We start from the raw sequence: 1131231 nt of genomic DNA, 5'->3' as shown, positions 1-1131231 counted from the left end.
TAGAACTAGAAGAAAGGATCCTAAAATTTGGATGGAACCACAAAAGACCCAAGTAGCCACAGCAATATTGAGAAAAAAGAACAAAAGTTGAAGGCATCACGCTCCCTGATTTCAAACTATATTAAAAATCTATAGTAACCAAAACAGCATGATATTGACACAAACCAGATACATAGATCAACAGAACAGAAGAGAAAACCCAGAAATAAACCCATGCATACAATGACCAATTAACTTAGGTCAAAGGACCAATAACATACAATGGGGAATGTACAGTCTTTTCAATAAATGGTGTTGGGAAAACTCGTCAGCCCCATGCGAAAGAATGAACCCGGACCCCTTTCTTACACCATGCTGAATTAAAGACTTAAGTGTAAGACCTGAAACCACGGAACTTGTAGAATACAGCAAAGGCGGTAAGCACCTGGACATCAATCTTAGCAAGGTTTTTGATCTGACTCCAAAAGCAAAGGCCACAAAAGCAAAAATAAACAGGCAGGACTACATAAACTAAGAAGCTCATGCACAGCAGAAGAAATCATCAACAAAATGAAGAGGCCACCTGCTAAGTGGGAGAAAACGTTTGCAAGTCCTATATCTCCTAAGGTGCTAATATCCTAAATGTATAAAGAACACATACCTCATACAACTCAAAGGCAAAAACATAAATGAAACGATCTGATTAAAAAATAGAGGACCTGTGGGGCGCCTGGGTGGCTCGGTCGGTTAAGCGTCCAACTTCGGCTCAGGTCATGATCTCACGGTCCGTGGGTTCAAGCCCCGCGTCGGGCTCTGTGCTGACAGCTCAGAGCCTGGAGCCTGTTTCAGATTCTGTGTCTCCCTCTCTCTGTGACCCTCCCCCGTTCATGCTCTGTCTCTGTCTCAAAAATAAATCAACGTTAAAAAAAAAAATTTTTTTTAAGATAAAAAAAAAAAAAATAGAGGACCTGAATAGACATTTTTCTAGAGAAGACATCCAGATGGTCAACAGACACATGAAAAGATGCTCAACATCGCCCTCGAGAGGGAAATGCAAGTCAAAACCACAATGAGATACCACCTCACACCTGTTGGAATGGCTAGTCTCAAAAAGACAAGAAATAACAAGTGTTAGAGAGGGGTAGGAAAAACCCCGTGCACTGTTGATGAGAATGTAAATTGGCGCAGCCGCTATGGAAAACAGTAAGGGGGATTCCTCAAAAAATTAAAAATAGAACTCCCTTGTGACCCATCAATTCCACTTCGAGGTATTTATCTGAAGACAATGAAAACACTAACGTGGGAAGATACCTGCACCCCTAGACTTATTGCAGCATCATTTACAATGGGCAAGCCATGGCAACAGCCTAAGTTTCCATCAGTGGATGGATGGATAAAGACGCGGTGTGTAAATACACCTTAATAGTATGCCACCGTAAAGAAGAAAATCTTGCCATTTGTGACAATACGGATGGAACTTGAGAGCACTGTGCCAAGTGAAATAAGCCAGACAAAGACAAACACTGTATGATCTCATTTATAGGTACAATATTTAAAAAAAGAAAAAAGTTCGCAGATACAGGGAACACGTTGGCACATGCTAGAGGCAGGGGGTGGGAGTAGGAGAAAACGGGTCAAAAGTACACACTTGTAGTGATGAGAGCTAATCGCGGGGATGTAGTATACACACAGCATGGTGACTATAGTTAATACCGTTTTGCCTCTTGAAAGTGGCTAAGAGAATACACTTAAAGGTCCTCTTACAAGAAAAATGGTTAATTACGTATGGGTGATGGATATTAACTAGATTTATTGTGGTGACTATTTTGTAAGATATACAGCTATTGAATCATTATATTGTAAACCTGAAACTAATATGTTATATGCCAATTATACCTCAATTAAAAAATACACATGAGCGGGGCACCTGGGTAGCTCAGTCAGTTAAACCTCCGACTCCTAGTTTCAGTTCAGGTCATGATCTCATGGTTTGTGAGTTCAAGCCCTGCACTGGGCTCTAGACTGCCAATGCAGAGCCTGCTTGGGATGGATTCATTGATTCATTCATTCATTCATTCATTCTCTCTCTCTCTCCCCCCGCCCCTCCCCCTCACACCATCTCTCAAAAAAAAATTTTTTTCCCAAATACACATGAGCAGACAGATAAAAAATTCAAATAGCCTAATTACGAAGCACAGCACTTTCAACCCAACATAGAGTCCATATCCCCTTAAAATTTGCTATGTACTAAGCCACCGGAGAAGTCTCAACAAATTCCAAAGCACCAACATCATACCTAAGATCACCTCTGATTTGGGTGATAGGATTAGAAGTGTGTGAAATGGGAGCTCCTTAACATCACATACAACACAAAACACACAACTGAGTAAGAGAAAACCATAAGGGAAATTACTGAGATCTCATCATGGAACGATAATGAAATACCTACCCAGGTCAGAACCTTCAGGACACAGCTGAAGCAGTAAATAGAACAAAACTTAGTCTAAATTTATCCCAAACCAAGAAAGATCGAAAACAAACAACCTCAACTGTCCACTGAAGAAGGTAGGAAAAGAGCAGTCAGTCAAGGCAAAGAAACAGAAAGTAATGACTAGTGAGGGTAGAATCAATGAAATAGAGAAAACATACAGAAATGTGAACAGCGTTTTCTCTGAAAAGAGCAAAAGACAAATTTCTGGAAAGAGAGACGATACAAATGAAAATCAAAACGAGAAATACCCACGGACATAACAGATTCACAAGTTTTTTTATTAGGAACCCTATGTTTCATATCTGAAAGAATGTAAGATGTCAGAGTGACATAAGAATTCTAGAAAAAAAATATGTCAATTATATATCAACTTAAAAAGAGAATGTCTGGGGGCGCCTGGGTGGCAAACATTAGAACATCAATTCCAAACCCTGGTGAGCATGTGGCTGTGCTGCGCAAGAGGGAGAAGTCTCACTGGATGTGACTTCAGGGGACAGGGTTTGGATCCACGAGTGGACGCAGCAGGAAAGCACATCTCCGTGTGCCCGGAGTTGTCCGGCCATGCAGGGGCTCCCTCACAGACAGTGAGCGCCCCATCACTGCAGAAGCAGAAGCCCGCTTGTGGAGGACACTGAGTGCACGGGGGTGTCTTATCGGTTCTCACTCATCAGGGGGTGGATGACTTCACTAAGGTCAACGGTTTTATGGTGCTGTGTTGCCGTCATTCCATTGCTTTCTTTCACGTGTGCTTTTTTCTTTTTTTCTTTTCTTTTTTTTTTTTTTTTTACTGAAGGGTAACATTCATACCAAAAAAAGTGCCCAAGTCATAAGTGTACTACCTGATGAATACTCACAAACTGAACACACCCATGTAACCAGCCCAGACCAAGAAACAGACTCCACCTGCCTTCGAGGACCCCCCCCCCCCCCGCGCCCACCCAGCTACCATCCCTCAGAGGCAGAGGAGCACTATCCTGACTTCTAAGCCCACCCATCAGTTTTGTTTTTGACGCCTACGGAAATGGAATCCTAGGGCACCTGGCTCTTTTGTCCCTGGCCCCTCACCCTCGGCAGGATATCGTGAGGCTCACCCGTGCAACACGTGGCGGGGGTTCATTCACTCTCTTCGGCAGGTAGTAGGTCCGCGGTGTGAATGCACCCGTTTCCCCACCCCAGTGCCAGCGGGCTCCTGAGTTGTTTGAGTTCGGGGCCTGCCGCGAGCAGCACCGTGGACACTGGGCACGTACATCTGGTACGTGCAGACTCATCGCTGTGGGGATCAGAATCGCCAGGAGCGGAATTGCTGGAGCGCAGAGGCGGCGCGCATTCGGTGTTGGTAACACTTCCAGACGATCTTCTGAGACGGAGTCGCGATTTACGCTCACACCAGCCATGCGCAGAAATTCTAGCTGCTCTGCGCCCTTAACAAAACTTAAGACTTTGCAAAGTTGGCCGTCTCGGTAGATATGAAGTACTATCTGACTGCATTTGAACTTTGCTTTTCCCTATTGACGAATGAGGTTGAGCACACGTTCATGTGTTTCTTGGTCCCTTGAGTATCTTTTGTGAAGACCTAGTCTCTTGCCCATTTTCTACTGTATTGTCTTTTTCTTACTTTATTTCTTAAGTTCTTCATATGTTCGCAAAATGAATCCTTTAAAATATACATATATATGTGTGTGTGTATACATACACACACACACACACACACACACACACACACACACACACACATTTGCAAATATCTTCTCCCAACTATGGCTTGCCTTTCCTCCCTTTTAATGGTGTCTATCGATGAACCGAAGTTATTCTCCTACAAATCAATAGCAAAAAACCTAAACATCTGATTTGAAAACGGGCAGAGGATCTGAATAGACGTTTTTCCAAAGACGACATACAGATGGCCAACACATACATGAAAGGATGCCCGACATCACTCATCACCCGGGAAATGCAAGTCAAAACCACAATGAGATATCACCTCACACCTGTTAAGATGGCTATTATCGAAAAGACAGAAAGAGCAGGTGTTAAAGAGGACAGAAAGAAAAGGGAACGCCTGTGCGCTGCTGGTGAGAATGTAAATTGGTGCAGCCATTATGGAAAACAGTACGGAGGTTCCTCAAAAGTTAAAAATAGAATTACCATATGATCCAGGCATCCCCCTTCTGGGCATTTATCTGAAGAAAACGAAAACACTAACTCGAGAAGATATCTGCACCCTCACGTCCAGCACAGCATTACTTGTAATATGCAAGATGTGAAAACAACCCAAGTGTTCACTGATGGATGAATGGATAAAGGAAATGTGTTATGTGTGTTATACACAAATATGTATACGTAATATATGTTACACACACACACACACATAATGGAATACTATCCGGCCATACAAAGGAATGAAATCTTGCTATTTGGGACAACACAGATGGAACTTAAGGACATTATGCTAAGCGAAATAAGCCAGACAAAGACAAGTACCATATGACGTCACTTATTATGTGGAATCTTGAAAAGCAAACAAAAACCCGGTTCATGGATACAGAAATTAGTAGTTACCAGAGGCGGTGGGGGGAAGGGGTCAAAAGGTACCAATTTCTAGTTGTAAAGTAAGCAAGTTATGGGGATACAATGTACAACATGCTAACTACAGTTAGCAACACCGTGTTGCACGTTTGGAAGTTGCTAAGGAGACTAAACCTTAAAAGTTTTCACCATAAGAAAAAAAACTTTTATGACTACGTATAGTGACAGATGTCCCCTAGCCCTATTGTGATCATTTCACAATACATACAAATACAGAATCACTCTGCTGTATACCTGAAACTGATATATATGTCAAATACACCTCAATGTTAAGAACTATAAAAATTTTAAGACATTATCAATATAGTCCAATTATCAATCTTTTCCTTATATGGGTCTTGAGAAGCTGCCTATCCTCACAAGCAGATTCAAAAATGGCTTTTATTTCCTGCCAGTACCTTCCCTTGGAGAAGAGCCCTCAAAGACAGGAGAGGACAAGCCCCTGGGGGAGATGACATGGGTGCTGAGTACACATGGGGTGGGGGGTGGGGCCTGGGTTGGAGGATGTTCCCAGTGACCGGGAAGCAAGTGGGCGGTGGGGGCGATCACATCTGTCCACACAGCATCACAAACACCCACGCGCCGGCACCACACCGGACCTGTGTCATCACCACAATCCTGCGCTCAGGATTCCCCCATCCGGCAAGTGGGGAGACTGAGGCTCCAGAGAGTGCTGGGAAGCACGCAAGCAAACCAGGGCCAGCTCGGGGTGCCCGATCAGAGAATGCCCAACTCCAGCGCTGTGCCGGCACGCAGCCTGGATGGAGTCCTCCCAGAAGGAAGCGGCCCATCAAGTGGTGGTTACAGCAGGGATACCTCCCTCGGAGGTCAGAGGGGCCCCACTCGGCACGCAGCTCTGCCACCTCCCCCGAATGTGACCCTGGGGCTCCGGGATAACAGCAACTAGCCACCCAGGGCTTTCCCGAGGAAAAAGAACTCAGACCCAGAACTTGCTTGGCCCAGGGCAGGGCACAGTGCCAGGGGCAGTGGAAGGAGCCAAAGGCATTTGGCCACGGGGAGGCCCCACAAGGCAAGAAAGGGGGCCGAATGACCGTGGCCCACCCCAGACCTGTCCACCTAGTGTGGGAGCCTCCAGCCTAGTACACACCGGTGCCCCCCTCAGTGTTCCGTGGCTGAATCTTGCCAGAAGGCCCAGGTGCCCTGGAGCTGGCTTCCAGGCTCAGTACTGGCCTCGCTGTACCCATCTCAGCTTCCGGGTGGATAATGAGCCACCGCAGCCTTGTCCAGAGCTGCAGGGCTGGACCCCCACCACCCCGCCGCACAGGCTCGACGCGTTCCCTGGAGGGGCCTCCTGCAGGAGCTAGGACGGCCTCCAGCAGCAGCTCCCGGGGAGGCGGCACTTTGCGGGGAGGCAAACCCCCCTCTGAGTTCCACTTCCCGGCTGAAGAACCCGGGAAGTCTCTTGCACTTTTCTCTAGCCCGCTTTCTCCTCTGTAAAATTAGGGCCGCCCTCGAGGCTCCCTCTCAAGGCCGCTGGGCAGGGTCTCAGCAAAGGGCCTAGCCTGGAAGGCCCCCCTCTGCCCGCAGCCCCGGGGCGGAGTCGGGCCGCCGGTGCGCACACCCGAGTCCGGCCGCGCGGGGGCGCTCCGCCGCATCTGGCCGGCCCCCTCCGCCTTGCTGACGCTTCCCACCCTTCCAGAAAGAAAGCGGAGCTGCGGGAGTTGGCCTGACTGCCAGAAGGAAAACCGATCCATCGTCTTCGCGCCGCAGACGTTTGGTTGGGTGGCGGCCAGCCCGCAGTGCCAGCCTCGTCTGCACCCCTCAGGGGTCCCACCCGGCTCGCGGGGAGCGGCCCGCGTAGGTTCTGAATCACCCGGATGGAGGACTCGCCCGACCCCGCAGCGCTTGCCCTACCCTGGAATCCGGGGTCCGAGCCAGGGCTGTGGGACGGGAAGCCCCCGGCCCCACCCTCCCTTGCGGGTGGGCTCAGACAAGTCACGTCACAGAGCCTCCACTCGGAGCCTCAACTGCCACATCCCTAACATGGGAAAGTCCACAGTCCCTGCTTTGAAAAGTTGCTGAGAAGGTTAAGGAGTTGTATCGCCGTCGCCCACCTTCCTGGCCTTAGGCAAGCCACCTGCACCTCCCTCCCTCATCCTCAGTTTCCCTGGCCATAAAATGGGGATACCAGAAGTCCTTACAAGGCCCCTGTAGAGAGGGGATGGCAGCAGCTGCCTGGCACCTCTCGGTTCTCAGGAAAAGCAGCTCCCGGGGTTGTTCTGGAAGCTCAGCAGCCCCCCAGTCTGGCCGCGTGCCTGTGCTCCAGAAGCCCACAGGTTGTCATTTAGGGCCCCAGGCCACTCAGCTGGGGAGCTGCTGGCTTAAGGCACAGGTGGTGCTCCCTCTCGCGCCCGCCTCAAACGGGGTGCTCCCGTGCAGCCCACAGGCGTCTGAGCTGGTCTCTGGGCCCTCCCTGGTTGAGTCGCCAGGCAGAAACACTCCGCTTTTTGACACCATCCAGAAAATGAAAATGTCCCAGGCGTCTAATCCTTCCCTTCCTTTTGGCAACTGAAACTGCCCCGAAACATAACCGAGGTACTGGGTGCAGCGCGGGGGTCCATCCTGGAGTCATGGCCTCCCGCAAAGCCAGCCTTGGGACTTGGGGAGCAAAGCAACGCCTTGGCTCAGACTCTGCCAGGCCAGGCAGGGGGTGACCCCTGACCCCCACCAGCCCACATCACAACATGCTTCCAAACTGGCCCCAACCTGACGGGCATGCGGAGAACCCAGACTTCCTTCCCAACTAGGGCTGCCGCCTGCCCCCATTTCCACCCCCCGCCCCAAAATATTTGGAATGGTCTTTGACTGAAATGAGATTAATCCTCAGTTCTCTGACAGTGTCTTTGGGCATGTGTTTTTATAACCTCTCTTTCAAATGAGAACCATTTGTCGCCGGGAAGCTGGGGAGGCCCAGCCCCAACTGCTGGGCCAGACATCACCGGCACCTGATTGAATGTCAAGGACAGTGCAAGGGGGCAGGGCTGAGGTGAGGGGCGGGACATAAGCAGTGATTACCTGTCCTTTGCTGGTCTCTGCCCTGTCCCCAGCTCTAGCCAGTGGCAGAAGCCAGAGGATCTGGCGCCAACCCCGCCCGCCCCTCGACCAGCCATATACACTGGAGCTAGTGACTTGACCTCTCTGAACCTTACTTTCCTCCTCTGTAAAATGGGAGTCATGTGCCCAACCCAGCAACTAGAAGGCGGCAGACCCTAGATGCTGAAGGAGGCTTTTGCACAGTCTCAGCCCCCTTGGAACTCCTGGTGGAAAGGCAAAGTACTCCTGGCTGGGGCCTCCCAGGGGGCTGCAAATGTCTGCCGTACGTGTGGCTCGAGCCTCCTCCCCCTTCCAGGCTTAGCCCCGGGCAAGAGGGCATCCCTGCCCAGAACTAAGTTGCTGGAGCTTTAATATGGAGAGGGCTGAGTTTATAGGAACCACAACGCAGCCTCTTTAATTAACTCCCAGCCCTCTGTCGGTGGCCTCCCCCCTCAGCACGGTCTCTCCCCCAAGCCCAGGACCTGTTTGAAGTTCGCAACCCCTCCCACCCCCCTTCCTGCTGGCCCTGCTTGCTGAACCAACTACAGACCCTTCGGGCTCAGCTGGGAGGGATTTACTGGAGAATTTCAATCATGGGTTCTTGGCTCAAACGTGTTGCTTCCCCCAAAATCTCCCCACGGGAGCCTGATGCTTGTGGAACCAAGGCTTGAAGGAGGGACTCTGATGACCTCAGAACTCGGAATTCTACCCGGGCCTGTCAGACATCTCCCAGCCCCTCACTTGGAGGAAGGGAGCACAGAAGAACAAGAAAGACGCAGGTTCCGGAGACGATGCAGAGGTGCGGGAATCCGTTCACTCCTAAGGAGCTGCTTAGAAATAATTCCACCTTCACCGCCACCCCCTACCCCTGCAGGGGCACGTTCGGACAGGTGTCTGCATCTCTGCGGTGTAAGTCCCCGTTGGTCCTGGAGCTGGGGGAAGTCTGGGAAGGAATCGGAGAATCCCGATGGGTAGAATGAGACACCGAAGCCACGGAGACGTGCCATTTTTCTTAAGCTGTGTGGCTTGCCTCCCCCAAGGCGGTCCCTCAGCATTTTTCAGATGAAGGAGCCCACACCCTTCCACGGGAGCCACGCCAAGAAGGTCCTGGGACAGCGGGCCCCATATGCCGCTCATTTTCCTCCCCCGCTGGGCAGGGCTGACTCTTTCCATTTCTCAGACGGAGATCTTTGCGAAAATGATGGATAAGCCACGGCCCCAACTGCTGTGGCCCTGGGGAGAAAAAACATCTTTTGCAGTTTCGAGTAAAGCCTCCCACTTCTCACTTAATAAGTGCTGAAAGCGGCACAAACAGAAAGAGCCCCAGCTTTCCATGACTAACAAGATGACCACATCAGGCGGCCGCGCTGGGGGCTAAGAGCGAGCCGGCCGAGCGTCCCCGGAGTGAGGTGTCCGGTTCCCTCCCAGGATGCTCCGCCAACAGGGCTTTGAAGGCCAGGCCTGCCGGCCGAGCTCCGGCGCTCCGACGGGCGGAGGGGGGCAAGGGCCGGGCCTCCCTCCTGCACGATGGGCACAGATTGCCCGAGATAAAGGAACCACAGCTTCATCCAACTTGTGCTGATTCGCTCTTTTCAAAAGCCCTTTCAGATGGTTTCACTTCTCCGCGCGCTTTTGTTGAAAGATGTAAAAATTTCAAACCACCACAAAGTAAACATTTCAAAACTCGCTCTTTTCAAAAATCAGTCACATTTTCAAAAATCCCTTGAATTCCATCTCTCTGCACCACCACCCCCCCCACTTTTGCTCTCTTTGGATTTGAGTGTTTTTCATTAATTTAGGAGCAGTCCAGGTAAAGCTGGTGTTTGCGAGCCGTGTTTTACGGGCGGGAAGTAGCTTTGTTATTTAAGAGATGTATTAGATAAGTCGGTGTCTTGTCAAAATCAAGCAGGTTTTCTTTATTAGGGTGAAATCGTAATGAACTCATCTGCTTCTAATATTTATAAAGAGAAGAGAGGCCATTAATTCTACTGCTCGTGAATAAAACCATCTGTGATTTCTTTCCATTTGATGGGTTTTGGTTTTAATATACATTTTTCACAAATAAGCGCAGGGATTTTTTGGTGAAAATGTCACATTCAGGATCTCATAAAGAAAGAATGCAAAGAGAGGAAAACGAAATGTTTTGTTAGCTAAGTAATTTCTCACCTTGCAGAGTGGGGAACATTTGAGCCAACTTTAGCACATTAGGTGATAGAATCGCCCGTTCAACGCTAATGCAATCCATGACATGTTACAAGGCAAACCGCGTCCGTTTTGAAGTTTGTTTTCCTTCGGGAATTACACAGTTCATTTAACCTAATCTGTCCTGACACTTGAATTATAATATTATGAGCTTCTTCAGGGAAGTAAAACAGTAGTTGCCTGCTTAAAAGCAAAGCAGAAGTTAATAAAGTGGGCAAAATGTCAAGGAAAAGGGGCTAATCGAATCATGGTGTCATTCTCTAGAGAAAATACAGTCAAGTTGTATTTTTTTTTCCAGTGGAAATCTTGGACGCCTAATGACATATTTCTGTCCAGGAAGAAATCTGAACTCTGAAACCGAACTTGATTAAACCCCAAACTGCAAGACCTTGCCCAATGGGACCACTCGGGGACTTTGACTTCTGGGTGTCGGAGCTTAATTAAAATATTCATCCAGCTGCTCTCCCCTCACCAAGGGGGCCCAGAGGAATTAAACCAATAAGCTTAATTCTATTAGTTCACCTGCCTGTGTACACAGAGATGCAGAAAGACCATTTACTGGTTCAGAAAAAATCATCAGACCCACCCTGTAAATGCAGCATGGGCCGTCACTGCCTCACCAAACGGTCCCCCAAACAGAGGTCCGCACAGCACTCTGGAGTCGCAACTCCCGACTCCAAACATACACAGCTATTTTTAATCTCTCTTCCAAGAAAATGAAAATGCCAAGCAAGTCCTTATAAGGACTTCTGCGTGTGCTAGGATTTATAGGTCATTTATAATAACACAGAGCATTTACTGGATTCTCTGTGCCACTGTGCCGAGCCTTCCCCATTCAGGTCTCCGGGAAATCTTCATTTCCCTTTCATGAAGTAAATGCCACTCATTACCCCCATTTGGCAGATGAGAAAACTGAGGCTCCGAATTCTCAGACCTGAAGGGACCGGAAGCCCAGAATTCTCAGACCAGAGTCTGAGCTCTTAACCCCTAGTAAAGAGGGCTTCACGGACATGTTTATCCTGGAGTTTTAATTTATTTTATATCTGCCACACACACACAGAGGGTACAACGTAAAAGGTATAGGGGACACGAAGGCAAACGTCAGTCTCGTGCTTTCCCTTCCTCAGCGCCCCCTACTCCGCTCCCCAAGGCTGCTGCTGAGGGCAATTCCCAGTGTCCCCTTCCAGAGTTGAGGCTTATCCCAGCAAGTATGTGCATATATCCTTTTTTAAAAAAATGCATATGGAGCACAACAGGTACACTACGCTGCAGCTTGCTTTTTTCCTCTCGTAGTGGGTCTTGGGGAGTTCACCATCTCATTCCTGAGACAGCATTCCATTCCATTCGATAGACGTAATAGACTCAACCATGAAATTGTCCATATTCAGCCAGTTGTGACCAGCAAAAATGGTAACTCAACATGGTTCTGCTTAATATGTTTCCCCCTGGTTTCCTGTGATGCACGCTTAGGTGGTTTCCCACCTTGTGCACCTACAAACCGCTGTGCTTAAGTATTATCTGTAGGACAGATTCCTGGGAACCACCACTTCCCTGTGATGTGGGCTCGGCAAGTCCCTTCCCTGGGCCTGAAGTCTCCGAGACGAAGCTGCCATACCGGATAATTTCTGAAGCCCCCCGCAGGCCCTATTGTTCTGGAAGGCTGTAATCCCCACATCTGTAATGCCACATCACAGCGATTACCCACCACCACCTCGTGGAACACATCCACGGGCTCAGGGTCCCCCAAATCACTGTGGCAACAAATGTTTTCCACCAAACACTAACTCCCTCCCTGCTGACTGTATTTGTCAGCCAGGGAATGAGACATTTCCCTGTGATCAATACAAATGGGATAGAAATCTATCCCAGGCAGCAACAGCAAGACTTGGTTTTTTAATAAGGGGACCTCCAGAGGATATTGCATTCCTATGACAACAGCCGACAGACCTTGATTTTTAGTGTCAGAACCTGTTTAAATGCAGAGGTCTGTGACTGAGGGCCAGCCGAGCGCTGGGTGGGTGTCTCGGGCTGGAAACAGACTGGTTCTTAAAGGCTGCTTCGAAAACCAGCCGGCTGTCCCGGCCCGCTGCCTGGCCTCAGCCCCCTCGGGCCACCTGTTCACGAAGGCAGCCGAATTTGCCAGCTGGGCGGCAGTGGAGCCAGTGAGGCTGGCCGGCCGGCCAGAGATATCTGCAGCCACAGACCTGGTTATTTACGGCTTGCCGGTGGTCTCGGGTGACTGGGCATCCCTGGGATGACGGCAATTGGCCTTAAACAAGCCCAGGTTCCCCAGGCAAAGGTGGCAGCGAGCACGAGCGACCGTACTGACCGGACTCCTGGCTGTAAATTAATCTGGTAACAGAGGGACTCAAAGAGCCACTCTGAGTTGGTTACGGTTTGAAAAAGACTTTGGGAAGGGCCAGGTACACACCGTGCAGGACAAACAAGGATGTTCTGAAGACACGATTGTTGCCCCAACGGTCTAGATGCCTCTGGGTCGCCTCTCCCGATTTTTCGGCCTCTTTTAAAATTATCTGCTGATACAGACCAGGCAGAGAGAGACGGCAGAAAACAGGAAAACAGCTGGCACATAAGGGAGATGGGATCAGCAGTGATTTACTTCCAAGGATCTGATATTTTAAGTTATTGTTATGTGTGTGCAATAAATCATATTTTAAAGCATCTGTTAATAGAGTGTTTTCTGAAAAAAAAATAATTAAAAAAATTCTTTCAAGTGGATGGGTTGTTTTGAGAGGCTGAATCCTTGGGTTTTATTAAGAGATGTGACAATAGGAATGTGTCAATACATTTTTCCTCTGGGAAATTTTACCACCCAATCTTATCATCTAGAAAAGGTCCCGTCCTTTAAAAAATTGGAAGAAAAGAAGCCTTAGATGGTATTGCTTCAAATACTTTGTTTGAATATATGTAAATGCATTTAGTCCTTTGGCTTTTTAACCACTGAATTCATGTTTAGGAATTTTAAATACCATGATGGGCTCTCTCCGAGTTTCAAAAGGCAACTCTCAAAATTGCATCTACCAAAGCCCTTAAAATCAGGCACAGAGGTCCCCCAAGGAAGGTCTTGGGGGAGGATTACAACATTCCTTCGTGTGACACAGTGCACCCCGCTCGTGGGCACACTCAGACCCTCTGCTGAAAGGAACTAGCTGGGCTGCAGCTTAAAACTAATCTTGTCCACGGCTCCCTGGCAAGAGGTCAGGAGGCGACTCTTTCAGAATATGATCTCCGGCGAGATCTGAGGGGCTCCAAGATATAACAAGTTGTAAAAGGGCAGGGGGGTGGGGGGAGAGAAAGAAAGAAAAGAATAAAAGCAAAATTAAATTTTTACAATTAAGTATATATTTTTTTTCATTTAGTTAATTTCCAGCCGCTCACGTTTATTGCACATTAATTATGCATACAGCTTTTGTGCGGCTTAAAAAGTGAAGAATGAGATCCTTATCCTTTTATGGAGGATCAGGCTGCCTTGCTGGAGGCCCCGCCAGCCAGCCGCTGAAGAAGCTTCGGGTCAGAAGGAGCAGAGGCTGCTCCCCCTCTGCCAGCGGCCAGAGCCAGGGCACTTCACTCCTGGTCCAACACTCAGATCCCCCCACCTCGACCTTCTTAAAAGGGTTTTCTTCAGCAGGGGTGGCGATCAAGGGCCCTAGAAGGTGGCTGCAAGGGTTTCTAGGCCAAATCTAGGGAAAAGAGCCCAAACTAGCCCCCTGACTGGCCCCACTCAGTTTGTCTTAACCAATATCTGCGTTCAAACGCACTGGCCCAGGCCCAGGTGTTAAAGTAGAATGCTGACAAGGCCTTTGTGGGGACGGGTATGGGGGACACACTTCCTCCCTCCCAACCCCTGCCCCTGAAACACGCCAAAGGAAGCAGAGGATATGGCGGTCCAAGGTGGGAGTATTCGCGGGCCCCAGCCTCAGTCCCCTCCCCAGTGACCTCAGGAAGGGACGGGCAGGTGGCCCTCTGCCAGAATGCTGCGTGACAGCAGACCAGGGCCACAGTATCTCTGTGCCCTTCTCTCAGGACCTGCGTGGAAGCTCCTCTGGATGGCAGCGCGTCCTGTGCCTCTCTTCCTGGGAGGGCTCCCCAAACCTGCTGCCCCCCACTTCGGCTTCCCAACCCAAAACTCACCAAAGAGGGCCCCACCACCCAAGCAGATGTGGGGATTCATCCAGACAGTCCCTGTACCAGCTGCCCAGACTTGGGCAAAGAGCAGAGACCCAGAAGCCCAAGGCTCCTAGTGGCAGCAAGGGAGAGACCCTCGGGGGCCTAAAGCTGCCCACATTTGGCCACAACCCTTGGGCCCTGCATGGAGCTGGGCTCCCTGCATCAGTGAAAACCTGCCCTTCCTCCTCAGCCTGAGGCCGTGTGCCAGGTCACCCACCTCGTCCACCTGGATACCAAGCACCCAGCCTCAGCTAGCCAGGGCGGGGCAGTCACCCTACTTCCCGCACAGGTTTAAGCGGACAGACTGCAGACCCCGGCCCAGCCCCACGTTCACTACTGGGCAATTTGGGTAACAGGACCCCCTCTCTGATCCCAGATTCCTCATCTGAAAATAGGGAGCAGAACTGGACACAGGGCTGTCCTGGGGTCTGGGTGGAGTACTGCCTCTGAAGCACCCAGCCCAGGGTGACCGCCTGCAAAAGGAGAGCTCACAGCTCTGAGAGGCGGAGACCGATTTCACAGCTGAGGAAACGGAGGCTTTTGGAGGGAAGGTACGCTGCCCAGCCGGCAGGACTAGCCGCGTGACCTCAGTGGCCTCTTAGGTTCCTCTGCCCTCAGCTCACGAGGGGCTGGACTCTGACTCCTTCTCCAGCCACTGACGGTAAAGACCAGGCGAGAGTAAAGGAAACTCGGGTAATTGGACCCTCTCCCCCTCAGGACAGCTTCCGTGACTGCTGCTGGTTTGCCGGGCCCGTCCTTCCCCCCGCAGGAAGAAAGGCTGGCACACAGGCTCTTGGCCCCGGCACCCTCCACTTAGAGCCGCAAACCAGCAGCTCTGATACGGGATATCGCCCGTATCAGAACAAAGACCGTATCAGAACGAAGGAACAAAGACCACAGGAGCGGCTGGGCTGGAGGGCTTGGCAAGCCGGGGCCTGCAGGAGCCAGCGGTGACCATCGGGGTCAGGCGTCAGGAGCGCACGAACCGGGGCCCCCAGCGCAGGCACGGCACGGGCTTTGGGACTGGGCTGCCTCCTTCTTTTTTGGTCTTTTAATAAGAAGTGCTCTCCCAATAGCCCTGCAGGAATAAACTGTAAACTGTCCCTCGGCCCTTCTCTTCTAGATTTCCCCCACCCGTCCCGCGGCTCTATGACGGACTTTGAAAATAAAATTGTCATCATAAAGAAATCAACCGTACATAATAATAAACAACATGTTTAACATTTATTAGTCCGCCTTCTGACAAACCGAAACGTGAAAACATGCCAAAATTCTGGTTTCATAAAACAATTTTTCATCAAGTCCTTTCCTTTGACAAAACGCCTCGGTTTTTCATTCCTGGCTGGTGAGATTCACTTCCAATGAGGCACCGTTTCCAGAAACAGGTCTTGGGCCTGATACTCCCAAGTATCTCTGGCTCCATTAGGCTTTCTCTGACAACATCCTTTTTCTTCCCCCCCCCCCCCACTTTCCTTTCCAACCCCTTTTCCTCTTCCCAACCCCACTTTTCTTTCCTGTGGTAAAACACACGCAATATAAAATTCACCATCTAACCATTGTTAAGCGTGCAGTTCCCTGGCCTTAAGTACGTTCACGTTGTTGTGCGACCATCCATCTCCAGGACTCTCTTCATCTTGCAAAACTAAAATTCCATACCATTAAACAACTCCCCATGTCCCCCCCCCCCGCCCCGTCCCCCCAGCAACCACTAGTCTGCTTTTGTCTACGAATCAATCTGAGTTCTCTAGGTACCTCCTGTATGTGGCATCATACAGCATCTGCCTTTTTGTGACTGGCTTATTTCGCTCGCTGTCCTTCAGGTTCAAACGTGTTAGGGCATGCACCAGAACTCCTGCCTCTTTAAAGCTCCATACCGTCCCGTTGCACCAAAACCCTATTTCTAACATCCCACAGCTACTCAGTCACGTACGCAAGCGGATGAGCACTTTCACAGATGCACATTACAATGCTCCCCTTCGGAGGGGCCACACAGCGCCCAGGAAGACACCCCATCTCACCCCCACCCCAGCCCCGCTTTGACGGCCCGGAGGGGAGCTGGGGATCTGGGGGTACCCCAGTCAGCCCAGGTCTCACAAAGATTCAAACCCAGCACCAGTCTGCCTGCCAAGCCCCTACTGTCCTCACATGCCTCTGTCCTCTGAGCAGGGGCAGGGCCGGAACAGGCTCCTCTGCGATCCAGGGGGAAGGGCCTGGGATGGGAGGCGCGGTGGCCTCCGAGGCAGTCAATCAAATCGCTCCCAAGCGCCTACTGTGTGCCAGCAGTCCGCTCTCTGAGAGCTCACTGCCTCTGTCACCGCACGCCATTCCACCTTCCTCCTAGCTGCCCCAAACGGGATCGAAATCAAAGGAAGCTTTTGAAATAATCCTGTTCTGCCATGCCTTTTGTTCTTCTGAGGTACCATACGGTCCTTATGTCTAATTATGAAAATCCCACCCTCTCAAACTACCACTAATTTTCATCAAATGGGAAGGGTGTTCCGGTTACAGAGGAAACTACGGTCATCTCAGAAGATGTACACTGGAAATATTTAGGGCTAACACAGGAAACTTACTTTCAAAGTCAGAGCAAAAAATACTTGTAGATCTATGGATCCCAGACGAGGCAAGTACGGCAAAATGTTTACATGTGGTGAATCCAGAAGGCCGGTATACGGGCATCTGTATACTCCTCTTTCAACTCTTCTATGTGTTTGGGTGTTTTCGTAATAAAAAGTCTGGGGGAAAATCCTTCGCTTTCTTCATGCCTCTCCCTTTACTATGTCCCGCTGCACTCACTTCCCACAAATGTGACCCAAAGGTCAATGATGGGACACGAAAAGAACATTCTGCCAGGCAGACGAGCAGGTATGCCCAACCTTCCATCTTGTAATGGAGGTGTCACGTGGCCCTGCCCACGAGCCGCCCAAAGAGGTGGTTCAGATGGGAGCCTGAAGCCTCAGCAGGGGGACTCTCCCATCATACACCATGCCTAGGAACTCATAAGGACGATGGCCAGGGCTGTCATCGGACACCAAGTATGAGGTAATGTCCACAGTTTTCTCTCCCCGCGGCGTGGCCACACTCTGGGCTGTCCCCATCGTCTGTGAAGTGTGTGGCACAGAACCTGTTGCTCATCGGACTCAGAAACCCCTCTACGAGCGCAGGCACCACACCCACCTCACTCGCCGCGGTCTCCAGCCCAGAGCCCGGCACAAACCGGGTGCCTGATGGAATGAACTAAAGCTTACGACTGAGGTTCTCTTTTCACAAGTTACAATAAAGTTGAGGGCCTTCCTCACAGCTGACCACAGACGGGGGTGAGGGGCTGGGAGGGTGGGCATTGGGCACACCTGCTGCCCGTCTTTCTGAGCAGCTGCCGTGGAAGGTAAGCAGGCGGCAGGCCCGAGGAGTCTCGACCGGAACGCCTAAAGAGCAGACAGCTGGGATCAGGGGAGGAGAAAAACAGGTGAGGCCAGAAGATAGGGGTGGTGTCAGACCAGCCACTAGATCAGCGACAGATGTGACCTGGTCAGAACTGGGGATCTAGGTGAGCCTCCCCAGAGCAGCCTCTGAAACCAAGCACTCTCCCATGCGAAGGCCCTGGGGTGGGACAGCCTTCCTCTGGTCACTCAACGTCTGCCAGCCAGTAAGGGGGACCGGAAGAGGAGGGAGGCCTCCCTGACAAGGAGGAACCACCTAAGAGGGTGTATTTTGTAACCATTAGAGATCACAGACAAGCACGCTGGGCTGGGGGTGGCCCTCCTGGGGCCCCGGGTGGCCAGCAAGCAGCCAAGAAGAACCTAGGGTGCCAGGTTCAATGCTCCCTTCCCTTCCAGAGATGCTGCCCAGGGCAGTCAGGGCTCGGGGATAACAGATTCAGTCCTGTGCTGACCCCGACCAGCAGCAAGCCACCTAGCTCCCGGAGCCTCCCTTTGCTCTTCTGTGAAAGGGGCACAACAGTGCTACTGTAGTCAGTGGTCCTTGTCAAAAGACCTGGCACAGTGCCTGGCCCAGAGTGAGCGCTCAATGAGGGGTGAGCGTTATTATCACAGCCGCTGTTATTGCCGGCCGTGTGCGCTCCCCACGCCAGCGAGCTCTGTGGCTGCTGGGGTTTGCAGAGATGCACTTTACACAACGCTGATCCCCAGGGCCGGGAGACACAGCGTGACGGCAAGTAGGTCTCAACACTGCATCCAAAGCCCCCTCCTCACCCACTGCCTGTGTCCGAGGTCAGCATTCCCAGTCCAGGGGCTGCCATCTCCCTCCACCCCCCCCACCCCGACCAGGAGCTAGGATGGCCCGTGTCCCCCTCCGAGGACGCAGGCCAGAGACTTCGGCCTCGCTGTTTGCCCCGAAAGAGCAAAACCACTGCGGGGTTCAAAAGGAAAACCTGGTAACTCGTCCCAGACGGTCCGTCCGCTTTATCAAAGCTGATTCCAGGGAGCAGCGTCCCCACCGGGAGAGGCCACAGCCTCATTAGAGAGTTCTGGGAACGTTGAAATGACCTGGCCGCCGCGCGTCCCGGGACAATTAGGACCGTCCCTGGGCCTTCAAAGGCGAGCGCCGTGTGCGTGGGCGCGTATGGGTGTGCGTGTATGGGTGTGCGTGTCTTCTTCCTTTAGTGCCTTTTGGCTGTTTTTCTCTTCTCGGGTTTCGCCCCATCAGCACCGGCTCCGTGCGTGTCCCAGCAGCCCCGTCTCCGACCCCCGGGACACCCCCAGAGGTCCCAGACCTGGCAAAACCTCCCCGCATGTCCTTGGAACAGGCCCCAGGACGCCGCCCTGAGACACCCAGCTCGGCCAAGAGATGGGAACCATGCCAGCTCTCTGGCCAGTTCCTTCTGCTGCAGCTCCCCCATCATGAGTACAGAATGCAAACTATTCCCCCACAGCAAACTCCCGGCTCTGGTTTCCGGATGCCTCCCTCCGATGCTGCAGTCTAAGCCGAGATTCTTCTCCAAATCCCGAAGAGCACCTCCCCCGCCCCTTTCCTGTGGAATGTTTCTTACCCACGTCAGGAGGCATAAGCAGGGACAGTAATACGTTCCTCCGCACCCCTGGACGCTGCCGGGGCCTTAGTTTGAGAGGCGTCGTGCCGTCCGGAGACGCGGGCTCGTTTTGGGAATGCCCCCCCCCAAATAGATCCAGGCCACGCAACACGGGCCTGCCCAGTCCTGCCAACGCTGCCGCCCATAGCCCAGGCCCCTGGCACCATGGAAGTTTCCTGTAACCGATGACTCCACTTGTGAGACGCAGATTCTGACATCGGGCAATTATTGGAGGGGATCCGCATGTTGCTTTAAGTGAGAAGGCAAATTCTAGATACTTTTGTCATAACACCAGAGGAAGCAGGCGCAATATTTGCAAAATTGGAAACAGCCTTGGGTCTCAGCCCCTCGCTGATGGCACTCAGGTATTAATCCATTAAGGCAATCAAAAGAGCTTAAATAAAAGTCTGAAGCCTGCAATATACATGTCCATGAACAAGCGGTAAAACTTCCTGAAAAGGTGATTTCAAAGCCATATTGCCCACGCTTGGCAAATTGCATATTTAATTATTTTGTCAGTCCCTCTTTCTCCTCTAATCTTTGGGGAAAATGCCCTGAGACATACGAAACCAGTTAGGATAATTAAGGTACGATGGAATTAGGTGTCGGCTGATTTCTCAGAAAGATGCCATCCTCTAACCTGGTAGGAGATGTGTGCAGGCCCCAAAAAGCAGTAACGTCTGTAATGTCTGCCTTTCTATGGAAAGATCAAAGGTCTTTTGCCCCTTTCAGGATGTTTGTAGAATTTGTTTCCCAATTATCCCACATTTGCGCACTGGGACATCCTAGTTAACTCTTTGATGGCACCTCTGGAATTGGGCCGTAATTGACATCGAGCTGCACCTCCAGGCTCCAGGCTGGGGGCCAAGGTTCTGATCTGGAGTCTATGCTCCTAGAGGAAAGAAGATGGATGGAAGATAGAAAGGGGGTAAAGGCTGAGGTTTGGGTCCCTTAGAGCCTGGCTGCCACATTCACTCAGTGATGAGGGACTCTCCATTATTCAGACTTGGCTGAACGCTGGTAAACTCCTCTGCTCTCATTCTGGTGTGAATTTGGGCTAGGATTTGGTCTTTGCATAGTTTTGCCATCTTAAGATACAGACACTGAACACACTCAACGTGTTATTTTCCCACATCAGGATATTTCTTCTTGTCCAGAAAGAGGTTAAAAAGGGGAAAAGCCATCAAGTATTTTGGAAAAGTGAGAAAAAGTCATCAGGATTTGAAGTTTTAGTTATGGCAATTTGAACCTAAATGTGATTAGGATAGTATGCCGAGGTATAAAGTCAGATACTAAAAAATTTTAAAGAAAATATGAAGACTTTTCCTAGCACGTATTTCTTTTACTGTTTCACTATTTCTTCTTTTCAGGTCTGTCGGTCTTTCTGGACTCTGCAAATATTTTTTTCCCCGACTGCTTAGTTCAAATAATTTGTCTTTAACATCTTTGTCTTAGGTTAAGAGAAAGGGAGAAAGAAAAAGACCTAAATCTATTTATATGCCAATACAATGGCCCTCCTGGAAATAATTTTTTGAAAAAGCCCTCAATAATTTGAAAAATGAAATACCATGGACTCAAGGAATCACATCCTAAGAGCTGCCCCAAGAGCTTGTGGTGGTACTTTACCCTTTTCTTACCTTCCATATTATCCCTTAAAAATCCACCTGTGTCCCAGCAGATTTTTAATCAAGGAGATGAACTCCCAGAGCATCAGAGGGAAAAGTTTCCCTTAAGGCAGCTGTTTTCCATATTCTCACAGAGGACCCAGAAATCACAGAGGCAGCCTGTCGGCACTGCCGTGCTCTCTACAAACAACGAACTCGAAAATGACTCGTTTCCCAAGTAATTTTCATTGTGAAGAAGCCCCCTACAAAAACACATACTGAAAGAAAAATAACACACGGAAACGCATTTTCTACTCTTTGCAACAGTAAAGGGGTGATTACGGTCTCTGGCGTTTCCAAATGCTAACAGCAAGTGCTTCTGACCCGGGTTCCTGCTGCCTTAAAAGGCCCTGGAAGGTTCTGCCTAGGAGGGAACAGGCACCCCAAGCTGGGGAAAGGGCCCTAGAGTTGTCAGATTTAACAAGATGCAAATACATACCAAACAAAAAAAAAAAAAAAAAAAAAAAAAAAAAAAAAAAAAAAGCACCAATTAGTATTTCAGATAAATTAGAAATTTTTTTAAGTATAAGTGTGTCCCGAATATCACATTGGACACACTTATACTAAAAAAATCATTCCTCGTTTTCCGAGATCCCATTTGCAAAGAGCACTCTATTTCATCTAACCACCCCAGCCCTGGGTTCCAAGTGTGATACAGGAGGCGGAGTAGAGACATCCGGGTTTTCCCACCCAGAAGCAGAATTGCGTCCATCCAGAAAACACTGTTTAGGGTTGCATCGGGAACAATGCTTGGCTGCCATCATCCTGCTGTGTGACTCCCACGGACCCGTCTCAGTACCCCGGTTTTCTCATCCAGGAGTTGGGGGCTGGCGTGAGGTCTGAGGTTTGCGGGAAGGAAGCTACTAGCTCTACGCCAGCCCTCAGGGGGCTTGGTAGCATCTCGCCTAGCCCTCCCTACACAAGCCCCCGTGTCCCTGATCAGAGGGAGGAAGCACCAGGCTGCTGACCACCCAGTGAGAAGACAAAGCCTTTGCTTAGGGCACCAGCTGAACATGGACACCCAGGAATTTTAGCTGAACTGTTTTAAAGCGCCAGTGTACTCATTGTGGGGAGACCTGGCACTTTGTAGGCCTTCCTAACACTTCACGGTTCGGTGCGGTTTTATTTTGATAAACTGTGGGAATGGGGGGGGGGGTGCAATCATGACAATTTAGGGGTTTTGACAGCTGAAGGTCTTGACTTCTGGGTCTGGCGGTCCCTGGCCTACGTGGGTCCAGGCCTTCAAGATGTGGGGTTCCCCCAGACGCCTCACTGCTCAGTGAGCTTCGGGAAGTGACCTCAGAGGCTCCTGTTGGAGGCTTGCGATCGGAGAATGCCAGCCCTGCTGGGGTGATCAATGCAAATCATGTCCGTAGGGGAAGAGGGTACGGTTCTTCAAGGCCAACCTTCCACATTCTCTCTCTCTCTGGCCCCAGGCCCCACTTAGGAGCTGCCGTCCTGTTTCTTCCGACAGCGCCTCAGAGGACTGCCCTCCCTTCGGTCCAACTATTCCCTCAGCCAGTTCTTTCTCCTATCCCCCCTAATTCCCTCCTGCTGTAGAAGCTCTTCTGGTCCTGCTGAGCCTCCAGGGGGACAGAGAACAGCTGGTCAGCATCTGGTGCTCTCCATTAGCCAGGGCCCCTGCCCCCTGGGCCTTCCGCTCCCCGGGCGGAATAATCCCGCTTCCTCTAACCTTTTGGCTGGGTCCCGAGCCCCAGGGCTTTCATCATGTCCAGTGCGGCCTCTGATGCCCCCCCAGGCTCCTTAGCCCTCCTATGGCTTCTGCTGGGCCAGGCCAGGCTGACTGGCTAGGGCCGGGTCAGGGGGTGAATGACCCCCGCTCTCCTCCCAGCCCAGAGAAGTTAGGGGGGGTGGGGGGGTGGAGGGGCAGCTGTGTCTAGGGGAAGGAGGCAGAGGTCAGGGCCATGCCAGGTTCTCCCACTGCCAAGTGAACCAAATTTTTTCGTCTAGAAATTGGGGACCCTATGATCTCCCTCGAAGGTTTGGTGGGAGGACATCAGCAGGGCATATGAGTAGAGCCTTTTGCTTCTGTTCCAGGCCATCCTGAACTCCTCTTCCTCTGTTGGGTGATTTGGGGCCAGTAACCTTGCCTCTCAAACCTGAGCTTCCTCACCTATCAAGGAGCAGTTAGGAAATTCTGGAGATAAACCTGCAACGTTCTTGGCCCTGCCCCCACAGCAAGAGCTCAGAAATGTTAGGATGTGTGTCGTTGGTGGGTGCTGTGAGCAGCGACAGTATCATTATTTGTCATCCCAGACCAGAAGCGTGCACGTCCCAGAGGCCCAGCCCTGCCTCCCTTCACAGTCCTTGGTTCCGGGTCTGTCGGATTCTGCTGCCACCCCTGGCTGGGAAGCAGGGGTCTGCAAACCCAGTGGAGTTAGCTTTCCCGCCTCAGTGCTCCCAGAAAGACTTGAGGAATCTCTCCTTTCCAAAAGTTTCCGTGGCCTCAGTGTGGTGCCTCTACAGGCCCTGAGGGGCAGAGAATGGCTGAATCTGGTGGTCCTGTCCCTTCCCTCCCTTGGGGTGAAGTGTATGTGCCCCAAGCCAGCATGGGCACCGAGCCGGCAAGGTCAGTGCTGCTGAACTCCAATGCTCAGCATTTACAGACTTGAACAAAAAAAGCTCACAGAGTCTCTGGCCTCCGTACGGACCTCGGGTTCATGTCCCTCAGGAGACCCAACACTATATAAGGGTCCCAGAAACGCCAGTTGTTCAGGGTCCAGAAGCGGCATAAGCTGTCGGATTTAGGAATGAGCCCTCTGGTCCTCAGGGGTGGTTCGTCCTGGAAGGGGCTGCAGAGCCACGCCCTACCCGCACCGTCTCCCTGGGGCCTCTGTGAGGCTTGGGAGCCAGGAGCTTGGGGCTTGCTCTCCAGCTCTCGTCGAGGTTAGGAAAGAGCCACTGGCAACGTCCCCAGCTCCCCGGCTACATGCCGTCGCATCTGCAGGCACAGCTCTGCACCCAGCACATACCTCACGATTAATTTGGTGATCACAACTTGGAAAGGATCCCGGAGACTAGAACGCTATTTATTAAAGGCGAACTTCTAATTACTTCGCGGAATGCCGATGAAACTGCTCCTTAAGTAAATCTTTTTTTCTAGTGACTGAGCCGCAACGTATTTTTCTAGCAATTATTTTTAACATCCCCCCAAAGTTGCCCCGAAGATATGCAAAACACACTTCGTACGAATCGCACTTAAGAGAGACAAGCTCTCTTTTCCCTCCATCTCAGTTATTAAGAAAATGGGAAGTCAAATTTGTCGATAATCACATGTCCGCAACAGATCCTACTGGGGGTGGCTCCCCCGCAGCAACCGAGGAAGGGAAACCAAGAAATAAACCAGAACACATGCCTTCAATGTCTGTGTGTGTTTGCCATTCCTGCCAAGGTGTGTCAGTTCCAGGGCGGAATTTTCCTGGCGTCAAATGGCAGCGAGTCCCTGGTTCCCCCCAGGCTCTGCAAGTGGGTTGGATGGAGTTTAGAGCCGTAAGAACTTACCTGCGGGCGTCCCGAGGGGCAGGCTCGTCTCCGAAGCTGGCTGTGCCAGGGCTGGGCGACAGAAGGTGGAGGTGCGGCGTGTGGAGGCCCTTTGTGGACAGGTGCACGGGCCCATCCCTCTCCGAGGCGCTACCTGCGGTTTACTGGACGTTTATTAGAAGCCCACGCAATATCATGGAGCACCTGCAGGCAATAAAACCCCTTACATGTGTGAGGCCTTGAGGAAATTAACGGCTCCTCCCTGGGGATGCATATTTTGTGAAGATGTTTATTACAGATGAAGTGCTCCCGGGGTGGAACATTAACAAGTTGTACAGTGATAAAAGGATTTTTATCCTTTTTCGGTGACAGAAGTAGGAAGAAGGCTTTAACGGAATCCATAAAAGGCCGACTTCCTAATGAATTTTCTTAACTCTTTATTAATAGGGTCAGCTGAGCGGAGTCGGGGTCCTTGGACCGCTGGACAAGGGGGATGGAGACAAACGGGGGGCCGAGGGCCTGGAGGCTGGACAGAGAACGCACAAGAAGGGTCTGGGTTCGAATTCCAGGCAACAAAGACCATCTGAGAGCCGGGTGCATGAGGAATGCATTCGGCCCCAGGAAACTCATTTGGAGGCCCCTCCAGGTGATGGGGTGAGTCAGGCCAAAAGGCAGGTTCCAAACCCCTCTTTTTAACCCCCTGTTCCCCACTCCGGCCTGCAGGCCATTACCAAAGATGAAAGCCCAGAGAATGCCTTTGGACCATGACTGCGGAATCTAATTGAATTATATGAACGCAGTTAAACGTCTGCTTCAGAGAGGCAGGGCTCACTTTCAAGACTGGATGCTTCAGGAGTTAATGGGCTATTTGAACAATACAGGCCAAGAGCCGAACACAGGTGGGCTGTGTTAATAACTTTATTTAGACCCGCTTTTTTTTTTCCCTTTGAGGCGCACAAGCCTTCCATTAATGCATTCATTAGAGTTTATGGCCGGGCTCTGGTTTTCTCCTAATGACACTGTCCAGACCCGGCTCCCCGGCTAATTGAGGCCAGCTGCCCGGCTGCCCCGCCCCGGCCTTGGGACCCAGGGTGACCAGGATTAGCTGCTGGAGCTGGACCCGGGCCTGGGCAGGGCTGGGGAAGATAGCGGTTGAGGGAGCGAACCCTGCTGCTCCCCCGCCCCCAGTAGCTACGGGAGAGAAGGGGTCAAGGGAGCCTGTGGGACACCCAGCCCCACCCAGGCACAGAGAAGGAACCCAGATGGGTGAGCTTCTATTCGTTCCAACCCACCCCCCTTGCCATCTCCACTCCGGCCCCCTCCTGGCTCCCCTCCTCCCCATTGCAGTCACACTGATGTTCCAAAAGGCCAATCAGATCCTCTCAGGTCCTGCTGAACAGCCGCTGGGGCTCCCCACTGCCCTCAGAGGAAAGTTCAGACTTTGTCTCGGCATTCGACGTCGCTTCTGTTGTCTCCAGCCTCATCTGTCACATCCTGTGCCCATCCTCTGCTTGTTGTGAACCATAAGCCAGGAATGCCTCCCCTTTATCCCCATGGGCACCCCCCGACCTTCTCTCAAACCTGCCAGACCCAGTTCAAATGCAGCCTCCTCCAGGAAGCCTTCCTTTTCTGCCTGAGTCAGAATCCTATGGATGTGGGTATGTCTTATCATTGGCTCCCGCTATCCACTAGACCATGAATATCCTGAGGGCAGGGTCCGTGTTCATTGTTATTATCAAAAGAACTGTAACACACTAGTTGTTCCCCTTGTCCAGCATTTACCGTATGCCGGGTGCTTTATGAGCATTAGCTCATTGAGCTTCCACAGTACCCTGGGAGATACAGTAATTGTCCCCATTTTACAGGTGAAGAAACTGAAGCTCAAGGACAAGAAATCCCTTGCCCGAGGATACCCAGCTCTCTCATTTACCAGACCTCACTTCCCCTCCCTGATGACAGCATCGACATCATGGGACCGTAGCAGTGGTATGCTGGAATTGATCGATACCAGCTTGGAAGTGCTGCTTGTTTATTTTCAGGAATTCATTTTGTGAGCTGGTTGTTAAAAGCAGCCGCTGTTAGAAATTAAATTATATAGGGGCGCCTGGGTGGCTCAGTCGGTTAAGCATCCGACTTCCGCTCAGGTCATGATCTCTCAGTCTGTGAGTTCGAGCCCCGCGTCGGGCTCTGTGCTGACAGCTCAGAGCCTGAAGCCTGCTTCCGATTCTGTGCCTCTCTCTCTCTCTGCCCCTCCCCTGCTTGCACTCTCTCCCTGTCTCAAAAATAAATAAAAACATTTAAAAAAATTTTTTAAGAAATTAAATTATATAAACTTACAATTAAATAAGTGATATGAAAATCAAAGGTAATAAATACTCCAAACCCATCGATTCCTATAAATTCACTTCATTTTACTCTCACCGATGCTCTTGACATTGTCTCTGTCCATTGTCTCTGTGTTGTAAAACTACCATATGGTGGTAACTGAACATCCCTTCCCAGCTCCACGCTTGGTGACATCATGTTGGTAGCTTGAAATCAGCCACGGGGTCAAACTTTGTACCGTGGAAATTGGCAAACTGTACAAGTCAGGGTTGGTTGACTTGTTCTCCAGAGAGCCGCTGGTAAGACGTGTACAAACATACCACCAGATTCTAGAGAAGAGTCAATAAAGAATCTAACTAGAGCCCTGAGCACAGGGCCTGGTACCTATTGGGCACCCAGTTAAAAGTTGGTTTGAAGATCATGAGTGGTGGTCATGGCAACAATGCCAACCATGTCATGCTCCCCATGTGCCACCCCCCAAACCTCTCTCCACCCCAGTTCTGTCTCCTGAGCTCCAGACCCGCCTCGCCCCAGCTTCCTGGACACCTCCATTAGCATGCTCAGGAGCTCCTTGGAGTTGACACGTCCAGAATGGAATCTCTGACCCACCCCCGGGACTCCCCAGCTCAGTGAATGGCGTCTTCGCCCCCCAATGGCCAGGCCATCCCTCTTGCCTCCACCCTGTCTGCCAATCCCCATCACCAGCCCTTCACCACTACCTCTTGCCTACACTGGGGTAACTCACCATCAGTGTTTGCCAATCTCACTCCCTCCAGTCCACACCCTTCCAGTGGGCATAAGTCTAACCCTATTACCCAATCACCTGCAGAAGAAGGTCCAAGCTCCTCCCTATCACCTAAGGTTTGCTCCAGCCTCCTGCTGCTAACTACAGGTCCTCATCTCCCACCTCCTCGCTCGGTACATTCTGCTTCCTGCGATGCCAAACCACTTACATTTATTGAGCACATTCTTCTGGATGGCGTTGAGTACTGGGGCTACAAGAGTGAACAAGGCAAAGTCTGAAACTCGCACTTTAGCAGACAAAAAAAAAAAAGTTAAAAACCATATATATATCTATCTATATATATAGAGAGAGAGATAGATACATATATATCTATATCGGGACACCTGGGTGGCTCAGTCAGTTAAGCATCCAACTTTGGCTCAGGTCATAATCTCGAAGTCTGTGGGTTTGGGGCCCCCTCGGGCTCTGCGCTAACAGCTCAGAGCCTGGAGCCTACTTTGGATTCTCTGTCTCCCTCCCTCTCCCTGCCCCTCCCCTGTTCATGCTCTGTCTCTCTCTCAAAATAATAAACATTAAAAAAAATGTCAAATCATATATATATTGTATGTGTTAGGATATATACGCACACATATATATATGTGTGCATATATATGTGTATATGTGTACATATGTATGTGTATGTATACTGTCAGGTGGCTTTGCTAGCATAGAGGAAAATAAAGCAGGATGAGAACAGAGAGTAATAGAAGGGGTTATTTCCTATAGGGGTAGAGGACAGTCTCGCCAATTGGTGACATTTGGGCAGAGACCAGGAGAAAGTGCAAAGGCCCTGGGTCGGGACCATTAGGGCTATGCAAGGAACAGCAATGGTTAGAATAGAGTGATCAGGTAAATTCAGAGAAACACAGGGCTCATATCACATCAGGCCTTGTTTGGGCCAAGGACTTGGAATTCATCCAGAGTAAGCTAAGAAGCCATTAGCAGATTTTCAGCAGGGGAGTCACAGGATGCACTAGGAGGCAAGTTCAGGTGTCCTGAGGAGACGACGGGGGCTATGCTGGCTCCTCCTTCTGTACCTTGGCTCACGGTATCCTGTCAGCCTGGAATGGCCGGTCCCCACTTCTCCTTATCAAGTTAAGTCTAAATCCAGGGCCACCTCCTCCAGGAAGCCTCTTTGATTTCTCTCCCTGGGTTGGGTCAGGTAGCCCTTTCCCATCTTCTCCTGATGCCCATTCATATCCCCCTCACTGCAGTTACCTCGCTGTTTATAAGGTCTCTCTCCTCACCTGTTTCCCCAATAGCCAAACAGCAACTTAATTAAGTACAGGGCCTGGGATTCTTTCACCACAGGGCCAGCATACAACCAAGCCCAAAGGAGATACTTAGTGAACATGTGTTGACATAAACTAAAAGATACAACAATATTAACAGAGTGAATGCCATTCAGCAAAAACTCAAAGAATACCTTTTAAAGGGAAGCTTCGGAGCACCTGGGTGGCTCAGTCGGTCAGTTAAGCATCCCACAATTGATTTCAGCTCAGGTTGTGATCTCATGGTTCATGAGTTTGAGCCCCACTGCTCTGAGAGTGAGGAGCCTGCTTGGGATTCTCTCTCCTTTTCTCTCTGTGCCTCCTCCATGTGTTCTCTCTCTCTCTCTCTCTCTCTCTCTCTCTCAAATAAACATCTAAAAAAATAAAAGGAATCTTCTACAGGCTGCCAGAGATCTTCCACTGGATAAACAAACATGTTCCTACCCTCTTAAGTCTCCCACTCTAGGGTCTGGAGAACTTCCAGAAGGTAGGTATGGACAGAGTTGAAGAGAGGGAGGGGGAATGGTGACAGCTGATGCAAAGTTAAATCATACTGCATAGGCTAAAGAATTTGTACTTTATCCTATAAGCAATGAGAAGCTGTTGAAAGCATGTGGACTAGCCAAATTTCAGTTCTGGAAAGATGACCCTAAAATGGCACCAGGCCCAGATGGCTTTATGAGCTTTCACAAAGAATAGATACTTCACATGCAATTAATACCTTCCGGAGAATAGGAAAAGATGGAAAGTTTCACTTATAATCCTGTGAAGCTAATACTAATCGGATACCATAATCCAACAAAGACAGCACATAAGCCCTATGGATCAATGTCATCTGAAATGTTGATGGGGAACGGTGCCTGCGTGGCTCAGTCAGTTAAGTGTCTGACTTTGGCTTAGGTCATAATCTCGTGGTTCATGGGTTCAAGCCCTGCATCGGGCTCCACACTGTAGGTGCAGAGCCTGCTTGAGGGTCTAACTCTCTCCCTCTCTCACTCTGCCCCTCCCTCACTCATGCTTTCTCTCTCTCTCTCTCTCTCTCTCTCTCTCTCTCTCTCTCAAAAATAAATGAACTTAAAACACTTTTGAAATATTGATGGGGAAATATGAAATCCAACACTCTCAAAGAGAATCTAGAACATTAAAAGTATAATACACCATGATCAAATAGCATTTATTCTAGGAATGCACGTCCAAGATTGGATGGTCAACCTGAGGAAAAGCTACTTAAAGTGTCCATTACATTCAATGCCCATTCTCAATTTAAATATTGTGGAGACTTCATGCTTGAAAATGAAACACCAGGTTGCTGGCAAGGATGCATCTGTGACATCATCCTGGCTCAGGAGTCTTCCTCCTTTTGTCTTCATGACACAGACACACTCACCCTTCTTTTCATGGTCACCCCCAGGTGTTGAAAGTGGTACTCAGCTTACTAATCCTCACCTGAAGTTATTCGTGATTCCCAGACCACAGATTTAAACCATCCACTCCAAATAATCATGACCTGCCAGGGAGCTAAAGGGAAATATAAATACTGGGAAAGAAAGTATGACCATTTTCTTTTTTTTTTTAATTAAAAAAAAATTTTTTTTTATTTTAGAGAAAGCCAAGCAGGGGAGAGGGGCAGAGGGAGAGAAGAGAGAATCCGAGGCAGGCTCCATGCTCAGTGCAGAGTCCAACATGGGGCTCAACCCCACAACCCTGAGATCATGACCTGAGCTAAAATCAAGTCAGACACTCAACCAACTGAGCCACCTAGATGCCCCAGTATCACCATTTTCAAATGAAGATGCTGTTTGCTATAAACTCGACACTTAAATAAAAAATTATTAGAACTAAAAACAGAGTTTGGTAAGTGGTTAGATAAGCAGAAATAGCTTTCTATAGTTCAGTGACAAGCAGTTAGAAAATATCATGGAAAAAAATCCCATTTATAGAAGCCATAAAAAGTAACAAATGGCTACAAATAAATATAACCAGAAATGTATAAGACCTATACAAATAAAACTAAAAACCTTTATCAAGGGACATAGTACTCTTGAATAACTGGATGGGAAGATCGTTTGTCATAAAAATCTACAAAATGCTTATCTTCTCCAAAGTAATCTATGAATTTAACCCATATGCAAACAAAAATCAGGAATTTTTTTTAATTAAATAAATCTGGAACTACAAATGTATTCGAATTACCAAACATTTTTTGAAAGAAAGATTTATGAGGAAGGTTTGCTTATACAATAACAAAATATATTGTAAAACTATAGTAAATAAGTCAGGGTGCACCTGGGTGGCTCAGTCAGTTAAGCATCCTCCTCTTGATTTAGGCTCAGGTCATGATCTCATGGTTTGTGAGTTTGAGCCCTGCATTAGGCTCCGTGCCGACAGCGCAGAGCCTGCTAGGCACTCTCTCTCTCCTCTCTCTCTCTGCCACTCCCCCAGCTCATGCTCACTTGTGCTCTCTCTCTCTCTCTCTTTCAAAAATAAACCAAAAAAAAATTTTAAATAAAAGAAAATAAATCAAGAAAACACTGGCAGAGGAAGAGACAAGCATGTCAATGAGACCGATCCAAAGACAATGAGAAGTAAACAGAGCGAAATATATAATTCAAATCCATAAGGAAATAATGGAACTTTTAATAAATAAGTGAAAACATTAGGGAACCATTGGGAAAAAAATAAATTCAATTCCTACCTTCCATGAAAATAAATCCCAGATTTACTAAGGATTTAAGACTTACTTTAGAAAGGAACTTATTTAATTACAAGAAAATATTGCTGAGCATTTTTCTAATCTTTTTTTTAACGTTTATCCATTTTTGAGACAGAGAGAGACAGGCATGAATAGGGGAAGGTCAGAGAGAGGGAGACACAGAATCGGAAACAGGCTCCAGGCTCCGAGCTGTCAGCACAGAGCCCGACGCGGGGCTCGAACTCACGGACCGCGAGACCGTGACCTGAGCCGAAGTCGGACGCCCAACCGACTGAGCCACCCAGGCGCCCCGAGCATTTTCATAATCTTGAGTGTGGGGCGGATCTTTCCAATATGACCCAAAGACCAAAAAACTTTTTTTAAATTGCTATATTTAGCTACATAAAATTATAAAATATTTGCTACATACATAACAGAAAGAAGTAAACAAACTTACATATAAGAATCTCTTACAAATCCAAACATATGATAGAAACAATTCACATAAAAAGAAATTAAAATGGTCTGTGTATGTAAGAAAAAGTGCCAGCCTCAGCCATGCTCAAAAACGGCAAATCAATATAACATCGAGATAGCAGGTTTTGCTCGTCAGATTGGTTAAAATTCAAAAGAATAATAACACCCAGTGCTGATGAGGATGCAGGGAAAGAGACAGTCTCGTGCACAGCTGGTGGGAGAGTCGACTGGTGCAGCCTTCCAGAGGAGGCAACATACACTAATTAACTGGCCTTCTAGGACTTTATCATGAAGAAACAGACAAGCTCCATGCACAAGAGTGTTCAGTGAAGCACTGTTTATAAATAGTGAAAAATCAGATACAAACTCAAAGTTTAGAGAAAAGGCTAAATAAATAGTTACACATGCATCCTAAGCAGCATTAAAAAGAATGAGGGAGACCTTTGTGTGCTGATACGGAACCACCTACAAGACTATCATTAAACATGAAAAGTAAATGCCAAGCAGTGTATATAGGGTGTTTGTAGTTGTGAAAAAATGTGTATGTATATGTATATGTAAATGTATACGTATACGTATATGTATACACACACGCATACATGTATAGGCACAAACGTTCTAAAAAGATGTCCCCCAAATTGTTAACAGTGGATTGCTGTGGGGGGTGGGATATAAGCCATTTGTACTTCCAAATTTTTTATCTTGTGATTTTTTTTAATATACAAAAATAAAATGAGAAAGCTATGCCAAATATGTGTGTGTGCATTTTCACGAGAAAGCCGTCAAAAATTATCAGTTTACTAAAGCACAAATAACATGATACCGTCTTTTTAAAAAAGTGTGTGTGTGTGTGTGTGTGTGTGTGTGTTGTATGTATCTGGCTTATTCATTACTTCATCTCACTGTTGGGCACAAAGTTGGGGCTTAATAAACATTTGCTGAACAAATCAAAATTTATATTCCTGGAAGATATATGTTCCTATTTTAAATGGTGCTGGTTCCTGGGTGATGGGACTATGAATAATTTTTATTCTATTTGTTGTTTTCCCCTAAAGTTTAATAGGTATTGTGTGCATTACTTTCATAACTTTTTTGATTCAAAAATAGAAGCTAATCATTACTCTAGAAAATTGATAACAGGCTGGTCAATGGGCCAAGTGGTCGAGGTCTGGGGCCACCGTGGAATATGGGGACTGGAGAGGCCAGACGTCCTGGCATAGTCTGCCCAGGGCACAGTCCAATAAAGATCCCTTCCCCACTGTCCTGATTTCCATCCCAAACAAGCATCACACTCACCTGGAAGCTATAAAAACAGTCACACTGCCAAGCCCGGGCCCAAACCGGCCAGCTCTCTGGAGGTGGCCAAGGGCACTGTGGTCTGGGGCTTCCAGAACCAAGTGTGATGCCAGGGCACAGGCTAGCCTGACCATCGGGGTTGGATACTACTGCTTTACTGACATCCCACATTCAAGGCCTCTCATGACCTGGCCTCAGTTTACCACTCCAAAGTCAAATGGCACCCTGTCTCCCTTGAACCACATTCCCCTCTACCCCCATTAAACCTGTCACTCTTCCTGAAACAGGCCCTGCCCCTCACACCTTCACATGGACAACTTCCCGATCTGGGATGTGGCCCCCACTTTGCCTCCTGGCACACTGCTAACCATGGAAGCCGATCTTGAATGCAATTCAGAGATTGCATTGCAAAGGGGGCTGACAAAGGGGGTCTGGAAATAGCCAGCAGCCACACTGCATCCAGAGTCCCGGGGTCTCCAGAACAGCTCACCTTCCCTGGACTCCGATCACCCCTCCCAACCCAATTCTGGGCAGATGGCCTGCAGCCCTGAAACTGCGGCCGGCATGGTGCGTCCATCCTGGGGACAGGATGCTCAGGCACAACGCCCTAGAACCCTCCTCTCTTACAGATGTGGCTACTGACGCCCAGGGAGGCTGGCGCTATCCCGACCACCCCCTCACCCACCACAACTGCTGGCTCCTAGACAATTCTCACACATTAATAAACAACAAACATCCTGCCAGAAAATGCCAATCTTGGGGCCTCTGGGTGGCTCAGTCAGTTAAGCGTCCGGCTTCGGTTCAGGTCATGATCTCACGGTTCACGAGTTCGAGCCCCACGTTGGGTTCTGTGCTGGCAGCTCAGAGCCTGGAGCCTGCTTCGGATTCTGTGTCTCCTTCTCTCTCTGCCCCTCCTCCACTCTCAAAAATAAATACACATTTAAAAAAATACTTTTAGAAAGCTGCATTTAAAAGAAAACACCAATCTTTCAATCAGTGCGTCGTGGGTGGAGTGAGGGCTTCCTGATCTGCACAGAATCTCTGCTGGCTCAGGGGTCTCGTCCTGGAATTGGGGGTGGGGCCCTGGCTTGGTCCTGGCCCATGGGGGTTCTGGCCGTCCTCCCTTGCCCCTCACCCAGCCCAACACCTACCCCGAGCCTCTCCAGCTGGGCACAGCACCGAACACCCAAGATTCCTGTGTCCTCTTCCCCACATCTCACCCCCCAGCCGGTGAGGGCCGAGCCCTGGATGTCCTCGTGCAGGACTGGAAGGATGAACACCATTTGTTGGGAGGAGAAACTGAAGGGCCCTGGATGCTGGGGACAGGGTGAGGTAAACGGGGTGATACTGGACCTGTTGCTGGAGGGCCAGCTTCTCTCACAGTCTTTCTGTTTGGATCTCAGTGAATCTGGTGGCCCCAGGCCCAGCCACTTGGTTGGAAGGGTGTCCTGGAGCACTCGGCATGACAGAGAGCAGACCTCGGCAGCGGGCAGGGCCACAGTGGGCAGCGAAGCCACCCCGGTGACGCACGCCCACAGCAGAAGAGCGCAGCGAGCCCCTGGGGTGAACCTGAACCTGATTCCTTGCAAGACCCCAGCACCCGCCCCAGATGAACACAGGCTAGGAGAGAAGGAAAGACAGAGCAAGTGGTGTCGAGCCCAGCGCGGAAGAGCGGGGTCTCACAGGATTCTGTCCTGGGCGACGTGAGCCCTGCCCAAGGCCTGGCCTCTGGACATCAAATCCCACCACTACCCTTGACTGGCTCCTCAGCTGTGTGGCTTCAGGAAAACTCCCATCCTCTCTAACCTCACTTTCCTCCTCTGTTAAATGGGCATAATGCTCCTGCCTCATGACTGGGTGGCTGTGTGGACGAAACGAGAATGTCCACGTAAACGCTCAGCCCAGCACTGGCTCTGAGTGAGCACTCACCTGGTGACAGGGAGACCTCGCCAGGGCCATCTGGTCCTCTCCTTGGGCCCCCGACTCCAGGCCCTCACCCACTGGCTGGTCCCCAACAAGCTCCTCTTCCCAAGGCAGTTGGGGCCTTCAGGTGGGAAGCGCCCTTGACTTCTCAGGGCCCCAAACAAGTCCCCCCACCACGGGCCCTGCCTAGCCTGTGGCCGACGCCTTCTGCTGGGCTCTCCCTCCAGGCCTCTTATCTCTCTCTCCATATTCCTGTGGCTCTAACCGTGCTCTGGTCTCCACACTGAAAGGAAAAGTCCTTGGACTCCCTCCAGCAGCATCTGGGCCCTCTTGCTCACCCCTGCGCAGGCACACTCCCAGGAGGGTCCTCGGCACCCCTGCTCCTCACATCTGCCCAGGTTCTGCCCACGCCCCCTCGCCCACCCCCACCTCCAGGCACATCTCTGTCCTGTCCTGGCTTCTTGAGCCAGCCTTCCTTTGAGATTTTTCCTTCTCCTGGCTTCTCTCTCCCTCCACACCCTGCCCCCCACCAACTCTCTGGTCTTCACAAGCAACATGCGTCTTGCTCCTTGCTGAATCCTGAGCACAACTGAATGAATAAACAGAGAGAAGCCAGAGCCCGGTGGGAGGGAAAGGGATTGAGAAAGCCACAAAGACAGAGCGAGGCAGGAGGGGCCGTCATGATGGGCAGAGCGGGCGTCACTGTGCAGATAGGGACCCGCAGGAGGCTGGAGACACTAGTGATTGAAGGTAAGGACCACGGAGCCAAACACACTGGATTCTAACGCTGACTCTGCCTCCACTTCCTCGTCTACAAAGCGGGGCTAATAACGCCCCTCAGAAGGCATTTAGGAGGATCAAGCAAGTGTATGATGCCAGTTCGCTCCCGGCTGGTGCTTGCTTTAGGTGCCTGAGATCATCTCCTTCTCACCACAAGCCTGGAAGGTCAGATTACTGTCCCCATTTTTCAGATGGGAAAGCCAAGGCCAGCGAGGTTATGTGGTTTGCTCAGGACCACAGGGTTCGATTCAAGAGTGATGGGGATGGGATCTGAACCCAAATGGCCTGACCCCAAAGCCACTGCTCCCAAACACAGCCCAGCAGGCACAGGGGCTCCGGTAGTGAAGGTGTCTACCCAGCTCGGGGGCTTATTCTCTGGGGCTGCCTAGAGGTGAGGTCAGTAAGGAAGCCCAAGGTGAAGTCTTTGGCTGGAAGGTAAGGACCTAACAGGCTAGATGAGAAAGGACAGAGAACTTCACACTCCAGTCTGGGAGTCTGAATGTGAGCCAGTGGCCATAGGGAGCCAGAGCAGGTTCCTGAGTGAGGGAAGCCCTCCAGTATCAGCGGGCGAGGTAGACAGAAGACACTATGTCCACGGAGCAGAAGTTTATCCTGTAAGAGGACAAGGCTCAGGCCTGGCTTATCCAACCATTCAACCCTCTGCACCTGCTTAGTGCCTGGCACATGGTAGGCAAACTAGTGATGCATAAATGAATGAAAGAATGAATGAATGAATGAGGTTGCCACGTTGAAATGGATTACGCCTTCAACCCGACAGGCTCTCTTCTGGGAATGACGTGTGTACAAGGTTCTTCCACACACCTTTGTTAATAACAACAAAAGACAGACCACGGTCAAAATGTCATCGCAGTGGGCTGGTCAGATAAATCAAGGCCATATACTCAATGGAATACTGTAAAAAGAAGAGCACCTTTCCACAGCAACACGGAAAGATGTTCAGGACCCAGTAAGTGAAAAGGGCGAGGGAGAGGTCACGGTGCAGGGTTTTGTACGTTCGCATCTTGCCATCATACGAAACATCCGTGTGCATAGAGAAGCTTGAGAAACCCTGACAGCCGTGGCTCTCTGTGGCAGGTGGAGGTAGGAACTGGGGACCTCACCCTTCTGTCTACAAAAAACTTTGAGCCACATTGATGGTTATGTATCAAAATCATTAAATTTAAAATATTTTGTGATGGGTTCCAGGGTGAGGCAGGGTCCAGGGAGAAGAGGGTAGAGATGAAGACTGACCTCAGCCCTGCTTTCTGGCTTTGAGGAGCCAAAGCCAAGGCCATGCATGCGGCACCGGATGCACCACGGAGCGCCCCTCAGGCCCCTACTGAGGGGTGACTGGGGTGGGGGCAGGAGGTGACGAACCGGCAGGGATCACACCTCTCCCCCGCACAAGGGCAGGCTACCCTCCTGTTGGATGCCCCTGATGTGCAGGGGAGGAAACTGAGGCACACAGGAAGCAAGACATTTGCCTGCCGGGTCCCTGGCCTAGGAATGAAGTCAAACTGGTACAGGAACTCCTGTACCAAGTTCAGGATTATTCATCTACTTCACTCGCCCATTCATCCATTCATTCATTCATTCTCAGATAACCCTTGAGCCCCTGCTCTCTGCCGGACTCTGCACTGGATTCTGGGGACTCATATTTAAATCGCAAGAGGGCGAGGAGAGACACCTAGGGCTGGGATTTGAACGACTCATCAGAATCCAAGGATGGGAGACTGGGCAGAGGGAAGAAGTACCAGCAAAGCCTGGGAGGCGGGAGGGGCGCGGTACCACCGGGGACGCAGGCATGGGTGCCCAGCCTCACCCTTCCACTCTTGATTCAGCCTCCAGACAGAGCCGGAGACCCGCCCAATCCATGAACACCCCAAATTGGAAACCCAGGGCTCCATGCCGGCGCCCTAGGGGAGGGGCAGGAGAAAAGCAGGAGCTGGGCGACTGGACGGGGCCAGCAGGCGTGTGAAGGCAGGGAAGAGGGCTCAGACCCGTGAACAGAGCAGCTCGCCAATGTGCGCTGCAGCGGTGAGGGGCACAGAGCAGGAGGGCGCTGGTGGGGGTGGGGGCGGAGGGCGGTGGCAGCTGCTGTCCCTCTCTAGCCAGGCGATGCGCAGGGCTGATAGCGGCACCGCTGGGCCAGCTGAGGGGGGCTCACTGTGTCCTCCCCCCAAAGTTCTTTATCAGCAGGATGCGACGTTGCCAGGGAACCTGCCTCGGGCCCTGCTCCAACCGTTGCTGGGAGAATTATCAGAAAGATTTGAGTCTTTTTAATTAAATCGGAGCCAAATGCAATCCTGTACCCGCCGCCCAGAGAAGCCCATTCAGTATCCTGTCAATGTCTCTGATAGCTTTGTCTCGCAGACCCTGCTATCAGGCCACCTATCTGGTCGCAAGGCGGGCACCCCTGTCCCCAGCCTGACAGCGGCAGGCACCTGGAGGGTAAATACATGGAAAGGCCCCGTCTGCAAGGTACTGACTGGCCTCCAAGGAAAGCACCTGGAGCCAGGCAGGAAACCAGGCATCTCTAATCCCCCTACTCAGCCTTCAAAGCCACCTCTCTGGGCCACAGTGCCCAAGCCCACACCTCTTGAGCTTTTACTCAGTGCTAGGTGTGGTACCCCACTTGCAGATTCCTCAGGCTGCAACTCAAAAGGAAGGTTCTGTTATCATTCCCATTTGACAAAAGAGAAAAACAGAGCCCCGGGGGGGGGGGGGGGGGGGCGGGGGGAGTCACTCACCCAGGTCCACACAGCTCGAAAGCGGCAGAACCAGGATTCAAACCTGGATCGTTCTGACTCCGAAGTCGCCACTCAATTGCCGCATCTCCCCAGCTTGGGGTTCCCCAACCGTCCCAACCTCCCTCTTGCCAAAGGCCTCCTGGTCTCCTTCCAGAAGCTCCCACCACTAGTGGTCACAATACTGACATTACTAACAGCCAAGACTTTCTGAGAGCCCACTGTGCGCCTCATCCTGCCCCCTCCCCACCCCCCCCCCCCCCCCCGCTCCCAGCCTCAGGGGGCAGATTCAGCCTCTGCCCCATTTCGTGACAGAAGAGTGAGTCACTCGCCTGGTCCCACAAAGCCAGGGAGAGTCCTGCCCAGGGCTTCCTCGTTTAAAGCTGGCCATCTCAGCCTGGCTCCTCCCCAAAGGAGACAAGTGCATGCCTCGCACAGCCCAGGAGCGGGAGGCAAGTCAGGGTTGGGGCTTGGAGGTGGTTCACACTGTGGCCAGAGGACAAAATTAACTCGATAAATAATGTGGGCACGTGGGGGTGGGGGTGTTCTTTTTAGAAAACCCGGCAGCTCTGGGCACCCATGCCTATGCGCTGACTTTATAGAGCTAAGTTTTAATTGCGGGCCCCACACCCTGGCTGCAGCCGCCCGGCAGAGGAGGATGTGTGTTCTTTTTAATTAAATCTGTCTGTTATCTCAGTGTATTGTTGTATGAAGGGAGGCCCATTAGTGGCTCGTGGGTTGCTGGGAAACTGCATGCTGCACTGGACACACAGGCCCTGCAAAATCCTCCCACAGGGCCACGATCGCTGACCCCTCCCTCCCCTGTCCACACTGTACCACCAGGGACAAGCTCCTGGACAGAGCCCTCTCACACTCAGCCCCAGTAAGCTCCAGGCAGGCACCTGCCACTCGGAGCTCTTGCTGAGTAGGGGAGCCCCTCACACCAGGAACTGGGAGGAGCTGGGCTCTGGGGTCAGAGAACCCTGGGCTGAATCCTGGCTTGGCCACTTGTTTGCCGTGGGACTCTAGGGTGGTAACTTTACCGCTTTTGGTAATGGTGATGATGGGCAGCTTATATTTGCTGGATCATCATGGTAGGTAATCTACAAGCTTTTTGTGCACAATGCTGTTGACCTTACACAACACCCAGAAGTAGGGACCGTTGTTATCCCCATATACAGGTAGGGAAACTGAGGCTCAGAAACAAACTATTGTGGGTCACACAGCTTATATCATGGCTGAGCTAGGATTTGAATGGACGACTGCCTCGATTTCCCCACCTGGAAAATAGAGATAACAATCCTCAACTGGGAATGGGGGCATTATATAGGACAGTGAAGGGCATGGAACAAGTTTCAGTAAATGATGATTTTCATTTGGCCTTTGTAATTTAAGTACAGGAGTAGCCATTAGCCCCATTTTCCAAAGGGGAAACTGAAGCTCTGGTCCCCATAGTCCCTTGTACACACTCCCCTGACATCACCTCACATCTGGACATCCCAGCAGCCTCCTTATCAGGTTTCCTGTCCTGATTTCATGCCTTTCAATCCTTTCTCCTCTGGGCACCCAGAGCTATCTCTCATTCTACCATTAAAATAATGCATATTTGATTTTTACTTGATTATAAAATAAAATCAGGACAAATATGTATAAAGACAGAAAAGTATAAAAAGAAAATTTAAATCACATGTAATCCAGGTCGCCTAGGTGGCTCAGTCTATTAAGCTTCTGACTCTGAATTTCAGCTCAGGTCATAATCTAGTGAGATTGAGCCCTGAGTCAGGTTCCGTGCTCAGCATGGAGATTCTCTCTCCTCCTCTCTCTCTCTGTCCCTCTCCTGCCCACTCACTCTCTCTCTCTTAAAAAAAAAAAAAATTAATTAAAATAAGTAAATAAATCACATGTAATCCTATACTGTTATCTATTTGGGTTAACTTCTGTCTGTAATTTTACTGTTGGCTCATTCACTCATTCATTACTTAGTTAGCCCCTACTCTGTGACACGCCTTGCACATGATACTGGGGGGAAATGTTGTGAATAAGACGGACCTGGTCACTGCCCTCAATGAGCTCAACATAATGAGAGCTTATTAAACAGACAAGCACATCTATAACATTGAATCTCAAGAGTAAAATGTGCTGCACCACATATTTAAAGGATTATACACCATGACCAAATGGGATTTATTCCTGGAATGCAAGGGTAGATTGACTGAAAACTGATCAACGTAATGTACCATATTAACATAATGAAGGGGGAAAAAACACATGATCATCTCAGTTGATGCAGAAACAGCATTTGACAAAATTCATCACCATTTAATGATTTTAAAAAACACTCAAAAAACTTGGAATAAAATACAACTATCTCAATATAATAGGAACCATATATGAAAAACCCACAGCAAACATGATACTCAATGGTGAAAGACTGAAAGCTCTTCCCTAAGATCAGGAATAAGGCGAGGAAGCTGGCTTTTGTCATTTCTATTCAAGATAGTACTGGACATGCTAGCCAGAGCAATTAGGCAAGAAAAAGAACTAGAAGGCATCCAAACTAGAACAGAAGAAGTAAAATTATCTCTGCTCACAGATGATATGATCTTATATGTTGAAAACACCGAAATTACACACACACATACACACACACATGCACACGCACACACACACACAGGCAAAAACATAGTTAGAACTAATAAATTCAGCAAAGTAGCAGGATACAAAGTCAACCCACAAAAATCAGTTGCATTTCTGTACATTAACAATGAACAATCTAAAAAGGAAATTAAGAAAGCAATTCCATTTACAAAAGTATTAATAAAAGAATAAAATATTTAGGAATTAACTAAGAAGGTTAAAAATTTGTACAACAAAAACTACAAAACATTTCTGAAAATAAATTAAAAATGACAAATAGATGGAAAGACATCCCATGTTCATGGATAAGAATAACTAATATTTCTAAGATATCAATACCACCCAAGACAATCTACATACTTACTGCCATCCCAACAACTTTTTTTCAGACATAGAAAAACTCATCCCCAAAACTAAAATTCATATGGTATCTCAAGGGACAGCAAATAGCCAAAACAATCCTGAAAAAGAACAAAGTTGGATTCACACTTCCTGATTTCAAAACTTAGTTTCATCAATTAATCAAAACCATGTGGTACTGGCACAAAAGCCAATGAGGTAGAACAGAGGGTCCATAAATAAACCCTCATGTGTATGGTCAAATGACTTTTGACAAGAATGCCAAGACAAGTCAATGGGGGAAAGACACTCTTCAACAAACAGTGGAAAGAAAACTAGATATCTGCTTGCAAAAGAATGAAGTGAAACTACCTGATCGAGCAATTTCATTCCGGGAATAAATATACTCAAAAGAACTGAAAGTAGGAAGGCAAAGCGAAACAAGGGAAGAGAGAAGAAAACTCAAACTTCTGAATTTTGTTCCACATGCCTTTTACATCTACGAATTTTTAAAAAATAGATTACATTCAAGAAATAAATGGGGCGCCTGGGTGGCGCAGTCGGTTAAGCGTCCGACTTCAGCCAGGTCACGATCTCGCGGTCCGTGAGTTCGAGCCCCGCGTCAGGCTCTGGGCTGATGGCTCGGAGCCTGGAGCCTGTTTCCGATTCTGTGTCTCCCTCTCTCTCTGCCCCTCCCCCGTTCATGCTCTGTCTCTCTCTGTCCCAAAAATAAAAAAAAATAAAATAAAATAATAAAAAAAAAAGAAGTAAGTAATGTGTTTTTCAAATCTTATGATTTAGAATTTTCTCTTTTTCAATGCTTATTCATTTATTTTGAGAGAGAAGGAGACGGACAGAGAGACCATGAGTGGGGGAGGATCAGAGAGGGAGGGAGAGAATCCCAAGCAGGCTCTGTGCTCATAGCAGAGAGCCCGATGCAAGGCTTGAACTGTGAGATTATGACCTGAGACAAAATCAAGAGCTGGACACTCAACAGACTGAGCTGCCCAGGTGCCCCTAAAAACTTCTCTTTGGGACAAAGCTTTGCTATCCATTCACCTGGATTCAAATCCTAAACCCATCACTTCCTGGCTGTGTGACCCTAGCAAGTGGCCTCACCTCTCTGAGCCCCAGGTTCTTCGTCTACACTGTTCAGATGGGAGCAATCCTTTGAGAATGAGAACAATATGTATTAAGTGCCCAGCACGTAGTAAGTACTCAGTTCTTCCCACCTGAACTTGACCAGGGCCCTCACACTCAGCTCAGCCTGAGCATCCTCACTCCCTGACCCACACCGGACCACCTCTAGCTCCGGCTTCAACCGAGATCTCTCCTTCTGGGGGTAGCCCTGAACAGATCTGGCACCAGGTGTGGCTAGGAAGTCCCCTCCACATTGGACAGGGGACTGGAAACCGTGGCCCCAAGGAAAGGGCTCTCCCTCTGGGGACCTACAGCCCCATCCATCCCCTGCCAGCCAGCTAACGCATCTGACGCCCATGTGTGTGCTCCCTCGGCCAGGGGTTTGGGTTCCTTGTTTTATGGTTTTCTAATCTTCACTTGGCAGAAAGGAAGCGGTGGGTCTGCCGGGCCGTGCAGAGAGTGGCCGGAGGATCCGCAAAAGAAAGATTCATGAACCGTCAATGGGAGTGCCTCCAAGGCTGCCCCAGCCCTTCACACGGAGATAAATCACCACTAGGGAAGGAAGATAAAAGGTGCTGGGATGCAGGGTCCGTCTTATGAGAAGCAATGTGCTGAGGGGGACTTTTTCCCTGAGCTCCTGCAGAGCTGGACTAGCAATGGTCCCAGGGGCTCCTGACCCACGTCTTCCCCAGACCCAGAGGACACGTGGCCTGTACAGTCACGCAGAGCCTTGTACTGAGAAGGGCCTCATGCTTGGCTTAATGTTCTGCTGTTGCTGCCTTGAAACTCGTAATGACTTTTGAGCCGAGGCCCCACATTTTCATTTTGTGCTGCGTTCTGAAAATGATATACCCAGCCGTACCTGGCCGGGAGTGGCTTTGGACATCTGATGCCCCACACCCTCTCTGGTGGATTTTTATCTGGCACAGCTTGCACACCTCCAGAGACAAGGGCGGCCCTTGTCCTCCTGGGGTGGCCTCAAGTCTGCTAACAGGTAGCCGAAGCCCAGAGAGCTTACCTCACAGTGGTTGAAGGAATGATCCCGGTCTCATAGTCCTGGCTATTAGTCCTGGCTAATAGTCCACTGGCTATGTAACCTGGGGCATGTTATTGCACCCCAGTTTCCTTGGTTGCAGAGTAAGGTTAATAGGGCTATTGTGAAGAGTCCAATGAGACGATGCATATATGGTGCCTGGCATTATACTGCTCCTGTACTTAATCGATGATAGCTGTTATTATACATTATTGTAAAAGGTCTCCTTCTATCAGGGTGGGATCTGCAGACCTGAAGAATGGTTAGAGGGAGGAGGCAGAAGATGGTACATGCAAAACACACACACTCTCTCTCAAGTCAAACCTGTGAACTTCACCTGGGCTCCACCCATCAGGTACCTTGTTCTCTGCTGCCATCTGCTGGCATGAATCGGGCACTGCACCACAAGTGGCATTGCTGGACACCAATTTTCATTTGTTCTAATAAGAAGAAGATAATCAAATCATTTGACAGTTTACAGAGGGCAGGCTCTGTGCAGGCACTGGGGACCTCACAGTGAAAAAAAAAGACAAAGTGTCTGCCCTCTTGGAACTGCACTTTTTGTGGGGGAAATGGATAATAAGCAAGAAAACCAACAGTTTGATTTCCGCTGGTGATAAGCACAATGAAAAGAAGAAAACAAAAAGGCAAAAGGCGGGGAATAGAGCCAGTGGGCCCTCAGTGGAGCCAGAAGGACAAAGTCCATTCTGGGGCAGGGTCAGGAGGGTGACAGGCTGAGAGGCAGTCAGGCAGAGGGACATGGGGTGGGACACGGGGTAGAGCTCTGCGGCTCCTCTGGTCCCATCGGCCTGGCTCCTCAGCCCCGCCCCCACTTCCTGAGCAGCTCTGGTCAACTTCCTCCCCTGACCCAAGACTCAATTTCCTCATCTGGAATATGGGGAGAATCACAGCCACGTCTCAAATCAGTGCTGTTGGGTGCATTCAGTGAGATCCTGGAGGGGAAAACATTTTGTGAATTGCGTAATTCTTATCCATTATAATCCGATTGTCAGTTAACACTTGTTATGCACCTACTAAGGAACCCTGCTAAGCTCTTTGGTAAATTACTTCAGTGAATTCCTTTAAAAAAACCAACAACACCCCCTGCTCTGTAGGTACTGTGATGATTCACCACTTACAGCCCAAGGACACGCAGGACAGTGGCAGCACAGGGGCTTGGGTGAGAGTTTGGGGACAAGGCTGTCAGCGGGAGGCTGAGTTTCTGGCCCTCCTCCAGACTAGGTCACCTTTACTACCCTTGGGGCTTCACCACCCTGAGGTGAGACGGCGGGAGGAGAAGGAAGGACCTCCCCCATGGCTGGCTGGGCTCCCACCTCCACGACTCAGGGAAACACCACCTGTTGAGTAGGACTCTCCCCCACACAGTGCCACCCTCCAGATGCAGGGGCGACTTCCTGTATCCATGCAACCTGGTCATTGACTCTAAGCCACCCCGTCCGACCCTGGATATGCTGCCTCTTCTCTCCGGCCTCAAGTTTTCTCATCTCTAAAGTGGGGGCTGGCGGGGGGGGGGGGGGAGAATGAGCAGGATCACTGGGAAGCTTGTGAAGTGCAGAGTTAAAGGTGACAGAAACTGAAGTACAGTGCACACAGGCCCCAGCTATCCGTGCTTCTTTCCTTTTTTCAATTTTTTTTAACATTTATTCATTTTTGAAAGACAGAGAGTGCAAGCAGGGGAGGGGCAGAGAGAGAGGGAGACACAGAATTGGAAGCAGGCTCCAGGCTGTCAGCACAGAGTCCGATGCGGAGCTCGAACTCACAGACCGTGAGGGAGATCATGACCTGAGCCAAAGTCGGACGCTTAACCGACTGAGCCACCCAGGCCCCAGCTATCCATGCTCCTTTCCGAGCAGCGTGTGAGGCACTTTTCATCCTCCCAACAACCCCCTAAATGACCAGCTCATCCTGGTATGTCTGGACCTTTCCGGATTCTAGCACTCAAAGTCCTGCATCCCAGGAAATCCCTCGTTCTGGGCAAACCTGTAAGGTAAGAATATTTCCCATGTGTTCCAGGTGAGGAAACTGCGGCTCAGAGTAGATACGCACTTGCTCAGGGTCCCACAGCCAGGAAGGGGCTTCAGAGCTGTCCTTTGACTAAGGCACCTGGCCGATCCCCATGGACAGCGAGAGCCATGGAAGGTTCGAGGCAGTGGCAGGCTCATGCCCGGGAGCTCACTGCCCACCCAGGCAGGCCTGTGCTGTGCAGTCATTGAGGTGTCAGCCAGTGATACACTTCAGAGGAGGACAATCTGAACGAACAGCAAAACACCCTGTTACACTCCCTTCCTTGTTTAGGTTTCGACTTTGAAGACACAAATGCCTCAAATAAGTTCAACATGGGCTGGAGGCCCAAGAGACCCGGGCCCCAATTGCTTCCAAATGGGGCAGGAGACCTCACCTCCCCAGAAACTGTGGTTGACGTACACATGGTTTCAGATGCCTGAGCGTCCCTAGCAGGGCAGGATGGGGCCGCATGTGCTCCTGGAAGGCAGGGCCACGGAGTGGGAAGGGAAGGCTCAGGCTCAGGGTTGATAGGCTGGGGACAAACCCCAGCCCTGAGCTTCTCCCATCAGCCGCCACGCACTGAGGGACCACTGAGTAAGCCCATAGACATCACTGGACTCCCAATGTGGCTTGGCGAGGTAAGACCAATTATCCCCGTTTTATAGGTGGATAAACTAAGGCTGAGAGACAACGGGACTCATCCCAGGTCACGTGGGCGGAAGCGCCTGAGCCAGATCAGACCCAGGATCCTACAGCCTCAAAGCCCCACTGTTGGCCTCCAGATCCTACCTCCTGCAGACTTGAGGTGGGACTTGGGTGGCTTCTCTGCCCTCTGTCTTGGCTGCTCATCTGGAAGACGGGAGCAGGAGCCCATACCTCCAAGTGTGTTGAGAGGACTCCAAAGAGATGGAGTCTGTAAAGCATTCAGGAGGGATGGGATCACGGCAACTGAAAAGGCTGATAACAGTTACCACCACTGACATCCAGTGACATTATCCTCATGTTCAAGTACGTGATTTGCTACTATAGTTTTGCTGCCACTGTGGCACCTGGGAGCAAGGAGGGCTATTTATTGAGCACTTACTGTGTGCTGGGTCCTGCTGCTGGTTCTTACAGACATTAACTCATGTAATTCTCACAACAACCCCGAGAGGCACCCTCATCACCCTCCTTGGCAATTTACAGGTACAACACTGACACCCAGAGAGAAGGAACCTGCCGGCAATCACTCAGCTACTAAGTGGTAGGGCTGGGATCTTAATCCAAGCAGGCTGGGTGGGTCTACACTCTGAGTTTGATTCCATAGGACAGAGGCTCCTGGAGGCAGCTGGGGCCCCTGGGACAGGGGCACAGCCACGGACTCCTGGTTTTGGTGAGGGGCAGGGAGCCAGACACAGTCGGGGCACCTGGGGCACTGCAGGTGGAATCCTCCCTGCCCTAGAGGAGGTCACAGACTGAAGAGAGAACAGCAGGCATCCGTGACTTGCATGATACAGGCAAAGGCTGGGCTGGGCAAGTTCAAGGAGGAGAAGGGCGGCCTTTTCTGAGAGGGTCAGAAGACCTGGAGAAGGGGCCCTGGGATCCGGCCCTCAGGGAGCCCAAGCTGTTCACCGGGGAGCCTTGAGGGGTCGAGGGCTGGGGCAGAGCCAGTGGAGGGAAGGAGGACCAAGGAAGGGGGCTGGGGAGGGGGGCTCAGGGCTTGCAGGAGGGAGCAGGCAGGGTCCTCACCCACAGCTCTGAAATCTCCCCCTGGAGAGGCAGGGAAGGGCTGGAGCCGCAGCCAGGCTGACAGGACAAGACAGGACGAGGCAGTGGCCAGCGGGCAGGGAGAGGGGGAGGGGCCACAGATGGGAAGCAGGTGGGGGGTGGGTGGGAGGCAGGAGACAGATGAGGCCTGGACAGGGAGGAAACAGAGAACAAGATGAGAGATAAGATTTCAAAGGCGCGTCGGACGGTGGCAGCGGCAGAGCACAGAGCAGCGCCTGGACGGGGTGAGGCAGGGGTGGGTGGGTGGGGAATTCTGAGAGTCCTGAGGAGGGGAGGGGACGGGAGGCCCAGGGGCAGCTCTAGACAGGGCTCCCCAGAGCCCTGTCAACACCACTGTGTCCCCTAGGGCTGCCCCCACTATGTCTCTCGTCCTGTCTTGCTGTCCCCCACCATGGTCTATTGTGTCCCTGACTCTGTCCAGTTGAGAATTATGCCCTCTATTCAGGGGTATGCCCAGTACTGTCCCTTGCATCCCTAGCCGCCACGTGATCCCAACCTCTCCCCATCTGTGTCCCTGTGGCACTAGTCATGCCCCCCCCTTTTTTTTAATGTTTATTGATTTTTGAAAGAGAGAGACAGCATTCACGCACGAGTGGGGGAGGGGAGGGGCAGAGAAAGAGTGGGACAGAGGATCCGACGCGGGTTCTGTGCTGACAGTAGAGAGCCCAACGCAGGGCTGGAATTCACAAAGCGTGAGATCATGACTTGAGCCAAAGTCAGACACTTAACCGACTGAGCCACCCAGGTGCCCCTGGTCGAGCCCTTTACTGCACCACCCACATCTAGGGCCACTCTGGACTTTTGGTAACCATGACGATGATGCAGGGAGTGAGCCCAGTGCATGGAGCAGGTGAGGACCTAAATCTTAGCCAGTGAATCCAGTGTGGGTCAGGGGTTTCATTTGTGCCGCAAACACAGCTCGCGCCCAAGCTGTGCGTGCAGCGGGATGCAGGCCTTCAGGAAGCATTTCCCCAGCCCTGCAATGCGGCAGGCACTGTTCCAGAGCTCCGGCAGAGAGCAACACAGCCCCATATCCCTGTCCTCGTGGCACTCATGTTCTAGTAAGGCAGGGATGGGCACTAACCGAAATTAATAAGCAAAGAATACCACAGGTTAGATGGTGCTGAGTGCTCCAGGAAAAACAGAACAGGGAAGGAAGTGAGGAGGACTGGGCAGGGGTCAGGGCGGGGGGTGCATTTCAAAGAAGTTACAAGCAGGGAGGTGACTTAGAAGGCCATTGCCGTCATTTGAGCAAAAGGTGATGGTGCCCTCGACCAGATACAAGTGAAGTGCTCAGAGTCAGGATATACTTGCAAGGGAGAGCTGAGAAGGTTTCTGAAGGACTGAGGGAAAGAAGACAGGTCTTTGGCCTGAGCAAGAAGCAAGAGGGAATCCCCTTCGTAGAGATGGGGAGGCTGTGGAACGACCAGGTGGGGGCGGAGGTTCCACGTTGATCTTTAACTTCGTGCACAGAGGAGCAGGTGGGTGCCGTGGGTGACAGTCTGCAGTGGTTGCAGAAATGCCACTGTCTGCGTGTGGGCAGCTTGGGCAACGCGGCACAGCAGAGGGGCTGGACCTCAGAACACAGGCAGATGGAGAGCAGCTCTTGGCACAGCAGGTGTTAGCATCTGATCACCCAGAGGGGCAGGAGACAGCGCGGCGCAGAGCAGAGGCTGGGCGGGGTGGGTAGAGCCAGCAGGGTAGGCGTGAGGGTGGAGAAGGTGGCCTCACTGTGCTCCTTTGAGAGTCCTGGAACCCACCAGGCCAGCGCGGATGGTCCTCCACAGCCTCTGACGTCGAGATAAATGAAGAACCTGGAGTTAGACCATATTTGAATCCTGCCCATCTACATCCCAGCGGGCAAGCCTGGGCAACCTAGTCTGAAACATCTACAGGATAAAAGTTCCGTGCTCAGTGATTGTTCAGGGGGAGCTCTCGATTCTCTTCTTTCTGTGCATTACAGCAAACCCAAATTCACTTTTATAAATAATTTTACCTTGGTTAATGTTTAGCAGGTACATATTAACTCACCAGTCATTCTGGTAAACACTCTGAATTATCTTGTTTAACCCTTATCCTAACCTTAACCTTTAACCCTCTGTCATTTAAATACAAATCACTGTAAAGCAGTCAGAGCCTGTCTGGCTATGAACCATGTGACTTCTATTCAACCATCAGAGGTAGAATGGCTATGAAGGGCACACTGTGGACTCATATACAACCCCAAGCTGCTTGAGGCTATTAGTTAAATGTCACAGGATGTGGAATACTACTCAGCAATAAAAAGTAAGGAGCTCTCAATACTGACAATCACTTAGATGAATCACCAGGGAATTATGCTGGGGAGGGGGGGGGCGGGGAAGTCCCACAATCATGTATCATATGATTCCATTTATATGACATTTTTGAAATCACAACATTTTAGAAATGAAAAATAGATTAGAGATTGCTAGAGGTTAAAATGGGGGGGGGGGGGGGCAGGAAGGAGGGGGTGTGGTTATAAAAGGACACCAGGCGAGTCCTGTGGGGAGAGAACTGTTCTGTACGTTGACCGTGGTGGTGGATACATGAATCTATATACATGATAAAATTGCACAGAACCAGGGGCGCCTGGGTGGCTCGGTCAGTTGAGTGTCTGACTTCGGCTCAGGTCATGATCTCATGGCTGGTGAGTTCGAGCCCCACGTCGGGCTCCGTGCTGACAGCTCAGAGCCTGGAGCCTGCTTCAGATTTGGTCTCTTGTCTCTCTCTGCCCCTCCTCTGCTCGTGCACTGTCTCTGTCTCTCAAACATAAATAAACATTAAAAAATTAAAAGAAAAAATTGCACAGAACCAGACACACACACACACACACACACACAAATGAGCACAAGTAAAACAGGGGAATCTGAATAAGCCCTGTGGATTGTATCAATGTCAATTTCCTGGTGGGGCTGTTGTACCACATTTTAGGAGACGTTACCATTGGACTAAAACTGGGTAAAGGTCATAGAGAGGTATCTCTTCATTATTTCTTACAACTGTGAGTGGATCTACACTTACCTCAAAATAAAATGTTTAATTATTAAAAACAATCGCGAGATGTCCACCAAAGACAACACCCTGGCTATTTACTCCTGGGCTAGTCATTGCCTATGGGCGAGGGGCCACTAAGATACTGAAAGCTTACAACGGAAACACATTATCTGAATACACAAAATAAACTCTACTTCTGTCTAGAGCTAGGGTGTCCAACAGGAGCCACTAGCCACATATAGCTGCTGAGCACTTGAAAGAAATACAGCCAGTACCTACTGACATGTGCTGCCAGACTCACCAGATTTCGAGCACATAATATGAACGAAAGAATGTAGACTGTCTCATTAATTTTTTATATGGACTATATGTTGAAATGATAGCATTTTTATATATTAGATTAAGTAATATATTTTATTAAAATGACTTTCGTCTGTTTCTTTTTTAAATGACTCCTGGAAAACTTTAAAGCACAAACATTTTATGCATTTCTATTGGACGGCACTCCTGGAGAGCAACCAGAGGATCTACAAGTATCATCAAATCACGAAGGTTCCAACTGGAACTCACTCCTGGTTTACGTCACTGATGTCTTTTCTGACTTCCCAAGAGGCACTCCCTGCTGGCTGTATCTCTGCAGGACCCAGATCTGGTTCTGTGTGGTATCAGAAACCAGCTAGGCTCATAAGGCTTGGCCCAAGGTCTCCCCAAAGGTCAAGTCATGACCAGTAAAAGCCACAACCCGTGTACTTTCCTTTTTTTTTAACTTATGTATTTTTGAGAGAGCACGCACAAGCTGGGGAAGGGCAGAGAGAAGAAGAGACAGATGCCCAAGCAGGCTCCACACCACCAGCACAGAGGCCGACATGGGGCTCGAACTCACAAACCACAAGATCGTGACCTGAGCCAAGATGGAGAGTCGGAAGCTTAACTGACTGCTCACCCGGGCGCCCCAACCATGTGTTCTTTCTGATGGTAACCACACCCCTAGTGGTGAGCACTGCCTAACATACAGAATCGTTATGTTGTGCGCCTGAAAATAATATAACATTGTATGTCAACTATACTCCAATAATTGAAAAATAAAAAATAAAATACTCTCATCTTTCTGAAACTTACGGCTAATAAAAAAATAACACTTTCATTTCTTTCTGTACTAAAAGAAAAAAAAAACCTACAACCATATGTTCTTTCTAGAAGGTTTCCTCACAAGTGGCTCAGAGGCTCAGGCACAGGCTAATTCACTCTCACCTTGGGTCCTGGCCCCTAATGTCACCTCTTCAGAGATGCTGTCTGGATACCCTGAAGCACTTCAGATCCCAGTGGGCTCCGTAGCCTCTATTCCAGGGGCACACAGGGGTGACGAGACAATGCTTCACTCAGGGTGGGTCACACGTTGTTCACTTTCTACATAAGGGCTTCTCCCTGCACACTGCACAGTGGAAACCCCCTGGGAACTCACACACTTGTAACCCAAATGTGCAGGAAGGGGTAACACCCAGTGGGGTAAGCCTTTGACCAATGGTGGGGGGCTGATATGGCGGACACATACACGAAGCCTCCACCCGTCCTACGGGATTGAGGACGCATTGTCCCTTGACAGCACTGGCCAAGTGGATGACACATCGTCATGCTGGCTCTCCCTCCTCCCTGATTCACTCTGCGTCCCTCCCTCCCATAACGTACTCTCACTGAAGCCTAGTCTCGGGCCCTGCTTTCTGGGGAGCCCAGGCTAGGACAGAGGCTCCCCGCTGGCTGTCCGTTCCAGAGTGGCCCTCCCAGCCCCAGTCCCCAAGTCCCCCCAACTCTTTTTGCAGCATCTTCTATGCCTCTCTGATCACGCTCACTCTCCATGGGCCCCAAACCTGAAACCGGGCCTAGTGCACACTTGGTGCTCGGTAAATGTTTGTTGATTGAAAGGAAAGGCCCTGACCAAGCCTGCCTGCTCCTCTGGGAGCAGTAGACTGGGAAATCCAGACTCTCCGTTTGCCTGCTGTGAACCAGGCACATTTAGTAGAACATCTAGTAACCTAATGGGCCTTTATGCTGGGGAAAAAAAGATGTCGCCCTTCTTAAAAATAAGATATTACCTTTTGGACCCACCCAGGCAGGCACTTTGCCCTTGAAGGTGATAAAGGTCAACAACAAAGAAGTATTAAAATCCACCAGTCAGAGAGCACTGTGAGGGATTCTGGGTGCAGATAACCCCCCCCCCCCCCCCCCGGAGCCTGGAGCTTCCAAACAGCTGGGATATTAGGAAGTGTCACCAGGCCCCAGGGAGCAGCCTGGGGGAGTTGACAACACTTTCTTCGCAAAGTGGCAAAGGTAAGCTTCTCAGGTACTGCAGGTGCTGAGCTTCTGCGATCTCAGATCTCATCCGCTGGCCTGGCAGCTTGCTCCTCAGGGTGGGGGTGGGGACCAAAAAAGATGCCACATGCAGGGGCGCCTGTCACATGCTTTGTCATCACCACCATCTTCGTTGTTCTCCCTACTTATGACCCTGAACCTTCACTGTCACACCTAAGAGGCAGGTCCCAGTCCCCTCAGACAGACCACATCTGTCCCGAAAGGAATAAATCCAGAACAGTGGTTCCTTACTGAGGGCAATGCCCCCCCGCCCCCCCCCCCCCTCTCCAGGGCACATGTGGCAATGTCCAGAGGCATTTCTGGTGACTACAGCTAGAGGGAGGTTCTACGGGTATCTAATGGGTACGGGCCAGGGATGCTTCATCCTCCAATGCATAGGACAGTTCCTCACAATAAAGAACTACTCCATCCCGAATGTCAATGCAGCCACAGTAGAGAAGCCCTGAGTTAGAGGATGTGGAGTATGTATGGAATGTGTCCTCAGCCTCCTGCTCTATAGGCAGTGTGGCAGCAGGACCCCGGCCATCCTGGGTTTGAAGTCCGGACCCCCTTAGAGAGGCTGTGTATCCCAGGAAAAGTGAAGCTCCCCTTCTGAGCCTCAGCTGTCTCGACTACAAAATAGAGGGCAGCACTGACCTCTTTAGATTTCCAGAGGACCAAAGGAGGTAATGTACAAAAAGGGTTTAACTCTATTCTTCCTGGGGCACCTGGGTGGCTCAGTCAGTTAAGCATCCGACTTCAGCTCACATCGTGATCCCATGGTTCATGAGTTTGAGACCCACGTCAGGCTCTGGGCTGACAGCTCAGAGCCTGGAGCCTGCTTCAGATTCCGTGTCTCCCTCTCTCTCTGCCCCTCCCTGCCTCGCATTTTCTCTCTCTCTCTCTCCTTCTCGCTCTCTTTCAAAAGTAAACATTAAAGAAAAAAATTTTTTAAACAACTCTTTTCTTTGCAAAGAGAGATCAAGGAATGGGGGGGGGGGGTGCGTGCTGGGGTGACTAGAACCCCGAACTCATGTCCAATAGCCTGCGACTTTATTTGGAAACAGGGTTTTTGCAGATGTGATTACTTAAGCTGAGGACACACTGAATCCAATGACTGGTGTCTTTGTAGAAAAGGAGAGGGGCAAAGACCCAGAAAAGACACACGGAGAGAGAGGGCCATGTGCAAAGGGGTAGAGACCAGAATGGTGCAGCTACGAGCCCAGGAGCGCTGAGAATTACTGGCAACCCCAAGGAGAGAGGCATGAAACAGATCCCTGGGGCCTCAGAAGGAACCAATCCTGGGGCGCCTGGCTGGCTCCATCCGAGGAACATGCAACTCTTGATCTTGGGGTTTTGAGCTCGAGCCCCATGTTGGATGCAGAGATTACTTGAAAATAAAACTTAAACAAAAGAAGAAGAAGGAGGAGGAGGAGGAGGAGGAGGAGGAGGAGGAGGAAGAGGAGGAGGAGGAGGAACCGATCTTGATGACACCTTGATTTCAGACCTCTGGTCTCCAAAAACTGTGACGGGATAAATTTCTGCTATTTTAAGCCACCTAGTTCGGGGTATACTATCTCCCAGCGGCCGTGGCAAGCCAATCCAGGGCGGTGGCCCTACCGTGGCTGTGCTCCTCATCACAGCCATCTATTCACGGCACACTGAGGGAATACACCCAGCAACACGAGGTCTCCGGGACCCTGACAGTGTCTGCACACGTTTGCCCTCCAGCATGCTGCACACAGCTCAAACGCCCAGGATGTGTCTGGAGCTCAGGGGTTTTTTCCAGACGTCAGGGAGAATGTCTACGTCTCCAGGCACAGTGAAGGTGCACCATCTGTGAGATCCAAGGAGGCTCTCTTGAGCCTCTGGGATCCACCTACAGTATGCTGCACGCACCGTCAGCAACACCTGTGTGCACCACCCCCGGGGTGAGTCCGGGGTGACATGGCAAATGTAGTGACACGGCGCATCGGAAGAAAGGCGAACAAACGTGGAAGGACACAGACCGCGGGACAGCCACGGCACACAGAAGCCTCGACCACATGTGTGCGTGGAGAGCACAGCAGGTGTGACCCCCAAACGGCATCCCTGGATGGCGTGTGCAGCATGGAGCGAATCCGGGACACTCCCGGGTGTCCACAGCAAGCCGGGGATATCCACAGCCCAGGGAGGATGCCTCCCCGCGGAGACGACTCCAAGGACTCGGAGCAGCTATGGCACATGGAAAGCAGAGAAGGAGGAAAATCCATTTGGGGCCAAGAGCTCTGTCTGAACTTTGTCCTTTTCTCAAGCAAAAGAAAATATTATTTCACCCTCTAAAGAACCACACATAATAACAGGCGAAATGTCAAGACCAATGTTGATATAAACCCCCAAGGAAAACAAACATCTCCGTACCTTCTCCGCGGCCTCCCCACCTCACCCTGCTCGGCTAGTTTAAACAGATCTAGCAGTGGGCAGAGGGGAGGTGGGGAGGGGGAGCGGGCAAAGGCTGCCTGGCTGGGGGGAACTAGGAGGAAAGCTGAACCTCACCAGGACCAGGAGCCGTCTGGGCGATCCTGGCCTGGAAGGACACACGGACCAGACCAGCTGTTAAGAGCCTGGCCAGCTTTCAAATCCCAGCATCCGTCACTGCCTGTGTGACCTTGGGCAAATAGCCTGACCTCTCTGAACCTGAGTTTCCTCATTGGCAAATGGGAGGAGGGCATGGGATAATTCGGGTAGAACACTGAGCATAATGGCTGGTACAAGTGGTAAATGAAAGTGGCTGCCATTACTGATGATTACCCTCTGTCAGGACAGACTCCCCCCCCCCCCGGGGGGGGGCGGGGGGGGGGCCCCAAGACTGCACGACTATGTGAAAGAGCACCCACTAGGTGTCGGTACTAGTCTAGCTACCTTATTGGAATCCGTGTGGGTCTGTGGCAATTACCATCCTCCAGCTGCAAGTGGGGAAACAGGTTTGGAAAGGTGAAGAGACTCGCCCAAGGTCATAAAGCTGTGACCAGGGACCGTCTGGCTCCAAGAGGGATGATTCCTGAACTCATCCAGGAAGCTGGAGCCCCAGTTCTAGTCCAAGACTCTGTGGGACTCTCCACACCCTGGAATGAGAAGGGGGGGGTGTTAGATTACACCTCCCAAGAGACCCCTGAGTTTGGTTCTGGCATGAGGCCCCTGGTTGTTGGCCCTCCCAGCTCTACCCAGGTGGTCCTGCAAACTTCCACTCCAGTTTTCTTTTCTTTTTTTTTTTTCTTTTCTGAATGGAAGGCAACCCAACAAATATTGTTGAGCTCCTTCTCCATGCGAGACCCTGGGCTGAGCACTAGAGACCCAGAGTTAAATCCTCCCTGAATCTAGGCCTCAAGTAACTCCCAATCCTAGTCGAAGCATGAGGCTGGGGGAGATAAACAGATACAACAAGGCTGTTATAATAAGTACTCACTTTCATTGATGCCTGCAGAGGCTCCAGCAGGACTGTGAGAGAGGAGGTAACTGTGTCTTCCGGGGGATCAAAGGGAAAAGGCGCTTGGGTATGAATAGTAATCTGCCTGGAAGCCCAGAGAGGAAGGGTGTTGAAGACAGAAGGAACAGCTCTACAAGGGCATGGAGGCAGAAAAGCCTCGAGTGATGGGGGTCTACACATAGTTCATGTGGATATCGAGTGTGGGAGATTGGCAAGAGAGGGTAGTGAAGAAACTGAGATGGAGAAGCTGCCAGGGGCCACATCATGATGGGCTTAATGGAAGTGAGTTTCACGGGGAGAGCCACAGGGAGCCACGGAAGGGATATAACCAGGTCACATTTGCATTTGGGAAAGATCACTCTGCGTGCAGTGGGGAGAAGAGGCGAAGGCTGGAGATGGGCCAGAGGATACGGTGGCCTGAAGCGGGGCAGTGGTGGGGGGATGCTGAGGACAAGGGGCCACCCAGGATGTGCACAAGGTAGAATCAACAGGACTTGGGGCCCAGTGTGGGGCCAGAGGAGTAGAGAATGAAGAGGACGGAGAAGTCTCGAAGACGCTCTAATTTCGCCTCCTGGTGAGGGGGCAGCCCGAGAGGAGAGCTCATGAGGAACTCCGCCGGGGATGCCCTCGGTCTGTGGGGCAAACGTCCTCACCAGGACACCAGCGGGCAGTCGGCTATGCCTTTCTGGAGAGAAGCCAGAGCTGGGGTGGAGGCTTGGCCATCCCCCCCAAGGTCACAGTGGCTGACATTTCCCAGGGGGGACGGAGCACTGCAGGGAATGTGGTAGGCCTGGTTTGGAACACTCGGGCATGCCAGTATTTAGGACTTGGAGCAAAGGAAGAGATGCCAAGAAATAGAGAAGGAGCAGCCAGAAGGTGGTGACCCAGAGAAGAGATGTGCTAAGGATGTGAGGTAAAGACCTGAGAAATGTGCTGGACAACGTGGAGGCCACAAGTCACTGCAGGGGAGGCATGGGGATAAGTGTCAGAGCGCCAAGAGCTGAGAGGCTGGTGTGAGTGAGGAGGTGGGCAAGGACGAGGGCCATACCCTGGTATTTTTTTAATGTTTACTTATTTTGAGAAAGAGAGAGAGAGAGAAAGCAAGCAGGGGACCGGGGTGGGGGTGGGGGGGCAGGGGAGTGGGGAGACAAAGAATCCCGAGCAGGCCCCGCACCATCGGTGCAGAGCCTGATGCTGGGCTCGAACCCACGAACTGTGAGATCATGACCTGAGCCGAGACCAAGAGTCAGATGCTTAACCGACTGAGCCACCCAGGTGCCCCCCCGTAATCTTTTTTGAATGCATACACTGGTCTTTTAAAAGCTTGGCAGGGAATGGAAAGAGAGACAGAAGATGATAGCTAGCAGGAGGCTCAAGGTCAAGGAGGATTTTTATTTCAAAACGGGACACTTGAAGAACTGCTATCGACTCAGAAGTTCAAATCACAGGAGCTGGTGGGTTCCTGGAGGCAAGGAGCTCCCTGAAGAGAACGCCAGGTGGAGGTCTGGCACCCATGGGGGTGGTAGGGCTTCTGCATGGAGACAGGGACAGAAGTGACGAGAGGGGAGGGTCAACCCAGCAAGAGACGGAGGGATGGATGTCAGCACCAGGCTGTGGGGCTCGTCAAGGGCAGGCGGAGGAATCCTGCGGTGCATGTAGCCGAGAGGTGGGGAGGCAGAGGCTCTGCGTTCAGACTGACCTGGGTTTGCATCCCAGCCCCACCACTCACCAGCTGTGTGACCCTGCAGTCCCCCCACGTGGCTGTTCCCTCATCCCTGAGACCAGGATAGCAACGGTCCCTGCCCCGCGGGAACAAATGCACGAAAGGCATTCGGCACAGGACCCTGGCGGGCAGAGGACCGCGATAAATGTTAGCGAATAAGAATAATAAATAATGAGGAGCTATCGAAGGGTTTTAAAGCCGGGAAGTGACAAGGTCAAATCTGTATTTTAGAAAGACCCCGCTGGAGGAGGAGGTAGCCTTGGGGAGAAACTAAAAGGTCGTGCACTTCTGGAGGTATTTCTCTGAAGTCTGTGGGAAGTTTGTAGTGTCAGGTTAAAGATTTTATTGGTTCCATGTTTGGTTTTTGATTCGGCCGTTTCCTCGGGTCCTCGCACGTCAGATGCCGGCCTTACTGGCGTGCTCGTAACTGGCCTGGCGAATTGGATCTATTTGTGGCTTCAAGATGTATTTCAGAAGTGAAATAAACTAACAGGAAAAGTGAATAGAGAACAGCACACACGGGTCAGCCCTCCCCTTACATCCCTTATGGCCTGGGTAGAAAAAAGCTTCCATTTGCGAGAGGCACTAACAGTCTTATAGAAGACTCCTGGGGCCCACGGTGAGCCTGAGGGCTTAGAACGGGGTGACATGGAAGACTAGCCAAATAATAGCATTAATAGTGGTTATTAGTGAGTTTTTACTCCTCAACGATATGCACAGACCTCTGACGAGACAGACACTGTTATTAACCCCATTACGCAGAGGTGAACACTGAGGCCCACGGAATGCTGCTTGCGCAAGACCTCAGCTTGGACGGGAGCCCCTCAGAAGAGACACCCCCGCTCTTATCCACCCCGTTTCCCAGACCCTGGCCTGTGTGGAGCCCCAGGCAGTACTTACTCCAGGAAGCCCCAGGGAGACGGAGATCCTCTGCCTGTAACACAGGCACGAGGTACAAAGAGCCCAGGGACCAGCAGCTGCCCCTTCCGCTCCTCTGCTAACCGGCTGTGTGACCCTGGCCGAGCAGCTTCCCTCTCTGTACCTTGGCGGCCTCCTCCTCAGTCACGTGTGGGTCAGTGTCTAATGCCCGGGGCTGCTTTGTGGATTTCAACGGCCCCTGCCTATTGGGCCTAGCACATAGTAGGCACTCCACAGGGGCCCGAGCCCTCTACCAGGGTTTCCCTGTCAGGGCCGATTATCTCCATGGAATCCACGCTGTGAAAATAAACATGAACTCAAGTGGCCCCAGTCTCCGTGGCAGCCAAGGGGAAGCCAGGTCCCCAGCCTGTGTCTGTTCTGGGCAAGAACAAAAGTTTCCCTGTGAAGTTGCCCCCACCCCCGCTTCCCTTCTGGAGCCAGCTGGGATTGGGGAGGGGCGGGGAGGAGGGGGCCAGGCTTGCAGCCCAGGGAGCCCAGCTGCCTGTCAAAACCCAGTCTCCCTCCCATCCAACCCCATCCTGACACCACCCCGGGGCTGAGGCAGGTGAAGGGCCTCCAAACTCAGGAGCCCCGAGGCAGAAAGCTGGGTCTGGTAGTGGGATTTAAGGGAGAGAGGATCCCCCCCCCCACCGGCTGGCCCTGGGGACAGAGTGTGCGGGGACCAGAATCCAGGCATGTGGATGGGAGAAGCCGCCACTCCCCATCTTGCAGAGCACTGAGCACTCACCCACCGAACACCCCTTCACCCCCCAGCCTCCCAGTTCAGAGCCTCTCAGACCTGGGGTGTCAGGAACTGAAGGGAAACGGCTGGTCCTGGAAGACACAGCAGAAACCAGCACAAAACTTGGTGTCAGAGAGAAACGGCACAATTCCGGCTCCATCATAACTTGCCATGAGACCCCGGGCAGGTAAGGTCCACCCTGACCCCCAGCTCTGCATCTGCATCAAGAATGGAGCACCCGGCTGGAGCTGAGTGGTAGCCACATCCAAGTTCAGCAACACACTTCCGTTCAGCAGCTATTTGTGCCCACTGAGGACCAGCCAGCACCCGGGGGTGGAAGCGAGGCATACCTGTGGTCGGTTCAAACACGTGACAACCTGGGGGAACAAGGGAGCTGGGCAATGGGAGCACAGGAGCAGGGAGGAGCAGTGACAGGACCCGATGGCCCCCAAGGGAAAAAGAGCCAGACTCAGCCCGGGGCTTGAGAAGCGGAGGCGAGGGGCGCCTGGGTGGCTCGGTCGGTTGGGCACCCGACTTCGGCTCGGGTCATGATCTCACCGCTTGGGAGTTCGAGCCCCGCATCGGGCTCTGTGCCGACAGCTCGGGGCCTGGAGCCTGCTTCGGATTCTGTGTCTCCCTCTCTCTCTGCCCCTCCCCCATTCACACTCTGTCTCTCAAAAATAAATAAACATTAAAAATTAAAAAAAAAAAAAGAAGAAGCAGAGGCGAGCGAGGGCAGGATGGGGCTGGTCTGGAGGGCAGTGTGGCAGTCTTGACACGGGTATGGACCCAGCTCTCCTGCCAGTGTGCAGTGTGACTGCTCCCTGAGGTGGACGGGGGCCGTGGGGAAGAAAGCCCTGCTTTACTAGACCCTGGCCTTTTGTGTGCCCAAGCAGACCTGCTGTGGGTCCCCTAACCAAGCAAAACCCAGAGGAGCAACCTCTCTTTCCGCTCCAGGCTCATCAGAGCACAGGAAGCCCACAGGTAGGAGCGTCTCTGTGTGGACACTGGGCCATGGTAGAGTTCTGACAAGGGCCATGGTGGTGAACTTTGTTCAGCAGGACAGTGGCATAGGCAGTGAGGGAGGATGCAGGCGTTGTCAAATGATCACCAGGATTTACGTGAATTATAGCTCGATAATGCTGTTTCAAAAACTTAATTTGTTTTGGGGTGCCTGGGTGGCTCAGTTGGTTAAGCGTCCAGCTTCGGCTCAGGTCATGATCTCGCGGCTTGTGGGTTCGAGCCCCGTGTCGGGCTCTGTGCTGACAGCTTGGGGCCTGGAGCCTGCTTCGGATTCTGTGTCTCCCTCTCTCTGCCCCTTCCCCAGCTCCTGCTCTGTCTCTCTCAAAAATAAAAAACATTTAAAAATTTTTAACTTAATTTGTTTTTTAATTTTTTTTAAGTTTATTTATTTATTTTTGAGAGAGAGAAACAGAGTGAGTGGGGGAGGGGCAGAGAGAGAGGGAGAGAGAATGTCAAGCAGGCTCCACACCGTCAGCACGGAGCCCGATGTGGGGCTCAAACTCACAGACCATGAGATCATGACCTGAGCTGAAACCAAGAGTCGGACATATAACTGACTGAGCCACCCAGGCGCCCCTCAAAAATTTAATTTGTCATTGTTCGTTGCTGGTTTATAGAAATACAACTGATTTTCATCTTTCGATCTTGTACCTTGAAAACTTACTAAACTCACCTATTAGTTTTAGCAGCCTTTTGTAGATTATGTTGGATTTTCTGCATAGATGATCATGTCATGTGCAAATGTAAGTCTACTTTTTCCTTCTGAAATAAAATGACAACCAGGACTTACCTGTGGGTGCATGTTACACACCTCTTGGGGTTTCCCTGAAATACCTACAGAAATGGGGCTCTGCAAAGTGTTAGGTCTCCTGACTAAAGAGGCTGGTGCTCAGAGCTAGCAGGATTCAGCTTATTGTCATCATAGGCTGATGAAGTCAGTTATGGAGATCACAGTCCCTCCCCTTGGGGGGTGGGGCGGGGATTGTGATAATTCATGACATGAGAACTGTCAAGTGTCTGATGCAGAGCAGAATTTGGAGCCCACAGAACTGTGCTCCCTATTGTCTGGAACAGACATTTAAATGTTTGAGGGGTGCCTGGGTGGCTCAGTCAGTTAAGCGTCTGACTTTGGCTCAGGTATGATCTCACAGTTCATGAGTTCCAGCCTGACGTCAGGCTCTGTGACCCTCCCTCTTTCTATCCCTCCCCAGCTCATGCTCTGTCTCTCTCAAAAATAAACATTAAAAAAAAATTTTAAAGATGTTTGATAATGGATTGCTACGGACTGAATGTGCCCCCCCCAATATTCATATGTTGAAGGCTAACTCCCAATGTGATGGTATTTGGGGGGCCTAGGGGTGGTGATTAGGCCATGAGGGAGGCCCTCATGTATGGATTAGTGTCCTTATAAAAGAGACACTAGAGAGTTTCCTACCCCTCCCACCTTTTGAGGATACAGGTGTTTATGAACCAGGAAGCAAGTCCTTGCCACACACCGAATCTGCTGATGCCTTGATCTTGGACTTTTCAGCCTCCAGAACCATAAGAGATAAATTTCTATTGTTTATAAGCCCCTCAGTCTCTGGTATTGTTACAGCAGCCTAAAAAGACTAAGTAAGATATGTGTTTTATTCAAAACAAGCATTTCAATAAAATTTACAAGTGTAAGTTTTTCAGTCTGGAAAACTGACTCTGCAACCCTAGTCTTAGACACTGATCATTACAAACTTATGAAACGCATAGAGATACAGATCAATCGATTGACAGATAATGGAGAATGCCACCACACCACCATTTACTCAAAAATAACTTGGAGACAATCTGAGCACTCAGCAAAACCATAAAATGCTGCGCGGCCCCTACAAACAACAGCGCTGTGCAGATACATCTTCATGATGCGTTTGCTGTGCATCCGAGTGAAAGAAGGTACAATATAGTACTAAAGAATAATCTCATTTTGGATTTTATAAATACATACATATAGGAAAATGTCTAGGAGAAAAGTATTTCAAATATTTACCTGATTATCCCTAAGGGGTGACATAAAGAATAATGGGCACGTTTCCCCCCTGATTTTCCTTTTTGTCTCATCTGCATTGTCTTGCTTTTCAATAGCGAAAATTATAACAACAGTACAAACAACTACCATTTATGAAGCACATACTTTGTGCCAAGCACTGTACGGAGGGCTTTCTATACATTTCCTTATCTGATCTTCACAACAACCCCGGAAGACAGGTGGTACTGCTTTGTAGGCAGGATTCTTTCCATCAAAAGTGACGGAATACCCACCTCCAGCTGATTCAAGCAAAGAAAGAGGATTCGTTACCTTGTGTCAGTGGAAAATCATGACTGGCATCACCACGAAGGGCTCAAAAGTTGTCCACCACAACTGGTTTCTCTTGGCTCTACTCTTCCAGAGCGCGTTCTCATTGCGGAGCAAAAAACCTTTGCAGCAGGGACCGGGCCACCCTCACAGCCGCAAGTCTATGGAAAGGAAGTGGTTCACGGAAGCCCTAAGGAGGACTCCATTGGACTGGCTTGGGTCACATGACCGCCCACCAGCCAATCTCTGCTCAGGTGATGGATGCACTGATTGGCTTAAGCCCAGGTCACATGCCCGGACGCACCGAGCCCGGGAGTGAAATCGTGGTTCAGAGTGGGCAAGACTTGGTTGCCCTAAAGCAGAAGCGGGTTAATGGATGCTGGCTGGAGGTCAAAACAAAACAAAACAAATAAACAGCGGCCATCCGCCACAATTATCATATCAAACCTCCTGATGAGGAAACTGGAGTTCATAGATGGGAAATAGTTTGTTCAGAGTCACATGGATAGTAAGTAAGGGAGGGAGGGGGAGGACGACTTGAACCCTCACTGTCTAACTTGAACCCTAAACTTATTTACTATGTATTACTGCCTTCCGTGATTGCTCGTCTATTCTTTTGATTAATTCAGAAACGAAACAAAACCATAAGCCCCTGGCAGTGGTTTTAGAGTACCTGTCTGGTTAAAGGTGCAGGCAGGGTCACAGCATGCCTGAAATGCTTGTGCCAACACTTCCTTCCAAGATGGTGACCATCCGGTTGCTTCGTGTCTTTCCATCAAGACAAGTTGCCAAGAGCAGCCCTGACACCAGCAAATGGCAAGTGCCAATTCAGAAAAAAAAGAGAAGATGCTCCAAACACACAAGTTATAATAACGGTATCTGATATTTATTGGTGGCTTATCATGTGACAGGCATTGTGCTCTTGGTTCTTTGTGACCGCCTGTGGAAATGGGAACAGTTGCTGCCCTGTGTTATAGATGAGGGAACTGAAGCACAGAGAGGGGAAGTTCCTTGTCACGGTCACCCAGCCTCTCAGGTGATGCCAGGCTTAGGTTGAGTCCGACTCCAAAGCCAACCCTTAGTCACAGGTTCTGATGCCTACCATGGCACCTCTGCAACCAAGAGAGAATTTTAGTGGTACCTGCAGAGATCAGAACTGTAAAATACAAATGATAACTTAACTCTGAGTACAAAAGGAGCCAGGTGAGGCTAATGCCTGCGGTTGATGTCCTCATGGCATCTCCCTGGGCATTTTCCAGGGAAAGATTGTGCAGTTGGGGCTGAGGCGCAGCATACAGCCTAGAAACCTGCTAAACATTGTTTTTGTTGTGATTTCAGCCTTAATCATGAGTTTATAATTATTTTATATGGTAAAGGAAGTCATTACCAGTGAAAATAAATCCAACCTCTAAGTAGACCCTTAGTTTAAAAGGACGTTCAATTAGGAGAAGGTTCATGACGGGGCGCCTGGGTGGCTCAGTCAGTTAAGCATCTGACTTCAGCTCAGGTCATGATCTCGCAGTTTGTGAGTTGGACCCCTGCATGGGGCTCTGTGCTGACAGCTCAGAGCCTGGAACCTGCTTCAGATTCTGTGTCTCCTTCTCTCTCTGCCCTTCCCCTTCTCACACACTCTCTCTCTCTCAAAAATAAACAATAAAAAAAAGGAGAAGGTTCATGATACATTGTTAGTGACGTTTTTAAATGCAAACTACAGATATATATAGATATAGATATAGATATTATATATGGCATATATATGTATATGTATATATATATATACATATATAGTATATATACATATATATCTCAAGATCTAAATGTTGTTTCTTTAAAAACAGATAGCCATACATAAAAAAGACCAAAGGAATTAAAAGGCTAACCCTGGGCTCTAGTATTATGGACTATTTTTATTTTCCCATTTATGTTTTTTATATGTTCCAATGTTCTATAATGAAGTAGATTGTATCCATAATTTAGAAATTATTGAAATTATTGAATTTTTTACAAAGGTTTCTGAATATAAGAGTCATTAGACTTCCATAACAACCTGATGCTTTGTTTTTCTTTTAACTTTCTTTCTTCATTTATTTACTCGTTCAACAAACATCCACTGACTTCTGCTGTCCTGGGCTCATGCTCAGAGTGAATCAGATCCAGATTCCCTTGAGGAGCTCCCAGTGCAGCGGGTACGTACAGATGGACAGACAGGCAGTCCTATACCATAATTATGGTTCATCTCTGCACCCCAGTCCCTGGGATAGGGTCCAAAATAGAGTTAGGTACTCCAGAAATACTTATGAAAAAAATGGGTGGAATCCACGGAGACATGAGTTCAAGTCCCAGCTCACAGAGTTCCTGTTCCCGCTTCTGCAAAATGGCGGGGGGGGGGGGGGGGGGGGGGGGGCAGGGGAAGATAATACCTACCTCATGGGGTTGTCTGAAGGCTCGATTCGCATGTGAAAAGTGTTCTATGCAATGCCTAGAAGTAGTACTAGGCCCTCAACAGAGAACAGAAACAGTTTATTTCAAATTGGGTAGATTATGACAGTGTGTAAAGTCTGGGGTCAGGCCTTCCTCTGCAAGTATCTGGAGCTTGACTAGAAAGAAATTTGATTTAAAATTTGGAGGAGAAAAGTTACCTAAAGGCAGAGGAAAGAAAGAGAGGCAGAGATAGAAACTAGGCTTCTCATAATAATCCATATTTGTAGATCTGACTTGGAAACCAGGCAAATATTTCACATGATCACAAAACAATGGGAGGGGCACCTAGGTGATTCAGTCAGTTAAATGTCCAACTCTTGATTTGGGCTCTGGTCGTGATCTTGAAGTTCTTGAGTTCGGGCCCCACCTTGGGCTCCATGCTGACGGTGTGGAGCCTGCTTGGGATTCTCTCTCTCACCCTCTCTCTCTCTGCCCCCCCCCCACCCTCGCTCACACTCATGTGCTGTCTTAATGTCAACTATTTCAAAAAGAAACTCCAAGTATCAAAAGCAAAACAAACAAACAAAAAGCTAACTTATGGTAAGTTGTGATAACCACATGCAGAGGAATGACTCCAGGACTAAAGCACGGTAATTTTGACTGCCTATCCCTAATTAGATATTCCCTTAAGGCAAACCAAAAATAAATAAACAAACTGCAAATGAAAAAAATCAACGATTATATTGTTGGTGGTACTAGGAGTTTTTATCTGAGAATGTTATGCAGAAGTGGGGCTCAGTGAGTAAGTATATCTTTCACTGGGAATTGGAGAAAGGGACACCCAGCCTGGAGAAAGGATATACAGATATAAAATGAATGAGGCTAAGTAGAAACACTGTAGTCCCGAATTTAAATTAGAAGTATCAATATGGGGGCGCCTGGGTGGCTCAGTTGGTTAAGCATCTGACTTCGGCTCAAGCCATGATCTCATGATTCATGAGTTTGAGCCCCACATCAGGCTCTCTGCTGTCAGCACAGAGCCGGCTTCAGATCCTCTGTCCCCCTCTCTTTCTGCCCCTCCCCGACTTGCGCACGTGTGCACGCTCTCTCTCAAAAATAAACATTAAAAGATTAAAATCAACATGAACGCATGACATATTTTTAATAAAGCAATATATTTTTGAGCAGTTTTAGGTTTACAGAAAGTACAGAGAGTTCCCATATCCCCCTTCATCTCCCTCTCTCCCCAGGTTCCCCTTTTATTAACATCTTGCATTGTGAGATACATTTGTTACAATTGATGAACCAATATTGATACATTATTGTTAACTAAAGTCCACAGTTTACATCGGGTTTCACTTTGCCTTGTACCTCCTGTGGGTTTGGACAAATGTATAAGGACATGTTGCCCCCACTGTAGCATGACACAGAATAGTTTTATTGCCCTAAAATCCTCTGTGCTCTGCTTATTCATCCCTTTCTCCTTCCCCATCTTTCCAACTCTGGGCAGTCACTGATCTTTTTACCATCTTCATAGTTTTGCCTTTTCCAGGATGTCATGTAGCTGGAATCATATCGTATGTGGCCTTTTCAGATTGGCTTCTTTCACCTAGCAATATGCATTCAATTCTCTCTGTCTTTTCATGGCTTGATAGCTCATTTCTTTTTAGCACTAACATTCCACTGTATGGATGTATCACAGTTTATCTGTACACCTACTGAAGGGAATCTTGGTTGCTTTTGTGGTTTGCCAATTATGACTCAAAATATATTCTATCTTTAAAAAAACGTATTTCCTAGCTCTGTCCACTAAAAATGCCCAGAAACAATGACCAACCCAATAGCAATGAGCATCACTTAAACCACAATTATGATGTCTAAATACCACTCCCCATTCAAAGGAGCTGGGGCTCCTTGGAGAAATAGCTGGTCCAGGTGGAAAATATACAAGATGAGTCTGGGGCATCTTGCTATTCCAAAAAAGCAAGGAAGTTATCAAAGTCTTCTGGGGTCAGGGGTGCCTGGGTGGCTCAGTCGGTTAAGCGCCTGACTCTTGATCTCGGCTCAAGTCTTGATCTCAGGGTCATGGGTACAAGCCCTGAGTTAGGCTCCATGCTGGATGTGGAGATTACTTAAAAAAGAAAAAAAAAAAGTCTTCTGACGTCAAAAGGCCTCGGGGCCAACCCAAGAGGCTCTCTCTGGCCACATGAGATCATTCAGGCATCAATAAGAAGAAGAATTGCAAAGGATGGAAAAGAGCAAATGACATTGAATCCCTATGTCCATAATGATACTTTAAAAAGCTTAATAAGAAAATAACTCCAAGGATATTATAAAAGAAAATCATTACTTGAAAACTATTACAGAATCAAGGCATTGTACACCCTGAGTGATATGCAGGGTGTCACGTACCTCAGGGTAATGAAAGTGTTGGTGACAAGTCCCCTTTTACAAGCATTCCAATGAATAAATGAAGAAGGAAGATAGAATTAGAAGATCATCATTGTGCCATCCCTAATGAAATAGTGACCCTAGGCAGTGACTATCAACAACTGCTAATGTCACAAAAAGGGAGATCACAGACACTATGAGCCTCCTGACCAAAGGACACAACACCTCCTGTGAAGTATTATGGTCAAAAATTGAACCTGAATCTGATAAAGCCTCTGGATCTAGTTACAGGGAACACAGAGGACAGAGGACCACATTAGAGAACTGCACAAGCAGCACAACCCACATTGCGGGGGGGGGGGGGGGGCCTACAGGACAAACAACCAGGTCCCTTCAACAAATAAATGAAAAGGGTACAGATGTGAGGACAGAAAGAGGGAAAGGGAGAGAGAGAGAGAGAGAGAGAGAGAGAGAGACTACAGATTAAAAGAGACTTAAGAGACATATATGGTCTTTTTAATAAGGTGTAAAAACATTTATGAGACAATCAGGGAAATGTAAACATTGACGAGATGTGTGAAATGACAACAATTCCTCCAGGTGTGATAATGACATTATAACCACAATCTTTTTTTAAGATATCCTTATCATTCGGAAAGATATACCAAAATAGTTATGATTGAGGGGCGCCTGGGTGGCTCAGTCGGTTAAGCGTCTGACTTCGGCTCAGGTCATGATCTCGCGGTCCGTGAGTTCGAGCCCCGTGTCGGGCTCTGTGCTGACAGCTCAGAGCCTGGAGCCTGTTTCAGATTCTGTGTCTCCCTCTCTCTCTGGCCCTCCCCTGTTCATGCTCTGTGTCTCTCTGTCTCAAAAATAAAATAAACGTTAAAAAAAAATTTTTTTTAATAGTTATGATTGAAATATTATAGAGTCAAAGATTTGCCAAACAATCCATTGGCACATTATTCTCTCAATTTTTGTATATGTTTGAGATTTTCCAGAACAAAAAAAAAAAAACATACCAAAAATAAAAAAGCATCTCTCAACTGAGGCAGAGGCGGGACCTCTTGTGCCTCTGACGTTTTTATGTGGTCACCTTAACTGTGGCCTGAGTGGCTACTTTCTTTCCAATCCTCCTTCTTCCTTCTAAGTGTCTGTTGATGAGTTGGTTCTAACCTGCTGAAGCAGAGGTGCGCCTGGGTGACGCCCTCTCCCCCCATCAGCCTGCACCCTGGGAATAACCGCCAACCACTGGGTAGAGGGCACCAAGCTGGGTTTGGGCCCCAGCACTGGAGCCAAACTTTGCAAGAGTGAAGTAGGAACATTATAAACCCAACCTTTCAGGACAGGCTCCTTTCTGGGTCATGTGCAGCACTGGGTGCTCACGGCCAGGTACGAGCCAAGTGGATAAAAGCAGGGTCATGTAATGATTAAGAGTCTGGGCTCTGAAAGACATTGGTTCAAATCCCAGCTCTCCCGGCATGTGCCTTCATCTGTCTGAGCCTCAGTTTCCCCATCTGTAGACTGAGAACAATACGAGTACCTTCCTCATAAGGCTGTTGTGTGGATTCAGGGTATGTGTGTGAAGCACTGAGCTCAGTGCCGGGCTGGAGTGGTACTCAACACACAGTGGCTGTCGTTGCTCCCGCTGCTGTTACTACTATTTTGTGTTCATTATTATATAGCCAGAATATAAAGTAGGGCCTTTCCCCCAAAATTATTCCTTATATTTGCTTCTTTACAGACTAGCTTGTATTATGGGGCACTTCCTTTTTTTATTTTATTATTTTATTTATTTATTTATTTATTTTTAAATTTTTTTTTTCAACGTTTTTTATTTATTTTTGGGACAAAGAGAGACAGAGCATGAACGGGGGAGGGGCAGAGAGAGAGGGAGACACAGAATCGGAAACAGGCTCCAGGCTCCGGGCCATCAGGCCAGAGCCCGACGCGGGGCTCAAACTCACGGACCGCGAGATCGTGACCTGGCTGAAGTCGGACGCTTAACCGACTGCGCCACCCAGGCGCCCCTTATTATTTTATTTTTGAGAGAGACAGACAGACAGACAGAGCATGAGTTGGAGAGGCGCAGGGATTGAAGGAGACACAGAATCCAAACCAGGCTCCAGGCTCCAAGCTGTCAGCACAGAGGCCAATGCAGGGCTCAGACTCATGAACCGTGAGATCATGACCTGAGTCAAAGTCAGACACTTAACTGACTGAGCCACCCAGGCGCCCCTATGGGGCACTCGCTCAATTATTTCATTTTGACCAATGCAATGCCATTTGGAAAAGATGCATAATCCTAAAAAAACGGCTGCAATTCGTGCTCTCTGGATGTTAACCACAGTAACCTGACCAATGGGCTAAAAGAGAGAAAGTAATTTTGTGTAGCTTTGGAATTTCTCCTGTGGGTGTGGCCTTGCATAGGCAGGGGTTGGATACTGTTGCAAACAAGCCTTTTACAGTCCACTTAATAAAGCATTATAGAAACTGTATGGATTATGAATTTATACCGACTAGTATAACCTAATGGTATAATGTTTGGCAAATAAGTATTTGTGGTGTAGATAATTTCAGCACCACACATGAATTTGCATGTCAAACAACTTAGAGAGCAATGGGGACAAGTGCTTTGGGAAATGATGCTGGACATCTTTAAAAGTGGTTTAGTAAAGACAATGGACACAGACTCAAAAATGCAGGCAAAGCGCAGGCAACACAAGCAAAAAATAGATAAATCAGATTTCAAGATTTAAAACGTCTGCTCACCAAAGTGCACATTCAACAGAATGAAAAGGCAACCCAACCATATGGGAGAAATTATTTGCAAATCATATACCTGATAAGGGGTTCATATCCAGAATATATAAAGAATTCCTACAACTCAGGGCACTGGGGTGGCTCAGTCAGTTAAGCATCCAACTTTGGCTCAGGTCATGATCTCATGGTTTGTGAGTTCGAGCCCCACTTCGGGCTCTCTGCTGTCAGCACGGAGCGAGCTTGGGGTCCTCTGTCCGCCCCCTCTCAGCCCCTACCCTGCTCACGCTCTCTCTCTCAAAAATAAATAAAAACATTTAAAAAAAACCCAAAGAATTCCTACAACTCAACAATACAAAGAACCAAACACGGGCAAAAGACTGGAATAGACATTTCTCCAAAGAAGATACACAAATGGCCAGTGAACACATGAAAAGATGCTCGGCGTCACTATTCATTAGGGAAATGCAAATCAAAACTGCAGTGAGATACCTCCTCACACCCATTAGGATTTATTTCTTGGAATTTCTGAGACTATTTAATTTCAAATTCTTGCATTACTTTCTTTTTATTATTATTTTTAATTGTGATAAGATACATACACATAACGTATACATATACATAACAGAAATTCCAAGAAATAAATCCAGATTTTTAAAATTGTTCCTCCACCCCAATGTCCTGAAAACAGTTTTCCTTTTGCAGGGTCCCCTTGGGGCTGTCACCTTCCAGTTAGCCCCATGATGAGCTCCTACCATGGGAAGCTGGCCTGTGAGGCCTCTGCTCATAAGTGGCAGACAAGGAGGCCTTGAGGGTGGATTCTGACAGTCACTGCCAGGCACTGGGTGCTTATGACTGGGACCAGTCCCCTGGCCACATCCACTTGTCGCTTTGCATTGTGTGAGGCCATCACAAGGCCCCCAGGAGCTGCCTTTATGGCTGTCATCAAGAATCCCCAGAGACCAGTCTCTCTTTTTCTCACCCTCTCTCATTCTGATCCCCCAGGCCTCTTAGCTCTTCTCCATCCCCAACTCCCTGCTGCCTCAGTTTCCCCAGACTGTTACACCCTCCCCTAGAATCTAGCAGGCCCAAGTCTTCCTTTGCGTCTTCTCTAGCATGGGCTGTGAGTCCAAGCATTTCCAATCCCATCCTTAGTGCTCTTGGGTAGAAGGGAAGGCAGTGAGTGGGACAAAGGAACTGAGAGGATCATTCAGTACCAACAATGAGACTCATCCCATGCCTTGGGAACTCATTTCTTGCCTCAAGTCCTCAGCTGGTCTACACAGGAGAGGCAGACCCCAAAGCACCAAGCAAGCACAATGTGAACCATGTTATATTTCAAGGGCACTTGTCCCCTCTCTGCTTCCACTGCTTTGACACTGAGTGGTGCCCTCTGCATCACTCCTTCCTGACCCTTCCTGGGTTTCTCCCTGCGACTTCAGGGGGCGTGGGGTGGGGGGGAGGGCGGGGAGACAGATATTTCCATCTCACCACGAAGGAGAAATACATGTTGCTGAAAACACTGAAGAGGTAAACAAACCCAAGCTGGTCCAGGAAGCAAAAGAAGGTTTCTGGCGATGTCTACACTGAGGCAGGAAGGGTGAACAGGAGGAAACTAGGAAAAGGGAGCAGAGAGAGCCTTCCAGACAAAAGGAACAGCCTGTTCAGACCCTGCAGGCAGGAGAGGGTGTGTGCTGTTTGAGAAGCTAAAACAAGGACAATGCGCTTGGTGAGTAACAGAGAGTAACAGGGAAGGAGGTAGAGATGAAGCCAGGGAAGTGGACACAGGCCAGGAGGCCTTGGAGGCCCCTGGGAGGATTCGAGACTTGGAAGCTTTTCCTGGGTTTGGAAAACCTCTTCCAGGGAGAATAGCTCTGCCAGGCAGATTGCGTGGGCTGAAGTGTAGGCGGAAGCCGGGACGCAGGGATGGAATTTTCGGGCTTTTCTGTACACTGGGAACAGTTTTAGGGCTGTCTGTCTGGAACAGAACTCAACAGCATGCCAAGCTCACCACACTTCTAAGGCTGCCCAGCGCCTGCTGGGCATAAGGGCAGTAGCTACTGGCCTGGCTCTGCCACTCAATGACCTCGAGCAAGGCATTTCCCCCACTCTGAGCCTCGCTTTCCCCATCCGCACAATGGGCACCAATACCAGCTGCCTCACAGGCTTGTTTTAGGCTTCCATGAGATCACAGGTGTGGCAGGCGTCACCAAGGGCCCGGTACAGTGAGTCACCGATAAGGATGAATTGCTATCGTCACTGCTATGAGTGTTATGACCGATGTTCGCGGCCTGTCCCAATTCCTGAAAAGCTGTTCTGTCTGTTGGTTGCTGGACTGTCTCAGACCAAATACTGCCAAGCCCTGGGACTGATATGCTCTCCTTTTTGCATAAATGTGCAAATTGCACTGAGGAGAGCCCCTCCTTCCACGGAGGGTCCAGCGGGGTTGCTTGGGGGACACATTCCAGAAAGAATAACTGTGTAACATGAAACCCTGAATCTGGAAACACAACCTCTATGGGAAATCAGAGGCTAAGGTCTGCTCTGTGGACCGCCCAACCTCATTCCACACAAAAGGGATATTGAGACCCAAAGGCCTCGTCATTCGGCCTCCTGCCTATGGTCTCACCCCTCATCACAGCCAGAAAGACCTTCCTAAAAGAAATCAAACTTGACCGTAGTACCATGCTGTTTTAACCCTCCCGTGTCTCCCCACTGCCCTCGGTCCAAGTTTATACTCCTCATCATGACCAACAATGCCATGTGGTCAGACTCCTGCCCGCACCCGCAACCACGTCCCTGTTCCCACCCAGTCACACATGCTTCCAATGGACCAAGTTCTTTCCTGCCTCAGGATCTTTGCACACCAATGACCCTCTTGCCCTCTCTACCAGGCCACTGCCAATTCTTCCAGATTCAAAGGCCCACACATCTTGTTGAACCTCCAAATCATAATGGAAAGTAGTAATATCATTCCCCGCTTTCCATTTGAAGAAACTGAGGCCCTGAGAACCACCCTGTGGCTCCTGAAACTAAGCCCCAAACCATGCTAGCCAGACTCCAGAACCTTGCTCACCCAAGAGGAAGCACCAGGTTATACCTCCATCATAACAGCAAAGTAAAGGTGGCTCAGATAAGAGGCCTGAGCCAAGGAGCAGAGTGAGACCAACGGGGGAGAACAAAGACACTGAAGTCCCAATTAATGCATTCAAAACCCAACATGGCCACTCGTACACCTGCGGTTTAAGGCAAGACATCTGACCTCTCTGAAGCTCAGTTTTCTCATCTGTGAAGTGGGGCGCATTGTGAGTATTCGGGAACAACACAAAGGAAGTGCCCGGCATCTAGTAGATTCCCAGCAGATGCCATGACACCGTCTTCCCTTGATGCATCTGGGGAGGCCACACCAGTCCAGACCAGCTCATCCCAGACTAGACTTGCATCACCCGAGGTTAGGCTGCTGGGGCCTGGGAACCATCCCTGCCCTGTTTTCTGTTTTGGGTTTTGTGTTTCCCAGCGTTTCCTTTGGAAAAAGTCCAGCTTCCTCCCTGCTGGAAGGAGGCAGGAGGGGATTGTTCACGCCTGGGCCTGGATGCCCAGGGGAGCTGTGTGGGGAGGTGACAAGAGCCCAGGGTTTGGAGTCCAGCCAGTCCAGGTTTGAATCCAGAATCTGACACTTCAATGCTGTGTGACCCCGGGTAAGTGACTTCACCTCTCTGCAGTGCAGATTTCCTCACCTGTTAAGAGGTCTCAGGATTTCTACCTCAGAGAGTATTGGATGCAGATGGGGGGACTGGGACGGGAGAAGATTCTGGATGCACCTCCCCAGCATACATAAAATGATCCCTTTTGAGGAGGAATTGAAGATGGGAAAGGAGCTATATAGGCTTACATCGGGAGTTACAACATGAATGCCCCCTGGTAAACAGAAGAGGGCAGGTGTCCTGTGGCAGGGGGAGGGGGCAATGACACAATTCAACCCCACATTGTCGTCACCCTGCTGGAATGGAATAATCACCCAAGATGATCAGACCTCTGATTTTTCAGGAGAAAAAAACCTGTATTTTCATCTAAAATCTCAGGATTAGAGTATGGTAAGGGATACATGCTGTAAGATTCCATTTATGCAAAATTCAAAAAGTGGCAAAACTCACATATGGTGATGGAAACCCAGATAGTGGTTTCCTTGGGAAGAAGGGTGTGGCCTTCCTGGGAGGGAGCAGAAGGAGAGACTCTGGAGAGCTGGAAATAATCTCTTGATCTGGGTGCTGGGGACACAAGTGTGTCCGCTTTCTATTCTCATGCTTTGTGCGCTTCTTTATATGTATATTGCACTTCAATAAAAACGCTAAAATAATTTTAGAACAAATAAATCAAGGCTGTGGTTTTGGGCGGAGAGACAGCGGGGGCCAAACTGGATGCACTGCAGGCTGCGTCCCAGGCACCAGCAGAACAAGGGCACCTGAAAACCCTGAACTGGTTCCTCACCCTGACGGAGAACCCCTGCTTTCCCAGCCACCCAGGAGAACACCCATCCTGCCCCAGCGCAGCTGCCCTGTCTAGAGAGAGCAGGAAGCCACATCCCTGTTCATCCTGCCTCTCAGCCAGATTCTGCTGAGCTCAAATTCTAGAGAAATAGGCATACTCTGCCACTTAAATGATCAAGCAATGCCCCCCGCCAAACACCCTGATTTATTATTCATTTTATTTCACCAAGAATACCCAGAGGACAGTAATCAAAAGGCAGGCAGAGTTCTGTTTCCAAAAAAACCTTTCTAGAATCTGGACTTCACCGAGCCTTCCCCCCAGCCCTGAGCGGCTCCTAGTCCCGAGCAGCAGCAAACCCAACGGCTAGAAACCCAATAAGCAGCAGCCCCAGTGCCCACGAGCCCCTGCGTGAGAGGGCCGGTGGCTGGCCGTGGGACTGCCCCCCGCTCCGCCCCCTCTGCCTGGTCCGGATATCTTGGCTTTATTTTTATTTTCACTCTCATTCTTTTCTTTTCTGAGGGCCAACAGAAGACGCACACGCCTCCTATATAAAGCGGCACTAGCCAAAACAAATGCACATCAAATGCATTTATTTGCACAGACACTCATAAAAACTTTACTAGACACCAAATAATTACAGGAAGGGGCAAACCTCCAACTCCGCCAATCCCCAGCGTTTTGAAGTGGATTTGAGATAAAGATCAAATAGGATGGGCGCTGGCCTCAGCATCACACCCAGCCCCCTTCCCCAGCCATGGACCCTCAGGGTGGAGACCAATGAACTTTCTTGCTTTTGTGAATTTGTGTCCAATTCATATAAAATGTTTCTCTGCAAGTTATTCTTAGTGTCCTAATGGGGCTTTTATGGCTCCAAATTCAGTCCTTGGCTTTTCCTTTGTTCTGGCTCAGGTCCTTGGTAGGGGAAGCCCCTGGTTCTAGACGGGCTGCTGAAATAACTCAGCCCATCCATTTGGCAAGAAATGCAAAGATTCTTGAGGAAAGTGCCTTTTAAAAAATAAATATAAATGGCACCTCGAGAGTCGTACAGGTCAGTTTTGATGCACTAGGCTGAACCCCCTCATTCTGTTGCCTTCCAAAGGCACTTCGGGCCCAGGCCCCACAGCCAGGGCAACTGGAGAAGGCTGTCTGTGCTGGGCATCTGGGCACTGCCTGCGGAATCTCCTGTGCCCCGCCCACAGCTGCCTAGATCGGAGTTTCACCTGCCCTAAAGGAAGATAAATGGCTGAGCTCAGCATGTCTGTTTCCCCCTCAGGTCCTGGTTGGGAGAGACGGAGGCAGCTGTGATTTCCCCAAGTCCCGTGGACTCCCTTTTATCCAATTATTCACCAAATACTTCTAGAGGCCTACGATGTGCCGGGCACCACGGTAAGAACTTAACATTTCATCCTCTCAACGCTCCTGTGGGACAGAGGCTATTACTGTGCCCCCTTTACAGATGAGGAAGCTGAGGTGCAAACAAAAGGCAGGACTTTCCAGAGTCCCACAGCCAGATCCTGAACCAGACCTTGGTAACTCTGAGACCTGCTTCTGACCGCTCCGAAGCACTGCCCGGCCGGTAGAAGACCTTAGCTGTGGACCACCTGGCCAGGGCACCGTCCTTCTCCAAGCCCTGAGGACAGACAGACGCCTCTAGATCCGAGCCTGATCTCCTAACCCTCCGGGAGGAATTCCAGGACTAATGACCCAGACTTTGCACTGAAAAGTCGTGGGTCTGTGGCCAGAGGCCCCACCAGCTGGTTGAGGAGGGGCTGGGCTGCAGGAGGACAGAAAGACTTTGCTGGGGCTCGGACAGTCCTCTACGTTGCATGCAGGCATGTACCAGCACACAGTCTCAGAGCCACACACCCTGTGTCTCACCAGCAAACTCTGCCTAAAATCCTGTCCCCTGCCACCTCCCTCTCACTAGCCTAGAAGACCCCAGGTGGGAGAGTGAGAACCCATTCTCAGCCCTGAGTCTGGGGGACCCCAGTTTGACCCTGCCCCCAGTCATTCCTCTTTTTGGCCCTCCACCTGGCTCAGGGGCTCCGTGAGCCCTCCGCAGGCACAGGAAGATCATAGACACTTTCCTCTGGGCTGTGGGAAGGTGACTGGGTTGCCCATTACACGCATTCTTCTCTCTGCTAGCCGGGAAGTGCCTGAGCCTTTGCCACACGTGTCCTAGGGTCAAACATGCCGCGGTGCTCAGAAGAGAGCGTGGTTAGCACTGGCTCCAAAGGCCAGGCCACTCCACCTCTGATGTTGCTGTCCTGCTCCACTTCCAGAGCTCCCGGATCTCCGGATCCCAGCTGCCGCCAGGGAATAGCGGGCCCCCAACCCAGGCTGAGTCTGGGGGTGGCTCTGGTCCAGTGTGCTTCCCGGATATCTGAGGATCGCTGGGGCCAGTGGTGCCGGGGCAGCGTGGGACGGGTCTGAGCACTCTGGCCTCCCGGACAGACCTGACTCTCCTGGCACGCTGGAATCCTGCATCCCGCGCAGCTCCCCCCTCCGCGCCTTCCTGCTCCGCGGCACTCCGCCGGCTTTGCCCTGTACTGAGTCCCAGCCCTTGCTTCTAGCTGGGTTTGCAAACTGGGAAGGGGCCTCTCCCTCCACTCAGTTCTGGTCGGAAGCACAGTCCAAGGAGGACAGACAGAATTCCACCGTGGGGAGGGAGGGGGTGGTCAGAGGGCCGCGTTGGGGAAGGCCAGTAGCACGGGCAGGCGCAGAAAGTGCAAGTCCCCTAAAGAGAGGAGCAAGGGGGTGTAAGGAAGGGCTCCGTGGAGATGAAGCATCCGAAGGGTTGGGGGAGTTGGGACTCCCACCTAGAGCTTCCTTCTTGGTTCTTGCTTCCTTCCAAGGGATCCCAAACAGCCGGCTGGGTCTTTCCTTAGGTGGAGAAAATCCGAAGCTGTTTCTACGGCTGAAGTCCAAGCCACAGAGAATCCCGGATCAGCCGGAGCGCCTCGGGCGTTGTGAGTACTGAACCGCCTAGGGGGTGTCAGTGGGTGCCAGAAGGAGTGGGCTCCATTGCTCTGAGCGAGGTGCTGCTCACTGCCTAAGGGCGGTACCGGCCTCAGGGCCTAGGCCACTCCCTTCCAGCTAGCCACTTCCACAGGGCAAGCGGTGGGAAGGGCAGGCCCCGAGATTGTGCTTGAGAGAGACCTGGGTGCTCTGCGCATCTGTGTGCCAAGGACCTGGGACCGCAGACTCAGCTGGGGGAAAGAAGGACGCTGGGAACAGGGACAAAGGGCAAAGAAAAGGACTTACATGGTGATCCAGACTGTGGGGGTGTGGTGAGGGGATGAATAGTCACTGGGCAGGGAGGACATGGAGAGGGACCCCAGTTTGTGGACTGAGCAGCCCCACTGCCAGAGCGGAAAAAGCAGCCCATGCCTGGGTCTGGCCTGCACCCTGGCAGCCGACAGTGGCTCTAAGCACAATCCCTGGCCTTTCCGATGTCGGCCCTGGTGGTGTGGGCTGTGACTCAGGCGGGCGTGCCAGCGTGATGTGCCAAGATTCTGTGCGCCCCGGGACAGACCAGCCAGGGTGCCAGAGCTGGGCGACTGGCGCGTCCTCCTACACTGAGACGTGGCTTTGGGTGGCCCTGGGAACGCCACCCCCCGCAGTCGAGGGCTCTGACTCTTCCTGAACCAGCCTCAGGATCAGAGAAGCCTCTGAGGTGGGGCCACAAGGGCCCCCATTTGGCCTAAGGGGAGAACTGTGCAGAGGAAGAGGCCGTCACAGGGAAGGTGGGGAGACAGGGAGAGGAGGATGGAACACTGCTCCCAGAGTGTGGTTCTGGGGTGAGTGTGCCAGGCCTGAGACCGGAAAGTATTCCCAAGTGTGCTCTGAAGGAGAAGGCAAGGGTCTGGGCCCAGAACCAGGACCCTTTTCACCTACAGGCATCGGGTGCAGGGACGTAACGCTGCCAGCAGAGGGCAGAATGCGCCCGGTCGGTCTGCTTGTCCTGCACCAGGCTCTGCGCGCCCGAGTTTTGCCTGCCAGGCTTCTCCCGCAGCTGCCGCGCCCCCGCCCCAGATGCCCGAGGAAGGCGGCCCAGGCCCAGGCCCAAACTCGGGAGCGCAGGGCCTTACGGGCTGCTCAAGAACAAGGGACCAAGGGAGCGCGGAAGATGCTACACATCCACTCATCCCCCGTGCTGGATAGAGACACACAAAGACGCGGAGACACGAAACCGCGCTGGCAAACACAGACGAACACAACCACCCCCCGCCACCCCGCAAAAATAACCCCAAAACTCTGAGATACAAGCAAACACACAGAATCATTCAGAAACTCGTAGATACACTCAGACACACAAAGGTGACCGGAAGACACAAAAGAAAAGTACCCCACAGACACAATACAGAGATTGAGAGACACACAAAGACGTCGGCACCCACATACAACGACCCAGGGACACACACAAAGACCTACAAAAACACAGAAGATACAGAAGCATGTTAGGAACTGCAGATGCGCGCGCGCGCGCGCACACACACACACACACACACACACGTGGGAATCACACCCAGATGCACGGATTCACACACTCCAAACCCAGAAAGTCTAGGGCACACAGAAATATTGCATTGCACAGAGACACGGTGCACAGGCATGCAACAGACTCCGAGGCGGGAGCATCGACACGCACAGACACACACAGATACCCACCGACACACACGCAGGTACTGTGGTGGGGCGGGAGCTATCTAATCCTCCACAAAGCCGGGCCCCTCCGCGGGGCCCCGCGGCATAGGGGGCCACTTCTGACCAAGCCTCTGGCAGGCTCCAAATCCGATCCGCCCTCTCGCCTCCAGCGGGGTCAGGGGACCCGCCTCCCATGCCCTCCGCCCCCGCCCCGCTCCGCACCGCTGCTCCGTTCCGGGAGGGGCCGGGGGCCGCCCCGCAGCGGCTCGAGGGGTCAGCCCGCGCCTGCCCCCCTTGCTCCTGGGCGCGCCGCGCCTCTGGTGGAGACCCAGGAGCCGAAGACACGGCCAGCCTAGGCGCGATGCACTGCAGCCAAACGCAGCGGCCTGCGCACCGAGCGCGGTGCCAGGCGGGTTGGGTGCCAGGCCCAGCGTGCGCGGGAGTCGGCTGCTCGGTCTTACCGGCCTTTTACTCCTCAGCGCCAAAGCCCACTTTGCCCAATATGACCAGGGCGCCGTCCCTGTCAGGTGCGGCCTACAGACCCCTAGCCCGGCCCCTCCGTCACCAAAAGTAACCTATCCCAGCGGCCAATCCCGTTTCCATCGAGCAACCGAACACACGTCGTCCTGGGCCTTCAGTTACCGACCTCCGGGCCACCACCCTCTACCCGTGCAACTAGAAATCCCGCGAGGCCAGGTTCTCATTAATGCCCCCGCCTCTGCCCGGGACTCCTCTCTCAGACCTAATCGTCCTCTAAACTCTCCCTGCCTGAACCCGGGCCTGACCCTCCTCGCCTGCCCAGTGTTCCCCATCCTTGATTCCGGGACACTTTCAGGACCTTCGCTTACCCCTCCACCCAATCCCTGCCACGCCTGAATCTTTTCCGGACCCCTCACCCCCAACCCCCAATCCGGGACCCAATCCCCCTCTCCCTGGGCCAGGACCCCCGTTTGGTCAGTCCTGGGCCAGCAGCCCTTCCCTCCTGTCGGTCTCCGTCCCTCAATCCTGCAGCCAGCCCCTCCGCGGACCAAAACGGCCCTGGGAAGGCGCCGCCGCCCAGGGGACGCCAACTCAGCCCGGAGCGACCTACCTCGGCCGACAGACGGGGTCCCCAGGCGGCCACTCCCGGCCGGCGCCTTCCCCTGGTGGAGCCGCTGCGCTCCCCGCCGTCCGCGCAGTCTGGCCTCGCATGGGGCCACTCCGCTTAGCGCTGAAGCTTTACAAAATATTAATAATAAAGAAAGCGAGAAAGAAAAAAAGAAAGCCTTCATCCCCCAACTCCCAAATCAATTTTTCAAAGGGGTGGGGCAGAAGGATTCGTTTCGAAGGTGACCCAAACTTCTGCAAAAGGCCAGCGGGCGCTCGGCCTGGCTGGGGCGCCGGGGGCCCGCGCTCCAGGCCAGGCGCGGAGCGGGGCGCAAGCTGGGGGCGCGGGGAGCCCTCCCGCGGGGGGTGGGGGGGCGGCGACGGCACTATTTGACGTGGAGCCGCCGGCTCATCCCGGCGCAGGGATACGAGGCGCACCAATGAGTTCAAATGTCAGGAAGTTTGAGGAGGGGTGAGGCGGCTCCCGGCCGTAGTATCCCTCCGCCGCCTGCCCCAGCTCTAAACCCAGCGGCTCCTCGGGCGCACCATGGCACTGGAGTAGTGCGGGGAGCGCGCCTGGAGCCCCGCGGCCCGCTGCGCCCCGCCCGGGACCCCGCTGCGCCGCCCGCGCCCCCCCAGCCCGCGGGGCCGCCCCTGCACCCCCGCCCCCTCCCCCGCCCGCCGCCTCCGCCGCCGCCGCCGCCGCCGCCGTCTCCTCCCCGCGGCTCCGTCTGCCGCCGCCGCCGCAGCCCGGCTCCGGGGCTGACAAGCAGGTGACAGAGGAGCCGGCGCGCGTGGCTGCGACTGCCCGGGAGAACGCGGCGCGGACTGCAGCCGCCCGGGCCCGCCCGCACGACGCCGGGGCCCGGGGCCAGCGCGTCGGCGCTCGACGCTCGCCGGGGGCGGCCGGCGGCCCCAGCCGCAGCCCCAACCCCGCGGGGGCCGCGCCTCCCCGGCTCCGGGGCCGCGGCGGCGGCGGCGAGCGGGCAGGCGGGCGGGCCGGCGAGCACCCTGGCCGGCGGGGCCCGCGGCGCGCCCCGCGTCCCATGGATATAGCAACAGGTCCCGAGTCGCTGGAGAGGTGCTTCCCCCGCGGGCAGACGGACTGCGCCAAGATGCTGGACGGCATCAAGATGGAGGAGCACGCCCTGCGCCCCGGGCCCGCCACTCTGGGGGTGCTGCTGGGTGAGTGCGGGGTCAGAACGCCCGAGTGGTCATGGGCAGGGGACAGGGGCATCCTCCCGAGGTGGACACAGGCGTCTAGACCAACGGAATAAGGAAATGTTTTGCAGGACATAGGGGTGCGGGGGACACAGACTAGACTTCTGCAGTGATCGCTAGAAGGGCAACAGGCACCCCTAAACAGGCATGCTGGAGGGACAGAGATTTGCAGGAGCACCACCTAGGAGGAGGGAGGCCAGGACAGCTCCAGCTGCCACCCACCATCCTCACTGGGCCTTGGTGCTGGAGCTGCCACTCCCGAGGGGGCAGGAGGCGGACGGCAAGGGTGATGGAAGACCCAAGTAGTCACCTTAGCAAGCTTGGGAGTGGTGCCAGGCTGCTTGATGGAAGGCGCCTCTAAAAGAAAAATGTCCCTTGGGCCACCTGGGTTTTGGGGAGATTGGGGGCAGAAGACCGTGAATGCCACCGTGGGGCGTGTCAGCCAGCAAGCGCCCCAACCTCACTTCGCCTGCCTCGGTCCCAGCCGGCTACCCCGCGCCTTGCCGGGTTCTCGTATGTAGTAACACCAAGCGCTGGATCTCCGGAGGAAGGGAGAGTTGCAGCGCCGAGCCAAGGCTCGAGACCCGCGGCCTCTCCGCGAGGGAGTCCGCGGGCTGGGACGAACCAGCGGAGGCTGCCCGGCCCCTGGTGCGGCGGCCGGGGGAGCGCAGGCGGCGGGCGGCGCTCCCGGGTTGCCTTCGCGCTTGGGGCCCTAGCTGTGGGCACCGCGCGGCCGGGACGCCAGGCTGGTCGGCGCTGACGGCCCGGCTCTTGCCCTGTGCGCTGCAGGCTCCGACTGCCCGCATCCCGCCGTCTGCGAGGGCTGCCAGCGGCCCATCTCCGACCGCTTCCTGATGCGAGTCAACGAATCGTCCTGGCACGAGGAGTGTTTGCAGTGCGCGGCGTGTCAGCAAGCCCTCACCACCAGCTGCTACTTCCGGGATCGGAAACTGTACTGCAAACAAGACTACCAACAGTAAGCGCCTCTCGTCCTCCTCCTTCCCCGCCGCCGCCCGGCACTCGAGCCCGGCCGCCCCCACTGCCAGGCCAGGCCCGTGTCAGCCCAACTGCTGGCTCTGCGCGCCGCTGGGCCCGTCAGCTCCGAGGGCTGCGCGTCTCCCGGCAGGGACGAACGGTCCCAGCCTGGCCGCCACTGGTGGGGTGGCCGGGAGCTTGCGGCGGTCCCTAGTTGCCATCTTTTGTCCGGAAACCTGTACTGGTTGGGGTACAGGACAAGGCCCTTGGCCAACTAGGGGATACCAATCCCTCCGTCCAGGGACAGGGCCTGACCCCACCAAGGCCTAAATTGGGGACCAAGAATTGATTTCCAAACGAAAACAGTGCTTTAGGGAGCCAGGCCTTGGCGGTATGGTTCCCAAAAGTAGGGTTTTAGGGGGGGTTCGGATTCCTGGAGCAAGCAAGTGGAGTTGGGAAGGGGGTGCTGAACTCCCCGAGCAGCTGGGGATGCCTCCTTCCTACCTTGCTGCCTGGTGTACTTTTAGTTCCTGATAGAAAAGGGTGTCCATTCTCTTCAAACCGTTCCATGCGGGAATTTTTCACTTAAAATTCCTGCTGGCTGAAGAAGCTGTCTGGGAAGAGGACCTCAAGAGGTGGCAAACCACAATCTGGGGCTCCTGGAAGGTCGGGGATGGGGGGGGGCAGATGGTGAAGGACTGCCCAAGTCAGCCTTCCCCAGCAGGCCTTCTTTCTTGCAGAGTGTTTGTGTTGGAGAAGGGGGTGGTCTGCTCTGCCCTGGCATAGCCTAAGCCTCGGGGTTGAGTCCAGAGACTATGGGTTGAGCCCTACCTACTGACTTTTGTTTTTAGCTGAGACTGTGGGTTTGACTCGCAAGGTGCTGGGACAGTTAAGAGTAAAAGCAGGCTTTTTCTTTTGACCCTCTGGTTTTTGTGCCTGGCAGTGTGATTAGGAGGGAGGCAGAGAGGAGCAACAGACGAAAAGGGGGTGTGGGGATCCCCAGGGAGGCATTGTGGAGACCAGTGTGGGTGCCTTCGAGAACTTTCTAGTGAGGCCTGGAAGACCCTTTTAGATGGGCGTGCAGGATGGGTAGGCTCTCAGATGGTTCGGGGCTCAGAGGGGGCTGTGTGTGCCCAAGCCTCCAGGAAAAGGTCAGGCTAACCAATGCCTGTGATGATTGCAGCCTCCCTAGCTGCCCAAGGACTGTTCCTAATTCCAGGCCCCGATGGGAAGTGGAGAGGCTGGGGTGCCCCTTCTCCATCTCTCTAGCTGCTTGGCTGAGACCTAGAAATAGCGGGCTGCAAGCCAGAGCCCTGAAGAAGGTATTAGGTTCTTACTCTGAAAGGTTCTGGCTGAGTCCCACAGCAGTGCCTAGCCTGGCTGTGCTCCCCTGGTCTGGAGGTCCAAGAGGACCTGCTCTTTGCACCTTGCTCTTCTTGTCCACTGGGGGCTCTGCCGACAGGAATTGGGGTACATTTCAGAGAGGCAACTTTTTTTGCTGATCCCAGAGTCCAGCCGAGACCTCTCTCTCTCTCTCTGTCTGGAGCACCCCAAATCAGGCGCATTGCCGTTGGTCGGGTTTGTGCTGTGCCTGGACTGATAGGATTCCAGTTCCGGGAGAAAGTGTGGCCGCCAGTCAGCTCTACCACAGGCAGGCATAGAGCAGCACAAATAAAATGGGGAAAGTAGTTTGAGGTGGATACGGTTGGGGGCTTTGGTCTGGCCGAGGGGCAGGGCTCACCAGCCTCCAGCCTACCCATGTCCTGCTGGCCTGCACCTCTTCCTACCTGACCCTTAGCTCAGCTCTGGCAGTGCTGCTTCCAGCTTCGCCACTGGCCTGGATGACTCAACATGTGGGGGCAGGAGGCCGAGGAAACTGGAAATGGCCCTCCAAGGCATTTGTGCAGATTTGGGGGAATTTTTTTTTTTTTTTCCACATACTGGAAGGACCCTTTCCAGCCTCTTATACGTATCTGCCAGGTCTCTTCCGCTCCCCCTCAATCCTTTATGGAGCTTGTGTTTAAAACAAGGAGATGATGCCCCCTGGTTTTTCGGAGCACAGAACTCTAAAGTCACAAGATTTGAGCAGGATGTTCCCTTAGAGCAGAGCGGTCCACCTCCTAATTTTACAAAACAATTAAACAGTTGCAATGGCTTTGTTGAAAGTATATTTGTTTAAAAAAGAAACAAGGCGCCCTAGAGCTCGATGCTTCAATGCAGTCGGGATGTGTTTGCCAGGGAATTTTGGTGCTGGGCGAATCTCAGGTCCGGAGTTCCGAGCCTGGGTCCAGCTAGGCGGCAGCCTCCAGGCGGGCATTATTCACGCCCCTCACGGTGCCTTCCTCCTCCCTCGCCCCCTCTTTCTTCCAATAAGGCCAATTAGGTATCTGCACTAGGCCGGCCAGTTGGGGGCTGAGGAGGGGTTGTTATCAAGACAATCCCGTGGACAAATACCCCGGGCGGGTCTCGCCTCAGCGTTTCTCAGGGAGAGCCAGTGCAGCGAGGCAGGCAGGGGCTCACTGGGGAAGCGATGTTCTTTGCACAATAAAAGTGTGTTTCACGATTTATTTTTTTCCTTTGAGGATCGCAGATGCGTATTTATTGCATCTGTGCGTAAATGCTTCTAAGACAAGAATCCAGGCAAAGTGGGCGCAGAAACGTGCCTTCTCGATTTTGTGCAGCCTGTGTGTCAGCGGTATAGGGAAATGAACACACCATCCCCCGCCCCCCCAGTAACTTTTGAAAAATATGTCCTCGCCCCGGTGAGGAGCTGCGGGGTTCGGTCCTTAGAAAGAGGTTGCTATTTTTATTAAGCGTCTCTTCTTCCTTTCGATTTGTTTTCAAGATCCGAGACACCCAGAAGCGCAACGTTATTTTACGCACCACGGGGGTGATTAATTGACGTTCGGGCACATTTAATACTATTTGCTAAAATCCACCCGCACGTCCTGGACGGATGCAACAGAGCGCGCGGGCCACGGCATTTGGGCAATTTCACGCGTAACTCGAAAAGTTTACTTTTTCTCCGTACGTGTTTTCTGGAGGGCTCCTTCTTTAAAAAAAGGGCGGGCGGGGGGGTGGGGGAGGCGTCGGATCGTTTTGCGCCCGAGGCTCTGGCCCCTCGGCAGCCGGAGCTCCTTCTCCAACAGAAAACCAGGTTAGAAGCCGGGAGGAAACGGGACCTCCAAACGCAAAATCACGGACACCTCTCTCTCCTTCCTCCTCCTGAGAACACATGAAAAAAAAAATTTTTTTTAATGACAACATAATGCCCCCCCGCGCCCCATTTTTTTTTTCTTGGTGGCTTTGGCCAAGTAGAATTATGTAAGTCCCCTTTCTTGCCGTCTGTCGCTCGTCTGGAAAGCGTTTCTATCCTGAGGAGGTGGCGAATTCCTGGAGGAGGCTCCGGAAGGGGGGAGGGTCGGTGGGAGAGTCCAAAAATCTGTCACAAAATGGAGTCTAATCGCTTGTAAGACAGCTCCCAGGCCAGGCGACCCGAGATTCGTTGGTGTGCGAGCGGGAGCCTGCGCGCGCCGGAGGACGCGGTGCTCCTGCTCGGGCCACGCTCCCACCTCGGCGTCCTGGGCTGGCGGCGCCCTTCCGCCGGCCGGGCCTGCCCGGGCGGCCTCACCTCTCGGCACGCAGAGTTACAGGGCTCCGCTGAGCCTGCGAGGGTCCCCTTGGGCTCCCCTGCCCAGGTAGGATGCGCCCACCCGCGGAAGGGGGAGCAGCGAGACTTGGAGTTTCAGAAAAAACTGAGTCCTGGGTTGTTTTGTTTTGTTTTGTTTTGTTTTGTTTTGTTTTTTGGTAAATCCGCTCCAGTGGCCCAACCTGGCTCTTCCCAGCGCATTCCTCTCCTTGGAAGTGTTTACACCGGGAAAGGCCTTCCAGGGAGGCTCACCTCTCCTCAGAGCCCCAGCACTGGCACAGTAGGGGTGTGGCACAGCCCAGGGAAAGCAAAGTCAGGCTCCAGCCTTTTCTGCCTGCTCTTTCTCCCAGCTTGGAAGGACTCCTATAGGCCTTACTGCGGGGTGCCAGTTACCAGCAGCACCTCCTCTACCAGTAGGCATCCCAGCTGGCATGGCCCCCACGCATCTAACCCGGAGCGGCAGACATCCCAGCCCACACCCTGAGGTAGAGGTCCTGTCCTGGAAATGGGTCTGCTCGGAAGGCAAAGCCAGCGCTTTGCCTTATAAAAAGGCCTCCGTAGTGTCCTTCCTGGGGCTTCAAGGGCCGAAGGGCTCACCGTGTCAGCCCGAGTGTGGGGACCCTCTGGCCCTTGGGAAGGCACCCCCCACTTAACCCCCCCCACCCCACCCCCCACCCCCGCCAGCACCCTGACTGCAGGTAGAAGAGTAAGCAAAGGGCTTCCTGAAGCTGCGGTCATCTGCTGCTGAACGGAGGCATTATTCATAGCTGACTCCTGGCTCACCCTGTATTCCCCAGGCTCTGGGCTAACGCAGCCTAATTTATTTGCAGGATTTTTCTTGAGTAGGAGAAGAAGGCTGTGAGGATTTCCTCTGGGGTATGTGACTGTCGACCCTCAGCTCCCTCCCGTCCTGCCCCTTGGAGCCAGGCTTAGGGCCACACAGTCCTGGCATCTACCTGAGCCACTTCTGTAAAATGGGGACATATCCACCTGGGAGAAAGGATTCTAATAAGGATTCGAGATAACATGCCCCAAAGGACCTGGCATCTTGCCTGGCATGTTGTTAATACTCTGGAAATTATTGTTGTCGCTATTATCACCATCAGCGTGGCCAGAATGTCTTGTCGCCGAAGACATACCAAACTGCCTCTGCGTTCCATGCCAGAGAAAGGTGCAGCTGGCATGGTAGGCTTGCCGTGAACCTCTCTGTGCAGGGAAGATGAGGAGCACCCCTGGGAAAATCGCTCCCTTTGCCTGAGTGGGGCGCTGTGAGGGCCAGCATTCCTTCAGTGATGAAGAGAACTCTAGGTTCTGAGACAGAACTGGATTCACCTCCCAGCCCCACCATTCAGCAGCCGTGTGATCTCAGCCAAGTGACGACCTGTCTCTGAGCCCCAGGTTCTCCATCAGCAAATTAGGAGTGATGATACAACACCCCGGGGTGGTTGCAAGGATAGCATGAGGTGTCTGGTGAGGCTGCAGTAAGTGTTCCAAACTCCATGGGATCCAGTATCGTCGTCACGACCTCCAGAGAGGCAGAAAAACTGATTGTAGAGATCAGAACAAATGCCACCTGTGCATGATCGGGAAGGGCAGGTATCAGGATGGGCCTGGTGTTCTGGCCTGTTTCTCTTTGGGGCAGGGGTGCGTGAGAGGGAGTGGAAGTTGGTCCAGAGCGAAGGTCTTTCCACTGGGGAGCAACTGGAATCTCTAGAGTCTGAGTACAGCTTGGAAAATCCTACACGGAAGTCTAATTTCATACTTGGAAAACCCTTTGTGCTTACTGTTTTTTTGTGATTCAAATGGCGGGGGGGGGGGCTGACATCTCTGAGGATGAGGGGGAGATTCAGAAGGCAGGGTGGGGGGGGGGGACGTGAGGGGAAGAGATCTAGGGATCTGTACCTTTCTCAGAGAGAAGATGAGGTTTAAAAGGTAGAGAAACACCAGCTCAGGTGGTCAGAAGGATCCTCCAGCCCACAGAGGTCTGTTCTGTCCATGATGGGCTGGCAGTTCTTGCCCAGGGAATTTCCTCTGTCCTGTGGCCATGAGGGTTTTAAAACAGAATAGGAGGGAAAAAATCCCAGTCCTACTTTGGCATTAGTTAGGCTGAGGACTGGAGGATACACTCAGCGACATGAGTTATAACTTCCAATTCGTTGGACACCGCAATCAGGCCTCAGCTTCAAGGGAGGGAGGAAGAAAGGGATGGTCCACTCATCCAAGGAGCCCGTGTGAGCTGTCAGTCAGTTGAGGGTGCAGGAGGACCCAAAACTCTTGGCTTTCTGGCTGACCCAGCCCTCTCCATCTCCCAGATTCTGTGCTGATGGCAGCAGAGAGCAAAACCAAAATTATAGATATTTATTGCTACTGCAGTCAGAAGTGGGGAGGCAGCGGTAGTGAGGGGAGGGTAAGGCTGAAAACCATATTTGAAAAAGTTGATTCACGAAGGCAGAGGAAGCAAAGTGGCAGACGTTTGCCATTTCATCGACCGGCTGGTGTTCTCCATTCATGTCATAAATGTCTCCTGTCATTTGAAGCCAAAAGCAACATGATTTGGTTCCCCGGTGGCCTATAGGGTTTTTCTCTTTTTTTTGCAGTAAATGTTTATTTGTTAATAATATACTTTAAACAGCCTAGCCTTGACCTCAAGTCTCCCGAAGCATCCATCTTCTCTCAGAAAAATCTTTCAAGGTTTGTGTAATTTTGGGGGGAAGGTGTAACTGACGGGGCAGTGAAGGGCCTGTGTTTGCTTTAACTACTGCTGCCTTGTGGAGTAGTGGGGTATAAGGGGCCACTGTGCTCAGAATGGCAACTTTCTTGGGTTTCAGGCCTGGCTGACAGCACTTCCTCACTGCCCTTTACCTTTGCTTCGCCTGATCAGAACAAATAAATTTCTGCGAGGGCCCTTCCTTTGTTATTCCCGGGGCAATATTGTATCCATTTCTGTTCAGCTTCTTGACTGGCAGCCACTGGACCTGCCCTGTCAACCCTGGGGCCCTGAAGGGGGGTTGTGGGGAGTACAGGGGTCCGGGGGATATGTGAGTACATGGGGGGGGGGGGCTTTGTCTCCATCGGGAGCCTGGCTCAGACTGGCCCCCGGACCGAGTGTGCTGGCTGATGGCAGAGCACCTGGCTGGCCCTGCACTTGGTGAACTGGGGGAAGTGTTGCTGAAGGAAAAACCTAGTTCCTGGAGTTTGGTTCCAGAAGAAACAAAGATGTTTGCTTCCTGGCGGCCCGTGCTTAAGAGGTTTCCCTGGGAACTGTGAGGTGGCTGCCAGCCGGGGAGGGTTCTGAGGGCTGCTGGGAGCAACAGAGGTGCCCACCGGGGCTGGCAGGCGTGAGGAGACCCCCGAGCTGCCAGCTAGATGCAGAAAGCTGAGATAGCATGCTGGACCGCCGGATGCCCAGGATTCCCCTTATCCCAACCCCCGGGCACCTCTGTTGGGTGCTGGCGAAGCAGTGACGGGAGAGAAGCAGGAGCCGTGGGTCAGGACAAGCTGGGTGTGACTGCTCTTCCCCCTTCTCCCACCTCCTGGTTTCCTCCGGGACTCCGTGACTGTTGTCATGTGATTCCTGAATCGCCATAGTTACGGGGCTGTCGGGGTCTGGGCGCCCGCCCAGGCCTGGAGCTGCCCGAGCCTGTGGAGATGGAGAGGACCAAGGTGCTCTGGGAGCCACCTCCTGAGAATGGAGAGCCTCCTGGGTGGGGCACATTTTCTCACACTTTCTCAAAGGAAAGTACAAAATTGCAAGTCCAGGTCGGGGATCCAGAATGTCTCTGGTTCTTGTGACACAAGCCAAAGACCTTTAGGTAAGGCTCTTCTTGAGCCTCAGTTTCCTCCTCTGTGAAACAGGGGTGATAATTACAATCTCACAGGATAAAGGGAGTCAACCTCTGGGGATAAAGTGAAACAAACCCAAAGGTGCCAGCCTGCATTGGGCACTCAGTCAATGTATATTTCCTTCCTTCCTGCCTGCCTGCCTGCCTGCCTGCCTGGGAAGTGAGCTGGAGACGCCCTGCCTGGCAGGAATGCATTGTCGGCCTTTCAGAGCAGGCCCAGAGAGTGTAGCCTCCTAAACAGGCCTCCCAGAGTGGCCTAGCCCACCCTCCTCCTGCTCCTTACCCAGGTCTGTGGCCTGTGGTTTGAATTTTTCCCTTGAAAAGGTAATGGGACAGGTCTGGCTGTCAGAAACTGGTCCTTGGAGGCAGGCAGGCAGGCAGGCAGGCAGCAGCCTCTGGATGGCTCCCCATTGCTACTGAGGCACATAGGTCCTGCCTTTAGCCAGCCTACTCTTGAACATGGCCAGTGTAGCTGTGAACTCCCAGGAGCAGAGCCTTCTTGACCTCAAGAGGGGCAGGCTGAAGTAGTATATCTAGAAAGAAAAGGAACGGACATTTCTTGAGTGCTGCGATGTGTACTGACCTTTATTGCTCTAGGTCCCTGGGTAGGTGAGAAGACCGAGGTGGAGAGAGTTGTAACTTCTCTCAGGTCCAGAGTTTCTCTGTAGCACAATTTTCCCAGGTGGGTCTAACTGCCAAAGCTGATGGCATCCCTAAGTCCTCAAGTTCTACTCTCCCTGAAGCCCCAGATTCTGCTCTGGGCAACTGTGATTCTCCTTAGAGCACCCAGCCTGAAAGGTGTGGGGGTGGGGGCGGTTACTGCCGCAGGGTTGGAAGGGCTTGGGGTTGGGGGTCACTGCCCTCTTCGCACTAGAATGTCCGTGTAGGGCCAGCCCTTGCCAGAGAAGGAAAAAGGTTAGAATAACTGCCTTTCCCCGGTGGTGAGCTTCCTTCCCCGCCAGAGGCGCGCACGGGCGGGGCGGCTTCCCGAGGTCTCCACCCGTGCCCTCCTCCAGGCCCACCTCTTGGAGGGTTTCTGCTCCTCGTTCTTCTCATTCCCCAAGTCGGGCAGCGCGGTGCACAAGCTCCTAGGCTCTGGGGCTCCTCAGCTGAGCCGCGGGCGCCAGCAGCGGTTGATGAATTTCGGTGTCACCAGGGGTTTAGCCCGGATTTGGGAACCGCGCGCTCTAATACGCGCACACGGTCCTGCCCTTTCTAAAGCGCAGCCCTTTCACCCAGCCGCTGATTTATGAAGGAATCCGATCCTGGGACGGGCTGGGCTGGAGCCGGGAACCCGGGCCCCTGCTGCAACCTTCGGACTCCTTCGTGTTTCGGGGGCCCTTGGTGGCTCCCGGTGCTTTCCTAGGCTGGACTTGGGGCGCCGTGCCGGGTGGGGTCTTCCACAACCCAGGAGGAGCGAGTCCTCTCGGAGCCACTTAAACCCGCTGGAAGGGAGCGAGGCCGGTGGAGAGAGTTTGCATTTTCTTTCGGATTTGAGCAAAGCCCTCGCCCCTCCCCAAGCCCTCCCGCCGACCCCCTCGGGCAGGCCCAAAAGCAGCGGGTTCGGGAGGTTTGTTTATCGAGAGCACAGAAAATTGAAAAAAGAATCTAAGACCTTTCTCCCGCCTGAGAAACGTGCAAAGTCCCTCAGCTCCTGGAGGCAGCGAGGCGACCCCAAACGCAGAGTTCCCGATACAGACGCTCCGGCCGAGCCCAGCCCCCTCCCTCCTGCGCCCTGGCCTTCGTGCGCGGCGGGAGGGCAGAGGTTTTTCAGATTTGGTTTGTAGGGGGGGAAATGTGGTTGTATCAATCCACAAATATTTACTCTTAACAGACTTGTATCTGTGGAGATTTCGAACAAAGACAGTTTAGGGGGATTACAAAAACCCTAAACCCCGTTTTTCTCTCGGACTTGGTGCTCTAAATGCCAATTACAGGCGAGCCATATCCAACAGCAACGGGAAGAGGGGGGAAGGGTCGGGAGGGGTTGGGGGGTGAGTCCAGCCATTAAATGTAACTTTTCATTATGAAAAGGATTTCGCTGGTTTTATCTTCTAATAAGATTATGTCACGAACACAAGTACCTAGGATGCTGCTGAGTGACAGGGCTCTGTCTGTTTAATCAGAGGCTGCGCCGCTCTGACCGCGGGGCCCTTTGTCCGACGGAGTGAACGACGGAAACTTGCCGTCCTAATCCCCTTATTCATGTCAAGCAGAGAAAAGAAGCCGAGCACCTTACAACCGTGTGCCCTCCACCCCTTCCGAGGGCTGCGGGAGGAGGGGAGCTCCGGCCTGTCGCCCCGGGGGCGACTTTCGTTTCCGAGGGCGCTTGGGTCTCCTGAGCCGGCCAGGCATTGCAATAGGGGTGGGGGAAGGGGTTGCTTTTTGGGAGCCTCAATTGTCAGCTTCTGGAAAATGGGGGCAACGGCGCCGCGACCAGAAGATGCCGATTGGGAGGGGGGAGACTTTTTGCCTCCACTGACGGAAAGCACGGGCCACTCTGTCCCCTCTTCCCAGGAAAGGTGGCGCTGGGGGGTGCACACCCACCATCCCCATGAAAGCGGGATTGACAAGGAGGGAGAGGCCGAATGGAGATGCCAGGCTGGGGTCCTGCACGGGGCGGATTTCGTTGGATCCCTGGGACTGATGTCGAGACGCTCTTACTCCTGCAGGAGTATCCGGGGTTGACCATTCCCGGCTGCTCGCTCGGCCCCTTTCTTCTGAGGGCGAATTCCTTTGTTCGACCCCCGCGGAAACCCGCTTCTCCGCCGGGCCCGTGGCGCCTTTATTCTCGCCACCGCTGCTGCCGCCACCCCGTCCCACAGTGTACAGACCTTTCCTGTGCCCCCCACCCCCACCCCCGGGCCGCACAGACCCAGTCGGGTGTGCCGACCGGCCCCCTCGACGTCTCTGCCTTGCCCCGACCGGGCTGCCTGCTCCGACAACTAGAACTCCAGTCCGCACAGCGGGCGCCACGGGACGCGGACTTTAGCCGCCGGCATCCACCTCCGGGCAGTCGGAAGCTGCGGGCGTCGGAGAAACGGCCCCGGGCGTGGTTCCGGGTCGCTGCACCGGCTGAAAAAACCAAAAGCAAAACCACCCAGCAAACGAAACCTGTGTGCTCCCGGGGCTCCGCTCTGCACCCCTCCAGAGGACCAGGCCGGCTACCTCCTGGCCAGTGTTCTAGCATCTCAGATCGAAGGCCCCAGAGTCAATGGAGCTGGAGAGGAGACTTTGGAGGAATTTGTCTCTAACATACCCAGCTCCTTGGCCTCCTTTTAAAGCTCTTAGTCTGTGCTCTGGGGCAGTCACGCAAGGACCCCAGTGTGCCCTGGGAGCTCTCTGGAGACGCCTGACTGCTCACAGTCTCCTCCCTCCCGAGCCCAGGCTCCGGTGCGGGAGGATCGGGCTGAAAGCAGGGTGTCACCTCGTAAAAGCGACAGGCAAGGGCTGTTTTATGGGGAGGGAGAAGGGGCAGGAAGTGATGCTTCCATCTCTGGCCGCGCAGGGATGGAGAGCCACGAAGGAGAGAGTAGTATCTGGGAGGGGGACCAAGGGGACAGGGCAGGGTCAGAGACAGTCGGGTCTGTGACCATTAAGCATGGGGACTGACAGACCCGGGAGCTGGGACCTCACCTCCTGAGGGTTCCCTCCCGAAGCCCTCTCTGCAATCCCGTGCTCAGCCATCAGCTCCGGCCCTTCCTCCCGAGCTGGGGCGGGGGAGACACTTTCTCCCTGGAAACACTTGATACCAACTTTGGTTTTTTGGCAAGAAAAATAAGCCTTGTTTGGAAAGGGGGGGTGGTCGAGTGAGCGAGGGAAGGAGCGAGCCGGCGGCAGAGCAAACTTTGCGGATTAGGTTTCAGCGCCTCCACCCCACCCCCAGCCCCTCGGCGGTGATTTGTGTGCGGGGGTCTGTGACCCTACGAGGCATCAAACGGCCCGCGGGAACCGGCGGAGTTCAGAGGGACAGTGGGCAGAGGGGCGGCCTAAGACAACGCAGATGGTTCATATCAGCCCGGCCTGGCCAAGCCCTGGGCCCACCGGCCTGGGCTGCTAGGCAGGGAAGAAGCCTGGGGTATTCCGGGGAGACCAGTGCCTGAGCTTTAACAGGGGGCCAGAAATGCAGCAGTCAATGCTCAGCCGATCTCAGCTGAAAGGAGGTGAGGGGCTGGTGACAGAGTTCCTCCACTAGGTGGTCCTGACCCCACCCAGCTTAGGAGGAGCCTGACCCTCCGTGTCTACCCTGAGTAGCCTCTGGTCCAGAAAGGAGACCCTCCAGCCTCTGCCCTGCAGGCAGCTGGGGCTCAGCCAGGTCATAGTATCCCTCTTCCAGGGACCCCTAGTGACCTTCTTCTCAGGGATGTGCCCTACCCCTAGCCTGCCTGCTGTATGGGAAGTGGGAGACCCCTACCTCCCTCTCACATTCATTCATTCATTCATTCATTCATTCATTCATACATTCATTCTACCACTGTGGTAGAATGCCCTTCCCTTCTCCGCCCACTTGAGCCCTTCTGCCTGGCCTGGCTAACTCTGAGGGACCCCTTTCTTCCTCCTAGCCCCAGGGGAAAGCTAAGAAGGAGGCTCACTCCTACTTAGCCCAGGGCCCTGCTTGATCAGGCTGAGAGGGGCTCTTGTGTCTGAGACTGCTGCCCCCTCTCCCGAGAGGTGGAGACTGGCTGGCTGTCGACACAAACAGGCCCAGGCTTCCCTGCCGTGTTTCAAGGGCCTGGCTTTCTCTGCCACCTCCAAGAGCCCTCCTCAGTGACCACAGAGTGGGCGCACCAGGAACATACCCACCACCCATACTTTGCACTGCTTCAGCATGTGCCAGATGAAGAGCTCTTCAGGATCCTTGTAGAAAGGGGAAAACTGAGGCCCAGGTGTGGCTAGTATTTGCCTCAAAGCTCACACAGTTGTGGCACAATGGGGGACGGGAACCCCAGTCTGCCCACTGCCAAGTTAGGGGGTCTGTGTGGCAACTCCACAATTCTTTCTAGAACCCTCTGCCAGACTCTGGCTTTGCCACTGGCTTACTCTTTTTTCCCTAGTCTGAGGTCACTGGGAGGGGAAGGCCCTTCAACCCTGGTTCCTGAGGGGGGTAACAGGCATGTCTCCATGATGGAATGAGTTGGGAAGCTTTCTGGATAGCAGAATTTGGGAATTTTATCTTCTAAATTGGGACATGCAGGGACAAGAGCCAGGTGAGCACAGTGCCACATCCCACCATCCATTCCTCTGTCCTTCTAGTGTCTGACTTCCAGACACCCTGGGCTCAGCCCTTCCTCTCTAAAGTGGGTCACGGGGAGGCCAGCAGCCTGGCCAGGGCCAGAGAGGGCCAGTGGGCTGCCAGGACCCCTCGGGGTTCTGTCTCCCAGGGTCCCTGCCTCAGGGGAGCAACCGGCTGGGTCATCTGTACACGGAAGACACATCTGTACTGCACATGTTGGAGGCTGAGCAGAGGACATGTGGTTTGGGATGTGTTATCTTAATCATATTTATTAGCCAATCCTGAAATTTAAAAAAAAAAAAAGAGTTCGATATTGTCAACATTGGGAAAAGATCCCCAAATCTACACGGCGACAGACCAGCAGAGGCTGCCAGCAACAGCCAGGTTTCTTTCAGCTGGGATCAGGACACAGCTTTGGAAGTTCTTTGGGTTGTTCTAGTGTGATGGAATCTCTGTGCTGTGAAACAACACTTACTGCTTTCATTTTCCCAAGCAGAGATCTGAAGCAAAATTAATTACCCCGCCTTGACTGATAGTTGCTTTGTTGGAGTATGGTTCTAATCCTTATTAACATTCTCTAAAGTCAGGCATGAAATATGACTTTTACACCACACTCTTTGGCATATGTTTTTCTTTTCCAGGATATTTTTCAGGCTATCTCCAAGCCTCACTGCTGTTCATTATTTTTGCCATAGGCCTAAAAGTTGCCAGCCCCAAAGCCAGTCTCGCACAGAGCGCAGCCAAGGGGGTAGGGAGAGGGAGCGACATCTCTACTCGACTGGCTTCTGATTATTGAGCTTTGAATGTTTTCCTCCATCATGTTTTTTATTAAAAACTCCAGCATATTTACGCTTGATGGTGTCTTCAATTAGGTTAAAAAAAAAAAAAAAAAGCAGGGGGTTCCCCTTTCTATAGCAGTATGTAAAGAAAATAGTTGTTATGACCGCAAAATTACCGTCCAAAGCTGGTTCTAGTAAAGCTGGCCCTGCTTTGACAAGCCCAGCAGGCTGGAAGCTTTTTTCTGAGTGTTCCAGCTGCTGGGGAAACAGACCAGAGAGGAAGCCCACAGAAGCCTCCGTTCTGCAGGATACTCGGGCGGCCTCGCAGGAGCTAACACTTCCCGAGTTTCTGAGCTGCAGAAGGGGGCCCGGCTGCAGGGGGCTTGCTGATGGGCAGGCCTGGCCCAGAGAGCACACAACAGCAGCAGCGGCAATAATAACCACAGCTGATGCTCGTTGAGTGCTCATGGTTTGTCAGGCACAGCTCTAAGCACTTCACAATTTTTTTAATGTTTTTTTTTTTAATGTTTATTTATTTTTGAGAGGGAGAGGCACTGCGCAAGAGGTAGAGGGGCAGAGAGAGGGAGACACAGAATCCGAAGCAGGTTCCACACCGTCAGCACAGAGCCCGATGCCGGGCTCGAACCCACCAACCCTGAGATCTTGACCTGAGCAGAAGTCGGATGCTTAACCGACTTGAGCCACCCAGGCATCCCCAGCACTTCGCAGGTTTTAAAGGCGCTGTGACATGGATGTTGTGATTATTTACTTAGATGAGAAGCAGAGGCACAGAGAAGTTGAGTGACTTGCCCAAGGGCACACAGCTAGTAAGTGGAACCAGAGTTGGGGACCAGGCATTCTGTCAAGAGAAAACCTCCAGCAATCCTTTAAGAGGGCAGATTTTAGCCCCTTTCTGGGTTCGGGGTCCTGTGGTGGCCAGGCACCAGAGCTGAATGTTATTTGTTGAACGAATGCCTCATAATTCATGGCCAGTGTTTATTGCACACTGCCTATGGGTTTGATGGGAATTATCTCATTGAATTTTCTCACTGCCCTGGGGCAGGCATTATTAGTATCATTTCCCATTTTGCAGCATTGAAACTTGACCTGAGACGTGCCCTGATTTCCCCAAGGTCACATAGCTTAAGATAGCAATGATAAGAGCTACCATCTATTGGGCACAAGTTTGGTTAGGCTCGGGGCTAAGCCCTTGGCATTCCAGATCGCAGTGAGTGCTCCCAAAAGGACCATTGTTTACCTAGGTTTCCAGGTGACAGAACTGGGGCTCAGAGAGGTAAAGCCACACACCCAGAGTCACACAGCTAGTGGGGGGAGCTGCTCCAGCACGGAGCTGTCATCTGTAGGTGGGAAGACTTGTCCTCTTGAGGACTTCTCAGCCTCAGCCTGGGAGCGGGGGTGGTGGTGGGGAGCACCTGAACCATGCCATCACCTTCTCCGTGGCTCTCGCTTGGGCCGAACAACTATCCTGACAGCAGGTGGGCATACTTTGGCATTGAGGGGATGAGTGTGCCTGTGGCTACTTGGCACGAGGCAGCCTCCCCTCCTAACCCTGTTTTATAGGTAGGGAAACCAAAACACAGAGAACTTAAGTGACTTGCCCTGGGTCACACAGCTAGCGAGCAGCTGATGGGAATCAGGCTCAGGTGTTCTGGCTTTGGGGTGTTGTTTCTCAGACTGAATCATCATCTCTATCGTCGGCATTGTCGGCATCATGCGTGACCGTCCCCAAGTGCCTTCTGAGTGCTTTGCAAATACACAGTGACAGCAGGGAAGTTCAGAGAGGGAACGAGATTCCCCCCACCCCCAATTGCATACTGCTGGTATGTGTCCTACTCAGGACAGGGCACAGGGAAGCAGACCCAGCCCGTAGATGGGAGTTCACCAGCCCTCACAGGGCCACCTTTACCCCTGCCCTGCGGGTACAGCAGCTCAGGGCAGGCGCTGTCTGCCCTTTGAAGGGGACAGCGCCTCAGTGTGTCACTTTGAACTGCAAAGGGGCCTGTGGTGAGGGCTTGGCCCCCTCCCACAGGCCCCTGCCCGCCCACCCGTCCAGGTCTGGTTCCAGTCGGCAGGCCTGGAGCCGGAGGGGCGGGCAGGGCGGCGGCCCCCCTGTGGGATGTCAGCCTGATAAGTGAGCAGCGGCAGACCCCTGAAGGAGGATGGAGCTGGCCGCCCACTGGTCCTGCCGTCCCACGTGGCAAGAGTTCAGGCCCGTCACCAAAGTGCCAGCCTCCCACAGACATGCCCTCGTGGCTGCAGAGAAACATCTCCCTGAATGTGGAAGATTTAAATTAAAATAACAGTGATGATAGCAAGGATAGTAATAACAAGAACTTGTAAATGGAAGCAACTAGCCCTGGGGCGTAGGGAGTACCATGGAACCAAGCCTGTGCTCTACTTGGTGAGTGCTCATGGCAGGGGGTCACGAGGGGTGTTGGGTAAGAGACTGGTGCATCTCTGAGCAGCTAATTACCAGAAACCCAGCTGGGGAACTTGGAGTTGCTCAGCCAGGTCCTGGCTAAGCTGGGCTAGGAAGGGGTAGGCCCACCCTGTCCTCAGAGAGCCCCTGGGGGAAGCAGGTGGGGGGAGGGGGCACAGTTAAGTAGAAATCAAGCCTGCTCAGTCCCCATGTCTGGAATATGCTGACCTCTTTTCTGATTTTGTGGCCCAAGAACTGATCGCTTGGGAGGCCAAGATTCTTAGCCAGGTAGACAGAGAAAAGATGCCGGTGCTTTGGAACCTCAGGGTTCAGAGTTTGATCTGGCTGTGTGACCCTGGGTTTGATGCTTTACCTCTCTGTACCACACTTCTCTCAAAGGCTGTTGACGAGCAACAACAGCCTCAGGGCAATGATGGAATTGAAAAGAGAAAGCAGATGCAATGTCTTCAGATTAGGTATTTGGTTCTTGCTGCTGCTGTTGTGGATGCTCCCGTAGTCCTTTGTGTTGGGCCTGAGCCTGTGTCTGGCTTTGGTTGTATGTGCCAGGCAGAACCTTGGCTAGAGTTCTGTGTTTGAGCCATGCCTTGGCCAGGACAGGGCATGATACCTCATAGGTGCTTGCTTAGTATTGAAAGAAAAGTGTAGAGAAATAGCTGAGGGGCTCAACTGGCTGGGCTAGACACCAGGTTCAGCCTCTGTCTAGCTGGGCAACCCTTTGCAAGTTCCTCAGCCTCTCTGAGCCTCTGTTCCCTCATTGGTAAAACAGAGGTACTCAAAGAACCTAGCTTCTAGGGTTGTCCTGAGGATTAAATGAAATAGTGCATGAACAAGGGCCATACCGGTCGGTGTGAGCTGTTGTTGTTAGCAGGAAGGGCAGTGGGTAGGGATCTGGTTAATAACACAGAACAGCAAGAATCTGTGCTGAGTTTCCCTGGGCAGGTGTCTGTGAGATGGGCGGTGGGAGCTGAGAGGATTTGGGAGGGCATTCCAGGTAAGGGCACAGGAAGCAGGAATATTAGGGGTTAAATTGGTGGGCTGAGAAAGTGGGCTGGGACAGTGATTCTGGCTGGAGAGGCTGCCTAGGGGCTGCTGGGATACAGGGTTGCAGAGGGGGGCAGGGGCTGGTAGCTATGCAACAGGGTTTGTCTTTTATCCTGTGGGCAGAAGGGAGCCATCGAAGATTATTGTACAGGTGGGTGACAGGACAGGAGAGGCACTTTATGGAACTGAAAGTGGCAGCATATGTGTGGGATTGGGGACTGGAGACCGGCAGGAGGGTCCTCCTGCTGCCTCCTCAGAGGTGAGGGCAGTGGAGGGGCTGGGAGGGGACAGGCTCAAGACAATGTTAGGAAGCAGTTTTCTGAGGGTTGAGGGGAGGGGATGGGGCAAAGGGAGAGTCCAAGAGACCTGGGGATTGGAGCTGGGGTGACTGGCTAAGGCCTTGGGGTCCTGAGCACTCTGGGCTGGTCCCAGCAAAGGTGATCCCCTTGGCTGGATGGTTGACAGGTCTCGTTTCATGGGCATGAGACCTGTGCATTCCCAGAGGACTGCACACTCAGGAGGGCCCTGTGCTTCGTTTAATACTCGGCTGTTGCCCTCTTGAAATTCTTAATATGGTCTGAACAAGTACCCTGCATTTTCATTTTGTGCTGGGCCCTGCAAATCATGTAGCCATCTCCAGTCCCTGAGTCTCTGGCTCTGGGCCTGGGCTTGGAACGGAGGCCTGGGTGCCTTAAGCTAGAACCAGGAAGCTAGAACCAGGCCTGCTGGGCTAAGGAGACCTCCCCCCTCTACCATTGGCTGGAGGCTTGTTCTCAAATGGCTTCTTTCTCCTGGCTCTCAGCTTGGCCTTCCAGGGCTTCCTCAGTCAGGCCCTGCCTCCTTGTCCTCTGTGCTCAGACGCCAGCTCATCTGCTGTTCCCCACACGCTCAGACATTTGTCCACGTCTGGGTCTTGTTCAGGCCGTGGCAGTTGTGCAGGATGTATTCGCAGGATGCCATCATCCTTTCTTCTGGAAAAGTCTTCTTCCTCTGAAGTTTGGCGTAAGAGTCATCGGTTTCATGAAATCTCTCTGGTTCTGTATTCCCCCACTACACACCCCTCCCAGCCTGAGTCTGTCTTGCAATGCTTATTAAACATGCAGATTCCTAGCTCTGTGGAAGGACTCAAACTCTTAGGGTGAAGCCTATGAATCCTCATTCCTAGCTGCCCCCCTCCAGGGGTATCTGTATACACTGAGGTCTGAGAGCTTCTGTCCAGGGTACACCCAGGACTGGAACAGGCCCTTGTACTTGGTCGGTGCTCGGCATGCACGTACTGAATGAATGAATGAGCTGTGGTTGTCTGTCTGTCGGTCTTGACACACGCAGCCTTCCTGCAGCCTGGCACTTTGTCTGGCATGGAGTGGCATCAGGGGGAGGGGGGGAGGTTACTGGATGGATGGCAGGATTACAGCATGCGTGGACTGTGGCTGGGCCAGGATTCTTCTCTCCCTGAACCCCCAGGATGTAGGGGTTGGGCTGTCTACGATGGGGGCCAGAATGAGGGATGGGGGGCAAAATTAGTACCCTCTGGGAGGCAGGAAGTGGGCAAAGGTCGTGGGGGTCCACCGGCACATTTTCCCTCCAGCGCTTTCTCTCATTCCCTCTGCTCCTAAAGGGCTGCCTGCTCCCAATGTGGTCCTCCCTGCACACAATTACAATAGCATGATGGAAGTAAAGGGTTTTATTTTTTATTTCTTTGTACTGTGTAGGCACTGAGTTAAGGACTGGAATGATCTCATTAAGCCCATACAAGCTGGCCAGGCAGGCTCTGTTATTATCCTTGTTTCAGAGATGTGGGAAGTGAGGCACAGAAAGGGAAATCAGCTGTCCAAGGTCACATAGCTTAGCTCGACCACTCCATTCCCTGGCCTCCGAGATGCTTATCCTCCCGTGGCTCCTGCTCACAATGCCACAGGTAAGTAAGTGTTCAATATGTGCTGAAGGCAGGGAGGGAGGGAAGAAGGAAGCCCAGCCCACCCATGCAACCAGAAGGACCCCTTCTCCAAGCACGTTGGGCTGCCACTGAGAGGCCAAAGTGAACAGGACTGTCACAGCCCTGTGTGTCTGGGGATGAAGAGCAGGCAGGGGACCTCAGAGGAGAAGCTGCTGACCCTGGCAGAATGGACTGTGAAGGGGCATCCACAAAGTTCCATGGTGGAGTCCAGGAATGCCTCCTTGCCCAGTGGTGATGGAGTTCTGTTGAGAAGCCTAGATGAGCCAGTCTCCGAAGGTGGCGTTCCAGAGTTATGTGTGGAGCCCCCTGCATGTTGGGTCCTGTGCGGGCATTAGGGAGGCCTGGGGAACAAGGTGGATTGGGCCTTACCCTTGGAGCTCATGATGAAGGGGGCAGGCGGTGTGGAGGAGACCCAACCACATGGGCCCCGGGGTGCTGAGCTGCATGGGGTCTAGCCAAGGGAAGACAGATGCCAGGAGCAGGCACCTAGTAGGGGCTCAGGGACTATCCCCATCACAATCTCCAGCTGCCCACCTACTGTAGCAGTCCCTTGTTCATCAGCACCCCAGAGTGCGGGCTCATCCCACCCTAATGCCATGTCTGTGAGCTGCTGTCTTGGATGAGTCCCTTGACCTCTTTGATTCTCAGTTTCCTCATCTGTAAAATGGGTACAACTGTTTCTCCTCTCCAGGTCATTGGAAGGATTAACGGTAGGAGGGTAGAAAGCATTTAGCACAAAGCTCGTTGCTCAGAATACAGAGAAAGCAAGGGAAAGAAATGTGTCCCATACAGCTATCGTTACTGTAGCGGTCATTAGTATTTTTGTTATTGAAAAGAATTCTAACAGAATAAACCCTAGGAAGGCCATTCGACCCCCTCTGGGCCTCCACAGCCTGACTTGCCCCCTTCTCTCCCCTCTCACCCACCTCCTTGGGGCCAGCCCCCACCTCTGCCCCCTCCTCCACCCACTTTACAGGGAGCAGGGAACGGAGGTGATGCAGCTGGTCCTATCTTGCTGGAGCTCTAGCCTCACAGTGAACAGAAGCAGGGAAAGGCAGGAGTGGTGAGGATAATCCTGTGGGTGGAGGGCTGTGATGGAGGGAAGAGTCTTAGGGAGGGCTTCCTGGAGGAAGGGGTATTGAAGGCTGCCTGGGAAGGCAGAAAAGCTTCCACCAGGTAGGATGTTTGGACAGGGTTGGGGAAGGTGAGAAGGAGGGTGTAGACTGGGCCCAGAGACATGGAAGACAGTGGCCTGCTCAGAGGAACAGTATTTCCTCCCCTCCCAGCTCTGGCCCCGGCTGTACTCTCCTCAGGTCACTGCAGTTCAGCAGACTTATTCAGAGTCCTGGCACCTGCTACATGCCAGGCTCCGGCTAAGCTTGTCACACGCACCGCACCGTGTGAAGCCCCATGACAAGCCTGAGAGGTAGATGTGATTATCATTCCCATTTCCAGGTACGAGACTGAGGCTCAGAAGTGGGAGGCAACTTGCCCAAGGCCACACAGCACATCACAGCCAGGTCTGACTGTAGCCCCGGCCCCTCTCCAGTGCCCCCACACTCCCCTTTCAGGCAACTGCTTGTCACCCACTAGCCCATTGCCCACATGTCACATGGGGAGCGGGCAGAGCCTCCTGGGGCTCACACACAGGCAAGAGGGGTGGACTGCTGGGGCCTGGGGAGACTGGGCACGTGTACAAAGAGGAGGTGGGCATGAGAAGATTTTGAAAACCATTTGTAATGGGGGGAGATGCTGTGGCCAGGATGCTCCAGGCTTAGAGGCTGACGAGCCCAGCGGTCCTAGTAATTCTCTACACGTGACTGGTGACAAAATGCAGTCATGCCCATGACCTTGGAGGTTCAAAGGAATAAGTGTGTGACTCAGAGGCTGGTGGTCCCAAACTTGCTTCTTTCACTTTCTGCCACTTAACCTCGATTTCTTCACCTATAAATTGGGCGGCCTAAAAACCCAAATCAAGATTGCCAGCAAATGAAGAAATGGAAGCTGCCATTTGTTATTTTTGCTATCACTGTTATTGAAGTCTAATGAGATTGTGTCTGAGGACACTGGAGCACAGAGAGGCTCCTCTGAGGTCACTCGGCTGGGAAGTGGCAGGTTTAGACTCAGGCCCCACTGCTCAGGCGCTGAATCATTTGGTGTCGTGGGCTGCTGCCTCCTAGGGGAAAGGAGGGGAGAGCCCGAGGCCTGATCTGAACCCAGGGAGTCTGAGCCAGAGCCTGCCCTGTGGGCTGCCAGCTCTTCAATGATGGACGGTGGGGGCAGCCTGATGACGGCCACAGGAGTCTCTGGGTGTCCTTCTTGCCAGCACTTTCTCCAGCACTCCTTTCACCCCCCAGCCCTTCTCAGGCCTCGGTCTCACATAGAAGCTAGGATCACACTTGGGGGTTCCTCCCTTCTTTCTGGTGTTTACTGTGAGACCACTGTGTCCTTGTCTCAGGTACTAAGGACACAAGTCAGACAAGCCCTGTCCCCAAAGCGCTCACTGTCCAGAGAGGCATGTGCCTGGCAGTATTTGGTAAAGGCTCTGATGGAGGAAGCATGGAGCATTGTAGACCCCAGGAACGGGGCTCCTCTCCCAGACTGAGTGGCGTGGAGGAGGACTTCCTGGAGGAAGAGCTGTCCACGCTGAGGACAGAGGGATTATCCCGGTGAAAATGGAGTGGAGCAGCTTTTGGGCAGAGGGAACGGCATGTGCAAGGCCTGGAAGTGGGCCGTGGGGGGGGGGTGCGAGGAGAGGTCAGATCATACAGGGCCTTGAAGGCTGTGCTGGGGAGTCTGGCCTTTATTCTAGAGGCCACTGGAAGCCATGGAAAGATTCTAAGGAGGAGACTGTTAAGGTCAGTTTCGAGCATGAAATTCACTTAGCTGGGCAGATTGCAGGGGAAGCAGGACAGGACCAGAGAGGAAGGGGTCCTGCAAGGCCATGTTGAGGTGTGTGCATCCGAGGGCAGATATCTATAAGTACATGTGTATCGCATGCGTATCGGGAGTGGGTGTCAACAGACCTGAGCTCTGCGAGGGCCCAGCCAATGTGGGGACTCGGTGAATATGTATGGTCTCATGTCAGTGCTCACCAGGCGTCCGCGTCTGTGTCTCTGTGTGAGCACGTGAGCACGCATCTTTGTGTGTGTCCATCAGTGATGGTGCTGTGTCCCTATGTGCCTCTGTGTTTTCAAGGGTGTGTGTGTGTGTGTGTGCATGCGTGCACGTGTGCACACGTGTACACATGGCAAGGTATGAGATGACAGCTCTCTGTCCACAGCTGTGCTGCCCAGCAGAAGCCCAGGGAGCCTTGGGCAAGAGGGCAGGAAGCCGCTGGCCTCAGCTGGACCAGCCCAATCTGGTGTAGATACCACCTGGTCCTGACACCCATCCACAGCCAGAGGCTGCCATCCCCGCCTCTGCCTAGCTTTCGTGCCATGCTGTCAGGGGGTTATCACTGCTGTAAATCGTCCCCAACACTTTAATCGCCGCGGTACCTGCCCAGCTCACTGCGGCTGAGCTGGTGGCAGGCGGGTGGTCGGCACAGCGCTGTGGAACAGGCAGCATCTGGAGAGGCAGGTTTGGCGCCTCCTTGGGGGACCATGGCTCATCCTCGTGCATTTGAATGCCAGTGCAGACGTTAGAGGGCTGGTGGTGGGGAGGGACGGTGCCGGTGTCCCTGCATGTGCTGCTGCGTGCCTGGGCGTGTTGCACTGTGGGTGCGTCTTTGTCCACACAGCGTCCTCCGTGCCTAAGACAGAGTGCACCTGCTTGTCAGTGAGTTTGTGTCTCAGCGCACACGCATGTTTGTACCCGTCTGCCTGGATCTGTGCGTGTCAGTGTGGGAAGGCATGCTACGTGTGTGTGGACGTGGGGTTGGGTAGGACGAGTGGAGTTGCACATGGCTCTCCCTGGACTGTGACATCTGTGGCCACAGCTCCAAGAACCCAGCAGGAATTTCCTCTCACCTTTCTTGGAGTGGTAGATGGAGGGTGGGGTGGCATGAAGGATGGCTGCTCTGGGGTGGGGCGGCAGCAGGCAGGCCAGCCCCCTCCCCATTCTCTCTCAGAGGTAGGAGCAGGCGACAGCTGCTCCCCTCCCCTCCCTGTCCCTCCCTTCCCCTCTTCCCTTCTCTACCCCCTCCTCTTCCTCCTCTCTGTCTTCCAAGGTGCTGGGCCCAGGCTTACTTTTAAGGCCAAAGGTGTGTATACTTAGGATGCTGTCCCCCCCAGCTTTATCCAGACCCTGGGAGGAGACAGACACTCCCCCTCCTCTTCCATGACCGCTACGAAGGGGGTCTACTTCGGGCCTGTGGTCCAGGAGCCTCACCAGGGTGCCCAGGCTGGGGTCTCAGGGCCTGAAAGCTCACGGAGAGGGGCCAAGAGGGCACATTGCTGGGTCAGGGGGCAGGTTCCTGGAAGCCCGAGGAGACCACAGCCCAGGTGAGCCCCTGCTGGTGTCCCTGGCAGGTGGGTCAGGACAGGTGTGCTCCAGTGGGTGTGCCCCGGCTGGTGCGACCTCACAGGTGTGCCTCAACCCACAGCCCCCAACAGGTGTGCCAGTTTTTCTGGGAGGAATGAACAGAGCTGGCTCGCTGGGCCCAACAGGGGTGAGTGGCTGGGCCTCCAGGGTTTCTGAGGGCTCCCTGCAGACTGCACTCACCCCCCAGCCCGGAGGCCAGTGCCATCCCGCCACCACTGCTGCCCTGCCAGGGGGCCCTGCCACCCTGGGGAGCTGACCTTGACCCCACCTGGCCCCCTACGTCCCCAGCTTGGGGGCTCACAAAGAGAGAGGAGGGAAGAGAAAAATCGCAGAGATTTGTCTTGTCTCGGGCTGACAGCGGAGCGAGTGATTGCCAGGCCCGCTTGGCAGTTTTTAATCATTTTATCTCTGTTCTCGGCTCTCCGGGGAGACAGCCAGTGCTTAGCAGTCTGCTCAGAAAGACCTCGGGGCGCGTGGCGCAGCGGCGGCTCCGAGCTCCCATTATTAGCTGTGCTCTTCGGAGCGCGCTCCGATCTCTCCCGGGGGAGCCGGTGAAAAATTAACACGGGCCGGCGGCGCGGGCGCCCGATGTAACTGTAATTACTCCATTGATATTCCTCACACAATAGTGCTGTCATCAGTCATTTACATAAACTTTCTCTCGCAAAGACGGGCGGAGGTGCCTAATCCTATTGGGTGCTTCCACTGCATGCATTATACATGGCAGCGGGGCTCCTAGGTGAGGAGGGAGGGGAGGGAAGGGAGGGGAAGAGGTGGGAAGGAGAACTGGAGAGGAAAGGAATGGGGGGGGGGGGGGACAAGGAAAGGAGCTTAGGGATGAGCAGGGGGCCAGCTGGGTGGGGCAAGGGACCAGAGCCAGCAGCTACCCTGCATAGAGTGAGATACCCATGGGCTGGGGTTGCACTGAATGGGGGCCAGCCTGCCCCTCCATCATTGTCATCATCGTCCTGGGGCAGGTGAGCCTGATGCCTGATCCTTGCGGGGGGGGGGGGTGGGTTGTGGGGTGGGCGGGGGCATCCAACAAAGCCTTGCCCCCCTCCCCCTGCTTAGGGACCATTCCTGGCCCCTTTACCGGCCCACCAGGCCAGGCCCTAGCCCCACCGGGCATCTGGTCTCTGGCTGGAGGCTCTTCAGCTGTTAAGGAGTTAAAACCTCCCTGGAAATTACCCCCGTAATGACCTAATTAAAGACTTCAGGGCCACCTACTCCAGGGTGAAAGCTAATAACACCCGCCCAACAATAATAACCCAGTGGAGCCCCCCTGTTATTGCGGCAGCCTTGTCCCCCCCCCCCCCCCCCCATTCCCACCACCGTTGCCTGACCCTCTCCTCTGGTCCTGCCTATGCAAGCTGTCGGTGGCTGGGGAGGGCCAGGGACTGAGCCCCCAGCTGGGCAGAGAAGGGCTCAGGATGGGACCAAGGGGAGAGGCCTGGGATAGTCAAATTTCCGTTGCTGAATATTTAATGAAGCCTGCACGGTTTATTTGGTTGGCCTGTCGATTTTTATTCCTCTGTCAATAGCTTCTCATATGTGGGGCTGTGATGATCTTTAGCAGGGCCTCTCCAGGGACGGCTGCCACTAAATGCAATTATGGATTTTATACCTCAATGTGTTTGATATTTCCACTGATCTAATTTGCAGCCTGGTAGTTTATTGTTTGGCATTTTAATGGCGTTCAAATGCTATGGGAAATTTGATTTCTTTTTATAATTCCTCCTTAACGCAGTTAATGTGGGTGGTGGGATGGCCCAGATTTTAGAACCCAATGTATAGAAAGAAGAAGGGAGGAAAAAGAACACACCCTTGTACAAATTTAAGGAGATGTCCATTGAAGGGAGATCTTCCTCTGAGCTGTGGAGCCCAGGTGCCTGCCTTCCCGCCTCCGGGTTGGGGTAGGAGCTAGGGCCGAGGTGTGGGGAAGCCGATTGTGGGAGCCAGGGCACTAGGCAGAGAAGCCAGCAGACAGTCCTTTCCTCCCACAGTCTTGAGCTCTGTGGCCTGTAGGCCTTGTCACAGGACGTCTTCAAGTGGCTTTTAGGTCACTGCCCTGTCCTGTTTTGAGCAGCTGCAGAATCAGGGAGGCCAGCATTTGCACTGCCACTGGGTTTCGTTGCCTGCATCTGAGGGCAGGGGCCACATCAGTTTTGGGCCTTTGAGACTGGGGATGACATGCCTGTCATCTGTGACGAGTCCTTGTGGGGCCTCCGCCACATTCACCAAATGTGTCCACTCTCATGTCGGGGATGTCCCCACTGCTCCTCTGCCTGTACCTCTCCTGCCCTTTCTGGCCTACTTGGAAAGCCTAAATGTGGGGGCATGACCAGGACAGGCCGTGGCTGCTCTGTATCCCAGACCTGGATTTCTAGAGGCTGTGCTGGTGCATTTCTAGGCTAGACTAGAGCAGAGAGGGAGCCAAAGTCCACAGAGCAAGGTGGAGGTCCCCCACCTCCTTAGGGCAGCTCCGCTGAGCTGGGCCACCTTCTTCCCTGAGCGTGGAAGAACAGGCCAGGCAGCCAATTGGGAGTGGTCTCCACCCTTGGTTAGCAGGGTGGGGACACAGGGGACACTTGGAGAGCCTGCTCTCAGGACCTGCCCGCCCACGGCAAGACAGTTTGGGCCCAACTACCAGGAGTTGTTGTGGATTTTCTAGAACATCTTCTGGGGAGAGGAGTCCGGAAAGACTCAGGAAACTCTTCCAAGTCACCTACCTGGAAGTGAGCAGGGAAAATGGTTTAAGGCAGGCAGACTGGATCCCGCTGTCCTGAACCCCAGGGCTCCCCCAGACAGCCTGGCGTGGGGTACAAGAGGGAGCTTCTCTTTAGGCCTTCCGGGGAGGGTCTGTCCAGGCTCCCCAGGACCTACAGGCACCGAGTTCTGGTTTGGAAGTTCGCCCCTCCTGAACACAATGGAGCCTGGAGTCCAGGACTCTGGGGATGCAGAAGTAATTCAAAGTGCCCTTTGCTGGACGCTCACCCTGAGCTCAGCAGCATGCTAAACGCCTTGTACACATTATCTTGTTGCATCGTCAGGAAGCATAGGTACATCATCATCCCTGTGTCACAGACTGAGGCTCTGAGAGTTTCACAACAGGTGCCTCGGGTCATGGCTAACGGAGGGCCAGGCCTTGAATGATGGTGTTTATAGCTTCAGAGGCCCTGCTCTTAACCGTGGTGCCTGACAGTATGGTCTTCCCAGGGCGGGACTGGGCTTGCCTGCCCAGGGAGAGACAGTCAATCCTGAGCTGGGACACCCTCTCCTTCCCTTGCCCTCCCCTTCCTCAGTGTCATTGGCCCCAGCTTCTGTCCCTGGGCCAGTCCACCACATAACCTACCAGGCTGCTGGCTTACCGACAGTGGCTGGCTTCTGTTTTGAAGGGAATTTTGCATCTTTTGGAAAGGAATGGCCAGCCTTTCCATCTTCTGGGGGATTCTCACCCCACCATGTTTCCCAGGTTTCTGCTGTGTCCAATCCACTTTCCACATGGCTGCTGTTCTCAGGACCTGTCCCAGCAGCTCCTTACCGACTCAAATATGAGTAGTTGTGGTAACGGCTCATGCTCCCAGGCCAGGCCGTGGGCGAGCACTTGACACACATGCTCTCACAACTCCATGAGGTAGGGAGCTTGGCCGTCCCCGTTTTCCAGATGTGGAAGCTGAGACTCAGTGCACACATTCCTGCTAGGGTCATAGTGACACTCAAAGCTTCCCCTTGACATTCCCCCACAACTAGAACAGTTGTATTACCCCTCATGCCACCTAATGCCATGGCAGTTTATGTTCATATGTGTGTCCCCAGCCAGCCCAGAGGGCCCGACAGTGCAGGGACTACGACTGTCCTGCTCATAGTCTGTCTCCTGCTGCAACGGGGCCTGGAACACCCTGGATCCCAGAAAGACTATTGAACAAATGAGTGCATGAGTGAGTGAAGCCCCAAAGGCCATGCTCAGACCTCTCCTCACAGCCATTCTAAGATCTTCTGTCACCTTCAGGAGAGATGCCAGTCTGGATGCCAGGTGCCAAGGTTGTTCACGGCTTTCTTCCCACATACCCCTCAGGCCCCATCCCCAGATGCCCGGTTCTCACTCCCAATTCTCACTTTCCCTGGACACTCAACTCTCGTTCTTGCCTCTATGCCCCTGTCCACACGTTCCCCTCCACCGAGAAAGAATAGCTTTCCCTCCCCTTTGTCAGAAAAACTGTGCTCATCCTGTAAGACCCAGCTCTGTGGTCATCCCCCTGGAAACCTCTGCCATTGCCCTGCCCCGTAAGTGGGGAGCATAACCCCTACTCCTGGACTGTTGACCTCTGCAGGGCCCGCCCTGCCTCCTCCAGGTACTCCCCATATGCCCCAGCCCTCATCACACTGATTTGTTACCATCCCCACCACTGCCCTGGCAATACCTTGAGGCGAGGCTATCCCATTGTAGACAGATGCTGGGGTGGATCTGTTGAATGGGTGAATGAGTGAAAGAAGGAAACGAGGATAATACTTCTCTTGGTCCTCTCAGGTAACTCCCCTGTCCATCCTGAAAGTTGGAGACAAATTGGTCTTTTGCTTACTCAGAAACTCCCTCCCTGGGGTGGAAGGGACAATGGAGTGAAACCATGGTCCCAAGTGTGGACGGGCCACTGTCAACAGGTGATGGATAGGCAGCCCCCTCCGGCGGCCTCACCCTGTCCTGAGAACTGTCTGGGTGTTAAGTGTTCCTCCCACCACCACCCCCCCCCATTCCTCCCACCCACAATCAGCAGTGAAATCAGACCTGAGTAATCTGATGTTCCACTTAGGAAAGAAAACAGGATCCCCCAGCCTGGGAGGAGGAGGAGGAGGCCATGGTGGGCAGGGGACAGCCTGCTAACATCAGCATCAGCCATCAGGGGCCTGATAAGATCTTCACAGCTTGTTATCCTGGGTCAGGCTGACTTGTGTGCATGGCTGGGGGAAGCTCTCCAGGTAGCTGGGTCTGCTCTCTGTAACCTCCCTGTGGAGAGGTGAGGGGCTGTGTGTACATGTATAGACAGCTGCAGGAGGGACTTTTGTCCCAAGGCCTCTGTCTGCCCCCAGGAGCACCAACTTTCAATCCTTGAGCCTTCTCCTACATGTCCCAATAGAGCTCAGGAGAACGGATAATGTGGGCAGTACAGCGGGGCCACGCAGACCTGGGATTAGCCTGCACCTCGCTCAGTCACTTGCCTGCTGTGTGCCCTTGGGCAAGTCACATACCCTCTCTGAACCTCAGTTGCCTACTCTGTAAGTGGGGAGCATAACCCCTACTCCTGGAGTGTTGACAAGGTTTAGTGACATCTCATTTGTCCCTAACACAGCTGGGCAGCTCAGCAAATTAGGTGACTGTGTTATTCACTGTCCAAACCAGGATGGTTTCAGAGTGAAAGGGGATGTTATTAATAATTAGTCTGGGACCACAGGTATAAACCAGGACTGTCCAAGGCATCCTGGGATCTACAGTCACCTGTCTGCAGGTCATGAACAGGTATGACAAGGCATGTCATGGGTGCCCTGTTATCTTTCCACAGTGCTTGTTGGTAGACAACGGCTTCTGGGGCCTTAAAAAGGGATTGACCAGGAACAATACAGTGTGACATTTATAGAGCACTTTCGCTGCACACCAGGCACCTTGTCTCCTCGTGGAATTGTACAATAGCTTTTACACCCACTTCACAGATGAGGACCCAGGCTCACAGGGGACAGGGGACTTGCCAAGATCTCACAACCAGGAAGGGGCAGAACTGAGGCCCAAAAGCAGGAGATGTACCTGCTGGACCGCACTGCCCACTTCCCCACCAGAGCAGGCCAGGCCTTCTGTCCCAGCCGTACAGAGGAGAGGAGGCCAGGTGGGAGCCACCTCCCTGCCAGGTAACCGGGCTGCTGGCTCTTGGGCATTCAGGCCCTGGGCCTTTGGTGTCCTGCATCCCACCAGCAGGCCATCTGCAGAGTTGGTCTCCCAGGATGGAGAGTCTCCCCGATCAGCTCAGCAGCTGTCAGTATTAAAGAATGAGATGGGGAGAGAAATCCATAAACTGCGATTTTGAAAAACCTGTTTGTTGGGTGAGCTATTGATTGACTGGAAGGCTTCTCCCAAATCACCATTTAAGCTTAATGGCCAACAGAGGATTGGGAGGTCAGGCACAGAAAAGGGAGAGGGAAAATGTCACACACACACACACCACCTCCAGCCTATTGCCCTTCCAGAATAACTTGCTTGGGCCTCCCATGGCAGTCCCCTCCCCTTCCCTGGGAGCACTGCCCCTGCAGCCTTAGGACAATTCTTTGGGGATCAGCTGTTCCCTAAATCTGAAGCTCCCAGTCTCCACCTACTGCATGGTGAGATTGTGGTCTGAAATGCAGTGTGGTGCCCTGGAAGAAGCGGTGGGGGGAGGTCAGCAGCCTCGCTCCCCCAGCAGAACGGAGCCGGATGCTTACCCTGCCACTTCCTAGCCATGGCAGCTTGGGCCAGTGACTGACCCTCCCTGAGCTTAGCTCTGCAAAAGGGGCCTTCGAAACACTTTGCAGGGTTCGAGGAGACTCAGATTTCCGCTTGGCTGGTCTTGACACAGAGAAGTTTGGGATGCTCCTTTCTGAGTCAGGTGCGGATGGAGACGGGCATGTTTCACTTGGGATTCTCTGGAGCAAGACAGGCCCTCTCAGCGATTATGCCGAGTTCCTCAGAATCCCTGCCAAGAGCTGACAGGCTCCGGGGGGCCCTGAGGGCTTCTCCTGCCCTCCCAGCCCGCCTGCTGTCAGTCTTACCCCAGAGAGGCCCTCTGCTCCCCTCTCCCACCTGGTCTCAGCAGCAGCAGGCATCCTACATCTCTGCGTTCTTCCAGCTCCTCATTCGTGTTCATCTGGCTGGGGTGCCTGTACCCTGTGGGAGGTCACCAGTGAGGAGCCTTCCTTAGACCAGGAAGCCCACTTCTCAAATAGACCTCCTTCCACCACATCAAGTGGGGCCCTTTCCCCAGAACTCTGCACTTGACTCTCAGCAGATCCTTCTTGACACCTCCTCTTGGTCAGTCAGTCCTGGGGAAGGGCACAGGGAGGATTCACACCTGGACCCCGCCCTTACTGAGCACTCAGTCTGATAGGGGAGACAGATATAGACACCAGCCATACCAAACCCAGGGTGATCCCTACTGTGCTTGAGGGACGTCCTCGGGCCAGGCAGGGAGCAGAACCACCTCTAACTCAGCCCTCTCGACAGGGTGCGTGACTTGGCAAGCTGAGCATGGACTGAATTTCAACCTACTTACCCCTCTGAGAAGCATCTTGTTCAGTGAAAAATCTACACAACCGTATAGGGCAGCCTGGAAGGAGGCAAGATCCATGGAGGAGAAGACAATTAGAAGACTGACTTAGAGTGACCCTCTAAGTCAGAGATGGTGCTCACAAGGCTGCAGGTGGGAGATCTGCCCTGCAGGGGCCCGTGAGCACACGAGGAAGGAGAGAGGGCCGGGGATGATGTCACTGGAGAATGACTCTAAGCAGCACTAGAAAGGAAGTGGGGCTTGTCCTCAGAATTCCCAGATGCCATGTTTAAGAGTTTTGAGGCGACGCTAGTGTCCAAAGGGAGCCACAGAGGGGCTTTTAGCAAGGGAGCAATGGCACCCAGCTGCTGCTTGGAGGGTCGGTTGGTGGGGAGAAGCTGATGAGGGAGGAGGTTTAGGGAAACAGCCCCACTGTACTCTGGGATGGAAGACCAGTGAAGGTAGTGCCTGCCCCGGCTTGTTCAGCATGCTTAGTACAGTACCAGGTGCCCAATAGACGCTCAATACGTAGTTCCTGAGTTGATTATTAACCGGGGGAGGGGGGGGGGCGGGAAGGTTAGAATTTTGGCTCAGTTCTCCTCATTTGAGACCCGGGATCCGTGGCTTCTTAACCAGGGGCAAAACATTGGGCTAAACTCGGTTCTTCCTTTTGAGAAGAGAAAGAGACCCTCAGGTTGTTCCCCTGTGACATGGGGTAATGCCCCAGAGTAGAATGTGAATGACAAAAGGAATGTCTGAGTGCCTAGAAAAGCAGGAAGGTGTGCTGATCCCTCTTACCTTGTTTCTCCATCTACTTCACCCTTTCCATCCATCCATCCATCCACTTATCTAGCCATCCGTTGGTCCACCCACTCATTTATCCACCCATCCATCTGTTCATCTACTCATCCATCCACCCATCCATCCATCTCTCTACCACCTATCCATCTAACCCATCTGTCCTTCATTTGCCCATCCATTTATCCACCCATCCATCTGATCAACCACCCACCCATCTGTCCGTCTGTCTACCCACCCACCCACCCATCATCACCAGGGTCTACTCCATACCAGACCCCGTGTCAGACAAATGAAGACATAACAGTGAAACATACAGATGTAGCCTGCCCTCGTGGGCTCACAGCGCAGGAGACAGACAAGTAGTCGGGTATCCAGGTGCAGCACACTTCACTCCAGTGACACCAGGGCCAGTTTGTACATCTGTGAGACAAGCCCCTGGGTTCCATTTGTGGGAGATGAGCAGAGTCTAGCTCTTAGAGACAGTGTTCCCAGAACCAGACTCTTGGTCCAGTTCACATGTCTTTCTTGAGCTTCTCCCCATGCCAGACCCTGTTCTAGTGTTGGGCCACTGAGGCAAGGTCCTTGCCCTGGACCGGGGAGGGGTTGTGGCGGGGGGGGGGGGGGGCAGGGGTAGGGGCAGGGTGTGGCTCACATTGTGTGCTGGCTTTAGAGTTGCTGAGGTGAACTGAGCAAAGTCATGGCCTAAAAGGAAGGGAGGGAAGAGATACAGTCAGAACTTGATATGTGCCCTAAACGCTCTAGCGTCAAGGTTCAGGAGTTTGCTAAAAGGAAGGACTAATACATTTTGCTTTGGTGGATCAGGGAAGGTCTTCTTTAGGTAAGAGGCAACAAATAAACTCACTATTTTAAATAAATATCCTTTTCTTATTATTACCAATGCAATACATGCTAGGAAAATTCAGATACTATAGAATATAAAATGTATAAACAAAAATGGGAGGGGCACCTGGGTGGCTCAGTTGGGTAGGCAACCAACTTTGGCTCAGGTCATGATCTCGCTGCTTATCGGCTTGAGCCCCGCGTCAGGCTCTGTGCTGACAGCTCAGAGCGTGGAGCCTGCTTCAGATTCTGTGTCTCCCTCTCTTTCTCTGCCTCTTCCCTACTCACACTCTGTCTCAAATATAAACATAAAAATTTTTTTTTTGATGGGAAATAATTTCCTCCCCCTCCCCCAACCAGGACCAGTCTCTGGAGATAGACTCCTGAAGAAGGTGGGATACATCCCTGCAGACATTGTTCTACACATTTACTTTCTGTTCCATGTGCATAACTTTTGTATAGAACAGGATGATGCTGCACAGGCCATTTGGCGACTTGTAGTTCCAGGGCAGTGCCCTTCATGTCAGCGCGTCAGCTGGCCCAGTTCCCGAGCGATGGACGGGGTGGGGGTGGGGGGTTGACCTGATTTTGAGCATCACACCTACTTCCACGGTGAACAGCCTTGCACAACGGCTTTGCACACACGTGCAAGAACTGGGTTAGGATGTGGATTGGGAGCCCGCTGGATGGACCTGAGGGGAAAGGCACTGGCAGAAGACAGCAGATGCGAATGCCCAGCCTCTGCCTGGGAATGGTCAGTGGCTCCGGGCGGCCCTTGTGGGAAGGCACGCTGTGGGGAGGCTCACAGCTCTAGGGGGAGGGGGAAAAGGCAGCTCTCCAGCATGTGACCCTGACTCTATGTGGTACGCCTTTATATTTTTTCAGCACGTTGTGAAATTCATAACACTCAGTAATGACTTCCTCACTGTAGTGGGGAAAGAGAAGGAAAGAAAAAAAAAAAAAGGTCTTTGAAGAAAAATGAACCCTGGCGGGCGTGGACTCCATTTGTAACAATATGGAAATTGATTGTTGAGTCGGAGGAATATTTTGTAGTTTGCTTAGCTGTGCTCGGCACTAATAGCAGGGAACATTAGTGAACCCAGGGAATGAGTTATGGGCACATTAAAGAGGCCTCGAGGCAGGTTCCCAGCCCCTTGGGTCTGCCTGCCAGGGGCACAAGCCCCTTCCTGCCCTGGGAGAACCCGGCTGGGCTGGAGCCCTGCAGCTGGAGGAAAACACAGGTGCCATCCTGGCAGAGTGGTGGGGGGGCAGGACTAGGGTTCGGATCTCAGCCCCTCCCACTTGCTGTGCTGTGTTACCTTGGGCAGGTGACTTGGCCTCTCTCAGTCTTAGCTTTCTCATCTGTACAAGGGTGCTAACCATCCCTTGCCTAGGGAGTGTGGAAATACTGGAAGAAAGAATGAATATAAAGCAAGGAGCACAGGGGTCGGCACAGTGGTGACTCAGCAAGCCAGAGGGATAGGTGAACACACAGACACCTGAGTGGATGGATGGTGGCTGGAATCAGGCAGATGGATGCTGGGCTACCAGTTGGAGGCATTAGGAATGAGTAACAGGCTGCCCAGGACAATAAGGGTCACCAGGACTGAGGAGGCCGCCACTGTAGGAACCCCAAATTGGGGCCAAGTAACTGGGTGGAGGGAGGCGATGATTCCAGCCCTGTGTACACACATGAGCAGCTTCCAGACTCAGAGCTCCCCCTGGATGGGGCATCAACTGCTGTACGTCTTGACTTGGCCGCTGCAAGGGCTCTGCTGACCTGAAGTCCTGGTCCTCACCCATCCAGATCCCTGGTTCTTACTTGGTGAGAAGCACCCATCATCCTCCTGGGTGTTTAGGTCAGATTCCTGATGCCTGTCACTCCCTCACCTCCTACCTACATCCTGGCCGTTTGACCCCTTGACTGACACTCAAATCTTGTGTCCCCTTCTTTCTGTACCTCAACCATCCCCCAGCCCAGGCCTTCCCATCCTTCCCCTGAACAACTGCAAGGGCATCTTCTCAGCCTCCCTGCCTGCCAGCCACCACTACACCCTAAAGTCAGAGTGCACTTCTTAACATTTATTTATTTTTGAGACAGAGAGAGACAGAGCATGAATAGGGGAGGGGCAGAGAGAGAGGGAGACACAGAATCCGAAACAGGCTCCAGGCTCTGAGCGGTCAGCACAGAGCCCGACACGGGGCTCGAACTCACGGACCGTGAGATCATGACCTGAGCCGAAGTCGGCCGCTTAACCGACAGAGCCACCCAGGTGCCCCTAGAGTGCACTTCTTAAAATGTCAATCTGACCTCGTCACTTTCTTGCTTAAAAGCTTTCCATGCTCGGGGCGCCTGAGTGGCTCAGTCAGTTAAGCATCCTACTCTTGATTTCGGCTCAGGTCATGATCTCACAGTTTCATGACTTGGAGCCCCACATCTGGCTCTGTGCTGACCCTGCAGAAGAACCTGCTTGGGACTCTCTCTCTCTGCCCCTCCCCTGCTCACACTCTTCTGTCTCTGAAAATAAATAAATAAACTTAAAAAAAAAAAAAAAAAAAAAAGCCTTCCATGCTCTTCAGCACCCTTCCAGGAATCCAAGACCTTCTAGGAGCTTCCCAGAGGCAGCTCCCTTACTGAATTCCCTGCGTCTTCAAAGCCTCCCCGCCTCGTGTATGCTCTAGCACCAGAGTTCTCAAACCCAAGCAGCCACTGGAATCTCTAGAGGGCTTATTAAACTACAGATTGCTACTTTCACTTGCCCAGAGTAAACCTGGGGTAGGGCCTGAGAATCTGCATTGCTAGGAAGACATCTAGTTGATGCTGAAGCCACTATTCTGGGGAACCTCACCTTGAGAACCATTATTCTAAGCACACAAAATGTCTTACTGTTCTCAAACATCAGTTTTATACCTGTCTCCAAAGCTTTGCACCTGCTGTATCTGCTAAGCATGTGTTCTTCCTTTCTTTTCTCAACCTGGTGAACTCCTGTTCATTGTCTCCCCCTATCCCCAGGCGGTGGCTCACCAGGAGCCCCTCTGTTACAGTGCCCTTTTGTCCCTGTTGGTTCTGCACAGGTGAGAACTCTTGTGTGACCACCTCCGAGTCTCCATGCCCAGCCACTGAAGGCTGCTCAGGCAAGCCTCAGAGGGCTTTCTGCCCTGCCCAAGTGTCTGGGCAGCTTGTCCTGGCCCATCAAGCATGGGGTCTGACTGCCAGGGGCATGGGCCGTTTGTAGGGATGCAGACTCGGTCAGCCTTCCTGGAGGCCAGAGGGAGCAGAGGCCTCTGGGAAGACAAGAGCAGGGCAGCTCTGAGCGGTCAGCTGAAAGACAGGCGGGGCTCCGAGGGGGCAGCTGGGTGTTTTGTTTTAATCACGAGTGAGATGCTGACGTGGGCCTCCCCGGGGATGACGAGGGGGAGACCAGCCCCACAGGCGGTGGAGGCGTTTCTGCAAACAGTGAGGAAAGCCCAAGTCAGCAGCAGCTGGGGGGCCGGGAGGGGGCGGGGGGCAGCGGTCCTGGAAAGAGAACACTCCTTATGCCAGGACAGGCGGTGGAGAGAGCCCCGTGATGGCCCCGCGGCCTCCTTTCTGGCTGTCCGCTCTCAGGCCTGGCCCCGCACGCCCTGCGCTGCCCTTCTTCGGGGCCAGGGCCTCGCAGGAAGCCCCGTTAGGAGTCGCCGTGCAGCTGGAAGTTGTTGGCCACAGCAAAACTTCCAGCGCATCCTTTCCGTGGGTGCCCTGGGCGGCCCTCGGCAGGCCGGGGAAACTGCTCGCCATACCTATTTTAAACACCAGTGTAATGGTTTATGGCCCATAGAGGGATAATTACGGAGTGCAGAACCCGGCTTTTATGGCCCCTCCTCCCCGGGGCGCACTTAGAGAACAGTATGTGTCATGTAGCCAATTTAGATAATGATTCTGATAAAGATAAACGGAATTGTTTATTATAAGTAATTGGGTCTGCTAAGGCCCAGATGAGGCAGTGATGGGGAAAGATGCAGTTGGATGTGGGGATGTGGGGACAGGGGCCTGCATGGGGCTCCAGGGTGGAGATGGGCTTCCCTCTCACTCTGCGTGTTCGTCTCTCTCCCCTCTCCCTCACCTCCCTCTCTTCTCTGGGGCTGAATGGATCCTCCTCCGTCTGCTCCTGGGCATAAATAAATCATGGGGTTTTCTGTCGAGTCAGCTGAGTGGGGGGAGGCACCTGGAAGGAGGGCCAGGAGGAGCTGGAGGGGGTTCCGACCCGCACTAGGCTCCAGGGCGGCCTGGCCTGTCGGCTACAGACCCCATGCAGGTCTCTAGACCCCTGAGGGCTGCTGTCCTCCTGGCAGGCAGCTGGCAGGTGCAAGGCGGGGGCAGGGTGCAGGGAACTGGGGCAGCCTAGAGCTGAGATGCAGAGCTCTCTCAAGGGGGGAGACGGTGGTGGCCTCCTGTTGGGGGTCTTTGTGAAGGATAAACAAAACGAAGGCCCTCTGAGCCCACCCCCACCCCACAACACACACACCTGAGACCTCTAATTATGCCTCAGCCCCAGGCAGGGCCGTGGGAACGCTGCCCCTTTAACCTACCCGCCTGACCCCTCTCCCCCAGGTCCCAGGTCCCTCTCCTGAGGCCTCCTGGGTCTCAGCGCCTGGCTCTTCAGGGAGGAAAGGAATCCTGAAGACCTGGATTCTGCAATATAGAGGGATCAGAGATTAGAACCTCTGAAAATAGGACCCAGGTCATCAGGGTCTGGGGATGAGGATCCCCAGAAGCCAAGCCCTGAGCTGGGGGTTTAACAAGCAGGGATGTGCACTCACGGATCCAATAAACCAATGCCCTTGAGGGGGATGGGGACCTACAAGCCGGAATCTTAGATGGAGTTTCCGACATACTGGTTCAAATGGGAGCCTCACAATCAAGGTTTGTGCTTAGGTCATCCCACAGAATAGGGGAATCCTATAAATTGGGGTTCTTGAGCTAGGTGGCCCTACATGCCAGGGCTATTGAGACGAAAAACCACAAGCCAGGGTGCCTGAGGTTGGAGGGGGAGGTCCCTTAGGTAGATACCCCATGAGGCTCAGGGATCTTTGAGGCAGGGTCCCCACAACAGAGGCCCCCCAGTGGCCCATCAGACCCAGGTGTAGGGGCCCCAGCTTGCTGCCTGCGGCTGCAGCTCCCCCGGGTTGAAACTCAAACCGGAGGAGCGGCCTGTCACTGTGCCTGTGATCCGCGGCATGATTGAAAGGGGGCGCGGTGGGGCGGGGCGGGGTGCAGGCCCCCAGGCAGCCCCTCTGCGTGGAGCAGCAGCACAGCAGGAGTCTGAGGAGGAGAAAAAGCGGGGATTTTCTCTTTCTTCCCTGCCTGCTTATCTGATCGCAGCAGAGGGAAGGGCTCCGGTTCAAAGGCAGTGTCCTTATCAGCTGGGATTTGTTTGGGGCGTGATAGCTGCACCTGGCGGGGAAGCCTTCCTGCAGGTGGGGGGCGGGGGAGGCAGCCAGGGCAGGTCTGGGGCTCCAGATCTGTTGGTGTGCACACATCTTTACTCACATCCATGGCCTGTGTGCCGTGTGTGTCTGTCCACGTGTGCACGACACTGTGCCAGTCCACATGCATCTCTTACACATGCACGACTCTGTGCTTTTGGGTGGGCACAAAACAGACATGCTCTGTGCAGGGGACAAGAGGAAGGGGCCCAGACCTGGCCTGGTGATGCTGGTCCCTGAATCCAGCACTTCCCTGTGGGAAACAAGGGCGTCACAGGTCACTCGTGGGTATAGCAGGGACAGGGGAGGAGAGAGGGACACGATGCTGAGGTGTGGCCCTGGTGATGTTAATAGGGAAGAAAGAACCCTCGGGAGAGGCCAAATCAGGTGAGCAGGGCTGGTCCAGCCCAGGGCCGGGCAAGCTGAAGAGGGATACCAGCTAGAGGGCCAGGGTGCCCAAAGGCAGGGACAGAGCCATGGGGCCTGGCTCTTTTTGTTCTAGGAGTTGACTTAGCTTGAAACCCTCCCCCCCACCCCAAACCCATGCTCCTCTGCACTGTTTTTTCAAGTACGTGTTTCTTAATTAAACTTTTTTTTTTTTTTAAAGAGAGAGTGCACGCGTGTGCAAGCAGGGGAGAGGGGCAGAGAGAGAATCTCAGCAGGCCCTTTGCTCAGTGTGGAGCCCGACTTGAGGCTCAGTCCCATGACCCTGAGATCATGACGTGAGCCAAAATCAAGAATCAGACTCTCAACTAACTGAGCCACCCAGGCACCCCTAATCTTTTTATTTTGAGATAATAATAGATTCATGTGCGATCGTAAGGGAAAATACAAAAAGATCCCCCTGTACCTTTTACCCAGTTTCTCCCAGTGGAAATGTCTTGTACGGACTATAGTATGATATCACAATTAGGACATTGACATCAATCCAATGCACCCATCTCATGCAGATTTCTTCCGCTTTACACATATGCATTCATGTTTCTGTGTGTGCCTGGAGGTCTGTGTGATTTTATCTCAGGTAGGTTCCTGTATCCACCACCACAGATGTGATACAGAACAGTTAGTTCTCTCACAAAGATTCCTCCTGTTGTGCTGTTATAGCCACACCCCTCTCCCCCTCACTCCCCATCCCTAACCCCCTGGGTTTTTTTGTTTTAATTTTAGTGAATGGCACCTCTATCTGCCAGGCTCCCAAGCTGAAAACCCCACCTCTACTTCTCGCCCACATGCATCAAGTCTTCAATGCCTGGCCATTCACCTACCGAATCAGTTCTGGAACTCTCTCCTCTCTACCCGCCCATCACTGCTCTGGCTCATGTGTCCATTTTACCTGGGCTCTCCCCTTCCAGGCTTGGCCCGGCCAACCCACCCAGGGTTGAGAAGGTGCTGGAACCTTCTCAAATGCAGCATTAGCCACATCACTGCAGACCCCAGATGTCTCCCAGCTCCAGTGTTAAGACAGGGACACACTGTAAGCTCTGCCGTGCCCACCTCCTCAGCCTCCACCTGCTTCCACTCTGCGTTCCAGCCATTCTGGGCTACGTGCCGGCCCTGGGATGTGTCCCCGCTGCTGGCGTGCAGCACGCACCCCTGCCTCTTTCTCTTGGGTAACTCCTGCCCCTCTTGCCAGTCTCAGCTGGACTACAATATCCAGGGAGCCTTCCCCAACACTCTGTCTGCATTTGCCGCCCCTTGGCTGGGCTCCCACAGCCCGCCGTGCTTCCCCCATCCCAGCCCCGATCCCATGTATTGTCATGGTCTGTTTACTCGCTAGTCTTCCCCAGAGACAGCAAATAACTCGAAGGCAGGGACTGTGTCTGGTTCAGCACTGTGAGCCTTGTGTCTACATGGCAGGGAGTAGGCGCCCAAATCCAGTTTGCATGAATGATGAACACATGGGTGGGCGGGCGCTAGGTACGCAGGTTGGCCTGGTGTAGCCACTTGGGGTGGGGACAGCCAGTCAGGGGTTAAGGCCAGTGGAGGAAGAGATTTCCTTCGTTCTTGCCAAACTGCAGCCACATGTCCCAGAATAGAGCCTTCCCCCTGTGACCTCTGCCTTCTCCCCTGTGACCTGAGTGCCAAAGGCGGAGCAGCTGACTCTAGAGAAGGAAATAAAGGAATAACTATTGAGTGCCTTCTGAACGCGAGGCCTAGAGCCTGCCACAGGGAACAGGGTGGGCCAATGGGAAGAGTAGGGACACTTGTGACACAATGCTGCTTTTGGCAGGTGTGTGACCTTGGACAAGTCCCTTTACCCTGTGAAATGGGGAGGTGATGACCGTGTCTTCCACGTGCATTTCCTAAGAGGAGACAGGGAAGCAGGAGGTGTGAGAGTCGTAAAACCATGCTTTTGTTGTGGGATAATTCACTTTGGGGGAGGCCCTCAAAGGTGCCCTGGCCGGGGGCTGAAGCCAGGAAGGCCTGCTGGCTCTGCTTTTCAGCTCTCCTGTGGCAGTGCCCTTGGATGAGAACATCTAAGTGCCCTCCCTGTGCAAGAGAGTGGGGACAAGCCCAATGGGTGAGGCTGAGGGAGCCGGCCAGAGCGCGAGAAGTTGGGGGTCCTGCCCAGCACAGAGTTGCTCTCTCCCAAGAGGGAAGACAGGCAGGCAGACGGAAAGGGGAGCCAGATTGACTGGCACCCCCAGGTGGAGTCCTGGCTCTGCCTCCTGCCTGCTGAGAAGCTCCCCACAGCATAAGCATAGGCAGCCAGAGGTCTTTGCTGTTTTGTTTACCCGTGTATCTTGGGCAGAGCAGTGTTTGGCACACAGTTGCTGCCCAAGAAATATTTGTTGAATGACCCAATCAACCTTGGACAGGTCCTTTCACTACTTAAGCCTCAGTTGGAAATGGGAATATAATGTTGTTGTGTTGTTTTAGCTATAATTCACGTAACAAAACGTCATGTAAAATTCACTGTTTCAAAGTGTACGGTCCAGTGGTTTTTAGCATATTCCCAAGGTGGAATGCCGCTGTTTTGGTCATTGAAAGTGACAGCGTGGGGCAAGCAATTCTCAAAGGGACTGGCTCACGCTGCTCGGGGGATGGTGATGTGTTCTCCGTGTATGGTATATACCTGCTACTTCCCGAAAGGGCATTAGCAGCTCCCAAGATTCTTCAAATAAAAACAGTGGGTCAAATTTGTGGCGAGTACAGGGGAAGTAAATCAAGTACCCAAGCTGACCTCTTACCAGAATGGGGATTAAAAGCTCTGAGCATCCCAGCAGCCAAGACAGAAGAGGAAATAGGACAGAGCAGAAAATTCCCATTGTCTGGCCACAGGAGGCTGTTGACTGCAGCAGCAGAGATTTTTTTTTTTTTCCTCCTGTTACCAGATTCATTTTTTGCAGGTGTCTCATGTGAGGAATGGGAAATGGACGGGTGTCCAATCCCAAACCCTTGCGTGGTGCCTGCCCATCAGAGGCTCTCATTAAACCTTTCCATGAAGTCAAACAGTGTATCATCAACAGAGGCTGCATCCCCTAGCTCATGGTTTCAAAAAGACAAGGACGAAGGGCTCAGAAGCGGCTCGGAGAAGGCATTTCTAGGGTAATATGCCAAGGAAGGAAGGATGTGATGCTCCAGGGAACTTGAGGGACACAGGAGCACGTAGAACTTGGGAGCCCAACAGGAGGGAGGTGGCACATTGCTGCTGTCCGTCCCTCAGGTCTCTGTGCCTTCGTCTGGTTAGGACTGAGCTCTGGTGAGAGTCTGCACCACAGTGAGATGGCAGTGTTGTTCAGTCCAGGCGCTCTTGGCCTGGCCCAGGTCATCCTTTCCTGGTGGCAGGGGCGGGGGGGGTGGGGGGGGGGCTGGCCTACGCACTGAGAACATCTCAGCCTCTACCTACAAATGCCACCAGCACCACACCTGCAGCCATGACACTCAAAAATGCCTTCAGATACTGCGGAAATTCCCTGGGCAGGGAGGCGGGTAGTAGGGGGATTGCAGAATCTGCAGAATCATCCCTGGATGAGAACCAGTGCACTGGGGGAACACCAGGTATTCTGATGTTACGCTTAGCGTAGCCATATTTGGAGATGTTGTGCCCCAATACCCCCAGACTGCCCTCCATCCTGGAGCCGGCATTTGCCCATCACCCAGTGAAAGGAGGAATCCCGCTCTTCTGAGTTGGCACTGGCACCTCCCAGCCACTCGCCTGGCCCCTTTGCTACCTTGTAAGCAACATGCATGTATTTTCCTCAGTGTCTTATTACAGTCTGTTCCGAGCTCTTAAAAAAGTAAAGCAAGTGGGAAATCGACAGGATAAAGGCTCTAGAATGAAAGAGGCTTCTCACAGAGGTAGGCATCGCCAGCTTGACAAAGTGGACGTGGGACCGTCTCTGGGAAGGAGAATAAGGGAATTGGAGAGCATGAACACAGTAGTGCACAGAAAGCACCAGAGAGCATTTTTAAAAAGTGGGAAGGTGTTTTCTGTGACCCGCAAAATACACAGAACAGGCAAAGTGCACTTGGGAATCTGAGCATACTTTTAGTTCTCTACAAACGGAACTCCGCTTACAACGTGTAAGTTGCTACCCAAAAGTGACTTATTTCCAGGTTCACCTTATGCATAGAAGCAGGGCTGCCCACCTGCACTGGGAGTAGGGGAGAGGGCAAGACCCATGGGCTTTGGACCCCAGAGGCCTCAGAGGGAGGATGGCAGGGCATCCTCACTGCAGAGACCTTGCCACCTCTACGGGGACATGGATAGTCTCGGCAGCTCCTGGGCCGGAGGTCTTAAAGTGGGACGATCTTGATGCTTTTGTCCATTCAATTCAGGAAGCAAATAGTGACGATGTGCTGTGTGCCAGCCACCATATCGGGCGTGGAACATACAAAGATGAGTAAGGGAACCCCAGGGAGCCCCCAGTTTGGTGAGGGCACCTAAGACTGTTTGTGTATTATTGTTCAGGTTGTTCACTGCACGAGGGCACCCAGCCAAGAAAGTGAGTAGGAGACTGAAATCCGTCTTGTACTTTGTTCACTTGGTACAGAGCTATGTCTAGCCAGAAGAAGGGGTGCTGTCTTCATTTAGCATCAAGGGCCAGCATGGGCTAGCAGTCTGGCGAGGGGATGAACAAGGGGCCGTGGGGCTTCGCTTGGGGGAAGTAGCGGTAATATGGGAGAAATCTTCTCAAAAGAGGGGCTAAGGAACATGATAGCCAAGTTGGAGATTCCTGGATGTGGAGGACAGAGAGGGAACTCTCAAGGAGGCATGAATAAGGACACGGTGTTTGGGGAGAGTGGTGGCTGGGTTGTAGGCACTGGGGGAAGGTTAAGAGATGAGGCCAGCGGGGCAGGAGAGGTTGAGCCTGCAAAGGGTGCTAAATGCCAGGTTTGGAGTTTGGGGGAAGAGAGTCAGGAAGGGCCCACAGCCAGGGAGGGACCTGTCAGCTCGAGATCTTTGGCCAGAGCACAGGGAGTGGGCTGGAAGCAAGCCAGTCTTTCAGTTTGGGCTGCTCCCTCCCCCAGGCAGCCAGGCCTCCAGGGGTCTGGGGGCACCCCACCTTCTGACCCTCTGCCCTCCCTGCCGCCTGCCAGCCCCTCCCTCTGGTCCACATTCCCACCTCCTGATTAGATTTGGGAAGGTCTAATTAGATATAATTCATTATCCTCAAAAATGAGATCAGAAATCAGGAGCTCTCCTCAGAAGAAGGTGGCCTCGCCCCTCATCCATCATGCCTCTAAGTAACCAATTTAAAGTCAGGCGGACACACACGGCAGCATTATTACCTTGTCATAAATAGTTAGGAGAAGGCCCCCGAACGAGGCAGCTTTATAAATGGTTTTTATCACATTAGTTTGCAGTTATTTGTCATCCACTTTGCTTGAGATAAATGCAGAACAAATAATCAAATTATCAAGCCAAAACCTTGGAAAGTCATTTGCATTAATTGCAGCAGGAGAGGCCAGGCATCCCAAACCAGAGAGCCCCTTTCCCATCTCAGGTCTAGTTTGGTGGGTGAGGAGGACTTCTTGGTGGAGGCAGGAAGTCTGTACTGGGGGCTAAAGACATTCAAAAGCCTCACCATGGGATGGGCCAGGCCAGACCTGGGGCTAGGGTGCAGGATGAGGAAGACCTTTCCAGGGGCTAAGAGGCTGTGCTTTTCCAGGGCCAGGGCCAGCATGTTTGGGGCTGGGTTTGCTAGGGCCTCATGTACACACAGATACACATAAAGGCAGACAGACACACAGAGATCATGCAAACACATGCACACACACACACACACACACACACAGGCACACTACTTCCTCTGTTGCTGGGAGCTGGTGCCTTTTGTCTGGCTCCAGAAGGGCCCTGTCACAGGCCTGAATGGACCCCCTGCCCCACAGAGCATGACAGCTTCAGGCAACTCATGCCCCAGGCTTGTCTGGTTCCTGTCCTGGCCACCAGTGCTGGGCAGGTGGTGAGGAGGGTCCTGGGCCTGGGCGGAACGTGTCCAGGGGCGCCCACTGACCCCCCCCCCCCCAGCTGGGCCCGGAAGCCTCCTTCCAGCAGCCCTTCAGTAGAGAATGACAATTTCACGCCACCCCCAGGAGGCCCTCCTGTGTCCCAGCTGGGCCAGGGTTGGGCCAGCCCTGCAGGCGCTTACCACCCCCATCCCCCCTCACCCAGCAGGGCTGGCCCCGGGCTCATCCAGCCTCCTCCGCATTCAGGTCAGGGCAGGGACTCTGCTCCGTCTCCTGGCTGTGGACACTGGCCTGGTTTCAGAGATTGTCCCGTATGTCTACACTCACCTTAGAGGTTGCCTGGTGTGGCCAGGGGCTATTTATATTGGCTGCAGAGGTTATCCTGTGTGGGGTCGTCTATGCTAGCTTCAGAGGCTGTCCTTTGTGTGTCTACACTATTCTTAGAGGTTGTCCTGGTGTGGCCAAGGCAATATAAGCTTTCTGTGGTCAGTGAGAGTGCTCTTGGCATTGCCCGAGAAGTAATTTCTGAGGCCAGCGTAATAGTGTAGCAATTAGTGTGGACATTGGAGACAGGTGGCCTGAGTCAAACCCCAGCTTGACCACCGAGACTTTGGGCAAGTTATGTAACCTCTCTGTACCTCAGTTTTCTCATCTGGAAGCTAGGGGTGGGGACAATAGCTACCTTCACACAACGCTGTGAAGGGTAACTGAGGTGGTAGGGGCAAAGTACAGGTGTCAAAGCCTAGAACACACTAAGAGCCGTAGAAGCGCTCGAATACAGTGGGTCAGCTTACTTGCAGGGCTGCAGTGAGACTTTTTGGGTGACGATCCCTTAATTGTATCTGTCTGTCCCTTCCTTCATCTAACACCGTTGTTCCCGAGCACCTGTACCCGAGCCAGCCCCAGGCCGTGGCTGCTGTGGTCCTTTGCATGGACTGAGGACACAAACGGCGAAACGGACAGTGTCAGGGCCTTTGTCACAATGAGGGACATGCGCAGGCAGCTGCTGGAGAGTCAGAGTCAGAGTGCTTAACCCACAGAAGGTGGCCCCAGAACAGCAAGATCTTAGATCTGGGATGGGAAAGGGGTAGCCTGAGGAAGAAGAGTGGAAGAACTTCTGCACACAGACCCTCTGAGGCCATTATAGATACCCTGACACAGTGGTGGACACCCCACGCAGGGCCACCCCTGAAGCCAGTGTGGACATCCCATGCAAGGTGATCTGAGGCCAGTGTGGACACCCCATGCAGAGTGACCTCTGAAGCCGGTGTGCACACCCTGATGCAGGGCGACCTCTGGGGCCAGTGTGGACACCCGGTTGCAGCAGTGCCTTCAAGGCCCCATTGGTCCCTCACCAGGAACTGCAGTCGGGCCAGGGTAGGCTCCTGGGCAGGGCAGGCAGACCTCCCCAGGGCAGCTGCACGGCATGGTGGGCGGAGGGCTGGCGCGAGAGGGGGGCACTGAAGCTGAGCCGAAGCACATGGTTGCTGTCTGTTTATTGGGCAGCGGAGCAGGTTTAATGGGCCAGCCCGAGGCCATGGAGAGGCTCAGAGGAGCCGTAGATGAGGGAGGCCCCTCCCACACCTCCCAACTGCTGCAGCTCAGCTGGGCAAGCCAGGAGCCTGGGGCTCTGTGGGGCCTGGTGGGGTCCCCGCCTGCTGCTCCCCGCCCACCAGCCTGCGGTGGGGCCATGGCCCGGCATCGGGCAGGCACCTGGAAATGCCAGGCCCTGGTGGAAGGGCTGGGCCTGCCCCTCCCTGTCCTCGGAGCCCCCAGGGGTCCCTGCAAGGTGTGGCCGCCACAGTGGGAAGGGAGGACACCTGGCCAGGCATGACCTTTGCCCCAGCCCGGGCTGGCTGCAGCTCACCACCCCCCCCACCCCACCCAGTGGCCCCCACAGCCCCCGGCCGCCTCAATCAGTCATCTCCCCACCCTCCGAACAGCTGGTGCTTCCAGGGAAATTACCTAATGAATCAACAATGCGGGGATTGTGGAGGCGGATATGGCTCCGGAGTGGGCCTTTCTCCCAGCGCTGGGCCCACCGGGCACAGAGGGCACCTGCGGAGCAGCAGAGCCCCCTGCCCCCTCCTCCTCCCACAGGTTCACAGCCCTAGCACCCTGAGGGTTAAAGAAACCTGGAGTCAGATGGACCTGACCGCCACTGCCAGCCCCCGCTTTGCCACTTACCAGCGGTGTGGCCTTACGAAAGTCCCTTGACCTCCCTCAGCTTGTGTTTTTCTCATCCGAACAAATGGGGGGTCTGGAGGTTGTGCGGACTGAGACATGGCCCACGTGCAGTGCTTAGCGTGGGCCTGGCACAAGTGACTGCTCAGTACACGGAAGCCTGGGAATTCCCTTTCAGCCTCAGTTGCCCTCGCTGTAAAATGGGGCCAGGAGCCTCTTTACTTGAGGGTGGTGGTGGAGACTGAAATGTCACAGCCTGTGAGTGGCGTCCGGCCCAGCTCCTGCCCCTGGAGACCTCTTGGCTCCCAGCCTGGGAGCGCAGCCCAGGGAATTCGGCAGAACCAGTTCCCTGGTCTAGCCGCGTGCGACTCCCACGCCCTGCCCTCAAGGGGAAGGATGCCTGCTCCCAGGGTGGGCACAGGGGCCTGGGGAGGTATGGCGGAAGTGTGTGGGGCTGGGCTGGGAACCGGTGGGCGGCCTGTTGAAGCAGGCCCCGAGCTGGGCACAGAGGGCCCATTGTTGCTGGGCCCAGCCAGGCCGGGCCCTTGAGAGCGGCCACTGCTGCCGAGTTTCGAGAAGTGTCTAGACAGGGCAGCCCCGGGCCCTGGCCTGGCCTTCCTCTGGGTGGGGCTGTGCCACAGGGGACAGGCAGGGAGGCTGGTACCCTCAGCTCAGACAGACAGACGAGGCTGGAGTGGGGGCAGGGCTACCAAGTGGAAGGAACAAAAGGACACAGTCCAGACACTGCTGGCAAGGAGGATGGCCTTGGCTGTGATGACTCACCTAGGACCCGGAAGCCAGGAAACCCTGGGTTCTAGTCCTTGCTCTGTTGCTGTGTGACCTGGGGCAGGTGAATATGCCTCTCTGGGCCTTGCTGATCTCAGCTAAACAGTCTAAGGTTTAAAAACTCTGGAGTCGAAGAGACTTGAGTTCAAACCCCAGCTCTGCCACTTTCCCACAGCTGTGTAACTTCGGCAAGGGACCTCCGTGAGCCTCAGTTTCCTCATCTTTGAAGTGGGGACAAGAATAATTTTTTCCTCATTTCTGAAATGAGGTGAAACACATAGGTGTTCGGAGTGGTACCCGGCAGATAACGAGTTGCAATAACCGTTAACGACTACAGCTATTGTTACTGTCCTCATCCCCATCCTGATCTGTTGTGGAAGAAATGGAACCTGCTGATCACGTGCCAAGCAGCACCTGGCACGGAGCCGGCCCTCCTACCCGAGAGTGCCTTTTCTGAGACAGCACGTCAAGGCCCTCGCCCTGCCTTTGGCCTCGGTTGCCCTGCCGGTGAAATGGGCTCATCCCAGACAAGGCCACCCATGGCGCAGGGGCAGTGGGCCGGGCCGTCCGTGGGGAATCCCCCTCCCTGGCCTCTCTGCCTCCCGGCGTGGGGCTATTTTTAGCCTGGTGGATAGGAGCTACCGCTCTTATCTCTGCCTGGTATTTTTGGCATATCCTGACTGACAGGCTCCTCTGCTGTCCCGTGCGGGCAGCCCACGGAGCCTGGCCTGAGTTCTGCACCAGGGTCTTATCTCCCACCCCAGCCTAGGAAGACAGCAGTTCAGCCACCCCTCATTTGCCTCCAGCGGCCTCCAGGCCACCCACAGCCGGCCCCAGGTCTGAGGCTGAGGGGGTCTTACATCTGTGAAGGGGAACCTAGCGCCAGCCTCCCTCCCCCCGCCCCCCCCCCCACGCTCTGTGTGGTTTCCATGGCAATGAGCACAAATCCCCCAGCCCTTCACAGAGGAGCCTTGTTTGTTTTGCCCGCATAACTCCAGAGACCAAGTCACAGGCCCCGGCCCCCCAAGCCCCCCACGCAGCCCAGCCCACTCCCCAACCCGATCAGATGGACAGGCTCGGGGCAGGGAGCGACATACTCGCCCTTGTCAGGACCAGGTGGAGGGGCCGTCCGTCAAGGAGCCGAGCTGGAACAGTGATGCGGCCTTGTGCTAGGTGCTTAGTAAATGCCCAAGTTGCCCAAAATCTTCCCTGTCCTTGACCAAAGTAACGCCCTCCTGATCCTCAGCTTCTCCGCCTGCAAATGGGGTTTAAGGGCTGTACCTCACGAGAGGGGGCGAAGCCTTCGGTACAACCATGCGCATCCAGTACTTGGCCCAGTGTTAGGCACCAAGCAAGTGCCCATTCAGTGGGGATTGCGTCCTCCTTCCTGCTAGGGTTGCTATTGTTATAGTTGTCATTGTTGTCATTGTCCCCAGGTGGGGGTGGGGTGTTCCCACCATGCCTGCCTGTCTCTCTGGCTTCCTCTAGCTCCAGGGAGCTGCTGGCTGAGCCCAGCTACCCGCCCCCAAACCGGTAACCTGATTTGGGGGGAGGGGTGGTACAGCCTGGCATGGCCCTTTGTTTGGCCTCCCCCTTGGAGCTGGGGCTGGGGCCATGGGGGCGGGGCTGCCAGCTGTGCGGTGACATTCCGCAGCCCTGCTAACCACTGCTCCTGACTCTGGTGGCTAAATTGAGTCTCGGTTTCCTTAAAATGACTATTTATTGCTTTAATGCAGTATTGCGTATTTACTGAGTGTTGGCGAAAAGGCTCGTCCAGCGTGGGGCTTGCGGTGGCCGGCGGCCAGCGGGGCTGCTCCAGAAGGGTTCCTCTGGCAAAGACAGGCAGCCCCTCTTTTCCGGAGAAACAAAGGCCCCTCCAGCGACCCCGGTGCTGGGCTGCGGGGGTGGGGTCACTGAGTCTCTGATCGGACCACCTCCCTCCCCTGGGTTGGGGAGTGTTCAGGAGGAGGGGCCCCCGTTTGACCCCCCACCCGCCCTTCGCCAGCCGTGGAGAATTGCTGGCCTTTGAACAGAGCAGGCACCAGCTGCCCCCCGCCCCCGGGATGCCAGCCTGGGGCATCTCAGCTGTGTCCCCCCGCACAGAGACCCCCTCCCGCTATCACCACCACCAAGGAGGGCAGTACAGGCCCTCCCTGAAGGCTGCACCATTGTCTCCAGGGTTAATGCAAAAGCTGACCAAAGAGAGGAGGAGTCATTTTCAGGGCACCCATGCCTGTCTCTGTGCTGAGGTGCTGTGCTTCAGAGCTCAGCAATCCTGTAACAACCTATGAGGCAGCAACCATATTTGCTCTGTTTTACAGATGGGAAAACTGAGGTTTGACGGACTTGATCTGAACCCAGGTCTGGCTGCTCAGCTCCCCACCTTCCAGGGGCCCAGGGCGTCACAAATGTCAGCCCACAGGAGGATGCCGGGCACAGGCGGCCTCTGTGGAGGAAGCACACGTTGAATCTAGCTCTTGAAGGAGGGAAAGCATTCACAGACAGCCCTGAGGGAGCAGCAGGCAGGCCAGGAGGAGGGGTGGGGTGGGGGGGAGGCCAGAGGTAGGGGCGAGGGTTTCAGCTCGCAGAGTAGCTGAGCCCTCGCGTGAGACCGATCAAGCGAGGGGGGGGGGCAGATCAGGGGGAGCCTGCCTTTGTGTGGCTGGAGCCTCAAATCCACCTCTGGAAGGAAGAAGGGGAGGCAGCAAGAGAGGGTAGGTGGGGGGAATCGAGGGCAAAGAAAGAAAGGGTAAGAGGAAGTAGGGAGGCGGGAGGGAGTTGCCAAGGTACCAGCAGTGATGACGGCCTGATGTGTCTGCGGTCCCTCCCCTGGCTGGCACCAGCTCGGAGCTTTGGGCATGAGATGTGGAAAGGAGGCTCTGGCTGGCTGAGGAGGACTGTGAGGACGCACCTAGACGTAGACGTAGATGTCAGGGATGCTCTGCTCTGTTGCCGAGTGGAGATGCCGTGAAGACTTCTGAGCAGGTTGTGACGTGGTTTGATTTTCATTCCCAGAGAGCCAGGAGGCAGGCAGAAGGGCCAGGAAGCCAGAGTAAGGGCCAGCAGGGTGGGTGTACAGGGATGAGGGGTGCCACTGGGGAAGAGGAGTCGTGTGTGAGCAGGCCTGCACCTTAACCTGGGAGCACAGATGGGGATGTCACCTCCAGAAGAGCTGGTCAGAAGGAGCAGAGCCCAGGGGAAGTGAGAAACCAGGGTGGGGCATTTTCTCTCTTTTTTATATTATAGAAGTCACTGCTGCTCATTGTAAAATTAATTCAGACAAAGCAGAGGCACCGGGGTGGCTCAGTCCGTTGAGCATCTGATTCCTGGTTTCAGCTCAGGTCATGATCTCGCAGTTCATGAGTTCCACCCCGCGTTGGGCTCTGTGCTGGCGATTCAGAGCCTGCTTGTGTTTCTCTCCCTCTCTCTCTCTGCCCCTCCCCTGCTCGCTATCTCCCTCCCTCTCTCTCTCTCTCTCTCTCTCTCTCTCTCTCTCAAAATAAATAAGTAAGCTTAAAAAAAAAATTTTTTTTGGGGCGCCTGGGTGGCGCAGTCGGTTAAGCGGCCGACTTCAGCCAGGTCACGATCTCGCGGTCCGTGAGTTCGAGCCCCGCGTCGGGCTCTGTGCTGACGGCTCAGAGCCTGGAGCCTGTTTCCGATTCTGTGTCTCCCTCTCTCTCTGCCCCTCCCCTGTTCATGCTCTGTCTCTCTCTGTCCCAAAAATAAATAAAAAACGTTGAAAAAAAAAAAATTTAAAAAAAAAAAAAATTTTTTTTCAGAAAAGCAGAAGTAAGGCAAGCAAAATGGGACAGTCCTCACCCCTTCCCCTAACTCCTTCCCAGAGGCAGTCAGTTGACTGATGGGTAACATTCCAGGCCTTTCCTACATGTGTGCGAGCATGTTCTGTGCACATGCACTTGGTTTTCCTTTCTACGGGATCCGTATTTTCTCAGCACTGCCCTGCCCTGCACTCGCTCACTTAGCCACATGCTGAGGACATCTGCCCATGTCAGTGCACGTAGATTTACCTCTGTCTCTGCAACCACGATGTAACAGTCCAGGGAATGGGTGAGCTGTGATTTATTAACCCTTCCACCCCAACCCACCGCCACCCCCCCCCCCCCCACCATTGACAGGCCTTTGGGCTATAGCCAGTGCTTCGCTGTCACACACACACAATATATCAGCAGACGTCCTCGTACATATATCTTTGTGCACATGTGCTGCATGACGGGAACTAGGATGTAAACACATTGGGCTGTGTGTAAGCACATTGGTGCCCTGGGGGCACTCACTCAGAGCAGCCCAGGAAGCAGGTGGGTAAAGGGGGTCTGGAGCCCAGGGGAAGAAGAGGGGGGCTTGAAGGATGGGTCGATGCTACAGAACTGGAGGTGGTGGCTTGAGAGCTTTTGGCATCAAAGTGGTAAAGCCATAAGAAGACAGAGCCCTGGGGGTCCTGGCATTTAAGAGATGGAGAACCAGGGGCGCCTGGGTGGCTCAGCTGGTTAAGTGTCTGACTTTGGCTCGGGTCATGGTCTCACAGTTTGTGAGTTCGAGCTCCGCATCGGGCCCTCTGCTGTCGACACAGTCTGCTTTGGATCCTCTGTCTTCCTCTCTCTCTGACCCTCCCCTGCTGGTGCTTTCTCTCTCTCTCAAAATTAAATAAACATTTTTAAAAAAGAGAGAGACATGGAGAACCAGGAACTTGCAAATGTGTCAGGGAAGAGGCCAAGGCCATATACCTGCATGGTTTCCAGAAGGGATGGCTAAATGTGGCAAATGGCAGAGGAGGGTATAAGCTTCAATGTCCAGCCCCTTAAACAGTCATGGTACATAGTAGCTGCTTGATAAACATTGACTGGTGGAAGGAAGGAGGGAAGGAAGGAAGGAAGGAAGCAAGGAAGGAAGGAAGGAAGGGAGGGAGGGAGGGAGGAAGGGAGGGAGGGAGGGAGGGAGAGAGGGGACCCTTGGGTCTGGAAGGTGGGTACTTTCAGCTGAAAGATGGTTTGGGAAAGCGAAGGAAGCTGCAACCAAGTTACTGGGGAAGGAAACACAGGTGGACACTTGGCATCAGTGGGTAAGGACACAGTCTCCTCAGAGCATGGCTGGCCAAGAGGTAGGGTGGGCTGGTTGGAGAGGTGAAAGGGAGCTTAGTGTCCTGGCAGGATAGGGGACAGAGGGCGAGTAAGGGACACTGAGGGAATACTTTCATGGTTGAGGTTCGGGGACAGGAACTCTTACTGAGGCCAGGGGCCTGCAGGGACCTCAGTATTGGGAGATGGTCAGGCTTTGGAAGGGGTATGGGAGTCACCGCCTGGGTACTGTCCTGGGCTCTCAGCATTCACCATCTCACTGTATCTTCACCAGAACCCTGCAAAGGCAGATTATAACCTCCCATTTTAGAGATGAGGAAACTCGGGCTCTGGAGGTGAAGCCACGGGCCCAGGGTCACAACTCTGAGATGAATTCACTTCTTCCAGACTCCAGAGAAGCCCCACGACTCTGCGCCCCAGCTCTCAGCCCGCCCGGGCCCTCTTGGGGTGGTCCTCTTGGGGCTCCTAAACAGGGAGAAAAAAGCCCCCAGGTTGCTAGTTCCTTTTGCTCACAATGTGGGGAAAGCATTTGCTTGTTTTCTTCCTTTGTTAAACCACCGCAGATGCTTTACTGGGTAAAGACACCCAGATTGCCATCAGACTTATTTGCCATTTAGAAACGGACACGGAGACTGTGACAGGCCTGGGTGCAGCCCAGTCGAGGGGCTCTCTGGGCGCTTGAGCTCTGAGCAGCCCTGGCCCCAGCAACGAGAGAAGAAGAAGGGCAGGCAGGGAGGAGGAGTCTGGTTTGCACTGGCAGAGAAGATCGGAGGGCATTCCAGGCTGCAGAGCCAAGGGGTAAAGGGTGGATACGTGACAGTGTATGTGCCTGTATGTGCCCTGGGTAAGTAGATGGCATTCCGGTCACCTTGGTGTATATACCTGTGTCCGTGGGTATATACATGTGTTATAGGCACGTCTATGTACTTGTGAGGCCACGTGGCTCTGGGGCTGGGGGTCAGTTGTATTTAGGGCAGGGTGGAAAAGGGAGGTCATAGGAACCCAAAGTCCCTTCAAATCTAGGCATCCCACTTCCCTGTCCTTGCTCCCCGCCCCCCCCCCCCCGGGGATGACCCCCAAGCATCCCGGACCACAAAGCAGGACAAGAACCACTGTGACCATGGCCGAGGTTGGGGGAGGGATGGCACCTTCAGAGGAAGCTGAAGGCAGGGCTCCTGGACCAGGGATTGATGACATCTGTGGGCAGGACCTGCCTGAGGAACAGGGGCCAGGCCAGCCCTGCCCTGGACCTCAGCCTGGTGGCTCTTCTAGAAACTGGGCCCTGAGAGCTCTCCCAAATCTGAATTCCCAAGAGTATCTATGGCCTGTGCCTCAACCTTCCATAATGTAGGCCAGCAGGACTGGGCTCCTAGAGCAGTCACCTGACCCCGGATCTAGGTGACACCCCTCTAAGGGGCAGTCCCTGAAAGGCCCCAGCAGCCTCCCGTGGCCAGATCCACGCCTATGTGAGGAGAGGCAATGGATCGCCCCACAAATGGAAGCGTATGTGCATCTGCGTGTGGCCACAGGCGTATAAACAGTTGTACCTGTGCCTGAACGTGGGAGCTTGCTCGAAATTAGCCTGTAGATAGAGTTGTACGTATGTGCACGTGTTAGTGCGCACACGTGAGTATGTGTGTGCACATGGGTGCAGACCCTCGTGTTTGTGTACGTGTCAGTAGCGAAGTAGGGCAAAACGGGTAGGTGTGAGTGGCTATACACGTGTGTGTACGGGGACGTCCACGTATAGTGCCGAACCGCACACAAGTGTTGGCAGGCGCGTGTAGGTGGATATGGGTGGAGCCTATAGACCACTGGCGTGTGCAGTCCAGGTGTGCGCATATGCGTGTGTACAGAGAGGTACGTGTACGTGTGGAGTCCTGTGAACCGTGGTGGAAGTCTGTGTCACAAGCGAACTCACATGGGTGGTGAGTAGGCATGAGGATCAGGAGGCTGGCACACACACACGGACCTCTTCTCACTAACCAAGCTAGCTGCTGCCACCGTGGTTTCCTGGAGGGGCGCGCAGGACAGACTACAGCCAGAGGGCATGGGAGGTGGCAGGTGGGGGGCAAGGGAAGCATGGGGCGAGCGTACCTCCTCCGCTGTCTCAGAGCTTGGCATCCCAGGCACAGCCCCCACACCCGGTTCACCCACGCCTGTCCTCGGGATTCAGTTCCTCCCAGTAAACCCAGCTCTGCTTGGCCACCACGGCCAGCCGTGAGCTGGGGGGAGGGGCCCCGGCTCGGAAATCGGCCATAAATTTCTTGAGATGCTTTAATTTTTTAAAAGCCCCACGTAGATGCTTTGCATTGCAAAAACCCACAAATATTGGTTAAATGAGGTGCGCCAGCAGAAGGCCTGGCCGGGCCCGCCGCCCTCCCCTCCCAGCAGCTGGGCCCAGGCTCAGCTGGGGCCCCTGGCCTGGCCAGTGGGGCCGAGGGGCCCATCTTTGTTCCAAGCAGGGCTCAGACTGCAGAGTGGCTGGGTAAATAGTCGTCGCGGTAATCACAGGCTGATTCCAACTAATTAAATCCTGCGCCAAGAGCCCACTCCAGCCAGTATCCCGAGAGGCCAGGAAAACACAGACACCCCAGACGGGGCTTTGCTCCAGGTCGGGTCTGGCTCTCTAATCCCGTATCTTTTGAAAGATAGGCGCGTCCCGGGATGAGGGGTCAGCGGGCCTGCCCTGCACCGAGCGGTGGAATTTTTCAATAACCAGCAGCTGGGTCACCAGGCACACAAAGGCAGTGTAATATCCTGTGGGCTTACGCGGGGAGAGAGCGCGGGCCGTGCAGAGCCAGCTCCCTCCAGGCCCCGGGCGGTGGCCCCCCACAGCCCAGGCCCCCAGCAGCCAGCAGAGAGGCCGCTGGGCCAGGCCTCTACTCCCCTCCCACCAGAAGGGCAGAGAGAGCCTCAGTCGCCAGCCTCTGCTGCCCTTCCCCCGCCCCAAACCTGGGGCTTCCAGGAAAATTCATCTTCCTTATTAAAAACCAGCCTTGGTGCTCTCAGGCCCCAGCTGTGGCTGTGGGGGGACCTGCCCAGGGCAGGGCTGCTGGGACCTTCCAAGGAGCATCGGAGGCTCCTCACCTGGGGAGGCCACACTGCATAGGGCAAAGGTCTCCTGCTCTGGAGTCAGAAGGGCCGAGGTTCAGATTCCAAGGGGCCTGTCTGCCCAAGGAGATCCTGGCCGAGGACCATGAGCAAGGTGCTCACTTGTCTCCTCTGTGAAATGGGGACCGTCAGTCAGTGTGAGATTATTGGGGGATTAAATGAGACCCTGAGTCTGGCATGAAATGGATGGGGGCCCAGCACATGTAGCTCTGTATTCTCTACCCCCCCAGCCTCAGTTTCTTTCACTGTATAATGGGGGTCCAGGACCTCCTTCCCAGGCTGTGGGGAGAAGCAGGGTTTGTGCCCACAAGGGGCTCCTACACTGTAGAGGGCTGTCCTCAGTGGGAACCACACAGCACATGTGAGAGTGATTAGAAGCTGCAGAGACCCGGTTTATTTTATTTTATTTTATTTTTTCCCAGAGAAACAATAGTTGCCCCCTCTCCCAAGTCTGGAATGCTTTACGCCCAGGGTCTGGGACCCCTCATTTAAATTGGCTGCGAAGGGACAGGCGCTGTGAGCCCCTGGAGGAGGTTGTTAGGGATGGAAAGCCGGGGCCCAGGAATTTACAATCCGTTACTTGAGAGGTGTCCTGCCTCCCCCTCACCCCATCCAGGCCTTCGCAGACCCAGCATGTGCCGTAAAGATGTCACATTGGGTGGGGGTTGCTGAGGAGAGGTCCAGGACCTGGCCTCCCTGGGGGCGGGGCGGGGGGGAGTGATACGCAGCCTGGGACAGAATCCTGGCTGCACTGTGTCCCAGCCGGATGAGTGTGGACAAGAGCTTCCCTCTCTGAGCCTCAGTGCCCCTCGGTAAAGCCGGACACAGAAAGCTCCAGGGATGCGGGAGTCCCCACTACCAGCTGTGAGACAGGTGATGGCCTGGTAGTGGTGAGGTCCGGAGATCCATGGGCGCTTTGCCACACAGACTTGGTCAAAATTGTGCCCCTCTCACTGCCCACCTGTGCCAGGCACCGCACTAGGAACTCGGCTCACATATAAGCAAGAGGCTCTTTTCCTTTACCAAATCACACTGCCCTTCTCTCTTATTTGAGGTTCTGACACTTTGTAGTTGTAAGGCATGGTACAAGGCCTGGTGTCTCTCTGAGCCTCAGTTTTCTCATCTGTGAAGTAGCTGGTCATTTCCCCTGCTTTACAGGGCTGAAGGGAAAAGGGATAAATAGTGTATAAGCTCCCCCCAGAGCCGGGCACACAGCACGTGCTCAATACACAATGCTGGGGCAGGTGGGGAGCCTGGCATCACAGGGGGATCTCCCAAGGGAAGGGGCATTTGAAGGAAGCTGGGGAAGTAAGTGGGGAAGCGGATAAAGGGGGAGGGCGTGGCATGCTGGTCTCTGGGCACTGTGCACACCTAACACACCCCAGACCCACAGACAGCTCAGCACCGGTGGGGAGGGGCAGATCTGAGAGCCACTTAGGAGCCTGACGATGGGTCAAATGTGGGGACAGCTGTTGAGGGAGAGGGAGGACCCACCCAGCTGTCACTCAGGCAGAGGTGAGGGTGGCTATTGGTGGCCTCAGGCAGATGGAGACCAAGGAGAGGACACCGGTCTGGAGGACAATCAGTGAGGTCAGCTTCTCCTGAGTGAGGAGTCCTGGGACAGCGGAATGGAGCTGCCCAGGGGGCCTGACATGGGGCCCTAGAAGCCGGATAGTCCCTATTGAGAGCCATGTCCACCCAGAGCAGACATATTCCCCAGAAGTGATCTGAGATGGCGATGCTCCAGGCGCCCCAATTTCACCAGGTCCCCAGGCTTCAAGACACTCCGTTTTTGCTCTTGGCAGAAAGTGCGCGCTTTGGGAAGCACTACCCGCAGCACAGGGTGACTCTGGCCCAGTTGGGCCAACCAGCCATCTCAGCCACCAACTCTTAGAGACACCGCCCCCCTTCCCAGCCTGGAGCCCTGAGCAAGGACATTTCCTAACCTCAGAGAGGAGCATTTAGGAACCTTCTCGCTCAGGAGTGGCGGGTGCATCCCCAAGGCGAGATTGCATGGAAATGCCCTGCCAGGGCGTGTGAGTGTGTGACTGTGGGGGAGGGGAGCAGAGTAAACAGCCACTGCCCTGTCCTCTCTGCGGCTGTGGCCAGGTACACAGGCCTGTTTGGACAGCTGCCTTGTCTGTCCGTCTGTTTGGGAGATGCTGGCTGATAGATGGGGGTGCGCGGGCTGTTAACCCCTCACTGCCTGCATTGCCCCATGCGCACTGCTTCCTCTGGCCTGCAGCGGAGTCAGAGGGTGGTCCTGGCTGCCCCCACCCCAGCTCCTCTCTTGGGGGACACCTTTAGCTCTGAGCCAGGGATGGTGGCAAAGCGACAAGGTGAGGGGAGCTCCAGGGAACGGACAGTCTGCCCCCCAGCCCCACCAGGGAGCCAAGAGCCATGAAGGGCATCTCTTCCTGTGGTGACCAGGCGCAAAATCTGACCCTCTGTCCAGAGCCCTCCTCCTCACTGCCACACCCACGCCCCAGGGAGCCTCGTCTATGTGTTTTAAAAGGCCAGCTGCCAGTGTTTCTCAGGGCTGCCCCCTCTTCCCAAACGCCAGCTCAGCCTGGAGTGGAGGAAGGGGGGCTCAGGGCCACTAGGAGCAGGCCCCTCTGAAGAGTGAACAGGCAGAGACGGGGCTTGGGGCTGGCTGGGGCAGAACAAGGCTCAGATCCGGAGAGCCTGACTTGGCGGGGGGGGGGCGGGGGGGGGCGGGGTAGGGAGATCCCAGCCCCAGTGATGGATTGGACACTGTGGAGGCTGAAGCACGGTGAGACCGAGTGACTTTGGACCTGGTGTCTTCACCTGGTCCCCCCGTCCACTTACCATGTGTCCCCATCTCAGTCACTGCTCATCCATCCAGCACGCACCCGGCAGGGTGACAGGGTTGAGGGAGCCACCCAGGGCTCCTCCCACCCACCCCAATGCCCAGTCCCTTTTACATGCGGCATCGAGCTCTCCCACTCCTGCAGCCCCTCCCAGGCCCCCCTGCGCCTCTCACCTGCAGGGCACCGACAGCGACAGCGATCCACTTGGCTGCTCTTCCCGATTCCACTCTGCGCTTCCCCCACCCTTGGTCCCTGCTCCGCAGCCAAAGTGATCTTTTAAAAATGTAAATCGCTCAAGCTACTCCCCACTTAAAACGTTTCAATGGCTTCCCGTGGCTCTTGAGATTAAGACAAAAATCCTTTAAATGGCCCACAAGGCCATCAACAGGACACGGGTTAAATAAATTAGGGTTTGCCCATACAATAGAACTGCCGGATGCTGTAAAAGGAGGTGCTCCAGGCCAGACATGGAATCCTCACCAACCGTGAGTGGGAGGGTGGGTGCATGAGGAACAGTTTTAATTGGTGTTTATGCGAAGGAAGAAAGGAAGGAAGGAAGGAAGGAAGGGAGGGAGGGAGGGAGGGAGGGAGGGAGGAAGGAAGGAAGGAAGGAAGGAAGGAAGGAAGGAAGGAAGGAAGGAAGGAAGGAAGGAAGAAAAAGAAAAGTGGGCAAACCCCCAACCAGTCCTCACTAAAAAAAGTTGAGGGAGGGGAACACGGTATACACACGGGTTTATGTATGTGTTACCTATTTTTGCATAATTTTCAGAAGGGGACTTGAATGGTAGACTTTGGTTGCCTCTGGGTAGGAGACCTGATGGGGTGGAGGAGACCTCAGCCGACAGGTTTTTGTACATTTGAATATTAAGCCACGCGACGCGTTACCTATTCAAAAATAAATTCAATTGTGTCTTTAAAGAACGCATTTTGTAAGTGGTGTAAGAAGGCCTGCACCCCAGACTGGCTCCTGCCACTCTTCAGCTTCCTCGGGTTCCACACGCACCCTCTGCACTGTTTATTTCTGGTTAATTCTGGTCGTGTCTCTGGGCCCTTGCATTCACTGTTTCCTCTGCTACCTGGTCTGTCCATCGCTTCCCATCCTGGCCAGGCTGCTTCTCCCTCCTCTGTCTATGCCCAAACCTGTCTTCAGGAAAGTCTTCTCTGATGCGCCCCCGCCTCCCAGGCTGGACTGGATCAGGAACAATTGTCTCTTTTTCTTTAAAATTTTTTTAATGTTTATTTCTTTTTGAGAAGGAGGGACAGAACGGGAGCAGGGAAGGGGCAGAGAGAGAGAGAGGGAGACACAGAATCTGAAGCAGGCTCCAGGCTCTGTCAGCACAGTGCCCGACGCGGGGCTTGAACCCACAGACTGAGAGATCATGGCCCGAGCTGAAGTCGGACGCTCAACCGACTGAGCCACCCAGGCGCCCCTTGGTTGAGCCACCCAGGCACCCCTTGGTAGTGCCTTTCTTTCCTGTTTCCTGTCTCCCTCCTCATGGTCATAGCTGTCCCCAGTGCCCAGCACTGAGCCTGACACACGGTGTCTGGGGAATGGGTGAACCAGCAGGGAGGAGAGGCTGCCCTGAGAACTCCGAGGAGGGGGCTGTTGCCATGGGGTGGGGAGTGCCCACCCAGGCCTTGAAGAGCAAGAAGGCTTTTGCCAGATTCACAAGGTGGACGGTGCTCCAAACGAGCCCAAGCAGCTGTATTCCCTAGCAATCTGTCTGCCAATCCCTCCTGCCCCCTGCTCTAGCTGCGGTCTTGGGCAAATTACCTCTCTTCTCTGCGCCTCGGTTTGCTTCTCAGAAAAATGGAGTCATTGGCAGAGACCTCTCGGAGTTACTAGGGGCGGGGTCCCCGAATCCCACCGGGAAGGCGCGCACACAGTCGGTGCAGGGTAAATGCCGGGGGAACTGCTGCGTGCGCGGGGAAAGGGTTAAAGCCGGGCGCTTTTTAATTGTCAAATGACTGCGGGCGATTAGCGCTGGCAGCTTCCTCAATAATCGCTCTTCTCTGTACCTGCTGGGAGCTTAATTAAAAAACAAAGAGGCTCAATTTAAAGGCCATTACTATGCTAATGCGGCCGGGCGGGCGGTGATTAAGCAGCTCGGGCGGGCGGCGGGCGGCTGGGGCGGGGCGCGGGGCGATCAGTTACCCACTAAACGGACGGACGGGCGGGCACCCCGCAAGCGGCCGTGCTTGGTGGTGCCCAGCCCAGGCGCTCGGCCCTGACCCACCGGGAGCGCCGGAGCTCAGAGACCCAAGGAGGCGTTCTCCCAGAGCCTCCTCTTACTCCCTATCGAAGCGTCGGGCTGTGGGTGCGAAATAACGCCAGCCACACCTCCAAGGGCTTCCTCTTACAGAAGAATTTCTCCTCCTGCCTCCCACCAGCCTTGAGTCCTGCTGCCTTGGGGCACCCACTTCTCAGGTTAATCTCCCAGGGCCCTCAACTGAGGAACATGTTCTGCCCACACACTGTGATTCTGTCCTGGCACACACAGGTCTCAGGCTCCCAACCCGCTGGAGCATTTGCTCCCCTGTCCCCAACCACCTTCCCAGCCTCCAGGAAGATACCAATGTGGTGGTTACCAGCCAGGCTAACCTGGGATGAGGCCCTGGCTCTACCTGATCAGCTGGGTGACCTGTGTAAGCAAGGGACTCTTACCTGCCAGGGTGGCCATGAGGTCCACCTACATGGGAGGCCCCTACATTAGGGGGTGGGCTACAAGTGAAGCTCTGAGCACAGGGCTGGTCTGGCTCCTGTGAGTTTGACATTTAGTAGCTAGGGTAGAGCTAGCTAGGGTAGGGGGTCAAAAACTTGACTGCAAGAGCACGGGTTGGTTGTGGGATGTGGCAGGACTTAGTCCAGAGCTCATGAGAGAGACTGGGCAGTGAGGCCCTCATTGACTGGGCTGACAAAGTTAATGTTACATCTCTGGCTACATTAAGAGGAGCATAGGGTGGGGACCAAGGGAGGCTATGGTTCTTCTTGCCCCTGGAGGACCAAGTAGCTGGCTGCTAGGCTTTAAGGGCTATTTGGACAAACTCAAGCTCATGACCAGAGTGTGGAACGTGGGCAGAGGGGTTAACCTGGAGAAGGAGATGTCAAGGGAGGGGTCACTGTCTTTGAGTCTCTGAAGGGCAAGAAGGAGCAAACTCATTCTATGGGGTCCCAGCTGAAGCTGGACATTTGCACCCAACATTGACACCCACAAGTCTGTCTTGACCCCATGGTTTTGACCCTGAGTGTGTTTTCATTGGCGGCCTGATAAAACGTGTGATCGTGGGGCGCCTGTGTAGCTCAGTCGGTTGAGCAACTGACTTCAGCTCAGGTCATGATCTCGCGGTTTGTGAGTTCAAGCCCCACATCGGGCTCTGTGCTGACAGCTCAGAGCCCGGAGCCTGCTTCTGATTCTGTGTCTCCCTCTCACTCTGCCCCTCCCCCACTCATGCTCTGTCTCAGAAATAAATAAACAAACATTAAAAAAAAACAAAAAACAAAAACGTGTGATCGTAAACTTTGGTCATTTTGTTGGTAACGTAGAAAACCACCCTACCTGAGCCTGGGGGATGTGTTGACTAGGTAAATTAACCAGCACTAAATACAGCTGGCAACGGTGACACCACCCATGGTAATCCGCGTCACCGGCTACAGATTCACCAGAGTCAGATCTTGCTAATCAGGAAGATGCAGTCGTAGCACAGACCTGATGGTAAAGCAAAACTTTATTGAAAATTCTTCATGGGAAATAATTTATCTCAATGAAAATAAGTTCAGGAAAATAAAAATGGCAAAGGAAAAAGTTGTAAATTATTTAACGGCGCTGGAAAGAAAATTGATCAAAAAATTAAATTGTCTTAATGGAGTTCGTTCCAGAAAACACTTTCTCAAAGGAAGTTTATCAATGTCGTTATAATCCTAATTAAAATGCTGTGGGCTGCATCCAAAAGGTCCAAATCCTTGGGGTCAGAATGATGGGGCCAAAACGTCAGCTAGTCAGCGTTAGGCTGTCCAGTGGTTCCTTGGGCTTCTCCTTCTGAGACCTCCTTTCCCTTGGAAAACCCTCTTCCCCGTTACACCAGGAGCTCACTGAGGAAAAGTGCCCCTGTGTCTTGTTCCCCACTGATTCCTCACCACCTAGCACAGCGCGTCTGGTCAGTGCTTACAGAATCAACGAGTCTTACAGCGAAAGCCTTAGAAGGCAGTTTCTGCTCTCAAGAAGAGATTTGGCACAGAGCAAGGGCCTGGATATGTGTTGGCTGGTTGATTGCGTACATGGGTGCAGTGGCTGGATGGACTGAGAGGGTGGTTGGGTGGGAGATGGGTGGATAGTTGGGTGGGTGGGTGGGTGGGTGGGTGGATGGATGGGTGGATGCTTGGATAGATGGATGGATAGCAGGCTGAGTGACTATGTGAGTGAGTGGGTGGATGGATGGATAACTGGGAACAAAAGAAACCTGACCTGTTCTCTTTAGCCCAACGTTTAAGGCTAGCAGCCTGACCCTTCTTTCTCACTTCCAACATGGCTGACCCACTGTCTCCTTAACCCTGGAAATGGCCTCCATTTTCTTCACACCTTTGCTTTTTTTCAACCTCTCCTTTGCAGAATTGTCTACCTGCTTCTCTGCCCCTGTTTAGGGGGCAGAGTTCAGACTCTGGAATCAGGCACACTGCTGTTCCCAACCCAGCCTGACCACTTCTCCCTTTCGATCCTTTGCATTCCTTATTGCCACTTCCTCCAGGAAGCCTTCCATGACTCCAGCCCTGCCCCCTCCCTCTCTCCACCCCCTCCACTCCCTCAGTGTTGCACTTCCATCAGGCCCTGCCCTGGATCTGGCAGCCCTGGGTACATGGGTACATGGCTGGGTACATGGCTGTGGGCCTGGTCTATTCTGACCACTCGGGACCCTGGAGAGAAATCCAAAGGCCTCTGCGTCCCGTGGTGTAGTCTCTCCTCTTCCGCCTGCATGTGAGCCCCTGGCCTCTGTAACCTCCCAGCCCAGGTCATGGGCCCAGCAGCTCTGAGCTAACGGAGCAAGTGCACAGCCATTCCGAGGGGTGGGCAGGGAGGTGGAGGCCGAGGCAGGATAGGGACTCAAGCACAGGGAGGTCCAGGAAGCCATGCAATGATGCAGGGAGAATGAGCAAGAGCCCTGAGCCCCACTGCCCAGCTTCGATCCCAGCTCTGATGCTGAGCGGCTGTGTTACCCTCTCTGAGCACCACTTTCCTCCTTTGTGGAAAGAGAGTGGCAGGGCCTGCCTGTAAGGGGTCTAATGGGGGATGGGTCAGTGCAAATAAGGCACAGGGCCTGGCATGTAGGAAATAGTAAATTTTAGTAAGTAATAACAGTGACTATGACTGCTGGATTTGGCACCCAGGAGCCGTTGACTCAGTGAAGGGAACCCGAGATCAGCCTAGAGGGGTCTGATGAGCCAGTGGGAGGAGAAGGCTCCTACTGTGAGCTCAGCACAGGGCCTGGCTCATAGTAGGTGCTCAACGAATGTTAGGTGGAAGAATGATGAAGAGAATCATCAGTGAATTGAATTCATCAGTGAAGGGCAGCAAAAAGAGGGAGGAGCTTCAACTCCTTCAAGTCAAAGGTTAATAAAAGTAACACAGGTAAAGCCCTTGGCTTGGGGCCTGGCCTGGAGCCCACAGACCCTCTGACTACTGTTGGCCCAGGCTACAGGGCAGGAAGGGGTGGCTACAGGGTGGAAGGATGGCCAGAGGGATGGGATGATGCCCTGCCTTCCACCTGCCCTGCCTGGCAACGTTGTCTCTCCCTGAAGTCACTAGGAGAGGTCTGATCCCCAGAGAAGCTCCAGTACCCCGGATGGAAAATAGCCTCCTGAGGCAGAGGCTGGGCCTTGCTTCTACCCGCTGCAGGGGTCATAGCCCCAAAGGTGAGGCCAGTTATCAGGTGCCAAGCCGTGGGCACACAGCAACTGACTCTTAGGAGTGTGTGTGTGTGTGTGTGCGCGCGCGCGCGCGCCTGTCTGTCTTGGCAACTCTCAAACAGTATCTCCAGCCGGGGCCGCTCTCTGAACTCCAGACTCATATATGCAGCTGCCCCCTAGATGCATCCACGCGGCTGTTAGAAGGCAGCTCACACACAATGTGTCCGGAACTACCCTCCTCATTCTCCCTTCCTCCACCTGGTCTCCGTCTCCATTTCATTCAATGGCAACTCCATCCTTCCCCATTGTACAGGCCCCCAGGTCATGTGTCCATCCTTTCTCTGCCCATCCTCTGGTGTCCCTGCCTACCTGCAAAACGCATTCCACGTCGGACTGCTTCTCAGCACCTCCCTGGGTCTGAGCACACAATATCTCTTGCCCGGATTATTGAGATAACCTCCCAACTCATCCCCCTGCTCCCACCCCCTCCTCCACACAGCTGCCTGAGGAATCTGGTTCAAATGTCAGCCAGATCTCACACCCCCTCTGCTCAGAACCCTCCCACAAAGTCAAAGGCCCATAAGATATGCCCCCTGCTTCTACCCGCACATCTTAGTGCCCCCCCCCCATTCCTGTCACTCACCTGCTTTAGCCATGAGGGCCTTCTTGTCACTTCTCCAACACCTGATACACTCAGCCTCAGGGCCTTTGCATTTGCTGTTTCCTCTGTTGGGAAACTCCCCCCACCCCCATCCCGGCCCAGGTATCTCAGCAAGGCCTCTGACTGTCCTTCCTAAAAGCCCTGGCCATCCTCTTTGCGCTCCCCGCTCATTTTTCTTCATCATATTGTCACCAGTTATTACACTCTGAGTGCTACGGGTTTATCTGTTGCCTGTCCCCTCACCCATTAGAATGGAAGCTGGGAGTGGGGATGGGGGTGGGAAGGACAGTGCATTTGGCTCACTGCTCTAGCTCCAGCCTCTAGACAGTCCCTGGCACACAGTAGGCATTACATAAATGTGTGTGCACTCACCGAATGTGTGTCTGCCTGGCCAGGCTGGCCCCTGGATGGTACCTGGGGGCTCCCGGCTGTGCGCGCGTCCCTCCCTGCCCCTGGCCCGTGACCTCCAGCCCCGGCCAGGGAGGGGGGCGGGGGAGGGGGTGTGCTCCCGACAGTGCCCGAGGCCCCCGGATCAAAGGGCCTCAGAGCCGGCGGCCGGCACAGCTGGGTCTGCGCGCCCGCAGGAAGCTCCGGGGCAGCCCTCGCTGCAGGCCCGGCCCCGGCGCGGCGAGGCTGCGGAGAGGCCCTGCGAGGCCCGCGCTCCGGCGGCGGCCGTCGGTCCGAGCGCCCGGCCACGCCGCGCATTCCAGCCGCGTGATTGACGCGCGCACCGGGGCCCCTGCCTGCGGCTCCCGCCGCCCGCCTGGCCCGCCGCCGCCGCCGCATCAAAGCAGATGTTTGCAGCTGGTTTGAGTTGGATCCCCATCAACAGGCCCCTTTTTGTCTCAAAATAAAAAACAGCTACGCCCGGAATGATAAGGACGCGGCAGGCACGTGGGGGAGATGTCAACGAGTCGGGAGGGAGGAGGCCAGGCGGCTCCCTCTGCCTGCTCTCACCCCATCAGCTCCTCCAAGTGACAGGCAAACTCTGGCGGCCGCAGCTGGGCCCCCAAGGGTGTCTAGGGTCCTGTCCCCTGGGCACTCCCCGCTGAACTCCAGCTCATCTCTTAACGGGCATCATCATAGACATCACAGCCCTAGAGCAATAATGATGTCGGCCCCCTATTGGAACGCTTACGGCAGACGAGCCTGCCCTAAGCGCTCTGCGACCACTCCATCCTGGGATCCTCCCCACGAGCCTCTGAAGGACCTGTGGCACCTAGAGGCTAAACACATCCTAGTGATTGCCTGTAAGGTGGGGACCGTGGTCCTTGCCCCGAGGTCAGACAGTAAGTGACAGAGCTGGGATTCAGACTCTTCAGACTATTCCTTCTGCCTTCAGAACGAGTGTGTCATGCCAGCTTTTCCAGAAAGTCCTCAGACCTCTTCCAGGTTAACCATCATGACTTTCTGTGCCCCCCAGCTTGCCACGTGTACCCTGTCAAGGCACTTGTCATGCTGTGTCAGCCCCCATGGGACCAGATTTGGCCTCTTTCGTCAAGCATCTTGCATGAGCTTGAGAGCTCAGAGCTTCAAAGTCAGCCTCCCTGGGTGTTTGCTGGGTGAACGTGAGAAGGAATAGCCAGTGGGCCAGAGGGCTATGGTTCCCTCCCCATGGAGGGAGAGTTTCCAGGCACTGTGGGATTTGGGCCTGGAGAGACCCTAAAGCAAACCAGGCCCAAATCTGCCTGGTCCCCAGTGTGGCCCTCGGTAAGGATCTGACAGAAGCCTACACACCTCAGAGGCACAGACAGATGGGGAGAGCACGGACCCAATGATGTGATTGAGGGCTTCGTGATGAAATTGGAGGTGAGGAAGAGAAGGTTCCAGAGCCCGTGTCCCAGCACCATCGTGAGACTCAGACTGGGGAAGGAGTGAGAGGCACACTTGCCAAAATGCCCTCTGTGCCAGGCACCGGGCTAGACCCTCTCACACAGGTTAAAACTCACCGATTCTCAGTCACCAGGTGAGGGAAGGATCAATACCCCCTTTTCACAGAAGAGGAAACTGAATCTCAAAAAAGGGATGTGAGTGGCCCAGGGCCGCTTAGCTGGTGCCAGAGATGTGGAAAGTGCACCTCTAAACCCAGGGGGGGCAGCCAGAAAGCTCTTGGTGAGCAGGAGATAGGGACGCGGGACAGAGAACGGATTGGCCCACCTTGAGCTAGGTGTCCAGGCCTTGCCCAGTCACTTATGGTCAGGGGAGTCATTTAATACTGGCATGGTCCTCCCACCCCAGGGCTTTCCCTGTATACTAGGGACGAGGGCACAGTTGGACTCCAGCCCAACAGGAGGTGTGTAAAAAACTTAACCAACATAGAAGTTCGGATTTTGGACTCCGGGCTGTATAGGGGGTCATGGGACGAGAGCAGTGAGTTCACTTGTCTTGCTACCTGGTGGCATTCTCAAACTTCTGGAAGCAGAGTATCCAATGTTCTCATGTCCTACCTGCGCTGCCCATTTCATTTCTCATAAGGTTATTCATTCATTCAACAAACACTCCCTAGTCACGTCCTCAATGCCAGAACCCAGTGTGGGATGGGTGCATGTGAATTAGACCCCGTTTCTGATTTCTGGGTCAGTGAGGGCTTCAGACACACAAATATCTGGGTCTCAGGGAAGGCTTCACAGAGGAAGGATGGGTCTTCCAGCCTGGCATTGGGTCTTGAAGGATGAAGAGAAGTTCAACAAGAAGCAAAAGGCAGAAAGAAGACAGGCTTTGGGGGCAGATGGAATTTTAAGTGTTAAGGAGGCAGGAAGGACTTGTTGTTTTCAGGGAGCAACGAGAACCCTGGCAGCTGGAGTAGAGGATCTGAAGCCAGGTGTGACGGGGCTGGAGTAGGGCCTTGAGTGCCATGATGAGGCCTTTGGACTTACCCTGAAATTGTTGGGCACTCTGAGACTGAGGACCCAGTGAGGGGCTGCATAAACTGTAGAATGCAGCGATGGGGTATGGGAATGGCAGAATAGTGAGGAGGAGACAGAGGGGCCTCCATTCCTCGAGGGTGGTGAGCAGATGCCAGAAGTCTTGAAGAAATGATGAGGTGCCTGCCTCACGGTGCCCAGCCATTATCCCCATTGAACAGATGGGGCCACTGAGGCTCAGAGAGAAGAGGCTTGTGTGTGGTTCCTGTGCTGGGAAGTGACAGAGCCAAGATTCCAAGCCTAATGCACATGCTTCTGGAGTCTGAGACCTGGGGCTGAAAACCTGCAAGGAGAGGCTGGAGGGTCCCCAGGACGTTTGGAAGCCAGTTTTACTGGAGGTAAAAGAATCAGATATACTTCATTGCCTCTCTGCAGTTGTCAGTGGCTTAAGAGAAATTAATTAATCAGATTTGTAATCCATGTTTAAATGCTCCAGAAAAAAATTGGTTTTCGGAGTTTTATTAGCTTCATGAATTTAATAAATTGAGCGTTAAACAAATAAACCAATAAAAACTCAGAGGAGATGGAGATGTGTTCTCATAGCCAGGGACTCTTCAAGGGAAGGACGTCCCTAAAAAGGGAATTTCTTACTCCGAAATCACAGATGATCCTGGCGGAGGGAGGATGTGTTTGTGACGGGGAGATGTTCAGTTTGGTTTAAGAGAAACCCACTCAGAACTTGGGGCATTCAGAGCCCTGAGGGCAGACAGACACGGGAATGGCACCCCCAGCAAAGGACAAGGGTGAATGATGGGCAGAATGCACTTGAATGCACTTGAGTATACTTGAATGCACAAAGCATGGAGGGAGTGTATGGTGGTGCTTGTGACCTTGTGACTCGTGTGACCTTGAACCTGCCCTCTGCACTTTCGTGTGCTCTTCTCTAAAACGGGAATGGAAACAGTGTCTTCCTTTTAGCGTTCTTCAAGGACTTAATGAGGTGATGCAGGTGATGGTAATTGAGTTCATTCACATTGGTGAGACAGGCACACAGAGAACTGAGCTGGGAGTGCTCTGTCCAGCTCAGGCCAGACAGAAGCTAGAAGGCCCCAGAACCCAGGGTGGTCATGACAGGGAGGTTTGGTTGGGACCTGTAAACCTGGTGTCAGGAAAGCTGCTCCCAGGAGTGGCGGAGACCCGGTGAGGGCGACAATAAGGACAATAAGGAACAAGAGAAAGGCAGATGGCCGTTCTGTGGGGTGCCTTCCTCATGCTGGCATAGGGCCAAGGGCTTTACGTGCAATAGGGCCTTCTCACAACCCTGTAGGTAGGTACCACCATTCCCGTTTCTTAAATGAAGAAACTGAGGCTCAGAGAGGTTAAATGTCTTGATCAAATTCACACTGGGAAGAAGTTACGGAGCCAGGGTAGAACCCTGGGCTGCCCGCCCCAGCAGTGCCCTCCCCGCCCGCCCCCCCCCCCCTCCAGCACAAACACTGTCTTCCCAGGGCAGGTGGTGGGTGCCCCCATCGGACTGGGTTGGGGCCGGGGACCAAGTTGCCCTACCTCACAGGCGGGACCAGACTGTATTGGTTGGTTCAGTGTTCATTCCACAAACATTTGTTGCTCACCTTAGTGTACACGGGGCCTTGTGCTCAGCCCGGAAGACAGGTGATCCTGGGGAAAGTGGACCGGGAAACTGATCAAGTGGTGTCCTCAGAATAAATACTACAATGGGGAGGGGCTGTGAGGATGAGCAACTCAGTGAGGTGGATATCTGAGACTGGAGAGAAGAAGGGGGGCTTCCTGGAGGAAGGGATATCTAAGCTAAATCCTTCAGAATACACAGATGTTTGGTTGTCAGAGGTTGGGAGTGGGAGGAATGGTGTTCTAGACACTAGGGACAGCAGGAGGAAAGGATTGGCAGTTTACATGGACAATGGGGTTGTGGGTTGCCAGTGAGCCTGTGTGTCTGTGGTGTGGTCATAAAGGTGCCCTCTGGATTTGGAGCTTCTAGACTGGGGGAGGAGCCTGGGCCAGGGGATTGGCACCAAGAGGGCCAGACAGCTGGAGGAGAAGCCACAGGTGGAACCAGAGCTTCGGAGCCTCTCCATGGCACCCCCACCATCCCCTCACACCCCCAGGCCTGCCCCATCCTAGCCTGTTGGCCCAAGTGTGGTAACAGAAGTACACCCATCTGGAACCCCCTGCACAGTTCTGGGGAGTGAGAACTATTGTCCCCGTCTTGCAGGTGAGGACACAGACCCAGACTTGCCCCAGGTCACAGAGACGGTGAGTGGCTGAGTCGGGATTGAGATCATGACCTGGGCTCCAGATCTAGTGCCTTGGGTGCTGGCAGGGCCTTTCTTTTGCATCAGGCTTCAGGGCCCCTGTGGGGCAGGAAGGCTCAGAGCTTCTCAGCCAGAGCAACTCTATCTCTGTCGGTATTTGCAGCCTCTGTGCGGCATTCCTGGAGAGGCCCACTCCTGGCCTCAAAAGGCCTGCTCAGCTCACTGACCTCTCCCTCTATGTTCACGGCTTTTACACTGAAAACTCGCTGCATCTTCACATGGAGAAGTGGGCAGTGTTGTCGAGCCCATTATACAGATCAGTAAACTGAGGCTCAGAGAGCAGAAATCACTTGTGCAGTCACTAGCCAGGAAGTGGTGGAACGGAGCGTTGAAACCAAGTCCATCCAATGCCACTGCCACCGGCCTGTGGCTGGGACTGCTTCTCAATGGCCCGTTCCACCGGCCCTTCATGACGGGAGGGGTCGAGGGCAGGGGGGAGGCTCACAGAGAGGAGGGGACCCCGCTGGTGCCCCCAACCCCTCCCACACATGCGTTCGTAGCACTCACTCCGGCTCCCGTAGACAAAGGCAGCCCCATAATTGGGAGCGAGTATTTCATGCATCCCCCCCTGATGTTTTATTGGGTGGAGAGATGCTTGGAGACCAAAAGGATGGCACATTCCGTTTATAAAGTGTGCGCAGTTTGTTTTATATCCCGAGTTTTTGCAATCTAGATAACAGATGATGCCCCGAGTGGCTGGCGCTGCCTCCATAATGGCGGCACTGAGCCTTTGGAGAAGTATTAATAATAGATTGTGTTGATGAGTTTGGAGAAAGTAGCAATCGACCCCCTGCTGCCAAGGCATTAGCACGGATGTTCTGAATGCAGCTTGCATGGTGGCAGTGCCTGCAAATGCGGGTCACCTCTCCTGCTGCCCTCCTCCCCTACCTAAGAGGGCCTCCCGTCTGGGAGACGCCCGAGGTGTGCCGGCCCTGGCCTGGGACCCCGGCCCTGCCATGCCGGCACAGAGATGCAGCCGGTGCCTGTCTGCTCATAGGCCACTGGGGCCAGGCTGCAGAACTTAGCATGGCACCTAGATCAGGAGGTCGAAGTGTGGGGAGGGGACAGAGGGACAGTGAGGGGGGCAGGGCAGAAGCATCCTCCACATCAGAGCATCAGGTTGTGGAAACTTGGCTCCTTCCCCAGCACCTTGGCAGAGCTGGACACCCAGCCGGATTACTAGGGGCCTCTGCTTGAGGCTGCCATGGACAGTTGGGTAGGTTGTACCCTGAACAAAGGAATCCAGCCAAAGAGCCAAATCGGAGCTGAAATCCAGCTCATGTTCCCCTTGCAAAGCCACGTACTATGTGGGCTAGTGGGGCCCCAGCTGCCTGCAGCTGACAGCCTGGCCTGAGCCTCAGCCCACCCCAAGCCTTCACTCACCTGCTTTGCAAACACTCGCCGAGCCCTCCTTGAGGATCATGTAGAACCAGGTCCTGCCTTTGGAACCCCTATAAGAGTTGGAAGCTGACACGTGCAGTCACTGTGATGTGATATTCATTTACCAAGTTACATGCTCAGTATCATTGACTCCTGACAACAGCCCTTTGAGGGAGGTCCTGTTGACATTTCTGTTTCACAGTAGAGGGAACTGAGGCCTGAGGGAATCTCAGGTGAGCACATAGGAGGCTACTTTCCCTGACTGGGACATCAAAGAAGGCTTCCCAGAGGAGGTGGCCTTGGAGTTGGGCACTGCAGGATGAGTAGGAGCCCGCTCAGTAGCACAGAGGCGGGTGGCACGGGGTTGCTGGGGATGCCCCCAATTTGAGTGCCCTGGCCAGTGCCAGGGCAGCAGGCAGACCTCGGATTGGCCCCGTCCACCGCGCCCCACTCGCTCATCGTGGGCGGTGCTGATGGCAGCCCCGGGAAGGGAGGCAGGCCGAGTGCCTTGCATTTATGGCCGTTTCTGTTCCAGAACCGATTAGTAGAGAATTGCAGCTGTAATCCGTGCCTGTGATGGCGGGCCATAAAGAGGGATGGGATGTGCACAGCGCTCCCAGGGTGGCGCCCGCAGACGTGGCCCAGGGACGTGGGGAATGAAAAATGGTTTTAATTCCCTCCCAGCAGCAATAATTTGATTCTTCATAAATTTTTCCATCAAAGTGTTGTTGAGGCTGAGTTCCCACAGAGCAGGGCACGTGACGGGGAGGAGGGAGCCGGGAGGAGCGGTCAGTAGGTGAGGGCAGGGGAGGGGCCGTGCTGCTCAGACCTTTCTGCCCACGCTGGCTGGAGGCATGGAGACCGCCGCCTGGCTTTGTCTCCAGAGATGGAAGATGGGTCCGCTTCGTCATGGAGGGGCTGGATCAGGCCCGGGCTCCGAGTCGGCCCCATCACTTACTACCATGGGACCCTGAGCAAGTGACTCCGCCTCTCGGCACCTCAGTTTCCCTGTCTCTAAGATGGGATCCGTGTTCGCTCCTGTCTCACAGCGTTGTTGCAAAGATTAAATGCATTTCTGCCTACAGAGTGCTGAGAACAGCGGCTGGCACACTGTACATGCTCAGTGAATTTCTGCGTGTGATAAAGATACTTAAGCTGAAATGAGGCATAAGCAGGTGTCAGCTCAGCTGAGGGGCAGAGAAAGAACATGTTGAAAGGCCAGTGTGAAGGTGGCCTGGAGAAATTGCAGGCTGTTGCACGGGGCCATGGCCTGGGGGAGCAAAGACAGAGAGAGAAAGAGGCAGGATGTAAAGGGCCTTGAGGCACCAGGGAGTCATGGAAGAGCGTGGAGCAGGGAAACAGCATGAGCAGATGTGTGTTGCAGACAGCTCCCTCTGGCTCTTATCCTGGGGGGTGAGTTTGAAGGGTCAGAGGGGCCAGGAGCCCAGGATGGGGACTAGGGCAGCTGCTCAGGCAGGAGAGGAGGGGCCTCACTTGGATGGTGAGCTGGACGAGGCCAAGGATTGCTTGGATGTGGGAGAGAGGGGCAAGCAAGGAGGAAGCGGAGCAGGTTCTGGGGTGAGGGTAGACCAGCCTGCCCTTTTCAGGGCAGGAACCACCTGGCTCTCGGAGAAGGTTGAGACCGACCTTATGCTCTGCCCTCTAGTGGCCACTGTGTCTCTGAGCAGGAAAGACCCTGAGCTGACACACCTAGGGAGCGCATCTCTGGGCAGGATGCCCAGCGCCCACCCTGGGGCCATCAGGGCCCTGGGAGCCAGTGGAGGAGGGCTGCAGGGCCTCCCGCTGTCTGGCTCTGTGCCCAGGGTGGGCCTCTCCTGCCTGGGGTGGAAGGCCAGGGTGGCAGGAGGGAGAGGCCAGCCCTGGATGGGCAGTGGCCTCCGGGAGGGACCCCCGAGCCTAGCCAATGTGCCCACATTGTACCCCTGCAGGCTCTTCGCAGCCAAGTGCAGCGGCTGCATGGAGAAGATCGCCCCCACGGAGTTTGTGATGCGGGCACTGGAGTGTGTGTACCACCTGGGCTGCTTCTGCTGCTGTGTGTGTGAGCGGCAGCTCCGCAAGGGCGACGAGTTTGTGCTCAAGGAGGGCCAGCTGCTGTGCAAGGGTGACTACGAGAAGGAGAAGGACCTGCTCAGCTCCGTGAGCCCCGACGAGTCCGACTCCGGTGAGCCACGGCTGGAGCTGGGGGGCAGGCGGCAGGGAGGGGCCCCTGCCGGCAAAGGACCTGAGCTACACAGACGGTGCACCCACATCCGGTGCACGTGGCACTGACGTGACCACATGCCGTTACCTGCCACTAATGTGTGTGCACGTCCCCGGGCACACAGATGCACATATGGACACTACCACGTGTGTTGTGCACCGGTGTATGTGCGTATGACCACACACACACACACACACACACACACACACGAGCACATAAAATGCATGTGTGGATACCCAGACCCAGGAGTATATATATATGGACACATGTGCTTAGATGCCCACACACACACAAGCCCACACTCAGGAACACACAGGTGCACGTCCACTTAAACACGCATACATGCGCACGCATGACCCAGCACGCACATCACACGCACATTGAGCAGCTCTGCGTGTGGCCACACACCCGTTTATCCACCTGCTCACTGTATTGCGGTTTACACACCTGCACACACACGCACATACCCTGCTCTCCGGCCCACCGCCCTCACCCTCTCTTGTCCTTGCCGTGGCCCCCGCCATGGCACAGCACCACAGGCGTCTCTGCCAGCACCAGGCCTGCAGGCTGGTGGTGGCCGAGAGGCAGGGATCTGGTGCGTCCTTCATCAGTGGGGAGCAGCAGCCTGAGCTGTCATTTCCCAGCTGGGTGGGGTCCCTCGGTGGTGCAGGGAAAGACCCTGTTTCCCAGGATGAAGGCACCCCTCTACTCTGCTCCAGCCTCCAAAAGGACTGTGCCAGCTTAGAGCCCTCCTGGCAGAAGGGCAGGTACGGGAAAGGAGGAATGAGTCTTGGAAGGGAAAAGCTAGGGAGAAGGCTGGTGCCGTGTCATTCCAGGGTAGTGGGGGAGGACTGGAACAGAGGGCGTGGAGAGGAGATACCCTGGGCTGCTGAGCCGGGGCAACCTAGGGTAACCTAGAGCCCACGGTCACAAGACCTGCCCATCTCGCTTTGTTACTGTGGGGGCCCTTGGAGGAAGTAGTGAGCCCCCTATCTGTCTGTCCCTCTGTCCACCCATGGGCAGGGCACCGTGGAGGCTGCCTGGACTCATGGCTGAGCAGACACTGACCAGGTGCCATGGACCCATTCCATCAGGCCTGGGAGGGGCTCTTGGAGGAAAGAGATCCACCCCCTCCACAGGGGCTCATGCTCTGAGGAAGATGGGCCTGGGAAAAGGCCAGTTCAGACTCAGGGGCAGCAGGAAGCACGTGGTGTCCATCCGGGGCTGGCATCTCCGAGGCCCACAACTCTGGGGCATGGAAGGGGCCGCGTGTGCATGGTGGGTGTGGGTGTGTCTCTGGGTGAATACACGTGCTTCTGCGTGTGTGTGTGTGTGTGTGTGTGTGCCTGTTCAGGTGTGTGCATGCCTGTATGTGTCCACCTATGAGCATGCACCTGTGTGTGTGTGTGTGTGTGTGTGTGTGTGTGTGTGTGTGTGAATATGTCTTCGAGTTGCGTGCACCCAGGTCTCCGTGGGCCCACGTGCCAGTGTGCGTGCACACATGCAGGTGGTTGAGTGTGTAACTCCATGGGGGGGGTATGTATTCTGTGGTCATGAATACTCCTGTGTGAGAATGTCTGGGGTATGTCATCACCTGACATCTCTTAGCCCCTAGAAGCTTCAAGGAAGAAGGTTCCCCAGAGTTTTCTCCCTGGGTCCTGGGGCCCGCTGGCCTTGGGCGAGGGCAGTGGGAGCGAGTTTTCTGTAAGGCTGACATGCTGGGCTGGGGTCTCCGGAGTCCCTGGAGCCCAGCCCTGGCGGGTGTTGGCTGCAAGTAATGGGATCCCGCCAGGCAACAGATTGCCTACGGGCACGAGGCTGAGACCCTTGTACAAGGCTGACGGGCCGGGTATGTCCACCACAGTGAAGAGTGAGGACGAGGATGGAGACATGAAGCCAGCCAAGGGGCAGGGCAGCCAGAGCAAGGGCGGTGGGGACGACGGGAAGGACCCCCGGAGGCCCAAGCGACCCCGGACCATCCTCACCACGCAGCAGCGAAGAGCCTTCAAGGCCTCCTTTGAGGTGTCCTCCAAGCCCTGCCGAAAGGTGAGGGGCCCCCGGGGTGGGGCGGGGCTGACACCCCACACCCGCTGCCCTCCCAGACAATGCCCCTACCGCTCTTGCTGGGGACGGGGACGTCCCTGAACCTCCCCGCCAACCCACAGTTCCCCCAAGCCCCATGCGCCCCACCCCCACCCCCGGCCTGATCTGTGTCCGTCCATCCGGGCAGGTCCGAGAGACTCTGGCGGCGGAGACGGGCCTCAGCGTGCGTGTGGTCCAGGTCTGGTTTCAGAACCAAAGAGCCAAGGTGAGAGGCTGCTTACCCCCGCTGGGCAGGGATGGAGCAGGGGTGCGGGCAGAAGACAGGGTCCTGATGGGAGGTGCGGGGAATGAACGGGGGGGGGGGGGCAGGGGGGCAGGGACTGGCACGACCTGTGTCCCCCGCAGATGAAGAAGTTGGCCCGGCGGCACCAGCAGCAGCAGGAACAGCAGAACTCCCAGCGGCTGGGCCAAGGTGAGCCGGGGCCAGGGCACTGGGGCCCAGGCTCAGCCTCTGGTAATGAGATCCCCCCAGCCCCCCAGCCGACACCTTCCGGGGGCGGGGGGGGGGGTTGGCGATCAGGGCTCAGGGAACTGCTACCTTGGAACCTGGTGAGATCAAGAGAGGCGGTGGGGACCACGGGCAGGATGCAGGAGGAGGGATGGCAGGGTGGGCGGCCCACAGGCGTGGCAGAATTTTCAAAGTCAAAACTGCAGCCATCTGAGACGCCTGGCTGGCTCAGTTGGTAGAGCACGCGACTCTCAATCTCAGGGTCGTGAGTCCAAGCCCCACGTTGGGCATAGTGCTTACTTAAAAAAACAAACAAAAAAACAACCACAAATCTGCAACCATCTCTCACCTTCACGCTGTGCCAGGGACCTTTCTCACCGCTGGCCACGCTCTGCCTCACTTCACTCCCACAGACCCACGAGGGGAAGGGCATTGTCACGGCGATGCTCGCCGATGCTCAGCGAGACCAAGGGACTTGCTGGGTTCTCTCAGTTCGTAAGGGGCAAAGCCGGCCCCTTTAACATGACCATACACCCCACCGCCCATGCTACAATTTAGCAGAAGTCTCCGGAGAAATCTCCAGAGAGCTTCCGCAAGCCATTGAGGAGTTGGGGGTGGGCTCCTGCTGAGTGACGAGGAGCCAGTTTGAGGGCAGTGGCCAGGCCCCTGAACACTGGGCTTTGCCAAAATGCCGTGTCCATTTCTTGGGCCGGGGCTGGCCTCCCAAGCCCCATGGGGACACAGAGCCTTGAAGGGAGGGCACGGAGATCTTCCTGGGACTGCCCTAGTAGAGTCGGGGCCCTAGAGCTGCCTGTTCCCAGGTGAGACCGGGACTCCAGGGCAGATGCTAGGGTACTAGTGGGCAGCCCCTCCTACTCAGGACTCAGGGCCAGGCCAGTGTCCCCTGCTGCATCTGAGCCTTGGAGCCCCATTATTCCTCTGCCGCCTCTGCCGCCTTTCCCAAGACAGCCTGGCCTCCTGGGGCTATAGCCACTGTCTCTGGTCTCCCAGCCACCTCCTGAGCTATGTCACACCTTTCAGTGTTCCCAGCTGCCCCTGAGATGTAGCCTCCCCGAGAATGTTCCACAGTCCGCCTTGAGCTCATCACAGCCCATACTGTACTCCACACAGCACCCTGCCACCCCATCCGCACAACACCCCCTCCTCCTCCCCACCCCATCTCAGCAAATGGCACCACTCCGTACCGGGTGGCCACGCCAGTAACCGGGAGTCACCTCTGACCCTTCCTGTCCTCCATTTGCTGTATCTGCTCGGTTGCCAAGTAGGGCGGTGGTTTTCTTGTCCCGTGTCCCTCATGCTCCTCCCAGGGGTTGTCATTCCTACATTCACCTTACAGGGACCCCAGACCCTCCCTCCACTTCCTCAGTGGTCTCTGCCTCCGGCCTCCAGCCTGCCCCTCCCTGGCTGAGACCCTCCCCTGACTTCCTAGAGCCTCAGGGAAAACCCACACTCAGCTTGGGCCCCCGAAGGAGCCGTCTTCCTCCCCACCCCTGGCCTTCTCTCGTTCTCAACAGTGGAGCCCTGTGCACCAGGCTTCCTGCTCTGACCCAGCAGTTTCTCCCTCCCTGCCTTTGCTGCCCTTCAACCTGGCATGCCTGCCCCCTAGCATGGTTGGACCCCTGCTGCTTCTTTAAGTCATATGGAAGTAGGCCTCCTCCAGGAAGCCTTCCCTGAAGCTCTTTGGCCCGGGCATGGGCCCCACCTTAATGCCCCCACATGCGGGGAGCTCATTGCACCCACATGTTGAATGATTACTGGCTGCTTAATGTCTGTCTCTGCCAGGTGGTGAGCTCCTGGAGGGCAAGGCCACTGGAGGAAGGGAGGAGGTGGGATGGGGAGGTCTGTGGCTTTTGATAAACTGATTTTTGAAGAGGAACTACAGTGTGTGTCTGGGGGAGGGGCCAGGGGTCAGATACCTGGGCTCACGGGCCCTGGAAGGCCATAAGCAGCCTGGGGAAGTCTGGAGGAGGTCAGAGGGACGGTGTGGGCACCCTGGACTGGGGGATCGTGTGGGAGGGAGGTCCGTGGGTAAACAGATGTACTCCCAAGGTACATCTGTGAGGGCTCCCGGGGTGGGGGGACCTCCGGGATCAGGTGGACAGGGCTGGTCGGTGAAGGTGTGCTCTGTCCCCAGAGGTCCTGTCGAGTCGCATGGAGGGCATGATGGCCTCCTACACGCCGCTGGCCCCCCCACAACAGCAGATCGTGGCCATGGAGCAGAGCCCCTACGGCAGCAGCGACCCCTTCCAGCAGGGCCTCACGCCGCCCCAAATGCCAGGTGACCACATGAACCCCTATGGTAAGCCGCCCCCAGCCCCTGCCCGCCCCAGCACTGCCCCCGCCCGCTGCCTGACCTGGCAGGCCTGGGGCCATGACAGCCACCTCCCACCCCCGGGCCCAGGCAGGCCCTGCCAACACAGCCCACCTGCCTCCTCCTGACGCCAGGGGCGCCCTCGCGACCCCACCCATGGCCCTCAGCACCTCTGGTCCCGCGCTGCTGCCACAGGCCATCCTGTCCCTCCTCACCTCTGGCCACACAGCCTGCAGGGCCAGCAGGGCCCCCAGGAGCCCCAGCCTGCACTGGCTCCTGACGCCCCCTCTACCCTCAGGGAACGACTCCATCTTCCATGACATCGACAGCGATACCTCCTTAACCAGCCTCAGCGACTGCTTCTTGGGCTCCTCGGACGTGGGCTCCCTGCAGGCCCGCGTGGGGAACCCCATCGACCGGCTCTACTCCATGCAGAGTTCCTACTTCGCCTCCTGAGAGCCAGCTGGCTGCATGGACGCTTGGGCCAGGGTCCTGGGGTGGGCCTGCGGCCGCCGCAGCCAGCCCCACCGCCCGCACAGACTCTACACACAGCCATACGGTGCCCTTTCCTGGGCCAGCCGGGCAGGCAGATGGGCGCAGCCTGGGCAGGGCTGTATCCTGCCCGCAGAGACCGTGTCACCCCAGGGACCCAGAGTCTCGGAAAGCCACTCGCCTCCCAGCCCCACCTCGGCCTCCATCACCTCCTTCTCCCTACCCATCTCTTTTTTGGGAAGCTTAAATTCTCTCTATTTTTTTAAACGTCCTCTCTGTGTCCAGCCAACCTCCACAGGCCGGGCCTAGGCCAAGGCAAGGCCCCCGCGCGTGCCCCGGGACAGGGATGCTGCGTGCGGCACCCGTCACCTGCGAGGAGCGTAGGACCCTGCGCCCTGGGCTGGTGCCCACCTCCCCCACCTCCAAGGGCAGGCCTGCCAGCCTGGGTTCACCTGTCCCAGCCCGAGCCTGGAACAGAAGTGGGGAAGAGCTTGGCAGGTGTGCCAGGCCCACTGAGGCACAGCCCTGAGGGGGAGTCCCTGGGGAGGGTAGACTGAGCCTCTCCTGCAAACACGCACACTCGAAGGCACACCCGTGTGATACGCACACAGATAGGTGGATAAGCTAAAAGAGACACAGAGGTGCTCTGTGGGCCAGCCTGGCCGTGTCAGGAAGGGGAAAGAGGCCAGACGGGGGCGGGGACCCCCCTTCTGACAGCAATAGGAGAGAAGGAAGGAGGAGAGGGAGGGAGGGGGGAGTTTGGGGCTTGAAACATGCAGACCCAGATGTATCTCAGCCTCAGCCTAAGTAGGTGCTGCCTGAGCTGGCGGGGCGGCCCCCAACGCGACCAGCTCCACGGGCAGAGACAGAGCCCCCAGAACCAGGGAGGACGTATGGCAGAACCTCCAGGCAGGAAAGCAACTTCAAGTCACCCACTCGGCTCATCATCTGAGGTGTGGCTCCCTCTGCCTCTCCTCGCGTCCCTCCGGTGGCAAGGAGCCCGCTACTTCATCGGGGCCCCGAGTCGGCTGCCGTTTTCTGCTGATTTCGCCTCTGCCTTTTTCAGCCCTGAGTCTTCACTTCTCAAAGCCAGACTTTTCCAGTTTCTCCAGCTCTTCCTCTTAAAACTGTACCCTCAGCTGGGCTCCAGCTTTCCCTCTAAAGGTGGAGTAGATATAACCCTGTCTTCCCACTGACATCAGCCAGCCACCTCCCCTGCTTTAGGCACCCTGCCTCTGTTAATGTGGCCCACAATCCAGTGCACAGTTTAGGCCACATAACCTAGAAACTCACCCTTCCCTTCTGTAACTGAATCTCCTGGCCGTCACACATGTGGCAGCTAAGCCACATCTCTCTTCTGTGTGTAAGTGGGGGAGGGGGCATTTCTTATTTAGATCCAGTGAAGGACCTTGACTTTTTGACTTCTTACATTTCTTCTTATTTGATTCAGTCCAGCCTGTGGAGTTTCTCTGCACCCCCAACTCTGTGACCACTTGTTTGCTGTCCCTCCTGAGCACATCTGCCCGTGTCAGGGGTCAGCCCTGTGCTTCTTACCGAAGGCATGTGAACCTTCAGGGCCCCTCCCCGTCTGGCATTGGCCGTGAACCGGTCAGTCGTCCTCGGATGATGCTTTCCAGTGCGCTTCCAGCCCTGTTTTGTCAAACGCCCTGCCGGAAGCCAGATCTGCACCCCCCCCCCACCCCACCCCACCCCGGATCCACTCAGCTCTAACCCTGTCGAAAGAGGACGTGAGGGCCCTGTTCTCAGTGACCCCCTCGCTGGCCCCTGGTGGCCACTGTGTCCTCGGCTAGGTGCTCACAGCCCTGCCTTTAATTCTAACATCAAGCCCTAGGCCGCCACCCTGAGATCTGCCCAGTCCAGGCTTTGAGCTAATAGAACGATGGGTGTCTCTCTCTGCCTTTGGGCCCCCCACCTGACTCCCTCTGGGATCCTCCAAGTTCGCCAACCTGCCCTGTGATTTTGCTCCTCTGTCCAGTGGGGAGGCCTCAGCTTCTCCGGAGTGTCCTGTGCTTTTCACCAGAGCTGTCGTGGGGGCAGGACTCTCAGCAGCCCCCCTCGGGCTGGGCAGCCAGCCTGGCTGTTCCGTGCATTCCTCGTTCCACACAGGCTGCCACAGGGACCTTGGCCGCTGTCCTCTGTTCTCTGTAGCTTAGTCCAGCTGTGCCCTCTCTCGTCCTGGGCCACCAGCGGTCCCTTAAGACAGCCATGCTGGTTTCTTGAGAGATGCTCTCTTCCTTCTCTTGTGCTCACATGGTCCAAATCATGCTGAGGGCACTTGGGGCGGCCCCTGCCCCCAACCCCCAGGAGCCCTGGTCCTTTTCTCCCAGACTCTTTCGGTTGGAAGGAACCTCAGGAACGGTCATCTGGTCCACTCCCTTGACCCTGCAGCTGGAAGAGCTGGGCTGAGAGAGGGGAGGAAGCAGGGGCACCATGTCAGTTCCTCGTCCTCTTCCTCTGGTGAATGGCCTCCAGGTCAGAGGGACATGACTTGTCTTAGGAAACTTTGCCAGCCCCTGGAGGGCATCTCTTCCCATTTGGGGGCCTCCCAACCTCCCAAGTCCAGCCACGGCTCTGTCCCCCCTGTGCACTAGTGGCTCCTTATGAGGACCTGGTACAAAGACACCCCCCCCCCCACTCCTGTCCCGTGGATGGCCACAGCCAAGGGAACCTTAGAGAGCCCCGTGGGCCAGAGACACCTGATCAGTCGTGATTAGGAACTTGCCGTATGCTACAGCTCACTGCCCCCAGTTCCCTCAGGCGCCCCCAGACACTGATGCCCGCTCCGCCCAGCCCTGGACTGGGTGTGGAGACAGATGAACAAGATGTGGGGCCCACCCTTGAGGGGCTTTCTTCTAGAAGGAGAGCCATTCACACTCAGACCTAGCCCTGTCCAAACATTAGTGGGGATCCATTTCTCTGGTGAGGAACCTGAGGCTCAGAGAAAGGAAGCAAATGTTCGGGGCGACCCAGCAGAAGCACACAGAGGCTCGCAGGCTCTCTGGAATCTGGGGTGAGCTGCCGTGAACAGGCTCTTCCTGCTTCATGTGGGGGGAAGTGCAGCCTTGACTTGGGGGGCAGAGTGAGTAGTCAGGGGCACTCCCCCCCCGCCCCCATCATCAGTGGTGGTTGGGATGGGAAGCCTAAGAGAAGAGGGAGGTAAAGGTCTGGCCCCAAGGAAGAGGCAGGAAGTGTGAAGTGGGCAGGGGGAGTGTCAGGATAAAACCAAGTCCGAATTCGTTTCCCTGCTGGCGAAGGTGAGGCTCAGAGGGAGGAAGGAATCGGCCCCAACTGACACCGCAAATGAGGCAGAGGCAGAGGAGAGACAAGACGGTGGGGTCCTGCCCCCAGCCAGAGCCTCATCTGCCTGCCCCGTGGAGCCTCCCGGAGGGGGCCACACAGACGCGGGCCACTATGGTTCCAAAGATCAGACCGCAGAGCCGCAGGAGAAGCGGTCCCTGCAAGCGGGCTGGGCATGTTGTGGGCCTCCCGGGAGGGGGAGGGGAGGAGCCCACTGCCTCTGGGCAAGCAGGGCCCGAGCACGGTCAGGCCCCCATCACAGGGTCCGGGTAGCCTCTTCTCCCTTAGGGGGCTCAGCTGCCGCTTGGCAGTGAGGCTGCCCCACCCACCCACGAGGAGCCAGGGCCCCTCTCGCTCCGCGCACGCGCACGGGGAGCCTGGAGGAAGGAGAACTGGCTGACCCCTGCCTGGCCAGAGCTCTGGGCGCCACCTGGGCTGAGGACTTCACCTCCTGTCCGGGGAACCTGCAGCTCTGGGGCTCCCTCCGCCCTGGGGGAGGAGAGGATCCGCACTCACACACACGCGCGCACAGACACACACTCACACCCGGACGCGCACGGAGGCTCACAGACCCACACTCCGGGTGCACGAGGCCTGAGGGCTGGGGGAGCAGGAAAGACCCTCCAACATTTGGCCCTTGGAAGGTGCAGTTTGCAATGAGCCTGTCTGCTGGTGCCCCCAGCCCAGCTGGGCGTGGGGACCGGCCGCCGGCCATTCCTCTGTTTTCCTTGTACAGACTCACTGCCCACCCGCCATCCCCAGACACATTTTATTTAATAACTTGTCATTGTTAAATTATTTATTAGCGTTTACCACATCGCCACCCCCACCCTGCCCTCCACGCTCACCTTCTGCCTCTTCCCACAAAAGCAGAAAATGGAAACAACAAAAGACGAGACATCAGTATATTTGTAAATAAACCAACCTGTACACGCCTGTGCCGCCTCTCCTTGGGGGGAGGGGAGGGGTGGGGCGGGGCGGGGCCGGGCCCTCCAGAGCGTGAGGGATTTCTCCAGGGGCACCAGGGACAGCAGATCAAGGAGGAGGGAGGCCTCGGGGCCCTGTTCTCGCCCTGACCCATTCCTTGTCCCATCCTATAATCATCGTCTCCCTAATCCTGGGCCTGTCCCAACCCTGAATCACCTCCATGCTTAAACGTTTCCATCCCATCCCACTCTCTCCCATTCTGCAGCACTCTTCATTCATTCATTCATTCATTCATTCACCCAACCGACGTGAAGGGTCCTTTAAGTGCCATCTACCGGTCTGAGAACCAGGGATCAGTAGTCTGTGCCTCAAGGAGGTAGGTTGTGACACACGCTCAGTTGAGGGATGGAGAGGCCTTGTTACAGTGTATTCAACCTCACCTGGAGGTGTGAAGCATCATGGAAGGCTTCCTGGAGGAAGCTACATATTAAGCTGCAAGCAGAAGTTAGCCAGCGTGGAGGAGACTAGGTGGGGAGTCTGCCAGTGCTTTGGGCTTGTGCAAAATCTCAGGGTCAGGCAAAATCTTGTAAATCTCCTAAACTAGAAGAATAGCTAAGTTTGCAGGGGTGGGGGGAGCGGGGGGGAATGAGAAATGATGAGACTGGAGGCAGGGCCAGACCACCCAGGGTCTTGATGACGAGTGAAGAATAGATCCGATTGGGTTGGGAGGACTGGATAGAGGCACGGAGGTTGGTTGGGTCACCTAGGTGACAGGTGACGATGGTTTTGACTAGGGGGGAGAACAGTGGGGAGAATGAAGGGGACAGATCCTAGAGATAACCGAGAAGGGCAGTCAAGGCAACGGCTAGATCCCCGAGATGGGGGTTCCTGGAGCACTCTGGTCTGGGACACGCGGAGCTGAGGGTCTCTGAGGCATCCAAGCGGAGATGTCTGGGAGCAGAGCTGGGGGCCTCGAAAAGATCAGGGGCGGAGCACCCAGGTGTTCAAGAGCCAGACAGACGGTCACAAGGCACAAGGTGGGTGAACTCACCCAGGGGGAGAATGAAGAAGCTGAGGCCAGATCCCGGAGTAATCATGAGGACTTGGGATGGGACATGACTGTGGGATCCAGGAGAGATGGGAGGGTGGGCAGAGAGACTCAGAGGCACAGAGACTCTCAAACTTCCTCAGGGTAGTTTGGGGACTATCAGTGTGCATGTAGGTGGGTGTATGTGCGTGTCCGTGGAAACAGCTCTGGGGGTCGATTGGTCTGGATATATTGCGCATGAAGCTACATGTCTGCCAGGTATCAGTGTATCCTGTGCAGCGATGTCTACCAGCAAGGCTGTCCAGATCCGGGCAGAGTCTCGGCGGTGTTTCTGTGTGTTGGTGAAGATGTTCGCGTGTCCACACGTGGGTGTATCATTGTGCGTCTTCATACATCTGTGCATCCTGGAGGCCTCTGGGCCTCACGTCCACGGATCTGATGTCCTAATGTTCTCCCCTTCCCCCCACCTCTCTGCTTCCTCCTTCTCAGCCTTCCGTCCCCACTGCTGTGGCCACGGTTACCTGGAAGCCCCCTCTAGCTACTCTCCCTCCGCCCGCGGACACCAGCGCCCCCTAGGGGGCACATCCCACCCCCTCGCCCTCTTCAGCCTCTGGGTAATTCTCACAGCCAAAAACCTAGATAAGTGGAAGCACTCCGGTTCATTTCCTCCTTTGCACCCCACAACACCCGGAACAGCAAGTATTAAGGTCCCATTTTTCAGAAGGGAACCCGAGGCTCAGAAGGAGGTAGTGATCGGCTCGATATGACAAAGCTAACAAGGGGCAGCAGAACGAGGGTTCCAAATCAGGTTTGACTGCACATCCATGGCCTCACCGGCACCCCAGCTGTCCCCTCAAGCCTGTGGTCCTCCAAGGTCAGGCTCAGGGACCTGGGGACCAAGGAAACTCTCCTACACTCAGAGTGGCCTCACTGAGGCCCAGAGAAATTAAGTCACAGCCCAGCGGCACAGCACAGAGACAGGACTAATCCGGGTCTTCACGTCCAAGCCCCAGGCCCAGGTTCCTGCAAGAGGGACCTCCAGGGGGCGCCTGGGTGGCTTAGCCAGTTAAACATCCCACTCTTGATTTCGGCTCAGGTCATGATCCCAGGGTCGGGATCTAGCTCCGGGTTGGCCATGCTGAGTGTGGAGCCTGCTTGGGATTCTCTCTCTCTCTTTCTCTCTCTCTCTCTCTCTCTCTGTCCCTCTCCCCCACTTGCTCTCTCTCTCTCTCTCCCTCAAAAAAAAAAATTACAAAATTTAAAAATAAAAAAAGAGGGGCCTCCAAGCTCCGCCTGCCACCCCCAGCAGTGGGCTGCAAACTCTCTTGCCTACAGCAACCGTTTAAAATCCTGTCACTAAAAAATGTGGGGGGGGGGGGGGTGGGAGTGGAGAGGAGGGGCCGTGCTAATCCAGCGCTCCCCTGTCTCCTGCCTGTCTTCTCTCCCCAGCCCAGAAGGTGAAGGCGCAGGAGGGGTGGGAGACACAGGCTGAGTCCCTGGAGACACAGAGGGCGTGGGAGGAGGTCTCCCTCCCGCCCAACCCCCGCTCCGGAGGCAGCCCGGGAACAGAACGACCTCAGCCCACCGACCTTCACAACAACCCAGAACAGCTCTTCCTTATCCCGTTGCACAGATGAAAAACAAAAACAAACACAAACAAACAAACAACAACAACAAACGAAGCTTGGAGAGAAGTAACTTGCTCCAGGGTGATTCCTCTCGGGAACTTGGGGTTGGAGAGGGTCCAGGCCGGGGATCCCGTGGGAGTTGAGAAGGCGGCGGTCCCAGGAGAGGAATGTGATTCTGAGCCTACCCTACAAACCTTGGGTCCTCAAGGGGGGGTCCTGCCCCTTGGTCCTGCCCACAGCGCGGTCCTGCCCCCGGAACGCCGCCTGTGCTGCCGCCCCCCAGCTTGGCCCAAGAAACCTGCCCAGCGGGAGCCCCGGACCAGAGAAGGTGAGGGATGTGCACGGCACGCAGAACGAACATCCGCCTGGACCGATGGCCAGGGAGACAGTGGTTCCACGGGCATTAGGAGGATGGCCAGAAGGAGGGCAACTGCACCCAGCCCTGCAGCCCCCTGCCATGATGGGAACACGCCCCCAGGGCCAGGCAGTGATGCCGGCCTGCTCTCCAGCGGCTGCCTGCGCGACTGTCCGTGCCCCGCGCACTGTGCTGAGCCTTGCACGGTTCATTCCACTTACTCCTCGCAGCCCCGTGAGGCAGGAAGGGCTGTGATGTCCACCCGGCAGGCGAAGACCCCGCTCTCCCATTTCCCTCCCAGGAGTTCCCCTCCTACAGCCAGCGCCGCTGTGCCTCAGATGTCCTCTTTGCCTCTAGGGTCCTGGGACCGGGTACCAGCCAGATTCTGACCCCGGGTGCTGACAGGCAGACAGGGGGGCTCTATTTATGGCTTTGACGTCAGAGCAACCCCTGGGGCTTGACTGGAGAACAGAGATAGCCCCCGATTGCCCATTCCCCCTGATCTTCACCTCTTGCCCGGCAGACCTCTCAGGACGCATGCCCGCCTGACGGAGCTGAAGCAGGAGCTACGAGAGAGGCGTAAAGGACTCGAAGTGGCAAAGCTCGTCAGCTGTGCCCGGAAATTTAGGGAAAGCCTTCTGGAAGAGTAACAGCCAGAGCAAATCCTCAGCGGCAGGGCACCAGTGGCGTGGGGCGCGCCTGGGTGGAATTCAGGACCCAAAGGCCAGAGGTGGCAGGAGGTAAGGTCCCTGGTGCTGCCAGTACCCATGCTGGCCACGCCAGGAGCCATTCAGGCCCTTGGCACTGGAAGGGCACCTGGCACAAACCGTTCTCTGATTTAATTGGAGATAAAGTCAGCACACTATGAGATTTTGAATAATACACAAGAGTATCGTGATGTATCTATTTGTGGCCTGAAGAGGAATAATAAACAAAAACCCCTAGACCCACTCCACAGATAAAGAAAAACATACATCTCAAGGCCTTGGAACCCTTGATGTGCCCCACCATGATTCCGGGAGCTTTCATTTGTTCCTTTGGAAAACTCTGATCCAAATCAGCGGCAAATCAGTAACAAAGTGATGCACAGAAAGTTCTTAGCACAGAATCTAGTGGGAATGGGCTCAATGGTAGGCGGCCCCTTGTGCGTCTATCCTCTGCGCAGAATGCCCAAGAGCCTTCTATGAGCAGTGCTCCCCTTAACAAACCTTGGGGTGCTTTGCTGCTCAATCCTGGAGACAGACCAGAAGCTAGGTGGAATTTCACTTCAGTACCTGCAGTTACCTGTCAGGCCACGAGGTGGCGATCGGGAGTCAGGAAGGTGAGAGCCGTCGCAGCGGCTGGGCTCAGAGGTGATGTGGGGATGGCTTCCGATTATGGTCAGAGAAGAAAGGAGGGAAGAAATCCTCCTCTGCAGAGGCTTCTGAGCCCCAGGCCCTGTGTGGGCGCTTTACAGGGATGATACCGTTTCCTCATCACAACCCTGAGAAGCAGGTGTGAGCATTCCCATCTTACAGAAACAGGAATGTGGGCTCAGAGAGGTTAGGTAACCTGCCTGAGGCCACACAGCTAGGAAATGACAGATCTGGGATCTGAACCAGAGCTGGGGCAGTGACGAAGACACAGGAGGAGGAAAACAAGGGGAGGTGGAAGAGGAGTAAAAATTGCAACCCCAGCCTTATTCTGCCCATCTCACTGACTCCTCACACTGACCTGTGAGGCCGGTACTGCCACGACCCCCGTTTTATGGATAGGGAAACTAAGGCTCGAGGAGGCTAAAAGCCAGAGAGAGGCTACTTATTATCAGTGCTCTGGCTCCTGGGGAATCAGGCCTCCCTGAGCCCAGAGGGAGGAACACCAGGGCGAACTGAGTAGCCCCCCCCCTCCCCTGCCCCAACACACATATACATACCCTGGCCCCTTCTCTTCCCCTGCTCCTCAAAGAGGGATAGCGGGCTCAGGCCCCGCCCATGACCCAGGGCAGCCTCAGCTTCCCCAGGCACATGAGGGATGCTCCCTCACGGGAGCAAGATCCAGGTCTGCCCCCATAGAGCACAGACCCCTGTAGATGCTTCCAGAACAGGGGATTCAAGTCATAGCTGGAAGCCCCCGATCAGAGGTCAGTGTTTCATTCTGATCATTTCCGTCGCTGGGACTCCTCTGGGGATTGGGGGACTCTGCACCGCCCTCCCTCCAGCTTTGGGAAATATACAGAGCAGTGTTACCAAGCTCCAGCCCTGGCTCTGCCCTTCACTGGCCATGTAACCCTGCACAAGTCACTTAATCATCCCAAGCCTTGGTTTCTCTATAAACTGAGGTGTGAGCACAGAGCCATCATGAGGGTCACATGAGTAAGTGAGCCAGACACAGGGTCCTGCCAAAACCACTCAGACAACAGGGCTAAGATCATTTGTGGGTGCCCCTCGCTTCTGCCTACCCGGGAAGCTAACTCTCAGCCCAGAACACCGAGCCAAGAGGAGCCCAAAGGCGCGGGACGGAGCGTTTGGGGTTGTCCTTGACAACCAGCTGTCCAGGCCAGAGCTCCCCCCACCCCTATAGGCCAGGGAAGCTTCCAGGAGCTGTGTTTCATGAGATGCCAGCCTTCCTTTCCCTACGCTCTGAGGCTGACAGACTCCCGGCCCTCACATGACCTCAGGGGCCATGCCAGAGGAGGCATCGAGGCATGGGCAGTGGGAGTTTGGCCCTGCCAGTCAGCCTGAATCTTGCGGCCTTCGCCTCCTGGCCAGAGTACTCCATTACCTGTGATTGGCCCAAGGGCGATGTCAGGGCACCTTCCGAGATCCCGTTGCCGGAATGCCGGCAGTTATGCTTTGTACCACAGGGGGGAGCCCTAGAGACCGTGGTCAAACGGACAGGGAGGCAGACCAAGGCTTCGGTTTGTGGAGCCATTAAGAAGCTAACGAATAAATGGCTGATAAAGCCCTTTATTGCTTAAGCTAGTTAGAGTTAAGTCTCTGTCACTTGCCACCAAAGAGTCGTGACTAAAACCCATACCCATCTCACAGGATTATTGGGTAAATAAATGAGATAATATTTCCAAGTCACTGACATAAAAATCAGTGTTCCAAAAAAAAAAAAAAAAAAAGTAGCTGATTCTCAACAGGACACAATAACAACCCATGGACCTCCCCCGCCCCCGGTTTTGCAACATCACCCCACTTTGTTTCTACAAATACAGTTTGTGAAAGCTCTACCTAACAGGGACACAGATTTCAAGCTGGCATTTAAGAAGAGACATTGTTTGGGGGACATTTTTTCCTGTGGATCCCATTCAACCGGATATCATCAGAGATTCCTGAGAACGAATGGAAACAATAGTTTCATACAATAGTAAAATGCATACATCGTCCCTGCCAGGAGCAGTGCCTGCCGTCAGAGCTCTGGTGGCCATGAGCACCTGCCTGGTGCGGGGTCCCCTCAGGCTCCCCCCCACACAGAGGGGGAACCCCTCTAGTTCACCCACAGCTGGAACTTGGAGGCTGTGCCATAGGCCCAGGCAGTGGGGTACTTCATAAGCAACAGAGTTCGGTTGAAAAAGTGAATTACTGGTGCTGAGTTGCTAATGAGCAAACAATCAGGTTACACCCATCGCAAAAATGTCCACCAACAGAGCGACTGTGACAAGGGCAGAAAACTGGAGTCATTCTCTGTAAAACAGTCAAGCTGCAGCTGCACAAGAGGTCAGCTCACTGCAGATGACCTTCTCGTTTATAAAATGCCCTGCCAACATCTAGAAATGTGGTCATAACCGTGACGGCCATGACGGTAATAACGGCTGCTTCGTCCCAGGGACTTAGCACGGGCCGGTGCCTCCAGGTGTGGTCTTATTTCATTGTTCCTCAAAGTATTACGATTATCCCCATTCTACAGGTGAGAACGCTGAGGCTCCGAGGGGTAAAGGAGCTTGTTGAGTGAGCGGCAGATCCTGAGAGCAGGTTACCTGTGTAAACAAGCAGTTCTACCCAGAGGGAAGGCCGGGATAGACAGGTAAAGCTCCCAATTTTTTGCAACTCTGCCCTTCCAAGGGGTGGAGCGGGCTTCACCAGACCAGGCTCCAGGCCAAGGAGTGAGTTGGAATGGCCTGAGGGACGAACGAGGAGGCCTCTTCCCAGGGAAACAGGGGTGAAGATTCAAAGGCAGGGCTGAGGGGTGTGGCCCATTCTAAGCTGCTTCCCAGGCCAGCAAGTCCGTTTCTCAGGACGTGAGAAGCAGGGAGGAGTAAGGGAGACTGGAGGCCAGAAAGCCACCCTCCCCCTCCTGAGCCAGCCGGGCCCTATTGCAGGAACGACCTGTGCCCCTTACATCATTGCCTTTCTCGGTCTGGAGGGGAAAGGCAGAGCTCGGAGTGGTCAGCAGCTTGCTAAGTTCACACAGCTGATCAGCACAGATGGGAACAGGAACGTGGGAAAGGGGAGGGAGGAGAATGGGTTCATTTTACAGATTAAAGCCCCCTCATCCCTATCACATCCCACCCCAACCCACCCACCCACCCACCACCAGAATTACCCGGAGAAGAAATCCTGTAGATTGGGAACCTAGAAAGTTGGTGGACAAGCATGCAGGGAAGGAGACGAAAAAAGCTCGTCCACGGGGAGGCTGGATATAGGAGCAGTTGCAGGACGTGGGGCTGGGAGTCTGGACCAGTCAGTCTGGGACCCCCAGGAGCCTGGCCACACTCCCTGAGCCATTTCCAGATCACCGAGAGGGTGGGCCCCCCGTCCTAGTGGCGACGCCCCCACCTCCCCAAGCCAGGGCCCTGCTCAAGAGTGGGCCCAGCTCTCAGCACCACTGAAGGAAGGACTCTCCGACCACCGACCACCGCGCTGGGGGAGTATTCAGGCAAGCTGCTGTGATTGTGTTTTTCCTGGAGTTTTTGCTTTATTAGAGGCGGCTGCTTTGTTGTTGGGCACAAAAGGTTTATGATTGTTCTACGTTTCCATCGTTCAATCGCGTTCCTCTCTGTCCCGTGTAATGCTTTTAGCCTTGAATTCTCCTTCGATGGCAACACTGGCACGCCTACATCCTGTTTTGTTTGCCTTGACCTACTATCTTTATCTTTGTCCGGACCCTTTTTTTCGCTCTGTCCTTTTTTGGTTATTTCTTGTTTGTTTGTTTTTTTAAGTGTACCAGTGGGGTTCATTTTTATTTTCATTATATTCGATACATACGCCAGGCAAATATATAACTGAGATGAGCTTTGAAGCATAAGAAGAACGCCTCTGAACATGGGCCACATAGAAGAACTGAAACATTACCCAAACCATTGAATCTTCCTCTGTGTTCCACCCCCTCCCTCCCCCTCCCTCACTCCTGAAGATAACCACTATCTTATATTTGGTGTTTATCACTGTTGTGACTTAAGAAAAAATCCTAATCCCACCCATTAGATATCATTGAATTTTGCTTGTTTTTGAGCTTTTTCTTTTTTTTACAAAGGATATCACAGATTCTACTGGTTCCTTTTAAAAAATCAGTACTGTTGGGGCGCCTGGGTGGCGCAGTCGGTTAAGCGTCCGACTTCAGCCAGGTCACGATCTCGCGGTCCGTGAGTTCGAGCCCCGCGTCAGGCTCTGGGCCGATGGCTCGGAGCCTGGAGCCTGTTTCCGATTCTGTGTCTCCCTCTCTCTCTGCCCCTCCCCCGTTCATGCTCTGTCTCTCTCTGTCCCAAAAATAAATAAAAAAAAGAAAATGTTGAAAAAAAAAAAAAAAAAAAAAAAAAAAATCAGTACTGTTGCCAGCTTTCACCCACATTGTTGCACGCAGCCATTGTTTGTTTCGGTATAACATTCCGTTTATTTATGAATTCTCCTACTGCAGCTATTTGGATTTTTCCAGCTTTTCACGAGAATGAACAATGCTGCCATGAGTCTCCAGCTACAAGGCTCTTAATGCACAGACACCGGACAGTCTTTCCAGACCAGACCCTGGTAGGGCACTGCTGGGTTGCCAGGATAGGCACAGGGTCGGCTCCGTAAGACCAAGTCGGTTTTCCAAAGTGGTTTGGCGATAAATAAGAGTTCCTGTCACTCCACATCCTTCACAGTACTTCCCAACGTTGACCTGCCCCAAACGATCTGAATTTGCGACCTATACTACCTTACTGTTAATGAGTCTTTTCCTACGGACATCCTCCGCTTGTGTTTTCTCTTTTGTGAAAGGCTCATTTGTGTCTTTTGCTCAATTTTCTTTTGGATTGTTTGTCTTTTTCTTATTGACTTCTAGGGTTGTTCGTTTGTTTGTTTTTTTAGTATATTCTGGATACAAATTCTTTGCTAGTTATATGTGTTATAAGTAAGGAGTTTCTCCCAGTTTGTAGAATAGATGTTCTTCTATTTATGGATTTTTTTAATGTTTATTTATTTTTGAGAGAGAGAGAGAGAGAGAGAGAGAGAGAGAGAGAGACACAGAGTGTGAGTGGGGGAGGGACAGAGAGAAAGGGAGACACAGAATCCGAAGCAGGCTCCAGGCTCTGAGCTGTCAGCACAGGGCCTGACGTGGGGCTTGAACTCACAAACTGAGATCATGACCCGAGCCAAAGTCGGCCGCTTAACTGACTGAGCCACCCAGGCGCCCCAATTTTTTTTTTTAATTTTTGAAAAAGTTTTATTCATTTTGAGAGAGAATGGGAGAGGGGCAGAGAGAGAGGGAGAGTGAGAATCCCAGGCAGGCTCTGTACTGTCAGCCCAGAGCCCAACATGGAGCTCAGTCTCACAGACCTTGAGATCAAGACCTGAGTGGACATGAAGAGTCGGCTCCTCAACTGACTGAGCCACCCACGTGGCCCTAGAAGTTCTTCTATCTAAGGTAGACTAATTTATTCTACATTTTATGGTTTGACTTTTTTGTTTTGTTTTGTTTATAAAATCCTTCCTTACCGGAGCCATAAAGATATTCTCTTATATATTTCTTCTTACATTTTGATGTTTTGACTTTCTCATTTAAAATTTTTAAGCCATTAAGAATTTATTTGGGGGAGGCACCTGGCTGGCTCGGTCAGTGGAGCATAATAAGACTCTTGATCTCAGCCGCATGTTGGGTGTAGAGATTACTTAAAAATAAAGTCTCTAAAAAAAGAGATTGGCACAGGCGAGATCAAGATCCAATTTCATATTTTTTCATATGGGTAAGCAGTTATTAAGGCACCTCGCATTGAATAATTAATCCTTTCCCTGGAAAACCGGTTCTATTGTCTGTGTGTATGTATGTATGTATGTATGTCAGGTTTTCATGCATCTGAGCATTTACTACTGTTGCATTGGTCTGTTCGGCTAAACCTGTGCCAGAATCGCACTGTCTTAACTACAAAGACTTTATGTAAGTCTTGATTGCATTGAAGGCATGTTTCCCCCCGTTTCTTCTTCAGGATTGTATGGCTAGTCTTGGCCTTTTGCTCTTCCACATAGATTTTAGAATCAGCTTGTGAATACTTTTCAATGTCCTGTGGGGATTTTGATCAGAATTCTAATCCCTCTATAGATCAATATGGGGAGAATTGATAAAACATGGCTGACGAGTCTTTCCCTCCTCGAACAGGATCGGAAGGATCGAGGCTCCCTGTTTATTTAGTTCCTTCTTAGTATCTTTCGGCAGAGTTGTAGGATTTTCTGCATCAGGTCGTATACATCTTTTATTAGCTTTATTTTTAGAGTGCTTACTTTCAAGTTCCTAAATGTTGTCTTGTTCTGAGCTGTTTTATAAGTATTATGAAATGTAATTTAGTTTTAAATATTATCATATATCCTGCCACCTTGATAAACTCTTATCAATTCTAATAATCTCTCAGTATATTATTTTGGTTTTTGAATGTAGATAATCATATCTGGAAATGATCATTTTGTTTCTTTCTAATGTATAATATATGATATATGATATTCTAATATGTGACATATAGATATACAATTATTATGCATGGTATTATAATTTATACTAATTATACTGTATTATATTCATATATATTTTCATGTTTAACTACCCTTACACCCATGGTATAAAGCCAGCTTGGTAATGATTTTAAATATTTTTTTTTCTCATTTTTTTTTAGAGAGAGAGTGCATGCACACGTGAGTGAGGGAAAGGCACAGAGGATTGAGAGAGAGAGAGAGAGAGAGAGAGAGAGAAGGGTGGGGGGGAATCTTAAGCAGAACCCATGCTCACTTCAGAGCCTGACACAGGGCTTGATCCCACAACCCTGGGATCATGACCTGAGCTGAAATCAAGAGTCGGATGCTCAACTGACTGAGCCACCCTGGTGTCCCTATATTTTTTCTTCTTTATTCCTGTTATTATACAAAGCTATCTGTGATTTTTTTTTTTTAATGTTGGGGTTTAAAAAAAATTTTTTTTAATGTTTATTTATTTTTAAGAGAGAGACAGAGTGCAAGTGGGGGAGGGACAGAGAGAGAGGGAGACACAGAATCCCAAACAGGCTCCAGGCTCCGAGCTGTCAGCCCAGAGCCTGACTCGGGGCTCGAACCCACCAACCGTGAGATCATGACCTGAGCCGAAGTCGGACACTTAACTGACTGAGCCACCCAGGCTCCCCAAGCTATCTGTGATTTTAAATATTTCGTTGGCTTCGGTTTTCTCCTATTCTTTCTTGATTTTTGTATGCAGGTACATGCGTGAGGTTGTCCAGGTTTTGGTATTAAAGTTATGCTGGCTTCTCAAAATAAGATGAGGGCTTCCTCTTTTCTATCCTCTGGATGAGTTTGTATAAAATTGTAATATCTGTTCTTTGGATGTTTGGAATCATTTGGGCTTGATATTTTCTATGTGGAACTATTTCAGCTATGTATTCAATTATGTTTAGTAGTTTTGAGACTCTTTGGGATTTTTATTTCTTCTTGAGTCAGTTTTGAGAAGTCATGTGTTTCAAGGAATTTGTGCATTTTGCTTGTGTTACAATTTATTAATGCAAAGCTGTATAGGACATTCTCTTTTTTATCTTTTTATAAAAGTTAAATTTATTTAATCTCCACACCCAACACGGGGCTCCAACTCACAACTGGGAGAGCAAGAGTTGCAGGCTCTTCCCACTGAGATGGCCAGGTGCCCCTCTTTTTTATCATTTAAGTCTCTTCTCTGCCTGTAGCAGTATTTTCTTTCTCATTCTTAATATTATTGGTTTATGCCTGTGTCGTTTTACTCTTTAAACTTTGGCGATACTTATCCATTTTATCAGACCTTTCGAAAAAACCAGTTTTGTCCTTGTTGATTCTGTGTATTTTTATTTTTCTACTTTATTAACTTATGGTATCCTTTCTTCTACTTTCACTGAGTTCTATTGTTCTTTCCCTAATATTATGAGACGGATGCTTAGCTCATTAGTTGTCGGCCCTTTTTTTCCCTTAATATAAGTATTTAAGGCTCTACGTTTCCTTCCAGCTACCATTTTTACTGCATTCCACAAGTTTGGATATGTAATATTTGCATTCAGTTTAAGTGCTTTAACATTTTCCAGTGGGGGTGCCTAAGTGGCTCAGTCCATTGAGCGTCTGACTCTTGATTTCGGCTCAGGTCATGATCCCAGGGTTCTGGGATCAAGCCCCGTGTCAGGCTCCACGCTCAGCGTGGAGCTGTTCTCTCAAAATAAATAAATAAACTTAATAAAAATACTCTTTAAAAAATGTATAAAATAGTATCAATAGCAATAATGTCTACTTTGCGGGCGAGAAAAAGGGCAGACCTCAAATACTGGACATCAATTGTACACAAGTTGGAGGGGTGATTGGAGTTAATGTGGTTGAAGCTCCTTGGATTATTTTGGAGGTGGTGAAATAAAATAATTATTAACTTTAGACTTTTTTAAGTTTGAAAGATATAACTTTAAGGGTAATTACTAAAAGAATAGAAAAGGAGGATGCGATTACCAACTGCAGTGCAAAAGAAATGGAAGACCCTCAAGTTTTTTTTTTATTCTTTTTTAATGTTTCTTTATTTTTGAGAGGGAGAGATAGAGGGAGAGACAGAGACAGAGTCAGAGCACGAGTGGGGGAGGGGCAGAGAGAGAGGGAGACACAGAATTCGAAGCAGGCTCCAGGCTCTGAGCTGTCAGCACAGAGCCCGACGTGGAGCTCAAACTCATGAGCTGTGAGATCATGACCTGAGCTGAAGTTGGGTACTTAGCTGACGGAGCCACCCAGGTACCCCCCAAACCCTCAAGTTTTTAAAAAGTGAAAAAGGAGAAATGAGAACCATGGGAAAGATGGTGGGTCAAAAAGAAGCACAAAATTAGATGGCAGATGCAAGTCCAAATTTATCACTAATCTTTAAAAAAAAATGCAAGTGTGCTAAACTCTCTCCGCAAAAGACAGAGATGATCAGATACATTTTTTTTTTCTAAACCAGCCATATGTGGTCTGTAAGAACCACTCCTAAAACGTAAGGACCCTGAAAGGCTGAAAATAATGGTATATGTTAAATATATCAGAAAAATATTAACCAAAGGAAAGTTGCAGGGGTTTTATTAGTATCAAAAAAATAGAGAGTAAGGGGCACCTGGGTGGCTCAGTCAGTTGAGTGTCTGACTCTTGATCTCAGCTCACTCATGATCCCAAGGTCATGGGATTGAGCCCCATGTCTGGCTCCACACTGAGCATGGAGCCTGCTTGAGATTGTCTCTTCCCTATGCCCCTCCCCTGCTCACGGGCATTCTCTCTCTCTCTCTCTCTCTCTCTCAAATAAAAAACATAAAAATAAATTTAAAATATTTTAAAAATAGAGATTAAGTTAAATATTATTGTAAGAGATAAAGCTTCTAATAATAATAAAGGTTTTAGTGCACCTAGAGTATAAAACAATTGAATGAATAAAACAGCCTCAACATATACAAAGCAAGAATGGAAGAACTACAGAGAAAAATCGATAAATCCATGATTATTATGAAAGATTTCAACGTATCTCTTGTAATTATTGATATGTCTAGCAAAGAAAAAAATTAAGACATAGAGAATTTAAACAACACAATTAACAAAACCTGAACCAGTGGCTATAGATAAAATCCCAGCTCCAACATTAGAGAACACACACGTTTTCATGCACACATGAGAAATTTATAAAAAGTGACCACATACTAGAATATACTGCAATTCTCAACAAATTATAATAACTGGCATCATACGAATCATGTTTCTGTAACCTACAATGCAAGCAGGTTAAAGGTCAATGATAAAATGAGTAAAAAAATTGCCATATGTTTGTAAATTAGAAAAAAATCACACTGGAAAAAATATTGTTTTAATTTAGAGAGAGCAAGCATGTGAGCAGGGGAGGGGCAGAGAGAAAGGGAGAGAGAATCCCAAGCAGGCTCTGTGCTGACGGCACAGATCTTGATGCAGAGCTCCCCATCCCATGGATGGTGAAATCCTGACCTGAGCCAAAATCAAATCGGATGCTTAACCAACTGAGACACTCAGGCACTCCCATTTCATACATTTTTTGTTTATATTTACCTACGTGTTTACCACTTCTTTACTAATGATTTCTTCTTCCTTTTGAGATTATTTTCCTTTACTGAGAGTCTAACAGTGGTGAATTCCCTCAGGTTTTGTGCATGTAAAAATGGCTTTATTTTGGTATCATTTTCAAAAGATAGTTTTCAAAAGAGAGGAGTACATAAGTCTTAGGTCAATCATTGTTTTGTGTTCCATCTTGCATTTCTTTGAACCTTTTACACATGATTCTTCTACATTCGGTCTTTAGTCATTCCAATAGCCAAAGTATTTAGGAAAAGGTATCCAAGTATAGTGTTTATTGTGTTGCTGACTCTCACTCATTGTGGCTTGTTTCCTTGTAGTTTGGTGATCACTGGTTGTGAGCTCATGTTCTGTTGATTTTAATCTGTGAGAATCCTGGGGGCCTAAGCTGACGGTGCCTTCCTCCTGAGGTGCATTCGTTTCTGCCAAGAGTCAGGGGCTGCTATTAACCTGGAGTTACTTCAACCACCGTTAAGAGACCCTGGCTCAGTGCCAGAGTCTCCTGCTAAGTTCTCTCACCTTGCCTCTGCTCTTGACTTAATTTGCCTATCACAGCACATATTTCACCATTTAGCCTAACTTTCCTGTTAACCTGTTATTCACCACTCCAATGCTTCAGTTTCAGTTCCCCATTGTCTTGTTGTATTTTTGTTGGCAGGGAGTAAACACGCTCTGGAGATTCCCCGTACTTTCTAACAACCCCAGCAAAGCATAAAAATGCTGGGTGTTTTGTTTTGTTTTTGTAATTCATGCAGAATCGACTTGAATTTTAGTGGGAAGGCCTTTCAGAGCAGTAGTTCACCATCTTGCCAAAAGTAGAAATCCCAGGGGCGACTAGGTGGCTTAGTTTGTTAAGCATCCAGCTGCAGCTCAGGTCACAATCTCACAGTTTGTGGGTTCGAGCCCTGTGCCAGGCTCTCTGCTGTCAACAGAGCTTGCTTCAGATCCTCTGTCTCCCTCTCCCTCTGCCCAATTTCTATCATCCCTATTTTATAGATGAGGAAACTGAGGCTCAGAAAATCAAATGTCTTGCTCAAGACTACATAGCCGTCCAGTGGCAGAGTCAAGACATTCGGTCTGACCCCAGAGCCCAAGCATGAGTATTTAACCCGTGGGTTGCTGGTTCCCAAAGGAAAAGAAACGTATTTACAGGGTTGCAGCCCCAGAGTATGTGGGGCAGGCCAGGCCAACACTCGGATGAACCCACAAGCTTTTCTTGGGAGAAGAAGGAGGAGACCCAGTCTGGCTCAGAGTGGGCAGGCCCCCAGCCATCTAGCACCATCTCAAACTGGCTCAACCAGAGCCTGTACAGGGCACTCAGCCTGCTGCTCCCACCCTGGGAAGGGAGCCAACAGGCACTTCCTGCACTTACGTTTCCATGGCAACCAGGCATCCTATGAGATGCAAAAGCCACAGGCAGTGAGTCTGAATCTTGAGTCCTCATTACAGGTAGGTCTTCTGCAGCCTTGGGGGGCGGTGTGAGGGAGGCTCAGAGGAAAGAGAATTTGTGTGATGCGGTAATGTTCACACAAGCCACTCACCGGCTCCTTTTTCCTCACCCATACCCCAATTATGGGGGCCTCAGCGTCCCAGGTCCAAGAAGTCTAGAAACAGGCTGGAGGCAGCCTGGTATTAGGTCCCAAACAAAACCAGGTTCCCCTTTCTCATTCAGTAGCAATTCCCTCATGCCTCCTTCTGCCAGGTCCTTGGGCTCCTGTGATGAACGAGGACCCCTGCCCTCGGTGGGCAGTCTCATACAAGAGCCAGACATCTCCTAACCAGGGGACAAGGAAGCAGAGAGTTCATGAGAGTACGGAGAAGCGTTTCTCTCCAGAAAGGCTTCCCTAAGCAGACAGATACATTTGAGCTGGGCCTCAAAGTGTGACGAGAAGTGAGCCCTGTAGAGAAGGGAGAGAAGGACATTACAGGGAGAGGAAATTATCTGCAGTGGGTTCAGAAGCATGCAAGAGTGAAGCGACTTAAGGACACAGGAAAGGCGGCCGCAGAGGGGAGTCAGACCAGAGCTTAAAGGCCTTGAACGTGATGCTGTGAACTCGGGCTTTATCCTGGGAGCAGCAGGCAGCCCTTAAAGAGTTTTACGAGGGGATGACACGGCCCTACTGTCATCACAGTCTGGAGGATGGATAAGACCCGGGGACGATGACTAGTGGCAGGGATAAAGAGAGAAGGGGACAGATTTGAGAGATGTGGAGAAGAGCAAATCAACAGGACGTGGTGAGAGATTGTACGTGAGGAGCGTGAAAAAGATGGGGGCATTAACCAGGAGGCAGACCGCAGGGGCAGGAGTGGGAATAGAGGAGGGGCGGCCGTATCAGGCCCTTGCTGGGTCATGTGGAGGTGACCAGTTCTCCTCATACAGATGCCGGTGGTTGAGCTCCCTAGAGTGTGATATCCAGGACATTTCGAAATCTCTCCAGGTCAATGGAGAAAAAAAATGTTTTAGAGCCTTCTTCAGCCTAGAGGCTTCCAGCAGCCTTCAACCACCAGGTGGGCCGTTCCAGCTACAGTTTTGCCCCCCAGAACTGCCCCCACACCCCTGCTCTGAACTGCACCAGCCCTGGTGTTCCCCCGAGCCCCTGCAAGGGGCATCCTGGGCGGCTGGTGTCTCCCACTGCCGGGCCGATGGTCCCATCTCGGAGGCCAGAGGAGCCAAATTTCTGTTTCGTGCCTTGTTCTCTTCTGGTTACGTACTTGTCACAGCGACGTGGGTGGCTGCTCGATTGTGCAGCCTGGGGCTGTATTAATAAGTGAATTGTAGAGGGGCGCCTGGGTGGCTCAGTGGGTTAAGCGTCTGACTTCGGCTCAGGTCATGATCTCCCGTTCGTGGGTTCAAGCCACGCGTCGGGCTCTGTGCTGAAAGCTCAGAGCCTGGAGCCTGCTTCAGATTCTGTGTCTCCCTCTCTCTCTGCCCCTCCCCTGCTTGTTCATTCTCTCTCTCTCTCTCTCAAAAATAAATAAACAACAACCAAAAAAGGTGAATTGTAGAGAAGTCAAGGTGATGATTGCAAATCTAAGAAGGTAGCTCTGGAGTCAGAACCGTGTGCGAATCCTGACTCTACCCTAATGGCTGTGTCTATGGGTAGCGTCTCCCCCACTTAATGAGATCCACAGATACTCCATATCCTCACATATCCTGCTCACACTTCTCTCCTCCCTCACTCCCTCTGTCATGTTCACAGGTGTCTGTTATTCATGCTCCCCTCTTCTCCCTCACCCCTCTCCAGGAAGGGCCACACCCCTTACCCTTACCCCTACCCCAGACTGACCCCGGTAGGCTCCTGAGGGAATCTCAGGTTCCTGAGGGAATCATGTGGGGGCCGGGGGCCTCTTCACCCCTCTCTCATCATCTCCAGCCCCCCAACCTGATCTCCAGGCAGGTGCTGGGCCTGGCCATCAGCGACCAGAGTTTGCCTGGCCTGAGTACTTGACCCCGCCTCTGGACTTTGGGGGTACCATCCCGCCCCAGAGGAAGCTTGGGGTGGGGTGGATTTGGCACCGCAAAGCGGACCCAAGGCTGGCATCGATTTCTGCTCCTCTTATGCCCTCTTCCAGCGGTCCCCACCACCACACACACCCCAATACTCTCTGGGAGAGGAGGGAGGCGCGTCCAGCCTTGGAGTCGGGAAAGGGGGCGGGGCCTGACCTGAGTCTCTCCGAGGCAAACCCCGCCCCCTGGCCCAGGACAGCCCACACCACCTTCCTGGAAGGTCCCAGGGACGAACCATAGAGGGGTTCGCAGGCCGGGCGCCCCGCAGAGTCCGGGCGCCCCGGGCGCCCCGGGCCTGACCCGCGCCCTGCCTGGTGGGGCCACCCCTCGGCCGGTGTAGGATCCCAGACCCAGCACCCGCTTCCTCCCCAGGGCGGGGCCGGCGGCCACAAGCCAAGCGCCGTAAAATTTAAAGAGGTGAGAGAGACACTGCGCAGAAACCTCAGCAGCGCGGGGAAATGAAATAAGGCCTCCCTTCGGGGCGCTCGCCCCCGCCCGCGCCGCGGGCCCGGGCCCCGGGTCGCCCCGCAGGGTCCAGGTGCGGGCCCGGCGCTCGGCACCCCCTCCCAGGCCTGGGGCACAGATACGCTCCCCAAGCTGCCCCCCAGCGTGGGAGAGAGAGAGAGAGAGAGAGAGAGAGGCCAGGCGCCCAGGGATCCGGGCCTCAGCAACCTGCCGAGTGTCCCAGGCTAGGGCCGCGCCTGGCCTCTGTCCCTCGTCCGCTCCAGGGCAGAGAGCGTCCCCTCCCCCACGTGGAACAGCGCACTCAGAAGCCCCCCAGCCCCCACTTGTCCTTCCTCGGGTGTCGGACGGTGCTTCTGGTTCCTGCCGCCCCTCCCTCTTCGCGCCGTCTGAGAGTACCCCCCCCCCACCCCTTGCAGCCCCCCGCGTTCCCCCGTGATGGATGGAGCCTTCAGGGAGCCAGCGCGGGCGGGCTGGGCTCGGGCGGAAATGAAAAGGATAAGATCTGCGAGCCGAGTCGCCCGTGACACCGTGATATCCGCCTCGCTCGCTGCGCTCCGGGTGATGGATGGGGAGGAGCACCCCCCACCCCCCGCCGCTCAAGCTGTGCGGCCAAGGGTCCCCGCCCCGCAGCCCTGGGACCCCGCCCCCCATGACAGCGATCGGGCGCGCGCGCACACGCTCTCACAAGCGCGCACGGGCACACACGTGGACACGCGCGCGCGCACACACACACACACACCCCGCCCCTCCCAGAAACACAGCTCTGAGGCCACTCTCGTGGCAGACTGATACCTCCCCCGCAACACCGCCCCCACGCATCTGGTGGTACCCACCCTCATATAGGGGGCTGTCCCTTTCCCCCCAATACACTGGCCACAGACCCTTCCCTGGCACTCACAACAACAAGACTAGCCTCGGCGCAAACTCCACCTTACACGTCTGCGCGTCCAACTGCCTCTTGCCTGCACAGATACACACACGTCCAGGCAGACTCTACCCACTCGTCCCCAACACGGTGTTCCTAGAGTCTCAGAGACCATTCAGGGGATCCGACCACTGTGAAACTCAGCCCTGGGCGGGGGTCTTGGAGACCAGGACAACAGCTGCTGCTTGCGCTCGTCTCCTTTGGCCACTGATTAGGTCAGGCTTAGCATGGACAGGGACAGTGGACAGCGCTAGGACTGTCCAAACAGGCCTCACCGTCAGTGTCGCCATGGTTACCATCCCCTAGCACTATCACACAGCAACATCACCGTTACTATGGCTACAGGCATCCCTCCTCCGCAATCGCTACCATTTGCTTGCCATCGCCATTGCCACACGTTCGTTCACTTGGTGGTGTGTTCGTTCGTCCCCTCTGTCATCAGCTGGCGATACAGAGATGAGTAAATCGGTGCCCGCTTTGGGGGAGTGCACAGCGGAACAGGGGAGGCAGGCGGACAACCATCGCTCTTGCACATGCTGCGGAGCCTTGAGGAACAAGTAGGACTTGCCACATAGGTGTGTTGGTAGAAAGGATACACAGGGGACACCAGGCAGGGAGGGCAGCGATAAGAAGGGCATGGAGGCATGAACAGCATCACCACCACCACGTGGTGCTCCGTGTACTTGGAGAAGAGTAGACTCTGAGGTGTTATCGTGGGCAGGCCTAGGGAGAGGTGGCCGATTGCTGCCACGCTATGGAGGATTTTTAAAGACCCAAGATTCCCCATGGTATGGCTCTGGTAGTCTGACAGACCTGGGTTTGAATCCCCTATGTGCCACGCCCTAGCTTAAGGACTTTGGGCACATCATTTCTGCACACTGTCTGGCATTTACTAAGGGTGGGGGAAGCCATTGTTTTACTTAACGATTATTTTTAACCACGCAAAAGCGCTTTGGAGAATCTCCAACAATAACACTTTTGGCCTCTAGGGGGAGCTCAAGTTCCTCTCTCCCTAATCTACCTCCTAACGCCAAACCCCAGAGGAACTAGAGTGGGTGGTTAAGGCCAAGGGTATCACTGGAGGATGAAATCTGGAAATGGGGCATTCCTAGAAACCAGTCCACCTGTGTGTGTCCTCTCTCCTTTGTCCACAGGCTGTCTCTCAAAGGGGAGGGGTCCCTACCTGGACACACGGCAGGTGGGTAAAGGCTTGGGCCCTGCTCACCTGAGCCAGGGATTCAACACTGCTTTGAACCCAAGACCTTATGTGACTATTCTTTCACTAGGGCTTCCCATCAGAACCAGATGGAAGGCTTTTTTGAAATGTGAATGCCTGGAAAATTCTGACTCAGCAGGCTGGGGTTTGATTCCTGAAAGAAGCTCCTTGGGGATTCCAATGTGCTCCCTAGTTCCTTTCCAAGATATCTTCGCTGTTTATGTCCTGGGACCAGCACAGAGTAGGCAACTTGGGTACCTTCTGTGCTACCTCTCTTCCTTCTCAGTAACACTATCCACATCCACAGAACCTACGTATATGTCGCTATAGCAAGAGCCGCCATTTTCTTCCAGTTGATTGGTTCAGAAATGGGCGTGACTCAGGATAGGCCAACTGGAATCCTTCCCTAAGATTTTTAGAAATTATTTTATTAAAATTCTAAACACAAGGGGGCGCCTGAGTGGCTCAGTTGGTTAAGCATCTGGCACTTGATTTCAGTTCAGGTCATGATCTTGCAGTTTGTATATTTAAGCCCCACATCGGGCTCTGAGCTGATGGGGCGGAACCTGCTTGGGAGTCTCTCTCTCCCCTCTCTGCCTACCTCCCCCCTCAAAATAAATAAACATTAAAAAAAGTTTTTTTTAATAAAATTTTAAACACAAAATATTTCACACGTGGAAGAATAGGGAGTAATATAACAAAACCCTTCTGTTCATCACGCATATTTAGCAACCATTAACATTTTGCCATATTACTTCTTTTTTTTTAATTTTTTTTTAACGTTTATTTATTTTTGAGACAGAGAGAGACAGAGCATGAACGGGGGAGGGTCAGAGAGAGAGAGGGAGACACAGAATCGGAAGCAGGCTCCAGGCTCCGAGCTGTCAGCACAGAGCCCGACGCGGGGCTCGAACTCGTGGACCGCGAGATCATGACCTGAGCCGAAGTTGGACACTTAACCGACTGAGCCACCCAAGCGCCCCTGCCATATTACTTCTATATGATTTTACCCTCATCCTGATTCCTTTCCACCACCCTCTCCACCGGCACTGACTCATAGGTGACTCTAAATTGGCGTGTATCCTGCCCATCCACATTTTTATACTTTCACTATGTAGCTGTCCATAAAAAACATAGTATTATTTGGTGTATTTTTAATTTTTATATCAGCTGTTACATGCCACTGTGTACATATTTTTTTTTTTAATTTTTTTTTTCAACGTTTTTTATTTATTTTTGGGACAGAGAGAGACAGAGCATGAACGGGGGAGGGGCAGAGAGAGAGGGAGACACAGAATCGGAAACAGGCTCCAGGCTCCGAGCCATCGGCCCAGAGCCTGACGCGGGGCTCGAACTCACGGACCGCGAGATCGTGACCTGGCTGAAGTCGGACGCTTAACCGACTGCGCCACCCAGGCGCCCCCACTGTGTACATATTTATATGAAAGGAATCGTTCTCCACTTGCCTGCATCCAGCGTTATTTTCCCAAGGTTTGTTCACGTTGTTATACGTAGCCTTTGTTCGTTCATTTTACCTGAGGAAGAGAAGCCCATCGTAGGAAAACACCGTGATTTCTCTATTCCGCTATTCGTAGACAGATTGTTTCTTGATTTTGTTGCAACTGTAGACAATCCTCCCATGAATATCCTCATGCGTGTCTCTTTGTGTCTAAGAGCAAAATGTCTCTGGTGCACATGCCAAAGAGAAGAATCGCCAGGCCCCAGGGTGTGTCTATTGTCAGGCTGTATTTCCAAATTGTTCTCCAAAGTGTTTGCACTAATTTGCCTTCCCACCAGCAGGGCACAAGAGCCTCCATTTCCCCACATCTTTCCTACTAATGCTTCATACTGCCAGACTTTAAAATGTTTGCCCACTTGATTGATGTGTTTGGGTATCTTATTGTTGATCTTTCTTGTGTGTTTCCATAATTATCAGTGAAGTTGGGCATCTGTTCCTTTTTTTTTTTTTAATTTTTTTTAATGTTTATTTATTTTTGAAAGAGAGACAGAGTGAGAGGCGGAGGGGCAGAGAGAGAAGGAGTCACAGAATCCGAAGCAGGCTCCAGGCTCCGAGCTGTCAGCACAGAGCCTGACACGGGGCCCGAGCTCACGGAGTGTAAGATCATGACCTGAGCTGAAGTCGGACGCTTAACCGACTGAGACACCCAGGCGCCCCCATCTGTGCCTTTTTTTTTTTATAGGAAATTCCATCTTCTCCTTTGCATATTAGTTGTCCTTTTTCTACTCTTCTGCTGGCCATTTGCCTTCATCTTGTTGAAGTTCTGTATGTAACCTGAATATAACCCTTTACAGTTTTTTACTTTGAGAATGTTTTCTCTTACTTGTGGTTCAAAAAATGTTATACTGAGGATGTTAGTGGTCTGGGCTCAGTAATAAACAAGTGAAACAATGAAGCAGAAAGGAGAGTCAAATTTACCAGTCTTTTCCTTCGTGGTCGATGTTTCCTCCCCTCCCTCTCTGTCTTTCCCACGTTCAAGAAATCTTTACCTAAATGAAACCATAAGATATTCTCTGATACTTTCTTCTAATTATTTTAAAGTCTTTGCTCTTTTATGTTTAGGATCTCAAGTCACCTAGGTTTTTATGTCTGGCCTTCCATATATATTATTTTATATTGGCTCTTGTCCAGATGGCCAGTTGTCCCAGCACCATTTATGACATGGCTCCTCACTTTCCCACTGATTTGTGAAACTCTCACTGTCGTGAAGAGATTTTCCATACATGTGTAATTCAGTTTCTGGGCTCTGCTTCCTGTTCTATTGATCTATTTGTTTATTCCTATGCCACTCCACATAGTTTCGATGATTTTGTCTGTATATGAAGTCTTGGATATGGCAGGTATGACAGAGACTGGCTAGCTTTTCACCCTACCTGTTCCCTGTTGTTCTTGGGACTGCAGATGGGCTCCATCTCCCAGCCTCCCTGGCAGTAGGTGTGGCCACATGAGTGAGTTCTGGCCAGTGATGTGAATGGAAACAATGTACACCATTTCTAGGCATTGCTTACAAAAACTTCGCTGCATCATCCCTCATTCTCTTTCCTTTTCCACCAGCTTGATGCAAATATGCATGGTGACCTTGAAAGATGGGAACCAAAAATGGAATAAGCCAGGGTCCACAACTTGCTGCTTGTAGGAAGGATGTCCACTGATCAGAAACATCCATTTGGGATTTATTTAAACAAACAAAGATGTTGAAGTTTGTTTGTTTTAGCTACTGTCACCCTAATGCAGTATGGCTAAGTACCTCACTATGCCCTTGTCACTCTTCAGGTTACCAAGTTTCTTTAAAAACTGCTGTGTCCTTGGTCGGAATTCCATTTAATTTCAACATTAATATATGGAAGCTTGCTATCTTTACAATACCGAGTCTTTCCATTTATAAACATAATCCATTTATTTAGATATTCTTTATTAGATGATATTAGATGTTATTTGATTCAATTTTATTAGATCAAAAAAGGTATATAATTCATTTTTTACATAGGTCTTATGCATCTTCTGTTACATTTAGTCATAGTTATGCTGATTTTGTTGCTGTTGTAAATGAAGTCTTTTGCTTTTTCACATTCTGTGTCTTAAATGGTAGCTGCTATTGCATAGAAACCCAAGTGGTTTTTGAATATATTTATCTTGTATCTGGCAACCTTGCTAAATTCTCTTATTAGTTCTAATGGTGTATATTTTTTTGAATTTTCTACATAAAAAATCATATAAAAGATGATTTTACTTGCTATTCCCACTGACTAGAGCTACTTTATCCAACCTGGTTCACTCCTTCATGAAGTTCAGGTCTCTTTAAACTAGCATGGAATCAGTGAGGCCTTCCCCATCCCTATTAAAATAACACACACATGCATATACACACAGTTTTCTTTATCCCCTTTACCCTACATTATTTCTCTTTTTAGGATTAACATATTACACATTATTGGTTTGTTTTTGTCTGCCTCCTTCCACTAGAATGTAAGCTCTCTAAGAACAGGAACTTTGTTTTCCTTGCTTCTGTATCGTCCAGTGCTTAGCTTAATAGATATATGTATTTTTTTCATGAATAATGTTGAATGTATTCTTACCTTTCTTATTACCTTTACCATTACCTATATTACCTTTACCATTCTAGGCTGTATCAAGTTCAGTGTCTTTCTTTATTTTCTTTTTCCCACGTATTTCTTTTTTTTAAAAAAAACAATTTTTTTAAACAATTTTTTTTAGAGCAGTTTTGCCTTTACAACAAAATTAGGAGTAAGGTACAGGGATTTCCCTTATACTCCTTGTCCCCACACATGGATAGCCTCCCCATTGTCAACATTTATTCACCAGAATGGAACTTTTTTTTTAACCAAAGATGAAGCTACATCGACACACCATAATCATCCAAAGTCAATAGCTTACCTTAGGCTAGTTCACTCTTCGTGTTATACAGATATTCTGTGGGTTCAGACCTATTATCATCACGACAATAGCATACAGACTATTTTCACTGCCCTAAAAATCTCTCCTTCTCTGCACCCCTGGAAACCACTCTTCTTTTTATTGTCTCCATAGTTTCCCTTTTCTAGAACATCATATGGTTGAAAACATACAGCATGTAGCCTTTTCAGATTGGCTTCTTTCACCTAGCAATGTGCACTTAGGGTTCTTCCATGACTTTTCATGGTTTGATGGTTCATTTCTTTTTAGCACTGGATACTATTCCATTGCCTGGATGTACCTTAGTTGATTTCTCCATTCACCTACCGAAATACATTTTGGTTGCTTCCGTGTTTTAGCAATTATGAATAAAGCTGCTACAAACATCCCTGTGCAGGTTTTTGTGTGGACGTAAGTTTTCAACTCCTTTGAGTAAATACCAAGGAGTGTGATTGCTCGGTCATGTGGTAAGAGTATGTTTAGTTCTCTTAAGAAACTGCCAAACTGTCTTCCAAAGTTGCTGTATTATCTTGCATCCCCACCAGCAACGAATTAGTTCCTTTCCTGTTGCTCAATATCCTCGTCAGCACTTTATGTTGTCGGTGTTCAGGATGTTTGCCATTTTTATGGGCGTGTAGTGATAGCACATTGCTGTTTGAATTTGCATTTCCCTGATGATATATAATGTGGGACATCTTTTCATATGTTGATTGGACATCTAGGTATCTTCTTTAGCGAAGTATCTCTTCGGGTCTTTTGCCCATTCTTTAGATTGGGATGCTTGTCTTCTTATTGTTGAGTTTTAAGAGTTATTTGTATATTTTGGATAACAGTCTTTATCAAATACTTCTCTTGTAAATGTTTTCTCCCAACCTGTGGTATGTTTTTACAATTCTCTTGATTTTTGTCTTTCATAGAGCAGTTTTCAATTTTAATGAAGTACAGCTTATCAATGATTTTTTTTATGGATGATATAATTGGTGTTGCACATGTTTCTCTTCAGTACAAAAGTAAAGGGATTGCCTCTAATATTTCAAAGGTAGGTTAAAAATTTTTTCCTTGGCGCGCCTGGGTGGCTCAGTCAGTTGAGCGTCCGACTTCAGCTCAGGTCATGATCTCATGAGTTCGAGCCCCGTGTTGGGCTCTGTGCTGACAGCTTGGAGCCTGGAGCCTGCTTCGGATTCTGTGTCTCCTCCTCTCTCTGCTCCTCCCCTGCTCATGTTCTGTCTCTCTCTGTCTCTCAATAGTAAATAAACATTAAAAAATTAAAAAAAAAATCTTATATTAATAGCTTTCTAAGGTTTAATTATTTTACTATTATTTCAAATGGTTTGTTTCCATCTATTGAAATTTAAAATGATTTTATTTTTATTTTTTAATTTTTTTTTTCAACGTTTTTTATTTATTTTTGGGACAGAGAGAGACAGAGCATGAACGGGGAAGGGGCAGAGAGAGAGGGAGACACAGAATCGGAAACAGGCTCCAGGCTCCGAGCCATCAGCCCAGAGCCTGACGCGGGGCTCGAACTCACGGACCGCGACATCGTGACCTGGCTGAAGTCGGACGCTTAACCGACTGCGCCACCCAGGCGCCCCTAAAATGATTTTATTTTTAATCTGTTAGTGTGGTGAACTGCACCAATAGATTTACTAATACTAAACCATCATTGTCTTCCTATAATAAATTTAATTTCATCTTGGTGTGTTTTTAGTGTAAAACTTAGGATTCATTTTGAGAACTTTTTAAAAAGTTTATTTATTTTGAGAGAGAAAAGTGGGGAGGGGTAGGGAGAGAGAGAGAGAGAGAGAGAGAGAGAGAGAGAGAGAGAGAGAGAACCAAACAAGATCCACACTGTCAGCACAGAGCCCAATGTGGGGCTTGAACTCAGGAACCGTGAGATCATGACCTGAACCAAAATCAAGAGTCATAGGCTTAACTGACTGAGCCACCCAGGCACCCTTCATTTTACTAACTTTTTTAAAGGATTTTTACATCTAGGTTCTTAAGTGAGACTGGCCTATTGTTTTTCTTTCTGTATACTATTTTTTCCAATTCTGACTTCAAGGTCATCGCAGCCACAGAAAAGGAGATGGAAATGAAGCTTTATTCCCTTTCTGTTCATGAAACAGTTCAAGACAGGCATTACCTGTTTCTTGAAATTTTGGTAAAATTCATCTGAAAAAATGTCTAAGTTCTGATGTTTTCATTGTAGTCAAATTCTTAAGTGGTTATAGATCTATTTGTGCTTTCTATTTTTTTCTGAAGCTAATATTGATCAATTTTAGATATATAAAACATATCTATTCCATATACGTTTTTAAATGTATTAGCATAGAGTTATTCAAAGCATTGCCTTATGATCCTTTTCATCTCTATTGTGTCTGTACTTATGTCCCTTTTTTAACAATTTCTTGGGGCACCTGGGTGGCTCAGTCGGTTAAGCATCCGGCTTCGGCTCAGGTCACGCTCTCGCGGTCCACGAGTTCAAGCCCCGCGTCGGGCTCTGGGCTTATGGCTCAGAGCCTGGAGCCTGCTTCCGATTCTGTGTTTCCCTCTCTCTCTGCCCCTCCCCTGTTCATGCTGTGTCTCTCTCTGTCTCAAAAATAAATAAATGTTAAAAAAAAATTTTTTTTAATTTCTTTTTTCTCTTCATTAACCTTACCAGAGGTTACCTGTTTTATTAGTCCTTTCAAAGAATCAACTTTTGATTTTGTTGCTAACTTTTGTTGCTTCTTTGTTCTAGTTTCTTTTAATCTTCTTGCGTTGAAAATTTGGTTCAAGTTATCTTAAGGCTATAATTTTCTAATTTCCACTTTAACACAACCTACAAGTTTTGATGTGTAGAGTTTTAATTGCTTAGTTAGGGGCGCCTAGGTGGCTCAGTCAGTTAAGCTTCCAACTTCAGCTCATGTCATGATCTCATGGTTCATGGGTTCAAGCCCCATGTCAGGCTCTGTGCTGACAGCTCAGAGCCTGGAACTTGCTTCAGATTCCCTCTCTCTCTCTCTCTCTCTCTCTCTCTCTCTCTCTCTCTCTGCTCCTCCCCTCCCCACTCACACTCTGTCTGTCTCTCTTTCTCAGAAAGAAACATTAAAAATGTTTTTAAAAAATTGTTCAGTTATAAATATTTGTAGTTGGTGTTACAATCTCTTCTTTAATCCATAACTATTTAGAGATGTTTCTCCACTTTAGCTAGCCTTTATTATTAAATTCTAATTTTATGAGGTCTGTGTGATAGTGTTTCTCTGTTATTTTTTGTGAAATAACAACTTTATGTACTAGAATGGGTTTATATTTATAAACATTCCTCATATACATGAAGAGACTATATATCTCCATTTGCTACATTCAGTATTCTACAGGGGTTCTTTATATCAAGCTTATCAATGCTATTTTCTAGTCTTCTATATCTTCTTTTTTTAATATTTATTTATTTATTTTGGGGAGAACACAAATGGGGGAGGTGCAGAGAAAGGGGGACAGGGGATCTGAAGTGGGCTCTTCACTGACAGGCCAACAGCAGTGAGCGATGTGGGGATTGAACTTATGAACAGTGAGAACATGACCTGAGCTGAAGTCAGATGCTCAACCGACTGAGCCACCCAGGTGCCCCTTCTATATCTTCTTTATTCTTACTCGGTTTTTTTTTTCTCCTTCTTCCATCTCAAATGTGTTTAAATCTCCTACTATAACTGGGGACTTGTCAATTTTTGCTTAATGAATTCTAGGCTGTATCAAGCTCAGTGTTATCTTTTCCTAGAAAGTTGTTCTTTTCATTATAAACATCACCCACTTTTCTTAATATTGCTCTTTAAAGCTTACTTGGTTTAGTATCAACATTGTTATACCAGCTCCTTTCTGGTTAGTATTTACTCATAACCTACGGTGTATTTCTATCTATACATTTACTACAACCTACTTCACTTTTTTAGGTGTGTCTCTTATAAATAGGGTAGACAGCTGAATTTTTAAACCGATCTGAAAAATTAAAATATCTTTTAATGGATGAATTTAATTTATTTACATTTATTGTGATTATTATTTTATTTGTAATTATTTATAACATCTATTTTGTGTCCGTATGTGTCTCTTCACTTGGCTTTTCTTTGTTCTTTCTTCCTGCCTTTTTTCTGTTTTCCTTTTTATCGGTTGATAATCGGTATCTCTATCATTTTCCACAACAATGTAAGGACTAAGACATTTAATTTATATATCAACCCCACCCCCTATTTTTTTTATTGTGTAGCATTTAGTGTCACCTTATCCTTAACTCTCCCATTAGTTCATTAGCTGTGTTTTACAGCTAAGGCTTACCATATTTTATCAAATCTAAGATGTCAACAATTGTAAGAAACACTATTATTTTAGGTACCTCTAAGAAAAAGGAGGAATGACGTCAGCAAAAATGGCAGTGTAAGGACCTCTGAAAATTCCCTCTGCCATAAAAGTAATGAAAACACTGGCAAGAATTGTCAGAAACAACTTTTTCAGAACTCGGGAAATTAACCAAAGGTTTGCAGCAATCTGGGAAGCATTTATTATTATTTTTTTCAAGCCAATAGCTGCACCTCAGTAGGAACAGCAAGCTTTATGGCATTTTAACGTTCACTCTTCTCATCTCCCCTCTTCCTGGCTCTGCATTAGCCCTTTTACTGTGACTACTGTAAAAAGCTGGCAGCCGTTAGAAGGGGCAGAATGGGTTGGTGTCCTTCAAAGTCTCATTCCCAGAGAAGACTCACATTACAAAAATCAGAAGTTAAAGAGGAGATAGCCCTATTGACCTTGTAGAAATAAAAAAGATTATAAAGGAATACTATGAACAAATTAAATAATTCCTAAATGAAATGGACACACATCTAGGAAGACGAACTATTGACACTGGCTTTTTTGTTTTTCAAGTTGAATAACTTGATAGACTTGTAACCAGTAACCATTAGTAATCAAAAACTTTCCACAAAGAAAAGCCTAGAAGCAGATGGCTTCACCGGTGTATTCTACTGAACTTTTAAAGAATTAACACAGATCCTTCACAAACTCTTTCAAAAAATAGAAAAGGAGAAAGTGTTTCTCACTCTTTCTGTGAAGCTGGTAATTATCATGATACCAAAAGCAAACAAACATCACATGAAAAGAAAAACTATCGACCAATATCCATTAGGCACATATGTGTAAAAATCCTTAACAAAATACTAGGAAACCAAATTCATCAACTTAAAAATTCATCAACTGAAACATTATATGCCGTGACCAAGTGGGATTTATTGTAGGAATACAGATTGGTTCAACATATGAAAATCAATCAGTGTTATACTCCATGTTAATAGACTATAGGACAAAAGTAACATGATCGCCCGGACACCTCAGCATCTGTCATCACTATATTTGACCACAAAGACCATCATAGAACAACAGCAGCTACTGCATTTCCACTTCCAAATTCCTCTTTCAGACAACTCTACTCTGGAAAGAGATTCTGGGAGAGGTAGTTCGTAGCTTACCCAAGTTAACAATAGAACATTCCAGCACAAGCAATATTATGGTTCTACAGTTTCTAAGTTTACGGTTTACAGTGTCTAAGTTATAATTCCAGGGGCGTCTGAGTGGCTCAGTCAGTTGAGCGTCCGACTTCGGCTCAGGTCATGATCTTGCAGTTTAAGAGTTCGAGCCCCGCGTCGGGCTCTGTGCTGACAGCTCAGAGCCTGGAGCCTGCTTTGATTCTGTGTCTCCCTCTCTCTCTGCCCCTCCCCTGCTCGCTCGCTCTCTTTCTCTCTCTCAAAAATAAATAAACGTTAAAAAAATTTAAGCAAGGTATAATTTCAGCCATCTATTGAGACTCCTTTGCTCTGTGAAAATCTCACCTTGGGTCATGTGTCCACACCTGGTCCAGTTAGCTATGCCCAAGGGACATGAGTCTCCTGGTAAAACACAGCTGGATGCCCTCCCCTGGAAATCCAGGGGCAGTTCTCAGAGAAGAGAGTTAACGCAAAGCCGAGGCACGAACCCCCACAGCTGGGGTTGTGTAAAATCAAGAACTTTGATGAATTGCCTGTTGCTCACATGAGGCACCTTGTTCGCAGAGAGAGTAAAGCGGTATCCAAGGAGGGAAGCTCACACTCCACTTGTGGGTGCCAGGATGGCAGGAACTAAAGGGGGAAAGGGAAATCCTTGTCGTTGGCTCAGGAAATTTGCACCACGTGCCCCATCTGCTTTGGGCTTTGCCCTCTAGTGCCATGTCAGCTTTCCCGGAGCTCACGCGTGACTAGGTTTTCCTGGCCCCCAAGGGAGGAACGGATCAGAGAAGAAACGCGGGCTGGTGTCACCCACCAGACAAGCAGCTTTTCAACTCTCCAGACCTCACAGTGGCCAGCGGGGTGCTCATCGCTGATCCAGCTGCCTGGTCTCCGTACATCAGCCCCCGACAGACTCGCGCGGTTCACTCAGAAAAGGCTTCCCGTCTGTTGCCACATTAAGAGATTGTTCTGTGTTCTTTTAGGGGATGGTCAGTTGGGCGTGGCCGTAAGAGGGGACACAGGAGAGGCTCAGGAAAACAAAGTGTAAGACACTAGGACCCCATGGGTCCTAGAGAGACAAAGCCCAGGGCGGCGGGCCCAACCAAGCAGGTGGGGAGTCAGGACAGCAAGGATCGGTGGCCCGTGCCTTTACTGGGGGTCAGGGTGGCCTGCCCAGGAAAAGGCGCAAAGGAATGTCACTGGTGCGTGCCATCCATGCACTTTCATTGGTGCGTTTCCTTGGGAGTTTGTAGGTCACGGGATGGGGGAGGGCAGGAAGGGGAACTTGTGACAGAGGCCAACCCTATCACCCTATCGCACTTGGTCCCCTGTGGTCACCTGGGCCAGGTGCTCACAACCTGTGGGGAAGGTAGAAACGGCAGAGAAAAAATGAATATGAAGGGGTGGTGGAATATGAAGTTTTCGAGTCAAGGGCACTGAGCTGGAGAAAGGGTCGGGGAGGATGTGAGGGGAGGGGCAGAACTGAATCCGTATAGTGGTTCGAGCTCCGGCAAAGCCACCGAGGGACTTTTTTCGCTCTTTCCCCCTCCTTTCCTCCCACTTCCCTTCTTTCTTTCCTTCCTCCCTGCGTCCCTCTCCAGGAGAGACCAGGAAGCTGGGGCAGGCTGGGGCGCAGTGGTTAGCCGTTATATATTACTGGTCACATATTTTACACTCGGCAGCATGAAAAAAGGGCATAAAACTGCAATTAAATGTCTGAACTGTTGCTATTTTGGAAATTAAAACAGCCTACATTATCCTCGGTGCAACTCCGATTACTGACTCAGGGCTGAGGAGCAGTTATTCCCACCACTTTAACCGACTTCTTTCCCATAAAAACCTGTTGTTAATGGGTCCCCGGGGACCTCTGAAAATAACAAGATCTGTAATAAAGAAATTAATAACATGCAGAGCAGGCCACGGCTAAAAAGCTTTTTAGAATACATTAATGGTTCTGTTCAGAATGAGGGATACTTGCACCCAAATACCTCCTGTCTTTGATTTCTTGGTACCGCGGGGGTGGGGGTAGGGGGCTTCGGGGATGCAGTGGCAGGGGCGGGTCGTCCCCAGTGGAGGGGGAGTCGCCGCCCCTTGGTGTCAGCCTCCCTGCAGACAGCAGAGGGAGGGCAATTCCCAACATCCGCCTCCTCCTTGGGCAGCCTTTTTTCCCTCCTGTCTGTCTCCTTGCCCCCTCCTGTCATTCCTGTCTCTGTCTCTCTCTCTCTCTCTCTCTCTCTCTCTCTCTCTCTCTCTCTTCCTCCCTCCCTCCCTCTCTCTGCCTATGTCTTCATTACTTTTCTTCATTACTTTTGGTCTCCACCTGTTCTGTTCTTTCTTATTGTGATGTTTTCTTTCTTTCTCCCCCATCTCTCTCTCTCTCCTCCTTTCTTGATGTCTCTCTCTTGCATTCGGCTCTGTGCCTTTATGTTAAATTCCTTCTCTCCGTCCATCGATTGCTGTTTTCTATATTTCTGTGCCTCTGTTTCTTAATGATTTTCTCTTCTCACTTTGCTTTTCTGTTTTCTCTCTCAATTCACACTCTATCCTTTGCACAATTTCCATCTTCACTTAAATGCTTCTCTGTGACTCTACATCTGTATCTATCTATCTATCTATCTATCTGTCTGTCTGTCTATCACCAAGCTACCTTTCTTTCTCTCTCAAAATCACCCTTCTTCCGACACCTTGGTCTCCCCTCCTACTTCCTTTTCTCTGTCCCACACACCCTGGTCCTCCTGCCCTCTTGCATTCGTCTGTCCTGGACCTCTCAAAGCTCCACATGTTCTCTGAAGCAAAAGCTCCTTGCCTTTGAGTTCATCTAACACAAAGTTAGGATTTTCCTAAAGAGATTTCCTTTGGAAATTAAGTGCCCACTAAGAAAACGCAGGGGCCTAGAAAGGGTCAAGTTCCCCTGGAATTCTGCGTTCCCGCTCCCTGTGAGGGCCACAGCCTTTGCCAGTGAGTGACCCACCTCAAAGGGGCGGAGTGATTCTCCACCTCTCGCCTTTTGCTAACATTGAGGACACAAGAGTTTTGAAATGAGACCAAGTTCCAGTCCCACATCCTTACTCACTTCTTCGCTGGCAGTGGGACCCTGAGGAAATCACTGAAACTCTCTGACTCTCAGTTTCCTCATCTATAGCATGGGGATAAGAAGAGGCAGGCATCTAAGGTGGGCAATCTACTGTGTTTGCAATCTGCCACGGCACGGTAAGTGGAAAAGAAAAAATACGAGGGCAGAAATCTCTTGCATGTGACCCTGCAGCTCCTTCCATCAAGAAGCAGAGCCTCATTCCCCATCCTTGTGACTGCTGGCCTTGGGCTGGCCTGGTGACGGGCTCTGGCCAATGGAATCCAGCTGGGTGACAGTCCTTGGGTTCCATGGCTCAGAACATTCTCTTCGTTGCTTTCGAGTACTCTTCTTTTTCAATTTTATAAATCCTATTCTGTCATCTCCAGGGGTTGATGAGGGATGGTGAGTTTCAGTGCCCAGTTAGTTTCTGCCAGAGAAACAGGCCTCCTGGCCCACTGACCAGTGAGAATGCAGCAACAATGTGACCCTAATGGCTCAAGTCGGGGAGCCCTGGAAAGGCTCTGGGACAGTCCGATCTGTGTCTTCACTTGTCAGCACCCAGAATCCGGGAAGGATCATCCACAGTCTGAGAAAGGTCGCAATGAATCCCCAGAGATGCCTGCGGAGGGGCAGGACAGCCATCAGCCACAACTCTTCCGTATTCTCCTCCTCTTGACTCTCTTCCTCCTCCCCTTCCTCCAGCCCTGGCAAATCCTCCCTGGATTGGCTAAAGGTCTGGGTTATAGTGATTTTTCTTAAATGCCTGGTTTAGGAGCGCCTCGTTGGCTCAGTCAGTTAAGCGTCCGACTTCGCCTCAGGTCATGATCTCATGGTTCGTGAGTTCGAGCCCCGCGTCAGGCTCTGTGCTGATGGCTTGGAGCCTGGAGCCTGCTTCAGATTCCCTCTCTCTCTGCCTCTCTCCTGCTCACGCTCTTTCTCTCTCTCTCAGAAATAATAAACATTAGGGGCGCCTGGGTGGCTCAGTCAGTTGAGCGTCCGACTTTGGCTCAGGTCATGATCTTGCGGTTCGTGAGTTCGAGCCCCACATTGGGCTCTGTGCGGATGGCTTAGAGCCTGGAGCATGCTTGGGCTTCTGTGTCTCCCTCTCTCTCTCTGCCCCTCCCCTGCTTACACTCTGTCTCTCTGTCTCTCTCTCTCTCAAAAACAAAATAAAACCTTAAAAAATTTTTAATGACTGGTTTAAACAAAAGGAGGGACAGCAGAATCTTGGGAAAGAACATGGTGAACTACCAGGCTGGGGGGGGGCAAGGCAGCTAAGCCTTAAAATCGGCACCAGGAAATGAGTGCTGTGGGCTTCTCTCTCCGTCTCGTTGTTTCTTCTCTCTGCACCCCTGCTTCACCGCCTCTCCCTCCACAAACCTGCCTCCCCTGCCCTCAACCCTTACGTCCACATGACAGAACGTGGCCACCAAGGGCTCCAGAGTTGGCCGTGTCACAGCTCTGGCTGTCCAGAGAGCCTGACTTAGGATCCGAGATCCTAAGTCCTAGGATAGGACTCACCGGTTCAGAGTGGGTAGACAGCTGTGAAGACGTGGAGATGCCCTGCTCAGAAATCCCCTTCAAGGAAGAACTCACTGCCCAGCTGGGGGGAAGGAAGTCAGCTGCCAGCCTCCAGCTGTTAATTCTTTCAAGTCTGCCTCAGCTTTTGAGCCGAGGTCATGTTCTTCTTGAGGTGGCAGCAGCCAACGACTGTGGCCCGCAAGATTGTGGTAGAAGGATCCAACATGGGACTCCTCCAACTGACAGCCTTTGTCCCAGAGCTTTTGGCTGGGGACACAGCCTATGTCAGGCCCAAACCACAATCAGTGGTCCCCTTCCCATGCCTGCTTCCTCCTCCCGGCTCCCTTCCCGGGGCTTACTCCCCAAAGGACCATTTGCATTCCTAACCCTCTCAGCTCCTGCTTCCCTGAGGACCCAAGTGACACAGCACCCACCTGTTGGCCATTCTCTGAGCTCCAGGGGTTAGGATGACCTTGCACAAAATAGCAGCTCTCACAAAGACCGCATGCCCAGAAGAGGGATGGCCCAGAGCACTCCTTGTCCTATAACCTCTAGTTCTGGAATCTTTTTTTTCATTTTTAAAGTTTATTTATTTTGAAAGAGAGTGTGTGCATAAGCAGGGGAGGGGCAGAGAGAGAGAGAGAGAGAGAGAGAGAGAGAGAATCATAAGCAGAGTCCAAAGCAGGGCTTGAACCCATGAACTGTGAAGTCATGACCGGAGTCGAAATGAAAAGTCAGATGCTTAATTGACTGAGCCACCAAGATGCCTGTGGATTTTTAAAAATTTATTAATTTTATTTTTTTAATGTTTATTTGTTTTTGAAAGAGAGAGAGAGAGTGCACACGTGAGCAGGGAGGGGGCAGAGAGAGAGCGGGGGAGACAGAGGATCTGAAGGGGGCTCTGGGCTGATGGCAGAGAGCCCGACACGGGGCTCAAACTCACAAACCACGAGATCATGACCTGAGCTGAAGTCGGACACTTAACCGACTGAGCCACCCGGGCGCCCCTTCCTTGCCTTTCTAAGGTTGAATGATATCCTGTTATATATATGTATCCACTCATCCATCAGTAGACACGTGGATAGCTCCCACCTTCTGGTTACTGTGAGTAATGCTACCATGAACATGACGTACAATTATCTCTCGGAGTCTCTGCTTTCGATTCACTTGGACGTATACCCGGAAGCGGGATGGCTGGATCACGTGGTAATTCTATTCTAATTCTTTGAGGAGCCGCAGCGCTTTGCATTCCCACCAACTACAACCCGTTTGCACTATGAATGTACTTAACGTCACTGAACTGTGTGCTTTAGAAATTGTTGAGATGATAAAGCTTATGCTGTGTGTATTTTACCACGGCTTCTCCACACCCTCAGCCATGCATGCTATTTTTCTGGTTTTATGGATAGCAGACATCCCAGTGAATATGATGTGGCAGGTCTGTCTGTATTTCTGTTGGGACGGGCACCCAGCCCTTTCCCCTGACAGGGTGAGGCTGGTGTCCTGGAGGCTGTGGTGAGCTCCTGAGATCCCCCCCAGGACCAGGGCATCCACTCTCTCAGCTGCTAGGAGTGTTGCCTGCTGACGGCTCACACTAAACTCATGCCCCGACATCACCGTTGGCTGATGGACCTAACTCCTTGCCTTGGGATGGCGGTCCAGTGACTGCTTAGCACAGAAGTACAAGGTCTGGCCTCCTTGCCTCCGCCTGGAGTGGCTCTGGGGGCCATCCCGGCTCCAGAACTCCTGCTGATGTCAGCTGAGGTCTCTGTTGTAACCAGAAGTTTCAAGGAACAAGGTTCCTCACCCAGACACTGACCTCCCATCTTGGTACCTATCAATCACGCATTTCACACTCCGAGCCTGGGCTCGCGTTGCCCTCCCTGGGAGGAGTGCCCTTCTCGCTTTGGCAAACTCCTCCTCGTCCTTCTTGGTCCAGCTCAGGAGACCTCCTTTGAGAAGCCTCTCCTGAGTCATCTCACATCCTCACCCAAAGAAGCCCCTTCGCTCCCGTGTGCCCACCGCAGCCCCTGATCCCTGCCCACGCCTGCCTGTGTCCGTCCCTACAACTTGTCCGGGTGCTCCTTGAGGGTGGAGTTCAGGCTTGACTTGCCCAGCAAGTACCTGGCACAGAGCAGGCATCGGTGAGTATGAGCTGAAAGCTCCAGCCTGGCTTGGCCTGGGGAACACCAAAAGTCGTTCATCTCGTTCCAGCAACTGACGGTGAACACTGCTCCCCCGCCAACGTCATCCCAGGTTCTGCTTTCGTTCAGCCATGTCTGCATACCTGCCTCCACGGAAGAGGCCTCGGTAGCAGGGCCAGGGCTAAGGCAGGCAAGGGAGGCACGTAGGGCAGAAGATGTAAGGAGGCCTCGCTCTCGGGTGCTAACCCTGCACCTGCACACCTCTGAGAGTGAGGCCTCCTTGCAATTTGTGACCTGGGCACGTCGCCTGCCTTGCCCCACTGCCTGCCCTGCCTGTAAAAATACCAAAAGCCACACTTGACTCTCGCCAAGTGGTTACTGTGTGCAGGGCACCAAGGTAGTCATTTTGCAGGAATGAAGTCATGAATCCACACAGCGCTGCCGTGAGGCAGGGACCTCAATGGTATAAATGAGGACACCGAGGCACAGAGAGGTGAGTGAATGCTGAGCTGGCCACAGGTATTTGCTCCCAGCCTGGCCTGGCACCTTGCAATCCTGCCCTGGAGACGGAGCCCCTTCCCTCTACTCTTCACAGCTCTGGGCCTTTGCACACGCTGTGGCCGGCACCCAGCAAACACTCCTGGTGCCACGTGTCCCCAAATCCTTGCAACAGCCCTATCTGGTGAGTGCCATGGTTCTCCCTACTGTACAGGTGAAGAAATCGAGCCTCCGAAAAGTATGGTGCCCAGCCCCCTCGCCGGCCTCCGGCCACCCAGGGTGTCTGTGGCAGATCAGGGGAAGGCTGTCTTCTCCTGTCTCCCCCTAGGACTCCTCTATGAGACCTTCCACCAACCCTCACCTCATCAGGTATTTATGGCTTTGCCCGTAAAAGGACAAGCCATCCCGATAAGATAGAAACGTTTTATGGGGCAACAAAAATATAGATAAAATTTTATAGTGCAAATCAGGAGGAGGAAAGTATTAAGTTCCACAAACACCTTTAAATTTTAAACAGCCCCCATTGCAGGGTCCCTGGAGCCAAACTTAAATAATGGATCAGAAAGGGGATAAATCTCCCCGGTCCCCCATGTGGCAGTGGGAGAGACCTGATCGACAAACAGACAGGAAGGGGGGTGCGGGAGGCCGCCCAGTGCAGCTCTGGGTCCTGGCGGGCCGCAGTGCGGGCAGAGAGCCTTGTCTTTATTGTACTTATAAAATATACATGGCCCTTTATTGAATTGCCTGCTGTCGAAATCTGCAAGGATGTTATTGCCTTTTACTGTCCTGGAGAGAAGCAACATCTGTGTAATTTCATAAGATGCAGGAGCCATAAATCTGATTGTGCCGGATATAAGATCGATCGTAAAAAATCACGCATTGAACAGAGATCGGGGATGCCGGGAAGCAGCAGGGGCCGGTGCAGCTTCGGGGGTGGGGGGGACGCTGCTCCACACCCTCCACGTGAGGTCCCAAGCGGGGCTGTGGCTGGCAGGTGCTATGCAGGAGTCAAGACCCTCCCTGTGGGGTCAGAGCCTCACTGAGTCCTTGTCCTCTCTGCAGGGAAGGGAGGTGGGGTCAAAGCCCAGCCCCCCAGGCCCATGGGAGATCTGCCCAGAGAAGGGAAGGATGAGCTGGAAGGGGGGACCCAGGATTCACTGTCCTTGATACATCAGAGGGACGAATGGGTGTAGACACACTCGTTCAGTTGCCCTCAATATCGGGGACACAGGTTGAACCAAGACATGTTGCAACCTCTGTCCCAACTGGCCTCACACCACACACCCACAATGACCCAGTTGCCTGATCCTTCCCTTATATAAAACTTGTTTTATATCTTCATAAAAAGTGCAGTGCAGTGCCTTTGAATATATACATATACATATATATATATATATGTTCATACACACACACACACACATATATATATATTCGGATATATATATTCGAGGTGGAAACAACAAACAGAACCTCTCCTTCCCTCGTGACTTGGAACCAATGAGAACTTAGACACCGAGATAGATCAAACCAGCTTACTTACTCATCGAGTCCAATTGGAGGGCATGGCTGAGATGAGCCACCCAGAGGACTGTCTCATATGCTCCCTCTGATCAGAATTTCCCTTTCTGTTTGTGGGCAAAGGCTTCTGGGAAGCTATACCACCCCCTGCATTCTCCCTGCAGGCAGGCCTACGGAGTCCAGAAAGCCCAGAGGAGGCTGGGTGAGGCATGGTGCACCAATCGAGTCTCACCTCCCTTGGGGCAGAATCAGTGAGGGGTGCAGAGGGAGGCCAGGAGGGTTCGTCACAGAAACCTGAGTCCATGTGGAGATCAAAGTATCTCCTTCCCTGGCCTCTCTTCTGAGATGAAATCCCAAGAAACTTATCAGAAAGCGTGAAAAGATGGGGAAAGTTTGCCCAGGGCTTCTCTGCTCTCTGAATGGCTGTAAATTACCTTTCCCTTTCAACCACAGCTGCCCTTGCCCTGTGAAAAGGAGTGAGTTTTTTAAGGGCAAGAAAATGATACAGAGATGGGAGTCGGTAGCTCGGAAAGAGATGGTCTTCCAAGAGCACTCTGTTAGCTATCCATTGCTGCATAACAAGTTGCCCCAAAACTTAGGGGCTTGAAACAAGAACATTTTTACCTCACAGATTCTTGAAGGTCTGGAATCCTACCAAGTGTGGCTGGGTAAGAAGTAGCTAGTGCCATCTACCTCCCCTTCCTTCCTTCCTGGGACACAGACATTCGTCTGGAGTGGTGGCAGCCACTTTGTGACCATAAGATGACAACCACGAAGAGAGAAAAGCCCACCAGCTAAGAATATTAAATTAGAAAGACAGAAAAAAAACTTTGAAGGTTTCAGTGATCATTGGGTCAACCACCACGAGCGGCCACCTTGTTCCATACTTCTTTTTACGTGAGAAAAAAAAGATGATTTATTTGAGCCAATGTATACTGGGTTTTCTTTCACCTACACAGCCAGACACATCTTCTATCTGGCTGATAGTGGCAGCCAATAGAAAAAAAAAAATCCAGCTTTGAAATGGTCTCCCCTTCATGATGCAATGCAGTGTGCTAGCATACAGATGCAAAAGGGCAGAGAGAAATGAGAATTTTTAAAAAAGGAATGCCATCCAATTTGGCAGGAATGTGGGAAAATGATCATTCTTATGTACTGTTGCTGGAAGTATAAATTAGTTTAGCCTTATTAGAGAGTAATTTAGCTATATCTATTATACTATAAAATGCACAAACTCTCTGACCTAGAAACCTCGCTTCTATAAATCTATCCTACCAGAAATAATCACATGCATGTGTAACGTGATAAGCATAAGAATGTTCATGGTAGCATTGCTTACAATAGCAAACATTGGAAGCAATCTCTGTCTTCATCAGCAGACACACAGTTAAATAAATTATGGTTGAAGTCTATGCCATCCAGTACGATAGCCACTGGCCACGTGTGGCTACCCGGCACGTGAAATGTGACTTTTTCACACATGCTGTTAGTGTAAAATACACGCTGTATTTCAAAGAGTATTTTTAAATAATGTAAAAAAAATCTCAGTGATGATATATTGTTTACATGTTGAAGTGAAAATATTTCGGACCTACTGGGTTAAGTACAACAGAGTATTAAAATCAATACCACTTGTTCCATTTCCTTTATTTCAATGTAGCCACTAGAAAATTTTAAATTGCATGTATGGCTCACATTATATTTCTTTTGGACCTTGCTGTTTTAAACACAGATGGGATACTTTGAAGCCTGTAAAAGAGTGAGGAAGTGACTACTCATTTGGAAAAATGCCCACAATATATTATTAAGTTAATAGAGAATTTGGGGGTGGCTTGGTGGCTCAGTTAAGCATCCAACTCTTGATTTCGACTCAGGTCATGATGTACCAGTTCGTGAGTTCGAGCCCCACGTCGGGTTCTGTGCTGATAGCACAGAGCCTACTTGGGATTCTCTCTCTCTCTCTGCCCCTTCCCCTCTCGCTCTCCCTCTCTCAAAATAAATAAACTTTAAAAAATAAAGAATTTGTACATTATGAAATTAGTATGATCCCAATTTTGTAAAACAAGTGAGTGTTGTAAGTGTAGACAAGATTATTAAAGATGTAGGTCTTCCGTTGGGGTCTTACCTTTTATTTTTTTACACTTCTGTTATTGTCTGACTTAGTTGCAACCAAGCATATATTTCCTCTGTAATTGAAATGAATTTTAATGAGAAAGGAGAGAGGAGTTACAGCTGCCAAGTAGCAGGTGCCACATTTTGGCCACAGACACTTGCTCATCAGAAACCAGGTTCCTGAACACTGCAGAGGGGCCAATCAGGGCAGAGAACTAGAGAAAAGCCAAATGGGAAGAGGGGGGCAGTTCTAGGGCACAAGATCTCAAAGGACACCGCCAGCCAGGAGTGAGACACCACCAACGCGTCCTGACCTCGCCTGCCCTTCGACCTACCACTTGTGAAGTATTTCAGATATTCCCCCTGACTTCGGGTACCCAGGCTGAAAGCCCCCACCAAGCCCTCTCGAAGGGGCACAAGATGTGAATGTTTTGAGGGTTGCTGTGTATCATTCACCCACTTCAATGGTCTCAGTTAAGACTCATTTGTAAAGAAGAGCAGCCACTTCCCACCAGCTTAGGGGAACAGGTTGTTAGTCGATGGTGTTGCACGGTCTTTACGATCTGGCAGCCTCCAGAGCTTCATGGTTAAGCATGAGGCTCAGCCAGACCCGACTGCCTGGTTTGTATCTGTTTCTGCCACTTGTATGTCCACAGGCCCTTGGCTGGATTTCTCAACCTCTGTGTGCCTCAGTTTTATCATCCGTAGTATGGGGATAATAATAGCTCCTACCTCATACCTTTTGTGATGAGGCATAAATGAATTCATACATTTAAGATGCTTAGAACAGTGCCTGACGTAGAACATAAATGCCGTTTTGTTCTTTATACATTTCATGATCAAATGCATTAAACTTGTAAATTTCTTAACCAAAAGTTCCACAAACATTTGAACATCTTTATGCAACTATTCAGTCAAAACTTGTAAATGTATCAAATTCTCTTGAACCTTGATTATATTCATTTATTATATATATATTCATTAATTATATACATCTTTTTAGTAAAGACTATCCTTTATTGCAATATTGGCTTATGGTAATTGCATGGAAATATTAATTTAGGGAAGAAACAGGTTTCAAGTTTCCAACTTAAAAAACTCAGACCGGGGCGCCTGGGTGGCTCAGTCGGTTAAGCATCCGACTTTGGCTCAGGTCATGATCTCGCGGTTTGTGGGTTCGAGCCCCGCGTCAGGCTCTGTGCTAACAGCTCAGAGCCTGGAGCCTGTTTCCGATTCTGTGTCTCCTCTCTCTGCCCCTCCCCTGCTCATGCTCTGTCTCTCTCTGTCTCTCAATAATAAATAAACGTTAAAAAAAAATTTTAATAAAAAAAATTAAAATTAAAAAAAAAAGTACTCAGATGTTGGGGTGCCTGGGTGGCTCAGTCGGTTAAGCATCTGACTTTGGTTCAGGTCATGATCTCATGGCGTGTGAGTTCAAGCCCCGCGTTGGGCTCTGTGCTGACAGCTCAGAGCCTGGAGCCCACTTAGGATCCTCTGTCTCCCTCTCTCTTGGCCCTTCTCCCACTCACGCTCTCTCTCTCTCTCTCAAAAATAAATAAACATTTTGAAAAACTGATTATAATATTTCTCAAATCCTCTTAAACATCTAGTTAAAAATCACACCCCTCTTAATATTCCAGTGCTCTTAAATGCTTCAAACATCGGGGCACCTGGCTGGCTCAATCAATGGGGCATGTGACTCTTGATCTCGGGGTTGTAAGTTCGAGCCCCACATTGGGTGTAGAGATTACTTAAAAATAAAATCTTTATTAAAAAATGCTTCAAACATCTTCAAAACAGACAAATCTGATCCGAATGATCCCTAACCTCCCTACTACACCTGTATTTAGTCTTTAACTGAAGTTTCTTTGACGTTGATAATGTGGGTTTCTCAGTTCCTCATGATTTCCGTGCTTAGGTTCTACCTTCCCGGGTTTACAGTCATCTTGCCCGACCTGGAAGTGGGAAGACACCCCGTCAGGCAGCTGAGGCCGCAGGGTCAGGATTGTGTCTGCCAAGCAACACCTACCCAAGCCGGTGTTGACTGGGCTGGGCCCTTCTTGGAGGGAAAGTCGAGGGCTGCATCAATGAGAGTTGCCCAGACCCATCTGGTGTTGCAACCCAGCGCCTCCCACCCTCCTCGTGTCCACTGAGAAGCTTTTGGCGACAGGCTGGGCCAGGTAACTGTTGCCAGGGGGGTCCATTAGTAAGCCTGGCTTCTGGGGGCCTCCTGTTAGGTAGAGGGCGGGAAGGACTGAGCCATGGGGATTGCTGTGGGCTGGGCAGACACTGCAAAATATTGACGCCTCGGTGGGGCTTTTGTTGTTCTTTTCTTGGGTTCATTCTTTAATCTTCAAAGCGCCAATTCAAGAACCTCCCCCTTGTGGTAAGGAGGAATCCCCAGAGCAGAGGACATCTGCTGGACCTCCTGTCCCCAGGCCCTTGTCAAGGACTCTCTGTGAGGCATCCACCATAGTCCTAGAGAGGCAGGCAAGACCCTTGGTGACATCTGGAAGGCCCTGCCTCTAACTCTGCCATCTGAAAGCAGGGTGATGCCACCTAGGATTGCCCTGCCCATTCTTCACACCCACCACGTCCAAAAGCTACCTGGTACCTTCCCCATGCCTTACTTAATCTTACACTTTCTTGTGTTGGGGGTTTTGTTTGTTTATTTCTGCATTTCACCATATGTAGATTTTTTTACAGCTTTATTGAGATCTACTTCATACACCCTGAAAGTCATCTGTTTGAAGCATACAGCGCAGTGGTTTTTAATAGCCATAGAGTTGTACGACCATTGGCAGTATCTGATTTCATGACATTTGCATCATTCCTAAAGAAATTCCATACCCATTAGCTGTCACTCCCTATTTGCCCCCAAACCCCAGCCACTAATCTTTCTGTCGCTACTGATTTGCCTATTACGGACATTTCACATAAATGGAGTCATAAAACGTCCAGTCTTTTGTGACTGGCTTCTTTCATTTGGCATGTTTTCATAGTTCATCCATGCTGTAGCATGTATCAGGCTTCGTTGCTTTTTATTGCTGAGTAATATTCGTGTGTAAATATATCGTCTTGTTTGCCTGCTCATCAGTTCACAGACATTTCAGCTGTACCCACTTTTTGGGCATTAAGAATAATACTGCTATAAACATTCATGCACGAGGTTTTGCATGGACACATTTTTCATTTCTCTTGGATAAATGCCGAATAGTGGAACTATGCCTTCTAACCTTCATGTGAAATTACCTTTCCCCAAATTCTCTAGCTTCCAGAGCCCCCCTTCCCTGTACCGTCCAAAAAACAGCCGTGTGAGCCCTCATCCCACTCCCTCATCAGGAAGTGACTCACTGGCTTCCCTGGCTCTACTAGGGCAGGAATTAAGACTAGCTATGCCTACGGGCGCCTGGGTGGCTCAGTCGGTTAAGCGTCCGACTTCGGCTCAGGTCATGATCTCACAGCTCATGAGTTCAAGCCCTGCGTTGGGTCTGTGCTGACAGCTTGGAGCCTGGAGCCTGCTTCACATTCTGCGTCTCCCTCTCTCTCTGCCCCTTCCCTGCTCATGCTCTCTCTCTGTCTCAAAAATAAATAAAAATTTTAAAAAAAGACTAGCTATGCCTAGAGAAATGGGGAGAGCATCCCCTGCTGGGAGCAGACATAGAGAGATTCTCTCCTCTAACACTGAACGGGTGTAGACATCACATCTTCCCTCCATCCACAGGGATGGCCCAGAGATGCCTTGGTACATCCACAGATGGATGCCTGACCAATGTGTTCTCCGTTTTCTCCTCTCTATCATCCTTATTACTCTGACTTTGGCTCCTCCGGGCCCAGGAGTGGAGGTGAGAAAAGAGAAGTAAGGGAAGCAGGAAAGCTGTTACCTGACCATACCGTCAGGAGCTGCCGTCACACTCTCCAGGCCTGGCAGGAGTTCAAGCTGACGTCCTTTCTTGGGTCTTTACACGGACTCTCCAAAGACCTTTAATCACACGATTGCTCCCCTGAGCTCTCTTGGCCCAGGCAAAAGCACTTCTCCCCTGGCCGCTAGCTTCCTCGTTCCTCAGCTTTGACGAACTGGCAATACCTTCAGCTTTCCTCCACTCTGCTGTGTCCACCCCCCATGCCGCCCCGCCAGTGAGGGAAAAGACATCTCTACATCCGGTTCACAAGAAGCATCTATGTATCCTTAGCCATGACAAGCCAGAGAATGAAAAACGCTCACACGGACACCTCCCCTTCGGGTCCAGCAGCCAGTCAGCTCCCCTTAGTTAACCCTTTACACTTCTCAGGTGGGCTTCTGACACAAGTCTACTGTGGGCCCCAGCTTCAGGGGCTCCACGTCAAGCTCTCCAGATGGTTCTGATGAAGCCTCTCGTACAGGGCCTCAGATGGGTCCCCCCCTCCCCTGCCTCTCCCTGATGAGGAGAGGGACTCCCATCACACCGACAGCCCTCCCCAAAAGTCCATGGTCAAATTCTCTTTCAGTAGCCACTGCCTTGCCCCTTTCCGACACTCAGTGTGGTGAGAGGTTGGGGAGTTGTCTGGCGAGTTCCTTGCCACGGACCCTCTGCAGATCCCGCAGGGGAGCTGGTCTCCCACTTCCCATCCATACCTGGGTACCTGATGTCTATTGCTTAGGGCGTGGCCAAAACTTCCATTTCAACATCCAGTAACGCTGCTGTTGGACTAGGAATTTGAGAACCAGAATTACAGGGAAAATAGATCAACATTTCCAGAAAGAGAAAACAAGTTACCGACAAGGGAAAGAAGAACAACTTGTCAATGGACATCTCATTTACCACACTGAGTGTCAGAAAACGTTCAAGGCTCTGAGGAGAAAGAACAGTGATGCTAGGATACCCAGCAGAATATTCATGTGAGAAGAAAAAAGAAAATTCCAGACCTGGGCCACCAATATATCCCTTCTGAAAAAGTGATTCAGGGGCACCTGGGTGACTCAGTCAGTTGAGCATCCAACTCTTGATTTTGGCTCGGGTCACGATCTCACGACGGTTCATGAGATCGAGTCCTATGTCAGGCTCCACGCTAGGTGTGGAATCCGTGCTTGGGATTCTCTCTCTCCCTCTCTCTCTGCCCTTCCCCTGCTGGTGCACGTGCTCTCTCAAAATATATAAACATTCTTTTCAACAGGGATTCAAAGAAGTATCTACTCAAGACAAAAGCTTTTTAAAATGTGGTCTATAAGAACTTAAACCTGGTAAGATTTTTTTTTTTAATAGCTTAGGTACATTTTATTGGTTTTCTTTCCAAACTGTTTAGCTTATAGTTAATTCTAACCAGTAGCTGGCAATGTGGGTGTGAAATTGTGCAATCTCTTAAAAAGGATTCTTGAAATATAAGATACATACAGTGACAATTAATAATAATGCAAAATTAATCTTATATGTTTACTTAATAGTGCTTTTTAAGTGTGGGTATAAGGAACACTGTATCATTCTAAAGGGCAAATCTTGCTTGGAGATTATAGATACTTAAAGTTTTTTGACATTTTTATTAGAAATATGGGGTTCCTGGGTGGCTCAGTCGGTTGGGAGGCCGACTACAGCTCAGGTCATGATCTCACAGTCTGAGTTCGAGCCCCGCATCAGGCTCTGTGCTGACAGCTCAGAGCCTGGAGCCTGCTTCGGATTCTGTGTCTCCCTCTCTCTCTGCCCCTTCCCTGCTTGCTCTCTGTCTCTCTGTCTCTCTGTCTCTCTCTCTCTCTCTCTCTCTGTGTCTCTCTCAAAAATAATAAACATTAAAAAAAATTTTTTTAAAGAAATATAATTTTGGGGGCGCCTGGGTGACTTAGTCGGTTGAGCGTGAGACTCTTGATTTCAGCTCCCATGGTCTCAGGGTCATGGGATTGAGCCCCGCATCGGGCTCTATGCTCAGCTTAAGATTCTCTCTCCCTCTGCCTCTCTCCCCCACTCAAGCTCTCAATCTCTCTCTCTCTCAAAAAAAAAAGAGAGAGAGAGAGAAATATAATTTTAAATACATTTAAAAATTTTTTATATTAAAGAATAGTATGGGCAATAGAGAATGGCCCAAAAAAGGAGAGAGAAAAAGAAGAAAGATCAAGCTAATAAATGTCAATAAAACAAAGAGAAGAAACAACGCAAAAGTAAAAGAAACAGGAAACGTAACACAAGATGTCAAATGCAAGACAATTATTAACAACTGTAAAAAATTCAATAGGATTACATTCTCCTATTAAAAGACAAAGATTCTCAGGTTAAGTAAAAAAGAAAAATCCAACTCTCTTCTTGGTTCAGTTATCTCCTGATGAGTAACAAGTCACCCCAAAACTTAGTGGCTTAAAACAACTGATGAATTGTTAGTTCTCACGATTCTGTGGGTCAGGGATGCTAGCAGGGCCTTATTGAGGTCTTTGCTCCTTGGGTCATGGTCTGAGGTCACCCAGCTGCATTCTGCAGGTGGCTGGGCTGGGCTGGACACTCCAAATATACTTCACTCACATGTATGGAACCTCATGCTTCTCTACCACGGCCTCTCTTTTTCTAGACATGCTTCATCATTTAATGTTAGAGCCTGATCCTGAAAGTATGGTGACTGTCTGCCCAAACACAAGTGGAATTTACCTGGCCTGTTAAAGGCTAGATCTGGAACTGACCAATGTCACTCCCTCTGATTTCTATTGATCAAGGCCCGATACAATGCTGATTCAGGGAAACGGACCCTACCTCCAGGTGAGTGGAAGGACTCGGCTTACAGGGAAGGAAAGAATTTATGGTAGCCACCTTTGGCTGTCTCTTTGGAAACTGTCTACAATTGTTCTTTATAAGAGATCCATCGAAACTTGAATAATTATGAGAGATTTAAAATAGGTAAATAGGGGCGCCTGGGTGGCGCAGTCGGTTGAGCGTCCGACTTCAGCCAGGTCACGATCTCGCGGTCCGTGAGTTCGAGCCCCGCGTCGGGCTCTGGGCTGATGGCTCAGAGCCTGGAGCCTGTTTCCGATTCTGTGTCTCCCTCTCTCTCTGCCCCTCCCCCGTTCATGCTCTGTCTCTCTCTGTCCCAAAAATAAATAAGTAAAAAATAAAATAAAATAAAATAAAATAAAATAGGTAAATATAGGGGTGCATGGCTGGCTCAGTCAGTGGAGCATGTGACTCTTGATCTCAGGGTCATGAGTTTGAGCCCCATGTTGGATGTAGAGCTTACTTAATAAATAAATAAATAAATAAATAAATAAAATCAAGAAATGTATTTTGAGAAAATTCAAATAGAATAAAGACAGTGGCAATGTTCACATTTTTAAAGGTGTAATTTAAGGGGGAAAGCATTAAATGAAACTGAAGGTTATTTCTTAACTGACAAAATTTGTCCAATCATCAAGAAAATGTAATAATGGCCATCTATTGAACACTCCCATGGATAATTCTATTTAATCTCACAACAATTCTGGGAGGTCAGTGCTATTCTTTGCCCCATTTAATTTGGGGATAAGGAAACTGAGGCTTAGAAATACTAAGTAAGCAAGCCATCCGCATGTACATATTTTGTAAAAGGACAAACCAAGATTCAGATGCAGAGAACCTAACACCATAGTTCCTACTCTTAATCACTAAGCAATTGATCAATTATTAATCTGGATCAGACACATGGACAAGTATGCTGAAAATAATATATAAAACAAAAACTGAAATATGAAGAGATTTTTACAAAACCACAACCAGATTAGGAGATTTTAAAACATCTGTCTCAGAAGTTAACTGATCAGATATTTTAAAAATCATATAGACAACCTAAATAACAAAATTAACAAGATCGTTTTAATATATCTAGATGGATCTTGAGCAGGGAATGCCTTTTCCCCCAAATGCTCACAGAACATAAAAACACATTGATTAAGTAATGAGTCTCAAAGTAAACCTCAATAAATTCCAGACAGTAGAAACTACAATTTCTACAAATCAATAATAAAAAGACAAATGACTAAACAGCAACAACAACAACAACAAAAAAAATGGGCAAAGAATAAGAAGGAACAATTTACAAATGAGGATATATAAATGACCCAAAATATATGAAAAGATGATCTAACCTCACTAGCCAACAAAGAACTTGAAATCAACTCAACAAGATATCTTTTTTCACCCAGAAGATTAGGAAAAAAATTTAAAAATTGGATATCAGTTGTTGGTATAAAGGAAGGATTTTGTATCATGCTCATGGACTGTCAATTGATATGGCCATTTTAAAGAACAATTTGGGAGTATCAGTTAGTAGTTTAAATATATGTGACTATGTTACACAGCAACTCAATCTGCAAAATCTACACTGGGCTTCTTCTGGTGCTGGCCAAGATAAAGTGAGCCACTTTGGCCGATCTTTCTCTCTGATTACGAGGAAAGGTCTGGACAAAAGGCAAATGGCAATTGCCTGAAGACACTGAAACTGGCAAGGGGGCCAAAAACTTGAAGGTTGACTCTTACGGGGTACGTTTTTAGGGTTTTGTTCCTCTTTTATCATCCAGCTTTCACCAGCCCTGCATCAGGCTCTGCAATGGGATTCATCCCATCTCCCCCTCTCTCTCTCTTTCTGTCCCCGGTTCGTTCTCTCATGCTCTCTCTCTCAAAAATAAATAAATAAACTTAAAAAAAAAAAAGAGTAATCCATCATCACGGGGTTTATTCTTGGAAAGCAAGGTTAGTTTCACTCAAGAGTGGGAGTTTGGGAAGCAAACTGTCAGGTTCTGAATCTGGCTTCACCACTTACCAGGAACTGGCTGGGTGACCCAGGTAAGTGCTGTGGCCTCTCTGTGATTGTTCCCCAGTTTATAAAAATGTAAATAATAGCATCTGGTTCAGAGGGATGGGAGGATTAAATTAATTTGTTTGACAAACTTAGCCAAGAATTGGTAACGTAGCAAGCGCTCAACAATGGCTAAACATTAGTATTAATTTTAAAAATAATTTTAGGGGCACCTGGGTGGCTCAGTTGGTTAAGCGCTCGACTTCGCCTCAGGTCATGATCTCACAGTTCCTAAGTTCGAGCCCCACATCGGGCTCTGTGCTGACAGCTCAGAGCCTGGAGCCTGCTTTGGTTTCTGTGTCTCCCTCTCTCTCTGCCCCTCCCCAGCTCATACTCTGCCTCTTTCTTCCAAAAATAAACATTAAAAATAAAATAATAATAATTTAAAAAACCCTTGATGACGTAGTTGGCAATTGGCTTGAGCTCTCCATTCAGACCAACTTCTCAACCAGGGGTCAACTAAATGCCTTAATTTCTGAGTGGGAGGAATGGGGACGAAGGGGGAACAGGGCAGGAAACGCAAGGGGCAAGAACGGCCCTCTGTTCCCAATATTCTTCCAGCCCAGCCTCCCTAAACTGGTTTTACAAAATTAGTATCAAATAAACTAGGGGATTCTTAGAATTGTTGCTCTTAGCCTAGAAGTCTCAGCCAGCCATAGAACTCAGAATCATCCTCATGGATACTTAAGTCACAGCAGCAAACAACTCCCAGGAGGCAGTCTGCTGTCTCCTGATAGCACAGGGACATATTGGGCGCTACAGTCAGACCCTGGGAGCCCCCAGCCTGCTGGCTGCACAGTCTCATCCTGTTTCTTCCACCATCAGGTGATCCTGTGGTTTATTTACCCAATGGTAAATATCTTGAACCACACTTAATGCGTTGTGGTGGACTTTATGCAAATTTAAAACCAGAAAACTATATGACCATCTTCACAGATACCTAAAATTCATTTGATCAAATTCAACTTCTACTTCCGTATTTAAAAAGAATTTTTTTGAATGTCCACTTATTTTTTAGAGAGACAGAGAGAGACACAGAGCACGAGCAGGGGAGGGGCAGAGAGAGAGAGAGACACGCACAGAATCTGAAGCGGACTCCAGGCTCCGAGCTGTTAGTACAGAGCCCAACACGGGGCTCGAACTCACAAACCGCAAGATCATGACCTGAGCCGAAGTTGGATGTTTAACCCACTGAGCCACGCAGGCGCCCCTACACTTCTTCTTCTTCTTCTTTTCTGTTTTTAAGAAAATTCTGACTAAACCAGAAATTGAAGAAAGTCATCTCACCGTGATAAAACTATTGGTGCCCTTCCCCCACCCCTGCCCAGCAAATTCCTTTCCCAGAAATCACAGCAAACATTGTACTTGCTGGTGAAACCTTAGAGCAGCAGTGCTAGCACTATCCTGTTAGAACACTGTTGCAGGAGATGTTAAACAAAGCGGGACAAGAAAAGTTCGATGGTCAAATCAGTCAAAGACATGTTACTTAGTCTCGGACATTCACAAGGCATATTAGCATCATATTTTCAGATTGCAGAATTAAAGAAACAGATTTGTCTCTGTTTTCCTCCACATATTCCAAAGTTATTTGGGCCCAGCACACTTCTTTTCTCAATAAAGCTGCCAGCATCTTGCAGGCCAGCTGATGTCAGTTTTGGAAACATCACGATAGACTCTTCCTACTCGAGGTAGCAACATTTCTGTCTGCTGTCACTCCTGTTCCTTGACTTCGTTCTGAAGGTTCCAGCCAAGACAATAAGACAACAAAAAGAAAGAAGGGGTAGACAGCTCTTCAAGGCAGAGGCAAAATTATCATTATTTGTAGATGGAGTGTTTGTCCTGAGAAGGCGAGAGGATAAGCTGGAAAACCACAGGAACTAATTAGAGCATTGAATAAAGAGGACAACAGCAGGTGATAAATACACCAGGATCGATGTCTGTCCTCTACACCAGCAATAACAAGTTGGAAAGCACCAGGGGATAAAAAGAATGCACTTAGCAAAATATGTGCAAAGATATATGTCAAAGTTGGATGAAGGACATTAAAAAAAAAACAAACTCGAATCAATGGAGAAACAGATCCCAGGCTTGGGCTGTATTGCAAAATTGTCAATCTTCCCTCAAGTAATCTATAAATTTGATGTGATTTCAATAAAATCTCCACGGGACACTTTTATCTTGAGAAATTGGTTCTGTAGTTCATCTAGTAGAGTAATTGCACAGAATGGTCAAGAAATTTGGGAAGTAAAAGGCTATGATGGGGGACTTGCCTTACCAAGTTAGTTTCAGTACTATAAAAATTAAAATACTGATAGGAAATTTGGCAAATATCAACAGAGCTTTAAAAAAAAAAAAAAGGCACAGCAACAAAACACCCAGGTATCTGTGGTGGTTCTGTCATGGCTTTAGGAGTTGCAAAGTTGGATTATCTGACGGAATCCAGATCAAAGGTGAACACGCAGACCTCAGACAGGGCAGGAAGCAGGGCTGTGCCAGGAGGATCAGCAGCGACCTATGGACCTCCCCAGACCAGGTGCTCATCCCTGGTCCCACTAGACATGGCTGGTATTCAGGAACTTACTTCCGGTTGGAGAAAGGAACAACTTTCTGACAAGAAGCATGTAGGTATCTCGATGCCCCAAAAGATGCCTCCACCCTGACCTCACTCGTGATCTTCATAGATACATCCAACTCTAGCTTGAAAAAAACCGGGCACAGGATCTCCCCCTCCCCCATCTCCTGCCAACCTGGTCCTTCACCAAGGGTTCTCTGGTTCTGAAAGATACCCTCATATTCCCAGTCAGACAAGTCAGAAGCCAGAGGTCCCCTGACCCCTCTGCTCTCTTCCATCCCACACGTCCAACCTGCCATGGAGTCCAATTGATTTTATGTCCTAAATACTTCTAGAATCTATCCACTTTTGTCACTCTCTATCACTGCCACCCTAGTTTAAGGAATTGTCATCTTTCACTTCTTTGTAGTGCCACCTGCCACACTATTCACCACACTGCAGCAGTGACCTTTAGCAAAGGCAAAGCTGATCAAGTCCCTTTCCAGACTCTCCCGCAAGACCAGCAAGTCTCTGTAGGCAGGTCTATCTCATAACCATGAGATCATGACCTGAGCCCAAATCAAGAGTTGGACACTTAACCAACCGAGCCACCCAGGCGCTCCGATTTGTTGTATAATAATTTTAAGGCAGCTTTATTGAGATATAACTTGCATATTTATGTTTATTTTGTATTGTTGAGACAGCACAAGCAGGGTAGGGGCAGAGAGAGGGGGACAGAAGATCCAGAGCAGGCTCTGCGCTGACAGGCTGACGACAGCAGCAAGCCGGATGTGGGGCTCGAACTCACTCACCTGAGATCACGATCTGAGCTGAAGTCAGACGCTCCATTGACTGAGCCACCCGGGTGCCCCATAACTTGTATATTTATAAAATTCACCCCTTCCTGGTGTATAGATCTACGAGTTTTCATAAATATACAGCTGTGGAAGCAGCACCTCAATCAGGACATAGAATTTTTCTACCACCCCAGAAAGTTCTCTCATGCCCCCTAGGGTCAATCCCCCCCTCCAAGTCCCTGGAACCACCGATCTGATTTCTGCGATTAGAGTTCTGCCTTTCACAGAATGCCGTATAAATGGAACCTGTGGCATGCAGCCTATTAAGTCTGGCTTCTTTCACTTAGTCATTGTATAATAATTTAATGTGTGTCTTCCCTGCCAGTGGGTAAAGCTCTGAACAGTGAGGGACCATGTCTGACTCAGTAGCTACCACATCACCAAAGCCTACCATGGTGTTTCTCAACCTTTTTTTTTTCTTTCATTATTGCTCCTCTAAGGAGAAAATTTTAATTTAATTTAAATTCTCCCTGATGGGAGAAATTAAATACTAAGGGATAAGATATTGTTGAGTAGGCTTGAGCTTTGGAGGGCCACAAAACATTGTCATAGCTAAATATTTTTCACCTACCAAGAACGAATTTTCACGCCTGGGGGGGGGGTGATACCACCCCCCCCCACCGTTGAACGTGCATGACCTAACACATAGTAGGTGCTCAACAAAGGTCTGTCAATGAATGAGAGACCACTTGCAGACATTGCCACATGGTGGTTTTTCCCAGTATAGCCAGCTCATTTCATTGGAAGATTCTGCTGGTTTCAAGCAGGGCTAGGAGTGACCGTCCACCCACATACAGAAACACCCACCCCCCCACATTCTGCTCTTGAAAACACCACCAGGAACTGCAAAGTGCCATGTTAGTGGCTTCAGAAGTGAGGCCAGCATCTTTGTACTCAGAACACAATCAGATTTGTGCTTTTCCAACTCCACTCTGGCTCCAGAGAGGGAGAGGGATTAGAGGAAGCAAGATAGAAGTGGAGAGAGCAGATAAGAAACTGATTAGTGATGGCAAGAAATGACAGTGGTTTGAACCCAACCAGTGGCAGTGGGGATAGACAAATGGATGTTCTTGAGAATAACATCAAGTAGAATCAACAGAACCTAGTGATGAGTTAGTTGTGGGAAGGGGAGAATGTGGACATCTATATTTCTAGCCTGCATATCCAGGAAAATGGTGGTACCACCCACTGAGCTCAGACCCCTGATTGCAGGAGGCTGAAGGTGACACATGAAGTTTAGTTATAGACTCTTGAGGTTGAAGTGGCTTTGGGTTATTCAAGTGCAATGTCCAGATGGCTGTTGGATATACAGGTGAGAAGTTCAAGAGAGCTATCTGGGCTGGAAGTAAGGATTTGGGAATGGTCAATGTGGATGGTCTTCCAGGCCATGGGAGAGTGTATAGCATGGGAAGAGGCCTGACTTCCCCTGGAAGTCCCTCCCATGGGAGAGCATGGGAAGATGCACCATCAAGACCAGACCCCTGGAGAACAGCAACACTGATGGATACCCCACCAGGAGAGAGGCACAATAGTGCAATTAAACATGACTCTAGCCCTAACATTTAGGTTGTGTCTAGTTTTTTGTCACTGTTACTGTTTGTTTTGGGGTTTTGCTCGTATAAACAATACTGTCATGAACATCTTTGTGCAGAAAGCTTTTTTTTTTTGCATATAGGATTGCATATAGGATTTTGCATATAGGATTATTTTCTCAGGACAGATTCTTAGAATAAGGATAACTAGATTAAAAGATAAAAACAGTTGTGACTATTGATGCATTCTGCCACACTGCCTTGCAAAAGGTTATCAATGTGACCTCTTGTCATCAAAGTATGAGAGCATGCTGTCATCAGTATGGGTAGTCTTTAGTCTTGTTCTTTTAATCTGTGCTAGTTTGATAGGAAAGGAAGGAAGGAAGGGAGAGAGAAGAAGAAAGTCGGGGGCAGGTGGACGGACCCCACAAGATTTGGTGACTAATGAGGCATGGAGAATGGCAGCCACAGAGAAGCCGAGGGTGAGTCTTAGGCTGTCCACTTGGGTGGATGCTGGGATGGACAATTAGGAGGAGAAACTGGTTTGACACAAAGGTAATGATTCAGTTTCGGCTTCTTTGAGTTTGAGGCACATGCGATGTCAGAGTGTCAATCCTGTTGACACATCTGAAGCTCAGACAGGAGACAGGTTCCAGAAGGAAATGGCGGCCAGAGCAGCTCCTGATCCCATAGTGGAGGGGAATGGTGCAGTGCAGAGGGCACATTTCAGGGAATCCAGGACCCCGCTTTCCATCCTCTCGGCTCCCCTCTGATTTCTGCTGCAGCTGCAGTGGACAGTTCATACAAGCTCGGGCTCCCCCTGGAGCTGCCAGTACAACTTCAAGTGCACTCCACACGCTTCTCCCTTCTCCGGCGCCCTGGCTGCGTGCTCGGCCTGCACTCAAGTGCCACCTGGAAATGTAGGGAATCCGTGCCCCTGCGGACACCCTCCCCCAAAGGACGCAGGAGCCAATGGATCCGTGTTCTGCCCCCATCCTTCAGGGAGATAGTTTGGGGAGGCATTCTGTACACTTCACCGGAGCCCTGGAGGAGTCGGCCCCTGCTACAGGCAGCGGTAACCTCAGTAATGCATCCTTACGCTCCCTGCCCCCTCACTCCTGCCTCCTGGGATCACAGCCCAAATAAACTACTTGCACCCCGGTCCTTTTCTCAGACTGTGCTACAGGAGGCTGCAGGACCCCCTGGCCTCCACTCTCTTTCCTGCAAGGCAGACTCATCACTGGGCTGGGCAGCTTTACCTTCTTCCTCTGGTGGGGCCGGCTTTTGGGAGGGCAGGCAAACAGCTGGGAAAACAGCCTGTTGGTGAGGAGAACTTGTCAGGACCCATTGGCACCTTGGTATCATTAAGAGTGACAGCTTCCTGTCTCTCCATCTGTACCACGTTGGACACAGAGGGGACCAGCCCTGTTTTTTTCATCAAGGATGGTGGCATCCCCAGGCAAGGGTTCAAGAAATTCATTTTACTCGTTTGCTTATCCCTATATCTATTTATTTATCCAACAATTATTTAGCAAGCACCTACTGTTTGCCAGGCTACATTCCCAGCGGAAAGCCCTGGGATCCCTTCCCCAAACTCTGGTGATTCTTCTCTTGGCCACCCACGAAGGGAGCCGTGTTTACGCCACACAGGACTCCTCTCTGGCCAGAGGTGAATTCTGACCAAGCTGGGCAATGAGATTCTGTCTTGGGCATATGGACCTGGGACAGCAGAACATTGGTCAGCAAGGTGATGGGGATGGAACAACAGGAAGTGTCCCTCCAGACAGGGGTGACCATTTCCCGTGTGCAGGACTGGGCAGAGAAAGACAGGGTGCAAAGGGAGAAGCAGAGGGAAGAGGAGAGGAAAGCACATGTTTCTGCCCTGGTTCCAGATCCTCCATGTGCCCAGTACCGGCTGCACACCCTGCCCTCTGATCCCATGAAAGATTCCTATATCCTTCTCAGGATGCCTCCCTCTTCCCATAAGCAAATTTGCGTCCGTTTCTGTTACCTAAGAGCAAGCAGGCTCCTGGGCTTCTGTTCCTTTCTCCCTAACCCCTTACCTCTCCTACCTCCCCGCATCATGGTTGCCAAGCGCCTGGGCCTCACTGATCAGAAAGCATCTGAGGACCAGGTCAGTGGAATGACTTGGGGCTAGGGATAGCCCATGGCCTGCCTTGCAGTGCACCCACTCTCTGAGCCTGAGTTCCAATCCCCCCGCTCCCAGTCAAGTCTTTTGAGGAGACTACATCTGGCCTAAGGCCCCAAAGGTCACCATAAAGAAAAGAAGGTAGGGGCAGAAAGACCCTTTCTTTAGCAGGCTGATCGAGATTTACCTGCACAGTACTGAAATCCTGACCCTAAACTCTCTCTACAGAGCCCAAGTCTTTATAAAACAGTGTCCTGGAAGGTGTATGGTCTCAATGCTCTCCATGGATGAGGTCAAGAAAGGAAGGCGGGTCTCCAGTCCAGGACTCTGCTCTCCTGGCGGGTGATCAATGCCCCTGCCATCTTCCCTGCTCTGTATAGCCTCGCTTGCTGGTGAGCAGGGCCTCACCCAAACCCAGAACAGCCTTTATCGTCCTCTGAATGTCATCCCAGCCCAGCCTCACCAGGGCAAACGGATCACCTGTCCTTGCCCAACTGCAACAGCGCCACCTTCAGGCCATCTTGGACAAATGTATTTTCCGAACCCTACAGGGATTACAATCCTTTGGGCAGGGAGGCAGAATGGCAGGGGCTGGGTTTACGTTGCAAGCTGATGGCGTTGGGCATTTCTCTAAGCCCTGTTATAAAATGGCCATGGCAGTAGCTTGAGGAGTGGCTATGAAGACAATGTAAGATGGTCACCTATCACACCCAGAATGCGCCTAGCACCCAGCCAGTGCCCAGTGACCGGTTCTCAGGTTCAATAACATGCTTGTTGCCTTGGTGTGAAAACCACCAAACAACCAACAATTTCTGGGTCTTATTAAAAATTTATAGAAGTCCTCGGCCCCCTTTTCTGTCATTCTTTGCTTTTTTGCTTTGGATCTCAGAGGCACAGAATTCGATTGCTCACGTGGTCAGTTCAGCTGGCAGTTGTTATTGGGCACACATGGGTCCCCTTGTGTATTTGCTTTGTTTTTGTCTTTTCATCTCCCTTCTCCAACTGCCTCCCTTCCCTTCCCCCTCTCCCCCCAGGCAGACATTCTTAGGTTGTCAGTGTTTGAGTGTGTAGGACCATGAAAATATATGTTGCAACATATATAAGTAGTATTTGCCAGACATCTTTTTTGGCATTACATTTTTACGATCTGCCTGTGTTAATACACGTCATTCTAATTCATTCCATTGAACTGTCTGCATGATGTTCATCATTTGCATACGCCACCTGTGATTTATCTATCCCTTTATGAGTTGGCTTTTTGGTCGTTTCCATCCCTTGACTATTACCCGCAAATGCTTCGAGGAACATCCTTGGGCAAGTCTCTTTGCCTACTTGTGTGAGAGATGTTTTGGAGTATGTGCTCAGAAGCGGAACTGCTGGGAGCGCCCGGGTGGCTCAGTCAGGTGAGTGTCCGACCTTGTCTCAGGTCATGATCTCATGGTTTGTCGGTTCGAGTCCCATGTCGGGTTCTGTGCTGACAGCTCGGAGCCTGGAGCCTGCTTCTGATTCTGTGTCTCCCTCGCTCTCTGCCCCATCCCCACTCATGCTCTGTCTCTCTCTCTCGTGCTCTCAAAAATAAATAAACATTTAAAAAAGAGTGGAATTGCTGGAGTGTGGGGTCTATGCTCTCCACAATGGCCCCACCGGCTCAAACTCCTACTAGGACGAGGGTTCCTATGTCCCCGCGTCTTTACCAGTGCATGCCCATCTGGTGGTGACAAAGTAGGGCTTATGGACAGCTCCTTTTGCTGTTCTGCAATGGCTGTCCATCCTGGATGTGCTGCAGAAGGAATTGATGAGGCCTACTCTGTTACCTTTTTTTTTTTTTTAAGTTTTTAAAATTTATTTTTGAGAGAGAGAGTGAGAGTGCAAGTGGGGGAGGCGCAGAGAGAGAGGGAGACGCAGAGTCTGAAGCAGGCTCCAGGCTCCAAGCTATCAGCACAGAGCCCCATGCAGGGCTCGACCTGTGAACCGTGAGATTATGACCCGAGCTCAAGTCAGACACTCAACTGACTGAGCCACCCAGGTGCCCCTACTCTGTTACCTTTTAAGACAAGTGGCTCCAGCCGCTGGATGTGCCCACACCCCATCACTTGCTATCATCCAGGCACAAAGCACCAAGTTGATCAGAGCCAGCTGAATAAGGGATGGCACCTGAGGCCAAAGACATACCAAGGTGAGTGACCAGCCCCAAGATGGACCCACAAACTCCATCCATACTGAGAGTGCCAAATCGATCCATCAAACGCAGCGTGCATGCCCCCACGTCTCTCTAGGAAATAGAAATGTGGGGCAAACAATAGTGATGTAGGTGCTTTTGTTTGGATTGCTGTCCTGAGTCCCCATTAGCAATTTTCTCTGTGGTCTCTGAGGCATGAGGGGCCAGCGAAGTGTGAGACAAACTAGAGTCTGGGACTGGGTGGCGGTGTCCCCTTCGAGCTCACATTTCTCTAAATATCCGAAGTGACTTTGCATATAAGCTTTCTGAGTCATGGGCTCAGGAGTCAGAATATCATGGGTTCAAGTCCCAAATTAGCCATCTCCCGGGACTGTTACATGCGAAGCCTCAAAAATGGTCATCTATTGTTAGTAACAATTCATAAGTCAACATGGTCTACTTTAACAATAACACAAATGACTCCCAGAGAGGTCGAGCCACTTGCAGGAGAGCAGAATTCAAACTCGGGTGTGTCTGTCTCCGTTTGTTACCATTTTCTCAGCAGCCTGACTTCACTGACTGGTTCTCTGCCAGGACCTTGGGCTGCCTCCAGCACTGGATGCCTTCAGGAGTCCTCTCCAGGGTGGGGAACGGCCCCCAGGGCTGTCTTGGCACACGTCCCTTAGGGGGTGGGAGGCCCAGGGCAGGCCTGGGCCCAGGCCGGGCTGCAGGAGGCTCCCAGGTGTGGGGGAAGAAGGCGTCCTGGCCGTTCTCCAAGCACATTCGGAGCCAACCCAAGGGAAACCCCAATTCTGTCAGTGCCTGTACGCCTGGGGCACAAGCATTGGAGACATTAAATATTAAACATATCGGCTGGCTTCCAAGCTTGGTAATTAAAACTCTTATTTCATATTTTACAGAGGATGGACGGGGAGGTCATGAGGCTGCTCTAAGAGGTTTCATAGCTCCCTTGTTCACAGACGAAGTGGCTCTTCTGAGGAAAACCTCCCTCTCACTCAGGACCCAGGCTGCCCTATTTATAAAGTGATTTCCTGAGAGGGTGGGGAATGGAGGCCTGGGGGTTTCTAAGGAGGCACCATTCAGGGCTCCCAGCAGGGTCTTTCTACTTCGCCAAAATGGGTCTGTGTGCCTAGGAAGCTGCAGAGGGCTCGGCCTCAGGCTCCTCACCCCTGCTGCAATGGCAGCCTGGGAGCTGGAGATGGCTCTAGAAATGGGAAGGGAGAGGAGCTCCAAACGGGGCGGACTGGAGGGAGGGCCAGAGGGAGGGGAGCCTTCCCTTAGCCTCTAGCGCCATCTGCTGACCAAGTGCTGAACTGCAGCTCTCCCAGAGGCCCACTGGAGACCAAATTCTAGCTTTGCGCAAGGACTGGGAAAAGAGGGATCAAGGAAAATCAGACCTGGTGCTTCAGGGAACACTTTTAAAGCAGAATTTAGACTTGTGAATTGTTCGTGCCGTCATTCTCCGGGGTCAAGGACATGGACTTGGATGTGTGTGGACATAACAGATGTGTGTGGTCATTATGGCCTGTCCTTTGAGTGTTCATTGTGCTGAGCACTGGCCTACATGATTTGCACCGGTTATCTCCCTGTGGGTGCTGTTCTCACGTTGCATGCCCATTTTACAGATGCAAACTTAGGCTGAGAGAGGACCCCAAAGCCAGATTACCACCCTGCCCTCACCCCCAGAGTCCATCTTTATTCAAGGCCCCTCCTTTCCACCTCCAAACAAACCAAGAGCCCTCTTCTTTGTCCCATAGTCATTGCTACCTCAAGCACCTCTCAGCTTTCCTTGGACCACTGAAAAAGCTTCCTACTGGGATCTCCCACAAGGATTTTGATGCCTCCCACCTTGCCCTCTCTAATCTATTCTTCACAGAGAGCCATTATGATTTTAAGACGTGAGTCAGATCACACCTGTCCCTTGCTCAAAAACGTTGATAGCTTCCATTGCCTTTTAAATAAAATCTAGGGGCACCTGGGTGGCTCAGTCAGTTAAGCGTCGAACTTTGGCTCAGGTCACGATCTCACAGTTCGTGAGTTCGAGCACCGCATGGGGCTCTCTGGTGTCGGCGCAGAGCCCACTTCAGATCCTCTGTCCCCCCCTGCCCCTCCCCCACTAGTTCTCGCTCTCTTTGTCTCCCAAAAACAAATAAACGTTCAAAAAACTAAAATAAAATCTAAGCTCCTTGCCATACTCAAAAAAGCCCAAAGAGTCTGGAGGGGTGCCTGGTTGGCTTGGTTGGTAGAGCATGTGACTCTTAATCTTGGGGATGTAACTTTGAACCCCATGTTGGGCATAGAGATTACTCTAAAAAAATTAAATCTTAAAAAAAAGTAAAATCTTAAAAAAAAAAAAAAAAGCCCTAGTGGTCTGGAGGTGGGGTTCTCACCAGCCCCGTTCATACCCCTCTCCCCTTCTCCCCCTCAGTGCTCCAGCCATGAGGGCCCTCAGTTCTTCAAACATGCTAAGTTCTTTCTGACCTCAGCCCTGTTGCCAAGGCTGTTCACTCTGCCCAGGGGGCTGTTCCCTTTACTGCTTCTCCCCTAATTGAAAATTCTCTATGTCATGGGCACTCTTCACAGAGGTCTTAGAGGTGGCCTAGTTACATCTTTCCTTGCCCAGGTCACATCAGATGTAGCCTCACAGGATGCTACATCAGGATGGAGTAGAGAACCAGGAGGTTGGCTAGCCATATAAAACAAAACAAACAAACAAAACAAAAACACACAGAAATCCACTTGAATTGGCTAATGCCCCAATTCCATATTTCATACACTGAAAATCAGAAATCCTGTCAGAGCCCAGAGGACCTGGAATCAGGAATGAGAGATCCTCTGGGAAATGAGTGGCCCCTCCTCTTCTTTCTCCCCTCCTCCCCCCCCCCCCCCCCATCTAAAGCCTTTCAGTTACTGGAATACAGATAGACATATAGTTCAATGAAATAGAATTGAGAGTCCAGGCATAAACTTACATGTTTATGGTTAGCTATTCTTCAACAATGGTGCCAGGACAATTCAATGGGGGAAAGTTTAACCTTTTCAACAAATGGTGCCGGGACAACTGGACATTCTACATGCAAAAGCATGAAGTTGTACCCCTACCTCACACCATATACAAAAATTAACTGAAAATTGATCCAAGACCTCAAAAGAAGAGCTAAAACTATAAAAATTTTTGAAGAAAATGTATGTATAAATCTTCATGACCTTGGATTAGGCATTTGTTCCTTGATAACACCCAAAGCACAAGCAACTGGAAAAAAAAGCGGGGGTGGGGAACTGGACTTTGTCAAAATTAAAGGTTTTGTGTTCCAAAGGACACCATCAAGAAAGTGAAAATATTTGCAAATCACATAAATGATAAGGATATAGTATCCAGAATATTAAGAATTGTTATAAATCAACAATAAAATGGCAAATAAGCCAGTTGTAAAATGGCTAAAGGGTCTGAATAGACATTTCTCCAGAGAAGTATACAAATGCACAATAAGCCCATGAGAAGATGCTCAACATCATTAGTCACTAGAGAAATGTAAGTCAAAACCACAAATTACACCCACTAGGCTGGCTACAATAAAAAAGACAAAAAACAAATGTTGGCAAGGATGTGGAGGGATTGGAACTCTTCTATCCTCCTGGTGGGAATGTGAAATGGGACAGCCACTGCAGAAACATTGGCAGTTCCTCAAAAACTAAGCACAGGGGCGCCTGGGTGGCTCAGTCGGTTAAGCATCCAACTTTGGCTCAGGTCACGATCTCAAGGCTTGTGAGTTTGAGCCCTGCGTCGGGCCCTGTGCTGACAGTTCAGAACCTGGAGCCTGCTTGGGATTCTGTGTCTAGCTCTCTCTGCTCCTCCCCCACTCACGCTCTGTCTCTCTCTCTCAAAAATAAATCTTTTTAAAAATTAAAAAAAAAATTGGGGCGCCTGGGTGGCTCAATCGGTTAAGCGTCCGACTTCAGCTCAGGTCATGATCTCGCGGTCTGTGAGTTTGAGCCCCGCGTCGGGCTCTGTGCTGACAGCTCAGGGCCTGGAGCCTGTTTCAGATTCTGTGTCTCCCTCTCTCTCTGCCCCTCCCCTGTTCATGCTCTGTCTCTGTCTCAAAAATAAATAAACGTTAAAAAAATTAAAAAAAAATAAAAATAAAAATAAATTAAGCATAGAATTACCATATGACCCCGCAGTTTCACTTCCAAGTATATACCCAAGAGATCTGGAAAGATGTGATGTCCACGCAAAACTTGTACATGCCCATGCTCTGTGGCAGCGTGATTCTTAATAGGCAAAAGGTAATCAAATGGCTTTTAACAGATGAATGGATAAACAAAATGTAGTGTGTCCATACAATGAAATATTATCCAGTGATTTTCTTTAAAAGTACCAACAGTGCTCGCTTCAGCAGCACCAATACTAAAATTGGAACAATACAGAAAAGATCAGCATGTCCCCTGCACGTGGATACCATGCAAATTTGTGATGCATTAAAAAAAAAAAAAAAGTACCAATGTATGTGACAACATGGATGAACCTTGAAAGCCTTATGCTAAGTGAAAGCAGTCAGACACAAAAGGCCACATTGTATGAGTCCATCTATGTGAAATGTCTAAAACAGGCAAATTCAAAGAGACAAAAAAGTAGATTAACAGTTTCCAGAGGCTCAAGGAAGGAAAGGATGGGGAGTGATTGCTAATGACACGGGGTTTCTTTTTGGGGTGATGAAAATGTTCTGGAATGCAATAGTGGGGATGGTTGCACAACTTCATGAAGGTGCCGGAAACAGTTGAATTGTACACTTTAAAAACATGAAGCTTTCGGTATGCAAATTATATCTCAATTAAAAAACAAAACAAAACAAAAAAAACTCCCATGGTCCCCGTGACTTTTCACCATCTAACCCTTGCTTACCCTTCCAGCTCTACCTCTGGCTGGTCCTTCCACTGATCCCTTTGCTCAGAGAGGCAGAAACTCTAGGAATGATTTTTTTTTTTTTTTTTTTTTAAAGAGAGAGCATGACTTGGGGGGAGAGGGGCAGAGCGAGAGGGAGAAAGATGATCTTAAGCAGACTCCATGCTCAGTGCAGAGCCCAATGCAGGGCTCGATCCCAAGACCTGGGACCATGACCTGAGCTGAAATCAAGAGTTGATGCTTAACCGACTGAGCTGCCCAGGTGCCCCTAGGAGTGATATTTTATTTTATTTTATTTTTTTTTAATTTTTTTTCAACGTTTTTTATTTATTTTTGGGACAGAGAGAGACATAGCATGAACGGGGGAGGGGCAGAGAGAGAGGGAGACACAGAATCGGAAACAGGCTCCAGGCTCCGAGCCATCAGCCCAGAGCCTGACGCCGGGCTCGAACTCACGGACCGCGAGATCGTGACCTGGCTGAAGTCGGACGCTTAACCGACTGCGCCACCCAGGCGCCCCAGGAGTGATATTTTAAAGAAAGGATTTAATTTTGAGATTTGACCTTAGACTGTAGACATGAACGGGCAGATTTTCTTTCTTTATTTTTTTAATTTTTGAAGGTTATTTAAACCCAAGTTAGTTAACATATAGTGTAATAGTGATTTCAGGAGAATTTAGTCACTCATCACTTACATATAACACCCAGTGCTCATCCCAACGAGTGCCCTCCTTAATGTCCCTCATCCACGTAGCCCACTCCCCCACCTCCTAGTTTTCTGGATTTAAGAGTCTCTAATGGTTTTTCTCCCTCTCTCTTTTTATCTTACTTTTCCTTCTCTTCCCCTGTGTTCATCTGTTTTGTTTCTTAAATTTCACAGATGGGTGAAATCATATGATATTTATCTTTCTCTGACTGATTTGAGCAGTTTTTCTGAGTCTGGGCCGGCGTCCACGTGGGAGCCTCAACAGCGCCAGAGTAACCTGGCTGCTGCTTCATCCCCGCCCTCCTAACTTCACAGAAAGTTCTAGCAGAGCCAGCCTGTCAGAAGGGCATTCTGAGCAATGCAGCGTCAGCTTCGCTAAGCTGGCTCAGCACAGAGCCCCCCACTGCTCTTCTCACCCGCTCATCCAGACTCAACCCTTAAATCTCAACTGCCAGCACGTGGTGTCTCTGGCCCTTCCTCCAGACTTGGGTGGGTCCCTCATCTGGCCGCCATTCAGTCCTGTATATGCGTCTTTATGTGACTGTTTTCCCATGGGTGGCAGTAAAATGACTAGAGCAATGGGCATCTTCTTCTATTCTAACAAAGGTGTTGTTCATAGGCTGTCACAGGGCTGGCTGCGCCTCCTTTTTCTCAAGGGATGGTGGTTCTTTCTGGACCCTGGGCCCCAGTTGGCAGGGACCACATTGGAACAACTCATCGTGGGGTCCCCAACATTTAAAATGAGGCCTGGCACACAGCAGGCCTGGCACTCAATGTTTATAAAACAAAGGAATAGGGACACCTGAGTGGCTCAGTCGGTTAAGTGTCCGGCTCTTGACAGCGGCTCAGGTCATGATCTCACAGTTCGTGGGATCAAGCCCCACATGGGGCTATGTGCTGACAGTGTGGAGCCTGTTTAGGGTTCTCTCTCCCTCTCTCTCTCTCTCTGTCCCTTCCCCACTTGCACTCTCTTTCTCTCTCAAAGTAAATAAACATGAAAATTAAAAAAAAAAAAAAAAGGGGGCGCCTGGGTGGCTCAGTCGGTCGAGCATCCAACTTCAGCTCAGGTCATAATCTCACTGTCCGTGGGTTCGAGCCCCGCGTTGGGCTCTGGGCTGATGGCTCGGAGCCTGGAGCCTGTTTCAGATTCTGTGTCTCCCTCTCTCTTTGCCCCTCCCCTGTTCATGCTCTGTCTCTCTCTGTCCCAAAAATAAATAAAAAATGTTGAAAAAAAATTAAAAAAAAAAAAGAGATAAGAGGGGCACCTGGGTGGCTCAGTCAGTTGGGCGTCTGACTCTTGATTTTTGGCTCAGCTGGTGATCTCACAGGTTGGAGAGTTTGCGCCCCACATCAGGCTCCATGCTGACAGTGTAGAACCTGCTTGGGATTCTCTCGCTCTCCCTTGCTCTCTGCCCCTCTCCCACTAGAGCACATGTGCTCTCTCTCACACTCTCTCTCAAAATAAATAAATAAATTTAATAAAAATAAAAATAAAAAGAGATAAAAATAGCACCTCCCTCAAGGGGTTAGTAGAAGAATTCATTGGGCTAATGTTAGCAAAATGCTTAGCAGTATACAAGTGTTTGTTGATAGGTAGATAGATAGATAGATAGACAGGTAGATAAATGAAGGAAAGGCCAATCATTCCGTTTCTCTCTCAAAGCCAGAGTGAAAGGCAATCCCTCTAGGGAAGCTGCCGCTGGGGTTCCCCATTTGAGCAGCTGGAAGGCAATGTGGCACTTCTCTAAAAATACAGAGGTTTAAAGCACCAAGACAAACGCCCACACTGCTAAGAACATCTAGACTAGAGGGTGTTGCATTAGCATACTGTTAGTTAAGGAATTATAGCTCTTAGGGTACCAGCTTCTGCACAATAAAATGATTTTTAAAACAACATTTTAAAAGGCTGATTAAAACATAATGCTCTGTTTAGTTACTGCCACAAAATGTTTCACTTGCAAATGATAGCCTAGCGGATTTAATTTACTTTCTGCTGACACCCGTATTAGATGTGATGGACCAGGCAGGCTCGGCAAAGGCTGCAGGCTGCAGGCTCCAGAGTGGCGGCGTGCGGATGTGAGCTGGTGAGCATTTTGGGAGAAGGTGGCAGGACCAGGCCTCCCCCCACCCCTGGGCCCTGAGGGCCTCCCAGTGGCCTGCACACTAGTCTTCCCCATGGAGGACCTGGGGCTTGGTAGAACACCACGTGCTGAGAACACGGACTGAAAACTTGTTTTCCCAGGACCGAGTTCAGCCAACTGATCAGTGACCTCGCTCACATCATGATTTAAAAAAAAAAAAAAAACAAGCCGACATTTACAAACCCGGAGATATCACTTAAAAGTCTGGCTGTTCTGCTACTTTGGGAAAATGGGGAAAATGAGCGGCACTGCGCTGGTGTCGTCATGGCAACAAGAAGCTGGCATGTGAGAGGTCACGTGCTTTCCAGTTTGTCACAGTCCCTGCCATTCCCACTGTCTCCCCAGCCGCCAAGTCCAAGTTAGGGGCCTCCTCTCTGCGACCACAGCCCTTAGCTCCCACGCTGTACCGAAATTGCCTTTTTACTTCTCTTTTCCTGCTATACTGCAGACTTCGTGAAGGCAGGAATTGTGGCTGCTCCGCTCCCCACTAGATCCCATAGCCTGGTGTGGGGGCTGGAATATTGCAGGCCCTCAAAAAACATTTACTAACTGTATCAATTTCCTATTGCTGCCACAACAGATCACTACAAATTTAGCAGCCTAAACACCACAAATTTATTATTTTAAAGCTCTGTAGAGCCATCCTGTAGAGAGAGGGTAACGGTCAAAAGTCTATCTGACATGGATCTCACCCTTCCTAGAACTTCTAGGGGAGGATCCATTTCCTTGCTGAGGTTGTTGGCAGGATTCAATTCCTTGCAGGTTATGGGACTGACAGTTTGCTCGCTGGCTGCCAGCCAAGGGCCATTTCCAGCTTCTGGAGGCCACCCACATTCCTTGGCTTGTGGCTGCCTTCCTCCATCATCGGAACTAGCAAAAGCGGGTTGAGCCCCCTCTAATGCTTCAAATCTCTCCTTTTTCTTCTTCCACCACATCACAGGCCCAGGCAAGAAAGGTTTTTCACTTTTAAGGACTCATGTGTTTAAATTGGGTCCACCCAGATAATTCAGGTTAATCTCCCCACTGCTGGGTCTTCAACCATCATCACACCCGCAAAGTCCTTGTTTCCACATAAGGTAACATACTCGTGGGTTCTGAGGAATCGGACGTGGACACCTTTAGGGAGCTGTTATTCTGCCTACCACGCTAATGAATGAAAGTTATTGAAACATCAGCCGGATGGAGAAACAGGCATGAGATGTGTACCTGGCACAGTGTGCTACCTGCTGACAGGAAGGTGGAGGAGTGAGTTAGTGGTCCACAGGGAGGGTGGGGACTTATGGGAGGCAGGAAAGGAAGACTTTTCTCCATCAAGGTAAGGATTACAGTACAACCCTCTGGGGCCAATGAGGAAGCTGGGTCAGGAAGAATTAAAATCCCAGGCAGAACAGCAAGGATGTGGGTTTAACTTCCCTTGGACTAGAAATTTATCTTCCCAGTTATAAACCAGATTTCAGTTAGACTCCTGGCCCTTTAATGCAAATATGGTCAGGGGCCCCCCGGGGGGGTTCAGTTGGTTAAGCGGTTAAGCGGCTGACTTCGGCTCAGGTCACGATCTCATGGTTCATGGGTTCGAACCCCACGTCGGGCTCTGTGCTGACAGCTCAGAGCCTGCTTCGGATTCTGTGTCTCCCCTCTCTCTGCCCCTCCCCCACTCACGCTCTGTCTTAAAAATAAACATTAAAAAAAATTTTCTTTTAAAAGAAAGGCACTTATTTGTATAGGAAAACTGAAGAAATCAGAGCATGCATAACAGGAATCAAAGAACAAATAAAGGAAGAACTTATGTATAGGAAGAAGTTGGTAGAAAAGAGGTCAGGCAATGGCAATCCATGTGATTTGCAAGGAAAAAAAACGGGCACTCGACTGTAGAGCACAGTAGATTGTGTTGAAAGGGATGGTGTGAATAATGAAGTACTTTTTATGAACTGCTTCCAGAGCAGGAAGAGTTACATTCTGAGATTAGAGGATGTGGACCAATGACAGAATTAAGGCCAAAGAAGCAAAGAAGTTAATGGCAAAGAAACCCTCAACCTCCGAGAAGCAGAAAGAGTAGATTCTCCACGGGAGGAGGACTGGCTGGGCCTTGTCCTGACTCAGGTACCTCAATGAGGCACCTGCTCCTTGGGATTCTCCTGGTCATCTCACTCTTCTCACTGGTTGCACCCCGCACCCTTCATAAAGTCAAGCCCAGATACTCCAGGCTTAGAAGATGGGCATTATCAGCAAGAGAGAAGAACCTACGAGGGCCTAACTGTGTAAAAGTGTGTGTGTGTGTGTGTGTGTGTGTGTGTGTCTTAAAGGAAGCCAGTCAGTTTTTTTTTTTTTTTTTTTTTTTGCCATTGAAACAGTTCTACAGGGGCGCCTGGGTGGCTCAGTTGGTTAAGTGCCCAACTTCAGCTCAGGTCATGTTCTCATGGTTCATGGGTTTGAGCCCCGCAACGGTCTGTGTGCTAACAGTGTGAAGCCTGGAGCCTGCTTTAGATTCTATGTCTCTCTCCCTCTCTCTCTGCCCCTCCCCTGCCTGTTCTCTCTCTCTCTCTCTCTCTCTCTCTCTCTCTCTCTCAAAAATAAAATAAAACCATTAAAATACAAATATGATCAGCTGAAAAGCATCACCTCTTCTCCCGTGGAGAGCTCAGGGTGCTTCTAAGGCACCTGCAAGTAGCCAGGGTGTACCTCTCACTAGTAACCCCTGGATCTAAGTGCCAGGTTATGCTGAATTTGTGCTATTTCTATCCCTGTACCTCGCTGTCTCCAGAGGAACTTGACGGTTCCTTTGATGTACACATACACAGACACACACACACACACACACACACACCACTCCTGCAGAGCCTTTGTGGGTCTAACAGAATTTATTGAAAGACTAGGATGACAGGGGTGGGGGTGAGGGTTGGGGGGGGTTGGTTAACATCACAAGCATCCAAGCAAAAAAGTCCTTAAATTCACATATTAAATGTCCTTTATCTTAAACGAAATTTCATGCTTCCTGCATCAGAGATTTCTCTGTAGCCACACCACAGAGCCATACCGTCATGCTGTCTCCTCTATCCTTTCCTTCTTGCTCTTTACCCCCCTCCCCTGGATGGGCCCCTCTGAATTCTCCCCATTCTGGGATACAGAGTAATGACGATATGTTGTGCTATTGGCCCTAATTCTAAACCCCTCCCTTATCCCTTTACCAGGTGAGTTTGTAGCTCCCGCCTCACTAGAAGTGGGGTGCACTTTCCTATCCCCTGACTGTGGGCTCAGCTACACAACTTGCTGTGGCCCGTGGGATGCGAAAGGAAACGATAGAGGTAAAAAAAACCAAGAAATGTGTTTGCACGGTGCAAGCAGTTGCACGTCTGTATTTCCTGAGAAGCGTTTCCCCTGGGTAGCTACTGTCCCTTCAGCCAGGCGCAGAATGAAAATACACGGGCCGACCTGAGCCCAACCTATAATGAGGAGCCAGGCCCAAATGGACCTCCAGCTTGAAGCAGAGTTGCCCCGTTGAGCCCAGCTTAAGTGAGCCACCCCAGAGCTGACCTACAGACACCTGAGTGAGGATAAATGATTGTTGTTTTAAACCCCTGAGTTGTGGGGCGAGTTGTTTTGCAATAATAACCGACCAATACAGTCATTAGCTCTGGAAGGGGGGCGGGGGGATGGGTTGCCATCACAAAAGCCTCAACTCTGTGGCATTGGGTTTGGGGCTGGAAATAAGTAGCAAGGAAACACTTACAGAGGCCTGGAAAATGGTGGGGAAACTCTTGTAGGAGACCAGAAAAGGCACCCCGTGTTAAGTAGTGAGAGACAGCTCATAAAACGGTTGTACACGATGAGGCGAATAGCAGCAAATTTGCCTAGAGTACTTTTAGAGTTGGGGGAAGACATCTAGAGGCAAAAGGTGGAACATAGGGCTTTACTGCTACTAGATACATGTAAAAAGGTCCTACCACAAGAAAGAGATACACTCAACAAACTGCGGTACATCCATATAATGGAATACCACTTAGCAATAAAAAGGAATAAACTACCAAAGCCACAGCAACATGGATTAATCTCAAATGCATTATGCTAAGTGAAGGTTAAAAAGGCTATATACTAGGCACTCCTGGGTAGCTCAGTCGGTTGAGTGTCTGACATCGGCTCAAGTCATGATATTGGGGTTCGTGAGTTCGAGCCCTGCATCGGGTTTGATGTTGTCGGCACGGAGCCTGCTTTGGATCTTCTGTCCCCTTCACTCTCTGCCCCTCCCCCGCTGACACTCTCTATCTCAAAAATAAACAATGCCCTTTTTAAAAAAAAAGGCTACATACTATATCATATACGATTCCGTTCTGGAAAAGGCAAAAGTATAGGGACAGAAAACTGTTCAGTGGTTGCCAGGGCTGAGGAGTTGGCTACCAAAGGGCATTAGGGAATTTCTCCAGTAACTGGATCTCTTCTACTTCTTGATCATGGTGGTAGTTACATTATGGTATGCGTTTGTCAAAAATCATAAGACTATACTCCAAAAGGGGTAAATTTAACCGTAAATTGTACCTTCATTAAAAGATGGGAAGATCTAGGGGCTCCTGGGTGGCTCAGTCGGCTGAGCATCTGATCGGCTCAGGTTATGATCTCATGGTTCGTGAGTTTGAGCCCCATGTCAGGCTCTGTGCTGACAGCTCAGAGCCTGGACCATGCTTCTGATTCTGTGTCTCCCTCTCTCTCTCTGCCCCTCCCCTGCTCGCATTCTGCCTCTATCTCTCTCAAAAATAAATAAGCATTTAAAAATTTTTTAATTTAAAAAAAAAAGGAAAGATCTATCTGCCCTAGTCATGATAACATAGATTGTGCTAAAATAGTAAATACCCAACTCCAAAGTTTTAGAAGCTTATAGCTTCCAAAACATATCTCTTCATTGCTCTCTATTTTTATCGCTGGTTACGCTCTGCTTCATGCTATCTTTACTCTAGGACATATTTTGTTGTTGTTGTTGTTGTTGTTTTTAAAGACACACATTTTTTTCTTTGATATTTTATTTATTTTTGAGAGAGAGAGAGAGTGTGTGAGAAGGGGTGGGGCAGAGAGAGAGGGAGACACAGAATCTGAAGCAGGCTCCAGGCTCTGAGCTGTCAGCACAGAGTCCAATGTGGGGCTCGAAGCTACGAATCGTGAGATCATGACCTGAGCCGAAGTCAGACACTTAACCAACTGAGCCATCCAGTCACCCCTTTAGGACATATTTTGATGAGGCAGTCACCTTCCAGAGCATTGCTGGTCCCCACGGCAGGGAGAAAAATAGAAGAGGGAGATCATGCCCTGGTTCTTAAGCTTCCACCTGGAAGTGACACGTGTCATTGCAATTCCTTTCTCGCTGGTGAGAGAAAGTCACATGGCCATACCTATGTTCAAGGTTTACCATGCACGCAGCAGAAAGACTGCAAATATTTGATAGACAGCACTAACGAATTCCACAGTCTCCACTATGATGGTGAATTTGTCAATTTCTTTTCCTACTACTATCAATTTTTACTCTATACTATTCTTTGAAGCTCTAATATTGTATGGATACGATTTAGAATTATTATGTACTTCTGGCAAGCTGAAGCCTTTTAATTATAAAATAGCCTAATTTCACTAGTCATCTTTTGCTAAGTTAGGCTACAATATAGCAAGATAGTGCTCTTAAAGATACTGCTCTTAAACCACCTGCCTGAGAAGGGACACTTTTCATATCGCATTAGTCAAAGAAAGTTACATGACCACACCTAACTTCAACACGTCAGTGCCTTAGAACAATAAGGGTTAATTTCTCACTCATGTTATATGTCCTTTGTGGGTTATTGTAGTACTACCCATTCTTCATTCTGTGTTATCTTCATTCAAGGACCCAGGCCGCAGTATACTCTTGGGACATAATCTTGTGGCAAAGGGAAGGAACGGTGGTTCTTAAAGCTCTGCTCAGGAATGCACACATAACTTCCATTCAGGGGGCGCCTGGGTGGCTCAGTCAGTTGACGGACTCCTGATTTCGGCTCAGGTCATAATCTCAAGGTTGTGAGAACGAGCCTTGCTTCAGGCTCTATATTGACAGCACAGAGCCTGCTTGGGATTCTCTCTCTCCCTCTCTTTCTGCCCCTCCCCACTTGTGCTCTCTCTCTCTCTCAAAATAAACATAAAAAAAAAGAAAAAAACTTTCATTCCTGTTTCAGTCACAAAGCCTGAGTCCATGGGGTGGAAAATACAGGCCTCTTATGGGGACGGGCTATAAATTATTGAAAACAATAATGCAATCCACCACACTATTTTTGGCAATGCTTTTTGCCTTAAGGTCTATTTTGTCCGAAGTTAATATAGCCAACAGATCCAGCATGGAATCTCTTCTACCATTCTTTTACTTCAAATTTTCCATCTTTGTATTTTAAACAGTATATAGCTTGATTTAAAAAAAAAAACTGGTGGGGGCACCTGGGTGGCGCAGTCGGTTAAGCGTCCGACTTCAGCCAGGTCACGATCTCGCGGTCCGTGAGTTCGAGCCCCGCGTCAGGCTCTGGGCTGATGGCTCGGAGCCTGGAGCCTGTTTCCGGTTCTGTGTCTCCCTCTCTCTGCCCCTCCCCCGTTCATGCTCTGTCTCTCTCTGTCCCAAAAATAAATAAAAAACGTTGAAAAAAAAATTAAAAAACAAAAACAAAACAAAAAAAAAACTGGTGTTAGAATCTCTTTTAATTAGAAGGCTTAGGAGTTTTTTTAATGTATTTATTGCGATTACTGATACACTGGAATTTTTTCCACTTTATTTTATTGCGATTACTGATACATTGGAATTTTTTCCACTTTATTTTGTGCTTTGTATGTTTTATGTTCTTTCATTTCTGCCTTTTTTACCTTCCTTCCTTTCTTGTTTGCCTTCTTTTTAAATTTTTTTTTTTCGGGGTGCATGGGTGACTCAGCCGGTGAAGCATCCAACTTCAGGTCAGGATATGATCTCACAGTTTATGAGTTCGAGCTCTGAGTCAGGCTCTCTGCTCTCAGCACAGAGCCCGCTTCAGATCCTCTGTCCCCCTCTCTCACTGCCCCTTCCCCCCCTCCTTTCTCTCTCAAAAATAAACATTTAAAAAAATAATAAAATTTTTTTTCTTCTTCTGGTTTGGTCCATAACTCTATTTTTATTCTTTCAATGGTAAGCCCCCAATTTTAATGTTCATATTTAATTAAAAGTCTAATGTTAATCAGTATTTTTATGGACAGTGCACAGATTTCGATTAATTGAACCATTGACCACGATGCTTTGCTTTCCCTGTATGCAAACCCTTTGCGATGATCCTTCATACCTCCCTCCTACTATAACATTGAACTCAGTGATGTGCCTTGCTGTGGCCAATTAGATGTAAAAAGAGTTTTGAAAATGTGCTTGTGTATTTCCATTGCTCTCTTTTGTGTCCCTGCCATTGCCATGAGAACTTATCCTGTCAGCCTGGCTGGCGAGTGAGACACACAGAACAGAGTAAAGGCCCCCAGCCAAGACCATTCTAGATCAGCTGATCCCAGACATGTAAAAGCAAGTCCAACCAAGCTCAGCAGTGCTTCTTAATCCACCCCCAGCTGACACCAGATGTGTGAGCAGTAAACAAATATAGTTGTATCCCTCCCAGGTTTTGTGGCTGTTAGTTATGCAACAGACAACCAAGGCATGCTTCATAACACTCTTACACTTTATATACAATCATTCCATTATTTGCTTCGCCTTTTTGAACCCCACAAATTATAAGTTGTACTTGTTTCTTGCCCTGATACTTGTTCATATTTACTCATGTTTGCGTCTTCTTTACTCACCAATCTTTTTTTTTTTTAATTTTTTTTAACGTTTATTTATTTTTGAGAGAGGGAGAGACAGAGTGCAAACTGGGGAGGGGCAGAGAGAGAGAGGGAGACACAGAATCTGAAGCAGGCTCCAGGTTCCGAGCCATCAGCACAGAGCCCGACGTGGGGCTCTAACGCACGAGCCGTGAGATCATGACCTGAGCTGAAGTCGGACGCTCAACCGTCTGAGCCAGCCAGGCGCCCCATTTTGCTCACCAATCTTTATTGTTCCTCAGATTGCCTTCCTGGGATCACTTAATTTCTTCCTGAAATGTATCTTCTAGAAGTTCCTTCAGTTAAGTTCTGTTGGTAGAAACGCTTCGTTTTTGTTGATCTGAATAGTGCTGTGCTTTCATCCCTGAGAGACTAAGTATACAATTCTAGGTAGACAATTATTTTCTCTCATCACATTAAGGCGATTATTTCATTAATGATATTATTTCATGCTCTTCTTATCATCACTGCTCCTGTTATTGTCATTGAACAATCAGGAGTTGGCATCACTGTCATTACATGGTAGATTATAGGACTTTCCTACTTCTAAAATCATTTCTTGTGCTGGCGTGTTCTGCAGTTTCAGCAGAATGGATCTCAGTTTTTACGTCTTTATCCTACTTGGGGATTCATTGCATTTCCTGAGGATTCTTATCTTTCATCAATTCTGGAACGTTCTCAATCATTATTTGACAATTGCCTTGCTCATACTCACATTATAATCACCTAACAGAAGTGACAAGCTTATGATGGACGTTCTCACTCTTTTCCATTTCTTTATCTCTCTGGGATGCCTTTTGGGTTGTTTTCTTCAAATCTCTCTTTTAGTTCACAAACTTCTCTTCAGCTGTATCTAATTTAGTGCTTAACCCTTCCAATGAGCTATACATTTATTTTTTTTTTCAACGTTTTTTATTTATTTTTGGGACAGAGAGAGACAGAGCATGAATGGGGGGGGGGGGGCAGAGAGAAAGGGAGACACAGAATCGGAAACAGGCTCCAGGCTCCGAGCCATCAGCCCAGAGCCTGACGCGGGGCTCGAACTCACAGACCGCGAGATCGTGACCTGGCTGAAGTCGGACGCTTAACCGACTGCGCCACCCAGGCGCCCCTAATGAGCTATACATTTAAAACAGATCTGCCTTTGGGACGCATGGCTGGCTCAGTCAGTAGAGTATGGGAGTTTGAGCCCCATGTTGGGTGCAGGGATAACTTAAAAAAATAAAATATTAAAACAAACAACCCCCCCCCCCAAACAAGATCTTCCTCTGTACTGGACTTCTCTGCTTATTTCCTTATGGGTTTTGTGGTCATTGATTATGAGTTCATATTCATTTGGAAGACTACCTGGCCTCTTTGGGTTGATAGTGAGTTCTTCCAGAGAGGTCAGGTGTTTGTTTCAGCCAAATACCATAGGTACTATCAACACAGGCCCATTTTAAACTAAAGCGTCCAGCCTGTGGGCTTTTGGACCATGCAAACATTGTGGCCATGTGATGGCCATTTGAGTAAAATGCATTACCTCTCCATCCAGAGCCAAGGCAGAGAGACAACTTTCCTTGTTGCCTATCGCAGCAGGGCAGATTTTCTTTCCTTCAGTTTATCCTTCCCTTAAAGAGATATTCCTTCTTGGGTCCCAACCTGATGTTCCAATTTGGCTCTCATCTTGCCTGGACCCATAGATGTCCCTACGGCTTGTAGCAGCATCATTGTTTACCTACCTCCAGAGACGATTTTCAAAATATTCATCAGTATAGCACACATGCTAACCCATCAGAACCGATGCAGACTATGTCTGTTCAAAGTTTCTAATAATTTTTTTAAGTTTATTTCTTTGAGAGAGAGAGAGAGCACACGTGAGCAGGGGAGGGTCAGAGAAAGAGGGAAAGAGAATCCCAAGCAGGCTCCACACTGTCAGCACAGAGATCAACGTGGGGCTCAATCCCACCAACCATGAGATCACAACCGGAGCAGAAATCAAGAGCCAGATGCTTAAGAGACTGAGCCACCCAGGGGCCCCATCTGTACAAAACTTCTGAACATCAACTCTAACTTCCTAGGCTTGTGTTTCTGCTTCTCCCTAGCCTCAGATGATTTTCCTGACTTTTTCACAAGCTTATCTATGTTTTGAAAAGGGTGCTTTTCAATATTTCTCTTAGTTTTTTAATATAAATTGTAGCTGCTCTATTTGAAGAGTCTACAACATTGCTAAAAATAAAGTCTAAGTAAGAAATGCATTAGGCTCATAAAACAGAACATCCAGAGTTAGGCTATGACTGTAGCTTAATGTCATATGAGACCTAGGCTCTTTCCATCTTTTCACTTTGCCAGCCTTAGCATTTGCTTTTTACATCATAGGCACATGATTGGGACTGAACTTCCAACCTTAAGATCTGCTAAGAGACAGGAAGAAAATAAAAGTGGCAAAGCACTTAAGGGGCATACTTAACTAAAAGTCCTAGTGGATTTTGTTTAAAAAAAAAAAAAAAAAAGTACTACGTGCCAGAAGCTGGTCACATGACTATGGCTAGTTTAACCGCTGGCTAATAATGAGAATGAGATTACCATTAATAGTTTGGACTGATTATGAGTCATTCCTTCTAGCAGGGGTGAAGATCTACCTCCCAGAGATCAAAAGATTTCCTCTGGTACCTGAACAAAATGAGCCTTTTTCCTGAGGGTTGGGGAGGGTACCCAGCTCAGCGCCTGCCACACAGAGGGAACTGTTCCATTCGTTGTAGATTTACTGAGCATCCACTACGTGCCAAAGGCATTGTGGAGGCAAAAAAGATTTGATACGATCTCTGCTAGGTAACATGAGAGAGAGAAAGTTTGTAAAGGGTTTAGGACTTGGAATCAGCTTCCTAATTCACAGTAGTGGCCTCACTCATCGTCCGTAAAGCAGATTAACCTGCTCCCGGTTACACTGCGCAGTCGCTGGCTACAAGGGCGCCCTCTCCTGACGCCCCGCCCCAAAAGCGAGTCCCGCATGCGCACACCGCCTTCTCTCTGACGCACCCCCGGAAGCACTGGCAGTCCCGGGGGCGAAACCGGGAAGCATTTCCGGGGGCGGGAGGCGCAGGCTGAGTCGGTCGCGGCGGCGACGGCTTGAACGGGCCTGAAGCCGGTGGCGGAAAGTGTCCCGCGGGTGGGTTATGCGAGTGCGGAGCCCTTAGCAGGTACTGCGGAGTTGAGACAGCAGGTAGCGAAGGGGAGGGGGGAGGCCAGAGAGGTTTAAGGGCTTCTCTGCAGGACCCGGCGCGCGCGCCCCCGGCCGGCAGGCCCATTCCGCCGACCGGGATGCTTTAGCCGCGCTCGGGCGGTTGGAGTCCCGGAGCCCCGGGCGGCCTCCAGCCAGTCCGTTGCGCCGACCGCGACACCAAGGCCCCCGAGGCAGCGTCTCGCCCAAGGTCACCCCGCGGTGGCGGACCTTGGCGGGCCAGAGCGCTTGGAGATCCCGCTCGGGTTCGTCCGCTGGCCTTTCGGGGGCGCCGTGTGGGTGCGGCGCGGCGGCCTCGGGTTCGAGCCAAAGCCAGGAGAAAGGTTGTGCCCAGACTTTGCTAGTATCTGTCTCTGTTTACTTCTAAGTAGTGTTTCCCCTCGCTTGCGGTCTCTGTCACCTGTTGTCACCTGCCCTTTTTGCATCTCAACTGGGCCCCTGTCAACTTTGTGTTTCTTTCCAGTTTGTCTCTCTCGAGCCCGTCTCTATCTGGACCCTGTCTTTATTTCTGCCTCCACCTTGCTTGTGTGGTTTTTCACCCTGTGTTTCCCTCTCAGCCCTTCCTCTCATTCATGGCCTGCCTGTCAGCTCTGCTCTTTGGCCGTCCGTGTTGGTGCCAGTTTGGTGTCTTTCTCTCTTGTTTGTTGCCTCTCCTAACTGGGTTTGTCTGGGCGGGGCAGGGCAGGCCTGCCCGGACCTCTGAGCCATGCAGGGTGACTCATGACCCTGTGAAGCTTCTTGCCCTGGTGACATTCTCAGTGACTAGACTGCAGTCTGGCCTCAACTCTGACAGGTGTCGCCCAACCTAAGTGTCCGGTGCAGAAGCAGGCAGACCAGAGACCATCTCAGGGCCAGCGTACCTTGATAAATCCTTGCCTTTTCCTACTCATGGCATTTTAGGCCTGCACAGCTCCTGAATTCCCTTCGATCCCTCCACGTACCCCAGGATGGCCTCCACAGCTCCCAGGAGCCTCCTCTTTGAATTACAGCTGCTTAACTAGGCCTGTCTACAGGCTAAGGAAGGGTCCGTCTGAGATCTTGTGTCCCTGGGGGCTCATGGAACAGTAGCAGGATTTCTAGGAGAGCTGTATGCTTAGTGCAGAAATTGTGTCAGTATGTACAGTTAGATTATAAGAAACCTAATAATTTGGTATTCATTCTTTGCTTTACTAAGGTACTCCCTGGAGAAATAAGCCAGACCCAGAAGAACAAATACTGTATGAGTCCACTTATACTTTGTCCAAAATAGGCAAATTCATAGAGGCAGACAGAAGGTAGAATGCAGTTTACCAGGAGCTGGTAGAGGAGGGAGTGGAGAGTTATTGTTTAAGGGATACAGAGGTTTAGTTTGGGATGATGAAAAGGTTCTGGAAATGGATAGTGGTGATGGTTGCGCACAACATCGTGAATGTGTTTAATTCTACTAATTGGACACTTTAAAATAGCAAATTTTATACTAAGTATATTTCATCACAGTACAGGGAGGAAAAAACCCTTGCTCATTGGAGAAGCTCGGTACTAGCCAGCTCTTTGAAAATGTGCTTTTAAAAATTTATTTTGTAGCTCTTAGGAACATTAAGTTGTTTGTTGATGCCTGCTCTTGTCAGAGCTAATGTCCTTAGAAAAGGACTTCGGTCAAAATAATTCAGTTAAAATCTTCCCTCAAGTTTTTTACTTGAGGCAGATTACCACTCTAGCTCTCCTCCCTCCATAATCCTCGGATTCAGTGCAGGAATCTGCTGCATAAATAGGGAATTTCAGGAAGACTTTACTTTTCACATGAAGAAAACCGTTAGGGTTGGAAAAACAGCCCTGTTATGATAACACAAAATTATGTGTCATTTCCTGTGTCTTTTCTGATGGGGGGGGGGGGGCTTTGTATTATGTTCTTATTTAAGCTATTTTGTCTGCTATGGTAGTTTATCAGGCTTTCTTGTGAGATGTAGCAGCTGAATTACTACTGTATTGAATCCTAGGATACCATGGATTGAGGAGAAAACACCACCAATTAAGCTATGGCATGTGCTTTTGTAATCACTTAGGCTTATGAAAATTCTTTTTGAAAACATTTTTAGACTTATTTAGACATTTTTACATGATACCATTCTAATGCCTAAATTTTAAAAAATAAGTGAAATAAATTGGTGAAAGTGTTAAACTTTTAACATTCATACTCTTGAATACTTGTAAGTTCAGAGATGGGTCCATACTTTCCCACAGTGTCCTTTGTGCCATCAGAAACATTGATGAGGGTCTCAGGCAGTGACAAGTATTAAAATTTCCACTTGACCATCACATCCTGATTGCAGAAATTTTGAAATATGCCTCTTAAAATCCGTTGAATGTGCTGTGTATTATTTTCATGAACTTTTCCTTTTTACTTTATCTACACTTACGGTTGGAAAGATTTTTGTCTTATTTGCAACATGTCGAGAAGACTTTCCTTTTTTATTTTGTTTTGTTTTGTTTTGTTGGTATGTAGCTAATCATTATCCTAAAACCCAGTGCTGTGTCTGCCTTCTGTTTTTCTCGATTTGAGCTTCTTACCCCAGTGCTAATGAATATGAGAGTGCATTTAAAACCATTTCCTTGGCTATATTGTAACGTAATGGCAGGATGACCGATAAGTGGGGTTTGTGGTTAGAACAATACCTTCTCTTTTGAATCTCAGAGAGTTTGCTACAATGGAGTATTTGCTTTTGGCTTTTTTTTTAAGTAAAACATTCAGCTGTGTCTTAAAATTAAAGGGAGACAAGATTCAAAGTCCATAAAGTAGGTAGCTTATTTTTAAAAAATCCTAAAATAGATTTTAACTAAGTTCTTTGGCTAAAGTGTTCCAATTAGGAGAACCTATAGGGGTGCTGATTGGCAATGGTCTGAAGACTGAAAACACTTTTCCAAAGGATATTTTAATTTTGTAAAATTACATAGACACTGATCCATGTTGGTTTTCTATTTTTAACCAAAGTACCATGGTAATGTAAGACAGTTATTAAAACTGGGTGAGAGATTTAGGGGTGTACAGAACTCTCGGCATTTATGTAACTTTTCTGTAAATCTAAAATTATTTCAAAATTAAGTCCATTTTAAGTACAAGGCAGAAGCTAAGATAGTACAGACTAGAAGTTAATATAACCCAAGATACCAGTTTTCTTTCTGCTGCTCAGAAATAAATACTACACATGTAGTATTTATTAGCAAGGCACATGTATATGCTGAATGTCATCTCTTTTACATTTTCAACGTGATTTTTTTCTTTCAGAAGTCAGTGTGATTCTAATTTGAAGCAAAACTGAGAAATGGGTTCCTCTTCCTCATTCATCCATACTGCTTTGTGATGGCCATGGCATAAGGGGCTTTTTTCCAGGATAACACCTTTGCATTAGGTAGGTAAGCTACAAACTTACTAAAAATACAGGTTTTTAAAATTATTTACTAAAATGGTTTATTTTTCAGCAAAAATGAAGACATATTTGTATTTAATTGTTCTAGACCATAGGTTCTCATACTTCTGAGCAGGAACTGTTGCACATTTTAAGGCCAGTCCCTGCTCTACATTGTACCATTACAGCATCTCACTTCAGAGAAACTTCTCAGGGACTTTTTTTTTAAACTTAGAACAATATTAGATTTAAATTAAACTTAAAAAAAATTTTTTTTAATGTTTGTCTATTTTTGAGGAAAAGAGAGACAGAATGCAAGCGGGGGAGGGGCAGAGAAAGAGGGAGGCACAGAATCCAAAGCAGGCTCCACTCTTTGGGCACAGAGCCCGATGCATTGCTCAAACCCACGAAATCCAAGATCATGACGCAGGCCGAAGTCTGATGCTTAACCGACTGAGCCACCCAGGCACCCCTAAATTAAACTTTAAATTTGAATTCTGACCTACCACTTTTGAGATATATAACCTTGGGCAGGTCTTTTAACCTTCCAGAGTTTAGTTTACTCGTCTTTTTTTTTTTTTTTTTAAGATTTAATTTCTTAAATTTTTTTATTTTGAGAGAGTGAACTTGTGCATGAGTCAGTTGGGGAGGGGCAGAGAGAGAGAGAGAGAGAGACAGAATCCCAAACAGGCTCCATGCTGTCAGCACAGAGCCCGACACAAGGCTTGCTCCCACGAACCATGAGATCATGACCTGAGCCAAATTAAGAGCCAGATGCTTAACCTGACTGAGCCACCCAGACACTCCTGAGATTTATTTTATTTTTTCATTTTATTTATTAGAGAGAGAGAGAGAGAGAGAGAGCATGAGAAGGGAAGGGCCCAGAGAGAGAATCCCAAGCAGGCTCCACGCTCAGCTCAGAGCCCAGGGTGGGGCTCGATCCCGTGACCTCAGGATCACAGTCTGAGCCTGAGCCAAAATCAAGAGTTGGATGCTCAACTAACTGAGCCATCTAGGCACCCCAAGATTTGATTTTTTTTTTTTTTTTTTTTTTTTAACTAATCTCTACACCCAGCACGGGGTTCAAACTCATGAACCTGAGATCAAGAATCACATGCTCTTCCAGCTGAGCCAGCCAGGTGCCCCTAGTTCACTCATCTTTAAAATAAGTGTAATGATTCAGGAGTATCGCAGTTGCAAGACCCAGGTTTACATAGCTTGCCCTTTGAACTGCAAAGCATCTGGCTAATATAAAGAAAGAACTTTGGTAGGCATGGGGTTTTGGTATTTTTGTGTATTTGTGCCAATCTTTAGATTTACTGAAGTAGTATTTACTGTGTTTAAATGTGGTCTCTACAGTAAGTATGCAAAATACCTTTATGGTCTAATTAAGAAATCTTTGGAGGGCTTTAAGACCAATGGGTCTGCTTCCCTATTGTTATCTGTGTTTTAAGATATGTAATTGTGTTTAAATAATGCGTAAAATTTGATATGCTGTTCTTTAGTTGTATAAGAAATACATTAAATTCATCAAAATTGAAAGAGATCGTGGAGGTCATCTAGAGTTTGGTGATTTCTTCAATATTTTCCCATTGTCTTCTGCTTTTAAAAAAGCCTGCGTGGCTCAGTTGGTTAAGCATCCGACTTTGGCTCAGGTCAAAGATCTCACAGTTTGCGAGTTCAAGCCCAGCGTCAGGCTCAGTGCTGACAGCTCGGAGCCTGGAGCCTGCTTCTGATTCTGTGTCTCCCTCGCTCTCTGCCCCTCCCCGACTTGCACTCTGTCTCCCTGTCTCTCTCAAAAATAAATGAACATTAAAAAAAAAAAGCCAGAGAGCATCCATGAACTATGGAGGGAATGAACTGAGATAGGTGTGTATGTTTTAGAACTGTTACTATTAGTTTAAAAACAAAACAAAACACTGTGTGTAAGATGACAAAATTGCAGTACCTTATTAAGTCTGAGGATGGTGAATAATTTGTTCTGGGGTTTAGGAATGCATCATATGTTATAGACGATTTCAGTTGTTTATTTGTGAAAGTAGTATTCACCTTTACTTTCCACACTATTATCGCAGGCTATATTAGGCCTGAGCAAGCGTTTTGAATTTAATTCCAACTTCACCACTTACTAGTTAAGCAAGTAGTTTAGCCTCTTTGTATCCTATTCTTCTTTTTTTTTAATGTTTATTTTTGAGAGAGTGCATGCGCGTGCAAGAGAGGGGCAGAGAGAGAGGGGAACAGGATCTGAAGCAGGCTCTGCGCTGACAGCGGAGAGCCCGATGTGGGGCTTGAACTCACAAACCGTGAGGTCATGATCTGAGCCATAGTTGGATCTGAGCTTAACCTACTGAGACACCCGGGCACCCTGTGTCTATTTCCTATTCTGTACAGTAAGATAAAAACTACCTATCCAGTGGATCGTTATGAGGATTGATGAGATAGAATACATACAGTCCTTTTGCACAGACTCTGGTACAAAGCACACATTTAATAAATAGCAGATGCTGTTATTATTCCTACTAATTACAACATTTTCCTAGTTATCCAGTTTGGAAACTTCAGAGTCGGTATAGGTAACTAGTTTACCTTGCATTACTTTATTTCTTAAACAGCTTTACTGAAACATGATTCATGTACATTAAAAGTTTTTTAGTAGGGGCACCTGGGTGGATCAGTCTGTTGAGCGTACGACTTCTGCTCAGGTCATGATCTTGTGGTTTGTGGGTTCGAGCCTTGCATTGGGCTTTGTGCTGTCCATGCAGAGCCTGCTTCAGATCCTCTGTCTCCCTCCCTCTCTGCCCATTCCCCACTCTCTCCCTCTCTCAAAAATAAATGAACGTCAAAAAAAAGTTTTCTAGTGCATTCAGTGGGTTGTATAAACCCATTCTAAAATTAGATTGTGGGACAATCTAATTTTAGAATTTTCATCCTCTCTCCCCCACCTCAAAACAAAAACAAAAACAAAAAACACACAATTAGCAGTGATTCTCCTTTCCTTTCCCTGTAGTTTCTGGCAGCCACTGATTTACTTTTTGTCTATAAATCTTTCTGTTGTGGACATTTAATGGAATCATACAAGATGTGGGCTTTTGTATCTAACTTCTTTCACCTGGTATAGTGTTTTAAGGTTCAGCCATGTTATCACATTTGTCAGTACGTCATTCTTTTTTATTGCCAAAAGAATGGCATAGTACAATAATATATGCATAGTACATAATAAAATGGAGTAATATTTCACTGTATGGATATACCACCTTCTATTTATTCAGTCATCAGAGGAGGACATTTGGGTCATTTCCATTTTTTGGCCATTATGAGTAATGCTGTTATGGACATTCGTGTATAAGTAAGTTTTTGTGGATATCGTATGTTTTCAACGCTCTTGTGTATATACCTAGTAGAATTGTTGGGTTACATGGTAACTTTATGGTTAACTTTTTGAGGACCTACCTCAAAAGTAGCCACACCATTTTATATTCCCACCAGCAATGTATAATGATTTTAATCCTTCCATATCGACATCAACACTTGTTTTTGTGTCTTATATATCATGGCTGTCCAAATAGGTAATATCTCATTGTAGTTTGAATTTGCGTTTCCCTAGTGAATAATGATATTGAGCATTTTTTTGTGTGCTTATTTGTATATCTTCTTTGGAGAAATGTTCATTCAAATCCTTTGCCCATTTTTCAGTTGAGTTGTCTATTATTAAATTTAAGAGTTCTTTATGTATTCTGGATATGGGTCATTTAACAGTGATACATGATTGCATATTTCTTCTCCCATGTTGGAGGTTAACTTTACACTCTCTTGACGGTATAATTTGTGCCTTGCACTAGCTTTGAATCTTCCTGCCTACCAATTCAGTCAGTCCTACTGATTCTACCTCTCTGTTTTCCATACTCACTGTTACTTTCATTGCCTCAAACCTGGTTTCTTTGCTGAAATCTTATAATTAAGCCTGTACTTCAGACTCACTCCCTCTTTTAAGTGCATCAGCAGATTGTCTTTCCAGAACACATTTCACAACATATCACTGAGAAGTTTCCAGTGCTTCCCGGGGCCCACATTTAAATAGCAGATTCCAGGGGTTCCTGGGTGGCTCAGTCGGGTAGCTCTTGATTTCGGCTCAGGTCATGATCTCATGGTTCATGGGATCGAGCCCCTAGTCAGGCTCTGTGCTGACAATGCAGAGCCTGCTTGGGATTCTCTCCCTACCCCTCCTCTACTCATGTTCTCTCTCTTAAACATTTAAAAAATAAACTGTGCTCTTAAGGGACACCTGTCTTAGTAGAGCATGTGACTCTTCATTTCAAGGTCCTAAGTTCAAGCCCCACGTTGGGCATAGGTCTTAACTTTAATAAAAAAAGAAAAAAAAGAAGAAAGAAAGAAAACCTGGGTGGCTCAGTTAAGTGTCCGCCTCTTGATTTTGACTCAGGTCATGATTGTGGGATTGAGCCCCACATGGGTCTCTGATGCAGAGCCTGCTTGGGATTCTCTCTCTCTCTCTCTCTCTCTCTCCCTCTCTCCCTCTCTCCCTCTCTCCCTCTCTCCCTCTCTCCCTCTCTCCCTCTCTCCCTCTCCCTCTCCCTCTCCCTTCCTCTCCCTTCCTCTCCCTTCCTCTCCCTTCCTCTCCCTCTCTCTCTCCCTTCCTCTCCCTCTCCCTCTCCCTCTCCCTCTCCCTCCCCCTCTCCCTCTCCCTCCCTCTCCCTCTCCCTCTCCCTCCCTCTCCCTCTCCCTCTCCCTTCCTCTCCCTCTCCCTCTCCCTTCCCCTTCCTCTCCCTCTCCCTTCCCCTTCCTCTCCCTCTCCCTTCCCCTTCCTCTCCCTTCCTCTCCCTTCCTCTCCCTTCCTCTCCCTCTCCCTCTCCCTTCCTCTTCCTCTCCCTTCCTCTCCCTCTCCCTTCCTCTCCCTCTCCCTCTCCCTCTCCCTCTCCCTCTCCCTCTCCCTCTCCCTCCCTCTCCCTCTCCCTCTCCCTCTCCCTCTCCCTCTCCCTCCCTCTCCCTCTCCCTCTCCCTTCCCCTTCCTCTCCCTCTCCCTTCCCCTTCCTCTCCCTTCCTCTCCCTTCCTCTCCCTCTCCCCCTCCCTCTCCCCCTCCCTCTCCCCCTCCCTCTCCCCCTCCCTCTCCCCCTCACCCCCTCCCCCTCCCTCTCCCTCTCCCTACCTCTCCCTCTCCCTCCCTTCCCCTCCCTCTCCCTCCCTTCCCCTCCCTCTCCCTCTCCCTCCCTTCCCCTCCCTCTCCCTCTCCCTCCCTTCCCCTCCCTCTCCCTCTCCCTCTCCCTCCCACTCTCCCTCCCCCTCTCCCTCCCCCTCTCCCTCCCTCCCCCTCTCCCTCTCCCTCTTCCTCTCCCTCTCCCTCTCCCTCCCCCTCCCCCTCTCTCTCCCTCCCCCTCTCTCTCCCTCCCTCTCTCTCTCCCTCCCTCTCCCTCTCCCTCTCCCTCCCTCTCCCTCTCCCTCTCTCCCTCCCTCCCCCTCTCCCTCCCTCCCCCCCTCAAACATTAAAAAAAAAACAAACTGAAACAATACCCTCAAAACTGTTCTTTGTTTATCCCTTGCTATTTTCTTTTTTGTTACTGTAGAATGTATTTACAGATCCCATGTACTTACAGAATAAAACTTACCAGGTTTTTAATTCTTTAGAGGGAAACATTCTGTTTGGGTCTGAAAAATTTCCCTGTGTGGGTGGATTGTTTGGGGGTCTTTTTCCCCCCCAATTTTTTTTTAATGTTTATTTATTTTTGAAAGAGAGAGGGCACAAGCAGGGGAGGGGTGGAGAGAGAGGGAGCACAGAATTGAAGCAGACTCCAGGCTCCACCTGTCAGTGCAGAGCCCAATGTGGGGCTCGAACGTGCGAACCACGAGATCATGACCTGAGCTGAAGTCAGAAGTCAGATGCTTCACCGACGAAACCACCCAAGTGCCCTTTGGGGGTCTTTTACCGTAAACCTGAATGCTGTTAGAATCAACTCTTAGCTCTTTAGCTGACACCAGGGGTTAACTTGAGTTGAATGGCTGGGGCCAGAGGCTAGGTCTTACTCTTAGGACAGCTTGAGCTCTGTGTACTTTCTTCTGTGTTCGTGAAATTGTGATACCAGGGACCTACTTTAGTTTCTTTGGCCCAGCTGGCAAATGATGGGCCAATGTCTTTGCCAGTTACTAACTGAACTCCACCCTCTTGTGCCAAGTTTTTAAAAACTTTCTGCTGAGGCATTATACAAACATTGGTATTCCAGTACAACCACCTCTTAATGTTGCTAATCTGCAGGACCTGTCCCGTAGTCCACCCTGGGATTTGAGCCACAGCCAGACCGTCCAAGTGAACAGGTGTTAGTGTTCTTCTCTCAAGATTGCTACTATTATACCAGGATTGCCTGGGGAACTAGGTGGAGTTGCAGAGGTAATGTCTCTTTCCAGTCTGGTCCCGTCTCCACTATGTCCTTAATTAAGGTTTACCAGATAGCTCTGGTCCCTAGTTTCCAGGACTCAGGCCAATTTTTTTCATTTTCCTTAGATTAGTTTGGTTAGGATGTGGTAGATGAGAAGAATTATATACTGCTCTCAAGTCTTCCTCTTACCCTGGTGATACTAAAATTTATTGTGAAAGGATATGTAATTGTAGGCTATACCAGGTCCCCTCCTCTGAATTTCTCTTGGGTTTCTAGTTCTCGTGTGGTGCTTCTGTCATGCTTTGCCTTGAATAGCAGGGCTGTATGCATGTTTTTCATTCCCCCCTACCAGATTATAAACTCTGGACGGTGAGATTCCTTGATCATCTTAGAAACCCACCCCCCCAATAATGTGCATATAGTGCTGTATGTCGGTTTACTTATTTATGTGTTCATTTTAGTGAGTTAATTACTTCTGTGAAAGTCGTTAAAAATTGAAACAGCACCTGTACTATCAATACAGATCACAGCTACCACAACTGCCTGTGAGTTTGTAAATATGGCTTATATGGCAGGAAAATCTGAAGGAGAGTTTCAGTCTTTGCACGTTAGTAAAATCAGGGAATATATAGAAATGCCGCACCTGCCCAAAGTTAAGGGCAGAGATCAGATACTTTTTTCTTTTTTTTTTTTTAAATAATCTCTACACCCAACATGTGGCTTGAATTCACAACCTGACATCAAGAGTCGCATGCTCCACCAACCGGGGCAGCCAGGCACCCCAGAGGTCAGATACTTTTAAATTATAAGGACCATTACCACCTTGACATAGTTGAAAGTAAAGTTACATGACATTTTCCCCAAGTTTTGTTTTTAATGTGTGGTAAAAAAATATATCACTAAATTTACCATTTTAACCATTTTCAAGTGTACAATTCAGTGGCATTAATTACACTCACAATGTTATACAAATGGCAACACTTTCTAATCCCCCAGTTTTTTCATCACAAAACAGAAACTCTACCTATTAAGTAATAACTCCCATTCCTAACTCCCCTGAATCCATGGTAACCTCCAATCTGCTTTTGTCTCTGAATTTGCCTGTTCTAGATATTTCACAGAAGTGGAGTTATACAACACGTGTCCTTTTCTGTCTGGCTTATTTGAGTTAATGTTTCTCATGATTTAACACAATGTTGCCAGGTTTATGTTGTAGCGTGTATGAGAAATTCATTACTTTTTGTGTTCTGTATTGTCTTTTAGGTATCATTGATTTGTTATAATGTTCAGGTTCTCTAGATTTTAAGTCTGGTTTTTCTATCCATTACTGAAAATGAGGAATTGGAGTCATAACCTGTTGTTGTAGATTGGTCTGTTTCTTCAGTTTTGTCCATTTTTGCTTCATATATTTTGCTCCATATAGATTTCTTAGTGAATATATGTGTATGGTTCTATCTTCTTGATAGAGTGAACCTTTTATCAATCTATTAATGTCTTTCTTTGTTCTTGTAACCTTTTTGACTTAAAATCTATTTTGTCTGGGGGCACCTGCGGGGCTCAGTTGGTTAAATGTCTGACTTCAGCTCAGGTCATGATATCACGGGTTCATGAGTTCGAGCCCCACATCGTGCTCGCTGCTGTTAGCTCATAGCTGCTTCAGATTCTCTCTCTCTTTCTCTCTCTCTCTCTCTCTGTCTCTCTCTCTGCCCCTCCTCTCATTCAAGCGCACGCACGTGTGCTCGCTCGCTTTCTCTCTCTCTCTCTCAAGATGAGTAAACATTAAAAAAAAAGTGTATTTTGTCTGATAATAATGCAGCCACTCCATCTCTCTTGGTTACTCTTTGCATGGAATATCTTTTCTATCATTTTACTTGTGTGTTATATGTTGTCTCTCATAGAAAAGATATAAATAAACCATGTTTTTTAATCCATTCTGCCAGTCTCCACCTTTTAATTGGAGAGTTTAATCCATTTACATTTAAGTACTGGTGAGAAAGGATTTACTTCTACCATTTAGCTGTTTTCTGTATACCTTGTATGTTTTTTGTTTCTCAGTTTCTCCATTACTACCTTTTAAAAACATTTATTAAAAAAATAAAGCATTTATTCTTTTCTGGCATGCCATTTTGATTCCTTTCATTCCTTTTCATGTATATTATTATTTTCTTAGTAGTTACATTGAGATTTACAATTAATCTCTTAAACTGTTCCTTACACCTCCATCCCTTTCCCTTCATTTTGTTATTGTCATGGATTACATCTTCATACATTGCCTGTTTATGTTGATTTATAAGTATTGTTTTATGGATTTGCATTTTCAAGCATACAGGAAAAAAGTTATAAGTCAAAATAATAACAGCTTTTATGTTTATGTTGTTAACCTTTATCATTGGTCTTTATTCCTTCATATGCCATTGAATTACTACCTAGTATTCTTTTTTTTTTTAATATTCATTTATTATTTTTGAGAGACAAAAAGAGACAGAGTGCAAGCAGGGGAGGAACAGAGAAAGAGGGAAACACAGAGCACTTGAAGCAGGCTCCAGGCTGTGAGGTGTCAGCACAGAGCCCGATGCAGGGCCCGAACCCACGGAGATCATGACCTGAGTGAGCTCAAGTCGGATGCTTAACCGACTGAGCCACCCAGGCGCCCTTATCTAGTATTCTTTTATCTCAGCTTGAAGGATCCCTTTTTATCATTTCTTGTAGAAAAGTTCTGGTAATGAATGGGGCACCTGGGTGGCTCAGTCGGTTGAGCATCCGACTTCGGCTCAGGTCATGATCTTGCAGTTTGTGAGTTCGAGCTCCACATCGGGCTCTGTGCTAACAGCTCGAAGCCTGGAGCCTGCTTCAGAATTCTGTGTCTTCTCCATCTCTCAGCCCCTCCCCCGCTCATGCTCTGTGTCTCTCTGTCTCTCAATAATCAATAAACGTAAAAAAAGAAAAGTTCTGGTAATGAATACCCTTACCTTTTGTTTATCTGGGAGTGTCTTAATTTCTCCTTCATTCAAGAAAAGGTAGTTTTGCCAGATACAGAATTATCGGTTGACAGTTTTTTCTTCTAGCACTTCAAATGTGCCATACTACTACTTTCTGACCTGTATGTTTTTTTTTAAGGTGTGAATCTTAATTGAAGATGTCTCTCATGTGATGAGGCATTTCCTTCTTACTGCGTTCAGCTCCCTTGTCTTTGACTTTCTACTTACTATTTAACTTACAATGTGTCTAATGTGGATCTCTTTCGTTTTATCCTGCTTGGAGTTTGTTGAGCTTCCTGGATGTATAGGTTTCTCTTTTATCCAGTTTGGGAAGTTTTCTACCAATATTTCTTTTAATACCTTTTCTACTCTTTGAGACTCCCATGGTGTGCATTTGGTACATTTAATGATGTCCCACAGTTACCTCACACAGTGTTCATTTCTCTTCATTTTTCTCACCACTCCTCTGACTCAATAATTTCAATTGCCTTGTCTTTGAGTTTGGTGACTTTTTTTTCTTCTGCCTATTTTAAATCTGCCATTGAACTCCTCTTGCGGACTTTTTACTTCAACTTGTATTGGTTTCCTGTGTCTTTCAAACAAAACACCACAGACTAGGTGGCTTAAATAACAGGATTTTTTTTTTCTTCTCACAATTCTAGAGGCTAGAAGAGCAAGATCATGGTGTCTGTAGATTTGGTTTATCCTGAGGCCTTTCTCCTCAGCTTGCAGATGGCCACCTTTTCACTGTGTCTTCACATTGTGTACCCCCTAGATGCTGCTGTGTGTCCAAATTTAATTTCTTACAAGAATACTAGTCAGATTGGATTAGGGCCCACCCTAGTAACTCTATTTTAATGACCTCTTTAAAGGCCTCATATACAAATACTGTCACATTCTAGGGTTTTGAGGGGCGGTTAGGGCTTCAGCTATTCTTCTCAGCTCCAGAATTTCTGTTTGGTTCCTTTTTATAATTTCTATCTTTTTACTGACATTATTCTCCTGATTTCCTTTAGTTTTTGTCCACAGTGGGGTTTTTCGTGTGTGTGCGCACACGTGTGTGTTTTAAGCAATTTGAGCATATGTATGATAATTGATTTACTTTAGTATGACTAGTAATTCTAATGTCGAGAATCCCCCAAGTATAGTTTCTAATATTCTTTTCCTTGTGAATGCATCTCTCTTCCTTGTTCTTTTATACTTTGTAATTTTTGGTTGAGGACTAGAACATTTTAAGTATTCGAATATGGTAACTCTTGAAATTAGATCCTTCCCATCCTATGGGATTTCTTTTGTTACTTGTTGAGGGCTGCAGTTGTCGGTTTGCATGACAGTTTTTCCAAGCTATTTTTGCCAAGTCTGTATCCCTTGTTGCATGTGGTCACTGAAGTTTCTGTTGTTTTATCTGTGTGGTCAGCCTGTGACCTGACAGACTTCCTTAAATACTTTGACCCAGGTTCGGGGGTGGGAGGGAGGGGGAGCATGTTTGTCTTTTGAAATCTTATGATCAAAAAAAAAAAAAAAAAACAATTATGCTCAGTGCTGCTGGGGAAGCCACTGCTGCCTGAGAGGGCCAGAACAAAGCTGCATGGATCCACCATACTGGCCAGAATGTAAATGCCCCAGTTTTTGGCGGACATATTCCTTGTTGTCCTCCCTGCCACGAGCCAGCCACTCTAGGAGTGGGTCGGGGGTGGGGAGTGGGGGTTATAGCTGGTTTGTGCGGGCAGCACTGCTAGTGAGGTTCAGCAGCCTCTCTCTTCAGCAGGCATTGCCTTGGTTGCTACAAGTGTCTCATCAGATTCCAGAGTTCTCAAATAGTTGATTCTGATCCTTCAACAGCTTACTGGTTTGTTTTGATGGTGGGACTGATCCCGAGAGCTTCCTACTCCACCATTTTCTCTGTTATCACTTATGACATTTATTTTTATAGAGTTGTTTTTAAAAGTGTTGTTCTCAGTCATTTAACATTCCACAACATTATTTGAAATCTTGATGAGAAGATTAATATTCAATAATAGTGTTGGAAAATAGGCTAGACGTTTTGGAGGGAAAAGGGCTGGATTCCAACCTTACTCCTTATGCCAAAACAAACTCTTTGTGTATTAAACACAAAGCTTAAAAAAAAAAAAAAATGCTACCAGGGAGGGGTACCTGGCTGGGTAGCTCAGTCAAGTGTCCAATTCTTGATTTTGGTTCGGGTCATGATCTCATATTTCGTGAGTCAAGCCCCGCATCAGGCCTGCTTGGGATTCTCTGTCTCTCTCCTTCTCTCTGTCTGCCCCTCCCCTGCTCTTGCTCCCTCAAAATAAATTAATTACTTTAAAAAAAAAAAAAAGTACCAGGGAAAAAAACTAAATCTTTTTATTTATTTAAAATAATCTTGGAGGGGCGCCTGGGTGGCGCAGTCGGTTAAGCGTCCGACTTCAGCCAGGTCACGATCTCGCGGTCCGTGAGTTCGAGCCCCGCGTCAGGCTCTGGGCCGATGGCTCGGAGCCTGGAGCCTGTTTCCGATTCTGTGTCTCCCTCTCTCTCTGCCCCTCCCCTGTTCATGCTCTGTCTCTCTCTGTCCCAAAAATTTAAAAAAAAAAAAAAAAAAAAAAAAATGTTGAAAAAAATAAAATAAAATAAAATAAAATAATCTTGGAGTTGGGGATGCCTTTCTATGTCTAACACAAAACCCTAGAGCCATAAAAGCAAAGACTGGGTAATTTATATAAATTTCAAAGTTAATTTCTTACATTTATAAAAAACTAAAAATCAATAAGATGAATTGCCGAATTTATTTGAACAAAGACTATAACTGATAATTTATAGGAAAAACACATGACCAGTAAACATGAATAAAGAATATCGTTCTCATTCATAATTAAATAAATGTTGATCTAAATAATAATGAATCATGGATTATTTACTTAGGAGGCTTGCAAACTTTTTTTTTCTTGTTTGATAACATCCAGAATTGTTAAGGGTGTGGAGTGTTATTTACCGTTGATAGGAGTGTGACTTGGTGCAACCTTTCTGGAAAGTAGCTTTGTAATACACATCAAAATGCCAAATGCACAGTCCTTTGACCCAGCAATTCCGCTGATAGAATTTACCCTATAGATGTTTCCAAAGATACGCCAAGATAGTTATGCACAGTATAATTACATTGTGTATTTATCATAGCATTCCTCATAATTTCAAAAGCCTAGACAATTGAAATTCTATAAGAGAGCTGCTTAAATTATGGTAAGTCCATATAATAGGAACTATATAGTCATTAAACAGCATTGAGTTCTTTTTGTGCTAATGAGAAAGTGAGAGAGAGAGCACAAGCTCCAGATGGCAGAGAGACGAGGACAGAGGATCCTAAGCAGGCTCTGCACTGACAGCGAGCTGGATGTAGGGCTCAAACTCATGAACCGCAAGATCATGACCTGAGCCAAAGTCGGACACTCAACTGACTGAGCCACCCAGGTGCCCCTATTTTTGTTTTAAATTACTATGAAATGTTTTAAGAGGTATAAACCATAAATTAATACTTATTTCTAAAAACACCATCTTACCTCTTAAAATTATTATTGACTTATCTGGTATTTTGTTATCTTCCTAGAAGAGGGAGAATGATGTTATAGGAAAAATAGGATAGGCTTTGAAGTGATGAAGACCTAGAATCACAGCCCAATCTCATAAAAATTAGCTCTGGGGTGCCTGGGTGGCTCAGTCGGTTAAGCGTCAGACTTCGGCTCAGGTCATGCATGATCTCATGGTCCATGAGTTTGAGCCCCGCGTCCAGCTCTGTGCTGACAGCTCAGAGCCTGGAGCCTGCTTCAGATTCTGTGTCTCCCTCTCTTTGACCTTCCCCTGTTCATGCTCTGTCTCTCTCTGTCTCAAAAATAAATAAACATTAATAAAAATTAGGTCTTATTTTAACCTTGGTAAAGTTACTTGAACCTGAGTTACTGAACCTGAGAATATTGATCTCTATATTTGCAGTCATTATAAAGTGGAAAAAAGGAGTACAGTCCCTGCTATACAGTACCGACTCAAGAAACATTAGTTTCTTTTGTTGGTCTTTCTCCCTGTCTCTCAGAGATGACTTTCAATCTTTGGGTTTTTTAAATGTTTTTTATTTATTTTTGAGAGAAGACAAGTGGGGGAGGGGCAAAGAGAGGGGGGCAAAGGATCTGAAGCATGGTCTGCGCTGACAGCAGTGAGCCCAATGTGGGGCTTGAACTCATGAACTGTGAGATCATGACCTTAGTCGAAGTCGGACGCCCATCCGACTGAGCCACCCAGTGCCCCTGGGTTTTGGTTTTGGTTTGGTTTTAATCTCATACTTAGAAAACCTGGCATTTAGCATTGTTTGGATATAGTTTTAGAGCCAGATGATGGATAGTGCCAATAAATCTCTTGGGTTTACTGGTTTATTTTAATTTACTGTGGAATTATGGGGCATGAGTAGGTGTCTAACAGAGTTTATCTTGTGGATTGCTGCTGTTAGCTTCTCTAATGCTTGACTACCCCACTAAATATATTTACAGTAACAACACAGGCAATCCTTTATTCTGTGTTATAACTTTATCTTCGGATTGAGGTCATTCAGTAACAGGGACAATATTTAGTATGCTCTTTGGTCTGTAAACAATTTGGAAACCATCAGATAGAAGGAATACCTTGCCTTACTTACCGCTTCATTCTGCTTCACGTCAGAATCTCCTAAAAGGGCTAAAATTCTGCTGGCAACTAAAGAAAGTCACATTGTTTGGGACTTCAGTGAGTTTGCACCTGTGGTGCTGAAGGACCAAAGGCAAGATTGTTCTGACCACTTCAGCTCCCTTTCCCCTCACTCCTGCACTGGATTTTAGGCTAATGTCTCCTTTCAGTTCCTTGCAGTGGCTGAGTTCATTCTAGTCTCAGAAACTTTACATAAGTCTTCCCTTCTTCCAACAATTCCATCCTCACTTCCTCACCCCACCTTGGCAAATGTGGATTAAATCTGAGGTCTCTTAAAAATTCTACTGCTTGCACAGGTATCATGTTTGTCTTGACTAGAAATATGTACTTTGTTTTATTTAGGAGATTTGTACAGCTTACAAAGCACATCTCTGAATTCTATTCTCATTCATAGACATAGGCAAAATCAAGAGTTAATACCAGGAAGAGTAGCGGGTCGTTCCTGGCACCCCCGCACCTGCAAGCTTTGCTCTGGGGGATGAATGCTCCACCCACTAATGCCCACAAGCAAGGGGACTCTATGGAACTGTGGAACTTGTCTTAGTTTTCTTAGTGATCAATAAGCGTCTCTTTGGGCTGGAATTAGCACTCGTTTTTCTTTCTCTTGTAGCACTGAACAAGATTTGTGATGAAATGGAGCCTGGAACAAACTCTTTTCGAGTAGAATTTCCTGATTTTTCCAGCACCATTCTGCAGAAACTGAACCAGCAGCGCCAGCAAGGACAATTATGTGATGTCTCCATTGTTGTCCAAGGCCACATTTTCCGGGCACACAAAGCTGTTCTTGCTGCCAGTTCACCCTACTTTTGTGACCAGGTACTCCTGAAAAATAGCAGGAGGATTGTTTTACCTGATGTGATGAACCCAAGAGTGTTTGAGAACATTCTCCTATCTAGTTATACGGGACGTCTAGTAATGCCTGCTCCAGAAATTGTTAGTTACTTAACAGCAGCAAGCTTCCTCCAGATGTGGCATGTGGTAGACAAATGCACTGAGGTTTTAGAGGGAAACCCTACGGTTCTTTGTCAGAAGCTAAACCATGGCAGTGACCACCAGTCTCCTAGCAGCAGTAATTATAATGGCCTGGTCGAGAGCTTTGAGCTGGGCTCTGGGGGCCATGCTGATTTCCCCAAAGCCCAAGAACTGAGGGACGGAGAGAATGAAGAGGAGAGCACCAAAGACGAGCTGTCATCTCAACTCACTGAGCACGAATACCTTCCCAGCAACTCGTCCACAGAGCATGACCGGCTGAGCACGGAAATGGCGAGCCAGGACGGGGAGGAGGGGGCCAGCGACAGCGCCGAGTTCCACTACACCCGGCCCATGTATAGCAAGCCCAGCATAATGGCGCACAAGCGCTGGATCCACGTGAAGCCCGAGCGCTTTGACCAGGCATGTGAGGGCATGGATGTGCACGCGCCCTACGATGAGCACCAGGTCACTGAGTCTATCAACACCATGCAGACGGAGCACTCAGTCCAGCCTTCGGGAGTGGAGGAAGACTTTCACATCGGGGAGAAAAAAGTAGAAACGGAGTTTGACGAACAGGCCGATGAAAGCAATTATGATGAGCAGGTGGATTTCTACGGCTCTTCCATGGAAGAGTTTTCTGGAGAGAGGTCAGACGGTAATCTCATCGGGCACAGACAGGAGGCTGCCCTGGCATCGGGCTACAGTGAGAATATTGAAATGGTAACAGGGATTAAAGAAGAAGCTTCCCATTTAGGATTCTCAGCCACCGACAAGCTGTATCCTTGTCAGTGTGGGAAGAGTTTCACTCACAAGAGTCAGAGAGATCGACACATGAGCATGCACCTCGGTCTTCGGCCTTATGGCTGTGGTGTCTGTGGTAAGAAATTCAAAATGAAGCATCATCTCGTGGGGCACATGAAAATTCATACGGGCATAAAGCCCTATGAGTGTAATATCTGTGCAAAGAGATTTATGTGGAGGGACAGTTTCCACAGGCATGTGACTTCTTGTACCAAGTCCTACGAAGCTGCAAAGGCTGAGCAGAATACGACTGAGGCTAACTAAAAATAGGATCTGGCCCTTGAGTGGCAGGCACAAAAATAAACTATGGTAATTATGCAAATCTGGGCACAGATGATGCGTGCTGCTTGCTATTATGAGAGAAGCTTAAAAAAAATGGAAGATATTTCTGAAAGACCAGCTCTAAGTAGGCCAATTTAAAAATCTAATTCCTCAAATTTGTATGTTCCTGTCCAGGCCTGGAGTGGGTAATGGGGATAAGTTAACCCACTTCCCAGCTGGCAAGGTAAATCTTCAGGCCTGTTGTGATTGAGGCAGGTGGACTTGGTGATATAGACATCTGCACTTGGAACTGGACTCCAGCCTACCAGTTCTGTTTCAGGTGGCAGCAAATTTTGATCGCTCATTACAAGGTCACGTTGGCATTTTATTTAGCTCTCACTATAGATACTTAGGTAATGTGGGTTTGTTTTAGTAGCTGCTTCACTGAATGAAAGGCTACTTCTGTAAAAGCTAACAGATAATGTGATTCCTAGGATGCGAAATTGATTAACAGAGCTCTCTTGTCTGGTTTTATTCTTTCTAGAGGGTATTTTAATGAAAAACTATGGAGACGCTAAAAGGGTGACATTCTAAGTAGGAAACAAATAACTTATGGTACAAGCTTCAGTTTCTGTAAGACGCCACTGTCACGATGTGTTTCAGACTCTTGATAAGGCAAAAAAGTTTTGTATTTTAGTACTAACATTTAGTTTGGACAATTGTATCTAATTGTAATTCTCTAGGGTGCCAGAGATAGGTATTTCTAATTGGTTTGCTGTCCCAAATCCTGTGTAATTATAGCATCCACACAGTGGGATCTGCTCTGTGGCTAGTAGGCGTCTAGCCTGCTTTGACCCTGACCATGGTACCATACTGGCTGCTCCAGCCATTTCTCTCTTAGGTTATGATGCTTCCTGAAGAGTTCAGTCCATGACCACAGTTGGTGGGAGGGAGCCAAGAGTCACTGCTGAGAGTTACCTGTGAGCGTAGGGAGTTTATGGAGTGCTCCAGTGAAACTCCCCAACTGTCAGCGAGAGTTGCTGAGTATCAGAATGTTGAGTGGCAGGAAAAACAACTGCCCAAGAAAAGAGGAGTCTTGAAGATACACTGGTAGGGGAGGTAGTCCCAGAGGGGTACATAGAGCTAATGCTGCCAGTTCTTTAGGAGTGCTGGAGTGTGTTTTAAAAGGGGGAAAGAGGGAGTCCTAATTTTAGAAAGTAGTCTACAGATTCATGCTCCCGGATTCTAGATAAAGCTGCATAAATTTCCAAGTCCACACAGCTGTATGTACCAAAAAACATCGAGAAAAGCAGCTATTCTTGAGACCTTTTCTGCAGCTCAGTCAGATGTTTTAGGTTAAAAAGGAAGCATATATTCAGGATGCTTTTAAGCTGTGTAATATACCTGAAGTTCTCACCAGGGTAGGACAGGGTGCTACTATTATGTCAACTTTTCCATAAATTACTGGTCTTTTACTTCCAAGTGGAAACTTTTTTTCCCTTAAAATAAAAAATAACTTTTCCTGGATTTGAGGTGAAATTTTTTTTCAGAAGTTTGGCTTTGCTCTAATGTGATAGACATTGCTGGCAATGGCCTCTGGTCCTTAAGCTCCAACCACGAAGGAAGGCATTTACTTGTTGAACAGTATCTGGAAAGGGGAAAGAAAGTACTTATTTACCAGTTAATTCTTGTAATCAACATTACAAAACAGGGATCTATTCATTAACACTGTATCATTCTCGATATATAAAAAGCACTTTGTATTTAAAACTTTATTATAAATATATATATATATTGATTTTTTTAATCTAGAAACTAGATATTACCTCTTGGTTGTTTGCCACATTAATATTCTCTTGGTGTTGAAGCTTCACCGGTTAACAGTCCTTTCTCTGCATACATGACAGATGTGTATAGAGGAGACTGTACAATCAAAGTTCAATTTTTCCTTCTCATTTTTTCATGTTAGAAGCCAATGGATTTTAGGTATGATCCTGGCCATTGTGTGTGAGGAGAAATTGTTTTATTATTCCTACTAATTTCAGTACTAAGGCATTGAAGCCGTTTAGTTCTGCCAAAAGCCCATCACCCTCTCCCATGGTATTAGCCAATCATTTTCTGCCTGTTTGGAAGGTTTGATGTGCTGTTTCCCATTAAAGATTGTATTCAAATGAGCATTGGGACGTTTTGGGAGAAGAGTCTGAGAGATAGAATAAAAACGTTCTAGAAAAGTCATGGTTCTTCAGTTATGCTGAAATTAGCACGGCACCTTTGTTATGAGTAATGATGAAGAATTCTTGTTTAGCCAGGAGTGGTGGGCAGCCCTTGGGTGGTAGTTTTGCAAGTAGTCAGTTGTGCCGGGACTTATTTAATGTGTTGTGAAGAAAGGTGTCCTTTATTGAAATCCTTATATGTACATCAACTAAGTATAGAATTTAAAGTGTAAGTTCCTCACACCTGCTGTTTTAAGTTTTTTATGGTAGTTGGGGTTTCCTTTAAAATTAGGGTTGCTAATCGGGTCAGCCAGACCCTGTGAGATGGTTGGGCATCGGAAATGCTGGCCATGTTCAGAGAGGCGGGGAAAAGAGGTTGCCTTAGTTTGGATAGTGAAAGTGAATTTTTATAAACTTTGCTTTTTAGGATTAGGAGATCATACTGTATTACTACCTTTTTTCTCCTGCCCACTCTGGGTTGGATAGTCTCTCTCCTTAGCCTCAGTACAGCTTTAGAAAATCTTTATCCTTCCAAATGAGTTTGGATAGTTGTGGGTAACATTTTCCAAACAGTCTTTCAGGGATCGTGTTAATGGCCTACAACCAAGGTATTTGTCCCCTACTTTGAGTCTTAACTGTGGTTCTTCTCCAGTCCCAGCGGGAAAGGGCTTCAAGGCACCACCAGTGGTATCTAATATTAGTATTTATACCATGCCTTTAATTTTAGGTGTACACATTACAACAATCCACTTGGTAAAGTAGGGATCACCGTCTAAGGAAGGACTGCGGTAGCCTTCCCTCAAGTGTTGAGGGTTACCCCCAGGCGCTCCTGGGCCCCGGCCTGTTGATTCTCATTTCTAGATCTCACCTTCCTCTAATCCCTTCTTTATGCCACTGCTTTCAAAGAGTCTGCCCAAAAGGGTCTTCTCCATTCTCATGGTCATCTGCTGAACGAAACTGACCCTATGTTGACTTCTAGCTGTTTAGGAAAGCTGCTTGATCTCAGTGGCCCCTTCCTGCAGAGGCACGCACATCCCCAAGCTGCTGGGGAAGTGATGTGGGGGGCAGAGCAAAAGCAGCCCAGTCGTGTTTGCCCTGGAGCGGGGCGGGTGGGGGGGGGTGGGGGGAGGATTGGCCACAGCCCTCTGGGTGGGTGGAGAGGACTCCGTCACACCAAATCCAGGGGTCTGTGTTTGTAAAGGTCTCTGATAATTTAGGAATGCTGGAAAACAAGCAACATACTTACCCCCTTCCCCAGCCCCCATCTGTGCCACACTAATTTTGTGATTTAATTGCTTTCATGGGTGACTAACTTTGTTCAGTAAAACCAGGGTTTGTTTGTTTGGGTTTTTTCTTTGCTACTTACATATTTAAAGGTACATGTTTCTTGTTTCTTATTTCAAATCTCTACTGATAGTGCCCAATGGGAAGATGCTGGAACACATTTTGCAAATGTGACATTTTTTTTTTGTTTGTTTGTTTTTGTTTTAGTGTTGCTTGAAGCCTGTGTCATAATGTCAGTTGCTGCTGCCTTCTTTCCTTTTATGAGGTTCCCAATGTTTCTTCCAGAAAATTACTTTATTTATGCAAGTCAGGTGACTCTTAGACCACAAAACCATTTGATGATAAACAGATTATCATTAGGTGCATATCTTATTGATATTTTGTGAAATGTTATGCCTGTGTTGCAAAAGTTGAATAGTTTTGTCTTTATATATTGCTGTCTTCAGTGTACAGCATGGTTTTACTTAATTGAATGTTACTGTTTAATATTTTCTTCTTATAGAAGAGACCATGCCCTTTTGTATGACATGTTTTAATAAATGTTATCCGTCAACTTTGTAAAAGTTTTGTTTTTCACTCTGGTTATATGACCACATGTCTTTGTTTTCATCCTGGCTTTTGCCACCTGAGAATAAAAGTTATTTTGTGGCCTTTTGATAAGTAAATGCCAAATGCACAATCTGATCAAATGGGTAGTGAGTGAGCATTTGCTGTGCCAGGCATTTATGATGCTGATCTCATTTTAACCACCCCCCGCCCCCCAGCTCTGTCAGGAATTTAGATGTGCTAGATATTCTGTTGGCTTCTCCAGATCCCCTCCCTACTGTGCGCCTCGCTCTGGAGGCTGGCCTCTGCAGACCCGTCCTGTCTTCTGGTCAGGGTACGCCAGAGCTACTCTGGGAGAAGGCTGGCGGATCAGAGAGAGAAGTCTGGGAATTCCCTCCCCTGGCTCCTTCCTGCCAGGTGTGGGTTGACAGTGGCTGGGCTCCTCTGCCTAGGGCCATAGCTCCAGTCTAGCAGCTTCAGGGTTTGGTAACCACATCCTCTCCTTGTCCCTTGCAAGCCGAGGACTGGTCCTGACTCCCTGTTTTGCCAGCCCTCGGGAGCTTCACTGTCCTCATACGAGTTCCTTAACCTGCCCACGCCCTTTGTAAATAGTCCCCTTATGAAACTCAGGCACCCCAGCCGAGTGTGCCCGCTGTTTCACACCAGGCCTCTGGCTGATGCCTTAGACACACTCATTTCACTATGAGCCTGTTGTGATTGAGAGAAGGTAGATTTGTTACCAAATGTGAAACAGTGACTGCAGAGTGGAGCTCGGATTCAAATGGAGGACTTCACGGCTGCAACACTCGGAGATGCTTCTTTCCGCTGCTCTGAGATGTCCCCATGCTCTTCAGTTGGGTCTCTCCCTCACCTCACCGGGCCTTTCCCCCCTCATCCCCCCTCCCTAAGAAAAGCCTCAAGAAACAGCAACAGTGCTCTTTAAAAGTGCTGCAGGCACCGAGGGCCCCACGTATTTCCTAACAACAGCTCATTACCAGAGACACTGCTTGTTTTAGACCAAACTTAACCGTCTTCCCACACAAACCTTCTGTTACCACTGTTTGTTGTGAGGGATTTTTTTTTCCCCTCCCCATTGCTGATTTTAAAGCCAACTACAGATTGCCTCAGCTAGCTTAGCCATTCTCTGTGTGGGAAGAAGTCCAGAAGAACCATCGCTAGCCCTTTTTGAGGTGGGCCCGGTCCGTGCTGACCAAGGGCAAACGGTCGGGCCCTGGGGCCTGGTGACCCCTCTGACCCCCGCAGGCCGGCCCACCTGGGAAGCAGGCTTCCCCACACCAGCTGCCACAGGGGCGGAGGCCTCTGGGGTGTGAAGATGAGAAGCACCGAGCGCCTTGGGAGAAAGGAAAAGATGGAAGTGGCTCGTTTGTATTTGGGAACAGAAGGGGGGTGGGGTGTGAGGGTGTAACCCAGATGGAGCATATCACACCTGTGCAGTTTATTTAGATTTCCTCACAGCCAATTCAGAGACTGCTTCCCACCAAACCACCGGCGCATTCCTGGAGACGGTCTCCATGCCCAGGCATCTTGGAGGGTACGCCGCTCTAGAATTTGCCCGCAGTCAATGGACCAGCCAGCAGGTCGGCCGCAGGAAATGAGGTAAGCTCGAGCTTGACGTAACAGTCATCTATGACTTGGCGAATGATTTTAGAGATGTCCTCGGTGCAGAAAGTGAAAGATGGGAACCCTGTGCCCTTCCAACTCTGTCTTGTGTTCATAAGAAAACTCGGTCAGTGTTCTGTTTAGAGTTCAGTGAAGGAAGATGGGCGCAGACGGCATTTTTTTTTCCCCCCTTAACGAGAAACCAGAAGGGCACTGAGAGTGAGGAAGGAAGTTTGTCTTCTGAGCTGGTCTGACTAGTTTGAGTCAAAACCAAGTAATGGGATTTTATAAGCTACCACTTTCTTGTGGGTTGCTGCAATGACAGGAGAGTCCCCGTGGCCTCTGAGGGAGTATGCGGGCTCTATAAAAACAAGGTAATTCATAAGCAGTATTGTAGGTAAATCTACATTCTAAAAAATAGTGGCATTATCCTTAGACTCTAATGATTTTGAGTTCTATTTTTTTCTTCTTCATACTCCAAAATAAGAAACCAGTACTGAAGCCATTAAATGTATTTATAACTTAATAAGATACTAGTTACTCCCCAGAGTATACTGGTCTGCCTAATGTAACAGCTAACCTTTATTAATGGAGGCCAAAGAGTGCTTCTAGAACTGCCCCTGTCTTGTTAATTTGGGGGGCCAGTAATGCTGTGATAAAATCCCACTTGTTAGGTTTCTCTGAAAAGATCCCCAACCGCGCGACACTTCACTCAATGATGGATGGATGCCAAATCAGCAAACGTTGCTAGAATTCCTGCAGGATCTGGCTGAGTAGAAATTGTAAGGCTTTAAAATGACAGCAGTGACCTTGAACCAAACTCGAAAGGATTAATTTTTACATAATTTATATAGTGTGTCCTAATGTGTGAAGTATCTTTTGTCTACTGAAAATGTGAACATACAGAGAATTTTCTCGGAGAGAATTTTTTTTTATTGCAGTTCTGTAGATTTATTAGGTTCTGAGCACACACTCAACCCACTGAACACCATACCTACTTTAATAGGTATAAGAAGAATTGGGATTACAGCCTAAAAATAACAGCTCTAAGTGAAGGTTCATTGCATGCTTAATATGTGCTAAGTACTTCACTTGCATGAACTCATTTATTCCTCCTAACAGTCCCATTGAGGTCAAATTTTATTCCAGGCCACTCCACGTGGCAGAAAAGGATGACAGCTTCCTATTCCGTTGGACAGATGGGTATTTTTCCCCCTTAGGGAAACCTCTCTTTCTAAACCTTTACTCCTGGGACAGCAGGCTGCCTGTGTCTGAAGGTGAGATTCAGAGAATCTCTGAAAGTTGTCCCTCTCTATCTGCAGGACACTGAGCACGGCTTCTGATGCTGGGGAGCTTGCACCTGGGCTGGATTATCCTTCCAGTGCCTTTAGGTGGTGGGTGACTCACCGAGTACCCCTCGGTTTTTTTGCACTTTGCTGTCTTTGGAGAAATAGAGACCCTACTCAGAGACTGTGCCAGGTCTGGCGGTGGCAGCTAACCCTACTTGAACTCCCTGGGTTCAGGAATTACAGGTAGAAATTAAATCCAGGAATAGAGAGAGTCCACGAATTTTGAAGCTGGTAGAAAAGTTCTATCAGGCCTTCCTCCAAGGAATGGACAGAGAAAGGGAGCACCCTTCTGACCAGAGCAACTTTCATTTCACGTGGTGCGATCGACCAACTGCTCATTCCATAGAGCATTCGTTTGCCCAGAGCCCACTGTGTTCCACACTATTCTAAGCACTTCCCGTGGATTAGCTTTTCACTCTGACACTAACCCTGCAAGGCAGATGTTAATGCCGTCCCCACCTAGCAGGATGCTGACCGCAGAGCCAGGATTCCAACCCAGGCAGCCTGAGTCCTGGGCTCCACTGGGCTTACTTGTGCTCTATTGCTGTCCGGTGACTGCCCAAGAGGAAACCCCACTCTACCGGCTGGTGCCCCACGTGTTTAATTCTGAACGAAAATAACCTAGAGAGGGGTTCCAAAGGCCAAGGGCTTATCTGGGCCCCCTGACCACCGCCCTGGTGTTAATCTCCAGGAGATTTTGGGTTTCAGCACAAGTAGCACCTGCTTATCTCTGGGTCTCTGGGCCCCAGGTTGGCCCACCCTGTTCCCATCAGCCTCTGGGACAGCCACTCCCTCACAATGATCTCCACTCCTGACATATTCTCCTCCCATTTGACTGCCCCAAGGCTTCTTCCTCCCTAAGCAGACCTAATCCTGTCACCCTCCATGATCCATCTGATGGGGATCTTAGCTTGACATCCAAGGCTCCAGTCTGACAGTGGCCTACTTGTCCATTCTTACCTGCCAATCCCCACTTGGGCTCTGGCTGCTCTCCTTAGGCCTGTCTTTGTCCTTGCCTTCTCTTTGTCCTTGAATACTCATCTTCTCCTTGTCATCCACAACTCGCTAACCTTTGTCCTCCTGGAAAACTCCTTTTGCGTGTTCGAGGCTCTGCAAAAATAATCTCTGTGGTATCTTCCCCGAGCACCCCTGGAAATTATTCACACCACTCAGTGATTCCATGTCATTTTGAACTTAGTCCTGCTGAAGCATTGTCCCTGTATTGTAATCTCCTATGTACCATCCATTCTTTACACACACTCACGTCCCCTGCTAGACAATGGGCTCCTCAGAAAAAGGAACTATGTTTTAATTATCTCTGAGTGGATGTTTCTGGCACCATCCTGTTCCTGGCACAGTCAAGAAATACTGCTGAATTTAAAAAATAATAATAGATGCAGATTCGCTGGTCAGTCTTTATCCACGTTACAGCCATGGACTTTTTGCTTTGTCAGAGACCTCTCTTAAGAAGTATAGGCACCCAACAGTCCTGAAGTGACCTCTTCCAACAGAATGTCACCCAAATGTCACAGAAATTGCCTGTTGGCTGAGAATTCTGAGATAAGTATAGGTCCTCTTGCTTAACCCAAAGGAAAGATTTTTTATCGGGGAAGGCACTTAGCTATGGTGCTGGACACTGGTTTATGTAAGCCAGGTCAGGCAGAAGAGGGTGTTGAGATTTATCAGTGATTTCTGGTGGAGAAAAGTCAGTGTCCGGCTCAAACCAAATGGTTAGTAGAGTAACTTACAGTTGACAACTTGCTTTGGAAGCAGAATAAGCTGAATTATCCCACTCCCTGTGAAATATATCAGCCCTACGGTGAAGAAAAGGGACTAATTTTTGTTGTTGTTGTTAATTTCTGCAGAGAAATGTATTTTAGAAGAGGGCATATTTTCAATGAGATTTTGGCATAGTTAAAACACATGTTACATGTTATTTGGTGCTTCATCTAATAGTAAAATTTATGGCAATTGATTAAGGACCAAAATTGCTTTTAGGGGCACCCTAAAAGGGTGGCTTAGACAGTTAAGCGTCCAACTCTTGATCTCAGCTCAGGTCTTGATCTGTGTTGTGAGTTCAAGCCACATATTGGGATCCATGCTGGGTGTGGAGCCTCCTTAAAAAAAAAAAGTTGCTTTTGGACAACAGTCAAATTGTGATTGTGCCGACCTGAGCTTTAAGTAACAGTAGAATGTTGTAATCAGGAAACACAATCTGGGCTAGACAACTGGGGGGAGTATATGCAATAAAGACTATTTGTTTTGTGTGACTGGCTCCGAGAGAGCATGGCAGGAGACTCTCTTGGCCATCTGAAAGTAGAAAGGGCAGCAGTGAGCTTGTGACTCTCACAAGGAGCTCTCCCGAGAAGGTGTCAAACAGTTCTGTTGGAAGTGGTTTCAAAAGCGTCTTAGGCCAAATGCCTCTAATCTTTTCTTTTTCTTTTCTTTCTTTGTTTTTTTTTTTTTTTTAAATTTTTAAATGTTTATTTTTGAGAGAGAGACAGACATACAGAGCATGAGCTGGGCAGGGGCAGAGAGAGGGAGACACAGAATCTGAAGCAAGCTCCAGGCGCTGAGCTGTCAGCACTGAGCCTGACATGGGGTTTGAACTCACAAACCACGAGATTATGACCTGAGCCAAAGTCAAACGCTTAACCGCCCGAGCCACCCAGGCACCCCTAATCTTTTCAAGTAGAAGAGTCATTTCTGAATATCAGAAAATTTTGCAGAAACCTCCCCCCCCACACACACAAATAGTTGATAAAGAAAAATTCAAAATCTCAGAACACTAGTATGACTTCCATAATGCTTCAATGCATCTGTATTTATTCTTTAAAAAGCATAGTTGAAAGGTACCAGTGCAAATGTGGAAGACCACAAAAGGAGCTTTGTATCCTTCCAATCTATTCTTTGGTTCATTCATTCACTCATTTGGTATTTATTTACCAAATATTTATGGACCATCTGTGTTGGCCCGAGGCTGGGCCTTCAGAAGCTGATTCTCTGGTCTCCAGAGGTTGTGAAAAGCACTCCAGGAGACAAAAAAAAATGGACATTTCAGAATAGGTCCTTTGCTGTCTGTGTCACATAATTGACTCAACCTTATGAATCCACCTGGAAATAATATGAATCATCAACTTCAAGACAACATTTCTCAAACAAACCTGATAGTGGGTGGTAACCGGGTCACTCTTGGGTGTGGTGTAAGCCACCGAACTTAATTCATCTACAGGCCCAAACCCAAGTGACAGCCATTTCCTGTGATAGCTGTATAGCTTCCCTTAGTCTCACCTGCTTTTCTGGGTTTTGAGTTAACTCATCACAGTCATCTCAAGGGTGAAATGGAGAAAAACTTCCCCATCACCAACTCATTTCTGCCTCCCAGCATTTTTTAATTCCCCTTTCTTGAGCAGAATCCTTTGATCATAATTTGTCCACCATAGTTCATCCCATTGAATTCACAAGGGCGATATAGAAGCTATAGAATAAATCAGTAACAGGTCCTCAAAGAGTGCACTATCTAGTAGACAAGAATCATGCTTTCAAAAAAAAGTTAAGAGGCTACTATTATGTGCTATTCTAACTGCTGGGGATATAGCAATAAATAAAACAAAATTTCTTCTGGAGTTCCCATTCTGGAGGCAGGTAAGACTGGTACCTCTCTAAGGCTAAGAAGTTGCCTTGGAGAAGTAGCATGTGGGGTGCTTGGGTGGCTCTCAGTTGGTTAAGTATCCAAGTTTGGCTCAGGTCATGATCTCACAGTTCATGAACCTGAGCCCTACCTTGGGCTCTGTGCTGCCAGTGATATTCTCTCTCTCTCTCTCTCTCTCTCTCTCTCTCTCTCTCTCTCTCTCTCCCCCCCCTCCCTCCCTCCCTCCCTCCCTCCCTCCCTCCCCTGCTCACAGGCACTCTCTCTCTCTCTCTCTCTCTCTCTCTCTGTGTCTAAAAAATAAACATTTAAAAAAAAAAAGAAGCCCAGACTCACACAGGGACAGAATGACTAGGGGTACGCAGGAAGCCTTCCTCATGCTGGCATCCTCTGAGCAGAGATGGGTGGAATTCTGACCAACCAAACTGTGGTTTGGAGTGAAGAGGAGGCCAACCCCTCCCAACCCCCCCCCCCCCCCCCCCCGAGAGAAAAGTATGAAGAAGAGCACAGAGATGAGGAAGTATGAAAGGAACCGTGGAAATACAGTAGGAAAGGTAGCTTGGGCAGCCAAGTTCTTACTATGGTAATACTACTCATTTAGTGTATGCCAGGCTCTGTGCTACAGTCTTCACATATGATATCTCTTTAGATCTTTACTGTAACCCAGATTGCAAGGTAAGGGAAAACCGAGGCTCAGAGTGGTTAAGTAAGCAGCCCAGCCAGAATTCTAGACTAGGTCACCTGACTCTGGAGCCCAAGATCGTAGCGATTACACCATGTTGGTGCCCAAGGTCATGGAGGGCCTCTGATCCCAGGCTAAGGAGTGTGGATTTGATTTCGTAGGCAATGATCAGAGCTGTCACAGAGATTAACCCAATGGAATGAGAAATGACCTAGGACGTGTTGTTTGTGCTGCGTTCCCTACATGGGCTGAGTGACAGATGATAGGCCTGGAGGGAGGAACCATCACATGCTAGGTAAGCCAAGTTCAGTGTCAGTAATGGAATGGGGCAAGCTGTACTAGTAGCCTAATGGAGGACTGTTGTTAACCTAGATAGGGCCATCAGAACAAGAACTGTGGAGGCTCCTTCTACACTTGGTTTTCTTCCATGGGGTTTTGGCCACCGGCACTGGTCATGTACTCTCCAGGCCTGCATGCCAGCCAAATTCCTTTAATGTAATTGAGAAATGTCTTCAAGAATGGGTAGCACTCACCCTCTTCTCTACACGAAGGTCATGAGAGGAATCTCAAGAACCCTAACCCCACACACAGTCAATGAAATCCAATTCTTTGATGATTAAAAGGAAGCTGTCACCACCCCTGTCCTCATTATCTCTCACCTACGTTATTGCACCAGTCTAGTCTCCCTGCTCTGCATCCTACCCACACCTGTCAGCCTCACTCTTTTGTTGTGTCCCCAAGCTGTTCCCAAGGCCCTAAATCCCACCAAAGTAGGCCCCCACTTTCCGAACTGTAGGCTTAGACTTCCTTTCTGGTTTGTTTCCACTGTTTCTCCATCCTACCTATTCTTTCCAGCCAAACCCCATTTTCTTTGAGCTTGCCCTCAAATTCCCTGCAACCAAGGGCATCACTAATGCTCCCTCTCCTGCCCAGAATAAGGGCCATTTCCAACACCACCTCCTCTGAGTAGCTTTCACTGTCCTGCCCAGTTCAGTTTCCTCTGTCCTTCCTTAGGGCCCCATAACGCTTAGGTTGTGTCCCTCACGCAGGCATCATTTGCACGCACCTTGCTAAGCTTTGTGAGGACCAGCAGGTGTCAACACCTTGTGCCTGCATCCATTCCATTTGTGTCCCTTCCAGCACGGGACCTGGTGCCCAACATGTTTGTTCGGTTGAAGTCAGAACCGTCCCCTGTGTCTGTAGGAAGGCTTGAGTAGGACAATTGCAAGATGGGGAAACCAAATACTCGCTAAAATAAAAAGACCTCAAAGTCTTGTTTCGTTGAGAGCTGAAAATGTATGACACTGTACCATTATTGGCTGTGTTCCCTCTTGTATACCCAATCAGCCAGCAAATGCAGATGTTTTTATAACCAGCCACCCCAAGGCCAAGAACTGTTTCAGAAATGACTGGGTATTGAAGGTCAGCCATGTCGCATTCAAGTTAGTCCATTCTTCAAGACTGAATTGTACTGACTCACAATGTACAGTCATTGCTACACCTCCACCAGCACCTAAGCAGCTGTCACTGCCTGGTGCCTGGGATCAGGGACCGAATGCTGGTCTCAAACCAGGTCACGTACAACAGTCACACCCACAGCCAAGCTGCTTCTGCACCTCCCGATCTCTCCAACCTCTGCAAATGGAGGCTGATGATAACTCAGCTGCATTTTCTTTTTGAACTTAGAAAAATGCCTAGCTTGGCTAACTTTAAAAACACAGTGTCTTCCTTGTTCTTTGAGTAATCTTATCACAGTCACAAACCACTGCTTTCAGAAAGCCGACCCCAAAGAAACACCCCCCACCACCCGCTGCCTTGAGTAGGATCAAAGTCAACTTGCTATTCGATAGAATGCCTGGGAGGCAGCTTGTCCTGTGATCAGAGGGTATTTGGGGGAGATTCTGCGCTGTGCACGGGCAGCCTCAGGATCTCTGCTTGGGAGCCTCTCCCCAGATACGACCCTGTCAGCTCCAGGCGAAACTGTTAAATGTTTTCTCCAGACAAGAGCTGCACTTTCTAGCAGCTACTGACCCCTGGCCCCCATTAGGGGTCATGATATAGAACTTGTGCAGACAGTGATCAAGGAAGAGACTCTGGACAAGTTCCTCTCCTGTGCTAGCAAAAGAACATCTTCCCTTGGTAGATTTTAATGATCCCTATGGACATAAGCAAACTAGGCTGGGCATGCTAGTCTTTTCATGGTTCTGTGAATGTGTTTAAACATACAGAAACTTACACAAATATTTGCATTATCATTGTGTGATTCAGTCCTGGACCTCAGGATTTCCTGCAGGCCACGTGCACTTTTTTTGTGTAACTGAAGTATGATCAAGCATAAAAGAGCACAAATCATAATGCACAGCTCAATGAATTTTCACAAAATGAATGTATCCGTGTTGCCCGTACCCGGATCAAAACACCCGGGGCTCAAAATTCCCCTCATTCTTCTTTCCAGGAGTAACCTATCCTGACTAGTAGTGGCACCATTAGTTTTGCCTGTCTTTGAACTTTATACAAATGGGATCATACAGGGGTGCCTGGGTAGCTCAAACAGTTAAGCTTCTGACTTCGGCTCCAGTCATGATCTCACTGTTCATGGGTTCGAGCCCCATGTTGGCACTGTGCTGACAGCTCAGAGCCTGGAACCTACTTTGGATTCTGTGTCTCCCTCTCTCTCTCTGCCCCCCACCTCCCCACTTGTGCGCGTGCTCTCTTTCTCTCTCTTTCAAAAATAAGCAAACATTTAAAAAATGAGATAAAAAAACAGGGGCGACCGGGTGGCTCAGTCGGTTCAGCGTCCGACTTCAGCTCGGGTCATGATCTCGCAGCTCCTGAGTTCGAGCCCCACTTCCGGCTCTGTGCTGCCAGCTCGGAGCCTGGAGCCAGCTTCAGATTCTGTGTCTCCCTCGCTCTCTGTCCCTCCGCTGCTCAGATTCTGGATCTCTCTCTCAAAAATAGACATTAAAAAAAATTTTTTTTTATTGAAAAAGAAAAAAGGTCAGCTCAGACTGCATCAGCGTACCATATTCTGCAGCAGGCCATTTCAGTTTTGAGTGAGATTGTCAGACATAACTCTCATCTGCTAGAAACAGCATTCCCAACTACAGGAATGCGATGCAGACAAGGGAAATGAGGGTATTTGGAGAGATTCCTGGGTCAACAGTACGGCTTGAACCCTGCTGAGCTTTCAAAAAAGGGCCCTGCTTACACTTTTACCTCCAACTCTTTCCCCTGAGTTTCTAGGTCTCTCAACATAAAGGGCCACGGTCAGTCTTTTTGGGGTGTGTCTGAGAATTCAAAAGGGCCTTTCTGCCAAGGAAGTTTAACCAGGAGAGGCACCTAGAAGCTGAAGCAGCAGTAAAACTTAAGAGCTCCACACAATTGATTGAAACAAATGGCTGTCCCATGAGTACGTTTCTAGAACAACACATCATCGGTACAAGATCGTTGGTGTGTTGACGGAAGAGAGATTGTTTTAGGAGACCATGGACTCTCCCATTGGGAGAGGGAACAACGTCAGGTACATGCTACTCTTGGCACCTGGGGTATTGCTTGCTTTTGCTCACTTGTTAGAGCTAAAGTGCCTGTTTTTCAGTTCTGTGGAAAGGCAGGGTGAGCAGCAGTTCCAAGAGAAGGTTGGAATGAGGACTCAGGAGGGCTGGCGTGGCAGGGGGCGGTCCGCCTCCAGCAGGGCGGCTAGACTGCTGCCCGCTCAGGAGGGCTCTGTGAATCTGTATTTCCTGGTTCGGAGCCATCTCATCCTAGTGGGAGCCAGCTGGAGCCCGACCTCTTTTTGTCCTTCTTTTGTTCCTGGCTTTAAAACATTTATTGAGCCCTTGCCTTGTGCCCAGCTTGGTGCTGGGCACAGGAACCACAGTGAGAAACGAGACATCGTCCCGGCTCTCAAGTCACAGGAAGCCCCTGACAACAGGAAATGCTGGTAACTTCTAAGAATTGCAAGAGAGCAGGACAGCTGCTTATGCCTGACAGACAAGGTAGCAGATGCCCGGGAGCCCACTGTGATAGCTCCCAGGTCGTTGGACATACTAGAGAAGCCTCAGCAGGAAAAGAAGATTCATCCTAACAAACCCCAATATGGACATATGAGCTACTGGTTTTTGTGTGTTTATCATATACACATGAGGCACTTTGCAAGAGTGTTACAACTGCGGTCTCATTATACCACTACTGACAAGCATCTGGAGTCAGAACACTTGTTAGCTCCATTTTACCGATGAGGAGACAAGCTCAGAGGGGTCGCGGATCTTCACTTTGCTCAGTGAGCTTTAACCATAGTCCTTAATTTATTGCATGACCAGAAGCTGAACCACCCCTCATAAGACTTCAGGCTTAAAAGGCCTGCCTAATAATCCAAAGTGGATGAGCACGTCCAACTTCGTTGAAACTTCAAGGAGCTCAAGGAGAAAGAAATAAGAAGAAGCTTAAATGAAGAGGAGAATGGGTAGAAGGTTACTCACTTATCTGAGTGTCTTGTGAGTTCCCGGGGGCAGGTTAAAAAATAAGAAGTGTTGGGACACCTGGGTGGCTCAGTTGTTGAAGCCTCCGACTCTTGATTTTGGTTCAGGTCGTGATCTCACAGTTCGTGAGTTTGAGCCCCACGTCAGGCTCTGCACTGACAGTGTAGAGCCTGCTTGGGATTATCTCTCTCTCTCCATCTCAAAATAAACAAACTTAAAAGAACAGGAAGTGTTGCGGTGTAAATTGTCAGCTAAGCCTGGCTTCTATGTTGGGAAATAGCAAAGGTGCCTTGGTTCTGACCAGGAGAAGGAACCAATGCAGAGATGTTGAGATTCTCTCTGAGCAAAGGATTATCCTGGACAAATTGAACTCACTGATTAGTTTGGCAATGAATGCCAAGGTTGCTGAAAGACTACTTATTTTCAGAGAGGAGAGAAATCATGTCTTACAAACCAGGTCTTTAGGAATGAAGAAAAGGCCAAGATACCACCATCTTGAGTCTTGACTGACAGGGAAGGCATCAAGGCCTTTGAACAGAGACTGTTCTTTGGGGGGTTGGGGGATGAGAGTAGGAGGGAGGGAGGGAGCAGATGAGTTGAAGAGTTTTTCTCTTTAAGTGGCCAGAGGCAAAGATTCCAGGAGCTAAGCTCCAATGATGAAAGGGGATCGTTTCAATGATGAAAGGAGAATGACAGTGTCCAGTGGAGGGGAGGGGAGGGGACATTTGGAGGAGGGGTGGGGGAGAAGAAGCTAGGGTGCACCTCCATACTGTGTTGCTCCTTGCATTGCTGCCATTGGTTCAGTCCCTCATATGTTAACAGCTCCTACTGATTCAGCGCCCACCAAGCACAAGGCTCTAAAAACCATTTTGCCTCTCCTATCTCATGGGATTCTCATAACAACCATCTGGAGCAATTACTATTACCATCCCCATTTTACAGATGAGAAAACTGAGGTTCAGAAGTCTGATGAACTTGCCCAGGGTCTCATGTTTTTTGTTTTTTTGTTTTAGTTTTGTTTTTTTACCATGGGACCAATCTTGGAAATACAATGAAAGAAGCACTGAATCTGAAAACAAAGTCAACCCAGTTCAGGGCCAGGGACGGACAGAGCTGAGACCAGGGGACAGAAGGGACATAGGAGCTAGTGAGGAGCAGATCCTGGAGGAGCCCAGATGAAGAGGACTGATCAGAGCAGGGTAGGTACACAGGGTTGAGGCAAACCCCAGGTCAACATCAGCAGGGAGGAAGGAGATTAAGGTCAGGAAGGCAGGGAATGGTGCCATGGGACCCTGTTCACACTGTAGGTGGGACCATCCTCTTGTTTGACATAGAGGGTGAGAATTTCAAGCTGGTATCAGACTCTCTCACTGGGTGATGTAGTGTCTTTTCCCCCTTTTCCTTCCCTGTTCACTTTTTCCACAGCCCTTCTCCCTATCTGACAGGCTATATGTTTTGCCTCTCTTTCCCTGACCATTCCTGAAAGGTGGAGATTCCCCCACCCTGCACCCCATGCACTACAATATCCCCAGGATGTAGAGCAATGTTTGGCACTCAGCCCTCAATAATTATTTGTTGGATGAATAAATATAGGACAATAATATCACGCCAGGGTTTCTTAGGCCTCAGTTGCCTCCACTGCCCAGCTGATCTGCTTTGAGCATGGTGATCTCACCTCTCCTGTTGGGACTCCCTCAGCCACTGATTTCTGCAGCTTGCAGGAGCACGGTGAGGATGCGCGCGGGCTCTAGGAGGCACCGCCTTACTCCTGCTCAGCAAGAGCCAAAAAAGCAAAGGTCGGGGTGGCAGTTGACAAATGTCTACATTGGCCAAAACTCATTAGACCTCACTAAAGCTGATTAAGAGAAAAAGAAAGATGGACTCTCCTCCCTCCACAATGCCTGGGACCATCCCACAGACCCACAGAATAGGGACTCTATTCCCAAAGGGCTCCCCTTTATTCTGATTCTGTTGTAAGGAGGAAAGGACTAAAGGACTAGCAAGAAGGAAAAAAGAGAGAGATAAAAAGAAACACCCCCTCGTCAGATCCTCATATTTGAAATCGTTAGTGAGGCCTTCAAACAATCAGATGTCATGACTTTTATTTTTAAATAGCTCTCAACTCAGAAAAGCACTGAAGTCATGTCTAAGGTCAGTGGAACTATTTGCTCTAGGGAAATTTACTTAGGGAGGAAAAGATCCGCCTCCCCAGGTATCTTTTTAAAGAGTCTTGGTCATCAAAGTCCTCCTGCAAAGCCCTCTGACTTCTGAGCGACAGCAAGCAAAGTTTCTAGTCTAGCGTTTGATGGACAGGATGTTGGCTTGACATTAAACACATGTGGTGGCGTGAATGCTCTTCACGTGCGGTTTGCTCAGTTCATTGAAATCCAAGGCGTGCCCAGCGGGTTTATGCCTGGTTTATAACACTTAGAGCACAAAGTCACCTTTTAAACCAGGCTAGATCTTTGCAGATGTCTCCACTGTACTGACTTTAGTCAGACATATGCCTTTGAGAAAAAGCGATGTGAGTTACAACAGTCCCCCTTGACATAGCTCTTAAGAATGCTATTGATTCTGAGATATACTCTGGATTTATTGATCTGCATTTGGGACAAAAACAAAAACACAACCAGATTAAATATACTCATTGATTGTAAGGTGTCTTCTGATTTCAAGAATGTTTCAATGTGTCAAAAGAGGAAATTTGTAAGTCTAGTGACTTACTAACGCAACTCTAAAGACTCCCCCATTCTTGGGGTGCCTGGCTGACTCAGTTGGTAGAGCATGGGACTCTTGATCTCACTCAGATTGTGGGTTCAAGCCCCATGTTGGGTATAGAGCTTACTTAAAATAAAAATAAAAAAAGATATCCCCGGGGCGCCTGGGTGGCGCAGTCGGTTAAGCGTCCGACTTCAGCCAGGTCACGATCTCGCGGTCCGTGAGTTCGAGCCCCGCGTCAGGCTCTGGGCTGATGGCTCGGAGCCTGGAGCCTGTTTCCGATTCTGTGTCTCCCTCTCTCTCTGCCCCTCCCCCGTTCATGCTCTGTCTCTCTCTGTCCCAAAAATAAATAAAAAATGTTGAAAAAAAAAATTATAAAAAAAAAAAAAGATATCCCTATTTTCTTTTTTTTCTTTCTTTTTTTTTTTTTTAATGTTTATTTATTTTTGAGAGACAGACAGACAGAGCTCGAGCCAGGGAGGGCACAGAGAGAGAGACAGAGAGAGAGAGAGAGACCCAGAATCCGAAGCAAGCTCCCAGCACTGAGCTGTCAGCACAGAGCCCAATGCAGGGCTGGAACCCACGAACTGCAAGATTACAACTTGAGCCTAAGTCAGACGCTCAACCAACTGAGCCACCCACGCACCCCCCACTCCCCCATTTCCTTAACCAGAATCCAACACTGCCCTACCACAGTATGTATGAGTGTAAGTATGAAACTTTGCAGTTAATGCTTTGATGAAAACTAGGAGGCAAAGGCACTGGGCCAAATGTGGTCCTGTATGTGTTCATGTACCCTCTTTTGAAGAGCAGCTACCCTTTTTGCCCAGGTAGCTGTGTCCTACGCAGGAAGTAGGGCAGAGAGGAGCCAAGCTACAGAACAGGGGCTGGTCAGGACCAAAGACTATTTACACAGATGGGGAGACTCAGTTGTGAGGTGTGATGCAGGTAAAAGAAGAGAAGAAATAGGGGTTCATTCTCTTCATTCATTCACTCATTCATCCACTCATTCATTCTTTGTCTCACTCAGCAAATATTTATTACTGATCATTTAGCACCAGGTTCTCTGCAGGGTGCAGAGGAAATGGATCAGTTAAACAACCCCTGACCTCAAGGAACAAAGACCTAGATGCAAAAACAGGTAACCAACCATTATCTATTAATGCAATGGATATTTATTGAGTGCCAAGCACTGGAGATACAGCAGGAAAGAAGTCAGGAAAGGTCTCATCCTCATGGAGTTTATAAGCTAGTGGTGGGGGACATATATTAAACTCATAATTGTACAGGTAATTAATTAATTACCACTGTGGTTACTACAAAGGAGAAGTACAGAATGCCAGCAAAATCAATTAAAGGGGCGGTCCTGGAGAATCAGCCGGAAACCAAGAGAGACCAGACCAAGAAAAAAAAAAAAGACAGTGAGGCAAGACTCTAGAGGTAGCACCTGTGCCCGGTGGGTGTCAGCAGGGCTCAGGTCTAAGGGAAGCCAAGCCCACTCAGCAGCTGGATAGGTGAGCTAGGAGAAGAGGAGACAGCAAGCCCATCTCTTCAGGAAGTGAGAAAAGGCTTCATAGAAATGGGTGAGGGCTCTTGAAGCCAGCCTTTCTCCCTTGCTTTCTTGTTGACCAAAATAATTATTGAGTGTGCCATGCTGGAAGCATTATATCATTCTCTTTCTCTTTCTTTCTTTCTTTTTTAAAAACTTTTTATATTTATTTTTGAGAGGGGAGGAGGGGCAGAGCGAGAGGGAGACACAGAATCTGAAGCAGGCTCCAGGCTCCGAGCTGTCAGTACAGACCCCAAGGCGGGGCTCGAACTCACAAACTGTGAGATCATGATCTGAGCTGAAATCAAGAGTTGGACTCTTAACCTACTGAGCCGTGTGGGTACCCCGTGTCATTATCTTATGCACACATAGCATAGCCTGTGTGTGTGTGTGTGTGTGTGTGTGTGTGTGTGTGTGTTTAATTTTAGAGAGAGCGAGAAAGCTCAATCAGGGGAGAGGGGTAGAAGGAGAGAGAATCTTAAGCAGGCTTCATGCTCAGCACGGAGCCCAACGCAGGGCTTGATCCCATAGCCCTGGGATCATGACCTGAGCCGAAATCAAGAGTCAGACACTCAACTGACTGAGCCATCCAGGCGCCCCGCGTTATATCATTATCTTATTTACCCACGGAAGAGGTAGGTCCCAAAATCCTGTACACAGACACAGAGGCCAGTGCTGAGCAGGATGAGTGTCTTCCCCTGGATCGGATAGGTCATGGAGCTCTGTGGCTGAGAGGGACCTGAGACCTGGATCTGTCTCACTGCTTAGTGACAGCATTCTTCTGCCTAGTCTTGGCTGTGGGAAGGGAGTATGAATCGTAGCCCACGGGCCAATCACCACTGAATAGATGAAGAAGAGAGATTCAGAGGGGTGAACCAACTACCTGGCCCCTATCACACAGGCAGGGAAGATGAGAGGAGTCTCTAAGGAAGAGTGCTCTTCCTGGACTGGGTGGAATACTGACACTACTCTGCAGAGGTGGCCAGGTGGAAGGAACCCTGATCCTCTGAGATGTTCTAAGAAGTCAGTGGACATCTTGGGACTGTTTGGAGAGACAGATGCCCCCTGCTGGCCCAAAACGACTTAGGTAGTGAGGCATTTGGAAGGGACGTACCAATGGGTCCTGGTGAGGGGAGCAAGAATGAGGTAACTCCAAATAATTCATACAGTTTTTTTGTTTTATTTATTTTTAATATATTTTTAGAAGTTTATTTATTTTGAGAGCGAGAGAGAGGGAAGGGGGAGAGATAATCCTAAGGAGGCTCTGCACCCTTAGTCTGTGAAGCCTGATGCTGGGCTCCGAATCACACTGTGAGATCAAGACTTGAACTGAAGTATAGGATGCTTAACCGACTAAACCACCCAGGCTCCCCCTTTTTTAAATTAGAGAGAGAGAGAGGGAGAATATCTTAAGCAGTTTCCACACTCAGCATGGAGCCTGATTCAGGGCTCAGTGCCACGATCCTGGGATCATGACCTAAGCCGAAATCAAGAGTTGGACGCTTAACTGACTGAGCCACCCAGGGACCCTGGAGGTTTTATTTTATTTTATTTTAAGATTTTATTTTTAAGTAATCTCTATACCCAGCATGGGGCTTGAACTCACACCCCCAAGATCAAGAGTCACATGTTCCACCAATGGAGCCAGCCAGGTGCCCCCAAACTCTGGGGATTTTGAAGTGGGCCAGAGCCACATAGCATAGCCTGATTTCTGACAGAAAGAGTCTCCTTGTAGGAAACAGAAGAGGGAGAGGCTGGGATCTGATAACTTGGCTATCTTGACTCATCAAGTGCTCAGGAATCTGGAATAGGTGAGAAGTGGAGGTCCAGGAGCATCTGTCCTAGGAAGGGAGAAGAGGAAAGAAGGGGAAGGGACTTCATTTACAAGTACTTCACACACCATTTCCACTGACATGTGACATGGAGGGGGAGGCTGGGAGATGTGTTTCAGCCATGTGCCTCAGAAGAGGGGAAGGCAGAACACAGATATTAGCAAACACCAGCTGTCACTGTCACAAATGCTGACCCCCATGATGGCAGAACCACTCTTTGACCGGATGGAAGGTTAACGCCAGACTTTGATGAGACGTGAATTTGATCGCTTCATAAACACTGCCGGCAAAACTGGGAAACTGTGGAGTGCTTTAATGTACTTCATTTTAATATGAAGCCCATACATAACCCTCTAGACTCTTTTTATTTCAAATGGGCTAAAAAATCATTTTTAAAATGCCACCAAGATTATGTGAAAGTCGAAACGCATACACTCCAATTGTGGAGGAGTGACAATTTTCTAACTAAAATAAATTAGTAAGGGTTATGACACATAATCAGCCAAATGACAAAAATAAAAGCAGGGCACTGGAAAAATATATGAGTTTAGTGGCCCAAGTAGGTGGGGGCATAAAAATAAATCTGTGAGGGGAATACCCAGTGTCCACTGGACAGATGGCCAGTAACTTTGAGACACATGGCAAAAAGGTTAAACACTTAGGAACATTTTAGTCTTTATGGTCCTTAATGGCGTGCAAATACTGTATTATAGCCAAGAAGACGACCCCAACTCTTACCAATAAAGTGAGCAAAAATCAGTTAAAATGATGAGGCCTACAGCTGGTGTGACGGGAAACAGGAACTCACTCATGTGGGCTTTGTGAGTCAGCCCAGTGGTCCTGAGGAAACCTGGCCCTGACAAGATGATGCATTCCTGTGCCCTGGCGTTCACTGATCTCACTCTTGGGGACAGATCTCAAGGAAATAGCTCAAGAGGAATAGTAATTAGAGAGCATGACTGTCTGCCCAGGTGCCTGCAGTTAGGAACTGGTTACCTAAAATTCTGTGTTTGGAATATTCTGTTGCCGTAAGAAGTTCCTGTCTGGTGTCAGAGAGAGAGGGGAGCTCATCCCAAATCTGCCACTTAGCTGTGTGACTTTAGATATGTCACTCAACCTCTCTGAGCCTCCGTTCCCTCCTGGAAAACACGGGGATAAAAACAGATTGCTACCCCTTGGGGTTGTGTATTAAAGGAGATAGTGTCTATAGAGTGTCAACACAGTGCCCTGCACAGACCGCTTAACAAAGGACAGCTGTTGTTATTGGAAGGTGACTGCTTGGTAGATCTCAGAGAAAGAGGTCCTGTTTGCAAGGGATGAAGTGGCATCAGGAAGTCTCAGCTTTGTATCTTTAAGAGCTGGCATCTGGACTTCTGGTTTGTTTGTTTTTTCACGAAGTCAGAAAAGGGAAAATAAACCTCTGCCACTACTACTCAGGAGTCCACCAAAATGCAAAGGGGGTAAACCTCTTCACACGGGGGTAAATTCGCCTGAAGCAGAGAGGAAAATCCCGGCCGGGCTCGCACTTGAAGCAGAATGGGGTCAACCCTGGGGTGTCTCCAAGGATTTGGAAATGCACATTTTTTGAGGCCTGCTCTGCGACACGGGTTTTATAAACCCAAGTTCGAAATTTTTATCTCCCGCTTTGGTGGGGGGGGAGGGGCGTAGGTAATCTGCCCAAGGTCACACGTTAAGTGACCCGGTATGACTGGTCCCCAGGCTGGTGCTGGTAACCACTGCACCTTACTGCCTTCAGCTGTCCTGCCGAGCGCGGCTCGGGGGACGGGAAGGCACCCGAAGGGCTGTGGGATCGAGGGTCTCGATAGGGGAGAGCTGAGCTGAGGGTGGTCGCAGGCTCCCTGCGGTGGCAGGTCGAGGGTCCTGGCCTATCCGTTCCTCTCCGGGAGCCCCGGGGCGCGCCCCACTGCAGAGTCCTCCTCCCACCAGCAGGGGGCGCCGAGGAGCATGCGGGCGGGAGGTCGTGGGGCGCAGAACCGCCGCCGCTCCCTTTCGGAGTTGACATCAAGACCGCCGCTCGCCCGCGCGCCCGCGGCGGGGCTCCGGGACGCGGCCGAGACGGGCCCCGGGCCCCGGAGCTCCCCGGCAGAGGCCAGTCCCACTGCGCCACCACCCCCGTCCAAGGCTGCCCGGAAGCGCTGGCGCTGAGGGGGCGGGGCCGGGAAGCGCTTCCGGGGGCGGGGGGCGCGGGCTGGGGCGGCAGCCGGAGCGGCGGGGACGGGCCTGGCGCCGGCGGCGGCGGACGGGGCGCCGCGGGCGGGCGATGTGAGCGCGGCGCTCTCGGCAGGTGAGGCGCGGCGGCCGGGGGCGGCGGGTGGCGGGCGGCGGCCGAGGCGCGGGCGGAGCCGGCGGGGTGGGGGGCAGCCCTCGGCCGCTGTCCGGCTCCCTCTGGGCGCGGCGGGGCGGGAGCGTCCGCGCCTGGTCAGTCCGGCGGGTGGGCGGGTGGCGCGGGCTGGAGCCGAGGCCGGGCGGGGTCGGGAGGCCCGGGCACCTGCTCCGGCCAGGCGCGCGCCCCGGAGGGGCCAGTCGTGCTCGGCCCTGGAGTCCGGGCGCCGCCGGCGGGGCCGAGGGTCGCGCTCGGCCAGCTGACCCGGGCTCCCCAGCCTCCGCCCAGGGCGTCTCGGGATCCCCTGCTTCCGGGCCCCTCGCTCTCAGGGGCGCTCCCCTTTTGTACCGGGAGGCCGGATGGTTGAGTGCCCTGAAGGGCCTGGCCGGGCCGCGGGGTCGGCCCTGCTGGCGGCTGTAGCGGAGCCCCTGCCCCACGCCACCGCCTTTCTTCAGGTAAACAGGCGGCGGCGCGTCCTGCTTGGCCCTAGACGTCTCCATGGTCACTCTCGCCCTCAGTCGGTCTTCACATTAAGGAGGGCCGGGCTGGGGTTGGCCTCGGGCTGTAAACACTGCCCTTCTCGGTTGGGCGGCTGTGCTTTAGGCGGCACTAGTCTGGGAGTTGTCTTGAAGCTTTCAGCAAGCCATTTCCGCGCTGGGCCTCAGTTTCCCCATCTGATCAGTGAGGGTTTTAGATTAGCTCTCTAAAGACCCCTGTAGCTTTACCGTTCTGTCTGTGTCTGAAATTGGAAGGGTTGTCCCTGGTTCAAGATACTGGGCAGTTTCACTGAAGACTTTTTGCAAATGTGGACTTTTTAGCCACTTAATGCACTTGGTTTCGGACAGGCTTTAAAATGATTCCAAGACGCGTTTGGAAACCTTACCTTAATATTTCATCCCTTGCTTTTGTCCCTAGTAGTAGTCAGTCACATCCCGCTGAGTTTTTGCATGCAAAATTTTTTTTGTTGTTTATATTTGCCCATTTTCTCTTTGTTCCTTAGTCCAGGCCCTCTTTGCTTCACATCTGGATTATTGCAACAGCTTCTTAGTTGGTCTGTGACTTCAGAAGTCCCCCGCCTCCCCCCTCCTTCCTTTATGCTAATGCCAAACTTAATATAGGAAGTCAGAAAGAGAGTTGAGTGCTTGCTTGATTATTAAATGTCAAGATGCTGTTCCATATGGTGGGGGAAAGTAGTGGAAGACCCACAGCCTCCAAGCAGCTTTACCCTAGGTGCTGACACTTTACCTGTGAAAAGGTAATTGATGAGACAGGGCTGTATGCCATAGAATTAAGAGGAAGGAGAGATGGAGGTCACTAGAGGCTGAGTGGTCAGGGAAGGCTTAGCGAGGAGGCAGGATTTGAGCTGGCTGTTAAAGGATGAGTAGGATTCAGCTAGGAAAAGAGGAATTGGGCCCAGTGATCTGATGGAGTTAGTGAATAGACCAGTCTCCTTGTAGATAAGTGTTCATCTAGGAAGGCAATAGGAGGAAAGATTGGTTGAGGCTTGTTCCTGAAAGAACTTGAACACTAGGCCCACATTGAAGCTATTTGAAAGGCAGTGGTGAGCAGCAGGAGACTCGGGTGGTTTGTGATGATTTGCAGGAGGGGAAAGGAGACGCTAGGGGCCAGAACAGCTAAGGGGCCACGGCATTGAGTAGTGTCCTCTTGTCTGCCACATTGTGTCCAGCCATTGCCCACCCTGTCTTTTTAGGACTCTACTTGGTTTGGCTCCCCCTCACCTCCCGGCACCTTATGGCACCATATTCCTTGCTTCTCCTTCTCCTTCTCCTTCTCCTTCTCCGTCTGCGCTCTGCAGAACCAAGTTTATGACTGCCTCTAGGGCTTTGCTCCTGTTGTTTCCCCCTTCTGAAGTCCTGGCCTCCTTTTTCTTCTCTGTGTAAATTCTCCATTTCACTTCCTTCAAGCCCTGCTGAAGATCTGCTTCCTCCAGAGGGTGTTCCTGACTGCCCTACCCCCATGCCTTTGTGGCACTCAGAATCTAAATCGCAGGATTCTGCATTTGTTCCTTGGTTTTTGAACTTGTGCTTGTACCAGCTGGAGTGGGAGTTCTTGTGAGGGCATTGTGTCTTCATACTTGTCGCGGAGCCCTGGTGGTATCTAATGCTGTGGCCAGACTTTTATAATAGGTGCTCAAACATTTCCTGATTCTTGTTGGTAAACGACTCTTTAAAAACATTGTGATTCCCCTCCTTTTTAAAGGGGAATCTGTTATTAGTTATTAGCTTTCTCTGTTGTATATTAACTTATGTGTAATGCTGCCATTCGGATATTTTTGGCTTTCGTTCTTTTTTTTTTTTTTTTTTTTTTTTTTTTTTTTTTTTTAAGTGTATTTATATACTTAGAGAGAGAGCTCGAGGGAGCGGGGAGGGGCAGAGAGAGAGGGAGAGAGAGAATCCCAAGCAAACTCCAAGCCTCCAGCGCAGAGCCCCACGCAGCGAAACCATGAAATCATGACCTGAGCGGAAACCAGGAGTCTGACGCTTAACCGACTGAGCCACCCAGGTGACCCGGGTTTTCATTCTGAGAGTGCAGATAGCGTGAAACGAATCTTTGAAAGATTAAAAAGTTTACTCTTGATTATAGGAAAGAAAAAAGCCATGTAATTCTTCTGTTGGAGACTGTTGGGAAAGAACATAAGCTTTGAAACAAGATAGGCCTGGATTTGAATCCCAACAAGGCTACTTACCATCTCTGTGAACTTGGGTAATTTGTATGATGTCTCTGAGCCTCTCTGTCTTCTCATCTCTAGTGTGGGGATAATAAAATCCATCTGATAGAGTTGCTATGAGTTTTAAAATGGATAAAATAAAAATGAAGGAGGTAGAGTTTGTGGCTCCTATTAACTGTTTAATACATTTTCATTACCACCACCATCACTGTCATCATCATTACGCGTAAATCTATTAAGGTGGAGAAATGATAGGCTGCTGAACCTCAGCTGCTCTGAGCTGTGAATTTTTGCATGTTTCTGGACCCTCTCCGTCGAAGCACTCGTTGATGCCAGTATCCTGAATCTAGAATGCTATCATTATGTTTTATTCCCATTAGTTTTCATGTTACTTTGGTTTAAATCCTGCTTCATGTTTTTCAGACTTCTTCATTGTACCCATTTAATGTTTTATAGCTGACTGCTGAATTTAGCTTAGTGAAGGCCATCAACTGAATGCAGTTTAATTTCTAATGGTTATTTTCTGGTTGATATTGATGGCATGGAAAACCTCACGGAAGAAAGCGATTCAAGGTGAGCTTTTCTAACACTTCTGTCCTCAGAGGCGGGTCTTCCTGTGTTTCCTAGGTCCAGTGTCCTGGGAGATGCCAGCAGTAACCAGATAAGATGCCACTTTTGAGCTCTTGGCCTTAAGAAAGCTTACTCATTGCTGTACATGAAACACGTCTTTCTCATTTGTGATGAATTAATTAAACATCTATTTGCCTACTTCATAGAAGTAGAAAGATGTTGTTGGATATAGTGGACATGACGCAGAGAAATGGCTGCAGACTACTCAAAGTGCAACGCTGTAAACCCTTAATTATCGTTATGCCAGTGTAAAGATACATCTTTAAGTGAGAATTCCCGTTCCACTCAAAGTTGATCCGTAAGGGTCCAGTACCGCTACAAACCCTGTATCTCACCAGCGTGCCTGGATTAAAGCTATACTCTTACAGGAGATAAGAATTCCCCCTCGGGAGACTGACGAATTCAGGTTCAAATCCTGGCTCAGCAGTCCTTAGTGACCTTGGGAAAGGTTCTTGGTCCCTCTGAGTTTGTTCCCTTCCCTGGAGGATGGGGTGGGCCGCACTGTCTCTCAGAAAGGTGTCAGGAATGTTCAGTGAGGAGGTACGGGGCTTACGAAGCCTTCCGCGCAGTAGGAGTATGACTGTTCATCCTTGACCTTCATTGCAGGTGAGGTTAAAGAGGCCATCCCTCCCCTGCTCGGACAGCTCAGAAGAAGCTTCTGATGTTTTGCCTTGACTGCAAGACAAACCCCACTGTCAAACCAAGCCGTACTCTCAGAATTAGTGTAACTGAGCAGACTTGGAGAATGTTAACGCCTTGGTAGGAAATCTAACAGTTTGGATAAAAATGTTCTTTCAGGCTCACATGAATTAATGCAGTAAGAACTCTAGACTTGTTTTCTTTTAAATTAGGATGAGTGCTTCATGAATATCCATCACGGAATGCCATTTTATTTATTTTTTTCGTGCATTGGGTTTCAGCAGCACCAGAATGTTTTATGCAGCCCTGGTGTTATTCGGCTGGTGCTTTCTAAAGGATTAGATTGTAATTCATGACAGCTCAAGTTTAGTTTTGATCTAGACCCAGGCAGAAATACCTAGAAAAGTTATTTTTACATAGTTGTTACTGCTGTTAACCATGCCTGCTGTCCCTAGTGCTTCCATCTGTGGTCTTTTTCGTGACTTTTTGTATGGAATGGAAATTAGGGATCTTAGGTCTTCAGTGCCTGGTAGAGGAAGCCTAGATTGGTTTGTGGCTCCGATTCCAGCAAGTGACTGAATCCCGCAGGTGCAGATCTGGGTTTGGAATTGTGAGCATCTTGATTGAGAATAATGGTATCTCCTGGTGCCTTAAATAACTTCCAGATTTGTAACCTTGCCTTCTTTCCTTAGCAGCGTCACTGGGTATTTTTAAATGAGAGAGTTTGTGGGTTAGATGGGAATGAGCCACCTTGGTAGATTTCACCTGTACCTCTTGGGTCTTCAGCAGGAAGAGTTGAGGGCTGGGGGTGAGGTGATGGCGGCAGCCGGGGATTTTGCGCCACCAGTTTGGTTCAGGTTGAGTCAGCTGACATGTGCCGAGAGCCTCTCTCTGCCACACACTGTGCTGGGCTCACATAGTCCCTGCCCTCTGGTCACCGCCGCGAATGTGAGCTCAGTGGCACATTCCCAGTTGCTCAGATTTTACACTTGCGCTTTTGTTCCAGTTGCCATTATGGGGAAACACTTCGAGAGCTTTACCCACGAATGTTGTAGAGGAGATTGGGAGGCCCATGTGGGTGTTTGCCCAGATGGCATCTAAGCATCCTGTCTCCTCTCTAGGCTCTCTTCTGAACGGGTTAGCCGTGCCGGAAGATGACACTAGTGTAGGTCCCGGTTTTCATTGTGCAGTTTCCTCACAGCTTGACAAAAGGCGTGATGCAGAATTTCATTAATGAAGTGATGTGCTGAGGAGAGGGCTGAGTGTGTGGGGTACCTCGTTCTCCAGACCATGTTACGGCACCCCTTTCATAGGAGCAAACAGCAAAATGTTTCTGCTCTCAGCTAAACTTTTTTCTGTTTTCTCTCCCTCAGTAACCTCCTCTTACCACGTCAGGCCTCGGTACAATTTTTGGTTCCTTCCAGATCGGTATCTGATGTTTCTGTGCAGCTGCACACCCCTACTTCCCACTACCTGTCAGACAGCTCTATGCAGATGCCCAGAGGGCAGCCCAAACTCCTTGTTTGGGGCTGGACCCACTTGCCTCCTAGGACAGTTGGCGTCCGTCAGCCTCCAAGTCCTGTTGAGTCCTTCTTTGGACTCATGTTCGAGTTGGCTGCTGCCAGAATTCAGTTTGGGTTCTCTAGTGTTCAGGCCCTTCACCTTCCAACAGTGGTTCTCGTCTGTGCTGTGTCACCCCTCAAACCCGGGTCCTGGCCACTACCCCAGACACCCCACATTTCACTCCTATGTTCCCCGCTCCTGCCATCCCTTCTGTTTGAAGTGTTCTTTCTGTTTCTATTTGAAATACAAAGCCCTGTTCACATATTACAAATACCAGGAAGCTTTCCTTTGTTCCGTTTTGATTTTTTGTAAAGTCTTTTTGGTCAGAAGTAATCAGCTTGTCATTATTCCTCATAGCTCTCGGGTTCTGCCTCTATAATTGTCTTCTTGATACACTAATTATCCACTTGCAGCCTATCTTTCCCTTTCTCTAGATTCTTTGGTTTACAAAATTATATATTTTTAGGTAGAATCTTACACATGTCTTAAAAAAAACTTTTAGTGAGAATAATACAGCTATGTGATAAAACATTCGAGAAGTATAAACTGAAGCCTGTTTCCCTTCCCTTTCCCCACTCATTCCCAAAGTCCTCATTCCCAAAGTCACCGACGCTAAGTTTCACGTGATTTCCTTCCAGAGCAGATACAGCAGTGTATATTTATTCTTTTAAGAAAAGTACACGAAGGGGCGCCTGGGTTTACTCAGTTGGTTAAGCGGCTGACTCTTGATTTTGGTTCAGGTCATGACCTCATGGTTCCTGAGTTCGAGCCCCACATTGGGTTCTGTGCTGACAGTGCAGAACTTGCTTGGGATTCTCTCTCTCTCCTTCTCTCTGCCCCTCCCCCCTTCGTGCTCTCTTTCTCTCTCTTGAAAAGTATAAAAAAAAAAGTACACGAAAAGAATTGCATGTATGCATACATACTGTTCCATAGCATGCTGGTTCGGGGTAAATAATAAAGTTCTTTTTATATCAAAGCATATAGGTTACCCTTTTTAATAGTTGTGTAGTGTTTCATTGTTGATTTTTTTTTTTTAACCAGTCTCCTCTTGATGGATTTTGAAGTTGTTTCCTTTCTCTTTCTTTTTTCTTTCTTGCCTTTTTTTTTTTTTTTTTTTTTTTGCTACAGCAAATAAAAATGCTTAGTGCCCATCCTTGTTAACATATATCCTAACATACTTTTGTATGACTTTTGTAGGCTCAATTCATAGCAGTTAATGGTGGACCAAATGGTGAATTCCTTTTACATTCTTCTGGATCTTACCAGGTTCTCTCTCAGGATTACACTTGCCAGTTCTTAAATGTGTGCAGGTCTGATGGGTTACAACGGGTTTCTCATTTTTCCTTGTTTAGTCATGAATAAAGCTAAACATTTTTTCATGTGTTCTTTGGTCATTTGTCTTTTCTTTTTCTGTGCAATGTTAATTCCTTTGCCCCTTCTCCCGTAGGATCTTCTGTGTCGTCCCAATCTGACTGACTGACAATATAAATTAGGGAATTTGGAAAGTAGCCCTTTGTCAAATGTGCATGTATTTTTCCTCAGTATGTCATTTACTTTTGGTTTTTGCAGAGGGTATTTTTTTGTCACATGTTGGCAGATGTATTCATCTTTGCCTTTGTGGCTTCTGGGATTTCTGTCGTGCTTGGAAAGGCCTTTAAGTCGTTATTATAAATAAATTCATCCATGCTTTTCTCAGTTAATTTTTTGGTGATAATCAAGCCTTATAAAAATATTGCCATAGAACGTAAGAATTAATTCCATTAAATGGAAAATAATGGGACCCTTTTTCCATTCCCTGGTGCTTTATAGGATCGGTAAACGTGCAACACCTTTGAAAACTCGCGCTGCCTCCCTTAGCCATGTTTCCTTCCACGTGAGCCTCTAGTGTTGCCGTATCTGAGGACTGTCACTGCCTTTTCCCCCTTTTGCTCAAAGTCGGTGGGAGGAGCGGGGTGAGAGAAGAACAGAGTATCGATTATCGCCAGTATCGTTCACCCCTGTCAGGATCAGTCCTGTCTGCTAGACTGTGGCTTTGCTGTCTTTGCGAAGTGGCTTTTTTATTCTAAAGCTCTTTTGGGTAAAATGTGTTAGTTCTTAGTGAGTTTTGGAACCGGGATTAGGGATAAGATTCCCTCGTTTGTTGGATTTCAGAACAGTGCCTTGTCCTGACGCATGGGTGTGGCAAGACTAGACGGTTCTGTAGCTTTTTTGGGTGGGATCTTTAGAGATTTCCAGCAGCGTCACTAACTAAGCCTCGTTGTCTGTGGTCTTGCATCGGATCTTAGTTTTCTTTTCAGACCATGCGTGCATGTCTATCTGTAGGACCCCTCTCCTTTGCTTTTTCCCTCCAGTCTGTGGGAGGGGCTTCCCAGGCTGGCTTTGTACGGTGCACAGTGTGGGTGTCCCCCGTGGCTTGTGCCCACAGTGCCTTGCTGTGTAAATGTCCTCCCTTCTCTGGTTGCGCAGTCTGCCTTCACTCCCTGGCGTGGGTCCCTTTTCCCGAACCTGCTCCTTCTCTGCTCCTCATGGTTCTGGCCTGCCCCTGGCCTCGCTGGCCTCACTGCTGTCCTCGGTGCTTGGTCATCCCTGGATAGCCCCTCACGCCGGCTGCTCTGGCTTTTTGAACACCAGTCCCAGTGCTGCTTAGAATGCTATTGAACTTGGGCTGAACCTGTGTCTCGGCAGTGTCTGCTCTGTGACTTTCACCTGTAAACACCAAAAGGACCAGTTACTTGAGCCTCAGACCAGTGGTTTCTAATTAATTCAGGCGTTAGCATGAAGACAAGTGTTTATTTAAAGGGTAAGGGGCTCTGACCAGGAAAAGCTGTGAAGATGGAAAGCATAATATACTTTAGCCGCCGGGGACCTCCCCCCCCCTCCTTTCCCCCAAAGCCCTTAATCTCTAATCTCTATTGGAGATTCTGCTCTAGGAGGAGGGTGCTGTAGTAAATTGCTAGAGCTGAAATTGGTCACAGGGGACATGCATTTGTAACTTGGGTGGATATTAATAAAATTCCCCTACTTGGCCGCCTCCATTCCCTTCCTCACAGAAGGAGTAGAAGCCCTTGGCAGCAAGAGGGGGATGCTTGCCACTAGTCCCTGTCCCTTTCCCTGGCCGGCCACCATGCCAGGGCAGGAATGTAACTTGACGCAAGCTTTCTTCTTCGCCTGCCTTTTCCTCAGCTCTTCCTGACTTCTGCTGGTCCTGCTGTTCCCCTCCAGCAAATGAAACACGGATTAGGAATTACTGTGTAGGAAGTCTAGATGGGCAGACTTTGGACCGTCCTGGGACAGTTAGCCTCTTGGAGTCTCAGTTTCCTCATCTCTAAAATAGAGGCGGGGCGCCTGGGTGCTCGGTGGACTGAGCATCCGACTCTTGATTTCAGCTCAGGTCACGATCCCAGGGTGGTGAGATCGAGTCTGTGTCGGGCTCCGCTGGAGCCTGCTTGGGGTTCTCTCTCTCTCCCTGTCTCTCTGCCCCTTCTCTGCTGTTTCTCTCAAAATAAATAAACTTAAAATAAAATGAAATAAAATAGGGGTAATAGTACTGCCCTCTGCGGGGAGGGCAAGAGGATTCTAGGAAATCATGCAGAGAAGTCCTTTGTGACATGCCTCGTCTTTGTCAAGCATTCAGTGTTAGTTATCGATGATGATGGGCTCTCCCAAGGAAGGAAGAAGGCTAAGCGTGTGGGAGGTGGCCAGTGACCCCCTTTTACAGTTGCTGAGGTTAGTGTGGGGGTGGGTGTCAGGACCATCCACCTCAGGTAGTCCTTCCCAGACGCTGTTGAGACCAGTGGCGGTGGCGAAATGTCACCGGCTGACCATGGCAGAGGCTGTGTAGGAGGTGAAAGCTGCTTCCAGGGGTGTGAATGTATTGTCTCATTAAAGAAATTGGCCGAGCAGGAGGTGTGTGTGTCTACTGGTTGAATGAGCAGAAGAGGACTCAACAGGTTGAGAAGCTGACAACTTGAACTTCCCAGCGGCCCGCTTCAACTAAGTCCTCATCACATGTGGTTTTTAAAAGAGGTGTTTCACGTTCTTATCCATTACAAACAAGTGAACAAAACTATTGTTAAAATAAATACTAAAGGTGTCGGCAGTGAGCAACTGTGTGGTGGGAGGAGCTGTTACGGGAGCCGGAGCTGCCGATGAAGCTGATCGAGGTGACAACCTCCCAAAAGCACCGGGACCTGTGGCAGAGCCCATGGGGGAAAAGCCAGTGGGGAGCCTGGCCGGGATTGGTGAAGTCTCGGGCAAGAAGCTGGAGGAAAGGGGCTTTGACAAGGCCTATGTGGTCCTTGGCCAGTTCCTGGTGCTAAAGAAAGATGAAGCTCTCTTCCGGAACGGCCGACGGACACATGCGGGGCCAATGCCAGGAGAGGTGCAACGCCTTCTTATGAGGCTCTCCCGGGAGCCCCCAGCCCCTGGCCCCAGCGTGGAGTCTCCAGAGTTTGCAGCCGCGTGGGGACTCCTCCCCTGTCCTCTACAAAGGAAGAGATTGCTGTTGTACTCCACCTGCAATGTACTCCAAGGTCTTTTGGGGGTTCTCCTCCCTCACCATTTCAACTTTTTTGAAATTCTCGCTCTTGCATGCATCTCCCTTCTCCTTCCCTGCCAATTTCATGTCAAGCGTCATGTCAGATGCTTCTCTGAGTGGATTCCCAGCCCTGACCCCACTGCCACCCCCACCTCTGGCCTGTTTTATGCTATTTGGCTCTTTTTTTGGCGAAATAGTCACTGTTGCAAAGGTTTTTAAATCAATAAAATCAGTGGCCTTCAAAAAAAAAAAAAAAGGTATTGATGAAAATGTCCAGCCAGGGGTGCCTGTGTGGCTCAGTCGGTTAAGCATCTGACTTCGGCTCAGGTCGTGATCTCACGGCTCGTGAGTTCAAGCCTCACCTCGGGCTCTGTGCTGACAGCTCAGAACCTGGAGCCTGCTTCGGATTCTGTGTCTCACTCTCTCTCTGCCCCTCCCCCACTCACTCTCTCTCTTTCAAAAATAAAATAAAAACATTCAAAAATTAAAAAAAAAAAAATGTCCAGCTGATATATGCTTGTGTTTTTTTTAATTTAAAATAGCAATGCAAATGTCTAGTTTGGGGATGGCTTTTTGCTTAATATAATACAACAGATCTGTGATTAATCTTCTGAATTAAAGAATACTGATTCTGATGTGTTTAGTGAGAGGAATAATCAAATTCATTATTGTCTTCTGAAGCAGCTGCAAACTTAGTCCATGAAAAACTAATATATAAATCACATCTCTGCATTATCAGAAATGAATTTCATTCCCACATCTCTCTGAGTTGGGAGGAATCCGTGTTAAGCCTGTTTCCAATTGCAAGACTGGGAGTCTTATTCGTCTTTGAATTCCCTTTGGTTTTGTATGTGCGGAAGATCGAGAGTAAATGAATATTTCCTATAAATGTAGAAAAGTAATTTAAATTCCCAGTCAGTATGCGATTTAGTGATTGCAATTAAATGTAATACTTGTAGCACATAAGACAAAAGGCTAATTTCCTTAATTTACAAAGAGCTCTGACAATTCAGTAAAAAATGCAAATACAGGCAACGGATATGAACAGGCAGTTGGAAGACAAACTTAGACAAATTGCCATTAAACGTGAAAATAGATGATCAACCTTATTTATAATCAAATAAAGGCACTTCAGAAGCATGAGATGCCATCTTAAACTCATGAGTCTGGCAAAAGTGAAAAAGTTGAATGCTTATTATTGGTAGGTGGTGGGGGGCGGGGGGAACAGGCAGTTCGTGTGCCATTGGTGAGCGAAGCTGCTGCGGCCTTTGGGACATAATTTGGCATGATCAGTTGAAATGAAACCATGATCCTAGCAAAGTCCTCTGCTTGGAGGAAATATCGTGGCTATGTCAATTTTTTCCTGTTTAGGATATCTTTTGAGGCCTGGCTGAGTGCATTGTGACACAGCCTTCCATGTCAGAAGTCAGAAAAGATAATGAAGTAGATGAGTTTGTGCTTCTATGGAAAGATTTTAAGGTATATTAAATACTTTTTTTTTTTTTTAAAGCAGGGTGCAGGGGCAACTGGGTGGCTCAGTTGGTTAAGTGTCTGACTCTTGATTTTGACTCAGGTCATGATCTCACGGTTTTGTGAGTTTGAGCCCCACGTGGGGCTCTGACAGTGCAGAGCCTGCTTGGGATATATTCTCTCTCTCTCTCTCTCTCTGTCTCTCTCTCTCTCTCTCTCCCTCCCTCTCTCCCTCCCTCTCTCCCTCTCTCCCTCCCCCTCCCTCTCTCTCCCTCTCTCTCCCTCTCCCTCCCTCCCTCTTTCCCTCCCTCCCACTTGCATGCATGCTCTCTCTGTCTCAAATAAATTAAAAAATAAAGCAGGGTACAGAACAGCTTACACTGATATGTGTTTATAATTTTCTCTGAAAGAACAGTAAGAACTCTTAGCAGTGATTATCTTTGTGAAGAGGAACAGGGGAAGAGTTTTGCTATTCATTTTATATTTTTCTGTACTAGGATTTGAAGTTTGACCATGTGCATATATTTTATTTTTTAAAGATGAAATTACTGAAGCGTTGACCTAAGTTAGGTGTAGGCCCACTGGCACTCTCTGCGGGGGAGGAATCAAGACCTACAAGAAACAACGCTGGGAAACTGCTGATACAGAGGAGCCGAGGATCATAGTTGAACTTGATCATCTCATCAAGAGGTTCTGACTTGCTTTACCTCAAGACCACCAGACCTGACAAATTGGGTCATTGGATGTAGAACTGGTGATCAGTTATGTCTTTTACTCCTTTTAGCTTGGTGACGTGCCTAGGACTGAAATTACCTGCAAATTCCCCCGTGTGTCAGAGTTTTAGAAGCCTCTTTCTCTGGAGTGTTACTTGTTAGCAGCTTTAGGCAGAGGGCTTTGGATCTCATTGTCGTGGCCAGAAGGAGGCGTTAATGTAAAGGAGAGGAGAGTGATGCACTTCCTTTCTCATTTGCAGAAAAATGGAATCCCTCTCTTAGGTGTTAATCATGGTCTTTGGTTTTTCTCTCCAGTGATTTTCTTTCAAGCGTAAGATTTTCTTTCAAGTGAAGCCTTACTGTGAAGCTGTTTTCAGTTTTAGACTATTTCGGAAATGCTTGTTTTCCATTTTCTACTGGTTTTAGCCTAGGACTCTACCTTTAAAAAGCCTGAGCCCTTGGGGCGCCTGGGTGGCTCAGTCCGACTTCAGCTCAGGTCTTGATCTCCCGGTTCCTGAGTTCGAGCGAGCCCCGCATCAGACTCTGTGCTGACAGCTCAGAGCCTGGAGCCTGCTTCAGATTCTGTCTGTCTCTGTCTGTCTGTCTGTCTGTCTGTCTCTCTCTCCCCTCCCCCACTCACACTCTGTCTCTCTCTCAAAAATAAATAAACATTAAAAAAAATTAAAAAAAAAAAAAAAGCCTGAGCCCACCTCCCTTTTGCCCTTGAATTCCCAGCGTCACTATTTACATACCCTTGTGTCGCAACCATGCTATAATGCGTAGGTAACATTTGACCACTTGATAGGTGCCAGGCAGTATCTGCATTTCTAGAAGGCAGTCTGTGATAGTCAGGGTCATGACTTCTGGAGTCAGACTAAGTTCATCTTTTAACTGTGGGACAGTATCTTAACTGTCAGTTACCTTATCTTGGCAGTATCTTAACCGCTTTCCCTCAATTTCTTCATCTATGAGATAGAAACAATCATAGTATTTCCTCACAGAGTTGATAAAAGGATCAAATTAATATATATAAGGTGTTGGGGTGCCTGGGTGGCTCAGTCAAGCATCTGACTCTTGATTTCAGCTCAGGTCATGATCTCACAGTTCATGAGTTCAAACCCCATGTCAGGCTCTGTGCTGCCAGTACAGAATCTGTTTGGGATCCTCTCTCTCTCCCTCTCTCTGTTCCTCCTCTGCTCCTCCTCTGCTCTGTCTCTCTCTCTTTCTCTCAAAATATATAAACTTAAAAAAAAAAAAAAAAAAAAAAATATATATATATATATATATATATATATATATATATATATGGTGTTTAGCACAAGGTGAGTACTCGTGTGTAAGCTTTTATACACGTTCAGTTCAGTGCATAAATTTCCCTCATTTAATCATTACAGCACTCCTGTTGGGTAGTAGTTATTCTGAGACCTTTTCTCAATAGGAAATCAAAGTTAACTAACTTGTCCAAGGTCACATAGCTGTTTAAATGTTCATTGTTATTATTTTTATTAGAAAGTGGCCGAGGCGGGATTCATATCCAAGGCTACCTTTAAAGTCAGTTCTCTTTGTTGCTCCTGTCCCCCTAGAAAAAGTCTTTTAGAGCAAACCATGATCACTATGGACCAGGCGGCCACTGTGCTGAGTGCTTCCTGCTTCTACATACTTGTAGTCGTCACCACGAGCCGAACCGTGAGGCAAGGACTGTCATCATCATTCCCATTTTCAAGACAAGAGAACTGACGCTTGAAAAGATTCTAAAGCTCCTTGCCCAGAGTTTTATAGGTGGAAAGCAGGTATCGTTTGAACCCAGATCTCACTTCCGATTCGTGCCCCTGACAGTTCTGTTACGATCTTTTCCTACCTTAAAAACTGGATGAGGCATCTTAAGTTTTTGAAAAAATGTTACCTGTTTTTAACGACATATTCAGATAGTTTAGAAATGTGTCTAAAAAGATTCATTGAGAGCTGGCAGGGCTCCCAGCTGCCCTGTCCCCCGCGCCCCCCCCCCCAGGAGGCGGTAGAGGTTATTGTTGTGGTGCATCCTTCCAGAAGTAGTCTGTGCACATGTACAATGTGTGTATATTGACACAGTGGTGTGTGTCTTTTCACAGCGCTTTGTTCAGACAACACGTATACTCTTCCACACGTCACCCTTTTCCTTGAGCAGTACACCATGGTGATTATTTCATGTCTGAATGAAAAGAGCTTCCTTGTTTGTTATTTTCTGGCTGTATAGTAAGTAGTTTTAAGTGCGGATGTCCCGTAAGTTATTAACCACGCCCCTCTTCATGGGCAGGTAGTCTGTTTCTAATCTTTTGTCATTCTGTCCGGTGCTGTAGTCCGTTCCTAGGGCACATGGGGAACGTGCGTTTGTAATTTCGTTGGACATCACTAAAATGTCTCCAGAGTATTTGCTCATTTTACACTCTACCACCAGCATCTGTCAAATTATCATCTGGCAGGGATTTGGAAATATTTTTAGTTTACTTTTTTTTGTCATTCCAAGTAATAAATGTTCACTGTTACAAGTTTGGAAAACACAGAAAAATGCAAAGAAGAAAGTAAAAACATTTTGAATCTGGGGCGTCTGGGTGGTTCAGTCCGTGAAGTGACTTCTGCTTGGGTCATGAGGTGACTGCTCATGAGATCAAGCCCCGCATAGGGCTTGCTGCTGTCAGTGCAGAGCCTGCTTCAGGTCCTCTGTCCCCCTCTCTCTCTGCCTGTCCCCCAGTCATGTGCTCTGTCTCTCAAAAGCAAATAAGCATTTAAAAAACTAACTAAATAAGCCATTTTGAATCTTACATTAATGTATGCATTTTGTATATATCTCAGTATTATTTCTATGTATATTTAATATCTGCATAGACATACATAATTTTAGAAATCTCCTACTTTTGTTGTTACCTGTATTTCAACAGCTTTATTGAGGTATAGGTTACATATCCTAGAATTTGGTCGTCTTCAGTGTACAATTCAGCGATTTTTAATGAATTTATGACATTGTACAGCTATTACCATAGCCCAGTTGTAGACCATTTCCATCACCCGTGAAGATCCCTCCTGCTCACTTGCAGTCGATTTGTTACCTGATTTTTTGCTGTATTATTAAATATTCATTCAGCAGATATTTATTGAGTGTTGAGTGTCTGCTATGTGCCAGGCAGTAATCTGGGTGACAGTTAATAAAAGAGAGAAAGATCTTTGCCCTGGTGGAGCTCACATTTTGTAGAGCTACCTTTGTATTCTTTCTTCCCATCAGTTTCATCATGACAGAGTATTCAGTACATAGGTGTGCTATACTTTAACAATTCCCAAGAAGTCGGACATTTAGGTGGTTTTCATCATTTTGCTATTGTAATTGAACAGACTTATGGATAAATTCTTGTGCCTGTATCTGTGATTTTTGTTACAACAGAGTGCTGAGTCCAAAGGAATGCCCGTTGTAAAGCTTTTGTTACATGTAGTATACGAGGGCACTGAGCCCTTGTAGCACCGCCAGCTGGGTCATTTTTAAATCTTGCCAATTGAGAAAGTTGTGTCTCATGTTAATCTTTGTTTATCAATGAAGTTGTCAATCGCCGTATCTGTATTTGAAGGCTATTTTAATTTTTTTAAAAGCATCTGTTCATAGTCTTTGCTCATTTTTCAATTGTTATATTTGCTTTTACTGATTTGTAAGAGTGTTATACTTCTTGGCTGTGTATGTTGTATTTTTCATAATTGGTCTTTTGTTCATTTGGTTTTGGTCAAAAGTTTTTTTAATGTTTAAAATTTATTTTGAGAGGGTGGGGTAGAGAGGGAAGGGCAGAGAGAGAAGAGAGAATCTCAAGCAGGCTCTGCACTGTCAACACAGAGCCCAACACGGGGCTTGAACTCACAAACTGTGAGATCATGACCTGGGCCAAAATCAAGAGTCAGACACTCAACTGACTGAGCCACCCAGGCATCCTCAGAAGGTATTTTTTAGATGTACAAAAATTCTTCTGTAGTTAAATCTGTGTTTCTTCCTCTGGTATCTGTCTTTGTATGTAAGACCTTCTCTAGAAGTTATTTTTGGGTATGTGGTGAGGACGATGTAACTTTATTATTCTATATACATATTATCCAAGCAGCATCTATTACAAAAATTCTTCCTTTTTCGTTGATTGGAAATGGCCCACAGGGCCCATCCTAGTCTAACTTCCCCCCCACCTTGACAGCCTCATGTGGCCTCAGTCCTCTCCCTTGCTCATTGTCCCAGTTGTCCCACATTCTCTAAGGCTTCTTTCCTTCCCGCTCAGGAAGGACGAGTCTCTTTGTGTGTGTCATTCCTTATGTCTGGAAGACTGGACCATTTCCCTGCAGCAACGCCCCTGCCCAATGTGAAAGATCTCGTAGCTCTTGTCACAATTTATAACAAGAGAATTACAGCTCCCCGGGACCCCTAGTGCCTGGCACATAGAAGACAGTACATACTTAGAGTGAATGAATTGTAGCCTAATCATACATTTTGACATCTAGATGTTTAGCTGGGTTTTTTGTTGTTTTCTAAAAGTTCTTCAGTGTTTATTCTAGATCTACACAGTCCAGTGTGGTAGCCACTGGCCACATGTGGCTATTGAGCCCTTAAAACGTGATCATTCCAAATTGAGATGTGCTGCAAGTGTAAAATACACATAGATTTCAAAGAGTTAGTATGGAAAAAAAGAATGTAAAATGTCTCATTAATAACTTTCTAATATTTCTTCTATGTTGAGAATGTTTTAAATGTTAGGTTAAGTAAAAATGTATAAAATTTAATAATGTTTATTTTTAGACAGTGTTAACTGCTAGAAAACACTACGCATGTGGCTAACCTTATATTTCTGTTGGACAGCAATGTTCTAGATGAATTGTAAAATCATTTTGTGAAGTTACCGAGAATGTTCTTCATTGCGCTGCATTATATTTATAAATTAATTTGGTGGGAAAGTGCCTATAGTATTGCATTTTTCAGAAGCGTGATATGTATCTTCATTTACACATACATATTTTTGTCTTTACCAAAATGTTAGTTTCTTCTTGCAGATCCTGACTATTTTTTGTTTAGCCCCCAGGTATATTATGGTTTCTGTTACTATTGTTGGTTGCAACTTGTCATTATCTTACTTGTGTTTTATGTACAATAATTTATGAAACGCTCCATTTACTAGATCCTGCCTCTACCAGATTTGTTCCAGTGGTTGACTGTGTTTTCTGTGTAAATAGTCCTGTCTGCCTTGAATAGTAATTTCACCTCCTCTTTTCTAATAGCTTCGGGCCTTAATTTTTTCTTGTCTGTTGCTTTGGCTAGAACTTCCAGAACAATGTTAAAAGTAAGAGAAGTGATGGGCAGACAACCTTGTATCCTCCCAGGCACTAATGGGAATGCCTTATGAAAGTGTTTACCAGAGTGTGCACCAGGGAACACTAATTCTTGGGAATATTTACATGTGTACCTTGGGAGAAGAGTTACACGCTAAAATGAGTGTGCAAACCACTGAGTTAAATAGAATTCTTGTCTGCAGGACTTTTCAGGTGGGTTATTATGCTAATATATTTTTTACTTCCTAGGAGGTAGGGATACTGACACCAACTCATGGGCTTGTGTTCTATTAAATATATTTTGGGAAATGCAGGTATAATGTTTTCTTTCTAAGGATGATGGTGCTGTTGGTTGGCAGCAGGTACTGTTTATTATATTAAGAAAGTATATTAAGAAAATACTCTCTTCGTATTTTTTCCTTACTTTGAAAAGGCATTTAACTTTCTAAAATCCATGTTTGGCATAGTTTTGATTTGGTTGTGTGGTTTTTTCCCCCTTTGACTTACTGATGTGGCAGATTATATTTATATATTTCCTAACATGTAGCTCTCCTTACATTTGGTCACAATATATTATTCTTTTAATAGGTTATATTTGCGAGGATTTCCTCGAGGACTTTAAAATCTGTTTACTTAGGTAGGGTTGACACTTGTCTTCTTTATCCTGTTCACCATCTTCTGGTATCAGATTTATGCCATATAAATGGAGATGCTTTAATTTTCTTTTTTTCTTTCTTTCTTTTTTTTTTTTTGAGATGCCTTAAGTGTTTTAACATGCATCTAAAACAGTGTGAACGGCCTGAAGATCATTTATGCTTTGGCACTTCTGTTTCTTTTTGTTTAATTCTGCCAATTTATGTTACTCTAAAAATATGTCCTTTCCGTACAGATTTCAAATTGATTTCAGTCATAACTCTAGGATAAATAAGGGCACGGTATTCCTCCTTAACTAAAATGTTTTAACTCAAATTCTGACATGATAAAAAAAAAAAATCTAGTGTGATCTAGTCAAGCTAACTGGTTGATCCTTTCCTGCGAGAGTCAGATTAAATTGCACGTTGTCGTGTCTTGTTATGGCTATGTGGTTTTTCTCCTTTGACTTATTGATGGTGGCAGATGGTATTTATATATTTCCTAGCAGGTAGCCATCCTTACATTTGGTCACAATATATTACTCTTTTAATGAGTTATGTTTCCGAGGATGTCCTTATAATTTTGAAAATTTAAAAAACTTTCTACATGATAATACGCTGTTCAGTGTTCTTACTTTTTTGCTTTCTTTGGGTTTAACTTGTTCCTTTTCTGACCTCTTCAGTGATTTCATGTATATTTATTATTTGTTGTTTAATGATAAATACTTTTAAGGGGTGCCTGGGTGGCTCAGTCAGTTGAGTGTCCAACTGCATCTCAGGTCATGATCTCATGGTTCGTGAGTTTGAGCCCCGTGTTGGACTCTGCTGGCAGCTTGGAGCCTGCTTTGATTTCTGTGTTTCCTTCTCTCTCTACCCCTCCTCTGCTTGTGCTCTGCCTCTCTGTCTCTCTTTCTCTCTCAAAAATAAATAAACATTAAAGAAGTAAATAAATAAATTTGGAAACAAAAACGCTAAATACTTTTAAGGCACTGACTTTGCCTGTTAAAATTTGTTGTTTCAAGAGCCTCAACATTTTTTCTGAGAAATTTCAAATATACAGAGAAGTTGGATTTTGCAATAAACACCTGTATACACTCACCATCTATACGCTTGTTAACATATTACTCTGTTTGCTTTATCACCTATCTATCCATCTCTTTTTTTGGATACATTTTCAAGCAAGCTGAAGACATAGGTAAATTTTACTCCTAAACCCTTCTTGCTGCAGATTTTATGTGAGTTTTCTTTTTTTTCTAAATAGTTCTATTCCTTTCTGATTTTCTCTTTGATTCGGTGCTTATTCAGGAGGTACTTACATTTCAGTTGGTGGGGTTTTTTAAGCACTAAAATATAATTGTTAGATCTGATTTTGTCGTATTTTGGTTAGAGTGTGCAGCCTGGGCTATAGGCACTTACATGTTTGTGAGAGATTTAGTGCTGTGGATTCTTGGCAAGGGTAGCCAGCCTGTCCCAAGGTGTGCCCACCTGCAGTTGGGAGCACTGTTGGACAGCAATATGCTCGCGGTGTGTCCATCACTCTTGTTACTCCTCCTGTCTAAAACTCTTCACTGAAAGGGATTGAGCATTGTTCTGTCCATTACCAATCCAAAAGGATATAAAGGTGTGCAGACCTGAAGGGGAAAAAAGGCACATCAAGACAACAACTCAAATTCTAAACTGAAAAAGGTTTAGCTCCATTCGGTGTATCCAGTGTGCCATCTTCTTGAAAAACGCCCAATTGGAAACATACAAATGAGGCAGAACATTCTTTACATGAGTTTGCTTATTTTTTACAAAGTATTCCAAATCCTCAGAAGGCAGTGAAACAGGGAAATATTTTTTCTTGAGCTGAGAGGACTTGACATATATAACATGTGATAATTTTGATGAAGATGAATGGTAGGCAGTTGGGGCACTAGGCGGATTGATCTTTAGGTTATCTGACTTTCGGTGAATTAACCAAGACATGAAAGACTGAAAATAAGTAAGAGGAAGAATGCTAAGGCTGACCCTCAGGCGGCATGGTAGCTGCAGTGGTGGTGGTGGTGGTGTTATGTTTGCAAGCTTGTGTTTATGCCGCTTGTACTTAGTGAGGAGTCACTGGTGAATTATGAAACTCTCTCTTTCTGCAGATTACGCTTCATGTCAGTAGAAATGGACAGCAGCAGTTTTATTCAGTTTGATGTGCCCGAGTACAGCAGCACTGTTCTGAGCCAGCTAAACGAACTCCGCCTGCAAGGGAAACTATGTGACATCATTGTCCACATTCAGGGTCAGCCATTCCGAGCCCACAAAGCAGTCCTCGCTGCCAGCTCCCCCTATTTCCGGGACCATTCAGCATTAAGTACCATGAGTGGCTTGTCAATATCTGTGATTAAAAATCCCAATGTGTTTGAACAGTTGCTTTCATTTTGTTACACTGGAAGAATGTCCTTGCAGCTGAAGGATGTTGTCAGTTTTCTGACTGCAGCCAGCTTTCTTCAGATGCAGTGTGTCATTGACAAGTGCACGCAGATCCTGGAGAGCATCCATTCAAAAATCAGCGTTGGAGATGTTGACTCTGTTACTGTTGGTGCGGAGGAGACATCAGAGAGTCGTAATGGAGTTAAGGACAGCAGCTTCTTTGCCAACCCGGTTGAGATCTCCCCTCCATATTGCTCTCAGGTACGGCAGCCCACCACGAGCAGCGATCTTCGGATGGAGACGACGCCCAGCAAAGCTTTGCGCAGCCGCTTACAGGAGGAAGGGCACTCGGACCGAGGGAGCAGCGGGAGCGTTTCCGAGTACGAGATTCAGATAGAGGGGGACCACGAGCAAGGGGACCTGTTGGTGAGGGAGAGCCAGATCACTGAGGTGAAAGTGAAGATGGAGAAGTCTGACCGGCCCAGCTGTTCCGACAGCTCCTCCCTGGGGGACGACGGGTACCACACAGAGATGGTGGATGGGGAACAAGTTGTGGCAGTGAACGTGGGGTCCTACGGTTCTGTGCTGCAGCACGCATATTCCTACTCCCAAGCGGCCTCACAGCCAACCAGCGTATCCGAAGCTTTTGGAAGTTTGAGTAATTCCAGCCCGTCCAGATCCATGCTGAGCTGTTTCCGAGGAGGGCGTGCTCGCCAAAAGCGGGCTTTGTCTGTCCATCTGCACAGTGATCTACAGGGCTTGGTGCAGGGTTCTGACAGTGAAGCGATGATGAATAACCCCGGGTATGAGAGCAGCCCCCGGGAGAGGAGTGCAAGAGGGCACTGGTACCCGTACAATGAGAGGCTGATCTGCATTTACTGTGGAAAGTCCTTCAACCAGAAGGGAAGCCTCGACAGGCACATGAGGCTCCATATGGGAATCACCCCCTTTGTGTGCAAGTTCTGCGGGAAGAAGTACACACGTAAGGACCAACTGGAGTACCACATCCGGGGTCATACTGATGACAAACCATTCCGCTGTGAGATCTGCGGCAAGTGCTTTCCATTCCAAGGTACCCTCAACCAGCACCTGCGGAAAAACCACCCTGGTGTAGCCGAAGTCAGGAGTCGCATCGAGTCCCCCGAGAGAACAGACGTGTATGTGGAACAGAAACTAGAAAATGATGCGTCGGCCTCAGAGATGGGCCTAGATTCCCGGATGGAAATTCACACAGTGTCTGATGCTCCTGATTAAGATGGTAACGAAGTGCACCCAAACAAAGCACATTAATCAATGCATATTTGTGATTTGCTTTGTTGTAATCTTTGGTTTTCCCAACCATCTGGAAATCTCTCCGTCTCTTGGCAGTTCTTCTAAGGTTTCTGGAAGGAACACTTCATTGTGTTTATCCTTTCCCCCGCCCTCCCTCTCCCAAGGAGCTCAAAGCATGAAGGGCAACGTATCCAGGGAAAACACAGGCTGACAGTATTCCTCTTTGGCTGAACTCTTAATCCCAAATCTGCCAGTGATTTAGCTATGCCAACTGGTTGACCCTACATTCTCTGCCAAGAGGCATACTCTCTCGTTGTGTGCACTGGCACCAGTGCGTTTCCACGGAGAGAGACTAGGATGCCGTCAGCTGATACAAATGGGTAACCTTTTCTAATTTAAAATTACTTTTAAGGGGTAGTTAGACAATTTATATATATATATAATAAAGCGATTATTATATATATAGTATATATACATTCTCAAATTTGATTTTATTCTGGTTGAGGTGAATGTAAGAGGAATATATAATTTAATACAATGTGAACAGGGCTTTTGACTCTGTCTCGTCCCCACCCAATGTTAGGGTTTTGCCCCTTTATTTCCCTTACAGAAGAATGTTAATAGGTTTTCATATATATTAATCATTGTGTCCAAAAGCAAGCAAAGCAAATCACAGTGTTCATAGCTCTGCTTCCTAACAAGTACATAAACCAAATGCCATAAAATGTATTCAACTCTAGTTGGAAACCGTTTGGAATTTTTGTTCGTTGTCCAGTAGGTAAGCTGGATGACCCGTGGTGCTGACCTTTTTACATATTGTAGTGTTATATTAGCCAGCCCCAAAGGAGCAGTGGTTTTCAATGTTTTTACTGGCCTACGAATCTACCTTCATTCCGTACTGTAGAAACACACCAGGTAACTAAATCGAATCACTCTACCATGAGTTAGTACTCACACTAAAGGAAAGGGATTTGTAGTTCTTTCTACAAAATTCTCCAAGCAGTGCTGTGGGTTTTTTTTTTCCTCTTTTCAAACAGCTAGTTCAGGTGCACAGCAACTTTTTCTACATGCAGTTCCCAGGGAAACTGCAGAACTTGGAATTTGTACTTTTTGTAAAGATATACTCTATGGGAATTGCAAGCAATATATCGATCTTAGTATTGTGTGTGCTAACGAGAGCCTCAGTGGCTCCCCCACTCTCAGTGTTTCCTGCTTAAAGAAACCAACAGTCAAAAAGCCCTCTAAGATACTCTGTGTGTCACCAAATCTGTGTGTGTCACCATTTTTTGGGTCACGTGGTGCTATTTTTATGTTCTGTATCTTTTAGGTCAGTATAGTTGTAGAAAATGTGAAATCTAACGGTGATAGTGAATTACAATTTTTCTTTCCCTCTCCTGAGTTTATAGCTTGAAAAGAGACCTCAAAAGCATGTGCTTGCTGGCAAACACATTACTGTATCAAAACATACCTGAGTCCTATTTGAAAAATGTCTTGTCAGTACTTTCGAAGTGTCTTCAGCTCTGTACTTTGTTTACCCGTCTGCTTCTAGTAAACAAAACAGGCTCTACGAGTTCGCTTTGGTACTGTGCACCCTGACAGAGTACTTTCGGAAGCAATTTGACGGTGAGTTTGTGCTGCGGGCCGCCCTGCCCGTAGGATGTCAGCGCTCCAGACTCCCTGCTGGAGAACCTTGGCTCTGAAGCCCGCAGCCAGTACGTCTCCCCAGGAGAACGGCGCAAACCACCCAAAAGAAAAATAGACATAAAAAGACACAACTCGAGAGGCTTAGGAGTTGAAGGAGTACAGAAATGGACGTTTGCTGGTTTTCCATGCTTTTTTGGCTCTTAAGATACCAAGAATGGTGGGAGGTAGGGGGTGTCCGGGGGAGGTTTTGGGGGTTTTCGTTTTTGTTGTTTGGTTTTCGTTGTTTTGTTCTGTTTTGTTTTGTTGAGAAAAGAAAATCATTCGGGCCCTTGTGTGTGCTAAGCCCCCGGGGGTGGTCGCTGTGCGGTAGCTCGTCTCTAGCACACAGGATCTGTCTGTTCCCGCGTGAACGGCTGCGCCACACATCAGTGTTACTACGTACAGATGACACTCTAGTCCTGCTGCTCCCGAGGAGCAGCGTTTGCTAAATCGGGTATATAGTATGCCTTTTCCTGTCAAACTGCCTAAGTAAGGGGTGCGCGCTCTCCCTGAAGCACTCGCTCAACTCCTGTCAAAGCTGCGTGCCTCAAGGGGAGGCCGGACCCCCAGTGTTTACCCACTTAAATATGTTCTGGGGTTTCAGGTAAACGTTTGTGATTTTTTTTTTTTCCTTACACGAATACGTTGGGTTTTGATTTTTCTTTTAAGAATTAAATGCAAAAAACGTGTGTGGTGGTAACAAGTTGAGTTCGTGACAAGAAACGCCCAAATGGAGGACATGAGAGGTCAGGCTCAGGGAAGGAACACCTCCTTTTCACTCAGGCTTGGGGCCTTCTGAGAGGTTTCCAGAGCATTCCGCGATAGATGAGACAAGTCAGGAGGGGAGAGCACTTGGGGCAGGTACCTCGAATATCCTGGTTCTTGTCACCGTCGTCAGTCTTAACCTTATTTACATGGAGTTCTGTGTATTTGTCAATTTGTTTCACTGGTTTGAGTTTACCAAAGAGTGACTTATCCAAAATTGTCTTTGACAAAACTATACATTGCTTTGATTGTACAGTTCAGGTTCAACCATTGTAATGGGACTGTTAAGGGGCAGAAAATTGATTGAGTTTCTCTCTAAGAACCACGATTCCGCATTTTGCAAGTTTCACTTGCTCCCATTCATGTTGCTAACACTTTACCCTTTCCACTGCTAGCAGTGTTAAGAATGAATTCTCAAGCCATAACCCAGTACTGTAAGGTTCCACAGGGCTTCGAGGAGGCAGCGTGTAGGCCAGCACCGAGCTGGGTAGCCTCTCTGAGCGAGCACGCTGTCGTGTTTCTCGGCGTGCGTGGCGGGTGGAAGGCTAACTCCATTCAGATCGGGCAGTGCAGCAATCAATTGTGCCTTGTCACAGGAGGATGTGCCAGGAGGATTAACACGGCCACAGAACAGAAACGTTCTCTCCCCGAAGTTCCCTCCACGTCTCCGCAGACGAAGTACGCTGTGTAACTCCTTAGAGCAACTCTTTTTTTGGAAAGCAAAGTCCCTATCTCTGTACAGGTTTAGGTTAGATGTTTCGTTTCTAACAGATGCAAAAACCAATTCAGATAAAAGCGATCTGTGAAGAAATCTTTTACAGCAAAACATATCCTGAATTCATACAGGTCTGTTCATAATTGAGTCTCTCCTTGAGCTACCTTTTCAAATACGTAGACAATGTGAAGACAGTGACAGCGTCCTTTTCTATAGGTGTTTAACCTGCTATTACAAACTGTGAAAACAAAGAATTTTATACTTTACTAACGTTTGTGGGTTTTAAACAGTTCCTTTCGTTCTGATCAGTTCTTTCCCCTCTAATTTCTACTAAAGCTGTAAATACATTTAGGAATTATATTTGTAAATACAGCACACGAAGACAAGTTCATTTTTTGGTTAGCGGAAAGCCTCCCAATTGGCTCTGCTTTGGCAGTTTTGGTTTCGTGTGTGTGTGTGTGTGTGTGTGTGTGTGTGCGCGCGTGTGCGCGCGCGCGCGCGTGTGTGTGTGTATGGTTGGTTTTGTTGTGTGTGTGTTTGTGTGGTTTTTTTTTTAATACAGCAGAAAGGATACTGTCGGTTCACTGTTAAGCAGAATATACTGTAGAACTAAATTGAAAATTTTTCAATCTTCCAGAGCATGAGTAGATGTCTTTTCTCATGACAGCAGTTATAACCAAGTCTTTGTTTTTCCCTTAGCCCAGACCATAGGCCTGCATATGTTCGTGTGCGGTTTTGTTTTTACTTTTATTTTGACGGCCTAGACTCTAGGAAGAATTTGCAGGAACACAAAACAAGGGCTGGGGGTGGGGGTGGGGGCGGGAATCATCTCTGTGAATGAGCTTTACTTTCAAGAAATCAATGTATTTTATTTTAACAACTTTTTCTATTAGTTACTGTGATTTTTGTTGTTGTCTTTGTTATTGTTAAATTCTGTAATGGTTTCCTGTGAAGCCTCCACTGAAAGGGACTCAAATATGCAACACCTAAACTATTTTCCAAGGGCACATGCCCCTTGAATGGTGCTTCTAGACTGGTCAGGGTTATTTATTAAATTTTATATATGAAAGTATTGGGGAATTATGTAAATTCTTTATATGGAACTATCTAGTTCATAAATCATAGATTTCATATTACTCAGTGCAACTGAACTGAACGTTCAGAAGAGTCATTCACATTGTTCCAAATTTGTAATGGTTGTCACACGCCACACACGTCTTCTTCAGTAAGTGCCAGAGCGTTCCCACTGTTTCTGCCCAGTGCCCGACTTCTCTGCCCGGAAGAGGACCTTGTTTCCCCCGGTTCCCCTCTGGGGCTGGCACAGACAGGGCTGCCCTAGTTCTGGCTCCAGCCCTGGAGTAAGCCTTGCAGCAGATTCAGTAACCAGACCTCTTGCTGCCCCTCGGTGACGAGTATGCTGTGAATTCAACCTTTGGACTTGCCGCCCAAGCCCTTGGTTGCTGCCCTGACTATAGTAAGAGGTAAACTTACCTGGTTTCTTTGAGAATGACCATTTTCCTAATGTGAAAACCATCTCTCTCACCACTTTTATTAGTAGGGCTAACATTTTTTTCCGTTATAAATGGTTGAGCAATTTGAATGACTTAACACAGTGTCATTATCTTGCAATATAAACTGGTAACCTCACAAGTCCACACTTCATCGCCATATGAAGTAAATGAAGCTAGCTAAGCGGATGCTGTATCAACTAGTAACTTGCCATTAAGGATTATTTTATAGCATGAATTTAAGACTATTTATTCAAATGATATTTTACTCTTGTATTCATTTTGTTTTAGATTTGTGACATGAATATTTCAGTGCTGCTTAATTTTGTTCTGAATTCTCGTTTCTTGCTTGTAAATGGCTTTTTTATGGTATAAAGTCAATGGAAATTGCTGTTTGTAAATAAAAATGCTGCTAGAGCAAATGTGCTGTGGCCTCCCTCTGCATTTGCCCCTCCGGCCTCCGAGAGTCCCGCTGGCTCTGCCGACGTCTGCCGTGGCATAATTTCTGTAACCGCTGCTTTCGAGAGGTTGGGATTTCACAAGAAGCTCTTGTGCCACCGCGGTGCTGCGAAGAGGAGAAAGAAGTAGGTGTATTTCTATATACCTCTCTCCCGTGTGGTGAAGACTGATTGTCGGGGGCCGCTGTGTGCGCCCGGTCTCCCCTAGAACGAATCGCTGGTGACTCCTGTGCCCACGTGCCTGCGGAAGCACCCCTTCGGCTCCCCGGGATGTGCCGTGTTCGCTCCCGCCGCAGAGCGTGGAGCCGTACGCGTGGTTTCCGCTGCCTCCAGTCGTCTTCTCCCTGCCAGCCAGTTAACTCGTCCTCAGATTGCAGCTCAGGCCTCCTTCCGTCAGGGAACCCTTCCTACGGTCAGGCCCCTTCCCACTTCCTCCTGCCCTTCAGAGTATGTATTTCTCGTGCGCGCGCGTGTCCATCGTTTATTTACATTCTAGTTAGTTAGCATATAGTATAATACTGGTTCTAGGAGTGATTCATCACTTAACATCATCAGCGCGTATTTTAACTGATAATTGTATACTGATGTGTTCACTTAATGTCTCTCCCTCTGGCCTATGATGTCAGCTTCATGACAGCAGGGATCCAGGACCTGGCACTGCAGCAATAAGGGTTGAACGAATGAGCAAATAAGTGCCTGTGTTCTGGGAGGTTCGAGCAGGGAGGGCAGCACGGCTGGGAAACAGGCAGGGATTAAACTTGGCTCCTAGTCTGCTGGAGCTGACTCGTTCCTTGCTCCTCGCTGTAAAACAGGGCCTCCCCTCTCAACAGGGCTCCTGTTCAGCGAAGTGGGCAATGAGATGGAGGGCAACGAGATGGACCCCGGTGTGAGAGCTCTGCGTAGGGACTAGGGACTAGCTTCACGTGCCAGCTTGGGGGGGGGGGGGGGGGACTCCCGAGGCAATCAAGGGCTCAATGGGGAACGTGCATCGACTTCAGGTCTGACTTCTAGCCATGCCTGTGCCTGACCATGACAGTAAGCAGGTGCCTCACCCTCTTTCGTCCCGGTTTATCCGTAAGATGGAGCTGGACTCTCGTGGCTCAGATAATTTGTGAGGCAATGGCTTCCGATAGATTTGCTTTCTCTTTAAGGCTGGAAAGGCAGCCCAAGTCCAGAGTCTGGGGCCAGCCTCTCTGACAGGGCTAGAGGAATATCCCGAGGGGATGTGGTTCTTGAAATGGGAGCACCATTTGAAGCAGATCCACAGAGTTGGAGCAGGGATGTGTAGACTGTGTTGAGCTGCTTTGCTGACAAAGGCCACCGCCAGCAGCTGGCTCTTTTCATTTGTCCTGAAGGCACGATCCTTTGGTTTCTTCCTATTGTAATTCATACAACTGGCTGAACCCTTCTGGCTTCATTATAAAGTTTATGATGTCCTTTATAATGTCAAAGGACAACCAACAATCCCTAATTGCTTGGCTGATTTTCATCCCTGTTTCCTGGGCCATTTCCTTGAAAGCCCCTCATGCCTGAATGACTTTTATGTTTAACGTCCTGTGATGTTTTCCTTTTGTTTTTCACAACAGACCTAACTTGCATAACTTTTGTCAGCAAATACAGCTCAAAACTTTTCAGAACACAAATAGCAGAAAGAGGCCACCTGGAAGGAAACGTGCAGAACACATCAACTTGGGGTCATGCCCTGGAACCCTCACCGGGAGCCCTCACTGGGGGATTGCTGTCCACTGCTTGGCGGAAGGTGTATCGTGAAGCCTGCTGACCTAGCTGTCGGTGGTGGTCGAGAACGTACTATCACTCTAGAGGGGGTGGGAGGAGAATCGTCTACATTAATGGTGGATTATAATGCACTCACCCACACGGCCGACTTGGGCAGAGCTGCATCCCGTTCCTGTCCCATCTGAGACAACAAATAGGTCCCCTGCCCTTCATCTTCAAAAGAGGTTGCTTACTAGGGCTTTCTTTTGTTCCTGCATCTGACCTAATGGAGCTTGGACCTAATCAGTCTGACGGAGCCTCTAGGGGACAGTGACATTCCCATCTGTCCTGGCTGGCTAGGTGTTGCTGGCGGTTGTGGTGCCTCCGCTCCATCCCCCCACCCCCATGACTGTGTCACAAGCCCACCTCAAGCTTTGCTGCCAGGGCAGTGAGGTCCTGGCACTCGGAACATTTCTTCATCCCTTTTGGCCTTGGTCTTGGCACTCTGATCAGCCCTTGGGCACTTCTTTGTGTCCCAACACAAGATTTGCCCTGTTCTTCCCTGTACTCCTCTGGGCCCCAGTAGTGGCTGTGTATGGCCCAAGCCTCCAAGCTAGAATGGATCCTGCCAATTGGCTCATACCACCTTCAGGTGCCGTGTGTGTGTGTGTGTGTGTGTGTGTGTGTGTGTGTGTTTCTTTGAAATGTGCAAATCAGAGGGGAACTCATTTTTTGAATTCCGCCTCCTTCCCCGAACTCCTCAACTTGGCAGGGAACGACCCTTACACTCTCATAAGTGGGAAGGCTCTGCCCAGACTGCTTGCTCCCCATCTCCCAATACCGGAAGTCCTACAGTAGTAGTCGTCCATCTAAGTAATCTCCAGTTGCTACTTGCTTGTGGAAATTGGCTACCTCTCCGGAGACTCTGCATCTTTGATAGCTTTCCATGATAATGTCCTTATCCTGAGCATAAAGTTTGCTTCCTTGGAGTTGGACCCTTGGCCCTCCTTCCACTCCCCAGGACCACACATGCTTGAAATATTCAGTGAGAACATTACGGTCTCCCAGCCGTCTCTGGGCTTCTCTAGGCTAAATATGTCATGGGCTATGTTCTCTATGATGTGGAGAACGAAGGCAAAAGAAATTTAGAAAGAAATTGAACTACAGCCTCTTGACCTGTACTTGGGACGGGCAGAGTGACCTTGCTCAAGGAGCTTAGCCACTTCAAATGTTAATACTTTGCTTAAGGCAAAAGGCAGCCTTAACTTGACATTAGCCTGATCTTCAGGATCCTGTAAGTCTATTTTAACATATGAAAATCCCTTTGGAAACTTCCTTTATCTCTACACACACACCCCACCCCCGCCAAGATATATGTTAGCAATCATCCTCCAAACATAGGGCCCACTGATACACATCTGAAGGGTCTCATGGGTAAGGTTTTACTAGACAGTAGTAAATGACCTTACCCTAACAACAGCTAGCCCCTCAAGGTCCTGGAAATATTGCTTCCAAATTCCTTAGAGACTTACGCTAGCCTAACCCCTTCCCCAACTTAGAGGTATATAATCAGTCGCTCCTTACAACCCCGGTGCAGCTCTTTCTGCTCATGGGTCCTGTCCCTGTGCTTTAATAAAACCACCCTTCTTGCACCGAAGGTGTCTCAAAAATTCTTTCTTGACCGTTCACTCCCGAACCCTAACGTTTCATATCATCTGAAGTCTAGGCCAAGGGAACATTCTTCCCTTTTCTGCCTGCCCACCTCCCTCCACTTCATAGCTTTCACAAATATTACTATGAGACGTGTTTCTTACAGAATTTTGTTGGAACTGAGGTGGTGGAATCCACAACTTGGAAGAACACTTCTTTGGCAAACACATTACTTTCGTGTGACTTCTTCTAACTAGCCTGTCTCTGCCAGGCATTCTATTCATTGCACATCCGGATCCCTGGAGCTGTTTTCAGCGGATTTTGTTGTTATTTTTTTTACCCCCTCTGAAGCTTCACTCTTTCCACTTCTCCAAATACTAATGTGAGCGTCAAAAGCCACCTTCAGTTTGGGAAATCTGGGCTCTGAGAATGGATTCTTGCATGTGGATTTCCTGAGGCTTCCTGGAACATTCCCTTGGAGAGCTTTTCTCCCAGTGGCCCCCGATTCTCTCTTGTCCTGCTCTCCAGGGTGCTCTGGCTTTCTTGACCTCACGGGCCGCTGGCACTGACTCCGTTGAGCAAAGGGATGCCCGCCTTGCGTGTATTGTAGAGGGAAGGCAGTGGGGGCGTTTGCTGGTTTCATCTCACTTCCTCTTTGCCTTTTTCAACACAACTGCCTCCCCATGCTCCGGCCTTGCTCACCCCTACTTGCCTGCCAGCCCCCGGCCAAGCTGGTGGTGAGATGGGAATGACATCTGGAGTTCGATCACTAAACTACTAGTCCGTCCTTTTCCTCCGCTGCTTGGTCCCCCTTTCCCCAGGGTGGCCTGTAGGAACCTCCTGCCACCAGGCTCTGGTTGAAAGGCCCCACTTTCGGGATGAGCAGCTGCAGACCCTGTGAGTACTGGCGACTTCTTCCACCTGAAGGTCAACCCAGCACCTCTCTGCCTACAATGTTACTTGTGGAAATATTCCCCTTTATAAAGTGTCAGGTGCTATCTGGGTATGATGGTCTAAGCTCAGATGGAAAGAATTGGGCTCTGTGTGGGTAACTGAGGCTTGTAGCCTCATTGACTCCCCCTAAAGAGCCAATGACATGGCCTGGTAACCCTGAGTGCTCTCTGAGGATAGAGGACCCAGAGACAGGGTATTCTACACCTGGGATTTGTCCTGGGCACTAAGACAGCCATTCTGGCAGGTTCTGAATGGCAAACTTCAGATGGTCTGACCGTGATCCCAGGACACCACTCCCTCCTGCTGTCTCCTGAAGGAATTACATTATTATGAGCCTTTGCCAGCCCTGGTGCACCGTGGAAAAGCATTGCAGTGCTACTAGTCTGGAGCACCTGGGTGGCTCAGTCGGTTGAGCAACTGACTTTGGCTCAGGTCATGATCTCATGGTTTGTGCCCGATGTCAGGCTCTGCACTGACAATGCTAGGCCTGCTTCGGATTCTCTGTCTCCCTCTCTCTCTGCCCCTCCCCCTGCTTGAGAGAGAGAGGGAGACACAGAATCCGCACCAGGTGCCAGTCTCCAAGCTGTCAGCACAGAGCCTGATGTGGGGCTCAAACCCATGAACCGTGAGATCATGACCTGAGCTGAAGTCAGATGGCTTAACCAACTGAGCCACCCAGGCGCCCCAACACTAAAAAAAGATGAAACAAAAGAAGGGCTACTAGTCCTCCACTGGGTATAAATTCCATTTCCTTGGCTGGAACCAGTGGACATCCTGCAAGTGGAGACCTCAGGCTTAGGGCTAATATTGCCTGACACTCATTTTGAGATCCCTTAAGAATCTATATCCTGCTGAAGGGAGGAGAGACCAACAGAGACCCAATCTGAGGGAGGAGGCCCAGCTAAGTGAAGAAGAGGCCAGACCAGAAACAAAATTCAGGAGAATGAAATAGTTAATAGTAGAAAAATGAAACCATGAAGGAACTAGTCTTTTTAAAAAGGAGGTGATGACTTACTTGCTTTTGCACCGGGGAAGATCTTTTTAAGGATAAGAAATGGAAGCAATAGATTTGACTATACATGATGTAAAACATGTTTACTGAAAGCAACAAGAACACCACCAAAACTGCTACAAGTTTAGAAGTAAACCTTGGCAATATATTGAGCAACAATTTATTTTTTAAAGTTTATTTACTTTAAGAGAGGGAGAGAGAGCACACAGGCATGGGAGGGGCAGCAAGAGAGAGAGGGAGAGAGAATCCTAAGCAGAGTCTGCATTGTCAGCATAGCCCTACGTGGGATTCAGTCTCATGAACCATGAGATAATGACCCAAGCCTAAATCAAGAGTTGGATGCTCAGCTGACCGAGCCACCCAGGCTCCCCTATAGAGCAAGAACTTTTAAAATTAATTTAGGGGTGCCTGGGTGGTTCAGTCTGTTGAACATCCAACTTCAACTCAGGTCATGATCTCAAAGTTCGTGCGTTTGAGCACCCCATCGGGCTCTGTGGTGATAACTTGGAACCTGGAGCCTGCTTTGGATTCTGTGTCTCCCTCTATCCTTGCCCCTCCATCGTTCACATTCTGTGTGTGTCTCTCTCCCAAAAACAAACATTAAAATTCATTGAAAAAGGACGAAGAGTCCAATTTTATTTTATTTTTTAATTTTAAAGTTTTACTCATTTATTTTGAGAGAGACAGAGACAGCACGAGTGGGGAAGGGACAGAGAAGGGGAGAGAGAGAGAGAGAGAGAGAGAGGGAGAGAGAGAGAGAGAGAGAGAGAGAGAGAGAGAGAGAGAGAATCCCAAGCAGGCTCTGCGCTGTGAGCACAGAGCCCAATGAGGGGCTTGAACTCACAAACCATGAGATCATGACCTGACCTGACATCAAGGCTTGGACACTCAACTGACTGAGCCACCCAGGAGCCCTGAAGAGTCCAATTTTAGAAAGGGAAATGACCTAAAGAAACAGTCCACAGAAGAATATATACTCAAGTCTAGTAAGTTCATAGTAAAGATGTTTTACCTCTGTAGAAAGCAATCAAAACAATAATGAGGGACCATTTTCCTACTTATTCAGGGGTAATACCCAGCATTGATTGGGGGTGGGGGTGGGAAATGAGAAGACATACCCTGATGTTGGAAATATAAGTCCATGTAGCATCTCTGGAAGGTAGATTGGTACCATGTTTCAAAATTTTTAAATATGCATTCCCTTTGATACAGCAATACCACTTTTAAGAATTTAACTTAATAAGACAATATAATAAGTAATGATCTAACAAGATGTATAAATTTACTCATTCTAGTGCTGGTTATAATATTGAAAAATTGGAAGCCACTTTAATGTTCATTGGTAAATCTGGTACATTCCTACAATGCTATGGTAGGGAGTCATTTAAAATGGTGATATAAATGGGTAAATAAACCTTTATGTCATGGAGACATGTCCATGACATATTGTTGAGTGTGGAAAAACAACTTACAGAGGACATAGGTTGTGTGAGACTATTTAGGTTAAATTGTATGCATGTACATACAACATATGATAGATGTCACATTATATAATAATTTATACATAATGGCCTCTATGACACCTATGCACATCTGTATTTATTGAATGCAATCATGTATTTCATGAGATGAAACATAGTAAATGCTTTGTAAATCCTAGTAAATAGGAGATGAGGGTGGATAGGGTGACTGGAGACAGATGTTGAGGTATATTTTATTTCTTATTAAGAAATTCAGATTTTCCCCTGTGTCCATGGGGAGGCAGTAGAACTCAATTCAATGAATATTTATGGAGTGTCTACTATAGAAAATGCCAACGTTGAAATGGCTTTTTCATAAAGAATATCACTGCAGAGAGTGAGGCTTGTATCAGGGGAAGGTCAACCAGTTAGTTGGCTCTCAGGATAGATTGCCCTGGTGACTTCACTGGGTCTGGAGCCAGCCCTCAGCCTTGACCAACTAAAAACCTGACTTTGGAACACAGGGAAAGTGGGGCTGAATCTACTGACTTATGGTTGCTAAAGGTAAAAACTAAAGTATAGAATTAGAATGCTGCCATATTGGGGTGCCTGGGTGGCTCAGCTGATGAAGCATCTAACTCTTGATTTTGCTCAGGTCATGATCTCACAGTTTGTGATTTCAAGCCCTGCATCAGGCTCTGCGCTGATAAAGCAGAGCCTGCTTAGGATTCTCTCTCTCCCTCTCTCTCTGCCCTTCCCCATGTATAAGTCGATGTGTACAGTGCAAATGCATGTTTTACAAGGATCAACTGTATTGTTGATTAGTTGAACATTGAACATTAGTTCAAGGATCAACTGTATTGTTGATTAGTGAACATTGAACTCATGACCAACAGCACTATAACTCATGCCTGAAATGTTTATTTAACACATGCACTTTCTCATTCAGTCCCATCACAGCCTTTTTGTGCTTAGGAACACTATCCAGCACTTCAGCATTATGCCCAGGGATAATTTTAAACAGTTAAATCACCAAAAGAAGCACAAAAATGAAAAACAGGGTGCTAGATAGGCTTCAGGAAGGACACTTGTGTACCGTGGGAGCATTGAACATGAAGGTAGAATGTCTGCTTGCTTTGACCTCTGTTGGGAACGTGCACATCAGGTGACTAAAATTTTGTATGTGTCTGTGAGTGATCTCGAAAGTGCTGTATTTATTTTGGGATTACAAATAAATTTTAGCAAGAGGCTAATTTCCAAATACAGAAACCATTTAATAGGGTAACTCTATGTCCATGTCACCATGCCCCCTTCTACCATCCACTGGGGCAATTCAGATATTTCTATGTCACTGAGAATTGGCCATTGTTTTCCTCAGGCTTCTAAGAGCCACTCCAGTAGCTGGGGTCCTTGCTAGGATGTTAAAGAAAGTGTCCTAAGAACATGTTCCTGAGTTGATGAATTCTTGCCTGTCTAGACTTGCATTCCAGCTTCCTTGATCAAGCACCCACAAAATCCAACCTTAGGGGAACTCCCCTGTCTTCTTCCAGCACATGATGGCTAATTCTTGCATTCTTTAAGTATATAGTCTATTTTTCCCCTTATCAGGTCTGGTGCATTCCTGAGCCAGATTATGCTGGGATTTAACCCTAACTGCCCAGCCTGGCAGCCTGGAGAGGAGGTGGGGGCACCTGTCGTCTGTGGGGAAGGGCTTCTGTAGCACCTGATAGCACAGTGGTGGCTCTTGCTCTCACTAAGGAAAGGTGTTCTAGCTTGGCAAGCTCAGAAGGCCCTGGGATGCACGTTGCAGAGTCAATATCCTCAGGGACGTACATCCAGATATCCCTGTCCCACCTTTTAGGATCCTAGGTTTTCCCTACCGGGGGGCCCTGACCTTCGTCCAACACTCACCTTGGCTGTGGGAACCAAGAACTACAAACATCTCTGGAGCTCTAGACTCTAACAATTAGATCTTCAGCCTGCCATTAAAGTGTCTGTTTTCCACTACCATATGTGATGAGGGTCTCTTTGTAAGCTGCTTCCAGAGTTCCTCAGCTCTTCTTAGCCATTAACTGCTCCTTAATAGCACTCAGTCTCTCATTATCCTTCTGTAATACAGCTTAGGTGTAACCAACTAACTTCCTGTCTTTGTAGACATTGTTCTCCCCATATATTTTATTTTAAAAACCACTTTATTTGTTTATTTATTTATTTTAAGTAGGCTCCATGCGTAGCGTGGAGCCCAATGCAGGGCTTGAACTCATGACCCTGAGATCATGACCTGAGCCAAGATCAAGAGTTGGACACAACCGATGGAGTCACCCAGGCACCCCTAAAAAAACTTTTTTATTTTTTTTAAAATCTTTATTTGAAAAAATTTTTAATGTTTATTTTTGAGAAAGAGAGCACAAGTGGGGGTAAGGGCAGAGAAGGAGGCACAGAACCTGAAGTAGGCTCCAGGCTCCGAGCTGTCAGTACAGTGCCCGATGCAGGGCTTGAACTCACAAACCGTGAGATCATGATCTGAGCCAAAATCGGACTCTTAATGAATATGGGGCTTGAACTTATGACCCCTAGATCAAGAGTTGCATGCTTTACCGACTAAGTCAGGTAGGCACCCCTCTCCCCATATATTTTACACGCTGGGATCACAGCACCTACCACAGTAATCTCCTCCACAGAGATATCTTCCCAGGTCACCAACAATGAAACCTTCAGCATTTGAGCCATTATCTCGTTCCAAGGACTATCTGTGTTTCCTCAGGAGGGCATCCTCTGCCTGCTAGGCAGTGGGTAAGCCCATCCTAAATCTGCATCTTACCACCTGTCTTCCCTGACCACTCCTGGTACTTCTTGTGCCAGTCCGGATTCATTGGGAAGCAGATGCCATACAGGATCCAGCATGCAGTGATTTTAGTAAGGAGCTCAGGAAGGCTGCGAGAGCCATGAGACTGTGATGCAAACCTGACCCCAAGGGAAGGAGAAAGGGAAGGAAGTGTGTGGAAGCATCCTGTACTACCATGCAATCTAAAGGAGGTTCAGCAAGGCTGCTGAGGAGTCCTTGAGCCAAAGATGACCATCAGAGGACTATCATTGTCACCCAGGGGCAGGCATGCATTAGAATCCCTGCACTGGTCCGTCATTGGGTGCAGCCCATACATAGTGTTGTCTTAGTGCAAATGCTTTGTTGGGTTTCATAACGCAGCAGCTGGGCCCTTGATTACATAAGCTCCTGATAGTCAGAGGTCTGCATTCTCGTGGCCACTAGAGGATTAAACCACTTTTCCTCAGGAGAACCCTACAAGGTAGGTACTCTAAATATTATTACCTTCTCATACATGAGAAAACTTGTCTAAGGCCACATAGCTGTGAAGTGGCAAAGCAGTCATTATTTTCTAGAACTGACCAAAATGAAAACTTTATTCTCAACTCCCGTTCTTCCAGTCTCCCTCTATTGCCCATATTGATGGCTGCTTCCCCTTGGGGGCATCTCACCATTGCCACTGCTATCTGTACCCCAAGGATGGTGCTCTTTTCCAGATCCTATCCTCTGCCTCCTGATACCCCCAAAGACATAAGCCCCCAGCATCTGGAGGAGTTCTGCATTCCAGAATCCTCCTTGTACTGGGGCACACTGATGGCTTCTGCACAGAAGCTGCCTCTTGGGCACCGGGACAGGGTGGGCTGAGCCGCTGTATTAGTTATACATTCCTGCATAGCAATTTTATCACAAATGGAACAGCTTAAAACAACACTCATTTATTATCTCAGAATTTCTGTGGGTCAGGAATCAGGCTCAGCTTAGCTGGGCCCCTTGCATCAGGGTCTCACAAGGCTGTAATCAAGGTGTTGGCCAGGCTGCACTCTCATCTGAGGCTTGATAAGGGAAGGGTGTGCTTTCGAGCTCATGTGATTATCAGTATCATTCGGTTCCTTGCAGGTTGCTGGACTGAGGGTCCCAGTTTCTTGCTGGCTGCTGGGTGGCGGTTGCCCTCAGTTCCTTGCTAAGTGGTTTTCTCCATAGAGCAACTTACAACAGTTTGTGTCTTCAAGGGCAGCAGGAGAGAGTCTCTTAGCAAGATGGGTTATAATCTTATGCAACATAACATCCATCCTAAAACCTTTGCCTTCTTCTGGTCAGAAGCAAGTCAGATCCTGCCTACACTCAGGGAAGGGGATCACATAGGCCAAGGGCATCAGGAGGTGCAGGTTGTGGGGGCCACCCTAGAGTCTGTTTATCACAGCTTCTCTGTTGATCAGCATTTTTAATGAAAGCAGCTCCTTGGACTGTTTCAAAGCTTGGCTCTCCATGAAGTACAAGTCTACCCAGAGAGGCAGCTGGCCTGGGAGATTGCCCCTTGGTGACTTCTCCAACCCTCCTTTCCTCCTGTGGTTCAAAAGTTCTGTCCCTTCATTGAGTGACTCAAACACATGAAATGCTGCAAGCACTCCACCAGTGCATCACACATGAGACAGTAGGCAATGCAGACACCAGTGAATGCAGCTGAGATCCTCTCCATATCCTGTTACACGGTGTTTGAGCATGGGCGTGACATGACTGATCTGACGTTACGACAACTTTTTAAAACAGCTTTATTGAGATGCAATCCATACACTATATAATTAAAAATGTACAATGCAACGGCTTGTGGCATATTCACAGAGTTGTGCAACCATCCCCACAGTTTTAGAACATTTTCATCATCTTAAAAGGAAACTCCACATGCCTTAGCCAGTACCCCCCAACTCTTCCATCCCCCCAGCCCTAGACAACCACTAATCTACTCTGTCTCTATAGATTTGCCTGTGCTGGACATTTCATATAAATGGAATCATATGTGATCTGCCTTCTTTCACTTGTCATGTTGTCAAGGTTCATCCATGTTGTGGCATGAATCAGTACTTTGTTTCTCTTTATAGCCCTTTGTATGGATATGCCACATCTTATTTACCCATTCATCAGTTGATACACATTGGGGTATTTCCACTTCTTGGACATTATGAATAATATTGATATGAACATCTATGTACAAGTTTTTGTATGGATGTATGTTTTCATTTGGGTATGTGTCTAAGCATGGAATTGCTGGGTCATACGGTAACTCCAAGGTTAGCCTTTTAAGGTGCTGCCAGACTGTTTTCCAAAGTGGCTGCACCACTTTACATGCCTACCAGCAGTGTATGAGGGTTCCAATTTCTCCATCTCCTCACCAACTTTCATAATTGTCCATTGTATGTGTTATAGCTAGCCTAATGAGTGTGAGGTGGTATCTCATGGTGGTTTTGATTTGCATTTCTCCGATGGCTGATGATATTGAACATCTTTTCATGTACTCATTAGCCATTTGTATACCTTATTTGGAGAACTATCTCTTGAGATCCTTTCTCATTTCAAAATTGGGTTTACGGGGCATGTGCGTGGCTCAGTTGGTTGGGCATCCGGCTTCGGCTCAGGTCATGATCTCACGGCTTGTTGAGTTCCAGCCCCACATCGGGCTCTGTGCTGACAGCTCAGGGCCCAGAGCCTGCTTCTGATTCTGTGTCTCCCTCTCTCCCTACCCCTCCCTGCTTGCATGGTCTCTCTCTCTCAAAAATAATAGACATAAGAAGAAATTAATAGATGCCATTTGGCAAGCATATATTGCAAGCACTGTCCCAAACTCTTTCCATGTTTGCCCTACACCACACAGGTAGCAATAACAATAGCTAATGTTTATTGAGCTCCTGTTAGGTACTAGGCTCTCTTACACATATCATCTCATTTAATCCTCCCAACAGTCTTTCTGAACAGGCTGTTTTCAGCATACTCATTTTTCAACAAAGAAACTGAGCTACAGTGACGATAAGTAACTTGCTTACCTGCACACAGCTTGCTGAGTTTGGACTCAGGCAATCTGTCTCTCCAGCTTTTGTACTCAACCACAACCCTGTGCATTTCTGAATCCAGGGGCTTTGAGCAGAACTATTGCATTACATTGTCTTTTGCTCTCCTTAAGTAAAATAAGGTATCTTCTTTGATGATGATGATTTTCTTAATGCAAAATGGCTGAAACTTCCCTCTGAGGTCCCTGAAAACTTAGAACTGGTTTAACTTCTACTGACTTTCTTTCTGTTTGATCGTTTCTTTTTTTCCTCTGTAAGTTTTGGGAAACACAAGAACCAAATCTTTCCTTACTCGGACGTAACTTCTAAATGAATTTGAAAATTGTCAAAATGACGTTCTACATGTCTTTGTGCCCGAGAATCAATGGGAGTAAGGGAGGATGTCGGGGCTCCTTACTGTGGTTCTGGACTTCTAGGGGGTCACAGACCTGACTTCGACTGTGTTTGCAACTTGTTACCTCTGCGACTGTAATCAAATGACTTGACCTCCCTGCCTACCTCTTCGTGTCTGGCACAGAGTAAAGGATGTGGGAGCAGGGAGAGAAGGGGCAGGCTCATTTCCCCGTTTTGCAATTGTGTGGTTTTGGGCAAGTCCCTTCACCTCTTGGGGCCTAATTTTCCCAGCTGTAAAGTAAATGCGTTGGACCCCCAGCTCTCTGAGGTTTCCTCTGGCTCTGGCGTTCTGTGTTCTCTGCCTACCTCTGAGTTGAATAGAATGAGCATTGAGGTGATGTCTCTCACAAAACCATTTTTTGTTGTTGTTGTTGTTGTTCAAAACGATAAATCCTAGGTAGGGACTTCAAGGGGAGATTGGAGGAGGCCTGGAAGGATGTACGGGGAATAAGATGCACTGCTATTTCTAGGAAGAAAATGGGCGTGGCAGGGCACTGAGAGGGGTGTGCAGACCGCGGAAAGCATCCTTACAGGCTGAGAGGGCGTCCTCAGGCTGGAACTGAGGCCGAGGCCAGCGAGGACCGAAGCTGCAGCGGCTGCGCACTGGCGCTCCTAGCCGGCCGATTTGCGTGTCCCCGCCTCTACCTCGAACTGGTTGGGTGGGCTGGTCGGGCGCCGCGCGCCGATTGGTTGGACGGCCCGCCGCTCAGGCCCAGGAGCGGACGGTTCCTACTGCGGCTGGGCACCGGCTCCGCTCCCGCGTCGGCCCGCGCTCCAGCTGCGCCCGGCCCGGCCCCGGCCTGGCTCGGCCCGGCCCCGGCCTGCGAGCGAAGGCGCCGCTGCCGCCTGGGCCGCTCCCAGGGCCATGAGGAGGCGGCGGCAGCCACTGCGGCCCGCGTCAAGGTGACCGGCCGGGACTGCAGCGGCGGCGGCGAGAGCGGGCGGTGAGAGGAGCGGCCCGCGGGGCGGGGCGGGGCGGGGCGGGGCCCTGAGGGCCGGGCCGCAGGGAGCTGCAGGTGCGGGGGGCGGGACCCAGAGGGGCCGCTGGGCCGGGGAGGGGCCTCGGGGAGGGAGGCGGGGCCGGGGGGCAGGGGTGGTGTTGGGAGGGTTCAGGGGCGCGGGGGGCCTTAGGCGCGCTCGTCCTGCGAGGGGTTGGTGTGAAGGGCAGTGGGTGTGGGGGTGGAGGTGGGGACAGGCCGCAGGTGTTGGGGGCGGGGCTGGTGGAGGCAGTTGGGCGGGGAAGAGGGGGCTGCAGGTGTGGGGGCGGGGCAAGGTGGGACCACAGATTAGGCAGTGGGAGGGGGCTGCGAGGTGAGGTCTGAGCTGCTGGAGAGCCCGGGCCTGAAAAAAACCACAGGTGCAAAGGGCGGGGCCAGGGAGACCTGCAGGGGCGGGGGGCGGGGCACCGAGCGGTTGCAGGTCCGGAAGCGGTGCCTCAGGTGACGAGCTGGCGGAGGGTGAGTGGTCTCCGGAGCAGGGAATGCAGCTCTCTCCGTTGTAGTGGGGTTTGGGTGGGCGCGCGAGCTTTGGGCTTTCTGAATATTCTGGAGGCTTCGAGGGTTGCCGCTGGGCCAGAGGGGTTGGCCGGGCCTGCCTGTGCTTCTCTTGAGGCTGACTTGGATCTTAGCTCGCCCCGTTTATTAGGCTATGACACGCTGTGCGGTAAGTGGGGCGCGTCGTTTTTCACGATCTCAGGGGCTTTCCCTGTACTGTTGCAGGGGGGCCTGCCTCGATTGGGGTCGGCGGTTGGCATTCATTCGAAGATCAGAAATGTGTTTGAGAAATGTTGCTTGCTGGAAGAGTAGTTAGTGTGAAGCTTGAAGGGTCCTGGTACCAGATGCTGCTGCAGATCTTCCCAATGGCAGTCCCCAAAAGACTGACATGGCAGCCTGGTGAGGGGGGGAGAACAGGAATGAGGGCTCAGAAGCGTTTGCCTCTGTGTAACCCCCGGAGAGTCTTTCACCTCTCTGAGCTTTGTGTCTTCCTCTGCAAAACGAGCATCTATAGCAGCGCGCAACCTGCCTTGTGTGCCTCCCAGGGGACTTGTGAGGCTAGGATGGAAAAATGCTTATTGAGCAAATTATGGGCTAAAGTTATGAGTCTCCTTCCTCTTCGCCGATAGGGAGGTTGGATTCACGGACTAGGGGCTTAAAGAGAAAGGTATTTCTAATAGACCATTTTCTTGTTTGAGTTTGGGATGAGGTTTATCGCAGAGAGTGCCCAAAAGACTCAGTCCTGTCTTGGATCAAGGCCACTGAGGGAGCTGTGGCAGGGAGCGATGGCAGGTGGAAACCGAGGAACATTTAATTGTTTGCTGACCTTTAGACCCCAACCCCAGCGAGGACTCTGAGCTGGATCATGAGGCTTAGGCTTGAGCCTTATGGAATTCTTCCTTCCCATCCAAGTAGGAACTCTGATTTTACTACGTTCCAGAAGGAAGGCACTAAAAAGAAAGGAATGTGAGAATTTCATAGCTTCCTACAGGGGCAGAGAGAAGAAATCAAGATGAGAGGGCTCCCTCCTATCCAGAAGATGGCAGGGAACCCATGTGTGTGACTTTTTGGTGCACAGTACCTCTACTCACTAGCAGTTTGAACACACTGTCATTTCTCCTCCCTGCATTGCAGGAGAAAGAGGCTTCTCCTGCACTGGCCTGCATTTTTCTTTACTTTAGGAGGTATGGAACTTTTGGAGGCCAACCACTGTGGCGCTGGCCTATTTCGCTACCTCTCAGCTGGGTGGTGGTGGCCCAGTGGCATCATGGGAATGGCGTCTCAGGGATGGGTCCTTACTGGGGCCTGGGCTTGTGTGGCGGGCACCCAGAGGGTCTAGCAGTTTGCATGTGTGAGTTTTCCCTTTCTGTCCTGGCAGAAACTGTGTAAATGGTTCTCAGAGATTGCTGCCCTCTGGATAACCATCATGCTCTGTGGGTTAAAAGGAAAGCCCAAACTTGGTGGCACACAAAAGTTAGAACATGCATTGCATAATGAGGGGATCGTCTCTTTGCTTGTTATTATTGGAGTGACAATACCCAGGGTTGAGAGAAACTTCATCAATAGAAAATATTGAACCCGAAGCTCTTTGCGATATGGCCCCAGTCTACCTTTTTAAATTGATTTTCCTCTTCAGTATGGAGGGTGAAAGCTCTGGCTTGGAAGTCAGGTGGGTCAGGTTGGAAGTCTTATACAACAGTTTCTCAACTTCTCAGAGCTTTGTTTGCCTTATTTGTGAAACAAGGATAATCATGTCCACATTGAGAGGTTGTTATGAAGAATAAATGAGACAAGGTATGTGAAAGCACCTGATATATTAGGCATTCAGTGTTAGGGTCCATTTCTCCCCTCCCTGCCTACTCATCTTTCAACACAACAGAATAGCATGAGGCATGTAAAGAGAGCAGGACTGGTAATTCTGAGGCCTTCACTTCTTGTATAACCTTGAACAAATCTCTTTGCCAGACCTCCATTTTCTAGGCTGAGTGAGGATGGTGTGAGACTGAGAACATCAAGCGTTGTGCTTGCTCTGGCATTCTCATCAGCATGCTGTCATGTTTTCCTGAAAGGCAGGGGGGAAGAAACTAATGACCTCCTGTTTAAAAGAAAAAAAAAATCTGACACTTTGCCTAGTGCGTAGTAGGTGCTCATTAAATACTTGTTGAAGGAACAGATGAAGGGATTTAAGAAGAAGGTGTGGCACGTTGTCCCTGCTGCTTATATGTATGTTGTATCTCTGTCTTCAAAATGCTATTGATTTATTTGCAAAAACCTATTGCAACGTTAGTGAAATTGGCGAACCTCAGCATGAAAGACCAAAGCTGTTTCACAGTTCTGTTTTACCATAAATGAAGTCCACCCAGCTTTTGTTCATAAGCATACATACTTCTTCACAGTTGCAGTTGTATGTACGCGAGCATTTGGAAGAAGCCTGGCAAAAAGTATTTTTTTTAAATGGTGTTTTTAATCTTATTTTTTTAAGAAGTAAAAAAAATATATCACACATGGCTTCTCTTTTTAAAGGCAGGTAGTTCATGGGGTGCCTGGGTGATTCAGTCTGTTAAGTGTTCAACTCTTGGGGGGCGCCTGGGTGGCTCTGTCGATTATGTGTCCAACTTCAGCTCAGGTCATGATCTCATGGTCTGTAAGTTTGAGCCCCGCGTCGGGCTCTGTGCTGACAGCTCAGAGCCTGGAGCCTGCTGCGGATTCTGTGTCCCCCTCTCTCTCTGACCCTCCCCCGTTCATGCTCTGTCTCTCTCTGTCTCAAAAATAAATAAACATTAAAAAAAAAAGTGTTCAACTCTTGGTTTCAGCTCAGGTCATGATCTCACGGAATTCGTGAGTTCAAGACCCACATCAGGCTTTGCACTGACAGTGTGGAGTCTGCTTGTGACTCTCTCTCTCTCTCTCTCTCTCTCTCTCTCTCTCTCTCTCTCTCTTTCTCTCCCTCTCCCTCTCCCCCTCACTTTCTCACTCACTCTCAACCGCCCCCCCATCTCTCTTGCTCTCAAAATAAATGAATAAACTTTTAAAAAAAGGCAAGTCATTCAAAGGGGAACAAATTATAAAGGGTCTTTCTTGCCTCCAGCTGCCAGTCCTTCTCCCTAGGGGCAACCACCATTACCATTTTCTTGTTTATTGTATATCCTTTCTCTTACAGAAAGAATGGTGTCTGTACATCCTCTTTCTCCTTCATTTATTCACTTGATCTGTTTTGGAAATTGTTCCAACATTGGACTGTGTTCCAGTTGGTACACACAGTTCCTTCTTAATAAATGTTTTCAACTGATGTTGTAAGCACAATTTTATCCATGTCTCCCCGCCCTCCCCATGATGTTTACTCAGTAATGGTTAGCAGTCATTGTTTAGAAGAATAACAAGAGACATCCCTTGTTCTTTTCTAGGAAACAAATGGCTTTGGTCCCATTGAACAATAGACTACAGGCAGTCCGTATATCTGGATGCAAGGTGGACGGCAGAAAGAGAAAGGAAAAGGGATCTGTTTGTTAGTGAATGAAAACTGACTTTCCATTCAGCCCTTGATTCAAAGTTGAGCTGCCACTCACTGGCTGTATGACTTGGGACAATTTACCTAATCTTTCTGCATTTCAGTCTTCCTATCTGTAAATGGATGATGATAATAAAATCTGCCTTTTGAGGTTTTTGTGCGGAGGACATGAGATCATGCATACAAAGTACTTGCAGCGATAGCAGGTCTTAGTAGATGCTCAAGGAGGGGTAGCTGCCATGTTATTAATAACCTGAAGTAGCCTCTTTTGTTTTTTGTCAGCAGATATTTCCCGGGCAGTTGAGACTGAGCCGTGGACAGTGCCCAGAGTCCTTGCCCTTGGGATGCTCACATACTGTGCAGGGAGACAGACACCTAAGTCACTGATTACCCAACAGTTATGGTGGGCCCAACGTTGGGGTGGCGAGCAGTAGAGGGGTCATGGAGTCAGGAAGTAGTGACTTCTCCCTGGGTGATTTGGGAATGGCTTCCCAGGTCAAATATCCCTACCTTTGTGAAACCTACTCTGTTCTAGGCACAAGTGACCGCTCCTGTTTGTACTCCCTTGACTTTCATTGTGTGTCTGCCTTGATCAGAACACGCACTGTGTTATAGCGTGCATCGGTTTATGTCTGTGGCTCCTCCCTGCACAGGAAAACCCTCCTGCTGTCTTTGCTGCTGAGTCTTCAGGGTAGGCTCTTGGTGGGCATTGGGACGTACCTCTGGACCAACTGAATGTTGGCAAGCTCTTATTGATAAGTCATTATTTCTCTGGTGAATCCCGGTTTCTGGGCTCTGTTCCTTCACTTTCCAACTACTTGAGTGCTGACTCTGACAGGCATGTGTTGTGCCATATACTAGCTGTAGGCTTTGGGTGTGGCTGGTGGTACTTGTCCAAAGAGTCTTAGAGATGGGAGCGGAAAGAACTATTTGCTCCGGATGCTCCAGGACAAGATAGGGAAGCAGAAAAAAGGACAGCTCTAAACATGAACTGCTCATATTTGTTAAGCCCACCTTGACTTTCCTCAGAGCATGGCTGCTCATCTTTCTCTTGTGGTGAGGCTGTGGAGGAGCAGGCTCAAGGGAGCAGAGTAGTGGTGCATTTTGACCAGGGGAAGTGGACAGTTGGTCAGGTTGGCGTCTGTGAGGGGCATCCTGGGGGCATTTTTAGGGCCATTTTCTTAAAAAGAGAGGTGACCTTACTTCCTTTATGCGGGGATTCACTCACCAGACTTGCTGGGTTCCTGCTTTGGGCTAAACCCTTTGCTGAATGCTGGAAATGTGTGGAGATGAAGGAGTCCTGTCCCTGCCTTTGAGGAGCTCAAGGTTGGGGGAGGAGCCACATGCAAACAGAAGGTGATCAGAAGGCAACTGACTGTGACAGAAGACCTCAAGTCAAGGGGCCAAGCAGATTCATGCTCTGGAGCCAGGCAGACCTGGGTTCAAATTCTGGCTCTTCCACACATAAGGCCTTGGGCAAATGTCTTCCTGTTTGTGTCTTGTTTACTGATTTGTTAAATGGGGATTGCAGTGTTATCTAACTTAGGACTCTTGTTGAAGATTCAGTGAAATAATGCAGTGGCACGTTTAGCCTGGTGCCTGATAGAAAGCTGTTCCTGCAGACTGCTCACATGTTATTCGTGGTTCTTTTGGAGCACTGAGGAGCACCTCTTCAGTTGTTTTCTCTGGTTTCTAGTATAGTGGTAATGGTGCCAGTGGGGTGGTAAAGGTGACGGCCATGGTGTCTGAGAAACCAGCTCTGAAGTCACAAAGAACTCGAGGAGTTCTAGGGATACTCCTCATGGGCCCCGTTAACCCCGAGTTATGGGTTTGTCCACAAGTGTTTCCTCCCCCCCCCCCTTTTTTTTTTTTTACACAAGCCCTTCTCAAAGGTAGTTTCCAGCCCAGCACCGTTGTGAGCACCTTTTCTTCATTGGATCACCTGCACTGATCAATTCCACATCTTTTCCCCAAGGGGAGGCATAAACCAGGCTTGTTTCACATGCACTTATGGAGGAGAGCAGAGGCAATGAAGACCCAGAATGACAAATTGTCCCACAGTTTTTCTGCAGAGCTTTTGACTCCATTATGTTCTCTGTAGGAGATTTATCTCCTGACATCAGAGCTTAAAGTGCAGACTCTAGAGTCAGGCCAATGTGGTTATGGGTCCTAACTCTACCACTCAAAACCCTGGTGGCTTTGGTCAAGTGACCACTCCTCTGTTTCCTCATTGATACAGGAAGTGTGATGATGTGGGAAATAAGCCCATTTGACCCAATCAAAGGAGGGATGCAGTGAAGCAAGGTTTCAATGAATGTTCTTGTCAGAGCGGGTGTCTGACAGACCGGCACACTTGGGGCAGTTACAGCAGACAATTTATCTCCTAGTATGCAAGTTCCTCCCCTGATTCCTCATTGGCTGAATACTACAGAGGTTACAGCCTTACCCAGACATCGCCTATGCCCATGTGAGCAAAAAGTAGTCTAATTGGAACAAATGTACATTTCCTGAGGGATGCGGAGACTCTCAGTCCCTCCTTTGTTCTTTGGCGCATGCTCATTGCAAAGCCCGTGAAGGTAAGTTCGCGAAACAGAGAGGGGAAGAAGAACCAGGAAAGGAAGTATCTAAGGGTTTGGGACTCCACTGTGGGCCGGGTGGGGCGGGGTTCATACGTACGTCCAGTAGGTTGTAATATAATCCTGCTGTTAAGTAGCACAGCTTTTATTTGATGTTTCTGAAAATGAATCATCTCCCGTACTTTTCACAATGGTACTTACCTCCATATGGTTCCTAAAAGGCTTCAAGGTGATCATGTGGAATGGGGCTCAGCATAGAGTTCACACATCATGAGCACCCAGTAGATGTGAGCTGGAATAATGTTCTCTCCATCCATTGTTAGCGTGCTTGCAGAATGCTTTTTTAGGGGATGTTAATTTACTGCCTATGGAAGTTACTTGAGTTATCGCACAAGGAATATGTTAAAACTCAGATGTCCTCGGTGGCAGGAGCTAGTAGGGTCACCCAGGGTGGCAGGAGGAACTCAGCTTGTGTTGGGACTGCAGATGCAAGTGTGCACACCCACAAAAGCAGTTGGCTGTTGGTAAGGGAGAGGATGGGTCACTGTGAGGGGGGGGCTTGTCTCAGGCTGGTCCAGGAAATGAAGGCTTGTTTCCCAAGTTGTTTCTGTCTCCTTGTTCTGTGACTCCACGTTAAATGGGGGGTCTTTAATATGAACGGATGCAACATTATATTTTTCCTCTTTAAGATTTAAATATTTTTAGGGGCTCCTGGGTGGCCCAGTGGGTTAAGCGTCAGCCTTCGGCTTAGGTCATGATCCCATGGCTTGTGAGTTCAAGCCCGGCGTCGGACTCTGTGCTCACAGCTTAGAGCCTGGAACCTGCTTTGGATTCTGTGTCTCCCCCACTCTCTGCCCCTATCTCACTCACGCTCTGTCTCTCTCTCCTATGACAATAAACAAACATTGAACAAAAAAATTAAAAAAAAAATAAGATTAAGATTTAAATATTTTTATTATAAGGTTTTATTTTAAGGTGAAGACAATTACTTGACTAATCAAGAAATTTAAATATTTGGCCTCAACAGTCAAAGATGTCTTTGAAAATCATCTTCTCTTCGTAGAGATGAAAGAAAGACTGATGAGTATAATTAAATTCATGTTTATTGGCTATAATAATTCTCACCCACTCTTGTATAAGCTTGATAATTAGGTCAAGAGAAATCTGTGCTTTTGATACATTTCTCAGTAATTAAATATTTATGGAAAACAAGTTAATAAATTCAGGAGAATATGCTGTGTCTCTTTTTGTGGCACTGAAGTTTGTTACGTGGAATCGGTGACTTTGACCATTTTGAGGTATTTTTTATTGCGTGTCCTTTCTGTAGCTGTATTTTGATTTGTTTTTCCTCTGGGCACCATATCTCCCAACACTTTCGGCCCACTAGCATTTCTAGACTGTTCCCCCCACAGGCTCCCACAACACCCTCCTGTAGTGTGTCATAGCACTCTGTGACTAATGAGGACTTCCTGGTGAACACCACCCCCGCCCCCCTCCCTGCCAGCCGATTTTGTAGAGTAAGAGCCTGCATTTGTTCTTGCCATATCCTGGGCCTAGCCCAGGGCTCGTACAAGGCAGCCAGAATGAGTTGTGTGTGGTTCTCTGCTTAAAACCCTTCACTGGCTTCTGACCTCCCTTAGAAAAAAGACCAGATCCCAAGCATGGCCTGCTGGGTGTAACAACATGCTTTGTCGTGCAGTTGTTGGTGATGTCTGTCTCCCATAGTGCTTTCAGATCCTGGACTAGGGCTGTTTTGCTCACCATTGGGTCTTTAGGGCCTGTCATAGCATCTGGCACATAGCAGGTACCCCATAAGTGTTTGTTGAATGAATACATGAAGTAAATGGTGAGTGTCAACTGATTTGAATCTATGAAATGAGAACGTTGGATCTGAGGTCCCTTCATTATGAAATATCTCAACACTTTACAAAGTCTCTTGACACCTGTTTTTTCAGGGTCGTCTTGGTTCTTACAAGGCAGTCTTTGAGGTGCATGGGAGAAAATGGAAGCTCAGAGAGGCCAAGCAAGTTGCCCAAGATGTAGCTGTGGGAGAAACCGAGGGCTCCTCCATTGTCTTTTCTTGCACCCTGTGCTGCCTCAAGATGTGGTTTCTGACATTGGAAGAGTCATAGGTGAGATAAGGAAACGTGTTCATTGAAAAAGGTACTTGTGATAGTTTCTCTTAGTTTTCGTTATTTTAATTTCCTGATAATGGAACGTAAGGAGTGCAATTTGCAGTGAGGGTTTTAAGGTCTGTTTTCATTCTAGGGACTAGGAAACCCTGATCTTCCTTGTAAAGTACAGTAATTACTAATGCATGTGCTGATGGGTTGACAACTAAGATTAGAATTTGTTCTTGTTGGGAAGCTTTTTGATAAGATTAGAAGATTAGAATCTTTTAGATAAGATTTTGATGATTGATAGACAGCATTCTCTTGCTGTTTTCAAACCTGCCAGGTTGCTCTAGTTAGCTTATTTCTCTACTTTCTCTCTGGGCATACCTGCTACAGGGCTCTTTTGCAATGAGCACTGTTGTGAACTTTGCACTCATCAGATGTGGTGTCAGTCCGTCCTGAAAGTTAAAGGGCACGGAGTCCACTCTTCCCACTGCTGAGGGTGGGACTTTGCCAGGGTTTCATACTCCGTGTCCTGATTCTCCACCCAGCAAATCCTATGGACTTTAGCACATCCATTTGTACATTGCATTTCGTAACAACTTCCTGCAGGACATAAAACGTTGCACATAGACCATGTTCATGAAGAAGCATTTACCTCTGATGAAAACCTCTGCATTGAGGTCCTTTGTTGAGTCAGAGGAACTAAGTCCTGACTGACTTCGTGTGCATCTCTGGGGTCTGGTGGCAATATGCATATTGATCTTAGGGAGCTTCATCATGATCTTAGGGGGCTTCTTAAAGGCTGAGAGATTCTTGGAACCTAGTTTTATAAATATAGCCAATATCCTTTTGGAACAGAGACAGCAGCCTGGAATTACAGAAAAATCACCGGATATGCAGCCAGAATGCAAGTGTGTCAGTTTGTTCTGACACCTGCTTTCCAAATAAACAGGAATATCCCTGGTGTGTATGTGTCCTTTCTTCACTAGGAAAGCCCCAGTTTTATTTTTATCTTATCTTATTTTATTTATATTAAATGTTTATTTTTGAGAGAGAGAGCGAGCGAGCGAGCAGGGGAGGGGCAGAGAGAGGGAGGGACAGAGGATACGAAGCGGGCTTTGCATTGACAGCAGAGAGCCTGACGCAGGGCTTGAACTCACGAACTGTGAGATCATGACTTGAGCCGCAGTCGGGTGCTCAACCGACTGAGTCGCCCAGGCACCTCAAAAAGCCCCAGTTTTAAAATCTGAGATTGCTTTGTGAGGGTCGAGTCAGAGTAAAGAGAGCTGGATGATGTGGAACTATTGTACCAGCAATGAAAGGCAGCCTTATTCCTTGTTCTTGCCTGTCTTTTAGACCTACCTGCCTGTCAGTCCATCTGTATGTCTGTCCGTCCGTCCGTCCATCCATCCATCCATCCATCCATAATCCATCCAGTTCTGTTCAGGGCCTGCTGAGTGTGGGGCCACAGTACAGAAAAAAAGATGAATCTGGTCCGTGCTGTCTTTTAACTCATAATCTAGCAGCAAAGTTAAAGAAGTATAAAAATAAGTACAAAAACAATAAAGAGCATAGAAAACATTAACTGAAGCACTGAAGATGGCTACAGAGGAGGAGTACAAGGTGCCTGCTGACTGTAAACAGGGCAGCTCTACCTGCTGGGAAGGCCAGAGCAACTTTCCACAGAAAAGATGAGTTGGACTTGACCAGGTGAACAGGTGGCAGCTGCATGGTCATGGTTCCAGTTGGGACAAGGGCATGGCGAATTCCAGACGTTAACAGAGAGCCAGCGTGGCTGGAGTACTGAGTTGCGAGGGAAACTCTGTAGTGTTCACACCCTGGTGGTTGGTGGTCCTGGTGCTGTTTTCTTGACCTGTGCAGGCATCCCCGACAGGCTCTTGCTGACTCTTCTTTTACATAATTCCCATCTATCACCGAAAGCGTCTATTACCGAAACAATACCTGCCATGGTTTCCAAGATAGCAGTTGGGTTTATTTTTATTGCCTTCAAGATTGGTTGCTTTCTTCGCTTTTTGATCTCGTTAGTGGTTTTCGTTCCACATTTCCTGAGCTCGCACCTGGCTTTGGCACCGCAGGCTTTGCCCTCAGGAGCCCACGGACCTGGCACACAGGAGTAAATAGATGAGAGTGGTGATGCTGGGTCAGGGATGGCAAAAGCAGTAGAAATGGGAGCTTGTGGGATGGAACCAGACTCACAGGATCTTAAAGATGGATTTTCAGTTTCCCGGGCAAAAAGGGACACGGGCAGAGGACACAGACTGCAGAGTAACAGAAGCAGGAAAGAACACACTGTGTGTCAGGAGTGGTGAGCTGCCTGGCATTGCTGGAGGGTGAAGCTCGTGAACACAGCTGGAGGAGACGCTGGCAGGAGATGCGCTCAGAGGTGTGGTTCAGGGTCAGTTCTCAGAGGGACTCGAAGGCAGTGCTTGGGAGTTCAGATGGTGTCCTGTGGCCAGTGGAGTTCCGTTCCAGAGTTGCGGGAGGAGGAGAACACTGCTGGTTGTGACCCTGGTGCAGAGGATGGTGTGGGGGAGATGAGTGCAGGGCTCTTGCCCCTGAACTTGGCCATGGGGATGGAGAGGAGGAGGCAGGTTTGGGAGAAGCTGAGGAAGAGGCCTCCTTTCTTGCAGATTTAGTGGATGGGAGGGCAGTATCAGGGTTTCTCACTTTAGTGATATTCAGGGCTGGGCCAGTCGCAGAGATAAGGAACAAGACAGGGGTATTGGGTTGAGGAGGAGGAAGTAGTGAATTCAGTGTTGGCAACAGCCAAGCTGAGTTTGGGAGGCCTGTGGGACAGCGTTTTGGCAGCTGGCCTGCTTGCCTGGAGCTCAGAGAAAGATCTGGGCCAGAGCAGTGGTCCTCAGTCTTTGGAGCATCAGGATCCTCAGTGGTGTTTGGGGGAGAGAGACTGGTCATCTGTATGTTGTGGAGCCTTCACAGGTGGCTCCAATACCCTGCTGGCTAAGAGAGAGAGACTTGGGGTCATCCTTGTATAGCTGGCCCAAAGTGATAGGAGAGGGCTGGGTCACCCAGGAAGTTTCTGCATAGTGGGCACGGGATCCTGGCTGGAGTGCTGGGGAGCACCAGTGCGAGGGATGGAGCACATAGCAGAGTCAGAGAAGGAGCTGGAGGAGGGTCAGTGAGAAAGTAGTAACCTAGGAAGATAATGGTGTGGAGGCTGGTGGCTGGGGCATCCCCTCCAGCTCGCTGTCTGCAGGGCCTCTGCCCCTGCCCCTGAAGCTGGGTGCCCCAGGCTTCCTGCTGACACTTTTATTTTCACTAACGTTGGAGACAGTCCAGCATTAGTTCCTTTTGCTTCCGTGTGCAAAAGACCGAGAGAGGCTCTTGGCCGCGGCCAGTGTCTCAACCCTTCATCTTCCCTGAGACCTCCTCAGGCAGTGCACCATGCCTGCTACCGCTGCTCTTTTGGTTTGACATCTCTGGTTCCTGAAGCAGGAAAGTCGGGGCCCCATCCAGTGTTCTGAGGTTCAGGACAGGTCTGCAGCCTCAGTGGGAAGGGTGTGTGTCTAGATCCCAGGATCGGGAGCTGTCAGAGCTGTGCGAGGAAGTCCAGGAAGATGACAAAACCGTGCAGACTGGACTAAAGTGATGTGGGAGCCCTGTGACTGGGGTTGTGCATTCTCGGTCTCCTGTGTGTCCTGAGCTTGGGCAGCAGGTCAGAGCCTGGTGTACAACTTCCAGAACTTACAGATGGGTCTTAGAGTTAGTGTACATGAGATTGACCCAGACTGCTCATGAAGGGTGTCCTAAATTGACAAAAGTGGAAGTCCACCCCCCGGTAGGCCTAAATGCCTGACAGAGATCAGCTTACCGAACCCAGTGAGGAGCCAACGAGAATCTGATGTGTGATGCCACATACATCTTTAAGTAATACCCTGACCCCAAAACCTGGGAGTGTAGGGCAGAGGCGGAGACCTAGTTGGCACTGGCCCTGGTGCTGAAAACCGCGGCTGAAGAGCGGTGAGAAAGGATCAGGGATAATTGGAGGTGAGTAGCTGTCCTTGATATCAGGGCCCACCACCCTGATATGAAGCCATTTGCCTCTCACAAAAGGAGAAAGAAAAAGGATTAATGTTCATTGGTTGAAAAACCTCAATGTTTAGCAAAGAGAAGGGAGCAGATGAGTGGATGGGAGTACGTGTACCAGTACAGAACATAAAACGCTGTTCAGCTCTTGTGGGATGGAACACAGAGAAGGGGTTCCGAGAATGGGGCTGGCTGAACTGGGTTCAAATCCTGCCTTTGCCTAAGGACTCACTACCACAGCCAGTGAAGATACTTTTATTGACAGTGTCCTTGGGTAGGTCACCTGACCTCCTGGGACCTCACTTGCTAGGGTGAGTTTTCTCACGTTAAATGGGTGTGATAGCGGGGCGCCTGGGTGGCGCAGTCGGTTAAGCGTCCGACTTCAGCCAGGTCACGATCTCGCGGTCCGTGAGTTCGAGCCCCGCGTCAGGCTCTGGGCTGATGGCACGGAGCCTGGAGCCTGTTTCCGATTCTGTGTCTCCCTCTCTCTCTGCCCCTCCCCCGTTCATGCTCTGTCTCTCTCTGTCCCAAAAATAAATAAAAAAAAAACGTTGAAAAAAAAAATTAAAAAAAAAAAAATGGGTGTGATAGCAATACCCATCTTAGAGAATTTTTATAAGAACTCAGTGGTATATTAGTACAGAGAAGGTGCTTGACAAAGTGTCTATCACAGAGTAATGGTTCAGTAAATAACAGTAGTAATGCTGCTGCTGATAATATGATCCTTGCCTGAATATCTCTGCTGATTTCTCCACTGGACTAAACCCCACCAATGTAGCACACGTATGATGTAAAGGACTTCAGCAATAATAGGCTCAGCTGTTGATCCTGGATCAATAATTGGAGGTGATAAGGACCAAATAGCACATTGGCCTTAGTCTTTAGTGATGGTATAGATGTGTATCACCTCTTCTATCTTTCTGAGTATTTTGGTGGATGTTGGGGGAGGTGGCATTACGGATTATTTACCTAGTGTTTGGTTGTTAATGCCAAAGTCTCATGTTTATGATGAGGCTTGTTACTGAGTAGCCTCTTATTAAATGTTTTTTTGAGGGCGTGGGGGGAAAATGTTTCTTGAATGGATAAGATGAAAATCAATCAGTTGATCAAGCAATCAACTTCTGGCTCTTTCCAGGGAAGTCTACACATAGTAATAGTGACAATGCCACATCTCCAAATGTTGGCAATTCCAATGAGATAGTCTACAAAACTTGATAAAATAGTGATATTTATCTGGAAAAAGAAATTGGTAAAAACATTAAAAAAATTTTAGGGCACAGAAATGGCCGTTATTCTTCTAGATTCCTGTTCATTTCAACAAATATTTGAGTTTGTCTGCTATGTGTAAAAATAGTGCTAGACCCTTAGTTGGGGGAATATAAAAATTGACATCTATTGGATATCTTTCGTGATACATATTCTCATATAACATTTATCTCTCTCCTTATGAGGGAGCCATTTTTGTAGTTTGGAGTATAAGTGACAGAAAACTAAAATAACAAAGACGTAAATAAGATAGAAACTTCTCATGTGTGAGAAGTCAAGAGATAATCAGCTCAGGGTAGGTATAGAGCCTACATGGTCAGAGACTCAGGTTCCTTCTATCTTGTTGTCCCATCGTGAGGCTATCTTGGGAGCGACTTCCAAGTCTGAGGTCACTTCAAGGCCTGAAATGGCTGCTGGAGCTCTAGCTTTTGCATCTGCATTCCAGCCTTTGAGGGCCACTTCCCAGAATTTGTGCATGACATTTCTTGCATCTCATTGGCCTGATCTTGGTCATATGGCCACTCCTAGCAGTAATGGAGGTTGGGAAATGTAATCTCTATTCAGGGAAGCCATGTGTCCACCTACAAACCAGAATTTCTGTTACTAAAGAAGGAGAGGAGGATGGTTATTGGGGGCCAGCATCACCATTATTGGCCCCATTTAAAATATGTGGAGTCTCAGAGTAGTTGAGATCAGCCTCATATATATGGCCTATGAATGACTGAACCTTCATAACTTATTATAAAGCAGTAATTTATTAATTCCATATGGCTCTTGGGTAAGAGCAGGAAAACAGATTCCGGGAAAAGAAATGATTTCTTTGCTAACATGCACAGGACCTTAATTCATGAGCCATCAGGAGTTACACAATAGCAAGGGAAGGAATGGTTATTACATTGTTGGGACATTTGGCTTTCAATGCCAGAAGGAATTGCTAAGCTTGACCCCAGACAGCAGTGGAGACTCCAGATGAGTTTGAGTTCAAGAACAAAACCTGGAGTTAAAGATGGGAGGATGTATACTGAGCTCTGTTATGGGATCTAGGAGAGGTGGGTTACAGGATTCAGGTTTCGGCGAGTTGGGAGGGAGAACTTTCCCTGTCTACTTTCTTTCTTTCTTTTTTTTTTCCTACCTTTTTGTATGTGTAATGCCTGAGTCAGAGGCAAAGGACTTTATTGCTAGCATAAACATTAGCATGTGTGTCCATTTCCCTTCTCCCACATTCCATGGGGGTGATGCCATGGGCCCAGATGGAGGCTATGCTTCTGTGTCAGGGCTGAGAAACACTGTGCTGGGGGCACCGGGTGCTTTATAGCAGGCAGTAAGCAAGCTTGCTTTTCAGCCCTGAGGGAGACATTGTCTCATCCCTCAAAGCTGCCCACTGCAAGCACAACCTTGAAAAGTGGCCTGGGTAAAGGCTGGTCAGAGGTTGCATTCTTGGCCTGCCCAACGGGGCATGTTGGAATGCCAGAGACCATGGAGGAGTGAGTGCCCTAACAGGTGCTTGCCAGGATTAATTGGGATAATGTGTGTGCCAATCGAGGAAGCTCTCGATCAGTGTCATTATCCCTTATGTCTCTGAAAAGACAGGTCCAGCGGTGACATGATTGTTTCAGTGTTCCCACCTGGTTTCCAGTGTTTAGACAAGACTGAAGGTTATGGAATTGGTGGGGGGCTGGGCAGCCTGACAGGAAGAGAAAGGCTGATTCTCAATTGCTTGTGTGTAGCTCTTGCCTTCTTTTTAAAGTTTTTTTAATGTTTAATTAATTAATTAATTAATTTGAGAGAGAGAGAGAGAGAGAGAGAGACAGACAGACACAGAGGGAGACAGAGAATCCGAAGCAGGCTCTGCACTGACAACAGGAAGCCCATTGTGGGGCTTGAACTCACAAATTGTGACATCATGACCTGAGCCAAAGTCAGTTGCTTAACTAACTGAGCCACCCAGGCACCAAACTTCTGCCTTCTTGTATACATTTCTTGTTTTATTTTTTCTTGTATGCATCTCATACCCAGTACATCCCTGGGCCATGTACTCTGCTAGCTTTTGGTAAATTATTTATAATTCTCCTTTTTCTTATATATAATCAAATGAAGCCTATTTCTTGAACTTAATATTTGTGGTTTGCTTAACTTGAAATAAAGTACAGTGAGTTTTTCTTAAGAAATAGGTTATTACTGGGGCGCCTGGGTGGCTCAGTCGGTTAAGCGGCCGACTTCAGCTCAGGTCACGATCTCGTGGTCCGTGAGTTCGAGCCCCGCGTCGGGCTCTGGCCTGACGGCTCAGAGCCTGGAGCCTGCTTCCGATTCTGTGTCTCCCTCTCTCTCTGCCCCTCCCCCGTTCATGCTCTGTCTCTCTCTGTCTCAAAAATAAATAAAACGTTAAAAAAAATTAAAAAAAAAAGAAATAGGTTATTACTTGTTCTTACATATGTTGAGCAAAGTCCTTGATAATTGGTTCCAAACTAATGAAACTTTTAAATCTGTATGATGTGTCATGAGTACCATAAAAATGTAGAGCTAAAGGGTGTTGAAAGATGAGCTCAACTACTATCCAGTTTTATAGAAGAGGAAACTGAGGCAAGCGAAGACAGTTACTAAAGAGTGGTCCCAGTTGATGAGTGCCAGATGCAGTGCTGGGCCTTCACCCACAACCCTGCCCAAGGAACCTTGAATCCGTTAGGGTGAGTAGAGAGGAGACCAAAGGGAACATGTGTGCAAATTTTGGGTAAATACCAGACCAGGTCTCACGTGTCCTCATTTAAGGATGAACAAATGGAAGAAGGAACACTGGAGGGGATGCACTGAGAAGATCAGTGGTGTCAAGGGAAGTCGGTAAGGTGTGCAAGAAACAGAGGAGGAGCAAGCTTTGGACAGAAGGTTTCCCAGCTTCGAAGGTTGTCTTTGTCCTCCCTGAGAAGTGAGAGATGCTGTGAAAAGTGAGATGATGAGTCAACAGACAGAGATGAGAACGCAGCTTGTGGACTTAAGGTACAGAAGGAAATGAAGCGCATGATGCCAGCATTTGAGACGGTGGCACCGCGGTATGTCAAGGGGTCAGGAGGAGACACATTGCCGTGCTCAGAAGGGACAAGAAAGCCACAGAGGAGACCCCAAGGTGTGGATAACGAACCAGCCTGGAGACCAGAACAAACAGCATAGAAGGAAGCCTCAATTTTTCTGAAGAGGGACCTGAATATGTAGATTAGAAGGGCTCATCATGAGCCAGGCAAAATTAGCCAAAATTGGGAGAGGATACCATTACCATCCTGGCAGAAGGAACCTTTAAATCAAAGAAAAAAAAATTAGCGAGGCTCAGGCTTACCTACAGCATAGGTGCCAGGGGGCAATGGGACAGTACCTGTCAAGTTTTGAGGGAAAAGGTTGTGACCAAAATAAAAAAAAAAAAAAAAAGAGAGAGAGAGAATTCTCAGCCCAGTTTTAGTTCACATTTGGCGGTAACGGAAATTCTTTCCAGTTGTATAAGGACACGCCTTGTGTGTAGCTTTTGCTACAACCATGCACCACTCCGGGGGCAGGGGGAAATCATTGGAAGGCATGCTCCCATCACTGAGACATGAGTTAGAATAAAAGACCATCCATGGGCAAGTCATAGGAAAGGGTTGGCAGTGGGAGTGGGACCATTCAAGTATCAGATGATTTCAAAGTAGTTGTTCTGATTATGACATAAAATATAATACAAATGAAATGATGGAGAGAAGACAGAACATGAAACCATAATTAACAGAGAAAGCAGGAGTTCCTGGTTAAACTAGGGATCATGCATGTGAATACACTCTCCACTCTAAAGAACTGTACACATATGAGGGGTAAAAGATTTGAAAGCAAGCTCCATGCCATCCAGTCTGCCTGAACATGTGTTTTCTAGCTAATAAAATGCTGTGCAGGTGTGCAGTGTACCTGGGGCCACTTTTGTGGTGATTCCTCTGGACATCATCTTTTCGAACCGCCCTGGAGAGATTTGCTTGGTACCTTCATTCTGCAGGAGGGCATATTGCTGGTGGGAATGTAAAATGGTGCATACTCTTTGGAAAACAATATGTCAGTGTCTCAAAAAATGAAATACCAAATTACCACATGACTTAATTCCTTTCCTAGGTATATACCTGGGAGAATTGAAAGCAAATGCTTACACCAGAAGTTGTACATGCATGTTCATAGCAGTAGAAATGTCACTCATAATAGCCCAAAATGGAAACAACCCAAATATCCATCAGGTGATGAATGGATAAACAAAATGTGGTACATCCATACAATGGAGTATTATTTAGCTATAAAGAAGAATGAAGTACTGGTTCTTAGTACAACATGGATGAACCTTGAAAACATTCTAAGTGAGAGAAACCAGACACCAAAGGCCACATACTGCATGATTCTGTTTTTATGAAATGTCTAGAAGAAGCAAACCCATAGACACAGAAAGTAGATTGGTGGCCGCCAGGGAGATGGGGCACAGGAGTGCGTGCTAATGGGACAGGGTTTCTTTTGGGGCTGATGAAAGTGCTCTGGAATTAGTGGAGATGACTGTGCAACTTAGTGAATATGCTAAAACCTGCTGAGTTCTAGTGTAAAAGGGTCCATTTTATGGTATGTAAATTATATCTCGATTAAAAAGTAGTTCTTTCCCTGATTATTAAATGCTAATTATGGAAAAGTAAGAAAATAAAGATAGATGTCCCCCCCCCCCAAAAAAAAGCCATCATCTCTTTTTATCGTTTTCCTTTTTTTTTTATTGTTGAAGTATAGTTGCCATACAGTGTTATATGAGCTTCAGGTGTACAACATAGTGATTTGTGGCTGGACAATTCTATGCATTATTCAGTGCTCATCACGATAAATGTAATTACCATCTGTCACAATACCCTACCATGACAATATTATTGACTGTATTCCCTATGCTGTACTTTTCGTCTCCGCGACTTAATACTGGTACCATACTTTGTACCTCTTAATACCCTTTTGCTCATCACCCATCCTCTTCCCCTCTGGCAACCACCAGTTTTCTGTATTTAAGAATCTAGCTTTTTGTTTTGTTTTTTAGGTTCTTCATGGAAGCGAAATTATATGGTATTTGTCTTTCTCTAATTTCACTTAGCATAATAGCCTCTAGGACCATCCATATTGTCACGGATAGTAAGATCCCATTCTTTTTTATGGATGAATAATATTCCATTGTGTATATATGCCTACCATATCTTCTTTATCCACTCCTCTGTCAGTGGACACTTGGGCTGCTTCCATATCTTGGCTGTTGTAAATAATGCTGCAATAAACATACAGGTGCATGTATCTTTTCCAATTAGTGTTTTTGTTTTCTTTGGGCAGTTACCCAGTACTGGAATTACTGGATCATAGGGTAGTTCTATTTTTAATTGTTTGAGGAACGCCCATACTATTTTCCACAGGGGTTGCACCAATTTATACTCATATCAACAGTGCACGAAGGTTTCCTTTTCTCCTCATCCTCACTAACACTTGTCGTTTCCTGTCTTCTTCATGCTAGCCATTCTGACTGGTGTGAGGTGATACCTCATTGTGGTTTGATTTGCGTTTCCCTGATGATGAGTGATGTTGAGCATCTTTTACGTGTCTGTAAGCCATTTGCATATTTTCTTTAGAAAAATATTCAGAGCCCTTGCCCATTTAAAAGTCAGATTATTTGGCATCTTTTTGGTGTTGAGTTGTGTAAATTATTTATATATTTTGCATATTAACCTCTTATTGGATATGTCATTTGCAAATATCTTCTCCCATTCACTAGGTTGCCTTTTTGTTTTTTGATGGTTTCCTTTGCTGTACAAATGCTTTTATTTATTTTTTTTAAAGTCTGTTTATTAATTTTGAGGGAGAGAGAGAGAGACAGAAAGAGCATGAGCAAGTGGGGGAGGGGCAGACAGGAGGGAGAGAGAGAATCCCAAGCAGGCTCCACGCTGTCAGCATAGAGCCCAGTGTGGGGCTCGAACTCACAAAACGTGAGATCATGACCTGAGCTGAAACCAAGAGTCAGACACTTAACCAACTGAGCCATCTAGGCGCCCCTGTACAAATGCTTTTAATTTTTGGTGTTGACTTATTTATTTTTATTTATTTTATTTTTTATTAAAAAAATTTGTTTCACATTTATTTTTGAGAGAGAGAGAGAGAGAGAGAGAAAGAGAGAGAGAGGGAGAGAGGGAGACAGAGCACAGGTTGGAGAGGGGCAGAGAGAGAAGGAGACACAGAATCCAAAGCAGGCTCCAGGCTTTGAGCTGTCAGCACAGAGCCCGATGAGGGGCTCGAACTCACAAACTGTGGGATCGTGACCTGAGCTGAAGTCGGATGCTTAACTGACTGAGCCACCCAGGCGCCCCAGACTTATTTATTTCATAACTAGAAGTTTGTTCCTCTTAATCCCTTCACCTGTTTCACCATCTCCCCACCCATCTCTGCTCTGGCAACCACCAGTTTGTTCTTTGTATTTAAGAATCTGTTTTTTGTTTTGGTTTTGTTTTGTTTTAAGGTTCCATATATAAAATCATACTGTATTTTTGTTCTCTGTCTGACTTATTTCACCCTCTAGGTCCATCCATGTTGTTACAAATGGAAAGATTTTATCAGCCATTATCTTATTCTTAACACTTGGGGTACATTTGTCCAGACTTTCTACGTGTCTGTCTCAAAGTTGGATCAATAGACCATTTTATTCTTCTCTTCTGTCATGAGTTGTGTTTTGGGATGGGCAGAGTCCACAAGCATGTTCTTTTATTTTTGGGACAGAGAGAGACAGAGCATGAACGGGGGAGGGGCAGAGAGAGAGAGGGAGACACAGAATCGGAAACAGGCTCCAGGCTCCGAGCCATCAGCCCAGAGCCCGACGCGGGGCTCGAACTCACGGACCGCGAGATCGTGACCTGGCTGAAGTCGGACGCTTAACCGACTGCGCCACCCAGGCGTCCCAAGCATGTTCTTTTATTAAGTGTTTTAGCCTCTTGTGAGGGTGTTTATGTTGGAAACAGTATTTCTCTGCAAATAGAAACAGAACACTGAAACACTGAAGTCCAAAGACCTGGGGTCCTGCTCTGACTCACCTTAGGTTTGCGAGCTTGAGAGAGGTGCTTAATTTCAGTTTCCTCATCCTCATCTTTTGAAGTTTGTTTTTTTTTTTTTTCTGTGAGAGAAAGAGAGAGAGTGTGAGTGGGGGAGAGGGGCAGAGGGAGAGAAAGAGAATCTTAAGCAGGCTCCACACCGAGCATGGAGCCTGACACAGGGCTCGATCTCAAGAACCATGAGATCATGACCTGAGCCAAAGTCAAGTCAGACACTCAATCACCTGAGCCCCCAGGCGCCCCTCACTCTCATCTTTAAAAGGAATTGCGATCCTTACTTTGTGACATCTTGTCCACGAGGATGGCTACCCTTGGGCGGTAGGTAGTGATAGAAGGGGGTGCAGTGGGTTTCTGGGGGTGCTGGTGATGTTTGGTCTCTCCTTCTGGGTGCTGGCTACATGGATATACCCACTTCGTGAGAATTCTTTAACCTGTGCACTTATAATTGTGCTCTTTTCTGTGTGTATGTTGCACATCTGTAAAAAGTGTACTTAAAACACTGAGAAAAGGGAAGCATATCAGTCACGTTGCTCTTATTAAAGCTATTATTAATCATGAGAATGAAAGTTTTTTGTATTGTTGATGAATAAAATAAAGTCATTGGCTTAGCCTATTTATTTCATCTTTATTGCTTTGATCATTGTATTTGTTTTATAATATGTATAACACATCGGTACATTAGAATGTGTAGTTAACGTACAGATAAATATACGTACGTTAGAGGTGTTCGCTTAATATTTCTCAGCTGTCGGTAGTGAAGGATCAGAAGGTTTGGTGAGCCGTGTGGCTCAGGGTGGTAGCAAGGGGGCCGCCTGAGCGCAGCCTGGCTGCTGGAAGCAGGTGGGAAGCAGGTGGGCCAGTGGGTGAGCCTCCAGCAGTTCAGTGGGTGTCTGTGTTTGGGTTGGTTTCCCTGTTGCTGGAGCATGAAGCGTGAGACATAGCAGGGTGGTGGTGGGCTGGAGAGGGAGGCAGACGCCAGATCTCCGGGGGGAGGGGCTGAGGGGAAGCTCTGAAAGGTGAGAGGACAAAAGGAAGGGGTCAGCAGAAGAAAGGAGCCAGCAGAGGAGGCTAGAGAGGCTAACGGGATGGGCGGAGACAGAGCCACAAAGTCGTTATTAGGGGCCGATAGCTGAGTTTCCAGAAAGAGGGACTAGTGAACCAAGAGGTGGGAGAACCTGAGGTCACTAGTCTCTGCAGTTGGGAGGTCTTGGTGGCCTGGGAGGGAGCAGCCCCACTCGTCAGGTAGAGTGTTTCCAGGCGGGTGGTAGTGAGAGGGTGCGGTACTGAGGAAGTTGGGGTGTCTGATGGGAAGCAGCCTGGAGTTCAAGGGTCAGAGCTCTTTTGAAGACTGGGAGGACTGCAGGTGTTCTCAGGTAGAGGGTAAGACCAAGAGAGTGGAAGAGATTGGGGTTGCCAGGGAGAGGTGTCTTAGCCCTGAGCCCAGGCCAGTGGTTGGCCCTGGATCTCTGGCAATTGCCTCTTTCTCAGAGGTGGGAGCAGAGGACCAGGAGAAGATACAGAAACATTTAGGCTAAGGGAGGGACCCAAGGGAGCTGAAGTCAACTCTCCTCAGTGAAGGAGGTGGTGCTGTTGCCCTCCTGGGTGTGGAGTGAGGTGGGAGGGGGGGGTGCTGTGGAGGACAGAAACCAGTGACGGGGGCCTTTGCAGGCACCCTATGCAGGATACTTGTCTGTACCAGCGGGCTGCCAAGAGGCCGTCTCTGTGTCGGGACATGCCGGCCGCTCCCTCCCTTGTATGAACACTCTTTTCAACAGCAGGGTGCTCAGAGGGCAGGGGTGTTTGTGTCTGGGTACTCCTGAGTCCCCTTCCTGCTGGGTAGTGCCCGAGGCCATGGCTGGTGCTTTGGGCCTGCCAGAATGCACATTCCCATAGAGTCATGCTTCTCTTTGGGGGTGATTCCCCAGGGCAAACCCTTGCATGCTTAACACAGCATGTATCCAAAGCATGACAGGAAAGGAGAAGTTTAAGAAGTTTAAGTTGATTTTGATGAACAAGGGACAGGCTTTGCTACCTGGTAGGCTAATGGTGATATAAAATATTGACCTGCGGGAAAAACTGACATTTCAAAGAACAGGCTGAAATCATATCTTACAGCACTATAGTTGGTCTGACCTTGCTGAGCTTTGAAAAACAAGTCTTACCATATGGAACATGGTTGTAAATGTAGTTATTCCTCCTACTTTTACAGCGGCTTCTGTTTGGAAAGAGACGTGCTGGGATGGTATATCCCGTTGGCCTGGGATTATGAAGCCCCACATGTATTCCTGGTAAGTTGGCTTATGGACCGTAGTCAGATGTGCTCTCTTGAGCAGGGCCGTAATATACAGGCACAGAAAGGTGCACGCTGGTGCAGGTGATCTGGGTGGTGGTGCGGTCAGAGGAACCTCCTGCCAAGTGGGGTCTGTGGGGCTGAGGAGCTGCAGGGTGGCTTTTGGGACATCAGACATCGCCCGTGGGCCATGCATGCAGAGGTTCCTTCTCTCCAGATTAAACTCAGAGGTTTTCTCTGTTGGATCTTACATCAAGGGCTTTTCTTTTCTCCACCTCCTTGTGCAGAACCTCTTGTTGCTCCCTTGTTATGCTGTTGCCTTTTTGCTTCCAGTGGTGAGAAGCTGGATGTTCTGTGTCTGACTCCCCAGTACCTGGGATGACTTCCTTTCTCTCAGCCTCAGTCTGTCCCTGTACTTCCGCACAGACCCTTCTCCTCTCTCTTTCCAGTTCAGCTACCCTTGCCCCAGACCCTTCATCAGAAAGGCCAGCTCTTGTGTGAGTTGCTTGGCCGTGGGAGGAAGGGTGAAGGCATATGAAGACAAATAAGACGTGGTCATTGTCTTCAAGAGACCGCACTCTGGTGGTCAGTGCCCTGCCACCCTCTTCCCCTCCCCGCCCCCATTCTTGCTCCCTAAGAGTCTGTGAGCCCTATCTGTGTGCCCCCAGCTGCTGGGGGCTCTCCTTCCTTTTAAACCCTCATGGCACATATTTTAACTTCCTCGTGGCCCTGCCTACATTCTGCATCACGTCATGCTTTTTTTGATGTACCCTGTACCTCCTACCTTACCTCCTTTACCAGACTTTAAACTCTGTTTTTAAGAAGTATTTATTTATTTTTGAGAGAGAGAGAGAGAGGGAGTGTGTGCACACACAAGAGCGGGGGGCGGGGGGCGGGGCAGAGAGAGAGGGAGACAGAGGACCCAAAGCAGGCTCCATGCTGACAGCAGAGAGCCTCACACGGGGCTTGAACCCACAAACCTTGAGATGATGACCTGAGCCAAAGCTGAACACTTAACAGGCTGAGCCACCCAGGCGCCTCTAGACTTTAAGCTCTTTTAAGGCAGGGGTTGTGTCTTGCCCATTATTGTATCCCATGCAGTGCCTTATATACAGTAGGTGCTCAGTGAATATTACCAGACTGAAACCAACTTGGACTCTCTTATGGCTCTCCATACCCATCTGCTTTGTGGCCATGGTTCTCGGGTCTTGAGACAACATAAAAGAATAAAAGGGGGAAAAGCAGAGAGTGTTTGCCTAAAAGAATGTTAAGAGATTCTGTACAGGTAGGAGAAATCACAAAAATCTTAAAAGCTGAAAGATTACAATATTTTTCAGATTCTTCTAGTAGCCTTACCCTTCTGTCAACCCGTTATCACAAAAGAGGCAGAAGGCGAAGTTTCTGATGTTTTCCTACCAGGGCTTCAGTCTTCCTTCATGTTCTGCGATTAGCTACAATACAAGTAATTCATATAGTGCTTAGAAGAAGCTCTTTCCCTGAAACTTACCTACTGGTGGGATTGGTTCCCCGAGGAGGATGCTGGAGACAACTGCTGGAGGATGGGCAGGAGCACAAGACAAAACAGACTCAGAGGGAAGTAATCTCCCTGAGGTCGCAAAGCAAGTTAGTGGCAGGGTTGAGATTGGACTCTAGGTCAGTCTTGTTCTAGAAATGGAACCTGTCTCCACGGTCTGTGCTTTTGGGTCTGATTAGAACTGGATTCCAGGATGAGGCACCTGGCTGGCTCAAGTTGGAAGAGCATGCAACTCTTGATCTCAGGGTTGTGAGTTCGAGCCCCATGGTGGGTGTAGAAATTACTAAAAAAGAAATAAACTTTTTAAAATTAAAAAAAAAAAAAGACTTAGGGGCGCCTGGGTGGCTCAGTCGGTTAAGCTGCCGACTTCGGCTCAGGTCATGATCTCGCGGTCCGTGAGTTCGAGCCCCGCCTCGGGCTCTGTGCTGACAGCTCAGAGCCTGGAGCCTGTTTCAGATTCTGTGTCTCCCTCTCTCTGACCCTCCCCCGTTCATGCTCTGTCTCTCTCTGTCTCAAAAATAAATAAACGTTAAAAAAATTTTTTTGAGGGGCGCCTGGGTGGCGCAGTCGGTTAAGCGTCCGACTTCAGCCAGGTCACGATCTCGCGGTCTATGAGTTCGAGCCCCGCATCAGGCTCTGGGCTGATGATCGGCTCGGAGCCTGGAGCCTGTTTCCGATTCTGTGTCTCCCTCTCTCTCTGCCCCTCCCCCGTTCATGCTCTGTCTCTCTCTGTCCCAAAAATAAATAAAAAACGTTGAAAAAAAAATTTAAAAAAAAAAAATTTTTTTGAAAAAAATAAAATAAAAAAAGACTTAAAAAAGAAAACAGAACTGGATTCCTGGAGAGGGATGGTGGTTGCCCACCTGCTGTCCGCGGAGAATCTGGGCAGAATTGCCCCCAGTCTGTGCAGGTGCGAGGACTCCTCTCTCCTGTCATCACCAGGGTGGGGACCGAAGGGGAGAGCATCTGCCCCCCCACCTCTCAGCAGGAAGGTCACACTTCACCAGCTCATTTCCCTTGAGCCCTCTTGAACAGAGGCTGTCAGGTCGCCCAGGGCTTCGGGCTTCTGCTGCCGCAGAGGCTCAAGCAGTCTGCCATGAACGGGGAATGTGAGAACCCATATCCTTCAACAGGCAATGGCAAGTGACAGCACATTTTTGGAGACTTGGCCATAGAAAGGAGGGAAGGCCAAGCTTCACACTTGGAGCAGTGGCTCCTTTGAGGCAGGATGAATGGAGAGGACGCTTAAGAACTTCAATTCACAAGGAATGAACTCCCAAAGGGGTGAGATTGGCGTGTACCAGAGGCTTTCTGGAACTAAAAAACATGTATTTTGTATTCAAAGATCAATAGAAGAGTTGAAATTAGTGGTTTGGAAAGTCACACAGAAGAAATGCCTCACAACCCGGAACAATAATAAAAAGAAATGGAAATCATGAATTAAAATGTGAGACACTTAGAGGCCTTATCCAGGAGACCTGGCATGGGGGTAATAGAAGTTCCAGAAGGAGAAAAAGGAATAGATGGAGGAGTAATAGAAAAGCAGTAGAGGGAAATAGCGGTGAACTGAAGAAAGATGTGATTCTTCAGATTCAGTGGATTCAGTTCATACTAAGGCTAACACTTAACCTATTTTGTAGTAAAATTCTTAAACTCCAAGAAGAAAGAGAAAAATCTCTTGTAAGAAGAAGGAGCAGGATTTTAAAGGAAAGAGAATTAGACTGTCATTAGGCTTCCCATATACAGTGCTGGAGGCTGGAAGGCAATGGACTTGTCTGCAGACTGTTCAAGGGAGAGGGGCTGCAGTCCTCTGTGTGCCCAGCCACAATGCCACTCACGGTTTATTGCAAAAGAAAGGCGATTCAAACATGTGAGGGCATAAAACATACAGTATCTATGAAGTGCAGCTGAGAAAATGCCTTGTAAAACTGTCCAGTGGAAGGACAGTGAAAGCAGGGCAGAGATGATGGGATAGAGGAAGAATGCAGGGAGCAGAGCAGAGCAGGGCACCTGTCAGTGCCTGTGGTTTATCTCAGTGACTACCGCTGCTGTGCATCGGAGTTTTTATTGTGTTAACTTATTAACAGTTTTTAAGATAGAGGAGAACTGCTGTATGACAAAACATAATAGGCTGAAAACAAAAATTCTAAACCACCTTTGCAAAACCTAAGGTTGGGAGAAGGGATGAGAGAGTGAAGAAATAAGTGTTCCATGTTTAGGACACTTAAATAAACACAGAGGAAATGAAACATAGAGGCTTTGTTATTTATCTGTCTTAAGGAAGGAGAAATACAGGTTCAGTTTTGACTTTTGGGGATGAGAGGGTGTATTAGGGCTAGATTTGGTTGCATACAATATACAACCCCATAAAATGGCTTGAACGATAAGGGTTTATATGTTTTCATCTCATGAAAAAGTGAAGAGGTAGGCAGTGTACGGTTGGTATGGTGGAATCAGTGTCATCCCAGACCCAGGTTCCTTAGGTCTTGCAGCTCTTCCATCTATAGCAGATTGCCTCCTGATTCAAGATGGCTGCTTGAGCTCCAGTCATTACATCTGCATTCCAAAAGCCTGAAGAAGACAAGGGGAAGAAGGGTGTGCCCGTGCACTTTCAGGACATTTCTTTTTTTTTAACATAAGATATATATATTTTTTCTCTCATCACCTAGAAAATTCCAAGCATTTTAGGAGCTCTGTACGAGCAAGGGGGATAAAGACCAAATACATATTTCTTATTATAAGTCACAATTTCATAGTGACCCTTTCAGACCCTTCTTAAAGGTCTCACACAGCACTAACATTTATACCTCAATGAGTAGAGGTTAGCCACATTGAGCTACAAGGGAGCACAGGGTGGGCTTAGCTAAAAACAGGAGTTCTCATTCTAAAGAAGAAAGGGAGGAAAAAAGAAGTTGAGATCTCTGCCTCAAACGATAATCAGTAGCAGAATGAATACAAATTAAAACAATAGTTTTCTTTTTTTGCCTTTTTAATTAGCAAAAAAAGTTACAATGAAACCAGTGTTAGCAAGTGAGTGGGGAAGTGGGTCCTCTATGACATTGCTGGTAGGGAGTGTGAACTGTTCTAACTCTGTGGGGAACATAATCTGAAAGTATCTAATACACTTTAACGTGTGTATTCCACGTTAACTTTACACGTTAAAGTGTATTAGATACTTTCTAATTTTTGGAGTGGCAGAAAGGCAGCGATGGATTAGGCGTTTATTACAAAGAAGCCGGCTTTCTCTGTTCCGACATGGGACAAGGCCACAGTCCGGTGGGTTTAAAAGATAAATTGCATAATAACGTCTCCAGTAGGGGTTGCAAACTGGTGGCCTGTGGTGGCAGATAACCCTGTGCTGGGCACTGTGTTAAGTGCTTTCCACAGTGAACTTACTCTCATCTCACAGTGAACTCACAAGATGGGCAGTATTAGATCACCTATATTTAGAGGAGGGAATTGAAGCAGAGAAAGGCTAAGTATCTTTTTTTTAAGATTATTTTTTCAAATACTCACTTCTGAGAGACAGAGAGAGACAAGAGACAGCATGTGAGCAGGGGAGGGGCAGAGAGAGAGGGAGACCCAGAATCCGAAGCAGGCTCCAGGCTCCGAGCCGTCAGCCCAGAGCCCGACGCGGGGCTCGAACCCGCGGACCGCGAGATCGTGACCTGAGCCGAAGTCGGCCGCTCAACCGACGGAGCCACCCAGGCGCCCTGAGACTAAATATCTTTCTTAAGGTCACCCAACCAATAGACGCTAGGCCCAGGCTGTGACCAGGGCTCCAAAATCTGAACTTCTGTGCACTCTGCTACCCGGCCCAAAGAGCACTGTCTAATCTCCCCCTTGGTTGCTTTGTGTGGCCAGTTCAGAGCTTTACAGATGTTCCAAATGGAAAGCTCTAAGTGGTGTAGTTAGCCACAGGCCGCGTGTGTCCTGCTCCTGTTATACCTGCGTCTTCACCAGTGACCTCATCTGCCTGGGCCCTGCAGGCGCTTGAGGCTATGACCTTGGTTTCTGGTATGAGTCCCGCTCGGTTATGTGTATTTATGCGGCTTAGCGGAAATGCTTGGAGGAATACACCTTGCTGCTTGCTGTGATTACCTCTGGAGTGTGGAAGGGGGAGGGCGGCGGGGGAAGGGTGGGTCGATGAGTTTTATTTGTACATCTTACCGGATTTGCCTTAGAGCAACAGGGACCTGTTGCTTTGGCAGTTTAAACTGGAAGTCCGATGAGGTAGAATCTATAAATAATTAAATATCAAGAAACGTCCCAGTAACTGTAACTGAACCTTCCTTTCTGTCATTTCCTTTGAGATTGTCTTTATAAATGTGACTGTTTAAGCAAGGAGACTTGAGTTTTCCTTTCTGTAAGATGAAGGCCATCCGTTGGAACGTGTGACACTTTGTGACTTTTGAGCATCTAGTTCCAGAACCTAAACTTACGTTGACAGCAGCACAAAGGTTGCTCAGGAAAGGGTTTGTGAGCCGTGGAAGCCTTGGGCCAGCTCCTGACACGGCTCGCGTGACCCTCTTACTGGATGTCTCGGAGAGGCAGCCGAGTGCTGTGTGCCAGAGCTGTGGCGGTCCGGGGAGGAAGACGAACCCAGATGCAGGACAACTGTGGCAGGTGCCATGGAGGAGAAGGCTGGGTGCTCTAAAAGCCAGCGGGAGAAGGACATAACAGAGGGGGTCCCAGAAGGGTTCCTGGAGGAAGTAACATCTAGATTAAGACTGGAGAGGAGAGGAGGGAGGATGGTCTCACGGCCCCTGTGAGAGACAGCAGGGCAGGCGTGGCCGCCGGCGACCTCCGGCAGCATTTTGGCACCTGTTTGCGCAACTCTCCTTCCTTGGCTGGAAGCCGCCTCCACAGGGCTGGCAGAGGGACTGCAGCTCCCAGCACAGAACATGCTTCCCCATAGGCAGGGCCTGTGGTACCTCTAAGCCCCCTCTTTCCTTCCCCTGTGAGGACCACAGCCCTGACCACTTGGGAGTGGGTTTGAATGCAAGGAGTCGGTGGGTGGGGTGGGGGAAGGAGTCCACAGGAAGCAAGGACAGCAAGGCTAGGATGTGATGGTCACATGGGCCTTTGGGCTAGGATGTGATGTTCACATGGGCTGGCTGGGCTTTGAAGATCAGTCTGTAGGGAACCTGGGAGGGATCTGGGCTGGAGGGATTGTTAAGGCAAGTTTCACCTGTTCTTAGTTGAGGCGGCTGCTGGGAGGTAACTTCCACCTGGGTCCTGCCTGAGCCCCGAATGTTGCTGTGCTCCCCCGGCCCCTCCTGCCTCAGGCATTAGCCCCGGTATTTGCACCACTTCTCCCCGCCCCACCCTGCAGGGCTGTTTGTACCTGCGGGAGGGCCTTGTCTCCTTCAAGTCCTTTTGTGCAGTCCTTGAGCCTTTTTGGGGGGCAGCAGAACCAGATGGCTTGGGGGTGCTGTTGGGGTGGCTCAAGCATCACAGCCTTGCTCTGACCTTGCCCCTTCCCTTCCACAGTAGGCTGGGGAGTAATTCATCCATTTTTATTGAGAACACAGCCGACTGCTGGGTTCTGTGCTGGGGACTGAGGCCAAAATAACCGTTGGAGAATCTGCCCTGTGCCGGGCCCTGCCGTCAGCACTTACCCACAGAGGCGGCCTCAGCTCCGGGACCTCATGCACACGGAGCACTCAGGCGAGTGCTGCACAAGGTGGGGCACAGAGGGGGAAGTGGAGCTTAGAGAGGCCCTTGCCCCCTGCCATGCTGGTGGTAGGTGGAGAGCTGCATTCAGACGCAGGATGTCGCGCTTGTAGGTGCCGTCCCTGGTGGCGAACGAGATGGGTACAGAGCTCGTGGCCCAGCAGGCACATGCTCAGGGATGACGGCAGTTCCCTGTCAGGGTGACAGGTGCTGTGGCGGGTTAGTGGAGGGCGCACAGAGGAGGGGCCCTCGACCCAGACCGAGGACCAGAGGACGGAGAAGGGACGAGTGTCCCAGGAAGAGTCCTTGGTGTGATCAGCATCACTGCCCTGTCACCCCGGGGCTTGTACCTCAGTCTCCTCTGGGCTTTGGTGAGGAGGTGCTGGCTTAGTGGCCTGTGCCCATGCTCAGTTAGTTAGTGATTAATCACGGAGAGCAGCTACGTGGCCCCCGAGCCCAGCCAGACTCGTAGGACCTTGGCCCTTAGGCACTCTCACTGGGGAAGACCCGTCCTCTTCCACAGGCTGTGTGACCTGAGTTTGTCACTACAAATTCCCCAACCCTTTTGGGGACACATACGCAGGGGGCCTGGTTTTATGGATCTGTGCCCCCCAACCCACCTCTCTCCACTTCTGCCCTCGAGTACATTCGTAAAGGACTGCGCCCTTGTAGTTATAATGGAACGTTGTAAAAACTCTGAAAATCCAAGCTGAATAAATCCTGCCTTGACCCTGCCACCCAACAAACCAGACTGCATCTGTGCCGCCCATTTTCTCTCCAGTCCCAGTCCACGGGGCAGGTGGGGTTGCTACAATTGTGCGCCTTGCGGACGGACTTCCTTGATGGGCTGCGGAGGACATTGCTCGGCTGGAAGTGGCCACCAGGTGGTGCCAGAGCACCAGGCGCCAGACCCCACCCTCCTGCGTCGGGACTACCTGGCCGTGAGCCGTGCTCCAAGTGCACGTCTGTGGAAGTTCACTTTCGGGTTTCTCCCCAGATGCCGTGTTGCTCACAGCCTTGTTTTATCACCTACTTGGAAAGAAATGGAGCAATACCGAAAGTACAAAAGTACTGAAAGTACAAAAAGTAGAAAGTAAAAGTGCTATGCACGGACACCTTTCGCAGGTGATGGTAGTAACAGTTGTGTCTTTATGTACGTGTGTGTGCCCACATGTGTGCATACGTATTGGAAAGCATGTCCAGATGTCCCTTTCTCAGTGAAAGCACTTCTCAGCCCTCGCCATTGAAGATTGCAACCCCTCCTTCCCCTCTGCCTAGCCGCCCCCGCCCTGCTTTACCTTTTCCCTCTCTTACCACAGCTGACTCTCCATACGCTTTTCCCTGCGTGCTGTATTGTCTGCCTCCTCCACCAGCAGGTACTGGGGGATTTCTGGCTTTTCCTTCACCGCTCTGTCTGTGCCCAGCACCTGGAACAGTACCTGACCCAGACTAGACTTTCAGGAAATACTTGCTGAATGAAATAATAAGGGTGGCTATGTCCTGAATTTGTGGCCATCTTTCTCTGTCCATAACTATTTATCTGTCGCATCCTTTTCAACCATCCTTTTCATCCCCTTCAGTGGATGTGGTCCACCTACCTGTACTGAAACACGCCAATGAGGCTTTCCAGTGTTTTCTTCTCTTTTTTGCAGGTGGTGGTATGGTCAGTGACTTGCTGGAACACACTCTCTGGTCGGTTGCCCGTCTGATGATTTCCTTGCTTTGCTCAGACTCTGGGCTAAGTGCTTCCCAAATAGCATCTTGTGTAGTCCTCACACCTATGAGAAAGGTGCTGCTGGTGGCTTCTGTCTTTGCAGGTGGGAAGTTGGGGCTTAGAGAACGGGTTCCTGGCCTGGGCCACATGTCTGCTGAGAGCTGAGCCAGGCTCTTGGGGAATTCCTTCCATATGAAGGATCTTACTACATCCTCTCTCATGACATTTCAGACACACATTTCCCCAGTTTCTTTTTTTTGTTTGTTTGTTTTACATCTTTTATGTCTTTTTAAAAATGTTTATTTATTTTGGAGAGGGAGAGAACAAGTAGGGAAGGGACAGAGAGAGAGGGAGAGGGAGGATCCCAAGCAGACTCAACACTGTTGGCTCACAGCCTGACATGGGGCTTGATCTCACTAACTATGAGAACATGGCCTGAGCTGAAATCAAGAGTTGGATGCTTAACTGACTGAGCCACCCAGGTGCCCCCATTATGTCTTAAAAAAAAAATTTTTTTTAACACTTTTATTTTTGAGTCAGAGAGCAAGTGGAGAGGGGGCAGAGAGAGGGAGAGGCAGAATCCGAAGCAGGCTCCAGGCTCTGAGCTGTCAGCACAGAGCCCAATGTGGGGCTTGAACCCATGAGCAGTAAGATCATGACCTGAGCCACAGTCGGCTGCTTAACCTACTGAGCCACCCCGGTGCCCCAATGATGTCTTTTCTTATACAGAGTTCTAATTTTTTTTATTGTAGTTAAATCTGCTGATGGTTTCCTTTGTTTTTCTGGCTTTTGTATCACCCTAGAGAGAACTTCTTCACCCCAAGGTTATTAAAAAAAAATAATGGTTAGCGTTTCCTCTGGTATTTTTATGGGGATTTTATGTTTGGTTAAGTCTCTAATCTATCAAAATTTTATTCTTTTTTTTTTTTTTTTAATTTTTTTTCAACGTTTTTTATTTATTTTTGGGACAGAGAGAGACAGAGCATGAACGGGGGAGGGGCAGAGAGAGAGGGAGACACAGAATCGGAAACAGGCTCCAGGCTCCGAGCCATCGGCCCAGAGCCCGACGCGGGGCTCGAACTCACGGACCGTGAGATCGTGACCTGGCTGAAGTCGGACGCTTAACCGACTGCGCCACCCAGGCGCCCCAAAATTTTATTCTTATATATGATATTGGGTAAGATTTTAACCAAATCCCCTCCCCCTTAATAGAATAGTAAATTGTTTTGTCAACATCTATTAAGTGATCCATCCCTGCATGCTGTTTGCAATGCCATTGGGACCAGATGTTAATTCTCACATGTATTTGACCCTGTGCTCTGGGCTGTGTTCTGTCCTGCTCATTCATTCATCTCTCAGTGCTCTTTATCCTCGACCATGGCTTCCTGGCAGGACAGATCACTTCTCATCACATGTCCTTTTTTTGAAAACTTCTTAGCTTTTAAAAATTATTCTTCCAGATGAAATTTCAAATCAATTTGTTGAATTCCAAAATGAATCCCCTTAGAATTTAGAATGACCTTGTATTTTATTTATAGATCAGTTGGGGAGAGTTGATGCTTTTGCAATACTGCCTCTTTATTCAGAGGAGTGAAATCTCTCTCCTTTAATTTGTCTTCTTTTTTGTTAGGAAAACTTCATAATTTGCTTCAAATGATTTCTGTACGTTTCTTTTGAAGTTTATTTGTAGGTATCATTTGCTTGGTAGACTCCCAGGCCATTGCCTTTTCTAGCTGGCTGTTGAGACCAGAGAGACCATTGATTTTGTGGCCAGATGTCTGACTCTCATAGCTTCTCCTCTGTCCACTTCCATTCGCTGCAAATCTTCTAGGAATTCTTAACTTCTGGTTTGGTGATGTCATTCTTCCCTGTATTTCAACACTGCAACAGATTTCTTGTTCTTTTGTTTTGTTTTTGTTTTTCATTTAATAAGATTTGGTGAGGGGAACGCAGATGTGTGGACCCAGTACACTGTCTTGGAACTAAGATCTGTTTCTGTGGTTTGTTGTGAACATGTGACTTTCTCTGTGCGCTCTGGTGCCCCGACCCCTGCCCCTGTCACCCACTGCTGTGTGCTCCGTGGGGGTGTGGGATGGTACTTGAAGACGGTCTAGGACCAGGGTATTCTTCCTTAACTTCTGGCTCCTACCTCGTGGGGCACACCCTTTATTCCTAATGGGCTTTGTTGTGCCGCTGCCCAGATGTTTTTCACTCTCCTTCTCCAGCCAGACCTCGCCCACCCCGCCTCACTCTTAGCTGACTTCCTTCCTGTTTCAGTGGGAAATGCCAGGCTGTGCATGATGAGCCAGGGCTCAGTGGTGTCTGTCAGGAAGGCCCAAGAGTGTGGGTGTCCTGTTCTGTCAACCTGTTCCTCACCTTGATATTTCTAAAGTTCATCCTGATGACAAGGAAAAACAGCAAAGGGGAATTTGAATTAAATGACCCTCATGAACCAGCCAGTCTCTGGCACAGGGCTCTCCAGTCAAAGCTGGCTGAAGCAAGTGATGAGCTCTTTGCCCACTGGGGCTTCCCATGCTCCCTAAACTTGACCTGTACCTGGGGTCCAGGCGGGGCAGGTGTACTTAGGGGCGTGTGTGGGAGTCCCACAGGTCTCACAGCAGCAGTGGGGAAGAGAGGGGCCTTCAACAGGTGTGTGACTTTTTGGCTCTTAGGGATGGTCCGAATGGATGTGGCCCAGTCAATGAGCTGGACTGTTACCTGTCAAACCAGTAATTCCTCTGCCCTTGGCAGGGACTAAGAAGGAGAGAGGGACCCCCTGCTCCTCACAGTAAACTGTCTTCAAGCCTGCCCCATCGTCTGTCTACTGTAGATAATGTATGTTTGGCCCACATGTAACGGGTGTGAAATGCCTTAACCTCAGCATCCCAGAGCCGCAACTCTCAATTGATGGTTTGGCACGGGAAATGACAAGCCCCTGGTGTTAGGCCTGATCGTGGAGCTTGTGTGTGTGTAGGGGGTGGTGAGTGGGGTGGGATATGAGGGTGCAGAGTTGCTTTTTAAATTTAACTTTTTAGGGGTGCCTGAGTGGCTCATTCAGTTGAGCATCTGATCCTTGATTTCGGCTCAGGTCATGATCTCACGGTGCGTGAGCTCAAGCCCGGCATCGGGCTCTGTGCTGACAGTGAGGAGCCTGCTTGGGATGCTCTCTCTGCCCCTCCCCTGCTCATGTGCACGTGCACACACTCGCTCTCTCTCAAATAAATACATATTTAAAAAATAAATTCAGCTTTTTGTTTTGAAATCACTTTAGACTTACAGACAAGTTGCAGAACAGTACACAGCATTTATGTGCATCCCTCCCCCAGCTTATATGTGAACAGCTTACACGGGCTTAACACAGTTATCAGACTGACTTAGGTGACGAGTTAACATAGGTACTATGCTATGAACTAAGACTTGCGACCTTTTTCAGATGCCGCCAGTTTCCTCCCTGATGTTTCCCCCCTAATGTTCTTTTTCCGTTCCTGTCTCAGTCCAGGATCCTCCCTGCATCTAGCTGTGAGGCTTCATTAGTGTCCTCTGGGCTGTGATAGCTCCCTGTCCGGAGGGTCACGTCAGGTCCTCGCGGGAGGAAACGTGTGGTCTGGTTCTTGTACTACTGCTGCAGGTACCTCTAGGGTAAAAGCGTCTCGTCCTGAGAGACGTCACCAAACCCCCGTGTACTGGCGCCCCCCGTGCCAACCAGGCTCTCCTGTCTCCCCAGGGCCACCCTCCTCCAGCTAAGGTCTGGGTGGCAGCCGCCCTTGTCCCTGTCTCCCGGGGGCAGGGGAAGCAGCCACCACAGTCCCACCCTTGCCATCTTCTCTGAGACGTGCTCTGTCAGGTGTGCCCTCTGTCTCTTGGATTTTTCATATTTTGCCCTCCACGGACTCCTTACTTTGAACCTGAGAATATGCTCAGGAGTCACTTTGAGTTCCCAGAAAACCCCAGTCTCCATCTCCTGCTTTCCCTGCTTCCTCCCCAGCAGGCTCCAGGAGACTCAGGCACTTCTTAAGTCCCTTTGCGAGCCGGGCTTTCCCTGACTGGGGCCCAGGGCCCTTCTGCCGTCAGACCCCAGGCTGTCCTCAGCTCTGTCCTGAATGGTTCTGCGTGATCTTAAATTTTTTTTTAAACATTTGTTTATTTTCGAGAGACAGAGACAGAGCATGAGCAGGGGAGGAGCAGAGAGAGAGGGAGACACAGACTCCGAGGCAGGCTCCAGGCTCTGAGCTGTCAGCACAGAGCCCGATGTGGGGCTCAAACTCACAAACTGCAAGATCATGACCTGAGCCGAAGTCGGACGCTCAACCAACTGAGCCACCCGGGTGCCCTGGATTAGTTTCCTTTTGAGAACCTTTCCTGGTTTTATGAGAAGTGCAGATTCTTTACTCACATTTCTTTTGGTGCCTCAACTTCAGCGCGATGTCTTGTGGTCTCATGCCAAGAGAGCCCTGCCCGCGTCTGCCCGTCCCCGGGGAGGGTGAGCGTATGGTGAGGGGTGCCAGCACAGACGTAGCTGACGTTTACCAGCCGCTTCCAGCCTACACCGACCTGGTGACCCCTTCAACCATCTGCCATCTGCCAGGTTGGGGAGGGAAGGAAGGTGGAGCTGGGTCAGGTCAGGCAGCTTGCTCAGGGCTCAGAGTAAGTGATGGGTGAGAATTCAAATCCTGATTTGTCCGTTCCCTAAGCCACAGAAGTACTTGCCTTCACCTGCAGCTGTGAGGCTGTGGGGGGTGAGGGTGTCGAACTCGGGGCTGCTATAAGGCCTCCCCAAATCCATGTGTGCTCCCAGCTCTGTCAGGCTGAAGAATGAGTGCTGTAAATACATCTCACTGCACTCCAAGTGGATGTAGACATTACTGTGATTCGTAGACCGCAGATTAGTTTAAATGTGTTAGTGATTTATAACAGCTTTTTGTCACTAAGGGTTTTTCTTAGTCAACAGATGCCAAAAATAGAACTATTTCTTTTTGGTGTTAAAACGGATAGTTTCTGAAGTACATTTATGTGTATATTTGTACATTTACTTGTATCTCTGTGTGTGTGGATGTGTGCATAAATGCTGCCCTCCCCTAAGGGAACTGTGTGACCTTGGGCACAGGGACTAGGGTTTGTGGGAGACAGGGACTTGCCTTTTTTATTTTATGCCCTTTTATTCAGTTTTTATAATTTCAGCATGCACGTGTATTACTTTTACATAAGAAATTCAGGAAGTCCTCCTGTTGGAAAAGGTTAGGCGCCCCGGGGCCAGACTATGGTTTCTGAGGACAAGGATGGGCCGTGTCCCCTTCTGCCTCCCCGGCTGTGGTGCGTGGGCTGTGGGGACACTCATTCCGCACCTACCACCTGCATTAGCGGATCGCCGCCTGTTTGCGGGGGGCCCTACCTTAGCTCAGTGAACACAGGTGCTTCCCTTCCCCAGGAAGATGCCCTCGTGCTCCTTTTCTCTGGTGTGCTGTTTCACGGGTTTGTCCCTTTTTGTGAGGTCTGCAGACCCTCCACCCCTAAATCCAGCCCGCTTTCCCACACCCTGCCGCTTTCTCTCCTCCACGGGGGCACAGCCGTGGTGGCGCCTCCCCGGCCCACTCTGTCTCCGTCAGCGAGAAGGTGGGATGTCGGAGGCTGAGCATCTGGCGGGTGGTTTGGAAGGGCCGGGGGTGGGGGTTGGGGGGCGGTGAACGCCGCAGTGAGTGACGGCATTCAAGTCTGACATGTGCTTACGTGGCCGGGCCTCCCTTTGAAAGCCGCCAGACGCTCCTGCTTGCCAGGAAAAGAGGTCTGGCCGGTTTGGAGAGGGTCAGGAAGAGGTGGAGATAACCACCCTGCCAGCCCGCACAAGGGGGACTTTCTTAGGGGGACTTTCTTGAGCTGCCGGCCCGTGGTCCGGCACCACAGTGATGGTTACCTTGGGGGAAGCCCTCTGGCAATGGGAAATGTGCATGCTGTGGCGGTGTGTGTTTGTGTGCGTGTGTGTACACATGTACGTACATACACTTACTGCTCCTGAAGTGATGGAGGGGTTGTGGGCAGAACCCTCTTTGCTTCCTTCCTGTTCGTCTTGTCACAGCTTCTGTTCAGGACGGAGGAAGGTGGAGGCAGCACTGTCCTCTGAAGCGGAGCTCCAGGTCCGTTTCCATGCTTGTCTGCAACATTTGGAAGAGATCGCTCTCTTGTAATTGAACATTCCTGGATATGTGTGTTTTCTTTGAAACAGCCTCCATACGCTTAGGAAAAAGTGGTTATTCTGCCTTCTCAACAGTGGTCTGCACCAGACTGTCTCGTGTTATTTTCTTGGTTTCCTGAACCTGAAACATTGAAGGAGAATTCTGAAAGTTTGGAAGGAAACCAACATGGCATATGGGATTTTCCTTCCCTCTCCGGGAGCCCACACACAAGAGCAGATTCTGTCATACAGAAACAAGAGATGAGGGATTGTTCCGTGGTTCTGATACAATTGCCACGTTCTTGCGAAGTTACGTCATGAGAATTGCTTTTTCTTCTGCGGTGTTTTGGTTTCCAAGGAGGCATTAGCAGCGTGTGTGTGTGTGTGTGTGTGTGTGTGTGTGTGTGTGTGTGTGGTGAGAGAGTTGGAGGATGGAAAGATGGGGTTTTGGTGTGATTCGGATTAAAAAGCCAGGCTCAAAAAGCTGGAGCTCTCCCCATCCTGCCAGCCTGCCCCTGATCAGCAGGGGCCACAGTCAGTACAGGCAGGTAAAAGTGCACCCCTGAGTTAGTTTCATTAATTAATCTCTTGGTACCTCCATTTCCTCACCTGTGAAAAAAAGTTTGTTAATGGATGGAAATCCTTAGAGCCTGAAACGAAGTGATAGATAGTGGTGTGGGAGTCCCTTGAGGCCAAGGGCCGGTCTGATTCCTCTGCACAGAGCAGGGTTTGGGCAGTTTCACCAAGTTTGCTGAACTGATGAGGGAGTGACCAGGGCACAAGACACCGTGGCTGTGGCTGTAGCATCAGGGCCATCCGGGAAGACAAACTCTGTGGGGGTCCCTGCCTAGCTTATTGGCTGCTGTGTGTTAGGATGCACACGGGCTGGGGTCAGGTGAGGAGGGGGACCTGCCCCCTTGTGCTCCTGGCACACCAGCACCTCAGGGTGCTTTCACGCCCCAACCTGCCTCACTTGCTGAGGGCATCCTCCTTGCCCTCGGCCGCCCTTTCCTTGAAGCGCTCCCACTGGTCCTTCGAGACCCAGCTCAAGGGTGCTTGTCAGTGATGTCTTCTTTGGCCCCCAGGGTGAACCTGTGATCTGTTATAGCATGTGTCCCCGTGAGCAGCTACTTTGGGGAGTTCTCCCCACTACGCTGCGGGGCCCTGGAGAGCAGAACTGGTCCTCCAGCGGGCTGGGTGGGTGACGAGTGAATGAATGAACAGCTGAGCAGCGTGTGTAGCTGTTACCCACTCGTGACAGCCCCGAGCTTAGAGGTCATCCTTGGTTCCTCTCTTTTCTTCTCCCCTCCCGTGTGGTCCATCAGCAAGTCTTGTATCTTTCCCTCTGGAACCTACCCCCCATGTCCATCCCCAACCCCTGTGGCTAGCAGTCTATGCCGTCATCCTCTCCTACCCCAGCTGGCTCCGAGGCTCCGGCTTTGTCTCTTTTCATTCAGTTCTATGCCGAGTAGCCAAAGTGATCTCACAAACAGTAAGATCAGATCCTGTCACACCCCTGCTCACAGCCCTCTAGTACACCAGAGGGTTCCCACTGCACTCCGGATAAAACCCACACTCCCGCCGTGGCATCAAGGCCCTTCATGCTCTGGCCCCAGCCTGTCTGTCCATTGCCTTCTGCCCACCCTGGTCCGTCTGCCTCCATCACAAGCCTGCGAAGCTCATGTGCATCTCAGGGCCTTTGCACTTGCTGCGCCCTCTGCAAAGAACACATGCTGGTTTTTATGGGCTGACTGCTTCCTGAGGTTTCAGTCAAATTTCACATCCTCAGAGCGTCTTTCCTTGACCACCTGGCAAATACCGACCTCCACCATCTTTTAGTTTTGGGAGACACTTCTCAGTATCTGAAATTATCTCCTTTGTTCCCACGTGTGTATTTTCTTTCTTTTAAAATTTTTTTTTTTGATGTGTATTTATTTTTGAGAGAGAGACAGAGCATGAGTGGGGGAAGGGCAGAGAGAGAGGGACACACAGAATCTGAAGCAGGCTCCGGGCTCTGAGCTGTCAGCACAGAGCCTGACACGGGGCTCAAACTCAAGAACCATGAGATCATGACCCGAGGAGAAGTCGGAAGCTTAACCGACTGAGCCACCCAGGCGCCCCGACCCATGTGTGTATTTTCTGACTTCTACACTGGAATATAAGTTCTCTGGGAGCAGGGCCTGCTGGCTTTGTGTCCCTTAGTGCCTGGAACAGGGGTTCTGAACCAGGCATCTGTGAATTCGGATGGGAAAAATATGACATCTTTATTTTCACCAACTTCTCACTGAAGTTTAGCATTTCTCTCAGTTACTAACACAGACAATGAGTCACAGTAATAGTAGCACTTGGGACTTTGTCACCAATAAAAATCACAGGTATTTTCATATCACATAATAATTATTGACCTCTTAGAATATCTATACTCATAACTACTTTTAAATTATGGTAGTTATTCAACCTCCCAACGTATCTTGTTATATCATGCAATAATAAAGAACTATATATATTCCCTTACATGGAGAAATATATGTTATTGTATTATAAATTATTTTAAAATAGCTATATTTTAATATAATTGTTTTCCTGGGTAATCCTGTGTAGTTGGTTTTCTGTGTAATTTTATGCGTTTAAAAATACTTCTATGAAAAGAGACCCAGAGCCTTCACTAGGCTGCCAGAAGGGTCCAAGGCATAAACACGGTTAGAAGCCGTGGCTGGAACAATACCTATGTGAAGTAGGAGCTCGACGAATGAATGGTGCTTCTCTTTCCCCATTCAGACGAGACCCTTGTGTTTTCATGGTCGGGTTTGTGGTGGCGTGGCATGGATTTGGTGTTTCGGAAGTAGCCCTGATCAGGGTCTTTTGGAAAGCCCCTCTCACTACCTGACACTACGGAGCCGGGGTTGGGAGCCAGGTCTGCTGCTGTCCTTTTCTTTCAGACACAGCCTCTGCCTTCAGCCTTTTCGTGCATCTGCTGCCTTCACACTCCGGCCGACTGTCCCTGCAACCAGGCAGATGCCACCCCCCCTACAAGTGAGGGCAGAGTGTCTCAGTTTGGTTGACCAGCAGAGACTGGCATCTTAGCGTCCCGAGTTCCCAGGAGAATCAGGTGGCCACTCTGGTGCAGTCAGTCTGGCCTGGGAGGCACAGTCGCCGTCCTCAGGGGCCCTCCCAAGGGGTGGAAGAAGCGGTTCTCCGGGAGGGGCCTAGGCCAGGCTGACTCCCTTGATGGGAGTCTGGTCCCCGATGAGGAGTTGGGGCCTGGCCAGGTCTCAGGGACTGAAAGTGGATGGGTGGGGGTGTCCCTGGGCCCTGGAAAGATGTTCTGTTCTGCTTGGTTCTGTTATTTCTTAGTATGTGAAATATCACTTGTCTGAGACATGCTGCCCACGAGTTAGGCTATTTTTGTCCATGGAGAGACTTGCAGGAGTCAGATCTGAAACAAGCGCTCTGTCTTTCTTTCCAGCCCAGGCTGCCCGTGGGGAGCGCAGGGCTAACACGCTGTGGCTGCCGTGCTTTGTGTCCAGGTGGGCCCGAGGGGCGTGCGGTAGGCAGGTCAGGCCTCCGGGAGGAGGAGCTGCACTCAGACACCTGGACTCAGCCTCCGCTGTCCGGTGGCCTGGCATCCACAGCTGGGAACCCCTTTCCCGCAGTGGAGGCCTGTGGTTTCACAGAGCGTGATGCCGTGCTTTCTTTAAGCTAATATTTTATTTGTTTATTTTAGGAAAAAAGAATAGGCATAAATGAACAGAACTGTAGGATTAGATTAACACTCACAGTAACCAGTAACTGGGATTGAGTGCTTGGTCTGTGGCTAGCCCGGGCCGAGTGTTTCACATGCATTTTCTCACAGGGTCCTCATGGGCTCTTGGAGGAGGCCCAGGCACTGGTGTCGATGGACCAGGGTTTGAACACCCCAGGCCCACTGCTCAACTAGCAGTTGCATCACCTCTTGGTGCCTCAGTTTCCCAGAAGAGTCTCCCCTGCCTGGGGTTGTCGTGAAGACAAAATGAACTAAAAATGTAGCACTTAGCCCAGCTTCGCACAGCTGCCGCTCCCTGCGTGTGCTGCTGTCGGTGTTGGACGGGGGCACCTGAGTGCGCCCCCCCCCCAGCGATGATGGAGAAACGGGCAGAGGTGATAGCGTCCTTCGGACGGGATGCAGGGGGTGGGCGAATGAACTGTCATGGAAGAGGGCGTGAGAACCAAACGTGGCCTCTGTGTTGAAGGGCTATGTGACTTGAGGGTTTCTGGTGTCAGGTGAGTGGGGAGAGCCAAGGCCTCTGGTTTGGGCTCCATGTTGGGCCCCCCCGGGGCAGACCCGCAGAGTACCAGGCATACTGTGAAAGGACCGAAGCTCTCATCAGCCCGGAACTGATGCAGGTTGGATCCACAACATCATCACACAGCATCAGGCTGGCTGTCTCCCATGCCCTCTTCCCCTCGTGACTCTGTCAGGCTTGGGTTGAGTCACTTCAGTATGGCCCGAGCTGATCTGAACAGAGGCCATCCAACAGGCTGGTTGTTTCTGGCATAGAGAGCCTGGCTGGGTTGGCTCCGACTCCCAGTCCGCATGAGTTGGTTTGTCCAGTCTGAGACAGCCCTGCACCTTGAGTCAGTCTCATGCTGCCTCTTTGAGCTCTTGAGCCTTACTCTCAGCCTCAGTTTCTGGATTTCCCACTTTGAAGTCTCTAGGTTCTCATGGGGTGTCTGTGGGAAGGTCTCATCTGCCTGACTCCTGGGAGGCCTTCCCTTTGCTCCAGACGCGGGTTCCCCTTCTCTCAGTCCTGTCTCTTCTGCACTGGAAATTCCTCAACGTCTTTTTGCTTATTAATAACCCTTCTCTCGGGGCACCTGTGTGCCTTAGTCGGTTAAGTGTCTGAATCTTGATCTTGTCTCCGGTTTGTGAATTCAAACCCCACGTCGGGCTCTGCCCTGTAAGCTTGAAATTCTTGTTCTCCCTCTCTCTTTTCCCCACCCTTGCTTGTGTACACACGCTGTCTGTCTCACTCTCTCAAAATAAATAAATAAACTTAAGAAAGTAACTCTTCTCTTGTCATGGGCTAACGTGGTTTGTTTTTGCTCTTTTCATATTTCTTTGATTATCTCAAAGGGACGTGGAAGGGAGCAGTTAAACATGTGAGTTCAGGGTGCCATCGTGAAACAGCGCTGGTGGCTGCTGCTTTCATTGTAGTGTAATTTACATACCGTAAAATTCACCCACTCCCAAGTGTGTGATTCTGTGATTTTGAGTGAATTTACGGAGCTGCGTTTAACAGTCGTGATGATCCTGTTTTAGAACATTTCCGTCACCTCAGAAAGATCCCTGTGCCCGTCTGCAGTCAGTCCTGCCTCCACCCCAGCCCACCGCTGATGTGCTCCTGTCTCTGTGAGTTTGCCTTGTTTTGGCATTTCATAAAAATGGCATCCTACAGTACAGTCTTTTGGGTCTGACCTCTTTGACTTAGCATAATGTTTCTGAGGTTTATTCATGTTACAGTTTGCATCAGTATTTCGTTTCTTTATTACTGAGTAGTAGTCCACGGTAGGGAAATCTCTCATTGTTTATCCACTCACCACTGGAGGAGCAAGGAACGTTTAGATTGTTCCCAACTTTTGGCTCTGGTGAATAATCCATGTACATGTCTTTGTGCGGACATATGCTTTCATTTTTTTAAAAGGTAGCTACCTAGGAGTAGAATTGCTGGTCATTTGATAAGCGTCTGTTCAACTTTTTAAGAAACTACCAAGCTGTTTTCCAAAGGAGTTGTACCTTTTACCTCCTACCAGCAACGTTTAAGGGCTCCATTTCTCCGCGTCCTTGCCAGCGCTTGGTTTTGTCTTTTTCATTATAGCCGTCCTGGTGGGTCTGAAGCGCTGTCTCATTGTGGTTTTGCTTCGCCTTTCCCCATGGCATTCCCCTCCTTTGACATCTGTATGCCTTCTTTTGCTAAAGGTCTCTTGGCATCTCTCACGCAGCTGCCTTCCAAACCTGCCCCAGCCACGGCTCGGGGTCCTGGGTGACCGCAAGCACGGCTCCTCCGAGGACAGAGGGATTGACAAATGGCGGTTCTCAGCCCGTCCCCTTTCCCTGCTGGTGAAAGAGGAGTTTGGCCTCTGCTGCTCAGTTTTTCCTCTGAGGAAAAACTTTGCCGACCTGTGCTTTCCCCCCCTTCTCTTTTGGTATAAAAATTATCAAGCATTCAGAAAAGTTGAGAGACTAGTGCAGTGAACGCCTGTCAATAGATGTCAGGCGTTAGCATTTTGCCATAGTTGCTTTATCTCTACTTCAGCGTATTTTGCAGACTGATCGGAAACTAAATTGCAAACTCATTTTAGCCCTGAATTCTGCCACGGCGCATCGCCCGGACAGACTTTCTCCTACTTAATCTCCCCGCTGATACTGTCACGCCCCAGAAAATTAATGGTAATTCGATATCATCTAAAATATCCGTATTCAGCTGTCCCTGGCTGACCCCCAAATGTCATTTATAGCTCAGACTGGTTCTTCTCAGCGTTTGGGGGAGGAAAGGCGGGAAGGCGGACGGCTCACAGGCTGTTGCTCAGGAGGAGATGGCTGGCGAGGAAGATGGCGGAGAGGTTGTGAGGGAGCGGCCATCGTGGCTTTGGAGATGGGGGCGGACGGAGCCTGCAGCACCCTTGGGCGCACGGACCTTGTCGGGCGTGCGACTCTGTTCTGTGCCGAAGCGCTGCTCTGTGATGAGCCCTGGGGCTGAGGCTCCAGGTCACAGGCAGGGTCGAGATCTTTTCCACCCATCTCCAGACGATCTTCCCCAGTGAGCTTCAGGCGAGACCTTGCTCTCCAGGGTGGGTTTTCTCACGGGCACCGCAGACTCGGCATATATCCCAGATTAAATGCATCATCTTCTTCACAGATCTGCTGCACCACCTCTGTTCCTGCCCTCGATGGGGGACACGCCGTCCTTCTGGCACCTCAAGCCAGACACCGTTCACCCTCAGCTCATCTACCCCGATCACCCTTCCCCATCAGTTTCTGTTGATTTTCTGTCTCTGTTGTCTCCCAGTCTGTCTCCTCTCTGACTCCACTGCAACAACCTCGCTTAGCTCAGGGGACCTTTCATCTCTGGCCTGAATAAATGCAGTTGGCTGCCGGCTGGTACCTGACCTTCTCCTTTCCTTCCCTTCTTGCACCCTCCCTACTCCCCTGGTCACTTTCCTGCTAAAGAGCAGGTGGTGGCTGCAGCTCCGTGTCGTTGACTGATGTGATAAATGCCCTCCTAGAGGCATGTACGCGTTGGCACGAGAGCATCTGGTTCTGGTTCCAGTGGTCCAGGCTCGGTAACCGGAGGAAACGACATTTGAGCAGGGTCTTGAATGATGATGGGATGGTGGGGCTGCGTGACTAGAGGCCCCAAAGCATGAGTTACTTAACCTCTCTGTGCCTCAAACTCCTCACACCTAATGTGGGAGCGATAGCACCTACCTGAGGCGGTTGTGAGGGTTAGGTCATGTACGCAAAGTGCGCGGCATGGGGTGAGCGGTATGCGAATATTAGCTGTGATCACATTATTACTGATGAAACGGTCTTGTGCACAGGGAAGCACGGTAGGAGCGGTTTGTACTCTTTCCCTGCTTTCTTTGAAAACAAAGGTCACAAACTCTAGTGCCTGAGAGGGCCAGGCACGCACCCAAATGGTTGCACAGCCCAGGTGCCGTCCGGAAGGCACTTGCTCCAGTGCGGGGGCAGCTGTCGCTCAGCTCAGCTGATGCTCATCAAGTAGCAACGTGGGCCCAGTACTGCCAGGTAGTTTCATTTTCAAGAAAGGCTGGAAATCCATAATTCCATGTGAAGCTTTCTAATTAAATGTTGTTGATGAATTTTAAAAATACTAAAACCTGTACAAGCCCAAGAAACTATGTCTGTGGGTCATACTTAGCCTGTAGGCTGCTGGCTTATAAGCTTTGTTTATGAAGGTCTCCCCCAGGGTCTAGCACAGCTCCCCCTCCAGGGTGGGTTGAAGTTGGGTTTGAAGCTGGTTTTTATGAGCCCCTTTTTCCTTGTAGGACTTCTCCAGACAGGTTATGTCACCGACGGAGGCTGCCCTGAAGCTCCCTGTGGCCCGGAGACTATGTACAAGAGGAATGGTCTGATGGCTAGTGTGTTGGTCACCTCCGCCACTCCACAGGTACAGGGGCTGTGAGAACTGGGGCATTTGGGGGGCAGGGGGAATCCTTTCAGCTGACCTAGTCCCCAGCTAAGTCGTGGACAGCAGGGCAGCAGGGCTCCGTGAATACCACCATTTTTAGCGCTCCCGGGGCCCCTGGCCACACCAGGCGTGAGATGTGGGAGGCGGTCAGCCCTGAGGATCAGTGTGTTTTCTGTGGTGGTTCTCTTCAAAGATAAACTGTCACCTGCCCGGTCTGGTCATAGCAAGTGCCACATTCCATTTTGGTGGCAAGATGGGATCAGATCTTTCCCAAGAAAAGCTGCTGCCGATTATAAATAAGTCACACATTCCAGAATGAAGTCAGACAGAAGTGCTTCCAACTGGCTCAGTGTTCTTATTTGCCTTATTCAGTAGGAAATGGCTGCAAGGACTGGTGGTCTGAGAGTGGCCTGGGCGGGGGCTCCTGCCCTGGGGGTTTGGGAGCTTGTTTTCCAAGTGCGTGACGGGGGAGAGGCGTGCTAGGAGGAGTGGGTGTCAGGCCCAGGGATGCCACCTTGCCGAACGTGTAACGCGTGGCTCCTGTGACAAGCTGGCAAGGGAACACTCAGTGTGGTGAGCTTGTAAGTCCCTCACGGTTGAGCTGGGCTTTTGAAACGATCCTGTGTGATCAGCTAGAACTTCACAGGAACCAATTCATAGCTTAGAAACCTTTAAAAAAGTCTTTATTTTGATCTCTGCCTCTGAAAACACACTTGTGAGTGAGTACCTTTTAAAATTCCCTGATGGTGCCGGTATAGGTTTGAATAAAGTCCCTGCGTTGTCATCAGCACCAGCACTGATGTATTTGGAGCAGCACTGGGTTAAGTAAGGCCCCCTGTGTGAGTGTGTGTGTCTGGGGCAGATGTAACGGGGTGTTACAGGGAAGTTACAACACCTGAGGTCCCAGGAGTGGAGTGTGTTCGGTAACTGGAGGAATCAGACTTCTGTTTGCATTCACAATTTACATTCCATCTCGAGTAGAGTTTCTTTCTTTTCTGATCTCTGTGCGTATGTGCATATATATACACCTACATATACCCATGTACATATATACCATGTGTAGGTACGTCCGTGTGTATATGTGCACGTGTGTGTATATGTGTATCTGGAACATGGCAAGTACTCCATAGTTAGTGAGTGAAAGAACACATGTACTCAATTGGTTTTGGTGACTGAATGACCCCACACACATACACCCCATAATTCAGCGTGTATCACACACCAGGCCCTTGCCTTGCATGTTCCACAGGCATTATCACACTAATCCTCACACTCACCTTCACCCCCAGTTTATAGATGGGGAAACCAAGGCAGGAGGGGAGGACTACACTGGCTCAAATCACACAGCTGGTCAGCAGTGGGTGGGGATTCAGAGCCAGGCTTCCGTGACTCAAGCCAGTGCTCTTAACCACAATGACACTACACTGAGGAAAATCACTTAGCCTGCTTTCTGGAAGGTGGTTGAGGAAGTGCAGAGTGATTTACCGGTAATCACCTGCTCAGGCAGGGTCTGTGCCTAAAACTGAGGGGCGGGACAGGCTGCCAATTCCAGAGGCACTTGGGATTAGTGTTTGTTACTTTTCAGAAGTTAAGCACAGATTCTCCTCAGGGGAGAATGTCCCATCAATTCGTGGAAATTTTTGTTTTAGTTAAATTTTTATTTTAATCTTTGTTCATATTTTTGAGAGAGAGAGAGAGAGAGAGAGAGAGAGACAGAGAGACAGAGAGAGAGAGACAGAGTGCGAACAGGGGAGGAACAGAGAGAGAGGGAGACACAGAATCCGAAGCAGGCTGCAGGCTCTGAGCTGTCAGCACAGAGCCTGACAGGGGGCTTGAACCCACGACTGTGAGATCAGGACCCGAGCTGAAGTCAGACGCTTAACCGACTGAGCCACCCAGGCGCCCCATTCATGGCACTTTTAAAGTAGCCATGTCCACCCCACCCACGCCCCTTGAATTGGCGTCTCCGGGGGAGGGGGATTCTGCCAGCTGCTTTGTAAGCTTCATTTTATATAACCCGTCCCACAGTCCTGGGGAGCAGGTCCAGCAGCTCTGTTTTACAGAGACGGGGAGGTCAGGCAGCGGCTAGTGCGGGGCTGGCATCCCAACCAGGCCTGACGTGAGAGCTCTTAACCCTACGATGTGCTACTTCAGGTCACCTCAGGCTTCTGGGTACTGTAACCTCGTTTGTAGAACGTTCAGATGACACAGGCCTGTTGGAACCTACAGGTTGGAGTTTCTGCGCTTCCTTTTAACCTCACATTTTCAGTTGTTGACTGGTGGTTTCCCTCACTGGCCTAAAAACACTCCAGTTTCCAGTAAGATTGCAAGGTTTTTCCAGATATAGCCATTTTGGAAAGAGTGAAATAAAGAAGAATTAATAAAAGCATGTTCTCTAAATCCCGGTCCAAGATATTGAGGTTAATGGAAACCACAAAGTCCCTCTTCATGGGTTGAGACGAATAAAACCATTTACGAATGGGCACAGTTTTTGGGTGGTAAGCTTGATTGGTTCCCCAAAGTAGAATTTGATGAAATTAAATAAAATCTAAGAGAAGGTATGTTCAACATTCTGGGATCCCCGCAGTGTTGGGTTTCATGAAACTGGCCACATTTGGGGAGTTTTAACTTGCTCTTTTATGGGAGACACTTTCTCTACATGCAGGGCCCAGGGTGTTCTTAACGAGGGGCTCTACCAAATAGAACTTTCGGGCCTGTCTCCAAAGCCAGTTGGTTACGTCTCACCTCATCAGCTAGGAGGCTTTGAATTTCAAGTGTCCCCTACATGAAATAAGCCTTGAGGGCCAGTTTAATACTTTGTGTAAGAATTTCCTGCAGTGACTTCAAGAAAAAAACAAAGGTGAAACCAGGTGATGTTTGAAAGACGTCATAGAACAGACGATTGCCTCAGGCCTCCTGAGGTGTGAAGGCCCGCTTCTCTCTGAGGGAAGAGTGGGCTGAATCTTTTTACCCCACCAGCTACACAACGGGCTGGAGGCAGTCTGGGGTAGTGATTGAGGGGGGATGCGTCTGGCCTCACATAGATGCAAAACTAAGTTCATCTCCTGGCTCTTCAGTTTCCTAGCTGCGATACCTTGGGGAGGTGGCATGGCCTCTGCTTCCTAATCTGCAAAATGGGAATAAAAATAGTGTGTGCTCAAAGAGTTCTCAAGAGAATTAAACAAGAGTATTTGTATGGAACAGGGCAAAGCAGCGAGCCGTAGCAGCTTTTGTCCCTGCATGGTTCTGTCACTCTCGTGTCCTCGGTTCTGGGTGTGGGGGCCAGTGATTCTGGGGTCAGCCCGACTGCTCAGGTGGTACCCTCTCTCCCTGTCCTCCACAGGGCAGCAGCAGCTCAGACTCTCTGGAGGGCCAGGGCTGCGACTATGCCAGCAAGAGCTACGATGCCGTTGTCTTCGATGTCTTGAAAGTGAGTCCCGAGGAGTTTGCTGTAAGTAATACGACAGCTGTGGGTGTGTGGACACCAAAACAGTGTGATGGGGGTCGGGGGCAGCGAAAAGTTCCTCCGGTTGGAAACAAGCCAAATGCCCCATAATAGGGACCATGGGATAGAATATTCTTTTTGAAATGCCAAGCAGCATTAAAAAGGATGCCATCAATCTAGAAATTAACCACCTTGGAAGTCATGCGCAGTATATATGGAAAGTAAGTGAAAGGAGCAAGTTATGGCACAATTAATAGAGACCGGTGCCGTTTTTAAAAAGCATGTACAGCACACACACGATTTATATTTGTGTAGGAAGAGGTCTAGATCTGATGTTTACATAGTCCTAAATATCTGGATATAAATAGCCAAACGTTATTTACTGTAGTTTCTGGTTGTAGGGTTCTGGTTAATTGGAATTTAGTTTTTCTTCTTTTTCTTTATTTGTAAATTGTACATTTTTACAGTGACTTTTCTACAATGGTAGAAAATAATATTTTGTAATAATAAAGTTTTTAAAAATTGTTTCTTCTCCAACAAGTGTGTTTGTGCTGCTCTGAGGGGCAGAGTTGGCTCCTTGTTTCGCCAGGACTTGGTTTCTTCCTTTTGTACTTCGAGGGTGAACAGTATATTGTCCCTGGGGTGACCTTGGGCCTCATTGCAGGTACTGTCCCAGGGCAACCCTGGAAGTGTCTCCCGCCACGCCCACTCCTCCCTGTCCCCCTTGCCGGACCAGGCTTTGTGCCCTCCAGGGTGCTGTGGGAGTGCACTGGGCCGCATCTCATCATTCTGCCATTGTCGGCCTCCGCGTTTATTTTGTGCCTTGCTGAGCCTGGCACGTGCGTCACCTCCTTCAGTGTAGCCAAGGGATCATATAAAAACCTGTGTAAAACTCTAGCAGCTGCCTTGTAGGAGAATGAGACCCTGTGTTCCTCAGGAGGCCTCCAGTGCCCCCTGGGGTCTGGCTAAGCCTCCTCTCCTGCCCCCATCTCTGCTCCCCAGCTAGACCTCTGCTCCTTCTTTCTAACCCAGACTCACGTGGCATCTCCCTGCTGCAGGGCCCTGCACGTCCTTTCCTTCCCTCCTACTGGCTCTTCTCTACCTGTCTCTGTCTCTGTCCTTGGATTGAAGTGGCCTCTCTCCATCACTCTCTTTTCCCTTACCCTGCTCCAGCTTCTTCAATTTCTCATTACTACCCAACATTTCACACCATAGAATAACAGTTGTGCTCTGTCTCCTCCACCAGAATAGAAACTCTTTAAGGACAGGAACTTATTGTGACTTGTTCATTGCTCTTTCCAAGGTGCCCAGAAGAGTGCCTAGCTCATAGTAGGTAGTCAGTGAATACATGTTGACTGAAAGAATTCAGTCTTCAGAGTAACCCAATGAAACAGAATTATTAGCTCCTGATTTTCTTTCTTTTTTTTTTTAATGTTTTAAAAAATTTTATTTTATTTTATTTTTTTATTTTTGAGACAGAGAGAGACAGAGCCTGAGCAGGGGAGGGCCAGAGAGAGAGAGGGAGACACAGAATTTGAAGCAGGCTCCAGGCTCTGAGCTGTCAGCACAGAGCCCAACGCGGGGCTCAAACTCACAGACTGTGAGATCATGACCCGAGCTGAAGTCGAATGCTTAACTGACTGAGCCACCCAGGTGCCCCATTTTTCTTTTTTTTTTTTTAATGTTTATTTATTTATTTAGAGAGAGAGAGGGAGGGAGAGAGAAAGCATGAGCAGGGGGAGGGGCAGAGAGAATGGAGACAGAATCCCAGGCAGGCTTCGTGATGTCAGCATGGAGCCTGATGTGGGGCTCGATTCCATGGACCGTGAAATCATGACCTGTTAGCTCCTGATTTCCTAATGAAGAAATGAAGGATCTAAGAGATGATTTTTTTTTTTTTTTTTTTTTTTTTTTTTGCCTGGATCACATAGCCAGGCAGAGCCAGGGCAGCCTGGGCAGAGCCAGGTCTAAAACCTTCATCTGCTGACTATTCAGCTAATGCTGGACCGTGATAATAAGGGCAACTCCTATTTTTGAACACCTCCCATGTCTAGGTTGTAACACTAAGTGTTTTACGTGTATTATCTAATCGACTTCTCACATCAGCCTTATACATTAGGTGTATTTATTATTCCCAGTATACTGATGAGGAAGTCAGTTCTTAAAGAGAAAAGTCACCTCTTCACACAGATGGTAAGTGTCACTGTCTATCTGGGATTTAAAACTAGGACTGGCATTCTTGACCAGCACTATCCAACAGAAATATAATCTGAACCACATGTGCAATTTTATTTAATTTATTTATATATATGTTTAAAACACTTTAATTCCAGTATAGTTAGCATACAGTGTTATATTAGTTTCAGATGTACAATATAGTGATCCAACAGTTCAATGTATTACTCAGTACTCCTCATGATAAGTGTCCTTCCCCTACTTCACCCATCCCCCCCCGCCCCCCAGCAAACCGTCTGTTTGTTCTCTATAGTTGAGTCTGTTTTTGCTTTGTCTTTTTTTCCCCTTTATTCATTTGTTTTGTTTCTTTAATTCCACATATGAATGAAATCTCTGACTGACTTACTTTGTTTAGCATTATACTCTTCAGATCCATCCATATTGTTTCAAATGGCAAGATTTTATTCTTTTTTTATGGCTGAATAGTATTCTTTTGTGTATTTATACCATGTGTTCTCTATCCATTCATCTGTTGATGGACAGTTGGGCTGTTTCTTTAATTTTGGCTATTGTAAATAATGCTTCAATAAACACAGGGGTGCACATATCCTTTGAAATTAGTTTTCTCATATTCTTTTTTTTTAATGTTTATTTTTTGAGAGCGAGAGAGTGGGGGGAGGAGCAGAGAGGGAGAGAGAAGATCCGAAGCAGGCTGTTCACTGACAGCTCGATGCAGGGCTCAAACTCATAAACTGAGAGCATGACCTGAGCTGAAGTCAGACGCTTAACCAACTGAGCCGCCCAGGTGCCCCAGTGTTTTCATATTCTTTGGGTAAATACTCAGTTGTGTGGTTACTGGATCATAGGGTAGTTCTATTTTTAATTTTTTGAGGAACCTCTGTACTGTTTTCTACAGTGGCTGCAACAGTTTGCATTCCCACCAACAGAGCACAAAGGGTCCTTTTTCTCCATATCCTTGCCAACATTTGTCGTTTTCTCATGTTTTTGATTTTAGCCATTCTGACTGGTATGAGGTGATACCTCATTGTGGTTTTGATTTGCATTTTCCTGATGATGAGTGATGTTGAACATCTTTTCATATGTCTGTTGGCCATCTGGATGTCTTCTTTGGAGAAGTGCCTGTTCATGTCTCCTGCCCATTTCTTAATTGGATTATTTGGGTTTTTGGTGTTGAGTTCTATAAGTTCTTTATATGTTTTGGATACTAAACCTTTATTGGATATATCATTTGCAAATATCTTTCCCCCATTCGATATGTTGTCTTTTAGTTTTATTGATTGTTTTCTTTGCTGTGCAGAAGGATTTTATTTTGTTGGAGTCCCAAAAGTTTATTCTTGCTTTTGTTTTCCTTGCCTCACAAGACATGCCTAGAAAAATGTTGTTATGGCTGATGTCAGATAAATTATTGCCTGTGCTCTCTTCTAGGGTTTTTATGGTTTCAGTTCTCACATTCAGGACTTTAATCCATTTTGAGTTTATTTTTATGTATGTATGGTGTAAGAAAGTTGTCCAGTTTCATTCTTTTGCATATGGCTGTCCAGTTTTCCCAACATTATTTGTTGAAGGGACCCTGATTTTTTTTTAATGTTTATTTATTTTTGAGGGAGAGTGAGGCAGGGCTCAAAATCACAAACCATGAGATCATGACCGAAGCTGAAGTGGTATGCTTAACGGACTGAGCCACCTAGGCTCCATGACTGCTTTTTTCCTACTGCATGTTCTTGCCTCTTTTGTCAAAGATGAATCGAGCATATAATTATGGGTTTATTTCTGTGCTTTCTATTGTGTTCTATTGATCTGTGTATCTGTTTTTGTACCAGTACCACACGGTTTTGATCATTACAGCTTTGTAGTATAACTTGAAATCTGGAATTGTGATACCTCCACCTTTGTTTTCCTGTTTTAAGATTGCCTTGGCTATTTGGGAGTTTTTTTGTGGTTTCACAGAAATTTTAGGATTGCTTGTTCTAGTTCTATAAAAAATGCTGTTTGTATTTTGATAGGGATTGCATTAAATCTGTAGATTGCTCTGGGTAGTATGGACGTTTTAACAATACTTGTTCTTCCAATTCATGGGCTAGTGTTGTCTTTAATTTCTTTCATTGGTGTTCTATAGTTTTCAGTGTACAGGTCTTTTACCTCCTTGGTTAAGTTTGTTCATGGGTATTTTACCATTTTTTGGTGCAATTGTAAATGGGATTGTTTCTTAATTTCTTTTTGCTGATTTATTATTTGTGTATAGAAATGCAATGGATTTTTGTACATTGATTTTGTATCCTGCAACCTTACTGAATTCATTTCTCAATTTTAGTAGCTTCTTGGTGGAGATTTTAGGGTTTTCTATATCACATATGCAATTTTAAATTTGCTTGTAGCCACATTAAAGAAAGGAGTTGAAATTATTTTTTTTATTTTTAATGTTTATTATTATTTTTAAAGTTTATTTATTTATTTTGAGAGAGAACATGAACAGGGGAGGGGCAGAGAGAGAGGGGGGGAGAGAGAGAGAGAGAGAGAGAGAGAGAGAGAGAGAGAGAGAGAGATATCCCAAGCAGGCTCTGCACTGCCAGTGCAGAGCCTACACGGGGCTTGAACCTACAAACCGTGAGATCATGACCTGGGCTGAAATCAAGAGTCAAACACTTAACTGACTGAGCCACCTCGGTGCCCCTGAGATTACTTTAAAAATATATTTTACTTTACTTGGTATATCTAAAATAGTATCATTTCAACATGTAAGCAACATGAAATTATTGAGAGAAGTGAAATTAGATTACCATGAATATTTTTGAGCCAAACACTTTTTGCCAAAAGAAAGCAAAATAATGTAATCAAGTAAGTCAAGGAAAAAAAATGTGAGCCAAAGATTTTATATCCAGTAACACTGACTTTCAGGTATTAAGGGCACGGACTATTATGAACATGCAAGAAGATTATTCTTCAGAGAATGTTATTCCTGTGAACCCTTTCTGAGGAATTTACCAGAGAACAAGCTTCAGGCCGTGAAAATGATTAGAGAAACATCACTATAAAGACTGATGGAGAGCAGTGAACACTCAGTTACTGTAGAGTTAAGACCGAATGACTAAGGGAAGGAGAAGGTATGGTGTGTAATGGCCGTGTTGCCCATGTAATAGATGCAGTGTGACTCTTACAGTGTAAACTGTAAAAAATGTGGGAGGATGGAGAGAACATATACAAAACTTTCATAACTTTTCTCAGTAATTACACTGATGGTGGTAGCATTAATATTGTTATTCTAAGACTGTTGTGTGAATAAAGTAGGATAAAGGAAATGAATAATTATGGGATAATGCAATCCTGTATACCCTGTGTCCTTGAGACCAGGATTTTCAATATGGAAGAAAGGAGATAAGAGATGTAATACAGAAGAAGGTAAGTAAGTTAGGGGGAGAAAAGTATCCTGAATTTGAATTGGAAATATCAGTATGAATTCCAGACTGTGGTCGTGAAATACCATTTACCGCTGAAAGAGACCGGGGCTTCCCAGAGAATTGCTTGATTCTAGGTCTAGGACAGGAAATGTTCGAGATGAGCCTGTACATCTTTCCAATACCAGTGAGGAAGCTATCCAGGACCAAGAGGGTCATGTCAAAAGGACTCAGGAGCCACCTAGAGGAAGAAGCTGCCATTGTCCAGTGATGGGATCCTTTGAGCTTCAAAAGAATAATATTTGGAATTGATTGAAACCCATCAAACAATGGGTCATCACTGGATGACAAGAGGGAACAAATTTATTACCTTAAAACCTAAGAAATAGAAAGAAAGAATCCAGTATTTGTCTTACCTTTCACTTTTGAACTTTTGAACTGTACTGGGTAACCAAATAGTGGGTAAGGATAATTTCAGTTAATAAGTGGAAAAGGAATGATAGAATTGGAATACAGTATCATCATTTTATAACCCGAGTGAGTTAATAGATCTAAGCACGCAAAAGGAGAGACATTATGTGCTTCCTGATGGAACAGCACAGCACCGCCTCCATTCCTGCCAAAGGGATCAAACCTGTGTCTGCTCAAGTCTCCGGGTGCAGCTGACAATTTGCAGGAAATGCCAAGGACAGAGGAACATGTTGACCTGAACTCTGAATGTGGGGAACTGTGTAGATCAAATGGCCTGGATTCTCCAGCAGATACATTGTGAGGACAACAAGAGATGGAGAGAATACTTGTAGATTAAAAGAAACTTGCAAACACACATCAACCTTTTATTTTATTTATATTATTTTTATTTATTTTTTTATGTAATCTCTACCCTCAGCGTGGGGCTTGAACTCACAACCCCGAGATCAAGAGTCACGTGCTCTACCAACTGAGCCAGCCAGGTGCCGCACGTTAAACTTTCAAGAGTGGGCAAGGAGTGCCTGGGTGGCTCAGTCAGTTAAGCATCCAACTTCGCCTCAGGTCATGATCTCACGGTTTGTGAGTTCGAGCCCCACATTGGGCTCTGTGCTGTCAGCATAGAGCCCACTTTGGACTATCTATCTATCCATCCCCCTCTCTCTGTGCCCCTCCCCTGCTTGCGCTTTCTCTCTCTCAAAAACAAATAAACATTAAAAAAAGAAACGGGCAAGATGCCACCATGATGCCCTGGTGCACACACTTGGGTGATCAAATCGTAAAGAAACTTGAGGAAAGTCAGGACCTCTGTTTCTCATGGCCGGAGGGAGGGCTTGTGATTGGGATGAGGCACAGGGAAGAACTCTGGGGTGACTTTTCTGAATTGTAGTAAACTATATGCAACATAAAATTTATCACTGTAACCGTGTCTAAGTGTACAGGTGAGTAGTGTTAAGCACAGTCACATTGTCGTGCACCTGATCTCCAGAGCTGTTTCATCCTGCACACCCGAAACGCCATACCCATTAAACAACCCTCCACCCCCCCTACCCTCAACCACCGAGACAGTATTTTTTGTGTGTCTGGCTTTTGCCACTTAGCATCATGTCCTCAAGGTTTGTCCGTATTGTGACATATGTCAGCATTTCCTTGCTTTTTCAGGCTGAATAATACTCCCTAGTGTGTGTATATACCCCATTTTCGGGGTCCGCTCGTGTGTTGACTGAGGTAGCTATTTCTTGACTGAGGTGGTAATTATAAGGTATTCATCTTATAATAAGTCATCAAACCGTGTAATTGCTTGATGTGGTTTATGTGAATGTGTGTTATTTTGTAGTAAAAAGGTTTCAAATCATTTAAAAGGTCCTCAGTTTCTCAGCAGGGGTGCTCGACAGCTAGATTTCCATCCTCCTCCTCAGCAGGCTGAAAGAGTAAAGAGCAAAGCTGGAACTTTGTCGTCAATAGTTCATGGACATCCTTCTAGGTCAATATGTATAGATTTAATTCTCTATTTTTTTTTTAAAAAATTAATGTTTATTTATTTTTGAGAGAGAGAGAAGCAGAGTGCAAGTGAGAGAGGGGCAGAGAGAGAGGGAGACACAGAATCAGAAGCAGGCTCCAGGTTCTGAGCTGTCAGCACAGAGCCTGATGCAGGGCTCGAACTTGTGAACTGCAAGACCATGACCTGAGCTGAATTCGGAGGCTTAAGTGACTGAGCCACCCACGTACCCCTAATTCTCTATTTTTAATAGCTGCATGAAACTCCAGAGTCTGAATGTACCATAATTTTTTTTCTCCCAACAAGTCCCTTTTTGTGGCCTTTTTTGTTTCTAGCGCTTGTCTTTCTGTAGGTATACGGATTGTTGTGTCAGCCATATGCTCATTTCACTTTTTAGGAGATAGTATCTAACTGCAATGCCTGATCTTGGATTGTGAAAAAATTGCTGTAAAAACCATTGGGATATTTTAGCAAATTTTGAATGTGGACTGTATGTAATATTAGATAATACTGTTGTAGCAATGATAAGTTTCCTGAGTGTAATAATTTTATCATTATGTAAGAGCATGGTCTTGTTCTTGGGAAAGAACATGTTGAAGGATTTAGGGGTGAAGAGTCATGATATCTGCATTTTATTCTCGAGTGGCTCAGGAGAAAATGGTGTATATATAATTATATACATAGAGAAAAAGCAAATGAGGCAAGATGTTAATAATTAGTGAAGCCAGGTGAAAGGTTATAGAGTTCATCATACTATTCTTGCAACTTTTTTTTTAGAAGTTTGACTTTTCAGAAAAAGCAAGAGTTAAAGAACTTTTGTAATGGGTTGCTGCCAGATTGCTTTTCCAAAGGAACAGAGCAGTCTGTAAAGTCCTGTCGCTCCTGGTGGCACCGATGGACAACAAATGGCATCTTCCTGTTTAATTTGCATTTCCTTGACTGTCATTCTAAGTTTGCCCCACACATGTTTCTGTGGCTCTAGGAGTACAAGTAGGAATGTATCTGTGGAGCTGATTGCCCTTTTGTTCTGTGAGCCTTCCCGGTCATGAGCTGGTGGAGTGATCTAAATGCAAATTTAAAGGTATCTTCTGTTACACAATGTGCCACTCATTTGCCAACAACTTCTTTTGTTTGTTTATTTGGGGGTTGAGAGAGCCTTTATACTAAGGTTGTGGCTGGGAAGAGGGGATTTAGTCACCAGTGTTAGAGGGGGAAACACTACATTCAGCATATGTAGAAAACAGTTGGGTTTTTTTTGTTTTTTGTTTTTTGGTTTTTTTTTTTGGTTTTTTGTTTTTTGTTTTTTGTTTTTTTTTGTGTGTGTTTTTTGCTTTCCTTTTTAGCTAAGTAGCTTTCATTTATCCACACAGTAACCCTCTTTCTTTAGGGCCATATTGTGAAGTACTCCAGTAGGTCTCTCCATTCTGAAGGAGTCACCTCAACAGAAATGTTTTGTAATATGTGGAGATTGGCCATTTCCCTAAAAAGCCTGGGTTTTTAGGAAGTCCTTGACTAGGGTGAAGGAGGGGGTTGGAGAAGGAGTTAGGATTAAGGAAGGCATGGGCTCCTGGGTGGCTCAGTAGGTTGAGTGTCTGACTTCGGCTCAGGTCATGATCTCGCAGTTTGTGGGTTTGAACCCTGATAGCTCAGAGCCTGGAGCCTGCTTTGGTTCCTGTGTCGTTCCCCCTCCCCCCGCCCCACCCCTGCTGGTGTTCTGTTACCCTCTCTCAAAAAAAAAAAAAAAAAAAAAAAAAAAGGATTAAGAAAGGCATTGCCAGGTGGCTAGCTTCATTGGACATCTGTTGAAGGCTTTATTTCCAAAGATAAGGAGAAGCCGTGGAGAGACTTGTTCATGAGTGTGCACCTCCGTCCAGGCATGTGTGCCCCACTGTGGAGGCTGTGCTGCATTCATTCATTTGTCCATTCATTCATTCACTGTGCTTATGTTTCCCAGTCCGTTCCCATGCAATCTAATATTAGCTTCAGGTGCACAGTGTAGTGATTCAACACTTCCATACCATGCCTGCTCCTCACGACAAGTGCTGCTTGTGGACCCGAGGGCCCTATTGCCGGGCGTTTTTACAGAGGCCGCACCACATCCCCGGAAATGCTGTTTCTCTCCACGAAGCCCGGGCCTCTCCCCTGAGGGAGGGGCAAGGTCTTCTGAGGCTGAGGGCCACTGTGAAGGGGGACAGGACTGGCTGCCCTCAAGCCTCCATCCCTACCCACACCCTCCCTTTCTGGTAAAACTGCCTGTGTTGGAGCCCCCACACTTCCTGGGAAGGACGGCTGGTCAGCACCCTTTCCGTGCGTGTATGGCTTTGTACTAAAATGACACATTTGTAATCTGAAGATTTTACCTGTGTATTGACATATTCTTGTTCTGGACTCGGCTTCTTTTTTGGTCAGAATTGTGAGGATAAAAATGCATGAGAGACTTCGGAAAACCCTCAGATTGTGTGTTTGGGGCCAGCCAGTCTGTTTTAAGTTTGGTGACCTCTGTTGTTGTTTGTTTTGAATAAAAAACCTGAATACACTTTCTGACGTAGGGTCTGAGCGGGGATCACAATATTTGGAACTTCCAAAACCGTGTGAGCCGTAAAGCCACTATTTTCATAAATCATTTAGAAATTCGGTAGCAAGCCCTAGAAGTGATGGCAGGATGGAGAGGAAGTTTTCTTATTTTCTCATTAGTGGACTTTTGGTTCTCTTCCTAAATGACATAGCAAACATCCTGCTGGTTCTCCCGGGTAGGGAGTTAACTTGAGCCACAGGACGGATTTCCAAGGCCCTCTGAGCTTTCAGCATGAATCTCCTGTTTCCATAAGGCCGTCCTGTTCCCCAGGATGACAGAATTAATGCAAATGTGAGGGGACTTGGCTAGCAGTCTCCACAGGTCTGGCAGGAGGATCGCCAGTCTGTTTGCACTGCCCGGGACATAGCTCTGGGCCAGACATGCAGACCTTTAGGCCTTCAGGCCTCAGTCGTCCCTTGACACCCGGGTTACAAGGGCCAGACCCACCTTATGTGGACGTCCAGTGCCCCCTTACTGCTGGTGGGTAGACCCAGAGGTGGAAGGACTCGATTCCCAAGTGCTTCTTCATTCCCAGCGCCTTTGCTGTCCCTCTCCTGAGCTTCCATTAGTGGCAGCACCAGCCCCTTGGAGGGGACAGAGAGGCTCTCCACGGAGGCCACCTGCTGACTTCCCTCTCCCGCTCAGCCCTGAGGATGGTACGCTTTGGCCTGCATCCTGTGCTTCTCAGGAACCCAGTGCTTTTGGACCACCTTTAAATTATGCCGAGAGGCAACCACAGTTCTGCACCTTAGCCCCGGATTGTGGTTACACCTGACATACTGCGTTGTTGTCATTTTTCTCATGTATTTTGGACATGAGGCTTTTTTTCATGACAGTATTTGTTGACTCAATGTAACAGCCTCCTTTAAGTGTTCTCTAGAGCAACTTTGATACATGAATATTCAAATGCATCACTAGTCCCTTATTTCTTAGCTCACGTATTGGTCAGGAGCCATAAGTTCACATCCAGTACATGAGCCCATCTGTGTGACCTCGCATACATACGATATGGAAGTATAAATGTACGAACACACGTGTGGGTACAGTTTACCCTTGAACACACAGGTTTGAACTGTGTGCACCCACTTATATAAAGATGTTTTTAAATAAATACAGTACTGTAAATGTATTTTCTCTTCCTTATGATTTTCTTAATAACATTTGCTTTTCTCTAGCTTACCTTACTGTAAGAATACAGCATATAATTCATACAATGTGTTAATCAGCCATTGATGTTATCAGTAAGGCTTCTGGTCAACAGTAGGCTGTCAGTAGTTAACTTTTGGAGAGTCAAAAGTTATATGCAGATTTTCAACTGTGGAAGGTTGGCATCCGTAACCCCTGTGTTGTTCATGGGTCTGTGGTATATATAATCTTTGTGAAAATTCAAAATAGGAGGTGCAGGATGCCTGGCACCTGACAGACGTTCTCAGTCTCTGTGTATGTGTTTCTCTCTCTACACCATACACAGATGCGCTCTCTCTATTTGCATGTATATATGTATGTGTATACACATGTGCATATCCGTATCTAGAGAGAGCACCTGTCATATGCCAGACATTCTGCACTTCTTGTCTTACATATTCCCAAGGATCCTATAAGATAGGGATTATTGTCATCATTTCCTAGATGTGGCGCCTGAGATTGGGAGAGAGGTTAAATCATGCGTCAAAGAGAATATTGCCGTCAAGCAGTGTTACCCAGACATACACCCAAGTCCTGCTGGTTCCAGAGCCCAAGTTCCTTCCCCTGCATCATGTCCTCCTCTTTGACCTGTGTGCCAGGGGCAGGGTATCTTCTTCATTAGGAGGCAGCCAAATGCCCTTGGCTCTCCTTCCCTGGCCTGTCACAGAGGTGTCTGTTAACTGACATCTGGCATCCCAGGTGACATGTGGAGATGGGCAGGTCATGTGAAGTCAGCTCAGTCTCTGCCTTGGCCTGGAAAGATCAGCAAGGATGCTTTCTCTTATTGCTGCCCGATGAGCAGCTAACGATGGGACCAGCCTTTTATTATTTTATTTTATTTTATTTTTAATTTAATTTAATTTTATTTTATTTTATTTTTAAGTTTATTTATCTATTTTGAGAGAGAGAGAGAGACAGAGAGAGAAAATCCCAAGCAGGCTCCACACTATCAGCATAGAGCCTGACGTGGGGCTCTAACCCCTGAACCAAGAGATCATGACCAGAGCTGAAATCCAGAGTCAGACGCTCTACTCACTGAACCACCCATGCGCCCCTAGAACAGCCTTTTAATTATATGTGTTTTCTGTATCTACAGCATTAATGCTTCTCAAGCTAGCTGTGGTAAAGGGCCATTTTTTTTCATCGCCTATCTGTTGAGGACTGATACTTTAAAAAAATACAATAAAAATGTGGCAATTTGCTATACAAGTTCCCAAATGCTTGCTCTCAAATTCTGAAGTTCTCTCGTTGTGGGCTGGTGGAATGAATAGTTTGCGGTCCAGCATGGTCCTCGCGTCTTGAGTAGCACTCTACTGTATAATTTAGAGGAGGCTGAGACTTCAGAAGAAATGTACAATTTCTATAAGCCACAGTTTTTTTTAAAAAATTTAAATTTAGAGTAATAGATAGTGTCTCTTTAGCATTCTAATTTTTAATATTGTGTCTACAACTTTTTTAAATGCCAAAAGTAATTCATGCTTGAAGCAACAACTCACAAAGTACAAAAATATCCAAACTGAAAATGTTCCCCTTCATCTCAGTTCCACCCTCCAAATGACTGTTATCAATTCTTAAATTGGGAGTTTGTCTCACATTAAAGAAAGAAGGATTAGGGGACAAGATTTACGAAGGGGGAAGGATAGGAGAGGCATTTTAGAAATTTTTTATTCTGTTCTTTCTTAATTTGTGTCTCATGGGAGAATGTGTTCTTACCCTGTATAGATTTAAAGTAACATGACAGCTGTCTTTGGTTTATGGTTTATTCTAATACTGATTCTCTTTTGTTACAGAGCCAGATCACGTTAATGGACATACCTGTGTTTAAAGCCATCCAGCCGGAGGTCTGTACTCTGTCCTTTAAATTGCTCTAAACACGGTGGCTGGGAAGAGGGGAGTTAGTCAGGTTTCTTTCTTGAAGTCTCTATAAATGCATTACTGACTTAAGCCCCTGTTAGAGAGAGCATCCAGGAGCTTCTCATTCTTGATGGTGCTCGTTCTGTGAGCCAGCTGTTTGAATTCTGTGGAGAATTTCACTGAGTTGGGCCCACTCGGGTGAGGCTGGGGGCACTCGGTGCCCACGGCCTCCATGACCGAGCCAGGCCTTCCCACACTGATTCCTTTTCCCCTCCCTCCTCCTGTGAGGGAACGTTTTTTCTAGAGAGCTTTCTTTTTGTTGATCCCAAATTCTGGTGGTTGCCTTGTTGCTGATTTCAAAACCAGTTGCCACAGCAAAACACGTACATATGTACATTAAAAGCATATGTACATTTTTAGAAACAGCATATTCAATAAAGAGAAAAAAGTTGGTCTTGGTCTTTAAAAATATCCTGGAAGTGTTTAGTAGTTGATAACAAGGCTTTATAGTTGTTTTAGTCAGCGATCTTTTTTTGTTGGCAAGTGATAGGCATCCATTTCAAAGTAGCTGAATGGGCAGAAGAGGAGTTTAATACGAGGACAAAAGGGCACTTGGTGGAATCCACAGGCATGGAGTTCAGGCAGCTAGAGTGCCAACCAAGACTCAAGCCATCTCTGCCTCTTGCCTCTGCTGTTTCCTCTTTTTTGCTCTCCTGCCTTCTTTCCTGTCTGCTCACGTGGTCCAAGCTGGCCTCCCCGAAGGGCTCACATTTACGTGATCCTCCTTTAATCCACCTTCCAGACTGAGATGAGTAGCTCTCAACCCAGCCCGGCTGAGCCACATATCTAGTGCTGGTTCATAATCTACGCCAGGGGTATGTGACCGAACAGGCAGGCACAGCTGAGGGGACCCAGCCTGGTGAATGGGGTGCACATTTTAGAGAAGAGGGGTGTAGATGGGGAGATAGGTCAGAAAGTGTCTGCTGTAACCATGGTGTGAATTCCAGAACTATCTTGACATACAACCCTTCTTCTTATAGTATGGTAGCTGTTAAGTCTTCGAGAAAAGCAGCATATTTTAATACAAAGCCAGACAAAGGATTTAGGCCTTCTGAGAGCTGGCATCTGACCTACTGCAAATTAGGAGGAAACTAGTACCACTAGCTGCTCTCATTATCTATGTGAGGGCGTGGCAATGATTTGAATTAGTGTGTGTGTGTGTGTGTGTGTGTGTGTGCGCACGCATGCACGTGCACCTGTGTGTGTGCGTGCGCACTATGTTTATCAGGTTTGGGGAGCAGAACTATGTTTGCTTGTTTGAATTGGCTGACTTCCAATCTTTTACTGTTTTCTTCAAACGTGGAATTATCCCCATTCTTTTTAAATAAAAAAAAAAACACACAACAAAAAACGAGTCTACCTTTTGGAGACTTCTGGAGGAGTATTTGTATGATGGTTGCCTTAGTTCTCAGCTTGAAGCTGTTTGTGATCATGTTGTCTGCTTGGCTTTGATCTGGAGCAGTTTAAACATTACAGTCTTTATTCTTTGTCCTGAGCATCTGGGAGAGGAGCCCAGCTTGCCGTGAGCCCTGAATCCTGAACCTACCTGTGGCCAGGGCTGGGGCGGCTGCTCAGGCTTGATTGTTGGAGGGAAAATGGTGGGAAGTTCTTTAGAGGCACAATTAGGGGCAGACCAAGACTTTCCCCCGGGGCACTGAGGTTTGGAAGGTGCCTCGTCCAAGACCTATCTTGATTCACATTGTGATAAGACATAAAGGTGGTGATGTTTAGCTTTCAAGATTTTAGTTTGGAGCGGTGGTTGTCTACCATGGCTGCACGTCAGAATCACGTGGGCAGCCTCTGAAACATGGGGTGCCCAGATTCCACTCTCGGCCATTGGATCTGGATCTCTGGGTCAGAGCCTGGAGCCCAGTCAGCCCTGTTTTGTGGAGGGTTGCCAGGTGCTTCTGATAAAGAGTGAGGATTAAGAACGAATTACTTTGAGATATATGGAGAAACCCCAAACTTGAATGTCTTTGATCTATGTTAGCTAAAAATGGGAGAGTTTGTTGCTCATACTCATTGTCAAAACTGTGGTTAAAAGGAGGACCCTGGGAGCCGTCCCAGCTGTTTTGCTGTTGTTATTGTTGTTAGTAGACTGAAAACTGGGATTTTTCTTCTTGATGATGTCTGCCACATTGTGGCTGGACCACCCCAGAGTTGGAAGGACAAGAATGAAGGACAGTTAGCAGTTTGACAAGGCTCCGAGGAAGCAGAGGCCAGCATCTGAGAGCAAGATGGGCACTCTGAGTGATCTGCCCTCCCAGAAGATGAGGAAGCCTTTGGCCTGGTGCCTCTCAGACCTGCTTATGCCTCAGAATCAGTTGGGGAGCTCTGTTAAAAAAAAATACAGATACCTAGGTCCATCCTTAGAGATTCTGATTCCATAGGGTTAGAGTGGGGTTGAGGATCTGTGTTTCAGTGAATTGTAGTCACTATTCTATTTGATAGGTGAATTGTCCTTTCTTTAACCAATGGGAGCCCTTGGTGCAGCTCCTATATCCTTTTAACATGATCCTCTTGGTTTTGATAGCTTCCTTGCACTTTGGTGCAATGAGCTATGTCAGTGTTATGTTGTACATTTCCTGCTGAAGACCTGGAATCAGGTGTCCCTCAGGGTGCTGGTTTCTTTTACTGGTGAATAATATTCAGAAACCACAGTCTGGGTGAAAGGATGCTTATGAGAGGAGGTTGCAGTTGCTTTTAGGCCCTTTTGGTGGACAGGGTTAGGAAATATTTATTTTTGAAAGGAAAAGTCACGAGTTCATAATTAGGGTAGGTGGTGTTCTTTCTCCACAGCTCTTTCTTCCCTCCTCACCCTTGGCATGACTTCCCTGTGGGTGGTGTGTGTTTCTCATCCCATTGACTTTGGGCTTGGCCCTGTGCCTTGGGCACAAGTGACAGCATGCACGTGGCGAGTGAGAGGCATGGCCAGCCCTCTTGGAACTTCCACTCTCTGTGATGTACGGGTAGCTGTTGCTCATTCAGCCCCAGTCCAAAAATGAGGATGTCATGGATGACCCGACCTAACCCAAAGCCTGCTGCACTCCAGCCTAACCTGGCCCCGCCCCAGTGAGCCCAGGGGAGGTTGGCTGACCCGCAGCCATTCTGCCGACCTCGGAGTGTGAAATTAATATTGCTGGTGTAAGCCTCTGAGATTTGAGGGTCATTTGTAGGCATGTGACCAATATAATGTTGGTCTTTCCAGTTCACATCTAACATTACAGTGTTTCGAGCTTAATTCCCTTGATTTTCATGGGATTTTTTTTTTTAATATAATTTATTGTCAGTTGGCTAACATACAGTGTATACAGTGGGCTCTTGGTTTTGGGGGTAGATTCCCGTGATTCATCGCTTATATATAACACCCAGTGCTCATCCCAACAAGTGCCCTCCTCAGTGCCCATTACCCATCTCCCCCCTCCCCCTGTCAACCCTCAGTTTGTTCTCTGTATTTAAGAGTCTCTTATGGATTGCCTCCCTCCCTCCCTGTTTGTAACTATTTTTTTTCCCTTTCCCTTCCCCCATGATTTCTTTTACACTGACAGTTTGGGTTCCTAACAACATTAAATGATTACATTTTTGTATTATCCCATCATATATATACACACAATAATTTTAAAAGGATAATATTGGTGTTACTCTTACCCAGCAGACTCCTGATTGCAGTTTAACATTTCTTTGCAGTTCTCTTTGTCTTTGGTACCTTTTCTTCTTGTCTTCCCTTCCTTGTACCACTTCTACACCCAAGTGGGGCCCATTCCTTGATTCCTCCAAAAGGCTTTGGGAAGCACCAGGGCAGAAGGAGGAGGGTTATGCTCCTGGAGTCTGCCTCCAGGTTCTGGAGTCTGCCTCCTGAGAGACCCTGTTGGATCCCAGTGCCTGGAACACAGTAGATACTCAATAACTGTTTGCTGAATGAGTGGAGAATGAATGAATGAGAAAAGTAGGGAGCAGAATGTTATCTGGCTGTGTCTGGCACATTGCCAAGGCGGGCACGTACCAATTAAGGGAACATTATGACCAGGGTGCCTGTTTTGTGGTGGAACCACTTCCCCCAAAGCAAGGGTTTTGCCTGGTGAGCTCAGCTTTTGAAGATTCAAATTTCCAAATGCTGTTGATAACTGAGGGTAGAACTGTGGCTTCTGCCTGTTTCTGCAAAGGAGACCACAAGAGCATCGGCCCGGGGCTTGGAGGAAGCTTGGCAGACAGTGAGTTAAGGATTGGCAGAGGGCAAGGAAAATGGAAGTTAGCGAGTATGGAGCCATAACTGCCCTGTTCCCTGATGACTCTATCAAGTGACCAATTTTATTAAACACTGGTGAGTGAATGCAGATAGAACTTTGCAGCATAATGGCTCACAGCTGGGTTTAACCTCTATGCTGTGGCCCAGAGCCCCATCACCCCCGTGGTGGATTGGGTCGCAGGGGATAGGTCGATTCCCAGCTGGCAGGGCTCAGACTGCAGGCTGCATTGTGAAGAAGGTCTTTCTGAGGCGTCCTGGTGGCGGTAGTCTCGTGTGGTACATTTTCGGGGTGGCATTTTGTCCCCACCAGTATTCCCTCCAAATATTGCGGTCATTGTGCCCAGCTCCCAGCCTAGGAAAGTGAAGGCCCAGCAGTTTCTCAGAGGCCAGTGGAGCTGTCAGAACTGGTTTTGTCATTGGTTCCGATGTGAAGCGCATCAAGGGGAAGCGACTGTTCTTAGAATGTGCTGGAAATGGGCACGACCTGTGCGTCACTCAGCCTAGGGGTCTTTCCACACTGGGCCACTGGGTCCACTCACCTGCACGGTGCTTGAGAGCAGGGACTCATCCGACAAAGCCGGGCTTGAGTCCCGGCTTCACCCTGAGGAGCTCACACTTTGGACAAGTTACTCATTCTCTTTATGCTTGTTTTCTCACATGTAAAATGGGGGAAATCACACTTTTTACCTTACAGTGGGTGAGTAAGAACTTAGTACAGTGCCCGCACGCAATAAGTTCCCAATGACTTGTGGCCGTTTCCTGTCACTGGTGAGCAGTTGGAACAGGCTGCGTGTGTCACTGATGCGAGGTTGTGCCAGCAGAACATTCGGCGACGCCTGTGTGGGAGCGACTGGCTCCAAGGAGGTGATGCTTTGAATAGTGGAGTGGGTCAAAACACTGTTCTGGAGTCCTTGAGGTCTGCGTTCACATCCTGGTCCCCAGATGGCAGGGAGGCTGAGGTCTAGATGACTTACACCCTGGTGCCTGAAGGCCCTGGAGACATTAGTGGGGAGAGTCACTCTGCCTTGGAGTTGGCACATTGGCCCTGAGCCTTGATGGCTGAAGGGGTGGTTTGGGCAATGGGATGGGAGTTGGGAAGGGCATTTCAGGCAGAGTGGATAACGCATTGAAAAGGCAAATCATATATTTAGTGAAATTTAACACTACATTTGGTGCCGGATGGCTGGGGAGGAGAAAAGGCAGGCCTGCTATTCTCTCGGTTCTGTGCTCCTCAAGGGCACCATTGCCAGGGATGTCGGCACGACAGGCGCTTACCAGAAGGCAGCGTGTCATTCTCTTGCAGCTGGGGGCATGCAGGGTCATGGGTGTCCGGCAGACCTGAGTATGAAGGAAACGAGCCTTAGTGGGTGCCTGAGTTTTTCCCAGTCTTTTTGCTGCCCCTGTGGACATTGCTCTGTCCCCACTGCCAGAGTCCCCAGTAGTCTGACTGACCTTCGCCCATTTACTGACTTTCATTCATTCGTTCATTTATCAGTGTGCTGTGCTGCATGCTGGAGAGACAAAGATGGAGGGGACGCGGGCATAATCCAGTGAGAAGGAGGGACAGATACTTGAGCATACAAGAGACAAGTATTGTCAGGATGTAGAGGCATCGAGAAGAATGTGGGGTAGGGATGGGCGGGAGGCAGAGCTCTATGTTGTTAGGCTTGGAGATTCATGGAGGGATTTCACAAAGGGAGTAACATGGACTGGTGTGTATTTTAGGAAGTTCATTCTCACTGCCTGAGACAGAACCGACTGGAGTCAGGAGACTGGTCAGGAGCTTTGCCAGAGTGTGTCTGAGGCCGGGGTGGTAGCACCAGAGAGGAGAGGGCCTGGTATTAGGCCAGTTATGAAGCTACTGTGAGGCCAAAGATGAGAAGAAACAGGCAAGAGAGGAGTGGACTGTGCGCGTTCGGGGAGTGGAAGGAAGAGCAGAGGGCAGAGGGGGAGGAAGAGAGCCTGGAAGCCAAGTGTTTAGCCTGGGAGAGGGAGGCTGGAAGGGCTGGAGAGGGATGTGCCTGGAAGACTCAAGGAGGGCTGGGGAACCAGAGGTCAGGCAGGGGGCAAAGCACAGATTTGGTTTGGAGTTGGGGAATGAGCTGGAGGCCAGGAGGTCACAGAGGGAGAGTGATGGCAGAGTGCGGGGTCTGCGAGGTGGGGTTGCTCTGGAGACTGCTTGATGGGATGTGGCTGTGCCTTCGGGGGGCTGCCGTGGGGGGGCGGTGAAGGTCTCTCCCGGAGAAGGGGGGTATGGTGTGACCCGGGGGTGAGAAGGTATACCACCCAGTGTAGTGACGTCTCTGGAGATGAAGGCAGGAGAGGGTAGGAGGAGACTGTGGGCCAGAGCCAAAGGCCAGGGCACGGACAGCAATGTGGAAGGGAGTTGGAGGTGCCAGGGTAGCCTGGACTTCCCCCAGAGGATGGCTGTGGGCCTAGAGTGGGAGCCGCATGAGGTAAGGGACCAGTGTGTCACCAGCACCTGCCACTAGGCTTCAGGGCACAGGCCAGGAGCTCAGGGGTAGCGGAAGGCAAGCAAGGGCTGGTCTGGATGGGCTTGGGATCCTGGCTGTGCTCACTGGGGCCCTGGGGGGAAGCTGGGGCTTAGAGAGAAAGGCAAATGGGTTAGAATGAGGAAGAGAGCAACATTAATGGATATTCGGGGACAAGAGGCTTTATCCAGAGAGAGCTTGCATCCCTGTGGGGCACTTACTCTAGAGAAGTTTGGCTTCACCCTTCCTGCCTCAGGGCTCGTGGCGTCTGAGTGCCTTGACCTGCATCTGCTGGTCTGTGGAAGGGCTGGTCAGCAGGAATGGGAGACTCCCTGCTGAAGTACACCATTTCCTCTGGGCCACATGACACGTTGCAGTGCAGGAAAACACTGCCTGTGGGTTCAGGAACCTGACCCTCTGGCCTTTTGTCTGGATGCCGGGTTGCCTGCTCTGAAGAAGCGGGCATTCCAGAAAGCCGAGGTCAGTGTTGGATGTCAGACAAACCCTGTGTGTCTTGCTGCTCCTTGGAGTCACAGCGTTTGGCCCTAGGAGAAGGGAAGCACGTCGCCAGCAGGCAGTTATTTGTAAAGAGGAGATCAGTTTTGATGACATCATTAAAACCCCTCTCTCAGGTCACATGCTGGGCAGTTTTCTCAGACCATTTATTTCCCTCCACTGTCCCAGCCTAGCCTGAGTCTCTGCCACCTTTCCTTCGGTCACATCTCTCCATATTTAATCCTGCCTCCCAACCTCCTTTCTGTATCCAGAGACATCTTTCTAAAGCCACAGTCTGACCCTTTCATGCCTAGAACCCTCTGAGAGGCTCCCCACTGCTCCTTGGATGCACACCTCCTTCACCCTTGCTGGTCAGGCCTCGTGAGGGGCCAGCAGCAGACCTCCCGGCCTCAGCAAGCCCGAGCCCGCTGCGCTGTGCTGCCCACAGCCTCCCTGGTCCCTCCCCGCCCCCACCCCCGCCACTCCCGGTCCCAGAGATGGAATGAGCAGGTGGGAGCCCCAGACTGGGAATCATGCAGGTTCCCCTCATGCTCCCTTTCGACACACCGTCTCCTGCTTCCCGTGCATAGCACTTTTCAGCATGCCAATACTATTCCCTCCATATCCTGTGACCCAGCCCAGTGCCTGATCCTGATGTCACTTGTTGAATGCATTGAGGGTGCGGTAGTGATAATGATGGTATATCTCATTGAATCCTCTTCTGTGCTGTAGTGCCTCCCTTGGTTCAAAAAACTGAATTCGGTAGTAGGGGGGTGGTCCAGGGGCCCTCCACTTGGGGCCAAGACACGGGGTGGATGGCTCCAGCGCGAGGCCCGTCAGCGCTGATGGCGGCACCGGAAGTCTGAGCCACAGCCTCTCATCTGTTATTTGCTCTGAGTTTGCATTTGTTATTTGCTTCTCATTTCTTGGTAGTTGCTCTACCCACCGTAACGACTTCTTGTCACAACAGAAGCAAAGTGGAAAAGGCTTCCCCCAAACTCCATTCAAGATGTGGGCAGAGGTTGGAGTCCCTCCCTGGGCGCCAGAGAAACACTTGGCCTCGTGGGAAGGGAGAGCCGCGGGGGCAGGAATCAGGTCTGCCTGCAGACATGGGCCAGCAGCGCATTTGATCCAATGAAGCCACCACTTTGCACCTTCCAGACTCATTTTTTTCCCTCTTCTTGGGTGTGGATATGACAATAGTGCTGGTTAGAGACCAGATTTCCTTTTAGATGAATTAATAACATAAAACAGAACCTTTGGTGAACAGCTGTTTTTATCCATGGGGACTTGGCTCCTGGTTGTGATTTTGTCTGCAAGGAAAACAAGGTTTGTGAGGACTCTGTGTTAAGAGCAGCTGCATGATTCCAGTTTGATGTGATGGGAGGACCCTAAGCTTCAGAGGCAGGAAGGTCTGCATTTGCAACCCAGCTCTGCTACTCTCTAGCTGTGTGATTGTGGCAGGCCCCTGCACCTCCCTGTGTCTCCATTTCCTTATCCTTAAGTAGAAATGATGTCTGTCCCAGGCAGATGGCCTGGCACATGGCAGAAACTCACAAGGTATTTCTTCTCTTTTGAGAGAAGTCAGGGATGTGACAAAGAGAAAACGAACAAAAGTGCTATTACGTCAAGCTTAGAGGGACCCTGGGCCAGCAATGTGTCAAGCTGTCCGAGGAAAGGACTTTCTCTGTCACCGCTGGGGTCCCTTACTCCAGCCATGGTGGCACATTACAGGATCAGTACTTGTCAATACTTGTTGAATGAATGAGAGGCAGGTAGAAAAGCATTTGTTTCTGTATTCCCCAAAGCTTAATTAAGAACTTGGGCTTTGGAGTGAGAGGATTCGTTATGTATCTGTGTGGCCGTGCTGAAGTCGCTTACTGTCTCTGAGTCTCAGTTTCCATTTCTGTAAAATGGAGTTGATAATAGTACTACTTCAAAAAATTGGACATGAGAACTGAATGAGATTTTTTTCGGCTTGAGGTGTGATAGGTATGTAGCAAACCATGCGTAAATAAAGCCAACAATTTGATGAAGACTTCACAGCATTTGTGAAGCCATCATCGAATCAAAACAATAAACATACCCATCACCCAAAAAGTTTCCTCTCACTCCTTGAAATCCCTCCCTCCTTTCCCACTCCCGCTATGGTCTTCTTGATATTTAGGGAGAATCAGTTCTTAAAATGTGTTTTTGTATTTCAAATTGTCTTGGCTATTCTAGTCCTTTGCATTTCCATATGAATTTCAAAATCAGCTTGTTAGTTTTACAAAAATGCCTGCTAGGATGTTGATTATGATCACACAGAATCTGTAGATCAATCTGGGGATAGTTAACATCTTAACAATATGGGGTCACCCGAACTATGAACACACTATGTGTATCCACGTATTTAGGTCTTCTTTAATTAAAAAAATTTTTTTTAATGTCTATTTATTTTTGAGACTGAGAGAGATAGAGCATGAGCGGGGGAGGGGCAGAGAGAGAGGGAGACACAGAGTCCGAAGCAGGCTCCAGGCTCCGAGCTGTCAGCACAGAGCCCGACGTGGGGCTCGAACTCACAAACTGCAAGATCATGACCTGAGCCAAAGTCAGATGCTTAACCGACTGAGCTATCCAGGCACCCCAGGTCTTCTTTAATTTAAATATTTAAGTAATGTTATAGTTTTCAGTGTGCAGATCCTACATGTTTTTTGTCAGATTTGTTCCTAAATGTTGTATTTCCTGTGATGCTATAAGTGGTATTTTATTTAAATTAAATTCCAATTGCACGTTACTAGTTTATAGAAATATAGACATTTAAAAAAAATTTTTTTAAGTTTATTTATTTTGAGAGAGAGAGAGAGAGAGAGAGAGAGAAAGCACATGAGCGTGCGTGGGTGAGGAGCAGAGAGAGGGAGAGAGAGAATCCCAAGCAGGCTCTGCACTGTTAGCACAGAGCCCGATGTGGGGCTTGATCCCATGAACTATGAGATCATGACCAGAACTGTGAGATCATGACCTGAGCCAAAATCAAGAGTTGGACGCTCAACTGACTGAGCCACCCAGGCACCCCTACAGACATTTTAAAAATTGACCTTATGTCTTACAACTTTGCTAAACTCACTTATTTTACTAGCTCTTTTGTAGGTTCTCAGGAGCTTTCTATACAGATGATGAATTCTGTGAATAACAGCAGTCTTCTTTGTTTCTAAACTGGATGCTTTTATTTCTTTGACTTGCCTTATTCACTGGCCATAACCTCTACTACTGTGTTGAGTAGAAGTGGTGGGAGCAGATATCTTTGGCTTGTTTCTGGTCTGGACGGAAAAGTAGTCTTTCATGGTTAAGGATGATGTTAGATGTTGGCTGTAGGTTTTTCATTTGCCCTTTATCAGGTTGAGGCTATTCCCTTCTGATCCTAATTTGCTGAGAATTGGGAATTATCTGGAATGGATATAGATAGGGTTTTATCACGTTTCTTCTGTATCTATTCATATAATCATATGATTTTTCTTTTTTAGTCTGTTACTATAGAGAGTTGCATGATTGATTTTTGAATGTTAAAGCCAACCTTGCATTCCTGTGATAAACCCCACTTGGTCATGACGTAGAATCCTTTTTGTATATTGTTGGATTTGATTTGCTAAAATTCTGTTAAGAATTTTGGCATGCGTTCATGAGGAATATTGGTCTATATTTTTCTTTTCTTGTAAAATGTCTTTTTCTGGTTTTGGTATCAATGTAATGCTGACCTCAAAATAAGTTGGGAAGCATTCCTTCCTTTTCAGTTTACCAAAGGAGTTTATGTAGAATTGGTATGCTTGTTTTTTGTAAATATTTGGTAGATTTCACTAGCAGAGCCACACGGACCTGCAGTTTTCTTTTCAGAAAGGTTTTTGTTTTTTTCCTTTTAAATAGACTGTTTTATAGAGCAGTTTTAGGTTCATAGTAAGACTGGGAAGAAAATACAAAGAAAGAGTTCCCATATATTCCCTGCCCCTGCCCCTCCCCCACCACATGCACAGCCTCCCCTACTGTCAACATCCCCATCAGAGTGGTACGCTTCTTGCAAATGATGGTTGTAAAAATGTAAAAAAATGTAAAAAATGTAAAAAATGTAAAAAAGAAAAGATATATCATTTTTACCCAAAGCCCATAGTTTACATCAGGGTTCATTCTTGGAGTTGTACATTGTGGGGGTTTTGACACATATGACACAATGACACATATCCACCATGATAGTATCATACACACTTGTTTCACTGCCCTGAAAATGCTCTGTGCTCTTCTTGTTCATACCTCCCTCTCCCCAACCTCTGCAATTGCTGACTTTTTTTAAGTGTCTCTATAGCTTTGCCTTTTCCAGCATGTCACAGAGTTGGAATCAGACAGTGAGATAGCTTTCTTTCAGTTGGTACTATACCTGCAAGGTTCTTCCACGTCTCTTCATGTCTTGATGGCTCATTTTGTTTCATCGCTGAGTAATATTCCATTATTGGGAATTGCCACAGTTTATGCATTTACCTGTCCTAGTGAGGAATATCTCGGCTTGTGTGAATATACATTTTCAACTCCTTTGGGCAAGGAGTGCAATTGCTAGATTGTTGTGGAAAGGTTTTTAACTATGAATTCAATTTCTCTCATAGATACGGAGCTATTTAGGTAATCTGTTTTTGTTTATAGTAAGCTGTGGCTGTGTTTTTTTAAATGAGTTTGTTTTATATAAGTTGTTAAATGTTTTTCACATGAAGTTTTTCATAGTATTCCTCTACCTTTTTTGTTTGTTTGTTTTTTTAGTAGGCTCCACGCCCAATGTGGGTTTTGAACTCATGACCCCTAGATCGAGTCACATGTTCTGCCAACTAAGCCAGCCGGGCAACCCTCCCTTATTCTTTTAATTATCTGTAGGATCTGTAATGATTTCCTCTTTCTCATTCCTGGTGTGGATGGTTTATGTCTACTTTCCTTTTTCCTATCAGTCTGGCTAAGTTTATTGATTTTATTGATCTCAAAAAAGAGCTTTTGGTTCCATTAATATTTTTCTCTTGCTTTTCGGTTTTCTTGTCCATTGATTTCTGTTCATATTTTTCGTTATTTACTTCTGCTTACTTTGGGTTTAATTTGCTCCTCTCGTTTTTTAAAGTGGAAGCTAGGTCAATGATTGAGACTTTTCTTCATTTCCTTTTTTTTTTTTTTTTATAGAAGGAAGTCTATTTTTATCTTATTGATTTCATTTTTTAAAGTTTATTTATTTATTTTGAGAGAGAGAGAGAGAGAGAGAGAGAGAGCAAGCGAGCAGGGGGAGGGGCAGAGAGAGGCAGAGAGAATCCCAAGCAGCCTCTGCCTGTCACCATGGAGCCTGATGTAGGACTTGAACTCACAGACCGTGAGATCATGATCTGAGGCAAAATCAAGACTCGGATGCTTAACTGCCTGAGCCACCCAGGCGCCCCTTGTTCATTTCTAGTGTAGGTGTATAGTGTCGTAAGTTTCCTTCCAAGCATTTCTTTAGCTTCATCCCACACATTTTTATTATCTTTTAAAGAGATTTTTAAAGTACATACATAAAGTACATAAATCTTAAGGTTGCAACTCAGTGCATTTTTACAAAGTAAACAAACCATACAGCTGCCGCCACTGGATGAAGATATAGAATGTACCAGCGCCCTGGAAGCCTGCCTCATTCCCTCCCAACTCATTAATGACCTCCAAGTATAACCTCTACCCTAACTGCTGTCAGTAGTCCAGTCTGTTTTTGAACTTTATATAAATGGAATCCTGTTGCACATACTTTTTACCTATTTTTACTTAACATTACGTGCATGAGATTTGTCATGTTTTTGCGTTAGCAGGAGTTGTATCCTTTTGCATTTCTGTATAGTATTCCATTCATTATGTGAGTAGACCGTATTTTATTTACCCTTTCCAATGTTGAGGCATATCTGACTGTTTCCAGTTTGGGGCTCTTATGAGTCATATTGCTGCAAACAAATGTGAACACAGCTTGTTAAACTCTCATGAGTGTATTTCTCATGAGTGTAATATCCAGGAGTGCAACTTCTTGGTCGTAAGGAATGTGTGTGTTTGGCTTAATAGATACTACTACACTGTTTTCAGAAGTGGTCACCCCCACTTGCATTCTCACCAGCGGATTGTGAGGGTTTCGGTTGTTCTGTCTGCACCTTTGTCAACACAGGTCTCATCAGAGGATGGATTAAAAGTGAGTGTAGAGTTCACCTCCGTGTGTTTCCCTTCCTTCTTGGGTCTTGAGCCCTCAAATCCTGGTGGCTTTGGTGGCTGTCCATCTTTAAATAGCCAGGCTTTTGTTGTTATTTTATCCTCATTTTTAAAAAAGTCTTTATTTATTTATTTGTGAGAGACAGAGAGCGCACAAGCGGGAGAGGGACAGAGAGAGAGAGAGAGGAGAGAGAGAATCCCAAGCAGGCTCCACCTGTCGGCACAGAGCCTGGCCAACCCGGGGCTTGAACTCACAAACTGCAAGATCATGACCTGTGCCGAGATCAAGAGTTGGACGCTTAACTGACTGAGTCACCCAGGCACCCGACTTTATCCAGTTGTTATAGATAATCTGATATTAGTTACTTTATCATAAACAGAAGCAAAAGCCTCCTTTATTTTGAAAACTATCTTCTGTGGGAAAATACGTTATTTTTCTCAAATTATATGCAGGTATCATTCTACTCTGAAAGTGTGTAGGGTGGCATAACGTCATCTGGATGATGACAGTTTTCACTGTCACTGTGTTCTGTTGTCTACTATTTTCCCCGAGAAAAGAATTTATAACATCGTACCTTACCTTTATGACTCTGTGCATCTGTTTGCATTTACGTCAAACCCGGCTTAAGTTGGGAAGCATCAAATGAAGAGAGTGCAGTGAAGCTCACATAATCTTTGGGCTAACTTTCATAACCCAAATTCAGGCGGCAGCAATAGGACCCTTGGCAGTGATCACGTGACGCCTGGAAAGGGGAAAGAGCACCCACCTCCCAAAGATGCGTGGCGGGGAGGAAACCTTTGCGGGGAAGAAGCCTTGACCCGGAAAGCCCTGCCATTTCTCCACACTTGGTCTTGCCCCAACACAAAAGCCTTCAAACTTGCCAGAGAAGTCGCTCCTGACAGGAGAGAACTTGGTGAAACCACAGAACTTGGACCTGACTGGGGCTGAGCTGTGGCTCAGAACAGAGGAAGGAGATTAAAGCAGTTCCTGTGTCAAACGATATCATTTCTAGAAGAACTGACCTGTCTTCTGGCATTTGGAAGTAGGTCATGGAAAGAGTCAGCAGCTGCGCCGTTCCTTTTGAAATGCGTTGCACAAACTATTAATGATAGCGTCGGCGCATCCAGCTCCCGTTGGTATCTGTTACCTGCAAGTTGTCAACATCCAAGAAGAATTCTTACGTTGTGAACCTCTTTGGGGAACTTCCAAGTCTTCAACATGGCAAACGGTTTCTTTGCCAAGCTAAATTTTGACCGAAAGGCACGTCAAGGCTATCTGTGCGTGGATGAAGCTTCTGCTTTGTCTGGCGACACATCTGGTTTTGCAGCTTTGATGAGGCCGGGAGGCCCACCTGCCACTGTGGCTGGGACTTTCTGTGCCAGCGTTGATGTCAAAGACTGCGGTGGTCCTGAAAGCCTGCTTTGAAAGCCTGCGATGCTGTCAGTGCTGGGGCCTTGAGTTCCAGCCTTCTCGGGAGGCTTTGCTGTGAAATGGAGCAGAACAGAAAGCTGCTTCGAGTACCCAGGAGTTCGCTGGCTCTCCAAAGGACAAGTCTTGAAGTACTTGACTGAACTTCAAACTGAAAGTCTACTTTTTTTTTCTTTGAAAGTAAAGGAAAATACACAAAACAGAGAAAGAGGAATTCATTCATGACTTGGCTTGCTTTCTAGATATTTTTGGCCATGTGAATGAGGTAAATCAATTCACCACTGTAGTTGTTTCTGAAAAATGGGTGGTTTTGGCCATGCTACCCTCTAGAAGAGGAGACTGGGCTGGACAAGTCTGTAAACTTTCTGCTGCTGGAAGAAATATTTGTGCAGCCTGGGCGTGGCAGAGTCCTGCTAAGCCGTTAGCAGCAGAAATCTGGAGACCCCTGGGAGCGGCACCCTTCTCTTTGGAAGGCTGGTGCTACCCAGTCAAACGCAAAGAGGGATTTTGGATTCACAGTCCTTCATTGGGGACAACCCATCAGTGAAGGAGACCTTTGTAGTCCTTTCCCCAGTGGCTTCAGAGAAGGGAAAATGATGTGGCATCGATTCAGCTGGAAAACTCGTGGAGGATGGTGCTGGTCCTTGACATCTGACACTCGCTGACTCTCATCAGTGGGCTTTGGAGCGATGGTCTGACGGGCCGCTGCCTTCCTTTGGGAGCCAGGTTTTCCGCAGCTGTTGGTAAACAAAAAAGTCAGGTTGACTGAATGTCAAGGTGTCATGTGTCAAGCGGCGCTGTGTATGTTGAACGTCAAGGCTTCACAGTAGTCACTTTGCATTTAGTAGTATTAATTATACCTGTATTTACTGAGTGCTTATTACTATGTGTCAGTCAGCATTCTAAAAATTTTACACAGATTGAACCACTGAATATTCACAATGATTTTATAAGGTAGACGCTGTTATTATCTACATTTTCAAATGGGAAGACTGAGGCCACAGAGGTGAATCGATGTCAGGGGTCAGGGGTAGAGCCCGACGGCCTGTGCGAGGTTCCATGTGTCAACTCCCAGTAACTGCCTCTCTGGTGCCTGGCTGCAACAGGAGCCACATTATGGCTCCTGTTCGCCCTTTTGGCACAGTTGGATTTCTTTTGATTCTTTTCAGGACATTGGTACTAATTTTTTATTTTTTCTTGAAAAAAATCGGAGAGAAATAATCTCCGAAAAGATTTTCATTTAGATTTAATGTTAAGATAAATTGTGTGCAACTTTTCACATGATTGTTTGCTCACATTTTACTGGGTAGGGAACCCTTAGCTTTCATTAGATCCTAAAACTCCAGGGCAGGACCATATTTAGTGTCTCTGTCTCTCAAATGCTGGGCACAGTGCTGGGCACATAGTGTTTGCTCGGTGAATTTTCACAGATGCACTGAATAAAAAGTTGCTGTGCTTGAAGAGTTGGTCCTCCACCATCTGGAGAACTCGGTTTTTCAAATCACTTCGCTTCCTGACAGTTGATAGAGGATACCTCTCATTCAGTCAACAGTTAGTGACTCAGTGCCTGCTGGAGTGATGCCTGCTGCCTGAATGAGTGACTGCTCCTGCAAATTAATGGCCCCGAATTGTCCATGTTTAGACGGACTTTGCTTGTACACAAACTTAGGACAGATGTGGGGACACCTGGCCATTAGGAAGTGAACTTCACACTGCTATTTGGGGTCAAGAAAGATCCCCTAACACGGGAGCTCATTCTGCATTTTAGAACTCTTCCTGTGGTCCCTGATGTGTGCCTCCTTAAGAAATGAGGGTTGGCCTCTGGAGGGCCCCAGATAGCCTGTGGTCAGTCTGGGCCGTTTGGGTTCTGTAGAGGTGCCCCCAGACCTCCACTGGGTGGGAGGAGTCCCAGAGCTACCATGGTCCCTTCCTCCCGGGTGGTCATGGCAGGGTGGCTGGATCCAGGTCTCCGCCTTGGCTGGGCTCTGCCTGGGGGGCTGAGCGTGTGTGTGGTGTTCCCAGACCAAAAGCCTACGTTTTATGGAAGTACCTTTCCTCTAGACACTTAGAATTTAGTAGGGTGTATTAAGGAAATTATATGTTTAACTGGAAGAATCTAACTGCATTTTAAATCCTTTCTTTATATCTGGCTGATATTTAAAAAACCATTTTGGTGACTTCTGACTAGGTTCATACCTGTAGGCAATCGAGACAGTTAGGTTGACTCTTTCCCACCCCAAGATGTTTAAAAAAATAAATAACTGTTTAATGGGATTTTGCATGCCAAGGTTTAGGCTGAATGTAAGAGCATAAGAATGGGTTTGCATGTAATGGGAAGGCTAACAAGCCATCCCCCCTTACCCCCCAGCCTCCCTCTCACAGAGTGGTCCTGGCAGCCCCTTCCTGCCTATAAATACTTGGGGTTGCCTCATTGGCATGTCAGCACGGGGGGAGAAGAAGCCAGATGATTTTATGATCCATAAATGCAAGCACCAGACGTGCTCCGAAATTCATTGGTGTTTGCCCGTCATTACAAATAGCCGGTGTTGTTTGCCTTCTGACTAGACGGGCAGACAGGCAGGGCCCAAATGCTAGGGCACGGAGGGCTCCGAAGCCCTGACTCTCTTGGGACATGAGAGTTTAAAGCAAACTTTTAATTTATGGCTGGAGATTGTTTCTTTCTCTTGAGCGTAGGTCTTGAAAGTTTAGATGCAGATCGGCTTTTCCTTCAGTGGAAAATGTGAGGTTCGTGGATAAAACCTACTCATAAAATGAGTTGTGATCTCTTGTTTTTTTTCCCTTTCCCCCCTCCCCTCTGCATTGTGGATAAACTTTCTGGAGAAGGCAGGCCTCTCAAACTGTTATGCCCAGGCCCTTCCCTGTGCCACAGAATTTGCACGGTCCCTCCCCAACCCTGCCCCGCTTTGCAGGGCACAGCCCTACCCGGCTGCCCTTCCCTCCTCTTGGCCAGCGTCTGCCTGCAGCTCCCCTACGGTCCATTTCAGACCCCAGGTGACCCCTGGAGGTGATGATGAGGCTGTGGGAGGTGCCAAGTCCTCTGACGTGGAGGTGGCCAGAGCAGCACTGGGCGGTCCCAGCTGCGCATGTGCTGAAGTCAGGGTTTAGGCAGCCTGAGTGTGTGTGGCGTCTGGAGGAAAGGCTGCCGTACAAGGGAGCCAGATGTCTGAGGTCTCTGAGTGGAGTTGTAGGTTTGAATGTAATCAGAAGAGACGTTCTTCCACACAGCCTTCCTATGGCTGCCTTAGGCATCCATAGGATGCCTGCTTGGAATGGTGCTTATTCATTTGTCCCGCACTTAGCACATGCCTGGTGTTCCCGGGGACTGCAGAACAGATGAGGAGTCCTTGGTCCAGTGGGAAAGGTGGGAAATATGTATAAGTAATTATAAGGGCCACATTAAAGGGGACAGACTAAGTGCTGTCTGGGAGGGGAGCCAATACTTCTAGCTGGGGCAGGGAGCAGAGCATTCTGGAGGGAGTCCTGTTTGTTTGTGGCCTGCAGGGCTTGGTATAATTTGGATGTAAGATCAGGAGAAAGGGCATTCCAAGGAGAAGGAACAGCTTGAACAGGTAAGGCCACTGGGGAGAAAGTGGCCACGTGCAGAGACTGGTGAACAGGTTGGTTCGGCTAGAGCAAAGGAGAGGAGAAAGGCATGTGGAAAGTTAGACTAGCGATAGGGGGCCCCAGTGTGGAGGCTTCGAATGCCACACCCAGGACTCTTAGGACTCGGTCTGTAGGCCTGCAGAGCAGTGCTTCCTTCAAGAAGCTGAATAAACAGCAGCCACAGTCCTGTAGGCCCTAGAGCCACAGCACACCCCAAGCCAGACCTTTGATTCTTTCCCCGGAATCCTGCCGTGGTCTTGACCTGGTCAGGCCAGAAACGTGGCGCCTCTTACTGGTGGCTCCTCTCTCCCACATTCTCTGCTCCTAGTCAGTCCCTGAACCCCGTGTGCCCACCTTCCACCTCTCTCTGTCCCCAGTGCCACCTCGCAGTTCAGGCTGCCTTCTCACCTCCTCGCCTCCTCTCCAGTTGACATGCTTATTTCCCAGCGGACATCTCTGTACCCACATCTGCTCCCTCCTACTCTGTGGCACACCCTGCAGTTTTCAAATCTCTGTCCCCATCACTGAGCTCCTTCAAAACTTCCACTGGTTTCCCCTTAGGATCAGTCCCAAAACTTCAAGATGGGAGTGCAGGTCATGTGAGATCTGGCTTATCCCTCCCCAGCCCTCCTCCTGGCCCTCCCCATTCCTCTGCTTTACCTGCTTTGGCTTCCTCCCTCAGATTCAAATTCCTCAGATTTACCTCCAGGCCTGTGCACCTGCTTTTCTCTACCGGGTGTGCTTGCCTTCCATGATATCCTGTCTATTACCTGGCTCAGGGTGAGTCCCTGCTCCTCACCAGGCCGGCTCCTGTTACACTGTCATCACACCCTGTCCTTGTCCTTAGGTGCCAAGTAGCACGTTCATAATTAATGCCTGTCTTCTCTACTAGAAGGCAAATGCCTTGTCCAATGCTCTGTCCCCAAGCCTCGCACAGTGCATGGCACAGAGGAGGCACTGCGTGAGACTGGCTGTGTATTACCGATTAGATGGGGGCTGGGGACAGAGTTGAGAAGCTGGCCAGGCCCCAGGGTGGGGGACCCAAGCCACAGTCTCCCTCCGTCTTATAAAAGGTGGTTTCACACCATCAGAGGCTTGCTTGTGGCTTCAGTGTCTGAAAGGTTTCCTCACACTTAATTTAAATAAGTATCCCTGTATAGATCAAATATTTGAAAGGTTGGTTTTTCCTTTTAGCCTTTCAGGAGAGGAAATAGCTTTTCTGAAAGCTGTTCCTCCCGGTCTCCTTGTGCACCAGCCATCTGTGGTCATCGTCAGGCAGCAGGAATGTCAGAACAGCCCGGCACCCCTGTAATATATCCCACTGTGCAGCCTTGCTGGAATCTATCAAAGTCGTGGTTTGTTTCTCCAAATCCTGCTCTGGCCAGGGGCTTCAGGCTGTTTGTCGTCAAAAAGCAAGTTCTGGGGGTGAGGGGAAGACTCTTTCAGTGTCATGGGTTGAGTGAGACTGTTCAGATGAGTGGACACTTAGCCCGTGGCCCCTTCTGCAGCTCTGCCTTGCTCTGTACTGCAGTCAGCCTGACGCTCCAGGGAGCTGGGCAGAGGGTGTCCTTAGGGCCGGGACGGCCTTGAGCTCCCGTGCAACCTCCAGGCTCGTGATTTTCTATAGTACCCTCTCCACCTCCATCCGTCTTTTTGGGGGGAAGTCTGTCCAACCCCTGGCCCCGTCTGGTTGTCTTAGCTCATACCTCAGTGTCCCTCTGGGACTTTTTTGTATTAAAAGCTCAGGCTCTGGTGTCTGCCATTTGCTCTCTAGATGAACTCCCATAAATTATTTCATCTCCGTGAGCCTCCGATGTCTTATCTGTAAAGTGGGATAGTAAAATCTACAAGTATAGCACAGGGAGTAGAGTCAGTAATACTGTAAGAACATTGTATGGTGACAGAAGGCAAGTACACTCATCATGGTGAGTATTGTACACTTGAGTAACGTGTAGCTTGTATAGATTGTACCACTGTATACATCACTAATGGGACGTTGTGTGTCAGCTATACTTCAGTAACAAAGAAAAAATATACATGGAATTATTTTAGTAATGACAGAAAGATCGCGTGTTTCTGCAGGGCTCAATATACTATCTTCTCTGTAGGAGGCTAATAGTTTCTTCTATTGCCTCCTGAAAAAGGGGGCCTAGAAAAGTCTAAGTGTATAAAGACGTTTTGTTTTGCAAAGAAATTGCCCTTGTGTTCAAGTATACCTAATTAAACACTGTCTGGGGAACATACAGCATTTTACTTCATGGTTCCACTTTGAGACCCCGACCAAATACAGTAGATAAAAGTACATTGCATGGCGCCTAGAATGTCGGAAACACGCAGTTCATTGCAGTTCTCTTCTTTTTCGTTCCGTAACCCCTGTGGTGCTCTCCCCTTTGTAGGTGGTCAGTATTATTCAAAGTGTGGGTGGCAAATCGTGGTAACAGTGCTCGGCCAGGCTGACAGCACAGTGGTTGGGAGTCCGAGCTTTGGAGCCATGCAGACCTGGTATGGATCCCAGTTTTGTCATTTATTTACTGTGTGACCTTGGACGAGTTAGTCATCCTCTCTGAATCTCAGTTTTCCTTATGTGTAAACTGGGGGCAATAATAGCCCTTCCCAGGGCTCCTGGCTGGCTCAGTCGGAAGAGCATGCGACTCTTGATCTCCGGGGTGTGAGTTTGAGGCCCATGTTGGGTGTAGAGATTACTTGAAAAATGACAGCTCTTTCTGATGGACGCCATTGTTAAAGATTTCGGGACATACTATAAGAAAAGTACTTAGCCTCATGCCTGGCGCATAGTAAGCAGGCTGTTAGCTGCTGCTGCTGTTGTTTTATTCTTCTTCTTCTGAGGCTGGGAACAGGACTGAGCTTTTTCTGAAAGGACCCTGCTTGCCTCGCAAGATGAGGAAGAGCCATGGGGCCAGTGGTTGGTCATCTCTGTGTTTCCCGCTGTGTTCTCTTCCCATCCGAGGAGGGTTGGGGCCAGCGATTTGGGTCTCAGCCTCCCCAGATGGGTCCCAGGTGTTCGGTGGCCAGAGCTGCCTCCTTGGTGTCTGAGCAGCCGGTTGTGAGGGCTCCTGGCGTGTGGGCCTTCCGAGACCGCCTTCCAGAGCGTGGAAAACATGCGGGTCGCTCCATTTGTCCCTCTCTCTCCTGAGTCCCTCTCCTGCCCTGCACGGCTCGCCATCTCTCTCTTCCTCCCTGCTCCAGCTGGAGGTACCCGTCATGGCCACGGTCCCCCCCACCCGCAGTTGAACCCTTCTGCTTCTGAACGCCTTTTTCTGTCTTCTCTCTCTCTCTTTCCTTCTTCCCTCCCCTCCCTTTGTCCTCTCCCCTTTCTCTTGCTCCCTCCCTTTCTCTCTTTCTGGAACCTGAGTCTGCACTGGTCATTTGTGTGTTTTTCTGGTCATGGGTCCCCATCTGCCCCCAGCCCGCCTCCCCCACAGCTGTTTCCTGTCTCCTGCCTCACCACATTGTCATGTCCACTCCATCCCTGTGGGACAGCGTGGTGCCTAGAGCCTCTTACCCCTTCGTGACTGCCTCTCAGACTCATCCTCTTCACACCCCCTCAGAACACTTGGAGAAAGAAAACCAGTGCAGTCACGTAGTCTCCAGAGGCCGGTCTTACTTAATAGTGTTTTTATATAAAGCCAGACATGTGGTCTCTACTTCTCTTTGCTCACAGGATGGGAAAACTGGGAGGAACTTACCATCCGGTGCCACTGGATTTTACAGGCAGGAAACTGAGCCCCCACGGAGGATAGGACTGGTCCAAAGTCTCAAAGGGGGTTTAGGCACAGCTGAGATTAGAACCCAGCGCTCCTGACTTAAGAAGTCCCCATAAAAGCCTGACATCACCCGTGTGAACTGCACGTGTCTTTCTCCATCTTCTCTGAGTTTATGTCATTCCATCTGTAACCCAAGTCCTTCTAACAGCTGCAGCTGGTCTACCTAACCTCTTAGTGACAAGCGCCAGCTCCCTTTGGGGGGACAGGGGAGTGGAGGTGGGGGCAGACCTTATGTAATGGGGACATAAAGAACCTAGGCCAGTCATGTGTGGGTTTACCACCATTCGGTCTTCCTGCTTGTCCTGGGCTGACCCTGCTCTCTGGTTCTGAGCTGTCTGACTTGGCTTCCCACCTCACACCGGCCCTGCGGATGGGGCTTCTTGGCTTGTCTTCTGTTCTTCTGCCCTGGCCCCTCCTTTGATTTTGATGTCACGCCTTTGTACATTGGTAAGAACTGTGTTGTCCAAAATGGTGGCTGCATGCGGCTACTGGGCACTTGAAATGTGGCTCGTCCAAACTAAAGTGTGCCGTAAGTGTAAACAACAGACCAGATTTCAAAGACTTAGTCCAAAAAAAGAATGCATGCTGATCTCATCAGTAATTTGTTATATTTTATATTGATTGCAGGTCAAAAAGATAAATATTTTGGATATATTGAATTAAGGAAAATAAATTACTAAATTAATTTCACCTGTTTTTTCCCCCTTTTTATTTTTTTAAAATTTATTTATTGTTGAGAGACAGAGTGCAAGCAGGGGAGGGGCAGAGAGAGAGGGAGACACAGAATCCAAAGTAGCTCCAGGCTCTGAGCTGTCAGCACAGAGCCCAACATGGGGCTCGAACCCATGAACTGTGAGATCATGACCTAAGCCGAAGTCGGACGCTCAGCTGACCGAGCCACCCAGGGGCCCTTCCCCCCGCTTTTTAAATATGGCTATTAGAACATTTAAAATACATGGATTGCATTATATTTCTCTTTCTTCCTTCCTTCTTTTCTTTTCTTTCCTTTCCTTTCCTTCTTTCTTTTTATTTTTTTTTATTTTTTATTTTTTTAAATTTTTTTTTTTTTTTTTAAGATTTATTTATTTTTGAGACCGAGAGAGACAGAGCATGAACGGGGGAGGGTCAGAGAGAGGGAGACACAGAATCGGAAGCAGGCTCCAGGCTCTGAGCCATCAGCCCAGAGCCCGATGCGGGGCTCGAACTCACGGACCGTGAGATCGTGACCTGAGCCGAAGTCGGCCGCTCAACCGACTGAGCCACCCAGGCGCCCCTCCTTCTTTCTTTTAATTTACATCCAGGTTAGCACATAGTGCAATAATGATTTCAGGAATAGAATCCAGGGATTCACCCCCTACACATAAAACCCAATGCTTATCCCAACAAATGTCCTCCTCATTGCCCCTTGCCCACTCAGCCCACCCCTCCAGCAACCCTCAGTTTGTTCTCTGTATTTAAGAGTCTGTTATGTTTTGTCCCACTCCCTGTTTGTGTATTATTTTTTCTTCCCTTCCTGCATTATATTTCTCTTGGCCAGTGCTGGGTGATAGCTGGTAGGCCTTCCTCAGCCAGGGATCCATGAGAAAGTCAAGCTTGCTGCCTGAAGGTCCATCGGATGTAATGAACGCACCATTCTGAGGAGAATTAAGAAAGTCACTCAAGGCATTTTCCATGTTCTGTGGTTCAGACGAGGAACTTCGACGCACCACCCGTTTTTTCTCATCCTAATTCAAATTCTGGCAGTCTTTGTCCTCTGCCTTGTATGATGATGGCAGTTGGTTTGAGATACGTGTTACTAAGCTTCCAAGAGGTTTATTTTTTTCTTTTTAAAATCGCAAATCAGTGTTGCATTTTGCTAATTACTTTTCAGCGTCTGAGAGGATCATATCACATTTTTCTTCTCTGATTTATTGATGTGCCGTTATGTTAACAGTCTTCGAAACATTAGCTTATTCTTGTGTTTCTAAGACAAATCTGCTAGGTCGTACAGGGTCATGCTTCTCCTCCTTGTTCTGTATTTGTTAGGTGTCAGGGTTTGGGGCTTTTTTCCGTTACTTTTTGTGCTCTGGAATAAATTATTTAGCATAAGAATTAGGTGTTCTTTAAAAGTCTGTGAGGGCTCACTGGTAAAATTATGTGGCCCTGGAACCTCTGAGTTAACTTTTCCAGTTTCCGACGTGGTGTTTAGCACGCTCACCAGACGCAGAGAAGTTTTCGTTGGCCAAAAAATGGAAGGCAGTGTGAAGACCGGGTCCGAGCCTGCGTCTTCGCATGAAGCAGGTACTTCCAGAAATTTCACTTGGTGTTTCCAGCGGTGTTCACGGTGCCTCTGCAGCATGTGAAGGTCAAGATTAGGAAGGATTCGATTGTGGAGTGCCTGAATAGCTCAGTTGGTTAAGTGTCCACCTTCGGCCCAGGTCATGATCTCGTGGTTCGTGGGTTCAAGCCCCCTGTTGGGTTCTTTGCTGCCAGCGCGGAGCCTGCTTGAGATTCTCTGTCCCCGTCTCTCTCTGCCCCTCCCTCCTGTCTCAAAAATAAATAAAACATTTAAAATAAAAAAGGATTTGATTGTGTCAAAAACTGTGATTACTGAATTTAAACCACTGTGGAAATAGCAGCAGATGAGATATTGTGGAAAACCAAAGCAGAGAGAAAGGGTAAGCTAAAATTTCCTCCTAGAACTCGGAGGGAAACCTGGAGGGGACCAGGAGGATAGATCATCTCTAGGGGGTGTGGTGCGGTCACAGGAGCTCTGTGAAAGGAGGGCTGGGGTGATGTGAGGTGGTGTGTGTAGCGTGGACAAGAACAGGTGTGGAACCGTGGGTACGGCATAAGCTCGGTTTTCGAGGGAGCGAGCGAGCGTGTGTGCACGTGTGTGTGCCCCTGTGCCCGTGGGTGGGGAGCGGCTACCGCCCTGGAGATGGAGGTGCCCTGTGCCTAAGGGTCCAGGCCTCTGAGACTGGCAGACCCGGGTGTGAGTCTCGGCTCTCACCCTGACCCCGTGTGAGGATTTGAGCCAACTGCTTGACGTTTCCAACGAAGCTTCCCTTTCCTCATCTGCAGAACGGGGCAGTGACAGTACTTATCTCCTAGGGTTGTTGTGAGAATTCACTGAGCAACGGGATAAACAGTTGTGAAATGATGAGCACTTAGTAAGTGCTCAGCAAAATGTTAGCTATTGTTACTCTTGCCATTATTATTAACCAAACGTGGGTTTCTCTGGGTTTTAGGCTAATGCATGGCTTACATTTTATTTTACAGGCTTTCTGTGTTGTTCAGGTTTTCTGTCATGAACATTTACTAGGTCCCTAGTCAAAAAAACCCAAAGTGTAGTGTTTTCTAAAAGCGAACATCTGAATGCTATTACTTGGAAAAAGCATTTCCCAAGAATATGGAGAAAGGGAATTGAACACAGTCCCCAGCGTTAGAGTGGAAAAGGAACGGGTGGCCCCGTGGGCCTCATATTCGGCTTGGGAATCCGGCGAGCTGAGCTGCCGGGGGCTGCTGGCCGTTCTGTCCACTGGGGCCCTTTCTCTGTCACATGGACGGGAGACCGTTCACAGGGCTGCACTTGGCCACTGTGCTGCGTTGACAGCTGCTTCTAATTGTGCAGAGCTGCACGGGACTAGGGCTGGAAAGGGAGTGTTTGGGAAATTTGCATCGTCTTCATGACCCTAAATCTACATGTGCCCTAAGCACGGTAGTTTGAGGATTTGATGAAGAGGTGGTCGCTGTGAGTTGTTATTCTGTAGAAATTAGTATGACTGAAAGCTGAGAAAGATGAATTACTGTACTCATTCCTTGACCTCTGTCCCCCAGACACATACCCTGACGCCGAGGAAGGCACCCATTTGTCCCCAGTGATTCTGTCCCCTCTTGTGGTTTGTCTGGCCAGGGTTCCGAGGCCTTCTGGAGGCCCTCATGTTCATTTCTCCCTGGGCCCTGCCTCCTCCCTTTCTCCGCACACAGCCCCTGGCGGGTGTTTATTTCACATTACTAAAGTGAACTGCCCTCCTGTGAGAACATTACACCCCATGTATGCGATTATAGTACAAACTAGACTGCAGTCCAGCTGAAGATCACTTGATGGGTTTACATCCACTCTGCCACTCTCTTGCTCGTGTTATCAGGGCAATAAAACCTGCCTAACACATGTGGGAGGCTTTTGGAAGCCTACGTCTTCAGTCGCTCCCTTGCCTTCCCATCCCACTCAATAAAATAAAATCCAGTCCTTATTTGCCCTCCAGGCCGGGCTATGACCTGGCCTCCCATCTGCTTCCTTTCTTACCACCTCTCCTCCCACTGCTCTGCTCCAACCACACTGGCTATGCTGCTGTCCTCAGCCCAGCCCCTGCTTTGATCTGTTCCTTCATATCATTCACCCCTTCTCTCAGCTGGGAGCCTGCTGGAGTCCCACTTGAGGCCCGCAGCTCTGTCCTGGCTTTGGTGAGGACAGCCTCACCCTCTTCATCGCCTGCATGTGTGGCCGGGGCACATTCAGTCACCTGCTCATTGTGTCATTTTTCACTTAGAAATGGAAGGTGATGGCAACCGTGCCCACTCTGAGGGTCCTGTGAGGGTGAGATGAGACCCTCAGCACGTGCCAGGTGTTAGCACGGTTCCTGGCACAAAGTCGGTAGTCGGTAAAGCTTACTGGCTGGGCCTTGGTCCTTGTCCCAGGCATAGTTGGAGTCCTGCTGCCCAGGGACTGCTCTTCTGGGCACCTTATCCCCATCAGACTCCAGGGTCTCTCCTGATCTGGATCATCTGCCCCTGCTCCCACCTGCCCTGTGCTGCCTTTTCCCTCATTTAAGACACCCATTGAAAGTCCTTATAATGTATCAGACATTATTCTAAGCAATTGACAAATATCACCTTATTTACTTCTTTTTTAACGATTTATTTATTTAGTAATTTCTACACCCAATGTGGGGCTCGAACTCACAACCCCAAGATCAAGAGTCACATGCTCTTCTGACTGAGCCAGTGAGTTATATGTTACTTCTGATAACTACTGCGTGAGGGAGGTGCTGTCCCTGCCAGTTTTCAGATGAGCAGGGTCGGGCCCTGGGGGTGGCAATGGCTTGGCCAGGATCACACAGCCAGCTGGTTGTGAGTCAGCCCCAGTCCATCTGAGTCCTTAACTGCTGTACTCCAGGGTCTCTCTTTTCTCAGCCCTCATGCCCTCCCCGTTCACTCCTAAGACCAGAGCCAGCCCCGCTCCTGGGTTCCAAGTGGAAGGCCCCCATGGAGCATCTCTCATTCCTACCTCCAGCCCCAGGACCCCTACTTCCACACCAGGACAAGAGGATGCCATGCACCTTTGCTACTGTGATTTCCACGAGGGTGACAAGGTCTGAAGGTCCTCGAAGGACACAGCAGCCACTCCGTCATTTGCCTGTTCTTAACCATGTCACCAGAGTCTAGGCCCTAAAATGCCTTACCCCTTAGTCAGACCCCACTCCCAGCCCCCAAACTGGCACTGTCTCCCCCGACTGCCTCAGTGGGTCGTCTACTCCCTGGGGTGTTTTTAGAACTAGTTTGACTAAGTGTGATTGTCCCACAGGTTCTTCTGAAGATCGTTCTAGACTGTAGAATGGGAGGAGGGGGGAGGACGGAGAAGGGTCGCCACTGAGCAAAACTGGTAATGCGGTGCCTGTGGCCAGTGGCAGCCTGGTGGTAGCCCATGGAGTCAGACTTCGTGACCTTTCCTTCACGCGATGCGTGTTCCACGTGGACAAGTTTTAGGAGCGTGATTTGGAAAAGATTGTAGTCCGGATCAAGCACGTGTGTGGAAGGCCCATGTGTTGGCACCGACTTCTGTGGCCTAGATCCTGCAAGGGTCTCCGGGGAGGACTTGTCCCACTCCCCAGGTTCTAGAGCCTTACCTCACTGGCCCCAGACACGGTCAGGGTCGGGCCTTTCTCAGGCCACCTCAGGCATCTGACTCCCGGACCCCTACGCGCAAGGCTGGCAGCTGGTGGCTTTCCTGGCAGTGTGGCCCCAAGTGGCTTCACAGGGAGAGCTGCAAGCAGTGGTGACTCTTGGTGTCACGTAGGAATGATTGCGTGAGGTAAAAGTTGTTTCTATATTGGTTAGTGATGTTTCCCGGTTTCTTTGTAATAAACACTCTCCTTTGACTGTCAGAATGGGTGTCTAAATGAATCTCATGCTGCTAGGTTTTTCATTTAAGGCAGCTGGTCAGACTCCTTTTTGGTTCCAGGCCCACTGACGCTGACGTTGAGGTCCCTGTGGGACACTGGGGAAGGTGTGGCCAGAGGTGGCTGCATATCCTGGTCTGGAGCTCAGGAGAGAAACCGGGCTGGGCACGGATGTGCGGGGCAAGCCACGGAGGTGGATGTGGTCTTCCAGGGAGGACTGTGGACGGAGAAGAATACAGAAGAAGACCATGGACAGGTTTAGGTGGATATGGGGTGGGGGGGTGGGAAGTACCAGAAAAGAAAAAAGCAGCCAGAAAAGAAGACTGAGGCTAGGGGTTGTGAGAAGACAGCCGGAGAACAGAGCGGAGAGCATGGTGCTGAAGGGCTGGTACAGGCAGCGGGAACAGGTGGGGCTGCTGCCCTGCTTGGGAAGCTGTCACCAGTAAGGGACGGAGCAGGGTCAGTGGAGCAGGGGGCTGGGAAGGAGGTGGGGAGGGAGGCGGCACTGACAGCCCGGAAAAGATGTCTTTCAGCAGGACTCTCCTTGTTATTATTATTGTTCGCGGAGAGGAAGGAGGTGAGGGTGCAGGGAAGAGAGAGGGCTGGAGGGCAAGGCTGAGCAGGGGAGGGGACGGGGTCCAGTGCCCAGGAGGAGAGCGGGTCCCCGAGAGGATAGGTTTGCTCTTCCATCGAAGCCAAGGAAGGGAGAGGACGCAAGTGAATTTGCACATTTGGTGGCAGAAAGGTTTCTTCTCACAGCTCCTGTTTTCTCCCTGATGAAGCCAGGGAGCATCCACATGACAGAAGAGAGGCCCCGGAGGAAGCTGGCAAAGGACTGTACAGGCTCATACTCTCCTTTCACATCCAGTTGACCTCAGCAGAGAACTCAGAGCCAAGGACAGACAGGGTGCGATCAGGGCCCCAGTGCCCTTGGGAGGGGGCTGTGTGGTGGCCCAGGGACAGCCGGGTGGCTCACCCAGGATGCAAGGCCACCAGCCTCAGCCCAACCCCTTGTCTCCTTCTAGAACCAGCCCTGTCTCCTCTGGTCAATTTTAACTTAATTACACTCAGATCAGTTCCATAGCATAGACCTTTTTTAGGCATTAGTGACTGGAAGAGTTTTGTTCTATTACTTCACATTTTCCAAACCCACTTCACACAGATGGAATCTCTTGTAATCCTATAAGGCCAAACACAGAAGAAACAGTGCCAAGGAGGTTGGGCCCAGGACTTGTTTTAGTGCAGATAGAACGGTCTTATTTCTTTTGACGTCCTGATAAATCTTTCTGCCCTGAATTTGGGAGATTTCAACCCCGAGGAACACTCATACTCCATTCATTCAACAGATGGGGCTTGGCATCCGCTGTGAGCCAGACCTGTGCCCTGCATGTAACCTCCTTTGCCAGGCGTTACTTCTTTCAGTCTCTGCCACAATTCTGTGGAGTTAATTTCGGTGTCCCTGTTTCATCAGCGATGAAAACAGTGCCGACAGAGGTTAACTTGCCTGAGGTCGCCTCGGAAGTAAGTGGCCGGGCGGGATTCAGGGCAAGGTCTTTTGGTTCTTAAGTCCTTTGCTCCTTCCATGTCATCAAGGAACCCCTCAAACACAATGTTTCAGCCTGTTGAGGTTTTCATTTTAAATGTTACGCATCTCTCAGCGTGAAAGGTTCTTTAGGGAATTGTCAAAACCCTGAGAAGTATAGTTTTTGAACCAGGGTCTTAGAAATGTTCCAATCAAATAAATTTAGGGCAGATGTATTAAGTACTTGCTTTGGTTCCTGCCTGCATGACATCGGCAAAGCAAGAGAGAAATCGTCATAGATTTTGTTAATAATTTGAGATTGCAACAGGAGCACGGTGTGGGAGGAAGTGGAGGGTGTTTGGAGCTTGCGCTGAGTCTGACAGCAATGCGACCCTGGGAAGGGGGAGGTAGATAACGTTCACCAGCTACTTGTTATGTGCTCCGTGCCCTGCATGTCTGGATCTCACTTAGTCGTTATTTAATGAGCTTCACAGATAAATACAATATGATACCCATTTTAATATGTGAAAACTGAGCTTCTGAGAAGGTTGTCTTCTGAGATCATGCAGCTGGTGTGTGGAGGCCAGGATATGACTGGGTCTGTCTAATTCTAAGTAAGATTACAGACTCTTAATTTAATGTGTGCACATAAACACATACTTGTGCGTGCATACATACACATGTATATGTGTAAAGCTTTTGCTGTTTATTAAAGAATTCAGGAAAAAACAAAGGGGTGACTATTAACGAGAAATTGGGCAACAACCATGCCTCAGTCCTTGAAACACCTCTTTTATATCTGATTATAATCCATTGCTTTCCAGGACTGGTTCTGGGATCCACAGAGGAGGGAGGTTCTTGTTCTCACAATTAAACTTTGAAAGGGCAATGATAAACATTTGCAAAATAATTAAAGTTTCTGTTCTGAAGGGGAGGAGAAGTCAATGTAACTGAGGCAGGTTGAATACATATTTTTAGAACAAGGAGAATCATGGTAAACAGAGGTGAATGCTACATCTCAAAGAGGTTCATGTCTGCTCGTGAGAAGAAATGAGTCAAGGTATTCATTCAAGAGGATGGATCCTGAGCCCCTTCCTCTTTGCTAAACGGATGTGGTGTGAATTACATGAGGTAACAGGTGAAGTGCCTTGGCCAGCCCCTGACGTGCGGGGGACTCTTGATAAATGGGTGGCGTTCGTTAACGTCCTTGTCATTACTATTCTTTGGGGTCTGCATTGTGAGGGTGTAAAGGACTGGCAAGGTCAAAGGTGGTCGTGTTTTCCCGCGTGGGTGACCAGGAGGAGAATGGCGCATTTGCGGAAGTGAGACAGCCGGGAGAGGAGCAGAGTGCATAGCCCCCGCTTGGTGCCTGAGTGCTTTCAAGTCCAGGCCATTGATCTTATATCCCGAGCTGTCCGCTGCCTCCAGCCAGGCTTCACACAGCACCTGTGGCATAGAGTTGGGTCCCGAGATGCATTTGAAGGGCACAGCACTTCAGACAGAGCTGCTCGGCCAACAGGTTTTGTCTCTGGCCATTCCCACTGCCCTCCCTGACTTCCTAGTAGACCCCTATTCCCGCTGCCAGGCAGCTGGCTCTCCCTAAAGATCTTTAAAGTTCCAGATGTGTGGCAAAAAAAAATGTTGTTAATAATAGCAAGGCCTGATACGAATTTAAAGAAGGTCTTGTAACTTAGGGATAGAGAACTTTCGCCTGCCTCCTTTATTCTGTTCTTCGCCAGCGCTCCCAAGCCACAAGCTGAGAACGCTGGCCCTTGGATAATGGGTTTTCTCTGGTCCTCTTATGCACCCAAGTCATCCTATTACAGTGTTCCTGTTAACTCCCTTGGGTAGGAACCAGCTTCACAGATGGGTAAAACTTAGATAATTTGATTATTCAAATTATAACATTAAACCTGTTGGAAAAGAGACGAGGCCCTTGAAGAAGATGTTAAAGGCAACCTCTCCTTCTATCCCCCTGTTGGTTGTACGAGATAGGGGAGGGGCTGATTTCAGGAAGAGTGTGTGAGGTGGTCCCAGAATCTTCTCTGATTACAGTGGGCGGGGGCAAGGAGGTTCCCTCATGCCCGGAGCGGAGGGTATCACGTGGCCAGTGAACTCTGAAATCGTTTATCCATATTTCACTTTAAAATTTTTAAGTTCACCTGGGAGGATGGGTCTTTCTAGCTAACACATTATGCCCTCTCGCAGACAGTTTACCTTCAGAAGGGACTTCTGGTCCCAGGGGAACTGGCAGAGGAGGCAGTTTGTGGTTAAGAATATTTTGGCACAGAAGTCCTGGGAAATGTGGCCAGGGTTATGGGGCAAAGTGTCCTACTTTCCATCCTCACTCCTGGGGGTCCCGGGGTACACCTCCATCTACAGACCCAGCCCTCCTCTCCAGAGGACGGGGAGAAGACTGACCCACCCTGGTGAAGATATGGATGGCCAGGGCTTTGGCCCTTCCCCACCTTTGTGTCCACATTCCAGTTAGATGTCCCTTGTGTGTTAGAATCGCTGTTGAAATTGACTCTGTGCTTCCTAGGAACTAGCCAGCTGTGGATGGAGTAAGAAGGAGAAACATAGTCTCGCCCCCAACGTTGTGGCCTTTACCCGGAGGTTTAACCAGGTAAGCAGTACCCCTTGCCTGTGCGTGGCCGGATAGCGATCTGTTGTCCCCTTGGGCTGGGAGCCCTGCCAGGGTTCAATCCCAGGCACCTGGCCCCAGGTCCAAACCCCTCTTCCCGAACCATCCCGCCCATCAATCCTTTTGCCTGCACGGTCCTTCTTCACAGCAGGTGGAACCAAATACATCTTTTCCTGGGTTTAAATTGCTTCACTGGCTTCCAGTTCCACCTAAGCTAAGGCTCAAGCACCTTAATTTCCCTGCAGGGTCCTGCACGGTGGGTCTGGTTTCTGTCCACCCCTCCAGTCTCCTCTCTTGTCCCTTTCCCTGCTCCGCAGGCTTCAGCCATCCTGGCCTCCTTCTCTTCCCTGATGCACCCTCTCTGCCCCATCAGGCCCCAGATGTGCTGTCCTCTCAGTTCAGAATTCTTCCTCTCTGTTTAGCCCCCAGTCTGATCTTAGCCTGAGCGTCACTTCTGTGGGGAGCTTTCTGTGAACCCCTAGCCCGTGCGAGGTCTTGCTGTCAGACATTCTCTCACTGGCCCCTGTGCTGCTTTTTCCATCTGGCCCTTTGCTCATCTGTCCTCACTTTGTGCAGCTCCTTCGCCTCCGTCTTCCTTGCCAGTCTGTGGGCTCCGCGAAGGCAGGAGCCATATCCATCTTGTTCACCAGCGCACCTCCCGCCACCTGGCCTAACGTCAGGCATATGATAGACCCTCAGCACATACATGTGGAGTGGATGAATGAGGTGCTCGGAACTTTTGAGCGCCTGATGCCCTGGTCACCGGCCCCATACATACTACTGCAAACTGACTTGGCCCAACCAGCACCTTTGCGCCAGTATGAAGATCTGCACCCCCACTGAAGGGAACGATGATGAAGACTTGGACCGGCTGAGGGCAGTGGGCTTCTGGCTTCTCAGCCAGATCTACCAGAATGAGATCTCTGGTAGAAAGCACCCTCTAAGACCTCCCTTGGATGGACCAAACCCCCAAATGGTGCTGTTGACAGTTTTTCTTCCTTCTTCTTGTTTTTCTGGTTTCAAATGAGGACAGTGGTTTAGAAATTGCATAGTGTGCGTGACTGGACCTCGGGGTGATGGGCCTGGGTTTCCTTTGGGCCTTCCCACTCAGAAATGCTGGGCCCTGCGCATCACCGCTGCCCAGCCCTCCCCAGGCTTCCCCAGCCTCGGCTACCACCGGTGGACGGGGAGAGCCTCCGAGAGGCACCAGCTTTTCGTCTGGAGATCAAGACTGAAGTTTGCATTATTGTTGTTATACTAGGAACTAAGAAGGACCTAGGCTTCTGCAGTGGGGCTGTATGCACTGTTTGTTTTGAACAGAGAAGTTCTGAAGGCTTTTGTTTTTTTGCTCTTTCTTTTCAAAATCTTTTCCTTTTCAACTGAGCTTAGGCTTTAAAAAATAAAACAGATGTGCACACACTGTCAGAGGATTCATAGTTTCCTTCACAAAACTATTTGACTGGAAGCCAGCTCAGTCCCACCTCTGGCCAGCCACAGTGCTCCCGGAGGAGGGCCGCTGGGGGCTCTGATGTAATCTGCTTTGCACGCGGAGGCCAGGTCAGCCTGGCAGAGGGTGGTGCGGCTCGTTCCGCGAACAGTTGCATCGTGTCCAGATCAGACCAAGCGGGTGAAGCGAGCCAGAAGCGAAGTCGCATTTTCCCAAACAGGACGCTCTGAGAAATGGTCTTGCTGCCAGCCTGTCAGCTACTCAGAGCGAGCAGCTCCTGGACACGGCCATTTGGCTTCAAAACTGGCCAACAGCCAGGCCCGGTCAGCCACTGGGGCTGCTTTCTCTGATATGAACCGATTGGCATCCCTTCCTGGCAGACTTTTATATGTGAGAACAAGGCTCCCCATCAGACTCCAGATAAAGGAAAGCAGGTCAGTTGCCTTTGTGAGCCTCAGTTTCCTTATCTGTAAATGAGAATAACAGTATGACTCACCTTGCACAGTTGCTGTGGAGATTAAATGAAATGGCACACGAAGAGCTCTCAGCACGGTGTCTGGCATGTAGTAAGCGTCCAAATGTTTTTGGGGAAAGTAAGAGAGAACAGGAAGATCAGCTGATTGGAAGGAGGTTGCCCGCAGATATGAGGCTTCTTGTGGCCAAACCAGAAACCCAGTGGCCAGACCCTGTGGGCTTGCCTGCTTTCTCTGTGGGACCTGAGTCCCTTGGAATTTGTTCCTAGAGCTCATGGAGGGATGGCAGCACCCAGCTGAGTTCACTGAGCTGTCTGCTCTGGGCCAGGCTCCTATCTCGGCCCCAAGGAGTTCACCACAGATCACAGAAGTGCTCCACCTTTTTTCAATCATGTGCTCTTTTGAGAATTTGAAAAATATATATGCATATGTGAACCCGTTTCCAGATAAATGCAGAGTTGTATAAATTTGCATTTAATTTTAGTGAGTTCAGTGCTTGCCCCCTCAAAATGTGTGCACGAACACTTTAGGGGTCTGTGAGCAACAGCCTAAGAAGCTGTGGTCACAGAGAATCAAACCCCTACGGGTTTGCATCCTAGCCCTACAACCTCCTAGCTTTCTCATCTTGGGTTGTCTTTTGACCTTCCACCTTCCTTATTTATAAAGTGGGAAGAATCATTTCAAGTGGTTTTGAAGATTAAATGAGAATTGTGGATGTAAAGGGTTTGGCCCCGTACTTGACACATAGTAAACAATTAGCATTAGCTGTAAAAAGGGTGTAGAGTAGTGGGAGCTCTGAACTGAAGGACAGTGAGGCCTGGGACTGGTTGCTGGCAGCAGAGTTGGAATTGTGTCCTGAAGATGCTGAAGAATTAGGGAAAGATGAGGAGGGAATTGGGAGAACTTGGTTCTGGTCTAGATTCTACTGCTAACCTGTTTCAGGCCTCGGGCAAGTCACTTCCTCTCTCTGGGTCTCAGGATCCTTATTGGGCAGGGCCAAAGGTTCCTGGTTCCAGGAAGCTGGGTCCCTTCTCTGGCAGCTTCCTCCTCTGTGGCTGCAAGATGGCTGCCAACAGATCCTGGCTCACATCCTGTTGTGAGGGCAACCCTCAGCAGAAAAATCTTGCCTCCTTTTCAGTAGCTCTGTCATCTGATGTTTAGCTGCTTTGGCTTGTGTCCCATCCTGTTCATCCTGATCAGTCACTCTGACCAGGAAGACATGAGGCTCTGGTTGGCCAGGTCTTAGAAATAAGCCTGCCCGTGGAGCTAGGGGCAGGGGGCCTAGGCCACATGAGCCAAGAATGGAGAAGTGATAGTTCCTCAAGAAACTAAGATGTCAGCCAATTAGGAATAGAGGGGAACTTCCTCAACTTGATAAAGGACGCTTACAAAAACCCTGCAGCCAACATCATACTTAATTGTAAAACATTGGATGATTTCCCCCTAAGATTGGCTAAGATGTGCTCTTTCAATACTTCCATTCAGTCGTATTGGAAGTCCTGATTAGTGCAATAAGAAAAAAAAAGATATGACGATATACAGATTGAAAAGGAAGAAATGAAACTGACTTTACTCACATATGACATGATTGTGTATATAGAAATTCTCAAAGAAATCTGTAAAAAAATTTACTGTAACTAGTAAGTGAGTATAGCAAGGCTGCAGAACACAAGATCAATATACAAAAGCTGTCCTATATATAAGCAGTAAAGAATTAGAATTTGAAATAGAAAACCCCCACGCCACTTACAATACACACACACACACACACACACACACACACACACAATGCTTAGGTATAAATCTAACAAAGTACATAAACGTTCTGTATGTGGAAAGCTGCAAAACGCTGATGAAAGAAATCACAGTATATTGAAACAGATAAATATTCCATCTTCATGGTCTGGAAGACTCCCAACTTGATCTATAGAGTGAAGTAAATCCCAATCAAAATCCTATCAAGCTATTTTGTAGGTAGAAAAAACTGATTCTAAAATATATATGGGAAGACTAAAGACAGAATAACCAGCGCAATGCTGAAAAAGAGCAAAGTTGGAGGCCTCGCTCTACCTGATTTCAGGACTAACTGTAAAGCTACAGTAATCAAGACAGCATGGTCCTGACAAAAGAAAAGACACCTAGTAATGGAACAGAACAGACATATAGTCATCTGATCTTTGACAGATGCATGAGCCTTCAATGGAGGAAGGGTAATCTCTTCAACAAAATTGTATTGGAACAATTGGAACATTTTTTTCATGTATGTAAAATAACGGACCTAGACACAGACTGTATAGATCTTTCATAAAAATTAACTCAAAATAGGGTGCCTGGGTGGCTCAGTCAGTTGAGGGTCTGATTCTTGATTTCAGTTCAGGTCATGATCTCACAGTTGTGAAATTGAGTCCCATGTCAGGCTTCACGCTGAGCATGGAGCCTGCTGAAAATTCATATTCTCTCTCTCTCTCTCTCTCTCTCTCTCTCTCTCTCTCTCTCTCGCCCCCCTCTCTCCCTCCCTCTCCCCGCCTCTGCCCCTCTTCCCTGCTCACACACTCTCTCTAAAAAAAAAAACCAAACAAACCAAAAAACTCAAAATGGAGCATAAACCTAAATGTGAAAGACAAAACTATAAAACTTTTAGGAGAAAACATAGAAGAAAATCTATATGACCTTTGGTGATGAGTTATTAAATGTAACACCAAAAGTACAATCCATGAAAGAAAAAACTGATTAAGTTGGGCTTCATTAAAATTAGAAATTTCTGCTCTGCAAAAGACACTGGTAAGATAATTAAAAAACAAAGCACAGCCTGGGGAAATACTCACAAAACACATATCTGGTAAAAGAATTGTATCCAAAATATACTCTTAAAACTCAACATTAAGAAAACAACCCAATTAAGAAATGGGCAGAAGATATGGACACCTCACCAAAGAAGTACAGATAGCAAACAAACATATAAAAAGATGCTCAACGTCATTTGTCACTGGGGCAATGCAAGAACACCATGCACCTTTTAGAAGAGCTAGAATAAAACAGTGACAATACCAGTTGCTGGCAAGTATCTGGAGCAGTACAAACTCTCATTCATTGCTGGTGGAAATGCAAAACGGTACAGTCCAGCAATTACACTCCTAGATAATTTTCCAGCTTCTTTGAAATCTGCTGTATACACATACACACAAATATCTTTATAGCAGCTTTATTCATCATTGTCAATAACTGAAAAGAACTAAGATATCCTTCAATAGGTGAATGGATAGACAAACTGGTAAATCCATACAATGGAAGAGTATTCACTAAAAAAATAAATAAAGGAATCAGCCCTCAAGCCATATAAAGACATGGATGAATCTTGAATGCATATTACTAAGTGAAAGAAACCAGTCTGACATATGTATGATTACTTCCACCTCCCCGCTCCCAGCTTTTTAAAAACATTCTGGGAAATGTAAAATGTTTTTCAAAAAGGTAAAACTAAGGATGATAAACAGATTGATCAGTGGGTTGCCAGAGGTTTGAGACGGGGAGAGCACTGAGTAGGTGAAGCACAGAGGAATTTTTAGGGTGGTGAAACTATTCTGTGTGATGCTGTATGATACATAGTGTCATTTGGACACACGACACTGTGCATTTGTGGAAACTCCTAGAACTTTCCATCACCAAGAGTAAACTTTAGTGTATGCAAATTTGAAAAATTTATTGTGGAAATTAACGAAATCTAGAATGGAATACGTAACATAAAATCTAACCATATTATAAACGTATGAAACAACATCACTGAGGAGGGAGGGGGAGGTGAAAGGTGCTGAATTAAGTAACTTTGGAAATGAGGGGAGCCTGTAACACTGAAGACGAAAGGAACTGTATATAAGCTCTATACTCTAGTTAATATAGCTGCTCCCCGAGTGCATTGGGTAACAATTCGGAAGCTCTTTTACATGAATACTGGAATTGAACGATTAAGGAAATGCATGGCAGATGGTAGGACCCAGGTTTTTCACTGTTGGGAGTGGAAAGTTACAGATGAGCAAGGGGGAGACATCAATATAAACTCATTTATTTTAATATAGATACCGATGGTTGCATATAGAAATATTTATAGATGTGTATATGTACATGTTAGTATTCACGCACACACGCACACACACACGTATACATATATTCGCTTGCTCTCCCAGCTGAGAGAACCTAGAAACATTGATGCCCAGTAGCAACAAGTACACCCAGCACCCAGATCTTGTTTCCTCATACCATTCTCTAACAAAAGGAACCAAGGCTCCTTGGAGAAATGGCTGGTTTAATCCTGGGGCAATAGCATCTTGATGAGCCTAGAGCATCATGTAGTTCCAGAAAATAAGGAAGTGCTCAAACCAACCAACCAGCCAACCCACTAAAACAATGCTGGGTAGGTCAAAGGAACATAGGAGCCAACTGAAAGAGCTTTCAATGACCAAAGCTGGAATAATTTGAGCAAGAAAATAAATAACATAGTATTGGGTTATCATCCCAAGTGTAAAGTAGGTATCCATGCATGAGTCTTTTCTGATACAAATAAGTGATTGCATAAATAAACGGGGAAGAATAGACAAATTTCCTATGCAGAATAATTCCAATAGCTCACTTCCTTCTATAGTGACTTCTTTCCAGAGTCTGAGGTGATACTATTATTTACATAAAAGTTTCCTATTAATGGCCATTTCTTTTCTGTTCTTTTTCTTTATGAACAGTACTTGGGTGAATCCTTTTACATTAGTTCCTCTAAATTTCTGTGTTTTTATAAATCAAAAATTCTAGGGAGAATAGAAGTTTAACATCTTTCAAGTTATATTTAAGTTGCTCTTCAAAATGGTCCTATAAATTTATACTCCCCAAAACAGTGTAAAATAGTACCAGTTTCTCTACGTTCTTGGCACAATACATGACCCACAAGGGGTTAATGTATTTTCCTTAATACACAAAGAACTTTACTAAATCAGTAGTAAGAGGACAGCTGTCCCAATAGAAAGATGGGTAAGTTTCCGAGCAGGTAATTCACAGGGCAGATAGTACAAATGGCCTATAAATATTTGTAACAAAAAACTGAAAAAAAAAGTACAAAAGATATGTTAATTGAATAGTAATGGAAGAAATGCAAAATAGAAACAATGAGATATTATTTTGCCTGTTCGGTTAGTAAAAAAAAAAAAAAATTGCAATAACCTCTTTGTGCAGGGGGCTGTGGACCAGCTCAAACTTGTTGATGGATAAACAAATAGACCTTTTGGAGGCCAAGTTTTTATATGTGCTTTTGAAAAAAGGTACACATACTTTTATTCACTCCACCTTACTAGAATTTACCCTAAGACCATAATTAAAAATGTATAAAGATTTATGTGTAAATATGCTTACCACAGCATTGTTCAGTACAACAAAATAATTAGAATTAGCCTACCCAACAATAGGAGGTGACTTAATGATGATATTTCCCTAAGGTGGAATATTATTCAGGTGGAATAATATATACCAATTTAACTGAAAAAGACAGACGTATGGAAAAGAGAGAAGAAGGACACAAACCACGATGTCCGTCATCATGGTCTGTGTATGAGAATGAGGTCGCGAATGATTTCTGCCTTTTGTGCCCGTCTCTGTGTCCTTTGTTTTCTGCCTTAAACTTCTCTTCAATTTTGTAGGTAGAGAAGAGAATAAAAAATGTTTGAAACTTTCTTGATTCTACTTTTGTAATGTCTTTCCTACCTGCCCCTTCTCTCCCATCTCCTTCAACATGGGCCTAGCGGAAGCCTCCTGCCTCTCACTTAGACCATTGCATCAGGTTCCTGATGGGTGTCCCTGCCCCTACAGAAGACTCTCTTCCTTCTTGGCTTGGAAACCTATGGAAGTCTCCCCATGTAGAATAGCACCTAAGGTCCTTCTTGTCATCTTGTTGCTCCAGACCCCCACATTCTGGCCTTCGATGCCCTTTCCAGCGTTAATTTCCCCCATCTACCTTGACCCCACAGAGCACCCACAACACCAGACCAGTCGGTCCGCCCAGCTCTCCCTGGTCATGGTGTATACAGCCGTACCTTAATCCCGTCTCTTCCTGTTTGAAGTCTACCCATCTTTCAAGCCCTGCCTCTTCCAGCAAGCCTTCCCCTATCATTACCTCCCCCATGTCCTAGTCCACTTAGGTTGAACTTCTTCCGTGTCCATGATTGCCAGGTGATTTGGGGAGGGTCCTGCCTCTTCCTTTGGTCCCTTCCATACCAGGCAAGGACTGATAGGGTCTGGACTCACAGTGTCAAGTCTGCACACAGTACAGGCTTCATGAAAATCTGTCAAATTGAATTGACTCAGAGTTGCTTCTGCTTACCGCGTGCTGCAGATCAGAGTCAACTCTGCCATGTTCCATAATTATGCCTTAAATCCGTGTGATTTTGGGGCATGCAGGAATCTATTAAATTGTACATATAAACTATCACACTTGAGGCTATGTGACATAAAAATGTGCATGTATTAAAATATAAGGTTTATGGGCATGTCACTTGGTGTTCAGAAAGTCTTTCTTCCATAACTGGCTAGTAAAACTTTGGAGTCTGAACTTAATTTTAGGCAATTCCTTGGAAAAAATGATTCTATGGAAAACCAGGCATGTCCTGGAGGCGACCACAGATAATTACGCAGAAAAAAAACTTTTCTATAATATTCCTGCTTAACATAAAAAGCAAATTTTTTATTCTCGGTTACTCTTTTCTTGTTTTCGCATTGAAAAGTGACTATTTCAGGGAAGAGAGTAAATTTGGTTGCAGCAGTAAATGTGCCTTGTTAAGTCTGGAATATCCCCGTTTTTCTTTGTAAAATTTAGAGGTTTTACATGCCTTACGTTCCTTTCAACTCCACACAACCAACCCCGTACCCTGCTCAGCCCTCTCTCTCTCTTTCTCTTGGTCATGCTGTCAATCCACCCTTGGGTGTCTATGTGTCACACAGCACTGTTGTTACAGTAGTGGGACACTTCCTAGAGGTTCTTGGCACGAAGCCCCTTTTGTGTTGCCCTGAGGTGTCACGTGAGTCAACGATACCCTGGTAGAGAATGTGCTTGTTCCCAGAAAGATTCAAAGGGCTTGGGGATGTTGATTTCTGAGAGAGGTCAGGCATAAACAGTGTTCTGAGCCCAAAGTGCCATTGTGTCCTTCTGTCATGTGTAGTCTTCAGAAAAACCTGTCTCTTCACCTGCGTTGCTTTATGGAACTTTGAAAGATGCTTTTGTATCATTTAACTTACTGGGCGAACCCTCTCCTAGAAAATTAAATTTCTTACAGTTGTGCAAATACTGGTGAATCCTTCTCGTCTTGGGTCTGCCTGGGGATATAGATCTCATGGGTGGTACTGCCCATGTACATATCCCTTAGTCTGGCCACTGGTCCTTCCATCCATCCAACCATCCATCCGTGGTCTTCCCACAACTGGGGTCCTTCTGAGCAGAAATCTGTCTGGTGCATCTCAGAATTCCCTGCAGCAACTTCAGAGAGATTACTGTGTCACGGAGGCCCAGTAACTCCCCTGGACGATGAGGAAAGTACTTGTCTCTCTCAGCACCGCTGTGCATGTTGGAGAGGAGGTGCTGAAGGAGGGAGCCATTTGTAGGCTAGATGTTGTACGTAAAGGGACCCTCAACCACATGCACCCCCAGGCTGGAAGGCTGGGCTCTTCCAGTTTCCCGGCCTCTGGGAAATCCCCGTTTGTGGTGGGCGAGGGCAGCGTGGGTGGTCCGGCATTTAACTGCTGTATTTGACTTTACAGGTCAGTTTTTGGGTTGTACGAGAAATTCTAACAGCACAGACTTTAAAAATAAGGGCAGAAATCCTGAGCCATTTTGTGAAAATAGCCAAGGTAAGATGTTTTATTTTTTTTCCTTCCTTCCTTCCTTCCTTCCTTCCTTCCTTCCTTCCTTCCTTCCTTCCTTCCTTCCTTCCTGTTTGTTTCAGAGTGTGTTTCCTCAGTACTTTGGGAGCTGCTTTGCTCTGGGCCTGCTGGCCAGGGTTCAAACAGAAGGCTGTGACCTGACCTCTCCAGGCTGTAAGATGGGCCTAGGTGCCCACTCAGCCTCCCTGCCCCCGTGCACGCATCGCACTGTGGCCTGCTACCCGTTACCATGGCAGCCAGCTATTCTCTTTAGCTGGCCATTCTGCGGGGCCCTGGGGGCTCCCTCTGGGGTCCCTCCATCCTCTGTTTCAGATTTAGCCCTTCCTGGGGGGGTGACGGGTTATGTGATACCATCACACCCTGCACAGTTTTGTCCCTAGTCAGCAGAGCTCATCCCACCACATCCTGAGTTTAAGGCTTGGGCCCCGTGACCCTGCTGGCTCTCACCCCCACCTCTGCCCCTGCCCAAATAGGTTCTGTCCTTGCAGGTTGTTGAGCACCGGGCTTACGTCTGTACCCCGCCTTTCCCCTCCTCTTCCCTGACGCCTGCCAGCCCAGGCAGTGACAGCATGGGCTTCCCCAGACCACTGTCATCATTTCCACGGCCCTGCCAGCTCCTCGCCGTACGCAGCTCCTGACCGCTGGGCTTGCCCACGTCTGGGCGGCGCACTGCTGTGCTGTCTGGTTCGCTGTGGGGTGTGTGTGCGTGTTGCATCCCCACCCAGTCCCCGGGCCAGCTGGCCTTTACTGATTGCCCTTCACGAGCCAGGCACCTCAGCAGCCACCTTCCTGAAATGGTCACGTTTGAGGTTCACTTTGTTAGAAGGCCACTTCCAGAGCGGGGAGGAGGGGTGTAGGGAGGTGGGCGTCCATGCCCGGGGCCCTGCAGCCAGTGAGCTGGGGCTTATCTCTGCTTTCAGGGGAGCGGCTCTCCCACCCCTCGTGGGAAGGGCAAGGGCATCGATCTATGAGTATGCCCGGGGCAGCAGACACTAGCACGCCCTGTGTGTTCTGAAGAATTTGGAACTGTGCTGGGCTTTGCGATGCTTGCTGCTGGCAGTGAGCTTACGCTGGGCCACGGGAGAAAGCGGATGAAGTTCCAGCCCACCTGGTGCTTTCAAGAAACGAGCTGACGGCGCCCAGACTATCCCTCCTTAACCTCTGCCGTCTTCCAGCGGTGGCTCGTCATCCTGGCCTTGTGCCCTGGCTGTGTTCTTGTCTAGGCTCCCCTTCCTCTGGACCTTGCCATCCCATCTACAAAATGAAAGGGGTGGATTAGGTGATCTCCCAGAGGGCCTTCAGCTCTAAAAGAAACTGTGTGACAGGCATGGCAATTCAGATATGTACGATGAAATTCACTTCTCTCAGAGAACCTATTAATACACACAGGGAACAATTAGAGATTGTTACAAGATGTATGAAATGAAGTATTAACTTGTGTGGTAAGGGAGAAATCTCAGTAGGGACAGGGCCGTGAGGACTAGGCATAAGGGCTTCTCGTTTATTTGTTCATTCTATAGGCCCTACTGTGTGCTGTACGACGTACTAGGGATACGATGGCAGAGACAGGTAGAAGCAAGGGTCCACATGGTCCAGTGTGCTAAGGAGGTGTGCACACTGCTCTGGGAACACACAGGCGGGTTCCCCAGCCTTCCTAGAGCTCTCACCCCAGTGCCGGGCACTGGTCTGGCATGTTGCATGCACCATCCTGGGTAGGGTGGGTGCCGTGGTTACCTTCCTTGTTAAGTATGAGGCTCAGGTGACTCGCTGCAGGACACACAAGTGGTGGGAGCTGGGATTGGAGCCAGATCTCTTGGTTTCCTCAAACCCGCTCACTAGCCCAGGCTGCACCGGCTCCCGAGGATGAGACGCGGAGCCCCAGTCCTGTTAGGTTTCCCTCCGCGCCGAGGGAAACCGAGAACGGAGCAGTTACATCTCTGTGTACTTAACTCCCGGCTGTGTCCCCTTCTCTTGTCTTCCATGGTAAGGAACTTGTGTGAGACTGAATTGAATCCAAATGTTCTCCCTAACTTGGGGTCTGCTTCAAAGGAGCACAGTCAAGTGACCGAGAAGCCAGAGCTCCGTCTCCCTAGCTGAGCGGGACCGTGCAGATCGGTAACAGCTTCCCTCAGCCCCTCTCCTGCCTGGTGGAAAGGTAGTTGCAGAGGACCCACGTGGGTGTTGTTGGCACAGCCGAGGCCCCAGTATACAAAAGCCTGCTGGGACAGTTCCAGTTCGTCTAAAAAAAGGACATAAATGACATTATCAAGCCTTCTCCCGAGCCATGTTTCTGTCCAGCAACCAGACTAGTCAGCTTGTAAAATTTTGTGTTTTAGATGCAGACTCACCTTTTGACAGTTTGAAGAAAAAAAAAAGCATATGGTTTCTATGAACTCCCTAGAACTATATTTTCGACATGAGATATTTTTAAGTATAATTGAATTTCATAAATATGACAACATTTGGTAACACTTGAGCGTGTTTTTGTTCTGTTGTTTATAGCAGCAAAATAATCTATTCCATATCTTTTTTCAGAAACTTCTAGAACTCAACAACCTTCATTCTCTCATGTCTGTGGTATCAGCATTACAGAGTGCACCCATCTTCAGGCTGACAAAAACCTGGGCTGTAAGTTAATTCCTTTGAATTTTGGCTCTCATTTCACTGGGTTGAAGCTCTTCATTCCTTGAGCCTCCAAAGGCTTTCTCTGACTGCCTGCCCTTTGCCCACGAGAGAGGCATCTTCTGTCCTTCAGGGACTTCAGCCCCATTTCGGGACAAGGAAGTTGTGAGGACACCAACATGGCTGGGGCCGGAAGCGCCCTCGAGGGGACCTTCCTGGACCCTATGACTTCATGTGTGCTGGCTGGGTCGGCGACATGGCTTCTGCCCTCCACTTGGCTGGCATTCTTGTGACAGGCTCCGAACTACTCTCGGGAAGGTCTCTGGGCTGATGGTTCACGGCTGCCCTGGGCTGCTGGCTGTACAGCTAAGAGATTCTCTGGAGAAACCTGAGGCCCTCATGTAGGGAGAAGTGATTTTTTTTTTTTTTCCTGAAGGCCATGGATAATTTCAGCTCAGAGGTGGAGTCTGATAGTTATATAATTGAGTCTGTAGGAAAGTTTTTCTGCTGTAAAAATACTTTAAAAATATCTCAGACCTCTTTATCCTCCTTAGCTTGGCACAGTGCCTGACATGGGGGAAGTAATTGCTATTTCCATAGCTCATTAGTATTCACCTCCTGGCCCGCCTGGTCCAGGGTCTCCCACAGCCACACAGCCCAAGCCTTTCAAGACCTGTTTATGTCCCGCGGAACTGAAGGAAACTATATGGACTTGTCAGCTGTGTTTCTGCAACTCATTTCCGAACTTCTTTCTGCCAGTCTGTGGGGCTGGGCTCTGTTTCATACTTGGCTAATTCTGGGGCCTTTAAAACACTTAAGGATTATGTTGTAGGTGATCAGAAATGAGCCCTGTTTTTTTAAATTGCAATTTTCCATAGACCTAGCCCTAGCAAAGCGGAGCGAGCAGTCTCAGCCTGGAGTCAGACACCGGGTTTGTGTTGAGACACCGTTCAGAGCATGACTTCTGTGGGACTCAATTCCCTGTATCTACTCAGAGGTTGGCCTAGATTAGTGGTTTGACGTCAGTGCTTCGTGGAGTCCCAGGGGTTCCGTGGAGCTGCCTTGGGGGCCACCAGGGGCTGGGGGAGAGGAGGAGGGTGCTAAGCAGACACCTTGGCACTGTTTCTGCCAGAGCCGCTCTGTTCGCATCAGTTTTACGTACTGGGCTTCTGGGTGAATTTCAGTTGAGCAATGGCTTGGGAGATTGAGAGCAAGCTTGGAAGCCGTTGGTCTCTCCCGTTGTTGCCAGCCCTGTGAGTCCCCGAGTCCATCTGAGCCATGAGGCTTTTTTCAAAAGTTGCCTAGAGATTCTTTTTCAAATGAATTTTCCATTATTTAGATGCTGTTGTTGGTTGTCGGGCTGCTGGGAGCTATGTGCGGACTCAGAGAGATGAATTACGGAGCTCGGGGTGCACAGACCTTACTGGCTGTGCAGTTGTGATCCCAGTGACCCCCATGAGCTGTGTAGTTGGTGAGGCCAGTAGGGGAGCCTTGCAGGCCACCTCTCGCCCACCTGCCCTGTTGGTCCCAGCCCAGTGGTTGGCACGGAGTGTTTGGGAAATGCAGGGGGCCACATTCATCCTCTTTCCCCTTCGTCCACATCACCGCAGTGCAGTGGAATCGGTGGCTGCATTTCTTCCTGATTCTGTTTCCACACCTGCCGTCACAAGCACGTAGCATGTCTGCTCTGTGGTTTTATCTACAGTCTGCCTCTGCCTTTCAGCTGCCTTCTTTCACACGACAAGGTCGGATTTTCCTTGGGTCTCCGGGGCCCAGCTGAGTGTCCCCGTGTTGTGTATCCTGCATTTGTTCAATGTGCTGAGTCTTAGCCTCCACTTGCTGTTAATTCTGGTAATGAGATTAGCCGCAGAAATATTGCCAAAAAGGAGTTGTTTCCCCTCTCCCCACTTTTCCCTTGACGTGGTACTGGGGAGACCCCATGGGCCCACCGAGCAGGGCAAGAGCACAGGAGCCACCGCCACAGCAGCACAAGAAGGTCAGTGCTTTTATGGCCTCCATTTATTCAGAGAAAGAAACTGAGGTGCCAAGAGGTGTGGTGGCCTGACCAAGATCGCAGAACTGGCGAGGACCACAGCTGGTATGACGCCTTGCTGGGCCGCATAGTCCGCGTTCTTGGCCAGTGTGCTGGGTGGCTTGTCAGTGACGGAACGTGATGTCGGAATCAGGCTGGGCACAGGGCACGGAGAAATTGGCACACGTGTTTCTTGGGAGGTGAGGCTGGCACACGGGCCCTCAGGGACAGGGTGTGACCAGCTCCCTGAGTGCCGTCCCTGGGGTGGCACGAAACCCTGGATAAATGAGAACGCTGGCCGGAAGGGACTTACGGGTGTGCCCCTTGGTTGCACCATGGATGACCTCCAGTGAGGGCCAGGTGGTTGTTAGCTGTAGGGCCGGGCAGCCTGTTGACCCGTCCGTGGCTGGCTGCGGGGTGCCGGTAGCTGAGGGAATTGGGATGGATCAGAGACTGACACTGAGCACAGGCTCCCACACAGCAGGCGCTAATAAATGCTGCTGCTGCGCAAATGGGGAGGGAGTCACCTTCTGTTGGCCTGGAAAACGCAGACAGGGTCTGATTCATCCCAGCACTGGGGCCTCTTTGGAACACTGGCCGCCTCAAGGCCATGCGACCTAAGCAATGGTCAATTCTGATTTCCCGAGTACGCACTACCCTGCGGCTCTTACTCATTCTGCAAATCAAACATTTATCAAATGCTTTCTCCATGCCGGACCCTGAGGCTCTGGGCAAGGGCTCTGCCTTCGTGGGCTCTTGTGTTCAGAGGAGACAGACACATTGTTGAGGAGGGTGAACACAAGCCCTGTCTCGCTGGTATTAGAAGAGACGGATGAATGTTTGCTGGGTGTGTGGAGTACTGTCAGCTGGTGTGAGAGTGACACAGGAGAGCAAAGCAGGAGGGTGGGAGAGAGGGTGACGGGGGCGGCCGGAACGCGGGGCTTCAGGACAGGCCTCTCTGAGAAGGAAGAGTGCGCTACGTCACCACCCGAGTGACACTAGGGGGTGGCCGGGCCGGCATGAGGGCACAGCCGGTGCAAAGACCCTCAGTGGGAAGAAACTTGGTGCCATCAGGACGCTCAGAGTCAGCATGGTAGGGGCACTGTGGGCCGGGAGGCGATAGAGGCAAGATGCTGTGGAGGGGCCCATCGGGAAGGGCTTAGAGCCCGGGACAGGAGTTAGGTTCTAGTCCAAGTGCGGGGAAGGGTTTTAAACAGGAGCCGGACACGGTCTGGTTTACAGCTGCTCTTCGTTTTTTTATTTTTTAAATTACCGTTGCTACTTTGTGGAAACAAGCTGGGTGGACGTGCAGGGGCCACGATGGGAAACGGGGCCTGCTCAGGAGGTGCAGGCAGCATCCAGGAGGTGATGTTGGTTGGGGTGGGGAGGCAGCAGCAGACAGGGGAGGAGGAGACCGATGGGGGAGGTGCTCTGAAGGCAGACCTGGCAGGTTCGTGGGATGGGATGTCGGAGAGGAGGAAAGGAAAGGAATGAAAATGATTTCTAGGTTTGGGGCCTGAGCAGTAGGGACGATGGTGAAACCTTTTCTCTGGTCAGAGTGGTCCCGGGAGGAGACCGACTTATTGACGAGTGACCTGGGGGTATGGAGTTCCTGGAGTTTGGGTGAGTCACTCTCTACGGTAATTATAGTCATGTGCTACACATCACACACACACACACACACACACACACACACACACACACACACACTCTCGCACACACACGCTCTGCTGACTCTCTGCACGTTCCTGTCGTGATTTGCTCTTTCCTACTGAATCGATCCAGGCGGTTTGACTCAGCTCCAGCAACAGGGGGAAACGATCGCCAGTGGGCCAGGCGGCCTGGTCTGCAGGATGGGGACCCGGGAAGGGAACCTCCGGGGAGTGGGGCTCTCACTCCAGACACCTGTGGGGGGAGGCACAGGGTCATCAAGCTCTGCAGTTTGGAGAACAGCCACTTTGCAGATGTCCTGAGGAGGCACATGTGTGGCATTCACATATTTCGGGCTTTGGAGGCTTCTCTTCTGCCTCTGTCTGATGTTATGCCCCAGGGACACCCCCCACCCTGATGTTGTTAAGAAGACGGCCATAAGCATAGGCTGCCTGTTTTATGCTTCCCTGAGCCTTGGCAAGATGGGTGAGGGGGTGAGGAGATGGAGGGCAGAGGAAACCAAGGTTTGCGCCTCCGATCACTCGTTCCTCTGTCCTTCCTCAGAGCCGTGCCTGCATTGCTTCCCAGAAGGTCCCAGCCATGAACCGTGCTGACATTTTCACCCTCACCTTCCTTACGTTGCCACAACTTCGGCTATTTCGTCACCCCCTTCTTGAAAAATCTCCTTCCACCGGCTGAGGCCTCTTCTTCCATTTCTGACGGCTGGCTCCTCCCTGACCGCTTTTGTTCCTCTCACCCTCTGGGTGGAAGTGTTCTGTGAGGCTCCAGCTCTGATTCCCGCCCTCCCATCAACTCTCTGTCCCTTGGGATCTCAGGGCACGGAGGACACCACCGTCACTTCTGTGCTCAGTGCAGGCGGTCTCCTCTACTCAGGCTCAGCCTCCTTCTGCGGCCCTAGCCCCGTGTTCCCACGCCTGCTCCATGCAGCCCTCTGCTCTCATGTTCCTTTCACAGCTCACACTTGGCGTGTCTGAAATCAAACTTTGGTTTCCGGGAGTGATAGGGAGTGCCAGAAGACTCTCTTAGCAGATTGTGTTTTGGACTTTGAGGCAGTATGGTAGACTGAGCTGACGGGGATCAGCCCCGCCCTCCCGATCGCCCGCTCCAAACACACAAACACAAATAAATGCTGGATAAAATACAACCAAATTAAAACCCAAGATGCAAAGCTGAACTAGAAGCCAAGAAAGGGAAGTCACCATGTGCTGGAGATAAAGCATGCTCTCCGAGTCAGCACAGCGAGCGCGGCGGAGGGAAACTGCCGTGTGTAGGCCTCGCAGCTGGCGCCAGGGTAGCTCACGTGTGCCTGGGAGCAGAGGCCAGCTTGCAGGCCCCGTGCACACGGGGGGCTGGAACTCAGCTACCTGTAGGAGTCCGAGAACCCTCGAGTGTCACCCATCAGAAAAATCTCTGTTCGGCCTGGGGGAGCCCCGAGAAAGCACGAGTGAAAAAGGTCACCTCTGGGAAACTGTCACCCCAGCCCGTACCTCAGGCAGCTCTGGGGTCCGAGGACACATGACCTGCACTGGTGTGGGGACCCCGGGCCAAGACGTGAGGGGCAGTGTCCCGTGCAGATTGAGTATAGACTCCTGAACCGGATCCCCAGGCTGAGGCTTGGACCTGCCTCTGTGGTAAGGATTCAATGAGACATAGATGAAAAACTGTTTGGTTGTGGTTGTTGTTATTTACTCATTTTGACTGTTCTCGAATGAGCCAGTCCTCGTTATCTCTGGCCTGAGATCACCACCATCTTTGGGCTGCCCTCCTTGCTTCCGGGTCTCTGGCCGCTCACACCGCTGCTGGAGTGATTGCCCCAAAACATCACCAGTGTCTTCGCTTTCCTGATGACAGCCCGTTTTTAGCACTCCCCCACCCCTTGCTTGGTTGGGGGCTCTGCACCCAGCACTCCTCCAAAGCGGGAAGTTCTGATATAACCGTTTTGATGCCGTTCTTTTTAATCGGTCTTTTGGACATTCACTCACCACCCCCAGTTTTATAAGAACGCATACTTTGTCAGCCAGTTTTCTTAATGTTTTATTTTTGAGAGAGAGCACGCGAGAGCACAAGTAGGGGAGGGGCAGAGAGAGGGGAGGACAGAGGATCCAAAGCAGGCTCTGTGCTGACAGCAGAGAGCCCGATGTGGGGCTCGAACTCATGAACTGTGAGACCATGACCTGAGCCAAAGTCAATGCTTAACCGACTGAGCCACCCAGGTGCGCCCCATGTTAGGCAATTTTTAACCATCATTTGGATTCCTGACCCTGGACTCCAGCGAGCCCTGAGAGTGAGGGGAGATGCATGGCAGGGATGAGAGGATTGGGATATCTTGACAGGTATTTTAGGGGGAAACTCACGTTTGGGAGTGTGATACTTGAAGAACACTCACAGGTGGTGAGCATATTCCAGAGCGCAGGGGACATGGTAGAGACATTTTGGCAACGACAGCAGATACCAAAAGGTTTCATACCTACTTCACACCTACTTCCTGACCTCAGAAAACAAACCATAAACCTTTCAGCGGTGGCCAGTGGAGCATCTCCCGCCAGCAACATCGCGACTCCGTGCCCCCAGTCACGTGAGGAAGAGACGCAAGAGTTGGCCAGAGGAATTTCCTGTTCGTACGCAGCCACAGTCAACTCATTCTTTCCCCTTTGATTAGTATTTGCTGTTCATGCTTAGCTGCTTGTGACTGGTCCCCTGTTTGCAAGTTGAGGTGAAGTATCAGAAGAGTAGTGTCGTGTGTCCATGGGGTCCAAATGGATACCACATCCAAACGTCAAAAACATACTTTGCCAAATGGCAAGCTGCCATCTCTCTACTACCTTTCCAATCTTTTTAAAATTATTACTGATTTTTTTTTTTATTTGAGTATAGTTGACACAAAATGTTACATTAGTTTCAGGTGGTACACCATAGTGTTGCAACAAGTTTGTATTATGCGACCATCTGTCACTGTACAATGCTGTTACAGTATCATTGACTATATTCCTCATGCTGTGCCTTTTATTCCTGTGACTTATTCATTCCATAACTGGAAGCCTGTATCTCCTACTCCTCTTCACCTCTTTTGCCCATCCCCCCACCCCTGCCCCTCTGGCAACCATTCATTTGTTCTCTGTATTTACAGGTTGGATTCAGCTTTTTGTTTCTTTGTTTATTCACTTGGTTTCTGAGTAAAATCATACGGTATTTGTCTTTTTCAGTCTGATTTATTTCATTTGGTATAACACCCTGTAGGTCCATCCATGTTCCCGCGTAATATTCCTTTGTATGTAAATACCTCATCCTCCTTATCCATTTATCTGTTGATGGACTTCTAGGTTGCTCCCATATTTTGGCTTTTGTGAATAATGCTGCGGTAGACATAGGAGACCTTTCCAGTCTTGTCCAAAGCAACACTTGACCACTTGACACGTTTCTGCCAAACTACTGCTCCCTTGAGCATCCCTGTGTGTTTCTACCCCCAGGCCACTGTTCATGCTTTTTTTTTTTTTTTTTGCCTCTGGAACCTCTCCAGCCCTGTCTCTACTGGTTGAAATTCTTAGAGATCCACTTCTAAGACTGCCTCTTCCTGAAGTTCCTCCTTTGCATGTTGGAGTTTGTTTCTCTGTAGAGCCCTCTCATAGAGTCTCTGGCCCTTCCCGTTTTAGCTAGGCTTTTTCATTACTCCACCAGGTTGGACAAAGGGGGTGCACGTTCAATGCCTGACTCCTCACCCACCCACAGCAGCTCTGCAGCCTGGATGGGCCCTTGGCAAACTTCCATTCGGGGACCAATCTCGACCTTCTGGCTCTACTCTTGGGGCTTTGTGGGAAGGTCTGCCTGGTGTTGCCATGAGCAGAATTAAAAAATATTAGCAAAATTATTGGAGACACATGATAAAAATTGTCCTCTATGATTATACATTATGTATGTATGCATGTGGTGTATGTATATATATATTTGTGCATGTAAACTGTGCATGTAACTGTGCATGTAAACCGTGAAAGGCTAATTTTTTAAGAGATAAACTCTTGACTCACATAGATAGAAAATGAATACTTGCCAAAGATTTTATTTAACTCATTAATTGGTGACAGAACCAGCAAGATAGTGCAACCAGTAAGATATTATCAAAAGAGAATCCGGAGTACTACACTTTCATAGTTAGGTTAAGGAATACCAAAGTAATTTTTTAAAGTTTATTTTATTTATTTTTGAGAGAGAAGGAGAGTGACCACGCGTGAGCAGGGGAGGGGGGAGAGAGAGAGAGAGACAGGGAGAGAGAATCCCAAGCAGGCTCTGTGCTGTCAGCATAGAGCCTGACATGGGGCTTGACCCCACAAACATGAGATGATGACCTGAGCCAAAATCAGGAGTTGGATGCTTAACTGACTGAGCCGCCCAGGCGCCCCCAAATAATTTTTAAATGGATACAAAATTAGTATTCCCGGGGTGATAATCAGTGACATTTCTCAAGACCTAATTTGTCTTTCTATGGACAGGAATTGTTGGCATGACTATGTTTTCCACAAGTTAATTTCTATCTTTACAGAGTTTTCAGTGGCCTTAGTCAAAGACAAATCGGGGACAGACAGCTAGCCCAGGCACGTCCTAAATTCCAGAGTCACAAGTTTTCCCTTATGTTACTTATGCATCTCCATTGCTAATAGCCTACATTAGACACGTGACTTTGGAGCTTATTTTTCAGAAACTGATAGTTTGTATCGAAAGAGGTAAAAATTACTTCTTCTGAGTGTCCTCGTTTCACTCCTTACTCATTCCATACTCATTCTGTTCAATCCATCGGTCCATAGATTGTCCACGGCACTAAAAATTCTTTCCATACCAGCAGTAGACACTGGAATCGAAATAGAACTCTGAGCCAGTTTGAACATATTTGGAGCAACAGACTCTTTGTTGAAAAGCATTTCCACGTATCAAGAAATGTTATTCTGTTGGAAAACATTTCCACGTATCAAGAAATGGTATTTTCTCAAGGCAAGGGAACAAGATACCAGTGTCCTCATAAAGAGGATTTGGAGGGACTTTTTCTTTTTCCCTTCACGGAGACAGCTTCCAGATTTGAACAATTTACCAGAAGAGGGAGGTTTTCTTCATTAGTCAAATACAAGTGCCACATATAGGTTCCCAGGGTGTGATAAGGGAGATTTCCCAAAGCAATCTATTTCTTCAGGTATTTGACCAAGATTTGTGGTCTTCCTGGCTTTTGACCCTGTAGCTTATGAGTCCCATTTATCCCATGCAGCTGACACTTTATTTAATATTAAATTCAGGGACTTGATTTTTACCTTGTAATTTTAGTATAGTTTGCATCTATGGTCACAGACCCTTTCTCAATCCTAATGTTGTATATTCTCTCATTTTTCCCTATTTGTAGAGGGTTTACCTGGGTTTAGTTATCATTTCTATAGGTCCGGTATTTAGTTTTGTTTTGTAACCTATCAATTCCTAATTTTATCTGTGAATCAATTTCCCTTACTCCCCCCGCCCCATTTACATAGCTTCTTGAGTTGAGTGTTTAATTCATTTATATTGTCACTTGCATAATTTGAAGAATTTAAAACCATGCATTTTCCTCTCAGTACAGTTTTGGCCTCATCACATAGCTTAACATATGGTGTTTCTCACTGTTTGTGGTTTGTTAATAGTCCATAATCCTGGCTTTTATTTTTTTTTTTTTCTTTGACCCAAGAGTTATGGGAGTTTTCAAATTTTTCCAAGGATTTGGATTTTTAAGTTATCATCGTTAGTTTTTCCATTCTCTTATTCAACAGATACGTGGGCAACATGCTTTCTGTGTTCGCAGCCATACCAGATGGTATGGGAATGGTGGTGTGAACACAACCAGCGTGGCTGCTGCCTTCATGGGACTCACTGTTTGCTGAGTGAGACACGTGTAATTGCGCAGTGAATCCCAAGCATTATAAATATTGTGGGAGAAATCTGAGGGTGGCTCACGACTTCTCAGTTTTTCTAGAAGTGAAGTTGCCTGTTGTATTTAGTGAACTCTTATTTCCTTATCCCTTTTCCTGAGCACGCATGCTTTCAGGATATGTTTGATTCAGGCAGGCAAGTACCTTATTTTCTTGTATGTCTTTTTTGATGGTTTCTTCCTGAGGCTTGCCATAAAGTCTGAAATCTCAAGGACCCTCAGTCCGTATGAGGTTTTTAGTTTATACTCTAGTTGTAATAAAAGTTTAAAACATACATGAGTAAATGCTGTTATTTTTTTAATAAACCCTATATTTAAAAAATTCAAGCCTTAAAAGAATTTTTTCAGCATATTAAACACAAATTAATTTAAAAAAATCACTAAGTTGCAAAAGGCTTAGTGAAACAACTAGGACTCATTGCTCCTTCCATACTTGATTCATCCCCCAGAGGCAATCACTTCTGGTTATTGAGTGGTTTCTTCTGGTAGTTTCTGTCACACTTCCACCAATGTACTTTTGCTACAGTTTCTTGATCCATTCACTTTACATAACGGTGACTTCTTTGTATGATGGATATTGGTTTAGTTTTATTGAACCACCTTCTCTCTTTCTTCAAAAACACTCATGTTACTATAGTTAAATTTCTTTTGTTAAAGGAGTATTGAGTGTTTTAGTTATTAAGAATGTGTAAATACAGTTCCTTGTATATTCAAGTAGTAAATTATGAATAACATGGCCTTCCTGGAATACCTTTTTGTTTCCCTGGCATTTCTCATTCCCTTAAAAAAAAATTCTTACTCTAACTACCATCTATCTTCCAGATAATATGTACAATGCTATAATAATACAGTATTTAGTGTTATATAATTATGGTATAGTATTATAGTATAGAATATGTATTGTAATATATATAATAGTGAATATTTAAAATTATATAACATGTATAATATCTGGTAGATAGCTGGTATATTTAGTAGACACATACGCCTATACATATATATAAACTATTATTATGCATATTTTACCATAATTTTATATAATACAGTGGACTCTTAAACAACATGGGTTTGAACTGCGCGTGTCCGCTTACACACAGATTTTAGTTTCAATAAATCCAGTACGATGTTTTTTATGTATTTTCTTCATGATTTTCTTAACAACATTTTCCTTTCTCTAGCTTACTTTATAGTAGGAATACAGTATATAATACATATACACAATATGTGTTAATTAACTATGTTGTCGGTCAACAATAGGATATGAGTAGTTAAGTTTTGGGGGAGTCAAAGTTATATGTGGGTTTTTTTAAAATTTCTTTTAATGTTTTATTTATTTTTGAGAGAGAGAGAGAGAGAGGCAGAGAGAGGGAGACACAGAATCCGAAGCAGGCTCCAGGCTCTGAGCTGTCAGCACAGAGACCGACGCAGGGCTTGAACTCATGGATTGTGAGATCATGACCTGAGCCGAAGTCGGACAACTTTACCGATGGAGCCATCCAGGTGCCCCTATACGTGGATTTTTGACCATGTGGGTGGTCAGCTCCCTAACTCCTGCACTGTTTGAGATTCAACTACATACATGTGTATATATGCGCATATATATATACATATATATGTAAAATATAATTTTTAGATTATTTTATTATAATACAAACATATATAATATCTTGTATCACCAGACTTATATATAATATACAAAATCTTAAAATTATTTTATTTATTTTAATTTTTTATTATGTGTAATAAATAGATCTTTCTCCTCCCCAAACAAACATGCTATCCTGTCCAGTTTTCTGTTGAGCCTTCTTCTTCTCTGGAGACCTCTCTTCCAGGGCTGAGATAATGCGGACCAGTCATTCTTAAGGCTTAGCTGATCATCTGTCATCCCAGAACCTCCGTTTACTGTTCCTGGATGGGATCTGCTGTTTCTTGTATCCCATTATCTTCTTGTACTTGGTTTATTCCTTTATTTTGCCAGAGGAAGTTCTCGAGTAGTTTTCAAATACATGCATGGGAAATAGATGTTTGGAGTCTTCTGGAATCCTGTACAATACTATTCAGAAGTCTGATGCCATCTTGAATTTACTATGTAGGCACAGAGTGGAGCAGATGAGTGAAGTTAACCAGATCCAGCCCTTCTGAATGTGTATGTGAGTATGTGTATGTGGGGGGGGGGGCAGTGAGGGTGTAAATGGGAAGTATGTGTATAGAGGCAAGGTTAACAGAGGGAAGTGTGACCTGGAGGAGCCTGGTTTTAAATTGCGGGAGCATGCAAACGTGGCTGCCTTTGTTTGTCTCACTCTGCTAAAGAACCCCAGTTGTTGGTTTGAAGTGAATGTGCAGGGTGATTTTTAGGCACATCTCCCAGGCCTCTAACCTCATATTGGCATGGTCATATCCATTGCTCAAGGCACAGATGACAGTCTGTATCTTGCATAGAGGCACTTGACAGGCTAGGCGGGTAGACTGGACGTGGCAGGGGATGTGGGCAGTTCCCCAGCTGGGACCAGAGAACCAGTGGTGTAAGCATTGAATGACAGCACGGCTCAGCTGCAGTGTGTGAGGATAACAGGGATTTGTTTGACTGCTCGATGGACATGGGTGATTGCAAAGCACTCAGTGAGGTTCTAGGTTGCATTAGTAAAGAAATGACCTTCTGGCCAGCGGAGTAAGGAATCGGCTCAACTTTACAGTGGGGCAGTTCACAACTAAAGGATCTGTTCTGATCTGGGTATGTATTGTTCTGTAGTGATTTCTCCTCCTTAAATGTTCATTTCAAATGCTCCTCTCTACGCAGAGCTTTCCTTAACACTTCCCTTGCCCATTATTTATTATTTGTCTGGGTTCTTGGTCTCTATTTACTTAACACGTTGCACCCTCTCCTCTACTGAATCGCGTTCCCCATAGATTCTCAGATAAGTCACTTCATCTTTGTGATGTTGAACCTGCTGGTTCTGGCTCCATCTTTGTCATTGGGCTTTGTAAAGATCAGATGAGTTGTATATCATGGTGTTGTACAAAAAAGCAAATGGGAGAGAGTGTTGTTTCCTGTCCATTTGTTAATCTGATATTGAGTAGCAGCCTCGAATTCGCAAGCTGGTTAAGCAGCTGTTGTTCCTAGTATCTGTGTAGCATCTCTACCTTGATGTGTCCTGAATTTCTCAGTGGGGAAAAAAAAAAGCTTGCTATTTATTCTCCAGCTTCTTCAACACTGGGACCTTTTTTCCAGCTTATTCTTTTGCCTCTCTTCCCTAATGTCCTTAAGCTGTCGCTGCTTAGCTGGGCTATCGTACGGCTGCATCCTCTGGGACTCCGGAGGCCAAGGATCAAGGAGGTGGGCGAAGCCTGCCCAGGGCAACTCGGGCTCTCTGACGCGTCAGTCGTGGCCTGAGTCGGGGATTTGCAGACCCAGGTGCTGGGAACTGCGCTGTATTTGTGCAGTAACCCAAAGGGGTTACTTTGGTACAAGAGGCCTGCTTCCCCTGGTGCTAGACAGCTACTGTTCCACTTCTCCATGCTGCGTGACGGGGCAGCTCGACATTGCCCTTCTTAGTGTGATGGATATGGCTGGGCTGCCGGTCCACGTTCTTGCACAGACCATCGGGGTCTCAGAACCAAGCTGGACCAGAGATGCCCCATTTATACTCCTGAGCTCAGCCACTGATCTCCAATCCCGGAGGCCCTGGCTTCTGGAAGCCAAACTTGGGAGAGCTCCCAACATGCTCCCACAGCCACATGCTGTGCCAAAGCCAGTACTCTCTGAGTGACTGTCCCCCTGAATCCTCCTGCGAAGCCAGGTCTCCCAGCCTAGACTCCTTTCCTCAAAGCCGTTTTAAGGAGCCTTATTGCCATTTTCTGGCTCTGAGTCTTAACCTGGGATTTGCAGGACAACTGCAATATGACTCCTTAGTATCAAGTCTGGAAAACCAGGGGTTCAGATTTCTATTCCTTCCTTCTAAGAAGGCTCCTTACACCCAATGACCATCCTTGGTCACCTGGTGACCAAACTTTACATACCAGAGATCTCAGTCATAAAGGATCTTTATGTCCCTGTGGCTACCTTCTCATCCTGTCTTTGCTAAGATGACTGCATATGGAAGAGGAGTTTGGCTTCTTTTGATTAAAATACTGTACCCAGTATAAATATAACACAACCATAAACTCCAGGGAATCAGGGATAGCCCGATTAGAGGGGCAGCCTGGCTGTGGGCACAGCATACGAGTGGACCATGTCAAATTTCCTGGGACCTTCAGCAGTGGTGACGATGTTGAGGAAGGAGCAGAAGGCTGTGGACCCAGGGGGAGACCTGATATAGCAGTGCAGTAACTCTAAGTGACTTTTTGTCTCTAATCTGCTTTACTTTGTGAGCTCCTTCTGTCATAGGGTCTGTGCACCCTTGGAGGCAGGTACTGTGCAGGGCACTCTGGCATCATTTAGAACAGTGGACTGGGTAGCTTTGGAGGATATCTTCCAAGTGTGAGATTTGGTGAAAAATGACAAAATTGAAGCCATGAAACTTCCCATCTCTGCACGCGGCAGCTTCTTGAAATCTTCAGTGGTGTCCAGGATTTGGCATACTGCAGAAGGACGTTTCCTTCAGTCTTTGTGCACAGTTATCCTTTTTCCTTAGCTTCTTCTGGTTTATTTCTCTTCTGTCTCAGACCCTATTTTCTTTCCACTCCAGCTTTTGAATCGAAAAGACAAGACAACCTTTGAGAAACTGGACTACCTGATGTCTAAAGAAGATAATTACAAGCGGACCCGGGAATATATTCGAAGCCTGAAGATGGTTCCAAGTATTCCCTATCTAGGTAGGAGTCTGAATTGGCTTTATTATTTATTAAGAAATCTGTTCAGTGCCAAGTAAGATGTTTTTACAGTTTCTAGTTGATAAATTTCCGGAAGAAGTGTGGGCCATGGATGAAGAGGTAATTGGTTAGCTCCTCAGATTGGAACAGGGTGTTGATACTTCCCAAGGATGGGAAACTCGCTGAGAGCCTTGAAACAAGGGATATTCTGCTTCTTACATAAAGGAACCTGTGAATCACAAGCCTCCCCAGCCTCCAGCCCAGAAGGGTCATGAGACTTTCAGGTTCATCCACATTCTCTTGAACTAGGGGAGCTCAGGCCAAAACTCCTCTGTTCCGGTTTCTCTGGGCATTATAAACGTATTTTATAAGATTTGTATCAACAAAATTATAATGATTATGGATTTCTCTGATTAGAAAATAGCAAATGCTCATTGTAAAGAATCAGGAGGAGAAGAAAATTAATATCATTTGTTATCCCATGTAGATGCGATCACTGTTTTCCATCATACCCTTTCATTTGTTTGGGTGCGTATAAAAATCCATGTTTACAGTGAACATTTAATGTTATTACTTGCATTTCTATATTGTGTCTCAGTCCTGTCGGATGGGTTTGTCGGGCTCGAATTTGCTTTCTGACATGGACATTTAGACTGCTCCTCCATTTTGTTATTAAAATGTTGCAGTGAACACCCTTGTTGCAAAAACCTCATATATAGTTATGATTATTACCTTACAATGAATTCTTATAAGTGCGATTATTGGGTCAAAATGTATGCAAAAATTTGCCTTTTTATGTATGTTTTCGAAACGCTCTCCACAGAGGCTGTGGCAACTTATACTTTCATGGCAAGGGGATAAAATTTTCTGCTTTCCCATATGCACAAATAATGTGTATTTTCACGTGCACGGGTTTTTTCTTTTCCTTTCTCTCTCAGTTTTTTATCTTTGCCAATTTGATAGGTAAAAAGTACTTTTTACAGTTTGGGTTTCATGATTATGCTAATTTTCTGGAAAAAAAAACCCACTTCTATCTTTTTATAACCTAAAAATAGTATTATCAACAAGGAAATTTAAGATTTCATAGAATTGTCTCCCAAATATTTTCAGAGCTCTAGTGTAATTTTCTGGAGATACATTTCTGACACCTCGTAAGTGTCTTCCATGATCATTGTTTTCTAATTCTTTTCAAACCAAGTTGGGAAATTTAATTTTAGTAGAAAATCGTCCACTTGACCCAAGTTTTCAAAATTATTTGCGTAGAGTTTTTTTTCCTCATTTAATTTTCTTTGACCACATAGTTTTATGCAATATTCTCCTGTAACTTTGAGCCTTCAGTATATGAATGCTTGTATTTGCTTTGCATTCCTGACAGTTTGCATTTTTGTTTTCGCTTTCTTTTTTTAATTTGCTGTGCCAGAGGTATGTCTGTTGGTCTGTCCACAGAATTCGACTTTGTATGTATGGGCCACATTATCTTTCTGCTTCCTAGTTTACTATCTGCTGTCAGTCTAGGATGTGATCTTTCTCTCCACATCTTAACAACTCCGAAGTGGGGATGCATCTTTCAAGTGACGGCAAACAAAGCATTGCAATATCGTTTATTGGTAAACAGTTATAATGACGTCCTAAATTTGGTGCAATGTGGAATTTCTGCTTTAGTCTCTGATAGTTCGTTTCTCCTGTTTTCCTTACGTTGTTTTGTTATTTCTTTTAACTACTTTGGTTGAATTAGTAGCTCCTTTGTATAAATACTGTTCTCAGCACTTTAATTTGGAAGACAATTTTAAGGAAACAGTTAAGGAAAACAATTAAAATAGAGAACAGTTTGCTCTGATTGCTGTTACCTGCTTTGTTATAGGGTTCTCAGTGATATATTTTTTTTTAAATCTGTGATTATAGTTTCAGTTTTTCTTTTATCCAAGTATTAAAGTAGTAGTGGTTTTTTTAATTTTTAAGGGCTTGAGGTTTCTGTTTTTGTTTTCAAATGGCTTTATTGAGATGTAATTTATGTCCCACCCATTTAAAATATGCAGGTCAGTGGTTTGTAGTCTATTTACAGAGTTGTGCGGCCATCAACACAATTTTGAAACATTTTCATCACCCTAAAGAGAAACCCTGCACTGTTAGTGGTCACCTCCTTTTCCTTCTGGCCAACTCTCTTCTGGCCTCACCCCCGCCCCCAGCCCTTGGCAGCCATCAATCTACTTTCCGTCTCCACAGATTTGCTTATTCTGCACATTTCATAGAAATTTAATTGTACAGTATGTGGTCTTTTATGACTGGAGTTTTTCTCTCTAGTATCAGGTTTTCAAGGTTCATTCATGTTGGAGCACAATTGATGGTGTCTCATTCCTTCGTGTTGTCGAATGATATTCCACTGTATGGATATGCCACCTTTTATTTTTTTATTTGATGGGCATTTGAGTTGTTTCACTTTTGGGCCATCATGTATTGTACTGCTGTGAACAGCTTTGGATTTTAAAATCACAAGTCGGGGCGCCTGGGTGGCGCAGTCGGTTAACCGTCCGACTTCAGCCAGGTCACGATCTCGCGGTCCGTGAGTTCGAGCCCCGCGTCAGGCTCTGGGCTGATGGCTCAGAGCCTGGAGCCTGTTTCCGCTTCTGTGTCTCCCTCTCTCTCTGCCCCTCCCCCGTTCATGCTCTGTCTCTCTCTGTCCCAAAAATAAATAAAAAACGTTGAAAAAAAAATTTAAAATCACAAGTCTTCCCTTTAATATTACCATTTTGTAAAATATTTTTGAGAGAGAGAATGTGCACATGCACACAAGTCGAGGAGGGGCAGAGAGAGAGGGAGACAGGGTCCAAAGTGGGCTGTGTGCTAGCTAACAGCAGAGAGCACAATGCAGGGCTTGAACTTACGGAACCTTGACCTGAGCCAAAGTTGGATGCTTAACCGACTGAGCCACCCAGGCGCCCCACAAGTCTTCTCCCTAATTATTTTACGTTGGTTTAGACTATGTGGCAGATATGCTTCCTAGGTTTTAAAAAATGTTTGATATTTGTCTTGTGGCTTAATATAAGATCGGTTTTTGTAAATCTTTCACGACTGCTAGAAAAGAAGGTGTAATCTCTCAAATTACTCCCATTATTACATTATATTATTTAAATTACTAATTTGTGAGAACTTGGTCTATCAAGGACAGAAATATATGTGGGACTCCCCTTGCATTTCTAATAGCTTCTGCCTTACGTTATTTAGTATATAGAAGTTTGTAACAGTTACAAATTCATGGTGAAGCGTCCCATACAAAGTGATCTTGATTCTGTTTGTTATTTGCTTTTACTTCTTTGTCTGACATTAATTCTGTGAAATCTGTTTTATTTTTTATTTGCGTTCATTTTATAAACCTGTGACCGTATTTTGGGTGTGAATATTTTAGATTGCTTTGTTCTAGGTGTGTTCCTTGAGAACTGCACTTAGTTGGACCCAGGATGAGAGACCTTGCCTTTCACTCACTGACATTTGTTTAGTCTTCATGCCATATTATTGAATTGGACATCATTCCGTGCTTTCTCATTCTTTCCTTGCTCTCCTCTTACGGCTTACTGTAAACCGCAGTGTCTTTCCCCTTGACTTGCCAGTCACTATCTCAGAGGGAGGAGGGTGTGTGGATATGCGCAGCTCACAAACCTGTTCCCACTTTGCCCGAGGCTGATCAACGGAGGGATGAAATTGATAGTCTGAGGGTGAGGGTTGTCTAGCGCAGGCCCACTGGTTCAACTAGCAGAGATGCTCCTGGATTGTTAAGGACGGCTTCTTGTCTACTCCGGAGAGTGGTCATGAGAGCTGCTGCTTGTTGTCTGCTGTCTGTGTGTCTGGCACTCTGCTAGGCGTTTTGCTGATGGCCTGATCTCAGTGAGCACTCGCAATGGCCCGGTGAATAAGCAGGCACTGAGAGGTCGCCCAGGGTCACATAACTAGAGAGTGGCAGAGCCAGGACTTGGCCCCCGTGGTCTGGCCGCAAGCCCTAGGCTCTGACACTGCCCTCTCCTGACTCCCCACGTCCACTGTCCAGGTCATTGTTTTCCTACTCTACCCTTACAGTTGCCACATGCGTGTCCTCTGCTATTCATGACTTGTGGGTGGCCTCCATCAGACACCGTATGAAGTCGGATGAATTATCTTGAATCTTTCTTGCGGCACTCTCTGTTCTTGGACCTCACAGTGGTGCTGTCTTGGGCTTCTGAGGGCAAACCGCACCGATACCGCCTCCCCTTTCTGATCCCCTGTCCTTTACAATCAGACTGAGCGTATGAGTCACCTCCTCGGGCCACTGGCCAGAGGTCCCTCGTGTGCCACCCGATGACTCTTGTCAGGCTGCAGGACAGGTCTGCCCTTGCGGTGGACACACTGCCTGTGTCGGCCCTCAGTTTCTGGAGCCGCGGCCCTCCTTGTCCTGGATGGCCTCATCTCGGCTGCCTCTTGTGGAGTGAGGTGAGTGCCTCTCTGGAGGTGAGTGCCTCTCTGGAGAGAGGCCTTGGTGCTGCACCACCCTCCTGCCTCTGCCCCCGAGACCCCAGCCTCTGCCGCGCTCCTGCCCTTCCTGCCCTTCCTGCCTGATGGCCGCTTCCCTCTCCCCGCAGCCAGTCGGGCTGCACTTCTCCTGCTCTATCAGAATGACTCCTGACATATATACGAGCGAAGAGGGAGAGACCAGGAGGCGACACCAATGTGCTTTCTGTTCTCAGGATGGCACGCGCGGGTTTACCACGGGGGGACACCACGGTTCCGTTAAAGAGAATGAAGCAAGATTCCCCTTCTGAGGCTCAGTGGGCTCGTCGCCCTAAGGGCAGTCGGGCCCTACCTGCCCATCTGGTCACCGTGGACAGACCCTGCCCACAGCCAGGTTGTGGTTTCAGTGCTCGTCCCTCTTGGAAACCCAACCTGTCCCGGGGCTGGATTTGTTTATCGAAGGAGGAATAGTTACATAATTCCTGGAAAGTACAATATAGGAAAAAATGTCTGAAACCATTTCTTTTTCCCTTGGCAAAGTCCTCACTGTAGGTCTTTCCCTTGGGGGGAGGGAGTTATTCTCTGGGACGGACTTCAGGTCAGCCCCGGATATTCCCTGCTGCTTTGTTGCCTGCATTGCTGGAGACCTCGAATGCTGCTTCAGCAGATATTTGCCTCTAATGGCAGGTATGGGGTTTATTTTTATAACAATTCTTTTGAACCTGTGTGGAAGGTTCTATGGCAACTGGTTTCCTGGGATTATTCGGGACCGTCTGCTTGTACCCGCACGTAGCAGTTGCTACTGTGTGGGTGTGTATTCCAGCTCCTTCTCATGCAAGTTTTAGGGCCAGTTGGCCGCGCTTTGGCTCACTGTATCTCGTGAAGCATAATTTAAAAAACACTGAGGGAAAAACTTGCTACATTTTAAAAGTAAGACTGTCTCAAAAAGTTTCCTCCCAGTTACTTCAAAGCGTAAAAAGAATGGTGAGGGGCGCCTGGGTGGCTCAGTCGGTTAAGCGTCCGACTTCGGCTCAGGTCATGATCTCGCGGTTGGTGGGTTCAAGCCCTGAGTCAGGCTCTGGGCTGACAGCTCAGAGCCTGGAGCCTGCTTCGGATTCTGTGTCTCCCTCTCTCTCTGACCCTCCCCCACTCACACTCTGTCTCCCTCTGTCTCAAAAATAAACATTAAAAAAAAAAAAAAAAAGAGTGGTGAGAATTAGGTCAATTATTTGCAGCTTAAATTTGTCTGATAGCAACTCCTTGTTAACACCCAGGTCAGACTAAAGAATGGCCTGCACCGTTTATTTCTAAACAGCTCTACTGACTCAGAGGGTGTTTGGTTTTCACTACCTATAATTCCCTCCAGGAAATAGCTACATGAAATTAAGAGTGCAGTGGATTTTCAAAGGTTTAGAACTGATTCCAAAGGTAACCATAGGCAGTCTGGAAGACTGTGATCTCTCAAGGAACAAAAATTAGGCACTCTGACAGTTCTGAATTGTGAGAGAACATTTAGACATTCTTGGTAAATTTACCCAGTTTTTATCTGAAAATAGGAGATGGATTTTGGCCTCTGATATGTGAAGGGAATTTCTAGAACCTAAGGAATTCCTTCAGACAAGCAAACCCTTCCATAAATAAAGCAAGGCTTTGTTTTCAAATATGGACTCTGAAGTTTAAAATAAAGGCAAGTTGTTTCCAAGCGTAAAAGAGACCTAACCTGTGGGGTATCTAAAAGGACTCTCAGAAAGAAGCACTTATGCTGTGTCCCAAAGCCCCCAGAACAGCACAGGGAGTGAGGGGCTTGCACTTGGAGCCTGAGGGCAGCATGTGCCAGCCCTCCGCTAGATGGTGTGTTCTCGGTGCCCACCAGCGAATGATGGGTGGTGGTGGACGAGACAGATACCCTTTCTGCTCTGGTGGCACCCACAGCCCAGACCTGACCGGCAGGAGTGAACCGGAAACTGAAAGTGAGCTGAGCACCATGAAGGGAAAGGCAAAGGAGCATCTATAGAGGGGGCCCCCCACCCCAGTGTGGGGGGGCCAGGGAGGGCTTCCTGGAGGGAAGCCCTAAAGAATGAATAAGCTAAGTGAAGAGGTGGGAGGTGAGCATGCCAGACAAAGACAACAGCTTGTGCAAGAGCCCTGGAGTGAGGAAAAACATGTTTGTTGGAAAAAACTGGCTGGAGAGTAGAGAATGAGGTGGAGGGTGTTGTGAGAAGCAGCTGGAGTGAAAGGGAGGGGTGAGATGGCCTGGGGCCCAGACACCGTGAGTGGGGAGCTCAGGCCCCGATCCCCCTAAGAGCAGTAGGGAGCCACGGAGGGCTTGAGGCAAGGGCCTGGCCAGATTGGATTGGCACTGGACACACTCCGCCTTGCCTACAGCGTGTGAGTAGCTTCGAGGAGGCCAGGCTAGAGGAAGGAAGATCAGAGAGGGGAGCATGAAGAAGCCCATGGTGCATCACTGTATGTGAGAAATTGCTAGAGGGGGAGGGAAGGCCTTTTAAAACCAGTTCCTTTTAGAGCAGAGCCTTGGAAAGACATGAGACAGTTGTCAGTGAGCCTGTCCCTTACACCCGTTGGAGACACATGGCATTTCCCTGTGCTTTGGCGTTGCGAATCAGCGTGAACATTTGAGTTGTGTCCCCCTTACAGCAGGGACGGAAGGGCCAGCGCCATGCTCTCTCAGTCTACCCACACAGGGCAGGTGGATTTGGGCCGGCTGATGTCACTGGCCCTTCTGCTTCCTCGAACATGGGTCACAGTGGCCACCGCCACCCCAGGACCGAGTCTGCCAGCTCCCAGTTCAGGGTGGCCACATTTTTATCCGTCTGTCCCCAGGTTTGCCAGCCCTAAGGGTAGTCCTTTCCTTTAATGCCCAACTGAAAAATTTCCATTCCGCAGGCAGGAAATCCAGACTTTTTTGTTTTCAGTTCCCCACCCCACGTGTTTCCAAGGATCCCCAAGGAATACTCACTTGTTCCACAGATCCATCCTGGTTGTTGCATGGTGCCTCAGCTGGCTGCTTGGCTCCAAACCCCTGATCCCTCCCTCCGGCATCTCTGCCTTTCCTACCCAGTCCCTGCAGCTGGACCTGTGTGGAGCCAGGCTCCTCCTTCCTCCCCCAGGGAGCACAGTTCGGGACGGATCCGGGGATGCCAGTGCCACAGAGGAAAGCTTGAGCCTGCATTCTGAAATGCCTGCTCCCGGAGCCCCCGGACCATACCCTTTCTCCTCTTAGACAGCCACACGCGGCAGGGCCGACCCGTTGCCCTCCCATTCCTTGCCGAGGAGAGCCTTTGATCAAGTTTCCCCTTCCTCAGATGGAGGCATCCACCCCCTGGGGGGCCCAGCGAGTGGGGATAAGCTGCTGCCCTCTGACCCGTCTCCAACAGGCTTCTCAGTCAACAGAATAATCACAAAGGTAACTCCATCCCAAACGAAGGAAACCTTTTCCGTTATTTTGTAGAGTGGTCAGCTGCACATTGTCTTAAATCTCTCCCTTCCAGAAGAGAAATTTGCCTTTACTTTTGCAGTCTACGAATTTGTTACCTTAAAATTCACATTTCTCTGGGACTTCACAGTCGGGTTCCATTTTTACAAAAAGCCAGTGGATGTTATTAAAACCCCCATTTTGTGAGTGAGGAAAGCCACAGTTTGACCTATGACTTAGCCAATGTCATATGCCAGGCGGAGACCAAGTGCGACTCAACATCGCACGCTCTGGCTGGGGTTCCACTCAGCCCGAACTCACGCACCCTCTGTCTAACACCTCTGTCTCCCTGGAGGGAAGCGGTGCGGGAGGAAAACACGTGTGGGGGTGGGGGGTGGGGTGGCGTTTGCTCTGCTGCCCACAGCTAAGCACCTTGTCACCTTTGTCCCTTATGGGGCACAGGGAGTACTTGGAGTCAGCATGTCTCTGCGTCAGGAAGTTTTGTCTGATCCCCAAAAGGAGGAGGTAAGGGCAGAGCCCATTTTGTGCCAGAGAAAGTGTGTTTTCGTAGCAGGAATCCGCGTACTCCTCAGGGTGGCTGTTCTGCTTTGCCTTTTGGTCTCTGGGTTTCTAATTTGAAGCCCATGGTTGTGATCACGACAACTCTTGGTTATTCTCTCACATGTGACTGGCACTGCACTGAGCACTTTACTTTATGAGCATGATCTCACTTCATCCTCCTGACGTGACACTCTTTCCTCTGAGAGAGGCACTATTTTTAACTTATTTCACAGCTGCAGAAGCCGAGCAGGACTCATGTGAAAGGTCTCACCACTTAGGGGTGCCACCTCGGACTGGTGATAGCAGTGCCCAAGCTATGTCTGACCCAGTGCCCAGCCACGAACCTCAGAATATGCCGTATTTCCCTGTAAAAGGTCTTTACCTTCTGGGGAAACCTGGACAGTGGACTGGGAAAGAATGTCTCTGGGGACTCTCCTTTGTGTAGCGAGGGCTTGAGATGGGGGACTGAGGGCCCCCCCCCCCGGGCCAGCTAGCCCCGAGGAGGACAAAGGTTGGGGGCTTGGGTTGGAGGAAGGGCTAGTGAGTTTCCCCATCCTCAGGACTAACCTGGCACCGTGGATGTCCTCCTTGCACTGGTTTGGAAAGGGAGAGTTAAGATAATTGGAATGGAGAATCTGAAGGATTCTGAGTGGGGCTTGTAAGATGGCCCCAGTGCTCCCTGCTCCCCAGTATTCCTGTTCTTGGGCCATCCCTTCCCCTTGAGCACGGGCAGAACGCACTGACTTGTTCCTGACAAACAGAATATGACAGAACTAATGGGACATCCATTCTGAGATCAGATTATTCGAGGACTAAGCCTTCTTTGTGGGAGGCTTGTTCTCTCTTCCTGGCTCTTGGATTCTGAGGGAATCCAGCTGTATTCGGCAGTCCTGTGGAGAGTCCCCCGAGCCAAGGGATTGAGGCCTGCTGGCCACCGCATGAATGAGTTTGGAAACAGAGGCCACCTCAGTAGAGCCTTCAGATGAGACCACCGCCTCCGCCTGTGGCTTGACTGCATCACTTGAGACTCCTTGAGCCAGAGGCACCCAGCTGAGATACACTCAAATTCCTGACCCACAGAAACTGCAAAGTAATAAGTAAGTAAGCTGCTGTGTTTTGGGGCAAAATCTATCACACAGCAGTGGATAGCTAGCACATCACACAAACTTGATCACTACCCCACGTTTATTACTTTATTGCCTCAGCTGTAAAGCTGAGCACACAATAGACAGTAAGATCGATCTCCAGGGCAGCAGGAAGTGCTGGGTCCCTCTCAGAAGCTAATATTCACGGGAGGAAATCCTATAGGACAAGGGGGGGTGGGGGCGGTGGTTGGCACTTTAAGAGGTAATGAATTCTTACAGCCCTGTAAGGAAGAGGGTGCCTGAGAAGGGCCTCAGAAGTTACCCTCAGAAAGGCTGTGGTTCCCTAATCAAGTGTATGTTGGGCGTTAGAAGGTAACATGTCCAGGCCTTCGGAGGCCCACGAATGCCTGCTTAGGAAACTGGAAGATTTCCATTCTGTGTGCCCCCCAGAAAGCTGTGCTCCAGGGTGAATTCAGTGTCCACCCATTCTCTTAAAAACTGTTTTGATTACAAAAGCAACACCCTGTTTGTTGTAAAACTCATGAGATGAACACTAAAAAGAAGTCTGTGAAGTAAGAAGCGAAAATCCCCTTCTTCCTCACCTACTTTCCAGAAGCAGCCACAATTAACAGTCGGTGCGTATCCTTCCGGAGGTTTTGTTCTCCACACACTGATGTATGTGCATGTGTGTGGGGCGCAGAGGATGCAAGGAATAGTATGCCTTTTAACCAAAATGGGGACATTTTAGACATTTTGTTTGGCGCCCGTGGTGGGCACTTGGGTGGTTTGCTGAGTAGTGCCTGGCCGCCTGCTGGTTTGTGCAGCCGTGTGCCTGCTGAGGAGCAGGTGGATGGCTTCTGTTCGCTCCCTTCGATGGAAAGTGCGTTGTGGCTTTCCTCACTTGTGGGGGATTTCTGGAACAGTGAGTGCCAGGAGAGGGATTGCTGGACAAACTCTTTGTGACTTTATCTCCAGTAGCTACTTTGGGAACGCCCTTGAAAGGCGGCGGTTACGGTGGACCCCACGCTCACCACCAACCACTGGGTCCTACCGACCCCTTTTTGTTTATGAGAGACTGTCGGGTAAGAGATGGCATTTTGGTTTTTGTTGTTTTAATTTAATTAATTACTTAATTACTTAATTTTTGAGAGAGAGTGTGAGCCGGGGAGGGACAGAGAGAAAGGGAGACACAGAATCCGAAGCAGGTTCCAGGCTCTGAGCCGTCAGCACAGAGCCCAATGCGGGGCTCAAATTCACGGACCATGAGATCATGACCTGAGCTGAAGTTGGACACTCAACCAACTGAGCCACCCACGCGCCCCTGGCATCTTGGTTTAATACACGTTTCTCTACCTGCCAATCCTTTGTGCTCTTGGCAGAGAAGCTGCCTTCCTGCTTCAAACACATGCTCCTTGGGCTCTCCTGGGCCCGCGGTTAGGCAGCCAGGCCTTGCCTCCCACCCAGCAGCTCAGCTGCCCTCTGCTCCTGCCTCTGCATCCTCGAACATCTATGTCTGTCCTTAGTCCTTCTCCTGTGTCCCCAGCATGGCCCTGCATTGCCCTGATCAGTGAAGAAAGACTGCCTGGCTGTTGGGTCCCCGCGGAGAGGAGGCTGACAGAAATCCTTGCCCATACACCTGCTTGGGGCTTGGTCGGCATTCTGGGCTCCAAGGCTTTGCGCTGCTTCTTATTCTTTTCCCTTTTTGAGGTGACCAGGGTGTTGGCCTCTGTCAACACACGGCTCCAGAGAGACCTGATTCCATGCCTTTTACATTAGCTACCTTCCAGGCTCTGGACCACTGCTCGCTCTCTAACGGTCAGGGCAAACGTGACCTGTCCACCCTGCCCAAGGACCTCTCTCTTTCTCTTAGGAGATGTCCCTCAGCTTGAGGAGGGTGCACATGCTGAAACAGGGGAAGGGAGCACCCCTTGGCCAGCCCATAGAGCCAGGTTTATCATGACCAGGGGTGAGCAGGGGATGGGACAGCCGGATGGCCCGCCCACCTGGGAGCTACCACATGTGGAAGTGCTTTGGGAAAGCTGCACAGATGGGAGTGATTATCTGTGTCTGGGTTCTCATGTGTGGGCTGAGCTGACCCAGCCGGCCCTACGTCAGGAGAGATGGGGGTACTTGAATGTCGGGTGATGGTTGGTACCAAGGCCTTGTGTCCACAATGGCAGAATCTCAGATAGGCCTGGGTCGAGCTTGACTCTGGATCTGAGAGAGACTAGGTAAGGAAGCCCCGGGCCTGAAGGCATGCACATGGGAGATGAGCCACCATAACGGGGACCCAGCTACCAGATGGTGTGGCCCAGGGCTTGGACCAGGTAGAATTTGTGCACAAGTGACAGCCAGAGCAGCCACAAGTTAACAGCGTGACTGCCAGAGGTTGGGGCTGAGTCTGTCGGTTGGAGGACAAGTGGAAGCGAGAAGGGCGGGCGCAGCCTTCAGCCCTGGCACAGGGTCGCAAGCCCCAAGACGCTGGGCCCGCTGCTCTGAGATCAATCAGGCAAAGAGCGCTGGACTGGCTTCCTGACATCTGGGGACCTGTTGTCCGTCCAGTTACTTCTGCACCGACAGGCTGGCTGGCTGGCTCACATAACTGCTGCTGTGGGCAGGAGGCCGCCAGGATTCTCAGGTGTTTGGGGGGCGATGACGGGATGAGACAAGGGCATTGGTTGTTTCATTTTGCCCTTGTGGGTTGTGATGTAATGCTGCAGAAGCAGGAGTGCAAATCCTGAGAGGCTCAGGCTGCATGTTGTTGGGTGGGTCACTCGCATCTCTGAGCCTTGATGTCTGTTAGATAAAGGGAGTGCAATTAGAGGAGCCACCTCATAGGTGTGTTATGAGATTTATTTATCTATTTTTTAAAGTTCATTTATTTGAGAGAGAGAGAGAGAGAGGATCCCAAGCAGGCTCAGCACAGAGCCCAACGCAGGGCTTGAACCCACGAAAACGTGAGATCGTGCCCTGAACCAAGGTCAAGAGTTGGATGCTTAACCGACTGAGCCACCCAGGTGTCCCCTGTTAGGAGATGTAAAGAGACACACGTGGTGCCTGGTACATAGAAAGCACCCTATAGATGGCAGATGGCACGAGTGTAATCCAGAGCAAAACCCTGCAGGAAGACTCCAGCAGTGGGGACCTCCTTGCCTCCTGTATCCACAGAGACTGTTGAGAAACTCAGCAAACCCAGGAAGGGCAGGAAGAGCCACATCTGGGCACAGCCAGGTGTCACATTTAGTGACCCAGCAGTGCCTGGAAGCATTTGCATATGCTTTGTGGGGTCGAGCAGGAGTGGGCAGGGGGAGGGACTGAGGAGCAGACACCATCTAATGGCTAGTGGGACAGAATCCACCTAGCTGGCAAAATACAGTCTCTGGAGGGGAGGGGAATTAACAGCAGCTGAAGTACAGTGTAGACACCTTTTTGGATATAGATCCAGGCTGAGACCCCTCCTTCTCTGGGAACCTGAGAACCACCCCCCCCCCCAACTGCCCCCACAGCATTGAACTCCAGCGGCAGTGTTCGTTCCAGCCAGAGCTGATCGGATTGAGGTGGACACCCGGCCCCAGCGGGCTGGGAGTCTGCACTGGAAGGGAGGGTGCTCGTCAGTCTTTGCTGGCACCGAGACCAGCAGGACATGTGAGCTCAGGAATTCCGTGCTGGGAAAAGCAGATGGACGCACAATGAGAAACAGAGAGACCTGCGCGCAAGGGAAAGGGAAAAGAAGGGGGGGTGGGGGAGGCTGGGAGAGCTGCTGCCTTGCCTCTTGAAGGCTTTCCAGGCCATTTCTGGTTCCTGGCCCTCGTGAGGCCCAGCTGCGTCCCTGCTCATGGACTCTGGGAGATACCTCGTGTCCTTATGTAACCAGCTTATTAAATGAGCTGGACTCAGTCAGGTGTAAGAAGAAACCAACTTAATTTTTTCCCCCGTGTCCTTTCCAACTTACCCTGTGGACTAGCTCTTTTCCCGGTCGACGCTGGAGACTTAGCAAGCCCCTTCGTCCCCTTCGTCTTTCTGGCGTTCGGCATGAAGAGGCCGAGTCTGCTTTAACCATCTGGTCACTGCACACAGTGTGGTGCAGTAACCAGAGGTCTGGACTCCCTAACGCCTGGACCAGAGGCCTGGAAGCCTGGGGTGGGGGAGGGCCCACGGTCAGCACTGTCACTGGCCCCCGCAACCCTCCTACCTCCCGCTTGCCCACTGAGATTTGTGAGCCTCAGGGTTGGAACAGGGGAGAGGGGAAAATTGAGGGGTCAGGGCCCATCTTACGTGGCCAGTTCAGTCGTGATTCAGAGCTTACACCAGAAGCCCAAGCACCCACACTCTTTACCCCCCATTGCTGCTGCTGCTGCTGCAGAATTTCCCTTCTGGGCACTCCTGGCTCAGTTGCCATGACCTGTGATACATCTTTTCCACCTCAACGCTTATGGCTCCTTCCTTGGCTCCTGGGCCTCCTGCACTGTCTCCCCCCACCCCACCCCCCTGGCTGCCCTCTGGTTCCTAGGAAACCATATCCTTGCCTCCCCCGCAGCCCCTGATGGGCTTGCCATTTGCTCCAGTGTGGTCTCATTTCTCTCTGCCACAGGTCTGGAGACTTGAGGCACGAGTCTGGTAGTAGTGCTTATGCCAAACCTTTGGAATGGTCCCTCGAAGGCCCTCTCGCTTGATTTAGGGTCGGGGGAACACCCACCCTCCGTGTGGTGGTGGTGGCCAGGGAGCATATCACAAGGACAACTCATTCCCCCCACCCCAGGATATTTTTCCTGCACCTCTCACACAGGCTGCAGAAGGGCAATCTGCTAACGTTGTAGAATCCTTTTGGAGTCACCCCCTATAGTGATGGTCCTACACCTTGCTCTAGGATGTGGGACACTTGGAAGCTATTATTTTGCCCTTAGCCTCTGGAGTCTCAGATAAAACTAAGGCCGAAAGAGTGCCTTTTTAACATTTTGTTACCTTGAAACGTCCCCTTTCTGTTTAATCCAGTTGCCTGGCTTTGTCTTACTATAGCCTAGAGTCTTTGCAAGCCTGCATATAACAGATGAGGTGGTCTCAGATCAGAGAGGAGGACCCCCTTGAGCTCCCAAGGACCATCCGTAAACTGTGAGCATCCTAGACTCTCAATACTGTTGTTTTCGGTAGTCCAAAGGCTTCTCTTTCAGTCTTGCTCCAATTGGCAAGATTTTGCAAGATTTGGGGGAGGGGATCCTGCTCAGTGTCACTTGCTTGAAGAACATCACTGTCTTCCTGCCGTGTTCCCACATAAGCCCAGCAGGTCGGTGCCCCCCAGCGACCAAGGTATCGGTGCAAACCGGAGTGTGGGGGCTTGGCTGGGATCGGAGAAAGTCTGGGTCTGCAGGTACACTCACCATGGAGACCTTAGTGACAGTAGGGCTCCTACGCCTGCAGGCCTTAAAAGGCCACTGGCTGGAATGGGAGAGGAAGGACAGGTGCTGATCTGAGTTGGGCAGACCTCAGGGACCTGGCTGTGTTTGCTGGCCGGCGGAGCCACGCACCAGGCGCTACGGCACCATGCACTTGAGCACAGCTCTTCCGCCCCCCCCCCCCCACCCCCATTCTCTTCTTCCATGCTGTTGGCCACACCCCCATTGTACACCAAGGAGAGCCAGTTCCACATGTCTGATGGGTTTATTCCTACCTCTCCTTCCATATAGCCAGGGTGTGGTTTGACTCAGGTTTGGGTTTGGGGGTGGGGGTTGGGAGAAATAGCTGGTGTCTTGGCCTGCTTTTGTCTGGGTCACAGCTAGTCTAGGAAAAGGGTTATTCCACGTTGTCCAGCATGGCTTTCCAGAACTCTTCGCTTTGGGGTTTGGACCCACGACCAGTGACCAGTAAGGCTGGATGGACCCTGTTTTCCTTAACCATCAATCCTTCCATCCTGGACACACCAGTCCAGGTGTGTGGGGAGGCCTGGGCCAAGGTTGAGGTATTCTCACCAAACACACCAAATAGGGTACAACAACTGTTGACCTCGACAGCTGACTAGAGGTTTGGGAGAAGGGAGCTGAGAACTCTTAGCTAGTGCCTGACATCCAGCACCTTCCGGATTAACTGCTGCTAGGGCATTTTTCCCAGCTGTCTGACTGTGAGCCTCATTTCCTCCTCTCCTGTGAGGTGAGAACAATCCCTTCTTCACCTGGGTGCTGTGAGCGTTACATAAGAAAACGGAAGTCCAATTCCAAGCACATAGTAGGGTGTAGTAAATATCTGTCTCTACCCAACTACATCTTTGCTAGAAGCAGCTCTCGTGTGGCAGTATTGCTAAGTCATTGGGAAGAGGGATTGCTGGGTCCGAAGGTATAAGCATTTTAAAAATTTTGATGCATATGTATATCCATGTTTGACATATACGTTGCTAAGTTGCCCTTGAAACGTGTTGAATCAATTTATACTTCCATCCATAGTACAGAAAGTACGTATTTCTCCATTCCCTTGTCAACATGGAGATTTTTTTCATCTTTACAAATCCGATAGGCACCTTGTGATGGTTTGTGCTTGATTTGGTATCCCTCCCTCTCTGGTTATTACTGAGGCTGGCACCTTTTCTTCCTTATTGGCCATTTGTGTTCTAAGGTGTTCGTGTGCCTAACGAAGTTTTCTGTCATGGTGTCTGTATTTTTCTTCTTGATTTAAGAGAGTTCTTGAGATAGCATGAATATTGATCCTTTATTTTTCTTATTTGACATTTGCCTTCAGCCTTGGTCATCTGTTATTTTTCAGAGGGCAGAAAATTTGGGGTTTTCTTTAGTCATATCCCTTCATCTTTTCCTTTTTGGCTTTGGGGTTTCCTGCCATGCCTAGAGATGACTTCCCAGCCCACAGTTTTGTTTTTCTGGCAGCTAATGTGAAAGTCAGATTGGAATGAGGGAGGGAGGCAGAGGGCTCCCGATCCGGTGGGAAGCCTGTTGTAGTAGTTGAGGGGAGAGGAGACACGAAGGCAGAGAAAAGGGCTTTCGTGGATGGATGGATTGGCGTTGGTGTGGTAAGGGGAGAAATTCTTGTTTTTGACCTGAGTAATTGATAAATGGTGCCTTTTGGTGAAATGGGCCCAGACCTGAGGGAAGGTGTTTCAGGGGTTGGTTGCACTGTCTAGGAGGTGCTTCTGGGACGTTCAGTGAAGATGTCCAGGACATGGCCGTAAGGAAGTGAAGCCCCAGAGAGCCTTCATGGCCTGGGGTGCTGTCTTGGGCCTCCTGATGGTGTACGTGGAAACCAAAGATAGGGAGAGTGTGATTTAAAAGATTTTGGTGTATGTCCTTGGTGCTGAATCTGTATCTAGTCTTACTCAAAGAGACTCTGATAGCAGAGGCCCCAGGAAGGCATTCCAAAACAGTAACACACAGTGTAGATACGTCCAAATAGCACTGATGGCTTTTATTGCAGGTTTGTGTCATTACAAGGATAATCTGGGAATATATTAAAAAAAAAACCCTCCCTTTTATATACACAAAACATGCTACATGGTACACTTTGTGGGAATGCTGAGGTAATAGGCACACACCCAGACATGGACAGTACCAAACGTTCCAACATCTCACACACCCCCATTCACACGCCCACCGGGGACGGTCTCACCTTCCTGACTCCTCTCTTGCTCCCTGCTTGGCAAGAGTCCCGGTAGTACTGAGTCTGACACTTCGCGGCCAACAGGACTCAGAAAGCCACCACGCTGCAACGCACCAGCCAAGGGGTCCGGTGGCTCCTGGTTATTCAGGAGCTCACAAGAAGCGGCCAGTTGTCATTTTTGTGGCACCTGTACTCCAGAGAAGTCTAGTTTGGGGACGAGATGCAGACTCTAGTCAGCCTGAGAGCACGGGACCTTTGGTCTGTAGCCATTCGGGGGCCCCAGTGATCGGGGGATGACTTCTCTTCACTTGAGTATCTCCTGGGCAAGGTAGGTTATTACTTCTGTGATGGTTAAAATGACATGTAGGCTAAAGTGTGAACGGAACATACAAAACTGCGAGTACATCATCTACGTGGCCGGGAGTTAGCTTTGGGGCCTGGCCTTCCCTTTCCTGACCAGAAACCTGGAGCCCAAACTGTCTCCTACTCAGAGGCTTGCCTGGAAAGAAAGGATGATATGACAGAAAAGGTAAGGAGTGGGTATGAAGGGTAGAGAAGAGCAGAGAAGGTGCCTGGAACCTCAGTGAGTGGCCAACGACTGGTACAGAAGGTACTTCCTGAATGGTGTTGGATGAATAAGTGGATGGATGGATGGTTGGATGGATGGATGGATGGAAGGAGAAAAAGTCCTGAGAATGGGGGAAAGTATAGAAATGGAGAGGGAAGGGGATGTTGAAATTTGATCAGGTGCCCAAACGGTTCTTTAGCAAGGAAGTAGGGAACCCCTATGTGAGTGAATAGCATGTAGACACTCCTGGAAAAATTCAGGCATGTGGACACCAAGGGTTATTCTTTGAATTAGAGCTACATAGTCTGTGATCTGCTCTCAGATTCGAGTAACACCATGTGAATGCAGTGCTTTTCGCAGAAGAGCAAAGCTGTTGGTAACAACTTCAACATCTGAGAATTGAATGTCTGTGCATTTAGGTATATAACCAAACCTATATACGTGTCTAGATATAGTACACGTGGTATATATCTAAATGCATGTATGTGTGGTGTACACACATGTGCATAAGCTCAGCTCATGCGTATGTATATTACGAAGGTATTTTGCAGTTGGGTTTTTATTGTAGGGATTTAATGTATTTAAAGAAGGACTTGTCTGTAGTTCTGTCCTGTGTGGAAACATGAGGGTCTGTCTGATGTGAAGAAAAGCAGTAGGGACAGAGAATACTGTATTGATTCCATTCCATCATCTGCCGCAGCGATCGGGTAAACAGAATCCGGCGGCCCCATCCTCCCGGCCCCAAGGTGAACTGGCGGGGAGTTGTTCCTGGTGCCGGGGCCAGCATGGCCGGGTCAGGCTCCTGGCAATGGCCGTGAGAGGTCAGGAGGGAGCTGGCTTAGTGGAAGGTGTTGGGGTTGGGCCGGATCATCATCACCACTTTCTTGAGCGAGTAGGACCCTCCTCGGAACTCAGCCCAGTAGACTCCATCCTGGTAGCGGCTCCGGTAATGGCCCCCACGGTACCAGACCCCGTTGAGGTTGGAGTGGGCACAGGCATTATACCACCAGCCTCCCTTCTGGTAGTGGGCACAGTTTCCTGCAGGAGACAAGGGAGGAGGTCACAGGGAGGAGGCAGTTGTATCCAAGGCTGCCATTTGTTTAGGGCCTTTAGCAGGGCCCTCTGGGAAGGTGGGGGAGAGGGCATTTGGAGCAGGAATGCTTGAGGGGTGGGCCAGGTCTCAGATTTGCTCCAACCTTTGAGGCTCGGCCTTGTGACCAACGAACTCACCGAGCCACCGAATTGTCCTTGTGAAATGAGGGTAAGCGTGGTGCCTCCCGCACAGGACTGTGTGGTGATCGAAGGAGGGCGCATAGTTAAGCAGTTAGCCCGGGGCTTGTGCGGAGGAAGTGCCCCAGGGAGGTTTGAATAGGAAGCAGAAATGACCTGGGGTGGGCGGGGGAGCGGCCAAAGTGTTCTGAGGAATTTTTTAAGAGTTGCAACTGTTGGATCAAGATTTTTATAGAATGACAAAGGAAGTGTTTAAGATGAAATGCTCCTCTGTTCCTCCCAGGCTGTATTCCAGCCAAGTATTTTTTTACGATTTCACAAAAGAAAGATATTTTCATAAAACTTCTGGCACTATCATATCACGCTGGATTTTGCTGCCAAGGACAAGCAGTTCGGAACAACAGTGAAAGTGTGGGCAAGGTGCAAGCAGGCGTGCAGGGGCATCGGCCTTCTCAGGGAGGAAGCGGAAGAGGAGGAGCTGCCAGCTGCTTGGACTGCTCTTAGTTAAAAGAGAGGGTCCCCGGTTTCCTGAGCAGGCCTGAGAAGTGGACCCCCACTCAGAGGAAGGGCTGCCTCGGTCAGGTTTGTGGGCTGGCGCCCAATGGGGCCGGTGGCCCTGCTCCCGCTGAGGCCTTGGGATGTGCTAAGGAGGCTGCAGGCTGGCCGAGGCAGAAAGCTCAGGGGAGAATGGGCTCAGGCACCCGCAGCCCCTGCAGCCCAGCCCAGAGTTTTCCTTGGGCTCTTTTAGGCCGTCACTTGAGGCTAGGGACCAAATGGCAGTGCTTGGGTTTGGAGAGCAGAGAGAGCCCTTGGCATGCCACGGCCAGCCTCCCGTGTGAGTGGAGGCCCCTCCTGAGCTTGACCTGCATGCCTCCAGGGACAAGGAGCTCACTTCCTTGCCAGCCACTGACGGTGCTGTTGCACAGGCCTGACGGTTTGGGTCATAGAACAGTCTTCTCCCTCCTATCCACGATGGCCCTCGAGATGTTGTAGCAGTCCCAATGTCCCCAGAATCTGACTAGCTCCAAGGGTCCTCTTCCTGCTCTGCTCTTCTAGAAGCCTCTGTAACCCTGCCTAAGAAGGCATACTGTCTCGTCAGGGGCCCCTTCAGTGCCAGCCAGCACGTGGAGGTAACTGCATGTCCCCCGCTGTTGTGAGAACAGCCTGCTGGAGTGTGGCTGCCATGGGGACCTAGAGTGAGGACCTCCCTCCTCAATATGTAGGTACAGAGCTTGCCTGAAAAATGCAAGCGGTTCCTGGGACCTTAAAGAGGAGGGAAGTGGCCTGCAGACCAGGGGGCAGGGAAGGGGCCAGATTTGCCCAATGAGAACAGACATCCTTGGCCTGGAGGTAGGGTTGGTCCCTCAGACAGGAGAGTGCCTTGCTGGCTTTGTCAAGCAGCTGGGGTGCAGAGGACCTCATCTCAGGAAACTGGGTGTGGGGCCTGGAGAGGCTTACCTGTGGGAGGTTGACATCTGGACTCAGGGCTGGATTGTATGTATGTGTGTCTCTTAGAATATTCTGTTTGGTTTTTTTTTTTCCCCCTTGTTTTTTATTTAATAAAGGCTTCCTAGTAAAGACCTGGCTTTGAGGCATATGACCCTGGACAAATCACTTCATGTCTCCTACCTGGTTTCCTCTTAATAGCTCCCTTACTACACTGTGTTAATAATACATGCTAATAATAGTAACCACAAAGACCGCCCACTTGGATTGAGCCCTCTTTGCCACGTCTGAGACAAAGCACTTGAGGTACATCCTCTAACCTTCTCACCACCCTGCAAGGCAGGCATTGTCCTTATTTCCCAATGTGGAAGCGAGGCCCGGAGAGATTAGTAAGCAGCATGCCCAAAGACACATGACTGGTAGGAGGCAGGGCCAGCATTATTACCCAGGTGTGTGGCCCAGAGTCCGTGGAGAGTGTGGCCTGAACACCTGGTGCCTCGGGCAGAGAGGTGATGTGAAGGCTTGGCCCTGAGTGGCCCACAAATGTGTAATTTGTATACCTCTTTGCCGTTCCCTTTTTGTTAATGCCCCTCTGACCCACCTTTGTGAAGGGGGTCTGTGGGCAGTGGGCAGAGGAGTGGGTTTTCAGGGAGTAGCAACAGGGTCAGCCTTCTGGGCTCTGGGACCTTCCTCTTCTCAGGCTGTGACTCAGAAGCTCTGCCTTTGACCGGCCTCTTTGCCCTGGCCTGCACCTGGGTTTGACTGTATGGGTCCTACCTGTGTAGACGTCATGGTCTCTGTCCAGGGTGGTGAACTGCTTGCCGTTATGCCAAGTGAAGGAGTCACCAGCATTGCCATGGTAGCGTCCCAGCCTCAGCTTGTAATACTCGCTCTCGGGCTCCAGGCGGAAGCTGGCATATTCTGCAAAGACTTTGCGGCCAGACCAGTCCTCCATGGTCACCAGCAGTTTGTAGTTGCCTTGGTTCGTCAGCCAGTAGATGTTCTCCAGACCTAGCCAGTACTCGCCATCGATGTTCCCAAACCCTTGCTGGGGAAAACGGAGGAGAGCATCAGTGAGGGATACGTAGTGTCCTCAGCCAGCAGGGCCCCACTCTTGGATGCTCAGCCCTGGGCAGAGGAGATCAGAAATGGGCAGAGCATAAGGCAGGCCTGGGTTCAAATCCCCACCTCTGCACTTGGCTGCGACTTGATGAACCGCTTTTCCTGTCTGAGCCTCAATCACGCATCATTCAAGACTACTGAAAGAGTGCCTACTGTGTGCCAGGCATTGTGTGAACATGGGGGACACTGTGTTACCTTTACTACAGGGTTGTTGTAGGAACACACCTAATGTGGTAAACCGAGAGCCTAACACACAGTAGGCAGGCGACAGGAGTTCCTTGGACGGATCCTGACCACCTCTGAGCTTCACCGTCCCTCTCTGGGAATGGGATGTGTGTGAGGGTCTCGTGTAAACTCTAATGCACCAGACCGGTATGAGCTGTGACAGACACATGCTACATCTGCCCGGGCTCCTTTCTGGGTTTAAAATCAGCGGTTTTATTATTGTGTTCACGCTGAGTTTAAGGAGTCATCAGCCAGGTAGTGGCCACTCAAAGTCTTAACAATAGATGGGCTCGCTAATGACACTAATACTACTCAGTGCGCCTTCCAGTGTATCGACACCATTCTCAGGACTTTACGTAGGTTATGTTATGAATCCTTGTGCCAACTCTAGGAGCTAGGTCCACAGAGGCCCAGGGTCAGAGAGCCTGAGGGTGACTCGGCATCTGAAGCAGGCACCCAGTCTTAACGACTGTGTTCTCCCGCCCCTGAGAAAAAGCATATGGGCAGGAGGAGGAAGGGGTGAAGGAGTGGATCTTCAGAAAGCAGAGGAGAAAGAGAAGAAAACAGCGACACGGGCCGGGCAGGAGGTGGGCTGGGAGCAACCAGGACAGGAAGGGGCCACGCGAAGCCACGCACAGGCGTCATGGCCAGGGTCGTTCGTAAGCTTTGGTGTCAGAGGCCTGGACTCGCTGCTGTGTGCAGCCCCGAGCAGGTTGTTTCACCTTTTCATCTGTAAACCGGGGCCACACCAGGATCTTCCTCCCGGGGCTCGTGTGAGACTAAAGCAGGTAACAGATGGAAGCACTTGGCATGGTGCCTGGCACGTGGCGGTGGCATTTGGTGAACTGAGCTCCTTTTGCCACCTTCGGCACCACCCCTGTCATCTGCCAGACGTATGGCTGAGCCCAGTGGCCTTTCCTACCACTGGGTGGGCATTCAGCTTCCTGGGAATTCGGACCTAGTGTTCCCGTGTTTCCCAGTAGCAGGCCCCGGGGACCTGCCCCTTCTGGGCTGCGAGACCAGGTCTTCCCGCAAGGAAGCCCCAGCTGGGAAAAGGATGCTCCCTATACCCAGACGGGGATGAGGGGCCACCCCCTAGCAGCATTTCTAAAGTCCCACCATGTCCACGGGCCTTTTGTGGTCTGTCCCTAACTCGTATCTCGTAGCAGTTGCCAGCGGCAGGTGGGTTTGCAAAAATGACCTCGTCAGTGCCTTCCTCACCACACGTGTGTATTGCACAGGGCCACCAAGGCCTCGACAGGTCAGCATGCACCTTCCCTCCAAGTGGCCCTCTCACCGGCTGGTCAGGCCTCTTGGGGTGGCCCGGTTGCTCTCACCGACAGCACAGACAGGGCCCGGGGCTCTCACCTTGTATGTCTCCCAGTTCCTGAAGAAGTTGACAGAGCCGTCCAGGCGCCTCTGGATGACGGTCCAGCCCCCAGGGTCGTGCCTCTGGTCACACCACACCTGCATGAGGCGGTTGGTGTTCTCTGGCTTCACCAGGTAGATGGAGCTGGTGTCGTGGCCATCCTCCAAGGCCTGCAGACAGTCTCTCCACGGGCCTGGGGATACAGATGTGTGCACGTCAGAGACCTCCCTGTTGCCTGGCCACGGAGTCACATTTTCACGTGCCTCTCACCCCAGGCCGCACTCCAAAGCAAGCACAACCTCAGGCAGGCCTCCAGCTGGGAGCCACAGGCCAGCAGTGAGAGGGGACTGATTTTAGTTTTTTGTAAGTTCAGGAAATAACGTGATGTAAAGGCAAGAGCCTGGGGCTAGGGGTCAGGGTGCCTGGATTCCCAGACCACTTTTAGCTCTGACTCCCTCACGTGGTGATTTGGGCAAGCATCCTTACTTCTGCAAACCCTCAGTTTCCCTGGTTTGTAGAAAGGAGATCATATTTACCTCTCTCAAGGTTGTGAGGATTGCTGAGATCCTTTGTGTGGAGTTCCTGGAGTGCTTTATCTTTTAGCTGGTGGTATTGTGAAAAGAGAGATGTGCCTACCAAAATGCAGCAGTGTGGAGCACTGCTCGGGCTCGGTCGGCCTCACCCCAGGCAGAGAGACGGGTGACTGCCCTCCTGAGTCCCGTGGGCTGAGGTTGGCCCACGTCACCTCAGTCCCGACTCCACGCTTGCCTTTTCTGTGAGAGTGCTCAGGGACAGTTTCAGTCTTTAGTGAGGAACTTCCGTGGGGTCACAGTGCCCAAGCAGTGTCCAGAATTTGGCCACGTGGCCAGAGGTGTCAGGATATTTCTGAGATTCAGACACTAGCCTCCAAACAGCTTTTTTTTTGGGGGGGGGGACCGGTCCCATTCAGCCCAATATGCGTATTTTCCAAAGGAAGCTCATTTAGGGCCAGATGCTCAGAGCATTCTGAGGTCACTGTGCTGGTCATTTAAGCAGGTCCACAGACTTAAAGGATGGTGTCCAGGATACCTTCCGGTCCATGGCTTTCTTCTGGAACTGAGACCAGATGAGTTTTGTGTTTTTCTGGGACTTGACTGAGCTTGGGCAGCCCAGTCAGAAGGAACAGGTGCCATGAGGGGTCTGAGGAGCCACCATAGGCTTTTCACCACCCCACCCCCACCTCCCCTAGTGGTCTCCTGGATGTCGGTCACATCAGCAAGAAGGTTGAAACTGGGGTCACCAAGGTCCAAAGAAGCTGGGTTCTTCCTTGTTGATCTCAGGAACCTTCAGAAGTTTGTTTCAAGACCTAACCATTGAACTACAGATTTTAAAGTAAATAAAATTGCCACAGTTTGCTTCAGCTTCTCTTCAAAATAGTCCTCAAACCAAGAACTGTTAAGACCAAAAGTGCTAAGGAAATTTCCTCTCATTCTCTGAATGTGTGTGTTTATTCTAACAACTATTTGCTGAGCCCCCGCCCTTGCAGGTGCTGTGCCGGGTAGTGGAAGCCTAGGGCAGGGTTCAGGGCGGCTCTGATACCCAGCAAGGGGAGAGCTGACCTCACCAGCCTCTCTCAACTTGAACTCCTGTGCATTCCTGTCCTTTCCCTTCTGCGTGTCAGGGAGGGGCATCGGCGGAAGGTGTACTCGGCTTTTCCTGCATAGATCTAACTTCTCAAGATTCCTTCCTGATTAGACTTGGGCTTGGTTAGTCCACACGTGATAGTTAAATGAGAAAAATTTGGCGGGTTTGTTGTTGTTGTTGTTGTTGTTTTTCTGGATGGTTCAGGTGGGCTTTTCCTGAGTCCTTGTACTGTGTTCGAGCCTCCCCACAGTACGGAGGCTGTGCGGGGAAGCCTGACGGGGAAGGGCAGGGGCGGTCTTGCTCACCCCTCCCCACCCCCAGTGCCTGATCTCGTGCCTCAAAGAGGGGGGTCGCTCTTGGTGCTTCCCGCTGACAGGTAATCCTCCAGGGAGAGCTTCTCACCATTTACCTGTTCACCAACCTTCTCTGCCCCAACGGACGGGGTGGGACCCTAAGCACTGGCCAGGCAGATGCTTCCCTCTTTGCCTTGTGCGTCTTCTGTCTTGGAGAAGGGGAGGCCAGACCTCCAGAAAGAGCATTCAGGAAAAATAAAAAGGTTTGGCTTGTGTTCAGCTCCCAGCCCCGGGGACCAGGGCAGAGAATAAGGAGGCTGCCCCCGACCGCAGAGCGCGCAGTGGCCGTGGGAGGGCCCCCAGCGCTTTCCCAGGTCAGAAGCACAGGAGAGGCTCTGGGAATGTCTAATGGGAATGCTGGTGGCAGAGGTCCAGCAGAGGCCTGGAAAACACCCCCCAAAACAAGCAGCCAGCCCTGTTACTGCAGGGCCTCCCCGGGGCTCCAGTGGGGCTCTCGGAGGGACAGTCTTGGTTTACGGGAGGCACTCTGTCAGGAGAGGCTTCGAAGGCCACTGGGAGAGTGGCAGGTGGGTCTCCCAGCTCCCAGCCTGAGCTGCTTTTGTGGGTGCCGCCCATGCTTTCAGCTTCACCTTTGACATTGCTACAGAGGGCTCTTTTTAAAAGGCAAGTGTTTTATTTTTTTTTTTTTTAATTTTTTTTTTCAACGTTTATTTTATTTTTTGGGACAGAGAGAGACAGAGCATGAACGGGGGAGGGACAGAGAGAGAGGGAGACACAGAATCGGAAACAGGCTCCAGGCTCTGAGCCATCAGCCCAGAGCCTGACGCGGGGCTCGAACTCACAGACCGTGAGATCGTGACCTGGCTGAAGTCGGACGCTTAACCGACTGCGCCACCCAGGCGCCCCAAAAGGCAAGTGTTTTAAAGTGTGAGGTAACTTGTCGTCACCCACTGGACAGATGAGGAGATTGGAGCATGGAGTCATTAGTTGCCACCCCTGAGGTTGGTGGCTTATGTGGCACATCCAGTGTCTGAGCCCAAGTGGCCTGGGTGGTCCAGAGCCCAAGTCTAAAGCTCTTTTCTTTTTCCCCAACCAGAGTGAACTCCAGGGTGGGGGGCCCAGGCTGACATATCTGTGTCCCTAGGACTATTATGAATCTTTGCCAGTCAGCCAGGTTTAAAAAATAAACATTTACACTTCTTCTTTGTCAAGGTATTAATACCTTTTCAAAGTTTTTATTGACGATTTGTTTTTCTTCTTTGCTTACCTTTTGGTGTCCTTCGCCTATTTTCATCTATTTTAGTATCTTTTATGATGTAGAATTTCCTTTTTTTTTTTTTTTTTAAGGCAAATCTGGCAGTTTTTTCCTTTAAGCCTTTCCAGAATCATGGAGTAGGAATAAACTAGTAAAGAGGTGTTTCGTATTTTCTGCTGTTAAAAAAAAAAAAAATCTGCGTGTCTCCTGCACGCTGCACTTGGCCTGAGTCTCAGGACCCGTCAGCTTCCATCAGTAACCACATTTCCAGACCAGTTTCCCTCCGAAACCCTCGCAGAGCCCTAGCAAACCGCCTGCACTGAAACACGCTCCCTTTTCTCCCATGAAAGGCACCAGTGGCAGAGGTCAGAAACCTAAATGATGGATGAAAAGGAGTCAGAAAAAATACTCAGCATTGGAAAACTGGCAGCAGTAATATGATCAGGGAGCAGAAAATGGCAGCAGGACTATCATGTGGCTCTGTTAAAATGGCCGATTCAAATGGGAAACAGGAGTCAGGAGCCCTCAGCTCAAATCTTGGTGACTCCATTGCCTCGCATCGTGTCCTCGGAAAGTTCCTCGAGCCTCAGTTTCTACTTCTGTAAACAGGGGTAACAAAGCCACCTGTTCTGGGGGCCTCGCAAACACAAGAGCACCCAGCGCGAGGCCAGCCAGGGCAGGTGCCGCTCGGGGTTCTCTCTCCTTCTTTCCTCTGCTGGATGAAAGCTGATGGTTTTGAAATTGTCCGCTCCCCACCTCCCCACAGCCACATACACACAAACAGGTAACTGTATTCGCTTTTGAATTTCCAAGACTAAAATGTACAGCGATTTACTGGTAGATGTTTTCTACAGAGCACATTTTAGAAGTCACAGCTTCAGTGGAGAAGCCCCCAAAGATACACCGAAATGAAGAATGCAAATCCTTTTGCATTCTTTTGTCAATGAAACTGCGTTTTCAGTGTGCAGTGGGCAGGGCTCTCCCCCTGGAACAGTGCAAAGTGCCCAGGTGGTATTTCGCTTGGCTCCTCTTCTGAAAGGGCAGCGTTGCCCAGAGCGTCAGGCCAACACTAACTCAGCAGCACCACCGCTCCGAGCGGAGTAGCGCCCGACCTCATCTCTATAAAGACCATATTTACACTCTCGGCAGAGCTGTAGCCAGAACGTTCCACGTGAAGGGAAGTGCAGTCACCATGGCCGAGCCGAGCCTGCGTGGTTCCTTAGAGAAGCAACACAGGGTGTGGAAAGCACACAGGGCCTGGAATCGGGAGGCCTCAGGAAGAAGGGATATTGGCGATGGGAACACAAAGTATACAGGTCTTGGGCCCCCAAACCTCAGTGTCAAACCCGGTGAGGGTTGGAGGTGATCAGGTTTGAGTCCCCTCACTGCTTCCTTCTTCCTGTCCGGGGTTCTTACACAGCAGAAGCATAGCCTCCTAGGAAACCAGGAACCACCTCTTGATAGCTGATCCCATGCTCAGTATGCCCAGTGAAGCGCCTTTCTGGTAAAGCTGGGCTAGAGCCTGCAGCCTGGCCAGACCTAAGTGTAACTGCCTAACCCCAGTTTCCTCTCTGGGTTGGGGGCAGACCAGCTCAGCCTGACCTGCCCACTCATGTCCCTTTGGAGAAATGGGTTACCAACTGCATCAGCCGTCAGTGCAGTCACCCCTCCTGCTAGGGAAACGTGGCCCCGTGAATATCTGACCAAGCCCACTGGCAGCACGTTGGAGGCCTGGAGCTAAGAAGTGGGTAGACAGTGATGATGCCTCTTCTCCCTGGCTGCTCCGGAGGCCTGCAGAGAGGAGCAGAGTCCCTCCTGGCCATCAGCTGGACCAGACCACGTGGCTGGCCAGCGGCCTGACTGGCCTCTTTGACCCATAAGCCCAAGTCTCAGGACTTGACCACCTGAGGCTGTGCAGAGGCCCTGTGGCCTGTGGGAAACGTTCTAGGAATGTTTTAGTTCGTAGGAAGGCACCGGGGAGAGGCTTCTGTGATAGTACCGAGACGCGCTGCTTTTTCGTGAGAACAGTATGCTGTTTTCAATTATTCTCACCGATGATCTGTCTCCAAAAAGTCTTTGTGCCACTCCCTGAAACATTTTTCTAACAGGAGAACTGACTAGTTGTTGAAATTGGATCTGGAATTTCCTATCCAAATTAATCCATCCGAGAGCCAAGGCACGTGGACTGGTTAGGTGTGAGTCTTGCCCTGGCCAGCGTCAGGACTCGCCAGGCATCCTGGGTGAAGGGCAGGAGAGCAGACACCCGGAGAGGGGGTCGGTGAGGAAGAATTACATGGGCTGCTCGAGCCTTATTTATCCAGAAGGCTTGGATAGATAATATTTTGGTCGTGAACATACGTATTCCATGTCAGTCACCACTTTTTCACTGAACCAGAGTACGAAACAATAACCTAAACACAGGAACAGCTGGTGTGTTCCCAAAGGCACCTGAAGTTCCTGTAGGGCCTCAGAGCTGACGTCACGGGTGTCATTGCTGGTGCTGCCGGGGAAAGGGTCCAAACGCGCGTGCCCGCCGTGGAGGCCGCTGTAGTCCGCAGACGACGGGCACGGTGCCTGGGGCTGACGAGCTTTTCAGGAGTTTATGAAAGTATTTGAGGCCTAAAAAAAATTTATTGGCTCTAAAATACGAAAACTGCAAAATCAAAGTTTATAAGTATGTAATTAAATTTCTACGAAGTGGGACATCTTGTCAAGTTCATTAATTGTTAAATTTAGTCTTCATAAAAATGTTATTACTTTTGAAAACAATTTGTAGGTTAGATTTTCCTCACTTCCCAAGAATTCCTGAACATGCCTGATGTTTGCCGAGAAATCAGAGCCAGCCATAAATTAATTGTGTGACTCTTGGCCAAATAATTTCAAAGAGCAAAATTTAAAAAATCCGTTCAAAATTTTTACAGTGAAAGTTCTATTAGATGTGGGAGGTGGGCGTGTTTCAGCGGATGTGATACACGGGGAGACTTCCCATGTAAGAGCTCCCGGAGCCCTCGAAGAGTATAAAGGGGTCCTGTTTCTGCCTGTCTGACCTCAGGGTAAACAGACTTGGCAGCATTCCTTCCCAAAGGACCCTTTCAAAAGCATTGTGCCCACTCCTGGGTTTCCATCAGTACCCTTGGGCAGGAGGAGAAAGATGGGCTTTAAAGCAATTTAAAAGGGAAAAGAGGTTCGCCCTGGAGGGGCTGTGGTGGGCTCACTGTGTGCAGAGCTGAGCCACACACTGTGGCTCCCAAGACTGGTTGGGGTGAAGCCCGGAGTTCCTTGGGTTCAGTGGTCAGTGGCACCCAAGGCTGCCCCGGGGCAGGGATGTCACTGGACGCAGAGGCGGGCAGCACTCTGAGCCTCCCTGGATATAGCGATGAAAGTGAGCAAGCGTCTCTCAGTCCAGAGGTCCACGGTGCTGTTCTGCAGGCACATCGTGGAAGAGCTGATCAGACCCGTGACGGCAACCCACAGGTACCGGGCAGGTGGTGTTCAAGCGGTCTGCCAACCTATTAACCCTTTCCAAGACAGGGAATCAGCTTATGGGCTTGTGCTTACAGAACCTGTGTTGGCCTTCACTGATCACCTTTTAATTTTCCAAATGCTCACGAACCCCTCTCTCTGATCTTTTTTATAATTTTACTGGGGTTTAAGCTAATTGTTCCAGATTTTCTAGTATTTCATCCTTTCTCTTTCTGAAAAGAGGGCATTTGCCCAGCACCAAGCCTGTTCTTCGTGATTTCTGGATGATTGGGGGCAGTGATTCTGAGTGCTTATCTGCTGTGCCCTCAGCCTCCTCATCTCCTCCTCCAGGAAGTCCTCCCCAGCCCCAGAAGAGCTACTTAATCCTCCTCGGGGTTCCCATGATGCCTTATGATATATCTATTTGTCTGTCTATCTATCTATCTATCTATCTATCTATCTATCTATCTATCTATCTACTGAAAGAGAATAAGAATGATGACTACCATGTACCTGGAGCCTTTTGCCGGCCAGGTGCTTTACCCGGGCTTTCATTTCCTCCTCACAAGCCTCTCCAACAGGGAGGGAACTAAGTCCCAGGGAGACTGCACGTCTGGAAAGAGGAGGCTCTAGGGTTAGAACTCACGTCTGCCTTCTGGGCCTGTTTCTCCCTGCTGCAGCGTGCTGAGTCTGTGTCACCATGCTAGGATTGCTTGGGGTCCCATCATCTCATCGGTCTCTGGGATCCTTCCGGGTGGGAGCCTCATCAGGGGCGTGATTGAGTGTCCATCTTGCCAGCACTTAAGGGTCCCTTAGTGCCCCGCGTGCCTTCCCCCATCTCTTCTCCTTTCCTCGCCACCGTGAGCCACGTTCTCTTTGTCATCTTCCTTCTGTTCTTCCCACTTTGAGAATCAGTGATCAGTCTGGGAACATCTGGGAACAGGAGCCCCACAGCAGAGGGTCATCAGGATCCAAACCAAAACCTGGGAACGTGTGGACGGTCTGTCGTAGGAAGTCTGCCCGTTGTATCTGGATACTGCCAGACGATTGGATTTCTGCTCTTTTGGAGGTTACTGTGGACAGACCCCCTAAGACATCTTAATTTCAACAGTTAGAGGGGGTTTTTCTGGTTTGTTTTTTTAAAAAAACATTAGTCATTTAAACTAAAATTTTCTTTTTCTTAGCAAAATTTCTCTGTATACACTGTAATTCTAACTTAAATTACTGTATTAAAAATCTGCTAAAGGAAAATCACTTATATTTGAAAAAAGAAAAAAAAAAAAAAAGCATTACATAAAAGCATTCCAGGTCCTGTGGTTCCACTGGCTCATCTTGAGGTACAAAGCCAGGATCGTCAGGCTTCTTTTTTTAAGGCGCTCCTCCTCAAGAGTCATCCCAGGGGTAGCTGAAGTTGAGGACATTACTTTTACAGCACACGCTCAACACGCCTAACCACCTTCGTTTTAGACACCATTGAGTACGATGCTAACGTAATTCTGCTTTATCGATCTCTTTTTTCCTGGGGGAGCATCTCAGGGTAATGATACAGTCCACTGCACAAATTCACCCCAGCGATCCATCTCTGTGGCTCAGAGCTGGCTGCAGATACCCAAGCGCCAGGATTTTCCAGATGGCTTTTAGTCTGCCAAGTGCCAAACTGTTGGGATTTCTAGGCCACAGATGCCAGATCACCGCTTTTAATAGTAACAAGTTGATAGTTCATCCCGTGGGGCTGTAAAGAGACCGAGCCTGTATGTAGCTGAATGTCTTCCTTGGAAAACGCCCGAGTAAGGCAGGGAGAGCTTGCCATCACACTCGAGGCTCTCTGTGATCCGTTCCCCGAGGTATCCGAGGAGAGAAGAGAAAGCAGAGCCAGAAGGAAGATGACCCACCTTGAACTCCAGTGGCTTTTGTTTATGAAGAAGCTAGCAAAGAATGCTCTTTGAAATATCACTGGATTACGTAGTTTGTAATGAATTTGAGAATCTTACTTTGTTCAGCAATAACATTTCAGGAACAAGACAGCATAGTGCAGTGAAAACAGCACAAGCCCTGGCGGCAAGAGACCTGGGTTGGGTTTTCCGTCAGCTTCGGAAAACTGAAAGGCAGAGCTGGTGGTGGCTACGGTCACCCTCCCGTCCTCACAATTCCCAGGTGCCTCTCCGAGTCCCTACAGAGCTTCAGGCTTGGAAGCCCAGTCGCTGGAGCTGGTCTGCACATGGGGCCAACGGCTTTTCACCTGGAATGACAATTGCTTGACCTCCAGAAAGAATGGAAGCTACAGTGTAATCTATCTTGTTCTCTATTTTAAATCCACAATCGATAACATACGTATTTCCTACCTCACAGGGGGAAGTAAAATACAGGAGGGAAAATCCACCTGGGAAAACACTTGTTCGAGTTGTCTGTGCCTACCCGTCCATAGAGCATCTGGTGGGGGGAACGGGTGGTCTCTGTGTTAGCAGTGAAACAATGTGGTTGCCACCTAATTTGGCCCCAAGAACAGATCACCTCTGCTGATTTTTATGTATTTAACGTATTTAAAGAAATCAGGACTTCTGATTTTGCTGTACGTTGAAATGCTGAGTAGAAATAAACCCAGAAAATGTGTCCAGATTCAGTACAAATTAAATCAGATTTATCTGCAGCTTCAGTTGGGTCCGTTTACTGGAAGTCAGGCACATCTTATGTTTTCTGTGGGAGAGCTCAGTTGTTTTAGACATTCTGCAGTGTGATGCTAACTCAGTTCTGCTTTATCTTTTTTTTTTTTTTTTTTTTTTTTTTTTGCCTCTCAGGGTTATGATACAGTCTACTACCTAAATTCACCCACAACAGTCCATTTGTATGACTGGGGAGCTAGCCACACATGATTGGTTGGGTTGGTCTCTCCTATATCTGAATAAGGGGACAGCATGATAGTGATGGGTTTGCAGTGACGCTGTCTTGTGTTGTTAGAACCATAAGAGTCCTTATAGCAAATCCACCAACTCTGTTCCCAGGGCTCTTTTAGAAGGAGGTGCTTGGAACCTAGTACATAGAATAGTGATGGAGGGTCACATCCCAGGCAGCAGGCACTTGGGGCCAATTTAAGCGTTTATACAGTGATTTTCACACCAGTTCCCCTCCAGCCTTTCCGCGGAAATGTGCGGTATCCCAGAATGCTTAAGACAGACTCAGGTTTGAGTCTTGGCTGAGCCATTCCCTAGCGGTGTAGTCTTGGCTGAGCTACTTACTCTCTCTGAACCTCAACATCCTGGAAGCTATGCGTCCAGAGACCGATCTTGATTCTGCCAGTGAAAGGCTCTGGGTTGATGAGGCCCCTAATGAGCTCTAATCTTTTCTGATTTTGTGGTCTCCTCTTGATCCCTTGAGAAGCAACCTGAGCTGATGATGTTCTCAGGAGAGAAAGCAGCTAGAAATGCCTACACCTTTTGGTTTTTAAGGATTTGTTTCAGGCAGGGCCTTGCTGTGGCAGCTGGTGCTAACACTGCCTGTCTTCCTGTGACCAGTCTCGAGGACGGGTGCCGTGGCAGGAGGACTGGCATGTGCCCGGCTGTGCCCGCACAGAGCCGAGGGACAGCGTCCCAGGCCTCCTGGACCATTTGGGGAGAAGGCCAGCACTGAGGCTCCATCCTGTCTGTTCCCGTGCCTTTTCATGACCCCGGCAGTATTCCTCTATGGCGGACCTGAGTGATGAGCGTGTGCGTGTACGTGTGTTTATGTGTCCAGGGCACATACGTGGAGAAGGAGGTCAGGGGATGTGTGAGTGTTAGAAAGTGGAGAGGACAAGAGGAAGGGTGGACAGCAACAGCCGGCCCACCAGGAGACAGGGCCACAGGGAGGGCCGTTTGGCATAGGCCTCGTCAAAGCCTCATCCTTACTGAGACGCCCCAGGTCTGGCCAGACCTGAGGGAGGCAGGACAGAACCCCAGTGAGACACCAGGGAAGCCAGGAGCTGCCTGGGCCTCCCTGGCTCAGGCTCTCCGTGGCCTGGGCCTGGCCCAGGGCCAGGCTGTTACTGTCTGGCTGGGAACAAGCTGGTGAGTGCGGTTCCAGATAAGCGGCCGTGGCTCCCTCAGTCCCCCGGGGGAAGGGTGAGCTGTGGGCTGAGTGACCCAGACAATGAGGAGAAGAGCAGATGGCTCTGAGGTTATGGGATGAAAGGTTCAGAAGCTGCCAAGTCTTGCACGCAAAGGTGTTTCTGGCCCAGTGCTATCCTTGGGAACAAAGGACCTTATGGGTGAGAGCACGGAAGAAGGTTTTGTCTTCCAGGCGCAGAACCTGCCCTGGAGCTCTCCGAACAGTACTGATAAGAGCTCCCTGCTGATTGGCTGAGAGGCCATTGCCTTTTCCTCCAGTTGTCATCCAGCCCCAGGAAACTACTGGGCCCTCCCTGCCCATTCAGCTTCCACAGGTCTGGTTGATGACATCTGGAGTGGGGAGGTGGGTCACAGGGAATCTGTTACCAACAATCACTACCAACATTTGGGAGGGCTTTTTTTTTTTAAAAGATAAATTGTGTCCACATGAAGTCACTGCCATTCCCTCCCATGAAGGTGTGCTTCCTTAAGTGGGAGAGAAAGTGGGTTTTGGGGTGTGTGCAGGGGCCTTGGAATGCACACAGACCGTGATGGACTGTGAATGTGAAGAAGCAGGGGGTCCAGACCATTTGAGGTGCCCAGAGTAGGGCCATGCATGGTCCCAGGACTTTGCACAGACTCATCTCCATCAGGGACTGACTAGTAACTCCATTGTCCAACTCCTCGGTCCACCTGGTAGACTCTTCCAGATCATTCACGGAAGTCCCACCTCTGTCCACCTTTTCCCTTCTACTCCAGGCAGACTCAGTCTCGCGTGCCACCTTAGTGTCCCCATAGCCCCTCCTTCACCACTCTGCAGGGCACTTAGCACACCATGGTATCACCACAGTGACTGCATAGCCCATGATTTTCGCTGCATTCCTGATTTCAGGTACCTCATTGTGTCGGTCCCATCAGTTCTTACAACGTTCTGGTAATTTTGGCCTCGATAGATGCTCCCTCCAGAGAAATCCTTTGTCGGATCTGATGTGCCCATCTCGGGGGGATGGAACTGAGAGGACGGAGGAACTGAGAGGGACTGGATACATCCCAGTGCATTCACACATCTTCCACCTCCTCCAGACTGAGTTCTTGGAGGTTGGCACTGTAGCTTTTACCAACTCCCCGAAGCCCGGTGCTGTGACCGGCACAGAGTAGGGGCACCTCCACTTTTGGCTGCCCCAGGTGACATAATATCACATGCCTGATTGCACTGAGTTTCCCCAACAACCCTGCAGTGTCATAACTCCTGCCCCCATTTTCCAGAGGAGAAAATTATAGCTCAGGAGAGTGAAGTAATTTTCTCACAAGCAGACCACTAATAAGAGGTGGATGCAAAGCTAGGTCTTTCTTTCTACACTCTATCCCTCTCAGCTCAGTTCAAGCTCAGGAATGTCCTGAAATCATGGATTCAGAAACCAGAGATGCTTAGGCAAGAAGAGGTCTGTTGGGTAACCATTGAGGTCAGCCAGGCTCACTTCACGAGTGTAACATTCAACTGAGCCTTCATTTGGCGCCCAAAGGCACGTTTTACCCTCTGGGCGTTCTATCAAGACATATTAGCACACTCTGCCCGCTCTTTCAGAGCTTCTGATTTAAAACAGACACGTGTACAGAGGAACCAGTCATCTGCTGTAGAAAGCCAGTGCTAAAAAGGGACTGTTTGTTTATTTCAATCTCCTTGCTTTAAGATAAAGAGACCAAAACGGAAGGAAACCCAGAGCTACCAAGTACTGAGACTTTCCATGGGCCCAAGCACCATGCCAGACACATTTTTTTCCCCAGTATTTCATCTAATCTTTGGGTAGGCATTATTTTAATCTATCCCTAATTGACAGATTGAAACAGAGGAAACGGAGGCTCTGAGGGGCAAGGTGACTGGTCTGATGTCCCAGAGCTAACCAGTGGGGGAGTCAGAATTTAAATCTAGGTCAGTCTCTTCAGAACTTACGTTCTCAACCTGCAAACCCAGCAGAGGGCTTTCTTGCGCAGTGCTGCAGGCAGGTGCTCCCGGCCACGGGCCTGCACAGTGTTGCCCTTGTCTTTTGCATGGGCCACCCCCTTCTGGAATTAGCAAGAAGCTGCTCTTCCCAGTACTGGTGGTTATTTTCAGAAGTGTGAAATAAGTGTAAAACAGGATACTTTCAGTAAAAATATCTCCCTGCTTGTATAATGAAGTGGTACCAAAATCACTGACTTGGAGCAGATAAGTGGTTTAGTTTCGGCAAAGATGAATCCAGTTCTCATCTGACAGCCGATCTGGAAGGCTCATACAGTCCTGGATGGATGTGAGGCTGAGCTTTAGGGGGCTGGGCTTGTGCTCCCCCCAGACTCTCCGAGCACAGAGGAGTCAGCCCTAGATTTAAAGTGACAAGGCCTGAATTCCAACCCAGCCTGAGCAGGCTAAGCCTGTGAGCAAGTTACTTATCTTTTCAGTTAACCTTCCACAAGGAGCTTCAGGGGTTAGTGATACAATCAAGATCCATGGAAGTACCCAACTCCGGTACCTCGGTCAAGCTTTCAAGCTTGCAAACGTACCAAGTCACCACGTTCGTCCCCATCACCATATTCTGAAAATTACCGTATTTAAGATGAAACATGTATTTAAGAGTATACGGAATCGTCACTGAAAATCCTAGACAGCAGCAGACTCTAGGAAGTGTATGGAAAGTACTCCTTCCCATCCACTAGCCCCTACGACGTGTTTATCATACCTTTGCCGTGATAACACGTTCTTTTCCTTTGACTGCTGGTTTCTTTGGTGAGCATTTATCAGCTGCCAGTTCTGTGCCAGGCACAGCGCAAGAGCTTACAGGAGAGACATCCTGTTGCCAACACAGAGCATCTAACACAGAGCCCCGAAAACGACGGGCCTGGGGCTCTTGCCCGTCAGAAGCCAGAGAACGTTTGTTCTCTTCTGAGACTCTCCCGGTTTCCTGGTTCTACCTTGGAGCATCCGTCTAAGGCACGCTGCCCCCCCCCCCACCCCCCCCCCCCCCGGCTGCCACGGCTTGGCCCGAGGGATCGCTGGGGGATTGCGCAAGTCTGTTGGCCCGGCTTCAACTTGCCGTGGCTTTTCCCCCACTTGTGGTCTCGGCCAAGGGAAGCCTGGCGCCTGGCTCTGAGGCCCAGATGGTGCGGGCTCCCTCACGGAAGGACTTACCCGACGGCTTGTCTGTGGAGGACGGGAGGCTGGTGAGGGTAGGCATGGTGGGCAGGGGGGGAGGCAGCACCTTCAGGTTCTGGTCGCTCTGGATCTCGTTGGTAGAGATCTGGTTGATGATGCGATTGTAGGGGGACGGCTGGTAGACCCGGGGTGGGGTGACGGGGGGCGGCTGGGGCATGGGCCTGGCCGCGGGCACCCGCTGGCAGTGCTCCTCGAGCTGCGCGATGATCTCGGACTGGTTGTGGGCCAGCGTGGCCAGGTGCTGGTACTTGTGCTCCAGGTCCTTGTACTTGCTGGCCAGCTGCAGCATGTCGGCCGTCTGGTTGAGGATCCTGTTCTCCAGCTGGGAGAGCTCCAGTGCGTTGTCCCGCTTGCGGATGATCTCGTGCAGGAGCTGCATGTAGAGCTGCGTGACCCGCGAGTTCATGTTGCGGCTCTCCTTGCGCAGCAGCTTCACCTCGCTCACGATGCCGCCGTCCACCTCCACCAGCTGCTGCAGCGTCTCAATCTGCCGCTTCTGCTTGAGCAGCTCGCTGTTGAGCAGCTCCAGCTCCTGCTTGTGCACCCGGTTCTCCAGGAGCACCTCGGGCTCCTTGGAGTTGACGCAGATGGCGCCCGTGACCCGCTGCTGGGGCACGATGAACGTGTAGGTGCACTTGTCCGAAGACTCGCCGGCCCGCTTGTACCTGTTCAGGTAAATGAACTCGCCGGGCGAGCCCTCCTCGGCGCCCTCCAAGCCTTCCTTCTGGCCTGCCGCTGCTCCCACGGCAGCCAGCAGTCCCAGCCACCAGTATGTCATGCACAGCGGCCTCATGGTCCTTGCAAAATGGTGGTTCCTCTTGGCGAACGGAGCCTGTGAAAGCCTGAAAGTAAACAGAAGGGAGATTCAGTAACGGTGCTGTCACTGCCAGCGGCCTGTGCCATAAATGAGCTCAGCCTTCTCGCCAGGCAGATCTTTGCAAAAATGTAGCTTCAGGAGGCAGCCCTTCTGGAGGCAGCAGAAGGAGACAGGCAGGTCTCAGCAGAGGTCGAGGGGAAATGGGAGGGGACCAGGGCATCTGGAGGCAGGAGGCCACAGCCCTGCCACTCCCAGAGCCAGCCCCCAAGCCCAGCCCCGTCGCTGAGCTCCTGACCCAAGCCTGAACACCACCTGAAGGCAGCTCCCAGCTGGGGCAGGGAGGCAGAGGAAAGCTTGTCCGATCTCCCTTCTCTGCCCCACGCTACCCAGGCCATCACATCTCCCCGTTCTATGTATTCCTAACCCCTGGGCTTTTCCTGGGTAGCACGCGTCACAGTCGTGGTGAATAGGAGTTGTGTGTGATCTCCTCTGCCGGACTCCACACTCCATGAGGGCAGGTGCTGGGTCTGATTCCATCCTGTGTCCCCAGGATGCTGCACTAAGCAGGCTTTCAGCAAATACTTGTTAAATGAGCGAATCACTGGACGCGGTATGGAATGTGTTCAGTTGGTAGTGGACAGTGTCAATGGAAGGATGTGTCCAGCCGCATGGCTTGGGTCTGTGTGTTAGCCAAGCTACCGAGTCCAAACAGGAACAAACAACTGAGCTCCTCTAAATCCAAATATTTGTGATAGCCAGTAACGGCAAGGTCCCGGCCACTGCGACGTGATTAAAGCAGGCGGAAGCGGAGAACGGACGTGTGTGTCCAGATTTGTTTCAGTTCTGCTCTTGGACCATTCTTCCCTTCACTAGATAGCCATCAGACATCTCTGGGGTGCCAGGAAGCATGCTAGCTGCTGGACGGACGGCCACAAACAGGCCAGAGGCAGCCCTGCCCTCACAGGGCTTATGCCCCGTGGCACAGTCCCTGGAGAGCCGCGCAGCAGCATAGCATCCGCTGTGAAAGGGTAGAGCAGGGAACTGACCTAATCGGAGGATTCAAGAAAGCTTCCCTGAGAAAGTGACCTTTACGCTGACCCTCCGGGGATGAGCAGGATTTGGCCAGGCCGAGAGGGAGGGGACGGACGTGCAAAGATCCCTCCCCTCGCCTGCTCAAGGACAGCGCTCCAGCAGCAATCCCCCACCTCTCCTGCATGATCGCATTTTTCCTATAATCATGCTCTTGTTTCTCTCAACTTAAAGAAAACCCGTCCTCTCTTGACCTCACATCCCCTCTCCGGCTCCAGTTCCATTTCTCTGCTCCCCTTGTAAAAAGCAAAACCCTCGGGGCGCCTGGGTGGCGCAGTCGGTTAAGCGTCCGACTTCAGCCAGGTCACGGTCTCGCGGTCCGTGAGTTTGAGCCCCGCGTCAGGCTCTGGGCCGATGGCTCGGAGCCTGGAGCCTGTTTCCGATTCCGTGTCTCCCTCTCTCTCTGCCCCTCCCCCGTTCATGCTCTGTCTCTCTCTGTCCCAAAAAGATAAATAAAAAACGTTGAAAAAAAAAATTTAAAAAAAAAAAAAAAAAGCAAAACCCTCTAAGGAGTTGTCTGTACCCAGTTTCCAGAAAGTCCCTGTCTTCTCTTTCTCTCTTGAGCCCACTCCCATCGGGCCCGGCCCTTCCCCTCCACTCTACGTGCTCTGGACAGGATCACCAGCGTCCTCAATTGCCAAGCCCGGTGACCAGGTCTTGGTGCTCATTATGGCTTGCCTCTCCGCACTGGGTGACATGGTCGGTCGCTCCCTTTTTAGACTCCTTTCCCAATGGTCACCCTTTCCTCCTCTTTCCCTGGCTGCCCCTTCTGTCTCTTTTGCTTCTTCATCCTCTTGTTCCTGTCCTGGGGGACTCAGAGCTCAGGCCTCAGACCTCTTGTTTACCTCGGTGATCTCATCCGGTCTTGTGGCTTCCAGGCACTGCTAACTCCCACATTTATTTCTTCAGCCCAGACCTCCCCCTTTGACTCCAGACGCATCCATCCAACTGCTCCTTTGACATTTCCACTTGACTGTTTACTAGGCCTCTCAAACTTAACTTGTCCTGAAGTGAACTGGCATCCCCATACCTCCATCTGGCGTGTTCACCTGCCATGTTCTCCGATGTTGGTAAATGGCAACTCCATTCTCCTGGTTGCTCGTCCCAACAACCTTGAAGTCATCCTTGACTCCCTTTCCTTCTTTCATACTCCACCTACATCTGATCACCACCAGCTTGTAATAGCAATATCCAGGGCATATTCTCAGTATCCTGCTGCTGCCCCCCGCCTCCCCTGTACCCGGGCACAACCCACCTTCACCTCTCACCTGGGCCGACCTGGTCTGCCGCTGGACCTGCCCCTGCCCTTGCTTCTTGCAGTTTATCTTCAACCCAGCAGCCAGAGTGATCCTTTTAAAAAAAAAAAAAAAAGGAAAGGAAGGAAGAAAGAAAAGTCTGATCTTGGGGCACCTAGCTGGCTCAGTTGGGTAAGTGTCCAGCTCTTGATTTCAGTTCAGGTCACGATCTCACGGTTCATGGGATTGAGCGCTGTGTCGGATTCCATGCTGACAGCACAGAGCCTGCTTGGGATTCTCTCTCTCCTTCTCTCTCTGCCCCTACCCCGCTCACGCTTGTGCTCTCTCTCTCTCTCTCAAAATAAATAAATAAACTTAAAAAAAAAAAGTCCGATCTTCTACTCAGAATCCTCTGGGAGACCCTCATCTTGGAAAAAAGCTTAGTCTCTCAGGCTCTCCCAACCTGGCCCCCCTCCCTCCCTGACCTCATCTCTGACTCCCCTCATCCTTGGTCATGCCACTGTAGCTACCTCAGCCTCCTCGGCGGTCCTTATGCTCTCCAAGCACACTTGTGACTCCGGATCTTTGTACACTGTTCCCTGTGTGGAACACTCTTACCCCTCTTTCCTCATTGCTCATTCCCTCACCTCTTTCAGGTCTTTGCTGAGATGTCACCTTCCCAGGGAGGCCTTCCCTGCTTATTTAACATTGTGACTTCACCACCTTCCCCTCCAGAGTCCTCATCACCAGTAGACATAGAACATTTCCCTACCGCACCCCGTGAACGGAGCCGTCACGAGGTCAGGGTGTTGTGTGCTTCACTCGCAGTGCCAAACACCTGACCTGGAATATGTAGGCACTCAATAAATATTTGTGGACTGAATGAAAAGGTACACCTGCCAGCAGTTGCCACATAGTGAGGAGGGCGATGGGGAGGCGGAGCCAGGGGAGCCCATGCAGGTGGCTGCCAGAGGGGACACCACCCGCACAGGAGGAGGCCGTTCATATTTATCGATAACACCCATAGGATCTGTTTACTGAGTGCTCGCTGTGTACCCGCTCCTGCTCAAAGCATTTACAAGCATTTTCTACTTTAATGAATTCTTGCAAGGTAGATGCTGTTAAGATTCTGTTGTTATTTCCATTTTACAGATGAGGAAACTGAGACTCAGAGAGGCTAAGTGACTTCCCTAGGAGCACACAGCTGGAAGGGGGCAGAACCGGGGATAATTGGAGGGGTCAGGAAAGCTTCCCTGATCTGATCTCATGTATTCAAGCCTTCAAACTCTCCCTGAGTGCACAGAAACGTACTTAATCCAGTCTTTAGTAGTGAAAGACAAAACAAACAAACAAAGTGTTAGCATCACCACTTTCTGACTTCACATTAGTTTATGCTAAAACCAGCATGACACAGAACCTGAAGGTTTTGTCTTCCCCTGGCCCTTCTGGGGCTTCTCTGGTGAGCAGCCCAAGTTCAGGGTCCACCTTGTGCCAGCTGGTGCGCAGTTACAAAACAGACCCTGAGCTCCCCAGAGCCACTTGGAACTATTTTCTGCTTGAATGAGAAAGTCTAAGCATGGTTCCGGGGCCAGTTCGGGCCTTCGGACCAGGCAGAGAAAGGTGTTCGGCAGCCTCTGCTGGGGGTTGGGCTACATAAGGTAGGGCTGCAGTGACGTTAGTGGAAACCAGGGTAAGTTTGTGAGTGTTTGCCTGGTTTCCAAAGCGCTCCGGCTGCTCCTGCACCAGCCCACGGCCACTCCCGGCCCGGAACAATGGCGAGGAGCCGCACCACAGGCTGGGGCGGGCAGGCCGGGACTGCCTTCCCACGGGCCGCTCACCTGAGGCAGCTGCTAGTGCCGGTGCTGATGCTGGTGAGGGCCTCTGCCTTGGCCAGGAAACCTCCAGGGACACGGGGAGGCAACCTGGCTCCAGGAAAGGGTTGGCTTCCCAACCTTCCCAGGCCTCAGGACCTGGCAGGGTGTCACTGTTTATCACTGAGGCCTGTCCCCTCCCACATGTGGGCTCTCAGAGCTTCTCCAGCAAAACCTGTGCCCTTGGGCTTGAGATCCTAAAGGCTGAGCCTCTTCTACGAAATGGGGGTGATCCAGCCCACCTTGCACACTACATAAGGGACGTACAAACGCTACCTCAACTAGAGATGGGAATAACACGATAGTGGGGCGGACAGCAGGGCCGGACTCAGTGAGGAGCGCCGACCATCCCCCGCCCAGGAGATAGCACCCTTGATTACTCCGCTTCTCAGAGGAGGAACTTGTACCTGTCACAGGAGCTGGGCCCTGAGCAGGAGGCGTGTCTGGCCTCCCCTCTCAGCCCCGAAGCCGCCCTCCGGTCAGACTGGGTCCTGACTGTCTTGCTATCTGTCCCAGGATCTCACGAGGTGCTGGGCAGGAGTGGAGAAGCAAGAGACGGGCAAGCACCACGCAGGACCGCGCTGCCTTTACACAGCATTTCTTGCGCTTGTTCGGTTGAAAAGAGCACCACATTTGATCATTAACACTCACACAGGTTTTCAGGTTCACAAGGCCCTTTCCATACACATTGTTCCCATTCAGTCATCCCAACATTCAGAGCTAGTGACTTGGGTCAGACCATTTTGAGGGTAAGGAAATTACAGCTCGACAGGCTGTCTGGTATCTTTCTCAAGATGGCACTGCCAGGGGTGCCACCACGGATGAAGTTCACGATTCTGGGGGTTCCTGTCACTTTTCCATGGGGTCTGGGTTTGGCGTGAGTGGCCTGGCCCCAGTGGGTTAGAGAAGGAACAGGGTGCCGGGCTGTGTCCCTGACATACGCTGCCACGGACGATCTACTGAGGTGGTTGTCCCCCCCCACTTCCCTTTTGTAAATGGGGACCCTGAATCCCAGACAGGCTAAGTGACTTTCCCAGGAGCATAGGGCAGATAAGAGCCGGAACTGACCCAGCTGAGAGCTCGGGTCAGCCTGACACCGAGGGCTGTACTCTTTGCACTGCCCTTGGCTTTGGAGTCATTTGTTTTCCCTTAAGATTCTAACGCCCCTCTCCAGTGTTTCTGTTGCTTTGGCAGTTCTTAATGGGCAGTAATGAGTGTGTTTACTTTTGCTTTCCTGATATTTATTCAACTAATTGCACCCCAAGAGAAATAAGCCTCCCCAGCATTCCAGCCATCTTCGGCCGGGAGAAGGACTCTGTTCCAATCAAAGTGGTGCTCCTCACTTTCTTCCTATGACCAACAAAGAAAAGCAACTCCCAACTATTTTCCTTGGCTTCGAAATGAAAATAAAAACGATTCTTAAAATTGCTTTTCCACATTGTATTGTGAGGAGTTTCCATTATGTACGGGTTTCCCTCCCCACAAGTGGAGCTGGTGTGACTGAGCCACGTGACGGCCCCTGTGCACTGGGAGGTGGCCTCCCCAAGGCTTGGGTCCCACCCAGCCTCCAGTGGGCAGCCCCGAGCGTCCCTGCTTAGCCTGGTGCGGTGGGGCCACACACTGTGTGTCCACATCCCACTCGGCACCGCGGCACTGCAGCCCAGGCATGGGGCCACTTTGTGGGAAGAATCATTTTTGAAAGATGGAGCTCTGTGTCCTTCCCTGCAGCAGAAGCTGGTGGCCCGGGGGTCAGGAATGAGAAAAGTTCAAACGCTAAGGATAATAACTACAGTCAGTTGTCACTATGACTCAAGCGTTTTATATACATGATCTTACTTCATCCTCCCAACAACCTCAGGAGGGAAGGCCTGTTATTTAAGGGCTGCCATGCCTGGTGGCCCAGGTTGTGCGCTATGCAACTCTAGGGAGCACAGCTTACATTCACGGTCTTTGTCGTTTTGGATATTTATATTACAGCCATTTTCTAATTCCCACAAAGATGCTTTTAAGACTAACGGCAGAGCTGACAGTTATCCCCATTTGCAGGTGAGGAAAACTATTGAGAGTCTAAGCCCATGAGTCATTTTGCCTATAGTCACAGAATTACTAAGTAGCAGAGCCAGTAACAGAACCCTAAAATATGCCATGCTGAATATGTGGAAAGAAAAGTGCTGGAGTGACAGGACACTGAAAAGAATTGCTCTCTGACCCCTGCAGGCAAGGGGAGAACAGGAGAGCTCTTGGGATCCCCAGCACTGCCAGCCCCAGGGAAACCTCCAGATTCAAGCCAGCTCTCAGGGTGGTGCCTCATGACCAGTCCAGGCTGTAGTGCTGTGTGAAGGGGTCACAGAACCTACCTCTCCCTCTGTCGCCAACCCTGACCCCTCGTTCTGTGATCACGGAGGGCCAAATAGTCCAGGCCAGAGGCCCTGCAGGAGGCCTGAGAAGTGGGCCTCTGCCAAGGCAGTATAGGAGTCTGGAGTTGCCGCCTGGCCCCTAGTGTGCCCGGCTGGCCCCTGACGCCTGGCTTTGGGGAAGCTGGGAACCTGAGCTTTGCTCGAGTGAGTCTGATGGACCTGAGCACGAATTGTGATTGTTAACGCAACATCAGGACAGAGAGGAAAAAATCAAAACTTCAGAGTTGACAGCTTTTCCTACGAAAGCTCGTTGAGATGTGTGGTGTGCCGGTGGGGTGGTACCCAAACCAACTGGTAACCCAGGATGTGGGAGGGATCCAGATAAAGGAAAATTCCAGAAGAAAGGACCCCAGAGGGTCCTGCTGACCACCTGACCAAAGGCGTAGATAATAACACCCCTTGTTTGTTTGTGGTAAACTCACCAGGTGCCCAGTGTGCCCTTTCTCATTGGCGCTTACAGCCCTATGCATAAGGTTGGCCCCACTTGAGGCCTGTTATCTTACGGAATTATTGATAACACCCCCTTTTACTTTCAAGAGTGTCCTAATTGGGTACCAAACTATATGGTCCCCTTACACCCAGAAGAAAAGAATCAACATCTGCATTTTGCAGTAGAGTAAATCCAGATCTAGAAAGGTCAGGTCACCTGTCTAAGGTCCCTTGAAATCAATACCACGACTGGGATTCAGCTGTCAGCTGCAATATCCACGCCCCCACTTCCATCAAGATTGTTTCCCCAGCCAGTATGAACAAAAGGTGCCTGTCTGCTTCATGGCCAGGATGCAGATTGCTTCTTAGTCACTGGACTGAATCAGTAGAAAATGGCTTTCAGGTCAGTACAAGGGGGAGTTTTGTTGGATGTTAGAAACCGCTTCCTGACTATTCAAGTGGCGAGGCCCCCAAACGGGCATCTAGGGATGAGCAGTGGTGTCCTCACCTTAGGAAACCTGAAGGGACTGTGCGTCACTTGTCCTAGGTGATTCACTGCCAGCCCTGGGGGCCAGGGAGGGAACAGCCACATCTCCAACTGCCGTCTCCTCCCAGCCCAGGATCCTGTGATTCATTTCCCACCAGAAGCCCATGTGGGCACCCAAGGAGTCTGGAGCCAGTTCCCAGACCCTGCCAGCTCAGCTCTCATAAGACCTTCAAATGAGCCATTTGTTCACCCATCCATCCTTCTGTCCTTGAGCCTTCCCCGCCAGCCAGTCATCATGTGCTGCTGCAGCCTGGGTCCAGCCCTGTCTTGGGTGGTGGGAACACAGGCGTGAGCCAGAGAAGCAGAGAGTGTCAGATCGGAGAGATTTTCCCGGAAGAGAGCAGTGGGGGGCTCTCATGCTCCTGTCACTGGTGAGCTGCTGGCTCCAGGGAAGGGCTGAGTTCATGGAGAGGCGGGTTGTGGTCATGCCATGAGATCATAGGGCAGGAGGGGAAGTGGTTTAGGCTGCGGGGAGCTGGTTGCCTTTGCCGGGGGGACAAGGATGCTGCTGTTACTTTTTCATGGTGCGTTATTTGGGAGCCATTTTGAGATTCCCCCAAAACCCGCGCACCAAGCCCTTTGTGCCAGGAGCCCCAGCCAACGGAGCAGAGGCGGGGAAGGTCTGCAGAAGCCATCTCAGAGCCCAGCTTCTGAGTTGGCTGCTGCATTTCCGGCGTGTGCTCTGGAGCCTTGGAACTGGGGGAACGTCAGACGAAAGGAAGAAGCCAGGGACTGGGGCAGACGGTGCTGCCCCCGGGGTGGCTTCCTGGGAACTTTGGGCCTTGCCTGGAGCTACTCTTCTAGGCCAGGCTGAGTGGTTGGCACCTAAGGCCGCCTTGGCCTGTTGGCATGGGCTCACCCCTTGAGACCTGGGACAAGCACATTTTGTGCCTGTCTCACAGATCCCAGTGACTCTGTAAGTTAGGGCCTACGTTTATTCTCATGTCACAGACAGAGAGACAAAGGTAAAGGACAAAGTCACTTGCCCGGGGCCACAGAGCTGCCAAGTGGTAAGGCTGGGCTCAGAACCAGGCTTGTCTACCCCAGAGCCCGGTTGCTTCCCCACACAATCCTAACTGGCCTCCCTGCCTTTGGTTCCCCTCTCCCCTGCACTCTCCATCGCAGGCGGCCCCAGGCCTGTCTTTCTAAAGCTCACATCTGGTCATGTCAGTGTCCTGCTGAAAAACAGCCTCTGTGGTCATGCTCCCTGCCTCTGCACATACTGTTCCTTTTTGCCTCAGCACCTTCCCCTGTGTCTTGCCCGAAGCATTCCTGTCTCCCTCTCTCAGGTGACCTCACAAGTCTACCTCCCTGTGAAGCCACTGTCCACAGCAAGGGCCCCTCCTCGCCCAGCCTCCAGGGGCCGCTGTGGCTGCTTCCTGCATCCATCACAGCACCTAAGACACAGCTCATCTGGTTGTCCACTGAATACCCAATAGCCAGCATGGCATTTGGGTTCCTAAACAGGACTTCGAGGATTTCATTCATTCGTTGAGCATTTCCCCTGTTCCAGTCACTGTAATGGGGCTGGAGATAGAGTGGGAGCGAGGTCGGTCCCTGTTCTAAAGCGCCCACAGTAGTAGGTGGAACAGAGAGCAGGTGCAGTGGTGATCAGTACCCTGATGGGGTGGCTCAGGAGGCTGGAGGGGGGATCAATCCAGCTGGGGGGGTGAGGATTGGGGGCACACAAGGTGGGAGTAGAGGGGCCTCCAAAGGGGCCTTGGCTGCACGACACAGACGGGAATTGGGTGGCACCATGGGGCTGAGAGGCTTGTTGGTCTGAGGCTGGCTGGCTTGCTTCATTTGTTCGTTTATTCATTCATTCATTCATTCATTCATTCATTCCACACATCCCTTCTCTGCCTGGCCCTGAGTATTGGAGGTCCAGCAGTGACTAAGAGACACAACCTTTCCCTCGTGGAGGTTGGACTGGGGCCGCCTCAGGCAGGACTTGGCCCGTTCCTGGAGCTGAGCGGGTCTCGGGCACCTCTCGGCCATAACGATAGACTTCCCTTCTGGGCTTTACTTGGATGGTCTGGGCCCTGCCTTTCTGGAGGACTGGGCAGCAGGGAGAGGCTGAGGCTCTGGGGCTCCTGGGCCCAGGAGAGGCTGGTCGGTTTCACCCGAGAGTAGACCTAACACAATAGCTCGATTGTGAGCCGCCTGGCTTCCCCCACCCGACATGTGAACATTTCTGTGATCAGAATGTGTCTTGCCTTTGATGTACACATGTAGCAGGACATTGTAACGTTTTAACTGTCGCTGCCCCCCCCCCCCGCCCCGGCTGTTATTAAATCAGTCATATGGTTTACAGTCAATAGGAGAGAATATGGTTTTGTCATTGAAACTACCCTTGGCATGAGGTTCTGATGTGACCTGTCTATCACCACAAACTCCAAGTCACCAGTGGCTGAATAACCCTTCTATTTGGGGTGTTTTATATAAATTCACAGAAAAGAATGCTATTCATTGACTTGCTTCATTCTTGAGATTTCCCCAGTGTGCGTCTATCCAGGATGGCAGCGGGCTGGGGTAGAGGGAGTCTAGATCTAGGTTTGAATCCTTGCTTTTTGGCCCACTAGTGGGGGGACATTGCCAGAGGTGCTGTGGCCTCTGAGCCTCAGTTTCCTCCTCTGTAAAATGGGGACATGCCCCCCTCTTTGCAGGTCTGTCCCTGTTGTACGTTTGTGTGATTGTTAGATTCACTTTGTGGCTCCTTCCACTGGGCTGCGGGCCCTGTGAACAGAGCCCCTCCTCATCTGCTGTCAGTTGAGACCATTTCCGACAAAATGGACTGTGATTCAGAGAGGCCGGAAGCTGGGTGGACCTGCCTAGGGCCGGCTGCTGCTGTTTGTTCTCATGTGGCTGCCGGCTGTTGTCTCCCTGATGTCTTGTCAAGATTGCTCAAGTGTGGCCCAGTGCAGACCATGAGGACCTGCGCTCTGATTCTGCTGCCCGTGGGGTCTCCACGTAGGGACGTAGGCAACCCACGAATGGTCTCTCAGGCACACAGACGAATGTTTGCCTGAGGCTCCGCCCCACTGAGCTGGCGCCAGAGTCCCACGGAGCCGCGTAGCTGTGCTGAGGCTCATGTGTAAGAGGGGTGGTGATAATGCCTGTTCTGTCTCAGAGGCAGGCTCCTTTGACAAGCAAGTGATGCATCGAAATCGGGGAGGCACATGGTTTTCCGAGGGAGTGGTGTAAACATTCTGTAGGACGGCAACCAGAACAGACTTGGCTGCTGGGGGACTCGGTGACGGGGTCAGGAAAAGAGCAGTCGGGACACCTTGAACAGAGCAGTGGAATGAGTTGGGGAAAGACGTAGACTTTGGAGCTACACCCACACAATCAGCAACTGCGTGACCTTGGACAAGTTACTTAACATCTCTGAGCCTTAGCTTTCTCAGCTGAAAAATGGGATCCTAAACCCAGGGTTTATTGAGCGTTGTCTTGAGGATGAAATGATATAACGCATTGCCTTACTTAGCTCAGCAGGTGCTTAGTAAATCATTGTGGGATGGAGGGGTGGATGGAGAAATGGCTTTATTGCTCTGCCCTTGAGCTGACAGTGGTACCATGCAGTCCCCTCCTGGGCCTTATGCTTCACACATTTTGTCTGTTCCACCACGATTGCCGGTATTGAGTGATAATTAATCTAATTTCTGTTAGCCAGGCCTGTGAAGTCAGTCAGCGCCTCTGCCCGGCCTGGGCTACCCGGAGAGCGCAGTGGGCCGCCACCGTTCCAGGCCAGAGCAGGGAAACGTGCAGCTTCTGCAGCCCCAGAGGCCTGTGTTAGAGAAGCACACGTTTAATGTCGGCTTTTCAAAACGCTTCCAAGAGTTTGGGGAACCCGCCGAGACCTCTGGGGCCACAGGAGGGAAGACGCACCAGCGTCAGCTGGTGTAGGACCCACCAGCCTTGGCCCCCATTCGGTCAGACTTGGTGATGGAGATGGAGTTGGGGGGAGGGGTCCTTACCCCTCCCCCTGCAACCACAGGACAGGCCTGGCACTGGTCTCCCTGCTCTGTAGACCCCCTCCAGCACGGAGGTAGCTCGTTTCCTCACCTACCATGGTTCTGGCAGGAGACCAGCAGGCAGATGAGTGGTGCCCGTGTGGGTGGGAGGATGCTCTTACTGTAAGGTTGGCGTCAGATGGCCCCAAGGTCCCCCCGCCCTGCTTAGTGTGGACGCAGCGACCCAAACGGACATGCTGCCGTTCAGTCCAGACGTAAAGCCCCCTCGGCCTCCCGGGGGGAGCCCCGCGTGGGTGGCAGTAGTGACCGCCACACTGGTTCGGCCTCGTGGGGTTTTCCCACAGCCCTAGCAGGACGTCCAGGGTCAAGAGAGTCTGGGTCTCTGCTCTTCCATATCTGCCATTCTGATCATCGTGGTTCACGACACTCAGTGACTAACACTTTCTGAGGGTTTGCCATGCAGCAGGCACTGTGCAAAGGCCTTCCCGGACATGCTCCCACGTGCTCCTCCTAGAAAGCAGTGGAGTGTGGTTCCGAGTGCTGGATTCAAATCCTGGTGATGGCACTTAGTAACCACGGGGCCTTGGGCACATCATTTAACCTCAGTGCCTCAGTTTCCTCACCTATAAAATGGTGATGAACAGCGGTACCTGTGTCGTAGGGTGGATGTCATAAGCATCTGGCTCAGGATAAGTGCAACATAAGTGTAAGCAGTTACTAAGAGAAGGGTAGCATTATTATCCCATTTTGCAGAAGAGGAAACAGGCTTAGAGAGGCTAAGTGTTCTTAGCCAGAGTCCCGTGACTCCTAAGTAGAAGAGGTAGGATTTGAACCTGGGGCATGACTAGGGTGTTACTCTGCCTCAAATTGTAAAAATGCATGTGGGCATGTGCGGAGCATTTGGCCGGCTTCGGAAGTGGTATTCTCAGCTTTCCTCAGAGCCCTGGTGAAAGGAGATCCTTTTCTAAGTAACCGAACTGGCCCCTGGGAGCTCTCATAATCCCACAGCCGAGGCAATAGCTGACCCGTGACACACATATCACAGAAGGAGAAGGGAGGGATCAGTGAAGAATTTGTTTGGAAATGTTATCTAATGCTGAGTGCTTTCAAGGGACTCGGAATGTGGAGCCCGCGCTGTACCCCCTGCCAGGGTACCGGGGAAGCCTGATCCTCCCCTATTTCCCTGCCACATACAGCCTGCTGGAGACCTGGGCTACCGTCCGGTGCTAGGCGGGATCAGTCATCCGTGGACACGCGGGGAAAGCCGGGGCAGCTCTCTGCCCCGAGCCCCAGCAACGGAAATCTCTAGCTAATGTGTCCCTTCTAGCTCTGGACCCCTTTGGTCCTGTCCTGCCCAGCTGAGGGGCGAGCAGAGGCTGCTGGGCTCCAGGGAACTTTCGGAACAAGGGTTCCCGGCTCTGGCCGGACAGCATTTACTTTTGCTTTTGCCTCAGCATGGTCTCTAACCAGGGTGCATAGGAACCCAAAACTTAGAAATGACTTCCCACGTCCTTGGGCTACCCCTGCTCCCCTAAGCACACACCTACACACAGGCACACGCTCACGCACACATCCCCGCTGCCGGGCCGTGCCCGGGAGCCGCCTGCCTTCACCCCAAAGGCTCTTTGTCTGAGGCAGAGCAGGGCTTGCAGATGAACAGCCCGTGGTCTCACGCCCCCAGAGCCCACCCTCTGCCCAGGTGTCCACGAGTCCCACCCCGGGAGATGCCGTGTTTGACTCCAAGCGAAAGCAGGAGTGACCCCCCCCCCCTCCGGGGTCCAGCTGCACACACCCCCAGCTGAAGGGGTCAGGGTTCTTGAACCCCCAGACATGGGGTCAGCTGCTGCCTCTTGCCCCCTGTCCCTTGGTGCCACAGTGCTGGCCCCTTACCTCTTCACTCCTGCTTGGCTCCCCAGGGCAGCTCCTCACATGCTTTACCCCAGCCGTCAGAAGGGCAGCCTGTCCATGGCCTCCAGGAGGGGTCCCCGAGTCGCAGGCCGGACTGGCCGCCGAGCAGCCCTGCCTCACTGGCCTCTGCTTGCTCTGCTCTGCTCCGCGGCCGGGCTTGGGCCAGGGATGATGGGGCGGGGGCTGGCCGGGTGGGGGGGTCCTGCGGGGGGCCACTTACAACCTGCCTCCTTTCACGGCGGGGGCCAGCGGCTGCCTCAGTGCCATGCTCTGCAGATCCGGCGCTCGGGCAGGGCGGCTCAGGGCTCGGGGTCCATCCTCAGGCCGTCTGCAGCAGCCTCATTTGAACTCCCCACTCCTTTGTGGAGCCTTTACATGCTGCCGGAGGAAACTGTGAGCACAGCCTGACCCTGGTTGGCTGCAGGCACTTCTCTCCACCCACCAGTGCAAGAGGATCCCCCAGGCCCCAGAAAGGCTCCAGGCCTCCCCTCAGCCCCAGACAGAGGCGGGCCGCCCGGTGATGTCACACTAGCTCCGGCCCCAGCTGGCCCGGCCCCTCCCGCCCCAGCCCGCTTTGGCGGCCTCCTTCCCTCCTTCCCTGGCAGAGAAGCCTGGCCCGCCCGCCCGCCCCTAGCGCTCCCTGCCGAGGCAGAGAGCTTCCCCTCTGACTCAGGTAATGGGCTCAGATCTGTGCCAGCCGCGCAGGCAGCAGGGAACAGGTCCTCCCCCCTGGATAGCTCCCTCACCCCTGCACTGCCCCCGCGGAACCCCCGGGTGGGCAGGCAGGGCAGCCCCGCACAGATGGCCTCTGTGCGGCCGTGTGCAGAGGCCTTGCTCTCACCTCTAAACCCTGGGGAGGGAGCCCAAGGCTGTCTGCACAGAAGCCAGCAGGATCTGTGCTGACAGCTAGCGGGAGGCAGGGGCCGAGGACCCTGGAAACACCACCAGCTGGGGGCATGCACAGGAGAAATGCCCCATCACTTCCCACCTAGAGGACCTGATTAAGTCACGTCACCCATCTGGCATCCCTCTCATGTAATCTACCTCCACGGATTCCGTGGGATCATGCGGGGAAAGGGGCTGGCGCGGGGCAAGGGCACCTCAGTGGGCTGGACTCAGCGCTCTGGACTTGGGCGGGCCAGGGGTCGCGCTCCCAGAACCCCTGTGGTGACCTTACATCGGGCTCTTCTAGAAGCACATAATGGGAGTCCCCAGCACAGAGTCTGTGAATGTTCGTAGAGTTAGAGCAGAAAGGAGACAGCCCTGGACCCCCATGACGTGAGCGATTCTACAGTCTTGTCAGCACCACAGGCAGAGGAGTGCTGGGAAGGGAGCAGCCGGGAGCAGGTTTGTGTCTTTGCCTGGGCGACAGCTGTGGGAGATACTGGTGGTGACTCTTCTCTCCTCTTTAAAAAAGTTGAGTGATGGGGCATCTGGGTGGTTAAGCGTCCTACTTCGACTCAGATTGACATCTCACGGTTCATGGTTTGAGCCCCTCGTCGGGCTCTGTGCTGACAGCTCAGAGCCTGGAGCCTCCTTCGGATTCTGTGTCTCCCTCTCTCTCTCTGTGCCCCCTTCCCCGCCCCCCCCCTACCCCTGCTCATGCTCGCTCTCACTCTCTCTCAAAAAAGAATAAACAATAAAAAATTTTTTTTTAATGTTGAGTGATGATGGTGGTGGTGGTGATGACGTTTGGGTACAAATGGGGAGGGAGACTTCACCAGGGTTCTCCTTGCCCTCAGACATAGCTGGGCCCTGGGCAAGCAGTTCCGCTGTGGTCTTCCACGCCCGTCTTTGCAGGGAGCAAACTCTGTTTCTTGCCTCAGCTTCTTCCAGCCCGCTCAGACTCCCTCCCTTTTCCATCTGTCAGTCCCATTTCTTTTTAGAAGGTGAGTCCTCGCCAGAAGACCACAGTATCGTAAGATATCGTAAGCCTGTAGAGGCTGCAGCATTAGCCACATGGTTGCAATGGACAGAAACACCCCCCACAACTACCATGGGGGGGGGGGGGCCCGTGCATGGTCGGCACAGAAGCCGTGGGAGGCGGGGGGCAGGGGGTTCAAGATCAGCAGAAGTACAGAAGATGGAGCTGAATCCTTCTCCTTGGGCAGCACCCTTGTCAGCCTGGAGCCTGGCCTATTCCCTTCTCTTCCCCTTCCTCCTCTCCAGGTTGTGTTTGTTGGGAAGTAGCTCTGAGCCGTCCTCACAGAGCCTGCGGTCAGGAGGGGAGACAGACAGACAGACAGACACATGAGAAGTGCTGGGTACTAAGCGGGTATCTAGGCAGGAGGCCAGATTAAGCTTGGCAGGGCAGTCAGGGCAGCCTCCCCGAGGAGGTGGTGTTTGAGCTGGAACCTGAGGGGTAGGTAGGAATTAGCGGGTGTGAGTTGGAGAGACGATGGTTCTGAGCACAGACGATACTGTGTAAGGACTGGGTGGCAGATGGGCTTTTTTGCAGATGGCCCCAACAGTCAACAATATCTCCTGGTCCAAGACCTGACACTCTGAGACCTTGACACTCCTCCCATTGAGAGGTAGGGCCTCTGTCCCCTCCCTTTGCATCTGGGTGGGTTTGTGACTTACTTATGACCAATAGAATGCAGCGGAAGTGACACTACCTGGTATCCAAGGCTGGGCGAGAACAGGCAGTGCATCTTCTGCCTCGTTCACTGGGACACTGTCTCTTGGAGCCCTGAGCCAAGCTAGACCCCGAGAAATCCCGCGACTCGCAAGCCACCATGCGGGGGCCATGTGCAGCATGGGTCCCAGCCGACAGCCAGCATCAACCCCCAGATATGTGAGGAAAGCTGCCTCTCGGTGATTCCAGCCACGAGTCACCCCCAACTAGAACCTTCCTGCTGAGGCCCCGGACACCGGGACCTGAGTTGAGCCACCGTCCCATCCCGTAGCTGAATCACTGACCCACAGAATCCACGAGGGGAAGAGAATGGCTGTTCTAGGCCGCTACGTTTTGAAGGTAATTTGTTACACAGCGGTAATGACTAGAGCAATTACAGGGAGTTCTTCCCAGGGGCCAAGACGAGTGCATTTGGCTGAGGAGAGAGGGGGAGTGTGGCAGAAGATGAGGCCTTGTTAGAGGTGGGACTTTATCCAAGGACGGCGGGAAGCCACTGAAAGGCTTTGAGCAACTTGCTTTTATTTCTGAAAGGGCCCGTTAGTCACTGAGTAGAGACTGGGTTGGTGGGAACCGTAGATACGGCCTCTGGAGCTCGTGGGCAGTGGGTGCAGCCCCCTGGTGAGAGAGGCAGTTGGAGGCGATGGGACTCACGGGGTCAGGGGGGAATTCCCAGGACCCACCCTCCCGTGGGGACCGGTGCAGCCCAAGTCCCCGATGACCAGAGAAAATTTGCTTTCACAATTCACAGTCCCTAGGACCCCACCGCGTGGGAGAGGAACACCAGGATGGCCTTGCCCTGTCCATGTTTGCACATCCCTTGCCCCTGTGGTGGCCGTGGGCAGTCGAGGATGCTGCTGGAGAGCTTGAGTTGTGGAGTCAAATTCTGGTTCTTCCACTCAGGTCCCACCCCATGCCTCACTGTCCTCATCTGTAAAATGGAGATGTTATAAGGATTGGCCTCCTGGGGCTGTTGAGAGAATTCAACATGACGTGACACATTAAGTGTGGTGCACAGTACATACTCAGGGGTGGCTGTGGTAACTGCCAGCGACTCCTTCCCCCGGGCCGTGAGTTCCCTGAGCACCAGGGCAGGTGTGGGCCGGGCCATACCAAGCTCTCCTTCCGTACAGCCCAGTATAGAGGAGTGAATAAATGAGTGACTGGCTGTGGAGGATGAGGGGCTGTGGCTCAGAATCTAACAGGCCTGGGCTCAGACCCCACCTCTGCCAGCAGCCTGGGCAACGTTCTTATTCTCTTGCAAACTTTGTTGCCTCATTAAAACAACAACAACAACAATAACAACAACAACAACAACAGGGGCCCCCGGGTGGCTCAGTCAGTTGAACATCTGACTCTCGATTTCAGCTCAGGTCGTGATCGCAGGGTCACTGGGATTGACCCTGAGTGGGGCTCCGTGCTGAGCCTGGAATCTGCTTGAGATTCTCTCTCCCTCTTTCTCTCTTTTTCTCTCTCTCTCTCTCCCTCTGCCCCTCCGCCGGACATGCACTCACTCTCTCGTGCTCTCTCTCTGTCTCTCTCTCTCTCTCTCTCTCTCTAAAAATATAAATAAATCAAAAAACCTTAAATGTTCTCTAAGTCCTTTCAGCTTGGCAGGACTTGAACTCCAAATGCGATCTTTGAGGCAGCTGCCGAAACCCCCCGCTTCCCGGCTACTGCTTTCTTCTGGGCTCCTTGGAGTCTCTCTCTATGTGTATACAATTTAGGGATTAACTAAGGATTTGAGGAGAATTTGTACAGTAATTTTGGAGCTCCCCCTTCCTTAGCTATCTCCCTTCTGGCATTTTGCCCTTCAGTTTCCATCCTCGATGTCCAACTTCTTTGTCTTCTTCCCAGGCAGTAATTCTGCTGCATTCTGTATCAGCCCCGTCCCCCCGTGTAGCACCACGAACAGAGGTGCCCTAGGGTGCTTCCTGTCTTTCAGAGACCCCGTGTCCTCTAGTTTCTGTTCTGCGTTGTTCTCAAGTCCTTTCAAGCAGTCTCGTGTACTGTTCAGATTTTATCATTGTTATTGACCGGAGAGTTAGTTCAATGCCGTCTACTCCTTCCATTTTGGTAACTGGAACTCCCCACATCCCAACTGGATCTGTCTTCTACCCCAAACCTCTTGTACTCCTGCTGCCGTCGGTGCCCTCGGTAACCCTATCCAGCTGGTTGGTGCTCCTTAATTCAGTTCTTTGCCCTCTCTCCTCTTGGTCGTAGTCTGTTGGGAAATACCAGCCCCAATAATTCTAGATTCATTCAGCTCAGCGTACCCACCCGGGCAGTAGAAGAAAGTGTTGTTCTCACAAGCCTTGTTAGAGCACCTTAGGTGGCTGCTTGTGATATGCTGGACGCCAAGCTGCACGTTTGCTGGACATCGTTGTTTCTCCTCTCGTGACCTGTGAGGGAAGTGTCACCATCCTGTTCTACTAATAGGAAGACCGCGGCTCGGCGAAGCAACATTCCTCGCGCCAGGCCACACAGCTAGACGGTAATGCGACTGGGATCAAGACCCACGTCAAAGCTAGCACGCACACAGTTGTCCTGAAAACAAATAGCATTTCTTTCATTCAAACTTACTTTTTCTTGTTTTAAGGTCTCTGAAATCAGGAGGCCTCCTAAAGTTAACAGCATGTCAGGGCTAATTGGTAGCACTTTTTCTTTTTTTACGAGAACGGGACGCTGTCAACAGTGGATGACTTCTCAGAATGACGGTCAAGGAAGTATGGCAGTGTTAGTGATGGGGCTCCAGTGAGGTTGACCGGTGATTGAGGGACAAAGAAGCAAGTCCCCTCCTCTCCTGGTTATCCAGTCTTGGAAAGGCCCAGGGGAGTGTCATCAGGAAGCCTGCGGAACTGCCAGAAGCCTCCCTCCGTCCAGATTTAATTCAACAGCTGCCTCTAAGCTGAGACAGAGCCAGCCGGTCCCCTCCCCTCCCGGAGATGCCGTGGCCAGGTCCTGTGACTTGCCCGCCCCATGTCTGGCAGGGGAGCCACGTGTTCCCTGGCCCGGGTGAGAAGTTAGGAGACTTGGGTTTATGGGGAGATTCTAAGGCAGCCCTACTGTTTATGCTGTACTGCCTGGTGTCACAGAGGGTGTCCCCACACGTGGAAAGCCCTCTGAGGACACCATGTCTGTTAAATGCTTGCCAAACAAGTGTATCCAAAATGTCAGCACAGGATGCACGCTCGGTTACAAAGTAGCTTTGAGAGCCTATCGTTGGCTCGTGCACGACCCATTTCATTCCCGCTTCGCACCCCACCTGCCAGGAACAGACTCAGGACCGCTCTTCTCCTCAAGCGCAGACATCACCTAACGGTCGAACACTTTTGCTGTTCAGTCAACAAATATTTATTAAGCTCCATCTGAGCACCAGAGTTTGGGCTCCAGGTCAATTTGCCCAAAGCCAATTTGCTGAGATGTTTAGTTGACTGGTTTTCATTTTGTCTTTTTAACAGTATTTTAAGGAATGTTCGATTGGCCTCATCTGCCCTCTTCTTACTGCAGCTGATGCGGGGGCCTGTCCCCAAGAGGGGAGACTGAGAGGCAGAGGGAAGAGAGATTTCGTTTTAGTTTGCTGGTTTTCTTTGTATCGTCATAACAAAAACTTCACAGAAATTTTCCAAAGCTGTTTAAAATCGTCTTACCCTATATAAAAATTTAAAAAACTGTCGCTTTTTGGAATGCTGTGTCGGACAGGATCTTCGTCCCCAAAAGGAGATGACGGAGGGACTGCGGGTGGTTTTCTGGTCAGTGGGGGAAGACCACACCCCCCTTGCAGACCCCCTGCTGGAATTCTCCTCCCAAGGAGCAGCTGAGCTATTGCTGACCTTGCTTATCTTCCCTGGGCCCCAAAGAGGTGACTGAGCAGATAACTGAGGGCTTCTGGCAAGAGACTGATGAGGTGAGCTTCCCAGGCCTGAGGCCAGGGTGGGGGCACCAGGCTGGTGACATGTGTCAGCAGAAAGCCCAAGGGCAAAGCCTGGGATTGTCTTGCCCTGGACTCTGTCGAGAGGGCCTCTCGTTAGAGGACTAGCACATAGAGCACGTGATAAATGTCTGTTGAACGCCTACGTGGGAATGCTAGCCTTCGAAACCCGCTCGCTCTCTTTGTGTCACATCCAGGGTTTCTGACTCAGAGTCTTGGGGCTGAGGGCAGCAAGAGTGCTATTTGGGAGTCTGGCTCGAAGGAGAAGGGAGAGGAGACCCAGGGTAAGAAAGACAGCCTCCCTGCCATCGTGAGGCCGTGCCCAGGCCTCTCAGGAGCTACTCCAGGCCTACTCCAAGCTGGCTCGGTGGGGGGGTTTATAACTCCTACTCCACTGATCTGGCTCCCAGCTGTCCCCGCCTCAGCCCTGCCCCCCTGCCCTCTCCCCTTCCCACCACTCCATCTGCCAGGGAAGTGCAGGAAGGAGGAAGGCAGTACCTGTGCCGGGCATCTGGGGCCGTCCTGCCATGTGTAGCTGGGGCCGCAGAGGGACGTGTGCTCAGATTCCTGGCCCCTGCAGGTGGATGATGGTCGTGTTCCCAGCATTTGCCCCTCTCCTCCTCACGGCAGGGCCAGGTCCCAAAATGCTTTGGTATTTGGTATTATCTCCCTTGAGCCTCGCAGCAGGCCTGGGAGCTGGGAAGTCAGCGATTATTTCCTCTTACAGATAAGGAAGATGGGAGTGTGACAGTGTTATGGTCTCTAGGACTGTCCTCATTTATTGTTTCCTGGGTACCAGACATTGTGCTGGTCACTTGCCTGATCTTGCCGAATGTCCCCGGCACCCGTGGAGGGCAGGGCTGCAAGCCTGGCTGGAGGATGACTTCAATCCACCTCGGGTGCTTGGCCCTCCGGAGCTCCTTCCTATACTAAAAAAATACGAAAACTCATCTTCTGTGACCACACTGGTGTAAAGACAAATACGCTGATAGGGAATATTAAAGCGTTTGCTGACCTAAAATTTCACTTTTTATTCTCATTCTAAAAGAAGTTGGAACATTTCTGTGAGCCCCCGAAAGTATCATGAGCCCCTCGCACTGTGCCTGCTGAGCCTAATGGATAACTTGGCCCTGACCGTGAGTCCCAACTCCTTCACCCACCAACCCAGAATCCAAAAGCTCTAGAAAAATAGCAAGGCTTTTATCAACAGTTCAGCTCAAATTCATTTGGAGGCAAAATCTGACTTGAATTGATGTGAGGTTCTGTGTAGTCCATGAACCGCTTAATATCCCCACCCACATGTTTAGGGAGCACCCGCCCCACCATGACTCTGTGGTGGGGTCAGAAGACCCCCACAGGTGGCCTCTGTACCACATCACATGCTGATATTGTCTGTCCCCTCCCCCGCCCCCCAGAGAATCCCTTTGCCCGCCCCCTGCTCTCCTCTCCTGGGTCCTAAGTCCCTCAAGGACAAGGCCATGTTAAGTTCGGCTCATGAATGTAGGTATTGATCATTTCTCCATAAATCCATCAATAACCTTTTCTTAAAGAGCCCACAGGGAGCAGCCGCTCACAAGTTTATAGCTGGGGTCCAAACCTGTTGTGAGCGTGTGATTAGGATGATCCAGTCCCTGGCGGGTCTCTGGAGCTGCTCCCTGGAAGAAGATGTGAGGGGGATGTGCACGTGGGTCCCTGGAGGAAGGGGTGGGAGACAAGTTCAGGGGAAGGAATAGAGACAGCGCTGGTCACCCGCTCATGGGTCGCAGGCTCTGTGCTAACCGTTCACACCAATTTATTGATCCCCACAACCATTCCTCGTGGTAAGAACCTTCACTGCCCTCTTTTTAGGGCTGAGGAAAATTAGGTTAGAGAGCCCAAGTAGCCTGCCAGAGGGCACGCAGCGAGGGAAAGAGCAAAGGCGCGGCCCTGGGCACATGGACCTCAGGCTGTGGTCACATCTGGTGTCACCAGGGTGGTGCCTGAATGCAGCCCAGCTCCCGGAGAGCAGCTCTGAGCCCCAGTCAGCGAGGGCTCTCCCCAAAGGCTGGGGGAGCTTTTTTCATGACATTCGGGGGACACTGAGGTTTATGCAGTGCTGGGGCAGGAGACGTGGGGCCGGATCAGGTGCCACAGAGCACACCCAAAGGCCTGCCCACCATTCCTGTGTGGGACACCCATCCAAGTATCCCACAGAGGTTTGTGGAGTATCTACAGGGTGCCAGGGATTGGAAGAGCATTTGGAAGACTGATGAGACCAGTTAATGGAATAGGGAGAGATGGAGTGGGTGGGAGCAGATCAATGTCTGCGCCACAGGGTGCTGAGGGAAGTTTCTGAGAGGGAGGGTCATGTGAGCCAAGGCCCCGGTGACTGGAAGGAAGGAGCCACGCAAAGGGAACAGCACATGCAAAGTCCATGGGATGAGAACGAGCTTGGCCTATTTGAGGGATGGAGAAGCCGGTGTGACCAAGCAGCAGAGACAAGCGAGCGTGTGCGCGTTGAGGGGCAGGCGGAGTGAGAGGGGCTGGCTGGGGCAGGTCCTGTAAGGCCCCCTAGGCCAGGTGAGGCCTTGGGCTTTTATCCAGAGTGCAGCGCAGGCTCCCGGTGGGTTGCAAGCAAGAAGACATTATGCTTCGTTTTGTGTTCTCTCGGTGTCCCTCTTGGTGTTGGGTGGAGAATGGTCCAAGGGGGGAAGGAATGCAACTGAGAAGACCATTAGGAAACTGGAGGGGGCTGTCCAGGTGAGAGACCAGGCAATGGGCACCAGGGCAGTGTCGAGGAGACAGTGACCAGTGGTCAGAGTCAGAATAGATTTTGGAGGAAGAGTTGCCAGGAACCCAGCATGACTCTAATATGGTGAGAATCAAGCTGCACTGTTTAGCACCTTGAAGATTTGCCACTTGGGCACCTGAGAAACAGAATTCTGAGAGCAGAGTAGGGACCCACAGCTGGGACTTTTGTGTCGTGTTGGGCAGGGCACACCCTACACAGCTGTACATGGCAGCTCTGACCACAGCCAGCACTGACAGTTGGGCACTGGAGTCCTCCAGGAGTGTGGAGGAAACAGGTGGCAGCAGGGAGTTGGAGCAAAGAGGTGCCACCCCAGATACTCCCAGAAATACTTTGGGAGTTGGGAATGAGGGTGAGGGATTGCAGTTGTGCTGGGAGAATCTATAGAACATGCTTGAATTGCTGTTAATGTTCTCACATGCTGGAGTGGACTGGAAGAGTCCTGTGACTTAGACCCACTTCTTCAACGAGTTTGTTCTCATCCTTGAGGTAGCTCCTGACGTGGATGTCAATACTCGGGGACACGCAGAGAGCTCAGGGTCTCCTTGGGCTTGCCAGAAATTGCTTTCAGCAGAGATCCATGGCTCTGCTGCCCTAAGCCTGGAAGGGGGAGCATCGCAACAAGAACTTTGTAACCGTGGCCCCGGAAAATCAGAAGGGATTGTTCCTGCATCTTCCCTGATTAAAGACTCCCAGACCTGTCCTGCGTTCTCCAACTAGTAGGGGTTGGGGCATCTCCAAGTAGTTGGGGGTGGGGCATCTCAGGGACACCCACCCAAGGCCCTGCAGGGAGTAAAGGCAGTGGGTGCGCAAGGCTTCCTTCAGTCCCGCCGGCCTCCGCACCATCCACTGGCCTCCTTCTCATCCTCCCTGGGCCGGGCCAGATGGATTCCAGCTCTGAGGCTGAAACCCTGGAGGGCAGGGCGGGTTTGCCTGACCACTGGCCACTATCTCCTTGACACTGCCCTGGTATGTTCCAGTTGCTGCCCCACATCTGCTCTTTGGCACCCTGCCTCGTGCCCAGCAGCTGACCTGCATGGATTCCCCCCAGTGGGCTCCCTTGCCTGCTGGCTCTGGATTGGGTTTGCCAGTGGCAGGTACCTGCAGGAGAGGAAGGGGTGGGAAGAATGCAAGGACAGGTGTATTGCCACCTCCCTCCCTGCAGGACCACGGCTGTCTTGGTGCAAAGGGAGTCAGCTAGGCCCGGGTTTGGGTTCTGCCTTTCCCTCTTATTAAGCACGTGACTTCTGAAATTTACCTATCCTCTGCCTCTGTTTCCTCATCTAACAAGTGGGATAGCGGGTGCCTGGGTGGCTCAGTCGGTTAGACGTCTGACTTCGGCTCGGGTCATGATCTGGCAGTTTGCAAGTTCAGGCTCCGCGTCAGGCTCTCTTCTGTCAACACAGAGAGAGCCTCCTCCCAGTCCTCTGTCACCCTTTCTCTCTGCCCCTCCCCAGCTTGCATGGGTGCTCTCTCTCTCAATCTGTCTCAAAAATAAATAAACATTTTTAAAAAATAAAGACTGGGATAGCCATACCACCTGCCCAGGATAGCCGGGAGGAGTAAGTGAATTAATGTGAGTGCAGATACCCTAGTGCAGTACCTGGTACACAGTAGTCCACAGATGCTGGCCGTCTTCTTTTAGTAAGCTGGGCCCCCGTTATCTTGGACTTCCAACACATTGGGGTCTTCTGAAGATCACTGATTTATTTTATATCTCTCCAGACGGTGTCCTTTAGCTCTTCTTTTTGGTTTGCCTGTCACTGTCCCCACAGCAGCCCCTGCAGAGCTTCACCACAGTCCTGTAGCCAAAGAAGTGCTTCCCTGCCCCAGCCTTTGTGTGCAGCCTGAATATGAAGCTGGCTTAACCGCAGAAGATCATCATTTCAGCATGGTGGAAAGCAGGCTTATAGAAGATGCACGTGTACACAACCAACGATAACTCAGAATGTTTGTTGAGCACTAACTGATCTTCCCCACAACCCTGGGAGGCAGGTTCTTTTATTATTTTGCCATTTTCAGATCCAGAAACTGAGGCTTAGGAAGTTGCTTGACTTGCCCACAGTCCCACCCTGAGTAAGTCCGGCACTAGGCACCTGCCCTCTCAGCCCCTGGATTATCTGTCTCTGTCGCAGGGAAACTGGAGCTCCCCGGACCCCAGGGACCAAGTCATTTCAGATAATCAAGTCGACTGGAAAGCCATGAGGCTGTTTTCCTTAATCATCTGACGTTTAAAATTTTTTTTATCCGTTCTCATTAAGTTTTTCACACCAACTCGTACAGATACACACGGGCGCGCTAGCCTCCATAAATCCTGATGAATCACGATACTGACCTCTCCTCGGTGACTCAGTCATCTCCAGTGGACTAACTTTACTACAGGCGCAGTCAGCCCTGGGAGCACCAGGCAGCTGTGTTTGTTGTTACTTTCCTAGCTCTTCCGTCCGTGGCAGCAGTCACCCTCCCTTCCTGGCCTCCCCATTCCTCTCCTGGTTTGTCGCTTCTTGCCAGCCGAAATCCCAGGAATCCAGCAGAAGTATTTCTAAACAAGAGGAGTTGGGCACCACACTTGTCTCAAGGCCTCTGCTGTGGGTCACGTCCATGATACTCGATGCCCGAACTTGATCGCATCAGTTTTGGGTGCACGAGAGCTGTGGCCTTACAAAATACCTACCATCTGTTACACACCCAGTGTGTGCCTGACGTGGGGACGGGTTTTTTCACGGATTATTTCATCAAATCCTCAAACAGATCCTTCCAGGAGGTTTGATTCTGTCTTCCATTTTAAGTGATGAGGTAGCTCAAGCTCAGAGAGGTTAGGGAGTCTACTCACAGCTACACAGCCAGTAAGTGGCAAAGCCAGGATTTGTATCTGGGCTGGTCTGAATCCAGAGTCCACAATCATCATACGCTTTGAGTTCTCTGACTTCCCTGCAGCGTGAGGTTGAGCAACTCAGGGAGACACCTGACCCTCATTCTTTCACGTCAGTGCTGTTTATTCCCAGAATTCGGCTGAAGGTTAATTGAGGCAACTATGGTGTGCTTGTCGCCTAGTGTGCATTCTGTGTTGTGTTCCCCGTCCTCGTGACTGTAGCACATCTCAGATCAGTGGTCCTCAAGCTTTAGGGGCCTCAGAATCACCTGAGGGCTTCTTGAAACACAGTTCGCCAGGCCTCACCTCATACTTCCTGATTCTGTAGGTCTAGGGTGAGGCCCGAGAATTTGTATTTCTAACGAGTAACCGCGAGGACCGTGTTGTAGGAACCGTTGCTCAAGATAGAGGAGTTTTCCAAGAAGGTGAGTCTGGGGTGGCCCAGCAGTGACCATCACATACTTTGGGTGCCTGTTTCATGTGAGCAGATGCTGGATATGTGTGGAGCAGAGAAAATGTGGTTTGGCTTTTCGCAGCCGTTTCCTGGGAGCTGGCTCTATATTGTTGGTCTTACCCTTTCCCTCCCCTACACCACACGCCTGTGTGTCAAGACCTGGGAGTATGGAGTGTTTAAGCAGCATGGTGATGTCTGGACTGTGAAACGAGCTTCATTCGACCGATTTCATTAACATGATTTCCAGTTGCTTTCCTGGTACAGGATAGGAGGTAAAAGGCACACGGAAAAGATAATAAATCATCTTGCAGAAATTACTTCTATAAACTCTCCTTCTCTCACCCCCGCCCCCCGAAAGCATCGATGAGGCCTGGCATATTTTCCTTCACAATTGGGATTTTAGGTTTATTTGTATGATGTTGTGACTGGTGTGCCCCCTCCCCAGCAGACTGTAAGGGCGGGGCGGGCCACTTCGTCACTTCTGGCTCCCTAGTGCCCAGCACGGTGCCTGGCACACAGCAAGGGGTGCTCCATTGAGGTTGTTGGAGAGACTCGTGGCACAGTGGCAGGTGCTGGAGTCAGGGGGAACTGGTTTGAGCCCGAGGCCTGCCCTTCCTAATTGAATGGCCTTGGGCAAGTAACTTACGCGGGCCTTTGTTTCCCCCTTTCTAAATAGGAGATGGTAAAAATAATACCTGTGTTTCGTGGGACTGTTACGAGAATTAAATGGCATAAAGTATCCACAGTGCCTGCCACATACTGCTTTATTTTCCCTTGGTCATCATCCCTGCCAGGCAGGCTGGTGCACTGGTGTGAGTGTGGGCTCTGGAACCACAGGTTCAAATCCCGGCTCCACTGCTCACTGGCTGTGTGGCCTTGAGCAGTGATTCACGTCCTCTCTCTGCTTCAGTGTCCTCATCCGTAAAGCAGGGGATGAAAAGGCACCAATGGCACAGTGTTGTGACTAGTAAGGACTTGTGCATGTATGTAGGGCTGAGCTGTGGGGCTGGTCCACGGTCCGCGCTGACTTTTCCCCTTCCACATCTGCAGAGGGGCGGGAGCCTGTGGGGAAGGCAGCTTGGCCACAGGAGGAGGACACAGGAGGAGGGGCACAGTAGCCCCAGGGGGCTGCCCTTCTTGCGATGCCCACCCCCAGCACCCCGGGAAAGAGGAGAGCAGCATGGCAGGGGAGTGCTCCCTGAAAAGAGCCGTCCCCAGCTTCTGCGCTGGAAAGCCCCTCTCTCTGGCAGCCCTCTAGAAGGCGGTTCAGTCTTCAGCTGCTTTTGATTACTCTCACGAGCTCGAGAGCGTGCTGCAGTGGTGTCCCCCTCCGCAGAGCCGCCTTGGCCTGCAGACGTCACCCCCTCCCTGCTACCTGCCAGGCTGGGGCTGCGTGGGGTGGGGTGCCCCCCGGCAGGGACGAGCCCCCGCCCGCCCGTCCGCAGGCCTGCCGTCGTCTTTCTTCCTCTGCCAGGCTCACTCTGGGCAGCCCCGGGCCTTGGCCCTCCTCCCGGGCATTGTCAGAGAAGCTTCCAACACCTCGAAATCCACCCCGGGGGAGGGAGGACCCTCCCCGTCCCCTTTAACGTGGAACCCAGACGGTCCTGGTTTCTATGTGTGCAGAGCGTTTGGTAAACAGAATGCTTGAGCCCTGACTTGCTGGAAGGGGCGAATCCCAGCTGACGCCCCAGACGCTCAGCCTATTTTGGGCCCAGTCTCTCCCCTGCTGAGGTCTGTGGTCAGAGTGTTCATCTGCGCCCCCCACCCCCCACCCCCAAGTACCCACCATGGGGGTTGAAGGGCCAGGGGAACTGGTTTCACGTTCCTTTCCTGCTGGAGCATTGAGCCTGCCTGCGCTCCTGGCCCTTCCCCTGGGCTGCGCCCACTGATGCCTGGTATCCGCTTAGTAAATGCTCTTGTCCCCACTCCCCCGTGAATGCTGTGATTCAGCACACACAGAGAGGAGCTTCGCTTAAGAAAGAAAGTATTCAAGGCCGCCATCCAGCTCGGGCAGGCAAGGGAGACAGCTGCCCGTTCCTGCCCGACCGGACTAGCAGGGCCACAAACCCTCCACACAGAGGGGTCTCTCCTGCATCTTTCTTTCTTTCTTTCTTTCTTTCTTTCTTTTTTTTTTTTGAGACCCACAGTCTCCTTTGGTTGCTGGACCAGATGCAGTTTAAATCTGTGTTCGGAATCCCTCATTAACAAGTCACAGGTTAATAGTCTCCCGGAATTGGGAGAACACCCCCCATTCAACCAAATGTGTTGGAGCTCTGCCTGAGCTGGAGCAGCCTTAGGGACACCGGCTTAGTGGGCTGCGGTCCTTTGCCCACCTAAGACCCCTTTTGTGTTTCTTGCCGACTCTGGGTCCTGAAAACGCCTGTCAATAACAGCAGCCACCACGTCCACCGTGAAGTTTGCAGGGTGCGGTATGAAGCTCTTTATGATCTGAGGGAGCCCACCGCTCCTCGTGGGGCCAAGATTAGGTGATTCTAAGCTCCGTCGTGTCGATGAGGAAATGAGTCCTAGAAGAGTTGGAAGTCTTGCCCAGTGTCAGAGCTAAGTTTGAGACCTGACTCAGATCTTTATTTCTCTGCTGTCGTAATAGAAACTGTCTCTGTGAAACATGCTGCTTGTATTAAGTGAAAATAAATGCCTTACGCCTTTATGATTAACAGCCGTATAGCCGCCCCGAGCTTCCGAACAGCTGAGAGTACCTCCCTAGTGACCGCTGGAACAAAACGCGGGTGATGGTTTCCTGCCCCCTTCCCCAGGTTCCTGGGCCCAGGCCCCTTCCCCACACGCACTCCTGTGAATCCCAGACGGGTGCTCTGACCAAGAGAGACGTCCTGCGCTCACAACAGGTGTCCTTCTGAGCTGAGACAGGTGTCTTTCCTCCCCAAAGCCAAGTAAGGAGGCTCTCTCTCTCTCTGGGAGAGAGTTCTTTGAGAAGATAGGGCTGCCTCTGCCTCTGGGGGAGGGGCTGGGCGTGTGAGGAGCTACAGAGCCCTCAGGCCCACCAGGAGTGTGGGAGAGCCCCGCCTGAGCTGCGAGCAGAAGGGCCACCCCTCTCCAGTCCTCTCTCCCTCTCTGGGGAAGGGGAAGAGGAAGAGGAAGCGGGCGGGGGATGGCGGTTGACATACAGCCTCCGAAGTTTGGGTCACATTGAACATGGAAACTCATGCCTGTTTCCTTGCAGAGATTTGTAAAGGGGGGATTCTGTGGAGTCGCCAGGCCTTGAAAGGACTTGGGTACGGAGAAGAGTTGGGTCTTGCCCTGCGTTCCAGTTCTCTGTGGCCCTTGTGGGATGCCAGAAACTATACCAGATGTTACTAGGTCCCATGCGAAGGAGACAGAGGCCGGCAGCAGGGCAGGAGCCATACTACCAAGGTGGCCACTGACCATGTGGTGGGATACCCTTCCTAGAGAAGGGGTAGGAGGACATGTACTCCTGGTGGCAGGGACAGGAGGCCTGGCTGCTCTTCAGTGGTGGACGGGCCAGGACAAAGCTAAGTGCATCCCTAGGGGACCCAGAGCTCCACCTGCATGGAGACCGCCATGGTCTGGCCATGGCCAGGGCCATCTGCGTCAGAGGGAACCAGGCCAGTCCAGGTTCACCACTCTTGACAGGTGATCCCGGCATGAGCAGATCACACTTCCCTGCAGAGCGTGGGCCGTGAGGACTGCTAGAGTCTGGAAGGCTTAGGGGGGGAAGTTCAAACAGGTAAAGAAAGGGGCTTGGAAAATAGCAGCCCCCAGGGAGAGGTAGGGGAGAAAAGAGAACAGAGATGAGCTTTGAATTCCATGTGGATGGAGTCTTCATATAAACAGAACCAAGTCTGAAATCTTCTAATGCAACCATGCCAAAAATGAAGCGACTGCAAAGTCACAGAATCTGGCCTAGATATCATTTGGGAACCCACTGCCCACAATGGAAAGAGAAGTCAGTGCAGTACATTAGAGAGTGTGTGTTGGCGAGAATAAGGCATTTCACATTTGTGCCCCCAGTGGACTCAGATTCCTCAGTCAGCTGGTAGTGGCCTTAATCATCCAGAGGCCCCAGCGTGGGGGTCACTGGTCTGGCCACCTGCACTTCTCATAGATGCTCAGAAGGCCCCACCCACCAGCTGGGGGAGGGGGGACAGAAGCACAGCCTTAGCTGTGGTGGCCCTGCAGCCATTGGAGCCCTGGTGGTGGGTGGACGTGATTGGGGAAGTGGGAGAAGGAGAAGAAAGAAAATAGGACGAGGGAAGACTCTGGAACATCACTGAGCAACGCCCCCTTCGCAGGCCTCTTCACCACCGTGCAGCTAACAGCAGCAGGGTTAAAGCCTGACCCAGGTGTCCAGAAGAATTTGGAGTCTGCGTCCCAGCTCACTGCATATAAAGTGTGTTCCTCTCTGAGCCTCACTGTCCTCCCCCTGGAACAGTGACCCAGCAGTGCTCCCACAGTAGGGCGGTCATCAGGACGTGGTGGGGAGGAAGCAGATGGAATGTGGAGCTCAGTCATGTGTGGTCCCCAGAAGCTGGTCCCCAGAAGCGTGCACCCCTGTGAGCTGTCACCATTATCACCTTCACCTCTGTGGGGGGGCGTGCGCATCCCCAGTGTTAGAGGCGAGGCCTTCATCCTTGTGGTCAAGGGTCAGGGTCAGGTTGCCTGGCTCCACAGCCATGCTCTTCTCCATCGCTTCCAGATAGAGTCAGCACACGTCAACACTGCCACTGGCCTTTGACCACCACAGAGCTTCTGTCCCCGTTGCCAGCCTCCTGTCAGGGTTCGAGAAGCAAGATCTTTCAGAAGTTGAAACCCATAGACTCCACGGTGTAGAGGAGACACATGGTCACAGGAATGGCCCGCGGCCTGGGGGTTTCTGTCTCAGCCTTGGGAGGTGGTTTGTCTTAGATCTGGCTGCTGTAATAAAATACCATAAAGTGAGTGGCTTATAAACAACAAACACCAAGTCTTGGAGGCTGGGAAGTCCAAGATCAAGGCACTGGCAGATTCACCGTCTGGTGAGAGCCCACTTCCTGGTTCAAAGATGACCGTCTTCTCGCTGTGTCCAAACATGGGGAAGGGGGTGAGGGATCTCTCTGGGCACACATCCCATCCATGAAGGTTCCACCCTCATGACCTAATCACTCCCGAAGGCCCCGCCTCCTAATACCATTGCCCTGGGGGTTGGATTTCAACAGCAGAGTTGTATTTTTAACTGTCCTATAATTAGTTGAGTTTGACAAAAAGCTTAAATCACAACCTGGGTAACAGATAACTTCCAGTTTGATAGGGCTGTTCTCTCTGTCCGCCCAGCACTCACTCCCACCCAGCACCTGACCTCAGAGGGTTACCTGACCCATCTGGTCCAGTCACGGTACCTCATCTCCAGTCAGAGTGGTGGCTCACACTAGGCCGGTTGGAGTGTTTTGTTTTGTTTTGTTTTGTTTTGTTTTGTTTTGTTTTGTTTTGTTTTCTGAAGCCAGGGAGAGAGAGAGATCTCTTCCTTGGTCACAGAGCTGTCGAATCCTGACACCACAGCAGCCGGTGGCCCTGGCCTCTGCACATGGAGAGCCTGAGTGAATGTGGCATGGAGCCCAGCCCAGAGAGGGGCAACAGTAAAGGGTGGAGAGAGCGGGCCTGTAGGCAGCAAGCCACCAGCTCTAGTCCCCACCCCAACCCCCTCAGTCCCTGGGGCTGTCCTTGGGCTGCCTGGATCTTGTGGTGCAGCCGTTCTAGGATTCTTGCAGTCTTTCCCGCATTTGATGCTGGTCTCTGTCACTTGGGGCCAGAAGGATTCAGACCTAAACACTTTTTTTCCCTTTTGTTTTAATTTACAAAATATTTAGGGAGAATGTGTGCTGTTGCAGATAACTGTTAGCCCCGGAGAGACAGCTGTCAGCAGTGCAGACTTGGTCCTTGACCCTGGGGGCTCATGACCTCCTGGGGGACAGGTGTTGAATGATCCACAAGTAGAGGTTAAGGGGTCAGGCAGACCTGGCCTTGAGCCCCACCCCACAGCGTGCTGGCCAGATGACCTGCATAAGCTCGCTTGATTCCTCTGGCCCCAGACCCCTCACCTGTAAGTGGGGCCCTAAGTGTTCAGCGACAGATGATACGGAGTTGGCGTGCGGCCCTCGGAGAATGGGAGCCATTGCTGTCCTTAGGACTAGACTCCTTTCAGTGCCGAGTAACTGAGTGCTGCAGAGGAGGAGCCGGGGGCAGGCAGGAGGGCTCCGTGAGAGTGGGCGCCCCGACCTGCAGGGCGAGCAGGCCTCGCCCAGCCAGTGGAACTCGCTGGAGCCGACAGACTTCTGCAGTATTACGTGGTGTAACATACTAATCTCTAGAGTCCGCCCGTTCTTGAATGTCAAAGCCGTTAAGTTCCGCCCCCCCACCCCCCACCCCACCCCCACTTCACCAGTGGGGAAACAGAGCCTCAGAGAAGAGCAGCGACTTGTCCATGGTTGTATTGCTAGTCAGGGGCAGAGCTGAAACGAGAGCCCGGAGCCCCAAATCGTCCTCCCCTCAGAGGTGCTCACCGAGTGCCACTGGCCAGCGAGAACGGGGAGTGCACCGCCGAGGGAGGCAGGGGTCCCGAAGAGAGAGGGTGAACAGGTGTCAGTGGTCATGGAGCCAGTGCAAGGGGGCCGGAACCAGAACTGTCCTGGCTGCAGGGAGTGGGTGTGTGACAGACTCACAAATTGCTGCAGGTATCCTGTTGTCAAAGAAACTCCCAGAAAGAAAGAGCCTTCGTGCCAGCTGTCAGTCTGCAGAGCTGTGTGTCCCATGGAGGTCCACCACTGAAGGACAGAGTCTGGGTCCACATCATCACACGCCCCTCCCTAACCATATGACTCAGGTACCTCAAGGCCTCAGTGTCCCCGTCTGTGAAGCGGGCTTTAATAACGTTAGCTGCCTCAGAGTTTACATGAGGACAGCACGGAGCTCACCGATGTAGGGAAAGCTCAATGCCTGACACCCACTAGGTGCTCAGCCAGTGGCACTTACTAGGATTTATTATTAATACGCACAGGTCATGGGCACTGGCGGGAAGGCAGCACTTTGGCTGTAAGTTTCAGCCCAATTCTGCTCTGGATTCTTCACATTCTTGTTCTGGCCCTGAGAGATGAAGATCCCTGGTTTGGGCTCCCTAGAACCCCACAGGATCTCTGTCTCTCCCTTGAATCTGCTCCTATGGCTCGACCTCTGAACCCAGCTTCCTGTCCTCACAAGGGATGGAACATGATCCTCGGAGAGATGCGTCTAGACCTTGGGCCAACAGTGTGTAGTCTGGGCTCCCCCTGCCTCAGACGAAGGTTTGGCCAGAAGCTGGGTCACGCTGTCCTGTGCTGACATGTGGCAGGTCTGGCGAGGCAAGAGTCAGCAGGCCATCTCATGCCCCTGTTGCCAGGAGGCTATGGCGGGGAGAAATTTCCAGACCCGCTATTGCTGGGTCATTCTGACTATGGAGGCCCCAAGGAAATGCAACCGCCAGAGCCACAACAGACTCACCCCCCCCCCCCCCAGCCCCCAACACACGCCATTCACTCTTATCCTTCTCCAGAAGGGGCAGCCTGGCCAGCAGCTGCGCAGATGCTCCAGAACCCACCTGCTGTGTGCACCCGGCTGTGCTGGCCACAGGTGCTCACGGGGACAGGACCAGTTAGAGACCTGTAGGGAGATGGGTACCATATAGCCAGTGGCATGACCCATCTGGGAGCCAGAGCACAGAGACTCTGTCCTGGGCCCTGCGGGTCAGCAGAGTGAAGGCAAAGAGGAGGAAAAGTAGAGCCTGCCTCAGCAGGGCCCAGGACGGGGAAGGCCAAGGCCGTGGGTTCAGACAGGCGCAGGTCCTGACCCCGGTCCCCGCTCCCCAGAGTGCCTCGTAACCTCCCCACGCCTTGTCAGATGTACCACAGCTGCTGTCAGGATCTGAGGATCTAGTAAGACGGTGTTTGCCCAGACTTGTGGCATCTGTAACCGTCTTCACCAATTCCTGAATATTCACCGTCTTACTCAGTTTTCCTCTTTCATTCTGTTCTCTTCGTGCTATCAAGGGTTTGATGTGCAATTGCTTATTTCTAATACTTGGTCAAATAGATAACAAATATCTCTCCCCAGACCACCACGATCTTCTCCCGTGGAGTGTGTCTACTCTTTGGGGAACAGAGATGACACTTGTTAATCGTATGTCTTGATGCTTGGCACGTGGCGAGCTCTTATGCCGTTAAGATCGTGATCGCTGCCATTGTCACAGCAGTGAGCCTGTGGGGGGAGAGGCATGGGGAGCTTGGGCTCTCTCATTGTGGCCAGGCCCTCTTCTCCGCATCACGTCCTTTTCCTTTTCCTCCCACCTTGAGAGTTAGCTTTGGGGGACCCCGGACGGTGGAGAGGCAGGGGGTGTCTGACTGACGGCGTCAGGCATGCACGCGGCTGCTGTCCGGTCCCAGGCCCCGGAACTCTCCGGAGCCTCTGTAAAGTGATAGCTGACAGTGTGCTGTCGGGAAGGCCTCAGACAGGACGTACCCCGGGCGGGCAGCGGGATCTGCCTCTGCCCACCTCTGGGCTTTCCCAAAAAGCATCTGGGGCATCCGGGACTCACAATGATACTTCATTGCTTACTCAGGTTGGGACCTTTCCACTTTCACTGACAGAGGAGCCCTCTGGGGTCTTCTACCAGCAACAGTCCCCCAGGGCCAAACAGCAACATGTGGTCAACTTTACACACACGGACGCGCGTGTTTATGTGAACGACACACCCAAATTCAGAATCCCCACAATGGTGGGCTTACAGGCAGTTACCTTTTTCATGCTTTTCTGTATTTCCTCAGATTAACGTAAATACCGCTTTTAATCAGAAGAGCAATATTCTCTTAAACCTTAAAGAAAAAGTAAGTGCAGACAGGGAGACGTTAAAGATGGCCAGCTGAGCATGAGGTCGGCCAGGGGGTCCAGGCTGGAGGAGATGGGGGCGAGGATAGTGCCCTGGAGGGAAAGGAGGGTGGAGAGCGGGTCCAGATAGATGAGGGGGCAGAGCAGGAAGCTGAGGTCATTCATTCAGGAGGCAGGGTGCCCGCAGGGAGGGACAGCTGGGGTGGGAGTGGTAGGCAGCTGTTGGGGAAAACCAGCCACCGAGGGGAATGGGAGAGGGGCCAGGGAGGGCAAGACTGTGGAGTGGGCTGAGGTTCCTGCTGAGGTTGGAGACTGGGCGCTCGGAGGGGTGGACGTTCTGCAGCGTCGGATGATCTTCCTTCAGCAGTACCTGGCAGATGCCTCCTGGGTTGGGGCTTTGTCGGCCTGCACCTGGCCGAGCAGAGGTGCCTGGGGGTTCGGGTGGGAGTGAGATTGGGCTTCAGGTGAGCAACCCTACCTTAAAAACTCTGACAGAAAAAAAGAGGAAAGAGATGAACTCAAGCTAGATTTTTGTGCCAAACTGAAATTCCTACTTACTCAACCTTCAGCTATTTTTTGAGTTTTAGAGATCCTCTAGCCCGAAGCAATGCAAAGCCGCCTCCCTGCTAAGCCATCTCACTCGGCTTGCTCAGAAGCCACCCTGGGGGTTTCCAGCTGTGGAAGCTCGGGGCCAGCCTGCAGCCCGATCACCGCCAGAGAACCGCATGTGATCTCAGGCTTGCGGGTCCCAGACTTTGGGTGTCACCAGCAAGGGAAACTTCAGATAGAAGGAAAGTTTGGAGACTCAGGAGGCTGCCAACTTTTTTTTTTTTTTTTAATGGCAACTAAAGAAAATATAAACTATCATCATTATTTCCTAGGGGAGAGGACGTTTTTAACACCAACAACGTAAGCTGGGTATAATCTGAGAATTGAAGGATGTTTTTTTTTCCTAAGTGAGGACCAGTTGCCAGCCTTTTGCTAACAGTTTTTGAAAATTTTGAAAATGTTTTCATTATTCTAAATGTTTTGAACATAGAAAATTACAACTAAATTTTATGGCGTGTTTTTACCTTATATGTAAATGCGTCTTTGGTATGAATGTGTCACTTTGGAGTATGTATTCAACAGCTCATCCCAGCACTTCGTGTTTTCACACTTGCTTGTGAAAATCCAGCCTCACATAGGTCTGTTGATAAAAATAGGAGCAGCACTGTAAATGCTGGCTGCTCTGTTTGGAACATTCTGGAAGAAGACAGGCCTCATGCCTTTCCTCCTGCCTTCTCCCCAGGGGCCGGGAAGTAAGTCAGCGTAGCAGTCTAGGTTTCAGGCTAGCGAAGGCTGTGGGCTCTCCTGTACAGCAACAACGAATGCCCAGGGCTGAGCGCTGAAGGCCTGCCTGGTCACCTCACAGAGAGCAGGGGATGGCATCTAAGGAGTTCCTGGGGGCCGATGCATCCACTGTCCTCACAGCCCAGCCCATGTGCAGGTTAAGGGAAGCCCTGGTCTCAGCTTCCAAGAGTAGAGGTAGAGCGTCCAATCAGTGGCACATTCACCGGGAAAAGCCACCCTGTACTGGAGCGGTATGTGAGACACGCCGCACCACGGAAGGCCTGGAATGCCGGGCTGAATGGCCCAACCTAATTGTGTGGGTGAAAGCCGGTGGGTCGGGCATGTCCAGAGGGAAGCAGGGGCCAGGCAGCTCCGAGAGCACCAGGGAGCCATCCTGGTGGGTCAGGTGAGGTCAGCAGGCCCACGGGACCCTCTCCAAGGGGAGGGCCACTGGCATTCCGTGTTCTGCACACGATGGTTAGCTGGTTAAATAACTGGGAAGAGGAAGGTCATGAGGTTTCCTGGTATTTGGGGAGGAATCACTCTTCTTTGGGAACTTGTTGAAAGCTTTATTTATATTCACATACGTGATTGAAATATATTTGCTGCTACTTTGGGGAGAATCAAACTTAAGTCTGCCAGTAAGTATCAATAATTAGAAGAACGTTTTTATCTTAACTAAGGACTAATACATTCTTTTTTACAAGGCACAGACTGTGTAAGTGCTGTAAAGTCGTGTGTTTTTTTCATGTTTATTTCTTTTTGAGAGCGAGAGGGGGAGAGACAGAATGAGCGAGGGAGGAGTAGAGAGAGAGGGAGAGAGAGGATCTGATAGCAGAGAGCCCGATACAGGGCTCGAACTCACGAGCTGAGAGATCACGACGTGAGCCAAAGTCGGAGGCTTAACGGACTGAGCCACCCGGGCGCCCCGCGTAAAGTTTTTTTGGTTTTGGTTTTGTTTTTTAAGCATTTAAAATCCCACCACTCTGGCATGTAACGCCTCCATATTTTTGTCAGGCCGTTCATTTTAATATTGTTAGCTGTTCCTCTATTTAGTTTGACAATACAGTGTTTCCAGTTTTTGCTGTTTTGTTTTGTGTCTAACCACTGGATCTCCCTGCCATGACACCTTTGTACGTACAGAATTTTTCTCTCCTTTTACAATTATTTTCTCAGAATAGGTTCCTAAGAGTGGGATTACTGAGTCAAAGGATACCAGTATTTTTCTGGCTTTGAAATCTCTAATGCTTCCCAAAAAAGTTGTACCAACTCACCCTGCTGCCAGCGGCCCATGGGTCTTCCCGTCTCAGTGCAGCCTTGCTGGCTTTCAGCGCTGGCCACATTTTAAAGTTCTTGATGTAATGGGTTCTAAATGGTGGCTTTTATTTATGAATTTATGTGTCTCTGTCCACTCCACTTCTGTGCTCAGAGCTCACTTTCTCTCCCTGTCCCTGTGCCATGACTTGACCGCTGTCCACCCTCCAGACATGAACGCGAATGAATGAATGATTGTTGGGGTCGGGTTCTTCCTTGTTTGTGTGGGAGCTGCCTCAATAGATTTTCAGGGAAGGACAGTGGAAAGATGTTTAAACTATAAATAGATGTGGTGACACCTCTTATTTGGTCAAGGTGGTCCCAGTAATGAATGCAGACTCTGTGCTTCTGGGAGTATGTTTATGTCTCATTTGAATTCTAGAAGACATCAGAGTTAAAACGTTAGTGCGTGATGTATAATTTAAGTCAGAGATGAAAGAGTCTCCATCAAAAACAACCCCTTCTCTCTAGGCGTCCCATAATTACCAAGGCAGTGGTCTCCACGCAGGGGCAGGACTCCCAGTTGGAGAATGTCTGAGGGAAGCCTGAAGGCCAGCCCCTTGGTTCTTGCCTTGCCCTCCCTCCCGGTACCTGGAGAGTTGGCCTCAGAAGAAGGGTGGGACAGCCTGGGACTAGCCCCAGACGCCCTCCCCCCGCACCTGGTGCCTGTGCTCTGAAGTCATCCTTGTTAGTGGCCAAAGCCCTGGGTCCTCCACCTCATTGTCTCTGTGCCGCCTCCTTCCCTCTTCTGTGCTCCATGTTCCCGTGACGATGTGGGCTGAAAGCTGACCCTGATAACTGATGCTGCCTCTCTGCCTCTGACCTTGGCCGGCCTCCTCCCAGCACTGCTTTCCACCCATCAGGTAACCCTAGATCTAACCCGGCCTCAGCTCCTAGGACCCCACCCCACAGCGGCCCGGTACTGGCAGCCTCCCGAACAGTGAACGCAGGAATACATGAGCTCTGAGTTTCCTAGAGTGTGGACACGCGCTATCTGTGGGCCTTGTGACTTGAGATGGCGCATAGAGAACCGGCTCTCACCTTAAGAAAAGTTAAGTATTTCTCTTAATATCATTAGCACATTAAATCCATGATTACATTTAAAATTCAAGTTAAAAATAACATAGTGACCCAGCAATTCTACTCCTGGGTATATATGCCCCAAAGAATTGACAATAGGTGTTGCGTACAAACAAAAACTTACATGTGCATGTTCATAGCAGCACAATCGCACCAGCCAGCGGGTGGAAACAACGCACGTGTCCACCAGCTGATGAACAGATAAAGCAAAAAATGGTACATGTGTACGTTAGACTATTATTCATCCATAAAAAAGAATGAAATACACATGCTACAACACAGATGGCCCTTGGGAAACACTATGCTACTGCTTGAAGCCAGTCACCAAAGGCCACATGTTGTACGATCCCATTTACCTGAAATATCCAGAGCCAGGAAATCCATAAAGACAAAGACTAGATCGGTGGTTGCCTAGGCTGGCAGGAGGGGGAAGCAGGGGGTAAATGCACACAGGATTGGCTTTCGGGTTGGTGAAAGAGAGCAGTGATGGTTGCACATGATCATGAACGTACTAAATGTCAGTAATGGTAAATTTTATGTTACGTAAAAAAAAAAAAAAAATACATGGGTGCTGTGTTGGCAGAAATCATGAAGGTGATATGTAAATGGGTGAAGTTAAAATAACATTACAATAGGGGCTCCTGGGTGGCTCAGTTGGTTAAGCGTCTGACTTCGGTTCAGGTCATGATCTCACAGTTTGTGGGTTCAAGCCCCGTGTCGGGCTCTGTGCCGACAGCTCAGAGCCTGGACCCTGCTTCGGATTCTGGGTCTTCCTCTCTCTCTGCCCCTACCCCACTTGTGCTCTGTCTCTGTCTCTCAAAAATTAATAAATGTAATAATAAATCAATAAAATAACATTGCAATAAATAAAGCAAGCTAAGAAATAGAGCTATGGATATGTCCATTATATCTCAATTTAGAAAAGAAGGAAGAGAGAGAGACAGACAGAAAGAGAGCTTTGAGCCTTGACACTCCAGGGATACTGTATCATCCCGAAATATCCTTTGCTGGAAGGCAGACCAGTGTGACCTTCAGTGTCCACATTCAGACAGCCACTTTGCCTGCCGGATCTCAAGGCAGCCTGGCAGGAGTTACTCTTATTCTCTCCATTTAAAAAAAAATTTTTTTAATGTTGATTTTTGAGAGAGACAGAGTGTGAGCGGGGAAGGGGCAGAGAGAGAGGGAGACACAGAATCCGAAGCAGGCTCCAGGCTCTGAGCTGTCAGCCGATGCGGGGCTCGAACTCACGAACCTCAAGATCATGACCTGAGCCGAAGTCGGATGCTTATCCGATTGAGCCACCCAGGTGCCCCTTATTCTCTCCATTTTACAGCCGGGGTACCCAAGGCCACAGAAGCAGTCAACGGCAGAGCCAGGCTAGCTGGGCTGCTGGTGAGCAGTGGTGCATGGAGGGTCAATAAGCTGTTTTGCTCTCTGCTGCTCCCACCTTCGCTCTGAGAGCAGCTCTTAGACCAGAGGAGGAGCCCTGAGGCCATGGGGCCCTCAGCACACGATTTGGAACTGCCAGTGCTATTAGGGCAAAATAAGCCCCATGCGATGAGGTTTGGGGCCCAGCTCTGCCTCTTACCACATGTGCAAACTTAGGCAAGTTGCCTCACCTCTCTGTCCCTTAATTTCCTCATCTAGAATATATACATACAGGCATTTACTCAAATGGAGGACTGTATTTCCCAGTGTGGTTCTTATCATGATAATTTTAATTACATAATTGTTTGTGCAGCTACTTGTTCGCTGTCCGAGACCTCCTCTGGGCAGCAAGCTCCTCGAAAGCAGAGGCTGTATTGGTCGTGTTCCTCGTGGTCTCTAGCATCTACCGTCTCCATATGTATTTGTTGAATGGGGAATAAGTCAATGCCTGAAGCCCAATGCTTGGTACCCGGTAAATGCTAGTAGATGTTAGCTCTTGTCATGAGTGTTTTCATTATCATTATTATTGCTCTAGGTAATGTATTAAAGGCTTTCACACAATAGCTCTGATTCTCAGAACAGCCTTGCAAGGTTGGAATAGCGCTCATCTTACAAAAATGGAAATTGAGGCTCGGGTAAATTAAATAATTTGCCCAAGTCCCATGGAATTGCTGACAGCAAAGCTCACAACCTGCCACTGCCCTAAATTACTTGCCAGTAGCTGCAAAGCCCTGAGTCCCTTCAGACAACTGAGGACAGTGTATATAATATAAAATTCGATGTTTTGGAACACACATGTCATAGAAAGAAAGCACATTTGGGAGGGGCGGTCCAGTGCTCACAGGTTTGGAGCATGAGAAATTCTGGTCACCCCCAAAGATAAGCAGCTTTCTGAGGCTGCTGCCTTCTGAGTGCGGCAGGCCTCCCAGCTGTGCACCTGGGGCTCTCTGTGTCCACCCAAGTAGTAAAGGAATAGAGAGGGAGAACCTGGAAGGACTGGCATCTGTTCAGTGCTTGATCGTTAGGCCCATGAGGGCAGGCAGGGAGCACGTCTGGTTTTTCTCATGGCTGCACCCTCAGAGCTCAGCACAGAGTTGGCAGAGGCAGTGCTCAGCAGCCATTCGGCAGATGAACAGCTATGTGCATGACTGATCGAATGAATGAATGAATGAATGAACGAACGAATGAACCTACTGTCTTCCAGGCATTGTGTCGGCTTGCTTGTAGTACCTCATTTACTGCTCTGATGGACATATGAGGTGGGAACAAATGAGGAGATGAGGCCTGGAGGGGAGAGGTTGGTTCCCCGGGGTCACCCGCTGGAGTGGGTGTTCACACTTGGGTCTCTGAACCCAGTGTGCTACTCGGAAAGTCGAGAGGCTTCGCCTGGCCGCTGGGATTCCCCATCTCCAAACAGGAGTGCCCCTTGGCTCTGGCTGTGGGAGAGGCCAGAGAGCAGACAGGAGCAGGGAATGAGTTGCTCTCAAGGTATTCCTTTCCACGTTCAGCCCTTGCTATGGGTGTAATGGGATGTGGGGAGCTGGAAGAGGGAGGGGACGGTGGGGTGGAGTGGGAGGTGCCACCTGGATCCTTGTTTCTCAGAGGATTGGGCCTTCCAGAGACCGTTTTCTCTACTAGTGTCATTGCCATCACCCTAACCTTTACTGAGCAGTGACGTTATGCAGAGAGCTGTGCTCACCTCTGCTCCTGCCAGCTCACCTCTGCGTGGTGGGGGGCACACCATTGCCTGCCCCCTGCCACAGAGGCTGAAACAGGATCAGATTGCCGAGGGACATTCTGAGGCCGCTGGGAGCAAGTCGGTGGCAGAGTTGGCCCTCCCCTGAGACTGCCTGGCTCCAGAGCTCCCACCTAAATGGCACCAATGGGACTGGCTTCCCAGGCTGGCCTCCAGAGGATCGCTTAATCCCCAGAGCAGCTGCTGTCCGACGCCCAAGCCCAGCCCGTCCGCCAGCGTCAAAGCTGAGAAATCTCAGGCACTGTGTGTCCTGAGCCCCATGGCAGGGGAGGTGCCGACCCCGGAGTGGGCACCTCCAACCGAAGAAGTGTTGGCTTTGGAGGCCTCAGCCCAGCACCATGGCTGAGCCGGGGCCCATGGGCCAGTTGGAGTGAGGTGTGGTGGGCCGTAAATCAGATTTCCTCCCTGAGCTCTTGGTAATCCACTTGGAACTATGTCCTGTTCTGGCCCAGAGATGTTTCCACTCCCCAGAAGGACATCTGTCCCGTCTGAGGTCAGGGTCTATGACTCAGACTTCCAGGCAAGGACCACAGGACTCAGTTCCTGGCGTGAAACAAAACCGAGAGACTGAAAGGCAGTCCCTACAGTCCTTGTGTTGAATGGAGCACGGATTGGGGCCAGCCAGACCTGGGTTCAAATCTTGGCTTCTCCAACCGCTGGCCAAGAGACCTTTGGAAAGTCACCCTTTCTTTCCGAGTCTCCATCTCCCCATCTGGATGATGGGGGTGGTACTTCCCTTGGAGCCCTGTTGGCAAGCGAGCTGACGGCGGGGGGGGGGGGGGGGGGGTCTGACGTCCAGAGCATAAGGCTTGGTTCAGGCTCCGCCCACAAGTGGCTACGTTCCCCACCCGAGCTCTGCAGGCTCCATGCATTCCCATGCTGTCCTGCGGGGCCAGGACGAGGAAGGGCAAGGCAAGGCCACACTGCTGGTCAGAGCCCAGATTCCCAAGGTGACCTGGGGTGCAATCTCGGCTCTGCCGCACACTCACTGTTTGGCCTTGGACAAACAGCTTAGCCTCTCTGAGCCTCGTTGCCCCTTCTGTAAATTGAGGATTCCAAGAGATTGTGCAGACGTAGCTGTCAGCCCAGAGCCTGGCACACAGTAGGAACTCAATGACCGTGGTCGTCATGCCGGGCATCCGCTAGCCCTGGGCTCCCACTCTCCCACCCCTGGCTCCGAGATGACTGTCTTGTCCGGGGATGTGTCTGAGCCCCTCCTCCGGGGTCCCTGTGTATGGACTCTGGGTCACTCTTGCTGAGAGCAAGACCCAGGCCAGATCACCATCAGGAAACTCTAACCAAAGGAGAAGAGGAGGCCTTCGCCCAGAGCAGTGCCCACTGCAACGCAGGAAATGGGACATTTGCAAAGTATTTTCCTTCACCAGTGCCCTGAGGTGATGCCCTTCCTCTTTAGCTGAGATGAGGTTTTTCAGTTTCCAGAGAGACCTTCTATCTGTGTCCCTGGGGGTTACCTCCCCCTCCCAACCCACCCATACCATTGTCAGTTCTACTCGGGGCAGCCCACTGTCCACGGCCAAGTGCAGACTCCTGCTTTCTGGGTGCTCGGTATTCAGTGCTCAGGGAGTCGACAAGAGATGCCCTTCCCCGCACCCCACACTGAACTTGACAGAAATGCCCCTGTCTGTACAGTCGATTATTGAGGCTTCTCCACTGGGCCACAGGAAGGTGTTCATCCTCAGGGGTGCCCCTGCTTCATCCACATCTGATACACCCATTGGAGGGGGCGGGCATCTGCAGGAGAGGTTTCTGGGCTTCTCATGCTGCTGATGAGGAAGTGTGGCAAGAGCACGTGTGATCTGTTCGCAGGGCGTCCAAAAGCTGAATCCGCTGCTGCCCTCAGTCTGTGATGGTGAAACGTGCCCATAAACTTGTGGAAAAAATGTGCATGGACCAATTTTTACACCATCCAAAATCATACGTCATTTCTTTGGGTCTTTATACTTAAGCACCATAATTACCAGGGGGAAATATTTTTCATCTTAAAAAATCAAAACAATCGGCAAATCACCAGATGTCCACTAACATTTCATGAAGAAACAGCCCTTCTCCTCGGAGAAGCTCCCCTCCCACAGGGAAGCAGGTAGCTTACGTCACTGGAGGCATTTGGGGGGAGCGTTGGGTTCCTCCCCGCGCAGGGCAAAAGGGGCTCCGACAACTCACTCGGAGGGTTGGGGCCACTTTTCTGGGTTTGCTGTTGTTGCTGCTTTTCCTGTGCTTTTTGCCTGGATAGTTACAAGATTTTTTTTTCCAAGTTTATTTATTTTGAGAGAGAGTGTGTGTGCAAGTGAGGGAAGGGCAGAGAGGAAGAGAGAGAGAATCCCAAGTAGGCTCTGCACTGCCAGTGTGGAGCCCAATGCAGGGCTCGAACTCACAAGCCGTGAGATCATGACCTGAGCCAAAATCAAGAGCCACCTCTTGATTGAGCCACCCAGGTGCCCCAAGATTTTTTTTTTTTTTTTTTAATCCAAACATTCATCCTGGATGTGTGTGGGGTTGGCTCTCTTTCCTGGGCCCTGGCACACTCTCCTTGGGAAGACCCCTGTCCTGGGTCAGCTTTCTGTTCTCAGGCCCCCACATCCCCTTATAGTCTTTCTTCCTCTGTCCTTTCCTTTGGCATCTGATCTTGCCAAAGCGGCCTCCACATCAGTGATGCAAGTTTCCCGAGGGTCCATTTTGCTCCTCGCTGCTTCTGATGTTAATTTTTTTTTTTTATTCTTCTATTGTGTCTTTTAGTTTCCTTTTCTTCTTTTCTTATCTCAGGCGTCTCTAACTCATTCTTGTGCAGGTTCACCTCTGACAGTTCTCTCCTGTCTCCAAAGCTTTGTCTTCTTGTACCATATTGAGAAGAAAAAATGTCTTGAAATTTCTTTTGGCTACTGGAAAGGACCATTTGAGGACACGTGTTCTCATGGCTCAGCCCCTTCATGCAGCTCAGGCTCCAGAGTTTGGCAGTGTTTTTCCATGTGCTCCCTTGGTGGATTTTCTTTCCTCTGTATCCTTGAATAAGGTGAAATCTGTCCATCTTCAGGGCATTTGGGGTTCCTTCTGAACACACTCCAGCGATCTGTAAATGGAGGTGAGTACATGGAGGGGAAGGAGGCCGCCGGCGCATTCCAGAGCCCCCAGATCGGCTCCTCCTGGGCAGCGTCTTAGTCACTGACCTGAGTTCTCTAGTTTTTAGATCCCTGGGTCTGTGAGTCTGGGGGAAGGTCCTGAGAAGTGCAAGTTGACATGGTCTACAGTGCTCAATTTCTATCCTCTTCATCTTCCTAGAGTATATTTAGCATCTTCCTGGGTCCTAGCAATAAGGCTGTCTATCAGTCATGGTGAGGTGGTTTTCATTTTTTTTTTTTTTCCGAAGGCTTTATTTTTTTTTTTTATTTTTTTTTTTTTTTTTCAACGTTTTTTATTTATTTTTGGGACAGAGAGAGACAGAGCATGAACGGGGGAGGGGCAGAGAGAGAGGGAGACACAGAAGCGGAAACAGGCTCCAGGCTCTGAGCCATCAGCCCAGAGCCTGACGCGGGGCTCGAACTCACGGACCGCGAGATCGTGACCTGGCTAAGTCGGACGCTTAACCGACTGCGCCACCCAGGCGCCCCAGGCTTTATTTTTAAGTAATCTCTACACCCCACGTGAGGTTCAAACTCACAACCCCGAGATCAAGAGTCTCACGTTCCACCAACTGAGCCAGCCCAGGCACCCCCATCTTTTTCTCTATTCACAAAAATATTGGTGTTAAGTCAGGGGAGTCTCTGGGAGGGGCTGTCTAGTTTCTTCTGGAAGTTTCCAGAAACAGGTTTGTTTTCCCCCATCCCTTCTTCCAATTGTTGGGATTTTTTGCAAGTAACTTCAGCTGCTCTGCTGGCCCCGTTTCATGTGCATTAATTCCTTTAGAGTTCACCACAGCTCTGTGAGAAGGTTACAGGTACTGTCTCCATTTCCCAGGGGAAGAAAGCAGTTGAGGAACTCACCCAGGATCACAATGGACAAATCAGTTGCAACATCAGGATTTGAACACCAGTGTCTCAAGTTTTAATATCACTTGTCTGGTGTATGCCTTGAGCTCTAAGTATGCCATACATATAACATATCAGGAAGGGTGTGGGCACTAGAGCCCAGTGACCTGGGCTCAGATCCCACCTCTGCCATCTATGTGCTCAGTGACCTAGGACAGGTTACTTAACATCTCTGGAGTTGAGGAGAGTGGCTGAGGCTGGGGAAGTTAGAACGAATTCCGTGAGTATTAAAGACATGATCAACCCATTTCTGTCTTACTTATACCACGATTTCCTCTGGGGCTTCTCATTGGCATCTGAGGATAATTCCCCAAAGTAAATCTATACTAAGTATTATTTTTTAAGCAGTTCCACATCCTTAATTATCTGTGTAATTAATGCCTCTGTTGAATGCCTCTGCTGGCCTGTATACTTCATGGGGTCAGGGACCACGCCTGTCTGGTTCTCTTCTATACCCCTGTGTCTAGAATGGGGGAGCCACTCAGCAAATATTTGGAGCACTAATGCCCTTTCACGAGGAGGTGGACATCACTGAGTGGGCTGGCCCCTAAGCATACCACCCTGTGCTGTTGGAGCTTCCTCTCCCCATAGTGACCTACCACCTTCCTGCCCCCCACTGCTTCTGATTGGTCAGCAGACATGCCTCCCTTTCCCTGGGCCTCTCTCTTCCCTGCAAAGCATCCTCTGATGGCATAGCCAGGAGTGGCCTAATAGAGTAGCATTGGCCAAAAGCCTGCGGGAACAGCAGTGAGCTGTGAAGAAGAGGGGAGGCCAGGACTGAGTGAGGTGGGGAGAACCAACCAGAGCAGAAGTCAGGGTCTCAAGAAGGTGACCAGGAGCCCAGAGTTAAGGGGACCAGGTTTCTTGAGCCATTTCCTAAGGGAATGGGGTCTGGTGGGCAGGGGAGAGACAGCACAAGGAGAGTGAGTGTGGGTGGGCCAGTCTGGAGCAGGACCCCAGCCTCTCCCCTCCCTTCCCACCCGAAACACACAATCTCAGGCCAGGGCCAGCACTGGCCTGAGTACTTCTAGTGCCCCCTGCTGGTGGGGCCAATTTTCTCTTGCCCCGGTGGCGTTGACTTCGGCTTGGTGCGACCCAACCTGCAGACCCAGACCCCTGAGTAGGGCTGGAAAAGGCCGGGCTGGTGCCAGGATGGTGAGATCTGGCTGGGCCGGGCACCTCAGTTATGCAGCGTGACCAGGGAGAAGGCCCCCACTGTGGAGCAGGAGAAGCCCTTGCTCCCTGAAAGTGGGTTTTCTAGCACAGTCGTATGGGGACTCACATGGTCTTATCTCTAGCGAAAAAGAGAGTGATGAAAACACCTGAGCTTGAAAACCACACATAAATGAGTAGTCAGATACCTTTTTTCTTCCAGAGGGGCCCAGGGAGTCTTTCAGTATTTCATTTAAGCAAAATCAGAAAAGAATTTGCTTTATGAAAGTGAAAATTGGTTTGGATCTAGCTAACCCTCTGAAAAATCTGTTGCTTGTTTTCCAGAGAATGCAGAGATTGGTGATTGAGGTTTAGAATGTTGTGTTTTGTTACACAGTTTCCATTGAGTAGTGAATAAATCTGACAGTTTTACCTTTGCCTAGTTATTTTCTGTTACACTTAAAGACTAGGTGAAGTGTGGTCACAGATACGTGAGCACATTAGAGGAAGTGGAAAATACTTTGGTGGATGAAGCAGCCGTCTGTGTGAGCTCACTCTCTGGCTGAGATCCTGGTGGCCTCGGACGTCCAGGAAGCCTTTCTGTGCACAGTAGCAAATCTCTGAGCCAGCGTTGGAAAGACAAGCTCGAGAGTGTTTTCCTTGGCACGTGGGTAGCCTCGATTCTACCCAATATGAGGCAGGTTTCTGAGGCTTTCACTGGGGGAATCATCTTACGTTTCCTTTTGGTGACGTCAGCTACTCTGGAAGCCCATTGTAGCACTCAGAGAAATGTGGGTGTTGAGCTTGGAGGTGCCAGAACACAGGGTTGACCCTAACGGGGTGGCCGTGGAGTGGGGTGCCCTGCAGCCAAGGCCACGCCCTTCCACTGAGCAGTGGACTTTCAGTGCCAGACCAGAGAGTCAGGTATGTACAGGTAAAGACCAACATCCCGTCCAGTCGTCCCCAAACATCTTCTGAGCCACCCACTCTGTGCTAGGCTAGCCACCCACTCTGGCCCCTTGAGATTGCAGAGCTGGATAAGACAAGGTCCTTGTCACAGAATGTGTGATATATACTGTAATCGAGGGGAGGACAGTGCGCTTCAAGGAGTCAGCTAACAGCCGGAGGAGAAGGCTGAGTGGGCCAGGGGACGACATGCCTCTGCCGATCCAGGGAACCACAGGAAGCCCACTCGGCTGGAGCATCACATGAGGAGAGAGCAGGAGAAGAGACCGGAGGTGCAGGCAGGGTGCAGAACCCACAAAACCACAAACACTTGCCCAGTGGGGATGGAAAATCATTGGGTGAATTTTAAGTTGGGGAAAGGCATGGTCTGATTAGGTTTTAGAAAGATCACTGGATGCAGAATGGATCAGAGGTGGAGACCAAAAGCAGAGAGAGGAGTCAGGAGGTGAGGAAGTGTTAATGGTGGCCTGGAGACAAGATCAGAGGCAGTCTGTAAAGGTTGGTGGCCTTTAAATCAAAACCTAAAGACCAAGTCTTTGCCAGGAGCTAAGAATGCTGGGGAAATCATTGTGTAAAATATTATCTCCATCCTCCCTGCCCCGAAAGTGTTTGTTTCTCTAATAGTTGAAAAGAAAGAAGGAAGATAGACCTTGCTCTCTTTTATATTTCTTTTTATTTTAAGTTTATTTATTTATTTAGAGAGAAAGAACATGAGCAGGGGAGGGGAGAAAGAGGGAGAGAAAGAGAATCCCAAGCAGGCCCCACACTGTCAGTAGAGCCAGATGCAGGGCTCAAACTCACGAACAAAAGACCATGATCTGAGCTGAAATCAAGAGTCAGATGCTCAACCAACTGATCCACCCAGGCGTCCCCTGACCTTGCTCTTTTATATTTCTAAAAGTAGTGCATATTCATAGCTAAAGTCTTCAAAAATATAAAATTCTATACAGTAGGAAATAACCCTAAAATTCCATCCCTAAAGATTGCCACCTTTAACAGATTGGGCAATAATCCTCTCTCCCTCCATCCTTTCCCCTCTTTGTGTGTATGCACCTGTGTATGTGAATCAATACAAGTATACAAAATCATACCTGATTGTTTTCACTTAAAAACACATTGTGGGTATCTTTCCATCTCAGTTCTTGGAAACACATATGTTTTATCCTTCTAATTAGCGGTGTCATATTCCACTGCTTGTATAAAAAATCATTTCTCTGAACCATGCGGTTTTTCACAATGATAAACGACAACAATGGCGTAATGAATAATCTCTGTTTATTTTACTCATTTGTAAGAATATTGCTGTAGAATAGGTTTCTAGAAGCAGAATTGCTGGATCCTGGAAAACACATCTTTGAGGTTTTTGATGGATACTGCCAAACCCTCCTTCTAAAAGTTTCTGTCACGTTATACTATTGTCAGCCTTTTATAAGTGACTGTTTCCATACACTCTTGTCAACACCAAGTATTATCAACCTTTTCAACCTTTGCCAGTATAAATAGCCAGAAAAAGGAAATCTTGTTTTAATTTGTGCTTCCTTGATTAGTAATGAGGCTTAGACATCTTTGGTGCCTTTACTGACCATCTTCTATAATGTTATTTCCCTTGGGGTGCCTGGGTGGCTCAGTTGGTTGAGAGCACCCTACTTCGGCTCAGGTTATGATCTCACGGTTTGTGAGTTCGAGCCCCGCGTCGGGCTCTGTGCTGACAGCTCGGAGCCTGGAGCCTGCTTCAGATTCTGTGTGTGTGTGTGTGTGTGTGTGTGTGTGTGTGTGTGTGTGTGTGTCTCTGCCCCTCCCCTGCTCATGCTCTCTCCCTGTCTCTTAATAATAAGTGAACGTTTAAAAAAATATATAGTAAATTATTATAATGTTATTTCCCTTTATAATAGGAGGTCTTTATATGTCAGAACTAGTGATTGTCTAATACACTGCAGACATTTTTCCCACTTGAACGTTTGTCTTTCCCCTTTGAGCACTTCTGGGTACTTTCTCTGATGATGCATAAGTATTTCTGTTCAGATGGAGTCCAGTGGGTCATCCTTTCCTGTCATGGCTTGAGTTTTGTGTCACACTTAAGTCTTTGTATACCCCAAGATTATAAAAAGATTCTCTTCCAGTTTATTCTAGTTTATTCTTCTTCCCATTTAGATTTCAATCCCTAAATCAACTGGAATTTATTCTGTTGTAAGGAATGAAGTAGACATCTAGCAGCGTATTCTCCTAAACGGATAATCATTTGTCCCCAGGCCATTTATTGACAGACGCCATTGACTAAAAATGTACCTGTATCCTTCACTCGATTTCTGTGTCTGTGTCCATCTGTTGCTTCCTACTCTCCACCTTTGGTTTGTCTGATTCTGGAGGAGAGCTCTACTGCATGATGAGTGTGGATTCATAGCACGTTTGATAACAAGCCTCTCTTCTCATTCTTCTTTTCTCCCATCCAAGTACTAACCAGGCCCGACCCTGCTTAGCTTCCGAGATCAGACGAGATCGGGCGCGTTCAGGGTGGTATGGCCGTAGACTCGTTCTTCTTTTCAAAAATGTTCTAGTTTCATGTACTCACCTCTTCCAGGTGAACTTTGGAATCAATTTTGGGATCATGTGAAGTTAATGTATTAATTAGGCAATAAATGACATTCTCACAATGTTGAGTCCTCCCATTTAAGCATATTAGAGCTGTCTTCATTATTTGCGTCTTCTTCCATATCCTTAAGATGTAGTTCGTTAGTTTTAATCTTCATTACCGAAGCGTTACATTCTCATTGTGACAAATAAAATAGAGTTGGAGAGACAAGTTCATATTTGTGTGAATTGTGCTTTTATTGCAGTGAAGTAGATTTTCAAAGAAAGATTAATAAGCCTAGGATATGTGAACATTTAATTTTAATAAGTGCTATGTAATTTTTCTATCAAATGTTTTATTCATATAGATCTTACACCTTTCTTTTTAAGTTTACACCCAGGGTTTTATAGTTCTGTTTTTACTGCACATGGCCATTCTTTTTTTTTCTTTTTTTCCATATTCTGACTGATGATTTCCAGTATATAAGAATGCTATTGACTTATGTATATTTTCTTTGAACTTAATTCTGTTATTTACCACCAAGAGTTTTTAGTTTAGTGTCCTAGATTATCAAATTATATAACTAATATGATAACTAATTATATATCACCTTCAAATAATGGCAATATTATAGGTGTCTTTAATATTTATAACACATTTCTTTTAAAAAAATTTTTTTTCTAACATTTATTTATTTTTGAGAGACAGAGACAGAGCATGAACCGGGGAGGGGCAGAGAGAGAGAGGGAGACACAGAATCTGAAGCAGGCTGCAGGCTCTGAGCCATCAGCACAGAGCCTGATGCGGGGCTCGAACCCAGAAACCGTAAGATCATGACCTGAGCCGAAGTCGGACGCTGAACCGACTGAGCCACCCAGGTGCCCCTAACACATTTCTTTGTCTTGTGTTATGTCGTTGGATTGTGTCTCCGGGATAGTATTTAAATGACAGCAGGATGGTAGGTATTCTTAACTCATTTGCATCAAGAACATTGTTTTAATTTTACTAACATGCATTCTTTATCACATTAAGGAAGTCTGCTCCTAGCTCAGCACTTCACCAGGGATGGATATGAAAGCTATCAGTGACTTTTTAGTATCTGCCAAGATACGAAATACCATTGCACTCTTATAATAAGCCTATTTCCTGTATTATTCCTTAATATACTGCTAATTTGATTTGCTAATATTATTTTAAAATACTGGTGAATTTTATTTGCTAATGTTTTATTTACAATTTGTGGATCTTTATTTATTAATGAGATTTGTCTCTTTTTTATGCCATTTCTCTCAGGTCTTGGCATAATCGTTATGCTAGAGTCATGAAAAGAACTACAAATAGTTCTGACTTCTTCTGTTTTCTGCAACAGTTTAAATAAGATCAGTCTTTCTTTTCATTTTTTTTCAATTTTGTTAAATGTTTATTTATTAGAGAGAGAGAGAGAGAGAGGGTCAGCATGAGCAGGGGAGGGGCGGAAAGAAAGGGAGACACAGAATCCGAAACAGGCTCCAGGGTCTGAGCTGTTAGCACAAAGCCTGACACGGGCTCGAACTCATGAACCATGAGATCATAACCTGAGCCGAACTCAGGTGCCCCTCTTTTAATGTTTTATAGATGGGTTCCATAAAGCCATTTGGATATTGTGCTTTGTAATTATAGTATTTTCTCAATATTACTAATAGTTTTTCTGCACTGACAGTTGAAGGTGTTTGCCTCTTCTCAAAACAATTTTGGGAAGGCAGATTTTCCTAGTAAGCACCCATTTCATCCAGATTTTCAAATACGTTGGCATAAAAATGACACATACTGCTATTTTAACATCCCCTCCATATTTGGAATCATACTTTTTCTCTCTCATCCCTAACATTATACATCTGCGTTTTCTTTCTTTTTTTTCCCTTTCATCATACATACCAAGAATTGTCTACTTTGACTTTTTCAAAGAACCAACTTTGAGTTTTATTTATTACCCTAGAGGCCTTACTTTTTTCTAACTTGTTATTTCTGCTTTTGTATTTTTATTACTTTCTCTCACTTTCTTTTGCTTTGTTTTGTTCTTTTTCTAGTCCTCTGTAATAAACACTAAGTTCATTTCTTTTTTACCTCTCTTAATTATCAGTGTACACATTTGTGGCTATAGATTTTTCTCTGAGTAGAATTTGGTAGCTTTGGCTACACCCTTTATGTAGGTAGTTTGTGATTTTAATTTTAATTTCTTCCTTCATCTCTGAATTACTTGGAGTATTTTTTCTTACCCAAATGGTTCATTTTTACAATTTTACCCGTGGGGCAGGGAGGGAATGGGATCGTTCCAGGGTTACCAAAACCACATGGATTATGAGTATGGGAGGTATAGTTTCCCCCAGAGGAAAATTCAGGGCCTTTTCCAAAAGCACTGGGAGTGGATATTAGGCAGACACAGGTGCCAGTTTCTTTGCCGCCGCCAATAGAATTGTTGAAGGATTTGATGAGATAATACACGTAATTTACTTTGTACCGTGTCCAGCACAAAACAAGCCAAATAATACTAACCAGATTAATACCTTCTCCTCACGCCCTTTCTTACTGCTGATCAGAATACTGGCACATGTGATACAGTCCCATGGCTCCCTAGAGAACACGAGCAAACAGTAGGTTATCCCACTACATCTGTAGATTACTAGGTAATCCCTGTGGCATGAGAGGATCTGTGATTTTCTCCTCATTTCACCTCAGGGAGCTGGGAGGAGATTTGGCTGCCCTAGGACCCCAGGATTCTGTGCGGGCTGCAAGACTGCCCACGTGCCTTTGTGATGCATTAGCCTCAACACCAAGAAATAAACAAGGCCATGTGCTCATCCAAGAAACATGGTCTCTGACCACCTGACGTGTGACTTCCCCAGGCCCGCCCCCTTCCTGCAGACCTAGGAAATATTTGTCTCGACGTTGGTGAGCTTCCACCACGTTTCATATAAGGAAACTTCTTTAAGTGAGGATTTGTTCTGAAGTCCGTGTTTTGCATGATTGATACTAATGAGTGGGCACTAATTAATACCCGTAGTTTTCTGCATCTGATGGGGAGCGTGATCTGCCTGCTGACATCTTCTCTGCAGCAGACGGAATTGCTTTGTGCTCTCTTAAAAAAAAAAAAAGAAAAAAAGAAAGAAACCCTAATGAGGGGCTGCTTTGTAACTTCATTCGGAATTTATCAAGACAGCGTATGTGATCAAACCACACAAGTATAGTTCTGGGTGCCAGTGTTCCTCATGTCTGAAGTTGGAAAGTGATCTTTTCAAGGCAGAGCAGGAGAACATGGAAAAAAGTCTTTCATCTCAAACCTTAAAGGAGAAGGAGAGAGAAAATGCAAAGTGTAAGATGGAAATGTGGCATATTTTTATGCTGTGGAGGTTTTTTCTTTTTTCCCCTCAACATAGCAGAATTTTCCTTATTAAATAGATAGCTCTGTGAGAAAAACCAAAACCCGCCTCGGGATGGCAGTGAGGCGGGTGGCGATGGGAGAAACAAGAGAGCAGTGAGTTTCTGGGCTGCGGCAGAGCCCTGGTGCCAGCCGCGGGTTCTGGCCCTGGGAGGCTGAGGGCGCCCGGCTTCTAGCGGGCTCTGCGCCACGGACCATGGGTGTCTCTCAGCTTAAGAGAAAGTGTCTGTTCAGGAGAGCACTTCCTTTGTCAGCCTGGCACTCCCTCCTCAGGGCCAGGGCGTCCTGTGGACACCCCTGGTGGGGGGCCTGCATTCACGGGCAGGAAGGTTTGGCCACACGCCCCCAGGCTTGGGACCAGCCCAGCTGTGGAGGGCGTCCACAGCAGAGCCAGCAGAGGGCTGCTCACCACTGGCCCTGGGGCTCTCTGCCCCACTGTGACAGTCTGGTTGGCACTCATATCCACAGCCGCAGAGCGTCACCAGGCCCTGTGTGGGGCGTGGAAGGAGGGAGAACAGAAGGATGTTCTGGGTGGCTGTCCATCTCCGAGGAGGTCCAGTCTGCAAGTGGGCAAGCCATGGGGCAGATGGCAGCTGCCAGAAGCATCCTCTGGGAGTGGGACAGGCCACAGCACGGGTGGCTGGGACCCTCTCACCCCTGTGCCAGCCAGGGACTCCCAGCCCCCAGCCCTCGGCATGGCTCTCTGTTCCAAATTTTTTGAGTTAGGCAAGACTGAATTCAAATCCTGATCCCCTCACTTGCGAGCTGTGTGATCTTAAACAAGCCACTTCACCTCTCTGAGCTTCCATTTCCTAATGTGTAAAATGGGAGAGTGAGAGTACGTTCTGTGCTGGTTGCTGTGAGAGCAAGGTGGTACAGGTAAGGCCACCCTCTCCTGTCACAGACCATGGCTGTTACTATTACAGATGTTTCCCGCAACGCGTCTGCACCTCCCAGTCTAGCCCTGGGCCCCGGCGTTGCTCAACCCTGTGGCAGCCAGGGCCGGTGGCTGGCCCAATTACTGTCCATCTTAACAAGGCCATTAACACAGCATCATCTGCTGCAGGAACTCTGTAATAAATAGGACGGGAGCTGAGACATCCCAGCTGTGCCGTCCCAATCCAGACGGAATCTCCCAGCACTGGCCCGTCTGAGGTGGGTGGCCACCACGTGGTCGGCATCTGGGCGCCATCCACGGTTATGGCAAACCCAGCTGGGTGCATCCCTCCCATGGGCGTCCCGACGTTCTTCCAAGTGGGGCCCGGCCATGGAGGCAGGCTCAGGGTCAACTCAGCTTCTTGGGCACCTCAGTGGTCCAGGCCCCGGGCCAGGAGGCCTCTCAAGATCACTTTCATTACCCCAATCACAGTCAAGAAACTGAGGTCCCGGGAGGTGAAAGGCTTGCCTAAGGCCACCCAGCTGGTAAGTGGCAAAGCCAGGGTTCCAAGTCTCCTGGCTCCAAGCCCCACACTGTCCCACTTAACGCCACTGCTGCCTGTCATGTGGCACAGCTGGCAGGGCCGCCAGGCCTGGGTGGGCCCAGTGACGATGAGACCTGGGACACATATGCCACGATGAGTGCCAGGGTGCCAGTGGGGAGGAGATGGAAGGTGTGGCCAGGAGAGGTGGCCACAATACAGTCGTGAGCCCTCTTGGAGAGTGTTAACCCCACAGGGGAAAGTGGGCAGGGAGAGACATAGCCTGGGGACCTCCGCTATGCCCCTTTCTTGCCTCGGCGTCTGTCAGGCACCAGGAGATCTGTCTGGGGTAAAGGAAGGCCTGACAGTATGGCAGCCTGGGTGGACAGACGTGTGTGTGAATGCTGCCTCGGCCATTTCCCAGCTGGGTGGCCTCAGACAGGCCACGCAACTCTCTTAGCCTCGGTTTCTTCTGTAAAAATCAAGCTAAAACCTCCCTGACAGCTGTGTTATTGTCACGAACGCATAATATGGGCAATATAAGCTCTTAGTTTAGGACCCGGCACATAGTAAGTGCTCAGTTTTATTATTATTGTTTATTTAAACATTAAATTAATTTTAGTATATTTTAGGGTGAAGGTGGGTGGGAGATACAGGCGTCCAGTTGTGGAATGAGTAAGTCACGGGGACGGAAGACACAGCATGATTGTAGTTGATGGTATTGTAGTAGCATCGTGTGGTAACAGATGGCAACTCATGCTTGTGAACACAGCACAGTGTATAAACTTGTCAAGTCACTGTGTTTTACACCTGAAACTTTTCAAATGAAAAAAAGTAATTAAAAAAAATAAATGCCAACTTTTAAATACATTCATGACATTTATTTTATTATTGTTATCACTTGACTCTCAGTGTCTCTTCCCTCAGCTGTAAAATGAGGGCATAATGTATTTCATGATGTGATTGTGCGGCTTACATAAAATATGCCTTTATTCATGCATTCCTTCATTCAGCTAATGTTTACCACACAGCCCCTGTGTGCTCTGTTCCAGCTGCTGGGGATTGAGCTCTGGAGCGAGACCCACTTCCTGGCTCTGATGAGTTTTAAGTCTGATGGGGAGAATCAGACATTAAATACATGAACGATACAAATAAGTATCATATTGCAGTTGTGGTGAGTGCTAACTGTATGTGGGGCTTAGCACAGCACTGGCATAGTACAAGTGGGAGGCGGCTGCACCTATGATTTCATTATGATTTAGGCTTTTAAATATTTCCAGCTAGGGGCTAATAACAATGCTGAAAAGATTTCTCTGGATTTGCACAGTATTAACTGTAAAAGATTTGCTGCCTTTGGAGTAGCTTTTGTCTTGGGAACCAAAAGGCTTGTTGAGATGGAGTTTCTGTCCAGGCATTGCCGGGGCTCAGGGTCTGCCCTGGTCGCTGGGGACAGGCCTTTGGGAGGAGACACCCCGCTCCGCGCATCCCCCAGTCCTCAGCGTGTCACGGCATCGGCCTGTACTCCCACGTCCTGGGGGGTAGACAGGGGGTAGCATTGGAGTCTGCACAGTGGAATGATCTCTGATGGAGTAGTGAGCTCCCCGTGTCCCCAGGGTGCAAGCGGGAGCTGGGGGGTAGAAATGGGGTGCCACTCCTTCGAAGGAGAACTTCTCCTGGCCTCTGTTCACACACCCAGGGACCTGAGAAGAAGCAGTCCTCGCAGGATGACACAAAGCAAGCCTTCCATGCTGAGGGTGTTATTTCAGAAGAGCCGATTCCCCATGTGTGTCTGAGGGCCAGTGAGTGGGTCGGAACACAGGGGCGGGAGCCAGACAGACCTGGGCTGCAATCCCACGCACCCGCTGTGAGGCCCAGACAGGTTTCTTAATCTCTCCGAGCTTTAGTTTTCTCCTCAACCCTCAGGGGTTGATGGCAGGGTCACGTGAGTAAGGAAATAAGTTCCCAGCTTGTAGCAGAGCCTCCAGAAGCCTCAGTTTTCTCCCTTTTCCTGCTCCCCAGTGTCTCTGCTCCTGGCCAAGTGTTCATTCTGCCACTCAGTCGGCTGGGTTCAGATATGCCCAGAATCTGCAACTGGAACAAAGGTGCCACGGGTCCCCTATCCCACCGCGTCATGCTCAGCACCAGAGGGTACTTTGTGTTGTGGTTGAAGCAGTAATGGGATTCTCAGGATTGCCACTGCTGAATCCCTGGGGAGGTAGCTGAATTACATTTTTAAGAAGGGAGAGGAAAGACAAGATCCAAAGAAAGAATACATGTGTGGATTTCAACGTACCAAGCTTGGAGCTTCCATACAAGGGAAATTATTTCTAATTATTAAAATTTTGGAAACATGGTGCCACTAGAAAGAAAGGAAGTGGAAATGGCTCCTATTAGAAGTGCTAGCATATGTTTCTGTGATTTAATGGTTTCCCATAACAATGCGTAGCTATTTTTAAAGCAGACGAATGACTCATGGTATCCAGCACCAGCAGTCCACTGTGGTGGCAGGAAGCCTGTGCTGTGGGGAGGCGGGCTTGGGTGCGACCCCCACCTCCATCACTTACCAGCTGTGTGGCCCGGAGCAAGTTATGCTTCCCCTCTGCATTTCCTTTTCCTCCTCTATAAAATGGGTTGTTGTAAGGATTAATAAGGTAATGAATGTATAAGTCATTATACATTGTCCATCCATGCAAAATACTCACAACTTTTACAATAAATACCTGGTTAACTACATCTATAGTAAGTCTCAGTAGTTAATAGTAAACTTTTAAGGCTATAAATTTTCCTCTGAGTACCACTTTGGTCAGATCTCAGATTTGGTCAGATTTTGATACGCAGTGCTCTTATTGACATTATCTTCAAGTGATTTTTTTGTTTTCTATTTTCTGCTTTTCCTTTGACCCAAGAGTTGCTTATGAGAGAGAGAGAGAGAGAGAAAGAGAGAGAGAGAGTATGTGTGTGTGTGTGTGTGTGTGTGTGTGTGTGTGTGTGTATTTTCTAATCAGTTAGAATTTTTTCTATATTTATTGTTTAATTCCTAAATTTACTTTTTGGAACTTAATGAGCATTTCTTTATATTCTAATATATAACCAATTTCTGTAAGTATCCCATGGGTATTTGAAAAGACTGATATTTTCATTTATATAACCTTGTTAACTTTGTGAGTCAGTATTCATATATGCACAGGTATGTACATATATCTGTGTATCTGTGTATATCTTGTAGGTGCATACACGCACATGCACACACACACACACACACACACACACACACACACACACACACATTCTGGGAGAGACATGCCGAAGCTCTCTCTATAATTGTGGCTTTGTTGAATTCACCTCCTTTCTGGCAGTTTTTTGCTTTACATATTTTGATGCCATGTTGCTTTGTGTGTAGAAACTTGTAGTCATTAGATCTTCTCAATCAACTGCACTTTTCATTAACATCGGTCAGTCACTCCTCTTTGCCTTCTCCAGTGTTTCCTGCCTTGAATTCTGTTTTACATCGCTGCTCCTGCTCAGCCCACCGGTAGTGTAGACGTAGTGGTAGTGCTCATGGAGGGCTGCGGGGAGGATATGCCAACATTGTCCATGCACAACCCCAGAGAGCCTGGAGTGTGGATCATGCTGTACAGCCAGTTCTCCTCTCCCATCCCTGGCTAGGTGGCTTGTCCCAAATTCCAGCTGGGATGATGCCAGGAGGCTGTGCTAAGGCTCACCACTGACCTATCATAGCAATGTTTTCGTATCACATAATATTTTCTTATTAAGCTCCCTCAGTAGAATTCTCTGTCTAGCCTTTGTTCTTTGTACCAAGGACTGTTGTTGCTTTTTTGATTTCTTCTTTTGTCGTAGTTAATTTATGATTTTAGCGTGTGTGTGTGTGTGTGTGTGTGTGTGTGTGTGTGTGTTTGTGTGTGTGTACATAGAAAAATAGACACATAGCTAAGTGAATAAATAAAAAACCGAATTCAGGGCCCCCCGGGTGGCTCAGTTGGTTGAGCGTCCGACTTCGGCTCAGTTCATGGTCTCGCGGTCTGTGGGTTCAAGCCCTGCGTCGGGCCCTGTGCTGAGAGCTCAGAGCCTGGAGCCTGCTTCAGATCTGTGTCTCCCTCTCTCTTTGCCCCTTCCCTGCTCATGCTCTTTCTCTGTCTCAAAAATAAATAAAAACATTAAAAAAAATTTTTTTTAAATTCATTTAGTCCAAATGGGCGTTGTCCTGGTTATGACACCTTGGAACCTATTAAATGTATTGGTTGGTGAAATATACAAGTATTCATCTTATTTTCCAGTTGGGTTACAGGTGAAAACCCTTGTGGCTGGAGGCTGTATGAACTAGAAATGCTGAAATCTTGCCAGTATTCATTTTGGTTGTCACTCAGATATTTGATTACATTTGAGCCATCTATGTGAGAGATTAGCAGTCAGGATTGGAATTGAAGTCAGAATTATATCTCGATTTTCCATAAGCCACCCCTTATACCTTCTAGCACAGTGGTGCTGTTTTGTGCTGTTTTGTTCTGATTCATGGCGAGTGCCCACCATTACTATATATCTTCTTTAATTTTAGGGATCTATCTTCTGGATTTAATCTACATTGATTCTGCATATCCTGCCTCAGGCAGCATCATGGAAAACGAACAAAGATCCAATCAGATGAACAACATTCTCCGAATAATCGCTGATTTACAAGTTTCCTGCAGCTACGGTTAGTACCCCTGGTTGCTGGAATTGTGAAATCTTACATCACTGAAATTTGGATTCGGCACCTCATCAGTGAGAAAGCTCTGGGAGCCAGGTGGTCCCCACAAAGCTCTTCACTTTAATATCTTGAGCACCCACCATGTGCAGGACCCTTTACCCATAGGCTTGATCTTCAAAGATGATGAAAACTAGATGTTCCCATCTCTGTGTTACAGAGAAGGAGACTGAGGCTGAAGATTGTTCAGTCGCTTGTCTAAGATCATGCGTCTGGGGGTTGGCAGCGCCCAGGTCTTTCTGGCTCCCAGGTCATTCATCCACGAAGAGCTTTGTGGGCAGCCCCTGGGCAGGTCTCCTCCAGGAGGATTCAGGGACCCAGATTTCTCCACGTTGTGGCTCCACCATGTCCCCTGGCCTTAGAGACCTCCGGTGGACTCCACATCCACCTGGCAGATGCAGGAAGAGAGAGAATCATCCAAGAGTAGATTTTATGGACCAGATTTGTACATAATGCTCATCATTTCTGCTGGGGAGGCTGGGAAATGTAATCTAGCTGTGGGCCTGGAAGGAAAAGGGAAATGACTTGGTGAAAACTAGCCAGGCTCTGCTCCACATGACCAGATCCAAAGTGTGATTGATGGTTGTCGAAGATGAGGTTGAGGAACTGAGAAGTCAGAACGCTGGGTGGGGCATCCATGCAGGTGTCGACTTCCCCCAAGATGATGGCGGACTCTACCGTGTGCCACTACGTTGTGAGCCAGGTGCCCAAGTCCTCCAGGAAAGGGCGGGAACGACCAGGGTGCCAGCCGGGAGAGGTCAGCAAGGAAGAGAGGGATGGGTGGTAGAGCTGCAGGAATGGGCCTCCGTGGGGTTTTCAGAAAAGGGTGGAGGAGTAAAAAGTCTGGAAGCAGCAAAGGGGGACAGGAAGGAAACCAACCCCACCTACAGTTCACAGGGAATGAGAAAACTGACATCCTCCACTGGGGAAGGCCATGGGGAAGCCAGGGTGGGGCTCTGCAGGGTGGGCTTGTTGAAGCCAAAGGCCCCCTCCACAGGCACTTCCAGATCAGCTGCCCTGGGGGCTCCCCGTGCGGTCCTCCCCCGCCCAGGCCCTTTTCCATTCACAAGTACATCAGCCCTCACTGTCCTGCCGGGCTGCAGGGCAGTGACACACGCGGCTTTGCGGTCAGACTCAAGCTCAAATCTCAGCTCTGCCTCCTGAAAAGTCACTTTCTCCTAAGTCTGAGGTTTTCCCATCAGTAGCAGTGGGGACGTCGTGCATGCAGAGCCCTTATCGCATTCCAACATTTGAGTAGAGTTCAATAAATCCTCATACCACCGTCACCTTCATACCTGCCTCTTCTCTATCATCAGCTTTGGGAAGCAGGTGTCATCATCCCCACTTTCGGACAAGAACACAGGCTCTACAGGGGCGCCTGAGTGGCTCGGTCGGCTGGGTGTCCGACTTCGGCTCAGGTCGTGATGTCACGGTCCGTGAGTTCGAGCCCCGCGTCGGGCTCTGTGCTGGCGGCTCAGAGCCTGGAGCCTGCTTCGGATTCTGTGCCTCCCTCTCTCTCTGCCCCTCCCCCACTCACACTCTGTCTCTCTCTCTCTCTCTCTCTCTCTCTCTCTATCAAAAAATGAATAAACGTTAAAAAAGAATTTTTTTTTAAAAAAGAACACAGGCTCTAGAGATACAAGAGGATCTGTTCCAAATCTCACAGTTGAGGGGCGAAGCCATGAGGGGCTCCTCACAGCACCTGGACGCACGTCCCTGAGAGCCAGGGCCCTTCCCCACCCCCTTTCTTCTCCTCTTCACAGCCCCCTTTAGTGCCTCCCCTTCTTCCCTTAATTTGTCCCGTCCCTCCCTGTGAGGAATGGCGGAGAGGACCACAGAGTTTTCGGCCCCCTTGGAATAGTGACCGTGGAGTTCTGTGGGGAGCGTCTGACATCAGTCACTCTGGCAACAGGGCTGTGCGACGTGGCCAAGGCTTCCAGGGAGGGGGTCGAAACCTGGCTCTGCCACTTCTCAGTAATGTGATCTTTGCCAGTTGCCATAGTTTCTTTCTCTGTGCAACAGGCATGTTATTTCCCCCCAGTGAGGCAGACGTGACAGTTAAAGCAGATGACTTCTGGAAATCACCTGGTACCTAGCCCAGCACAGCAGGTGCCCAGGCGTCTAGACCCCTCCCTTCCTTACCTGGATGGAGCAGCTCCTGCCCGTGGGCCAGGCTCTCAAGCTGTGCTAGGACCTGGGTTGGACCTCCACACCAGGCTGGATGGGCCTTGTTCATTCATCTTGCATTCTTGTCATGCAGGGGGTGGGAGGCCTGCCCAGTTACCCCACGGAGACCTGTTTTAGGGCACAAACACCTGGCTCTGGTCTGTTCTGGAGGCCTTTCTCTCCCCAGCCAAGGACCTGTGGTGATTTCAGGGTATGTGGCCCACTTCTCATATGTGGCCTGGAAGTGGGGAGAGACTGAAGCCTCTGGGTTTCATCCGTGTTTTGCAGATCACCTCACAACCCTGCCCCACGTGCAGAAGTACCTGAAGTCTGTACGCTACATCGAAGAGCTCCAGAAGTTTGTGGAGGACGACAACTACAAGTAAGTGCCCGCCCCCTGGCCTGGCCCTTGGGGACCAGCGATTGGCTGGTGATGTCGCTACCTCACTCCGGCAGCACCACGCCCGCACACTCAGGCACAGGCACGTCGTGTGACCTCTGGCCCCACAGAGGCCGAAGCGGTACGGTCTGAGCATCTCCTCCCACTTAGCTCTGCCCCAGCCACCCAGGCTCCATGTTCTGAGGAAGGTGTTCTGTGAACTTCTCAGCCTGGCTTACCCACATCGCATGGGTGATGGGAACTTAGACTCCATGGCGCAGGCTCTGTGCTCCGGATTCTCGCGAGTGACTCCCCCCTTCACAGTGCTGGCTGGAAGGACAGCATCCTAGCCATACATCCAGCCATACATACTCTGTTTGCTGGCTGGCAAACAGAGTCCTCCAAGAGCCTGTCTCATGGATGAGGCAGCTCCCCGTGGCCCCGGCTTTCTGCAGGACTCTCGCCATCCGGGACTGGCCGAGGCCCCGTCTCCCTCCCGTGCAGCCCTTTGGAGTAGACTCGGGTCCCTGAACACCCCTGTGGGTCCTTTGCTCTCATCTTCCACTCACCCCACTCTGGCTTTCAGTTCCCTCTTCATTTGTGCCACCTGGGAACTTATCCAGCATGTTTATGTATTTAGAGGGAGAAGGAGGATTTTTCGTATCAACTCTGTCTGCCACATTGATTGGACATCCTCTTGGCTCATTTTCAGCTTGAGGCCAACTATGAGCCTCAGTGCTTTTCGTACGACCTGATCTATCAAGACAAGACTCAACCATCTTGTAACTGATCATTTCCCCTGAATTGTCAACTTTCCAGTGGATTCTTTCAAATCTCATCTTATTGGCTGCTTCTAGCATGCCGTGTTCCTTCGGATCCCGTTATTCAATGTGTTTTTGTTTTTTGTTTTTTGTTTTAATCTCTTCCAGTTTCATGTCTGAAAATTTGGCCAGTTTGGTTACTTGGTCTTCACCAAAATCACTGAAAACTGTAGAGAACCGTGGTCACTAGGGACACTCCCAGGTTACTCCTGATTTGCTCACTAGAGCCTTGGGGACAGCTGTTCAAACAGCTCCACATCTGGCCACATCTACAGTAGTCGTTCTCAGCCCTGGCTGTGAATCAGAGTCACCTGGGAAGCTTTATAACCAACCATATGTTTGTGGTAGAGCCTGGAAATTTGTATTTTCTCAAAGCTCCCTAGGTGATTCTAATAATTAGCCATCTTTGGGAGCATAGACATAATAATGTCTTTAGTTGTTATGGTATAATATTTTACTAAAGCAGAGTGTAATACGAAATTTTGATCTATCACATAATCATTAACAACAACAGATGAAGGCGAGAGATGACCATTAAAATTATGTTTGCCACCAGTTAAGCTCATTTTACTTACAAAGCATTTGCTGTTCCTAAAAAGAGTACCCTGGAGTGTGAAATTATTCCCATTTAGGTTCTGGGATAATATTTTCCATTCATGTGCCGGTAGTACAATTAAAGAGACAGCAGTTTTTCATTAACACTAATATCCTTTAAGGAGAAAAATGGTCTATAAATACTTCTGACCATGAGATAATCCTTGGACAAGCTGTAGGTTGTGAGTAATTACTCCTTCCATTCTGAAGGACATTGAACACCCCCAGCACTTACTGCTAAACAATAGTCAGCCTGGATGTTACAAAGGCCCTTTGTTGTGGCCCAAGTGGGCAAGCCAAGGGAAGAAGCCTGCACTCTCACCCCCAGGGCCCAGACCACTGAGAGGGTCCCTCCCCAGGGAGGCCCTGGCTCTGGGTGACACAGGACATGCAGGGCTTGTGATTCTACGGGAGGAACCCACACTCCATGGCCCAACTCATGCCCCAAACTTGCTCCCCATCCGAAAAGACGCAGTGGCTTCATTATTACCTGATGACAAAGTATTTCTTTATTTTGTTGTATTTTATTTATTTTATTTTATTTTATTTTATTTTATTTTATTTTATTTTATTTTATTTTATTTTTTATTTTATTTACTTATTTTGAGAGAGAGTGTGAGAACACGGGGAGAGGCCGAGAGAGAATCCCAGGCAGGCTCCGCGCTGTCTACACGGAGCCCGATGCAGGGCTCAAACTCACAAACCGTGAGATTATGACCTGAGCCAGAATCAAGAGTCAGATGCTCAACCGACTGAGCCACCCAGGTACCCCGACCAAGCATTTCTAACACCTTGTCCCCATCTGCTTTGGAGACACTGTGCCAAGGGGCCCAAACAGTGCTTTGTTTTTCTTGACTCTTCATCTATTTCATTTTATTTAAGAACATTTACCCAAATTCCTACTACCTAGAAAACATGACCTTTAGCATTAAGCGAACAAAATTTTGGACATTTTTTTTATGCACAGGAAGTGCAGACAGACATAGAGAAGGATGGACAGATGGATGGAATGATAGAATTTATTAAAATTGGACCATGCTACACTTGCTATTTTTAATTGAAAGTATTTTAACTTAACCAGAAACTGAAATAAAATGTAAGGAATTGCTTGCTCTTCAAATAAATATTGCTTCAGCACAAGAGATATAATTTCCTAAAAGGGTCTTCTAAAATTAACAAGAGAGGTCAGGAAAAACATGAAGACGTTTGAGTCAGTGAGTTCTGTTTTCACGGGTCTCTGCCGTGCACAAGGTCAGTTGACTGGTTAGGAAAGATGAGAACATCAGTCCTCTCTCCCCTTCACCTCCCCTTCACCATCATCCAATTTTTTGTTAGTTGTATTATTATTACTACACAGTCCAAGTTTATAACATACACATCATGTTCAGGAACCATAATTCCTACTGGTTAGTGTTTCTAAACAGATTCAATTCTTACCACCTGTGTTCTTCCACAGTTTTCCCATTCCTGGAGTCTTTGTTTTAATGACTCCCTTATTAGCTGCATTTCATCACGAAGCAGGTTTTCGCAAGTCCCACATGCTCTGATTTCCCCCCGTGAAAACATCCGCAGGCGACCAGGCCTCCCCTTGCTGGGCCGCACGCCTTTGCGTCTCTCCCCCAGGACTCGCGGACCCTTCTCCTGTAGAGAAGTCTGAGCCAGTATGATCCTTTTCCTCTTGCAAGTGACTTGTTTTATCTGCCTGGTGGGTAAAGGATTCCTTGAAGTTCAAAAGCACAACAACAGGAATGGCTCCGAGGGTTCTGTACCAAATTTCCCTGGAACCTGGCATGCTCTTTTTTCAATTCAGAGTGATTCTTTGGGTTATCTTTGACTTCTTCTGTGCCATTTCTTGGCTTTCCTCTTTCAAGGACTCCGGGCATCCATACGTTGGGTGCTCTCTGCTTTCCATGTCCCCCAGCTTCTTTCTAGTGGCTATCATAATCTCTGTCTCTTCATTGACAGACACCCAGATGATCTATTCATTTGGTCCTTGATTGGTCCCCTGGGACCCCAGGCTCCCTTTTCATCTAACTTCTTTGTGCCATCTAATTTTTCAGGTCTTGCTTTATTCAACCCATGTTCTGAATAAGCTGTTCTGCTCAAAGCACTTGGGGGGATTTCCTTGTGTTCCTCGGGGCTGCCTCCTGGGCCGAGCAATCTGGGCAGTGCTCTACTCTGTTCTCTCTCCTTTTTTGTGTGAGAGGACATTTGCTAGCTTGCCACACCAATTCTTTTTGCTTGCTCGCATTTTGAGAAGCTCCATCTGGGTATTCCATGGCTCTGATGGAGGGAGGTGACATCTGACCCTGCTCCCACGTGTGTGAGATGGGCTGGCTTTTCCTCCTGTTGTGCTGTTAGGTCAAGGTTCTTAAAGTCTTTCTCTTCTTCAGTAGCCTGGGGGAACACAGGGCTCAGGCTCCAAGGAGGCACAGGGAACACGCAGTGTGTTTTAGATACCGGGCTCTATTAAAAGGCCTGCATTAAGGTTTCCTCCACCTTGTAGGGGACTGTATCCCATGCCCTCAGGTTTCAAATGTTCATTTATTTTTGAGAGAGACAGAACATGAGTGGGGGAGGGGCAGAGAGAGAGGGAGACACAGAATCGGAAGCAGAGTCCAGGCTCTGAGCTGCCAGCACAGAGCCCGACGCGGGGCTCGAGCTTGTGAGCCACGTGATCATGACCTGAGCTGACGTCGGACGCCTAACCGACTGAGCCATCCAGGTGGGCAGTCCTGGATGCCCTCAGGTGTCAAATCGCCCCCTCAACGGAGCCCTCATTTCCGTCAGCGTATCCACACGCCGTCCACCCATTTCATCCGCTTCTCGCCAACACCTACCGAGAAGCCTCGGAGGGCAGGATAGGAGCCGTGCTGCGTTACGCCTCTTGGTCAAACTCTATAATCCTTCTTCTTTCCTTGGCTGCAAGTTTCTGAAGTTCATGGCTTCAGTTCATGCCCGTTTTCTTGCTGAGGTGCATCTGGTGAGTTCTTCTGCCCCTAAGCCTGTATAACTACTTGCTGGTTTTGTTGGTGGGGGCGTGGCGTCTGGCATCTGGCTTCACTCTGCCATTTTCACCCAGAAGCTTTAAAAATAACAATGTTGAGGTGCCAGTCCTCATGGTGCATCCATTGCCTCGTGCCTGCCTGGGGGTGTCCAAGAGGGGGTGCAGTGTGATGACTAGAAACTCTGATTTCAGGTCAGACAGTCCTGGCTTTGGTTGCCTGCCCGCCCCTTGCCACCCCACAGATTTGGGAAAGCCGCCGAACCTTGCTGTTCCTCAGTTTCCTCATCTAGTGGCTGGGGACAATAAACGTACCGAGTCCAGGGGCTTGTCCTGAGAACGAACACATTTGTGCCCAATAGATACTGAGCCACGATGACTCTTTTGACTGTATCTTCCTTAACCGTTGTTTCTGGGTCATGGAAATGCCCTGGGGAACCACACAGGGAAGTGGCCGAGATCTGGAGCAGACCCCAGAGTACTCCTGGGCTCCGAGACTGTAGCCCTTGGCAACAGTCCCGTCTCCCGACTCCGAACACACATGTGATCAGTCCCCCTCTGACACCCCAGAGCCTCTCTGATCTTGTAAAAATCTTCCCTTCCAGACTGTCACTCAGAATCGAACCAGGAAGCAGCTCTCCGAGACTGGTCTCTTCCAAGGAAGATCTTGCAGGTATCGTAGCCACCTCAAGTGGGGACACACCGCTGGTAGCCCAGGCATGGCTGCCGGGGCTGGCCCTGACTGTGGGTCAAGAGCACAGGTGTAGGTTGGCAGACTCCGCAGTCCCGTAGCCCTCGCGCATCAGCCTTCTGGGCTCCTAAACCATGGGGCCCCCGTGGGACGCCTCTGGGCTGGGGCTCCCTGGAAGAGCCTGGGACCCAACAGCCCCAAGAGAGGCCAGATCGGGATCCCAGGCTGGGAACATGCACAGGGTAGGGAAACCTCTAGGATCTTCTCTGAGTCACCTGGACACTTATCATCGGGCCTGCTGCCCCGGTGCAGGTTGACTGCCCTGGAGGGATACACAGGTGCTGGGTATTCGGTGCCACCAGACACAGAGGGCTCACCTTCCTGTAGCATCAGCTTTATCACATACTGGGACATACACAGTGTCCCTAGTGATCAGGGGCATGGGGACAGGGTTCCCATCAGAGGGATGTGGGAAATAAGAACAGGACTCGAAACAGCTGTTTAGGGCCATAGAAGGAGCAGGAAGAAACACTAACCATTTGAGACTGTGTCTTCAGGAGGTGATGCCAAAGTCGGAGCAGAGAGTGGGCTTGAATCGAAAAGCGTTCTGCCCCTGAGTCTTGTTCAGATTAGTTTGAGGACGAGGCCTCTGCCGCCTTTTCTGGTTAACGTGCCCTAACAGGATCAGCCACGTCTCTGGCCTTCCCCAGGTGTCAAGAAGTCCCCACAGCCACACTTTATCTTTCCACCCTCTGGACGGGGCCCGAGGATTCGTCTCCTAGTGCTCCTTCCTGCTGTGTGATTCCATTACTTCCTCCCCTGCGGCGCCTGGCCCATGCCTCCTTTTCTCTCCCTATGTGCACGAGCCATTGAGCAGAGAGAGGTGGGAGGGTCTGCTGTGAGCCAGGCACCCAGTGGAACGAGGTGACGACCTGCCCACACGGAGCTTAGGCTTTAGCAGGGGAGATGGGGTACAAAAGCCGCTAGGGGGTAAGGCGTGGCCCAGGAAGAGAGATGGCAGAGAGGGGGCCTTAGCCTTGGCTTGAGGGGTCAGCTCTGCCTCTCTCCGGGGACTCTCTCCGGCCACAGGTCAAACTCAAGTCTCATCTCTGCTTGAGAGAAGCAAGGCCTCTGGGAAGTCCCCAGCCAGGCTCCTCGCACGTGCCTGGAATGCCTTTTCCCTCATATTTCCATGGTCCACTCTTGCTCGTCGTTCTAAGCTCAGAGAGACTTTATTTCAGCTCTTTGTTTCTTTAGGACACCCTAGTTTGTAATTGTTCTCTTTGGTCACTGGGCCTCACTTAGTTCCTGTTGAGTCTCCAGCTCCCCTCATAAGGCTTGTGCTCCACAGATGCTCAGCCCTCACAGGGTTCACAGATGAATGAATGGGAGGGAGGAAGCAGCAGGCCGAGGCTCCGGGTGGGCCTTTGGTGAGCACTGGCCTAGAGCACAAGCGGGTCTCGTTGCCGTAGCCTCACGCCTGGTCTTCAGAGAGCCTCCCCCTCCCCAGCGCCCTGCACACACCCACCTGCAGCGCGGGCAGCCTTACCTGCCAGCCTCGCCTCCCGAGCATCAGCCACTCGGCCTGCAGGCTGCTTGTTATCAGGGCACCTGCCTCACACCTCCTCCCAAAAGAAGAGCCCAGCTACCCCACCGCCCCTGCCCCGGCCCCCCCGCCCAGGTCTGCACTGAGCATCAGTGGCTCCCCCTGCTAGGCCGGAGGCTGTAGACCAGGAGCCAGGCTCAGAGAACTAACAATGCTAATTGCGGGCCTCAGGAGCTGGGCCTCTCACCGAGCCCCAGGCAGGAAAGGAGGAGCTGCATTGACTTTTGACCCCTGTCTATGATGAAAACCGGTGCCGGTGGGGAGGGCCGGGGGCACCTGGGTAGCTCAGTGGGTTAAGCATCCAACTCTTGGTTTCAGCTCAGGTCATGACCCCACTGTTCGTGAGTTCAAGCCCTGCGTTGGGCTCTGTGCACACAGGACAGAGCCTTCTTGGGATTCTCTCTCTCTCTCTCTGCCCCTCCCCCTTTCTCTTTCTTTCCTTCCCTTTCACTCTCTCTCCCTCTCCCTCTCTCTTTTTCAAAATAAATAAATGAACTTTAGAAACAAGTGCCCCGGAGCCAAGATCCAGCCCCTGGCCCAGCTTCATCGAGGTTCGCCAGACTCTCCTGTTACAGCCACCATCACCTCCCTCTGGCTCTGTTGTTTATTAGCCGTAGAGGCCAGAATCCAGCAAATCAACCAACCACCAGTGCGAATCCCCGCAGGGAACAGATTGCCCCCCGCCCCCCGGCCCGGCTCACATGAAGAGACTCTAGCGAAGGTGAAATGGGAATTGCAAAAAGAACGGGGAGACCCCAGCACCCTCGGCTGAGGGACCTGGGACAGCAAAAGTGTCACCCACTCCAGCAATTGCTGAGCTGAGGAGGACTCGGCATCTGAGGGGCACACAGAATAGCCGGCACACCCGCCAAGCCTCGGTTTCTCCATCTGTAAAGTGGGCGTTGTCGTGTCTCTCTCACAGGGTTGTTGTGGGAATGTGTTGAGAACCCGTGTGTGAAACACAGTGCCTGACACACCGAGCACTCGCATCAAGGGTAGTGTTATTAGGATGGTGTGATGGTCGTGGGTATTATGATTGTGCCTCTGTCACTGAATCAGCCTCCAGGTTTTAGTGAAACACTGCTGCCTCAGGGATACTTTCTCCCAGCGGACTCCGCCCTCCCGCCCTCCCAAGCTGGGGGTCAGGGCTGTTAACAGTTAACACCGGGGCTGGCAGGCCGTGGCCGAGGCCAGCCGGCCCCTGTTTTTGTATGTGAGCACACCACACCCATCCGTTGACATTGTCTGTGTCTGCTTCCCTGACAGTGGCCGAGCTGAGTAGTTGGGACAGAGACCCTATGGCCTCCAAAGCCTAAAATATTCATCATCTGGCTTTTTACAGAAAGTTTGCCAACCCAGTGTTGCACACTCTTGCAGGGATGGTCTGTGCTTCTCCACAGCTCTTCCCTCTGCAGGAAGGACACCGTTACCTATGCACATTTGTCCCCTATCTGCCTTCCCCACCGCACTGAAGGCCCCCTGAGGTAGGAACCACGGCCAGGGTCCCCGGAGCCTGGCCCCCGGGCGCCTCGCCTGCCCTCGGATCACCTTCAGGCAGGATCTCTGAGCTGCTCGCCTGCCCTCGGGTCTCCTTCAGGCAGGATCTCTGAGCTGCTCGCCTGCCCTCGGGTCTCCTTCAGGCAGGATCTCTGAGCTGCTGGCCGGGCCCCTGCGGGCACAGGGCTCTGGGAAGCAGCTCCGGCCGCCGACTGCTGACTCCGCACTCCCTTCCAGGGAAGTGCTGACGTGGCAGTTTTCACACGGTGGTGCGAGAGCGGCTCACAGGCGTGTTTTCCACCAGTTTTCCAAAGCCCTGGCTCCCACCCTAGAAGCAGGATGTTAAGGTTTTCATTGATCACCAGAGAGCCCGGGAGCGTCTGGAAGGCTTCCGATGCACTCAGTGGTCCTGGCTTCCCACCCACAGCCTCGAAGCCTCTCCCAGGACAGAGAGGCTGCTGTGGCCGGGGACAGCCGAGGGGTCCTGTGGAGGGCGGGACCAGAGGGGCAGCTCCCAGGACGCCATCCCCACTCTGGCAGTCAGACCGGGCTGCGTGGCAGGAGCCCGACCAGGCCCAAGGACAGGAATGTGCCTCTTGCAGTCCCAGGAATGGGAGGAACGCAGCCTCCCTCAGCTCCTCAGGATGGGGGTTCAAGCTACAGCTCTGGGCTCCCTTTCCAGCAGTCAGGCACCCGCCCCCACACCTGCCAAGGAGAGGCCCCAAGATGCATTCATTGGCTTTTGCACTCCGGACGTACGTGCCAAGGGCCTGCTGTGAGCCAGACGCTTGCAGTGAGCCAGGTACCCAGTGGAACGAGGCAGAGACCTGCCCGCATGGAGCTTAGGCTTTAGCAGAGGAGACAAGCAGCAGAAGCCGTGAGGGCACAGGGCGTGGTTCAGGAAGGAGCCCGAGGAGGCCAGCGTGAGCACGACCGAGATGGCCGGTGGGCTCCCTGACCCTTCTGTGCGGCTGTGCCCACTTCTCTAGCCAGCCCACCCCCCTCAGGCAATGAGACCTGCTATCTCTAGCATTGGGAACAGCTGGTCGTGGGTCTCTCGGAGGCCGTGGTTAGTGCCAGCGTGGCCCGGAGCTAATGCTGTGCCCTCTGTGTCTGTGAGAACCCCTGCGCCCCACAGACGGCTGCCCCGTCTCCACCCCTGGCAGTGACTGTGCCGGCAGCTCCACACCAGCAAATAGACTGTGAGAACGGAAATGGAGAAACCGTCTCAGTTTCTGGGCTGGGAGGAAAAAGGGCCAGGAATGCCACGTTTTCAATCCCCATCCCCCTATATGTAATGTTTCGTTTATATAAATGAACTAATATTTTCCTGGAGAGCAAAAATCATAAAGAACGTTGACCCCCAGAGAGGGCAAGTAATGTTTGTGTGTGCCTTGGAACCGATGAAGACATTTCCAGATTCTGTTAGCCCCGCCCCCACGTGGCTGAACCAACTGACAGGTTTTCTAAGAGTCCTTGGCAGCAAAGCAGGGCCATGGAAAACCTGAGCGCGGGCCTCGGCCTTTTCTACGCGCACCTTCAGAACTGCTCTCGACATACCTTCGTGTCTTCCTTGTTTTATTGCCTCTTGGGTAAAAGCCCTGCTTCGGAGTCGGGCAGACCTGAGTTCAAAGCCCAGCTCCAGCACTTCTTAGCTGTGGGACCTCGGGCGATCGGCTTAATCCCTCTGAGCCTCAGTTTTCTTGTTGGCGAAACAGCGGTAGGAATAAATACTTCACGCAGGCTTACTTCGCGGGGCTGAGGCTGTGCCAGAAGAGCCCTTAGCACAGCGCCTGGCACATGCTCACCACTCAGGATTTCTGGCTCCTGGCCCTCATAGGGCGGGCCCCGATGCTGTCCCGATTGGGGGACAGCATGACGCAGAGCAGGGGACGGGGAGCCGGAGGGCCCTCACCTCAAGTCCAACTCACCAGTCACCAGCTGTGCCGGGTACCGCTGCTGTATAACCAGCCACCCTGGAACCTAGTGTCACAAAACCATCATTTTGTTACATGCACAGGTATTGTGGATCAGGAAATAGGACGGGACACAGCCAGGAGGGCTTGTCTCTGCTTCACAATATCTGGGGCCTCTGCCAGAAAGTCGAAGGTTGAGAGGGACTCAACGGCTAGGCGCTGGGATCATCTGGATGTGCGTGATGCTGGCTGTTGATGGGCCACGGCTGGGACAGAACGCGTGTGTACACGTGGCCTCCCACGTGGCCTGGGCTTCCTTAGCGTATGGCAGGCTCAGAATGGTCAGACTCCTACACGGCAGTGTTCCCCCAAGGCAAATGTCCCAAGAGCTGGGTGGAAGCTGCATGATGGCGTCCGTGTGACCCGCCTCGGAAGTCACGTAGCCTCGCTTCTGCTACACTCTGTCGGTCAAGGTCCACCCTGGTCCAAGGAGAGGGGCCAGAGACCCTACCACTCAACAGGGACCACGTCAAGAATTTGTGGACGTGTGTTAAAACCACCACGCCAGCTAGTTCGCGTTGGGGGAACAGAGGCTCGATGATGACGACGACGACGACGACGATGATGGTGGTGGTGGCGGCAGCTAGCGCGCACTGAGCTTGTACTCGCTGCCAGACACTGTTGTAAGCACTTCCTGTGCTCATTCAGGACCCCCACGCCTACCCTGTGAGGTGAAGGCTGATATCCGTATTCCGTAGGGGGAGGTGCTGGGGCAGGAAGGAGCAGAGCCAGCCGCTAAGCCCAGGAGTCTGGACTGGTGATTGCCCATGCATGGGACATGCCCATGCCCTTCCTGCATGGGACATGGACATGTCCCATGCATGGGACAACCAGGATGCGCTTGCAGGTCCCGGATTGCTCTGGGCTCTGTCCCCATTGCTGCCGGTGTCTGTGCGGTACAGCAATCAAAAGTGTGCGGCTGTGCCCCCTTCTCCAGCCGGCCCACCCCCCTCAGGCACAGGTCTCTCCCTATGTCTCCCGGTGTCTGTGCAGTCATCACGGCCCTGGGTGACAACCTTGGCACATCTGTGCCTTTCTTAGAGACATTTTTGAGTCACACACTCTCCCTGCTTGGTTCTTAGAAGGCTGGTTCTGTGTGAGAGTCACAACTGCAAATCTGATTTGCCATTAAATCTTCTTTGCTCCCCCTAGCTGGGGGCATGAGGCCTGACCTCTCATGGTCAGGGTTGGGGGTGCTTGGCCCTTCTCCCCACCAGGCCTTTCTCTATCTCTGTTGGCTTGCTAACCTCAGGGCCTGCCACAAAGGACATGGTCTTTTAGCGGGCACTGCTGTCTTGGGGCCTCCAGGTGACAGTCAGTTCGTTGATGCTTCCTCAGGTGAGCACTTCTGTGGGATCCCACAGGTCCCTTGACCTAGACAGATGCAAATCCATTCTGGGGCCGCTGCAGCCCCTTCCATGGCCCCTCAGAGTCTGTGTCCACTGCCAGCTCCTTGCTGCTTGGGTGCCTGTGAGCCCTTGGTTGGTGGGAGGCCACAGCCATCCTTGTCCTGACAGACTTGCAGATGCAGCTGACCCTGGTGTGGCTGGGGCCGTGTTGGCTCCCATGACTGAGCAAGGCACTAGGAGTCCCCTGGGTCTCCCAACTGCTGAGGACATATTTCAAGTTCCCCAAGCGGTCTGTGGGGATGTCGGCCTGCGCTGTAGAGTGGTGAGCAGAAGAGAGCACCCCGTGGGCAGGGCTGGGGACTCTCCCTTCCACAGCCTCCTCTGTTAGCTTTCATAGATTTTCAGAATGGGCGAGGGGCTCAAGAGCTGAGAAGCCAGTGCCCGCCTCTTCGCTCTGGAAGTTCACATCTCCGTTCCTCGTCTCTCACCTCGTGGCCTGCTATGTCAAGGTCAAGCAGAGGAGCAGAGACACAAGCCCGCTTCTGTCCAACTCTGCTGCCCCACTGTGGCCCAGCCCCCCTCCTCCCCCCACCGCGCCGCACACGGCACCGGTGGCTTCCCCTGCATTCCCTGCCCTGACCCCAGGGAGAAAGCATTTGGGCCTCACCACCGCTGAAGGGGGATCCAATGCGATTTTTCAGAAAGAAATGGACCGGGGCATTCTGAATGACGTGTGAGCCAGATCTTGGCTCACAGCAAGGACCCGGGAGAGCTGCATGTATGAGAAACAAAGAACGTGTGTGAATGTGAATGTGAAAGTGACCAGCGCCGAGGCCCGACCGTGAAACCTGGCCAGAGAAGGCTTTCTGTGCAGAGGACCCCCATGTCCCCGGGTGCCACAGGGCTCTGGCAGCCCCGGAGAGGGCCCAAGTCCCTGCTATGGGAACAGGGCTCACGGCACACACAGTAAAGAGGCCGGGAGGTGCAGAACCCTCTTCAAGCTGGGAGCAAGTCCGCCCCGTGAACCGCATGGCCCGGTGGCACTGTCGGGAGCTCCACGTCCGGCTGTGGTCACTCCCCTTCTCCAACCCGGAGAGGCTCGAGGGCCGAGGAGGCCGGACCCCAAGCTCCCGGCAGCCCAGGCGGAGGCTGGACTGGAACTCGAGTCTCGTGACTCCAAGTCCCCTCTGCCACAGCTGCCTCCCGTTAACTTACAGTGTGCAAGACTCGGAAAGCACCCCGCGAGCGGCAGCCTGGCTGCCAGACTGCTTAACCTGGGCAATGCCGACCGGGCCAGGGCCCCAGTTGCTGCCGGAAAGCCATGGGAACAAAGGCTCCCCGTCCCCCTCGGCAGAGCCAGCCCGTCTGTAGCCAGAGCACCGGCCCGTCTGTCGTGCACACTCGAGTCCCGCAGCCCCTGCCTCCCCGAGCTGGTGCTGGTGGGAGACTCTGGTCAACAGGAAGTCACATCTCATTCCTTAGTGACAAGTGGATGGGCGCTGAAGGCAAGTGCAGGCCACGGGAGAGTGAGTGACCGGAGGGCCTGGCCCTCTCTGAGGACGCAGGGTCGCTGCCCTCTCTGAGAACGCAGGACATGCGTGTCGTCAGCACTGGGCCTGCGTCTTCCTGGAACCCCTTGCTGCTGCTCCTTTAGCCCCTGAGGAAGGGAGAAGGTCAGCGGCTCTTTCCTCCATCTCTCCCTTCTCCCGAGGGAAACATCTGGCGGAGCAGAAGGCCGTTTCTGAGGTGTGTCACGACTGTCTGCTGGGTCCACATGGGTGGGCAGAGGGGGACGCTGGCTCTTGGCGCTGGCCGGCCGACTGAGGTGGCAGGCCAGGCCCCTCCAGCTTGCTCCCCCTAGAGACCCACACCCGAGGGAAGGCAGCCGCTGCTGTGTGTTCCAGCCCCAGAGATGGGTGCTGCCTGCACCAGGCACCTCGGAGCGGGAGGAAGTGGCAGCCGAAGTCAGGGCCGCTGGCCTGAAAACCGTGCATCGCCTCTGACGCCTTCCGTTAGAATTACAAGTGGAGCCCGAGATCACTCTCCTCCTGCATCTAAAATGACGCTTTTCTCAAAGAGTTGTTCTGTCGACCCTGGTTCTACACAAGTTCCTTTTTAGGTTGTCTCTTCTCATCCCACAAACACTGGTTCTGTCCCAGGCCTTCCCTCTTCTCACCGAGCTTGCAACTCTGGATAATTCGCCCACTCCCGGGGCTCCACACTCCCCTGGATGGACACGTCTGTCCCCGGCGCGGTCTGTCTCCTGAACACTCCCCCAGTGGCCCCTTCGCATCAGTCCCGACCTGAACTTCTCGTCGGTCCCCTGAGCCTGCTCCCTAAGTGAACGGCACTAGCATCCACCAACGCTGCCCCAAGCCCCCCTCCCACTACACCCCTGCTGATCCCCCTAGACCCCCTAGACCCCCCTCCTCCTCTTTCTCCTTCCCGGCCTGTCGTTGGGGCTGCCACCACGTGCTTCTCCAGCCAGAGTGAGCTTTCTAGGGTGCGATTCTGAGCACATCACCGCCCCTCCTAAAAATCTCGACACCTTCCCCTCCTTAAACTCCAAGCTCCTCAGGTGCCCCCCCCACTCCTCCCCCCTCCACCGCAGCCACCATCCGCCCCCCCATACACGGTCCCGCCCTCAGCTCTTCCGCCAGGGTGGCTCCCTGCAGTTTCTCTAGTAGGTTCCACGGTCTTTGCTCTTGCTGCTCCTGCTGCATAGGCCTCAGCTGGATCTCTCGAGCTCAGCCTGGATGTCAGACCCTCGGCTCCTCTCCGACCTTCCCGCGTTCTCAGACGCACTCAGATGGCTCCACTGGTCACCAGCTGCTTGCCCAGGCAAGCTCCCTAACCCTTCTGACCTCAGGTCCCACCTCACAGCGCTGAGCTGACAACAGCTCCTGGGAGGCAGTGTTGCCGCAAGGCCTTTAAATGGGATCCTGTGTACAAAGCATTTAGCACAGTGTGTGGTGCCTGTAGATGCACAAGGAAGGTCGGGTGTTGCATTACCACCTCCATTATCGCCGTGGTAGTTACTCTGTCGGTGTAGTTTTTGCTATTACCACGATTATTATTTCTTTTTCTCCTATCGAAGCACGTGTCCCACCTGGGTGTAATTTTCCGCTTGCTTGTCTTTCTCCCCCACCTGACTGTAAACCCCATGAAAGCAGAGCGTCAGCCCTCTAATCCGACGTGGCTGACCAGCCCCTGGCTCAGGGCTGGCCCAGGGTCAGGAAACGTTTGCTGCAGGAAGGAGGGACGGATGCTGGATCATTTCCCCCTTACAGGGAGGCTGCCAGGTCAGACCACTGTTCCTGTGTTGCAGATGTAGAATCAGGTGGAGAGGTGCGAGGTGGCTCTCCCAAGGTCGCTCAGCCTGCAAGTGGCAGATAGCACGGGAGCCCAGGTCTGCCTGCCTCTAGACTCTGAGTTCTTAGCTAGGACCATTCATCACCCTCACTCCTGTCTTCTGCAGAGCCATTATTAGAAGGCCCTGTGCTCTTTTCTCTTCCAATCAATGAGTGGTCTGTTGGGCAGCCTGTTGGTTTCTTGAGAGAAATGTAATGAAAACCAGATTTTTTTTTTCAACATGATATCTCGTTCCCCACAGAGACTGTCAGTTCTCATATGTTCCAATAAAACTGCTAAAGAAACAGCCACTTAAAGAGCTTTAAAGATTATTCATGGAAAAATTATGCGGAGGAAAAATAGAGCAATCCTCTGAGATAGTCAAGCCACATGGTCAGTTTTTCCAGCTGTCTGTGCCATATCGGGCTGGGCAGCGGGGACCACGCTCCGCACAGCGAGGCCAGAACCCCAGTTCATTATCACTGCCCCCACCCCTGCCCTTGCCCCAGGGGACATGGAGAAACAAACTTGCCAGCTGCTCAGCTCAGAAATGGTCCCGGAAGACACGTGTTCCCTGGTGCTGTCACATGGTGGCCACCCCAGGCTTAGTGGGACAGGAACGTGAGGCCTTTCAGTAGCAGAGAATGTCACTTACTGGCAGAGAAGCCCCCCCCCCCACCCCCTAACCCTAGGTCCCAACTGAATGGAAATTCTTCGGCTTTAGCGTCAGACCAGGCTATTGGTCAACAACCAGGGGGTGGGAGTGGCTGAGACCCAGGGCATTAGGAGCAGTATCAGCTTGGACTCTGGGCCCAGGGAGATCATACTCTCTTCTGCTTGGGCCTCCCACCCTTTCCTCAACCCGGCTGAGGGCCATCTGAGGCCAGGCATGCCTCCCAAGGCCGTCCAAAGCAGCAAGAAGAAGGAGGCGGATCTGGGCCTCGTCCTGGTGGGAGAATCCGGAGCCGAGCGGAAGAAACCAAGGGCGAGTCCGGAAGCGTAGGAGAGCTGGAACATGCAGATCAGAGCCAGGATGCAGGAACCATCTGGAGGCAGGTGAAAAAGGGAGTGAGCGGGGAAAGCCAAGGAAGTTCCCAGAAGAGGCTCGGAGAGTCGGCTCTCTAGGCACGGCACAGCACGCATGGGCAGCTGAGGGAACAAAGCCAGCACCCCCCAGTGCGTGACCTTACATGCCTTGGAACGTCCCTTTAAAATGGCAATTGTAGGGGCGCCTGGGTGGCTCAGTCGGTTAGGCATCTGACTTCAGCTCAGGTCATGATCTCACAGTTCATGGGTTCGAGCCCCACGTCGGGCTCTGTGCTGACAGGTCAGAGCCTGGAGCCTGCTTCAGAGTCTGTGTCTCCCTCTCTCTCTGCCCCTCCCTGCCTCATGTTCTGTCTCTGTCTGTCTCTGAAAAATGAATAAACCTTTAAAAAAAATTTTTTTTAACGGCAATTGTAAAATTACCAACTGCATAGGAGTCCGTGTTGGAGTTTTCGTACAAGCCTGGCACACAGCTGGTGCATAATAGATGTTGGTCCTCTCCACCTTCACCTACAACAGTAGCAATTGGACCTTACCCAACAGAGTTCCTGGAGGAAGTGCCTCCCGCTTATCAGATCACCTCAGATGTGTCACTGTTTCTTCTGCCTCAGGTTTTCACCAATACCTGACCTTTGAACTGCGGGCCTCCCACCCCCCAGCAGCCCATGGCAACTGTGTAAGCCCTGGCTTTCTCACCTATGAACCCGCCACCCGTGCGTGGAGGGCAGCACGCCCACGCGGCACGGTGTCAGGGGTGGAACGCTCCACCTTAATTATCACCGTTATCATTTACTACAACAACACTGGGAGTCAAATTCCAGTTCAAACTCCAGGGGAGGAGCAGTGCGCGAACTGACCTTTACAAAATATTTTCTGAACCCAGGGTGGGAGCCAGAGTGACTCAGGCGGTGTGATTCCACGTCCATGCCACTGATAAGGCGAATTCCACCCTCCGCACGGACTCGTTCATTGAGCAATAGTGCCAAACGAAAACAGAGCAGGAGGGCTTCCGTTCTTCCCCTTCATCTCCGGAGCAGCCACAAGAGACGCTTCCTCCAGGACAGAGATTGAGCAGAAGGTCTTCCAGGGCGCACGTGCCAGTCACCTGGAGAGCCAGTGGGATGAGAACCTCCAGGACGGGCCCAAGAAACCCCATTTCTCACACACTCTGCAGATGCTTCAGATACACTCCCCGGTTGACAGAGCTGCTGGCAGAGTGGAACTCCTCGCCAGGAAAACGCACGCGCACACGAAGCTTAGTTACCCGTCCGGTACCTCCGCACACTCCTCCAGGGCCTTCCGAGGACGGGATCCGGTGAGGTGCGGGCCCCGCCTCTCCGGCTTCGTTATCATGGTCTGCCAGAGTCTGTTTTTGAGATGTCCTGTGCGGGCTGCAGTTGGGACCTCCAGCAGCCTCCCCTGCGTCCTACCAGGCTAGGCCACCCAGGCAGCCCTCTAGGAGGCGGTGTGGTGTGGCGGGGCCTCGGGGTCAGGTTCCTTGGGCTGCAGACAATGAGACAGACGCTGGCTGCCTCAACCAAAAGGGGAACCTTTGGCTTATGGGGTCCAGGAAGGGCTGAGCAGCCAGGGAAGGAAGGACGCGGCCCAGGGCTGCGGGAACGACTAAAACGGGACTCTTTTCCACAAGCAGGAAACATGGCCATTGGCAACGTCTAGGTTCTCTTGCACAGCCGCAAAAAGTGATTGTCCTCAGACATGTTCTAGGCTCACATCTGAAAAATCCTCGGGAAAGGTGTCTATCCCTATCCGGATCCAGGAGCAAGGCCACAGCGGTCTGGAGTTGGCTCCCCTGTGACCCTATCAGTGGTGGGAAGGGGGATTCCTGGAGGGGGTGGCGGGCAGGTGGTCCCAGGTGTCGGCTCCATGGATTCACAAGGCCTAGACTTGAACCTGATTGCCTAGCCAACCAGCTCCCTGCCCTTGAAGCTTAACCTCCTGAGCTGCTGCTTCCCCATTTGTGAATTAAGGCTAATGTACAGACCTCAGAGGGCTGTTGTGTGGGTTAAATGTGAAAGCACCACAGGGCCTCAGCAGGACACAGATGGCACAATCCAGTGGGGTGATCAGAGGAATTTTTCAGAAAGGGGCCGGCGGGTTTAAGGAATCCTAAGGACATCACAGCACCCCAGCGCCAGAACAGGAGTGCAGGGAGACAGCGGTTATGAAAACCAGAGTAGAGAGGACTTGGGGAAACTGCCGCCTCTCAGGGGTGACCCTGAAGGGGAGTCTGGAGGAAATGGTGCCTTAGCCTCTCTCCTCCCTCCCTCCAGTCTCTGGCCACGGCTCCCCATAGGCCTGATCCAACGAGGAGCCAGAGGGAAGGGAGCCCACTGACCGAGGCCCCAAGCCCAGCTCCCAGTTAATGGCACAGGGTGGAAAAGGGTGCAGGACGAATCTGGAGGGCAAATGGAAGATTCCAGCACAGCCCCTGGCACATAGTAGGCATCCATGTGTTTTTATTTATTTTTAAAATTTTTTTAATGTTTATTTTTGAGACAGAGACAGAGCATGAATGGGGAGGGTCAGAGAGAGAGGGAGACACAGAATCTGAAGCAGGCTCCAGGCTCCGAGCCGTCAGCCCAGAGCCCGACGCGGGGCTCGAACTCACGAACCGTGAGATCATGACCTAAGCTGAAGTCAGAGGCTCAACCGACTGAGCCACCCAGGCACCCCATCCATGTGTTTTTAAAATATTCTCATTTTAGGGGCACCTGGGTGGCTCAGTCGGTTGAGCGTTGACTTCGGCTCAGGTCATGATCTCACAACTCGTGAGTTCGAGCCCCACGTCGGGCTCTGGGCTGATGGCTCGGAGCCTGGAGCCTGCTTCTGATTCTGTGTCTCCCTCTCTCTCTGTCCCTAACCCACTCGCATTCTATCTCTGTATCTCTCAAAAATAAATAAACATTAAAAAAAATTTAAAAATAAAATAAAATATTCTCATTTTAAATGATGAAATATTGAACATGTAGAGAGTACCCATTGTGCCCCCTATCCATATTTAACAGAAATTAGCATTTAGCCATATTTTATATTTTTTTTAAGTAAAATAACACTACAGATAGAGCAGACATCCCTCTTACCCTATGCTTCCTCTTTCTTCCCCATAGAGGTATCTACTCTCCCGAGACCAATTTATGTTATTCCTGTGTAGGCTTTTTATATTATACTGTTGTTTTGTATGTGTTACAGTGTTTACAAAACTGGCATCATGCCTCAGTGTAAACATTGTTTTGCACCTTGCACTTTTCCACTGAGCTTATGCTTCTAGGACGTAATCTGTATGGATACGTATAAATTCAGTTTAAATTCAGTTTCTTCGCTGTTTTCTGCTCTGTAGAATTTGTTGGGTGAATAAACCACAGCTCATTTATCCATTTCCCTCCTGAGGGGCATGTAGACTGTTTCCACCTTTTTGCTGTTATACACAATGCTACATAGAGCATCCTCATAAATGTGTCTCCTTGTGCGTGTACTACGTGCAGGGGTTTCCTGGGGGAAATCTGGGGGATACCTAGAACCAGAATCGCCTGGTCACAAAGGCATAGCATCTTCACCTTCACTCGCCAGGCTAATAGCTTTCCAAATATTTGGCACCCTAAGAGCCCATTTTCCCACATCCTAGCCACCACTTGATGTTGTTGGGCTAATTAATTTTTGACAACCTACTAAGGTAAAAACACTTTTTCTCACCGTTACTATACAATTTGCATTCCCATGATCACCGGTGAGGTTAAGCATCTCTCCTTGTACTTACTGGTGGGGTTTTCCTCTTTTGTGAATTTCCCGTTTGTGTCCTTTACCCATTTTCTCTGTGTGGTTTGCGTCTTTCTAACTGATATTTGAAGTCCTTTATATATCTCAACACGAATCCTTTGCTGGGGGTGTGGGTGACATGATCCCTCCTCCCAGAGTACAACTTGCCTTTTAACATTGATTTTGCTGACTTTCATTTGTTTGTTTTGGTGCAGAAATGTTTAATTTTAATGCAATCAATTCAGTTTTGTTTTGTTTTGTTTTTGTACTTTAGGTCTTATGCTTTATGTTTCTTTCCCCAAGGTCATCGACATCGTCTCTTATGTTTTTTTCCCCAGTAGTTTCACATTTTTGCTTTTTTACATTCATGGTGTGAATCCGCTTGTGTAACATAAGGTGGGAGGACCCCAATTTTGTCTTTCTCCCCACGGAGCCCGATGGTTCTAGCGCCGTGTACTGAAAAGACCCTCCCTGCCCCACTGACCCACCATCATGCAGCGAGTCCGGGCTCTCCCTTCTAATTTACCGAACTGTTTCTCCGTCCCTGCCCCAACACCAAACTGGGTGCAGTCCTACCATTTTGTGTGTTGTTCTGATATCTGGTAGGGCAAGGCCTGTACTGCCCTTCTTGACAACTGTCCTGCCGACTTCTTCCCTTTATTCTTCCATCAGGACATTAAGACCAGCTGAAGTGACCAGGCAGTGGTCAGGCAGCGTTGAACACCACACCGCTGGCAGTTTCGAGCTCAGAATTGATGTGCCCAGCTTTTCATTTTTTCAAACACTCACGAAGCTGTACAGGGGTTGGATTTCAGAGGATCCGTCAGGAGGTAGAAGAAGGTCGTGTGGGGACCCAGCCCACGTGGTGACCGGAGAGATGAGTATGGAGGGGATGTGCAGAATCTAGGGGCCTCGGTGATCGTGTCTGGCAAGTAAAGAGGGGGTAGGAAGAGGAGAGGCCGGTCACCGTCTGGGAGAGGCCAAGACGACCCCACACTCCAGGCCAGATGACTGAGTGTCCATGGTTGGAAATACAGGAGGAGGTTCCGGGTGTGACCTTCACGGAGCAGAACTCAGGGTACCTTAGGAATGTTCAGACAGAAGCATCCTGGGTGTATTGGTCTCGGGTTCAGAAAAGAGGGCTGTGGGACAAATTTAAGAGCCAAAACCAGACCCGAAGAGGGAGGTCTGCGTAGAAAACACCAACACGAGAGCCAGGTGGAGGATAAGGAGCCCACAGAGGAGACAGAGTGGCAGCGACCAAGAGGCACAGGGAGAGGCAGGAGTGAGACAGCACAGACAGCCGGGACGCAAGGCGTTGCGAGGAGGGGCCACTAGCACCGGATGCCGCAGGCTGTAGGGAGAAGGTGTGAGGGCAGAGGCAGAGCTACGAGGAGCACGGTCCTCTGAGGAAATGCGACTGGCCAGGAGGAACACGGGGCCAAGGGCCTGTATTCCACAGAAAACGGGAGACGACGATGTATTTAAAGGCTGTGGAAGGGGCCGGAAAGAAAGGAGGTGATGGTGTGAATTCTCAGAGGGGACAGGCAGGACTGGGGAGGAGAGGAGTGCCCGAGCCCCAGGCCCTACAGGAAGGCACGTGTGGATGGAGCACATGTGACAGTTGCAAGGCTGGAGCTGACAGCCACAGTTTTCTCGTGGAGGTGGAGAGTGGTGTCTCTCGAAAGGGAGGGGGCTTGAGGAGAGAGGGATTGGTGGTGGGGCGCAGGGATCTGAGGGAGGAGGTGTGTGTGCACGGTGGGGGTGTGCAGGGGAGGCAGGGGTGAGAACCCAACAGCTGGGAGCCGGAAGCCCGGGCTCCGGGTGATGTGAGTTCCTGCCTCATGAACCTTCCGGAGGGCCAGAAGGGACCTAGACTTCCTGTGGCGACAGGCTGGGAACAGGGCTCCTTAGTTTGGACTTTATGAGGATGATCCAAGCATGCTGGAGAACCAGGGAACCCCTCGGTCCCTTGTGCATCTATGGCGTCTTGGGGTGGAAGATCTGAAGCCCCAGATGGACCTCGGGCCTCACAGGCTCTCCAGAAAAGTGTCTCCACGTGTGCGTTTGATATGGTCGAGCTCCTTTGTGGAAGCCCTGGTTCCTATGTCCAGTGTTTGTCCCCGGCAGCTGTGGCTAGGCTAGCACCTGCGGTCACCTCCCTTAAAGTTGTCTCTTCCCAAGCCACAGAAATGGAAGTACAATAGTGGTCGGGGCCACGGCCCTCAAAATCTAGCCACGGACATGAAGGATTCTGCCTCAGTCTCTGCATCCGGCACTCAGTGTGGTCGGTGGCCCTGGCTCCCGGCTCTCATGACCTTCCAGTGACCCCGTGCATAGGGCTGAGAAGGACATGGTAACAGTTGTCAGAATGTAACAAGTAGAAGTGCCACCTGTGAAATTCTAGGTACATGACCTTGTGACCTCCCAGCCACCTGCAAGGTGAGTTAAGTTACTGCCACTTTTCAGATGAGGAACCCGAGGCTCAGGGAACAAGTTAAGTAACCTGTCCAAGGTCCCCAGGCAGTAACTGATAGGCCTGGGGTCTCAACCCCTGCCTCCCTAGCCCTGCCCTACCTCGGTAAATCCCCCGCCTCCTCTGAGAAGCCCTCCTTCCATTTTTGGTTGAGTGAGCAGGCAGAGAAAGACACAGGGCCAGGTCACTGGACTTGGACTCAGAAGATGGGCCGTGAAGTCCCAATTCCGTCACCCAACTGGGTGGCCCTGGATACGTGTTGCCACGGGGAAACCAGGCCAGGCTGCCTGTCCCCACATCCACCCCATCTCCATCCGCACATTCTCCCTCCCCTGTGTTAGTCGGTGGCACTGCCTGGTCAGGGGGCACCATGCAGAGCAGGACGCTGGGCACCTTAACAGTCGGTTCAGAGGCTAGTTATACTGCCAATGAGGGCTCAGTGTCTCCCGAGTAGAAAGCCACCAGGCCTGTGTAAACCTGGCCCCACTACAGCAGCCAGGCCAGGTACCTGACCCCGCCCGGAGCCACCTCCTCTGGGCTTCCCCAGCCCAGCTTCACCCCCACCCCCATCACTCTCTCTCTCTCCTGTTCACAGGCCCCTCCACTGGCTCCAGTTCCGCGAGGTTCAGCCGGCGGCCCACCTGTCCCGACGCGTCTGTTGCTGGCAGCCTCCCCACACCCCCTGTCCCGAGACACCGGAAGAGCCACAGCCTGGGAAACAAGTGGGTGACTGAGCAAGCCCCCCCCCCCCCCACCGTGGGCTCCAGGGCTGCTGGGACTGCTTGGCTACTGGGGGCCGCCTTGTCCATCTGATGTGTGCTCTTGGTATCCCTGGCTGGCAGCCTCTCCTCAGGCTGGCACAGGCTCGGGGAGAGCCGGGGAGGGGCGGGGGAGCGGTCCCAGCTGCGGCAGCACGGCCTGTGTCCTGGTGACAGGGATCACTGGCTCAGGAGCCAATGGAGGAGGCATACAGGGAAGTGCAGGGCAGCAATGGTTGGATTCCAGAAAGTTTGCCAAGCTCGGTTGGTGCCTCCCTTGCGGAAAGCTCCAGAGCCCAGTGGAGACCGTGACTGTCATCCAGAGCATCACTCAGTGTCTCGAGGCATCTGCCTGTGTTGGGGCTCAGAGTCTCTGCTTGCCCATTGCTTCAGAAAGCCTGCAGAGCAGTGAACCTGCCACTGGTTCACCCAGCCCTGTGGACTGACAGCTCGGGGACATGTATGGACCTCAGCGTGGCTGGGGGCAGCCATGCCCATGTCCCCAGGGTATTGGGCACAGGCCCTCGAACCAGTTGGATCCCTCCTCCCTCAGTTCTTTCCTCCCTCCATCCCTCCCTTCCTTCCTTTCTTCCACCACCAAGACGCAAGCCTCGGCCAGCTCAGGCTGGCCCTGGAGTCACTCATAGGCTGGAGGGGAAAAGGGTTGCTGTCTGAGGGTTTAGCGCTTGCCCCGTGTTAGATACTCTGCTACATGCCTGCCAAGCATTATGTCACTGAGCCCCTGCAGGCCTCCGAGGTAGGGGCTGTATCATATACATCGTAAGATGAGTCCTATGAGGTTCAATGGGGCGAAGCACTTTGCAATGGTGAGTAAGGTTGGAACAAGGATTTGGACCAGACGTGTGACTCCAGAACCAGGCATGCTGCCCACAGGGCCACTCTGCCCCTTCACTCGTGTGGCGCCATGGTTCACAAGCACGATCCACTCACATGAGCCTTATAATCGTCCTGAGAAACAGGCAGGGCAAGTATCCATAATCCCCATTTGACAGATGGAGAAACTGAGGCTCAGAGAAAGGATGTGACTTGCCCAAGGTCACGCCATGAGATAGGGCCGAGCCTGGACTTGCACCGTGGTTCTGGGTGGCCGCCTTTTTCCTCCGGCTGCACCATCTGCTCAGGACCCCAGGGCAGGTATACTCACTGTGACTCCACAGATAAGGAGCTCTGCCTTCTTTCTTCCTTTCCGTTTTCCAGTATGATGTGTCAGTTGAGTGTAGTTGAGAGTAAAAGTGCGACATTCCCATCGGAGAAAGCGAGACACCTGCTGGACGACAGTGTCCTAGAGTCTCGCAGCCCCCGCAGGGGCCTCGCCCTCACCTCCTCCTCTGCCGTCACCAATGGACTCTCCCTAGGTAAGCGTCTCCGGCCTGCACACGACAGTGCGGTGTGTGCTCCGTGTCTGTCTCTGTCACTGTGCAGCGCCCGGTGGCCCCTCACCCTCTGCAGAAAGGGCTCCCCTACAGGAGTCGCCAGAGCCAGGAGGGCTTTGCTTCCCCATCTCCAGGGCTTCACAAAGTGACCTGGGTTTGTCCTCGTCCTGCCGGTAGCCCTGAGCGCGGCAGGCAGGTGGAAGGAAGCCGGACGCACAGCCGAGACCCGCTGTCATTGGTTGGCAACTGCGAGAGCCTGGCCGCGGCCCCAGCGGGGCTTCTGTCCTGGGGGAGCCACAAGGCCCAGCGTGCAGAGCCAAGCGGGGGGAGCTGCCGGGGACAGCAGCTGGGTGGGCCACCGGGTTCTCTCACTCGTGTACTTGTCTTCACACTGAGAAGCCAGAGTTAGGGAGGATGAAAAATTGATCTTCGGGGATAAAATTGCATGTCTGAGCTTCAGCCAGAAATGGTACTTATGTCAGCGGAAGGAACAGAGACAGAACTGCCGAGGCTGGGGTGGAGAGAGGTTGGAGGCAGAGCTGAGGACACTGTTGAGCTCTGGTCACAGGCCTGTCACCCTGCGGTGCCCAGGTCACCTGTCATTACTACCATCAGACAAGTACTCTCACTGGCTGTGTCCTTTCAGTGTGCCTGTGCTTCCGTAGTCTGTGTGTCTGCGTGTCTGTCTGGGAGCCCTCCCAGGGCTGGGGGTGGCTTAGTTGCCAGGCTGGGGGTTTGATCCGGTGTGGTCTACAGGGTGGGGGGCCCATGAGCACTGGGAGGAAGGGGGAGGAAGGGGAAGGGCGGGAATCACCTGTCACACGTCCCAGTCTCTGAGGCAGTGTCCCTACAGGGGCAGTCATCTCCCACCCCCCGGAAGGGCTGTGACGACCAAAGTCGGCACCTGCCTTCTCACCTGCGGGGAAGTTATCCTAATTGGACCCAGTCAGGGCTTTACAACAGCTTAGGACAGTGCAGGCTGTGGTTCGTAGGTGTCAGTGTGTTGGGGAGAATTCTGGAGTCAGTGTGTTCAGGAAAGGCTGGGCTGCACCAGGTAAGCAGATCTGTTCTGAGAGACTAGAGTATGCTGATGAGCATTATGGATCTCTCCAGAAAGGCAGTAGAGTCTGCAGGTCCCCACAGCCCGGTCGTGGAACCCTTTCCTCGGAACGTCCTGGAATGGGATGGGGGTGAAGTTCTGAGGAACCATTTTGGGAAGTGCCAGACCCAGAGCATTCAGCTGGGCAGCTGAGTTTTCCATCCAGGAAAACTTTCTGAGCTGTGCCTGTAACCCCCAGGCCTTGCTATTCCTGAGACAGAAAAGGGACTCAGGCACAGTGGTGTCCGGTATCCAGGCAGATCACCAGGCGGTTGGTCCTCAGCCCCTCTTCTTGGGAAACTCAGATATCTTTCTGTCTGGAGCCGAAAGCCCCGGGAGTGAACTGCGATGTGCGCATGTGCCCTGTCTGGAGACCTTTCCACCCGGTGACTCCCAAGGGGCCCGAGACCTCCTCCCTCCTCCTTTCCCGCTGGCCCACCTTAGTGCCAGCAGGCAGCCCAGGCAGAGAGCTGAGCCGAGGCACCTCCGGGTCCTGAGAGAGCGCACAGAGGCACTCAGCAGTGCGCAGTGACAGGTGTCCTTGTGGCTGGAGCCGGGCCTTGGAGAGCCAGTGTCCCGGTCCACCCCAGAGGAGCAGCCTGGGGGAGGTGGAGCCCGTCTCTTGTGTATGCTGGCCAGGAGGCGAAGGGGCGCTCCCTGGAGGCTTCTGTCTAATGCCAGGCAGCTTCTCTGACCATTTGGGAGGAAGGAGGTGCTCATTTGGCCCCTGTCCTCACTAGGTGAGGCTTGTTCTAGCACTGGTGTCACTTGGGCCAGGAGGGAGGCGGTGATGGGGCCAGGCCAGGCCAATACAGAGGCCGAGGGACACAGAGCCTGGGGGGCCAGCGGGCAGGTAGCTGCCGCCTTCAGCGGGGCAGAGGGAAGGGAGTGGAGGGCCTACCGGGAACGGCGGGAGGGGCTGGTTCTTTGACGCTCCCAGGAGAGGGCGTCAGAAATAGCAGCAAAGCCCCAAGTCATACGGAGGCCCACAGGGTCAGAAAGCTGTTCGTCTGGCACTTCTGTGGAGCTCAGGGGGCCTGGGCCCGCTGACCCAGGAGAACAGACTCCTCCGGGGTTGGCCGCTCTTCCACGAGGCCACCACGCTCATCGATCTGTGTTCCTTTTCCAGGCAGTAGTGAGAGCTCAGAGTTTAGTGAAGAGATGTCTTCAGGGCTGGAAAGGTGAGTGTGGCCTCAGCTCGGCCTCCCTCCCAGGGCGGCGCTCAGGGCTCCGGGCAGGGACCGGCCCCCACCCCCACCGCCCCTCACTGGCCGCTCTTCGGGTCAGCTCGGGGCCCAGGGACAGGCCCCCTCGGCGTGGGGGGTAGAAGAGCAGGATGGGCAGGGGGCGGGGGTCCAGGCCCCATGCTCTGAGCAGCCCCACTCATCTTCCGGTCCAGAGCTAGCCCAGGCGCCTGAGGCCAGTAGCTCTTCCTCAGGCCGAACTGCAGAGGAGAACCTGCGAGCACATTTGGTCTGAAATGTGGGTTCTTAAAACCAGACTCCTGAGATGGGCCTGGTGTGGAGATGGGCCCGTGGCTCCGCCTGGTGGGGTCTGAGAGTGTTACACCCGCAAGGCCTCGGCTTTGGGCTGACACCCGCCCCGCTGGGCACTGGTGACAGCGAGTGGATCCCAGCCCCGGGTTTGGCTCCCTGTGGTGAGCCCTTCTGCCCCGGGAGTGGGGCCTCCTGCTCGGGAAGCCACTCACCCCACACGCTGATGCTTTCTCTGCCGGGCACCAGGGGGGCCCCGGGAAGACAGAGGTCCTGAGTCGGGAGCTCCCACGGCGTCGTGGTGACTGGAGGTCTGAGGGGATGGCAGGGAGAAATCCACTGACACCGAATGCTACAGAGAGGCAGGTCCACACCGTCCTTCACAGTAGCCCCTCCAGCAGCGTGCGGGGGCCCGTGCGCACAGAGGGACACACACACGCCCACACTTATACACACAGTCTCCCACACACGTGCATCCATACATGTGCTCTCGCATGTGTGGGTGTACGTACACATGTACGGTCACACACAGCTCACACACACACACACACACACACACACACACACACCTCACACGCTCCTCACTCCTCATTCCTCCGGGGGGTGCTGACGCCTCCTGTCTCACCGGCCCCCACAATCATAAAACGGCCAGAGAGGAGGAGGTGAACCCACCCAGCGAGTCCTCACAGGGCAGAGAGACGTAAGTGATAAGCCAGGAGTGACTTCCGTTGAGCATTCCCTGTGGGTCAGACGCTGTCTCGGCCCCACCGAATCCTCAAGCACTTCTGCACGGTGGTTATCCCTAGTGTCCCCGTTTTACACCTGTGGCCAGTAAGGCTCAGGGAGGTGAAGTGACTTGTCCTGCTTCCCGCTCCTCTGGTAGGGCAGAGCCGGCCCAGGTCCGCATCCTCCTGACCACCGAGCCCACCTCTTCACTGCTATGCTCCCAGCCTGGTCCAGAGGGCCACTGTGACAGCTACAGGGACTGGCCCCACGTCAGTCAGTCGGTTGGTCGGTCCGTCTGTCCTTGGGAAACCCTGGACGGAAGGCCACGAGCCCTCGGAACCTGCCCCCTCTGCCCTTGCTGCGGGACCTCTGGAGGGATGATTGCTCTGTTCTTGCTTGGGTCGCTCGGGCAAATGGTCCCCACTGCCCTCACCCTGAGGCCAGCCCAGCAGTGGAGATGAGAACCAGACAGGGTCTAGGGCAGACTCCACATCTGATGAGCAAAATTTTGGCTTTTGTCAACATCAGTCAGGGGACTCCTAGGGAGACCCTGAGGAAGGGGGCTTACAGACAAGCCAGTGTCCCCTGGCCACAGGCCAGCGAGGGGACACCGAGTGGGGAATGCAGTCATGGTGCCAGGATCCTGAATATCATCCAGACTTGAACTTATTCACTGGTTCGTTCATTCCCTCATTCACTCATTCATTCATTGAGTAGCTGTTTATTAAGCCACTGCATCCTGCCAGGCACCCTGCTAGTCACTGAGGGCAGCAGGTGTGGATCCTAAGGAGCACCCATGACCCAGACTGGAGCCACCAGGAGGGAAGACAGTGAGAGAATTCCTGCCGCCAGGAGAGGATGCTGTACTTAATCAGTAGCGAACCCTGTAAGGCGCAGCATTTCTCTTTTTTCTCTTTCACTTAGAATTTGGCATTCAATTTCCCATCCATCATAATGTTCGTAGTAGGTGCTTGGGACGCAGGACCTCCAGCAAGCGCCGGTCTCCCAGCTGGCTCAGCCAGGCAGATGCCCAGGCCTGGGAGCCCGCAGGGAGAACGTCCTGTTTCTCATTCTCTGGGGACCCAGCTCTGGGATCCTAGCCCAATGAGGAGACAGGAGACCACTTGCTTTGGAAGGTGCCTGTGGGGCTGGGATGAGCCCTCCAGCGTGAGACCCACGCTGCGCCCTGGCCTCCACCTCCTGTGGCCTGGCCTCCAGTCTGCTTTTCCATCCTGCATTAGCCTCTTTCCACATCCACCGGAAAGAATCCGCTCCCCCAAATGCACGCGAGCATTTTAGACTTTGGTCAAGACCCGGATGGGAGAGCTGGAGGGGAGAGTCTGTCTCACGCTCTTTGAAAATCTTCATCAAACGCCACTCTTTTCCACACAGTTCAGTGGCCACAGTTCACTTTGCCACCGGGCCTCCCTTCTTCCTAACCTTCACCCACAACCGTGCTCAGCCCCACTGGGTCCTCCCTTCACAGTTGACGATTTTAGATGAAGTTTTTTAAAAGAGGAACAAATTGGGTGATAGAGGTACGTGTACGTACAAAAACACGTAATGTCCCTCATCTTGGTTCTCTCTGAGTCCTAGGGTCATCGAATGAATTTCTTTCCTTCATTTTTTCCCTCTCCAGATCTGCCACAGTGGGCACATGCCTTTTTTACACCCTGAAAAAAACTAACATTTAACTTTTTAAAAAAAAAAAAAAAAGATATAATCAGAAACATTTACTGATTGGTTTTGAAGAGGTAACATGTGAAAAGTATGGCACAAAGTCATCGCGAACCCCTCGGCCATCTGTCTTCTCGAGTCCCACATTGGCAGTGTGTGGAAAGGGTGCTCTCGCGTGAGAGGCGGGCCAGATGTTTTTTGAGTTTGAGTTGCCGTACTTTGATGCTTTTATGAGTTTCACTCAGTGTGTCCCTCTTGCCACAGGGGGTGGAAAGACGAGGAGGCAGAGGGGTCCTTGGGGGTCATAAGAGGAGAGTGTGACAGCCTCTCGGGGGCAGAGCTGTTTCTCCTTCCCAGGGAGGTGATGGATAGAGGGGAGCTAGTCAGAGCTCAGAGTCCAGCGGGGTGACCCAAGGCAGACTGCGGGGTCAGGGGTGGTTTCCGGTAGAGGCGATGGTTAAGCAGAAGCCCGAGAACTTTGGTGAAGAGGACCACAGTGGGCCCTCGAGAGGGGTGGTGGGATCTGAGGAGGCTGCGAGGCCTGACTCATGTGCCAGGATGAGAAAGGAGGTGGCCCAGGGACGCTTGGTATGGCTCTTAAGAGTCACTGCGGGAGAGGTGGGCTCCATGATGCATCCTGGTCTCTGAAGTTCTTAGCGTACCTCTGCATTGAAAGATCATGATCTGGCTTCCAGACACTGCCAGCAGCGCCGGGAGGGGCCTGAGATCAGGACTGCTTGCTCTCAGTGACCTTGGGCATGGCTCTCAACCTCTGGGCCTGAGGAGCCTCAGCTCTACAGCGAGGATACTCACAGGAAATACTTAGCACACAGGTGGAGTTGCTATGTTTGGGAACTTACTTGGATGCTTTTATGAGTTTCCTTCAGTCTGTCCCTCTTGCCAGCGAGCCAGTGATCCGGGGGTCTAAGACTGGATGTCACGGGTGAAGAGGAGAGTCCCCAAATGGCGGTTCAGTCATCATGGGATGGATGAACTGCAATGAAGACGAGTGTCCACCAGCCCTGGTTGGCCTCCAGGGTGACACTGAACTGTGGGGAGGACCCCTTTAAGAGGGTGCTGCAGACAGTTGGCCCCGCAAGTGCTCCAGGGTGTCGAAGAGGTTAGGTGACACAGTTTTTCCCTGCGTGAGGTTTACTTGTTCTTTTTAGCTGGTGGAATCTTCCAGCATCCTTAGGGAGACCCCAGGAAAGTAGGGTCATGGCAGCAGATTCCTAAGTCTGCCACCCCCAAACCAGTTTTTAAAGACACCCCATTCCCCTCCTGAGAAGATCAAAGGGCTCTGGCAGATTTTGCCAAGGTACAGAGGTGCCTCTTGAGCCCCAAACTGCAGCGTTTTGAGACAGGGAGGCAGTCCTGGAGGTGAGGGGTGCCTTTAACTGAAGTGCAACATGAGAGTGGCTGTTCACAGGGTGACTTTCACAGAGGGCCTCACTGCTTCCTCTCACCCCCGTGGCTGAGGCCCAGGAATCCTCCAGGCCCGTGTCCCTCACCCACCCACCCCGTGGTCTGCTTCCCCCAGCCCCCATCTGTCTTGTTCTGTACCCCCATTCCACTGCTCTGCCTCCTGGGGCAACCCAGTGGGACGATGTCCCAAGCTTCTGATTTCGGTTTCCCCCCAAAGATGACATCTCTTGCCTCACTTTCAGCAGCAGACACTGAAGTCTGGAAAATGAGGCTCCACCCAGGAGCTCAGACCCCTTGGAGAGAGAACAGCTGGCAGTGGTCCCTGGGCCTTTTGCTTGACCTCGTCCTGGGGCCCTGGCAGATGAGGGCCAGGCCGTGCCCACTAGCTGCTGTGGCTTCCTAGGTAGCTGAGAACTTTGAGCCCACGACCTCTCTGCCCGGTACCTACAACCCCTCAGACTCAGGTCCTAGAAAATGGGAGGACTCTCCGTCTTGTATCAATCCGTCTCCATGCACATCTGCCACAGTCCCCTCTCTCCCCGCAGACCAATTTCTAGACTTTTCAGCTCACAGAGGGGAAGACGGACACCTCACAGCTCCCAGGTTTACACGTTATACCTTCATCCAGCCACAGAGCCTGACTTTCCGTGTCTCAAATCTGGTTCTGAGTTGTCATGAGAGAAAATCTGATTGGCCTGGCTTGGGTCAGGTGTTGTTTTATCCACTCAGTACGAGTAGATAAACATGCAGTATGGATATGGCTCCTAGGGACCCACTCAGATCAGGGACATTGCCCAGAGAAGAGTGAGTGAGTGAGTGAGTGACTCATAGGCAGTAAAAGGCCTTTAGCAAGTACGGCTAGAAGGGATGTCCTAGGGCCCAGCAGAACGCAGACTGGCGGCTTCCTCTCTGCAGATGAGGGTGGATCCAGCTCTGGCCTAAGGGGATGGCTTCCCGTTAAGGGTTCGCTGGTGCGGGTGGACACTGTTGATGAACAGCATCTCCTGGGCCCTTCCATAGGCAGATGCCTGCCTCAAGGGGCTCTGCGCGCTTGGGGCAGAACAATGGGCAGAGAAGCCTACTTCTGCTAAGATAAGATTACTGAGGCCCCAGTGTAATTATGATCCAGGACTTCTCCTGTTCCCCAACCTCCTAAACCAGCTTTAGGACATTTAATCCCCACGATACCACCTAATGTGTACCTAGAAAACTATTGCGGAGGAGAGGCCTTTCAGACCTGCCTTGGCTAATCTGAATTCTCATGATGCTGTTGCCCCAAGTGGGACCCTGGTTGCTTCTACCTCAATAGCACTACCCGCTCTCCCTCTTCCTAGTGCTGTGACCTTGGGCAAGTTACTCCATCTCTCCAAGCCTCAGATTCCTCATCTATAAGGTGGGGAGAAGAAGAGTGCTGCCTAACAGTGTTCCTAATTGTTAGGACAGAAAAATCACAGTGTGATTAGACAAGATAAGGAACAAATACTGCTTAGCACTTAGCACATTGCCTAGCACCCATCACTCCCATCATCTCCATCCCCATCACCCCCATCACTCCCATCATCACCCCCACCATCCCCATCACCCTGATCATCTCCATCACCCCCACCATCCCCATCACCCCGATCATCTCCATCACCCCCACCATCCCCATCACCTCCATCACTCCCATCATCTCCATCACCCCCACCATCCCCATCACCCTGATCATCTCCATCACCCCCACCATCCCCATCACCTCCATCACTCCCATCATCTCCATCACCCCCACCATCCCCATCACCCCGATCATCTCCATCACCCCCACCATCCCCATCACCTCCATCACTCCCATCATCTCCATCACCCCCACCATCCCCATCACCTCCATCACTCCCATCATCTCCATCACCCCCACCATCCCCATCACCCCGATCATCTCCATCACCCCCACCATCCCCATCACCTCCATCACTCCCACCATCTCCATCACCCCCACCATCCCCATCACCTCCATCACTCCCATCATCTCCATCACCCCCACCATCCCCATCACCCCGATCATCTCCATCACCCCCACCATCCCCATCACCTCCATCACTCCCACCATCTCCATCACCCCCACCATCCCCATCACCTCCATCACTCCCATCATCTCCATCACCCCCACCATCCCCATCACCTCCATCACTCCCATCATCTCCATCACCCCCACCATCCCCATCACCTCCATCACCCCCACCATCTCCATCACCCCCACCATCCCCATCACCTCCATCACTCCCATCATCTCCATCACCCCCACCATCCCCATCACCCCCACCATCCCCATCACCTCGATCATCTCCATCATCCCCAATCACCCCCACCATCCCCATCACCGCCATCATCCCATCATTCCACCATCTCCATCATCCCCATCATCCTCATCAGCCCATCCTTATTATCACCATCATCCTTATCACTATCATCATCATCATCATCATCATCATCATCATCATCATCTTGCATACCACTTGGGACTGAAGTGTTTTATTTGGCTGTCATCCTACATCTTCCCCAGACCAGACTTCCCGTGAGTAGGGTTGCTTCCTGCATCCCTCCTCCCCACCACTACCCAAGATCCACCCCTCAGAGGAGACTGTAAAATGGCTTTCCTGGAATACATTCCATTTAGCCACATTCTGCTCCAGCATCATGCCAGGAAAGTTGTCTGTGGTTCTGGAGTGGGAGCCATGTCAGTCCAAGAAACTCCCTGATTTCTGAGCTCACCAGATACAATGCTCACTCATTCTGCATTTCTGTCCCTGAACATCCAAAATAACAAATCTTCGCAAAGCAGGGCAGTGATCAGATTGGCTCCAATGGCTAAAGACCCTAGCTCCTCCGTGCTGATTTTAGCCCTCCTGGGCCTGACCAGAATCACCCAACCATCACAACACCCTCTCCAGCGTACGGGGCTCATCTTGGGAGGAAGGGTGGCCACCACAACCCTAACTATTCTAAAAGCTGGCCTTGAAGAAAATTCACCATTACACTGCCCTTCAAGGCCAGGGTCACTCCCCCAAGCTCCAGGGAAGCAGACTCTGACTTCCCCCACTTGGAGGAGCTTGACTGACATAAGCTGTCTACTCATACCAGAAAGCCAGACTCCCTTTGTTAATATTTGCGTCTCCATCCCTAAATCCCTAATGACAGGCCAGTGGGGTGGGATGAGTGGCTTCACTTCCTTGAGCCTCAGGTTCCTCACTTGAGTCACGGTGGGAATAGCACCCTTCACAGAGTTGGGAGGAGCGGCGTGTCTCGTGGTAAGCAGTTGCCCTTCCGTGCCCATCAGCCAAAACCACCAGAAGCTTACTCCAGTGCGGAGACCAAGGGACGAGGGGCCTGGGAAGGGTCCTACCCAAGGAGATCTAGGGCCTAAGACTGTTGTGGCCGTCCAGTCTCATGGACACCGACAAAGCCCGATCAGTGTGAGCTGTGGCAGAGACCTACATGGAGGGGTACCTCTGGGAGAGCACCCAGAAGCCACCCACATGGTGCCAGTTCCACACGCAGAGCCAGTGCCTGTGGCAGAGCCCCGACACGTGACATCTGGGCCTCCCTGTGACCCTGAAGGGTGTGGGAAGAGCTTGGGCTATACAACCAGACAGAACAGGGTCCGGTCCTGGTTTATTAGGCTCAGGCCTCGGTCAAGTGTCTTCACATCATTGAGCCTCAGTTTCCCTATTCTGGGGAAGATAATGTGCTTAACTTAAACAAAGCTCCAGTGAGATGGTGAGTGTAACAGCCTTGCACATATGAGCCCCCCACTCACTAGTGATCTCCGTGCCCCCACACTCCCCCACCAGTCCAGTGCACCAGGGGGCACCCCGCGCCCTTAGAAAGAATGTGAAGAGAGGTTGCTTACAAGGCTAGGCTGGTTGGAAGATGTTGGTTTAAGGGTCTCCATCAACAAGCGTCAGTCCTGCAGACATCTATTGAGTGTGCAGCCATGGACAGTCTCAGAAAGGAGAGCACGACAGAGGGAAGGTAGCAGTGGCAGCCACACCCCCCTGTTGGTGGAACTGCCAGTCACTGGGGACAGCCTGCTGTCATCACACATTTTCTTCGGGTACCAGGGCAAAAAGACCCACAAGATGAAAGGTGGAGAAGAAGAGGCCAGAGGACCCAGCTCTGGAAAGGGAGGCTCCATCTCCAACTCCAGACAGGTGGTGGTTCAGAGCAGGGTTCCAGATCAAGCGAGGAGACGTCTTCCTGGCACAAGGAATGTCATCGCAGAAAGGTTCACTGTCACACTCTGCCCCAATTCATAAGAAATCTCTGGTGGTGGCTGTGGAGGAAAGCAACCCTGGAGGTAGCCCATAGCGAGCCCTCCCAGCAGTCCACTTAAGCGCGGGGTGGTAACATGTCACGGTGCCACACCCAGCTGTGAGGTACGCAGTAGTGTTCCCAGTAACGGTGAAAGTACTGAAGCTTTTCATAAGTGAGAGCAGATTCATCATGACCTGTAATGTCGCTCACTCACTGCATTGCAAGCCTCTTTCTGAATGGAAGAGAGGGAGGAAACCGTCGGTCTGTGGGCTGGGAGTTGGGCATGCCAGGGCCTCTTCTGTGCCACAGTTCATGGCGGGGGCAGGGGCGGGGTCAGCCTCTGACCATCATCTGTCACCAAGGGGTGGTGGGGAAAGGCTGAGATCCATTGCATTTGAGGACTTGAGGGGCCAAGCACATGCTGTGGCTCTTTACCTCCTGAAGAGGAGTAGCTTTTGGGCAGAAGGAGCAGGGTCCCAGAGCAGTTGGCCTAGAAGGCCTCAGACTCCCACGAGCCCTGAACTTGGGCCTCTGCACAGCAGACCCAAGATGCTCCTCAAGAACAGGTCCTTCTCAAGCAGAGGATGGAGGGGCAGCGAACAACGCCACCCTCTCTTGGAGGAACCAGAGCTCACTTATGGTATGACTCACCTGCTGGAATGAATGATGATGTCCCACGCCACCCCCAGGTGTCCAGAGCTGCGGGGCAGCACGCGGCAACCGAGGATGGGCAGTAGAGAAGAGAATATTTGAAAAGGAAGTCTCCACCCTGTCTGACTATAAATTGGGTTACATCATTGTTTAGCCAATGGGCAAGGAATGCTACAGCCCCGGGAGAGACCATGCTGCAGGGGTGAGAAGGTTGAGGACCAAGTGGACACAAGAAGTCATTCTGCTGAAGGAGGAAAAGACGAAGAGAAGAAAAATGGAAGCCTCCCCCCAAATAGGTTAAGCTCCCTGCTTACTCTGGAAACTGCGCCTTCCTCTGCAAGGGCTCCCTGCTGGGGACTCCAGGAGAGAGAGGAGCTGAGAAGCCAGAGGGGTAGCCCATGGAGAGATTCCAGGCCCTCCCCCCCAGGCCCAACGTGCAAGACTGCCCACAATTCTGTTGCTGTGTGCGCCCTTTTTGCTGGATTAGCCATGGAACATTTGGGCTTTCCTGCTTTTTTCTGTTAAATATGTCAGCTTCACATTGGGTAAGTGGGTGTGCCCTGATTTTAGTCACCCCCTGCCACTGGAAGAGGGGTGAACATTTAATTAGTTAAGGAAAGAATCACCTGGAGCCTTGGGAACTGGCCCTGACGGAGGCTCTAGGGGCTCCAAATGTGCCCCAGATGTGCCTGTAGCATGACGGAGGAGGTGTGGGAAGAGTTGGGGTTGAAGCTTCCCGAGCTAATGACCGCAGGGTCCGAGATACCCTCGCTTCCTCAGAGTATCTGGTTGTTCCGGGCTGTTGCTAAAAGTCCACCCTTTTCCTCTGAAGCAGGGGACGTCTCTATGCCACCCTGGGGCCCAACTGGCGCGTTCCAGTTCGGAATTCTCCCCGGACCCGGAGCTGCGTCTACAGGTATTCGTTGATTCGTGTGTTCAGTTATTTGACGAACAGCTCTAGGCTGCTCGTTGGAGGCCACACACTGTGCTAGAGGTTGCTCATGGGACAGACGTGGCCTCTGCCTTGGCCCGGGAGGCCGCTGCCACAGGAGAAACAGGCCTAACGGATAATCCCGGATGACTGATGGTCCCAGAGTGGAGGTGGGATGGAGCAAGGAAGGGCTCTCTGGAGAAACGACTGGAAGAGTGATAGGAATTAAGCAAATACAGGGAGGGGAGGTGTAGGGATAATAAGAGTGCCCCAAGCGGAAGCAAATGAAGGAGAGTCAGTGTTGTCAGAAATGAGAGGGGGAGGGGCGGAGATGAGGTTGGAGAGGTGGAGCCGAGCAGGGTTGGGGGGAGGTGACAGACTGTGGCAAGACCAGGTCATCCTGGCCAGAGGCATGGAGAGCTGGAGAGGGTGCAGTAGGAAGGCAGGAGGGGCCGCAGGGAGGCCGGAGCAGAGCATTGGGCAGTTGTCCAAAGGAAGAGCCAAGTTGGCCTAAGGTGGGGGGGGGGGCGGGGGCGGGCAGGGTGACTGAGAGGGGTAGTCAGGCATATGTAGGACTTGGGATCAGGGCATCCTTGGGATTCAGTAGGTTGCAGGGGTGGAGGGGTAAGTGGAGAAACACCCCAGGTCCCTGGTTCAAGCCGCCAGGTGGACGGCTTTTCCATTCACACGCACGTGGAGAAAAAGCAGCTTGAGGAAAGGCGCCAAGTTGAGGGAGATGCCCATGGGAGGCGCCTGCCCAGTGAGTGAAGCCACTACCTGCTACCCAATGTGTGAAGCCCAGGGCACAGGTCCTGGCCAGAGCTGCACTTGGCAGCCTTCACCTGTAGGTGGCGCCTGAAACCCTGCGGCCCTGGGGGAGAAGGGAGCCCTGAGGCAAAGGTGCAGGGCTGGTCAGCTGTCCTCCTCCCCGCTCCTCACTCCACCCCCACCTCCCCCACTGCTCCTCCAGGCTCCTGCCCACACAAGGAGGGGCTGCATAGGCCCCAGACAAAGGTGGGAGCACAGGGGCAAGGCAGGAGGAAGCCACCGCAGAGCTCAGGGCAGGGTGGCGGGTGCTGCTGGGGCCTGGGTTAGAGGGAGCTCGGTCACCAAGCCTCGGGCCTTGCAGGCTCAGAAAGACGAGGGAGGTGAAAGTTTGCGGCTGTGGCTGCCCTGGCCCCTCTTCCTTCAAGCTGCCCTCGGCCTCAGGGGCCCCTCCCTGGCCTTTTCTTGACAGCGTTGAGTTTCTGGCCTGGCGCAGGATCAGGGACTCTGCAGTGGGGACCTGGGAGGGAGAGGGTGCCTGACCCCAGCTCCTGCAGGGCGGCGTCTGACTGGTGGTCTCCCCTCAGCCCCACGGGCCCGTGCATCTGTACGCTGGGGAGCTCAGCCGCCGTGCCCACCATGGAGGGTCCTCTGAGGAGGAAAACTCTGCTCAAGGAAGGACGGAAGCCCGCGGTAAGTGCAGACAGCCCTCCATCCGGAGGCAGCCGGGGCATCAGTGAGGGCCCCGGGCTTCGGCCCTGGCTGTGCCACTGAGTGGGCAAGGGCCTCAGTTCCCATATCTGTAAATTGGGATAAAATAGTGTCTGTGTCCTAGAGGATTCGGCAAGAAGGTCACATGCATGGCCGCGCACAGAGTGAGCGTGCGGTGAGCCAGGGCTATGATGAGGGCCAGTGGAAGCTGGCAGAGCCCTGGAGTTAGGTTGGTACTGCCCTCGAGAGGGTCAGCACAGCATTGGCATTCCATCTCAGCCAGAGCACCCCAGTGCGGGTATCATGGTTCTGCTGGGCGATGGCTGAGCATGTCTGGGTTTTAAAAATGTTTTTCCCTGGAGCGCTTGGGTGGCTCTATCAGTTAAGCGTCCGACTTCGGCTCAGGTCATGATCTCACAGTTCTGAGTTTGAGCCCCCACATCGTGTTCTCTGCTGTCAGCGTGGAGTCCGCTTCAGACCCTCTGTCTCCCTCTCTCTGCCCCTCCCCCCTTCAAAAGTAAATAAACATTTAAAAATAAAAATAAAAATTTTTTAAAAGTAAAAAATAAAAATATTTTTCCCCAGAATATTCTTGGGCCCAAGTTACCTCAATACGTAGGAATTAAACCTTGGCTCTTAACAAGCCTTAAGCTAGGAAACGAAAGGCTCTCTGAGTAAAGGAGCCAGAGAGGGGAGGTAGGGCTTAGGGCTGAGGAGTTCGGAGGCACGGATGAGGAGGGTCTCCCTCCTCTAGGCCCTGGGTGGAAGTGACATTAGTGGGTGAGTGGCCAGGGAAGAGGTGAGGAGGTGAGGCCAGCACTGGCATTGGCTTGAGGTGGGGGGGGGGGGGGAGGGGAGCACCCTTCCACCCACGGGGCTGGGTCTGTAATCAGACAGGGAGGGGGGACTTCCCCACTACTTGCTGGGGTGTCACTCTGCCTCCCCTTCCTCTGTAGCTTTCCTCGTGGACCAGGTACTGGGTCATCCTCTCGGGATCCACCCTCCTGTACTATGGAGCCAAGTCCTTGCGGGGCACGGACAGAAAACACGTAAGTCCCATGAAAGGACTTTCCATGCTGGGACTTCATGTAGTATGACCTGCAGAGGAGGGGCGGAGGGAGGCAGGGGAGGTGGCAGGGGTGGGAAGGAACCTCGCCGGGCCCCCCAGCCTTCCTGGGGGAGACGATGTGGGGGAATGGAGGGCATGGGCCTCCTGGTTACGCTGTTGTTCTTCCCCAGTATAAATCCACACCCGGCAAAAAGGTCTCCGTTGTGGGCTGGATGGTGCAGCTTCCTGACGACCCCGAGCACCCCGATATCTTCCAGCTGAATAACCCTGACAAAGGTAGGCAGCGGGCCCAGCGCCAGGTGCCCACCATTTCTCTCTACCCTGTTTTCCTCTCCTACTAAATGTACATTTTGAAACAGTAGGAACTTTGGGGGCTGCTGCTTTCCCTTTGCTTTAGGTTGTGATCAGAGGGTCCCCTCACTAGTCCATGAAAAAACTGCTTAGATCGCGGTCAGTGTGTTCAGTAAGCAGTGGGCATGGCATGTGGCTCCAGGAACCCTTTTGTGGCCTCACCTGTGGCTACTGGGGCCCATCACCTTTGGAGCTGTGGCCTCGGGGTCTTGGAATAAATAATATAACCCTGCATGAGGCAGGGACCACGTGGCTGGGAGGGTCTCAGGTCTTGGGAGATTTCAGGGATGCCCCTGACATCACCTGTGCTGTGAGACTCTCACAATATCCTAGTACAAGGCCAAATCTGAGAAGAGCCTTTTTACAAAAGCCCCAGCTTTACCTTGTCTGGCCATCTTCCATTTCCCTCCTGGTTCCACCCCTCCTCCATGACCATGTCGGGTAGAAGGAGAGGTTCTGGGCACCATCTTGTCCAGGAGCGCTGTCTGCACTGGACATTCAGAATAGGCCACGCTCTGAAGGAAACGGAAATCAGAACCACAATGAGATATCACCTCACACCAGTCAAATGGCTAAAATAAAAAAGACAAGAAATAACCAGTATTGGCAAGGATGTGGAGAAAAGGGAACATTTGTGCACTGCTGATGGGAATGTGAAAGGGTACAGCCACTGTGGAAAACAGTATGGAGGTTCCTCAAAAAATTAAAAATAGAAATACATATGATCCAATAATTCCATTGCTGGGTATTTACCCAAAGAAAATGAAGACACTAATTCAAAAAGAAATTCACCCCTATGTTTAAAGTTTATTGCATTATTTACAATAGCCAAGATATGGAAGCAACCTAAGTGTCCTTTGATAGATGAATGGATAAAGAAGGTGTCTTACACACACACACACACACCACACACACACACACACACACACACACACACACACACACACACACACCAGAAAAATATTATGCAGCCATAAAAAAGGATGAGATCATGCCATTTGTGACAACATGGATGGACCGAAAGAGTATTATGCTAAGTGAAATAAATCAGACTGAGAAAGACAAATACCATATGATTTCACTCATATGTGGAATCTAGAAGGAAAAAAAGCAGAATCAGACCTATAAATACAGAGGATGAACTGATGGGTGCCAGAGGGGAGAGAGGGGTAAGGGGTTGTCAAAATGGGTGAAGGGGAGTGGGAGACACAGGCTTCCAGTTACGGAATGAATGAGTCACAGGAATAAAAGGCACAACATAAGGAATATAGTCGATGATATTTTAATAGTGTTGTGTGGTGATAGCTAATAACTACACTGTGCTGAGCACAGCATAATGTATAAACTCGTTGAAGCGCTTTGTTGTACAGCTTAAACTAATGTACCATTTTGTGTCGACTATACTCAAAAAAAAACAAAAACAAAACAAAAAAACCAGAATGGGCCATGCTAATCTTCCTGGTGGTGCACGTCACATGACAAAACCCTGAAATGCCTGGGTGTTGGGTTCTAGCCAGGCAAAGTCGCTGGGATTATAAAGTCTCCGAGCATCTTTACATCCTCACAGGAATGTTCTAGTGCAAAGTTCGTGTACTTAAAAAGCACCTGAGGATCTTGTTAAAATTCAGATTTGGACTCAGCGGATCTGGGGTGGAGGCCAAGCTTCTGTATATCTAACAAGCTCCCAGGTAACAGCTGCTGCAGGAGACAGACCACCCCGTGACTGGCAGGGTTCTAATGTCATTAGCTGGGCAGTAAAGGAGCACCAACCTCAAGGGGCCCAGGGGGCGGAGGAGAGAGGAGCCAAGTTCTCTGCTCCAGGTCTGAGCAACTGAATCCACACACAGTTAGACACACATCAGAGGGCATCCCAGGCTGGTTACCACGGGAATTTCTTCCTCAAGGCTCTGGGCCTGGATTAGAAGAGGTTTCTTGAGGAAGTAAAGGCTGTGTGCCTACATGAGCCTGACTTAAGGACCATATGGCCACAGGGACCACAGGCCACTCTTGGGCCTTAGCCCCCAGGAAAGCACTGTCCCCAAGCAGAGGGCAGTATGACACAGAGGGTGGCCAGGGTCTGTGGATAAATCCAAAGGATCTGTGAACTTGAGTGGGGAAAAAATTACATCTTGGTTTTCTGTGGCCTCTCACGCCTTTATTTACGAGCATTAAACTACAAGAACGTTCACAACACCTGTGATTTTGTCTGCAAGAAAAACCACAGATGTTTTCCTATCACATATTATTGCAGATTTCTCAGAGTGGCATTTCTACTCATCTCTCTGGAATTACAGTACCGTGTCAGACCTGCCCCTGGGTCTTGTTATCGGTGGGTTAATAGAGAAACCCAGGTATATCTGTGTCACTCACGTTGTTTGGTAGTTTGATAACTGTGTTCCAGTGGTATTGATATCCTTTGTATTTTCTTTTATGCATTTGAAAGCATTATCCTGAGAAGGGGCCACAGACTTCACCAGAGCCAAATGCACCGTGACCCCCAAAATGGTTAAGAGCCCTGGTCCAGAGAGAGAGCCCAGGGGCACCAGAAGTTCTGCCTCTGCCAGCCTCAAGCTTGCCCTGGGCTGCTCCTGACCTTCCTTGGTTTAGTTAACCTATGTTCACGTTTATCTTCATGCCCTAGCCACGGGCAGACCCTCCCAGGTGCCCTCCCTCTTCCTAACCAATAGTTTCTCTGCCCGTCAGGCAATGTTTACAAGTTCCAGACTGGTTCCCGGTTTCATGCAATACTGTGGCACAAGCATTTGGATGATGCATGTAAAAGCAACAGGCCTCAGGTAAAGTCACCAAAACCCTGCTTGTCACATGAAATATCCTTTCCCACCCTTGGGACTAAGGGTCCATAGAAAATAAGAGCTCCCTCCTTCCCTCAGGGCCTGTTAGCGCTGCTCCCAGACACCCTCTTTTGAAAAGCCTTTTTCTGTGAGACAGGGCACCATCTGCTCAGCTTAGGACTAAGCCTGGCTCCAGACCAGAACTTTGAATCTGGTCCCTGTGTCTTTCCCACTAAAGGAAGTGGGAAACATCCATTGGGCACAGTTAGGTGGCAGGGGTGATGTCGCCCCAAGGATCACGATATAGCATCTATTTAGACCATCCCCCTCACAAAAGTTGATTCATGGGAATACTCCAGACTGATGAAAGGGCCTCCCTGCCCCACAGCCCTTAGGAATAATAACATTAGCTAATACTGAGAGCTAACCATGGCCGCTGCTCAATGTATTGGAGCCAGGGGGCCTCTGGTCTGCTCCCCGCCCAGGACCAGGCATTATGGGAAATGCTTTACCTGCAGGATTTGACCCAAATCCTTCCAGCACTCGTTGAGGTAGGTTCTCTTACTGTCTCCATTTTATGCTGAGGACACTGAGGCTCAGCAAGTGGCAGATACTCGTTTAAGGTCCCACAGTTAGCAAGATCTAACCCGGGTCTGCCTGACACCAAAGTCTATACTCTCTGCCTGAGCTATCCTGCCTCGCACTTCCCAGAGGGCCCCCGGCTTGCTCAGCTTCCTGCAGTTGAACTAAAGGTCTGGAAGCACAGCCTCAGCTGTCAGGCTTCTGGGAGGCCTGGCTCCCCAACCCTCAGCACCCGAAGGGGCAGGCTGGGGCTTCCTGCCCCCAGGAGTCAGTGGGCAGCATTTGGCCGCTGGTGGCAGGATTGGTACTCCTGCCCGGAGGCCTCCCTCTCCGTGCTCCCCAGGGATCGGCCAGAAGAGGGCACTGGGGAGTGGATGCCTCTCAGTGTGGGGACAGAGCAAGCACCAGAGTGTGGAGTGGGCTGTGGCAGCTTCCGGTGGGTAGCAGCTGGGAGGCACCAGCTCTGAGGTCTGGGGTGGGTTGGGGGCCAGGAAAGGCTATTTCACGCCAGGCATTTGGGTCCAGGAGGATGCTGGTGACAGCACAGTTTTCTCGAAAACCAGAAGGAGGTCTCAGTTGGGTCCCCTTCGGGATTTTCATCTGTAACGTGAGATAGAACATATGCGACAAGCTGGTCAGATTATAGATGATGGGAAGCGAGAAAGCAGAATTAGCAGAAAGTTCTCGACAAACTAAAACAGTAGGAAAGACCGACAAGGGGAAAACTTTCCACTTCGAGGAAAGCTCAAAATAAATTGCATTTGAGTCCCCCAACTCACCTATCTGCCTGCTGGGAATTTGCCCCACTGATACACTCACACATGTGTGTGGGTAAGAATGTTCACTGCAGCATTGTCCTTGATAGAACTGGAAACCTCTGTGACCGGCAATAAATCCCTATTGTCCACCACCTGATAGCAATTAGAAGGAGGGAAGCAGATCTGTGCGTGTGATACCCTGAAAGGGGCTCCAAGACGGAAGTAAAAGGCAAAGTACGGGGGCACCTGGCTGGCTCAATCCATAGAACAGACTCTTGATCTCGGGGTCATGAGTTCGAGCCCCAGGTGAGGCGTAGAGATTACGTAAAAAAAAAAAAAAAAAAAAAAAAAAATTTAAGCGAAGTGTAAAACATGCAAGGACGATCTTATTTGTATTAAAATACATAAACATATGTATAATATGTATGTTTGTGTCTGCATATAAAATTTCTAAAATGATATACAAGAAACCAGAATTCCGTGGTATCTGGAGTGCTTATGTATATTTTTTTACATTAAACAAATGTAATGGCTTGTCTCCACGATGGGAAGGCCAGGGTTTTTTTTGGGTTTTTTTGTGTTTTTTTTTTGGTAGTCACCTGAAGGTGACCCCCAGTGAACAAGGCCTCAGGTCACATGAAGAGAGGACGAGCACCCTGACCTTTTCCAAACTAGTCACACCGTGTGTGTCTGGGGCCCCTTGTGAGCTCCCGAGTGCCATCCTAAGAGAACAGAGCACGGGAGCTCACCTGCCACGCACACGTGGCCCTGTGACCTGTGAGCAAGAGGCCGTGGTGGCCAGGGACTGCCTGCCCGGAGGTGGGCCACCAGGAGGGCGGGGCAGGGGAGAGAAACCCGGCCTTGGCATCTGCCCGGTGGCAACGGCTTAGGCACCTCAGTGGGAGCCAAGATGCTCGCCCCGAGCAAGAGCCCATTGTCCCTTCTGTGGGCCGGGGAGGGGACACCTCTGAGGATGGCAGCGACTCCAGGGCAGATAGCAGGGAACTGGGTCCAACCCATTTGGCAGAGCAGGTGTTTGGTTAAAAGGACAAACAGGATTTCGTGTATGGCAAATGCAGTGTGACGTGGCAAAAGGTTTTGCAACTTTTAAGTATTTTTGTCCAATTTTTAGACCTAGGGGATGGGGATCTTTTATTTTCTTCTACTTTTTTATTTTGAGTTTACTTTCAACCTCATATCCCCGCTCTATGCTGTGATCATAAAAAATTGGCAACAGCTAAATACTCCACAGCAGAGGATTCAGTGACGCCCAGCACATCCGTGTGATGGCGTCCAGGAGGCTCCAGTGAAAGCCATCACAGAAAGGCATCTACTCCCATGGGAGAGCTCAGTGACTAAAATTGGTTTTCTCTTTTGTGGCCTTGCGTTTCTTAAAATTGTTTGTACTGACACTGAATACACTTACACCTGACTTGTAACATATGTGTAAGGTGTAAACCACAGCTATACAACAAGCACCCAAGTACCTGCCTACCCAGCCAACCTAAAGGCAGGACCTCCTGGGGCCTCGGAACACTTCCCTCGCCCAGGGGCCTTCTCCTACTTCAGTCTCCTTTCTGTCTGCCTGCACCCCATAACCACTTGCCGATTTATTTACTGTGTCTTTAAAATGCTGGCACGTGTATTTGATTCCTCAACGTATTGTCTGGGTTACATTTTTTAAAACATTTTTATAAATAGAACCGTAACTAGGTATTTTCTTCTGTGACTTGCTCTTCTCCTACAGTGTATTCCTGAGATTCCTCTGTGTCAATGTGTGTTGCTGTCATTCATTTATTTGTACTGATATTTTTTTTTATTAATTCTGCTGGCAGTGATCCCAGGGATGATTTCCTGCTTTTTGCTATTTTGAACAGTGCTGCTGTGACCGTTCTTATAACTCTCTTCTGGTGCAGGGAGATGCATTTTTTTCCAATTCATCACTTTGACCAAATTGATACCAAGATGGATTTGTTTTTGATGAAATTGCTTCTCCTCAAATTTCCTGGAACCCCGTGGCAGTTGCTAGGTTGGGGGGCCTGGGGCTGGGGGCGGATTTGAAGGGACAGGGAAACACCCTGACCTTGAGCTGGTGGTCTCCCCAGCAAAGGGAGCTGGGATGGTGTTCTGGGGACACAGCCATGGGAAGGTCTTGGGGTCCCGGCATCCCGACTACTCCTCCTGGTGCTTCCACTTGTCAATTCCTGCCGTGCCCTCACGACCCACACCGGCCCGCTGCTGTCCCTTCCAGAGGCATACGCCCATTCCTGCAGGATTTGTCTCCTCTCGGCTCCAAGCAAAGTTTTATTTTGATGCCAGGATAGTGATTGAGAGCAGGGGCTCTGGTGCCTTAGCCTGTCGTTTACTCGCTGTGGGCTTTCCCTCTCTAAGCCTCAGGGCCCTCATTTGTGTAATGGGGACACTTCCAGAACCTGCCTCAAGGGGTGCTGTGAAGACTGGAGGGGCGTGTTGATGTTAAGCGCCTGGTACACAGTGGCCACTTAACAAACAGTGGCCATTATTCCTGCCAGGCCCTCTTCCCCACCTGACCTGCTCATTCACAGACTAACTGGGAAGGACCTGATCCCTTCCCTTAGGGGCACCCCCTGTCCCCTTCCAAAAGGTTGGAACTTTGACAAGAGGTGAGCTTTCTCTTCTAGGTACCTGCAAACCTTATGTCATTTGAATAAGTCTCTGCAGGACTTGGCGTGACTTCAGAGGCTTCTGGAAGCCCAGCCTGGGACTGGTGGCTAAGTGCATGTCCTGGGCACAGGCTTTTGGCCAGGGTGCTGGGTGACTCACAGCCGGACTCACGGGGACTCGGCCTGCGGCCTCACGGTCCAGCGGGCTCTGCCAGTGCAGCGTCCACCTACACCAATCCCCAGCGACTCTCATGACACTCATTCTTCAGCGCCACCCCGCAGGGCCGTGGCTGGGCCCCAGACTGTGCACCCCACCCTCCCTCTCTGGGCCCTCGTCCGTCCACCAACTGCTGCTTCGATCAGAGAGCATCCGGCCCACGTTGGGTCCCCCGTGCTTCCTCCCGGACAAGAGTGGACAGAGTTCACCTGCATGAGGGGCCAGAGAGAAGGAACAGACTATGGAGTTGGCTTTTTATACCCCAAGTGCACGGGGTCGCTCGCCCACAGGGCTGCCTCAGATTTTGTACAACCCCCCAAGCGTCCTCTGCGTGTGTGTGCCGTGTACGTGTGCGAGTGAGTGTGAACTCTTCAAGAAACATGCATTTTGGCACAAGACGTGTGACATCACACCCTTCATTCGCTTTGAGGCCCTGCTTTCACCTTACGTGATAGCCTTGTCCACCGAGGAAGGTCAGAGTGAGAGCCCAGATTCCTATGTTAAGGGTCCCTTGCATTCTTTTACTGTAAACAAACAATGCCTTAAATTGTGTCTTGTTTTCTGTTCCTATGGGTGCTATTCATCTGGAAGGCCTGCTGTCTGGGCCCCCGGGTCCCCTCCCGGCCTTGTTGCTGTTGGCTCTTCTGAGACAGGACCCGGCTTTAGGACTGTGGACTGGGCTGGCCTGCTCGCTTCCTCCCACCCCTCTCCTGCAGGGTCTGAAAGCCCTTGTCTTCTCACCCCTGGACCATGCCAGAGGGGGAAATTGTGACACTTTCTCCCAGCTTCCTCAGAAGCACTCGGAGGCCGCCATGCTCACAGAGAACGGCTGCGCAGAAGCCCCTGTGCACCAGCCTCTCCCCGCAGGCCAAGGCTTTGCTCCCATCATACTGCCAGGGCGGGGCCCGCTGGGATTCCTGGTTGCACTGGGGAGCTGAGTGACACTGAGGCCTTAAGCTCCCCCCCAATCTTGCCCCCCCAAACGCAGTCACCAGCAAGTTCTCCACATCCAAGTCCAAGGGCACAATTGTCGATGATTATGGTGACCAGAGAGCAAAGCCCTGGGGAGTGAATGGTCCCAGCTCTGCATTCAGTTAAGAGCTCTTCACATGAACAATGTCCTTTTATGTCACTGTTTGTCTTTTTAGTGACTTTTATTTTGCACAAATACATTTTTATTCAAAATAATGAATAAAAGTTAGCTTTATTTACAGTAGCTTTATCACCAGAGCTTCTCTCTCCCCTTCCCTAATCTGGGTGTCCAAATTCTGAGAAGGAAACCCTGAAATGGTTTTCTGAATTCCCTGGGTCCTCGTTGCTATCATGGTTTCAGAGCTCACACTGACCAGACATCAAACCACCCTTAAGAGTTTCTGGGCGAGATGCTTCAAAACACCATCTTACCCAGTAAACAGTGTTGGTAAATTTAAAAACTACCAAAGGACCCACCACTGTCTTTTGACCAAATGGTGACAACTTTTCTGAAAATTCTAATGAATCGGTGAGGAAAGTAGTTGCCATCAGTGTCTTATTTTTGGTTGAGCCTTAGTGTGCTCAGTAACTAGCCCTTCTTTGGAGCAGAGTCTTGAATACTTCTGTGCCGGGAGAGACTCCAGATGGTAACGTTGGTGCCGTCCAACCTTAGCTGTGAGCGCTCCGCCCACCGGCACGCAGACGGGGTCCGGATGCGCACACCTAATTCATACCAATGACTACTCAGATTAGCATCTAGAGGCTGAAAGAAAACACCAAACACTCCAACACCTCTCACTAGGACCATTCAGGTCAACGCTTTAGCCTACATTGAACCTGCTTCTACCGGTTAATATTTTTTAAGTCTTAAGTTTGGATGGAAGCGTTAAGACTGGAAAATCAGCCACGGACTTTCCTTGGGTTTCTCCACTGTTCAACTGTCCTGGCTCTTCTCACATGAAATGCTACAGATGTCAATCCAAAACACTCAGAATTTCAGGCTCCACTGAATCAGATCATTTTCTGCGCTTTATAAAATGTCTTCCTCTCTCACAAATGTTTCCTTCTGAGCTGAATTTGAAGTAGCACAATTGTAATTGTTTTCCAAATGTCTTCTCACCCATTGAGACGGATCCCACATCCCCTCCTAGAAACATTCTTAGCTTGGATTCTTGAAGAATCTGCTTCGACCTTGTTGGCAAAGGCCTTCAGAACTGGTAAGAACCTTGAACATACCAGAAAAGTCCTGGAGACGGGCTGAAAGGTGCCCGGGCTCTCCCAGCAGGGACACAGGGGCCAAACACGTAAGTGCAGATTGTCTTCTCAGCATTGGTTTGTCTCTCAAGCAGCAGGTGAGGAGGTCCTCAGGCTGGGACAGAAGAGACCAGGCACAAACCTCAAAAGGAAGAAATCCACGGGTGGATTCTCACCCTGGAGGGAAACGTTTCTAGTTTTTGCTTCTTGACTGTCCATAATGCACAAATGTTTGTGAAACCATTGAAGGTGATATGTCTTACATGCATGTGCTGAGTTTTTTGGGTTTTTTTTTTTTTTAGCAAATAGATCATGGCACCCCAGAATGAAAATTGCAGAATGCTTTCTACAAATTGTGGAATAGGTAGTTGGTAGCATTACAATGCCCCAAGAACAGCTCATCTACCTCTCCCTGGGAATACTTTTCGCCCCTCTCGGTTGGAATGTGTCTTATAACTCAAGGTCGGCCAAGTGCATTCTAACAACTGAAATGCTTCACGGAGGATTGATTCAGTGGAGAGCAGTAGACATAATATTCTGTGTGCCCAGTGAGAGAGTGTGGCCTCCCTTTCTTTCCCTGAAGAAGCCCATACATCACCCATTTGTGGAACCGAAAGCGGAAGATACTTGAAGGCATTCTGTTTAGGAAAGAACCCACTCTCTTGCCAACTGAATTTATAAAGCATTATTTTCCTTACCAAGATGGCCAGTATTTCTTTCATTATCTTCCTCTCCCACCTCCCAAGCCCAAGATGTGTATCTTTCAGGATGCCATTTTACGGGTGGAAAACAATCCATGAAAATGGGAAGCCTTTCGCAAGGGAGGTCTGATTTCATTCCACAGGTGGGGTCTACAGCTCTACACCCACATTGCTGATGCTTATAACAAGGTGAACATTGCTAAAAACATAATCTAACTTATTTTGTGTGACTTCATAAATGACTTCAATCAGCCCTACATCGTACTGACATGTTGGGTGATTTCATATATTAAAAAGAAAAAAAAAAACTACAAGAATCTCTTTGAAATAACATTCTCTGCACAAAACCACTCATTCATTCATTCATTCATTCACTCACATCTCTAGTGAGTGCTTCCTGTGTGCCAGGATCTACCAGGGATATACTGTAAATGGCTGAGAACAAGCAGACCCAATCCTTGCCCTCGCGGAGCTGACCACTCAACGAACAAATAATCCTTGACATGGCATCTCCTCTGGCAAGACCCTGCCTGTCTCCTAACACTGGGTTAAAAACCCTGCGCAGATTCCTCCAGAAAGGTTTCAAAATGCTCAACGGACTGGACAGCCTCTTGCTCTGCGAGTTCATTTGCAACGAGAACTAGATGGAGTCGTCGTCCTAGAGGCTGGTCGGTGCAGAACACCCAGGCACAGGGCTATGGTTGGGCATGCCGAGGACTCTTGAGGTGGAATGAGAGAGAAGGGTCGGAATATTCACGGTATTTACTTCAGAGGCTTTTGGGTTTATAAATTTCATGGTTAGATGCAAGTACAGCATGAGCGAGAGCTGCATTTTTCGGGCGTTGAGAACTTGTACCACGGACCACGCTGGAGTCCCGTGTCGCACAAGTGTGTGTATACTGTGTGCAGCCCCCAAACCCCTTTTTGCAGCAGCAACGTGATGGGTCATCTGTCTGTTCTCTAATCATTAATCTCTCTTTTTCATTTCTGAACGACTGTGACCATTCAGTAATGAAATATTAGCAATTAATTTATTAGTATGGTATGATCTTTAATAAATTTCGTGCCAAAATGCATGGTTTTTCAATTAGCATTCAAAATGTTGCGTAGAGAGTAGTTTTCAATTTCTTATGTATCCTGCAAAGTAAGTTGAAAATCAGTTTCTACATTTTAATTCGTTTCTTGTTAAATCTGTTGCACTCTCCTGGGCTGTCTTTTTTCTTTTCTTTCCCCCCAGCGGAACCCCTGCATGCAGTTGTGTAAGGACATTCTCTAATTCTTGTGAATTGTCTCACCCGCAATAACCACTGAACATCAGCCCCCTGTGGGATTCTTTAGATTTTTGGTGAAGTATTTTGTTACCTCAGTCTTGTATCAAGTTGCTGTATTTTTCAGCTTGTTACACTGATAATAATTGTTTCACTAATTAAATACTTTAATGTACAAACATCTTTGTTTACTTTGAAATTAAATGTGTTTTCCAATGAACACTGCTCAATTTATTAATCACGCGCATTCACTTAGCAAACCATTGCTGTTGCCAGATACAGACACGAAGGAGGTCTGGGGCACTCAGAGCCCTGCTCGGAGGTTACTAGAACGTGAATGACATGGGAGCAGTGCCCTCAGGAAAGGGCAGAGTCAGTGCTTTGGGCACACAGAGAGAGGAAGGTGGAGGATCTGGGGAGGGGACAGGGGCATTTGGGGATTCATTTCAGAGATTGCTGAACACATGGAGGACGGGGGAGGCAGGAAGACAGAAAGGAAAAGGAGAAGGAGAAGGAGCAGGATGAAGTTGGGAAAAGCAGCCAACCCAGTCTCACTGAGCGAAGGATTTTGGGGAGGTAATGGGATCCAGGTCTGAAAAGATACATAAGGGGGAGTTTAGGATATTAGGCAAAAACCAGAAGCCCCCTGTAGCTTGCTTAAGAAAAGGGGGGCTGTCTTGCAAGCCTGTCTCATGGAAACACGTGGGAGGACCAAAGTGGGGTCTCGGGGGGGAGGGGGGGGTTGGAAGGAAAAGTGGAAAGCCGCCTACATCTTTCTCCCCTTCATTCTCCACGCAGATTGGCTTCTCTGCTGGAATGTGCAGCAGCAAAGGAGTCCAGACATTACAGTGAGAGCAGCAGGAAAGTCATGAGGGAGTGTGTGCCAGTGACACGATCCAAACTGATTATGGGAGCCCCAGCCCTGCCTGCCTCAGTTTCCCAGTTAGTGGCTTCCAAAGCGGCAGTGGCTGATTCTCCAAGCACAGGCTCCCACACACACTCCTCAGTCTCTGCTCCACCACCCCAGCATAGCCACACCTCCCTCGCCACGACAAGCCCTGACTGCTGAGGGGCCCCGAGCTTACCTCCTCGTGATTTAGACGGCACAGTGACCTCCAACTTTACCAGGTAGGGTCGCTGCTCTCAGCCCCAGTGCAGTGCGCAAGGGCTCTGAGACAGATGCATCTGACTTGGAGAGGAGGTGAGGACGGTGGTGTATGGGGGTTGTCACACAGCTGCAAAGTGTTCATCACATCCAGTCAAAACTTGAACCCACAACTCGTCCCCTGCAAAATTCCAACCCCTCATCCTCATTGCCGTCAAGCGCCACAAACGGCCACCAGGAGACAGCAGTACCACCACTTAAAGGATGGAGATCCGCGAGTTAACGCAGACTACGGTAGAAAGGTTATTCAGCCTTGAGGACAGGTATCTTACCCCTGCGCCTGGCGGGCGTTGGCCGGAGCTCCAGCGCAGGTGAGGCGGAGTGGGCGGGGCCGCCGGCGTGGGCGGGGCCGTGTCGCAGGCTGAGCCCCGCCCAGGACAGGGTTGAAGGCAGAAGGAGTGAACGGGCCCTCAGACTCGAGACTTTAGAGAGAAAAGGGGGGGCCGTGCCGGTGAGCGGGGGTGTAGGGAAGGGCGGCCCCCAGAGGGACGCGGCTACTAGAAACGGCCTGGAGATACTGAGGTGTGGAGGGACGACGCTCGAGGGAGCCGACCCTCGGGGTGAGGGCAAAGGCCACGCGAGAACTTAGCGCAGGAGTAGGTGGGCGGGGCCTGGGGCTGGGCTGAGGGGAACGGAGCGGGAGGGGCGGGGCCTTGGGCCCGACCGAGCTGAGGACGGGGTGAGCGTTTTGGGCGTGTTGGCCCGACGGAGGTGAGGAGAGCCCGCACCCGGGGCGCTGTGGGGCCGCCGTGGAAAGGGCGTGGCTGGAGCTTGAGGCCGGGGCGGGACGTTGACCCGGCTGAGGAGCGCGGGGAGAGCAGGGCTGAAGTTCGGGGCGGGGGCGGGGCGGGACCTAAGCCTGGTTTGGGAGCTCGGGTGGGTGGGGCTGAAGTTCGGGGCGGGGCCGGGGCGGGATCTGGACCCGGCTGCCGGTCACGGAGTGGGCTGGACTGAAGTTCGGGGTGGGGCGGGGGCGGGGCCTGGGCCCGGCGGAGGCGCGCGGGGCGGGGCATGGGCTGCGGCGTGCGAGCCGAGCGTCCCGCCGAGCCCCGCCGAGGCCCGAGCCCACCCGAGTGCGCCCGAGCCCGCGGCCCCCGCCCGGGGCGATGGAGCCGGAGCCCGGCGGGGCGGCCGCTGCGCTTCTGCGGCAGAAGAGGGCGGCGCTGCGGCGCAGGGGGTGCAGCTTTGAGAGCCCCAGGTACAGCGGCTGGGGAGGGGTGCGGCCGGGAGGGCGGAAGCGGGGACCGGGCCACGTGGTGGGTGGGGGGCACCCTGGGGGGGGACCGAGGGCTGCGAGACCCTGGTGTGGGGAGGGGTCGCTGGGGAGGGGGGGTGGTCTGAAGGGATCCGGCCAGGAGCCAGGGCCAAGCGGCCGGGGGTCGGGGGGTTCTGGGCCGCCCGAGCGGCAGGTGCGGGAGGGGGGTCGCCCCAGAGAAGAACCAGCGAGCGTCTGAAATCCAGACCCGACGAGACGCCCCCCAAGCGTCGGTGCTGAGGCAGGCCCCGAGCAGAGCCGGGCTCCGGGCGGAATTCGGGCTGTGGAGAATGTGCCGTGCCGCCTCTTATAAAATGCTCAAGGACAAGGTTGGGAGATAGTCCCCTGAAGTCCCGGGGAGGTCTCCCTCCTGCGGGAGCCTCTCTGCGCTGCCCCAGGACCCAGGCCAGCCCCAGCCTCCCCAGCCTGGCTCTGTAGGTAACGCACACCTGCTGCCTCACAGCCCCGCCCATCCTCGTGCGGTGTGGCCCCCAACACGCCCGGCCCCCTGGTGCCCCTCTGACCCGCCGCCGACGCCTTTCCTCTACAGGGGGAGCCGTCCCGACCCCTCCCTTGTTTGGCCTGGGGAACTCTCCTGTAACTGTCCTGTTCCGTTCCTTCTCCTGCCTGGACCCTTGCTCCACTGACACGCCTTCCACCCGCTCTGCTCTGCCAGACTCATTCCCTCGGCGGGCATTTTCTTAACTCGGAGCGCCTTCTCCCGCTCCAGCCTCGCTGAAGCCGGCCCTGCCCTTTTCCGGCGCCCCCCCCCCCCCCGCCTCTTCTAGATGACTCCAGTAGCCTCCCAACTAGACTTTATCCTTCCACCTCTCAGATCCACATCCTCACTGGCTGCTGGAGGGGTCTAACCAAGACCCCCTCTCCAGAACTGTCTCCCACAGCAGTGATGGGGCTGGGGTGGGGGGACATGAAGAAAGATACGTGGTGGGACTCCGGTCCCCACGGAGGCGGAAAAGAAGAATCAGCAGCTAGGCTGACAAGCCAGGATCCTTCATGTGAGGTGGGAGGCCCTGGCACAGCCTGCCCCCTCCCCCTCCCCCCAGGCGAGTGTGAGCGTCATGAGGATAGGGACCATGGCAGTCGTGTTCACTGCTCTGTCCCCAGAGCCTGCCTCAGGCCTGGCCCATCACAGACACTTACTATCTATTGAATGAATAAATGCCTGACCAGCGGGTCATTCGTTCCCTATGCAGTGCGTTTCTCTCATCAGTGCCTTTACTCATGCTCTTTGGTCTACTTAGAAGAGTCTTTTTTTACTCTTTGGGTAACGCCTGTCCCCTCCTGCTCTGGGAAGTCTTCCCTGAATCCCAGGCTGAGCTCTGTGCTGTATCAGTAATCTGTGTAATCTCTCTGCTATCCCGCAAACGCTGTGTGTAATTACCTGGATAACAAGTCTCCCCCACTAGTCTGGGAGAACCAGGCAAATCGCTTTCTGTCCTTCTGGTGCTTACACTTGCTGTTGGAACACGAAGGGAAAAAAATGTGCCAAAAGATGAGGCTGAAGAGATGAGCCGAAAGCTGGATCCAGGCCTGAGGTAGAACATTTAGGTCAGCGCTGTCCAACAGAACTTTCTGCAACGATGGGAACATTCTGTGATCTGTGTGGTCGGATACTGCAGCCACTGGCTACCTGTGACTACTGAGCACTTGAAATATGGCTAGTGCAACTAAGGAACTGAGTTTTAAGTTTTACTTGACTTTCATTGATTTGAATTAAGTAGCCACATGTGACTAACGTCTATGCCATTGGACAGTGCCCGTTTAGAATATTTTTCTCTCCCTCTGACTTCTCACTTTTACCACCCAGCCCCTCGTCTTCATGACCTCACACCTGAAAGTCTACATGATTTCTTCAGAGGTTTTCTTCTCTATTTAACACTCTATGACAATATCGGGTCAACCTTAGAAATAGTGATTACCAGTTTTCTGATTGTAAAAATAACTTATGTTTGTTGCAGTACAATTCATTTAGCCCATTTTTTTTTTATTATCACGCGTGCAGTGTTTTACCAGTTTTTCACTCTTACTAAGGACACAGTGAATCCATGTGCATTAGTCTGTGCATAAAAAGGTAATCATTTCCTTAAGGTAAGTTTATAGAAGTGATGGAAATGACTGGATCCAAGGAAAGGGATGTTTTCAAGGCTTCTGAAGCATAATGTCAAATTGCCCACCAGAAAGTCGTGCCATTTAACAGTTCTCCCAAAACCATGTATGTGTGCCTGTTTTTCCCACCCACAATGCGAGGCATTATCATCTATAAAGTGGCCCCTGCTTTTAATTTGAATTTATTTGTGTGGTAGCGAGGTGAAACTTTTTTTCTCATATTTATGTATAATTTGTATTTCTTTTTAAAATGAAATACATTTGCATGCACTTTGTCTATTTTCCTTTGGAATGTTTATCTTTTCCTTATTGAAGCACGTTATTAAGGAAATTTTTTGGTCAAATATGTAGCACATTTTTTGCGGTTCATTATTTGCCTTTTAACTTCATGATGTTTTTTGATAAAGTTTTTGTTATTTTAAAAAATTTAGTCAAATATATTTATTCCTCCTGTGTATGCTTAATTAGAAAATAATTTGCTAACTTGAAACAGATGCTCATCTACAATTTCTCTTATTTTTGTTGCTTAAAAAAATATTGCTCGGCGGGGCGCCTGGGTGGCTCGGTCGGTTGAGCTTCTGACTCTTGATTTCAGCTCAGGTCATGATCCCAGAGTCATGGGATTGAGCCCCAACTCCGGCTCCGCACTGAGCATGGAGCCCGCTTGAGATATTCTCCCTTTCTCTCTCTCTCTCTCTCTCTCTCTCTCTCTCTCTCTCTCTCTCTCTCTCTCTCCTCTCAAAATTCCTCTTTGATTCATTAATCCAATTATGTCACTTTTAAGGGAAACTGTTAACAGCTGGCTTGTATTGGGTTGACAGAATGGACAATTAGGGCCGTGGGAAGAAACATCACCTGTGATATATCTTAACCACATGAGTGTGTGGGTCCCTATAGCAGGCCTATTGTTCCAGAAAGTTCAGGGTGGTGATGGGGTGTGGAGGTGCTTAGAAGGCTCTGCAGGTGATTCTGACAGACCACCAGGGATGAGAGCCTCAGCCTCACTTGTGAGCATGCTGCCAGATTCCCCTCCCTGACTCCAGAGGCCTCAATTACTACTCATTTCCTGTTGTGCAAAAAGTTTAAATGCCACCGTCTCGTGTATAGGGCCTTTCAGAATCTGGTTTAACCATATTTACTCAATCATCTTGTTGACATCGGGAAAAAAAGCATTACTTTCAAAATGGCAACTGTCTTTGCTAAATATCCTGTGTCAGCTCTGTTCACTGGCAGGCAGACACAGTCCGTGATGAATGTAAAGGAGGAAGGTATGGCCCAGGCGTTAGGCATCCAGCCAGGCGGCGATGAGAAAGACCAGCTGGGAAATGTGGAGGCCAGAGGGCAAGACATTTAGGCTGTTAAACCCCTTGCCCTGGATGTGTTTGTTCTCATTTTCTAGGAAGGCGTATCAGATTGTGTTCAAGAACGAGGGCTTTAGAGTGAGACACGCCTGGGTTCAAGTTTCTGTCTTTTCGGTTGTCATGTGTGTGGCCTTGGCCAAGTTGCTTAACCCTCTGACCTTTGGTTAACCCATTTGTAAAATGACGGTAACACCTATCTTACAGTTCTGATGTCGGCTTTAAGTGAACTGATTTATGCAAAGCACTAAAAACAGCATCTGGCACAGAGCATTACTAAATGGCAACTGTTATGGACAAAAATGATTAACATTTATGTGCAAGTTCTCAACCTTTCCCTTCCTCTTGCCTCATTAAAATTCTAGCTTTACTTAATTTCTCCTCTTCCCCTACCCTCAGAGCAAGGTCCTGCCTTGCTTTTTTGCATCTTTGAGCTGCAGATTTAGGAAGAGAGGGATTGAGGAGGACACTAGGCACACAGGGCAGTGGTGAAAACTGGCTGATAAAAAAACTTTCAGGGGGTGTTTAGAGGGGAGAGGTACAGAAACTCACCCACCTTGTATGAGGGAGACTAACAGGTCTCCCTCTTGTTTTCGTGGCTCAAAGATGTATTTTTTTTTAATGTTTTTTTTTAATGTTTATTTATTTTTGAGACAGAGAGAGACAGAGCATGAATGGGGGAGGGGCAGAGAGAGAGGGAGACACAGAATCGGAAGCAGGGTCCAGGCTCTGAGCCATCAGCCCAGAGCCCGACGCGGGGCTGGAACTCACGAACCGTGAGATCGTGACCTGAGCCGAAGTCGGACGCTCAACCGACTGAGCCACCCAGGCGCCCCTCAAAGATGTATTTTAAGAAATATATCTATTATCTTTTGTGACTTTGTGGTGATCAAGAAATACATTTGATGAACCAAAGTTATTTTAAGTCACTCTATTGATTTACTATCATTTTGGCTGCAACACTTCATGGAGCTGAACCACACGTGAGCCACAGTATTAGGGTTACTAACGTGTAGGATTGAATTTGAAAGGCAGATTCTAAAGGTCAAAGACTTTCAACAACGCGTCACTTAAGTTAGCCTCTCAGCGGTTCTTCAAGTGTGGTCTCTGGACCTACGGCATCAACTTGTTAGAGATGCAGATTCTCAAGCCCAACCTCAAATGTGCTGAATCAGAATCTCTGGGGATGGGGCTCAGGAAACTGTATTTGGGAACCAGGCTCTCTTGTCCAACTACGGTGGTTCTCAAACCGAACATATATGAGAATCACTAGGAGGACTTCTCAGAGCAGTTCTTGGGACCCACCCCCACAGATTCTGATTCACTAAGTCTGGGTGGGTCTATCAATTGTATTATTTCTTTTTTGTTGTTGTTGTTAATGTTTATTTATTTAATTTTGAGGGAGGGGGTAAGCCGGGGAGCGGGGGGGGGGGGGGGCGCAGAGAGAGAGGGAGACACAGAATCCGAAGCAGGCTCCAGGCTCCGAGCTGTCAGCACAGAGCCCGACGTGGGGCCCAAACTCACAAACCCTGAGATCATGACTGAGGCGAACAGAGGCCCAACCGACTGAGCCACCCAGGCACCTCCTATGAATTGTATTTCTAACAAGCTTACAGTACTATGGGTCCAGGGGTAGATTTTGGAAACCACCCTGCTAGGTCCCTGCCGGAATTTTTTTTTTTTTTTTTTTTTTTTTTACAACAGACTTCACAGCTGATCACCTTCTGCTTATTACGTCTAAGGTCAAGGAGCCCACTACTGAGAGCTTTTTTGTTATTGGGCAACTCGATTACCTTTCCTTAATAATGAAGTCAAAGCTTGCCTCATTATGTTTACCACGAATCATTCACGATTCTGTTTTCATAGCTGCTTGCAGCAGCAATGCCTGTGGCTCTGATGCCAGGTAAAAAGTGATGGCTTGGATGGTGGGGTGCAGACTCAGTGGTCAACTGGTTCTTACTCCTCTCTGGCTACCCCGGTGTGATCATCAAGCAGTTCTTCTGTAGCCACAAGCAGGATTAGTAACGCATTGCATCTTTTCTGATGGGCACCTTACCGGTGGTTAATTTTTCTTCTTGGTTCGTGCAATTGCAACATCCTGGAGTAAACCAAGCAAGCCCTGGGGTAGGACAGACCCAGGTGCTCAAATATTGTTATCCATAGGCTTTCTTCATTTTCTGGGTTGACTTTGTTTTCCAGGTCTTTCCGCATTTAGGCAAAGAAAGTTAGCCATTTTGGGCTTAACTTTCTTTTTTTTAATTAATTTTTTAAATGTTTATTTATATTAGAGAGAGAGTGAGACAGAGGGCGAGTGGGAAAGGAGCAGAGAGAGAGAGGAGACACGGAATCCAAAGCAGGCTCCAGGCTCTGAGCTGTCAGCACAGAGCCCAACGCAGGGCTCAAGCCCACTGCAAGATCATGACCTGACCCAAAGTCTGACAGTTAACCAACTGAGCCACCTAGGCGCTGTGGGCTTACTTTCTACCAGTATACAATCCCAGCAGAAAGGTAGTGCCTCTCTTTCAATCGTTTTAGGGCATGTTTTCCAAGCTTGGCATTCATTGTATCTCTCGGGTTGTATGCTCATCCCTGAACCAATGTTTTTGGCCAGAAGTGGGTAAAGCGTGCTAATTGGCTGAGTCTAGATCAAGTGCCCAACCCAGAACAGAGGGATTAGATTGCTTCCATCCATAGAGACCAAGAGGCAGTGATTGCCCAAAGGAAAATCCATAGTGCTATTGCCAGAAGGGAACTGGATACTGGTTTGACCCCTCAAAAAAAGGTATCACCGCATTTGGGAAGCTTTTCAAATTACAGATACCCTGATGCCACCCGAGAGTCACAGCATTGGGATTTCTGCATCTTTTAGTTCTCGTCGTAAAAGACTACCTTAGTTGAGTGTTGAAAGTATGCTTACTAAGTTTAGCCGCAGTGGGTGCGGAGCCCTACATAGAGATTTTGAATCACAAATAGAAAACATATTTTCTCCTTTCTCAAATATTGCTTCCTACATAGTGGCTTCCTTGTTAGTAATGCATATAACCCACACCTTGTGAGAATACAAGACAAAAGCTTTTTGTTCCTGAACATGGCTTTCAAGGCCAAGATAGGGTCACAAAAGAACAATTATCTCTTATGCATTGTATTGCCTTCTTCTTCCTTGTGTTTCTCCCGACTTCGAGATTCTTTGATTTTTTTTTTTTCTTTTTTTTCCAGGAGACTCTCTTCCCCCAGGTAGTTTCATAAACAATTATTTTAATGTGGGCTGTTTTCATAATCTTCATTCCTCTATATTATGTAGTTATTCTTTTTGTTTGTGTTGGGCTGTTAAGTATTTAATCACAAATAAATCTGCCGCTGTCAGTTTTCTTTTGGAAAAACAGCAGTCTTCCTGGGAGGGATTATTAAGAGCTGTCTTGTATTGGGCTGACATAATGGGCTCTTAGGGCCAACAGAAGAAAATTAATTTTCATATTATGTCTGTTCTCCTAAGAGAAGGGAAAAAAACAAGTTTTATTATTCACCAAGAGTTTAAGTTAATGCAAACCAGCTTCCTTTCTCAGAGGAAGACAATAGTCAAATTCATTTTGCTTTAGAAGGTTAATATGAGAAATTATGTTTGGTTGTCTGGTTTCCAGAGTTAAAGATCTGAGCAGAGATGGAGCCTGACAGACAGTGCTATAAGAAAATTATTAGACATTTGGCCTGTACAGTGAGACTCACTGCTGGTTTTCCTGAGGGAAAAAAATTTCTAAAGCAGCATTTGCAAGTGCAGGGGTGTGGGAAAATATGAGCCACACATCTGCTTGTCTCTGGAGCTAGGATCTTGGAGGACAGGAGGCAGATGCGGGTTAGCAACGAGGTGTCGCTGCCGAAGGAGGTTTGTGTTAAAGGCTGTTCCTGTTCCTGCAGGATTGCTTGTGAAAGTAAAAAAGAAAAAAAAAAAGCCATTGGGAGCATAGCAATATAACGCTAATAATTTGATGCCAGAAAGATTAAAAAGATTGACGTCAATCTCTGTTTTCTGAGTTGGAAAGTTACCGAGGATATTCGTAGACGTTAAGTGAAAAGAAGCGAGTGGCTTCTTCTGGTCATAGCATAGCAAGTGTGTAGAATTACAAATGGGATTTAAAGTTTTCTAGGAGCCATATCTTTTTTTTTTTTTTTTTTTTTTAAGTAGGCTCCGTGTCCAACACGGGGCTCAAACTCACAACCCTGAGATTGAGTCACGTACCCTACCGACTGAGTAAGCCAGGCTGACTCACCCCCTGTGGTCGCCATATCTTAAAAAGTAAAAAGGAACAGGTGAAATTAATTTTCACAGTTTTTATTTTTGCTAACTTACTATATCCAAAACGTGACCCTTTTAACATGTAATCAATATTAAAAATAACGAAGATCATTTACTTTTTCTTTTGGTACTTTCTTCGAATTCCGGTGTGTATCTTACACTCACGGCATCTCAGTGGAGACCAGCCACATTTCAAGTGCTCAGCAGCCACATGTGCTCTGCCGCTCCCTCGCTGGATAGCACAGATAGGGATTTTGGGTAGGAAGTTTGTGAAAGCGTCCATTAAGGTTTTTGTTTGTTCCCTCACTGCAACTGTGAATCACCGTGAAATAGGAGAAGGAAACAAATGGGGGGGGGGGGGGGAAGGATACCAGAAGACTTTAGGAAAAAGGAATCACTAACTACACATTAGTCAGAAAGGACGACTGTAATTTGATGGACTTTCATGAACTGTTCGCATAAATCCCAACTAAAATTTAGACTTGGAGAGTTAAATGTGAAACCATTGTGTCACGGATACAGGATGTAATTTAAAAAAAAAATTGGTTGGGGGGGGGTGGGTAATGATTCTCTGTGTCAGATGTTGCTGATAGGTCAAACAAGAGAAAGGACTTAGAACTGACTGTTGGGTTTAGCATCGTGGGGTCATTGGTGGCCTTTGACAAGAACAGTTTCTTTGGAACAGCGGAGAGAAAGTCACCCTGGCTTGACTTCAAGAGATCAAGGAAAGGGACTAGAAACCATAAATACAGTGAGCTCTCCTCTGGCGTGGAAGGGCTACGAGTTGAAAAATTGTTGGTTGGTTTTATTTGGTTTTGATTTGGGGTTTTCTGCTTTTGCTTTTGTTTTAAAAAGAAGTTTATGTCCGATGGGACCGATCCAGTAAAGAGAAAAGATTTCAGTAGCGGGGGAGGGTGTTTCACGTGATAAAGAGAAAATTCACAGAGGCTGTAATAGCTGCCTGCCCAGATTCGAAAGCGTGTCAAATGAAAAAGGAATTGGGCCCACTCCACTCTGTGTATGGCCCTGGGCTAGACCTAAAATCACAGTGGGTATGAGGGATAATAAAACAGATTGGGCTCGATACATGAAAGTACATTCCAGCAGTCAGGACGCCCCATGCTAGCACGGCTTGCTTCAAGATGCAGCAAAATTTGTATTACTGGAGATGTTAAAGCATCTATAGGTTAGACTAGTATTTCTCAACTCTTTTGTGTTTTCAGTACACTTGTGGATACACCAGTTTTTGGTGGCACACTTGAAAAGACGCAAAGCAGTGTTAAGCTGGTCAGGGACAGGGATAGCATAATCGTTACCCACCTCCAGCAGTGACCTGAGAAGCACCTCCAATTAGCACGCTGTCCTTTTGCTTGTCCTTCGGCACTTCTTCGCTGTGTGAGCAGAAACGGCTTAGTGCTCTGAGCACGCTCTCTCTTATATTCAAAAGGCAGAATCACCACATATTCCAGAAAAGTCCGGTCTTACGTTGTTGCCACTGAAGGTTATACCCACCATTACAACCCCCACAGAAGAAACTCTCGCCCTGCTCCACACTCTGCACAGGGTCACATGAACCATTCAGCTCAAAATCCAATCTGATAAACATCCCTCTCGGAGGCCTGTCATTCGGGAATCGGTTGCAGACCACAGAGTCCTCTCTACCTGGTATAAGCAGAACGAGATTTAATTGTGGCACAGGGAAGTGAGTGCTTACAAAGTTGTGGGCAGGGTGGGTAGCAGACTCCAGTCTGGGAGTCTGGGAGCCCCCAGGAATAGCTCCTAGGTCCCAGAACCACTGTGCTCTGCCCTGACCAGGAAGGCTGCCATTGATAACAAGAAGCTGACGGGTCAGGCAGCTGTCACCACCTTAGCTAGCTGCAGAGCCATGCTGCCAACTCTGCTTTGATCCCCAAGCTGCCACTGAGGCTTCGGAAAGCTACAGATTCAAGAAGCCGCTGACTCCAGAACCACAACAGCTCTGTCATGATCTCTGAAAGCAAGATGGCGCCCCGTATCCTCTTTATGAATCCTCCAGACTTTGTTCTGAGGGAGAGGCTCTCGTGAGTGCATCTGATTTGTGGAATCGAATTCGTCTGCAGAACTCTGAACTGCAACGAAGGGTAGGACATTGACGTTCCAGCTTTCTAACTGTCACGCGCCGGAATGGGGCTGCGATGGGTATTGAGTAAGTCATTGCGCGGGGACTGCCACAAACAGCATCTTTCTTTAATCGCGGCAAAAATCAATTAGACACGTGGATCAAAAGTTAGTAGCAAGCCAGTGAGGGTTCCTGTACGGAGATAAAAACGAGAAATCAGCCCTCAGCTAGCTGGCTGAAGTAGACTTGCCAACTCTCCGTGTCAATGATTCTATAGCTTCAGCACAAATGGAAGTGAGGGCGTAAGTACCGATCTTGCATCTTATAACAGGAGAGGAAAGTGTCTTTAGAGGGGCTGCCAGCCATTAAGTATTTTCCAGTGTCAGTGCCATATATCAGGCCTGGATTGATGTCTTGCAGATGGATCGTCTTTGCTCCATGCACTTGTCACAATGCTCACAAAGTAGCCGCCTGCCAGAGATGGGCAAAGAAATAGAGCAGGTCCCACAGCGGTCTGATTCAAGCCACCAGTGTGCCCTCATTCAAGAAAGGCCGAAATAGTCTGACATCGTCTCCCTATTCCAAGCGAGTATTTCCCTCGTGGTTTTGTATTCACATGGTTACCTCCTCATTCAGCAAATAGCAAGTGCTTCTGTTTGCTAGGCACCGGAGATACCCAGTAAATAAGACAGGTGGGGCTCCTGCTCTCATGGAGAGAACATTCTAGTGGAGGGAGGAGACAAGGTACCAGTGAACAAATGTATAACGTTTGCAGACAGAGGGATTCTGCCTTCCCATGCCCTGAGCTCCGCTCCCTCCCTTGACTGCTGAGCCAGCTCAGACCCCAAAAGCTGACGTTGATTTGAAGAGAGGCAAGAATGATGATGTGTGCTTGATTGAGGTTGTTTTCAGCCAACAATCAGAGCAAGGATTAATGTGTAAGATCAAGGGCTCATGGGAGTGGGTGTGGCTCTCAGAAGGCTTCCAGGTTCCTCCTGGGATGTCAGCGGAAGCTCTGTGATCAGCGCAGCCTGCACCGAGGGGGAGGTCAGCCACTTCGAAGGAGCCAGAACTGAGACCTTGTTGCCTTTTATGTCATTTTGCTGCTGCCTTTGGGGGTCTGCCTCCCAGCGTTGGAGACAGCGCTGGTGCTCCAGTGGTGTCCTTCCGTGGTCTGTTTCTTGCCGCATCACGGATGGGGCCTGGCCTCAGCCACCGCAGCTGCTGGTCCCCACCTGGGGCTCCCGGCTGAGTTCCGCTCAATGGCTGCTGATGCTTCCTCGCAGCCATCAGCAGAGAGCTCACTGTGAAGCAGTCCACATGTCTCTACTCACATCCCTTAAGACTCACGACACTAACACTCAAGGCACACTGAGGGCTTGGGAGTTACAACCTGAGAGGGGAAAACTGTAAACTGTTTCTGAGGGCTGCTCTGCGTAAAAACCCAGGCACCTGCCAAAGGCCCCCTCCCAGAGGTTCGCTCACCAGCACCTGTTTTCTTCTCCTTCGGGCCCGTCTCCCTCCCAGGAAGCTCAAGGACACTGAATCAGCCTTTTCCCAGCCACAGTTCTAGGGCATTTTACCTTAGAGCCATATGAAGTCTGTCTGTTGTGTTATTTGATCGTTTGTTTTGAGAGAGTTCTTGTTGTTTTGTTGTTTTTTTGTTTTGTTTGAGAAAACAAAGCTGTTGACATGTTTTCATCCGATACCTGTTAAAAATCTTCTGGTCTGTCCTCTTCATCTGCCTTTGGCAAACGTTTTTTTCATAGGTCCTGGGCTGGTTTGTTCCTGCCTGTCCCTTTCAGAATTGAAGCAGTTCTGTCCGGGTCTGTGTTTAACCATTAATAACGTGGGCAGATTTACCTCGACTCCCTTCCCTAGTCTTCTGAGCAACGGTGCGTCTTCTCTGTCAGAGCTGGAGCTGGAGGTCTGGCCTCGATGCTCCTCAGGAAGCAGGAAGAGTCCAGAGACCGTGGGAATGTGCCATCTGTTTTTCCTCTCTCCTCGGGCTCTTGTTCCCATCTGCCAGCCCCCGTGCCTGTGGTGTTTGTGAGCCTGTGGCAGGACTCGCCTGGAATTTCCAGGGCAAACAGGCCCCTCCAAAGGGGGCCTGGGTCAGCGTCACTTCCCATGACTCGCGGGCCTTCTTGTGGTGGACTCCAGTGTACTTTTGGCTAATGTCTTTCAAGAGGGTCAAATGGCTCCTAAGATAGATAGACTTTTTCCTCCCGCCTTCAGCCTTTCCTCTGATTAGGCCAGCCCTTCTTACTAGCATGCTGAGGCAGTGGACGTGAGAGAGAGACAGAGAAAGAGTGAGAAGAAACAGCTCCTTCCCAGTCTTGCCCAGGCTTCCAGTCCTCATTCCCCCGAATCAGGTATTGTCAGGCCTTTAGAACATTCTTGCTCACCTCCCTCACCTTACGTAAGGTGGTGGAACGCGGTGTTCGCTTTCAAATTCGTCCACACATACTGTGTATGGCGGATCTTCAGAGCACGGAGTTTGGCCATTCTCTTATTTCAGTAAGTTTCTTCTATATATTGGACTATTTTTGCTTACTTCCGCGGGTTCCAAGGAATTATGCCAAAGCACACTTACCCTGCCATCCTTCCAAGAAGTTCCTCAATTGCTAACTATATTAAGGAGCGAGACCATAAAGATAAAATGTCAGGAGATTAAGAGGAAAATACATTTTTTTTTTAATTGGGAAGTTAAGCCTAAAAAAGATAACAAATGAATGAAAGGATTAACACGGACCGGTGACGAGACAGAATTTGAACAGTTAGAAAATGAAGCTCAAGAAGTAGCCGAAAGGTTAAAAAGCGAAACTCGAAGGGTAAAGTTCTGGCAAACGGATACAATTGGTTGGCAAAATCTAAAAGAGCTAGCATTTAAGTATTTTTAAGCAAAGCTAAAGAGTCAAGGGCTAGAGAATCACATGCTAAGACAATGAAAGAATCTAAGTCTTTAAAGGTTAAAGTAAACTAAAAGGTTGAATGGAAGCTGTATATAAGGTTTATTTCATTCTATAATATTCCGTATTAAAGATGTACCTGTAGGGGCCCCTGACTGGCTCAGTCAGAAAAGCATGCAACTCTTGATCTTGGGGTCATGAGTTCTAGCCCCACTTGGGGTGTAGACATTGCTTAAATAAAATTTAAAAAAAAAAAAAAAAAAAAAAAGATGTACCTGTAGTGATTGACTTACAGAGGTGTCTAAGAGTGTGTTTAGGTAGAAAAGTGCCAGAATAGGGGCGCCTGGGTGGCGCAGTCGGTTAAGCGTCCGACTTCAGCCAGGTCACGATCTCGCGGTCCGTGAGTTCGAGCCCCGTGTCAGGCTCTGGGCTGATGGCTCGGAGCCTGGAGCCTGTTTCCGATTCTGTGTCTCCCTCTCTCTCTGCCCCTCCCCCGTTCATGCTCTGTCTCTCTCTGTCCCAAAATAAATAAAAAACGTTGAAAAAAAAATTTAAAAAAAGAAAAGTGCCAGAATATTGCACAGTCTGCATATGTAAACATCCCACCAAGCTTTGTAGACAGGTAGAGAAAGGAGCCCTACGGATCCACCGCTCTGGTAACTGGAAGCAGGAAGGGAGTGGACATGGATGTTGTGGGCACAGTCAGGTACCCCCCCAGGTCCCCTCACTATTTCTGGGCCCTTCTCCCCTCCCCTCTTCAGTGCACTGTGGCTCCAACACCCACACCAGCCTTGCCTCCTCTTAGATGCGCTGCCCTCGCTCCTCTGTAGCTGCTCTGTGCGTTCGTGCAGGGCTCTGCGTACCTGGGGGTTTGCTCCAACCCCACCTTTGGCCCTCAGCTCCTTCTCTCAGGCGGGACAGCTGAGGTGCTGTCCAAAATCTAAAGCAAGCCACATAGGTGATTTTACATTTTCTAGTGGCCACTTTAAAATTAATTCTGCTAGTAACAGAATTTTATCTCCATGTAATCAATCTAGAAGTTATTAATGAAATGTCCAAAATCCTTTTGTATGTGTATTAACTCTTTGAAATCAATGTGTATTTCATGCTTCCACATCTCACTTTGCCCACATTTCAGTTACTCAGTTGTCCCATGTGGCAAGTGGTGGCCACTTTGGACAGCCCAGCTCACCCAACCTGAAGCTGTCCCCTCAGAGGACTTTGCCTGCAAATGAAACCTCATGGCCCTGCCTTGCTTCCTCCACTCCTTTGTGGGCTTCTTTTAGGAGCGCGCTTTTTTTGTCTTTTTTTTAAGTTTATTTTTAGTGGGGCGCCTGGGTGGCTTAGTCGGTTAAGCATCCGACTTTGGTTCAGGTCATGATCTCATGGTTCGTGAGTTCAAGCCCTGTGTCAGGCTCTGTGCTGACAGCTCAGAACCTGGAGCCTGCTTTGGATTCTGTGTGCCCCTCTCTGCCCCTCCCCTGCTCATGTTCGCTTGCATGCCTGCTTGCTCTCTCTCTCTCTCTCTCTCTCTCTCTCTCTCTCTCTCTGTCTGTCTCTCTCTGTCTCTCAAAAATAAACATTAAAATAAAAAATTTAAGATTATTTTTATTTATTTTGAGAAAGAGAGCACGAGCAAGGGAGGGGCAGACAGAAAAAGAGACAGAATCCCACACAGGCTCCACGCTGTCAGCGCAGAGCCCAACGTGGGGCTCAAACTCCCGAACTATGAGATCACGACCTGAGCCCAAAATCAAGAGTCAGATGTTTAACCGACTGAGCCACTCAGGTGCCCCTAGGAGCACAATCTTAATAAATCTTTTGCATATAAGTAATTTTTTTTTTCTGTAATTTAAAAAGTCTGGAGGGTTCAAAAGGAAACAAAAATTGTATCTTTCACCCGGAAGCCCTGCTTCATGGTTGGTTGGTTGGTTGGTTGGTTGGTTGGTTGGTTTATTGCTAAGGCAGCCATAAATTCTAGGGAGTCTGGGTTTCAGAAGACTGGGGGGGGGGGGGCGCGTCTCACTGAGTAAAGAACAACTGATAAAACATCCAAGATCCTTGTTTCTTGCCGTTTGTCAGATGTGGAAGGCTTGGGCCTTTGGTGTCTGTCCGGTTGGTGCCGAGATAAATAGCCTAAAGCCATCCTAGGCTAAGATTATCTGGAAGTCTGGCTCAGGTATGCAGCCTGTGGGCTCCCCGGGGCCAGGAAGCCACAGCGGGGAAGCTGGGTCATGGCTCACAAAGGAGGATGCCAGGGCGACCTGGCAACGGCGGACTTCTTTTCTTTTTTAACGTCCCTGCAGCCTCACTGGTACCACTGTAGCAGCTTGCGAGTGGGCAGCGCCTGTCTGGCTCCACACCGCCAGCCTGTATAGACTCCCTTCTCTTGGCATCCAGTCCGCGGCAGGATGGTGGTTCCCCGTGCAGATGCCTCTTCCTCATTGATGATGCTGCTTGAGCCAGCAGGCCTTCTGCGCTCGGCCTTGTCACAGTCTTTACTGAGAAGGCATTATGAAGAGGCCCTTTTGGCCACAGCGTCATCTCAGATAGCTTTTTATTTCTACTCTTGCATTTCCGAGCAATTGCATTTTGTTTGCTTATTTGTCACTAGAAGTAGAGGTGAGTGAAGAAGGCTGCTAATTGGCTCAGAAGATAAGGCCAGTCGGGAGCAGAGATACCCCCCCTTTCTCTCACAGAGCCGCCCCTTCCTCCCACAACTACCTTTCCCACCTTCCTCGCTGTGTCATCAGAGAAAGGAGCCAGACAGGTTGCAGGAACCCATTTCTCGATTTATTCCTGTGCGCCACTTGATTCGACAGGCTTTTGCAGCTTAGGTACTGTGTATGCTTTTAGTCTTGAAGTGTGGATTTGGTTCTTTTCATCTACAGTGTTGTTGCGAGTATAGGCCCTTTTAGTGGCTTTTTTTTTTTTTTTTTTTTTTTGCATATTTTAATTGGAAATGAGGAGAGAAGACCCAAGCACTCCTGGACTCACACAGTGATGGCCGGGAGGTCCCTCCTTTGGTAATTCTCCAGAAGCACTTTAGGCAGAGCTTTCTCTTACTGAATGAAGGTGGCCTTTTTTTTTTTCTTTCTTTTTCAAAGCTTATTTTGAGAGAGAGAGCACATGCACAAGCGGGGCAGGAGCAGAGAGAGAGAGAATCCCAACATGGGGCTCGATCCCACAAACTGCAAGATCATGACCTGAGGCGAAATCAAGACTTAGCTTAATCGACTGAGCCACCCGGGGTGGGGGGGGGGGCGCGCAAATGTTTCCTTTTCTGAATGAGTTTGTGACAGCTTGCATGCTCACTGGTCCTCCTTTTACCTTAGACCCCACTGGCTCTTGACACAGTGGATGACTTCGCTTAGTACTGAGGGATGTGAGAGGATTGCGTGGATCCTGGGGCGCACTCCTCCCCCAGTGCGCTCAGGCATCACCTCCACACAGCGAGGGGGTGCTACTGTCTCAGTGGGGCATCTGGGTCTGGCAAGTGCCTTGGCTTTGCCCCCCTCCCCCAACTTCCTAATGGGGCTGGCCTCTAGGGGACAGTGTCAGAGTAGGCCAGTGATCGGCCTGCCATTCCTCTGCTCTCAGTGCCTTTCCCAACTCCTTCTGCTTCAGCTCGGCACCCCAGCCTCCAGGCCCACCGATGGATCCGCTGACGAAGGGGTCCTGCGGGAGTCAGATGGCACAAACGCTTCTATGGAAAGCCAAGTCATCGCTCTCCTTTGGCATCCCGCCTCTTCAGATGTGGCCAACAAAAGACCCTGAAGTAGAGTCCCAGGTCAACCTGTAAGTAAGTAAAAGAAACATCATCTGTTTGGGCTCGGGCTCATGTTCACTCTAACCTGAAATCCTTTAATGCACAGGAAGAAAGTACTCTTTATCTTTTTGGGGAGAAAAGGGAGGGAGGGGGGAGCGGATGTTTGGTTGGGGAATTTCTGTTCTTAGTGATGCCTTACTCGTGTATTATTTATTTACTTAGCACTAGAAACTGAGCATCCACTCCGGCCAGGCCCTGTGTCAGGCATGGTGAGCAAAATAGATTCAGTCCCTGTCTTCCGGGGGTTTGCAGCTCATGGGACAGATAGCCATGAATCAAATAGTCGCACAAATAAATACTTACAAATGGTGACAAGTGCTATGTGTTGCCTTGATTCAGCAAACAGTTACAGAATGCCTTCTGTGTGCCAGCAGCATCCTGGGGATATAAGAGAATAAGACCGTTTCCTTACCCTTGAATACAAAGGGAAAAGAATCCAATATTACTGAAAAATGATAATAATTATACCATAGCTAATGTGTTAGTAGGCTCGCATCCCAGAGGGTGATAACTGGGTTTTCCTGTTTACTTCTGAATCCCCAGGGCTTTGTTATGATCTACCAAAAATACCTGTTGGATGAATGAATGAGTGAATAGAGAAGAGAATACGAGACATGGTGCTTGGTTCTCTAGGGGAATCAGAGGCGACCAGGTGCAACAACATGATTGACTTAAAAAACGAACAATATGCCTCATCAATTCAATATGACAAATATTTACCACTATGCGCTATACCCAGGGCTTTTGGGAAGCTAATTCCTAGCTGGAGGCAGGAGTCAGAATCCCTGCGGCTGGTAAACAACTTTTGCCTGAGCCCCACCCGAGAGATTCTGATTCACTGGCTCTGGAATAAGCAAAAGAGGACTCTTTTTTTTCTGTTGGCACTCGCAGAACTTAGAGCCTATCCAGGGAGACCGACAAGTAACCAAATAACTCCAGTCTTGCTTGAAAAGAACCATGTATTAAAGTGCTTTAGGAGTAAGTACTCGGCTGGGGCACAGGGAAGAAAAGGGAAAACAGTTGAGATCAGCCTGGTAGGATGAGGGCAGGAACAGGGGAAGAAGTCCTCTTTAAACAGGGGGAGCTACAGAGCAAAGGCTCACATCCATGAAAAGTATGTTCCTGCAGTTTTGACAGGCGTCAGAGCAGTGGCTCTTAAGGCTGACTGCCCATGAGAATCAATCCCCCAGGAACTTTAAGAACAAAGAAGCCTGCGCCCACTCCTCCAAGATTCTGAGGTCTAGGTAGGACACAAATCCCAATACTTTATGCAGCTCTCCAGGTGATTCTCATATGCGGCAAAGGCCGAGAAACGCTGATTTTACAAAAGTGACCACACGTAATGAAATGAATACAAAATAGTTGTCAGGCAGCTTATATGCCTAGCTAAGGGCTCTGAACTTTATATCTTAGGCAATTGGGGAGGGAGCCTTTGATAGCTTTTATAATCTTAAGAGATAATGCAGTGTAAAAAGGACAAGGTTCACACTGTTTAGAAAAATTCCTGATTGCTAGTTCTGTAGTGGATTCTCTAGGGAAACCAGGGCAGGTCGGGAGTCACCGCGGGCTTTTCAGAGTGACCGCCATACCTTCCATAAATGGCCCGTTCATGAGAATATGAGAACTGAATCTGAAACTGAAATCTAAAATTTCAGTAAACACTGAATTATCAGAGCAAAATGATCCCGTTGCTGGCAAGGTAGACCCTCCATCTATCGAGGGTGAGGCGGAGAGAAGGGCAGCTCGCGTGTCTCAAGAGAGCTCTGGGCAGAGCCCTGGCACCCAGGGGCACGACCGGCTCCGCCTCTTATAGACTTCAAGCCCCACAGTGCTCTGCGCGCCTGACGCAGGCAAAGAGGCGGGCAAGACTGCAAGAGAGCCTATGAGACGTAAAAAAAAAAAAAAAAAAAAAAAAGCGCCCACTGTTGGCACCTGGAAGGCCCTATTGGTGAGTTATCTGGTTAAGGGTGGGACCAAGTCCTGGTGATTGGTGGCAACCTTGCTGGCCAGGCTGCAGCCAGAAGGAGAGGGTGAGCACTCAGCGGCAGGACTTGAAACTGATCTACCGGGAACCACATGTTGGGTTCTCTGGAAAACGGGCTAGAAAGATGTGTAAAGATAGGTCTTTAAGAACCGCTGCCTTTCTGTGGGCTGCTCATTCCTTCATTAACTCATTCATTCATTAACTCATTCATTCAACAGTATTTATTGATGACCTGTGTACCAGGCACCTGTGCAAAGATCCTCCTGTCCAAGTACCTACCAGGCCCGACCTTGCTTAGCTCCTGAGATCAGACGAGCTCGGACGTGTTCAGGGTGGTATGGGCGTAGACATGTGTGCAAACATCCTAAATGCGTTTTCTCCTATGGTCTTCATGAAAAACCGACGAGGTGGCCATTGTTAACTCCATTTTACAGATAAGAGAGCTGAAGCCCAGAAGGGTTAAGAGACATGTCCAGGGCACACAGCTTGTGGCTAGGCAGAGATTTGAACCTAGGTTTGCCCAGCTCCAATGCCAATTTCCTAAACTCAGGGTGCTCAGCCATGCAGTCAGCAGCAAAGTATTTATGGAATGTCCGCATGCACAGGCATCTTGATATATATGAATATATATGTATACATATTCAAGTGAAGAATATAACGGTCACCAATCTGGACACCAATCTGGACATATTCTGATGTCAAACAATTCACTGAGTACCCATGTGCTGTGCAGGGCCCTGTGCCAGGTACTGGGGATGCAAAGAAAGCCTCTCCTTCCAGATGAAGGGGGCTGAGGAAAGCGCTATTCCCTAGGGCAGTCCAAGGAGATCTCCCAGTGGAGGAAATACTTGAAGGGTGAGAACTTTGCCAGGCAGAGGTGGGAGAGGCCTCCCCAGACAGAGGTGACCACATGTGCAAAGTCCAGCGGCATTAAAGCACGCTGGGTGTCTGGGGAACTATGAACAGCCTTGTTTGGCTGGCGAGCCTGGCTGGCGGTGAGCCTGAGAAAATAGGTAGAAGCCTACTTTCCCCCTGGGGAGTGGCAAGGCTTAACCACCCACTAAGAAGTTTGGTCTTGAGTCCCTAAGATGGGGCATAGCATAATCAGATTTGCCTATTGGAAAAGCGACTGGTGTTGAGGGGCAGCTTGGTTGCAGTAGGATAAGGCTGGTGGTGTGGGGCCCTATTAGAGTGGCCAGGGAAGTTGATAGAAGGGTTCTGATGAGTGGCAGGAACCATGGGATTGATTCAAGCAGTATTGGAGAGGAAGATTAGAGTGGCATATATGTGGGTGGGGGTGTGTGTGAGTGAGTGACCCTTTGAGTTTTGACTCAGGCCACTGAGTGATTGGTCTTGCCATTAACAAGAGGACCCTGAGAGGATACAGTACAAAATCCAAGACAGAATAAGACAAAAGACAAAGATCATTAGGTAAATGTCATCAGTACTGAAGAGGGGTACAGTTACATCTCTGAGGGCACGAGGTACTTCGGAAAGTCTTCTCAGAATAATATGAAGTAGACCTTGAAAAGGAGAACTTCCCTTCCTTCTCTTTTTCTTAAGTGGATTTTAACAGGTAGAGAAGGGAGAGGAGGATATTTTAGATGGCCAGAACTTGGTTTGCCTCTTGTGTGGTACAGTAGTAGGAAGTCTGGAAAGTCAGACTGGGGGGCGGGGGGGGGGTGGTATATTGTGAAAGATAGTGTATGTAATCCCTGGGCCACTGGGGGACTCTGAATGGTGTTGGAGACACGCAAATGATGGTTGGAGCCCCACTTTGGCAAAGTTAATTTCACAGCTACGTACGGCAGTGAGGCCAGGAGCCAGTTAAGAGATGGACTAGGATGTGTCTTCTTGGTTGTAAGTTATGTAAACCCAACCCAAATTAGTTTAGGCCAAAAAAGGAGAACGTTTGGGTTCATGTAACCAAACTAAGGAAAGGGACAGATCTGGCTTCAGGGATGGCTGGATCCAAGGACTCAAATGCTGCCAAGTCAGTCCAGCTCTCTGTTAGTCCTTACATTCTCGTTATTCTTAGCCCTGCTTCTCTGTGCCTCTTGGCCCCATTGTCTCCTACTGTCTGTGAGTTGTCACCATGTAGCAGGCAGTGTGATCTCAGGCAGCACACAACTTAAGAGGAAAGATCTTTGCCATTCGTTAAAAGAACCCTGGGGAAGGACTGTAGTTGGCCAGTCTGAGCCACATGTCCATGCCTGGTTTTGTGGGTGAGTGTACGGCCAGGGGAAGCAAAGATAGTTCTTGTTTACCCTGGTGAGCAGAGCAGCCTTGGAGAAGAAAAGGATGGTCTGCATGTAGGAGAACAGGATTCAAATGGGTCACAGAAACCAGCGGAGGGGTTTCAAGACATAGAGTGGTCCGTGACTGATCACAAAAATAACTTAGGACATGTTTTCAAAAATGTGGCTCACGGAACCTGTTTAACTGGAATCCCTAGAACTAGGTGGCACTCAGGTGGCTGGATTAAGGTGTCAAATGCGACCAAAAGTTTGCAGATCGAACTGCAATCTGACAGTTGAATGTGATGATTGGGAAGCTGTGGGGCACTTTGGAGAATAACACATTTTTGGTTGGGATGGGAGGGCAGGAGGCACAATGCAAGATTCTGCAATCCCCACTTCTCTGAACTCATAACCTTGTTTTAGGACTATTACTGACCCCAAATGAGGTAAAATTTCTTCCTAGACCTGTTTCAGCTCAGTGCCTTAGGGGAAAACTCAGGAAAGCTATAGAAAGATGGCTATTGAGGGCCATTCTGCCTTAAACAGACGTCAGCCAGAAGGGGAGGGAAGAAGGTTTGAAGAGTTTTTAATCCTCTTTGAATTACCTGCGAATTCTCTTTTATAGTCTTTCCTAGGATTCATTACAATATACTACCAAAAAGTTGGATTGCTTACAACGTGTAATTCCAACTCTATGTCCCCCTCACTAGGCTGAACTGGCAGTGGTTTACTTTTTGATCTTTTGAGGCAAGTGACCATGTATTTGGAAGAGTTTGTCTTCAAGGCATCATACGACTATTTTAGGCAGTTTTGTACTTAGACATTTTTAAAAAGCCTTATTTATTTATATATTTTGAGAGAGCATGTGAGCGGGGGGGGGGGGGCGGAGAGAGAGAGAGAGAGAGAGAGAGAGAGAGAGAAACCCAAGCAGGTTCTGTGCTGTTAGTCCAGAGGCCGACATGGGGCTCGATCCCATGAACTGTGAGATCATGACCTGAGCTGAAACCAAAAGTGGGATCCATAACCAAATGTGCCACCCAGGCACCCCTGTACTTAGACATTTTAAAACAGTTTCCACAAGCCTTGAGAGACCTAGTCTGTTCCTGAATGAAGGGCCACGTAAATTTAAAACACAGTGCTAGAAGGTAAGCTTTTCGGTTTGCTGTCCGGGGAAATTCTATTCCCCTGTCTTCGTGTTTCTTTGGTGAAACTTCGGCTCCACCCCTGTGGAGGGAAAAGGTTGGACCACTAGCTTCTCTCGTCTTCCCTTCCCCCTCTCGCCTTTGGGGTTTGGTTGCCCGCAGATCTTGTGTGTTCTCTCCTCTCCTGTTTCCATTTGGAAAAACACACCTTAGTCCTCGTCTGCCTCGGTCTCCCCTGTTCGAGTGCGCCAATCCAGGGACAGCAATTCTGCTGGCAGCCATTCAGGCAAGTATCCCACAAGTGGCTCGTGCCAAGGTCTAAACTGGAGGGACGAGAAAGTAGTAGGAAGCCCACACATTTGCCAGTGAGACTGACAGGAAGGATATTTTGGTTTCCATTTGCCTGACGCCTGTCACTAATTCTTAACCGACTCCAAACACAGAGCCCTGGTTTACTGATGAGCTCCTATGGCTCCCACGATGCTGAGACAGGCAAGGATTTGTGTGGGTCTCGTTAGATCGGAGGGTCTGGTTTGGCTTGCTTGCTTGCTTGCTTTGCCGCTCTTGTTCCTCCCTTTCTTAGCGGAACGTGTAGCACATAGAAAGTGCTCACTAAATATTTGTTGGGTGTTACATGAAGGGTGACAGAGCCGAGGTGCCAGCTAGGAGGCTTCTGTCTGCAGTGATGAGGGTCCGAGCTAACGCAGGGAATGTGGAAACGGAGAGGAGAGGAGGGGTGAGGGATTGAAAGACATTCTGGAATTCTGTACATGCCCACAGGTGCAAAAATGGCGTATAGAAGCCTGTGCGCTGCCACGGTGTTAGCAGTAGCGAACAATGGAAAACCAGTACCTAGGGAACTGGTTAAATAATACACGATGCATCTGCTCAGCGGCATACTTTGTGGCCATAAGAAAGAATCCGGGAGCTTTTTTTGGTGCTGATGTGGAAAGATCTCCAAGGTACATTAAATGAAAAACTAACAAAAGAGCAGAATTGTATATAGCATGCTACCGTTTGTGTGGGAAAAAAAAGGGAAGAGGGAATATGTATTTTTCTTTGTCAATGGCTAAGCGTCTCCGGGAGGTATGTGAGAGGAAATGGGGGGTTGAAGGGGCAGGAGAGAGAGAGGCTTTCCCTGTTACAGCCTTACAGCCTTTTAGGCTCTTTGGGTTTTGAACCAAGTGAGTGTGTTCCCTCTTCAGAGAGTGAAATACAAATACACAGATACAGTCAACTTTCAAAAGCGGCACTGTGCAGGCAGCAGGAACCGGGCCCGGCGACCGATCTGATGCTGGATGTGAGAGAAGGCATAGGTGATTGCCCTGAACCTTGCACCTCGAGTGGCTTACTGGAGAAAAGACGGCAGTTCCGCTGAGCTGTGCACGCAGGAGCAGGTGTGAGTGTGGTCCGGGCCTGCTGGGGTATCCGTGGAACTAGGGCCCGCAGTTGGAAGTCGAGTTTGCAGTTATATCCAAATCAGAGCTTTGGTTTGGGGAGTCATTAGCTTAGAGGTAATATTTGAAGGCACAGGAGCAGTGAGGTCCCCCGGGAGGGAGGTGGCCTGAATTGAAAGGAGAGGAATGCGGATCTTCACCATCCAGGCTAGGCATGGGGTTAAAAGACTGTGTTGCTGCTTCATGATCAAAGAATGCCGGTTTTGCTCTGCCAGGACATCCTGGCCCTTCCCCAGGGGAACCCAGGCTGCCTGTGCCCTACTCACCACGGAGCCCAACGTCCCCTGGAGGAATAACCGCTAAAAAGCAATCCTGTTTCCCCAAGGAGGTTATGCCGTTGCCAAGAACTGTATTCCTTTGACTATTCGAGTTTTCTATTCTTTCAAATTTTATAGTCCTCAAGGGCCAGCAACCCATTTTTGGTGCTCACCTCATCTCAAAGTCCGGCACAGAACGCTGTAAGGACACACTATCAATAGTGACTAGATAGTATTACTCTTTCTGATTGTGGCTTTTATGGAGCAAAAGGAAATAGTTTAGGCTGCCCTGCCCTAAATTCCCCTCGCTAGCACTCATTTTTAGAAGTCCCGTTTTGGCCTGGGAAGACCTCGTTCTCACTTGTTCTCCTGACATCTTCTATAGTAATAGACGTTCTTATTAAAATACTTTGCCTCCTACATTTCTGTAAGTTTGGTTTATCCATTACTTTGCTTCCTTTAAAAGCTCTTTCTCACCCTCCGCTTCATAGTCTCATTTTCTTACACTATCTCAGAATCAGAGTAGCTTAGCGAAGTCAACATTTTAGAAAACCTTTCAAAAATATAGTCTGACCTTAAAAGCACAAAGTAAGCTGCTTTTCTTCCGCCACGCGGTCTGAACGTGCCTGCAGGAGAACCGAGCACAGATAAGCATGGGGTGGATCTAAATTGGCCCAGAAAATTAGAAGGACGGTACAGAGATCATTTAAAATGTCGCCTGGGCCTCCCCACTCCCCTCTCCTAGGTCATCTCAACGTAAAATTCAGCCAGTTCCATGGCATTTATTTCTACGCTTGAGACTAAGAATTCTTCACATATGGGTTATTGGGTATGAAGGGAATCAGAATAGGCCACCCCAGAATATGCTACTTTGGCATAAAGATTATTTTGAGCTAAAGGCAATGGAGGAAAACCACACATGGGAAGAACTTTTTGCCCTCCCCCTCTCTGCTTAAAGGCAGGACGTCAGTTTCCCTTTGTAAAGGTGCCCTCTCCCATCTCCCGTACCCAGAGGAAGAGAATAACCCTTCTCACCAGAGACAGAGAAGGCCCTAAGATGTGTCTGCCTAAATGAGCCTTACTCAGCCTTACTTGGATCTACTGTTAGTTTTGCCCGTGTATTTATCTTACCATGATTTACCACTCCTAGACGCCTCAGACCCTCCTTTTGTCCAGTCACTTCTCCACACTTTATTGCCCTTTGTTAAAAGGGTATATACAAGCCCCTGAGTCTAACTGCTTCTTTGGGCTTTCTTGTCTGTGGGGACCTTGTGCACATAAAATTAAAAAGCAAGTGTGGGGCGCCTGGGTGGCGCAGTCGGTTAAGCGTCCGACTTCAGCCAGGTCACGATCTCGCGGTCCGTGAGTTCGAGCCCCGTGTCAGGCTCTGGGCTGATGGCTCGGAGCCTGGAGCCTGTTTCCGATTCTGTGTCTCCCTCTCTCTCTGCCCCTCCCCCATTCATGCTCTGTCTCTCTCTGTCCCAAAAATAAATAAAAAACGTTGAAAAAAAAAAATTTTTTAAAAAAATAAAAAAAAAATAAAAAAAAAAAGCAAGTGTGTATGCCTTGTCTCTTGTTAATCTATCCTTTTGTTTGTTTAATTCATAGGCTTCCATCACAGAACTTAAGGGGGTAGAGGGAAAATTTTTCCCTCCCAACAGCTATGTTCCTAAAGTGCGAACATTTTGGATTATAACAAACCGTAGCTATCATGAAGAGATTTTTTTTTTCTTTGTGTTGTTCTCCAGGCACACACACGTCTTCCTAGTGAGAGGCGTGGAGTACAACCTCTGGTTATTCAAATAGTTACTGCGCTCAAAGCAGACTTCATGTTAAGCGCTTCTTTGTGTGTATTTTGTCATAAATCCAACAGCCCTGTGAGGAAGGTACTATGGTTATCAGTATTTGTTGAATTAATTCATTCATCAAGCCCCATTTCACAGTTTGTAGAACTGAGGGCTCATGAAGGAGCAATCAAGCAGTGAATTAATGGTGGGCTAGACAGAGCTAAGTATCAGGCAATGCTTATGCACATGGAATTTCTCTGTACGTATATGGTTTTTTTTTTTTGAGTTTATTCATTTTTGAATAAGTGAGTGGGGGAGGGGCAGAGAAAGAGGAGACAGAGAATCTCAAGCAGGCTCTGTGCCGTGAGCACAGAGCCCAAGGCAGGACTTGAACCCACGAAACCATGAGATCGTGACCTGAGCCAAAACCAAAAGTTGGACGCTTAACTGACTGAGCCACCCAAGTGCCCCCATGTAGATACGTATTTAAGCTTAAGGACAAGGTTCTGTATTTCCTCTGTCTGACATTTTTAAAGAACTTTTTGTGCTATAATTTAACGTGCAGTAAACGGCAAGGATCCTAAGTGTACAGTGGGATGAGTCGGGCACTTGCATCTTGTCCACTTTTTAATGTCACAGTGCCCGTCACTTGCACCTGCTTATTGAAAGACACCAAGCACCGGGTGTAGGAAACGTGAACTTCACGAACCGACGACTAGCGGATGAGGTCACAGTTCTTGCATCGTGATGGCTCCCATCGTGTTTGCTTTGTTCGCTCATAATACTGGCATCGTATTCATCTCTGAAATGAATTTGCTGATATTAACCTGAGGCAACATGTACAATATTTTCATCTCTGACTCAAAACAAATTTCCTGAGTCTGCTGTCTAATGGAGCTCACTTCCAGCAGCAGCCGATAGCGAGACTGAGAACACACGGGGGTGCTCTCCTGGCCCCACCCTGGAGAAAGTCATGAAGCAGCCTGTGTGCTCTCCCTACCCAGTCTCGCTCACCCGACCCTCCTGCGTTACTCCTGGACCCTTGTAAAGAAGAAAAGCCCTAGGGGACATGAGGGCCCTCCTCAGATATTTGACAGGCCTGCCTATAGAAGTGATCTTGGTTGTTTTTGTTTTGTTTTTTTTCCAAATCTTTCTTAATGTTTTTATTTATTTCTGAGAGACCGAGAGGCAGAGTGCAAGCAGGGGAGGGGCAGAGAGAGAGAAGGAGACGCAGAATCCAAAACAGGCTTCAGGCTCTGAGCTGTCAGCACAGAGCCTGAGAGCAGGGCTCAAACTCAGCAGCCATGAGATCGTGACTTCAGCTAAAGTCAGACACTTAACCAACTGAACCACCCAGGTGCCCCATCTTTTTTATATGGCCTCAAAGGGTGAACTGGCTTGTTTCATTCCTTCCCCCCTCCCTCCCTCTCTTTCTCTTTTTCTCTCTTTCTCCCTCCCCTTCCCGTTCCCCTTCCCGTCCCCCTTCCCATCCCCCTTCCCATCCCCCTTCCCATCCCCCTTCCCATCATGCAGTACAACCCCAGTAAGAGCTGACTCTGTGCCAAGTATTATGTTAGGTGCTAAGGATTTTACATTGAGCAAAACCAAGGAAGATCCTGCCAGTGTAAGATTTATAGTCTAGTGGGAGAGGCAGACGTTAATCCAATCCCTTCTTTGGAATTTCTAGACTGGGAGCAGGGAGTGAGTCGGGAAGAAAAAGGAGTTTAGAGAGGGCATTCCAGGTCTGAAGATAAGAAGCTAAGAAACTGCTCATGAGCTGAAGGAAAAGGAAGAAAGGTAGAGCGTTTGAAGTGCTGAGTTGGGGCGCGGGCAGGTCCCACAGGGGCCGGGGGTGCGGGGCGGGTAAGTAATGGTAAAGAAATTAAGGAAAAAATGAAAGGGTGAAGATGTAGGACCAGCTAGTGGAAATTCAGATGTGATGGACTTCAGTTCACTCCAGGAGAAAACGGTTTAAGTAGCCAGAATGGAGGGCCTTGGGGCATACTGTGTTTGTGATCACTAACGGTGTGTAAGTAGTATCTGGTAGAGAATACACAATCACAAATGACAGGTTGGACCCCAGATGGTCCTTACGTGTCTGGAGCTGGAAGTCTGTGGAAGTCTCTTCTATCCTAAGATTGGATGATGAAGACACAGGGAGACTGGCTAGGCCACTGTAGGCATCTCAGTTGCAGACAACGGGGACCCGTCAGACAGAGGGACTGGGAGGGAGGTGGTCACTGGTGACGTTTGAGGACTGACTGTAGATCTTGGGAGAGAGAAGTCAATGGTGCTTCGCTCCATAGGTTAGAGACTGTGAAAATAATCAAGCACTGGCGGAAGTGAGAAATCACATTCTTGGATCAGTTTTGCCAAACCCACACTAAACTGCTGGCGCTTCTGGGAGAAGTAGGAAAGGTAAACGAGTGCACATGAAGCCTGGAGGTGTAAATTTGGGGCTTGTCGGTAGTACTGATATCATTGGAATGCAAAGCACAGTCTCTGCAGAAAAAAAGAGAGAAAGACTGAGCTGGTGAAAGAGACAGAGATTAGATGGTTCCATGGGGTTCTGTAGAGGAGACGCCTTCCGTTGGCATCCAGGATAGAAAATAGGTCTGCCGGCATTTCTCAGAGTCACCTTTGGAATTTATTTTGGTTAAAAAGACAGGTGCTTAGATCCCACTCCTGAAGATTCTGATCCAGGAGGTTTGGGGTGGGGACTGGGCATGTATATATGAGAGAGACAGAGAGAGAGGGACAGAGAGAGAATCCCAAGCAGACTCCTCTACATTGTCAGCACAGAGCTCGATTGTGGGGCTCAAACCTACAAACTGTGACATCATGACCTGAGCCAAAATCAAGAGTCCGGAGCTTAACCAATTGAGCCACCCAGGCACCCGGACCATAAAGACTATAAAGACCATATAGACCATAAAGATTATCTTTATGATGTGTGGTGGTGAAGGATTTCATAAGTCAGAAAAACAAAGACCAGAAAGGAAAAGATTGAACATGTTTACACTAGAATTTTTGTATTTATTTTTTTAATGTTTGTTTCTTTTTGAGAGAGACACACACACACACAGAGTATGAGTGGGGGAGGGGCAGAGAGAGAGGGTGACCCAGAATCCGAAGCAGCCTCCAGGCCCCGAGCTGTCAGCACAGAGCTCGATGTGGGGCGTAGCCTTACGAACCGCAAGATCATGACCTGAGCCAACGTCAGACACTTAACAGACTGAGCCACCAAGGTGCCCCTGTTTTTTTATTTTTGAGAGAGGGAGTGTGTGCAAGCAGGGAAGGGGAGGGACAGAAGTTCCAAAGCAGGCTCTGTGCTGACAGCAGAGAGCCCGATGTGGGGCTTGAACTCACAAATCAGATCACAGCCTAAGCCAAAGGGGGATGCTGCTTAACTGACTGAGCCACCCAGGCGCCCCAAAGCATTTTTAAATTTCTGCATGGTAAAAGATACCAGGAGCAAATTTTTGAAAGAAAAACCACTGTTTTAAAGAAGACATCTGTGCTTTTTTTTTTTTTAACCAAAAAGGGTTGGTATTCAGGGTATACAAATAATTCTTAGAAATCAACTAGGAAAAGACCAACAACCTACAGAAGGGGAGTGGGCAGAGGATCAGGAATATTGTACATCCTAGAAAAGGTAGCCCATAGAGCTAATAAGCAAAGGAAAGGATGTCCAGGCTCGTGTTATCAGGGGAGTGAAAACTGAAACCGCATCTCAGTGAGACCCTATTTCATGTCCTTCAGACTGGCCCAAACCCATTTCCGCCAACACCAAGTGTTAGCGAGGATGCAGAGCACCCAACAACGCACATGCTACAGTTGGGGGAGGAAATCGCTACTCTCGCTTTGGAAAGCAAGTTTGCAAAATGTAGAAAAAATAAACAGGCTCTTATGACCCAGCAGTTCCCCCTCCTGGGTATGTGATCTAGGGACATGATGATCGTCTTGAAGGAGAGCTGTGAAAGGATGTTCATCACAGTGTTGCTTAGAAACTGGAAACAACTGAAATGTCCAAGAGTGGGAGAATGGAAGAAAGACGGTACATTAATGCAGAAGGATGCTGTACAGCCATGTGTGTGAATGAATTAGAGCTACGGGTATCCACATGTCTAAATCTTGACATCAGATTGTTCAACCAGAGACATTAGTTGTGGAAAGACATACCATAGTGCGGTATTTATTTGTGTAAAATTTTAAAACATGCGAAATAATATTGCATATTGTTTATGAGTAAGTACATAGGTAGTACTAATATAAAAATATGAGCCAGAAGTATATATCAAATTATTTAGTGATTGTTTCAGGGGAAGGAGAGAGGGCGGTAGGATCAAAGAGAGGTACCCCGGCGTTTCAAGTCTATCTGTAATGTTCATTATGTTATCTATTTTTCTGTGTCTTGAAGTATGTCATCATAAAACAAATTAGGGAAAAAGTTTGAGAATCAAGATGTGGAATTGGTGCTTCCCAAATTTCAGTGTGTATCTGAAACCTCAGGAGATTTTGTTAAGAGGCGATTCTGTTTCATTAGGCCTGGGGTAGGGCCCGAGAGTCTGCATATCTAACCGGCTCAGGCCCAGGGGCCAGTGGCGCTCTTCTGAGTCTCAAGCGTCAGAATGACCTGGGTCTTCCCTAGGATTCTTGCCACATAGGGGACTGTTCAGAAGCGCCCACCCTGGATAGCATGCGTCCCTTCGGGGCCTGGGCGCAGCCAGAGGCAGATCTTGTGCACGTCAGTGGAAAAACTCTGAGGACCTGCCGAGACAGACCTTGGAAGGATTTCCCCAAAGAAGTAAAACCTGCAAGTGATCAAGGGAGGTATGCAGCAACATATGTTGTCTGTCGATTTTTTTTTTCCTTGAAGAAGTTCCTGTTTAACACTTTGTGGTCATACCTGTAGAGGTCTCCTGTGGACAAATTATACTGTCAGCTGGAAAGCCCTCCAGTCATGACCTTATAGGAGAGGAGAACCCAGGTCACTGAAGAGTGGGGAAGGGAGCGAGCAGATGCCCAGACATTACACTTACTGGGATCATTTGGTAGGTGGTGGTTCCCAGCTTTCCGGATGGCCGGTCTGGTGCCGAGGAAAGCACAACAGACCTCCCAGGCTTCTGCTGTGGGGCACCCGCACCTGAAGTTTGCATATGCTACTCACGAAGGCATAACAAGAGGCTGTTTTACAATTTACTATATTTGCTAGACCCAGATGTGCTTTTCTTGCACGATATTTTTGTTCCTGTGAAACGCCGTGTACTTGAACATTTCCTGCTGAACTGTAAGTGCTGTGAGGGCAGGGTCCACACGTCTCAGGTTTAGCACCTGGCTTGCCACCTGGGATCTCATAGGTGCGCCGTAACTATTTATTGAATAAGTGAAAGAATTTGGGCTCAGATACAGGTTTTTTTTTTTAATATCTTAAAATTATTTATTTTTGAGAGAGAGAGAGAGAGAGAGCAAGCGAGCAGGGGAGGGGCCGAGAGAGAGAGAGAGACATAGACTCCGAAGCAGGCTCCAGACTCCGAGCTGTCAGCACAGAGCCCGATGAGGGGCTCGAAGCCACAAACCGTGAGATCATGACCTGAGCCGAAGTCGGACGCTTAACCGACTGAGCCACCCAGGCGCCCCTCAGATAGTTTTTTTATTTTTAAAAAAAATTTTTTTTTCAACGTTTTTTATTTATTTTTGGGACAGAGAGAGACAGAGCATGAACGGGGGAGGGGCAGAGAGAGAGGGAGACACAGAATCGGAAACAGGCTCCCGGCTCCGAGCCATCAGCCCAGAGCCCGACGCGGGGCTCGAACTCACAAACCGCGAGATCATGACCTGGCTGAAGTCGGACGCCTAACCGACTGCGCCACCCAGGAGCCCCCAGATAGTTTTTTTAAATGAAACTTTTTATTTTTGAGAGAATCATAGATTCATATAAAGTTGTAAGAAATAACACAGAGAGGGACAGCTGGCTGGCTTAGTCGGTAGAGCTCATGACTTGATCTCGGGATCATGAGTTCAAGCCCCATGCAGCGGCTTAAGGAGGAAAAAAAAAAAGAACAGAGAGAGATCCCATGTGCCCTTTACCCAGTTCCCCCCAAGGTAGCATCTTACGTCACTATCATACAGTGTATCACAACCACAAAGTTGTCATGGATACAGTCTGCTGGTCCTAGATTTCCTGTTTTACATGCAGTTCTGTGGTATGGCTGGGTCTGGTTACCCACCACCACAGGCAAGGTACAAAAAGGCTCCATCACCGCAGGGTGCCTCATGTAGCCCTTTATAACCATGCCCACCTCCCTAACCTTGTCATTTCAGAAACGGAACCACACACAATGTAACCTCTTAGGATTGGCTTTTTTCTACGCACCATAATCCCCTGGAGATTGGTGCAAGTTGTTGCATTTTCCAGTAGTTTGTTCCTTTAATTACTGAGCAATACTCTGTGGGATGCATATACCGTAGTTTGTTTAACCATTTGCCCTTTCAAGGACTTCTAGGATTTTCCCCAGCTTGGGGCTTTTCCGCAGAAAGCTGCTAGGAAACATTTGTGTACAGATTTTTGTGCCTATCCACTTTCATTTCTCCAGGATAAATGCCCAAGGGTGCAATTACTGGGTCATATGGGTGAACTGCATGTTTAATTTTATAAGTCACTGCCAAACTGTTTCCCAAAGAGGCTCAGCTTACCATGTGACATTCCCACCGCAGTGTGTGAGAGGTCCGGCTGCTCCTGTCCTCACCAGTATTTGGTGTGGTTGCTGGTTTTTTTTTATTTAGAAAATTTTAGAGGCGGTGGTAGAGATCGTTACTAAGAGAAACCTTGCAGGGAATTGTAAGACTTCATTAATAGTAGAGAACCAGATGAATTCTGGGGACATATGTCTTTGTTGGAAACTTAGTGAGTACGTAAATATTCTAGGAGGAATGCATTCCAGAATGTTGGAGAAAAGAGGATTTGAATGAGAAAGGTGATGAGTAACAGTGAAAGTAACATCAGATGCACCGAAAGAGATGTTTTAGAATAGCTAATTTGGGGGTGGGGGAAAGGGGAATGAGAAGGAAGCAGGGACCCACCTGAGCTTAAGCAGAGCAAAGGTGAACAGACATTATCGTTCGTTTATTCATGATTCATTTATTCAACAAATATGTACTGAGCAGCCTGCTATGAGCCAGGTACTCTGTAAGACGCACAGGGCCTGGTGGTGACCAAGATAGATAAGGTCTGTGGGGTTTAGAATAACGAACATTTATTTAGTGGCTACTATGTCAGGTGTTGTGCTTTTAATCCCCCCGTGGAGGCAGATGTTATTTTAAGCCCATGTCATAGATGAGGAAAGAGGTTCAGAGAGGGTAAGTAACTTGCCTGAGGTCACAGAACCAGTGTGCCAAAGAGATCCAAATCCGGGCAGGCGTGTCTGACCACCTTATGGCTGGTGGAATTTGCTAAGGGTGTGGTAAACTTAAGATCCTGGTCCACAGAGCACATGGTACCTGCAACCCCAGCAACACGGTAGGGGAACAGGGTGCTGTCTGAAGCAAGAATCAAGGGGCTCTGATTTCCAGGGCTCCTTTCACCCGACAGATCTTCCTGCTTAATTCCTTCTTCCTGGTATCTTAAGTGTCTTCAAACGAGGACAGAATTCTTCCATTTCACCCCTGGAAATTAATGTATAATTGCATCCGTGCTTTTTCGGTGTCGCTTATCTTCAAGAGAGACAACTGGTCCCTTATGTGCAATAAGCTGTTCTAGTTCCTGGTGTTTAGAAGCTCAGGCTCCCTCCACGCCTCAGTCTGTAGTCTGGCACATTTTTTAGCCTCTCTGTTCCTCAAATAGGGGAATCTCTTCCGTCTGTCTATTACTCTCTGCTTATCAAGGGGGCTGAGGCATTGTCCTGGAGCTCCTGACATTGAACTCTGCCATCAGTAGGCTTCTGAAAAACTGCCTGTTGCCTTTCACAAATTCTCTCTGCTGATCCAGGAAGAGTCCCCGTGCTGGCTTTAACTATTCCAGCAGGGCTAGAAATGACTGAGGCCTGGACTGGTGGGGTTCTGGCCTGTCGTTAAGGTGAGTCACTAAGCTCCAGGTCAGTCGAGTAAGAACCTGTATCATTGACTGTCCGCTTCTTTTCTTTCCTTATTTAGTTTGACTCTTTGGAGGGGGTTGTCCTGCCTTCTGAGAACCTGACTTATATAATGGTAATTTTTCTAGCCTCTTTTGTGGGGCTGGAAATCTGTGCTCCCGTCCCTGGCCTTATTTAGAGACGTGACATGAAGGTCCTCAGCTCTGTACACACTTGCAAAGCATGATCCGGCATCCTCACACATTAGTTTTGCTAAAACAGTTTATTTAGAGCCCAGACCACACTGCATGTGAAGAACTTGAACTCTCTGGTTCTTTTTTGCACCTGCCTTGTGCTGGTGACATGTTCTTGGGTCCTAAGTATTTTCTAGGTGAGGTCGCACTGCTAGGGCAACCCTTTTAGGGAGGAGATGTCATGCTGAGCTGTGATGCTATACTTAGCCTTGCCCTGGGAGGCCTACTGCTTGGCCCCAAGCCTCCTCTTCTGCTGCAAGGTTGGCGGGGGAGGGGTCTTATTTAAAACTCTGGAAAAAGCGCGTAATCATTTATGGCAAATGTCCCTTCCCAGGGCTCTAACAACCTAAGAATTGATACTACTAATAAGAGCAGTAATAATAGCTAACACTGGGGCGCCTGGGTGGCTCAGTCGGTTGAGCATCCGACCTCGGCACAGGTCATGATCTCATGGTCTGTGAGTTCAAGCCCCACATTGGGCTCTGTACTGACACCTCAGAGCCCGGAGCCTGCTTCAGATTCTGTGTCTCCCTCTCTCTGACCCACCCCCATTAATGCTCTCTCTCTGTCTCAAAAATAAATAAACATTAAAAAAAAAAAAAAAAAGCTAACACTAATTGAGTAGTTTTTATGTGACAGACCTTGTGCTTAAAATAAACTTTTATTCTAATTTATTCTTTCTAACCCTGTTAAGTAGGCGATACCAACAACCACATTTTATCCAGGAGGGAACTATTGCCCAGAGAGGTTAAGGACTTATATCTGTGACTGAAGCACCTGCCCCTAAGGACCGTATCACCCGTATGTCCTCCCATTAGTAGAAAACAAACAAGGCCTTGTCCTTCCTTATAAAAGTGCTGCAGAATGGTTAACGGGTTTCCCAGGGATTCCAGAGTCGTCTGGAAGAGCAGTATTTTTCAAAACACTGTCTGTGGACCACCTGTATCAGAATTCTCCCGGCTGCTTGTTAGAGTCGCAGACGAGCTGAATCACAGCCTCTGGGAATAGGGCCAGGGAACCTGCATTTTTAGAAAGCTTCCCCCAGGGATTCTGGTGGACTTGAGCATTTCCATTGGCTTATTAATCACAGTTTATGGGTAGGCCTGAAACCAAGAAAAAGGATCTGTGAGGCTGCATGGCAGTGGCCGGGCAAACTTTCTCTGTAAAAGGGCCAGGTAGTAAATAGCTTGAGCTTTGTGGCCCATGCAGTCTCTGTTGCAGCTACTCAACTCAGTCTTTGTGATGCCAAAGCCGTTGCAGACTATCTGTATCCAGAGGACGCGGCTGTGTGCGAATAAAACTTTGTTCGCAGTAACAGGCAGTTGGGGGGCCACTGTTTGCTCACCCCGGAGAGTCGTCCTGGCCCACCAGCCCTCTGACAACCCCTTTTTGTGGGAGTTACCCTTCCCCTGTCTGTTACCTGTGGAGAGCTTTATCTGTTAAGGTAAAATCACCTGTTGTAATAAACTCTGAGCCTTAGTGCCATAAAATAAGAAAAGTTATTTTTCACTCACATCATGTGGGATCTTCTCTGTGGTCACCAAGCCTCCTTCCATGTTGTGGCTCCACCCCCCGCTTGGTCTTCATTGCCCTCTCTATTCAACCAGTGGATGAGGAAAGAGAGCAAGGACTATTTGTGGAAGAGGTACCCATCATTTCTACCCACACTGCACTGGCCAGAACTCTTACTGTCTGGAGTCCAAAACCCATGAATTCTCAAAGCCTGTGAAGCCCTTGGTCTCTAGACACTCTCTGTTTGCTTCTTGTGTGTGAAATCCATCTGGCTCTTGCCCGGGTTCGTCTCTTCTTTGTAAAAAACCTTGCTAAGGTCGGCCAGTGGCAGCCATGCACAGCATCACTGCTCTGTCCAGCCACTTTCCCTAGGGCTGCAGGTCCGCCTTCTACATTACCGCGGGTGTAAGTTTCATCCCATATTTTGCCACCTTGTTACGTAGATCTCCATTTTCCCAGCCTCTGAGATCAATTTCCTTACTGGCAGCTGCCTGCCTACCAGGCCGGTGCCACAGATAGTAGGTTGTTGCTATGGGAGCACCCCACTTGCAAGATACCTACTTCCATATGACTTTGGGTGACACCGCAGCTTTAACGGGTAAACCTAAATTCTAAGGGACGGACACACTCAGTGTTTAGTTCTTGCTCACATCATATTCTAATACGGAGGCTCTTGGAGGTGTGGCCTTCTGCTTCGTCTTTCAGAGACCCAGGTGTTTTTGGGTCTCTGCCCTCCTGGGGGTCCTTGCAGCCCTCCCCACCCTGCTGGCCAAGGGGAAGGAAAGTAAGACGTCCCATGGGATGTGCCTGGAAGTGGTGCCCATATCCTCTTTGCCAGAGCCCAGTCATGCAGTCACACTGCAAGAGGGGCTTGGGACACGTAGTCTAGTGACAAGCCCAAGAGGAAAACAGATTAAGGTTTGGCGTGCACATAGCAGTGTCTGCTTCCTGGGCCAGAGCTGTCTGGACGGATGGAACAATGACCATTGGCTTATGAGAGAGAATGTCAGCCTTCGTGCCCACGAGGGGTGCTCTCGGGCATTAGCTAGTTAGATCCAAACGGTGTGCGAAGATCTCCACTAATACAACAAACGTGTCCCGCATGTCCACTCTGTGCCGAGCAGTAGGCCAGGCGCGGGGACCTGCAGGAGAACAAAGTTCCTCTTGGAGCTCCGGGTGACCTCTTCAATCACATCTCCTGTGCTGGGTCCGAAGGGGCCAGAGAGCCTGGGGACGGCATAGGGGAGCCAGGAGGGTTTCATAACAAGGCGGTTTGAGTGCCTCCTGAGGCCGCAGAAGTGCACCCCATATAGTTCAGCCTGGCTCCCACCATCAGCAGGCACTGTCTCTGCAGTGTATTGGGGGAGATGTAATTAGAGGGGGAAAAGGACAACCGATAGCAGATGTTCTGTTTATCTCTCTCCTGGTTGTTTTCATAGGACACTGCTTTCCCACTATGAAGCTTCTGAGGATGTGATTGCCCCAGGACACAGACCTGTCATCTTTGTCGAGTTACTTTCTGGCTGTTGGCAAAGTTAGGGAGCTGGCACTGTGTCTTAGAACACCCTCGGTGGTGCTGAGAGCAGCCTGGGGAGGGGCCCAGAGCCCAGCATGTTTGTTCTTTTCATGATATTGGCCATTCGTGTTAGAAACTGCTGCTATTGATGTTGGGCTGGTGGCCCCACTAAAACTGAAGAGGTGGGCCGAGCCAGGCAGACAGAGCTTTCGGTCATCAGCCACTGGGCGTCCACTCTCTGCCTGATCTCCAGCTGGTGCTTAGACACTCCTGTCACTGGAGCCTCCTCTCTCGGTTATGCAGGGCCACCAGGGAAGGATCCTGAAACTGTTATGTAGGGCAATGGCAGATTCTCCAGGAGGGTTTTGAAAATGGACATAGAGGACATATTTCATACAGACCAGAAGTTTTAAATCTCTTTCAGGGATTTGGGGGTGGGGGTTGGGGGGGGGGGGACAGAAAATCCTGTCACTGAAAGCAGGACGGTTGCCTGGGTAATATCTAGGACACTCTTCCAAGCTGCAGTCATTAATTTGTTGCACATTTTCTGCTAAGGAAGTGGAAACTACAAAAGGTTAAATTTCTCATATAAGATTAATTCCGCCATCTCTGTGAAATGGTGGAAGCAGAATACCATTAGACCCTCTAATCTCATTTCTCTCATGCTGTCTTGCTTGGAGCCTATCAAATAGTGTCCTGGCAAAGAGTCAGGTCCGTGGATGCTTAACAGCAGAGTCAGTCTCTTCCTGAGCGTGCCAAGGAGGCTGTAATGTAGAAAATGTAGCTACCTTTTAAGGAAGGATGAAAAGGTACAAGATTCACCTTTCTCTGCATGTTAGAGCCCAAACATTTTTGGACATATCAAACATGGAGCTCCCGTGCAGTTCTGTTTTCTACGTTTCAGTAGGAGTTATTTGCATGACCTCTGAGGACAAGACTTGTTAAAGCTGCTTGCATTTGTGAATCTCCGGTGGTTTCAGGAGCACTGCCTGGGGTCCTAAATATACTACCTCGTGGATAAGATATGTATCTTTTGAGTGTGTAACTATACATTCAAGATGTAAATGCAGTAAGAGTTTCACCCGTGTCTTAATTGCTCTTCTCCAGAATGCATGTGATTTTTCTTATCTGATTTAAGCCTCCTGGGGGTGGGGGGTGGGAGAGGCATTAGCTACCGTTATATAAAAACGAAATATCCTTGAAGTTAGGTTTTTAGATTTTTCTGTCAGGGCTGCTCTGTTTTTTTCACATTGTCATATTGTCATAAATTAAAGCGGGGCGGGGGGGGGGGGTGGTGGGGAGGGGCCTACCAGGATTTTGAAGTTTTTCCCTCCTATTTCAAGTTTCATTTCTGCCATATAGCATCAAATAATGCTGGTTATTTTTATGTTGAACATGTGGGACAAAGAGGCTCTCTTAAACGAAAGATAATTGCAAGCTTTGTCCCTGGCCTCAAGTTTACTGCAGGGTTTCTCATCCCCTTTGGTTATACAGAAATGAAATTATAAACCGCCAGTCGCCTTGGAAATTTCAATCGATTCCAAATGACTAAATATTTAATTCAATCATTGCCTATACTTGCAGGGATGACTCGGGTGTTTTTCTTTTTACTGAGGGCTCCAGGAAGCTGGGCACTGCAATGGCTGCTGAGGACTGTGTCTGTGGCGAGGAGGCTCCCCTGCAGTGAGGAGCTGGGGCGAGCCTGTTCCATAGCAGCCCTTTTTGCAAATGGTAGTGGATTTTTGCAGAAGGTTTGTGGCCAGATCGCTATGTATAATACTGATGAAGCATTTTTGTTCCAGCTCTGTCTCGGAAGACCTAGGCTGTAGACGTGGGGATTTCAGTAGGAAACATTATGGATCTGTGGAGCTGGTAAGTTTACACTGTCTGTTCAGTGGTAGTACATTGATTTAGATTTAGAGCATCGCCAAGCTCATCAGATCTTTTGTTGTCTATTTACTGTCAGACCATGTGGGTACAGTATAAGGCTTGGACGGGAAGAAATGACTGTTGAAAGGCCATAAAAATCCGATCATCTTTATCTACTTGTTTTTATTGTCACGTACTCTTAATCTGTGTCTCCCAGTCTGTTAAAAATATGTTGTGGCTTGGTATTTTTCTCTGGTGTATAAAATTGGGGTATGTAATTCAATTAAATGATTAATGAATTACGAGAGGCAGCATTGGGTTTTTGTATTATCTTATTCTTAAAAGTTTACACACCTAGTTTCCGAGGTTTAAATGTTATTGAAGGACTTATTCTGATTTTCTGTACCTTTGCTTTCTGGATATGTGATAGGAGTTAGAATATTGATGAGATTTTTTTTTCTTCCTATTAAAAGTATATTTGTTGGGCTAGATAAATGACTTTAATAGATGATAGATATGCGGAATGAAAACATACACATTTTCCTTATGAGAGACATTGGGTTTATGTTATGATTTTTGGAAAGAGTATGCTTTCATTTTAAAAGAGGAATAATGAAGGCATATTTTAGCCTCGATTTTTTAAAGACAGAATTGTGATTTTGGTCCCCCATGGAAATTTGAACAAATTTTCAGGAAAATGTGCTCATGGAATTCTCTTGATTATTATCTAACACTATTAAAAACATTAAATTTATTATTTCTATTTACAAAAAAAATGAGTTGCTTGGATCCATTTGTGTCGAACCCAGTTATCCTCCACTAATACATGCTGCATTCTTGCAGGGCTTAAGTAGTAGGAAAAATTATACCAGAGTTGTGTACCGGTAGCATTTTATTTGAACTCCAGCTTATCTTACAGACTTGACTGTATTATCTGGCCCAGGGCTGAGTAGTCTTGAAAATATAAAATAAGTAAAAGGTTTGGTCCTTGTTCTTAAGGAGCTTACTGTCTTGAGCTGGGCAGATAAGATACGTGAAATATCTAAAAAATGAATTTAGTCACATAAAAGACACGTTGATTGACTCAATCAGTGCATGTTCTGGGTCAGTCATCGGTGGCACCGGGCCAGCTCAGACCACCGCCTCTCCCGAAGGAGCACGTGTGTCACTGTAATTCGGGGCGGGAACTGGTAAATACCGGGAGAGGGATACAGATAGGGCACGGTGGGGGTTAAGAGAAGGGAGGGTGTGACCATTCCTGGCCAGGGATCTTACGGAAGCAGCCTGGAAGGCCTCACACAGGCTGTCTAACGCGGGTTGGTGGTGAAAGAAGATCGACAGTAGATGTTGGCCAGCAATGTGATTCTTGGCGGTGCTGTATTCCAGGGGCAGTGAGCAAGTGGCCCTGCCTAGCAGACAGTGTGAGGCAGCAGAGCCGAGTGGTACAGAGCCGGCAGACTTTGAAATCGGGCCGGCTCCGCATACTGGCTCCACCACCCACCGTTGTCTGGGAGCTTCTCTGAACCCCAGTGGTGCCAAAGAACACATGCTCTGAAGTCGTGCCTGTTTCATCATTTCCTAGCTGTATGATCTTGGACTTCTTTTGGCCCCCGCTTTCTCATCTGTGGGGATATCATATTATTATATAAATGGAGATATTAATATTATCTGCCTCATAGAGTTGTCGGGAGGATTGAATGAGATGGCACGCAGAAGCACAGTTGCTGTTAGGTAGCCGTCTGTGGTGGTATAGAAAAAATTTGGCAATAAACGTAGAACCGTGACTCTCAACTCAGGTAAAGACTTTGAACCTGATCCAGTAAGTCATACGGAGCTCTTATAAACAGTGAGAGTGGTGTTTGGGGGGAAAACAAAGTCATGAAAGTCGGATTATTTATTCACTTACTTATTTAAATGTTTATTTTTGAGAGAGAGCATGCGTGCTGGTGGGGGAGGGGCAGAGAGAGAGGGAGACAGAGGATCTGAAGCGGGCTCTGTGCTGACAGCAGAGAGCCTGTTACGGGGCTGGAACTCATGAGCCGTGAGATCATGACCTGAGCTGAAGTCAGACAGTTAACTGATCTCCCAGACCCCCCAAAGATGACCCTTTGTAGACTTGTGGGAACCACACACTGTCAGGTTGGGGAGGTACTTGAGTGTAGGGGTTCTCAAACTTGAGCAGCCACCTGCATCACATGGAGAGTTTATCACAACAGGCTGCTGGGCCCCATCCCCAGAATTTCCAATCCAGTAGGTCTGGGGTTAACCCAGAACGTGCATTTCTAGCAAGTTCCCAGAGGATGGTGATGTTTCCAGTCCCAGGATCACGCTTGAAGAAACCCTGCCTTGGCGAGCCCTAGACTAGCCATCGTCATCCCCAGCCTGATGAGGCAGCTCACTGGCTAAAATTCTTCCTTCCATTTGTTCAGGTTTTTACTCTGGAGCCATGAGTGTGCGTGTGTGTGTGTGTGTGTGTGTGTGTGTGTGTGTGTGTGTGTGTAGTTGACTTTTTGAATATTATAAAGTAAATTTTAAATACATTTAAAAATTCCAATAATGGGAATTAGGTGGTTCACTTGGTTAAGCATCAGAGTTGATTTGGGCTCAGGTCATATAATCTTGAGGTTTGTGAGTTCAAGCCCCATGTCGGGTTCTGCACTCACAGCACGGACCCTGCTTAAGGTTTTCTCTGCCCCTCTCTCTGCTCCTCTTTCACTTGCATGCATTCTCTCTCTCTGTCTCTCTCTCATAATAAATAAATAAGCATTAAAAAAAATCCATGTGTCATTCCTCTGCCCTGCAGCCCCTTTTTTCATCTCCTTTGGGTACCTTGGAGTCTTTAGAGCTACTCACCTCATTCCCACATAGTTGTAATCAATTATATGTACAATTATATGTATAATTTTACATTTCTCTCTTTTTTTCATTTAGCTATATTTTGTAAATGTCTTTTTTTTTTTTTAACGTTTATTCATTTTTGAAAGACAGAGACAGAGCGTGAGTGGAGGAGGGGCAGAGAAAGAGAGACACAGAATCCAAAGCAGGCTCCAGGCTCTGAGCTGTCAGCACAGAGCCTTGATGTGGGGCTCGAACCCACAAACTCTGAGATCATGACCCGAGCCGAAGTCGCACGCTCAGCCGGCTGAGCCACCCAGGTGCCCCTGTAGATGTCTTCTTGTTATATGGTCTCCCAGTTACCATTTTAATCATGTGGTAGCCCAACATTGCCATAGACTCTCTGGGTGCCAGTTCCCCTCCTTTTGTGCAATTAAGGTTGTGTCGACTCTTCCCTTGTTAGAAATGACAGGCACTGGTGGTTGGCATGGTTGAGACGAGTGAAATGAGCCAAGTTCCATTTTTGCCCTCTCAGGATCTCTTGAAATTCTCACTCCAGTGTTTTAAGGAAGGAGACATTTGCTGTCCTCTGACCAACAGGCGTGATTAAATTAGTAACTGTTTTGTGGATTCTCTGGTCATGAGAAAATAAGGTTAATTTTTTTTTTTTTTTTAACACACTCGGGTTGATGAATGTTGTTGGAAACTCAATAAATCTTGGGCATCCTGAAACTCAAAGTTGGTAAAAGGGTGGCCAGCAGCCTGTAAAATTGAAATTTTTGCATAGACTTCTTTTGACCTTGACCGAATGAGGTAGAAAGAAGTCCTCGTGAAGAACCAAACTTGGCTGTTCACATCAACAGTGAGGATAGGTTTCGGGGCTCAGTTGGCTTGATTTAAATTGGGCGTACACTTGGTGAGCGAGAACGTGGAAGCTCAGACCTTTACGAGAAGGCTCACGGAGGGCTTCTCGGTGCTCACCCGATAACCATTTAGTGGAGGCCTGTCACCCCGCAGTAGGCCCGGTGCTAAGCGCTGAGAGGAGGGAAAAGCAGTTTCTCTGCCCTCCTGGAGCTGTGTCTGGCTTTAGGAACCTCCAGCGTTTAGTGCCCAGGCTGCTGCCTCACTGGATCCCAGCTGTTCCCTGCCTTCATCAGGGATTGTTTCCTTGCAAGGAACAAAGGCCCACTCAGTCCAGCTCAAGTCTGAGGCGATTCACGGAAAGCATGTGGGTGGGTCTCACCAAAATGAAGCTCAGCCAGCACAGCTGGGCCTCATGTGACCGGGAAGCCATCAAGCAGCTATTTTCTCGGGTTCTCTCTGGTCTGTGATTTCTCCCCTGCAAATCGGTGCCGTTCTGTCTGCGGCCCAGCTCCCCTGATGGCACGGTCACCTCTCTCCCGTCTGTTTTCCCAGTGGTGATGGTTTGTTTATTTGTTTGTTGGGTTTTTTTTTTTTTTATTGTGGTCAAATATGCACTACATAAAATTTAGCATTTTTAAGAGTACACTTCAGGGGGGCAGTGAGCATATTCACAATGTTGTGCAGCTATCATCATCACCCACTATCAGAGCATTTTTCATCATCCCTGAGAGTAACTGTACCCATTAGACAACAACGCCACATTCCCTCTCTTCCCAGCCCCTGAAACCTCTAGTCTACTTTCTGTCTCTATGAATTTGCCTATTCTAGGGACCTCATGTAAGTGGAGTGCTACTGTCTTTGTCCTTTGTGTCTGGTTTATTTCACTTGGCATGCTTTTTTCAAGGTCCATCCGTGTTCTAGCATGTATCAGAATTTCTTCCCTTTCATGGATGAATTGTGTCCTTTATAGACACCACATTTGGTTTATCCATTTATCTAAATGAATACTTGGGTTGCTTGCACTTTTTTAGCTATGGTGAATAATGTTGCCATGAACGCTGGCGTACGAGTATTTGTTTGAGTCGCTGTTTTCAAATCTTTTGGGTCTGTTAGCTAGGAGTGGAATTACTGGATCGTGTAATAATTCTATTTTTAACTCTTAGAGAATTCCCAAGCTTGTTTCCACGGTGGCCGCGCCATTTTACGTTTCCATCAGTGATGCACGAGGGTTCCACTCTCTCCACATTCTCACCCATATTGGCTCCATTTTGTTTAATAGCCATTCCAATGGATGTAGAGGGGCACCTCCTCATTGTTGTGATTGGCCTTTCGCTCGTGATTAATGATGTTGAGCATCTTTTCATGTGCTTAATGGTCATTCGTATTTCTCCTTTGGAGAAATGGTATTGAAGTTCTTTGCCCTCTTTGCCTGTTTTTTAATGGGGTTGTTTGTTTTGCTGTTGAATTGTTTGTCTTGTACTGAGTTACAGGAGTTCCTAATATATTCTAGATACTAATTCCCTTATCAGATATATGATCTTCAAATCTTTTTCTTGTTATCTTGGCTGTTTTCTTACTCTGTTGACAATATTCTTTGATGCATAGAAGTTTTTAATTTTCATGAAGTCCAATCCATCCATTTTTCCTTTTTAAAATGTTTGTTTGTTTATGTAATCTCTACATCCCACATGGGGCTCAAACTCATGCCCCCCGAGATCAAGAGCCATGTGTTCCTCCGACTGAGCCAGCCAGGTGCCCCTCATCTATTTTTTTCTTTTCTTGCAGGTGCTTTGAATAGTATATTCAGGAAGTCACTGCCAAATCCAAATGTCATAAAGATTGCACCCTGTGTTTTCTTCTAAGAGCTTGATAACTTTAGGTTTTACGTTTTTTGTGTTTGATCCATTTTGAATTGTTGTATGTGGTATATGGTGTAAGGTAGGGGCCCAGCTTCATTTGATAGGTTTATGATCTATTTGGAGTTATTTCATGTGTGTTTGGAGTGACATAGGGGTCTCGCTTCATTATTTTGCATGTGGAGATCCATTTTTCCAGCCCCATTTATTGAAAAGACTGTCCTTTTGGGGTGCCTGGGTGGCTCAGTCAGTTGAGTATCCAACTCTTGATTTTGGCTCAGGGCTCATGGTTTGTGAGTTCGAGCCCCACATCAGGCTCCTCACTTGAGTGTGGAGCCTACTTGGAATTCTGTCTGTCTGTCTGTCTCTCTCTCTGTGTGCCCTCCCCCTGCTTGCACACACTTATTCACATGCTCACTCACTCTCAAAATAAAAAAAAAAAAAAAAAAGACTGTCCTTTCCCCATTGAATGATCTTGGCACCCTTGTCTAAAATCCATTAACCATATATGCAAGGGTTGATTTCTAGGCTTTCTCTTCCATCCTGTTAGTCTCTATGTCTGTCCTCACACCAGAGTGATATTTTATTTATTTATTTATTTATTTTTAAATTTTTTTTTTTAACGTTTTATTTATTTTTGAGACAGAGAGAGACAGAGCACGAACGGGGGAGGGGCAGAGAGAGAGGGAGACACAGAATCGGAAGCAGGCTCCAGGCTCCGAGCCGTCAGCCCAGAGCCCGACGCGGGGCTCGAACTCACGGACCGCGAGATCGTGACCTGAGCTGAAGTCGGCCACTCAACCGACTGAGCCACCCAGGCGCCCCCAGAGTGATATTTTAAAATGTTGACAATACAGTGTCTTTTCTTTCCTAAAACCCTTGGCTGCCCATTCAAGACCCTTTACAAAGCCCTACAAGAGCCTGTGTGATCCGGTTCTGCCTTCCTCTTCCACCTTCTCTCATGCCACTCCCTCACTGTGCTTCACACATTTGGCCTTATTTTGGTCTCTAGAACGCTGTGAGTTCTTCCCTGTCCCAGGACCTTTGCACTTAAACTTCCTTCTGCCTGGAATGGGCTTCTCCGGCACTTCTCATGGCTGGTTTCAGCTTAAATGTCACCTTCTCGGGGGCGCCTGGGTGGCTCAGTCAGTTAAGCATCCAACTTTGGCTCAGGTCATGATCTTGGGGTCCGTGTGTTTGAGCCCCATGTAGGGCTATGTGCTGATAGCTCACAGACTGGAGCCTGCTTTGGAATCTGTGTCTCTCTGCCCCTCCTCCACTCACGCTCACACATGCTCACTCACTCTCTCTCTCTCTCTCTGTCTTAAAAATAAATAAACATTAAAAAAATTTAAATGTCACTTTCTCAGAGAGGCACTCTCCCTAAAGTGGTTCTCTTCTCCATGCTGTTCTCTAACTCAGCATCCTATTTCTTTTCTTAATAGTATTTAACACCCTCCATTTATTTCATTTATTTATTTACTTTCTGCTCTGTCATCCACCAGGAATGAGGGTGGGAACCATGTCTGTCTTGCTCACTGTTGTATTTCTAAGACCTGGTACACACTAAACTCTTATTAAATGTTGTTTGTTACTAAATTGACTTCCAGCCCCCTAGTTTCCCCTGGTCTTACAGCCCCAATGCCCACCACCGTCTGTTCATCCTTGAGCCCTAATTTCAAATTCCAAGTAGAACAGATTGGTTCCTCTGGTTCAGGTGTCTGTCCCTGATTGACACTGTTGTGTTCGGGGAAGTGGCATCATGTGGTATAAAAACGGCCTCTTAAAAAAAAAAAAAAAAAAAAAAAAGACCTCTTAGACCCATCACCTCAGCACAGTTTGTGGGTGGGGGGCAACTTCTCTCTGAAAACGTTATAGACAAAATTCAGTTTCAAAAGGCATGACCTTCTCCCCCCCCCCCCCCCCCCCCGGCCAAATGGTTCTCTAACATTCCCTCATCTGGTAGATGATTTACAATCTCAAACTAAAAAACACCTGGTGAGAATTTCTTCTTCTTCTGCCAGTGGACTGTTCTCCCTGGCACTTTTCTCAGTCCCACACACAAGGGTGTAGATTATAAACTTCCTAAAAATAGAAAGCATGGCTCTTTAGTTACCACTGTCTGCCTAGCACCAAGCAGAGTACTTAACATTCATTACTTAGTAAGTATTGATTGAATGAATGAATGGTTCAATTTGGTTGAAATTAGAAAGTAGCCCAACCCATCAAATATAAATAAAGGAAAGGAATAATGAGCCTCTTTGGCACCCCCCCCCAATATAATTGGACTCATTAGCTTGCAGTGCGTTCCATCTAAAATATATGCCATTTTTCTTCTTGATGAATTGAAAGTCTGGTCTCTCATGGCAGCATTCTCGGCAAAGCATAGCTATTACACCATCGACCATTCTTCACCACTTTATATCAAAATCTGTCAAGAAAAGCAAAGATTGTTTGTAGCTTTTATTGATCTTTTCTTGGCCTTTGACTCAGTGGATAAGAACCTGATGTGTTATGAATGATGAATGGTATGGGCACAATATAGATCTCTCTCCTGCCCAGCCCAGCTGCTGATATTCATATAACCCTACATCTGGATACTTCTGGGGGTGTCACAGTCTGCAAGGTAATTTCAAAGGGTAGTATTTTGTCCATTGCTTTTTAAACTTGGACCTCAATGATGCAAGCCTGTGTTTGGATGAGTTGCACTCTCCCCTGATGCACGGGAAAGACACATAAATGCTTCTCTATGAGCATGGCAGGGTTTTGTCGTTAGGAACTCACAGTGGCCTCCAAGGCTACCTGGTGGGACTCTCTAATCACTATCAAAAGGACAGTTGACTGTGGACTTGCTTGGCATCTGAGGTTTTATCTGTGTGGGGACTCTTGAAGTCCCGATACGTAGCGATTTGTATTTTTGCTCAGACACGAATTTGGATTATATCTGTGGGACTGTTGTACAGAAAGATGATTCTTGGCTAATGAGTGACGTAGCTGCTGGTCCCACGTCCCTGACACAGTGTGGTTTTGTTCTCTGTTCAGGGTTGAGTAGGCTTTTTGTTTTCATAGGCATTTGATAGGAGAAATTACATTCTGTGTAGTATTACCAAATTGAGAGATTATCGAGGGCACCAGCATATTTCCCTCAGGAACACTCAAACATCAAGACTTCAACATTCTGCAGCTAAAATCACAAGTTGGGCAGATGTTCTCCAAATCGAACTGGCTTATATCTAAGTCTGCAATAGCAGGTTGACTCCGTTAGGTACCTCCAGGCATGTTTATCTCAGAGCGTTTACCAGTAAGTTAGCACAGCTTAAAAGTGTGGGTGCTTTTTCGGATATTTTTGGTGTCTTGGTGGGTGATTGGTGATGCTGACTTTGAAACTTTTCCAGGCTAAAATCACTGCAACCGTTCCCTGTGATGTAGAACCTTGAGACCTTCAACGTGTAATTATGTATTATAATGGAGCCAGAAACCTTCTATTGTGATTATTATTTTGTTATTACTATTATTAGTTTCAATATTTATTGAATGTTTACTGTGTGCCAGTCACTGAGCTCAATGCTTGGTGCATTTCCCTATTTAACCCTCACAAACAATTGTAGGAAGTAGGCATTATTTCATTACGCAGCACCTGGTGCATGGTGGGGGGAGACATTTGTGGATATTGAATGGATCCCCATTTAACTGATGATCTCAGAGAGGTCCCACAGGCAGTGAAGCGGTAAAGGTGACATTTCAACCCACATCTGTGTGCCTCCAGGAGCCCCTGGGCCTCATCGCCCAGCCTCCAAGCCACTGTTTACAGGCTGTTTTCTAAAGAAACGAAGTTGATTGTTGGGAGCAGACAATTCTGCCCTTAATCAGCAGCACAGAGTAGCTCTGCTTTAGGTTTTTAGCTCAAACATATAATTTCAAACTCTCTTCTGGCCAAATCTTAACAGGCTTGATTTTAAGAAGAATGTTGATAAGGAATTATCCAAAGAGACATCCATGCCATAATAGTTTAAATTTAATTCCTGGATTAATGTCCACCATAAGATAGCTACCAAAACTTGGCCTTGCTCTTCTTGGCCACTCTTAGACTTGCTTCTCTTGATCTGTGCCTTGGCATTATGTCTTTAACTTGGCCTGATGGACAGAATGGGAAAAAAGCCATATGAATCTAGATGGTATGTCTCTTGAAGGATGCTCTTGATTTTTCTGTCTGCCGTAAAGTGTCTCTTTTAAAAGGGCCTATGAGAAAAGTTTTGCTCAGGACCAAAAAGTATGATGCTTCTCCTGAGGAGCTGCTCTGTTGTTAATCTTATGGGCACTGGGAGTCCTGTCAATGACTGGGGCTTTTTCCTCTTTGAATTGGCCTCCAGGGAGGCTCAGAGCCCTAATTATGGCTTGCCTCTCACCACCTTAAAGGGCTTTATAATGTACATCCTGATCAGATTCTCTTGCTTTCACTTTATTTACCCACACCCAATTCGCCCTTGTTCTGGGCTTGCTCTTATCTAACTCCATCCTTTGAGTAAGGTATATCTCAGTAAGCTGCTTTAAAGGTTTTAAAAAATAAGGTAGAGCATAAACAAACAAGGCATTTCCCTATCCAGCCCTGAACCGCCTATCTTCTGTCCCCCATTGACGGTAGTCAGGTTTATGGAATGACTCTGACCCTTGTCTCCTCCCCACCCTATTTGTTGATATAGTATGACTTATGACCCACTTTCCAAGATCAGTGGCACCTGAAGAGAATTAGCACCACCTGACCAGCCTTTCGGTGACCATCTTGGGGAGTTGAGACCCCAGATGATACCAACTCCACTAGCTGAACACACACTGTAATAAGAATACCAAACAAGTCCTCCAGACTTTCCCAGGCAGAAATCTTGGAAACAGCCATGACATTCAGCATGAGCATCCTCTCTAGTTTCAAAACTATAACTAGAGAGGGGCACCTGACTGGCTCAGTCATTCTTGATCTCAGGGTCATGAGTTTGAGCCCTATGTTGGGTGTGGAGTTCACACACACACACACACACACACACACACACACACACACACACCTACCTACCTACCTACCTACCTACCTAGAATTGGAGATACTCCACCCCCAACCTTCTGCAGGTCCAGGGATGCTCATGCTTTTCCTTCCTGCTGGCTTCCCATCCCCGTGCTGCCATGTCCTTCCCCACGAGGGGATCTCCCTGCTGCTGTGGCGGGTGTCCTGGGGTCTTTGTTTACTGATGCCTGTGGTCTTCAACTAGTGAGATATAGTACCCTGGCATCCTATAAAAATACTTTCAAATTCTGACCAATATATATTTCAAATATACTGACCAATGTATAAAAGTTTATCTTTTAGATAATCAGAGATACAAACTGTTCATAGATTGTTTCCTTGGTAAATTCTTCGCAGGAAATCTAGTTTTCTGCCTTGATTGTGGTTTTTCACATACCCAGGAGGCAAATTTCTAACGTGTGTCTCAAGCACGCAGTCTTGCTTGGTGCCTGCTGGATAACATCCTTTGCCTCTCACATCTTGCCTGGGCCAGAGTGATCTCTGCCCTGCACCTGTCACGTGCGCCCCCTCAGCATTCAGGAAGACCGGGCTCAGGAGCAGGTACCATCAGTTGTAGCAAAAGTAAATTTTTAACTTGCTCAAAAGTATATCATGTTATGTACCTTCGTATACTGTTGTCATGAAGAGAATATATTTTCATTGTTTTGTAAGTGCTTTCTTTTTTAAGTTTTATTGATTTGTTTATTTACTTTGAGAGAAAGAGAGAGAGAGCATGAGTGGGAGAGGATCAGAGAGAGAGGAGAAAGCGAGAATCCCAAACAGGCTCCACACCAACAGAGCCCAATACGGGGCTTGAACCGATGAACTGTGAGATTATGACCTGAGCCAAAAGTTGGATGCTCAACGGACCGAGCCACCCACGTGCCCCTAAAAGTGCCTTTTAAGAACCTGTAGTTAACTTCTGAATTCAGACAGGTCCACCATCAAAACTGGGGGATCAGACAACCGCGAACACACACGCACACGTTTGAAAACCACTGTTTTACTTCTGTCAGGGCTGCTAAAGTTGAAAAGGAATTTGGTCTTATTTCCAGAATTTCACATGTGGGCTCTGAATATTAAGAGCTCTTTTTTTAGGTCCTTGGAAGGAAGTGTAGCCCGTTTAACTTATTCACTGCCCCCCCCCCCCCCCCCGGCAGGCAGTTAGGAGACAGTCTCCCGGGCCTCTAGGACCAAGAGCATCTGAGGTCCCACTGAGGCCTCCTCTCCCTGCCCCTCAGCTGAGGCCCTGGCGTTTCAGCCCCTGCCTGTCTCGGGTCAGGTCGCCGTTTTCTTCAAGTACACATCCATCCCAGAGGTTGGAGCAGCTTTTCACCCTCTTTGCAAGAGAAGGGACAACCCGTGGGCTCTACAATTTGCTTCCCTTGCTTTCCTGACCAGGTGAGTTTAGGGAAAGTCCTGCCCCCAGTCCTGTCATGGCCGACTGACCACAAAGGGCTCCCAGTTTCACGCCCACTGTTACTATTGAGCCACAGCTAATATTCTCGTTTTTATATTGAACTATCTCCCCCACTTAATTAATGCAGTAACTTTGGCTTCCTTTATGTGTAAGAAAAGGATTGTGTGCTTTCTGGGCTTTTTAATCGGTCTACTGCAGTCATCACTGTGGTGCACACGGTCTTTTAAACTCATAGTCTCAAACTGCATTTGCTGAACAGATGAGAAGATTTTTTAATTACTCTGGGAGCACATTTCAGCTGCACTCTGAATTCTCTTTTTTGATCCCTGTGATAGTTCCACTAGTTCCCTTCTGAATCCCTCCTTTGGATGCTTCCCCTTCTTGTCCTTCGCTGAGCCTGCTCTTGCCAAGGTCACAAAGACCTCGTCGCTACTAAATCCGCTCCTCATCTTTATCTTACAGGACCACTCTGCAGCGTGGCCCGTGGTCACCTTCTCCTCCCTCGGGGCCTCCTGTGCCTCTACTCTCTGTCCTCATCTTCCTGCCTTCCCTGCTTCACTTCCTCAGCTCCTCTTCTGCGGGGCCCCCACATTTTGATGCTCCTCAGGGTTCCGTCTCAGACACACTGCTCCCCCACTACATGCTCCTCCCTGGTGATCTCTCCTACCCCGTGGCTTCACTTACTACCTTCAGCCTGGTGACTCGCACATCCCTGTGTTCTTCCCAGTTCTCTATCCACCGCGTGTAGAACCATCTGCCCGGATGGCCACTGGATGCCTCTCTTGGGATGGCCTGCAGGCAAGTGAACCTCAACATGCCCCCAGCTGAATTCAGGCTGTCCTTCTTCCCTGCCCCCAAGCCCCTGAGTGGACGGTACTGCCTTCTTTTCAGGGGCTAATTCCAGAAACCAAACCCCACATCCAATGTCTTACCAAATCCTATTGGTTTTATGCCCTAGATGGACTTCATGCCTAAATTGTCCTTTATCCACACGGATGTGCACATACCACGCTAGACAGCCTTTTGAGTGGTAGGTAGGTAGATCCACACATACACACACACACCCATGGAAATATATATGTATGTATTTATACTAATTTAAATTCCACACTCACCTGATGCGGTATTACTACCCCCATTTTATAGATGAGATAACTGAAGTTCAGAGATTCATGAATTTGTTCAAGGTCACACAACTATTAAGTTGTAGAGCTTGCCCCCCCCCCGCCCCGCCCCACCTCATCCACAGTAGTACAGTAAAACCTTGGATCGAGAGTAACTTGTTCTGTGAGTGTTCCACAAGACGAGCCAACATTTCTAATAAAGTTTAACTTGATAAACAAGCGATGTCTTGCAATAGGAGTAGTACGTGATGCTGAACATCACATGATCACAACTGAGCCAATGATTCTTTCTCGTGCACGCAGCGGGATTGTGGGTGATGGTCTCCCATGCTCGGATACTCGGTCTCAGGCCTCCGTGTTTGACAGAGATCGGTGATTTTTCAGAATGTTGGAAGGTGCCCACAACTGGCATCGGTGTATTTTTTGTCATTTCAAAGCACCTATGGACAATCCTTTGCTTTTCCATAGAAGAGTAAGCCTAGGAATGAATGCTTTGCTTCATTCAGGTCAGGCTGCCTGCAGATATAGACCCTTTCCTCTGCTGCCTTATTGCCAGTTACATTAAATACAGTAGATGACAAGAGTTTAATAATACTGTACTGTAGTCAGCATCCGTGCAAGCATATACAATGGTTCCCCCATGCAGAGAAAAATTCCATTGAGCCAATAGATAGCAGCGTTTCCATTAGTGATAGTGAGAAGTCGTCCTACACAATAAACCTCCTCACTCTTGCCTCCTTCACACCAGCCACCGAAGGTTTTCAAAGGTAAGTGCAGGTTAATTTGTTTATTTTTCTTTATATTTTGTATTTTCTTTACTATTTTGTATTATATTACAGTATTATAATCATTTTTTATATGAATATTTTTGGGTTATGGAACGAATCGTCTGAGTTTCCGTTATTTCTTATGGGGAAATTCACTTTGACATACAAGCGCTTTGGATTACAAGCATTGTTTCCGGAACAAATTATAATTGCAAACCAAGGTTCTACTGTAAGTATCCAAAAGTTGTATTTACCGAAAAGTTATCTTGCCATGTTATGGCCTGCTCCATTGCCTCTCAAACTTTATTGTGCATAAAACTCACTTCAGGAGTCTGTTTAAACTTCAGGTTCTGATTCATTATGTCTGGGGTGGGCTGAGTAGGGCACAGTTTTTATAAGCTTCCATGGTCAAAGTGACTTCAAGGTCCTTATAGGTTTCCCATTTGATCTCTTAAGGAGATAGGAAGAGGAGAAGAACAGGAATGTTTGCTTCTGTGTACTCCCTTCTTTGTGTGACATTTATGTCATTTCCTCTTTCCCTGAGCTTCTGGCACTTTGTCTTGTCTCCCTGACATCTCAAAAGATGGCATTCAACCAGTTTTGATAAGATTACATCGAGTTTGCCAGATTTGGGGCAGTTTGGGGGGTTTTGATTTCCTTAATGCTGTAAAGAGTTCTTTCCCAAATATTCAGCTCTGTCAACATCATCTGGATGCTTACAAACAAACAAGTAGCACCACCAGCAGAAAACCTTCTGTCTGTCTCCTTTGTTTATTGAATAAAGTAGGAACTCTTTAGCCTGACGTTTAAGGCTTTCCCATAGTCTCTCTCCAGCTTGTCTTTGAAACCTTTGCTCATATGGCCCAGGATCCAGCCAAACAGGCGTTTACCTGCCATTACCCAGGTGCCTGGGGCCTCTTTATGGCTCTCTTTCCTTCTAAAATGCCTTCTCGAAATAAGCATCTGTCAGGTCTGTTTTCCAAGCAGCTTTACCTGATTCCCCCATGGGAAAGTCATCTTTCCCTCCTGAGAACCCTCCATTTCTTTGCCTTTCTCTATGACACCTGTCATATTTTACATTGTAATTATTCGTGAGCAATTTTGACTTTTCTAGTGGGCAAGGCTCATGCTTCTCTTGTTATTGTGTCCCCATTAGCTCACTGCCAGAGGTCTGCATATTAGCTTAAGAAAACGGTTTTGCTAAAAATCTGGTGTCTGATAGATTCTTTTTCTCTTCTCAGATTTTTTATATTACTTCCCAGTCTGTGTGTGTGTGTGTGTGTGTGTGTGTGTGTGTGTGTGTGTGTACATGCCAACATACTTCTAAATATACTTTTCTGATTGTAAAATGAATACGCATTTGTTATAGAAAATTTGAAATATACTGAAAAGCATAGGAAAATTAAATTCATCTATAATCCTACCACCTACAGATAATCACTATGAAGATTTACTATTATGTCCCTTTAGAAATTAAACTTATATACAAGATGAGTTTGTATATTTTATTGATATGTTTACTTAAAAACAACATATAATCGGGGCACCTAGGTGGCTCAGTTGTTTAACCATTTGACTTCGGCTCAGGCCATGATCTCGTGGGTCATAGGTTTGAGCGCTGCATCGTGCTCTGTGCTGGAAGCTCATTGCCTGGAGACTGCTTTGGATTCCGTGTCTCCCTCTCTCTCTCTCTGCCCCTCCCCTGCTCATGTTCGTTCGTTCGTTCGTTCTGTCTCTCTCTCAAAAATAAACATTAAAAAAAAAAAAAAAACAACGTATAATCTTTTTGAAAGCATAGATGCTCTTCCACAAGCAACTTTTCTCCTCCCATACAAATGTCTTCTTTCTCCTTCATGTTTGATCGCGTGGCTAAGGCCTCCAGACATAATACTGTGGTGTCCTTGTCTTAGAGTTCAGGTAAGTTTGAGGCAGTGTGTGAGGGGATCTTTTCTCGATCATTACGTATCTGAGACCATCTCAAGTAATTCCTTCCACAAGAATGACTTGGCTGGTTTTAAAATTTCTGAATTACCACCTTTGTCTCTCAAAACTTGACACATTCTGGTCTGATATTATATTCACTTCATAGGCCTTCTGTAACAAATGACCACAAAGTGGATGATTTGGAAAGTCCGAAATGTATCCTCTCACAGTGCTGGAGGCCGGGAACCTGAAATCAACATGACAGCAGAGCCTTTCTTCTCTGAATGTTCTAGGGAAAAATCCTGCCTTGTGTCTTCCAGCCTCCAGGGTTGTCTGCAGTCCCTGTCATCCTTGGGGCTTATGGCTGCCCCTCAGTCTCTGCTGCCGTCATCGCAAGGGCTTCTCCCCTCCACCCACATCAGCACCTCCCTCGCTTTTCTCCTGTGAAGACGCCAGCCCTTGGATTTCTGTCCCACCCTGATCCAGTATGACTTCGTCTTAATCACATCTGCAAAGACCCTCTTTGCAAATAAGGGCACATTCTGAGGTTCCAGATGGACGTAAATTGGGGGGACGCTATGAACCCACCATGGTCATCTTCTGCCTTACAGCCTTCCAAAGATTAGCCCGGGGCAGTTCATTTTCTTCCTTGGTGACCTTTCCTGCCTGGAGTTTTTCTCAGATTTTCTTCTTTCTTTTTTGTTTTAAAGTTTCCAGTAACTTCTGGGGTTCCTGGGTGGCTCAGCTGGTTAAGCGTCCGACTTCGGCTCAGGTTATGATCTCATGGTTTGTGAGTTCAAGCCCCGCGTCGGGCTCTGTGCTGACAGCTTAGAGCCTGGAGCCTGCTTCGAATTCTGTGTCTCCCTCTCTCTCTGCTCCTCCCTGCTCATGCTGTGTCTCTCTCTCTCCTTCAAAAATAAAGAAAAACATTAAAAAAATTTGTTGAAGTTTCCAGTAACTTCTCTGTGTGTTTCTCTTTTCATTAATTTTTGCCTAAAACATTGCATCCCTTTGATTCTTGGTCCCTGGTCTTATGTCAGGGATGAATATTTTCTTCTCTTTGATTATTGCTCATTGTCCCCCTCAAAACAGTAAGAAAGATCTTTTTTCTCTTCCCTTTATAACTGTCTTTTCTTTCTCGTTGTTTTCATTTCACTTTGTTCCTTTCCATTCTGGGGAGGCATCTTAAATAATGAATATAACACTGTTGCTGTTTTCTACAATGAACATCTTGCTTCCCGTCAGTGAGGATGTTAATCCTGCATTTGTATTTTTTGGTCTTATTTTTTGAATCCCTTCCAAAAACTTTATGCGCTTGTTGCGAAGATCATGTCTTCTGTCCTACTGAGGACAGCAACTGCCTTTCTGAAATTTTGGTTTCATGGTTAAAAAAAAAAAAAAATGGTGTGCTTTCCTTTCTGGTTTTCAAGACCATATGTAGCATTTTTTTTTTCATAGCTCCCATGTTCGGTTTTTTGTTTTGTTTTTCAATAGAAATATTCAAACAAAAACAACTCTTTGGATTTGGACCTTGTATTTTTCAACAGACAGAATATATGACTGGCCATCAGCTCTCATTGTTCTTTTGGGCACCGCGTCTTCTCTGAGCTGGAGAGCTGAATGGCCAGTGGTTGTACAAAGCTCTCTGATCAATGTCCAGTGTCTAGCTGGTGTTTGTCTTGTAAAGCTCTGTAGGAGGGAGATAGGATGTTCTCCATGCTTGGCTGTGGCTGCTCTGAACCAGCGGCTCCAGAATTTATCTGTAGAGCAGGGGCTTAGGGGGGTACAGATAGCAGCAATCTGATGGGAAAAGGGGTATGGAAGTAATGTGTGCTCAGCTCTTCACATAAGCTTGAGAAAATGGCGTCTGTGTGGATTAAAGGATAGAATGGAGATTATGACAAGGTTGAACGTCTCCATCCCAACCACCCTTGGGCGTAGTGGCAAAACTGTACTCCCAGGATGCTTTGCTCCAGGACTCCTGTCTGTCTCCCTGCCTGTGGCACTCTGCTTATGAAGACTGCGTTTTCTAACATGGACTTTCTCTCCCTCCCTCCTCACTTCCTTCCCAGTGTTTTCTTAGGATAAAAAAGAGGCGCTGGTATGGCTGCAGCTACCTTAAAATGCAGTACCCAGAGGCGCCTGGGTGGCTCAGTCGGTTAAGCATCCGACTTCGGCTCAGGTCATGATCTCGCGGTTTGTGAGTTCAAGCCCCGCATCGGGCTCTGTGCTGACAGCTCAGAGCCTGGAGCCTGTTTCAGATTCTGTGTCTCCCTCTGTCTCTCTCTGACCCTCCCCCCCGTTCATGCTCTGTCTCTCTCTCTCTCTGTCTCAAAAAAAAAAAACCAAAAAACGTTTAAAATGCAGTACCCATGCAGTAGAAGGACGACTCCCGGTGTTTTATTGTTATTCTTCATATAGACCCAACATCTCTCAGCTAAGACGAGACCGTGGAGGGAGGAATAAAGTGCCCTCCAGCTTTCTGTGCTGACCACAGATTTGCTCTATGTCAGGCAACAAAGTTCATGAGCAAATGTGTTTCTCCGTTCTTCTCCATTGGCCATATAGTAAGTAGGAAAAGCCCTGCGATTTTGGCCAGGGGATGGGCAGCCTTTCTTCAGACCCATGAGTTGTCATCCTTCATGCTGAATCTTCACAGGTATTTTGCTGGGAAGCTGTGTATCAAGGACTGATGGCCAGATACTGTTTTAATGAGGAAGCCAAGACAGATGTATTTTGAGATGGAAGGTCAAATGTCAGCACTGCCATTTTACTGAGAAGTGTGGCCTCAGATTTGTCAGTAAAATAGGTGGAGAGGTCATCTCTTTGAAGAAAGGGTGTGTCTGCAATGATGACTTGGTGACTGACGAGCCGGGACAACGTGGGAGGTGTCCTGGAAAGTGAGACGAGAACGGAGAAAGGAATTAGGGAGTGGTAATTAAGGTCTAGCCAGGGTCAAGTAGCCTGAGCTTGTAGGCCTCTTCTCATGGAAACTTGTGTGTCTCTGAACACAGAAGAGCAAGAGCGAGGGCGTCCTTGTAGGAGGTGGTTGAGAGCTGGGGCTTGGCGTGGGAGCATGAGGTTGTGTTGGTAAGCGTAGCGTTGCCATAACTGACCACGGGTGCCAGCCAGGACATTTACCAAAAGGGCCAAAGTGGGTTACAAGCTACGTATGTGATGACAGAGCTATGGCAGTGTGAGTGAGAACGTGTTTGGGGTTTTAGTCATGGTAAAGCCATGAAATAAGTGAGATCATTGGATTTGAGAAAGCAGAGGACATGTGCTCAAGACAGCAGGTGAATCCTTGTGATGGATGCTGCATTTGCTGAGGGTGGTGGCCAGGGATGATGATGACGATGAAGAGTCTGAGCCCAGATCTGAGGCCTCGGTGGTTCTCTCTCGACCAACATCTATTCTCCTGGCTGGAGGATCATCTAACCAACCTGGGTGGTCTGACCTGCGTGCTGGTGGCCAGCACTCCAGCTGCCCGGGCCCCCAAGTCTTCTCCCTGTCCCTTGGCACAAGCAGGATAGGATCAAGGTGAGGAGAGGGAGAAAGAGAGCATCTTTGGTCCCTCTACCCTGCCCCTTGCCTCTCCCTGCAGGAGAAGTGAATCAAGAGTGACTAGGAGACGGGCTCCAGGTGCAGCACTCACCAGTCGGGGGATGGTTCATTGTACCCATCTTTAGGCCCTATTTACCTCTGCTCCCCACCTTTTTTTTTTTTTTTTTTTTTGCTGAAGTATAGTTAACATACAGTGTTATATTAGTTTCAGGTGTAGAAAATGATTCAACAATTTTTTTAAACATTTATTTATTTTTGAGACAGAGAGAGACAGAGCATGAACGGGGGAGGGTCAGAGAGAGAGAGGGAGACACAGAATCTGAAACAGGCTCCAGGCTCTGAGCTGTCAGCACAGAGCCCGACGTGGGGCTTGAACTCACAGACCGCGAGATCATGACCTGAGCTGAAGTCAGCCGCTTAACCGACTGAGCCACCCAGGTGCCCCGATTCAACAATTTTTTTAGAGTTTATTTATATTGAGAGAGGGAGGGAGGGAGGGAGAGAGAGAGAGAGAGAGAGAGAGAATGAGAATGAATGAATCCCAAGGAGGCTCTACACTGTCAGCACAGAGCCTGATGCCAGTCTGATGTGCTAGGTCTGATTCAGTTACTGCGAAGCTTCACTTTCCCTTGCACGTGGTGATTTAGGTCCTTTGGCCTGTCCTTCACTTTGGTCTTTCCTTTATGATAGACCTGGTAGGATTTCCTGGAAGTTCCTTGCTTGAGTCATGAACCTCTGGTTTCCAGAACTGGCATCCATCTTGCCTGCATTTTTATATTCCTTTGGTCGTTTCAGTAGGAATTTGGCCTCGGCCCATTCACATATTTTTTATTTGCAAAGTATTTAGTGAACATTTATACCGTCAGACAGTGTGCTTAGCTTTGGGGATGCAGTGGGGAGAAAAACCAACATAATCGCTGTCTCCATGGAGCTTATCGTTGGGGAGTAGAGGGAGCACATGAGAAGAAACAGCATGAATCAAGTAATCACACAAAGAAATGTAACTCACAACTCAACAGGACTGCTCTAGAACTTTTCCCAGGCGGCAAGGGCACGGAAGTCCCCTGACTGCAGTGAATTTGAAAGGTGAGCAGGAGTTCTTTAGGGGAAAATGGGAGAGGCCTTCCTTGCAGGTCCTCTGGTGAGAAGGAGCAGTGTGGACAGAGGTGAGATCGTGGGACAGTCACAGATGCAGTTTGCCAAAATCGCCCGGCTACGGTGTGCAGCCTGGGTCGGAGAGAAGCAAGGGTGCCTGGGTGCCTGTGAGATCATGACCTGGGCCAAAACCAAGAGACAGACGCTTAACCAAATGAGTCACCAGGTGCCCCAACAACTGTTTTTGATGGAAACATTTAAACTTTCTTTCATTCCTTCCGAGTAGTACTTTTTTTTTTTTTTTTTTAATTTTTTTTTTTCAACGTTTTTATTTATTTTTGGGACAGAGAGAGACAGAGCATGAACGGGGGAGGGGCAGAGAGAGAGGGAGACACAGAATCGGAAACAGGCCCCAGGCTCCGAGCCATCAGCCCAGAGCCTGACGCGGGGCTCGAACTCACGGACCGCGAGATCGTGACCTGGCTGAAGTCGGACGCTTAACCGACTGCGCCACCCAGGCGCCCCCCGAGTAGTACTTTTTAAGTCAGGTGTGTGCGTGTGCGTGCACGTGTGCCTGTGATTTGCATAGACAGAGTCAAAGGGGTTTTCTTGACTCGTATTTGTAGTTAAATTAAAAAAAAAATAATCTGCTTCTGTTGGAAATCATTTCTCAAAGGTTCTGTACACCTTCCAGAATAAATTTCATTATAGCGATGAAACCTTCTCCAGTTCCCCCGGGCACAGTTGGTCTCTCCAGCCCCTGACCTCCCCCAGCACCCCATTCTTGCTACCGTTATGACATTTAACCAGGTTGTGTGGTGATTTATCTGTTTATATGTGTGCTTCTCTCCCACTAGGCTTTGGGCTCCTCCAGGGCAACGATCATGTTGCATTTGTCTTTATAAGTTCAGCAGTTAGTACAGGCCCTGAAAAATAGGTTCTCGCTACTGTTTGCTAGATAGACAAATGTTTTTTGTTTTTTGTTTTTTGTTTTTTGTTTTTCAACGTTTATTTTATTTTTGGGACAGAGAGAGACAGAGCATGAACGGGGGAGGGACAGAGAGAGAGGGAGACACAGAATTGGAAACAGGCTCCAGGCTCCGAGCCATCAGCCCAGAGCCCGACGCGGGGCTCGAACTCACGGACCGTGAGATCGTGACCTGGCTGAAGTTTTTTTAATTTTTTTTTTTTTTTTTGATAGACAAATGTTTAAACAGAGCTTACAAGCATTTAAATTAAGCTTTAAAACAGTTTAATCATACTAACCATAATAATCAGGGAATTATATTTATTTTATTTTTTATGAATATACTTTATTGTCAAATTGGCTTACATGCAACACCCAGTGCTCATCCCAACAAGTGCTCTCCTCAATGCCCATCACCGTTTTTCCGCTCTTCCCCACCCCCCATCCACCCTCAGTTTGTTGTCTGTATTTAAGAGTCTCTTGTGGTTTGCCTCCCTCCCTCTCTGTAACTATTTTTTCCCCTTTCCTTCCCCCACGGTCTTCTGTTAGTTTCTCAAATTCCACATATGAGTGAAAACATATGATATCTGTCCTTGTCTGACTTATTTCATTTAGCATAATACCCTCCAGTTCCATCCATGTTGCTGCAAATGGCATGATTTCATTCTTTCTCATGGCCAAGTAGTATTCCATGGTATATATAAACCACATCTTTATCCATTCATCAGTTGATGGACAATTAGGCTCTTTCCATAATTTGACTACTGTTGAAAGCGCTGCTATAAACACTGGGGTACATGTGCCAATCAGATAATTTTATATTAATCATCTGATTAGTATATATGTTGTTATAACATTTATTGAGCACTCCCTATGCCCAGGCACTGTTTTATATTATTGGATGTTCTCCATAAGACTGGAAGTGGCTACAATCATTGTCCCTATTTTAGAGGTAAACTAAAATTTAGAGAGGAAAAATTGAGTGATTTGCCCAAGGTCACACAACTAATAAGTGCAGAACTGGGATTTGAACCTAAACAGTTGGATGTTGAAACTCACACTCGGAACCACTCATTGTAAAGAAAGGAAATGAGGAGGGAAGTGTGTAGAAATCTGGTGTCTGGTTGGCTCCGTTGGTTAAGCATCCAACTTTGGCTCAGGTCATGATCTCACAGTTCTTGAGTTCGAGCCCCGCATCAGGCTCTGGGCTGACAGTTTGGAGGTCAGAGCCTGGAGCCTGCTTCAGATTCTGTGTCTTCCTCTCTCTCTGCCCCTGCCCTCCACCCACCCTTTCTCTTAAATAAATAAACTTTTAAATATTTATTTATTTTGAGAGAGAATGAGCCGGGAGAGGGGCAGAGAGAGAAGGAGAGAGAGAATCCCATGAACTGTGAAATCATGATCTGAGCTGAAGCCAAGAGTTGGATGCTTCACCGACTGGAGCCACCCCAGTGCCCCTTTAAAAAAAAAAAATTGCTTTAAGAAATCTGAAATACCAATTTTTAAGATGTATATTAACTTTTTGAGATATTTTTTCTAGGTTAAAATACTGTTTCTGTGATTTATATACCTGAATGTGAAGTACACAGTGCATGATAAACAGAGATCCTGGGCTGAGGGGGGGCACCTGGGTGGCTCAGTCATTTAAGCTTTCAACTCTTGATCTCAGCTCAGGTCACGATCTTGTGGTTTGTGGGATCGGGACTGCCAGAGATTCTCTCTCTCCCTCTCTCTCTTCCCCTCCCCTGTGCACGTGCTCTCTCTCTCTAAAAATAAGCAAATAAACTTTTAAAAAAAAGAGAGAGAGAGATCCCAGGGAATCCTAGAATGGAAACAGACACCAGCCCCAAGAACCAAAGCAATTAAGAGAAAAAGAGCCTTTTGTTTTTGAAAAATTACATATTCATATTAACATAGGAAATATTCTCATTTAATTGCCTATAATATTAAACGAATAATACTGTTACTTACAGCAATGAATAACATTTTATGCTTCCTGTTTTTAATTTTTTTTCTTTTAAATTAATTTGTTAAATCATACAAATGGATGTAATTGTTTGGATATTACCTTTTTTTCCAGAAACAAAACATCTATTACATTGAACACAGTTTAGTGTTAAATGAATCTGTTATGGTTTGGCTGAGTTTGGACCAAAGCCTCTACTCAAGATGTTAAATTTCCATGAATTTCCAGCGTTTTTAGTGTATTTAACTAACTGAAGGAATTTCAGCCTGAGAAACCGGTTTGGTCCCAGTCACCCAGAGTGACCTCCATGTCCAGCACGTCACAGTCCTGTCGGACAGAACTTTCTGGGACTGTGGCAATTTGTGATTTGTACCGTCTAGTCTAGTAGCCACGTGGAAACACCAAGCATCCGAGTGTCACTAGTGCAACTGAGGAAGCGAACTTTATTATCTTTTCTTGGAAGTGATGGAAAAATAAATTTAAATGGGGCTGGTGGCTGCAGTATTGGGCAGGGCAAGAACTCTGAAGGAATCCCTCGCTAGCCAAATGGTCGTCTGATTCACCGCCTTTTTTCTCTCTCTTGGGCAGCTTTCCTCAGCACGGCCCTTCCTTTGGCGTATGACCAAATCACAGATGGGAGACAAGATAAAGGAAAATAAAATGAAAATCCCGTCCCCTTTTCTATCACTGATGTCACATACATGTGAACCCCCTTTCCCTGAACTTCTGCATCAAAACGAATGCAAAGGGATTCTGCTCCTTTCTTCTTTGAGGGGACCCTTGGCCGCCTCCCTGTGAGTGAGCATGTGCTGTCATGTGGGGGACGGGGCCCTGGCCTCTCAGAAGCCCCTCTGAGCCAGGGCCCCCTCTGTGGGGCCATGTTCTTTTTTTTAAAATTTTTTTTTTTCAACATTTTTTATTTATTTTTGGGACAGAGAGAGACAGAGCATGAACGGGGGAGGGGCAGAGAGAGAGGGAGACACAGAATCGGAAACAGGCTCCAGGCTCCGAGCCATCAGCCCAGAGCCTGACGCGGGGCTCGAACTCACGGACCGCGAGATCGTGACCTGGCTGAAGTCGGACGCCTAACCGACTGCGCCACCCAGGCGCCCCTGTGGGGCCATGTTCTGACTACCGCCCCAGCTCTACATGTAGCCACTGGTATTTCATTTCTGAAACCAGTTTTCATTTTGTATATCTTCCTGGAGAATGTCCGTTTCCTTGAAGGTTTTGGTAATGCTCGCGTCATCTCATGGAGCATTCTATCCAGCTTTAAAAAAAAAAATCTCTTTCTTCTTAGTTATATTTTCTACATTATGGCTCTGCATTTGTGTTTGTTCCTTGCTTTTTAAAATCAGACTTGCTCGTGATTTCTTGGATGTGTTTATTGATTCTACTGTCTTTTTGAATCTCTAATTTCTACTCTGATATTTTTATTGATTCCTTCCCCTTGCTTTCCTTGGGATTTGTTCATTGTTCTTTTTGGTATCTCCTAGAGGAAAAGTTGAGGCACACGGGCCTAGCTCCCTACATGCCACCTGGGACTTGGAGCCACCTTCAAGCGAAAGGAATTAAGTCAGACAGCCACCTTGAGGGACACTGGTCTAGCCATGAGCCCAGCTATGCTCCATTACTGTAGAAGTTGGCTGGAGTGTATCTTGGTGGTAGCCAGAACCCTGCACCCCATAGGAAGAGCTGGGGCAGGGGACTTCTGCATTGTATGGTATCGGACATTTAGATGGGTTCTGACAGACACTTTCATTCCTGAGTCAGATCTTCCAATGATGGGGAGAGTTTCAATTTCCTGTAGTTTCAATTGGCCAGATCACAGGTATGAGGAATAACAGAAAAGAAACTGTGGACAGAAATAGCTTCTCTGCTGCATCAGAAGGATTTTTTTTCTGCATCGCTATCGTCCTCCTCGCCAAGTTCATTGGAGCACTGTTTCCTTTCGCGTCGGCTGGTGTTCCAGTCTTCATCAGGACCAGCCAGCCTGGTACCTTCTGCTTTATTTAGCCAGCTGCCCAGACCAGCTGTGAGGGGGAGCCCTGGGACTGCCATTCTGCGTGCCAGCACCAAATCACTTCGCCAGCGTGACCTATAAGTCACCTGCCCACCTACTGCCCTCACACCCACACTCACCTGAGGCAGGCCCTGCCAGCAGGAGCTCAGGGTGCCAGTCTGATGTGCTAGGTCTGATTCAGTTACTGCGAAGCTTCACTTTCCCTTGCACGTGGTGATTTAGGTCCTTTGGCCTGTCCTTCACTTTGGTCTTTCCTTTATGATAGACCTGGTAGGATTTCCTGGAAATTCCTTGCTTGAGTCATGAACCTCTGGTTTCCAGAACTGGCATCCATCTTGCCTGCATTTTTATATTCCTTTGGTCGTTTCAGTAGGAATTTGGCCTCGGCCCATTCACATATTTTTTATTTGCGAAGTATTTAGTGAACATTTATACCGTCAGACAGTGTGCTTAGCTTTGGGGATGCAGTGGGGAGAAAAACCAACATAATCGCTGTCTCCATGGAGCTTATCGTTGGGGAGTAGAGGGAGCACATGAGAAGAAACAGCATGAATCAAGTAATCACACAAAGAAATGTAACTCACAACTCAACAGGACTGCTCTAGAACTTTTCCCAGGCGGCAAGGGCGCGGAAGTCCCCTGACTGCAGTGAATTTGAAAGGTGAGCAGGAGTTCTTTAGGGGAAAATGGGAGAGGCCTTCCTTGCAGGTCCTCTGGTGAGAAGGAGCAGTGTGGACAGAGGTGAGATCGTGGGACAGTCACAGATGCAGTTTGCCAAAATCGCCCGGCTACGGTGTGCAGCCTGGGTCGGAGAGAAGCAAGGGTGCCTGGGTGCATCAACCTGCTAGGAGGCGGTTGCAGTCATCTGGGGGAAAGATGACAGTGACTTGGGTGCGGATGCCGGTGGTAGAGACGGGAAAGGCGAGAGAGTTAACCAGGTCAGCCTGAGGCCCAAGTTCAGTGCCTGTGGGTTTCGGGCTCGTAAGTTCAGAGGGAGCCAGATTCCTTCCAGCCATCAGATCGTTGAACATGTTCTTCCTTTCTGCTTCTTGAACCTTTGAAGCAAGACAAGCAATAACCTTCTTGTTCTGATCTCAGCACAGGAAAGGGCATTATTGCCTGTGCCCGTCAGTGTCTGGAATATAGTGGTAGACATTCTGCATTTGTTATATGAGTGAATGAGTGAATCAGTGAATGACTGTCAGCTCTTCTCCCGAGCCTTTGAATTCTGGTTGTTACCAGCTCCAGCAAGGACTGTATCTACCAACCTCTAATTCAGGGGAGTGCTCATCCTCCTGTCTCTTTATACACCTGTGTCAGACGTAATTAATTGACTGCAGCTCTCTTTCCTCTCCAGATGCGACCTCAGAACACTTCTCCCAAAGCCCCTGAGGCAGCCTACACCAAGAACACTTGACTTGAAACCTGTTTGCTGTGGCCTAAATTTTAATATTTTAACAGACCATGAGTAGAAGCTCATAGGCAAAGAAGAAATTGACACTGAATCCTCTATACTTCCCCCTGTGAAAATGGCAGTGATGCCAGGAGAACTACGTTCATCTTGCCCTTATACTTTAGAATCGGCCTCTCTAAACTAGGCAACAGCCTGCCAGACCTCACTTTTGACATTCACTGCAGAGTACAGGGGTCCCCAGGGCTACTCTCAGGTTCAATCATTTGCCAAAAGGAGACTCACAGAGTCTAGGTAAGGCTGTTAAACTCGTTTATGGTTTATTACAGCAAAAGGTTACAGATTAGGATCAGCCAAGGGAACAGGCACGAGGGACAGAATCCAGGAGGGTTCCACATGCAGCTTCCTGGTGTCCTCTCCCAGTGGGGTCACGGACAGCATTAACTCCTCCTGGCAAGGACATGTGGCAGTACATGCACCAGGGAGGCTCACCTGAGCCTTGGTGTCCAGAGGTAGATCTCATACCGTGTAACCCAAAGCCCCCACCACAACTCATGTTCTTCTCCTGTACGGCTCAAAGTCCCAGGTAAATAGACACTCCTGCAGAACATTTCCAGGGCTCAGAGATCACCTCTCCGAAGTCGAGGCCAAAGGCCACACTTCCGTTGGGCAGGGTTAAGTTCTTTTTTTTTAATATTTATTTTTGAGAGAGAGAGTGTGTGCGCAACTGAGTAGGGGAGGGGCAGAGAGAGGGAGACAGATCCAAAGCAGGCTCCACGCTGTCAGCATAGAGCCCGATGCGGGGCTTGAACCCACGGACTGTGAGATCATGACCTGAGCCAAAGTCAGACACTTAACCGACTGAGCCACCCAGGTGCCCCAGGCAGGGATAAATTCTATACCACAAAGTCTCTGTGGCTCATCTTCAGTTTACCGACCATGGAATAATCTGATGCCATAAATAGCTAAACATACATATAAAAATCCTTTCATTTATTTTTAGAAATGGTTTTGCAGGATAAAGAATAGGTTTAAAACCTGCGCCTTTTCGTGGACTTTCCATGGTGGACCGTTAGGTAAGGATAATGGGTTTCTGAAGTCTGTCTGCCTGTGTTCACATCCCCAGGCCTACCACGTACTAACCAGTATGTGACTACAACTGGTTATTTTATTTACCTTTCTCTGCCTCAGTTTCCTCATTGGTAAATGAGAACAGTGATGGTACCCACCTGTTTTGCTGTTTTGAGAGTTAAATGAGACAATGCATGTGAAGGTCAGAAGAGTACAGGGCGTGGATAAACGCTCAATAAATAATAGATACCGTTGGGGCGCCTGGGTGGCTCAGTCGGTTGAGTGTCCGACTTCGGCCCAGGTCATGATCTCGCGGTCTGTGAGTTTGAGCCCCGTGTCGGGCTCTGTGCTGACAGCTCAGAGCCGGGAGCCTGCTTCGGAGTCTGTGTCTCCCTCTCTCTCTGCCCCTCCCCCACTCATGCTCTGTCTCTCTCTCTCTCTCTGTCAAAAATAAACATTTAAAAAAAAATTTTTTAAATAGATACTGTTATTTTTATAATTATCGTGGAAAAGATTTATAAGCCTTTTGCAAATCGTTGTCCTTGGGAAGTTTTCCCCTGATTTTCTTCCATTTCCACACCTTCATGTCTCTCAACACAAGCAAAACTACGAGCTAACAATCTTTCTTAAGAAATTGTGTATGTGTTTGACCAGGTGAGTCTTGAGTTAGGTAAGAAGTGTCCCCCACCCCTGCCAGGGCAAGCACTTTCTAATGAGTCTGGGAAATGGAAATTTTTGCCACATCTTTGCTACAAATTGTGGACAGATTTAAAGTTAAAAAAAAAAAAACAACAACAACAAAAAAAAACATGTCATTTTCCCAAGTTGCTACTGAGAAATCTAGGCATTTTGGGAGAAAATAAATGAAATCTTGAATCAGTAATTTTAGGACTGATGCACCAACGCCCGATCTCACTCATGTCACCCTACCGGTGAGCTTCTTGAAGGCGGCCTATTTGCAAGCATCATGTTGCCAGAGCTCACATTGAGCCCGCCTTCCTGGGAAGGGGCTAATTGGCCTTGTGGAGACTGTTTAAAACTGAGGCGCAAGAGCTTTCTGTGATGTTAGTAGAGGCTTGAGTTCATGCCAGCCATTAATTGTTTTTTAGGCTTTCCTGTGAAGACGGCCGAACTTGAGACTTGGCTTTCACTTTTGCCATCTGTGAGCTGCACTTGTCCACATGTGATGTGTATTAAGGTTGTTTTTCCAGGGAGAATTACTTTAATATTTGTTCAGTTTTGGAATATGTCCATGTTTAGATTTTATTTAAATGTTCACGTTTAGATTTGATGCTCTTGTTTCCCTCCTCTTGTGGGTTGTAGGGGGCAGGGAGTCCTCACTCTTCAGCTTCCTAAAGACTGTGGGGGCCGACTGTGTGAGGGCTTGGCTGACAGAGCTTCAGAAAAACCGTTCTCTTCTAGGCTGGGCCCTCCAGCTCTCGTAGGATTTGGCTTACTTATAGGACGGACACAGACGGACAGAAGGGGCTTTCCACATGGTGACCCAGCTACCTAACTGAGAGCTCTCTTGTCTCCTAGCTTATTTCTAGTGACGCCGATGGAGCCATCCAAAGGGCTGGAAGATTCAGAGTGGAAAATGGCTCCTCAGATGAGGTAAGGAAGCCCCGTCCCCCTGTATTGTCACTAAGCACGTGATTATAGCCCCAGGAGCTAAGCCATGGCTGTAGCACCTGCGATACAGCAGTGAGGCATTTGTGATGCTCGTTACCACAGAACACTTGCCTCAGTGCAGCCTAGGAAGAGCTAAATGGAGCTCTTTAGAGCTTCACTTGAAGCAGACATGAAGGGAAAAATGCCATGATTCTTTGTACGAACGGTGCTGGTAATAGGGTGATGCAGACCCTTTAGAAGATCTTTAATAGGGCCACCTGGGTGGCTCAATCGGTTGAGCGTCCGACTCCAGCTCAGGTCATGATCTCTTGGTTCACGAATTGGAGCCCTGCTTCAGATCCTGTGTGTCCCCCCTCGCTGCCCCTCTCTCGCTTGCACTCTCTCAAAAATAAACATTTAAAAAAAAAAAAAAGAAAAAGATCTATAATAAAGCCAGGGAGACATAAAGGTAGTCTGCCAGCAGTGGAACCGAAGAAGAATTCACAGCCATGACACCTTTTGTGTTTGGCCCCAGAATCCCAGCTCTTCCCCTTGGCCAAGCTAGTCAGCTTGGCTGTGCCGCGGGAGCAACACAGGGCTCAGGAGAGAGAGGCAAGAGTCACTGCAGTTACCACATGTTGTCTTTATCCCAAGAAGACACCAGGGCAGGGTGCCTGTCCACCGTCCCTGGGCCCAAGCCCTCTTTCTGGGGTCTCCTGGTCTTCCTTGCTGCCGGCCGCAGGGATGCACCTTCCTGGTCTTTCTTCAGACTTCCACTGCCCACTCTACTCTTTGAGGTCTGCCTCCCAGAACTACACACAGAGTCTGGTGTAATCCCCCATTTTCCTTCTCTGCTCCCTCTCTGAGAGACAGGCCGTCAGAGTGCTTTAGCAGCCCCTAGCCCAGCTTTGGAGTCAGACAAGCCTGGGTTCAAGTTATACCTCCCCTACCTTCTAGCAGTATGTCCCTGAGCAAGTGACCCAGCCTTTCCGAGCCTCGGTTTCTTCATCTATAAAATGTAAGTGTCTCAGGATTATTGAAAAGAATAAGTGAGCCAAGCTGATAAGGCGGTTGGAACTGTGCCCGCCATCTAGTACGCACTCAATAAGCGGTAGCTGTAAGAGTGATCGTGGTTGTGGTTGTTAACACGATCGCCGCTGTCTTGCCAGCCTTGCTTTCCTGACCACCTCCTTAATCAGATTCTTGGTGAAAGGCCGTGGATTTAACTTGAAAGGCCACAGCATTCGGGAGATTCTCTCTCATCTCAGCTGTGGCCTTAACTTCACATACCCAGACATGGTATCCTCGCCATTGCTCCGTGAGGCATGAGGAGGCCATCCCGTCTTAGGCCAGACCTCTGAATAGGCGCCCACGTACTCCTTTTCCAAAATGATGTCAGCTGACCCACGCAGAGGAAGGAACTCCCAGGGGAATTTGCTTCTGAAGCTTGGAAACAGCCCTCCCCAAATGGCCCAGCTCCTGAAATAAGCCAGTCTTATTATCGCAGACTCGGGCAGCCAACTGTGTCCCAGGAGCTAAGCCAGAAGCAGAAACACTTAAGTCTTCATTTTCCAGTGCTCACAAAGCTAGCAGCCACCGTGCTGAGTTTCTAGTTTGAAAACCTAAGTGCCAAGAGACCCCAGAGGTTTTTGTGCCTCAAGACATCCTCGTGCTACCAAAAGTTTTGCAGAACGTTAGCCCAGCCTCGACTGAGGCTGCACTGGACTTTCCCCACCCCACGTAAGCACCACTCTGCCCCCTGCCGGAACCGACGTCTAGAGGAAATCCACTCTTCCAAAGAAAGACATAAATGTGGTCCTAGGCTCACGAAACGCTCCGCACCTGGCTGAGTCCTCTGGCCATGCCTCTGGACCGGAGGGATTAGAAATCGCCTCCGGAGGCTCTGGAGTCAGACCGCCTGGGTTCAAATGGTGAGTCCACAACTCACGAGCAGCGTGACTGTGGGCAGTTCACTTAACATCTTTGGAACCATTTGGTGGAGTTATTGATTTCACAAATCACTGTGGTCTGTTGTGTTCAAAACACAGTCCTGTCTCAGATTGCTTCTCTGGGAAATATGATATCAGGGCTCAAACACTGTTTTGAGTTTTGTTTCTACCTGAACCACTGAGCATGAGCGCTGAGTTGGAGCGCTGCGCCTGTGTTTTGTATTGATGGTCTTTAGTTAAAAGCCTCCGGCCAGTGTAATGTACACTCTGATAAAAGACCTTAGTGCCACATGAGACTCAGGGGAAAAAAAAAAAAAAAAACAGCTGGCTTGCTCTAAGTTAGTTAAAGCTGTCAGTGCACTAGAAGGGACGATATATGGAGCTTGTTTAAAATTTTTCAAACACACAAAGAAACAAATTGCAAAGTAATTTCATTATTGGGCTGTTTCTCCTTTTATTGAATTTTAAGAGCGGTTTATACCATACGGATCCTAGACCTTTATCAGACATGCGATTCGCAAAAATCCTCCCCCATTCCGCAGACTGTGTTTTCACTTTCTTGACTGTGTTTTTTGAAGCGCAGAAGTTTTTAAATTTAATGTCTCGTCCATCTATTTTTTTCTTTTTGTTGCTCGTGCTTTTCATATCATTTCAAAGAAACATTGTCTAGTTTGAGGTGGCTCAGTCACTTCCTTTTTTCTTTAAGTTTTTATTTGTTTATCTTGTGGGAGAAAGAGTGCGAGAGCGTGAGCAGGGGAGGGGCAGACAAAGAGAGGGAGACCGAGAATCCCAAACAAGCTCCATGCTGTCAGCACCCAGAGCCCGACTCAGGGCTGGATCTCATGAACCGTAAGATCATGGCCTGAGCCGAAATCTAGATTCGGACCCTTAACCAACTGAGCCACCCAGGCGCCCCGGCTCAGTCGCTTCTTAGACTTACCGTTCTGTCGAAGATAATGTCGAATTTGCCTTGATTTCTTTACACGTCATCAGTACACTGATTTTACCATCTGTGACGGAGAACTGCAGTGTGTGAAGCCGGCCTGTGCTCGTGGTGTGGTAGTGTCCTGTGTTTCTCTGTGCGCGCAGCCGCCTAGTGATGTGCCGGTGTTGCTCTAGAAAATGAATTTTCAGGACTAATAGGAGACCTAGGCTGAGCTGCCTTTTGGTAGGCAATGTTACCTTGCGATTCAAAATAAGAAATATATATTTGGTCTTTGGCCCACTTCCTGACGCAGAGCTGCCCAAACGCTTGAGTGTCCTAAGTGAGAGGGTGATAAAGGTAGCTTTTGTCACATTAATGAAGTGACTATAAGAAAGCCCCTAGGGATGGAGGCCTGGCTACTAGAGAAACTTGCCACCCCCTTGCAGGGGGTAGAGCTTTTCATCCCACCCCTGACTCCCAACCTCCAAGGAGAAGAGAAGTGCTGAAGACTGAGTTCAGTTGCCAACGGCCAATGATTTAATCAATCCCAGTTCAATCGGTGATTTAATCGATCAGTGAAGTCTCCATAAAAACCCAAAGGACGGGGTTCAGAGAGCTTCTGGGTGGGGAACACGGGAGATGTGGGGAGAGTGGCAGGCCCAGAGGGCATCCCCATACCTCGTCCTATGAGTCTTTTCTGTCTGGCTGTTCCTGAGTTACATCCTCTTATAATAAATCTAGTTAGTAGTTAAGCCAACAATCTAGTGAGTAAAATGTTTCTCTTGAGTCCTGTTAGCCGCTCTAGCAAATTAAGCGAACACAGGAGGGGGTCATTGGAACCTCCAATCTGTAGCCAGTTGGTCAGAAGGACAAATGACAACCTGGTCTTGAGATAGACATCTGTGGCAGAAGGAAGGCGGTCTGGTGGGACGGAGCCCTTCACCTGTGGGATCTGAGGCTGTCTCCAGGGAGATGGTGTCAGAATGGAGTGGGGTTTCAGAACACCCAGCTGGTGTCGGAGAAATGCTTGGTGATGTGGGAAAAAACAAATTTGAGCCGATGTCAGAATCGGAGTGAGGGTTTGCATTTTCTTTTGCCAGACACCGTAAACTAAATTCCCAGCTTGAGACTTCCCAAAGCACCCCAGTGATGCAGAACGGAGCTGAAAGTTTACGTGAAGCCTGGCTTGCGGACACAACACCTCAGAGGCGCTCCCCGCCTGGCTCTGCTCCGCACTGTGGCAACCTGCCCTCTAGTCTTTGGGGTAGAGGGGTCTCTTCTGATTCACGTTTTCCTTCGATGTGTAACCCTTTGAGGCCCTAGCATCATGTGGGCTGGGTCTCCTATTAGACTTCCCTGCTTCAGCAGGTCTGGGGTTTTGATTCTTTGCCCCAAGTTTAGTTTTGCTAGGATTGACACATATCCTCAAGCTAAAAAGATATACATGGTCCTCTTACCTCTCTCGCTTCCCTCTTGCCTGTTTGGCCTGGTAATTCCTGACTATCTTACGAGCACTCCAGGGCTTTTAAGGAGATGTTTTTAATATTTTTCTAGTAGTTTTAGTTTTTTCAGTGGGAGCATGGGCTGAATGACCTAGCCCATCATTACCCAAAACCCAAGCTGTATCAGGAGTGCCTTTCACGCAGCATGTCAAGTCATTCCGCCTTCATTCTTTGGATCATTTCTCGGTGCCGGACAGCCAGTGCACTGGCCACTCGGGAGTAAGACTGCGGACGTCCCTGCCCTGGTGGCCTCTCAGACTGGCAGGGGGAGCAGTCAAAACAGCAAGTAACACAGACACAATAAGAGGATAGCAAATTTTGGTAAGTACTGTGGGGAAAACATTGAGGGGGCTTGGTGCAAAGTAAGAGGAAAAGCCCTACCCAGATAGGATGGGTCCCAGGGATGTCACAGTGAGGCCGAGCAGTGTTTCTGAGACCACTGATGGCAAAGGACCCACTTTTTTATTTCCAATCGGTCGTAGAACTCAGTGTGGCCCTCCTATGTGCGACCAGTATACAGCACCCCGTTGGTATAGCTCCCCACCAAATTTTCTAACACCCAGATAGGTCTGGATTCTATTTAAAGAAATGAATCCACTGAACATGACTTCGGTGTCACAGGAACCTCAAGTTGCTTGTAAGTGTTCCTAGATGCTTGCTCTCCATGGCTGTACACTTGGCCCTGGACTGATAAGAAGTTTGCAGCTCAGCACCCATCCGTCAACTATTCCTTAGAGTTCATCTAGGCCAGGCCCGCACCCTGCGTGAGTCACGAGTCCCTGCAGCAGCTTCACCACAGGGAGCTCATCGGCCCCTGCTTGAATCCACCTGCTAGAAAGGGAAACTTGCTTCCTCCTGCATCAGTTGCTTTCTGCTGGACACCAGCTGAGTGTCCTACAATTCAGTTCAATTCTGACGCTACCCAGAGTTAGCGCCACAAGACTGCCCTCACTTCAGACACCAGGTGCAAGTATCAGGTCCCCGGTCACCCACACGTCTGTCCCACTTGGCTGCAAAGTCGGAGGTTCTCACAACCCCCCGCCCCCCAGGTCCAATAATTTACTAAAACGACTCAGAATTTCAGAAAGCACTTTCCTTACTATCACCAGTTTATTACAAAGGGTGCGACTTAGGAGCCTCCAAATGGGAGAGATGCACCGGGCACGGACCTTCCACGCTCCTGCCGGGAGGACCATCCTCCCAGCACCTTGGAAGATCCCCGGACCCCATCACGAAGGGGTTCCAGCACGTAAGCGTAATGATCAAATCATTGGGCCAACGATTAAGTCGTTCTGCAGCCCCTCCCCTCCCACAGGCTTCACCTTGGGGCTGAAAGCTACAAGCTTCTGATCAAGGCTTGGTCTTTTCCAACAGCCAGGCCCATCCTACAGCTCTGCAGACACCCAGCAAGTGTCACCTCCTTACCACAAAAGAAACTCCTGCTACCCTCGTCGCTCAGGAAATTCCAAGGGTTCTTTTTATGGGATGGTATTGATCGTCTGTATTTTCCACTCAGCACTTCTGTTTACATCTTCTGTAGCCCACGGTGTACGGCTTAGCCCTCTTCAGCATGATAGGCCCTCAGGCATTCCAGGACATCTGCTGCTTTTCTCCTAAGACGTGGACTCCGTTCCACTTATCGCCAGCCTCGCTGCTGCTCCTTGGCCACCGGAGAGGTTGTTTAGTGTCAAGCTGAGGGGCTCAGAACTGATTTCGGGGCTCCAGGGGCACCCCCCACAGCCACAGGGTGGAGCACACCCGTCCCCTTCTGTCCTTTGCACGCTCTCTTTGTCTGAAGCCTCATTAAGAACCTTCCATATGCTACCCCTCACCTCAGTCTTTCTCACGTGCGCTCTTACTGGGCTGTGAGGTGGCGTCACGGTATGTGTAGTGTGTAGACCGTTTTGGGAGTCGAGCGAACTTGGGTTCCCGCCTCAGCTCTGTCACTTGCCAGTTTACGACCCAACTTCTCCAAGACTCGGTTTCCTGGTGGGTAAAATGAGCACCAATCCCTGCTTTGCAGCACCTGGCCTCCCCCGTCCTGTACTCATGCAGTTTGGACTTGTCCCCAAACAAGGTTTTGCATTGTCCATACTGAATTTAATCTCATCAGCGTGTCTCATGACTGCTTATTGTCAAGAGGTTTTTTTGACATCTTGATTCTGTCACCTGTCCTATTAGCTAACGCCCTGAGAAGCTTTAAAATACCTTCCAGTGTGCTGCTTCTGCCATCTGCGTGCTCGTTGAGATTATTAATTAAAATGAGTGTGACCCCTGGGTGGATCCCTGGAGACCTCCCTTACGGCTCACTTGTATATATCAATTAGTATATTGTGGAACAGAGGGACAGTCTTTGAGCTTCTCATAAATCTCCCTTCCCTCACGTGGGAGGGTTCTCTCACACACTGTTGGGGTATATGTAAACAAGTACAGTCTTTTGGGAGGGCAATTAGCAATAATTAAAAATGTGTGTACCATTTGGCCAGCAGTGCTGCTAGGAGGTGTATTATAGCATTATTTAAAATAGAAAAAAAAAAAAACAAACACCTGGAAACAACTTGCATTTCCATCAGTAGAGGAATAATTACATAAATTATGATACATTTATACAGTGTAATGCTTAGTAGCTGTTAGAAAGAATGAAGCTTTGGTGCATACCATAGCAAAATGTTCACGATAGGATTAGTCCTAAAAGCAAGTTCCGGAATGATTAGCTTATCATCCCATTTCCTTAAAAGCAAACCACAAAGAAAGATAAATATGTCTGTCAATATGCAAGAGAGTCTCCAAAAGGACACAGAAGAATTTAACAGCGATTGCCTCTGGAGAAGGGAAACGGCAGGTCAGGAAAGAAGTCGGAAAACCTAAACTTTCCACGTCAAGCCCTTTTATGCCGTTTACATATTTTGCACATCTCTACTCAACAGTAGTGTTTAATTTTTTAAAAAATCCATATAGTCAAAAAGAACAAGGTCGATCTGAATGTACTGGCATAGAAATATTTCCAAGATATTTTCTTTAGTGGGAAAAAATAAGCCTCAGTGTAATAGCTACACGACCATCCCATTTATGAAAAGAAATTGTGTGTATATGCATATACATGTGTGTTATGAATGTATGTGCATATATGCACGTGGATGCGGACGTGTGACGTGTGCACGTACGTACGTAGTAAACACACCTTTATGAATGCATACAAAGGTCTGGGACTATCCATACCAACCTGGTAGAATGGTTAATAGAGGGAAAGGCTGTGTACCAGGGCGTGGAAGATGGGGAAGAGAAAGGGATGTTAATTTATGTGTGGTTTCAGTTTTTTCAACCAGCTTACATTTCCATTTGCAATTCCAAAGATTTTAGTGTATTTTTTTTAAAGACCATATTCTTTACTGCCAGTGTTCCCTCTGCTATTTAAACCTAGAAACTGAAATAAATGCATTCACTCACTAACTGAACTTCACTCTGGAAAAAAACTATGAAAACTCCCAGGCATTATATAAAACGAGGGGTCTCGTCTGTAGTCCATGTTGTGTGGCTTTCCTGCTTCAAGTCAACCATGAGCGAATAGTCAGATAAAACGAGGGTGTTATATGTGGATTCTGATTACATTCTCCTCAAAATATCCTGGCCAGATTCATTCAGTTTCTCTCCTTCTCGTCCCGCAAGTATAAACGAGGTGAAGAAAAGACCATGAAGGTCAACAAAGAGGTTTTGTGGGCCTTGGAATTCAATGCAGGGATGATTCAGGATTTCTTAGTCTCAGGACTCATTTAACACTCTTGGCATGTTCAGGCACATCTGTAGCGTAGAAGAATTTGAGTTTATGTATTACTCTTCATAATGCCTTTTAGCAAACCTTTATCTCAAAGGGCATAACATAATAAGAGCCTGGGTGGCTCAGTAGGTTGAGTGTCCAACTCTCGATATTGGCTAGGGTCATGATCTCCCAGTCATGGGATCGAGCCCCACTTAGGGCTCTGTGGTGAGTGTGGAGCCTGCTTAGGATTCTCTCTCTCCCTCTACCCCTCCCCCATGAACATGCACACTCTGTCTCTCTCAAAATAAACATTTAACCAAGGAATTAATTAAATAAACAAACAATGGCATAAGTGTGGGCATCTGCAGCGTTAAGCTTTAGTTATCTGGCAATTTAGCCCATTAGAATATTTCCTCTGGAGGCGCCTGCGTGGCTCAGTCTGCTGAGCGTCCGACTTCAGCTCAGGTCATGATCTCGTGGTTTGTGAGTTCAAGCCCCGTGTCGGGCTCTGTGCTGACGGCTCAGAGCCTGGAGCCTGCTTCAGATTCTGTGTTTCCCTCTCTGTCTGCCCCTCCCCTGCTCACGCTCTGTCCCTCCCTCTCTCTCAAAAATAAACAAACATAAAACAAAATTTTTTAATAAAAATTAAAAAAAGAATATTTCCTCTGAACTTGCTTGTTGACGTCAAATAAAGTGTTCCTGGTGTCATTGTCACCTTAAATGTTGCAAACAAAGTTTCTGTATCTCTGAAATCCTCTGTGCAGTAGGTCATCCTTAAAAGAGTTAGGGTTTGTTGCAATATTAAACCCACAGTTAGGCACTTCTGCACCCACTCCAGAACTGCTAAAACGAAAATGACATGCTAAGAGCTGGTCAGAAGATGTGGAGAAGCTAGAACTCTCCCCGTCTTACCAGTAGTGTAAATTGGCACATCCCCTTTGGAAGTTTGGCAACATCTACTAAAACTGAACATTTGTCTCCCCTGATCCCCGGATGTATACCTGACAGCCGTGAGCGCTTATGTCCAGCAAAAGACAGACACAAGAATGTTGATGTGACTTTATTCTTAATGACCCCAAATTGGAAACAGTCCGTATGTCCATCAACTGAATGGTGAATACATATGCTGTGGCGTTCATATGGGGGACTGCTACATGGCAACAGGAGAGAATGAACTGTTCCTACATCCCCAACATGGATGAATGTCATAGACTCGATGCTGAAGAACAGAGCCTGACGCAAACAAATACACATGATCTGATTTCATTTCTGTGAGGTTCAAGAGAGAGTAAAATGTGGTGACAAAAGTCAGGATAATGGTTACCTTTCAGAGTATGATTAGGTATTGAGTGGGGAAAGTGAGTGAAGGAGCCTTCTGGGGTACTGACAATATTTTCTGTCTTGATCCAGGGAATGGTCACAAGGGCATATACGTATTTTAAATATCATTTATGATTCACTCAAGATTTGTGCCCTTTATACTGTCCACTTCTGTTACTTATCATCAGAAATCGGAACTCATTTTTAGAGTCGTTCCGGGGTCTTTGGACAGAGGTGCTTCTTTGTTTTGTTTCTTTGCTTAGTATCCTTTCTTTTGTCAGTTCTTGTGTGTATTCTTGTCTTTACACCTCATCATATGTGATTTTTAACAAGGGACTGGAAGTGTCTTGCCCTGCAAGACTCACAACTTTTTTGGTGTTGGGTTCTCCTCCCCCAATTTTAGTTAAGGATTCAGTGAAGTCAAAAGTAGGTAACTTTTTTTTTTAATTCTTTTAATGTTTGTTTATTCTTGAGAGAGAGAGAGGGAGAGAGAGAGACAGAGACAGAGACAGTGCACGAGCAGGGAAGGGGCAGAGAGAGGGAGACACAGAAGCCCAAGCAGGCTCCAGGCTCTGAGCTGTCAGCACAGAGCCCCATGCAGGGCTCGAACCACAAACCATGAGATCATGACCTGAGTGAAGTCGGACTCTCAAGTGACTGAGCCACCCAGGCATCCTAAGTAGGTAACTTTTTGATGATTAAAAAAAAAAAAGCCCCCATAGGGGCACCTGGGTGGCTCAGTCAGTTGAGCGTCCACCTTCAGCTTGGGTCATGGCCTCGCAATTCACGGGTTCACTGCTGTCAGCGAGGAACCGCTACAGATCCGCTGTCTCCCTCTCTCTCTGCCCCTCCCCTGCATGTGCGCCCACATGCGCTCTCTCTCAAAAATAAACATTAAAAAAAAAAAAAAAAAACCCTCATGATTGGCACTTGTTACGCAATAGAGATACAGTCCATGCCACTGGCCAGAGTCCCGTCTGTCACTCTGAGCTTCCCTTCCAAGGGGCTGTGTGTTGTCTATTGTTATTCCGTTCTGCTGCGGCCAGTGTTCAGACCTCTGGGAGGGGAGAAGACAGACTCGGGGCTTTAGAAGATCTGGAGTTTGGGGGTCATTTTCTATGTCCATTAACCCCCTTGGCAGTCTGTGAGGCCTGCAGGCCCCTTCTCAGAATATTTTTGGACGCGTAAAACAAAACACATGAGATCACAAAGGAAAACAGTTGTGCTGAAGTACTTCTAGGAATGATTTTTTTTTTTTTAAATATGAGGCAGTAATATATGTGGTTTTTTATCAATACGTTAAATAACGAGGCCAGCAGCAGGTCTTGCAACTACTGTAATTTTGAACCATGAAAATTGCAAACAGTATTCAAGATGTCTGCAGTTCCTGTAATGAGTTCTAAAAATATCTGTGACCTTTTTTTTTTTTTTTTGCATACATTTGTAATTGAAAGAAACGCTATGCTTTCGTTAGAAGGTAGGGAAAGAAAGATTTTTGTTTGTTTCACCCAAATTCACGGCCTTCCCTGGATTCTTTGAGAACCCCTGGCATAGAGCCTTGCTTCTCAAGATTCAGTGTTCCTCAGAATCACCTGGGATGCTTGTGAAATTGCAAATTCCAGGGCCCCGCCCACAGAGATCCTGAGGAGGAGGTAGAATGGGCCCACGGGTGACATTTAACAAATCTAGAAGCACAGAGCTAAGATCTGGGCGCTGTGCCGTGCAAGTCTGAGAAGCTCGAGAGGCCTAATTGGCCTGCCTCCCTCAGAGTCTCCCCTCCAGGCTCTGCTGATGGTGTCCAAGGCCTTGGGACAGTGGCACCCACCACAGTGGCATCTGACTGGCTAAGGCCAGCTGCCTTAGCTGGACCCCACCTGTGTCTGGTCAGCTGATGCCTGAGGCTGGCTGGTGGACCCCAGAGTCAGACCACAGCCGCATGCTGCCCAGAGGCATCGTGGACTGTGGACTGACACTGCCGGTGGTTGATTATTATAAAGTGAACACTGTTGACAGTGAATCATCCAGACATTCTACTGGGAACAAAATCCAATTATGGCTCTTCTTGAGTCACACCAAAAGGTCAAGACTGAGAGGCAACAACATCTTGAACAGGTGATCAACACTAACATCACCAATGAGGAACAGCCATCTATCTGTTCTGGAAATAGGATAAGCTGAGGACAGGCTCCGCTTATGTAGCATTCTGACCAGCTATGCGTAACCCGAACCTCATTGTGGGGAAGCATCAGACAAACCCAGAAGGATTAATTCTTGCTTTTTTATAAAGAATTGGGGAGGTTGTGCTGTATTGTTGAAAAAAATGTCAGTGTGGTAAAAGACAGAGTCTCTGGAAATGTTCCAGATGAAGGGAGTCTGAAGAGACACAACATCTAAATCACCCTGAACTCAAGAGGGAAAATGCTTTAAATGACATTTTTGAGTCAATTGACAAAATTGGAATACAGATGGTGGACGAAAGTATTGTTATCATTGTTAAATTTACAAAAGTTGGTAAAGTTATAGTGTGGTTATGTAAGAAGATAGCTCTATTCTTGGGAAGTACACACTGAAGCATTAGGGATAAAGCATTAGCATAAAGGGATATTTATGCATCTTAGCCTTAAATGTTCAGAAAAAAATTTGTGTGTGTGGTGGGGGGGGAGAGAGTAGTGAACAAATGAATAAATGGGATAAAATATTAACAGTTAAATCTGATTAAGGGTATAGACATGTCCTTTGCAGTCTTATTCTTGCAACATTTATGTAAGCTCAAAATTATTGCCAAATTAAAAAAATATGTATGTGTGTATGTATGTATATATATATATATAAATATTTACATGTAAATATATATTATATATATTTGTATATAAATGTAAATTAGTAGCTGATTTTTTTTAATTCAAGAAAATTCAGTAAAAGCACAGTAATGCTAAGCATTAACCTCCTTTTTTACTCCTTGAGTAAAAGGGCAAAACATAAAAAAGAACCCAGACGATGACATAATGGTTAAAATTTTTAAAAAGAAAAAAAAAAAAAACTTCCCAAATGGGCACTGACTGCGGTTTCAGCTCCACTGCCTATGAACTCCACAACCTCAGGCAGCATAGCTGAAGTCTCCAGGCCTCAATTTCTGCATCTGAAAGTAGGAGATAAAATAAAATCGATGTCATAAAGTTGGCGGAGATGCTATGGAGATAATGCACAGAAAGTGCTTGGCCTGGTCCTTGGCCCTTAAAGCTCTCTCAATGAGTGTCAGTGTTTCCAGAGCATGAGCAAGACAAAGAGAGTCCTAGTTCACTTTATAGAGTAATATAACCCTGGGACACCTGGGTGGCTCAGTTGGTTGAGCATCTGACCTTGGCTCAGGTCATGATCTCACAGCTTGTGGGTTCGAGCCCCGCGTCGGGCTCTGTGCTGACAGCTCTGAGCCTGGAGCCTGCTTTGGATTCTGTGTCTCCATTTCTCTCTGCGCCTCCCCTGCTCATGCTGTGTCTCTCTGTCTCTGTCTCTCAAAAATAAACATTAAAAAAGTAATATATAATCCCTGAAGCATGACCGAAATACATACAGAAAAGAAACTGTAACCCCATCTCACTAACAAATATGACACATAATTGATTTTTTCTAATCCAGCAATGTATCAAAAGGATACTATATACCATGACCTAGTAGGACGTATTCCAGAAATCTAAGAGCCATTCAGCATCAGAAGAGCCAGTAGCATAATTCATTACATTACTATGGTTTTTCCCCAATTCAAGCTATCCTGTCAGTAGCTGCCAAAAAAAACTTGCAGTAAAATTCGATATTCATTCCTAACAGTGGCCCCTTTGTAAGCTCACAATTGAAGGAAACCCCTTCAACATGCTAAAGCAAGTGACCACAAGTACCTAGTAAATCATAAGAGACGTGTTGGAATCAGAAAATTACGTTCCAACAGTCTGCTGTATACACATGGCACAATGTACATGTCAGTGGAGTTTCAAACTGCATTTTCAGTATGATTGTGTTTTGGTAAGAAAAATACATATGCACGCATGTGTAAGAAACAATGAGTGGGGACCCTGCCAAATCATAGTGAGTATCTTTGGGGAGAGGGTTCAGATGACTCATTATGTTTATCCATATTTCCCCCACTAATTGTGTTATTTCATGGCAAATTTTTAAAATTCTACCAAAAACATTCTTACTTGAATAAGAGGCTGCAGAGATGCATTCCAGGTGAAAGGTGCCTGTTACAGGGGTACCAAACAGAAGGGCATGCCTCTAGGGGGCACCAACTGCCAAATATTTGGAGCTTCGAACCAGAAAGCTGTACTCAAGTTGGAAATAGCTGAACCTATCACTCGGTTCTTTTCCCTATGCCCCAGGGACCTTTCGAATGCTTCTGTGACGTGGATGGGTTGTCTTTTCTAATGAGGACATGTGGTTACAGTCCTGTGTGTCTGCTTTTGACAATGACTTTTCTGGTTCTTTGGCCGCTGATTCATTGCCAGCTTCTTGTTTACTTTCTGAATAAGCCTCTTAATGACACAATTTTGTTCATTTACAGAATGCAACTGCCCTGCCAGGTACGTGGCGAAGAACAGACGTGCACTTAGAAAACCCAGAATACCACACCAGATGGTATTTCAAGTATTTTTTAGGACAAGGTAACTATGCCATTATGGTGGTTGGGAAGAAAGGATATTCAAAATGAAAAATAATGTCAGTGTAATTTATTCTGGTGCCCTAAAAGTATGAAACTAACCAGTTTAGGGACACTGATGTCAGGCTAGTAGTAAGCTTCTTTTTTTTTTTTTTTTTTTTTTTTGGTAGATTTGAAGATTTAATTCCAATCTCAGCCCTCGGGTTATTTATATATAAACATATATTTTCATCCCTTGGGAGTTAAAGGGAGTTAGATATTCTAAATGGCAATTTGAATTTGCAGGGTGGACAACAACTTTAGACCTAACCAAGGCACGTGCCAAGTACTATCCTATACCAAGTGCTGTAAACAGGTCTATAGCGGATTTTGAATACTTAGTTTAAGGCAACGAGGGAAAGAAATGATTCCCTGAGCTCCAGGGTCAATATAGAACTGGAGAGGCATTGTCCTGTAGGCTCTGGTAACAGGTATTTATTTATCACCTACCACATTCCAGGCAATTATACTGGCCAAGGCAGTCATCATCCCTACCCTCATGGAGACTCTAAAATGGGTCTGAGTCCTGGTTCTGCCATTCTTAACCACAGGACCTGACACTGGTCACTCTCCATGTCTCCGAGATTTAATTTCCTTCTGTGCAAAGTAGAGGGATTACTAATACATACCTAGTAGGTTAGAACAGGAGTTTCAGTGAGATACGCTGGAGAAACGCTAAGCCCTGCTCCTGGCACACAGCAAGAGCTCAGTCATTAATAGCGATGTAGATTTAAAGTGAAGGGCTCAAGTGAACATACGTGGGAAGGCAGAAAATGGAAATGGAAGAATAATCACTGTTGCAGGATTAGAGAGGAGCCAGATAAACTGCTTATCAGGCTAATGCATGTGTTTCTAGAAGATGTGATGCTTGGACTATAAAATGAGAGTGATCAGGTGCAAAGGATGTCTTTTTAAAACTCTGATACTGTTTTATTCTAAGAAGTTTGCTTGCTGTAGACAAGGCATATTTCTTTATAAAGAAAGAGGTCAGTGGGAAAGTTGTCATCTTCCCAAATGCTTGAAAGCATAGTGCCCAGAGCAGTGGGGACTTTAGAGAAAACCGGTGCCATCAGTTCAGATGCCAAGAAACTCAGAGGTAAGGCAGGCTCCAGAGTTGGTGGATTCAGAGGCTCAGTGGTGTCATCGAGGCCGACCCTCCTCAGGGTCGCAAGGTGGTTGCAGCAATTCCAGGCATCACCTCTAGACACCACTATGTCCAGAGCAAGGAGAAGGCCATCTTCAGGAGTGAAGAAGCCTTTCCAGAAACCCCTTGACCCATTTCTCCTCTCGTCTCATTGGCTGGTATTGGTCACTTGTTCGTTTCTGAACCGATCACTGCCAAGGTTGAATCGGAGCGCGCAATCAGTATGGCGTGATCAGAATCTTTTCCGAGCTGGGTTTAGGATTCTTGCTCCCTGCTCATGTGGGAAGGAAAAGTTGTCTACTCCCACCGGGGCCTGAAAGAATCAGTTGTATGTTCACTGTTCTAAAACTCTCTCCTGCAGTTCATCAGAATTACATTGGAAATGATGCAGAGAAGAGCCCTTTCTTCTTGTCCGTGACCCTTTCCGACCAAAACCATCAGCGCGTCCCTCAATACCGCGCAATTCTTTGGAGGAAAACAGTAAGTACCTGGCTTGCCCCTGGAGCATCCCCCTTGCTCCAGAGTTTTATTAGTGTCCTTGTCAGAATGGTTCTGGTGAGTCTTTTTCTACGTGGTTCTCTGAGTTTGGATATTCAGGATTATACTCTTGAGCAGTGGGGCCTTCAGACTCTGGGTTCAACGACAAATTCTCCCCGACAAGCCACTAACTGGGCATGTCCCTTCCCCTCCGTCTCTGGCCTGTGGAACACAGAACTGTATTTTACAGAGCATTAACCTTAGCTGTTACTAAGACTGAAACTGACCAACCGGTTCACCTTCAACTAAAAGAAACGAAATTTATTGGAAGAATATAATACTGTTACCCGGTACAGCCCATGGGGTGCTCCTGTTTCCATGGGTCATTCAGTCAAGCACTGAGTCAGCTGCGCTTCTAGAAGTTTTTTGAGGCTTAGCCCCTTTCATCAGTTTCCCGAGGTAGAAAAATAACTCAAGACTTAAGTGCTCCCTGCCCAGGGTGGGTTCTGAGTGGACTGAAGGCAAGTCCCTTCAGCTCAGGAATGCAGGCCTCTCTTTAGCTCAGGAAAATTCTCTTAGGTTCATTATTGCTGCTTTTTCTTCTCTTTTCTGAATTCTTTTTCTGGGAATTCTTATGGTTGGTCTCTGTCTTTCACCTTTAACTTAAAAAAATTCATCATTTTTTTCCCTCGGACTTTTTTTCTTCCTTTGCTTCTCAGAGAATTTTTCATAGGCATTATGGACACTAGAAAGAGCAAAGGATTTGGAGCTAAGCAAACCAGGGTCCAATTACAGCAGTAGCAAATTCATTCATGTCAATTTGAGAAAATTGCTGATGCTCTCCATTTTCTTCTTTGTAAACTGGGGAAAGTTCTGGGCTGTGGCTCAAAGGGTGCTGAGGACTATATTAAGTGAGCTGTTATTTGAAAATCCACATCTACGCGATGTCCCAAATCATCAGATCTTAAATTGCTTAGATACCTGGAGGGTAGAACATTTTACTCTCGAATGGGTGAATACAGTGTATAATTAAGAAGCAACGAGATAACCACACTCAGAAAATGTTAGTCCTATTATGTGGTGATCTCACTTTATGGGTGCATTTGTTGAAAGCTATTACTTAATCATTGCACACTGATGTTCACCTCAGCAATACAGTATCTCAGAAATTGCCACGTAGATCTTTTGGGGAAGGAAATAATACAGGAACTTAAAGAAACAGTAATTTTTTGTATACACACGCTTAAAAAAGTAGTGGTTTCTTTATACACACTCTTTAAAAAACAGTAACTTTTTTATACGCACACATACATCAACACATTTGCACGCGTGCGTACACATACAGCAACTTCAAAAAGCCCAGAAAGAATTTCTAGGAACCATTACAGAGTAAGTTGTAATTAGGAACTTTTTGCGATGATTAAAAATAGTCACAGTTAACAATAAAATCTAACATTTATCGAGCTCTTACTGTATGCCATATATACTAAATCTTCTCAATGCATTATCTTAATTGGTGAAATTGTGGTTTAGGGGGGTTAAATGCCATGGCCGAGGTCACATGCCAGAAGGTGGCAAGGCCAGGCAGAACCCAGGACTGCCTGCTGAGCTGGCAGTGCCGTATGTAATCAATTCTCCGTGTAATTCTTTTGACTCGCGCTGTCCCTTTCACTGGGCTCTGATCTCCATGAGAGCAGAGGACATATAACTGCTTTGTTCTCACCCAGCCCTGTTTCTGGCACATAGAAGTAGCTCGAGAAGTATTTACTGAACAAATCAACGAATGACACCAAAGTCCAACCTAACCTGTGTGCTGTGCCGCCTCTGTTTATATAAATGCCCATGTTATGTTTCAGAAAGTTTTCTCTTTTTAGGCAGGTTGAAGGTAAAAATCTAATGTAAAGCCGAGTCAGCTCTTACTCCTGAATGATTTCCTGCGGAAAATTTTGGCTCTCCCCTCTCTCCCCGTGCTGCTGAAACTGGGCTCGTTCTCACCATCATCATAGCTGTACTGAAGCAGAGTTTATGCACCGGTGTTGGCAGATAATGTTGAGGGGCACCTGGGTGGCTCAGTCAGTTGAGTGTCCAACTCTTGATTTTGGCTCAGGTCATGATTTTACAGCCGTGGGATTAAGCCCCCATCCGCCCTGGGCATGGAGCCTGCTTGGGATTCTCTCTCTCCCTCTCTCTGCCCCTCCCTCACTCGTGTTCTCTCTTGCTCTGAAAAATAAATGAATAGACATTTAACATAAATAAATAAATATTCTCTTTGGATGACTCTGCCTCTTTTGGAGAAATAGTCTCTCTGATTTCCTCTCTCCCTGCTCCTCTTGAAGTTTATATCTGGGTGCCCGGGGAGAGGGTTTAGGAGACCTCACAGTGGTGGGAGAAGAGGACTGTGGGTTCACGTGGGGCTTTCTGTGCTCTCTTGTCGAGTGGCTGATCCGGTCTCTGAACTAGCAACCGCATATGTAACTGGTCCCCTCTGGGCTTTTTGGTGTCACTGGAATGCACCTGTCACCGGAATCCGTGGTCCTAGTCATTTGCCCCTTGCGGTGATGACACCGCACACCGTGAGCTCCGTGACCTGATCCCAGGTCTCTGCTAGCCTCTGAGCCTCTCAGGTCTGTCCCTGTCACCGGCACCTCCCCTGCTAGCCACAGGGCAGGTGGGCTGAGGCAGGAGCACCGCTCCAGGCTTATGTTTCTAATCTTGCTGACCCTCCATGCTTGAAGCCGCTGAGTCACTGCCCCTCATCGTGTTCAAACAGGTTCTACGCAGACTTCGATTCCTAACGAAGGCCGTGCCTGGGAAGTGAACCTCCAGCCACATATTCTGAGGTGTCTCCAGGGCTCACCTTGATCTATTTGCAGCGTCCCTGCACCCGCTTCGAGGCCTGCCCTCGGAATGGCGGAATCAAGGGCCCCGGCATCTAACACCTTGGCTTTTCCTATCTTCCTTCTTCCTTCCTTCCACCAACACAAGGGAGGATAGTTTTGCCCTTTGGCCGCCTTTCTGGAATGGATTCTCTTAGTGTCTTGCCTTCTTCCTTCAGGCAGTAAGAGCCACTCCATCTCCTCACCGGGGAAGGTTGCCAGGTACTGGGAGGGAGGAGCAGGTGCAGGGGGGGAGTTTTGGTTATTCTAGTGACTGAAGATGTCGTCTGTACTGCATTGTAAATTGTGACAAACACTCTGAAGGAAACAAAGGCAGGATGATACGGGAGACCAACTTTAGATGAGACAGCCAAGGAAAACCTTTCCGAGGAGGTGACATTTAAAGAGACCTACGGGAGGGAAGGGAACGAGCCACATAAATGGTAGGGGGAAGGGGCAGGCGGGGAGCATTCCAGAAAGAGAGAACAACAAAGACAAGACAAAGGAGGAGCTCTGGGGACTCGTCTGGGCAGAAGGCAAGGAGGAGGGAGTCAGACCCCAAGACCCCCGTGAAGGCAGTGGGGCTGGCCTAATGAGTTACCCGCCTCTACTGAGAAGTGCCAGCGCCTTGTCCAGAGCCTCTAGTCTGGACCCCGGGTTGTTGCCGGGGCAGGGCAAGTGCTTGCTAGCAGCTCCGAGTGGCGGTGCTGAAAGAAAGTGAGGGACTGAGAAACCAGAGCAGAGCCTGGCAAAACGGGTCAGTTGTGAAGCCCCAAACTGGTGCCAGAGGCTGCAGGAGATGCACAGAAGCACGCGCCTCTGCACCCCCTCTCCCCTTCCACGAGCCCACATTTCGTTCTCAAACAGAGCTGAGACCGTCCTGTTGATCTCCGCTGTATTTCTTCTAAACACAAAGAAAAGGCTTAAAAAAACAACTCCTACTTACCGTACAGATTTCATCTGTACGAGACAATGCAGCTAGCGAAAAGAAGAGACTCCAAGTCCACTTACGCAGGGATGACCACCACAACACCCTTCTAGACACCTGTTCACACACACCTGCCACCTACAGGGGGTGACGTCCGACGCGCACTTCCGTATCCTTGCAGCGATCGCTTGGTGTTGCCTGTCCGCGTACTCGACGCTGACTGTGTGTCTGTTGGTCCCACCGGAACACAGAGAACCGGAAGGTGTTTTTTGTGGGAAACCACTGTGGAAAGCTACAACAGGGAGAAGATGAGGGAGGAAGAGTTTTTACCAGTTTGTGGTGAAGAAAAATACAAACCCACCATCCCATGAGCCCGGGCTTCCGCATCCACGTAGGCAGCTTATGCAGGTGCTACAGTCAGCCAGGCAGGGGCTGGATCCTCTCCTCTTCCATACGTTCCCCCCTCAGGCTGCCCTGGACTTCTCTTTAAAGCTGCATTTTGGCGTGTTCGGTGAGAAGGAAAAGTAGCTAAGGTAGGGGAGGAGCAAGAAGGTCAGACTCAAGACCCTCTTCTAGAAGGGTTGGCATCCTGTACAGGTGACCGCAGTGTGAGGTAGGCCGGGGCTGGCCACAAAAGCAAGGCCACCAGAATAACTCAGATTTCAGTGGGTGGGTTATGTGGAATTTGAAAATGCCTATTCCCATCATGATACTCGTCTGTATCCGAAATCTCCTAAAATCTCTGTAACATAAACTGCATTGCTCGATTGAGAACCCGTAAGAAGGGCTTTGCCTCATGCAACTTCTGATGGTTAGCTGGAAAGACACACTCCTCCCCAGCTCTGGTTCTCTGGGGGCATGGGTGTGAACGTTGAGTTTACTGAAAAAGGTCACGGGCTCGACAAGGTTGAGGAAGTCCATCCCGACGCCAGTGTTCAGGCCTTGGACTGATGAGTTTGGCAGGTACGTCTCGAAACACAAGGAAAATCCTATTTCCTTCCTTGCCTGTTTCCTACAAGAAATGCTCTTACCCTTTGTGCTGCCAATTTTATTAGTCAAAGTTAGAAAGAAAGTTTTATGTGTGTACTACATCGTATTCCCTTTTGCCAAATGTGTAGTGTAAATCCTTTGTGGATTACAAATCTGTATCGTATCTTTTTTGAAAATTATTATTTTTTAAAAATATGGGCACCTGGGTGGTTCAGTCGATTTAAGCATCTGACTCTTGATTTCGACTCAGGTCATTATCTTGTGGTTCCATGGGTTCGGGGCCTGCACTGGGCTCTGTGCTGACAGTGTGGAGCCTGTTTGCAATTCTGTCTCCCTGTCTCTCTGCCTCTCCTCTGTGCGCGCGCTCTCTCTCTCTCTCTCTCTCTCTCAAAAATAAATAAACTTTTTTTTGTTCTTTAAAATAATAAATAAACAAAATGTTTATCTTTGAGAGAGTGCAAGTAGGGAGGGGCAGAGAGACGGGAAGACAGAGGATCCAAAGAGGGTTCAGTGCTGATAGCAGTGAACCTGATGTGGGGCTCAAACTCATGAACCATGAGATCATGACCTGAGCTGAAGTCAGATGCTCAACCACCTGAGACACTCAGGCACCACTCTTTTTTGGGAGATTATAAAGTGAGCGGCCTTCATCTATTCTGGGTGGTTTGGACGTGGGACTGAACCATTCAGGCAACCTTTCATTCATTCGTTTTCACGCAAAAAATATTTATTGACTGCATTCGAGCAGTTAGGCACAGCGGGTATCATTTAGAGAGGAAGAAACAGAGTTTAAATAGTAAACACAGAGGGGTGCCTGGCTGGCCTGGAGGGTAGAGCACACAACTCTTTGATCTCAGAGTCCTGAGTTCAAGCCCCACGTTGAGCATGGTGCCTACTTTATTTTTTTTTTTTTTTAAATTTTTTTTTTCAACATTTTTTATTTATTTTTGGGACAGAGAGAGACAGAGCATGAACGGGGGAGGGGCAGAGAGAGAGGAAGACACAGAATCGGAAACAGGCTCCAGTCTCCGAGCCATCAGCCCAGAGCCTGACGCGGGGCTCGAACTCACGGGCCGCGAGATCGTGACCTGGCTGAAGTCGGACGCTTAACCGACTGCGCCACCCAGGCGCCCCAATGGTGCCTACTTTAAAAAACACATAGTTAGCAACGTGAATGGAACTGGAGAGTGTTATGCTGAGTGAAATAAGTCATACAGAGGAAGACAGATACCATATGTTTTCACTCTTATGTGGATCCTGAGAAACTTAACAGAAACCCATGGGGGAGGGGAAGGAAAAAAAAAGAAAAAGAGGTTAGTGTGGGAGAGAGCCAAAGCATAAGAGACTCTTAAAAACTGAGAACAAACTGAGGACTGATGGGGGGTGGGAGGGAGGGGAGGGTGGGTAATGGGCATTGAGGAGGGCACCTGTTGGGATGAGCACTGGGTGTTGTATGGAAACCAATATGACAATAAATTTCATATGAAAAAATAATAAAATAAAAAATATATAGTAAACACAGAAAAATATAGAAGTGCATATTATGAAACCCTCTCTGAAAGATTCGAGCGATTTCTAGTTCCAAAAGCCTTTGACTTGGAGGTATTACATTCAGGTCCCATTGACACGTGGGCACTGTTTTCTTCTCATTGTCTTGGAGGCTGATCTGACTCTTGGCTCAGAGACTAGACCCCCTTCTCATCTCAGTCACGTGGCTCATCTGAGCCCCACACTAACACACCCATCAGTCCGTATGTTGAAGAGTAATGCTTAACTCCGCACGTGTCGGGCTAGGGGGATGGTGGAAGACGTTGTCAAGCCTGAGCAAGCTTTTCTCCACCTTAGAATGTGTTTATTCATATATTCTTTTAAATGGCCAGGTGAGGCTCTTTCAGAGATGGAAATCGCCAAATCCTCACTGATCTGGTGTTTTGACTTTCCAGGGTACCCAGAAAATATGCCTTCCGTACAGTCCCACAAAAACTCTCTCTGTGAAGTCCATCTTAAGGTGAGTACTCATGAATAGAAACCCAACACCAGGAGCCTTTATAAGTATTCTGCTCCTGCGATCATCTGATGTTACTTTTCTACTTTCTGGAGCCTTGACCACATAGCAGACATTGTGCCAAGCATCTGACTTGCATTACCTCCTGCATGTCAGCGTCTTCACAGCAAGTCCGTAGGATGGGTGCTGCGATCCTCCCCACTGTGCGGCGGAAGAAATGGAAGCTCAGAGAAAGCCAAGATCACACAGCGAGTGTGTGGTGAAAATTGAGCTCCCCTCTTACGCATCTCCAAACTGCCTGCGTGGCTGCCTTCTTTTTTTCTCGCATGCGTGCAGATACTTTGGTTTCATAAACAAAATCAAGAAATATTTTTCCTCTCATTTTCCTGCTTTGAAACAGAAACTCTTATGTCAGCAAATGCTTCTCAGGGAAGAATGTCCTTATTCTTTGCAAAGAGACCGTTAAATGAATGGAACATCCAGCTGCTCTGTGCTCGGCTGGAGCTCTGCCCCCACCTCTCCACCCCGCCTCGTGTCACCCCCCCCCCATACCGGATGGCAGACACCCCTAGGAATGCCACCACTCAGGTGCTACCTGTTGCCCTGTCACCATCCGAGAGGTTACGAGAGGTTACATTGTAGGTTACATTGTAGTAACGGTAGCTTCTTAGGCACAGCGCTAAATGCTCTACAGACATTCTCTTAGAAAGTCTTTAAATTTTTAATGTTTATTTATTTTTGAAAGAGAGAGTGTGAGCTGGGGAGGGGTAGAGAGAGAATGGAGACACAGAATGCGAAGCAGGCTCCAGGCTCTGAGCTCTCAGCACAAAGCCCAACGCAGGGCTCGAACTCATAAACTGTGAGATCATGACCTGAGCCAAAGTCTGACGCTTAACCGACTGAGCCACCCAGGCACGCCTCTTAGAAAGTCTTTAGACCACCTCCACAGAGTAGATCTGTTATCACCTACACTCCACCAAGGAAGGATCACAGCTTCCGAGAAGTGAAGGGATTGGACAGAGATCTCACAGCTGGTGAACCACAGAACTGGGATTTAAACCCAGGTCCCATTATTCCCAGGCTTGGGCCTTTAGCCACTAAAGCCCGTGTTATGTGAATATAAATGCTTATTCCAGGGTCCTGTGGTTTACTCTCTGTTCATCGGCAGCTAGGTGGTGGGAAGAGATTGTGTTCTCAGTGTCCCAGCCACAATGCACACTTGCCAGAAACATCTCTTAATTGGAGGGACAGTCTTGACTCAGTTAGGGACCGCATCTGGCTGATGAAGGGCACTGAGTTCAGAAGTAAAAATGTTCAGGGGCGCCTGGGTGGCGCAGTCGGTTAAGCGTCCGACTTCAGCCAGGTCACGATCTCACGGCCTGTGAGTTCGAGCCCCGCGTCAGGCCCTGGGCTGATGGCTCGGAGCCTGGAGCCTGTTTCCGATTCTGTGTCTCCCTCTCTCTCTGCCCCTCCCCCGTTCATGCTCTGTCTCTCTCTGTCCCAAAAAATAAATAAAAAGCGTTGAAAAAAAAAAAAAAAAAAAAAAGTAAAAATGTTCATATCTCATTTTCAAGCTTGATTTGCTCTTCAAATCGCAGGCCTTCTCCTTTCTGCTCTAGGCCTTCTGTCTTTTCTCCTGAGCAGTCTGAAGCCTGAGCAATGAAAGCATCAGTGGAGAGGTTAACATTTTTATCAAGCACAGAAATACCTTGCTGCGTCTAAGGAGCTATAAATCTTAACTGGCTTTGAGAGGAACACTTAGAATTACACTGGCTTCCGATTTCTGTGACTTTTTTTTTTTTCCTTCAAAGAAGTTACTCCAGCTTCTTTATATTTAAGGACAAGTTTCATTTAGTCATGACCTCATTTAGTCCTGTGAGTAGGGCCTCTGCTTCTCAGCCCACCTCTCTGTAGCCAGAGCACAGAGGAAACATTTCAGCCAGGAAACACTTTTTTTTTTTAAAGACGTGGAAGAGCAAAACGTCTCCAGTTGCTGCCGATAGAAGAAAAGACTTTATCTTTATTTGTTACCACCATGAACTTGAAAACTTTTTAAAAGGAAATGAAACCGTGAATACTGTGGAGTCAGGTAAGTCTGGGTTCAGATCTTGGCTCTGCTCCTTACTAGCTTTGTCATCCTAGTTCAGTTTCCTCACCTTTAAAATGGGGATAGAGTACTCGCCTCGTAGAGACAAAATGAGATCATCTACGTAAAGCATTTAGCGGGGTGCCCGGCATATAGTAAGTACTCCATAAAGATCAGCTATTATTATGTTTGCCTTCCACTTACAAATACGGGACTCCTAGATGAAAGGGGCCTCGGGGGTTGGGGAGTTCAACTCCCTGTTTTATTTAATTAATTAATTAATTAATTAATTAATTAAATGTTTATTTTTGAGAGTGACAGAGACAGAATGCGAGTGGGTTAGGGGCAGAGAGAGAGGGAGACACTCCGAAGCAGGCTCCAGGCTCTGAGCTGTCAGCACAGAGCCCGACGCAGGGCTCGAACTCACAGACCGTGAGATCATGACCTGAGCCGAAGTCAGACGCTCGACCGACTGAGCCACCCAGGCGCCCCTCAACTCCCTGTTTTAACGTCTGGAGGAACTTAGGCCCAAGGAGGTTGGCATTGCTTTTCAAAGTAAAACATGAAAGAACGAGCTTGTTAAAGGGGGGCCTTTTTGCCCTGAGTGGCAGAAGAATGGCCAGAGGAAGAAAGAAATGCCCAGTGGGCTTCATTACATTTCATTTTATCATTAATTGCTACGGAAATGTCAATGAATCGCTTTTTTAGTAAATAAAAGTAAGAATCTTGAAGGTTAGGTTGCCCAAAATATGCTCCTGATTGCTCCCCTCCTCTCTTACTAGATGAGTGTCATTAAGGGGCAGTTCTATAAGGAAAGTTCAGTGCCGTGTTTGGTTACCCTCATGCATTCATTCATTGAGCACCCTGTGTGATCATTGATTTCCTGTGTGCCAGGCCCTCAAGGGAGTCCAGCTGTGATTTTCTAGGAGCTAGTACGTAGTTTCTCTGAAGCCCTGTGACTTGCGCCACCACTCTATGGCTCATTCTCTCCGTTCTATTTCAGTGCCATGAATCTGGACAAATTTGAGAAAGGCCCCAGAGAAATTTTTCATCCCGAGATCCAAAAGGTAACACAAGTTTTTTGCTTCATAATGGTGTATGTTTGATCACAATGTTAGATTAGAACAGACAGATCATCAGTGATTCTTGGCCTAGGATACGAGCATAAGCAGAATCACCTATGAGGCTTGGAAAATAATCATAAAGAACCTCGCAGCTGAGATTCTGATTTGTCAAGTGGGGGTGGGAATTTGCATTTTTCACAAGTCCCACGAATGATTCTGAGGCATAGCCACAACTGAGAACCGCTGAACTAATATGGTCCTTGATCCATGAACCAAAAGGGTGTATGTTCAGAAGGACCTTACTGGGTTAAAAGCCAGTCTTTTTACTGAGTGATGTAGAATGTATGGAACGTGAGATTTTTTTTAAGTAGCAAAACACAAAATGTGTTTATTGAGCTCTAACTCCAATAGAACACCATAGACGATAGAAGGTATCCAGAATCCATCCTGTTTTCTCAAGACTTACTGTTAAGGGAAAGCAGTCTGCCTTGGGAGAAAAAATTTCAGACTCATAATCTAGTAAAGGACCATCAGAAAAATGTCAGCCAAACTTCTGTCTTGTCTCAATTAATTTAGCTTTGAAATTCTCCCCTTGAAACTTAGGAATGCAGCCATCACATAGTGCCGGCTGTGTGTCAAAGCTGAGCTTAAAGGGACTGTGTAGGGGCGCCTGGGTGGCGCAGTCGGTTGAGCGTCCGACTTCAGCCAGGTCACGATCTCGCGGTCCGTGAGTTCGAGCCCCGCGTCGGGCTCCGGGCTGACGGCTCGGAGCCTGGAGCCTGTTTCCGATTCTGCGTCTCCCTCTCTCTCTGCCCCTCCCCCGTTCATGCTCTGTCTCTCTCTGTCCCAAAAATAAATAAAAAACGTTGAAAAAAAAAAAAAAAAAAAGGGACTGTGTACACCAAGGCCGGTGACAGGGAAGAGGCTGGAGAGTCAGGCTGGAATCCTAGCTAGGAGGCAGTGGAGAGCCTGTGGAATCTTTAAGTAGAGAAACATCGTGCTTAGTCCTCTTTTCAGGGAAATAATTCAGATGTTGTGGGGAGGAGAGAGGGGAGCGTGAGTAGTCTTTGCTTGCATACCTTCAAAATAGTTAGCTTTTAAAATAAACTTACTGGGGGCACCTGGGTGGCTCAGTTGGTCAAGTGTCCGACTTTGGCTCAGGTCACGATCTCACAGTTCGTGGGTCTAAGTCCTATGTCGGACTCTGTGCTGACACCTCAGAGCCTGGACCTTGCTTCAGATTCTGTGTCGTCTTCTCTCTCTACCCCTTCCCTACTCATGCTCTCTCTCTCTCTGTCTCTCAAAAACACATAAAAGTTTTAAAAAATTTTTTTAATTAAAAAATAAATAAAATAAACATTGGCTCTCAGCTTACCCCAAATACATAAAGTTGTGAATTCCCCATATCTTCTGTTTTAATTTTTAAGGCAGTATTTGTACACTAACTCAACTCCAGAAGAAACTGAGGCCAAAATGGGTGTATTCGGTTAAACTTGAAGCAACTTTAAGCTATGCAGTGCTTAAAACTAATTCTTTATATCAGATTTCCAAACAACTGGGAATTATTAATATGCTACCATCAATCTGCCTTTATTCTTTCATCTGTACAGGCTATCATACTCTTTTTTTTTTTTAAGGTAAGGGATTTTTTTTTATGTTTTATTTATAATTAAAAAAAATTTTTTTAACATTTATTTATTTTTGAGAGAGAGAGAGTACAAGCAGGGAAGGGGGAGAAAGAGAGGGAGACGTGGAATCTATAGCAGGCTCCAGGCTCTGAGCTGTCAGCACAGAGCCCGACGCGGGGCTTGAACTCACAGACCGCGAGATCATGACCTGCGCCAAAGTCATATGCTTATTAACTGACTAAGCCACCCAGGTGCCCCTTTTTTAGAATTTTTTAAAATATTTATTTGTGAGAGACAGCATGAGCAGGGGAGGGGCAGAGAGAGAGGGGGAGAGAGAGAGAATCCCAAGCAAGCTCTGCACTTGTCCAACACAGGGCTCGATCTCATGAACCACGAGATCATGACCTAAACCAAAATCAAGAGTCAGATGTTCAACCAACTGAACCACCCAGGTACATTTGAGTCAGATGTTCAACTGACTGAGCTACCCAGGTACCCCTAATGTTTATTTATTTTGAGAGAGAGAGAGAGAGAGAGAGAGAGAGAGAGAGAGAGAGAGGGAGGGAGGGAGGGAGGGAGGGAGAGAGAAAGAGAGGCAGCGCATGCATGGGAGGGGGGCAGAGAGAGAGAGGGAGAGGATCCCAAGCAGGCTCCACCCTGTCAGCACAGCACTCAGTCTGACCTGGGGCTCGATCCCATGGTTCATGAGATTATGACCTGGGCCAAAATCAAGAGTCAGACACTCAACCAACTGAGCCACCCGGGCGCCCCCAGGTTATCAATATTCTTAATCCTTTCCTTCTTGGAGCCTGGATAGGACCCCCAGACACAGGGCCCCAAATCCACGGAGCCCATGGGATGCTTCTTTCAGCATCTTGCCGCTGAGCAGATATCCTCAACAGACTTCACCTCTGCTAAGTCATCCCTGTCTGACTTCCCTCTTCCAACAAAATCAAAGAGGACAAGATAACAAAATACGGAAGCCTTCTGCCTATTTATATCATAACTCTGTGCCTGTTTTTCACCAAACAAAAGACACCTTCAGCTTCCCCGACATCTGCGTTTTGACTTTCTTTCCCTTAACAGGGGGGCCACCCACGCTCCCTCCTCCATTCCGGGTGTGTGAGTGTGCACCTGTGTGTGCCCCTCGGTAGTGGTGGTTTCACAGCTGCCACCGTCTCCTGTAGATGTACCTGAAGAAGCCTTGACCAACAGGCGTTAGGGAGAAGAGAAGGAAAGCGGTCTTGGATCCAAAAAGTAAACCAAAAACAAACCGATCGCATTATGAAAAAGGCATCTTTCCACCAAGCAGGAAGGTGGCTGATGCTATTTAAAAATGTTACTCGCCTTTTTCTGGCTGCTATACTATATAGTTACATTTATCTTGGCTAAAATCTTCTAGAAGCCATGTGTGATAAGCTAGCTTTAAATAGATGGAGAAACCCGGGTGTCTGTGTGTTTCTTCCCACTGCGACACAGTCTTTTGTTCCCAGATAGCTGTGCTATCGTGTGACTTTCCTAGATGGCCAGGTATTTTACAAAAATCTGCACAACTAAATTTGAATTTTTTAAGCACTTCTAGGTGAGGAAATGCTGTAAACTGAAGCTTGGCTTTCACAGGAAGTCAAAATAAAATCGTTACTGTGAAGCGTGGACCTAACTTTCAAATTTTGGTTTGACAGGACTTGCTGGTTCTTGAAGAACAAGAGGTAAGTAATTTTATGAGAAATTTGTTCCTGCTGTGTTCTGCCTCACCCTTCACCATGACCATGACCTTTTCTTTCAGTCAAACCTCTCTACGTGGATTTACTCGGTGAGCAAATTATTAGCATGGAAAGACTTTCCTGACATTTTTTTCCAAGGTACATTTCAGAATTTCCTGTGCAGCCAGCCATAAAGACATGAAAGGAAGCTACTTAAATCCGCTCGGAAATATTCAAATTTTACCCTTGTAATCAGGGCGAGTAATGAGGTTTTAATTTTCATGAAGTCAAAGGGTGTTAGTGCTTGACTAGCACACTTAATTTACCGACATCATATTTATTCGCACATTTCCATTCCCTGTTGCCCCACTTTTAAAATTTTTTTTAATGTTTATTTATTTTTGAGACGGAGACAGAGCATGAACGAGGGAGGGTCAGAGAGACAGGGAGACACAGAGTCCGAAGCAGGCTCCAGGCTCTGAGCTGTCGGCACAGAGCCCGACGCAGGGCTCGAACTCACAGACTGTGAGATCATGACCTGAGCTGAAGTCGGACGCTTAACTGACTGAGCCACCCAGGTGCCTGTTGCCCCACTTTTAAAAAATGTCCTGGGTTTTCTAAGTACATCACTAACATAGGGATATAATCAAAACGTTGTCAATAGGCAACCGAGTAGTTCAATTATAATTTTTGCGTACCGTGCCTGTCAGTAAATGACCATAGCATTCGGCCAGTTGCTCAGGCCATACTTGGAAAAGCCCTTAACACCTCTCTTTCCCTCTCACCCCAAATCTAATCCTTCACCACATCCTATGACGATTTCTTCAACATATATCCCAAATTTGAACATTTCTCAAACTTTCCACCACGATGCTCTCATCCCTTGAACCACCCCCACCGTCTCTCACCTGCACTGTGCAGAACTTCCGGCTTTCAGCTTCCACTCTCTTCTCTTTCTCGTCTGGCATCATCCAAATGGTCCTTTTAAACGTCAAGCCAGATCATCCCTACGTTGCAGGTTCTCATGGCTCTCCCTCTCCAAGTAAAGCCCCGAGTCCTCCCCGGCCTCCTGGGGCCTGCCTGACCCAGCTCTGCTACTTCTCTGGGCCTCTCCACACTAACCACGTGTACTTGCTTACTCCTCATCTGCCCTGGGAGAGCCCACCCCCTAGGATGCCCCTCCCCAGATGTCCTCAGGGCCACACCCTTTCCTTGATTAGAGTCTCTGCTTGGAGAGGCTGTCCTTGCTCACCCTCTAAAATAGCACACCCTGCCTCTTACCCTCTGCCCTACAAGCTGCTTTGTGTTTCTTCTGGACACTCATATTTTCATTTGCACACTTTGTACCACTAGAATGTAAGCAGCATGAGAGCTGGGTGGAACTTAATCAATTTGTTCACTGTCTTATCCCCAGATCCTAGGCAGTGGAGAGAGGGCACAGAGTAAATATCTGTTGCTTGAATAAGTAGATTATGTATTGATTAAATGAATTGTGAGAAACAATGATGCCATTGAGAAGAATGAGGTAGGGGCGTCTGGGTGGCTCAACCATCTGGGCTGGTTGAGCGTCCAACTCTTGATTTCAGCTCAGGTCATGATCCCGGGGTTGTGGGATCTCATGAGCCCCATGTCGGGCTTGGCACTGAGCACAGAGCCTATTTGAAGTTCCCTCTCTCCCTCTCCCTCCCTCCCTCTCTCCCTCTCCCTCTATTCCTCTCTCCCTCCCTCTATCCCTTTCCCCCACACTTGATCTCTCTCTCTCAAATTAAAAAAGAAAAGAATGAGGTAGATCTTTATTTCCTGGCCTGGAAAGTTTTCCATGATATAATGTTTACTGAGGGGAAAAGAAAGCAATTCACAGGGCAATTCCTGTTTATTTTTTAAGTTTATTTATTTTGAGAGAGCACACCAATGGGTGAGGGTCAGAGAGAGAGAAGGAGAGAGAGAGAATTCCAAGCAGGGCTCCACGCTGTCAGCACAGAGCCCAATGTGGGGTTCAAACTCCCGAACTGTGAGATATGACCTAAACTGAAATCAAGACCGACTGAGCCACCCAGGCACCCCAATTCCAGTTGTTTTTATAAGCAAAGATTTATATGTGTATTCATTCATTTGCTCATTCATTGATTCAACAAATATTTACTGAGCTCCTCCTGTGTGTGTACCCTGTAATATTTGAGGCACTGGGGATACATCGGCAAGCAAGACAAGGCCCCTTCATGGAGCTTACGATCTGGTGGGATAAGACAAAGTGCCCAAGTAAGCAGACATAAACGTGGCCATGTGGCTAGCCCTGAGGGCTGTGGGGAAAAGAAAACAAAGTGGGCGGTGCAGGAAGGAGCAGGTTTTTTATGTTGAACAGCGTAGGTTTCTCTGAGCCAGTGACATCTCAGGGGATTCCTGTGAACACGTCGATGTACGTGCAAAGTCGCTGAGATAATGCGGCCCAGGTTGTTGTAACTCCCAGGAGGACTTTGTGCAGGACGCTGGGGGTGTAGGAGGGGCTGCTGCAGAGCACCAGCACACGGACACCCACATTTTTATCTGTATGTTATCCACGTACAAGTCATGCCTGTGGCTGCAGTTGGTAGAAGGCAAGAAATGAAAGTAATAGACGTTTCTGGCAAACATTCAAAAATTACAGAAATGCACAAAACTCGAAAGTACCGCCTAAAATCAGAGAGAAAACTGGTATTGGCATAGTATCCCATTTTGGTATATGTGTTTGTTGTATTTTACGTAAAATTAGGATTACGCCGCGTAGAGTTTTCACGTCTCAGAACTATTCTGTTCGTGAATCCAGAGGTATTTATTCGGCACCTACAGAGTACATGCACATGCCTGTTCTGACAAAGTGCAGAAATGTATAAATGGAAAATGAGAAAGCTCCCCACCTTCACTTCCACGCCCTCCCCTCCCCACCCCATCCCCACCCCAGCCCCAGCCCCGTACAACCCCTGTGAACTGGTTTGGAGTTTATCTTCTTACACTTCTTTTTTTGGACCTCCTGAGTTTTGGAAAAGTAAATAGCTGATCTCTTTCTTTCTCAATTTCATTTCTTTACTACGAGAATATTGCTCAAAGCAATAAGAGCAAGCACTCATTACAGTGTATTCCAAGAGGCCTGAGCCATGGTCACCCTTCAGAGAGGATGTGGCCAAGGCCCTTCTGTTTAATCCTGCCGCCTTCTCGGCCCGGGAGCATTTATCCTAATTCCACCCAGTTGCAGTGGTAAACTATCTGAAACCCGAGTTTTGTTCGTCCTCTGAGAGGCACCCCAGGAGAGGCATGGCTCCCCAGCCTGCAACACGTATGGAGACAGTATGAGAAGTGTAGGAACACGTGAATCATAAAAATGCCAAGGTAGCGCCTAACCCAGAGTAACAAGGAACCAGGGGTATCTGGTTTCAAATCAGGCCATCATTTCTCGGCACGTCTCGAATTATTGGAACTTCAGTTTCCCCACATACTTCACTTCCTTCAAAAGACATATGATTCCTAGCTCATTATTAATTCCCAAGGATATGACTGCACCTTGGCTGATAGTCACGTTGACTTTTGTCTCAGAACATTTAGAACTTAAAAATCCAAAGTCCCTAAGGGTGCGTGGGTGGCTCAGTCGGTTAAGCGTCTGACTCTGGATTTCAGCTCAGGTTCGTGGGTTCAAGCCCCACATCTGGCTCTGTGCTGACAGCATGGAGCCTGCTTGGGATCCTCTCTCTCTCTCTCTCTCTCTCTCTCTCTCTCTCTCTCTCTCTCTCCCCCCCTTCCCTCCCCCTCTCCCCATGTCTCTGCTCCTCCTCCACTCTTGCTCACTCTCTCTGTCAAAATAAATAAACTTTAAAAAAAGCGCCCCATACAAGTAGGAATTGAAAAATGATTCTATCTCTATGATGAGTGTCTGAGCAGGACTTAAATCCTGAGAAAACCAGTTTGCACGGATTTCCCCACACCAGTCACCTCCCTCCTGGGGCCCAGATCTGGTGTTAGAACCTTGAGACCTCTGTGCCATCCCCCAAGATCTAGTGCTGAGAGATCAGCTTCATGATGTCAGCTTAAATAGTTTGCTCACATGTGATCTGTGGTCGTCGGGTAGTGCCACATCAAACCATCCCCTCCCCAAAACCATCTCTTCCAAAAATATAATCCACTCTATTCAGTGAAGCCTTGACTTCTGGAGATAGGTGGTAACTCTGAGTTAATCGTTACCATCATTTGGGAAGCCCTAGAAACAAAATTAGCTGGAGACCCTGTAGGTAAATTCCAGGTATTTTAACAAGGCCTTGCCACACTGGTCTTTCTGGAGTCCCCACCTGAAGCGGGAGGATTCCTCAGCCAGGGCTCTGGCAGCAGGATGCCAGTCACAGAGCCATAAAAACTCCTTCAAGCTTTGGCCGGTGATCGGGTGGCAGGAGGCCCCCTTTCTACTTGTGGCTCAGCACTTCTGTCAACCCAGCACTGCCCAGAGAAGACCACACCACGGGGCTGGGGAGAGTGCTGGGTCAAAAGTCTGGAGACCCGACTTCTGGCTCCTATCTCACCGTCCGCTTAGTGCCTGCCTTGGGTGAGGCTGGCCTTCCCTGGTCTCCACTTATCCTGTCTGTAAGAGGAAAGCGTGGACTCCATGGGCCGTAGGGTCCCTTCTGGTTCTAAGAGGCGGCCGGTTCCCGGCTCACGACTCTAGCCATCGACCCAGCCTTTCTGCTCTTGGCTCGCCAGCAGTCAGCTTGGCTGGACCTGATCCTGTGCCACCTGCCAGTCTGCTAGCTTGTTCTCTAGTCCAGTGGTTCTCACAGTGGGGTTCCTGGACCAGCAGAACCAGCATCACCTAGGAACTTGCCAGAAATACAGACTCTTGGGCCCTACCCCAGAAGTGATGAATTGGAAATGTCAGGAGTGGAGCCAAGCAGTCTATTTTAGCAAGTCTGCAAGTGATTCTGACACCTGGTCAAGTCTGAGAGCCACTGCCTTAGTCTCAACACTGTTATCCTAAGAGATACTATTATAGGCAGACTGCTGTAGACACTGTTTGTTTGTTTATTTATTTATTATTTATTTATTTATTTATTTAATTTATTTGTATTTTGAGAAAGAGCGCACATGTACATGAACAGAGGAACAGAGGAAGAGGGAGAGAGAGAATCCCAAGCAGGCTCCTTGCCCAGCCCAGAGCCCAATGCTGGGCTCCATCTCACAATAGTGAAATCATGACTTGAGCCAAAATCAAGAGTCAGAAGCTTAATCAGCTGAGCCACCCAAGCACCCCGTGTAGGTGCTTTTTTTTTTTTTTTTTTTTAACATTTATTCATTTTTGAAAGGCAGAGAGAGACAGAGCGTGAATGGGGGTGGGGCAGAGAGAGAGGGAGACACAGAAACAGAAGCAGGCTCCAGGCTCCGAGCTATCAGCACAGAGCCCGACGCGGGGCTCGAACTCACGGACTGCAAATGACCTGAGCCGAAGTCGGCCACTTAACCGACTGAGCCTAGGTGCTTTTTAAGGGATCTCTGAGAATGGAGGGTGTGCCCTCCAAGCAGTCTTAGAGACACGTGACTGCTGTCATCATTTCCAAAACAGAGAAAGAAAAGTTAGCAAGTTTAGAATCCTCAAGTAGGAAGAGACCCCAGACAAAAATTGTAAGAAATTACCAAAAACAAGATTGTGAAGAAGAGGTAATCATTTGGAGGCAGCTTGTGAAAAACAAGTTGTATCTGACCAGTTTTGTGTCTTTGCTCTTTTATTATGCACACATTATGCCATGAATATTTATTAATCGTCTCCAGTATACCCAGCACCGTGATGGGCACTGGAGATTCGGTAGAAAGGAAGACGTGTATGATCTATCCTTCAAAGACTTGTGTTCTAGTGGTAGAAACAGACACAAATGCACATTTAATAAAAGAATTACTGAGTATGAATAGTGCTAAGAAAATAAACAAGATGCTATGGCCGGCAGTGACTTTATACCGAAAAGTCAAGGAAGGCCTCTCTGGACACGGACATATCAGCCAAGACCTGCATGATGGGAAAGAGCAGGCCGTAGAAGGGGCTGTGGAAGAGTTCCAGGTGAGGGCTCAGCCTGGGCGCATTCTCTTTCACGCCCTGTATAGAAAACCACACTCACTGATGGATGTGCATCTGTCTGTTAGGTGTGTTGAGGACAGAAAGATGCTTAGAAGCACAGCATTGGGCCATTGGATTTTTAGTCTTAATTCTCCCAGACCCAGCTGTCCTGAATCCTGGCATTCTGCCTTACCCGCCCACCCCAGCCCCTGCCACCAACCTGTGATCCACTGGCCAATGCTTTAAACACCTTTGTTCCTAGCCCACCCTTTAATTGACCACCTAGAATTCCCCCATCTAGTGGTGCATCACAGAGCCTCGCAAAAGTTGATTCTCTTCCAACCTCAGATTTCATTTTTGTTATGAAATACTTCAGATATACAAAAAAAGGGTAGAGAATAATATTATGAAGACCTGTAAACCCATTATCCAGCTTAAGGAAGAAAATATGAAAAGTACCATTGATCTACCTGATCTCATTCCCCACTCTTCCTGTAGAACCTATCATCTTGTATTTGGTATTTATTATTCCCACAGAATCTGATTTTAATCCATTGTTTAGAGTTCAGGGTAGCAGATTGAACATTTGTACTAGCGACTTCTTGATATCCCCACCCCAACACACACATCTGTTTTGTGACTTCTTTTTTTTTTTTTTTTTTTTAATTTTTTTTTTCAACGTTTTTTATTTATTTTTGGGACAGAGAGAGACAGAGCATGAACGGGGGAGGGGCAGAGAGAGAGGGAGACACAGAATCGGAAGCAGGCTCCAGGCTCCGAGCCATCAGCCCAGAGCCTGACGCGGGGCTCGAACTCACGGACCGCGAGATCGTGACCTGGCTGAAGTCGGACGCTTAACCGACTGCGCCACCCAGGCGCCCCTGTTTTGTGACTTCTTGAAGTTAATTATCGTGAGGAATTTGGGGAAACCAGCTTTTAGAATAAGTTGCCTACAGTTTCCATTTCTGTTCCTAACAGTCCACAATATATCAGCCTAAGATTGTTGTATTCAGTTTTGAATTACGCTGAGCTCTCCTGTGTTAACTGATCAGAACATAGCACCGGTCCTGTGAGCTCCTGCTGGCAATTTGAGTGCTGTTTTGCTGCAGAATAGACCTGGCATCCAGCAGAAGCCATTAGTAATGAAATTACAAATGAATTAACTCATATAAAAAAAAAAGTCTCAACTGTAAGCTATAAAAACCTATAGAAATAAATGATTTTGTTAATACTAGTCAAAATTGAGATGGAGGAGAGAAAGTAATCCTCAAATATCCATCTTGGTCATTGAAGTTTTCCTAAGTGATGAACAACACATATCCTAACTGTATATGTTTTCATGATAAAGTTACATTCAACGCCTTTTGTTGTCTTATTGTAAGGGCTCTGTGAATTTCAAGTTTGGGGTTCTATTTGCCAAAGACGGGCAGCTCACTGATGACGAGATGTTCAGCAATGGTAAGTGTCCCCTCCTTTGTGCTCACTGAAACCCTCGTTGACAGTTTTGACAATCCAAACTGAGCGTACCTGTTGAGTTGGAGTCTTTCAGTTGTTTCAAGAAATTTTAGGGTAAAATTTCAGGGTAAACTTTGTAGGGCAGCTGCTGTCCAGTTTCATCCAATTTGGCAAATACTTGTCGGTCACCAAATTTGGACCGGCCACCGGCACCAGAGACGGAGTCTGTCTGGAAAAGTACACGGGATTGGAAGAATTTGGCTCTACATCATAATCTCAGTAGCAGAGGAAGATTTTTCTCTGATATTTATGGTTGGGAGAATTATCAAATGTGCCATTTTCCTGTTATTGTAACCTGCACTCTTCTTGTTACATACCTATTCATTATTAATAGAAGTAGCAATGGTGTTTACGTTTTGCAACACTAAAGCCTTGTGATCCCAGTCTGGCAGCGGGAAGGTTGGTCACTCTGATTCTGTGGTTTTCCTTTCCTTGGAATCCCGTGAATTGTGGAAGTTCCTTTGTGGTCTCCGGGAAGGAAGTGTGACCTCTCCACTCGGTCTGCTGCCCAAGTCTCCACGGCCTCGTTAACGTTCCAGTGATTTCAGGGCATCGTTAGAAAATGACGACCTTGCACATTCTGTACTTTATTCACACTTTACCTCTTCCTGCAGAAATCGGAAGTGACGCTTTTCAAAAATTTTTACATCTTCTGGGTGACAAAATCACCCTAAAGGGCTGGACAGGCTACCGCGGCGGTCTGGACACCAAAAGTAAGCTCACCTCCTGATCTCTTCTGCTGCCATTTGTATAACTTCTCTAGTAGTCGGCCTGACCTGTATTTGGATTTAGTCCCAAGGTGGGGAAGGGATGGACAGGAAAGGATGAGAAGGAATTTGAGCTTCATACCCAGTTGGACACAGGGTGGCTGGACACATCTGGGGCCTCCATTGAGTCTGGCAAGTCCAAGTCCACCCTCAAACAGCCCCTACGTGTGGCAGGCCACGGTCCGTGAATACTTACTGTCGAGAGCCTCTGTGTACCAGGGCTACGTGAGGCTCCAGGGACGTAGCAATGGATACGCCAACATGGTCCCTACCTTTCTAGGAGCCGATAGTCCAGTGGATAGCACAGACCCTAAACAGATAATTACCAAATACCTTAGCACTAAGTGCTTGGAGGAACAAAGAAGAAAAAGTGCAGAGTGCCGTGGGGCATTTTCCCTAATCTGGGGGATGAGAGAAGGCTTCCCTGAGGGAAGGATGAGAGGGAATAATTTGAGTCTTGAAGGGAGAAGAGAATTCTAGGCAAGAGAACATTTGTGAAGTCGCTGAGTGAGGAAAGAGCCTGATGTGTTCTAGAAACTAAGAGAACATCTTCACGGCAAAGGGACTGGAGAAGAGGAGGGGGCGATCCCGCGGGGAGTTTGAGATCACATGAAAAATTTCGGATTTTATTATAAATGGAGTTGGATGTCATGAAAGGGTTTTAAGTAGAGGCGTGGTGGGGTCTGATTGCATGCACCCTCCAGCCAAACTTGCTGGCCGCGGTGTGGGGAATGACCCGGCAGGGCGCATGGGCACACGGTGAACCTGACCGCCCGTAGGTTCGCTACCCCCATTGCCAATACTCAGCCTCTCCGTTACGGTCACAGCCACCATCCACTGAACGCTTGCTGTGGCCTGGTACCCTGCAAGTATAATCTTGAAAACACCCCTAGAAGGTAGTTACTCTTTTTATCCCGATTTTCAAATTAGGAAACTGAGGCTTCGAGAAAATTAAGGTGACTTGTTAAAAGGAACATAACTGAGAACTCGAACCCAGGTCTGCTTAACTCCAAAGCCAGTGGTTTCAGCCATTCTGCCATCTGCCCGTGAGAGTACTTGCTTTGTTTTATGGACGTCATAATTATGTGTACGTCATCGCGTGTTAATTTTGTCCTGTACACAAGCAGTAACTGGAAGGCAAGAGATTGCAGCACCTTCTCCTTTTAAAGCCCAGACGTCTATGTGAATCAGACAGCAAGCGAGCTTAGAGCGGGGAGGGGGAGGACTCTCCAAGTGGGCAGGAGCCTTGTATTAGCTGGACAGTGAGCCATACTGTGGCTTCCGCTCAGGTGGATAACCCAGAATGATCTTTGGTTGTGTACTAACTGTGTGCTGTAGTCCCCCAGCCTGCAAATAAAGACTATTTCCTTAGGGTGTCAGAATGCTCTGTGTCTACTAAATGCTCACGTTTATATCTTACAGATGATACCACAGGGATACATTCAGTTTATACTGTCTACCAAGGGCATGAGATCATGTTTCATGTTTCCACCATGTTGCCATATTCCAAAGAGAACAAACAGCAGGTATGTGCGAACACAGGCTCTTTGAGAACACACAGACCATCACACAGTGACCTAAATGTAGAGAAAGCGTCACTATGATTTCATAGAACAAGAAACTGTATGTGCTAATTAATGAACTGAACTTCAGGCACCAGTGTAGGGACGTTTCTAGTCTGTGTATTTGAACTTTCCACAAGCCTTGGGAAGCACTGTTCTCACCGATGCTATCCCCTCAGATAAGGGATCAGAGATAATCGTGCACACACGTGTCTCTGTGTGAATGTGTATGTGTATTTGCATGCGTGAGCGTGGTTTTACAGACTCGTGAGAAACTGTTTTACGTAGATGTCGCCTTTGCTCTGAGACTTCTCTCCGTGTGTCCGGTATCTCATCAGAGACTACCCAGGACATAAAGCAAGTGAATCCTGAGTGCCGGCTGGCAAGCACTTCCCAGGGCCTTGCAGGAAGTTAACGCCGAGTATCTGCATGAGCTGTGCCGTATTGCGGGGGGAAATCTACCTGACGCACCCCAGAGACTGGCCGTTTCCAGAAGATTTTCCAGTTTGTGGGAATTTCGATGGAACAAAGATACATGCTGCTGGTTTTTGAAGGATTTGGAGGGCATTCTGTTTAACTTTTTATTAGATCTTTATCCCTTTTTGATGCATTGAAGGCATCCGTATGAATAAATATCACAAACGTGGATGGACAGTTGGTCAGCAAAGATTTGCAAGAAATAGGAACCTGAAGAGGGGAGGTGATGGGCTCAGAGGCTTTTGTTTCTAAGCACATGTAATTCTTAGTTCAGTAAGACCTCATCAGGGGGGAAAGACACAAAACAAACCAGTGGGCTAAAATGTGGCGTTCCATGGGGCGCCTGGGTGGCTCGGACGGTGAAGCATCCGACTTCGGCTCAGGTCATGATCTCAGAATTTGTGAGTTTGAGCCCTGGGTCAGGCTCTGTGCCAACAGCTCAGAGCCTGGAGCCTGCTTCAGAGTGTGTGTCTCCCTCTCTGCCCCTCCCCCACTCATACTCTGTCTCTCTCTCTCAAAAATAAACAAAACATTAAAGAAATTATTTTTCAAATAAATAAAACGTGATGTTCCAGTCGTGAGATATAAAGGTGCTTCAGGGACGTGGCAGGGAGGGATAGGAAGAGCCAGTTCTGTCAGATGGTTTGGGGCCTGGAGTAAAGAGCTGGTGGGTTTATCCTGCAGGCACCGGAGACCCACTGGAGGTCTTAAGCTCATTCTGGTTTTAGAAGGCTCACTCTGGGAGAGGGCAGGTGGGAACAGGAAGTGCCTTGGCCCAGCACGACTGCTTAGTGGCTGAGGTCACTTTCTGCAAGGCATCTTCCTTTGCAGGGTCGAGGGCACCTTTATTATCACAGGAGCTGAAGCTCTTAGGATCTTAGGATCATGCACTGAGGAGGGACTGAGCTGGCCTTCCCAGTCATTATGAATTACAATGACCTCCTACAGCTCAACGATAATATCACAGAACTTCCCCTGAAATGTTTTACAATCTTCCTCCTCCCTGCACTCTGACCTTTTCAGCCCTGCACAATCACCAAATTGCCCATGTCTTGTGACAGGTAGGGGCATTAGCCAGAGAGACAGGAGCAAAGAATGTGACATTTCTTTTTTTTTTTTTTTTAATTTTTTTTTCAACGTTTTTTATTTATTTTTGGGACAGAGAGAGACAGAGCATGAACGGGGGAGGGGCAGAGAGAGAGGGAGACACAGAATCGGAAACAGGCTCCAGGCTCCGAGCCATCAGCCCAGAGCCTGACGCGGGGCTCGAACTCACGGATCACGAGATCGTGACCTGGCTGAAGTCGGACGCTTAACCGACTGCGCCACCCAGGCGCCCCAAGAATGTGACATTTCAACCTTTGCCCAAATCTGAAGACGTGAACCTTATCTCTTCGAGGGGCTGTCAGTATATTAAGGCGTGACCACCCTCGCCAGCAGCTCTGTAATGTCCCCAGGTGGACCCGGTACTCTCAACATCGTGGTTGTCTCCGTGGTAGCACTTGGGGCCTCCACTTGCCAAGCATCAGTAGGTAGGAGGCAAAACAAAACTCAAATTCGTGTCTATTACCAGGAAGATCAGACAGGTGGGAAGAGAGACAAAGAAACACAGGACACGAGTGAACCTTAACAGTGCCCAATCATGGCAGAGCAGAGAAAAACCACTAGCTGTGAGCCTCTCTCTGTACCTTGGGGGCCTAAGGTAACAGACAATAAGACAGAGGCCAGCCTGGCTCATAAAATCTTGCTGCTTCTGGACCTCCCAACATCTAGAACATGAGGGGAACGGTCTGAGCCATATCCCAAATCTGACATAAAGAAGCCACCCCTCGCACAGTTTGTAGGTTCTGGTATTCCTGTGACTTCTACGTCTCCTCCTCTGTCACTGAACCAAACCTGAACTGCGGGGTGACGGAGAGGGAGGTATTGATATTTGCCTCTGTGGGGCCTCACCTTTCTCCTCACTCCCTGTGATGTCCCGCACCACTGACATCTCCTGGTCTCCCAACTCCAGGCCCTGAGGGCAACTTCTAGAACTGGATGAAAGCACAGCCCCGCAAGCAGCCCATCTGGGCCCAGTCCTAGCTCTGCTAAGAACTAGCTGCGTGATCTTGGGCACGTGATGAGCCCTGCCTGGCCCGGGGTGCGGTTCTTGGCCCTCTTGCCACCACCTCCTACTCTCATTCACTCCGTGGATGATCTCCCCTGGTCTCAGGGCTCTAGATAGCTTTTATACGCTGACCCCCAAATTTACGTCTCCATCCGGAAGTCCAGACTCAGGTGCAGCCTTCTTGACACCCTCTGGGGCTAGATGCCTCAAGCCCAACGTGTCCAAAATTGCACCCCGACTCTCCTGCAGCCTCTCCTTTCTCAGTGGAATTGCTGGGTCGTGTGGTAATCCTGTGGTTAAGTGTTTGGGGGACCAGCATACCGTTCTCCACAGCAGTTGCCCCATTCTGGATTCCCAGCAGCAGTGTGCGAGAGCTCGACTTTCTCCGCGTCCTCGACAGCACTTTTATTTCCAGGTGTTTTATGTTTTCTTCGGCTTTGTTTTGTTTTGCTATAGCTAGCCTAATGGGTGTGAAGTGGCAGCCCATCGTGGTTTTGATCGGTGATGTGGAGCATCTTCTCATGTGTTGATCACATCTCCTTGGGAGAAATGTTTATTCAACTCCGGTTGCCCACTTTTTAATCAAGTTATTTGATTTGTCGTTGTTGAGTTGTAGGAGTTCTGTATATTCTGGATATAACCCCTTATCAGGTACATGATTTGTAAATTTTTTTTAAGTTTATTGATTTTGAAAGAGAGCGTGTGAGCAGGACAGGGGCAGAGAGAGAGGGGGAAAGAGAGAGAATCTCAAGCAGGCTCCTCACTGTCAGCACGGAGCCCGACACGGGGCTCAAACCCACAAAGCGTGAGACTGAAATCAAGAGTCAAACACTCAACCGACTGAGCCACCCAGGTGCCCCTGTAAATATTTTCTCCCATTCTGTGTGCTGCTGCCTTTCACGTGTGTCACTGGTGTCCTTTCTTGGGCCAAAACTTTAAATCTTGATGCGGTCCATTTTATCTCAGTTCCCCTTTTGTTGGGTGTGCTTTTGGTGCCACAGCCAAGAGATGATTGCCAAAAACAATGACTTTTGTAGTTGAATTGAAATTATTAGGACATCCCTAAACCTTCATTTCCTCATTTGCAAAACTGGGATAATATCTAGTAAGAATCAGAAAGGAATCCTGTTCTCCAGGAGCTTATACTTCAGAATAGGGGACACACCAGGGATCCACGGAGAACAGTGAATCCTTCTGTTTGGCCGATTAAGCAAAGGTCTAGGACAGGGGGTTGGCAAACGATGGCACATGGGCCAAACTTCACATACTGCCTGTTTTGTTAAATTGTTATTGGAACACAGCCATGCCTACCCGTTTATGGACCGTCTATAGCTGCCTTTGTACTATGACAGCAGAGCTCATGGGTGCAAACAGACAATATGATCTACAAAGCTGGAACGATTTATTGTCTGGCCCTTTACAGAAAAAAATTGCTGACCACAGGTCTAGGAGATCAGTTTTGAAAGGTCAGCTGAGGTCAGATTACATAAGGCCGTTGTCCTCCCCGAGTACATCTTTCAGAAGTAGCTAAGGCATTGATAAACATGCACATGTTTGAGCCCCTTCCCCAGGAAATTCTCATGCAATGCCTCTTGTCTGGGGGCCTTGAATGCCAGGCTAAGAGGATGAAGTAGGAACAAAGGTGGACACAATCACGACAGCAAAATGGGAGAGAATGGAGGCAAGGAGGCTAGTTCGGAAGCTTCTGCCGAAGGGGAGGCAAGAAGAAAGGCAGGTCTGCATTGGGGGAGGAGCTGAGGAGATGGTTAGGAGAGCCTGGAGCCTGGGCTGGTAGAAGAACACAGGAGGCAGGAAGTCAAACACGATGGAAGTTTGGGGCTCCGTGACCGTTGTGGTTTCCATACTGTGTTAGTTTTTTAACCCTGTGAATCTGCCACATTTGAGTCACCTCCTCAGCGGTGTTACTTATGCTTTCATCCAGGTGGAGAGGAAGCGCCATATTGGAAATGACATCGTCACCATCGTGTTCCAGGAGGGAGAGGAACCTTCTCCTGCCTTTAAGCCTTCCATGATCCGCTCCCACTTTACACGTATCCTGGGCCTTTGTAAACAAGTTTAGTGAGCTGTTGGTCAACCTCACGGGTCTAAAGTGACCCTCAAAACAAATGTTACCATTGACTTGCTTGTCGTAGTTGTTTTGCGTCGCTAGATTTTTAGAGCCACTGTTCTGGATTTCTCCCTCAGGGTTATTTGGCTCTCATCTTTTCTCCATCCATTGGAGTAGTGGATAGACTCATCCTCAGAGAATTCTTGGCTTCTGGAATATCGTTTCTTTCCTCAAGTAGTCTATGAAATAAGGGAAACTTCTTAACCATCCATCAGTAATAAATGGACTAGAAGAATTATGGGTAGTGAACCCTCTGAGAAATTTGTGGTAGTCAAATAAAAATTTGAATTGAATTGAAGTTATTAGAATTCAGTTAAATTTAGTTAAATAAAAATTCACAAATTAAAATAGCCAAAATAGTGTTTCTTTCTTGATTCTAAAGCCTGGTGATAACTACTGTATTACCCCTCTTAAAATTAGAGAAATGATGGAATGAATCATATTTCTATTCACTTTTCCCTCTGCTTCCTCAAATCCCTGCTTAGCTCCTATTGCTGGCAAAGGCCTGCTGAAGTTCTCTGTAATGTCCAAGCTCAGCTCATTCAGACAGGCATAGGACATGAGTTTGGCCAGCCCAATAGATATCATCGTGGCCCTGTTGCTTTGGGTCACAGGCCATGACAGCCCAAGACCCAAAGGTGGTGCCTCCACAGGTTGTACGTGGTAAATAAAGGTAAATAAAGGGCAGCTAATAGACATTTTCCGAATAAATTCTGCTCTAATTATTCCTGTTCCCTGAAGACTCCGGTAAAAATGTTGGGAGACAGGACCACTGTGACTCATCGTATCTGGAAGTAGATTTCTCTGTGTGTTTTGACTTGTTCATTGTCACCTAATACAGCCTATACGGTTTTAGAAGTGGGAAATGGCCAGTATTTCTTCCAGGAGGGCAGGGAAGAAAACATTTATGCACCTGCACTTCAACAATAATTGTTTTTGCTCCCACCCCTGCTCATTAAGTGACCTCTCACTCCATTCACTGGGATTTAGGGCCACCACTTCCCCTTTCCCGAAGCAGTTCTTCTTCTAGAACGGAAGTTTTCTCCAGGTGGGGAGAGGGGGGTGGCTCTTTAAGTGACAGAGAGGCAGTCATGATGTTTAGAATCCCCTTTGTTGTTAAGTTTTAGATTTGGGGCTTGACACATTTGTTTCCAGAAAGCGGCCAGCAGATAGTTAACGTAGCCTCTTTCCTCTGAGCCCAGCAATGGAAACAGCTGGAGGGGCTGATGGCCTTTTAGCCCCAGCTGAGGAAAGTGTGGGGGAGGAGCTGCCAGGGGAGGAGGAGGAATAGGAGAAAGAAAGCAAAGCTGGACGAGGTATGGTACCGGTTTAGACTCGGCGCACCTGTCACAACAGAGTAGCTTCTACGTTGGTTTGTTTTGGTTTGTTTTGTCTACCAAAGCCAGAAGGAGAGAGAGGGAAGGTGTGCAGTGGAAGCACTTGATTTGCTTTTAATTTACAAAATGGGTGACGGGAAATGTGTGTCTAATTTCATACGGGGACGTGGTTCGTATTTCCAAGCCAACAAATTGCTCTTTTGGCTTTTTTGGCTGCTTAGTGGCGTAATAGCTACATTTGTGTTGCTTTTCTGACAGATGGAGAGACAAAGCTCTTTCCCCCAAAGGACGAGCACACAGAGGTTGAACTTCTGCCTTCCTGGGCTGTCTCCTTTAAAATAGTCAAGGCTCCATCTCAGCCTAAGAGTGACAGATGCCCTGAGCACAGAAGTGCGGATCTGGGATGATTCTGCATGAGGGATTTCAAGGCACAAGCCGTTGACTATGAGCGTTGGGGTCGTTGATTACATTTCCTTAACCATCACCACAGATATTTTTGCCTTAGTGAGGTATGATCAACAAAATGACAATTACAGGTAGGTGATGACTTTCTCTCAGTCGCTTGTTCTGATTCTCACGTTTACTTGTTAATTTGGCATTCATTCGATGACTTCTACACATATTTGCTGATTGATTTGGTGCAAATGTCCTCACCTACGAGAACTCCCTTCGGGACCATCATTTCTTTGGGGAAGGGTCGTTCCATATAGTGTTTGTTGCTCTGTGTCGTCGGCCCAAGGGTGAGGGTTAGTTTGGAATTTTATTGTACTCTAAAATGGGCACAAATTTGGTATGTCTGATCTTGACCAGAGGACCCCCTTTCCTGGGCTACATCCAGGCCTATTGATCCCTCTGTTCTCAAAAATTAATCTGTTAAAAAGGTATCATGATGTTGTGAAATGAGCATAAACCTTGAGCCAAATAGATGTGGGTTGGAATCCCAGCTCTGTCACTATTCACTTTGTGGTTTTGAAAAAAGTGTTTATCTTCTCAGAGTCTCAGTCCCCATCTGTAGGGCAGATTGAAGGTAATGCTACTCCCTGGGCAGCTTGATGAGAATCAGTCAAGACGATGTCTTAAAATACCAAGTATGCTTGCTGCCTGGTATGCGGTGGGTGCTCAATGGTGGCCTTTGCTATATTATTCCTGGCGTCCTTGACCTTGCCCACAGCTTGGTAGGTTGGACCATGAAGGAGTCAGGAAGGCCTGGCCTCTGCCCTAAAGCCCATGGGAGAACCACACGGTGGCCGAGGCTCTGGCAGCCCAGAGAAGGCATGCCTCCCGGGGAATGAATACTCTTAACATATCACGTAGGCAACTGTACAAAAATGTAAGGTCCAGATATTTGGTGATCTTTGAAGAAAAACCTAGTAATTCTGAAATGTTCTCTATGTAGGCTGAAAATATTTTCAGAAGAAAGTGTACCACTCTTTGGCCCCCCCTTGCCATCCCCACCGGTGTTTACAGACCACCAGGAATTCAGGGACTTTTTGCTAGTGAAATGTAAGTCTCTATTTTGAAATTTTTTTGCAACTTGTTCTACATTAGGATACATTCCTTCAGATTCTCCAAGGATGCTGTATAAGAAAATACTGTTATTTAAGCATGGATCCCATCCCACGTTCTGTTAATTCTTCCTGTGAAACATTCAATTTTCTGGTAGTGATACGTAGATCTTCTCCTGTGTCCTACTCTATATCTACCGTCTTGCTCACCTGCCTTGAAGTTTATCTGTACTCACCCACGCACAATACCAGGGAGCCTCAAGTTTGCATTTCTGCCCAGGATTCTGATATGGCCATTTCTCTGGCCGAATCTCCGGCTACATGTGTATCTGTGTCTTTGTTGGAGAGTGGGAAGCAGGTGAGGCAGAGTGGTTATGTGGGTATATACTTAGGGAAAGGGGAGTTGTTAGCGAGTGTGTGTGTGTGTGTGTGTGTGTGTGTGTGCGCGCGCGCATGCGCACGCGCCCATGAGAAAGACAGACCCACAGAGAGAATGTGGATATGATACGTGTAGAACCTGGCCATCCAGTCTTCACTAGCTGGTGAGCATACATTTTAGCTCCACCGATAATTCTCAAACACCTGACCCTGAGCCCCCCATCTTCTGAACCCCAAGAGCTCGCTTCCTCCCTCCCCGGAATAGCCTGGTTATTATAGCTGTAAGTCCGGCTCGCAGGCTGCATCCAGAAGAACACGCCCAGTGCTGCCAGATATTCCGAGTTTTAGAAACAAGCCAAAAATCTGAAGTGGTGTGTGAAATTGCCTGAATCTTACAATGGGGGTCCACGTGTTTCAAGTCCAGAGGATCAGGTAGAGAGCAAGAAACAGACCTGAAGCAGAGTCAGCAACGGAGAATAGGTTTAGCAGCTAGAAATGGGGAGCATCTTGGAAGCCAGGGCTCAGGAGGTAGGCAGTGTTTACAGAGCGTCTGCAGCAGGGACAGGGCCGCTGCAGGCATGGAGCCCTTGAACCATGATTAGAGATGATTCAGGAGCCTAAGAACCCAGCTTATTGGTATATCTGCTGATTTCAATGGAGTCAGTCAACAGAGTGACTTTGAGCAGCACCCTTGGATGCTTGGGTAGAATGAGGCAAAGGCCTCAGTTGATCTATAGTTGAAAACATGCACAGTCGATCTAGTGGAAAACGTGGCAGTCGATCTGTGGGCTGTGAAGAGAGTCGTTGAAGGAATGGAGCATGGAGCCAGGAAGGACCAGGAGGGATTGATGGACTGAGAGAAAAGGTACAAGCCAGGGGAGCCAAAGTCTTTTTGAATTCCAGACTGGATGTTAACAGGAGAGAGGAAGAAGGCCAGGCAGGAAACTCCAAGATCACAAGAAATGGCGTTTCAACAGGATTTTTAATCTTTTCCCTTTATTTGGCTGAAACAGGTCATTTAAAATGGATTTTTTTTTTTCTGGGGCACTAAGGAAATAATATCCTCAAACAAAAAATTTCCAGTCACAGAATTAAGAGAAAATAATGGGTGTGCCTTAAATGCATTCAGTTTAATTTCCTTAAGAGGTATCTTACCACAAACAAGCCCAGCTTGTCCCCAGCACTCAGATCCTATCCAGGAAATGCCTGGGACCAAGAAGTTCATCTTTCAGTCTTCCTTTGGCACATTATATGAGAAAATTAAGAGTTAACATTTATTCAGTTCGATATGCCTAGTATGGTGCTAACCCTTTATATGTATTATATCATTTAAATTCTTACAAGGATCCTATAAGGAAATACAATTATACCCATTTTACAGGGTAGAAAATTGAGGCCCCCCCCAAGAAGCTAAATAATTTTCTTAAGAATGTAGCAGCACAGGGGCGCCTGGGTGGCGCAGTCGGTTAAGCGTGCGACTTCAGCCAGGTCACGATCTCGCGGTCTGTGAGTTCGAGCCCCGCGTCAGGCTCTGGGCTGATGGCTCGGAGCCTGGAGCCTGCTTCCGATTCTGTGTCTCCCTCTCTCTCTGCCCCTCCCCCGTTCATGCTCTGTCTCTCTCTGTCCCAAAAATAAATAAAAAACGTTGAAAAAAAAATTTTTTTTTTAAAAATAAAAAAAGAATGTAGCAGCACAGCTGGGATTCAAACCCATAACTGTCTGGATTTCAAGCTCCTAACCCCTATTGCACACTTTCTGTTCTGTGGTCTGATGTGGAACTGGACACTCCACTTTCCTGACCCTTAGTGTCTGTAGCCCACTAACCATCAGCTTTTTTTGCCCAGAAGAAACTTCCATTAGGGCAAGAACCCCGGTACTCTGCTTAGGCTGTTGTTATTTTTCCTAACAAAATGTAGCAAATACATATTTAATCCTGTTAAATGGCATCCTGGTGGTTTGGCCCATGTGTTGGATGGGTGTGTAGATGGTTGGGTAGGTAGATGTTTGGGTGGATGGATGGATGAATGGATAGAGTGGGGGGAGGGAGGGAGGGAGGGAGGGAGGGAGGGAGGGAGGGAGGGAGGGAGGGAGGGAGGGAGGAATGCTAGATGGGGGCAGGTTGGGTGTGTACTAGGTCAAGTAATTAGATACACCCTCTGCTCTGGAAGCTTGAAGTCCAACGGGAAAGGTAAGACAGAGATACCTATGAACTATGGGTTTGGATAGAAAAATTTAGAGAGTTAAACATTCTTCCATGAAGGAAGGGTAGTGCCAGTGGTAATACCAGTATTTGGAAAGTGGGTGGCATTCACTGTAAAGAGTTTCCTTGAGAAGGACATTCTTCAATAGCATGTTAGTATTCGTAACTCCCTTTATAATTTGATTTATTTTAGTAATTAATGGTGAAAAAGCCACTTTGGAAACCCCAACATTTGCCCAGAAACGTCGACGTACTCTGGATATGTTGATTCGATCTTTATACCAGGATTTGATGCCAGATTTACATAAGGTAACCCTGGGTCCGTGGTCCTCTTTCCTTCTCATGGGTTTGGGTTAAGAACACCAGTCCTAGCAATGAGTCCTGGTTAGAAAAACACAGGAGTTGCCTTGATCCTTGCTGTTAACACCGGACTGTGGCCACCATGGCCAACATTGGTTCTCTCGTTGTTACCACAAGAAAGAGTGTGGAATGTCCATATACAGGAACGTGGTTTTCAGAAACCACAGACCTGTGGGAATGGAGGTGCAGACTGGGGGCATGAGTGTCAATCCATAATCCCTGGAGCATTCGAGAGTGCTTCTTGGGGGTGCCTGTCCTTGGTGGTACTATTCAACATTACCAGTGACATAGAGCTGATGGATAGGCAAAAGTAGGGATTTGGGAGAGACACTGGGAGCTTTTGAAGGTTTTCCGGAGATTTACCGGCCAGCCCCGTATTCAGGCACTGAAACAAGTATTTACATTTACTGCAGATTCACTTTGTGCCAGGCACTTCCTGGGCTGAAGGTATCTCCACATTGATGGGACCCAGTGCCTCGCCCGGGGCCTCCAGGGCCCCTCGGGCTCTTTAGAATCCTCCAGACTCAGTGTGAGATCACCAGACGCACAGGCCCATTGATGCAGAGTACAAGTAGTGCTACTTAGAAGTATTCCCCGCCTTTAACAAGAGATCCCAGAACAAGTGGGAAGACTCCCCTAGATTCCTTGCGTTCATAAACTCCAGCAAAAGGAACCACCAGTGATGTGCGTAAATACGTGCGGCATCAGTTTCAGGTGCTTACATGGGGAGATGAAGAATATCCAAATGAGCCGGTGCTCAGGTGATCCTTTCCCTTCAGCACAGGGACCACCACCATTTTATGGGTACTTCTTGACTTCCGGCTGGCCAGTACATCCTAACTACTTGCAGGAATCGGTCTAGACCAGCCCCAAGTGCTAAAGAGCAAGCCAGGCTCACTAATCCGTCCATTCCCTTTTTTCCCTAAGGTCAGGGAGGGGTGCAGAGAGGGTATCGAGATGAAGACATGAGGCCCCTCAGGTCCCAGCTGAAGCATGGCCTTCCCCAACGCCCGGTGAAGCCAAGTCCCCATATTAGGCACTCTCACATTCTGTGTATTTCCCCTCCGTAGGCATTCTCCCGTGTGCCAGTCATGACATCCATTCCTTAATCTGTCTCCCCCATTAGACTGTGCTCTGCAAGGACAGACTGTGTATCACCATCCTCCACCCACCCCGCCACCGCACATCTGGCAGAGTGGTGGGTGATCAGTCAGCGCTTGCTGATTGAATGAGTGTGCCCATTCTCTGACTGTGCACTGGAAGAGAACTGACATTTACTGTGTGTGCGCCCAAGCCCTGTGCTAAGCACCTTACACGCACTTCCTCACGTGGTCTTCATAACACGCCTCGGAGACAGGTATTAGCCACACAAAGACACCAAGAGCCATAAATTAACTCACTTGCCCAAAGTCACCGAGAGAGTTACAGTCACACGACTCCAAGGGGCGCCATTCACGCAGAATTCAGTACGCCTTGTGCGGGGGGCGGTGGGGGAAGGGGTGCCGCTCTCTGAGAAGGCATCCCCGGAGCCGTGCAACGTGGTGACTCCGTCACCTGGTAGGAAGTTAGTAAGCCCTGGAGCGACTGGCTCTCCACCTGTTGGCCTTTGACCCCTAGCATCTAGCACAGACCCTGGCACACGAGCCGTGCCCCACGAATGCTTATTGCGTCAACGGATACAGAGGTTGAAATAGCATTTGGACAAATAGGTTTGTGCGTTAGGAGAAGCCGAAGGATGGGACTTGACAACCATCTTTGGAATCCGTGACTTCTTTTTCTTTTTTAGAACATGCTTAACAGACGATCTTTTAGTGACGTCTTACCAGAATCGCCCAAGTCCGCACGGAAGAAAGAGGAGGCCCGCCAGGCAGAGTTTGTTAGAATAGGGCAGGTGGGTTTTATTCTGAAACCTCTTTGGCAAGATTTGCAGTTGTGAGTCCCATCCACATCAGCTGGCCCGCCTGCAAAGAATTTCATGTCTTTGTACTCCTGTGGGAGCTCTGCAGTTTCTTTTAGGATTACTGTGGAAACCACGAGTGAGCTTTTTGATAACCACGTAGGCGTAGCTCTGTGGGGGTGGGGGGAGCAAAGCTTTCTGCGGAAGAGTGAGTACCACTGTCTCGAAGCAGGGAGTCACAAGGCCCAGGCTGAGCTCCCTCTTGTCAAAGGAGCATGTACGATTTGCCTACCTCCTGGGCATTTCTGAAGAGTGAGGAGCCACTGTGGGAAAAGCACCTTGAACTTCTCCCTGGCAGGAGTAAGCACAGAGCAGTGGTGTCCTCATGGACCCGAATTCCCACCCCGCTGCTTGGAAGCAATCCTCAGAATTTGGTGGCTCACTGTTAGCATCTGATTCCAGATTGTGGAGGAAATCGTTCCCCCTTTGCCTCACTCCCACATGACATTAGTATGTCTCAGTTCTGGGAGGTGACACAGCTTTCTGCCTTGATCTCTTGTCAACACAGAGAAGGAGAGTGGCCAGCTGCAGCTAAGGTTCAGACCCAGAGGAGAGAACCAAGCAGAATCAAGTGACCCTGGAAAGCTAAGAGGCCAAAGTAACTGCACCAAACAGGTGCTCTGTGACAGGGGCGCCCCGACTCTGCTCTCAGAGATTCTGATTCATCAAGCTTGAGGAGGGGTCAGTCTCCCAGTGTGGCAATCCCTGCACTGAGACACTGATTAATTGAAATGACAGGATGGCCTCTGGGTCATTGGGGGCTGGGACGTTGTCGTTAGGGCTTCACCATATTCAGCTGGCTGCATGCCGTGTCTTCAGTGATAGGGCAGTGTGGGAACCTGACACTTTAGTCTGAAATTACTCCTGTCTTATTAAACATTTTTCAAATCACAAGTGTTGAACCTACTGTTCCATTACTGCTTGCTAACAAACTTTAAAAGAGGTCTCTGTCCTGTAAGGCACTAAAACTGAAATCCATTGTGAGAGGGGACGCTCCGTCAAGCTTGGTGGCTTCGGGGATCTGTAAAAAAGAGGTGAGTTGATGATACTCTCCAGTTAGCCTGTGAATGTCCTTTGTCATCAGGGAAGCTGTTGCAATTCTTAGAGATGTGTGGGACAGGAGGGAGAGGAGCTTGTCTGTTGCAGGGCCCTCAGGGGAAACCCCACATAAAATTGAGGAACAGTAAGTGAGAGTCCCCAATTTCCAGAGCGTGTGTGTGCCTTTGCGTGCTTAAATGGAGGAGAGCTGGTGGACCAGGCCTGGTCAGGCAGACAGGGCTGAGCAGTGCTCCTCAAGCCTTGTGTGTGTGCAGACCGCCTGGACATAGTGACCGAATGCATGTCCCATTCAAGAGCTCTGGGGAGGAGTCAGGATTCTGCATTTATAACAAGCTCTCGTGGGGTGCCTGGACACACTCAAAGCAAAGCTCTAGGGCCATGTTTCCCAAGCTTCTGTGTATACTAGAATCACCTCCAGAGTGTCTGGGGTGAGCCCTGAGAATTTGCATTTCTAACAAGTTCCCAGGAGATACTAATGCTTGTTGGTCGAGGACCACAGTTGAGAAACGGCTGCTTAATCTATAGTTCATTCAGCCACCCCAGAAATTCTGTGGCCTCTGTATCTACTTCTTACTTCCACTTTCCTTTGGCGGGGTGGAGGGAGGGTGGGTAAGGAAACTAGGGTGGTAATCAAAAAGAGAAGAGAAAACAATAAAATTGCATATAAACTTGCATGATTTTGTATTGTAAAACCATTCCCGATGTACTTAATTATGTCCGTGTTCCAAGTATGTAACAGATAGTTAAATGGGACAAATCCACGGACAGAGCATCACTAGAGAAGTGTCCATTATAAAAGCAGAAGAATTACGAATGCATTTACTTTAGTGATGAAGCTATAAATGATTTGCATCTGAATTGCAGACCCAACACACTATCAAGTCTGGTTTCAGGGAAATGATGGGCTCAAAATACAAGTGATGCTGGAAAACCACAACCAACTTAAGGCCAGATTGATGGCAAAGCATCTTTTCCAAAGGTTGCCCAAACTCCCACGATCGGCTTGCTTGTGTGAATGGTAGAATTCTCAATGTTGCCAAGAGCTGTATAAATACCAAATTCCAGCAGGATTTAGTAACCTCCTCGATAAGAAGTTCTGAGGCATACATAAAACTGAAAGGCTGTGGAAAGGTAACTTGTTCACCAGTGAACAGCAAAGAAAGAGCTTCCAGTTTTTCCATCAGTGCATAACCTACCAGTTGGCCGCAGGCCTTCGTTGGAGAAACAGGGCCCCAGAGGCCCTCATGGACTTCTGTGCAGTCGGCTCTGTGGAGGCCAGAGTCCCTCATGCTGCTCCCAAGAGTGTTTTATTTCCAAAGAGGAGGCTTTGTCAACTCTCCTAAGGCATCTGTCATTTCATGAGCTGTGTTAATATTCCTAGAGGGACCGGCAAGGAGTCCTGCCCTTGGGCAGGAAGACCTGAAGGCCTCATTCTCTCCCCACAGAGTCTGCACCACGCCCCTCACGTGGCAGAAGGGAGTCCGGTGCGATGGCAAATGCCATCAGTCCTCAGAGCAGAGCCTCTATGGGACCGGGTCTGAGTTCTTATCGCTGACACTTCATACATGACATCCTCAAGCAACTTTGAGTCCCCAGCCCCTTTGAGAACCCATGAAATCAGTGGACACCCTCCCCCACACTCTAGTTCATTAAAATGTGCGAATGGCACGTGTACACAACATCTCGAATATAATTCCAGGGTTTCACAGACCTCCTTAAGCTCTTGATGGATTCCCTAGGAGCCTTAGATCTCCTGGGTTTAGAACCCCTGTTCTGCATAAATGTTCCAAATTTGTGTCCTCCACTCGGAGAAAGTTTTGTTATTAAGAGTTGTTTTTCGGTCTTAGTGTTGCCTAACGTTCAGATGTCAGTGGCTGCCGCTAGCTGACATTTATGACGTCTTTGCTTTTTCGTGGCCTCCTGTTCTAAGCCACAAAGTCAGAATTTCCAATCATCTTCTTAAGGGAAATGCCATTCCAATTAATGGCCCGAACTGGTGTGGCCCTTTCCAGGTTGTAAAATGTCGTCACATTCTTTGTGTGATCTTCCCAGAACAGCCTAAGCCTCATTTTGGCAATTAGAAGATTCACTTTGAGGCTTGTGAGTTTCTTAAAGGGAGAGCACATTTTTCGCAGCGTGGTAATATACACAGTATATTATGTGTATACCAAATAATGCCTTTGAAGGCGACCTCACAGCCCCCACTTCTACATTCAGTACGCCAACGTGTGTTCACCCAGTGCGTACAGACACGCCCCCGTGTGCATACACCGGGTCTTACACCGTCCCCAGGTGGCACGTCTAATTGAGAGTAAAAGTGAACATGTCACACTTTAACTTGTCCCTGAGAATCTCCAAAAACATCTTTGTCCTTTGAGGCTAAGCCACGTGCTTTGGAGGGAAGCTAATGGTTCTGTTGAAAATGTCCCTAATTCTGGTGTAACTAAGGACCCACTGAATGGTGCCTGCCGGCCCCAGGCGTCCCCACTCAGCTCTGGGGCAGCAGTGAGGGAGGCTAACTCTGGTGCCTGAACCGAGCGTGAGACTAAGGGGAAGAGTTTACAAGGTATGAATACGTCACGTGGGGGAGCATGAATACGTTTGTCGGCAGCACTTTCCAGATTCTTACAAACAGGTGTTATTATTATTTTTTTTTAAGATTCTCTAGCCTTAAGTGGGTCAGTAAGCATTTTCATGTTCAGACAATGTCAACTTCTTGCATCGTGTATGACTTCATAATTTTATCAAAGCAGCAACACAGGAATCAGGCTTTTTTTGTGTGGAGGCTATATGGATCTTCCTTTTATGAAGACCTAATGTGAATTCTCCAAACAAATAGGCAGCAGTTGGTCCAAGTTCAAGTACTAAAGAAAAATGTGTGCTTACAAGACGTTACCAATGCTCCGATTGGCCCCGAGGAGCATTATTACATATAGAGGCAGATCATGGTGCCAGAAATTTGTGACTTCCCTCTTTTCCTACTGCATATGTATTTGAAAGGAGACCTTTCTTCCCAAGAAAGGTAACTGAGGGGCGCCTGGCTGGCTCAGTCAGTACAGCGTGTGACTCTTGATGTCAGGGTTGTGAGTTCAAGCCCCACGTTGGGTGTAGAGACTCCTTAAAAATAAAATCTTTAAGAGAGAGAGAGAGAGAGAGAGAGAGAGAGAGAGAAAGGTAACTGAGTCCAGGGCCCACTCAGCTCCCAGAGTTTGGGGATACGTGGGTCGCTGTTGCAGACGGTGTACTGTACCTTTCCATCTGAGGGGCCGTGGTGTATTCTTTCCGGTGCGCTTATTCTCCGATGCTTTTGTCACCTCGCAGCCTTGGGAGCCCCAGTGTTTCTGCAGTAATTTCCCTCACGAAGCCGTGTGTGCGGATCCCTGGGGCCAGGCCTTGCTGGTTTCCACTGATGCTGGCGTCTTGCTAGTGGATGGTTAGTGAGTAGCTGTCCTTCAAATGTCTTTCTTTGTGTAATTTGTAGTACTTCTAAGATGGGTGACCGCCAGCCAACTCCCTGCAGATAAACACATCATCCTCAGTGAGGTTAGCCAGGTTTCCTTTCCTTACAAAATTAACCCCTTCTTTTCAGGACAAGCAGAGGGAATATATTCTGAACAAGCGAGCCAGAGGGTGAGTCGTGCATGACAGGTTTATCCCTTCCCCAAATCTCCTTAGTCTGTGGACATCAAATGACCCACAAAAGGAATCTCCTTTTTGGTCATTACTTATCATGATTCCACCATTTTACCTTAAATCAACAAGGACACCGTTGGTATTTCAAGCTCCTACCTCAGGGACATGCCCTCTATCAGAGCTCTTTTTTTTTTTTTTTTTCAAGGTTTCTGATTCAAAAAGTACTTGGTGTCCAAAACAAATAATAAGAATCTTAGATAACCCATTTAGGATGGATATAGACACAGATTATGACAGGAAGACACATATCAACTTAATACAAAACCAAACTTTCTGACCACCAGGTGGATCACTGTGCCTGGGGAGGTGGTCATTTCCCTGTCAGCACAGATCGGCTGCCCGTGGGACATGTCCTTGGGGAGGATGCTGTGGAGAGAGTTCACCTTCTGATGGGGATTTCATTTAGACTCCAATACTGTGCGAGCCCTTCCAACAGGAAGCCCCTTTGGATTTTTCCAGACTCCCAGTGAATGTTAAAGGGGCTAAACGCTGGTAGCAAGCCGTCTCCTGGGGCTTCAGAGGGAGCCATGGGCACAGAGTCTGTCTTCCAAGGACACGTCCTCCACAGCACAGAAACAGACCACCCAGTCTCCGTTTCCATACTGATGTTTTATGAGATTCGGAAAGCCAACACTGAGAGATGCCTAAAACAACAGTGTCTCCACAGCCCTAGCCACGACCTTCTTCATTCCCTCCTCAGACGCTGTCAGCAGGTTTCCCAAGTGCCTGCTCTGTGCCAGGCCCTGTGCTAGGTGCCTTCTGTGGGAAGACAGGAGAGGCGGACCAGTCTTCATAATAGATTTATTTCTGACTTCATCTGTCACTTTTGATGCATATTTCAGTTGTGTGTCCATAACGTCATTATTTAAGTATGTGTGTGTATAACTATATAAACGTATATATAACTAATTTACTAAAAGGCAGATGATCTAAAATTTGTAAGCTGAGAATTGAAATTAAATATTTAATTTAGAAACTGCAAAACTGTTAGAGAATCTTTGTGATCTGGAAGAAAACTTAACCTCTGTGGGCTTCAGTTTTCTCTGAAGTGGGGGGAGTTTTTTAAGCAGCTGAAAACTAGTTTACAATAATGAAAACTGATGAAATAAAATGGGAAAGATGATCATAACAGGAAGGGATTGTGGACATTAGATTACCTACGTTAAATGTTTAGAGCAGTGTCGGGCACAGAGTTGTAATTTAGGAAACAGCAGCTATTATCTTTACGGTATCCCTCTGAACGTGCTAAAAGGTAACAAAATCCATAGGTTTTGCCAAAAGTGCAACCAAATAAAATAATTTAAAAAAAAAAAACAAACCAGTAACACACTATAGACGTTTAGTCTCATCTCTTAATTTTATAGATGAAAAAACTAAAGAAATGGTGTGACTTGCCCAAGATCACACAGCTGGTTAGCGGCACGTCCGGAACTGGAAGCCAGAGGTGGTTCCTAGTCCAGCGCTGTTCCCACTAAACCAACTACATTTTATTAGAATCAAATTAAACTCTACCAATGTTATTGTCTTTACCTTAACACAGATTTCCAAAAAAAAAAAAAAAAAAAAAAACATAGTCCCACGCAAATAATTATGTTCTGATCGAAAGAGTATTACATTCTACTTTTTGGTTGTTTTTAGGAACGAGAAAACACGCTTTACAGTGACTATTTGCAAGGCTTGCCTAAAAACTGTTCGAGTTCTCTGCTTCTGGTTTTTTTATTAAATGTCAAATCCAAATGAAGATCACCACGTCCCCTTCTGCAATTTTCGGCCTTATGGATCCAAAATTTCTTGGAGGTGTCAGATACAAGGATCCTGGTGATGTGCCAGGCAATTCTTTTCTTCCACCTTGAGGGAAGTTGTCTGCCGCACATGCAGCCACATACACCCACGAGCTTGGATTTATTCCTCAGATTATTGTTTTCATTTCCTGGGTGTGCAGCACCGCTAGCCCTGTTTGCTTTTGTTAAGGAGAGAATAACCCTCCAGGCTTCCTTTGTATTCCTCATTGTGCTCTGAAGTCCTCATCCTCTTGGTATTTCTTTGTTTACCTTTTTCTTGTCGATACTTAATCATGTTATGAGTTGTTTCCGTGAAGCCGAATCTCTCCATCTCCTTTCAGGCCAGGTTCCACTCTGTCCCATTAGTGGCTGCTTAATTTCATTAGACCCACCCCCTTGAGAGTCTGCTTCTTTCAAGGTCGTTATTAAAACTCAAAAGATCCTTTGTATTCTAAATGCAGCAAAAGCTACTTTAAAGGCAGACTACACCCTGATTAACTATGCTGCTCCCATTTGTTTTGGGGTTGCAGTAATAGAAAAAGCCAGCTCTAAAAGATCATTTCTTCATAAAGAGATTCCAAGAAGGAGAACATGGCAGTGAAACAGCCATTAAAGCCACGCGTCACTTTCTCATATCCCTGCTTCCTCCTTCCTGTGCTGTGTATAAACCTATTCAGCCACCTGTAGAAGAGTTGATGGAGAATAAATGCCAACTCACGCTGTAGAGAGGTGGGCTGCTACATGGTGTCCCTCTGTCTTAAATGTCAAATGAAGTGCTTCTGTCATGTATGAATTCCTGACAGTCCCCTAACCCTAACCTTGTGTGATGGCACCATCAATCCATAGGGCTGCGGTGCTGCCTCTAGGCTAAGAGTATGGGCTTTGTCCCTATACAGACTGGGGCTCCACATGTTCAAGACGTGACCCTGGACAAGTCACTAGCACCCCTGAGCCTCAGGTCCTCGTCTGTTAAGTGGGAGTATTAGAAGTGGCTACCTAAGCGGGTCCTTGGGGCATTTCAGTTAAAGAACGTGCGAAACACCGCATCGAGGCCTGGCATTAAGGAAGCCCTGTGTGTATGTCAGCTGCCACTCACAGAAGGAAACGACCGTGGTCGCTTAGTCGGGTGTGAAGATGGGTACTGGCACGATCATCCCATGTTTTGGAAATTCACGTCTGCCGCCAGCAGAAACACAAAGAGCCTGAGATTCAGTTACTTCTGTAGAGGAAGAGGGTACAGGAGGGTAGGAAAGCCACCGGATGGGCTGTCACAGAATTTACATTCGATGCGGTAATTTAGGGGAGCTAGAGCAAGCCCTCTGTCTAATAAAAGCTTAGCAGGTTCTGAGCTCTGACAAATCCAGAGCCCCCACCGGCCTGCGGCCTGCGGGAGCGGGAGAGCCCTCCCTTGTGAGGCAGTTATTAACCCTGTCCTGACAACAAAAATCTGTTCTCTCCTGGGCACCATCCAGGGATGAACCCCCACCCAACCAGACAGATTTCTAGAAGAGCCAAGACCCTCAGGGCCCCACGCACCTCAGTTGTAACCAAAGAAACAAACCCAGACCCACAGCCACAAGGAACACTTGAAGACCCAAATGTCAGACAAAGCACAGATTAAGAAGAAGCCCCTTATCCTGCCTAAAATGTTCCACCATCCCAGAACCTCTTTGCCTTGTGCCGATTCTACATCAAACTCAAAACAGACCCTTTGCTTATGAAAGAGTCTTAGTATTTTTTGTAGCCCTCTGTGTCCTAGGGACCCTCAGGAACAAAGTAATTGCTAGCAGTTTAAGTCCCCCCTAAGTAAGTTTAAAAACAAATCCTAAGTATCATTGCAGTCTCTGATCAGCCATTCACCTGACGTCTTCCTGAACATTTCCATTGCAATTAGTTTTTTCCTGTCATTTCAGCAACTTCATTGACATTTCTCTCTTATTTTTGTCTAAGAAGGAGATTTCATATTCCTCTACGGAGAAATACTGAAAATTTATAGGTAAACTCCTGTGGGTAGAGACACAGGCATGGAATAGGGTGTGTCTGTATTTGCTTTAAATACAAAAGGAAATTTTAGTTTTGGTTGAATTTTGGTTTTAGACAAAATCATCTAAGAAGTGACGCAATTTCAAACATTACATAAAAATAAGATAATACTTAATGGCTGAGCTTTTTATTGTACTTTTTTTAACTTGCTGTTCAGTCCTTTGGTACAATGCCAGTAAGAACCGGGATGGAGGGATGCCGATTTTTCTCTGCTGAGTATGGAAGAGAAGAATATAGTTTCTAGGCCCCGCTGTTCTGCTCCCTACATAGAGGAAGGAATGTCAGTCCTTCTCCCTGAGAGCATAGGACTTGAACTTACTGTGTAGACCTTACGAACGCTCCAGAAGCTGACCTTCCTTGCCTAGAGAGAACTGGGGTCCAGAGCCACTCACAGGCATGTATTATAGGTTCTGAACCTGTAGGCTGGGTACAGTGTCAGGGTGACCACGTCTCCTCTTCCAGATGACCTTCCGTCAGTGCCCGTGTTTGACAAGACCCTGCCAGTAAAACAGATACACGTGCTGGAGACCCTGGACCTTTTGATCCTCAGAGCTGACAAAGGTGATGTTCCCCTTCCCGGTAGCGTCCTCTGAGAGGGGGGGAAGCGTGTGGCCCTCGGGGGCCGACCGTGAGGGTCACGAGGGTCCGACTGCATGGGTCACGCCAGCTACTGCTTCACAGGTGCCCGGTGCTCTGGGTCCCCGGGCGGCCCTCTGTTCTCTGAGGAGGGGACGGTGAGGGAGGAGGGTGGTGGGACACATCCTTCAGTGCACGGTTGGGGAAAGCCGGTGTGGGGTTTCTCCCCACTTCTGGAACACCTCGGCTCCTAGTTCTGTGGCGGTAGCTTGCCTGCACCGTCTGCTCTTCCCGTCTTCCCAACAATCTCTTCCTCCACCTTCTCTCTCTCACAGGGAAAGACGCCCGCCTCTTTGTCTTCAGGCTCAGCGCCGTGCACAAGGCCGTCGAGGGCAAACAGGCCGTGAAGGGCAAGTGTGACTGCAGGGACAACAAGCTGGAGAAAACAAAAGGTGACCGGAGTCTTCGTATTTGGGTGCTTTCTGTTCAACGAATTCTTTTTTTTTCCTCAGACTGCCCAGATTTCCCTGGAGATGAAAATGCATGGGAATTTGATTTTATCGGTTTGGTTTTTACTCAGAGACATCACCAAGATCGTATCACTGTTCCTCTGAGAGAAGCCTGAGGGTCAGGCACCTGGGTGGCTCAGTTGGTTAAGCGTCCGACTTTGGCTCAGGTCATGCTCTCATGGCGCAGCCTGTGAGCTTGAGCCCTGCATCGGGCTCTCTCTCTCTCTCAAAAATAAACAAACATTAGAGAGAGAGAGAGAGAGAGGGGCGGGGAGGGGGGGGGGCGGAGAGGGAGAGAGAGAAGCCTGAAAGGTAGAACAACATGTGGACGGTTAGAGGAAAGTCCAGGCCTTGTGTTAGAGGAAAGTTTTGAAGCTAAGGTGAGTTCTGTTCACAGATCTGCAAAGAGAGACTTTGAGCCTCTGGCTCCTGGCACTCTGCTCACATGCCACTTTCATTCATACGGTGCCGTGGGCTCGAAGCTAAGACCACAAACTCTAGGCTACAGGGAATACGACTTGCTTAATTTTCCTGAAACTCAGCCTAACTTGTATCTCACGTCTCCGTCCTGTCTGGTGGTGGGAACATTCTCAGGCATTCTCCCCGAGTTCTGCTTCATTTCCAGGGTTCTTCGGGACCGACACATTGTTGAAGCCCGGGAGCTTCCAGACTCCTGTCTGGTGTCAGCATCGTTTATTTCTCTTCCAGGCTGCCACTTGTATGCCATTAACACTCACCACAGCAGAGAGCTGCGGATCGTTGTCGCCATCCGGAACAAACTGCTCTTGATCACGAGGAAACACAACAAGCCGGGCGGGGTCGCCAGCACCTCACTGCTGTGTCCCCTGCCCGAGTCACCTGTGGAGGAGTTCCAGTACATCAGGGTGGGTCTGCTCTTCACATCTCCTCTCTGGGCACCTGTTGGGATGAGCACTGGGTGTTGTATGGAAACCAATTTGACAAGAAATTTCATATTTAAAAAAAAACAAAAAAACAATAAAGTGGATTGAGGGAGGAGAGGACAATGAGTGGTGGTGGGAGCATTGTTCTAGAAAGGATGTCCCAGAAGCCCTCTCCCAAAGGGATCTCTGCTTTGCCTTTGAGCAGAGATCCAGTGAAATATGGGAGTAGGTGCTGAGCATATCTGGAGAAAGGGGGTTCCAGGCAGAAGGAGCAGCCAGTTAAGGACCGGAGGCCCTGGTCAAGGCACAGTCAAGAGGCCGCAGTGGCTGGAGCCAAGGGAACAAGGCGGGGAAGTCAGAGAGCCTTGAAGGCCGTTGCTAGGATTTTGGTTTCGACTCTGAGGGAGAAGGGGCAGCCATTGGAAGGGCTGAAGCAGCGAAGTGACATGTTTTGAAAAGATTTTGCTGGCTGCTGGACAGAGAAGGGTATGGAGGGAGCCCTGAGCATAAAGGAGGAGACCCTCTAAGAGGCTAACGCAGGATCCTAGCAAGAGACCATAGTGGCTTTGATGGCTGGGAAGGTGGAAGAAGCTGCCCGGCCTGCCTTAGAGGATTTAGGGCTCCGCTGAGGGTGGGACCTTGCGAGAGAAGCCTCCTTGGGGGCCCCGTCCCTTTCCTGCTCTCACTGTCTCTTCCCTTTTTTAAATTGTTGGTACGTTATGTGACCTGTGTCACACATTGGCTACTAAGGCAAACTTCGCCTGTGGATGAGCTGAGCAATTATTTTTGCCAGAATTAAAGCCGCCTGAATTATGCATATCAGTTTCTGCTCACATTCAATTTAAGGATTGAACAGCATAACAGTTAAGTTAAAACAAGTTAAAATCTTGCTCTAATTAGGTGTTAATCTTCTTAATACAGTAATTAGCCATCTTAATGACTGTTCGAGTAGAGCAGGTACATTTATGTGGAGTATCAGCTCTCCTGTGCTCAAATCTTCGTTCTACCACATTTAACTGTGCAAGTGCGGGCAAGTCATGTGACCTTCGAGCGTCACTTTCGTTATCTGTAAAATAGAATAAAGCCTCATCTACTTCATAAGGTTGTTAGGAGGATTCAGGGAGAACAGTGCCTGGCACTGTGTTAAGTGCTCGACAAGGTTAGCCATTATTATTTTCTTATTATTAAATCATAGGACAGGCCTGGACTATCTGAGAGCTAATGTGGACCATACTATTGAATCACTTTTGCCAGTTGTGGGTTTTGAGGACAGGTTTGGTGGGGGGGAGTCTGGTACAGTCCCTGCCCCTCTTTCCCGGTCTCCACCTTCCCTGCCTGGGGAGGGGACCCTCTGCTGCATGGAGGGGGGCAGGCGGGGCCGGGGGGTGGGGGGGAGGGTTGATGAAAATGGCTGCTTTATGTCCTGACCCCTTCTCCATGTCACCATCAACCACAGGAGATCTGTCTGTCCGACTCTCCCGCGGTGATGACCTTAGTAGATGGGCCGACTGAAGAGAGTGACAACCTCATCTGTGTGGCTTACCGACACCAGTTCGATGTGGTGAATGAGAGCACAGGGGAGGCCTTTCGGCTGCACCATGTGGAGGCCAACAGGGTGAGTTGGCAGGTGTAGGGGCAAGTGAAAATCGAAGAAGACCAGGAGTGCTTCCTCTAACCTTGTGGTGCCATCATTAGGATGTCTTTTTTTCTTAATATTATTTTAATGTATATTCATTTTTTTGAGAGAGAGAGACAGAGTGTGAGTGGGGGAGGGGAGAGAGAGAGAGAGAGGGAGACACAGAATCCAAAGCAGGCTCCAGGCTCTGAGCTGTCGGTACAGAACCCGATGCGGGGCTTGAACCCATGAACCGTGAGATCATGACCTGAGCTGGAGTCGGACACCCAACCGACTGAGCCACCCAGGCGCCACCATGATTAAGATGTCTTTAAGATTACATTTATGAGGCCCCTGGGTGGCTCGGTCGGTTAAGCATCCGACTTCAGCTCAGGTCATGATCTCATGGTTCGTGGGTTCGAGCCCCACATCGGGCTCTGTACCGACAGCTCAAGAGCCTGGAGCCTGCTTCGGATTCTCTGTGTGTGTGTGTGTGTGTGTGTGTGTGTGTGTGTGTGTGTGTGTGTGTCTCCGCCCCTCCCCTGCTCACATTCTGTCTCTCACAGTCTCTCATAGATAAATAAACATTAAAAAAAATTTTTCAATTAGGTCTGATTGATCATAGCACTGTCTTGTGATACATTCTGTGGGCACTGCTGTTGCTCAAACTGGTTCAATCTAATCTAACTGCCCCATTCCCTGCTCAGCTTTCCCAAATCTCCCCCTGCCATTCTGTTCTTCCTCATAAAGGAGAAGTGAAGGGTCCAAAAGCTCAACTTGAGTAACTGCACCAACGAGAACCTCTGGCCATTCACACCCCAAGGGCCTTATTCTCTCCGTAGCCCTGCAGACTCACACACAGCTTGGAGACCAGGTGACTAGAGCGGGTCTCCATCCCTGAAAAAGGCCCCCTAGGAAAGGAGGAAGGGACGAGAGTCTGCCCCCAGCCTGAGCTGCACAGTGCGCAGGCATGTCCCAGGTTTGGACAGGATCCAGGCCCCTGTCACGCAGAACAAGACCAGATAACACTGGAGCCACGTGAGGCTTGCGTGGTGCACAGCCAACACTCCGGCTTAGGTACCGAGGACAGGGATGCCGTGGAGTGGGGCGTAGTTCCTGATGAGAACTTCCAGACCCACAGGCTTCCTCCAGCCCTGTTCCGCTAGGTCCAAGAGACTGCAGAATTCTTCCTGATTATGCTTTACAAGAGATAAAAAAAAAAAAAAAAAAAAATACAACTTGCATTAGGGCACTACCCAAATATTCATAAAAATTGCTAATTACGGTATTAAGAAAACTTAACACCAAATGAGAGCAAGATTTTAAGAAATAGAATAATCATGGGGCGCCTGGGTGGCTCAGTTGGTTAATGACTCTTGATTTCAGCTCAGGTCATGATCTCACGGTCTGTGAGTTCGAGCCCCATGTCAGGCTCTGGGCTGACAGCTCGGAGCCTGGAGCCTGCTTCGGATTCTGTGTCTCCCTCGCTCTCTGCCCCTCCCCTGCTCATGCTCTGTCTCTCTCTGTCTCAAAAATAAATAAAAACAATTTAAAAAATAAATAAATAAAATAAAAAGATCAGTGCTCTGACCCCACCCCAAATCAATTAAATCAGAATTTCTGGGTGTGTGGTGTGTGGGAATCAATCCGTTTTAAGTCTTGCCAGATGATGCCAGTATGGACCTAGTAGAACGAGTCTGTCCTGAAACTCTTCCTAATTTAGAGCCAGGAGAGCAGCCCCTCTATCCCAGTACCTGGGAACCAGTAGCCTTTTCCAGCTTCTGAGGAGGGAGGGCCCAACTTGGCTTGAAAAGTTCTTGTCCTTCTTGCTTTTCAAAACCTGTGTGACCAGCTAAAGGACGTAGAAAAATCATGGTCCAGTAGGTCTCTGCACAGTCAGTCCCTTTCCTAGCGACTAGTTTCCTAAGACTTTATGTGCTTTTTCTGCTGGCAATTACTGTTTACTTATATTTAATACCCTGATAATTCATTAGAGTGTTTGTGGATTTTTTTTCCTCTTAAGATTCCTCTTAAGGCTGAGGAAAAATCACATTAAAGGCAGTTTTCTTGGGTGACTCCTGTGTTTTGTTTTTTCTGAAAGGAGGAATAATTCTAAAATGTTCTCTTTTTTTCAATATGCTTTTAAAAACTAAGTCACTGAGTTTTTCCCCTAAAATTAAAAATTTAAAAAAAAAAATTTTTTTAAGCCCTTCCCTCGATCTAAGTGGGTCAATGTCTATGTTCCATCTTCGGGTACATCCCCAGCTGCTGAGTGGTAGCTAAGCAGGTGTGGGTGCTTAGACACAGCGACTCACCTTTGCAAGGGATTTCCTGTCTAATTGGAAAAATAAGCCCTAGGGAAATGACCAAGGTAATGAACAAAGTGTTTACCCATAGCCAGTCAGGAACGGCCTGCAGGAGCAGGGCTAGCTTTTCCCCAGAATGTTCCTGCAGCCCAGACCCCGGTGCTATGGAGGCAGGACAGAGAGAGGCCGACCTCCCCATAGTCACTGGGCATTTCTGGGTCATTCAAGTTACTCACACTGCTGCTCTGTGCACAGTGTAGATTTTCTGGCCTAGTTTCCTGCCTCCACTCCTCTTCTCAGCCAAGCCCATTCGATTCCCATTTCAGCTTTCAGCCCCATCTCAGGAACTAAGAGAACCCTAGGTCAAGAGAGGAAATGTTTAAGAAGCACCAGAGCAGCCATCTGAAAGTCAACATCAAGTTCCTTTTACCAGCAGGCCTATCGTGACCTACTGCCCCGGCTCCAGCAGCCAGCATTGGCCTCTTTCCCAAAGCAAAGGTGTCCTCTAGAAGGGACAGCACACCTGGTAATGAGATCTGGGTCTCTGGCTTAGTTGCTGGGCCTGCGTCCCCATCTTGACCAAATGCCTGGAACCCAGTGGGTCTCAGTTGGGAGCTCACCCCAGAATCACATGGGAAGGCCAGACACTGACCCGACAGTGGTTCCCACTTTCAGCTGGGGCTGGGGATGGTGGGTTGCAGACTTGGCTCGTTTCAAGTCTGTGTTTTGAATTTTCACAACCACCATATGTTACTTTTATCATTTTAAGATGCCAATAAAGTGAAATACTTATTTTTAATCAAATAGAAAATTAAAAGCTAACACCTGTGTCCTACCCTAGACCTACTATATCAGGATCTCTAGAGCAAATATATATATATTTTTTTTTAACTCTCTCTTTTTTTAATGTTTATTTTTGAGGGAGAGAGCTTGTGTGTGTGCACACACGAGCAGGACAGGGGCAGAGAGAGGGAGACAGAGGATCCCAAGCGGGCTCTGTGCTGACGGCCTCGAACTCATGAACCGTGAGATCATGACCTGAGCCAAAGTTGGATGCTTAACTGACTGAGCTGCCCAGGCGCCCCCTAGAATATATTTTTTAAAGCTCTCTAGTTGATTCTGATGTCCTCACCTGGTCAGGAAACAATGCTACGGAGATCGGCTCCCACCAGGCCCTTCCCCCAGGGATACCAACATACATATTGAAGCATAAAATGGGTCTCGCTGTGCTGAGTGTTAACAGAGGTCTGAACAAAATGCTAAGGAGTGCCCAAGGAAGCAATGATCAAGTCCAAGCAGTGGACTGAGTGTCAGCCCCATGCCGGAGCACTTCGTGAACGTCATCTCACAAAATGTGCCCAACAGCCTGTAGGGAATGTGCTGTTCACGTCCCCATTTTTGCAGAAAAGGAAGCTGAGGCTCAGAAAGGAGGAGTCACTGGACCCAAAACTACACAGCTAGTAAGTAGCAGAGACAGGACTTGAACCCAGGCTGTCTGATTCTGACTCTGTGCCCTTAACCCCCAGCCTGCTGTAGCCTCCATAGCCATGTCCCGAGGCACGATGGGAGTAGGCCACAAAGATTTCCTGTATTCAGTCATGCATTCGCTGAGTATCAGTTCTGCTCCTGCCCTGTGCCAGGCCCAGTCTAGGTGCTGAACATCTATAGGCAAGGCCTCTGCTTCACGAAGCTCATGTTCCCCCCGGGGGGAGGGCTCCAATAAACGGACAAATAAGTGAGCATCAGACAGTGACACACGCGATGCACATGATAAAAATAGAGGGGTCTGATAGCAGAAGGGGGATCATCTGGGATTTGACCCCCAAGTCTTTCTGCTCCCAGAGTTGAGCCTCGCGGTCTCCCACCGCCTCTAAAGCACCCACAACTCTTGCTTGTGGCATTTGCCTCGTTGTACCTTGTTTTATGTATTTACACGCTTTTCTGGTTTTTCCTTGAGAGGGGGAACCCTGCCTTATTTTTTTCTGTGTGCTTCATGGCACCTAGTACAGCGCCAGGTGATGACAGACGGAGGGGGCCAGGGTTCCACCGGAGGGAAGCCAGAGCCAAGGCAGAAGCCCTGGCTGAGGGTGGCCAGTGAGGGCTCAGCACAGCGATGTTGGCGACAGCAAAGAGGAGGGCTGCCGGACGGAGAGTCTTCCGGAGGAGCCCCGGGGGCCCTGGGCAGCACAGACTCTGGAAGGGGCGGGAGAGACGAACTGAAGGAGACAGGCCCATATTCCGTCCTGGGGAGCCGGGTCCCAGCCCGGGGCGACAGCAGGCACACAAAAGACGCCTGAGAGACCCTGAAGAGGATGCTGCGGGGCTCTAGGGGATGGGGGTGCCCTGAGACTTTGGGGCTAGCTCTGCTCACACTAAGGTTTAGAAGGTTTAGAAGGAGGTTTAGAAGGAAGGTAGTCACGTATGAGAGAAAGATAATAGTGCTGATTGTGCACTCTCCTCCGCGTCTTGTGGAATTCTCACTACACTCCAGCAAAGGGAGCGTTATCCTTATATACCACTTTCACAGGTGAACACCTAGGGCCAGAGGTTAAGCCATTTGCCACAAGCCACAGAGGCAGTAAGTGGTGTAGGCGGGATTTTATCTCGGGTCCACCTGACCAGTGTCCGTGCTCCCACCCGCTCCCCTGCACCGCCTCCTGCCTCTCGGTGACTTGGACGTGGAATCTGTTGGGTTGAGAACAAGAACGAAAGGCTTAGAAACGTGAGCCAGGGGCTGAGGAGAACAGGTGCCTGAGGTGGGAGGGTTAGGGATTTTGAGCTCAGAGTAAAAGGTGAAGCCATAAAAGAGGAGCGTTTTTCTAAGTGAGGGAAGGGCCTAGATGTGAAGAGGACTCTGAGGTAGGAGAGCGGGCGAGAGGAAGGGAGATGCCAGGGGTCAGAGGCAGTGGAGAGCTGGGCAGAGATGAGCATTGGCCAGACATCTTCGGCTCTGGGAAGAAGGAAATCTTTGTCGAGCCCGGAGAAGGCAGACCCCGATCGCGTGGGGGCCAGACTGCAGGGTGAAGGCAAGTGAGGGAGTAAGAGGACCGGGACACGTACAGAGGGCCAGGGTTTGGAACTCCGGAGGGACCCAGGACATCACCAGGTTGAGCGGTGTTCTCAAACCAGACACGAGGGCCTGGGGAGGCGAGTTTGCCCAGATCTCAGAAGTGGGTCTTCCGGCGCCCGTTCTGTTGCGTCGTGCTGCCTCCCTCCAAGCGCGGGAGAGCCAGAGAATAGAAGCGAAGACCTGCCGCGGTGGTTTCGAGATTGTGACACTCTCCACACTTGGGGCGGTGGGGGCGGGGAGCCTGGCTCAAGTACAGAGCGGTGAGGTAGCGAAGGACCAGAGACCCATTCAAACTTCGGCTGTGGCACTTACTCGCTGACTTCACCTCTCTGAGCCTCATCTTTTTTTTTTTTTAATAAGTTTATTTCTTTATTTTGAGAGAGAGTGTGCATGCAAGCAGGGGAGGGGCAGAGAGAGAGAGAGAGAGAGAGAGAATCCCAAGCAGGCTCCACACTGTCAGCACAGAGCCTGATGCGGGGCTCGATCTCACACGTTGTGAGATCGTGACCTGAGCTGACATCAAGAGTCGGGCGCTCAACCGACTGAGCCTCCCTTTCTTCATCGGTGAAGTGGGAATAACACCGCGCGCTCCCCGGGGCCGATGTGCGAGTGAACTGATTACCCCCGCGAGGAAGCTTGGGGAACCAAGAGCACTACCTAGATAGGAGTTCTGTTAACAGAGAGCCCACCCCCACCCCCCACCGAGCTCCTCAAAGGGCAGAAAAGACAGTGACAAAGTCCCAGTGGAGAAAGGAAGGGGAGGCCGTTCTGAGTGTTGCAATCGTGGCCACCCCAGGTGGAAGTGATCCCACGGAGCCCGAGTCTACAGAAAGCTAAGGGCCCCCGCTAAACCTTTGAACCTGAGAAAGCCTTTTAACATGTCGCGTCCAGCCTGCTCACCGCCGCTGCCCTCCCCATTGCAGGTTAATTTTGTGGCAGCTATTGATGTGTATGAAGACGGAGAAGCCGGGCTCCTCTTGTGTTACAACTGTAAGTTGCTACAATTAACTGTTGTTTTTCTGGGCAATTCAAAGGGACTCAGCCATAGATCTACCTGACATATTGTTCCTGTGACCTTAAGTGCACCCCAGGGAGCGGCTATGAGTTGCATTTCCGACCTGGCTCTCCCAGACCTCCTGGTGAGATGGTTCAAGGGCACTGTCTCCAGAATGCGACGTGGTGACAGTGGCTTCCACTTAGGGAGCCCTTACTGTGTGCCGTGCGCTGGGCTGAGTACGCTCCGGTGACTGTGTCATCTAATTCTCAGGGACCTTTATTACCTGTACTTGGAGATGAGGCGCCTGAGGCCTGGAGAAGTGACCTGTCTTTCTCAAGATCATGCAGCTACAGAACAGCAGACCCAGGGTTCACATTTGGGGCCCTCTTGATTCCAGGGCCCCTAATTTTAGCCACGGTTACTATTCTCCTCTTTGCTGTTTCTCAGGTGTTAACGAAATCAGCCTCAACCTGGTGTATCCAGCCTCACCTGGGCTGGTTTGGGTCGGGTGGCAGGGTGGGTTTGGGACAGACCAGGTCAAATGCATCAAAGAGGGTCTTGTAAGAATTTTCAGCCTTTCAAAAGCTAATATTATACTACAGTACAAAGGATCTTCTTAAGGCTAAAAGTAGTAAGGCATTTTCCTAGATCAGCCTGCCCAGTCTAACTAAAACAATAAAACGTATTTTTTCACCTATAATTGTATAAATTTAGAGTAGTGATTTTAATCGGCCCGCACGGGGCCAATACTTCGATTAATCTTTGATTAATAAGTATGGGAGAGCTAACTACCAGCAGAGAACTCTGTTTGGTAAACCTCGTCTTGCAAGATGTGAGATTTGACAGCCCCTGTGATGAGAGGGCCGATGTGCACACTGCGTCCAGAGTGGTCCCTTGACCCCTGGGGCTGGACCCAGGCTGCCCCTGCCGCCCTGTGTCCCGGTTACAGGGCCCAGCGGAGCAGGGGGACGCGTGTTTGAAGTCACTTGTAGAAAATCTCTTTATCTTTTTCTTTAATCGCTTTAAAGGGTAGCCTTTTCAATTTATTGAAAAATCTGTGAGAAAAACTTGTGGCCAAATGCTTTACAAACTGATGTCGATTTTTTTTTTCTTTTAACCGCTTGAAAGGATAGGAAGGATTTTAGGTGGGAGAGAAAATCAGAACAGAAAGACAGAGCAGGTTATCAGAATGGGATGATTAGTCCCAAGATGAAAACGGAACACGGAAACAAATGTGGATGGACATCCTCTCTGTACCACATTGGAAGCTTATGGACGGGAGCAGACCGGGTTCCCCTGGGCGGGAGTGGCCCAGGGCTGTGCCAGGTGTGGTTCAAGTGGCCTCTCCAGGTCATTACCCCTGGCTTTGGTGGTCTCCTGGCTTCAGGCTCTGCTTTCATCTCAGCATGGGATCGGTGTATGTCTGTTTTCCTAGACCCACTGAGCCGTCGGAAGATAAGCTCTGTGTCTTTAGATGCCACGTGGGTCAAGGCCTTAGCAATCCCGGAGATTCCCAGACCTGCCTCTGTCTTCCCCAAACAGTGCCACTTCTGTCCGTTTCTCTGGGTCCGGAATCTGGCTTTCATTTCCCATCTCCCTCCTTCTCCCAGAAGGCTGCCAGGTCCCCGGTGAACGACCCCAGAGAACCAGTTGGTTTTCCCCACGGTCACCCAGGCCACTTCTGTAACTCCTTCCCCCACACGCACGGGCTGCTGCGTTTGCTTGTTTTCATCAGACGTCTGTGCAGTAAAGGCCCTTGTCAACAGGCTGCTGTAGAATGATCTTGCTCCCTGCAGTGTTTGCAGCTGATTTTTATCAGCTTCCTTTCTATTAAAAAACAAAACGAAGTAACCAATAGCTTTTAGAAATTCAGGGTGTTGTAGAAAGAGATTTTTATCTCAGATATGTTAAAGATGAAAGTATTTTGTAATAGAAATTACAACTTCCAGCTATATGTTCTTTGAGAAAAGTGTATTTGCAAGGTAAATTTCAGGGGGACAAAGTAGTAGTTCAACGGATGATCTTATTTTCTTGTGATTCATTTCTATCTTGAATATCACAGTCAGTCTACTTAAAAAGAAAGAAAACTTGGCTGTGACCTTAGCATGCAGTAATGATTCACATTTAATGCAAATGATAAATCTCGCTACGAAAGGTGAACTCTGTTTGCTGATGGTGTTTTAAAGAGAATCGTGCAAGGAAACCAGAAAAGCTCACGTAAGTGCTGTTCTCAGTGTGAGCCTATCTAACCTACATCTTAACTTCCGGATGAGTCACGTGAAGAATACAGAACCCACCACTCGTGACTGCTGTGCAGGTTAACAGGATCTTACCTGTGAAGTCCATAACACGTTGCCAGGCACCGCAAGATTTTCTCTTTCCTCCTTTTAACTCCAGGTTCATCAGAGCAGCAGTCAGAATCCAGTTTGGTAACCTCCGTAGGCTTTTCTACACGCAGAAAGGGACTTCAGGGAAATTCGTTTTAACGCTAGAGATAGTGTCTGTCACCTGCTCGCTCCCCACCAGCCGGATGGGCAAAGTCAAAGGAGTGAAGGTCAAGGACTCCTAGCTGCTTCCTGTGATATTTTCAGAATCCTGCCCTTCACCCCAGCCCCCCATCCAGGCTTTCCTTTTTAAACCACAACAGATGACCTTCTCTGCGCCGGCACGAGTTAGATTCTGCAGACACGGCAGTGAACGGAGCTGCCGGGGACCGCAGTGAGCTCACAGTTTAGGGGAGAGCCAGGCATGGGCGCCAGCACCCTGGGTGTGAACGTGCTTCACAGCTCTGGGCCTCGAGAGACATGCCTTGCTTACTTTTCTAAATCAATTCGGTCTGATTTGGAGCCCCCACCCCCACCCCCGGCCTCAGGTGCAGAAACCACCAGTAATTGGTTATCAGGAAGGAGAGCCATCTACATCTCTGGGGTCCTCTTGGAGTCGCTGGGGCTTATTCAGGTGGAAGGGGGAGGGGAGAGGCCCCTGAACTGCAGTCTGGGGCACCTCATCCATACCTGTGTGTCCGTTTCTCAGGCCGACAGCTCCGCCGTGGGACAGGCTGAGCCCCCGAGGCACATTCACACTGCTCTCCGCCATCCGGCATGCTCTGTGCTCCCCAAGTTCAGGTCTCCTCCACCCCAGACCCTCTCAAACCCACCAGCAGTTTGCTGGCCTCTGATGGGAGTTGGGGCAGGCCTTGGGGGTGGAGAGGAGGTGTGTGCAAGGGACCGGAGCCTTGAGGGACACATCTCTGACCTGTCCTTCCTGAGTGGGGACAGGGAGGGAAGGGCCATTTACTCATTCAGCAGATATTTACCAAGCACCTAAGGTGCCTAGGTGTTTCAGCAGTGAGTAAAATATACACAGATTCCTGCCTCTCAGAGTGTACCTTTTAAGGGCAGGTAGACAATTAACAGGACAAGAAAAACATCCAGTATGTTGAACGGTAGTAGGTGCTAAAGGGAATAAAACAGGGAGAGGGACCAGGGTTCAGCAGGATTGGGGAGTGCAGGTGTCCATTTAGGGAAAGTGGTGAAGGAAGGCCTGCCTGGGAGGGGCGCTCGGAGAGAAGACCCTGAGGGAGTCAAGAAGGGGTTTGTGTTCCAGGAACATTCTAGTATTTCATTGACTGGTGTGGCCCCAGCAGAGTGAGTGTAGGTGTGAGTGGATGAAAATGGTATCTGAAGAGGACCGGATTTGGGGGGGGGGGGGGGCTGGGAGATGAAGAGCCTCTTACTCTGGGGAGCAGCCAGAGGATTTTGAGCAGAGGGGCGACAGGATGGGACTTACGGGTGAAAGGACCGGGGGCCACTGTGCGGAGAACTTCACGGAAGCTCGTGCCTGCACTCGTGGGATGACAGATGGCAGGGGCTTGTACCAGCACACAGCAGCGGAGGTGCTGAGATGTGGTCCAACCCCAGGGGTGTTTGAAATACGGGAACCAAGATCATTTGCTTGACGAATCCAGCAGGGCATGTGGGGGAGGAGAGAAGGGAGGCTGTCCCTGGGAACAGGAGCAACTGGAAAAATGGAGAATACCATTTCCTGAGACGAGGGGAACTCTGAGAGGAGCGAGTTTGGGAGGGAACATCAGGAGTTGAGTTTGGACACATCAGTGCCTCCCCGATACGCTAGCGGAGGCCCCAGGGACTCGGGAGAGTGCCCACGGGACACCTTCATTTGGGAGCCATCGTTAGCATGTACGTGACACTTGGAATCACCAGAAGCGGGGATGTGGGGAGAGAGAGTGAGAGGAGCCAGTGGGCTGAGGAGTGGCTCCAGGGAAGGAAGTCTCCAGAAAGGCATCATGAGAGGAGGAACCAGTTCCTGAAGCCTTCAGGCCCTGCCCAGCAGCTCCAGCTTTCACACACGTGCCTCGCCACACGCCACACAGCGGGGACACAGCTCTCCGTTCCAGCCAGGGGTGGGAGTGGCTGCTTCGCGGGCGTGCAGTTTCTTTTTAGGGTCAGAGAGAGGTCATAAAATTGGACCGTGGCATTGCACACCTCTGTAAATTTACAGAAAATACAGTGAATTGTACACTTACCGTGGATGGATTTTATAGCATATAAATTATAGCTCCATGAACCTGTTTTTTAAAATAATTAAAAATAATTAAATTAAAAATAAGATTGTACAGGTAAAACATGATGGGCTTCTGGAATAAAAGGAGCTTTTGCTTCTGTACGGACCTCACTCTGAGAGGATCTGAGCCACCTGGACCTTTGCTTCGAGCTCAGAGCAGGCCAGGAACGGGCGGCTGTTCAGCCTGGCCTTAATCTAATGCTGGCCGTGTTCCCCAAGGTGACACAGGCACATGGCTTCAAGTTTTCCTAGCAAAATGTTGGGGGGGGGGGGGGGTGGGAGCCAGTGGCGGGAGTATCCAGCTCCCACCGTGCTTGTCCTGCTGAGTGAGGCGGGAGGGCCTCCTCCGTCCAGGCGGCCCCGGCACCAAGTGTCCCTTCTTCTCTGCAGTCCAGCACACCTCTGTTCAAACCCTGCCCCCGCCCCCCCGGGTGGTACTTGTGAGACTCTGGACCAGTCGCTTCACCTCTCCTGGCCTCAGTCTCGCCATCTGCACGAGTATAATCATGGCACCTGCTTCAAAGCATTCAGACTAAATAAGCTAACTTTTGTAAAGCTCGGTGCCCGGCACATAGTAAATCCTTCCCAAATGCAGCCGCCAGTGCTTGTAGTGTCATGGCCGCGGCTCCGACTGCCTCCCGGCCTGAGAACCTGGCGTCGTGGCGGGGTTAGTGCCGGCTGTCTGTGAAGACCTAGCAGATAGGATGCTATTCCGGTTGCCTGTTTTTCAAATATCTGATTACCCGGCCCTAAGCGTTGTCTCTAACAAAAAAATGAGTCGCTGTTGTTTTGTTGCAGACAGTTGCATCTATAAAAAGGTTTGCCCATTTAATGGGGGCTCTTTTTTGGTTCAACCCTGTGCGTCAGATTTCCAGTTCTGTTGGAACCAGGCTCCTTATGCAATTGGTAAGAAAACCCTCGATCGTTTTGCCCCCCCACCCCCACCCCCGCTGCGTAGACCCATCTGATCTGTTTGGTCCCATGTCAGCCAATTTACTGGCTTGCTGCTGGACTGCCATGAGTTATGTGAGTATGAGGAGTGCTCAGAGTGTTCTTTTCCTTTTTCAATTATTTTCCTTTCTGTTCCCCCTTTGGGACTGTTGCCATCCACTGTGCCTCCCAGTTGGGAGCATGGGAGCATTTGAGATCAACGAAATCCCGATTTTCAGGACTTGGGTATCTTTCAGTATCATTTCATTTCTGGGCTTCGCTTTCCTTTTCCTACAATTTGAGCGCGAGATCTCCAGCCTTAAAACACTGACTGACTTGGAGAAGCCCAAGGCATTCCGCGCCGTGCTTACGTATTTTAGAGCTCGAAAACCAAGAGTCCCAGAAACTCAGGTACTTTGCCTGCCCCTGAAACATCGGGGCGTGAGAGGTGGTGCTTCCCTTCTGGGGTGCAGGATCCGCAGCTGGGCATCTGCCTGGTGAGAGTCGGATCAGAGCCAAGAATGTTCGAGTCAGTGCTGTTTTCCTCCAAGGCCAAGGATGTGACGGTAGGCAAACATTCTAGAGTCTTGAGAACAGAGGACCCCATCCAGATACTGGAGGATCTAGTGAGGCTTCGGTGATGGATGAGATCTGGCTAAAGAGAGAGAGAAGGAAGGATTGAAAATCGCTTTCAGGTTTTTTGAGCCCCAACATTGGAGGTCACTTGAGAGAGCAAGGCGAGAGGCAGGGTGTGAGAGAACGTCCCCTTGGTAAAGCCACGAGAGGAGGGAGTTGACCACAGAGAGAGCAAAGAGAGAGCAGGCCAGCGTGAGGGAGCGTGGGAGAGTGAAGTAGCCAGCGGGGAAGTCAAAGGTGAGGGCCCAGGGCAACCAGGGCAGTTTGGGGGCCTGGAAGTCAGTGTGGCATAAAAAACCACTTCAAAAAGAGGGGCTGACCTTTAACAAATAACTCAACAACCCCATTGACTCCGAAGTACCCTGTGAGGGACAGTGAGGACATGGCCCCTGCTCGGGCATACGTGACTGGAGGAGCATGGAGGAGGAAACAAGTGACAGAGCAGGAAGAGCCACTGAAGGCCAGGGCTCCGGGCAGAACAGGACGGACCGGAGGAGAGGGCCGCGCTGTAGTCTGGACAAGGAGGGGGAATGTCTGTCGGGACTTGGGCCAGTGAGCCTCCAGGAGACCGGCCTGTGAGACCGCAGTAGACCTTTGAGTCTCAATGGAGACTCAAATGGAGTCTCAATGGAGACCACGCACGGCTGCTTCAAGCAGAAGCCTGCCAGCTAAGGGGAGGCTGCCTCAGGAATGAGGCGCTCGTAGAAGCGGGGGGTGGGGGGGGGGTGGGACATGCCCGGGAAGGAGGGAGAGAAGCAGCCAGAGGAATGGGGGAGACGGGAGCGTCTGGGGCGGCAAGGGCCCCAAGCCGGCGGGCTGGGGGCTGACGTGCCCCATTGCCTTGCAGTCTGCGCCTTCCCGTACCTCCTGGCCTTCACCACCGACTCCATGGAGATCCGCCTGGTGGTGAACGGGAACCTCGTCCACACGGCCGTCGTGCCGCAGCTGCAGCTCGTGGCCTCCAGGGTGAGTCACTTGTCTGAGGGTCTTTGGGAGCCCAAGCAGCCGAGCTCTAGGAGGGCACGGACGCCGTCTCATCGGGTCAGGCCCCCGTGTGCCCGAGCGCCGGCGGCAGCGAAAACGCAGGAGACAGACCGCCGTCGGGTTTTCCCGTGTGGCCCCCTCGGGCCTCGGAGCGCCCCTTCTTGGTTTTGTTAGAGTGTCACCCGGTGCTGGTAGCAGTTGGGAAGCTGTCGGCTGAAGAGAGGAGTATGTAGTCAGACGGGGTTGGATCAGGGGTCCCCGCTGCACTGAGGAACAGCCCAAATCTAGAAAAGAACGAGCTCAGAGGGTCACTTTCTTCCTCTGCTGCTTTCCATCCTTAGCTTGATTTTGTGTCCCATGAAATGTGGCTAATCGACTAACCCACATCTAGCAAGAGACTTTGAGCAAAACCAAGGGACACGAGAACAAAGATGACTTTGTAAGGTGCCTTCTGTCGCTGGCACACAACCCGGGCAGTCTCATCCCAGCCCCTCCCTTGTCAGCCCCACACAGTCTGCCCTGGCCTTGCCAGGCCCGGATGGTCCCCCTGCCAGGCCCGCATGGTCCTCCTGCCCAGGCCCGTGGCGCGTTCTCCATCCTGACGTGCATCACGCATCCCCTTATGTGGGTGGGCTACTCCTTGTCTGTCTGTCTCCCCTACAAGGCTGACAGTTCCACAAGTCAGGGACTGGCTATCTTACTAACACAGCACGAGTGTTGTGCTGCTAAAGGTTTCATTGCCAGCCCTCCAGGATGTGTGTGTGTGTGTGTGTGTGTGTGTGTGTGTGTGTACACATACATATATATGTACCTCAGTTGGCTATAAATTTTACCAATGGAAAAATTAAAATAGCTTATGATTTACAAATAATATGGACAGTGCTTTTTATCTTAAAATCTGTTTAGCCAGTTGGCACTCACAAGTCCGTTCGCTAATTTTTGCTAATTCTTGTAACCCACAGCCAACCTATGGCTGCGGGCCAATCCTGGGAGTTCTATGTCAGTACGTCAATTCTTCTTCCAATAAGCTTGTTGCCATTAAATCTGATTTGTGATCTGCCGTTACTCTGTTTCTCACTCTGGTACAAATCAGTCACTAAGCCAAAACTTCTTCCAATATCAGCAGTGGACTCGACACGCATCTACTTTATCCTCACCATCAGAAATTCTGTCCATCACACCGAGCCTAGACGGTCAACAAAACAACACATCGATCTCTGATTTGTAATGTTTGCCAATTTCCATGGTGTAAATAGTCCCACCGTTAGGATGTGCAGCTTCCAGCGTGAACCCGCTGAACTCAGGGTCAGGAAGCCACGTGCTATTTGCAGTATTTTCACCACGCAGATGCTATTGATGTCAGAAGCCTCAAGAGCATAGATAATGGTAAATGTAGCCATCAAGTTAGGAAAGGTCGAATCTTGACATTTAGTACCTTCGTTTTTATTTTTATTATTATTTTTTTAGAGTTTATTTATTTTGAGAGAGTGCATGTGTGTGCTCGGGGAGGGGAGAGAGAAAGAATCCCAAGCAGGCTCTGCGATGTCAGCACAGAGCCCAATACCGGACCCGATCGCGTGAACCGTGAGATCATGACCTGAGCCAAAACCGAGAGTCAGATGCTTAACCGACTGAGCCACCCAGGCGCCCCGGTACCTTTGTTTTTCATGTAATGTATTTATGCTGAATAATGGCCGTGTTTAACTTGCAAACTCCCCGTACAGGCACTCACGGGTCAGTTGGAGGCTGGCCTCAGCACACCACTGCTGTTACCACCAAAGCCCGCACGTCGTGGGTGTGCACGAGTGTTGGCCGGATCCGTGAATGAACGGCCCGTTTCCCCATCTGTACGTTGACCCGACTGAATCCAAAATCCTTTCCAGGCCTAACTCTGGGGGAACTCTCGAGGTTCCTGTTAGGCCAGTGTGCACTAGGTGTGTGTCTGCAGAAGAAACGTGGGAAACAGCCTCATCTCTGTTGTCATTCAACAAACGGATAAGGGGAAATGCCGGGAAGCTGAATGCTCAGGAAAGGTCTGGGGTGACGGTGCAGGACTTTGGCTCTGGAAGTCCCCTGCCCAGGCATGTCACTGCACCGCAGGCCCCGAGGACGTAGCAGCGGAGCCGAGGAACCGTTGCGGGCTCTGCCGTGACGACAGGAGGGTCGTGGGTACAGGGAGCCAGGCAGGTCCATAATGCTTTCTCTTTTTTTTTTTAACTTTTATTTATTTTTGAGACAGAGAGAGACAGAGCATGAACGGGGGAGGGGCAGAGAGAGAGGGAGACACAGAATCGGAAACAGGCTCCAGGCTCTGAGCGGTCAGCACAGAGCCCGACGCGGGGCTCGAACTCACATACCGCGAGATCGTGACCTGAGCCGAAGTCGGCCGCTTAACCGACTGAGCCACCCAGGCGCCCCTAATGCTTTCTCTTTTATTCTAGTCGGATATATACTTCACAGCAGCCGCTGCCGTGAATGAGGTCTCGTCCGGAGGCAGCTCCAAGGGGGCCAGTGCCCACAATTCTCCTCAGACACCCCCGGGCCGAGAGACTCCAGTGTTTCCTTCTTCCCTGGGGGAAGGTGAAGTCCAATGTTTACTGTCTTATTAATAGATATTTTTAATCCAATCTGATTTCTCCAGCTCATTCTCGAATAGCGACATCCGATTACTGCCTAACAGAGTCGCTGTTGAACACTATAAAAAATACAACACCTCGCATTCTGAATGCTTTGGTTGCATTCTTAAGGAAGCTGGTAATAACCACCCAAAAAGTCCCATGAAAATAACTGTTTCAGTGGGGAGGAGGGTGTTGAGGGCTGGAGGTCCCAACTTGCCACAGCAAAGGTGTTTTTCCTTGGGGGATGTTAACGATACGGTAGGTTCTTATGGCCTAAAGGATAGAGCCCTGAAACCTGCTGAGCACACCCAGCTTTCGCTCCATCTGGCTTTCCTCACGAATCCCAGAGGCCCTTGCCGTGGTTACCGCTTCGCTCTGAGCGCCGCGCTTTTTCCGACTGCTCACCGCATCAGTCGTTACCTCTCCTGTCCCCGAGAAGCTCGGGGCTCCCCAAACAGGCAGTCAGTGCTGCTGAGTGTGCTGCAGCCGTCTGCCCTCCCGTCTGCTCTTCTCTCCTGGGCAAGCGGAGCCCGTAGCGGGTGCATTTTAGCCCATGTACCTGGGAAAACCATGCCCTTAAAAGCCGAGGCCGTCAGGCTCCATCACTCCGTTGCCCCTAACGAGGCCTGGGAGATCAGCATGTGGCATAATTTCTTCCTTCATGCCAACTGGGTTGAGGCACCAGAAGTCACCCCTTTTGTAAACAGTGCAGACTTTTCTTAAAGTTCTCATGTTCTTTTCCAAATCATATTTCAGGTGAAACTCAGTCCAAAAATCTGTACAAGATCCCACTCAGAAACCTTGTGGGCAGAAGCATCGAACGACCTCTGAAGTCGCCTTTGGTCTCCAAGGCCGTCACCCCGCCCACGTCCATCGGCCTCGGCATCGCTGCCATCCCTGTCACTCACTCCCTGTCCCTGTCCCGCATGGAGATTAAAGAAATAGCGAGCAGGACCCGCAGGGAGCTGCTGGGTAATGATGTGCCGGTTTTGTGTTTTCACTGTTCGTAAATAGACCAGCTGGTTTCATCTTTGGATACTAATCATCCTCAAAGAGCATGAGTTAAAAAAGAAACTTTCCCTTTAGTAAAGGAGTCATAAATAACATTACAGTACAGCCACACCAAGGAATACTGTACAGTTATCTCATGGACACGATGTGTCCGTCTGCATTTATTGGTGTGGGAGGCCACCCAAACCATGCCAAGGGCAGAAAAGGGAGTTTGCAAAACAGTATATCTAGTCTGACACCATTTTTTAAGATAGAAGTATCTGTATATGTCTGATTTTCTAGAAAGCATCTAGAAGGATTTATAATGTGCATTTCTCAGATAACATATTTGTGTATTTGGAAGTTTAAATTTACCATGTTTTTTTCAAATTTTTTTCAATGCTTATTTTTGAGAGAGAGAGAGAGAGAGAGACAGAGCATGAGTGGGGGAGGGGGAGAGAGAGAGGGAGACCCAGAATCCAAAGCAGGCTCCAGGCTCCGAGCTGTCAGCATAGAGCCTGCCGTGGGGCTTAAACTCGAGAACCGTGAGATCATGACCTGAGCCAAAGTCAGATGCTTAACCTACTGAGCCACCCAGGCGCCCCTAAATTTACTATGTTTTTTTTTTTTTTTTTACTATTTGTGGTGCAGTTCAGTTATTGCTTTTTGAAGCCCATAGACCATGGGGGCAGGTCTGTGGGGATGGCACAGACATGAGGTATTGGGTACGCCCTTCTCTTTCACTGTTACCAAGATGGGAGGCCGGACCAGAGAAGCACAAATCACCGTGAGAGTTGTGCAGAGGCTAGACTGCCATAAACACGTTTGTTCCCAATTATGAAAACAAAGTGAGGAAAAATGGAAACGATGTGCTAAACCAGTAAGAACCGGTTTGAAACTTAACTGGGACCTGCACGCCCTAAAACTGCAAGGACGGTTCACCTTGGCACATCGCCGCCTTGCCGTCCTGTTTCCTGAGAGCAGGGGCGGGGGTGCAGGCCACCTGACAGGGCAGGCTTTGTGGGCCAATTTGAGAAGTGGGTGCCTTCCACTGTGCTTTTAAAGTGTGCGTATTGCTATTTTAACCCACTATTCCCTACAAAAGCTTGATCTGCCAGCTGCTGTTTTATAAACCACCGTGCTTTTCTGAAATTGAGCCTCAGAATTGTAGAATTCTAGTTTGCAGTGGTAGGATCGTACATTTTCTCTCCTTTTTAAGACCCTCCTGAGTCCCTCACTTTCCTTTCTTTCTTTGTTTTTTTCTTTCTGTCTGTCCATATATTCTTTATGATCAGGAGAAAAAAAAAACCTTCCACCAACAAGAAAACCAATTACTTTAAAATATATACTTTATCATAAAGCCCTTCCTGCCTCTATCCCAATAATGGACCAATATCCAACCACCAACAGCAACAACAACAAAAAGGCACTTTCTGTCTCCATGACAGCCCTGTGGGAATAACCCTCTGAACTGTGCTTCTCCCCCATAATCCAGGCCTGTCTGATGAAGGTGGACCCAAGTCAGAAGGAGCGCCAAAGCCCAAATCAAAAGCCCGGAAGCAATTAGAAGAAAGCCAAGGAGGCCCCAAGCCAGAGACAGCGAGATCAACTAGCAGCGACAGGTATAGGAGGAGGCCGTCCCCAGCTGTCCCTGCTCAGGGTAGTGGCCCTTTCTGCTGACTGATGATGCCATTAGGCAGATGGTCAGCATCCAGCTCCTCTCTGAGGACCCCCGGCTGGCCCAGGGAGGGACCCATGCAAATGAACATCCTCACAATTCAACAAATAAAAATACATTATGAGAATTTTTATTTATTTTTATTTATTTATTTATTTATTTTGCTCACCAGCTCACCAGACAGAGATTTTTTTAAACCAAAATGCTCAGTGGGAGTGACAGAAAATAGGCCCTCTCCAGTGCTTCTGGTGGGAATAGAAACAGGTACAGCCTTTCTGGATGGCAGTTCTGCATCCCATTTGGATGTTTGGTGGGAACATTTGTTGAGTCCCACTAATTTGTCCCCTGAGAGCCTCTGTGTCCCTCAAGCAATCCTGTGTGCTCCTGTATGGAAAGTAAGGGGGCACATGTCCAGACTCCATTAATCCATTCAACGCACATTCTTAGAGCACCTGACACTGAGCTGGGTGTTAGGGATATGAAGATCACTCTTGGGGGTCCACAGGCCCAGGGAGGGAGGAAGTCCAACAAGAACATTCTAGAAATTACAGCATTCTGGGCTCGCAAGGTGATGGAGAGGAATCAGGAGTGCCAGCTGCCCCACACCTGGGGCAGGGAGGGTCTCAAACACCAGGAAAGGCTGAGCCAGGTCTCATAGACACAGGAAGCATTAGCCTGGCCAAGAGGGGGCAGCATTCACAGATGCTTTAGTCTAACAAACTGAGCCCCTACCTGCGTGACAAGTCCAACTTTCATGGACCACACCTTCTGGTGTGAAATTGGGGTGGGTGGGTAGGGTTTAAGAGGGCTTCTCTGAGGAAGTAGCATCGAGCCAAGCGTTGACTGAATTAGAAGGAATGAGGGGAACGGCAGGGGCAAAGGCCCTGAGGCAGACACAACATGGCCCGCTCAGTGGCCAAAGTCTTGGCGGGGGCTTTTATAGGCTAAATGAGTACTTGTTGAATGAACAAACTCACTGAATTTGGTCAAATTGGTTTTGCAGCTATCAAGAGGGGATGGGGTTGGGTTGGGAGGAGGCAGAAGGGTCAGCAGGGCCAGATCCTGTGGTCTGTGGTCCTGTGGGTAGAAGTTTGAGCCTTATCTTCAGGCCACGGGGAGCCCCAGGAGGGTTTTAGGCAGAGTGACACTATCCAGATTCGCCCTTTAGAAAGGTAAAAAGCACCTCACAAACACTGCCTATGTGTCATCACTGGCCTTTAAAACTCCAACAGCCCATGAAGTATGGCTGGCTGACTGCAGACCCCAACCTCTGCGGGGGTGACTCCTGCATGTCCCAGCTTTCCCTGTAAGTGGGGGGGGGGGGGGGGGGAGGGGAGGGAAGGGGAGAGGCAGGCTTATGAGCTCAAAGGAGCAGGAAACTGCCTGACAGAAGAGGCCCCGGTCACTAGTGCTCTCCAGGGATCCTTTATGTGACTTTTCTCTTCCAGGATCACATCGGGCTCCTTGGAAAGTCCGTCTGCTCCAGAAGCCAAGCCTGAGGGGCGCTACTACTCAACGGGCTCCGAACAGGACCCTGTGGTGGACAGAGAAGGCAGCCCCGTGTGGGGCAGGAGCCCCTTCCAGCTCACAGCTTCCTCGGACGAAGACATTATCGACCTGAAGTGATGGGTCGGGATTGAGTTCCCCATCTTTAGTTTTCTTATGGAGGTTTATACTCTTTAACCAGTTCTGACAGCGTTTCTCGACAAAATGTGGCTTTTAGCCCACCCATGATCTACTGGACCAAACCTTCTGCACACCTGGCCGGTTTGGGTCTCTCCAATGTCCGGTGCCATCTTTCTTGACCTTTGTTTCTTTCTGTTTGGGAACCATCAGTCCCCTTGTAATAAAGGTGGTAGATTTCATCGAGGTTTTAGATTGAAACTTTGAATAAATCAAAAATGTTCATTCTTATGTACTGCAACCTTCTCATATTTTATATACTTAGATGGAAAAATTATTTTTTCATTATGGTTTTAATTTATGTCACATAATGTGTTTCTTTTATAAAGAAGAGCCATTGCTTTTAAAACCTATTATAAATAAGTTTTCTTTCTGCACCTTTGGCCCCTGTTGCTGTTTCGGGTCACAGTGATTGGCACCAGCTGCATCCCCACCTAGAGACTTTTGAGAAAGGCTGAATGGTTAGTTCTTAGAAGTTCCTGCTTCCTCCTTGTGTCTCACAAAGAATAACAGGGGTAGGAGCTTGTTAAGAGTCTTAAGATGATTTTGTTTGGTTTCACTGTTGCTCTCAAATCATACAGCCAGGCAACAGTCACTCCTTGTCATCAAAATTACTCTCAGATCCCCTCCTCACGTTTCACGTGAATCAAGTGATCGTCCTCCCTCTTGTCCTTACCTGCCTTCTGTGGCCCCCCTCCTCAAAGTGAGAAGAAAATGCAGGCTTGACCAAGAGCAAATGAAACCGTGAAAGCTCAGCCTCTAACCGGGGGGGGGGGGGGGGGGAGATCAAAGGGGGAAACCTAGTTTCACTGACACTGTAAACATTTTCATCTGTATGAAGAAGGTAATTCACCTCCTCGCTTGAGTCTGACAGATCCCGTCGTATTAGCTCTCTTCTTGCCTATATCACCCACCAAAAGACACGTGAAGTCATTCTCCCATTAGAGCATCTCTGAGGGTTTTTCCACAGGCCTTCCCTGGAAGAGCAGAGAGCTGTGTTTGACCTGACCTTGATCTGACAGATTTTACAGAAGTTTGGGTCCTATCTTCTTGTGGGCCTTGCACCCTGTCTGTCTGTTGCACCACAGTGGTCTTTGTGCAAGAAACGGCTCAACATGGTGGACTCGGCGAAGGCTGTGTGGTTCCCTTCAGCAGATGGCAAGAGGTGAGAATAACGCAGACAGTGCTTTCTGGATATAGCCAGGTTATCTCTCGGGGTACGCAGCTGGCCCGTTCTTCATCTTTGTTTTGTTTTGCCCTTTTGTACCTCGTGGTCCACTCGTGCTGTCTCTCAACCTCATGAAAAGTTTTGTGAGTTAGGTTTCACTATTATTGCTTGTCAAATGAGTAAACAGGCTCAGGAGGGGGCAGTGATATGAAACTGGTGAGTTCTCTGACCCCAGGGCTATGCTCCCTCTCCCATCCACCATACAGAGTCAGTCTGAGTGCCTTGTGTCCATTGGATCTGGCTGGTGTTTTTCATGTTAAACTAATGTGTAAGCTTTCCGAGCTTGTCTATGTGTTCTTTCTGTCATCTTTTTGCCTGAAGTTTCTTGCTTCTCGGCCGGGAACAGAAAAGCCGAGGGTGATTTAGAACATTCTTCCAAAGAGATTGGCAGCGTCAGAACCACCCCAAGATTTGCCAGGAGTCACGGATCCAAGGAGCGAATATAGAAAGGGCAAGAAAGAGGTTGAGCCTACAAATCAGATCGATGGGGCTTCGCTTATAAAAGGGGGGGAGGGCGGCTTCTCTGGCAGCAATATCTGCTTCCAGAGGCCACGAAGTGAATGCTGCACACGGGAAGGGAGACCACCGACCAGAGGGCAGGAGGAGGTTTGGAGGGGCCTGTGGCTCAGAGGGCTGTGCTAGCTGGGCTCACTGCTGTGTCCTGTCCACGTAAGCCTCTCTGCACACCCCACTGGCTGAGTTACAGAGTACACCGTTTGCCATGGGGTTTCAGGTATTCATCCACTCTGCAAGCACCCAGGGCCCACTCACTGGAGGAGGAGGTCATACCACTGAGGGAGGGAGGGAAGTAAACAGGTGATCGCAAAGCAGTGATAAGAGCTGAGAGAATTTATAACTTGAGCACAAGATGCTGTGGAAGCATAGAGGGGCGGGTGCCTGTCTTCAAAGATAGTACAATCAGGTGGCTGCACTGGGTCAAACAACTTTCATAGTCATACTGGCTAGCATTTGAGTGCTTCACGTGTGCTTGGTCTTTTATGTGCATTGCCTCTGCTCAAAATCTTCCCAGAAGGTGGATATTGTCATCCCCACTTACAGATGAGTTAACAGAGGCCCAGAGAGGGATTAGAAGCCAAACCTCTTACTCTCATAGCCCTGGTTCTTGCAAGAATTACACAGCACTGCACCTCAGCTGCCCCATACAGAGTGTGCATTTGCCAGGTACAAATGGCAAGATTCTTCAGAGCCCTGACATCGTACCTCCAGCAGTGACTTGGGTGCGTATGCGAAGAGGTTAGTTGTTAACATCGGCAAGAGACTGGAAGATGGCAGGTGGTAAGATAAAGATTCAGGAGTTAAGATGACCTATGGAGTGAATGTAACTTAACCGGGAGCCTGAGGCTCACCATTTAAGCCCAGATCAGTCGCATAACCGAGGACCGTGCCCAACACAGGTCCTTAGCACCTGGAAGTCCTAGTGGTTGTTGGCTGGTAGCCGTCAGCAATCTGGGGGCCCCGAGTAGTGACCCTCCACAGGGGTGGATTGCAGCGCGCAGGGCCATGCCTCTGCCCCCAGCAGCCCAGCTTCCAAAAGGAAAGAGGCCCAAGACAGTCGTTTGAAGACATTCCTCCCTGCGGTTTCAGTGGGCTGATCTGGGCCGGGTGCCTCCAACCCAGGCCCCAGGGCAGCGGTTAACGCAGAGCAAGAACTGCAGCCTGCTCCCCAGAGTCGGGGCGGGAAGTCGGGGGCGCGACCTACCTGCTCCACCTTCGTCCTGCTGCTAGCCTCATTGGTTGAAGCTAGACTAAGAGGCGGCTCCAGGAGAAAATGTAATCCCCGCCTTCCACCTTCATTGGCCAGCTCAGCTTGAGTCAGCTTTCTGATCCCGCCTCTGGGTTCGCACCACACTCCTATTGGATGGTTATAGTCCGGGCCCAGATACAAACTCCGCCCCACCTAAACATTGGTGAGCTAGGTCCTGGGGGCGGTTCCAGTGAGCGACACCAACCGGCTCTTTTCTCCCATTGGTCGGCTTTGATTTGGGGGGTGGCTCCTAGCGCAGTCGCTAACCCCGCCTTGCGTTCCCATTGGCCGTTCCCATCCGGCCCCTGAGCAGACCCTCCCCGCCCATTGGCCGGCTCTGCAGTGAGAGGCGGGTGCGTGCTGCACTCGCGGGACCCGTGACAGTTCAGGCAACAGAGCTGACCAAGCAGGCGTTGGGTGCAGACATGACGCCGGAGGACCAGGAGGAGACCCAGCCGCTCCTGGGGCCGCCCGGCGGCAGGTGAGCGCGTAGGGGGGCGACTCAGGCCCAGGGAGTGGCCTCGCCCCTTCTGCTGCGCCCAGGCCGGCGCCGCTCACCAACCGCCCTGTCCCCGCAGCGCCCCTCTCAGTCGCCGGGTCTTCCTCGCCGCCTTCGCCGCCGCCCTGGGCCCGCTCACCTTCGGCTTCGCGCTCGGCTACAGCTCCCCCGCCATCCCGAGCCTGCGGCGCGCCGCGGCCCAGGCCCTGCGCCTCGACGACGCCGCCGCCTCCTGGTTCGGGGTGAGGCCTCGGGCTCACCCTCCAGCCCGCCTGGGACTCTCTTCCTCCCGTCTCACGCGCAAGGGGACCCCGCCCTTACCTTGCTTTGGGCGGGCACTGAGACCCTCCTCCGGGTGCGTCCCGGCTCTCCTGCCAGGGGTCACCCTCCCCCGCGGACCGCCAGCCTGGGACCCCCATCCCCTTTTCGCTGAGGCTGCTGCTGGGGCTGGGATTGAGGGCGAGGTTGGGCTGAGGCTCCCTGGCGTCCCCTCTTCATCCTGCGGTCGCCTCGCCCTCAGGCCATCGTGACCCTGGGAGCCGCGGCGGGGGGCGTGCTGGGCGGCTGGCTCGTGGACCGCGCCGGGCGCAAGCTAAGCCTTCTGCTCTGCACCCTGCCCTTCGTGGTCGGCTTTGCAGTCATCACCGCGGCCCAGAACGTGTGGATGCTGCTCGGGGGCCGCCTCCTAACCGGCGTGGCCTGCGGTATTGCCTCGCTCGTAGCTCCGGTGAGTGTCCCCCAGCCTCGCGCCCTGGGACAGAAAAGGAGCAGACCTGGCAGCGTGCTTCTCCCTGGCTGCGGCCTCCTGGGTGCCTGGCACCGTTCCCCTTACCAGCTTTATCTTCCTTACCCCCGCAACGGGCCTTGGAAGGAGCCGCCGTTATCCTTGTTTACAGATGAAGTGAGCTTCAGAAACTGAAGTCCTTTGTCCAGCCACAACTAGTCAGTGGCAAAGCTACTTATTACTCGAACCCAGGACTGTGCCACTTCACCAGGCCTCTCTCTTGCTCTACAAATAAGATGCCATCTGTGGATGGTCACAGAAGCCTGCAGATCTTAGATCTCCCACTGTCATTCAGACCATTGAATACAGCTTAGGAAAATTCTCTTCTAGTTTGTCCTGGCAGCAAAGGCTGCTGGGCTCTGCTGCTCCCCTTCACTACTCAGGAGCTAGTCCTCTGGCTGCTGTATCTCTCCTCTCCCCATCTCCTGAGCCACCACTGTCCAGGCTGACAGTGCCGGCTCTGCCACTCACTGGGGCCGAGCACCTCTCTGTGCCTCAGTTTCCTCCCCTGTAAAGTGGGGCATTGCCTCATGCACTGGTTGTGGGGACTGACCGAGACTCTGCATGTATAGCCCTGGAAGGCCTTGGACCCTGGCAGCTGAGATTGTAGGGTGACCGGGGAACTGCTGCTGGCCATGGGCTTGATCAACTACCCACACGTCAACCTGGTGACATTAAAAGTAGTGGCTGTGAGTCCTCCCTCGTCATCCCTTTGCACCTGCCACTCCCTTTACCCGCATTTTCTGGGCAGCAGGCAGTAGTGGAGTTGGATTTCATGTTTTGGGTTTTGTTACTGGACAAAAACACACCCATCTTAGCCGTCGGCATAAGGTAATAGAATAACCTAGAAGTGTGGGCAAGACCTTTCTGGCCCCCGAGCCCAGAGAAAGCAGTAGCAGTCACTGGTAGCAACTGAGGCAGAGTTCTGGTTCCAAGGGCACTGCTCAGAGTGTGGTCCTTGGACCGGCAGCCTGGGTGTCATCTGAAGCAAGTTTGAAAGGCAGAATCTTGGGGCCCACCCTAGACCTACTGCATCAGAAGCTGTATTTATTGAGGCTAGTCATGCAATTAAATGAAAGTTTGAAAAACTCTGTGCCACCTCCCCACAAACACACACAGCAGCCACGTATATACCCTTAATCCCCTGTAAAACACCTGCTGCTGATCACTTGGAGACGTGGGGAGGTACGGGGAGGGCTTCGGCGACCTGGGACCTGCAACCAGAGGCCCACCTGGCTTGGAGCAGCCCCAACTGAGGTTCTCCTCAACTCTGAATAGCTGAGGCTCTTCAGTTTTAAGAACTCTTGGGCACCGAGTAAAGTTTTCTCTCCATTGCCACCAGGTGTATATCTCTGAAATCGCCTACCCTGCAGTGCGGGGGCTGCTCGGCTCCTGTGTGCAGCTGATGGTCGTCACAGGCATCCTCCTAGCCTACCTGGCAGGTATGGTTTTCATGGTATCTCTTTTGATCCCTGCTAATGGCTGGGTGGCCATTTTGAAGCTGTAGAAACTGAAGTTCATAGAGGTCAAGGGGCTTGCCCAAGGTCACACAGCCAGTGCCCAAGGTGCCAGGGTCCCAGATCACCTGCCTGAGCGCCTGGGATGTGTGGGTCTTGTGCCTAACTCCCAGGGAGGGTGGGAGAAGGCGATGTCCTCATCTTCCCAGGGCAGAAGCCCATTCCGAGGGTGTGGGGAGGGCTGACTGGTTGGGTCACTGTGCAGTAACAAATTAAGAATTTAAGGGGGTGGGGGGACACCCCAAAAACTCCAGCCCAGGAGTTTGGAGGGCCCAAGCCTGTCTCTCAGAAATACTAGTATTAGATTTGCAGCGTGAAGGAGGAGGGTCCCAGGGAACCTGAGGGTCAGAGCTGGGGTCAACATGAGTTAGCTTCTGGAGGCAGACATGTTTTCGCTAGAACTGGGGTAGAAAGAGGCTTCATACCTGATGGTTCCACATTAGGGGACACTTTCTGGCTCTGTCACACTGCCCCAGGGAGCCTCGCTTCCCCTGTCTTTAAGTGGAGATAACCCTACCTAGCCCAAGGCTGTTGAGGGACTAAATTAAGTGACACATGAAAAGCAGCAGGCCCCATGAGAACTGTCAAGGGATGGCCTTATACCCAGCGAGGAATGGGGGCTTCAGGAACCTGACTGGCAGTGGCAGGGCCCAGAGCCTGTGCCCTCTGGTTCTTCAGAGTGGACGACATGCTGGTGTGTGGTCATTCATTTTTACCCACTTAGCATCCAGACTCTAATTCAGAGTCCTACCAGCAGTCTGGCTGCTTTTGGGGACCCGCAATGTGCCAAAGCCCCTGCCAAATACAGACATTGACATTTGGGACAGACACATGGGTGTCAATATGCCTACAGAATTACCTCATCATCACCTGCACTTTGATTGATCAATTTCTGTGAATATTGATCCACTGGTGTTCAGGAAAAAAGTCTCTCCCACTGTCCCCCTTCCTCTCTAGAGGAGCCCACTTGCCTGCTTCTTGTGGCCTTCCAGAGTCTGTGCATGCATGACGACTATGCATATTTATTCTCCCACCCCTCCCTTTTAGACAAAACAAGTGCCTCATTCATTTTTGATTGCCACGTAAATATCCACTGAGCAGATGTAGCATAATGCGCCCACCAGGGTTGTTTACGCAATGTTTCTCAACAGATGGTAACAACAGTATTAGTAACAAACGTGAGCAAGGGCAGTAGCCACACAGAGGTCGTGAGGCCCCCACCCTTTAAGCTGAGTCCCGGGGGTTGGTGAGAGGGCAGGTGCTCCTTGATAAGGTGCAGGCTGGCCCACTCCGCACTGACATCTGAAACCGCCACCCCCCTGCCCCCCACCAGGCTGGGTCCTGGAGTGGCGCTGGCTGGCTGTGCTGGGTTGTGTGCCCGCCTCCTTCATGCTGCTGCTCATGTGCTACATGCCCGAGACCCCACGCTTCTTGCTGACCCAGCACAAGCGCCAGGAAGCCATGGCCGCTATGCAGTTCCTGTGGGGCTCTGAGCAGACCTGGGAGGAGCCCCCTGTCGGGGCCGAACACCAGGTGAGGGGCTGGGATCCAGAGCCAGGGTGGGGAGGAAACAGTGAGGTATGGCCCCTTTGCAGCCAGGGGAGGCTAGCACAGCCTGTCCCCAAGGCTGTGCAGACACACACGGGGAGGAGAGGCACAAGTGGTGGCATTGTCCTGTGTGCAAGCAAGCAAAGGCCTGCTGGAGCCCCACTACTTGGCTGGGGCTTAGCCTTGATCTTACTGTCCCAGGAAGAGAAAGGCCCAGTGGGTCAGAAGGAAACGCAGGCGCAACCCTGAGGAACTGGATTTTTAAATGGGATACTGGAGGGCAGCGGAGAAGACTGAGTCTCTGCCACTTACCTGCTGTCTGGCCTTCCCATCCTTAAGCCTTCCTTTCTTCATCTGTAAGATGGGAGTCCTAGCATGTGCCTGGTGGTGCCAGGAGAGGCACTCGGCACAGGCCCAGGCCTGAGGCCGGTAGGATTCTGGAACCCCTGGCTATGTGCCCATGTAATCTCTTTGTAGTTCCCCCAGCAAATCAGGAAAGGGCATGGGGAGGTGAGGTCCTTACAAATGGAGAGACTAAAGTGATGCGGAGACCTGTCTTGGACCCGAGGCCCAAGTGGTAAGAAGCTGAGCCTCACTCCCTCCACCAGGCTTTAGGACAGAGGCTCAAAGCCAGCAGGCCCCTCGGGAGGGGGTAGGGAGACGCACTGACACCGGCCTCTGTCTGAGCAGGGCTTCCGCCTGGCCCAGCTGAGGCTTCCTAGCATCTACAAGCCCTTCATCATCGGCGTTTCACTCATGGCCTTCCAGCAGCTGTCAGGGATCAATGCTGTCATGTTCTATGCAGAGACCATCTTTGAGGAGGCCAAGTTCAAGGTAAAGAGGCCTCCGCCCTGGCCTGCCTCATCCAGATGCTGTGTGGATGGGGCCTAGTCCTGGGGTCTTTGCCTGACCCGCCTCGGCCCATCTCCCCAGGAGAGCAGCCTAGCCTCGGTCATCGTGGGCATCATCCAGGTGCTGTTCACCGCCATGGCGGCCCTCATCATGGACAAAGCTGGGCGGAGGCTGCTCCTGACCTTGTCAGGTGAGGCCCGAGGGCAAGGGCTCGGCCCTTTGAAAATGGGGTGGCGCAGGCCAGGGTCCCCACCACAGACTGGAGGGTCTTTGCCAAGGCCACCACACTGAGACAGGAAAAGGCCAGCCAAGCATCCCTGAGAACAAGGCCGAGATCCATGGGAGCCCTTACTGAGTGCTTGCTCCAGACCAGGCCTGCACTAACAGACCCTTGCAGTGAGCCTCCAAGCAGGTGCCATCGGGGCCCCAGTTTACAATGAGGAAACTGAGGACCCAGCAGGAGAAGTGACTCAGAAGCTGGAGGGCTTTTGGGGCAAGTGACTTCACCCCTCTGAACCTCAGTTTTCCCTGTATGAAATGGGGGCGATGGGCCATTGTGAGGATCCAGAGATGATCTGCACAGGAGTGAAACCCATGCTGCTGTCACAGTTACCACTCCTGCTCCTCGGTCCAGGAAGGCACTGCCACCAGGAGCTTCTTGGAGTTGGCTCCGGTTCGAGGTCCAAGCTGGGGCCGGCCCGGGCTGGGTGCTGCCGATCTGGGCTCCTGGGTCCCACTCACCACCCTCTCAGAGAAACCCAGGCCGCATCACTGTGGCCACACTGCACTGAGACTCTAACCTGAGTGCCCCGTGCCCGGACCGCCGTCCGCTTCTCCCAGAGCCCTGCGCACTGCCCCCTTCTGCCTGCAGGTGTGATCATGGTGTTCAGCACCAGTGCCTTCGGCGCCTACTTCAAGCTGACCCAGGGCGGCCCCAGCAACTCCTCACATGTGGACCTCTCGACACCCATCTCCATGGAGCCCACCAGTGCCAGCGTGGGGTTGGCCTGGTTGGCAGTGGGCAGCATGTGCCTCTTCATCGCCGGTGAGAGGGGGCCCGTGGGGAGGTTGGGCGGGGGGCCTGGGGGGCCATTCCATCACTGCCGGGTTCCTGCGGCTCCCAGCCAGTCCAGGCCTCCCCATCCCACGGGTCCCCCGCCCCTGCGTTTATGGCTCTGACCAAGGCCCCGGGCACTGAGCTAAACCCTTCTCTGCCCCTTTCACTTACTCCCCAAGCAGCCCTCCAAGCGGGCCCCGGCATGACCCCATTCTACAGAGAAAAGCCTGGTACTAAGAAGTAGAGGGACTGACCTGAGACATCGCTGCAGGAAGGCACAGAGCTGGGGGGCCCTGACTGGAAACTGCGAGGCTTTGGCCCAGGGGGTCTGTGGCCAGCCAAGGGGTCGGCCCTATGGGCTTCTGATGCCTGTCTTGCTCCCACAGGCTTCGCCGTGGGCTGGGGGCCCATCCCCTGGCTCCTCATGTCTGAGATCTTTCCTCTGCACGTCAAGGGCCTGGCCACAGGTGTGTGCGTCCTCACTAACTGGTTCATGGCCTTCCTGGTGACGAAAGAGTTCAGCAGCGTCATGGTAAGTGCAGGCCCTGAGGGTCTCCTCCTCACGTAGTCAGTGGGGGGCGCTTTTTAGAATTACTCTTACTGCAGAAGACTCAGGGCCAGTGGCTGAGGCCCCACCATCCTGGGACACCGGCCATCTTGGTCAGGGACGAAGGGAAGACAGATGGGCCAGGAAAAGTGCAGAACACAGGCTGTGACCACTCAGGAGCCTTCAGGCCATTCCGGCAGAAGGAAAGCAGGATACAGTTCCACCATTGGACAGTGGGGACATGGGCCAGGATCTAGGGCTGTGCGGGAAGAACTCTGGCTTTGGAGTTGACAAGCCTGGGCTCTAACCCCACCTCGGCCACTTCCCACTGTGTGACCTGGGGTGTGCTGCTCACCTTCTCTAAACCAGCTTCCTTGGCTGAAGATGGAGGAGGGTGACAGCACCTTCCCCTCAGGGTTGTGGGAGCGTCAATTCATTTTAAAACTTTGCTACTTTTGCACAAATGGACTGACACAGCCCTGGACCCTGCCACGGGGCTCCCCAGCTGATAGGGGAGGATGGTTCTGGAGCAGATAGGCCACCTGTCCAGGCATTCATTCCCGTCCGCCCCCCCTCCCCCAGGTCTCCTGGTATATACCATGTCCAGGCCTGTTGGAGGAGCCAGAGACAGCAATGAATGCAGTGGACAGGGTGCCCTGTGGATGGATTGGGGTGGACGGGGTGGATGAGGTTGGGCTGGCAGCAGACAGCAGAAGGAGAACAAACCACTGGGAGGCTGGAGGGGGTGGGGGGGTGGGGGTGGGCAGGCCAGGAGAGGCATGGATGCCTGGGGTAGGCCTGGAGTCTCTGCAGGGCCTGGGTCTCAGGCGGGCTGCGCTGGGGAACACATCGGGAAGACCGGAGCAAAGTCTTAGCGGTGGAAATTACTCACTGGGAGCTGTGTGGAGGGACCAGCAACAAAGGAGGGGGGGCGGCGGTAAAGGACCTAACAGTGACCCAGGAGTGTACAGTGTCCCAGAGTTTGGCGGGGAGTGCTGGGTCACCGGGTCCCAGAGGGAAAGGAGCTGACAAGGGAGGGGCCTCTGGTCCTGGCACCTGGGAGGTCATCAGGTCTGTCCTGGGAGGGTGACCAGGCTCTGAGTGACGGGAAGTGCTCTCTCTTCCTTCCATGCCAGTGGGTCCTGAGTGTCCTCCGTGCTCACACTGCCCCAGTGCAGCCTGCTCCCTGTGGCACCAAGAAGAGACTCCTCTGGAGGGCAGGGAACTCAGGGGGCAGGGCCAAAGCACAGTGTAGAGAGTAGGTCTGGGGGCCCTGGAGGCAGACACCAGGGGTGGGAGCCCAGCTGTCACTTGACAGTGGGGGTCTGACCTTGGGGGAGGTACTTCATGACAGTTTTGCCAGCTTCCCCAGCCACCCAACGTCCACACCTTGTATGGTGCTCGTTGCAGGTTTCTGGATGGCAGGGCCAGACCCTCCTCCACACCCCTGAGCCTGGGTGAGGGGGTGGGCGGAGGGGGCCAGGGCCTCAGCTCAGGGTCCATGAGGGCTCCTGACCTGTTGTGTCTACATGAGGCCCCTCCTCTCTTTCCAGGAGGTTCTCAGGCCTTACGGCGCCTTCTGGCTCGCCTCCGCCTTCTGTATCTTCAGTGTCCTTTTCACTCTGTCCTGTGTCCCTGAAACCAAAGGAAAGACTTTGGAGCAAATCACAGCCCATTTTGAGGGGCGATGACAACCCCTTCTCATGAGTGGCTGCCACTCCTAGCCGGGCCGGCTTTGGGCTTCAGAGGGGACGGAATCACCTGTGACTCCAAGCTGGGCCTCAGCCAGAGCCTGGAGCCCCTGCCTGTCCCCAGGGAGGTGGAATGCAGGACCACAGCCCCTTGGAGCCTTGTCCTCCGGGGTCCCTCCTTCCTACCCAGCTCTCTATGGCCCAGCAAACCATGGGTAAGAGGTTCCCGGCCCCGGGGTCCAATTCCCACCACCACTCTGCGACTCAGGAGGAGGGAACTCCTTGGAGGGGCTTTGCTGCCTTGTGGTCCATCGTCCACAGGCCATCTCCACCTTGCCACAAAAGCAACAGCAGAGGAGGGGGACTCTCGGCTCCTCGTTTTCTGGAGGAGATGCTTTTGGGTGGTGACCCCCTCTCACGTGGCTGCATTATCAGGAAGGAACTTTGTTTGCCAAATAAAGATTTGACTCAGAAAATCAGGCCGTGGCCTCTTTGTGTGAAATGCAGTTTGAGAAGGACGTTTTCCCATCCCTTCCATACACCAGGCCTCCCACGAACTGGGCCTCGCCACAAATATCTACTGATTTACTTCTTCTTGTGGTCAGCTGGGCTTACTCTTGGCACTTGGACATCATTTCTGGCTCCTTCATCCTTGGGCTCAGTCCCCTGGATCATTAGTTATCAAATCTTATTAACAACAACAACAACACATCTCTCCTTCTGGTGACTTTAATGGACCCACAAGTCTTTTACAAATTACTTTTATTATCTATTATAAAAGTAATACATGTTTATTGTAGGAAAATTGGAAAACACAGATTTAGTATAATGATTTTCATAGCAGTTAACCATCTGCTAGGCATTGCCCTCAGCACTTTACAAATATTAACTCATTTCTTTGGATAAGTGATATAATAATTATGCATAACTGCACCTTTCCAGAGGTAACTTCTTTTAAGAATTTGGTTCTATCCTGGGGCACCTGGGTGGCAAAGACGGTTAAGCCTCCAATTCTCCATTTTGGCTCGGGTCATGATCTTGGAGTTTGTGAGTTCGACCCCCTCATCGGATTCTCTGCTGTCAGCACAGTAGAGCTGGTGACTCAGTCAGTTGAGTGTCTGACTCTTGGTTTCAGCTCAAGTCATGATCCCAGAGTCATGAAATCCCTGCTTGGGATTCTCTCTCTCTCCTCTCCCCTGCTTGTGCGTTCTCTCTCTCTCTCTCTCTCTCTCCTGTCTCAAATGGAAAAAAAATTAAAAAAAAAAAAAGAATTTGATACTATCCTGAAACTCTTCCTCCCTACATCTATCCTTTCTAGCATCACTACACACAGGTAGGACACCACACTTCCCATTCCATGATCTGCTTTACTCACCTCCCGGGTTGTACAGCCCCCACATGTGCCCACCTTGACATCTTCTATTAAGCCTTGTAACGAGACTGGGGAGTAGGAGAATGGAAATGCAGTGGGGTCCAGGGCTGAGCAGTGAGGAGTTTTCTGGAAGATTCTGCGATGGCTGCTCTGATTTCAGTAAAATGTGCTAAGTAATACACAGGAACTTTCAGCCTTAGCAAAATCCAAGTTCCTTGGGGACTTCCAGAAACAAGGTCACATCCACGCACAGTAACTGCATATATACATTCTCATTCTTCGTGCCTGCACAGCAGCCCACCGGGTTGAGAGCCACATTCTGTGGTTCGGCAGGGTATTCCACAAATGTCCATTTAGGCCAGTTGTTGAATAGAGCGGTTCAGGTCTAATACATCTTTCTGTCCATTTGTTCTATCATTTATTGAGCGAGAAGTGTGGAAATCTCCACCTGTAAATGTGGATTTCTTTCTCCTTGCAGTTCTCTTGGGTTTTGCTTCATGTGCCTTAGAGATCATCACTGGGTGCACGCACATCTGGGATTGCTACCTTCTGATTGTTTTGCCCTTTAGCATGAAATGACCTTCTTTATCCCCGGTAATATTCCTCGTTCTGAGGTCTACTCTGTCTGATATCAGTATGACCACTCCAGCCTTCTTTTGATTGGTGCTTTGACAATCATTTTCAATTATATCTTATTATATATTCCTTTTTTGTAGTATCCTACACTTTTCTTTGTGATGGAAATACCTTTGGGGGTTTCCCTGAGGATACGTTATTTTTACTTTTTGTTTTTCATGATTATTAACATTATTTTGAGAGAAAGAGAGTGCATGCATGCACAAGTTGGGGAGCGGCAGAGAAAGAGAGGGAGAGACAATCCCAGGCAGGCTCCCTGCCCAGCACAGAGCCCGACACAGGGCTTGATCCTCATGACCTGAGCTGAAATCAAGAGTCAGACAGTCAACTGAGCCATCCAGGTACCCCCATATTTTCACTCTTAAAAACAGACTTTATTAAGGCATTATTTAGATACCATAAAATTCAACAATTGTAGGTATAAAAATATGATGACTTAGGAGGAATGTATACAGCTGTGTACTCACCACCACAAATCAAGATATAAGACATTTTCGTCAGCTCAGAATGTTCCCTTGTGTCCCTCATGTCAGTCTCCTCCCTCTAGTTTTTCTTTTTCTAGAATTTTTAAAAAATGTTTATTTTGAGGGAGAGAGAGAGAGCATGTACGCATACATTTGGGGGAAGGGCAGTGAGAGAGGGAGAGAGAGAATCCCAAGCAGGCTTGCAGGGCACCAGCCCATGGACCATGAGACCATGACCTGAGCCGCAATCAAGAGTTGGACACTTAGGGGCGCCTGGGTGGCGCAGTGGGTTAAGCGTCCGACTTCAGCCAGGTCACGATCTCGTGGTCCGGTCCGTGAGTTCGAGCCCCGCGTCAGGCTCTAGGCTGATGGCTCGGAGCCTGGAGCCTGTTTCCGATTCTGTGTCTCCCTCTCTCTCTGCCCCTCCCCCGTTCATGCTCTGTCTCTCTCTGTCCCAAAAATAAAAATAAAAAACGTTGAAAAAAAAATTTTTTTTTAAAAAAAAAGAGTTGGACACTTAACCAACGGAGCCACCCAGGCGCCCCTCCTTTTCTAGACTTACAAAAATCCTGTTGTTTGTAGTATTTTGCACCTGGCTTCTCTAACTGAGCAGAACGCTTTTAAGATTCATCCATGCTGCATGCAACAGCAGTTCTCTTTTTATTGCTGAGTAGTGTCCCATCGTACATTTGGACTAGTTCCGATTCGGAGCTATCATGAAGAAAGCTTCTGTGAGCACCTGCACACAAGTCCCCGCATGGAGAAGAACTATCGGGTCATATGTAAGTTGGTTTCACGACTGTAAGAAGCTGCCGAACTGTTTTCCAAAGTGGTGGTACCATTTCTGCGTTCCCATCAGCAGCGTCCAAGAGTTCCGGCTGCTCCACATCCTCAACACTCGGTATTCACTATTACGAGTAAAACTATTTGTACGTTTTTAACTTTTTGAAAATTGTCTTCTATTCTCTGATTTCCTCCGGAAAGCCTTCTCTTTTATGCCGCTGTTTTATCTCAAGTATCTGGTGAGCTTTGGTTGTCCATATTGAGGAATGAAGTGCTAGGGGGTTTTAATTGCAGTGGCTGGTATGCGTCCTCCACCCTGCACCTGTTCTCAGTTCTCTTATGGCTTTTGATATTTTAAACATCTTCACTGTCATTTCAGTGGGAACTCGAGGAAGAAAAAGGGGAAATGCGTTAAGTTCGGTCCACCAGCTTGAAATGAAAGCCTTTTTTCTTTTAACGATGATGCAGTGTTTGCCATTGGAGTCACGGTGTGTGGCAAAGAGTGGGTGCTTAAGTATTTGTGAAATTCAACAAATTAGGAGGATTTGTTGTATAAATATGTCAGAACTTAAATCAACCTCATATTGCTCCACATTCAGATTGTTTCCAGTTTTCTGCTTATTGATAACTCTGCTATTACATATAGAGTTAGAGGGAGATGAGAAACAGAGTTGGCAGAGGAGAGAATGAGATAAAAAAAAGACGACAATGATAGAGATGAGGACGGAAAATGGAAATGGAGGTGACGTGGAAGAGATGCAAATGATGGTGATAATGGAAGTTAAACTGTGGGCAAGGAAAAGGGCATTGTGGCTTCAACTCCATCTTGGTCTCTTTCCTCCATAACCCAGGGTCCAGGAGCCAGTGCAGCATGGTGGGTAAGGGGCAGTGGGCTTAGTTCAAATTCTGGCTCAATTACTCACCGCCTGTGTGACCTGGACAAGCCATTTAACCTAAGCCTCAGCTTATTCATGTGTAAAATGGGCCTAAGGATGCCGTCTTCCTCATGGAGTGGGCGTGAAGATGAAAGGAGAGAAGTTTGTAAAGCACCTTGGACCAAGGATGGCACAGAATAAGTACTCAATGGATGTTAGCTGCTGCTGATGGTGAGGCTGTGCAGGCGTGGACGGGAGGCTGTGGTGAAGCAACGCTAGGAGCTGCATGCAAGGGGTGATGCTCAAGGGGTGCCTCAAAGGGACATGTGAAATCTTTACACTTTTTTTTTTTTTTATATTCTATTTCCTACCCTGATTCCTCAGCAACTCCTACCCATACCATCTCTGACTGCTTCCAGCATCCACTTACAGGTACCAACGACCGTGGACACACACGCTCTTCAGAGCTTCCCTTAAGACTTCCTTGGGGCCTTCTCATCAGAGCACAAGACGCTTCCGGGACCAGAGCCAGCGCCAGTCTTAAATCTGCCCCAGAAGCCCAGCCCAGCACCATCAGGCACAGGACCATGGAGGGCAGGAAGGGACATCCCTAAAGGACAGGTGTAGCAGCAGAAACTGTGCTTTACCCCTCCCGAGGTAGAAATCTGCACAACCCCCCACACCCACCCCATGACAAATCCCCCTGCCCCCGGAACAACTTCTAGGAGACTCCTCGCTTCTGCATTCTTGAGGCAAGGGATGCCCTGACGCCACCCAGTGGCCATAGACGGGATTGCATCAGTTGAAGAGTGAAGCACTCTGCTTCCCCCCAGTGGCCCTGGATGGGATCCCAAAACTAAGGCAGGAAGACCACTACCGCCCATTGGCCATTATGGGGTTAGCACCTGCTGGGCCTGGGGGCAATAGGCGGAACAGCACCACGTGGAAGGGGTCAGGGGCCAAGTGGAAGCTGGAAAAGACAAGGAAAGACATTCTCCCCTAGAACCTCCAGAAGAAACATAGCCCTGCCCACATCTTGATTTTAGCCCAGGGAGATCCATCTTAGATTTCCGGCCTCCACTGGTTGGGAGCCCAAACTTGCAGCACCCCAAGATGGACAAAAGCTTATCTCACAGATCTGTGGGTGTGGCTTGCCTAATTGAGTGAACCCCAGTAAGAGTCATAGAAGACCCACAAACTTAATTATTTTGCCAAAAAACGCTACCAGCTGTGGCTGAAAGGGGCAGACAGTACAAAATGAAAACAGGCCCGAGAACCCCCAAACTCATTTCTGCTTCCCAGGTAACACATTCCCATCTTGTTAACGTCAAAGTGCCTCAAAACTGAATGAACAGAAAATTGCCTGAGGAACCCCTCAGGCAAGAGGAGAAAATGTCATCAGTGCTCTGAGAAAGCTCACGGAAATATCCTCTGGCATAGCGCGAAAGCCTCCAAAGGATAGAATATTTAGGAATCTCCTCCCGCAATAGTGCTAATGGAACTCTAGTAACATTATTCAGGGATTCTGCCCCTGAAATTACTGAAGAAGTAATTTTTTTATACTCTTGATATGATGATAGATTTTTATACTCTTGAGAGTTCCAGGGCACCAACCTGTGGCTGCCCTGTTCACACCGAGGGGCCCTCCTTTCCTTTACTCTTCCCAGACTTTCGGTACTGCTCAAGAGGACCATAAAGGTGGCTGGGATTAGGCCCTGAGCTGAACGAAGGCCGCGCTACCAGAAGCCCCCAGGACTCAGTATTCCGAGAACGCCGAACCACGGAGAAAAAAAACGACCACAAACCAAGCGTCCAGCGCCTGCGCTAGAACCACCGCTCCCAGGATCCTTCGCGGCCAAGTCGCTTCCCATTTCAGGTCCCAGCCGTGGAATTCCGGTGAACCTGAAAGGAACGTGGACCAAGCATGATGGAAGAGAGATTCCGGGAGCAGGAACAGGCGGAGCCTCTCTGGGAAATATGGTTCACAAGGGTGTGCGGGTCACAAACCGGGCACCGAGAGCAAAAGATGTTTCGGTGAGGAGCTGGGCCCGGAGACTTCTGGGAAGTGGAGTCCGTTGGGGCGGGGAGGTCCGTACGCATGGCCGGAAGTGACGCTATTCGAACGCGTCCTCTTAGGCGCGCGAGCTGGGCCTGGCGCTTGGCAATCCCTGCGGCTAGGGTTTCTGAGTTCACACTGGTACCCGGTAGCGTTCTCGGGTAGCCGGCGGCGGCTTTTTCCACGCAGCATTCTGCTTGAGACCGAGTCGGTGGTTGCGCCACGGGCTCCCCATTCGCGAGGCCTGGCTGCCGCTGGGGAGACAGATCCGACTGGACAGGCCTGACCAGAGTTCCCAGGGCCAGACCCGGCGTCTGACAGCAGAAGCCGGAGGCAGAGCAGGCCTGCAGAGCGCGGCTGGGGCTCAGAGAACTGCTGGGAGGCGGTGGCGCGAGGTGGCATCCAGATGCTGGAGGAAGGAGGTAAGAAGGAGGGTGTGGAGGGAGCGGTTTGCAGGAGATCCGGCTTCTTGTTCCAACTTGCCCGCTAATACCGCTGTGTGACCGGAACCAGAACTCCGGTTATTCTTCCCACAAGTGGTTGGGGACGATCCTTTTTTGAGTAAAGAATCCTAGGGTCAAGAAAGTTGGAGGCCCTCAGGCCTGAATAAGCCCTGAGTATCCTACTTACCCCGATCTGCTTGATGCACCCTTGGCTTATGAAAGTCGAGATAAATGGGCCATGGGAAGGAAAATGGGACAATCCAGGATTTCCTATTGTTTCTGGTCTTCCAGCCGTTCTTCAAACAGCCAGAAATTCTCAGAACAGAAGCCTTTTGGCTCCACATGAGATTGAGGGCCGGTTCAACTCAGTGGGTCCGTGAAGTCGAGGAGCATACTGGAGATTTGGAATCAGAAGGCTAGCGTTCCTTTTTAAGCTCTGGGGCACTGGTTTGATCTTTTACCCTGCGTTTCTTCGTGGAGGGAAGCGTAAAATAACGTTAACTACCTCGTTTACTTCTAAAAAGCATCAAATAAAATAACGTTTTTAAAAGCATGTTGAACAATTTATACAACAGAACAAACGTGTGTGCAAACTTAACCACCGAGGCCTATGCCATCCTCTCTTAGATCAGGGGGTCCCTGTACTGGTCTGTAATTTCTCAAGTGCATATCTAGCATTTTGTGTTGTCTTCCCCCAGAGGCCTGGGAACAGCAAGTAGGATGGTTATCATCCTCCTGGTACTACGAAAGAGGACATTAAGGTACAATGGAGTTAGGTACAATTCAATAACATAAGGTCTGTACTAAGACCAATATTCAGACTTACGTACTTCTTTTTTAAAGTCTACAGTAAAGTGACTTTGAGTTCACCAGGTTGTGCGGCCATCACCACTGTTTAATTCCAGAACATTTTTATCACCCCTAAAAGAAGCCCATACCCATTAGCCATTGCTCCTTATTCCCTCTTCCCCCAGTCTCTATGGATTTTTACTTTCTGTTCCTCTGGATTTGCCTCTTCTGGACATTTCATAAAAATAGAGTCATACAGGGGCGCCTGGGTGGCTCAGTCTTAAGTGTCTGGCTCTTGGTTCCGGCTCAGGTTGGTGAGATGTGGCCCCACGTCAGGCTCTGCACTGACAGCGTGGACCCTCTATCTCTCTACCCCTCCCCTGCTCGCTGTCTCTCAAAATAAACTTCAAAAAGACAAAAAAATAAAATCATACAATATATATGTCTGGCTTCTTTCACTTAGAATAATGTTTCAAGGGTCATCTGTGTTGTGACATGAATGAATGTACTTCATTCCTTTTTATGGCTGAGTGATATCATTATATTGATATACCACATTTTGTTCCTCAGTATCGGCTATTATGAATAATGTTGCCGTGACAACATGTGCACAAGTTTTTGTGTGAATGTGTGCATCTAGGAGAGGAACTGCTGGGTCATACAGGAACTCCGTTTAACTTTCCGAGGAACTGTCAGACTGTTTTCCACAGTGGCTGCACCATTGCACAGTCCCAGTAGCAATGTATGGAAGTTCTAGTTTCTCCACATCCTCATCAACACTTGTTTTCCATCTTTTTTATTGTAGCCATCTTAGTGGGTGTGAAATATCTCATGATTATTTGATACGCATTTCTTAAATGACTAGCGATGTTGAGTATCTTTTCATGTACTTATTGGCCATTTGTATATCTCACTTAAAGCAATATCTAGTCATATCCTTTGCCCACTTTTTAATTGGGCTATTTGTCTTTTCATTGTTGAGGTGGAAGAATTCTTTAAATATTCTGGATACTAGACCCTTAGAAGATAGACGTTTTGCAGATATTTTCTGCCGTTCTGTGGTTATCTTTTTTATCTTTCTTGATAGTGCCTTTTGAAGCACAGATTTTTAATTTCAGTGAAATTCGGTTTATTTTTTCTTCTGTTGCTTGTGCTTTTGGTGTCTTATCTATGAAACCATTGCCTAACCAGAGGTACTAAAGATTTATCTAAAAAAAAAATTTTTTAACATTTATTATTGAGAGACAGAGCATGAGCAGGGGAGGGGCAGAGAGGAGGGAGACGCAGAATCTGAAGCAGGCTCAAGGCTCTGAGCTGTCAGCACAGTACTAAAGATTTATAGTTAAGTTTTCTTCTAGGAGTTTTCACTTTTTACACTTATGTCTTTGATCATTTTGAGTTAATTTTTGTATGTGGTGTGAGTTACAAGTTTGTATGTCGATATCCAATTGTTTCAGCACCATTTTTTTTTTTTTTTTTTTTTTTTTTTTTTTTTTCCAACGTTTTTTATTTATTTTTGGGACAGAGAGAGAGAGAGCATGAACGGGGAAGGGGCAGAGAGAGAGGGAGACACACAGAATTGGAAACAGGCTCCAGGCTCCGAGCCATCAGCCCAGAGCCCGACGCGGGGCTCGAACTCACGGACCGCGAGATCGTGACCTGGCTGAAGTCGGACGCTTAACCGACTGCGCCACCCAGGCGCCCCACCATTTTTTTTTTTAAGTTTGTTTATTTTTCAGAGAGACTGAGACCGTGTGAGGAGGAGAGTAGCAGAGAGTGAGGGAGAGAAAGAAAGAATCCCAAGCAGGCTCCACACTGTCAGCACAGAGCCCGATGCAGGGCTTGAACTTACAAAACCATGAGATCATGACCTGAGCCGAAACCAAGAGTCGGACCTTAACTGACTGAGCCACCGAAGCACCTCCCCAGCACCATCTTTTTGAAGATTAATCTTTCCCCATTTCATTTCTTGGCACTCTTTTTGAAAATCAGTTGTCCACAAATACATGGATCTATTTCTGGATTCTCAGTCTTCTCCACTGATCTATATTTCTTTTCTTTTTTTTTTTAACATTTACTTATTTTTGGGAGATAGAAACAGAGCATGAGCGCGGAAGGGGCAGAGAAAGAGGGAGACACAGAATCCGAAGCAGGCTCCAGGCTCTGAGCTGTCCGCACAGAGCCCGACGCAGGACCCGAACTCGCGGACCACGAGACCATGACCCGAGCTGAAGTCCGATGCCCAACCGACTGAGCCACCCAAGGCACCGCCTCCATTAATCTATATTTCTATCCTCATACTAGAACCACACTATTTAGTTACTTTTGCTTTATAGAAGGTTTTGATAGTGTGAATGTGAGTTCTCCAATTTTGTTTTTTCTAGATTGTTTGGCTCTTCTGGGTCATTTGCATTTCTAGACGAATTTTAGGGTCAGCTTAATCAATTTCCATTAAAAAGTCCCCTGGGATTTTGCATAATTCTGTAGATGAATTGGGTGAGTATTGCCATCCCAACACTGTTGTCTTCCACTCCATGAATCCATGGGATATCTTTCCATTTATTTCGATCTTCTGTAATTTCAACAGTGTTTGGTAGCTTTTAGTGTGCATGTTTTGCATTTCCATTGTTAAATTTATTCCTAAGTGCTTTATTCTTTTAATGCTCTTGCAAAGGGAATTGTTTTTTTTTAATTTCACTTTTGGATTATACATTACTAGTGTACAGAAATACAGTTGGAGAAATGTCTGTTTAAATTCTTTGCCCATTTTTAATATGGTTGTCTTTTTATTGTATATCCATCTTGGATCTTGCAATCTTGCCGACCTGGTTTAGCTGTCATAGGTGTTTTGTTTTGTTTTGGTTTTGGGGGTTCCTTAGGATTTTCTTTTTTTTTTTTTTTTTTTTTCTAAATAGCAGGGCTACTTTATTTTTTATTTATTTATTTTTTAGTTAGGCTGCACACCCAATGTGGAGCTTGAACTCACAACCTTGAGATCTAGAGTCACATGCTCTATTGACTGAAAACAGCTAGGCACCCTTCCTTAGCATTTTCTGTATACAAAATCGTGTCAACAAATACTGATAATTACTTCTTCCTTTCCAACCTGGATGCCTTTCTCCCCCCGCCACAACCCTTCCTAATTTCCCTGGCTAGAACCTCCAGTATAATACTGAATAGAAGTGGTGAGAGCAGATATCTTCGTCTTGATCTGAGAGGAATGTTTCAGTCTTTTACCATTAAGTATGATGCAAATCTGGGTTTTCTGTGGTTGCCTTTTATCAAATTGAAGTCCTTCTCTGCTCTTCCCGGTTTATTCAATGTGTGTTATCAGGAAAGGGTGTCAGATTTTGTGTAATGGCCTTTTTTGGTGTTTATTGTGATGATCCATGTGGGTCTTTCACTTTTTATTAACGTGGCATATTATGTTGATGGATTTTCGCATGTTGCACCAATCTTGCATTTCTGGGATGACTCCCACTTGGTCATTACCTCTTTTGATTTGGTAGATGTCTGAAATCTGCAGAGCACTTTCTCCCAGCAAACTGAGCAGTAGGTGATATTTGTAAACTGTGTGCTTACGTGCTAAGCATTGTGCCATCTGCTTTGTCTGCGCTTTTCTTTCATCTTCACAGCATCTTCACAAAGGATCATCATCCAAGGGGCACCTGGGTGGCTCAGTCGGTTAAGCGTCCGACTTCGGCTCAGGTCATGAGCTCGCTGTTCCCGAGTTCGAGCCCTGCGTCAGGCTGTGTGCAGACAGCTCAGAGCCTGGAGCCTGTTTCAGATTCTCTGTCTCCCTCTCTCTCTCTGCCCCTCTCCCACTCACACTCTATCTCTCTCTCAAAAATAAACATTAAAAACATAAAATAAAAACAACGAACAAAGGATCGTCACCCCCATTTACAGATGAGAAAAATGAGACGTAGAAAGGTTATGTGAGTGGCAAGCTGCTGGTAAGTGGTGCACCTGCGCTACTTGAGTCTCTTACTCCCTGCATCTGAGTGAATTGATGGGGTTTCTGAAGTAGGAAGGGCAATGGAAAATTTACATTCCCCTGCAGGTCTGCACATTCAGTCCGAGTGCCCCCGGCCCTGCAGTGTCCTTTGAGCCCCCTTCTTCAGAGTGAGAATGTGAGACTCTCTAGCTTGGTGAGCTGTAACTTTTAAACCTTACTGGTTTCTTTCCCTTCCTGCAGAGCCGCCTTCTCCAGACCCTGTCCTTCCCCATGAGGAAACCACAGGAGAGGAAGGAATGGCAGCTGGTCTCACAGTTGGGACCCACGTGAGTTTGAAATTTGCTCTTAGAGGCAGCCTCTTTTTCCTTTTTAAAATATTAAGAGGTTTGGCGTACCTGGGTGGCTCAGTCGGTTAAGCGTCCGACTTCGGCTCAGGTCATGATCTCGTGGTTTGTGGGTTCGAGCCCCACGTCGGGCTCTGTGCTGACAGCTTGGAGCCTGGAGCCTGCTTCGGATTCTGTGTCTCATTCTCTCTGCCCCTCCCCTACTTGTGCCCTCTCTCTCTGTCTCTCAAAAATAAGTACATGTAAATAAAAAAATAATAATAAAAAATATTAAGAGGTTTTTGTTTATTAATTACAAAAGGAATTCATGTTTATTGTAGAAAACCTGAAAAACACAGAAAACACACTCAAAAACTCACCCTTATTCCCACAGAGAATTAAAACACTTAACATTTTCATTTGTGTCCTTTCAGGCATATTCTTCCTTTCCTTTTCTTTTTTTAAGATTTTAGTTTTAAAGTTTTGTGTTTGTGTGTATGTGTTTTGTTTTTTTGTTTTGTTTTGTTTGTTTCTTTTTTTGAAACAGTAAGATTGGGCAGGGGAGAGGCAGAGAGAGAAGGAGAGAGAGAATCCAAATCTCACGAACTGTGAGATCCTGACCTAGGTCAAGATCAAAGTTGGTTGCTTAACCAACTGAGCACCCAGATGCCCCAAGATTTTATTTTTAAGTAAGCTCTATACCCACCATGGGGCTCGAACTCACAACACCGAGATCAAAAGTCGCTTGTTCTACCAGCTAAGCCAGCTAGACGCCCCCATAAGTCTCCCTTTTCTACTTTCCCAAAATGGGTTTGTAACTTTCTTTTTATTTCCAGTTCACAGAATTAGATCAATATTTCTCTCATTTCATTAAGAGCATTCTACAGAATCATTCCTAGTGTATTCCATTGCATAGTTCTTCCAGGGTAGGAACTGCCTTCTCTTTTTACTTGACTAGACTAGGTAATGGTCTGTTTCTTTTCCTTAGAAAGTCTGCTCTTGGATTTTCTTATCAGTTCTCTTAATAACAGATTTTTCTTTCTTGGTTTTTTGCTTTCGCTTTTGTCAGATTTATTTTAAAAATCGATCTTTTAACCTCTTACGTCAAATTTCTAATTTGTTTTCTTCCTTTCTTGTTTATAGTGAAAACGCTTGGCTGTGGGTCCTATTTTCTTAGATATTCTCGAATTGTCACTTTGGTTTCTCTGTCTGCCTATTCAGCTGGTCTCTGCTCTATGGAGACAGAGTGTGTGTCTTTTGTCAACCCAGAACACCCAGGTATAGAGTAATTGCAGAATGGAGGGTTTAATGGCTCTATTAGCTCAACCTTATTAAATTGCTCCGTTCTTCCATCGCTCTGTTTTGTTGTTTATTTTGTATTAACCCTGCTAATGACTGAGTTCTTTTAACATCTCATAGCTGTAGTATTTTGAATTTGTTTTTGTACTTCCTACAGTTTTTTTCTTTATGAATTTCTTATTGTTATTTCTAGTTCATGAGAGTTACATCTTTATGGTGGATTTTATTCTCTTGACCATTATAAAATGACCCAAATGTTTTAAATATTTCATAGTTTTAAAAAAATGACCCTCTTTGTCCTGTGTGTGTACTGCATTTCTCAGTATGAAGGATGGGGTTGGGAGAACAGATAAAATTAGAGGTCAAAAGATGTATTATACTTTGGAAAATGATGCTGGCCTCAAATAAGGCAGTGACAGGGCCACAGAGAGAAATGTGCAAGCTCTAGTGATCGTGGGGGGGAAATGAAGATGCAGTGATTTGTTGCAGGAAAGGGGATGATGACACAGGTTTCTGGCGTGGCCAACGAGGTAGATAGAAGTGCATTACTTGTGCTGAAAACAGACACGAGGACTTCCTCACCTCCGTGCCTTTGCTCATTGTGCCTCACCACCTTCTCTTTCTCCATCTGATGAACTCCCTCCTTCAAGGCCCTCTCAGCAATCACCTCCTCTCTGTGGTTTTCCTGTGCTCTCCACCCAGGATTCCTTCTCTGTTATCCTGGCACCTGGTCTGTCCGTGTGTCTAACATGCTACTACAGGTAGTCACACACACATCTGGCTTTCCTTTTGTACTGTGTGATGTCCAAGTTCATAGGGATGTTTATCACGCATTCTGAAGAATTGACCTTTCACAGTTCTTTCTGATTTCTCATAGCATAAATGTATACATTCTATTTTTGTTTTATCTACATTTGCTCTTTCAGTTCCCAAGCACCTGTTAGTTTCTGCCCAGTTAATTCTTTTATATAGATACAGATGGAGGTTCAAAAATGGCTTGAGAGCAAAGGAAGGAGCCTGGGTTGGTGTGTTTATGGTGGTTTTGAAGGTCTAAATACCCAATTCCGGCAACATCCTCCAAATGAATGAACTGCTCATTGGCTGTCCTACCCGGCCTGTGAAATATTGTTTCTCCAGTATTCCCAATACATTTCCAACAGATTAAGGTCATTCTGTGACCGTGATGAATCAAGACAGAAACAAGGCCACTCCGTAGTCACCTCCGAACTGAGACAAGAAAAAAGAAGAATATCGTCCAAACAACAAAACTGACCAAACACCCCCTATCCTAGCTAATATGAGTAACCACTGCTACTTTCCCAGTTGTAGTTTTGGCCTCGCTGCATTCTTCCTTTCTTCTAGGTGTGTTCCTGGTGGTCTTTGGCTGGATGGTGTTGACAAGTTTTTAAGAGGGTCCACCGAGATGGACCCATATGGTAACTGCAATATGGAATGCATTTTGTTCTAACAAGCAAAGTCTTTTCTTTTGTTCATTGGAAGACCTGTAAACGAGACTACAAGTCATGAAATATCACTATTTACAAATAGAACTGCACAAAAGAGAAACTAGACAAAAAGAAAGAGAAAAGGTTGTTGATCTCATAACTCCTAAGGCAAGACAGCTTGGTAAAAGGGTAGAGGGATGGATATATATGTATCTGCATCTGGGTAGGTGTATGTATATACAGTACACAACAGATCGATGATGTCAGGTGGTGGATGCTCACGGTAGAAATCTTTCAACGTTGCTGTATGTTCGAAAAGAAATTTAAGAAGAAAAGAAAAATGCTGCAAAGGAAAACCTCACAAAGCTATGTGTCTTTCTCGTTCTTGGCTTTTTCCAAGGAAATGAGGCTTGAGCCAGCTTTCCCGCGACAGGCGCGTTTAGGCGCGTTTCCGTTTCAAGTCAAAAGAGAGAGGGCTGGCGCTGAAACCAGGAAATGGCGCATGTGTGTGGGCGGGACATGCAAATTAAAGTGTCTGTTTCTCTCACGAGCTATAGGAGCAAACAATAAAAAGCTTGAAAGCCTTCCCTCCCTCCCCCAAAAATAGATACAGATGTATATGCACTCTATGTATAAAGTCTGTCAGAGTTGTAGACATGCAAAGAGACTGTATTTGATTTATTTTTGTGTGTCAGTATCCTGTATAGTGTGAGGCACGTAGGAAGTGATCAATCAGTGTTTTTCTTAAACTACTCAGAGCTGCCTCGTATCCTAAGGCCACTGGGCAAGCCTGAATGTGCTTGTTTGGGGCGCCTGGGTGGCTCAGTCAGTTGAGCGTCCTACTTTGGCTCAGGTCATGATCTTGCGGTTTATGAGTTTGAGGCCCGCGTCCGGCTCTGTGCTGACAGCTCAGAGCCTGGAGCCTGTTTCAGATTCTGTGTCTCTCTGCCCCTCCCCTGCTCACAGATTCTGTGTCTCCCTCTCTCTTCCCTGTCTCCTGCTCAAGCTCTCTCTGTCTCTTAAAAAATAAATAAACGTTAAAGGAATGTGCTTGTTGTTTCAGGGATCCATGCCCTTCAGCAGTGTGACTGTAGCTTTTACCCAGGATGGGTGGAGGCACTTGATCCCTGCTCCTAAGGACAGGTTCAAGGAGGGGATACCAGAAAACACCAGGAACTTGGTCCTGCTGGGTAAGGAAACCATTTGAAATTTAGAATCTACCCAGTTCTGAAAATCTGGGGCACTTTCAGTATTGAGTGGCACTTTCCAATTTGCTGACACATAGGACGGCTAGTGTTCATTCCTCCTGGTTCCCTCGTGTAAGATCTCTGCATTCCAGGTTGGGAAATAGGCTGTTTCATTTTGTTTCCCCTGAGACCACACCTCCCTGTTTTCTTATTTCCCAGGAGGGGCGGGGTGACCTCAGGCCAGTTCCTCCACATTCAGTAAGTTCTTGTCTTTTTTTAATAACTTGCTTTGGGGACTTCACTTCACTCCTTGACTTGACCCCTCCTTGGCACTGTGTCTGTCTTAATTACTGCTGCATCCCCCAGTGCCTGGCACCAAGTAAGTGCTCAATAAATACCTACTGAGTGAGTGAAATAAGCGACCTGACTAGTGTGTTTCCACTCCCTTTTGTTCTGGTGGCTATTTATACTTAATCTACATCTCTAAAGCCCATTTTCCCCCTTGAAAAGGACTTCCAGTGTCCCAGCCTGGCATGAACTCTCAGTTGGAACAAAGGGAAGAAGGCCCGTGGATGCTGGAGGGAGGAGGCCTGAGGAGCACCTGCGCCGGTGAGTGAGCACACACCAAAGTCCATGTGTCTGGGGCGCAAAAGCCCTTTTGAAGTCCACATTAGTGCCTTTGATTTGATTATTTTAATCACCCCATGAGGTAGATATTATCCCCATTATACAGATGAAGAAATTAAAGCTGCTAGAGACAAATTATCAGAGCCTCACAGCTAGAAAGTGGTGTGGCTGGGGTTTGAAGCGAGGCCCGTCTGATCGCAAAGCCCACTATTCCACACCTCCTCCTCACGAAGTTCCTCTGGGCTGGGAGATGTTTGTGACCACAGGTGGTGCTGCTGCTGGCCTCTAGGGGAATGAAGTCATTGCTGGCCTAGCATGTTCTCTGCCCACCTCACTAAGGCTCTTTACCCAAACCTTCCACCTGTGATACTTACTGCTTATCTTCTCTCTGGCCCTTAATTGGATGCCTCCCTCTCCCTGCTTCCCTCCCCACCTTCTCCCTGTCTACATGACCGTGCTATAATTTCCTAGATACTGAGAACCTCAGGAAAAACAAAAGGGAAGCCATATCTTCCTTGTTTATCTTTTACTTCTCATCCAAAGCTACTCACTCCACCCCTACCTTCATGCTTCAGCCCTCACTGTTACCCCAGGCACCACTCAAACTTGCTGAGATCTTTCATTTACAGGGAGCCTCAGCGGTCCTGTCCCTTCCCTCACTCAAGTCCCTCTGCTGCCCAGCATCATACCTGTTAGGCGGAGCCTTTTATCCTGGGCTGTACGCCCTGTGTAGAACTTCAGAAATTGAACGTGTTCGTAGTTAGGGCAGGCAATAGCTGCATTTTTCTGGAAGAAGGTTTCATCACAGCCTCAGGGAGTTTCAAGATTCTAGAAAGGTCAAATCACCATGTTATTAGAAATAGAACTTAAGGGGCGCCTAGATGGCTCAGTTGGCTAAGTGTCTGACCTCAGCTCAGGTCATGATCTCACGGTCCATGGGTTCAAGCCCCACGTTGGGCTCTGTGCGGACAGCTCAGAGCCTGGAGCCTGCTTCTGATTCTGTGTCTCCTCTCTGCCCCTCCCCCACTCGCTCTCGCGTTCCCTCTCTCTCAAAAATAAATAAACATTAAAAAAAAAAGAAAGGAATAGAACTTAGGAAACGGTGTTAGCACCAAGGGTCCATGCTCTGAGGTATCACAGTACTAGTGTAGAAGCAGGAAAGACAAGCAGGTCCTGGCTTGCTACTTAATAATTACATGGATTCAGAGTAAACTACTAATTATGTGGTCGCTTGTTTGTCTATCTAAAAGATGTGGATAACAAAATCTTATTTCACAAACTGATATATGTGAAGAAAGAAGTTCACAACTATGGAGTGCTGTATTAGCTGTATGATCGTGAAACAGTTTGAGAAAAGCTGAAATCTGGCTATTAGAGTGACTAATACCCTGCTTCCGTAGTGTGGCACCTCTGCTCTGAGAGTCGCAGAGCATCCTGGGCATTGCTCTCCTCCATGGGCTGGTTTTAGAGCCCTCGTGATCCCATCCTACCCCTCCCACGGGGGCAGACCCGGGTCTTTAAAGTATCTTTTGCCTCACTGCTTGCTCTTGGGACTTCTGTTGTGGATGTTGACATTTCCCCAGGCACAACCGGTCAGTTTGCCTCATTCTCATTGAATTTGTTATTTATTCAGTCAACAAATATGCATTAAACATTTGGTAAATGCCTGGAATGGTTTTAGCTACTGAAAGTACAACAGAGAACGAAGATACAGTCTCTGCACACATCCTAGTGAGACATGAGTAAACCAAGTGACTGATCTAATATCGGGTGGTGATGAGCCCTGTGAAGGAGACAAAAGCAGGATAAGGGAATAGCGACTGGGGTACGGTGAGAATGGGAATACAGATGGAAGGGGGGATAGGGTGCTATTGTAGGTTAGATGACTAGGAAAGACCACTTTGAGGGGGTGACATTAGAGCAGAGGTCTGAAGGAAGAGAATGAGCCAGCCATTTGAGTGTCTGGGGGAGGAACATCCTGGGATATAGCATGTATTGAAGCTCTGAGTTGGGGCCGAGCTTGACTTATATTAGGGTCAGAAGACCCTGGGACTCAATAAACAGGGGGAGAGTGGTAGGCGGGGGACAGCTAGGGCTTTGGAGGCTATGGTATGGCATTCAGATTTTATTGACATAAGCCATTAAGGGTTTTGAGCAGGGAGGGGACAGTACTTGATTTGTGTTTGTGTTGTACATGGAGAAGACTTCCAGGGTTCAGGAGCAGGAGCAGGGAGATCAGTTAGGAGTCTATTGTAGACATTCCAGAGTGAGAGGATGGCGGCTGGTAGGAAGGATTCAGGACATATGTGGGTGTTAAAGCCAATAGGACTTGCTAGTAAATTGGATGTGAGGGGTAGGAGCATTAAGGATGACCCTGGCCTGAGCAGAGCGGGTGAACAGGAAGACCAACAAAGACACTGACTTGAAAGGGAAAATCAGTTGTTCTGTTTTGGGGCACATTGTTCGGACAGCCTTAGTCTCATACAGGAGCCAGCACCCTGCAGAGAGGTGGACTGAGGTAGGACAAGCCATGAACATCACGTGGTCTTCTGCACTGTTCCTGTCTCCCACCACTGCTTTTCTTGGCACTTTTCCTCCTCTCCACCTTTTCTCAGATAGATGGTCGGGTTTTAAGAGCTGTCAGAGCCACATATGATCAAATACTGGTTTACATGGAGACGCCCTCAACCCGAAATGGGGGCTGCTGTGCTCTTGGTAGATTGGGCTTGTTAATACGCTCGTGCACCCTGGAGGGAAACCATTTAAGGAGTTTACAAAGAAGACATCTTTGTAAACTCACTCATACAACATTTAACTGTCCCTCATGTGTTTTAACTCAATCCTCATGGTAATTCTGCAAGAGCTACATTTACAACTAGTGAACCCTAGAAATTAAAAGATTAAATAGTCTGCCCATAGTCACACAGCTAGTGAGAGGCAGAGCTGGGAATTAAACCCCAGCAGTCTGGGTCAGAAGTCTCTATAGAAATTCAAATAGGGGTTCCTGGGGCTCATTCAGCTGAGTGTCTGGCTCTTGATTTTGGCTCTGGTCATGATCTTGTGGTTTCATGGGTTTGAGCCCCACTTCAGGCTCTGTGCTGACGACAGCACAGAGCCTGATTGGGATTCCCTCTCTCAAATTAAAAAATAAAACAAAAAAATTCAAATAAATGTCACCCAGAACTCACCTTGCTATTCTCTCTTCTGAGAAATAAGGTAGAAACCCAAAGAATCTTCAGGAGAATTGACCCTTGTGAAAAGAAGTTCTGTAGCCCCCCCTAAAAGTCCACCCTCTTAGGTACAAGCCCTGTGTAGGAGACAGGTGTGTGGGACCCTGTGCTTCAGTTCCCAAATAAACATTACTCACATTTTAAAGTTTTCTCCTAAAATGAAGGAGATCCCAAAAAAGGTTAAGAATCCTTAACTCTTTTAAAAAATATCTACTTTCTCAGGGTGCCTGGGTGGTTCGGTTGGTTAAGCGTCCAACTCTTGGTTTTGGCTTGGATCATGATCTCATGGCTTCATGGGTTTGGGCCCCACGTTGGGCTCTGTGCTGGCAGGGCAGAGCCTGATTGGGATTCTCTCTCTCCCTCCCTAGCTACCCTTCCCCCGCACTCATGCTCTCTCTCTCTCTCTCAAAATAAATTTAAAAAAATTTTTTAGTATCTACTTTCTGATTATAAAAGCAATACTATTTATTCTACTTAAAAGAACTCTTTTCAGGGCATCTGAGGGGCTCAGTCAGTTGAGCATTCCACTCTTGATTTTGGGTCAGGTCATGATCCCAGGGTCATGGGATTGAGCCCTGTATCAAGCTCTGCCCTGAGCATGGAGCCTGCTTAAGATTCTCTTTCCCTCTGCTCCCCTCTCCCACTAGCACACTTACTCTCTTTCTAAAAACACAAATAAAAGAACTATTTTCTCGTAAAAATGTTAATTTGAGATTTGGAAAAGGATAAAAAAAAAAGTTCCTCCCATCTTCTTCCTATAACAAAAGGCAGTGATATGTTTTCCTGAAGTTGAATAACCATGTATAATTTACATGGTCTTTTTTTTTTTCCATTTAACAGTATTTTTATCACTGCATATTCTCTGAAAGGTTTTTGTGACTTTTATTAGCATGTTTTTGAAATCTTGCTGATTTGATAGGTGAAAAAAATTCATCATGCTGGCATTGATCAGCTTTTTTTTTAATTCTTTTCAAGTTTATTTTGGGAGAGAGCCAGCGAGCACAAGTGGGGGAGGAACACAGAGAGAGGGGGAGAGAGAATCCTAAGCAGGCTCTGCACCATCAACACAGAGCCTGATGCAGGGCTCAGACCCATAAACCGTGAGATCATGACCTGAGCCAAAATCAAGTCGGATGCTTAACTGACTGAGCCACCCAGGCACCCCCAATCATCAGCTTTTTAAGGTGAGTTTTTTTAAGTTTGGTAAGCAGATTGCCCAAAACCACATCAAGGATTGAGACTTTCAAGAAGACACACGAAGACTGCCCAGTATTTGGCCAAAGCAGAGGAAAGGGTCAGAGATACGGGAGCCTTGCATCTGAGGGAGGTTACACTTCTATATATCCCTTTGCACTTTAGGAAAAGGAATAAAGCATGCTCACATAGCTGAAGAGCCATCTTGGTCAATGTTTACAGTTTAGAACAGAAATGTGAGACGTGTTTTGGTTTAAAGCCGGGGGAGCATCAGACCGGTCTGCCGAAGAGCTCGGGCAAACTCCATCAGCCTTTTGTATTTCAGTAGTACCTTTTCTTCCACCAAAGGGGGAAAAATTGCTTTTCTAAATATTTTTCAGACTGGAAGATTATGTCTGAATCGCCACCCGAGCAAGACATTTCTGAAAATTCATTCCAAGACGCAAGTATAGAGATGCCCCCTGGGGAGTCAGACCCCAGGAACAGTGAACCGGGGAAGGGCTTCAACCTGAGACCAGTCCTTTCTCCACAACAGAGAGTTCCTACAGAAGTGAGACCCCGCAAATGGGAAGCACATACAAAGAGCCTCAGGAAAAATTCAGATACCACGAAGCCTCACAGAGCGAAACCATATACGTGCAGTGAATGCGGCAAAGCCTTCAGTTACTGCTCCTCCCTGTCTCAGCATCAGAAGAGTCACACTGGGGAGAAACCATATGAGTGCAACGAATGTGGGAAGGCTTTCGGCCAGAGTTCATCTCTCATTCAGCACCAGAGGATTCACACCGGAGAGAAGCCTTACAAATGCAACGAATGTGGAAGAGCCTTCAGCCAGAACGCCAACCTCACCAAACACCAGCGAACTCACACGGGAGAGAAGCCCTACAGATGCAGCGCGTGCGACAAGGCCTTCAGCGACTGCTCCGCCCTCGTCCAGCATCAGCGAATCCACACAGGAGAAAAGCCCTACGAGTGCAGCGACTGCGGGAAGGCCTTCCGCCACAGCGCGAATCTCACAAACCACCAGAGGACGCACACAGGGGAGAAGCCGTACGAGTGCAGGGAGTGTGGGAAGGCCTTCAGTTACTGCGCCGCCTTCATTCAGCACCAGCGAATCCACACGGGGGAGAAACCCTACAAGTGTGGCGCGTGCGGGAAGGCCTTCAGCCAGAGCGCAAACCTCACAAACCACCAGAGGACTCACACGGGAGAGAAGCCCTACAAGTGCAGCGAGTGTGGGAAGGCCTTCAGCCAAAGTACAAACCTCATAATCCACCAAAAGACCCACACTGGGGAGAAGCCCTATAAATGTAACGAGTGTGGGAAGTTTTTCAGTGAGAGTTCAGCCCTCATTCGACATCACATCATTCACACAGGAGAAAAACCCTATGAGTGCAATGAATGTGGGAAGGCGTTTAACCAGAGCTCCTCCCTAAGTCAGCATCAGAGAATCCACACTGGTGTGAAACCCTATGAATGCGCCGAGTGTGGGAAGGCCTTCAGGTGTAGTTCAGCTTTCATTAGACATCAGAGACTCCATGCTGGGGAATAACCAGAAACAACCAAAAAGTGGGTAAGGACCTGACAGGCATTGCAGGTAGTTTGAAAACCTCTGGAGACATCGGGCTTTTTATAGTCTGTAGCTCAGAGCCACATGCAAAAAAAAGCACCTTTAATAAATAGTCCCTACTTTACATGTTGTATGTGGAAGGTGTTGAGAGCTCTTCTTTTCAGGAAGCATAAACTACCCAATTCAAATTAGAGATTGACCTTTATTCAGTGAACCAGAGTGCTTGTATAGAGAGCACTGCAGAAACCTTGGTTCATAAGAAGTGACCAGTGAGTGAAGGACTTGTCTTCTTAAAGGCCAGGTATTTGGGGAGGATGTTATCTCTGTGTGAATAAGGGCTGTTAAAAAGAACCAACACTGAACGGGAATGAACAGTTTCTCCATAATGGGGCCAAAGTGAGGAAAAAGACTGTAAGCCACTACTATATGCTACAGTCTTACCAGGAGTAAGTTAGATATATCCATGCTCAAGATAGGAAAATCTATGCAGACAGGCCCAATGCACCTAGTTCTAGTGTTGGCTACTGCTAGGAAGAAAACTGCCCAGAGGGAAAAATGGAGGCTGAAGGTATCAGGATGAAGCTAGTCAAATCCCCCAGCAAGGTACATCCCTTTCTATGGAGACACAAGAGAACCTGAAGCTCACCATCTTCCCCTGGCTCTTAGGCTAGTGGGTCCTACACTTCCTCCCTTTCTAGAGAACAGTATCCTTTAGGTCAAGATTTTCCTTGTGGGCCTACTTTCTTCCTTGAAATGTCCTGTGGGGCTTGTCTTTGACATATCCTCACACCCGATCAGCATGACCTCATCTCTGCATTTATAAACCCCTGAGGTTTGACACTACGCATTTGACTTCAGAATCAGCCTCAACAGTCATCACCCAGGGCCTCTAGCTTGTTTCTTGGCAACTTGGCACAGGTCCTCAGTGCTCAGGTAATCCTTTCACTAAAGACAGCTCTCCAACCTGCTTGTACCTGGGGCGATTAAAAAATCCACTGACTTGAAAGGCCCATTGACAAAATTACAGAAAGGCAAAGATGCAATGCCAAGGAAATTAAGTTCTTGGGTTAATTATTCATAACCCCCTTTAGGTTAGTCTCAAAAGCCCTTTCAAGCAGCTTGATTGTAGTTTGCCCCAGGACCCAGCTATATCATCCACACCTTAATAAAAAAAGGAGCCAAACTAAGGGAAGACAGAGACTCAGGAAAGGCAAAAACATGCCATTAGAAAATGACCTGTAAGGGGGCACCTGGGTGGCTCAGTTGGTGAAGTGTCCCAACTTCGGCTCAGGTCATGATCTCAGTTTGTACGTGAGCCCCACGTAGGACTCTGTGCTGACAGCTCAGAGCCTGGAGCCTGCTTTGGATTCTGTGCCTCCCTCCCTCTCTGCCCCTCTCCAGCTTCCACGCTCTCTCAAAATACACTAAAAAAACTTTTTTTAAAGAAAGAAAATGACCCTTAAGGACATAGAGGTCAGGTTTCTTTGTTTCCCATCAGTGCTTCTGAGCCCTGGCTGTGCACTGGAATGGATAGTGAAGCCTCACATTAAGGGTTATGGGCCCCTAACACACTCAAGAATTAAACTGGTCTGGGATAGATTCCTGACCATTTCACACTGGGGTAGTTTTCTTTTTGGCCGAGAATTTTGTTCTTCTGAAGAGTTCTATGAATACATGCAGCCTACAAATAGCACAGAGACTTCCTTTCTAGGGGTCTTCTCTGAGCTAGTGCCATACAGGGCAGCAATCTGACCCACAAGGAGCCTGTTACCCAAGCAAAGACTTTTTCCAGAGGTTCTGCCACCGTGACCCCATTAGCCACCATTTGACCACAAAGGGGGTAGGTCCCTCAAGGAAGAGGCTGTATCAAAAGGTCCACTGGTTGTCAACTGATCCTTTATTAAAATAGTTTCCTTTGTAGTTCTTAATCTTAACTCTGTGGGAAAGAAAAAAGAAAAACCTATCATTAGTGGAACAAGAAATTCTTAATAGTCCAAACCCATTACTGACCATTTCTAGAAACTTTGCAGCCTGCACAAATACTACTTTAGCTTTCCTCCAGCTCTCACCCTGATCTAGGCAAGAGAAACAGAAGTCACTTACAGCTGGACATTCCACTGCACCACTATTGATGTCATCTATGATGTCATGAGGGTGGCGGCCATCAACATTGCAGCCCACAGATTGGGCGGTCCCCAGAATCTCTTTAATGGTTCCTGTAATTAAGAAAAGTGGCATTAAGAGGGGCTTCAGCAATACTCATATACCCAAGGGGAAATACTTTTTCACATCAGATAAAGAGAAATTAAGCCTATTTTATGGAGTAACATCCCTGCTCCCCTAAGCCAAAACTCCGAACTCCATTTAGTTATACAGGCTCTGAATGCAAAGGGTCCGTGGGTTCTGATATCCAGATTAAACACACCTGACCCAAATATTCACTGATACCAAGTCATTCTTTAAACCCAGAAGACCCTGCACCCCAATTGTGGGTCTTACAAAGTAACATCCCTTCAAGCTGAGAAATGCTACCACTCAGTGAGTACACTCTATATAACAAGGGGGTTCCCTGCCGTCCACTTACCAGAGAGTTCCCTGGCTAACGATCGGTGCCTCATCTGTCGGGCAATGTTGACAATCTCATCAAAAGTGATGTTTCCACTGTGCTTAACTGCAGAAAAAATAAACAGCAAAAGCTGTGTCACAACCCAAGGCCAGAGAAGACCACATATTCTCCCTTCACCTTTATTTTCAGGCTGTTCCCATGCTTTCGGCACAGAGTCATCCACATGAAGAACAACCCTGTTTCCTAAGCTGGGGTTTACTATCAGCTCACCACTGGATTGCACCAGCCACGAGAACTGATCAGGTGCAGTGGCGGGTGGCTGGGGTAAAATCAGGTCTTTGCGAACCTTGCGTGGGCGAGACTATCTTTTTTTACGTGAAAAAAGACAAACTGAAGTTACTGGGGTTAGTTAAGCTGTCAGAATCTTCCAACTCAGAAATGGTCTCATTATTGGACATCACTGTCAAGTACTTCCCCCTATTTCCCTCCTGCATGTATTTTTAGGGAGGGTCAGTCCCGGGCTAGGGGACTGGGGGAGAGCCGTGAGGCACTTCTTGGCAGTGCCTGGCTGTCTAACAGCTTCTGAGCAAATCCCTGTGCCATCCCTAGGTTCTGCTAAAGCAAAAACATGCGGCTAAGTATCACACCGGGTAGACACCACCACTCACAGATTACCAGGGAAAAGACCACTCACTGTTTTTCTGCTTCTTTCTGTCCCTTGGCGGTTCCTTTAGGGCTTTGATAATCAGGGCGGAGGCAGAAGGTACCACTTCAATCTGCAGAAGAGATTCTCCATGTGAATTAAGCCCTCCTCCACCCTCCAATGAAAAAGGTCAATACTGCCATGCAACTTGGCTCTCAAAAAACAAGGGCCAGGTGGGGTTTGCTGTACATTGTCAACTACTTTTCACAATCTAAAACGTGTCCTACCCTAGGAGACATGAAGTGATTGATTTACCCAATGTCACACAAGTGACAAGTTAGTATTTGAGCCCGCATCTACAATTTCTTGATCCTTGCTCTCAAAAAAGGCTTCCCCACATTTAAAATTGCCCTCAGCTCACCACTGTGGCAGATGGCATTGTGAGCAAAAACCTTCCACCCAGGGATTCCAGAGGGTTGCTACCTCTGCCCTCCCCCTCAAAGCAAGTACCTGAGCCTGTCTGTTCTGAATGGTCAGCTTCACTGTAATCCTCAGACCCTTCCAATCACCGGTTGCCTTGGCGATGTCATCACCAACCTTTTTTGGAGACTATAGAAAAAAGGTATACAATTACACTGTGCTCGAAGTTGCAGTACAGCCTGAGGCCCTGCCCTATCCTTCTCCCTTGGCAACACCCCAAACCTTTTCCAATCCAGCACACAGGGGCAGTCTGAAAGCATGTAACTGCACCCAGTGAATCAAGGGAATGGCTACTACAGCTGTATACATTGGAGAACTGCAGCTAGGGGTGAAGTCTGCTTGGGACTGTAAGCTGCAGACCCAGGGTTGTTAGGAAGGCAAAGTCCCTTACCTACCTACCTACCTACCCACCCATAAGGACCCACATGGTCTAATGTAGGGATTTTCGACACTGGTTACATTCAAATCACCTGGACGATTTTAAAGATTCCTGGTGTCAGACCAATCCAAGTCCATCTGCAGGGATGGGGTCTGGGCATTTGCTACTTAAGATTTCCTAATGACCACCAGCCTCAACAGGAAAGCTATCCAGTGGGTGCCAGCTAAACCGAAAACCAAGAAAAAGTAGTAAGACACTGGGTAAGCAAGACCACGTGAGAAACACGTTTGGGTCAGGAGACCGATGTCCAAGAAATAAAGGCCTAACGATACTCAGGGAAATGCAAGCTCAGAAAAAGCATAAAAATAAACAAGTAGCTTGTAAAAAGGGCAGTCGTCGGTAAAGCTGCTCACATTAATGAACAGGTCATGCAGGCTACTACATACAATTCACCAGGATCTTAACCCACAGCCCACTTAATCCTCCCAACCGATATTTAATCCCATCAGTGATCTGCCCATTTCCCTGACTAGCAAACACAGGCTAAGGAGGCAGCCCAGTGTCACCAACCTACTCTAAGCCCTCACAGATCCCTGGCCCATCCCTCAGGTACAGTAAAGGCAGCAGTTAGTAGCCATTGGAGAGTAAAAATTACAGCTTCAAAATAGCCTGTTCCCGCTTCCTAGATCACCCTGCTATGGGAGTAGTTCCAAGCCAGTGGCTCAGAGGGGTTGCCAACTCGTCAATGTCAAAGGCACCTCAGATCCGGTCTCCTTTGCACAAGCCCGACCCGAACGGCTTTCCTTCGACAAGAAACAAGCCTCCACGAGGATGACTTACCAGACCCAGCGGGCCGATCTTGGGGGCCAGGGCAGACGTGGCACCGACCTCACCACCGGTGCACCTCAGGTATACTGTAGAAAGAAAAAGATCAGCGGCGCTGCACAGGGAGCCCCCGGGTCCCAGCCTTCTCCCCCATTCCTTCCGGGGCTGGCCACACCGCTTGTCTCTTTTCGGAACAGCACCAAGGGCCTCAGCAGCGAGCGAGGAAGGCCTCCCAACCCCCCAGCGGGCGAGCCGCCTCCTCCCTGGCGTGGACCGCTCCAAGCGCCACGTGGGACTGGGGCCTTCGGTTCAGCTCCGGCTACCGAGGCCCGCACTGGGGCGGCCAACCCAGTGGAGGGGAGAAGCTCCCGGACACAAACCTTACCCTAAGGCGTAGCGGGCTGCAAAGCCACCACAGGTCGTCCGGTCCTCCCTCCCCATTTACACGTGGGGAAGCTGAGGCCCAGAAAGCGTTAAGAGACTCGACCAGGACCTCACAGCACCCTGAACGCAGCACTGGAAAGGCCTCTAGCAGGCAGCAATTTTAAAGCCCGACGTGAAAACGGCAACGGCTGCTGGGGCAGCGGGGCCGACGGGCTGCCGGGAGGAGGGATGCTCCATTTCGCAGCCCGAGCCACATCTAAAGCACGCACCGACTTTGATCTCGTTGGGGTCGAACTTAGGCGGCATGGTGGAGGCGGTTGGTGTCGGATGAACCCGGATTCGGGACGACCGAAGAGCGTTGCACCGTCGCCTCCTCCGAGCCGCAAGCCAAAAGACCGGAAGGTTTCTGACTGCGCCGGATATAGGTCGGAAAGCACGACTCTCGCGAGAACCTCTAAGCTCCGCCCAGCCTCCCAGCGACGTCCTTGCCGCCATGTTGCTTATGGGCAGTTTCCTGAGGCTGAGCTGACGGGCTGGAGAACCCTACTCCGCGGTGAGTTGTGGCTAAGGGTTCGGAAGGAGGGGTTCGGGAGGTTCCCCTGGGGGAGGCAACAAGAGAGGGCTGCTCTCGGGCCCCGCTGTTCTCTATTCTCCCTAATGCTGAGGGTCACCCTGTGGTTCCTGTCGCCCAGTTGCAAAGCCCCGCTCCTCCCCTAAGGTGTCCGCATCCCCATTTCTAGACCCTAGGGTCATGGGGACCCCGAGCCCACTTTTAGCTCCCTCGTGATGTCCGCATTTTGGTTATCAAAACAACTTGATTCGAGTCTAAATCTCGCCCAACTCTTAATTCCAAGATTACACGGTTTTCAGAGTCTGACTTCGTCATCCTGGTCTGAATGACTTTCTGAGATTCAGAGTTTTGTTTTGGTCCCAATCTCCTGCGTTTGGAGGATACCAGACTCCCGCTCCGCCCGGGCCCGGTGCCCAGTGCTCTTGAGACCCGGCGTCCATGACCAAGCCTTACGAGTGACCTGCCCACCTTCAGGTCCACCCGAGGGAACGAGCACTGGGGACTTGTGCACCCACAAAGCCAGGTGGGGCTCTCCCCATTCCAGCCTGGGGAGGATGGGTGTGGTTCTTCCCACTGGGCTGGACGTCCGGGTAAGGAATGGATGAGAGGTGGACATCGAGGAGCAGGTTGGGAAGAGCTGATCTGATGGGAGGGATGGAGAGGGGATGGCCACTGTGGGGCAGGTCGGGGGAGGGCTGAATTTTGGGGAGAGGTGAGAGAGGATTAGTCCTTGGGGAGCAGGGTAAGGGTAAGAGCTTGTCATCAAGGAGGGCTGGGGGAGGGCTGTGTTTAGATTATCCCCATCACTGCTGGCAAGTGGGTGACAAGAGGGGCCTGAGCCAGCTCTGCAGGTTGGCCGGCTCCCCGGACTGCCCACGCCCCTGTGGGCGGAGACCTGTGATCTCCGCCCTTCCCCTTGAGGACTGGGTGTGTTTCTTCTTCAACTGCATCTTCTCCCTAGTTCCTTAAGCTGTGGTAGGCGCTGAATCAACGTTTGTGAGATGTCTAGTGCTATGTGGCTGACATTTATTGAACACTGGTAATGTGCTACGGGTTTCACATACATGAAAGCACTGGATCCTCACAGAACCTGGTATTGGTAACGTTATTAGTAGTAACAACATTGTTCCTGGCTCGTTGATGTCCCTTATCAAGCACTGATATTTGCAGATTCAGGGCAGGCAGTAAGCACCTAGCTTCTGAGTTCAGGACAACGTACTTAGTGTGTGCCAAGGTAATGTGAGCATGAAGGAGTTGGGCAAACCCCACAGTATCGGGACTCCAAAGAGCAGAATTCCAGACTGGTTTCTCTACAATCCAGCCGGTATAACCAGATCACTGAGCTCACGTGCCAGTTTCATTACCTTAACCTGGGCTGTGGTGAGACGCTCATGGAGTAATAGCCATGAGGGTGGTAAGGTGTCTGAGGACTGCTTTTGGGTGGTTATTTGACTAAGAGATCTCTTTGCCTATCATGTGGTTGAAATCCCCAAGGTCATGGCTGGCCGATGCCTTGCGTGTTTGGTTTGCCACTCTTATAGTGTTTCAGGAACTAGAAGTGATTCATCAGTCCCATCTGCTAGGAGTTCTCAAAGAGTATCCTTAGAAAGACCTATTGTGCCGGGCTCACGGCGCAGATTGATGGTCAAGGTGGACATACCCCCTGCCCTCAACGATCATACGGTCCAGCAGATCAGCTACGTGTTCTGTGTTCCTGTGGCTGCCTGTCCTGGATGTGTCACAAATTCCCCAGGCCCTAATTTCTCTCCTGTGCCCTAGAGTCGTGAAGATTACTCCGGGGGGAAAGGAAGAATGCCTCTCTTCTTCCGGAAGCGGAAACCCAGTGAAGAGGCTCGGAAACGCCTGGAGTATCAGATGTGTCTGGTGAGGGAAACTGGGTTTCCTCTGCGTCCATTTCTACCTCTGCCCTCATGAAACAGGGTTCTACACTATCCTCAAACAAGCCGTGCGCTCCCTCCCTCCTGCCTGCCTCCCCAACCCCCAGAGGAAATCTCTGACTCAAAGCAGACCCACAAGGCTGCCTGTCAGGTGCTCAGGAGTGCCTTGTGCTTCCCTCCCAAGACTGATCCCTGGTGTCATTCCATGTTCGTTCACTCCTCCCTGCTGGACCTCAAGCCCCATTAAAGCAGGGATCATTGGCGCACCTGCAAAATGGACTAGGTGAACCAGATGGTGTCCGTGGTCTCTTATAGGTCCTTAACCCTGTGTTTCTTTGCCTGGTCTGTCCACCCTGCAAGGGTGTTTTGTTTGAACACTTTTTATCATTCTTTTCACCCTCAGGCAAAAGAAGCTGGGGCAGATGACATTCTTGACATCTCTAAATGTGAGCTCTCAGAGGTAAACTGGGGTAGTGTTCCGTCTATGAATTTGATCTGTCCTTTTTTTCTTGGATCACATGTCCCTGAGAGAGACAGATGTGGACTGGGGCTTTTAAAAGGCCAGAAGCATTAATCAAGAGAAGTTTCCTTAGATTCTGCTTTTGTTCAGAAAAATTAAGATGATTGTTGGCCTCAACATAGTCTTCCTAGAATCAAGGAGTCTAAAAGATGTACCCACAGGGGTGCCTGGGTGGCTCAGTCAATTGAGTGTCTGACTCTTGATTTTGGCTCAGGTCATGATCCCAGGTTCGTGGGATCGAGCCCTATGTTGGGCTCAGTGCTAAGCACAGGGCCTGCTTAAGATTCTCTCTCTCCCTCTCCCTCTGCTCTTCGCTACTTGCATGTGCTCTCTCTGAAAAAAAAAATTTTTTTTAATCAAAAAAAGAAAATGTACACACAGATTTCCAGGGAACTGGAAGATTCTGGGGTTCCCCAGCCTCTCCAGCTGGTGCCCGGCACCAGAGATCTTTCTTTTGCCCCAATAGAGCTCATGATGGACATGGTGTGTGGGCTAGGGCCGGGCAGGGCAGTCTCCTGCCAGCTGATTATAAGGGAGGGCTGACCATGTCCCCAGCGGCATTCCTCACCAGCGTGCCCCACCACCCTCCCGGCTTGGTGCTGCCCTCCATGGGAGGACTTTGCACTTGATCACCTCCTGCCCCATCCCCCCCCTCACATGTGTGCTCCTCAGAAAACAAAAACTGGCTGGAGGGGAGGCACTGACTCTTCTTTCTCCCATCTTAGATTCCGTTTGGGGCTTTTGCAACATGCAAAGTTCTACAGAAAAAGGTGAGCTGAATCCTCATGTTCAGAGACTCGTTCATGCGTGTTTGCTGGTTTCAAATCGGGTGGGATTCTTAGGAGCTGCCTTCTTGGCACAGGCACCTCCATTCTCCCTGATTCTCACTCTTTCAGCCCGATGCAGGTGTTTGTACAGTTAGAAGAGCAGACTTTGGGGTCAGATGGTCCTGGGTCACATCCTGGCTTTGCCCCTCTCATGAGTTGGGCAACTTCCACCAACTCTTACATCTGTTTCTTCATCTGTGAAATGAAGACACTCCCAGCTCTACTCTCGAAACCGTATTGTGAGAATTGAGTGGCAGGTAGAGAGGTGGGCAGGTAGAAAGGCAAGTGCACTGGGCATGATGCCTAACACAGTAAACACTGGGTGACCTCGTTGTTAATCGTAATGAAAACTATACTCATTTCATGCTGGTCACCCAGAAGAAATTAAGAACGGAATGAATGATTTTCAGAAAGGCATCACAACTTTGCATGTAGACAGGTAAGAGTATTCTAAACGAAGAGAGGTAAAAAAAAAAGTGTTCCATACCAACACAGGAGTGAGCTCCTTGACACTGGACGTTTCTGTGCAAGGGTCGGTGCCAAATAGAAAAAGCAACAGATGCCACGAATTGAGCCCCGGACCCCAGGCCAGTCCTGGGCTTAGTGCTTTTGGTCTGTTAGTTTCTTAATCATACGCCAGCCCTTGGAGGCAGCTACTTTATTATTCTGTTTCCTACATGAAGATGCTGAATCCAAGGAAGGTTCAGATCAGGACAGCTGCACAGGGACCTTCCTCAGGGTGGAAGGTAGAATGAGGCCTCTGAGATCCCCTTCACCCTCGAAGTTACAGGTTTTCAGGTCATGTGATTCTGCATTTGCAGGTTCCATGATTCTGAAGCACATCCCCCGTCGCAGTATCCGGGAGAGCAGAGGCAGGCGGGTTCTGCCATACCTCCCGCGCTGAGCTGGCTGCCCCTGCTCGCTGCTCATCCTCAGGCTAACGCGCCACAAATCTTTTCCAAACAGGTGTTGATTGTCCACACGAATCACCTCACTTATCTGCTCCCTAAATCTTGCAGCCTCCTGAGTCTCGCAACCATCAAGGTACAGGGGCCCTTGTCCCCCGTGTCACGGGCTCTGCCTGGTGCTCCAGGTGGCAGCCAAGCTCCCTTTGTTATAGGTAATGCAGGCCTAACTTAACAGTCAGGCTCGGGTGGGATCAGCACAACTTATTGGGCACCTTCTACGCACTGTGCGTGGGGTAGGGTTACAAAGATAACCAGCCCTGCCTTTGGGGAGCCTGCTGGATGGGTAGAAAGGCAAACTGTAAACTCAGAGCGGGTAAACTCACAGAGGGCTTGGAAACTGATGAGCCCAAAAGAGAAGGCCCCGGAGGGGCTCCAGGCATCATGGGGTCAGTGTGTGAAAGCCCTGTGTCTAGGCTGACCCCCTCCTAACTGTCAGCCTCTCCAGAACAGGGACTGGGATGTATTCACATGCGATGTGACCTATGGCCTCAGGATTATTGCACACGAACATGAGCTATGACAGTGGGGACACACAATAAGAGAAGATGGCAACATCAGGCATCAAAGTGTTTTTCGTGGTTCTTTCTGGTTTATAGGAGTTGGGGTAGTTTTTACTTCTCTTTGTTGTTCTGGCCCAACATTCATGATTTTTGTCGTAAAACAAGTAACATTTTATATGTATTTCAAATGTATGTTTAATACGTGTGTTTCTATTTCATACATATGTGTATGAAACATATGTACCTACTCCAGTGTGTTGCCTGTGCTTTGTCTGCTCATTTTCGTTGTTAAAAAAATTAACAAGTACAGCTAAACAAAGAAAAGGAGGAAAAATGTATATAATTCCACACTCCAGAGAACCGCTATCAATATTTTATTGCATATTTGGTAGTCTTTTTCTACATAAATAATATAATCATACTGTGGGGAGTTTTCCTTTGTAACGTGAATACTTACCCATACTGTTCTATAGCATACTGTTTTCGCTCAACAGTTAAAAATGAACATCTGATGGGGCGCCTAGGTGGCTCAGTCGGTTGAACGACTGACTTCAGCTCAGGTCATGATCTCACGGTTTGGGAGTTCGAGCCCCGTGTCAGGCTCTGTACTGACAGCTCAGAGCCTGAAGCCCGCTTCAGATTCTGTGTCTCCCTCTCTCTCTGCCCCTCCCCCACTCATGCTCTGTCTCTCTCTGTCTCAGAAATAAACATTAAAAAAAAATTTTTTTAATGAATTTCTGATGAAAGAGATGGTATAATATTTTGGAAACGGAGCAGAGATGGAATACACTATCCTTTAGTTGGAGAGGAAGAGTTGGAGCCTTTTGTTCCAACACCAGAGGCAAGAAGAGACCCCCGGCATCTTCTCGCTCCAGAACCTGAAATCTGCGGGCTTTCTCGGTTGGTGACAGAGGGCTTAAGCTTGTCTTCCCTCTGCAGGTTCTGGATCTTCACGATAATCAGCTGTCCGCTCTTCCCGACGATATAGGGCAGCTGACCGCCCTCCAGGTATGGCTGCAGGACGCACAGAACCCGCCTCTGATGGCCTAAGGGAGAAGTTGCAGTCGCACAAGCCTGGAGAGTTCTTCTTGTGCTCAGGCCCGGGGCTGCCCTTGGTGCTAGCTGCCTCTGCCCCTTTCCCGTGAGGGACCTCGGACGCCCTGGCCTTGGCAGTCCGAACTGTGGGAGTCTCTATACCATACTTTTGGCATGTGCTTTTGGGATTTCCTCTAAGCCCCCACGACTTACAGGAAATAATGGATCCGGCGCTCTGCCTCAGCCTCTCACTGTGGTCCTGGTCAGTCGTAGCCCACTGCAAGCTAAGCATTTCCCTCGTGTTATCTCTGATATGTTTCCTCACAGCCTTGCTGCGAGGCAGGTGCTGGTATTAGCCCCACTTTACAGGGAAAGAAGCGGCTTTCCTCCACACTGAGATTAAAATTCTCTTCACTGAGCCCCTTCAGACCCTGTATGACGGGCCCACCTGCTTTCCAGCCTCCTCTCCTGTCCCCGTAGCTCCCGGCAGTCAGCTCTTGAACCTCTCCTGGCCTCTCACCCCACTGTGGCAGGGCCTGTCCACACAGACCTCTCCTCTTCCCTCGGCCTGAGCGACTCATCATCTCTCAGCCCACGTGTCCCTGAGAAGCCTTCCTGACCTCCCTGTCAAAGTAGATCTATCTTATCGGCCTTGGTCCTACACCCGCTTACTTCCCTGGGAGCATAAGGACAGTCCATAGTTACTAATCAAGTGTTTGCTGACTTGACTGAGTCACAGTCCTCTGAGGGCAGCACCCCAGCTAGCGCACTGCCTCCAACATGGAGGAGACCAGGAAATCAAGTGAGTGAGCAACCCCTGGGTGATGCCGTTGCATTTTCCGGAGGAGAAAGCTGAGGTCACTTGCCCAACGGCACACAGAGAACACGTGGTGGGGAAGTAGTGATTGGCACCCCTTGGAAAGCCACGGTGAATACCTGGGTGGAGGATCTTTGGGGACTTTTTTTAAACGTGTACATTCTTATAGAATCGGTGCATCCTTGCCTTGTAACTTGCAGATACCTGACAATAACCCAGAGCCATCCTTTGGTTCATCAAATATTTATCTGCCACATTATCTGTAACGGCTGCTTAGCTTTCCATTGCGTCAATGTTTAATGAGTCCATAGCCTGTCACCCTGTTGGCCTGGCTCGCCCCGCAGTGCCGCATCCGGGAGGGAGCGTGGCCTGCTGGATCCAACAAGCCTGCGTTCTGGGCGGGCCACCGCCAGCTGCTAGCCTTGAGGCCCCGAGCAGATCCTGCTGCCTTTACACATCTCAGCTTCGTTCCCCCAACACTCGGAGAACTAGAGCCTTGTCACTGCTGCCTCCCCCAGATTCCCAAACCCGCTAGTCCCCTTCTTCCTCCTTGCTTGATCGCGGGTCCATTGCCGGGCATTCTGTGGCCTGCATAAGGGACGGAACCTCAGCAAGCAGCAGCTCAAGGTCTGGCTTTGCTCTCTCCGGCACGTGATCATTGTGAGCCTCAGTTTTCTCATCTCTCAGAGGGGATCCTGACAGTTTATGCTTTCCTCATGAGGCTGTCAGGAGGAGATGAAGGTGTGTGTAGTGCCCAGGTGATGCCTGGCCTAAAGCAGGGGTAGACACTACTATTCGTGTGTGGGTTCTCATGTCATTTGTCCCTCTTTCTTAGGTATTGAACGTAGAAAGGAATCAACTGACATATCTGCCACGTTCCATTGGGAACCTGATCCAGCTCCAGACCCTCAACGTGAAAGGTAGGGGCCAGGAAGCCCTGTCTGTGTGATTCCCAGTCAGCTCTAGGCTGTCTCAGCCCGGCATCCACAGAGCACTCCTCCTGGGAACCACTGAGCATGAGGCAGCCAGTCCTGGGGCGTCCCTTTAAGCTGGACTGACCCTTGTTGTCCCTAGAGGTAACTAGAGGCGGGGCATCTGCAGAGCTCCTGTGACCCTTCAGAGCCAGGGCCTTACAGCAAGGAGGGCAGACCGTCTTGCCAGCCAGGCTCCCGGGACCTGGGCACTCGTATTTGTAATAACGAGGAGCGGTAGGAGTGGCGGCCTGGTGGGGGAGAGCATCCAGGAGCCGCAGTAACGCTTCTGACAGGGCCCGACACACAGGGAAGACTGCTTCCACAGTCAGCGGTGCAGCGAGCCTCGCGAGTCCCTGACAGGGAGGTGTGCTCCCCAACCGAGGCTGAGAGCAGCGACTTGCTCAAGACCACCCCGTGTGTTAGCAACAGAGCCCAGAGTCACACGCACCATGCTTCCTCCCATGCCCTTGGCTCCTCACGTCCTCTTGTGGTCCTTAAGCACTTTCTGCACAAAACACCTCTGTTTACTCATTTTGTAACATACGAATGATATAATGACGCCGTGTTTATTGATCACTTACTATGGGGTGGGCACTGTGCTGAGGGCTGCATATGCATAGTTGCATTGAACCCTTTGATGTCCCTTGAGGCCAGATAGCATTATTATCCCCATTTTACAGATGAGAAAACTGGCCCAAGGAAGTACAGTCCGTTTTCCAAAGACGCTCAGCTAGTGAGTGGCAGAGTAAGAACTTGAACCCAGGTCACCGAAACTCGACCATGCTGCTCTTCCTCACAGAGCCTCAGGTCTCGGGACCCGGCACGTGCCCCAGGCTCAGAGTGAGGCACCCACTTCCCCTCAAGTCCTAGCAGGACTTGTGTCAGGCAGGAAGCTGGTGAAGGGGCTTTGGGGGGGGGGGGGTCGAGCTGTGCCGTTGGGGTCTCTGCAGATAACAAGCTGAGGGAGCTTCCCGACACCGTGGGGGAACTTCGAAGCCTACGTACCCTTGACATCAGTGAGAACGAGATTCAGAGGCTGCCACAGCTGCTGGCGCACGTTCGAACCCTGGAAGTAAGTGGGGAGCCGCTCTCGCCTGGGGTCCTCTCTGGCCCGCCCACCTTCCCCTTCCCACGTTCCCGAATGCCTGCCCTGGTCAGGGTGTGCTGGGCTCACAGGGATCTCCGGGCACGTCTCTAGGAGCTCACAGAGAGACCGATGTCGAACAGTTGTCATTAGGTGACTTCTGCTGCCGTGACGGAGGCAGGGGAGCACGCTCCTAGAGTGAAGACCCGAGGCTGAATCCTGTGGGAGGTGTGCTGTGAGCACTTTGTGGTGTTCGAGCCAGACCTTTGTGAGAGGATTGGCTCTGGAGAAATAGACACGGAAAAGGGAGCACTCAGGTGCAGGGAACAGTACCAAGAATGCAGGAAGTGGAGAGCACAGGGCGTGTTGAGGGCAGAGGAGGGATCTGTTGTGGTCGGAAGCTGCTGTGTCTGGAGGGTCCAGGTCTCGAAGAGCCCAGAGTGCTGTGACGGGAGAGCGGCCTTGCCTGGAGGTGTAGAAAGTAGATTTCATCAGAGCAGGGGTCAGGGGGCAGAGGGCAAGCTCTTCCTAGGTCACCGTATTAGTTTGCTGGGGCGGTCGTAACAAAGTACCACAGGCTGGGTGTCTTGAACAAGACGTTTATTTTCTCACAGCTCTGGAGGCTGGAAGTCCAAGATCACCGTGTGGACAGGGGTGGTTGCTTCTGAGGCCTCTCTCCTTGGCTTGTAGACAGTCATCTTCTCCGTGTGTCCTCACATCACCTTCCCTCTCTATGTGGCTGTGTCCAAATTTCCTCTTTTTATGAGTACACCAGTCATGTCAGATTAGGACCCAGCCTGGTGACTTCATGTTGAACTTGATTACTTCTTTAAAGACCTTCTATCCAAATGTACTGACATCCAAGGTACAGGGGGAGTAGGACTTCAACATACGTGTTTTCAGGGGGCACACAATCCAGGCCCTAATAGACACTGACACAAGGCAGCTCCCGCAGGGAAGCTGGGCTCTTACAGTCGCAATGACCAGACAGCCTATGTTTATCTGGTGCTTACTAAAGCTGGGTGCTTAACCTGCATCAGTTCCCTGAATCCTCATGAAAATCCTGTGAGGCAAATACTACTGTGCCCTTTTGCCGATGAAAAAACTGAGGCATGGACAGTTTAAGGAGCTTGCCCAAGTCCACAGAGCAAGTGATAGCAGAGACAGGATTGAGAGCCAGTCAGTCTGAATTGAGGGCCCGTGCTCTTCACCTCTGTGCAACTCAACCTTCTGGAACAGGGACTTATCCATCCATATGACACACAGTCTGGCCAACATCTCAGAATCCTCTGATGAGCCATCAGTGAATTACCTCTCAGATCAGACTGCTGAGCATCGGCCTCTGTATCAGAAGTGGGCAGGTGAACATGTAGACAACAAAGGGAGGTGGCTAACGCCAGAGGCTGGTCCCTCCTGCTGTGACAGCTTGCCTGAGAAGGGACAGGGTGGTCAGCTCCTCTCCCCGGGCCAGCTGGAGAGACAGGCCGAGACATGGTTATTCTCTGTGCTGTCCAATAGAACTTTCTGCAGTTCTGATGGAAATGTTCAATGACTGTGCGGCCTAAATTGGTAGCCACATGTGGCTTTCGAGCACTGGAAGTGTGGCTAGTATGACCAAGGAGGTATGTATTTACTTGTGCTGAGTTTTAATTAGTTTACATTTTAATAAACTAAGTCACACGTGGTTGGTGGCCACCGCATTGGAGCACACAGCTCACAGCGGCACAGATTCTGAAGCCGTTGTAGAGGGAGTGCAGGGAGTGAAGCGTTTCACATCCGGCCTTTACAGAAAGCTTTTGACCTTCTTGGTGGCACCTTGGGCAAACCCTTTTTCAGGATGAGACAGTAAGCAGCCCTTCTAGGTTAAGGCCAAGGTCTTTCTCACACGTTGTCTCATACTGCCCATCAGACGGCCTGTGGGCTAGGTGACATGCCTGTTTACCTCTGAGGGGGCCGTGCCTCAGAGCCATCAATTGCCCTGTTCAAGGGTGCACATCCAGAACAGGACGAGCTGGAGTCTAACACCAGGGCCGAGTGGCTGAGCGCAGCTAATGGAAACACTGTAAACTGTGTGTCCTGTGTGGCTGGTGCAACCGAGGGACCGAGCTTTAAATTCTCTTTCATTTTACTCAGTTAAAAAGTAAGCTTATGTGGCCAGGCATGGCTCATGGCCACCAAACTGGGTGGCACGGCCCCAGCGTCCACCACACTTTACTGTCGGTGACCAGTATTACCCATGTGGGTTAGTTTTCTTTAGGCTTTGCCCCCCCAAACCGGCAGTCAGGTGCTCTGCTCCAGAGCAGGCTCCCCACTGCAGTGCGTGTTTCTGGGCGCAAGGGCTGTGCTGGCCAGGGCTGGGGCGACCGAGCTGCTTTTCCCACTCAGCAATGTCCTGTCTGGCCTGTCCTGTCTGGCCTGGCAGGCCTGTCTGTCCCAGGCACGGAGGGTACAGGCTCCTGACCCGGGCCTTAGGTAACTCATGCATGCACTGGGCACTCCGCGCTTGGCCCACAGTTGGGATCCAGGAGGCCTCTGCGAGATCCAGGAGGCCTCCACGAAGAACTGAGAGGGTAGCAGGAGGAGGGCTTGGGTAAGCAAACAAACAAAATGGAAAACCTCACGGTTTTGAGTGTGATATATATTCCTCCAAATTGTTTTTGTAAATACACTAACGCGAGAGAATGTTTTTTTTTAACAAATACGGAATCTTATTTTCTGTGTATTCTATACATATACAGTTTCTTTTTTGTCCACTTATATTTTTATACAAAAACATTAATCACGTGCTGACTGCACACCAGGCTCTGTTTTAGATGCTGGGGGCACAGCAGGAACAAGACAGGTGAGCCGCCCCTGCCGTGGGCAGAGGAGACCGTAAACACACACATTCATAACTAAATCAGGTGCTTTGCGGTCATGTTGACCAGCAAAGTGGACAACACGTATAAAGAGGTTCCCCTTGTGTCTGCAGACTCTGAGCCTCGACTCCTCGTCCATGGTTTACCCCCCACAGGAGGTGTGCAGTGCTGGGACCCAGGCCATTCAGCAGTTCCTCTGCAAAGGTAAAACCAGGCAGGCAGCCTGCCTCCTTCACTCAGTGAGTAAGCATGGTCCCAGAAACTGCCCTGTGCCAGCCCGGGCTTGGGGGAATAGCAGAGACCCAGGAGGCCACCGTCTCTGCCTGCTTGGAGCTCTTCAGATCTGGCAGGAGAAACAGGCAGAACAGATGGTCACACTAGGAAATGTAATTACCGGTTAGGCTACGTCCTCAGGGAAGGTCCTAGAAAGTGGCTCAGCTGAAACCTGAGGGTGATTAACACTTAGGAAGGAGAGAAGGCTGCTGCTGGCAGGAGGAGAGGCCCCTCGAAGGGCCTAGAGGCATGCCGCAGGGGAAGCTGAGTGGCTGGGTGCCGACACAAAGAAAAATGGGGTAAAGCCGGAGAGGCCATCTGGGCCTCGTATCAAGTAGGAGAGGGCTTTGATCAGTTTGCTTTTTACAAAGTTCACTCCAGCTGCAGGGAGGAGAAGGGAGTGGAGAAAGCAAGCGTGGAAGCCAGAGACAAGTTGGAGGGCATGGGGTCAACCAGGACAAAGGCCACAGTGGACTGGACTTGGAGGAGTGGCAGTGCAGTGAAAACCCAGGGCCACCGCTGATCCAGGTGCCCCGAGGGTGGGAGCGGTATATCCAGCCACCTCCTGCCCGGCTGATATTCTTAATTAGGGGCTCCTGTCACCTGGGGAACTTCTAGAACTTGGCTAAGACACATGCATGCGGTCAGCTGTGGGTGACGAAGGTGCCGTTGCAAAGCCACCAGAAAAGAAAGCAAAGGTTTTTTTCAGTTAATGACTCTGGATCAATTGGATATCCATGTGGGAAAAAAGAACCTTAATTTCTTCCTTCAATAGGAGACAGGCAGCACTGACCACGGAAGGCTGATAAATTAGATTTCAGTAACATCAAAAAGGCACCACTTACGGAAAGAAAGGGCAAGCCATAAAGTTGGAAAGCCACTTATAAACATTCATTAGGTTGTGCGTGAAGACTTTGCGCTCTTTTCTGTGTGTATGTGATATTTCAGTTAAAAAAAAAAAAAAGTTTCACACCACACAACAGCTACTCAGGCCCCACATCTACCAGATTAGTGTTTGAGGAACAGGTGATTCTCATGTGCACCCTGGCCAGTGGCTGAGCTACACCATGTTCTTTTCTTTCTTTCTTCCTTCAAGTATAATTAACACAGCACTAAGTTAGCTTCAGGTGTACGATCTGCTGGCCTAATTCTATATGGGACTCAGTGCTCATCCCGATAAGGGTGCTCTTAATCCCTTCCACCTGTTTCACCCATCTCCCAACCCAAACCCTTTATTTTCCTTAAAAAGATTTTTAAATTATGCCATTTGTAGGTGTACAGAAGGCAAAGAATAAAGCAGTGAGCATATGTATACCCACCACACAGCTTAAGAAATGATCTGTTTATTTAAACAGTGTAGTACATATACATTATTACGTAAAGTTTTTGGGTTTGCTCTTTTAAAAATATTTTTTAAAACCCCACAAAAGGTATCATGCTGTTGTGATTCTGCTCTTTTCACTCAAGAATCGGTCTTGGACCTTTTCCTGCCTCATAATGGATGGATCTGCCTTTTTTTTTTTTTTTTAATGTTTATTTTTGAGAGAGAGAGTGTGCACGCACGGGAGGGGCAGAGACAGAAGACCCGAAGCGGGCTCTGCACTGACAGCAGAAAGCCCAACACAGGGCTCAAACTCACAAACCATGAGATCATGACCTGAGCTGAAGTCAGATACCTAAACGACTGAGCCACCCAGGTGCCCCCCACCTTTTTTTTAAACGTTTATTTGATTTTTAAGAGCGAAAGAGCACAAGCGGGGGGGGGGGGGGGGCAGAGAGAGAATCCCAAGCAGGTTCCGTACCAATAGCAGTGAGCCTGACATCGGGACTCGAACTCACGAACCGCGAGATCATGACCTGAGGCGAAATCTGACGCTTAACCGACTGAGTCACCCAGGTGCCCCGGATCTGGCTTGTTTTAAAGAATGTATAGTATTTCACGTGGTGGAGCCCCACAGCTTATGTAGCCTTTCCCTGCTGGTGAGCATGAAGTGGTTTCCAGTCTCCCAGTACCACGAACATTTTAACCCACCCCTCTGTGGCACCGTGGGAGTACTCCTCCAGGGCAGGCAGAGTGGGACTGGCAGGCAAAAGGGCAAGGGCTGTGTGCTCCACCAGCTTACATTCCCGTGAGAAGACCCTTTTTCCTTCCCCCAAGTGACCCTCGGTGTCATTTCCCCCAGCTTTGTCAGTTTGTTTATTCTGACAGATAAACAAGAAAGTCACGTTCTTGGTTATTTGAATATTGTTTCATGTATTTACTAGCCATTTTTAGTGTTTCTTTTCCCGTTTATATTTGAAAAAGACAACCTTGACCATATTAAAATCTAAAAGTTCTTTACCCCCAAAGGATCCTGTCATTAAAAAGACAGGTTACCATCCGGAAGAAGATTGCTGCAATATATATTATAGGCCCAAGGTTATTAAGCTACAATATGTAAAGAGCATAAATCGGTAAGAATGAGGCAAACAAAACAATAAGGCAAACAATCCACCCAAAAATGGGTGACGGGTATGAGCCCTGTCAAATTACACAGGAGAAAAATACGCAGGGCCACAGAAGGCAAGTGTCTTCCCGGGGTCTCACACACAGCCTTCTCCACTAATCTCACGCTTTCTCATCGCCCCATTCTCACGTGGATGGTAAAGAGGCAGCTGGCGAGCCTATTTATTCACTCAGCTGCCGCTTACCGAGTGCATGACGTTGGGAAGGGCGAGCAAGATGGAGGGCCCAGTCCGGTCCGGGGCAGGGGAGCCATGGACCAGGCAGGCGGGACAGGATGCTGGGGAGGAAGGTGGGGGCTGACGGAGGGGACGACCCTGTCCCCTCCCTCCCGGTCAGCTTGTGCCGTCTCTTGCAGAGTCAGGGCTGGACTACTACCCTCCTTCTCAGTACTTGCTGCCAGTCCTGGAGCAAGATGGGGCTGACGCTTCCTGGGACAGCCCCGACGGCCCCACAGACAGATTCTCCAGGGAGGAGGCAGAATGGCAGGTAAGGTGTGCTTGCCTGCTGACGTGTGCTGTGGAGGGGAGGCCCTGGGCACTGGGGGGCTGTTCAGGGCTGCAGGCCCTGGATTCCTCCATCGAACTAGAATTCACCTCCATTCAGACCAGCGTGCTTAGATGCTTTCAGGAGGCCTTCTATGCCGCCTCACCCACCACCGCCCCAAACAGTTTCCTCTCTGTTTCCCGAACTCCCCGGGACCTCTGAACTTGCAGTTCACCCCGTCTGGAATTCTCTCCACTCACCTCTCGCTAACTCCATCTCATCCTTCAGTTCTGTCTAGACCCCACATCCTCTGAGAAGTTTCCCCCTCCCCCCACACCAGCCCAGGTCAGGTCTCCTGCCATGTGGTCTCGGTGCCCACACGTCTCCTTGGGAGCACCTCTACAGCTCTAAGTGAAGACTCATATGGGAGATGGTTTAACGGCTGTCTCCCCTGCTGGATGAAGCTTTGTGAGAGCGGGGGGTCGTGTCTGGATTGTTCATTGTTGTCTCTCAGTGAGCGCTTCCTGCCTCGGTGTCCCTTACTGTACGGGAAGCCTGTCCTGCTCTCCTGTCCTCCGTCTGAGGAGAAGCACGTGTGTCAGCACGGCAACAGGCTGGCCCTCCCTGGTCCCTGGGGGTGACCTACGTTGGGACAGGCGTGGAGGAGGAAGCTTGGCCAGGGTTTACCACTTCAGCCAGGCATCACCTGACACTAGAACCAGACAGAGACCGCCTCTGGCCCCATCTGTGTTCCCACAGAGGGCTCAGAGCCCGGGGCGTCTGATGGCAGGCAGAGGGGGAACCAACTGCCTCAGGTTTGGCTTCTTATCTTCCAGTGACTTGTTATTAATCTCCGGTTCCCTGGTGACACCCTTCCCTGTCGTACAGAGGCCACCGTGAATGCCTCGTGCTTTTGTCTATCTGCTGGCAGCTCAATGAGAATTAGAGAGGGGGAGATTTCTACCTAGGGAAGTGGTCAGTTTTTCCTCTCAAAATGTTTGCAGCAAACATTTTTGATGCAGGATTAGCATTAAAGTGAAGCAGAAGACCATCCCAAGAGAAGAAAAGTGGGCCAGAGATATAGCAACAGGTACTGTACAGAATAAAACAGTACAGATGAGGGGCATCCAGCTGGCTCAGTCAGCAGAGCATGTGACCCTTGATCTCAAGGTCATGAGTTCAAGCCCCCCCAGAGTTGGGCACAGAGCTTACTTAAAAAGAAGAAAGACTGTGTAGATAGATGATCAGTAAATACGAAAAAATGCCCGACTTCCCTAGTAATCAGAGACCAGTAAATTAAAACAAAATACCATTTCACCCTCAGATTGGCACAGATGTCACTTTGATAATTTCCTGGCCACAGTGTGGGGAAACCATGGCCTCATAAATTGCTCTTGGGAATGGAAACTGGTATTCCCACTGTGGAAGATAACCTGATAATATAGGTCAAATAGCTCGTGATCTGGCAGTCCCACTCCTCAGTATGTATCCCCAGAGAGACCCTTGTGTAAAGAGACATTTACAAGAATGTTCATTGCAGCCATATTTGCAGTAGTAAAATATTGGAAGCCCCCTAAATGTCTATTGGTGGGTAAAGGCTGAGCCACCTGTGTCCCATCCATACCATGAGCTAAATCTGTGCAGGCTCAGATCATAGGACACATGGGTAAGTGAAAAGGACAAGTTTTAGAACATGATGGATATAGACTTCCCTTTTCATGCTTAGGAGGTTCAAATACAGATCAGTAATAGCCATTAAAGGCGGGGTGCAATTTTATGACAGGGACATGAGGGAATTCTGGGGAGTGATGGGATTGTTCTAGATCTTGACTACAGTGATGGTTACATGACTGCATTGGTCAAGATGCCTAAAACTGCATACTAAAAAGAATGACCTTTATAGTATGTGAATTATGCCTTCATCAAAACATGTATTTATATATGAGCACACAGACAAATCTTCCATATTTTCCAAAGGCACAAATTCTGTGTAAGTATATTCGTGGACTTGGGTCTGATAATGGTAGTTACATGGCAGGGGGCAGGAGGGAACCAGGATCAGGCTGGGGAATGGTCAGGGAATGCTTAAATGCTGTGTTTTAATTTTTTTATAAGGAAAATGTATTCCTATAATAGCTGTATAACTTTTTATAAAGTTTTTAATGTTTATTTTTGAGAGCAAGCGCTTTTATGCCCACCCACCAGTGAGCAGGGGAGGGGCAGAGAGAGAGAGGGAAACTGAGGATCCAAAGCAGGCTCTATGCTGACAGCAGAGAACCCGATGCGGGGCTCAAACTCCCAAACCGTGATATTTATACCTGAGCTGAAGTTGGAACACTTAACTGACTGAGCCACCCAGGTGCCTGCCCTGTGTGTATTTATTTTTGAGAGAGAGATTTGGATGCAGGGCTCGAACTCCTGAGCCACAAGATCATGACCTTGTGGCTTAACCAAAACCAAAGTCAGATGCTTAACCAACTGAGCCACCCAGATGCCCCAGATACTATCTGTATAATTAAAAATTAATTTAAAAATTTTTATTCCTACCTCAGCATGGGACAAATCTGATTTCCTTATAGTGTGTTGCTTTTATGGCTCTGATAGAGACTGATCCTGGCCTGCAAGCTGGATAACTAAGTACAAGGCCACTTAAAAAAATCTGTGTGTGTGTGTGTGTCTTGTTTCAGTACAAGAATAGTTCACGCTCCGTGTTACAAGTCTGAACAATACAGATATACATAAACCATGTGAATGTCACCCCTTCTCCTGAGGTCATCATCACAAACTGACTTCCATCTCAAAACTCAGAGTTGAATTTTGTTGCCTCTCTGACCAGAACAGAATCCTGCTGCACACAGTGAAACATGGCAGACTTCTTTCTGGGTAGCTCCCCACGTTCGCCCCCTTATTTGACAGTTGTGTGGTCCATTGCACGGATGTACCATGACTTACTGAAGTAACCACCTGTTGGGCATCTGAGTTATTGCCAATGTTTCACTCTTTAGAACAGTTCCACAAGGGGGTGCCTGGGTGGCTCAGTTGGTTAAGTGTCCGGCTTCGGCCTAGGTCATGACGGTTCGTGTGTTTGAAACCCACATCAGGCTTGCTGCTATGAACGTGGAGCCTGCTTTGGATCCTCTGTACTCCTCTCTCTCTCTCTCTCTCTCTCTCTGCCCCTCCCGTGCCTGCTCAAGTACTCTTCTTTCTCTCTCTCTGTCTCTCTCTCTCAAAAATAAACATTACAATTGTTTTTCTAACATCTTAACAAAAAGTTCTACAGGAACTAGCACACGTACCTTTGTGCGTTTCCAAGTATTTTGGTGGGCTAGAGCTTTGGGGCACTGCGGGCGTGCTATATGGACAGGGAGCCACGTATCTCACTTTTTGGTCTCCCTTCTCAGTCCTGTACCCCCAGAACTGTCCTGAAGAGCTTCCCACGGTGTGCCGAACCAGGTGGTTCTCAGCCTTGGTGTCCACTAGAACCATCTGGGACCCTTTATCAGACTACCCTACCCCCTCATCCCCACCCGCCCCACCATTCTGATGCAGCGTCTCGGGGGGCTCCCAAGAGTCTGAATGGGGTCTCGTTGCCTGGCAATTCTGGCCACATGCTGGGGAACCCCACTGCTGTCTACCTCCTTTTCACCACTGTCTTTTTTTTCTCCCCAGAATAGGTTCTCAGACTATGAGAAGAGGAAGGTAAGAAAATTTTCCTTTTCTCCTCGGTCGCTTTTGTTTTTATCAAAGATCTCAATTATTAGAAAAGATTGGAGGGAGCAAGTTCTTCCTGCCTCTAAATTAGAGGGTAAACTAAAGTTCTCCTCTTATACACATGGCCTCGCCACATGCTTACGCAGCCTCAGTGGGTGACCAGGTATCTCGCCTTCACAGATGAGAAGCTTGAGGCTCAGAGACCCCCGACTCTAAACCACTAGTCTCTGCCAGGGACCAGCCTGTTTTATTACAGTTGGGCCCTGGGCAGGCAGGTGGGGGGGGGCCAGGAAAGGGGAGTTATTACTCAGCTTTAAGACTTAACAGCCTGCACGATTCAGAGGTGAAGGGTAGATTCCCCCTCCTCCCATGTGCAAATGTCCACGGAGCCTAGCCAACCATCACCGGGATCTACATTCTTGCAGGAACAGAAGATGCTGGAGAAACTCGAGTTTGAACGGCGCCTGGAACTCGGGCAGCGAGAACATGCCCAGCTCCTTCAGCAGAGCAGCAATCAGAAGGACGAGATCCTTCAGACGGTCAAGGAGGTCTGTGAGCGGCCACGTGGGGTCAGGCTTGCCTGTGCACTCTCTACCAGGGGGGGCCCTCTGCTGTGGGGAGGCGGTGGCGGGTAAGCTCCCTCGCTGGATCTTCCCAGACCCGGGGGCCCTTACGGTTCACCTAGCCCAGCTTCCTTGTGTGTACGGACACCCCGAGGCCTAGCAAGGGGAAGACCTGGTCCAAGATCAAACAGGAAGGCCGGGCAGGGCAGGGCAGGGCAGGGATGAGAAACCTGTGCAGGGATCCTTGGTGTTAGCTCAGGACGGCCACCTGTCCCGCTGCAGGAGCAGTCCCGGCTGGAGCAGGGCCTAAGTGAGCATCAGCGCTACCTGGATGCAGAGCGTCAGCGGCTGCAGGAGCAGCTGAAGCAAACGGAGCAGAACATCGCCAACCGGATCCAGAAACTCCTGCAGGAGAATCAGAGGTCAGGCCCCCAGTCCGCAAACCCAGAGACCTTCCCCCCCATGTGGTACCCTTTGAAGAGCCCAGGGTAGGGGTCCATTTCTCCCCTGTAGCCTTCACTCCTGCCCCAAGGTTTTCATTGTTCGGGTCCAATCTTGGTGCTACAATTTGCATCAACCCAAAAAGAAAAGCATCTAATCTGGGCATGACCTGGTCTGTGTTTTGTCGTGGGACCCATGCCCCCCAGGTTTTCCATCTATAAAATGAGTGGGTTTAATAGGAGAGTTGAGGTCACATCCTGCTCCAATATTTCGAGTTCCAAGTAACATGTTGCCTTGAGGTCAGCCATTCTACCCACAGTGAGATTTGCCTTAACAAATGCTCTCCAAGGTAGGGGCTGCTGGGAGCAGGTCTTGGTGGGGCTTGGGGGAGAGGGAGCCAGATAGAGCTGTCAAGAAGCCTGAGAGAGTCCAGTTGGGGTCCCTTGTGGAAAGCCTCCTGAAACAGGTGTGCCACATTCCCTGTTGCTCCCAGGCTTCCGTTTGCTTTTTCCTTACGGGGCCATCACACAGCAGTCACGTGGGGCCCGAGCGAGCCTGCCGCGTGCCGCACAGCATGCTCCCCTTTCCGGGGTGTCCCGGGAAGCTACCATTTGTTGGATGCTGCTCACGTGCCAAGCACTTTGTGTATGTTCTCTTAGTCACTCTTTACGAATACTCCATGAAGCCTTCTTATTATGATCCCCTTTTACAGATGAGGAACTGGGGCTTGGCGGGGCTGAGGAACTGGCCCAAGGGCACAGGAGCCCCAAGTTCCGGGGCTGAGGGGCCTGGGCCAGTTACTAAGCCCGCTCTGCACAGCCAGTGCAGCGAAGGGGAGAACGGTTCTGTTGCAAACAGGCCTGCAGGTGGCTACTGCAGGGACCCTTTATGGTTGTCTCCCCAGGCAGAAGAAAAGTTCTGAGATCTTGAAATCGCTGGAAAATGAAAGGTTAGTGTTTCACTCTAGCCCTTTCTTGGCGTTGCCTTGTGGTGGAGGCAGTGGTCTGGGGAGATAACGTCTTGTGATTCTCAAAGATTATGCCAGAAAGTTTTCCTAAAGCTGTAAGGAGATTCACCTCCTTAGGGAATATTGGGTTAAAAATAAATCACTGCCTGCAAGTTGAACACACATGTACGTTCCTGAGAAAAATTGAGACACAAATAAAAATATGTGTAATGTCCAACTATATTGCTAGTGTAAAAAAAATTAGAGGGGCACCTGGGTGGCTCAGTTGGTTGAGCATCCGACTTCAGCTCTGGTCATGATCTCATGGTTTGTGAGACTGAGCCCGAGTCGGGCTCTGTGCTGACAGCTAAGAGCCTGGAGCCGGCTTCGGATTCTGTGTCTCCTCTCTCTGCCCCTCCCTGCTCACGCTCTCTCTCAAAAATAAACAAACATTAAAAATTTTTAAATTAGAGAGAAATCCATTTCTTATTAAGGGAAACACAATCCATTATGGAGTAGAAAACCGGGAGCTGTAGTTAACTGAGGTGGAACAGTGTACAATTTCTTCATGACGGGGCACGTATCTGTGCTCAGAAAGCAAAAGGATCCACCCTGAGTGGCTTACCAGAAATTAGAGGTGGTGATCTTTGGGTTTTCCCCGTTCGTTGAGATGCACAGCTTCAGTAATTAGGAAAGATGGTAGCTGAGAGGAATGAGCCCCCATTCTTCTTTCCCCATACCCTCTGTCTTGCCTTCTTGCCCCCCTCCCCGCCAGGATTAACTGGAATCCCCCCTGGTTCCCTGGAATCCCAAAATAGCAATGTGGACTTAGCTGCAGTCCTTGTGTTTGCCTTTTAGGCCCCTGGCTGCTTGGGAAGAATTCCCACAGGGAGTTCCCGTGGGGTTGCAGGGTAGCCCCTTCACCTGCCCACTGCAGCTTGACCCGGGTGGTCAAGGCCAAGCTGGGTTGTGGCCGATTGGTTTATTTGGCTCGTGCTTACCAAGTGCCCTCTCTGCGTTGGGCCCTCTGGGCTCTGCTGCAGGTCCAGCAGCACCAGATGTGGCCTTCCCTTGAGCAGCCTGTGGTCCTGGGCAAGAGGCCAAGGTGATTACATGCTTCTTCCAACAAAATGCGACCCAACAGAGACTTTAGAAGATGTTCCCTCCAGGCCACCATTCCTAGTTTACTCTGGGGGAACGATGTACACACATGCAACGTGCATGTACGTCCATACATTTTCATTTCTGTTTACTAGATCGTGGATGGATTTCAATGCCAAAAACCTTATTTGTAATAGCTGTAGAATATTCTGCAATATGACTAAATCCTAATGTAATTAGTCCTCTGTGGACATTTAAGTTTCCAGTTTTTCATAATTATAAGCAGTCTTAGAGTGAACATCTCCTAAATATCCCCCTATGCATTTATGTGAATATTTTTGTAGGAAATATTCAAAGGACTTCTTGGTAGGTCTTGCCAGATTACCTTCCAGAAGATATTTTGCCAGTTTATACTCCTCTCAGCAGGACATGAATGTGCCCTTTTTACCACCTTCGCTGCTGCTGCTGGTGGTGGGTGGTCCTCAGTTTTCCTAATCTCCCAATCTGGTAGGTGAAAAGATCTTTATCAGGTATCTCTTTCCATATGTTTATTGGTCCCCTGCATTTAAGCATCTGTGAAGTGGCCGCCTGTGTCCTTTGCCCACTTTTCCAAGGGAATGTTGAGCTTTTTATGCAAGGTACTCTGTGTACAAGGCTGGAGGTAACTGGGTTCCCCTGGAAGTGCGAGATGTCAACAGGAGCATGCCTAGGCTGGCACATCGAAGAGGACTTCCCGGAGAAGGTGGCGTTCATCTGCCGGGATTCCCTGTTGAAAATGTTACATCTGCTGAACAAAAATGGATGGAGTTTTTTTGTTTCTAGGATAAGGATGGAACAGTTGATGTCCATCACTCAAGAGGAGACCGAGAACCTGCGGAGGCGTGAGATTGCCTGTGAGTCTCGGGTGGGAGGTACGGGGTCCTGGGAGCAGGGCTTGTCTGACTGGGGGCAGAGGGTGGACTGCCTTCTCTCTGTACGTACGGCAGGCACTGAGTGTGTGTCCTTGAGGGAGGCTGCAAAGTCCAGACCTGGAGCGTGGGCCCTGGTGTCAGGCCGACGCAGGAACAAGCCTGTGACCTCAGGGGCACTACTGGTCCCTAACTGTTCTGAGCCTCTGTGTTCTTCCCTTTAACTGGGGAGGATGACTGTTACCGCCCCCTAGTGTCCTTCTGAAGGTCAGATGAGCTAATACCTGGCACTAAGTGAACATCCCACTGAGGCTGTAGGGTTTCTGTTGTCAAGAGCTGTGGTCGGCCCCACTTGGGCTCCTGGGAGCTGCCCGTCCTGCCATTCCCAGGAGGTGGTCTGGGGCACCACACTGTCCATACTTAATGAGGGGGGGCTTCCGGTCTGATCCTGAGAGCTCAAAGGACCAAGCCACGTGCCAGGAGTCAGTTCCTCCTTTTTTAAAATGACTCTCTTTGGACGGCGCCATCCGAGCCTGGATGCTAGAGCGGAATGCTGCACACAGGCCCTGCGCCGGCCACTGTCCACACACCACCTCCCCTCACTACCTCCTGCTGGGGTGTCCTTAACGTCCCTGTTGTAAATTATCCACCACTTAGAAAAAAGAAAACTTGTGTTTGCATCTCCAGAAGATATTTGTCAGTAAATAGATTGGGAATAGTATCGGTGTTGGGAACTTTTGTTTTCACCTTTCAAACTTCCCTCCCTGTTGCTTAGCTTCTTATAAATGAGCATTTTTGTTGTTAAGTGTTTATTTTTAAGAAAGAGAACATGAGGGGGGGGGGCGGGGCAGAGAGACAACACCCAGAATCGGAAGCAGGCTCCCATCTGTCAGCACAGAGCCCAATGGGGCTCAAACTCAACGAACCCTGAGATCATGACTTGAACTAAAGTCAGATGCTCAACGGACTGAGCCACCCAGGCACCCTAAGCATGTAGTTTTTTTAAGTTTATTTATTTATTTAGAGAGCATACACACAGGGGAGGGACAGAGAAAGAGAGAGAGAGAGAATCCCAAGCAGGCTCCGTCCACACTGTCAGTGCAGAGCCCAACACAGGGCTCTGTCCCACAAACTGACATCATGACTTGAGCTGAAATCAAGAGTTGGACGCTTAACCACTGAGCTACCCAGGCGCCCTGAAAATGAGCATGTGTTTTTCTAATGAAAGAATTTCGGTAAAAATAACAAAAAGGCAAGAAAAGGTAATAACCAGAGTAGTTGAGGACATATGTAGTATCAGGCTGCCCTGTGCACTGCCAAAGGGGATGTGAATCAGCAGCATGTTTCTGGAAGGCAGAAAGGGACATGCCTATTTATTCACGGCCTTAAAACTGTACTCTTAAAAATTATTTTTGGGAAATAATCAAATCAGACTGCACAAGGATGTTTGAGCAAGGACGTTTATCATTTAATAATGGCAAAAAGAGTCCAAATGCCCCCAGATAGAAGATCACCTAACTAAACTTTTGTGATCCAGGCACCGCCGTCCCCTGCAGCCGAAACCTCACGCTGCCTCGTGGACATGGGGAAGTGGTGACAGGCCATGAGAAGTGGTTGTGTTTAGGGTTGTGACATTTGAAAATTTTTTATTGTAGTAAAATATGTAACATAATGTCTGCCGTTTTAACCACTTTTAATTGTCCAAGTCTGTGGCACGAAGTACATTCATGTTGTTACGCAGCCATCTCCAGAACCTTCCCAAACTGGAATTCTGTCCCTGTTAAACACTCCTCTCCATCCCCCTCCCCCAGCTCCTGTACAACGCCCCATTCCACTTTGTCTGAATTTGATGACTCTAGATACCCCCACATAAGTGGAGTCCTCCAGCATTTGTCGTTTTGCGACTCCCTTCTTTCACTCAGCATAACGTCCTCGAGGTTCATCCATGTTGTAGCAGGTATCAATTTCCCTCCTTTTTAAGGCTGCGAACAATATTCCATTGTGTGGGGGCACCTGGGTGGCTCAGTCGGTTGAACATCTGACTTTATTTAAGTGTTTGTTTTTGAGAGACAGCACAAGTCAGGGAGAGGTGGGGGAGGGACAGAGAAAGAGGGAAACAGAGGATCTGAAGTAAACTCTGGACTGACAGCAGAGAGCCTGACACAGGGCTCAACCGTGAGATCATGACCTGAACCAAAGTTAGACTCTTAACCATCTGAGCCACCCAGGAGCCCCTGAGCATCTGACTCTTAATTTCGGCTCAGGTCATGATCTCCTGTTTCATGGGTTCGAACCCCACGTTGGGCTCTATGCTGACAGCACATAGCCTGCTTAGGCCGGACCCCCTCGCCCCCTCCCTCGCCCCCTCCCTCGCATGCGTGCTCTCTCAAAGTTAAAAAATATCCCACTGTGTGTATATACCACATTTTATCAGTGGACACTTGGCTTTCTTCCACCTTTTGGCCATTGTGAATAACAGTGCTACGAACATGAGTGTACGAGTGTTCACTTCTCTGCTTTCAATTCTTTCATCTTAATTTTTTAAAAATCCATAAATATGCATTAAAAATTGGAAGGGTTTGGGGCGCCTGGGTGGCTCAGTCGGTTAAGCGGCCGACACGGTCCGCGAGTTCAAGCCCCGCGTCGGGCTCTGTGCTGACAGCTCAGAGCCTGGAGCCCGTTTCAGATTCTGTGTCTCCCTCTCTCTCTGCCCCTCCCCTGTTCATGCTCTGTCTCTCTCTGTCTCAAAAATAAATAAATATTTAAAAAAAAAAATTGGAAGGGTATGTATCAAAATTAATATCTTTGGGTGATAGATGATAGAAGATCTTGTGTGTGTGCTGTTCAGTGTTTTACAATTAGCCTTTCAAGCGTAAGTTACTTGCATCGTTTAAAAAAGTGGGGTTTTTTTAAGGATAAGTATGAGGTGGGTGATGAGCAAACCCTCCAAGGCCCCCCCAGGAGCGGTGCCCTTTTCTCAGCCCACCCCCCACCCCCCCGTGTTTCCTCAGCCGCCATGCAGCAGATGCTGACTGAGAGCTGTACAAACCGGCTCATCCAGGTGGCCTACGAGTCCCAGAGGCAGAACTTGGTCCAGCAGGCCTGTTCCAGGTAAGGTAAGGAGAGGCTTCCTGAGTTGGGGTGCTGACTCAGGACCCAGGATCATGGGGTGAGAGCTGGGCTCTGAAATTCCCGCCTCAGCCTCAGCCATACTGTCGGGGGCAGGCGGTGACTGGTCTTTGTGGTTTTTCCAGCTGGACCCCATGGTTGTGTCAGGCCATGGTAAAGTGACAGCGCTCACCCCCGATTCTCCCGCACTTTCGGTGAGCCAGGCGTTCCCGCCATGTGGTGTGTGTTAGCTTATTGAATCTACGAGGGACCGTGTTGTTACTAGCCCCGTTTTGTCACAACAGCTGAGGCTCAGAGAGACGGTGTGACGCACCCAAGGGAATCTAGCAAGTGGCAGAGCCAGGGTTCAAACCCAGGCAGAGTGGGGGTGTGATCGAGCGTCCGTGTGGGTTGGGAGCAGGGTGTCCTGGAGGGGATGCTAATGGAGTCGCTTTCACACTGGTGGCAGCTTGGGGTCCGGCTGACCAAGTTTACCACATCTCTGTGGGTTTGTCTGTTGAAGGAGCCACATGTGCCGGCACAGCCAGGGGAGCAAAGCTGTTGGGGCTCAGGAGACAGGCCAGGAGCACAGACTGCCTTGTGTTCCCCTGCCCCCTCGCCCCACCTTCCCCTGTGTCCTCACAGAGGTGAGGTGTGGAGCATGTCTCCCTCCTTTCTTGGTGGTAGCACATCACACTTAGGAGCGGGGTGGACAGACTCGCATTCAGGCCCCATTTCTTCTGTCCGTAACCGTGAAGTGCTGGGCCAGTTAGTTTCTCTCTGAGCCTCAGTTTTCTTATCAGAAAAACAGGGATAAGTCACAGTACCTACCTCTGGAGTTGTTGGAGGATTGAAATAAACTCAAAACCAACATTATGCCCAAGTATGGACATACGTGAGGATGCAGGGTTTGAATTTTTGTGCCCAAAGCACTCTACTTGTTCTAAGGGGAGATTCACGACCAGGGCGAGAAATGCTGGGGGCCCAAGGTGGGACGTGGTTGTTTTGACCCAGCAGGAGAGCTTTCTCATGGCCCGAGTGGCTCAACTAGGAGATCAGGAGCTCCATGCTGGTGGTGATATGGCAGAGGCCAGGCCACCACTTCAAAGGGCATTGTAGAGGGGATTCTGATGGAGGGGTGGATGAACGGACCCGGAGATGGTCTCTCCCAAGTTCCAAGACACACGGACTCCCATCACCTTCCCTCTAGGGCCACGGGGTTCAGACCAACTCTGTCTGTGCCCCGCCCGGAGTGTAGCCCCCCCGTGGGTCCTTCTTGAGTATTTTTGAATGAGTAAATGGCTTGTCTTGATCTCCGAGGTCCTTGGCAGAAAATGTTCAGAGAGTGAATTAATTTGTTGTCTTTCTGGCAGCATGGCTGAAATGGATGAGCGATTCCAGCAGATACTGTCATGGCAGCAGATGGATCAGAACAAAGCCATCAGCCAGATCCTGCAGGAGGTGAGCCCTTGCCTAGGGTGTGAGGGTGGGGGGCCCAGTGCGCGAGTGGGGGCAGGGGTACAAGGGCGTGAGGGCGGGGGCTCAAGGTGGGCACAGGGAGGGGTGCCTGGAGGGCTCGGTTGGTTAAGCTTCCGACCTTGGTTCAGGTCATGAACTCGCGGTTCGTGAGTTTGAGCCCAGCGTCAGGCTCTGTGCTGATAGCCCAGAACCTGGAGCCTGCTTCCGATTCTGTGTCTCCCTTTCTCTCTGCCCTTCCCTGGCTCATGTGCACACGTGCGCTCACTCACGCTCGTGCTCTCTCTCTGTCAAAAATAAGTAAACTTTAAAAAAAAAAAAAAAGGGGGGGGGTGGGCACAGGGAGTCTGGGGCAGAGCATCAGAAATCTACATGGAGCCCTGTCCTTAGCTTGTTAAGACCCAGGTGTTTAGTCCATTTAGAAATGTACAGACTCAGGAAGAGGGGGGCAGAGAAAGGGAGAGGGTGGTGGCTTTCTGATCATGGAGATCTAGAGAAGCATTCCCCATTTCCCTGGCAGGCACCCACTCCCCGTGCTGTGTGGCTCCATCGTAAGGACCCCTCAGGGGCAGGATGTGGTGAACGTGCCGTGGGGGCGGAGCCCACAAGAGAGCACTGAGGCGCCTTGACTTCTTCCAGACTGCACGCTTGCATCTGCTCCCTCACCTTCCTCATCAGTGAAATGGGGCAGTAAAAAGCCCCCACCTCACTGGTTGTGGGAAGTCCGTGTATGATGCAGGAGCAGCACTGAGTGTAGCATCTGGCATTGATAAGCCTTTCATAAGTATTGTCTCTGAAATGCGAACAAGTGAGCTGAAAAGTCACGTGCTGGCTAGCAGGCAGAGTAGTCCTACGTTAAAGTGTTTTTGAGCAGGTTTTGAGCCTTCCCCTGGCATGAGCCACTGGGAAAGCGAGGCCGCCAAGTACCTGCTGAGCAGCCCCTGCTGTCTTGCAGAGTGCCATGCAGAAGGCTGCGTTTGAGGCTCTGCAGGTGAAGAAGGACCTCATGCACCGGCAGATCAGGAAGCAGGTGGGTGCTGTGGGCGGTGACCCCGCCGTCCCCTTCCTGCGTGCTTTCCTGGACGGCATAGGTGCCTCTTTCCCGTGCTGGCTCAGCGAGTGGACTTCCCCAGATGTGACCGGTTCCTTTCCCACGATGCCCTGGGCAGACGGGAAGGGTAGTGCCCGACTGCGGCCTGGAGCCCCTGGGCAGCCTCTGTACCCACCACACTCCAGGCAGGACCTCCTTGCTGGGGAAATGCAGTTGGCTCCACCCCGGCCACCTCTGTCAGCTCAGGTGGAGAAGCTGGAGGGTGGATGGGGTGTCCCACTGGGGCAGACGGGGGTCCCGATGTCCCCAAGGGCGGATGTGCTGAGGTCCCAGCTCTGCCGGCAACCTGCAGGCTCTGCTGGACCCTCTGGGCTTTCTGGAGGGTGAGGCAGACCATGGGCACGCAGGCTGGAGACGGAGTCGGCTTTCAGGTCTCAGGAGTGGTCATCACATCCTACTTGGCACACTTTGAATTGTACATTTTTGCATGTGTATTTTTTTCTTTTTATCTTTTCGGTTTTGGCCAAAACCAACTTCTCTTTTTATTTCCCTCTTTAATTTCAACCCCACCTTGCCGGACATGAAGCTCATTCCTCTGACCTGGGGTTGGTTGGGGCCATAGGAACTTAGGGGCAAGAACCATAGGGGTCCCAGGCTTAGGGCAGAGGAGTCGCTGGCTATGGGGTCTGACCCCCAGACATCCTCACTGTGGGTGATTCTGACCCACCAGGCCACCTGTTCCCCTTCAGACCCTGAGCAGGGACGTCCCCGAGAAAGGGCTCACTTACTGACCTGCTGTGTGTCCTTGAGCAAGTCACTTAACCTCACTGAGCCTCAATTTCCCCATCTATAAAATGGAGACCAGAATACCTCCTAATACCCAGAGGAGATTTGATGAAATGACACAGATACAGTACACAGCACAGGCCTCGCACACAGAATGCTCCGTAAGCATCAGCCACTACCATTAATGGTATTACAATATTACACAGTCCCCTCCGTTACCCTCTGCTCTCCTCTGTGATGGCAGTTACAGGAAGCGAGAGCGTCAGATGCGTACAGCACTCAGGACTTGTGTCTGGTCTGCATTCTGGCCTGAACCTTAAAGGAAGGCCCATCTCCATTTCATAAGCTCTTGGCACCCTCTGTGGTCCAGGCCCAATGATCAGCTCCTGAACAACAGTTCACCAGGACAGGCCCGTCTGTGTCCCATAAGCGCTCGGGCCCCTGGAATAGCTGATTATTTTAAACTCCCACTGAGAGTTTTCCCAAGGCACCTAAGTCCCTTCATTACTGAGCCCCTCGAAAGGTTTCTTAGACCCCACTTGGCCTTCAGAGAGCAGCACAGACTTGAACCTTGGTTAATGTGAATTAAAAAAAAAAACCCTGTCTCGTCTTCTGTTTAGATTAAGTTAATAGAAACTGAGTTATTGCAGCTGACACAGCTGGAGGTAAAGAGGAAGTCCCTGGACACAGAGGCATTGCAGGTACGTAGGGTTCCCTGGCCTGTCCCTCCCGCCCCAGAGGAAATCCCCACCCGGGCCCCCCATGCCTCCCTCCCAGCAGCTGCTCCCCAACAGGCAGTTGGTCTCCTCCGTGACTGTGATGGGAGCACAGCCTGGGGGCTGAGCTCAGCACAGGCCAAGGTTAGGGTCAGGTCCGCCTATTGCTCAGCAGGAGGGTCAGAGGAAAGAGGGTTTCATTGCCAAGGCTCACCCAGACCCATTTCCATCTCTTTGTTTTGAAGGAGGGTCACTGCTGAGCTCCCTGTCTCTCTAAGCCATGCTTCTAGGGTGCTGGTTCAACTCCTGGGCTTGACATCCTCTGGGGAAGGAGCTTTCTTGGTGTCCCAAGGATGTCTGGAGGAAAGCGCCCAACTGTTAGTGTGTCACTCCCTGCAGGTGGCTTCTCTGGGAGCCTGGGCTCAGTGTCCTGCTTGTATAGTGTGGAGGCAGCAGGGACTGGCAGGTGGCGTCCTGGACTGTGTGTTCGGGACCTGGGCCTTCTCCCAGTGTAGTCCCGCTTTGTGATCTGGGCAGGCAGGGGAAGAAGGCTGGACTCTGCCCTTCTCTGACCCCTTTCTGCCCAAAGGGGATTGATTAATGGGGTGTGAGGATCTGTGCCCACACCAGGCTTCTGAGCAGAGCCACCTGTCTGTCCCTTTGTCTGTCCTCAGCAGACAAGTCTTAAATTGTCCCCTGGCTTCTCGACTCAGTAAAAGCGTGCTAAGGTCTATAGTCCTGGTCTGCGGGCTGCCACAGGTGTGCCGTGTGACCTTAGGTCACTTCCCCTCTTGGGCCTTCGTTTCTCCCCTCCGTAAAATGAAATAATCTTCAGGCCCAGCCTGCGTCACAGGGCCACCCCACGGGGGTGAGCTCGCCAACGCAAGGCCCTTTGGGAGCCTTGCTGTGGCCCTCAGAGAGGAGGGGGTTGGGGTAGCTCTCAGAGAAGACACAGCCACCGTACTTGGCAGGTACCCATGTCTCCTGGCCGTTCGAGCTTGTGGGGCTCCCATCTGGGGGGGGCCTCCATGGGTTTCCAAGAGTAAGAAACAAGTGGAACACAGACGCAGGCGAGGGCTTCACTCCGGTTTGCATGTGTCTCCATCTGTGTGAGAGCCTTCCAGACTCCTACGGGGATACACCGCAACCTGCCCTGCTTGTGCTTCTGCCCACATGCCCTGCCTGTAGTCCGTGAGACTGCAGCCACACACCTGTGGCTTATCATTTCCTTTGTTTGATGTTTCTTACCATTCCACTGTCGTCAGTCACTAGATCCCATGCCTGGCCTGACCCCCCACGGGGAGAAGATGGGGAGGGGATGCCCAGACAGAGGGGCCCTTTGGCTGTGTCCCCCCAGCGCCCAACCTAATTGAGTTGGGCCCACTGTGGGGTCCCTGCTGCTAGGCTTGGAAAAGGCAGGGAGGGGTGGGACTTGCCACTCCCTGGGGACTCTGGGCGCCAGAGCTATGCACTTCCAGCGGCACTGGGCCTGCTCTTGTGTTGCAGGAGATGATCTCAGAGCAGCGCTGGGCCCTGAGCTCCCTGCTCCAGCAGCTGCTCAAGGAGAAGACGCAGCGGGAGGAAGAGCTCCGGGAAATCCTGGTGCGCTCGGCTTCTGCGTCCCGGTCGCACATGGGTTCGCTTTCCCTAAACACACTTGCCATTCTTAGAAGCGCTTTTGTTCAAGTAATAGTGGCTCATCAGAGAAAAAATGGAACGTACAGAGGAAAAGAATCTCCCTCCCGAGAGTTCTCGAATGCTAACATTTGGATGTGTGTTTTCTAAACACTGTGATGCAGCTTTATCCAAGCTGTGTGTGGATGTTCTGTGTAAGCCTCAGATGGAGCACATCCCTTTAGAACTAGCTTCTCTGCGTCCGTTCTCTTCGTGTCTCTGAAATGTCCTCTGCGCTCTCCCAGGCTGCGTTTGGATGGGCCATCGTAGCCTCTTGCCCAGAATTCACGCTACTTTCCAGTTTTTCACTTTTCTGAGCAGTGCTGTCTTTGTAGCTAAGTATTGACAATGGCCGTGAGTATTCATTCAAGGCAGATGCCCAGGAGAGGACTTTCTGTGTCCAGGGCAGGCTGTTTAATAGGCTTTTGACAGGAGATACCCAGCTGTCCCCTGTACCCAAATGGGTTTCAGGCTGGCACATTGTCAGAGTGGCAGAGCCCCATTTAGGGGTGGCAAGTTGGGGTCATTTTCACCAGACCCTGTGGGCATCTCAGTGGTGGAGACGGAGGCCAGGCCCGCCAGCTGGGGCTCAGAGACTCAGTCACTCCTATGGTGTCCTCGCTGCTCCAGACATCCTCTGAGCTCCTGTGGGCAGAGCCCCTGCAGAGTGCAGGGAAGAGGGAGACCAGCTTCCACAGCCCCCCACCAGCCCTTGTGATGTGCTGAGGCCAGTCAGAAGCTGCCTGTTCCTCACCATCCCCTACTGCCATGGCCTGCAAGTTGCATTAACGTGCGAACAGCGCGTCAGCCTCATGCAGCAGCTGCCATGTGCTCTGGTCCTGTGCTCCTGCCCTCGAGGGGCCTCAGAGGACTCCCCATCCAGGGAAGGAAGAACCACCTCAGCAGATGGTGACTGTCAGGGTCATGGGCTCCAGAAGAGTGCTGTGGCTGCAGCCCAGGGAGGGTAGGGACCAGCAGAGGGGAGCAGCTCCACAAGGTCTGGGAGGGACCACCAAAGGACAGCCAGGTGCCCCCAGGGGATGGGGGAAATGCCTGTGTTGAAGTCCTGCAGCCCACATCTTATTTGGCCCCCACCGTGTGGCCACAGTCCTGGCTCCTGGCTGGCTTGCTCAGAGTACAAGTCTTAAGGCAAAACAGACTTGGGTCCAAGTCCTGGCCCTGACCACGGGCAGCTTTTACCTGAGCAGGTTCCTGGTCACTCTGAACCTCCCTTTCCTCACCTGTGCAGTTGCACCCCCCCCCCCCAGAGCTGTGCAAATTAAGGAAAATGGCATCTCGGTGCATAGTGGGGTCTGGCACGCAGCACTCTGAAAACATTCGCTGCTGCTGTTGCTGTTAGTATCCTTTGTTCACAGCCCTGGCCCCAGTGCCTAGAACCATGGGTGGTCTAGAACAATACTCGGTGACTGCTTGTTCATGGAGGAATGAAGGAACCTGTTTCAGTACCTTGTCTAATTCTTTAGCTTTGTCAGAAGGGTGAAGCCCACTCTAGAAGCTCATATTGTCCTTAGACTCCTATTTGTCTCCCTGCCTGTCACAAGCTCCTGAGCCCAAGTAGGGGGCCTGCAGAGCGTGGTGCCAGGTGTCTGCAGCCCAGATTCAGGCCCCGCCCCCAGATGGTCCCTGGCTGAGGTTGCTCACAGCAGAAACTGGGGTAGAGGGACTTCCTGCCTTTCCCGTTCAGTAGTTTAAACAATGAGGCCATGGTGGCTGGGAACATCGCTTGTAAATTACCAAACACCGCCCCACTCCCTGCACCTGCCCAGAGCATCATTTACAGTTGCCATGGTCATTATACTTTTTATTTACTGATTTATAGCTGATGGTACTTGTTTTGTCCCTGGCAGACAGAGTTAGAAGCCAAAAGTGAAACCAGGCAGGAAAATTACTGGCTGATTCAGTATCAACGGCTTTTGAACCAGAAACCCTTGTCCTTGAAGCTGCAGGTAAGGGCCGCTGGCACCCACCCTTCCCGAGAGACCTCCTGTGCCTTGGTGATATCTGGCTTCTTGATCTTTCTAGTTTATTTCTGTTCATATTTCTGGGGACAAGTGTGCTAAGCCCTGGAGGGACAGAAAAGAGAGGACGGGTGCATTCATCTGGTCAGAGGCCAACACAGCTGGGCCACAAGAGCTGCCTACAGACACTTGCCGTGGGTGGGATGGATATGCCCCCCAACACACACACCCTGGTTTTTGTCTTGCCTTTCGATAAAATTTAATGGAGTCGTTCTATACGTACAATTTTGGCAAATTGCTTTTTTCTCTTAACAATAATGGGCAGTTCGCCAGGTGTATACCTAATAGATCATCTCAGTGTTTCTAGACAACTGCATGGCATTTAGTATCTGGATGAACCCTCATAATTTTAAACAGCCCCCTCTTGATAGGTACTTGATTGCTCACCATGTTCCCATTTCCAGATAGAGTGGCAGTGAGCTTCCTAGTGCCTTTATCTCTACTTCCATATGCATTTTGGTAGGAAAGATACCAAGGAAACCCATCCTAAGTACATCTGGAGCCTTTGTTTGCCATTGTAAGTAACGAGGTCTCGTTTGCCTGCGCTCAGCTTCCCCGTGGGTCTGTCCTGCAGGAAGAAGGCATGGAACGCCAGCTGGCGGCCCTCCTGGTGGATCTGTCGGCCGAACACTACCTGCCCATCTTTGCCCACCACCGCATCTCCCTGGAGACTCTGAGCCGGATGAGCCCTGGGGACCTGGCCAAGGTGGGAAGCAGCAGCCCCTCAGGGGAGGTTGAGGGGTGAACCGGGCCGCTGTCCGATCCGCCGAGAGTCGACTTACTCTGGTGGGGTTCTTGGTGAGGTCTGCCGTTACCCAGTGGTCCAGGGTCCGCTTGCTTCCAGGTGGCCCCCTGCGTGTGCCCTGCACGCCATCTGCCTAAGAAAATCCAGGGATGTGAGTTCTGACCCCGGGCTGCCCCACCCGCTCAGATTGGACCTTCACGTTGTGGGCCCAAGACAAGTCCTTGGAGGTCTGCTCCAGCCCTGGCCCACGCCGTGGTGTTGCGACGTGGCATGGCAGCACTTCCCGAACCTGCTTGCTTCTGGGTAGAGCTGAGCACCTTGCGTTGCTTCATTTACTCTTCACATGACGACTCGCCAAATAATGACGGCCCATATCTCTAGCGCTTGCCTGCGCCGGGTGCTATTCTAAGTGCTTCTCGAGTGCTAGCACCTTGAACCCTCCCAACAACCCACGCAGAAGGGTATTCTCGTCCCTGTCATTTTTCAGATGAGGAAGCTGAGACACAGCAAGGTGGTAACTTGCCCAAGGTCACACAGCGGAGCCAGGACTCGAGCATGAGTGGTCTGGTGCCAGAGTCCATGCCGTTTACCACTCTGCTGCTGTGTCGCCTGTCCCTTGGCCCAGAAACCGAGGCTCTGGAGGGCTGCACGGGGACTCTGCCGCCCAAGGGACCGTGTGGTTCCAGCGCTCGGCCTCGGCGGGAACCACCTGGCCCTTCCTGTGAACTCTGATCCTGGGTCCTGTCTTACTGGTTGTCGTGGGGTTGACATGCGGTCATGCAGGTGAAGGAGTCCCTTCCTCGGCGCAGGGGAAGCACGTGCTAAACCGTAGCTGTTACTAGTGTCAGTTTCCTTTGGGGCCTCCGTTTCTCTCCCTGCCACCTGGTCATCATAGCTGTGGTGCTGCACTGCCTCATGTTGACCCTGGGGCCCAGGCCTCCATGTGTCCAGCGGAAGGTGCCAGAAGCCATGAGGCAGTCCTGATGGCTCTGTACTGTGTAGTGAGCTCTCGCGCAGCCCAGGCCATAACTTGCTTTTCCTTGAACTGGCTCAGGTGGGCGTCTCGGAAGCCGGCCTGCAGCAAGAGATCCTGCGGAGAGTCCGGGAGCTGTTGGGTGCGGCCAGGATCCAGCCAGGTACCAACGCCAGGACACCTCCTGAGCAGAGGCCCCCACCTTACTTGTGGACTGTGGCTCGGGGCGTCCCCTCTTTACATTTCAGGACGAGAACTGAGGGCCGGTCCTAGCCCCTGCCAGTCCTTAAGATTCCCTCCCAAAGGAACAGGATTTACAAACGGGAAAAACGGGCCACAAAAATGGGGGAACAAAGAAGCTTCCTTGCAGAAGAGGCCCTCCTGGTTCCCTGTCCTAGAACCTTCCCTAAAGCTACTCTACAAACACAGGGAACCACACACCCAGATCCTTGGAGTAGAGGGAGAAACCAGCCCTAGCCAGTGCCTGACACTGTGCCTCGGGCAGGCCTGTGGTTGGACGTGGAACGAGGTTCGTGGTGACCTGTGAAAGGGGTAAAGGCAGGTCATAAAGCCACTCCAGCTGTGCCTGGAGGCCCGGATAAGATAGGTGCTGTGGCTGCCATAGGAGTAGATGGGCGTCGGGGATCTCCTGTGTCCGAGCATAATCCGGGTACGAGGCGTTTGTCAACCACTTTACAGGTACCGTGTCATGGCACCTCTGGCAGGTGGGTGCTGCTGTTCCTTTCATTTGAGAGATGAGGGAACTGAGGCAGAGAGGGGCTAATGTGTCTGCCGTAACCTCATACAGCTGGCGAGTGTATGTAAACCTCAGTACAGCTGAGCTTTACTGCCTCCCTTGAGAAGAGGCCGAGGGGCCTTGGCAAGGGAAGCGGGCCTGGCACAAGGATGAAGGCAGGGTCTGTTCAGGGGAGAGACTAAAGGTGGGGTGGCCAGACCAGATTGCAGGGGTGAGGCAGGAGCTCTGCTGCTGGCAGGGAGGAGGCCCTGGGTCCCCAGGTGTCTGGGCCAGTGGCAGCGCCATGATGTCCTCGGGCTCCAGCTCTCTAGCCAGTTTTATTCCAGAGACACCCAACCTAACCAAGTCCCTAAACTCACAGTCCTTTAATTAGACACCTTCCTCCCCTTGCAGATGTTTTCCAACCCTGATCCCTCCTGCTGTCAGACTGGAGGTCAGGTTAAGTTTGACATCAGGAGTTGGGGTCTCCTCATCCCACCCACCCTGCCAACAAAGATTCCCTTCACTCTGAGCCCCTCCCCTCCTGACACCTGCCTCCCACAGTCCCCCACCATCCCCAGGGCGGTTTCCTGACTGTGTCCACCTGCAGGGAAGGCTGGGTGGGATGGTTTCCTCTCAGCAGCAGAAGGGGCAGGAGACCTTCAGCCATTTTCCTAACATTCTCTTAGTGCTCCCAGAACTTGGTAGGTGTCCCACTACATATAAAAGAGCCCCTTGACGGTGATGGTTTGGGGGCGCCATGGTACCTTTAGAGAGCCTAGTGTTGTAACAGCCTTAAAAATATATAAAAACTTCTCCTTCAAACCATAGGGTAGATGGAAAAATGTGAGCCGTGATCAGGATGGGCGTCAGGGCTGCCGAAGACTCGGGGATGGGGTGCACTTTGCATGATATGAAAGAGACTGCATTTTGTAAGGGCTGATTCTGGTGTCCTGCCTGTTGGGACCCCGGTGGGAGATGCTGGCTCTAGGGCAGAGGAGGGGCAAGGGTGGAGGGGACAGCCTTGGAGGCTTCTCCTTCCTCTCCCTACTTCCTGGTGACCTGAGGGCAGCGGCCCATCCTGTCTCCTGGAGGAGGAGCTGAGAGCATTGCCCCATCCACTGCAGAGTCCCTAACCGAGAACTCCTACACCACGGCTCTACCACCAGATGGCCCTGTGGTCTTGGACAAGTGGCTGCCCTTCCCTGAAAGGGACAAGCCCTCTTGCAGGGTGGCCATGAAGGATCCGGGGAATGGTCAGGGGTCAGAGGCCCCAGATAACCAGCACTGTGGCCATCCCTGCCAGCCTCCCTGCACTCCTGCCTTACAGAGGAGGGAATGAGGCTCAGAAAAGAGTTAAGGGGGCCCTTACCCCTACCGTGAGATCAAAGTGCCCCTCCTGAGCTCACTGTCCACTCGTGGCAGGCAGAGCCAGGGGACCCCCTGTGGGGTTGGGGTCACTGGGCCATGACCCTGGCTCAGCCTATCCCTCTGGTCCTCACAGAGCCACTGAACCCACCCAAGGGTGAGGTCCCTGGGGCCATGGAGGTGCCCACCGCCCCCGAGGAGCTGCCTGAGTCCGTGAGCCCGTCTGCTCCCCCGGCAGAGCTGGAGGTGCCGACTTCAGAGTGTGTCGTGTGCCTGGAACAGGAGGTGAGTCTGGGGCAGCAGCCCCTCCCCCCACGCACCAGCCGGGCCGGCACCCATCCTGAGCCTTTCCAGACTCGTGTTCTTTCTAGACACTTTTTTTCATTGGTAGAATTAGAAACTTTGGGAAATCCAGGAAAGCAAAAAATACAGGAAATTACCGTGATCCTATGACCCAAATATGAGCATTTTCTGGGGTTTATTTTCTTTTTTTGAAAGAGGGGGCTTTTCCCCCCTACTTAAGAAAAATTTCCCATGTCCTTAAATATTCACAGCACAATTTTCTCTGAAGAGGCTTTTAAAAAGCTGTCTTTAAAAATCTATAACAAATTAATGCTTATTGTAAAAATTAACATAGTGTATAAATCCCCTCCCTCCGCCGTGCGATCCTACTTAAAAGAAGCAAGCATGTTATCTTGCTTCTGAATTACTCCAGAATTCTCCACGGTCTTTACAGACCAGGGAATGGCATGATGTGTAGGGAGGTGTTGGTGATAAATGGAACCAAACCCCTGCTTTTGGGCCCCATGTTTCTTCCTGCAAACCCTGCTGTACCAAATAGCCTTGAACGGAGTTGATTATTTCCTCAGGATAAATCCTAAAAAGAGGAAATGCCGAAGCAAAGCGCAAGCATGCTTACGAGGCTTCCGTTCCATGCTGTTGGGAGTAGTTTGTAGACCGAGGGGCTGATCAGGATACAAAAAGGCAACAATTAAGACAGCCTACGCGTCCAAGGGGCAGGGCTGGTGAGACGCCGTGTGGCCTCCCGTGTAGCTGTCGGAGGGCACGGAGGGTCCAGGATTGGTGGCGGGTGATGACCACCGTCACGTGGCGCTATCGGGTGGTATCAGGTGCTTCCGGTAAAGGACAGCGGGGCGGGGGGAGGTTGCCCAGCCTCCAGGAACAGGCCGGGCAGGACCCAGACGCTCCCGCTCCCTCCTCAGGCCCAGATGATCTTCCTCAATTGCGGCCACGTCTGCTGCTGCCAGCAGTGCTGCCAGCCACTGCGCACCTGCCCACTGTGCCGCCAGGAGATCGTGCAGCGCCTCCGCATCTACCACAGCGGCTGAGCCGCCACCTGCTCCGGACAGACCCGTGCAGCTCCCCTCTGCCCTGGGCCCTCGTCTCACAGCCTGGAGGTGCCCCCCGCCCTGCCCCTCCCCTCCACGCACACCGGGGCCGGAGGGCGGCGGAGCGTTCCAGACCCTGATGCGGCCGGTGTGAACGCTGTGGAGGAAGGGAGGACTCGCGGCCTGAGGACAGGGTCTAGGGTTTGGAGAAGCCTCCGTCTGAGCAAGAGACTGCGTGTCCTGGCCTCTGCGCTTGCCAGTCCTCTGTGCCGGTCCCCGCCCCTCCAGGAGCCCCGGGGTCCTCGGCAGGAGGGTCCTCTGCAGGGTAACTTGGACAGCGCCCTCCCTCGCGGTGGGTGCTGGGAGCGAAGGAGGGCCCCGACCCAGAAGTGGGGGAGGCCGGGGGTAGAGCTGGTGTGTGGTGTCGCCGTGGACCACTCTGGGCCGTCCTCAGGTTGTCCAGTGTAGGCCTTGTGCCACAAGTGACACTGGTCCCTCCTCGCCTCCCCCTCTGGGTCCCCCTGCTGTCCAGATGTGCACCTCCTAGCCACCCCTCCCCCACCCCACCCCATCTCACCTCACAGGCAGGCAACCAGCTTGCAGACCCAAAGCAGGAATGTCAATAAATCCCCCTCCAGCCTGCTCCTTCCGTGTCATCGCTGGGGCCCCCAGGAGCCCGGGGAGGGGAGGTGGCAAGGTCCGGGCTGGGGGCGGGTTTACCTCAGTCAGGCAAGAGGAGGCAGGAGGTACAGGCATTCTCAAATGCAAAGTTAAATAAAATTCCCCTCATTACAGGTGGACAGACAGACTGGGCTCAGAAGGGCACAGGGAGGGTCAGCCGGAGCAGGTTGGCGGGACAGCGGTGGGGGGCTGGGGGGAAGCAGGGGCATAAGAGAGTGGAGGCAGAGGCTGCTGAATGCCCAGTGCCTGGCAGCTGGGACGGGGCAGTGCTGGATCTGGAGCCTGCCAGAGGTTTGATTCCCAAACCCGTGCAGTTGTGCAAGTTGTTCATTGTACAATTTTAGAAGGAGCCATGTACCTGTACTTGCTGTAGAGCTGCACATTTATTGTGCATTTTCTGGTAGATGGTTTTGAACCGAGGACAGCTTTCTTTGAGCTAGAGGTGGGTCTGATTAGGGTACCTGGGCTCTGCCTCCAGCTACCCCTAACCCTGGCCGGCCTTCCAAGACTCCTTTCCCCATGCGTTAAGCGTGGGACACGATGGGGCCCAGATGCAGGCCAGTGGCCACCAGGGGGCACCCAGGTGCAATCCTGGAAGCCCTGAGGTGGCAGAGCCCTGTCTCCCCTAGGCCTCTGTTTCCCTGCCTCATTAGGTCCTGTGGACTGAAACAGGATAGGACGAAGCCCCCTGGGAGTTCTGTTTTCCAGGCAAGAGCTGGGGCCTCCTCCCATACCCTATCCCCTCCCACCCAGGACCTGGGGAGCTTTGGTGGCTCCCTCTGCCCCAGACTTGGCCTCACCTTGGCCAAGAGGGGAGACTGAGACCTGGGTGGGCAGGGCTACTTAGGGCACAGTGTTTTCCGAACCACCTGGACCCCTCACTAGGCCCTGGGAGAAAGGAATTTTAGGACCGCCCCCTCCTTTTATAGATGAGGAGCCTGAGGCTGAGTGTGGTGCCTTGCCAAGGACAACAGCAAGACTGCACTTGAATCTCTGGTCGCTGCCCCCATAGTCCCTGCTGTTTCTCACCCCAGCCCCATTGACCAGCCCTCAGCCACAGACCGCCGTGGACAGGCTGGCACCAGGGAAGCCAGGGGCTGTGTCCCGTGCTCCATAACCTCCACCAAGGGTTCACACCTTCCTGGGCTTCAGTTTACATGGTGGTGAAATGGTAATGAGGACACCCCCCTCCTGGAGTGGCTCTGGGGCTCCTGGTCCTGCACAGAAAGCGCACACACCACAGTAAGTGCTCGGTAAAGGCTGTGCAAAGAGTCTTGAGGACCAACATTGCTGTTTGGATCTGTGGATCCAGCTTGAGCCCAGGGGCCAACCCCCGCTGTGCACGCCCCAGGGCCACATGGCCTGCAAGCTGCTGCCATCCCCCTTGGCCTCACCATCGCCAGGGGCTACCCGAGGAGCACCCTGCACCGATCTGGCTCAGCCGAGCGATCTGGCTCAGCCGAGCTGCCGACAGGCCAGTCACCTACGTGCCCTGCACGCCTTCTCTCGGGGCCGGTTTCCTCTAAGATGGGGTAACACAGGCACTCGGACTGAGCCCAGAAAGCCAGGGTGCACTGCTGCTGTGGGACAGGCCCAGCCCCGGTCTCCTCCTGCTGGCACCACGCACACAGGCCACTGGCTTTAAATCATTTATTGATTAGTAAAGCTTAACCAGTTTGCATAATATTTTCAGTACAATATCTGGGAATGACGACTGAGAAAACCCCAAGGCACTAGAGGAGAGCATCTGAACACATGAACGAGATGGCAGAAGGTTAGTGAGGCACTGGAGAGTCCGGCTGGGGGGACCAAGGGGGCCCTGAACACCAGCCACCACCGTATGTCCCATGGGTCTGAAGCCCCTGCCCTAGGAAGGGGACGGAGGGTGCGGGGCGGAGGAGGGCGCTGGGGCGGACAGTAAGTCCTGGTCCCTGGGGACAGGGCTGCCAGGGTGGAGTTACCTCAGCTAGACCTTCACCCCCAGGAACAAGCCGCTGTGGAAGGAGCGCATCTGAGAAGGGAATTTTCAGGGTGAGGTGACTTGGAGGCAACAACAGCCAAGCCACAGCCTGACCCCAAATCCTCAGAGGGGCCACCGGCGGCGCCTGGGGGAGCTGTACTCGGCTCCCCTGGTGGACAATGTGTACCTTGGGGGTGGCCCACAGATGAATCTCCATCCCCACCCCGCAGACCCCGTCTCCGAGCACACGGCCACGCTCCCCTCCATCCCACCCGCAGCATGTGGCCGAGACAGGCAAGGGGGACAGAGGGACTCCGGGAGGCTGGCTGCCAATAGACAGGAGATAGGCTAAGTGCTGGGGGGGGGGGGGGGGGGGGGGGGGTGCAGAAGCCTACTCCACTTCCAGCAGCTTTCCCTCTGCTGCCTCAGCCTGCCTTGAAGACATTCCCAGCAATACTTCCCCACAGACCCTCTCTTCCCTCCCTTGAGACACTTCCTCTCCACAGACCAGCACATTCTGGGCCTTTCTCATTCCAATCCAAGCGGCCTCACCCCTCCTCCTCCATGAGGCATACCCCTCAACCCAGCAGCCCCAGCCTGGCTACAGCCGGAAGACCCCTCCTTGCACCTCCCCTCACCCAGAGCATGGAAAACAAGGCCCGTGTCCCCTCCCAAACTGGCCTCTCGGGGCCCAGCCTGGATTGAGGAGGACACTGGGGCCCCCAGTGCTCCCTGGTCCTGGTTCTGATAAAGCCCTTGGTGAGAAGGGAGAGAAGCCAGTGGCCAAGTAACACAACAAGCAACCACTCTACCTCCATCTTTCTGAGAAGGCTGGCAAGACCCGGGAGGGAAACCGAGGCCATAAAAGGCAGGAGAGGAGGACCCAGGGAATCAGTGATCACTGGGTACACCTCAGCTGTGCCCAGCTTCCAGCACAAGCAGGAAGCCCAAGATCATGCCACAGAAGAGAAAACAGGAGCAAAGTGTGACCAAACCCAATAAAGTGACTCAGGTGGGCCACCCCTGCCCAGCCCCAGAGGTGCCACAATGGCCCCACCGACCTCCACCCCAAGGCACAGACCCGGGGCTCCCCGCCTAGAGCCAAGCCTGCCTGTGCCTTTGGAGGGGGTGACCCATGTCCAGCAGAAGCTCAGGGGCGACCGGCCTAGAACTCAGTCTGTACCCCTGCGCTGTCCTCGGTGGTGGTGTGGATGGGGGGGCGGCCACCAGGGCTGGATACCTGCTCCCCAGTCTCCTGGTCACTAGGTTTGGGGGGCTCAAGGTCCGCAGCTTTTCCAGGAGAGGGTTGCCGAAGGGGCGAGGCTGGCGGCGAGGAGGCCTCAGGGGCTGCCACGGGCTGGGGGCTCTCTTGGGAGGGGGCCCCGTTGAGCAGAGGGCCAGCCGGCGGGGGGCTCTCAGCCCGCAGATCCCGGGCCAGCAGACCGCGCAGCTCGGTGACACTGTCCGGGGACGCAGGTGATAGTGGCTCCGAGCCAGCCTCAAAAGGCAGCCCTGCCTCCTCGTCCTGGACCACGGACACCACCTGCTTGGCACGCCGTCGCTTTTCCGAGAGCGGGGCTGCTTCCGGGATGCTGGGGCTGCCACTGTCCCCACCACTGCCACCATACTCCTCACCCCAGTCGATGGGTGCACCCTCCGCCAGCAGGTGCAAGTTGGGGTCACTATTGTGCATGACCATGCTGTCCCGGTACAGGTTGTGTTTCCTCTGCACAGCGGCCTCCTTCACAGCTGCGGAGCCCAAGAGGGGGGGTCGGGACATTTACCACGGGTTCCACGGCCGCCGCCACCACCACCACCCCCTACACTGCGCCCAAATATGACCCACGTCATCCCCTCCAGGCCTCCCGACAGCCAGACCTGGGGTCATGATTGGGAACTGCCCCCCCCACCCGGCCAGGCCTCACTGCTGGCGAGGAGTAGTGGTTACCGGGCTGGTAACCACCGTGGCAGCCTGTCCCTCGTCCCAAAGACCCGCGAGGACACTAAGGCCCAGAGAAGCAAGTCTACCCTCCTACGTCCCCACCGCGTGCCTGACCCAACCCCCGGGCCTGTCTCGCCATCCTTGCAGGAAGACCTCTCAGCAGCCCTGTCTACCGGCCCCTGGGCAGTGACGGTCCCCACCCGGCCCGGCGCCGGCCCTCCCGTACCCTGCAGGATGTCCTTCATCACCGTCTGCAACACCACCTCCTCGTACGTGTTCTCCACTAGGATGAACCTGGCAAAGTCCTCGAAGATCAGCTCCTGGAACCGGGGCAGCTCCTGCGGCGGCAGGGTGGGCAGGGACAGGGCGGGGGGTGGTCAGGCCCGCCCTGGGCTTGGGGACCGCGGAGGGGGCTGTGCGCGGGGGGCCGCGGCAGGTTTGGCTGGGGCGGGGGGGGGGGGGGGGGGGGGCGGCTCACCGACTTGCACGTGGGCGCCAGCTTCTTGAGCAGGAAGGGGATGGTGATCTGCAACAGCGCCTCCCGGAAGAATCGCTTCCGCACCGAGCTACTATCGTAGTCGTATTTCTGCCAGGACAGAGGGGCCAGGGGCGGGGTCGCTAGGTCTGACCTGAGCCTTGCCCTCCTCCTCCTCCTCCGTGGGGGCAGGGGTCCGTGGTGCCTCCCCCGGGGGCAGCCATCCTGGTACCGGCCCAGGGGCCCGGCCTCACCTTGAGCACGCGCTCCAGGATCCGCTGGATGGACTTGCACAGCTCCTCCTTGGTGGGACCCTTCCCCAGCTCCTGGTGCAGGAGGGTCTCGAAGGTGTACACGGCATTGTCCATTTGCTGCGGGGCACACCATGGGGTGCATCAAGGCCCCGGAAGGAGCACAGCCCCCTTCCTGCAAGCCTCGGGGAGGAGGGGCTCCTCAGCCAGCCCCCACCAGGCCTGCCAGGGAGGCGTAGGGGCGGCCTGCGTGCTCATTCCCTCGTTCACCCACATCTTTCCTGAATGTCTACTCTGCACTGGCATAAAATGCCAGGCACCGGGCCAGTCCCTGCCTCGAGAAAGCAGAGATCCTGGGCCCTGCAGGAAGGGACTTGGAGAGTAAGGAGGGCCTCCCGGAGGAAGGGGTCTCCAGGTAGAGACCTAAAAGAGGAGGCCAGATCAGCCAGAGGAACGAACATCCCAGCAGACGGGAGCACCCAAGAGGCAGGAGCAGGAGTGAGCATTCCAGGGGCTGCACGGGGGCCAGGGCCTAAGGCCCGGGGTAGGGGCCTACACTGGGCCGGTGGAAGGTGGGTGACGGGCATGGAGCGGGGGGGGAGGGGGGGGGTGCTCCGGGCCCACCTCTCGCATGTGGATCTGGGCTCGCTGCTTGAACACGGCCGTGCTGGACACATCGAAACGCTGCTGCAGCCCGTCAAGCCGCAGTGGCTCCATCTTCTCGTAGCAGCTCTGCATCTTGAGGGGGTGGGACGCCAGCTGGGACAGCTTCTCCATGTACTGCAGGGAAGCAGGGATGCGTGGGACCTGAGCAGGGGCCGCCGGGGCGGGGGCAGTGCCTGCAGACCCACACCCTGCCTGGGCGCTGGGGCTCCAGGCACTGGCCGCCTGCAGGGGGTGGCGGCAGGGTGAGCTGGGGGAGCCCAGGGGACAAAGGCCGGAGCAAGGCCCCGCAGCCTGGTGCCAGCAGGGAGGCTCTCATCGCTTCTGGGGCACCAGGTGGCCTCAAGCAAGTCGCTCAGCGGCTCTGAGCCTCAGCCTCAAAATTAGGAGATAGCGTCTCATGATCTCTAAGGTCCTTTCTGGTTCTCAATTTCTAGGATTCTTGCTGTCTGTGGACCCCTCAGTCCAGGGTGTGAAAGAGGAGAGCAAAGGTTATGGGATCAGATATAGAAGGATGTGCACCCTGAGAACCAGGTGACTGAGAAGTGAGAGAGATGGGCCAGCCCCCATGTTGGGGTACGTGAAAAGGCATGTAAGTTGTTCTGCCTCCTGGCAGAAGCTCACTTCTCCTTCCCTCTCTCCCTCCCCTTCTCCTTCTCCTTCTCCTTCCCTCCCCGTTAAGTCCTTTGATACTTCAGGAACCCACTTGGTTTATAAAGCCTGGTGGAGGGGGTCAGTGATCCCCTTTTTCTCTGAGTGCTGCCCCCTGTTTCTCACACCCTCAGCCCTCCGGGTGTCCAGCAGCCCCTCTGGTGACAAGTTACGCCCTGGATCGCAGGAGGGCCTGGCAGGGGCAGAGCAAACCCATGCCCAGTAGGCACTCTGCCTCCCCCCCCCCCCCAAACCGGGCAGGGGCCTGGCCTCACCTCACCCAGCTTGTCAGCACCACCCTCGTTGATGACGTTCAGGTTCATGTCCGTCACCTCTTTGAAGAAGACATCCCGCACCTCGGTGAAGCCCTGGCTGGTGGGCACCATCAGGGCCTCCAGGATGGACGGGATGTAGGGCTGGACGTGGTTCCGGACGCACACCTCTGCCTTGGGGAGGATGAAGGCTGCCCCCAGAGGGAGCAGGTGAGCTGAGGGCACCGCCGGGGGGGACACCCCCAGCCACCTGGAGCCCAAGCTTTTAAAGAAAACCACTAGTGACATCAGCAAACTGAATGATTTGTAGGTACATGCACCAAAAACGGGAAGGGCGTCTGGGTGGCTCAGTCGGTTGAGCGTCCGACTTTGGCTCTTTGTGAGCTGGGGCCCCGCATCGGGCTCTGCTGTCAGCTCAGAGCCTGGAGCCTGCTGAGGGGCCTCTGTCCTCCCTCTCTCTGCCCCGACTCGCGCGCTCTCAAAAATAAAAAATTTTAAACAACAGGGGATTCTGAGATCGGACCCTGATCTTTCTAAAACTCTGATGGCAAGAAACTAAAACTGCTAGTCCAGAGGGGTCAGCGTTCTGCTTCGCTCAAGGTGGAAAAAAACCCCTCTCTAGCCATCTTACTGCTTTAACAAAACAAAAAACACTTGGGCAGATTCAGCGAGCCTCTGGGTTTTTCACACACGGGGCCGGTGTGCCTGGGTCTGCGCCGCCATGTAAAAGTCTGCTTGCTCGGGGGCATGACCAGCTCCATTTGCACCCAGGGCGTGTTTCGATGTCCCTCTCTCTGGCTGGCTGATGGTTTGTTGCCCAAGATAAATGTCAGCTCTCAGTGTTCCATCCGACTCACAACGAACACAGGTAGGAGAGAGTAGTCCTCAGGCAACGGACCAGCCCTGAAACCGCACACAGCCAATGTGTGTGGGGGGGGGGGGGGACGACAGGGGCCTGGAACAGACCCCGAAAAGTGAGACGTGATCAAAGTGAATCATTACAGTTAAACTGATGCCTATACTAACCCCAGGGTCAAGTCTGTGACTGACCATAGATGAGCAAAAGGCTTGAACTTCCTTGACAAAATTTACATCTTCCAGGTCTGGGTTTGCAGAAATAGCCACAGGACAACTCCCAGGGGTCGGAAGAACAACGGCCCAGATTTGATTTCATTTTTACAAATGACCACCGATGGGATGCCTGGGTGGCTCAGTCGGTTAAGCGTCTCACTTCAGCTCCGGCCACGATCTCACCGTTTTGTGAGTTCGAGCCCTGCGTCAGGCTCTCTGCTGTCAGCGCAGAGCCTGCTTTGGATCCTCAGTCCTCCTCTCTCTCTCTGCCCTCCCCCACTTGCATGAGCATGTACATTCTCTCTCTCAAAAATAAAAAAAAAATTTTTTTTTAAATGACCATTGAATCAAGTCACTAGCGTGAAAAGTACGCGGGTCGGTGGCACAGACAGGCGGCCCGCCCCGGCCCCTGAGGCACGGCAGCTGGCTGCCTACCTCGGATCTTGCTGGCCAGGTGCTCCTTGGAGGTGATAATCTGGTCCATGTCCGTGCGGATGGCCGCCTCCATGGCTGGCCGGGCCAGCTGCAGCTTGGACAGCACCGCCTCAAAGCGCGCCTTGGCCTGCTCGTACACCATGCGGTACACAGCGTCTGAGATCTGGGGGCAGTGCCGCGAGTCAGTGTGAGGGTGCCAGGCGGGTCCGGGACCCCCGCCTCCACACCCACACCCACCTACCTGGATCCACTGCCGCTGTCGCTCCTGCGGTTTCCCCTTCAGCCGCGGGGCGAGCTCTGCCTTCAGCTCAGGGCCCAGCTCCTCCATCACCAGGTTGCTCAGGATCTAGGACCGAGAGCCACAAGCCGGGGCAGGGGTTGGAGCATGTCCAGATGGCGGGTGCCCCTCCACGTTCCACAGGCTGGCCACTCCAGCCCCACCTCTGGGCTTGACCTTGGCTTCAGTTCTCCACTGGCCTCTCTCCTGAGCATCATTCCACCAGGTCCCAACTTACCTGCTTGAGGGACCTACGGGACCCTCGGCATCGGGGTCCCACCTCGGGGCCTTTGCACACGCTGCCTCCCTGTCTGGAATACCACACCCCTTCCCCCTCACTTGCACACAGAAGTATGTATGTTTCTTTGTCAAATGTCTGCTTCTCCTGCTAGATAGAGAGCCAGACTGAGGAGCAGCAGCACCCGCACCTGGGTCAGGATAGGTGATCTATAAGCGATCAGATCAAATAAGTATCTCCACCCGTCCAAAATGGTCTTATTGTCTCCTTGCAAGCCACGAGCGGCCCCCAGAGCCCAGAGTCTCTGGGCTTGGCTCTACCCTCTGGACCTTAGGGTGACTTCCGCAGTCTCCTCACCTGCACCTCGTTCCCACACAGCATCTCCCAGGTCCCGTACAGCTCCTTGGACTGGCGGTACATGCGGATGGCGTCCGTGAACGCAGGGCCCTCTACCTTGGAGTTCTCAGGGATGCCTGCTCGGGGGGGTGGGGAGGGAGGAGTCCGTGGGATGGCCCAGTGGCCTTCACCAAGACCAATGGACTGACTGCCCGAACGCCCCCGCCCTAAGTGCACACACGTGCACACCCCCACCTGCAACTCCACTGCCCTCATAGTAACCGTGATGGTAGCATTTGCGATGACAGCGACAGCGATGATAACCCTCCACCAGCAGCACCAAGGCAATCTCCGTTGAACGCTCATCTTCTTAAACCTTCCCAACCACGCCCGAGACTGTCCTTAACCCCACTTGACAGATCAACGGGCAGGCTCCGAGGTCAGGCCACTGAGCGGCAGAGCCAGGCCCAGAGGTCACCACCCCGTGCCAGGAGAGGTGGCCGGCACAGCAGAGAGGGAGTCAGAGGGACCCAGGAGTCCTCATTCCAGTCCTGCTCCCTCCCCTGTCTACATCAGGGCCCGCAAACTTTCCCTGCAAGAGGCCAGCCAGTAAATATTTTCAGCTTCGCGGGCCAGATGAGCTCTGTCGGTAACTCCCCAGCGCGGCCACGGCAGCGGGGAAGGAGCCACAGACGATCCGGAAACCAACGAGCCCGGAAAACTGGATTTACAAAAACAGGCAACGGGCGGATTTCTGGTCCCTGTGCCGTAGTTCTTGTTCCAGATCATTGAACCCTAAGGGCCTCAGTTTCCTCTTCTGAACAGTGGGAACAAGGACCAGGCCTGGCCTCACACATCCACCGTGAGGCTCCGGCAGCCGCAGTGAGCCGCTGCCCTTGCTGCCCTGGGTCGGCCTCGCTCCCCACCGCGCCCGGGTCTGACTAGAAAACACCAGTCCTGGATTTGTGCTATTGGTGGCGTTACTGGTACTGTGCTATTGGTGGCCCCACATGATCGCGCCCACCTTCCCGGTGCTGATGAGGTGGGTCAGCGAACAAGGCACGGCCCCCCTAGACCCGGTGCTGGGGAGGCAAGCTGCAGGAAGTTGCAAAATCCGACTTGGGGAAGAATACGGTAAAGCACCGGGAGCCAGGCAGCGGGCGGCCACCCTGGCAGCACGCCCCCAACCGCTGTGTCCGCGGAGCCGGAGCCGAGGAAGGGGAAACAGCAGCCGCGCCTCCGAAACCCCAGCTCCCACGGCGATGACTGCAGGCTGAGTCACTCCCGCAGAGAAAAAGCCCCTCTCGAGGGGAGGACCCCCTCTCATCTGGCTGACTACAGGAGTCACTGTCAGAGTCCAGGGGGGGTCTCAGCGGTGGGAACCGGGCGCAGCCCCACCTCTGCGGACGGCATCCTGGTCCGGGATGGGGGAGGGAGGAGGGTCTCCCCAGTACGTTTCAGGGACTGGAGATCAGGCAGGTGCGACCAGAACAGAGCAGGGGTGTTGAGCTGGGGTGCGCGCAGAGCCCGAGGTGGGTGCTGCCCACGAGGCCGGGGGAGAACACCCCCTCCCCTCAGGCTCTCAGGAGGACACGGTTTCCCAGAGACCAGGGTTTGCCTAGAAAATGTGGGCCATGCGTCACATGCAACCTCTCTCACATGAGGGCATTTCCATTTACAGATGACAAGCCAGGGGCGTTGGCAAGGCCAGGCCGCTTTCCAGGTGGCGGGACGGGGCGATGGAAGGCTGGGGAGGCAGGAAGGAGGCTGCGAGGTCCCCAGGCCTGGCTCTCCCGGCCACACATGCAGCCACAGACCCTTAGGACATCTCTGCTCGCTGAGCTGCTGAGTTTTCTACAAGAGAGGGGCCCCGTCCTGAGCCCTTCCCCCCACCCCCACCCCCAGCGTGGCTGTCACGGGGTAGGGGGGGCTGCGCTGTGTCCCCCCTCAGACTGCTATGTTAAAGACCTAACTAACCCCTTAGTACTTCAGAAGGTGACTGTATCTGGTGATACAGCCCTTAAAGAGGTCATTAAGATAAAATGAGGCCATTAGAGTGGGTGCCGATCCAACATGACTGGTGTCCTTAGAAGAGGGAATTGGATGCAAAGCGTGCACAGGCAGAGGGAGGACTGTGCGAAGACACAGGAGAAGACAGTCACTGCAAGTCAAAGGCAGAGGCCGCAGAAGAAGACTAAGCTACCTTGACCTTGGGACCTCCAGCCTCCCGAACCGTGGTTTAAGCCACCCAGTCTGCGGCACTTTGTTAGGGCAGCCCAAGTGGACTGAGACACTAGCCCCGGGCCGAGACCTCGCACGCATTCCCTCATCCAATCCTCAAACAGCCCCACTTTTCCCGATGAGGAAACAGGCTCAGAGACACCAAGTTACTGGTTCGAGGACACACAGCTAGGGAAGGAATGGCAGCCCTAGGGCTCTAACACAGGACCAGCCGACTCCAGCCAGACCTGGCGACTTCCTGCCTGTGGGGTCCTCAGGGTCAGACTGAGAAAGGAAGCTGCATTCCTCAGCCCCAGGCAGCAGGCGAAGGGGGGTGGCAGTCAGACAGGAAGAGGCCTTGACCTCTGCAGCCCAGGCCCACCCTGAGGGCTCAGCTCTGTGCCCCAGCTGCCTCTTGCCACCCCCAGCTGCTCCAGGAATGCAGGATGTGAGGGGGGCCTTGGGACGGGCTGGCGTCCCCCCAGCTTGGCCTCCTTCCCCACCCCCCCCACCCCCCACTTCCTGGCAGCCCCCGAGTGAGCAATTCCAGGCCCTGCCTCCACGCTGGAGGAAGCAGAGAACTTTCCCACAGTCCTCAGGGTGGAGGGAAGGCTTCTCTAAAACCAGCCACAGGATGCCCCTTCTTTCCCACCCCCTTCCACCCACAGCACCCGCACCCACGGGGCTTCCCTCAGCCTCCCTGGCGAGCTCTCTGCACAGTGCCCGGCCCGGGGTCAAGAGCTCTGCCCAAACCAGCGCATTTAGGCCTCCCAGCGATCCCACAAAGCTCGAACCTGTCATCCTCACATTGTACACGTGGGGAGCCCACCCCGGACCTGGCCTGGAGTAGCCCTGCCAGGTCAGCCATTAGCCCTAGAAACCTGGAGAGGGCAGAGCCGGGCCGGGGCTGAGGGGAGGGAGGAAGAAGGGAGGAGCGGGGCCGGTACCCAGGCCAGGCGGCCAGAGCCCAGATGGCCTCCGCCCAGCCCTGGCCCAGCAGCCCCCAGGGATCTGGGAACAGGAGGCCTTTTGTGGGCGGCCGAGCCTGGCCCAGGTGACAGCCGTTGGCCTGACTGAAGACCTGGTTCCTCCCACCTCACAGATTCCAGACCAGAGGTGGCTCTGAAAGGATGGGTGGGGCGACCCGAGTCACCACAGCAGCCTGGCCTCCAGGCGTGAGTGCCCACACTGTCCGAGGTGGGCAGGAGCAGGGAGGGTGGGGGCGGTGGCTCCCTCCCCCCACTGCCCCAGGCCAGGTCATCAGGAGGAAGTCGGGAACAACCAGCACAGGCCATTCCTGCGCCACAGGCAGAAAGACCCTCAGTGCCCCACTGTCCCTATTTTGATCAAGCTCCAGAGCCCTGAAGGGCCCTCCTGACCTGGCCCAGTGCCCCTGCCAGCACTTGGGGTCACCCTCCCCCACTTGCAGGGCCTCAAGCAGTTCCTCCTCTAGACTGTTTTCCTGCCTCCGGGCTCAAGGCTAGAACACTCCTCCCTCCCTCCACTCCTCCCCCCACCCAAGGACCATTCGCCCTTCGGGTCTCGGCTGAACTGTGACCTCAAGGGTGCACACAGCCTCTGCCAGCCCACCCTCTGTGCACACACAGGGGCAGCCCCCTCCAGGACACACACGCGCTCCAGCACCCCAGGCAGCTGCTCCTGTTTAACATCTGTCTCCCCGGCCAGACCACCAGAAGCACAGGGGCAGGAACTGAGTCTTGCCCCCTTGCTCGGTCCTCAGTGCCCAGACACAAAAATGCTGAGTCAATGAGTGAGCAGAAAGAGAGCTCATAACTTGACAGAAGAGAACCCTGAGGCCCCAAGGAAGGACATGAACTTATAGGCTACCCTACCGGTGAGGGGTGAGGTAAGAAATGATACGATTAAAAAAAAAGTCATGGGGTGCCTGGCTGGCTCAGTCGGTGAAGTGTGCAACTCTTGGGGTTGTGGGTTCAGGCCCCATGTTGGGTGTAGATATTGCTTAAAAATAAAATCTTTTGGGGCGCCTGGGTGGCGCAGTCAGTTAAGCGTCCAACTTCAGCCAGGTCACGATCTCGCAGTCCGTGAGTTCGAGCCCCGCGTCGGGCTCTGGGCTGATGGCTCGGAGCCTGGAGCCTGTTTCCCATTCTGTGTCTCCCTCTCTCTCTGCCCCTCCCCCGTTCATGCTCTGTCTCTCTCTGTCCCAAAAATAAATTAAAAAAACGTTGAAAAAAAAAATTTAAAATAAATAAATAAATAAAATCTTTTTAGGGGCCCCTGGGTGGCTCAGCTGGTTAAGTGTCCGACTCTTGATCTCGGCTCAGGTCATGATCTCAAAGTTCAAGAGATCAAGCCCCACGTCGGGCTCTGTGATGAGAGTGCAGAGCCTGCTTGGAATTCTCTCTCTCTCTCTCTCTCTCTCTCTCTCTCTCTCTCTCTGCACCTCCCACACACAGTGTACTCTCTCAAAATAAGCTTTAAAAAAAAAAAAGTAAAATAAAGTTGTTTTTTTTTTATTAAATAAGTCCTCACCAAGCATCAGGTGGACTCTCACTGTGATTCCTTACAAACACCCTAAGACTCAGGAGGGATTATCATCTCATTTTATACAGGCTCCGAGTCCCGTTGCTAGAAAGAGGCAGAATCGAGATTGCTACTCTGTGACCCAGGGTCCAAGGGCTCAATAATCATACCCCTCTGAGAACAGTTTCCCCAAATATTCCCCCCCCCCCACCGAGTAGCAGAGAACTGTTTTCTTCAAGGAAGAAGGTTAAAGGGCAACATCGCAGTGGCCTCCTACAGCCCCGAGCCGGATACTTGCAACAGCTAGTAGAGCAGGGTTGCCGCACCGCACTCGGCCACTAGGTGTCTCCACTCAGCGCCGAGGCCTCCCCCCCGCCACCCCAGGGCCGGCTGGCGTCTCACCATTGTTGCAGTGCCGGATACAGTCCTGCAGGACCGCATGCCACTTGTCCTGCTCCGCTTCCGTCATCATGCAGAAGTAGTAGTGCCGTGCAGAAGGGTGCCAGAGGATGAGCGGGAACTGCGTGGGGCACTTGAGGATGGGGGCACTGCCCGATTTTGATGTGGTCCCTGAGGAGACAGGGTCCCCTGAGCCGCTGCTCTCGGCAGTTTCCGTCTGCCGGGGGAGGCGGGCAGCAGATGCCTGGGCCTGGCTCCGAGGGGCTGCCGGCTCCAGCCCAGAGAGGGCTGGCCTGTTCTGGGCTGACCAGTGAGTCAGCAAGAAGGCAGCATCCTTTTTTTTCTCACTGCATCCCCCACAGCCTGGCTAAAGGGACCTCAGAACCCCCTGATGTCTGTGCAGACTCATTTCTCAGAGCTGGTGCCGCATCTTGGGGAAGGCTCTACGCTCCGTGCACAAAACACAACACAGAGTCAGAGCCCTCGGGCTCAAAGGCCGAGCATTACCTTCTTGGGTTTCCCTTCAAATTTCAGCCGTGCAGGCCAAAGTGTGGCTTAAATGTCCAAGGGGGTGGGGGGGGGGGGAAGGGAAGTCTGGGGGTGGGGGACAGAAAATAAATAAAAGGAGATTTTTCTCCGTTTTGTCCGCAAGGATATTCGAGATCCAGTGAGATAAGTGGTCCTGGGCTGGGGCCTTGCCACTGTTAATCATACAATGACAGTTCTTCTTTGCGCCTTGGCTCTGAGTCCCCGGGTGGGGCTTGGGTGTACACAGCACCTCGAGGGGTCTACACGACACCCCAAGGTCAGTCCTCTCGGTGCCAAGTTGCCGGAGAAGACACAACAAAAACAAAGCCAGAGTCGGGGCTGGAATCCAGGAATGCTGGGCTGTAGCTGAGCCCTCAACCACACGGGGCACTGTACTCCCAAGCCCTATGCGGGGGCACAGACTGCCCCCTAGATCAGCCTCTCCCCCACCCCTTGGTTTCCCTGGGATCATCTGGGAGGCAGATGTGTTCCTGTAAGGCTTCCGGGAGTCCCCGGCAGGGTGGGGTGGAAACAGGACGCCTAGAATAACTCCTCGCAAATGCAGTACTGACTCCACAGTTTACAAAGAGGTTCACCTCGGTCATCCTCTCCAGGGGCATTAAAAGGCCTCAGGGAGGTGGGAAGGGCAGAGAGTGGGACCCCCGCTGCATAGTTGTGACTGTAAGGCTCAGGAAGTGGGCATGCAGGCGGGAGCCGACAATGGTTCAGTCCCACTGAATCCCGCTCGGCCTCAGGCAAACCCCCTCTCAGCCTCCCTGCTGAGGCCTGGCCATTCTGCAAATACGGACAGGAGCTCTGGGATCAGGGCTGCCCTCCCCTCTGGCAATGTCCTGGGCCTAAGCAAGGCATTTCGGCCTGGGATGGGGGGTCCTTTACCTGGTAAGGAGTTGCTGACGAGCTCCAGGTACTGATCCACAGAGGTGAGGATTTTGTAGCCTGCACTGTTGATGACAGCCCGTGGTGGGACCTGTCGCTCGTAGGCCTGAGGAAGGGACAAGAGGAATGGTCCCTCAGGGTTATAGCGTGGCCAAGCCTAACTCTCATTTCCAGGTCTGGCTCCAGGGCCCTCTCAGTGTTATCCGCCTGAGGCAGGGAGGAGGAGGGGAAGGAAAAGGGGAGGAGGGAGAGAGAAGAGGAGGAGGAGCCCACCCACTGATTAGAAACCACATGGTGTAGGGGGCACTTGGGTGGCTCAGTCCGTTAAGCATCCAACTCTTGATTTCAGCTCAGGTCCGCTCAGCTCCTCACTGACAGCGAGAGAGCCTGCTTGGGATTCTCTCTCTCCCTCTCTCTCTTTGCTCCTCCCTCACTTGCATTCTTGTTCTGTCCCTTTCTAAATACATACATAAATACATAAATAAATACATAAATATTGAAAAGAAAAAAAGAAAAGAAAAACCACGTGTTGTAGTGACCTGGATCCAGGCTCTGGGCTCAAATCCTGGCTCCACTGAACACTGTGTGATGCTGACACTAATAGGCTCCTTCACCTCCTATGCTTTAGTTCCCTGGTCTATAAAACCGGGACAGGGGCAGCTCCTACCCCACAGGGCTGTGTGAGCACTGAGATGATCCATGTGATAGGATCAGCACAGGGCCTCACCACCAGGCACTGTAAGCGTGACCGGCACTGCCATCCCTGTCACCAGCGGCGACCACTGCCTGAGTGTTTATTACACACGAGGCACCCTGCTAAGGACAATGCAAGCCTCCTTTCACAAAATTCTCACAATCCAAGAGGCGAGTACCATCGGTAGCCACAAGTTCACACAGCCGGTACACAGCCGACCTAGGACATGAACCTGGTCTGTCCCCGTCCAGAGTCTTTGATCATTACCCTGAACTGTCCACCAAATTCCTAGGTTCTGAGCTCCACACAAGCCCCCTTTGGAGGAGAATTAGGTCTGGACGCTGCTTTCATACACCAGGGTGGGTAAAAAGTGGTTCTGAGGTCATAGCTCATACAGCAGGGCTGCCATGCTGCACCTGGCCACTAGGTGTCACTACCCAACACATTTCTTCAGAATGGCTCAAGGCCTCCGGGAACCGATTTGCAAAGTGTGGTCCTAGGTCATCAGCACCATCAGCATCACCTGAGAACTTGTTAGAAATGCAAATTCTCAGCTCCACTCAGACCTAGACCAAACTGGGCAGGCCCAGCAACCTGTTCAACAAGCCTTCCAGGTGATTCTGATTCAAGCTATCAGTTTGAGAACCACTGCCCTGGGCAATCAGGCCGCTCCCCCCACACTGTTTACGTTTCTTTAACATTGATTTTCCTTGAACAGAGGGCACTCTGGGCCTGTCCTTTTGGCTACTTTGGAGAAATGTTTGGTAGTAGAAATTGGGTCTGTGGCTCAAACAGGTAGGGCTTCCCCAAGGGCTCAAGGCAAAGATAAGGAACAATCAGCAGGATGCTTACGCACCCAGTACAGAGCAGGGGGCTGCAAGGCGGGCAAGGGAATCAGGAAGGAAAGATGGGACCACAACCCTGGGTAAGGTGGCTGGGGGGGCGGGGGGGGGGGTGCGGGGTGGGGAAAGGGAATGGCCAGACTCTTGTGGCTGTTGAAGAGCAAGGATGGGAGAGGTCTGAAGAGCTTCAGGGAGCCCAGCCAGGAAGAGGGGGCGGGGAGGGGGACTAGGGCCTGGAAATGGAGGGATTGGACGGACTTGAGGCAACCTGGAGGGTGGCGAGGGGCTAGTGGCGAGTTGGTTACAGGGGGAGGCAAAGTGAAAGGTGACCCCAGAGCTGGGCACCTGGACACCTGTTTAGAGGGAACCCAGCAGAACAAGCAGGCTGGAGGTGGAGGCTGCAGAGAAGGGGCAGGGCACGAGACTCGGGGGGGCCACTGAGGCCGGGGGGGGGGGCTCACCACTTTGTTCTCGTAGAGTACCAGCCCATAGTTGTGAGGCACGAGACTGAAGCGGTTCCTCCACTTCTTGTTGTCCTCCTGGTACTGGAACAGGTTCCCAGAGAAGATGATGCGCTCATCCAACGGCACCTAGGGGTGGGGCGGGGCAGTGAGTGAGGCGTGGCTTCCCCCGACCGTCCAGCAGGGCAACGGGGTCCCCTGAGAAGGGGACAGTGTGCTCACCCCTTGCTGAGCACATCCCCCAAGTCCTCCTCTTGGAGGAAAAGCTGCATCTTACCCATGAGGCAGATAAGGAGAGTGAAGTTCAGGGCAATGAAGGGGCTTCCCCAAGGTCCACCCAGAGCCATAGTGATGCCAGGACTTGAACCCAGGCCAGCTTTCAGGGCCCAGCCAGGACCAAGGTCTCCCACTCTGTCCTGGCCCTAGACAGGCACGCTCACCTTGGGATAGGTCTCTGGAGTCCATGGCAGGCTGCTAACCCACGCACCCCCCACTGCAGCGTGGAGGGCATATGTCCGCAGGCCAGTACGGTGAAGGCCCTAGTGCCAGGGAAAGTCTCTTTCCTGCTCTAGGCCTCAGGTTCCGCTCAGGGTAACAAAAACCTGGCCAAGGTGGCTCCAGAGAGCCTCCCCAGCTCTGTCAGCTAACAAAATGGCACTCCACGGATTTGGATGGGGTTGGAGGGGACCTCAATTTGGAGGGTTCAATGTTTGACCTGCATCCTGGCAGACCGATGACCAATGTGGGCATTAGAAACGCCCAGATCTTCCTGAAAAGTCCCAACTTTGACTTCACCTCTGACTCAGTGCGACTTCAGGCCTATCCCGTCACCTCTTTTTTTTTTTTTTTTTTTTTTTTTCAACATTTTTTATTTATTTTTGGGACAGAGAGAGACAGAGCATGAACGGGGGAGGGGCAGAGAGAGAGGGAGACACAGAATCGGAAACAGGCTCCAGGCTCCGAGCCGTCAGCCCAGAGCCTGACGCGGGGCTCGAACTCACGGACCGCGAGATCGTGACCTGGCTGAAGTCGGACGCTTAACCGACTGCGCCACCCAGGCGCCCCCCGTCACCTCTTTTGAGCCTCAGTTTCCTCATCTGTAAATGAGAGCAGTGACAGCACTGACTTCACCTAGGTATCCCAAGTATTGCAAAGAATGTGACATGTGCAAGGATCACACAGGCAGTTGGCACCTGACGGGCAGTTCGCTCAGCTTGAGATACGCAGCAGCCAGTGTCAGGATGGCTCGGTCTGTGTCAGTCTCCTCGCTCCACAGACCAACTGATTTGGGGAGGAGGGAGAGTGGCCATCTCTGAGAGCTTGCTTCCTGAGCAAGCCCACACCAGGAAGCTCCAGGGAAGGAGATACAGAGGCCACAGGGAGCAGGCTGACTCCTGGACGGGCGGAGTTGCAACAGCTTCTATCTGTTCTGCAATAAATACGGTGACTTTTGCAAAAACTAAACACGTATCCTATGTAATAACAGGAGAAAGTGTTATTGACGTGCCTAACCCTTCCCAGCTTCCTGGCTCGGTTTCGGGCCGCCCCCTGCAGCCGGAGCCAGGTGTAAGCCCTGGTCCCAAGCTGTGGCCCCCGAGGCCCTGCCTCTTCACAGGGGCCCCCTCTTCCCAGCAACCTATCCACTACTCTTCAAGGGGAAATGCCAAAACACTCTTGGAAAATGAGGGCCATTGTACTCAAACAATAGGACCCCTCAACTGCTTCCTATCGAGGGATAAAAATATTTACAGGAAAAGAAAATGGTTCCCCCTACCACGGCCCCCACCCCCACCCCATGCGCACACACAGTGGGCTTTGCCCAAGTCACAAAGCTGTGCTCAGTGGGCTATATATAGACAGGGACCTCCTCTCGACCCAGCTCTCGAATCTCCATCTTTTCTAGAAAGAAAGAGCACACCGCTCTCCTGACACCCTAGTAAGACCCTTGCTAGTGAGACCCCAGGCCTCCAGTTTGGAGGCAGGAGCCCTGACTCAGGGGCAGCGGGAGGCCTGGGGAGGCCTTCCCAGCCCCCTCGCCCCCCAAGTCCACCCCCAGATCCTGAGGCAGCCCGTAAAGGGCGGCTACTTGCGGGTTTGGGTTTTATTTTGAAGACTTTCAAATGGCAGAGTCTCGTTTCCATTGGAAGGCCTGCTGGAAATGAAACGGAACCTGACAGCCCAGGCGAAATATTTTGGACTCTGCAAAGCTCTCCAGCGCTGCGAGGGGAATCTTCAATGGGTGGGGAGTGGTCAGAGCACAGACTCGAGTGCCGGCTCCACCGCCCGTCCCACGGGAGCCCTGGACGAGCGGCTCTGCCTCTCTGAGCCTGAGCCCACGTCACGGGTGTGGACAGAAGTATAACCCCTCAGAACGAGGCCGTGCCAGCTAGATGAGCTGCACCCACACAAAACAACTGCCGTTTTTATCATTTCTGGGTTGTTTTTTTTACTACTATTACCATTGTTACTCTATTATTTCTAATAAAAACCATTGATGTTATTATGACAATTAGTATTATTTCTATTAAGATATTATCATGAGGGGCGCCTGGGTGGCTCAGTCGGTTGGGCGGCCGACTTCGGCTCAGGTCACGATCTCGCGGTCCGCGAGTTCGAGCCCCGCGTCGGGCTCTGTGCTGACGGCTCAGAGCCCGGAGCCTGTTTCAGATTCTGTGTCTCCCTCTCTCTGACCCTCCCCCGTTCATGCTCTGTCTCTCTCTGTCTCAAAAATAAATAAACGTTAAAAAAAAAAATTAAAAAAAAAAAGATATTATCATGATTTACCACAATGGCCGATTTCCGGAGTGGCAAAATGGGACCAAAAATCCCTGCTTTTCAGGGACTGTAGGTGATTGATTTCATTTTACTCCTCTTACGTGTTACTTCAGTTCTCCTACAATGAACATGAAAGGCATTACTAGGGGCACCTGGGTGGCTCAGTCAGTTAAGGAGCCGACTCTTGATTTCGGCGCAGGTCATGATCTCACAGTTCCTGAGTGTGAGCCCTGCATCGGGCTCTGTGCTGACAGCGCGGAGCCTGCTTGGGATTCTGTCTCCCTCTCTCTCTGCCCCTCCCCTGCTTGCTCTCTAGATCTCTCCAAATAAATAAAAATAAACTCAAAATAAACAAATGAAGGCATTACTAAGGGTGTTTTTCATGCACAGTGATTCTCGTGCCTCGTTCTATCTGAGGTCACCCACTTCAGGGACCCAGGCAGCCTGTGATATTTCTTTTCCAAACAGGGGAGCATTCCCAGCTGTGCCCACCCAGAGCAGCTCACCTGGGCTTTCCTACCACACAAGTGTGCACCTGCCAGACACCCGGTGCAGGCACCTCTGCCCTCTGTTGTCACCAGGTGGGGAGGTGGCCACGACACCAAGGGTCCAGACAACCTTTCTGGTCATGTGACGCTCTCGGGCTCCGATGCGCGGCCCTGGCCCACCCTCCAGGAAATCTGGAACCTGGCTGGGGTCCTGCCTCCACCATCCTGGATGAGCCACTGAAAGGCCCAGTGGAGGCCCCTGCACGTGCTGCTCCCACAGTCTGATGGTCTCTTCTCCTAGCAGGTCCTCAGCGGCGGAGATGGCCCTTCTTCTAAGGGGCCATTGTGGACTACCCGGACAAGGTCAGAGTCCCCCCCAGTCTGAGTTCACTCTGTCCTCTCCTTCGTGGTACCCAGTTTGTCATGTAAATGACGTTTTCCTGTCTCCCCGAGTGTCTGCAGGACCAGCGAGGACAGCATGGCCCCTCACCTGCCCGGGCTCAGTCAACTGTGGCACCGGGCCTGCCTGTCTTCTCGGGGTACTCCCTCTATGTCATCAGTAGCCATCCCCCCTCCACTCCCTCCCCCCCCCCCCCAGCTGACACCTCCAGCCATCCCCAATCCCCCTCCCGCTGAGAAACCACCAACACATCCTGAAAGCCAGGTCAAGTGAGCCAGCTCCAGCCCCCTCGGGTCTCGTGGTAAACTGGCATATTTTCCACCACTTGGGTTTGGGGGAGGGTGAGGAGAGGAAGGAAACAAGCCTGACCCTCCTGGTCTGGGGCCTTCTCAGACTCTTTCTGTTCTGCCACCTCAGAGAGGCCCATACCGGTCCCCTTCCGCACAATCCGAATCCCATCTGGCCTCAAGAAGCCCCACGAAATCCCCACCCCCTCCTGGAGGCTGCACGCACTCCTCTGGCCCAAGGTGGCTGTTCTGAGTGTCATTTCACACACAGAGAAACTGAGGCTCGGGAAGGTGAGGCCACGGGCCGGAGTTTACCCGGCAAGTCTGGACTCACACCCCTCGGGAACCCCACCTGCTCCCCTCATTCTCTCATGGAGTCCTCACCGCGGCCCTCTGCAGGAGGCACCCACCTGTCAGGTGAGGAGACGGAGCCCTGAAAGCTGACTTGACCGGCCAAGCCAACTACCAAGAGGCTCTGGCCCCGGTGTCCCGAGTTCTCTCCCACCAGACCCCACCCTCTTCTACCATTCTGTCTTGGGACCCGAAGCCCGCATACGGGCTGACCCGGGCAGCCCAGAGGAAGCCAACAGGACTGGGCGGGGAGGTGTGGCGAGGTGATCAAGGGCAACTCTGGAGCCCACCACGCATGGAATTCAGCTACTAAGGACCTGAGCACCGGCGCTGGGGCTGCCTGGCTGACCTGGCTCGGACCCCACTCCCAGGCGGGATCGGCTCTGCCAAGCCGATTCCCCAGAGGGGAATCCCCCAGAGGTGTCCAGGGGCCACCAGCCAGGGTAAGGGGCCTCTGGACTACTGCTTGGCCACTCCAGGGCCAGGCCACCTGCAGAGGTGGGGCTGGCACCCTTCCTTCCGGTCACCCTTCCCTCTGCCACCCCTTGGCCATCCAGGGGACAGAGAGTGAAGGTCACCAAAAGGAAATGCCCTGGATTTCCCTGGGCTGAGTCAGGGCCCCCTGGACCGCCCCCTGTCTAGCAAGGGCTAGCTTCTCACCCCACGGGCTCAAGCCTGAGACCGCTGGCTTCCAGCTAGGCACTCACAGCACCCCCCCCCCCCCATGTTCTGGCATTCCCTCACCTCCTCTATGCCCGTCCCACCCCCAGCCCCACACCGAGGCCAGTCACAGGGTCCCCTTCCCAGGAGGCTCTGTTTGCCTCCTTCAGCCCATGCTGACCCATGGGCTGGAGCCACACACTTTCCAGGCTCTCACTCGACAAATATTTACTGGGCAAACACAATCCTGCTAATAACAGGATAATGACAAGGCTGCTGATGCTGACTTATCAGCTGGCGCTCACCGAGCACCTTCCCTGCTCCAGGCGCCCGGCTGATTCTCATCTTTAATCCCGACAACCGCCCAGTGCAGGTGTTCTGATCCCATTTCACAGATGAGTAAACAGAGGCTCCACGAGGTGAGGTGACTTGCTCACGGGCACTTGGCCTTTAAGAGGAGCAGCTGGGCTTGAACCTGGGCCTGCCAAGATGACTCCAGAGCCCCAGCTCCACCAATGGAGGGGTTGAGCTGGCGGGGAGTCCCCCACAGTGAATGAAGGGGTCTTCGTAAGACCACCGGGTTACATGCCTATTCAGAAGATAGGTGGGGACCCTAGGGACCATCAAGGCAACAATGGTAAACTGAGGCCCAGGGACGGGAAGCCACTCGCTCAAGCCATGTCAGAGCCCACCCTGACCCCGGCTTGGCACCTCTTACCTTGCGCCAGAGCAGCTGGGCCTGCGGCGCCCCCGTGCCCTCGATCTCGTGGCGCATGCTGTTGAAGAGGGCCACGCCATACTGGTCCTCATAAAAACGGAGGAACTCCGTCAGGATCTTCCCGGTTTTCTCTGAAACGGAAGAACAAACAGGCCTGTGAGGTCGTCATGGTTACCCGCTGCCGCCCAGCCCTGCCCCAGGGAGGGGCACCAGCCAAGCTCCAAATTCCTGCTCGTAAAACTATTTGCACAAACTCCACGCTTTCACCTGCACTGCGCTTCTGGCCGGAGTTGTGTGTTTCCTGCACACAGCGGGTGAACTTTCGGACAGGAAAACGGGCAACGACTGAGACCGAGAAATCACCAAAGAGAAAACACGAGAAACCAGCAGACAAGGGAAAGAAAACAGCGGAGTCTCCCAGTCATCAAGCAAATGCAGATGGAGATTCCATTCCCCCCACCCTCCCCCCGGGTCAGACCAGTCGGGGTGTAGAGAAACAGGCACCTCAACTCAGAGCCGTGGGTTCTAGAAATTGGGACGGCCTTTCTGGGGGGGGGGGGGGGGGGGACACCGCTGCGCGTACAATTTTAAGGGTGCATGCGGTTCCCGGATGCTGGGCTCACTCCTCTAGGAATTACCCACGGAGCAAGTCACAGAAGGGCAGGTACAGTATATATTCACCAAGGCAATCAGCGGAAATGGGCCAGATGCGCGTGCGTGGAGAGGGATTCAGAACATGCCAGTGTACGTGGGACAGGAAGTGGGTGGGGGGACCCACAGGTACCACCCGAGGGAAGGCGTCCACCTTTGGCCACGTAAGGAAAAGCGAGTTACAGAATCACATGTTAAATATTACCTCACTTAAAATTACCCCTGTCTGTGCCTGTAAGTTATTTACACTCGGAGACGGAGGAAAAGGTCCAGAGGGCAGCACTCCTGACTGTTCCGGGTGGGACCCAGGGTGTGGGAATAGGAGGGCCGAGTGAACTGCATTTTCTGCTTTATTCACTTTTACAGCATTTGAATTATTTACCAACCATGATTCCTTCCACAATAAAAAAAATAAACATTCCAAAAATAACTCCTCTAAGTTAACCACCTTTTGGCTTTCACCCGCCATTTGCTTCTCTCTGCTGCTAAAGCACTTTCTGAACAGAGAAGGCGACTATTGTGACCTCCAGAGTTCACCCAATGCACATCAGACGCTCAGTAATGGCCCTGCCTGGGCATCCCTATTTGCAGATGATGAAACCGAGGCCCAGGGAGGGTGGTGACTGTTAACACTCCAGGAGGCCTTCTCCTTAGGAGAGACTTCCCGGCCCTGAGAAGTTGTGGCTCCATTATCTGGACCTCAGTTCCCTGCACTGAGTGGACTCAATGGTGGGACTCAATGGTGGATGAGTCCAGTCTTAGCGGTGAAACCACCACTGACCGTCTTGGGTTCCAGATTTGAACAACTGGTCCTGGGGCACCTGGGTGGTTTAGGCAGTTAAGCACCCGACTTCAACTCAGGTCATGATCTCACAGTTCGTGACTTTGAGCCCCCGTATTGAGCTCTGTGCTGTCAGTGAAGAGCCTGCTTGGGATCCTCTGTCGTCCCCTCCCCCCCCACCCCCACCCAGCCCCGCTCTCATGCATGCACATGCGCAGCACTCTTTCTTTCAAAAATAAATAGGAGCACCTGGATGGTTCTGTAGGTTATGTGTCTGACTTTGGCTCAGGTCATGATCTCACTGTCTGGGAGTGCGAGCCCCACATCAGGCTCTGTGCTGACAGCTCAGAGGCCAGAGCCTGCTTCGCATTCTGTGTCTCCCTCTCTCTCTGCCCCTCCCTGGCTCATGCTCTGTCTCTCTCTCTCTCTCTCTCTCTCTCTCTCTCTCTCAAAAATAAACAAACACTAAACATTTTCTTTCAGGGGCCCCTGGGTGGCTCGGTCGCTTAAGCGTCCGACTTCGGCTCAGGTCATGATCTCACAGTCCGTGAGTTTGAGCCCCACGTCGGGCTCTGGGCTGACAGCTCAGAGCCTGGAGCCTATTTCAGATTCTGTATCTCCCTCTCTCTCTGCCCTTCCTCTGTTCATGCTCTGTCTCTCTCTGTCTCAAAAATAAATAAACGTTAAAAAAAATTTTTTTTTTTAATTTTTTTCAATGTTGTTAAAATAAATAAATAAATAGATAGATAGATAAATAAATAAATAAATATTAAATAAGAAAATGAAGAACTGGTCCTGTCTCAAATAAGGGATTGACATGGCACCCCCCCCCGCCCCACCGCCATGGCTGGTCTCCGAGTGCCAAGAACACACCTTGTGCTCTTCTCAATAACCTTGTGAGGTAGGGCTGGTGTTACTCCCATTTCACAGAAGAGCTGAGACCCAGAGAGGTTAAGTCACTGGCACAAGGTCACGTAGCAAGTGGGTGATGGAGCTGGGATGCAGTCTTGGGGCCCAGCTAGGAGGTTGGTGGGGGGGAGGGGGGCTGGCTGGCTACTGAAAGCTCGTGCCACTCGTGCCCAGGGTCTCAGGCAGGCCCACTCCCTCTATGCCCCCTGGAGGCAGCTCAGCCCAAGGACCCCTCTCCGTAGACCCTGCCTGTGGTCCCCTTTCCTGGAATGAGGTCATGCCTGTCCAGATTCCGATCTGGGGAGAGGAAGGGGGGAACAAATGAGGAATTTGCTTTGAATGCCTATTTTTTAAAAGCCATAAACAACCAGAACTTTCTCAAAGACCACGGGAATTGTTTTGGAAAAATGATGAGGCAGGATAGGGAGGGGTGAGGGGAGCAGACAAGACGGGGTAATGCATTGGAGCCAAAGAGAGAAAAATGGGACCTCAGATGACAATAATATTGATATATCACCATCATCATCATCATCATCATCATCATCACCATCATGGCTACCACTTATTGAGTGGTAATCCGAGCCAGCGGGTGGGCATGTTTTACGTGCCAGATACCAAAGAATCCTCATCAAACCCTAGGGAGTCAGGGCTATTGTTTCCCCATTTTAGGGAGGAGACAGAGGCTTGCGGACGTAGGACTGGACAGCCAGGCTCTCAGCCACCAGGGCACGCAGCCTCAGCCCAGGGTTTTGCCCCAACTCTGCCCCAAGCAGTCACATGCCCAACAGGCACTCTACCTGCATGCGGGATCTTGAGGGTCCTTCAGCCATGGCTCTGGGGGGGGAGAGGGGCCTGACCAGCCCCTGGGACACCCAGCCTCAGAGCATTATTTCCAGAAGGGCCAGAATCCACCCTGACCCTTGGGAAGCCAGGCCCAGCAGGAAGCCGCTGTCCTGTGTCAGAACTCGTACCCAGGACTGCCTAACCCATAGCATGCCCTCAGCAAAACCCAGATACTGCATCCAAGCAGGGGGTGGCTAGGTTTAGAAGGCCCCGGGGCTGGACTGGGACAAGAAGGGCAAAGTATCATCCCTTGAGGTGTGTCAAGGCCTGATTGTGGGGAAGGGGGTTGCTGTAGGTTGAAGAGGAAGCTGGGGAGGCTGAGGAAGTGAAGACCAGAACAAGGTGACCCTGAAGGAGACAGAAGGCAAAGGTGAAGCTGACGGGCTTGAAGTATCTGGGCTGAGAAGGGCCGGGTGGGGTAGGGGGCAAAAAGAAAACCCACTGTCGCCCTCCCATTGGGATGAGGACAAGTTATCCAAGCCGGACTGTAGGACTAGGGTCCAGGAGTAGAGGGCTTGAGGACTAGGGTCGGAGTCACCAGGCAGAGGGTGGAGAGAAGAGAAGGTATGGGCAGAAATGGACAGAAAATGGGAGTAGGAAAAGAGGAGATGGCCCCAGGCACCCTGCACCCCCAGACAGCAGCAGCCCTGGCCCCAAGTTCGCCCAACTGTCAGGACAGGCATGCCTTGCTGTCCAAACTCAAGAAGTACATAGGCACCTGGGTGGCTCAGTCAGTTAAGCGTCCGACCTTCAGCTCAGGTCATGATCTCACGGTTCGTGAGTTCGAGCCCTACATGGGGCTTTCTGCTGTCAGTGCACAGCCCACTTTGGATCCTCTGTCTCCCTTTCTCTCTGCCCCTCCCCCTCTGTCAAAAATAAATAAACATCAAAAAAAAAAGAAGAAGAAGAACTATATAGATCTGGATCTGTTTTCAGATAAACACTTTGCTACCTGAAATTCCAGAACCAAACATCACAGAGTGGGGTCTCTCACTACCCAAACTTGCTCTCCCAGCTCGGGAGCCAAATGGATTGGGATGCTAGTATCTGTCTGAGGATTGACCGTAAATCAGGGAGGGTGGCCCTGACACCGTTCTGCACACCACTGGCTCCCCTTTGCTCCCCACTCTGGCCTGGCACAGGCAGATGCCGAGCAAGGGGCAGTCCACTCACCAGTTACTGAGCACCTACCCTGTACCAGGCCCTAGGACTGGGCAAGCCGCTGGGCCAGGGGTAGGGGTGACATCATTTCTCAAGGGGTTCCTTAGAAGGGTCCCAGGCAGCACCAGGAAACTGGGTGCGTTTGGCCTAACTCTGGTCAAGGAAGGGTTAGAAAGGGAAGACTTGGGGGGGAGGGGTGTGGCAGGGAGCAGGGCGGCAGGATGGCTTCCTGTCAAGGGCAGCCCCAAGCACATTCTTGAGAGAGTCCTAAGACAGCCTGGAAGGAACTGCCTCGTGCTTGGTACAAAGGAAGTGTCACGGGAAGGCAGCGCTGTAGGGGGCCTAGGAAGGATTTGGGGCTGGAAAGACCTGAGAGAGGCAGGCCAATGAAGGGGGCCAGTCCCCTCCTGGGAGAACGGGCTCACAGGGGAGAAGCCCTCAACAGGGTCCCCAGCGGCCTTCCTGGCCAACGCTGCTGGAGGGAAACCTGGATGGGCAGCTCCGGCCGCCTTGGATGCTCCTCCTGCCCACTGAGCTCCGGGGTCATGGCCCAGGCAGTCCCCTTCCTCTGGGCAGTGCTCAGCACCCCCTTTCTTCCCTTCTGGCCACCCTACGGCGGCTGTCTCCCTGGAGCTGCTGTCGGGATTTTACAGTTCAAACCCCCAGCCTGAGTGTCTGTGGATGGTCCCCAGGCCTCCGGTGCTCCTCTCCCCTCCACACCTGCCCATGCCAGCTCTTCCCGCCTCCTCCCATGGCTTCTGGAGACACCACAAACCACGGATTTAGGGCCGCCGAGGCCAAGGCTCACCATCCCTCCCACCCAAGGTCCCTGGGGGTCCCAGACTCAGGAACTGCTGGGAGGTACAGATGCTGGCATGGAGCAGTCCGAGGGCGTGGGCCGCCCTCACCACCTTCCACGTTTTCTGACCCATCCTCCCAGGTGCCCTCTGCCAGCACATCCTGCAGAATTAGGCGGTAAACTCACCCCACTCAGACTCAGGGTCCAATGCACACACTCAGATTCTTCAAATGGCCCCAGACGTGAATAAAACCCTCCACTTTACAGGTGTACAAGCCAATGCTCACAAAGACTAATGGCTCAAGAAGTCACTTCACTTGTCAGTCAACAGAAAGCTACTGAGCTCCATGGGGCTGTCTTGAGAAGCACTCATTTATGGGGTCCCGATTCCCTCATGAGCCCACGAATCCTGGGAGTGGACCTGAGTGTCCCCATCTGCACCCAGACACCACTGTGCTCTGGGGCCTCAGGGGGACCAATGCCCCCTCCCCGGGGCCTCCATTTCCACATCACATCTGCACCACGAGGGTAGTGGGCTCCATCTGGCTCCGGATGTGGGGGCATCTCTCTGCCTCCCAGATGACTAGAACCCTGTCTCCAAGGGCTGTGCCCTTTGGGACCATCAAGAGCGACCCAGAGGGGCACGTGGGTGGCTCAGTCAGTCAAGCATCTTGGTTTCGGCTCAGGTTGGGATCTCAAAGTTCATGAGTTCAAGCCCCACAGTGAGCTCTGCACTGTTAGTGCTTGGGATTCTCTCTCCCTCTCTCTCTGCCCTTCCCCTGCTTGTGCTCACTCTATCTCTCTCTCTCTCAAAATAAATAAATAAACTGTACAAAAAAAAAAAAAGAATGACCTAGAGCCACCCCCTTCCCATCCAGGCCTCCTAACTCTGCCTCTAGAACCCCCAGAGTTTACCAGATGTGACTATCACTAAAAAGTTATGCATGTTCAACAGCTCACTGAACCCGAACAGATACTGTTATCCCCACTTTACAGATAAGGCAACTGAGGCTCAGGGAGACCAGGTGACCTACTCAGAGATGCCACAGCCCAGAAAGGGAAAGAGGTGAGTTTCAAAGCCTGTACAAAGCCCCCACCCCACAAAGCCTCCTCATCCAACAGCCTCCCACATGGCACCGAAGTATAATTTCTAGTCCTGCCTTAAACTTGATTTCGGGGTCTTTGCCTGGTCCCAAGAGGCAGGCAAAGTGCACCTTACTATCTCCATTTTACACATGAAGAAACCGAGGTTCAGAGAGGCAAAGTGACTTTCCCAAGGTCACACAGTAAGTAGATGACTGTCAGAGCCAAGACTGAAGCCTGGGGTCTCCAGCCCCAAACTGGTCAGAGCTGGCAGGGAAACTTCACACCTACTGGATCCTTACCTGTCCATCTTCTCTGGGCCTTAATTGTCCCACCTGTAAAATGGGTGGGTAGGTCCCTGTTGGCTCAGCTGATCTAAAATCTCAGTGATGATATAATCAGTGTTGCCCTGGCCCCAGGAGCTGACCGGGATGCTGGCCTCAGCACCTCCTCTGAGCTGCTGGTGAGTCAGTTCTGAGTCTGACCACAGGCCCCTCAGGCTGGACAGAAGGACTGGGAGGGAAGTGGGGGGCAGGATTCAGCATCCACCCTACCTGTGTACGAGGCACCATCTCTGTTGGGCACACGGGCTCTGGGTTCAAGTCCTGGCTCTGCCACCTACTAACTGTGTGGCCTTCCTCAAGGCACTTCCTCTCTCTGAGCCTCTGTTTCCCCCTCTGCAAAATGGCACACAGTATCTGCCTGATGGGGTTATGAGAAAATCAAGATCAGGGGCACCTGAGTGGCTCAGTCGGTTAAGCGTCCAACTTTGGCTTAGGTCATGATCTTGGAGTTTGTGAGTTTGACCCCGCATCAGGCTCTCTGCTGTCAGAGCAGAGCCCCTTCAGATCCTCTGTCCCCCTCTCTATCTGCCCCTCCCTTGCTCATGCTCATACTCTCTCTCTCTCAAAAATAAATTTAAAAACATTTAAAAAAAGAAGAGGTCAAGATCAATGAGCTAATGGGCATAAAGCATTTCACCCTGGCAAAGAGGAGGCATGTTAACGGGGGCTCCTATACAGTTCCTCTTGTCCAAGCTTCCCCTAATCTGGAGAGAGGCCCTTGAAACACCCCTGGCCCAGCTGAGCAACCCCCGGTGCAGCCTAGCCCCAGGCCCAGCACCAACAGTAGCCAAGGCAACCGGAAGAACGTTAATCTCTGATTTCCCAAACTGACAACGTTATGGGTCACACTGCTTCCTGCACTCAGAAAGCGGGGGCTGGGCAAGAATGTGGGAGGCCCCAGGGTGGCCCGCAGTCCCCTGCCAACTCTGGGGGACAGGGGGACTTAGCCCACTGTGCAGATGGCAAAACTGAGGCTCAGAGAGGAGAAGGGGCTCGCGGAGCAGAGGATGAGAAAAAGGAGTGCGGAGGTGCCCCAGAGAGCCTCGAAGGCCTTCTCGTGGCCCTCCCAAAGCCCAGCACATGTCACGTTGAGTCACCCCCCCAATCCTGGACTCAACCTGAGGCAGGCGGTGTCTCATTTCAGATGAGGAGAACCGGGATCCCTGCCAAGTCCTTCAGCTGGGGAGCAGCAGAGGCAGGATCTGAGCCCAGGCCCGGGGCCCCCTCCACACTGACTGCCGGGTCCCAGGACGAAGAGGGCAATCTCCGGCCGGGACCACGTCAGCCTCGTGCCAGCCACAGGGGCTTCACGTTGGTCCCAGCCCCAGCTTGGCCCGAGTTGAGGGCAATGCGCCAAATCTGTTCCTGGCTCATCCGGTCCCTCCAGCGGGCCCCAGGGACACACCTCACCCACGAGGCCCGTCCCGGTTTCAGGGCTGAAAGAGATTTGCCGACTGAAACCAGGCAGGCGGCACCCTGTAGGGCAGGGCAGGCCCGGAACTTGCCTACCTGGTTCTCAGAGCCCTGGAGAGAAGGCCCAGGGTGGAGAGGTAGAGGAGGCAGCCAGGGACTCAGTTTCCCCGTGTCATACAGCTGCCCAAAGTACCACTATCTCCATCATCCGCCTAGGAGAGCAGGGAAAGCTTATAGTCCAGAGAGGTGGCGACACTCTCCTGGGGTTGCACAGCATATGTCAACAGAGCTGGGTCAGCACGTCAGGCCCCCAGTGCCCAACCCAGGGCCCTTCTACCTGGCCACCCTACTATCACTATTAAGAAATACTAGCAACAGCCAAGGGTTCAGCACCCCTCCACACCCAGCACGGTGCTACACGTTCACACGTGTTATTTCCTGTGTTGTCCCCACTTTACAGAGGAAGACACTGAGATTCAGAGAAGTTAAGTGACTTCTCTGGAAACACATAGCTTGTAAATGACAGGAACCCAGATCAGCCTGAGTCTAACACAGAACCAGAGTTTGGGTAAATCCATCTCACCCCCACCTGCCAGCCTCCGGGAGCTGGGGTTCCACACCGCACTGGCCCGGTGGGTGGCCGCTGTCAGAAAGGCTGACATGGCTCCCACTCAGGACCTGTAATTAGGGGCAAAGTCAGGAAGAAGGGGTAATGACAGGCTCCACTGGCCAGCAGAGGAGGGGGACCGGCAGACCGCCCGTGAGAAGAGCCTGAACTAGCAGCCGGAACCCCGCAGAGCCGAAGCCAAGAGGGGGTTAAGTCAGCTGAGTGGCACCCTCACCCCAACAGCCAGTTCTTGTTCAGAAGAGAGACAGCTGCCAGAGAGGGCATGGGACTGATCCAAGGTCACCCCACAAATACCCCCTGAAGAATGGGTTTGCTCAGAGCACCTGTATAGCAGCAACAGGTCCCTGGAACCCCACTTCTGGACCCAAGAGGATTCCCCCACCAGCCATGCCCCACGGCCCAGCACAAGGCCATCAGGGTGAGGTGGACTTCCTAGCTGACCAGGGGACAGTCAAGAGGCCAGTGCAGCTGAGCCCTGACTGTGCCACAAGTCACTGCCCCCCAGCCATGGGAATGCCCATCCTATGTCTGCCCGGCCTCCAAATTTCTACCCATTTCCACTCCTGACTCCTTCAGATCCTTTGCTTACAACAGCCGCAGGGATCTTTGTGTTACAGCTCTCACCCTGAACCTTCTCTGCTCAACAACCTTCCATGGCTCCCACTGCCTTTGGGACAAAGACTAAACTCTTTAGAAGGCCCCCAGGCTCCTGCCTTCTCTTCCTTGCCATGGGGTCTCCAGGTCAGGAACACTCCTCCCCCCTCCGCTGGGGGGGTGCCCATTTCTCAGCCCCCCACTGCACCACTCCCTCCCCCAGGATGCCCCCAGGCCAGTGGGTATCCCCCACTTATTTCCATAGCCCCCCATTGATCTTGCAGTGGGTGAAGGCCTGTTTCCTGTCGGACTCCCCCAGGCAGTACCCACCACATCTGGGACAGGGCCTGGCGCATAGTAGGAAGCTCAGAGCAAGAAGCCAGAGGCGCGATCTAGAGCCAGGGCCGCCCTGGGGCACAGAGCCACCCTCGCTGAGCAATAAAGCTCCCCACACACACCCCAGAGATTCCTCACCACAGAACGGGAGGCTTATGCCCAACCCAAGGGCTGTGGCCAGGCCCCAGAAATGAGAGGATGCGCACAACACCTTCCTTCTTACTCGGGAAGGTGACTGCCACCCACGAGGTTCCCTCCCTGCCGGCCTCAGCTGCCCTGAAGGGACCCTCTGCTGGTCACCCCTTCCCTGGAGCCGGGAACAAGGGAAAATTCTCTCCCCATAAATACAGCAGCCCACAGCATGCCAAGGCCCGATCGTAGCAACTACCTGATGGCATGCCAGCTCTGTGCAAGGGGCTTTATGGAGGAGATCAAAATGGCCCAGGGAGGGAGGGTCTGTCATTACCCCAGTGGACAGAGGAGGGAAGAAAGTGTCAGGCAGTTAAGGAGCCTACTCAGCGTCACACAGCTGGTAAGGCACAACGCTGGCGGCTGATCCCCAGGCTTACTCTGCAGGGCCTTTACTGCATTTGCCACCGGGCCCTGGCAGCAACCCCAGGAGGTGGGTACAGGTACCACCCCCACTGAGGAAACAGGAGGCTGTGAGGCCCAGTGACTTGTGCAAAGTCAGCCAGCTGTCAGGTAGAGAAGCCTGAATCCACGCTGGGGGCTTGAACCCAGGCTCCCAGGGACGTGGAGACACAAAGGACAGTCATGCAAAGTGCTTCAGAGAGGCTCTTCCAGGGCTCTGACACCCCAGGAGACGGGAGGTTCGCCCGTCACTGCATTCTTGACACCCGCCACGGGGCCTGGCGCACCGTGGCCCGCAGACAGAACACTGAATCAGATCCAGGACCCGCCAGGTTCTGAGCCCCATTTCCCTCCCCGAGGCCCCACCCTGGTAATTTCCTATCCACCCCAGGCCCCCATCTCCATGCTTTCACCTGTGCTGTGCCCCCTTGCAGAAGCCCCTTCCCCCCTTGTTTCCACAGTTCAAGGTCTTAGCCAAAAAAAGAAAAACACAAAGTCTTAGCCAGACTTCAAGGTCCCACTCAAATATCTCCTGGGATTGCCCATTTGTGCATAATTATAATAATAATTGGGGCCTGAGCGAAGGCCTGTAGCACTCACCCACTGCCAGGCACGGAGGCAGCTCCCATATATGCTAACAAGTATCCTCAACGTTATTTAACCCTCACCCAGATTTACTCTTGAACCCATTTTGTAGATGAGGCTCAGAGAGGTGAAGCGACTTGTCCAACGTCACACAGGTAAGAGGGAAATTGTGACCTGAAGCCAAGCCATCCACTGTCCACTGCTCTATCCCAACACCTAGAATGGTGCTGAAACAGAGAAAGAGCTCGAAAACATTTGTGGTCTCTCTGCCAGGACATTCCCCACTCGCCTGGCAGCTGCCTGGGTCAAAAGGGGCACGTTGTTACCTTCTGTATCCCAAGCGCCCAGTGTGGCACGGGTTTGGGGACAGAAAAGTGGGTGTCTCATAGAGGCAGGGGTGTTAGGGGGGCCAAGCTTGAAGCAAGAAGCAAACCCTGAGCTCAGGACGGCCTCTCTGGGCTTCAGTTTCCTTGTCTGTAAAATGGGCATAACGTGATAGTTTCCCACACACAATCTCACTCGGTGATGAGGGGTCCTCAGGAGATGCTGACTTTTGTTGTCAACAAAGCACTGGGTGAACAATATAAAGATACATGGCTGCCATCTTGACCTTTGGCACCAGTGGAATCCCTGCCCTGGAGTGTCACCTTATTAATGGACCAGTGACATATGCTTATAACAGGCCACTGGACCTGGGAAGGGCCCTCTAAGATGAAGTTTGAGCTCTGGATTGGACAGATGGGGAAACCGAGGCTGGGGAATAGGAAAGAAGCAACCTTGTGAGAACAGGGTGAAGAGAAAGAAGGGGGGGGGGGGGGTGTGCGGTCAGAATTCAGCACCCAGGAGAGGGAACTGGCTCTGGTCTGAGGGTCTCCGGCCTGGAACATTCTCTCAAAGCCCCCCTCAGCCTGGCCATCTCCTCTTCCTCCCCCTCAGGCTCGAACATCACCTCCTCGGAACCCGAGACAGGTCCACTGCCCGCAGCCCCCACTTCTCCTTGGCCCTCTTCTCACCTACAGCTGCTGTATCCCCACAAAAGGCTCCTTCGACCCCACTCCCCAGACAGAGACCTTGTTCCCGCCGTCTCCCCAGAACCCAGCTCGTGCCTGGCCCAGGTGCGTGCCCGATAAGCAAGTGCTGAGTGGGGAAGGCCACCCCCGGAGGGAAGGCCATCCAGTTTCAGGTGCCCAAATGGCCGCCACGGGCCCCAAAAGGAGGCTGAGGAGGGCAGAGGCTGCCTGGGGCTCCCCGTCGCAAAGGCAGCTTTGGGACAGGGCAGTGGGATTTCTCACAAAGCTGCCTTTAAAGCTCTTCTCAGTTGGCAAATATTTAACCACGGCTCAGAGACCCAGGTCTGCTGGGGAAGAGTGTACGGGAGGGCCTGAGGAGGGAGGCAGGTGGCTGAAGTGGGGCCCAGAGAAATGCCAGAAAGAAAAAAAGGCAGACTGAAGACCCGCCCACCGGGGACTGCCCTTTCCTTTATACCCCGGGCAGCCTGGTGGGAGGAAGTCGATTCCCATCTTGACACAAACAGGGAAACAAAAGCCCTCTCATCTCCTCCGGGGCCCTCCCTCCCTGCCTGGCAGCACCGTACCCACAGCTCACAGTTGGCGGCTTGTTCCGGGAGCCCAGAACCCAAGAACACAGAGCCAAGCTGCGGAGGGTGGAGAAAGGGTGCCAAGGCCCCACCCCCGGCCCCAGCCAGGGCAGGACTGGCCTCTACCCACACCTACCCCGGGCCCACCGCAGGGTCCCCGGCACTGCGCCTACCGTGGGGGGCACCGCTCCCACTCCTGGGGTTCCTCCGGGGGCTGGTGTTCTGCACCAAGCCCTGCCGTGGCCAAGGCCACACCCCAGGCCGAGGAAGCCATGACAAAAGGATCAAAGGGGGAGTCGAAGGCAGCCTGGAGGACCCCCAGAGCTCCAAGATGCTCCAGCAGGACCAGCGGCCTCACACTGTGCACACCCCTGCTTAACTTCCCTGTCCCTCTCAGAGAGAGCCCTGGTTTGGGAACCAGACAGGTGCCAACAAAGCCCAGCTCCGTGGTCCTGTGGCCTCGCCTCTGAGCCCGGGTATTCTCCTCTGTGCACTGGGGATAACTGGCTTCTCTCTCAGGCGGCTGTTGTCAACAGGACGGGCAAAGAGGCAGCTGATCGGTGACGGTGATTTTGTAAACACTAACCTCCATCCTCCTCACCCCCCCCCCCCCCCCCCCCCGCCCACCCATCCCTGCTGACTTCTGGGCAACACCCTTCTCCATTCCCTTCTTTTCATCCTCGCCACACCCACTGGAGCCCTCTAACCTGGGGCCTGGACACCTGTCACAACTGCCCCAGGCCAAAGGGCAGCAGCCCTGATTTCCTCGACACATGTCCAAGTCTGGACTGGAGACACGGGGCGCTCTGCCACAGCACCCTCACACTGGCCTGGACCCCGCCCATTTGAGAACCCACCACCGACTTTCCCCTCGGTGCCCAGCCCTTGAGATGCCCAGGCAGACCTTCCTGACTGAGCCCTTCCTCTCTGACCACCTGGCAGGCAGCATCACTGCCCAGCCCCTCCCCATCGGCCACAAGACGCAGGAGCTGAGGACAGGAGCCGGCGTGAAATTCAGGCCCTCGGAGCCAACCAAAATGGCCACTGGGGGCAGAGCCAGAGTCCAGCGAGGGTCTTGGGGGCTCCATTGTGCTAGCCCAGAAAGGTTTCATGTTGCCCTCGTTCACCAACCATGCGGCAGTGGGCATTCAGGAAGGAACTAGACCAGCCCTTCTGTCTAATGAGGGAGAAAGACTATCAACAAAACCTACAATGAGCATGGTAAGCCCCCAGTTGGGAGCAGCACGGGAAGTTACAGGAGCCCAGATGAGAGGCCGCTAACCTATCCGGTGGAGTCAGGGAAGACTTCCGGAAGAAAATGGCACCTGAGACACGAAGAGGTGCTAAGTAGGTAAAGGAGGAGGAGGACTGGGCAGGGAGAGGGTGCCAAGCAGAAGACACAGGAAATGCACAAATTCAGACATTTGAGAAAGCATGAATCCATTCCACAAATAAATGTAGGAATACCTTCTATGTCAAGAACGGTATCAAGGTTCTGGAATCAGATCTCATTTCAAGTACTAACTCCACCGCTCCTGGGCTGTAGGACCGTGGGCATGGGACTGATACTCTCAGAACCTCAGTTTCCTCAGCTGTAAAATGGGAGGACCAGCAGTACCCATCTGGCGAGGTTGTCATACGGATTTGATGAAATGAGGAGATCTACAGAGCCTGACCAGACGGGGTCCTGTGTTATCAATAATGAGGCCTACTGATGGAAAGAAGTTCCATCTGCCCGAGCGTTGATAGCCAGGAAATGAGTGTTCAGGTGGGCACTGGGGTCTTTCACAAGCTCAGGAGTCCCGTGGTGCGCCCATCTGTGCAAACAGCAGTGCTCTGCAATGAGTTTCATGCCATGAAGTGGGGGGCAGGAACGGGGAAACAGAACAACGGCCACTCAGTCTCTCAGGGGGCCACTCGGAGGGACGGGAAGGTGACATGCTTGGGGTCCCATCTTTCTGGGCCCTCATCCCTCAGGAGTTAACTAATCAGAAAGGGGAAGCGGAGACAGAAACAGCAACAGATTCTGAAAGCAACTACGCAACAGACCGCACACCGCCAAACCTCAGCCAACCACAGCTCCTCCGCTCCGTGGCACTGCAGGTGGGCAAACTCCTTGTCTGAGCCTCCAGTTCCCACAGGGAGCCCCACAGGATGGACAAAGCTGGGGGAGAAGCTGGTGCCTGGCTGGCTCGGTCAGAAGAGCGTGCGACTCTTGATCTCGGGGTCATGAGTTTGCACCCCACGTTGGGTGTATGATACTTAAAATTAAAGAAAAAAAAATGGAGTCGGGGGGGCACCTGTATGGCTCAGTCTGTTGTGTGCCCGACTCTTGATTTTGGCTCAGATCATGATCCCAGGGTCCTGGGATTGGGCCCGTGTCAGGTTCCACGTTGGGCGTGGAACCTGCTTGAGATTCTCTCTCCCTCTGCCCCTCCAACCCCCTCCCCCCCGACCCCCAATGCACGTGCTCTCTCTTGCGCGCGCGCGCAAAATAAATAAAAGGAAAGTTAGAAAAAATTTTTGTTCAAAGCTAAAGGAAAAGCTAGATGAAAAAGTGCTTTGAAGTCCACAAGGCAAGACCATGTATCTCTCTCCTGGTATCTTGTATCTATACCTCTCTCTCTCTCTCTCTCTCTCTCTGTCTCTCTCTCTCTTTTTTCCTATCTTACTGCATTGACTAAGACATCCAGATCAATGATAATGAAAATCACCTCTAGGGTTTCAACATCAAGTTTGCTCAGGCTTGCTCAGTATGTGACGAATGGCATATGAAGGGCCAGGTAGGGGCTGCTAAGGGAAAGGAGGGCAGACTTAGTTCTCCCCCAACGAAAGAGCTGGATAATTCCCTGGGAAAACAACTGCTGGGGAAACCCAGCCACAGACACACCCCAGCCCAACTGGAACCTGTTCTCAAGTGACCCACCAAAGACAGAACTCCAGGGAAGACTATCTCAGATGCCCAGTGTGGGACAGGTGACCCTAAGAGGTAAACAGCTCCCTGTCACTGGAGGTGTGCAAGGAGAGGCCGGATGGCCACAAGGAGGCTGGAGAGAAGATTCTGTCCCAGGAGGAAGAAGAGGAGTAAAAACACAAACTTTGGGACCAGACAGGCTCTGCTACTGACTGTGACTTCTCAAGCCTCAGTTTCTTTATCAACAAAACAGGGAGAGGGGCACCTGGGTGGCTCAGTCAGTTAAGCATCTGACTCTCGGTTTCGGTTCAGGTCACGATCTCACAGTTCATGACTCTGAGTCCCCTGTTGGGCTCTGGGCGGACGGTGTAGAGCCTGCTTGGAATTCTTTCTCCCTCTCTCTCTGCCCCTCCCTTGCACGCACACATGTGCATTTTTTCTCTCTCTCTCTCAAAATAAATAAATAAACTTTAAAAAAAAAAGAAAAAGAAGAAAACAAAACAGGGAGAAAAATAATACACACCTCGATGAGTAGTTGTGGGAACAAAAGCAGACACTGCATGAGACGTGCCTGGCACTCTGCCTGACTGTTGGTAAGAGCCTGATAAGTGCCAGCTGCTGTTCCAATAAGAACTAATCACTAATAAGTACCAGTTACTGTGGCCCAACCTTACCGGAAAAGGGCTAAATAAACTCAGAGATACAAATCCCACCCACTTCATTAGCCCGGCACCCTCCGATGCCAACCTCCTTTTCACCAAGCCCAAATCAGGCTGCCTCAGGCCCCAGAAGGCCCCCTGCCCGCCCATCTCTCTCACACACATGTATACACGCACAAACACCGTGGGCTGCCTCCCGGGGTCCTGACCGCAAGTGAGGTGGGGGCAGGGGGAGGGCTCCTGCCAGGGAGGGAGAGACAAAAGGAGACAAGGGTGGGGGCGGGGCTGGCTGCGGGGTGGTGGGGAGGAGGAAGATGAGCCAATATGAAAATTTACTCGTGTGCTTGCTGCTGGGCTAGAAGGAAACCCAATCCTTGGCTGGAACGCCGGGGACCCTCAGCATGAAGAGGCTTTATGCAGAGAGAAGATGGAAAGCTTATTCAAATAACAAGACTCCTGTGGCCTGTCCCTGAGCCAGCAGAGGACGAAGCACCTGCCCCACCCTTGGGTCACCAGCTGCAAGTCTCCTCGGGCTCCAAAGGGGGCCAGAGGGGGAGGTATGAGGACAAATCCCCTCGGAGGCCCTGCCAGCCTCACATTCCTCGTTCCAGGTGCCTGTGTCCCCCCCTCCGCCCCCGCCCAACACATCTGTGCTTCATGGGAAACTCCGCTCTACAGAGCTAAGTTCTATGCCTGCTTTCCCTGGGGGTCCTTTAAGGGATAGTGGGGACAGGCTCACTGCCTTCCCTGGAGGTGATGAACAGGCTCCAGGCACAGGCTCCAGGCAGTAATTCAGGGTTAAGAGTGGTGGGCCTGGAGGTCAGGCACCTGACTTCCACCTGACCTCGGGCAAGTCCCTCACCCCTCCCAGCTCTCCATCTTGACTGTCCAGTGAAGAGGCTGGACTCCTTTGCACTGGACCCTCAAGACCCTTAGCACCCTCCAACTGTGACTCCAGAAAGTGTTCCCTCCCAACCCAGGACCACACTGGCAGGCCCAGGGGAACGGGCTGTTCAGGCTTGATCAAACTGGTCCCAGTTCCACCCGCCAGGTACACTGACAGTCACTGCCCCATTTGGGTCAGAGCCCCCCGTTAATCATCAGCACACCTTTCATTTAATAATTAACTGTTTAGTGTCCCATTTTCCCCCATGAGGACAGGGACCCTGTCTGTCTCATTCATGACATATCCCCGGCACCAAACACAGCACCAGGGACAAATATTTGTCCCTGCAAGATTACACCAGAGCACCTCGACTTGGGTCTCCCAGGCATCTTAAGACACAGGAGGAAGACAGGGCCAGAAAGGCCAGCTCAGGCCTGAGAACAGGTCCTTCCCAGCCCGGGGGGCAGTGTTAGCCAGGGGCCCTCCAATCCCAGTAAGGCGCTTTAAGTACAGGTGGGGCTGGGTCAGGAGCAGGCCAGGCCAGCCGAAGGTCACACACACATCAGCAGCAGAAAAGGTCACCACCCCCATTACACAAACCGAGCCTGGTCACCTAAGCTCAGATCCTCAGTTTTCTCTTCCAGCAGATTCTGTTAAATGATACAGCCCCTGAAATGGGTCTGGGAAACTTGAACCTCCTCTGCCCGCTCCGGGCTGGCAGAACACCACGCAGAGAGGCAGGAGGCTTGGGTCTGCTGACTCCGACTTGGGGCGGACACATCACCCTGTTTCCATGTCCCCCGTTATAAGAAGATCCCAGCCCCACAGGACTTTAAAGTTTTTATCTTTTTTTTTTTTTTTTAGTTTCGAGAGAGAGCGAGAGACAGAGTGAGCACAAGTGGGGGAGGGGGGCAGAGAGAGAGACTCCCAAACAGGCTCTGCACCATCAGCGCAGAGCCCTACATGGGGCTTGAAGTCACAAACTGTGAAATCATGACCTGAGCCGAAGTCAGATGCTTAACCAACTGATTAAGCCACCCAAGCACCCTCCACAGAGGGACTCTGAATAACAACTGAAGTGTGGTGCATGAAGGGGGCCGCTCCTAAGGGCAGCAAGAACCACAGAAAACCACCAATTTCTGGGAAACTCTGCTTCCCCCAAATACCTGTGCTCTCTCTGCTTTGGGCCTTTGCAGACCTGCCCCCTTGCCTATGACCCTCTCCTCCTTCTGCACCCTTTCGGCCTCACCTAGACATTCCCTTCTCCAACAAGCCTTCCCTGACTCTCCAAGTCTGGGCTACTGCTGCTTCTCTGGCTCCCAAAGACACCCTGACCCTAGCTAGACAACCCTAGCCCTGGCTAGGGTTCCATGTTGGGTGTGTCCTCCCAAAAAGGGATCTCTGGCGGGGGGGCGGGGCGGTAGGCTGCCTCCCCATCCCACACCCGCAGCCCCACACATGACCAAGCCCGAGCAGGCTCTCAAACAATGGTGGGGTCGGTAGATGAATCCCGTATGCAGATGCCCACAACCCACTGTTGGTTATGCATCAGGGAAATGCCTGAAAGTCATTATTTCTGGATGGTAGAAACACTGGTGATTTTCATTTTCTTTTTTTTTTTTAATTTTTTTTTTTTAATGTTTATTTACTCTTGAGGCAGAGACAGAGCGTGAACAGGGGAGGGGCAGAGAGAGAGACACACACAGAATCTGAAACAGGCTCCAGGTTCTGAGCTGTCAGCACAGAGCCCGACACGGGGCTCGAACCCACGACCTGTGAGATCATGACCTGAGCCGAAGTTGGACGCTTAACCGACTGAGCCACCCAGGTGCCCCTCATTTTCTTCATTACTCTATTTTCTAATTTTTCTCTGATCATCAAATATTGCTTATATCACACCAACAATAAAAGGGGGAGCTCTGAGAAAGCTCCAAGTTGAAAGGCCAAGCCCCCCTTGGTGGGGCACCGGACCCTCAGGGCAGAAACCTCTCCTGAGGGTTTACTCTGTGCCAGGCACCAGGCATGGTCTCATAAAGCTCACCGTACGGTAAGCACGGCCATACAGTTGGGAAACTGAGGCACAGAATGCTGAGGTCACAAGAAAGACCTCCAGAGGGAAGCCCTGAGCACTGCAGAAAGGAGTCCTCAAGCGTGCTGTGCCTCACACACCTCCAGCAGCCCAAGTCCAGTGCTAAGCCGCCAGCAGTCACGCACATCGCCCAGGGGGTCTGCGGTGGCATTCCGGCAGGAACAGTGAGTAGAAGGCACCTAAAAGCTGGAAGACTGGTGACTGGCAGACTCTCCCAGTTGGACAAGAACCCACTGACCCCGCACCACCTCACTGGCCCCATCCACACCCACCTTCATTGCCTGGCACGCAGAGAGACTCCATTCATGGAATCAATCTCAACCAAGTCTCTGGCTTGAACCACCACATGCTCCTCCATCCACGGCCACAGGTGCCTCCCAGGCTGGGCACAGAGCAGTGCCCAGTAGATGTCTGTTGCTACTGCCCCTAGTAGTAGAGGTAAAATCCTCTTTCTGAAGTCCAATTATAGGCTTCTTGTTGTGCCATTGGATATCACCTACCCATAGACATTGTTTCCCTAACTCCTTTTTTTTTTTTTTTTTCCCTATTGTAACCAATGTTTTAAAGTAATATAACCATTTGGGAGTGTCTGGGTAGCTCAGTCAGCTAAGTGTCCGACTTCGGCTCAGGTCATGATATCGTGGTTCATGAGTTCGAGCCCCAAGTCAGGCTCTGAGCTGTCAGCAGAGCCTGCTTCGGATTCTGTGTCTCCCTCTCTCTCTCTGCCCCTCCCCACCCTCTCAAAAATAAATAAGCATTGTTTTAAAAATTGTTTTAGGGGCGCCTGGGGGGCTCAGCCAATTAAGTATCCGACTCTTGGTTTCGGCTCAGGTCACGGTCTTGCAGTACGTAAGTTCGAGCCCTGCGACGGGCTCTGCTCTGATGGTGCAGAGCCTGCTTGGGATTCATTCTCTCTCTCTCTCTCTCTCTCTCTCTCTCTCTCTCTCTCCCTCTCTCTGTGCCCCTCCCCTGCTCACTCTCCCACTCAAAATAAATACATAAGCTTAAAATTTTTTTGTTTTTAAAATAATATAACTATTTGGCTGCATTCAGTAAATTCCTGGTGTGGAAGGGCTGGGCGGGCTTCACCAGGGGCTCTGGGCCACCTTTCTAGGGCTGCTCCTGCTGGTGGTGGGACTAAGGACCATGTTCCTCGGGCAGCCATTTCCCATATAGCCTTTAGAGGGCCCAATGCTCTAATCACAGCAACCTCCGTATCCCATATGTCCACCTAGGGACGCACAGAGAAAGGATTTCAGGGGCTACAAAGCCAGGTCAGCACTGCAGTGACGCAGACCCTCAGGCCCCGTGTGCGGCCAGCAGCAGCACCCTTCCCAAATGGGCCCATTTTCCTGACAAGGAACTGAGGCGCCAGGAGGAGAAGGGACCTGGGCGTGTCCCATGGCCACTAGGAGCCTGCTTCCTCATCTGTGACCAGAGGGCAAATAGGAGGCCTGGCAGAGCCAATCCCAGGACGGCACTCCTCACAGGACCAGCACGTGCAAGCTCACGAGGAGGATGGGCATCTGGTCATGATTCACCCTCTGATAATTATTTAATTAATGAGTGACTGGTAACCGCTTGTTGCATACGTCTCTCCTGCCTAGCCTTGAGCTCTATACGGGCAGGGCCTGGATAAACTTGGTTTGGGTGCCAAGCACACAGTGAGCCCACAGTCAACGCATGTGCTTCTGTGCCTGACGCGCAGTGAGTCACCAAGGGCGCCGGGACGGAGTTGGGGGGGGGGGGGGGGGGGTCCTGCACCAGGGGGAGGGGCCGCCTGCCCAAGAGCGAATCCCTGGGCCCCTGCTTCTCCTGGCCTCACCCCCGAGGCTCAAGGACAAGAACAAAAGACACAAAGCCGTGAGTCAGACAGAGAGGAATACACGCCTGGAGGAAGGAAGCTGTGTGTGGCTGCACGCACCCCACGCCTGAGGTCTCTCCACGCCTGCGGTCTCAGACCTCAGACGGTGGGACCCAAACCACTCCTTCCAGATGCGCAGAGGGGAAGTCACAACCAGCCAGGGCTCTGAACCCGCCTGCATCTGCCTCCCCTCTATACCCCCCAAGGCACCCTCTCCACCTACCAGGCCCTTCATCCAAACAGCTTCGGGGTCCCTACGCTGCAAGACCGTAAACCTTGTGATGACATTTATGATTCAGTCACGGTTAAGAAATTAAAGCAATTTAAATTAATAAACGTTAATTATACCTATTGATTACGGAGCCTTTGCTGCGCCCAGCGCTGTGTTAAAGAATGCATAAATGTCATTCATAAATACACATAATGTAATTTAGCTGGGGAAGTATTATTATCACTCCCCAATTTACAACTAATGATTCTGAGGCATAAAGAACCAAAGTAACCATCCTAAGGGCATTTGGCTAGTAGCTACTAGAGCAAGCTCTGACCTGCCCGGCCATACTGTTGACGTAAGGGGAGCCCTCGTGGAACTCATACCATAGATGAGAGTCAACCACAACCAATGGAGGCGGAGCCTGGAGGAGGGACCCCCCCCACCCCCACCCAGCCCTGCCATGGGCGGGACCCAGGGAAGGGTGTTCCCAGCTTCAGGGGGTTAGTCTGTGGGGGTCCTGCAAGGCCTTTCAGAGTCCTGGAAGCCGACCTAGAGAGTGTCTCATCCAACCCCTTCCTTGCACCATGGGGGAAACTGAGGCTCAGAGTGGCAGCTAGCCGGAGCTCCCATCCACGGGGCTGGAGTCTCAGAGACCACACAGGGGGCTCAGGAAAAGGGAAGGAGAGCAAAGAGGCTCTGCCCCTAATCTCACAGGAAGTCTGCTGGGCCCCACCCTGGGGGGCTCCAGGCCAGACAGGCAGCCCAGCCCCCACACTGCAGGGCAAGCCCCAGAAGCGGCATTCTGTCTCCCGGCTTCTGCCCCCGGCTCAACAGGAAAACAGGAAAGCTGAGCCTCGAGGCCCCCGCTCCAGCCTGACGTGGGTTGGAGGCTTGTCTCCCAGGAGCAGGCGGACTCTCGGGTCACTGAGAAAGTAACCCTTCTGCTTAAGAGAGGGGGCCCCGCCTCCAGCCACAAAGAAATGAAGTTTCTGTCCAGCTCCCTGTGTTCAACCACCCAGCTCAAGGCATCTCCCACCCTCGTCACCCTCCTGGAGAGATGGGATCACCATGTTTTAGAGAAAGGGGCGGGGACCGAGGCCCAGAGAGAAGCCCCTTGCCCAAAGTCCCACAGGGGCCAGGGCTACGCTGAGCTGAGCCAGGAGGGCCGTCCTGCGGCCAGGCTGGGCAGTGACCCCCCTCCCCGATTCCCAGCAGCCTTAAATAGGGGAGAGGGGGCGTGAGGGGAGTGTACTGCTGCCTTTTTTAATCCACCACAACACCTCGCTGTCTGCGTGTGGACAGGCCGGGGCTGTCTCCTCAGACACAGGCCTATCTGTAAGGCCGGCACAGGGCTGCTTCTCTCCCACGGACGGCTTTGTTTGTTTACTCGGGTTTTCAAAATTATAACCTTTCCAGCCCCACCCGGGCCAGCCACGCCCTCCCTGTCCAGTCGGTGCCGCCTGGGGCTGGCCATGGGGACAGGGATGGAGGGGGCCTTGCGCAAGGGTCAGGGCCCTACATTCCCGTCCCAGTTCTGCGGCCTCTGACACCCTAGGTATGTCCTCTGCTCTTTCTGGGCTGCAATTTACTCCACAACGAAATGGCAGGGGGTTGGTTAAGATGACTGCAAAGGGTCCTTCCTGGCTAGGAGGAAGAAGGGTCTAGGCCAGAAAAAGAACACTAGACACTGCCCATCAGCAAGCTTGAAATCCAGGCCGAGGTGAGGCTGTGGCCCAAGTAGCCAGGAGTAAAGCTGAGGTAAACCTTCCCTTCTAGCCCAGCGGGGCCCCCCCCCCACTCCCAAAATCTTGTTGTCTTTTCTCCCTGCCCCCCACCCCCCACACACACCAGGGAACATTTCCAAAAAAATAAACAAAAACACAAAAACAAAAAGTGAAACAGAAGTACAATTGTCAGCTCACTCCCCCTCTGGATGTCGGAATCACCCCCGAAATCCCTGGCAGGCCAGGGCAGATGACAGCTCGCCCCAACGCACCCCCGACTCCGCTAAAATGGAGCTGCCATTTTACCTAGCACCTTCCATGTGCCAGAACAACAGCTTCCCAGAATCTTCACATCCCAGAAGCAGGGCTCACCTTCCCGTTTTATAGACAGCTGAGGCACCAAGGGAGAGAGCAACTTGCCCAAGGCCACAGGGCTCATGGTGGCAGAAGCCAGCTGCCTCCCAGTCAAGACCAGACATGCTGCCTCTTGAGCTGGGCTGACCAAGTGGTTTAAACCAACATGCACTTTGGAAAACATAAAGATCCTCTATCTTTGTAACGGAAACCACATCACATCCAGCTTGATGGAAACTTCGGGGCTGGCACAAGTCCCATGAGATCGGGGCTCATGTCACTGCTTCGTCCCCACCACCGGGCTCGGGTCCCGCATAAGACAGCTTCCAGAGAGGGCTCTTCCGTCCAGAGCAAGAAGGCATCAGGCAATAAATATCACACCTTCCCCTTCAATGCAGCCATGGCCTACAGGCTCCAAGAGGCCAGAGCTAGAAGGGCACTATTGTCCTAGTGACCCATTACACAGATAGGCAAAGCGAGGCCAGAGGGGAAGAAGGACCTGCCAGAGGTCCAGCACTGAGGCCCTCACCTCCCAGTCTGCACCCGTAAATGGCTGCTAGCAGGTAGGGGGATGAAAGGCAGGTGGAGCACAACAGCGTGAGAAGTTTTCTGCCCAAGGGACTCTTCTAGAAGATTCTGGCTTAACAAACTTGGCTGGACACAAACAGCTCTGTTCAGCATGAGGCGGCTGGACAGCTGTTACAGTTGGCTTGGCCACAGATCAGTGGGTGGGAAAGCGGGCTTCACACTTTGCAAACCACAATGGATTCTTCCTCTGCTCCTTCTGGGAGCCCAGTTACCCACTGGAGCCCACACCCTGCACTTTGGATCACACCGCGAGGAGGGACAGTCCTGGCCAATGTCCTACCGTGGACCATACACACAGTAATGACTAATGCCAACAGGAGCCAATGCTTTCTTAAACACAAAGACTTCTACCCACGTTACCCCATCGATCCCTCACAACCTCGCAGGTCTGGGCTCTGGTTGCACCCACTTCACAGATAAGGAACCTGCAGCCCAGCGAAGGGAAGACACCTGACAAATAACAGGGTAGTTGAGACAGGATCTCAAAACCAGGCCCCTTAGAATCCAGGCCCAGCCCTTTCCCCACTGCCCTTGGAAGGCAAGAAGGTTCTCCTACTCAGAGCTGCCTAGGAAGGGCGTGAGTTTCACGTCATTGGAAGAACAGGAACAGAGACTGTAGGCCTTGAGGAAACAACCCACAGGATCCATCAACCCCACAGGGCTGACGAGAAGAGAGGCCAGCTGTCCCCAGCCTTGCACATCGCCATCGCAGAGGACTGGTTACTCCAACTCCACCAGACGCACTGTCCCCTGATGTGCCCCACTCCCATCTCACTGGTCCAGACCATCCCTCACCCTGGGCTCTCCTCCTCTCACCAACCTTCCTAACCCTCCCCAGGACTTTCGGGACAAAGTCCCCTCCCCTCCAAGGCCGGCCCCTTGGTTCCCCCAACTTCACCTCAACCCCCCCCCCCCACCCACTAGGCCAGCCCCTCTCACACCTTCCCACAGAGGACCTGCCCCTCTAAGAACACGCCTCGCTCACCCTGCAGAGGGGCGGCCAGCCGGGAAACGCATGTGGGCCAGAGCCAGGGAAAAGCATGCGTCACCGTGTCCTTGTGCCTGGTACAGTGCCTGGCACACAGTAGGTGCTCAGTAACTGCCGACTGAAAGAATAAAAGAAAGAATGACCAAGGGCACCTGGGTGGCTCAATCAGTTAAGCGTCCAACTTCAGCTCAGGTCATAATCTCATGGTTCATGGGTTCGAGCCCCACGTCAGACTCTGTGCTGACAGCTCAGAGCCTGGAGCCTGCTTTGGATTCTGTGTCTCCCTCTCTCTCTGCCCCTCCCCTGCTCGCATTCTCTCTCTTTCTGTCTCTCAAAAATAAAACAACATTTAAAAAAAAATTTTTTTTAAAGAAAAGTACAACCAAGTGCATCTGGGGCCAGAGCTTACCACACCTCTGTGGGGTCTCATAGGCACACAGGTTAGCAGGACCAGGCTTGAGAGCCGCAAGGCTAGTCCTGGACACATGTGCCCGGGCAAGGGGGCGTGTTCCCATCTTTCTGTCTGTTTACCCTCCATGCCCGGCCCAACGTCAGGCAGCGAGGACAGTGCTGTTGAATGATGTTGAATGATTCTGCTATGTTGCCACAGCCTCTGCCTCACCATCCTCCAAGGTGCCCAGGGTCACAGGATGGTGCTCCTCATGCCAACTTCCTGGGGACACACACAGAGGGTAAGGGTGCCTAGGGCCACAGGACCAACCTGGCACATCTCCCTCCACGAAGTGCCCCTTATCACAGTTACCATTCATTATGTCCTCACCCCCCCCCCCCACTGGCCCTGTGCTGCCCCATCCAGGGCCATCACTCTTGACCTCACACCCTAAGAAGACAGCACTCTCATCCTCTTTCACACAGGACACTGAGGCTCAGAGAGGGTGACTGACTTGCCCCGAAAACACCAGTCCCTCCAGTGGCAAAGCTGGGCCTCAAACCCGAGCAGTCTGACCGCAAAGCCTTGCCTGGAACCTCTCAACTCCCTGCTTCCTGCAACTTACCATCCACTCTGCCGCTGGGCAGGTCCCTTCACTTCCGTAGCCCACAGGTAATGCACCTCTAATGGACAGTTCCCAGGGGGTGGAACCAGGTGCCCAGCAGAGGTGGGCACCGCCTGTTCTTCCAGTTTTAAATCTGTGAGATCAGAAGATTGCATGCATGAGCCTTTCTGTGACTCAGGCCCTAAAATTCTACCAGGAGAGGGGCGTGGCTCCATTCCACCCTCGAGGGTTTTAAAGTTAGGTATCTGCCTTCCCCTTTCCTTCAAACTCTGCCCAGCGCTGTATAGAGAAAACCCTTCTTCCTCAGGCCGGGAAGTGAACGGGGGCGGGCAGAGGGTAAGGAAAAATTGGCTCAGGAATTTCTGCAACCGCAGGGTGATGCCTGATGCCTGCCTTGCAAGGAGACCCAGGGTGAGTGAGTCATGAGCTATGCCTGCAGAGGAGGAGGAGGCCACGCGGAGGAGAACAGGACTGGTCAGAGAGTGACTTGAGTCCCAGACTGAGTAATGTCGGGAGGGATCTATTTGTGCAACCCACGGGAGCCTCTGACACATGCTACTCTGTTCCTCTCCCAGGCCCCCTACCCCCACCGCCTGCCTCTCTTTGTGGCCTTTTCCACGTTGCCTTCCGGCCCAGTCTGGGCACCAGGAACTGTCTAGTCACTGTGCAACACGGTTTTAACAGCTAAGGCCTTAGACTCCCGAGTCGGGACCTTGCCGCTGCCTTGCTCTGCCCCACCTGTAAAATGTTGGGATAAAGCACAGAGGGTAAGGATTCAATTGAAATAATACAGGTAAAGGAAGGCCTGGCACGTAGCAAATGCTCACTTAAATGATGTCTAATCTTACAGGTACCCAGGTATCATTCAAAGCCTGATATGGCCGCTCCCTGCTCTATCAGCCACCATTTTCAGGCAGAAGACATATCAGTGGAGTCTGCATGGGCCACAGGCTGGCTGGCGAAGCACTGAAAAGCCAATGTCTTTAGTCCACGTCCCCAGCTCACAGCTCCCCTCGGAGCCTACTCCCCCTGGAAAGATGCTCAGAGGTACTGGGGGCTCCGAGAAAGGAGCCTCCCTCAAAATGCCCAGATGGGTGGAAGCAGGCTGGGGGAGAGTAGGTCAAGAGGTGAATCTGCCTTCAGCAGGGAAGCTGACCAGAGCAGGAAAGGAAACAAACACAGTGACTCAGTTTGCCCCCGAAAACCAACGTCTAGTCCCAGTGGAGCATGGCAATATCCGGCATTAGGGGTAAGGCTAAGAAAACATCTGTTTGGATGGCCTCGGGAGGACCACTACAGCCTTTGGGAATGCTTCCAGGGAGGTTCTAAAGACCAGGGAGCGATGGTTATTATAAACCCTTTAGTGAAAGGAGCAAGATACAAATTGAGTCACGGTCTCAGCAAGGTAGAACAATAAACACAGAAGAGAAATACTGCTAACGAGTGGAAGTGCTGATGGCAGGATGGCAGCCAGTGATTCCCAGCCTCGTCTCTAAACTTCATTCCTCAGGCGGTGGGGAGGGAAGGCCACGGCCCAGTTTGGGTTTAGAAAGGTCTCTTTGGCCATGTGTATGGGAAGGATGGAGGGGTGAGGCCAGAGCTCAGGCCTGGACAATGGGAAAGGAACAGAGTCGAAGCTGGATGGAGGGGCAGGGCAGGGTCAAGGCCAACAAAAGGCTCGTTATGTAAGACTGCTACGAGAGCAGAGCAGAATCCCCAGACGCTTCACCCCCAGGGGCTGGGGGTGAAGACCTTGGCTCCGGGCAGTGGCCCAGGCGGGGCTGGGCACTGCTTCCGGCCGGCCCGGTCTCTCTGCAAAGCCCAGGGCAGCAACCAGGAAGCCACGCGCCTGGGTGAGGGGATGGCCGAAAGGGGACACCTTCCTCCCTTCGCTCCGGGGACCTACCGCCATTTCCCAAATGTGAAGAGGTAGGTTTGTAAAATCAATGTGGAAAAAGGCATTATCTGTTTTGGCTCAATAAATACACGAGATACCGTTTTTCTCATATCTGACTGTCAAAAAGGGTAATAACACTCCAAACAGAGGTACTTGGTACTGATGGGAGGAATTCCGAGTGTGTACAGCCTTTTCAGAGGTTACATGTTCATACATGAAAATGTGACCCCGGAGTTCCCTCTCTGACACGGGAACCTGGCTCAGCACGTGTGCAAGGTTTGGGCAGCACCATGAATTCTCACAAAACACTGGAAACAACCCAAATGTCCACTGATGAGGGGATGGGTAAAAAAATGACACCCCGCACAGAAGGAAATCCACGCATGGAAGAACGAGGCCGACTCGTGTTCTGATGTGGAAAGATGTTCACGATACAGTGAGTGAAAAAAGTCAAACCATAGAGAGAGATACTTGGACCTCTTCTTTTTTTTTTTTTTTTTTTTTAAGAGGGGGGGGGGGGGCAGAGAGACAGAGGGAGAGGGAGAGGATCCCAAGCAGGCTCCGTGTTCTCGGCACAGAGCCCCACGGAGGACTCGATCTCACGAACCCTGAGATCACGACCTGAGCCAAAATCAAGAGTCAGACGCTTAACAGACTGAGCCATCCAGACGCCCCAATTGGACCTCTTCTTATAAACAGAGCTAAATGCATGTGTACACACAGATGTATGTTTAGACACAGGAACACCCCAAACTCCAGCGGTTTCTCCCGAGGAGGGAGAGTGAAGGGAGGGCAGAGGGAGGGAGTGCCCATTTTCTCACTTTACACCCCTAAATCGTTGTGCGTGCATTACTTGTGCAACCAGACAGCACGGGCAGTGGTTGCCTGCGGTGCGGTCCCTCCCATTAAGGGGTATGGAGTTTCTCTCCGGGTTGATTCTCAACTTGACTGTGGCAATGGTTGCACAATTCTGTGAATATACACACACACACACTACACCACTGAACTATACACTTAAGGGGGGGAATTGTCTGGCAGGTGAATTATGTTTCAATAAAGCGGCTATTTAAAAAAGATTTAGCAAAGGGAAAGGTGAGCTTGGCAGAAGGGAGATGCACAGGGACTGGCAAACTCCCTCAGCAGCCCTTTCGGGTAATAAATCTTAGGGCAGTTTATGTGTGTGTCGGGAGGCGGTTTTGGGCGGGAGGGAGGTTCCCTTGGCTCCCACAATTTCATCCCGGCCAAAAGAATTTCCCGAGGGGCTGAGTCCTTCAAGGCTGTTCTAGAAGCAGAACGACCCCCTAGGCACTGGCAGGATTTCTGCCAAGGGCACAGCACCCGCCCCTCCTTGTACATCCTGAGTAACAGTAAGCTCCCTCCCACACTTATTTGATCTAAGTTTGCGTGGCAAAGGACCACCTACACGGACCACCGAGACACTTCCATGCTCTCATCCCAGTCGGGTCCTCTGGGCCAGATAGAAGGTGTGGGTTGGCCTAATCCCTCACCTCTCCATGTCCTAGCTCCTTCCCAGTCGTAAGGGGGCCTCATCACTGCCCTCAGGGCTCACTCCAGATAGCCTACATCCATCTCACACATTTGCCAATGCACAAGGAACACGGAATTCAAGGTTTCTAAAAACCTGGTGGATTCTTGCATCCAAAGAACAGTATCCACCCTGATGCCCGGGACTGAACAAATCTCAGAGAAACAGGATCTAAACCACAGCTACAATTGCCCCCTTCAAACTCCAAACACCTGGCCACTCTCCTCACCCACTGGAAAGAAAGAATCTACAACAGAGAGTAAGTGACAATTCTCAATAATAATAGTAATTGTTCGCTGAGCACTTGCTATCTCCCAAAGCACTGGGCTGCGTTCTTTTTTTTTTTTTTTTTTTTATGTTTACTTACTTTTGAGAGAGAGAGTGGGCTCCAGCAAGCAGGGAGGAGCAGAGAGAGGAGAGAGAATCCCAAGCAGGCTCCTAACTGTCATCTCAGAGCCTGACACAGGGCTCGATCTCACAAACCGTGAGATCATGATCCGAGCCGAAATCAAGAGTCAAATGCTTAACCGACTGAGCCACCCAGGCGCCCCTGGGCTGAGTTTCTTACCAGCATTATCTCATTAAATCCTTGCAACAGTGCCCAGCAGGAAACTACTATTATAATATCCCAGTCTACAGATTAAAAAATTGAGATTAACATGCTGGCCCAAGTTCACATCAGCTAATATAATGTGCAGTCAGTGTTGGGACCCTGAGCTGGCCCAGATCTGGAGGAGATTTATGGAGAAAATTTGGGACCGTTAGGCTCTCAGAGCCAGAAGGGACTTCAGCCATCGGGTAGCCCACAGCCATCAGTTCACAGCCAGGGAAACTGAGACCCAGAGGAAGTGAGTGACTGTCTGGCTCCCAGGCCAGGGCTCTTTCCTGTACACAAGCTCCCTCATGAAAGTAGGAGGGAATCATCCTGCCACCAAGCCCACAGAGTTGCTAGTTGAGAACAAGCCCCTGCTTGCCAGCGGCTTTGAAATCCCAGGATGAAAGGTGCCGCAGCAGCAAAATGGCACCATGGACAGGAGGGTGCCTGACCTCTGCCAGGACCTGCAGGCTGGCATTCACCTGCTCACCTGCTCAGGGTGGGCACAAAACTGCAGGAGCCACTGGCCAAGCCACAGGACCCTAACAGGCCTCGGAGTTCAAAGGCCGGTGGGAAGGGATGTTCCAAATGCAAATGCAAAGGGGTGGCCCCAGGTAGGGAGGGCTCTGGAATTTTAATTGTCAGGCATGAACGTGCTCACTGCTCCTTGGGTGTGGTGAGGAGGGTGCATGGATCCCTGGAGGTGGCAAAGGCCAGCCTTCATCCTCTCCAAAAGGAATTTCTAGGGTGGCCTGCTTCCTTGGGAGGGGGCTAGAGGCTTTTGCCTGCTTCCAACCTCCCAACCCCCCACTTTAGGTGCACCCTCAGGTGAGCCTGGACCAGGAATTTGAGGCATTTGAAGAGGGTTATTAATAGCACTGAAGTGTTGAGAAGACAGGGGCCAGCAGGCTGAGTGGGCACAACCCTCTTCCAGTCAGCCTAGTATCCACATAACAAACCCAACCCTGTCCAGGAGAGGACACTTCACCTTTTGTGGTTGCGGTCTCCACCCGTGTAAAATGGAGGGGTGGGGGGCGCTGGCAGTTTTCAGCCCAGGAGGTAGGAAGGTGGGGGAGAGCAAGAGCTGGGTGTGGGGGAAGGAAAAACCCCACCGAAGAAGGGGCATGCACACCCCACCCAGGCCGGTGAGGGGCCCCAACGGGAGGTCGTGAATGGATGGACTGTTACAGAGCCCCAAGAGGCAGCCACCGACAGGGAGGGGACAGGAAGACTCCGCCCCAGGCTTTCCTCCTCCCAGAGTCCAGGCCTGTCCTATAAGGAGGCTTTTCCAGGACTTAACCCCCTGCTGGTCTGAGGCTGGAGAGGGTCTGACTCATTTCTACCTCACCCTCACCCCTGCATCCGGGCCCAGGCCTGGCACAAAGGGGGAACTCAGGCAGCAGGCCCAGCACCACAGTCACTGGACAACCCTTCCCCAGCACCTTCTTTGCTCTCAACTGTGGGGCTCTGGAGACACAGAGTTAAGGGACACCTGGTCCCTCTACTCAAGGGGTACAAGCAGGCCGACAGCTGCTGAAACTCTACAGGACTGTGGGACACATCAAGATAAATGGAGGTGGACACAGTGTTCTGGGCTCACTGGACAGGGAATGGCAAAGCCAACAAGAGGAGCAGACTCCTCCTTCCATAGGCTGCACCCATGCCCGCACCCCATATGGTCCAGCACCCCATGCACTGGTGCTTCCTCTGTGCCAGGCCCTGTGCTAAGCAAGCTACATAAATTAGGCCACTTGAGTCTCTCAACAACTCACTAATAAGAAATTATTCACCCCGTTTCAGAGAGGAGAAAACTGAGGTGCCAGTCCATTAGGAGACTTCCCTAAGAACTAACGGCTGGGAAACAGATGCTGGGATTCCACCCAGGCAGCCTCACCCAGGGCGGGAGAGGTGAGCCACAAAACTGAGTTTCCCAGGCACTCTGAGATTCTCACTCTCTCTCTCCATTCTCCCGGGGATGGAGGAGGAGGAACCCAGGACCCTGCTGCAGTCCTGGGGCTTCCCCCAGGAAGCCTGGGGTCAGCTGCCCTTCTAAGAAGTGGCCACGGTGCAGTGACAGGCTGGGAGCAGGGCTGACTGCAGAAGGGGGCTGAGGAGGCTGGGCTGCGGCCTTGACCAGCCTCCCCCTCCCCCCCACCGGACACGCCTGCCAGCAAGAGCACCCTGCTTGATTGAGCCTGAGTCAAAGGGCAAGGGTCTGACCTAGCCCTTCTGGGCACCCAATCTTTCCCTAGCCCTACTCCCCAGGCGCAGTCCAGGCATTGATGGGCCTGTCCCTAGAAGCCTCAGCCACGTGTACTAGGGCTGGGGCCAGGACCAGCGGGGAACCGGGACAGTGAGGAAGATTCGGGACACGCTGGCCGAGTGGGCCACAGCTCCATCAGGGTAGTATGTTGGGGGATTTGAAGCGACCGGCTCGCAGGGGGTTCCAGCAGAGGGTGGGGGGCGCCTTCCCTCGGGAGGGGGAAGGGCGAGCTCATAAGGGGGCAGGAAGAGGCGCCCGAATGTGGAGGGAACAAGCTCAGGCGCAGGACTTGGTCCCCAGCCACTCCCGCCATGTCTGGGGCCTGACTCTCAGGAGACCCCAGCCCCGGCGCGGCCGGCCGACTGGGGTCAGAGCTGGAGCTCCCCTCCGGACCCCCAGTGCGCTGCGCCGCGCGGGACTCACCTGTGATGTGCTGGCGCCGGGCGTCGTCCAGGTGCGTGGACAGCACGTCCCCCATGGCGAGGAAGAGCCGCGGCCCGATCCGCCCGCCACCCGTCGCTGCTCGCGCTGCTCAGGCGGACGCCGCTGGCGCCATGGAGCCCGGCCCGTCCCGCTCCCGCCGCCCCTGGCTGCGGCCTCCGCTCTGCCCGCGCTCCAGCCCCGGCCGCGTCCGTCCCGCCGGCCGCCTCCGCCCCGCGCCCCAGCCCGCGGCGCAGCAGCCCCGCCGCGCCCCGCCCCGCCCGGCCCCGCCCCCGGAGCCGGGCCCCGCCCCCGCCGTGGCCGCCGGCTGGAGGGCGGGGGTGGGGGGACCCGGGACGCCGGGACTTGGGAGAGACCCGGGACAAAGACTAGCAGGAGAGAGGGAGAGCGAGGAGAGACGCTCTGAGGGGCGCACCGGGCCCAGACCGAACCGAAGAAAGAGATGGGGCTGGTGGGGGCATCTGAAAGAACGAGGAGTGCCCTGGGGGGCTCCAGCCTGGGGTCACCTCCTCCCCTGTCCGCGCGGGAAGAGAATCACGCCGAGGAGGTCGTGGGGGAACTGGTAGGGGACGCCTAAGCCGAAGTGCGGGAACTCGGCGTTCGCACCCCCCCTCGGCCCGCCCCCAGCCCTGCCCGCCACCTCCCGCTCTCAGGAAGTTCCTGGCCTTGATCCGACCTGCCCCAGAAGGTGTGCCCGCCTGCCTTGCACAATAGTGCGGGGAAAGGGGAGGTGGCAGGGAGGGCTGGAGCCCCAAAGGCACCTCCGGTGCCGGTGCCAGGCGGACATTCCTCAGGCTCAGCATATGGGTGTTTCACTCTCGGAGGTAGCTTGTGGGACAGGGCAGGTCAGGAATGGAAAAAACAATAGAACTTTCCAGTTTGTAAAAGATTCAGCCCCACAGACCTGCATGGTCTGTGGGTATGGGTCGGGCCTGCGGGGCTGGGCATGGGTGGGTCCGGGGTTTCAACCCTACCCCGGCCACCTCCCAAGCCAGTGAGGGAACCGGGTTAACAACTGGGATCCCCAAAATCATGGATTGGGGGTGGCAGAGGCCTTCTTTGTCTGCTGATGCTCAGACTTCCAGTACTGCACCCCAAAGGTCATCCAGTTTCTGCCTGCTTACCCTGGTGACTGAGTACTCACCACCGGTGCTTTCCCTGTAACTGGGTAGTTCTTACAGTAGCTGTGACACAGGCAAAGAATGCTGATAAAGAAGTTAACATTACTGGGGCGCCTGGGTGGCGCAGTCGGTTAAGCGTCCGACTTCAGCCAGGTCACGATCTCGCGGTCCTTGAGTTCGAGCCCCGCGTCAGGCTCTGGGCTGATGGCTCGGAGCCTGGAGCCTGTTTCCGATTCTGTGTCTCCCTCTCTCTCTGCCCCTCCCCCGTTCATGCTATGTCTCTCTCTGTCCCAAAAATAAATTAAAAACGTTGAAAAAAAAAATTAAAAAAAAAAAAAGAAGTTAACATTACTGAGCACTGGTCCTTCAGTCCTGTCGGCACCACCCAAGGGAGGTTCGAAGTCGATCAATGTGATACTGGCAATCCGGCAACTCATCCATGCGGACAGGGGCTGACCGGTCACTCAGCATACAGGTGATAAATTGCTTGCTAGGCCCTCTGCAAGATGCTGGGGGCAGGGGAAAGGGGGGAACGAGTTGCCCAAGCTGTCCTACCTACCCACGCTGTGACCCGAGACAAGTGGCATTACTCTGAACCTCGGTTTCCTCATCTGTCGAATGAGAATAATGACGCTTTGTTGTGAGGATTAAAGCATGTAACAAAGTGACCAGCACAGTGCCTGGCACCAGACTGGTCATGTCAGTAAATAGAACATACCATTCTGTTGTTGTTGATCACAGTCCCTGCCCTCAAGAGCCTATTGAAACTTGAGGAAGGAGCAGAACATTCCATTTGGAGGAAAACCACACAGAGAGACTAGTACCGAACCACAAGTAGAAAAAAAACAGAATTTGGGGGCACCTGGGTGGCTCAGTTGGTTGAGCGTCCGATTTCAGCTCAGGTCACGATCTCACAGCTTGTGAGTTCGAGCCCCGCGTCAGGCTCTGTACTAACGGCTCCGAGTCTGGAGCCTGCTTCCGATTCTGTGTCTCCCTCTCTCTCCGCCCCTCCCCCTCTCACACTCTGTGTGTTTCTGTCTGTATCTCTCTCTCTCTCAAAAACAAATAAACATTTTAAAAAGTCTTTAAAAATTAAAAAAAAAGTGATAAACATTACGATAACAAAAGAGGATGAGGGATTAAGTTGACAAGAGTAGGGGTGCCACCTCAGAAGGCAGTCTAGGAGGTGACACTTTGAGACCTACTGGCAAAGAGAAGCCTACTCCATGAAGATCCAGAAAGAGCTACCATGTATGAACCGTGTGCCACATGCCAGGCATCATGCCAAAGGCATTCCCTGCCCTATCGGGCAGCCCTCACAACTACTTTATGGGAAGAATTACCAATTGTAAGGACTTTCAAAAGATGATATTCCATCGGAAGCACATAGCCGCCCTTACTTACACGCCGGACAGGTAGGCCTGGAGAGGGCATGCCAGGCAAAAGGAGTCAGTGAGAGCAAGGGCAAGGGAGATGAGTCTTTATGGGCCCAGGAGCTATTCCAAGGGGAGAAGAGAGAGGGGCCCTTGCCATAGACGGCTGGGACCAGATGGGAGGCTCCTGGAGTGTCCAGAACATAGAGGTTTTGTTTTGTTTTGTTTTGTTTTGTTTTGTTTACTTTATTCTGAAAAGATTGTAAACTTCTTTAAAAATTCTCAGCTCTCCACGGCTTTCTTTACACGAGTAAATCAGGCCAGGGGCACCTGGGTGGCTCAGGTTAAGCAGCGGACTCGTGATTTCGGCTCGGGTCACCATCTCACAGTTGTGAGATCGAGCCCTGTGTCCAGCCCCAAGTCAGGCTCTGTACTGGCGTGGAGCCTGCTTGAGATTCTCTCTGTCCCTCTGCCTTGGCCCCTCCCTTGCATGAGAGCACGCACTTTCTCACTCAAAAAATTAAATACATAAATAAATAAATAAAGCCAGAGTGGGTGGCATGGTGGAAGAATGACATTTTTTAAAGGAAAGAAAAATGAATACAGTCATCAGTCATATATGAGGAAGAGGAAAGGATTTCAGGAAATTAGACATCAGGAGAATTTCTCAACTCTGAGAAACTGGGAACCTCTGCCCCTACACTTGAGGCTGTTTTACTGTTCAGTTTTCAGTTTTGAATAAATGAAAGCATGTTTTCATACATTTCTTGGCCATTTGTGGGGTTTGAATATTCATATCTTCTGCCTGGGTTTCTATTGGAATGTCTTTTTTTTCTTATTGGTTTTAAGAGCTCTTTCTATAAGGAGGAATTTCTTCTCACCTCTGCAAGGTGGAGGTGAGGGGTGTCTCTGCCTTTTTTTTTTTTTTTTAGGGCTCTGGATGTCATATCTATCCACCAGCTCTCCCACGCCTGTCCCTCGGCCCAGGCCCTAGAGCCTGGTGGAAGATACCAGGCATGTGGACAAAGGAGAGGAATGGTCCAGGTCTGGAGCAGGGAGGGAAGGCTCCCCATGCCCACTTGCTGGGACTGCAGCGTCCTGGGCAGAGAATGCCACCTACAGCCCCTGATTCATCAGTCCTTTGTCAGGAAGTGGCTTCTGCCAAGCTGCCTCTCTGCAGGGCTGCCCTGCCCCACCCCACCCTAGAGCACTTTTAGAAAGGAGGACTCAAATGTGAAGAATAATAATACTTTACTTTGAAAGGGAGGCTCCAGAAGGTCGAGGACCCAGAGCTTGGACAGCAGCCCAGAGAAGGGAAGGGATTTGCCCCAGAACATACAGCAGGGGCCCAGGCAGGCACCCTTCCCGGCCTTGTGAGAAGGAAGAGAGGCCCTTCCTTGCCCCATCAGTCTCTCTCCCTCCCAGCTGGCTCTGAGCCCCGGCTCTGCTCTCCCCACAAACCTGTCAGACCTGAAATAGCCCAGGAGAAAAAAAAACAAACACCTTGGGTAAACAACAAGAGACTGTGAATGAATCAGGATTTTGTTTTTAAGGAGTATCATGTGTCCACTGCTGCTTACCTAGTTGGCATGGCCCCTTGCACGGAAGGCACCCTGGCACCCTGCCTGGACCTCCCCCCTTTATTAACTGTTGGGTGGTGGAAGGAGACACAGCTCACAGCCATTCCAACTGTCACCTGGACTCTGGCTGCTCCCCTCCCTTCTTGCTCCTTTGGTGACCAGCTCCTCCACCATACCCAGATCCAGGCCCCATGACTGCACCCCCCCCCCCCCGGGTTGACTGCAAACCCTTTAGTGGCCTCCCTACCTCCAGCCTCCCATTTTGTTCCTCAGTGGACAGCCAGCTGGATTGTTCTAAAACACAGATATGACCGTGGCATTCCCCTGCTTCAAGTCTCCTGTGGCTCCCACTGTCCTCAAGGACGAAGTCAGACCCAAACCCTAGACATGGCATTTAAGGCTCCTACCAGCCTCCTCTTTGCGCCTTTGCCCCGGCCCTTCTCCAGTCCTGCTGACCTTTCACACCCTCACGCCAGCCCTGCTCCATCTACGTCAGGCCTTACACACATGCTGATTCCCTTTCCCAATTTTTTTTTTTAACATTTTTTATTTATTTTTGGGACAGAGAGAGACAGAGCATGAACGGGGGAGGGGCAGAGAGAGAGAGGGAGACACAGAAGCGGAAACAGGCTCCAGGCTCCGAGCCATCAGCCCAGAGCCTGACGCGGGGCTCGAACTCACGGACCGCGAGATCGTGACCTGGCTGAAGTCGGACGCTTAACCGACTGCGCCACCCAGGCGCCCCTCCCTTTCCCAATTTTGCCCCACGAAGCACCATCCATCCTCCAGACCTCAGCTAAAACGGCCTTTTGTCAGAACGGCCTTTCCTGTCCGCCACTTCTCCTAGCGCCTCATCACAATCAGCACATTCGTAATGACTTTATTTGGTGTGCAGTTATTTGTTGAAATGGATCTTCCTCTCTGATGACAGGAACTGTCCTCATTCAACATGACATCCCCAGTGTCAACACAACGGGAGCTTGGGTGAGCACCCGCAAAGTGCAGAATCGCTGTCCTGGGTACTGGAGGTGAGAACGACAGTAGACCTCCACCTGATCCCTGTGCCAAGACCTTGTTCCACGACCTTCACGGGCTCAGGCTGGCAGTGGCCACACCCACTGCGTTTCCTGCTTGATAGCAAAGTCTGTTCTACAGTGTCTGCCATTGGGAGCCTCTGCTTGCATACGTCCAGGAACCGGGTGCTCACCACCTCCCCAGGTCACGATTCCACCTTGGACCCAATAGCACCCAAGTCAGCCAAGGGAGTATGGCCGTGCCAGCAAATAGGCAGAGAGTGAGAAATAATTACAACATTGCTGTTCCCAGCTGTGGGCTTTGCAACCCTCTGCCCTATTTAATCTTTACCACAGTTCTGGTGTTTTTTGTTTGTTTCGTTTCGTTTCGTTTTTTTTTTTTTTGTTTTTTTTTTTTTTGTTTTTTTTTTCAACGTTTTTTGTTTATTTTTGGGACAGAGAGAGACAGAGCATGAACGGGGGAGGGGCAGAGAGAGAGGGAGACACAGAATCGGAAGCAGGCTCCAGGCTCCGAGCCGTCGGCCCGGAGCCCGACGCGGGGCTCGAACTCACGGACCGCGAGATCGTGACCTGGCCGAAGTCGGACGCTTAACCGACTGCGCCACCCAGGCGCCCCACGTTTCGTTTTGTTTTTAAGTTTATTTTGAGAGAGAGAGAGAGAGTGTGTGTGTGTGTGTGTGTGTGTGTGTGAGCATGAGCCGAAGAGGAGCACAGAGAGAGGAAGAGGGAGGGAATCCCAAGCAGGCTCCACACTCAGTGCTGAGCCCCACACCAAGCTCAATCCCAGGACCATGAGATCATGACCTGAGTGGAAATCAAGAGTCAGATGCTCAACCGACTGAGCCACCTAGAAGCCCCTAATATTACGGCTGCATAATTTTCCATTGTGTGGCTCCATTAAACTATTTGCTACGATCAGACACTTATTTCCTCAATTATTGTCTGAGGATCAATTTCTAAGAGCAGAATGGCTGATATAAACTTCCTTCTGAGTTTTTTAAAATTTAAGATTATTTATTCATTTAAAGAGAGAGAGAATGAGAGAGAGAGAATCCCGAGCAGGCTCCACGCTGTCAGCACAGAGCCTGAAGCAGGGCTTGAACCTACAAACCATGAGATCATGACCGGAGCAGAAGCCGAGAGTCTGATGCCTAACCAACTGAGCCACCCACGCACCCCTCTTTTGAGGTTTTTGCTACATGGTGACAAATCCCCCTGATGAAAGGATTGTAGCAGGCAGTAGTTCCCTGACCCTGCCATGTGCCTGTCATATGTCCCTTGTCAAGAACCCTGTGTGTCTGGTGTCATACCTCTCATCTCACCCCACCCCCCAGGGCGAGAGTCTGCCCCCCTCAAGAGCAGGGATCCCGAGCTTGGCCCGATTCCTGACTTCCCGGCAAGTCCCAGAGAGATGTTTGTTGCCGGCTGGGGTCAATAGTCACTGCCAGTCCTTCCAAGACCGGGAGGGGGTTCGGGCCCCAACAACCCTGTCAACCACTTCCATGCAGGCGTGATTTCCCGCTGGGTTGCAGCTGCCCCTCACCAGCTGGTGACTCAGAGCCTGGCCAGGATGGCAGGGCTAGCTGGGTCTACCCAGCGCTCTGAGTGACTCAGCTTGTGGTAAGGCTGGGCTGGGCCTCTCGAGGTGGGGCCACCTCCGCCCCAGCCGGGCCCTCCTTCCTCTCTCCCTTAAGACTTGCCACTTTCTGTCCTCCAGCCTTTCTGAATAGAAAGAGAATAATCCTGGGTTCTGAGTGCCCGAGTGTGCCAGGGTGACCAAGACAGGGTTCCCACAGTCCCGAGGGTCACAGCCTGGAGGACAGAAGTCCTCGCATGGGGAGGAACAGAGAGGAGGCCCAAGAGGAAGAGGGGGTGGAGAGGGAGAGAGCAGTGGTGGGGAAAGCCCAGAGCCAGGCATCGGGGTGGGCACTGGCTGCCATGTGAGCACCGTGAGGACCAGGCAGGGACCAGAAGCAGGGAGCTTCGAAGGACTGTGCTGCGCTACCCCAGAGGACACCTCCGGGAGAAGCAGCCAAGTCAGGGACAACAGGCAGGGCCCCAGCTGCCTTGGAAAGTGAAGCATGGGGCTGGAGTCAACCCCTGTCCCCCAGGCCACCGGACACCCTTGTAGAGGGTTTGACCTGCACACTTGCGTGGGGAGCCCTGAGCGGGGAGGCAGCCACAGAGATGGCACCCCCTCCCAGGGGGACTTTTGGGAATGTGGGGGGGGGGTGTTCTTAATTATCACCATGTCTGATGTCTGTAGGGGTGGGGGACGAGGTGATACTGGCATTTAGTGCCCGAGGGTCAGCGATACTAAGCATTCTGCTGAGATGGCCAGTCCTGCCCAGGCACAAAATCCTCCCCCAACCCCCAGATCCAGGGATCTGTTGCCCAGTTCCCTTGTGGAGAGGATCCTGGCTAGTGTAGAAGTTCCTCCCAAGTTGGAAGTGGTTTTGAGATGCACTGTATCCCTGGCCAGGGACTACAGCTGATGTTTTTATTCGTCATCTAGTAATAATGATGCTAAGGACATGGGTATGACACTGATTGGCCCCCACGTGCTGGGCACAGAGCCAAGCCTTTGGATATGTTATCTTCCTGATGGTTCCATGAGGGCCACACTGTTATTATCCCCATTTTGCAGGTGAGGAAACGCAAACTCAGATAGGCAAGGTCAGTCCCAAGGCTGAGAAGTCGGGAAGCCAGTTTTCCAACCTGGGTTTATCTCACGACAAAGCCCTACCCCTGTCCATAGGACACAACTCGGCCCAGATGACAGGTGGGGAAACTAACCACAGACATTTTCACTGCTGCCCAGCTAGCCAGTGGCAAACCCAGAACCAAGATTTCTGAACTCATTAATCGGGAGTCTTCCCTCTCCAGCCTTGTGCCAAGGACCCCCATCTGCAAATGTGGAGCCGTTTAATAAGAAGAATAAAAAGTTGGGGTGCCTAGGTAGCTCAGTGGGTTAAGCGTCCTACTCTTGATGCCAGCCCAAGTCATGATCTCATGGTTCATAAGATCAAGTCCCAAGTCTGTCGGACTCTGTGCTGACAGCCGGAGCCTGCTTGGGATCCTCTCCTCTCTCCCTCCTCCCCACCATAAATAAATTAAATAAATAAATAAATAAATAAATAAATACTAGGGTTGCCAAAGCAGGTTGTCTTAAAAAAAAAAAAAAAAAAAGCCCCAAGGAAAGGCCTTCCTGGAGCCTGTCCTCCACCCACATGCCTACTTTCTCCAAATTATTTCCTGCTCTGGAAACTTGAAGGCAATTCCTTTTACCTAAAGTGACTCACCTTTCTACCTGTAAGGTATCTTCCTGTAACTTTGGAAAACTCCAAACATGCTAAATCCTTCCTCTCTGCACACTGGGAAAGCCCCTGGCTGTCCTCAAGATGAGCAGGAGTGGATTCCGAATAGTCTTTAAGCCTCTTACGGTCGTGGGGACTAGGTCCAGCTGGTAGTCCCCGTCTCGGGCCTTGGTTTTTGCAAAACGGAGCTAATAATCCCTATCATCCTAGTTGATGTAGAGAGGCAATGGAATCAACCGTGAGAAGCACCTGGCCCAGGGCCATTAAATAGTAGCTGCTCTTCTGATGACTGTAAGCATCGAGTGTGGAAGACCGGTGGGTCTACACTGGCGATACAAAGGTGGACAGTGGAAGGTGCCAGGATAGGGGTTTGAGCCGAGAATCCTGGGATCGCTGAGCCGGGAGGGTGTGGCAGGAAGCAAGGTGGCTTCTCAGGAGGAGGTGGTGTGTGAACCGGACTGTGAGAGATGGAACGTGTTTGTCGTAAAGAAGCCACGTGTTCCAGGTGCGCCAGCTGAGCGGCAGAGCGCTGATTTATAGAAATTAATTCTCTGGGGGTGTTTCAGGTGAGAAGAAAGGACCCCGTGAGACATGGATGAGGCCGGAAGTACTGATCTGGGCAACAGGGTCAGGCATACAGTTTCTTCCTTGCCTTTTTCTTTTATTTGTTGAGGCCAATGTCAAATGCACAATGAGGTTTTGTTTTTTTTTTATGTTTTTGCTACTTTATTGAAGTGTAACTGACATATGATATACTGAACATATTTAAGGTATAGAATTGATGGGTTTTGGCATATGTCTACCTGTAGAACCATCATCACAGTAACTGTAAGAACCACACCTGTAACCCCCCAATATTTCCTCCTGGCCTTTTGTAATTCTCCCTCTTTTCTCCCACAACCCACAACACATGGAGGCAGCCTCCGATTTGATTCCCATCGTATAGACTGGTTTGCATTTTCTAGAATTTTATATAAAGGGAATCATACATTATTATTCTTGTCTGACTTGTGTTAAAACTCAGTATCATAATTTTTTTTTTTAAGATTTTATTTTTAAGGGGATGCCTGGGTGGCTCATTCGGTTAAGCGTCTGACTTCGGCTCAGGTGGTGATCTCACGGTTCGTGGGTTCGAGCCCACCTTCGGGCTCTGCACTGGCAGTGAGGAACCTGCTTGGGATTCTCACTCTCTCCTCTCTCTTTGCCCCTCCCCTGCTTGCACTCTCTCTCTCTCTCTCTCTCAAAATAAATAAAGAAAAACCTAAAAGAAAAAGGTTTTATTTTTAAGGAATCCCTACACCCAGCGTTGGGCTCAAACTTACAACCCCAAGATCAAGAGGCTCATGCTGTACCAACAGAGCCAGCCAGGCGCCCCTTAAAACTCAGTATCATAAGTTTGAGATTCATCCATGGTATTAATATTTATTTATTTTTGAGAGAGAGAGACAGAGTCAGGGTGGGGGAGAGGTAGAGAGAGAGGGAGACACAGACTCTAAAGCGGGCTCCAGGCTCTGAGCCATCAGCACAGAGCCCGACGCGGGGCTTGAACCCACGAGCTGTGAGATCGTGACCTGAGCCGAAGTCAGAGGCTTAACCGACTGAGCCACCCAGGCGCCCCCATCCATGGTATTGTATTAGTAATCCATTCCCTTTTATTGCCGGATTATATTACACTGTATGGCTGTACCACACGGTCTTCATCCATTTGCCTATTGATGACCATTTGAATTGTTTCCAGTTTTGAGGTATTGTAAAATGAAGCTGTTGTGAGGGACACCTGGGTGGCTCAGTTGGTTGAGGGTCTGACTTCAGCTCCGCTCATGATCTCATGGTTCATTAGGTCAAGCCCCACATCAGGCTTTGCGCTGACAGCACTGAGCCTGCTTTGGGTTCTCTGCCTCTCTCTCTCTGGGGAGCCAAGATGGCGGAAGAGCATGGAAGTTTTTTTTCCATCTTGCGTCCATGAAATACAGCCAGATCAATGCTAAACCATCCTGCACGCTTAGAAAACTGATCCGAGGATTAATACAACGATCTGCACGACCTGAACCACAGAACTCAGCAGGGGTGCGGTGTGGAGAGGTGAACTGGGGGAGAGGGAGGTCACGGAGGGCAGGGAGCTGTTTTTGCTCTGCCTCTCCCTCTCTCTACCCGTCTCCTGCGTGCTCTCTTTTTTTCTCAAAAGTAAATAAACATTAAAATTTTTTAAAAAGAAGAAAAAGGGGCTCAGTCTGTTGAGCATCAGACTTTGGCTCAGGTCATGATCTCGCGGTTCATGAGTTCGAGCCCCACATCGGGCTCTGTGCTGACAGTTCAGAGCCTGGAGCCTGCTTCAGATTCTGTGTCTCCCTCTCTCTCTCTGCCCCTCCCCTGCTCACGCTGTCTCTCAAAAATGAATAAAAACATTAAAAAACTGTTTTTAAATGCTAAACAAAATAAAACATAAAAAATCATAAATAAGTAAATATGCTGTGAACATATTTGTACAGTCTTTGCAGACACATATTTTCTTGCTTCCTGGTGCCTGAGTCCTAGTGAGGACTGGAACTCTGGTTCATAGGGGAGATATGCTTATTACTAGAAACTATCAAACATTTTTTCAAAATAGTTGTACCATGTTATGCCCTCACCAACAGTGTACGAGAATTCCAGTCGCCCCGCCTTTTTGCCAACATTTGGCATTGTTAGGCCTTATGATTTTAGCCTTTCAGATGGTGAGCAGTGATATCTCATAGTGGTTTTGTTTTGCATTTCCCTTAGGATGAATGATGTTGAGCATTTTTCCATGTGATATTGGATTTTATTTTTCACTTATTTATTTTTTAAGTTTGTTTATTTATTTTTGAGAGAGAGAGACAGAAAGTACAAGCAGGAGAGGGGCAGAGAGAGGCAGAGAGAATCCCAAGCAGGCTCTGCACTGTCAGCACGGAGCCTGACGTGGGGCTTGAACTCATGAACCGTAATCAGGAGTCAAATGTTCAACCGACTGAGCCTCCCAGGAGTCCCTATTTTTCATTTGAAGGTTGTGTTATTACAGGGTTGATCTTGATCTCAGGGTTGTGAGTTCGAGCCCCACAATGGGTATAGAGATTACTTAAAAATAACAGTAAAATCTTTTAAAAAATAAATTAATGAGCACCTGGCTGGCTCAGTTGGTAGAACAAGTGACTCTTGTTCTCAGGGTCGTGAGTTCAAGCCCCACATTGGGCACGGAGCCTACTTAAAAAATAATAATAATAAATTTTCTTAAAAAGATGTGTTATGGAGCACCTGAGTGGCTCACTGGGTTAAGTGTCCGACTGGCTCAGATCATGACCTTACGGCTTGTGGGTTCCAGCCCCGCCTTGGGCTCGGTGCTGACAGCTCAGACCCTGGAGCCTGCTTCAGATTCTGTGTTTCCCTCTCGCTCTCTGCCCCTCCCCCACTCATGTGCATGCGTGCACATGAGCACACTCTCTCTCAAAAATAAATAAACATTAAAAAATTTTTAAAAAGATGTGTTATTATAAACATGCTTAATGTAAGACATTCAACTACAGAAGTATATAAAGTACAAAATGAACATTTTACCTTATTCTCCCAATTTCACTCCTTTTCATTAGCTAACAGTTTATTATATAGCCCACATAAACCAGATATAATTGTACACACACACACACACACACATCCCCATTTTATTCTGCAATATCATGCGTAGATTTTAGGCTAAGGGACTGACATGCCTCCTATCACTGAAACTATAGTAACGTCGATAACTGGGAGAGGAGACTGGGGCCCACAGAGAGGTTACGACAGTTGCCAAGGTCACACAGCTCATAGGTGGCATTGCTTAGACTTGAACCCAAGTCTCTTTGGCTTCATAACTGAGATGCAGGAGCGCCTGGGTGGAACAGTTGGTTGAGCGTCCAACTTTTTTTAAAAAATAATTTGTTTAATGTTTATTTTTGAGAGAGAGAGAGAGAGAGAGAGAGAGAGAGAGACAGAGCACAAGTGGAGGAGGGGCAGAGAGGGAGACACAGAATCTGAAGCAGGCTCCAAGCTCTGAGCTGTCAGCACAGAGCCCGACGAGGGGCTTGAACCTGTGAACCACGATGAGATGGTGACCTGAGCCGAAGTCGGGAACGTCCAACTCTTGATCTTGGTTCGAGGTGTGGTCTCGCAGTTAGTGAGTTGGAGCCCCACATAAGGCTCTGTGTTTTTTGGTTTTTTGTTTTTAATGTTTATTTATTTTTGAGAGAGAGAGAGAGATAGAGCGTGAGCTGCAGAGGGACAGAGAGAGAGGGAGACACGGAATCCCAACCAGGCTCCAGGCTCTGAGCTGTCAGCACAGCATTGGGCTCTATGTTGATGGCACAAACCCTGCTTGGGATTCTCTCACCTTCTCTCTGCCCCTCCCCTTGTTCTCTCTCTCTCTCTCTCTCTCTCTCTCTCTCTCACACACACACACACACACACACACAATAAAAAAATAAACTTAAAAAAACCCCTGAGATTCTATCCTCTTACAACCTTAGATTCACTCACTCGTTTATTTGCCCTTTCATTCATTCGACAAGTGCTCTCGGGGCCCAGGCCGGGCACTCCCCTGCCTTTCAGAGCCACAGATGAGCTGAGGAATCAGGTACAGTGACTAATACAATTTAGGGAGAAAGGGGCATGATGGGAGATGTAGAGGGGGCCAGTCTGACCCACTTTTCGGGGTCAAGAAAGGGTCCTAGACTAGGTAACCCTGCAGGGATGTGTGAGGCGCCCACAGGAGAGAGGGTCAGGTTGCAGAAACAGCGCATGTGCAAGAGGGTGCACCCGCAGGGAGCACATCTATCTCGGGAGGTGGGGTGGGGGTTGAGTGGAGGCAGGTGAGGTGGTGAATGCCAGCCCCAGGCCCTCCCGAGGGAGCCTGGCTCCGTCCCGAGCGTAAAGGGAAACTGGGAAAGGGTTGGAGTCATGATTTTCAGATTCCAGGGCTTTAGATTTTAGTTTCCTTCCGTCCCCATCCTACAAGATTCTTCTGCAAGGAGCACAGTGTCCTGGAGACTTGGAGGCCACCCAGGCACCATGCGCCCCAGCTGTCCCCCCACAGCAGATGCTCCTGACGCGGGCTGCAGGCTGCCTCCTTGGTCGGGAAGGACCCTATTGCCCCCTGGTGGTGGCTGGGACTCGGCCGTGGAGGGACATTGACTCCCGCAGTGCCTGGACAAAGGGGGACAGGGAGAGGTGGAGGTCCACTGGTCCCACTCCTCCCCTAGACCTCCTGTCTCAGCCAGCAATACCTCCACCCCCCACCTGTTGTTCACCCGAGTTTCACTCTCGAGCCCCCTTTCTGTCATTTCACTTCCTCTTTGTCCTTCCCACCCCCGGCAGCTCCCCCTTCCTTCTCCTCCCTCCACCTTTGTCACACCCTCCCAACTGGCTTTTCTCTGCTGTCCACCCACACCACTACTCTAGTCTCTACACAGAAGCCAGAGTGGTCTTTTTTAGTTTATTTTTAAATGTTTATTTATTTTGAGAGGGAGAGAGATCAGGAGAGGGGCAGAGAGAGAGAGAATCTCAAGCAGGCTCTATGCTGAGTGCGGAGTCCTGATGTGGGGCTCGATCCCATGACCATGAGATCATGACCTGAGCTGAAATCAAGAGTTGGACGCTTAACCGATTGAGCCACCTGGGTGCCCCTTTATTATTATTCTTGAAGTAAAAGTTATACAGCAAATTGCACAAATTCTAAGTACATAGCTTGATAAATTTTTGTTTGTAATCATGCATGTAACTCCCACCCAGATCAAGATAGAACATTTCCGGCCCCCCAAACCCACGTGGTCCCCCTCCTTTCCCCCGCAACAGGTAACCTGTATTCCAATCTCAGATCCTTTGGCATGTGTCAAACTGAAAAGAAAAGAAGTCACCATAGAAGTCACACACACTCTTTTGCGTCTCGCTTGTTACAGTCAGTGTTACATTTCTGAGGTTTGACAGTGGTGTTGGGCGTATTTATTCCATCGTGTTACTGAGCTACTGTTCATTTATCCATTCGATCGTTGAGGAGCATTTGGGTTGCTTCCCATTTGAGGCTAGTAAGAATAAACTGCTATGTACCTTTCGGTACAAGTCTTTGGCAGACGTAAAAACTCGTTTCTGTTAGGTACGTGCCCAGATGCAATCCTTCTTCTCTTGGCCGTTCAAATCTCTTGTAACACTTTCAAATCTCTTGTAACTGCATTTTCTGGACGCCTCCTTACTTGATAACTGCCTAAGGACAGAGACTAACACAGCACCTGGCATAGAGAAGCTAGGACAGAAGGAAGGAAGGAAATAAGGAAGGAGGGGAGGAGGAAGAGAGGGAGGAAATAAAGAAAGGAGGAAGGAAAGGAAGGAGGGAGGGAGAGAGGGGGAGAGGGTTCTTGCCTGCGTTCTTACAAAGAAGGTTAGGTCGCCTGATGAGATGCCAGTGCTGGGTTGGGGGAGAATAAGAGTGAAGATTCTAGGGGCACCTGGGTGGCTCAGTGGTTTAAGCATCTGGACTCTCGACTTTGGCTCAGGTCATGATCTCACGGTTCATGAGTTCTAGCCCCACATCAGGCTCTGCGCTGAGAGTGCGGGGCCTGCTTAGGATTCTCTGTCTCCCCCTCTCTCTCTGCCCCTGCCCCGGTCGCTATCGCTCTCTCAAAAATAAAGAAACATAAATAAAAAAGAATGAAGATTCGAGGTTTTAGGAATGTAAGGTAAAGGGAATGATAAACAAGTAAGGTACTAGTCTAGGGTGTAAAATTTAAGGGCAGCAGGCTGGGAAGGGGGTGCCAAAACCTCAGTCATCAAGACAAATAACGGTTTAATGAAGTATTTTTTAAGTTTTTTATTTATTTCGAGAGGGAGAGAGCAAGTGAAGGAGCAGCAGAGAGAGAGAGGGAGAGAGAGAGAATCCCAGGCAGGCTCCACATGGTCCGTACAGAGCCAGGCACAGGGCTCGATTCCCCAAACCGTGAGATCATGACCTGAGCAGAAATCAACAGTCAGAGGCTTAACCGACAGAGCCATCCGGGCGCCCCCGAAGTGTTCTTCAATAAAAATGAATGCCAAAAACTCCATGATGAATAAAGTGTCAAAAATGTAAACAAAACCAGGACCTGAGGCAAGAGGAGAAATACCAGTCCCATCACCCTGGTCCTGACCCTCGGGATCCTGCTGTTCCTCCTGTCCACCTGCAGGTGGTAGGATCAGCAGCATCCTTTTAGCAAATAGTCTTTGCTTGGCGTGAGCTTTCCGGATCTGCCTAACTGCATGGTTAAATCCATGCTGACCCGGCTGGATGGGCATTCGCTGAAACTGGGCAAGTCCCTGCCCCTCTCTGGGCCTCGATTTCCTATCTGTAAAGGGCCGGGAAGAACTCAAAGCTCATTTCTAGCTCACACTTCTCAGCCCTGAGTTCTCATTCACCCTCACTCTTCCTGCCTTGCCATTGGGAACGTCAAGTTCGTTTCTTGTTTTTTTAATGTTTATTTACTTTTGAGAAAGAGACAGAGCGCAAGCAGGGGAAGAGCAGAGAGAGAGGGAGACACAGAATTCGAAGCAGACTCCAGGCTCTGAGTTGTCAGCACAGAGTCTGACGCGGGGCTCAAACCCACGAACTGCGAGATCATGGCCTGAGCTAAAGCAGGAGGCTTAACTGACTGAGCCACCCAGGCGCCCCCGGAATGTCATTGTTTTCAATTTAGAACCGAGTTGTGGTCTCTTTTTTTATCTTCCTCTGGTTGATTGAATGCTCAGCTACAAGAAACCTGTGATTTTTCTGAAGGGCAGAAGCTCCATTTTCCAAACCATTACAGCCTTCCTAGTGTGGATAGCACGGTACGGGAGCTCACTCAATGCTTAAATAACATTTTTTTCTGGTTAGAAAGTTATTCGTATTTTTCCTTCTTTAATCTGTTTATGTGATAAATTAAGCTACGTTCCTAATGACAAAATCTCCTAATCCCAAGGGTGGGAGTAGGGACTCAAAAGTGAAAATGATCTACAGTTTTCTTTTCTTTTTCTTCTTCTTTTTTAATTGTGTTTTACTACTAAGATAACGTGAGCAAAATGGATTGTGAATTCTATATTTTCCCAATGGTTTAGAATAGTTTAGGGGCACCTGGGTGGCTCAGTCTGACTTCGGCTCAGGTCATGATCTCATGGTTTGTGGTTGTGAGCCCTGCATCGGGCTCTGTGCTGATGGCTCAGAGCCTGGAGCCTGTTTCAGATTCTGTGTCTCCGTCTCTCTCTCTGTCCCTCCCCCTGCTCGTGCTCTGTCTCTGTCTCTTTCAAAACTAAATAAACATTTAAAAAAAATTAGAATATTTTATATAACCTCAGAATAATCTGATCTTTAAAGGCTAGATGGGGGCCCCTGGGTGGCTCAATCAGTTGAGCATCCAACTTCGGCTCAGGCCATGATCACATGAGTGAGTTCAAGCCCCATATTGGATTCTATACTGACAGTGCAGAGCCTGCTTGGGATTCTCCCTCTCCCTCTCTCTTTGCCCCTCTCCCACTCACACACTCTTTCTCCAAATAAATAAATCAACTTAAAAAAAAAAAAGCTAGGGGCGCCTGGGTGGCTCAGTCAGTTAAGTAACTGACTTGGGCTCAGGTCATGATCTCACAGCTCGTAGGTTCGAGCCCTGCATCAGGCTCTGTGCTGACAGCTCAGAGCCTGGAGCCTGCTTCAGATTCTGTGTCTCCTTCTCTGCTCTGCCTCTCCCCTGCTTGTGTTCTCTCTCTCTCTTTCTCTCACTGTCTCTCAAAAATAAATAAATATTAAAAAAAATTTTAAAGTATAATTCCTTGGGGTACCTGGGTGGCTCAGTCGGTTAAGTGTCCAACTCTTGATTTTGGCTCAGGTCATGATCTCATGGTTCCTGGGATTGAGCCTTGTGTTGAGGTCTGAGCTGACAGTGCAGAGCCTGCTTGGGATTCTCTCTCTCTGCTCCTTCCCTGCTCGCACTGGCTCGCATTTCCTCTCAAAAATAAATAAATAAACATTAAAAAAAATATTTTAGAGAAACAAATTGTATCTCATAAGATTTAGGACATTCTTCTACATAAACAAAATCCCATTATCCCAAAGAAGAAAGTTCTATTATCCATCCAGGAAGAACTAGATGTAATAATATCTAGCACACTGTGTATATTCAGATTTCTCTAACTGTGCCAATAATGTCTTCTTAGCTGTTTTCTTTTTCCCTTTTAACTCCAGAATCTAATCAAGAAGTTTCCAGTGCATTTGGTTGTCACATTTCTTTAATTTTTGAATCTGGAACAGTTATGCCTCCCCCCTCCCCCCTTTCTTAACTTTGATTTTTTTTAAAGATTTTATTTAATTTATTTTTTTAAATAGGCTCTCCACATCCGGTATGGAGCCCAATTTGGGGCTTGAACTCCCAACTTTGATATCAAGACCTGAGCTGAGATCAAGAGTCTGACGCTTAACTGGCTGAGCCAGATTTTATTTTTGAAGTTTATTTATTAGGCCAGGCACCCCAGATTTTATTTTTGAAGTTTATTTATTTATTTATTTATTTATTTATTGAGAGAGTGTGTGTGTGCATGCACGCATATGAGTCGGGGAGGGGAAGAGAGAGAGGGAGAGAATCCCAAGCAGGCTTTGGACTCCGTGCTGAGCCTGACTCAGGGCTTGATCTCACAACTGTGAGATGTGAGATCATGACTGACCTGAGCTGAAGTCAAGAGTCAGATGCTAAACCAACTGAGCCACCCAGGCACCCCCTCCCAGAATTTATTTTTAAGTAATTTTTTTAATGTTTATTTTTGAGAGAGAGAGAGAGAGAGAGAGAGCGGGGAAGGGGCAGAGGGGGGGGGAGGGAGACACAGAATCTGAAGCAGGATCCAGGCTCCGAGCTGTCAGCACCAAGCCCAATGCAGGGCTCGAACTCACAAACCGCGAGATCATGACCTGAGCTGAAGTCGGACGCTTAACCGGTGGAGCCACCCAGGCACCTCAAATTTTTTTAAGTAATTTCTACACCCAATGTGGGTCTGGACCTCACAATCTTGAGATCAATAGTCTCATGCTCCAGTGACGGTGCCAGCCAGGTGCCCCATGACTTTCACCTTTTTTTTGAGTCCAGGTCCATTGTCATGTAGGATGTCCTGCCATCTTAATTTGTCTGTTTCTTTAGGATTAGATTCAGGTTGAACATTTTGGGCCACAATACTACGCAGCTGATGTTGAATATTTTCCATCACATCATCTTAGGAGGCATTTAATTTTTCATTGTTTTTTTAAAGTTTGTTCGTTGGGGCACCTGGGTGGCTCAGTCAGTTAAGCATCCGACTTCGGCTCACGTCATGATCTTGCGGCCCCTGAGTTCGAGCCTCACATTGAGCTCTGCGCTGACAGCTCAGAGCCTGGAGCCTGTTTCAGATTCTGTGTCTCCCTCTCTCTCTGATCCTCCCCCACTCATGCTCTGTCTCTCTGTCTCAAAAATAAATAAACGTTAAAAAAAATTTTTTTAACGTTTGTTTATTTACTTATTTATTTATTTAGAGAGAGAGAGAGAGAGAGAGAGAGAATCCCAAGCAGGCTCTGCACTGTCATCAGGGAGCCCGACTTGGGGCTCGAACCCACGAACCGTTAGATCATGACCTAAGCTGAAACCAAGAGTCAGATACTTAACCAACTGAGCTAGGTGCCCGGGGATGCATTTAATATTAGTTTGTCTTATTATTATTATTATTATTATTATTATTATTATATATTTTAAAGTTTATTTCTTTTGAGAGAGAGAGAGAGAGCCCAGGGCGTGTGCAGAGAGAGCAGAAGAGGGGCAGAAAAAGAGAGAATCCCAAGCAAAGCAGGCTTTGCACTGTCAGTGCAGAGCCCAAACACAGCTCGATCTCACAAACCATGAGATCATGAGCTGAACCGAAACCAAGAGTCAAACCAACTGAGCCACTCAAGCCCCCCTATCATTATTATTTTTTTAAGATTTTATTTTTAAGTAATCTCTACACCCAATGTGGGACTCAAACTCACAACCCAGAGATCAAGAGTCATACGCTTTACTGACTGAGCCAGATAGAGGCCCCAGTTTGTCTTACCATTGACCCAGAGTGTTTTAGAATGCAATCTCTTTAGTTATCTTTCTAATCTCTTCCATGATTCTTAGTCTGTTAAAATTTTCAACTTCTTAGGTCAATTTTGATAGTTTATATTTTGCAAAAAAATTCATCTATTTCGTTTTGTTATTCCAGCATGTTACCATATTTAAAAACAATAACATCCACATCTGTGTTTGTATTGCCTTCCTCATTCCTAATGTTGTATATTTTTGCTGTATCTCTTTGCTTTCTTTCTTTGGACTTACCTTTAGTTAAGATTGTTCTCATTTTGGTGCTCCTGGGTAGCTCAGTCAGTTGAGTGTCAGAGTCTCGATTTCGGCTCTGGTCATGCATGATCCTAGGGCTGTGGGATCAAGCCCAGCATTGGGCTCCATGCTGAATGTGGAGCCTACTTGAGATTTTCTTTATCTCTCTCCCTCTGCCCCTCTCTCAGACTTGTGCACATGCTCTCTCTCTCTCTCTCTCTCTCTCTCTCAAAAAAATAATATAGAGATATATCATTTTATTTGTCTTTTCAAACCATTTTTTTCTTTTCAAACAACTTTTATTTATTCTTTTAGTATCCCCCCCCCCATTTCATTAATGTCAGCTTTCGTCTTATTTTTCCCTCTCCTTTTTACTGGTTTTTCTAATTTCTTAGGTTGAATCTTTAATTTGCTGATTTCCAGTGTTTTATAAATAAAAGCATTTAAGACTATTTTTCACCTGAGTACAACCTTAACAGTGTCCCATGGGGTTTTAGTAGGGAGAATTCTTTTCCTTCTTGAGATATTTTAACAACAAAGGTGTGCTGTATTACTTGTGTACTAAAAAATGAAGACAAAAAGACACAAAACTCAACCCCACCATTGTCCAATTATAGCATTGCAGGATTTCTCTGCTGCAGTCGGAGGGTGAACTGCAGGAATTAGGAACGGTGATGGGCACAGAAGTAGGAGAGGGTTTGGAGACAGGCACTCTGTCAGCATGATGAGGTTCAGAAGTTGGGTCACAGCAATAGCACTACTAGGAATTTAGCCAAGGGATACAGGAGTGTTGATGCACGGGGGTACATGTACCCCAATGCTTATAACAGTGCTTTCAACAACAGGCAAATTATGGAAAGAGCCTACATGTCCATCAACTGATGAATGGATAAAAAAGATGTGGTTTATATATACAATGGAATACTACATGGCAATGAGAAAGAATGAAATCATGCCATTTGCAGCAATATGGAAGGAACTGGAAGGTATTATGTTGAATGAAATAAATTAGTCAGAGAAGGACAGATATCATGTTTTCACTCATATGTGGATCTTGAGAAACTTAACAGAAGACCATGGGGGAGGGGAAGGGGGAAAAATAGTTACAAACAGAGAGGGAAGGAGGCAAACCACAAGAGACTCTTAAATACAGAGAACAAACTGAGGGTGGATGGCCGTGGGGGAGAGGGGAAAATGGGTGATGGGCACTGAGGAGGGCACTTGTTGGGATGAGCACTGGATGTTGTATGTAAGCCAATTTGACAATAAATTACATTAAAAAAAAAAAGAAGTTGGGTCAGCAGTAGGAGGGGGGGCAGTGAAATATGGGTCTCATAGAAAAAGTGCAAATGGCAAGAGACTCATCTTCAGAGTAAAAGAGGTTTGTTTGTTTGTTTGTTTGTTTGTTTAAGCAATCAAAGAAAACACCAAGGGGGGGAAAAAAAAGAAGCCATAACCCATAATCCAGAAGGCAAAGCTGTCTCCTCCATGAGATGCCATCAGCAGAAAGGTTGGGGGTATGTGGGGCTATTTTTATACTTCCAGTGAATCCTGGCAGAAAACTACTTATAAATATGCTCAAACAGCTCTTGGGTGGTCGTGCTTTTGTCATGGAAGGCGGCAGACATTTTTTGGACCCAGGGTGGGATGTTGGAAACAGATGGCTTTGATTATTGGGAATCCATTCAACAAAATAACTGCTATTTTTATTTTGTATATTAAACATCTGCTCAAACAGCTCCTCTTGGATACAAGGCATGGATGTGATGTGTTTAAGGTCGGGGTTGGGGGGGGGTGTGTATCAACAGCTAGGGAAAGGGTCACAGCCTGGAAGGAAGAGAAAGAAGGGGTTGGGGGCCAAGAAGACCCCACACAGGGATGCCCCGAGGGTCTCAGCAATGAGCCCTGAGCTTGTGGACAATCAGACCCAGGAATCAAAGGCTGCCTCCCCTGCTTGCCCAATGACAGGCACCTGAGATACCGCCAGGGTGGGCAGCTGGTGAAGAAGGGAGGCAGCTCCCCAAGATGGACTCCCTTGTCTACCTGCTTCCTGACTCCGGGGAGAGAGCTGGAGACACCCAGTATGACTCAAGACAAGGAGCCAGGGCCCAGGCTATGCATAAATGGAAAGTGGGGAAACTGATATCCAGAGGGAAAAAGTGACTGGCTAGAGTCACCCAATGGAGCAGGACCAGACTGTGAGTGCTGGACTCCTGAGTCCCCCAGAGGTGAGAGTCATGCTGGGTCTGAACCTGGGTGGGGAGGACTCCGGGTCCTGACTCTCCCTGGAGTAAGGCAGAAGTCGGCTGAGGTCAGGGAGAGGGGTGAGTGGGGGAAAGCGGAGGTGGGAAGACAGCAGACAAAGAGAGGAGGGAGAGGGAGGAGGGGCGTGGAGAGGAGACAGGAAGCTGGAGGGGCCAGAAAGACAGCCTGTGTTTAATTGGGAGTTGGGAGGGGCGGGCAATCCTGCTTTTTTTAGGCTACTGAGAGATTTTCAGGGTCTGCTTGACAGGAGGACACTGGTGAGGGGGGTAGCATGTGATGAGGATCCCAGGGCACCCCGTCATGAGCTGGAGTGGGAGTTAAGGTATTGCTAAATAACACTCTAGATTCTAATGATGGAGCAGCCATCCTCCCAGCCACACTCAGAGCTGGGCAGACCCAAGTTTTGCAGGTAGAACCTTGAGGCTTCGACAAGTATGGGGGGCTCCCTTTAAAAAATAAAACATTTGGGGTGCCTGGGTGGCTCAGTAGGTTGAGTGGCCAACTTCGGCTCAGGTTATGATCTCACGGTTCATGGATTCAAGCCCCACGTCGGGCTTTGTGCTGACAGCACGGAGCCTGCTTTGGGTTCTCTGACTCCCTCTCTCTCTCTCTCTGCTCCTCCACTGCTCACATTCTCTCTCTCTCAAAAATGAATGAACATTAAAAAAAAGAAGAAAGGGGGAGACCGGAGATCTTGCAACTGGAGCAGCATGGCCAAGCCTTGTGGGGTGCGCCTGAGCGGGGAAGCCCGCAAACAGGTGGATATCTTCAGGCAAAATCTTTTTCAGGAGGCAGAGGAATTCCTCTACAGATTCTTGCCACAGAAAATCATATACCTGAATCAACTCTTGCAAGAGGACTCCCTCAATGTGGCTGACCTGACCTCTCTCTGGGCCCCACTAGACATCCCCATCCCAGACCCCCCACCCAAGGATGATGAGATGGAAACAGATAAGCAGGAGAAGAAAGAAGTCCCTAAGTGTGGCTTTCTCCCTGGAAATGAGAAGGTTCTCGCCCTACTTGCCCTGGTTAAGCCAGAACTGTGGACTCTCCAAGAAAAATGCATTCTGGTGATCACATGGATCCAGCACCTGATCCCCAAGATTGAGAGGATGGAAATGACTTTGGGGTGGCAATCCAGGAGAAGGTGCTGGAGAGGGTGAATGCAGTCAAGACTAAAGCGGAAGCCTTCCAAACAACCATTTCCAAGTACTTCTCAGAACGCGGGGATGCTGTGGCCAAGACCTCTGAGGAGACTCATGTAATGGATTACCGGGCCCTGGTACATGAGCGAGATGAGGCAGCCTATGGGGAGCTCAGGGCCATGGTGCTGGACCTGAGGGCCTTCTACGCTGAGCTTTGTCATATCATCTGCAGCAACCTAGAGAAAATTATCAACCCAAAGGGTGAAGAGAAGCTATCTATGTACTGAGCCCAGGGCCAGAAGGGAAATAAATGATCTATGCTTTGTGTGGAAAAAAAAAAAAAAAAGGAAGAAAGGAAGAAAGAGAAAACATTGGGGCACCTGGATGGCTCAGGTTATGATCTCAAGATTTGTGGGTTCGAGCCCCATGTCAGGCTCCACACTAACAGTGCAGAGCCTGCTTGGGATTCTCTGTGTCCCTCTCTGTCTGTCCCTCCCCTGCTCGCTGTCCTCTCTGTCTCTCTCTCTCTCTCTCAAAATAAATAAATAAACTAAAAAAAAAAAAAGGTAAAGAAAACACAATTACAAAAACAAAATTAGGCATGGAGCTTGGGAAGGGGCCTCTACCTCTGCTCAGCGCCTTCTCTGGTTTCTTCTCTCTCATCCTTTGTAAACCAAGGCCCACCACTCCCAGAGGGGGAGGTGGGAGCAGGTGATGTCAAGAGCATGGACTTGGAGGTCAGACAAACCTGGGCCGGAATTCTGGCTAAGCCACTTCCTGCGTGAGCCAGGCAAGTCACTTCATTCTTGAGACCTCAGTTTTCTCATCTGTAAAATGGGCAGGATAATATTTGCCTCCTCAGAACCACTGTCAAAATAAAATAAAAGAGTAACACGTGGAGCACTTGGCACAGTGCCTAACATGTCACAAGCACTTAATAAATGCTTGATGCATTTACGCCTGATACGGCGTAAGCATTTGGTTTATGATTATAATAATCACGCAAAATGATTCAGTTTCACTTCAACTGGCACTTCTTCCAGGAAGTCCCTTGTCAAAAATTGAAGTATAGCATACATCCAGCAAGTACATGATTCAGTGTACAACCTGGTGAACTTTTCCATAAAAATGCACCCAAGTTATCACCACCCAGATCAAGACACAGAGCATTAGGGCACCTGGCTGGCTCAGTCAGGGGAACGTGTGACTCTTGATCTTGGGGTTGTGAGGTCAAGCCGCACATGTGGAACGGGGTTTACTTAAAATTAAAAATTAAAAAAAAGAGGCGCCTGGGTGGTTCATTTGGTTGGGCATCCGACTTCAGCTCAGGTCATGATCTCACAGTCCGTGAGTTCGAGCCCCGCATCGGGCTCTGTGCGACAGCTCAGAGCCTGATGCCTGCTTCGGATTCTGTGTCTCCCTCTCTCTCTGCCCCTCCCCTGCTCATGCTCTGTCTCTCTCTGTCTGAAAAATAAATAAAAACATTAAAAAAATTAAAAAAGAAAAAAGACAGAGCCTCCGGAGCCCCCTCATCTCTCTTCCCAGGGAGTAGCCTTGCCTTCCATCCCCATGAGAAAGTCATTAACCTGAGCTCTACCATCATAGATTAGACTGTTCTTGAAGCTTTATATGCATGGACTCATAGTGTATCCTTCTGTGTCTGGCTCAAAGAAGTTCTGAACTATGTGGTTAAGAGTTCAGGCTTCAGGCTCAGTCACGCCTGGTTCAAATCCTGGTTCAGCCAAGCCTTTGCTATGTGCCTCAGGCTGTGCTATGTCTCAGTGTCTGCATCCGTGAAATGCACGTAAATCATCATACCTACCTGATAGAATTTTGAGGGAGATTAAATGAGATATGGTGCTTGAAGCATTTGGCAACCAAGGGTGCCCGAGAAGTGGCAGGGGCTGTTTTTATTCATCTCAGTTATGCTCAGCCCCTCCCGTGTTCGTCCCCAGGAGAGTCCCAGAGACTCCATGGCTCTGACCTGAACTATTGCCCTAGTCCGACCCAGCCTGCTCTCAGCTGCTAAGTGGGCCGGGCCAACGTGGCCACAGGTGGGTCACTGGGCACCCCCACTTTCCCGCATGAACTCCAGCTCAGCCTTGAAGTCTCAACTTTGCCTTTCCCAGGAGTCCTTTCCAAATCCCTGGCTGGACCGGGTGCCCCTCTGCAGGCCTCCCTGGCTCCCCGTTCCTGCCCTGGCAGAGTACTCGGCCTTGCATTTTGTCACCCCGGAGTGCTCAGCGCCTGACAGGGTGCCCAGCACACCACAGGCACCTGATGCATATTTGTTAAATGTTAAATGGATAAATAAATAAATGTCTCTCCCATATTTGAAAACCTTCCATGGGTCTCGTGGAGAGAGAAATGAAGTCCAAACCACAGAGTACTGTACTCTACGGTCCCTCCTCACCACATGGCATGGTTTGGATCCTTTCTCTTGTTGGCTGTGAGAGCTCGGACGAACGGCTTGGTTTCCTCATCTGTAAAATGGGGATAATAATAGTAAATAACTCACAGGTGACCATTAGGGTTCAATGAATTGATAAATGTGAAGAGCTTGGAATAGTGATTGACCTAGAGTATGTCCCACATATGCTAGTTGTTGTCGTCATCCTCTTATTCCCCCTCCTGTTCCCCCTCCTCCCCCTCCTCCCTCCCCCCCCCCTCCTCAACACTATTCTGCTGGGGGAGGGGTAGCCACCTGGCTATGCAGGGTGAGGGAGGGGACCTGGTGGCAGGACTGCTCCTTTTCTTCACCAGTCCTCATTTTCAGCCCTGTCCCTCACTCCTACCTTTGGAAGGACGTGGTACCAATGAATCCTGAGCCGTTCCAAGGTCCTGTGGTTGAGTCCGCTGGTCTCTTTTTGACGATTCATGTTTCCACTTCCTCTTTTCTCCGCAGTCATGAATTACGTGCTGTTCATCTTCCAGACTTTTGTCGCTCATCTCCCATTCCCTCCTTTTTCCGTTCTTTGTGTCCTTGTGGATTTTAACTTCTTATAATTCCCCTGCTATTTCTTTAGCGGGGTTTCAGGAGGAAAAGGATTCCACATTATATAATCGGATTTATTTTTCTATAAACAAACAAAATTCTGAAACAAAAAATTAACTGTTCTTTATTCTTGGGGAAGGGGCACATGGGAATTTGCTTTATTACTTTTCTGTGTTTTTAAAATGTTTTGTTTAAAAAAAGAGAGGTTCTGGGCGCCTGGATGGCTTAGCCGGTTAAGCATCCGACGCGATTTCGGCTCAGGTCATGATCTCATGGTTTGTGAGTTTGAGCCCCGGGTCAGGCTGAAGCCTGCTTGGCATTATCTCTCTCCCCTCTCTCTGTCCCTACCCTGCTAGCTCTCTCTATCTCTCAAAATAAATAAATAAACTTAAAAAAATTTTTTTTTAAAGAGAGGCTCTCCTCTATTCAAAAAAGTGCCTTTGATCCTGATCTGTGGTTCTAGCTGTTTTTTTTTTTTTTTTTTCATCTTTCTTCCAGAAGAATAAGTCCATACCTTTTTGCAGGCTTGGAATTAGTCCTCACCTTTCTGCACAGTGACAAACATCCCAGGTCACCAGTGAGTTTTCAACTGCCACAACCACTACAGTTTTCCTTTTTTAAATATTATTATTATTTTTTTTTTATTTTTGAGAGAGAGAGAGACAGACAGACAGCACAAGCAGGGGAGAGGCAGAGAGAGGGAGACACAGAATTGGAAGCAGGCTCCAGGCTCTGAGCTGTCAGCGCAGAGCCCAATGCGTGGCTTGAACCCAGGAACTGTGAGATCATGACCTGAGCCCAAGTCGGATACTTAACAGAATGAGCCACCCAGGCACCCTTCCTTTTTTTTTTTTTTTAAGTTTATTTATTTTGAGAGGGTGAGAGACAGAGAGTGAGCGCTTGAGTGTATGTGCACATGTGACTGTTCATGAACAGGAGAGAGGCAGAGAGAAAGGGAGAGAGAGAATCTCAAGCAGGCTCTGTGCTGTCATCTCAGAGCCTGACACGGGGCTTGATCCCACGGACCGTGAGATCATAACCTGAACCCAAACCAAGAGTTGTATATTTAACCAATTGAGCCACCCAGGTGCCCTGGAAGTTTTTCATTTTTACTGGAGCTTTGCAGCATGATGTGGTGTTGGGTCTCCTGGCTTTGTGCACTCCTGGCTCACCCATACTTCTCTGGCCTTTTCCCTTCTGCCTCCTTCGGTGTCTGCTCCTTTTGCTCAGTCCCTACCCCCCTTTTTTAGAGGCAGGGGAGGTGCAGAACAGAGGGAGAGAAAGAAAAGATAATCCTTGGGGCGCCTGGGTGGCGCAGTCGGTTGAGCGTCTGACTTCAGCCAGGTCACGATCTCGCGGTCTGTGAGTTCGAGCCCCGCGTCAGGCTCTGGGCTGATGGCTCGGAGCCTGGAGCCTGTTTCCGATTCTGTGTCTCCCTCTCTCTCTGCCCCTCCCCCGTTCATGCTCTGTCTCTCTCTGTCCCAAAAATAAAATAAAAAAAAAAAAAGAAAAGATAATCCTTATTTTTTATTATTTTTTAATGTTTATTTATTTTTGAGAGACAGAGCGTGAGTGGGGGAGGGCAGAGAGATCGGGAAACAGAATCCGAAGCGGGCTCCAGACTCTGAGCTGTCAGCACAGAGCTGGACGCGGGGCTTGAACTCACAGACGCCGAGATCATGACCTGAGCTGAAGTCGGACGCTTAATCGACTGAGCCACCCAGGCGCCCTTATTTTAAAATAATTCTTAGGGGGCGCCTGGGTAGCTCAGATGGTTAAGTGTCTGATTCCTGATTTCCACTCAGGTTATGATCACACAATTCGTGAGCCCCGTGTGTGGCTCTGCCCCTGCCTGGGATTCTCTCTCTCAGAATAAACAAACGTAAAAAAGTAATAAAAATAAATAATTCTTAAGTAACCACCATTACTCACTAATGGTATCTGTGCATCTTCTCAGACCTTGCAATCACATGGGACATCGGACATCAACTCTCATTTCCTGTTCCACCTTGATTTACAGGAGTTATTTGCTTCTTGTCGCATCAATTGATGAAAACCCACATTTACAAAGATACAATGTCATAGAAAAGAATGTAGTAAAGTTTAATGCTGAAATTGTTAACTATTTCCAGCTACTAGTTTTCACAGTGTCCAACAGATGATATTGTTTCTCTCCAGAATCTAAAATATTTTACAATGCTCCTGTTAATTTGCTGTGGCACCCCAGGGTGCCTGAGCACACAGTTTGGGAACCATGGGTCTATGCTCTTTTCCTTGATTGGATTTGATCTTTCTCTCCTCAGCTTCTGGACTCAGCTCAAATGCTACTTCTTCCACGAATCTTTCTGGCCAAACTGGCCAGAAGCAAAACACATGTAAACAAAACTATTTCCCTAGTTGGAATGAAAATTCCTTCCTCTGGGATCTTATGACAATTTAACGTAAAGCGTAAAGTGTAGAAGATACAAATTGTTCTCTGATATCCACAATGTAAAAAATGCCACATTTCTTTATTTTTCTAAATCAGAATAAAACCAGCTTTAAGCCCACACTGGCTGAGGTCACTGGGACTTCTAGTATCTGGCATTTGGGAGTAGCTCTTTCCTTGTTCCTACGGTTTTCACAGTCCAGGCAAGTCTGAACTGCCCCTATCAGCTGTCCATGGAGGCTTCCTCTGAAGGGTTCACCAGTTCATTCAAAAGTGGCTGGCCCTAATCTCTGCTGCAGAGCCAGGCTGAGCAGAGGGACTTTCTTGACCATCAAGACTGTGTGGGAAAGGTTTTGGTGGTTGATGGCAGGCATTCACACCACCGCTGCCCCTATCCAGAGCCCTGCCCCCAATGGGACTCTATGTGAGCAGGGTAAAATCCAGTGCCTCTCTGGGAACCTGTTGCATGCCAGAATCCAACCTTTCCCCTTTGGGAAGAGGTATTAGTCCCTCAGAGTTTGGATGCAGGTGGCTTGGGGGCCGGATGTGTCCCTCTGATGTTTGGCCAATGTGGTGTTATTAAAAAAATAATCTTTCTTTCTTATTTATTTATTAAAAATTTTTTAATGTTTATTATTTTTGAAAAAGGGCGAGACAGAGGGCAAGCGGGGGAGGAGGGGCAGAGAGAGAGGCAGACACAGAATCCGAAGCAAGGCTCCAGGCTCTGAGCTGTCAGCACAGAGCCCAAGGCAGGGCTGGAACTCACAGACCATGAGATCATGACCTGAGCTGAGGTCAGCTGCTTAACTGACTGAGCCACCCAGGTGCCCCTAATCCTTTTTTTTTTTTTAATTTATTTTATTCTGAGAGAGAGAGAGAGAGAGAGAGAGAGAGAGAGAGAGAGAGAGAAAACATGAGCGGGGGGCGGGGAGCAGAGAAAATCCCAAGCAGGCTCCATGCTATCAGCACAGAGCCTGATGTAGGGCTTGAACTCACCAACCATGAGATCGTGACCTGATCCGAAATCAAGAGTTGCATGACCAAACCAACGCGCCCCCTAGGCACCCCTAAAGATTATTTTTTAGTCCACTGTGATACTTAACCATTGGGAGATGTCACAATTCCTACAGTCAAGATTCTAGGTCGCCGCATGGAAACTATTGATTGGAGCTGAGTAAGGACTCCCCTCTGGGCAAGGTATGTGGTCTGCAGTTGTCTTATCTGTGGTGTCCTTACCTCTGCATGGCCTCTACAGTCCTTTGAATTTGAGACCCTGGCCTAGACTTTGAAAACAGCCCTTTTGATATTATTTTCTGACCTCAAATACAAAAATCTGTTAACTCACTCTTGGGGGGCAAGGATCTACCAAACTCAAGAACTCCAAGCCCAGCGGCTCTTTGTAGGTGCTGGGACGGTGGGTGGCCGCAATGGAGACAATTACTTTTTCATTGTCTGCCAATGACTCTACAGCAGCAAAAGAGGCAAGACACAGCCTCATGTTATGTCACTTTAAAGGATATTAATAGCTAACATGCACTGGGTCCTGACTAGGTTCCCAGTCCTAGGTAAAAAATCTTGTAAATATTATTTTGTTTAATTCTTTAGAAACTGCTTTTTTTTTTTTTTTACATTTTTAAAAATGTTTTTATTGATTTTTGAGACAGAGAGAGACAGAGCATGAGCAGGGGAGGGGCAGAGAGAGAGGGAGACACAGAATCTGAAACAGGCTCCAGGCTCCGAGCTGTCTGCACAGAGCCCGACGCGGGGCTCCACCGCAGAGTGTGAGATCATGACCTGAGCTGAAGTCGGATGCTTAACCAACTGAGCCAGCCAGGTGCCCCTAGAAACTGCTTCTAAAAGAATGTAGCGGAAACCACAGGGTGCCTGGGTGGCTCAATGGGTTAAGCATGGGGCTTCAGCTCAGGTCATGATCTCAGAATCCTTGAATTCGAGCCCCTTGTCAGGCTCTGTGTCAACAGCTCAGAACCTGGAGTCTGCTTCAGATTCTGTTGTCTCCCTCTTTCTCTGCCCCTCCCCTGCTCACACCCTTGTCTCTCTCAAAAACAAAATAAAAACATTAAAAAAAATTTTTTTTTAATAAATAAAAGAATGTAGGGGAATCTAAATGCCCAGTGGTCATGAGAACGGGTGGGGGTTAACATGGAAAAATGCAGCTGATGATGCAGCTTAAAAAAAGGGAGGTAGGTGCAAGCTCGGAGACCGTCGGAGAAGAGGCCTGGACCTGGACCCAGGGCTCTCCAACAGGCCCTGGGTATGCGGGGGACCCAAGCCACTGGATCCACAGTATAACCAGGTTTCGTGGCAGCAAATGTACCCCATTTCTTCCGTCTCAACTTGGTCTGCCCCATTGCCTATTCTGGCTCGTCTGTCCCTCTCTCCCCTCCTTTGGTCACTCCACGCTGTTCCCCGTCCTTATCCCAAACCTCCAGCGCTCCACTCTGCATCCATCCCCCCACCTGCTTATCTCCTGTTGGTGCAGTGGCCAAGCCACAAACAGGCTCTCTGCCGTCACATGACCCGTGCGTAAATCACAGGACTCTTCCTACCCCCAGCGGCTGGTCCGCACCAGGGCTCTGCAGAGCCTGCAGGCCGCGCATGCGCAGCTGCAAGCGCACCTGCCGGGCAGCGGACCATCCCAGCGCTTCCTGCGGCCGCAGCCCCGCCCCGCGCTCAGGCTGGGCTGGCTGCTTACGTATTCCCTAGAGATCCAAGTTGCGTTTGTTGCTACTCTTCCAGCAAACAGTCTACACAGCCAACCCTTCTCCTTAGGTCATGACACTGGGACCGCGACTGGGTGTTGGACGTTCTTCCCTGGGCATCAGGAAGTCAGAGCACGAGTCCCGGGTCTGCGCTTAGAGCCATGCGACCTTGGGCAAGTGACTTGACCTCCCTATGCACGAGGAAAATTAAATAATGAGAACACTGACCTCATGGGGCTATAGTGAAAATTCATGAGAGCCCTTTGCGTGGTGCCTGGGATGTATCAAATGTATATGCAAATAAGGAATACAGAGCAAAGGGGGATTTTACCTTAGCGTGTAGGTCATCTTGCTGGCCTCTCTGAGGCCAAGAAGTTTTCCTGTCTTTGTTTCACAGACTTGGAAAGCAAGGCTCAGAGATGTCAAAGAGGTCTCATGCCAGGTCTTGGATTCCACATCCAGGAAGATTCCAATCTACCACTCTGGGGTTGGGTTCCTGAGTGAGTTCACAGACTGTCACCCCACCTGCTTTTTCAACCATCCTATTTAGAATAACATCCGTTCTGATTTTTGCCATCCCTAGTGAACATCTCAGGTACACATCCACAGGAAAAGATTTCTTTTTTTGTCCTTCCTTCTGCAGAAAATAACAAGCTGCTATATATATATATATTTTTTTTTTGCCTGTGACCTCTGAGGAAGTCCCCACACAGATTCCAGGCTACCAAAATGTCCTGGAGCCCTGCAGTGAGGCCTACTCCTGGGGGTTTTCCTCTCTATCCTGCCCCTCAGACTCTCTTCCAGTCACACAGGTCCCCTCTCCGATCCTGGAAAAGCCACACTCTTTTCTGGCCCTTGGTTTTTGCATTTTCTGGGACACTCTCCCAGCACTCTCTTGCTCCCTGTTACTCATGTAAGGAGGCCTGCCCTGACTGTACCACACCAGGCCCACTGAGTCAGGTGCTCTGTCACTCATTCTCACAGCCCCTGTCCTGCTTCAGCACTTATTAGGACAGTGACTCAATGCTGTGTCTGACTTCTTGATTCCTGTCTTGTTTCCTCAGCTAGAATACTGGCTCCTTGAGGGCAGTCTCTGCTGGCTAAGGGGTGGGGGTGGGGGTGGGGGTGGGGGTGGGGGTGCATGCAGCATTAAAGTGCATCCTCGGCTCCCTCACAGTTACAAATTATCTCCTCCTCTGAATGCACCCTGAGACTATTAATACCTTGGGTAAAAGGCAGAGCCTAGACTGTAAAATGATAGGCATGTGAAAGTTCTGTTGGGGTAGATTGGGGTGGGAATGAGAAGGTGGTCACATCTTCCTGGAAGTGTGGCCCGTTGTCCTGGCTCTGCCATTGTTCATTGTGGGGGACCTCTGGAAAGTCCTCCTTTGGCCTCAGCTTCTTTAGCTGTTGCTCAGTATAAAATAATGATTCAGAATTGAGATTCTGGAGTTGGATCTTTGTCACTTACTAGCAAAGCACTTATCTGAATCTCAATATCTTTACCTGTAAATATTATTACCTTTTTTTTTTTAAGTTTATTTATTTGGGGGGGGGGGAGGGGGAGAGAGACAATCTTGAGCAGGCTCCACACTGGCAGCGAGGAGCCGGATGCAGGGCTTGAACTCAACCACTGTGAGATCATGACCTGAGCCGAAATCAAGAGTCAGTCACTTAACCAACTGAGCCACCCGGGCCCCCTATTTTTAATAATATTAAGAGGACTTAGCTCACAGAGTTGTTCCAAAATTTTAATGAGTATTCACTGACTTTATGAACATTAGCTCTTCTGTCCTTTTTGGTTTTTAATTGGCTCAACTCATTTGCTTTTCTTTGAGATCAGAGGTGAGTCCTGTGCCACATTTGAAAAGTAACCTCCCTCATCAACAAAGAAAGTCCACCAAAAACTGACCTGGGATCACTTTGGTAACATGGACTCCTGTAAGGAGATGCTGAGACCTGAGACGTCCTGCAGCATGTTCCTATCAGATTTGGCACTTAGAAATTTCTAGTCTTTGCAGGGTGCCTGGCTGGCTTAGTCCATAGAGCATGCGACTCTTGATCTCAGGGTTGTGAGTTGGAGCCCCACATTGGGTGTGGACATTACTTAAAAATGAAGTCTTATGGGGCGCCTGGGTGGCTCCGTTGGTTAAGCATCGACTTCGGCTCAGGTCATGATCTCAGGGTCTGTGCCGACAGCTCAGAGCCTGGAGCCTGCTTGGGATTCTGTGTCTCCCTCTCTCTCTGCCCCTCACCCACTCGCTGTCTCTCTCTCCCTCTCACTCTCACAAAATAAGTAAACATTAAAAAGTGAAGTCTTATTAAAAAAAAAAAAAAAAAAGAATTTTCTAGCCTTTGAGTGCCCAGAAACTTGGATAGGTGTCTGTATTGTACATGGCTGCAGCTCCAATGCCCAGAATAGTAGCTTGTATGTAGTAGTGGTGGGAGACCAGTAAATATTTGTCAGTGACTATTACACAGCCTGAGAGCAACTCTAGTGCTCAATTCTCGTAGCCTCAGGTTTTGTTCTTTTTTCCATCTGAGAATGGAGATTAAAAACAATGCTTAATTATTGGGGATTTGATGAGATGATGCAGTCAGACGCTCAGCATGGAGCCTGACACACAAGAGCTCAGTGAATGGTGGCTATGTGGATATAGGTACCGGGAGAAAGATAACGTCGATAAACCTCCAGTTATGTTGTGGTTAGGAGGCTCTGAGTTCCTAATGTGGGCAAGGGGGGAAATGGAGGGTTCCCAGAAAGAGGAAAGACAGGACATAACGCGGTTTCAGGACGACGGAGCTCGTCAGTAGCCCGTGGCCAGGTGCGGAGGCGGCGGCGGAGACTTTAGGACCCTGCGCCCTGGGAGCGCGCGACTGGCCGGGTGCGCGCGGCGCGTGAGGTGAGGGGGAGGGCGCGGCTTTCGCGCCAGCCGGGAACCGCCTCGCGCCCAGCCGCATCTCGGCGGGCGGGGCCGAGCCCCCGGGCCGCAGTGCGATTGGCGAAGGCGCGCGGGTGACGGGGACGGCTGGCACGAGGCCCCGCCCCCGGCCGGCCCCGCCCGCGCGCGCGCGCCGGCAGGTCGGCAGCCTCACTCTGGTTCGCGTCGCGCCTCCGCGCCGAGTCCGCGCTTCAGTCGAGCCCGAGCGAGGCTGCGGAGCGGAGGGCTGCGGCCAGCAGAGCGCGCTGACCTGGGGAGGCGCCGTGTCCGCGGGCGTCGCTTGAGGAGACTCGGTGCCCGAAGAGTCGCGCAGCACGATGGCCCCCATTGGCCTCAAAGCCGTGGTCGGAGAGAGTAAGTGGAGTCGGGGTCCTCCCGCGGGCGAGGGCTGCGGCTGCCCGGCAGGAGCGGGGCGCCGTACCTGCCGCGGCGCCTGGCCTCCACGCCGGCGGCTCGCCCCGCCCGACCGGGGGCTCCGGGCTGGGAGGGTCCCGTTATTTCGGCGCCGCCCTCCTCGCAGGGAAGTCCCTCCTGGCCTCCAGCGGCCCGCGCCCGCTTCCCTGCTTCCCCCGCTCCCCGCATTCCTCCTCCTGCATCCCACCCCTCCCCTGTTCACCCCGTCCTCTTTCACCCGTCCCTCCTCTTCATCCCCACTCCTCTCTTCCCTCTTTACTCGCATCCCCCTTCACCCCATCGCTCCCTCCTCGCCCCCATTTCTCTTTCACCCCATCCCCCTTCACGCCATTCCTTCTTCCTCCCCCTTCACCCCGAGCACCCCATCCCTCCCCTTCGCCTCGCCTGTATCCCCTGCAGCCCATCACCCTCCCCTTCCTCACCCATCACCCTCCCCTGCACCCCCGTTCTTCACTCCCATCACCTCCCCCCCCTTCCCTTCTCCCCTTCCTTCTTTATTCCCCGAGCTCCCTGATTCCATTCCGTTTTCTGCCTCCAGTCCCTCCCTCTTTCCCACTCTGCTGGGTGAATCGTGACGGGCGAGATCTCGGCCCGCGCCGCCACCCCCACCCCCTCCGGGAGCCCGGGCCGCGGTCCCCGGCTGCGGAGACCCACCTGGGAGCCGCTGGGCGCGCACCGGCTCCGACGCGCCGCTCGCCCAGCCTGGGCCGCCGCTGGCCGCTGGGGAGGAGCTGCCTGTTTTTCCAAAGGCTTGGCTCTGCAGGGCTGAGGCCGCCTCTCTCCTCCTCCCGTTCCGGGGTCGTGGCTGCAAGGGCGGGGTCTTATCTGGGTCCCGAACCCTCTTAAATCACTCGGGAGAGGCGGAAAGCTTTGGCGTGCGGCGGGAGGAGCGGCCCTGCCCTGCCCAGCACCGCAGTCTGCAGTCTCCCTGTTGGCAGGACTCAGCCCTTGCTTGGCTGGACGTTTCGGGCAGTCCAAACCACGGTTGCAGGGAAATGGTTGTTGACGGGTTTGGATGAAAGGCTCAGCGTAAGTGGATTTTTAAAAATGGATGTTGGTGAGTGTCGGCTGCAGCGGAGTGAGGGCTGGTGGTGATAATATTTGGAAACGGCGTCCTCGGCGCTAAGGAAGATTGATGATTGGTGTAGGCAGATAGTGTGCCTCTTCAATATTTTGGCCATGTCTTTAATAAAAAACGTGTAGGGATTTCCGTGACTTTCGGTACCTCTTTCGGATTTAGAAAATTAAAGCTGGACTTTTCTCTGCAGGAGAGGATAAAAAAGGAAATAGAATAAAAGTGGAAATTACAGTTTCCTTTCCAATGATTGCATTATTATAGGGCTCTCCTGTCCAACATTTAAGGCCGTGTAGCATTCCTTCTGAACATCATAACTGTTTTTCTTCCCCATATTTTCTGTTGGTCTATAGGAAATATTCTCACTTGTTTTACACCCTTACCTCACCTATAGCATCAGAAGAAAATTGTCATAAAAACTGAACCCCAAATGAGCACTTTTTAAAAAGTGCCCACAATAACACCTGCCTTCCTCATGCATAAAGTTTCTGAATCATATACCTTCTATTTCCTTAGGAGAATCAAGGCATTTAGGGCTGGAAGGACCCATGAGGGATCCTCTAATGTCATTTTACCTGTGGGAAAGAAATGGAGGCTCATAGCAGTTAAATGACTTGCCAAAATCAGTGTTAATTAATTTTTTAAAACCTCATGTCCATTTACTTGCAACGTTTGTAAAAAATAACTACCTTTGTTACTCTATACATACAATTTCCTTCCAGAAGCCATTTTAAAGGGTTTTGAAATACAGAATGTTATATTACATGTTACATTCTTTCAAATGTTGGATTTGAATATTGTGCCTTTGAGACAAAAACCCTAAGTGTTATAGAAGCAAGTTTTTGCATCCTTTTGCCAGGACCTTTGTTCATGCAGGTAGCTCCTTAGTAGCCGTTCCCTTTTTTAGAAGCCAGCATAAAGGCTAAAAAAAAAAAAGAAAAGAAAAAAAAAAAAAAAGAAAGAAAATCATGAATGCAATATGGCCAAAATTTCTTAAAATTGTTTTTAATGTTTATTAAATTTTGATAGAAAGACAGAGAGCGAGCAGGGGAAGGACAGAGAGAGAGGGAGACACAGAATCAGAAGTAGGTGTCAGGCTCCAAGCTGTCAGCACAGAACCCGACTCGGGGCTCGAACTCACGGACCGTGAGATCATGACCTGAGCCAAAGTCAGACGCTCAACCAACTGAGCCACCCAGGCGCCCCAATATGGCCAAAATTTCTTTACTGAAGTAAAGCAAAGCCACTGCTTATGAAAATCAAATCAGTTTTATATAAAATTGGTGAATGTGTGAACAGCATCTGTTCTTTTTCTTTTTTTCTTTTTAAAAAAATTTTTTAAAATGTTTATTTTTGAGAGAGTGTGAACCAGGGAGGGGAAGAGAGAGAGGGAGACACCAAATCTGAAGCAAGCTGTCAGCACAGAGCCTGATGTGGGAATCAAACCCACGAACTGTGAAATCATGACCTGAGCCGAAGTCGGACACTTCACTGACTGAGTCACCCAGGTGCCCCATCACAATTGAGCTGTGTATAAATTTTGGGAAAAAATATAATTGCAATTCTTTGTAAATGACACAGGTTAATTCTGGCTCCCAATTTTGAATGAGGTTTTTAGTGTTTCTTTCTCTAAAAATAAAATAAAATAAAGATTTTTTTAAACCAACATGTCCCCTACACAGCCTGGTCTTCCCAATTTAAATTAACACCTGATATTGTTGATGATCATATTTCCTCATTTTATTTTCTTGTAGCATTTAAAATGAATTGAAAGATCTTGTTCAGTTTTTTGTTTTGTTTGTGTGGGGGTTTTTGCATTTCTTTGATTGTTTCATCCACTCGAATGTGACTTCCAGGAGAGCAGGGTCTTTATCTTACATGTTCACCACTGTACTCCATGCCAAGAGCAGTGGCTGACTCACAATCAGCCATCAGCAAATGTTTATTAAATGAATGAGTGAATGGGGCACCTGGGTGGCTCGGTCGGTTGAGTGGCCGACTTCGGCTCAGGTCATGATCTCGCGGTCCGTGAGTTCGAGCCCCCCGTCGGGCTCTGTGCTGACGGCTCAGAGCCTGGAGCCTGTTTCAGATTCTGTGTCTCCCTCTCTCTGTGACCCTCCCCCCGTTCATGCTCTGTCTCTCTCTGTCTCAAAAATAAATAAACGTTAAAAAATTTTTTTTTAAAAAAATAAATAAATGAATGAGTGAAGGATATACAGTGGACAGCAAGATAAATGTAGTTTTTGGCTTCTTGTCACATTTTTTTTTCAATGTTTTTTTTATTTATTTTTGGGACAGAGAGAGACAGAGCACGAACGGGGGAGGGGCAGAGAGAGAGGGAGACACAGAATCTGAAACAGGCTCCAGGCTCCGAGCCATCAGCCCAGAGCCTGACGCGGGGCTCGAACTCACGGACCGCGAGATCGTGACCTGGCTGAAGTCGGACGCTTAACCGACTGCGCCACCCAGGCGCCCCCACATTTTTTTTTTAATGTGTATTTTTGAGAGAGAGAGAGAGAGAGAGAGAGACCGAGTGCTAGTGGGGAAGGGGCAGAGAGAGAGGGAAACACAGAATCAGAAGCAGGCTCCAGGCTCCGAGCTGTCAGCACAGAGCCCGACGCGGGGTTCGAACTCAACATCCATGAGATCATGACCTGAGCCGAAGTGGGAAGCTTAACCGACTGAGCCATCCAGGCGACCCATTCTTGTCGCATCTTTTTGAGTTAAGTTTTAGAGCGGCGGTAGGTACAGGCACAACAGAAGTAGAGGAGGTAGGTCAACTTTAAGCTGTTCATTCAGCAGTGTTTGTTCACAGCCTGCTAGAACTACGGGAGACTAAAATATGGGACACTCGTATTGTTGTGATGGACATAGACAATGCTGAGGAGCTTTCTCTGCTAACCCCAAGTTTTCCCTGTCACCCCCCTGTCACTTCCCCCACACAGGATATACTCAGAGTATTATACTTCTTTGTTGTTAGCCTTGCCCAGCTAGACCAGAAGTTCTTGGAGGGTAGAGTAAAACCTGGTCTTACTCTTTTGTTTTTAAGTTTATTTAGTTTGAGTGAGTGTGTGAGTGAGGGGGGGGGGGGAGGGGGCAGAGAGAGGCGGGGAGAGAGAGAAGCCCAAGCAGCCTCGGTGCTACCAGCACAGAGCCCCACACCTGGGGCTCGATCCCATGAACTGTGAGCTCATGACCTGAGCCTAGATCAAGAGTCTGACACTCAATCAACTGAGCCACCCCAGGCACTCCGAACCCGGTTGTTCTTATGTCTATCCTTAGTGTAGGAATGAATCAGTGCTTGGTACTCAATAGATGTTGAATGAATAACTTAATCTTTATATGTAGCAATTTAGAGACTGGGCTCTTGGAATTAGACTACCTGGGATAAAATTCTGGTTCACCACTTATTAGCCATGTGACTTTGGCAAATAATTGAACCTTTTCGTGCCTCAATTTTTTAAAATATAAAGTGAGTAACAATAGCACTTACCTTTGTGGGGTTCTATGAGTGTTCAATGAACTAGTGCAGGTATAGCACTTAGCACAGTTCTTGGCATCCAGTAACTTCAATAAATATTCTCCTCATGAAAAGATCCACAAAGTGGGTCAGTAAGTATTAGAGGATTATGGGAAAAGATTGACTAGCTCTGTCCTGTGGGGCCACAGTTTTGGGGGAGAAAGCAGAGTCTCAGATAAATTTCTTTTTTTTTTTTTTATGTTTATTTTTGAGAAAGAGAGAGAGAGAGCGCGCGCGCGCGCGCGCGAATGGGGGAGGGGCAGAGAGAGAGAGAGGGAGACGCAGAATCCAAAGCAGGCTCCAGGCTCTGAGCTGTCAGCACAGAGTCCCACACGGGGCTCAAACTCACCAACTGCGAGATCCTGACCTGAGCTGAAATCAAGAGTCAGATACTTAACTGACTGAGCCACCCAGGCGCCCCTCGGATAAATTTCTTGAGAGGTGCAAATAAACTGGAAAATGGGAGAATCGACCTTAAGAGCCTATGGACAGGTTTGTAATCTGACTCTTCTTCTGTTTCCAGTTCTACTCATGTCTTTTTACCCTTTTTTCTTTATTTTCTTTCTATAAAATATACTTGTTTTCTACTCTTTACAAAGAGAATGTAAGAGAAAGGATACTTTTTTGTGTGTGGCATTTTATATCTATTTTATGTTAATAAATAATGTTTCAATCATATAAATCCGAGTTGTAATCCAGGGTTATTTCTGTTCCCTGAAGTTTCGTCAGTGTTACAAGGATGTAAGGAGTGCAAAATGTACTATTTGTCTTTCTTGTTGTTTCCTAGCTGTTAGTGATTTCTCCTCATGTTTGTTTATAAGAATCACATTCCTCTGGAGAAGAATGCAGTTTTGATTTGTACATTAAGTACATACGTTTTTCAGATGGGGCCATGATTCATAGGATGTGTCGGAAGTTAAGAGGACGCCTAGAAAGAAGCAGTCTTTGTTCTTACACTTCTCTTTTTTCTGTAGAAACTTTGGTTAGCGTACAAATAACAACTATATTTTGAGATATATTATACATGTATTTTTCCCAGTCTTAAAATCAAGGTATAATTTGCATGCAGTAATATTTACCCTTTTTAGTGAGCAGTTTTTCACATTTCAGTCGTTACCTACGGTCATGTAACCACCGCCAGACCCAGAATACAGAATGGTGTCATTATCCCCTCAAATTCCCTCGTGCTGTCAGCCTCTCCTTCCTTTCTGTCGGCCTCTCCTTCCACACCCAGCCTTGGGCAAACACTGAACTGTTCTCCGTCTCTGCAGTTTTGCCTTTTCCAGAATGGCACTTCAGTGGAATCATACAGTATGGAGCTTTCTGAATATGACCTCTTTAATGTTAGTATATAATGCCTGAGAGTCATCATGTCGCATGTATCTATGGTTTGTCCCTCCTCATTGCTGACTGCTGTTCTTTTGTGCCGATGTACCACTTGGTTTATCCCTTTGCCAGCCGAAGGACGTCTTAGTAATTTGTACTTTGGACAATTGCGAATGCTTCTGTAAACATTCACACACGGGTTTCTATGTGAACAGATCACTTGGATATGTAAATCCCCAGGAGTGGAATTAATGGGTCATATGATAGGTGTATGTTAACTTTATAAGAAACTGTCAAATTGTTTTCCAAAGTAGCTATACCATTTTACATTCCTACCAGCATCCTTGTTAGTGCATGGTCTTATAAGTTTGTAAAATGTTAGCCCTTCTGATAGGTATTGTTATCTCATGGCTTTGTTTTAAGTTTATTTTGAGAAGGAAAGAATGTGAGCAGGGGAAGGGCAGAGAGAGAGTGGGAGAGAGAGAATCTCAAGCAGTCTCTGCTCTGTCAGCAGAGAGCCCAGTGCTGAGCTTGATCTCACAAACCATGAGATCATGACCTGAGCCGAGATCAAGAGTTGGATGCCTAACCAGTTGAGCCGCCCAGGTGCCCCATGGTATCTCATGATTTTAATTTGCATTTTGCTAACGATTGATGATGGTGAGAGGCATTTTTTCATGCCTTTATTGTCATCTCTATATCTTTGTTGAAATACTCAAATCTTTTGCATATTTTTTATTGCGTTATTTTCTTATGATTGAGTTTTGAGAAGTCTTTATATATTCTGGGTGCAAGTCCTTTATCAATTATATGATTTTCACACAGTTTATGTCTTGTCTTTTCATTTTATGAACAGTAGTTTTCTTTTTTAAGTTTTTTTTTTCCAACGTTTTTTATTTATTTTTGGGACAGAGAGAGACAGAGCATGAACGGGGGAGGGGCAGAGAGAGAGGGAGACACAGAATCGGAAACAGGCTCCAGGCTCCGAGCCGTCAGCCCAGAGCCTGACGCGGGGCTCGAACTCACGGACCGCGAGATCGTGACCTGGCTGAAGTCGGACGCTTAACCGACTGCGCCACCCAGGCGCCCCTATGGACAGTAGTTTTCAAAGAAGTTCTAAATTTTGATGAAGTCCATCTTTAATGGATTGTGTTTTCAGTATCCTATTGAGGATATCTTTGCCTACCCCAAGTTCAAAAAGATTTTCTGTGTTTTATATATTTTCTGTGTTTTCTTTTAGAAGTTTTATAGTTTTAGGCATTATATTTAGTCTTTCATCCATTTTGAGTTAATTTTTGTATATCATGTGAGTTAGGTTCGTTTGTGTGTGTGTGTGAGTGTGTGTGTGTGTGTGTGTGAATTTTTTTGTATGTAAATGTTCAGTTCTAGCCCCGTTTGTTGAAAAGACTGTTCTTTTTCCCATTTTTTAAAAATCCATTTTTCCATTGAATTGTCTTTGTTCTTTGATGAAAATCAGTTGGCCATACATGGGTGTGTCCATTTCTGGACTTCCTGTTCTGTTTCATTGATCTATATGTATGTTTTCACCAACATCCACTCTGTCTCAATTATTGTAGCTTTAAAGTAAGACTGGAAACCATGTATTGTGAGTTCTCCAACTTTTTTCTTCTTTTTCATAATTGTTTTTGTTCTTTTGGTTCATTTGCTTTTCCATATAAATTATAGAATTAGCTTATCTGTTTCTATTTGAAAAATCTTTCTGGGATTTTCATTGGAATTGTGTTGAATCTATAAATCAGTTTGGGAAGAATTAGCATTTTAACAAATTTACTTTTAAAGTTTTAGTTTCTTAGCTATGGTGCAATGTGAAAATCATAATTCTTAGCTTTACAAATAAGGGAGCAACCCTCTGATGAGAATTACATATAGTTTAGCAGGGTTGCAGAATACAAAGTCAGTTTACAAAAATTTGTATAGAAATTGAAATTTAAAATAGGACCATTTACAGTTGAGTGAAAAAAAAGACACATGAGAGACTTAGGTATAAATCTAATGGAATATATTTTAGATCTGTATGCTGAAAGCTGTAAAATACTGATGAAAGAAATCGAAAAGGCTTAAATAAATGGAGCAATATACCACATTCATGGAATAGACCAATTTATGTTACATTTATTTTACTCTTTTTATTTTTTTAACATGTCATTTCAATTCTCTTAGGTAGATACCTAGGTATAGAATTGCTGGGTCATATGGTAACTCTATATTTAACTCTTTGAGGAATTGCCAAACTGTTTAAATTTATTTATTTATTTTGAGAGAGAGAGGGAGCGTGCGCGTGTGAGTGAGCGCAAGCAGGGGAGGGGCAGAGAGAGAAAGAGAGAGAATCTCAAACAGGCTCTACACTGCCAGCATGGAGTCCAACCATGAACCCTGAGATCATGACCTGAGCCAAAATCAGGAGTTGGACACTTAACCGACTGAGCCACCCATGTGCCCCTCCATTGTGGTTTTGATTTGCATTTCCATGATGGCTGTTGATAAGCATTTTTTTTTTCATGTGCTTATTGGGCCATTTGTACATCTTTGAAAAGATATCTACACAGATCCTTTGTCCATTAAAAAAAATTTTTTTTTTTAACGTTACTTATTTTTGAGACACAGAGAAAGACAGAGCACGAGCAGGGGAGGGGCAGAGAGAGAGGGAGACAGAATCCGAAGCAGGCTCCAGGCTCTGAGCTGTCAGAACCTGCTGCGGGCCTCAAACTCATGGACTGTGAGATCATGACCTGAGCTGAATTTGGACGCTTATCCGACTGAGCCCCCCGGGTGCCCCCTTTGTCCATTTTTAAATTAGATTGTTATGATTACATTTCTAATCTACATATTATTTTCATTTGAAGTTATTACTTTTACTCTTTTAAATGTGAAAGTGGAAATCTTCAGTAAATGATAAGTATGTACGTAAATCTGACCAGTTGATCTATTTCTGTAATCATCTACTTTCTATTTTTCTGTATACTTTTGATTAAAAGCTACATTTTTCTTGTGATAGTTGTGATTCTATGTCCTTTTAGACAATTCATTAAAATTTAAAAGTTATTGGGGCACCTGGGTGGTTCAGTTGGTTAAGCATCTGACTCTTGATCTTGTCTCAGGTCATGATCTCATGGTTTGTTGAGTTTGAGCCCTGCGTCAGGCTCTGTGTTGGCAGCACAGAGCCTGCTTGGGATTCTGTCTCTTCCTCTCTCTGCCTCTCCCCTACTCTGTCTCTGTCTCTCTCTCAAAATAAATAAACTTAAAAAAAAAAATGTAAAAGTTCTTGTTGCTGAGTGGTCCCATTAGGTCTTTATTCCCAGTTTATTAATTGAAAGTGTCACATTTTTAATTTTTAATTTCTTTTAATTTTTAAAATTTATTTTGAGAGAGACAGAGACAGCACAAGAAGGGGAGGGACAGAGAGAGAGGGAGAGAGAGAATTCCAAGCAGGCTCTGCACTGCCAGCGCAGAGCCCAATATGGGGCTTGAACCCACAAGGCTGTGAGATCATGACCTGAGCCGAAACCAAGAGTTGGATGCTTAATTGATTGAGTCACCCAGGTGTCCCGAAAGGTGTCATGTTTTTTAAACTCCTCACTTACTTGGGGCACCTGGGTGGCTCAGTTGGTTAAGTGTCTGACTTCGGCTCAGGTCATGATCTCGTGGTTCGTGAGTTCAAGCCCCACATCGGGCTCTGTGCTGACAGCTCAGAGCCTGGGGCCTGCTTCGGATTCTGTGTCTCCTCCTCTCTCTGCCCCTCCCCTGCTCACACTCTGTTTCTATCTCTCTCAAAAATAAATAAACATTAAAAAAAATTTAAACTCCTCATTTATTTTTTATTAAAAATTTTTTTTTAATGTTTATTTATTATTGAGAGACAGAGAGACACAGAGCATGAGCAGGGGAGGGGCAGAGAGAGGGGAAGACACAGAATCCGAAGCAGGCCCCAGGCTCCGAGCTGTCAGCACAGAGCCCAGTGCGGGGCTCGAAGTCACAAACCACAAGATCATGACCTGAGCCAAAGTCGGACGCTCAACCGACTGAGCCACCCAGGCGCCCCTATTTTTTATTTTTAGTAGGCTTCATGCCCAGTGTGGGGTCAAACTCACTACCCTGAGGCCAAGAGTTGCATGCTCTACCAGTGAGGCAGCCAGGCCCCTCTAAACTCCTCACTTTTTTAAGGATTCTAATGTTGCACTTAGACCGAAAATTAGTTTAGTTATAGTTATGATTAAAAAAATTACAAAGGAATGGTACAGGACGGTATAAGCAGGGAGGCTTACACTGCAACAGGGAGGCCTGGCATAAACCAGGGGAGGTTAGAGAAAGCTTCCCTCAGGAAGTGATATTTGAACTACTTCCTTTTAGTTCCAGGTTACTAAGAATTTGTTTTTTAAATTAGTATTAACTACTTTTTCAGTTTCTTTTGAGATGATCGTATAGGTGTTCTTATTTAATCTATTAATGTAATCTCATTAATTCTAATATTGGATATCACTGCAATTCTGAAATAAACTTTGTTATTATGTATTATCCTTTTTCTGTATTGTAAAATTCTACTTATTGTTTACGCATCTACATTTATTAATATTGGAGCCTCTGGCTCTTCTTTGAACATTTCATGTATATTCCCATCCCAGGGCTTTGTATTTTTCATTCCCTATGTCTGAAATATGCTTGTTCCCTTAATTCCTTTAAGTCTCTAGTCAAATACCACCTTGCCAGTGAGGTCTTCTTTCACAACTTTATATAAAATGGAAACTTTCCTGTTCCCTCCCTTACTATGCTGAACTGTCACTAGCTGACATTTCATACTTACCCGTTTGTTTGTTTATCCTTGCTTCCATTAGCCAAATGTGAGCTCTATGAGAGCATAGACTATTTTGTTCACTGCTATATCCCCAGCACCTAAAACAGTCCTGGTACATAGTAGGCACTCAATACATATTTGGAATGAACAATTGAACACCATATTTTACATATGTGTATGTGAATTTTTTCTCTCTTAACTCTTTGTCAGGTTTTCTCTATCAGAATTTCTCTTATTTTTTTTTAAAGTTTTTTTTTAACGTTTATTTATTTTTGAGACAGAGAGAGACAGAGCATGAACAGGGGAGGGTCAGAGAGAGGGAGACACAGAATCTGAAACAGGCTCCAGACTCTGAGCTGTCAGCACAGAGCCTGACGTGGGGCTTGAACTCACGGACCGCGAGATCATGACCTGAGTCGAAGTCGGCTGCTTAACCGACTGAGCCACCCAGGCGCCCCTCAGAATTTCTCTTATTAAATGAAATGGGAAGTTTCCATTTTTTTGTATGTTCCCAAATAGATGAAATAACATAGGAATTCCCTTCCTTGAATGTCAGAAGTGATTTACCTATAAAACTTTGAATTTGAGGAGAAAGGATAAATACTTGACAGGCTTTTGATATGTTTATTCAAGTTGTCTACTTCTTTAGTCAGTTTTGGCAATTTGCATTTCCTTATAAAACAGGCCTTATGGGGCGCCTGGGTGGCTCAGTCGGTTAAGCATCTGACTTTGGCTCAGGTCATGATCTCACTGTTCATGAGTTCAAGCCCTGAGTCGGGCTCTGTGCTGACAGTACAGAGCCTGCTTGGGATACTCTCTCTCTCCCACTCTCTCTGCCCCCTCTCCCCCTCACATTCTCTTTCTCAAAAATTAAAACAAGCCTTTCAACCTACAAGATTTTAATTTATTGACTATAAATTAAATTTGTATAATTTAGAAAATAGCTCCTGCACTTGTAATTATGATTCCCTTTCTCATTTTACCCTGTGTTATTATTTTCATGGAAATACATGCTAGAGACTTGTCTATTTTAATTTTTTTTTTTCAACGTTTTTTATTTATTTTTTGGGACAGAGAGAGACAGAGCATGAACGGGGGAGGGGCAGAGAGAGAGGGAGACACAGAATCGGAAACAGGCTCCAGGCTCCGAGCCATCGGCCCAGAGCCCGACGCGGGGCTCGAACTCACGGACCGCGAGATCGTGACCTGGCTGAAGTCGGACGCTCAACCGACTGCGCCACCCAGGCGCCCCTCATCTGAACTTTAAGAAGTATGAGTTTTACTTACCTTCTTCCCTCCACATGTTTTTTTAAATTAAAACAAAATTTAAAAAAATCAGTGAGAGGCAGTATTGGGCAAGTGGAAGAAGTTCTGGACCAGAAGTCAGAACGTCCAGCTAATAGTCCCAGTTCTCAAGCTTAGCGGCTAGGTGACCTGGACATCATATTAAACTTATTTTTAAATTAGGAATGCTGTTCCCAGCAGCACAGAGTTCTTTCAAGGCTCACATTAAATAATATACAAAAAAATTGCTTGGAAGAATTAAAGAATTACTCTAAGGGGTTATTATTACTTTACAGATATAACTACAGAGAATAGTTTGCTGTTTAAAGTTAGTGAATAAGTTATTAGGAGAGTCCAGGAAATGAATCACTATGTTTTTGATAGACACAGGATCTAATAGTTACTAGACAACAGCCAGATGTTGTCCATTCTGATGCCCTTTGGGAGAGTTTGCATTGGTTAAAACAAAGCAATTTGCTTCTGATACACACCGATCTGAATTTAATCTATGTCTCTGGGGCTCTGAAGCAAGAGTAACTACTGATGGCTCAGATTGTAAGCTTTCCTAGGGCAGATTTCCAGTATTCCTTTTTTTAAATTTTCCTGTTTCTTACATGCCACTGACATTCCACTTTACTTATTTATTTACATATTTATAAGTAAACTCTGTACCCGGCGTGGGGCCCAAACTCATGACTCCAAGATCAAGAATCACATGCTCTACCAACTGAGCCAGCCGGGTGCCCCATGGTATTTCACTTTAAATGTCTATTAATTATTTGGCCTAAAAGCTGACCTTGTAGGAAGTGAGTGAGATATCAAGTATTTATCACATTAGGAAAACCTATTAATTCTTGGGAACAATAACAACAACAAAATTAGAGATAGAGAAAAGTAGAAAACAACAACAAAAATTTTTTTAAAAAAATCCCTGGAGCCTAGGTGTGAAGATACAGACTTCAGTCAGACTTTCCAGCAGTAATTCCTTGTTTGGAAGATTTCTGAGATGACCGTATATCACGGCTTGTTTCCATGTCAGCATGCCTCAGAGGATTCTAGGACCAAGTTTATGTAGTCTCCTACGTGCCAGAGGCTGTGCTAAGGGCAGTGGATACAATGGTGTACAAGTAGATCTGGTCCTAGTGGGATTCGAACAGGCAACGGTAGCACACCAGGATAAGTGCCCTGAGAGAGGCAGTATGGTGTGATGATACTGGAGCACATGGCGGAGGCTCCAACAAGCCCTGGGGAATGAGGGAGGCTGAGGGCTGAGGGAGACCTGGAGGAGGAGGAGGAGGAGGAGGAGGAGGCGGAGTTAGCCAGGAGAAGGATGGTGGGGCCTGAGGGAGAGTAAGTCAAGTAGGTGAGCGTCTCAGCTTGGCAAGAGAGTAAGAGAGAAGGGCTCAATGTAGCTGGAGCTGGGGAGTGAGGGAGAGATGCTTGGGGCTCTCTTACCCTTGTGAAGGACTGTTACCTTTATTCCAGGAGCCATGGGACACCACTGAAGGTTTTAAGTCGGGGAGACTTGGTTAGGATTTAGTTTAGAAAGATCTCTGGTTGCTGCATGGAGGGTGGTGGGAGGGAGGGAGACTGAGGGCAGAGGATTCCATTAGGAAGCTACTGTGGTGGCTCAGGCTGGGAACAGTGGAGGTGAGCATGGTTTGCTCTGCCAGGGAAGGAGAAGTAGCAGTGGGTGGAGAGAAGAAAATCACATCAAGAAGTCTGCGGGGGAAGAAGTGTCAGGTCATGGTGATTGCTTGAATGTGCAGGATGAGGAAAAGGAGTTGGGAAAGATTCTGTTTTCTGGCTTGGTCAGCCAGTTGGAAGGTTGTACCATACAAAAGGAGGAAAAACAGGTTTGCTGGGGGACGTATGCTTTTATAGGCATTGCTTTTCAGGTGCCTATGGACTATGTAAGGGAGATGGCCAGTAGGCAGTGGGCAGATGTGCCCAGAAGGTCTGGGCTGGAAATTTGGATTGTGGCGTCATCAGGTGACTGAAGCTGGGGGATCGGGTCAGATCACAGAGGAGAGGGTGCAGGAGAGAAGAGGGCCTGGGGGTCCCCCCAAGGGACGCTGACATTACAAATGGACATAGGAAGAGCAGCCAGCAGGTTTGAGAGTCAGAGATGGGAAGGTGGATCTAGCAGAGCAGTGTCTATGATTTTGTCAGTCACAGGGCCCGTCCTCAAATTGTCTGAAAGCAGGCTTGAGCTGGCAACCAGGAATCTGCATTTAGGAGTGAGTCTTTGCTCTCCAGACTGGGAGGCCTGGAACCTGGATACTTTCCCAAAGTTTTTCTCTCTGTGTCTTAAAGTCACTCTGTGTCTGTATGAACTTTATTGCTCAGGATTGTTTTGAGGAGGAAATAAGGATATGGTTATAGTCAGTCAAAATGCAAAGCTCTGAGGATTTGGGATTTAGGCCATGTCAAGATGGCATCAAAGTGTAGAATCTGGGCTCTGGGAACAATCTTAGAAGCATCATCCAGACTCCCACCCAGAGCAGGAAGTCAGATTATACTAGTTTGTTGGATGAAAGCTGGCGGCAGATTTTTTCCCTTCTCTGTGGCTGCTGGGGACAGACGGTATTATTTTCACGTCTGTGCCAGCGTAGATTTTCACGGTGACAGGTATAAGCCAGGAGCAGTGTTACAAAAGTGAGGGAGGGAAGGCCGCTTATACTGTGCTTAGATGTTGCTCAGGACTTTCCAGTACATTCTAATCCAGTCACAGATGATCCTCATGAACTTCCTTTAATGGCAGTAGGAACAAAGCTGCTTCTGTTTGGCAACTGAGGGGGAAAAGGAAGACCTTTTAGGCTTAGATGGTTTTCGGAGTCCCCATCACTGAGAGTGACAGGGCAAAGCAAACCTGGGTGACCCTCTTCTCTCATAGTTCCTTTTCACCCATCTTCTCGAGCACTGATGTAACCAGGAGAGGAAGGAGAGTGGCCTCTTACGGGTCTCCGGACACATCAATATTGTTGGTACTAGTTGCTAGGGATTTGAGAAAATAAAACACTGCAGTTGAGCAAGAGTCTCCCTCTGCTCTATGTTAATTTCACACTCTAGGCTTTCCACAATAGACTCCTGTGAGGCAGACCCCTTAAAAATTACTCAGCCTACAGACCTAATCATGTTTTGGGTAAAAGTGCTTCAGGTTTTTAAGATGAGGCAATCATGTGGCTACTGAAGTTTCCAGTTTGCTTTCCCTCAGATAATCCTAGGGTGAGTTACCTTGAACTTTACTGTTTTGGTTGTGTGCTGGGTGTCTATCCCTATGTGTCCCCCCCCCCCCCATCCCTACTTATCCTTTAAGGAACTTTGAAATTCAAGTTAGAGAAATAACCTTTTCCAGGCTTTAACTGAGACTGAAAGATCTGTTCAGTTTCTCATGGTGGTAATACCCATTCTTTCCCTGCCTCCAATCTCTTATTAAAAATATCCAACGGGGGGGCGCCTGGGTGGCTCAGTTGGTTAAGCGGCCAACTTTGGCTCAGGTCATGATCTCGCGGTCCGTGGGTTCGGGCCCCGCGTTGGGCTCTGTGCTGACAGCTCAGAGCTTGGAGCCTGTTTCAGATTCTGTGTCTCCCTCTCTCTGACCCTCCCCCGTTCATGCTCTGTCTCTCTCTGTCTCAAAAATGAATAAATGTTAAAAAAAAAAATTAAAAAAAAATATCCAACAGGGGCGCCTGGGTGGCTCAGTTGGTTAAGCGTCCCGACTTTCCAAATTGGGCTCAGGTCATGATCTCATGGTTTGTGAGTTCAAACTCCCCATCGGGCTCTCTGCTGTCAGCACAGAGCCTGCTTTGGGTCCTCAGTCCCCCCCCCTCTCTCTCTCTGCCCCTCCCCTGCTTGTTCTCTCTCTCTAAATAAATAAATAAACTTAAAAATAAAAAGTCCAACATGCTGAAAAGTTGAAAGAATAATATAAATCACCTGCTTAGGTGGAAGGGTTAGGGGGTTAGACATTGCAGAAGAGAAAAATAGAGAACTTGGAGACATAGCGGTAGAAACTGTCCAAAGTGAAACAAAAAAGACTGAGGAGAAAAACAGAAAACATCAGTGAGCTGTGGGACAACTTCAAGGAGTGCAATTTATATATTTGAAGTCCCTAAAAGAGAGAAGAATGTGGGGGTGGGGGGTGGGGGAGAAGAACGGGGGAGGGTATTTGGAACTATTTCCAAATTTGATGAAAACTATAAACTCTCAGATCCAAGAAGTTCAGTGAACCCCAAGGATAAGCAACATGAGGAACTCGGCACCAAGACACGTTATAACTAAATTGCTTAAAAAAAGTTATAAAAAGAAAAATTTTTTAATGTCTTACTTATTTTTAAGAGAGAGAGTGTGAGCAGGGGAGTGGCAGAGAGGGAGACAGAGGATTGGAAGTAGGCTCTACGCTGACCACAGTGAGCCCCATGTGGGGCTCGAACTCCAGAACTCACGAACGGATGCTCAACCGACTGAGCCACCCAGGTGCCCCCAAAGTTTTAATTAACCAAAGAGAAAAGACACGCTGTGTACAGAGCAGAGGTAAAGATGGTGCAGATCTCTTGTCAGGAACAATGTGAGCTAAGAGGCAGTCGAGCAGTAACTTTGAAGGACCGAGAGATACAAAGTATTAACCTAGAATGCTATACTCCAGAGGATATGCTGTATCCTTCAGTAACAAGGCAAAATAAACACTTTCAGATGTTAAAAAAAAAAAAAAAAGTGGAGAGAATTCATCACCAGCACATTTGCCCTACACGAAACAATACCGCAGGGGAACCTGCCTCTCCACGATGAAATGAAGGGCACCAGGCACATGGACTGTGTGAGTGAATATAAACCCACATCATTCTGAGACTGGTTATCTTCCCTCTGGTACACCACTTACCCGGCTTCCTTCTGTTCACCATCCTCCCAGGATTTTTTTTTCGCCTCTCTGGTTTTTTTATTATGTATGTATGTAATCTCTGCACCCAGTGTGGGGCTTAAACTCATGACCCCAAGATCCAGAGTTGCATGCTCTACTGACTGAGCCAGCCAGGCACCCCAAATTCATGGTGTCTGCGAGGGATTTTTTTTTTTCTTAAGTTTTACTTTTTTTTAAGTAACCTCAACGTGGGGCTTGAACTCACAACCCCAAGATCAAGAGTTGCACACTCCCGTCTACGGAGCCAGCCAGGCCCCCCTCACCTCTCTTGTTTTGAATCATCCTGTCTTCCGTATTTCATATCTTCGTTTCTTGGTTTACTCTCCTGTTTGGGTGGAGCTCTCCTCCCAGGAGCTTCTGGAAAAAGGGAGGTGGTTTTTGGAGGCCTTGCGCGTCAGAAGATATCCTTATTTTACTCTCGTACTTAATTGATGGTTTGGAGGAACAGAGAATCTTACATTGGAAATATTCTCCTTCAGAATTTTGAAGACTGCTCCATTGTCCTCTCGTTTCTGGTTTTGCCTTTGATTCCTCATCCTTTAGTATATGTCTCATATCTTCCCCTCAAAAACTTCCACTCTCTCCTCAGTGCTGTGGACTTTCGTAGTGATTTGCCTTGGTATCTGTCTGTCCTTATCTATTGTGCTGGACGAGGGTCAGAAAACTTTCTCTATAAAGGGCCACGTAGTAAATACTTTGTCTTTTGTGGTCCACATATGATCCGCGCCATATCTTCTTTCTTTTTTCCCCCACCTCTTTGAAAGTGTAAAAGGCATTCTTAGCTTAAGGTCTATCTACGCGAAAACAGACTGCAGGCTGAATTTGGCCCACAGGCCATAGTTTGGTGATCCCTGTGCTAGACGTTCAGTGGACCTTCAGGTCTGGCAACTTACGCCATTTACTACTGGGAACATTTTAAAAATAATTTCACAATGATTCCCTCTCAGTTTTTTCTTTATGGAGTGAATGCTATTTAGATGTTGAACCTCTTGGATTGGTCCTCCAATTTTCTTATCTTTTCAATTATTTATCTCTTTGACTCTTTGCTGTGTGTTCCAGATTGCCTCAGCTTTATCTTCTAACCCTTCTATTTACTTTTAAATTTCTGCTGTCATGTTTCTTAAACATTTCTAATACTGTGTTTTAATTTTTTTTTTTTAAATAGCCTGCTATTCTTGTTTCATGGATGTGGTGTCTCTCTCTTTAAGCAAAATAAAAATAAAAAATTCCCTGCATCGTCTGTTTCCTCCAGGTTTTGTTGCTCTGGTCTCTATTTTCCATGTAGGAACTTTCCTTAGATGGGTGGCAGATCCTCTCTGGCTGCTTGTGATGAAGAAGAGAGACTTAAATGCTGATTGGAACTCTAGCCTTATGGGTGGGGCTGAACTGGGTGGGCTGTTAGGGAATCCCCAATGACAGTGTCTTTAGATTTTTCTTCTTGGGCTTGATTTTCCAGAGAAGTCTCTCCTGTTTGGAGGATGAAGGTCTGGCTGCCAGAATGCTGGCAGATGAGTGGATGGAGAGGGCCAGAGGTGTGGAGGGTAGTCTTCAGCAGGCTGCACACATGGTCATTGAGTCCCTCTGTTTTCAGTATTAGACTCACACTCTGAGCTGTGGCTTAGGTCTCCCAGTCCAGGGACCCTGTAGACTCTACACTCTCTGGAGAGGAAACTTTCATTGTTCTGCCATGTTGGGAGAAGGATAATCACCCAGTGATGGGAAGTGGTAGAAGGGATCTAGGGTATAACTGTTTCCCAAGTCCCTTTCTACCAACATGCCTTATATTCGCCCCCACCCACCTTCTTTTAAGTGCTAGAGGTACCTGGTTCTTCCAGTTCCTCAAACCGTTGAGGATTCTATTTTGCACATTTGGTTGGTTTTCAGTATTTCCTACTTCTGGTTTAAGATTCCACTTCAGATGGATTCAGCTTTCCTAGGCCTGCTAAGTCACTTACCCCACGTCTACTGTAGAAAATAAGACTACAGGGGCACCTGGCTGGCTCAGTTGGTGGACCATATGACTCTTGATCTTGAGGTTGTAAGATTGAGCGCTACATTGGGTATGGAGATTACTTAAAAAAAAAAATAAAATGTTTTTATTTTATTTAATTAATTAATTTTAATGTTTATTTTTGAGAGAGAGAGAGAGAGTATGTGTGTGCAAGCAGGGAAGGGCAGAGAGAGGGGGAGAGACAGAATCTGAAGCAGGCTCCAGGCTCTGAGCTGTCAGTGCAGAGTCCCATGTGGGGCTCAAACCCATGAACCACGAGATCATGACCTGAGCTGAAGTCGGACACTTAACCGACTGAGCCACCCAGGTGCCCCCCCAAAAGTAAAATCTTAAAAAGAAAGGAAGACCACAGACTCAGAATTTAAAAACAAGACTGTCAGGGGTGCCTGGGTGGCTCAGTTGGTTGAGCATCCAGCTCTTGGTTTTGGTTCAGGTCATGATCTCACAGTTCATGGGTTTGAACCTCATGTCATGTTGGGCTCTGTGCTGGCAGTGCAGGGCCTGCTTGGGATTCTCTCTCCCTCTTTCTCTGCCCCTCACCTGCTTGTGCTCTCTCTCTCTCTCAGTATAAATAAATAAGTGAACTTAAAAAAAATAAAAAATTAATAAAAATAAGACTGTATCATCTATAAGAACTGAATTCCAGGAAGGAAGGAGGGGGAGTGGCCAGCAGCCAGAAGCTGGGGACCACCACACCCTAGTTTCTTAACATAGCAAAATGACTGGCTCTTTGAGCCACTTTTTTTTTTTTCCCCTTTCCTTTCTTGCTGAGAGAATGGAAACAGTCTTCGAAAGTTCTAGGGCTAACTGGGCAGCAAACAAAAGCCTGACTAAACAAACAGGTGGGGAAAAAAAAACAACAACATTTGGGACGCCCCAAATCCAAAAAATTTCATTCTGAATGAGCTCATTAGCTCACTCTGAAGCAGGGAATGAAGTTAAACCTAAGATCATTTCTTCTGATACTGGGTATTCCCTCCTGGACCCCAACATACTTCTTCAGTGGAGTGGTCTTTGGCATGGAGCTACGTTATACAATATGGAGAGACAAATTTCCCCAGTCAGTTCTCCACCACCCACCCTTCCCTAAGTGAAGGCTGGACAAAGACCACTATCCCAATACACAACCAACTGGTGTTCTGAGGGCAGTATTCAGAGAATACCTAGGAACATGGGGAGGGGGCAAAGAGAGTACATTTTTATCTAAACAGACCACCAGAGAGAATTGCCCCTGTCTAGGTGATTTAAGCAGAAAAGGGGGAGGGGGGTGGGTAACAACTACATGGGAGAGAAACTCTGATAAGGAAAAAATGATAGAAATATGGCACATAGACTGAGGTAAAGAATTTATTCTGGAAGAAGACTCATACAGAGAAAACAATTCAAATCACTGTCAGACAGGAAATGATGAGCCAAGAGCTCAGATGTAAGGTGCTGTGAAATAACAGAGCAAAGTGGGAAATGGACTGGTCAGGCCGAGGAAATGGAAAACAATAGTAGCACTCCAGAACTAACAGACCAACTCTTAGATGTAAAGCAAGCAGCATCTTTTCTGCAGGCTATGAAAGACTGACTTGAGGAAAACACCCAGTCTGCATATTCAGTGAAAGTTAGTGTAAACTCAGCTGTTTCTTTTGGATTTTCAGTGTTTCTTCTGGGAGCTCCACCTTCTTCCTGTGCCTGATGCTGGGCCCAAACCCCTGGAGGATGTTTTCTTTTCCTGGTATATAATTGTAACCAGTTACATGGATTTGGGAAAAGGAAGCAGCGTTCCTGGAATTAGACCTTTTTATGTGTTGGGGGCTGGGAGTGGTGGTGCAGGGAGGTTTCCTCCTTCTCGAAGCTTCCCTGAGGCTTTTGTCTTACGTCAGTTTGACACCTGGACATTAGCTGTACTGGTGGTTCCGGAAGGGGCTTGAGTCTATGGTCTTGCCATACTTGTGTGAGACTAAACATTTTTTATTTTTATTTTTTATTATTTTTTTAACAAAGCTTTTTTTTTTTTTTTAAGTTTATTGTTTTGGGAGAGAGTGAGTGGAGGAGGGGCAGAGAGAGAGAATCCCAAACAAGCTCCCCACTGCCAGCACAGAGCCCAACGCAGGGCTCAATCCCCCGAACCGTGAGATCATGACCCAAGCTGAAACCAAGAGTTGGATGCGCAACTGACTGAGCCTGAGACTAAACATATTTTACTATCTCAGACCTGAAGACCCTGAAGCAGGTTAAATCTTAGAACAGAACAGATTGGGCTGGTGAGAGTCATGGACTTGAAGATAAGGTGATTCCTACCATCACTGTCATAGACAAGTCACTTATCTCTGGTGGGTTCAGTTTCTTTATAAAAATGGACTAGATCAGGGTTTCTCAACCACTTACCACTGGTTTTTGTTGTTGTTGTTGTTGTTTTGTTTTGTTTTTTTTACTTAAAAAAAAGTTTATGTTTTTAAAAAATTTTTTTTTTCAACATTTTTTATTTATTTTTGGGACAGAGAGAGACAGAGCATGAACGGGGGAGGGGCAGAGAGAGAGGGAGACACAGAATCGGAAACAGGCTCCAGGCTCCGAGCCATCAGCCCAGAGCCTGACGCGGGGCTCGAACTCACGGACCGCGAGATCGTGACCTGGCTGAAGTCGGACGCTTAACCGACTGCGCCACCCAGGCGCCCCATTTTTTTTTTTTTTTTAATTTTTTTTTTTTCAACATTTTTTATTTAAAAAAATGTTTATGTTTTGAGAGAGTGAGAACGTGTGCACCACTGCGGGAGGGGCAGAGTGAGACAGAGGATCAGAAGCAGGCTCTGCACTGTCAGCGAGGAGACCAATGCAGGGCTCAAACTCACACACCATGAGATCATGACCTGAGCCGAAGTTGGACACTTAACCGACTGAGCCACCCAGCTGCCCCCAACCTCAGCACTATTGACGTTTTTGGGCTGGGTGAGCCTGTGCATTGTAGGATGTTTGACAGCATCCCTGGCCTCTCCCTACTGGATACCCGTAGCACCCTCCAGTCATGACAGTCAAAAATGTCTCCAGACATTGCTGAGTGTCCCCTGGTGACACAATCACTCCCCACTAAGAACCACTAGGCTAGATGATCTTGTGTCTGCTCTGGGTTTCTGGAATTCATTGAAACGTTCTGTTCTTTTCCCTTCTTTCCAAAGTATGTTTTCTCCGATCCTTAATCCTTACTGGGAGGGAAACTCCCATTTAAATAGAGAAATGTCATTTGGAGCCATTAAATTCTGCACCTACGAATTTAAGATACTTGCCCCATCTTGGGTTCCTGCCAAGATTAAGTAGATACCTGTTCTAGGTCCTTGCAGTTCAAGGAAGAATTACTGCAGACATCATAGTGTGTATTAGGAGGAGGACAGGCTTTTTGCAGAAAAACCAATACAGGCTGGCAGAGTAAATGAGACATTAACAGATGAGATCTGCTGCTGTTCATGATATATATGTATATACGTATGTATATATATATGGGCAGTGTGTTTTCTTTCTTTCTTCCCCTTTTCTCTCTTTCTCTCCTTCCTTCCTTCCTTCTCCTTTAGCAAATATAAAACACTTCCCAAATAACTGTATGATAGTATCACTGTCTTTTTTTTTTTTAAGTTTATTTATTTATTTTGAGAGAGAACCGTGAGCAGGAGAGAGTCAGAGAGAAGGAGACAGAGAGAATTCCAAGCAGGATCTGCACTATCAGTGTGGAGCCCAATGTGTGACTTGAGCCCATGAACCATGAGATCATGACCTGAGCCAAGACCAAGAGTCAGAGGCTTAACTGACTGAGCCACCCAGGTGCCCAGATAATATCATTATTTTGTATAAGAATGGCCCTCATTCTTGAGTCCTTTTAAAAATGTCTTATTCAGGGGTGCCTGGGTGGCTCGGTCGGTTAAGTGTCCGACTTCAGCTCAGGTCATGATCTCACAGACCGTGAGTTCGAGCCCTGCGTTGGGCTCTGGGCTGATGGCTCAGAGCCTGGAGCCTGCTTCCGATTCTGTGTGTCCCTTTCTGTCTGCCCCTCCCCCGTTCATGCTCTGTTTCTCTCTGTCTCAAAAATAAAACGTAAAAAAAAAAATTAAAAAAAAAATGTCTTATTCAACAATGGTTATGAGGTAATCATAGTGCTCTGTCCTAGAATATTAATTTCCATTTCACCACTTTGTGTCTTTGGTCTTTTTGTTTCAAAATATTAATATAACTGAATAGTATTTACTACCATAAACTATTGATTTTAAGAAGATATAAATTGTTTTGATTTCCTTTTTTTTTTGTTTTTGAGAGAACGAGTGACAGCAAGTGTGGGGAGAGGGTAAGGTGGGGGGGGGGATCTTAAGCAGGCTTCATGATCAGCACAGAGCCCAATGTGGGGCTTGATCTCATGACCTTGGGATCATGACCTGAGTCTAAATCAAGAGTCAGATGCTCAACTGACTGAGCACCCAGGCACCCCTTGGTTTCCATTTTTATTTTTTAATGCTTTCATTTATTTTTGAGAGAGCAGGGGAGGGAGAAGCAGAGAGAGAGGGAGACACAAGATCTGAAGTGGGCTCTGTGCTGAGAGTGGAGAGCCCCATGTGGGGCTCGAACCCACGAACTGTGAGATCATGACCTAAGCCGAAGTCGGACGCCCAATCGACTGAGCCACCTTTGGTTTCCGTTTTTAATTGATTTTTCTATTTGTGTGTCTTTTGTAACCTCACATTTCCTTTAATCCAAGGGATATTGTGTTGAAAGCAGCCTTAGAAAGAAGAAAATAGCTTCTTTGGAGCTGAGGTGAGGTGACAGCATCCAGAGCGGAGCCAGGAACTCCTATTTCTAACCTTGTTCTGTCCTCCCTTTGAGATTTCCTTTCTATTAATCAGAATTCCAAGATCTGTGAGGCTTTGCTTTAGAGACTTTCTGGCTCCTTGACCTTTTGACTCTAAACCTTAGGAAGCTGAGTGGGGAAAATAAGATAGAAAATGAGAAACCCCTCTGAAAGAGACAGTGAATAGTCCTTTCTGTAACTCCATCTGGCATCTTCATGTACTGAGGTTAGGATTTGGTTTCTCGGACATCAGGCATTTATTTATCGTCCTGCTTTCCTCTCAGACATTGGCAGAGGCCCAAGTGTTGGATGTCGTAACGTTGGACATTTGAGTCTTATGCAATCTGTGGGTGTGCTTATAAGGACAGTGTAGTCAAGTCATTGACTACATTGTTCACCAGTCTCGGAATGTTCTAAAGCATGTGACGACTCCCAACAATTGGGCCTTCCCTTCCCTCCCACTCCTCACCACCCAAAAAGCAAATCTAAATAGGAACATTCCCAGGGTAAGCAGTTATAATTGAACAGCAGTTACAGGGAGCAGTACCTCATTCTTGCCCAGTGGCTAACAGTCTGTGGTCTCTATTTTGGTCTCTCACTTTCACAAAGTACAATTCATATTCAGAATTATAGTAAATTATAATTTTAGGTAACTGATGTTCTATAGGAGTGAGCCAGGTTAGCTGTCTTCAGATGAAGACTATAGAACAATTCCATATTAAACAAAACAGTGTTTGTTTTTTGAGTTTGAAATTTTCATCTAAAATTTTCTGACTTTTTAAAAAACAGCTTTCTTGAGATATTCACACACCATACCATTCATCCACTTAAATTTTTGTTTAATGTTTTTGTTTTATTTATTTATTTATTTATTTATTTATTTATTTATTTGAGAGAGAGAGAGAGAGAAAGAGAGAGAGAGAGACAGAGCACGAGCAGGGGAGGAGCAAAGAGAGAGGGAGACACAAAATCTGAAACAGTCTCCACACTCTGAGCTGTCAGCACAGAGCCCGATGCAGGGCTTGAACCTGTGAACCTGGAGGTCATGACCTGAGCAGAAGTCGGACATTTAACCAACTGAGCTACCCAGATGCCCCGCCATTCACCCATTTAAAGTGCATTTCAATGGCTTTTAGTATATTCACAGAATTGCACCTCCGTTATCACAGTCAAATTTAGGACACTTGCATTACCCCCAAAAGAAGCTCCATTGCTCCTTTGACATCACCCCCAGCTCCCCCATCCCCCTGCCCTAGGAGAATATTGATCTACTTTCTATCTCTACCGATTTGCCGATTCTGGACATTTTGTATAAATGGAATTCATACAATTTGTGGTCCTTTGTGACTGGCTTCTTTGACTTAGTGTGTTTTAAAGATTCAACTGTGTTGTAGCATGTATCAGTATTTCATTCCTCTTCATGGCTGAATATTCCATTGTCTGAATATACCACGTTTATTTATCCATTCGTTGGATGGTGGCTGTTTGAGTTGTTTCCACTCGTTTGGCTCTCATAAATAATGCTGCTATGAACATTCATGTGTAAGTTTTTGTGTAGACCTCGGTTTTCATTTATCTTGGGTATATACCTTGGAGTGGAATCCTGGATCATATGGTAATTCTACGTTTAGTGGTTTGAGGAACTACTGTGACTGTGACTACTTGACTGTGAGGTCAAGGATTGATTGATACTTAAAAATATATATGTTCTGAATAGGCTTCCTGTGGTTCTGTGCATTTTGTTGTGCAGGTGCTAGATACTTAACTTCTCTTGGCCTCAGTTTCTTCTTTGTAAAATGGGAGTGATTATAATAGTTAATATCAGAGGGGCAGAGTGAGCTTTAAACAATGCATGTAAAATGTCTAAGACAGTGTATTCCATATAGTAACTCTTAAATAAGTGTTAGATACTACTATTGTGGGCACGTTTTAGAAATTGAGACTGAATTATTGATTGAGCTTTTTCTTTAATATGAGCTTTTAAAAGTATTTTGGCTAGGTTGTGATGTCTCCAACACTGGTTAAAAATTAACTTACAGAGAAATGCTATAGAGAAGAAACTTTGGACTTGAGCTTTTGTATCTATCTATACATCCACGTAATACCCACACTCCTTACTGCATTTGAGTGAGGAGAGTTAGGGAAGGACATTTCTAGGTCTTTCTGGCTTGCAAACTTGGGACTAGCCAGAATAGCCATAGTTTACTTGTCATGTTCCTCAAGAATAAAGAGTTCTCTCTCCCTAGCAGTCCTGGTGAAAGAGTCCCTGAGACTGTTTTCATCTGACAGTGCTCTTTGAATTGGGAGTTCTGAATCTTGGGGGATGTCAGGAGAGTGGCGGCCCTGGGAGGGGGTGTGTAGGTGGTTGCAGAGAGCTCCTGGGTAAAATCACCTTACTCAGTCACGAGATGCACTATGAACAGAACCGCTTCTTTCACTCCCAGCAGGCACTGCTCAGTCATGCCACTCGGGGGTTCATTCATTCTATAGGCATTTGCCAGATCGTTATTTTATGCCAGATCCCAGAGACGGGGTGGGAGTTGAGGGTGCAGGGATGGGAGGAAATTGTCATGTTTGAAGGTGAATGAATGAGGCTTAGTGATCCAGGAGCAGCATACTACGCGTGACTTGTGGAGTCCTTGGTGAGGAGTTACTGCTTTAAAGACCAAGTGAGACTCTGGGGCGACCTCTTCAAGTGCCTCCTGAGCCATTCTGTCCCTCACTGAGCTTGTTGGGTCTCCCCATAATTGCTTTCTCTTTATTCCTGGACTGTCCCACTCTTAATCCTGACTTGAGGATTTTGCGTCTGCTCTTCCTATGCCTGGAAGACTCTTCCCCCCAGAACTTCATAGTGTTGGTCTCCCTGGTCACCTCTTCAGAGGACGTTCTCCCAAATCCCCATCACACTCTTGTTGATTAGCCTTTTTAATTTCCTTTGAGCACATATCACTGTCTGTAATTGTCTTGTTTACTTCCTTGTGTCATTGCTCTCTCTGCCCCTACACCTCCAGGTGTAAGCACCTTAAGAGCAGGAATCTTGTTTACTTGTTCACCGTGGTCTTTCCAGCGTCTGGAAAGATGTCTGACTCATAGCAGGTGTTCAGTAAGTCATCATTGTTGAGTGGATGAAAGAATATGTATGCAGGGAAACAAACTGGAAAACAGGAGACATCACAAACCCCGTGGAGGAGCAATAAGAAACCAATAGGAAATAACTGGGTTCTTCCTTCTTAGGAAGGTCAAATACCATCTGAAGTAGATGGTGACGGTGATGGTAAAAACCAAAAGTTTTAAGTATTGAACTGAGTGCTTTACACACATCAATTTGTTTAATCCCTGCAATAACTCTCTGGAGCATGTGTGGTCATTCCCATTTTAAAGATGGGGAAACTTGGGATGCCTAGGTGGCTCAGTCGGTTGTCCGACTTCAGCTCAGGTCATGATCTCACAGCTCGTGAGTTTGAGCCCCACGTCGGTCTCTGTGCTGACAGCTCAGAGCCTGAAGCCTGCTTTGGATTCTGTGTCTCCCTCTCTCTCTGCCCCTAACCCACTCACATTCTGTCTCTGTCTCCCTCAAAAAAAAAAAATAAACATTAAAAAAATTAAAAAAAAAAAGATGGGGAAACTGACACAGATTTAATAACTTGCCCAAGGTCCACAGTAAGTGGAGGATCTGGCTCCAAAACCCATCTGAATGATTGCTGTAGTATGTCAAGGTGATCATTGAAATGAAACAGAGAAAAGCACACCTGGCTTCAGTTTCAGAGCCCAGTCCAGGCTAGAGCTCAAGAGACTATATGTGTAGTGGGAAGATCATTTCGTTGGGGTCCAGAGACCCATTTCTGCTCACTCTGGAGTGACCATTTAGTGGCCTTGTCTACTCCAGATGGCTGTGTTTTGCAGGGAGTATCTCGGTCCCAAAAAGAGGGACCTACACCCTGGTCTTAAATGATCTGTAAGGTTCTTTCCAATATATGAGTTCTTAAATCCCAAAGAAGTAGAATCATGGAAAGTTACTCAGGCCTCAGCCGAGGAGGCCATGAATGTATGTGCATACATTCCCATACACACTTGAATGTGCCTAGAAAAAAGGATCTGTGAGGGTGCCTGCTAAACTTGTTAGTGGGTGTCTCCCCTCAAGGGTGGGGGTAAGGAGAAAAATTTCACTTTGTATTTATACTTCTATTTGAAATTTTCAACAAAAATGTGCTACTTCTGTATTATTAAGAACAACACAAAGGCGGGCGTGGCTCAGTCGGTTAAGCGTCTAACTTCAGCTCAGGTCATGATCTCACCATTTGTGAGTTCAAGCCCCACGTCGGGCTCAGTGCTGACAGTTCAGAGCCTGGAGCCTGCTTCAGATTCTGTGTCTCCCTCTCTCTGCCCCTCCCCCACTCACGCTCTGTCTCTGTCGCTGTCTCTCTCTCAAAAGTAAATAATAATAATAAAAAAAGAATAACATAAGGGCAAAAATTTGTAGATACATTGTAATTTGTTGTTAGATTACCAACAGTTTATGTATAAGTGAGTATTTCTAAGGGGAGATTTTGACAGTACTTGGAAGACTTGTTTTCAAGTATTTGAACCATTGTCTTATGTGTCGTTTCACCTTAAACTCATTCCACTCTGGGAGGTGCGGCTGTTTAGCCAGGAGACCCTTCGGCTCAGAGCGAGACAAAGAGAGGTGGTTGCCATCTTCAGGTATCTGAAGTGCTGGCAGCAAAGAGGAATCGACTTGTCGCCTCAGAGCAGGATTGCCAGCAGCACGTGGAATCGGCCCCGGGTGGGGTCCCAGCCCAACAGACAGTGGTGAAGAGTGGGGCCGTCTCCCTGGGGTCGGGCTACTGTGCTGCCACGTAAAAGTCCTGTTGGCTCTTAGGTATTTACTTTGTACCTGCCACCCTACTAAACGTTTGACTGCGATTCCCAGGATTGCTGCAGGCAGATATTCTGTGTCCTTCTTACCAATATGATACCTCGTTCTGTTTTCTTGTCTAAATGAATTTGCAGAACAACGTTAAGTAACGGCAATTTAAAAATATAGTTGTGTGTGTCTGCGTTGTGCCATTAAATACCTGTGGGGCCCCTACTTGTGTTCTCGGTTTTAATGCCTCTATTTGTAGATACACAGAGGTCTCAGGGCACCTGGGTGGCTCAGTCAGTTATGCTTTTGACTTCAGGTCATGATCTCACGGTTCATGAGTTCAAGCCCCGCGTCGGGCTCTGTGCTGACAGCTCTGAGCCTGGAACCTGCTTTGGATTCTGTGTCTCCCTCTCCCTCTGCCTCTCTCTCTCTCTCAAAAATAAATAAACATTAAAAAAAAAAAAAAAGAAAAAAACCCCCAGAGGACTCTCTGTCTCCTCAGAAGGGGTAGAAGGAGTCTTCTGTTCAATTTTGTATATACATTTAAGATCTATATTGTAGGGGCGCCTGGGTGGCTCAGTCAGTTAGGTGTCCGACTTGGGCTCAGGTCATGATCTCACAGTTTGTGAGTTCAAGCCCTGCGTCGGGCTCTGTGCTAACAGCTCGAAGCCTGGAGCCTGCTTCAGATCCTGTGTCTCCTTCTCTCTCTGCCCCTCCCCCACTTGTGTCCTGTCTCTCTGTCTCTCAAAAATAAATAAATGTAAAAAAAAAAAAAAAAAAGATTTCTATTGTATACATTGGCATGTTCTTGCCATTATTCTAAAACATATCACATGTTTGTCAGGGGTCAGAGTAGTTGTAAAGTTTTGGGTGAAGTACCTGTAGAGTTTGCTATCTAGTATTTTCGTGATTATTCTAAAACTGTATTTTGAATATGTACTGCTTTTTTTTTTTAATGTTTATTTATTTAATTTGAGAGAGACAGAGGAGAGAGAGAAGAGGCCAGTGGAGGAGTTGCAGAGAGGGAGAGGGAGAGAGAGAATCCCAAGCAGGCTCCACACTGTCAGTGCAGAGCCTGATGTGGGGCTTGATCTCACAAACTGTGAGATCGTGACCTGAGCCAGATGCTTAACTGACTGAGCAACCCACGCGCCCCTGTACTTCTTCCTAATAGGTTTTTACATTATGTTAACGATCTTTATTAGTGGAAGCGACATGTCATAATTTTCATAAGGAAATAATTCCTTGTCTGTATGAACAACATACTTTATAGTGACACCATAATAGGTGCCTTTTATGGAATGCCAGGCACTTACTGACCATTGTATCTCACTGATCTTTATAACGGGTCATTAGAGTATTATACTTCTAGTTTTGCGGGTGAGAAAACTGAAGCCGGAAACATGTTAAACTTGCCCAAGTTCACACAGTCAGCAAATGCCTGAACCCGAAGTTTCCCTGCTCTAACTTTAGAACTTCGCGTGGCACTTTTTGCTTTTTAATTGTGAGAGGTGGAGGTGACCTTTGCTTGAGTAACTAACCTCTATATTCAAGAGGGTGTCTTTTAGAAGAACTGCTCCTATTCAGCCAGAATGACTCTGGACGCTCCCTGTACTTTGGGTTGGTAAAGAGGAGGGCAGCTGTGGCCTGAGTTTAGACTCCCTTAAATCTCTCTGTAGAATATGGTGGCACTTCTTCTGATCTGGTGGCACGGGACTTACGGTGCACCTGTTCGGGGCAGAGCATTAGAATATTTGAATCCCCCCATAGTTTTAAGGTCTTTGGTAATGCTCACATTTCTCCCCCAAACTTCCAGCCCAGCTAATATTAGTCGTGCTGTTTCAGATATTTTGGTGTTCCATGGCCTTAAGTGTCCTGACACATGTCACTGTGAAAGGCAGTAATGGGTGCCAGGGCTATAAGGGCAGGGCTTCACAAGTGGGGAAAGGGCTTGCAGCTATCCCTAGAGCCAGTGCTTTGGAACCAACTCCAGTTGGTATATTGGGTGCATGTGATGAAGATGTCCCAGATAATCTTAGATACTTGCTATTTTCCTTGAGTTTGGGAGTCATGCAGGATCTAGAGCATGTGGTTGAGAAGGAACCTATTTGCTTAACCCCTTGTCCATGCGGGAAGCAGAGTCCACCAGGGCTGTGGTCTTCACGATTATAGAGAAGTTGAAGCTGCCCTAGTGTCTTCTGTCCCATCTATATAAACTGGGTGGGTGATGGGGTGGACACGTTGGCTGTTGATGCACAGTTTGGTATGTAGAAACAAGACCTGCTGGTTGGACCAGCCTCAGAAGGTTTTGTTGTTTCTTTCCATACAAAGAGAACTTACAAGAGAGATGAAATGTGATTGCCAGGGATTATTTGTGAGGAAGTAGCCCAAGCTACTTGATTCTTAATGCTAAAATGGGCTCTAATCCTTGTTTCCTTTTTGGTATTGGATTAGAAAAATGTAGGGCAGCATTAGAATCGGCCGTTAACAATACCCGGGACAAATATATCTCCTGAGAATTTTGGAATGGCAGTAACCAAGCAAGAAGGATTGAAGTCCAGATTTTTACCTCCAGCTGAAGTCACTCTTCCAAGCTCCAGAGCCACCTCCAGCTACCTGCTCATATCAACCTTCAGATATCTCTTAGCCTTCTCAGTCTTTTTTTTTAAATAACTTTTTTTTAATGTTTATTTAATTTTGAGAGAGCGCAAGCAGGGGAGGGGCTGAGAGAGGGGGCCAGAGGATCCGAAGCAGGTTCTGCACTGACAGCAGTGAGCCCGATATGGGGCTCGAATTCACGAACCAGGAGATCACGACCTGAGCTGAAGTCAGATGCTCAACCGACTGAGCCACCCAGGTGCCCCTCAATCTTTAACCAAAAAAGGACTCTGGGTTCCCCTGGGTGGCTCAGTCGGTTGAGCATCCGACTTCGGCTCAGGTTATGATCTCACCACTTGTGAGTTTGAGCCCCACATTGGGTTCTGTGCTGACAGCTCAGAGCCTGGAGCCTCCTTGGGATTCTGTGTGTGTCTCTCTGTCTGCCCCTTCCTCGCTTGTGCTCCGTCTCTGCCTCTGCCCCTCCCGTGCTCTTGCTCTGTTTCTGTGTCTCTCTCAAAAATAAACATTAAAAAAAAAGAGCACTCTCGGTATTCTCCTACAAATCAGGTCTCCCTTTAAATCTTTTCTCTCAATATCTCCAAATGTCTCACATCAGTTTCTTTGCTTGAGCCCAAAACCCAGGAGTTACGTCTCTCTTCCCCTTCCTCACACCCCCCACAACCGATTCAGCGGCTAGCCCTGTTGATTCTACTTCCAAAATATATATCAAATCCATCCGCTTCTTGCTATGACCCCTGCCACCAATCGTGGTTAGCTGATTGCCGAGGCCTCCTAGCTCTGCGCCCTGCTTTCATTCTCATCCCTTCCAGTCTCCCCTCTACAGCATTTCAGATCATATTTCTGCCTTCAGTGGCTTTCCAGTGCGCTTCGGGTAAAATCATATTCCCTGTCAAGGCCCTATATGATCTGGCCTCCAACCTCAGCTTATACCGTCTCCACTTCCAAGAAGATGCCAAGTTCTTTTTCCTTTTTCCAGCCCAAGCCTTTGTGCCTGCTCCTTCTTCCCAGCTTTTGAATGGCTGGCATCTTCCTTGTGAGGGTCACTTCCTCAGAGAGTCCTTGCCTGGCCCCCTGGTAAAGGTAGCTGTCCACACCTGTTTTTTTCTCTCATAGTCTTTGTTTATTTAACTCAGAACTTATGAGAAGCTGAGATTGCCCTCAATTCAACGTCTGCTTCCTCCACCAGGGTGTAAGTGCCATGGGAGCTGCACTGTATCTTCCGTGTATCCTTCCCGGTGCCTGGTCCACTGCAGGGCAAACAGTGGTTACTCAGCTAATGTTATCGAATGTAAGACTGGATCAATGAATGGATATGTTACTATATCATTATTTCTAATGAGTACATTGTATTCCATTATATTAACGTAACCTAATTGACTTAACCACTGCCTTATTATTGGATGTATTCGTTACGAATTTTTCACCACACTGAAATATGGGAAATAATCTAAATGGCCATTGGGGAAATTGTTGACTAAACTAGGGACTATTATGCAGGCATTTAAAATCAGGAAACATTTCTATTAGTATGGGACAATGAGCTTATTCATGAAAAAAGCATAATACAAAATTATACAGCATGATCTTAACTATGTTGAGGTGCATAGAAAAAGCTAGTAGGAAATAAACTAAAATGCTAATTATGTACTTCAAGTTGGCAAGATTACAGGTGATTTTTCTTTTTCTTGTTTTTTTTATGTGCACAAGTAATACATGATATTTTCTTCTTTATACTTTTTTGTGTTTTCCATGCTTACTGCTGTGTGTGGCTTTTTTTTTCTTTTTTAATCTTTCTTTTTTAAATTTATTTTTTAATTTGCATCCAAGTTAGTTAGCATATAGTGCAACAATGATTTCAGGAGTAGATTCCTTAATGCCCCTTCCCCATTTAGCCCATCCCGCCTCCCATAACCTCTCCAGCAACCTTCTGTTTGTTCTCTATATTTAAGAGTCTCTTATGTTTTGTCCCCCTCCCTGTTTTTATTTTTTGCTTCGCTTCCCTTATGTTTATCTGTTTTGTCTCTTAAAGTCCTCATATGAGTGAAATCATAGGATATTTGTCTTTCTCTGACTAATTTCGCTTAGTGTAATACCCTCTAGTTCCATCCGTGTAGTAGTTGCAAATGGCAAGATTTCATTCTTTTTGATTGCTAATAGTCCTTTGAATATATATATGTATGTGTGTGTGTGTGTATATATATATATACACACACACACACACCACATATTCTTTTTTTTTTTAATGTTTATTTATTTTTGAGAGAGACAGAGCATGAGCAGGGAAGGGGCAGAGAGAGAGGAAGACACAGAATCCAAAGCAGGCTCCAGGCTCCGAGCTGTCAGCACAGAGCCCGACACAGGGCTCCATCTCATGAACCACGAGATCATGACCTGAGCCGAAGTCAGATGCTCAACTGACTGAGCCACCCAGGCGCCCCATATACCACATCTTGTTTATCCATTCATCCGTCAGTGGACATTCGGGCTCTTTCCATACTTTGGCTATTGTTGATAGTGCTGCTATAAACATTGGGGTGCATGTGCCCCTTCGAAACAGCATCCCTGTATCCCTTGAATAAATACTTAGTAGTGCAATTGCTAGGTCGTAGGGTAGTTCTATTTTTAATTTTTTGAGGAGCCTCCATACTGTTTTCCAGAGTGGCTGCACCGGTTTGCCTTCCCACCAGCAGTGCAGAAGAGATCCTCTTTCTCCACATCCTCACCAACATTGTCGTTGCCTGAGTTGTTAATGTTTGCCATTCTGACAGGTGTCAGGTGGTATCTCATTGTGGTTTTGATTTGTATTTCCCTGATGATGAGTGATGTTGAGTATTTTTTTATGTGTCAGTTGACCACCTGGATGTCTTCTTTGGAGAAGTGTCTGTTCATGTCTTTTGCCCATTTCTTCACTGGGTTATTTGTTTTTTGGGTGTTGAGTTTGATAAGTTCTTTATAGATTTTGGATACTAACCCTTTATCTGGTGTGTCGTTTGCAAATGTCTTCTCCCATTCCGTCAGTTGCCTTTTAGTTTTGCTGATTGTTTCTTTTGCTGTGCAGAAGCTTTTTGTTTTAATGAGGTCCCAATAGTTCATTTTTGTGTGTGGCTTTTTATAATCAAGTAAAAAGTTTTTAAAGATTTTAGGAAACTTTTATGATAAATCAGACTATTGAAGATCATAAAAAGCAGAATTCAGAACCATTGTGCTCTAGAGAATGACCTAAATGTTTGAAACATGCTTGTTGGTGACAACTGCTCACCTTTGAGTCCTTCCAGGCCTGTGTATTACCTGGATTTAGGAAGAATGGTGAAAGTGGTATTTGCTGTGAAGACTCCATGGCTGGGTAGACCTGTGTGTGGTGTGGCATTTATAGGACTGTGGCTTATCAAAATGGTGATTTTGGTTGGGGGCATCCCACGGATGTACTCAGGGTTAGAAAGTCATCACAGCTGCCTTTCACATCTGTTTTTGGAGCTTGAGGGGAGGCCCATATGGCCTGAGGGATTGTCATAGCCTCTTAACTACTTCATTTAAGGCAGTGGTTCTCAAACCTGAGATCCGGTGGGGAGTCCTTGAGCAAAGCTGTCTTCATAATAAGACTAAGATGTTATTTGCCTTCCCTCTTACTCTCTCCCAAGTATACAGTAGTTTTCCATATGCTGTATGCTCCATAACAGATTGCAGAAGCAGGTAGGAGAACCCAGTTGTTTTTTTAGGAAGCCAGACATTAAAGAGAATTGTGAAAATGTAAAAAAAAAAAAAAACAAAAAAACACAAAACCCACCAATATTCTCACTAAAAATTGTTTTATTTTAGACGGTCTAGTTACATTTAATTAAAATGCTATCTCCGTTAACATATAATGGTTTTGTTTGTTTGTTTAAAGTAAGCTCTATACCCAACATGGGGCTTGAACTCATGACCTGGAGATCAGGAGTCAGCATGCTCTACTGACTGAGCCAGCCAGGCACCTCTTTTGTTATTTTATTTTATTATTATTATTCTTTTTACATTTATTTATTTTTGAGAGACAGAGACAGAGCACAAGTCGGGGAGGGACAGAGAGAGAAGGAGACACAGAATCCAAAGCAGGCTCCAGGCTCCAGGCCGTTAGCACAGAGCCCGACGCAGGGCTCAAATTCACAAACTGTGAGATCACAACATGAGCTGAAGTCGGACGCTTAACCAACTGAGCCACCCGGGCGCCCCATATTTTATTTTATTTTATTTTTTAATGTTTATTTACTTTTGAAAGAGAGACAGAGCATGAGCAGGGGAGGGGCAGAGAGAGAGGGAGACACAGAATTCGAAGCAGGCTCCAGGCTCTGAGCTGTCAGCACAGAGTCCAATGCGAGGCTCGAACTCATGAGCCATGAGATCATGACTTGAATCCCCAAGTTGGATGATTACGAGCCACCCAGGCACCCCACCCCTCTTGTTATTTTAAATGAATTAGTGGATACTTAAAAATTTTCTCAGCTTAATTTCTTTTTTTTTTTTTTTTTTTTTTTAAGTTTATTTTTTAGAGAGTACAAGCGGGAGAGGGGTGGAGAGAGAGAGAATCCCAAGCAGGCTCCGCATTGTCAGCGCAGAGTCCAGTGTCAGGCTTGAACCCATGAAACTCGAGGTCATGACTTGAGCCATAACTAAGAGTCAGATGCTTAACCAACTAAGCCACCCAGGTGCCCCTCAGTTTAATTTCTAATATGGTAAACATCTATTGATATTTACCTAACAAACACTCTTTGGAGTCCTAAATTTTTAAGAGTGTAAAGTCCTGAAACCAAAAAGTTTGAGAACTGCCAAATTAAAGGAACAGGAAGACAGGTGCCTGACTGGCTCAGTCAGTAGAGCATGTGACTCTTGATCTCAGAGTCGTGAATTCCAGCCCCATGTTGGGCCTTGAGCTTACTTAAGAAAAAAAAAAAAATTAAGAATAAAGGAACAGGAACAGTTTGTGGTAATTTGATTATGGCTCAGTAAGCAGATTGGTTGAATTGCATGACAAAGAAAACAAAGCCTGCTGGGGAGAAATGACCTAGTCTAACATAATAGGCAGTTGTTGAAAGTCCTTGACATTACTTTAAGTTTTCCTCCCTCCTTCCCTGCTTCCTTCCTTACTTTGTTTTTTTCCCTCTCTCCTTTTTTAGAGATCATGCATGATGTGATAAAGAAGGTAAAGAAGAAGGGGGAGTGGAAGGTAAGTAGAGGAAGCACAATTAATGGCCTTGACATTCATGTGAAAATAGAAGAATGGTGAAAGTTTAAGAAAGTGGAGTTGGAGGAAAGGTATATAAGTAGGAAATCAAAGACTTTGCTGTGTCCAGAGAGTACAGAAAAAGGTGATCCACTGTGCCTCGTTATTATGTAGTCCTGGTTAAGAAATCTGGCCATAAGCTTCTCTTAAAGATCACCTGGTGAGACACTTACCAGTGGAGCTCTTTTATTCAAACAAAATCTTAACCCAGCACCCCTTCTATAAAGCAGAAGAAGGTGAAATTATTCTACTTGCTATGGGTGAGAAAGAAGGAAGCCCCTCTGGTGGCCCTGAAGCATCTCCATGGAGCCCAGGCAACTGGTCCAACCATTTATCTGTAACTACAGAAGACCAAAAAAGGAAGCTTGTTTATTCATAGAACAGTGAGAGAAACGCTGGAGGCAAATGCTTAAGCCAGTCAGATTGATTACATCCTCAGTTACCGGAGTGGGTGATTCAAGTGGGGAAGTGTGCTGTGCTCCATTCTGAAAGTCCCTTGGTTGTCTGAGATTGGGCATTACACTGGCCAGGGGAACATGCAGTTTTACTTGAATTTCCCTGTGTGTCTTTGGAGGATTTATGCCAATCATTCTTGCCCCTAAGTTGTCCCACAGTCAGGAGCCCACACATTTTCAAGTTCACTTGGTCCAGGAACGACAGAGCTGCTTGGTACAGAAGGATTTTGGTCTCCTCTTCAGCCCTGTGAGATTCTGTTTTAGCCAGCACATCTCATCCTTATCACCCAGGGTGGAGGCCATCTGGCAGGAACTCTTTATACATGTCCTCTTTCTCTCTTACCCTTCCCATCAGGAATAGATTTACGGACTGGTGAACTTTGATCTTGAGAAAGTTGACTCATAAAGTAAAAACTAATTGGTTCTTAGAGCTTTCCGCTCCACATTGTGTCTGGCTCCTGTTACCTCAGTTTGTATCATTAAAGAGGAAGAGAAGTAGCCTTATTTTAGATCCCAGCTTCTTCTTTCAACTGTGGGCTGAATGGAGATGGGAAGTTAGCTGACGAATTGCAGGGATGAAGCTTTTAGACCAAGCCTGGTATGTTCTCGTTCTCCCAGTGTGGACTGAGGTAGAGTATGCTCCCAGACAGCACCCCTGCCGGTACATCCTAATGATGTTGACGACAAAGGCCTCACCTTCCATGCCATTTACGTAGCACGGGTGTTCCTTCTCCTTGTGAAAAAATAATCTCCAATACAGGTTTCTCTGAGTGTGGGTGCTGTAGATGAGTCAGTCTTGCTTGCTTGCTTTCTTGCTTTTCTATGAGTAGTCATTTTCTTTATCATGGAAAAACCTTAATTTTTTTAAGTTGATACAATTAAGTCAAGTTACCGAGAACAAACTCTAACTCCTAGAAGGTTAGGTCTGGGTGTGGTGTGGGAGATAAAAGCCAGCATGTATCTCAGCAAACTTCTGGCCCATCAGAAATATTTATAACTTAATATTCTGTATTTCTGGGGCGCTTTTTGAAGTGTGACATCGTAAGCTGATGAGAGAATCGTAACAGGTCCCATGTAGGCTGTAAGCTGTTCTTTCTGCTTCCAGGTGCTGGTGGTCGATCAGCTGAGCATGAGGATGTTGTCCTCCTGCTGTAAGATGACAGACATCATGACCGAGGGGATAACAAGTGAGTGCAGCTCTCTCTGTCCTTGAGTGACGGTCAGGCCTTCTCCTTGCGGCAAGCTTTCCTCCTCCCCGTTTGTTATTATCTCACTTGACTTCAGATTCTTCCAACAACATGCGTAGTAAGACTGCAAATTCTTGAGAGAGACCCAAGGCTTTCTTGTTCATCACTAAATTCCTAGCAGCGGATGCAGTACTAGATGATCATTAAATATCCGGTAAAGGATGCCGAGAGGAAGGTTGAATCAAGGAGGCAAAAGGCAGGCCACCAATGGAAACAACGCACGAAAGACCCAAACGGGCACCTAACAGAAGAAATCCAAATGGCCAATAAATACATGAGAAATTGCCCGCCCACATTAGTTGGTTGAAACCAGAATGAGATCTTGCTATACACTCATCAGATTGGAATATTAAAATTCTGATAATGCCAAGTGACAGATAAGATGTAGAAAAATAGGAACTCCTATATGACAGGGTGTCCACTGATGCAGTTACTTTGAAAAACACAGACAGTGTCTAGTAGAATTGAAGTGTGTGTGCTCTGCAAGCCAGATGGTTAGACGTGTGTCCTCGACAACCTCAGGCTTGTGTGCCCAGAATGCACGTGCACGGATGTTCACAGAGCATTGGTTTTTTTTTTTGTTTTTTGTTTTTTTAAAAAATTTTTTAACGTTTTTATTATTTTTGAGACAGAGAGAGACAGAGCATGAACGGGGGAGGGTCACAGAGAGAGGGAGACACAGAATCCGAAACAGGCTCCAGGCTCCGAGCCGTCAGCCCAGAGCCCGACGCGGGGCTCGAACCCACGGACCGTGAGATCGTGACCTGAGCCGAAGTCGGACGCTCAACCGACTGAGCCACCCGGGCGCCCCTCACAGAGCATTGTTAACATAGCCCCAGACTGGAAACAACTAAAACACCCGTGAAGAGTAGGATGGCTAAATAAGTTATGGTATAGTCGCATAGCAGAATACCGTATTGCAACGAGAATGAATGAACTCTGACTACTCACAAGCACATGCATAGATCTAGTAAGTAATGTTGAGCGAAAGAAACACTATTTACAGTGTGCTTCAATTTATATAAAGTTCAAAACTAGGCAGAACTAAGCTATGCTGTTTTGAAATGCAGTGTACGTGGTAAAACCATGAAGAGACATGGTCACATCCAAGTCAGGATGGTGCTTCCCTTTGGGAGGAGGGGAGTGAGCACGTAGCAAGTGCATCTCTATGAGTGCCGGCCAGCTCTCTTTCCTAACCGAGGTGGCGCTTATGCAGGCCTTTACTTTTTTTTGTTTTACGTTGGCTTATTGATGTTGAGAGAGAGAGACAGAGTGCACGGGAGGGGCGGAGAGACAGGGAGAAAGAGAATTGCAAACAGTTTCAGCACTGTCAGCATGGAGCCCGATTCGGGGCTCGAAGCCACTAACCACGAGATCATGACCTTAGCCAAAATCAAGAGTCCGTTACTCAACCCACGGAGGCACCCAGGTACCTCACCCACAGAGTGGGTTACTTAACCCACGGAGGTGCCTGTAATTATTTGTATGTTTATGTTTTATTCACTCTTTGCAGTGTGTGTTACAGTTTCACAACAAATAGGCTTTAAAAAAATTTTTTTTAATGTTTATTTATTTATTTATTTATTTATTTAATGTTTATTTTTGAGACAGAGAAAAAGAGTGGGGGAGGGGCAGAGAGAGGGAGACACAGAATCTGAAGCAGGCTCCAGGCTCCGAGCTGTCAGCACAGAGCCTGACATGGGGCTCAAACTCATGAGCTGCGAGATCATGACCTGACGGAAGTCGGAAGCCCAACCGACTGAGCCACCCGGGCGCCCCTAATGTTTACTTAGTTTTGAAGGAGAGAGAGAGAGAGAGAGAGAGACAGAGCATAAGCAGGGCAGGGGCAGAGAGAGAGGGAGACACAGAATCTGAAGCAGGCTCCAGGCTCCGAGCTGGACAGAGCCCGATGCAGGGCTCGAACCTACGAACTGCGAGATCATGACCTGAGCTAAAGTCGGACGCTTAACTGACTGAGCCACCGAGGCACCCCAAGAGGGATCATGGTTTTAATCTTTGAAACAGCATTGATTGAAAAGCATTCTCTTCTGAGCTATTGTTTCAAACAAGGAAGTTAACTTGTTTTTCCTGTGAAAAAAAAAAAAAAGTGTTGGATGGAACACACCTGTTTTAATAATACATCTGTTTCAATGCATTTCCTAGTTTTTTTCCTAGGAAAAAAACACAGACTGTTGCTGGTCTTTGTCAAAATTATTACCAAATCACAATTACGGGAGGAAAAACTAAAAGGGTTGAGATTTCGTTAAGCTAAATGAATTTCATTCAAAGGTTTGTCCTTTATTCTAAGATTGTGTTGTTCCTATTATTTGGTGTTAAAATATTTTCAAATTGTGAAATTATGGTAATAATATATTGTGGACTTTCTTATTGATTAAATGTAAGTGAAATATATACATATGCATACATAATGTAATAATTTGGGGAGGTATAATCACACCTTGTGAGTCCTTCATTTTTAAAAACTTTTTCCAAATCCAGGTAATCTGTCATCAGAAACATAGTCCTATAAATGAGAATACATAGCTTTTATTTTATTTATTTATTTTTTTCAACATTTTTTATTTATTTTTGGGACAGAGAGAGACAGAGCATGAACGGGGGAGGGGCAGAGAGAGAGGGAGACACAGAATCGGAAACAGGCTCCAGGCTCCGAGCCGTCAGCCCAGAGCCCGACGCGGGGCTCGAACTCACGGACCGCGAGATCGTGACCTGGCTGAAGTCGGACGCTTAACCGACTGCGCCACCCAGGCGCCCCGAGAATACATAGCTTTTAATGTGACTTTTTGTCATTCAGTGATCTAAGACCAGGCATTGCCCCTGTTTTGAGCTTGCAAAGCTATTTTTTTAAAAATTTTTTAATGTTTATTTATTTTTGAGAGACAGAGACATAGCACAAGAGAGGGAGGGGCAGAGGGAGAGGGAGGCAGAATCCGAAGCAGGCTCTAGGCTCTGAGCTGTCAGCACAGAGCCCGATGCAGGGCTTGAACTCACACAAGATCATGACCTGAGCCAAAGTGAGATGCTTAACTAATTGAGCCACCGAGGCACCCCAAAGTTATTTTCTTCATTGAATTTTTAAAGCTATTTTTTTCTCTACCGAAGCAAAAGTTAAGGGGAGAAAGAGCCAAATGGAGCTAAGGAGCTTCTAATGAACAAGCAGCAGCACCCTGCCCCACTCTCTTCTCCCTCAGGGTCTACTCTTTCTTCTGGTTATTCTTTTGATATTTCTAGATAGAAACCTACATACACTGTTATCTTTGGATTCATCGATGGTGGATGTTATCTGTTGGCTTCCTGTGGTAGATGAGGGTTCAGCTCTCTCCCTACTGCACACAGACTTTTCCCTACCCTCAAACGTGGGTTCTAAAAAAGGTCCTTACTTGGCAGAATTGAAAAGTTAGCAATCCTACACTGAACCCCCAAAAGGTCTGGGGGTGAAGTATTATGGGCCTATGAAATTCAGAAGTCTACAGCCACTGGTAAAGTCGATGGTTGAAGGATTTTGGCATTTGGGCATTATTTGGATGTTCAGATATCTTTGGATGATCACAATATTTGAAAAGTCTTTATAAATGTTACAAGGTATCATCCTACAGTGATGCTTTTATTTGCTTAAACCATCTGCATGGGAAGATAGCACCAAGTGATTGTGCTGTTCTCTCTTAGCTGGAAGACAGTACAGTGAGGTGGCACGTCTTAAGCTTTATCAGGTGGCTGGTAAGATGAGGATTATCCCAGAAGCCCTTCTTTCCAGGTGAAGTAGCTGACATAAATAAAAGAAACAAACCAAATGCCCATGGTGTAACAAAATATAATATTTAACCTTTGAGAAGCACAGTAGCATGTAGACGGCATGTTTAGAATATCTTCATGCGATATACAAAAGAAAATGATGGAAGCTACCTAATTGTTGATAAACTCAACCTGGAAATTCTAAAGGAATTGGGATTATTTAGGACAGATGAGAAAAAAAAAATGAAGAGGCAGAATGAGGTAGGATTTTCCATTAAAAATTAAAAAAAAAATTTTTTTTAATGTTTATTTATTTTTGAGAGAGAGCACAAGTCAGGGAAGGGCAGAGAGAGAGGGGGACACAGAATCCAAAGCAGGCTCCAGGTTCTGAGCTACCAGCACAGAGCCTGAAGCGGGCTTGAACCCACAAACTGTGAGATCATGGCCTGAGCTGAAGTCAGAGGCTTAACCGACTGAACCACCCAGGCACCCCCTAAAAATTTTTTTTAATAAAAAAAAAAATTTAACATTTATTCATTTTTTTTAATGAATTTTTTTATGTTTATTTGAGAGAGAGGGAGAGAGAGAATGAGCGGGGGAGGGGCAGAGAGAGAGGGAGACATAGAATCGAGGTGGGCTCCAGGCTCTGAGCTGTTGGCCCAGATCCTGATGCAGGGCTCAAACTCACAAGCGGTGAGATCATGACCTGAACCGAAGTCAGGTCACTTAACCGATTAAGCCATCCAGGCACCCCAAACATTTATTCACTTTTGAGAGACAGAAAGAAAGAGACACAGCACGAGCAGGGGAGGGACAGAGAGGGAAGGAGACACAGACTCTGGAGCAGGCTCCAGGCCCTGAGCTGTCAGCACAGAGCCTAATGCAGTGCTCAAACTCACGGATCACGAGATCATGACCTGAGCTGAAGTTGGACGCTTAACCGACTACTGAGCCACCCAGGCGCCCCAAGGATTTTCCATTTTTAATCAGGAGATCAAAGACGTTACTTAAACTGAAATGGGAGATACTTAGTGTGATAAAATTCCAGGTTTTCTAACATCTCGAGTCTTGTGAGACCGTGGAATGTGGTCCCTGCAGGGAAGGGGCAAATAATTCCCACCCCACACCCCATAGCTTTTTACCTGCAGCAGTCTGAAGGTGGCCTGTCTAGATTGTTTCTAGTTTTATGGTTACCACTTATGTTTTCTTACTGACTGTGGGCTGCTGTTTGTTGTCTAGTTGTGGAAGACATCAACAAGCGCAGAGAGCCGCTGCCCAGCCTGGAGGCTGTGTATCTCATCACTCCGTCTGAGAAGGTAAGTCCCGCCCCCAGGAGAGCTTTGGCTAAGGTTGCACGTGCTGGCTTGGTGCAGAGCATCTGACATTTCTAGGTTAAGCGCGCATTTAACACACTGCTCTGATTAAGCGTGCAGTCCACAGACACGGAAGGAGGGGTACAGTGTGCAGTCGGGGTGCATCAAGCTCTCTCAAACACAGCTGCTGTCCAGAAGGCTGGGTCCGGGTCTCTCCAGTTTCCCCCTCATGTACTCCCTCTCCGGGGAGGAGACCCTCTGTGTCTGAGTAGTGACTCACCTCCGCAACTCTGGCATTCTATAATTTTGGGTCTGTTTTGTCAGTATCCAGGTCATGGCAAAATTGACCTGTCTTGTCATTTTAGGGGGGATTGGTTCAAACCGGTGTCCAGACAAGATTCACCTCCTTGCTTTTGTTTGATAGTTGCCTTAGGTCTCTTAATCTGTATAAATTCCTGCCAGTTTTCCATTCCTTTCTTTTCACTTTTGAAAACTGGCTTACAGCTGAGTTTTTGCAGATGCAACTAAATTGCCAGCACTTCATCAATGTGAGTTTCCTGGAAGGTTTTTGACCACTTTCCTCTTTTGTGAATATCTTCTCAGGAACCCAAGTTATAGTGGCTCCAAAGAACTGATGCGGTCTTCTGGAATGAGCTAAGGAGGATTTTGTTCATCTAAACTCTGAAACAGTCCTACTTTTAAGGCTTCAGAATTCTGTTATGGCCAAACACGAATTCTACATTAAAAAAATCCCCTGCTGTTTTGTCCAGGCAGCTTGGATTTAACCCAGTTCAGATATAGGTCCACATTTGCTGGCAGAATTGGATTCAGTTCCTTCCTTTTCTCCCCCCTCTACAGTCTGTCCACTCTCTCATCAGTGACTTTAAGGACCCACCGACCGCTAAGTACCGGGCTGCTCACGTCTTCTTCACTGACTGTAAGTAGGGCTGGCAGTTCCCACCCCTGTCCTTCCAGGTTAGCGTCTCTGCACAGCAAGGCTGGTCAATAGGGAAGAAATGGTTCTTGCCACGTTTCTCCTGATCTTTTATTTTCTCTTCAGAAGATAAATTGCCTAAGAGATAAAAATAAACACACGCAAATACAAACCTACTCAGTCATGCCGTCCTTCCTGATGAAAAATAGCACCTCTTCTAAGGACTAGAGGGCTGAGTGCTGAGAAGAAATGTCCAATGCTAGCTTTGATGTTTCACTGTGTAGACTTCCAGATATCACCGTAAACTGTAGTGTATTTCTATCAGGTTTTCAGCTACAAAGATAGTCCAATCCAGTGGTGATTGTAGCAGACAGAACCTGCGTCATCATCCTGGGATTCATTTTCTTACCTTGTGGAGGTTTTTTGCACAGGGAGCCTCATGTTGAAGCGTCTTGGTCACTCTTTGTTAATAGCAAAGAGAGGGGTGGCCGAGCTGGCTAGCTCATGAGTTCAGCAACAACAATGCGCCCTCCGTTCCTCTCTTTAGGGAAAGTCCCACAGAACTCACCACTGAGAAAAGGAGGAAGGGTTCTTACGAAGAATAATTGTTTACTATCTGAATTCGGGTGAAAAACAGAGCAGGAACGTGACATTAGTAATAATAAACCAAAAAAGCATTTCTGGGAATCCGAAGCCATATGTTTGGCTCGGAAGAGCCCTTGGCAGTCCTGGTTTCCCCACAGGTGGGTCTCGTGTGCGGCTGAGTTCCTTCAAGGGTCCAGGAGAACTGCCTGTACTGCCTTTCCCGCCGGTTTCAATTTTCTTCCTTATGTTTTTCATTAACATGTCAGATGTGTGGTGTTTGTTCGTATCATAGGCCCTTTTCTTATCCCCTTCTTAATCTCTTATGGGGTTTTTTTTCCTTTCCCTGATATCAGAAAGTAGTTTATTAGCTCTCAAATCTCAATCTTATTGTCATTTGTTTCTCTGTTATATGTGGAGGGCCTTTTAGGTGGCTTTACATTCCCTTTATACCTTATAGTTAGTGGATATCTTAGGATGGGACGAACGTTCCAGTTGCCTTCTTGAAATCCTAATCAAATAAAAACCCCACCAGACGTGTGCAACTGCTGAAATGAAGCAGCAAGCGGACAGGAAAGCCTGCTGTCTTTTGTCATATTCTTGCAGCTTGTCCAGATGCCCTGTTTAATGAGCTGGTGAAATCACGAGCAGCCAAAGTCATCAAGACTCTGACGGAAATCAACATTGCATTTCTCCCCTATGAGTCCCAGGTGAGGCTGAGTGGGGTGTGCATGGAAAATCTGGATCCTCGCTGCTCAATCAGGAACCCTGGCAAATCCTCAGAGGGGTGTGTGTAGTGAGGAGAGGTGGGGAGGAAGATTGTGTATTCAGAATTGCCGAATGACGTGCATAAGTGGATGCTGATGGAATGGAAGCAGAGTTCCTCAGGGGTCTGCCCGATGCCCTCATCTTACTCTCGGGTTATTTCTGACTTTTTTTTTTTTTCAGCCCTCACACCTTTCTCTGTATGCATTTCATCCTTGCTGGCAGCGTTCACTCCTGCTGGCTGACTCCTTGAATAACCAAAAGGTAGCCAGTCCAAAATGAGCAGGGAAGGAGAGCAGGGGGAGGGGTCAGACAACACCCATCTGCTGCCCAGGAGCCTGGTTTTTGCAGAGATAACCTCCGCTCACACTCTGCTGGAGGAGCAGATGGTAGCCTTCGTCATTGGCTGTTAACACTTCAGATGCCAGAGCGCCGCCACGAACCTCTCCCCTTGGGAAGATTGTTAAGCTAGAAAAGGTGAAGCTGATTGTGAGACAGTATACAGAATTTTTATGTTAGTTTTGCAAGATTGCTTAACGTGTCTTCTCCCGGCAAACAAGAAGCAAAAATAACAGGACTCCTAGGCGTTTTGCAAACGGTGAAAGATGACTGGCGTATTGCGTCTTTATAGATCAGCTTCTAGACACCGGAGAGGGACCTACTCTTAAGTAAGGAGGGATGGAAAACGTTCAGTGTGAACTTTTTTTTTTTTTTTTAAGTTTATTTATTTTGATGGGCGGCGGGGACTGGGTCAGAGAGAGGAAGAGGGAATCCCACGCAGGCTCTGTGCTGTCAGTGCAGAGCCGGACACGGGGACTCAGACTCACAAGCTGTGAGAGCCGAGATCAAGAATTGGTCTCTTAACCGACTGAGCCACCCAGGCACCCCAGTATAGCATGAACGTTTAAAGACAGTGTCTTTCCCTTAGCGCTTGACATAAAGCCTGTTCCTAGCTTGAAGGCAGGAATTTTTTTTCTCTGTGTGAGCCCACCTGGATTGGGCTCACACAGAGAGTGTATTCAACCAATATTACGTTTCATGTATTTTTTTTTTTAATTTTTTTTTTCAACGTTTTTAATTTATTTTTGGGACAGAGAGAGACAGAGCATGAACGGGGGAGGGGCAGAGAGAGAGGGAGACACAGAATCGGAAACAGGCTCCAGGCTCTGAGCCATCAGCCCAGAGCCCGACGCGGGGCTCGAACTCACGGACCGCGAGATCGTGACCTGGCTGAAGTCGGACGCTTAACCGACTGCGCCACCCAGGCGCCCCGACATGTATTTTTAAAAAGTGATAAATTTGTTTTTAACCTCAGGTTTTGTAGAAGATCAGGGTAGTTTATATAAGTGAGACTTTGAGAAAATACTGATAGCTGATGAGCTAGGTAATTTAAGAGGAGATGTTAAACTTCTAGAATAAGAAGAAAAATACAACATATTTATTATAAGGATAGGAAATTATTAAATCCATAAAAATCTTTATTTGCCCACAGTCACAGATAATTTCCAGCTTGTCCCTTACTTTATAAAAACTTACAATGGCCTATGAGGGCTTACACTACCCTCCTCTCCTGTTCTTCTGGCCTCATTGTTCATCAGACAGTCTGGGGACATGCCTGCCGCAGAGCCTTGGCATTAGCCGTTCCTTCCATGTGAAAGCCCCCTACTGGTCCTCACCTCCTTTAAGCCCTTGCTCCTACATCACCTTTTCAAGGAGGCCTGGTGTCCTCCCTGTCCAGTCCCCCAGGACTTCTTCCCCTGCTGAGTTGTGTTCTCACACACTTACCAGTTTCTCACATATCATGTAATTTACTTGTCATTATGTTTATTGTTTATTGTGTGCCTTCTCCTGTAAGATTGCAAACTCCTCGAGGACAGTCATGTTTTGGTCACCGATAGTTCCCAAGTGTTTAGCACAGTGCCTGGTCTGCAGCAGACACCCAGCACATATTTGTAGAATAAATGAAAACATGTTCTACAGACTCACTACCACGGTTGGAGAAAACTCCCGAGAGCTCACCATTTTGCATGCTAACATGATATATATATATATATATATATATATGTGTGTGTGTGTATATATATATATATATTTTTTTTTTTTTTCCCTTATTTCTTTTCCTTTTCAGGTATATTCCTTGGACTCTGCTGACTCTTTCCAGAGCTTCTATAGTCCCCACAAGGCTCAGATGAAGAACCCAATACTGGAGCGCCTGGCAGAGCAGATTGCGACGCTGTGTGCCACCCTGAAGGAGTACCCGGCTGTGCGGTATCGGGGGTAAGGCAGCGGGCCAGTCTGCCTTCAGTGGCCTCTCGTGTGTCCACTGGGCGAGGAGCTTCCTTTTGCCTTGAGATTCCTCTGGCAGTTGTCCTAAGAGGGTTAAGATTTGAGTGTTCTTGCATTTATAATTCTTCCAACGTTTTTGATATTCTCTAAATTTTATTGTGAAATATAGTGCATACAGAAAAGGTCATGAAATATATGTATTCAGTTACTTAATAGCTAAATTTGAACCCCTGTGTAACCACAACCCAGGTTTCCTGTGGGGTTTTTTTTGTTTTTGTTTTTGTTTTTTTAGCTCTTTCCAACCTTTAAAAACAAACACTATCTTTGCAGAAGGTGTCCCAGAGTAAGATAAAATACAAGGACAGTTCTCCAAAGGACATATTCCCCAGATTCTATAAAGTCACTCACGTATCACTTACCTGCTGTGTACTTATCCTGAAGACACAGTCCCTGTCCTTAGGAGCCCTGATCTGGAAGGGTAGGTAGCATGCTTACCAACACGTGTGTGTGTAAGCTGTGCACACCCAAACTGCGGCCCTGCAAGACCAGTGCTTGAGGGCAGTATAAGCTGAGGGCTAGGGCATCCCAAGTGGGGAAAGCCCTTCGAGCTGAGAGACCAGAGGTGACATTTAGGCTAGGTCTTGAAGGGCAGGTTCAGATTCCAATAGACCAATGAGGAGTACAGGGCATTTTGTGTAGACAGTTGGCTCTTGCCATTGGGATGCGCAAACGTTTGTGGAGTTGGGAAGACAAAGGATGAGTTTGAGGAGGGTTGGCAGTCTGGCACAGTGTCTGTGTAGGGCAGTGGGGCAAGATGAAGCCGCTCCTAGAGGCCCCGGATGCCAGGTTTGGGATTGTGTCGGTCAATGGTTCTCCCTGGGAACCTTTGGGGGATTTGCACAGGGGAGCGAGTGCAGTGCTGTGGGAGTGAGAGCAGCAGTCAGGCAAGGAGACCCAGAAGGGGTGGCCACTGTAGGAGGAGCGGGGGGCCTGAACAGGCAGTGCTGAGGATCAGCATGGCCCCCTGTCCTGCCTGCCTCCTTGTCTGCTGGAATGTGCAGCCATGGAAGAATACCTCCCTCTGTTCTTGATGTTTCCTGACAAAAGCCTGTGGAAGTTCAGAAATGGGGGGCTAGGCCATAGCTTCTGACAGGGTAAGGGGAGCTTGGAGTTCATTTGGGAGGAATGGGGCTGGGAACAGAGCTGCTTTAGCGCTGCGCCTGGCCAGGTGGCAGCAGCCACACTCTGTACAATCGGGAGGGGCCCCAGGAAGTGCTGTCAGGCCTGGCCAAGGGGAAAGGCCCACAGGGTCTCACTTGTACCTTTCTGGCTTCGCCAGCAGAGGCGCCTGGTGGCTCTGTCAGTTAAGCACCAGACTCTTGATTTCAGCTTAGGTCATGATCTCACAGTTCGTGGGTTCGACCCCCCCTGTCGGGCTCTGTGCTGACAGTGCAGAGCCTGCTTGGGATTCTCTCGCTCCCTCTCTCTCTGCCCCTCCCTTGCTTGTGTTCTCTCTCTCTTAAAATAAATAAACTTAAAAAAATATGTATCCCCTGCAACAAAACAAAACAAGATCAAAGGAAATTTGAATTGTGGGAAGTGAGAGAATCAGGTGGGTCAGGCTCGGACAGGCTGATCACGGGAAAATGGTGGATGGCCGGTACCCTCTGTTGAAAGGTGGTCATTTTTCTGAAGCCAGTTGGAAAGATTACTTCCGTTTTCATCTAGATAGTTGTTGGGTTTTTTTTAGGTTTATTTATTTTGAGAGTGAGCAAGTGAGTAGGGAAGGAGCAGAGAGAGAGGGAGAGAGAATCCCAAGGAGGCTCCACTCTGTCAGCACGAAGCCCAGCGTGAGCTGAAATCAAGAGTCTGACGCTTAGGGGTGCCTGGGTGGCTCAGTTGGTTAAGCGGTGGACTTCAGCTCAGGTCATGATCTCATGGTTTGTGAGTTCGACCCCGCATCAGGTTCTGTGCTGACAGATCAGAGACTGGAGCCTGCTTCAGATTCTGTGTCTCCCTCTCTCTCTCTGTCCCTTCCCTGCTCTCACTCTGTCTCTCTCTGTCTCAAAAATAAATAAAGGTAAAAGAAAAAAAAAAAAGAGTCTGACTCTTAACCAACTGAGCCACCTGGACACCCCTAGTTGTTGTTGTTGTTGTTGTTGTTGTTGTTGTTGTTTTTAAGGAATTAGAAAATCATTTGTGTTCCAGGCACTGAGCAAATCTTTTTATTTTATTTGTCATTTGAAATTATATACGTAATACGTGACTATATTCTCAGTGTAGAAGAACAGTTCAGGTGAAGCTCGTCTCCCTTGACCCTCCTTGCACTGTTTGGCCTTCCTCCCTGAGGCAGTCAGTGCCAGCAGTTGGGTGCACGGGCAGTTCACCCCATGTCACTCCTCCTTTGTCAGGGAATACAAGGACAATGCTTTGCTGGCTCAGCTAATCCAGGACAAGCTCGACGCCTACAAAGCCGATGACCCAACAATGGGCGAGGTAAGTCTGGACTTGGTCCACGTGGTTCTCTCGCCGATTGACTATCATAGTGTTTGTATGGCATTCCTGGGGACAGCTTGGTTCTGTTGCTCACAGAAAGTGCCTGGTGCCACTGTGCCTGCACACTGGCCTCCAGGGAGATGCTCAGGCCCTTGGGCAGGATGATAGAGATTTTGCTCAGTGTAGCCGCGGTGACCAACCTTTCTGTTTGCTGGGACTTTCCAGTGTTAGCACTGAAGGTCCTGTGTCCTGGCAACGCCTCAGTAGTACAGCACCCGAACCGGAAAATCGACACCGGTACCATCTCCAGCCCTTAATCCCACTTCACTAGTTTGTACACGTGCTCGCAGTGTACAGCACTGTACAGCAGGGACAGCCACGCCAGTGGGAGAGGCTGGAGTTGTATGGGTGGCTTGTGAAAGTCTTCCCCTGTGTCCATCCTTCCAGGGCCCAGACAAGGCGCGCTCCCAGCTCCTGATCCTGGACCGCGGCTTTGACCCCAGCTCCCCCGTGCTTCATGAATTGACCTTTCAGGCTATGAGTTACGACCTGCTGCCCATTGAAAATGATGTATACAAGTAAGTGTACACACCCAGTGTGGCTTTGCAGACAAACCAAACGCACCTCTTTCATCCTAGGGAATGCGGGTATGTTGATACAGTCTTGCTAATAAGCCTGCAAGCTTTTCTGTGGGTTCCCCAAGTCCACTTGGCATTAGCAGCCAGGAACTGGTGCCCCTTGTGGGGGAACAAGAGCTTTAGAACTTTAGTTCACGGCTCACATCACCTCAGCTCAGAGCCTGCTTGGAGGTGTTGATATGTTGGTGTGCGCGTGTGTGCGTGCGTGCGCGTGTGTGTCTGTGTCTGTGCATGCAAACGGATGCATATCTTGTTCAGGGTTCCGACTTCTTAATTATAGATCGTGAAATATGATGATGATAAAATATGTCACCAGAAGTTTCTTACTGACCTTTATTTGTAGAAGAGCTGTTTTCTTCATTATAATAAACATTTTTCTTGGTAATAGTCATCCGAAACTTAATTTCTAAAAACGAGTATTTGTTTTTTTGGAAACAGACTGTATTATTTTCGTGTCTTTTATTTTATCCTTTATTTTATAACATATTTTAATCATAAAGGTAGTGGTTTCAAAATGAAGGTTCTAAAAATATGACTGATTCTCAGTTTTCTTCCCCGTTGGTGCCTGTAATTCTTGCTTTCCTTTAGAGGTTCGTGATTTCACACGTAAAAATAGGCTGAGGACCTGTTGCAGGCAGCTGATTTTAAAACTGAAAATTTAAGTACCACACATTTGCGGATGGTATCCCAGGCCTTCCCAGGGAGGAGTAAACGTGATCTTTGCTTTTCCCTTACGAGTCGTTCTGAACCCACCTTTAACCTGACTTGAGCACGTACTAGCTAACCCTGAAGATTTTAAAACAGCTTCAAGTCCATTGCCTTTGATTAGAACTCTGGGTCTCTACCTTCCCGAGAGACTGCACCGTGTCAGTGCTGATGCAGCAGACCTGATACGGACCATGCCCCATCGGATGGTCAGGGGGCCTGTGGTAAAATCCTCCGTGTGACATCTGTCTGCTGAGGACTATAAGCTCTTATCTGTTACAAATAAGAGGGAATTGGATACATTTTGGGGGGACATATCCTCTCTAGGTACGAGACTAGCGGCATTGGAGAGGCCCGGGTGAAGGAAGTGCTCCTGGACGAGGATGATGACCTCTGGATAGCGCTGCGCCACAAGCACATCGCGGAGGTGTCCCAGTAAGATCCCTTTGCTCCATCCCTCCCCAGGGACCTCAGCCAGACCTCAGCCACCCCTGCCGCCCCAGCTCCAGGGCTCACTCCGTAGTACAGGGTGAAACCTTTCCCCAGATGGCAGTTGCTGATGTGCACGTTCTGGGCACTTGCACAGAGCTGGTCAGTGGATGAATTTGCCAACATGCTAACCAGTGATGATGACTCCCTTCTGATCTCAGCTCGAGTGACACCAACTTCACTGAGTGAGAAAATCCATTCTGTGTTCAGGTTGCTCTTAGGATTTTTAGAAAACATCTGTAGCTCTCAGGAAATGCTTTATCAACACTGAACATTTAAAGCCGATTCCTTCCATTGAAACGCCCAGATTCTATCTTAGGATTTTTAGAAAACATCTGTAGCTCTCAGGAAATGCTTTATCAACACTGAACATTTAAAGCCGATTCCTTCCATTGAAACGCCCAGATTCTACTACATCAATTTGATTTTCTTTTATATAGCCAGCGTGTAATCTTCTTCCCCTTTTGTCTTATGTAAAATTTCTAAGCAAGAGCTGGTGTGCACATATTGAATCTGTACCTTGCTCTCAAAATGTTTGTAACACCTGAATGTTGTTGTTGTTGTTGTTGTTGTTTTTAATGAGAGAGAGAGAGAAAGAGAGAGAGAGACTATCTCAAGCAGAGATAGCTCAGAGCCGGACACAATCCCACAACCCTGGGATCGTGACCTGAGCCAAAATCAAGAGTCAGATGTTCAACCTACTGAGCTACCCAGGCGCCCCATAACAACAGACTATTTTATAAGACCTTTATGCTATCGAGAACAATTCTACTTTTGCAAAAAGATATTTTCTGGCTGTTACATTGAGTTGGTGATAGTCTTAGGAAATTCACAAGGAAGCAAGAAAATAAGACAGCCTTGGATAGTTCAGTTCAGAAAAGTAGTCCCCAAACTTTTTGGATCACTCAACCTTAGGAAAATGTTGATTCACATTTCCAATATGTGAGTTTATTTATGAATTTACTAGTTTATTCTAATATATATATATTTTACAGTATATACAAAAACACAAATTTGAAAAGGATGGAGTAAAATAAACATAAATAGAAGTACTAATAATTCCTTCTCTTGAATCATCCTGTACACCTCCTCTGGAGACCCTGGTTGAGAATATTGGTTAGGAGGGGCACCTGGGTTGCTCAGTGGCCTAAGCATCCGACTCTTGCTTTTGGCTCAGGTCATCATCTTATGTTCATGATATTGAGCCCTGCATCAGGTTCCGTGCTCACAGCATGGAGCCTGCTTGGGAGTCTCTGTCTCCCTCTCTCTCTGCCTCTTGCTCTTTCTCTCTCTCTCTCTCTCTCTCTCAAATAAACATTAAAAAAATAGAATATTAGGAAAACAATGTATCCCTCTCTCTCCTCTTCAAAAATCACTGTAAGTACATACCTTAGTGGCAGGAAAAGTCACCATGTATTCCTAAAGAAAGAATCTTGTACCACTAGTATAGGACTTGGTGTTGCTGTGAAACTTAGTTGCCTCCTTCTGTCTTCCAGGGAAGTCACTCGTTCTCTGAAAGATTTTTCTTCCAGCAAGAGAATGAATACCGGAGAGAAGGTAAATGCATCCTAGAGCTCCAGTGCCCTTTAGGCTAATCCCGGTCTTCCCTCTGGGAGCCGGCAGGCAGGGCGCTTCCTTGGCACAAGATTAGTGAGCCGGGGGGTCATTGTCCCTGCTTCATCTAATACTGTTTTGTCTTGTTTTTGTATTCAGGATTGACCTCAGGTGCCCCTGTCTTTTGATGTTTATAGAGCTCTTCATTTTGTTACTCTGAGGATTGATATTTATGGTTTTAGAGCATGCGTCAGCTTAAGCCAGAAGAACCATGAAACCTTTTTTAGCTTGTGGTGGAATTAGAACTCAACTTGCCTGGTCCTTTCCTTATCCTGACTGTTCATCGGAGGTAGCTTAGCCATCTTAGTCAAGGGAAATGCACCTCTGATTGTGTCACTCCCTTGCTTAAAACCATCTGGTGACTTTCTGTTCCCAGCAGAATCCAGCCCCACCCGTAGACACACCTTATAGCATTGGGCTGTCAGGCCCCCCAGACTCTCAGGTCTGCCCCCCACTCTCTGGCACCCACGGCCTTGCTCCATCAATGCCTGAGTTCCTTGCCTGGGGCTTGCCTTGTCAAGTCCTGGTACTTTGGCTCAGGCATCGTTTTCTCAGGGAAATCCTCCCTGCTCCTCCCTGGACTAATGAGGTACCCCTCCACTGTGCACCCACACTCCTGATTCCCTCGAAGAACACTAATCCTCTCAGTCGGAATGACTCCTCTGCTACATGGTAGCTCCACAAAGACAAGAATTTCTTGTTTGTTTGTTTGTTTTTGTTTTTTGTCCTTATATCTCCAGCACCTAACCTGGCATGTAGTAGTAATTCAACAAATTTTTGTTGGATAGAGAGAGCTTAGGTGAGTCACATGGTTACCAAGTAAACAGACCCCTGTGACCTGTCAGGATGCACATCCCGGCCCTTTCCCACCTTGTTCCTTCTTCCTACCTGTCTACACAACTGCAGCCCTTCTGCTGGGATGAAATGTGAACTCAGTTTCAAGACTGCTTGAGCTGGGTATGCAGAAGAACAGTGTGGAGAAGAAAAATTGCTCTTTCCTGGCAAGAATTATGCTCTCAGTAACTTTCTAGTCCAATAAATAAAACATAATTGCTACACTTCGGAGTTCAGTTCCCTACCTAGAAGATAGTCATGGTATTTGAATCAATAATTTTTTGAGCCAGAGGCCTGGAAGTCTAAACCCACAGTGATCTCAGGTTTAACAGATTGATTTTGAGAGTTTCCGAGCGTGCACTTGGGAAGTCTGGTGCTGCCTGCTGTCCTGCCCTGGACCTGCCACCCTTGCACAGCCTCTTAGGTCAGGGCCATTAGAGTGAGACCATATGTTTTCCTTTCCCTTGTAGACCACCATGCGGGACCTGTCCCAGATGCTAAAGAAAATGCCCCAGTACCAGAAAGAGCTCAGCAAGGTATGACAATCCCAAATGACTGATTTGAATCTTGACTATAATCAACTTCAGTAAGACCTCTCAGAGCCCCACTGCACTGACTGATCCACTGAAATCACAGGTTTTTAATCAACTTCTGGTTTTATTAGGAAAAGCTGAAAGACTGGACCGACAACTTATTTCCTATGACTTTCTTTTCTCCTCTTCGTCTGTTTTCTCTCTTTATCCTTCAATTCCTCACCTCACGGGCCTCTCCCCTGGGCTGCTTAAGTATTCTTACGGCATGGCAGCTGGACTCCACGAGTGTGAGTGACCGAGGGAGAGAGCCAGGAGGAAGTCACTGTGCCTTTTCTGTCCTGACCTGGGGTGTCCTACATCATGTCCTCCATACTCTCCTTTAGAAGCGAGTCACTGAATCCAGCCCACGCTCAAGGAGAGGGGAATTAAGCTCCACCTCCTAGAAGGAGGGGTAACAAAGGATCTGTGGACACATTGTGGAACCATTATGCCACCCTACCCCCATATAGGATTCCTTCATCTGCTTGACTCCTTTGGAATGCAGTTTGCCCCTACCTCTCCTGACACAGAACTTTCTGGCGTGTTCTGCCATGTTTGTGTTCTTTTTTTTTTTTTTTTTAACATTTTTAATTTATTTTTGGGACAGAGAGAGACAGAGCATGAACGGGGGAGGGGCAGAGAGAGAGGGAGACACAGAATCGGAAACAGGCTCCAGGCTCCGAGCCATCAGCCCAGAGCCCGACGCAGGGCTCGAACTCACGGACCGCGAGATCGTGACCTGGCTGAAGTCGGACGCTTAACCGACTGCGCCACCCAGGCGCCCCTGCCATGTTTGTGTTCTGCTTCAATGCATGTTTTACCTCCTTTACGAGGCTGGAGACTCCCTGGTGCATTGCACAGTGTTTATACCTAGTAGGTGCTCAATTTATGCTTCATGCATCCGTGAGTGATTTCTGGATCATAAACTCTGCTTTTTCCTAGTATTCAACCCACCTGCACCTGGCCGAGGACTGCATGAAGCATTACCAAGGCACCGTGGATAAACTCTGCCGAGTGGAGCAGGTAGGACCTTTTCCTTCTCTTTCTGCTATCCCCGTTGACCCAGCTGAATTTTAACATGTGACTTTGAACATCCTGCAGAATCATAGGATAGAGAGATGGGGAAGTCTACTAGATCATGTTGTCTCAACTCTGGAGCCAATGCACTTCCGCTCTCAATGGTAGGGATTAGACTGGTCTGGAATGCTGTGCTGTTTGGATTTTGCATGTCTGACTCTCCACAGGCTCCCTGGAGTGTCTGAAGAGAGATGTCTGGAACTCTGAGCCCTACACTGACAGGGCTGGCTGAGGTTTATATTCCGAGTGTATTTTCCTCCTGTGGTGGCCACACCGGTTTTGGAAACCTAGATGAGAGAAACTAGGGTAGTAGCATGTCAGAAACTCACCACAGCCTCCCTGATCATAAGTAGGACTGGAAGTCAGCAGTTTGCGGTTTGAGCTCTGTCTCTGTCACTGGTTTGTTTGATGTGCCTGTTTCTGCTTTGCTTTCCTCATCTGCAAAGGGAAATAACAATGCTGCCATAGTTTCCAGGAGTGTTTTGTGGAGTCACTAATCCTGGCCCTCCGTTCTCCAAGCGAGAACTTCACTCAGCTAGGGTCTGCTTCCATGGGAAGGGAGGGCATTTGAATGTGAAGCCTCAGCGGGAATGAACAACTCAAGTCCTTGGTGTGAAGCTAAGATCTACACTGTCCGGTGTGATGTGACGAGCCAGCTTAGGTTTGTCAGACCTGTCCTGATTTCTTGGCTCTCTTCTAAGGGGCAGTGGCCCCCTAAAAACCCATCAGTCTCACAGCTGATCTTGGCAGGTGCAAGGTCCTCTCCAAAAGAACTTGACTGTCCAGAAAACAGGTTATCCCTACATCAGTAAAAGTGAAGTTGGGATGAATCCTTGGAAGTGTACATTTTTTTCAGAATTGCTCCGTGGTATTTGTTGAACCGGTTATGTTTAATTTGACCTTTAGAGAGTATTAGATTTGGGTCCGGCTAAACAAACGGCTGTTGAGGCTGGCAGTGGCTCTGAGAGGTAAGAAGGCCTGGGGGCACCCACCTTCCTTGACCCTGACAGACCTGGGTAACCTCAAGGTCCTGATGGTTATGGACTCGTGGGATCTTAGAGAAAAAGGGAACCTTCAGGCGAGCCCTGTGTGGGTTCCCGAGGGAGTTGCAGCCTCTGGTATCTGAGAACAGAGTAGAATGGTTGTTGGTTTGCTGAGGCTGATGATGTGCCTTCTCCAGCCTGTCGACAGCCGGTCTGACTCTTGCCTGAGTTGGGAAGCGGGGCTGTCATTGTGCTCTCTCTCCTCTTCCTTCTTTGGCCAGCCCTTCTCTCCTCCTTCATCTGCCTGGGTTGGGTTTGCAGGTTCTAGAGCCCGTTTTTTCCTACTCATCTTAAAAGTGGTTGGAGGGGCGCTTGGGTGGCTCAGTTGGTTGGGTATCGACTTCAGCTCAGGTCCTGATCTTACGGCTCGTGCGTTTGAGCCCTGCATTGAACTCTGCTGACAGCTCAGAGCCTGGAGCCTGCTTTGGAGTCTGTGGCTCCCTCTCTCTCTGCCTGTCTCTCTCTGAGCCATTCACCCTCTGTCTCTCCTTGAAAAATAAACATTAAAAAAAAAAAAGTGGGTTGGAAAATTAAAAACAGGTTAAAAAATGCAGAGTAGTTAAAACTCAAAAGGCATGTCCTTCAGAGCCAAGGGGAAGCACAATGGGGAGAGTCTAGCTAGGCAGGCGCCCCTTAAGATGCCAAAGCTCTTCATGTGCGGGACGTGCAACTGACTCGGCCCCGATCCCTCAGCAGAGCTCTGTACCTCTAGAGGCCCCACCGGAACAGAGGCTTGACCTGAGGACGTGGCCCAGGTGCACGGACACTCACCCGAAGGGAGCAGCCTACTTTCAGACAAGATGGCAAAAAAATCATCGATGGTTTCTGTTTTTTGCAAATTGAACCCCGGGGCTGTCATCAGTTCTCACTGGCGCCACGGAACGTAGTGCTAGTGACGCCAGTGCAGATTATGGTGCATTGTGGGAGCAGAAAGGACCTTCCCCAGTGAAGCGACCGATCCTATTTATGGTCTACAATCGTCTAATTGTTACCATCCGTCCAGACTGTCACCGGGAGTGGGGCCAATATGGTGTGTTTTCTGCAGGACCTGGCCATGGGCACGGATGCCGAAGGGGAGAAGATCAAGGACCCTATGAGAGCCATCGTCCCCATTCTGCTGGATGCAAATGTCAGCACTTATGACAAAATCCGCATCATCCTTCTCTACATCTTTTTGAAGAACGGTAGGAACGGCGGGCTGGAGAAGAAGGGATAGGTGCTCTCTTGGGCAAGTGAAGTGAGGGAGGGAGAGAAGACAAAGTAGGAAAGTTTAGGAGACATAGAAAGGGGTATTATTTAGTAAGGAGTTCCCAGGGGCTCTTGACATTTGGGGAAATGAAGGTAAATCAGTCGGAACTAGGATTGAATTCAAGAGTTAAGAAAGGTGAGGCGTCTATGGAAGAGGACGGGTGGGGGCAGGGAGAGCCCACTGACAGCAAAGCCAGTTTGTGAGGGCTCGTCCGCCAGATGCTTTAACTTGCATCACGTTAGTACTCTCCACCTTTAAATAACTGATTTTTACCCATATCACAGTTGGGTTACCGTCCACTGTGCAGATGGACACGGAGACTCTTGACTTTGATGTGGGCAGGGGTGGGCAGAAATGGCTGGGAAGCAGAAGACGGATGGAAATATAGACTGTGATGGGGCAGTTGCTGAAGGTCACAGCCTGGGGCAGAGTGGCTTGGGTGGAATGGAAATCCTGATTTTGTCTTCATCTTCCAGTAAAGTTGATGCGGTGAAGACTCATTTCTACTAATCCTGAGGAGGAGAAGGGGCACCATCCCCCCTCAAGCGATTGGCTCTGCTTCTGAGTGTGTGATGTGCAGTGGCTGGGTGTGGTGACAGGGGTTTTGTTCTCTTAGGCATCACTGAGGAGAACCTGAATAAATTGATCCAGCATGCCCAGATCCCCCCAGAGGACAGCGAGATCATCACCAACATGGCACACCTGGGGGTGCCCATCGTCACTGACGTAAGGGGCCAGTCTTGCATGTGGGGAGGGAGAGGCAGAAGGGAAGCTGGCATGTCTTATCTGTTCTCCCCTGAATTACTTAAGGTGGCTTAAGATACATACACTAAACATTGAGGAAGAGAAAACATAAAATCAGAGGAATAAAGGTATAGATGTAGTAAAATAGAAGTGAAACTCCCAGAACCAAGACGTGCACATCCAGGAGTTGCACAGACTCATTAAATCTGTGTCTGAGCCAGCCCCAGCCCACGCCAGCTTTGTCCCCCATGTCTTGAGGTCAGTCTGGCCGTGTCTTTGCATACCTGGGTCCAGCATCTTCTGTGAGAGCAGGAGCACAGCGCTTAGCATCAGGCGGGTTTGCCACTTGGTTTGTCACTGAGCCAGGCCAGAGCAGGGAAGCCTGACCATACAGTGCGCTCCAGAAGAGGCTGGGGGCCAGAGGACTCCAGAACTTGAGGAAGAGGCCCGAGCACTCTTTGGAGCTCTCTGCTAGGAACCTTCCCGTGCACCTGCTTCCTGTGAGGAGTCTCTCACTCAGCAGTGCTGTAAAGCTAGAGTTGCAAATGCACTTCTTTTGGAATCTTAGAGTCAGAAACTTTGTCCCAGAGCCCAGACCTGAGACCAGTAACGGGTGGTTTGGTGTTTTTTGACCCTTGTTCAAGAGGGACCCAAATGGGAATGGAGATGGCTTACCGATGCACCCCAGACTGTTGAAGCAGAAGCAAAGACCAAGTCCTACACAAAGCTGCCTTTTCTCCTATAATCGAAAACAAAAAAATTTTTTTAACTACCAGGATTTTTTTTTTAACGGAGCTTCTGTGTTTGACCTGCATTTGCCATTTTCCGTGGCTTTAAAGAACCAAGTTTGCTCCACGGGGCACATGCTGGACTTTTCCAGGAAAACCTCTCCCACTTAGCCTCTGCTAGCGCTGACTCTCTGAAGGGAGTGCTCTGGAGCGATTTCCCAAGGCCAGCAAGGTCGCCAGGGCCCAGGTGACCCGTGACTCTGTCTAATTTTGCGTGTGTTTGTATTCAGTCCACCCTGCGCCGCAGGAGCAAGCCAGAGCGGAAGGAGCGCATCAGTGAGCAGACCTACCAGCTCTCACGGTGGACTCCGATCATTAAAGACATCATGGAGGTCAGCGAGGGAGGGGTGTGAGGATGTGTGTGGGACAGCCCGGGCCCAGAGCTCTTCACTTACAGGCCCAGAGGCCTCCAGCTTCACCTGATGTGGGGTGATGGTGACAGCCTGGGGTTGTCTGTCCCTGAGGATCTGTACCCAGTCTCGGGGCTCATTTAGGCCCCATAGCCTTGTCCTGAGGGTTTAGGAAGAACAGCCCCCAGAGGCCGCTAGATACAGATCCCCATGATCCGTATGACTTAGCCCCATAGGGTTGGTGCCGTATCCAAAGAACCAAACACATCCCAGCATCTGCAGGTCACATGAGTCACAAACACCACACTAAGGGTGCGGGTATGGAGGGGCTTTCAGCATTCACCTGAGCCAGCCCCTCCCTAAGCCTCCCTGTCAGTCAGGGACCCCGCCCTGCCAGGCATGTTTCTGCCTCTGCTCGCATCCATCCCTTGCCTGCAGTGCTGTCCCCTTCCACTTCTGAGCCCTGCCTTCCCTCAAAGTCCCCGTCAGGTCTCACCGTTCGCATACACCGCCCCCGTCTGACCGCCCAGCACCACAGAGCCGCTCTGGACTCCTGTAGCATGTATCGGAGATGCCCTTTACGTATATGTATCCACTCAGTGTTTGGAGTCAGCTCTTTATACCTTGGCCTGTGCCCTCAGCTGATGTGTCCTCTGGGCATGGCAGGTGTCTTGTATTTGTGAATGTGAGGTGTCCCTCTGCTCCTCGCCTATAGCATGAAGAAACCCTGCTTAGAATCCTGCCCCACTGGATCTCCAGGGTGGGTCTTAGAGGCACCCTGTCCAGCTCCTGCTGTCCACAGGCGGACAAGACTGGGGTCCGGACAACGAAGGGGCTTTCCCAGAATTCCTTTGTCAATCCACGCAGTCCAGGTGTTCTGCTGAATTATGAGTTAAAATAAGTATATTTTAAATATATATAGTGAGTCAGCTTCCTATTTTTAAAACCCACAAACCAAAGGATGGGTGAACATGAGACATCTAGAGACCAATTGGATTTCTTTGTAATGTAATTAAAGCCCACCCCTCTGTCTCATTCGCTCCTTTGTTCTCTGCTCCCTTTTCCTACCCCGCTCCGCAGTCCCCTGGAGAGACATGTGCGTAGGCTTCACATGGTAGCTGCTAAGAGGAGTGGAGATTTCTAGGCAGTGGGAGGTGCCTAGCTGGCATCCACCCACTAGATGATTAGACTCTTGGAAAACTGAGGATGTAAAGTCTTGTCTTGCATGAGAGACAATGCCTGTGCCGAGTTTCTACAAAACTGGTGGCAAGCGTCAGGAATTTATTAGAATGCAACATTTGTAACCTCACATAGATGTAAAAGGAAAAGAAAAAAATTGGAAGGGAAGCAAGAAAAATTAATGCACTTTTTTGGTCTTATTTGTTTATTTTGAGAGAAAGAGTGAGCGCTCGCAGGGAAGAGAGAGCAGGAATCCTAAGCAGGCTCCACACTCAGCACAGAGCCCGACGTGGGGCTTGAGCTCACGGCCATGAGATCATGACCTGAGCCGAAATCAAGAGTCGGACACTTAACCGACTGAGCCACCCAGGCGCCTCGTGTTTTGTTATTTATTTTTTATTTGGGGGAGAGCACAGGTGGGCTGGGGCAGAGGGAAGGGGACAAAAGATCTGAAGCGGGCTCTGCACTGACAGGCTGACAGCAGTAAGCCTGATGTGGGGCTGGAATTCATGAACTACAAGATCATGACCTGAGCTGAAGTTGGTCCTCAACCACCCACCCAGGTCCCGCTTGTTATTTTTAAGGTTTATTTACTGGCGCTGCTGGTGTCTCAGTCAGTTAAGCACCCAACTCTTGGTTTCAGCTCAGGTCATGATCTCACTGTTTGTGAGCTTGAGCCCCGTGTCAGGCTCCGTGCTGGCAGTGCGGAGCCTCCTTAGGATTCTCTTTCTCCCTCTCTCTGCCCCTCCCCTGCTCATGCGTGCTCTTTCTCTCTCTCTCTCTCTCTCAAATTAAGATTAAAAAAACATTTTTTTAGTAGAGTTTATTTAGTAATTTCTCTACCCAACATGTGACTCGAACTCACAACCCTAAAATTAAAAGTCACATGCTCTTCGGATTGAGCCAGCCAGGCGCCCCATTGCAGTTTTTGTTTGTTTGTTTTTGAACTGCAAGGTCGTTAAGGTCTTCTTCATGAGCAGACCTACGGACTTTTCTCCACGTCCATGCTGAGCGCCGTGCTAGGCACCTGCAGCAGGCAGCAGCGCAAAGGAGCTCTGGTTGTTGCAGATTTGGCCATGTCGCTTTGCCAAGCGACTTGTTCCTTGAATCATCTTGCCTTGGTTCTGTCAGCCCTTCCCAAACAAAAGGCAAGCCTAGTATCTGTCTCTTTTCTTTCCAGGACACTATTGAAGACAAACTCGACACCAAGCACTACCCGTATATCTCCACCCGCTCCTCTGCCTCCTTTAGCACCACCGCGGTCAGGTGAGTGGGAGTCCAGAGCAAGCAGGTGGGAGAAGGGGGACCGTCGCTGGGTGGTTGTCGGCCGCACGGTGGTCCTGGTATGACACAGCATCCACGAGAACCCTCCCCCGGCTTCTCGCCACAGCCAGAGTGCAGGCCCGGTGCTTGGAGCAGCCCATGAGGCCCTCCACTCTCCGGCTTCCCGCTCCTCCCTGACTCATCCCTTACTCCTCCCGTTTTTCGCTCCACTTCTGCCACGCTGGCCGCCTCCTCTGCCCGTGTCAGGCACACTTCTGCCTCAGGACCTTTGCACTTGGCTTTACCCTGTGCCTCAAACGATCTGTCCCCGTACATTTTCAGGACTTGCCTCTTATCTCCTTCAGGCCTTTAAAATCAACTGTTACTTTGCCCCGTCTTCTCTAACTATCCTGTTTTAACATCGCACTACACCAGTGTTCCTAGCAGCATTATTCATAATAGCTCAAAAGTGGAAGCAACCTAAATGTCCATCAGCTGATGAATGGATAAACAGAACATGGCATACTCATACAGTGGAATATTATCCAACCAAAGGAATGAAATACTGACACGTGTTCCATGGCCGAAGCTTGGAAACGTTGCACTAAGTGCAAGAAGCCAGTCACAAAAGTCCACATGTTGTGTGATTTCATTTGTTTGAAATGTCCAGAATGGGCAAATCTGTAGAGATAGGAAGTAGATTAGTGGTTTCCAGGGACTGGGGATGGGGGTGGGGTGGGGGAATGGGAAGGGACTGCTAACGGGTATCGGGTTTCTTTTTGGGGTGATGAAATAGTCTAAAATTGATTGTGGTGATGGTTTGCAATTCTGCGACTATACTAGTAAGCATTGAATTGTACGCCCTTTTTTCTTTTTTTAAGTTTATTTATTTGGGGCGCCTGGGTGGCTCAGTCGGCTGAGTGTCCGACTTTGGCTCGGGTCATGATCTTACGATTCGTGAGTTCAAGCCCCCCACATCAGGCTCACTGCTGTCAGTGCAGAGCCAACTTCGGATCCTCTGTTCCCCTCTCTCTCTGTCCCTCCCCCACTTGTGCCCTTTCAAAAATAAATAAATATTTTTTTTAAGTTTATTTAATTATTTTGAAAGAGAGAGAGAGAGAGAGAGAGAGAGAGAGAGAGAGAGAATCCCAAGCAGGCTCACGTACCTGGTGACACTCAGACATTTCTCAGCTTTGAGATGTGAGTAGACAGCAATCCATACTTCTGTCCCTGGTTCTCCAACACTGTGGGTTTTCTTAGTTGCCTGTGGTGCCTTCCAGGGTCTGTTTTCAAAAGCTTTTCCTCTTGTTCCCCTCTTTGCCACGCATCTGGAAACCTTCCTGCTGTGCCCTGCGATGGCATCGGAAGGCATTTTGCCCCTAGACTCTCGTTGGCCTCCCTCATCGGTGTGGTCCAGGCTGTTCCCTGGCCCGCAGTGGCATCAGTTACTTTTCCTGAGGTGGCAACCTCAGAGCCGGGTGCTACTCGGTTTTTGTCAGCAGGAGCTTGACGTGGCCCCTGAGAACATTTCAAGGCTGAATGAACATTTGAGCTTGGAACAGGAGCGCCACTAGCTCCAAAGAGGGCATCCCGGGGCACCGGAGTAGCTGGCAGTTCCCAGGATGAACCCTCCACATGTACCTGTCTATCCCCTGCTCCTGCTGTGCCCACCCATCTTTGTCCCCCACGCCCGGCCTGCTGGCCTCACTTTTAGACCTTCCCTTGGGCCCAGGCCGGAGGTCTGTGGCACCTGTGGCGTTATGCATCCCCTCTGATGCCAGTAGAGGCCAAATGTTTATTGCCAACATTGGAGCAAAATACGAAATCCCCAGTGTTGCCCTGGCCAGGCCGGTGACGATGGCATGCTGTCAGATGATTCTCTCTGTTGGCCCACGTGCGCCCCTGGCACCTTCAGGATTTTGGAAAGTGACTTTAATGCTGTCGTAGTCAGGGAGAAGGGCAGAGATTTCGCTAGAGACTTGGCCTCCTTGTTTTGCTTTGATTTTTGTTTTCTTTTCCCCATTTTCTTAACCTGGAAGCAACCCATTTCTCATTGTTCCTGAGGACAAGGTGAAGACCTACTAACAGAAGCCCAGGGGCAGAGGAGACACCTTTGGGAACTGTCCCACCACCGAAATGCCTGTCTTTCAGGGGGCAGCTCAGTGTCACGTCTTCTGGGAAGACTTTTCCAATGATGCCCAGATGATGCTAGAAGGCGTGCATGTCCCTGTGGCACCGAGCCCCTCCATCGCAGCACGATCCTGACCTTCCTTCTCCCCGCCCACCCCAGTTAAACCGCGAGCTCTCGGTGGGCATGGCTGAATCTCGCCAAGGGTTGGCACCTTGGTGCTGGGGGAGGCCCTGGTCAGGTGCGGTGCTCACTGCATGAATCAGGGTGTACCAGCCTGAAGACGGGCCTTGACTCCATCGTCACCGCTCACTGGCAGCAGAGTGTCCCAGACAAGCCTAGAAACCTGTACGCTGGAGGGCGGAAGCTGACGACCATCACGAGGGGCAAAGCTGTGGAAGGTGACACGTCACGCTTGAAAGCTGACTTGAGCCTGCCTGTCACCTACATGCTTCCAAGAGAGTGACAAGGTCACAGCATGGGTAGCCCAAGCACTTGATAATTTGCACAGCAGTTCAGTTCAACCAACACTTACTACTACTCTGTTTTGGTGTACAGAGCGAATGTGTAAACAAGTCATTGAGGTATGAAGTGATAAGTCCTCTGAGTGCAGATAAACATAATTAATCCCTCTCTCTCTCTCTCTCTCTCTCTCTCTCCCCCCCTTCCTCCCCCCCCCCCCCCCCAGCGCCCGCTATGGGCACTGGCATAAGAATAAGGCCCCAGGGGAGTACCGCAGTGGTCCCCGCCTCATTATTTTCATCCTTGGGGGCGTGAGCCTGAACGAGATGCGTTGTGCTTATGAGGTGACCCAAGCCAATGGAAAGTGGGAAGTGCTAATAGGTGAGTGGGGGCATGTGTTCTAGAGGGAAGGGGCTGCTTCATCGCACTTCGATCCATTCCATGCTTTGGTGTTTCATTCTGTCTTCACTTCTCCATTGCCCCTGCAAAACATAGTCTCTAGACACGTTCGGGGACGGCAGCAAAGGGGCGAAGGGTTCTTTCCTCGTGTCTGCACTGTGTCTCATGGTGAGAGGCAGCTGCAAGCGGTGGGAAGTGCCTGATCACAGACACCGACAGACCCAGGCTCCCATTCTTGCTCGGCCACTGCCAAGTGGGTTACCTTGAGCAAGCACCCCACCTCTCCATGCTGCGATTTCCTTACCCAGCCAAATGGGGTTGTGAATACCCGCTTACAGCTTTGTACTAGGCCCGAGGTGGGACTTGTCTCTTTGCTGGCATTGGGCCTCCTGTTCAGAAGACGCTCAGTGAATGGAAGGTAAATTATCGCCCCCTCCTTTACCTGTCAGTTGCAGATAGACAGACACAGTGTGTGGGTAGATACTACCCGAAACACACGGGCTGACTCCTGGACTCTGCTGAGGGTTCCCCATCAATTCTGGTTCCTATGACTCCTAGGTCTGCTATGTACCCTTTCTGGTATTTCCTGCTGGTTTTCCAGAAGAAAGGAAGCAACTCGTTAGACCTGACTTAATGCAGCGGAAGATTTTATACCTTTTTCCTGCCTGTAGGAGCTTCCAGTTTCTAGGGCTGGAAGGGGAAGAGTGAGCTGAGGAAAATCACACTTTCTCCAGATGCCTTCCTTTTGCCCCGTCTTGCCCTTAACAAAATGGATTTGCACCTGCCTGGGGCTGCCTCTTGACATTGACTGACCCAAGGTTATGAGCACGTACTGCCCTGGCCTTTCCCCTGATCTCTAGAAGATGTGTCAGTTTTACACCCCTACTTCGGGGTGACCAAATTCCAGTGTGCCCAGTGCTCTCAGAGTGAGCAGGTCCTGCAGACCAGTCCACGTGGCCATTCCTGGTTGTGTCAAGATGGACCTGTTACTGTCAACCCCCTTTCTAGATACCACACCATTCAGTGGAGAGATTGGATATCCTCTCCCTCCCCTCCCCACTCCCTGGAGCTTCCCCGGCGGGTCACCCTTTCTCCCCGTATCGTTTTTTCCTTTTTGTTACATAGACGCCGGGATAAAGCTCTCTCTGTCCCCTGCTCGTGTGTATGTTGCATGCACGTGTCGGAGAACTCTCAGCTCAAACACAGCTTTGCGGGGCCGAAGCTGTCACAGCCAGGCTTTGGTGTAAATTTCCCTCTTCAGCTTTGGTCCTGACTTGCAGTTCCCTGTTGGGGGGTGGAACCCTGGGGAGATAACGGTGCCCGTGCAGATCCACGGAGGGGCCTTGCGCAGACAGCTGACGTCCGCAGTGTGGCCTCGCCTGCTTGGTGCATGCCGGCTGTCCTTGCGGCCTGTGTGCGTGTGCACGTGCGCGTGCTCGCATCTTGCTTTCTCATACCTCATTGGCTGCATAAAACGTAGGCCTAACTTGGCATGTTCCTGTAACGTACCTTTGTTCAAGCAGTCAGCTGGCCTCTGTTCTCCCGCAGGTTCTACTCACATTCTTACTCCCACCAAATTTCTCATGGACCTGAGACACCCCGACTTCAGGGAGGCCTCTAGGGTATCTTTTGAGGATCAGGCTCCAACAATGGAGTGAGAGCCAAAGAAACAAAGTAAAAGCAGCTTATTACAGAAAAGAAACTCTTCCACTCTGAAGGGTTTTCTTTGATTATTCCGTCACTCTTTTTCTTTATTTTTCCCTTTTCAGTTTATTTATTTGATTTCTTTTCAACAAGAAAATGCTTGCAGTTCTTAACACCGATTGAAAATGTGTCCGGTGCTGCCTTCACAGACCCTGCCGTGAGAGCCTCTGGGCCCCGGCCTGCCAGCTCACTCGTGCCCTGGGTCACCTGCTGCTCAGTCAGGCAGTGCAGCCCCCTGGGTTGTAAACCAAAAATGATCATGACTGCTATGACCAGTCCTTCGGAGGGACTGGAAGCCGAGGGGTGCCGGAGGCACGGCACGCAGGCCTACCGGCCCGGGGCGTATCTGTGGGCACCAGGCAGGGAACGCGTAGCGTCCCGCTTGTGACATGGTGTGGGAAGTTGTGAGTGAGGCCAGTAGGCGTTCGAGGGACTGTCCTGTCCAAGAAGGCAGAACTCCAGTGGAGAGATCCATGGGCACCTGATCGTGGGGAAGGCTCATTGGAGTGCGTCAGGTAGACTCCATGTCAGTGGTAGTTAGACGCGTAAATTCCTTTTTTCCGGGGCAGGCACTCGTCCCGGGGAACTGTTGCTAAGGGGTGACAGGGTCACGAGCCACCACGTACTTGATGAACTCCAGCCACCAGTGGAAATCTCGTGTCTCGTGTTCATCTGGGGAAGATGGCCCTTCGTAGTCATTTACTCTCTCAGTAGTTGCTTTTATTTTCATTCTCCTGTGGGTATTTTTCCAGGGTGGAGTTATCACACCCCTCTCTCTCACTGAAGTCTGTTAGTGAGATCTGAGAACCTTTGGCCAAAAATCTGTTCTTAACACGGTGTGCTGTTCGAAAGAGCGTCTTCTCTCTCCCACCACGCTTGTGCCTTTACCTGTTACCCAGGAACCGGCATCTGTCTGGTGGACTATCCAGACTTTCTCCTCATCCTCATCCCTCCCCCTCTCTTGCCGTCCCTCGTGTGTCCCGGGAACCTCCTGTGAAGTGTTAAGCGGCAGACGCAAACTGAAGAAGTCCATTGTAGCGTTAGTTATTCTGTAGTTTCCTCACTCGGCCTGTGAGGAGGCCACACTCTGCACACCTGCCCTCCTGTACTTCACCGACGACGTCCCTGCCCCTCTCCCGCCCAGACTGACATGTGGCCTGGTGAGTCAGAGAGCATGAGTCACCTGGAGCAGTCGGGAGGCCTAGACTCTTGCCCCGGTCCTGCCAGGAGCACGTGTGGGACTGCAGGAGGTCCTGCCCCCGCCCCCCAACCAGGGCACAGAACGCAGAATACGGGGAGGCTGGGTCCTGGATCGCGGGGCCCCAGGTCCTGAGCTCTGACCATCTAATTCAGCAACTTGGATCGGGTGCCTCAGCGCTTGCGGTCCTGCCCTCGTGCACCCGTGCTCTCTGGTACACCTCAGGGGACTGGGCTGTCAGAGCCATGACCGGGGCGGGGCAGGGTGGGGGGCACTGGAAGCGTGCTTGTTTGTATAAAGAGAACGTGCTCCATCCAACACGGGACTCGCTCTAAAGGTCGGGACAGGCAGCTGTGCGCTTTGTCTCCTCTCCTTCCTGTGGCCGAGAGACGGCTCCCCCGGGGCACCGGTGAGGGGAGAAGCAGCACGTGGGTCACCTGCACGGTGCGGGGCGGGCTGGCCGTGGCCCTGCGCTGCCTCCCTCTAGACAGTGCCGCCAGTGGGCGGTGGATAAAAGCAATTGTGAAGAACACAGCCATTGTTTAGAAGCACCTCGGTTGCTTGGTAATCAGAGACATCTGGTTCTGTGTGCAGATGGCAGGGAGGTGATCGGCATTTGCTGCAGGATGTATTTTCAGACTTACGGAAGGAAAGATGTTCAGTCCAGGCTTTGGTGGTGGCAGACCACTTGCAGGGTCTAAAAGACCTGCAAACCCAGAGCCCGGGGGCTCCAGCTAGGATTCACTCTGCGATCCCCTGCCTCAGAAGCAGCCTGTCCTTTGCAGGCTGGTGTTCTTTGTTTTGTGCTCAGTCAGCATAGGTTCTCGGCTGCCATCTGAGCAAAGAACACAAATACTCGAGTTGTGTACTCGTGGCTTCTGAAATGCTTTTTGGGGCAGTGTCGTGTTTTAGAGAGTTCCTTTAGGAAAAAGCAAGGCACGGAGCCCTAATCCCAGGGAGGTCAGAAGACAGATGAAAATCTGACTTGCCTCCTTCTGTTGTGATTGTCCGGTGACCAGAGACTAGGACAGTGCGGGCCGGGAGCAGGACGGGTTGTCTCCGGCCAGAGTCGATGTCTGCAGTTGTCTGCAGCAACTTAGCTTCTAGGAGATGAGTTTTCCTGCTCGGCAGGGAACGAGAGCATCCCTTGCCGGCTCCCCGCGTGGGTGCCGGTGCCCACTGATCCTCCGGCCCCTCTCTCCCCCAGGTGCCGGGTGAAGGGGGCCGGCTGGGCAGCCGGAGTGCACAGGTGTCCCCAAGCCTCACTTCCATTGCATTAATCAGTCGCCTCCATGTTGTCCAGAAGTGAAGCCTTTGCTTTAGGTTCTCACCCCAAGCTCTGGGGGAGGGCTGTGTTAAAAGTACCAGCCTTGAGGGAATGTCCAAGAGGCTATTGGAAGCCGGTGGAAGAGCCATACACAGCACTTGCACTTCAGAAAAAGGGTTTGGTTTTTTTATATTAAATATTTCACTTTATTCCCAATTGGAGTCAGACAAGTCTCATGTTTCAGTGGGACTCAGATTTGAATCTGTACCCAGAACCAACCCATTGCCCAGCTGCTATTTGAGCACTCACTTGCATGTCCCCTCCTGGGGCCGGGTGCCCAGAAGCGAGACCGACGGCATGACGTCTGGGCCCGGCCGTGCCACCAAAGGGCTGCGAACGTGCCCCCTGCCGCTCTGGGCTTCATTCTCCCACCTTCAGGACGTGGGCTGGCCAGGAGCGTGTTTCCAAAACCTGGCAGATCAGCAGACTCTCCTGGGTTGCTCTTGAATGTACTCCCTCCCTGGTGCCCGCCCCCCCCACCCCCCACCGGGTCTTCGGAGTCCGTAGGTCTGTGTTGGCCAAACCCAGGGATGCCTAGACCAGCTGACCTGATTTTCAGATTCTGTCAGAGAGGAAGGATTTTGTCCAGGCAGAGCTCTGGCCCACAGCTTTGACAGCCCTTTGGGTGACTTTGTTTTTGGAGACACCCACTCACATTTCTCAGTCTTGCAATCATGTAGCATAAGAGGGATGGACCCTCCGTTGCGGTTCTGGAGGACCGACGTGGGCCGCCTCCTGTGGGTTCTAAATGTGGGTTTGCGATATGTGTATCACAAACGCACCCAGCTCCGTTCGCTGTATTTGTGGTGGTGAAAACCTTGACCAGGACATTAAAACAGTACAGATGACTCAGTGGCAAGAATTGGCTCTCAGGGGATTCAGATCAACAACAGCTGGTCTGAATCCTTTAAAGACACCCAGTGAGTTAGGGTCCAGGAGTTCCTGAGCCTGTTGCAAAGATACTTGGCCCTGGAAGTTTTCTTCTTTCAGTCAGACTGGGACCACCAGATGGTCAGCCGTCAGGTGATAGAAATTCTAGAGCATGGATTCCTTGATCTCTTTTTGGCCTCCCTCAGACCGTGGATTTGCCTGCAAGCAGGGGTCAGGAGCAGCTTGGGCTGGGTATCTGCTCAGAGGCTCCCTTTTGATTTTTCCTCTCAGTCGAGTCTACTGTCTCATTTCCTGGAACTCAGCTGGATGGCTGCGGGAGGGCATTACGGACAGTTTCTCCGGCGTGTTGCCTTTACCTGGAAAGCCCCCAGATTGATTCTGCACAGAGTACCCAGCTGTCTTTCCGGGTGTAGATGCGCAGGCTGCATGGAATTGAGGTTGGGAAGGCCCTCATTCTGGCAGTGGTTCACTGTTCAGAATTTGGCAACGTTTATTCCTGTTTTCTCATTTGGGGAGTAGTCTTTGACCTTATTTTAGGACCAGTAGGAAGATCAGTGAGGTCAGAGAAATGAGTGTACCTTGGGGGAAGGTGGTCCTGTAAAAATGCCCGGGGACATACTGCTGAAGGCCGCGTGGCCTTTGCTGAAGGAGCCTCGGGTCTGCAGAGCAATGGGTTGGCTTTAGAGCGCAGGGGCTGGTGGAGGCTATAAGCTCAGCACCTCTGGGAAGTAGCCGCGGACTGGTTCCCCAGGACAGTGACAGGGTGACTAGAGCTTGAACGCTGGAGGCCAGGAGGTTGGAAGAAGCGAAGCCTCTCATGCTAGAGAGGGCTTCACAAGCTTTCTGCCGGTCCAGACTTGACCAGGAAGGTTCAAGGCCTGCAGTCCCAGCAGTCACGCGTCAGCTGAGCACACAGCGGTCAAAGGCATAGGGACCCTGGTATTCGGAATCACCCCCGACAAGCCAGCCAAAGCCTTCTTTTGCCTACCGTCAGGGTGGCAGTCTGGCACCCTGGTGGTTTCTGTCCCCATTCCCTCGCCTGCACCTCCAGGGAGGCACATTTTCAAGTACGGATCTCTTTTGTTCAGTTCTTCTCTCCCACCGGGACCTCTTTCTTTGAAGCCCACTGCTGCATGTGTACAGGCCTCATGTTCACGCACCAGTCACTTCTGTTCTGTTTGAGTAAAGTCCATGTCAAAACCACACGGTCCATGCATCTTTTTTTACTGCACTTATTAGATTCTCTCTCTCTCTCTCTCTCTCTCTCTCTCTCCTCTTATGAAAAAGGACTTCATTTATTTTTTTATTATTTTTTTTTAATTTTTGCAGTAGAAGTATATCTAATTCCATTAGCTTAAATTTTTTGCAAGCATTTCTAATCTCTTACAATGTGCGGTCTCTGCAAGGTAAGGCCTCAGGTACCCTGGCCCTTTCCCTTTCACACCTGAGGTCCCGCCCATCAGGGCAGCACCAGCCGGCTGGCTCCCAGAGGTCAGTGGCTTCCCCAGGGTGCCCTGCCCATCACTTCCTCCCTAGCAGGCGCCATCCTTTCCATACACAGCCCCCTACCGACCCCACCCCCTCCCCAGCCTTCCCCTGCCATATGGTTTGGAATTTCTCTCCCCGGCTGGCTTCGCCTCGAGTGCAAGAGAGAATCAGAAACGCAGCTGCCCCGTCCCCTGGCAGATGGCACTGAGCCCAGATGGAGAGGCGGGCGGGCTCCTTCCTTGGTACAGCCTGGGACCATGCCTAAGTCAGAGGATGTGTTTTGTTTATCCACGGTCCCCAGGTGCCTCCCAGGCCTGTTGTGATGTGGACCCAGCACCCAATCCCCACCCCCCTCCCTGCTTCCACTAGACCCAGACCAGGGTGGGGGCGGGGGAACAGATGCAGATCTGGGAACTGAAGGGCAGGAAAGGAAATGCGGTAGAGCCTGGAGCCAGCAAGCTCACTGTCTTTTCTGCCCCCCAGGATCCACGCACGTTCTCACCCCACAGAAACTGCTGGACACGCTGAAGAAACTGAATAAAACAGATGAAGAAATAAGCAGTTAAACAAATAAGCCACCCCTCCAAAAAATGAACCCTATTCCCACAGTGCTCCGCAGCCCCTGCTGCTGCCCGCCTCGGTTACTTTGCTGACCCTGTCCCTCCACTGCCTCCCCCAGCTCTGCACGCCCTGGACGGCACTGTCGCCGCTGCGTTCTCGTGTTTAACGATGCCCTCTTCCTGTGTGAAACAAAAGAAAATAATGCATTGTGTTTTTTAAAAAGAGTATCCTCTATATGTGTCCTAAGGGGAGAAGTTCCTGTGTAAGGGACATACTGCTGGAGAAGTTGTGGAACTGTCTAGAATGAGTGGACACCTTCTCCCCGTTACTATGATCCCCTGACCTTGTACATAGCCCAGTGTGACATGCGCAGATTGCTTGAGTATGGGAAGGTAGACGTTTGGGTGTTTCACAAAATATCTTTTGGGTTGTTCCTGTTCTTTTGGGGAATCCCAGAGATGTCTGTTCCTGGAGTATTTCAAACTGAGGATTAATCTGTGGTCTCCACGCCAGTCCTTATCTACCCCTCAGCCTGCTCTCGTCCAGATACGCTTGGCGGTGAATATCAGGTGACATCGTGTGAGGTCCGAGCTGGAAGTGACCTCTTCGGCTTCCCCGGTGGCTCGTCCTCCCCAGGGGCTGTGGGAGGGGCTGGAGGTCCGTGAAGTCAGGCTGGGTGCTGGCTGGCGTGCGGCCTGTCACCGCCCCTTCCCTGGCCCGCGTCCACAGCGCTGTGATCCCGAGGGAAGTAGTCTTGGGGCCTGAGTCACAGGGCCCCAGCAAGCGAGGAGCAAGCTCCCGCCAGGACCTTTGTCTCTTGGAGAAGCAGTTAGGCTGGGGTTTTTGGCCAGACCTTTCCTTTCCTGGGCACCACCACCCCTACCGAACCTCTGTTTCTCAGTGGGGTCAGCATGGATGGTGCTCGAGGGCCAGGAACGGACGAGGATGGGATGGGTACTGCAGGCTCCTGGGCAGAGGGCCCTTTCTTGCAGAGGAGGGTCTGCGCGCCTAAGACTTCAAACCGCCAGGAGAACAGCCTGTTGAATTTATGCAGACTCTGTTCAGATTATCCTCAGTTTAAGATACTTCATGATACTTTATTTTGTGTAGCGTGGGGTCATTTGTCGTCGTGGTTGTAAGAGAAAATGATCATTTTATTCTCTGTATAACACTTAGCTCTAGAGCAAAAATGAAAGAAGCAAATGCAGAAAGGGTGTCTCGTCATCCTCTAGACTCAGCAGCAGCTCCGTTCTCCGATGGTGAGCGCACCACGTGTGCTGCTGCTGTGGTCATGAAATACAATGACAGTGGAAGTCACAAAAATGTCCCCTGCCCAGCCCCCCCGCTGCCCTTTAACCCCTGCCAACCGTGTGCATATTACTGTCTCGTGATGTCCTTGCAGACGTGGTGAGTGCTAGTTCCACGCGGCCGCCCGCTTTCCTTTCAGAGCGCGCTCCTCGCCCTCCCCGTTGGATGCTTTGTGGTGTTTTCTCAAGGCTTTGAAATCTCCCCTGCTCACTCGCATTAGTTTTCAGGCCTCTTCTGTCTCCCTTCTCTCCCTTAAGATACCTTGTTTCCTTAGGACAGAACTGTAGGTGCTCGCACTGGTTCGTCTCCTGCTGTCCCTGCTTGTTCTGTCCCCTCCCCTTGACCAGACAGGGCCCACAGTTCGGGGCCTTGTTTGTCAAACATGTTGGGTTCCTTTCTCTGTTATTTATATAAAAATAATTTATCAAAAGAATATTTTAAAAAAGCTAGTCTGTCTTGAAACTTGTTTACCTTGAAATTATCAGAATCTCAGTGTTGGAAAGTATTGAAGCACAAACATGTATCATCTCTGTACCGTTCTGTACTAAAGCACTCGAGTCTAATAAATAAATCGATCCGCACCCATTCACGGTGTCCGGGGTGTCTCCTGGCTTGGTTTCACTTTGGGGAGTCGAAGGAGAAAGGCTTCTGCCGTGGTCCGTTGCAGATGAGACCGCCACCCCGGCTGTGGCCCGGAGTCTTCTGGATCCCCGGTCAGCATCACTCGTAGTAAGATCTGTAACAGCTGGGGCGCCTGGTGGCTCAGTCGGTTAAGCATCTGACCTCGGCTCAGGTCAGGATCTTACAGTTCACGAATTTGAGGCCCGCGTCGAGTTCTCTGCTGTCAGCACAGAGCCCACTTTGGATCCTCTGTCCCCCTCTCTGCCCCTCTCCCACTTGTGCTGGCTCTCTCAAAAATAAACATTAAAAAAAAGAAGATCTGTAACTGTCTCACATTTTAGGACAGTCCACGAAGCTTGTCTTGGGCCCCGGGCAGCAACAGGACTCAGCTTGTGGCCAAGGGAGCTCTTCCTCGTCTTCTCTCTCCTTACCTGGAGTGCCTCTCTAGCTCGGAGTCTGTAGCTCCGAGACTGCAGGCCTCCATCTTGCAGATGCTGCCTGCTCACTGGCAGTGTATTTAGGGCGTGCGAGGAGGTCAATTTATCAACCTTCCCCTTCTCCTCTCTTCCTGCTGCCACACCCCCTGGCCTCATGAGCTCTCCCAATCGGATGGGGGTGTGTGTCCTGCTGCTCTGGAAGCCGGTTCAGAACCCCGGGCAGACGGAGATGGGTTTGGTCCAGCGTGGGGAGTAGACCCTTGAGTTAGGGTTGGGGTCACACCGGAAACTTGCTGGCATAGGAGGCACAGGGGAGTGGGATTCTTTAGGAACTTCTGATTCGAGTCTTTGGTCCCCAGTGACCGCGTCATTCAAATCCTGATCTTCAAGGCATGCAGACTCCTAACAACTGGAGGCCAGTTGGTGGAAGTTCTACCTCCTCGACCCAGCTGGGTGCTGGTGAGACTTGCCTGATAGGTAATGATGCCAGTGACCATTTACTGAGTTCCTGCTCCGCGCCAGACCCCTCACGTACTGTGTCTCTTGGGTGAGCCCCCTCCCAGTTTTACAGGCGAGGAAGCCGTGGCCAAGAGCGATGCAGTTAACCCACAAAGCCCACTCCAGCTGGGGGGCATCAGACACTCACCGTCTTAGGGCGGCAGTTGCTGCCCCAGTAACCAAACCCTGGAATGAGATCCAAGATCAGAATGTTTAAATTCTAAATTGTTCTGGGGGCACCTGGGTGGCTTAGTCGCTTGTGTGTCCGACTTTGGCTCGGGTCATGATCTCATGGTTTGTTGAGTTGGAGCCCCACATCAGGCTCTGTGCTGACAGTGCAGAGCCTGCCTGGGATATTCTTTCTCTCTCTCTCTCTCTCTCTCTCTCTCTCTCTCTCTCTCTCTCTCTCCTCTTTCTCTTAAAATAATAAACTCAAATAAATAATTCTAAATTGTTCTAAACTGAGTTTACGTTAAAACAAAGTGAATGCTGTTGGCTCCTTCCTTCCAGGGCTACGCATACCCTCCAGGCCCATAGTAGTGGCTTGTTAGTCTCTTCCTGATTGTTTCTGACCTGCTCTGACCCAGGGTTTCTGCCACCTGTCTCCATTCCACCGCCCCCCCCTCCCCCGCACAGAGGCAGAGACCTGGCCCATTTTATGCTCCTGGCAAGAGTCCTGGTTCTTTTGTGTTTACACAGCACAGATGGAGCCTGTGGGCCGCTCCTCCCAAAAGTCTCCAGTGGTGTTAAATATTCTTGGAGGGACGGGCGGTTCTGAAACCAAAGCAGACGATGCTGAACCAGTAACTGAGCAATCCTAAACCAAGACAGGTCAAGCGCTGTAGCCGGTCACTCTGCCTTTCCAGGGGGCCAGGTCTAGGCTGGGTGGGGGTGGGAGGGGGGGGGGAGTCTCAACCAGGCCCTGTCAAGGGGCCTGTACACCCATCTCAGTGTGATACCAGGCGTTCGCTCCTAAGAGACAGAGTAGCAGAGGGACTAGGAGCACAGACCTCGGCCTCGGGCAGGCCTGGGTAGAATCCACTGTCAGTCTTGTCCTACGGGACCCTGATGAGGGACTTTGCCCCTCCTGCGAGGGACACCTGTGGACGGGTGATGCTGGGCTGGCCCATGGTAAGTACAAGCAGCACTCGATCGGTGCTGATGGTGCTGCTGCTGGTCCCCAGCCACGTCTGGGGGGGGAGAAGAAGAAACATGCCCATGCACTAGCGGGGGAAGCATAGGTCCGTCAGCTAGAGAAGGGGTAAACTGCGGCTACTCTGGCAGTTACAGATGGGTGCCCTGCACCTGTCCACATGAATAAATCTCCAGAACGGTGTCGAGTGAAAAGATGAAGTTCCAGAAGGACACATACGAATGATGCATCTATGTAAGGTTTTAAAACTGCATAGAGAGCTACATAATGCTATGGATACGTATGTTGTCAATGTGCAAATGCTTGCACGAGAATGATAAATCAACCAAAATTAGGGGGTCTCCTGGGTGGCTCAGTTGGTTAAGCGTCCGACTCTTGATTTCTGCTCAGATCACGATCTCCCGGTTCTCTGAGTTCAAGCCCCGTGTCAGGCTCTGCGCTGATGGTGTGGAGCATGCTTGGGATTCTCCGTGTCCATCTCTCTGCCCCTCTTACCCCTCAATCCCGCTTGAGCCCTCTCTGTGTCTCTCAAAAAATAAATAGGGGCACCTGGGTGGCTCAGTCGGTTGAGCGTCCAACTTCGGCTCAGGTCATGATCTCGCGGTTTGTGGGTTTGACCCCCCGCGTCGGGCTCTGTGCTGACAGCTCGGAGCCTGGACCCTGCTTCAGATTCTGTGTCTCCTTCTCTCTCTGTCCCTCCCCCCGCCCTGTGCTCTCTATCAAAAATAAAATGTAAAATAAATAGTTTTTAAAAATTAGGATGGTGGCTACCCATGAGGCAGAGGATGGTTACTGTGGTGTTAACCTTATATCCGCAATCACAAAAGGAATCAGTGGTTTAAACTAGTGCTTTACTGAATCAAAAAATATATAGGTAATAATTCTAACTGTAGCTAATAAGTATTGAGCAATTATTATGGCAGGCATGAGTGTTTTCTATTTTGCTGAATCTTCTCAATTCTAGGAGCTAGATGTCATTATTAACCCCACTGACAGATGGGGAAGCAAACCTTGAGCAAACCTCAAGATCATGACCTGAGCCAAAGTCAGATGCTTTGCCGACTGAGCCACCCAGGCGCCCCCAAATGGTTGTTTTCTGAAGCCACTCCTCTTAATTGCTCTCTACCGAGATCTCCCATTGGTTTGGACAACGCCCTTACACATGGGAGTTTTTGAAGTTCTGATACAAATAAAGTCAGCTCCCCAGGGCAGAACCGTGGAGCTCCTTGTCCTTCCCTGCCCGTTTTTCCCCAGAGCAGAACCCATGAGCCACTGCACCCAAGCTGGGAGCCGGACCTACTTTTCCTGGAGTGACCGTGCTCTACAAGTGAGAACTAGGAGGTGGCAGCCCCTGGTCTTCTCAGCTTGCTCCCGCGAGTGGAGAACCCCCACCCTATGGGCCAACCGCGGTGGGGGCCATCAAGGTCCAAGTATTCCCAGCTTGCCACCGCCTGGACTGTTTCCACCTTGCAAGTGGGCCCGTGTGGGAAGTCTTGTCTGCTGCACCTGCTTGAAACGAGATTTTGCCACATAGGACCGGAGAGGAGGATGAGAAAGGACAGCAGCCTGCCCTTCCCAGGATGAAGCTGTGGCCCCAGACTAGGAGCTGGAGGGTAAGGATGCCCCCACTTGCTCAGAACGGTGCACCCCAGCTTAAACATCTATAACATAGAACCGAGGATGGGGAGTGGATGCGTTTTTTTGTTTTGGGGGTTTTTTTTTTGTTTTTTTTTTTTTTGACACCAAATACATGTCACTTTTCTACACCATTTCTCCAAATCTCCAACACCAACTGGGGTGTCCAATGGCTCAAGTCATTTCTGACACCAACTACTCAGTGCAGACCCCATAGGTCAAGGGCTCAATCCCATGAAACTGTGCCCCTTCAGATGCCAGCCACCAATGGGGTACCTCGCCTACCCATACTTCTGCCCAACTGACTACAAATTCTGGAGTTCCCAAGACCCCTGTCCTCAGGTTTGATAATTCATAGAACAACTTACAGAACTCAGAAAAGCACTTTACTTACTGTTTTATTATCAAGGATACAACTCGGGTACAACCAAATGGGAGATGCATGGGGCAGGGGGTGGCCCAGAACTTCCCTGCCTCCTCCAGGCATACCACCTGATTGGTTAAATCCTTGGCCCCTGGTGATCTCAATATCCACCCCCTCTCTCCTCCCCAGAGGTTTGGGGCAGGAGTGGGTTCTGTGGAAAGTTCCAACCCTCTAATTATGTGCTTGGTCTTTCTGGTGACTAGCCCCCCATCCTGAGGCTGTCCCCCACCCACAGTCCCTTCATTAGCATAAACTCAGGCACAGCAAGAGGTTTGTTATGAATAACAAAAGATACTGTCTCATTTAGGAAATTTGGAGGGTTTTAGGTCCTCTGCCAGAAACCAGGGGCAAAGAACAAATACGTATTTTTTCCTAAACCTCAGCAGTGGGGCGTCAGGGTGACTGTTGGTTGAGCATCGACTCTTGATTTCGGCTCAGGTGGTGATTTCACAGTGGGATTCAAGCCCCACGTCGGACTCTGCACTGTGCGGAGCCTGCTTGGGATTCTCTCTCCCACTCTCTGCCCCTCCCCCACCCACATGCTCTGTCTCTCTCTCTCCCTCTCTCTCTCTGTCTCTCTCTGTCTCAAAGTAACACAACTCCAGCAGATAAGGGGGTGGGTCACTGCTCAAATACCACCCTCATTCTTGCAGGGATTTAGTAGATTTTCCTGAATGTTTCTCCTTTGGAACAATTAACAGACACTTTGGGGCAGATGGAGCATTTCCACTGAGCCTTGTGGAACACGGAGCCAGTCTCTGAACAGGGTCATCCTGAGATCCCAGCATGGTCTCAGAGGCCTCAGGAGAGAGGTTCCTTGGCCTGGGAGCCGGGTGACTGTCTTCTTCTCGTTCTGGGGGGACTCTGGGGAAGTCCCCCTCTCTGATTGGCACAGTGAGGCAAGGCAGTGGTTTCTAGGGCTCACCCACTGTAACATTTCCACCCGGAGGAAGGAGAGGTCTCCCCAGAGTCCAAAAAAGTGCCCCAAGAGCCTGGCATCCTGATTTTTGAGATGCCATGATCTGGGACAACCCAGCCTACAGCCTCTGTCGGTGCTTGGCCTCAGAGAGGGAGGCTGGTTGCTAGTGCCCAACCTTGCCAGAAGAGGGCAGGGTGCCTTTAAGATCTGCCTCACTCCCTGAGTTTGTTGCTATGTATGGGACCAACTTCCTTAGCAACCACCTGGCTTCTTAAAGGGGCCCTGGGGCAGTGGTTGCCACCAGCCATGGCTTCCAAAAAGAAGGCAACTAAGGGGACCAAAGAGCCCGAGGTCAAGAAGAAGAAAGGTGGCAAGAAGGATGCCAGCATGGCCAGCAAGCCTGCGGAAACGCCTTTAGGCGAGGAGATGCGAGAATTCTACCACATCCAGATCCGAGACCTGGAGGACAGGCTGGCCCGGTGGGTAGGCAGTCAGGGTGGTCCTGTTGGGTCAGAAGCCCTGCTCAGAGCTGACCGCTGTGCAGGCTCGCTGCAGGGGTCCGAGGCCTGTGTTCTGGCCTCTAGACTCCAGCCTCAGTTTCCTCCTAAGTAACACTGAGAGGCTTCACAATTTGACCTCACCCATCTCAGCTCCGAGTCCTGGGGTCCTAATGCTAAACTGGCAACCCTGCCCCAGGCAAGCACCGCTCGTGCCTGCCTCACTCCTGCACCATGGGATCACGTGCTTTATAAAAGGACAGGCTTCAATCGGTGGGATGAATTGAAAATGGCAGCCCCCTGGCAGGTGGGTAGAATACATGTCCTTCCTCCCACCACCTCTCCCACTCCCATGACGCCTGCGCTACGATTCCCTGCACTGTGTACACCACTGACATACCCACCTGCTGAGCCCAGGTGTTTTTTCACGCTGGGCCTCAGTTTCCCCAAATGTAAAGGAGGGTTGTCTCCCCAGGGCTGCATGACATAGATGGAACTGTGTGTGGGAAGGGTCTGTACCTCTTCTGAGACATGCTCACTTGCTTATTTTTCTTATTGTGAAACTACTTTCTTCCTAGTTACGATGCACTAGCCCAGTCTCAGGGTGACCCTTAAAAGACAAACCCCTTTCTAATAAATAAATAAATAAATAAATAACCCCTTTCGTGACCGTCAGGCAGTTCTTCCCCAGATGATGTTGCAGATACTCACGGCCAACGTTGAGTCCTTCACGTGTCCTTCAACGTTGAGTCCCACAGGTGGGTCCTGTGCTGGCGCTTCACTGTGTCCTTGAAACAGTCCCAGGAGAGAGGTCCTGACCATCCCCATTGTACAGGCGGAGGGACTGAGGCTCAGAGAGGGAAGTCACTCCCAGGAAGAGGAGGTGCCAGGATGGGAGCCCTGGCCCTCCTGACCTCCCTGTGCCAAACTGCTCCCTCCTCCACAAAGCAAGTCATTCGGCTCTGCACTCTCCAATGCCCTGTAAGCAGCAGCCCTTCAGAAGATGTTGGTTGAATAGGGGCACCTGGGTGGCTATCAGTTGAGCGTCCGACTTCAGCTCAGGTCACGATCCCACAGTTCGTGACTTTGAACCCCAATCCGGCTTGCTGCTGGCAGCCCGTCAGTGCAGAGCCCACTTCAGATCCTCTGTCCCCCTCTCTCTGCCCCTCCCCCACTTGTGCTTTCCCAAAAATAAATATTAAAACAAAGATGTTGAATAAATAATGAAGTAAAGCAGCTTTCCAAAACAACTTCTACCAATTATTCCACTGGAAACCAGTAAATCATTTATATAATACTCTCTGAAAATTCACGTTCCCCTCAAGCTGAGACACCAGATGGAATGTATTTGGGAAAAATGCATTTGGAAGACAGTTGTCAAGTGCTTACTGCTTGCCGAGCCCCTTTGTCAGACCCCAAGAATACAGAAGTCCGAGGTCTGCCAAGCGGATAAGACACATATGACCTCAGGTCTTGACTAAACAAAGGCCCACTTAACAGGAGGGCACCAAAAAGAGGGTCACAAATGGGGCTGAGGTTCAAGAAGGCTCCACTGAGGAGGCCCACCAGGGTTCACAGGGCAGACGAGGGTAAGGAAGACAGCAGGTGCAAAGGTTTCGGATCGCAAAGCATGGACGCGTTAGGGAGGGTGCAGAGCTGGCAGACTGCAACAGTAAACATTGTGGTTAAGAACCCTGACTTTGGGATCAGACTGATTCGGGTTCAAATTCCGATTTCACCACTTACTGACTAGGAGTTTCTTCAACCCTCTGAGCCTACATTTCCTCATCTGCAAAATGGGCATAATTATCACAGTACCCACTTCCTCACAGATTCAATGAATACACACCAGGTACCTACTATGTAGCATGCACTGTCCTAGGTGTTGGGGACACAGCTGTGAGTGTAACAAAGGCTCTGGCCTGGTGGAGCTTCCATTCTGGTGATGTAATGGATGTAGAGCATTGAGCACAGGCATTGGCTACGGTCCTAAGTGCAGATCAGGGGGCACAGTGGGAGATGAGGCTGGATTCCCACGTGAGGAACCTCGAATGCCCCACTATGGGAAGACCCAGGGGAGCAGGCCCAGCTGCGCGGAGGCCTGGCTTGCTCACTCTCTAGACCTCTGCCCTGCACCCCCCTCAGGTACCAGCGGAAGTGGGATGAACAAGCCGTGCAGGAGAAGCTGTTCCGCCAGGAGTTTGAGCAGCTGGCCAACAACAAGAAGGAGATCGTGGCCTTCCTCAAGCGCACACTCAACCAGAAGGTAGATGAGATCACTGAACTCAACGAGCAGCTGCAAAGCCTGCAGCTGGCCAAGGAGGTAGAAAAGGACGCCTTTGAGGCACAGCTAGCCCAGGTGCGCCATGAGTTCCAGGAGACCAAGGACCAGCTCACCACGGAGAACATCATCCTTGGTGAGGAGGGGACTGGCAGGCGAGTCTGGGGCACACACCACGGGGGCAGGGAACCCAACGCTCTTGCTCTTCGGGCTCTAATCCCAGCTCTACCATTAACTCTGTGGCCTTAGGCAAGCACTTCTCCTAGACCTTCAGGTTTCTCAGCTGGGAAATGGGGATAATACGTCTACCTTGAGTAACAGCAGCTATGTGCTGCTTCCCACACATTACCTTCCATAATTGTCCCAGCCATCGTCCGAGGCAGGAAATACTATCACCACCACCCCCCTCCCCCCCACCCCTCCCCCCTATCCCCCCCCCCCCCCCCCCCCCCGTCTGTAGGTGAGGAAGCACTTCAAGGAGTTGAAGTGTCTTGCCCAAGGTCACCCAGCTGGCGTTTTTTTTTTTTTTTTTTGGTTTTTGGCTTTTGGGTTTTTTTGAGGCTTAAGGACAGCAGTAGTGCCTGGCCCAGAGAAGTTGTTCAAGTTCAATGGCTGTTGTCACTGTCACTTTCCAGAAAATAGAGGTCAAGGGAGGCGTTTCCAAAGAGGCGAAACATGAATGAGGCTTCGTAAGATTAGTGGTGGGGAAGAGGCGGCGTTTCAGATGAAGACAATGAATAAGGGCAGGACGGAGCATAGCATCTCGTAGGGACAGGGGTCTGGCCTTACTGGATTGAGAAGCACAGGGAGGGCAGGAGGACTTGGAGGAAGTGGGGAGGGAGGGGCATCGCGCAAGGCCATCGCTGCCCTCCCAAGGCGGCCCCTCACCGGGCCCGTGCCCTGCGGTGGGGCAGGGGGGAAGCTGGCGGCTTTGGAAGAGTTCCGGCTGCAGAAAGAGGAGCTCACAGAGAAGTTCACGACACTGGAAGACCAGCTACGGAAGCAGGAGAGTGACTACAAGGACTACGTGTACAACCTCGAGAAGAAGTCTGTGCTGGACAAGGACAGGTGGGCAGGTTGGGTGCTGAGGCCACGCCAAGCTCAGGCCTCTGAGCCTCAGCTTCGAACTGGGGGGACTGCACTAGCTCAGGGACTCCCCATCCTACTGCTCCTCAGAATCCTGGCTGGTGATGTTAGGAGGGGTGGAAAAAATAGATAAGCTCCCAGCTCTAGCCCTCACATGGGACTGGAGAATCCTTGGACTTCCTCTTGCCACTTTTCATGACTTAAGTTACATTTGTTTAATAGGTAATAATACATTGATATGGATCAAAATGCCAAAGGGTCTACAGGGGCTCTACCTGGAGCCCTGCCCCTTTTGGGAGATAGAGCATAGAGGCGGCCCTAAGCGCTCTGGGGAACCCCACACGGGAGGGCAATGCCTGTGCCCACTCCACCTGATACCCCCTCGTTCCCACCCATGACTAGACTGAGGAAGGAGATCATCCAGCGCGTGAACCTGGTGGCCACTGAGTACCGAAAGGTGGCCACTAGCCAGATGTGGGACACAACAAAGCGGGCCATCGTGGAGAACAACACGGTCACCCTGCAGCTGTCCAAGATATCCCGGCAAGGCGCACAGCTGCTCCAGGAGAACGAACAGCTAAAGGGCACCCAAGACGAGCTGTGCAAACAGCTGGATCTATTGGAGAACGCCCAGAAGGTCATGGCCAGGCATAGCAGAGGCCACCGTAAGGTGTGCCTGCCAGGACCTTGTCACAGGGCATTTGGTGCATAAAGCAGGCGGGAACCCTAGGGGTGCTGCTTCAGGGCAAACACAGCCTGGCAGGGTTGGGTCCCGGGCTGGAGCCAACTCATGAGGGAGGCAGCAGCAACGGGACAGGGTCCTTTGTGGGGTGTCCTGGGTGCTGGGCGCACCTCTGGTTTTTATTTATTTGGTCGAAAGCCCCCATAACTTGTTGAAGCGGGACCTGCCCCGGGCCACTGGGGGCTCTGCCCAGAGATGGTGCTGGGCCCCCAGTGCCTTGGCTGGCCTCTCTGTACAAGGGGGTGAGCTCTGGGGGAGTCTGGAGCTGGGGGAGGGGGGCAGGCTGAGGGCCCACAGAGGGGCCAGGGTATGGCCACCTGCCCCCGCACCCGCAGATCATCCTCATGCTGACCGAGAAGTGCCGCGAGCAGCAGCGGGGCACAGTGGAGGCCGAGCAGCTGCGCCTCCAGCTGAGCCAACTGGAGCAGGGCCTCGGGCAGCTGCAGCAGGACACACAGACGCTGAGGTGCGCTGCGGAGCGAGGGGGGCGGGGCTTGAGGCCATCCCCTTTGGGCCACCTGACTGGGCCCGCCGGTGACTTCCCCTTTCCCAAGGGGCATGGAGGCCTGGGGCTGGATGAGGGTTCCTGGGGGCTAGAGAGAAACCGCCGAGTGCAGGGAGTGCAGGGAGTGCAGGGAGGGGGCTGACTCGTCCTGGTCCTGGGCCCAGGAGTCAGAGAGACCAGCTGAACCTGCAGCTGGAGAGGCAGCAGGCTGAGGCACAACAGCTACAGCGGGAGCTGACTGAAGAGCAGAAGCTTCGGGCAAATCTGGAGACAGCCCTGGCCCAGGCCACCTTCATCCTACAGGACGTTCTACAGGTGACAGAAAGTGGGTGAAAGGGGCGGGGGGAGTGAGCCAACGTCAGACACTGGCAATAACCAGGACACCCGGAGAAGGCTGGGCCAGGGTCAGAGCCCCCCCAACACCCACCCCGCTGCCTTTCCCCCCGAGAGACTCCTGGCAAGTCCTTTCCTGATTTCTGTACTTCAGAGATCCCTTGAAGGTCTCCAACTTGCTGGAGTCCCTCTCTGAGGCCCTGGAAGGCCTTGTGCCTCAGGCTTCTCATTTGGAGAATGGGTATCCCACCACAGCCAGGGTAAACTTGGAGAAAAGGGGCTCTGGGGTGTTTCCCAGAGGTGGGTGTCGGGGTCGCTATGAGCCTGATCTCCGCGGGCCCATCCCCACCCTCGACCGGCAGATGCAACCTGATGAGGAGGACAGCGACTCTGATGTCGTGTTCCAGCTGCAGCTCAAGGAGATGCTGCACCAAGTGCTGGCCGTGCTCAGCTCAGCCGTGGTCCTCAGCCCCCGGCTGGCTGTGCATCTCAATCAGGAGAGCCAGGCCCACAGCCCACCCAAGGGCAGGTGAGTGAGTGACCCTGTATGCCCTCAGAAGCAGCTGTGGCATTTGTTTGTCCAAGGGCTGTTCTCAGCTGACCCTGGGCCAGAACCCTGGCTTCCCAAAGCCTCTCTGAACCTCAGCGTCCTCAACTAGGAAACGCAGGTGGTGATGCCAGTCCTCTCTCCACAGCCAGCCTGGCACCCAGCCACCCCAGATGGGGTCTCTGCGTCAGCCGCCATCCAGCATCACACCCTACCAGCCAGGGGACCTGGGCCTGGTGCCTCGACGGGCCCACATCCCACCTAACCCCGAGGACCTCAGGCTGCTCTCGCACACCACCCGTGTGGGAACCTTCCGGGTACACAGCAGCCCTGAGGTAAGCGTGCCAGGGCCCCAGGCACGGCAAGATGGCAGCCAGCCCTGGGTACAGATCATACAGCTCTGCCACACTGCAGCCGCATGCAGCCCTCTAAGCCTCCATCTCCCCATCTGTAAAATGGGCCAAAGAAAAGGGTGGCAAGGCCTCACCGTGGGCTAAGGCACGCCCATGCATCACCTGGGAAGGGGGCTTGCTAGACCCTGTCGGCCCCTCCTCCGCTGGCAGGGGAAGCGTGGGAATCCCCTGAGGAGGCCTCGGCTTCCACACCGCATCTTTAATTTTACAGATTCACACCTCTGGTTCTCCGAGAAGGTTCAAAAAGTTTAGTCTTCCTGAAGTTTCTCTACTTTCCAAGTAAAACACAGAGAGAAGACCAGTCCCCATCCCAGAAGTGGACCATTGTGGCCATAGTCCCCTCTCTTTAATCTATAGGTGGCCTGGGGCAGCCCAGAGAAGAGGTCTATAAAAAGTGGATACCACAGGTTGGCACGGCACCTCTGTGAACCTGGCTGATGTGTGGGCATGGTGGTTAGGGAGGCAGGAATTCACTGAGGTCAGGGCCTAACGAGGGCCGCTGGCTTCGTTCCCGGATGTGGTCCAGGAGCATGTCGGTGGCTCGCTCCAGCAACAGAGGCAGCAGTTCCTGCTCAGCGGCGGAGAAAGAGCCCAGCACATGGGCCTGCACTGTATCAGGGTGGGCGGGGCGCCCGATGCCTATCCGCAGCCTCGGCATTGCCTGTGGGGGAGCCAGAGGGGGACCCAGGGAGTTTTGATGCCCGGTGCGGGAGGCCCCCATGTTGGCCCACCAGACCCAGGGCAGGGCAAAGGGGCAGACTCACATGGGAGTTGAGACAGCTAATGCAGGAACGGACTCCGTTGTGGCCCCTTCAAGGGATACGGGAGGGACAATTAGTGCTTCCCTGGGTCAGCACCCTTCACCCCTCCCAGCCCAGGCTGGGGTCAGAGCACCCCTCTTCCCTGCCGAGACTGGGATCGGCACTCCTACCCCCACTCCAACTGGGAGGCTGTCCTCCCTAGCCCACCTTGACCTGCTCAGGGCCTCACCTGGCGCTTCCCCCCAGCTTCAGAGCCACTTTCCCCAGGGGCTTGTCCAGCTCATCATGCACCAGGTAGACCTCCTCAGCAGTCAGCCCAAACAGCTCCGCTTGGCACAGGGAAATGGTGGCCCTGGTTACTGCCCATCTGCCCAGAGGGCGTTGTCCCGACTCACGGCTCTCGTGAGGAGGGGCCGCAATTGATTGACCCCATTTCACATATAAAGAAACTGAGATTCCCTTAAGTACCCGAGGCCAGAGGCAGCAATTGCAGCTCAACAGGCACCTGGAGGTGAAGAGATCTACCGCCGCCCCAGAACCCCTTCTCTGGCCCCTACGCCCTCCCGGCCGGCCCATCTCTGGTGCCCTTGACTCACCGGCCCGGGCCACGCTGCGCCCGCTGGCGTTCATGAGCCGCCGGGGCCGAAGCAGGACCAGCTGGGCATCCTCGAGCGAGGCCACGGCGAGGTCGGCCGCGCAGCGCCGGTCGCGCGCCCAGGTGTCCGCCACACCCAGACGCCGCGCCAGGTGCCCCAGCACCGCCAAGCCCACGCTGTGCCGCGTGCCGGGCAGTCCAGGGTTCCCCAGACCGGCCACCTGCGGGCGGCACCGGGGAAACTGAGGTGCGACATCTCTCGCCGCCCTCTGGCTTACAGCGCCCCCTGGGACCCAAACCGGAGAAAGGGAAACGGAAGGCAGGGTAGAGTGAGGAAGGGGGGCCAGAAACCCCGGAGACGCCAGAAGGCTGAGTGCCCCGGGAGCTGAGTGGGCAGAGCGCCTGGAGCAGGAGCAGAGTTCCTGGAAGCTTACAGCCCGTCAGAATACTGGCTCCATTTTCTAGATAAGATAACCGAGACAAGGAATTTGGGGGGTGGTGTCTGGAGACAATGGCAGAACAGGAGCTAGCTAGGGCCCAGGAGCCCCTACGCCGCCGCGCCCCCGCCCCCGACGCCACTCACCAGCCACCGCTTCCCCGCGGGCCGGGGTTCCAAAGTGAGCACGCTCATGGCGCGACTCAACCACAGCGTAGCTCGCCGGCAGCCGTCTGGCCGCATGTCGCCCCCTTTCACGGTGTAGGCCCCGCGCCCTGACGTCAGTCAGGCCTCGACCAATCGCAGTGGCCATCCGTCCCCGGCGTCCAATCCCCGGGCGGGCCACGGGCCGCCGTGCTCCTAAGGAGCGGAAGTAGCGGGGCGGCGGCTGAGCCCGAGCCTCCACTCATTCCGCGGCGCCGCGTCACAGTGTTCCTGTGGGGTTTCTTGTGGACTTGCGGAACCCTTGCATGACCTCCGGATTGGGAGGAGGGAGGCTTGTTCTGGGCCCCTGCTGTGGCCCTGCCTGGCTGCGGAAACCTGACAAGTCCTCCCCCTGACGTACCTCAGCCTCCTCCGCCCATAAGTTTGCTAACCTCTTCCGGACTCTAACAACCCAGGGACCCCGGAGGCGTGGCCAGAGGGGCGGAGCCTGTGGGCGTCCTGGAGATGGTGCCTAGCAACGTCAGGGGTGGGCCTCGGGAGGTCCTCCCGGAAGGGAATTCAAAACAAACTCCAGAGAGGTGCGTGAGAGGGTCGGGAGGGAAGAGACCAAGGCTGAGTTCTCAGGAAGGGTTTTAAGCACAGGAGAGGAGAGGCAGGATCAGTTGTGCAAGCCGCTGCATAGAGAACTGAGGGCTTGGGACCTGTGTCCGGTGGGGAGTTCGGAGAGGCGGTCGGAGCTGGTGACCGGACAGAGATGGCATCGACCCAGACGAGAGGATGAGAGAAGAGAAGGGATCTAAGAGATCTTAAGGAAGTGAGGCAGACAGGACCGGAGGTGGACTCCCCGAGGTGGGAAAGCCTGGGGCAGGAAGTGCTCAATTTGGCCTGCTGGGCATGAGAGTCCCACAGGATAACCAGAGGGGCTGCAGGACCTCCTGGGCCTGCAGCTTGGGGCGGGGCCTCAGCTGGACACATTAGAGTGTTGGGTGTCAGGAGATGGATCTGGAACTGAGGGGAACCAGGAGGAGAGCAGAGGGCAGTGTGTGTACGAGAACCCTGGCCCTTGACTTTGACCATAGGAGAGGGAGAGAAGCAGGACTGGAGAGAAATTGGAACATCCCTAAGGGGAAGGGGGCTAGGAGCACCACCAGGACCCAAATTGTTCTGGAGGCCTCCTACCAGCCTCATTTCCAGCCCTCGTCCATCCTGTAAAACACCTGAGGAGAGTGTGTCAGTGGAGCAGAGGTCATGTCTGAGGCCTCCCCCCGACTTGCTGTCCCTTGGTTCCAGGATGCTCTGGAACTTGACCCAGCTCCCTCACAGCACATCTCAAAGCCATGGGTGAATCCAGTCCCAAAGGGACCCTACGGCGCATCTTTGGGACCAGCCAGGTGTTCCAGAACATCGATGATGTAAAGCCAAAGGCCACGGGATTAACAGTGCCCCTCAAAGTCAGGGAGTAGTGAGTGACTACCTTGTCCCAGGGTCCCAGGTTCCTACTCTGCACGGCCGGTGACATGCCCTACAGCTTTGGGTTGGTTACTCTCCCTCTCTGGGCTTCAGTGAACTCAACTGTGTAACAGGGCTCTCCCACATCAGCAGATGAAGAAGGTCGCCTGGATGAGCTCCAAGAATGCCAGCCTCCTCTCCCTGGGTGTCTGTCTACCTGCCCAACCCTGTCTCTCCACCCAAGCCTCCCTCCTCCCAACCCACCTGCAGCTGCAGCTGTATGCCCTGGGCTGGCCAAAGTCAGGGCCAGCCCCTCTGCTTCCTGCCACCCCCCCCCCCCCCCACAGCTATCACCAAGGCCAGCAGTGCTTGGAGAGAGAGGACTGGGAGATGGCCGTGCTGTACTTTTCCCACGCCCTCCACCTGAACTCCCAGCTGGTGAGCGGTGGGCACGGGCAGTTGCTGACACGCACTTTGCCCTCACCGTTGAACCTGCCAGGCCCCTTCTCTCGGTCCCTTCTGGTAACTGAGCATCAGGCCTCAGCGGCCGGTGGGGAGGGGACACAGCCTGGGTCCTCTCTCCCTCAGGTAGACTTCTATGCTTTACGCGCCGAGGCCTACATCCAGCTCTGTGACTTCTCCTCGGCCGCCCTGAACCTGCGAAGGGCCTACTCCTTCCAGCCGGAGAACGCCAAATACCTGGAGCGGCTTACCTTCGTCCTTTACCTGCAGGTGCCTGGGGCTGCCGCAGGCCCACCCAGGGCGCCCGCCTCACACCCAAGCCTGTTGGCTCTCCCTTCAGCCGTGGGGGTTTTCGTTGCTCCAGGGACCAGCTCCACCTCTCTAGGGACCTTCTTGTCCCATCTGTACCTGCTTCCCCTCTCATGGCCTCTCCCACCTCCAGAGCTGGATAAAGTGTTTCACAACATCGCCCAATGAGAGCTTTCTGCGACGATTACAGTGGTCTGATTACAATGATGACGTGGGACTGATGAGCCTTTGAGATACAGTGTGACCGGGGAACTAATTTTTTGGTTTTACTTAATTCATTAATTTAAATTTGTACAGCCACACGAGCTGGTGGCTACTGTACTGGGCCACACAAACCTAGCGTCTAGAGAGGCCCAGGCACTAAAAAGGTAAGAGCATTCCCCATTCACAGTTCAAGACAAAAGTATTAAGTCACAAAATACCAACAAAGTCCAAGACTTGCTGTTTCTGTCTGTTCCTGTTTCTGTATTGCTGTCCCTCTCTTTTGTAATGTTTATTTATTTTTGAGAGAGAGAGAGAGAGAGCATGAACAAGGAAGGGGCAGAGAGAGCGGGGGAGACAGAGAATCCCAGGCAGGCTCTGCATGGTCAGGGCAGAGCCTGATGCAGGCCTTGAACTCACAAACCATGAGATCATGACCAGAGCCAAAGTCGGACCCTTAACCAACTGACGCTGAGCCACCCAGGTGCCCCTGTATTGTGTTTTTGTCAACTGTATAATTCTCTTGCTGTGTCTCCCTAGCTCTGTATCTCTTTCCATCTCTGTCACTGTCTGTCCATCTCTGTGTCTCTGTCCCCTGAACTTTCTCCTAGATCTGAAGGGCCGTGTCCCTGTCTCTTGTCTCTCTTCCCTCCTGCCCCAGTGGTGCCCCCTGCAACTGATAGGTGCTGCTGGGTTTCAAGCAGGAGTGACTCCCCTCTGTGTCCCCAGGGCCAGTGCCTGCTCGAACAGTGTGCCTTCCTGGATGCCCTGAAAATCTTCTCGCAAGCCTCTGCACTCCAGCCCGAGAAAGCCAGCTTCCGTTACCGATGGTGAGTGCCCGGCATGCGTCCTTGTTCCCCTGGCAGCCCCTTCCTGCCCCTCTCGCCCGGCGGACAGAGTGCCTCTGCCCCCTACCCTCAGCATGGCCTGTCTCCTGGCCCTCAAACGGCACCAGGACTGCCTCTCGCTCGTCACCAAGGAGGTGCAGCTTGGCACGACCAATGCCGACATCTACATCCTCCGGGCCAGGCTCTACAACTTCTTCCAGAAGGTAGAGCAGGGAGGGCAGGGCGAGGGTGGCCCTCCCCCTGCCCGGGTGCCCCCAGCATACCCTGCGATTACAGGAGGCCGCTAAGCTGTCCATGTGGTGGCGACACTGTCCTCTCCGGGCAGAGTCCCCAGCCGTCACTGACCACTCAGCATAGTTGTCCTGTTGTCACTCAGCTCTGGCTCTGTGCCAGGCCTGTGTCGGCCCTCAGAAACCCCAGGGTGAGAAACCTATGCCATCCCTGCCCTTATGGAACTCACAGCCCAGGGGAGACGTCCTTAAGCAGATAATTACACAAAGAATGATTTCATGAGTGTGGGGGCACCCAAGGATCCATTAGATAAGGCAGCCCTTCCTCCTCCCTTCCTTTGTCTCCTTATTTTTTTTTTAAATGCTTATTTATTTATTTTGAGAGGGAGAGAGAGCATGAGCAGGGGAAGGGCAGAATCCCAAGCAGGCTCCGCATAGGTGCAGAGCCTGACATAGGGCTCGAACTCACATAATGTGAGATCGTGACCTGAGCTAAAACCAAGAGTCGGATGCTTAACCAACTGAGCCACCCAGGCACCCCCTTTCTCTCCTTATTTGCCTCAGTGAACATTTTAGGAGCCCTGCACTGGGCATGGGGCCAGACAGTATAGGGAACAGCTTGGGGGCAAGGGAGACTTGGGGTCACAAGAGAGGAGGGGACTGCAGGTATGAGAGGGCATCAGGCAGGGTCTTGTGAACTGAAGAGGACCCTGACTTTTTCCTGGGGAAGCAGGAGCCTCAAAGGGGAGCTCCCTGGGGCAGTGGGCTTTCAAAAGATCCTTTTGGCTGCCAGGTGGAGTTTGGGCTGGAGGGGCAGGTCGGGAGGCCGGGAGCCTGGGTGCCGTCCAGCTGGAGAGGAAGGTAGAAGGGAGGGTGGCCATGGGGGTGGCAGGAAAGGGGCAAGTCCCGCAGTCCTTTGGAAGTCAGGAACAGAGACGGACGTGAGAGGGCTTGAGGGAAAGGGAAGGATCCAGAACAATGCCTGGTGTTCCTGCTTGGCCTGGTGCGTGGGAGTGAGAGAACTCGGGGGGACGAAGGAAGGTCTGGGTGGGTTCACCTCAGTCACCAGGTGGTGCATCCTGGGGGTAGCCGGAAACCTGAGCCTCTCCGTGCTGGGGCCTGGGCTTCTGGGCCCCACAGTGACTCAGTGAGAGAGTCTCCTCCCGAGGCAGGAGACTCATGATTATTGTAATTATCAGTAATTGCTGACTGTGGGAGTTCAGCCCCTCCTGCCACCTCCACCTCTGTCATATGTACACACCTTCAAAGCACTTGACCCATACTTGTCTTTAAGACTCGAGGTAACCCCCTTTAGATACAACCCATTGTCCTCTTTTCACAGATGAGGAGCCGGGTCCAGAGGGCCTGTCCAAGGTCACACAGCCAGCTCTCATTGGCGCTGCCTTTGAACCCAAGCCCACCTGCTCCAAAGCCCTGTCCCTTGCCTCTGCCATCTTCCTCCTCCTGACTTCCACTCGCACCTGGTGTCCACACTGTTTGCTGTGCTCACCCTCCAACCAATTACCCTACAGGCCACATAATGCTTGCTAAAACTGTTTGTTGACTCACTGACAGATTTGCTTACCCAGTGGAAGGTATTTGCCTGGGGATGTTTTCTGTTTGTGCCCAGGTCTGTATCTGTTCCTTGCCAGAGCGGTCTTGGGCTTAAAGGTCAGGGGAGTTGGGGAAGGCATGTGCGTGGGAGGATCGGGAGGAAATGACAGTCACGGTCAGGAGGACACAGCCTCCACCCACCTCGAGTGAGCTTTGAAGAAGTTCTCCAAGGAGGAGGCATCTGCAGCCCCATTCTACAGCAGAAACCACTCAGGCTGACCTGGCTCACCTGAGGTCACATCTGGAGAGGGACCAGCAGGGATGGGGCCTGGGATGGGATTTTCCCATAATGCTCCCTGCTTCCGTCATGAGGCCAAAAACAAAAGGCGGAATAGCAATGCGGGGGCACTGAGGATGGGGGACACGGTGCCTGCCTGCCCAGAGAAAGGCCCCTATAGGCCTGGAGGTGTGCTTTCACCACGGGACAGGTCGGAGCTCAGCTGAGCCTGTGGCCCTGATGCCATCGTTGGCCCCCTGCAGCCCAGCCTCTGCTATCGAGACCTGCACAGAGCATTGCTGTTGGACCCCAAGCACCCACAGGCCAAGGTGCTGCTCAAGATGATGGTGGACCAAGCCCAGCAGGCTCGCCAAGATGCCGGGATCCTAGCCGTGCAGGGCAAGCTTCATTACGCTCTGCAGCGCATCAACTGTGCCATCGAGAACAACCCTCTGGATCCAGGCCTCTTTCTTTTCCGGTACTGTGTGGGGAGGTGCCCATCTTGGATCGTGCTGTGTGGACTCAGGAGAGGCCTTGATCCTCCCCGGGCCTCAGTTTCCCCATGTAGCCTCTAATAATCTTTCCCTACAACCCATTAGGGTCAAAGCTGGGGAGAAGGTTGTAGCTGCTCTCGCCCTTAGAGGAGGGGCAGGCAGCCGCCTCAGTTAACCTGGGAATTCTGACCCCCCCAGGCCTGCTGAGCATCCATGCTGGCGGCTCAGCCCAGCTCAGTGGACAGGCTTGGGTTTGAATCTTCCCCCCGCCCGGGACTCAGTACACGATTTGGGGCCGTTTAAGTTCCTTGAACCTAGGTTTGTGCGTATAAACAGTGGGGTAAAACATCCGCCCCACGTACAAAAAGGCCTTTTGCATAGAGGTTGGCGTGCACCTGCTTCCCAAAAATAAAGGTGGAAGCTATTTTTGAGTAAAACGAAACTACCAGTGACCAGCAGGTTATCCAAGTGGTAACCCAGAGCCCGCCCCACATCTAAGCTAGTGGCCGAGGAGGGGGGCCCTCACGCCACCTACCCCCGGTCAAGATGGTCCAGAGTGGCCAACAGTCTGGCTGGCCACCCCGGTTGGTGGGGGTGCCTTGGCCCTCATGCCCCTCCCCCGCAGGGGCATCATGTACCGCCGCCTCTGGGAGTTTGACGCGGCTGTGGAGGACATCCTGAAGGCACTGGACATGATGAGCGAGCGCCAGGAGGACATCGCGCAGCAGGCGCAGCGGCAGCTGCTGCTGGCCTACAACGACTTCGCGGTGCACTGCTACATGCAGGGTGCCTACCAGGAGGGGGTGCTGCTGCTCAACAAAGCCCTCAGGGACGAGCAGCAGGAGAAAGGCCTGTACATCAACCGGGGGGGTGAGCGCGGGCTGCCCCTGCCCCTCGAAGTCCGGGCTGGGCACTTGAGGCCCCCGAAGGAGGGAGGAGGGAGAGAGCCTCAGTGCCCTGGGGACACCCTTTGGGAAGTGCTGCCTTAGACAAGGGCTACAGCCTCTTCATACTGCTGAGAATCAGGCTACTGGTAAAAGGTGCCCCGAGGCAAGGCAAACCACGGCAGGCACCCTCCACCACCGGCAGGTGCCCTCCACCGCCCACGGGAGTTCGTAGCCACCAGTCTCAGGATCCCCTGGGGGTGGGGAAGCGGGGCTGGGGCTCCTGGGCACTGGGCTTGAGGACCCACTCAGCCCCCTGTCCCCGGGTTCCTGGGCCCCAGATTGTTTCTTTCAGCTGGGCAACCTGACCTTTGCGGAGGCGGACTACCAGCAGGCGCTGGCACTGAGCCCACAGGACGAGGGTGCCAACATCCGCATGGGCCTGCTGCAGGAGAAGATGGGCTTCTGCGAGCATAGGAGCAGGTGCGTGACTTGTGGGCGGGGCCCCGTGGCGCTGGGGGGCGGGGCATGGCTCGAGGCCGCCTGCTGGGACCCTGGGTCGAGATCCTCTGCTCTCCCAGGCAAGTTTTTGTGAAAAATTAGTCACTTTTTTCAGAATATTGTTATGGTAATTGCACTTTTTATAAAATATCTCCAGTGTTCCGTGTGGGGCTTAAACTCAGGAACTGTGAGATTACCATCTGATCACCATCAGAGCCCTAACGGACTGAGCCACCCAGGCGCCCCTCCTATGTATATATTAACAATTAGTACCATTTTACAAAATGAAATAACGTTAAACTGTCTTTTGATTTCCGATCTTATTATATATGCGACTATATCATTCTTCTTTATTATTTGCATGGTATTCCATTCTATGGAAGTACCACAATTCATTTCTTTAGACACCTTTCTACTGATGAATATTTGGGCTGTTTTCTGGGATTTTTTTGTTTGTTTTTGGTTTTTTTTATACATAACGTAATGAGCACCCAAGATATACATTTTCATGCATTATACGAGGAATGCCACAGTTAGATTGCTGGAAGCCAAATTGTTGTGTTAAAGGGTGTGAACATTTAACATTTTAAAACAGTATCTTGGGACACCTGGGTGGGTCAAGTCAGTTGAGTGTCCAACTCTTGATTTCAGCTCAGGGCTTGATCTCAACGGTTTGTGAGATTGAGCCCCACCTCCTTGGCTTCATGCTGATAGTGCAGAGGCTACTTGGGATTCTCTCTCTCTCCCTCTCTGTGCCCCTCCCCACTAGCGCTGCCTCTCCCTTTCAAAAGAAATAAACTTAAAAAAAAAACAAAGAAAGAAAACCATAATATCCAGTTGTTCTCCACAAATAGTAAGCCGCTGTAAACTTCCCCCAGGAAAGGAGTCTTCGTCTTCCCAAGTCTCCTTAGTGCCAGGTGTTAAGACTGGTTTCTTTTCTTTTCTTTTCTTTTTTTTTTTTTAAGACTATTTTCAACTCTGCTAATGCAGTAGGCAAAGAAACACTCTCGAGTTCGTTTATGTTGCAAGTTTAAATGGCTAGTGCACTGCTTCACCTTTTGTGCGTGTTCATCATTATGGCTGGTCCCAACCAGATTTTTTTTTTTTTCAACGTTTTTAATTTATTTTTGGGACAGAGAGAGACAAAGCATGAACGGGGGAGGGGCAGAGAGAGAGGGAGACACAGAATCAGAAACAGGCTCCAGGCTCCGAGCCATCAGCCCAGAGCCTGACGCGGGGCTCGAACTCACGGACCGCGAGATCGTGACCTGGCTGAAGTCGGACGCTTAACCGACTGCGCCACCCAGGCGCCCCCAGATTTTTTTTTTTAATGATAAATTGCTCTTTAAAACTTTTTGTTGTTGTTACAGAGTTCTTTGTAGGCTGGGAAAATTATCGTCTGCCTCTGTGGGAAAATATATTTCTCCTATTTATTAGCGTTCCTTTGTGGTGGTTTTGCTACTCGGTAACTTGGGATTAAATCGTAGTCAAATTAATTTTCTCCTTTTTAGCTCTTGGGTTTGTGACATTCTCAGAAAGGTCTTCCTTACTCATAGATATTAAAAACATTCACTTAGAGGGGTGCCAGGGTGGCTCAGTCAGTTAAGTGTCTGATTTGATTTTGGCTCAGGTCTTTTTTTTTTTTTTTTAAATGTTATTTATCTTTGAGTGAGAGAGAGAGACAGAGAGAGACAGAGAGAGACAGAGACGGAGCATGAGCAGGGGAGGGGCAAAGAGAGAGGGAGACACAGAATCTGAAGCAGGCTCCAGGCTCTGAGCTGTCAGCACAGAACCCAACGTGGGGCTTGAACTCGTGACCCGCGAGATCATGACCTGAGCTGAAGTCGGATGCCCAACCAGCTGAGCCACCCAGGCACCCCTGGCCTCAGATCTTGATCTTACGGTTCTCGAGATGGAGCCCCACGTTGGGATCTGTGCTGACAGGCTGATAGCACGCAGTCTGCTTGGGATTCTCTCTCTCTCTCTCTCTCTCTCTCTGCCCCTCCCCTCCCCCCACTCTCTCCCCCTCCCTCTCTCTCAAAATACATAAGCTTTATTTAAAAAAAAAACATTCACTTACATTGGGGTCTTATACTAGCATTTAAGTGTTGGGGCCATTAAGAGTGTTAGTGTTAGAAGAGCAGAGGGGCATGGTGGAGTTGGGGGAGCAGAGACCAGCCTGATTTTCCCCAGACTCCCCAATGGGGCCCAGCAATTGCTATTTCCCTCCAGAGGGCCCAGCTCACAGCAGCCTGTGACCCCCTGTGTCCTGCAGGCAGTTCCATAAGGCAGAGAGCCACTTCTCAGTGGCCATCCAGCACAACCCCCGGAAGGCCCAGTACTACCTGCACCGTGCCAGGAGCCGGCAGCTCCTGCAGAACATTCTGGGGGCCCGCCTGGATGTTGCCACCGTCCTGCTCCTCAACCCCAAACAACCTAAGGTGGGTTCCTGCTGGGCCAGGAGGGCGGGCTCCAGAATCAATACCCACTGTTGCTTAAAGAGGCCCCCTGTTCCCAGCAGTCTGGTTTCCTAGAAAATCTAACAGCGGCCAATGCCAAGCACTTACAGTGTGCCAGATACTGTTCTAGCCACTTCAACTCGCATTGCCGTTTCCCCTCTTCAGCACCCCATGAGACAGGTAACATTATTATCACCCCCAATTTGCAGGTGAAGAGGGTAGGGTTGGTTCAGAGAGGTCAGTTCCCTTGCCCCAGGGCACACACTTAGAGGCCAACCCCCCACAGGCTGGCTCCAGCACCTGCGGTTGGCTGGCCAGGTCGGGGTCAGTGTGCTCTCTTCCGGTAGGCCTCCTCACAGGCTCCTCCCAGTTCTGGAGCAAGAAGGTCTGGCCCTCTAAAAACCGCAATTTGTAAACGCTTCCCACGTCAGCTCTGAGAAGGGCTCTGCAAGGGCAGGGCAGCGCCACACCCTTCGCCCCCTGCCCTGGCCCACACCCGGCTCTTTCCTGGCAGCTGCTCCCACTGATGACCAACCTCTTCCCGGGCATGTCGGTGGAGGAGGTGCTCGGCAGCCAGGCGGCCCACCTGGCCAGGTTGCAGCTGGATCGGGTGTCGGAGAGCAGCCCGCAGGCTGGCATCCCTCAAGGCATCGTGGGGCAAGTTCCTCAAGTGGGGACCTAGGGCCAGGAGCGGGAAATGGCCGGGGGTCAAGACTCCTCCTACCCCACTGCCTCCTCAGGCCATTCTCCAGCCCCCGGGGCTGGTGGGCTGAGTCTGGCGGGGGGCTTACCCAGGGCTCTGGGGCCATGGCTTGGCAGGCAGCTCAGGGAGCGGGAGCGAGAGCGCCACAAGGCACGGGCCCTGCAGCTCAGGTGGAAGCAGGAACAGCCTTCGGCCGAGACCTCTGAAGAGCTCAAGGCCACCACCCCCCAGACCCTGGAGGGAAAGCCAGAAGGTCCAAAGGAAGAAGCTGAGGCCCCCAAGAAGGAGGAAAAACAGGTGAGTGTGCCACATGCTGGGGCCTAGGGCCCTGGAGGTCTGGGGGAGCGTACCCCAAGCCAGGGCTGAGGGATGCAGATTGGCTGGAGGCTGGCATCCGGGTCTGGCTCTGCCGCCACTCAGCTGTGTGACTCGGGCTGGGGACATTCTGCTCTGAGACGGGGATGGAACCAGTAAGGGGTACACCCCTGAGGAAGGGCACACGAGGATGTGGGCCCCTCACAAGGAGGCCTTGCCACACTTGGCCACACTCACCTTCATAACTTCTGTGTGTGCTGGCTGTGCCAGGATTTTCTTAATTCTGCAACCCAGTTCAAAAAACTTTTTTATTGAATGTAATGTAAATATAGAAAAGTACACAAATCCTAAGGGAGCGAGCTGATGAATTTTCACAAACTGAATACACCCACGACACCATTATCTTTTGAAAGACCACATTCCCAGGCCCCCTGCCAGGTCCCTCCCCTAGCCCAGTGTACCCCCAAGGCTGTCCTGACTGCTGACATCACAAATGAACGTGTCTGTTCACGCCCGTGGACAGATACAGTGTGCCCGCTTGTCTGACTCCTTTCACTAAGCTTGTTGGTGAGATGCATCTAAGCTGACCGCTCATTCTCATCGCTGTAGAGAATTCCATCCTGTGGAAGCCCCACGATTTGTCCGCTCCACTGCTGATGCGAGTACACTTGTGTTCAGAGGAAACGTTACGAATGAGTAAACGGACCACGAGCATCCCTTTGCCATAAACGGCAACAGCCGGCGCTAGTTTTTTAGCTCACGCTGCAACACGCAAATGCAGAACTTTGATTCGTGTGCCCTCCGAAGTCATCGTGAGCTCCCTCCCTCGGGGCGAGGTAGAGCTAGCGCCCGCCCGTCCTCACTTCCATTCCCCTCAGCCTGCAGGCGTGAGTGGGTCGGAGGGGTCCAGCAGCCACACGCCTGGCTGTGGCGTCCTGCAGGCCCGGATTCAAGCCCCGCCTCTCTGCTTTCTTAGCTGCGTGTCCCGGGCAGGCTGCTGCGGCACCCGTAGCCTGGGTTTCTGGACCATGAGAGGGTAGTTCCCTCCCAGATATGTGGGAGGATGAAATGGGAGAGGCATGTAAAGTGTAAAAACATTCCTCCATTCTTCACTAGCTGTTCCCCAGGGCACAGCACTTCACCGTTTACAGAAGCCTGTCCCACACTTGAACTCATTTGCCTTTTGAAACTGAGGCCCAAGCAGCTGCCCAATCACTCCCTTTCTCAGAGTGCCATGCCACTCTGTTCTGCCCACTCCCCTTCCTGGCCAGTCTTAGCCTGTCCGTGTCCCCCACCCAGCCCCAACTGGGGACCCTTGAGGAGCTCTAAGCTGCTGGTCTTCCTTCCAGAGCTGTGCCACTGGCCCACGGCCTCCCACAGCCGGTGACTGCCTTGCCTGTCTCTGCCCTAGGAGGAGAAGCCGAAGGCCGCAGCCAGCAAGGTGAGGTCCCTGTCCAACAGCTACCTCAGCCAGACCTCTTCAGGCTGCATCTTCGGCTGTAAGTCCCCAGCGCTCCTGCCGGCCCTGAGTACACCAAAGCGGCAGAGTGGGCCAAGGTCAGGGGCCAGAGACTCTCTGGCCCGTAGATGCTTCTAGGCTCTGCTTCTTACAGCTGTGTGACTCTAAAGCAGGAGTAAGGATCCTCGCTTTGCAAGGGGTGTGGTGAACCCTCAGTGAGGGCTGCACGAGGGGGGTCCTCACCATCTCCCGCTTATCCTACAGCCCTGGCCCACCTGCAGGGCTTGGGTTGCCGAGGAGGGCTGGGCTGGTGTCGTCTGGCAGACCTTCCCCTTGGCCACGCAAGGCCTGTGGGGCATAGGCAAGGGTGAGACGGACACCTCCTTTTCCTGGAGCTGTCTGCGAAGGGCAGCCTGACAGGTACCCTTGGCACATCCTTCCCAGTCAGGACCCTGTCCACCTCAGAGACAGAGATGTCCACTACCTGCCAGGAATACAAGAGCACCTCGGGCACTGCTGTGACATCCTCAATCTCCTCACTGCTGAAGACTCAATCCTCAGACCTGTTGGAGAACGGGGAAGACCTAAAATTGAGCCACAGCCCCAGAGAAAACGAGGCCGCCCGGGGCCAGAGCCGGAGGCCCAGCCAGACCGCGGCCGCCCAAGGCCAGAGCCAGAGGCCCAGCAAGATGAAGGCCGCCCAGGGCCAGGGCCAGAGGCCCAGCAAGACGGAGGCTGCCCAGGGCCAGAGCTGTAGTTCCGGCGAGACAGAGGCCACCCGATGCGCACGACGAAAGCCTAACAAAACCAAGGCCGCTAGGGGCCCAAGGCAGAGGTTCAGAAAGACCAAGGTTGCCCATGGCCATAGCTGGGGACCCAGTAAGGCTGCCACCCAGGGCCAGTGCTGGGGACTGATCCAAAGTCCCAGCAAGACCAAGGATTTCTATGATCCAAGTTGGAGCCCCAGCAGCACTGAGGCCACTCAGGGCCAATGCCAGAAGCCCAGCAAGACTGATGCTGCCCAGAGTTTGAGCCAGAGCACGAGCCCAGGTTCCAGCAAGACTGAAGTAACCAGGACCTGAGCCTAAGTCTCAGAAAACCCCAGCCAGAAAAATCAAGGCTGGCCAGGACTCCAGCCCTAGCAGTTACATTGTTCTCTGAAGGGACCATTCAGCCCCTCACTTCTTGCTGGGTATGGAAGAGATTCTAACCCCCTCCCCCCATACACACACGCTCACCGGCACTCAGCAAAATAGCCTCCTTCCAGAGCAATTAGATACCTCAGCCAACATTCCTCTGGTCCCATGACTAAGTTTATTGTATTTGTTCTCTTATAAAATTAAAAACTTTAAAAACTAGGCCCAGGTGGCAGCTTGTGTCCATCTGTTCATGGAGACTGAGAAGTCTCAGCTTGGCTTTATGATACTGGGACATAGGGTATGGAATGGAGGATTGAGAATATGGTGCCAGACCAAGGGGCCAAGAGTAAGACTGAAGAGGGAGGGAGCAGCCATGAGCCACAGTCCCTGAGTTACAATTCACATTTTAAGAAGGCTCAAGCTGGAGGGCAAGGTCAAGTCTCACTGAAGTTCTGGGGTCACCAGTGGTTTCCCTAGGGAAGGAAGCAAAGGCCAAGATGCCCTGAGAGCAGTTAAGAGGCCAGGGCAGGTGGCCCATGGCCTGGCCAACATGCCTCCTCATCTTCACTTTGGACTCTGGGTCTCACTCTCCAGGAGGCTCAGGAAAAGAGTCCCTACTGAAGAGGCCCCAGGGCTCTCCTGCACAGCCTGGCCAGGAGGGCAAGGGTGCCATCTAGAGAGTCAGAGGAAGAAGGCAATCCTGGAAGCCACAGTCTTGCAGCCATTGGAGGAAAACAGCTGCTCGTCCTCAGGGAAGAAGGTGGTGCTGTCCAGCACAGCCTGGACGACCTCATCCCTTGGCTCCAGGCCCAGCTGGGCCAGCTCGTTGAGCACGCAGTGCCGCACGTGGTGCCGCTGCAGTGGGAGGAAAGGCACCAGGACGTCTAGGAGATGCTCTTCCATGATGCCTGAGCGCCAGAAGCCATCTGCAGGAAGGGACAATGGGGGAAGGGTCTACGTTGGGCTCAGGGACAGCCCCGGAGCGCCAAAGCGTGGGCTGAGAAGTACTAGGTCGGTGGGCAAAGCATCAGACCCAGCCCTGGGTGAAGCCCCAACCTGCTGAAGTTACCCCAGGGGGCGCCTCCTGAGCTGAACTCACGGTGCGGGTTGTCCAGCACAGCCTGGGAGATGACCAGCTCCAGTTCCTGTAGGCGGATCTCCTCACGGTCCCGGCGGCCGCGCCACGCCTCCAGTGCCACCTGGTTGATCTGCTCACCACCAGTGTTGCTGAAACCATGGGGGACGCAGGCCACGGCTCAGGAGGGGCAGGATGGCCCCTGCTTCCCACGTGCCACCTAACACAACCTGAGCCTGGGGACCCAGCTCAGTACCAGCAGGAGCCAAAAAACGCACTGAAAACACAGCACAGGCACCACTTCCCCTCTCCGGCACCTGTGTCTACAACCGTGACCCCTGGAAATTCACCTATATGTGCCACGCACTTTAGAGTTTACAAAACACTTTTGGGTCCCTTAACTGACTTTCCCTCCCCCGGCCTCTAGGAGGACAGTGAGGCATTGATATTGGCCCTGCTGTGCAGAAAAGGAGATGGGAGTTCAGAGAGGTGAAGTGATTTGCCCAAGGAAACATAGCTGGGACTCTTAGGGGTGGGACTAGAATTCCAGTCCTGTTTTTCCCAGGTCTGTGTCCTCCTGGCCACAAAAGAGGGAAGCCCCTTAACCTAGCAGGCTTCCACAAACAAACAGTGAAGATCCCAAAGACTGAGCCTGGAATGGGCTTTGAAAATGTCAAAATGTGAATAACAGTGTCACAGTGAGAGTGTAAGGGGCTTTGGAAAAGCCCAACTGGGCCTGCGGGTGGGAGGAGGAAAGGTATTCTGTCATGGGACCGCAGGCCAAGACTGGATAGCTGAGACCTTGGACAGGTGTCCCCATCCTGCTGCAGAGCTGGACCCACCTGATGAAGATGAACATGGCTTTGCGATAGTTGGTCCCGAACACAACCCAAGAGGAGCCCAGGAAAGGTCGCAGGACCTCCATCAGGCCTGGGGCCAGCTTGTCCATCTCGTCAAAGAGGAAGAGGGAGCGGCTGCAGGCAGTGAGGTTCCCCTGGACCCAGCTCTTAAGATCCTTCTGCAGGGGAGAGGCAGGAATCTGAGGGAGATGCTCCGCTAACCCCAGACTTCTTCCCAAGGCCAAAATGAATCCCCTTCCCAGGAGGGTAGGGTCTCCCAGAAAAAACTAATCCTTTCATGGGGCTGCGGGCAAAACTGTGGCCCTGAGAAGCGACTTATTCAAGCTCACAGAGCAAGTCAGCAGGCTCACAGAGACTCAAACCCAGGCCTTACATCAGCCCGATCAGGCCTCATTCTCCGATACTTCCTACTTTCCATAAAAGGGGAAGGTTCCTTTATGCCCCCTGAACCTTCCCAGTAATATTGACAGCTGAAACAGATCAGCCTGCAAAGTACCTTGCAATCAACAACAATAATAGTAGTAAGAGCGACTATTTACTGAATGCTTCCTCTGAGCCTCAAATTGGGACTATGCTTTGCAGAAAGAAGATAACGCAGGCTGTCTGGCAAAGGTAAGTGCTCAATAAATAATACCTGCAACTATATGATCCCATGTCCCTGGCAACAACCTTGGCAGGAAGGTACCATTACTGCCCCTCCCCCCCCTCCCCCGCCAGGATTTAAAGCAAGAACTCCCTGCCAGGTAGAATGGCACCATCTCAAGCTCTGGTCATGATGGGTCCTGAGGGCTGGGGCTCCAACTGGCTGTGTGGCTTGGAGCAAGTGACTCTCCCTCTCTGGACTGAGGATTCATTCACTCCCTAGGGTCTGGCACCCCAACATGCAGGTGAATGGTGGCCCAGGATGCCACCAGCCTACCTTGTAGCGCTCCACGTGGCTGGGGTGGGGGAAGTGGATGACGGGGGAAAAGTGGTGTACATGAGGGCTGCGGAGACCACCCCGGAAAAGGTAGCGCGCCAGCAGGGAGCTGACATAGGACTTGCCAGTGCCTGTCCAGCCATGCAGGGAGAGGACCAGTGGCTTGGTGGGGGCTGGGTCCTGCACGAAGGCCTTCAGTGCCTTCACCACCAGCGTCTTGGCCAAGTGCTGGCCGGCAAGGTGCTGGGCCAGGTCACACTCCAGACCTAGGGCCACAAGAAGGGCAGAATCAGAGCTGAGGACACACACAAGCTTGTCACGGAAGGGGGTGGGGAGGAGTCCTATCTGGAAACCCGGTTGAGGGTTCCCTGCGTTCCGGGACATTTTTACGTTCCCTTTCTGTAGAAAGGGAGTGGGGCCCTTGGGGTCTCCGGCTACAGCAGCCACCCTGAGACCTGACTCAGCTCAGCTCCAAGTGGGTGTGAGCTGTCAGCAGGGTTGGCCCAAGGCTCCTGACCACGCCCGAGGCAGGCTTCTCCCCTGTGGAAGCCCAATCTTCCCCCCCAAGGCCCTGCTGTCAAATGCCTCTCTCCATCCTGGCAGGGCTCTCCCTGGACCCCAAAAAGTCTTCCTCAAACCTACGCCCCAAGTCCGGAGCTCCAGGCTCTCAGTCCCGCAACGCCGGGCCCACTTCCGGCCCCAGCCATCCGGAAGTCCGAGTGTCCCGGCCCTCGGTTCTACCCTCCAGGTCTGGCCCTGGCGCAACCCTTGGGTGCAAAGGCTCCCCGGTCCGCCGGCCCCCCCGCTCCTGCGGCTCCTCACCTTGGAAGTCAGGCTGGAAGTCACATTCGCAGAAGGTGCCGAAGTGGCAATGCAGCGAAGTCAGGTCCCAGGCGGCGGCCGCGGCCGAGACCAACCCCAGCAACCCGAGGAGCGAGCCCCAGGGCCGGCAGCCGCGTGTCGCAGCCGCCATACGGGTGAGGCCGGAGCCGGGTCTGGGCCAACCGCCCCTCCCTAGAACCACAATTCCCGGCGTGCATCATTCCGTGGCAGCCACTGTCCGTAGACTACAACTCCCGGCTCCCCTCTGATTAAGGCCCGCGCCGCCGTCCGGCAGCAGAACCGCAAGGTAGCCTCTAGGGGGAGCCCGCGAACCGTCCAATCCAGGACGGCGGGCCACGTTTCCATGGCCACGGTAACTAGGAGACCATAATCGTCCCGAAAGAATAATAAAGGTTTATGCCACAAAGGGTGATGTAACAATTGTAGCAAAAACTTGTGCGGCACCTTAAAACTTGCAAAGAGCCCTTTCCGTGCTCTTTTTTTCTTTTACACGATAAAAGAGCGCTCAGTAATATAGCTTTTGGTGAGCACCTACTACGTGCCATTAGTGTTAGGTGCCTTATAGATCATAACAGTGCCTGTCAGGAAGAGAAATAGTGATATTTTGGGGCGCCTGGGTGGCTCAGTGGGTTAAGCGTTGGAATCTTGATTTTGGCTCAGGTCATGATCTCACTAACAGTGCGGACCCTACTTAGGATTCTCCTCTCTCTGTCCCTCCATCTCTCTCTCTCTCTCTCTCTCTCTCTCTCTCTCTCTCTCTCTCTCTCTCTCTCTCACTCTATTTCTCTCTCTCTCTTTCTCTCTCAAAATAAATAAACTTAAAATAAGAGATGGTGATATTTCAATGAGATACAGGCAAAGTGTTTTGCCTCAGTAATCTATAAATGATTATTGACAATCTATTATGTATGAAACATGGCAATCCCCTACCTAGCAGCTACTGTGCCCTAAGTGCTTGAACATCAATCCTGAGGAACTGATCTTGTTATTGTCCGCATTTCATTGAGGAGGAAATTGGGATCCAAGGGATCAAGCCTCTTGTCCAAGGCCACCCGAGTCAAGCTGCTGCCAAAGATCTAATGCACTATGTTAGCCTCTCTTGCTCAAACGATTTAGAAGGCAAAGGACCCCAGAAGTTTTGTATTCAGTGAACAGGCTCCACAGGTGTCCAGCCTGGCCAGGAATCGTTTTGATCCATATTGCCTACCTCCCCTATCCATGGAATCAAAACAACTGCTTTCAGGGCCCTTTTTAGAGATTCCCTGCCCCAGCTACCCTACTCGTGTGCACATGCACACACACACACATGTACACACACAAAGCCTTCTGGGGCCACTTCAAAGAAGTCCAGGTCAGGACACCCAGGTTCCAGCCTTCCTCATTCTGCTGCAGTGACCCAGGGGGAGTACCTTCTACCTCCAGTTCTCAATTTTCCAGACGGAATTGGAATCCGAAATTTCAAAAAGCCCGGGTGCCTAGGTGGCTCAGTCATTGAGCATTTGACTTCAGCTCCGGCTAAGGGCATGATCTCAGAGTTTCTGAGTTCGAGTACCATATCAGGCGAGCACGAGCGGGTGAGCCCCGCCTCTCTCTCTCTCTCTCTCTGTCTCTCTTTCTGTCTCTCTCCCTCTCCCTCTCTCTCAGTCCGTTGTGGGATTCTCTCTCTCTGATCCTTGCTCACTTGCACTTTCTCTCTAAAAAAGAAAAAAAAGCACCCTTCCACCCCAAACATCTGAAATGCTTGGTAGTGCTTTTGTGGGAAACTTAGCTGGGCTTCCCCTTAGTAGGGGCTGCCCAGGATTTCTCCCACTGGTTGGAATTAGCCGTGTATCTCCACCACTGGTCTGTGAGCTCCTCCAGGACTGGGACTGGGTTTTATTTCTATTTGGGGCTCGAACCCACGAACCACGAGATCATGACCTGAGGTGAAATCAAGAGTCTGACACTCAACCAAATGAGCCACCCAGGCGCCCCTGGGACTGGACTTTAGTATTGGCTGTAACTCTGGCTCCTGGTAGAATCTGAAATGTCCCAGGGGCTATTTACCGTTGAATCACTTTTTCCCCTTTTCATCTGAGAAAAGATGCTTCCTTCCACCCCAGGGCCCCCTGAGAGACAGAAGAAAGAGTCATAAAAGTTTATTATATGAAAGAACGAACATGGCTTCTGTACATCTATTTACAGAACAGACAGACATATTTACAACCAGGTGGAGGCCTTGGTGTCCGGCAGGTGCCCCGAGAAGAGTGAGGAGGTGTGAAGGCTCTCTCCTGGCTCCAGCACAGGGCACCTCAGCAGGAAGGGGAGAAGCAGAAGCTGGAGGGAGGGAGAGGGTTCCGGTTCTTCCTGAAGGGAGACTTGGCGGGCATGTAGCAGGTGGGACGGAGCCCAGGGTCCATGCAGGACCCTGGAAGTGCAACGGAGATCCTGGTTTGGGCCCAGAACATTCTTGGGCTGATCACAGTGTCTCTGGGGTGCTCTGGGGAAAGGTCTGTGCCCCCTCTGGTCCTGTTGCTGCCCGCAGCTGCAGAGGGGAGGGGTCCGTGGGGGTCACAGCTCGCTGGAGCGGACAGCAGGCTCCAGTTTGTGGGACAGGGCAGTGAGGACCTTGTCGAACTTCTCATAGCGCCGGGCCTGGTTGCTGCTGGCGCCCTGGCTGCCCCAGAGGAGGCGCATCTGGAACTCAGTGCTGAACACCTCCAGGAGCTCTGGCCGGGCCTGGAACCCTGCAAGGCAGGGCACAGAGGTCAGGGGACTACCATCCAGCTGGGGAAGGCCTGGGGCTCCAGGGCCTTGTTCCTAAGGCACCTCCCCCAGCTCCACCAGGAATCGAGCAACGTTTACTGACGAACATGAGCACGTGTGCCATGTATAATTTTTAAATCACTAGAATATAAAAATATTAATGTTAATTTGGGGGCATTTTTCTTTTCGTATTTTTCTGTAAGCTCCAAAGTTCTTTCTAAGAAATGAATATATTTTGCGAGTAAGTTTTTGCTAAGTAAAAAAAAAAAAAAAAAAAAAAAAATTTGTTCTCTCTGAAAAAGAAAAAAGCAGGAAAAACAAACACCAAAATATTCTCCCCACTTGCCTCTGGATAACTGTGGGTGATTTTTGTTCTTATTTCCTTTTTGCTCAGCTGTAATTTCCAGTTTATCTACAGTGAAGTTTCATGACTTAAATCATGCCTGGGGCAGTAAAAGAATGCTTTGCAAACAACCTTGTAAAGCAGCCCTGTTAGGACGTCTACTTCACAGATGGGAAGACTGAGGCTCAGAGAAAGATACACAGCTTTGGTGCTCTTTGAATCATCTCTATCCCTCCACCCACACCGGATGCCTTCTGCTAACAGTTGAACTGATAAGTGAGTGAAAAATGGGTAAGAAAAAAAAAAAAAGAGGGAATGGAGCAGGCAAGAGGGATGGGGAAACGCAAGTGGACGTTTGGAGGAAAGGGGAGAGCAAGTCCGGTGGAGGGAGGCCCGGCTGGCAGGACCAGTGACTTTCTCGCCACCCCGCCCCCGCCGTTCGATCGGTGACTCACCTTGCAGCTTGACCTCAGCGTTGGTGTGATACAGGCCTCCATGGTGGGCCACTGTTCGGGCAGCCTCCAGGTGGGCCAGGATCACCTCCACACCGTGCTCTGTGCTGCCCCAGGGCTCAGGGCCCTCAGCGGGGGCCGAGTCACATTCCAGCAGAGTGATGAGCGGCAGCACATGGGGAAACGTGGTGTTGCTCAGCGGCGGGCCTTCTGCAGGGAGGCAGGCAGGTGCTTAGAGACCTTGGAGGCCCCACCATCCGCTCTGGTCCCAGGTAACAGGTGCAGCAGGGGGAGGGTCTTCCTGGGGTCCCTGACTGAGCCCCCAAGGCTCCCGACTCCCGAGGCAAGCCCCTCCTTGTGGATTCCTCCAGCTGAACCCACTGCAGCCTCGGCACAGCCCAGAGGGCCGAGCCTGGCCCTGGCTGCGGCACACACAGTCGCCAGGTGCAGAAAGTGAGCACAGGGAGAAGAGCCCACACTGAGCTCAGTCAAGCTCTCATCATCCACATTGCGAGGGTCTTTGCCGGCCCAGAGAGGGCTAGAGCCTGTCCAAGGTTATACAGCAAGGCGGGGGAAGTACCTTTGCCCTCGTTGAGGCTCTTGAGAAATGGCTTGAGCTTCTTCTCGTAGAGGATGGCACCCTCTGTGTGTCGCTGCCGAAGGGTCACCCATGTCTGCTCCAGCCGGGCAATCTGGGGAGATCAGACTGTGAGCGACCAGCCAGGAAAGGGGCCTGCACGGGCCACAGGCCACCCTGCTGAGTGGACACCCAGATATGGGATAATAATTATTATCACGGTCACCATTCACATATCAGGGACAGTGCTGACTGCGTTTCACAGTCTCTCTTGAAGCCCTTGCAACAACTCATTTTACGGATGAGGGAACTAAGGCTCAGATAGGGAAATGACTTGCCCAAGGTCATTCCAAAATTAAGTGGAAGAGCTGGGAATTAAACCACGGCCTCTACGACCCTGTTGTTCCTACTGACTCGGCACAGGAGAGCAAGTGTAGAGTGTAGATGAGGTTTGGGCTCTGAAATTAAACAGATCTGCTTCAAATCCCAACTTTTTCAGTCTCTGACTGTGTGACCTCAGGCAAGTACTGCTGTGCCTCCGTTTCTCCAGAAGTAAAATGGGACAATAGAGGCACTTACTTCACAAGATTGTTTTGAGGAATCAGTGCTTGTAAAGTACTCAGTGTAGCACCTAGCATATATTAAGTGCTTGCTAAATGATAGCCATTTTATATTTATTCTTGAAATTCATTTAATATTTGTCACTCATTTTACAGGTGGATAAACTGAAGCCCCAAGAAGGGGAAAGACTCGGACTCAGTTCTCACAGTTACCTTTGCACAAATGCTGCCTAAAAGTCACAAAGTTCTTCCTGATTCAATGTACAGTCATCGCAAAGGATCGTATCCCAGGGCTCCTCCAAACAGCGACTACCTGAAGCCCAGCTTGAGATGCACCCCTCTGTACCTGAGCCATATCTAGGGCGCCCATGACCGCAGCGAAGCTGAACATGTTGCCCATGGTCCCCCGAAGTTCCGCCGCCAGCTGGATGGTCTTGTGCAGAAGCGCTGCCCGCTCCTCGGCGGAGCCCGTGCAGCCCAAGATGTCCACGGCCAGCATGATGGACATGGTGTGGAACCTGTCAGAGCCGCCAGGTCAGAGGGGAGGGGTCCTGTCACTGCTTGTGGTTGGGCGCCGAGGAGCGGAGGGGGCCGAGCCCAAAGTGACAGGTTGGAAAGGGTCAATGAGGTTGGGGGGCGTGGCCAGAGCGAGGGAAAGCAAGCCCAAGGGCTTCTGATTGGTCAGTATAAGTCGGGGGAGGGGCCAGAGGCTTTTGAGCGCTAGGCTGAGGGGCTTGTGATCGATCAGCGGAATTCACCCGGTTGAACAGATTTAGGAAACAAGAGTAGCTGGAGCTGATGGGCGGGGCCAAGGCTCGTGGAGTGTGATTGGTCAAGAGGGTGCAAAAGATGAAGCCCGAGATAAGAGGACTCCGTCTTTAGGGAAACTAGAATTGCTTGGAGATGCACCCCGGGAAGTAGCGATTCGTCGATGGATAGAGGGCGTAGCCAGAATCCATGGGAGCAGGGCTAAGAGACTCTGATTGGCTAACCAGCCAAGCAAAAGGGCCGCGAGGTAGCCCGGGGATCCCCCCACCCTCCTCGAGTCCTCGGGCGCCGGTGCTTGCCTTACCTTTCCAGCAGGTCTAGTCGTAGCTGCCGGCCATGGGGGAGGGTGAGCAGCTCCATGCCCCAGCGGACTCCCATTAGGGTCTGCATCTCCTTGGTAACGCCCAGTATCCTAGCAACCTGCAAGGACGCCCAGAGGGCTGATTAATTTCCTGTCGCGGCTGGCCCAAGCCATCTGGGAGTCAGAGAGCTTTATCTAGGAGGGCAGCGTGGCTGGGAGGCCGGGTTTGAATTCCAGCTCTAACCCTCTGCCACGGAGCAAATGAACCTCATTTTCACGGAAATGAGGGACAAACGGGAAAATGCCCAGAGGTGTTTGATCTGTGCTAGAGGTGACCAGGATACTCTTATTCCAGAAGGCAAATCTCAGACCCAGGGAGGGAAAGGGCTTGTCCAAGGTCACACACTGGGCCGAGAACCCAGAGATGCTCCCTTCACGCCTAGCCCTCCCCACAGGGCAATATCTCTACCCCCCTTTTCTTGCTTCCTGAGCTCAGAGACCAATGTGGCCTCCAAATGAAGTAATCAGTGCCCCCCCCCCAAAACTTCAGAGGGAGAAACTGAGGTGCAGAGTCTGGGTCCTTAGATGGTCAAGATTCATTCAAGCAAAGGCCCAGGCATTGACAATTTAAGAGTCTAGGTTATGAGTTTTGCTTATTTTGTCCACTAGGGGGCATGGGGGCTGGTAGTCTAGGCTTCTACGTTTTACATTCCGGGGAACAGCCAGGCTGAATCTTAGCAAGCTGAAAAAGTGCCCCAGGGAGCCATACACCGTGAACTTTCCCCACTGCCCAGTTCTAGTGCCAAACTGGAGGAAGCAAGACTATCTTGTTGTTTGTTTAAAAGGAGAAAATGAAGGCGCAGAGAGGTAAAGTGATCAGCCCAGAGTCACACAGCAAGTAAAGGACAACTGTGAAGCCAGAATCCAGGCCCACTAGCTATACTTGGGGAATTTAGGGGCTAGCTCCTCACCACCCCGACCTCTGTCCCAAAGCCAGAGGACAGAGGTGTTCTCTCTGCCCTGGTGCTCACCCAGCACCTACCAGGCAGTCAACTTTGGTGACGTGCCGGGCCAGCGTCCGGGCATCCACCTCTGCTAGCAGCTCCTTGACCTTGCGCAGGAGGCCCACCTCCAGTGGCCGGTTATCCTTGGGGATCAGTAGGGACTGGAAGGTGGCTGGGTTGAAGGAAGAGGTGGCTTCCACAATGGGGACCGTGAAGGCCCTGCCCCAGTCCCCCTCGGGGGCCCCATTTTCTGACAGTTCCTTTAGCCTCTCCCCGTAGCTCCTGGCCTGCCGGCTGGAGGCCTCAGCCGCTGCCCACTCTCGGCTGCCACGGACAGGAGGCTGGAGCTGGCAGTAATGGCCAGAGTCCGGGTCACTGTAGCTGCTAAGCGACGGTGATGGGGAGGCCTTGCAGAGCGTGTGGGAGGGACTGGCATAAGGGCCCTTGTCCGATTCCCCAGGGGGCTTTGGGGCACTTCCAGGACACAGCTGGGGTTCACTGGAGCGGCGGGTGACAGGGGAGGCAGGCAGCGCTGTGGCAGAGGGAGCTGCAGGGGCGGCGTGGACACGGGTCACTGCAGGGAGATAAAGGGAGAGAACTAGTTACCAGGGCTCCCCATCCAGTGAGGTTCTACCCTCTTCCCAAAGGACAGGCTCCATCCACCCTACAGGGGTGATGCCCCCACCTCCCTGCACCCAGGCCAGGCCCAACAGGCTCCGGCCAACTCACCGGGCCTCTATGATGCTCTTAAGTCCTCTGGACCCCAGGAATTCACACGCTCCTACCCTAAGGCTGCTGCAGCCTTGGGGAACCACTGAACTACTTGGAGATTTCCATGACTCAGGGATGCTAATAAGCCCTTGCTGGGAGTTCACTGTGTGGAATTATTTCTCAGGGAATTAGCACTAATGATTCATTGAGGACACATGTGCCAGGAGCTGGTGCCATGCTGGCAATACCCTGGTCAGCCACAGCAAAACCACCATCCAAATTTAGAGGTGATGTATATTGAGCTCTTACTCCCTGCAAGATCCTTCTTTGCACATCAGTCCACTTAACCCTAACATCCTGGGAAGCAAGTATTTTCATGAACCTCATTCTACCACAAAAACACTGAGGCTCAGGGAGGTGAATTGATCTGCCTGAGCTCTCCTACCCAGCAAGGGATACGGCTGGGGTTTAAATCCTCAACCCTGGATGCTTTACACTGCCATGTTGCTTAGAAAATGCCCAATAAATAATCTGTGGCAAGGAATTTCAACGTTTGCCCTCAGGGGAGTTGTTTTGCAGGGAAGTTTGTAGTGATGACAAGTCCGCGGGCCTGTGCTTAGGGAGGGATTTGTGACACCCTGTGTAGACCACACTGCACCAGAGCCCCTGCAGGCAAAGGTTCCTTCCAGAACACCAGCCTCCCTGCACACTTTGCCTGCCACATGGACAATATGCACTATGGCCCATGGAAAACACTCGTTTTTTTACTTTCAGAAACGAAGTAGTGGCATGTGTCTGCAACAGGAATTTTCTTTATATCAAAAAAAAAAAAAAAAGGCACAGTGCTCTGTACTTGCCGCTCAATCTTGCTATGACCCTGAAACTGCTCTAAAAAAAAATTCAAGGCTATTTAAAAGGAAAAAAGAAAAAGAAAGAAAGAAAGAAAGAAAGAGAAAAGCACAACAAGACTAGCCTGTCTGAGCCAGCCATTTGGAAGCAAGGATGCGTTAAGTCCCAGCCAACGCAGGGCCCAGTAGGACACCCTACATGTGAAAGGCGCTTGACTCGTGGGGGCTGAGTATTGCTGTATAAGCCCACTTCCCAGCATTTGAGGCCAGGTTCAGTAACACAGCGAGCCTTTAACAGGCTTCACTGCACTCTGGAGAATGCACTGGAAACCTCTTCATGCACAGTGCCTAGTGCCCAGTAAGGGCTCAACAAATCACTGCTGAATGAATGAGCCACGGATATGTTTTGTGTGTCAATATCAGTAGTTCTGCTGGCTGGTTTTTAGTGTAAATTCTTACAGGGCATCATTCTCAGTAAAGAGGTAGAAACACACACACTCACACACTGTAACAGAAGTCATCAAAGACGGAGCACACGTGCACATACAAGGTCACTCCCACTAGATCCCCCCCACCTGGCCCTCCCCCTCCAGTGGCCATACCAGTACTGTAGGCGGGGGAGCTGGGACTCTCAGAGATGGGAGACATGGGCGAGTGCAGGTCTGGGATCTGGTCCATGCTGAGGGCACAGTTGCGGATGGATTCCCGGGGGTGGGGCAGTGATGTGCTGTGGAGCAGACACCTTCATGACCAGAAAGCCCAGAGGGCAGAGTCCTCAGCTGGCCTTAGGACTGTCACCTCTCCCTCCATCCTAGATTGACTGAACTTCAGAGGCAGAAAAGGCTTGGGGATTGTAGAGTCCAACCCCCCGATTGGCAAATACAAACCCGAAGCCCAGAGGAGGAAGTGTTTGTGCAGTCCACCACCCACACAACTGCTCTCTTCCCGGAGAACCTTGCCCCCACTTGGAGAACTGTCTGAGAAGTAGGCCTAGCAGAAAGGATGGGGAGCCTAAGGGAACTACGCCCCCCAGCCTGGCACCTCCTCAGTGGTCCCACACTATGTTCAGAATGCCAGATCCTGGCACAATTACGGTCACTGGTTCTAAACCACAGGCAAAGCGGCTACTGCCCAAAGGGTTTCCAAACAGCAATTTCTTGGCTGATGGCACCCAGCGCAGGCCTAGGGAGATGGGACCCATGCAAGTGCTGGTGGCACAGGACGGCAGGTCTCTTTGCCAAAGGCCGGGGAGGCCATAGGAATTAGGGGTATAGACTTTGGAGTCGCGGACCTGGATTTGAACCTCGGTCTCACCCTTCTCCAGCAAGTGGCTTCGCCTCTCTAAACCTATCTCCTCATCTGTAAGGTGGGTGTGTACACAGGAGCCAGCTCCTGTGGACATGGGAGTTGACGAGCCTGGGCACAGAGAGCACTCAGCACAGGGCAGGGTGCACACTGGGGTCTCAGGAATGAGTCGCTGCTGTGGCTTTTCCCGGCCTCGTCTCACGCCGCCCCAGAAGCAACCAGGTGTCACCAAAATGTTGTCGGGACGTCCCATGCCCTGTGCAGTGGTTTGCACACTGCAAAGCCCTCTGCTCTGATGCCCGCCTTACCCTAGGCAGGTGGGTGGGGAGGGGTAGCAGCGGTGGCAGGGACAGGACGGCAGCCAGGGGCCCCCCTAGGCCAGGGGGCTGAGTAGGGGCCCTTTATGGGCAGGAACGTGGTCGTGAGAAAGGAGGAGGGGCAGGGCCCAGAGAGCTCAGCTAGTCATGGCAGAGCTGAGGCTGCAACCGGCACCTGGCTGCCTGCAAACCCTTCGCTCGCCCTTCCTCTTCCTCGCTGCAGGAAGGACACTGAGGCTCCAGGACAATAATTCCGCCCAGTTCAGTGTGGCTGGGCCTTCTGTCCCTCACTAGCACTCTGATGACTGATACCCCGACTTGCCAAATGGGGAGACGGAGGCCTAGGGTGGGGTCCTCGCTTACCTGGTGGGGCAGCCATCGCTACGGGTGACCTTGTCAGCGGTGAGCCCGTCAGTCATGGTGACGCTGCGCCGCTTCATGTGGCTGCCCTTGGGGCCCGAGGGGCTGGAGGGGCCAGCAGCCTTGCCACTGCCCTGGCCCAAGCCATAGCAGGCCTCCAGGTAGCGCAGCGGGAAGGTGCGATTGACGGGGCAGTAGATGATGGCCCCGCTCTGTTCGGACACAGCCTTGCGACTGCCCACGTGGTACCGCACGAGGGCGGGCACGTGGTCGAAGCTCTCCTGCTCAAACAGGTACTGGATGTGGGTGTAGCTCTCACCCGCCTTCACCACAACCTTGTTGATCTTGAAGTGCAAGGCCTGGTTGCGCCAGCGGCAGGTGAGGACATAGTCACCCAGGCTGGTGAGTGAGTCCCGGATGAGGAAGTCGCCATTGCGCTGCACCAGGGTCTCTGATACCTGTGGGAGGCAGTGGTCAGGCTGGAGTAGGGCAGGGGCAGGAGAGGGCCAGACCCAGGATCTGGGGGACACAGTGAACAGAGATATCTAAAGTTTGGGAGGGAGGAAACAGTGACCCAGATTCAAGGGGGCAATGCAGCCACAGGCCCTGGGTCTGGTGCACAGAGGCTCAGGAATGGGAGGAATAACACCCTGGTATGTGTGTTACGGGGACACCGAGTCTGGGGGCACTGGCGGTCACACAATCTGAAACTCAGGTCTCAGACCTGCTCCTTCTTAGGGCCCGAGCTGGACAGAGTGAATTCCCAATCCTCATTCCTCCAAGGACCCTGTGTTCTCACATGGCTCTGGGCCTTCATACCCTCCGGCTGCTTTTTCTGCCTGGACCAACCTTCCCACCCTGCCCACCTGATGAACTCTTATCCATCTTTCACTGGCCTCTCTCATCAGTGCCCCCTCCTCAGGGCTCGCCCACATTCCCTGCTGGGCACTCCATTCTTGCACTTCCTCCACTGGGCTCTGACTGCCTACCCGTCAGCCCCCACCTTGGACTACCAGCCCTCCGGGGAAGCCACCACCCCTTTTCTCTCTGCATTCTTGGTGCCCAGCACAGGGCCTGACAGAGTTGATGCTTGACAAAGACTGAAAGCATGGTGAGAGAGGGAATAGGTGACTATCAGCTTGTCTGTGCCTCAGCCCAGAAACGCAACTGTGCCAAAACTGAGACTCCTTGGCATTGACACTCACTAGCCAAATGCACGAGAGGCCAATGTATAGCCCCATAGAGCTAGACCTCATTGCCATCCACTCAGATTGAATCTACCAAGCAATGGCTCAGAGCCTATCTGGGCAGGGCTGGCCAAGGTGGTGGATGGAAGCATCTAGGGCTGAAGTCCCACCCGGGGTCCACTCACCTCACGGGGGATGCGGCCATGGTACCAGGCATGGCTGCGGAGATCTGTGCTGCTGAGTTTGAGTTCCTCCTCCAACTCCTTGTGCAGTTTCTCAGGTGAGGAGTCCAGGATGTACTTCTCCTTGGAGAACTGGGCAGGAGACAGCAAAGAGTTGGCTTCCAGTCTGAAGCCCCCTCCCTTCTTCTCTCCCACCCCCTCCCCACCCCAGGTGAGCTGCTTTCATCCTTGGACCCTGGGAAGACTTTGGCACAGGTGCCAGAAAGGTCCTCACCCATGAGTCCCTAGACCAGCAGGAATAAGGAAATCTCAATTAGTCCTACTATGTTCCAGACCCTGTGCTACGTGCCAGGAGTAAATGAGGCAATAAACAAACCAGTCCCTGTCCTCAAGGAAGCTCCTAGTCTAGGAGGGGAAGCAAAAGCGACATGAACATTTGAGCAGAATAAGGTCAGCACCACCGTACTGGACAGCGGCAAAGACCCGAGCGGCTTTTAGGAGGCAGAAGATAAAGTGTAGGCGAGGTAGAGTGGTCCAGGAAGCCTTCCTGGAGGGCGTGGAAACAACAATACACTCATTCTGCACCAAAAACACCAAACAGATCTTGCCTTGGGAGAGGGAGGATTTCTACAGGTGGATCTGGGAGGTAAGGCAGCAGGTACCCAGGAAAAGGCATGGACAAAAACTTAGGGCTGGGCGGATGAGGATACATTCTGGGATGCTGAATTATACAGTGGAAGGCTGGAGGAGGCAGCTATAAACAGGGAAGCAGAGGCCCCCACACAGACATCTCTGCTGTCCTTTACAATTCCCAAAGCCCTTTCTACCTTGCCATCTCAAGCAATCCTGGCCAGATGGGGAAACTGTGGCCAAGCAGAGAAGCCAAAGGGCACTCAGTGGAGTTAATGCCCAGGACTACCCCCCTCCCACCTGCCAAAGAGGGAGACTCCTGGTTTCCTGGTTACTGTGGCCCAGGGTTGAATACCTAAGAGCAGAGGGAGGGGAGTTCCTGCCACCAGGTGCACCCCCACCATGAAGCCCTGCCCAGTCCTGGCTGTGCCATGTGAGTTCTCTGGGCCTCGGTTTCCTCCTCTGCAAAATGGGCTTAATGACAGAACCTGCCTCATTGGATTCCAAGGATGAAAGGAGATAATACTCCCGAGGACCCATAGATGTCCTTGTCACTGTGAGGACATGTGAAATTACTTTCTCTCCCTTCCCCCAACTCCAGGCCCCAAAGATGACTGCTCTAGGATAGGTAGACTGACCCTGAACTGGCCAGGACAGATGAAAGGGACACTAGAGGGCCTGGCTTCGGTCCAGGTGACAGTCTTTCCCCAGGACCCCCTACTCACTGGGTCCAAGGGTCCTCCAGTCCACTCCCTGCCTTTTCAGACTTCTCAAAGATCTCAGAGCCTAACTCTGCAGCTCCATTCCCTACCCCTCTGCTCCCACACTGCCTCAGTTTACCCCAACCCACCCTGCTCCCAAAACACTCTAATTCCCAGCTTCAGAGATATCTAGAGTCTCTGACTTCATTATTTCAACAATGATTAAGCCCCCACTCTGGGACAGGTCCTGTGCTAGGGGCTGAGGCCCCAAGGTCATCAAGACGGGTGGCTTCTGCCTTAGAGGAGCCATGCAATTCCAGGTTTTCTGAATGTTTAGAGATGCACAGAGAGCTCTGGGAGTTAAGAGAGTCCCTCCTCATCTAGTCAGGGAGTAGAGTCCCTGAAGAGGTGATGTTTCCACGGAGGCCTGCAGAAGGACTGGATGAGCCCAGCAAAAGCATCAAGGCAGGGTGGCAGACAGGCAGACAGGCAGACAGGTGGGCAAAGAAGAGCTTCTGGGAAGAAAGTGGCAGAGCCAAGGTCCTGGGGTGGGGGAAAGTTTAAAAGGGTCAAGAATGATGGGGGCAGGTGGGGCAGGGCTGTCAGGCTGCTGTGGGGGGCTACAGGCCACAGAGGGCTTTTCAAGAGTCAGTCTGCTGTGTGGAAAGTGGCTTAGTGCTTTCCAGGCAAAGGCAGGGGAGGGTGGGGCACAAGGGTGGGGACTGGGGAAAGGGTGTTTGTTTATGTAGCCTTTGACCCGGTATGGGGAAAGAGGGTGGAGGGGTCAGAGATGATTTCAGATGGGGATCCTGGGAGGACAATGAGATACTCTGCAAGGTGAGAAAGGCAGGAGCAGGAGCATCTTGGTGATGGGCACATGAAAACCTGGGCATTGAGAAGTGTGTAAGGCTCTGGGACAGATGGTGGGGGTCAGTGATGGTACAGGTGCTCAGGAAAAGACAGGTTCTGGGGATGGGGATTCTGTACATCCTCCTCCACCCCGGGTAGAAACTGATACCCCCAAAGGGCAGTTAGGCCAAGCACTGAACTGGGGTGGGGGGTCCCCTCAGATACCTACGCTTCTGTATGGAGTTCCCTATTCTTCGGGGTCCTTGGTCTCCCTCCTTACATCACCCCACACCCTGGGGAGGGAAGACTGCGAGTCACAGGGGAGAGGACAACAGTACCCCAGCCTTCTGGAGTACTCCTTGATAAAAAGCATGTAACTGAGAACTCACCCCAGTTCCACAACTGGAACAAGACGGACATAGGGCAACGAAGGGGAGCGGGTTGTGTGGTAAAGAACCTGGCCACCAGACTCTGCCCACCACTGTGTGACCTTGCGCTAGTCATTTTCCCTCTCTGAGCATGAGTAGCCTCATCTGTAAAGGGGGTGGGGGTGGGGTACTGGGATCCACTTTTTCAATGGTCACGGAAAGAATCTGGGGTAACCAACTTTGTCCTCCCACATACTGAGGGTGGGGAGCCCTCGGGTCCTTGTGCCCTCCTCCTCACTCTCGACTTGGGGGTCCCCAGCTCCCAAAACTGGGGGGGGGGGGGGGGGGCGTTGCGGGCTGGGGCGCGAATGCAGCATCCTTGAGCTCGGCGCACCCCTATTGGCCAGAGATGATCTCACCGCCTCCCCGCCTGCGCGCGCCTCATTGGCCAGTGCGGGGATGCTGCGCTCCGCCGCCGGCGGGGCCGTCATTCAGGCGGGCTCGGAGCGTGTGTGTGTGAGCCTCGCGGAGCGCAGAGGTGACGCGCCCGCCGTCCCCCAGGGGTCTCCGAAGGCAAAAGCGCAGAGACCCTCGGTCAGGGTCTTGACCCCTAAACCCCAGCCCGAGCCCAGCAAGCGCCCCCTCCAGCTTCCTACGGTCTGGCAACCCCAAGCAAGGCCATCCCCAGATGATGCTCCGCAGAGAGGCGGGGTCCGGGTCCTCCCCTCCACCCCCTTCCGTTTAACCCTTTCACCGCCGCGGCGCGGTCCCGCACTGCCCGGCCGGCTGGGCTGGGAGCCCCGCGCCCCGAGCCTGCCCTAGTCCACCTAGAGGGAGGGAGGGTGGCGGGCTCCCTGGCCCCAGCCCCGGCACCCGCAGCATCCCTTCAGCTTCGCGCCCCTCACTCAGCCTTCGGACCCCAGCCCAGAGCCCCCGGTACAATGGGGAGCCAGCCTGCCCCGGTCAGCCGCAGGGGCCGGAGCGCTCGCTGGAGGACCGGCAGGACGCCGGGGGACCGCAGCTCCCGGTACCCAGTGCCCCAGCTCAGCTCCTCCTGAGAAGGCGGGACCCGAACGACAGTCCCGCAGCCCCGAGTCCCGGGAGCGGCAGCCCGGACCCTCACCCTGCGGAGCGACTGGGCGCCCAGAGGTGAGGCTGGGGCGACCCCGCCCCCTCCCGCAGCCCCTGCCCCTGCCCCGGCCCCGCCAGACCCTGCGAGGCGCCCCCGGGCTGAGGCTCGCGGCCCCCGGGGCCCGGGGCGGAGCGGCCGGGGTCCCAGCCCGGAGCGCCTGGCGGGGACCGAGCCGCCCCCTCACCTGCACCTGCACGAAGGAGCCGCGGTAGAAGCAGCAGGCGGCGGCCGACAGGGCGCTCCACAGGCTGCACCGCTCGGTCATGGTGGGGCCGGGCGTCCGGGGCCGGGCCGGTGCGGGGGGCGGCGGCCGGCGGGGCAGGGGCGCGGGGACCGACCGGGCTGGGCACCGGCTGCGCGTGCCTCTCGGCGGCGCGATTACCTCATCGCCTTGGCGGGGGAGGAGCGGGGAGGCGGGGCGGGGAGACCCCACCCTCCAGCCGGCCAGGGGAGGGGAGGGGGCCATTGTTCCTCCCTCCGCCCGCCCCCCGCTCCCCGCCCCTCGCCCCGCGCGCTCCAGCCCCGCAGGGCTGCCTGGAGTCGGGGGATGCGGAGCAGAGGACCAGCCTAGGGGGGCGGTCACGGAGGGGCAGCGGGATGGGGTGGGGATGCCTGGGCTCGGGAGGGGGTGGGGGGTCCTGCCTCCCCTACTCGCCGCACCCTGTACCCTTCGCTGACCCGGGGCGGGCAAAGACTTTGAATTAAATCGTATCCAAAGCCGGAAACAAACCCCTGTACGCGTTTGACCAAATCCTTTGTGGCCTCGGGAAACCTCCCAGAGCCCAGGATTTCTCCCCTCTGACTCGGAATCAGGGACTGCTGAGAATTATCACCGGATGCTGATCTGACAGACTCTGGGGGTGCAGACAGCCAGTTAAGGCTCAATGCTCAGGGCACCAACCTGGGTTCAACTAGCAGTGTCCCCACCTCCACCCCACCATCCCCTCCTCTTGGAGCCCAGGTTCACTCATCTGCAAAACATACCTGTGCTGACCTCATACAACCCTTCTGAGCCTCGGCTGAGTTGATGCACGTTAAGTTGCCAGGCATGAAGTAAGTGCTCAGTAAATGCATGCTACTATTTTCAGGCTTATTGCCGGGGCTTTTTGTGCTGCGATTAAAGAGAGTCATCGCTGACTCTGCATCAGTCAGGCCTAAGGTACAAATCCTTGTGACAGGCTGTGTGACATTAGGGATGTGAGTCCACCTCGCTGGGCTTCAGTTGTTTGATTCTTTTCTGCAAACACATCTGAAGCTCTGAGCAGGGAGCTTGGAGTTTTATGGTCTTGGAACTTGGGAACCCTTGCTTTAGAATCAAAGTATTCACATCAGGGTCTGAGAACCCTGGAGTTCCTTAAGCTAGTGCCTCGGGGCAGGAACGGACTTTTGGTAACTGGCTATTGATTTTACCACCGTCTGAGGCTTGAAGCTAAACCTAACGTTCTTTTGACTGCACCCGTTAGAGAACTGTTTAATCAGTTCCAGTCAGCAGGTATGATTTCTTTTATAATATTTTAAAATACATTTTTTTTTAGCCCCATACACTAAAGGAAAAATACAAAGTTAATAATCCTCACAGGGATCTTACTACCACCAGTGATGGGGATCTCACTACCTTGCCAGGTGACTGAGAATTGTGGGCTGCTGAAATGTATGCCCTGTGGGTCCTACCCACTGGCTTTGGTGCCAGTTCTCCCTAAGGCCTCTGTCCCTCTGTGGTGCAAGGGCTCTAGATAAGGAGCCAGGGCGAGATTCCCAGAGCAGGTCCAGTTCAACTTGCTGCAGCCCGGGGCTGCACTTTCTGGGCTCACCCAGCTTGCCTTCTGACCCTTGCCCACACTCTTGCCTCTGCTTGGATCACTCAAGTGCCTATCTCTGCTTGTCTTTGCTCCTTCTCAGCTTTTCCTCTGGGGACAGGATTGTGGTGAACATTCCTGGTCAACCCCAATGGCTTGGCTTCAACGCTTCCTCCTCCAGAAAGCCTTCCTCGATCTCCCTCTCCCCACCTCCCAAGCTCCCCTACATCCTGAGCTCCAATAGCTTCCTTCACTAGTCACGAACACAGAGTTTTATAGGCAACATCTCAGATGATGGAATGCTCCTGAGGTCAGGAGCCAGGCCAGCCTGCTCTATTCCAGGCCCAGCAACCCTACTTATGGGGATGGACTCATTGAGCCCACAGCAATCCTAGGTGGGAGGAGCCTCTGCTACCACATAGGTGAACACTGAGGCTCAGAGAGGTGAACACTGAGGCTCAGAACACATAGCCAAAGTCATGTAGCAAGTAAGTGGCAGATCTGGGACTAAAATTTGGGTCTGCTGGATTACAAAACAAAAGCCCAAACCACTCTGTATGATTTCGTCCTGGTCCCCATGTGGACCAGGAGCCCTTTGAACACAAAACCTGGACCTCCTGCCTCTGCTTGTATGCTCCGTACTCAGCAGGCAGCCTGGCCCAGTGCGGGTGCTCCCGGAGGCGGAAGGCCAAGGACTTTGTCCGTGGCCTTGGCATCAGATAAAATTGGATAGCAGGGGCGCCTGGGTGGCTCAGTTGGTTAAGCATCCTGCTTCGGCTCAGGTCATGATCTCACGGTTCGTGAGTTCAAGCCTCGCGTCGGGCTCTGTGCCGACAGCTCAGAGCCTGGAGCCTGCTTCGGATTCTGTGCCTCCCTCTCTGTCTGCTCCTCCCTCGCTCAGTCTCTGTCTCTCAGATTTGAACTGCAATCTCAGTTCTGCCCTGTGGTAGCGGTGTGTGGCTGTGGGCAAATCACTGTGCGTGTCTGGGCCCCAAGTTTCCCAAACGTAGATGAGTACACAGGAAGACCTTCCCTGCCCAGCGATGAGGGAAGAAGTCAAAGACCTCCTTCACGTACAGAGCTCATAACTGTCTCCCTTCCGGTGCTGGCAGCCAGCACAGGGCTCTGCACACAGTAGGCACCCAAGACGTAAAGTTACTCTCATTATCATCATCGTCTCAAAACTGCATTCTCAACATTCCCAGCGCCCGGGACAAATTAAGTGTGTGGCAAACATGAGCTGCATCCATGATCTGTGATGAAAACTGAGGCACCTTTTCTTGCTCCCACCTCTCAACATCAGCACATGCTCAGAGACCGCGTGGGATTGGGGCTCCGCGGTCTGTGTAGGGAGACATCCTCCGGGCCCTGTCCAGCTGGCAGGTGGGTGGGGTCTGGTGGTAACAAACAGTGGGGTGTCCTGTGTTTGGGGCTGGGAGACAATGGCATGGGAAGAAGGTCCTCGGGAGTGAAACCAGAGCCCAGGCTCCGCGCCGACCCCGAAACCCTCTCCTCCTGGGAACAGGCAGTGAGGTCCCGCTCCCAACAAGGCTCAGAAAAGAACTCTGCCCTTCATGGAACAGGCTCTGAGCTGTCCAGTGTCCCCTGCCCAGCCCCTCTTACCTTCACGTAGTCCCCGCCAGCCTCTGGTTCTCCAGCAGCCCTGGAAGGAGAGAAGAGAGCTGAGTGTACCCAGCCCTACCTGGATCCCCAGCTGCCAGCTTCTTCCCACCTGCCTGGTGCCAGCATCTGGCCCTCAAGGCCCCAGAGGGCTAATCCTGAAGCCAGGAGGGGGGCATTGCAGCTGACAGCGCTCACTCTCCAGTTGTGTGACCCCACACAAATCCCCTTACCTCTCTGGGGCAGTGGTGGGCTGGGGAGGGGGGGTCCTACCTGAGAACTGGGGATAATGACAGCCTCTGCCTCCCTGGGTTGTCGCCAGGACTCCAGGAGCTGATAAATGTTCCATACTTCCCAGATCACTGTCTTCACCCAGCTTCAGAGCATCCAAGTGTTCTCATCCCTCTCCACTCCAAATACTGGTGGCCCCAGGCTGGGGCTCAGCCTCCTCTCCCCCCACCACCACCCTGCACGCTCTTCCTGGGCAGAGTGGCCAGCTCAGCAACACAGTGTGGTGCTGTTGCTGGTGACTGTGGGCTGTGGAATGGATCCCCCAGCCTTCAGGGTGGCTGGGATGGGACCTGGAGAGGCCAGAGGCCAGGAGTGGCTAGCTTTCCCAGGTGCCAGACAGCTACTAACCTTCCTTGTGGGGGACGCTGTGAGCCACCTCCCCCGGGTCCTTGACCTTAAATGCCATCTCTTCTCTGATGCAGCCTGGAACTGCCCCTTTAACACCAGCCTCACAAACCCACCTGTCCCCTTAGCGTGGCCCCTTGGATGTCTGAAGTCATCTTGGACTTGTCTTATCCAAAGCAGGTCTGTTGCTACCCGCCCCCTGCGGCCACACCCCTGCTCCCCACATCCGTTTCCCATCTCAGTTGATGTCAGCTGTATCCTTGTTGCTTTGTTTGGCAAGAAAAAATCTGCAGTCATCTGTGCCTCTTCTTCCAGTCACACCCCACACCCAACCCGTCAGGAAATCCTGCGACTCTGCCTTCAAAATAGATCCTGACCACTTCTCTCCAAGAGGCAACGCTCGCTTCGTCCAGGAGCCCCGGGTCCTCTGTGGAGCCCACGGCAGCCTTCTCGCTGGCTCTCTGTCTGTTCTCACAGGCTCTCAGCTTCCACCCCACCCCCAGTGGCCCTCAGGTGAAAACCTAAGCCGGTCACGGGTGCACACAGCACCCCCACCCGCCCTGGGCTCCCTCCTCTCATGGAACAAGATGTAAACACCTCTCTGTGACTTGCAAATGGCTGGGCATGTCATTTTTCACCCAAACCAGAACTTTTCTTCCCTTGTGAGAGTAAAGAGGTGCCCTCATTATGCCAGAAAAACAGCCACAGGGGCGCCTGGGTGGCTCAGTCGGTTGAGCGTCTGGCTTCGGCTCAGGTCACGATCTAGCAGTTTGTGAGTTTGAGGCCCGCATCGGGCTCTGTGCCGACAGCTCCGAGCCTGGAGCCTGCTTTGGGTTCTGTGTCTCCCTCTCTGCCCCTTCCTCACTCGCGCTCTGTCTCGGTCTCTCTGTCTCTCTCCAAAATGAATAAACATTAAAAAAAAATTTTAAAAATAGCATAAAGCAGGTCATACGTTCCCCAACCTACAAGGCCTTGTGTAACCTGGAGGCCCCCAACCACCCACCTTGCTGACCCCCAACCTGCCTCCCTCATTTATTCTGTCCCTCATTCTGCCCCAGCCACATTGGCCTCGTCACCAAGCTCACTCTTGGTACCAGGAGCATATTCCCTCTGTCTGGAATGCCCTTCCTCCAGATCTCCATGCAGTTTGCCCCTCCCCCTCGTTTATTTAGGACTCTGTTTAACACCTCTCCTCAGAGAAGCCTTCCCGGACCACCCTCCCTGGTCCTTCACTCCCTGTCCTCAACCCTGCTTTATCTTCCTCAGTCTCTGCCTGCAATGATCACTTTACATTTATTTGTTGACTGTTAATTACCCGACACCTTCATGAGGGCATTGACTTTGCCTCGTTCATGGCGAAGCTCCCAGCACAGTGCCTGGCGTGTAAATGTAATAAATTTAATAAAATACATTTAATTTAAGACAACACACAAAATCTGAGCTTAAAATATCATGGGTAAGGTGTGCATTCCCAGGGCAGAAATCCACACAGGGTTCCCCCCTGCTCCTGAGGCCACAGGGCTCCTCGGTGAGAGGTTGTCTGACAGGCCTCCCTCTTCTGACATTCTAGCAACCCCACTGCTAACTTTCCCTCTTGCAGAGTCCTTCCTGACTTAAAAACATAGTCTCTCGGGGCGCCTGGGTGGCTCAGTCTTTTAAGCGTCCAAATCTTGGTTTCGGCTCAGGTCATGGTCTCACGATTGACGAGTTTGAGTCCCGTGTCGTACTCTGCACTGACAGTATGGAGCCTGCTTAAGATTCTGTCTCTCCCTCTCTCTCTGCCCCTCCCCTGCTTGTTCTCTCTCTCTCTCTCAAAATAAATAAACTTCAAAACAAAAAACATAGCCTCTCAAGCTGCACCCCAGCCACAGCCACAGCAGTTTTCCAAAGCCAATTTGGTTCCCTCCGTCCAGCAGCTGTGGGAGCCAGCTGGAGTGGGGACCCCTCCTCCCCGCTCACCTCTGCCAGCTTTTCCCGGGTGAGGTGTCCCATCCCAGAGTTTCCGGCTATTCAGTCCCGGAAATCCGCTCGCTGCTGGGAAAAGATTGGACAGGACACTGGGATCGCCCCAGTGCTTCCTCCCTCCTTCCTGTCTACTTCCCCTTGGGCGAGGGAGGAGAGCCTTGGAGAAGGGGGTGCCTGCACCAAGGATCAAGTGGACTGGGGGGTCCGAGCCAACAGGGGAGCTCAGGGCAGAGGCTGAGACCCAAGAAGCTGGGCCACACTCAGTCCCCATCACCTCACTCTGCCCCTCCACAAGACTCTAGGATTTCCCAAACATAATGTCTGCCTCCGATCCACTGCCGTCACCTGCCTGGACTATTGCCACCACCTCAGCACTGGCCTCCCTGCCTCTGTGTCTTCTGTGACTTGTTCTCACTCCAGCAACCAGCGCATTCCTGTTAAAGTGGAAGTCAGATCTTGGGATTTCCTGTGCTTCAACCCGCAGGAGTGGCCCCCCAGTGTCACTCAGAGTAAGGGCCAAAGTCCTCCTAACAGTCTTATAGAGTGGGTCCTCACCACCTCCCCCATCCCATGTCCTAACCTGCTCCCTTCACTCATGCTTCTCCAGCCAGGCTGGGCTTCTTGCTGGATTTTGTCCCCACCTCAGGATCTTTGCATTTTCTTTTTAAAAATTTTCTAAGTTTATTTATTTTTGAGATGGGGGGAGGGGCAGAGAGAGAGAGAGAGAGAGAGAGAGAGAATCCCAAGCAGGCTCTGCCCTGTCAGCACAGAGCCAGATGCGCGGGGCTTAACCGAGCCACCCAGGCACCCCAGGGCCTTTGCACTTTCTGTCCCTCCTCTGCTGGAATACTTTCCCTCCCGATACCACTGAGCTCTCTCCCTGCCCTCCATCAGATCTTTACTAAAACGTCCCCTTCTCAGTGAGGCCTTCCCTTGCCACCCATCTGAAAGTGTGACCCACTCCACATTCCCTACCTCCCTTCCCTGGTTAGTTTTTCTCTGTGGCACTTCATGTGACCTGCCATGCATTGACTATCTTCTCTTACTAGAACATAAGCTCCACAAGGACAGGACCTGGGATCTGCTTAGAACAGTGCCAGGCACCCCATAAAGATTTTTTGGAGTGAATGAATGTCACACAGCATCTCCATGCAACCCTGGGCACAAAGTCTGGTTCTCATGGCTCAGTTCTCTGTGACTGGCACGGTCAGCCATCCCTCCTTGGGATGGCTGCTCCTTGCTCTCCAGCCTGCTTGCACTTCCTCCAAAGACCTCTGCCCCCTCCAGCCTCAGGGCCTTTGCACAGGATGTTCCCTCTGCTTGGAACGTCCTCTTTCCCTTAGGCCAGAGAAATTTCTACTTGGTTTTCAGATCTCAGTTTGCTTGGAGATTTCTAGAACATTCTCCCTCCCATTGTTATGATCAAATTCAGGAATCAAAGCTTCCATTTTTAAAAACTCAGCTCTGTTAATTAATTATTTTTTTTTAATTTTATGGACTTAAAAAGGCACTTCCTCTCTAATATTTGTGGTGAAATCAATTAATAAATAATACTGACAATTGAGCTAAATCAGTCCCATTAATCAGCCACATTAATTATTCAAATAACCAGCCCTTTTAATTGCCTGTATTAACTGATTTGTTCTGATAACTGGTGCCGCTTATTGCATACATTAGCTTAATTAATTGGATTAATGAGCAGTTATTAGAGCCCATGATCTTTTATTTCCCCAACACAGGTCCAGATCTGAGCTCTACCTTCAGGGCCTCCGACCCGGCCCAGGAGAAAGGGCAAGGCTCCCGAGGGATCCTGGAGGAGGGGCAGTAGATAGCAGCTGCAGTCCCCTTCCACCCTGGCCCTCCCCTGCCATGGGCAGCCTTGCCCTCTGCAGACAGGCCTGTGGCCCATCTACCCTCTCTCTGACCCCCAGTTGGCTCCCTTGGACCTCCAGGCCTGGCCACGTGGCCTCAAGTGGACACTTCCCCAACCTCTGCCTCCTGCTTCTCTGCTTTCCCCCGCCTTCACCTCTCTGATGTCCAAGTGCCTCTCCTGGAAAAAGGACAAAACTGTCTTCCTGGAGAGGCCACGAGGATCCTGAGAAGGAAGGGTGCAGAGTTCCCAGACCCGTGTGCCTCCTCGTGCTGCCCAAGCTCCCAGCCATGGAGATCTCCCATCCTGCCCCTCCTGAGGCCTGAGATTCTTTCCACCCTTCACTCCAATCGTCACTCACCCCGGCAGAGAAACAACACTGCTCTGTGCTCCTTAGGTTTTTGTTTGTTTTTTTTAAGTAGGCTTCACAGCGCACAGCCCAACGTGGGGCTTGCACTCATGACCCTGAGATCAAGACCTAAGCTGAGATCAAGAGTTGGACACTTAACCGACTGAGCCACCCAGGCGCAGGGACAGAAACCCCTGCCTTTCCCTGCATACCCTGCTATGGGGCCTTTGGGGTTCTCTGCCAGGAAGGCTGTTGGCTTTAGCCCCTGCCCTGCCCTGCCCTGCCTCCTGTAAGATGGGCCACCACTGTCCTGAAGACATCCCTGCTCCTTCTCCACCATTCTGTGCCCTCAGTCTTCTGGACAGCGGTGAGCTTGCCGGCAGGTGTCCAGAAAGGGTACCAGCCCTGTGAGGATAGGGCAGAGGGGGGCCATTCTTCCCAGCGCAGAGCTGGGGATTCTGAGCCCTGAGAGCTACTAACTGATACGCAAAAGGGGAGGGCATGTATGGAGCACTGACCGCCATGCCCTTGATAAGGGAAAACACTGAAGTTTGTGACTTGATCCAGGACACACAGCTGCTTGGACTAGATCTGCTTTGTTCCTTGCACGAGGCAGGCTCCCCTGGGAAAAGGGGACCACTCCGGGGTAGAGATGAGGAGAAGGTGGGGAGGGGAGGGCAAAGAGAAATAATATTTCAACTGGACTAGGAGCCCAAAAGCTATGTCAAGAAGAAGAAATGGAGAAGGGATGGGAGGAGAGAGGACCTTCTTTGGCTCTGGAGAGGGCCCTCTGCTGAGCGGGAGGAAGCAGTGTGACCCTGGGCAAGTCCCCCTCATTGGGCCTCAGTGAACTCTTCCAGAACATGGGCGCGGTGGTAGCTAGAGCAGCTCCTGTGTGCTGGTTCTTCCCTGGGCCAAACCCGGGACCTCAGCTAGTCCTCAAGATGACCCTGTGAAGCAGGTGCTATTATTGTCCCCAGTTTACAGATGGGGAAACTGAGGGTCAGAGAGGGCAAGGGAGTTGCTCAATGTCGTCCAGTCGGTGAGGTATCCAACTTCCTCCCCAGCTCTACTCCACATAGGTCCAGGATTCCGCATGCAAGGTCCCCTGAGGGTTTCGGGGCATGTGGCTCCAGCTGGGGGTGGGGGTACAGCCCGTCCTTCCTGAGCCAGTGCAGTTCCCACAGCCTGAGGCATCCGGGGGTCTCGAGGACTGTGAGAAAGTCTCCACAGGAAATGAGAGCTGGGAGCAGCTGGGCCCCTTCGGAAGACAAGGACCAGCCGCCCAGAGCCTGACCAGGCCGAACAGGCTGGGCCCACCACAGCCCCCTCCCCTGGTGGGTAATCACTACCAGATGCCCAGCAGCTGACGTCACTCTGCAAGGGCCGAGAGAGGGTCGTGGGACTCTGGGGAGTGTTGGAAATTCTTGGACCAGAATCAACATTCCAAAAGGAAATGGGATGGGGTGGAGAGTTGCGGGGGGGGGGGGGGGGTGTGGTTCTTGGCCTGTTCTCAGTGCTTGGCACCAGGGCTGGGGCACCCGCCATGCAGGGTGCCCCTGGCTGCCCTATGGGGTGCACCTTCTCCCAATCTCCTTCTGAACAGCTGTGGGAGTGGGGGGTGGAGGGGTCTGGGTCTCTGTGATCTGGCAGGGAGGGAAGGACGCTTGGGTGTGACACTTTACAATGAGTAGAAGTGCATTCAAACCCTCCTCAAAGGAGAGGTCCTCGTAAAACATAAGTCAGAATGAGGCCCTCCTCTGCTCAAGGCCAGCAATGGCTGCTTCTCGCTGAATCAAAGCCCAGTCCTTGCCGGGCCTTCTAGGCCTTCCATTATCTGAACTCATTTCCTCTCTGGCCTCGCCTCCCACCACTCCACCCTCCCCCCCGGCCCCCCATCTTATTCTCCTGCAGCCACTGTGGGTCCCAGCTGCTCCTCAAACATGCCAAGGACCCTCCTACCTCAGGGCCTTTGTACCTGCTGTTCCCTTGGCCTGGTACACTCTTCCCCAGATATCGAGAGGGTTTGTTCCCACATCCCTTTGTTCAAACATCACCTCAAGGTGACCTTTTTCCTGGCTTACCTTCCTAAACTGCTACCACCAGGCATACCCCTGGTTGGTTTCAGTATTTCTCCCAGCACTTTTCTCTTCTGCTGAACCATATAACTTGTCTTATCATGTCTCCCCCACACTGGAACGGAGGCTCCATGATAGCAGGGTTTTGTCTGCTGTGCTCACTGCTGTCTCCCCAAAACTTGGAAGAGTATCTAGGGCATAGCTGCATCACAGTAAATATTAAAATGAGTGAAATTCCAGCTCAACTAAATGTGTCATCTCGAGCAGGTTAGTAACCTCACAAAACCTCAATGTCTTCATCTGTAAAGTGGGCTCCCATTATCTCTCTTCCAGGGGCTTAAGGGAAGTCATTTAAATAACGGTAGAAATGGCTTTGATATTTTTATTTGCAGGAGGTAAAATGTGGTCTAGTGACTTGGGATCAAGTCTAGGCTCTGACACCTCATCTCTCTGTGACCCCAGGAAAATCCCTTCCCGCCTCTGAATCTTGGTCTTTTCACCGGTAAAATGAAGCAAACAGAAGTTTCCTTTCACATGGCCTGTGTGGTAGGTGGCACCCATTGGGTGCTTCAAGCAGGGACTGGCCAGTTATGAGCCAGATCTTGACCCCCTCTTCTAGGACCCTGGCCTAAAAGTTCCTGTGTGTGGGCATGGGTCTGGATGGAAGGTGTTGGGGCCTCCTTTCCTTCACTGGGCCTCCCCTTCCTCCTCCTTAACAGGGACTGCAGAGGAGGGTCGTCAGGGCTCTCTGGAGCTGCTATTTCCCTGCAGAAGGCTGAGGTGCTAGGGGTAGGGTGAGGCTAGGCTGGTGCTGTCCTTTCTGGGCGCTAAGGGCTCTTCACCCCCTCTGCTCCTGGCCCCTCCTCCCTCCTTCCTCCTCATCCCCCACGATCTCAGCAGAGAACAGGGCACCAGGAAACTCCTGCAGTTTCACCTCTTCCCCTTCCTTCCTTCTGCTCCAGGTGCACCCTGCCTCCCAGGGGGTAGGGGAGGGACACCATCTACCCCAGCTTAGACCACTCCCTGAGCAGCCACTGAGATGACCCCCTTGGGACACTGGGGAATGGGGCCCCGGTCTTGTTCAGTGGCAATTCTCAAATGCCTTCCTCTCCAGGTTGGATGTACCCTCAGAGATCATCCCAGACCCATCTGGGCTGCTGGGGAGGTTTAAGGCCCAGAGTAGGGCAGGGCAAATCTGAGATCACACAGGCAAAGCAGCTCTCCTGACTCTGGGACACAGGGCTGGGCTTCAGGGACTCCTGGAAGAAACATTTCATTTCTAGCCTCCTGCTTGGCTTGGAGGGCAAGTGGGGACACTGGGTCTCAGGACACCAGGAGGGGGCTCAATCTGATCTGCTAACCTGACCCCACCTCAGGACCATTGGACACTCTGGATGATTGGGGGATGGAGGGCAGTCTCTCTATTTCCTCCACCAGCTCTAGGCCAGGCCTGATGCTGGAGGCACTGCCAGGACCACCAGGGCCCCTGCCCACAGAGGAGGAAGGCTGGGTCCTAGACTTGGCATTCTCAAGGTTTCTCAGGACCATCCTTCCCAGAGGCCCTGGCCCTGTGGGAGGGGAACAGGCTGCCCAGCCTTTAAGGGCATGGTCCAGGAAGGTGGAGTTAAACCCTGGGTCTAACTAACCTTCACTACTGTGGAGAACCGGGCAAATAATCTCCCTTTACTCATCTGTAAAATGGGGATGATAAACGTGCCCCTCTTCCGGGGCTGTTGTGAGGAGTAAATACCCAGCCTGTGCGAGGGCAAGGCAGGGACAGAATTACACCAAAAGAAAGTTTAAAAGTCCCTGATGCTAACGGGCATCCTGGTATGTTGGTTGCCGCAGGGGCACCGATTTCCCCTCAAACCATTGCCATCCCCGCATGCCCTCCTCAGGCCCAGCTCGGTCACTCACCCTCTGGGTCCCAGTGACGGACATCTTCGTCCCACTGCAGTCATGGTTCCCCCGCAGTCACTGCCTGAAGCCCGGGTACCTCCTCAGCCGGAGGGCTCCCGCCTTTCTCAGGCCAGGGAGCTCTGAAGCGCAGAGCCGTACTCCGGGGGCGGAGCCTGACCTGTAGACCACGCCCCGGGCACGCCCCTCGCCCTCTGCCGGGGGCCGCCCCACAGCCGACACCTCCCGCTAGGAAGGACACGCCCCGCCTCGGGAACGCCCTTCCGCCTCCTGTCTCGCTCCTCCCCCTACCCCCATCTTTTAGCGTCCAAGGCCGGGAAGGCCACGCCCCCCGGACACACCCCTCTGCCTTGACCCGCCCCGTTCCAACAGCACCTTCCCTCAGCAGTCCGCCTGGCAGCCTGAAAAGGCCACGCCCCCAGACACGCCGCTCCACCCGCCCCTTTCCTGCAAACTCACAAGGCACGTCTCAGGCCCTAGGCTGCCTCAGAACGCCCCAGAACCTATCAGGCCTTCTCCCCTGCATACAATCCTTGCTCTTCCACGCTCAAATGAGGCTGAACTAAGGAGGGGACGGCACAAGACAGCAGCCTGGAACAGCCAGGGATGATGGAAAAACATTTACTGTTAGTGGTGTGCTAGGCACTGTGCTAAGATTTTAAAAGTCCTGTATGTGACTCTTGATTCTCATCATGCCCTACAAGGTAGGTGCTATCATTATGCCATTTATCAGCTGAGGAAACGGACGCTCAGAAAAGGAAACAGATTTATCCAAGGTCATGCAGTCAGTAAGAGGCAGAGTCTGGACTAGATTCATTCTGAAACTTTACAAAGTCTTGCTCCCCATTGAACAGAGGTCTAGACTCAATTACCCCAGCACACAGAAACTGTGCTTGGTGTCTCAGGGCAAAGCCATTCCAGAGAGGTCTCAGAACTGGCCCTAGAGTTACTTTTGCTCAGCTGGGGTTTTTTTCCCCTCTTTATTTCAGTAAGTACATCTGACCAGTGTGGTTTAGACCCAGGGTCTGAGGGTTGAAGAGCTGGAGACTCCTGTGGTTGAGATTGAGGGGTCTCCCAAGGGCATGAAGCACACAGCTGTACAGCTTCGAAGGTGGTGGGTACAATGTGAGAGATGAGTGTGCAGCCACTGGAGGTGGGCAGTTTCTGCTCAAATCCAGCTCTACCACCTTGACTGAGTCTCAGTCTCCCCATCTGTAAGATGGGTCTCATGATATAATGATAAATGCTTTTACAGAGCGTTCGGTGAGTAACATATGTTTTGACACCCAGTAGAATGGGTGCTAGGGTCATATCATCACTATGTGTATTTTTGCATGAACTCAGCTCACCCTATAACCAAGTGAAGTGGCAACCAGGGGGAGCAGTGTTGTCCAGCAGAACTAAAGGTGATTTGGGGTGTGGGGGTCCTGGGCAGGGATCCAGCGATTGGGCTTGGGGCTCAGCCGGCTCCTGGAGGCTGCCTAGGGCGAGTTCAAATCTCAACTTTGTCATTTGACAAATGTGCAACCTGCCTGGGGCAGATGACTTTGCCTCTCTGAATCTTCGGTTCCTCATCCGTCATATGGAAATGACAGAATCTCCTCCCCAGTTGTTTTTGTTTTGTTTTGTTGAGAATTAATTGCAAGTGAAAGACTAAGCATAGTGCCTGGTCTGTAGTAAGCACTTGGTTCATGTGTAGAGTTTTTATTCCCCCTTGAAGTGTGTTTTGTGTGTGTGCGTGTGGGGGGCTCCTCTCCAGGCTCTATTGGCAGGAGGTTGGAGGCACCCTTCCCGCAGATTCCACTCTCACCCCCACCCCACTGTGGGCACCTACCTTTCCGGAGGCACATTACTGGGAGCTCTTTCTTCTTTTCTGTCTGCGCTGGGATCCTCAGGCTCTCCCGTGGGGCCCATTACGGAAGGGTTGGGTCCCACTGCTGGGGTGTCCTCCAGGGGGGCATTGGCCCCCACCACCACCTCCTTGGCGGCCTCCAGGCCTGGAGGGTTGGGCAGATCTTGGGGCACCAGGTGGGATTCAGAGCCCACCTCCTTGGTCTCCCGGGTAGCCTGTGGATCACGAGCCTTCTTGGTGCTGTGGCGAGGCATGGTGCCCATGTGGCTGTACATGTCACTGGAGCGGGCATAGGCTGGGGGGCTTTGTGGGACAGTCATCATGTCATCCTGTGTAACCTCAAAGGTGTCTTGCTCCAGGTGGGACCGGATACTGAGGGAGGCTGAGGACCGTTTCAGAGTGAAAGACCGAGGGAGGTTGGAGAGACTCCCGAGGCCCTTGAACTTGAAGAACTCTGGCAGAGGAAGTGGGGGGAGGGAGGGCAAGGGGAAGACATGAGTTAATGCCAGCAGCAATAATAAAAAATACATGTCGTTCTTCTGACTGAGGGTTCAAGGAGGGTCAGGGCTTCTCTGACACTCCCTTTGTTCCCGTAGAACAACACGCAGCTCTAGAGTTACACAGACCTGAGCGACCGTCCCTGCTCTTCCACATCCTTGCTGTGTGACTTTCGGCAAGTCACTTGACCCTACTGAGCCCCATTCTCCACATTAGCAAAATAGAGATTGTAGTGCCCACCTCCTATGGACAGCAGAACTGAAGGAAAGCATGTAAATAACAGACTTAATATGGTGCCCGGCACCCAGAATATCCTGGAGAAGTTATGAAGGCAATGACGATTATTGCAGTGAACGCCTCTGCATTGGTCAGCTATGCTTCATGCATTACATCACTGAGTTCCCAGCATAACTCAATGGCACAAGCTTAATTTCCCTTTTCTGCAGATAACGAAGTGGAGGTCAGAGCTGTGGAAAGACCCGCCCGAGGTGGCATCGTGGGCAGGTGAAGCATGTTTGTGTGGTCGTGGGGTGGGGTGAGTGAGGAGGGGCTGTTTGAGTACCGGGGACAGGGGATGAAATGAGAAGGGGGTTGTTGGGAGCCTGGGGGGCCCACTCTCTGAGGTTCTGTCCTTCCTGTCAGCTGAGCCCACGGTGGGGACTCAGGCGGCAGGGCTTGGGTGATACCATCTCCTCGTTTCCGCAGGGGTGCCTGTGAGTTCCCTCCTCCTTGCCCCCAGCTGTGGGACTGTCCCTCCTCTAAGCCACCACCCTCTGACAACCCTATGGCCTCCAGGCGAGTGAAAAGGAAAAACTCTGGCATTTTCCACTTCCTAGTTACCCTCTGCCTCCTCAGGTCCTCACCACGATGCCCCCATTGATGAGAGAGGAAACTGAGGCCCAGAGAGGGGAGGGACTTGCCCAGGGTCACACAGCAAGGCTGAACCCTGATGAGGGGCTCAGGGCTCTGGACTGCTGGGGTCAGTGTTCTGGGGCTTTCCCCCCAGCCCTGCCCACCCTCGACTGTCTTAGCCTCTGCCTCCTGACAAACACTGTCAGAAAGTTCTGAGGCTCTGCTCTAAGAAAGCTATACCGCTGGGCAGAATTGTGCCAATTGCCAGGAGGAGGGCCAAGAACCGCTGTCTCCTGGGCACTGGGGGATCTGGAGGAAACGGTAGTGGGACAGGGAGGGAAACCAAGGTGAGTCCAGGAACATGGGATTGAGCCCTGCTGGGCAGCCCCATATGATTCAAAGCATATCTCTGGGGCCCAGTATTTTCATCTGTGGAATGCATCTTAATCCTGGCCCTGCACACCCCCACCCACCACCTCCCCTGTGCTGTCAACGGTCAAGTTGAAGGGCTCAGGGGAAGCAAAAGTTGGCTGAGACCCGGAGGAGACTGACTTGGGGAAACGGAGCCTTGGTCAGGGTGACCCCTCATCGAGCTGCCCTGGGTCCCAGCGTCACTGCCAGTGGGGACATGGGGCAGCTTCTCCTGGTGCACCCATACCCACTCCGGCCCCAGTAACTTCCCAACTGAGCCCCCGTGTGAACCAATTCCAGGGGCAGGGCGTGGAGCATGTGGCGCTCTTCCCTTGCCCGGCTCCATGAGGTCCAAGGGAACCAGAGATGGTCACACCCACAAAAGGTGAGACAGAGAAACAGAGACTGGCAGACCAAACCAGCCAGAGACAGAGAGAGCTATGGGGCCAGAGTGACAGAGGGAAGGCGACAAGGAAACCCAGAAGCAGAGAACTCCAGAGAGGGATAGAGATGGACAGAAAGAGAAACAGAAACCAGACAGTAATAAAGGAGCAATGCAGAGAGAGGCTGAGATGGATGCGCAGACAGAGAGATGAAGGGCAGTGCAAAGGGCACCCTGCACTCACTGAACTTTTTGCTGGCTTTCTTGGGTCCCTCCGTCATCTTGGCGGGTCGTGTAAAGCCCCTGGCCAGCGGGCAAGTGGCTGCTCTCGACTCCGGACATCAACGTTGAGATTCTTCCCTCACCTCCCCTTCCCCTTTCTTGCACCCTCTTGCCGCTCGCTTCCTCTGTGTATTTTTAAACCAGTGAAACTCCCACAGCTCCACCCTCCCCATCCTCTCCACGGGGGCGGGCCAAGGCCTCCCCCACTCTGGGCCCCCATGGGCTGCCTCCTTGACCTTGGCTATGGGGGGGGGAGGGGGGCAGGGGGCAGACCACAAGCCCATGGGACCCGGAGGGCCTGGGGGGACAAACCACAGGCCCTGGGAATGGAGCCCACTGGGTGGGGGCTGTGGGGGGGACCCGCTGACAGCTGTCAGGGGGTCTGGCCAGCGGCTGGAAGGATGCTGGGAGCCAGGCCAGCCCACAGGGCAGTTTGTTCTAAGCCTCGGTGCCTGGGGAAGGACTGGGAGCGGTGAAGAGTGCTGTGGTTAGGCCTGTGGCCCTGGGGACCACCCAAACCCAAGTTCAAATCTTGGCTGGCTACTTTGTCACCGTGTAATCCTGGCTAGGCCACTGACTTCCCTGAGCCTCGGTTTCCTCACTGTGAGCAGGGGGTATTTGCAATGCCCACCTCACAGGGTCCAGTTCGGTGTGAAGCCTGGCACAGAATCGGTGCCCACCAAGGCATGATCATTCCTTTTTAATCCAGCGGGGACACGGTGGCAATTTGGTCCACCACACCCTTCATACAGGGATGGGGGGATCTGGAGCACAGACGGGCAGAGGGAGTGCCCCAGGTCATCTGGCAGGTTGGTGGCACAGACAGGGCTACATCTCACCCTTCTAGACCCCTTAGCCCACAGTCTGATGCTTTTCCAGCCTACGTGTGTGCGTGTGTGTGTCACACGGGCAGGACAGAGATGAGGAAATGAAACTTCCCTACACAGATTGTCCCAGACACCTGTGGAGGCTGTCAGCAGCTGCAGGGGTTGGGGTGGCCACAAGGCCAGGGGTTTCAAATCCCAGCTCTGTGTACTGCGCACAAGTTACTCCTGCCTCTGAAGCCCCAGTCAACTGATCTCAAGAATGGGCACAAGTGCAAGATACACAATTAAGTCACAGAGGCTCCAGCACGATCGGACATTATTATCCTGGCCCCCAGGCTGGCAATCGAGCCTATGAGAGAGGGAGTCCAAGGGCAGATGGGGCCCCTCATGCATCCTCAGCAAAAATAATGATGACTAACATCTTCTGATCAGTTAGTTCATTCCAGCCAGAAAGCTCAGTCCTTCTGTCCTAAGAGGTAGATGTTGTTTCTCTTGCCCCCATTTTACAGATGTGGAAACTGAGGCTCCTCGAAAGTCAACTTACCTGGCATTAGGGCCTATTTGTCCAGCTATGGAGGCTGAGGTCCTAACTTCCACTCCTACAGCTCCAGAAACCCCCTGGCAGCTGGATGATGGGCCCTGGTGGGGGAAGCATCTGACTGAACCTTCTTAATGGGTTGAGAGGGAAACCGAGGCCCTGAGAGGAAAAGGGACACAGCCTGAGAGATCAAGACATCAGAGTCCTGCTCACAGACCGACCTGGATGGGAACAGTGTTCAAAGCTCACATGAAAGAATGAGGTTTCTCGGTCATGGATTTGGGAAGAGAAGGTCCCTCTACTGAGCCCTGACCATGAGCCAGGCATGGAGGTGAAAACCTCCACAGATTGTCCGTTGAGTCCCTACGACCGACCTGTGAGGCGAATGCTGGTACTGTCCCATTTCACAGATGAGGTAACTGAGGCTAAGGAGGAGCAGAGACTAGACCCCCAGGTGTCCTAGCTCCCAAGCCGGTGCTCCCTCCCTCCTCCAGTTGTCAGAAGAGAGAATAGGGCCGGTGGCCTGGCGGTAGTGACGGGTCTTCCTCGGGGAAGGCAGCGGGTGGTTCCCCTGGCTTCTCTCCCAGGAGGCAGTCCCAGTGACTTGGGCTAAGTGCTGGGTTTCTGTCACTCCCGCCTCACTGTGTGACCCTGCCCCAGACCCTTTACCACTTTGGGTCGCAGTTTCCATCTGTGAAACAGGGTCAAAGTAGCTCCCAGTTCCAGGGGTTGCTGGGAGGATGAAATGAGAAAATGTGAGCCCAGGCTAGTGCACTGTGGCCTCAGCAGCCCCCCCTCCCCGCCATGGTTGTCGCTGAGGGATGGGGGTGGTTCAGGCCAGGGGCGGATTGGCATAGGCCAAGAAGACCCCAGGGGAGGGCACGTGGTGGGAGAGCTGGGAGCCCGGGCCACAGGGAGGCCATGTTGCTGCAGGTACAGCGAGAGTGCTAGCTAGGCCCGTGCTGCGGCCGTTGGCCCCGGGCGCCAGCGCGATTGCCCGTCCCTGGGAGAATGAATGGGGCTCAGTGTGGCGGCTCCACTGAGCTCAGAGCCCCCTTTGTGCTGCCTTGAGTGGCCGTTGGGAGTGCGGCTGGGGACCTGCCGGCGGGTGGCTGTCCCCCAGGCCCTCCTCAGCCTGCGTTGGAGGCCGGCCCAGAGCAGCCCGCACTCCACAGCCCTGAACACATAAGTGCTTTCGCGCCTCCAGGCTTCGGCTTGGGCTGGACCCACACCCAGAATGCTGCTCTTCCCTCCACCGGCTGGAAGTTTTGCCTCTGTGCGGTCGGGGCTCCGGGTCCAGACTGAGCCATGGTGCCCCAGGGAACCCTCCTCTGGTTTCTGTCCCCTCCCTCCTGCCCCTTTCCCCCCGTCTGTGACTCCCTTGCCCCCAGTTTGGCCAGGTACCATTAGGTCTCGACGTCACAGTCGAAGGCATTGGCCCCAGGCACATGGGATCCTGCAGACCCCACGTGCGTGATCTTGGGCAAGTCGTGTTACCTCTCTGAGCCTCATTTTCTCCCTTCAGCAAAATGAGACCAATACAACATCCCTCACACGGTCCCGTGGCAGTGAAATAAAAGTCATACTGCGAGTATTACCCACATTACATTCACTTGTGTCTTCATTTACATGTTCCAAACAGACCTCATGCCCCCTCAGAGGAGAATTTGCCTTCCACATGTGTATTGGCCCCATGCCTGCCGTAGGTCTTAGTCTTTCCCCGGCTCCATCCAGTTGTCTGGTACTGAGGCTGGTGGCGAATGACCCTGGGTTTTGGAAGCAGAGACCTGGCTCTGGATCCCAGATTTACAGCTTCCTGCTTGTGTGGCCTTGGGCAGGGCACGTCACCACTCCGAGTCTCAGTTCCCTCTTCTGTAAGCTGGGCCCAATTCCAGCAACCTCCTAAGAGGGGAGCTGTAAAGCCCCAGGGAAATGACACTGTATCAACACAGGGCCAGGTACAGAGTCAGCACCCAGCTGGTGTGGGCAGAATGTCCATGGTCTACAGGGCCGCAAGCGTCACATTGCCATCCTCTGCCCGGTGTCTCCCTATCCAGCACCCCTTTCTCTTCCCGGGACGTACGAGCAGCCAAGATCAGCCCACCCATGAGCCTGTCTTCTCCTTCCCTCCCTATGCCCGCCCCGCACCCCCCCCCCAACCTCATCCCTGCTCAGGGGAGGAAAACAGAAGGTCTAGGCCAGAGTCAAACAGCAGGCCAATGATTCCCTCTTCTACTCCGTGCCTCAGTTTCTCTGTGAAATGCCAGCGGGACCAGAGGCTCTCACGGAGTCCAGTCGGTTAGTCAGCAAACTGACAAACTGGCCAGTGCCTGGCTTTGCAGGCTTAGCTGATCCGTGGAGGCAGGAAACATTTTCCTCAAACTAGCAAATCAGAAGTCAGTCAGTGAGAAGTCATTTCCAGCGAGGGCCTCATTTCTTCGCCCTTCCACCTGGATGATCCGGGACCCCATGCCTGGACAGCGCGGGTGGCCTTCCGAAGAGTTCCCTACTGCTTCTGCCAAGGGGAGCGGAGGGCCCGAAGTTCTGAGGGGAAGTGACTGGCGGATGTTGGGGTTCAGGGCAGGGGTGGTGGGGTGGAGGTGACAACACCGGAACATCTGCTGAGGCGTCTGCCCACAGGATGTGACTTAGGAAGAGCTCGTGGGAACCAGGCAGGGGACCCATCCAGCCTGAGTCTGATGGTGGAGGCCACCCAAAACCATGGTAGGCCCCCAATACTACCCCCTCCCATACCCCCCGTGGGCATTCAGAACACCTAGGCCAGCGATGCTCTGTCATGGCTGTACCCTAACTCTGCCCACAGCCCAGACGGGTGGGGGCCCTGATATGGCTGAGTGCTTGGAGTTTGTGCCAGACTGAGCTGGTTCGAATCCCAATGTGGCTGCCGGTCAGCTGTTTGACCCTGGCCAGGGGATGTTGCCTCTGAGTGTCAGTGTCCTTATGTGTGCAAGAGAGGTGATAACAGTAGCCATCTCATATAGCTGAGTGAGAATTAATTACCATAAAGTGCTGAATGTATGCTCTGGGCCATTTATTTTGCCTCAACAAATTGTAATTGCTAGTTATTATTTTTTTCCCTCCTTGCCCTTCTCACCCCCAATTTAGCCAATGGCCTCCCTGCTTCCACAGTGTACCCTTGAAGCTGATCCCAGATCATTCCCTGACATGTCTCCTGACTGCCTAAAACACTTGATGGCCTCACACTCCCCTCAGGAGGGGGCTCACTGCTGCTTGGCTGACCCTTGAGCCTCAGCCTCCTCCCCCCCCCTCCCCCAGCAGGGTCTCTTGGGACACCAGGATCACCAGACCTGCAAGGCCAAGCCATGGAGGATAAGACAGGAAACTGGGTGCCATTGAGGGGTACCGCACTGCAGGTAGGAAGGTCCAGGGAATTAGGAAACAACAGGAGGGAGAGTCCTGCAGCCACAGCCCGGGAGGGAGCTGGAAAGAGCCTCCAGTATCACAATTTGGGTTTTCCTGAAGACAGAGGAGGTAGAAAGCACAGCTTTGCTGTGGGCTGATTGTTGAGTAGAGCTGGAGGAAAGATCAAGAGGCTCATGAGCTGGGAAGATTATCAGGAAGATGCTGGGGAAGGGGTGGAGTAGGAGAAGGGGGCATAGGGTCAGAGAAGACGGGTGGTGGGCATGGTGCCTGGCATGACAGCAGGCCTCAAACGGCACCATTATTATATCCCTGGCCATACTGTAAACAGCCTGACTCAGAAGAATCTTCTTCAGACAGACCAGGTTCCAGTCCCAGCGCTGTCACTCTGATCTTGGGCAAATGACCTCACCTGTCTGAGTCTCAATATCCTCTTCTGTAAAATGGGTTAGTGATCCTGACTATTGGGTGGTCGATTCAGGATTCAGCAGGAACGCCCAGCAATTCCTGAGCACACAGGGGGTTCGGAGTAAATACTAGCTATTTTTGTAATTAATGACCCGGGGTTGACCAGCTCGGGCACAGCTGATGGGGAACCGGGCTCCTGTGGGCTTCATCCTTGACTCCCAGAGAACACGGGGTCCGGGACTGGAAGGCCCAGGCGTTGCTCTCTCGCCGCCTCCAGTGTCGCCGCGCCCCCTAGCGGCCGTCGGTTGCCATGTCAACGGCGGGTGGCTGGGGCCCGGGGAGGTGGCGGCGGGGGCCGTTCTCTCCTCCCAGGACCGGAGGCCGCTCCCTCGGCGCCTCCCGCCTTCGCCTGTGGAGGGGCACTCTGAGCCAGGGAGAAAAGGGCTCTCCGCAGCAGCTGGCATGTGGGGGTAAACTGAGGCACGCGGCGAGGCGCCCCGCAGCCAGGTGTGGAGCGCGGGGCCCCACCTCCGAAGGCGGAGGAGGGGCCGCGGGCGGTGACGCGACGAGGGCGGCCGGCGGACAGCGGGCGAGCGGGCAGGCGGCGGCGGCGGCGGCGGCGGCGGCAGGTGCGGCCGCGGAGGGTGGGAGGGAGGAGGGAGGGGGCGGGCGGAGGGGGAGGGGAGGGCGAGGCCGGGGCACCTCCCCCTTTATAACGCGCCCCCTCCCGGGCTCTCGGGCCGCCTCCTCGTCGGCTCTTTCCGTCTCGCCCCCTCGCCCGGCCGCCCCGGGCCCGGGCCCGGCCAGGGAGCCCCCAGGCCGCGGCTCGGGAGCCACCCCCCCGCCCGCCGCCCCGCGCAGCCCGGCGGAGGCGGCGCCGTCGGAGGAGGAGGAGCAGGGCACTGCGGCTGGCCCCGGATCGGGCGCTAGAGCGGCAGCGGCTTCGGCAGCAGCGGCGGCCCGGGCCGATGCAGCGGGACGCACCGCCCCGAGCCCCAGCCCCGGCGCCCCGGCTCCCCGCGCCCCCGATCGGGGCCGCCGCCAGCAGTGGCGGCGGCGGAGGCGGGGGCAGTGGCGGCGGCGGAGGCGCCTCTGCAGCTCCGGCTCCTCCTGGCCTCCCGGGAACTACAAGTCCCAGGGGGCCTGGCGGCGGGCGGCGGGCGGAAGAGGCGGGGTCGGCGCCGCGAGGCCGGAAGTGGCTGTGGAGGCGGAAGTGGCGCGGCCGCGGAGGGGCCTGGAGCACGGCGGCGGGACCCGGAGCGGGAGCGGCGGCGGCGGCGGCAGCTGGGGGCGGCGGCGGCGGCGGCGGTGCACTGGAGGCGGCCATGGCAAAGCAGTACGACTCGGTGGAGTGCCCCTTTTGTGATGAGGTGACCAAATATGAGAAGCTCGCTAAGATCGGCCAAGGCACCTTCGGGTAAGGCTGTACCCCCGGGGGACCGGGAGCCCTGGGCCTGCAACCCTCAGGGCCGACGTCGGGATGCCCAGGGCCGGGCCCAACGTGGTCGGGAGGCCACAGAGCACCAGACGTGTCCCCTGGTCTCTCTAGGCCGCGCCGCAGCCCGCCTGGGCCTGACGGAGCCGGCTGGCGGGGAGGAGCCTGAGGCCCGTGATGGGGGGCGGGGAGGGGTTGCAGAGAGGAGCTTGTGAGGGGAGCGGGCTCTCCAAGAGAAGCCTGGGTGAAGAGTCCGAGGAAAGGAAGTAGAGGCTTGGAGAGGGACCGCAGATAGCGGGAGGATGGGGCGGGCAGAGTAGGCGAGTGCCCTGAGTACTCGGCCCAGCCCCGCCCGGGGAATCCCTTTTTTCTGCCCTCCTCCTCAGGTGGGGGAGGGGCGGGCCCAGCAGAAACGGCCTGATGAAACCTCTTGGGTCCCCCCCTCTCGGCCTGCAGGGAGGTATTTAAGGCAAAGCACCGTAAGACCGGCAAAAAGGTGGCTCTGAAGAAAGTGCTGATGGAGAACGAGAAGGAGGGGGTGAGTACGGGCGGGGTGGGCGGGCCTGCCGTCTCCTCTCGGCTCGGGGTTGGGTTTCCACCCTGCTTCTGCTAGGGCTCTCACGTCGGGAATCAGTGTAGGTGTGGTAGTTTGGGAGTTTCCATATTCCAGGGAATTTGGCTTCGTAGTTCAGTTTTTTTGTTCAAATGTTTTAGAGCCTTTGATATTTCATTTTTAGGTAAATACGGTTGGGGCCAGGAGGGGGAGCTCATGCTTGCAGAGTGCGCCTCGGGTTCCTCAAGTTAGGAAGCTTTTAAACACTCTGTCCTTAGCGTTTATTTTGGGTAGCAGAAAAAGAAATTCCATGCAGTGGCCTTAAAAGGGTGATTGGTACTCAGTTGTAAAGGAACAGCCCCCCCCCCTCCATACATCAATTTAGCTGTAGTCCAGCTTCCCAGAGACCTGATTCTTAGCAAGGAAATGTCTTTGAATAGCTGTTTTTGTTCCCACCTAGTAAGTTAAACACAGGCATAGAGCTAAATTTAAGGGTTGAAGAAACTGTGGAGCATTTGGTGACTAGCAGTGAAGTGTTAAGTACCACTGTTTCAGTTCATCGTCTCAAAGCGGTTCCTTAAGGGTCGCGTACTACTCTTAACACGCATTTTACAGATAAGACATCTGAGACTGCTGATCTCAGAGCCTGTCACCTTACTCTCTTTCCCAACCTGTGCCCCTTACTGTGGAGCTCTTGGCTCGATCGTGGGTCTGTAGTTCACTCGCTCACCTTTGACCACCTCCTGTCTTTCTCCCACTCAGTTCCCCATCACAGCCCTGCGGGAAATCAAGATCCTCCAGCTTCTAAAACACGAGAACGTGGTTAACTTGATTGAGATCTGTCGAACCAAAGGTAAGTTGTTTGGATCGGGTCTCCATCTTCAGATGGGGAAAATGAGGCTTACCCGTCCCAAGGCTTTGTTTGTAAAGTTGGAAGCGGACACGCTTAAATTGCCTCTTCTTAACCCAGACCTACCGACTGTGACTGCTTTCCCGGGTCCTTTCGTCATAGCTCTTGCTGCCCCGGGGCCTGCCACAGCACCCGGCCTGGAGGAGGCACTCAGCAAATAGTTGACCAGTGAAGGAATGCACAGCCGGATACCTGAGTGTCCGTGGGTTGGAGGGGTAGAAGCTGGCTGTGGGAAGATAAGTTGCACATGGGGTTTTATACTTTCTTTTTCTCACCCCCTTGCCCGTTCTTCCCGTCTTAGCTTCCCCCTATAACCGTTGCAAGGGCAGCATATACCTAGTGTTTGACTTCTGCGAGCATGACCTTGCGGGGCTGCTGAGCAACGTCTTAGTCAAGTTCACGCTGTCCGAGATCAAGAAGGTCATGCAGATGCTGCTCAACGGCCTCTACTACATCCACAGAAACAAGGTGGGGGGCAGAGTGGGGGAAGAGACCGAGGCTGGGGTTGGCCTCCGCTCTCACTGCAGGGTGGATGTGCCTGAGGGGCCCTCGGAAACCTGATCGAGCCGTCTTGTGCTTCCTGCAGATCCTGCACAGGGACATGAAGGCGGCTAACGTGCTCATCACCCGCGACGGGGTCCTGAAGCTGGCAGACTTCGGGCTGGCCCGGGCCTTCAGCCTGGCAAAGAACAGCCAGCCCAACCGCTATACCAACCGTGTGGTGACGCTCTGGTACCGGCCCCCGGAGCTGTTGCTCGGTGAGGACTCCCGAGCGGGCGGAGGGGGGCAGGGGCTGGGCACTTACCCGGCCTCAGTCCCCCACTGCCAGGGCTTCTTGAGCCGCCGGCCCTGGGGCATTGCGTCTCAGGAGGCCCTCGGGCTCAAGGGGCCCTCCTGGTGCGCTCTTCTTCCCAGGGGAGCGGGACTACGGCCCCCCCATTGACCTCTGGGGTGCCGGGTGCATCATGGCGGAGATGTGGACCCGCAGCCCTATCATGCAGGGCAACACCGAGCAGCACCAGCTTGCCCTCATCAGCCAGCTCTGTGGCTCCATCACCCCTGAGGTGCGTGGCCAGGCTGCAGGTCCCCAGGGTCCCCACAGGATGCAGAGATCTGGAAGTCCTCCTGGCAAGGGAGGAGTGGGGAGTGGAATGGAAGGAAAGCCCTGGAGAGGTGGCTGGTGGAGGGACAGGGCTGGTGGTCGTTAGAGCCACACGGGCAGTGTTCAGATCTCACCCCCATCGCAGTTCTGTGGCCTCGGGGAGGGCATTTGAATCCCTCACCTCAGGGCTGAGTTTTCTCCTGTGTGAAACAACTACGCCCGTGTCGGGCTTGGTGAAAATACCGTAGGTGACTTGTGTAAAAGGGTGTGGCGCTTGGTGTGTGTCAGGGACACAGTCACTGCTGCTTTTGCTTTGGAGAGGTCCGGTTCGTCCTCCAGGGGTGGTCTGGGAGCATCTGAGCGGAGAAGTTTTAGTCCCTTCGGGTGCCCAACCAGTGGACAAAGCCACGCACCCCCCTGAATTGACGCCGTCCTCTCCCCATGCCTCCCGCCCAGGTGTGGCCAAACGTGGACAAGTACGAGCTGTTTGAGAAACTGGACCTGGTCAAGGGCCAGAAGCGGAAGGTGAAGGACAGGCTGAAGGCCTATGTGCGTGACCCCTACGCGCTGGACCTCATCGACAAGTTGCTGGTGCTGGATCCCGCACAGCGCATCGACAGCGACGACGCCCTCAACCACGACTTCTTCTGGTCTGACCCCATGCCCTCGGATCTCAAGGGCATGCTCTCCACCCACCTGACGTCCATGTTCGAGTACCTGGCGCCACCGCGCCGGAAGGGCAGCCAGATCACCCAGCAGTCCACCAACCAGAGCCGCAATCCCGCCACCACCAACCAGACGGAGTTCGAGCGCGTGTTCTGAGGGCCGGCTGTCGGCGCTTTGCATTAGGGCAGTTTTATTTTTTCTCCTGCTGTGTGACTTGCGTTGTGGAGGTTATGGGGCATTTGAGTTTTCCCTAGTGCTTTATTTTATTTGATCCCCACCCTGGGCACTGGGAACGCCAGCTGAGTGGACTGGAGGAAAGCTTTGGCTGAAAGCCCAGGAGGGCACTGGGGCTGCCTCCCCTGGTTCCCTGGCTTTCGAGGTGATGACCAGAGGGTCTCCGTTTACTTTCAGAGAGAAATGGGGTGGGAGGAGAGGCACACCCCACCAGTGACTTTGTAAGCGTTCCCAGCGTGACCGGAGCAGGGGACAGGCCCCTGGCCTCTCGTCAGCCCGCCTCTCGAGATGAGAAACTTGCGTGGGGGATGGAACCAGCCTCGGGAATGGGCTGGTCTTGGCCCAGCCCTCGGAAGCACTGGGGCTGGCAAAAACTTGGTTTCTTCAATAGAAAATTTTATCGTGTTTCTTTTGTTCAGTTGTTGGGAGACATTCCTGGACACAGTTTGGTCAGTTACGATTAAAGTTGACTCTCTTTTTTTTGTTTTTCACCCCCCAGTAAGTGGCTGTGTGCTGTGTTCTGTGTTCAGACCGCCAGCCCTTAACCCTGTGGCCGGCACGCTGGGCCTGAGCACTGAGATTTGATTTGTCGAGTCTTGACTCTTTTCTTTATCCCCGTTCGTGTTTCCGGACGTAATTGCAGAGGACTTTCGTCTTTGTTTTTCTTTTGAGTATCTTCTGGAACACCGGTTATGATGCTCCCTTAGTTCTCTCCAGTCAGTGTCCGAGGAAGAGGGAAGACAGTTGCGACAGGGTCGCAGTTCCCCGGAGAGGGAACCCGGGAGGGTCTGCGATGAGCTGCATCTGCAGCAGGGACCCCATCTGCTGTGGCCGACAGACACGTTCAGACTTGACTCACGGGCACAGGAGGCTGCAGAAGGCTCTTAATCAGAACGACAACCGACAACCGTTAGATCTGTCGCTTTGCAAAGGGCCCTCAGGCTGCTGAGTAGTGGGTGGCTTAGGAGAGGCAAGAGAGAAAGGACCAGAGCAGTTGAAGGCTCTCCAGGGGCTTGGGGAGGTGGCGGCCACCTGGATTAGGATGTGAGTGGGCAGGAGGACAGAGAACCGTGTGGCGGTTGGAGTGTCAGGCACAGGAGCTGGAATCCTTGGACGAGAAGCACGTTCTGGTGGATCTGTTTCCTGTGAGCGTGAAGCTCGGGACAGACACGTTTGAGGCAAATTCTTCTACGTTCTGGTCACAGGAGGAGGCCTTTTGAAGGGGGTCCCCAAAGGAAGGTCGGCAAAACCTTTTACCAGAACTGTCCCTGCAGAAATTGACCCAGATCTCAGCTTCACAAAAGGCCAGTAGAAGTAAAAAAAAAAAAAAAAAAAAAACAACAACAACAACAAAAACACCACCACTTGACTAGTACATTGAGTTCTCAGGGCTGCTGTGGGGAATCACAGACTGGGTGGTTTACAACAGAAATGTATTCTGTCACCGTTCCAGAAGCTACAAGTCTGAAATCCAGGTGTCAGCAGGGTTTGCCAGCGAGGCTCTGCGAGAGAATGTTCCATGCCTGTCTCCTAGCATCTGGTGCCAGCCCTTGACCTTTCTTGGCCTGTACATGTATCTCTCGCGTCTCTGCCTCCCTGCCTCCACCTGCAACTGGGTCATCTTTCTTCTGTGTGCGACTGTCTCTCTGATGAGGACACCAGTCCTTGGATTTCGAATCCATCTTGATCCAGTATGATCTCTTCTTAACCAGCTACACGTGCAAAGACCTTTTCAAATAAGGTCCCATCCTGAGGTTCCAGGTGGACGTGAACTTCTATTCAGCTCAGCTAGGAAGGAAGCAAATCTGTTTGGAAACAACGTTGAGGTGTCCTAATGGCTATCGAGTTGGTAGGTTTTGAGTGACCCGATGAGGGAAAATTTCCGGGCCTGGTCTCATGGTTCGAGGTGTGGTTTTTTTCTCTGAAGGCTAAAAAGCTGCTCCGAAAGAGACACCTGCTCTCTGACCCAGCAGTTCACAGAAGTTTCCACTGACGTACAGGGACCGTACGAATCCTCCCTACCTCTCTGATAGTTTGGTTCCTTCATTCAGCACTTATTGTCTGTGTCTTCCGAGGACCAGGCTTTTCTAGACTCAACACAGCTACAAAGCAGTGGCTTCACCCACCTCTGTGCTACTCACATTCTAGTAGGCTCAAACTAATCTGATGGGATAAATTGTGTGGAAAACGACAAGTGGAATAAGGGGAAGAGAGTAGGGGTCAGTTGAGGGGCTCCGGGTAACACGGGAGCAGAAATCTCAAGAGAAAGGGGGTACCTGGGTGGGGGGTGGAGAGGCACCAGCACCAGATCCAAGACCGGGAGGCTTTGAGAGCTTGTGCAGAGGGGGACACGTGTTGAAAAAGTTGCAGTGACTTCAGGGCGCCTGGGTGGCTCAGTCGGTTAAGTGGTTAAGCATCCTGACTTCTGACCTGGCTCGGGTCATGGTCTCCCAATCTGTGAGTTTGAGCCCCGTGTTGGGCTCTGTACTGACAGCTCGGAGCCTGGAGCCTGCTTTGGCTTCTGTGTCTCCCTCTCTCTCTGTCCCTCCCCTGCTCGTGCTCTTTCTCAAAAACAAATAAACATTAAAAAAAAAAAAAAGGTTGCAGTGACTATGTTGAGACAAACTTGGGCAGAGCTGGAAGCAGGGGGAGCGGCCGAAGCTGCTGGAATAATCCGGGCATGAGGTGGTGGGGGTTGGGCCAGGTCATTAATACAGCTGGTGGCGAGTGCGTTGATTTACAGGTGGCCGCGAGGGCAGATGTATTTTCAGGTTGGATGTGAGTGTGAATGAAGGGAGTTGAAAGTCCCAGGCTTTGCTGGAGGGACGACGAGGCTGCCATCCCTGAGACGGGAGGCCGAGGGAGGTCAGGCCAACCCACCGGTGGGTCAGCGTGGTGATATGGAGGTGACGGATGGACATCCAGTTGAGTGGGCAGGTGTCTGTCTAAAGCTACCTCAGGGCCCCCAGAATCTGCCAGCACGGTGGTTTGTTAAGGCCCAGGGCAGGAGGGGAGAACAGAGACCACGGCCTCCTGGGCCCTTCAGTGTTCAGACGTCCTCAGGGAATCGAGAGCAGCAACCGATGAGGTAAGAAGGGATCAGAGGAGGAGGGTGTTCTTTTTATTTAAAAAAAATTTTTTAATGTTTATGTATTTTTGAGAGAGAAGGCAGAATGTGAGTGGGGGAGGAGCAGAGAGAAAGAGAAATCCAAAGCAGGCTCCAGGCTCTGAGCTGTCAGCCCAGAGCCCGACGCGGGGCTTGAACCCACAAGCGGTGAGATCATGACCTGAGCCGAAGTCAGGCGCTTAACCAACTGAGCTGCCAAGATGCCCCGAAGGGAGAGGGTGTTCTGGGGAGGAGGGGGTGGTCACTTGGACAGGTACCGCTGGTGAGTCCAAACGATGGATGGGAGTGAGAGCTGACCAGGCATAGCCATGTGGGGGTCAGTGGTGGGTGGTTCAGACAAAGGCCTGCCGGGAGCAGCAGGATTACAGGAGAACGAGATCTACTGACTGAAGAAGGATTGGGGGGCACCTGGGTGGCTTAGTCGGTTGGGCATCTGACACTTGATTTCGGCTCAGGTCTCACGGTCATCGCGCTGAGTGTGGAGCCTGCTTAAGATTCTGTCCCTCTGCTGGAGCTCTCCTAAAAAAAAAAAAAAAAAAAAACAACTAAGAAGGATCAGGGGTCTAACTAGTCTTGGATAGTCTAAGAGCCCTGACACTGGAGTGACCCAATAGAGACGAGACATGTTGATTCTCGTCCTGTAGACAGAGGGCCATATGGCCAAGTGGACAGCGGCCACACAAGGTCTGTAACCTGAAAGGCTACACCCCTCACCCGTCCTCTGCTACCTCCTCCCAGTGTGTCCATGATGTTCAAGGCGGCCCCGTGGGGGGAAAAGCTGGGAAAAACCTCCCTGGGCTTCCGAAAATTAGAGCAGCTCTTCTCCACCTCCAACACACGTCCAGATCTGTGACTCCCAGGCCGGGGTGGGCGCCTCTAAGCAGGCTGACCGGTGATGCCCACACTGCTGGTTGGCATTCGGGCAGCATGCGCAGGCCTGGATGGAATGCTATGCAATTGTGGAAAAGGATGTGGACTGGACGTATGCGCGCCGGGACAGAAAGATGTTCCAGAAACAACAGCTGGAAAGAGCAGGCTATAAAATACCTGTTGCCTGAAATCATTGTATAAGAAAAATAATCACACGAAACCATTACCCAGGGTTTTTCTGGATGGTTTTGTTCCTCGTGTTTCTCTGTTTTCTCCTATTTCCTTAATAATTTTACTCATGCAGTCAAACCATATCTTTAAAAAAAGCAGGCCCTGCATGCTGGCTCTGAGCTCCCCAAACACAGAACACCCCAGAGAGGAGGCCTGGACTAACCAGCCTCAAAGCCTGGTGTGCTGGACACGTCCTCCTGTGGAGGGAGATGCGTGGCCTGGCATAGAAGCTCCCTGAGGGCAGGGCGTTATGGGGCATTACCCTGAGGCACCTAGAGAAGTGCCTGGCATCTGCGAGTCTCAACTACCACCGGGAGTCAGCCCGCACAAACAGGTGGTTGAAGAGGCCGTGTGGCATCCGTGAGAAAGGCCTTCACCAGCAACTTTGGGCAGGCCCTCTGTGTCACCCTGCAGGCCAGGAACTCAGTCCGTGTCCTGGCTCCTTTCTGAGCAGATGATTTGGTGAAACACAGCCTCTCCCCCTCAGCAGGCTCTGACTCCTCAGGTCAAGGGTGCCTGGGCTTCCTGCCCCTGCTCTGCGGGGATCCCAGCCTGGTAGGGCCTGAACTGTAAGGGGAGGTGGGCTGTGATGATAAGAGGCCAGATAAGGCCAGCTCTGCTCTGCAGGAAGCCCAGCCCAGGGTCTGGAAGTTTCCCAAGTGCCCGCTTCCCTCAGCAACACCCCCCCCCCCACACACACTCACCTTTAACCTTTGCTAGGTTGTTCTTTAACTAGGGAGATTCATCAGAGAGCTCCCTCCCGGGGCAGATCCCAGGATGAGAGCAGGCACCTATCAGGTAAGACCTTCCTCCCTGCACACGGGGAGGTGCAGGCCATGGGGTGGGGAGAGGGAACCCCCCCGTCCCCCGACTCCCCTTCCTTTCTGTGGCGCAGCTGAACCCCGGGCGGGGCAGGCTTGGCAGAAGTGCCCCCAGCCATGAGTCACTTTGTGCCCAGCCCCGATGGGGTGCGGGAAGCCCAGGGATGAAAGGTACCAGGTCCCTGGCTGCCTCCTAACCGGTGGCTGAGAAGGCGTGCTTGCAAGCAACCAATGGAGCAGCCGGGCCCATCGGGGAGTCTCTTCTCAGCTAACACTGCCTCCTTTCAGGTAGGAGAGCTTGCTCACCTCGGGCAAGTGGCCTGCCTCTGTAAGCTTCCATTTCTTTCTTTTGTGTAATGTATGTAAATATCTCTCCGGGGCCCAAGGCCATCATCAGTGACAGCCCCAGGGGAAAACCTAGTTATCCATAAACCTTGTTCTACAGGCTTGGGGTGATCAGGGGCCCCCCTGTGGACCTCAGTTCCACCTTTTAACCCAGCTGGGGGCTCCACAGAAGCCCCCGCCCACTGTGGTCGTAGGGAGACTTGAGGAAGAGGGGAGGGTCTCCAGAGCATAACTGACGGCAGCCATGGGTGGTGCAGAGGCCCCTCAAGGGTCTTCCTGTGCTCTGGGCACTGTGGATGTGATCCATGACAGGATTTCACCTGATTCGCCTCAGGACTGCTCTGTAAGGAAGGGTTGTCCACTGCAATAATGATAGTAATAATGGTAACGCTCATCTAGTGCTTACCATCTGCTAGGCTCTGTGCCCATGTTGTCTCCATTTTCTAGATCTGGAAGGTGTGGTTCCGAGCAGTTAAGGACTTAGCCCGTTAAAGATTTCTAACCTCTGTTCCCATGTGGAGCACTTGCTCTGTGCTCTTGGCCCAGCACCCCCTCATTCTCCCTTATCCCAGCCCTCTGAGGTGTGACACCCATTTTACAGATGAGAAAATGGGGTTCTGAGAAGGGAGGAGACTGGCCCAGGACAGCCCCCACCTTCCAGCCCTGCCCCGGAGAACCCTGGCTAGGGCTTCAGAAGTCCAAGGGAGATCAAATTTCATGTCCTGACAGGCACTAGACAAGTTGCCTGGCCTCATCAAACCTCAGTTTCCTCCTCTGCTGAATGGGCACACAGCAAGTCAGGATGTCCCAGCCTCTCAGGATGGGAGTCTGAATTCCAGGCCAGAACGGCCAGGGCTGCCATCAGTCAGCGTCCCCTGGGGCTGCACACCAGGCCAGGCCACTCTTACCCAGACCCTCCCAACCGATGGAACCTCCTGCCCAGCAGCAGAGGAGGGGCGGCCCCAGATGCCAGGGTTTGAGAGCAGTAGCTCCTGAGAGGTCATCTAGGCCCCCTTCCCTTAGAGGCCAAGGACCCTAGGGAGGAGACATGACTTGCCCAGGGTCACATGGTGTGGGTGGGGAGAGAGAACTGAGGGCAGCTCCCCGGGGGCTGGGCTGTGGGGTATTGACATTTCACACGGCATGGCATCTCGAGGCAGTAGGGCCTCCTTCTAAAGTAAGAGCTCAAGGCTAGAGCCCCATTAATCAAATGACCAGGTCACCTCACAGAACACAGGGCAGGTGGGGGGCAGGGTCCAAGGGTGGCCTAGCGCTGGATCTGGGGCCTGGCATTACAGACCCCTGTGAATGACTAAGCTACTTTCCCTATTAGCCCTTTGTTGCCTCCCCTGAGAAATGGGTCCATGCATAAAGATCTCTGCACAGTGCTGATGTCTAGAAAGAATTCATGTTAACTATTATTTAAGGAAATCAAGTCACAGGAGCTCCTGGCTGGCTCGGTCAGGAGAGCATGCGACTCTTGATCTCAGAGTCATGAGTTTGAGTCCCATGTAGAGTTTACTTAAAATTAAAAAAAAAAAAAGCCAGGATTCCCAAGCTTGATCAGAGAGCCTAAGCAGTAGCAGCCGAGGGTGCCTGGTTGGCTCAGCAACTCTTGATCTCGGGATGGTGAATTTGAGCCCCACGTGGGGTGTAGAGATTACTTTAAATTTCAAAAATAAATAAAATTGAAAAAATAAATCAGCAGCAGCTGGAATCAAATGGCGCTGGGACTGGGCTGAATCCTTGTTGCGCTGCTTGCCAGCTGGTGAGCTTCGCAGGTGATTCTGCACTTCCGGTCCTCAGTTCCTCACCTGTCAAATGGGCTCAGCACAGCACCCGCCAAGGAGGAGAGTCATAAATCTCACACCCCAGGGAGCAGGTGCTGAAGACAATCGTGGTTGCAGAGATAACCAGTTGAAAAAAAAAAATTCCACACACTTTTTCCCACTCTGAAAATCAGTAAAACAGCTGCCGTCAGGTCTGAGCAGGGAAGGCCTCAGCCAGCTCAAAGAGCACCCAGGCCCCTGGGGAGGAGGCCAGACTGAAACCAGTCTCTGTGGCCTGGCACACCGCATGGCCTCGCAGCACACACCTGGTGCTCTCAGAAGGCCCCTCTTGGCCATGAGTGGGGACCCCAGGAATATCTCAAGAACATCCGTAAAGCCATGCCCGGTCCCAGGTCAGTGCTGGCCCCTTACTGGGCCTCAGTGTCCCCAACTGCTGGACAAAAGGGCAGATGGCGAGCAGAATGCGGCAAGAAGGTGACATTTGAGCAGAAACCTGGGATGATGGAGAGTGGGTTGTGGGAACTTTTGGAGGAAGAACGTTCTAGGCAGAGGGAACCACCAGTGCAAAGGCCCTGAGGCTTTGTCCCACATTTTCTGTGTGACCTTCGGCTGGCTGAGTAACCAGTCTGTGCCTCAGTTTCCCATCTGTATAATGAGAATCATCACAGTGCTCGAAAAGCTGTTGTGAGGGTCACAGGAACACCTTTAACGCTAAGGGCTCACTGGACGTGGACCTTTGCAGAGGTGGGTGTGAGCCTGGTGTATCTGAGGACCACAGAGAAGGCCAGCAGGGCTGGGGGCTGCAGGTGATGGTAAGAGATGGGTAGTTCAAAAGCTTGGATTTCATCCTAAATGCAATGGGAAGCCACTGGATGGATTTAAGCAGAAGAGAGACAAGATCTGATTTTCTTTCTTCTTCGTTTTTTTTAAATGTTTGTTTATTTTTGACAGAGAGAGAGAGGGAGAGAGAGAGACAGAGCATGAGCAGGGGGAGGGGCAGAGAGAGAGGGAGACACAGAATCGGAAGAAAGGCTCCAGGTTCCAAGCTGTCAGCACAGAGCCTGATGCGGGGCTCAAACTCACAGACCACAAGATCATGACCTGAGCCGAAGTCGGATGCTCAACCGACTGAGCCACCCAGGAAGCCCCTGATTTTCTTTAAAAATGACAGGATGCAGGGCTCCTGGGCGGCTCAGTCGGTGAAGCATCTGACTCTCGATTTCAGCTCAGGTCGTGATCTCATGGTTTGTGAATTTGAGCCCTGTGTCGGGCTCCGTGCCGACAGTGCGGAGCCTGCTTGGGGCACCCCCCACCTCTCTCTCTCAAAAAAAAAAAAAAAAAAAAAAAAGACAGAGAATGCTTGTAGGGGTCAAGCGAGCAGCATCGAGACTATGGGGTAGACCAGCGGTGGTGGCCTGGAGGGGAGGCAGTGGCCTCTGGGGAGGCCGTAGGGTAGAGAGGATAGGTGTGTGGATGGCTGGGGTTTGGGGGTGAGGGAGAGGGAGAGGGAAACCCACGGTGAGAGCCGCTGGCTGGATGGTGAAGCTGTGTCCCAGGCTGGGAAGCTCCAGCTGCTTTCAGGGAGGAAACAAGGGAACAAGTGTTAGGGACGTGACCGGCTTAAGACACCCGTGGTCCAGCCTGGGGGAGACGTCAGGAGGCCGCTCGTGTCTGCAGCTCAATGAAGAGGGACATTTGACAGTCAGACATCATCCCAGACCTGGGACCCTGGAGAGAGAAGCCTGAGCCCCGGGTCCTCCAACATGAAGATGCCGAAGGGGGAGGGTGCAGCCAGCAAGAAGGAAGACGCCGAACCCGGGAGGGAGGTGTCAGGGAGACCCAGAGAGCACAGGGTTTCGGGAAGAAGGGCCTCATCGCCTCGTAACCCGCCACCCAGGATGGAGGGCGATCAACATGGCCCGTGGGGCTCTGGGCGCAGTTCCAGTTGTTTCCACAAGGTCATTTTTAGAAGTGGAATTGTGGGATCGAAGGGAGGCCTATTTTTAAGGCCCAGGTGCCCTCCCAATAAACCGAAGTCGCAAACACCTTAGTAGCCAGAGTCAGGCTGGGGATTTGGCATGGCCACACCCCTGAGGATATGGAATTCTGTCTAAGGCAAGTTTTCTCCCCCACCCCCCCCAAAATTGCAGGAAAGTGTTTTCTTGTAGGTCACAGGATGTAAATAGATATTCAGAGGTGGAAGAGTTCTTATGTTTATCTGAGGGTCAGACCCCAGAGTGGCTATCAGGCTTCTGCACAAACCTGCCAATGAGCTTGAATCTCCCTTGGTCCCTCGGAAGGGACAGCTGGATCCCTCTAGTCTAGGCTCTCGGGAGTATGGTGGCCTTTGGAGACTCTTGTCCTCAGTGAAACACCCACCCATAGATTTCCCCAGAAATTACAGGCTGGGACACAGCTCACTTCAGCTCTCACCCTACTAAGGAGGAGACAAGAGTCAGACAGGATCAGAGAGGGGGAGCAAACTGCCCAGGGCCACACAGTGCATTGACAACAGGAAGCCAGGGTCACCAGACAGGTGAGCCTCCATTTCTCCACCTGTATAACGGGACCGATCTCTAATTTACACAATTTTCAAGAGCATGAAAAGAGATTGCAGTGTCAAGTGCAGGGGTATTTCATAAATGTTAGCTAAAAGCAACCCACTCAAAGAAAGCAAAGGAGAGGGGCACCTGGGTGGCTCAGTCAGTTGAGCATCTGGCTCTTAGTCTTGGCTCAGGTCATCTCACAGTGGTGAGTTTGAGCCCCGCATTGGGCTCTGCACTCACGGCGCAGATCTTGCTTGGGATTCTTCCTCTCTCTCTGCCTTTCCCCTGCTTGTGCTCTGTCTCTCAAAATAAATAAAAACTTGAAGGAAAAAAAAAAGCAAAGGAGAAAGGTGTAGGGGAAAGGTATTTCAGGCAAAGGTAAATGTGAGCAAAAGCTTGGAGGTGGAAAACACCAAGGCCAATTCCTAAAATCCTTGCCAGCTGCAGGGATGGTACTCTGCAATGATGGAAGAGGCGGGAGGTGGGCAGAGGCCGGGCTACAGTGATTTTATGGGCTTCATTAATCTTGAGGGCATGATGGGCCAAGAGAGGGGACAGTGACTCAGGCAGATCTGAGTTTAGAAGGTCCATCCTGGGGCCCAGCATGGGGCCTTTGGTGACCTACTGTGTGACCCCAAGCTATCTCTGTCCCTCTCTGGGCCTCAGTCTCCTGCCCCTTACAGCAGTGAGCTTGGCTCTGATCAGGGTTATCAGGGTTTGCAAATACGTATCTTCCTTTGTGAGTTTCCTTCTTTACTGTCTTCTCACCTTGGACAGGGCGCTCTGCAAACAGGACTGTCATCTGTCCCCTGAACCCAGTGTCTCCAGCACCAAGCCCAGGGTTTGGCACAGAGATGAATGAATGAATGAATGAATGACATCCTTTCCCTTTGGGAGGGTAGGGGTTAAAGCAGAATCCCTCTGCCCTTGCTCCCCACTCCACACACCTGCAAATCTGCCTCCAGTGGGTGGACACCCACCCACTTGCCAATTTCCTTATGCCTTTTTTTTTTTTTTTTTCCTCTTCTGGCCAGACAATGGCTTTGTTTCTATTGTTCTTTCTGGAGAGCAAGAACGTTTTCATGCTGGCACCAAAAGGCCAACATTTGTTCTCCAGGTGTATGATGAAGATGCCTTTGATTTTCTCCTTGACACATTTCTGTTTCCTTCTGTGCACATCTGTGACTTTCAAAATAAAAAGCAATGATACAAAGGAGGTTAGCAGCCCCTACATACAAATGGTTTTTAATTATAAGAAAAAGTGCTCAGCATCCTCCAAATGAAATAAATGCAAATAACAACTAGCTTGAGAATCCATTTTTCCACCTATGCAGTTGGCGCGGATCAAACTTGGCTAAGGTCTGTGTTGGTGAGGAAATGGCTGGCTCACGCCCTGTGGGGGCCCCCGGGGGTAGAAATGTATCCCGCCCCTTTGGAAGACAATGTGGCAATGTGTGTGGTGTCAGTTGCCAATCACCTTTGACCCAGCAATGGCATTGCTGCTGCTTGGAATTCATCCGTCAGATGTGCTCACACATGGAAGAAATGATTAGGGTAAAATGTTACCCATTGCAACATTGCTTGTGATGGCAAAATATTAGAAACCTAAGCGTCCATCAGTAGGAGACAGGGCCAAATCCACAATAGTACTTACACACCAAGAAGGGCTGCGGCAGCTTCAAGAAAAACAAATTAGCCAGTGGGGCAACTCTTCTGTACTGACACCGTCCAAAATAAGGCCCAGGATGTAAAGGTATGTGGAAAACGTACCACGCAGAGAGTTGTGTATACAGTCTGCTCTCTGCAAGTATAAAATGGAAATCTGTATTTGTATTTGCTTGCAAATGTATAACCGATCTCTGGAGAGGAAACCTAATTGGTTGCTTTTGGAGAGGGTAATTAGGATGTGGAGGCCTGGCGTGAGAGGGAAGCTTTTCACCGTACAGTTTTTGTACTTCTGACTATTTGAGTGATACGATGATGTAGCATCCATCCAAAAAATCCTAGGACTTAAAAATCAAATAAAAACAGGAAAAGTTTTTTTTTTTTTTTTTAAGTTTATTTATTTATTTTGAGAGGAGAGAACGTGAGCAGGTGAGGGGCAGAGGGAGAAGGAGAGAGAGAATCCCAAGCAGGCTCCATGCTGCCAGCACACAGCCTGATGTAGGGCTCAAACCCACGAATTGTGAGATCCTGACCTGAGCCAAAGTCGGAGGCTCAACAGGTTGAGTCATCCGGGCGCCCCAAGATTTTTTTAAAGTAATCTCTACACCCAACATGGGATTCAAACTTGCAACCCCAAGATCAAGAGTTGTGCCAGCCAGGGGCCCCAAAGGAGAAATATTTAAAGCTCCTTTATGATTGTTTGTATGCAGTTGTTAAATTATATACATGTATACGCGTAGAGAACATTTCATTGATGAAGAAGAAGAAAAGGAAGAAGGAGGAGGAGGAAGAGGAAGAGGAGAAGAAGACCAAGAAAGGAAAGCACCTCTTTATTTCCCATGAGGCCAGCCAGGGAGGGGGCGCCCAGCAGTGATGTGAAAAGCAGAAGTCCAGCCAATGGCAGAATCTTCCCAACATGTTATTTGTTTATTTCAAAATCAAACAATCTCTGATAAATATTTAGCCCCAATGCCTGCAGGAAAGAGGGAGGGAGGTGCTGAAATCCCTTCAGTTGTTTAAAATTGTCTTTGGTCTGTGGGAACTTCCCTAGAGGGCCCCATCCCCCACCTCCAAAAAACCAAAACAAGACAAAACGAAACCCACACACCTTTCTGGGACCTTTCAGCTATAAAAAGAGAGTCTCCATGCTACTTTTTCCACGGTAGCAGTTGGGGCCAAGAAGGTCATAGACAGGAAAAAGTTCTGAAAAGTCCAGGACAAATCCACCTCACCTACAGCTAGGACAGATTACTGTCCCCTCCCCGGGTGGCTCTCCAACCCACTCTCCACACAAATCTTCCAAAGTGCAAACCTGATCTTGTCATCTTTCTTTAAAACCATTTTATTGTCCAATTTCAATCCAAATTCCTTAGGCTACAAGATCCTACTGGATCTGGCATTCCGGAGCAACCAGGCCCGACCCAGTGGAAATGCAGTTCCCTCGGGCTAGTTCCCACCCCACCCCCTGCCCTCCTCCAGCCGCTCCCCTTCCCTCTTCAGTCCTTTGTTTTTCAACACGGCGTTCCCTCCCTACGCCTGGAAACCTCTCCCCCGACCAGCTCCGCTACCTCGCGGACTCGGCCTCATCCCCAGGCCTCTGCCAGGATGCCGCTTCTTCCAGGACGCCTTCCCAGGCTGCCCAGGGACGGCAGGGGCCCCAATAGCGTAGGAGCTTGGGGTTTGGTCTATTGCCTCGCAATCGGGCTGTCAGATTCAGGAGTGCAGGGGCCAAATACCTGCAGCCTGCGGTCTCTGCTTTAAACTGCGACATTTTGGGGCTTGAATTGAATGACCTCCACACAAGTGTAAGCTAGCTCCGTCTTCCATCCGGACTCATAGCTGGTTCTGGCAGAGCACCAGTCTGAGGATTGCAGACTGGGACTATTTTGGGGGTGTGGCCGGGTCCTGGAGATTCTCAGTGCTTGCAGAGGGAGCCTGGGAAGCGTGCCCCTCACAAACAGGGGCGAAACCCTCCGGCCAGCCCCGACGCCTGCCCCTCACAAATATGGCATCCTGCGGATTCTTATTGGTCCTGGAGGGCTCTCTGGGCAGCGCTGATTGGCGAACGGTGGGGGCGAGGCGAGGCGAGGCGGGGCGGGGCGTCTCCGGCCCGGCCTAAAGTGCGGCTGCGGGCACCGGGACTATGTCGCAGGCACGCCGCCACCTGCGACCCGCTCTTTTCCTGGCGGCGGTTTCTGCGCGCGTTGCAACTACTGGGGTAGCGGCTCGGCGAGGGTTGAGCGCGTGGCCCGCGCCGCAGGAGCCCGGCATGGAGTATCAGGTATCGGGCGGGCTGGCGGGGGAGGGGGGGGGGGTCGTACGACTACACGTGGGTCGGGCCTGAGTCACTGACCTGGAGCCGGGCTGTGAGGGACTCGGGGGCGGGGACAGTCTGGAGCCCGGGGGTGGGGACATGGACCAGGAAGTTGGGCCTGGTCCGCGGGTTCTGGGAATTCTGAGGCTGAAGTGTCCCCGCCTTAGAGAATGGGAAAGGGCTCCCACTGATAGGGGAAAGAGGTCCATTGTCTCCGGAGTCCCAACTAGCAGGTGGGCGGTAGGAGGAGAAAGAGTTCTAGGAGTTCAGACTTGAGAGATCTAGGAGTTTATTTATTTATTTTGAATTGTTTATTGAAATAAACTCTACACCTAACGGGAGGCTCGAACTCATGACCCCGAGGTGAAGAGTCACATGCTCCCTAGACTGAGCCAGTCAGGCGTCCCAAGTGATCCAGGAGTTTAGATCTGGGGTTGGAGTCTCCAGGAATCAGGGCATGAAGATCCAAGTGCCTAGAATTGGAGCTCTGGCAGGCAGGAATCAGTGTGGCATTGGTGGAGGCAAGAATCTGGAAAGCGGAAAGGTTCCACCTGGCTCTGTTGCGGGGGTTGATTTCCACAGATCACACCTGATGCCTGCCAGGCAGATGGTAGTTTAATGGGTGTGGAGCCTGCAACCGGTTATTGAAGCCCTAAGGGCAAATAAATAGCATCTCCACTCTAACCCCCAGTGTAGACTCTCCTGAGGCTGTACCTACCCACCTTTCTGACTGGTGACTCCCCCCGCATACCCTGTCTTCCTTAAGGCTCCTTCTCTTCCCCACCTGGTTGCTTCAAGCAGCTTTTCTTTGGGTCAGAATGTGGACCTCCAATCCTCAGGATTGGGCATGGAAGCCTCCAGGGATTCCTGGTTCTAATTCCTCCAGTTCTAAGACCCCAGCCTTCTGTGGTTCTGCTCCTGACTCCCCTCACCCGCCCCCGCCCCCCTCCAGTTTAGGGACCAGTATAGCAGTGGACCTCATTGGAGGGAATGAGCGCAAAGGCTCCCGTGCAAGGAGTGAGGATCCGGAAGCCCGAATTGGGAACGGGAAGCAAGGCTTCTCCCGTTCCAAGGAACCTGCCTTGCCTGACATTCCTGGGTGGGGCCGATCAGCTTCAGGCTCCCATTGCTGCCAGAGCTGGAAAGATGCCACTTCTCCCTCACACGTGCCTAACCTGTAGGCTGGGGCAACAGGGCTGGCATTGATTGGTAGGCTTAGTGTCCTGGCTTGGCCATTGATGCCCTGGGGTTCCTCTGTTTCTGTGGACCCCTGGTTAGTCTTAACCTGCTGCCTGGGGACTGTGGTTGCCAGGATGCTGTGCGCGCACTGAACACCTTGCAGACCAATGCTGGCTATCTGGAGCAGGTAAAGCGCCAGCGGGGTGACCCTCAGGCACAGCTGGAAGCCATGAAGCTGTACTTGGCACGGAGTGGGCTGCAGGTAAGGATGCGCAGGGCCTGTGACTGCCCCCTACCCCACCCCCATCCCCTTTCTAGGAGTCTTGTGGCTGAGATGGTTGTCTGTATGTCTCAGGTGGAAGACTTGGACCAGCTGAACATCATTCACGTCACTGGGACCAAGGGGAAGGTGAGGGATGGGACTCGGGGGTCGGCTATCTACTTGATGGGGTGGTGGGGTCCAGCCTGCCCAAACAAGACCTTTTCTTTCTAGGGTTCCACTTGTGCCTTTACTGAACGTATTCTCCGAAGCTATGGCCTGAAGACAGGATTCTTTAGGTACTGAGGTGTGGCAAAATTTGGGATCCCTTAGCTCTCGGCGGTGGGGGGGTGGGGGGGGGCGGCTATGGAACCAGCTAGCAGGAGCTCAGCTTCTTGTCTCTCTGCCCAGTGTGGATTTGTTCGGTAAGCATCCCATTAGCATTAGTGACCTCAGTTTAACATATTGTCCAAGTTTGTGGCAGTCTTTAATTTTCGTTGTGAAACAAATTTGGGGGAGGGGCAGGGACTTGAATATGTAAGCTAAATATGTAGCTTCATCAGGCATCTTTTTATTAACTTAAATTTTATCTACAGCTTTTATTTATTAAATTTTTTTCAGTATTTATTTTTGAGAGACAGAGCATGACGTGGGGAGGGGCAGAGAGAGCCAGGGAGGCACAGAATCTGAAGCCGGCTCCAGGCTCTGAGCTGTCAGCACAGAGCCTCACGCGGGGCCCGAGCTCATGAACCATGAGATCATGACCTGAGCTGAAGTCGGACGCTTAACCGACTGAGCCACCCAGGTGCCCCTCCGTGTACAGCTTTTAAATCACAGAGAAGTCTTTATCAATTCAGATGTCTTTGCAGTAAGGAGCAGAAAACCTAGCTTGGAAGGGTATAAACGATGAGGTGGTTTGTGAAGTCCGAGGCAAGGATTCCCTTCTGCCCGGCCTGCCACAGCTGCTATTTGCCTTTGACGTAGCACCTCCTCATGGTTGCACTCAGGCACCCAAACTCACACCTGAGGATGGGGTGTGGCCTAGATATGGGTCCCTCCTCCCTGGGCTGCACCTGCCCCTCCTTAGCTGGTCACCTGTAAAGCAGTGGGGATTAATGTGATGCTCAGTCGCTCAGAATTTGCTCCTTGGGTTGGGGGCACTTAAGATTTTTGCTTCCTTTTATTTTACCGGTTCCATCATGTGACTTTCTGTAAGCGGCTCCTTTTCACAGTTCTTTGTTCAGAATAAAGAAACACAGAGAAGGACTCAGAATATGAGAGAGGCTTGCAGGATTCAAATATGAGCTGACAGTCTCTCTTCTAAAACAATTTTTGGGCTACAAACCCCGGCCTTTGACTTTGGCCCCCGTAGCCTCGTGGGCTGGCCTGGGGATGCAGCCTGACCACCCAGATGGGCCTTGCCCTTGAGGGCTGGAAGACGACATTGCGGGGGCAGATGTCAGCAGAGTGACTGATGGGTGTGTGGTGGGTAGAGCACAGGGAGCTGTTGGAGCCTGGAGCACATCCCTGATCAGCCGGGTGGGGGGGGTCCTTTCTCCTTTTCTGGAGGAGGCACCATCTCCAAGGCCTGTGGAGTGAGCCGGGTGGTGGGGAGGGTGGGTGGGCTGGGCTGGAGGAACTCAAAATAGGCCAGAGGGGCTGGGGCACAGGGAACTGTTGGGATGTGGGAGAGGTGACACACAGGCCAGTGGCATCAGCCGCACCAGGGCCTGGGAGGCTGGGTGAGGAGCCTGGGACTCTGCAGGGCAGAGGGAAGTCCTAGAAGGGCTATCAGCAGGGCAGTGACATGGTCAGAGTTGGGTCTCTGAAGACGGACGGGTCTGAGGGGCTCGGGAAGGGAGTCCTGATGACTACAGGTGTCCCGGCAGCTCTCCCCACCTGGTGCAGGTGCGGGAGCGGATCCGCATCAACGGGCAGCCCATAAGCCCTGAGCTCTTCACCAAGCACTTCTGGCCCCTCTACCACCGGCTGGAGGAGACCAAGGTGCCCATGCAGGAGGGCTGGTGGGTGGGCAGGGCAGGGGTGCTGGGGAGCCCCGGAGGGTGCTGTGTGTCCCGGGACCCCATCTCCCCAGAGCAGAGGTGGCAGGGCCCCAGGCCGACGTGTTCTCGTCCACAGGACAGCAGCAGTTATGCCTCCATGCCCGCCTACTTCCGCTTCCTCACGCTCATGGCCTTCCACGTCTTCCTCCAAGAGAAGGTACGTGCCCACCCCCCAGAGTCCTGTGTCTGAGGGGAATCCCAGCAGGCCGGGTGCCCCGGGTCCCTGACATGCCGTCTGGTCCTTTGTAGGTGGACCTGGCAGTGGTGGAGGTGGGCATTGGTGGCGCTTACGACTGCACCAACATCATCAGGTGAGGGCAGCTGCTTGGGGAGAAGGACGGTGGCCGTGAGCCCAGGGCCGGGGCAACACGGTCACGGCCCCCCTGTCTTCTGCAGGAAGCCTGCGGTGTGTGGCATCTCCTCTCTTGGCATCGACCACACCAGCATTCTGGGGGACACAGTGGAGGAGATCGCGTGGCAGAAAGGGGGCATCTTCAAGGTGACCAGGCAGCCCTGGGGAGGGGAGGTACATGGACGATCTGGGCCTGGCCCTCCAGGCTCAGGAGAGCAGGGCTGGGGCAGGGTAATCTGTGTCCTGACTCGGGATAAGGTCTTGGGCGTCAATGGGGCTTTGTGACTGTAGCAAGAGCCCTGCCTCTGGCCTTGGTGTCCCCTCGAGGGGTTCCCATTGGCCCTACGGACAGAGGCTGAGTGAGCTGCCCGGGGACAGAGGCCCCTCAGCAGCTCGTCTCACCCACTCCCTCTCCTCTGCAGCGTGGCGTCCCCGCCTTCACCGTGCTCCAGCCTGACGGTCCCCTGGCAGTGCTGAGGGACCGGGCCCAGCAGATCTCAGTGAGTCTGGAGGCACTGGGGCAGGGCTGGCAGCTGACTGGGGAGGCACGTTATCCTTTTGGGCCTCAGTTTGCCCATCTGTGCAGTGAGGGGCAGCTGCTCGTCCAGCCGGAGCACATCTTGGTTCTCCAAGGAACAGGGCTTGGTGGGTTCTGGTTGAGGGGGAAAGATGGAAGGGCCGACAGCGTCAAGGAGGGGAGCTCCTGGCCGAGGCAGCTGCAGCAGCACCCCCTGACCAGCGGTCGCCCATCTCCTTGGCAGTGTCCTCTCTACCTGTGCCCACCACTGGAAGCCCTGGAGGAAGGGGGGCCGCCGCTGACCCTGGGCCTGGAGGGAGAGCACCAGAGGTCCAATGCCGCCTTGGCCTTGCAGCTGGCTCGCTGCTGGCTACAGCAAAAGGACTACCGGGGTAAGTGGGCAGGCAGTGGCTGGACGGGCGGGCTCGTGGGTAGGGGACAGGTGGAGACTGCCTCTGAAGGTCCTATGCACACGCAGTGCCACGCAGCAGGCCCTCCCCCCTCCCTCGCTCCTCAGGCATCGGGGAGCTGAAGGTGTCCAGGCCCAGTCTCTTGCGGCAGATGCCCCTGGCGCCCGTGTTCCAGCCCACGACCCACATGCGGCATGGTGAGTTGGACCTGCCCGCCCAGCCAGGCCCCTTCAGATGTCTGTTCGAGTTTGCTGTTTTGAGAGATGGGGGCAATCGGAGGTGGTGCCCAGGACAAAGGACTCTGAAGTCAGTAAGCTTCCCTGACTTTGAGTTCGTGGACTCCGAGCCTCAGTTTTCCCACCTGCCAAATGAGGTGATGATGGGACCCGCTGTGAGGTGGCATGAGTGGGGGGCTGAGGCCAGGGCCTGGTGGGTTTGGGATGTAGTGCCCTGCCAGAGGCACCTGCTATTAGTGTCCTTCTCGTCTTCATTCTCGTAAGACCATGAGGTTCTTGAATGGTGACCTTGTCTGGCTTCTGGCTTCTTGCTTCTCCGCCCCCCCCCCCCCAAGACTTGAAGCACATAGTAGGCGCTCACAGCCGCCAAACCCTGTTAGCAGGTGATTGCAGTGTGCCCACTGTGTGCCAGGCCCCATATCAGGGCCATGACAGTCCTGCAGCTAGGCACCTCACATCCCTGCACGCTTGTTCAATGGGTTAGGGCTCTCTGCCTCCATGTAATAGGGGACTAATATTTGGTAGTCCCCTCTCAGGTCTGCCTGGAAGATTCTGTTAGATGACGCAGCCCAAGAGGTGCCTGGCACCTAACGCTGCTAAGAAGCTTCTTGGCTCATCAGCTGTCCCCGCTCTGAGCAGCGGCCCTGCGGGTGGGTTGGTGTGTGCGAGGACTAGGGTGGGAGACGGCTGCCTTGCCCCCTCCAGGGCTTCGGGACACGGAGTGGCTGGGCCGGACGCAGGTGCTGCGGCGCGGGCCCCTCACCTGGTACCTGGATGGCGCGCACACCGCCAGCAGCATGCAGGCCTGCGTGCGCTGGTTCCGCCAGGCGCTGCACCGCCGCCCGAGGCCAAGCCGGTGAGTTTCGGGCGGGGGCGGGGCCTCGGGGAAGGGTGGGCGGGACCGGGCCGGTGGGGGGGCGGGGCCTCGGGGGACAGGGTCAGGGTCAAGACTGGGCCAGTAGAGGGGGCAGAGGGGCAGGACTGGGGACCCTGCTGGGACTGGATCCGCGGGGGAAGCGGGGTAGTTTCTGGAGGAAGGATGGGGTGGGGCCCGCGAAGAAGCCTGGGATGTACGCGTCTCCGACCTGCCTCCTCTCCCCTCTCCCAGCGGCTCTGAGGTGCTTGTCCTGCTTTTCAACTCCACCGGAGACCGGGATCCTGCAGCGCTGCTGAAGCTGCTGCAGGTGAGGGGCCAGCCGGGGGGGTGGGCGGCAGGCCGACTAGCCCACCTTCTGGCTGTCGCGTCCCCAGGGGTGCCTTCATCCCTGAGCCTCTGTTTCCTCAACTATGAAGCGAGGCTCCCGCGAACCGAACTGAGGATCAAACGTAAAAGCACCCACACGTTCGTAGCCAAGTCTAGTCCCAGGTCACTGTCGTCGTCCTCCCGGGTCAGGCTGGCGCCCAGAGTTAGAGGAGGGACTAGGGAGTAGCCTGAGGCGTAAGCTGTGGACTCACTGGTCATGGCTCTTCAGACATTAGCATGTGACTCTGGACAAAAGTGGCATTTCACTGGGCTTCATTCAGTTTGCCTTTCCAGAAAACGGGGGTGCTACCAAGGTGACGTGCTTATTGAGTTTGGTTTAAGGAGTTTCCAGGTTATAGAGCAGGTAGGGGCCCTGCTCTGCTCAGGGAAACTGAGGCTGCCCTCGGCTGTCAGGGCTGAAGTGGTTCCTAGGGATCACTTCCTGTTTCACAGACCAGGAGGCTGAAGCTGTTCACCTGTTGTGCAGACAAAGCCTTTCCCCATCCCGGACTTGAGACGTGCTCAGTAGCTGGGTGATCTTAAGCAAGTACCCCCCGCCCTGCCTCTGTTTCCCTGTCTGTACAGTGGGGTCTTGCTGCCCAGGCCACCGGCCTGCAGGGTATATTGAGATAGATGGGCCGCGGAAGTGCTATGGCTGGGTTTATCCAGCATGACGCCAGTTCAGCCGGGGTGAGGGCATCTCCAGGGATGGGGACGTGTGGGGGCCTGGGGGCGGGGCCCTCAGGGCTCTGACACCCAAGTTTTTCCTCTCTGCCTTCTAGCCCTGTCAGTTTGACTATGCTGTTTTCTGCCCTAACCTGACAGAGGTTTCAACTGTTGGCAATGCAGGTAAGAGGTGGCAGGATGGTCCCTGGGGGGGGGGGGGGGCATTGCACTGCTTAAGGCCCTTAGGTGGACTCCTCTGTTGGTGATAGTGGGGGCTTCTGAATTGGAGGTCCGGGGTAGGAGCTAGATTTGGATACATTTTGGATATCGTGGCCACAGTACCGACAAAAGAATTACTGGGGAGAACCGTTTTCAAAATGCAGGTTGCAACTCACTGGTGGTTTGAAAATCAATTTAGTGGGTGTCGAAGCGACACTTTGTTTTAACGAAGTAGAAAATGCGTGTGCCTCCCGTGCAAAGAGTAGGTGCTGTTTTATGAGGCTTCTGTTTCAGACAGTATCCATCTAGGTGAGTGCTGTGGGTCACGTTCAAAAAAAATAAGAACAGCATAAAAAAGTACAGGTCCCCAGCGTCCGACTGCCGGGGAGAGTTCAGGGATGTGCATTCCTACTTAGGCCGGCCCACGTGATGGACGCTGCTTTGCAGATAAAGGCAACGAGACGAGGGTGGGGAGATGTGCTCGGGGGGCAGAAGCCCCAGCTGTGAAGCTAAACCGCCTGGCCCTGCTTCCTCCCGGCTCTGGGACAGTGGGCAAGTCACGGGACCCTTCTGCACCTTAGCTTCCTCATAGCATTGCCCGGCGCGAGGACCCGGGATGCGTGTACCGGGCCTGGCGTCAGGCAGGCGCGCACAGCAGGTGTCCCTTGTCGCCCATCCAGACCAGCAGAACTTCATGGTGACCCTGGACCAGGTGCTGCTCCGCTGCCTTGCACACCAACAGCACTGGAGCCGCCTGGCCGAGGAGCAGGCCGGCCCGGAGCCTGGTGCGCCCACATCCTCGCTGCTGGCTCCCCCCCCGCCCGAGCCCCGCAGCACCAGCTCCCTCGTCTTCAGCTGCATCTCCCACGCCTTGCTGTGGATCAGTCAAGGCCGGGACCCTGTCTTTCAGCCACCCGGTCCCCCGCAGGGCCTCTTCGCCCACCCGGCGGCAGGCAGCGGGGCCGGCGTGCTCCGTGAGGCTGCCGCCATCCACGTGCTGGTCACCGGCAGCCTGCACCTGGTGGGCGGCGTCCTGAAGCTGCTGGAGCCGGCCCTGTCCCAGTAGCCCAGGCAGTGGGGGTGGAAGCGGGGGCCTCCCGCACCTGCCCTGCGTCTCTCCACGGACTGCTACGCTAGGTGCCCTTTGTCTTTTGCTTTTCTGATGGTCTAGACTGGCCCGGGGACCCAGGCTTTAGGCAGCAAGATCGAGGGCTGGAGGTGGGAGGCTGAGATGGGCCGTCCTCTGTCTCTGAGCCTAGGGTGCCTCTGGCCTCTTCTTCCTCCCGGCTGAGAGAGCCAGAGGGCTTCCTGGTCGTCCCGCGGTCGCGGTTAGGCCTGACCACGCAGCCCACCTCCCCTCCCACCCTGCCTGCTTCCTGGCTCAGGCTTAGCTTCTTAGGCCAGGCCTAGGGTCCTGCTGGGTGCTGGTTGATAGATTTCCTCCTCCTAGTGGCCTTCTGGGAAAGAGACGGCTCCTGCCTGGGGCCCCCTAGGGACAGAGGATGGCTGGAGACAATTAAAGCCTTTAACTTTTTTAAAAAAAGAAATGGCAAACGTTTGCCTCTTGATTCCTAGTTCCCTCAGCACATAAATAGGGGCCTACAGGGGGTACCGGAACTGGATTGTGTAGGAGCCCACGCTGGGCTGTCTGACATGAGAACACTGGACTGATGTCCATCGGCCGCAGACCTCCCCACAGGGCCCTTGTTACAGATGAGGGAGCCGTGGCTGGCTGAAAGCCATGGGATGCGCCCATTAGCCCCACAGCCAGTCAAGTGGCAGGTGCAGGATTTGAACCCAGAGCTGTCCCCTCCCCACCCGTTGTAGGTTTCCCACCCCTTCGCCCAGCCCAGCACTCATTTCATGGTCTAATTTATTGGTGGTGAGTATACAGGGGGTGGGTCCAGGCCAGACAGTTGGGCCACTCCCCATCTAATGCCTGCCTGCCTGCCTTGGGGGGGGGGGGGGGGGTCTCCGTGTGACAGTTGCAGGGAGGAGCTAGGCTCCCCCGTTCCCAGGCTGGGCACCCCTAGGCTTCTCGTTTCCTTGCCAGAGTAGTGCCAGTCCAGGTGTGGAGGCCGCTGGGAGCAGGTCCGGGTGGCTCTGAGCTGGCCTGGGTGAGTCTGTTTCTCCCCTCCCACCCTGCCCAGGTTGCCAAGTGCTGGATCCGGGTTAAAAATTACAGGGACTTGGTTTCTACAACAGTGTGGACTTATAGGGCAGTGGTCTGTCTCTCCGTGGTCCTGGGCGGCCGTACTCCAGGCCCACTGGGTTTGAAGGTTCGGTGGGGTGGGGGGACCCCAAGGTGTTCCAAGCTGGTGCCCCCTCTGGCAGCAGGCCCCTGAGAGGGAGGCAGGAGGGGTGGGTGCAGAGGGCATGGTCCATCCTTGGTCGAGTGCAGCGGTTGGGGTCCCGGGATAAGTTCATGGCCAGTGGTTCCCAGCTGGTGGCTGCTCAGTCTCTCTTGCTGGGCAAGGGCTGGCTCGGGGGCCCCCAGGTCTCCAGGCGGGGCACTACGCCATGCTGCTGGTGGAGCAGGGGGTGCTCTGGGTGCTCCCGATGCTGTGGTTGGTGCTACTGCTTTCTGAGGAGGCCGGGGCGGCCACCGCCACCACGGGCTCCCGCTTGCCGGGGGGACCTGGGGGCAGGGGCGGAGGTCAGGGCCCCGGCCGGGGCTCCCCGCTCCCCCAGAGGCTTCCCCGGGCTCCCCCAGGTGATGGTGGTAGAGGGGTCCTGAGCACTCATGGCGGGGGCCTGGGATACTCACGCGTGTGCGAGTAGATGTACCAGAGTGCAGCGGTGAGCAGGGCCCCGATAAGGAAGGCGCCAAAGGTGATGCCCAGCACGGCGGGCAGGACGAGGCCTTTGTCTATGCGCGCAAGGGAAGGGTGGCCGCAGTCAGCACTGTGGCCTCCTCCCTGGCCCCCTACCCTGTTGTGCCGGCCAGGAGCACAGATCTGGGGAGGTGGGGAGGTCAGCCCCAGCTCTGCCACTGACTCTGACTTCTCTGAACCTCCGTCTCCTCATCTAGCAAATGGATTCATCATACTCATGCCTGGCACTAAGCCATGGTTGTTCTGACCGTTCACCCAGAGGGCCCAGCCAGGCCTTTGGTCCATGCCTCTGCCTTCCAGGGCTGATGGAGATGCGTTTTTAGGGAGAACAGATGGTATAATCTGAGCCAAGAGTGAGTGAGGCCTGGGAGTGCAGAGCCTGCCCCACCTTACTGTGGGACCTTGGGTCAATCCCTGTGCCTCTCTGAGCCCCGTACTACGGTCGTGATGGGCCAGGGCACTCTGTTCTTGGGTTTTCCCAAGCCTCGTTCCATCGACACTCTGGCCTCCTGTGTGACTATGGGCCTCCTCTTGGACCTTTAAGCTCCCATCTATGCGGTGGGGTAATTAGGCCTGCTCTCTTGGTAGGGGCTGGGGCTGGGGCTGGGGGCTCCATCCTGGCCCAGGTGGGGTGGCAAGGAAGCAGGTGCCCCCCCCCCCCCCCCGGCCTCTGTCCCCAGTGTCAGTGACCTCCTCTGCCTGGTGGGGGCCTGGGCCCAAAGGGAATTAACAAGGAGCCTGGAGCGTGCTGGGCTGAAGGAGCATCCTCCACATGGGGGGGCCAGCCCCATCCCAATGTGCCTTCTGCCTCATTTGGTTCTAGGACCCCCCGCCACACACACACACCCAGCAAGGTCAGCTAGCAACCATGGACATTTGGAAGATCTGTATGCCTGGGATCTGGTCCACAGGGTAGTCAAGAGCAAAGACTTTCTATCTAGAAGATGCGGCGTGGATCCTACTCTAGGCTTCTGGGGACCCTTCTGCCCTCCTCCCAGGGCTGCTCTTTCTGGGGTCCTCTCTGCATGTCTGTGCCACACCCCTCTGGGCCATCCAGCAGGCCCTACTCTGGCCTCAGCCCCCGGAACCCTAGAGGGACTCACCAGGCAGTCCAGGGCTGACGATGTTCAGACGCATAGAAATAGTCCTGTGGACTTCCTGGAGGAGGAAGAGAGAGTGGTGAATGAATGGCGTAGTCTGCAGGAGGCAGCTTCAGGGCTTGTTCCCTGGCTCTGTGATCCTGGCCTGTCACAACGCACCCTGGGGCCTTGGCTGTGGATCCCATCCCACCACTTTCTAGCTGGGAGCCTTTGGGTAAGTCCTGGGAGATCTGTACTGAGGGAGGGCGGATGGCCCTTTGCTGCTACTGGGATGTTCCCTGGGAGGTTCCTGACTCCCATGAGGATTGTGGGGTCACTCTGGCCTGCATCTGTGACACTTGTCAACACCTGGGAGAAATGAGCCAGGTCAGCCCAGAGGCCCATGCCCACTGAATCTAGGGTGGAGAGGCCCACTCAGGAGTGGCTCAGAGGCTTTCCTGGCTTCATATAACCAGAGAGGTTTCTAATCCTGGAGATCCTTCTGTGTGCCAGGGCCTGGGGGTGTGTGTGTCCAGAGCTGTGTGCCTGAGAACAGGGATCCCCACTGGACGGTGAAAGAGAAAATCAGAATTTTGTGTCCTTTATCTTAACCCCTCTCTGCTGAGATTTGTTTAATGTAGTGGCATCGGTGACTGTACCACATGGAGAGAGGGGTAAGTCTGGGTGGGTAGATTGATGGATGACTGGGTGGGATGGTGGAAGGCAGGATGGATGAACATAGACGGGTGCTGGAAGGATGCATGGATGGAAGAATGAGTGGTTGTTGGAAGGATGGATGGTGGAAAGATGAAGGGAACAAAAGGGAAGAAAAATGGCTGAAGAAAGGAAGGATGGATAGGTGGAAGGAAGAAAGGAAAGATGGGAGGACAGATGGTGGGTGGATGAATTGGTGGAAGGACAAATGGATGGATGGATGGAATGATGGATGATGGAAGGAGGGCCAGACAGAAGGATGGATGGAAGAACAGATGGGTGGATGGTAGAAGGAGGAGTAGATGGAAGGATTGATGGATAGATGGAAAAAAGGAGAGATGGATAGAAGAAAGGAATGAAGGATGGATGGGGGCGGCAGCAAATCCTACTAATGTCCGAGATACAGCAAAGCCATCAGACGGCAGCAGGGTGGCACAAAGCGTACCCTTGGTAGCCAGAGGCCACACGCCAGTCTGGTTCTGCCCCTTGCCAGCTGCTCCCATAACATGGGCTGTCACATCCCTTCCTGGAAATCCCGGGCCCGAAGCCACCCTTGAAGCTGAGCTTGGCTCAGGCTCCACTCACCAGGGACCAAGTCCTCGGGCGCAGGGTTATGGTGCAGCTGAGGGTGCCAGTCGTGGGTGTGGGCACCATGTAGCCACGGAGGAGGAAGCTGAAGCGCATGTCACCACCAGGGCCTGGGGACAGCAGGCTTACACAGCTGCCCTTGGCTACCTGGCTCTGGATGAGCTCCACGGTGTCCGCGTCAGGCCCCAAATCCAGTTGGCAGCTGTCCAGCTGGAGCATGAGCTCAGGGATCGATGGGGACATGCTCACCTGCAGGGGGAGGTGAGAGTGATGAGGCATGGTCAGTTACTCACCCTTGCCCTCGTGGAATAAGCTAGATTCATTCTGGAGCTCCACCCCAGCGATAAGGACAGTCCTGGTTCTGCCTGGAGCAAACGAGGAGAAGACCTTCCACCCAGTGTCTCCCCCCCCCCCCCCCAAGCACCGTGCTGGCTGCCTCCTCGAACACCTTCTCCGTACTAATGGTGGAAAGGAAGGTTCTAAGGATCCCGGGAGTGGGCAGGCGGAGAGGTCAAGGCCAGTACCTGCACAAAGCCTTGTTGCCCCAGCTCGATGGTGTTGGAGGCCTGGAGGAAGTGCGGGCTGAGATACAGGCCCAGCTGGAAGGAGAGGCCCTCCATGTTGATGCAGTGCACCTTTTTCTGTGGGAGACAGGAGCGGGGGATGGTCAGTCTGGGAGGCACCCGGCTTAGGAAGGTAAGGAAGGGGTGCGGGGGGGGGGGGGGAGTAGGAGCCATGGGCCCAAGTTGCTGCCTGACCCTGATTGTCCCCTTTAAAAAAACAAAAACCAAAGCTAATATTTATCAAGAATTTGCCCTGTGCCAGGCCTGTGTGAATGGTTTCCCATATGTCTGCTCGGTGACTGTTCACAGGCACCCCCGTGGGGGGGATCCTTTCTTACGCCCCTGGTTACAGACCTAACTTCTGGGCCCAGAAAGCTTAGTGGATTTGCACAAGGCCACACAGCCAGTATGTACTAGAATCCTCTGACCGGAGGGACTGAGAATGTCACCCTAAACAGTACCGGGGGAGACTGAGGTACGCTCAAGATAACATGGCTTGCCAGGATCGGGGCCTGAGTTTTCTGAAGCCTGCTCCCTCCCAGGCCAAGAAGGGGCGCCAGGACCCTGAACCAGATGTGTTAGCATGGTAACCATCCATCTCACCCGTTGCGGTGATGAACTTGACAAGAGGTTGATGACCACCTGCAGGAAAAGAGCCAAGGTCAGAGCCACAAAGTACCCCAGAGGGTACTTTCCCACCCAAACCACCCATTTAATGGATGGGAAGACTGAGGCAACCGATGGCTAAGTTTGTCTTCTACTGAGCACCACACCACACTCTCCCAAAGGCCCTTCAACCTGGAAGGTCAAGGAGGCACCAGCTAAGCTGGCCCAGATACCTTTCCTGCCCATCCTAGTTCTTACCTCATTACTGACCACATTGTCTGTCACTTTCGTGCCACAGCTGGAGTAGGTGCTGCGCAGGACAAACTGCTCATCTCTGTCCTCAGCCTGGCAGCTGGGGTCCCAGAAGGTCAGGCTTGTGATGGTGCACCTCAGAGTCTGGGCCAGGATTGGAGCAGGGGGGCACCGTCAGGAGGCATGGGGCTCTGGGGCCTGCCTGTCATACCCCCAGCACCAAGGACTGACATAACCCAAGGCTCCCAAATCAGCTTCTCCCGTCTTCATTTTTGTTAAATCTTACACCACACCATTTAAGTCTTAAGACTTTTCCTGGGGCTCAGTTAAGCATCTGACTCTTGATTTTGGCTCAGGTCATGATCCCAGGGTTGTGGGATCGAGCCCTGTATCAGGCTCTGTGCTGAGCGTGGAGCCTGCTTGGGACTCTCTCTCCCTCTCTCCCTGCCCCTCCCCTACTCATGCACACATGCATTCTCTCAAAGTAGATAAACATTAAAAAAAAACAACAACAAAAAAAAAAAACAAACTACACTCACTTTTGTACTTAAATAAATGCAGCACTATTAAAATTTAAAACATTAATTTGAGTTCTACATAAAATCATTGCCCACAGCCCAGGGGCGTGTAATCCCACCAGCATAACCCAGTCTCAGAACCCTAGACTCTTAAACGTGGGGTTGCCAAATTTTTCCTATAAAGGGCCAGATAATAAACAGATTCCGTGGGCCATGTGGTCGCTGTTGTAATTAGCAAACTTTGACATCATAGCCTGAAAGCAGCTATAGAAACAGTGAATGAATGGGCTGTGTGGTAGTAACACTTTATAGAAACACAGAGGACCCACGTTCGCCACCTCCTCTCTTAGAAGAGCCAATCTTAGAATTTTTCAGTCACACTCGTAGGATCAAAGAATCTCGGAGTCTTAGAGTTGAGTGAGCACCCGAATCCAACTAACTCACATCTACTCCAGAATGCCACTCCTGACTGCTACTGCCCCCCAGATGCCCAGAGCCACCTTGGGAGATAATAGCCCACCAAATAAAAATGACTCTGGGTCAAGCCGCAGTGACCCATAGGCCTGGAATTCAAATTCTGCACGCTGACCACATTTCATAAATCAATGAGAGGGTAGGACGCTCTGTGTTGGGGTAATTCTGTTCAGACCCTTTTCTTTGTATTTTCTTCTACATGGATGCTGTACTCAGAAAATGTGCAGGTGGGTTTTTTTTGTGTTTTTTTTTTTTTTGTATTTTTAACAAATGGCATCATACTGTCCACCCTGTAGCTTAGTTTGGTAAGTATGATATAAATCATAATATATATTTCTCTATATTTCTAGATCTAGCACATTCTTTTGAATTGTCATCTAACGTTCCAAAGATTGATGGATTACAGTGTACTCATCCAGACCCCTTGGGTTGGGCAGCGGTAATGCCAGCCAGATAGAGGCAGAGGGGGAGAAGAGCGGGGCAGCAGACAGGTGGTGATTCGTATTGCCCCTGAACCCCACAGCCCCCCCCCCCCCAAATTTCCACATGGACCTAACTACAGATTTAAGTGTCACTCTCAAAATCCCTGAGAACATGGGTGATTTGTCAAGGCCCTGGCAAAGATTTCCTGCCTCAGGCTGGAAGAAATCCCACAGGGGAAGATGGGCAGCTAGGATGGCCCAGTGTTTTTAAATGTCCAAAAACAGGGGCGCCTGGGGGCTCAGGTGGTTAAGCTTGATTTTGGCTCAGGTCATGATCTCCGCTCAGGTCGTGATCTCGCGGTTTGTGAGTTTGAGCCCCACATTGGGCTCTGCACTGACGGCACAGAGCCTGCTTGGGATTCTCTTCCCTCTCTCTGCCCCTCCCCTGCTTGCACTCTCTCAAAAGAAACTTAAAAAAAAAAAAAACCAAAACTTTAAAATGTCCAAGGACACAAAAATCACTGTAGCCAAAATTTAGAACAAGGTTATTTCAAGTAAGAATAATGGACAAAGCCACCCCTCCCCTTTTTAAATGTAAAATGCTTATATAAAAATCATCAAGAGGGGCGCCTGGGTGGCGCAGTCGGTTAAGCGTCCGACTTCAGCCAGGTCACGATCTCACGGTCCGTGAGTTCGAGCCCCGCGTCGGGCTCTGGGCTGATGGCTCAGAGCCTGGAGCCTGTTTCCGATTCTGTGTCTCCCTCTCTCTCTGCCCCTCCCCCGTTCATGCTCTGTCTCTCTCTGTCCCCAAAATAAATAAAAAACGTTGAAAAAAAAAAATTTAAAAAAAAAAAAAAAATCATCAAGAAAAATACTGAGCTACCTTGATAAAGCACTTTAGGTCACATGGAGCCATGCCCATACTACTAATCAAAGAATTAAACATTGAAACAAGAATACCATGTCCCACCTCTCGTTGGCAAAGGTTTTTGGAATTTTTAAAATTCTATTTTATTTTTATTTTTTAAGGAAGCCCTATGCCCAGCGTGGGGCTTCAACTCACGACCCCAAGATCAAGAATCACATGCCTCACCAACAGAGCCAGCCAGGTGCTCTGGCAAAGGTGTTTTTTTGTTGTTTTTGTTTTTTTCCTTAAATCATTGTCTGGAGAGAGAGTCAAAGTGCCCCCCTAAATCAGCAGTGAAAACTAGAATCTTTTGGAAAGTAGGTTGGCAACGTGTATCAAAACTTAACAGAATATTCAGTCATTTTGACCCAGAAATCTCACTCATGTGGAAATCTATCCCAAGAAAATAATCCTATGTGAAGAATGCACAATATTTTCCACGCATCTATAACGTTGCACAACTGCAAGCAATCTAAATGTCTGACAAGGGAGGAAGGGTTAATTATGTCGTGTCAAAGTGACGGAATATGCACTCATTAAAGTGATATTAAGTACATTCGTCAAAGTTCTAAAAATACATGAAGCGAATATAACAGGAGACAGACAAGTGCATTGGACAGGATTTCACCATATAAGAAATCCACAGAGAACATGTTTGAGAAACACTAAAATATTGGTAGCCACTGTCTTTGGGCAGGAAGACTGCGATTTTCTTTTCTGGTTTTTCACATTAAAAAAAAAAAAAAAATCCAGGGGCGCCTGGGTGGCTCGGTTGGTTAAGTGTCCAACTTCGGCTCAGGTCATGATCTCACGGTCTGTGAGTTCGAGCCCCGCGTCGGGCTCTGTGCTGAGCGCTCAGAGCCTGGAGCCTGTTTCCGATTCTGTGTCTCCCTCTCTCTCTGCCCCTCCCCTGTTCATGCTCTGTCTCTCTCTGTCTCAAAAATAAATAAACGTTATTGAGAGAGAGAGAGAGAGAGAGAGAGAGAGAGAGAGAGAGAGACAGAGCATGAGTGGGGGAGGGGCAGAGAGAGAGGGAGACCCAGAATCCGAAGCAGGCGCCAGGCTCTAAGCTGTCAGCACAGAGCCTGTCGCGGGGCTCGAACCCACGAACCGCGAGATCGTGACCCGCGCCGAAGTCAGATGCTTAGCCTACTGAGCCACCCAGGCGCACAGGACCCCCAAGATTCTTGGCCTAAAGGAACGACCAGCTCTGCTCCCTGGGGCTGGGGGGTGGGGATGCCCTTACCGAGATGAGATCTTTCTTGAGTACCAGAGTCATGACGCCTTCGGAGCACTTGGGCTGGATCAGGGACAGGAGCAGCTCCTGGTTGCAGCTCTCCTTGGGAGGGGTGGTCTGGACAGGTGCGGGAGAGGTCTGCAGCCCACCATCTGCAGGGCAGCAGAGGCCGGCAGGCAGTCAGCGCTCCCTGTGCGCCAGGCACCAAGGGCTTCGGTAACTAGCCGCTCAGTCCTCAGGCGGGGCACAAGGAAGACAGGGGACAGGAAGACAGGGCTCCCCTGGGCTGACGCAGCGGCCCCGTTCACACAGCGGCCAGGGGCACTTTCGCTGTCCCGGGGCCACTGATCCAGGGAGAGGGCGAGGGAAGGGAGGAGGGTGCTCACCGCAGCTGCGGGCCTGCAGCGAGACGACACTGGCCAGCGGGAGCTCCACGAACGATGCCACCACGCTGGCATTGAGTCTCCGGGCCTCCCCCAGCAGGCCTTGGGGTGTGTCAGGGAGCACGAAGCCGCGGATGTTCTTCTCCGGAAAGATCTTGAAGGAGTATTCCCCAGTGGTCTAACAAGAGAGCAGGGAGCCACAGCCGCAGTCAGGGGGCAGCCTGGCAGCCAGGGTTATGGCAGGCCTCAGTGCCACCCTCCTTTGCTCCTACGGTTTCCTCTCTGCCTGGGCCACCTCCCCTCATCTCCTGGCTGCTGTTTGTCCTTCACATCAGCTTGGGGTTCACTTCTCCAGGAAACTTCCCTGACCCTGTGGCCTGGGGTAGGGGCCTCCCGAGGGGATGATGGAAAGCTTCAGGGAGGAGGTGCCACCTGGGTGGAGGTCTGAAGGAAGAACAGATACTGCACAGAGGAAGAAGGTAGATGTGTGAAGGCTCAGGGCTGGGGTGCTAATGCGGGGAGTTTGGGTTCCCTCTTTGGAGAGCCCCTGCGAGGCCCGCGCAGGGCTGTCTGGGTCGCGAAACAAGACTCACCCAGATCTGCATGTTGTGGTTGGCGTCGATGAGCCAGGACACATAGGGGGGCCCTTGCAGGATAAGCACAGCGTCCGGATCCCCCGAGGCACAACGCAGTTCCACCTTCACGGTCACTGTCCGGGGCCTACAGGGAGACAGACCCCGGCGTCAGCGCAGGGCAGGAATGCGGGGTTGGGCGGGACCTGATGGAGACTGGCCAGGAGGGGACCAGGCCTGGGGTCTGGTGGGCAGCGATTGAGGGCTTTCGCCTGGTCTCTGTAGGTCCGCGGGATGGGCGTGGAAGTGGGTGGGGCTCAGGTCCATAAGGGGCGGGGCCCAGAGATAAGGTGGCAGAAACAATACTGTTACTAGCCAGGGGTGGGGCTTGATGCGGGCGGGGCCTGGGGCGGGGTCAGGCACGCTTACCTGTCCTGGGTGCCTGGCAGGACCCTCACGATGTGTGCTTCCTTGTGGCCAGGCACACCTTCCAAACGACAGCCCCGGACAGAGGCCGGAGTGAGCGGCTTCCATTCGAGCGTGTGGCCCATGTCCATGAGGGGTTCCAGACTGCAGGAGGACGGTGACCCTGGGGCTGTGGGGACAAGCTCACCTCAGTTCCTCTCTGGAGCAGCCTGGCACCGCTACACAGTAAAAGTGGGGTGGGCAGGGTGGAGCAGCAAGGAAGTGGGGTGCCTGGGAGGACGGGAGATCAAGTCTCCCCTCCACCACTTACTGCCAGGTGACCTGGGGCAAATCCCCTGGCCCGTTGCCTCATCTGTCAACACAGGGGTAATAAAGGCATGAACCCATGGCTCATGTTAGGGGTGCAGCCCAGCAATGACCAGCGCATCACCTCACTTTCTTCTTTCTTTCTTTCTTTTTTTTTTTTTTAACTTTCTTCTTTCTTATGGCATTTACCATGACCTGAAATTATGGAATGTATTCATCTGTGGAGGTGTTTATTATCATCTCCCCACCACGGTGTTGGCCCCAGGATGGCAGGATCTGGGTCCGTCTGCACAGACTCCCCAGATGCCTAGCATAGGACTGAACACATAGTAGGTGCACAATAAACAATGTAAACGTGCTGCTTTCTAGGTCAAAAATTACTGTCCCCTTAGAGCACTGACTTGCTCTATGTGACCTGGGGCAAATCACATCCCAGTTTGGAGACTTAGTGTCCACATCTGAGGAACGGGTCAGAGGAATTCACATTTTTTTTCCAGAGCTGAGTCCTGAGTCCAAAGAGGCTGCTGGGGGAAGCTGACCTTGGTCCAGACGGAGGAGGATGCTTTCAGGGTCGTTCAGCTCAGCGACAGATGCGATGGGGCCCTTTGTATCTGCCCAGTTGAGGAGCTGACTCTTGGTGGTGAGGGGTGGCAGCTTTGTGGTGTTGATTCCTGGGTGCCCTTGGAAGATGACCATCTTGGGGTCCTGGGAAGACACGTGGAGGCTCAGAGTGCTGTTCCTGGGCCTGAGCCCCCTCTGTTCCATTCAGGAGGTTGGGAGGTAACTTGGGGAGGCAGCCAGTTGGTTAACCGGAGGAGGCAGGGCTGAGAATCCCGAGGCTGATAGATCTCAAGCCCCCTAATTAGCCCCCTACCCAGAGCCAGATCTGTCCCATCTCCCTCCCATACCTGGGGTGCCGGATGGACACGCATCTGTGTTCATTCACCTGTTCATTCAAACACCACCTCCCCCACCTTCCATAGTTTTACTCATTCAACCTACCCTTGTGACATTACGTGGCTAGGGTCTGTGAGGCACAGTGTCTGCCTCGCCCACCCCTGCATGGTGCCAGACACATAGTAGGCACTGGGAAACATTAATCTGACTTTGTGCCCAGGCCCTGGGCCCAGCACCGGGGATCCTGACGTGTCAGATTTACCCAGATACCTAGCACATAGCAGGTGCCCCTTGTGCCGAGGGAAGGGAGCAAGGAAGGAAAGAAGAAACAAACGAGCAAATGAATGAATGAATGAATGAATGAATGAACGAATGAAAGACTAAGGGACTGTCCCTGCCCTGGGGGATCTTACCGCCCAGAAGCCAGTCATGCCTCAAGTCATTTGAAACAACAGAGGATGTTATTTAATAGACGCAAGGGAGCAAGACAGGTCTCTGGAGGGACAGGGATGGGAATCTGGAGGCGTCTAGCACCTCACTGCTCTACTGCCCATGCCTCAGGTGAGACCCTGGTGGGCCAGGGGAAGGAAGCAGGGAAGACTTCCTGGAAGAGGTGTTCTGTTGAAGCCAAAAGGATTCAGAGGAAGCTGCTGGGGCCCCAGACTCAGGAGTTCCTTTGCATTCCATCTTCAAAGCCAGGCGCATCGCTCTGGAACAATACTCCTTAAGGGCTTCAGGCTAGATACTAAGGGGGACTGCCTGGCAGAGGGGTTAGGCAAGACACCACAGAATGGTCCACCTAGAACGGAGCAGGACTTAAACGAGGGAACGAAGTGATGAGCGCCCGGGTGAGGATCCCAGTCCCCATGATAGAAGGACTGGGGCAGTGGTTTAGAGCTGGAGGAGAGGAGGGACCTTTACCCAGTCTGACTCTCAGGGTCATCATCTGTAAAATGGGCATGTAACAGGGATTAAAGGGCAAGGCCTTTGTCAATTGCCTGGTGCTGGGTCAGACCCAGAGGCCTGAGCCCCAAACCCTGCTGCGGCCCCTCTGGTGGAGTCCCTCCACCTGCTCAGGTAGCTGTGGCTGGGACGCCAGCAGCTCTGACAGTGCCCCACCCCCATCCTGAGTATTCTTAGTTCCAGGGAGGAAGGCCTGGCCTGGCCGGAGCCAGCCACTACTGCGACCTTCCTGCCAGGCGGGTGCATTTTCGTGTTCCCTGCATCACCCAGGGCCCCGCCTGCAGGGCCCAGGAACCGGAAGGGGAAGGGGGGGGGGGCTGCAAGTCAAGGCGGGGAGGAGGAACCCTGGCAGGCCTGGCTGTCCACGGGGCCTTGATTTACCCCACAGGGAACAGAGGGAAGTACCACATGGGACCGTTCGGGCTCTGCCCTCCTGATCGGTGTCCATGGCTCCCGGGGCTTTCAGACTGGCCCTCTCCCTCTGGTGCCTGGGGCCAGCCTGACTGCTTCACCCCACCCCCAACCGCTCTCGTCTCTGGGCCCATCTCCCAGGCAGCCCTGGATCTGGGTCTGTCTGGGTTCCCAGCTCCCCTCCTCCTCCTCTCTCTGTGGTTTCTCTGAGTGTCTGTCTGTCCCTCCCACAACATGCTGCCTCTGCCTAGTTCCATTTTTCTTTCTGTGTCTCTCTCCTCCTTGTTATCTTTGCTGTCCACCCCCACCCCTGCCCTCTGCTTTCTCTGGCGGTAAACAGCAGCTGCTCCCATCTGGGGGCCACCTCCCAGGGCCTTCCAGTAGGGGAGGCAGTGCCCACAGGCCACCCCACCTCCTCCAGCCCTGACCCCCCCTTGCTGTGGGTCCCAGCCAGTTGACCTCCTCTCTGGTGGGTGTGCCTGACACTTAAAACCCGAGTTTTTAAAACATATTCGTTTCTCCAGTGTAGGCCATGTTCATGAGAGCAAATGTTGCAAATTCAACAAAGCATAAAGAACAAATAAATACCTCTCTCAATCCCACTTCCCAGCCATAACCACTATTAACACATTGTTAGGTTTCCTTTTCCTTTGTACATAAATGTTTCCAAGCAGATCTTGTAACTTCTTCAAAGACAGTGACCAGATTACTTTACGGGATGTCACTGAATCCGATTCTGCCTCCGGACAGAAGGGAAAACAGAGGTGATGCAAGAGGATTGGAGTTGGCCGGGGTTGCCCGTCACCCTGCCTCCCACGTCTGGGTTTGGAATCTTTACCCCAGACCCTGCCGCCTTTTGGGCTCTCTCATCGGGGCCCCATGGGATTCGCCAGGCAGGGCCCCGGTGAGTAATGTCAGAATGAAAAGGAGAAGCGGGGCTGCTGGGGCAGGGGAGCCCGGCCCACAGAGACGGACAGCAGGGGCCTCCGCCCAGGTTGGAGGTAACACACTCACGAAGGCCAGGTTGAGTGGGATTCCTGGGGCCTGTAACCGCAGGAGCACGTTCTTGTTCGCGCTGAGGACCAGGAGCACCTCTTGGGGCCACGTGCCATTTTGCGTGGACTTCTGGATTTTCAGCTCCAGCTCTGACACCTCCTAGGGTGGGGGCAGAAGAGGGACACACGCAGCAGTCAGGCTTGCTCAGGCTGTAGTAAAGACTCACTGTCAGCTTCCCCTCCCCTCTCCCTGCCCCACTGGGCTGCCCCTGTCTCCCAGCGCCCAGAGCCGCGCCCGGCCTTCAGGAGATGCTCAGGTAATATTTGCTGAGTGAACGAAGGCGATTAGTCTCATCAAATCCAAAGAGATTTTTAAAAAGGCAATAAGCCCGAACTTTATCCAGTAGATCAAAGGTGGTTGTTTCTATTGAGCGCCTGCTGTATACCAGGCCTGCAAGCGTCTGTGTGACTTAGAGAGCGCCCTGTGCCCCTTCTCTGTTCCTAGGCAGCAATGTTGAGGCACCCGCCCCTTCCCAGCTTGCGGTGTTCCTGTTTGCCTTACTATCTTGAAGCACTAAAATGCCCGTATTTTTGTTGCTGGAACGCCATCCTTTTGCTAGAAGACGAGGAAGTTGAAATCATTTGTCTTGAGAGGTACCTACTGCGTGAAAAGTTTTAATCTCCCGTGGTGTATGCAGTTAGGATGCTTTCGTAACCACAACCGCATCCACAACAACAACGTTTAACACTTACGTGGTGCTTACTATGTGCCAGGACCGTTCTGTGTTTTGCATATGGACTGATCTACTCACAACCTGAAGATGTAGGCAGCATTGTTCTCACTTAATAGATGAGGAAATGCACAGAGAGGTAAAGTCACTTGCCCAGGATCACACAGCACTAAATATGGAGCTAGGATATGCACTTGGACAGGCCTCGCCTCTCACTGTATGGCCCCACATTTTTCTATACCTCCTTATTCCCAAGAAGAAAAAGGACACGGCGATCCCCAAGGCAAAGCTTCTATGGAAAGAGCAGCACCCTCAGCCCTGCCCAAAGACTTTCTGAGCCAGTGAACAGGTGGCTGCTGAAACCGAGGCAGGGACGTGCCTCAGGGGCCCCACCACGGACTCATGAGGACAAAGACGGATGGAAACACTTCCCTGGAAAATGAGCTCCAGCCGCTCTCCAAAGCAGGCAGTCTCTACACGGAGATAAAACCTAACCCCTTAAACCTCCTCATGCTTATCAAAAGGGAGAGCGGTATTTCAAGATGAAGACATCAGTGGAAAGTTTTAGATTTCACTTCCAATTATCTCCTGGCCATTTCCCCAGCTGATGTCACAGAGCCAGAGAGTGTGTTGCAGCCACTGGAAAAATCTGCCCAGAAGTATTTCCGTCAGTCAATAATGACACCATAGTCACTCTTTGTTTGTGACTTTGCTCTTTAAAACAAAAGAGCGAACGATGTGATTTCATTTTCAACGTTTCACAAGTAGCTCTTTCATTTTAGTGGGCTACTGAGGTTGGCTATCTTTGAATCACGACTTTTATGCGAATTTATACAGCAATATTTATATTTTATAAGATCACATTTTGGATTTGTGTTTTCTTCTATAGTTGATTTATTGAGAGAGAGAGAGAGAGAGAGAGAGAGAGCGCGAGCAGGGGAGGGGCGGAGAGACAGGGAGAGAGAGAGAATCCCAAGCAGACTCCGCGCTGTCCGCACAGAGCCCCATGAGGGGCTTGGACTCGCGAACCGTGAGATCACGACCTGAGCCAAAACCAAGAGTCAGATGCTTCGCCGAATGAGCCACCCAGGCACCCCTCGTTTAATTAGCGTTTTCTAAAGGGCTTATAACATTTTGGTTTTTGAAATATCTTTTAAAATCAATTTCGTAAAATATTTATGCACCCTAGGGGTGCCTGGCTTAGTGGAGAATGGGACTCTTGATCTCGGGGCTGCGAATTCGAGCCTCACTTTGGATGTGGAGATTACTTAAATAAAACTTAAAAAAAAAATAGGTATACATTCTAAACACCTTAAAAGTTAAACGCTGGGTTTAATAGATTTCGGGAAACTATGAAATACAAATCTAAATGTCAGAACTGACATTTTGTTCCGGGATTGTGATCTCTATCTGAAATTGTTGTTTAATTAATTTAAAAATTGAAGTATAATTAGCAGACTACTTGAAATTAACCGGAGCAAAGGGAGACCCACCTCCGTGGTATAGCTGACCTGCCAGAATCTTTGAGAATGGACCTGCCCTCGCCTCCTTACCCTGAATGCGTGTGTAATCACATCTGTTTGCACAGCTCTGTGTAGCTACTGAACTCCGTTCAACTGTACCCTCTAAACGGGCAAACTTGACCTAGACGAAACTGTTGACAGATCAACTGACTATCGGTAATTTCACATGGTTCAACTTAACCTGTGCCTGGCCCTGTACTGAGCAGGTGACATGTGCTCTTGTGAAGCAGAATCGGGTATTTATTCTCCCATTTTACGGGTACAACACCACTGTCTAGCCCCATCTGTCTGTCCTCACCCGAGGGAGTGACCTTTGGGGCCGCACACAGCGGAGAGATGGGGCCCCGTGATTTGGAGACGCTCATCCGCAGGGATGAGATCTGTCCTCTGCCCCTTGCCGGGCATCCACGGCCCGAGAGCACGGCAGGCGACAGAAAAGCTGGGAGGGCACCCTCGGAGCTGGCAGGAAAGAGCCCTGGGAACCCTCATTCTTGCCGCTGCTTGGCAACTGTACCTGCTCCCCTGTACCTCAGTCTCCCCACTTGGTAGGACGGGGTTGGGAACAAATACCAGGTAGGGTTCTGGACAAAGGAAGTGAAAAAAGAGAAGTGGAGGTCAGCGTCGGGTCATGCCCAGGGTGAGGGCATTAAGAGACTGAAACTTCAGGACATTTGTCACAACACACTCAGCTCTCCACCCACCACGCAGTTACCACCACGTCCCTCCTTGGACAGTTGGGGACTGAGACACAAAGAGGGGGAGCCACGGGCCAGGGCCACACGGCAAGTGAGAGGCGTGGAAACTCAGGGAGGCGGGAAAGCTGGGCTCCCTGGGGTCTCGGAGCTCCTGGACCTGGCCGAAGTCAGCTGGTTCCCAGAAAAAACCGGTTGGGTTTCCACAGCAAACATTTCCATCCCGTGGCCCTGACTCATCCCTGCAGTCCCTCACATGCACACGGACTTCCCTCTTCCTTCCCAGCCCAGAGCCCAGAGGCAAAGGAAAGGGGTCTGCCTTGCCCCCCACCTCCAGGTTCCCAGTCTTCTGAATGACATCCTGGGAATTCTGGGGAGCCTCGTGGAAGTGGGCAGGCCGGCCAGCCCCTCGCTCCCAGCTCCGAACTGGGCCAACCCCCGCCCCTTCCCCGAGTGGGTGGGCGGGAGACCGAGTTTCTATTTTTGTGCCAGCGTCCCACAGATGCCATTGTTGGCCCAGCGGTTGGTGGCGGGAAGGGGGGATTTCGGTGAGGAGGCCCTGAACACTAGTAGCCACTTATAGAAAGCTGCTTCCAGCAATTCTTCTAGGAGCGGAGCCTTGGGGCTGCCTGCAGCCCCCACCCTCCTAGGGCCAGACTGGAGCCGGCCAGATTGGAGCCAGCCGTCCCTCTGTCCAGCCCGGCAGACTCAGATGATACGTACAAGCGGGGTGGCCGGGGAAGGGGGGTCAAAGCCAGACTGGTCTGATTTCAAATGTGGGCTCAGTCGTTCACCTGTGACCCTGGGCAGTCACTCTTCTCTGGGGCTCGATTTCCCGATCTGGAAAATCGGCTGAACGATACGCCCGCTTCCCAGACTTGTTGAGGGTTCAGTGAGATTCTGCTTCTGGAGTGTGCTGGCCAGTGCCTAGCTAAATACACAGCAGTGGATGGCTTTCATTACCTGCCTTCTCCTCCTCGCCCGCCCATCCCGAGTGCCATGGGTTGGAGCTGGGGAGGTTGGCATTAGAGGTGGGCAACGTAGCTGGAATTGCCTCAGCTACGTCTCACTGTGGCATCCCGTCTCTGGGCCTCGCTCTTCCCCTCTGTGTAGTGAGGAGTGGGGCTCAGCGATGTTCTAGTATTGTGTGGCCACTGGATTTCATCCTGCCATCTTGGGTGGGGGCGGGCGGCCCAGTGTTTGGCATTCCAGGAGTCACAGTCTCTAGCCAGGTGGACACAGAGTGGGTTTCCAGACCCCCCCACCCCCGGCCCCAGGAGAGACCTACTACTTTCCGCAGCTGAGGGCCCCTGGTCAGCCTATGTTCTCCCCACCTCCCTGGTTTCATTTGCCAATCTGAGAGGCCAGTGCTGAGCCCAGCCTGGGGCTTCTGGGCTCTTGAAGGGGCACAACTCTCTCCTCCAGGAGCTTGGCAAACACCCCTAAACAACCAGAGATGGACAGCAAGTGGCACCACGAACCCCTTGGGATGGTCAGTCAACAAATGTTCACGTGCATGTATATTTCTCCTTCCTTCCTTCTTTCCATTATCCATCCACACACCCATCCATCCATCCATCCATCCATCCATCCATCCATCCAATATTTACTTCCAGCCTGACCCTGAACTTGACACTGGGGACACAGCAGTGAGAAAGCAGACTATCCCCACTCAGCCTGTTTGGCTGCTGCCCATTCTATGCCTTTCCACCAAACTTGCCCCTAATATCTGTAAGGCCTGGGTTACGACTACAAATGGGAGCCCTGGCTTCCAGCCTGCCCTCCTTTCTTTTTACCTCCTTCTCTTCACAAGTATGGATGTGGGCAACGCAGCCCAAATGCCCAAGCTCTGCCATGGCCACCCCCTACACACAGCCACTGTGCCCATCTTTTAGGTCTGGAGGGGCTTCTACTAGTCACGCAGTGCCCCCGCTGGAGGGTGGGACAGGAAAGAGCCCCATGCAGCCTCAGGAGGGGGCTCAGCACACACAGGGCAGGGAATTCTGGAGTCTGGGTACCCAGAGCACGGACTCGGGGGACGGGTACAGGCTCCACGTCCCTTTGACCTGCAGCTACCCTATCCCGGGGGAGGAGCACAACTGGAAGAGGGCCAGAGAAGAGCCATTAATTGTGAGGCCTGAACAGGGGTCCCCATTGTCCAAGTCTGAGAGTGACACTGCCCTCCACGGCCCTTCACAGCCTCTCAGGATGGTAACCCAGGGCCCCTCCCGCTCTCATTCTCTCTCCGTGCCTGAGCAGCCTTGCCTGCCCCTCTGGTCAGGAATGAGTCAGTGCAAGAGCCCAGCAGGTTCCGTCTGCTTGGGGGTGGGTGGGGTGTCTTTGGCTCCACGGGTTTGCCCAGAAGTAGGGTGAATCAGCGGCTGCCCCAGCTCTGCCTGGCTGCCTGGGGTTTGTTAGGAGGACAGATCGGTGCAGTCGGTCTGACGGGAATCGCTGAGACACCAGGCAGGTTTCCTGTCTCCGTGGGTCAGGATGTGACCCCGGGCCCCCTCCCGGAATCCAGGCTCCGGCCTGCCCTTCAGGGACCCGGTGAGATAGAGCCCCTGCCCAGTGGCCCCCTTGTCTGTCTGCCGCAGACCTCTCTTCCCCGAGCCGCTTGGCTCCCTCAGCTCATCGGCTGTCCACCCGCAGGAAGTCTGAGGATTCAGACGCTGCGCAGGGGTGGACGGGACAGCCGTTTCTGCGTGCCAGGGTTTGAAGAAGGCGGCCACAGGTCGGGAGGGCTCGGGCTGGTTGCTGAGATAGCCGCCCCCCACCCCCAGCCCCCTGCCAGCTCATGTTTCTGGCCTCTAGGCCTTTGCTCCTGTGGGGCCCTCTGCCTGCAATGCCCTTCACCCCCCGCTCTCTGTCTGGCTAGATGCCAGGAGCCTTTCACTAATGCCCCTTTCCCTCCACAGCCCCACGTACCCCTCGTTGCCGATCCCATTACTCAACACCCGGGGTGCTGATGCCCACCTCTGCCTCTCCTGGCTTGGGATTGGCTCGATGGCAGGGGTCACGTCTGCTTTCTCTCTGCACCATCAATGCCCAACGCTGGCTGGGCACAGAGCAGGCACCTGTCGATGGCTGGTTGTCGGGCGGTGGTTGGGGGGGGCGGGGAGCTATCAAGGACCCGATCCCTGGGGGCCTCCCCAGGGAGAAAGGTGCCTTCTGGGTCACAGCATGGGGTCTGGTGGGATTCACGGCCCCTACCTCAGCCACCTGGTAGCAATAACCTTTGGGGATCAACTTAGTTGACTGACGGGACGATATTCTGGAAACCATAGCATGCCCAGCAAGATTTTTACAGGTGAGACACGGAGGCCAGAGAGGAGACATTATAACAACAAACAGTGCTGCTGGGCAGGCCTGCACTCAGTATTTGCCTGCCCCACCCCACTGGATTCTCACCGCCCCCAGAGGTGCTGTCATGGGCCCCGTATTTCCCATGGAAAACCAAGGCCTTAGAGAGGTAGCCCAAGGCCGTGCTGCCCTGAGCTGCGAAGCCAAAGTTCAATCTGAAGACTGGTTCCAGAACCCACGTGCTTCACTGTTGCATCAAGGTCACACAGCAGTGCGTGCATTCATTCATTCATTCATTCATTCAATCATTCATTCACTCAGCAGTTATTTGGAATCTGTCAGGCCCTGGGCCAGATCCTGACACTCTGTGATTCTTCGGTGAGTCCCTGAGCCCAAGAAATATGTGTGAGGGGCTCCTGGGTCGTTCAGTCAGTTAAGCATCTGACTTTTGGTTTTGACTCAGGTCACGATCTCACAGTTCGTGAGTTCGAGCCCCACGTCGGGCTCTGTGCTGACAGCGTGGAGCCTGCTTGGGATTCTGTTTCTCTCTCTCTCTCTCTCTCAAAAAGAAAGACACAAACATGTAAGAAATAGGTGTGTGTGTTGGAGAGTGAGGGGAAGGGGCCCCCTCTGCAGGCCAGGCACCGTGTGGGGTGCTAGTCAGTGACATCCAAGGCTGGAGCGCCAGTCTCCTGAGCCCCAGCTGTCTCCACCACCCCCTCAGACAGACATGCCTGGCAGTCCCGGGGCTTGCAGCGTGGCTTCTTGGATTAAAAGCCAGACGCCCCAGGGACTGAGTTTTCTGGAAGAGGCAGAGGGTGACGGGAGATTCTGTTGCCGTGAGCTCTAGGATGGCATGAGTGACCCTGGCATTCTACCGTACCCCTAAAAACCCTCCGATGACTGTCACTGCCCACGGGATAAAGACCAAACTCCTTAATATGGTGACAGGGCCTTCTCACCCCCGCCCCCATCCCTGCCCCAAAGGTGGACAGCAAGCTCCCACCACGGCGAACCACATTTGGACCCTAACCACGGTCCTTACCTGCCTGTGCATTCACTCTGCTCTGCTCTTCCCTAACGCCTCCTTCGCTCCATGAGCTCCTGACCATCCTTCGTGTTGTTGCTTCCTCCAGGAAGCCCTGCCTAATCCCACAGCAGTTGGAGTATCCCTGCCCTGCTCTGCCCTCCCCAAGAAAGCGCCAATCACCCGGATCCTGGCTGACTGTCTACACATCTGTTTCCCATAGACCCGGGCACTTGGCAGGGGGCTTTTCTCTGACTCTGGCCCCTCGTTGAAAGATTAGGGTTAGGGGAGCCCAGTCACCCAGAGGAGGTACAGAGACCTGATCATCAGAACAAACAAAACGAACTTCTAGAGGGCAATCTTATTTTCCATATCATCACCAAACTTGAAAAAAATTACAATGGCTACGAAAACCCTATAACATGTGCTTGGCACTATCTTGGCTTGGGGATTATCGAGGCCCACAGTCCCGGTGGCAGGCAGGGCGGTGGGGAGCAGGCCCCCCCCGATATTGGTGGTCTGGGCACCCTCTTATCACCACACAAATGCAGGGCAACTTAACAGTTTCAGGGGCAGCTTGGCCGCAAGTTCACTGAGCTGACACCACTAAATCGCTTTCAGGACCTGAGGCCACATCAGCCAGGTGTGGCTACCAGGCCGGGCAGGCCAGATGCCCACTGAACACACACCCAACTGGGGAGCCAGGCGACAGCCTAGTGTGGGGGCTCCCAGAATCTAGTGTGAACTGTGGCCTGGGGCATGTTGCTTTGCCTCTCCAGGCCTGTTTCCTCCTCTGAAACGTGGGGGTAATAACAGACTCTGACAGATGGGCCCTTGGGAGGCTTAACACACATAAGATGCTGAAGTCAGGTCCTGGCTCTTAGTAGGTCTCTAACAGTACCTAGCACACAGGAAGCCTCACACAGAGTCTGGCACAGAGTTTAGCGCGTAGTAAGCATTCGGTCGGTGTGTTATTATCATTAGGAGGGACTTAAGCTAATGCTGGACCTCAGGAGGGGTCTCAGGAGGGACGCTGGTCTCCAAGGTGGCATCACCGGCCGTCCAATCTCTGTGGGCTGCCTGGCCAGGTCATAGATGTTCGATGAGGGACATTCCAGGGAGGGGGATTTGGACTCCGCGGAGGGAAAGCCCTTCTCAAAGCCCAAGCTGCCTGGAGGGGAGCTCAGTCCACCGAGAAGCGTCAAGATCCTCACCGTTGCAGGTGCACAGGGGGTGGCTCACCTGGTTCATCTCACTGCTCACGTGGTTCTTCTCCACTCAGTGGCCAAACCCCCCTTCGCACCTGGGTCTTGTGGCATCCAGCAGACCTCTGTGATGCTGGCCCCAGAAATGTCATCCCTTACCCACCCTGTGAGATGCCCACGTGTCCCTCCTGGCAGGGGCCCTGGTGAGGATGTGACCCAGGGACACAGGCTCCAGGGACAGCCGCAAGGAAGGCTCCCCTCATCCCCTTGGCCCCGGGCCTTTCTCTGGGGCCCCACCCAGCCCTGCCAGCAGGCGCTTACCCTTGAGGACTCCAGGAAGAGAATGCGGACTTGAAGGGTAGCATTGGGGACCTGAGCCACGCAGCCCTCGGGAACCCGACTCGTGACGTATGTCACCTCGGCATCCACAGGCTGTAGGTCACAATGGACAGTTTCTGCAAGACCTGTTGGGGAAGCACAGCCAGAGAGAGCCCCAGATAAGAATAAGGTGGTGACAATGTTCCCACTCTCTGAATGCCTACTGGGTGCTTGGCACCGGCTGAGGGCTTTATTACCTTCTCGCAGCTACCCTACGAGGTGGATGTCATTATATCCGTTCCACAGATGGAGAAACTAAGGCTCAGAAAGGAAAAGTCTCTTGCCTGAGCTCACAGTGCTACTAGGGGTTGGGTTGACGGAGAAAATGCAGGATGCCCAGTTAAAGTTGACTAAAAAATGATTAATTTTTAGAAGTATAAGCATATCCTAAATATGATAAAATGGGACACATATTATTATTTTTTTAATGTTTATTTATCTATTTTCGAGACAGAGAGTGAGTAGGGGAGGGTCAGAGAGAGAGAGGGAGACAGAATCCCAAGCAGGCTCTGCGCTGTCAGCACAGAGCCCGATACAGGGCTTGAACTCACGAACCATGAGATCATGACCTGAGCCTAAATCAAGACTTTGACGCTTAACCGACTGAGCCACCCAGGCACCCCGGGACATATTTCCACTAAAATTTTTTTCATTGTTTACCTGAAATTCAAATTTAACTGAGCCTCCTATATGTTCATTTGCTACATCAGGCGACCCTTGCTATGTGGAAGGGCTCACACATGCACGCAAGCCTCCAGGCGGGCTCGCTCCAAAGGGAGACAAGGCCCGAGATCAGGAGAGGAAAACCTTCCCTCCCGTGCCTCGAGGAGGCTGGGAGGAACGAGGCAAGGAGGGTTGAGAGTCTCCTGGCCCCGAGGGACAGAGGGAGCCAGAAGGGCGGCCCAGGTTCAGAGGGCGGCCCTGGGAAGTAGGCCTGGGCCGCAGAGCCTGCCTCTGGGCCGCCCGGAAACGCAGGTCCTGAGGGAAGGGAATGGAATTTCACCCTGACCCAGCAGAGGAGGAAGAGGAAATGAGGCCCCTACACCTCGTCCTAAGGAATGTGCCGGGGAAGGGGGGGCTCCGGAGGAGGGAAGGAGGACAGAGAAGGGGAGACTGTTTGGAAGTTTGTGTCTCCATCTTGTCGCGCTCACTTCCTGTTTTCTTGGAGATCAAAGATGGGCGCGGAGGGACTGGCCGCACGTCCAGCCGTCGCCAGCTCAGAGGAGGGGGGCTAGGGAGGCTTCTTCCGAATCCCAGGCTATTGGACCGTCTTTGTCTAAGCCAGCCTTGCTGGGCTCAGGACCCCCAGGGGTAAGAGAAGGACTCAAGATGGCCGTCCCTGGTCACAGCAACACCATCCACCGGCAGCACGTTGAGAAGGAGAAGTTCAGGACGAGGACGAGGGTTTGGCTGCTATGGGGGCCCAACCTTATACGTCCTTGCCCTGGCCCTGTCCTGTGTGCAAGAATCAGAATGCAAGCGTCATATGACATTTTGATTGAAGGCAAGGTCCCTGGAGCCAGGCCAACCTGGGTTTGAATCTCTGGCCTGCACTTACTGGCTATGTGGCTTTGGTAACGATTTCACCACTTTGGACCTCATTTTCCTCGTCTGTGGAACGATAATTAGAACCCACATAACCCGTAGAGGTTGTTGGGCAGACTCCATGAGACAGGGCATGTGGCACTTCTTTTGGTTATAGTTATTTGAGTGACTTCCGTCACTGGAGAGGAACGAACTGCATGAGGAGGTTGGGGTGAGGTGGAAAGGGCAGTCTGCAGGTGAGGGACCTCTGACAGGGAGGTCACTGGTGCCTCAGGCCAGCAGACCCCCTCTCCCCAGCAGATGGGAGGGCTGACCCCACCTCCTGCTGTCCCACCCCCTGGTGGCCCACTAGGCCCCTCAGTGCTCCTCAGTGCTCTCTCTCCCACTGCCTATCAGCAAACACAGACTTGGTCCAAACCCTTCCTATACAGATGGGAAGACTGAGGCCCGGAGAGGCAGGACGTGCACAGATCACACGGCACATGGCTAACCAGGCTGGGCCTTGGACCCACCTCTCCCCACAGTGACCTGGGGTCTGGCCTGCAGATTAACGCGGTGCCTTCCTCCTTTCCTTGGGACTTTCCCTGCCCCCTCCCCAGACTTCCAGGAACCCCAGTTCCTCCTGGATTGCCGGGCCACCCGGGGCCACCTCCTCCATGCCGTCAGCGGGAGAGGCCACAGGCCTGGCCATTATGTAATGATCAGATAACGGGCCAGGCTGGGAGATCAGATAAGAGGTCCATTTATTTTGGGGCCTTTTCGAATCCTGGCTCCCCCACCCCGCAGACGAGAATGGGGAGACAGGAGGGAGTATGACGCCCGGGCCTGTCTCCCGGAGCCGGAGGCGGGCCCAGACAGAGCTGAAAACAATCCCCTGGCACCAAGGGAAACGCCAGGGCCTCCCGGGACCCGGCTTGGAGGAGGCGCCACTAGGGGCCTGGGTGACCCGGCCTGAGCGAGAGACCCAGGAGCCACTTTCCCACCTCTGTCCCCTTCCTCCTCCGCCCCACCCATGAGCATAGAGCCACCTCGGCGCTTTCCAGATGGCCACCCCGGCACCTCGAAAGGCCACAGAGAATAATAATGGTCGAGAAAGGCAACTCCAGAGTCAGACAGCCTGGGTCAGACCCCAGCTCTACCCCTTAAAAAAGATGGTCACCTTGAGCGAAGGCCTAACTTCTCTGAGCCTCGGTTTCCCCGGTTGCAAAACAGCTTTCATCGTGCTTACTGAGAGCCAGGAACCATTTCGAGGCTGCCCAGAAGTTCGTTCGTTGGATCCTTGCAGCAGGCCTAGAGGTGGGTACCGTTATTGTAACCACAGGACGCATGGGGAGATGAGATCCGCAAGGTGCGAGAGTTTGCCCGAGGTGGCCCAGCTATTAAGTGTCAGAGCCCTGTATTTGTACCCCGGGCGATCCGGCTCGTGCACTCAGCACCCACTTCCCAGCCGTGTGAAGAGCCTGGTGCCCCGTAAGCACTCTGAACACACTAGCTGTGATTATTTCATAATACTGGGGCAGAGCCTTATTGACAGGCTTTTCCTCTTCCTCAGTCACCCATCCACCCTTTGCTCCTTTCAGGGTCCAATTACAGCCTCACAGATTCCCCAGCTTCCAGCCCAGCCACCCCCCAGTGACGCCCCAACGCTCCCTTCTCCCTTCTCCAGTCCTTCCCGTGGCTCAACGCCCTCAGGGTCAAGTCCACACTCTACAACCTACCACGGAATTGACAAGGGCAGGGATGGGATACATGCCAACGTTCAGGTCCCTATTCTGCCAGCTCCCAGCTTCCTTTCTGTGCCTCGGTGTTACCATCCTCACAATGGGGATGACGGTAATCACAACACCCTCCTCGTCCACTTGCTGAGAAAGTTGGTCAGAGGACGCCTGCCCGCTAAGCGGGCTCCTGATGCGCGGGGTTGCTCAAGCCTGGGCAACTGCTCTCATGATTATTTATGCCCACTGGGGAGACGTGAGCTTTTCCTCCAAATGCACCTCGTTCCCTGCATCAGCCGTGCTCTTTCCCAGACCAAGGGTCTTCCCTTACTTGACCTCTTGGTCGACTTCTATTCCACTCTCAGAGCCCTTTTGTGATGGGACCAATCCAGTTACGCTCTTGCCGGATGGGTCAGTGTAAGGCCGGGAAGGGAACCAAATCTCCCCTCCTCTCAGGCAGTATCGCACAGTGGTTAGACCCAAGGCTCAGGCTCCAGCTGATCTCTCCACCTGCCTGTTCCCCAGTCTCGTCCGCTGTCAAATGGGGGCGACAGGAGTGTCTGCCTCTTTGGGCTTCTGTGAAGTTTGAGTCTGACGGGACAGATCAGGCATAGTTCAGCGTCCGGCACAGAGTGAGTGTTGAGTCAATGTCAGCAGTCACCTCTGTCCCTTCACCCCTGTCCCTGTCCCAGGGATCAAGTCAGCTCCACCCCAGATGATGGTCCTCTTCAGGCTCCGGGGCTGATGTCCCAAAGCTGGGGCCGGAGCTGGATCTTAGTGTCACTGTCTGTCTGGCTGAGATGACAGAGAATCTCCACGGTCATGTCCCCAGGGTCTCGTCCTCTGACACCTGGCTCACACATCTCCTCTTTTGCCTCCCGGCAGATGGGAAGCTGTGCTGGAGTGCAGGCTCTAAGGGATGGATATTTGTGGTCTCTGTCCTGCGTCACTAGCCCCCTCTCCAGAGAACCACAGATCCCCGCACAGGTGGTAGGCAGCACAGGGCTCCGAGTCCCATCTCTGTCCCAACCCTCAGTGTAGGCTTGTCCACACTTCGGAAACACTCTTTGATCCCAGCCACCCAACATGGACCTCGAATCCCAGCATCCTCGCCTCTGGGACTCTATCCAAGTGAAGTACTCCAAAATACAGGAAGAGGTGCATGTACCAAAAACGTGCACGGCGGTGGTATTTATAACCAGCCTCCAAGGGGAAACCACCTAAATATTCAGCAATGAGATTCACCAAATGACGGGATGGCACATTTAAGGGGAAGAGCATTCTGGAAACACGATGGGGCGGTTATGGAGTCTACGTGACAACACAGAAACCTGCTGGGGCATAAGAAGGGTAACCAAGACTCCCAAGTGTTGATTCGTTTGCATGAAAATTACCTTAACAAGCTAGACAAAAACTAGTAAGCAACCCGCCAGCATGTTAACGACGCCTACATTAATAAAAGAACTCGGGAAGTGATTTTTTTCCCCTTATCTATTTTCTTTAAGGAGGAGCCTGAAGTGAATATATAACTAAATTGCTCTTTAAAAACCTACATGATGGGGCACCTGGGGAGCTCAGTCAGTTAAGCATCCAATTTTTTTGTTTGTTTACTTATTTTTGAGACAGAGAGAGAGAGCATGAGTGGGAGAGGGGCAGAGAGAGAGAGAGAGAGAGAGAGAGAGAGAGAGAGAGAGAGAGAGAGAGAGAGAGAATCCCAAGCAGGCACTGCACTGTCAGCACAAAGCCTGACGCGGGGCTCGATCTCACGAACTGTGAGATCATGAGCTGAGCGGAACTCAAGAGTCCGGAGGCTTAACCAACTGAACCACCCAGGTGCCCCAAGCATCCAATTCTTGTCTGTAAGACAATTAATTGCCTAGAGAAATCTTGTGCTGGAGAGCAGGGATGTGGGAATTTTATCCATGCATACTGTGCGTTATTACTGTTTTCTTCGTCTTTTTTTTTTTTTTTTTTTTTAAGATTTTCTTTTTAAGTCCTCTCTACACTCACAACCCTGAAATCAAGAGTCGCACGTTCCACCGACTGAGCGAGCCAGGCGCCCCTATTACTGTTTTATTCTTACAGAGATGGAGTCATGGCCATTTGAACATCTAACGCTGCGTCCCAGACATCTGTCCACAACGGTGTATAGATTTAGCTTTTTCTTGGTTTTGGCTGCATGGTATTGCACTGCATAATAATTCATTTGAGAGGGAAAAAAAGATAATTCATTGGATAGGACCCAGGCTGATGGACATTTGGGTGGTTTCCAGTTGGGTTTTTGTTCCAGGTACCTGTGGACCATACAGTTTATTTTGGAGTTGGACAAATCTTTATGGAGTTGGGCAAACAGCTCCATAGAGCTGAAGGCTGAGCTGTTACACAAATTACGGTTTTGAGAGATTCCGCCAAGCTGTGTTTCCAGAAGGCTGGACCCATTCTTAGACTCGTTTTGGACCCATTTTTACCCTCTCTGGCCTGATTGAGGTTGTGAGGGTCACTCCCACCCCATCCCCAGTGTGGAGATCTGGGTTCTACACCTTAACCCAGGCCCCCCATCTGCCTTCCATGGGCCGCAGATGGTAAATGAGTTGAGCTGGATGGTTTGGAATGTCCTTGAGCCCTGTGATCACCAGCAGGGTGCTGGTACCTGTTCACAGGAGCAGAATGATATAAGTCATCCGTTTTTCCGACTGGCTGTTAAACACAGCCATTATTAAAAATTAAATTTTGGGGTGCCTGGCTGGCTCAGTTGAGGGAGCGTGTGAATCTTGATCTCGGGGTTGTAGGCTTGAGCCCAGTTTGGGTCCCAGGCCAGATTCTTGGGGTTGGGATTCTCTGCTCCCCCTCTCTCTGCCCCTCCCCCACTCGCACTGTCTCTGTCTCTGTCAAAATAAACAAATAAACTTAAAAATAAATAAATAGGGGTGCCTGGGTAGCTCAGCCAGTTAAGCATCTTGACTCTTGATTTTGACTCAGGTCACGATCTCACGATTTGTGAGATCGAGCCCCACATCAGGCTCTGTGCTGACATCCTGGAGCCTGCTTAGGATTCTCTCTCTCCCTCTCTCTGTTCCTCCCCTGCTTGTGCACGCACCCTCTCCCTCTCTCAAAATAAATAAACTTTAAAAATAACAATAAATAAAAATAAAATCTTAGGGGCGCCTGGGTGGCTCAGTCGGTTAAGCGTCTGACTCTTGATTTTGGCTCAGATCATGAACCCGAAGTCATGGGATTAAGCCTCGAGTTGGGATCCTCGCTGAACATGGAGAGTGTTTAAGACGGACTCTCCCTCTCCTTCCCCCTTCTGCCCCCCCCCCACCTCGTGTGAGCACGCTCTCTCAAAAAATAAAAATTAAAAAAATAAAATCTCTAAAAAGGTAAACGTTATAAGCTTACAAATAAATTATGTATTTTAAATGGTAACAAATAGCAAAACTCATTACTTCCTACTTATTTTACTCCATTTTACTAGATCCACGCTCTTGAGGTTATCTCTGTCTGTCCCATCTTTGGCGTGCCAGACAAAGGCACTTCTGGACCTCGCATCCTAACTTCAAGTTTGGGAAGTTGGGAGCTTGAATTCAGCCACGTGGGAACATTTACACCCTGGACATTGACAAAATGCTATCCCCCACACCCTCCACCCCTGTTGTTAATTATTTTCCAGCACACCCCTGCCTTCCATCCGGTAAAACCAGAGCCTACATGGATCTTTCTCGGATGATCACGAAGAAGAGAGTGTTATCAAGCTAGAAAAATGTGGGGGAGGCGGGAGAAAGATAGGGCAGCCTGGGGACCATTGCGCAGCTCGGGTAGGCTTCTGTCTGGGCTGTGTGAACTTGGCAGGTCACAGCCTCTACTTCCTCTCCTGTAAAATGGGGAGATAAAGGCGGCCATCTTGCAGGGTTGCTAGGAGCTACATGGGTGGAGGGGGGGGAGCTTGCTTAGTACACGTGGTTAGGAGCCACAAGCCTGAGGTCAAATTCATGCTAGGTCACTTAATGTCTGAGACAGTTTGCTGTGATCAGTGAGGCAGTGGTAGGCGTTAGGGGGTTTAAAATGCCACAGGTGGAATCAGGTGGGGGGGGGGTCACTGCTGTGCTCTTCCCTTATGTTCTCCCCACCACACCCCCAGATCTTCTAGGGAGTTCCTAGATGCACCATGGGTGAAGGGGTGCCCACAGGAGCTGTCCCCTGGTTTTAGGCGGGCACAGAGAGGCCCACATGAGTGGGATGAGGGGCTGGGAGCCCCCAGCTTCTCACGGCCACTCATCTGGTCAGTTTCAGAAGGCCAAGAGCCAAGACCACCTGGAAAACCCCCAGGCTGAGGAACTCCCACAAAACCCCTAGTCCGGGGTCGTGCCCCCCCCCCCCCCCCCCGGCAGCATTTCAAGGAGGCGGGGGTAAGTAGAGGCAGAGGGAGAGCGCTAAATTCAAGAGCATTCTGGGAGCCACTCACAGGCCCCGGAGAGGCGAGGGGCAGGAATTTAAAGCTAATCATACAGCCACAGTAAACAACACAGGCCCCTCCAGCCTTCCCGAGAACTCTCTCTACAAGACTGGCCTCACCACCGACCATCCCCACAGCCCAGGAGGAGTTCTATTCCCACCCCCACTTCGCAGTCCCCCAACATCACACCGCGAGGAAGCAACCACACGAGATGCGAACCAAGTGCCCTAGTGCTGGGAATCCACACACCCTCCTTTCCACGGGTTCTTCAGACAGGAACCTTAGGCCCAGAGAGGGCAGGAGACTCTCCCAGGGCTGCACAGCAAGCATTCTGGGACCTGGGCTTCTTGGGGAGAAACTGGACGTAGCTGGGAGGCTAGAGGCCAAGGTTAAGGTAAAGGTAAATAACTCATCCCTGTTTGAGACTTTCAGGGCTGAATGTTCGTCGTCTTGCCAAACCAGGATGGTTTGTCACCCTATGGTGTCCATCTGGGGCTGTCCAAACCCCCTCGGACGGCCCCACTGGGCATGAGCTTGGGACCAGGCCAGAGGCCGGGAACACTTGGGGCCAAGTCTCCCCACCCGGGGTCCCTGGACACCTACTTGTCGGTCTGAGGCTGCAGACGGCCAGCAGCAAGGCGACAACGGGGAGAAGCGTGCCGCGGTCCATGCTGTCCAGCTGGGGGTCTGTGCGCCGGGCCTTATCCGGTGTCCAGGGGCAGGGCTGCAGGCGGGCGTGGGGGCCGGCGTGGGCGCGAGCGGGGACCCAAGGGGAACAGGCGGCCGGAGCGGCGGCGTCCCTGCTCCAGCCTTCTGAGGTGGCGGCCGAGGGGTCAGGAGAAGTGGGCACAGGGGCGCAGGGCCGGGGGTCGCTGGCTGAAGGATGAACGGGGAGGGGATGCTGGGCTCCTGTGGACGGCAGCTGCGACACAGCCCTGGCCCGGGGGTGCAGATAGGAGCTAGGGTATGAGCGGCAGCGGTGGGGAGCTCCCGGCTCATCCAGCCTGGCCCGGGGAGGCAGGAAATGCGCTTCCTTAGAGAAGGGGCCGGGCCAGGCGGCCTGCCAGGCGGGGAGAGGAAGTGCCACGGGCTGTGTCGCTGGGTGGGGGGCCCTGAGGCAGGGGGGAGGAGGCAGTGGGGGTGGGAGGGCCCAGGCTCCAGGCTTGTCTCCCCCACACACCCCCCTCTCCCATCCCACCCTCTCCAGGGCTGGTGGGGCGCCTCCGGCAGCCCCCCGCCGGCAGATGAAAATAATCACCCTGACAGCCTACCCAGAAGACCTTTCCGGGGCCGGGCCCTGGCCAAGGAGGCTCAGCTGGAGCTCCTAGTCCCGTGAACTCCGTTGTTCCCATTTTGCAGATGAGGAAACAGAGGCCTGATGTGGTGAGATAACTGGCCCAAGAAGATGGTGGAGGTGGGACTCACACAGGTGTCACTCAGCACCAAAAGTGGCTTACATATAAGCCTTGACACTGGCTCGTCATCCCCTGTTTTGCAGGCAGGGAAACTGAGGCCCAAGATAGGGAAGGAACACTCTCCCAAATGGCGGCTGGGGCTGCCCCCTTCCACGGGTGGAAAAATGCTCCAGGGACAAGAGATAGCCCCAAACGAAAGAGGGGCCCTCTGTAATGTCCTTTCTTTTTAAGTTTATTTATTTTTGAGACACACACACACACACACACACACACACACAGAGCGCGTGAACAGGGGAGGAGCAGAGAGAGAGGGAGACACAGAATCTGAAGCAGGCTCCAGGCTCCGAGCTGTCAGCACAGAGCCCGATGCAGGGCTCGAACTCACAGACCGCGAGATCGTGACCTGAGCCGAAGTTGGACGCTTAACTGACTGAGCCACCCAGGTGACCCTGGAATGTCCTTTCTGAAGTCAGATGGTCCTGGATTCAAAACCTGCTCTCCTTGCTCTGAGCTACGAGGCCTTGAGCAAGTCTCCACAGCCTTTACCCTGTTTGTAAAGTGGACGCAGCCATGCCTTGCTCACCAGCCTGCTGTGAGATTTTGGGAGGTCAGGGCACTACAGCGCTGAGCCTGGGCCTGACTCAGGAAGTGCTCCCCCATCGGTGCTCCCTGAGCCTGGGAGACAATCCCCAGAGCAGTCCCTTGTTCATCTTGCAAATAGTAAACGCCAACTGTGTGCTCCCCATGGTTGTAGTCACAGGTAGCCCCTAGGGTCAGGCCAAGGGAGCTCAAAGAAAGCCTGAGCTGCCTGGCCTTTGAAGGACTGGGGGAGTAGGGGGTAGGGTGTAGAAGAAATGGGTAAAGAGGGTACATGGGGCAGGGGACCAATGGCAGAGAGGGGCACAGAGGCAGGAAGTGGTTGGACAACTTGTGGGACAAGCAGGGAGTGTGGTTGGGACAGGAAGCCTGGAGAGGCAGGCTCTGAGGGGGGCAGTGGGGGGGGGGGTGCTTGAAGGCCAGGACTTGATCCTGAAGGGTAGGGGGAGTCATGGAAGGTTCTGGAGCAGAAGGTACCGGCTTTGAGAAGACAAATTGTGGGGTGTGCTGGCAGGACCCACAGAAGGGATGGGGCCAGGAGGCCTTTCTGTTTATACTTGTCCTGGGTCACAGATGGGGAAACGGAGGCCCCGGGAGGGAGGAGAAGCCAGGAGCCCTGGGGGTCTCTGGAGGGAGAGAGCAGGAGTGTGGTTGTCTCTGAGGAACTGACACAGGGGCGTGGGGAGTGTGGGCATGGCTCCTTGGGCAGGGATAGGGGGAAGGTTCGCTGTCAGACCCCTGTAGCTGCCCGGCCCGTTTCTGGTGACGCATAGGTGTGGGGTCATGGGGGACCCATCCGTGCCCAGCAGGCAGGAAGGCTGTGATGGGGAAGATGGGGCCACCCCGAGAGTGACCACTCCTCTGCCTGTCCCGGCGGGTGCGGAGATGGGGAGGTGGGCACCACAAGGCCAAAGGTGGCTGCGAGGTTTCCCCAGGCCCTCGGAACAGGAGTCTGTACCCCAGGGACAGTTAGTTAATCCAGCCCCAGGGGCTGAACTCCCCAGGGCACCAGGCTCCGCCCTTGGCGGTCACCTTATCAGCTCTGAATCCTCACAGCCACCCCTGGAGGGCAGTGACATCAAACCATTTACGGAAGAGGAACCCAAGGCTCCCTGAAGTCTGCCTGACCCCCAGCTGGAAAGTGGAGACCTCGGGACCGCCTGGCTCCAAGCTCACCTCCTCCTTCGCTGAATGTGGAGAAGACAGATGTCGCTGTGGCTGTGGGTGTCACAGGGCGATGGCCATCCCAGGCCGTAGCAAGGACCCCAGGGGAGGCTCTCCCCAAACCTTCCTCCTCACTTCCTCCCTTCGCTACACAACCCATCTCCACCCACTTTATAAACAAGACCCACTGGATTCTCTAGAAAGCAGGAGAGGCTGCAGGCAGACACAAGGAAGAACTTACAGGAAACTTCCAGGGACAGAAAAACCTACAGGCGGTTATGGAAGGGCCTGGAGCCCTGGCCCCAGAGACCTCGTGGAGGAAGGAGGAGATCGGGACCCCCAGCTGTGGAGAGGAGATCACCCTGAAGTTCCCACAGCACCCTGGGCCTCCCCACCATGCCCTAGTCTGTGTGGGATTGTGTTGTCTAAGTCTCTGCGCTTGACTAGAAGCCCCTTGTGGGGGAATTTTGATGCCTCTGCACTGCTGTGTCCCCGGCACAGAGCCCAGGACCCTTTGGGCCTTCAGATATATTTATTGAAAGCCCGACGTATCCAGAAAGATAAGGCAGGGGCGGGGGCTGGGGAGGCATAGGGAAATTGAGGTACAAAGAGGCGGGCCTTGCTTCCTGTTCCTCAGTGGAAGAAGCCAGTCCTCAATCTGAGTTGCCTGTCCCTGGAAAGCTTGACGGTCATATGGTCTCACACCTGGGGACAGACCTTGGGTTAGCCATCCTCCGTTTGCCCCCAGATGTGTTCTCCATCTCGACGGACACATCTGCTGCCTCCTGTT

General features: G+C 50.3%; 21 protein-coding genes, 2 long non-coding RNA genes and 4 other non-coding genes across 91 annotated transcripts; 17 read left to right on the top strand and 10 right to left on the bottom strand.

Moving 5' to 3' along the window:
- Positions 1-82305: 82305 nt before the first annotated feature.
- On the top strand, positions 82306-162773 carry LMX1B (LIM homeobox transcription factor 1 beta). Of its 2 annotated transcripts, none has more exons than XM_058694107.1 (8): positions 82306-82485; positions 83311-83497; positions 156860-157092; positions 158996-159177; positions 159362-159439; positions 159580-159646; positions 161838-161981; positions 162313-162773. In XM_058694107.1, the coding sequence occupies exons 1-8, from the start codon at positions 82347-82349 to the stop codon at positions 162468-162470; spliced, it is 1188 nt and encodes a 395-aa protein (XP_058550090.1). In that variant the 5' UTR covers positions 82306-82346; the 3' UTR covers positions 162471-162773. The 2 variants fall into 2 exon arrangements, with proteins under 2 accessions (XP_058550090.1, XP_058550089.1); XM_058694106.1 differs by having other exon boundaries at positions 161838-162002.
- Positions 159900-159972, top strand: TRNAE-CUC (transfer RNA glutamic acid (anticodon CUC)). Its single transcript has one exon. It is a non-coding gene; the product is annotated as a tRNA-Glu (tRNA).
- Positions 162774-230632: 67859 nt separating the features above from the next.
- Positions 230633-230739, top strand: LOC131492247 (U6 spliceosomal RNA). Its single transcript, XR_009251956.1, has one exon. It is a non-coding gene; the product is annotated as a U6 spliceosomal RNA (small nuclear RNA).
- A 14135-nt stretch (positions 230740-244874) lies between these two features.
- Positions 244875-266780, top strand: ZBTB43 (zinc finger and BTB domain containing 43). 4 transcript variants are annotated; one of them, XM_058694104.1, is made up of 3 exons: positions 244875-244972; positions 248307-248430; positions 263122-266780. In XM_058694104.1, exon 3 carries the CDS (start codon positions 263145-263147, stop codon positions 264546-264548), a length of 1404 nt encoding a protein of 467 aa, XP_058550087.1. In that variant the 5' UTR covers positions 244875-244972; positions 248307-248430; positions 263122-263144; the 3' UTR covers positions 264549-266780. The 4 variants fall into 4 exon arrangements, with proteins under 4 accessions (XP_058550087.1, XP_058550085.1, XP_058550088.1 ...); XM_058694102.1 differs by having other exon boundaries at positions 244884-245003; XM_058694103.1 differs by having other exon boundaries at positions 244892-245026.
- A 3025-nt stretch (positions 266781-269805) lies between these two features.
- On the top strand, positions 269806-315769 carry ZBTB34 (zinc finger and BTB domain containing 34). Of its 5 annotated transcripts, none has more exons than XM_058694095.1 (3): positions 288678-288770; positions 291955-292071; positions 309134-315769. In XM_058694095.1, exons 2-3 carry the CDS (start codon positions 292040-292042, stop codon positions 310656-310658), a joined length of 1557 nt encoding a protein of 518 aa, XP_058550078.1. In that variant the 5' UTR covers positions 288678-288770; positions 291955-292039; the 3' UTR covers positions 310659-315769. The 5 variants fall into 5 exon arrangements, with proteins under 5 accessions (XP_058550077.1, XP_058550081.1, XP_058550078.1 ...); XM_058694097.1 differs by lacking the exon at positions 288678-288770 and adding an exon at positions 306359-306582 and having other exon boundaries at positions 291970-292071; XM_058694094.1 differs by lacking the exons at positions 288678-288770; positions 291955-292071 and adding an exon at positions 269806-270205.
- RALGPS1 (Ral GEF with PH domain and SH3 binding motif 1) lies at positions 288751-604350 on the top strand. Of its 12 annotated transcripts, none has more exons than XM_058694076.1 (21): positions 288751-288770; positions 353217-353295; positions 376434-376555; positions 379920-380027; positions 393126-393176; positions 425765-425848; positions 435572-435661; positions 438230-438322; positions 452640-452766; positions 550688-550825; positions 553331-553424; positions 558446-558513; positions 576200-576326; positions 577581-577738; positions 579985-580036; positions 589950-590033; positions 591401-591506; positions 592481-592573; positions 592764-592869; positions 595648-595739; positions 599737-604350. In XM_058694076.1, the coding sequence occupies exons 3-21, from the start codon at positions 376499-376501 to the stop codon at positions 599764-599766; spliced, it is 1758 nt and encodes a 585-aa protein (XP_058550059.1). In that variant the 5' UTR covers positions 288751-288770; positions 353217-353295; positions 376434-376498; the 3' UTR covers positions 599767-604350. The 12 variants fall into 12 exon arrangements, with proteins under 12 accessions (XP_058550059.1, XP_058550064.1, XP_058550060.1 ...); XM_058694081.1 differs by lacking the exon at positions 288751-288770 and adding an exon at positions 329587-329817 and having other exon boundaries at positions 379920-380006; XM_058694077.1 differs by lacking the exon at positions 288751-288770 and adding an exon at positions 329588-329776.
- Positions 299153-299237, top strand: TRNAR-UCG (transfer RNA arginine (anticodon UCG)). Its single transcript has one exon. It is a non-coding gene; the product is annotated as a tRNA-Arg (tRNA).
- Positions 469695-504555, bottom strand: ANGPTL2 (angiopoietin like 2). Of its 8 annotated transcripts, XM_058694090.1 has the most exons (7): positions 504061-504555; positions 495211-495333; positions 492966-493047; positions 489768-490633; positions 475871-476064; positions 473933-474203; positions 469695-471517 (listed from the first exon to the last, which is right to left on the bottom strand). In XM_058694090.1, exons 4-7 carry the CDS (start codon positions 490582-490584, stop codon positions 471318-471320), a joined length of 1482 nt encoding a protein of 493 aa, XP_058550073.1. In that variant the 5' UTR covers positions 490585-490633; positions 492966-493047; positions 495211-495333; positions 504061-504555; the 3' UTR covers positions 469695-471317. The 8 variants fall into 8 exon arrangements, with proteins under 8 accessions (XP_058550073.1, XP_058550072.1, XP_058550071.1 ...); XM_058694089.1 differs by lacking the exon at positions 495211-495333 and having other exon boundaries at positions 492953-493047; XM_058694088.1 differs by lacking the exon at positions 495211-495333.
- Positions 604337-606152, bottom strand: LOC131491323 (uncharacterized). The gene is made up of 3 exons (XR_009251397.1): positions 605568-606152; positions 605216-605365; positions 604337-604722 (listed from the first exon to the last, which is right to left on the bottom strand). It is a non-coding gene; the product is annotated as an uncharacterized LOC131491323 (long non-coding RNA).
- GARNL3 (GTPase activating Rap/RanGAP domain like 3) lies at positions 605770-759088 on the top strand. Of its 6 annotated transcripts, none has more exons than XM_058694069.1 (30): positions 605770-605855; positions 622964-623134; positions 645186-645255; positions 674731-674805; positions 688811-688910; positions 690451-690569; positions 697304-697368; positions 700455-700518; positions 703826-703852; positions 711290-711365; positions 712037-712135; positions 713612-713715; positions 718281-718389; positions 720294-720339; positions 721200-721306; positions 724080-724195; positions 726033-726137; positions 727163-727237; positions 730584-730695; positions 735242-735340; positions 735691-735807; positions 736573-736748; positions 738223-738381; positions 744681-744747; positions 750137-750244; positions 751752-751870; positions 754330-754468; positions 755263-755478; positions 756992-757118; positions 758623-759088. In XM_058694069.1, the coding sequence occupies exons 2-30, from the start codon at positions 622992-622994 to the stop codon at positions 758798-758800; spliced, it is 3117 nt and encodes a 1038-aa protein (XP_058550052.1). In that variant the 5' UTR covers positions 605770-605855; positions 622964-622991; the 3' UTR covers positions 758801-759088. The 6 variants fall into 6 exon arrangements, with proteins under 6 accessions (XP_058550052.1, XP_058550051.1, XP_058550050.1 ...); XM_058694068.1 differs by lacking the exon at positions 605770-605855 and adding an exon at positions 605930-606006; XM_058694067.1 differs by lacking the exon at positions 605770-605855 and adding an exon at positions 606304-606493.
- Positions 759089-762198: 3110 nt separating this feature from the next.
- On the top strand, positions 762199-770824 carry SLC2A8 (solute carrier family 2 member 8). 3 transcript variants are annotated; one of them, XM_058694099.1, is made up of 10 exons: positions 762199-762331; positions 762429-762591; positions 762870-763076; positions 764476-764575; positions 765984-766183; positions 766889-767032; positions 767132-767240; positions 767922-768095; positions 768494-768639; positions 770208-770824. In XM_058694099.1, the coding sequence occupies exons 1-10, from the start codon at positions 762276-762278 to the stop codon at positions 770343-770345; spliced, it is 1437 nt and encodes a 478-aa protein (XP_058550082.1). In that variant the 5' UTR covers positions 762199-762275; the 3' UTR covers positions 770346-770824. The 3 variants fall into 3 exon arrangements, with proteins under 3 accessions (XP_058550082.1, XP_058550084.1, XP_058550083.1); XM_058694101.1 differs by lacking the exon at positions 768494-768639 and having other exon boundaries at positions 770208-770293; XM_058694100.1 differs by lacking the exon at positions 762429-762591 and having other exon boundaries at positions 762217-762331.
- Positions 770825-773350: 2526 nt separating this feature from the next.
- On the top strand, positions 773351-792729 carry ZNF79 (zinc finger protein 79). 10 transcript variants are annotated; one of them, XM_058694056.1, is made up of 6 exons: positions 773351-775132; positions 776143-776953; positions 781962-782047; positions 785852-785978; positions 786486-786584; positions 791407-792729. In XM_058694056.1, the coding sequence occupies exons 2-6, from the start codon at positions 776938-776940 to the stop codon at positions 792576-792578; spliced, it is 1500 nt and encodes a 499-aa protein (XP_058550039.1). In that variant the 5' UTR covers positions 773351-775132; positions 776143-776937; the 3' UTR covers positions 792579-792729. The 10 variants fall into 10 exon arrangements, with proteins under 10 accessions (XP_058550039.1, XP_058550038.1, XP_058550041.1 ...); XM_058694055.1 differs by lacking the exon at positions 773351-775132 and having other exon boundaries at positions 775655-776953; XM_058694062.1 differs by lacking the exon at positions 773351-775132 and adding an exon at positions 786195-786233 and having other exon boundaries at positions 775657-776953; positions 781962-785978.
- Positions 792730-794475: 1746 nt separating this feature from the next.
- On the bottom strand, positions 794476-798296 carry RPL12 (ribosomal protein L12). Its single transcript, XM_058694066.1, has 7 exons — positions 798143-798296; positions 797505-797578; positions 796316-796414; positions 795857-795938; positions 795181-795267; positions 794700-794812; positions 794476-794532 (listed from the first exon to the last, which is right to left on the bottom strand). Exons 1-7 carry the CDS (start codon positions 798177-798179, stop codon positions 794527-794529), a joined length of 498 nt encoding a protein of 165 aa, XP_058550049.1. The 5' UTR covers positions 798180-798296; the 3' UTR covers positions 794476-794526.
- Positions 795351-795478, bottom strand: LOC131492278 (small nucleolar RNA SNORA65). The gene has a single exon (XR_009251982.1). It is a non-coding gene; the product is annotated as a small nucleolar RNA SNORA65 (small nucleolar RNA).
- Positions 798297-798534: 238 nt separating the features above from the next.
- LRSAM1 (leucine rich repeat and sterile alpha motif containing 1) lies at positions 798535-837520 on the top strand. 5 transcript variants are annotated; one of them, XR_009251396.1, is made up of 25 exons: positions 798535-798967; positions 800224-800328; positions 800746-800802; positions 801588-801632; positions 802656-802733; positions 804097-804165; positions 805845-805929; positions 806934-807055; positions 810039-810129; positions 813060-813190; positions 816857-816886; positions 817324-817446; positions 817744-817883; positions 818807-818851; positions 820772-820842; positions 823869-823968; positions 825339-825426; positions 826397-826471; positions 827899-827979; positions 829501-829596; positions 831537-831635; positions 832282-832413; positions 833507-833588; positions 834993-835093; positions 835666-835762. XR_009251396.1 is itself a non-coding variant. In XM_058694051.1 (25 exons), exons 2-25 carry the CDS (start codon positions 800257-800259, stop codon positions 836876-836878), a joined length of 2187 nt encoding a protein of 728 aa, XP_058550034.1. In that variant the 5' UTR covers positions 798540-798967; positions 800224-800256; the 3' UTR covers positions 836879-837520. The 5 variants fall into 5 exon arrangements, 4 of the variants coding, with proteins under 4 accessions (XP_058550036.1, XP_058550035.1, XP_058550034.1 ...); XM_058694051.1 differs by lacking the exon at positions 834993-835093 and adding an exon at positions 836753-837520 and having other exon boundaries at positions 798540-798967; positions 835666-835814; XM_058694053.1 differs by lacking the exons at positions 827899-827979; positions 834993-835093 and adding an exon at positions 836753-837520 and having other exon boundaries at positions 798536-798967; positions 835666-835814.
- Positions 837521-839195: 1675 nt separating this feature from the next.
- On the bottom strand, positions 839196-892932 carry NIBAN2 (niban apoptosis regulator 2). Its single transcript, XM_058694050.1, has 14 exons — positions 892688-892932; positions 860353-860483; positions 854674-854802; positions 852677-852782; positions 851255-851422; positions 846152-846267; positions 845521-845625; positions 845280-845442; positions 843777-843964; positions 842812-842967; positions 842191-842307; positions 841940-842047; positions 841688-841799; positions 839196-841268 (listed from the first exon to the last, which is right to left on the bottom strand). The coding sequence occupies exons 1-14, from the start codon at positions 892740-892742 to the stop codon at positions 840685-840687; spliced, it is 2238 nt and encodes a 745-aa protein (XP_058550033.1). The 5' UTR covers positions 892743-892932; the 3' UTR covers positions 839196-840684.
- A 22496-nt stretch (positions 892933-915428) lies between these two features.
- LOC131491307 (proteasome activator complex subunit 2-like) lies at positions 915429-916237 on the top strand. Its single transcript, XM_058694049.1, is given in 2 exon segments — positions 915429-915858; positions 915861-916237. Coding segments are annotated over 2 exon segments (720 nt in total). The 5' UTR covers positions 915429-915462; the 3' UTR covers positions 916185-916237.
- A 1667-nt stretch (positions 916238-917904) lies between these two features.
- LOC131491308 (uncharacterized) lies at positions 917905-921635 on the bottom strand. Its single transcript, XR_009251395.1, has 3 exons — positions 920825-921635; positions 918693-918917; positions 917905-918380 (listed from the first exon to the last, which is right to left on the bottom strand). It is a non-coding gene; the product is annotated as an uncharacterized LOC131491308 (long non-coding RNA).
- Positions 921636-927124: 5489 nt separating this feature from the next.
- STXBP1 (syntaxin binding protein 1) lies at positions 927125-1002326 on the top strand. Of its 3 annotated transcripts, XM_058694045.1 has the most exons (20): positions 927125-927336; positions 963793-963842; positions 965460-965541; positions 970594-970670; positions 971526-971604; positions 972790-972893; positions 975077-975225; positions 977646-977730; positions 978178-978308; positions 979401-979508; positions 981059-981119; positions 982481-982546; positions 983525-983605; positions 985748-985886; positions 986568-986677; positions 987714-987815; positions 990193-990278; positions 993092-993246; positions 994813-994938; positions 1000356-1002326. In XM_058694045.1, the coding sequence occupies exons 1-19, from the start codon at positions 927300-927302 to the stop codon at positions 994920-994922; spliced, it is 1812 nt and encodes a 603-aa protein (XP_058550028.1). In that variant the 5' UTR covers positions 927125-927299; the 3' UTR covers positions 994923-994938; positions 1000356-1002326. The 3 variants fall into 3 exon arrangements, with proteins under 3 accessions (XP_058550028.1, XP_058550030.1, XP_058550029.1); XM_058694046.1 differs by lacking the exon at positions 994813-994938 and having other exon boundaries at positions 927127-927336; XM_058694047.1 differs by lacking the exons at positions 993092-993246; positions 994813-994938 and having other exon boundaries at positions 927126-927336.
- A 5227-nt stretch (positions 1002327-1007553) lies between these two features.
- On the top strand, positions 1007554-1014251 carry CFAP157 (cilia and flagella associated protein 157). The gene is made up of 9 exons (XM_058694039.1): positions 1007554-1007907; positions 1010071-1010342; positions 1011121-1011274; positions 1011695-1011962; positions 1012370-1012500; positions 1012704-1012854; positions 1013235-1013401; positions 1013568-1013754; positions 1014044-1014251. The coding sequence occupies exons 1-9, from the start codon at positions 1007666-1007668 to the stop codon at positions 1014113-1014115; spliced, it is 1644 nt and encodes a 547-aa protein (XP_058550022.1). The 5' UTR covers positions 1007554-1007665; the 3' UTR covers positions 1014116-1014251.
- PTRH1 (peptidyl-tRNA hydrolase 1 homolog) lies at positions 1014067-1016199 on the bottom strand. Of its 2 annotated transcripts, none has more exons than XM_058694043.1 (5): positions 1015772-1016199; positions 1015190-1015430; positions 1014823-1014922; positions 1014597-1014642; positions 1014067-1014493 (listed from the first exon to the last, which is right to left on the bottom strand). In XM_058694043.1, the coding sequence occupies exons 1-5, from the start codon at positions 1015865-1015867 to the stop codon at positions 1014287-1014289; spliced, it is 690 nt and encodes a 229-aa protein (XP_058550026.1). In that variant the 5' UTR covers positions 1015868-1016199; the 3' UTR covers positions 1014067-1014286. The 2 variants fall into 2 exon arrangements, with proteins under 2 accessions (XP_058550026.1, XP_058550027.1); XM_058694044.1 differs by having other exon boundaries at positions 1015190-1015409; positions 1015772-1016196.
- Positions 1016200-1017136: 937 nt separating this feature from the next.
- TTC16 (tetratricopeptide repeat domain 16) lies at positions 1017137-1029294 on the top strand. Its single transcript, XM_058694033.1, is given in 13 exon segments — positions 1017137-1017568; positions 1017571-1017676; positions 1017831-1017970; positions 1018940-1019040; positions 1019132-1019261; positions 1021383-1021597; positions 1022239-1022483; positions 1022839-1022980; positions 1025274-1025439; positions 1025972-1026118; positions 1026281-1026457; positions 1027887-1027974; positions 1028379-1029294. Coding segments are annotated over 13 exon segments (2472 nt in total). The 5' UTR covers positions 1017137-1017391; the 3' UTR covers positions 1029017-1029294.
- Positions 1029230-1033099, bottom strand: TOR2A (torsin family 2 member A). 2 transcript variants are annotated; one of them, XM_058694041.1, is made up of 5 exons: positions 1032750-1033086; positions 1031928-1032193; positions 1030991-1031166; positions 1030173-1030300; positions 1029230-1029999 (listed from the first exon to the last, which is right to left on the bottom strand). In XM_058694041.1, the coding sequence occupies exons 1-5, from the start codon at positions 1032898-1032900 to the stop codon at positions 1029755-1029757; spliced, it is 966 nt and encodes a 321-aa protein (XP_058550024.1). In that variant the 5' UTR covers positions 1032901-1033086; the 3' UTR covers positions 1029230-1029754. The 2 variants fall into 2 exon arrangements, with proteins under 2 accessions (XP_058550024.1, XP_058550025.1); XM_058694042.1 differs by lacking the exon at positions 1030173-1030300 and having other exon boundaries at positions 1029864-1029999; positions 1032750-1033099.
- Positions 1033100-1034893: 1794 nt separating this feature from the next.
- On the bottom strand, positions 1034894-1064750 carry SH2D3C (SH2 domain containing 3C). Of its 13 annotated transcripts, none has more exons than XM_058694020.1 (12): positions 1064581-1064750; positions 1062176-1062647; positions 1051530-1051569; positions 1044434-1044562; positions 1043065-1043519; positions 1041682-1041821; positions 1039559-1040094; positions 1038520-1038635; positions 1037794-1037965; positions 1036891-1037002; positions 1036314-1036520; positions 1034894-1035496 (listed from the first exon to the last, which is right to left on the bottom strand). In XM_058694020.1, the coding sequence occupies exons 1-12, from the start codon at positions 1064615-1064617 to the stop codon at positions 1035321-1035323; spliced, it is 2592 nt and encodes an 863-aa protein (XP_058550003.1). In that variant the 5' UTR covers positions 1064618-1064750; the 3' UTR covers positions 1034894-1035320. The 13 variants fall into 13 exon arrangements, with proteins under 13 accessions (XP_058550003.1, XP_058550004.1, XP_058550005.1 ...); XM_058694021.1 differs by having other exon boundaries at positions 1041682-1041806; positions 1064581-1064747; XM_058694022.1 differs by having other exon boundaries at positions 1064586-1064746.
- Positions 1064751-1070624: 5874 nt separating this feature from the next.
- Positions 1070625-1075187, top strand: CDK9 (cyclin dependent kinase 9). The gene is made up of 7 exons (XM_058694040.1): positions 1070625-1071210; positions 1071685-1071766; positions 1072544-1072634; positions 1072993-1073159; positions 1073278-1073449; positions 1073607-1073755; positions 1074250-1075187. Exons 1-7 carry the CDS (start codon positions 1070762-1070764, stop codon positions 1074613-1074615), a joined length of 1476 nt encoding a protein of 491 aa, XP_058550023.1. The 5' UTR covers positions 1070625-1070761; the 3' UTR covers positions 1074616-1075187.
- Positions 1075188-1079723: 4536 nt separating this feature from the next.
- On the top strand, positions 1079724-1097103 carry FPGS (folylpolyglutamate synthase). 3 transcript variants are annotated; one of them, XM_058694037.1, is made up of 15 exons: positions 1079724-1080030; positions 1089715-1089843; positions 1089937-1089990; positions 1090075-1090139; positions 1091730-1091844; positions 1091980-1092060; positions 1092153-1092214; positions 1092300-1092402; positions 1092678-1092755; positions 1093017-1093164; positions 1093290-1093379; positions 1094124-1094274; positions 1094527-1094602; positions 1095444-1095510; positions 1096227-1097103. In XM_058694037.1, the coding sequence occupies exons 1-15, from the start codon at positions 1079974-1079976 to the stop codon at positions 1096610-1096612; spliced, it is 1662 nt and encodes a 553-aa protein (XP_058550020.1). In that variant the 5' UTR covers positions 1079724-1079973; the 3' UTR covers positions 1096613-1097103. The 3 variants fall into 3 exon arrangements, with proteins under 3 accessions (XP_058550020.1, XP_058550018.1, XP_058550021.1); XM_058694035.1 differs by lacking the exon at positions 1079724-1080030 and adding an exon at positions 1085497-1088369; XM_058694038.1 differs by lacking the exons at positions 1079724-1080030; positions 1089715-1089843 and adding an exon at positions 1088261-1088369 and having other exon boundaries at positions 1089900-1089990.
- Positions 1097104-1097402: 299 nt separating this feature from the next.
- ENG (endoglin) lies at positions 1097403-1128309 on the bottom strand. The gene is made up of 15 exons (XM_058694034.1): positions 1127869-1128309; positions 1119496-1119638; positions 1110713-1110853; positions 1107967-1108132; positions 1107125-1107290; positions 1106717-1106843; positions 1106127-1106301; positions 1105750-1105892; positions 1102189-1102326; positions 1101928-1101966; positions 1101286-1101402; positions 1100759-1101010; positions 1099484-1099538; positions 1098314-1098415; positions 1097403-1098184 (listed from the first exon to the last, which is right to left on the bottom strand). The coding sequence occupies exons 1-15, from the start codon at positions 1127933-1127935 to the stop codon at positions 1098060-1098062; spliced, it is 1956 nt and encodes a 651-aa protein (XP_058550017.1). The 5' UTR covers positions 1127936-1128309; the 3' UTR covers positions 1097403-1098059.
- Positions 1128310-1131231: the final 2922 nt, after the last annotated feature.

This window comes from Neofelis nebulosa, chromosome 12, assembly GCF_028018385.1.
Source record: "Neofelis nebulosa isolate mNeoNeb1 chromosome 12, mNeoNeb1.pri, whole genome shotgun sequence".
NCBI lineage: Eukaryota > Metazoa > Chordata > Mammalia > Carnivora > Felidae > Neofelis > Neofelis nebulosa.
The sequence above is the reverse complement of the archived record's forward strand: the minus strand, read 5'-3'. Positions and strand labels throughout refer to the sequence as shown.

Excerpts from the sequence above, each read along its gene's own strand:
- CDK9 (XM_058694040.1), top strand. The coding sequence starts at position 1,070,762 with ATGCAGCGGGACGCACCGCCCCGAGCCCCAGCCCCGGCGCCCCGGCTC. Across the intron at positions 1,071,211-1,071,684 it reads ATCGGCCAAGGCACCTTCGG|GGAGGTATTTAAGGCAAAGC; the intron begins GTAAGGCTGTAC and ends CTCGGCCTGCAG. Across the intron at positions 1,071,767-1,072,543 it reads TGGAGAACGAGAAGGAGGGG|TTCCCCATCACAGCCCTGCG; the intron begins GTGAGTACGGGC and ends TCTCCCACTCAG.
- ZNF79 (XM_058694056.1), top strand. Across the intron at positions 782,048-785,851 it reads GTCTCACAGTTGGGACCCAC|GGATCCATGCCCTTCAGCAG; the intron begins GTGAGTTTGAAA and ends TTGTTGTTTCAG. Across the intron at positions 786,585-791,406 it reads CCTGAGGAGCACCTGCGCCG|ACTGGAAGATTATGTCTGAA; the intron begins GTGAGTGAGCAC and ends AATATTTTTCAG.
- ZBTB43 (XM_058694104.1), top strand. The coding sequence starts at position 263,145 with ATGGAGCCTGGAACAAACTCTTTTCGAGTAGAATTTCCTGATTTTTCC.
- FPGS (XM_058694035.1), top strand. The coding sequence starts at position 1,088,232 with ATGTCGCAGGCACGCCGCCACCTGCGACCCGCTCTTTTCCTGGCGGCG. Across the intron at positions 1,090,140-1,091,729 it reads CTGAAGACAGGATTCTTTAG|CTCTCCCCACCTGGTGCAGG; the intron begins GTACTGAGGTGT and ends GTGTCCCGGCAG. Across the intron at positions 1,092,215-1,092,299 it reads GACTGCACCAACATCATCAG|GAAGCCTGCGGTGTGTGGCA; the intron begins GTGAGGGCAGCT and ends TGTCTTCTGCAG.
- SLC2A8 (XM_058694099.1), top strand. The coding sequence starts at position 762,276 with ATGACGCCGGAGGACCAGGAGGAGACCCAGCCGCTCCTGGGGCCGCCC. Across the intron at positions 764,576-765,983 it reads CCTCCTAGCCTACCTGGCAG|GCTGGGTCCTGGAGTGGCGC; the intron begins GTATGGTTTTCA and ends GCCCCCCACCAG. Across the intron at positions 768,640-770,207 it reads AAGAGTTCAGCAGCGTCATG|GAGGTTCTCAGGCCTTACGG; the intron begins GTAAGTGCAGGC and ends CTCTCTTTCCAG.
- CFAP157 (XM_058694039.1), top strand. The coding sequence starts at position 1,007,666 with ATGGGACCAACTTCCTTAGCAACCACCTGGCTTCTTAAAGGGGCCCTG. Across the intron at positions 1,012,855-1,013,234 it reads TCCTACAGGACGTTCTACAG|ATGCAACCTGATGAGGAGGA; the intron begins GTGACAGAAAGT and ends CTCGACCGGCAG. Across the intron at positions 1,013,755-1,014,043 it reads GGGTACACAGCAGCCCTGAG|ATTCACACCTCTGGTTCTCC; the intron begins GTAAGCGTGCCA and ends TTAATTTTACAG.
- RALGPS1 (XM_058694076.1), top strand. The coding sequence starts at position 376,499 with ATGTACAAGAGGAATGGTCTGATGGCTAGTGTGTTGGTCACCTCCGCC. Across the intron at positions 376,556-379,919 it reads TCACCTCCGCCACTCCACAG|GGCAGCAGCAGCTCAGACTC; the intron begins GTACAGGGGCTG and ends TGTCCTCCACAG. Across the intron at positions 576,327-577,580 it reads AGCCACAGCCTGGGAAACAA|TATGATGTGTCAGTTGAGTG; the intron begins GTGGGTGACTGA and ends TCCGTTTTCCAG.
- NIBAN2 (XM_058694050.1), bottom strand. The coding sequence starts at position 892,742 with ATGGGGGACGTGCTGTCCACGCACCTGGACGACGCCCGGCGCCAGCAC. Across the intron at positions 845,443-845,520 it reads GACAGCGGCAGTGGATCCAG|ATCTCAGACGCTGTGTACCG; the intron begins GTAGGTGGGTGT and ends CACTGCCCCCAG. Across the intron at positions 841,269-841,687 it reads GATGAAGGACATCCTGCAGG|CTGTGAAGGAGGCCGCTGTG; the intron begins GTACGGGAGGGC and ends TGGGCTCCGCAG.
- PTRH1 (XM_058694043.1), bottom strand. The coding sequence starts at position 1,015,867 with ATGCGGCCAGACGGCTGCCGGCGAGCTACGCTGTGGTTGAGTCGCGCC. Across the intron at positions 1,015,431-1,015,771 it reads CCGCGGGGAAGCGGTGGCTG|TTTCCCCGGTGCCGCCCGCA; the intron begins GTGAGTGGCGTC and ends GTCGCACCTCAG. Across the intron at positions 1,014,494-1,014,596 it reads TTAGCTGTCTCAACTCCCAT|GCAATGCCGAGGCTGCGGAT; the intron begins GTGAGTCTGCCC and ends GCTCCCCCACAG.
- GARNL3 (XM_058694067.1), top strand. The coding sequence starts at position 606,402 with ATGGAGCCGGAGCCCGGCGGGGCGGCCGCTGCGCTTCTGCGGCAGAAG. Across the intron at positions 711,366-712,036 it reads TGACGAGATGTTCAGCAATG|AAATCGGAAGTGACGCTTTT; the intron begins GTAAGTGTCCCC and ends CTCTTCCTGCAG. Across the intron at positions 721,307-724,079 it reads GGACTTTTTGCTAGTGAAAT|TAATTAATGGTGAAAAAGCC; the intron begins GTAAGTCTCTAT and ends GATTTATTTTAG.
- RPL12 (XM_058694066.1), bottom strand. The coding sequence starts at position 798,179 with ATGCCGCCTAAGTTCGACCCCAACGAGATCAAAGTCG. Across the intron at positions 797,579-798,142 it reads CCCCAACGAGATCAAAGTCG|TATACCTGAGGTGCACCGGT; the intron begins GTGCGTGCTTTA and ends TTCTTTCTACAG. Across the intron at positions 795,939-796,315 it reads TTCAGAACAGACAGGCTCAG|ATTGAAGTGGTACCTTCTGC; the intron begins GTACTTGCTTTG and ends TCTCTTCTGCAG.
- TOR2A (XM_058694041.1), bottom strand. The coding sequence starts at position 1,032,900 with ATGGCGGCTGCGACACGCGGCTGCCGGCCCTGGGGCTCGCTCCTCGGG. Across the intron at positions 1,030,301-1,030,990 it reads GCCATGTTCATCTTCATCAG|CAACACTGGTGGTGAGCAGA; the intron begins GTGGGTCCAGCT and ends CCATGGTTTCAG. Across the intron at positions 1,030,000-1,030,172 it reads TGTGCTGGACAACCCGCACC|ATGGCTTCTGGCGCTCAGGC; the intron begins GTGAGTTCAGCT and ends CCCTTCCTGCAG.
- STXBP1 (XM_058694045.1), top strand. The coding sequence starts at position 927,300 with ATGGCCCCCATTGGCCTCAAAGCCGTGGTCGGAGAGA. Across the intron at positions 975,226-977,645 it reads CCGGCTGTGCGGTATCGGGG|GGAATACAAGGACAATGCTT; the intron begins GTAAGGCAGCGG and ends CTCCTTTGTCAG. Across the intron at positions 981,120-982,480 it reads GAATGAATACCGGAGAGAAG|ACCACCATGCGGGACCTGTC; the intron begins GTAAATGCATCC and ends TTTCCCTTGTAG.
- ANGPTL2 (XM_058694086.1), bottom strand. The coding sequence starts at position 504,345 with ATGGCACTGAGGCAGCCGCTGGCCCCCGCCGTGAAAGGAGGCAGGTT. Across the intron at positions 490,634-492,975 it reads CAGGTCCAGCGGCAGACCAG|GCTTTCACAGGCTCCGTTCG; the intron begins GTCGGCCCAGGT and ends GTTTACTTTCAG. Across the intron at positions 474,204-475,870 it reads GGAACTGGGAGACATACAAG|CAAGGGTTTGGGAACATCGA; the intron begins GTGAGAGCCCCG and ends CGTTTTCCCCAG.
- LMX1B (XM_058694106.1), top strand. The coding sequence starts at position 82,347 with ATGGATATAGCAACAGGTCCCGAGTCGCTGGAGAGGTGCTTCCCCCGC. Across the intron at positions 83,498-156,859 it reads TGCAAACAAGACTACCAACA|GCTCTTCGCAGCCAAGTGCA; the intron begins GTAAGCGCCTCT and ends GTACCCCTGCAG. Across the intron at positions 159,178-159,361 it reads CCTCCAAGCCCTGCCGAAAG|GTCCGAGAGACTCTGGCGGC; the intron begins GTGAGGGGCCCC and ends CCATCCGGGCAG.
- LRSAM1 (XM_058694051.1), top strand. The coding sequence starts at position 800,257 with ATGCCTCTCTTCTTCCGGAAGCGGAAACCCAGTGAAGAGGCTCGGAAA. Across the intron at positions 805,930-806,933 it reads CCAGACCCTCAACGTGAAAG|ATAACAAGCTGAGGGAGCTT; the intron begins GTAGGGGCCAGG and ends GGGTCTCTGCAG. Across the intron at positions 826,472-827,898 it reads ACCGGCAGATCAGGAAGCAG|ATTAAGTTAATAGAAACTGA; the intron begins GTGGGTGCTGTG and ends TCTTCTGTTTAG.
- ENG (XM_058694034.1), bottom strand. The coding sequence starts at position 1,127,935 with ATGGACCGCGGCACGCTTCTCCCCGTTGTCGCCTTGCTGCTGGCCGTC. Across the intron at positions 1,106,302-1,106,716 it reads ACCACAACATGCAGATCTGG|ACCACTGGGGAATACTCCTT; the intron begins GTGAGTCTTGTT and ends CTCTCTTGTTAG. Across the intron at positions 1,098,416-1,099,483 it reads CGTCAGCCCTGGACTGCCTG|ACAAAGGCCTCGTCCTGCCC; the intron begins GTGAGTCCCTCT and ends TTGCGCGCATAG.
- SH2D3C (XM_058694020.1), bottom strand. The coding sequence starts at position 1,064,617 with ATGACGGAGGGACCCAAGAAAGCCAGCAAAAAGTTCA. Across the intron at positions 1,062,648-1,064,580 it reads GAAAGCCAGCAAAAAGTTCA|AGTTCTTCAAGTTCAAGGGC; the intron begins GTGAGTGCAGGG and ends TTCCTCTGCCAG. Across the intron at positions 1,036,521-1,036,890 it reads GAGCCTCAACGAGGGCAAAG|AAGGCCCGCCGCTGAGCAAC; the intron begins GTACTTCCCCCG and ends GCCTCCCTGCAG.
- ZBTB34 (XM_058694094.1), top strand. The coding sequence starts at position 270,171 with ATGGACCAGCCAGCAGGTCGGCCGCAGGAAATGAG. Across the intron at positions 270,206-309,133 it reads GGTCGGCCGCAGGAAATGAG|ATTACGCTTCATGTCAGTAG; the intron begins GTAAGCTCGAGC and ends CTCTTTCTGCAG.